The 1,126,160-nt window shown below is 40.2% G+C and overlaps 19 protein-coding genes and 1 long non-coding RNA gene across 29 annotated transcripts; 10 read left to right on the plus strand and 10 right to left on the minus strand.

Moving 5' to 3' along the window:
* Positions 1–16,355: 16,355 nt before the first annotated feature.
* kcnk9 (potassium channel, subfamily K, member 9) lies at positions 16,356–62,979 on the minus strand. Its single transcript, XM_022194075.2, has 2 exons — positions 61,718–62,979; positions 16,356–18,123 (listed from the first exon to the last, which is right to left on the minus strand). The coding sequence occupies exons 1-2, from the start codon at positions 62,328–62,330 to the stop codon at positions 17,240–17,242; spliced, it is 1,497 nt and encodes a 498-aa protein (XP_022049767.1). The 5' UTR covers positions 62,331–62,979; the 3' UTR covers positions 16,356–17,239.
* A 7,127-nt stretch (positions 62,980–70,106) lies between these two features.
* Positions 70,107–80,688, plus strand: LOC110951137 (zinc finger BED domain-containing protein 4-like). Its single transcript, XM_051955221.1, has 6 exons — positions 70,107–76,451; positions 76,672–76,816; positions 77,325–77,556; positions 77,679–77,822; positions 78,001–78,048; positions 78,192–80,688. Exons 1-6 carry the CDS (start codon positions 75,893–75,895, stop codon positions 78,369–78,371), a joined length of 1,308 nt encoding a protein of 435 aa, XP_051811181.1. The 5' UTR covers positions 70,107–75,892; the 3' UTR covers positions 78,372–80,688.
* A 1,969-nt stretch (positions 80,689–82,657) lies between these two features.
* trappc9 (trafficking protein particle complex subunit 9) lies at positions 82,658–368,497 on the minus strand. Of its 2 annotated transcripts, XM_022194076.2 has the most exons (23): positions 368,395–368,497; positions 366,173–366,768; positions 362,004–362,149; positions 361,597–361,722; positions 360,520–360,546; positions 359,127–359,248; positions 355,220–355,345; positions 354,295–354,511; positions 343,756–343,899; positions 332,802–332,928; positions 329,382–329,527; positions 319,563–319,648; positions 311,730–311,856; positions 311,450–311,582; positions 306,240–306,403; positions 282,145–282,297; positions 264,305–264,423; positions 229,288–229,430; positions 211,791–211,901; positions 183,024–183,177; positions 174,387–174,477; positions 85,652–85,875; positions 82,658–83,805 (listed from the first exon to the last, which is right to left on the minus strand). In XM_022194076.2, exons 2-23 carry the CDS (start codon positions 366,754–366,756, stop codon positions 83,626–83,628), a joined length of 3,450 nt encoding a protein of 1,149 aa, XP_022049768.2. In that variant the 5' UTR covers positions 366,757–366,768; positions 368,395–368,497; the 3' UTR covers positions 82,658–83,625. The 2 variants fall into 2 exon arrangements, with proteins under 2 accessions (XP_022049768.2, XP_022049769.2); XM_022194077.2 differs by lacking the exon at positions 360,520–360,546.
* Positions 368,498–371,092: 2,595 nt separating this feature from the next.
* Positions 371,093–374,976, plus strand: LOC127536024 (zinc finger BED domain-containing protein 4-like). The gene is made up of 3 exons (XM_051955217.1): positions 371,093–371,434; positions 372,310–373,700; positions 373,916–374,976. The coding sequence occupies exons 1-3, from the start codon at positions 371,277–371,279 to the stop codon at positions 374,302–374,304; spliced, it is 1,938 nt and encodes a 645-aa protein (XP_051811177.1). The 5' UTR covers positions 371,093–371,276; the 3' UTR covers positions 374,305–374,976.
* Positions 374,977–375,926: 950 nt separating this feature from the next.
* Positions 375,927–382,543, minus strand: sh3bgrl3 (SH3 domain binding glutamate-rich protein like 3). Its single transcript, XM_022194078.2, has 3 exons — positions 382,401–382,543; positions 379,752–379,919; positions 375,927–378,315 (listed from the first exon to the last, which is right to left on the minus strand). The coding sequence occupies exons 1-3, from the start codon at positions 382,443–382,445 to the stop codon at positions 378,250–378,252; spliced, it is 279 nt and encodes a 92-aa protein (XP_022049770.1). The 5' UTR covers positions 382,446–382,543; the 3' UTR covers positions 375,927–378,249.
* An 11,163-nt stretch (positions 382,544–393,706) lies between these two features.
* paqr7a (progestin and adipoQ receptor family member VII, a) lies at positions 393,707–402,986 on the minus strand. The gene is made up of 2 exons (XM_022194079.2): positions 402,857–402,986; positions 393,707–397,240 (listed from the first exon to the last, which is right to left on the minus strand). Exon 2 carries the CDS (start codon positions 397,201–397,203, stop codon positions 396,145–396,147), a length of 1,059 nt encoding a protein of 352 aa, XP_022049771.1. The 5' UTR covers positions 397,204–397,240; positions 402,857–402,986; the 3' UTR covers positions 393,707–396,144.
* A 13,135-nt stretch (positions 402,987–416,121) lies between these two features.
* On the plus strand, positions 416,122–954,866 carry tmem222b (transmembrane protein 222b). Of its 2 annotated transcripts, XR_007945018.1 has the most exons (7): positions 416,122–416,290; positions 419,804–419,888; positions 421,351–421,382; positions 421,479–421,575; positions 421,664–421,794; positions 425,247–427,758; positions 953,518–954,866. XR_007945018.1 is itself a non-coding variant. In XM_022194080.2 (6 exons), the coding sequence occupies exons 1-6, from the start codon at positions 416,172–416,174 to the stop codon at positions 425,332–425,334; spliced, it is 552 nt and encodes a 183-aa protein (XP_022049772.1). In that variant the 5' UTR covers positions 416,122–416,171; the 3' UTR covers positions 425,335–428,966. The 2 variants fall into 2 exon arrangements, 1 of the variants encoding a protein (XP_022049772.1); XM_022194080.2 differs by lacking the exon at positions 953,518–954,866 and having other exon boundaries at positions 425,247–428,966.
* tpbga (trophoblast glycoprotein a) lies at positions 429,165–433,021 on the plus strand. The gene is made up of 2 exons (XM_022194081.2): positions 429,165–430,271; positions 430,620–433,021. Exons 1-2 carry the CDS (start codon positions 430,018–430,020, stop codon positions 431,467–431,469), a joined length of 1,104 nt encoding a protein of 367 aa, XP_022049773.2. The 5' UTR covers positions 429,165–430,017; the 3' UTR covers positions 431,470–433,021.
* arid1ab (AT rich interactive domain 1Ab (SWI-like)) lies at positions 461,535–515,258 on the minus strand. The gene is made up of 20 exons (XM_051955208.1): positions 513,954–515,258; positions 492,226–492,447; positions 488,105–488,818; positions 487,230–487,337; positions 473,747–473,987; positions 472,895–472,984; positions 472,198–472,368; positions 471,331–471,631; positions 470,580–470,725; positions 470,343–470,440; positions 470,042–470,251; positions 469,713–469,917; positions 467,644–467,776; positions 467,122–467,297; positions 466,909–467,038; positions 466,694–466,813; positions 466,426–466,522; positions 465,387–466,206; positions 465,028–465,158; positions 461,535–464,915 (listed from the first exon to the last, which is right to left on the minus strand). The coding sequence occupies exons 1-20, from the start codon at positions 514,854–514,856 to the stop codon at positions 462,987–462,989; spliced, it is 6,945 nt and encodes a 2,314-aa protein (XP_051811168.1). The 5' UTR covers positions 514,857–515,258; the 3' UTR covers positions 461,535–462,986.
* tbxta (T-box transcription factor Ta) lies at positions 564,405–567,057 on the plus strand. The gene is made up of 8 exons (XM_022219944.2): positions 564,405–564,589; positions 564,932–565,196; positions 565,586–565,720; positions 565,822–565,883; positions 565,969–566,030; positions 566,192–566,365; positions 566,463–566,586; positions 566,767–567,057. Exons 1-8 carry the CDS (start codon positions 564,405–564,407, stop codon positions 567,023–567,025), a joined length of 1,266 nt encoding a protein of 421 aa, XP_022075636.1. The 3' UTR covers positions 567,026–567,057.
* On the minus strand, positions 576,767–584,385 carry nudc (nudC nuclear distribution protein). Its single transcript, XM_022216938.2, has 9 exons — positions 584,180–584,385; positions 583,454–583,531; positions 583,125–583,334; positions 582,928–583,026; positions 582,702–582,815; positions 580,861–581,055; positions 580,676–580,759; positions 580,428–580,546; positions 576,767–577,069 (listed from the first exon to the last, which is right to left on the minus strand). The coding sequence occupies exons 1-9, from the start codon at positions 584,252–584,254 to the stop codon at positions 577,018–577,020; spliced, it is 1,026 nt and encodes a 341-aa protein (XP_022072630.2). The 5' UTR covers positions 584,255–584,385; the 3' UTR covers positions 576,767–577,017.
* LOC110963862 (uncharacterized) lies at positions 591,903–596,213 on the plus strand. The gene is made up of 8 exons (XM_051955571.1): positions 591,903–592,242; positions 592,365–592,554; positions 593,245–593,376; positions 593,494–593,637; positions 593,851–593,983; positions 594,232–594,382; positions 594,617–594,753; positions 596,194–596,213. Exons 1-8 carry the CDS (start codon positions 592,121–592,123, stop codon positions 596,211–596,213), a joined length of 1,029 nt encoding a protein of 342 aa, XP_051811531.1. The 5' UTR covers positions 591,903–592,120.
* On the plus strand, positions 596,340–608,888 carry LOC110972226 (ubiquitin-conjugating enzyme E2 E1-like). The gene is made up of 9 exons (XM_051955226.1): positions 596,340–596,456; positions 599,054–599,175; positions 599,322–599,419; positions 600,215–600,351; positions 601,582–601,706; positions 602,880–603,025; positions 605,860–605,962; positions 606,630–606,766; positions 607,959–608,888. The coding sequence occupies exons 2-9, from the start codon at positions 599,131–599,133 to the stop codon at positions 608,080–608,082; spliced, it is 915 nt and encodes a 304-aa protein (XP_051811186.1). The 5' UTR covers positions 596,340–596,456; positions 599,054–599,130; the 3' UTR covers positions 608,083–608,888.
* kdf1b (keratinocyte differentiation factor 1b) lies at positions 613,519–624,308 on the minus strand. The gene is made up of 4 exons (XM_022212368.2): positions 623,596–624,308; positions 621,733–622,624; positions 621,553–621,639; positions 613,519–616,101 (listed from the first exon to the last, which is right to left on the minus strand). Exons 2-4 carry the CDS (start codon positions 622,616–622,618, stop codon positions 616,007–616,009), a joined length of 1,068 nt encoding a protein of 355 aa, XP_022068060.1. The 5' UTR covers positions 622,619–622,624; positions 623,596–624,308; the 3' UTR covers positions 613,519–616,006.
* zdhhc18b (zinc finger DHHC-type palmitoyltransferase 18b) lies at positions 624,433–644,205 on the plus strand. 2 transcript variants are annotated; one of them, XM_051955219.1, is made up of 10 exons: positions 624,433–625,267; positions 625,963–626,123; positions 631,646–631,795; positions 631,978–632,115; positions 632,313–632,364; positions 633,643–633,745; positions 634,054–634,163; positions 635,029–635,131; positions 636,563–636,644; positions 640,755–640,871. In XM_051955219.1, exons 1-9 carry the CDS (start codon positions 625,017–625,019, stop codon positions 636,602–636,604), a joined length of 1,110 nt encoding a protein of 369 aa, XP_051811179.1. In that variant the 5' UTR covers positions 624,433–625,016; the 3' UTR covers positions 636,605–636,644; positions 640,755–640,871. The 2 variants fall into 2 exon arrangements, with proteins under 2 accessions (XP_051811179.1, XP_022068058.2); XM_022212366.2 differs by lacking the exon at positions 636,563–636,644 and having other exon boundaries at positions 624,435–625,267; positions 640,755–644,205.
* tent5bb (terminal nucleotidyltransferase 5Bb) lies at positions 683,771–693,146 on the plus strand. Its single transcript, XM_022212372.2, is given in 3 exon segments — positions 683,771–684,196; positions 684,199–684,269; positions 690,829–693,146. Coding segments are annotated over 3 exon segments (1,179 nt in total). The 5' UTR covers positions 683,771–684,114; the 3' UTR covers positions 691,855–693,146.
* On the plus strand, positions 930,529–954,866 carry oprd1a (opioid receptor, delta 1a). The gene is made up of 3 exons (XM_022212371.2): positions 930,529–931,084; positions 944,970–945,325; positions 948,478–954,866. Exons 1-3 carry the CDS (start codon positions 930,843–930,845, stop codon positions 949,005–949,007), a joined length of 1,128 nt encoding a protein of 375 aa, XP_022068063.1. The 5' UTR covers positions 930,529–930,842; the 3' UTR covers positions 949,008–954,866.
* A 54,523-nt stretch (positions 954,867–1,009,389) lies between these two features.
* Positions 1,009,390–1,010,773, minus strand: LOC127536034 (uncharacterized). Its single transcript, XR_007945020.1, has 3 exons — positions 1,009,891–1,010,773; positions 1,009,690–1,009,752; positions 1,009,390–1,009,529 (listed from the first exon to the last, which is right to left on the minus strand). It is a non-coding gene; the product is annotated as an uncharacterized LOC127536034 (long non-coding RNA).
* Positions 1,010,774–1,037,008: 26,235 nt separating this feature from the next.
* phactr4a (phosphatase and actin regulator 4a) lies at positions 1,037,009–1,078,878 on the minus strand. 7 transcript variants are annotated; one of them, XM_051955213.1, is made up of 16 exons: positions 1,078,552–1,078,878; positions 1,073,632–1,073,745; positions 1,071,100–1,071,144; positions 1,059,964–1,060,134; positions 1,059,800–1,059,880; positions 1,058,328–1,059,698; positions 1,055,618–1,055,995; positions 1,050,714–1,050,845; positions 1,047,977–1,048,553; positions 1,046,416–1,046,648; positions 1,044,160–1,044,331; positions 1,042,679–1,042,734; positions 1,039,129–1,039,190; positions 1,038,894–1,039,031; positions 1,038,323–1,038,399; positions 1,037,009–1,038,153 (listed from the first exon to the last, which is right to left on the minus strand). In XM_051955213.1, the coding sequence occupies exons 3-16, from the start codon at positions 1,071,110–1,071,112 to the stop codon at positions 1,038,138–1,038,140; spliced, it is 3,477 nt and encodes a 1,158-aa protein (XP_051811173.1). In that variant the 5' UTR covers positions 1,071,113–1,071,144; positions 1,073,632–1,073,745; positions 1,078,552–1,078,878; the 3' UTR covers positions 1,037,009–1,038,137. The 7 variants fall into 7 exon arrangements, with proteins under 7 accessions (XP_051811173.1, XP_051811172.1, XP_051811171.1 ...); XM_051955212.1 differs by lacking the exons at positions 1,071,100–1,071,144; positions 1,073,632–1,073,745; positions 1,078,552–1,078,878 and adding an exon at positions 1,070,557–1,070,697; XM_051955211.1 differs by lacking the exons at positions 1,071,100–1,071,144; positions 1,073,632–1,073,745; positions 1,078,552–1,078,878 and adding an exon at positions 1,066,648–1,066,961 and having other exon boundaries at positions 1,059,991–1,060,134.
* Positions 1,078,879–1,108,499: 29,621 nt separating this feature from the next.
* edn2 (endothelin 2) lies at positions 1,108,500–1,111,979 on the minus strand. The gene is made up of 5 exons (XM_022215248.2): positions 1,111,640–1,111,979; positions 1,110,994–1,111,141; positions 1,110,745–1,110,858; positions 1,110,013–1,110,096; positions 1,108,500–1,109,898 (listed from the first exon to the last, which is right to left on the minus strand). Exons 1-5 carry the CDS (start codon positions 1,111,704–1,111,706, stop codon positions 1,109,799–1,109,801), a joined length of 513 nt encoding a protein of 170 aa, XP_022070940.1. The 5' UTR covers positions 1,111,707–1,111,979; the 3' UTR covers positions 1,108,500–1,109,798.
* Positions 1,111,980–1,126,160: the final 14,181 nt, after the last annotated feature.

Consider the following 1,126,160-nt stretch of genomic DNA (forward strand, 5'->3'; position numbering starts at 1 on the left):
AATGTGGGGGCCCAAGACTCAAAACTTCAGTCATCAGTCATACTTGAATAAACTTTCTCCTCCAAAATCCATTTGAAAAGAAAACTTTGGTGTAGAAAGTACATGAAAAAGAATTGGACTCGGATTAATCAGACATCATAATCAGACATCAGGTTCCGGGTAAACATTAAAAATACATACGAGGCTGCTAGCTGGTGCAGCAGAAAGGCTACTTGGGTTATTTAGCTTTCTGCCATTACTTTCAGCGAAGAGTGATACAAAACAGACTTTACAAGAAATACTGAAAAAAGAAAAAGTAACAGCTCTAATATATTATTCTACCACACAAAAACTGAAGCTCAGTCACTTGATAATTTTCAGGCAATACAGAAGCTTGTATAAAATATTTAAGAATCCCATATTTTTAAATGTCGATGTTAAGCTGCAATTTTGTTTTTATATTATACCTGTATGGAGTGTTTGTGCTTCAGTGTGTGTGGCTGTGACTTTTTATTGTTGAAAATGTAGACCATATTCGCATTTGTTTGATACCGAGCATTTGTTCAAAATGTGATGGTAACTGAGAGCAGGTACCACAGTCCCATACAGAAATGTTTTCACCAGCTGCTACTGACCCACATGGTGTTTACGATGAATATAGAGGTTCATCATAAACAGGTAAAGGGCACCACACTAATGGAACACCGTCTTAATGTTCCGTAGAGTTCTGTTTACTAAATCCTTGGATTTTATTGCTCTTAATCTTTGGCCTTTTAGTGCTGTTGTTGTGTGCTGTTTGACACTACAGAGTGCTCTAATGTGTGATGTCTTTTTTAACTGCACTGCCCTTTGTTGTTGTTGATATATTTGCATGACAGTTGGCACCAGCACAAAAAGGAATTTCAAGAATCTTTAACCTTGTCAATCTATCATAAACTAATTGTATGTCACCCTTCGAACACGAAACAGCAGACGGACAAAGTTAGCAACCAGCTGTTGAAGAAACTGGAGCACATGGCAACAAAAGAGCCACACATCTCCTTCAGGAAATATTTGGCACACCAAAGTCAGCACTGGACTTCATCGGGTGGCCAGAAATATGACTTCAAATGTTTCCTACTGGTTGTGCAGATAAACTACACATTAGCCATAAAAAGAACATGAGGTTAAAATATATCAGTTTTGTGTTTGCAGTTTGTTCTACTGACCGCAAGTGGTCAGAAAATCATACATTACTGCTTTAAATATAGCACTTATAGTTAAAATAATATGTAGTTAGCATTCAGGGGTAGCATGGTGGTTACCACGGTCACGTCACAGTTGGTCTGATTGTGCAGTTTTTATGTTCTCCCTTTACCTGTGTGGGTTTCTCAGGGTGCTCTGGTTTCCTCACACAGTCCAAAGACATGCATGGTAGGATAGTTAGTGATTCCAAGTTGTCCATAGCCGTGAGTGCGCATGGTTGTGTCTTTATTTTAGCTCTGTAATAGACATTAAAAGCTGAGTGTGCTGGTGTGTTGGCTGGATATAATGGCTGCCTGGTAGTATGACATTTGCAAAAGGATTCTGGGTCATTTTTTTGAAGATCTGGAAATGAAGCCTGAGGATGAATACAAAATCTTTAGACTGACAGGTTCTAACCCCCCGTGACCCTCTATAGGATAAAGCAGGTATAGCTGACGGATGGATAGTTGACATTCAACTGCTAAGCTTCTGCTGAAGTGGGACGACTTCCAATCACAGCTGAGGAGCAGGTTGTCAGTCAGGTTTTGTTTGAAAAGTGTCAGTTTTTTAAAAAATGTATTATGTTTTGTCTTGACAGCAGGTCATCATTGCTTTCCTTTATATTTAATAAGGGGCGGAAATGCAATATTTCTAAGCTTTTGAGGCATTTGGTAGCAGTGGAAAGAAGTCTTGCCCTTGGTTTGATTTGTTTATACCATTTATTTACCAAAGATAAATGAATAAATGAGCCAGACATAGTATAATGACAGTAGACAGTGAGATCATGAGTTGCTGTTTTAGGCTGAGTTATATCTCAAATGTTACCTGTCTGGCTAACAGCCAGAGGCCACATTAAGCACTTTCAGAGCGGAAGAGGTTCATCAAACAACAACAAAAACTCCACTGGCATTCAGAAAGCCCTGTAAGCTATATTTTAATTAGGAAAGCAGAAATACTCCAAAGATGTCTTATAGCAGACGTATTACATTTTTGAATAGTTTAGTTTATGGTTTATACGCACGGGGCAAAAGAGAAAACTCATCATTTGGGTCACAGATTTATTATAGTGCATATACATTCACATTGTATTCATTGTAATGAACAGTTTTCAATCAATGGAAAGGAGCTCTATATTTGAAACTTTCATGTAACAACAACCACTGATCTCAGGTCAGGAAACATCCTACACGCTCTTTAATTTCTGATCATTTCCCAGATGATTTTTGCCTTTGCAAGAAATATCTGCTGTCTCATTATCTTGGTTTGACTACAGTGATTTTGCTCCTCTTGTGATGTGCCAGAAGCTTTGCTTTGTGCCATAGCTGCTTCACCTAATTGAATCAGTGCACACTCTGATCTGGGGAATAGCTTTTGGAAATGGGACAGTCCATAACTTAAAGTAGCCTGGCACATGAAATGCTGTTCAGTCTTTTTATTTATTTATTTTCTATTTTGGGAGCACAAGAGAAACTGCTCCCGACTATTAATGAAGTTGAGGTTCCTTTGGCTTTCGGCCAGCCTCCGAGATTTCATGAGGTGCCATTTCTAGGACTGGCTTTATTTACTCATGTTGTCATTAAAAAGAACAAAGCTGCCTTTGCAGATTTTTGACATTTAAGCTCATAAAAAGAACTAATTTAAAAGCAGTCTATAATGGCACAGCTTTAAAAAGCATTTTCTCATTCCTACACGTGTTATTTTTTTTCCATCTGATGAGGAAATTACATTGTTTGGTTCTTTTATCACTGTGTAGTAGACTACTAAGAGCTTCCAAACTGCAACATGAGCCTGTTCCTGTTGGGTGTGCATATGACAAGTGTGTCTCTAAGTATGACATCATTTTGTGAATTTCCAAGCTGCAATTTAATCACAGTTGGAGACGTTCCAGATGAACTACATTGTTGTGCTTTGCGATCAAGGGTCTTCTCCTCTTTAATCTCCAGTTTGAAGCACTTTGGTTAACACCATCAGGCAGACGTTCACTGCTTCCAGCTTCGGCCGACTGGCGGTTCAGAGAGCATCTTGCAGATTGCTGACTGCCTCCTTCCTGATGGCTCTTCCTGGCCCTTCCATGCTCCCAGGAAGCCCCAGGCCCAGGAATCTCTTTGATGACTTTTCCTGCATGTGTCTGGCCTCTCCAGACCCTCTCTGCCCGCTGCCCTTTGCCTTGGACACCTTGGGCCAGCTTGCCTTCATCTGCAGGTAATCCTCCTGTTGACGTGTTTGAATTGCACTGATCCTCTTCGAGGCATTGTGCTCTGCTCAGCCTCAGCCGCCTCCTCCCCGTCTCGTGCTGCTGGGTGCCGGGGTGCTGACATGCCGTCCCTCCGCCACATGTGGCTTGAGCTTTAATTCGCTGAGAAAGTGGAGGGGCAGGTTTGCTGCACAGAGGAGCTAGGGTACCTCGACACACCACATCCTCCAGATTCTTGCCTCCATTCTGCTCTATGGGGATGCAGCGTGTCAGCTGGGGCCTGGAGGATCTGTTTTGCTGTTGGGCTTTGAGTGGCTCAGTGGAAACACAAGGGCCCACTGCTGCTTTAACCGGTCTCTGCCTCACGCAGGATTTCACAGTCCTTGTTCGGGGCTCATCTAGCTTACAGGAGGCAGGTTTGGCTTCTTGCTGGAGTTTCTGCCTCTGAGCCTCCATCACCTCCTCTGGCAGCTGCAGAGGGGCAAGCTTCAAGGGGCGTCTCATTGCCTGATTCTCTGCCTGCCTCTCCAAGTCGGGCCTGGCTGACTTGAGCACCAACGAGTCCAACTGTGCTGTGCCCTCCTGGGTCGGTGAGGAGACCTTAAGCTGACCCACTGCCTCCTTTCCATGTGCGGCTGACAGATGGAGGCCAGGTGTTTTTGAATTGCGGCCATTTTTAGCTGCCAGTCGGAGGTTTTGCCCCTTCAGATGCAACGTGGTATTTTTAACTTGGATGGTCAACATTTCTTCTTGCTGCAGAGCACCCAGAACAAAACAGTCATCAGTGATTCATATCAGTCTTAAAAGTGAAATATTACTTTGATCAAGCTTTAAATTATGAAAATTGGTTTCATCAGGACTGAAAAAGGCATAATGGTGCTTAAAAGTAGTGACAAGTGCGGTACTTGCAGAAAAAAGAATCACTTCCACCACTTTTTAACAATACAACAATAATCCTAATCATAGCCGAAGTTAATGAAAATCAATTATTTGTTTATGCTTTACAGACCTGCAGTAAACCATTAATAATTTTGGAAGTTCCAGGTTGTGGAAAAGTTACAGAGCATCTGGACACTGGTCCATTTATTAAGAGCTGATAAGTATTTACAGTTTGATGGTCTGTTATGAACTGAGAAACATGCAGCTTCCTTGTTTAAACTTGTAAAATTTTATTAAGTTAAAACTAAACAGTTCTTTTACTGTGATCATCGTCAAGTCTGGAGATGTAAACTCCAATCACTTCTTAATACATTTATCTTTTGCAGCTCCCCTTATTGTCAGGCCCACTAAAAGAGCCACAAAGTCACTCTGACACATTCAGGTAGGACCTAAGAAAAATGCTTATACACACAAAGATTCTTCTTTTCACAGTCTTCTCATCTTTCCCCTTTTTGCCCCTTATGCTAAAAAATTAAAGTTAAAATCGCTCTTTGATGAAACTGCTCACAACAGGGCTGAGGAGGAGATCTTACTCAAAGGGCTGCATTTCATTTTATTTCGTTACTGATTAATACACCAGTTAAATCCTTGATTAACTGATTATTTTTTACTCGATATCAAATGATCTAAAATAGAACGGCATTTGCAGTTTCTTCGAGGTCACAGTGAAAAGCTGATTTTGTCATACCAGTGTTTCACATTTTCAAGATATTTGATCTATGACAAAGAAAATCAGGAAATCCAGGGACAGAAGTTGACAGGGGCGCTGATTAGTTCACAGCCTTTAACTGGGCGAGCAGACCACATCAGAGGACCTGTGATGAAGACACAGTTGATTTAAAAAAGAGTCTGAACAGCTAAAGGCTGTGAAAATATATCAGCGTGCTCCTCTGGAAGTTTGCTGTTCTCTGTTGAGAAGTGTCTGATTCAGCTGCATTCTGATGGAGGATGCATGAAGAACCCTGCTAGATTTCTCCACGACTGTTTGAACAATCTGAAAAATGTCACATAAGACAAGCCTGACAAGCTAATTTTTAATTGGAACAGGTCACAAAAGGAATAAGCAAAATGAAGGCTGCAAACTGTAAAGCTCTACCTAGTAGAGCACCTAGTTGTTTCAAGCTGAAGAAAAAGGATTAAGAATTACTGTAGTGAAGGCATTGCTTATCAATTATTCCTTATTAGGAAGTGATACTGAAACATTTTTCAGACAAAAAATATTTCAGGATGTAACTGCACTTATACATGCACTTTGAGTTTCTCTGCTGCACAGATAACAGGCTGCAGATGAGAATCTACCAGAGTATACTCACAGGTTTGGCAAACACCTCTTGCTTGAATTTTTGTTGAATCATATCTTGCAGACCAGGAGGACGATCGTGTCGTCCCGGTGTTTGTTTGCTCCGTGTCTCCTGGCCAAAGTCCCTGACATTGAAGCTGCAATGGGTCTTAGCAGCCTTAATGGAATTATGCAGATTAGGGTCACAGCGCAGCTCGGTGATCTCTAATGATCTAAAGCTCAGGGGCGGCTAATGTGCACACTCATGGTAAGACCTTGTTGACAACAGTTTGTTTACCCTCCACTGGATTTTACAGCAACACAAAATGAGTGGCACCTTGCTGCCGAAATGATAATGAAGTGAGAAGCGGCAGGCGTTTTTGTAACCCTCTGGCCACTAGATGGTGCCAGAGACCTCTTTGCATGTTTGCATCAACAGTGGAGTTTTGTGACCTCATCATCGTTCATGTATAATGCAGGCAGGAGTCAATGAGCTGGGGCGGAGCAGCACAGCAAATATATGCAACAAATTCTTTACATTTGATCTTCAATGTGCCCAGTCTGTATTATTTATTTACAAATATTAATACAATCATGATCATATCTGAATGCATTTCTCCTACACCCCAGTTGCATACATTGTGCTTTTACCATGAGGGAGGCATCTGATTGGGCTTAAATTAATTCTGCTGTGTGTTGATGAGCCCAAACATGCAACCAGAGTCTTGAAGGAGGATCAGGCACAGGAAGAACAACCTGCAGCAGATGGAATGGCCTCAACATCACGGAGTCGGTCTGGGTTTGGATTCACATCACATCCACAGAAGAACTGTGACAAAAACAAACAACCTGTCCGGCACCATGACAAACTGAGCACCTAGGAGAATTATTACGGTCAGAATTGGTACAGTTCTTATTGCGGTCACACCAAATATTGACTCAATTTAGTTTTCCTCTTCTATACTTCTCATATTGTGTATAGCAGGATGCTAGGCAATTACCCTCTAGTGTAGTGTTAGTAATGGCAATTTTTGTACTAAACTGAACCGCCAGAATCATAGTTGAACCTTGTTTTGTATAAACAGTGATGCATTTACTTACCAATGCAAGGATGCAACAGCTAAGCTTCGGTAAAACGGTACACTGACGACAAAATCACCGGCTGTGAATCTTTGAATTGGTTTGACATGATTTAACTTGTGATTTCCAAGTCTTTTGCCAATAATTCACACAAATTGCGTATGCTTTCACGACTTGTGTCATCACTGTTTGGGGTGTGGCCAAAACAGAAACATACGATGCATTTTAAATCGAATACTTTTTCTTTTTCCTTTCAGCCTGTACTACAGCTGCTCTTATAAAGTATGCACTGCTTCGTGCAGTGTGCATACAACTGGGACATGCTACTTTGTCATAATATTGTGCCTCAAGCTTTCACCATCGTGCTCATATATCCGTTACAGTCTGCAGAGTGAAATCTCATGTTTGTGCATGGATCGCAGCATATGTGATGCATCTTCCACTGCGCCAAGGACTGTGGGTCAGAATGGACAACAAAAGCATGCTGCAAAATGAAACTACATATATCAGGACATCCTGGAATTTTTGACACTCCACATTTCACACACTACGTGTCGATATGTACTAAATCTCTTTCTGGTGCACTATAGCGTGGTATAGGTACTGGAACACATAATTGTTTTTAAAACACAGCAATCCAGCAACAGTTTTCTCTGCTATGTCACCGGTTATTGAATTTTCCCTTTTTGAAAATGTGCGAAATGACAGAAAAACACTATGATGTGAATTTGTGCAGTAGTAAATTACCTCTAGAAAATGCAGTCATTTTATAGTCATTTAAACAAACTGAAGCTCACAATGCCACCTTTTTATCTTATTGACTTCCCTTATTAATAAATACAAGGTAGTCACAAAGAGGAAATATAAAGGCAAGCATGAGTGCTATAGAATGATTTATAACCTTCAAATCAACCTGAATAGAGGATGAAGGTGCAGCATATGCACATCAGAGTGATCTCTTTAATATTGTCTTCATTCACTGGAGTTAAACTTTGATCAAATTCTCTTCCAAGACGCATTTTTTTTTTTAGTTTTTCAGCCTAAATATCTTCAGACAGGCAAGATAAGCCAGTGATGTGGTGTGTGTTGCCTACAGGAATATCTGCAGATCTTAATCACTCTCAGACAGCAGCTTGTTTTAAATTTTAGCTCCATCGCTCCCACGTCAGCCTCATTTATTGTATTTAGAAGCAGACTGTCGCAGAGTTTTCCTCCGATGGATGAGACTCGTATTAGAGTGCAGCTTTGCCTCCGACAGTGGATCCATTTTTCATCAGGCAGACAGACTCAATCATCACTAAAAATCTCCTGTTCTCCATTGTCTCATTTTCCCGCCTCAGTCCCCAAAAAAAGCAACATGTCAGCACCTGCTTATTGGAAAGCTTCATCATATCATTGCTACGGTGGAGATAGTCCCACTGCAGAGCTGCTTGGCTCTGCTTACATGATCATTTAACGTGCAAAATTACAGGCTTAAGGCCAAGAGAAGGTCTTAACGCCCCTCTGCCACTGTTCTTATTGTGTCGCCCTCTGCGTTGCCTGACGTTCATGGCTGGCAGTATAATTATTGCAATGTGGGCAAGGGATAAAAAGGGATGTGGCATGCTCATTCTCCCACCTACTGAACACCCAGCTGCACTGCACTGGCCACTCAGAGAGGAACTGGATCAAGCAGATACTTATCAGACAGAATTTACTTACAAGCTGCACCCACACTGCAGTGTCAAAGTCACTGGACTGTTTTCATGCCAAAACTTCACTTGCATTTTCAAGCACTGATGGATGTAAATCTGACAAAATGTCCCTAGAAGGAATGGTTTAACATCTTGAAAACTGCACTTATTTGCTTTCATGCCAAGAATTAGATGATAAGATATTAGATCAGATTAGTACTAGGACCAGAAACAGTAGAAACAACGTCCTACTCTGTCCAAAGGTAGCAAAATACCACAAAGAGCAGCTTTTCAGCTAGATAATATCCTTTAGAGTCTTCTATATTCCTGCCGAAATGTAACCTAAAACGTCATTGGACTTTCATACGAGACTCAATTAAACAACCGGGACAGAAATAATATACTTGGTCTCTTATTTATTGAGGACAATTCAACAATATTGTGTTTAGAATCTAGGCTTAAAATTGAGAATTTATTGTTCCAAAAATGAGCCATCCTGGATGCAGCGAAACAGTCTCCAAGAATGATACTACCGCTGCCATATTTCAAAAATGGCATCAGGTTCTTGTGCAGGTGTAGAGTTTTCCTGTATAAACATGGTGCTTGACATGATGTATAAACATTAGCAACAGCGGATGTGAGAGAGGCCTTTAGGTGCTCTGTGACTTCCTACAGACCTTGCCCTTGCAGTGATCTCTGTAGGTTGCTCTTGGAGACAGTGCTGAGGGCTAACAGTGGTCAGAATCTGTCTGACCGGTTTGGTGGAGTCCACTTTCTTCTCAGATGAATTTGTAACCTATTCCAGCCTGATGTGGATCAAAACTCTTTCTGAGATTCTAAGAAATCACCTTTATATGTTCCATGCTTCTCTCCCACAAGAATTTAGGATGAAGGCAGGATTTTGAAAGATCCCTGTTCTTTCCAAAAAGTTGTGCATTCACTTACATAATTGTCCCTTTTTTGAATGAAAACTTTATTCTAATTTCACTTTCAAATTTGCTGCTAATCCTGGAGTTTCACATTCTTCTGCCACTTACAGATTTGTATTGTTGGATTATGTTATTCAGTAAATATATGACCAAGTGTAGTATTTTTCCTCATGTGTCTAGTTGGGTTGTTTTACTTAGAAATTTAAGAATGTTTATTAACAGGGTTAGGTATTATGGAGAAATAAAGAAATAAAAAAATTCTAAAGGGTTTGTAAACTTTGAAGTAGCACTGTATATGTAAATATTTTATTATCTGTATTATTTTTACACTTGGGCTTGCACAAATTGAATAAGAAAATGATTATGTATTGAGCTTTAAAGATGTTCGTAAGCAGATTTTGTGACCTTAGGACGGAGTCAGTCTTGCTTCCCCTCCCTAGTCATAGTTTTTATGCTAAGCTACACTAAGAAGCTGCTGGGGTTAGCCCTGCTGAGCTGGTATTAATCTTTTCATCTTCCTCTCAGCAAGAAGGAAAATAAGCATATTGCCCAAAAGGTTAAGGTTATTCCTCTTAAACCTGATACAAAAGCAAAAGTTAAATATTCAAAGCAGAGGCATGGTAATTGGATTCACATATAGTTATCTTTTTTCTTCTCTTGCAGCTAAGATTTTTCCAATTTGATCTGATCCTTGACAGACCGTGGATATTTAACACTGAGACAGTTTACCTCCTTGTATTTATCACCAGATGCTTTTGGGCTTCAGGCAGGAAATGTTAGAAGGCCACACTTCTCTAAACCTCGTCTGAAAAGCTAAAATCAACATTATATTGGAATTTTGAAGAATAAAATGTTCTTTGTGAGTTAAATATTTGAAACAGCTGTGTTTAATAAATTATTACATTTGATCTTTTAACAGATAAATCATTGAAACTGTTATCTTAATGAATATGTAACACTAGAACTCCGGGATTTATTGTTATTATTCTTTTACCATTTTTAGAAAGAGAAAGTCTTTTTTCTTTTATCTAGTTTGCAAACTGACTTCAGAGTTGAGCAGCTTTAGATGTGAGGCACTTCGATAAAGAAGACAACACGTTTCAGAAGGAGGCTCATCATTTTTATTCAAGTGTGTTATGGCTTCACTCGGGCCGTTCAACCCAGTGAGTCATCCACACCAAATCATGCACACACACTCACCAAAAAAAACCAAACAACAAAAAAAAAATCAAAGAAAGAAAAAAAAGAAAACATACAAATGTAAAATGCTATGTAAATTGTTTCATTTCACTCTGAACAAATGTCAACAATCTCTTCTCTGCGTGTTGAAAAGAGAGGGGACCCATACTGGTGTGTACTGTACAGACATCACTTTGAAAACTGTGACAGAAGATGTCAGTCGGTTCAACGTGACTGTCAAACCACAAGGATGCCAACGAAATGGGATATAATCTCCTGCAAGAACTATGGTACATGGTATTGTTTGTTCATCAGACCTACAGAAGAACCTATTGCAAAGGATATTTCACAAAGAAGTTATGCAACACAGCCTTTCTATCATATTGTATTACACAGATAGTAGTGCAATTTGTGTCTCTTTGTCCCTGCCATAGGAAAACATGGCACCGTTGACAGAGAAATGGCCTGCGCATACTGCCACATGCAGTAAATGATGCCTGGAAGCCAAGCATGGCTACGTGCAAGACGCAGCAAAAACAAACGACAGCCAGTGACCAACAGGAATCAGTTCACCTCTGTGCAGTTTGACTCCACATGGCAGAAGACAAAACGTAGCGGCGTTTGTCGGCAGAGAGTGATGCAGTGTGCGGCTGCCTCTCTGCACCATCTGTGTTATAGAGTAACATTCAGTCGAGGACCATCAGTGTGACATGTGGCATGATGGCAGACAAATCTGAGCAATGTGAGCGCATGTGGGAGGGCTATGAAAAACGATTTGACTTGCAGCTCATGAAGAGCAGATGAGTTCATTTGTTTGCTTTTTTCTTTCAAAAAAAAAAAAGAACAAAAAGATCCATTATGGCTGATACATTCCCCAAAAATGCTGCTTGGAACGGTTTTACTGTAAAGTGAATGGAAAGCAGATGACAGATGGTCTAACCTAGGTAGATATTTGATCAGCTCTGTCAGTTTTGTTGAAAGGATTATTCCAGTATACACAAGTTGGTGCATTTAGTTGCCACTATCGCTAAGATTGTAATGACAGTGTAGTAATCACAGTAATAAATGAAACCTGGACGCACAACATCACTGCAGCAAAACCAATAAGGCAAGAAATTACCAGCCAGATGATCAAACATGTTAACAAGCCAGTGTATTAGCCTGAGAATCTACAGCACTTATTTGGAGGTGTACAGTAAGTGTAAGCACACAAACTGCTGGAGATTAAAAAAAATGTCTACATACAAAACCAGAAAGGGAAAACCACAGATGTTGACAGTCATAATTTAACTCTTTTCTTTCCGACTGAGGGGCCGTTTACACGAGGACCATCCTAACAGAAAACGCAAAAGTGGCGTCTTGTCATTTCACGTTTAGACGAGCGGTTTTGAAGGAAATCTGCGTATATACGGTGACTCTATAGTGTGTGGAATTCGATTGGATATGCATGCCAGGCAGCTGGGTGGCGCTGTGATAAAACTCTGCCATGTCTACGCGCATGCTTACTATCTCCCTTTTCGGATCTCCGCCACGGTAAATGTTCATGAATGGAATCTGTACGGATTCTGTACGTTTGTTGGTACGACTCCTGTAGTGTACATAGAGCTGCCAGAGTTGCTTGAAGGTAGGAAGGATGGAAATAATCGCACATCTTTGTTTACTTCCTTGTACCGGCCGGCAAACCAAAGCACGTATGTGACGTAATCGCGTACGCGACGTGGTCAGATCTCGGCAAAGTTTTGCGTTTTGCTGTTTAGACGGAAACGTAACGGCGGAGCGTTTTCTACTTTTCCACTCTGGAGGCCGGTTTCAAATTTTTGCGTTTCAAGCCCCCAAAACGCCGTCCTCGTATAAACGATAGGGTGTTTTGTTGAAATATTTTGCCGTTTTCACCTGCAAGCGTCCTCATGTAAACGGCCCCTCAGTCTGACTAACCTTGAGGTTTGTTCAGGGATAAAGTTTCTCTCTGCCAACAATCCCCTTAAAAGATCAAAAACAGCGATGCGTTAATCTGTCTTTCAGTGTCCTCTGACTCCTTTTCATCGTTTGCAACACTTTCCAAATCTTTAAAGCTGCACCAGGAAAAATACTTGTGTGAACATAGATACATACTGACCTTGTGTAATAAATAACGTGTAACTTGGAGTGACACATGCACAGAGAATTGTCATCTGCAGCAATTCTGCATTTCAGTGAAGCTTTCCCAAGATTCTTAGCTAATTTTGGGCAGTTGTTTTGTTTTCCAGACTTGCCCTTAACAACATTGTTTGAGGGGCAGGAGGCAGCTTTAATAGATGCTCTGCTCCACAGCAAAGAAGAGGCAGACAAATCATTGACCAACCGGTTGAAATGGTGAAACAACTGGCAAACTAAGGAGCCAGATGTTGTCCTCAGGAGTTGGTGAAGGCTAACAGTGAATTAAAATAGGGTTTAGGCCCTTGCAATTTACAATCGAGCTCGCCCTGAGGCTCAGCATGCTGCTAGAGGCAGTCATGGAGAATGGAGCAATATCAGCGGAGTTTTCAAAACATCAGTGGAGCAACATTGTCTCTTTTTAGTTCCCAGTTCATTATTAACAACTCATCAAGTATCATTTAAAATCAAAAATACAGTGTTTCTGTACAGTTTTTTGGTAATAAGAAACTGTTTGCTGATGTGGCAGCCTTAATTACTCTATAGTGAGATTGTGTCCATCTTGAGTTTTCAGCTTGTTGTGCTGTCCCCAAGTGTTCAGAAAATTAAGTGATGCAGCTTTAAAATGGGCATAGTGACTCATTATTAACCTGCAACAGATGAGCTCTTACTTCTTTACTTACATTTTGGAGAAGAATTTAAATGACAAAGATAAATCTGCAATATTTTTATTTGTGTTTGGTCTTTTCAAGGGATTTGTTGGTATAACACTACCAACTATATCTTTGAAGTCTTTCTAATCATCTGACTTCTTCTGTTTCTTGCTCCATTGGACTGCTTTGGTAGTGATGCTGTGGCAATTCCCCAAAGTTCAGTAATTACCTCTGCAAGTACAATGTTATTAATACAGGTAGGAGTGACAGTCAAAACTATGAAAACGAGACCAAGGCTGCTTGAAACCAGAATTTTCTTTGAAGCTATCATCTGATGAAAATGTGTTTTAAAGTAACGAACTGATTCATTCTGTTTTGCCACTGGGTGTGTACTTGGTTATACAAGGTAGGTATGAGATCGTATGCTGATTTTCATGTTGTCATATGAACATGTTTGTCAGGACTTAGAACCGTCTAGACTTTGCTCTTTTGTTAGCCCTAAAGCCAGACTCTATAGTCTTCCAATAGGCTTGTGAAATCACAACCAGATCTGCAGCCATCATATTTAAATGTGCCCACTTTAACAGAAACACTGACTGCTGTTTCTTCAAGGCACATATGCTAATGTGTAAAAATACATATGCATCTCAGCCGTGAAAAGGCCCTTTTTATTCCAAAGGTTGTTATAAACATATTGTACCAGGATATTTAGATAAGCCAGTATAGTTTCCAATAATGAAACAATGCTTTGGGCTTATCTCGGACTCCATGCCTGGTTACGTTTGTCACGACTGAATAGATCCATGGCATTTACCATTTTGCCCAAACAGAGTGGCATTCACCTTGTGAGGCATGATCACCTACCAGGAAATGAATAAATGCCTGTTAAACAGTAGGCTGCAAGGAATACCGAAGGTAACACTTTGCCTAAAAATATTGGTTTCTAGAAGTATTGATTGATTTTGAAGGATGTAACTCACTTGGGAATAAAATAGCTACCAACTCCTTTGTAACTTTAAAAAAACTCCCCTTCTGGTCCAGTCTTCATAAACAACATATACATACAGAATTTACAGCGTTTAATGCGTTTAGAAATCATGTTGAGCACTTTTGAATCCTGATCATTTAGATGGTAAAGTTTTGAATGTGTGACCAGAAACGCGGGCTTTAAAATCAGCATCTAGAATTAGTCACATATTTCTAGCCCCTCACAAATTATGCATATCATACAAAACTGACTGTACGAATCTGCCTCAGATGCAGCACAGGCCTCAGCAAGTGATGCATCTCAGTCGTTTTTCCTCAGAAATAATTCCAACTATTTAGAATGTGGATTTGATATGTACATTGTATTGTTTGGCCGATGCGCTTGCACTTCTGGGATTACAGGAGCAAACCAAGAAAAAGGTGATTCATTCAAACCTGAGAACAAACATTATTGTACAGTTTGTCTAAATGGAAAATTAAAAAGCAGCAAAATAACTGCTGGACTTTGGCAAAAGAAACAGCGTATGTGGTAAAATCATTCTTAACTGTTTGCCATAAAGACGCTTGGTTATAATTGAAATTATTTCCCCATTCATCATACAAAGTTCATGCACTTATCAGCTCTTTCAAACATAAAAGAATCCTCCCTGTCCTTTCTCTTCTTCTGGTATTTTACACAAACTGCAAGGATCATCCTGATGTTATTAAGCTTTCCTTATCTGTAATCTTCAGCTGTCCCCTCACATTAACTCATACTCACAATTTCAGCTTGTTTCCGTGTTGATGTGTTTATCAGGTTGTTTCCCTAATGGCTCCAGAGTGCATCCAAACCTCATGAGTTGTCAGTTTAGATCTGTATGCTTCCCTGTCACCGTGAACAGTTCTGCTCTCAGCGTTGCGTGGTTAGATCTCAGCAGGTTTCAGCGGCAGACTCCAGGTCAGCCGCCACAGGCATGCATCACATACCAGGCAGAGCTTTGGAACAGGGTCATGCATGTCCTTTGATTAAAGTTTACACTGCTTATAAATTCAGCTGGCGTAATTTAAGTGCACTTTGGTAGCTGCAGGTTACTAGAAAAATCCACCTCTGATCCTCTTACACTGTTTTACATCATGGCACTGTAACGCTCCCTTCTTTAATTTGACTCATTTGATGATATTCCAAGAACATGTAAATTAACTTCCCTCAGTCTAACTCATAGACCTTAACTTGCCAGCAATAGCAGAGTTTCCCATACTGTTACATATAATGCGTAACATCATATGTGGCTTTTTGAGGAACTATTCAATGTTCAGAAAAATAAGTCTGCAGATGTCATTAGGGTTATCTTAATCAAGCTTTAAACATCCATCCATCCATTATCTATACACAGCTTAGTCCTCATTAGGGTCGCAGGGTGCTGGAGTCTATCCCAGCTGACTCGGGGTGAAGTCAGGGGACACCCTGGAAAGGTCACCAGTCTGTCACAGGGCTACATATAGAGCCAAACAATCACACTCACATTCACACCTACGGACAATTTAGAACTATCAGTTAATCTTGGCATGTTATTTGACTGAGGGAGGAAGCCGGAGTACCCGGAGAAACTCCACACATGCACAGGGAGAGCTTGCAAACTCCACTAGAAAGATCCCGGGAAGACCAGGACACAAACCGAGGATCTTCTAGCTGCAAAGCGAAACTGCTAACCAGTACCACTGTGCAGCTTTAAATATTTAATAAATAATAAATAAATAATGAATTTTCCTAATCAAAGGTCTGTGTTTGTGGCAGTAGCAATTAGGAGGCAGTGAGGGTCAGATGAAAGCTCTTGAGTTGCATCATGGGAATTGTAGGGTCCTTCTGCTTTTGGAAGGTGAGCCATAATGGGGACTAAAAGTTGAAACAACTGGTGAACCTATATTAAGTATTCTTTAATCTGTTTCTTGCATGTTCCCCAAATGTGCTGGGTAGTAAGTCCCTGACTAACTGCTTTGTAACGTATATTGACTGCATTGTTTTCTGGTCCATTAAGGAAAGTCTTAATGAAAAAACTCTCTGTGTGTCTCTGCCTTTCTACAGTAATCCCTATATAATTGCTAAATATCTGTGCAAAATTGTCAATGTTGAGAGAAGCCGTTGCACTTTAATTGAACTCTTATTCAATATGAAAATCAGTGGGAGGAAAATACACAATCAAAAATTGAAAAATCTGTTAAACAGCATAGTGGGGAGGGTGTTTTTTTCCCCCTTCAGGTCAATATGAACTTAAAATGGCTGTGGGTGAAATTAAAGCTTCTGTAGTCAGATCTGATCTTTGCAGACGGGGGGTGGGGGTGGGGGGGATATCAATAACAGCAGCATGATCCTTTGAGTACAAGACAAACAGATGTCCTTCACACAGTTGCTCTGAAAACAGACTTAACAATGTCACAAAACCATGGCATACTATTAAATGACATCTAATGCACATGCTAACATTGGCAACAATATTTTGGCTTGATGTGTGGCGAAACCATTGAAGTATATGATTGCTTATAGTAAACAATACCTGATGCTTTAAGTCATTTTAAATTCTCCGTCTGCAGTGAGGCAATGGAATAGTACATAACGGTAAATGTTTCTTCAAGTTAAAGTGAAACAAGCATACTCCCTTTGAAAAATAGCATTTCCCCAGTGTGCATCATTTGGTATGTAACCAAAGTTAATATATCAATTCTGTAGTGTAAATCTGTAATAAGGAAGGTCTTGTAGTTTGTGTAGAATGTTTCTTTTTTTTAAATGGAGCAATTTGAAAAAATAGACATCCATGCTTCATGCTTTGCATCCCGTTGTGTCCACGCTTGCTGTTCTGCGTAGTGTCTTTGTCTGTTCCCAAGAATTCTTATATTACATACAACCAAACCGGGAAAAAAAAGTGCTGAAATTAGATTTGGTAAGGAGCAGCGTTGGAAATGTTTGACCTTGTGTATAAAACATGGAAACTGGCTTGTCCTGTGAGTTTTGGGGTTTAGATAGATTTCCTTCTCCTCATGAGCTGGTGACTGTCTGTGAAGCTGTGGAGGCCCGGAGACACCGAGCTGATGGGCGAAGGGAAGAAGCTGTTTTTCAAGGTGCTGGGCGAGATCTCCTCGATCCTGTAGGACACCGAATGAAAGTACTGATTGGGATTCAGCTGCGAGCTGAATGAGTTTTGATGGGAGAAGGCACAGCCTAGACCTCCCATTCCTCCCCCAGAGCTGCCGAAGTCATGCGAGTGGTAGTGCATACAGGAGCACACTGACTGCAAATCAGTCACTTCTGCCCGGTATGGCTCACGTCGCCGCCGGCCCCGCTGCAGAGATTCATCCTGGATGTGGATGATCATGCTGTTCCGGTTGCCAGCGAGCGAGGCCCGCTCCTCTGCGTCCCGCCGCTCATCCTCACTGTTCATAGTCAGGAAACGGAGCACCACCAGGTTGAGGAAAGCCCCGATGACCGTCAGGCCCACCAGGATATACATGAAGCTAAAGGCCACATACAGGGGCCTCTTCTGGAGGGCCCCTTTCTTTTGAAGGGCCACAAAGTCCCCAAAGCCTATAGTTGTTAATGTGATGAAGCAGTAATAGTAAGACTGAAAGAAGCTCCAGTCCTCGTAATGGGAGAAGGCAACAGCCCCGATGCACAGCGTGCCGATGCAGGAGAAAAATCCCACGGTCACCATGTTCTCCATGGACACGTCGGTGATGCTCATACCACAGCACTTCTTGATACGTTTCAGGAGGTACTTGACAAAAGTGTTCATTCTCTCACCCAGACTTTGGAACATAACAAGAGTCAGAGGGATTCCCAGGACGGCATAAAACATGCAAAAGGCCTTCCCTGCATCGGTCCCTGGCGCTGCATGCCCGTACCCTGAAAATAGAGCAGACAGACAACAGAAATTAGTGATGCGGAAGGATTTTGCTGAAGTACTGGGTGCTTAGGAAGCGGCGGCCACTGGCGCTACGGTAGCTGCTACTCAAAAAGCCCCAGATCAGCTTTTGTTTACAAACATGACCAAGCAAGAAATTTCCCTAAGAGTCTACAAGCGCTGCCAAAAGAGGTATTGAATAGGTGCATGCCACAGAAATGTGTGTGCTCATTAATCTTATTTGGGCTCAAAGATTATGGCGGGAGGGGCGTCCAATTAGTCTGAAGTTTCCGGTGAGGTAAAAGAGTTTGGAGGAGGATTGGAAAAGAGTCATGGGGGAGCCAGTGAAGCTTTTAGCTTAATTAGACTTTATCTTAGACCACAAAGCTGCTGACTCACACACAAACAGACTTTGAAAATCAACCTGTGGGGGCTAACAATGGGATTCATACACTATATTCAGTTTAATTTTCAAATGCAGTAGACATGATTTTATGAGCATTGCAAGTTGTTTGCAAAGTTACTTCAAAGATTGCAGTATGAATGAAACCTACTGCTCTTGAATATGCAGGGCTTTGAAAGAGCGTCTTATTGATTATCTCTCCTCTACCAGAACCCATAACTGTGAGCATTAAACACCAAACCACGGCCAAGAAACACCCACCATTCGTTGGCATGCGTACACTTCAGCTACTGCCCTCCAAAGGGAGACGTAATATTTTAGTGTACTGTACACCATTTTTTTCTTTTTTTATATGTTGTGAAACAAATTCTGTAATTTGCGTTCTCAAATATTGATTCTGTCTTTCCCATATGGTTTTCCACCCACTGGAATGGTGTTTGGTTATGCACTAGAGGGGAAACATCGCTTATATTTGCATGTACAATGTGTTAGTAGCCTGAGGCTTAATCATTGGACTTTAAAGAAACATTCAGTGTCAGTAATGTATTGCATTGTTAAGCTTAAAAACGTAGGTTTAAATATTTCAGTAAAGATTTGCTACATCACAGTTATATTGTTTTTTAAAAAAAACAAATAATTATTTATCATATAACAACCCTGAATTCCCCTCTCTCCATTAAATTACAGACTGTTTCAGCTTTTCTTGCTCATTGTGTGGGTTTTTCCCACCGTATACTCTTGTCACAATCAACGTTTTTCTCCAGGTATCCAGGTAGCTGTTTTTATTAAACCTCTTGTTTCACTACATCTATGGCCAAGTTAGTGGCTAGCAGGTTACCTAAATGGAGTATTAACAGCCAAAGAACCAGATATTTCCCTCGGTAGTGTCCCGTATCCGTAGCCCACAGGCTACAGGTACGGCCACTTTCCATTGCCAGACAGATACGGACCCGTACGCGAGTCTCGCGAGTCAAGAAGCTGCTAACCACTGCAAACTGTTGAAGGTAAGCAAAGGTTAAGGTTAGGGTTAGTGTTAGGGTCAGGTTTAGGGTCCGTACCTGTCGTACCGATGCTACGGGTCCGTACAGCTAGCGTCTACCGGGAGTCACATGACCAGATCTCGCGTATCTGATTGGCAAATGGCAAGTGCCGTATCCGTAGTCCACAGGCTACGGGTACGGGTCCGTACCTCTAGCAACAACCATTTCCCTCAGGGGCTGGTGGAGATCAAACCATAGGACAAAAGAGAAGTTTGCAAAATGCAACTTTAACTAAATGCTAATGTATAAACAAGTAATTGTGTGTTAGCATGGTCTGTAGCTGCAATTGGCTCTCCAAAAACAAAGCAAAACAACAAAAAAGAACAATTGTGAAGCTTTAAGTTTCCATTAAGTATTGTAAGTCAATATGGAGAAAAAAGTTATTATAAAGAAAAATACCAGCACGCACCGTGTTGTTTTCCCTCTGCTGAAACCTTGCTTCCTTCCTGCTTGACTAATATCCCATGATGTACATCTACAGTAAGTTTAGTTTACATCTGAGTCAGTGATAGAACGTCTTTATGATACAATAAATTCAAAGAGAATCAGTATCCACTCCAGCCTTGTTAGTATGCAGGAACAGAACAATTATAGGTCATATCTCAGGCCAAGCATTGGCATTAAACAGACTGCCTAATTCACAGGAGAATCTCTTTACAGATCTGGCGCCTATTCGCTAGGGAGAGAGCAAATGGAAGTGTAGGAAAAGTCAAACCCTTTTCCTCGGAACTTAAAATGTTGATGCATACGGTAATTTTACTCGCCCTATTTTTCCCCCGAACCTAGAGACAAAATGAAAACTGTTACTGGTAATTAAGAGTAACTGCACTCGGTCTCGTAGTCCTGCTTTCTTTGCCAACAGGTGCTGATTTCCCCACCTTGTACAGCAGTGATGTATCACAGTACAGTACCAGGAACAGCACGTCTCACCCAGTAGTGATATTACTGCGAAACACAGAGGCCAGGGCAGCTATTAGTTTCCCTCTTTGGAAGTCAAAAGTGAATTTACTTTCTCCTACTACTTATCATACTCTCACTTACTTACACAGTGGAAATATACTTAATGCAAATGTATTTGCTGGTACAAAAATATTTTAACAAACACAGTATCCATAAAAATAATGCTTGATCGGTCATTTCTTAATCTTCGGAATATCTTAACCCAAGCTCCATATATTGAAAAACAAAAAATAAAAATACCTGAACAGCAACCAGGGTTAAAATATGCCTCATTCCTGTTATTATCTGTGACTAAAGTAAGATACGTAAATCACATTATTGCGACTGATCAAACTCTGATGAAGACTATGAGATGACAGGCTGCAAATGAAACCTTTTTGTTGAAATGCTACCTAAATATGTCAATCAAATTTCAGTCTGTGAAATGAATGAGACTCTGTGGGCTGCCTGAGTAAAATGTAAAACCCTGTGTCAAGACTCCCAAAAACCTGTGAAAGCATATGTTTGCTTTTAAACACACTAAAATTTGCAGCAATGCTGATTTGAAAAGTCAGCCCTTGAAGTTTGTAGCGTGTGTAGGATGTGTCGCTGGTGTGTGCTGACTACAAATGATTGAATTCTTTGAACAGTGAGCAGCGATGTGCATATTAGCTCTACATTTGTACAAAGGGAGAGCAGCGTTTACCATCAAAAGGAACGATCTTATTAAAAATATCTAAAACACAAAAACCTCCATTGGTCTCTCAGATAATACAGATGGAATTAACACAGATAGAAATATTAATGGTAATGTACTTTGTGGAAATGAGATAAATATGCTACAAATTTGGAGTATCTTTCTAGCAGAAATGAGCACTTGATAGAAAATTCTTGTCCAGTGTTCTCATCAAAATACTCTAATTTATGCGGAAGAAAAACTATTTAAAGGACAAAAGAAATATTCTGTGAATGATGCAGCAAAACGTGCTTGTGGCATCCCAAAAGTGTTAGGCAATTCTAATTACATCTCAGGACAGATTTGTGTACCAAACCATCTGTCTTCTTCCCTTCAAGTTCGAAAATAAGCAAATTAATTGATATTGATTCTTATTGCTTAAATTTGTTCTCGGCGAGTAATTGGGACATAACGAATTACAGTGGCAGCTGTGAAGAAGTGACAGCTTTCATTTGATTTGCACGGCAACACGACTGTGCAGACAGATTAGCACAAATCTGGAATGCTGATAATCTTTCAACGTTGTGTTTTACACTCGAGGACATTATACCAACTAAGAGCTATTTCTGTTTGGTCATTTGAGTTTCTCTCAGCAGGCGCTCCTCGCTGCAATCAGAGTGGAGTGTATTAGGTATCGATTCGACAACCGCCAACTGCAGGGTCACCGCACTTGTATGTATTCCTTATTTACAGACCTCTCTTTAAGTTTAAAACTGAAGAGAAGAGCACCTAAGTGCCCATGTTATGGTGGCTGACAGCTCTGTGATGTCCGTAGTGTGGATCTGTAAGAGGTCGGTAGTATACATGTAGTACATGTATAGCAGGGATGTCAAACTCATTTGAGATCAGGGGCCACATTCAGCTCAATTAACTCAAGTGGGCCGGACCAGTAAAATTATAGCATAATAACCTATAAGTAACCACAACTCCGAGTTTTTTCCCTTTGTTTTAGAGCAAAAAAGTCCATTCTGAAAATGTTCACATTTAATGAACTGGTTTTACAAAACATTATGAAGTACCTGAATTTTTAAAAGAAAAATAAGTGCAATTTCAACAATATTATGCCTCAGTTTATCATTTACACAGTACAACTTATAGATCACAGTGTATCTACAAACGCACAAAACATTTGGTTGCAGGTATCTGGAACTGAACAATATTTTACAACTCGTCAAGATCTAGAAAGCATTTTAAGTTTACATTCATTTTCCACATCTGTGTAGCAATCCTGACCACCTGAACTGACACACCACACAAACTAAGGTGGAAACTATTAAGGAAAAAGGTTAAGCTGTCCCTTTGCATTGTAAATGTATGGAATTTATACATAAAAAATTAATAAATGTTGTGGCAATGCATCAACAACAGTGTTCCACCAAACTCTGTCTACTGAAACTGCTGACTGACATGTTACTGCACAATGTTCAGTGTCTTCAAATCTATTCACAGTCAGGATTCATTTTAACATTTGTCATTTTTACACTTTGCAAAAGCATCCTGCTGGTCGGATTGGACCCTCTGGCGGGCTGGTTTTGGTTCGTGGGCCGTATGTTTGACACCCCTGCTTTAAAGGAAAAGAAAAGGTCAGTCTGAGTTCTCACGCCTCAACATTCATTCATTTTGTCTTCACATTTCCAAGACAATAAATACAAGATGATTAGGGGATTTACAGGGACTCAGGGAGATGACCTGCAGACCTACAGAATGGATATTAACTTGTAAAAGTAATCATCTGTGACATTTATCGTGTCAGATAATATCCACTGAGGTACTGTCTGTCAGCTATTGGTATGAGACAATAAGAAGTTTATGAAAGCAGAAGTTCTGATACATTTCACAAGGACTGCCTCTATAAATCAAAAATGACTTCTAAGTAAGTAGAAGAAGAAAAAAACCTAATTGTATCATAAACAGTGCCTTTTATTTTTTTCTGGCAACCTTCTTAAAGTATTTCTTTGATGCTGTTGATGGGATGTGTGGTTTCTGCTGCAGCGCTGCCCTATGTAATCTGTTTGTCCTGTTATAATGACTCTATTATCTGCTGTTGTCTTGGGAACAGACATATTTGCTCTGCCACACAGAGCCCTGCCATGCACAGGTGCTTTTGTGCTCATGTATGCACAGGTGAACGCGTGTGTTTGTGTACGGTGTGTGGTGCGGCGGAAAGAGAATGGCATTCTTTAATGAATAATAAAAGCACATGAGAGACTCGGTCAGTCAAATATTACATAATAAGACGCATTTTGAAAATGGAGGGTTATTTTCTGCAGGACTCCTGAAAAGACGGAAGATATGTGACATATTTTCAGTTTGTGTTCTCCAACGAGCTGCAGCAGGCAAGATTTGTTTGTAAAACCACACCAGTCTTATCAGCCGGAAACACAAAGTGTGTCTTCAACAGAGAAGAGCTCACAATCCATTAATTGAGATGCTGTAAATTTGCCTTGTATGCCTAAATGTAAATCTGATGTGGGGACACTCGCAAAACATCTTTGAGAAATTATCTCTTAAGCAGATTTTCCTTCAGCTAGAATCCTTCTGGGCCTCAGAATATCTTCATATTTAAGGTAGTAGGATTATAAATAAACAATGTAACAATTGATTGCTTTAATAAAGCGGACACATTTTGTAATTTACAGCACTTTATAGCATTTCTTCATAAGCCCAGCATTCAACAGCGAATTAAAAATAAAGCTGCTGGACATCTGTTAGGAGAAAACAGTTTGTGTGTATCTCAATGTGAGCTTAAACTTGGTGCAGCAGCTTCTCTCAGAATGTCTCGGTTTGAGCAAGTTTTCTGTATCACTGCACATCTGTTGAGTCACTCTTCAAATGTTTGAACAAACCAGAGTGGGAAGTGTGATAACACGTCTGCACAAAGGTGCTTTCTGAAAATAGTGCTAGCATCATTTGGAGTAGGAGGAGGTAAATGCTGTAGCTCGATACACTTTGATGCCACAATCTTTCTCTACAACCCCTGTTACTATTAAATTAGTCTCAGAATCAGCAGCCGTGCTAGCAGCTCTGTCAGGTAGGACTGTCTAACAGGTCAATGTGCAGACAGGTGATGTTTAGTTGTATGACGTTTACCATGTTGACCATCTTAGTTTAGCAAAGCTTCTATTGGCTGGGTGACATATAGTTCAATTTGATGGAATGTTTTATTCATCATCTGACCAATTTATATTTCACATCATGATGGCACCAGACAAAATGTCAGCAGATCACTAAAGGGGAACATGTACCAAACATCATGGAAATCATTCTTACAGTTGAGTTAGGAAGTGGTAGTCTCCTCTGGACTTCATGCTAATCCAAAAATGAGCACAGAGGTGAAGCATGACTGGAGCTGAGGTGGATGGTGGGCTCTCCTATGGCACCATCCTCCTGTTACTCAAACCAGCCACATCCTTTTTTATGCATAATTTTAAGCCTTAATACAGTTTAAAATTATGCATAAAAATGAAAATTCACCCCCACACAGTTGCTATGAATGGGACTATTAGCTGTAGAGACCAAAACCTCTTTGGTACCAGACTGTAAACATGTTTATTTATGCTGTAAAATTGGACATTTTAACATAGAGGTCTATGGAGATTGACTCACTTTTGGAGGCAGCCTCAAGTGGTCGAACAAGGAACTGCACTTTTCACCACTTCCATATTGGCTTAATCTTTAAACTCCAGAGTTTGACAGGCATTTACACAATTTTGTTTCCATTTTTTCTGCAGTGGTTGAAAGGGAGCTGAGTGGAGAATTCAGGCCAGCAGCTGTTTACTGATGACTCCACTCCTTATTTGCATAATGGTAGTGGATGGAACATTAAATCGAGTTTTCTGCTGCACATTTCTCTTAAATTAAATATAAATTTGTGCTACATTTTCGTCCAAAACCTACTTGCAATCTCAACCTCAAAGTGATGATGAGGAAAAGTCAGGGAAGCATAAAAGTGAGTTGAATTCACCTTCCTGGAACAATAAATATCTAAACTGTGATATGCTGCTGACGCTGTACATCAGCTGGAAATTACCATTTCCTGGGCACCATAAACATCTATACAATGCAGGCAATGCAAATGCATCTAATAGTTGACAAGCAAAGGCAAATAAAAAATGCCAAAATGCTGACCTCACTGTGACACTAGAAGGAAAACCAGAGAATCATCAAAGTTTCGATAAATGTCTGTATGATTTCATGGCAATCTGTCACATAATGATTGTGAAATTCAGTCTGGACCAAAATAGGTGCCCAAATGACTGACTGACTGTTGTTGTGATTATAACTAAGATGATTGCTGTTGACAACCCAAATGCAGAATATTAAACAGATTCTACATCAAGATGTATATCACTTCATTAAAAACATGAACGGATACACATAATCCTTCAAACAAAGTGCTAATGTATTTTCCAGCTATCGCACAATTCAATCTATAACTGAATAAATGTATCACACCCCCTGTGGCTCTCCGCAGTCACATCCAAAGCACTTCCAATGTTTTATACATTCATGAATATTAAGGCAGCTTTCATCATAAATTGCATGACTCAACCTTTGTTTATCTCTGGTCCACTTTACTATGACTTATTTTGAATGTCTGCCCACGCCCACAATGGGAGCTCCACAGGTCTGAGTGAGCGAGTGTGAGTCATTGTTGCTCAAACTCAGAATTGACACAGCTGGCAGCCTAAATCCAATTATTATACCATTCTATTATTATATCATAAATATTAATTTTTCCTGCACTGGAAGAAAAAGGAACATCCCACTCTCATTGAGTGGCTTAATGAATTAACCAGCAGTCTACGCCTTGAAAGAATTCTTTTTAAAAGACAGATACAAAGATCCCGCAGCCTCTCATCTGCAACCTATAGTGATTAACATTAATCTTTAAAGCCACTGAAACATACAAAGCCCTTCTCTGGAACATTAAATATTTATGACTATATAAGAGATGAAATTAAAGTTTTGGAAAAAACATTCTAGGATATACACTACCAGTCCAAAGTTTGGATATACCTTCTCATTTAATGCTTACTATTTACATTGTAGATTCTCACTGAAGGTAGCAAAACTATAAATGAACACATATGGAATTATGTAGTAAACAAAAAGTGTGAAATAAGTCAACACGTGTTTTGTATTTTAGATTCTTCAAAGTAGCCACCCTTTGTTTCGATTACTGCTTTGCACACTCTTGGCATTCTCTCCATAAGCTTAGTGAGGCAGTCACCCGAAATCACAGTCTTGAAGGAGTTCCCAGAGATGTTGAGCACTTGTTGGCTCTTTTTCCTTCACTCTGTGGACCATCTCATCTCAAACCATCTGGATTGAGTTTTGGTCAGGTGACTGTGGTGACCAGATCATCTGATGCAGCACTCCATCGCTCTCCTCCTTGATCAAATAGCCGTTACACAGCTTGGAGGTGTGTTTAGGGTAATTTCCTGTTGAAAAATAAATGATGGTCCAACTAAACGCAAACTGGATGGGATGGCATGTCGCTACAGGATGCTGTGGTAGCCATACTGGTTCAGTAGGTCTTCAGTTTTGAATAAATCCCACTAGCCAAGCACCCCCACACCATCTCACCTCCTCCTCCATGCTGCACGGTGGAAACCATGCATGTAGAGACCTCCGTTCACCTTCTCTGCGTTGCACAAAGACACGGTGGGTGGAACCAGAGATCTCAAATTTGGACACATCAGACCAAAGCACAGATTTCCACTGGTCTAACATCCATTGCTTGTGTTTCTTTGCCCAAACAAATCTCTTCTGCATGTTGCTTTTCCTGGTTAGTGGTTTCCTACAAGCTATTTGACCATTAAGGCTTCATTGGCGCAGTCTCCTCTGAACACTTGATGTAGAGATGTATCTGCTACTAGAATTGTGTGGCATTTATCTTGGCTCTAATCTGAGTTGCTGTTAACTTGTCATTTCTAAGGCTGGTGATTCTGATGAATCCTCAGCAACAGGGGTGACTCTTGGTCTTCCTTTCCTGGGGTGGTCCTTTTGTGAGCCAGTTTCATCATAGCACTTGATAGCTTTTGCAACTGCATTTGGGGATGCATTCAAAATTATTGCAATTCTCGAGATTGACCGACCTTCGGTTCTTAAAGTAATGATGGACTGCCGTTTCTCTTTACTTAGCTGATTGGTTCTTGCCCTAATATGAATTCTACATGTTCTCAACTGTGTACCAACTTGACTTCTACACAACACAACTGATGGTCCCAGCCCCATTAAGAATGAAAGAAATTCCACAAATTCACCTTGACAAGGCACACCTGTGAAGTGGAAACCATTTCAGGTGACTACCTCAGGAAGCTTATCGAGAGAATTCCATATGTGTTCATTCATAGTTTTGATGCCTTCGGTGAGAATCTACAGTGTAAATAGTCCTGAAAATAAAGAAAATCTATTAAATGAGAAGGTGTATCCAAACCTTTGACTGGTAGTATATTTTATGATAACTAAAAGTTGAACTCATGAGGCATGGATCATCTTATTGTGATTTAATTCACAGAGTTAGAATCATGAGTACAGAAAACTATTACGTAAAACAATATAATGTTGGTAGACAATAATGTCTCCTCAATATGTACCAATAATAAAAATTGGATTGAGAAGATGTGTTTTTAAGGTCTTCAAGGTTCTCTGGGACTATTCTTGCTTTTGTTTTCTAAGGCTGCATTAATAGAAACAAATAAAATGTATCACTTATGGGCAATAGAAAAGCTACAACACTTTATGGCCTTTATATCTTGTGAAACTGTTATAGCAGAAATGGCAGCAGCACCCGACACATCAGCATTACCATTTACTTCTTGTTGTGTTTCTGTCCATCTCATTAATGTTTCATATTTACTTTCCTTTTATCACTTTTTTGGTCTTTTTTGATAGAATGTATATCTATACATAAAGCTGGGAATACTAATTTGCACCAGCTATTTGCAATCTCTTTTTTTGTTCTATAAATTAAAACAGATGCTTGTTGTGGCTGTAAAACAAGGCTGACAAATTAAAATAGCAACACTGTGGACCTTAAAGCCATTAGCTGAAAGATGCTAAAAGGCTCAGTAGAGTACAGAAAGGAACACAACAACACTAATAAAAGACTCAAAATATAAACATGCCGTTTTCTTTTTCTGTTTTGTTGATTTGTTTGATTCCTATTGATCCAATATTCCTTATTATGGTTACAGTTGGACTGAGTGACTTTTACTTATAGCATCCAGTACATTCAAGCTAAACAGTTTGCACAGTGCTGACTAAGCCTATCGGCGTCAGATCAATGTTGCTGTATTTTGTAATCTACTGGGATTTAAAATCAGGTTTCTGTGGTGACGTTAGGTTGCACCAGTAGCAACCTAAACAACAAAACCCAGGAAGCATCAACAGTCAACGGGGTTTCTGTAGTTACTTCTATTCACAGTTTCACAGAAAATTAAGGATTTGGGAATGTAAGTTGAAAATTTATGCTGTTTTTGTTCTTTAGCAGACAGCTGCAAGTGCCACTTTGTTTTGTATTTTACTGCTTAAACTTTTTCAACTAAGCTTGTACCATCATACTGGAAACAAGAGCATCTATTTTTAACTGGAAAAAAGCATAAATTATTCATGTGGAAAACAGTATACAACACTGATACAGTAGAAACATAGTTGATATTCACCAAATGCTTGATCCTCTAAACACATCAATTTAGCACAGACTGCAGTAGAGTCGTCTCCCTGTGGTTTTCATTTATTTTCACACGGAGCAGATCATATAATACGTATCATCCATAATTCATTACACTATCAAGGTAGTCCCTCATTAGCACTCACACGCAGACTTGATAGTTCCTCTACAAGTGTCGAGGAGTTGCTTAAACCAATGGCTTTTGCTCGTTTGATCCGCAGGTTAATCTGCCTCGTATTATTTCAGGTGCCCTCGTGGCATTAATTGCTACAGGCCGTGGCATTTTAATGAAGGTCAAGAAGAGCAGGGAGCACAGAGGTGAGAACACCTTGTTCAGCTCTCTGCCCGAGTCTCCACCACGTCACCGGCAAGAGCTTAATGTGTCTGGGAAGTGGGAAAACCATGGTTACCTACAACAGGCAGGGAACCTTTCATTATCAGTGGGTTTTGAAACACTAAGTCTCCCCACAATTCCACTTTGTTATGGTACCATAATGGTTATGGTCTTTCAGCTGCTAGTCGTCTTAACTCTATTGTTAAGGGAAAAATGTCAAACGTACAATTCTACGCTGGCAATGAGGTAATTCCACCAATATCAGAGAAGCCCGGCAGCAGCATGGAAAGATCACATTTACATTTTAAGTGTTTCGTCCAACGCTCTTATCCGGATACTTGCATTGAGCGCAGAATGTCATAGAGTAGCATAAAACACACTGACAAAAAGCAGATTCGCTGTAAAGTTGGCATTCAACATATGTCTCATAAACGAATGCTGCCCTTAATGATTATTTTAACACAAAATGACTCAAAATATAAATTGCTTTTGAGCACTGGGATGCTCCACAGAAAAATCTTCGGGCTCCAGAAGTGAAGTCTTAGTTTGTTTGGAATGAGATAAAGAAAAAAGCAGCTCACATGTTTGGCAAACATGGTTACGTAAACAAAGAGAGCCCTAGAGAGTAGAGAAAGTCAAACCTGAAGGGGGAAAACATGGAGAAAAAGGGCTTCGATCATTCTTCTTATCTACTGCTACAGAGTCATAAAAAACATCCATCCATCTATTATCTATACACTGCTTAATCCTCATTAGGGTCCCAGGGTGCTAGAGTCTATCCCGGCTGACTTAGGGTGAAGGTAGGCGACACCCTGGACAGGTTGCCAGTCTGTCACAGGGTTATATATAGAGACACACTTGCATTCACACCTATGGACAATTTAGAGTCACCAGTTAACCTTAGCATGTTTTGGACTGTGGGAGGAAGCCAGAGAACCTAGAGAAAACCCACACATGCACATAGAGAACATGCAAACTCCATGCAGAAAGATCCCAGGTCGAGGCCATGACGTGAACAAGGGATCTCGCTGCAAAGTGACAACCGAGTCACTGTGAAGTCCCTTAAAAATGTAGTTTTAGTAAAAATTCAAAAGAGAACTTTCCTGGAAACACCTAACTTTTCCCTTAAAATTAAACCTTTTTCTTGTCTCAAAAAGTTTGGGTGTCAACATGGTTGTAAAAAATGACCCTAAATAATGAATTTATTTATTAGGGCGAAGCAGGGAGGCTGTGTTCAACTCCAGTGTCAGGTCTCTGTCAAAAAAAAAAAGGGAATTTTGCCAGTGTCCTATAAAATTTTGACACCACAAGCTGAAACACAACACTGGTTAACATGTTAGCAGTTATGCCAGCAGTTATCTGTTTACAGATTTTTAACACATTTGACACAAAATGTTCATTTTGTGGTGTTTGATTCCACCTGATGATTATAGTGAAACAATCTCTGTCCTTTTGCTCATTTCTGGTCTCTAACAACTCTTCTGGGAAACATTTGGTTCTTAAGCTGATCAACAAAACTGAAGGAGTCTGCAGAGCTGAGTGATAATTCTCTGTTAATCTGTCCTTATAAATGACCCTTTCACATTATGCTAATCATTTAATCCATTCTAAACTCAAATATATTTATGAATGCAGCTTTATGCTTAGCAAGTAATGGTTTAAAGGGACCATTTTTTCTATTATGGCCCTGGATGTGAACTATAGTCTCTTGTGCTTTTGACCCAACCTTGACCTCCTCCTAACATTTTTACTCGACTATTTCTGTCACGTTACTTCTATAAACATCTATTTTTCCTGCTGCCATAACTCAGTGGTTACAAAAAATACTGTCACAGATGAAAAAGAAAAAATGTGCAGTAAATGCATTGATTTGATTAGGCACAAAACATTCTAAAATAACTGATAAATCAGAGTCATTTTAAGTTAAGTCAAACACCAAAAATAGACCGATCACATGAGGGGAATTAAGAGCCAGTTACTTTATTGGCGCTGTGTTACTTCAACATATCAAAACTCTAGACTGCCTGCATACTTATTTAAGAATTTCCTGTCAGCAAGGGAAGTTATAGACGATGTCAAGGTCACAGCATTAGTATAGGACTGCCTGCACCAGAAATTAAGGATAAATATGCCAGGATGAATTCTGTGCATGAAGTCTTTCTTTGTTTTTGCCAGCCAGGCACAAAACCACATGGGTTAGGAAACACAAGTGGACCTCTGCAGAGTCCACTTACAAAAAGGAAAGTCCTGCCTCAACTTTGTCGTCTCTGAATCATCTGTTTGTTCAGAATCGGGCGTTTGCTCTGGTGAGCTCAATTTTTCTTGAGGAGACAGTTAGACTTCTCGTGTGAACTAAAAGCTGAGCGGCCTGAACAATAGAGCTGGTAATCCTCTGAATTGCCTATGGAAGACACTGCAGCTCTTCTGAGAATTTCACAGTCCTTAAATCTTGAGATAGAGCCTATGTATACTGGGTATGTAATCCATCTCATAAGTAAGTCCTGCTATGTCTATTCCGACTGTAATTCTCTGTGACACCAGCATCAGAGGATGTAGCTTCAATTATTCTATGAATGGCGACACTGTTATTTTGTGAAACAGTCTCCTCTCATGAGCGTGTTCCCTGATGTATCTGAGCAGCAGTGCCGGATTCAGCAGGAAGCGCAACAAACAACTCCCTAAGGCTGTGGAGAACAGAAGCCAACCGACACACGTCACACAGACATGGGGTACATGAACGCTCAAGGCAAGAGATGGCATCGTCAAGTATGGTAATGAGGAGGCAGAAAAGAGGAAGCTGGTCTGGCAGAGGGAGGAACAGCAGTGTGTAGCAGCAACAAGCAGAAACACGAATGGTGCTGACAGACTGTCAGCTTTTCAAAAAGCATCTCATTGTGTTTGTCTGAGGTGACCATCCTGTTAGCATTTCCACATTAATAGAAAGTAAAATTGGACCTCATTTTGTTAGTATATTGATGTTTAGCTATTGTTTTAGGAGCACCTGAATTAATGCTTTAGGTACATATTTACAATGTAGATTTTATAACCAGTATCTTAGATTAACAAAAAGTTGTACTACACTACCTTTCAAAAGTTTAGGGTCACCCAGACAATTTCATGTTTTCCACGAAAACACGCTTTTGTTCATGTGCTAACATTATTGTACAAGGGTTTTCTAATCATCAATGAGGTTTTCAACACCAAGAGCAAACACAATGTAGCATTAGAACACAGGAGTGATGGTTGCTGGAAATGTTTCTCTGTATTCCCATGTAGATATTCCATTAAAAATCATCCATTTCCAGCTAGAAGAGTCATCCACCACATTAACAATGCCTACACTGTATTTCTGATTCATTTAATGTTATCTTCATTGAAAAAAATACTTTTCTTTGAAAAATAAGGACATTTATAAGTGACCCCAAATTTTTGAATGGTAGTGCATATGCAATGTGAAATGTAAACATGACAGAGGGACTTACGCTCATGGTTGATACTCCTGTCAACCATGATTCCAGCTGCTGGATGGTGTTTCGATTTAAAAACAGCTCTGAAAAATTAACTAGAAACTTCCTGTCCAGCATCTAACAGCAGATAATTTAGCAATTTACAAGCTGGTGGAGACCAAAACAGAACTCACAGAACTAATAAATGCACATGTAGCTCACTCTGTATCTGCTGGTAACTGCTTCCTTACACATTCTCAATAATAACTTCCAAAATGTAATAATATGTTGTTTTTCAAGTCGCTGCATTGCCCCTAAGTGACCATAATGATTTATTGCTATACTGAATTGTCTTAGTAAGATGATAGACCACCAGAACAGCTACAGTGAGCCTTGGCATTGATTCTCTGAGCTCTACTGCACAGATGAACGCCATTCTTCTGCAAGATATTCCCTCTTTTGGTGTTTTGATGATAGTGGTAGAGAGCATCAGTCCTAAATATCCCATGGGTGTTTAATTGGGTTGAGATGTGGGGACTGCAAAGGTCATGGCATGTAATTCACACTATTATGAACCATTCAGTGATGGATGGAGGCGTTGTCATTCTGGAAGAGATTGCATCTATGGAAATGGTTCATCACAGGATAAATGTAATCAGTCAGAACAGCTTTGTACTGATTTGCAGTCAACCTTTCTTCTTGGTTCCTCAATTTATCGTCCTTCTATTTTATCCATCCATCCATTATCCATACACCGATTAACCCCCCCTCAATAGGGTTGCATGAGCATTAGCTGACTTAGGGTGAAGACAGGGGATACACTGGACAAGTCGCCAGCCTATCACAAGGCTACACATGGAGACAAGCAGTCACACTCGCATTCACACTTGTGGACAATTTAGAGTCACCAATATGGGAGAAAACCCACACATGCACAGAGAGAACATGCAAACTCCATGCAGAAAGATCCTAGGAAGGCCAGGATGTAAACCAGGGATCTTATTGCTGCAAGGCCAAAGTGATAATCACCACACCGCTGTGCAGCCCCCTTCTCTTTTATATTTTATGTTAGCATATTTTTTAAAACTGTAAATGACCAAAATCAGGCAGTAATAATAATAATTAATAATCTTTAGTCTTTAGGAGGTTTAGAGACCAGGTCACTGCTGTGTGGGTTATCCACAGTATATTTTATAAATTGTGAATACAGGACTTTTACACTGTGATTTTTTTTTTTTAATGTCAATTTAGGATCTGAAGAGTCGTTCAACACGAGCTGAACCTACATGCCGTAGACACCAGATACACATCTGTAGAATGAAGAGCTTCTGTGACTGTTTTGAACCTGATGCATATTTTTAATATTCTTTCTAACTGTATGTTAGAGTGTAGGGACACATCAGTATTGTTGAGATTGCCAGCCCTGTTTGATTTCATAGCCTTAATATATCACATATTTTTGTGTTAATAACTACAGAGTCGGTGACATTTCCTGCAGCTAGTACACTCAGTACAGTCTTGGCAAATGGCACCTTATCCCTGGTCAGCTGGAGCCTGTCCGAGCAAGAAACCTACTCGGACTCCATCCTCAGTGCAGCCCAAACTGCAGCGAATCTACTGGAGGATATTAAAACCATCCACAGATCATCAGTAACAAAAGTTATCACCTCCATTTTTGCTCAGGATCTCAGTTGTGGTGCGCTGCCTGGCTGAATTATTTATTGTTCTTTCGTTTGTAGTGTTTTGTTTTTCTCTGCGCTCGTAATGTCTCTGTAAATCTGCAGAGGAACAATAAAATGCCAACTTCTCTCAGGTATGTTTATGGTCATGGTAAAGCCTACGTAGCAGACGCATGCTGCAGTATCAGCGAAGATTAGCTCATCATCACTGAACAAAAGAGATTCCAATACAGTCTTTCATCCTCCATCAGGGAGACGATTCTTCAACCTCGGTTTAATCCTGACCTCTGATATAGGTACACTTGGGTTTAAAAATTTCTATTCTTGATCACAGCGGTGATGGGTTATAATAAAAAGCATCTGAGGGGAATCAGAGGTGCCGTCTCCACTCAGATCTCCAGCTCTCTGTTTAACTTCCAAGGACTGTGTCTCTCTCATATGCATTCAGTCGCACACAGACTTTCAAACAAAGGGGACTCAGAGGCCAACCTATCTCCTGGAAACTACTAATCAACAACCACCTTATCAGATAGTCATTGTAACTCGGCTCTTCAATCTTCTGTTTTTCCCTTTAGCTTCCAGCACAATGCTGGCTGGGAATAATTTCACTGATAAAACACCACAGGGGAGATGAGTATTAACAAAGGTGACTCATGCTCTTACAACCTTCAAGGCAAATCATAATTCCATATTTCATCTGAAAGGATGTTTCACTAATTTTCTCCTTTTTAAATGCACGCTGTGAGCTGTCTTTGAAGTCTCGCCTCTGAAGACTGTTTGTGTCTGTCCTCCGCCAGCGATCTCAGACTGTGAGCGACTACAGCACCTCCAGTGATAAACACAGCTCAAGGAGTTTACTATGAGATGTTGAGCTGTCAGCGGCATGCCGAAGTGATCATTTGAGATTCCCAGCAGGCAATCTAACACAAGGATTGGTTTGGGAGATTAGAGGTCAAAATTGTATGATTTGTTCTGAAGAGTGAATTAATGAGTGAAACCTGTTTGAGTCCTGAGAGAACTCAAACCTGGAGCTCTTGCTTCTTTGTATGCTACAGTAGTCTCCATGATAACTAAGGCCACACCAAGTCAAATTTTAGGGGAAAAAAAACTGCTATCACACTGACTTGCTATAAAGATTTTCTCCTTTGGTACAAAAATGACTACAAGTCTGTTGGTAAGACTTCACTGGTCTGTGTACACTGTTATTACTGAGAATTCAAAGTGAAAGAATTACTAAAACGAGAGTTGAGTTTTCAGGACCATTTCAAACTTAAAACTAGTTCCATAATTTTGAATTACCCGGTAAAAGGAAATTTTTCAGAAACTTCTCATTTTGATTTTGCTTTTTGACCAAAGCAAAATTCACCCGCTCTAGTTTCAGATAAACAGTGTACTGCAAACGCCTGCTTTATAGTACCAGAACTTGAGGTCTGTACTAAAAAACAACTTCAACATAGCCTGGGTGTCTGGTTTGCTTGATGGTTAGCTGGCTTCACTAAACGACCACTGTTAGAATTTCCTGCGGGATGAATAAAGTTTATCTTGTTCTTTTTAAAAAAATAATAAATAAATCAACGCTGTATGCCAACCCATTGTTTCTGAACCTAGCTCTGAGCATGTTCATATAAAGTTTCCTATTGTAATGAAGAAGACTACAGCTGTGTGCTTTTTGAGTTGTCTAAAGGATAACAATTCATAGCAGATCTGCACAAAGTGCAACAGTAAAGCTATGAAGATAATACAAAAAGTGTCATAAACCAAAATTATCCTAATTATCCTGTAGGTTGTATTTGAGTTTGCTGATAACGTTGGACACAGATCATATAGTTTCTGGGCTTCATGCAGTGCAAATGACTCCATCTACTTTGTCATTTGGTCTTTACAGTTTTTCTGCTTCATCACAGAAGAGTGAGGTTCTATACCGTGTTGCACTGCACAGTTTACACCATGAAACTGAAATAGCTGTTTCTTTCTCTGTCACTGAAAAACAGCTGCTCAGTACACTGTTTACTGGCAAAAATTTTACCATTACTTTTAATGCATGTAAGCATTTGAAGTTGACAAGTCACACATTTTATAACCAGGAATTTGTGTAAAACAATAAAAAAATGTTATTAAATTTTTCAAATACGTTTTTTTAATGTCATTATGTACTCTTCTGTTTCTATCCCAGCATATAATCTCTGACTACAGGGGTCAGATCTTTTACGTATACTCAAAGAATATATAAATGTGGAGAGTTTTGGTACTCTCTTGTTTTTTTGTTTTTTTTACAAGTAATGTCTTTCTACCATAGCCCTCATATGAAAGATGGAAACGCAACACACATACATTAAACCTACATTCCTTCAAACAGCCGGCAGGGGGTAATTCCTGTGGTTCCAAAGAAATTATTGTATAGAAGTCGGTGAGGAAATGACTATACTTCTCACTTGATTTAATACGTCAGTAAATATTTTCCTGATGTCTTTATGGTCACAGTCTCTAGTCTTGGAGATCCTTTAATACAGCATGATGTTCATTTTGTGCATTTTCCCCCATTTAGAGTAAATTTATGACCAAGCAATGTGTGTTTAAGGAAGGCTACATTGGAACTATCGGCTTCTACAGTATGGGTGTGTACCGTGCCCTGGAGTTGTCAGTGACATCATCTTTCATTGCATATGGTTCCAAATTACAAAGATGGTGACAGCCAAATACCAAAGTGGAGGCTTCAAATCTGTCCACAAATCCAATGGATGACACTACAGTGGGTACGTCCATCTTTTTAATTCCCATCTATTCATCTATACTTCATACCTATCCAGCAGATATGGAGCAACATTTGCATTTATCTGGAGTTGTGTTTCTAACTACAAGGTCGATGTAATTAAATATTTACTTTCTTTTAATTGAGGTTTTGGCCTCTATCATCCCCTGAGCTTTTGCAGCTCAGTTGGTAGAGTGGGTTGTCCAGAATTGTAGAGATGGACGTCTCATCCCCGGCCCATGTGTTGAAGTGTCCTTGAGCAGACAAGCATCTTGCATGGCAGCTTTGTGGCTATTGGTGAATGATTGGATATATGGGAAACCCATTGTAAAACCCTTTGAAGATTCTGAGGTGGACGAAAAACTGGAAAGGACAAAAAAAACAATGCCAGATTCTAAAGAAGAATACAGCTGTTCAGCTCCAGCGTCACTGTTCCAAGACAAGCATGATTATATGCATGTACTTTAAATGTGCAGAACAAAGGCTAAAAAACATTTACTTGTGATTTTACACAACATTTAAACCTCACTCTCCTCAGTGCAAGTCCTCCATCTGACCCACTGCACCATCACATGCTGGTCTCAACATGGGTCTAATAAGGCCAAATAGCAATAAAAATCACCATAAAGGTTCAGAACATTTAACCATTTTATAAGCAAAGACACCCGCGGATGGTCTTACATTAAAACAGTCATGCCAAACCATGCTAGAAATGAGGCTAATGACAGCCATGAGAGTGAACCCAAACAGTAAAATTGCAGGCTGTAAAACTAAAAAAGTGACCTGAACGGCACTAAAATCCTTTTTGTATAACTTTGTTAAACTGCACAGTTGGGTAATTGATGTAAGTTTGTTACACGATGCCACTTTGTGACATATAACCTTGTATCTCCAGCCATTTCAACCCTCTGCAGGATGAAGCAGGTGTAGCTGATTAGCGGATGAATGGCTAACCATCCCTTCCATTGTTTAAAAAAATAAATATTGACTTTACCTAATTAAAAGTACATTTTCAAGTTAATTCTCACACTTATATTGAAATCAAAAGCTTGTGATAATTGCAAATTAAAAAAATAAAATTTCATTGCATAGTGTATCAACTAGCTATTATGCTCTGTATTAATTTATCCTTTTGTATAAGTTTTTATCTTCGGTCACTGATCTTTGAGAACCCTTACTATCTACAGAATCAAGGAGCACAATAACAGCATCAGCTCTGCTCAGTGTTGATAACTGTAACTTCAAAGTATAATCTGCTTTTACTTCCTATAAAATGTCAATTAGAGAATATTTTGTGGGTGCATTCGACAGTAGTTGCAGCCCAATGCGTTCATCACAATCCTCCCAGTGCAGCATCGCTACAAATTCTTCAGATATTTAAAGTCCCGTCACATCTGGTCTCCTACTGGCAGAACTCCGAGCTGTCCCAGGTGTCACTCTAAATCCTCCTGTTAGGCTTCACCTAATGAAGCTCATTGCCCAGCATCAGGAAATATGGCCATTGAGTGCTGCTAAGCAACAGGCACTCATGCTATTCTCACTAAAAATCACCTCCCCAGAGGAACTGACACCACTTGGCCCAGTGTGGCCCTTCTGCCTCTCTGACAACAGACTTGTAACAAGGATATGTTTTGCGGTAGTCAGAAGGTCATCTCAAACTGATGTCTTGGGTATTTTTGCGAGATGGAGACATGTGATGTTTGTTGAGCCAGGATTGTAATTATGTTGAACCACAGCAGCCAGGCAGCCTTCGCTAATGGTCAGCTAGTCGCCTCTTGGCTCCATATTACATGCTGTCTGTCACGTGGCTCTAAAACAACTGCAAACTGGCTTTCCTGTTTTCCACCTTCACTTCTGTTTGGTGTGACGCTTCATGTTGCTTTTCTAGGATTTTTGTGGCTGAATCCTTCAGCAGCATACCTGCATTTTGAACACAAACACAATGACCTAGAGCTAATCAGGCTTTTTTATTTCTCGACAGCATACACCTGCCATTCAACAGTTTGGGGTCACTCAGACAATTTCATGTTTTCCATGAAAACTCACACTTTTATTCATTTGCTAACATAATTGCACTTGGGTTTTCTAATCATCAATTAGCCTTCCAACACCATTAGCTAACACAATGTAGCATAAGAACACAGGAGTGATGGTTGCTGGAAATGGTAACCTTATGTAGATATTTCATTAAAAATCTACTATTTCCAGCTAGAATAGTCATTCAGCACATTCCCAATGTCTATGCTCCATTTATGATTAATTTAATGTTATCTTCATTGAAAAAAAATGCTTTTCTTTCAAAAATAGGGACAGTTCTAAGTGACGCTACACCTTTGAACGGTAGTGTAAATGAACAAACAATTGCGCCTATAGATGAGACCGTCTTATTCGTTTTTATTTTTATTATATAAAAAAGTTTTAAAAAGGGATCTGTCACATAGCAACAGTAAGTACATCCCTACATTTATCCCATGTTCAATCCATAAAACTAGAATCAGAGGTCAGATTGACAGGTGGAACTTGGAGCGGAGTCTTATTTAAAGCTCTCACAGCAAGGAGCTGCTGTTCTCTTTTCTGTTGAAGTGTGTGGTGACATTGTGCCAAGATCTAAAGAGCTTTCTAAGACCTTCTGAATAAGAACTGTGGAGGCCTCCAAGGCTGGTGAGAGATTTAAATAGATCACTATATTATTAGAGATATATCACTAAACTATATGGAAAGGCATCTACAAGTCATGTAGACTTCAAGCAACTGTCATTTTGCGCAGGACTGGACTGTGGATGTCAAAGTGTTTACATTTAGAACAAGTTTCCACGAGGCATGGCAGGAAAAATCTTTAATATCTACAACGAACAGTAGAGCAAAACTACAGTTCGCCATTGAACTTACAGGCACAGAGCAGGCCTTTTGGAATAATGTGCTCTGGACAGACCAATTGAAGAGATGTTTGGCCAGACTAACAGTAGATATGTTTGGAGCAGACCAAAGGCGACTTTTCAGTTGAGAAACCTTGCCCAAACTGTGAAGCATATTGGTGCAAATGCTATGCTCTAGGATCACTTTGCTGCTTCAGGGATTGGGCAACTTGCGGTCATTGATTCACTCTGAATTCTGCATCATATCAAAGAGTGCTTGAAGATAATATAAAGCCATCTGTCCAAAAGCTGGAATTAAATCCGATGCGAGCCTTTCAACAGGGTAATGATCCTCCAAGGAATGGCTCAAAAAGAAGAAATGGAGGGTTATGGAATGGCCAAGTCAAAGTCGAGATCTAAATCCTATTAAAATGCTGTGAGAGGGTTCAAAGCGACAAGTACATGCAAGAAATCCCTCCAACATCTTGCAAATGAAGTAATTTTGTCATCAAATAATTCCTACAAGATGATATTAGAAACTGATGGACTATGGAAGAAGTTTTTCCGACTAGAGGAGGGAATACTAGCTTCTGATGCCTCGGGTGTTGTTACTTTTTCCACAGAAGAATATTGCGTCTATTGATATGTTTGTTGAATCAATGCAAATTTACCTTGTGGTGCTGTTCTGTGTGATGCTTTTTCACTTGAGTGCTTATCATCATTGCGTTGTTTCTGAACATCTGCGTGCACCATATTGCAGCAGTCGTGCAACTGAGCACACGCAGCATCTCATGTTTTACTAATATAATTCAGCAGTATATCATATTTCAGTAATTGTTACGTTAAAGGATTATGACTTAAGCAATCACACTGTTAAGAACAAACTAAGTTCACATGCACCACTGCAATTTCATAACACACACTGAAGGTGATTCACAAGGTTTATTGCCCATATCAGGCTTGTGCATTTGTCTTTTCCAACCTATGTAATTCTACTGTCACTGTGCTATCACGCTGTATTTGTTTTCCACCCTCCAGGGGTACCGCATTTAGAATCAGAGACACTACTCGTGTATCAAAAACACTAGCGGACCACACACTGTGCACAAGCCGCCGACGCTGATTTCATGCTTCTGTTCCGTGGCAATAACTCATACAGGAGACCACACACTCCCACTCTTTCTACAGATGGAATAAAGTGGCTGTGTTAAGACCATGTGGGAGTGTATTACAGTGCACAGTTACAGAGGGAAGATGATTGCCAGGGTCCAGCAAAAGAGAATTAGCAGCAGGTGGTAGCGATGGAGTAGTACTGGTCATCTGTATTGTACTGTACATGCTCACCAATTACATAAAATACCCTGGAGCGTAATGCAGAGGTTCTGTAAGGGAATAACATGTCAGACAGGAAAGTGTGTCGAATGTGTGACTCCAGGAACACTGTGTATGAACATAAGAATAAGATGAAATGCAAATCCTTCTTGTGCCTGAGCTGCAAGCAGGAACACCCAGCAGTTTGGCAGCTGGGTACTGTGTCATGCTGACTCACAGCCTGGGGCGGCCGTAGTGGATCAAAATGCAACCAGCAGCCAAAGGATGACGTGAGGTAAATGTCAGATCTTATGTTGCAGAGCTCACTTTATTTCCAGAATGCTGGGAAATGTGAATTAGATTCAGGTGATCAAGTTAATGGGGCTTTAGGGAAAACCATGACGGATGGCAGTGAAAAACCGAACAATGTACATGATGAAAGAGAAAAGAAAAACCCCGAACCCTTGACCCTTACAGATCTTGACAACTTGGCAGTTTCTAAATCCTCCCAGTGCTGGTTAATCTGAAGAACCAAATAAGTGAAGGTGAGGTAGGCCATGCAAAACCATGGACTGTACTGGGACGAGACCTCAAAGCATCCCACTTAAAGTGACCATGCCCCTAATTATTCATAGTTTTAAGCCTTATTATAATTGAAATGGATGAGTGCCATAAAAATTTACCTCCTATTGTATGAACTTGGAAATTAGTTACAGAGACCAAAATATTTTGTTGTGCTAAGCTTAACGTTCATATTTATTACTCCGCCAAGGAACATAGCAGACTTGGCGTTGGTTTGTCTGTCTGTCTGTTTGCAACATTACTCAAAAACGGACTAACGGATTTGGATGGAATTTTCAGGGAAGGTCAGAAATGACACAAGGACCAACTGATTACATTTTGGCAGTGATGCAGCTTATAGTCTTGATCCATAGATTTGTTAAAGATTTGTGTATCATTGTGAGATACCGGCACAGCACCACTGTAACTATGACAACAAGTGAACACTACGTCAGCTGCCTGCTGATGATCTCATATTGAGATCCTACTACAAATTGAACGCTGCGGACTTAGCAGAACTTACCCGTTGGAAATCATACAAGGAACAATTGATTAAATTGTGACAGTGTTTTCGAGTCCCATCAATTCCAGCTGCCTGCTACATATTTAGGTCAAGCGATTCGGTATCCGTACGTAACGTCCACATGCATGACATTCGAATGTGCTCAGTTCAAGGTCATTTTATTTGTTGATGCATCTACATTAAATGGCCACATTCTAAGTTGCTGTGATTTCTGATCATCAATAACTAATAAACAAATGCTACATTTATAAAAGAGATGCTGCATTTCTGACAATGCCATATGGGGGAACAAACAACCTTGGTGGTGTACTGTGCTCTCTGAGTGCTTTTCTCGTTTCTGCTGTAAAGTTGGACATTTTAATGTGGAGGTCAATTCGGACTGATGCCCTTTTGGAGTGAGTTTCAGGTGGACATTTGAGGAACTGCAGTTTTTGGCACCTCCACACTTGCTTCATTTCTCAGCTCCAAAGGTTGCTACTCGGTGGTCGCCCAATACTGTGTTGTCTTTCCTGTAATTTGTCACCAATCTATACTTAAAGAAGAGATTTATTCTACATATCCTATTTTCTCTTTGTAAATCTAGTGAAAAAAAACACAAACAAAACAAAAGCAACAATGCATTTGTCTTCCCCGTAAACTTCTCACCATCCCATCCAAGTCCATTTACTGCTACTTAAGTCTCAAAGTAAAAGAGTAGTTTTACACTTTGGTATTTGCTTTCATGGCAAAATCGATACTAATCTCATATCTGTCCGTTAAAGTATGACACAAGAGCCCAAACGCAAATAACATAAAGACTGGAGGCAGTAGTAAACAACCTGACTCTCTCCTTAGTTATCAAATGGTGGGCCTGAGAGCTCAACGCAATGCAACTTTAAACAACACAACCTATTAAGGAACATTCTGAAAAAGCAGAAGATAGAACAAATGCAGGAGTTTCTTAGCGGATGCCTCTATGTCTTCGAGCAAAGAAATCATTTTACAACACAGATGAAATGCAAGATGACTGACTGTATTTAGTTAAGAAGTGACATCAATGTTTCAAATTTGGATTTTCAAGCAAACTACGGCCAGGAACACCGTCTGCCATGAGTCTTATTGTCATTTGGATGTTGCCAGACAACCAGCAGATGATAGAAGTTTCCGTTTACTTGTAGTTATGATTCTGTTGAGTCCAACAAGGCAAGAAAAACGGGCAATCAGATGACAGGCTGTATAAAAAGCTTTCAGATCAACTATTGACTCCTTGTTGGTACTGAAAGTGCGAGCTCCCACAATGTTGGCTGTAAAATCCAGTTAATGGATATTTACACAAACACATCTATCATTTGATTCCTTTACTGCGCCCTAATAAGTTTGACTAACCTGGATGTTTGTCACGCAACTTGTTTCTCTTGCACCATCTAATTTCTTTGAGCAATACTTCCGTAATTCAGCTTTTCAAGACTGCAGCAGTTAACTTGATGAATAAACTGTTGTTACGACCAATAAAAATAACTGCCCAACACTAAAACAAGGCTTAAATAAGTTGTAAATTGTAATTCCTCTCCAAGGTGAAACTTTAAAATGTAGACCTATACATACCAGAATATTTATGCCTCTTTTGAGGACTACTGAGTTTTATCTCATCTCAAATGTAATAAACAAGAATTATCCATTAAGCTTCATTGCTCATATATTAAACAACACGGGGCATGAATTTTAATGTCTTGCAGTGTGTACTTATGTCAATATTTGATAGAGTACGATGTCAACGTTCAATATTGCACCTTTGATGCAACCTTGTAACACTTTTTATAATGTAGCACAGCACGCATGTTATAAAATCTCATCAATATTTCAAAGAAATAAATGCATTAATACTTTTGTATAATTAATAAGAACAGCCCATTGCATGTAAAATCATGCGAGTCATCCTGTGAAACTGGCAAATCCAGGGTGTAAAAAAAATAATTTATGAACTGCAGTTTATTGAAGCAAACTTTTCTCTTTCCAGATCGCTGTGTCTATCATATATCACATATATATTGGCTTTCCATGTTGGTACCTAATGCCAGGGTGTTAAAGAGCAGGAGCTCACTGTGCACATTTGTGACAGATGGCATAGCAGGTACATTTGACAATAAAATGTTTTTTTTTTTTATGTGGATATTTTTGGTAAACAGTAGGACATTTGAGATTCTTACTTACCATGTTAACTCTATATAGATAAGGAGAAGGACAATCAAGGTCATGCTTAAGAAACTTCACATACATATATCACTGGATTTAAAAGGATTTCTCCATTTACAGCCTTCTCCCCTACCACACTCTATCATGTTCTTCCTCAGAGTTCAGCCAACATGACTTCTTTCTGCAAGCTGCCTAAGAAAGATGCCACCTGGATCCCCCCGACTACAAAGAGGCAGCACGGTTCATCAAACAACAGCTCACCAGCCCCACTCTGCACTCACTCTGGTCCACTTGAGGCTGGATGAGCCCACTGTGCTTCATCTGTGCTGGAGTGGAACAGCCAGTTGCCACCACTTGAATCCTTTAAGAAACTCTGAGGGTGAGCCTCCCACCCTGCTGGCCTACGAGCATTTTAACGCATTTCTTTCTACGACAGAGGAGAATTAGGAGCCACAACACTGGAGGTGCGCTGTAAGAACAGTGCAGAGCAGTGAAGTTAAATAGCCTGCAAACAGAATCTGTTCTGTTTATTTCAGTTTACCAACATGCGCTCACTGCTTCTTCAGGATGCTGCTTACCTAAACCGCAGGCTCGTTGCAGTTTCTGAGGTAGATGGTTCTGTAAGACAGCTGGCAAGCACTGAGCAAGGAATTAGAGCGACTTAAGGCGAGTACAGCAAGATTTACAAACACACGTATTGCCTAGAGGCGAAGAGTTAAACACTGTAGCTCTAAGGGCACTTTCTCCAGGTGAGATGTGCAGCTTATCTTGACCGCTATGGATGAAAATTTTCAGGAGTCGATCAAACCTCTTTATCTCTTCCTGTATCTCTTACTATATTTCAGGTCACTCTTATTCATACAAGTATTCACTGCACTTGTACTTCATAGTACATTTGCCTTTCATGCACCACCCTGCATGTTACCGTCTTTGTTATGCAGTAAACACAGCGTTGGATCTTGATTTGCACATCTTGAAACCTAAAGAAATCACACCTCTTTCACCTTCCTTCTGACTGGACTCCCCCAAAGGAGCATTAAACAGCTGCAGCTCGAGTGTTGACCAAAACAGAGATCAGAACACATCAGTCCAGTTCTAAAGTCCTTACACTGGCTCCCAGTCAGCCATAGAAGAGAGTTTAAAGTTCTGCTAATGGTCTGTAAGTCACTGAACTTTTAAAGTCTAGAAAAACATTAATGACATGTTAATGGAATATAAATCCAGTCGGGCTTTGAGATCTAGAGATTCGGGTCCGACAGTAGAGCCCAGAGTTCAAACCAAAAATGGTGAAGCTGTTATGCTCCACACAAATGGAACAAGCTATCAAGGGAGGTCAGCACCAAATGATCAGATTTTCAAATCCATGTTTAAAGTGTTCCTTTTTTTCATGTGCTCAGTGGTGAGGACTTTTAAATTAGAAATGCCTTGCCTTGCCTCTAAATGTGGTGCTAATCTCTCTTTGAGCAGTTTGCAAATAACAGGTATTATTTAATGGTCAGCTTCGTTTTCTCTGTCTAACAAGCTGAGCTAAGCCACCAACAACCCCCCCCCCCCCCCGGTTGCAGTAATTAACATGTTATGTATATTAAAAAAATAAAAAATAAAAAATTTGAGAACAGATGACCCTATTTAGAAAAGTGAAGTTCAGGACTTAAACAAGACGCATGGAACTGAAACATAAAGTGCAGCCTAAACGCTAACATCAGTCTGCGTACAGTTTCAGCGCTAACATGCTGAATATTAATTTACCTTGTTTTCCAGAGTAGATAATCTAATTAGCTAAAATGTGCTCATTGGTGTGTCCCCTGCATCTCGAAATGACAGGCCTCATAATGAAAAGTCAAAGGATCACTGAAGTGATTATAATTTATCCTTAGAGGAACATGAATGTCCAAATTTTGGACTGGAATGTCCAAAAGTTGTTTTCATTTTTCATCTCGGAAGCATTACTGTTTTTGCAAACTTTTCAGTCAGTCAGATTTTTCAGACTGAAAAATTAGTAGATGCTAAGTTTTCTCATGATCTGCTGGATGTAGTGAAAACTTGGTGGTGCCACAGAAAAAAAATGAGGGAGTCATGAATTTTCGTTGGATCCATCCTCTGGCCACAGTGTACACACTTTTGTTAAGAAATTTCACTAAATGACAAAAAAAAGGCCCATATAGGATCATTTTTAAGTCACATTTTCACTCATTTACTTTTGGTTTTCACTCATTTTTTGGTCAGGTTACATAAAATATCATTTTTGGTCGACACTTTTCCAATGTTTTACAGCTTGGTTAAGATTGGGCTCCTAAACTATGTGTTAGGTTCAGGAAAAAATCATGGTATGAGTTGAAAGTTAAACAAGTCTTTCACATGTTTGAAGTGTCTCCTCCATGTTACTCAGGTGGTGCTTCCTGCCTCATCGAATACATGAATGGTGGCTGAAAAGGAACAACAAAGATATGTTGACGTGCATTTGTGATACATCATAAACACGTTAATTGTCAGAAAATGCATTTCATTTAAAATGTAATTACACTGCTAAGGAACACATTTGTCCTTCTGTCTGTTTGTCTGGTAGCAACATTACACAAAAGCTGACTAACAGATTTGCATGAAATTTTCAGGGAAGGTCAGAAATGACACAAAGACCAAGGGATTAGATTTTGGTAAAGATGTGGCTTATAGTCTGGATCCACGGTTTTGTTAAAGATTTCTGTATCATTGCGAGATAGCATTACGGCATCACTGTAACTATGACTACAAGTGAACGCTATGTCAGCTGCCTGCTGACGGTCACATTATTGTGATCTTACTACAAATCCACTGCTGTGGACTTATTGGGACTTATCCATCAGAAATGATACAACAACTGAGCAGCCTTGGCGGAGTACTGCTCTCTGAGTGTTTTTCTTGTTGAGAATATAATTTAGCTGTCTAGGAACTGAACGCCTGGGTAGTCGAGGTCAAGATATCACGATTTTCAGGTCAAGCTGCTATATTCAAGTACTGATGGCTTATAAATGTGTTGCCTCTGAGCCTAAGCCAAGAAAATAAATATGATTACATCATCAGGGTTGTTTTCACAGAATTCTTCTTTGTCAGAGCCATAGACAAAATTCAGCCATGTTTACAGCCTGAATACTACGTCTTGTAAAACAGGAAGGGTGCCCCTTTAAGACGAGGACTGCTGGACGTATGAGTCTTTCATGTCTGTCTTGTGGACTAATAATATCTCATGCCATTTGTTTTCTTTTTTCCAGGATAACGCTACAGGGCCTCAGTGTGCTGCACAGAGGGACCTTGTGTGCATAGTTTACCCTCTGAGTAGTGAAAACAGACCAGCCGGCTCCACTGCCAGTGACTCCCACAGAGAGCATCAGCACCACAGGAACACATTCCCATCGATCTGCGTGGAGACCTCCATCAAGCTCCCGGTAGGACACTCAGGCAAAGTGAAAATAATCTACTTGCTACAAAGTGCAACCAGGGTGAATGCCTCAAATCATTTTTCAATAAGCGGTCAGACAGTATATTAACAACTTCCGTGCTTTCAGAAGAAAGGCAAGTACAAATTCAGCCAACATTATAAGGAATTACAGCAAGCAGCTGCCAAAGAGCAAGGTGTTAATTTACAACACAGATTTGATCTCACAAATTGGTGGTACGGAAATAAAATCTCAAGTGAGCAAAACCACTAAGCACTCCATTATTCATTGATAAAACTGGATACGTCCAGGACAGGTAGTACAACAGTAGTGCCAAGGGGATAACAACAGAGGCATGCTCACTTATTTAACAAATGGTCCTTTTTGTTGTTTTAATCAGTGTTCCTTCATTAAAGTACAAAAACAAAAACATAAGAACACTATTATTTACAATTCCAGATGCAAATACCAAAGCCTTTTTAAGAAAGGGGTTATGGCTCTTCTCTTTTAACTCTCAGCAAGAAAGTGAATAAACACATTCCCAAACTTCTGGATTTACCCATTTCGTTTTCAGACTTTATATCCTAACTTTGTATATTTTAAATTGCCTGGATCCATATTTATGTGGTGTCTACAAAGAGTAAATCTCACTTAGCCTTGGATATCTACACACTGCACTAAACCCATCCTTCTTCTCAAAACTATCAAGTTGCACGGGGATCATGAGTGAATTCAATTCAATTCAATTCAATTTTATTTATATAGCGTCAATTACAGTCAACTCGTCTCAAGACGCTTTACAGAACCCAAATGCCTGACCCCCAGAGCAAGCCCAAAGGCGACAGTGGCAAGGAAAAACACCCTTTTAACAGGGAAGAAACCTCGAGCAGAACCCGGCTCTAAATAGGGGGGACCCATCTGCCTGCTGGCCGGGCGGGTTGAGAAGGACAGAAGAGGGCAAGGGGGAGGGATGGGAGAAGAGGGAGGGGTGGGAAAGCAAGGAAAACACAACACACATTTGGATACATGCATGACAGGATATGTGACACAGACAAAGTATAAGCTAACAGCCCTTTTCAAGCCCAGCCACACATTTGCTGACTCCTCAATCCTGAACATCGTGAAACATTCACGTTGTTGTCTTTCCACCATTTCTGTGTAATTCTGGCTGTATGTTTTGTATCATTGTGTTGCTGGAAAACAAATCTTCTCCAAAGTCCCAGCTTCCCTGCAGACTGCTCAGGTTGTCCTCTCCTCTCTATGCTTTGCTTCATTCATTTGACCCTCTACTTGTAGAAGCTTTCCAAGGCCTGATGCTGAGAAGCTTGATGATGATACCGCCACCACCATGCTTCAGGTGGAGGTGGTGTGTTCAGATTTAACCATGTCTTTTTGTGTGGTGTTATGGATGACAGCAGGCTGTGGATTTGCACGTTTCCATACTTTTTAACTTGTTTGATTTAGCAGGTGTAAAGTTCATCAAGACCATTAAGCATTTATTAATTAGAACTATGGAGTACAGTTAAAGTCCTTATAGGCAACTCTTGCTACATGGCAGGATTCTTGGTAATACCCCATTGGGCAGATATGTGAGGTTAAGAAGACCTGGTGTCAGTCTGAATAAGTGGACAGTAAACCATAACTGTGCTTTCGGTGCTTCCTTGGATATAAAAAAAAAGTCTGCATAGAATCACTTGTCAAATGTGATTATTTTGGGATGAGTTTTCCCCAAAATATTGTTTAAAGACATGTTCCCCATAGGTTGTACTTCCCCACTTTTTCCCGACACAGCACTTAAGTCAGTGTAACATTATAATAATTAGCTGGATGTTTCTCGGTTTGGCTGGAATAAAGCAGATTATTGGCTTTTAGGGTGGAGGGGTGGACTATATCATACAATCACCATGTGTGGTGCTACAGAATTAGCCCACAAGTTACTATTTGGATTCTTTAAGAAGCGAGTTTCTCCCTTATACCATCTCTGGTGCAGCAGAGGCTGAGTGATCATAAACCAAAGTACTGGAAAAATAAAACTTCTGGGCTGATGGTAGTTCCAACAGTTATTATAATACATCCTGAAAGAAACATGAGTGTCTGTCCCCAGAATGAACCGCAATCCATCCAATAATTGTTTTCACTCAAAACCGCAAATGTCATCCTGGCGACGCTGAAGGAAATGTCAGGGAGTCAAAATCAGCAGCAATCATCTGTCTGTGCAAAATTTTGTGCCAATCCATCTAGTGGCTGTTGAGATATTTCAGCCTGATCTCTCAAAACCAGCTGCAAGAAAGCACTCGAAGCAGTGTTTCTGTAATGCTGGTGAACCATATGGTTTGGCACAAACACTCAGAGACATCGCTTGACAATGATTAGTTGTGAGACTGCGATGATTTAGAACAAATTACTGTGTAGCTTAGGAGGAAGGCAAACTGTCTTTACATTTTATTACCTTTTAAATGACACTTGATGAACACTAAAAAATCTGTGAAACTGTCCTCCTTGGCTTTCACAAATTGCTCCTTTAATCAGAGCAGCTTTAATCGGACCATAAAAACGATGACATAAGCCATTAATCATTATATATACACCTGTTGTGCAGCTCAATGTCTTGCATTGTGAATGAGCAAATCACCTGAATTTAAAATACACTCAGTCATTTTAGTGACTGATGCTTGAGAAAAGAAGTCATGAAATCCTGTGTCCTTGATGTGTCAGAGGATTACATATTCCATGCAAAGTGATGGGAGATACCCGTGATATTGCCGCCAATATGGCGTCAAGAATTTCTTAATTTCTTCTTCAACGTCCCTTAGCTACACCCATAGTTATGCTGCCAGAGGCCTCGGCTGCTGGGAGACCTCTCTATATCACATGTATCTGTATCATTGCGAGATTGCGGCATGGCGTCACTGCTGACGATCACATGATTGCGATTCTACTCCAAATCGACTGCTGTGGATTTATCGGGACTTATCCATCGGAAATGATACAGCGACTGAGCAGCCTTGATGGAGTACTGCACTCTTAGAGCTTTTCTTGTGTTACCTATGTATTTACTGTATATATCATTATCGCATTGCATTCAATTTTTTTCCCCATGTCTCCTTTCTCCGAGTGTCCCTGGTCTCAGATCTGCATGCTTCTGATCTGTGGTTGCTGTCCCACCAACTGGCTTAGTCTCCATCATGTCCACTGTGGGATGCTGCTGCTCTCTTTAATCCAGGCCATTCCTTCTGGCTGTCCATTTCCACTTTGCATCACCCTTACTATACTTTACATGCTCATCTACATGCTGTTTGCATCTTACTACCAGCTATATATGTAGTGTATTTAATGCCGGAGTCGTACACCATGACACTCACGAATCAGTTTCAATGTTGGCTTGTAGTTTGTATGTATCATCTATCTTATCATGGATGTATCCCAATGTGTGTTATATGTTTCCTTGAACCCCACGCCCCCTCTTCACCTGTCCCTCTCCCTCTCTCTCCCCCTTCTCTCCCTCTCCCTTTCCAACTCTTCAGTCCCTCCCAACCCAGCTGGCCAGCAGCAGATGGGTCCCACCGATATGAGCCGGGTTCTGCTCAAGGTTTCTTCCTGTTAAAAGTGTATTTTTCTTGCCACTGTCGCCTTAGGGCTTACTCCAGAGGTTCAGGCATATGGGTTCTGTAAAGTGTCTTGAGACAATTTGAAATGTAATTGGCGCTATATAAATAAAATCGAATTGAATTGAATTGAAGTAAGCGGCAGATTTATTGACCCTCCTCGTGGTTTTGATTTTTATGCTCGAATGGGAGCATGAACCAATGACACCAAAACAGCAGGAGGGAATGAAGGAAGACGCTGCCTGCCAGCAAAGGCAAAAGTGAAAATTGCCGAAAACTGTGATGATCATGTACATCTAGCTCTCCAATCAATAACTGTCAAGACGCAGCATAAATGGACAATCTGTGTGCACTGGAGCCACCCTTCAGCCCACCTCACTGATATTCACGCACGTAAACACACAGCAATCACTGTCCACATGCTTCACATTTCCAGTACTCCACCTAACAATCCCCGTCAAGATTACAGTGGATGAGCGGCAGCAAAGTGCAGCTTTTAGCAGCCTATGGCCTACGTTGAGTATCAGTCAAATCACAGAGCACATCTATTGTATGCAAAGGGACCCTTGGAAACACTTCACTCCACTAAACCCTATGGACGCCATATTATTCAAGCTGCAGACTGCATTTAAATTACATGTGAAATGCTTTGCTGTGTCGCCAGATAGGGATGGAAGCAAAACATGTATCTATTTAATGCGTGGAATATATGAATAAAAATCTAATTCAACACAATATCTAACACTTGAGAGTTTTAGGGAAAAAATAGAGGCAACTAGTAATGATTTGTAATGACAGTCACAGTTTACCCACCTGTGTGTCTGCTATTACATCATTTATTAATATTACAGAAAGCCATGCAGTAAAATGAATACTTGGAACAGGTTTATTCATACTGTGTTTTCTGTGAGTGGACTCCTGCCACATAAACTGCATTCAGTGTGTGATTGCAGGTTAAGGAAGCCCTGCATAAAGCCCTGGGCTGGAAGTGACAGTTGTTGTGCAGCGTAATGGAAACTGTGACTGGCACAATAGCTCCAACAAAGACACGGCATCTGACTCATCTTCACACAGCGCTTTCATTAGAAGGGATGGGTGATGAATTTATCTGGGAGGACACTACTCACTTTTGGAACACTACAGAAAGGGAGCAGTTAACTCCGTTTTTCTGAAACTGAGCCATGCCCTGTTTTCGTGTGAAGTCACCAGGACATTTTGAATGTTTATGCGATTCTTGTGTCACTGTGGGCAACAGCATTCCTGGAATATAAAAACTTTGTTTTATGACCAGTGGTTAGAGGTAATGTTTTACTATGTAGAGCTTAAAAGCTGCAACAATCACTTTTTTTCTGTTAAAACTTATTTAAAGGACTTTATTTAATGCACAAGGCTTTACTCTAGTGACAAACCAAGTTGTAATTATCGCCTAACTCTGAAGTGTGCAGGTTTTTTGTGCTTTTTTTAATGAATTGCTTTGGTTTGCTGTCCCACTCACCCTGTTTCTATCAGCCTGTTTCAAGCTGGCAGGTGTTTTTAAAGGGAAAGGTTCTGGTAAACGCACTACTTGGCTATGAGCAAACAAAGCAATAGATAAAGACTGACAGTGAAGAAGCTTTTCAGAAGCTAAACAGACAAATACTTTGTTGAGCTGGTGGAAACCAAACCAGAGCTAAGTGACAGTGGATGTTTCCTATTTATCAGTTTAAAGACGAAAAACATGAAAGAAAATAAAATAGATGTCAACAATGAACTCCTCCAGTAGAGTTCTTACAACAGGGTGTCCCTAAAGTCTGGACACATAGGCAACAAAAAAAGCACTCAGAGATGGTAGTACTCTGCCATGGCTGCTCAGTCGTTTTATCATTTCCAATGGATAAATCCTGTTAGGTTCGCAGTGGTCGATTTTTAGTAGGATCGCAATCTTGTGATCATCAGCAGGCAGCTAACATAGTGTTCACTTGTTGTCATAGTTACAGTGATGCCGTGCTGCTATCTCACAATGATACAGAAATCTTTTAAAAAATCTATGGATCTAGACTATAAGCTGCATCACTGCCAAAATCTAATCAGTTTTTCCTTGTGTCATTTCTGACCTTCCCTGAAAATTTCATCCAAATCTGTTAGTCCGTTTTTGAGTAATGTTGCGCACAGACAGACAGACGAACAGACGGACAAATGTACGCTGATCGTCACATAACTCCACCACGTTCCTTGGTGCAGTAATTAGGGAAGGTTTCAGTGCATCAAGACAAGTCCCCCAGCAGCCTAGGCCTATAGCAGTGTAACTAGAGGCGCTTTGATTTATGTTGCTAACAGACCAACAGACAGACAAACATACGCCTATCGTCACATAACTATATCGCATTCCTTGGGTAAAAATACATAATTTGAAGAAAATAAATTTTGAACAGCATTTTAGTCAATATATAAATGTTTAATGTATTAAATTATATATATATATTATCGTTAATCAAATATATATTAAACGCCATACCCTTATTTAATCTGTGGAGGCAAAAGAAAATTATAATTAATGAGATTTCCTGTGTCCAGACTTTAGGGACACCCTGTATAAGGCAATGATTGTTAGTGTTGTTGGGGTTTTTTTGTATCATAACTTTTCAAAAATGTTATACTTAAACATGCAAATGTGTTCTTATTTCATTAGATATGTATTAATTTCTGTAAATGACACACAGACAAAGTGTAGTAAAAAATAATAACTTTTAAAATGTGGATTTGGATGCTTTCTTTTCACCTGTCTGAAAAAAGACACATTATGAAAGCTGAACTTTACTTGAGTACAACCATACTACACAGAACCCCAAAGCTTATTTAAATTGTTCCTCACATTGCTCAGTGCTCACTGTCCTTATCAGGATATTCTTAATACAAAGTATGACAAAGTGAAACGGCTCACTGCTGGGGCGTCTTTGCACTGCCCTTCTCAGAGCTTCACTGTTAGCTCATGCTAACACTAGCAACACACAAACACTGTGGTGCTAATGTGTTCCTCCAACTGCCTCATTATTTTCCATTAAAGCTGACTGTCAGGTTTAACATTCGATCTGAAAGGTGAAGGTTTTAACTGCAACAAAACATCATGGAAAATTCATTTTTAATTAAAAGGACTGATTTTTCATTTAGTTATTGTTAGCAGCCAAAACATTCTTGATTACAAAAGCAATTATGTTTTTTGGATGCTGTTTAGTACGGCCTTAAAGTGCTGCTCAACCTGATTAAACTTTATTAGTCTGGGTTGCGGAAAGAATTTTTAAATGATGTTGTGGAGCTTCATAAAGGAAGCATTGAATTCTTACAATGTTTCAATCTGACCGACAGTTTAAGTGATTGTTCAAAAAAATATCCCTGGTGTCAGTCATCAGTCACACCCTGAACTCTGCATATCTACTGTATATACACATGTTGATATTTCCAGACATTTGGCAGGATGACTTTCACCTTTTAAGCTATCTTTAGTCTCCCGGCAACACGACCTAGCCTGGTGAGAAAGGCAGGTGGATATGCACACTATGGCACGCTGTGGTTGCTTTTCTCCCTCTGAGCAGAGCTTCAGCGAGAACACCTTGCGCTCACCACATGCTGTCATCACTAAGTGTCACATTTGGTGCAATTAATCACGAGGAATAAATAGAGTCAACTGGTAGGTCAGCGTGGATGGAGGGGAGGCTGCTCACAGCCGAGACGGAGCCGCTCAAGACAGCTGCTCTGACATGTGCTAACATTATCACAGCTGGGCTCCAGTGTCGGACCTCTGGCCAATTTTTCCTCGCGGCCGCGCAGTTTATGGAGATGTGATGATAATGAGGACGAGCCTCTGATCGCTGACGACTACCAGAGCTTGCGACCGGTGTTACTTTGTTTGGCCCGTTATCAGCGAGGCACAGTCAGGTGAGGCCTCCAGCTGAACATGAAAGACTCTCTAATCCTTCATGAGGGTGCAGTCTCAGATGCTCAATTTAAAGTGCAGTTTTCATACTGCAGCTACTACTGGCATTACCATAACTACCACTCCAGCTGCTATTACTGCTGCTGCTGCTACATTACATCTACTACTGCATGTTTTTCATTTTCCTGTAACAAAGCTGATCATCTGTGTTCTAATTTAGCCTTTATTTTTGTTCAAGTTATTTTTTTTAAATGGTTTGAAATTGTTCTCCCAAAACCAGACAAAACCAGATTCAATTTTGTATATATGGAAGCAGTGATCTTTTGTACAGTTTTACAGTTTACTGTACAGTTTACCTATGTATTGAGGCAATTTTGTAAGAAATCAGATAAACAGCTCTGATGATTTTGGAGAAGTGGATGATGGTGATGTTGGATATTTTTTTCTGAATGCCACAGGTGGACTATTCAGGACTTTTTTGTCTTGTACTGTAATGATACATGACTTATTTTTAGTGACTGATGAATCCTAAAAGCTAACTGAGGAAACTGTCTCAGCTGGATTCTTGTACTTTTGGAATAGTTGTAATATTTTTGAAAATGAACACACATAGGGGTCAGGCTGCTGCTGTTATTACTACAGCTCATCACTACTTCTACTATTACAATCACTGCCTCATCAATCAGTATTATTTTTATTATTGCCATAACTGCTGTTATGATTGGAGCTAATAGTGATTGTATTACTGCAGCTGTTACTACAGCTGTTTGTAATCCTTAAAAGTAATACTGCTGCTACCTTTGCTTGTATACAGCTGCTGCTAATGCCACAGCCACTACTAATAGTACTACTGCAACATCTGTGAGTACTAACTCAGATGTAAAAATTCCTCATTCATAAAGGACCAGTCTCACTAAATGAATTCACAGCAACTTTACAAGACGTTAACTTGGACGTACATATTATGGCGGCCTCACACTGATGCTGATTCATAATTGTCACTGATGACTTAAGTCATGTATTTTTACAGTTTTAGGATACTTTATTGCCCTCTTAATCTTCATGTCACGCTTTTTTCTGTGCTTCACGTCTGCATATATGTAAGCTATTCATTCATGCTGCTGTCTGTCTTTGCAAGGAAACACCAAATTATAAAGTATAAGTAAAATAAAACATACAGCTGCTTCTCCTGTTACAAATACTGCTATTTTTACTGTTTCAACTACTGATAAAACTGCAAATATTGCAAATACTGCAGCTATTATTACTAGAGCTGCTGGTATTGCCGATGCAATCGCTGATACCGCGGTTTACTTTTCACCATGTATTTATATATATTTTTGCACTATTTGACACTTCTATCTATCTATCTATCTATCTATCTATCTATCTATCCATCTATCCATCTATCTATCTATCTATCTATCTATCTATCTATCTATCTAGTGTGCTATTATTATTATTAATATTATTATTATTGTTTCGGTCAGGAACAGGAGCTCAGTGCATTTCACTGTGCATTATACTGTCTTGAATCTTGCTGCTACCACTAATATGAATATAACTGCTGCTGTTACTATGCAAAATCTACTGTTATTAATACAGCTGCTTGCTGTACACTGATCACTAAAACTACTACAATGACGCTGCCAGTGCAGTTGCTGATATATGAGCAAAATTGCTAAAACTAATATTTTCACTCCAGCAATCATTACCTGTTAGTACTACTACTACTTCTGGCGCTGCTGCTAACACAGCTAATCAGGAAGCTACCACACCGATGCCACCACTACTACTGATGGTACTACTGACAACACTACGCTGCTTTTACTGTTGGTTACAAGCACTTTAACTACATATAGCAGTAGCAGCAGCTATTACTTCTACTGCCTCTTTAAAGATATTTATTGCTGGTGTCACCGCTGCTTTTAATGCAGCACTGAGGAATTTTCTTTGGACTTTTTAAACAGCCCTTGGTTGCTCCAGACGATGTTGTTGATATTACATTATCAAGCCAGGATAGAAGAAAAGCAGGTGGAAGAAGGAAGGATGTTGATGTGAATGTAAACATGTGCAACACCCTAAATCACAGATTCCACGTGTGTGAAGATGATTCAAATCACTGATACTTGATTTTAATTAGTTTTCCCATGAGTATATGATGTAGCTGTAGTGTGGATGCTCAGTTTGTTCTAAAGATAGAGGATGCTGTGATATTAAAGGGACCAACTCCTCAGATTTGTAGTAAACAGTTGATGAATGTGTGTGCCTGAATGCTGGTAGCCTGTACAACACTGTGTTGTTGAAACTATCCTGGGATGTTTGGGGGTTTTGTGCGGTTTATTCTGCTGTGAATGTACACATCCCCGCTGTGAGAGTGTGAGCATGAAGCGTCACATATCTGAGCCGACATCTCTGTACGTTATTTTTACAGTCCCACATGAAGACGCTGAATTTAATTAGCTTCCACAAACAGTTCATAGTTGACACAGCCCGAATTGTTTCCTTATCTTTGCGGCAGAGTTTCATTTCACACAAAGCTACTTTTGCTTTTTGTGGCCAAAATAATGATTAGAAAACCTATAAATAGCTTGCTGAAGAGCAAATCTAGTTTCACAATTTCCTACTGGAAAATTCCCTGCTAAGACATTAACAGGTGAGTGTGAGGTGTTACATTTCAGCTGCATGGTATGTTTGAGCCTCCCAATCACAGGATGAACTCATCAAATAAAATAAAAAATCAAGAAATCAAAGCTCCGCTGCCTAAAGTCACGGATGGCTCGGTCAAATACTACCTGCGAATAATTCCTAGCTTTGGGTTTAACCTACTTGAAGCTCCAGATGAAATGGGTCTGGAGAGGCTGGCAAATCACAAAAAAAGATATCAAACTGACATCAAGACACTTTCCTGTGATTGTATTATACTTTCCAGTCCTGTAGTCCCCAAAGCACCAAGAAATCCCATCTGTTCAAAAACCTACTGTAATACCAGTGAGAGCACTGAACACATCGCAGCAGTGAAATATGATCAGGTGACTGGGTGCTGCTTCACCTAATGATCATGTCCATTTTCTCCATCCTGATCGTCTCTGTTTTGTCTTTAGTTAAACCTCCTATTATCATTCAGTGTTTGGCATCTCTACATAAACGATTGGTATCCTTATTTTTTCTTCAAAGTTAATGACTTATTTTAATGTATTGGGGGCAACTGGGTAAACATAAAATGAATGTGATGATATGTTTTCAGTGTCCTGTACACATGTTGTACATATCAGTGTCGTTTGGAGCTAATTTGACCCCAGGCTTTTAGCTGTATGAAAACATATAAGAAATATCAACATTTTACACAATTTAGATTTGGTTGTTTTGGACAATATTGAGGTCACTATACCATGTAATTTTATAATCTTCAAAAAACTTTAGGGCCCTAAACTTTTTGAAATTGTGTTTGTTTTTCCATCTCAAACATAATACACGTTACTGTTCTTGATAACATAAATCGTTTTTCATTTTAAATGTTATGTTTACCAAAGAAAAAGTACTTTGAAATAATGTAAAGCCACCGAAATGATATCTCTCTCAAATTTTAGGTTAGTCAGTGAGATTTTAATGGGATCTGCAGTTTTTCTTTTTCCATAGTCACGTACCAGATATTCTGGATGTATGAGGGCAGTGGGTGGGCAGTTGCTTTATTTAAAGGGCTACTTAGGTAGTCAAAAAACAGACAGAAAGCACCTGACACATGAACTTGGGGATCAGTTTGAATTATAATAATTTTCTGGAGGTTTAAATTGCTGGAGTCAAACTGTCTCCAAGGATAAAAGATGTTAGTAAATTTGAAGGTGATAGGGTTAAGCTGTCGTTTGTTTTCTGTACAACTAAAATTGAGTCATGCTTCATTCTAATGTTAAAGCTGACCATTTATAATAGCAGATCCCAAATTAAAGCGTAATTTGGTGCTTTAGCGCTTTTCTAAATATTTCTGCAGCGTGTCTGCTGCTCTCCAATCCACTGATTCCCGGTGAAGATGTCAGGTGTTCAGATCACTGGTCTGTAGAATTCTGTTTTCATAATGATTTCTGCTCACTTTGGTTTTCAGCAAATGTTACTGAATCAGGACAGAATGTGTATTTGTTGAGGATTATTTTCAGCAGCAAATTGGGACATATTTGGTTTAAAAGTATCACAATGTTTGTGGGATTGTCTCAGAATGAGGTGCAGTGGTCGTGTTCAGGGTAACAGAGGGCATAAAGTTTATCAGTGTTTGCACTGAAAATGCAATGATCAATTTATTGTTGGTCTCTTATGGAGTTTGGCAAGAATGGGAAAGAATAAAAAAATGAAAAGCCATCCTACCTATGATTTAAGATGAGATTAAAAAAGATTTTTACTGATCCTTTGTGAAAAAGTAATTGTCAATATGACATCTTTTCGAATTTTGAAGTGTAAGTGGCCATGTAAAATGATGAAGTTTATGTGCACTGACTTGAATTGCTTTGTGATGATGGCCAAGTATAAAAAGAAACCTACTTTAGGAAGCAAATGTTTATTTTTTAGCTACACTTTACTTAAAATCATTCATTTAGAGCTCTAGAATTATGGAAACACATCAGACTGGTTGCATCCACAGGACAGCCTGCTTTCTTTTAATCATGTTTGGAAAATGAGTTAAAGTTGGACCTAAAGCAAAGAAATTAAACTCCTGCAATCAATAACTCTATTTGGCCGCAGTTCTTTCCTTTCTCTTTCCTTTATTGCAGACTGCAAAATAAATGCAGCCCCTGCCGTGATTCAATTCCTGTCCTGCCCAAGTTGATTCTAAACATCTGTGTGCCTAATTCCATTCCTGTTCCCAGGTTTTTACGCATCACGTGCTGGAGTCAAATAGAGGTCATCATGCACATGTTGCAGAGAAAGCGTGTCCCCTGAACACCTCTAAACTCCTGTTCAGACTATGATAACACATGAAGAGCGCTGTTTCCTACAAAGCAGACACAGTCCGCTGCAGTAAATGTAACCACTTCACGCAACACGAATATTAGAATGGCTCTCGTTGCTGTAGCCTGGAAACAACGGCGGATCCACCTTCACTGCGCTGTGCAGTCGTGCCTTTTAAGTGTTGCTTGGCAAACTGGAGGACAGGCCTGGTGCATTAGGACCCTCCACCCCACCCCCAGCACCCTCGCCGCTAAAAGTCCTCATCTTGAATAACAGTGTGTGGCTCCTATAATGGAGAGAGCGCGTCTGTGTGACCGCTGCGTAAAGGGAAGTTCATTAATCCAAACTTTTTCTTCTCAAACACATTTCAGTTAATCCAATTAACTCCTAGTCAGTTCACAAAAGCTTCACTCGGCGTTGTTGGGGAGTTAAACGCGAAAAATAATACAGTGCGGTTTGATTGTGCAGCGTAAACAAAGAGAAATTGAATTTACCTCTGCTTCCCAGCCTGGAATAAACCTTTATGACGCCCATGCATCAGCGCCAGCAGCGTCAAAATGGTGTAATGTATGGGGCGTTTTAGGAGAATCATAAAAATAAACGAGGAAAACCGCTGTGCAGTTGTTTTCATTTGTCATCAGACTTTAATGAAGTGCTCTGCTGTCACATCCTTAAATAGATGGCAGGAATCACCATGTGAGACGAGGTGCAGAAAGTGAGCAGATCAGCAGCAGTGATGTCAGGTCTGAGCTGTGAACTCTCGTCCTGCCAGGAGCTGTTCCTTCAGCACCACATCACCGCCTGCTGCTCCTCTCACGTCTCCGGATGTCTGACTCTCTGAATTCGCTCAGAGTTGCATCCTGGTGACGCACAGTCAAAAGTTGGATGTAGTTGAACCACAGGGAGCGATATGCGCACTACGTCATTCTTCAGCCTTTTTATGTGATTTTTTAAAAAGTATTTATTTTCTTAGTACAAATCGAAGTACTCTCGTGCGCTCTGACCATGGTTGTGACGCAAAGCTCCATCCTCTCAGCCCAACTCCCTTCGGAGCACAGAGTGAGAGCTGCAACATGTTGCTTAAAAACTTTATCCGATACTTGTCTTCCAGGAGTTTACGAAGGTTTCTGCTCAGGTCTGATTTTATTTTCTCTGCCTGCTCTGAATATGAACACGTGCCTAATTGCAGCCTACAAACCGTTTTATTGCCCTGAAAATGTAATTGTCCTGTTGCGCAACAGTGAGAAGCTGTACTAATTACACACACACACACACATTTTAGAGACTCAGACACTGAGGCTTACCTATGGTGGTTATAACCGTGATGGCAAAGTAAAATGACCCCGCGAATTTCCACTGCACCCCGGCTCTGTGGGGCTCAGCCTCCATGATGATGGTCTCCAGTTTGCGGTAATCATCCTCGCTGATGTTATATTTCCCCTGGAGTCGCTTCTCCTCCGCTTCCAGCTGCTCTTTTTCGCGCATCTCGAAGTCGGACTCCAGGGCGTCAAAGACGGCGGCCCCGACCAGCAGGTATGTAAACGTGCAAATGATCAGGGACAAGGTCCGCACGTTTTGCCGCTTCATGGCCAACAGGAACCGGCGACCGAGGGGCTCATGTCCCCTCGGATTCCCCGGGAAGGCGCAGCAAGGGTGGGGAAAGCCGTGTGGACAGCGCCTGGAGGCGGAGGCGCAGAAAGGTGCGCTCCGGTGACGTTGGCCGCGGTGCACGCCGGAGTCGGAGCACCGGTGGATGTCCCCCGCCTTGTAGTGATCCAGATGACAGACCCCCAGATCCTGCTCCTGGTTCGCGGAGAGACACAAGAGACTGCTCGATCGCCTGGACCAGGAGCCCTGCAGCCGAGAGACCCTGCGCAAGACCTGTCCAAACCAAGTCCTCCCGGTGCGCAGTGCCATCAACAAGCTGCTTCCAAGATCGCCTGTTGGTCTGTGTTCTCCTCCAGCGAACTACTCTGATGTGAATAAACGCTTCCAGGCAAATAAATTAGCGCTGACAGATCCTTTAAAAAAAAAAAAAAAAAAGAGCTCCACTCTAACTTGGTCTGCGATGTGAATTAAAATGTCCTATAACTGGGCATCTTTCCGCATGTGACTAAGTTTCAGCTAAACAGCAACCTGTTCGTTGGAACCTCATCAGCATTCAGGCTATTTTTAGCAGCCATTCTCCATGTACAGGGAAGAAAGAAAATCAATTTAGTGTCCGTGAAATCCTCGAACCTTCCTCCCAAGCAGCGGGCATCCTCATCACAAATGTGCTGAGTCGTCCACAAGACAGGAGGGTCACAGAGTACCGGAGAGGAACATCCAGTTACTCACACAATGCGCAGGTCTTCATTTGGAGAGGAAAAAACCCACAGCCTTATTTCCCCTCTTCTGTTTCTTTATTCCCGCATCAACTCACCACTTGTTACAGGGATGGAACAATAATCCAAACACGAAACAAACAGTCGTCGACAACAGGTTCCATCAGAAAACAGAGTTTGCTCAGCAGGGTGCGTAGAAGCTGGAGAGAAAATCACTTTAGTGCTGGAAGAAGCAACATTAATTAAAGGTTACGGCGCGCTCGTGCCCGCAGTGGCACTCATGCATTGTTGCGCACATCCAAGCGCACTCCAGAGCGTCTCTCCTCAACTGTCTGCTGCTCACTCTGGGCTCATTTGGGGGTAGAAAAGAGAGGAGGGGGGTAAAAAAGAACACACGAGTTGGTCGTCTTCGTGCGGGGGCCTCTGGGTTCACCATGCGTGTCACGAACTGCTCGTATTTTGAGGGCTCCACAGTTTATCTCTCCACACACTCCAGACTCTACGCGGTGGGCGTTGCTCCTCCTGTCTTCTGTGTTTTTCCTCTTTTTTTTTTTCTCCAAGTGTCACGATTCATCCGAGTTCTGGCCCGAGTCTCTGCCTACTCTTGGAAGCCTCCTCTCCGGGAGACAACCAGCTGGGAGCACCAGTGACTGAGCCCCCCCTCCTCCTCCCCTGTCCATCCACACACGCGCGACCCCTCCCACAGTGACCACTCCTACTCAGTGTGTGGACACAGACGCTTTACTGACACTCACATCATCATATTTGTGGCTGTTTTTTTCCACATTCCGACAGCAGCGGGGAGACCTCAGCTCCAAACCGGCTCAGCTGTTGGCGCTGTCCGCGGTGCTGAAGGCTGCTGCCGCCTCACTGTTCCGCTGCTCAACAAGCAGCCAAGTTACTGTACAGTTGGAGCAGTCTGAGGAGCACGTCACATGCAACAGGGAGGAAGCCAATGAAGGGATTCACAGAGAAAGAGAAAAGGCTGCTATCAGCGTCCTGCTGCACTTTCAGCTCAGCACTGTTTTAGAATCATGGAAGCATCAATGATACATCAGCAACCACTGCCAGTCAGGTTTGAATTGTTTTATGGAGTCATTTCCTGTTTGGATTAAACAATAAAGCTGGAGTCAATGTGAAGTGCGTAGTTTGTATAAGTTTCTACCTGTGTTAGGCATGATGGTAGACCTCCCAGCATGCAACAGAGCAACACACTGACTGACAGGTCACCTTTACTGTTGTTTGACGTTCAGTTGCAGCGTCCTCCACGTTTTTGTTGTTACAAAATAGTAAACGTTAGAACATGAGTGATGAATGAGGCAGTGTGCTGGTCGACAGGGGAGAGAAGAAGTGACACCATATGACATTAACTCTCTTAAAAGTCAGTCAAAGCACCTATAGAACAACAACAACAATTATAATAACAATAATGCATGACATTGCTTGCCATTGCTTTCCTATTATAGCTTATTTTAACTTGTTTTAAATGCAAATTGTAATTGTATTCTTTAATGATTCTAATTTTCCTTTTCTTTTCTATGTTTTTTTATATTTGTCATTTTAATTGTGCTCTGTTATGCTTGTTTGAATGGTTCCAATTTTAAAATTTTGATGTAAAGCACATTGAGTTGCCCCGTGCATGAAATGTGCTATATAAATAAAGCTGCATTGCCTTGCCTAATAATAATAAAAATAGCTATTATTATTGTCATTGTTGTTGTCATTGTTATATTATTATTATTATTGTTATTATTATTATTACTATTATCACTTTTAACAGTAATAATGATGATAACAAGAATAGTAATTATTATTCTTATTGTTGTTAATATTTACTGATTTAGATAAACTCTTCAAGTTGCAAACATCACTTTGATGACAAAATAATGCTGATAGTTGCATTAATTTAATATTATTTGTAGATTTCAACTCAAATATCTGCATCATTTAATTTAAAATTAAATTGAAATTGGCGTGATTGCTTAATTCTTCACTTTAAGTTCTTAATATGCCTGCACAATGGCGGATGATTTGTACTGGGTATTAAAATTAATTTTGATTGTTGAGGGAATGTTCCTTACTCACTGTACTTGGAAATTATTTCAGTAGAAATTGTCATAACTCAAGCAGACTAATGCAAATTGTTGCATTTTTTGTGCCCACACATAATTTTCAGGGTGTAATAAAGAAGCTCAAATCATCACAGTTCAGGTTCATACAATTTAATAACTTGAATTGTCTTGTACTAACAGATCTAGCTAATATGTCAGCATCAGTGAGTTATACCTCACATCAATGAGTCTTATCATTGATTCATTACAAAGTTGTTGACTGCCTTCTTCAGCTCTGAAATGCAACCATTTTTCTATTCAGTGAAAATCTGTTCCTATTAGGCTCTAAAATCTCACAATAAGTTATTGAAAATACAATTCTTTTTCAGTAGTAACTCCATATAATTGGGGATTTATCCCTTTTAAGTTCATTTTCATTAATTCACTTTGAAAAATCTAATTAACTTATTCTGTTTAATTAAATTTAAAACTATAAGCTTATTTACAGATACTTATGCAATGTGCACTGCATTAAGACTGGAAGTACCAAGAATTCCTTGTTTTGAATGATGCATAATCTACTGTATGTGATCAACATAAAAACAATGCAAACCATGACCAAGACTGTACTTTATCCACTTTCCCACCCCTCTTATGTAAAGCACTGGAGTCATATGAGTCATAATGTGGAGCAGTGTTTCTGGGTTCAGTATGATGTCAGGCTGCAGCAGCACGGCTGAGGCTGTCAGCAGGGACAGAGCTCGAATCAATACATGATGAAATTTCAAGTACATACAGCACACAGATTTGAATCATGTGAACTAATTAAGAGTAAATTAAGAAAACATTCTGTGTTGGCCCCCTTCCTTTAAAAAATCAATTTATTAAAGAAATCATTTATTTTACCTTGTTAAGATGTACATATGGAACTTTTTGTATCATCCTTCTTCTGCAGACTCAGTTTTAGGTTCAAATTTCTCCAGTATTAAAATTTGTCATTTTGTGGTGTAGAGTAGTTTTACAGTGTTTGAGTTGAGATGAAGGTGAGCTGGTGTGTTTGAGCTGCAGCGAGTGAAGAGAAGTGAGTAGAGGAAGGAACGTCATAGATTTGCATATTCTTAAGCAAAAATCAATGTAGAGATTTAAGACATTTTAAGGCGGGAGATGATGATTTTCATGGAAAAAAACATTCTAAATATGTAATTTCGAGTTTAAATTCTATTAAACTACCTCACTGAAAAGTTCACCATAGTTTGCTGTGTTGAAATTTAGATTTTTTTCCTCTTATTTATAAGAAGCTTAGAGCTTGTAAATCATGATAATATAATTCTGCACTCATATACACGATCTCCTCCGTTTATTTTAAGTGGAAATTTCTTTGTAATGAGTCATCCAATCCTGCACAAACAGTTTACCTTGATTTTTTATTTCTAAATGCAGATTTAGTTCGAGGTGCGTGAGTGTGATTCATTACCTAATTTTGTGTTCAGGATGTGTCCCATTTAAAAGGCTTTCATTGCATGTTGTACCACATTGGAGTATTTTGGAAATAAATCATCTATTTATCAAGTCAGTACTACAGACACGACGGAGAAAGGTTAGATAAATGGAGCTCAAGGGGCTCATTTGGGGCTCACAGCTCCTCTTTGCACCTGCAGCCGTTTGGTTTGGCCCTGCTGGGATCAAAGAAACAAAAAGGAAAGGATAACCCACCAAATGCATTAGAAGGAACTCCTTCCACAAACAATTTCAAACCTGAAAGTGCTCTTGAGCAAGGCAGTCGACCTCTTGCGATCATGATCATTGCGTTGCGTTCCTGAATTTTTAAGATTGGAATGTACTTCTTTCTGCTAAATCTAAAGTTTAACAATATGCACTATTGTTCAAAAGTTTGGGGTCATTTAGAAATATTCTTTTTTGAAAGAAAAGCTGATTTTTCTTCCAATAAAGATAACATTAAATGAATCAGAACTACAGTGACATTGTTAATGTGGTAAATGATTATTCTAGCTGGAAACGGCTGGTTTTTATTGGAATATCTCCATAGGGGTACAGAGGAACATTTCCAGCAACCATCACTCCTGTGTTTTAATGCTACATTATGTTAGCTAATGGTGTTGAAAGGTTAACTGATTATTAGAAAACCCTTGTGCAATTACGGTAACACATGAATAAAAGTGTGAGTTTTCTTGGAAAACATGAAATTGTCTGGTTGATCCTAAACTTTTCAACAGTAATGTCGTCATACAATTTAAACAACTACTGTTGACAAATTGTTGACAAAAAATAAATCTCCCCATGATGATTGAGAGATTCATTCTTCCCTTTGTTTTGTCCTTGACGTGGTTATTTCTGCTAAATGGAGCTCGTGGTGAGCCTGCTCTGTTAATTAGCAAGCGTACAGAATAGCTAACCAGCCTATTTTAGCTTTAAAGGAGAATGAGAAATCATCTGCTGATGTATTCCATACTTTGGTTTTAGTTTTTCATTAAAGTCCAATTTCTATCAGTGTATTAAAGGGATATTAGAACAAAGCTGACCTTAGAAGGAGTTTAGAAAAACATCTGGAATAGATATAAAGTCACCAAAAATTCCACATTAGCAATCAACCCATGACACAAGAACATGGAAAACGTTTGTGTGCTCATTATGTGAAGTACCGCTGACAACTCGGAATAACATCCACCTATAGTCCTAAACGGTACATATTTAATGCCAGCCACAGGTCTCTTCTCCCTTTGACCTGATGAAAATGTTCTGCTACTTTTCTCATTTTTTTACTGGGACAGAATTGGAGAATAAATCCATGAAATCATAATCTGCACTGCTCCCTTCCTGTACGCTGATCAGTACACAGTGTGTAGAGCGTGGGCCAAAATAGCTGCTGTTTTAAAATGCATTACCAATTTCACTTTTTAAATGCAAAGTATTGTATACTTTTTATATCATTGCCCGAAGCTCAGCTACTAGACTTCCATTCACATTTCTTAAGGTAATGGAACAGAGTTGTGGATATCTGAGGTCGACGTGAGAAGAAAGCGAGGTTTAATATCCCCTAAATTAGTTGTGATTTATTTGCTTTTCTCGTCAGATTTTATCCGAACTGTCTTTTTTCTATCCGATATTGTAGGAAATATAGGTGGTAATCGGCAAACTCTTTGTCTGGAGTGAACTGCGTGATTAGAAAAGCAAATGTAAAAGCTTTTCTAAACATCTGAATCACTAATGTTGCTGTGTTTTTTTGTTGGTGCTCTTTAATGCATTGATGTCATTTCCTCTACTGTGAGGCTTTTAAAGGTTTGCCACAAAGGACTTGAGGGATATTTTCCCATCTGACTAATTTTAGATTGGAAATAAAACACTGCAAATTGACCATATACACAAGAACAAGCTGGTTTCAGTAGGACGCTGAGTGCATGCAGGAGCCAAGACATCAAGCGCAGTGTTTCATAAATGCAGCCATTTAAGAGTCTAAACAGCTCCACTAATCAGCGGTGTCTGGATCTGTAGTCGCTCTATATTTAGCTCCACGTTCTCACGTCTCAAGTCCCCGCTCAGCCCACCTACAGAACTCCTGATGCTTTTCTGGAGAGGAAAGTTTAATAATGGCAACTGTTCAGATTTGTCTCCATGGTAATGACACCCAACCTGCGGTGCTCATCACACAAACCTGCACAGACAACGGGAAACGTTTTCTGAAGGCTGTATGAGGGCAGAATTTCTCTACATAAGATCCAAACTGACAGCAGAGACGTCAGACAAGAACAGTTAAGACTGACGAATGAGACATGTTGGACATCCAACTCAGCTGGATTAAGTGACTGACAGCTGAGTACTTCTCTATTTGGGCTCCACTGGACCAAGCCAACTTGCAAACTTACTCTTTTCAAACTAGATATGACTGAAGGGTGGATCTGACTGAGAACTTGAGGACATGATGGTATGACATCCATCCATGCGATTTCTTCCGCTTATCTGGGGCTGGGTTGTGAATGCAGCAGACAAAGCAGGTCATGCAGGTCATTTCAGTCATCCCTCACTACAGCAGTGCTTTTCAGCTCTTCTTGGGGGATCCCGAAGCGTTCCCAGGCCAGATGAGATACATAATCCCTCCAGTGTGTTCTGGGTCTCTCCTGGGCTCTCCTACCAGTTGGACGTGTTTGGAAAACCTCCAAAGGAAGTTTCACCGGAGACATCCAAATCAGATGTCCAAACACCTCAACTGGCTCCTTTCGACACAAAGCAGCAGTGGCTCTACTCTGAGCTCCCTCCGGATGTCTGAGCTTCTCATCCTATCTCTAAGGCTGAGCCCAGTCATGCTTCGAAGGAAGCTCACTTAAGTGACTTGCATCTGCGATCTCGTTCTTTCGGTCACTACCCAGACCTCATGACCATAGGTGAGGGTTGGAACATACATGGTCTGGTAAGTTGACAGCTTCACCTTGCAGCTCAGCTCTCTCTTCACCATGACGGTTCGGTATAACGCCGCATTACTGCTGACGTTGCACCATCCACCGGTCCATTTCACGCTCCATTTTCCCATCACTCATGAACAAGATCCTTAGTTACTTCAACAGTTGATGACATCAAACTTCACAGTTTGATGTCTTCTAACTGCAGCTCACCTGATGAATTGAACTGATTGTGAAAGTTTACTCTTGACCTTGGATAGTCGTAGTTTGGGAAATGTTATTGCCAAGTCTGCTTTACTTTTTTCAGTTTTTAAGCACATTCCACAGTGTTTTTGAAGCTGGGTCGAGCCTGATAACAACCTGACCCACAAGACTTAGACTCCTGACAAAATGGCGTTGGGTGCGATGCTTTCCATTTTACAATAGATGCCATATCTTGGGCCTCCTGACAAAAAAGTTACCCTGAAATTTTTTTTAAAGGTATTTTATCTGCTGACCGATGCCAGCACAGAGCTCTGTAATGTTCACTGCCCCAAACATAGTTGAGCAAATGATAAGCTAAAGACCTGTGAATGGGTCTATGGCCATTTTTGCTTTCTGTTTTTGAGCTTATCCGAACAAGACAGCTGGTATTTAACGTTCATCCATCCATTTATTTATACCGCTTTATCCTCTGTAGGGTCATGGGGGGCTGGAGCCTATCCTAGCTGAACACCATGCTGCTTTGGTGGTTAAAAAATAATTCTTCAAATGTGGTTGTTTGTTTAAGAGTGTCCTTTCACAACAAACAGCATCAATGGTGCAGAGTTGCATTTTATTGTGACAGCGGCCTCTAGTGGCTATACTAATTTTAACTGGAGCAAAGAAGACAGTGAGGTGAAAAAAGCAGATGGATGGATGGATGGATGGATGGATGGATAGCATTCTTCAAAAAGACATTCCCTCTTTTGGCATTTTGATGGTGGTGGTGGAGAATGCTGCATAAAACACTGGTCCGAAACCTCCCATAGGTGTTCATTGGGGTGGAGATCTGTTGACTGTGAAGGTCAAAACTTATGATTTATACCATTTCATCGAACCATTTAGTGACCCTTTCTGCCCTGTTGATGAGAACATTGTCATTCTGGAAGAGGCCACATTTGCTCTTAGCCACTTGTGGATAGTATGGTAAAGAATGACTCATCTGGCCATATCATTTTTTTTTCCACATCTCTGTAGTTTTTCTTGCACCCCTGAACTCTCAAAGATGCATTCATCTTTGTAAAGAAATATTTAAGCACTGCAGCTCTAGTATACTGTCCCTGTCTGTGTAATTGTCAGCGCTGTCTTGCCTGATGGTTTAATTCCATCTCACATTCTCAGAGACGTGAGGAAGGGTTGCTTTTTTTTGTTTTTGCATTCATATCTTAGCTGGTCACACTTTATAGCCATATTTACTGATTTGTTTCCCAAAGATGTAAACACAAATGTCACTTTAGTCTCTGTTACTTTGGAAACACTTCCCAGCTGGGCAGTCTTTGTGACTGAAGCTCCTGCCATCTATGCTCTAGCAATTTACACTCATTGAACGACACTTATATTTTTCCTCTTGCCATCGTGATACAAAATCACAATCAATCTGATCAATGTAATCAGTCAGATCAGTCTTTGTCACACAGTTGGGGGTTAACCGTAAATTAAAAACACACATTTGTCCCTTTTAAGGCTTTACTGCAATAAAGCTGAATAATCTGACATGGAAGGTTAGTGACCAAGGTGAAAAAAAGTCATTTTTCATTTCATGGGGACTTTAACTGGGAGAAGTTCCTCCATAAGCTGCAGTCACACATCCACATTTTCGAGTTCAGGTTAGGTTTACTTCATATTTACTAGTTCGTGTGCTGCGGCAGATAGTGTATTAATTAAGTCGAAAAGTCAGAGTGGATCAGTAAATATGCAGCGGATGATGATTCCTGTGCCAGGTTTTTTCTCTGCAGTGCTAGAGGCGTGAGAGTGAAAGAGCAGTGCCGGTGTCAAAGCACTCGTCTTTCTTCAGCACACACCTTAATCCCCCCACAGCCCCTCCATTGCTCCCCTCCTCAGATCATTTACATATCAAGGTTGCAGATATATATGAATGGACGTGACTTACCACTCGGCACTGGAAAAGAGGAGAAAGGGATTTAATTGAACTTTGGCTTCTTGAAGAATCATTTGCATTAATGTTTTCATGCAGAGTGACACTGTACTGTCTTCAGCAGAGCTCCGGGGGATTTCTTTGCCACCAGATGAGGGGCTCTTGTTTGCTCTCGAACGAGCTTTCCCCTCACTGTCGTAGCTCTCTAATACCAGGCAGGGAGGAGGCGCACGAGCACAGATTGATGGATGATTGTTCGGCTGATTACAATCACAATTGCAGGTATGCTGCAAGGTAATGAAGCTTGGTGGCTAATAACACAGCGCTGATATTTGATAAGAAACCTCATTTAAACTCAAAGGCACGACGCTCAAAGTCTCTTCTGGGTTTGATCAGTTCTGTGAAGGTCAGATTCCTGTTTGGGATGATGGTGTTGATGAGAGAAAAAAAGACACATTTTTAAGCAGATTATGTTTTGATACTTACTGAAGTCTTGTGATATTTCCTTAGACCCTAAAGATGGAAGTCAGGGTGGTGTTTTATCATTGATTGGTGCCGCTTTGAAGCTCAAAATTGCAGCTGATGATTGGAGCCAAATTTTCCTTTTGGAACCAGGACCTTCCAAATCAGGAGTGCAGGGTGTTGCCTTTGACACTGATTAAAATGAATTATTGTTTACAGAAATGAAAGACCCATTGACAAATGGGCTAATGCCACTTTCTGTAACAGTATTGTAATTGTGAAGGAAAAATTACTCTTGCTGCTGTTAGCTGTTTTCATCCCAAATTATCTTCCAACAAGCAGACGTGGGAGGAGGAAGATATCCAAGATATTGACTATTCTGATATGACTAAGCAGACAAGTTGTCTCCTTATTGGTCTGTAATCTAAATCTGACCCTTCTCCCAACTACAGTATATTCCCGAAGACCAGAGAGAATCCTCAGAACTGATGCTGGCATTGTGTGCATGTCCTACCGCTCTGTCGGTGTCACTTCTCCTGATGTCAGTAAACCTTACTCGCAGCCTAAGTCATCCGAGTCTCCAGGGTGTCTCTTTGTGTCTGCCTCCTCATCCTCTCTCCTTGCTGAACTTCCACAACAGTTATCAAAAAGAGCAGTTACAGTCCCTCTTTGGTCATTCTTTGCGCGCTTGAAACTAATCTCTGTGTATCAATGTTAAACATTAATATTAGTAAAAGTTTTTTCTAGGAAAATAATCTAATCCTGCCTTAAAATGGTTTAGATGTAACTATGCAATGTTGTGTACTCTAGAATGTGCGGATCTATGAAGGTCCTGGCTATTTCTATTACTACTACTAGTCCACACTACACAATGGCAAGTTTGAACAGAACAAGAAAAACGGTATGAAAAGTCCCTCACTGCAAGCTGACAGGATTGGTTCTTTAGGTTACATATGACACCTTGGAAGTCGGAATTAGTTTTTTTTGCATCACAGTTTCAAGGCGGAAATGCTTATTTCACTTACAGTGTCTTACAGTGTTTGAACAAACATGACATGAACATGTTAAGGTAAAAAAAAAACTTGCTTTCACCAAAGCCGATCCATTGACCTTGTGAGGGTCTTGTTTAACTCTGTAGCCACAAACACACTGTAACTGCATGTCTGTAGAAAAACCACAGTGTTTATCCTTTAAATAGAAGCTCCAAAAGTCAGAGACAGGGTGAGTTCAGGAGCAGCAGGCGAGCCAACTGTGAATCACAGCTGTCACACAGCCACACAACAAACTTCAAAGCCTTAATAAGCCTTCAGATCTTATTAAGGAAGCAATAATTTACTAAATGACCACCAGCACACTTATTACAGGACCTGAATTTGGTGATGGAGGCCATAATGACTTGTTGATAAAAAATGATTGATTTTCTTGTGAGATGTTGCTGTTTGAAAGGGAGCCAATAGGAGGCAGTCATTTTTTGTAGCCAGCACCGAGATTGTACTTTGAAGTACAGTACTTTTGCACTTGCACAGTCTCAAGTAGTGATAGTTGCGACCTCAAAATTACTACTGACCCTTTATGCATGTTTTAAAGTTGCAAAAGCAAGAAATGGAGGACATCCTGAACAGTGGAACTCAGTCTGGTGGCTCCACCTGTTACCATCTTGGCAGTGCTGGACAGTCCTAAATCCTAAATAATCTAAAAATGAGCAAAGAGGTACAGTGTGAGTAGGCTCAGGTGAGCCATCTAAACATCTCTAGATCATCCTGTAATACTACTCATATGTTATGCAGAGCAGTCATCCTTAATTATGCATAACTTTAAGCCTCAATACAATGTATTTAGATGAGCTATATAAAAATTCACTTCCCATACAGTAGTCATGAATGGGGAAATCAGCTGTAGAGACTAACATTGTTTTTGCAGCAGGCTGTAAACATGTATATTTCCACTGTAAATTTGGACCTTTTATCATGAGGGTCTGTGGGGATTGACGCACTTTTGGAGCCAGCCTCAAGTGGACATTCAAGGAACTGCAGTTTTTGACAGCTGACTTAAGTTTGTTGCTTGTTTTCAGCCCTTGTAGTCTAAAATAAGTGTGTCATGTCTGAGCCTCAACTCTGATAGAATCTTAGACCAGCTTTCACACAGTAAAGAAATACTACATGATGATTGCACTATAGCAAAATGAGCTTTCTAAAAATAATGACCAGACTTAATAATGATTACTGTAACCTACTTAGTTTATAATGTGCACACTACGTATGTAGTAATCAACACTACCAGGGCTGCCAACTTGTGACCAGACCTTAGAGTGAGATTTGGTTTGTGCGGGATGCTGACAGGGGGTCTGGGGGTCCTCCCCCAGAAAATTTTGAAAATATTTGATGCTATTTCCTGCATTCTGGTGTCATTTAAGAGCTTTTTGCCTGTTAAAATGTTATTATAGAGATAACATAGGGATAATAAAAAAAACATTGAGCTTAAAAAAAATCTGAAAAAAAACAGAACAAGGGCAGGCAGTATTGAAAATAGTTCTTCATGTAAAATATGGATGAAAGTTCTGTGGTTGGATGTGCACATAGGGATGATAATCAAGAACCGGTTCCTCGATGCCATCGATAAGAAATGGATCGATTTCCCGGAATCGAATGCCGTTTTGAGAACCGGTTCCCGTTATCGATGCCTTGACGTCACTTTCACTGCCCTTACTGCTTTCACTTCATCCTGCTGTCGCAATTTCTGTCGGCGAATTTCCCAACTAACAACCTCCAAACCACAACTCTAAAAATGACTTACACTTTGCCACACTTCACATACATACCTGTGCTACATCTGCGATTCCCCTTTTTCTCTGCTGGAGACCACAGTTAGCTGAACGCCACCCTCATTTCCATCTCAGAGCTAGCATGATATGGCTAGCTTCCACGCACGACCGGTAACACACGTTACTCATACATTAAAACGTTGGACCCAGAGAGCTGGTGGGCAAATACAGACCTATGGACATTCACTGCTGCCCGTATGTCATTCTTTTAAAAACTAAAATAAAAAACGTTCTGTCTCTCCAAACTGAACTCTGTCACTAGCCTCGTTGTGACAATGGGGCGGTAATGCACCAAAGTGATGGATGCCAACCGTCATAAAACCAATGAAGAAGAAGAAGCTTCGCGAGACCTGACGTATTCAGTTGCGTGGGTGCAGTTGTCGTGAGATTAGAGCCCACAGCGGGAACAATCCATGGAGCGGAAGAAGCGATCGCGGACATGGCTTCACTTTTTCAAGAGAAACGAGGAAAAGGCTGAACGTAATCACTGTGACGCTGCGCTCTCCTGTAAGGGGGGAAATACGACCAATATGCTAAAACATTTGGAGGCAGTTCACAACCTCAAGGTCCTCAACGCCGGTCGTGTCTTCGAGACGTGGAAACAAGGCGAGCCAGAGTTCAAACGTCACTCTTCGGCTTCCAGCAGTGTCACGGATAGTTTAGGATCAGGCGACGCCGACATGTTTTCCTTTTCAGGTTCGTTGCTAGCTATTGTTTGCCCAATGACTGCCATAGCGTTTTAAAACGCTATCGTTAGCTCGGCTAACTACGTAACTTGCTTGTGTCGGATAACAGCGTTATCTTATATTCAACTCTTAGATTGTGTTGGTCTGTCTAGAAGTAGTAGCTAACGTTATTTGTGGAAGTTAACGTTGGAGCCTTCAAGATGTGAAATGAAATAAGAACGATGCTAACGTTAGATATCCTGTTTCAGATGACGATAACAGAAGCAGCCAGAGTGACAGAGGCAGTGACAGAGGCAGTGGCAGTGCTAGCTCTCTGCTTAACCCTTTCTCTCTAGCAAAGTACAACGCTGAGCGCAGCAAAATGAGTGAGGATGAGACAAACATCACTCGCCTTCTAACGCGAATGTTGGTGAAATGTCTTCTCCCTTTCAGTTTGGTCAACACAGACGAATACAAGTAGGTCAATTTGTATTTTTCAGATGTTAAAGGTCACTATCAGGCTTTATGAACTTAAGTTTAAGTTTATTTGGATTGAATGCTTAATTGTATGTATATTCAGACTGTATCTTGTTATCTGAATAGTTCTGCTTAATTAATTCCCACAACAATGTTCTGTAGGGAGGCTCTAGCAGCTCTGAACCCCAAGTACAAGCCCTTCGACAGACTCAAGCTGTCTGACACCCTGGTCCCAGCGTGGTACGAGGTTGAGAAGGCCAATCTCATCTCTGAGCAAGAGCAAGTTAGCAAGGTAGCCATCACCGCTGATGGCTGGTCAGCTGTCACGCAGGATCATTACCTCACAGTAACTGTGCACTATGTTTGGAAGGGTCAGTTAAAGGAGAAGGTACTAAAAACCAAAGCTGTGTTTGAGGCTCAGACAGGGCATGCCGTTGCTGAGGAGATAAATGAGATCCTGGAGAAGTTCAAGATCCAAGACAAAGTTGTTGCAGCAACAGTCGATAATGCTGCCAGTATGAGTGTCGCAGTCAAGAGACTCCAGCTACTCAAGTTCGGGTGTTTTGCCCACACCCTGAATGTGGCAGCGCAGAAGATCTACACCATCTTGTCAGTCTCCAACTGGGCAGCCAGAGTTCGCGCGGTGTTCGTCTGGATGAAGAGGTCACACATGGCCAAAATTGTCTTGAAGGAGAAGCAGCAGCTCCTCAGTGAGAACACATTTCAGTTTATGCTTTGATCCTAGAATACAGTGATGAATTTGATGTTACAGTGAAATAATCTAATATTGTTTTTTTAAAACCATGTTATATTATTAGTAGTAGAAAATTAATGTGTAAATTGATAGACTCTGGGTTACAAATTTTGGAAATTCATAATTGATTTGGACAATGCTGACCTTTGAATTAATTATGGGTTTATATATGCCAGGCCTGCCCCTGCATCAACTGATCCTGGACGTAAGGACAAGATGGAGTTCTCTCTACCAAATGATTCAGAGATTTTTCGAGCAGTACCCCGCTATCCAGGCAACTCTGATGGACCCACGGATCAGAAAGCATGCGGAGAAAGACCGGTATTTAACTTTTTCTACTGCAACAATAATAATACATTGCATTTAAAGCAACATTAAAGAACTTTTAAACCTTCATAAAATATTTTAATAACTTTTGTGATGAAACATCGACTTACAACTAGTTGAATCACACCTCTGTCCTAACCAGAGGGCATCAGCATTGCTTTCACTGGCACTAAGCTGCTTTGAGGAGGGTGGCATGAACCCTGCCACACAAAAAAACTACAAATGTGCAGACTGCTTTACCATATACGGCACTTCCCCCTTTCCCCATTCGTTACAAGGCAATTCAAACAGAAATGTAGTTCAGTCCAACTACAGGAGACCAGGAGCAGCATTAATATCTCAGCAGCATAGTGCTGTGTGCTAGTCCGCTAAAATCAACAAAGCTGAAAGTTCTTAAGTGTTGGTTTAAAGCGTGCTTTTCAATCTAAAAGATGTTTAAAGTGCTGTGGGAGAGGGGGGTGGGCACACCTCATTACAATATGCACGATTTTGTACTTTTCAGAGTCAACAGCTCTGAGAGTGCAGACTTGAGGAAGACAGAGGAATTTGTGGAGCTGATGGAACTGTTCCACACATCTACTCTCTGTGTCTCAGGCGACAGATATCCCACCTGTAGCCAGATTATTCCAATCCTGCAGAAGCTCAAGAGCCACTTCACTGCCTGCCAGGGGGACTCAGCCTTTGTAGTGGCTATCAAGCAGGTCATTTGGGACGATCTTTCCAAACGCTACAAGGTATAGTTGATGTAATGGTGACAGTGATCGTTTTATAAATAAGATTTAATAACAGACAATAGTGTTTTCACATCCAGCTAATCTTCCCCCCAATTTTATATTATGTCTAATTTTCCTTGCAGGACAGGGATGTGCGTTTCTTCCTTGAGGAGTCCACAGTGATGGACCCCAGAAGGTTTCACTACAGATTGGAGGAGGATGTCATCTGGGGTAGGCTGAGGAGAAGAGCCGTGGCTGACCACCACAGAGTGGAGCCAGTTGCAGAGGTATTATTTGAAACAATTATTGAACTCAAGCTGTCTTTTATTGTGAGACCTTCACTTTGGCTCTATGGTACTTTAAATTAAAAACACCATACACATTTTAGTGTTTATGGGCCACTTCAGACTAAAACATTGTGCTAGAAAACTAAAACACTTTTGAATGTCTTTTTTCCCCAATCAGCCAATGAAACAGATACAGAGGCAGGACCTTGTGGTGAATGAAGAACAGGTGAGTTCAACAAACTTTGTGTGAAATTAAAGCGTTAAAGAGATGAGCACTGAGCAGAGAAGACATTGCCATCTTGGAAAAGGGGCATGGTGATAATGGAGCAGCTGACATTCTCCCCCCTTATGTGGACCATTTCATTTCAGAGACCAGCAGCTGCTGAGAGGAAGAACACTGCCTGCCTGGAGGACCTGTTTTCAGAGGACGACAATGAACAGCAGCCCATGCTGCCACAGATGCGTATCGAAGACAGAGTTGACCAGGAAGTCCAAGTTTACAGAGGCCTTCCTTGCGTCAGCATGCAAACCAACACTGCAATTTGGTGAAACAATAAAAGAGACACTCTGCCCCTTCTGTTTGAGCTCGCCCAAAGGTACCTGGTTGTTCAAGCAAATTCAACGCCAAGCGAACGCGTCTTTTCAACCGCGGGCGACACCATTAGTGAAGAGAGGAGCAGACTTGATCCAGAGAAGGCAGACATGCTAATTTTTTTTGAAAAAAAACTGTTGCTTTTCTTTTGTTTTTTTCTTAAGTTCCAGATAAAGCTGCCTTTTTTCCCAGATGTTTTTGTTGTTTTCCCGTGAAATTCTTATCTGTTGCTTCTTAAACGTGCAGCAAACTAAATAAATGTAAGCTTTTGTTACAAGCCGTACATTATCTGCTTTTTTTCCCATATACAACAACCTATCAGGCATTGATAAGAGAATCGATAAGGAATTGAATCGATAAGTGGCATCAATAATGGCATTGACATCGATAATTTCTTATCAATTATCATCCCTATGTGCACAACACATTTCAGCATTTTCCATAAATTTATGCATAAAATTTATGGAGTTTTCCCAGCTTGTTTTAAATCTGCAATTGTTAAACCCTTATTGAAGACACCTGGCCTGGACGCTGACTCCCTTACTAATTATAGGCCCGTGTCAAACCTGTCTTTTTTGTCAAAAGTTTTTGAGAAAGTGGTTTCAACTCAGCTATTGAAATATTTGTCATTAAATAATCTTTTTAAGCCTCTTCAGTCAGCTTTTAGTGCAAATTATTCCACAGAAACAGCGCTGACTAAAGTGGTGAATGATTTGCTTCTAGCTGCTGACTCAAAGGCATCATCTGTTCTGTTGTTGTTGGATCTCAGCTCAGCTTTTGATACAGTGGATCACAGCATCTTACTGGACAGACTGGAAAATTATTTCGGCATCTCAGGCCAGGTGCTGAAATGGCTGAGGTTTTACCTGTCAGAGAGATCTCACAGTGTTTTCTTTAACAACGTGCTCTCTGAATCCTGTGCTGTTAGACATGGTGTACCGCAGGGGTCTGTACTAGGACCCCTGTTGTTTTCCCTTTATCTGACACCTTTGGGTCAAATTTTGCGGTCCTTTGGGATTTCTTTTCATTGCTATGCAGATGACCTACACCTATACATGCCCTTGGTCCCTCAAAGTGTTTTTGACACTGATAAACTCTAGGCCTGTCTCTCAGCTGTTAGGAGCTGGCTATCAACGAATTTCCTGCTCCTGAATTCTGCCAAGACCGAAATGATGGTGATTGGACCTGAAAGTGTTAATCCTCTGCTTGATGACTTTACTCTGTCTTTGGATGACTGTGCTATTCATTGTAAAGACAGAGTTAAGAATCTTTTTGTACTCTTTGATAAAACCCTCTCATTTAAATTCCATATTAAAGAGGTGACCAGATTGGCCTTTTTTCACCTCAGAAATATCTCTAAAATCAGACCAAGTCTGTCATTTCAGGATGCTGAGGTCCTAATTCATGCTTTTGTTTCCTCACGGTTGGACTATTGCAATGTCCTTTTATCAGGTCTCCCAATGAAGAGTCTTCATGGTCTGCAGATGGTCCAGAACGCAGCAGCTCGCGTTCTGACCAGAACAAGTAAATACGAGCATATTACTCCAGTGCTGGTCTCTCTGAATTGGCTACCAGTTCATGTTAGAGCAGACTGTAAGGTGCTGCTACTAACCTATAAAATTGTAAATGGAATTGCCCTGTCTTCTTTATCCAGCCTGCTGAATCTGTATGTCCCCGCTCGGGCTCTCCGTTCTCAGGGGATTGGACTTCTGAATATCCCGAAGGTCTGTAAAAAGACTGTGGGGGAACGGGCTTTTTCTTTCCGGGCACCTACATTGTGGAACAGTCTGCCTGCTGAAATCAGGCAGGCATCGTTCATTAATGTATTTAAAACTAAGCTGAAGACCCACTTGTTTTCTCTTACATATGAATCCTAAATTGTTTGTTTTACTGATGTCTTTTTTGTTCTCTTTTTATTGTTTGTATTTTTATCTGTTTTTATTTATCTGTTTTTATTTCTGACTGCTGCAGAAAAGAAACAAAGTGGTGCATAAAAAAATTACCAGAATGCAGAAAATGAAATGTTTGACCCTCAATATTCAAATGAAACCAACTCTGACCGCTGAAGCTTAATTCTGAGCCAATAAACTCGCTGTTTACATAACAGTAAATTATCATTATTCAGTTTTAATCTCTTCCACAAAGAGTGACTTATGAACCATCCGGTGCACACTTAACACCACACCAGAATGCTCACTTGCTGCTTAACATTCCTGTTGTGGTTTTAGTTTTTTTGGCTCTTTGTCTTCTGCAGACTGAGAGGTGTCAGTGCCAGACCCCACAGTTTAATTAGCGTGAATACGTGGACTCTATCCTCCAATTCGTGAGCTTTGTAATTGAGTCTGATAAGACGGAGCTACCTTTATGGAGAAAGGTCACTATACGGTGCAGAAAACAACTCGCAGAAGATTTAATTTGCATTTAAAAGTGAGACTGTACTGTAGTCTTTGTTGACCTGCACCACCAGCAGCTCTGGCTCCACAGCCTCATACCAACACTTACTACAAATAGTTTTTTTTTTTGCTGTATTCAGGAGTCTACTTTGAGCAGACCCTCATTTTTAAAAGCCTAAATGAGATTTTAAAGCCACTACACACTCATACACACAATCTATTATTAGTTAAATAAACAAACAAACTAATAAGCATGGAGGGCATGACTTTGGAGCGGTTTGTGTTGTGTGCATAAATGATGAACTCGCGCACATTTAGTGGAAAAGCCGTTTGTCACTGAACTTCAAATGTGACCTTCATGGAAAAAAATATTAGAACTGCTGCCTCGTGGTTGTGAGCTTCCTGCTAAAGCAGTTTACATCCACATCTGTCCAGACTAACATGATACATGGACTAAAGGCTTTGTAGGAGTTAGATTTGAAGTAAAAAAAAAAAAAATTACCACTGAAATAATCACTTCATTAACGTATATCTCCTGGTTTCTGTGAAAAATTTCCTCTGAGAAACATGCCGTCTTCACTTCGAGATGATGGATGTTGCTGCAAAGAAGCTACAAATTGTAAAATGCAGACACTTTAGATGATCTGTACAACCAGCACAGTTCCAAGGTGGAAACCCAGGATGGGTGTCAGTAATTCTGACTAAATGAGAAACAATGTCACAACTTCCCCTTCTGTTCCTTTTACAGTGTTGAATGACAGTCAGAAAAATGTTGTTGCAGAACAACATGGTGGCACGACAAGTTGACCTTTTTTTATATAAAATTTCATCACTTTATCATTTTTGACTTGTCAACATTTGCATGAAATGTTTGCTACAATTACAGAATGGATTCTGCAGTTTTAATTAATGTGTCCTCTGATGTAACAGTGACCTTTGACCTCCTAATGAACATTTGCACTTATTAGAACCTGACACACATGAAAACATTTGACTCCATCCACGGCGGTCGCTGCTACAGAGGAATAAAAATCAAGGACTGGGAATTCTTATGTTTTCTTACAACAATATTGCTAAAAGAATATCAAGAATTGTATTTTACTAGACAGAAATTTGGAGGTTTTCTGTCTTAATGTCTATGCTCTTGTATAAATACACATTCAGTCATAGTGTTGCTGGTTAGGCAGTGTGTGTAAATAAAAAGAAAGCATCTCGTAATGCTGTTATTTTGCCAAAAGGCCAAAACTTAACGGCTTGTCAAGAAGAGAAGTATAAGCTGATCTTGCCAACGCTAAATATCTCATATCCAGTTTGTGTTTTCTTACTGATAAACCTCCATGTAGCTCTGCTGGGACCAGTGGTGACCTAACAGTTGCCAGATGGACAGACAATGAGTAACACAGCAAACAGTAAATCAGCATGGCTGTGGGTGTACTCGTTAACTCCCAGCGCATCAACAAGTACTAAAACAGACTAACACACACAGTGGTGCGGTAAAAGCATCCTAAAGTAGTTGTGACGATCAGTGTCAGCGTCAGTGCTGTCCAATCACAGGCTGTAAATAAACGGATTGTTTCCAACCTGCAAGGTATCGCTGCACAACAACGAGGTGCTCAGTAATCCATCCCAGTATAAGTTCAATGTTCAAAATGATTATTAGTCAGCAGTGTTTTTCAGAGTAATTACAGTTTATGGATTTTAAAGAACGCAAATGTCAGCTTTGAGCTTACCAAAAAGCTCTGGTAATAAAGGTCATCTCAGTAGGCCGGATGAATGAAGACGAATAGACATCGGTAATAGCAGGGATAGACGAATGAAAACAATTAGAATAATGTGAAAATGAACAAAGGTTGCCTTCTTGGAACATTTATTTACAGTAATATTGTGTCACACGTAATGCGACTCATCTAAGACAGCAAGAAATCATCAAGAAATCAGTGTGATGGCACAGAGGCGAGGAGAAAGTCCATACAGCAGTGGAAATCATTTTAGTTTTGTGTGTGCACGGCTGGCTACATCCCGTCTCTGGTCCTGTAAACAAACTGATAAAGATCACCGCCTGGTTGCAATGAAAAGTCAAAGGGAGCGTGCACTGATGGCATGCAGGCTAGTGGAGTTGTCAGTAGCCACTTTTCACTGAGGTTAGTTGAAGTAGATTGGCAGCTGAAATGGCTTTCCCTTACAGCTACCATTTAGCAAACTGTCAGCTAACATGCTAACCGTCTTTGCTGCCTCTGAACAAGTAAATCTGGTTAATCCGAGGCAGTGCGTTTGTCTGATCCACGCCTGGCTTACAAATTCCAACCCAGACTGTTCGCGGAGCAGTTTAAACTCTGACTGATCATATAAAGCTGGACGGTGCAACACGGCTAATAAGCTACTCGGAACTCTCCAGCCGCGTGCCCTCAGTGGTCGACATAGTCAGCGTGCGTTGCTATTGGTCAGTGGTGCAAACTGTTGTGTCAGAGTTCAGCGTAACTAGAAAGCTCTGGGGAATTCACTTCATGAGCCTCCATGAGTGAGCGCACTGACTGATTCCTCTAAAATGAGCTGATTGGGTTGTAAATGTTGGTGACACTGAGATATTAAGATATGCCCAGAATGCACCTAGAAGTCAATTCTGCCTACTAGTGCAGATTTGCTGGGCAGTTTGTGTGGTTTTAATTACTCCCAAACAGCCAGTGTATCAGCTCTACAAACACAGGAACCTTTAACAAAACAATATTTACATGTAAATCAAATCATAAGGCTGTCGTATTTACATACATCAACAACAAAAAGCTCTATCCTTCATTCAGACGTAGAACGCTGAGGCTCCCTAGGCCCCGGCCTGCAGCGGAGCGTCCAGGGCTCTGATGTGGACGCTGGGCAGAGTGAACCAGGCTAGAGGAAGCTCCCGTCCAGCGCTGTCGTCTTGGAACTTAATATTAAGGTAGAAATCTCCGGTGTAGAGGAAGAGCAGCGCACCCTCACACACAGAACTTTCTTTGGGTTTCACCTGGAGACACAAAACAGACAGAGTCAGCCGGTGTGATTCCACCCGGGGAGCCAGTTTTCTTCTCTTTGATGAGAAGTCGCAGACAAGCTTCCCTTCAATTCCCAAAATGAAATTGTTTTGCACATTCAAATGAGGAATGCATCCATTCTTTCATCTGCTTATTAGACTCCAAACTCTTTGTTCTGGCACCAACCAAGTGTGCTTTTTTTTTTCCAATTGCCTGCAGCTTTGTCAACATTCAGGAGTGAGAATTTGTTACGTAAAGACTAACTTCTAGGATCCCTGCTCTGCTGAAGTTATTTTTAATTTAAAGATTTCAGATAGTGAGATTCCTGTTTTTGCTGGTTGCTAAGAACTGTTGATTTTTTTTAGTGTAGATCTGTTTAAAGTTTTTCTTGCCTTCTAGACAGCGACTGCTTTCTCTTTATTTCAAGTAACAGCAATATTGAGTCAAGTAATCATCAGAACAAGCGTCACGTCCGCCTCCATTGCAGCCAAAGGTGCAGTTTGTTCATGTGTGTGTTGTAGTGAACACTGCAGCTCCACACATCCTAGAAATCTCTGTAGGGTTAAAAACACAATGAATGGAAGTGAATATAATCCAATTACCGCCTAGAGAGGAGGAAAAAATAAAGAAAAATTCTAAAATGATGTTTTGTTTTAGGCCTGCACTGTGCTTTGTGGTTATCACTTTTGCCTTGCAGCTAGAAGATCCCCGGAATCTTTCTGCATGGAGTCTGCATGTGTGGCTTTTCTCCGGGTTCTCCAGCTTCCTCCCACAGTCCAAAAACCTGCTCAGGTTAACTGGATGAATGGATGTTCTGTTTTAATAGATACCATCTTGTTTCTTATAGATATTTATGCTTGTTTTAACCTTTTTTTAATGCTGTTAACTATGACATCAGTATCATAACTTTACAAGTAGTAGAAAATGTATGTAGATTCAACATTTGTTTCCAGTGTCAGGAACACCTGTAGGCACTGCTGGATAAAGACATTTAAAGTAAATCTGCCAGAGTAGGTGTGGGACCTGCTTGTAAGGAAAAATGTATTTTGTAGCACCTTATTTTCTTCTTTTATCATCTAGTTAACCCTCCTGTTGTCCTCATCCACAGGCGCCAAAAATATGATTCCTTGTCTGAAAAAAATCCAAAAATTCAGCAAAAAAATTTCCCCAAATTTCTGAAAATGTGCAAAACCTTCAGGAAGAAGATTCCAATAATTACTTAAAAGTTTGCCGAAAAAGTTTTATTTAAAAAAAAAAATCCCCTAAATTTGGGAAGAAAATTCTTGTAAATATTTTCAAAAAAATTAGTAAAAATCATCCAAAAAATCCTAAAAATATCTAGTGATTACACATATATCAGTGAAATTTTTAATATTTTCTTTAAGAACATTCATATAAAATTTACCAAAATCCAGTGAAATTCGTTGGATTTTAGTTGATTTTTTTGTGAATATTAAGAAACATTTTTAATATTTCTTTTTTTTTTCACCGAAAAATGTTGAAAGATTTCCCAAAAATGTTGAAAATGTGGACATCAGAAGTTTCACTGTGAACATCTATTTTTTCTCCACATTTTTAAACTTTAAAACGGCTCAATTTTGACCTGCAGGGCCACACGAGGGTTAAACAAATATGTTAGTGTGTTAAAACCTGCAGCACACTCAGTGTGACCTCTGCTACTGTGAGCTATTAGCATAAGCACAAGTTTGTTAAGCATGAACTTGTAACCTGTAACAACATGAAGCCTTCCAGTTACATGATGCAACATAACTCAATTAAATTAAATCTTAGCTGTTTGCTGGGAAATGCCATCATTGTTGTGCTGCAGCCCCCACTGACCGTGTCGATGTAGAAGGTGTTGGAGCCGATGAAGGTGACTGCATCCTCCAGATCGTAGTTCTGCACTCCGTTCTGGTAGTCCTGATACGGCACCACAGTCAGAGCCAGCGGACCCACCGAGTTCTTGCTTAGATTGGTGAGTTTCACCTCGAGGGTCACAGCGTCGCCCACTTTACAATCGGCAATGACGTCACAGTCACATGGCTTCCCATTCACCAGCACATCTGGAAGCGAACAAAGACGGGAGAGGATTAGCGCCGGCGGGAGTGAAAGAGACGTGTCTTTTGTTAAATAGTTTGTGCGAAAATGGAGCTGTGAAGAATTTGGCAAGCAAGAATAAAGACCTTTCAAACCATTATTCAAATCCCGGCACACGGTCATTCACAGCATTCCCATCCAATCTCCACTTCATTTGTATTCATCAAAACCCGAGCCGGCCATTAATGGCCTATCATACTGTGTCTCGTGGAGGATCAATAAGCTTTGTTTGCTCTAAAATACGTTTTATTGACGTCAGTGGAGAGTGCCGGAGCTGTGGGTATTAAACTGAATTCCCTCCTGTTAATCTCATGCATGACTAATTTCTGTCTTGAAGGGACGAATTAGATTGTTGGAACAATCCCAACGTGCTGCACGCGCCACTCAGAAGTACGTATCTTCCTTCTCACATGGCTGTACCTCCCCCTCTCTGCTGTCACAACCAGCCGAGAAACACTGAGTGAGCTCAATTCAATTCCTCTAATGTTTGGCTACTGGCTCCTGATGTGGCCCCTATTTGGCTAAGGTGCAGAGGGAGACACGATGATTTGTTTTGAACAACGAGCTCGGTGAACTGAGCGTCTCGACACTCCTGGCGGGCTGAGGAGAAGACTGACTCCGAACACGGGGGGCGCCCAAAAAGATCACCCGAGTAATGACTCCTCCGAGAATAACAACGGCGCACACACACACACACACACACACACACACACACACACACACACACACAAACTGGCTGTCATACGCTTTCTAGTGTCACGCCCGTGGCTGTGATAAACACTGACTCAGAGCGGCTGAGCCTGTGTGACAGCCTGATGAAAGAGACGAGCTGCGTTCACTGCCGCTGGTGTGCCGATCTGTTGCGTACAGCGAGGGGTGGAGGTCGAGGGTGGGGGAGTATGAAAACAGAGAGGGTGCAGCTGATGGGAGGGGAGAGATGGGCGGGTGTGGGCGGCTGAGGCCGTGCTGTCACAGCCAGAGAGCCCCGGGGAGGCTGGAGCTACAGGAGGGTGACATTCAGCTTCACGGCTGTATTAAAAACACTCTTCACTCAACACAGGCAAGCAGAAGCACGCACACTGGGACTCACAAGAGTTCTTTAAAAGAAAAAAACGGATGACAAAAATAACAAAAATATCTCAGAATTTGATATGATAGATGCATTTGCTGGTACTGCCTGTTAATAAAACGCTTTTAATTGGTGAATTATGACGCTGTTGCATTCTGTTACTTCTTTACTGAGAGATTCCACTGTGATATTTTGATGCCACACATGTATGAAAGCTAAGATTCCCAATTGTAGGCCACAACTTTGCCAAATTAATATAGATTCAGGGCTATCAAACGTTCCAACCAAAATGTTTCAAGTGCAACTGTGTGTGTCTTTGGAGGCCTGTTAAGATAAAAGGGTCATTCAAGAACTGCAGGACAGTTTACATCCCATCCATCAAATTTCAAATAATCCATGTACAAAATACTAAATAATGCAGCTGTTGTGTAAATTTAGTTGTCCTGAGAGCAAATCAAAAAATAAGAAATAAACACAGGAGAAAATAATGTTTGAAAATATTTTTTTAAAATACCAAATAAGTCTGGAGTTCCCCCTAAAATGTCATTTTTCTCTTGTCCCACCCAAAGATGACCAAATTGAATCTCAGATAAAACTGTTAAAATGAAATTTAAATCTCCTGTTTTTCATTGATATCTCTAGTAATTGTAGGATTTTTTTTTAAATCAACATAATATTTTTAATAATAATTACTATGTGTGGAACGTGTGTCCTACAACATGCACACAACCCTGTTAGCAAAACCTTTTTAGCAGAAGAAGAAAACAGTGAATCACGTGATATGCTGGAATCATCAAACCCCTTTTGAAAAGAATGGGCTATGTCCTTTGTTCTGGTTTTCATATATTGATAACACTGTCAGCCTTGACTGAATGTCTCATTCTACCTCATATTATCAGGATAAGACTAATTCTTTAGACTTTTTCCATCAGTAAGTTTATCTTCTTGGTCAGCAGTAACAGTTGTGACTTCTACTCCTGAGAAAACGCTAACATTAGCATGGATTAGCAGCTCTGTTAGTGTGATTAGAGAAGGGTTAGCAAACAACACTTAAAACATGAAGTGAAAATTGTACCATTGATGTGTAAGAGGAGCTAATCATGCCTTTGATAGTTTATTACCTATTATTGACGAATATGTAGCAGAAAACTGTAAAAGAGGTCTATTTTTAAAAAATGTTGAGGCCCAAATATCCTCCAATTCTGGAATGACATTCCTGCACTGCAGTGACTGAGTGGAGACTAGAGGCTTCTCTGTGCACAGCCACCTAGCAGTGTGTACTGATGGATATGAGATGTTGAAGACCATCTGTGATTTGTAGTGTCTCCTGATGTTTGTGAAGAGTTGAGTGAATATTTGTAAATTGTACAACGTATAGTCTGCATGTGAGGCATTTAGGGAACCTTTATAGAGTGTACCTTTAGAACGCCCCTTTAAACTGCCCAAGGCTGTGTATACACATCAGCCAAGCCATGCCACCACCATAAATACATTTTCAACTTGCAGGAAACACTGTGGCCAACATTATGCCTTGCATTTATTGCAGGGAATGCAGCTAAAGAATGGTTGGGATCAGAGCTGTCGAGCCATTCACTTTCTGAACTGGAAAAAAAGCACACAGTCTCCAAGAAACTTGTCCCGTGCCGTGACAGGCGCCTGACCAGCGGAGCAGCACCAGACAGCAGCAAAGTCAAGCAGTGAGGAGTCACAAATGAAAACGTTGAAAACTACCTTTAATATAGCTAAATGGGAGCTACCTCGCACTAACATAAAATCACAGATAGAAAAACAAACAAAAACCTATTAAATGCAATAAACATTTTTCAAGTCTCACAAGATTTAGCTTGCTGCATTTTTGCACAAAAAAACAAACAAAAAAACTCCAAAACATTTTAGTTTTTGCAGTGGTTTACTCAGGTAACATGCTTGTTTTGAGACCCTTAAAAAGGGAATTGTAAACACAGCAAACAACACAAAAATAAGAAAAGCAAGTGCTCAAACACAGGGCTGACAGAAGCTTCTGCATGACGTAAACGGTGCTGATTTTTGTTGTCAGGCCCCGTGGAAAGAGGCGGCTTTAGGCTGGGTTTGAACAGATTTCTTCCTGAAGAAGGTGGCCAAAGTGTATCGAGTGCATTAACGCCTGGGTGTGATCCAATCTGCAAGCAGAGCAGCTCCAGACATGGTCTGGCTGCTGATGCAGGTGAATTCTCACTGTGATGTGTTCTGCATGCATTCACAACCAGCACTGACATGCCTTTAGAAAAACAGACACAGACTGCAAACAATTCGTAAATGAGATCTTTTTTTTTTTGTACATTTGCTCATCACATGCATGAGAAATATTGTCCTTGGATAGCACTGATATGAGTCATGGCCACTAACCACTGTGCCTTTTCCAATACATGAGATCATTCTGCAGAAGCTGCAGCTCTGTAATACATTCATTTTCAAATGCAGGCTCCTTCCTGCTTGTTACATTGTGTGAAAGGCAAAAAAAAAGTAGGTCTGGCCTTCGAATATATGTTTAACCAAGGTTCTCTAAACGTCTTCACAACTACCTCATGCTGCTATCAAGCACATATGGAGAATTACGGATTTCTGTTTTTACAGGGAGATCTCTGGTGACGATGCATTCAGACACTCATGCACATATATAATACGATCCTCTCATAGCCTGTAATGCTCAGCCTATAGTGACACCTTAGCAAGCAGTTATATTTAGTTTGTTCAAAGTCTTGTTGCTAGGAGATGTGCAAATTATAGGTAGCCTACATTGGCTCTAAAATTGGAAATAAATTATTTCACATCAAAAGCGAACAAAAGAGGATGGTTAGTCTGTAATGAGCTGATGAACGCCCACACACACGCAGCTCAGTCACACACACCCACAGCTTGAACACTTGCTACAGAGTTTCTCTACTGTGTTGTCCTGGTGTATCAGCACACAGGCAATCAACTGACTTAGATAACCAAAACGTACACAGAAGAGCAAGCAGTGGGAAGAAACAGTGGTCTCCAATGAGAAAAACGACCCAAAAATACACACAATTACTTAATAGTATGAAAAAAATACTACTGTAGTAAAACAACACGAGTTAAGATGCTACAAGCTAATATTCAGATTTTATACAACATCATACGCGGTACATCTTTGTATCTCCCCCAGAGAGGACTCTAAAGGTCATGACAAAGTGCTGCTTTTTAAGAGCATCTGCTGTGCATTTCCTCTTGTGCAGAGCTGAGAGCACCGATTCTCTCTCGTTTACCTCCACAGCCTTCTGTAAAGTAGCTGTGTGGGGGAATGCAGAGTGCCCAGAGGCAGAAAAAGCACAGGTTACATGCCTCAGGCTTACGGAAGGAAATATTTAGGGATTTGTAGAATATATTAAATTGTGATTTTTCTAACGAATATTGTAATTTAAATTAAGTTTGTTTTATTTATAGAGTAAAATTGAACGGTGCCTTTCTGGGTCTACATGGACTTTCGAACTTTATGGGAAAAGATAAGATTTTGTTGATGCTTCTTGTTTAGGTCTTGTGGAGAAAAGTAAACATTTGGTAAACTAACCTTGAATAGTTTTTCTATTTAAACAGCTTTGTTAGCATTTAATAAAATATTATGCTTGACATAACTGAGTAACATTTAAGAAGTTAAATTCGTTGACCAGAGTTGGCCACTTCTGATCATGGGTGGCTTTACGCTGCAGGAACTTCGGTCAGGTTCGACGTTGCGCAAACTTTTACAAAATCGGCCCCCCTTTCAGCCATTTTGTTTCCACTGTTTTTGTGTATGATCTGGACGCTATCACCAGAATGTCAACTCCAACAATGACAAAGAAGAAGCACTTTAGGAACGCTGGTTCTGAGAGCACATAAGACATAGAACACAAGAGAGTTTGTCATGTTAGCTCGTGATGAAATTAATGCTGTCAATGGTGATATTAGAGAAGACTACTACTCACTGAGGACATCAAGAGCACAAAAAAATGACACCTGTAGTCCTATTGAATTTACAGTAGTGCTTTAGGGTCAGTCAGAAGTTCCTGCTCTGGAGTAGTAGGCCTATAAGAGCTTCTATGGGGGCAGTTCTGTCAGTCAGAACAAATAAAAAAGGTTTGGGAAACCGTAAACCGTGTTGGTGCAACCGCTAACGCTAATGTTTATAGCTTTGTACAGTAGCTGCTTAAGATGACCTCAGCGCTTTGCCCCAAACCTAGAGGTTTCAATTCAGGTACTTTAAGGTGAAAAACTCCACAATTATGATACAATATGCTTAAAAGTTAAAGTGAGAATTTCCAACAACTCTATTCACCATCTGTCTGCCGTGTAGACTCGATGACCTGAACCTGTTAGCTACCTGATGTGAGGCGCTAATTTAAGAGTGCTGGAGCAAAATAAGACTCACCACTGTCTTTCTCCTTTATGCACAGTGCAAAGACACACCCACTAAACACTGTTACTATTCTCATTACATCTGGTGAAATGAACGGCCACTTTTTGTTTTGCATTGCTATTGTTGCAGCAATATCAAAAATAGCAATCTAAAAACCACAGCTCAGCGCCAGTGATACTTAAAATCCAAACTGTATGCGTATAAAAGAGAAAGAGAAATGAAATTTTCTTCCCGGCCTAATGAGGATAGTAGCTGGAGGGAGGAGAAGGGCTGGAGAGTGCAACAGAAAATGAAGGGGCAAGTGAGCTGCAGAGTAGTTTGGATATCCAGAAGAATAGCATCAATAAAACAGGCCACAAAACACAGAATAGGTAAATGTCAGCATGGAGGTGGAGGAGAAACATTACTGCTACAAAATACACCTCTGTTTTCTGCTCCAACAAGTGCTGCAAGAGCAACAGGTACATCCCAGGGTGTATGTGTGAGGAAAGGAGTGTGTGTAACAACGCTGTGCGTTTGGAACTGACTTGGGACTTTACTCAGCTCATTTTTAATGCATCGATTTGTTAGGTTGTGACAGGCTCATTATTAAGTTCCAACGAATGAGAGGAATTGATCTGTTTATTAATTTCTCGCCTGTGCTAACGAGCAGGTAGACTGCTTGCAACATGGTATGTAAGATGTGTAGCAGGCTTTCATGTTAACGCACACTGACAGACGCACACTTCTGCCCAGATGCTGCTGCTGGAGTCTGCAGAGGCGAAGCGCTGCAGCAGGCGTCACCACAGCAACCAGGAGGGAAACAGAGTAAGAGAGAGAGAGAGAGATGACACCTCCCTCCCGTGTGAGTATGAAAGCCACCGATCAAACTACGACTCAGAGATTAAACAAGCCTCTCCGCCCCTCGCCGTAACGCTGTCACCCTTGAAGCTGGAGCGCAGGTGAAGATAAAGATGACGAGCGACGCTGGGTGATTTGCCTGTGTTTACAAGATTATGCTGTGTGTCACAGCGCGTGTCGATTCAGCTCATTAAGATTCAGTCACAAATATTGCACAGCGAGCGAGGGAAGGGGACGATTTGGGACCACACAAATATAGCTGCCATGTTCACCACGTGTCATGTAAAATTGCAGATCTGAAGGAAACGCTCATTAAACCAAAGAGCTGGTGTCTCTTCTGCAAAATCGATCACATCAGCAATATGCTTTCGGTGAGCAAGTGTCTGTGTGGTGATGGGAAAGCAAAGAAGTTGAAATGAAAAAAAAAATCTGTATTTGAATAATGATTTCAGTGCACACAAGTAGTGACAGTGACAAAGATAATGTTACTAAAGTAAGGCTAAACCTAAGCTACAAACACACACAGCTGACTAAACAGCAACCATCTGGGCCAGAAAAGCAAGGCCAATGTGGAACTGAAAAAACTGCACTTCTTCAAATGTCCACTTGAGGCTGTTTCCAAAAGTGAGTCAATCCTCATTGGCTCCCATAATAAAATGCCCAACTTTACAGCTGAAATAAACATGTATACAACCTGGTACTGAAGCCAGTTTTGATTTCCACAGCCAATTGCCTTGTTCATGACAACAATACAGATGGTGGCTTATTATTTTCTTTTTTTATAATCACTACCTTAAATTTTATTAAGGCATGCGTAAATTAAGGCTGTGGCCACTTTGAGTGACAGGTGGATGTCGTCATAGGACAGTCCGTTGCCCATTTCCCGCCTCATGCTTCACCACTTTAAACATTTACGGATAAATTGGGAGTTTGGCGGAATCAGGTACTTCCAAGATAACAGGACAGAGCCACCACACTGAGCATGAAGCTAATGGTTGATACCACGACACATTTGTGCATTTTATAGGGAAATGAGTCATTTACTGTAGTGCTTACAGTCCTGCCAGAGATACCAGATTAATCACTTTATTCCTTTGGCAGACTGTTCCAAATAGCCGCTGTAGCAGAAAACATGGTGGCTTTTTCTCTGTACATTAGACACAGATGGCAAGTGTATGTTACGTGACATCAGATAATGATTACAAGATGATTTATGAAAAAGAAATTGTGGCAGAGATATAATGTTTTACCAGACTGATTTCACTCATAATAATATAGCAGTGACTCATGTGGACAGAGATGACCAGTCAACAGGTGGCATTTATTTGGTTACAAATCCAAAAGCACTGTGCCAATGCATTCTCACACTAATCCCCATAACTGAGAATGGGTGGTAAAGTGATTTCTATCCTAAAATAAAAACACACTTTATGAAACACAACGATTCACATTGAGAGAATAAAAATCCATAATTCATGTAAGAGTCCGGGTCAGGCTTACTACAATGACAGTGACTTTTCCTCCAGGATGAACATTAACAAAGAGTTGTGCTCCGGCCCACATGACCAGGTCATCAAGGTTTAACAGCTCATTCCAGCCAGTGGCCGCTAGCAAGGCAGGGTCATTGATGAATGCTCCGATGGAGGTGGAGGATGTGCTTTAAAAGGTTGAGGTGTGCTGCAGTAAGTCTAAAAATAACCTGCCAGTCTCTGATATCCCCCTAAGCCATCTGCCCCCTTTAGAATTATTCTCATAACAACCACTCATTTGATATCTGTTCTCTGTTCTTTCAACGGACATTTAAAGATTCCATCTGCTCTGATGAAAAGGAGCCAGGAACATGTTTGGATGTTGTCCGACTCGCTTTCACTTTTATCAGCTTGGACCAGGAGGGCAGCACATCTTTAACTCTGCAAATTTCAAAGTGCCTTGCTGCAACATATGTAGTCCGATAGATATTAAAATGGTAACGGCAATATAAACCAACCATTTTGTTAACTTCTACCGAAGCAGTATCTTTCTAAAAGGTCTGAGTAATCGCTGTCCATCTGTCCCTCTCTTTGAAACCCAACGGTCACTGTCTTTAATTTTTTAACTGTCAGCAGGGACATATTTAGGAGGCTTCACTCAAAACAAGCAGACCTGCTCGGGCGCTGCGAGTTCACTCAGCAGTGAGCAGCAGCAGCCTGTGGCTGAAAGATTGGCGGTTGCGCTGCAGCAACAGTTTATAAGCCTGGTAGAATAATATTGGCTGGTCTCCACACAGGACATCTAAGCGAGCAGAGCTGCTTCCAGCCTGTTCACACTCATTGCTGCTCTGTGAGCACGGCGAGCACGAGAGCAAACGCATTACTCATCCAAAACATTCAACATTGCTTTCATTCCCTGCTGGTGGCTATGTGACTTATGTTTGCTCAAATAATAGTCCTCTCTCTCTTTTTTTCGCCTTTTGTTCGATCTCCCCGTTTTCCTCTTCAAGAACATTTGTGTACTCTGCTGGCTCTCTGTTTGCATGGAGGCACCCAAGGTTATCTTTGTTTAGAATCCTTATCCTTCACTTTCAGTCGCACTCAAAAGCAGGCACAACACTGCAAGGATACACAGGTTGAGATGCTTACATGCACTTATTGAAACATTTAACAATGCAACTTACTGCTACATGTCAGACTACAAGTGAAGTGCTCTCTGTAGTGCTTCAAAAGAGAATAACAATAGATCTGAAGAGACTCTTTATAAGTGAGAACAGAAATATAATAATGAATGAATACAAATCTAGCCTGACACGATGACTAAATCTGGGGAAGATTGGCTCTCACTGTCAAATTCCTTTTACTTCAATGTTAAAGCTAATTTTAATGATCAATGTCGTGAAGGTCTGTGAATATTTAGACGTTCCTCTGAGACGCCTTACAAGCTGCTCAAAGAAACACATTTCTTCACTATGTCACACTAATAGGTGCCTAGTTTGTTTAGTTTGTTATTCCCAAGAGGAAACCTTCCCCCGCAAGTTTGTTACAGTACATGGCAAAACATGAAAAGACACACACACACACAGATAAGACAAAGACAGTAACGAAAGGTATGCTGGCGGTCGTGCCAGTAAAGAAGTGCTTGTGAGATCATTACTGTGTCTGAAACCACCTCATCCTCACCTTTCTGACGCTGGTTGTAGGAGGGTTGCATTTGATAGTTCTGTGTAACCAACCTGTCATCATTTTCAGGATGTTTTGTCAAAGCTGCTGGCATCTTTTAGAGTCAGCGCCACCCACGTCAATATTTGCTGCTGATAAACATGCAGGAGTTTTAAAGTTTAAAAACAGGTTGGAGGGGTGAAGAAGATGGAAGTCACTGGATTTTCACCCAGGAGACCCAGCAGAGGTTCCTGTCCCTTGTTGGATTGTAAATTTAGGCATCACTATTATTTGGTGAGACTTAGTAAAAGATTAGGTGTGATTTTGGTTCAAATGCACCCTTTCACATTCTTTTCATGTTACAAGGCAACCTTTTTTTTTTTCTGGAAATTAGCAACAGTGATGACACCAGCAGAGAACATTCTACTGTAGACTCTGTTGACTATGCTGTCTAATGTTCACCAATTTTTGCAGGTCTATTGAACAACCCTGCATGCAGAAAAATTACCCTATAGAGTACCTAGTGCCTTCAAATGTGAAGCCAAGGGGTCCTGGCAAAGGGACCATGTGTGACAGGTAAGACTGGTTTCATGTAACTTAACGAGCTCTCGTTGAATTTTTCACCAGAATGCTTTGGTCAAGTACAAACAAGTGCACATTTAAAGTACCTGTTAGGAAAACTTCACAGAAGCGTGCGATTTTCTGGACGACACATCATTTACACTATATCATTGTAAGAACTATAAACTGGTTCATTTCAAGCATACTTTGGGCTTAAGAGTCCCACTGTGTGCCAAGTATGTACCAGCATGTGTTGTCAACACAGGGCAGAAGCCATCCAAAGCTTCACACCGTTCCACAGCCTAACTCTATCACCATCTTGTCACAGCAGAAATCAAGTTGTAGAGCAGTGCATCCTTCCTCAGGTCAGTCTTGGGCAAGGCTGTTATTGATATGTTTGTTATTGCAGCTTCAATAGGCTTGAGTACTCACTTATGCTTGTAATCAGAGCTTAAGTTTTTAATAAATGAAAGTAAATAAAATCAGAATGAAGTACTAAGTCTACTGATCGAATCAAAACCCTTTAAACCCTTCAGTCATTCTGTGTCATTTTATGCATCATCAGCTTTAAAAAATTATAAAAGTACAACTAAAATGATTTACTTTAAAGTGAAACTCCATAAAGTCACGAATACAATTTATTTCTCACATACATTATACTCTATGATCATACCATGTAAGCAACATTTGAATCATGCATCCTGCACACGCTAATGTTTATTCAAGTAGTCAGTGCACCTTTTAATCATGTATACATGCACACAGCCACACAGAGTTTCTCAGTGTCTTGTTGTTTTAATGAATACCTGAAACTTCCTGCCTCTGAACTGGAAATATTTATCGTCTTGACTTCACCCACTGGCAAAGTACAACAGAGAATTTGGGAGAGAGAAAGACGATGACTTAGTGCAGCATGCAGCAGGCCCATGGTTAACACTGTATCAACTCTAGCAACCCGGGTTTTACCTGCCATCTTTTGTTTTGACTAAATTGTGAGTGTGGATCATCAGGAAAAAAAAAAACACTGTAGCTCTAGTGTCTTTGTTCTACAGCAATGTCCCAAAATAAAAACAAATCAATAGTGTGGGAGAGCTCTATGAGATGGCTGGATGCCATTACACTTTAATGGCCCCATACTGGGATGGCAGTCTTGGCTTGGAGGTTTTTGTAAAACTCAAAAAGTTCTTGACTGGCTGCCAGATCTAACTGTGGCTAAAGCAGAATGAAGAAACAACCCACAACTCTGTTGCTTGACCTGCACAGTACATCCAAACAAAGTGAAAAAAGAAATTAGACCTGAACAGCCGTGGGAATCCTCAGAGGACTCCACTGAACTTTCACATAGAGTCACAGGTTACAAAAAGCTGCAACAAAAGCACCTGGGTTGCAAAAGACAATACTGTTGAGTCAGTTCCCGGAGTGCAATGTGTCAAAATGCTTTTCCAAACAGTCATGCTTTACACAAGTACAATGTACAGTTAATAATGTATGTACTAATGTATGTAACGGCTTGTGTGTTGCAACTAAAAACCTGTGGGAAGCACTTACAGGGCACTGGGTTAAACCTCAAATGATGTCATCTTCCACTTCTAGCAATAAAACAGGTCACCAACATTGTCTTACAGGCACCATCACACAGTGCCATAAAGGTGAAGTACTTTTGTGCGGGTAAACTCAGTGCTATTTTTCTTGTCTTGCTCCTCCACAGAGAAACTCAAAAAATGAAATATATATTTTGAGAATGTGAAGAAATACTTCTGCGTTTATTAAGAGCACTTCACAACATTAACATTGAATGTCTATAATTTTATTGGACTCATGATGGACATGTTAGAAAACTCGATTCAAATTAATCATATAAAGATTATTACACTAATTTCTATTGTAGCCTCAACCTGCTAGGATCAATTAGAGAAGAGAAGCAGCCTACAGAGGTCTGGTAAGCTCTCTTCTTTGAAGCTCTACATGCTCAGAGTTTTCTCATTTTTAAACTACAGCCCTAACCGGCACTGACTCAAGTTACATTATACAGACTTCACATAACTCCCTCTGGAGCAACAAAAAAAATCCCTCTACAGTTTTCTCTGCACATGCCATACTGTACACCCAAGACCTAAAAACAGCAATGGATATGTCAAATCAGCAGATATCCCTTTGAAAGCTAAATGACGCATATGTTGTTATTTGAAAGTTGTCTACTTCTCTGACCAGTCAGGTTGGGAAAATATTTTTAATTGCGTTAGTAAGTGAAGTTTTCCTTCCGTATCTGAACATGGTGTACCAGTATTAAGACAGCGACTCATCACCAAAGCAACCTGTAATTCTCTTAAATGCCTGGTTGAATTGATGTAGCTCATTACTAGCCTAGCCGCGCTAGACCCATGCTCTGAAGACGCAAGGGTCTAGGCACGCTCGACAGGGAGGGAGGCGGGCTAAAAGGTTGTCTATCAAATCACTCTGCAGCAATTGGGTAGGTATACAACCAATCAGCGCAACGAATAGGCTCCTAGAGCGCCGGAAATCAGAGGATGCGGTAGTTCGGTGAAGCCTTATTTATACAGTCAATGGGTGAAGCTCAAGTATATTACAGACATGTTAACAGAAAGATTATTCAGAGTTGGTGCTAATGGAGCTCAAAGACTGTTCTCGTTTTTGTTGTCGACCCTGGCAGAGAATTAAATTCGTTGCCGTGGGTTGTCTAGCACGGCTAGGCTAGTTGTTTCCGGTTGTTTCTGTCAGAATCGTCGCGCCTCTGTCGTCACTTAGTTATGCCCGCCTTCTGACTCTACACTTCATGGTGATTCGTCCGGCCAGCTTTAGGAGCATCCAACCTCAAGGCTTACTGAGGGGAACTAGACCCACCCTGGCAGAGAATTAAATTCGTTGCCGTGGGTTGTCTAGCGCGGCTAGGCTAGCTTATTACCACTGTGGGGAAAAATTATTTTAAAATTGCTGTGGTTTGGGTTGTGTTGTGTTTATTGCACAGATGCTGGTATAATAATTCGTCTTGTTCTGTATATGACTTGAATTGGCTGTGGAATTGTTTCTGGAGCCAAAAGAGTTTTGGGTTGTTTTTGCTGTAAGCAATCTTCAACCTGCTGCATCTGAGTGTGTGTTTCTTTAGCCAGTCAATACCTTCAGTCAAAGGTTACAGACAGCAGTTTATCATTCTGGTGGACACATTTGCAGGACTGTTGTCATCATCCTGAATAAAACATTCTTTCACACATCTGTAATAGGGTGACAGATAAAGAAACAGAAAGTAGCTTCAGATTTAATACTACAGGAGTATCAGTTGGATGTACTGAAAAACAAAACTGCAGCACTCCACTATATCATTCATTCATAAAAGAAAAAATCAAGGTCTAATTAACCAAAAACAAAAGCTGATTTTAAACACAATTCCAAGCATATGTGAAAATGAACAGTTCTGGGACTTTTACAGTATTTCAGACACAAATTCTGCTGTCAGTGCTGTTAGACTGTGTGCATGTGCGTTACTATTAATAGCTGTTTTTCTTCACTGTTTTCTTCATTCTCAGAAATAGGTGACCATATTTAATACTAAAAGCGTCAGTAAAAAGCACCTGGACTTGTCTTTTGGTTCTTGAAGACGTTCACCTCTAATCAAAAGAGGCTTCTTCAGTTCAATTTGCTTTTAACTAAAGCTCTTAAGATTACCGTGACCTGGATGACTCAGAATCAACACATTAGATTCTTCTTGTAAGGGCACCAGGGCAGCGATTGATCCTAAATTTATTCAGCAGCATGACATCAAGCTCAAACACAAAGCCAGGGTCATGATGAACTATGTTTAGCCACGAGAACAAGCAGTCAAACAACACACGGTGTGCCCCTCCCCCTCACAGTCCTGATCTCAGCATCACAGAGTCAGCTTGGGCTTACATGAACAGACAGAAGACACTGAAATAGACTAAATCCACAGATGATGCCTGGAACAATCTACCTGCCAAGTATCTTGAAAAACAGTGCACAGGTGTACCTACAGAAAGGCAACAAATTAAACAGAAAACCCGGAACCCTGACAATGAGGGGATCAGGTGCACTTGTTGTGCTGTGGGCAGATTTTGATATCATGGTTTGGACCCGCTTGTTCTTTTAGAAAGAAGATCATTGCCAATCAATACCACGCAATTTGGAGAGATCACCTTTATCCTAAGATGAAATATTTCTACCCAGATGGGAGTGGTCTTTTCCACTAATCCACAGAGTACGAACGGTAACTGAAATGTTTGATGAGTATGAAAACGATGTGGATCATAAGCCAGGACCTTCAAAATCACTAGATCTCAATCTAACTGACCAGCTGAGAGAGATTTGAAAGAATCATGTTAGACATCACTCTACACCACCATCATCCAAACACCAAATGAGTGAATATTTTTTGGAAGAATTGTGTTTTTCAGAAGAGTTCTAGACACCTGGAGAATCAATATCTGCAAGTGTTCACACGACACAGAACATACAAATATTGGAACACTAACATGCTCACAATGACAATCTTAATATGTTGCTGTTTAGTAAGTCTTAACAATTGTTGATCAGTGGTAACCTGGCAATAGCCAGATTAATAATTGTGTAGTACTTGATAGTACTCCACAATATCAATCTGGGACCACTCCATGTAAATCCGTTCGGAGGAAAGAGGCACGGATTGGACAATGCAACAGTATGTCCCGCCTCTGACAGGTTTGTTTTTAGCCAATCGCGGGATCTTCACAACGAGCGGAGCCAATTGGTAGATTAAACTCTTACCAAAACCCGTAGGTAAAAAAGCACAAACATCTTTACCATCCAGAAATGCGCAAAGCGCCTCTCGTTGTTCTTCCTTCAAAGAAGCAATAGGAGATTCAGCTAAAACTGACTTAATAGCAGCATCTACACGATCGTTGTCCTCCGTTGCCATGTTTGTTTTGATCTACTGGCGCTCGGTGTCGTCTTCACACCCGGATATCCCGCCCCACACACGAATACTCCTGCGTGATTGGCCCGTGCCAACTTGGCTCTGTACGAACAGTGAATGCGGGAGCGGAGCAAGATGGTTTCTTGAGAGATTTGTGAACTCACAAATATCGCGAGAAATCAACTTGCTGGCAAGGTTAGATCAGTGGCACAGACAAAGTACAGTGGATTGGAACATCATTCGGTTTGCAGTCTTTCACTATTAATCAACGTATTGGATGTAATTTTCTGACGATGGGGCTGGAGGAGAAGTTAAGGGGTCACCTGCATGATTGCGCTTCATGTGGTGGAGCATGTGAATATTTGTACCAAACTGTGTGTCAGTCCATCTAATTACTACACTAAAAAGTCAAAGTCATTGTAGCTCTAGAGGAAATGTCAGGAATCATCAAAGTCATCACAATTCACCCTTGAGGAACCATGATGTCAGTGCCAAATTTAATGGCAGTCCATTTAGTAGTTGCAATATTGAAATCTGTGCCAACGCGACTGACCAACAGACCAACACTGGCATCCATAGAGTCACATTGTTAATGTGTCTAGAGACAACTGGCAAAACCATGGCAGTTCATAGAAAAGAAGGCCTTGCTGCTACATGTAGGAACTGAAACCAGCAGGCTGCACACATTTCTACATAAAAGTCTACTTTTGTGCAGCTTTATTTCTGCTGATTTATTGTTCTATTGTTCAAAGGAGAGCTATTACTTTTCAAATCCTAATTCCTCTACTCTGCATATCTTCTCTGTAAACATCAGAGCACACTAGCAACAATATGAGCTCTGGGTTTTAGCTTTATCATCTGCTTCTCCTCCCACACACTCACCTGTAACCAAACAGCAATAAAGCTGTCATGATCTAGTTTTTCAGTTTTTTCAAACTTAATTTACTGCAACTTGACCTCAATTACGTAAAAAAAGAAAAAAAATCTTCATTACGGATTTCAGTTTGGTAATGATGTCGGAAATCTTTGAATTAATGAAGGCTAATCAAGTGCACGGCTCACGGATGCCTGCTTGAGGCTCAACGATTGCATAACAGCAATACATACAAGAAGACATCGGCCAAATAAGAGCTCTACTTCCTGCAGAGTTAGCGTACATTATAAATAGATGCAACGGTGGCTCTCGAGTTCTTTGACTTTCCATTCCAAAACTGAATCACAAAAAGCGCACCATTACAAATGGAACATTGCAGAGGAAACGTTACAACTACAACACTTTTGGTAAAGAGATTTTATGTAATTCTCTACCCCCATATTCCCACAGAGGCTTGGAGCACAGTCAGCCTAGCAGTGGTAGTCTGAAGCTACTGATCCGTGTCTGAGCCGAGCTGGACAGGAGTGCTCAACAGGCCTGAGTGTTTAAAATCAAATCTCTGTTAATCACATATGGTTGGGAAATAAGTAGGGCTATCTTCCCCTGGCAGACGTCGATAGCTTGAGTGTGTGGCAGGAAAAAAAAGCCAATTAATCTGATCTGATAATCCAGAACGCTGATTTAAACACAAAATGAACAGCTACTCTCCCAGCCAATGACCGCATAGCAAGACAGACTGTAATGTTACTACTCAAAGAGATCAGTTTTCCTCATAAATTGTGTGCATAAAAGGGGACATTTGCTGCTCTACACTACCTTATCAGACCTCTGTATCTGACAGCCATAAAATCAAACAGCCTGGGTGCAGGGCTGCAAACAAAAATTTAATTACAAAGTTCTGCTTTTATTTACTCTGGCCACCGTCACAGTCCATAAAGTAACTCATCCGTGTATTGTCAATAAAGTGAAGCAGAAAGTGTCTGCTGATTAAGCAATGAGTTAGGGGATTGATTTGTTGGTTCAAAGTTTCAGGAGATAGCAGTGTGCGTTAACAGAAAATAAATGAAATATCCGTTGTATTTTCAGTAATGCAGAGAAGCTTTGCAAAAATGGTTTGATATTGTTGTTAGGAAATATAATGATTTGCCATCTTGCAGAGACTAAAATGAAAAGATTGATACTGTGTATATATCCATGACGATATAAGTCTATTAAATATGAGACTACAACTAAAAGAAAGGTTAAGTTATCATAAGGTCTTCTATCAGTGGGAGACAACCATCCTGGCTCAATCCAAAGGTAACAAAATGTTCCAACCTTTATTCTGAAGCTCACAAAACAACACATTTGCCAAAGGATGTGATACCATGACAAAATAATTTGGAAAGCCATAAACTTTGAAAATTAATATATGTTATCAAAAGTAAGAGGTGAAAATTGCTATTTGAATATTCCAAGAGCTTAGTCAGCTCAGAATTAGTTGCTTTCTTTTCAGGAATAAATGAGTTTTAAGGTAAGACAGCTCACATTGTTACTGTGGGTTAAATATGCTCAATGATGAGTTCAGCATTGTACATTTTGATCATGCCTAAACATGATCAAAATCATTGATTTGTTGATACATTTGTGCCTTTAGAGTTTGAGGGTGGTGACAGCAGACAGGGCTGCAGACTCACTTTTATGTTATAATCTGCATCACCATTGTGACTGCAATTAGCTGCCTGTGTTGTGTCAAAGTTTGATTCCCTGTTGATATTCGTATCCATCCATCTATCCATAGTTTGGTCATGGCAAGCAGGACATTCTAGATGCCCTCTACAATGATCCCAGGCCAGATGAGCTATATAATCTCTCCAGAGAGTTCTGGTTCCACCCCAAGTTCTCCTCTCAGTTTGACAAGCCTGGAAAACGCCTTAGAAGCATCCTAATCGGACACCCGAACCACTTCAGCTGACTCCTTTTGACATGGAGAAGCCTCAACTCTACTCCAAGCTCAGACACCCTACAGAGGAAACTCATTTCTGACGCTTGTATCCGTGACTTCATTCTTTTGGTCACTACCCAGAGCTCGTGATCAAAAGTTCAGCTTTAAACAAAGATTGACTGGTAATTTGGGAGTTTTGCCTTTTGGCTCAGCTTCCTGTTCACCAGAATAGTGATAGGCAGCATTGGTCTGAGAGGAAACTAGACTGTCGCACCCACTCTCAGTTCAATTTTCAGGTTTTAGAAAGTCTATCGCATGATGGAAGACTTTAATCAATCACGTTTTTTTTTTTTTAACCCAAGTTACTGTGTTTGCTATTATCTTTTCTATCTTTCATGTTTGAAGCGTGTGCATATGCCCATGCTTTTCTAGTGGACAGAGCCAGGAAAGCTGCAAGAGGAGGGCTGTATTTTCTAATTGTAGCTTTATTTGACCTTTTTCTGATTTCTGTCCACTGCAGCTTTAACCTGACCCCAACGCTATCCTAACCCTAACAGTTATCTCTGCTGCATGCAATCGTTACCTACCCTGAAATCACACATCCCAACATCGAAGGAGGCACTCTATTTAAACAGGAAGGAAACACAGTTCAAGGGGTAAACAGACTTGACCTCTGTTTCTGAACGGAAAGTGTCTTATCTTAGTGAGCAAGAGCTGACAGTTTGCCATCATCACTGTAGTAGGTGGTAAAAATAGACTATTTTGGACATGCAAGGATTTCCCAAAATGTCACAGAATACTGGTATAACCTGCCAGTTTATGAAAGACATATATTTTCATGTAAGTCAAACAAGGCTAATGAAGACTGTTCCTTGGGATAACCTATCCTTCATTATGCTAATCTGGTATCTTCTCCAGCTCTATTGGGAGAAGCCTCTCTCTTGCTTCAAGGATTCTTTTCGTTCCTCTGTTTTTGTAAAAGCACTTCTGAGCATCAAATCCTGTGACATGCACTAACATGGCTTTTTGTCATGTCTGGTATTACAACTCTGTGCACATCACATCTGATTAAAGTTGATAACGTTTTTCTTCCAAGAGGGTAATTTTTTCAATGTATCATAATTAATTGGGTGGTATGTTGCTCGTTGATGTAGGAATAGACTGCAGATATTCCTGGGGTGTATGGAGGCTCATTTGGTTCGATAAATATTACAGCACTTCAACTGGTCTGACAAGCAGTCTGCAGGGAGCTCTACAACACATAATTGTCTGGAAGCTAATTAAAGGGATCCAATATTTACAAATGCAAAAAAAAAAAAAAAAAACTTTGATCCTTTCTGTTAATCCATGACATAATCAACAACCCAAAGATACATTACACACGGAATCAGACAATAATAGGCAGTGAAGTGCTTTGGCTATGAAAGAACAATATCTACAATGCAGTGACTTTTGGAAACAAAGAGAAGCACAACAACAAGGTAAAATGCTGCACAAATGACAAATGTGTTCCCTAATAATGGTCTCAATGGAGTACAAAGCCTCTATCACTATCAAATATTTGCTCAGTGGGATGTTATAGCACTCAAAAGTGCAGGAAAGCACTGTAAAGTATCCGCCGTTTACTCCCCTGTTATGAGCTCAAAGAATGGGAAACCAATCAAGGGGACTGTACAATAACCTGCCGTGTCAAATCCACACTCAGCACAGGAACAAAAACATCAACAGGCGGTGGAGGTGCTTGTTTGGGGAGGACAGATTCAGGGTTGGGGACTGGTACGAGGCGGTGGAAACAACTGTTTTGACTCATCTCCAGAAAAATCAAAGTCATTAGTAAGCCTCCCCAGAGAGATTCACTGTAGTGAGGACTAAGCATGGCTGCTGTCATATGCCGAGCTGCACACTTACTCCCATTTCCCTGCCTCATTACTCTGCTCTGCCTCTTTTCTTAATATGTTCCAACCCTAATTATGCAAATGAATCCACTTTACCTTCAACATTAAAACTCTAATATGTAGAGATACCTTCAGGCATAGTGGTGGAATTCCTGTCCAAGGCCTAACCTTACAGCCAATTGAAAAGAAGTGAGAGAAGATACTGCTGCTCTTGTGCTGACGTCCACATGGATCTTTGTTTAATGAGGTGAAACCTCCACTGACATTAGCTTTCATGAGACCTTTGAAATGAGACATTCCTTGTAACAATGTAAAATTCTTATTCCACACACTAACACAGAAACATGTAAGGCAGTGGCAGGGGCTAAATTAAGCATTAAAAATCCTAACTTTGGTAGGAAAGTTCTACCTCACAACACTTAAAAAAAAACATCAAGCTGCTAAAGATGACAGCCAGGGCTTTAAAGAAGGCAGTGAAAGCACCTTTGTTTCCCTTTCCGTCTCTCTTTGTTTTTCAAGCTTGCCATCATGTGGGAGGTTGAAAGCTGTAAAAAATTGTTCCTGATGACGCAGATGCAGCAGTGACTAGCTGAGGATTTCCCAGGCATGGAGCAAAGGGGTGCTGCTAAAGGGAATGTCGTTTTCTTATGTAAAAGACGGGAGCACAACAACAAATCCCTGCCTGCTCACCCACACACAATCTGCTGCTGCACGATGTTCCTGTTGCTGCTTTCTCGTTTCTTGAGCGGAAAATGCTCCACGCAGGCACACTGCAGGGAACAGTACTTTTATGTGGCAATTTTGTGATGGATGAATTAAACTCAGGGGTATTTAAAGTATCTATTTCAGCCTTGAAAAGTGCGAAAGAAACATAAAATACAGTGCAGAAAGTATATACAACAAACTTGCCAGAAGGGCAAAAGGGCAACAGAAGACATACGGTCAAAGAGGTATTACACCACAGAGCTGACAAAATAATCATTTTTAACATTGTTAACAGCAATGACTTGTCCAAAGCTGAATTACAGTTATAGAAAGTAGTTGATAGATGTTAAAGTCAGTAAATATCTGTAAATGATAACACATTGGTAGACGCACACAAATACTGAATTTTGCTTTACAGGGAATCTATATTTGACTATTAATAATTTTCTGGCTGGAAATTGCAAAAAACAAGTGACAAAAGATCGCAAGACATAGTGCTAAAGATGATAATTAAGCATTTTAACTTCTTTAAATTTGTATTTCAGTATTTCTTTTTATTAAAAATTCCATACCAACACTCTTTCTCAGCAATCCACGGCAACACCTTTGTTTGCCACCACATCAAATAAACAGTTCTCCAAGTTGCTAGCAATGCTTCCTCATGTCTGTACTGGGAGTTTGTGATGATCTCCAGGTCTTTGAGGCCGAGGGGTTCCTCTCCACCACTCTGGTCTTCAGTGCCCCTGACAGATTCTTGATGGGATTCAGGTCTGGATTCTGGCTGGACGCTTCAAAATGTTGTGTTGCTTTCTTGTTAATTTCTTGACCACTTTGTATGTTTCAGGTCATTGTCTTGTTAAAAGGTCCAATGCTGCCCATGGTCAGGTTTCTCTGCAGACTGCGATGTTTTCCTCCAGGATGGTAATGTAGTCCTCTTTTCTTATGATGCCATTTGTTCTGACAAGGTTGCCTTGCACATATATCTGAAAACACCCCCAAAGCATCGCATTCCCACCACCATGCTTGACGGCTGGGACAGTGTTCTTGGGGTTGAATGCTTCTCTTTTCTTCTATCAATCAACCACGTGCTGTATCCAAACAACTAAATTTTCATCTCATCTGGCCACAGCATTGATGACCAAATGCTTTCTTCTTTGCTCACATACACTTTTGACTGAGTCTTTGTGCATCTGTCCTGGAGAAGTGGAGTTGTACTTGGTCTGCGCCCATGCAGAACAGTCTTATTCAGTATTTGCTGAATGCCTGATTGAGATGTTTGTTCAGAGCTGCTCAAATTCATCAGGATGGTCTTGGTGGTCATGAATAGATTCTCCTGTGTTCCTCACCCTACCATTCTTGCAGTGCAAGGGTGACTGCTTGGCTTCCCATGATGGCTTTTGAGATTTTTCACAATGTGGAACTCCTGTTACTTTTTTTGACATTGCTTTGCTTTGCAGTGGTTAAAAACACTCTGATATAACTCTATAGTCTTTTATGCAGCTGTCATCTCTCCAGCAGGTTCTCTCTCCGACTTCCGCATTTGAGAAAATTAAAAAAAACCCGCGCGGTCTCGCTCTCCAGAACCACGGAGGAGACTGGGACTTGTAGGACTCTGGGACGTGTAAGACGCTACTGCGCATGCTCTTACCGTCAAAAACGCTAGTGCGCATGCTCCAAAATGCAGAAGTCACGCTGGTAAGATGACAGCTGATCATAGAGGCAAACAGGTTGCAGAAATTATCTAGTGTTATCTTGCAATATTTGAAAACGGTATATTTGTCTTACTGTAAAGCACTTTGAGCACTTCAAGGGCACCCACTTACCTCTGGTGTGTGTGTGCCCTAAAGAGATAGTTCACCAGTTTACTTGAAATGTTAAGGATTGCAAAGTGTGGATTTAAAAGAGCTTGTATTTTATGTTTCTATTTTATACGATCACAGACTGTTGTTATTTGAAGATGTTTGTCAAGTTTACTTGAAATCTTATAGATTGTATTTGTTTAAAGTGTGTATTTAAAAGAGCTTGTATTGTTTGGGACCAATAAAACTGACACTTTGTATGTCTTTGCTTCTGTGTCATTTATAAATGCTTTATAAAGCATAGATAGTCCTCACTTTAGATGGGCTCACGGAATATACTTAACTAATGAGTAGTAACCGCATTAATAAGTTATTCATTGAGTATGAATATGTGTTTGTAAATCATATACTAACACAGTTGCTAACCCTTTATAAAGTATTAACAACTGAGATTATCAATGAGCAACAAAACATTTTAACCGGATTTATTAAGTGCTTAGTAATGCATAATAAATGTCATACAGATCATGAATTCATGATTAATTAAGCACGTATAACTAATTAGTTACAAATGATGAGTTAACGATGAATTAAGCACTTTACTAATGTTTAACTAATGCTTCATAATGTGTTAGTTGAACATTTAAAACTGTCTTTACTATTGCTTTGTAATGCATTACTAATGGTGAATTCATGAGTTCATGAGGATTTAAGGATTAACTAATGCTTAAATTATGCTGAACCAATGCTTAACTAATGCTTAATAGTGTATAGTTATTATAAAGTGTTACCAAAGTACCGAATAGTTTTGTTTTGATGAAATTGATTAAATCACATTTATCTTTTGAAAGAATGGGACATTTCCAGAAATAACTTTGCTACATAGTGACTTAGCCAATTTATCCACAGGCGTTCTGTGTGCAGGTGTCTGTATAACATTTTGAGTTACAGTAGCTTGTTGTTAACAGGGACACAAAATCTCTGACAACAAAGTCATGATAGAACTATAGAGCTCTTGGAGAGTAATCGTCTACCTTTACCTTGGTACTTCTTTGCAGCAGTTCTGTAGTTAGGCACAGTGGTACTTTGAGCTTATTACTAATGTTAACATGCTCACCATGATACAGATATAATGGACTTGGCCAGTGTTGCTGCCTCCCTCAGTTTTGTCCAAATTTTCAATAATCACCATATAATAATTATCTTGTACTTGTGCTGAGATCTGAATTCTCAAATGTCAAAGCACAGCAAGGTTTCAAAAGAACAAAAGCACAAGATGATATATGAAGAGCACTAAAGACACTTTCTGTATTTTACTGTGCGCCTTTCCAGAGCAGAAAATGTCACAGCAAAAATATATATATTAGTATCCTGGCTAAAAAAGGTGATGCTGGTGAAGGTTGCAGTTGTAGTGTTCCTCACAGGACCACTTTACAAACTACTGTGGCAGCAGAGCTAATCCCCAATAGGCTAGCTAATCAATAGGCAGTACAGTAAATATTGCCAAGATGGTAGGCTTGCTACAATTAACACCAAGCTAGCTCAGACACAAACCTGATAGTAACTTAAAACGGTTTGTTCAAGGGCTAATTTCTAGAACATCAATCATGCCATATTGTACCATTCCTCCATTTCAGTTCCTTCCTCAACAGTTGGTACTGTCAACTCAGTTTATAAACTGGTCAGCAATGCAGATTCTGATGTTTAAAAGACGAACAAAGCTGACCTTTACATGAAAGCTTTAATTGGATTTACTTCACCCCAGTAAGTGCTGCGATTCTTTTGGACTTAATGTATTTTGCTGTTTTAAATACAGACATGACCTGACCTTCAGCTACAGTGAAAAACAACAACAACAACAAACCCTTCAACATCTGTGTTTATGAGGAGACGAGTCTTTGTCAGTTTATTCTGATTCATATTTAAGACAAAATAATTTGGGACAAATTGCATTCAACCACATGAATGAAATATTATTTTCAAAGGGAGAAAACACAAGAATGGCATGACACGCATGACTTTCTGGGTGAATTATCAGTGTGAAGCAGGAACACTAAGGTAATGAGCTGTCAGTACCGCACTGGGGGGCAAATCACTATAGACAGCAGAGCTACCTGCAGGTTATTATTTCCTCCACAGAATGAGTGGCAATCAATGTCTTGGAAAAGTTCTTTCAGTCACCTGCAGGGATATCAAGTATTCAACTAGGACTGATGTAGTAAAATCGCAGTCTTCTCATTAAAAACTACTACCCTCCTTTCACACATAAACGCAGATCCTTGGAAATACTTATTTTGTAAACAAAGCACTCATTACCAGGAAAAGTACAGCTTAAGAGGTTAGTGTAGTTTACATGAACAGAAACATTGAACTCGTGTTGGTTTGACAAGACTGGACAATAAAGCTTTTAATAAGGTAATCAATCATTATTTGTGATCTCCTGTGAAACCTCGGGGTACATCAGAACACCGGGTTTGGCCAAAACGCCTTTCTCTGTTGTGATGTGTTAGTAATGCTTCACTGCAGTTCTTGTAATGACTGCACTGTTGTATTCTACCACATTTTAATTACCACCCTTCTCACCACACTGGAGATGAATGCACTTAATTTCAGATGTGAGACTGAGAGCCAGCATATAAACAAAGCTGATCAGCATCAAGTGTGATGAAAGCTGAAGAGAATGTCGATGTTGTGAAAGAAAACCTGTTGTGCACTCATCGCTGCTCGTTTCTACACCGTGCACATGCAAGATTGTCAGGGAGAGAGTCAAATGGGCCCATTTGGACTTTTCTACAGTGGCCCTGTTGCCTCTGAGGGGGGCAATAAACAACACAAAAAGCAACACAACCAAACAAAGCGTCCCCCCCTCCAGTGAGGACAATAAAATAAAATGATATGAAAACTGACATTCAACCAATTATCCCTCTTTTCCATCGGGATGGGGCCTTTTGAAAACAAACCCGCAGTATGACAGGTTTGAGAAACCATTCAGACAGGTCATGAAAAAAAACAGTTGTAGTAAACAATGTAAGTTGAATAGACACAGACATTCTACAATCACATTGGATCAGTCCTACTGTGATCCAGCCCGATCTCACGAGGATTCGTGAAACTGTCACGTAAGTTTTAGTTTCGGTTTCGTGCGCACCAACACGATTTCGTCATGTTTTTCGTGCCGCTCACCACGAAATGCGCACCAATGTATTTTAAACGGCGGACTTTTCGTGCCACCCAGAACGTATTTCAAACGAATGTGTGTATTATATTTTTAATGTAAAACCATGGCGAATCCAACGCTATATTTTGCATGACATCGTCCCTAACCATAACCCTAACCATAACCATAACCCGGTGGTACACTTACCTTTTTTTTTTTTTTTTTTTTTTTTTTTTTTTTTCCCCAATTTGCATAGGAATTTCAAGAATGTCCGGCGGCCGGCGGCCGCAAACGCGATCACACAAGCAGTATACGCCGATGGACAGCTTAGATCGTCATGAATCCGCTGGTATAAACCACTTTCAGCTGTGATTACCACAGCGGGTTTCGTTGTGAGCAACACGAAAAACATTTCGTGGTGAGCGGCACGAAAAACATGACGAAATCGTGTTGGTGCGCACGAAAAAGAAACAAAAAATTTACGTAACAGTTTCACGAATCCCCGTGAGACCGTGTTGTGTGATCATGACTGCAACTCCCCCTGACCCCTCAGTGATAAGTTGTACAGTCTGATGGCCAAGAGGGCAAAATAATTTTGCCAAGCACCAGCCTTTAAACACTGGAAATGTGTAAAACTGGTTCTACATTATGCATCAGCACCGCATTAGGGGAAAGGAGTATTAAACATTCAACAAATGTTTTTCCCATTCTGTTGGGGACAATAAAGTCACATGCAGGGAAAATTAAGGTGACAAAGCAGTTTCCTTCAGTGGTGTCACTGGTAAAACAGTATAATTGAAATGTGGCAGTCTGAGCTTCTCTATTTTGGGATTAATTTAATCTGCTGCACAGAGGACTGGCTATGCCTTTTTATTGAGTTGGTTGCAGGCTGCATATATTCACAATTGTGGCTGTTGGTGTTACCATTTTTATTTAATGTAAATGGCCTGGTAATGTAAGATAAGTGATAATCATTGATAGGAAGATATATTTTTATTTGTCCATATATATTTCTACTTTTGTTTATGTATGGTATGTTCATGGCAACTTGCATATTTATATAACTGTGTTCAACCAATATATTATGTAGTATTGACAAATTACGCAGTTCTTAGTGATACTCTGTGTCTCTATGTGAACACGACTAATATACGAAGCTCTTGCTGCTGCGATCATATTCTTACTTGTTGTTGGAATATCTAGCTGAAGAATGAAGTGTTTTAACTAAGAAAGGTGTGAATTTTTTTTATTTGAATTAATAAAAAAAAATGGTGTGCTACCTTGCAAAAATGTACAGAAAATATAAAAAAGAAAGAAAAACAAAAATAGTGCATAGCAAGCTGATGCTAGATGGGATATTGACCAATAGAATCGTCATTCTGTCTGTCATAATGAGGAGCAGAAACACTAACTTTTCAACTCTCAGAACAATACATTTCTAGCTCTAAAAACATCTTTTGGCAGAGGCTACAAAACAGGCTGCAGTGACAGTTGACAAGGTAACAGTTTTTATGTAGTTAAAGATTTTGTGAGGGAAAACTGGAGTGTAAAGCGACAGGAAATCGAATGTTGTAACCAGGTCATTATAGCAAAACTGTGCTCTGGCTCCAACACTTTCTGTGTGCATTCAAGCGCACTAAACAAAGTGGAAAAGCAGCATTGTATTGTAAAGTTTTAGAGGCTTTGCTCAATCCGACAGAACCGCTGGTTGGAATCACTGTCGGCATTATATTTATCGCAGCATTGGAAAGACAGCTTTCAGATCAGTGCAGTAAAGTTTACTCAACATGATTAATGGAGAAATAATGTGAACTCTCTCTAACAGCCTGAAGAAGGTCAAACAGAATTAGCCTATGCTAAGCAATCCAAGTTCCTAGCCTCTAAATTAAATCACCCTGAACGGCTTTACATCTCTATCCCGTCTGCCATCAATCACCCTCCTAAAGCAGGTACCAAACCACACTCGCTCCATCAGTCTAAGCTGCATCTCCCCTTCTTCTCCCTGATCACTCAGTCAGCCCGTGAAGCTCTTTGCATCCTCTATACCTGTCCACTCCATCTCCGTTTCTCACTCTGTCAGTTCTCAGCTCTGTCATTCCCACTCATTAAGTGTTGTGGGACTTGCTTGTCGTATCTATCTTCGCGAGTCAAAGTTGATTCCTTCTTCCCATTCTCTCTCATTCATTTTTATGCCCGACCCCTGCAACCTCCTCTCCATCATCCTCTATCTCAGCATTTCAAAGCATCCTTAATTCATTAGCCCCGCTGGCTCAATCGCTACAGTCTGTCGTTTTACTTTCCATTAGTCATATCTTCTTCTCCAAATGTGTCTAAATTGTGATTCTTTTCTCAGTAGTCATGCAATACCCGAGTGTATTTTCATGAAAAAGTTAATGTGTTAAAAAAAAAAAACAGACTTGAAGAACAGAGGACTAGCTTGAAGTGACCAGTCGACTGAACAAATATGATTTGATTTGTGAGGCGCAGTAAGCTGCAAAATCTAGTTTCTCTCCAACAGTTCTGGTGCCAAGTGCTCACTGTGGTGGTATGTTTGTACGGCACATCCCCAAACAACCCACTGCGGCTGCTGAAAAATTAAAACCCATTACTTCCCCTACACCTGATTTTGCCAAAGCTAAGAAAACAGAAGATGTTGAATTACTATTGTTTTATGTTCAATGGCAATATAAAGTAATGGAATGCTCAGTTATATAGCATTACAGTGGGATATTTACATTATCTGGATAAAACAGTCGGAGTATTTAATCAGAATTTAACATAGAAAAAAAATACAGAATGCTTGGGGCTATCAATTATCTCTATAGCAGATAAGTGCAGTAAAATAGCTCCGCAGGTCATCAAGAAGGTCATCAAGAGACAGCCAGGGGTGTATTAAAGTTAATGAGAGTTTCACACTAAGCCACACAACAGTGTTCAGCCTCATGTGTTACTAGACACCTGCAGATCAGAGATATGGCAGAAAAGAGATGTAAGAGATTTGCAGAACTTGTAGCAACTTTTCTTCTTGATGGATCAAAATAGTCTAAGATAAGTTGGAAATTTAAGACGGAAGTATAAATCTGACGGCCCAGTATGTTTGTAAATTTGTCTATTTCTATGTGCTATTGTCATATGTAGAAGCGGAAAAATGTTTCCCACCATGAATTTTTCAGTCTACTCTAGTTTTTGAACAGGAACTGGCCCATTGGTGTAGCAAGGATAATGGAAGGTTGGGAACCCTGAAAAGGCATGTATATTTTTAACATTATAGGCTTTGCTTTTATCGACATTTTCCTACTCTAATCACTACACTATAATGTTTTGCAGTGACTCATGGCTAACAGGCCTAGAGTAGCAAGAGTAGAACAGATTTACGGCAGCAGAAGCCTTGCGGCAGATACTTAATGCATAAAGAGACAATGAAAACAGCTCAGCTGCCAGAAATTAGTTTTTAACATCTTATTCCATAAAAATGATTGAAAATCATAATTATTTACATTTACAACATTGTAGAATATCTGTAATAAATAAAAGAAACAGTACGTGATAGACACAAATAGAGCTGTTAAAAAGAAGCATTCCTGCATTAAATATAATTACATCATAAATGACTTCGCTCAGTTATTTAGGTCACTACAGTAGTTTGGTCGCTTGAAGGTTAATTGACCCTGCAGGCACCGTATTGTTAAAGTTGTACTTCAAAGGGATCCATCCAACATCTATAGTAATTAGCAATGGAATACGTTATTAAATCTTTAAGCGGGATGACAACTCCTTAAAATCTTCATGAAATTAAACCTAGATACTAGTTATGGGCTGCATTTCTATTTTTTTCTCCGTTCTGATGCAGCATTATATCCAGCATGTTAGTAATTGACTTTCGCCTTGCAGCTAGAAGATCCCTGGTTTGAGTCCCTGCCTTCCTGGGGTCTTTCTGCATGTCAATGGGAATTTAAAAGTACTATTTTCTACATGCCTGTGATGATTCTTAATGCAGGTCATGGTTCAGTGCTAAAATGAAGGCAAATGGACCTGATTGAGTTTCTTGAAGGCGCTTAATCTCTCATCTGAAAAGCGTCTTCAGTTCTCACTGACTGCTTGTCTTTGTGTAGTACCACACAGCACATGTGTAACCACCAAATGATGCTAAATCAACCAGAACCGAAATCTTGTTATACATTTAAAGAATTCAGTTGAGTGTTTTGACTCCAAAATGTCTGCAATCAACGTCTCCCCTTGGTGCTCATGATTGTAAATGTAATATCATTTTTGCACAGCAAAATGCATCCATTTAGACTAAGTTATTTTCAAATGAACAGAGAATTCAAATGATTCTCCCAGGCCTGTTTTCAGTAAAGAGATCACTCTGTTAACTGAAGTGAAAAGTGGCCAAAGCTGGTCAATACTTCATGTGCTGCCCTTGGCGGGGTGATGAAAGACTGATGATAAATGAATAAATCCCAAGGTTAATCTGAACACGTATTATACAACAGTGCAGCAGACCCCTGTGTCCTTGATGTTAAAACTTCAACATACGCTTTTTTGTTGGATCATAGTCTTGGAGAAATGCAAAACAATACAACTACAAGGTCTCACGACTCACAGAACAGAAGCAGAATAAATCTTCTTCTGCTATCAAGTACCACTCAACATCTGGCTATTTATTTGCCATCTGTGCATGAACCAAACTGGTGTTATAGCAAATGAGAGCTTGTTATGGCTATTGCTGAACACCTGTACAATTTAATGCAATCCAATGCAATAGCTCTGCAATAAATGTGACACTTGTAGAGCTTATTATGTGCAATTTTTGTTGAGAGTGACAGAAGGGTTTCAGCAGTATGGTAATTCTGGAATTCCTAGTAATAATGTTGGATTGCACTTTTTTTTGTGGTTTGTATGTTCGCTTGTGTCTCCACATACAAACAGGTAGAGGGAAAACAAACCAGAATAATTGATATTGTTAAAAGGGCACAGGTTCGTTCATGAAACAAACCTAGACACAGTTGCCTTGTAAATGTCAGAGTTATAGTAATAAAGTGATGCAGGGAAGTATATGAATAAAGAGATAGTACAAGCTGTAATGTGGTGGTATTAAAAAATGAAGGAGTAGAGATAAAAATGTGTTCCCAATGGGCACACACACAGCAACAAATTGAACCTTTTTTTGACTACTACATGGTTTTGCCACATATTTAAAGTATATAGGGGTGTCCTATCACCTTTGGCATGGCGGGGTTTTATGTGTAAGCTGGCTCAACAGAATCTAGAATCCCAGGGCAGAGATAACGGATGTCACAGGGGTGCTTCTTAACTTTTGTTAACTGCATTTTCTTCACTGCGCATACTCCCATAAAACGGGCCATATGATAAGTAATTTGACTCTTCCTCTGCATATACTGGACCAATCATGTGCTGTCTGCTTCATTCAAGAGGAGCAGGTGTTTAGAATGATAGCAAAAAGAAAGAAGCACTGCTACTGCAAAATGAGACAATTAACAGCATAAAATTGTTCATCGTGTCAATTACTTTATTTATTTTACCACTCAGTTCACTCTGAAAGCAGCTACTTATTTCTACCATGACAGCTGCACATTAGAGCAGTCAAACGTTGAAGTTTATTAAACACGATATTCGGCAAAGTCCATTTACGACCGACACTGTCCCATAATAACGGGTACATGATAATCCCTGTAGCTTTTGGCCAAATGTCAGTGAAAACAATGTCACTGATTGAATACTGTCTGTGATAAACACCAATAGGCTAAAAAGTTTTCTAATTCATGTTCTGTGAGCTGCAGTAGTAGCAGTATGAAATGGACTGTGCAGAAAATCAGGACCAAACACAGAAACATGTCTCTGCATTTTCTGCATCACCAAATGAATGCATGTCCATGCCTCAGCAGCAACTGCACAGCCTTGTTCTGTGACATGTCTAACATATGGCTCAGTATGTCTGATTGTAGCATCTATGTTGCCTATATATTGTCAGTTAAAACCCCTTAAACTTCAGTGTCCCGCCGGCGGTACACCTACTAATTTGCATAGGAATTTCAAGAATGTCCGAAGGCTGCAAACCCGATTATACAAACACTATACGCCGATGGAAAGCTTAGATTCTCATGAATCCACCGGTATAAACCACTTTCAGATGTGATTACCACAGCGGGTGAGAAAAACACATTTGTCCGACAAAAACGAATATCCATCCATCCGTTCTCTATACACGGCTTCAACGCACGCAGCGCAACTCACATTTCCGGGTTCATTATTACACACAGATGAAAATATTCCACAAAAAATGGCCATAAACCAACCTTTTACATCCAGACAACACAAGCCAGTAAACTATTTTGTCCAAAACATGTCCTGAAGTCGGTATAAAATCCACGAATCGGTCGTTTTCAAGGAAATGCACCTCGCGATGCGTGTCCAATATTCCCTGTATGTTTCGTCATTTTTTTTATTTAAAAATATTAGCGATTTTTTGTACTGAAAATGGCTGGAATTGACTGCAGCTTTAAAGAACTGATAAAAAGGAGATGCTTCTTACAGCTGATTTAGCTGTCAGACTCTGAACAGATCCCCCTCTGGAGCAGGTTAGCTGTGCAGCATCAGTTACCATGGTAATATAGCAGGTTCAAAGAGAGCCTCCTCTGTGACACTGAAAACTCTGACTAAACTTGAGGCATTAATCTCGCTTCCCAGTGCACCCCTCTGGTGACCAGGGCTCACATCCAAAAATACAGGGTTAACTTTAGAACAAGAGCTCTGGAGGAAGTATTCAAACATTTTGTTGCAGTAAAAGTAACAATGTGTGTTAAACTACAGTATGGAAGACCTGCATTCCTAATCTCACTTAAGCAATGCTTGTGAGTGAGCATGTACAGAATGAATTTGACTGACATCTCCTCCACTCTTCTGTTGTCAGGCCAGGTTAATTTACACTTTGAAGACCTCACATGATTCCCAGTATAGCTCCACAAAACCTACACTTGACTGGAGGTCTAATCAGCCAGAAAAATGGTGTGTGGGTGTGCAGATAGAGCCTTATATATGCAAAGTACTATAGAAAAAAACTAAATACAGTGGAGTAAAAATAATACATTTCTCTCTCTTCCAGTTTAGTGAAATAAAGAGTAGAAATATGCAGAATGTAGAAAACCTTTTGTAGGCTACAGCTCTAAAAGAAATATTAAAATTATTTTCTTGACTTAAAATAGCAATGAAATTAGATCAAATACAGATCACGTGTTATGTTATCAAAATTTAAAACACAGCAAATAAATTGATCTGATGTGATTTTTTTGAACTAGTTTGGCCTTGTGCTTCAAGTCAATGTTGATGCATCATAAGAGAAAATTATGCATTTTTCCAAAATCTCTAACAAGTAGCACGAGTTACCTTAGAAACAATGATCATGCAGGTATAGACAGAGATGGGAAATAAATGGAATGTACTGATAGTGAATTCTGCAGATGCCCTGTGTTTTAATGCAAATATATTACCGTTTAAAAGTTTGGGGTCACTTAGAAATGTCCTTGTTTTGAAAGAAATGCAGTTTTTTCAATAAAGATGACATTAAATGAATCAGAAATACAGTCTAGACATTGCTAATGTGGTAAATGACTATTCTAGCTGGAAACGGCTGATTTTTAATGGCATATCTACGTAGGGGTACAGAGGAACATTTCCAACAACCGTCACTCCTGTGTTCTAATGCTACATTGTGTTAGCTAATGCTGTTGAAAGGCTAACTGATGATTAGAAAACTCTTGTGCACTTATATTAGCACATGAATAAAAGTGTGGGTTTTCATGGAAAATATAAAATTGCCTGGATGACCCCAAACTTTTGAACAGTAGTTTATGTTAACTGAAAAGTGACATTTTCTTGATTATCTCGATTTCTTATAACATCTATTTTAGGTCATATTTCATTTATTATTCTTGCAAATTACATAAATGTCATTTTTAGGAGATAGAGGTGGCATTACAGATGACTGTGGCTCCCTGGTTTTGAAAAGACGCAACTACATAAAAACAAAACCATTCCAATGTTCTCCTCATTTCTGCTTCTATCAAACTGATCAAAAGAAGACAGGCAGACCTATTAGTAAATTTGTATAATCCATTATATCATGTCATGGAACTCATCATCGGGGTACTTCATCTGATAATTCCTGACATTGATAGCATGGCTGGAGAGTAAATGAGGAAGGCTCAGACAGGATGATACCTCGAGCTACTTGAGCTCGAGGAGGTTTAACAGGCCAGCTGAGCTCTGCTGCTCCTGTCCTCCGATCAGAACTTTATTGTTTAAATGTCAATAGAAGGTTAGCAAAATCTTGTTACGGAGTGAATATCTGATGCATTTATACAAGAGGCACGAGAAGGACCTCTGTGCCTCTCAACCAAGGTCTAATTACGAGAGCAGGTTTGTCCGTGTTTGATATAATTAAGAGGCAGAGGAGAGGCTGTGTCGCTGATGAGGACCAAGATCAGAGCATCAGGCACAACCTGTTGATAAAGAACCATCATCCAAAAACACTTCAGCATTTTATTTTGGTAATTTAATACAGAGAATAATTAGAGTAAATATTAAAGTGTGTATGCAGACACTCACTTGTTCAATGAGAGGGCCAAACCTGAGTGCATTACAGTTTTGTCTCTAATACATCACGACGACTGGTTTGCAACCTTCTTAATCACAAAGTATAATTGTCCACTGTGAAAACAGGGGTAGGAGCTGATTTAACTGTGATAAAGTGGTCTTTACTATTCACAAAATTTAAATGAGTGCATCGCATCGAAGCTAGACCCATCAATATTATAGAAAAGAAGTTATTTCTTCAATCCACTTTCCTTTTCACTCATCCCTCCTTCGAATGAATTATTTAATTTTAATACAAGCTGTGTAAGTGCTGGCTCGGAAATAGCTCAGACTTCTAAAAACAGCCAATGAGGGCACCAAGGTACCAAAACCTACTGAATGATTTATGGATTTCTGTAATAATAAACGGAGACTGATGTATTTTGAGAGTCTGGAATGAGACAGAGAAACACCGGAACTTGAAGTAGCCCAGACAGAGGTCTTCCAGGAGACAGTCGAAAGACAAAACATAACTTGACTGTCGGTGTAGCTCGAAGCAACCTTTGAACTCTACAGGGACCCAGGCAAGCTACAAGGTGGATACTGATGCACAGGGCAGTACAAAACAACACAGGTTTTCTAGCATCGCATGTCTTCCTTGTTGCTTTTTCATTTCTCAGTCAGATTGTATCTCCTCCAATGAGGAATACAGCTAAAGGGCAAAGTGGGCGTCATCTCCAGCACTGGATTTGTGGCTGTAAAAGCAAATACTCAGAGGATCAAGACCAAAAAAGAAAAAATGTACTGCTGAGTGAGATGAAAAGAAGCCTCCGAACTCGCAGTGAAGATTCCCATTGTGCTTTCCTCCTCTCGGGCAGACACTAATATCGTTGTCTGCACTGGGAGTTAGAGGCTGATGGTCTATCACTGCAAATGAGACAAAAGTCTAAGTCTAATTTAATGTTATGCCACTGGTTCAAAATGACTTAAATAGTCTTCTAATGCCAGAAGAGAAAGTGTTTAGTGTCAGGAGATGAGCTTTATGGGACTGAAAAAGACATAATGTTGTTGATTAGAGGCATTACTACAGTATTATACAGGACTCCATCTGGCTGTGAATGTAAATTTCCACATCCCTGCAGGAGCTTTTAGATTTGAGTGGGACTATGGAATTTCAAGCTGGGATAATAAAATCCTACATGTAGTCAAATATTTTGGACCACAGCACTCAGATGTTTTAAGTGCTACTTACAGTGGGTGAAACAGCTAGCTGGTCTAGCTAGCAGAGATCGCTCTTGCAAAGGCATAGCAATAGCAATAATACCTTAAATCTGCTATTAGTAATAATTAATGTAAAAACAACTACTTAACAGCTTATAGCTTTAACTGGAAGAGAATCTACAGCCTGCTGAAAGGGGGGCAAGATGGTGAATTTGTGAGTTACTATAGGTACTTCACATCGAAGAAGCATTACAAGGACAAAAGATGAATGGACTCCACTTACGGAGTGCTTTGTTACCTTAGCAGTCTACAAAGTACTTTACAATGTTTTGCTTTATTCACCCACAGATGGGTTGAGTATCTTGCCAAAGGACACTTCTGCATTTGGAGGGAAATGACGACTGACCCACAAACCTTTGTGATTAGTGGACACTCACCCACTAATCTCTACCCACTCTACCACCTGAGCCACAGCTGCCCATAACACAAAACACAATAATACATGAGAATGTGGGAGGACAGAACAACAGCACACTTGGTAATAAATGGAAAAAAATAATCTATCACATCAATTAGATCCAGCATCATCCAGTTTAATCAAGTACGAGACAATTCAGCTGCTCCCTGTCTTCTGGTCAGTCAGATAACCTGAGAGTGGAGGGCACTGACCCACTTCCTACATATCTCCTGCACGGTTTGGACTTGACTCCTATCTTTCTATGATCAGACTCACTCCTCTGTCCTCAGTGTAGTGTAAGAGGTGTCTGATTGCATATGAAGACCTGCAATGTTGCTCCTGCCAATGCAACATTACATCAAATCACATGGGCATGCGTGACAGACAAGCACAAAGAAAAAAAGCAGCTCTCTCTGACAGCTTGTCATTTAAGTCAGCCGAGGGTTGACAGCAGAGCCCAGATGACATTTGTCAACGTGGCCGTAAGGGTTGCTTCAAATGTTCTGCATCCCTTTGTGTCTCTTGGCAAATTATTGGGAAGTTTGGGTTCAGTCAAAGCAACATTAAATCAACAATCAACATTAAATCAAGCACTGGGACAACTAGCCCTTCTTGTAGTCACGATGGTAGCTGTCACTGGTAGGTAATGTGCTATGGAATGACTCTAAAGGGTATCGGTGTTAGAAATGCTCTCATGCAGGACCACCAGGTTTCATTAACTAAGAATAGAATATTGCTGTGACTTTTTTTTTTTAACAGTATTTGTTACTGGTCAGTTATGCTACAGGACATGCCAAGACCTAATGAACCAGTCGTGTTTGCAAACGTAATGGAGTGGAGCTTTCTGTATCATTGTCCTTTTCAGAATTGGCTACTATTTTGAACAAGTATGGTAGTCATACTCCAATATTTGAGCTTCTCGTTGTGCAGCATAAAGTCGTTTCACAGTGTTTGAGCAGAGTCGCAGGTGAGCTGCCGGGTATGGGGACGGGTGGGTGGAAAGAGAGGAGGTAACCTGAGCCATTTTAAGGGTTTATTTTCAGAGGAAAAAAAAAAATTAAATATCCAATTTTAATACATAGATATGAGTTTTGAGTTGGGTTTGATGGAAAGGAGCATTATAAATGAAATAAGCAGATATTTGTAAAAGGAATTGGTAGAGAACAAAACAGACCTAAAATAAGAGGAAACTGATCTGTTTTTGTCACATGGCCTTGAAAGCAACCCTAAATACAGGAAAATTTCATCCGACCTTGCTGGTATCCATAGAGCAGACAAATCTTTACATCTGCAGGATGTGTGAATGTTTTTGTAAGCAAGCTGAAATTAATTTCCAAAAAGGCAAAACTTAAGTTTTCCAAAACCAATATATCTGTGCATCCAGGGCTTTACAAAACTGTGATTGAATTATATAGGTGCAAAAATACTGTAAAAGCTTGTTCATGTGATGCCACATTAAGAACAAACTGTGATCACGAACTAGGGCCCTATAAGCTGAAGCTTTACCTTTACAATAGACCGTGTGCAAAATGAAAGTAAAAGCTGTGTAACTTTGGAAGATAAATGCTCTGTGCTTATAAATTCAAATTATGTTTGCTAAATTATTCAAAAAGATTTCCTGAAAAAATACAACCACATACATGGTCCTAAGTAAAAGCGCATGTGTGCATAAAACTATTTGATATTTTATACATAGCTGTTCATGACTCACTTCCTCTGATCCAGTGGGTTAAACAGCTGACCTTCCAGTCAAAAACACACGTTTACTATTCTGCAAAGATACAGCACCAAAGTAAACATTTGCTTGGATGCTACAGTCCAAAACAAACACGTCGGGAAAACTAAGCAGTGGATTTCTCGCTTGCTTTTCAAGCGTGTCAGCAAAATAAACAATCTTCGAGCATCCTCCAAAATCTGCCATTACAGCAAGCGTGTGAGCAATTCAGTAAATTGACATTTCCACGTATGGTTTCCATTTCCATGTATGAGTTATTCTTCTCATCAGTGGTGATGACTGAAATCTGAGACCGCTGCTCAACTACAGACAGACACAGAGATAAACAGAGAAAATGAAGAAGGCAACACACCCCGTATGATGAATGAGTGAGACAGGAATGAGATTAGGAGTAGTCCACTGAATAAATGAACAGATTAATGAAGTGAGAAAAAAGAACTGGCGCGATGCTGCCAACGCCGACACGTTCCTCTCCTTCTAAATAAAAAGTGCTGCTTCTAAGAATAGCTGCACTCGCCTCTGGTTACAGGCTGCGATCGCCATCATCATTAGCACCCTTGTGGTGTGATTCTCAACATAGCACAAGTTGCAATATGACAGTGGGCGATGATGGCATGCTGTTAACTTGTCGTGTTTTGTTCACAAGATCAGCGTTGATTCGTTCTGCTCCTGGAACTAATGCAGAGTTATCCAGTGGCTGTGCTTCCTTTCTCACCTGGTATTTAAATTTGCCATAGGTGGTTGGGCAGGCACAGTGAAGTGTGCCAAAAATTCAGGGGCAGACTTACCTCAGTTTCTCAAATCCCAGAGCAATAATATGCTGCTGCGAGGATAATTACCTTGCCATATTAAAATAACTTATCTTCTGCGACATTTTTTTCTAAAATAGCATTGTTTTTTAAGCCAAAGTTTGTGGTTTTGAGGATCTGAAAGACCTCCTCAAGTAAAAATCTTATTTTTTAACTTTTATTATGCTGGAAGACATGTTATGAGGAAAATCAGCAGTCAGTGCCATAGCTGAGCATTTCCACCTTGATACTGCAGTGCACTGATGGCAGCCACAAAGACATTCAGAGAAATCTGAGGAACCAATCCTGTCAGCTTCTTACTTTCTGTATCATTGTTCTTCTTTGGAATTAGTTACCGGTTCGAACATGTATGTCTGAATTTCAGGGATAAGCGCAAAGACGAGGGGACTTCATAGATCTGCAAATTCTAGAGGAAGCAACAGTGAAGTCATTTTAAGCCAGGATTATTTAAATGGAAATAAAACCCAAACAACTTCTAAATACACAATACAATACCATAATTTTATTAATCCCTGAAGGGAAATTCAATATAAATATATTAAATATGTTTCTTTTGGAAATACAGACATGAGGTTTTAGGGGTTTAATCACTGGACTGAGAGGGCCTTAATGCTAACAGTTGAACTTTTCAGGAAATAAGTCCATTGGCTTTCTTGCTGGGAGTTAGACAACAGGGCCTCAGCTCTAGTCCCTCCTCCTTCCTCCTGTTATTAACATAATCAATCACAGTTTATCTGGTGGTTCGTAGAGGCTGAGGAGCTGCATCTGAGTCAGAACAATGATGATTATTTTCTGTTAAAGATTATGTTGCTGTTTGGTTTGTGACCAGGAATCTCCTGACACTTTTTGATCTGGCAGTAAAAAGACTGAAATGCAACAACTAAACTGACTTGCGATATTCTTTGTCTAGTTTTATGTTGCTCCCTTCTCCCACAGACCAACCAGGGATTTTACTACTACACTGAATCTGAAGCTACAGCCAGAGAGAAGGTTAAGTTACGCTGGGCTCAGACTACAGGAGTTATAAAATCCTAATAGATTGTGAAATTGGCTTGCATCACACTCATAAGGAGAAACTTTACACGTATTCTTCCCTTGAATCTCAGACATGCACACACTACAAGACTGCAAAATAATGGTGCATTACACCATACGGAATATTAAGATTGTTGCAGCAGAGGGAACAGTCCGATAGAAGAGCAGCACCTCAAACTACAAACTGACTTCATGGACAAAATCTACGATAATTACAAATGCCCTGAATGAATTCACTTAGCTATCAGTCTAGTTGAAGAAGCCACTAAACCAATCTAAAATGATGGGCAGTCATACTGAAAGGGTGAGGCTGCTGTAGAAGTGGCAGTTTCGTTTTAAAAATCTACAGCACTTTTAAGACTGAGCATAGCAATGAGACAAGAGGTGTTCATCCCACATCATCCAGTTTTCTATCAAGCAGAAATTTCGTGAAGTGCTATGTAAGTTCTTCTGCACAAGTTAAGGACTGAAAACTCTGCGGTCAGAAAAGGAAAACTGAGTGCAGCAGACAAAAGACAAATCAAGCTGACTTTGCTTCAAAATGGGAAGATGCCCGACAGCGGTATCAGCTCAGATCTGGGTCCTTGGTACACCCATCTGCAGCTGACTGAGGTTTGGTCAGAAGTTGCCTTTATGGAAAACTTGAAGTAAAATAAGCAATTGCTTCTAAGTGGAAAAAAGCCAAGACGCTCACCTACGCATGAAAACACAAGAACTGGGGCAGAGAAAAATGGCAGCAGGTGCTCTGGACTGATTAGTCAAAACTTGAAATATTTAGCTCTAACAGAAGACAAGGATGAGTGTTTGCAGGAAACAATGAAGCGTGGTACAGGTTCATTGCATGTTTGTGGCTGTATCTCTGGAAACTGAATTGGGGATTTGGTAAGAATCACTGGTCTGCTCAGTCCTGAGAAGCATAGGCAGGATTGTATTCATCACTTAACACAATCAAGTAGGCGTGTGTGGTCACAAATTTATACTGCATTCATTCTCATTAGAATACTTCATCATAGATTCAAGGTAACGATTAATACAGACCAGATACAAGTGGTAAAACTGGATGTGAATTGAACATAAATAACAGATTGAATCGTGGACACAATCCATGCAACTCATACAGCTTCTCAGTGACAATAGGGGAGGCGTTGATGATCCTCCTCCCATGCCATCAGCAGAGGAGATGATGGGGATGCAGCGATTCATTTGCTTCCAGGCCTCTGCTTGTCACAATGTCATTGCTCATAGCAATAGTGGTGAGGGCAGACGATCACTTCGAAACATGGGTCACATTGTTTAAACCAACAAATACAATTCATATAATAGAAATTACATTATTGTTAAGTCTATGTTTCTTTTTCCTAGCTTCATTTTTGCCGGTACAACCTTCAGTGGTTGTAATAATATGTAATGTGCAGTAAGGGAATGTATTTTTTTTTCATATTCGGTGCAGTAATCCACCTTCACTGAGCCTCCTAAATGTCATGGACTTCATCATTGCAGTGGTTGGTATCTTAACAAAAGCTACTTTAAGTTGTCTTACAAGACTAATATGTTTACCGCTCTGCAAGGTCCCTAAAGGCAAGGCTGCTTATGTCAGAATGCCACTTTATTCAAGTAGCACACACTGTGCCAGTTAACATTTTCACTACTCATTTTAAAACCCCCAAAGTCTTGCCACACTGAGGCTGATCTCTGTCCCCTGTATCCTTACACTCAGTGTTTCACAAAGTCCACTGAATCTTGCATGAGACTGCATGAAAAACAGTGTTTTTCCTACTCAGGGAATTTCAAGACTCCCTTGCCACAAATACCATGATGCTTGTACACAAATATGAACGTGTTGACGAGGACTATTTTGAGACTGCAGCATTAACTGCCAATAACTGCGACAGTGGAATCACTCCAGGGTAGTGTTAGGTAAAAGGACAGCATATAGCAAAATGATTCATGAGCTAATTAGAGCTGGCCATTAAAAGCATCCCTCTGCTGGTTACATATGTTAATTCTAAGTGGTATATCATTGTTAATTTCTGCTCTATGGCATGTGGCACATTAAAACAGCATGTCTCTTGTGAGGCATGTACAATGGTAGACATATGACAGTAGACAGCACGGAGGCATCCCACTAACAACTGACAACAAAGAGGGGCATACCATTGTTACATAACAATGGGGAGTGGTATTTGCCAGTGAATAATGACTGGCATACCTTCATGTTGATCTCAGCACTGCTGCTGACACTGAACTGAATGCAGGACAATAGGAAGATGGTGGTGGTATGGGGGGGGGGGTATTTGTAATGATGGCAGATGTTGAAAATTACAGTCTTTTTGTTTCTGATTTGGTGTCTTTGGCATAAATGAAACCATTTTATGATCAAAACATAAATAAGATTATCTTTTAGGCTTGGCTTAAGACCTTGAAGATAATAATTAACCAGTTTTTACACTACGCGTGCCACTTTTTTACACACAAGTAGACAATTTGCATCAAAGTGAAACTGTTTTAAATGAACATGATGAAGTACAGTTCTGGAGGAAAATTTCCTACTGGGTTTTCTAATAGTCTTTGTCAAAGGCCAGTCATATTAGAAACACCTTCTAGTTTAGTGAACTCCAGCACATCACTGTAAACTGCAGCCTTGGTGAGGCTGATGACACAATGCAGAGCTGAGTCAACATCTCTGTGGCACACCATCAACAAAACAACTGTAAATTCATCATCGAACATAAGCAGTAGGTTGCAGTTAGTCCCTTTTATCTGGCTCTTCAGCGAGTGTTTAACCATGACACTGCAAAAGATCTCTAAATGGTGTTTGTACAATCTAGTTGTACCATTTATCTATATCACTACTTTGTGAGTGTGGTATTCAGTTTGAGAGCATTATTTCTTCATTTCACATAGAGATTTTGAAATGTTTGCCCTGTCCTCTCTCTGTAATGGCACTGCTAAAGTGCAATTCTGCTCTGCTAGTGTCTATATCCAGATAGCTGTTATTGTGCATATGTATTGTGCTTCAGTGTAAGTGCATCCTCCCATGTTGTAACTGCTTTCATGCGCTTGTGAAATTTCCGCTCCCAGATTGGTGCTCTCGCTCTAAGATGTTTGTGAAACAACCCTGCCACAAGTCTCCAGCCAACAGAGTCCCAGCTAGAATGCTGGCCAATGAAATCATTTCTGTCTCCTCGTCGATGCGCTGCCTTTACTTCATACAAAGTCCCTTGCGGGTGGTTCCTGCGTTCATCCACTCCCTCCAGGGCTTATTATATCACTTCACTTGCTGTCATGTGGGACTTTTAGAGTTAATATATATAATAGTGTCCATTATTTTTACTGTAATAGCTACATATAATGGTAGTTCCATAGCGCATTGGCTTCCTGTCACATTGATAAAGAAAACTGGGTCAATTAGGTTTGGTTACTGTCTAACAAGGTTCAGCATATCACTGCAGCTCGGATCACTCAAATCACAGGTCTCAAGTGAATATTTTATTTGAATGGTGCTATCACTTTCTTTAAATTAAAATGGTGAAGGCTTACTGGCAGCATGGGAATACAGCCATGAAACTATGCTTGGTTTTCAAGGGGTAATTATAGTCAGTAATGCAAAATCTGCAGACAATTTTTTGTTAATTTAACTTGTAAAAACAGTCCTACAGTCCCTAGATCTAATGCCTTCAAATGTTTACAATTATAGAGCAATATTAATTATCTAAATTCCTAGTTGGTGCTTCCTTTGTTCACGACCAGTAGATACAGTAAAGGTGTGCACATCAGCTCTGGACCTGGATCATGTTTAAATTTATCTACCCGTTAAAGTAATAAATCAAGGTTCTGCAGGTCACGGTTGAGGGAACACCTTTGCCTCAGAGGGGATGTGAGTTAGTATGTAGGTCTGGGCACAGTTATTGAGAGGCTCTCTACATGGTTAAAATTAATCATGCGATCGTGTTTTCATTGCTTTCCCGTAGCTGGCCTCCCCATAGACCCCTGAGTGCCCTCGTAGTACAACAGTGCTGGGTATGTGGCGCTGCATCACTTTAACCACTTACCTCCAGTACAATCACCACATAAATGCAAACAAGCAAACATATAGTTATGCAAACATACTGAGAAGTCTTTGCACTATGGACTACCTATTTCCCATGGCTGTGCTCTCATAAAGATTCCTGGTGTCTGTTCATGGCTTATAAATCTTAAAAAGAAACTCTGGGGGAAAAAAAGGCGCAATACTGCAATAATCTTCAAAACAAACTATTCCAGAAAAGAAAAGAACCGAAAGAAAGCGTAATGCGCCTGCATATGGCAGCAGACGCTCACATTCGTCTACGCATTTCCAATAAAACCTGTGCAAAGAGGCAATATTCATAAGTCTCCTGCAACCTGAGACGCTTCAGCTCATGAAATTTCATGTTGGTGTGCTTTCACATGAACCAGTTGACTTTCAAAGCTACATTTTCGACTTAGAAGAAGAAAATGTTTGAACTCCTCATCACTTGTATCTGACACTGACCAATCAATAGAGTGCACAATGTGGATGACCCACTAGACCGTCCACTTGAGCCTGTACCACACTAAAGTGGATTATTTAAAACTTTCTATGAAAAAACTGAAAAAGCAGCCTTGTGTGTGTGTGTGTGTGTGTGTGTGTGTGTGTGTGTGTGTGTGTGTGTGTGTGTATAACAGCTATTCATTTTAGGATGTATTTATATCAACAAAGAATGATCCCGAGGACATTCTATTTTAACATGTTGTAGCTGTGGTACAGAATTGTTCCTCACAGCATCATCCTTCTCTTTCGAGGGCTTTAGGTTAAGAAATAAATGCAGGAACTAAACATACAGGTTGATGATTAGCTAAAAAGGAATGGATAAACACATGAGTGAATGAATGAACATGTCAAGAAAGACAACTTGACAAGATGGAAATGGACTTGAGGATAGAGCATCTTGGTAATGTTGCTTTTATGAGAAAAGCAGCCAAGGCCTGTTTTTCACTTTCAAAGTGTTAAGTCAATAAAAATCTCCAGCAGTGACAGTATGCCACCCAACATTTGCATGCTGATGCTTGAGATGCCCCACGCTCCCAACGCTATTAGCTAAGAATGATAGGTGAAACAGTTTTTTTAATTACACGTAAACGTGAAGAAAAAGCAAAGGCTAGCCTCAATAGACCACAGTAATGCATGTCTTCACATAAATGACTTTACACTGGATCCGTCTGACGCCTCCTCTGCAGTGGTAAACATGCCAGACTAAAGCAGCTTGATTTGATACACGTCTAAGATTTTAACAATACCAGAGCTCCTTGAAATTATCATTGCAAAGGATGTTATACTTTGTTTGAAAGCTGATGTAGATATTTCAACAAACACAGAATGATGAGATCCAGCATTGTTAGATTTTGTCATTTCTGCCTTTAACTAACCCATACAGTGTAAATTAAATGACTCTATGGGCTCTGTTTATGCCAGGGGCAAGAGCGCTATTGTCAGTACTGCTGGTTCTTTGTAATGTTCACATTAATATGCTAAAAAAAGAAAAGAAAAAAGAATTAGGATGAAATATCAGAATAACAACCCGTTTAGGATGTTGTACAATTCAATAACAGTTTTCATTTCACATAATCCTCCTCCATGGGCCAGCAGGGATGTCCTCCATCTTCTCGAAGTCGCAGTAAGCTGTTATCACCTTGTTTAATGGCAGTGGAGCCGTGATTCTGTACTTAGAAAGAGAATTAATCCACCAAAATATTTGGTTAAGTTTCGAAAAGGGTCATGGTTTGACGACTCCATTTGAGATTTTTACGTGCACACTTTCACACCAACACAAGAGGTTGTCTCTATTATTGGGGGTAGCTTCTGTTTATCAATGATCTCAATAAGTGAAAATGCACCTGCTGAGTTTACGAGAAGGTGAGGAGGTCACTAGTGGTTGTTTTATATGGGAACAATGTGTAATGATAATGTCCAAATCAGGTGAAATAACTGAACTACCAAGGGTTACCTATTTTTTGGCAGTAAAGTAATGAGCATGTTGTGTTTCCATTTCCCAGTAAAGCTCTGCCGGCACAGCTGCCCACAGCCCATAAAAACCATAAAATAACCCCTGGCAAAAATAGGTAAGCTAAACAAGCTACCGTACATAGCTTATTTGTTCTAGCCAATATAGGAAGACTACTTCTCAATGCTTTTGCTGCATGAGCTGGTGTCAATTCCCAGAGTGCATTTAAAACCCATCTAACTTGCCTATAAAGTGTACATGGCCATGACTGTCGAGAGACCAGATACAATACTTAAAAGCAGTGATGATGGATTGTTTGAACAACTCTGCCAGCTAATCAGCTGAGTTGGGCACTTAGATCTTGCCCTCTCAGGTTACCCAAGGCATGTACAGACATAAAAAGCAATCAGGTTTCCTTGTTTTCATTTCTCCATTTTTCTTTCCAACATTCCACAGACAAAATAGTTTCAGAAATGTGAATTTATTTTTCCAATTTCCCATTATTGATTTTTTTTGTTTAAAAAAAATGGAAAATAGAGCTGAGAGGAAGCATTTCATGGACCCTGCTGAGACTAGCTCTTAGCAGAGGGAGAAGTACATGGTTGAGTATCACTGACAACCCATTAGCACATTGCCATTTTGTTGTCAAATGGACAATGCTTTGCACCTTCTGCTGCCTGCCATATCAAAACATGTCAAAAGCACAGTCATGGTGCACCAGTGTTATGTACACACGTGGACAAAATTGTTGGTACCCCTCAGTTAAAGAAGGAAAAACCCACAATTCTCACTGAAATCACTTGAAACTCACAAAAGTAACAATAAATAAAAATTTATTGAAAATTAAATTATCAAAATCAGCCATCACTTTTGAATTGTTGATTAACATAATTATTTTTAAAAACAAACTAATGAAATAGGGCTGGACAAAAATGATGGTACCCATAACTTAATATTTTGTTGCACAACCTTTTGAGGCAATCACTGCAATTAAACGATTTCTGTATTTGTCAATGAGCGTTCTGCAGCTGTCAACAGGTATTTTGGCCCACTCCTCATGAGCAAACAGCTCCAGTTGTCTCAGGTTTGATGGGTGTCTTCTCCAAATGGCATGTTTCAGCTCCTTCCACATATGTTCAATGGGATTCAGATCTGGGCTCATAGAAGGCCACTTTAGAATAGTCCAACGCTTTTCTCTCAGCCATTCTTGGGTGTTTTTGGCTGTGTGTTTTGGATGGTTGTCCTGTTGGAAGACCCATGACCTGCGACTGAGACCAAGCTTTCTGACACTAGGCAGCACATTTCTCTCCAGAATGCCTTGATAGTCTTCAGATTTCATCGTACCTTGCACACTTTCAAGACACCCTGTGCCAGATGCAGCAAAGCAGCCCCAAAACATTACTGAGCCTCCTCCATGTTTCACCGTAGGGACAGTGTTCTTTTCTTCGTATGCTTGGTTTTTGAGTCTATGAACATAGAGTTGATGTGCCTTACCAAAAAGCTCCAGTTTGGTCTCATCTGTCCAAAGGACATTCTCCCAGAAGCTTTGTGGCTTGTCAACATGCATTTTTGCAAATTCCAGTCTCGCTTTTTTATGAGTTTTTTTCAGCAGTGGTGTCCTCCTTGGTCGTCTCCCATGAAGTCCACTTTGGCTCAAACAACGACGAATGGTGCGATCTGACACTGATGTACCTTGGCCTTGGAGTTCACCTTTAATTTCTTTGGAGGTTGCTCTGGGCTCTTTGGATACAATTCCAACGATCCGTCTCTTCAATTTGTCATCAATTTTCCTCTTGCGGCCACGTCCAGGGAGGTTGGCTACTGTCCTGTGGGTCTTGAACTTCTGAATAATATGAGCCACTGTTGTCACAGGAACTTCAAGCTGTTTAGAGATGGTCTTATAGCCTTTACCTTTAAGATGTTTGTCTATAATTTTTTTTCGGATGTCCTGGGACAATTCTCTCCTTCGCTTTCTGTTGTCCATGTTCAGTGTGGTACACACCTTTTCACCAAACAGCAGGGTGACTACTTGTCTCCCTTTAAATAGGCAGACTGACTGATTATGAGTTTGGAAACACCTGTGATGTCAATTAAATGACACACCTGAGTTAATCATGTCACTCTGGTCAAACAGTTTTCAATCTTTTATAGAGGTACCATCATTTTTGTCCAGGCCTGTTTCATTAGTTTGTTTTTTTAAATAATTATGTTAATCAACAATTCAAAAGTAATGGCTGTTTTTGATGATTTAATTTCAATAAATTTTTATTTATTGTTACTTTTGTGAGTTTCAAGTGATTTCAGTGAGAATTGTGGGTTTTTCCTTCTTTAACTGAGGGGTACCAACAATTTTGTCCACGTGTGTATTATTTTGCTGGAAGCTTTACCACCAAGTCATACATTCTTCAAGCAATTAAAACAACAACAAAAATTGACAAAAATTCCATTCCATTTTGGACACCACTGTACGCAAGAAAACATATATATATATATATATATATATATATATATATATACACTCCTGTTCAAAAGTTCGAGGTCACCCAGGAAATTTCATGTTTTCCATGAAAACTCACACTTTTATTCATGTGATAATTGCACAAGGGTTTTCTAATCATCAATTAGGTTTTCAACACCATTAGCTAACACAATGTAGCATTAGAACACATGAGTGATGGTTGCTGGAAATGTTCCTCTGTACCCCTATGGAGATATTCCATTAGAAATCAGATGTTTCCAGCTAAAACAGTCATTTACCACATTACCAATTTCTAGACTGGATTGGTCATTGACTTAATGTTATCTTCATTAAAAACATTTTTCTTTCAAAAACAAGGACATTTCTAAGTGTTTAAAGCATCTCTCCACACAACAGGCTACATGTATGAGGACCTGTAAGAGATTTTATGTACAGATGCCAGGTGCATCTTTCATCTGCAGCCTCAGTGACGCACACTGTCGATATATACACCAGATTAATTGACTTACACTGAGTAAATCCCGCACAGCCAGCACTATCCAGCTGTAAAGTAACCACACAAACCTGGAGCTGTGATGAGGGGCATGATGTGAGTGGAATCCTGATTGGTCACGTCACTGCCCTGGATTTTAAATTTTGTAGGGGTGTGAGCAGAAATGCATATATTATCTACCACTCTGGAGAAGCTCCTCTGGACCTCTCCACTGCATTATCACACCAGCAGCATGTCATGGTGGGAAGAGCAAAAGACGAGCAAATGAGATTGTGAGTGTCACCAGCCTCTAGCACGCCCAGTGATAATGGATTCTGCCCAATCTCAGCCAGCTTCCATGTGAGCCCCAGGTGTGCTGCATGCCTCCAGGCAAAAAAAAAAATATCACAAGTGCACAGCCTACTTATGCACACCATACACTCAACTTCACTTTGTACTCTGCATCTTGATTTCTATAATTCTGCATCTCAACAGCCAGAGGAGAATGAGAATATATTTTCTTCAATGTTTGAGGAGGAAAACTTTTGTGAATGACATTTGAGAGAAAGAGAGAAGATGTCTGCAGAATGCCACATCTTGAATTGCAGATCATCCACATCCACTCTTAAGAAGTGCTAGCCAACACTTTTATTCATGTGCTAACATAATTGCACAAGGGTTTTCCAATCATCAATTAGCCTTTCAACACCTTTAGCTAACACAATGCACCATTAAAACACAGGAGTGATGGTTGCTGGAAATGTTCCTCTGTACCCCTATGGAGATATTCCAATAGAAATCTGCCATTTCCAGCTAGAAGAGTCATTTACCACACCAACAATGTCTAGACTGTATTTCTGATTAATTGAATGTCATTTTCATAAAAAAATGATTTTCTTGCAAAAATAAGGACATTTCTAAATGACCTTAAACTGTTGAAAGGTAGAGTACATAGCGCTTTTCTACCAAAGTAGTGCTTAAAGTGCTTTACAATGTGTTTCTCATTCATTCATTTACACATTCCCACATCGATGGTGACAGAGCTGCCATGCAAGCTGCTTGCCTACCATCACGAGCAACTTTGGGTTCAGTGTCCCACACAAAGGTACTTGACACCTAATGATTCCGAATTACATTTGCGGCAGTTCCTGCTATAGTAGATTTCTCCAGGACAACATGTTGCTGTACTGACACACACGATGAACAAATAGGCTATGTTACTGCAGCTGAACATAAATGACTTTTTTCTCACTGTTCAAGAACAATTTGAGGGAAAATTTCCCTAAAAGAAACAAGTCGGACAGCGCTGAACTTTATAATTACCACAAGATAGATCCGAATAGACTTTTGTACGAGTACATGAACAGTGGTCTCAAATACAAATTTTGCAATTACTCTCTGCAGCCCTGTAGGAGTACAGTGGATCAGTGTGGAATGTAGTCCCAGCATGGGCCACATAAAAATTCATGCCCTCCCAACCATTTGCTTTGGAATATAACTACACCTTCCCCTGCCACAGCCTGTTTATTTACTTGCAGGAACTACTGCATAAATGCAACAAGGCTTAATTAGCAACAGTATGGTCTTCCACTTAGTTTTGGCAAGCTGCCTCTTGATATGAGGTGAGGAGAAGAAAAAAATGGATTTCAGACAGGCAGATATGACTCACAGCTGAACAAGAAAAAAGGTCTGTCCCTCCAAAGGTACGAAGTAGGTAGGGAGACGGGCTGAAGGTTTTCAACAATCCAGCAGCAGGTTGTGGTAGAGTTCTAGTCACTGGTAGCCTAGACTCAAGATACACAGCAAGGCATTCTGGCGATATACACAGTTTGCACAATATTTACTGTAATTTTAATGCACAGTACTTCAAAGCGTTGTAATTTGCAGAGAATTCTGGTCATTTACATTAACCTGCTGTATTTTTAGTGTTTGTGGTTGTATGCTGTGCTCAGTTTCAGCTTATAAGAATTCAGCACATCGCCCAATAAGCAGAGATTTGTTTATCTTGTCAGTTTTTAAAATTATACAGTGGCACGACTGTCTTGCAACACATCCTCTACAGCAGAATCATCTTATAGTCATAAGACAATAGAAATATTTTGAGTATCCAGGGTCCCTGGAGTAGAAGTCTTGATGATTTTTTACTCGGATAATGTAAAGCCTTTGGCAATTTAAGCACTTGAGTGTAAAAACAACTCGAGATTGGACTATTGGTACAAAAGAAGAGTGAGTGCATTTGAAAATATCTGGTTCTAGCAATGAGTTATAATTTCCAAGATGGATTTTAAAGAGAAACATCCAATCACTGAGTTAAAAACTCGGTTAAGCATCACTAAGCAGTGACCAGAGTTGTGCTTTTCATAACATTGATTACACAATCAATGACAATGCATTCTGAATTACCTTCAGCTCTGATTCATTCATCTAAATAGACTTTTAGAAACAGCAACCAAGGCTCACTGCTACCGTCACCCAATTTGGACCACTGCACATTATTTTCAAACATATGGACCAGTAGGGACCTCCTCCATCATCTAATAAGACCAGTAAGTGCATTATTATCCATTCTGATCATTGATAAACAGAAAACTATCTATACTATCCCACAGACAGCATCTTGCGTTCATGTAAATAAGTGCATGCAAAATAGCTGATGGAATCGTCCCTCTACACAAAGGAATATACACAATAGCCACACAGCTTGTTTGAACCCAAATCATGATTATTCTCTAACAAAGGTAATCTAAAGACAAGGCAAGTTGGGGTAGGTAGTGTTTTTTTTTTTTTTGTGATCACTGCGAGAAAAATCCACACGAACCTTTCAGCATATTATAATTCAAGTGGTCTAAGAGGAAACTGAGACTTCTGTACTTTCTCTGGGCTCTTTTTTCAGGCTTTGAAAAATTTAGCTTGTGATCTGAGATTTAAACTATCACAGGTCTTTTTCCCCAGAGCTGGTGAATATATAAAGACAACAAAGTCAATGCTAAAAGCAGCAAGTAGGTGGGACAAAGGAAGAGATGGACGAGTTCAACTCAGGAGCTTAAAATCTGAGGTAAAGCCACAAATGAATGTTGAATTTTTTGCTTGATTATCTTTACATAATTAAAGCTCATGCTTGTCTGGTGGGAGGGGCTTAGAACAAAGTGGAGAGCAGGGGGAGCTGCAAGGGAAGGGCACTATGTTGTCAAAGTTTGGCTTAATTTTTAAAATATTTTTGTGATTTTTCTGATTTTTGCTTATTGCAGCTTGAATAGAGGAGAAAAAAAAAACTCCAAGGCGGTCCAAGACATGTCCAAATCAAGTTTCCACAGTGAAAGTCTGCTAAATTATACTACTATCAAGCTCTCCAACCTCCAAATGTGGGCTTTTTTCCTCTTTGTAAGTGCTAAATAGCAGCTCCTCCATTGTCAAATAAGGTGATAGCGGAGCTCCAATAAGTGGTTTGATAACGATCCATATGCCTAGGACTGATCCATGATGGCATTGGGAATTCAAAGGGCTGATAACATTTGAAACGAATCCTATCATAGTATTTGGCGCTATCCACCATGTTACACTGATTAAAAAATGACTGTTCAGAAATGACGCTGTCAGATTTTAAACTGAAGCTTATTACATGAACATATAGTAATGTTTACATGTTTTGTGAGTCTCCTGTGAATCTGTTTTTAGAAACATTAAGAATAGTTGAATAGAAAAGCTTGAAACAGAAAGCGTCTCCTCTCTCATATCACTGCAGTGATTAGACTGTCACCCCTTCCTGAGATTTCTACTTCGCAAGAATCAGCCTGGTAGTTTTTGCACATCTCTAGAAGAGCATTAGTCGGGCTCATGTATAGTTTAGTTTTTTTGAGAGGACACTTTGGATAAGTGAGGATAACACCCAAGAGAAAATGCTTTAGTCCCATTGCCATAATAGGTACCATAATTACATTTAGCCCTTCGACTTAAAGCACATACCTGGAGCCCCTCACTGTTGCTCACCTTCACTCTTTCCTTCCCTGACTCTCCTCTCGCCCAAGATGACTCAGTAAGCACAATCTTCCCAAAAATCTCATTAAGGCCCACCACAGCCACTGAGTGCTGTTGCATTATTCATGTGTTTTCCCCAAGCACTCTCAAAAAACGGGTGAATAATTCCATCTGATGTTTAAAATGCACAGCACTGAAATCAGCTAGGTTGCATCTAAGCATACCTTTAAACTAACAATAGTGTGGCTGAGCTCACTAGGAATTCATGACAACTCACACATGAGAATTATTCCATAGGCAACTCTCACTGCACACAGTCACATGAATATGCAAATAAATAATTACACGCGGTTGCTTCATGGGCTAACATGTGGCATTAGGCATATTGGAGTTTATTTAAATCACTTAAAGGCCCTCACTTTCAGACCACATTGGTCTCATCTGTGGACAGATATAGTAGTGAGGCTCATTAGTTGGCAAAGATTTGCAATTTATTGATGCATGACATGGTAATCCACTGTATGTGTTCTTAACACTCTCTGCACAGCCATCCACTGTATCCATTAGGGAAGCTAAAGATATCTGCATCAATTCTTTACGTGATGTTAGAGGACCTGTCAAACGTTAGAGAATTGGGGAACTTGTCCTTCTATGTAAATATAGTGTTTGGGTGTAAAAGGGTGTCTATCTGCCTGTTGGAGCAGTGTCAGCATGGTTATGTAACTGCACTGGTTGGCAAAAATGACTGTTTTAGGTTCAACTGGAGAGTACTGAGCTGGCAAGGTAGTTATTTTGGCTAAAAGATGAGGGATTTATTACAACTCGCAGGGTTCTGGTCAGCACATAGCTGTCAAATTAAAGGGCAAGCTTACATAAAATGTCTTAACAAGGTGCTGGGCCACCACATGCTGCTGCAACAGCTTCAAAGCCCTGCATTGATTCTCCAAGTCTCTGGAGCTCCACAGGAGGAATGAACATAATTCTCTCTAAACATATTCCTTCGTTTGGTGGTTTCACGATGGCAAAATCTTTTATTTGCAGTCAGTTGAGATGTGGTGACTGCAGAGGGTATAGTAGATATTCACGGCATTTTCATCCACATCAAACCATTCAGTGACCCCTCATGTCCTGTGGATGGGGACACTGTTGTCCGTGAAGACCCCACCACCTTCGGGATAGCAATGTTTTATATGTATGGTTTTGAAGTGAACGCTCAAAACAACTTGGTATGGATTTGCAGTGACCCGTCTCTTAAAGGGACAAAAGGACCCAAACCATGCAAGCAAACATAACAAAGCCATCCCTTTATTGAAAGAGTCGAGGGTTCAGGCTTTTCCATTTCAGTCTCTTTCAGCTTGTTGCCTGGTTACAGACATCTGAATTGCCATATGCATGTCTGATTGTTCTGCACTTTAATAATGATGTCAATGATAGCTTGCATCTACTATAAAATCAAGTGTCAAGCAAAGAGTGATAGTTTATTAAAACAGCCATGTAGGTTTCATAAGTAGGCTGAACCAAACAGTGTGTGAAAACAAACAAGGGAAAACAATTAATTTGTAACCTTTCAAGAAGTATATATGCTCTTTCTTTTTAAATATGAATGAGAATGGAACTTAGTTGTGTAGGAAAGTAATAATTGGAAGGCAGTATTGCAATGTTAGTGTACCATTTTTGGCAATTAAATCTGCATTATTTGTCCCGTTTATGGTACCAGTCAAAAGTTTGGACACATCTCCTCATTTAATGCTTTTTTATTTATTTGCATTATTTTCTACATTGGAGAAGAATACAAAAGATCAACACTGTTTTGTTTACAACATAATTCCATATGTATCTATCAAAGGTTTTGATTCCTTCAGTTTTAATCTACAATGTACAAAATAATTAAATAAAAACCATTGAATGAGAAGGAGTGTCCAAACCTTTGACTGGTAGCGTAAAAAAAAAAAAAAAAAAAACAGGGCACAACTGGTAAACTGCTGCAATCACGTTGAAAAAATAACTTTAAAAAATGTTGGATCTGGATTTTAAATTGCAAATCTAATGAAAAAGATTTTCTCTGGCAAGAAACGTTGTACAGCTGCACTCTGCTAGTAACTTGAGTGCTAAGTGTAAAATTAAAACCTGCTTAAATCTCAGAGACGAACTGACTCAACTGTGGACATATGTTTACACATCTTTCTGCACCAAATCACAGTGATGCAGCGTTTTCTTGTTGTGTTCTCTGGAGGCGATGTTTATGACGGGTCTGCATACTGCATAAGTAATAACACACTTCATCCCACTGATTTATTTTTATGCATGTCAGGGAATCTTGTCTGAGTAAGTGAGGTTGCAGTATCATTTCATGACTCCATTTTTACCTTCACATGAGCCATATGCCTTAGGCAAGCCCTGAGGATGGCGGGAGACACCACAGCTGTTGCTGTTAAAATATGCAAATTGGTAAAATATGGTTCCAACTAAATATAACCCATCATTAAAATTTTAGTGTTGCATTAAGCAGGAGCATAACGCAATGATGACCCCACTGAGTCACAACCTCAGCATGACTTAACCAGCCAGCAAGCATGATGGCTGTGGATGCAGAGAAAGACGGAAATATATGAAGAAATGTAAGCGTTAATCTAATACTGATGTGACAATAGCATGTTGTGTGGCTGCATCTAGGCTTTATGGGTACAGAGATGTGGCCTGTATGAAATCAGCCAAATAATGTGTCAAGCATATATACAGTGCCTTGTGAAAGTATTCGGCCCCCTTGAACTTTTCAACCTTTCGCCACATTTCAGGCTTCAAACATAAAGATATAAAATTTTAATTTTTTGTCAAGAATCAACAACAAGTGGGACACAATCGTGAAGTTGAATGAAATTTATTGGATATTTTAAACTTTTTAACAAATAAAAAACTGAAAAGTGGGGTGTGCAATATTATTTGGCCCCCTTGCATTAATACTTTGTAGCGCCACCTTTTGCTGCAATTACAGCTGCAAGTCGCTTGGGGTATGTCTCTATCAGTTTTGCACATCGAGAGATTGAAATTCTTGCCCATTCTTCCTTGCAAAACAGCTCCAGCTCAGTGAGGTTGGATGGAGAGCGTTTGTGAACAGCAGTCTTCAGCTCTGCCCACAGATTCTGGATTGGATTCAGGTCTGGACTTTGACTTGGCCATTCTAACACCTGGATACGTTTATTTGTGAACCATTCCATTGTAGATTTGGCTTTATGTTTTGGATCATTGTCCTGTTGGAAGATAAATCTCCGTCCCAGTCTCAGGTCTTTTGCAGACTCCAACAGGTTTTCTTCCAGAATGGTCCTGTATTTGGCTCCATTCATCTTCCCATCAATTTTAACCATCTTCCCTGCCCCTGCTGAAGAAAAGCAGGCCCAAACCATGAGGCTGCCACCACCATGTTTGACAGTGGGGATGGTGTGTTCAGGGTGATGAGCTGTGTTGCTTTTACGCCAAACATATCGTTTTGCATTGTGGCCAAAAAGTTGGATTTTGGTTTCATCTGACCAGAGCACCTTCTTCCACATGTTTGGTGTGTCTCCCAGGTGGCTTGTGGCAAACTTCGAACCAGACTTTTTATGGATATCTTTGAGAAATGGCTTTCTTCTTGCCACTCTTCCATAAAGGCCAGATTTGTGCAGTGTACGACTGATTGTTGTCCTATGGACAGACTCTCCCACCTCAGCTGTAGATCTCTGCAGTTCATCCAGAGTGATCATGGGCCTCTTGGCTGCATCTCTGATCAGTCTTCTCCTTGTTCAAGGTGAAAGTTTAGAGGGACGGCCGGGTCTTGGTAGATTTGCAGTGGTCTGATACTCCTTCCATTTCAATATGATTGCTTGCACAGTGCTCCTTGAGATGTTTAAAGTTTGGGAAATCTTTTTGTATCCAAATCCGGCTTTAAACTTCTCCACAACAGTATCTGGGACCTGCCTGGTGTGTTCCTTGGTCTTCATGATGCTCTCTGCACTTTAAACAGAACCCTGAGACTATCACAGAGCAGGTGCATTTATACGGAGACTTGATTACACACAGGTGGATTCTATTTATCATCATCAGTCATTTAGGACAACATTGGATCATTCAGAGATCCTCACTGAACTTCTGGAGTGAGTTTGCTGCACTGAAAGTAAAGGGGCCGAATAATATTGCACACCCCACTTTTCAGTTTTTTATTTGTTAAAAAAGTATAAAATATCCAATAAATTTCATTCCACTTCACGATTGTGTCCCAATTGTTGTTGATTCTTGACAAAAAATTAAAATTTTATATCTTTATGTTTGAAGCCTGAAATGTGGCGAAAGGTTGAAAAGTTCAAGGGGGCCGAATACTTTCGCAAGGCACTGTACACCACTGATAGACTCCATCTGAATCTTACACAGCCTGGACAGATGACGTGCGTTTGGCTTGAATTCACTGTTCTAATTTGCATGCAGTATGGCATTACCCACACCATTTTTTCCCCCACTTTCTTAGTCAAAAAACCTACATGTACCATGGTGTAGCATGTTTCCGCAGCTTCCCCCTCCGAAGTGCCATAAGGACGAGTGCCTCTCATCTCCATGTGCAGTGAGAGCAGAGACTAACTCAGACTGGCAGATGGGTAGAGGGCATCCAGTAAACAGCCACACAGGTCAGGATGACATTAAAATGTCTTTCACTGGCCAGCTCACTAAAGAGGGGGAGCCCTGATGCGTGCACAGGCTGCAGTCACATAACACAGTACAGTACCTCCTGGCATTAAAAAACACCCACATACAGCTGAAGGGTTTCGAAGATGTGCTTCTCAGATGTTAATTTCATTTTTGATTAGATTTCTTCTATTTTATAGTCGTGTTTTTGACATTTCATCTGAAACGTGGGCGTATAGTCAAAATTGAATAAAACATGCAAATTATTACTCAGTTTTCTGTTAAAAATGTCTTTTTTTTTTTTTTTTTTTTTTTACTGTTTCAACGTGTTCATTGTTGCTGACTCAGCAATAGGTTGTAAAAGTCACGTGTATATGAATCCCTCACACACGCCCTGTCTTCACTCTGGTGGGCTCAGTTGGCAGCACTGAAGGTGCCCAGCATGCTGTCTGCAGCATGTCTGTGCTGACCTCAGACCAGTGAGACACAGCAGACCAGGACATCCTGTAGTCTGCTGAGCACAGATCAGCCAACTGGCCATGAAGCTGATACATGGTTTGTGAGAAAAAGACCCTCTGTAGTACCCAACATTCACAGCACACAAAGACCAGGGAAGGGACAGCAAAATGGTGAATTGGACTGGTCCAACATTGTGCTGTTCTAACCTTAGCATCTTCCAGAGTTTGTTTTCATTTACTCATTGGTGTGTGTGAGTGAGTGTTCGTCGGCGATGAGCAGCAACTTGGGGTTTAGTGTCTTCGTGTAGCTTCTCTATCCACCCCCTACTTGCCACAGCTTCAGCACACCAGCTGATCTACGACTAAGTTCGAGTATTGTTAAACTACTCTATGTTTGAAAATAACAAAAATGGTTGTAGTATTTAAATAATTCAGCCATAGATGTTCATATTGCTAACCAACTCTGAAAGATGAAACCTCAACCCAGCAAGTTGGCAGGATTGTTTTTTTTTTTTAAGTTTGTTACATACACCACCAGTCAAAAGTTTGGACACACCTTCTTATTCAGTGCTTTTTATGTATTTGTATTATTTTCTACATTGCAGATTTATATTGAAGATTAACACTTTTTTTGGTTTACATCATTCCATATGTATTCTTTTATAGTTTTGATGTCTTCAGTATTAATCTACAAAGTAGAAAATAATTAAATAAACACCACTGAATGAGAAGGTGTGTCCAAATGTTGAGTTGTAGCGCATGTCACTCCCAAATTTTGAATCTGTGTGATAGAGTTGATCTCACTCCATCTGTTAACGTTGGACTTGTGCATAAATCAACAGTGATGCATGGTTATCATCTTTTTATGCTCCTCTTCCATGTCAAAGATCTCAGTGGAACTCAACTCGGTTCATTCAGAAGTATAGAGGTGCGTGTGTTACACCAGTAGTGGCAATATAGCCTTGAGATGCTAAGTGCAGATCTCTCGTGAAGCACCTTCTAACATTACAGCCCCATTTTTTTCTCTAAATGGTCAATCTTAGGTCAGACTTGTAACAACTCTCATTGGAGACAAATAACTTTACACAACTTTTTGCACATGTGCAGTCATACTCCTTTAAACTGCAATTATATGAGATACCTCAAACACTGCCTTTTCAAATACAGGCCTCCATAATTAGCTTAGTTTGTTCAAATACTGAATCAAAACAGTATCCAGAAGCAGACACATGAGCAGTTTTTATTGGAATTTCGACACTGGTACGGGCCCAATCAAACTGTGACCAACTGTAAAGGAGCCACTCATTCTAATATGCTGGAATCTGAGGGAGTATATGCATGTGTGTGTGTGTGTCTATGTCTCCACCTGCTATGTGACCGTGTCCCGCTCATGCCAGACTGTCTGAATCACGCTCGGGCAAGAAGGCAGAACTAAGGCCCTTCTGCTTTCATTTATAATTCAGAGCAGCGCCACATACCACTTGTCTCCTGCAGAATTACAATTTCATATCTCCTGTTTCTGGGGAATTGCTTTTCGAGACAGAAAAAAAACGGGGGTGCACACGTATTCAAGGTTTCAGGTGTTCTTTTGTAAGAGCTCTTTAGGGAATAAAGGAGTATCATGTTAGGAAATGTATTAGCCAAAAAAGATACAGTATGAAAGCGGCGAGAGATATTTCGTCACAAAAAGGCTTCTGAGGGCTGCATGCATTCATCAATAAGAAAATCAGCAGATTTGCTTTTGCTGCATCTCTTCTTCTTTTTCTCTATTCATGGTAGGACTGATGCCTCTATGATGACTACTCAATCTCTTTATGAACAAGTATATGCTGTGAATATACTGCGCTTTATGTAGAAATAAACATAAAGAGTTTTACATCTCAATGTATTGCCTCAGCAACAGATTATTCACAAAAGCTGCAAACAGAATAGTATGTAATGTGTTGGTACATGCACTTCATAACAGATTTTATCATCATTGGTAGCCATTGCCAAAGACTTGCAATCTAAAACGGGGTGTATTAAAGTTCTAAATCCTAAATACAACATTCCTGAGGGTTCCAGTTCTTTCTTGATCAAAAATATTTCGTAAAATTGTAATTCTACAACAGTCACAAAATTGGCCTAGTTAATCCATGAATAGCACAGATGTCCAACAACAAAGCACTGCTTGGGTTCTGAAGAAGGAGGCTTTCCTTCCCAATCAGCACCTTTTTGAAGTTTTTCCATTGTTACCATTTAAGTTAAGACTGAGGCAGTCAAGATACAGCAAGTTCCATTCTAAAAAAAAAAGACCCTTGAGCTCTCGCAGTGCTTTATGCGTCTTCATTTCTGCAACAGAAAGTCACTGCTCTTTCATGTACACTGTAGGACAGAAACACTTTTTCATATTTATATGCAAATGTATATCACTTGCCACTTTACTAGGTACACCTTGCTAGTATAAGGTTGGACACCCTTTTGCCTTCAGAACTGCCTTAATTCTTTGGCATACTTTCAAATAGATGTTGGAAACATTCCTCAGAGATTTTAGTCCATATTGACATAAAAGCATCACACAGTTGCTGCAGTTTTTTCGGCTGCAAATGCATGATGCAATCTCTCGTTCCACCACATCTCAAAGGTGCTCCATTGGATTGAGATCTGGTGACTGTGGAGGCCATTGGAGTACAGTAGACTCATTGGCATGTTTAGGAAACCAGTTTGATACAATTTGAGTTTTGTGACATGATGCATTGTCCTGCTGGAAGTAGCCATCAGAGGATGGTACGCTGTGGTCATAAAGGTTAGCAACAATACACAGGTATGTGGTGGTGTTTAAACAATACTCAATTGGTACTAAGGGGCCCAAAGTGTACCAAAAAAACATACCCCACACCATTACACCACCAGCAGCCTGAACCATTGATACAAGGCTGGATGGATCCACGTTTTCATGTTTTTCTGTCAAATTCTGACCATCTGAATGTCGCAGCTGAAATGGAGACTCATCAGATCCGGCAATGTTTTTCCAATGTTCTGTTTGGTTGTGTGTGAAAAAACCCAGTATATCAGCAGTGTCTGAAATACTCAGACCAGCCGTCTGGGACCAACAATGGTACGTTCAAAGTTGCTTAAATGCCTTTCTTCCTAATTCTGATGCTCAGAACATGTGTAATGCAGTGAGTTGTGGTGATGTGATTGACTGATTAGCTATTTGCGTTAACAAGCACTTGAACAGGTGTACCTAATTAAGTGGCCTGTGAGTGTATGTAAAACTGATCAGAGCAAACATGCCCATTAAGACACTTCAGAGGCTCTTAATGCTTTAAAGCTATTACAAAAAATATTCATGACTAAAAAGCCAACAACCAAAACTAAAACTAGCTGTTATTTATTGAAGTGCTTCTGCGGTCATTGCCTGAAAACCTTAAAACTCCTCTCCATGTATTAAAAGTACATATTTAGAAGTTTTTTTCGAAGAAAATAATCCCTTCCTGCCTTAAAACGGCCTAGATGTAACCAGACATAACTGCTTCCTCCAGCATGTGCAGATCTTTGGGATATCTTCTTTTTCCACCCAACCCTTTCAATTGACTGCATTTCAAGCTGCCTGATCACCTCTGACACTGAAAAAAATACTCTGCACCACACAATCGCTAAGTCGAATAATTCAGCCACATGTTCGAACCTGAAACTGATTGTGAAAAGAACAATGATACAGAAAGTCCCACCCTGCAAGCTGACAGTGTCCGTTTCTTTGGTTTGTTATGGATGAAACCCCAGAAGTCTGAATCTGTGTTTTTCAAGACTGTCCATGGTTCATTGCAGTTTCAAAGAGGAAATATTCAGCCATGGTGCTGACTGATTATTTCACTTATGATGTGTCCTCCAGGGGATCAAACGTTTAGCGGATATGTGTAATTAGGACTGTGTGATTTTGATCAGATTTCACCGACTGGCTCAGTCCTGAAAGTTATGACACAACTTATTACAGATCAAAAACACAATTATAGAAATCAAACTATTCTAAATTTGGCAGCAAATGCAAAAAGTCACAGCTAATTACCCAGTTAATTTGAAGAATTCAACAAAAAGAGCCTTAAAAAGAAAAACTTTCTTGGTCACAAAAGAAAAAGAAAGTTTTGTTTGCAATTAAAAACTCTGAATTCCACTGCACTTCATGAGAAATACTCCAAATCAGGGTAAGTAAAGCTGTCTTTTATGGTGGCTAAGAGTGTAAAGCCACACAGGTTGTAGGTCTAATTCATAGATCGTTTATAAGAGATGGACATAGTGACTGGTGATCGGTTTGTCAACCACCATTTTGAGGCCATGAGTTTGGCATTTCACCATCTTGGTCTTCTGAAACCAGAAATGCAGAGCAAGGGCTGGATCTGACTGAAGAACTTGAGGACACTACGCATGTTGAAACGGTAGCGACCCATCAGTCAGAAGGTAGCCCTGCATACTCTATTTTGCTCTACATAGAATCATAACTGGCTAAATGAACACTGTGTTAGATTGCAGAAGACTTGAAACTTGCAGTTGAAACCATAAACTCCTTAAGGAAAACATTTACTGGTGTAAGAAATCAAGGGAGTTGGAGGATAATTTTCTTGTAGACTTCTGTAGAATCAAAGACAAAGGACTGGCTTCATTTTTCAGACCTGGAGGCTACATCATGATGGTCCTCTTACAACCAGCAACCGAATCCTCTCTGCTCACAGAGACAACTACAAAATCAGAAGTTCTTATTTATGTTCTAAGTTACTTGAATACACCTGTGGTGCTCTGTCGATCTGATTACTGAGTACAGTTACACGGCAACAGAAACATGGAAAATAAAACGAGCACACAGTCAGTAAAATAACAAAGCAGTAAAGCTATCATTAATTTCTCAAAGTCAATGTCTGTATGCTGGAGAAGGAACACAGAGGCAAGATTTATAGTTTACAGAAACAGTGCACAGAAATTCAATAATGTCCAGTGAACTGCGAGAATGGCACTGTGCAAGTGTGTATGTGTGTGTAGTTGTCTCATATGCTGCTTCATGGCAGCCTGGCTGAGACTCATTGGTCAACCTGTCATCACTGGTTCTGACTCACCGCTTAACCTTTGAGAGCAAACGCCGTTATTTAGTACAACACTGGCCCCGTGGGGAGAAAGAAATGGATAAATGGATGGAGCAGTAGTGGGCTAGTTTTCCCCCAAACACACACACGGCGTGCATGCACCCACACTGGGACCGATCAGCTACAGCATTAAAACCACTGACAGGTGAAGTAAAGAACATCGATTATTTGGTTACAGTGGCACCTATCAAGGGATGGGATACATTAGGCAGCAAGTGAGCAGTGAGGTCTTGACGTTGGGGTGTTGGAAGCAGGAAAAATGGGCAGTGTGAGGAATTGAGTGATTTTAAAAAAAGGATGGCTATAGCATCTCTGAACACAGCAGGCCTTGTGGGGTGTTACCAGTTTGCAGTGGTTAGTGCCTATAAAGTGAACCAAGGAGAAACAATAGGTGAAACAGCAACAGTGTTATAAGCACTGGATGCTCATTGATGTGGAAGGGAAGTGAATTCTGGCTTGTGTGGTTTGACATCACAAAAGAGCTGTCATAAATTGCTGATAAACTTATTGCTGGCCACAATATAAAGGTGTCCGAGCACCTGAGTGTAAAAGTGTATTCTAGATTTCTGCACATGATGCTGTATAGCGGCAGACCGGACAGACTTCCCATGCTGACCCTTGTCAACCTTGCCAAAAGCTCCTATAATAGGCACATGTGTCCAGTCGTGGAAGCTGAGGACACCTTTAAAGGTCTGTGTAGTTCATGATTCAGCAGGAAAAGGCTGTTGTGATGGTACAAGGGGGGCCTACATTAGCCTAGCCCTGCTAGACCCATGTTCTGAAGGCACAAGGGTCTAGGCACGCTCGACAGGGAGGAAGGCGGGCTAAAGGGTTGTCTATCAAATCACTCTGCAGCAATTGGGTAGGTATACAACCAATCAGCGCAACGAATAGGCTCCTAGAGCGCCGGAAATCAGAGGATGCGGTAGTTCGGTGAAGCCTTATTTATACAGTCAATGGGTGAAGCTCAAGTATATTACAGACATGTTAACAGAAAGATTATTCAGAGTCGGTGCTAATGGAGCTCAACGACTGTTGTCGTTTTTGTTGTCGACCCTGGCAGAGAATTAAATTCGTTGCCGTGGGTTGTCTAGCGCGGCTAGGCTAGTTGTTTCCGGTTGTTTCTGTCAGAATCGTCGCGCCTCTGTCGTCACTTAGTTACGCCCGCCTTCTGACTCTACACTTCATGGTGATTCATCCGGCCAGTTTTAGGAGAATCCAGCCTCGAGCCTTATGGAGGGTAACTAGACCCACCCTGGCAGAGAATTAAATTCGATGCCGTGGGTTGTCTGGCACGGCTAGGCTAGGCCTACATAATATTGGGCTTTAAATTGTTGTGGCTAATTTGTGTATAGTGCACTCAGCTGCTCAGTGACTCAAAGCAGTGCAGTGTTTAGTAAGCGGTAAATAGAGATCTAATTATTTTCTGTGTCAGTGCCAACACTATATCATTTTTTTTTTTGGTAAAAGGCAAATAGTATGATTTGTAGTAATATTTTTCAGGAATATAAATTTGAAGCATTTGTATTGATAGCAATGACAGTGGTATGGCTCTAGAGTGGACAGTGGCATACAGTCAGTGCACAACTGTGACCCACACAATTGAGATTAGCATACAACTTTAAAAAGACATTTACTGTCTTCTGAGGGTTAATCCTACTGATTTTGAGGGTACACTGACTTTGTATTTACAGCCACAGCCAAGTTAGAGGTATTACCTGTCCTGTGAGATATTTCACCACTTGTAGATGTTCATTCAACAATATAAGAAACTCACTTTGAACAACACATCTACAGTATTATTTCAAGGCTTCCCAGAGACCACAATACAGCAATGCAATAGAAAATACTGTGTCGCTGAATTTAATAACTTGCAAAGTCATCACAGTGGTTAGTATTTTAACTCCTGTTACACTGAACGTCTACAACCAGTGTTCACAGTAAGAAGTGACCCACATGTACTTGCATGTCTGTGTTTAACCAAAGCAGCGTCTTGCCAGCTGACATCAAAAGCTGAGCCTGGTTCTTATTATCTGTCACAGTGACTACGAACACACAGAATTGTATATTTCCATACAAAATGGAAAATATAAATTTTCACATAAGATCTTACCTGTAATGATCACACACACACACACACACACACACACACACACACACACACACACACACACACACACACACACACACACACACACACACACACACACACACACACACACACACACACACACACACACACACACACACACACACACACACACACACACACACACACTGCACTGGGGAATATGTAGGTGAGATCACATCAGTTCTTCCGCACACACACAGATATATACACGCCCATCCAAAGGTGTTGGAACGGTGAGGCCAATTCTTTTATTTTTACTGTTGACTGAAAACATTTGGGTTTGACATCAAATGACGAATATGAGACAAATATCAACATTTCAGCTTTTATTTCCAGGTATTTATATCTGGATTTGACAAAATACACATTTATGCTGCCAAGAGTGGAAACAAAACTGAGAGTCTTGTAGGAACGAAGTATAACTCAAAAAACGACCATCATTCCATCCAATCCAATGCACCTGATGCAGGTATTTCAGCTAGCAGGCACTGAGTTGCAAGTGAAAGAGAATAGAACTCTTTAGGGTGTGACTTACTGAGTTAGATATTTTTGAACTGGGAGAGTAACCAAAAAGCCTAAGGAAATTGGCAGCAATGCTGCAAGTGTCACTGGATAACTCAAATTCTAAATCAGTCATAATGGTACTGTGTGATTCAGCAGAACAAACAGAAGCCTTTCCCTGCTGTGTAATCTTCATAACACTAAAATACCAGCCACCTGTTAGAAGTAGTTTTTGCTTCCGCTTGTGATCACTGCAACTGAGGAAAAGACTTTGGTATTATGTTTGCAGACAAAGTCAGCAATGAAAATAGACCAGTAAGTGGGATCCCGGCAGCCTAATTAGCCGCGCCATGATTGTCTTTAAATACCAGGTGGGAAGAACAATGCCAGGTCCAGACAAAAGAGGAGAACAAAAGGATGTCCCTGCTGGATAAAAGGAGGACATAAAGTGAATCAGAACGTGGCATGGGTGTATGTCTTTGTGTGTGTGTGCGTGGTCACTGATTATCCCAAAAGGTCAGTGACAGAGCAGTGGCATTTTGGGTTGAACTCAAAATCAGTGTATGGAAGAATAGTTTTGTCAGTTTTCAATGGTTTAGTCTGACCTGAAGATTGCATAATAGTGCGAGATCCATACAGTGCCTTGTGAAAGTATTCGGCCCCCTTGAACTTTTCAACCTTTCACCACATTTCAGGCTTCAAACATAAAGATATAAAATTTTAATTGTTTGTCAAGAATCAACAACAATTGGGACACAATCGAGAAGTGGAATGAAATTTATTGGATATTTTAAACTTTTTTAACAAGTAAAAAACTGAAAAGTGGGGTGTGCAATATTATTCGGCCCCTTTACTTTCAGTGCAGCAAACTCACTCCAGAAGTTCAGTGAGGATCTCTGAATGATCCAATGTTGTCCTAAATGACTGATGATGATAAATAGAATCCACCTGTGTGTAATCAAGTCTCCGTATAAATGCACCTGCTCTGTGATAGTCTCAGGGTTCTGTTTAAAGTGCAGAGAGCATCATGAAGACCAAGGAACACACCAGGCAGGTCCGAGATACTGTTGTGGAGAAGTTTAAAGCCGGATTTGGATACAAAAAGATTTCCCAAGCTTTAAACATCTCAAGGAGCACTGTGCAAGCAATCATATTGAAATGGAAGGAGGATCAGACCACTGCACATCTACCAAGACCCGGCCGTCCCTCTAAACTTTCACCTCCAACAAGGAGAAGACTGATCAGAGATGCAGCCAAGAGGCCCATGATCACTCTGGATGAACTGCAGAGATCTACAGCTGAGGTGGGAGAGTCTGTCCATAGGACAACAATCAGTTGTACACTGCACAAATCTGGCCTTTATGGAAGAGTGGCAAGAAGAAAGCCATTTCTCAAAGATATCCATAAAAAGTCTCATTTAAAGTTTGCCACAAGCCACCTGGGAGACACACCAAACATGTGGAAGAAGGTGCTCTGGTCAGATGAAACCAAAATCCAACTTTTTGGCCACAATGCAAAATGATATGTTTGGCGTAAAAGCAACACAGCTCATCACCCTGAACACACCATCCCCACTGTCAAACATGGTGGTGGCAGCCTCATGGTTTGGGCCTGCTTTTCTTCAGCAGGGACAGGGAAGATGGTTAAAATTGATGGGAAGATGAATGGAGTCAAACACAGGACCATTCTGGAAGAAAACCTGTTTGGAGTCTGCAAAAGACCTGAGACTGGGACGGAGATTTATCTTCCAACAGGACAATGATCCAAAACATAAAGCCAAATCTACAATGGAATGGTTCACAAATAAACGTATCCAGGTGTTAGAATGGCCAAGTCAAAGTCCAGACCTGAATCCAATCCAGAATCTGTGGGCAGAGCTGAAGACTGCTGTTCACAAACGCTCTCCATCCAACCTCACTGAGCTGGAGCTGTTTTGCAAGGAAGAATGGGCAAGAATTTCAGTCTCTCGATGTGCAAAACTGATAGAGACAAACCCCAAGCGACTTGCAGCTGTAATTGCAGCAAAAGGTGGCGCTACAAAGTATTAATGCAAGGGGGCCCAATAATATTGCACGCCCCACTTTTCAGGTTTTTATTTGTTAAAAAAGTTTAAAATATCCAATAAATTTCGTTCCACTTCACGATTGTGTCCCACTTGTTGTTGATTCTTGACAAAAAATTAAAATTTTATATCTTTATGTTTGAAGCCTGAAATGTGGAGAAAGGTTGAAAAGTTCAAGGGGGCCGAATACTTTCACAAGGCACTGTATTACATACAATTCTTTGGCTAGTAAAACACATGTTGCTACAGTTTGTTACTTTTCATCCTAATTTATATGCATAATTCTTTCCCAGAGACCCTCCAAAAAATATTTGACAGATCTTTGAGGTACGCTGGGACAACCGACTGCTGTGTGAAAAGATCCAGGTAAACAAGAGCAGTGAGTGGAGAAATAAACCAGCAGAAAGAGAAAAGCTGAAACGTCACTATCACCATTTCTGCTATTAAGATAGTTGTCTAGAGTGTTGGTCAGTGTTACAACAGTATCCTATAGTTGTTTTACCATCAACATTTTAAAGTGCACATGTGCACTAGTCTCACTGAAGGAAGTGGACTGAGGAGACACACATCATGCTGTAAGGCTCTCATTATCCATGACTAATGTACAAGAGAAGTCTGTCTGACAGAACATTATTTACTCGGATTTAAGAATTCTTGGATACGCTTAGTTTTTTTAAAAAACTTTTGAAAAATGGTTTTGTTGCTGTGCAAAGCAAAATGGGCAGAGAAAAACGGAAAAAGGGAGTAACTGGTTGGATGTTTTGGTGACAGAAAGAGTGATTTAGAAAAACAGTGTTTCGCTATTCTTGCCACTACGTGAAGTAACACAACTAATTTGTTTGACATCACAAAGCTCTGTATGATGAGTGCAAAGCCAGATCTGAATGTCATCCAAAGCAAAAAATATATTTTGGATGCCGTTGCCAGTGTAACATCATATGAGAAAGCTTCTAAATGACAGAGATAAATCACTGGTGCAACATTTTTCACCTCGCAAAAAGACAAGATACGAATCGCCCAAAATTACCGAAGGAGGCTTTAAAAGCATCATCCAGCTACTTGACAAATGGCAGGTAACGTTTTTGCTTAAGTTGCCGTCCTAGAATTGTTTGAAATCTGCAAGACGTGAGTTAAAATAAAGCTGTCACAGTAGAATATTATGCAGCTACAGTGGACCTATGGTCAGCTGGACAACAGAGTCCTAAATAAGTCTGACCATCCGCTTATTAATGAAGACTAATAACAGAAAAAAATGCTGCTTGCAAACGGCTTTTCCTGGATAATCATACAAGTGAAAACACAGCAGTCCCAAAATGAGGGACGTCCAGTCTGTATACCTACAGACAGTGAGGCCCCCATAATGAAGTTGAAGTGCTTTGACCACAAAGTGCATCTTTCAGTTCGCAAGTTAGGTCTGTGCTATATTTATTAAGCTTTTCATGTTTCTAGATGTATATCACAGAGAAACAAAAGAGTGAATTATCAGTTTTTTTTCCAATTTTGTGCAGCCTGAGTTCAAACAGTAGTTCAAACAGCAGTGAATCACTGTCTTAGCTGCCAATGAACACCAACAGTCTGCTTAAAATTTTAGAAAGAAATAAGGAGCTACAGTCTAACTCTGGCAGAAATACACATTAAAGACACACATGTAATTAAGGTTCTATGAATTCTGGGTAATAGTAAGGGGCCAGGTTCACAATGGGTCACATTAGAGTAACAATGGAGTGGCGTGTATAAGGGTTGTACTTGCAACAATTAACCCTTTAAGCTTCAGTCAATTCCAGCCGTTTTCAGTACAAAAATCGCTAATATTCTATTTTTAAATAAAAAAAATTACGAAAAATACGGGGAATATTGGACGCGCATCGGGAGGTGCATTTCCTTGAAAACGACCGATTCGGGGATTTTATACCGACTTCAGGACATGTTTTGGACAAAATAGTTTACTGGCTTGTGTCATCTGATGTAAAAGGTTGGATTATGGCCGTTTTTTGTGGAATCTTTTTTTTGTGTGTAATAATAAACCCGGAAATGTGAGTCGTGCTGTGTGCTTTGAAGCCGTGTATAGAGAACGGATGGATGAATATTTGTTTTTGTCGGACAAATGTGTTTTTCTCACCCGCTGTGGTAATCGCATCTGAAAGTGGTTTATACCGGCGGATTCATGAGAATCTAAGCTTTCCATCGGTGTATAGTGTTTGTATAATCGCGTTTGCACCCGTCGGACATTCCTGAAATTCCTATGCAAATTAGTAGGTGTACCGCCGGCGGTACACTGAAGCTTAAAGGGTTTCAATCGACACATATTTATCAGATATGAAAGGTTACTGAATACCTTTGGGTATTCAGACAAAGTTTAGTTTATCTCCTTGAGCTGTGAAAATTATGGCCATTTTCATTATCTGTTGATGTTTTACAGATGAAACAATTAATCAAGAAAATAATCTAGTAAGACTCAATTGAATTAACTGATAACGAAAATAATCAATAGTTGCCGTCTAAGTTCTAATGGCACATATCAATAACTCAGGGCAAAAATTAATTTGTTAAAACCAATTGAGTTTGCCTTTACAGGCCTGGTTGAGCTGGCAGTGGTATCATTTAACCATCATTTCTCCATCTACGTCGTAGTGACCCAGCATTAGTGAAGGTACAGGAGGAAAATCTTCACAGAGCTGTCAATACGCTTCACCATTCAGTTCAACTGTGGCTCCATAATGGGGCCAAAAGGGGATAGATGCTCCCATGTGTGACTATAGCCGGCGCTATAGCCGATCAGTTCATCCAGGCCTACAAACCAATTATTTCTCCAAGCTCTGTGACCATCCTAGCTGTGCTTTTAATTACCCCTTCCAGTCAGTGCTCCCGCACATTAGGGGCAAGGCCATGTGCTGGATCAGTGGCCGATGTTTTGAGAAAGGTGTTACAACCAATTCAGGAGAGGAGAGATGCTGTGTTGAGGCCAACAAGCTCTTGTCAGACAGCTACAATACTGGCATCAAATTTAGATTCAAGTAAAATGTTTAAAAGGAGAGAGAGCCATGTCAGCCAGCTGGATCTGAGATGACTCTGAAGCGCTTATCTTTTGGTAAATACCTGAAGTATAATGGGCCTTTAAGTTAAATGATTTAAAAAAGTGAGACGTGTAGAACAGACATGTAAAATGCAGAGATTTTAATGAGATATCAAGATTTTAAGCTTAGATTTAAATAACTATCCATACTAACCGTAAGTCACACATGACGTATTAAAGAACCATGGGAATGTTGAAACTTCAAATATAAGTTTAGTCTTTACAGTTTCTGGCTGTGACAAGTGGTGTAATTTTTGAAAAACTGGCAGTAACAACACAGGTAGCATAACCACAAGGAGCAATATAAAGTTCTCAATCAATGCTGAGTAGTGCCAGTGGTCCTCCAGAGCACAATGGTCCCCAACAGTGCAAAATACTTCTGTTGGTATACAAAGTGCTTGTACAAACACCATCCTTTCGATGTTGGACTATTTTTGCTACCTTTCAAAACTGACAAGCACTTCATGCTGAGAGGCAGGCAAAATTTGAACTTCTCTCTCAAGTGTTATTCTTAACAATACTCACTTATCATGTGCACAGGTACAACTACTACTACTACTGTTAAGGAGAGATTGTCCACAAGCATGCATCACTTTCACTGTGACATTTTCGCGAGAAGATAGACGACACCTTGTACGAACCAGCTGTGCTTGTAGCATATAGAACGTCTGAGTTGCTCGAGATGACGCCATACGTTTAAATGATAAAGACACGCATTCATATCAGAAGTCTGGCCATGGTAAATAATGGACAATGACCAAGAGCATTTATGTAAAACACATCTTCCTGTGGACAAATGTCAATATTTCAGTTTCATATTTTATTAATGCTAATGTGCTAGCAGGCGCATTTTCTGGAAAAGTATTTGACAAAATCATTACACTGTTTTTTTTTTATATTGGATCATGAACCCTGTGTATCTAGATGCGTATTGAGTCATCTGATACACACCTCTTGAAAATCTGTGTTTACGATGAGAGCCCAGATCAAAACATGAAGCATTTGTTTTCAGCGAGTCCTGGCTTGGTTCTTCAAATCCTAGCTAGTCTTACAGCACCCACTACAGACTGAATCAACACAGTATGCTCATTGAAACAAAAAGGGTGGAAAGCCAATTTACTGCTAATGTACTACTGAATGAATGCATTATTAAAGACTTTATTCCGTCAGACTATTACATGACAATCTGGACATCCTGCCCTGGTTAACAGTTTATTCAGTTCAATTGGAATCAAACATTAAGTTGTTCAGCTATTTGACAGTATCAGTTTGGCTCCTTCCTGGAACATTTCCACTTCATTAATATTGCATTTTGAGTCCAGTAATGTTCTTTAACTGACAGCTATGAAAGCTTCTAATGGTTGACATTTAGATCAATAGCTAATGATAGAGGTTAGTGTTATGTGGAAAGGCAACATTCATGTCTATTGTTCACGCTGATTAATCATGTTGTCTGCCAGCACCATTTTAACTGATCCCTTGTGCTATGAAGCTTTTATTGTATGATCATTCAGGTCCTGGTGAGCACATCTGACCCCAGCCATTACTTGCATCACAATAAGAGGCAGCGACGGCAGTTTTTAAACTCCGAGTCAAATTACTTTCTCTCTGTGCGTGGGTGTGTATGAGAGAAAGAGCAATAGCGTGCAAATAAAGAGAAAGGGAAAGAGAGAAAAAGATAATGTGACAATGTGACAATGTATTCTCGTCAAGTGTTTCCCAAAATACAGCTCCTGTGCTTTCAGGCACAGTAGGATACTGCAATGATGCTCCTCGGCCTCGAAGTCTCCCCATAATATGCTGTCAGCAAGGCACATATTTTTGCGGCAAAGCCCTGTGTACACACTCCTCTTCCACGAGAAGGTACAGCTTGTATTCCAGGGCAGAGGGGAGTGACAGGGTAACAGTGTACACTCAGTGGTTCTCAGTCGGTGTCCTGCTGCAGCGATGGCCAGTGTGTGTCAGGGCCAGAAACCTGTCAGTGGAGTGAGCAGGATCAGTCCATTGAATACTAAAAAGTGTCAGCTACCCACGAGGTTGACACAAGGCTGTCAGGAGCTGCTGTTCCTGTGAATTCCTAGCTGGCTAACATCTGATGCACCACAGTCAAACATGATGGATCTCCTGCTTCTTAGCAGCCGCTCAGAAAAAGATGTATTGCATGTCAGAACGGGGTTCAGATGGGCAGTGATGGGACTTCAAAAGCCCTCAGCAATGACAGACCAATCTAAGAAATAATGCATCACTTCCATGTATGAATATCAGATTAAACAAACACATCCTATATATATATGTAAGGTAGAGTTCCCTCCGGCATAAATAGTAAGCAACATAACATATTCTGATGTGCAACTGCAACATACTCCTAGCAATTTTGAGACTGTTGTGACAAAGTCATAAGAAATCATATTCGCCCAGGTTTATCCACATCCCAATCAGCTATGTTGTAGCTATTTCACATGATGGATGGTCAAACAAAGAAAAAGACAGAAAACTTTCCAAACTTCCTTTCCTCGATTTCATTGTGGGAGACATAAACAGATTTCATAGCATCTACAAACTGTAAGAAGCAGTCTACAAAAACACACAAGAGCTGCCCCACTCATGAGGGAAAAGATCAGATTATGGGTTTATGGCATCAGAGCATCATTGAGGAGGATCAATAGCGACAGATGATGCAGTGGAGTGGCTTCTCCCTCTGAGGGGCTATGTCACGTCCCACCATCGTCAAAAAGAAAGGCAGGCTCTGCAGATATCCCAGAATTATGTCTCAAACCTGCAGAAATAAAATGCTTGTGGACTCGCTCCCACTGTAACTGACTCCAACATGATAGCGATGTCACCACAGACCAACTCAAAGGTTTGGTTTGTTCCCACCGTGACTGCAGCTTAAAAGATTGTCAGTAAACAAGAAGAAATGATTCAAAATAAACGCATCTGATTCTCTTTTGCGGACTGTGTTTTAAGAAAGAATAATTGTTGTGAGAATGTTAGAATAGCTAAGAGTGTCATTCGTAGGTGAAGCAAGTCAGTATATACACACGTGGACAAAATTGTTGGTACCCCTCAGTTAAAGAAGGAAAAACCCACAATTCTCACTGAAATCACTTGAAACTCACAAAAGTAACAATAAATAAAAATTTATTGAAAATTAAATAATCAAAAACAGCCATTACTTTTGAATTGTTGATTAACATAATTATTTAAAAAAAACAAACTAATGAAACAGGCCTGGACAAAAATGATGGTACCTCTATAAAAGATTGAAAACTATTTGACCAGAGTGACATGATTAACTCAGGTGTGTCATTTAATTGACATCACAGGTGTTTCCAAACTCATAATCAGTCAGTCTGCCTATTTAAAGGGAGACAAGTAGTCACCCTGCTGTTTGGTGAAAAGGTGTGTACCACACTGAACATGGACAACAGAAAGCGAAGGAGAGAATTGTCCCAGGACATCCGAAAAAAATTATAGACAAACATCTTAAAGGTAAAGGCTGTAAGACCATCTCTAAACAGCTTGAAGTTCCTGTGACAACAGTGGCTCATATTATTCAGAAGTTCAAGACCCACGGGACAGTAGCCAACCTCCCTGGACGTGGCCGCAAGAGGAAAATTGATGACAAATTGAAGAGACGGATCGTTGGAATTGTATCCAAAGAGCCCAGAGCAACCTCCAAAGAAATTAAAGGTGAACTCCAAGGCCAAGGTACATCAGTGTCAGATCGCACCATTCGTCGTTGTTTGAGCCAAAGTGGACTTCATGGGAGACGACCAAGGAGGACACCACTGCTGAAAAAACTCATAAAAAAGCGAGAGTGGAATTTGCAAAAATGCATGTTGACAAGCCACAAAGCTTCTGGGAGAATGTCCTTTGGACAGATGAGACCAAACTGGAGCTTTTTGGTAAGGCACATCAACTCTATGTTCATAGACTCAAAAACCAAGCATACGAAGAAAAGAACACTGTCCCTACGGTGAAACATGGAGGAGGCTCAGTAATGTTTTGGGGCTGCTTTGCTGCATCTGGCACAGGGTGTCTTGAAAGTGTGCAAGGTACGATGAAATCTGAAGACTATCAAGGCATTCTGGAGAGAAATGTGCTGCCTAGTGTCAGAAAGCTTGGTCTCAGTCGCAGGTCATGGGTCTTCCAACAGGACAACCATCCAAAACACACAGCCAAAAACACCCAAGAATGGCTGAGAGAAAAGCGTTGGACTATTCTAAAGTGGCCTTCTATGAGCCCAGATCTGAATCCCATTGAACATATGTGGAAGGAGCTGAAACATGCCATTTGGAGAAGACACCCATCAAACCTGAGACAACTGGAGCTGTTTGCTCATGAGGAGTGGGCCAAAATACCTGTTGACAGCTGCAGAACGCTCATTGACAAATACAGAAATCGTTTAATTGCAGTGATTGCCTCAAAAGGTTGTGCAACAAAATATTAAGTTTTGGGTACCATCATTTTTGTCCAGCCCTATTTCATTAGTTTGTTTTTTTAAATAATTATGTTAATCAACAATTCAAAAGTGATGGCTGATTTTGATTATTTAATTTTCAATAAATTTTTATTTATTGTTACTTTTGTGAGTTTCAAGTGATTTCAGTGAGAATTGTGGGTTTTTCCTTCTTTAACTGAGGGGTACCAACAATTTTGTCCACGTGTGTATGCTGTGGTTTTGCAGATCACTATAGTGGTAAGGACAGAAGCTAAACTACACGAGCTGTGTCAGTTTGAGTTTGACAACATGGCGAACAAAAAGCCATGCACAAATGGAGAAGTTGAGATGAAGGGGTTTGTGACATTAATAGCTTATTAGGCCAGTACACTACAAACCAATACAGCTCATTAAATTTAATTAGCCCCATCTTCGTTGTTTGTTGCAGCCAAACTTTAATCAGGACAGTTTTGTGGAGCAACTTCGTGCACTGTCAATCATTTTTAGGGCTACCACCGTCAAGCAAAACATTTCAGTGTTTAAATTTATTTTCAATTTCTTGTATCCCTTATGTGACCTGTTCAAAAGTTTGGGGTCACTCTGACAATTGAATGCTTCCCATGAGAACTCACACTTTTATTCATGTGCTAACAATTACACAATCATACTCATCATCAATTAGCCTTTCAACACCATTAGCTAACACAATGTAGCATTAGAGCACAGGAGTGATGGTTGCTGGAAATGTTCCTCTGTACCGCTATGTAGATATTCCATTAAATAGCATCTGTTTCCAGCCAGAATAATCCTTTACCACATTAACAATGTCTAGACTGCATTTCTGATTAATTTAATGTTATCTTCATTTCAAAAAAACTTTCAAAAATAACTATTTCTAAATGACCCCGGCTTTTGAATAGTAGTTACATTCCTTTCATTAACTCTTGATTACTACACTAAATGGCTTTCCATCTTTTGGCACCTGTTCGAGTCATAAGCCAGAAGAAACCTATTTGTCATATAAAAGTTGACTGTAAATCAAAATTTTGCATGGATTTAAATAAATCTGGGCTTAAGTTTAGTTTATGCAAGTGATTTATCCGTCAAATAGTGACAGGCTTCTACTGTTGGAGCAGATCACAGTCTTAACTAAAACACATCAAGGACACATCCACCACTGATATGTTTGTGCTCCTTGCAGTTGAGGATTGATGGTGCAGAGCCAAGTGTAATAACGTGGCAATACACATTTCTGTGTCCCGCAGCAGGTGGAACAGCTGTGTCACAGTATTCTCTCTTCTAGTAGCCCTTGAAATAATGTGGCAAAGCACTCGCACCATGTTCACAATGAAAGCAAAGGCTGGACTTGGTTGCATTCAGAAATGTCAGGTAATCTGTCTTTCAGGGATGAAAAGGCAGCCGTTGGGGATACTCTTGTTTCCTCTAAAGAAATCAATAAAGGAGGTGTTTTTATTTGATAGAAGGCAAGGCGGGAGAAATGGGTTTGAGCTGAAAATACATTTAGAAAATGGTGGAGGGGGAAAAAAAGCATGAATGAGGTAACTAAATGGGTGCGGAAGCCATATTGTAAAACACTCTGGCCAGACAGAATTAAACTAGACGAATTAGACGATTAGAAGTGGATAAGTGAAGCATGAATCAGCACACACACGCATACAGTATTTTACTCCTTTCGCACTATTTCTTGCCTTACAATTCAGGCAAATGACTTTGTTTGCACATTTATCACCGCTCTAAAATAAGAGCGTGATGACCCCTGCACAATTTATCCTCCACAACTTTACTTCATGCCTTTACTCTAGTTGCTCTTTTCACTCAGGTTTCCTCTCTGTTCCTCTGTCTTCCTTCCCACTAGCCTAAATGAATGGGTGAGTGTGTAGTGTGCTATCTATGGCAGGCCGGAGGAGTTTTGATTTATATCCACAGCTCACCCAAACTGACGCACTGGCAGCCCAGATTGTTCTGTAGCCATGATAAATGCCCCATAAACAGACGCTCCCGGCCTGTTAAATGTGCTAACTCTTGATCCACACAGGGCCACAGAGAAAAAGAAAGGGCTAGATAGGTAATCATAGAGTGGGCTGCTGGACTATTTGCTCTCATTTCCACATTAAAGCTACCAGGGTGATCGGATAAGACTGGTGATTCCAGCCAAAGTAGAACAAATGATCCTTTCATGCTTGCTTCCCTAATGTGCTAAAAATGTATCAACAATGCTTGGGTAAATAGTCTTGTGTTATGGTAATCCAACCTGGTACATTGTGTAGAAACCATTACTCACATCCATAATGGGTTAATTACCTGGCTGCAAAAAACAACTGACAATTCCTGGCTGATTATTTGCTCAGGCTACCTGAGAAGAAGAATCATTCTAAGACTGAGGGTCCTTCTACCTCATGATTACACACTTATGACAAGTATGACTATCTTTGTCTCCATCCACACACCCATCTTAGCCCCTCTGAGTCAGCACTGCCTCTCTGAATTACTCTGTGAATTTGGAGAACGAGTGAGTCTTCTGAAAAGGTGTGAGTCGAGATCCTATCTCGCTCCGACTTCAACAGGACCTCTAAAATGGCCGACTAACAGAGCTCGGGTGACAGAGCTGAAAAACAAGCACATAAATCAGCTTCTGCCTACCCAGAGCTCCACATAGCGCCCATCAGTCAGCTAAATGGGACACACCCGCTACAGATTTAAGCCTATCTGCACTCCAGTAGGTGGGTGGTGAGGTGGGGTGGTAATGTCTGTGTTTGTGTCCTGGCAGGAATGAAAACATACAAGTCTTTAGGTTTTATAGTTCGATTGTGTCCTGAGGGCATTCTTCAAAACCCAGACTAAAATATCACTTGAGCTGAGCTTTTTCACTCATTAAGATTGCATTCACGAGAGCTGGTTTAATTAAGCTTGAGCTAACATGGACACATGGTCTTAGACTGGGCTGACAGGTGCCGTTTGCAGTTCCAAAAAGAAGTCTTACTGCTGGTTGTAGCAAAAGCATGACAGTAAATGTGCGGTTAGATTCACAAGCTTCAGCCTCCTGTCTAAAAGTCCTGCTACCCTGCTACATATCCCTCCACCGCTCTGAAAGCCATTTATTTTGTCACCTGCAGAGCACCATATTTCCAGCAACTGCTTGTAATGTAAATCCCAAGATGCAGAAACATACACACTGCATAGGATACAGGCTCAGATTTTCTGCAAAGGGATTCACAAATATGTAGGTTTGTCTCATATAGTCGCATTCTGGAGCCTGATTGAAAATTTAGCTTGTAACAGGGCTATAATCTGGACACCGAATTCATCCTCTGTTTTCATTGCATTAAATTTGATGTGCAAAAAGCCTGTATTTAGTTTCATTGGCTTTAATTATGAAACATGACTTTGAAAGAGTTTTCCCATCAAAAAATGTATTAACTTGAATATCAAATAGAACATTAATTAATCCGCCAAAGAGGTCGAGCCTCAGTAGAGTCATATGATGATGGCCGTTGGTTTGTCTGTCAGTTGGCTACATTACTAAAAAACGGACTAAGGGATTTGGATGAAAATTTCAGGGAAGGTCAGAAATGACACAAGGACCAATTGATTAGATGTTGGCAGTGATGTAGCTTTTAGTCTGGATCCACGGCATCACTGTAACTATGACTACAAGTGAACACTATGTCAGCTGCCTGCTGATGATCACATGATTGCGATCCTAGTACAAATCCACCGTTGCGGACTTATCAGGACTTATTCATCGGAAATGATACAAGGAACAGCTGATTCAATTGTGGGGGTGTTTACAAGTCCCATCAATTCACATCACTCGCTACATATTTAGGTCACGCAATTCGGTATCCATGCGTAATGCACAAATGCATAACACACACCTGTGCTCAGCGCAAACTCATTTTCCTTGTGAGTACATCTGTATTAAATGTCCACATTCTATGTTGCCGTGATTTCTGCCACAAAATTTTTCAAGGGTTTCAGCCGTCAGAAATGATAATACGACTGAGCAGCCTTGGCGGAGTACTGTGCTCTGCGAGTGCTTTTCTTGTTGTATAGTTAGTTGTCACAAAATGAATGGATGGCAATTTAGGCAAGATTTTAACTTCTTTATCGGGCACAAATGTCGAACATTTGCAGGTCTGTTTCATGATTTTCTGTTGGCTGACAACAACATAAAATATCCAGACAAACAAATGAAAAGCAGCAATCCACCAGTTTTGTAAACCAGAGATATCTTTCATAATCAAGCATTCTTCCTCGTCAAGACCAAGCAGCAACCTCCAGGGCTGAGAAATGAAACCAACATCAAAGTGCCAAAAACTGCAGCTCCTTTTATTGTCACTTGAGGTTGGCTCCAAAAGTGACTTAATCCCCGTGGAGCCCATACTAGAATGGCTCACGTCACAGTGGAAATAGACACGTTTTCAGCCTGGCACAAGAACTGTTTGTGTCTCTGTAGTTACGGCCACCACAGCGAGCATCATTGAGAGTTTGCTCATCATTACAGACAGTCTATTCTTTTCTCACATCAGTACTGAACCATAGACTGTGGTTTTCCAAATTGGCAGAGTTATCTTTTAATTAATATTAGTTGTAGGATAGAACACGTTGATATGAAGCATTTTGTGTTGTCTAAATAATGTTCAGTAGCAATTTTAGATAAATGTTATTACATTAAATTTTATTGGTTATTCACAGATATCATCTAAGCATGGAGTACACACTGCACAGGTCAGCAGTGTGTCACAGGGCTCAAATTTGGTGCTGTCTAAGCATATCTAATAATAAAACATGCGTATGCATAACAGCCTGTGGGTGAGTCTGCCTTCCCTGGAGCTTTGTGGCAGACTGCGCTGATCTCTTACAGTAAAATGGGCTTTAGGAAGGCTTACTACCTTCTCCCACAGGCCCTATCACTGCTGTGCAGATAACTGCTGAAGAGCCTAGAACTGATGTCCTCACAGATGTGACATATTACCGGCTACAGGTGCAGTCGCAACACTCCTCTTTTATTTCAGCCATGCGTGGATTCATTCCCATCCTCTCTCCCAGATCAGTGCTTCTAATCACCATCGCCACAACGGGACTTCAGCGATAGGCGAGTCTGCGCTGTTTGGCAGCACCATTTGTCAAACCTGCAGCACTCATGGCAACTGAGCACCTGACAAAAGCTTAAAGGCATATTATTTCATGAGGCGTCCCCTGCGTGTGTTGAAAAGCCACTGCCTGTGACTGCTCCAAATGTCCATCTGTGTGTGTGTAGAGGGAAGAAGGGAAAAATGTGTGAGTCGGTTCAGAAGTGCTGTCTTATTAAATTATCTCTTCGCCTTTTACAGCAGGGCCCCCACCCTTCTCTTTCCATCTCTCTGCTAGGCTAAACATTTGTCTTTCCATTCATGGCTGAATTTGTATTCCATTGAGATGGGACTGAGGGTGAGAGAGGAGGGGGAGGGCAGGGAATGGGTGCAAAGTCCGCATTCAGGTTTGCTGTTTTCCATCTCACTGCTTGGTTACAGCACTCAACAGGGAGACAATACTGAAAATCAAAGCCAGTCCACAGTTGCTTGAATGCGGCTCCAAATTAATGCAGGTCATTATGAGCGGTGGATACAGCAGAGCTTTTTATCGATCACCTATACCATTATTTTGAAAACAATTATCATTAGCATAACATTTGTCAGTGAAGCTGACAAATAAATGCAAAAAATGCATATATTTCAGACACTTGGCGTAATTTTATGTAAATATCGTAAGTGGTTTTAAATTTGACATAATATATTCCGCTGCTGGCAGTTTCCTTAATTCTTTATGTGTTCCAATATATTATAGTGTGGCTTTAAGCACAGAATCCATTACCTTATTCTTACTCTTCACATTTACTTGCAGTAAACCATTCCTGTTTTCTGTTAAAAGAAGCCAGTTTTGACCAAAGTGTCATCCCTGTTTAACCTCATCTTAAAAGTGTCAGGGATGGTATAGACCTTGTGTTCTCTTGATCGTCATGATTGGCCTGGTGACTGTTTATTTAGCTACACTCCATTAAGTTGACACAGCGACTCCTATCACAAGGTGGGCCACTTTGGCTTTAATCAAATTGACAGCTGAGGAGCTATAATCAATGGGGCTATTTACATAATGCCAAGCTGCAAAAAAAAAAAGAAAAAGGCAAATGATACCACCTGTTCTGGCATAATAACTACTGTGGAGGGAAGAAGAGCTCTTCCAACAACCGGGTTACACTAGTGAAGAGTGGAAAATGGGGAACTTTCCTGTTAAAGTGACCGTGAACGACAGTTCAAAACTTTTTACTTCCAAATAACACTAACAGAATTGTTTTTTGTGTAAAACATCATACACGTTGTGTTAAAGGTTCTGTATTGATTTAGTAGTGTTATGGAGCAGTGTTTTATTCCATAGCAAATGTAGCTTCAGTGGGGAGGAAACACATTACAAATGTTTGTTAGGGGTCAAACGTGAGCACAGAAGACTGCAGTGAGAAAGTAAATTAATGCAAATATAGCTTTGGTTGTTTACAAGAAAACTCAAGTTTAATTACACTAAACATACAACATCCGTTTTGGGGGAAGTTGCTTCCCCAAGCGAAGGAGTTCAAGTATCACGGGATCTTGTTCATGAGTGATGAGAAAATGGAGCAAGAGACGGACAAGAGGATTGGTGTGGTGTCAGCAGTAATGGGGCCGTTGTGCTGAACCGTTGTGGTGAAGAGGGAGCTGAGTGTGAGGCGAAGTTCTCGATTCACCAGTCTACATTCCAACCCTCACCTATGGTCATGAGCTCTCAGTAGTGACTGAAAGAATGAGTTCACGGGTACAAGCAGCTGAAATGAGATCCCGGGGTAGACCCAGAACCCACTGAGGAGATTATGTATCTCATCTGGCCTGGGAATGCCTCAGGATCTCCCAGGAAGAGCTGGAAATTGTAGCTACAAGGAGGGACGTCTGGAATGTCATGCTTCGTCTGCTGCCTCTGCAACCCCATCCCAGATAAGTGGAAGAAAATGGATGGACACAACATTAAAACCACTGAAAAGTGGACAACACTGATCAAATCATTATAATGCACTGCAGGGAAACCTTTGGTGCTTTAAATCATGTCGGTGTTATTTTGACACATACCACCCACCTCAACAACATTGCTAACCTAACACTCACCCCTCTCTTTGGCAGAGTCCTCCCTCAGCCGGGCAATGCACCAAACAACACCACAAAAACTGCTCAGAAACAGCGTGAGGAATACGAAAGTCTGCACAAGATGTTGACCTGACCTCCAAATTCCCCAGATCCCAATGTGCTCAAGAATCTGTGAGACGCACTCAAACAAATCCTCCACATTTAGACTCAATCTCAGAACCCACAGGACCCAAAGGATTCACTGCCAACATCCCGTTACAAGAAACCCTAGGATATCCCCAAGAGATCCTATGTCCAAATGACTGACCAAGAGCTTCATTAAATTTTGACGCCTGACAAAACAGAGCAATTCTTTGCAGTCACCTCAGATTTTGGACTGGACAATATCAGTTTGTTTGAAATCACCTCTAGACACATTTATACATAATTAAACCTTCCAGTACACTTTAGTCATCCTGCCGCATTTCAACAATCTAATGTCTATTATAGACTGTAGTAGAGAGGATAAGAAAACGCATGGTTTGATGGGAACTTGATAAAATATTTTCCATGACAAATTAGCATGGATATCCACATCCTCATTTGGAGTGTTCCATCCCGTAGCGGCCTGCCAATTTCTTTCCCTCTGAGTTCTCCAATTTTAGGGATGACTCCTTATAGCTTTTGGAAGTGCAATGAAATTGTTGTCACAGATAATTAAACCAGTCAGGCAGCAGCCTTCTGAGAAACAATAGCTGAGAATCTCCAAGGCTGCGCTGTTGACATTAAGGCTGTTTGCAAGACTGTCGCTCCTTTTCAACAGTGCTATGAAATCCATAGTTGCTGTACAGTTTAGTGGACTTGTTTTTCAGGATCTGTGACAGAATGACAAACTGCTGGAGCAGAAAATTAAATGACTATGAAAGGCACAGAAACTCAGCGGGAACCTTTTGAAATTAGTACTCACAATTAAAGAGGAACATATCAGTCCAAACTCACAGCAATGGCAACTGCAGTAGTCTTAGGTATAATCAATCATATTTATGAGGCTTTTCAAGGTCTATAAAACATGTCTATATGTTAATTATGCTGTAAATGTGCCTAGTGGACTGAAGACACAGCTGTTTGTTGGTGTCATTTTGTCATACTAAACCCCAAAATAGATAAAAACATAACAGCTGGCGAAGAATTGCACTTTCTGTGAAATCAAAGCGGCACAAAATAATATCGGAGCTGTCCACATATTTTAGGTTAAAAAAGCTTTATGAGAGACTTTAAACAGTACAAAGACAATGCCGCCCACTCATTTGTATTTGTGTTTATCATGCAAGTTGTTGTTTTTTTCCGTCTTTCGAAAAAGGCTTACAACATAAACATAAAAATAATCGGTTTTAACTTCTGTCCCACTCAGTAAATTAGTTATTCCTCTGCTCCTCAAAAATGAAACTCAGCAATACAAGGGGATAATAACTTATTATAAAATAGTTGCATTATTCATTTGTAATAATGCCGTGAATTTCATCATATATGATCTCACTTCATTGCAGCTCTGCAGACGTGGCTGTGGGACTGATTCTGCCCAGAGGTAGAATCATTTACTAATGGCCTCTCTTTGCTCCCCATTCAATAATAATAATGAGCTTGTAAACAAACAGAAAGCCATAAAACAGATTCTGGCACTTTCCATGTTCTCCATTTACTGGAACCTGTGTGATCAAATATTCATAAGTTTCTATGGTAGCAAATCATGAAGAGGAGTCAAGTTTCTGATGCCACACAGCTGGCTCAGCTCAGGCAGAGATGTCAGAGTCTTGTTCTTCTAACTACAGCCTGACACATATGATTAACGTTTTAAATATTTTGCCAGTCTTTTTTTGTTTACTATGTTCCTCTGAGGTTTTTATTTTTAGAATTTCAGCTTCTTGGAGGTTTTTATTAGAGACCTTTTATTGGCTTTAAGTGATGCTTTCCTTCTCACACTGCTAATAAATCTGACTATTTTCACTGGATGTAATTGAAATTATAGGAAGCCCCTTTTTACTTTAAAAATAAACACATATCTTAGCTTTGAAGGACTGACAAATCAGGTGGCATGTGACAAATGTTTCGACCCTAATTTGAGCCACACTCAGGCCCTTTATGGTTATCTGTTAGGCTTCTTAGATCACCTGTCGAGAAGGACGCCTTGTGCTCAAGTGCTCTGATTGAAAGCTGACCTGAAGGCGATTACAATTGTGTAGAAATGCAGGAAATGATGGTCCTCCACAGAATGATGGTCCTTCACAAATTTAATGTATACTTGGCAGATAGATGCTGACTGCGAAGTGGTGCTGAAGGATTTCTTCAATTATCTACGGACCCGTCAACATAGCCAATGCCACGAGACGACCTGTACTGTTTACAAATCCACTCAAAAAGGCTGTATGTAATGCATCCAAAGGGCATCAATCCTTACTTTTACTGCATGTGTGACTTTAAAATGAACATACAGACAGTGAGGCAGTGCAGATCCTTGTCAACAATTTAGTGCAGTCCTGCACACATGTTCATGCCACGCCACCCATTTCATAGTCGAGTTGCTTAGCACACAGACACTGCTGCAGAGTTCAGAATATAGTGAAAGAAATGCATTATTCTCCTCAGGCCTTTTTGACTGGAGAATGCCAGGGAACAGAAGGAACATTGCTGTCATGTGGTGGCACAGGGAGGTAATGACTCCCAGGACAGACTTTGGCACCTTCAGAAGATGATTACTGACAGACAACCCCATTTAAATTGGCTAAAAATGCACTTTATGTTTTTGAGAAGCACTCGACATAAAATGCACTCAACTTGACGATTGCAAAGTACAAAACAATTAGATTTTCAAATAGCATAAGTCTCATGCTGCCATTTCACATCAGCTGTAGAACAATCTCTCATGAATTTGACATTTACTTGCCATTTCTCATGGGCAAGGAAATGATATTTGTTAGAGTGATCACTTTCTGAAACCACTTTAAGAAAAGTTAAGAAGACATTTGTAGTGTCCAACAGAATACAAACAAAGTTTTATTTGAATTAAAGATTAAGACACTCCCTTAGCCAGACATATCTCTACACCACTGTCACTGGTTCAGAATGGTGTGACTGCACCTCAACATCAATTTCTATATACAGTACCATTCAAAAGTTTGAGGTCATCCAAGCAATTTCATGTTTTTCATGAAAATTCACAATTTTATTTATGTCTAACTAATTGCATAAAGATTTTCTAATCATCAGTTAGCTTTTCAACATGATTAGCTAACACAATGTAGCATTAGAACACAGGAGTGATGGTTGCTGGAAATGTTCCTCTGTACACTCTGTACTCTGTATGTAGATATTCCAATAAAAACCTGCTGTTTCCAGCTAGAATAGTCTTTTACCACATTAACAATGTCTAGACTGTATTTCTGATTAATTTAATGATATCTTCAATGAAAAAAAAATTTCAAGGACATTTCGAAGTGACCCTACATTTTGGAACGGTTATGTATATATGCATGTATATATTAAAATGGCTAATTTATGGAAAGATGAAAGCGGGCTTGTCACATTGCACGATTTAAATCTTCAAAACTTGTGGTTTTCAGACTGCAGATTGCTGCTTGGAAGTTGTTACCATCTCTTGTATCACAAGAGATTTTGAAAATGTGGAATTAGACAGAAAAGTTGCCTGAAATTTGTAGAAGAATCAGTGCTTAAGACTAACGCGAACATTTTATTTAATTTGCTGGAGTGAGAGCTTGATTGAGTCACCTTTGAGATGGAGTCTTCTCCACCTGGATTAATTAAAACAGTTTACAAACTAATGGAAAAAACATAGTTCAGTGTATCAGTATGAAGACTGCTGATGCTAGATCATCATTTTCATGAAGTCTACAGATTTTGCTTTCCAATAAAGAAAAGGCTGAAGCAAAATGTCCGTAAGAGCTGAAAGTGCATGGAGGTTGACTGAACGATCAGGAGTAATGACATTACAGGTGAGTTTCAAATGTACCTATGCACTGCTACAATCCAAGACAAATCAACTACAACAAAACAAATATTTCTGGGAACAAACACCATGGCAATTAAAAGTACAGTCAGAATTTATGACAAGCACGTTACATTCATCTACACCTGCTCTGTTAGAGAGAGGCGTACAGAGCAACAACTGCATTAAAAGCATCCAGTTGGACTGACAGTTTCAGACACAAGGGAAATGGTTGAACTATACTCGTAATTGAGCCTGTGATAGTCTTGGCAACCCTGATAAAGGCATCCTAATGGGCTGAGGCAAATTATCTGGCTCACAATCAGCAAGCCTTGCAAAGCCTTAAGCCTGAAAGGCATAACTACCTTTGCAGAAATGAAGACACGAGGAAACAGCAGCCACGGCCAAAGACTGCACTGACAATGCGCACTTCATGTACAGTGCCTTGTGAAAGTATTTGGCCCCCTTGAACTTTTCAACCTTTCTCCACATTTCAGGCTTCAAACTTAAAGATATAAAATTTTAATTTTTTGTCAAGAATCAACAACAAGTGGGACACAATCGTGAAGTTGAACGAAATTTATTGGATATTTTATACTTTTTTAACAAATAAAAACCTGAAAAGTGGGGCGTGCAATATTATTGGGCCCCCTTGTATTAATACTTTGTAGCGCCACCTTTTGCTGCAATTACAGCTGCAAGTCGCTTGGGGTTTGTCTCTATCAGTTTTGCACATCGAGAGACTGAAATTCTTGCCCATTCTTCCTTGCAAAACAGCTCCAGCTCAGTGAGGTTGGATGGAGAGCGTTTGTGAACAGCAGTCTTCAGCTCTGCCCACAGATTCTGGATTGGATTCAGGTCTGGACTTTGACTTGGCCATTCTAACACCTGGATACGTTTATTTGTAAACCATTCCATTGTAGATTTGGCTTTATGTTTTGGATCATTGTCCTGTTGGAAGATAAATCTCCGTCCCAGTCTCAGGTCTTTTGCAGACTCCAACAGGTTTTCTTCCAGAATGGTCCTGTATTTGGCTCCATTCATCTTCCCATCAATTTTAACCATCTTCCCTGTCCCTGCTGAAGAAAAGCAGGCCCAAACCATGAGGCTGCCACCACCATGTTTGACAGTGAGGATGGTGTGTTCAGGGTGATGAGCTGTGTTGCTTTTACGCCAAACATATCATTTTGCATTGTGGCCAAAAAGTTGGATTTTGGTTTCATCTGACCAGAGCACCTTCTTCCACATGTTTGGTGTGTCTCCCAGGTGGCTTGTGGCAAACTTCGAACCAGACTTTTTATGGATATCTTTGAGAAATGGCTTTCTTCTTGCCACTCTTCCATTAAGGCCAGATTTGTGCAGTGTACGACTGATTGTTGTCCTATGGACAGACTCTCCCACCTCAGCTGTAGATCTCTGCAGTTCATCCAGAGTGATCATGGGCCTCTTGGCTGCATCTCTGATCAGTCTTCTCCTTGTTCAAGGTGAAAGTTTAGAGGGACGGCCGGTCTTGGTAGATTTGCAGTGGTCTGATACTCCTTCCATTTCAGTATGATTGCTTGCACAGTGCTCCTTGAGATGTTTAAAGTTTGGGAAATCTTTTTGTATCCAAATCCGGCTTTAAACTTCTCCACAACAGTATCTCGGACCTGCCTGGTGTGTTCCTTGGTCTTCATGATGCTCTCTGCACTTTAAACAGAACCCTGAGACTATCACAGAGCAGGTGCATTTATACGGAGACTTGATTACACACAGGTGGATTCTATTTATCATCATCAGTCATTTAGGACAACATTGGATCATTCAGAGATCCTCACTGAACTTCTGGAGTGAGTTTGCTGCACTGAAAGTAAAGGGGCCGAATAATATTGCACACCCCACTTTTCAGTTTTTTACTTGTTAAAAAAGTTTAAAATATCCAATAAATTTCATTCCACTTCACGATTGTGTCCCAATTGTTGTTGATTCTTGACAAAAAATTAAAATTTTATATCTTTATGTTTGAAGCCTGAAATGTGGCGAAAGGTTGAAAAGTTCAAGGGGGCCGAATACTTTCGCAAGGCACTGTATCACTGTAACGATGGGCGTAAGTCAGGGATCTTTACAAACACTTTATTCCAAGAAATGATATTTAACTGAAGGAAGTGCATGTGAAATGCCAAAATATCTGGAGAACAATGAAGTGTTCGCTCTTGATCCCCCCTATTTCTGCCCCAATAGATTCTTGCATTTCCATGCTTGATCTGCTGTGTCGCTTCATTTCGCAGATTGCTTTCTCTTTGCAAAAGCAGGACAGCCCCAGCTGACTAATCAAAATGCTGGCAGTGCCCAAAGAGAGGCCAGGAATCTCAGAAAACAAACACCCGCAGTAAATCAAAAGTGATTTCAGAGGATGATCACAGATGGTGCAACCAAAGAGTGCTCCTACAAATTCTGCGTGTCCCTCAGTGATTCACACATTTCCCAAGCTGCTGTCTACACTTCTCCAAAATAGCCTGTAGGCCATTATGAATGCAAATAAAAAACATGGCTTGAGACCAGCTCTGTACGTTTATGAACTGGCTGACAAGGTGAAGAGATAGCCATGTCACTACCCAGATAACTGTGATTGGCAGACGAACACATTCACAGAACACATAAAGGGAGATGTAATTTCAACAGGAAGAAACTAACTAAAATCCATATGGAACTGTTATCATGATGTGGTTAAAATTTTTTTCTCTCATTTCATTCACTTCATATTGCATTGACAAAATATGACTTGCTGCACTGCATTCACAAACTTCCAGTCATGACTGTGGTGTGTGTAATCGCATCCCATAATGACACAGAAAAGAGACTCACCCCACTGTAGAGGAGCAAGCTGAAGGTGCTCCAGGACCAGCTGGTTGAGGACTCCCTCCACACTGGCCTCTCCACGGCGCCGCAGGGATGGGTGGGTGTGGTTAAGGATGGTAGCATTAAATTCTTTGGGTATTTAAAAGGAATATGGTAAATATGTAATATATCTATGCATTTTAAACACTTTACACTGTATCCACAGCCAGAAAGTCAGCAGGAAAATAATGAAAGAAGAGAAAGGCATAATGTAAGAAAGTAAATAAAATTTACGAACTAGAGTAACAGTGCAAGTATTTGTATCGAAAATATAGTGGCTGCATGTGCTGAGCTTTTTTGTATATGCAGAACTGGATTTGGAAAAGCCACATTTCTCCACCGAAGGGCATGTATCTGCTGCTGAACACAAGTATAGTGAAGACTCTAAGTCGTTATTTATTCCAAATGGAGCACCTTATACATTTTCTAAAACTTTATTTTCGAGAGCATTTAGTTTCATTTGCTTCTGTAAGTTTTACTTTGTTGCAGAGAAGGATTCAGCAGTATGAATACATGTTGCAACATGACAGACATTTAGTAGCGATACAGCTATAGTCCATTCATTAAACCAGTGTTTTTGTTTTCACTGTACTAAAAATGTACTAAACTGTGACCTTAAAACTGAGACAGGAAGTGAATGTTGAATTTGGCGTACCGCTACACCCCTAATAACAACATTCATTGATTTGGTACTTTTCAAAAACCCAACTATTAAATACCTTAGGATAAGGAAAACATTTTTTTAAAAGTTGAGGTTTTAGCTTTAGAATTAGAGTTATGAATTAGCTGTAACCAAAAGATGATTTAGTAAACACCGTGGCATCATCTTCATTAGTTCTACGAATAGCATGACCTGAAGGAGGAATGCAAATGAATGAAAGGAATGAGGTTTCATTCATAGATGTTGGTCACCAGGTGCTGAAGGTGTGAATGACATTTGCCAGGTTTTCTTTTGGAAAAGTCCTATCTTGAACCATATACTTAATGTGTTTGCTTGAGCAAAGCTATAGCAGGAGATAACAAATAAAATTCCTACTTTGTGTGTTTGCAAAAATATATTTGCACTGTCTGAAGCTATGATTAATGTGTTTGTTTTATCACTATTTAGCTGTTGGAAATTCTAAGTCACCCACTTATGGCTGATGTGAAGACTCTTTTGTGGGGATTCAACTTTTCAAATGAGGTTTTCAGGGTCACAGCATTGATAAATCAGCGTGTTGTCAGTGTAAAAGTATAAAAAGATAAATCTGTGTTTGTTTAGGGTGGCCTGGAGGACGCATGCAAATGAAAAATATGATTGGATCAAGCACTGAGCCTGAGCTGAAAACACAAGCATGGTTGGTGGGATCAAATATTTGCTTTTTATCAAAAAAAAAAAAAAAAAAAAAAAAGCTGTGACTGTGAAGTCAGTGCTAGAGCTTGCACTGATCTTGTCTTGTGGAAATTGATTCTGCTTTCATTTCAGTGTCTAGTGCTGTCACTTCAGCTGCTGATGTGTTTTTTTATATGTTTCAAATTTGTCCAATCACCGCAACTTCTCCGCAATTTTGGCCAGCCTCTCATGAGTTCCACCAATCATAGCAGTCCCCAGCGTGAAAGTAATGCACGTATATCACCAAATTCACTTCCTTGTTTTTGGTTTGAAGATGCAGAAATGTCCTATTCTAATGTCTCTCATTTACCAACAAAAATTACTGCTGAAGACTGTGCAAAGCAATTAATTTCCTGATTTTCTTCACCAAAGTGGAAGTAAACTGTTTTACACCTATGCAATATTGTAGTGGGGAAAAAAACAGTTAAATAAAAAATCATCGATTGATAAACACTTTTCTACCACGAAACATATTAGGAGAATGACTGAAACTAGCAGACCACAGACCAGACAAATGACCATGATGGAAATTGTTGCATCCAGATCTGTTACAGCACTGAAAGAATGAAGGTAAATTACATTAATTCAACCTGGCAATAGCCAGATTAATAATTGTGTAGTACTTGATACTACTCCACAATATCAATCTGGGACCGCTCCATGTAAATCCGTTTGGAGGAAAGAGGCACGGATTGGACAATGCAACAGTATGTCCCGCCTCTGACAGGTTTGTTTTTAGCCAATTGTGGGATCTTCACAATGAGCGGAGCCAATTGGTAGATTAAACTCTTACCAAAAAAAAAAGCACAAACATCTTTACCATCCAGAAATGTGCAAAGCGCCTCTCGTTGTTCTTCCTTCAAAGAAGCGATAGGAGATTCAGCTAAAACTGACTTAATAGCAGCATCTACACGATCGTTGTCCTCCGTTGCCATGTTTGTTTTGATCTACTGGCACTTGGTGTCATCTTCACACCCGGATATCCCGCCCCACACACGAATACTGCTGCGTGATTGGCCCGTGCCAACTTGGCTCTGTACGAACAGTGAATGCGGGAGCGGAGCAAGATGGTTTCTTGAGAGATTTGTGAACTCACAAATATCGCGAGAAATCAACTTGCTGGCAAGGTTAACATTAATTAATTCGCCAAGGAACACGGCTGAGTTGTGTGACGATCGGCATGTGTGAGTCATTCCTCTGTTAGCAACATTACTCAAAAACGGACTAAGGAATTTGTCTGAAATTTTCAGGAAAAGTCAGAAATGACACAAGGACCAAGTGATTCGATTCTGGCAGTGATGCGGGTTAAAGTCTGGATCCATGGATTTAGTAAGCATTTCCCATTGAGAGATATAGCAGCACAGCACCTGATTGGGCATGGTAACCATGACAACAAGTGAACGCTACCTCAGCGGCCTGCAGACGATCACGTCATTGTGATTCTACAACAAATCCACTGCTGTGGACTTATCGGAAATGATACAAGGAACAACTAATTAAATTGTGGAGGTGTTTCTGAGTCCCATCAATTCCCACCGCCTGCTACTTATTTAGGTCAAGCGAATCGGTACGTACGCATGCATAACACACACCTGTGTTCAGTGCAAGGTCAGGTAATGAACAGTCTTAACAAATAAGCTTAAAACATCGCAACTTACATCAGAATTTTTTTTAGAAAAGCTGCCGCGAATTCAGGCATTTTAGGCCGCAACAAACTTGAAAAAAGGCCGCGAAATCCTGGAGGGACTGCCTAGTCAATGTGGAAGAGTTGTGAGAACTGTCTAATGATGCACTTTCGCTAAAATGTATACATATAACTTTAATATGCACTGTTAAATATAGAACTCAATCAATCACCGAACATCAACTGCAAGGAAATGCCTGTAAGTCTACTTCCATCTCAGTACACAGACGCTTCTATCCTAGGTTTACTGAAAGAACAGAACAGCTAACACACTTTTCTCACACGATTAAAGGGCATAATTTACTCTGCTAGTGAGTGAGAGGCATTGTTATGGATTTGAGAGCTTCTCATAGTGTATACTAAATGTGTGGACGCATGCTCCTCATATTACAAGAACATCAAAAAAACCACTAAATTAATTTGAAAATACTGCCAAAGCAACCAGCACTGCATTAGAGACCAGCGTTATTAGCAGAAGCCTTAAAAGGAGCTGCAGCCAGCCTCATCATGTAATTTTTGTGTTACGCATTCATTTAGATGTCAGAGGTACACAGGGCGTGTGTTTCTATAATAACAGCATTAAACTGATCGTAGGGAAGGCTATCGATGTATGAATACTGCATCAAAACAAATATGGTTGTCAGAGAGCAATTACCCAGATAATATGTGATGATAAGGACGCGGCTGATCATTTACACAGCTGACATTTGGAATAATGGGTGAGATGAGCAGCGCCTGGAGCACCAAACCTGTGTCTATTAACCTTTTGCCGGAGAGTACTTGTACAATATGCATGCGCGGGGAGAGAGTGAGGGGGAGAGAGAGAGAGTGAGGGAGGACACATCTAGAGACGAAACATACTGTGCTGAAAAGTGCCTCTCTCATGACTGCTGGATTGTCAAAAAACTACCACAGCATGCACCTGCATCGTAGTCTACTCAACAGTGGCGCAGCAGCAGAGTAGCGGCTTTGATCGCTCAAAGCATGAACACATAGAATGTCTAATTCAAGGCTTCAGTGGATGTGCTGAGTGACAGAAGTACATAGCAGCTACAGCCCGTTTGCAGTTGAACAACCTGGATGTTACAGCAGCACGATGATCAGTAGCCTGAGCATCAGACTTCGGTTTGCAATCCTCGATGGACCCTCAAACAAGTCCGCTTTGAAACAGGTATGTTATATAATACGAGGACGTCTATAATCTTCCACCGACCCACTGCACAAAGAGTAGCCATTGTAGCTGTGTTCTAACAGCACACTGCAGAGGAATAAGTTTTGCAGATTTGCATGACGGAAACTGTTATCTCACCTAACAAACTTGCACAAAAAAATCGAAGGTCTTGGAAGTAGATTTTGAATATATAGCTACATTTTAACATCAGTCAAGTGATGGACAGAGTACTGTATATTTATAGGGACTGACTGTAAAATAAAACTTCATTTATCTGTGGCTGTGCTAAAGTAAATTGTATTCAGTAACTACAGCAAGGAATGACTTCTTCATTCCACTCCAATATATTGAATAAAATGCATTTGTGGTCACCAAGCAACATATTCACAAGACAATCCCCCTAATGTGCAACAGAGCTGAGCAGTCATACAAACTCTGCCAATGACTTACGGTCAATAATCACTGGGAGTTTGGCACTTTGCTATCTGTTGCCCAGAATAATTTGTACGTCATGAAGCACAGTTCTTCACAGTTTTCCGGTGTTGTAAGTTATTTGAAATAGAAATGCCTCCAGATTTATGCTTGGAGAATTGATTCATCATGCCCACTTTAGGCTGACAGAATGCTTGAAGCTATTTATTTGTGATGCTACCTTTGCAGCAGCTTGTAGCATAAAGCCAGAGTTGGCAGAGGCTTAGAAGTCTTAACAGTCAGAAAAATCTTTACACCTAAGTTTAGTTTCGAGAATTTTGGAGAACTTATGCAAAGATGTGCCTTTGCAATACGGCTGAGCACAGGGCCTTGAAGGTGATCTGAACAATTTAAAACAAGTCCTTTACTGCACTGGTGTCCATTTATGTCAGACAAACTTAAAATATCATGCTGTTGCTTCTGGCTGGCTGCAGTGTTCAAGACAAACTGTAATATGGATGGATTATGCTGGCTATGGCAGCTTTACAGGGAGTTACAATAATAACTTGCGGAGTAGATACTTGGAGTGAGTTAAGATAGCTATTGAGACACAAATGAACTTCAACATTGCAGTGTGATTCAGTCATGATTCATGAACTTGGCTGTGACCTCCTCAAAGGGAAGATGCACATAAACCATTCATGTTCCATCTCTTCTATTGTGCTTAGTTCCCCGACTGTATATGGCAAAGCCATTCCCTATGAGTGAATCACTACTGAGCACCACAACAAAACAGGAGGAATATGTGCAGGGAGCTCATAAATTACAAATTAAAGTGACTGTTACTTTGCTCAAGGCCAAGTGAGTGCTTCTGAGGGTGACATGCAGTGTAATCAAATCTTTGATTTCTCTAGTTTTTCATGTTGTGAAGGGAAAATCTGTCCCCAAGCAAAATTTTCATTGTGCTTGTCCAATGATTTCAGATAGTTGAGTCACTATCTATAGAGAGAAGTGTCTCTCAGTGTAGGGAATGACTGCATCAAGACTTAATGTGATATTTGTAGTGTAGGTCTGTTGACATACAATTTGTAACTGACTCGATAGAAGTTCTATTCCATCCAAATGAGCTGTACTTGAACACAAGGCATTCATTTGCAAATGAGAAATGTTGCTTCAATTTTCCACTTCAGAGACCGTTACGGGTCTTTTTTCAATTAGATCGACTGAATATTTAGGCCTGCAAATTTCCTAAAGGCTTGTCTGTTTGTTGTTTTTCCCTATAGCCCAGAAGGAAAACAAAATCACAGTGGCTGTTCCACTGTCTACTGAACAACTGCAGTATTTGTGTATAATATCAGTACTAAAATATGTCTACATGCTGTTCAGCTTCAGAAGAATTTCAAAAATTGGTATCATCTGTTGTAAGTTGGATAAAAATGATCAAACAAATTATTTCAGGTGTTGTTGTTTTTTTTGTTTTCTGCAGAAAAGGGAGTGTTGCTGCGAACACATTTGTATGTCACTTTCTTTCTTCATTCTTGCCCACTCGCTGCCAAATTACTGGTAGATAAAACAATGCACATAATGAAGGGAGTGTTTACGCCTTCACAAAAAGGAAAATATAATAGCAACTCTAGCCGCTCAGAGATTGGATTCATCATTAATTGCTTACCATGCTCACTAACAATCTGACAGGCACTTCTTAAATCTCTAAATGTGTGCACCGGTAACTGCCAACTGATGAGTGATGGGCTGATACCAGGCACTATAGATGAATCTGGCAGCTGATTATGTTATGCGCTCTAAAGCTCTGCCACCATTACTGCGGTGGCGGAGTGGAACTGAACACGTTTACACTGTCGGTGAAAGCACAGATGTTTGGGTTGGCAGTCACTCCTTCAACAGATGAAGAATGTCTGTGTGAATGTGGAGGTTATTCTGTCTGAAATTGGTTATTACACAGGCTTAGAGAAAAAAAAATAACATTCCAAACTCCACAGTCTGGGTGTGAAAGTAGTATGTGGGGTAAAAAGTTAGCTAATTAAACCCAGAAAGAATTACTTCCTAGACTATGATTTTGATCTTGACACTCTATGATTCCGAGTGTTATCAGAAGAAGTGCATCATATAGTAAAAATCTGAAACACAGATTCTTTTTTGTCGTTTGATATTTTAGCCAGAAAACAAAGCACCAAGCTAGCAAGAGATGAGTAGTGTTTTTGTCAGTACTTTGTTGGCAAGTAACTTGGAATTTATAGAAGGAGAACTGATTTCACAAAGCAGAAGTTTGTGGTTTGTAGACTTGATGGTGTGTTTCCAATGTCTCAGTTTGTTGAAAAGCAGCACACCCCACAAAACGTATTAGCCTTTTTCAAACTGGTCTACATTCAGCTAATTTTAACTTTTATATCAAAGGCATTTGCCGAGTACAATTTCAACATGCAACGACAAGATGTCCTTGATTCCTGGGCAAAGGTGCTTAAAAAATGAAATCCTTAAATTGTTTGTAAGAGTCACAGCAAGAACTCTTCAGAATTCAAGTTTTTCTTTTATGGACCTCAACTGCAGAAGCACAGTTCAAGTTACAGTGTGGTGGATTTATTTTCATTTTCCGCAATGGGTCCCACTCCCGAGGCAGTCTTTTTAGATGGAGAGACTTCGGTGTTAAAAGTCATTAATGGGTCAAAAAGAAGCCTTGAGTGTGTTAGAGCTGCTTCATTTAGAATTAAAACAGCTGCCAAAATCCACTCCATTTTAATCGAGATCCATCCATGGAGATACAACACAGATGAGCCAACACGTCATGAGTACTTCTGCCTGACATGTTGTTGATTCTTTGCATATACGGCCTTATAGAACTAAGACCAGCTGAGGCATGGACTCTACAAGACCTCAGAAGGTATCCCGTGGTTTCAGGACTTGGATGTTAGAAGCAAATTCTTTATGTCATGTAAGTTATGAAGAGCCACACTTTTTCAGACCCCCTTGTCTCAGTCTCAAGGTTTATCCACCCTCAAGATCACTGTCAGTAGGTTGTCCCCCCCCCACATTCACTGTCAGTAGGTTGTCCCCCCCCACATGACCAGAAACTCCCTACAGACCCTTACAATTTCAACGATACTTCTACCTTCTGGCCCATGTCTTTAGACCTGTCCATTTCTCCCACATCCAACATCTTTAAAAAAAAAAAACGAATATAAGACCTCAGCACGTGCTTTCTGCACAAAATAATGAAGACTAGTTGCTTCATCTGTGAGAGGTTGTCATATTTTGGCTCACTAATGTGCACTAAATCTGTCCAATGTCAAACTCATATTGGAAAATCTGTAATGGATGGGGAAAAAACACTGCAAGAGTTGTAAGATACAGTACAGTATTTCTATTAGCATCTCCACAGAACACCGGGACCTCTGTGTTAAAAGTTATACTTATACATTTTTGGTTTGTAATAAAAGTATGTTGAACAACAGTGTAAAACAGAATATCTTCCAGAAGGCTGCAATGCGGATGTGATGTCATAGACTACCTTCCACAGACCAGTGTTTGCCCACAAACGAGGAGCTTTGAGAATATGTTGCATCATGTTGATGCCGGTATGCATCACAATTGCACACCCACAGACAAACACACTAAGACATCACTTCACACTGTCAGAGTAGCAAGCGCTTCAACATACGCTTTTCCATCTGTCAGTGCAGGCAAACAAGTTGCTCACTGGCCAGAAGGCCTCCAGATGAAGCATCCAGATGTGCAGTATCACTGAACGGACTGATGTCAACAAACAACATCCAGTAGCTGACAGAATCTGTTTGACTACGTGAAACTAATGGAGATTATTACCTGAAACCTCTGAAAATACCAAACCTGGATCATCTGGGGTTGTTTTTGCTGTCTTTGAAGCAATGGTCAGTTCAGGCTGTTTCCTCTGATGAAGCTCTACAGAACATGCAGCCATTGAAAGGATATGATGCTCCAACAGATGCCCAGCTTGCTGTTGATCTGGCAGCCTTGGGCATGCTGTCGCTCCTCCTCCAGCTGTTTGGGGTTACTGAAGCGAACAGTCTCCTGGTCTGGCTGTGGCAGACTCTCAAAGTCAAACTTGTCAACCTGGATGGCCATCCTGTAACAGGAGATGGAGAAGCACTTAGAGCTGCACGTTTCTGCTTATATAAGTTTTGACTGGCCAAAAGGAAACTCTAACACTCGTGTGACTTATGGCAATGACAGTTACATAAGTATCATTTGAAACTTTATAACTAAGTTAATAAAGGTTTGAATAACCTCAGCGCATATTCATTAAACTTTATTCCAACTGCTCACAGCTGGCTTGAGATAATATTTACCTTTGGTCATTTTCAAATGGTAAAAATAAAAAATAAAAACTTAGGGTGGGTCTTCAACATATGATTACATAACTGTAAACTAGTCATCTACTCATCAACACTTCCAAGCATGTAAACTGAAGGTAGCACCTTCAGATTACATTCCATTCAAACAGCATTAATCATTTATCAAAAATTTTGTGAGGAAACTAATTTCAGCACTGTTTTAACGGCTCCTCTCAGAAATTTGTTTATGCATGCCATTCTGTAAAACGCTATTTAATGACCAAGCCTTTAGTGGCACACTAAAAGAGAATAATTATTCATACATTATGTAGAATCTGAACACAATAATGCCTTAGAATGATTTCAGGCGCAGTACTTTCCATAGAAAGCTTGTGTAAATAGTTGTAATCAATTATATAACAAATACAGAGCAAAAGCCATGAGCAAAATGAGATGCATTTTAAATGATTTGGTATAGCAAAGCCACAGCAATGTGTGTCCAAGGCAAATTTCCCCCGGGGATAATGAGGTCTATCTTATCTTAAAATACAGATTACACTGGATGTGGAGGAAACCAGCCACATTAGAAACACTAAAGGCCCAGACATGGCAGACAGCCGAGCAGCAAAAGTCATTCACACATCTCTGTGGTTCCAAATGCTTGGTAACATAAGGTAGCTTTCCACTGCAGCAACTCATTGCAAGCACGAGGTGGCATGGCGACATGGACATCACTACTGTTCTATGAGTACGTAGCAAATAGAAAAAATAGAGATTTGTAATTTTAGCCTATATAATATTTTTTGTGTTGTTTATGGAAAAGTTAACGAGGAGAAGACTGCTACTCAAGAGGATATCGAGAGGCAGAAAAATGCTGCTTTTTGTGAAGTCTTCGATTTTAATCAGTCAGCGTTGTTTTCTTCAAGCTTAACCAATCTGTGATGGGACTGACAAAGCAGTTTTTCAGGGTTACTTAGAAATATGTGCCCTTAAGTGGGGGCTTTTTTGTCCATCGAAAACGGCCCTGAAAGAGGTTCTACAGGAGCCGTTCTCACCGCTAAGGTTCAGGACATCCTAAAATGGCCAACGAGTTCCTGCAGTGGAAAACTCTTTATTTGGTGGCTCTTTAGTACCCTACTGTAGCTGATGACAGCTAACGGCTAACACATTTCCTAGCCTAAAACAATCCAACCTTAGTCAGCTGCAAGAGCCTTCAAGGCATCTTTCCATTTACTTTGTAGAATGTATTTTAATCCCCCTGATATCTTTTCTCAGGAGTATGCGATAACATTGTCATTTCATAATGAGTCATTGAATGTGTAAAGGAATTGCATATCTGTTAACTATCAGCTAGCATGCTCTTTAATAAGGAAATATTTTGTACCATTGACTCCTTTCTCACAACTGTCTGACAGCTATTCCTATGTGTAAAGTAGTTTTGTATTCTTACAGTGGATGGTTCAATAAAAGTTGATGGTGCAACAGAGACAAACAAGCTACAGTACCATACAATTCCCTATTCTGAGCTCTCTCAATCGATGTTAAGTCCAGGGTCAAAACAGCATGTTATTGGCCAACAATGCAAGTTTCACAGCAACATTTTGTCCCCCATGGATTCCACTGGAATTTAAATTCTGCTGTGATCAAGCCTGAGCTACAACATGTAAGTGTGTGCACTGGATCTCAAAGTGAGCAAGCAGCATGATAACATACATGACAGGAAAAAAGTTTACGTCACCTTTAAGCTAAATGGAAACTCAATTTAAAACCTGTAAAACAAGTTTTTAAAAATCCATAAAACCTATTAGAGTAGCACTGAGTTCGAGTAAAACTCATCTCATGAGCTACTCAGGACAGGCCTGAATATTTAACAGCAAAGATATGTTTGGGTGGACTACACACTTAACTTTATGATTTTACAGTACCCATTTCTACTTCATCCCCTCCAACAGATCTCAGTGGAAAGTCGTGCATACTTGTCTGCTTGATTACAATGAACACACGCTGTTTAGAGTGGCTGGGCAAGAAATAAATAATTTATCTAGTCTGAACAAACACCCTGAGGTCCAAGTTTCCCTGTCTATACCGTGGGTGTTTCTAAGTTATTTATTAACTAAAGCCAGAGTGTACTTTGCCTGAGGTTACATCAGCTGTGACATACAGGACTCAAGTTATACAGGAAACAAACTAAACTGAGACTATACCTGCACTCATTAAAATGACGCGCGAGAGCATCTCTAATTACCCCTACAACATTCAGTCCTATTCTCTGACTGCACAAATCAGTTTAAATGCCCATATCAACCTTCAGAATGCCCAAACTCGGTGGTCGGCGTAAAAGGCATATTATTTTGTAAGAAATCTGCCAAATAACACCATTTATCAGAGCCAGAAACTGTGAAAACAAAAGGCATCATCAACTTTCAACAATCCGTGAGCTCATCAAGGGTTATTTCCACTTTCATCGGTAAATTATCTAAGTTTAAGCTTCAAATCTTGATATTTCATCAAAATTGCGTTGTTCTACTCGTCTCATTTAAAAATTGTCCAACAATAAACAATTTGCACTGCATTTGGTAAAAAACTAAAAATTATGTACTCCTCCATGCAACTGAGAAGCCATGCCCAACATAAATTAAACTGTCAAGCGACAAAAATTCATTGACTTCTCAGTTAAACTGCAGGCTGTGTTTACATGGAGCAGTCAGGAGACACAAATAAAAACTGTCAGTATTAAAATATCAAGTACATGGAGCCATCTTTTTTTAAAAGGTTGTACATATTTATTCCAAGCATGTACTTTTTTTTGTAAGATTAATGACCTAAGAAATTCATAGTTGTTTTCTTTTTGATGACTTATGGCATTGTAACTGTGTCATACTGCACAAAAGACATTATTGAATTATCTCAAATTCTAGCCAAAGTTGTGTTGCTTCCATAGAAGTTGAACATTTCAGTGAGAAATCAGCCTACAGTGAGTAAAAATGTGACAAGTGGAACAAGAAAAGCACTCAGAGTGCAGTACTCTGCCAGGGCTTCTCAGTCGTATCATTTCTGACAGCTGAAATCTTGAAAAAAAATTGTGTCAGAACTCACAGCACCATAGAATGTGGCCATTAATACAGATGTACCCACAAACAAGATAAACCTGTGCTGAGCACAGGCATGTGTTACATATGTGTGTGTTATGTATGGATACCAAATCACATGACCTAAATATGTAGCGGATGGTGGGAATTGATGGGACTCGGAAAACCCCCCACAATTTAATCAACTGTTCCTTGGATCATTTCCAATAGATAAGTCCCGATAAGTCCACAGCGGCTGGTTTGTAGTAGGATCACAATCATGTGATCGTCAGGAGGCAGCTGATGTAGCGTTCACTTGTCATAGTTACAGTGGCGCTGTGCCGCTATCTCGCAATGATACAGAAATCCTTAACAAATCCATGGATCCAGACTATAAGTCACATCACTGCCAAAATCTAATCACTTGGTCCTTGTGTCATTTCAGATCTTCCCTGAAAATTTGATCCAAATCCCTTGGTCCGTTTTTTAGTAATGTTGCCAACAGACAGACAAACAGAAGGACAAACGCATGCCGCTTGTCACATAACTCTGCTGTTCCTTGGCGGAGTAAAAAATGTCCAGAAGCTGTGTTGGGTAGAGCAATGAATTAAAAGACTATACAAAATGGGACAAGGGACTATTTCCTAAAAAACCCACGATGAACTATGACACAGATACATTTCACAAAGTGGATTCTTTCTTTTAGGTTCATGCTCAAATTAACCCTGATTTCCAGAAGGAAAAGCTCAGTTTTCAGCAAAGAAACTGTAACAAACATAATGTATGCACCTTAACATCTGCCACTTTCCTGGCATCACACACCCAAAGTTAAAACAAAGTCAAACAGCAGGTAACACCCACAAACTCACTCAGCTTTTTCCAGAGCTGATGGACACTGAAACGGAGTTAGAGGAGGTGCAAATATTAGAATTCATCTGATGAACAAAGACGTGACTAAATAATTGTGGATAGCATTTCTTGTCTGCTGGATGTGAGAATATGCAAATGTTTGCTGAAATGTTGGCCATACCAACTGTGTAATATGATAACATCTGCTACTGTTGTGCCTTCCTGCTTCTTGTGGAGTGCTGCCAAATTATGCTGCCAATTATTGGAACTATTAGTATGGTACCAATTCATTTTTTAGATAATTAAATGAATTCTAAAGGGTTTTATGAGCCCAGACCAAAAGAGAGTTTTCTCAAAGCACGATCAGTCCTTCAACTTCACACCAAACTTTCTACTGAAATACTACTATATGTTGAAACAAGAGGATAGTACTAAAAATGAACCTACGGCAGCACTTCACAGGGAACAAGAAATGTCTTCAGCCTCTTCCAGGTGTCATGATGACTGATAGGCTTTACTTCAAGTGTTTAGCTGGGAGACGGACACCATCAGACTTCTCCTCACACAGAAAGGCCAGACCAAAAAAGGATAAGTTGCAGTATATCTTCTGCACTCTCAGACCCTCTATCATTCCTTACTCAGAGAAATGACACGATGTGACTTTGAGGTTGCCAGCTAGCTGCAAATTACCTGGACATCCATCTCCACGGGAAGCCAGCTCACAAAAAGAGGTTCCAATAAAAGCAGCATCTCACTCAGAGTGTGGCTCTGTGGTTTTAAGCCTAAAGCTAAATCGCTGCTTTGACAGGAACCACGCTGATCAATGCGAATTATTCCACAGTGAACATATTCAAGAGATGAGGCCGCATTTGCTGAGCCTTTTTTTACATTTCATTTGATAGGCAATACAAAGTGGATCCATGTATTGATCGGTCGGTTCATCTCTGGATTCCAGCTCAGAGGCCACAGCAGCTTCCTGAGGAGCTATTTTCTCCTGCACAGGGAGGATGATGAGCTAAACTGGCCAGGGCTTAGTTGTGTTTTCTCCCAGTACCTGCTACCACTGAGAAATTAAATGATGAATAAAAGCATGAACACGGATTGCAATTCAGAGCATGTAAAAAGTGAGTGAACCGCTGTGCAATATCGCTTAAAAGTCAAAAGATGAAAAATTGGGCATTCCAATAACTGCCTTCCTTCCTTTTCTTCAAAGAACAAACACTATTGAGAGATTATATTGAAAGTACACGTCAGAAAACAGTAACTCAAGGCAGCAAAAGTGAATACTTCTGTGACGAGAGACAAGCTGGAAAATCTGCAAACTAAACTGAGTACACGTGTTATTTTCAATTAGTCTAACTCCATTAGCTTTGTTATAAAAGCGACCTGTGACCACCAGATCTTCTGTAGTACGGGACCTATGAGTTGCATCGATCATCACTTCTGCATCGTGACTCCACATGAAAGCAAATTGGCAGAAACAACTGAAATGAAAAATTCTTGGGACATTTCACTAAGATGGAGAAGGAAATCACTGACCAACCAAAAATCAGTTGAAACACAGCTACAGCAGTAATCAGGAGGTACAGAAGGAGCCACAGTACTACTAATTAGGGCTGCAGTAAACGACGCCACAGACAGGGGGCTACTTGTACAATGAAACACCGATGCACAGCTGCTTTAGATTTACCACATTTTTCAACATTATCCTCTTAACTTTAATGTAGTCGGTATACTAGTGCATTAAAGCTAAAATTTAAAAAAAGGATATGTTGAAAAACAGAACAATATTTCTTCTGTGATGTTTTCTGATGAGCCCAAGAACTTTTGGAAGTGCCATTGTTTGTTGCTTGACTGAATCCAATAGCACATTTTTGGGGTATTTTAAAGAGAAATGTCAAGCAACAAAGTTATATTAGCAAAGAGCCCCTGGACAAATAATATCTGAACAATGGCACAATGCCACTCCAGAAACTTGTGCAACAGTGGTATCTTCTATGCCAAATAGGACTGAGTGTGTTGTCAAAAATAACGGTAAACATAGAAAGCATGAAAAAATAAAAGATCAGAACCTTAGTAATGCAGAGTAATTGCACTGACTTCCTGCTGTGGAGGCTGTGTTTTTAATATGGTAAATGTAAACTGTTCAGTTTTACCCACAAGCAAATGTCCTACTGTTTAATTTACAAGTGATGTAATTACTGTGAGCTGACACAAATTTGAATTAGTTGATATTTATGTGACACTGCATAGGGTTGTATTCACTTCTGTTGTCAAAAGTGTGGAAAAATGATCTCATTCAATGGATTTAATTTAACTATTTTGTACATTGTAGATCAATACTGAAGACACCAAAACTATAAAAGAATACACATGGAATTATGTTGTAAACAAGTAAGTGTTAATCTTCAGTATCAATCTACAATGTAGAAAATAATACAAATAAATAAAAAGCATTGAATGAGAAGCTGTGTCCAAATTATTCACTGGTAGTGTATGCGTATTGGGGGGAAAAAAGTAAAAAAAAAAAAACTTCAACAACAGGTGATATGAAGGAGTGTGGTTTGGTCAAAATACTACTTAGTCAGCAAAGAAATCATTACAGGCAATCTGCTACCTCACCTGTCTTATATACTGTACTGTACTGCAAATCATAAACAAAATTACATAATGGGAAAAAACTAATTTGTGGACGAGTCCAGAGAGACACATACTTCAAAGTGAGGTGGAGGAGGAAAGGCAATGCAATTATCATTTCACAGCCTCTGCAACAAAGCGCAACACAAATTAAATAACAATTACGACTTCAAAACAAAGACAAAAAGGAAAGCTCCTGCTCTTGCTGTACCGCACTTAAATACAGTCGCCTTTGAAGATTAGTGGCACTAGGCTTATGTCACTGACTGAAGTCCCATCTTCAAATGAGCACTGCATTTCATTCAGTCATCTTCAAAAGCGCACATTACACACTAAGTCTAAAAATACCATGTTGCAACGATGCAAATGGTCCCTAAATAGGAAGACGCCGTCTGGCCAAGCCCCGGACTGGCTTTCTTTGGACAGGTAATTACTAAGATGGTGACATTCAAAAGAGTATTTAATTCTCAGGAACCGGTTTCTTGGAACACTGGCTACATGAAGAACTTTCTCATGGACAGCAGCATTCATTAGCAGGGATTTGATTTGTCAATCTGAGATGAGGCTAATTGTGTTTTCTTCAATTTGAAAACGATGTGTTGCATCAATTAAAAATGAGCTCAGTACACGGTGCATGCTGAGCTGTGGACGGAGGCTGGTGACAGTGTTCTGAACTATCAGTGACTTACTACAGTTTTATGACAGTTATGTAACATGACAGTTATGCAACTGTCATTTGAAACTAAATGTGAAACTAACTGTGTTTGCAAAGGGTAAAATATCTTGGACTTTTGAGGGCTTGGATTTTCACGGAAAAAAATATATATAAGAAAGTAAGAAATGCACATCATAAACAGTTTAAAAGCCAACAACTGATATGATAAACCAAAGAAAAACTGTCAATTTCAATTCATCAAACAGATTTGAGTGGGTTGACAGCTGTATGTTGGATGATCGTCCTATAAATAAGCGCAATGTGAAGAAACTGTATTATAGTAGTATAGGAAAGTCCAATAGGTATGTTTTATGCACAATGGAGGCCACATCCAGCCCCTAAACACCTCTAAAAGAGCTTTTGCTGCAGCAGGAGAGTGTTAACAGGCAGGTTCTCCCACCACCACTCCCATCATTTTCTTTTTCCATTGATTATATTGTGGAATCTTCCAAGGATTACGCCATATCTGGCAACTAATCTAGCCTATTACAAAGCTTTTAATAACAACCTGTGTGCTGAGCTGGGGCCACTGTGGAACATATCTCAGCCTAATTCCCAGTCCATTTCACCTTCCTGCCCTCCTTGCTCTTCCCGATAACAGACAGCTTGGCCTTTATTTCCCTGACCGAAAAAGGCAGCAAGGGTAGATGGGAGATCGGATGGATGGATGGACTGATTTTACCCAAAGTCCTATGTGTCAAAAGCATTAGCGTTCGAACAACTCCTAAAAAGGCAAGCAAAAATGAGATCTGCAGAAGTAAGGCGTGTTATTCATGTCCATACATACAGATGGAGAGTCTGTTTTCTTGTCAGCATGTGTCAGTCAGCAGGTGTTTGCACCGGCTAACTGGCATTTTTGTGAGGCGCAAAGTATGCTTTATTTTATTCAGTATTTTGATGACTCACAATAAGCTTGACTCTCAGTGGCAGTAGAGGCGAAGCAGAGGTGTATTACAGAGATCTGTGTTGCTCAGAGTATGTTTAAAGCACATAGTATAAAGTTCAGTCATGTACTGCGCTATTTTTATGGCTTTGCCAAGCAATGCGAGTTTGAACAGATCGTACTTAAACATCATTGTTCAGAGAATAATACAACGGTTGAAAAAAACTATGAGAATTAAAATTAACTGCTTTTGCACATGTCGCTGTTAGAATGACTACTATACAATAAATAACTGTAATGACTTTTAAAAATCAGCCCTGTGCCCTATAAACCACATTGCTGCTGTGTCAGATTTGTTTTAGATGAAATTTTTCCGTCTGAGTTGCTTGAAATACAAACGTTTATTTCAGTACAGGATGTTTTTCATCCTTTTAGCCCAGCAGGGATGAAAGGTTAGGCATACAGAGCACAAGACTTTGACAGTGGAAACTGGGATTTAAGTCCTGGGCCCCACATGCCGTTAGACAACTAAAATTCTTAGTTAAGGTTAAGAAAAGATTGCAGCTTCTTTTGTTCACAGCTCCTGAGGAGCAGAAAGGAACCTGCCAGGCAAAGAGTCTAAACCATCTGAACTGATATTAGAATTTTACTGGATAAAAATAGTTTTCAGATGGCTCGATGGAGGAAATCTGCAATGTTTTTATATACTGATTCAGAGATTTTATCGAAGGGCTGGTGGGATTTTTTTTCTACAGAAACACCAGGTGGCTTAAGAACAGCACATATACGTAAACAACAGGGGATGATGTGGGATTTAAACTGACATCTAGGAGATACACATTAGAGGTAAAAAATCTGTAAGTGTGATCAAAATTGAATTTGTAGGTGTGACCTTACATTTGATGAAATAAAAGGTTGTATACTAAGAGAGAGTAACGTAATTTAGATTCTTAGTATGTCATGCACATATTGAAGAATGTGCAACAAAGCTGACTTTGACTTAAGAAAAGTATGTTCAAGGTACTGTACAGAATGTTCGCTGTACCTGCACACCTCTGGTTTAAGTCCTGTTCTGAACAGGTTGTTTCAGAGGTTCCAATCTTAAAATGCAATGTAAGCTTCTACTGCTGCTGCCCGTTCCTTTTTCCAGAACTGTGCTGTGCCTTTCAGTGCCATAGAGGCACTGCACCTTCTCGATCAGATGACAGCTGTGCCCCAAAGCATACTCTGCTTTATAATCTATTTCACTGTGAATGAGACCAATCATTTACAAAATAACTATTATTACGTACTGAAGGCAGGGCTCCTGGCTAATCATTCATTGGTAGCACTGATGCTAGCAGCTTTATCAGATGGCTACTTAAATTGTGATTGCTGTTAACATTTGCTTAATATTTAGGGTCGAGCACTGGATTGGCAATTTTGACTGAATGCTTTGGGACATTTTTTTTGTTTTTGTACTGACTCTTCATTATCTCCCTGCATCTGCACTCTCATTAACAGGTGTGTGAGTCGGGACCTCGACCTCTCTACCAGCATCCTCTTCTCTCTCTTCATTTTGTTTTATAAAATGTTGAGCTGTATATCCCTATCGTTTTATCATCGGAACAACAAAGCTCAAAAAGTAGTGCTGTACAGTAGGTACCTGTGCCAGGGCACTAAAACATCTCGGTTATCATCATGTACTCCTCCATTTGAAATTTCAACTTGAATGCTCTTAAAAGAAAAGTCCCATGAGTGGCCATTTTGTTTGCAGACTAGAGCCCCAATTGTAGACTTGCAATTAGTGATTAAGACCATAAACTCCATCCATAAACTCCATCCATTATCTATATACCCTGTAATCCTTGTTAGGGTCACAAGGGGGCTGCAGTCTATCCCAGCTGATTTAGGGTGAAGGTCGGGGACATGGACAGGTCACCAGTCTATCACAGGGATGCAGAGAGACAAATAATCACACTCACACCTGTGGACAATTTAGAGTTACCAATTGACCTCAGCATATTTTTGGACTGTTGGAGGAAGCCAGAGTAGTTGGAAAAAAGCCACACATGCACAGACAGAACATGCAAACCTCATGCAGAAAAAATGCAGAGACACTAACCGGGAGGGAGACGAAAGTGCTAACCACCACGCCTCAGTGCAATCTGACCTTAAACCTGTCAGGTAAAAATTTACTCAAGTAGAATCAAATGAGAAGTCAGGTCATTTTCAGATAAACTTCTATACAGTCTGACTTCCTTTAGCAACCACATGAATCAGCCCCTGCTGGCTGTATTAAAGAGAATACAGGTTGAAGGCCGTTCTCCATTGGCTCCTTTTTTATGGTTCTAAGAGAGTGCCAACCTGAATGGCTCATTTACACAAACCCTTTTTGATTGACCGTGAAAGGACACAAATGAGGGGATGGTCCCATTTTCCATGGGTTTCTAAAGGCATCATTGATGGATAATGTGATTTCAAAACAATATAAATGTGGATTTTGCATAATATTGCCACTTTAAAGTGCATTTGTTTCCAGAGTTGGATCAGTGACAGACAAAACATTCTTCTAAAAACACTTTCTGTGTGGATTGGCTTTTATCATTTAAACAAATCATATACAAAGTTTAACCAAGCTTTGAAAAATAGTAAACCTGACCACCATATTTTAGGTGGCAGGAGTTAAAACTGTAGCAAAAAATTTAAAAAATAACACTAAATGATTTGAAAGATCACTGTTTACTTATTTTGTTGTTAAAATATGTAATCTGGGTAGCATCACTTCAAAACAACATGAGTTATATATGTATAAAATTATTTCAGAGAAAGGGTTAGTTGAAAGGGAGGGTATGTGTAGATGGGAGTGGCTCATGGATATCACTGAATACCCTTTTGCATAATCTTCATAAAACTGATTCAAATTACCACAAGTGAAGTGAATATGTCGCAATTTAAACTGGGTGTGTCTAAACCAGCTTATTTTAGCCGCATGTTCACCTCTACATCCACTTCTCACTGCAGAACTCATCGCGCATTAACAGTCTACGAGTCAGCGAGGCAAGAAAGGAAACCAGGAGAGAATCCATGATGCTTGATGAATTCACAGTCGAGCACACATACCGATTTATTTGAGACCGAAACGCATTCAAACAGTCACAGCTCTGCATAATTAACAGAGCCCACTTCCCCTGGTTTGCAGTTTGGAAGCGAGAGCCTTCATGTTGTAAGATAATGCTGCTAAATACCGAACCAACCGAGGAAAATGATCACACTTTTGCAGTAATTTCAGCACCTGTTTCTTTGAACTGCAAACTGCGAAAGCGTTGCTGCAACTCCTTGGCAGACAACTGCAAAAGAACAACAAAGCCATTGGCCCGGCAAGATCTTTCGGATGAAGAAAATGCCAAGAAAAGCAAGTGCTTTTTCCCAACTAGGTGAAATATAGCTATAGATTGAAGACTATTTTAGATTGAAGGCTACAGTTAATCTATATACTGTACATATATGGTGGCTTTATATGTTTGTCTGACAGATAATATCTGAAAGCGGACCGGACCTATATCACTAAATATCATCTTGTCCATTTGGAGTGACTTTTGACACTATATTGCTAATTAGCACCATCCTGCAATAAGCTGTGGCAGTGAAGCCTTTTTTAATGGCAGTAATAACAGCAGCTTACGATGAGACGGTCACAGTGAAATGACCCCTTCCTAATTAAATGCTGTGTGCCACAGACCAAAAAGTACATGATAATCACATTAAAACATATGGGGTCGCTTTCATCTGACCAACCCGTCAATCATTTCAATGGCAGGTTCTCGAAAGTCATCCCTCTCTGTTCCAAACACCTTAGGGTTGAGCTGATGTGAGAAATTAGATTCTTCAGAAACAAACATTTCCAACAGAATATATTAAATCGCTCTGATGACGGCAGTGGCAATGCTGATGCTTTATAGCATTTTCAGTAATTGCTTCCACTTTGCTATTGCTGCTGCAGCATTACAATTACACGCAGTTCTGTGCTGTTGTTGAGTTTAAAGTTATTAGCTTGTTTGTGGGAGATGTTTCGTAGTTTTACGTGCAAAGCTTTTCTCCAGTGTGTGTGAGTGTGCTGTGAGCAATGCATACTCTGAAATATGCCCTCCACGATACGGTACAGAGCAGCAAATCATTTGCAATCAACATTTTATCCGAGCCATTTTTCATCTTCTTTAACAGCCAGTGATTGTGTTATGTCACCAGGGAGAAGCTGAGAGCGAAGAACGTACTGAGAGAGAGTGTGTGTGTGTGCATGTTTTCACAGAGATGGTTATTTTTAGCTCACGTGCAAGAGCTTAAAGGCGGAGATCCATAGAGGCCCGTGCAGAGGCAGGCGAGAGCAACAGTCTATTTTTAGACTGCGGCTGACTTGGTGTAACCCTTTGTTTGCAGCGGCTGCAGAGGCAGCAGTGCTCCATCCATTACCGTCTCGTTCAATACGATGAGCTCCGGCAAAAACGGATCCTTATAAGCAATTACTGCATGCGGATTGGTATCGAAGAATGCCTCTGTGCAGACAATCTTCTAATGCGCTTGCCGTCATTAAAATTGAAGCTTTGTACACATTTACAGGGGCTGACAGTGTGTGCTATTTTTGTTTCCGCCATTAAACACCAGGAGCTTCTATTTTTTAAAATCTATTTATTTATTATGTCGTTTGTAGGGGGGCGGTGGGAATTTTGCCATTATTCGACAGCACAGAGGAGAGAGGCTAAGTCCTCAGCTGGATGTGAAACAGGGATGTTGCATCTTATAAATAGTAATACATTGCTATACTGTATGTGTTGGTGTAAATAAAAAGGAAAATCCAAGACAGCATGGGGATTAATTGTAATGACTTTCAATGTTAAGGCTGATTAAATTACAAGTGTTATGAGAAGGAAAAGGTTGTGAGTCTGATAAATCAGCTATAGGCGTCTATATGAATGCAGTATGGATTCAGTGGAGATGAAGCATATTTCCAGAATACCAACAATATAAAAACACGGCTGTGTGAAATGACTGCCAAGAGGTCTGAGGCACCTGGATGAAGCAGCTGTAGTGGTGCAATACTGTATATGAGGACATGTGAGTAGGAAAAGATCTCCATGTTCCAGCACCTTAACTAACCCATACACAGACAGCCAACAGGGATAAAACGCCCCCTAGGGAACACATTATTTCAAGAAAACGTGTAAGATGGGGAAAAGAAAAATCTCCTGCGGACGCTGAGAAGAAATGACAGTGGTGAGAGGCTGATTCCCGGGGAGAGGTCGAGCAGCAGCAGCAGATGTACATCTCAGCAGTCAGCTCTCATCTTTGTCAAAGCGCTGTTCTTATGCCCTATCCTCAGCGGATACAAGTGTGTTTTCATTAGATGTGATATTGTGCAAGTAACGAGCATGTATACTAATGGGATGGAGTGAGAAATATCACATCAACAGGTTAGTAAAAGAAAAGAAAAAAAATCACACGATAATGTTTGCCCTGTAGGCTGGGGACTGTTGAAGATGGGATAACTGACTGCAGATGCATTATGTGCTCTGCTGCCATAAAAAGTAGCACAAGAAGGGGAAAGGTGGTCACCATGGAAACAAGCTTTGTTTGAAAAGCTCATGCAATGAGGCGTGTCTGCCCTTGTGTGCACCGATCCGGCAGAGCCAAAAGGCATGGCAATGGAGAGGAGACATGGCGAAAAATGAGAAAGTGCTGCAGTGAGCGCAAACTCTCTGCTCTACTACAGCTAGGACTGGGCTGCCTCTGCAGTGATAATGGTGGATGGCAGTGGGAACTAGTTGGTGCCTGGAGGTTGATGCTGTAATGAGATGTAAACCCCCAAAGGCCTGTTCAAATCCCCAGGGAGACACAGCTGTGGTGTTGATGCAGAGTGAGGGCTGGGATCAAGAAGGTCTGAGAGACGCCAGATGACTCTGAAGACCGAGAGCATCCAAACAACTGAATGTTATCTCTGTGACAATGAAAAACACTGTGCTTTCAGAAACGACACTGAGCTTATAAATAGCTGCTCTACTCATCTCAAACACCAACAGTACACTGGCACAATGTAAATATGTATATATTCATGCAGACATATGCACACACACACACACGCTATCATGTACACATAACATGCAAACACACATGACTGCAACTGTTGCACAATGTTCAAACACTAGATTAGTTTCTTTTTATAGAACAGAATAGAAAAATTTTATCAATCCCAGAGGTGAAATTTGCTCGCTACAGTAGAAAGAGTACAGTTCCACCACTATAAATACAGATAAATAAGTAAAAAAGTGCAGTAAATAAAATAAACAATAACAGGAATATAATAAAAAGCAAAATGTCCTATGTAAAGGATGCATAAATGCTAGTGTTTTATAGTGCAAATAGCATTACGTCTTTATTCTTGATTATTTACGACAATTTTTTTTTATCCTTTTATTTTAAAGTAATGTCTTATCATGTGTTGCTGATACTTTACAGCCTTGTGGAACAGTCAGTTTGCACATTTTACTCCCCATACTCAATCAGTTTTTCCATTCATCCATCCATTGATCCATTAATCCATCCATCTACCTATCCTCCTAATAGGATGCGGTCAGAAAACCTTAAAAAGAGGAAAATAGATCAACTGGCCTTCACATTGTGGCTACGATCTGGTAAAACACATACTACTGTGAACACTGCAACAAGTCATCTCTCCATCTCACACTATTTTTCCAAACCTCGTGAACAAGATTAAAAGATACTTCGCAATTCACAATTTTATCCAAAACAACAGGAACGTTGCTGTGCAGTTAATTTAATGTGTAATTCAAATGTTGTAATTTTGTGTAATTTCATTCTGGTGAGTGCAGAACTTAAAGAGATGGGCAGCTTTAATCCTTTCTCTTGGAAAATGGCATTTTAGAAGGTCCTGTGGAGCTCGGTGTGCAGATAGTGAGAGGAAAAGGTGAGAGTTTTTAGAAACTGCCTTATCCTTTTGACTTTCACTAACCAGCACAGATATGAGATATAGGCTAGCTGATTCTTAATAAAGGGATCTCCAACTGTCTTTTGCTTTATATCTTGTTTTCTTTTCCTGCTGGCTGCAAAATGTTCTCAGGCTTTATAGTGGTATAATAATAAACAGAAACTGGTACCCAAGGCTTTGGTGCCTGGTAAAGCATCAAAGTCTTGTATATGTTGACCCTATAAGGTTTGCAGTAAGCCTGATTACTGGTTTGAACGATGCTTTGACATCTTTTCTACTCTTGCTCCCCAGATTATTTAATAATGTGGGCGGCAGCTAAAGGAAATCATTGGACCCTCTTTTGCCTTCAGAACTGCCTTAACTCTTCGTGGCAATCTTTCAATAAGGTGTTAAACATTCTTCAGAGATTTTGGTCCATATTGACATGAAAGCGTCACGTAGCTGCAGATTTGTGGGCTGGACATCCATGATGAGAATCTCCTGTTCCACCATATTCCAACGGTGCTCTATTGGACTGAGATCTGGTGACTGTGGAGGCCACTGGAGTACACTGAACTCATTGTTATGTCCTGTGGTCATAAAAGGATGGACATGGTTAGCTACAATACTCAGGTAGGCTGTGGTGTTTAAACGATGATCAGTTGTCGCTAAGGGGGTCAAAGGTGTCAAGAAAACATCCTCCACACCATTACACCACCACCAGCAGCCTGAATCGTTGATACAAGGCAGGATGGACCCATGCCTTCCTGTTGTTTCAGGCAAATTCTGACCATCTGAATGTCGCAGTTGAAATTAAGATTCATGAGACCAGGCAACATTTTTCCAATCTTCTATTGTCTACTTCTGGTGAATCTGTGTGAATCGTAGCCTCAGTTTCCTTTTCTTAGCTGACAAAAGTGACACCCAGTGTGGTCTTCTGCTACTGTAGTCCATCTTCTTATGGGTTGGATGAGTTGTGTGTTCAGAGATGGTATTCTGCATTCCTTGGTTGGAACGAGTGGCTATTTGAGTTACCGTTGCCTTTTGTTTTCATCTCCAACCAGCCTTCCCACAGACATCAACCAGGCATTTTGGTTCACGCAACTACTGCTCACTGGATATTTTCTCTTTTTCAGTCCATTCTCTGTAAACCCTGGATGGTTGTGCATGAATATCCCAGTAGATCAGCAGTTTCAAATTCTCAGACCAGTCCGTCTGGCAACAAAAACCATGCCACATTCAAAGTCACTTAAATCACCTTTCTTCCCCATTGTTGAGCAAGTTGTCTTGACCACATCTACATGCCTGAATGCACTGAGTTGTGGCCATGTGGCTGGCTGATTAGCCGTTTGTGTGAAAAAAGCAATTGACGAGTTGCATTAAAAAAAAAAGTGGTCGGTAAGTGTATACTGAATATGTACTTGCCCCTTAATGATGAGATTGTGATATGATATTAATTAATATAAGACTACTAACTTACACATTTGCATATCTGCAGTTTTCATCCAACTTTAGCCGGTATAATATTTTTAAAAACGCATTATATGAGTTTATAGTTTGTTCTTCTTGTGAGATAAGGGTGGTTCTAGACATGTCCTTGTTCGTGACTCTTTTACAAACTAAATCTAGATTTGTTGTTGACCTAATGAGTTGATAACCAGCTTCATGTCACTGCTTAGACTGATTACAGTTGCTAGCTTTAGTGGAGACAGATAACCAAAAGACATCCCTGACATGTTGAACTTGCCTAATAGTTCATTCCTCTCCTCTCCTTTCTGAAATATCCTCTCACCAATGTCATTATCTAATGAATGAAAAATGGCACCAAAAAAACAAACAAACAAAAAACGGAAAAAAATCTGTTTACTGAAAGGTGCAGGAAAATCTCTTGAAATATTTTGATGATGGGCTGAGGAGGATCACAAAAGGGGTGACTCAGGACATTCTCTCGCTGGTAACACTTCTACAGCTGACAGCTAGAGAGAAGTGCCTCGAGGGCCACGACTTTCCAATTCCGATAATTAGATAGTGTTCAAACACTCGCATCAAACCCATCTGATACAAAAGAATCAGCCACCAAACTGACTTGCAATCAAACCCACATAATTACAGTGCTTAAGGACGTGTTTTATGGAAATGACTTTTCATTCTGACATCTTGGACAACATTTTTTTTCGATCATCTATTCATATTAATAACAGAAACTTCAACTTGCTCCATCTCATTGTAATTTGCTCATTAGATCAAAGAGTACGTCTCAGAAAGGTCAGGGCTGTCTTTCGGTACACAGGATCACTCCTTTTTCCTCAAATTAGAGCATATAAAGTGTGGGAGAAAAGCTGAGCTAATTTACAGGCAGCACACTGACCAGCAGAGAATGATTTATTTTTTCTCTTTTCTGAGCACAAGGTACTTAAAATAACAGTAAGTGTGAGGTGAATTACGTATTTCACCAAAACCAGACAATGGTGAATGGTCTGCATGGTGAAGCATGAAGGAATGCAATCAATTTATGCTTCACTATTACTGCATCTTTATTCAGACTCGTGTCCTTTTGCATTAAAACATGTTATCGTGTATTTGATTAAGAATGTAAATGATTAATCCACTATCCATTCATCACCGTCAATAATTAAATGCAAATATGTGCTTACTGACAAAACAGAAGATGTGTGCAGCGTGAACTGCCAGAAAACTGTGGTTTTGGAGCAGTACCTGTATGTGAGCTGTTCAATGAGTGTGTGCGCCGACAGCCCGTAACGCTGCTCACATGACGTAATCGAGTGGCTCTCGTCAACTGCCTGCCATGGATAAAAAATAATCCCTCCTGGTTATGCTCACTTTGCTCCCCAGACTAAGTAATCAGGAAGTATGTGTCCATCGCAATAAAATAATGCTGCGAATGTCCCACAGAGTCAACGTCAAACAGCTGTCTGGTTCACTTAGCTATTCAGTCAAGTTATCGCAATTCATCCTGATGGGAACACGAATATCTGACTATGAACAGAAAAAACATTTACAGCAAAGACCTAATAGTTATTGAGATACTTCACTGAAGTCCACAAATGTAAACTTCATTCAGGGGTGCCAAACGAAAGATGATGAAATCACTAAAGTCATTAGGATTCATTCTCAGGGGAACATGACTGTGTGTACATAATTTCATGGCCAGAGTTGTTGAGGTTTTTAGTCAGAACCAAAGCAGTGGACCGAGTCACAGACAACGTTGATTAATTTGAATAGACTGTGTTTAAAAGTGCTTGTTCTGGCTAGCATTCTCAGTGACTAATTTAAGTTCTAAAACTGAAAGGCCGGACTAAACAACCTTGAGCTCTATAGACAAGAGATACACAGTATAATAAAAGAAATACAAGATATATCTCCTCATCCTTATTAGCGGATTAGATGAAGGTCTGAAAACATTTGGCATTTTGACTTTGCTAAATTTAAATTGTACATGACAATGAGTCAGCAATGGCCATGTTATTAAACCTGTTCCAAAAATTCTCGAATACAACTCTACTAAATTTTACACAGACAAGAAGAACAACACATTTTACATCTGCTTGGGTCATAAACATTTTGTGAATTTGGCAAGCTAAATGATTGGTTAAATGATCTTTTTATCTCTTTAATTAAAATGTAGGTGTCTTTGGATAGTTTCTTTATCAAAAACTCATTGATGGGCTGTTGATTACTTTAAGATTAAAGATTCCCTTTTACCTCTTTGTTAACATGTTGGCCTATTGTTTTGATATGGTAAGAAGATATATTATGAGCAAACTAAGCCGTCAATAGAGTATATAGTAATTTAATGTGATAGGTGAGCTGGTGTTCTCGAGCTGCTGTAAATGCAGAGGGATAGGTGAAGAGTGATGTGGAGATTTTACAGATCTGGGTATTTTGGAGGATGCAACGGTGTAGCATTACACTGAAGCCATTTTGAGGAAAGGATTACTTTCAGGAAAAAATTTAAAAAAAAAAAAAACTTCTATGAGGTGCACTCAAAAATTTGACACTTGGAACTACACTGATCAGGCATTGCATTATGACTACCGGCCTAATATTATGTTGGTCCCCGTTATGCTGCTAAAATTCCTCTGACCCAGTGGAGCACGGAGGCAGGACCTCTGAGGATGTCCTGTGGTACCGGGATCAGGCTTATTCAAGCATATGCCACAGATGCTCAACAACATTTTGATCTAGGGAGTGTGGAACCCGGTGAACAGTTTAGCTCTGTCATATTCCCTGGGCAATTTCTAAACAATTTTTGCAGTGTGTCAGAGTGCATTGTCCTGCTTAGGGTGGAAACTGATCAGACAATGATGAGAGCCACCACAGAGAGGAAATCCAGCACGATATTCAGATGTACTCAGACAACAATCTTGTTTTGAACACCAGCAAGACTAGGAGGTCATCGTGGACTACAGGAGGTCCAGGAGGACAGAGCAAGCTCCTTTCCTCATTTAAGGGGAAGCGGTCAAGTGCGTTGACAACATCAAGTTCCTTGGCGTCCACATTACACCTGACCTGACCCCTGAACACAGCTCACCTGAGGAGGAAGGGTCAACAAAGACTCTTCTTCCTTATAAAGCTGACACATGCTGGTCTCTCCCATCAACTGCTGGCAAACTTCTACAGAGCCACAATAGAAATTGTCTTGGTGCAGCGGTGTGGTACGGCAGCTGCACAGTCCAGAATAGAAAGGACTCAGAAGATTGTGGGAAGTCCTCTTTCAGACCTGGACTCAATATACGCAGAGGAAGGCCCGACATATCACTGCCGACCCCACCCAAACAGGAAATGGACTTTGTTTGTTCCGCTTCCTTCAGGCAAAAGGTACAGAAACATAAAAAGTCTTAACTTCCCGACTGAGAAACAGTTTTTCCTCTCAGAGCGGTCCAATCCGATTCCCCCCCTGCACACACAAACAGATGCACTATGTGTTAAGTGCAATAAAGACCTGAGTCTTGTATTGGACTGCACTTTACCACCCATCTCACTCCTCATTTGCACCAATTCTGGATTTTCCTTTATTTGTATATAGCATGTTTTTTTCTATTGTTTTATCTATAGCTAGGAGTCACCAGTTGTAATTTTAACCTGTGAAAACATAAGGACTATAAAGATTCTTGAAACTGGCATCAAGGACTGCTGTTGCCATGGCGGCGTGGGGGTTGGAGGGTTGCTTGACCTGCAATGTTTAGGTGGGTGGTACATGTCAAACATCCACATAAATGTCAGGACTTAAGGTTTCCCAGCAGAACGTTGCATTATAACAAGACGATCGATGTTCTTCACTTCGCCCGTCAGTGGTCATTATGTTGTGGCTGATCACTGCATGTAACTGACACGCAGACACGAGTTTACGTTGGTTAAATCAATGACCACCAAATTTAACTGAATACTGATTTTAACACGAGAACTGCTTGACATTTGCATCTCTGCTTTTCACAAAACCACATTATTCAAAAATGTGAGACTGTAAAATCCCACACTGTGAATATTCTTAACAGAATAATGAAATGCCAGGAAAATCTACAAGATGTAGGCACAAAAGAAAAGACATCCTCTTCTCTCTGTTCAAAGCCAGAAAAAAGTAAGAAATACAAAAGTTTGGACAGCACTGTGGCGGTGTCACAGCAGTCTTTGGGAACCTATTCGGCCTCCCAAACATCAAAGCGGCCATTCACATAGCGAGGTGCTTCACTTTTTTTTCCATTTGTCATTAAAGAACACCATGAAGGGGATAAAGACCTTGTAAAAGACATGTCTGTGAATGATACGAGAAGATGAAAGGAGCACTCTGTCGCTCACCCACATGTCGCTTTCACAGGGAGGGAAGACGCACTCCACAAACTATACTTACTGCTCAAACACAGCCAATGAGCTCTTTGTTTTTCGGTAACAGCATTCAATAAAAGTAAGTTGTCACCCGTCACTAGCTGGAACTACATAAATGTAGAAGAAGATGGAAACAGGTTCTTGTCTAGAAAAGTCTAAAGTCTCACATCTACGGTTCATACTGCTATTTTCTTCTCCACACATGGCAGCTTTCTTCATGTTTTTCTATTTGTGTAGCCATGAAAACACTCAATGGAAACAATTAAAAATCATTTGTTGTAGGAGGAAAGTGTTCATGATTGACAGAGTCATTTTTGCGACTGTCGGATTGAAGCCTTAGCTTCACCAGTCCTGGATGAAGACTCCAGAAAACATCTTGCGCCTGACACCTCATTCATCATAGAACAGGAAAGAAATAAGAAATGACAGGGCCATCTGATGTCGACAGGAGATGAGTTGGAGAGACAAGCACAATATGGTTCAGCAGACGGAGATCTACGACTCTGTGGCCCTGATTCTCTCTGTATGCAAAATCCTGCTCCACTCTGAATAATGTGTTCATGTGCGTGTCAAAGGAAACCATCAGTATTTTGCCAAAACTGAGCTGGGGATGAGTGAAGCTGCATGCACCACTTCCAGCCTTGTAGGGATATCTACAGAAATATTTTATGCTGTCAAAAGAATCAATAGGCTGGATCTGAGCTAATCTTCTGATAACGAATTTATGTATCTGTTAGGCTTCAAAAGAAATCTCCACGGGACGGAAACGCTGATCGGTGGAGTCAAAGGCAGCGGCTGTCTCTACAGGGAATGTCAGTCAAAGGGGAAAAAAAGACATGCAAGTCTATATATGAATCTGCAGTTGTTACCAGACTTGACGTTTTATGCCTCAGAGGCGCTTTGTGTCATATTGTATCAGTTTCTAAAGAGGTAGCATTTCAAAATCGGCTATAGCTGGTGCATTATGCATTCTGGCCTCCAATTAAGTTCTCATGCATAACTTTGGCATTATGACTGTATCAGTGAGAAGAGCAGAAAGGGAATCTTAGCTATTTGGGGAATTACATAACAGTGACAGATGGCCTCACTTAAAAGAGCTGAGGGAAATACACTTAAAGGAAAGACTAGTGCCACAAAAAAAGAAACACAACCTTTAATCTAAACCTTAAAATAGCTTTGTTTAATCATTCCCAGTTTGATTTGTACAGTCTGCTCCCCAGTGGTGGAAGTAGTTACATCTTTTACTTTATGTAAAAGCACGGACGAATTATTATCAAAATGTACAGTTATGACATTAAAGTAGTCATTCCTCAGAGATATAACCTCTGGAATTTATATATTACTATAAATTACAATATCAAATTGATAATACTACATATGTCTCACTCCGCATTCACATTTTTAAGCATCATAACAACAACAGGACATTCATTTTCTATTTAGATCTGTATACTGTAGTCACTTTATACTCAGTTGTAAATACTGTCACACATTTTCTGTATATATTGTTTAGTCTATATCTACACAGGCTCTTTATTATTTTGTATTCTCTTATCTTTTTTGACGATTCTGTCCTGTGTGTACTGTCACTGCATGTACTGGCCGGATCAGGAGCACAAAACATTTCACTATGCATTGTACTGACTACAACTGTGTATGTGACAAATAATACTTGATTAGATCCGATTCGATTAAGCACCAATGCATAAATCTTTAGTAGGAGCTAGACTGAACGTTCCACCTGGTACATCTCAGTTTATTACATATTTAGAAGTTGTTGTTTTTCCATGAAAATGATCTGTTCTTGTCTTAAATGGCTTAGATGTAATGCTATGCTATTGCCTCCATGAATGTGGAGATCTATGAGGTCTCAGCCCCTTTCTCAACTTACCAACTGCAGCTCGAGCACACCAGCTCAGCTATGATTCTCTCCAAACACTGCAAAACTACTCAACACTACACAAAAGCAAGTTGTAATATTGGAGAAATTCAGCCATATGTTTGAAAACCAAACTGATGCTGAAGATGAATAATGAAGCAGAAAGCAACGGTCTGCAAGTTGGCGGGACTGTTTCCTTTGGTTAGTAAACCCAGATGTCAAAATCTGTGTTTCTGAGGCATCAGTTCACTGCCGCTTCAAAGCAGAAATGCTTAGCCATGGCACTGACTGCTGATTCATGATGTGTCTGATTATCTAACTACTTAGGCAAGGTTTCTTTTCAGCTTAGGGTTCAAAGTCATCTAGTAAACATCCCTGAAACAGTTATTCAATAGAAAGTATGTGAGAAGTATAAAGAGGAAATGTGTCTTTAACAACTCCATGACACTTAATATGCAACACGAGTCTGTGTCTGTACAGGAAGTGTTCAGGTACAGCACTGAACTGTAGGTCACCTGCAGTTCAGGAAGCACTGAAAGCCCCATACACGGTCGCTGCAGTTATGCTTGTGAAACGCCAGACTTAAAGAACAAAACTGTGCTTGGAGTCACATTTCTAGGCAATGAATGCAAGCCGTTACATCACCTGTGCAGACAAGTGGATTGATTTAAAGAGCATATCTGTTCTGTCAGAGGCAACTGAAATAGAGAGCTAAAGACCACAGCTGAAACATTCTGTGTGTAGACATCAAAGGGTTTCAACCCCAAAAAAAGGCTGAAAACCAGTGATTCAGTGTCAGACAATCTGTTATATTTTATAGGTTTATCACATGTGTTTTTCTTCAGCTCTAATTCTAATCTTTGTGAAGTGAAATGTGATGAAGTAAAATATACATATCCCTCTCTGTATAATGCAACCTCAAATTAAAACACTCAAGATAAGCACGAGCACCTCAAAAACTGTGCTTAGCACCTGAAGACATGTACTTAGGTGCTTTCCACCACTGTGCCTGGATTAGATTTAACACTGATTTGCTTATTTTTTAGGACAACCACATTAACCGAAAGGAACAGAATTCAATCAATACATCATGTTCATATTCATGCAACTTTTCATAGCATTTACAGTCTGTTAGACGAGTTCCCCGTGTTGTTCCAGAGACAGAACAGTGGGTGGTAAATGGAAAACCAGCATGGGACCTTGAGATCAAAATCTCCTCTAAGACACTCTCAGCAAATGTCAAAATGGCCTCACAATGGTGATTTTAATTGGTAGACATTCATTTATTTTCTGATAGGATTTTCTACATAATGAATTATTTGTAGAAGTAAAACCCAAAAGAGCAGAGCAAAGACAGGACTGTGGTCCACTTAACCTGCAATGAATGCATGAGGCAGTGATCCCATTTCTAAATCAATAGCAGACCTGTACAGTGTGCAAACCTGGAGACAAATCCACTAAGATCATCATAGTACCTTACAGTAACAAGCAGGGTTTCTAGAGAAGTAAATGTAAAACTGTAAGTACAAATTACTCTGTACTGTGGGTAGAATGTGATATTTCTTCTTTCACAAGTTACATTCTCTCTCCACAATGCTCTGTAGTTGTAATAAGGAGAAGCTGTGCAAAGGGATTCTACATTGTCCACACCTTCATATTTCATCATTAAAATAGTTGTAATTGAAGCTGTGGCTGCAGGACTTTGGAGGAGCTCTGATTTGCACATCTATTGATGGTGCTCAAACACAGTGAGGAATTCGAAACTCTCTAGAAATCATGAATAATCACCAACAGAATGCCACAGCAACAAGTCACAGCCTCTGAGAAATGTCCACAGGAACCTTGTGTCCCTTTCTGTGTTGGATGTGAGGGATAGTGTGATCTCCTGCACACCCAGACCAGAATCACACGCATCCCTTTCTAAATCTGCATCAGTCTCGTGAAAAATCAGAAATTGGCCTTCACACTTACATCACCGACACCACAACTGAAACTGGAGTGTAATATTCTTGGGTACAATGTGCTAAAAGTCATAGATGATGTAATCCTGGCAAATGCTATTTGAATTAATGAGCACTGTAAAAATGTGTGTGTGTAATCACGAATGCTTTGATTTTACTGTGTGTGAGAGAAGAAAAAAAGGAAGGCCTGGAAGCTGTACGTGTAGAAGGAAGGATGTCTGGAAGGTTGGCAGGAAATCATCTGTAACTTTGGTGTGAAGATAAATCATACGTTTGGAGTACTCAAAACATAATAGTATATACTTAAGGTATTATAAATGTTAAACATGCCAACATATATTGGTGTAACCTGCATGAAATCTGTCACAAAATGACAGGCCAAAGTCTGAACATGTCTGGGCATATTGCACATGTCCTCTGTAAACTGTGACCCAACGATGAAATGTGATAACGTGGTGACAAGGCCTGACCAATGGATTTAGAAAGGTATAACGGTGTCAGAACTGTCTATCAGAAAACACAGCCTTTAGGTGTGGAAAAATGACCAACTCTCAGAGCATAAAAGACGATGCACAGCTCGGTATGCCTGTTTTTTTTATGGTGTTATCACTACTAAGAACAACTGCTGGGTAGTCTGTTAACAACAAATCCTGCTGCCCTCGAATGCTGACTATTTCTGGTGATTTTTGGAAGATCTTTAAAGAAGCTTTTTAGACATTTGAACACGGTCAAGCCTTAGACTGTGGCCCCTGATTTGAACTTAGCTTCCTCTTCAAAAAACCATGTATTTGATGATGTTTTGTTGTTCTTGTGCAACCTCATCTCACAAATACTCTATTCTCATACAACTACAATCCGTTCTCATTTACACTTTGAAAGGCGCTTATTTTCTCCCTGAAAGGTGAGACTTTCAGGTCACAGGAATCGCTTTCAGTTTAAAAGTGCCACAAAGTAATTTGGTAACTTTAACTCGGGAGAGCAATATGTGTGTCCCATGTAGAATCTTTATTCTTGGACGTTTTGCTTCATTCACCATACGCTTTCATTTTCACTCACTCTTTGTGAGGATTGGCAAAACTACTTGGCTAGCTTCAGGAAAATATTACGCTTTAGGTTAAAATATACTCTTCGACTTTGCCTTCATTTCTAGGTTAGCAAAGTGATGAGTCCCGCTTCATTTAATATACGATTGGTTGGCTGAGAAAGAGAAACAATTTGGATTTGAAACATACTGCAATACGTTACACAATTCAGGAAAAAAGTTCCCTCAGAATGCGGTTGTCATTTTTGTTGGACGAGGCTGTTTTGTGACATCTAATGTACTTTTGCTTGTTCTACCAGTTCAGCAATGATAAAACCTCTGTGCTCAGTTAAACAAACACTACTATTAAATGCAACTGTTTTTAGAAACCTCCGAGTTGATCCTTTTTATAGACAATAAGTGACAAAATGCTGACAAGCTTGTTGATCGTAACAGCTCTTTTCTGCACAGGAAAGATTATTTGAAGAGAGCTGAGTGATGAGCAGTGATGAGCTGTTTGGCTCTGTCTGAAAAGATCCCTTCCCACCCCCTAATTCCCCTCAAATAAAAACATTCCACCCCTGTGGAGAAAGGCCTATGAGTCACCAGCAGTGTAGGTCTGCTCATGGCCAAGGATGCACCGGAGAGACAGCGCTGACAGGAATCATAACTGTCCAGTGAAATGACAAGCTGAGCAGGAGAGAGAGAGGCTGAGGTAATCTACAGAAACAATGGAGGACAGTATGACGATGTACTGTAAGAGCACATGTGCAGGCGTGTCTGAGTGTGATGGGAAAGTGGAAAAAAGGGGACACAATTTAGGATAAGAGTAATTTGATGCCAAAAAAATAAACTGCCCTAAACAGGCATCCATAATTTTTTGTTCCTGGCAGAGAACAAAAAGCATTTCAAGTCTCACAGGACACTAAAAGTGGAACCCAGACTAATAAAATTATTTTAGCTGAACTAGCAGCTCTTAAGGAAGAGTGACAAAGGGTTATTGCGGCTTTCACAGACTGACAGCTCTTAAACCGAGGAGCGAGAAAAAGGCTGAAAACTCCATCATAAAATGCGTTAGGGGAAATAACTGTCCAATCCATAACTTGACACTTTCAGCAAAACAAATACATTAGTTTGTTTTAAAGCACATAACACCGCCATGTATACATGTTTGTGTACAAATGAAGATCACCATCAAAATGTAATAAATATGACGCTTAGAAGTTTGGCATTTCAGGGCTGGAAAACATTTAATCCGAGGAGCAAGTATTACTCAAAAAGTTGAAACCCTCAAAATGTCATGAGTTTTTCTTTTTTTTTTTAAAGCCAAATCCTTATTGGAGTCATTTAACATCTGACTATTTGCAGTTCAATGTGATATTTAAAGTGTCCCTGAAATAGATTCAGTGAGACACATATTTGCTGGTAATCACAACCAGAGTTTATAATAATGGAAAGAGCTTATTGTTCACCTGAAATGTTTGTGTTCTCAGTCTTTCACTTACGATGTTTATATACATAATCATTCAAAAGTTTGGAGTCACTTAGAAATGTCCTTATTTTTGAAAGAATAACTTTTTCTTCAATGAAGCTAATAAATGAATCAGAAATAGAGTCTCGACATTGTTAATGTGGTAAATGACTATTTTAGCTGGAAACAGCTGATTTTTAATGGCGTATCTCCATAGGGGTACAGAGGAACATTTCCAGCAACCATCACTCCTGTGTTCTAATGCTACATTGTGTTAGCTAATGGTGTTGAAAGGCTCATCGATGATTGGAAAACCCCTGTGCAGTTATGCTAGCACATGAATAAAAGTGCGAGTTTTCATGGAAAATATAAAATTGTCTGGATGACCCCAAATTTTTGAAGACTAGTGTGTGTATATAAATATATATTGGGCATTTTTTGGCTTTGTTGACACGACAGCAGTGTGTGAGAGTCAAGAAAGTGAGGAGAAGAATGTTGGTAAGAACCTACAGCAAAGGGCATGGGCTGGATTCGAACCCCTAGCTGGGTCGCTCACTCAGCCTGTTGACCAGGGCACAGACTATGATTACATTAGAACAGTACGAATGCAATGACAATATCTCACCACTGCTGCAACAGGTTATTATAGACAGCGGATCACAAATAAAGTGGACCCGTCCAGATCTATGTTCAAAAAGTATGTTCATCTACCTCATTCTCCACTTCCAGCCAATACACACACTTGCTGCTTTTAATGTGTATTTTGCATATTCATGAAAATGTTTGTTTGAAAAATGTCCTTAAGTGCTGAGAAAGGCAACTTCAAATAAAATGTATTATTATTACTACTACTATCCTTTATTAGGAAGCAGACCTTATTGCTGACCTGCACACATCCACATGCTGAGGGGCTAGAAGGTAAGATGTCAATGCCTAACCTTGAATTTTTTTAAATTTATTTTTTGCTTTGGGCGATAGCTAGTGTGCCCGTTGTGAAAGCGTGAAATATTGCTTAAAAGCCTCGAGAAAGTAAACAATCTTGGGAGACATTCTGCTTTGAGCTTGTGAAATTGTCAGAATATATCCATCTGTATGTAGAGAGGGAAACGTTCCACTCACCTCTGGCACTCGCTGGCATGGAGAACCAGGTCCTGGTTGTTCTTGGCGCTGACAGTGAGCTCATGCTCTGTTGGGTTGAAGATGTCGAGCAGCAGATGACACTGGCGGGTGCTGTGGACACAAACACGAGAACTGGCTGTCGATGCATGGAGTAAATATGGTATGAAGATGCCTATCCGTCTTGCACAGGCTTCTACCGATGCACAGAGACCGTGCACGACATTAAACAATGAGTTCTTCATACATCATACACAACCCTGTAGGTCGACTATGTTGCAAACACAACCTATGCGTAACGATTTTTTTATGCATGAGGTTACAATTACTTTCTAAAATTACACGGCCACATACATGGACAGAGTGAACGCATGAGATCAAGAGAAGACACGGCGTGAAGTACTCATCAGTCCTTGTCATAACATCAAAGGTGGCGGTGCTTTCATCAGGCCCACAGGCCCGGAGCTGGAGCAGGTCATCTCCACATCATCCCGGGCCTGCTTTTCTCATGCAGATCATAAGAGGGCCCATTTGTGATTTAGATAAATACAGGCGAGATGATGCAGGATTTTCAAAGAGTTAATTTTAACCCCCAAGTCGGCAGGGATTTTTTTTCCCCCTCTCGGTAATGACAGATGAAAGGGATGGATATCTCAAAACAGAAACAGGGAACAGACTGTCCAGCACGGCCAGTGTACTGTTACATAAATAGTTTCTGCAGGTGTACAGGGAAGAATGTGACAGGAGCCAATGGACAAGCAGAATTAGATTATGTGTCATTTTACACAGAATATTCTCACTTTCTGGTGGAGTTGAGCGTACAGGATTTGGACATAGTATCCTGAATATTGCTAAATTGAAATATATTAAACAGAGCACTACAGTCCTAAAATAATATAGCTGTCAAATTAGTGTGAAGAGTTTTAACCCTTATATGCATGAGTGATTGGACCCTACACTCTTCCATAATAGGGTAAAAAATGATCCGTATGAGAATCAATGTGTTTTTATACTGTTTGTCATTTTGGTTAAGAATAATAATCAGCACTATTGTTTTTATTATATTTTGGTCCACACACACTTGATTTCATATTTGAAATATGTTTAATTTTCCCTCTAGAACAGATTTTGAACATTCCGATCACTGAAAAAGAAGAATATTACACCGAACAGCAATAGAAGAATGTCAACATCCATTTTGTTGACACTTTTCCACTCTTTTCCTTCAGCTGTTGCTGCGCTCCGTCCCTCCAAGTTTGTGCATCACCTCTTGTGTGACATAATCAGGGATAAAGAGCTCGTGGTTGTAATACAAATATTAAAATTTCTTCAGAAGTATAAATGGTAACTTAAAAACTGAAATGGGATGTTTTTTGAGGAATAGCTGGAATATGAAATGATAAAAAGCTTTTCAGTACGAAAACATTGCAAAAAAACAAAACAACCTCACTGGGTCATTTTTGACGCACTTATGCATCTAAGGGTTAAAAAAATGTGTCATTTTTGAATTTCCAGTTGCCATAAGGCCGCTGCTATACTGTAGTATACTTGTGTTATGTGTAGAAATGCTGGCCAGGACTGTAGGAGTAATGAAAAGAAAGCAAAAATAATTGTATAAATACACGTATGCATCCGTGTAGTGTACAAAACAAAATGTAGCAAAGTGAAGTTAAAGGAGAAAAAAGGAGTAACATTTGATGATTTGATGAGAAGAACACCTTGCCAGCTGTTAAGTGTGGGGGTGGAAATATTCAGCTTTGGGGCTGTGTGGCAGCCACTGGTAGAGGAAACACTGCATTAAGTTCATGAAATCCAAAGTAACAGTGCATTAAAATTTAAAGAAAGGATTGTATTTAATGGCTGCTCGCTGCAGGAGTTGTGTTTACTGCTATTCACCTCAAAAAAATTAACATAATATGGAATTTGCCCAGGGTGTCCCAACTTTTGGAGACAGCTTGAGTTCTTTTTCACTCTGGCATTGAAACACAACAAACGATTAGCACGGAGGGAAATGTAGCAGCCTTCTGACTTATTACAATAAATGGAATCAATCAGCGGAAATCAATGAACAACTGCAAAATATATCAGTGCAAACTAAATAGAGCTCATCATCCCATGTCCCCTCTGGGTCACACTCCCTGCTTCTCTTTGCCTTTTACATCTCAGGGTTAATGGAGGCTTTAGCAGAGCTTGCCCAACTCCCCAATAAACTGCTGTGGCAATTAAAGGAGCATATTTTTTTAAGGCCTACTCATGTTTCTTTAATTGTCTTGTTGTCTTTGTTGGCGGACGTGATTAACGGGCTGAACGGGGTTAGGTGCTGATTTACAGGCCGGGGCGTTTAGCAGAGGTGATCAATCAGACCACCGGGTTAAGAAACACAGCCTCATTGCTCATGTGCTGAGTAACCAAGATAAAGTGAAGGAACAGAGGCAGGTATATAGGCAGAGCCAGTGTGGATGTACACCTGACTAGGGTTTGGAGTTAAAAAAAAAAAAAAGTCCACAGCATGAGCCTGAAATGATGCTGAGCAGTCATGGACAACTTCATTTAAGAACTGTTACTGGGGCTGCTGCAGATTGTCTGGAGACTAAAGCTGAAGATTACGCTTTTGAACTAGTGGGAACTGAATCATAACACTGAATCATTTTAATAAGCATTCTGCTGAGCTACTACACAGGGCGCAGAGATCTGAGCTCAATAAATAATTCACAACTGCCAATAGGGCTTCAAACTATTTGTCTCCATTTCAGTCTGTGAATTTTTACATTCCTCTCCGAGCGCCGAGTGAGGGCACAAAATTATCCCCCACGTTTCAAAGGGAACACATATCGAACTTGCTTCTTTGTTCATAGTGTACAAAGCAAATCATCCATCAATGAAATAGCAACACTGCCGCCTTATGAACATTTAATGCAGCTCAGAATAAATTTGGTGGTATGTGCTGCTTGTGTATGAACAGCTCTATTCCTCGAAGTTCTAAATGTGGCAAGGATTAATTTTATGCTACTACCACAATATATATCTGAACGTAATACATAAAATGAAAATTAATTTTAAGGAGGCAGTCGTGAACACAATAGCCCACTCCCGCAGAGCATTTCAGGTACAGCTGGTGTTGCGCCAAAGGAGAGACAAAGCGAGTTAATGAAAGACACTGTCTATTCCAGAGAACCGGCAACACTAACAAATGAAGCACGAGGTCAGCATTTTGCTCCGATTCATTTGAAGAGTCCGTTGCAGTCGAGTAATTCTCTAAACCTGCCACATATTCTCATTCCAATGTGACCGCAAATGGGCACAAATACAAAACAAGCACCACATTGAAGGGCCACAGTCTGGTCATCTGTGTTTCCACACACATTATAAGAGAACAGATCCGTCACAGTGTGTTGGGACACTGACTGGGCATTAGCAGGGCCCGGAGACGTTGTGGTAAGGTAGTGGGCGGTGAAAATGGCACACACTGGCGACAGGACAGGCTGGTGAATGAAGGCTGGTTCTTTGCTCGGCAGGAGTTTGGACTCACTGAGGACTGAGAGACGCAAACACAGCAGCCCATCCTTAACAACGGCTGCCATCTCTTCACAACATCATGTCGGGACAGAGGAGCAGTTACAGTGAGCGGTTCATCTCGCTGTGTGCAGGACTGAGCGGTACAGGAGATCCTTTGTCCCCACAGCCATCACACTCTATAACACCTCAGTCAGGAGCAGTGGCTCACGACTTGATCTGTGGACCGCTACATTCCTGTGTCTCCACTCAACTGTGCAATAAACAATTACCCTGGGCCACCAGGACTCCTGTACCACAACCCTCCTATAAATACTACAGCTCAAAAGGTTGGGGTCACTTAGAAATGTCCGTATTTGTGAAAGCTTTTATTTTTCAATGAAAATGACAAACTGATGAGAAATACAGCCTAGACATTGTTAATGTAATGTTGTAGCTGGAAACAGCTGATTTTTAATGGAATATCTACATAGAGGTATAGAAGAACATTTCCAGCAACCATCACTCCTGTGTTCTAATGCTACATTGTGTTAGCTAATGGTGTTGAAAGGCTCATTGATGATCAGAAAACCATTGTGCAATTATGTTAGCACATGAATAAAAGTGTGAGCTTTCATGGAAAACATGAAATTGTCTGGGCGACCCCAAACTTTTGAACTGCAGTACACTTTAGTTCTGCTTTTCACATTGCACCTTGTACACTGCAACTCTATTTTACTGTATGCTGTACTCTCATAATATCCTATATAGTGTAAATACCAACAACGTACACCTTATCGTAAATACCAACACCTCTGTGCACATTTCTGTAAATACCAACATTTTAGGCACCTTATTGCTACTTCTTCAACCAGCACAACTTGCACAACAATCGTATGCTCTTCACTGCATTCCTTTCTTATCCATCTACACTGTGTGATGAACCAAAAACACAAAGATCAATAGAGCTGGGCCTACACCTCAGTCAATTCTGCAAATCTTCAATCAATTGGTGCCGATTTTGCAGCGCTACTCTGGCACAAAAACGTGACATGTTCCCTGCATACAAAATGTAATGGTCTTAATTAGCCTTGTTGGATTTAGAGCACTGCCAATGAAGAGGTATTTTTAGCTACAGGAGTCAATAAGGAACAGCTGACTCTCCTCCTGTGTCCACATGTACAGATGCAGTTAGTGAGGTTAGAAAAGAGCACGTGAAATTCTGCTAAAAGCCAACTGTTGGCTCGTCAGCACCTGGAACATTTCAAATAATACAACACAAATCATAAATAATCACACACCATGAGAAAAGAGGAAAACATTAAGACTCTGGAATAAAACACAAGGCAGTCTGCGGGAAAAGGCTTGGCCTTGGGGAGCACTGAGCAAAACACTAAACTGAAACAGACAACCAGTGGTCGAATGGTCAAGGAAAGGTTGACAGACGGTAGAGTGACAACTGGGAATCCGAAGACTGTCACAAAAAATAGTGAACAAAAATCCAGTATAGACAAGCAGAAAGCCTGTTAGCAATGATAACTGTTTACCGGTAATTGCTGCAGTGGTATATAAAACCATACAGATTGGTTACTGAGAAAGAGCTTGATAAACATGCCGCTTATTGTAAAAACATAAAACAAAACCAAAAATGCAGAAATTGTCAAAATGTATGACATTTTTATAATATCTTACCATCTTTTGTCACTTGTTTTTGCCATTTCCGGCCAAAATAAACCCATTGGTCATATTAAATTCCATTACAAATCTAAATTTTGCATGGATCTAAAAAAAACATTGGGGGCCTACAACACTTGGAGATTCAAAAGTAATATTTCTTCCCAGTAACTCAACTATAAATGGGACCTAATGTCACAAGTTTTCATCAGGTCCATTTCTTTTGCAGAGAGAAAAAAAAAAACCAGTCACAGCTGCTGGCAGCAGAATAGTGGACAGGGGTCCATATAGGAGCTGCACAGTGTTAGAATTACTCACAAAGTTAAAGATGATACACTTTCGCAAAAACACACGAGGATCAGTTCATTTCCCCTTGTAGAGCAATGCATTTTTCTAGGGAAACACAGCGTTGAGTGAAGGGGATTTTAACAGGTCCCAGCGAAGTATAGGTCACCGACTATTTTACACTTTATGGATCTCTTGTCACTTTCTTTAACAAATCTGTCACCTTACATATGGCCTAACCCCTGGAGAAGGTCCCCTGCATGGAAAAAGAACGCGGGCAGTGAATTGTGTAATCAGCATCACAGGGGAAAAGGTCAAGGAGGATGCATATGGACAAAATACACATTCTCTGGAATCTGCATTTAGCTGGCAGTTGACTTAGACTAAAGACAATGTTATATAGCAGAGATATGTTTATATAGACAAATGTACTGAAAAGCACACGCATGCAAAAGCAAGAGAAACACAGAGAACAGACATGCAGCATTTCTTTTTAGTTATTGATGATCAAAAATCACGGCAATATAGAATGTAGCCATTTATTGTATACGTACCCACAAACAAAATGACATTGCTCTGAGCACAGGCGTGTGTTATGCATGTGCACATTATGTATCGATACCAATTCACGTGACCTAAATATGTAGCAGACAGCGGGAATTGATGGGACTCGGAAACACCCCCTAAGTTTAATCAATTGTTCCTTGCATCATTTCCAATGGATAAGTTCAAATAAGTCCGTGAGAATTGTAGTAGGATCACAATCATGTGATCACCAGCAGGCAGCTGACATAGTGTTCAATTGTTGTCATAGTTACAGTGACGCCATGTCGCTATCTTGCAATGATACAGAAATCTTTAACAAATCCGTGGATCCAGACTATAAGGCGCATCACTGTCAAAATCTAATCACTTGGTCCTTGTGTTATGTCGGACTTTCCCTGAAAATTTGATCCAAATCCGTTTTTGAGGAATGGTGCAAACAGACAGACAAACTAACGACGTTTGTCACATAACTTCCTTGGCGGAGTAATAAATGTTTTGACAAAGACAGCAACCAAAGGAGGGTAGCGAAGAGGCAAACAGAGATGTGGAGTTAGGTGTGAATCAAATCATGAGAGAAACAACAGAAGGGAGGCAGAAGGACAAAACCGAGTAAGAGAAAATCTTATAAAAATGATAATCATGATCTCTTATTTAAGAGGGAATTAAATTTTACTTTTCTCATTAAAGATGAATAATTGTGTCAAGCACTACATTGTTATGTGGCTTGTTTCAAGGTGACTAGTCTCTATTTTTCATAGCGAGGTATTTCATTTATTTCTTTGCTAGAACTATGAAGAAACAAAGCTGATTATACTGCACATCCCTTCTGGTTATCTGGACCTTTAACTATCAAGTTAAAGTTTTGTTTTTAGGCATCTTTCACTGGATGCTTAAAATGCAATAAATCTTCAGATTTGTTGGGGTTTTGTATAAGTTTCTATGTTATTATATTTTTTCTCTCTGCTAATACAGAATAACACTAGAGTTATATATTAGTATAACACTGTAATTCCTTTACCTTAGCGTTTAATTTAGTCAGATACATTTTTAATGAGATAATATTGTCTATCATCTTGAATATTTAAACATGTTAGATAAATTTGTAATGTTAGTCTCATTTCTACTGCAAAGCACTTTGACTCAACATCTGCTGTTTTAAATTTGCTTAGTGACTTAACTTTTCAGGCGAGGCACTGCTCATAAAAAAACACATTTGTTCATTTAAAACTCATACATTTCTATTTGTAAAGCCTGTTGGCAGCCTTTTTTCTTTATTTTTTGAGTTGATATTAGTGAGTGTTGGAAATTAATAATTTATTTTGTCTTGTCTTTAGCAGAATGTTTGTTGTAGAGAAAACAGGGAAAGTCAGAAACAGTGAGAGAGAGAATAACTAGTTGTGAAGGAAAAAAAATGTCAGGAGGAAGAAGAAGTAAAGAGATGCAGAGGTTACAGTCCATTAGTGTAACAAAAAATATTCTCCATCTGAAACTTAAAATACAAAGAGGTGGATAAAAGACTATTTTAGAGTTTTAATTTGCTGCTGTGGAAATAATCTATTATACTGTAAGATGTAAATGTCATACATTTTTAACTGGTAACCTATATCAACACTATGATATGGTGTTGACAATGAGACCATTGTAAAAAAAAAAAAAAAAAAAAGCCAGGTGAAAGGCATTTAAGGGAAAAGATAACAAATGCTGAGAGTCTGGCATGATAGTAGAGGTAGAAGAAGTACAGCGAAAAAAAGAGAGCGTAAGAGGAAGATAAAAGAGCAGACAGCGATCCAGAAGGAATGGCAGAGGCTGAGGTCTTTTGAGAGCGAGTTCAGCTTTGGTGAACCCTGACACGTGAAGCTACACTGCTGACCGACTGCTGACTTTCCAAAACTGTATCATTTATCTTACTAGCTGTGTTGAGAATATTTCCTTGTACTGCAAAGCAGGATAGTATGTTAGCTGGTGGTAAAAGGTGCTTTCACTGGGCACTAATGGTAGAATCACAGATGGTAAGAATGAGTAGCGGCTGAGGAAACCAAGACAAAGATAGAAAGGAGGATCAGAGTGCTGTAGAGTGACAGGCGGCTTTATCTTCGTGAAGCTATATATTCCTGAGGCACAGCGAGTTTTTTTTCCCTTGCCTGCACCTGGTGGATTTTTTAGTGACTTGCCAACAAATTGCACTTGGAGGAGGGTCACAGCAGGAGATATAACTGGCAATCCAGCAGTGTATTTCAATGTTGGCTCAAAGATTGGCCACAGTTTACGCCACACACTTGTTGAGAACAGCGCACGAAGGATTCCTTTTTCGGGACTTGATACATTTATTGCATAGCAACGGTTTATTTAGATGGCAGAAAATACACAAAGCTGTCTCAAAATTTATGTACCTCTTAGTGCTGGGTACGTTAAGGCATGCCCCGCGTTAATGGAAACACAGATTTTCAATAATGATGATCTGTCCATCCAGGATGAAGAAGAGAACATAGTACATCTAAACGGCTTATTTTTTCATAACAGGAAATACCCTTCTGTTCTGGTGTTCTATAACATGTTAATGGGGAACATAAAAATTTACAGAATGCATCCCCTTTGCGCCCCACAAGTCATGTCCTTTTCCACAGTGTAAGCTGATCCCTTCGAACCCCAGAGTGTTTAGAACTGCATCCCCATCTTTGGAGTATGATATCCCAAGTTTCCTAACTGGAATTGTTTGGATTTATTCCTTTGGGAATCAAGAGAGAGAAAGACTTGACTGGCTCTACAGGCAACCAAAAAAGTCACTGTAACTGGTCAATGCTGGCACATTAATGTGTTGATATGCCTCGTTAACGTCGTAATGTTCCCAGCCCTCGTTCCTATACAACAATATTTTGAAAGAAACTGGTTTTCCTGCTCCACGTGTTTGAATATAGTTCAAATTAACATATCTTTGCCATTTTCCATTGTTTCACCTTTGCTTCTTTACAGTCAACCACTCATCCATAAGATGGGGAAGGACCCATCACCCTGCTAACCCAGAAAATGGAGAAGCTTTAAATGTGTTGTGAAAGGGTAATACTTAACTGTGATATTTTCCTAAACCTGTCAAAGTAGTTTTGGTATTTAAACCTACCCAAGCTAGTAGTCATTGTTTTGTGCATTAACCAAAGTGTGATATTTTCCAATAAGTTCAAGAAAAATGGTCCCTCACAATACATGAACCCTGATTTTCTGGGTGGAAGTCGACTTTGTGACTCTTTCACACTGAAAGTCTTTCCTACTTTGTCACAGTCTGGCCTTTTGAAAATACACTTCTTTCAAAATTACATTTCTTTCAAACATAAATGAGAGCGCCGTTTAGCTGTATAGGAATTGAATTTTGGGGATATTTTGGGGTGTTGAAAATAAGGTAAAGACCGATGCAGCTACATTTACTTAGTTGGATTTGGATGGTAAGCACCTCATCTTCTGGGTCCACACATCTGCTATATGCTCATGCTCCTTTATTTGGTTTACACCCCAGACACAAACCACCCCATAATTACAAATTACCTCCACCACACATTCTTTACCCAGTAGAAATGTATAACTACACAGAGAAAAAACACAGATTTATTCTGATTTTGGCAGTGGTGCCAGAAAGCCAAAACAAAGATTAAAGCTGGATTCTACCAGCGTTTGTGTTGCTCTGCAGCTGGCATGTATGGAGACGTCCACTTCAGCTGATTAACGTCTTATGCAGCCATCTGAAGGTGGCAGGTATGTGTTCCATCAGCAGTCACTAACTGGACACTGCCAAAGCCTGATTACACAAACCAAATCCACTGGTTACTTTCATTAAATCTTACATAACCACCATTGACTGCACAAACTTCTGTGCTTTTGGTGAGTTTTTTGTGAACATCACACTTTGGATTCTAAGATGGGGAAATCATCAGGACTGTTGGATATAGAAGTCCTATGTGTTTTCGGTATTAGCCACTCAATATTTTAAAAAATAAAATAAAACTCTCTAAGCTTAAAGTCACCCAAGTCCCTTAGAACCATCTCTTTACTGTTTATTAATATTTTAAATAAACAAAAATTACAGAAGTCACAAATTCAATTACATAACATGTAAACCTGTAGTATAATCAGCCACATAGTGCTGAACAGTAGAATAACTGATATTTTTATTAGTATATTGGATACATTTTACTGTGATGTAACTGTAACCCACAGCTTGCAAAGCATAAACATGATCATGAGTAGAAAGGATCAGATTACCTGCACCGTGCATCCATATAAGAACATAAGCTTCCTATTGGGAGAAACGCCTCTTTCCAGCAGCAAAGCACTGCTCTCCCTTCCAGCTGGGAGAGCAGTGCTTTAAAAGAGTATTGGGAGGCAGTGTTAGGTTTAAAGGTTGTGACTTTGAACCTTACAATGACACAAAAGGAAAGAATAAAAAAAAAAAATCTCATTGGTTTCTGGTTGTATTCAGAATATACATCGATCAGGCATAACATTATGACTGCCTTACCACCTCTAATAGTGTGCTGGTCCCCCTTTTGCTGCCAAAACAGCCCTGACCCATCAAGGCATGGACTCCATTAGAACCCTGAAGGTGTGCTGTGGTATCTGGCACCAAGATGTTAGCAGCATGATCCTTTAAGTCCTGGAAGTTGTGAGGTGGGGCCTCCATGGATCGGACTTGTTTGTCCAGCACATCCCACAGATGCTCGACTGGTTTGAGATCTGGGGAATTTGACGGCAAAGTCAACCCTTCAAACTGGTTGTTGTGCTCCTCAAGCTATTCTTCAACCATTTTTGCTTTGTGGCACGTCGCATTATCCGGCTGAAAGAGGCTGAAGCCATCAGGGAATACCGTTTTCATGAAAGCGTTTACAGGGTCTGCAACAATGCTTGGGTAGGTGGTACGTGTCAAAGTAACACCCACATGAATGGCAGGACCCAAGGTTTGCCAGCAGAACATTGCCCAAAGAATCACACGGCCTCTGTCAGCTTGCCGTATTCCCGTAGTGCATCCTGGTACCATATGTTCCCCTGGTAAGTGACGCACACACACCAGGCCATCCACGTGATGTAAAAGAAAACGTGTTTCTTCAGACCAGGCCATCTTCTTCCATTGCTTTGTGGTCCGGTTCTGATGCCCATGTGCCTGTTGTTGGTGCTTTCAGCAGTGCACAACAGTCAGCATGGGCGCCTTGACTGGTCTTTGGCTATGTAGCCCCACACGCCACAAACACTGAGTATTCTAACACCTTTGTATCAGAACCAGCATTAACTTCTGCAGCAATTAGAGGAACAGTAGCCCATCCGTTGGATCAGACCACATGGGGCAGCTTTCGCTCCTTCAACGCAATAGTTTACCTTTGGCATGCGTGACCCTGCCACAAGAAAACCAGTTGTCCTTTCTTCGACCACTATTGGTATCTACTAACCACCAGGAACATGTCACATACCAGCTGTTTTGAAGATACTCTGACCCACTCGTGCAGCAATCACAATTTGTCCCTTCTCAAAGTCACTCGTGCTGTTTTTTTTTTTTCCTCTTTCCAGCACATCAACATCATGACTGACTGCTCACTTCTTGCTTAATATATCCCATCTCTTGGCAGGTGTCATTATAACAAGATAAACAATGTTTTTCATTTCACCTGTCAGCGGTTTAAACTTTGATCTGATTGGTGTAAGTGACATTGTTGATGTCATAGGTAGTGGTGAAAGATAAGAAGAAACCTGCACAATGTGACCTGCTTTAAACAAATAAAGTAAGATCCAACTATGACATGAACAACTTATGGATTCAATTTCAAATATCTACTCTGATAATTTGGGCTAAGGTTGGAAATAGCAATAATTATTTGCTGATCATTTGCTTGACTCGACAACTGAAAAGACTTTCAGAATACATAGCATTGTAAAATATGTAAAAATGTAGTACACAATTTCTAAGAAAGCCAAGGTGGCATCATCACCAACAGGAAAAAACATGGAAGACAAAAATTAAAATACAGAATACTGCAGTCAATGTGACAAGTCAGTGAAATTATATAATGGCAAAGATAAAGCAGGGAAAAGACAGAAAAAGTTAGGTGAAGGGGACCGAGGTTTAAAAAAAAAAAAAAAAAAAAAAAAAAGGTGAGCTAGTGCTGCAGATCAAGAGACATGAAGAAAAAACAAGAAAGGAAAAACTGAGAACAGAGAGATGAAGAGCTGAGGCAAAGGAAAGCAGCAGAAGTCAGAACAAAAGAGAGAAAAAGCCAATGACAGAAGAAGCTACAGAAAAATGTACTGTCGAACAGCTGAAGAGACGATGAAAAGAAAGGAGGCAAATGGTGGAGACAAAAGTCCTAATGAAAGGAGATACTGCACTGCTGCACAGTTTAGGAAGTGAGGACATCACAGCTAAATCTCACACTACAACTAACAAGAACTATGACTTTCAAAAAGTAAGTATGATTTCTTTTGTTGGCGTTTTAGGAAAGAGAGAGAGAGAGAGCAATGGGAGGATAGATAAGAGCATAGGGGAGGGAGAGAAACACAAACACAGATCGAAAAGATAAGTTGCTGTATTATTGAACAATTTCATACCACCACTACTAAATTCTCTTTTAACTCCCAGCCAAGAGAAAAATTCAATAGCACTTATCACAACAAGTTAAGTGTGTTACAGGCATTTAACATCTACCCTTCCAGGGGGAAATTGAAAGGAAATTCAAACAAATCATTTCTGAATGTGTGTGTGCAGAGAGCAGGTAAATGAGCATTAGATTTGTGAAAGGCTGTTATTACATTCTTTAAAGTAGCTAATATATGAGAGAGTACTTACTGTGAATCTTTGTGGCCTGCAGCATGATCTTATTCTTAAAGGGCTTAAATGTAATATTAGAAAATCCACTGACAGGCTCTTCTATTTTAACTGAAGCATTTCAATTTAACAAGGGTCCTCCACAAAACACATCGTCTACATATATGAACCTTCAGGGTCTGAGGGAAGTAAGTTAGACAAACACTTGCACAGATATTAGCGGTTGGCAGGATTAGGGTTGGGGAAAGGTTGGAATCTTTCTGATACTGGTGTGGGTCGATTACCTGGGTATTGATGGTGGAAAAAGTGCTTTCCTTTATGGGTAAATACCAGTAACAGTGCAAAAGTACTCAATTACATGTAAAAATGCTGCATTCAAATACTATTTCAGTAAAATACTAAAGCATTAGTGCTAAAATAGAACCTAAAATACAAAAAGCCCCTTTGCCCAATGTGTTATTATCCATTATATTATTGCTAATTGGTCAGAGTCATGCATCAGGGTGTGGTTCAGTGGATAACAGCCTAAGGGACAAGGGTCTCCACAAACTTATGTAAATCTACATCAATGTGATAATTAGGGAAAGAAGAAAAGTTCCTCCAAACAGATTATTATTATAGTCTGCACTATTGTATTTTGTTTAGCTAAATGAGAAATGCTACTGATCTTTCAAATGAGGCTATGCCTGTACCAGCTCCCATTTGTGTCTAACTCAGTCTGCACGTCCTTCACATTTTGTGAAAACAAAAACAAACTAAGTACTTCTCTGTATTTTCAGCATTCCCTCTGACCCCACACCTTCTGCAGCAATAAATGATTTAGAACTCAGAACAATTCACAGACATCTGAAACAACATAAGTGTTCCCAACTAGACAATTTTTGCAAAGGGTTACAAGTCAAAAACGCAGATGAATGACAGCTTAATATTTAACAATGCGTTGCATTTTATGAATAGAGCATATTTTTGGGGCTTTTTTGTGTGAAATCAAACTGAAAAGTAAACAGCAACTGTAAGTCAGGTAAATGTGGGCAGTCAAAAAGGAAAATATTTATCTCTGTGACTGCGTATCATTTAAGCAGATAATATCAAATAGAAATCTTTACAATAGCTATACTTTCTAATTCTTTACAGGTTTGCAAAGGGTGCAGGGTTGGACTACACCGATTGCAGCTGACACCGGGTGAGAGGCGGGTAAACACTCTGGACAGGTCACCAGGCAATCACAGGGTAAGACAGAGAACAGGTCATGCTCTGATTCACCCACCTACAGGCAATTTAGAGTCACCAATAAACTAAACTAGCCTGCACGTCTTTAGCATGTACGAATAAGCCGGAGCACCTGCAGAACGCCCCCACACACACACCCACACACACACACACCCACACACACACACACACACACACACACACACACACACACACACACACACACACACACACACACACACACACACACACACACACACACACACACACACACACACACACACACACACACACACACACACACACACACACACACACAGGCCTGCTGGCTGGTTAAACTCCAGCAGCTTCTTCCTGTGCACCTACAGTGCTAAGCCACTGCCATATTAAGCACTGACATAATATGAAAAGAAAGAATTTAGCCTTTAAATTGATTCTTATGGAAAGCAAAGAAGGGAAACAATCTCATACTAGTTTTTAGTTCCAGCCAGTGACGCTATTTCAATGTAAAACTTGTTGGACAAGTGATGATCAAAAAATTTTAGAGATTGTGATGACAAAACTCAAAAACCATACCCGATTTCAGGTGCTTCTGCAACACTTGTAATGCTCCCTGAAAGTCCAATTCTGTAAACATGTCAAGCACTATCGACAATAAGAGCTGAATCTCTTGTCAAAACAGTGACATTTCAACTTGGATTCCATTTTGAGGAAGAAAAAGAAGTCAGAATCCCAAGAATGTTGAGAACAACAACAAGTTAGTTCTCGGTGTGCACCTGACTTGATCCTGATGCACCTTGTCTGGGCCTGAAACCTGCAGGCTCTTCCACTGTAAAAACTGTTTCTTCTCTTGGTAGTAACGGCAAACCCATCTTTCATCACCAGTGATGACACATAGCATGAAGATGGGCTCATCCTGGGCAGCTGACCAATATAGACTTTGATGTTTGCTTTTTTTAAACTGAACAAGATCAAAATTTTTGATCATCCCTTGTATTGAATGGACTTATCACTGGAGCACATTGTATTTACTATTACACTACCATTAAAAAGTTTGGGGACACTCAGTCAATTTCATGTTTTAAAAAAAAAAACTCACTTTTATTCATGGGCTAATATAACTGCACAAGGGTTTTCTAATCATCAATTAGCCTTTCAACACCATTAGCTAACACAGTGTAGCATTAGAACACAGGAGTGATGGTTGTTGGAAATGTTCCTCTGTACCTCTATGTAGATATTCCATTAAAAATCAGCTGTTTCCAGCTAGAATAGTCTTATCACATTAACAATGTCTGGACTGTATTTCCGATTCATTTAATGTCATCTTCATTGAAAAAAAATGCTTTTCTTTCAAAAATAAGGACATTTCTAAGTGACCCCAAACCTTTGAATGGTAGTGTATATAGTCAGTTATATAGCCCATAATCTACCTGAAAAGGCTTATTATAGACAAGAGAGAAGGAAAGTCCTTGTAGCTCTTATCACACCTCAAACTATCCAGAAAATGGATAAATGGATATCTGTGTTTGAGTCATTTGGGTTGTTGTATATATATATATATATTTAATGTGCTAAAGTATTTGATAGTTTTTTTTTAGTTTGACAGGTCAGTGAGGCCCAACAACCAATGGCGTGGCCCTGTAAAGCCCACTGAGTCACTAAATGCAGTACCGAGCTACACAAAAAAGTTTACTTGACTTAAGAGGAGCTGGTATGATTGGCAGTGTGCCCCTCTAAATCCCACTAAAGCCTTCAATTTCAATACGTTTCGAATGTTTTGAGATTTGGTTGAGAGCCAATGAATACTGTATGTCAGAGTAGTGAGGCAGAAAATGCTAAGGATGTGGTAGAGGTAAGGAAGAGGGGGGTGGCGATTACAGGGCGATGGTATAGCAGCCAGTGCAGCATATCTATCAGCGCTGAGCCAAGATGGATGGCTTAAACTGCAGATATTATTACAGCTAATGATTCACCTCAAGTGGCCATTACTCTGCTACGATCTGTCTCCCTCGCTTGGAGTTTTTTCATGAGAGTTGGGGAGCCGAAAAGTGGAGTGAAGCGAGACGCTGGGAATGTGTGTGAGTGAGGATGGGTGAGGGTGTCTACAGTAATGTATGTTTATGCGCCTAAGAGAGGGAATGTGAGAGCCTAGAAATATCCACTCAGTATCCATTCAAATCTGCCACTATCTGACCTGTCAGTGAAAATAGCATGTTCTCCGGTTTGGTTAACAATAATGTCATAGCAAGAGTGGGTGCAGCGGTAAAAGAGGAGGTCGATATCTGTCCACCAAATAGAGAGAGGAAAATTATATTGTACGCGAGATAAAACGAGGCCTTAGAATTGAGATTTATTACCAATTATTGGGACAAGAGCAGCTGTGAGACAGATTATTTGTAGCTTGTCTGGTACTCCAGTGAAGTGGAGAGTGGAGGTAGAGTTGTATTGTTGCTAATGCGAGGGTTTGAATGATCAAACCACAGTAATAACCCAGACAGAAAAATGGCATTCATGTGAAAAGAACAGAACGTGATGTAAGGTCACCCTGAATGTCAGGACTGCTTTGAAAACCAAAATATCAAATAAGGATTTCAAATATTTTCTTGAGAACATAAATTCAGTAAATAGAAGTTTTAATCCTCTTTTTAGTGTCTGTTTTGATGTTTCAGAAGGTAATTAACCTCAGAAAAATGCTGCTTCTAACAGCAGCGAGCAGCTCTTTTCAGTAAAAAAAAGGTTTTGATAAACCAACTGTGCACTACTTACCCAGCGCCAAACAACTGACAAAAATTAGCAATTAGCTGTAAAAATATTATGTCAACAGAAACAGAACTCTAGGTAAATGCTGCTGTTGGAAGTATAAGCATGGCAACAGACTGTTGACATGATCACCTTATAGAGTGGTTCAACAGTGCCTGAATATCTGGCATCTGTTGACTTACAATTTTTTTACTGCTCTATTTGCTGTAGAAATGCACAGATATACTCCAGTGACATAATTTTTCAAAGAGCGATAGCTCCAAAAAGGCCTACTTCTGATCACACCGTTCAGAGCAGTGACATTAGGTGTGTTAGAAAAAAACTGGCTTGAAACTTTCAACTGAGAGGGACAAAACTATTTTCACCCTAATTTTAAGTTACTTTCAAATAACAGCATAAAAGTTGTACCATGTGTTTGATTAACTTCCTTCACCTTACATCACCATTCTTATGATGTGCTTGTGGTCATCACAATGTGAATACTAAAATGACATATCGTACAGCCGTAAATTGTACCACTATACAGCTGTGGAAGAGTTGATCACAGTAATCAGTCCACCTGTCTGTACTAGGAAGACGAAGACTACAGCTAATCGAGAAAGCAGAAATGATCTCAAAATGTGCAAATTATATCCAAAAAGTGACGGAAAATTTTTTCAAAAAGAGTCCAAACACACTTCACAAGTACTTTATTGTGTAAGAACATAGAAAATGTTGGTTAGTTTTATGAATTACCTGGTAGCAGGGAGGGTGCTGACTCTTGTAAAAAACACTGAAGGCTCCACATCAACATGGACACCCAGAGACAGCTCCCTGTAGTAGCCCTCCACTTTTCCTGCTCCCCCAGAGTACTTGAAGTTCAGCACAGCTTCCAAAGTCTGCAAAAAGACAAGAGAAAGAAACACATTTAGATCACGCTGATTTGACAGTGTGTTTAAAAAAACAACAACAGTGAGCTGCCATGGTATTTTAAAATTGAACAAGGGATAAAATTAGACAAAATTGGATGTGTGGATCAAATTTAGGAGCCAACAAAGATAAGATGGGGAGACCTAACATGTCAACTGCAGTTATGAGTACACTGAATAATCCTGTTGAAAGCGGCAACCCAACTGAAGCCTATGGAGCTCATCTAAGGCACGAGGCAGGAAGTTCATGCCCTCTCTGTCTGCTCTCTTGAGTTGAAACCTAGGGCACGCTGAGCCAAGCAGAAATAATGCCAACCTAGCAGAAATCAAAAAGAGGAGGTGGTCTAACTTTTGATACGATTACGTCGTGTATTTTGACTGGGTCTTAAGACGATGGGTTGTGGCTTCCAGAATGGAAGAAGAAGCTTGTATGAGTATATAAGACGATGTAACGCTTTGTGTAGTTAGTTCAAATCTCGAGATTTTGCTCATGTTTGTTCTTACAACCTCTATATTGAATAAACATTTGCATCAGACTCTGAACACTGCTCGAAGACTCTTTCTCGAACATTTTTGAAGACTCTAAGTTTTGATCCAGAATTGAATTTTGACGATGTGTGTGACAAAGCTGCCTGATTATCACTGGTCCTTAGCAGGCAGACTGAGTCACAACAGATCAAGGTCAGAGGTCACAGCCAGTATTCTGTCCTGCCATTCCATCAGCAAATACAGCGTATTTGTCAAATCGGTTTATCCAAAGTCATTACGACAAAATACTAAATGCACTACTGTTAAAGAAATGGAAGTATGATGGGTTGCAAGGACCAAGGTGTGGGGAGGGTTTGTTGGGTTGGCTCCAAACAGATGATTCACAATTGGCATACTGCATCCTAAAACAGCCTGAGAAGAGAGGGCGGTGGGGGGGTCAACCAGGTGGGATTCACTGGCAGTGTTCCAAGGTGATAGGGGAAAGTGGACACACAATATTACTCAAAAGTACTCGGAGGCAGCATGTGGGAGGGGGGGGATAAGCAGCCAAGTGGGCGAAGGATAGGGAAATTAAAAGTGGCAGTTTATGGTGAGGGAGCACTAGCTGACTCAGGCAACGGGGCTGAAGCAGGGTAAAAGGACCATCCAAGGTCCCGCTTTTTCTTCCTATGCAGCATATATCAGCTCTCCACATATTGCTGATGGAGGCACTGGCTCTGCCTTTCTAGAACAAATTTCACTTATTCCTTGATTATTTTCACTCTTTATCTGTTCTTGTGGGGGCTGGGAGCCAAAGTGGAATGATTCGCAGTCTGCTGGCTAGACGTCTGGCCTATTACACCCTAATGACAGAAGCACAGCTCATGGAGGAGAAAGGTAAAAACATTGGAGGAAACTGTTATTATTGTAAGCCCCTTCATTTCAAAGTTACACTAATCTCAAACCGCATGGGCATTGGTCATATACTTGTTATATTTTCATGTTGTGCATACAGTAATCTCACTACTATGACTCCATTGATGGCAGTCTATCGCCTCCTGATATCTCAAACACTGTCAGATGGATTCCCATTCAATTTTGTAAAGACCATTATATTCTCCAGAGGATGAAACAGGCTGACTTGCCCACCACAATGAGGTTGACATAGTTGGTATTCAGTGAAATGTCTTCACAGTTACTAGAGACATTGTCAAGAAACATGATACATTCATTGGCCCCCACTGGATGAATCCTGATGACTTGAATAATCATCTGACTGTTCATCCAGCTGTAAAACAAGTTAAACTCCTCCAGTAATATCTACTATCTACTGGTTAGACTGGCATAAAATTGATGATAAACTGTATTGTCTCCTGTTTACTTCTGGCCGGTAACCATTGTTGCATGTAATTCCTCAACTATCTCCCTATAGCTGGCTACCTCTTTGCGACTTTAAATAAAATGGTTAAAAAAAAAATCCTTCACATTCAGCTGCATGTTGTTTGAGTTTTTAGGGTAAAATACTTATATACTAATAAACACAGAAAAAGCCATATGATATTGATAAAAGAATACAAAACATATGAAAAATGACTTAAATACTAAGCAAATAAATGTTAACATCCCCTCTGAATGCTCACTACTACTAAGTACTGATGAAAAATAGTGAAGCCAATCCACTTTGTATCTGGAGGACAAACAGCAGCCTCACAATGCAGGTAAAAAGAACAGACTCAAGCTGTGCTGGCATCAGAATGAAAGGAGCAGCACGTTGATACAAATCTCATTTAAATTGATTGACTGAAATCACTCAGATTGCTTGAGCAGAGACTGGTTGGAGCCAATTTCCACTGAAGTCTACGTTTTCTCTAAAACAATGTTTTCTTCACTTGCTGTTTCGCTCCAGCTTGTTAGGATGAGGCTGGTGCTATTTTGTATTTTAATTTTTATCAACAAACTGCATGAGAAGACAAAAATTGAAAAATAAGTTTATCCTCTAAACTGTCTGAAGCTTCATTTTGCCACAGCACTCCACTGTTGTCTGAAAATACATGAAACGGTCAATGTTGCATTGGGTGACATATATATACACAACCAGTATGGTATGTTTACGGTATATACTGTGACAAATCCATATTAATGATTAGTATTTCTCTCAGTGAGAGCAAACAGAAAAAAGAAATATGCAACTCATTTTTTCTTCTGAGCCGACAAGTGCTGTGTTCCATGGGGTTGTGTAATCTTGTGGCCACCTGTGTGGCACTAATAGCCTAAACATGATCCTCTTGAGGAAAAGCAATTGTCTCAGCGACACTTTCAAACTGCGGCTGTGTACCCCAATTCCATTTTCAGACCAGGGCCGACCCCTGAGCTCCTCCATTGTTCGATCCTCACTCTCAGCTCACGGCCCCCTCAGGACCCTGTTTCAATCACGCCGGGCTAAAAATAGATGCTGCTGTAATGAGCTGTGCACACACACTGTCTAAGAAAACAGCCTGACTGCACACATGCATTTCCTTCGCATGCATAGAAACAATGTGATTAGTGAGAATGCCTAGACTGAAGTAACATTTCGATTAAGGCTTTCACTATCACTGATAACCAGAGACTGCAGGAGCTGTTTTATATCCAAGTTAATGTCTTGTAGCTTGTTTCCTACAAGCAACAGACAATAAAAGGACAACAGAAAGCACATAGGGTGACACGTTAAAGGAAAAACTTCATATCATAGCTATGTGTTGGGTTACCACATGCCATCAGATTCAACATCTTTTGGTATAAGTTTCTGGAACTGTAATGGACAGATGCAACACCATTCTTCCAAAAGGTATTCCTTCATTTAGTGTTATGATTCTCTCAGTGCAGCAGTAACTCCATGTTGCTGGGCAGCTGATGGGTACAATGCGATTAAGAGTCACACCTTATTCTGGAGGCTTTTCCAAAAGTTGACTCTGGGGTTTTGGGGGAGAGGATCAGGCAAGAAGTTGGCTAAAGACCAGTACTTCAGAGACTAGCAGGCTAGAGGGCAACTGGCTGGCTGTTAGCAGTCTGGGAGGTTAGCTTGGGGCTACAAGGCTTAATGCTAGCAAACTAAAGTGATGGATGGAGGGGATGCATTCCATTCTAACCACTTGGAGTCAGGCCTGGTTGGCTCACGGACCGGATCAGATATGATTTTAGTAGGGCAAATGCTAGATGACTCTGGAGCCGAATGAGGCTGCTGAGAAGCAGGGAGCTGGTAGTCCCACTTCACTACCACGTACTATAGTACATAATGGTCTGGCTGAGCAAGAACTATCACTCTGCTATATGGGGGGAACAAACAAGTTTGTAAGATGTTCGCATTTCTTGAAACCAGTTACAGTCACTGTGAGTGGGGCTAAGCAAAAAACGTGGCTTCTGTGTTCACTCAAAATAGTGATAACTCGAATTGTGGTGGTTTAACATTTGCATGCAATGAGACAAGGAATGTGACTGCACAATTTAAGTCCTTGGCAAAAAAAATCCGAGACAAGCTTTCATTTTTCAGTAACTGTAACATGCAGATAACAGAAGGGGAGAGAATGTCAACTGACAATGGCCAATGCCAGGTTTATCCCTGCAACCTACATCTGTTGAGTCCAACTAGGGAGCTCTAAGAGCCACGAGAGCCTTGTGGGGGCCTTTCTGAAAATGGCAAGATGAGAAGTTGGGAATTTTTAGTAACAGAACCAGGTAAGAAGCTAGCAGGCTGACTAATTCAGATCATTGCTGGTTATTTAGAGGTTGACCAAATGGAGTGATGCAGACAACCAAATAGAATGAATGACTTTAAAAAACACAAACAGTGACAAGACGGACATGGAACTAGTCAACTTCGTCATTTTAATACATGAACTATAGTTTGATGCATGACTTGAATTGTGATAGACAAAGATTCTTAACAGCTATGCAACAACAGCACAAGCAAAAAGTAAGCTGACTCGGTCATACTAGAACAAGTTACATATAGTCACTGGAGACATTTCATCTCAAAACAGATTCAGAAGAAAATATTTTATATAGAAAAGGCCCACCCTGCAAGCTAATAGGATTAGGGTCGCTCTGTATTCATTAGTCATCGGTACACTGAAGTTTCAAGGTGGAAATGTGGAGCCATGGTGCTTCCTGCTATTTCCATTCATGATATGTCTTCCAGCATGTAGAAAACACTACATGGACATGAAAATAATGTAAAAAAAAAAAAAAGTATTTGATTTTCTTTCCTGGAGGCAGTCTTTAAAGCATGTAGTGTAAAGTAAATCAACTGAAACCGACTGTGCAGATAAAGCTTTCCTGTATGCTTGCCGCAGTATGAAAGCAAGATGAATGCTGCAACACAACCACATTAATCTTATGTTACCATTTACAATAGGTTTCAAACAAAGAGCTTATACAATCATCGAACAATGTCCGAAACCTCCTTAATGTAGAAAGAAAAAGTACTGCACGAGACATTTTTTTTCTACGTTTTCCAAACAGACAATCACTTTCCACAGCAACTGGCCAGCAGCGCAGAGGTGGAAAAGTAGACTTTTCTTGTGGGGTACAACAGAGTACAAAACCATGAATGCCTTTGGTAAAAAAAAAAAAAAACTGTCTTAAACCGTGCACTTACTTTTGTCAAGACTTCAAAGACATGCCACAGCTCTCGAAGAAAGACCAGAGAGACAGCATGATGCAGCCAAGAGGAGACCATGACGGCAAGATTTTTACCTCGCCTTTGAGTGTGGTCTTTCAGAACAGGTACAAACACTTCTCTCGACAGACATGATTGGAAGACACGATATAGGCAGGTTCATTTAATGCATAACGAGGCCGCTACCCTGACTTCAGTTATCCTTTGACTCTTGAGAAATAGAATTCTCAAAGAAAAGCACACTGTCACATACTTGGAAAATGAGATAGCCTCTCATATTACCATCTTAAGATCATGATTCTAAACAGATTGGGAGATTATAAAACATCTATACATAAAGATCAGTTTGCAGCTTATTGACACATACGTAACCTCTGTAACAAGCAGCAACAATTAATATACCCATAAGTGGATGAAATCATGGTTAAGGGGTGCTTAATCTTGCTGTGCATGACTTGTTGGTATATCATTCGCACAGAAGAATGCTTCTCACTGCTTTACCTGTACCCAACATGAGTCAAGGGCTTAATGTGAAAGGGTTAAAAAAAAAAAAAAATACCGCTTACACATACAGTCTGGCTAAGACATATGAATGTTGTAACAACATGGCATAACTTTGCAAAGAAGGTGCACATTTACTGTAAACTAGATGTAATAAAGTAGTGTGAATATTCATCAGGCATTTGCAAAACCCCTGTGTTTCTGTGCTTTGAAATTATTTAGTCATATCACAATAAACCCGATCATGTACAAATATGAATGTATTATCTAACTTCCAAAAACCATCATTGGCTGGGGTTTTCATTGGCTTTTGTTTTATCTTTAAAAACCCTTATTCAGTCTGCTGCTAAGCGTCACAGACAGGACACGGATGGCAGACGGGCTTTTACCTTGAATGCCATCACTCCACATTTTTTGCTGTGTCACAACAAAGCCTTAAAACACTATCCATCACATTCATCCACAAAAACGCAGCATTTGTTTGACAATAGAGGTGCATACTGAGTGTCACACACAGTATTCTCATTCCTACACATGATGGGTGCACAAAAACAGAGAAACACAAGAAAATACTGATGGCTTTTGAATGCCTTGGCACTGAGATAAAGATCCTGACACATCTTGCTGAGGAGATTATGGCATGGCCACATGTCTCCTGACAGGAATACTGAGATAACGCATCACAGTGACAGGTAGGCAGGAACGGGGAGCCCTCAAAATTGAACGAGCGTGCGTGGTTTACTAACTACTCTTTGTTGGCATAGAGGCAATGTCGTGGTGTTTCTTAAAGGAACACTTTAACATTTTAGGAAATTAATTTATAGGCTGTCTTACTAAGAACGACATGAGAAAATCTATATCAATTTAATCAGTGTGGCTTGAACACAAAAGAAGCTCCTTGACAGCTTAGCTTAGCACAAACACTGAAAGGATCTATGCAGTGTCAACTCGAGGGACAGGAATATCCCAGAAAATCTAAGGAGTCATTATTGTTTTGTTGGTAAATAATGGCAGAGTTGGCCAACATTCAGAACTAACGAGGAAGTCTAATCAACAAAGACAATAAGAATGGAATTATGATTTTAATTCTCACCATCATCTCTGTTCAAGTTTTGGAATGTGAAGAGTAGCTTTAGCAGATTTCCATTAGCGTTTTTACAAGGTCCTGCACAAGAATTAAATGTAGGTATCTTCAAACAAAAAGAAAATAATGACAGAAATCTTACAAGGACAGTAACATGTAGCCGGGGTAGTTGTTACTTTTTCTGTTAAACAAATTCTTATATGATTGTGTCTCTTCCATGTTGTTGTATTAGATTTGTAATTGCTGGTGATGCTGTTCTGGGATACAATACTTTGTGGTTTCTGATGCCTTTCCAAATGGACAATAAACAAAACTAAATAAACATGTAGTCATTTTAAACCATAATACCCCCAAGCATTTTATAGTTTTGGTCAAAGCTCCTAGAAGTCTAAAAAGCAAAACTTTCTATTTTGATGACACTCCAGGGATGGCGACAAGTTAGTATAAAGCACTCCACTATATTCTGGAGGTAGATAGGGCACTTTCATTTTAAATAGTATAACCACAGCAGATGGGCGATCCTGCTAATACATATACTATAAGCCACTGGCCCACCATTGCACTGGCTGAGCTGATTGATGGTGTAGATACGATACCTCTGATTGAATGGTCCGTGCACTGATCTCTCTGTCTGCCAAGATTGGGCCTCATTAGGAAAAGCTGAGCTTGCAAACGCAGCTAAAGTTATCAAGTCTATTTATTTACTTTTGTTTTGAAAGTCAGCGTTTTCTGAGGCAGTTTGCATTTAAAGATTAATTTACATTTTGTCCCATCTTATTTGTGGTTAAATCTCACTGGACAGAAACATACATTATCTTACAATAGTACACTGCCTGCCCCCACCAAAAAAAAGCAGCCACTTGGATTTAACTAAGCAAATAGGCAAGAGCCTTCCATTGGATAATTACTGCAGTGATGAATACGTTTCAGCTTTAACTAGCTGATGCAGTGAGGAGATTCTCATTTGTTAAACAGTCATGTCAGAAGACATATCCTATGTTCAAGGAAAGGATGTTAAGCTGTTTCAGAAGGGTCAAATTATTGGTCTGCATCAAGCAAAGAAAACAACTAAGGAGATGTCTGAAACTACAATTGGTTTTAGAACCATCCAACAAAGTCTGGTAGGACAGTGGTGAACCATCATCTTCAAGGAAGAAATGTGGTCGGAACAAACTCTTGGATGATTGTGAAATTGTATCGTAAGAAATCAACAGTAAAACTCACAGTTATGTTTAATAGTGAAAGTAAGAGCATTTCCACATGCGTAATGTGAGGGGAACTCCAGGGACTGGGACGAAACAGCTGTGTAGCCTTAAGTAAACCACTGATGAGTAATTTATTATGGAGCATAACGATTGGACTCTGGAGCAATGAAAGAAGGCGATGTGATCTGATGAGTTCAAATTTACTCTGTTCCAAAGTGATGGGTGCATCAGGGTAAGAAGAGAGGCAGATGAAGTGATGGAGTGGTGGAGTCATCATGGCTAGTGTCTACTATACAAGCCTGTGGGAGTTAGGGTTATGATCTGGGGTTGGTCAGGTTCAACAACATTATTTTCCCAAAGAGTGAGATCAGCTGACTACGTGAATATACTGAATGACCAGGTTTTTACATCAATGGAGTTTTTCTTCACTGATGGCACGAGCGTGCCCCAAGATGACGTTGTCAAGATTCATGAGGCTCACAATGTGAATGAGTGGATCAGGGAGCATGAGACATTTTCACACATGGATTGACCTCCACAGAGTCCAGACCTCAGCCCTGTTGACAACATTTTGGATGTGCTGGAGAAGACAGTCCGACTCTCCCATCCTCAGTGTAAGATCTTGTCAGAAAATTAATTCAACTCTGGACAGAAATAAATGCTGTGGCATTGCAGAAGCTTATCGAAATGATGCCACAGTGAATGTGTGCCATACTCAAAGATAATGTTAGTCCATCAAAATATTAGTGCACAACTTTTTTAGACAGGCAGTGTATTTTACCTGAGATGTACAGAGCTAGGATTACAAAACAACATCAGATGCTTTACTTTTTTTTTTCATACGTGCGCAGACTTTCTCCTCCACTGTCTGATTTTCTTTTGATAATTTTCAAGTGAAGAACCTGACACACATCTAATGGAAGTAATTGCAGACACAAAAAAATGAATTTCACTACATTATTCCCACAGTCTCGGCAAAAGCAACAGTAAAAAGCTCTGGTGTGAAACGTCATTATCTTTCTGCAGACGGCCAAATTGGAAATAGCATAAAGCCCTCGTTTATAGGAGATACACTTACAGTATCAATATCTCTGTCTGTTTCAAAAACATTTATTTTTCCAACCTTAATGTAAATAAAATAAATGTGGAGAACAACATGTGCCACTCTATACACACATTATGTGTATTTGTATTATCTCTCTATGGATGCCAGGTCTTACTTTCAGGTTTTCCCTCATAACTGGGACAGGTGGTTGAATGGCGGGCAGACAGAGGGTCACAGTGCACTTTGATGATGTGATGACGTGGAAGTCTGTGTGCCTAATTGTCCTTAAAATGAGGCTTGACCCTTGCTTTGGTTGCATCTGCCTTTTGGCAGAGAAGTGAGCCGTCAGCCAGGAGAGCTATTTAGTCACATAGTGGCCCTGGCTTCTGCAGGAAACTGTGAAATGACCTGAGGGCATTCAGATGCATATGTCCATTTGGAGCGTTGCTGGGACTGCCTCTCATATGTATGCTTGGTTGCCAATCACTGAGCCAATCAATGGAGCACCTCGGGGTTCCAAGATGAGGAGAAACAGTGAGGAGTTGAATAACACACTGAGGACAGCTGAAGTGAAACACAAATCAAGTATTGAGCGGGACTAAGTTGTCGGCTGTAGTACAGATGAGTGGCAGAAATGGAGGACAGCATTTGTCCCTGTACACCTGCTCATTACTGGAGTCATCTCGTCATGGAAACTTGATGCAACATGCTGGCAACAAAATGAGCACTGTTCTACTTTTTATAGAAAACTTATCAATACATAAGATCAACCTTCTTTCAGTCTCCTTAGCCTTCCAAGGGGCCCTATCAAGGAATTAGTGGCCTTGAGACAGTCTGACGTTATCATGTTTCTGCTGCGCTTGTTGGCAATTGATGATTCATGAGAGAAGAGGGCAGGAGGACTGATGAGAGCGAATATGTTCTCTATCGGCCCCACAGTGTAATGACTTAGCAATAATTGGTGGATGATGAGGAGCAAGGGCACTATGAACAAGGCTGTGTTGATCCGACAGCTGATGGGGGTTAGAGCATCTAAAAGTGCTCAGTAACAACCAGGCTGCATGCAGACAAAAATAGCTGACAGTGCTGACGGGGAAAAGGAAGTTTTTCTTTCTTTTCTCTTAAAGGAGGGGACCCAGTGAAGCACAGAAGTTTGCATAGCATGGAATAATCACTTCACCAGCTGCAAAACCTCCCGAAAACCAAAAGCCTATCTGGAAAAGCTCCGAGCCAGTCCATTTAATGATGGTCCTGACATTTCTGCCCACAGCGTTTATAATGTCACGCTCTGCACCCCCTCACAGTTAGGGTTTGCTTCTGATGTGGCAATTAGGATGGGAGACATTTTAAAGAGTGGCTGAGCAACCTGCCCAACTATGAGGAATCTGTGACGAAGGGGGTTATGGGATGTCAAGCTCAAGTTATTATAGGATGGGGAGGATCGTAAAAATATTGCCACAAAATGTGAAGAGTGCCGTACGACACAAATTCCCTGCAGCGGTTGTACTTAGCAGCATCAGACAGGTAATCTGGTTGCCACTGTGAAATGTAGCGAGAGAAAGACAACAACATGAGCCTGTAGTGATGCTACTAATTGCCTTTTCAAAGGCAGAACTCAGTTATCCGGCTAATGTTAGGCTTTTAATCATAGCATCTTAAAGTCAGAAGTGATGAAAAGATACAAGCCGTGGCTACTGGTCAGTACAACAGTGATCGTGCTTGATAAGAGCTTAGATCCTGATTCGTGTATCTGTACTGCTAATATCCAGGGCTTCACAGGAGAGTTGTTTTATGCTCTAAATGATCAAAGGCAAGGCAGCAATGAAAATTAAAACTTGTAGCTTTCGACATTTCACATTTAAAGATGGCAAAAGGGCTGAGAGGACCAGCTATCAGCACAATAAATCCGAAGAAGTGGAAATTAGCTTGTCAGAGGCCACCTGTAGGCACGTTTCATTCTCAGCACTAAAAATGCAATAAGGGATACAGCATGGTAACCTTCAGTCTGTGCCTCTTAACATTTTTCACATGTGAAGCGTTTCCCTTTTCCAAGTTTCACATGCAAAAGGAAGACTAGAAAGGATCTAATTTGACATGTAGATATTTCCAAGTGAAACCTACAAACATGTTGCCAGTATTTTCAGCATAGATTTTTCTGCTTGCTATTTAGATTTTTTGTTCACTTGAATTTTGTCAACATTTTACCCTTTTGCATACATCATCTTTCTTTTTTGTTTCGTCATTAAATTGCCAAGCACCATCAAGAACTGCATGGTAAATTCTGTCAAACTGATTGCCCTGAGCAACAAGTCCCAGGTTTGATTCCCTGCTGGAGAGTATTTGCTGCATTCTTTAGCGCATTGAATTTGGCAGGCATACAGAAACCAAAGGCTAAAATCTGCAACACTTTGATGTGTTGACATCAAACTTGAGACCAAGTAATCTTTACTACATTACTGTTTTCTATGAACGGAGTATTCTACAAGCAGAGTGCATTTTAAACATCAATATAGCAGTCGATGATGTTCATTTAACTTTGGGAGGCTATTATCACTGTTAGATTTGTTTAATTTCACAGCCTGAGCACTGCTTTATCCAGTTTGTTGGGTGTTTCGGCCCCTTACCATAAGACACTCAGTCTACCTGTGCAGCTACTTGTGCCGACCAGAGGGGCTTAACTTACACACTCTAAAAAATGGCTGCATATGAAACCACTTTGATCAAAGTCTGCAGCCCAGAAAGACCCACACATAGTGCTATATCAGTCCTCTGATGTTTTCTGTCCATATACACAACCATTTAAAAGTTTGAAATCACCCAGACAATTTCATATTTTTCATGAAAACTCACACTTGTATTCATGTGCTAACATAACTGCACAAGTGTTTTCCAATCATCAATTAGCCTTTAAACACCATTAGCTAACAGTGTAGCATTAGAACACAGGAGTGATGGTTGCTGGAAATGTTCCTCTGTACCCCTATGGAGATATTCCATTAAAAATCAGCCGTTTCCAGCTAGAATAGTCATTTACCACATTAACAATGTCTAGACTGTATTTATGATTGATTTAATGTTATCTTCATTGGGGGAAAAAAACTGCTTTTGTTTCCAAAATGAGGACATTTCTCAGCGACCGCTAACTTCTGAACGGTAGTTAAACCTCCCCAGAACCACACACACAGCCTGCCTTCATGTTGTGCTGGTTTGTTTCATTTTATTAACAGATTCCCCCACATGCAGACAAGTTTAAATAGAAAAAAAATAGCTGTGAGGCAGGATAAATATTAATATCTTTTATTAATTCAGTTGACAACAGCTTTCACATTGTATGAGTTTTTTTTTTTTTTTAGCTGATTATCTCCCTTCTAAGTCACCTGAAGCTAGCAGCCTTGTGTTCCATCTACTGTCTCTAATTTGAAAGATGCTCATTGTGTAACCATGCTTACACACACCAGATCCACTGGCCAAACAGCACCAGGCACACTGCCTCGGTTATGATTCATTATTCTACGGTACACTGTTTCTCAGCTTCTGCCGTGTAAAATCAACACAAGTGGTGGAGACAGTGACATCCTCAGGACGCATGGGACACACAGTTCCATGAAAAATCAGAAGCCAATTAAAGCTTCCCTCCCCTCTTTAGCTCACTGAAACCCTTCAGCAGTGTCCGTTCCCACAAATCCTATCTCCATGCATCCTTATCCAACAGCACCATGTTACCGAGGAAACGGCTGCATGCAGCTTGTGCAAATATTTAAAACCACAGCTCCCAGGTTGATTACAACACCAGGGTCATCACAATCATACAAGATCAGAGTCTTGCACTCCTATTGATGTGCAACCTTTGCACACATTTCAATCTACATACAGGAATAATGAAACCTGAATCTAGTCATCGCTAAAGTAAAGAATTTTACTGGCAAAACATATAACAATATGCAACATTGACATCGTTTTAATACCTTCTCAGCCATCAGTCATATTGCAGAGGCAGTTACACGCTTTATTGGTAGTATTTATCATTCATATAATCTTATTCTTTAATAAAACAACTACAACTTGATTGAATTTGTTGACAGGAAATTTGAGTGGTCTAATACACTCCCACACTTTGCCAACTGCTTAATAATGAAAGATGGAGCTAAAAGCTAATGATCACAAGACATATTGGCTGCAAATGCTATAAAGCCACATTCTCAAGCTGACAAAGAAAATTAAAGCCATATTTTTATTCTGCTACTCGATTTGCATCAAGGACTTACCATCACTTTTCTGTATGAAGGAACATCTTGAGCTGATCCTTATAATCTGTTTAAATCCATCTCAAGTCCAAAATTTGGAAAATTAAATAAACAAAATCTGAGCCAGTTCCAACAATTTATTCAATGCAATGTCATCTTTAGTTGGAGACTTCTCTGTCTGGTCCGCACCCCTCAAAATCCTCACTTTCAATTTGTGATCCATGAGGACTTCCTAGTAAGTCCATCTGCTAATTGCTAATTTAGAAAAAGAAGAATTATGACCTATTAGGTTTATGCATACATCAGTCAGTCAAGCTACAGCTTACATCCATGTCCATCAAGACTTATAGTATATAATGTACACTACCATTCAAAAGTTTGGGGTCACTTTGAAATGTCCTCATTTTGGAAAGAGAAGCAATTTTTGCTCATAATGAAGATAACATTAAATGAATCAAATGCAGCCTAGACATTGTTCCTGTGGTAAATGACTCTTTTAGCAGGAAACGGCTGATTTTTAATGGAATATCTACATAGGAGTACTGAGGAATATTTCCAGCAACCATCACTCCTGTGTTCTAATGCTACATTGTGTTATGTTGAAAGGCCAATTGATGATTAGAAAACCACTGTGCAATTCTGTTAGCACATGAATAAAAGTGTGAGTTTTCATGGAAAACATGAAATTGTCTGGGTGATTCCAAACTTTTGAATGGTAGTGTATATGGACAGAAAACATCAGAGGACTGATCAACTTTTGAACTGTACTGTAAGTTGTAAAGATTTTGAAGTGTGTAAGTCAAATTCCATGGCCAATAAAGCTGATTCTGATAGAACACAAATTTGTCACAATGAATGACTAAAATATGGACGCAACTGTAAAGAGCATGGATGCTTCACACACATTTCCAGCCAAACAGCACATAAGAGCTACAATCAATTTCACACTGGTCACCCAAGACTAGACCAATTCAGTACTCTGATTCACTGGATATAGAGTTGGGATACAAACCTGCCATTTACACTGCCTTCTACTTCCTGTTTGGTGCCTGCATGTTTCTGTTTTCCAAATCACCTTTTCTATAGGATAGAACAACAACGTTCAAGTAGTAGAAAACAACACACTGAAAACTAAAGTTTTGTTGAAGATTTGGATCATGCAATAAACGCAGACCTACTTAGTTCTTTCACTAAAATAGTCACTTTAATGATGGTACTTGCCTTCCTGCGTGCAAATGCCCCACCAAAGCAACTCCACCATCTCTACTTTGCAGGTCACCATCACTGCATTCTTCACTTAGGCCTGCCCTAGAGATAGTAAGAGTTGCGACACTCCCATAGGGTGCCGTTGTACGCTTTCTTTCGGTCTACTTCCGGGTTGTGGAGGCTTGTTTAGCTCCAAGCACCGCTTCGACAGTGATAGACACCGTTCATTTGCACTGCAGGTTGTTGAATATATGTGGAGGTAAGTTGATGAAATGCCTACCTCTTTTGAATTGTCAACTGCCTATATTTTATCAGAGGCTCTTTATGATGCATATGCTGAGCTTTATTTGTATTTGCACAGCGTAATTATATATATTTTTTATCTTGGTAGACGACCGAATTTCTGCTACTTTTTTTTAGCTCGACTCTGCTGTTAGCTGTGAAGTTATCTCCAGGGATATATTGACGGATTAATTGTTGATGAGTCGCTACCTCTTTTTAATTTTAACGTCTTTATATTATATCAGAAGCCCTTTGTGGTGCATACATTTATCTGTATTTGTGAATATTGGCAGATGACCGACTTTCAGGCATTGCCTTGTGCTTGTTAGCTCTTCTTTGAAAGCTACCTAGCTACATCGCTACCTCTTTTTAATTGTCAAGACTACGTCCTTTATATGAGACCCTTTATAATGCATAAACTTATACTTGTAAGTATTTAACAAATATACTTATTAATATCTATCGTATCTATCTATCCACCAGTATCCCGAGAGCCCTCACTGAAGACACGAAGACCCTCATTGTTTCTCCCACTGTCAATAAAACATACTATTTCATTCATCAAAGCATAATGAGTTGTTATTCTTGAATATATATTTTGTGTATGTCTTAAAATGGTTATAGTGAGTCAACTCCTGCCTCATCAGAAGTGGCTGTACACTATCTGTTGAATGGACTGTTGTTACTCTGCTTTTCAATAACTCCCAGACTACGGGTAAGTGAATCAGAGAAATATAGACATTGTCTGGAAATACAATAATCCAGCTGGGCAATAATTAACATCTTCAATCATCTTATATTTCTGTGTAAAAGTCGATTTCCCATGCTAACACGAATGTAAAACATTCCCTCCAAAATCCCAAAAGTGTCTTTAATATGTCACCTTATGGCTCAAAATGTAAAACTGACATTTACATACATACTCCAATGAATTAATAATCAAACAAGTACTTGGAGGTGTGATTTTATTCCTTTTTTACCATGAAATCGCCGCTCTCAGTCCCATAGAAGGAAATGACAGCGCTGCCTGTTTGGAACTATTCAGGCTTACATGAACCACGTGACCGCCCCGCTGCGAGAGCATGAGTGTCGCAACTCTTACTATCTCTAAGGCTCTGGGCCTGCCTAAGACAGCTGTGACTGGTTTAAAGTAATACAAACAATCCAGAGCTTTGTTTTTTCCCCCTATAGCAGAATGATAATAAGGTGTAGCCAGACTATTCTCCGGTGCTGACCCAGCAGTGTGGAGATAAGGGTGCCTATGGGAGTTTAGTAAAATCAGTATTTAACCAAATGTGAAGTATCGTCACAACCCCTGCTTCTGTTTATGAACTGTGGAATTTAAAAATGCTGCTGAATAACACTGTTTTTCTACAACATTATGAAGCTGACTTTTGACCTTTGGGATATAAAATGTCATTTCATCATTTATCCCAATTAGACGTTTGTAGGTCATAGTTATCGTATTAATCCTTGGTTTGTGGCCAAAAATGTGCTTTGTGAGGTTACAGTGACCTTTAACCATCAAAGTGTAAACAGTTCAAAGGGGACGTTTAGGCCAAATTTGGAAGAAAAAAAATTCCCTCAAGGTTTTATTAAGATAACGTATTCCCAAAAGAAGAGACGGGCAGCTGTTGCTGGCTGGAAAGCATAAAGAGGAAACTTAATAAGGACATGTATACTGCGCATGTCTGCTCTCTGCTATCAACAGGTGTTTTTTGCAAGACAACTTTAAAACTTCTACTACTGTTGTTGCAATGTGACCAGATGTCACTATAATTGCTGCTAATATAGAAAATATACTAATCTATGGCTGTTGTGGTAAGTGTTTGGCGATTCATAGCTCGCCGGTTACAAGATATACTGAAAACCCAGGTGTGTCTGCTTAATGCATATAAGTGCTTCCTGTAAATTCTCACGATAAAAGGCCCATTTCATCCACAGTAATTTGATTTCTTTTCTGAGTGTTGACTAATTCACTTACATATGGTTCAATCTGATTATACGTTGTGAGTCATCAGGGGGAAGGAAAGAGGATGAACAGCAGCACTAAATTTTGTCAGGGTAGAGTTGCATCTGTCCGATGAAGACTGGCTACCACACGCAAACACTGTTTTCTCTGTTCGTGTATGAGCAGGGGTAAACAGAGGACCAATGGCTGCCTCAAACGGCTGCTCTTTTATGTAACCCTCTGGTCCAGTGCAGGTGTCACACCATTTACCAGCTGGAGCAACTGGAGGGAGAAACCTCATCACCCCTTGGACCTGCTGCTCTTCTTATACTATATCAACAGCCAGCCAACCACAGAGGGAAGTCAGCCTGAAAGATGGAACAAGCTGAGCTGAAAGCCAGAAGCTCCAGAGCCTGAAAAAATGATAAATTGCATGGTATTGCAAGAGCAAGTACACGCCCGTATTTGCATTACCACATTAAAGCACACAAAACTCCAACAATAACTTGTCAAATAAATAAAAAAGCAGGTGCACCTGATGGTAAAGCACGCTGGTACACAAGCATCCTTTCGAGAGTGATTGTGTTGCAGCCAAAGGTGATCTGATCAACACCGGTTCAGCCATCGAGCGCGGCAGCATATGGAGCCACGCTTGGCCTGGCTCGCTGGATTTCACACATGGATTCAAGTCCAGTAAGCATGATGAAATGCTTGATTCTCTACTAATTTCACCCGCTGGGCTTGCATACACCAGCAATTTCACAGACACACACACACACACACACACACACACACACACACACACACACACACACACACACACACACACACACACACACAGAAGCCAACAAACAGAACTTCATCATGACCTTCTGGGGGTGGAACTGAATGTTACACTCAGGGTAATTTATCACTGCAAGTTCTTTGATGATTTTGGACTTCTACAGATAAACGTTAGCCTCTGAGCAGAGACAGCGCAAAATAGCTCTAATTACAGAAGGAAATCATTTTTCCTTTCTAAATTGCTTACTGTTAAAGCAGTAACGTAGCTTAAAAGTACATTTTTCAGCTTTTCATTGTGACTATTTGTGGAATCCCTTTTCCTTTCAGGGCTCATTTACAGAAAATACAGCAGGTAATATTCAAATTTACCTGCAACTGAAACTGAAAGATGGAAACTCTTTAAAATCATTATTGAACTACCAGGACACCAGAGTTTGGATGGCCTTAGCTTCAATGAGGAAAAAAACGGAAGTCTTGGTGACTGTGATGTCCCTCAAATGGAGCTGTGTTCCCTGGAATCAAATGTAAAGGAACACTACCAGTCAAAAGTTTGGGTCACTTAGAAATGCCCTTGTTTTTGTTTTTTTCAGTGAGGATAACATTATTAAATTAATCAGAAATACAGTGTAGACATTGTTTATGTGGTGGAAACAGCTGATTTTTAATGGAATATCTACATAGGGATACAGAGGAACATTTCCAGCACCAATCACTCCTGTGGTCTAATGCTACACTGTGTTAGCTAATGGTGTTGAAAGGCTAATTCATGATTTTAAAACCCTTGTGCAATTATGTTAGCATATGAATAAAAGTGCGAATTTAAATGGAAAACATGAAATTGCCTGGGTGACCCCAAACTTTTCAATGGTAGTGTATAAAAAACCTTGGCGAGATACTGGACCGTGATTTTAAATTGAACAAACAAATAAACTCAATGATCAAAGGAATGGCCAGGAAATTACATCCCAAACTATTCCTCAACATTAAATCACATTCAGAGAATTAAAGGGGGCACAAGTAAATGTAAAAATCTGCCTGGCTCAGTCCAACAGTGTATTCCTGGTGAGGTGAAAACAAACAATTGTTCTATCAAACATCAGCTAACGATGACAACGTGTGTAATAATTCAGTGCAATTTAATATTTCCATAGCCCAAGGTGAAGTTTTCAATTTACTTGTTGTCTCCCAACAACAGTCTAAAAAAGATAGTTTATTGAGAATCCAAGGCTATCTAAATTACAGAGAAAAGCTGCAAATCCCCACATTTGGGAAGCTGTAATCAGAGAATGCTTGGCATTTTGCTTGGTATTTGACCTAATGGTTCATCAAATTGGCCATGGCTAGATTAATTGTCTAATCATTTCATTTCTAATTACTGGGGCATTAACTTAAAACCATGTACTCAAGCTTGTTCTGAGTGTGTATTTACAAAGGAAGGGAGCCTGTGGCAATGCAGCATTTTGCGACATTAAGTCCTCCTGCAATACACATTTTTAAATCATTAAACTACAAACATGTTCGAGTCATATACTTTATGAACATTAAATGTATGACTCTGCTTTGCTGAACCATGTCAGTGGGTTTTGGGATTTTTCAGCTTCTTCACAATGAAATAAGGTTATCTAAGTTTGTTCTTTGAAAAGTTCAGCCTCACCAAGCAAGTATGAGATAATAAAATATTTACAATTATTGAATTATATGAAACAATCATTTTCATCCCAAAATCTATCTTTTATGAACAAGAAAATCTCTCTAAAGTAATATTTCTGAATTCTAAAAAGGCCAAAAGGCAAACCAGTCAATCAACTGTTGCTTTGCCGATTGCTGCAGCTAATAAAAAGTTGCCTGGGAGCTCAGACAGAGTTGTGCATTTTACATGATTAGGAAGATGAATACAAAACTGAGATGTCCCTGAGGGATGGCATCTTAATGGACCAGATCATCTGGCCATCAGTTAGTGGCAGGAGGCCTGCGGTGCCACATCGAAGCGTTAGCAGTGACGGAGCCGCGACAGGTCATCAGGGACAAGATGTACGGCGCCTGCTTGTCTTCTACAGGATGCTGCAGCTAAATGCTAAATAAGAGGGCTCATGTTGTTACTGCCAAGATGAGGTGTCCCCCCAGTCTGCTGCAACTACAGGCTAAAAATCTGCTATTAAGTTGCATGCTCACTTGCTGTCAAAACTAAAAAAGTGCTTCCAAGTTTGCTGACTGAAATCAAGCGCATGCTTTAATTCTAAACTTTTCACAAGAGGAAATCTTATCGTCCCTCTCTGGTCATTGATGTAACCCAGAGGAAGTCATCCCTACATAATAATATATGTAATAATATATTTAGGGGTTTCTACATGAAAATAATCCCATCCTGCCTTAAAACGGCTTAGATGGATCTTTACACCATTGCTTCCTGTAGAATGTGCGGATCTGTGTAGTTGTAGCCTCCCTCCCATCTCATGGCAGCTCAGCACACCAGCTCACTTATGACTGTAAAACTACTCTACACTGGACAATGGCAAGGTGTAAAATTAGAGTAATTCAGTCACAAATGCTTTAACTAGAAATCGATTCTGTAGAAAAATGTCACACAACGCCCCACGCTGCAGATTTCAGGATTCTATACTTAAGTTTGCAGATATAAATCCCCAGAAGTGAAATGAATCCCACTTTTTGAGACAGACATCGATACACTGTAGCTTTTAGGTGGAAATGTTTAGTCATGGAGGTGAATGCTTATTTCGATACTGATAGACATAGCGTAGCATATTAATAAATAAAACACCATACAGACATGGTAACACTGCAATAAACTGAATTTCCCTTCAGGAATGAATAAAGTGATTCTATTCTAAACTGGATTTTGACCAGAAGGAGTCTTTAAAGGTTTAATTTGAAGAGTTAGGTATACTCTTAACCCAGCTCCTAGAGGAAATTCTGAAATTAAATTTAAATGCAATTAATCAAAAGCAAGATAACTCCTACGCAAATCCTGTCACTCAACATTTGCAATAGTTTGTCAGGAAGAAATTAAGTAAATTACACACCCCCAGTGTGAACAGTGAGGCCAATTCCTTTGTTTCTGCTGGAGACTGAAAACATTTGATATCAAATGACCATGAGACAAGAAATCAACATTTCAGCTTTTATTTCCTGGTATTTACATCTGGATCTGATAGACAACTTAGAAGACAGCATTATTTGTAATGGAATACCAAATTTTTAGATGAGCAAAAGTATTGGAACAGTTAGAGTTAAAATAGATTGAAGTGAATAAGACTTAATATTTAGTTGCAAATCCTTTTCTTACAGTAACTGCAACAAGGTTTTGTGATGCTTTTCCTGGCTTTCACCAGAGCCTCTTTCCAGTTGTTTTTTTTGGGGGGGTTACTTCCTTCAGTCTCTTCTTTAGCAGGTAAAGTGCATCTCTATAGGGTTTAGGTCTGGAGATTGACTTGGCCAGTCTAAAACCTGCCACTTCTTGCCCCTGATGAACTCCTTTATTGTTTTGGCAGTGTGTGTTGGGTCATTATCTTGCTGCACAATAAACAAACTCCCAATCAGTTTGGTTGCATCTTTCTGTAAATTGGCAAACAAAATGTTTCTGTAGACTTCTGAGTTCATTTTGCAGCTGCCATCGTGTGTTCCATCATCAGTGAAGATTAATGAGCCCATCTCAGAAGAAGCCATGCAAACCCAAGCCATGACATTACCTCCACTGTGGTTCAGAGATGAGCTTGTATGTTGGGGACCGTGAGTAGACCCTTTCTTTCTCCAAACTTTAGCCTTTTCATCGTGTTGGTGAAGGTCCATCTTTGTCTCATCAGTCGAAAATAACTTTGTTCAAGAATGGTGGCTCATTTCTGTACTTTTTTTTTTTGGCAAATTCCAGCCTGGTCTTCCTATTATTGTTGCTAATGAGTCATTTGCATCTTCTAGTTTATCCTCTGTACTTTTGTTCATGAAGTCTTCTGTAAACAGTAGGTTGTGATCCCTTCATTCCTGCCCTCTGGAGGTTGTTGCTGATGTCACTAATAGTTGTTTTAGTGTCTTTCGTTACAACTGTCACTGAATTCTGTCATCAACTCCTTCTGTTTTTGTTGGTCTACTCGTTTGAAGTCTGTTACTGAGTACACCAGTGGATTCTTTCTTCTTCAGGACATTCCAAATGTTTGTGCTGGCTATGGCAAATGTTTGTACAATGGCCCTGATTGATTTTCCATCTTCTCTCAGCCATAGACAGCTCCCTGGTTTTCATGTCGGTTACACCTCTAACTATAGATGCAGTCTGCGCAGGCAAAACCCAAATATAAAACTGAACGTAGACATTGAGCGCTACTTGTTGTTTGAATAATCAATGTAATAGGACACACCAGGGCAATAAAACACACCTGTCACTCACACGTTCCAGTACTTTTACTCACATAAAAAATGGGTGGGTTCAAACAAAAGGCGCTATATTCTAAGTTGTCTATCAGATCCAGATGTAAATACCTGGAAATAAAAGCTGAAATGATGATCTCTTATCTCATATTCATCTTTCGATGTCAAACCCAAATGTTTTTAGTCTACAGCAAAACAAAAACAAAAAAAGGAATTGGCCTGACTGTTTCAGTACTTTTAGAAGGAAGTGCAAATTCCATTATCATTCTTGCAATGACAATACGTTTTGAGGAAGAGGAACATTACTGCATTCAGGCTTATCAAACTACTATCTGCAGCATTAAAGAGCCTCCAGAAGGTCTTGCTGCATCTCTGTGAGAGAGTGGATCAAAAACAATGGAAACGACCCATAGCTGCTCATGTGTCACAGACCAGCGATTTTTTTTTGCTCAAAAAAATGTGCCTGAGAGTTTTCATACCACAGTCTGATTCTCCCACCCCAACCCTCATCTATCTTCTTATTTCTCCTCACTCATGTTTCCTACTATCATCTATCACCAAGGCATGAGGGATGTGCTTCACATTGTTGTAGCCGGGAGACAAGAGGCAGCCATATACTGATAAAGCAGGAAAAAGTGAAAGTATGAGAGGCGCAGCTGTGGTTTGCAGCTGCATCTTCAAACCCCAATCAGCGACGGCCGTGCATTACGAACAGGTAAATTAAGCACTCTGAGATTAAACGGCTTGAATGAATAAAAATGTTGCCAAACAGCCAGCAACTGTGGTAGTGTGGGGGTGAGTGCATGTGTGTACTTCATGGTGATTATGCCTTTTGATTAGTCTTAATTATTTCAAATTCCCCAATCTCCCATCTCTCCCTTCCTTCCTCACAGCGACAGCAAGGCACACATAGCTATAAAACTTTCCAAAACCTGACACCAAAATCTAAAAATAGACAGATTGACGGACAGCCACATGCTACACAGCCCAGAGAGGATGGACAGGATACTTAGTTCATTTGTTGTCCCCCCCCCCGTGGCGTCAGTGGAGACAGTTATGTTAAATATGACCATATCTTTCACAGAGGGAGCTGCTTGTCAGAAAGGAGGTTTCAAACAGCACAGAGGAAAAGCAGCTCTGTGATACATACCTGCACGGAGGTGACCTCGGTGACGCATTGAAACTTTTAGACAGGCTTCATTTCTTTCAGTAAGGTCTGGGTAGATGCCTGGCAGGTGGTAGCAAGTCATGCCACATTGCTGGATTCTTCCGTATGGTGTTGTTAAGAATGGAGATCATAGGTGTAACAGCCTGTCCACAAAAGTCCGTCAAGTGTTTTCGTTGTTTGTTGCCCTGAAGCTTAGTTCAGCTTCGAGGGACTGATACTTTCCATCAAGATGCACCAGTCAGAAGCAAAATGTGTGGCTCCACGAGAAGCCCAATCACGGGTCGACTGAATTATTGCTTTTCATCTCAACCTGTCTCGCTCTGTATCTCTCTCTGGAGTCAAAGCTGAAAAAAACTGCAATAAAACACTATTGACCTGTTTACATCCATAGTGAGCTTTGCCATCAATAGTCAACCTAATAAACAACACCCACAACACAGCAAGGTCTAACAAAGTGGAGGCTGATCCCTGTTTCCGCCCGGTGTCTGATCTGTAGAGGAAATCAAAGCTAATTGGGTGGTATGTAATGACAAACTAAAATATGGCAGCTGGAGTTCAGCCTTCTGTCGACGAAATCCTTGCTTTAGAAAATATAGCTTCTGTGACTTTGACAATGACTCATGAAATGGTTTAAAAGATTAAACTGGCATATATTCTAGCTGTGCTCTGTGGAGAGATTCTACATCCATTTCCCATTTGATTCTTGGAGTCATAATTGGATTCAAAATCAGTGTTGCGTTCAGGAGTGACTGTCTATTCACTAAAGCTGCTATCGCGTTTATCTGTGCCGATGTTCACATTCATTACATAAACATCATTTTATCCTTGTTTTATCCATTTTGTAAATCTGTTTATACTATCCATGTATATGGTGGGATCTACATCGATTTGATTTGATTTCAAAAAGCCATTATCATTGCATTTTGTCTCTGTTGGGCACATACAAAGCTGAATTCACAAGCACACTTACAAATATGAAGAGATCAGAAAAGGATAGCGCTCTAAGATGAGCACAGGTTACGGGAACAAGATACTAATGGAACAACACAGATGCATCTCCACAGAAAATGGTCTAAAGAATGGTAAAAAAAAAATGCTTTAGCTTGTTTGTTTTTCTTTAAACCGTCTTGTGTGGTGCTTAGCCCGGGGTGTAGCAACGGTGCCCCTGCAAAATAGTGACATAGGAAGTGATTTGCTGGAACATTTGGATGCAGCGAGACCAGACCTGCATTTAATATAATGTAATATATTAATAAAGCTTATTTACCACAACAGCCACATACAGTTGGCTGACTGTATGCTCTAAACTGTCAGTAAAGCTTGTTTTTTTTCAGTGTGTAAATTTCTGCTCGGAGCCTGTTGGTGTTTTTTCTCATAGTAAAGCTCATTTTGAAAATGTTAAAGGGGAGGAGAATGCGAGTGACCTGTGCCCTGAAGGCTGTAGGCTTATTACGAGTAGTCTTCATCAGGTGCGTCAGATTAACAATTGTAATGATTATCAATATGCTGAAATAATTGAAATTAACAAGTGAGTTTTATCACTTGTTCAGGTTGTCCATGACTGATAGAGATAAGATGAAGGTCACACTTCTATCAGACAACGATGAGTGACAGAAGTGGCTTCTGCAGCTCAACCATCAAAGACGCTTCATAAATAAATACATCTGAAGTTACATAACAGCAAACATAAAGTTGGTGGTGAACAAGCCAAAGGGGAGAGAGAAGGAGGAACAGTTTTAATCCTGAGCCAAGAAAAAGAAAATCATTTGGTTGTTCAGCTGGAGTTTCACACTTGGGCAGACAGCTGTGGCAGTTATAAATATCTGTATCACGAGCTGGGATCTGTGTCTGTGAAGAGAGCTGAACTGCCATCGGCAGGGCTGAGCTTCTAAAAATAGCAGGCAGGCTGGCTGGCAGGCAGGCAGCCGACTCTGCTTCTGTCTCCACTGGATTTGATTAGCCCCCCAAGAAGCTCTGCCCACCCACCCCCAACAGCCCCCTCGACTGCACTCACCCAACACTCTGCATGTGTGTGTGTGCACACAACCACAGACGCACTCTCCATTGTTAGGAAAATGCTTACATTGGCTTTTTTGAAGTGTGATCCAATTCTCCTTCTCACCAGCATGTTTAAGATTAATATCTTGGCATATATATTGTGGCTTATGCTTACAGGAAATCTAAAAACAAATAAAACCTTGTTCATGTTATGACACAGCAACTTTGTGTTGCACTATTTAACACAAAGGGTAACAAGAAGAGATTTGATTCTGGACTAAACCCAAAGGATGCAAGAATCCTTCCTGATTCTTTAAGGTTACTTCAAAAGGAAGCTGTTAAGATCATCATGACAGGTGAAGCAGCTTTCCATCATAAAACAGTGTAAGCCTGTAAATAAAGCCAAACAAATCAATAATTCTACACTAATGGATGAGATGACTATGATTAAAGCAAAGGTCTGCATCATAGTGACAAAGAAGCATCACCAAACTAGTTGCAGCATCTTTTAGCTAAATGCTGAGAGGCAGTCTCATAGCAACTCGTGTCCTGTGAGGTTCATGTTTTCCCTCAGCTCCAAAATTATCACTCTATAACAGTAATAAAGTTAGGATGACTAGCAGCTCTAAATTGGTCATAGGTGTTAATATGAGCGTGAATAATTGTTTATCTCATTGTGACTGGCTGTTGACCTCATCGCAGTGAGGACACTGGGACAGATACCAGCCCTCCTGCAACTCTCAAACAATAAGTGGGTATAGCTAATGGATGTCTGTAAGAATAGATTTTTGTGTATATATATTATGCAGTCACTTGCCAGGTCACTTGGGCTAAATTAATGCATATTTTATCTGTTCTACTAAACAGTTGAAGGCTGTGTTTCTGATTTTATGCAATGCTGATACTTCTTTCATGCATTTATTATCCATAGCCTATTTATAACATGCATTATTCTTCCATATATCAGGCAGCTGGCACCATCAAATGTTGATAGCTTTTGAGGATTTTTGGCACAATATTGTTTTATGTAACCGTTTTTTTTTTTCTTCTTTACTTAAGAGCTCATTTTGCTGGTTTACTGTTTACTGTAGTATCAAAATTGGTACAGAGAGTTAGACTGGTAATTTGTATCATAGAATTTCAGTGCGATTGGTATTAACAACCAAATTTCTGATATTGTGACATCCCTAGTCAGTGTGATGCATATTAACATTTTCAGCATGGCAGAACAGATTCTAATTATTAATTTACCAGGGATCCGTCAAAACCAACTGAAAACCTCTACACATCAAATCCCCTTTGAGAGCCACTGTCAGAGACATTACTGCAGTCCACTGCAGTAATATCTTACAAATGACCACCTGAAATGAGACCATTTCATTTCATATTTGGCTGGGTGAAGAGGTGCAAGTCATAGAGAAAATTGTGCACTCTAAGACCCCTGATGCTGGCAGGAGGAAGCCCCGTAAAAACCTCCTCTCTCTCAGACTATTTGCCTCAAAGAAACACCTACATCTACATTCTAACCGCTATCTCCATATTGCAATAATGTTGCATTATGAACACGAAAGCAAAATTGCACAGGTTGCAGCTTCACAGCACCTGGGACATTTGGTGTTCAGAAGATAATCACTGGGCGTGTCTGAAGGGTCTGCCAATTTCAGTATCATAGCTTCCCTTGAAATGCCCCCATTGACATCCAGTGAAGATAGGTTCACAGGAGGGCTAAGTGAAGGAGCAGGGCTGCACACCGCTCAGCAATACAGCGAGTCGGTCACAAAAGTGGGATTACTGTATCAACTCCTCTTCTGTTACTACCAGTCTGTCCCTCTTCACAAAAAGCCCCAGCAGATGGAGTTGGGGGTCCAAATCCGCAATAAACTCTGTCGCTGCTGCTGCCGCTTCAAGCAAGTGCACATACACTCTGATTGGGAGTTTTACGGCAGAAATCTGTGGATGTAACAAAGCTACTGCTGACATAATCAAACCATAACAGAGCCTCAGAAGGTGATGCTCCTAGAGGCAGGTGGAATGAGACATCAAGCTGAGGTGATGAGGTGAGCGGAGTAATTGACAGTGTCAGACAAACCAAGTTGTGGAAGTGCCCTCACTCTCCGAGGAGATGAGTCATTGAAAATGTGTAAATAATCCGAAAAACCAACACATCCGAGCAGCCAGATCTCCTTCCCATGCGGTGGATCCATCCCACCCCGACAGGATACACATTTTTCAAGCCTGCAGGCATTCGCAGTTCAGTGGGAGGATTGAAAACCGAGTGCTACGATTGAGCGTTGAAAGGTCAGTGAGATAAACATGTTGACTCCTCCTGTGCTGATTACACATCAGTCATGATTGATTGCACTTACTCATAGTCTGCAAGTATACATGCCAAGAGATGCCAGTGCCAAATAACTCTGAACACATTTAAAAACCACGAGGAAAAACATAGCTAGAAAAGAAGCATATGCCCGTCCAATAATAATGGACTTTTTTGTTTGAGGAGGGGTGAAAATAAATTCCAGCTTAATTGGCCTACCTAAGATTAAGATATGCAGGGAACACCAGGCTGTACTGTCAGCCGGTTTGGCCCGAAGGTTTTCAATTTCCTGTGCATCTGTCCGTCCATCCTCCCAGCCAAAAGTAGCTATTATCAGCTAATAGTGACTCTCTCTCATCCAATCCCTATAACACTAGTGTGCGCATTCAAAAGGCACATTTGCAGAAAGCTAGGTCAGAAAAAGTGGTGATAAGAGCGTTAGAAAAGTTCACATAGAAGTATTCAAGCAACATACCAGCACTTCCAGCCATAAACTGAATCAGGAAGATCAGCTTTTTAAGAAGGGTCTGATGATAATACAATTGCAAGGTTTTACATTAAGAAATGCCTTTCCCTCTTTGCCTCAGCACATAAATGTGGGTTTCTACCACTGCACCAACCCAAAGAGACAAAATAAACAAAAACATATGAAAGAAAGACACTGTTGGTGCTAATGTTCAAATAGCTTTCCAGAAAGAAACATGTCACCACACAGGAATATCAACATTGGCCTCTAAAAACATAGATTGCGTTCAATAGCAATTATTGTTTTTCAGTAAATGTTTTGCTTTCTACAATATCTGTGACTCGAAAGATTGGAAAAGATTGCATTTAAGGGAAAAAGAAAAAAAATCTAAGTGAAACTCTGCTCTCGTGCTGTAAAGACATGTCACACACCAAGCTCATGCCATGACCTCCATGTCCGTAGGGTGCTTTCACACTTGTACCTTCCTGTTACTGGTTAACTTGGTTCAGAGCAAAGACACGATGCATTTTTGCCCTTTCAGTCTGGTTCGTGTTCACGCTGATGATGCCACATGGAGTGACAGATTTGGACAGTTTTAGGGATGTCATCCTACATCAACACTGTCGTGAGGGAAAATCTAATTTTGTGGATGGACAGCAAGTCGTGCAGTTATGTGTCTCTTCATTTTTTTTCTGGTATCACAATGAGGTCAGCAAAAAAATAACTTAGTATAAAAGTTAATAGTCTGAGGACCAGAATTTGACTGACAGCTTTCACAGCCTAAGTGATACAAACTGAACAGGCAAGTGCACCGGAGTTTGTCGGAATCAACCAAACATACACACGTGGACAAAATTGTTGGTACCCCTCAGTTAAAGAAGGAAAAACCCACAATTCTCACTGAAATCACTTGAAACTCACAAAAGTAACAATAAATAAAATTTATTGAAAATTAAATCATCAAAATCAGCCATCACTTTTGAATTGTTGATTAACATAATTATTTAAAAAAACAAACTAATGAAACAGGCCTGGACAAAAATGATGGTACCTCTATAAAAGATTGGAAACTATTTGACCCGAGTGACATGATTAACTCAGGTGTGTCATTTAATTGACATCACAGGTGTTTCCAAACTCATAATCAGTCAGTCTGCCTATTTAAAGGGAGACAAGTAGTCACCCTGCTGTTTGGTGAAAAGGTGTGTACCACACTGAACATGGACAACAGAAAGCGAAGGAGAGAATTGTCCCAGGACATCCGAAAAAAAATTATAGACAAACATCTTTAAGGTAAAGGCTATAAGACCATCTCTAAACAGCTTGAAGTTCCTGTGACAACAGTGGCTCATATTATTCAGAAGTTCAAGACCCACGGGACAGTAGCCAACCTCCCTGGACGTGGCCGCAAGAGGAAAATTGATGACAAATTGAAGAGACGGATCGTTCGAATTGTATCCAAAGAGCCCAGAGCAACCTCCAAAGAAATTAAAGGTGAACTCCAAGGCCAAGGTACATCAGTGTCAGATCGCACCATTCGTCGTCGTTTGAGCCAAAGTGGACTTCATGGGAGACGACCAAGGAGGACACCACTGCTGAAAAAACTCATAAAAAAGCGAGAGTGGAATTTGCAAAAATGCATGTTGACAAGCCACAAAGCTTCTGGGAGAATGTCCTTTGGACAGATGAGACCAAACTGGAGCTTTTTGGTAAGGCACATCAACTCTATGTTCATAGACTCAAAAACCAAGCATACGAAGAAAAGAACACTGTCCCTACGGTGAAACATGGAGGAGGCTCAGTAATGTTTTGGGGCTGCTTTGCTGCATCTGGCACAGGGTGTCTTGAAAGTGTGCAAGGTACGATGAAATCTGAAGACTATCAAGGCATTCTGGAGAGAAATGTGCTGCCTAGTGTCAGAAAGCTTGGTCTCAGTCGCAGGTCATGGGTCTTCCAACAGGACAACGATCCAAAACACACAGCCAAAAACACCCAAGAATGGCTGAGAGAAAAGCGTTGGACTATTCTAAAGTGGCCTTCTATGAGCCCAGATCTGAATCCCATTGAACATATGTGGAAGGAGCTGAAACATGCCATTTGGAGAAGACACCCATCAAACCTGAGACAACTGGAGCTGTTTGCTCATGAGGAGTGGGCCAAAATACCTGTTGACAGCTGCAGAACGCTCATTGACAAATACAGAAATCGTTTAATTGCAGTGATTGCCTCAAAAGGTTGTGCAACAAAATATTAAGTTATGGGTACCATCATTTTTGTCCAGCCCTATTTCATTAGTTTGTTTTTTTAAATAATTATGTTAATCAACAATTCAAAAGTGATGGCTGATTTTGATTATTTAATTTTCAATAAATTTTTATTTATTGTTACTTTTGTGAGTTTCAAGTGATTTCAGTGAGAATTGTGGGTTTTCCTTCTTTAACTGAGGGGTACCAACAATTTTGTCCACGTGTGTAGTTGTGAAAGCACTAAGAGCACACTGCTTCCTGTAGGGACGCTGAATATTCACAGTTATTTCTAAAGTTCAGAATCATCCAAAATCAATGTAGTTCCTGCTTGGGGGTTAACTAATTATCTATCTGAATATCAGATTGGATTTTTTTAATTTGGATAAAAACAAGTTGACCCTCTGAACCTCAAAACTAACTAGCGAGTTTAAAGGCAAGCTCTCGTTAATTTATTTATTTTTTTAACAAGTCACACCATTTATTAGAGACAGAAACCATAAAAACAAGAAGGTCCTTGAACTTATTATGTGTGACTTTCAGTTTAGTTGGGAAACGTCATTAAATTCAAGGTTAAAATTGTGATATTTCATCAAAATCACATTATTTCACGTGTCTGCTTTAAAATTAGTCGGTGATTTAACCTGTTTCTGTAAAAAACACAGGACTCTCTGTTCCTCAACACAATCAAGAAGATGTGCGATTTCCAGAATTGCACCTTTGCTATACCCAAAACATTTTTAAGTTCCCTCTCCTTCTAGACATGTCTGTGTTGTCTCCATAGAGGTGCAGGACTTTACTGCAGTGAAACATCAGCCCACAGTAAGTTAAAATGTCACAGATGCCCAGAAAGTGCCTGGAGTTCAGAGGATAAGTAGAAAAATGCACTTGGTGGCTCCGATGTAGTTTGTTTTCTCTATCTTTAGTCAACACTCTGTGGTCTCGAGCACTGTCTTCATCACAAGGAATGGTCTTGAAAGTTAAGGATAACTGTTGAAAAGTTCACTTTTAATTTAAGATATGACCATACAATACTGGTTAAAAGTTTTAGAGCACTCCAAATTTTCCATTTTTTTAATTGAAATTCAAGTAATTCAAGTCCAATGAATCACTTGAAATGGTACAAAAGTGGTGAACTGCCAGAGGTTAAAAAAAAGGTAAGGTTACTCAAAGCTGAAAAATAATGTTTATTTGAGAATTATTCAAAAAGGCCTTTTCAGGTAAAAAGAGATGGGTTAAGAACTTAGAGCTGTTCTGCAGCAATGGAGGTTGATCAAGCCTTGAAAGTTGGTTCTACTAAATCCTACAGATGTCCCAATTTTTCTTGATTACACACAATCCCCTCATAGAAGGATGGAACACACCGTGGCACCATACCCTTGAGAGCATCATGTGAACAGTACTGTACTGCAGAAAGTAGTGTGTTGCTATAAAAATGGCGAAGAAAAGGCAATTAACAATAGAAGGGAGACAGATAGACCATCATAACACTTAAGAATGTAGGACTTTCCGAAATGGAAATTGCAAAGACAGTCAAGGTCAGTAAGAACAATTTTCTTCACCATCAAAAGACATTCGGGAACTGGGTAAAACTCTGACAGGAAGAGGTCTGGAAGACCCAAAGCCACAACAGAATCACAAGACAAGTTTCTGAGAGTCAACAGCATGGTGATAGGTGAACCACAGGACACAGCTTAACATTGGGCGTAGTAAGAAGTCTCAGCAGTAAGACTCGGAGTTGCAGGTTTGACAGGTGGAGTTTCAGGAAGAAAGTCATTGCTAAGAGGTCAGAATAAGAAAAAGAGGCTTGCCTGGACCGTGAAATGCTGCTAATGGATTACTGAAGACTGGAAGAAGGCATTATGGGCTGATGAATCAAAATTTGATAATTGTCAAAAGATACAATGTCATTTCACAGCAAGGGACTATAAAATCTTCCTAATATTAGGTAGAACTTTCTCCAAGTTTAAACTTTTCTTTATATACCAAATGAACCGAACCTCTTACATTATATAACTTTGCTTGTATTTACATTTAGCAGTGTGGACCTGTCCACCTCTTACACGTCAGCAGGCATCAAGTGTACGCTGGGCACTGTGGGTTTGAGTCAAACTGCTGAAAACAATGCAGCTTATGATGACAATGAGTCACACAGCTGGAAACCCAGAATAAACATACTACAGTATAGAGGCACATTATTGGACGAGCTTTTGTTGAGCACGCAGTGAAATGAATCACCTCGGTGTCTCAGCGCATGTTTAACAGTAGATGTACAAAACGAAAGGAGAAGCAGCTCACATCGTTACAACCTGCTTTAAGGCAGACTTGGAGCAGGACAAGAGTTCCTATGTAATTGGCTTTGCTTTAAATAAGGTTACAACATTATATTCGGCTGTGAAACACAGACATGTCAGTCAAACTCTGCCTCTAATAAGCCTAACCACTGATTAAGATGCGAAGCTCGCTTTCACAATGGCTGGTTCTTTTTCTCCTTTGCAGCACAGGTAGTGGATATCTAACAAGTTATGCAATAAATCCAAAGGGAACTGACTTTAGCGCTTTACCAGCAGTGTTGCTGTGCAGGATGAGGAGGATTTTCAGATGGTATGGTGGGTAGACAAATCTCATACAAACTGATACAAGCAGTAGTTGCTCTTTCAAGCGGTCAGAATCTCTGAAGTCTAATGCAGAACAAACTCTCCTGAATATGTCGAAAAATTACTCAGAAAAAGAGCCGTTATAACTTCAAATCTTGAAGCATAATTAACATGATAATAATTACCTAGATTTTTTGTCCATATGAACAGTAATTCAGGTGATTTTTGCTTGCCCAGAGCACAAACAAACTATAATTGCATCAACTTTTTGTGATGCTCATTTGTCACAACATAAAAGCTTCAAAAAAATTGAGGTGTCGCTTATTTTCAGCTTGGTATTCAATTATTTAGCAATGCTGGACACCGTTTTTTAGAGCTTGTTGTTTTCCAATTCCATAGGAGAACATTCTAATACCCATCTTGCACAGCTGAATAAAAAAAAAATTGTGAAAGTAAAGTTAGAATTTGGTAGCATCTCAAATTCAAATCACATTTTATGTGTGATTAACCTTGGTATATGGGTAAAATTTGATTTATCTTCATAGCACCTAATTATACAAAATATATCAAAACAGTGTAAAGTAAGAATGACTAACGTAAAAAAAATTAATTATTGCAATTGTGATATGGCTTATGCAAGATTTTTGCTGCAGTCTGTACCAAATGTTGCCATACATCGGGAGACTATGATTTACTTGGTCTCTGTAGCACCACAATGCTTCATGTATAATGGTATGTACAACTGAATTTATTGCAGCTCATGTGATATGGATAATACACCTGGCCAGATGGTGATTTTGATCATATTTAATGTAATTGTTGAGCCCTAGTGTAAAGTGCAACAAAGTACATAGAAAACAAGAAAAGCCCTCAGAGAGCAGTACTCCATCAAGGCTGATCAGTCGTTCCATTATTTTCGATGGATAAGTCCTAATAAGTCCAAAGCGATTGATTTGTAGTAGGACCGCAATCATGTGATCGTCAGCAGGCAGCTGATGTAGCATTCACTTGTCGTCATAGTTACAGTGACATCATGCCGCTATCTTCCAATGATACAGAAATCTTTAACGAATCCGTGGATCCAGACTATAAGCCATATCACTGCCAAAATCTAATCAGTTGGTCCTTGTGTCATTTCTGACCTTCCCTGAAAATTTCATCCAAATACGGACATTCCTCTGCTGCTGTTCCTTAGCGGAGTAATAAAGCAATTTGAATCCACATCTTTTGCAGACCTCATAGATAATATCTTGTGGCAATATGAAGCAGTGGGAGCATTATGCAAAACCAGCACGACTGGTGTTTGCTCATCTATGCCGATTTAACCCAGTTACTTTCAGTGGACATGCTTGAAAATTAAGTAACTATTTCTCTAAATTGCGGCAAGTCTCATAAATCATTTCTCTTTCTGTAAATCCGCCCCCCAAAAAAAGTTAGGTTGACACAGAAATATCCCCTGTTCTATTTCACCCATTAGTACCCATCCTGTCAAACTTTTCTGAGTAAAGACAGAGAAGCTGACTTTGTTTGGCAGCACATCTGAACATTCAGAATCAATGCCGTTTTCTCTCCTGATGATTCACAGAAGAGAGAAATGGCTTCCTCTGGTTTCCAAAGGTAACACAATGCAGCCACCACTCTTGCAGGGGGTGCAGCTATTGTGCTACAGGTGACCCTTAGAACCTCGACTCTGTCAGACCGCCCATTTCTACCTCTCAGACATCCACAACTCCTCAACAAACCGTATCCCCTGCTGATCAGCTCCATCCAGTACATTCTCATTCTGCACGCCTCCACCTCATCTCTCTTCCTTTCATTTCAATGTCTATGCTGGAGCTCTGATTCAAAGAGCAGAGTGCATCTGGAGACAAGGAGAGACACTGTCCAAATAAAGTCAGTGTTCCTTCTTTAGATACATACCAGAAGGTGGAGTTTGTTGGTAAATAATGCCGGAGTTCTACAGTAACTTCTGCAAAGACATGCACACACTGTGCACAGTTACGGGTGTGAAAAGCAAGATAGAGTCAGAGGGTTAGATATCCACACCCAGGATATTCATTATTTGCAGAAAAGGTGCAGTCAAATTGCACCATGGAGAAAATACACTTTTCCTAAACTATGCAACAAGACAGAAAACAAAAACAAACCAAACTCACTGCTTGCATTACGATGCAGGTCTGAGCAAAACAACAGGGCTTTCTGCTTCTTCTTTTTTTTCTCCATGCATTTTACAGAGGATTTGGTTTATTCACCTTAACATGGCTGTACTCTGCCTTGCCGGACTCGCTGCTGACGGGCTTGGTCTCAGGCCTGGGTTTGAGAACCTGACGGAGCGGACTGGAGATTGGCAGACCTGTCACACTGATCCCATCTGAAAAGACATAATCGCATCACACATTCAGCAAAAAAAAAAAAAAAAAAGAAGAAAAACAACCGAGTATAGAGACAAGACTGTCATTAAACAGCAGTTAGCAGAGTAGTGGAGCAAAAATTCTCACTCTGTTATATCAGCAGTCTGTGATGAATTATAGATTTTTATACGAGCTATTGTGTGATGAATTGATTTAATTATTTTTTTTAATGTACTCAATTTTCTTCATCGAGCTCTTGTTCATAGTGATTTCTCAAAAGAACCATGTGTCTCATAATTACCTGATGGTACCGAGGAAACAAACCATTCTCGTGTTGCGTGCGATCAAAGGTAAGAGTAGACGTATATTCATTTCATGAGCAAGCCAGTTTCAGAGTGGTTTCAAGAGTTTCTTGTGTCTGACTGTACACTGGAACAGATACCAGTATTTAAACAGTTCTTCTACATCTTGCACAGCTTGTTGACTGATACAACACAGCAAGAACAGAAGTGAATTCCAAAACAGTTCAAAATAATGTTCATAGTGTTTAAATGTCCGAAATACACTGCCTGTCCAAAAAAAGTCGCCACCTGGATTTAAACACTGTGAAGTAGCCTAATAGAACAAAAAATGTAGACGAAAGGAACGTGTAGTTAACTTGACAGCCAAGATGTTTTCTTTAGCTTTTATTAAAATGCTAAAACCATACTTGCTAGCACAGATCATCTCAGCACTGGGGCATCACATTTGTTTTTGTTTTTTTTTAAGTTAAAACAGGACTTTTGCCATTTTTGAAACTCTACAAAACAAAGTCTTGCTTTTGGTTTTGTTAAATATTCGTTGTTTGGTCGATATTTGACAGTTACATTGAAGAAGATGGTGCAATGAAGTCAAACGTTATCTTCTGCCTAATGGAAAACAGGGTGTCGGTCCTTTATGGAGCATCCTATTGTGTAAAGCTTCTGCCTCGTGAAGAGTTTGTATATTTGCCATATGGGGAAATGGTAATACTTGCTTCTATAAAACCATTTCTAGTTTAAAACTGTAAATGACTCATGACTTTATATTTGCAATAATGAATGTTGAATATAACCTGAGAACAAACTTTCCCCCTAAAATGAATCTTTATGTATTACAACTCTTCGCTTCTGAAGCTAATTTTGTTCATCTTTGCACTCACGTGTGATACTCTGAGACACAAGAGAAAAAGAGTAAAAGTACAAGTAATTGTTCAAATGTATTTCCACAGGCAAACTCACTATGCTATGATGTTATTATTACTGGTTGTGTAGCCCGAGTTGTGAAACACCCGAAGCACAGGAGTCAAGATGTTAGTGTGTCAGAGTTTATAGAAATGTTGTGCTATTAGTCTTAATCTTGATCTATACATAACTTGCTGTCACTGGCATTTGGCAACTGACTTTTAAACCAAGTCACACAGTGTTGGCATCAGCATAGCGACCAAAGTCATTTCAGCTTAGAAGATCTAAAGCAGGTGATTGGTCAAATTGTGTGCTCTAGGCTACAGCATTTAGTTCCAACATATCTACAGCACACAGTCTGACCAATGACCTGTCTGGAGACTGAGATCGGTTGATTAAATGAGTCACGTCTGGAGTGATGCTGCTTAGTTGGAACAAAAACCTGCAGCCACACCGGCCCTTTGTGGAATGAGTTTGACATCCCTGATCTAAAGTCATTAGCTAGATGTAACACGTCTGTAAAATAAGTCAAATATTTGCAGTTTTTAAAAAAAAAAAGAGAGACTGCAAATTTTGTGTGATGCTTCTGCCAGCTTGTAACCTGTATGTGCCAAAGCAGAATGAAGATTCTGACAAGTACAGCAGGAATCTAAATCTTAGCAAATGGTCTGATTAAATTCTTAAGTACATCCGACTTAAAATGAATGCGGTGCAGCTGTGTAATCAACCTTTATAAGGATTAGAATGTCTAGCCTTTGGTCACTTTACAAGCTCTAGTTTATAGTGTTGCTTAAATGTGTTGCATTTTACTGAAAGGTATTGTACAGTCTAACACATACATACAGTGCATACAGACAAGTGACAAATAGAGCAAAAACTTTCCCCTCCAACACCTAAAATGAGGGGATCCGGTGGCTCGATTATGTTCTGGAGGCATTTTGCCGGCTTGGTTTTGTTCCAGTTGTCCTCCCCAGAGGCAAGGGTCACTGCAAATGATCGCAAAGTTGCTCTATTTGACAATTAGTGCAAAGTAAAGTACTGATTCTATCACAATGCTATATCTCAATACGCTAGTCATTTTGTCTTGTTTTACGACCAACATCCCACTTAGCTTTCTCCCTCCATGGTGCAGCAAAGACTGTGCAAGAATTTCAATTTTCAAAGTTTTAAATGATTGAAAATCTGAGATAATAGGGTTCAAGGTACTATTAAAAGCATGTGAAGAATAAATGAAGGATTTTATATTCATGACCTTCACAGAAGCAGTGTGGACATAGGAGCAGCTGCACTATCAGCAGCTGTTTGAGGCACCACCACAGGGGCTGCTGCTTTCAACCCACTCAGACAATACTAAAAAAAATGACACCCACAGCCCAAGCTCTGACGTCAAAGGAATCACATCACTCTCTGACGTCAGTGGGATCCAAAGCCCTGCAATTTCCCCCTAAGAGAGGAGAAATTACCGGCCTGTGCAGCAGCTCAGCCAATTGGGTTCATGACGGACACATGTATTCAGACACTATCGAACTCTACAATCACTGCATAGAGTGAAGAATTGGGGAAACAGAGCCAGTCGATAAAGCACCTCTGTCAAAAAGAAGAAGTCAGAGTATCAGAGCGGCTCATCTGGAAAAGATTACGTTATTGTACCAATGTATTTAAAGCTGTGGAAATGTGAATTATGCTAAATTTACCGTGACGACAGGTAAACACGGAGCAAGTGTTGAATTCATATTAACAGAAAACAGCAGAAACAGACAATTAACACAGCAAGTTGTGCGTCTACAGTGAGCAGACCAGAAAACAGGAAGGCTTTTTAGTAAAATAATAAATTATAGAACAGAGAGAAATAAACACAGAGCAGTGTATTAAACAGTCAGCAAAATAAACTACATCACAAGCTCTACTTCTTCCTTTATACTAAAGCTCATCCATTTCTTTAGGGTATTAACCAGCGCACAAAATTCATACGTCAGAGCAAAGAACACTCAGATTTGCTTTTTGCTTCTTGCTTTTATGAAATAAATAACAGCAGTCTACTTCAATACATGGCTGCTTCCAGCTCTGCCTGCCTCTGTCTGAGCTGTGTAGTCTCCAACTGTAGTGCATCTGAAGTAAACCATATCTAGTTCTCTCTTCAGAATAAGTTACCACATTTCAAAAAAATTATTCAGGAACAAATTATTTATTCACAAGCCACTGGCTTCAGATAAAGGAGTTGTGTTTAGACCTAAACAGGATCTAAGCACAACTCAATAGGCCTTCTACACACTGAAAAATAACAGTGATTAGCAGGTTCATTAACACCTGCAATTACAGAGTTTTTGCCCACCTGGGGGCAACAAAAGCAAGTTAGGAACACAACATTAATATATCATCACCTTTCAAGTTGGCATATTTGTAGGGAAACAGATGCTTAGTTAGAAACCCAACAGTTGCAGAGCAGCGTGATTATTTATTTTAAGATCTTTACATTATACAACGTGCAGATCTATGAAGTCCCAGTTAAGTTCACCCACTGTAACAACTGCACCTCAATGACAAGTTGTAATATTGGGGTAATTCAGCCATACATGTTGGAATTGGAAAGCAATTCTGAAGAATAAAAATGGTAAACAAAGTTCCATCCTTCAAGCTGACAGGATTGGCTCCTTTGGTTTGCCACATATAAACCCTGGAAGTCTGAATCCGATGTAGCAGTTTCAAGGTGGAACACCCTAACCCCTGATTATTTCCCCTTTTGAGGTGTCCTCCAGAATACAACAACATTACATGAACATGTTAACTAAAAAAAGGATTTTAACCAGAGTACGTCATTAACTCAGACTTTTGTCTCCTGAGGAAAAGATCTTGGTTTTGTACAGCTAAAGGCTCTACTATGCTCACCAGCTTTAGCTAACTCTATCTGTAGACTACTCTGTTGAGTGAGGAGCTTTTACTTGCCTGGGGCCAAAAGCAACTTTTTGAGATTTGTGCTAATAAAAGAAAAGCTGCAATCTTCCAAAAGAGCACAAGTGTCAGAATTTTGGTGTGTGCCATTTTTGGCCACAGCAGCTAAAATCAGCCTTAATAAACGTACACCAAGTATCTTCCACAACTGTGAAAGTTAACAGAACACCGTGATAACACAGCATAACGGAGCTTTAAGAGTATAAAAAGTTTCAACAATTATTGTGTCACTGCGCAAAAAAACGCAATGTCCAAAGGGAATCTTTGCATTTGTTTGGCATTTCTTTATAATTAACTATTGCAGGGTGTTAAATTTACTAAGTGAAGTGCCCTGAGAAGACCAGGGGTGTCAAACATGTGGCCCGGGGGCCAAAACCAGCCCGCCAGAGGGTCCAATCTGACTCGCAGGATGACTTTGTAAAGTGTAAATATTATAGAGGACATAAGCTACAAATGGTAAACTTGTAAGTATGAATTTTAAATAATTTCCTGATAAGTTGTTTTGATTCATAAAGTAAAATACGATATTGTTCATTGTTCTTTTGTCATTGCGTGTCTCATTTTTGCAATATTTTGTCATTTTTTGATTGTGTTTTGTCTGACTTATTTTGATCATAAAGTAAAACACTAAATCATTCAGTTCCAGATACCTGAGACTAAATGTTTTGTGCCTTTACAGATACACTGTGATCTCTAAGCTGTAATGTGTTAATGATGAACTGAGGCACAACGTTGCTGAGACTGAATTTATCTTTAAGAAATTTCAGATTGTTCATAAAGTTTTGTAAAAAGAGTTACTTAAATGTGGACATTTTCAGAATGTACTTTTTTGCACTAAAACTGTTACGATCCAACCTCTAGGGGTTGGCTGGATGCAACAAAACAACCAGATGGTATTGGTTTAGGTTAAGGGATTTACTGCTTAGTAGTAAAAGGAACTTAAAAGTGACAATAAAACACAAGACTGGTGAGTGTTGCCAAAACGAAGAACAGAATAAAACATAAAGGCTAACAGAGTTTACAACTAAGCTAAACACAAAGAAAACAAATAAATTCCCTAGCCAAACCGAACTACAGAAGCAACACCCACCACCAGGAACAAAACTTAATACAAAACGTGCACAAACAAACTAAACAGAACTGGTGCCTCTGGAACGACGTACATAATGAGCATAGTTTACAACAGCTCAACATACATAGTGGTTTCTACACAGAGTTGGCAGACTACGAAGTGGAGCCTCAGTCTCCACACTAAACTAAAGCCAACAGAAGGTCGGAATTGTCTGGAGCACCCACCACAAGTGCTTCCAGACCGAATGACCACACAAACCACACAAAACCACAGAACAAAGAGAGCACCAGGGTGGACTGGTCAAAGCACCAGCCACCAAGCCTAATGGCGTGGTGGGGGTTTATAGTCCACAGGTGTGGTGCTTGGCTGCCTTCGATTGGTCCGGGGAGGAGGAGCTGCTGGAGGGTGGTCCAATCAAGATGGCCGGAGGGCGGGGAGAACCAGACGAAAGTGCAGGTTGTCATCAGCTCGGTCGTCAGCTGAAACGGCTGGCAGCTGGGGCTCCAAAAGGCTCTACAACAAGCCACAGCTGAACCTACACACAAATCTCCCCCAAACAAAAGGCCCAACAAAGCACCACCTCAGAACGAACGGCACACCAATACTGGTGGCCGTAACAAAAACAAAGTGAAACATTTAGAGTTGTCGTTATTTGTAGGTTATTATGCTCTGATTTTACTGGTCCGTCCCACTTGAGATCACACTGGGCTGAATGTGGCCCCTGATTTAAAAGTTTGACACCCTTGGCTTATATATAATATATATAACTATAATTATATATAATTGAATTGACAACAATCTCCTCTTGTTGTTCGCCCTTGGCTTATTCTCTCTACCCTGCTGTTTAACAGTTTAGATTTGCATCTGGACTCAGAGTGGCAGGAAAGGAAAGAACCTAAAACACAGACGCTCTTGGACTTTATGAACTGAATCTTCCATTATGGTATGCAGCCTGTTCCAGGAGACACACATGACTTGTCGTGTCCTGTGGCAAAGGGACTGTGTGAGTAATGGGTGGTGTGATTAACGATGGCACAGCTCACAATCATCCCCTCCTTTACACCCACCTTCCAATCAGTATCTGTCTCGTTCTCTGTCTAACAGCCTCAGGGAGACTCGGGTGAGCTCAGCATTTCTATCATAGACCACCCTGCTGCCAGCGGTTAGACAGAACAGCATAACTGGGATTGTCACTTTCGAAGTACTAGTAACGATATTAGCGCAGATCCAGGTGATCCTGGAAATCTGTGTTTTGTCAGCTGCACTCACATTTGCAAGCTTTTTTTCTGGAAGATAGATACATCTTATAAATATGGAAAATATAAAGTGTTGCAGTGCAAACATTAACACCCCATTCAATATCCTGTTCAGGGGAAAGAACCATCATGAGAACTGAAAATGAAAATGCAACACCACACGCTGCTGGACATGATTCTCATTTAGTATGTACTATATCAGCTAAAGATGAACAACTCCGTTTTCCATAACTGTGAGTAAAACCACTCAGACTGATACGGTGGACTGTTTCTTTCTTGGTATAAAATACACAATTCATCAAATTCAAACAGTAATAAAGAAAAAAAAGACATTATGGAGTTAAGTTATTTTAAAACTACTCTGTCCTGAGCTGACATGCAACACTGAAACCGTAAGAACATCATTATGCTTCTATTAGTCTTCCAGAGAGAAGGGGGAGGAATGTGGCAACGTGATGTGCATGTCTCTGTAGGGTAATATATAAAGATCTGAACACATGATTACCATAATTACTGAAAGCCATTCTAGTCAGTCTGGATGCTCCATTAAAGTCAGAGAGAAATCATCTACAAACAGCTGCTTTGTTTTTACCAGGAGTAACAAACGACTGGTATACAGCAACTCACATGGCGTTTAACTTAAGTCAACTAGATATCAGCCATTCATTTGCAGTTTATAGCTCCTATTGTGTGTTCGCCTTGAATTCAGTAAAATCCAGCTCCCGCTACTTTGACTTCATGTTTAATTGTCCTACTGAGCTATTACCTGTCAAACATGGTGTCTAGCAGTGGTTAATTTTCTTTTTTTTTTTTTGATTTTGTTAGGTTTTCTGTTGTCTGCTATGTCTAACAATGCCCACTTCTATTTGTTTCATATCATAACAGGAGGAACTCATTGGTTGCCTGACCTGGGCTTTTTTTTTTTTTTAATTATCAGATAGTATTGAGAAGATGAAATTGTAGTTTTCAACACAGACACCAAAAGAATACACTTACCTATACTTGGATGAATATAAATACATTCTCCTCCAAAATCCCTCTTTCAAATGTAAATCTCAAAGAAAAAGAAGCAATAGCAGACCAGTGCCCCGTCTAAATTCCTAATTTCAAGTGTCTCATTGTATGAAATTCAAACCCAGATGCAATTTTAGATTTGCTTTAATTCAATTCAATTCAATTCAATTCAATTTTATTTATATAGCGTCAATTCCAGTCAAACTGTCTCAAGATGCTTTACAGAACCCATATGCCTGACCCCCAGAGCAAGCCCAAAGGCGACAGTGGCAAGGAAAACACCCTTTTAACAGGGAAAAAAAAAACGAGAACCCGGCTCTATATAGGGGGGACCCATCTGCCTGCTAGCCAGGCAGGCTGAGAGGGACAGATGAGGGCAAGGGGGAGGGATGGGAGAAGAGGGAGGGGTGGGAAAGCAAGGAAAGTACAACACACATTTGGATACATGTATGACAAGATATGTGACACAAACAAAGTATAAGCTAACATGAAAACTGACTCATAGTTTACTCTGGTTTGGCTTTAAATTGAAGCCACATTTTCCAAATGATTGGTGCTCCGAGGAAATGCAAAAAAAACAGCTGAGGCGCTGTTAAAAGCGGCAAACCGACAAGTAGCATTGAAAAGCCCAACCCTAAAGCCTTGTTGGCCATTCAGAAGCCTGACAAAAAGGAAACGACTTTTATAATTAACCATTCTGACAGGCTAACAACAATGCCGCACAGAAAAGGGGGGGGAATCATGCATGTTGCTTCCTAATACAGTGAAAGAGCAAGAAGAGTGTGTATTTATGTAAAAACATGCACAAAGTTCTGTTAGCAAGGTTAGCACCAGCACCATTTTGTCCACACACACTGAAGCACAAAATTGCCCTGTGTAAACAGAGAGTTGGTACTGCAAACATATCATGGAAGAAGTTCTTAAAAGCTCTATTTGCAGTGAATTAAAACTCCATTTGTGTGGACTAAAGGCTGAGACGCATAAAAAAGAAAGCTGCATTTGCGGAAAAAAAACCCCCAAAAAAACAGGTGCTACAGCTGGTAAATCCTTGGTAAGTGACAAAAATGTCAGAAATTAGAGTCGCTTGCATGTATTTAATTGTTTAGTTAGAACTCTAACAGTTTAGCTGGTAAGCTTTAACATAAATGTACCAATGCCTCTGATGAATTGACAACATGAGTTTTTTGCCTACACAGACCCTCAAATCAGGCTGCTCCCTCAGCCATAAAGATCAGTGAGAGGGTTTTTGTTATCAAGACTTCTCCCTCAAAACCAGCTGTTTATAACAGCAAATACAGTATAAAAGCTTATAAAAGGCTACAGGTTAACTAACCGCTATGTTGTGTCACTTGACAAGAGAGTAGCAAAATAAATTAAACATGAAAACATCACAGGTCCTTCAGAAAATGTTCCTAAGGGCTAAGCCTGCTGGTCTAAGCTGAAAGTAATTTAAAGCTAACTACACAAGTAGGACAGCAGTGCATTCTCTCACTCATGTTGGCTGAGAACAAACAATGAGAAAACACTTAAGACAGCACTCTCTTTACTTCTTTCAGCAGAGCTTCTGAACGAATCTTTCGCTCTGTTCAAATTCTTTAGTTCATGTCGGTATAATGTGCTTCTTGTGTATCTTCGCTGATTCAGGTGCAGACAGCAACCGTTGTACAAGGTGCTGTCTTCAAAGACAACTGAACATTAACGTAGGCAGTAGCACTGTCATTAGATATAACACTCACACCATTTAACACAATAAAGCGTGCTGTAAGTCAAGGCCCATTAGTCCTGAGCGATGACATCACACCCATCTGATCCTGAGTTATGGTGTCTCGGTCTCGAGCTGGACTCAAAATGAGGGATAAACTTGTCGGAGGATAAATCAATGAGGCTCGTCCTGTTTTGAATGTTCCCTCTGCACTGTTTTCTGTGGCCTTGTCTGGTTCGCCCCTTCTGCCTCAGCTGAAACACAATTGGACACTGAGTGCAGTACCGCCAGGCAACATCACAGTTAAGAGTGATCGAGTGACTTTCTCCTCCACGTGCATGCAAATACAAGCCGATCAATGCACAGTGTACAATTAGTGACGTTTAAAAGTTCCATTAATGAGACGTTAAATCACTGTCAACATTCCGAGAGGTGCGAGTCACACATAGGTACCAATTCCTACCTTCAGTACAGCATGAAAAACAGTAAAAGCTAAACCTTGCTCATATGAGGGCTACTAGACGTCTGAGCTTACAGTTATATTAAATATGGAGAAGTGCTGATGTTAACACAATGCACCAGCAGCATGCACATCAGAGAGGCCCTGACACACACTGCACAAGCTGTCAGCTATCATTTATCCTCAGGCTCTGCAGCTGGAGAGACGGAGAAGGTCTGAAAGCAGGAAGAGAGAGTAGACCTTTTCACCTGGGTAAAGTGGAGGCATTCATTCATATGCAGCCACATTCATATTCAGCCACATGCTCACAGTCTGCTTCAGATTTTGTTATTGGGGGTTTTTATCAACTCCATTTTTATTCATGACTTATTGTATTGACCAACCTGGTGCTACCAAGGACAATGAATATTTATAATGGCAAAAGATGTCAATTAAATGCATCTGCAACAATGGAAGGAATGATAAGGGGAGCATTTTTAATTTTCAATATCTTCTTGAAATTCGATTTGTTGTTATAATTGCTGCAAACAAAGGCAGCAGAAACAGCTGGTCATGTGTATTTCATCAGACATCCACCTTTACTCCAGGTGTTGGCAAAGAAATAGCTCGATATTTTGGGAGAAATTGGGAGTTGTTTGCGTTTTTTGACAAAGCTACAGCTATGAAGCAGCAAGAAAGTTTATGCTAGCCGAGCATCAACACTGGGACCAGGGTGTTGAAAATCTCTGTCCAAAGTGTCAAACATCCACATAGTTAGATCATGTCATCAAACCAATGGCAAGAAAGCAATATGCATCCATCCATCCACCAGCCAGAGCACTGATCGAAAAGTTCCAAGGCTCTGTAGCACTGACCTGTCACTGCAACACAGTTCTACTGTTTTGGGCCGGAAAATCATTATCAGACATCTCTGAATGTTACTGTGGAACTCCGGCTTGACTTTCCAACCCTGGGAATTCATTCCCAGTGCATACCCATATGCATTCCGAGGGAAACCAAAAGCATGCTCCTGAACTCAAGCACCTTGTTTGGTTCTGCAGACTCCTTACATATGGGCTCTTACATATTAAAGGTTGCTGTTTGGTAACTTCATGGCAGCTGCAGACCATCATCACCAGTGGTGATCCACCACGACATTAGGCTCATTCCAGCTGCTGACCAACACAGAATGTGATGCTGGCCCTCTGCTCCAGATAATGGTCCATGGAGAACTCTCAAACGCCTACCAGTCCCTACAACAACCTGTAACAAGTACTTTTTGATTACCGATCTTAGACTTGCCTGACCTTGCAGAAGGTCATGAAGGCCTGGAGCCTACCTCAAATGTCACTGGGCGACAGGCGAGGTACACTCTGGATATTCTGCCACAGGGCCAACAAGAGAAACTCACACCTACAGACAGTGCTGATCTATTCCAATATGAGAATACAGTCACAATTTCAGTTTTTTTGATTTCACAGCACGACTTTTGCTAATCGCCCCTTTCCTTGACAGCTGATAAATCAGCTGTTAGTGTTTCCAACTTCCACTGTCAGCAGTGGAAGAAAAGTCATTTTATTGCTTTTTTTGCTGGTCAAACAGTGCTTCTTTTAACTGCAATAAAACTTTTTACAGGTGGCTGTGGCTTAGAAGGTGGAGTGAGTCATCCACTAATAGCAGGGTTGGTGGCTTCTCCTGTCCATGCGTCAAAATGTCCTTGAGCAAAACCCTGAAGCTAAAAATGGCTCCCGATGGTGAGACCAAGGGCCTTGAGAGGTAGCTTTCTACCTGATGTGCATGAGAGCGAGTCGTTAAATTGGAGAAAGAATGTACAGAACTTTGATTAAATACAGTCCATTCACCTTCCACTTCTTGATGGTGTAAAGAATTCTAAGACTTTTTCCATCAAATGGAGCCCTTCATTTCAAAATGCAACAATGTGACAGGGACTCTAAGTTTATTAATTGTATCCAGAAAAATACATTAATCCCTTAACTCATGTCAAAATGAGATGGCTATACAGACATACTGTGTGTGATGTTAAAGTTATGTCATTCAACATTTTCGCGAGCTTTTCTGTGCAGTGTAGAAAATTGAAGACCGAACAGCAACATGCATTATTCTTTGTTGTGCATTTGTCTTTGTTTAAGAGTAGTACAATTTCTCTCTCACATTACTTTGCCTTGCATGAAGGCAACTGATTAGACTCATTTTGAAAATGCCACAACATGGTTGGTGGGTAGATAATTCCACAAAGAATTACTATAAATGGCATGTAAACTATTGTTTGTGGATAGAAAACTCTGGAAAGAAAGAGCTCGAACAATCAGTACATCTACCTGCAATTTCACTACAGCAGAAAAGTGCAGTCCGTATATAAACGTTTGTCTTATACAGACATTTTTCATTAAAATTAAGCTGCATATAAATACAACTTGTAATTTTACATTCAACTTAAAATTACTGACTAATAACATAATTATTGTTTAACTTTACTTTTTGAAAGAAACATGTCATTCCAGAAATTGAGGACATTTGGGCTTCAAAATTTTTTTGAAAGATAAACCTTTTCTTTTACAGTTTTCTGCTACATATTCATCAAAAACAAGTTAAAAAAACACCAAAGGCTTGATTGCCTCACCCTACACATTAATAGTACCATTTTTATTCCATGTTCTATTTGTTTTTGCTAATCACAGTAACAGGGTTGCTAATCCATGCTAATGTTAGCTTTCTCTCAGGAGTAGAAGCTAGATATTTAGCTAGCTGTTACTGCTGACCAAGACGACAACCTTATTCATGGAATAAAAGTAAAAAAAAAAAAAAAGTAAACTGTCTTATCCTGAAAATATGGACATCCAATCAAGGCTGACGAGCTAAGAGGACATAGCTTTGCTCTACCCATTGTTTTGGAAAACTGTTTGATAATGTAAATTCCAGCGTATCATGTGATTCACTGTTTTCTTCTGCTTCTACCAGCTAAAAGGTTATGCTAACATGTTGTGGGACATGTGTTCAATGCATAATAATTATTTAAAATATTATGTTGATTTTAAAAAAAATGCTCCCACAATTACTAGAAACATCAAAGAAAAAATAATACTAACGAAAGGAGATTTAATTTTACTTTAACTGTTTTATTTGAGATTCAATTTTGGTCATCATTGGGGCAGGACAAGAGAAAAATGGCATTTTAGGGAAAACTCCAGACTTATTGGGATTTTTAAAACTATTTTCAAACATTCCTTTCTCCTAGTTTTTTGTAAGTCAGTTAATTTACACAACAACTGCATGTTTTAGTATTTTGTACATGGATTATTTGAAATTTGATGGGTGGGAAGTAAAATATCCTCTAATTCTGGATTGACCCAAAAAGCAGATTTTCCAAAGTGTCAAACTATTTCTCTGAGAAAGAACCATCACGGGGCAGCTGCTCTATGCATTTTAAAATGAGTTATATACTACAGTGTGTCGGCATTCAAATGTATATGTGACCATATGTGGTGGCTGAGGAATACAACTGATTAGCTGTCAAATGCACCAGTTGTGCCAAATCAACATTTTACAGTTTAATTAGCAAAGATGGTTGAACTTAGTAATCTCGAGGCACAAAGGAGAAAAGACAGAAAGCAAAGCCCAAGAGCCACTTTATGGAAATAAGTTTGTCAGTATATTAACACAACATTATTAATGTGACTACAATAATAAGTGCTCGATAGCATCAAATGTGTTTACAAAAGCTTCATCCCATAATGTCACCATAATAACTGCATTCAGAGCTGCTGTTTAGTGAGGAACATGTATTATCTCCTTAATTCAGGGCCTCGATTATGGCTCGGCTAATTAAAACATCGAAACAGTACCGCTTAAATGACCCCATAAGGAGAGGGGCACTGGTGCTGAGGCAAACACGCAGCATCGCATGCGTTCACTCTGGCAGTCATCGGAATTCACGTGCAAATGCACACAATCACATGCACAAAGTCACATCTCAGTGGTGCAGGAGCAGGTCCATATTGATCGCTCATTAATATTTATCAGACCATAGTCTGTAGTGAAGAGGTTCAACAGTCTGAAGGAGGAGGCAGAGCGGTCGGAAGCGAGACAGGAAAGAAAGGAGGCTGAGCATGAACTATGAGAGAGACTGGCGAAGGAACACAATGAATGAGTTGCGACGTAGGGGAGAAGGTCAGACTATTTTTTTAAAACCAGGAATAAGAATTAGAAGAGAGGAAATCCGGCAGTTGAAGTGCAGAAGCTGGGAGAGAAATGGAGGTGTACAGACCTTGAGACCTCTCTCCTATTACTGCTGAATATTAAATAAGGCAGACAGAATCCCTGGAACAAGAGTACAGCAGAACCCATTTTCTGCAACCAACATGTGCATAGCTTCACCTGGGTAGTTAAGAGGATCTGTGATTCGACTATAATCCACCACAGAGCTGTGACTCACAATTATTTTACGCAATTATTTTTATCAGCTCATTGATGTTTTGGTCTGCAATATGTTAGGAAGCAATAAAAAAATGTCAATCACAATTCTCCACAGTGCAATCAATAGAAAAGGTGGAAGCGCCTTCATTGGATGAGGTCAAACCAGCAAATGATTTTTTTCTGCCATTTGAAAAATCACTTCAAACATTAGTTTAAAAGTGACACCTATTGTTCTGTCAACTATTGAAGCATTATTCCATGAAAAAACTAGTCTCACACAGCACACCGTCTCACTGAAATCTGCTGTAGGGAAAAAATGTCATGATTTGTTTGTTCGCGATGGTGTTCACTTGAAATAGTAATGTTTTGGCGAAACATTTGTACGTAGTGAGACGAGCGCTGTGATTAAAAATTGACAATTCACAGAACAAAGTTGCAGGGCCGCCTTACTTCACAATCCAAATCCTCTGCAGAACATGAAATCTTCAGTGGAGTGGTTGCTGCACGGAGGTAGCTGTTGTTCCCCATAGTGAAGGGAATTTAAAAACTGAAACGCTGGTAGTAGAAAGCTATGTAAAACGCAATCCACATCCAGTGATTTGGACTAATAAAAGACAAAGGAAAAAGATCTCAATAAGGAAGACAAATGCATGGTTCAAGCAAGAAATTTGTAATATTGCTACAGAAACCTTGATTTAGATTTTTGAAAGAGAAGCAATTTTTGCTAATGAAGATAACATTGAATGAATCAGAAATACAGTCTAGACATTGTTAATGCAGTAAATGACTATTCTAGCTGGAAAGGACTGATTTTTCATGGAATATCTCCATAGGGGTACAGAGGAACATTTCCAGCAACCATCACTCCTGTGTTCTAATGCTACATTGTGTTAGCTAATGGTGTTGAAAGGCTAATTGATGATTAGAAAACCTTTGTGCAGTTATGTTAGCACATGAATAAAAGTCTGAGTTTTCATGGATAACATGAAGTTGCCTGGTTGACTTCAAACTTTTGAATGGTACTGTATAAATAAGTAAACATGGGCAACCTGAGACATCTAAATCATATTTTTGACAGATCAGTATTGGCTCATAAAAAATGAATTTAATCCGCCTGCCATGGTAAGTCTGCATATTCAGCGACACTGACGCTGAAAATGCATTCACCAATTCTTTCATTAGAACAAATCTTTTTCTTCTATATTGCAACATAATTGCAGCAACATGACATTAATTGTTTTTGGCTGCAGTCGTTCATGAGCTGAAGTCAGCGTTGCATTATCAAAATGCCGGTGGCAGCAGAATTCAACCTGGTTTAGTATAAAAGGCTTTGACAGTATGGGGAAAGTATGAGAACTTTTAGCAGATCACAGTAGCACATCACAACACACAAACACAGGAAGAGAAAACTAACAGGGGACACTTAACATTAGTTTGATTCTCTCCTGCTCTCTGTGCCCAGATATACTAGATTTTAATTCAGCTGATTTCTAGGGCTGGACCCGCATATCTCGAATATCCGAATATTCGTTCGCTACGGCACTATCCGGATATTAATTTGGTATCCGATCCCCCCCCCCGGCCGCCGTCGTTGGACGTCACCGGGTGGAAAGAATATCCAGCGTTACTGTCTTCCATCCGCCTTCTGCCCACATCGCCTCATCTCGTCCTGTGATCACATAAACATATACACATATGTCTATAACATATACACATATGTTGATGTGATCACCCCTTCCTCCCCCCAGACGAAAATATTCGGAGCATTTCTCTTCCCTTCGCCTTCGGCCCATTTCGGCTCATTCCGCCGTGTTCTTCGGCTCACTTCGGCTCCTCCATTCGTGTTTGTAAACACCACCCGAATGGCCAGGTGGTTGCCAACTCTGAAGTCAGGCTTCACTTCGTTGCATAAACACAAGACAAGATGCTGAAGAGCGGTGTTTGGGAATTCTTCAGTTTAACTAAAGACTAAACGAGGGCAAAATGTGGACCCGGGAGACCACACGAACGGATCCGAATATTCGGGCCATCTCCGCCGCCACCGCACGCACCCCGCCGCCGCCCCCCAGTTCACGTCCCAGCCTTCCTGGGATCTTTCTGCATGGAGTTTGCATGGTCTTTCTGTTCATGTGTGGGTTTTCTCAGGGTTCTCCAGCTTCCTCCCACAGTTCAAAAAAATGCTGAGAATAATTTGTAACTTTTAATTGTCTGTTGGTGTGAATGTGATTGTTTGTCTCTATATGTCGACAAACTGGTGACCTGTCCAGGGTGTCCCTGCTTTCACCCTAAGTCAGCTGGGATAGACTCCAGCCCTGCAACCATAATGAGGATGAAGTAGTGTATAGATAATGGATGGAAGGATGATTTTCCAATTAAGTTTTTCTCATTTACACAGTTTTCTGTTTCTGTAGTCAGACAGTAAATCGAGCATGAAATAGTGACTGAAGCACAGTTAACCAATCACCTTTAAGGTGCTGCTCTGCACCACTAAAACACTGATCTTGTAATCTCATCTGACAAACTCACCACACAGAGATGATGGCTATGCCGTGAATCCCACTGTTCAAAAATTCAAAGCTACTAGCAAAGTCAGACAATTAAAAAGAAAAAGAAAAAGAGTTGCCTTACCTGCTCTGTGCTTGTAAAATACCCACTGTTTCCACTTTAATATACAGCACAAACTTTTAATTTTGCTCAAGGGCTTAAAAAAAAAAAAACTTGGATGGACTGTGATGTATTCTACGAAGTCAGTTTGTCAAAATAAAATAAATGAGAAAAATGGTAATTCTGCTGTTTTGGAGTAAAATAATTCATTTAGATAAATTCACTGACCAACAAAACAGTTGGCAGATCAACAAACGGTACTACACTACTTTGACCGTCTCAGCTTGCTAATGCTGCAGTGAAGCTTTTCTTAACTACAAACCAATAATTCATTTACACATTCAAGTGAAAATTAGAATGTCAAAAAGAAAAACTACTGCAGTGCTGCCTCGTGACAGAGTTCTGAGAGATTCCCTGGCAAAATAAATGCTGTGCAATACTTTTTAGCCAGTGCTGATTGCTGCTTTCACCCTTTTACAAACATCAGCTGTGACATCGACGACAGGCCAAAATTAAGTCTCATTTTTCAAGGTAAACATCCATTAACATAACAGCAATAATTTCAGCTTATAAAATTCATATTTGTATCCAGGCCCTTCACTATTAAAATGTCCAATTAAGAAGCTACATGTGTTATTTTACTGTGTCAGATCCATATCAGTTTGGATATCCAAACAGGGACATGCCTATTTGTGAAACATAAGATCTGTGTGCGCAGAAATAATCATTGAGATTTTCGTAAAGTTACACTCTCTTTTACCCTTAGTGCTTACCTCTATTTATCTAACATTTATGGGATGTGTTGATGTTCTCATTTGCAGTTTTACTAGCAATTATGACTGCATAAAGTGGGAATTTTCCAAATGAATAATGATACAGCATGTGTAAACTATCACCTTACACATACAGACGTAGCATGCTGAAGGCAGACAGGCAAGGAACTGCAGTAGTATATGGGATTTATCCAGAGGGACATTCTAATATATTCCACAGTGAGTGTACATTGACAGATGGTAAAGTCACTGGGTTTTCACTTGGGTTAAAATGTTAACTTTCTGTGCACACTCACCATCATTGAGGTCCTGCAGCAGGTTTTCCTGACCAGAGAAGTCCAGCTTGACTTTGATGCTGACAGTCAGTGTCACAGCCTGGCCAGGCTTTAGAGGCAGATGTGACAAAGCGTCCTCCAGCTCCCAGCTCAGAAATTCCCCAAACACTTTCTCTGCACGCACACACACACACACACAAGAGAATAATACATATTTAAATTATAAACCAAAATAGAAAAAAAAAAAAAAAAACAAGGAAGAGTGGGATAAAAGACAGCAACATTTTCCAAATGAGCAATTTCACTGTGTTTGTATGCAAGCATTTTTGGTCAAAGAAAACAAAATGGCATTGCTGTGTTTGCAGCCACCCAAAGGCTGCTTGCACACGTAAGCACTCGGCAGAAAACTTCGCTTTCAGTGGGTGCTTATTGTCTCGTGTTGTTTCTACAAAAGGAGACGGGGCAGAAAGGAAGAGGGGCATCTGATTGTACGTGCTGCAGGTTGCACAACACAAAGGATACCAGTGTTACTATGATGTTTCTTTTGCAATGTGCTTTTAAGGGAAACAAAGCTGCTGATTGGTCTCCTACTGACGAGGCCCTGGGTGCCCGTCACTGGAGCTGATGCTCTAATGTATGCCTCCAACCTTCTTTTTTGCCTGAGACGAATGACTCAGCTGCATCTACTTCAGCCAGAAGCGCCAAATGAATGATACACCACCTGAATAAAGCATGTGCTCTGTCTGTGCAGGTGAGCCACTCCTGCTTTGCGGGATCGCAGTGACAGCAAGCAGATGCAAGCCCCGCTGAAAGAACAACAGTTTACACATCCCTTCTTGATTCATAAGCAAAGCCTGTAAAATCCTCTAAGAGGATGTGAATGCAGGCAGCATTAAATAAAGATTTTGTGAATAACGTTCCACTTTAAATATTCATAAACTCGGAGCTCCTTGCAGTGAATTAAAAGAGAAAAAAGAGAGAGGGAACAGAGACTGAGGCGTAGGGGAAATGGCTTTAAAGAAATTGGGCTTGGGATGAAAAAAATGACAAGTCATTCACTGGAATATGCGACATCAGGCCTTGTAATTCGACAGGTAGGCAGTCAGGATTGTGGCTCATCACATTACTTAATTATGAGTCACAAGAAATGGCAGCCACGGTGACTTTCGAGAAATCTTTCACGCCTTATTTTAAGTATTATCCCGAGACACTGCTATTCTTGAAAATACAATATGAGGATCATTTCAGGCGCTATTTCAGAGCAGATATGAGACTACCTCTATTTCAAACACTGTCTGTACTGTCTTTTTTTTGGCTATGATTGCATATCTTTTCTTACTCCCTTTGCAGCAGAGCTTTCAGGTCTGCAACAGACACAAATCAGAACCAGTGAGGTCCTGTAGCTGTGGAACCAGAATTGCATTCACAGTGACAGTCATGGAAAAATACATTCCCAGCAAGTCAGCAAGTAAATTATGATGTGGCCTATTATTGTTGGAAAGTCCTGCAGTGACGCTTTAGTGTTGAAATAAGATGAAAACTGACTGATTCAAATGTGGGCAGAAATTTACGAACTTACAGGCAATAAATGGAAAAGTTAGTTTCACCTTTACCAGCTGCCAAACGCATTAGTCCATCGATTATTCTAATCAAGTAATACAAAATAAAGTACCTTGAAATGGACCGTTTTGCATAATGGGGACATTTGCCGTTGCTAGCTTCAGTTAAGCAGCCTACATTTTGATGCTAATACTTGTGGATCTGATCTCTTCTGCCACTGTCAGATATTCAGAGACAAGCTACAGACTGCGGGTGCTTAAAGCGACTAATCAAAGGAGTGGCGTTATCAGCCACTATCCTGACTCCAAAGTCTCAAAAGTGAATTTTTTGAGTGAGCAAGTGTTGACCACTTGTGGCCGTGTGGTAAAGTTGAGCTTGCATTGTCACACTGCACGCTGCTTTACACGTGCACAGGTTTTGAGCTGTATTACAATGACGCTGATTATTTCAGATCTACAACCTCAGTCATTGAAAGAGTTGCTTTAAATATGTCTGATTCAGATTTATTTCACGCCACAGTGTTGGGAAGGAAGACTATAGCTATGCAAGCAGCTTGGTAATATAAGCTAAATGCTGAAAAGCAGAACGCTAAAATCCTTACATTGCCAATGCTACGGTCGGGGTATATTTTGTGTACTCTTTTCCACGTTCAGAATCTTAGTTTGTGTGCTACCAATTAGTAGTGCAGGTATTTTGTAATAAGCCCAAGTAAAGAACAAATGAAAATGTTTATCTGATGATGCCACTAAATGAAAAAATGATCACTGAAGTCATTACAATGTATCCTGAGGGAAATATGAATCGTGTGCCATTCCATCGGGAGAACATCAAGATCTCTCAGTGCATATGTGAATTTGATCGTAATTTTGACCCGCTGGTGGTGCAAGATTAAGGAGGCAGGGAATCCAAAAGTCACTGAGGAATACGCTGCTGTTTAAACCCACACGAAATTTGAATAAACTGCCATTAGAAACATCTCACACAATCTGGTTGAAGTTAGTTTAAAACAGAAACATGCTGAGTTATTATGACAGGAGTTGTCATATATCACAAAATTTCTATATGTATCAATACATATGCAGCAGTTCAAACGAGATTAAAGGCGATGACTTACACAAGTTTGCATACTAAACTATATTGGAAAAATTCAATCATCAATAAATAGAACTATTAGCATATTAGTGAGACACAAGGAAAGCATTCTGTAAGACATACATAAGGTCCACATAACACAGATATTTTGCAAAACAAACATTTTTCTGTTTGTCATCTGATCCACATCCAGATCTAAGCTTAAAATTGTGACCATTCAAAAACATAATTTCTACATGTAGCATTTCAAATATAAATAGTTTACACCAGACTATGTTAAAAAAAAAAAAAGAAAAACTGAATATCTTAAACTCTTTGACAACTGAGAAACTAATTGACTCGCTCAAAGCCAAAAATCCTGTGAATTTTCAAGGGATCTACAGGCTGTGGTAGAAATAAAGTAGAGAGATTGAGAGGAAAATAAAGCAGTGTTAAAATAAATTCTGCATGATTGAAAAACTGAATACAGAGCAGCAAGTTGTTGAAAGATACATTCAGCATGGTGAATTATCTTTCTAGAGTGGATGTGCAGACTAGAAAGAAAAGACTCAGTTCATAGAGCTTTTCAAAAACATAAACAGTAAAATATATTTAGTGTATAAAGCTTTTTCTAGTACTGGTACACTGAGGAAAATGTTGAACATGTGGATTATATGTTGTTTTTTGTATCTTTGTTTTAGAAAAAGAAAAGGTAATAATGAAAGAAATTCAACTAACACATTCCCCTTTTTCTTAATAACTGACAGACTTTTGGGTCCTTTCTTTGTAACCATAGTTGCATTGTTTCCATAGAGGCACAGAACTTTATACTGCAGAGAAAACGGAGCCCACACTGAGAAAAATGTGGCAAGAGCGAAAAAAAAAACAAACTTCTTGGAGCTTAGAAGGTTAAAGTCCACAAAAAAAAGAAAATGACTAAATGTTCTTCATTCGTATTTACTGTATTGTTGGTGAAACTGCCGTCAGCATGACTATCAGAGCCTTTGCAATTGTTTTTATACCATTTGTAAAACAAGTCATGTGGACAGAATTTGTTTTGAACAAACCGCGAAAATATCAGTCTACATAAATTACCGTTTGAACATTTGGAGTGTCTGATTTTGGAAAGAAAAGCAAGTTTTTTTCAATGAAGATAACATTAAATTAATCAGAAATACAGTCCAGACCTTATCAATGTGGTAAATGACTATTCTAGCTGGAAACAGCTGATGTTTAATGGAATATCTCCATAGGGGTACAGAGGAACATTTCCAGCAACCATCACTCCTGTGTTCTAATGCTACATTGTGTTAGCTAATGGTGTTGAAAGGCTAATTGATAATCATAAAATCATTATGCAATTATCTTAGCACATGAATAAAAGTGTGAGTTTTCTTGAAAAACATGAAGTTGCCTGGGTGACCCCGAACTTTTGAACAGTGGTGTAAATATCCATATCAGTGTGGATAAGGCCCAAAACGGTTACAAAAGATGCTCAAGTATGAAAACGATAGCGTGCTACAGAAACAGGATGAGGGATTCCTGACAAACACAGAAAAACACAAATGTCTCATTCCACATCACTCAGCCCTGGTATTCCAACAGACGGTCGTAAAGATTCAGATGTAGTCCAATAAAAAGCTGACAGCCAGCTCTGCTTGCAGTAACAAAATCACTGAAGCAACATTAATCCCCTATTTTCCTTTTTATACGGGATGTGCAGAGGAAGGTGTTTTGTCCGTAGGAGACATTTGGTATGACTGTGCGTGAAAGTATTTTCGAGGACAATTGAACTGAGCTGATGGTTATATCCATAGAGTGCAATAAAGTGGCAGTGATGAACAAAACGTCTGACGGCAGCTTATTTTATCCTATTCAACGGCAGCTCACTTTATGCTTACTTTTATTTAAATCAAACACAACAGATGACTGTATTAAGAGCCTGTTTTTGTTATCTATGAAGTACAAATGAATATTTATTTGAGAAATGGAAATCCTGTCTCATATTCCAAGATGGCTGCATCTACGCTGTGGTAGAAGGAGTAATGTTTTGTTTGTTTTGCCACAGATGTCTTCCTATTGTGACTCGTCTCATCTTTTATTCATTGAGCTTCCACAGAGTGTGCAATGGGCTTCAGAGAGGCTCTCAACTGTGAGCTGTCGAAAGCCACTACTAGGTTATGACTAAGGAGGCAGCGACAGGTGGGAACAAGTAATATGATGACCAGGGAAGGAAAGTCCTGTCACCATGGTGCTACACTGTGACACTGCTGCACGTTGTCTCTGTTAGTCCTGTATCAAAGCCCTGCTCTGTGATCAGACATGCAGGCAAAGCATAGAATCATAATGCACAGTACACAGATAAGCCTATACTTAGTCATACATATGGCATATTTTGATTCAAAGGGAATTTTATTTGATTATAGTATACTTCTGGATGGAAATGACATTAGCAACTGATTGTGGACAGTAAGATGCTGTGATAGAGATGCCTCTAGAGATGTCCTGTGGCACTGGGATGGTGTCAGTGAATTCTGTGGATCCCCTGGGTTGCAGGGTGGGATCTACCTAGATCAGGCTTCTCCTGGTACATATCACAGATGCTCAACAAGATCTGCAGACTGTGGAACCCGGATGAACACCTTAGCTCTGTCATGTTTCCTGGGCCACTCCGGAGCAGTTTTTGCGGAGTTTCGGGGTGCATTGTCCTGCTGAGGGTGGCATCAAGGCCTGCTGTTGATACTCAAGGGGTTAGGGTGTTGCTTGACCAGCAATGTTTAGGTGAGTGATACACGTCAAACATCCACATGAATGTCAGGACTCAAGGTTTCCCACCAGAACATTGCATTATAACAAGATGATCTGTGTTATTCACCGCACTTGTCAGTGGTCATAATGTAGGCGACGTACATGCATATCTTCATGAAAGATGCCAGATCCCAAACAGTTTTGAGAAATGCAGCTTCTATTGCGCTCCAAATGGTCTTCGGATTTTCTGCCACATTCTGGAGCATTCAAATACATTACAATAGATAATAGCTGATGCTTTAGTTGTCCAGACAGTGCCAAGTTAATAGAAGGTTATAGACGAAACCAAAAAGTTAGGGTTAGGTGAGCTTGACATTCTGTACGTCACGGAGAAAGTGGCTGCAAACAAGACAGGAAAAGGCTACAAACTGGCCAAAGTATAAAGCATCATCACAAAGTACAAGGAGTTCCACACTGGTGGAAAATCTCAAAGATCATAGTCGGGAAAGTGACCACTGCACTCAGAAGAATGGGAGTATGAAAAACCAAGATGAATCCAAGCAGCAACACTGAGGCTATCTGGATAAGTCTGAGCAATTTAGCCACTAACATCTCAGACACTCCAACAGGCACTAAACAAGACTGGTCTCCATGGACACCAACCAAGAAGGAGGTTCTGGTCATAAATTCTGTGGTTGGCTGAGAGGAAAATGGGGCTGTTTGAGAACAGTGACGTGGCTTTTGCTTGGCAAAAAAAGTGAGCAGATTTAACCCCAAACAACACCAGCTCCACAGTCAACCATAGTGGAGAGGATGTAATGCTTTAGAGGAGTTGTTTAGCTAAGATGCCAGCCACATTTGTCAAAGTAAACAGCATCATAAGATAAGAGGATGACATTAAGAAGAGGCAGTCAGCAGAAAAAACACCTGCAAATCTCAATCAAGACACGCACAAATACTGTTAGCAATTAAAAGAACTGTTTGATATTGTGGCAAAAAAGGGCTTGGCCACTGATTACAGAGACAAGCTATCAATCATTTTGGACATGGCATTTAAAGCAAAAAAGTAAAAATATAAATTAAAAAAAAAAGAAATATGTATCCTAAGATTTATCTGTAATGACTGAAAGAATGAGACCATAGAATGTGCCCAAAATGCCCTTTTTTCCATATTGTGAGATAGGATTAGGAGCTTGGACATCTGGTTAGGAGTTGTGTTGCTGCTTCTTCGCATTAAAAGGAGCCTGCTGAGGTGGTTCAAGGATCTGATTAGGATGCCTTCTGGACACCTTCCTTTTGGGGATATTCCAGGCACGTCCAACTGGCAGAAGACCCCAGAGTAGACCCAGAAATTATATACTTCATCTGGCATGAGAACTCCTCCAGATTCCCCAGGAGGAACTGGATAGTGTGGCTAGGGAAAAGGTTGTCTGGACTGACCTGCTTAGACGGCTGACATTATGACCTGACCCCAGATAAGCAGAAGAATATATGATCTTGCTATCCATTTCTAACACAATATACCAGCATTTTGTCACTTGCCTATGTCATATTCAGAGCTAATTTTGGTCTTAACTGTATTCATGACTGAGGTGCCAAAAGTATGTATAATATTGTGAGGAAACAATCTTCAGGGGAAAAACTATGAAAAATGCAACATGTACAAGGGTTCCAAGTAAATTATACATTACTTAGATTTATGCATGAAAAATCACAGGAAGGTTATAGCCTCCTTATCACTGATAAAAACAGTTTTGATATTTCCATCTGCTGACGTCTTTTTCTCTCTTCAGTGGAATGAGATGTTTTATCCGCTTGTTCTGTTTGAACTATGCCTTTTTGCATTTAGCTCTGACTGACCATGGCAGGCGGATTTAGCTCTAGACAGATATTGTCTTTTTTAAATAATCCTACTCTGGATTTTTCTGGACTCAAAGTGAAAATCTGAATACAAAACGGTTGTACAAGTGTCTTTTTTGGATGTTTGCTTGAAAAAACTATAGTGAAAAATATTTCAGACTGTGACGCACTGCTTTCAAATGAGGGCTTTAAATGATTGAGTGGCATTCAAAGATTCTGTGAGTGAGAAATCACGATGATGGTTCACAGGTACGTGTATTGAATTAATAATAACGCCATCATAAAAAGCATCAACCATGATTAATTTTTGCACGTAGTGACAGCTGTTCTGGGTGGCATCATTGTAGAATCTCAATGAATTTGGTTAAAGTGAGGTGCGTTCTTGCTGTTTTTTTCCACTGAAGAGTGAGAAGCAGATACCAGTATTATATGCACAGCTTCACAGTAATTGACATTTGATAACAAAAAAATAAACACAAGTGTGCAATAGAAGTCTTCAAAGAGTGAAAATGATGGACACAAACTAAAACAGACCAATAAACCACTGAACCAAAACTAGCATGCATGAACTAATTCTTAGAAAAGAGAGACGGGACACAAAGAGGACCACAGAACCTGACCCAAACAGAAAATCTAATATGACTATTTAAAATCCAGTCAACCCAAGCTAAGTTTACAGTGTTTGCAAAATACCTGTCTACAGTCGAGCTTAATATCAGAATATTCTATTACTGTTAATCCCACTATGAATATTAAAATACGCCGAACCATTTGTCCTGTATCATAGCTACATGTATGACATTTGCAGCAAAAAATAAAAATAAAAACACGTGAAAATCAGTTTAATATTCAGAGTTAAGATGGATTAAATGCGCTGTCAAACAGCGCTGAGTGGAGCGGGTGACCGGACCAAGAGGGTGGCCGTATTTCTCGCTGCGCAGCAGCCCGAGCGGCGTCTACTCTTTATTATGTCTATGGTTGCAAGTACACACTACTGATCCCGTATGTTTGGTCCTGTTGTCGCGTCTCTTCCCTCTGCCGGGTGAAAAAACTGCTGGGCATTTCGTGGTTAGAGCGCTTTTCGTACAATTTCCGGGCATGATTTTTCGTTTCCATGTGGTCTATCAGCGCTTGGCATCCTCTGTCGCTGTATTTTGTCTCATCGTCGCACACCATGCACCTCGCTTTCCCAGCTACATCTAACTTTCGATAATGCTCTCCAATCGTTGTTTCCAACTCGTGCTTTTGCCAGCGCACTGTTGACAACTACGTGCGATCCAACCCTATACCCCTTACACCCTATATTTTTTTTCTCATCGAATTTAGGCGATTCACGTTGGGTCTCAAAATTGATACCTCGATGCGCGAATTTTCGCGGCTCCGCGACCAAATAACATGCCTGAAATTATACTACTTCTCCCTTGATTTGTTACCTCAATAAACAAAACCATAGTCCACAAACCAGTGGGTGACATTAACATCCTTATGTCTATTTTTTTATATACAGGAATAACCCCTACATCCACTGCAGCATTGTTCCAGCGATAAATTAATAGGCAACTATAGCCAAAAAGAGCTACATTAGTCTTACAACAGTCAGTACTACAAGCGGATAAAGGCACAGAAACTTATTTGAAAAATAATTTATTTAAAAATGAATAATTAAAAGTCCCACTGTAGTATGTTCAGTGTCTTCAACCCAAAGTCACAGAAGTAATTATCATTTAAGAGCATGTTTTGAAGAACAGATAATTATTTTCTTACAATTTGTTCTTCTGTGATTGGTACATTATGTGCACAATTATTATTATTGCTATGCTCATTTTCAGACTCCAAACCTTATAAACTTGAATGCTTTCTGGATTTAATCATTTTCAGCTGATGCGTACTGGTGTAATGGGGAAGATGTGGCATAAAGTGATTAATGTTTTTTATTACGGGGTGCTTAATTATTAGGTAGCTTTATTACTTCAGCTAAAATGGGCCAATATGTAGATTTAACCGACATTGAAAATTAAAAAGTGTAATGAAAAATGCTTTTCAAACAGATGCAATTCTCTTGGAATAATTAAAAAGCTACTGAGGTATGACTCCTAGAAAACCTGTGTTTTGTTGTGAATAATCAACAGGGCTACAAAAAAACAAAATGTACGCATTAATTGTACAAGACTTGAGAAGAATGACATGTCAAGCTGCCAGAACATCATTATCCTCCAGTGCCAGCATATCCCAATACTGTAATCTACCAAAAGTGCCCAGAAGTACTGTGTGTCAAGTGCTTGGATGCATAGTTTGCATGGTTGAAACATGATCATCACTGAAAAAAATTCACAAGTTAAAGTATCAAGACTGGACCAAGAATTACCTGAAGGCAGATTTCCTAAGGGTAGTGGACAGATGAAATGGGACTCTTGATAGGACACATGGCTGGCGCACTAATGGACAGAGGGAACCACTTCAAGTGAGGTGCTAGCAAGGTGAAGGAAGGTTACTGCTATTGGCTGCAATTATTGCGAATGAGCAAGATGGAACTTTTTGGGTTGAATGTGGGTTGAAAAATCACTGTCCAGACCAAGAGCCAGTTCCTGGAAGATACTTTCTTCAAGCAGTGGTGCAGGAAGAAGTCTGCAGCATACAAGAAGGCAATGATCTTGTAGCAGATTGAGCTTCACCGCATGTATCCATGTATTTCACAGCTTAGCTCACCAACAAAAACCTAAAACATGATCAAATAATTTCCACTCTTCTCATTTGACTTCAATCCAATCGGAAGATTGTGAGCCTCTCTGGAGTATGAGATTTACAGTCACAGAAGACGATACACCTCTTGGAATAGCACTTAAGAGGTTGTGGTTGCGTTTTCATCAAAAGTTGAACAGATGAAGTGGAGCACTACGCTGATGGAAGACTCATGAAGTCAATGAAAAGAAAGGTGGCTGTACTTGTCTGCAATTTTTTTAAGGTGCTTGCTACGCATGCTCTGAAAAATTGAGAATAAACAGGTGTGGGGGGAAAAAAAAATTCATCCAAGTTTAAGTTGACTATTACTTCTGTACACTAATATCTGCTTAGTAAGTGTGCACACTTGTTCACTTCCCCTTTGTCAAACATTCAGGCTTGAAGTTTAGCAACATTTTGGATCAATGACAAGCACTGTATTTGTTCAACAGTAACATAAATCCTGAAGAACACAATCTGTGTAATGACTGTGTACACAGTGTTTGACATGCCATCGCTCCTGCTTCAGCTTCCAGACAATGGTTTGGGATAATAGGGGGGGGCATTGTTTTCTGCTCCAGGACTAAAGTTGTTGCCAAGTTGGAGGGCAACCCCTTCACTTTACTCAGCATTTGGCAAGCAAAACGCAGCAACTTGGCTCAGGTCTTAAAGATTGCCAGCATTTATTTATCGACAAACTTAACTGAACATTTACTGCTACATTCATTGCTCCACTGACTACCATAAACTGTTCCAATGGCCAGCACCTGCCTACTGCAACCACACTGACAATCTATATATAGGTGTGTCTGCTCTGAACCACTCACATAATAAAGTACACAGGACACACTAATAGATGTAAAAAGAGACCATATTGACAAGACTTGGAACCCAGTCTAGCCAGAGTCTTCCTTTTTCAGAAACGAGTGGACCCATGAAGACCACTAGCATTCACAGCTTGACAAATTTAGTCAGGCTTCCATCCAAACGCACTACATTTGGAAGGACAACTAACCAAATTTTTGGAACAAAGAGTTATGCACATCAAGATAAACAGTTGATGATTCAGTTTACCATTAAAGTATAACGCCAAAGGAGAAGGGCATGCAATGAGATTATGTGTTTAAAAGAGCAACAGTTAAAGCTGAAGGAATGGAAAATGTAATGGAAAGCCCACAAACAAAGACCATTAGGGACAATGGAAATAGAGGCATTTATAGAGCAAATATCTCAGCCTCTGGCTTTTAGAATAGAATTACTTTTCTCATCCCCGAAGGGAAATTCAGTAGAAAGAAGAGACGTGATGACTGTCCAGTGTCAGCTTCACATAAAACGCATCATCCCTGCAGTGATGCAGAAGTTTCAGAAATACAGTATTTAGCACGTTACTTGTGCTGCGAGATTGGGCATGTATAGTTGTTGTTTGTGACTGATTGTTGCTTTATTGTTTTTTTTTGGGGGGGGGGGTTGTAATTTGTGTCATTCTACTTTGCTAATTTCAAAGCCTGCCTTTTGGAGAATTCAACTTGGTAAATAAAAGCTGACAGTTGGAGCTGCTTGTATGAGAGAAGCAAGTTAGCAGCCACTGTGAAGCGCATGTCATCGGAGGTGGATAAGTTACTGACATCAGTCAAAAAGTGTGTAGAAAAGTTCAAATTTCAGCACAACAGTTGTTCATATGTTACGTACCATTTTTACTGCCCCCAAATAGAAAAGTCTGGTTCAAGCAATGTTAAAACTGTGTCTCTCTGTCTCTCCTTATCATTAAGGAGGTGGTCCACAAAGTGAATTTGAGTTAGCAGGTACAAACCATGATAAAGTAAACACATCATCAAACCAGATGTCTCCCCGCCACTGATCTGGAAAGGTAATACAACACCTTATATGCTTAAAATAATTTAATCAAAGACTTGGGTCTGAGATTGACCTCACCGTGTTAAAAACAAATAATTTAATAATAATTCATCAGAGTTAATACTAACCATTCATGAACTCTGGATTTATTCTGATAGGTGGGAAAACACTTCCTCCTGCTCATGATTTCATACAAAATGTGCATGGAGAGGAGAGGCTGTTCAAAAATGAGTCTGTTGTCAATGTGTTTGTGAGATGAGAGAGAGAGAGAGAGCAGGGCGAAGCACCACAATAAAATCTGATTTTATCCATTTCAAACTGTAACAAAATAGAAAACCAATACATGGCAATCAGTGATGATATTGTAGCAGGCTGCAGCAACACGGATATGATGACATCAAACTCATTTTCGATATTGCCGGACACCTCCGCTAATGTATCACAATCACTGCTTTTGGACTGCCAGTGGCCAGTTGGAAAATTTCAACATATCGCTGAGCTGCACATGCAATCCCTATGACATGATGTATTTGACAAGTCCATTTCTGATGCTGTTTGATGGATGTACCAACTCCTCCCTGACAAGCGCAGCAACTGTTTAGCAATACTTAAACCCATTTTTAAAAATACCCAATCTTCTCAGACTTCTCAAGTGGCCTCAGCTTAAATCATGCTTTAAAAGGTTAAGGTGGCAGTGAAGCTGGAAAGCTTAAATAAATATTCTGGCAGCTCTTATAGTATCTTGATGTGGCACAAAAAATAAAAGTAAGATGGATAATTGGACTTAACTGTGGCCTGGCTGTCTAAATTTAGCCCATTCATCTAGTAACCACCTTTAAATATTAGAATTTCAAGTGGATGATTTCTCATCATTAACAGAATGAGGTGGTTAGACAGCAGTAAAAATTAGATCCACCAGATTAAAAATACATATTCATTAACATATGGTAATTTCTTCAAGTACTGGTTCTATTTAAAGCACTTTACCTGAAAGCACAATGGTTTCAGAAGTTACAGCAACAAAAAAAGCTGAAGCTACAAGGGAAAAATCTGGATGATCAATTGCACTGCAATGCAATTAGCAGGTCGGGTTGTGTCCTGCAGTCCACCAGGCTGTTCTTCCTCTGAGGTAATATCTGGGCTGAAATGTCACTTTCTGACAATTGAAAGCTTTAAAAAATAATAATAATAAAAAGACTTCAACAAGTAACAGTGGGACAAATCAAGATGTTGTTAGTCAAAATAAAAAACACCTAAAACACAGCAAACCTGTGCCCAACAGAAACAGAATAGCACATGCTGCAGTACAGCTGCAGTGCACAAAGAAGTGCTTTTCAATACAGCTAATAATTTACACATAGAATACGCTATAACAACTATCGCAAATTTAGTTTTATTTTAAAGACAGTGTGTAGCAGCTTGCTCGGTGTCACGGTGGTAAGCATAAACAAAAAGAGATCTGGTGCCATACTACATTAAATAGTGGACAGTAAATATATATGATGATATGAATATCTTGATGAAAGACTATCGGGTTATAGTACATAGAGAAGAAAAAACTTATGTAGCAGACAAGCTACTGTATGTCATCAAAATGATTCCAATAGTCTCAAATCACAATGAGCCACGCAGAGTATTTGAAAATGGCATGAGAAAAAGCTACATGTATGCAACATGACTTATAAATTAAGAAACAGAAATGAGCATTTCTAGATTTTTTGAAACCAACAAAGTTACTGGTTGGATCATTTTTGACATCAGTATAGGATAAATGAAGAATGTGAAAGTCAAAGATGCCACTCCATCTGCACCAACCAACAAAAACACTTTGTAAACAGTCTAAATAATAATCATACAGTATATACAGGACTTTACCACAGATACACTTTTGGGGGGTGAAGGGTTCAAAACTGTTTTCTTAACTTATGATTGGCAACATCATCAATAACTTATTAACTGGAGACAAATTAAATTTAGTGAACATAAGTCAATACACTAAAAGCTATTTCTAGCCACATACATGGGACTTTTGCATCAGAAACAGCTTGGTAACATTAGGCACTTAACTGTTGTGACCTTCTGACTCATCTTGAATAAATTAGCTCTGACTGGAATCCATTAACCACCACAGAAGTCTGTGTCATTGTGGGCTATTGCTAGCTAAACTCCCACGATGCTCTCTGTTTGTCAATGCAGAACTAGCTGTAGTTCAAGCATAGACTGTATATAAAGATAACTCTTCTTCTTCTTTTCCTTTCAGCTTTTCCCTTCAGGGGTCACCACAGCGAATTAATTGCCTCCATCTAACCCTGTCTTCTGCATCCTCTTCTCTCACACCAACTACCTTCATGTCCTCTTTAACCACATAAAGATAACTCTATAAACAGTATATCTTTACATACAGTCTGAGTTCAAGTGATCACCTCCTCAGTTCAGTACAGGATTAAAAACAAAGTGTAGTCTTCAGTCTCATTAAACACGAAGAGGCTCCACCTGCTTGCAATACTTTACAATACATTGGTCTGACTCAGTATTCTTCAATAACTCTGCCAAGGAGGCGGAGTGTCGCCAGAGTCATGTGACGATCGGCGTCTGTCTGTCTGTCAGCAACATTACTCAAAATCGGATTAACGGATTTAGATTAAAGTTTCAGGGAAGGCTGGAAATGACACAAGGACCGATTGATTAGATCTTGGCAGGGATGCGGCTTAAAGTCTGGATTCATTGATTTTTTTAAAGATTTCATTCATCGGAAACGAAAAAAGGAATGAGCAGCCTTGGCGGAGTACTGCCCTCTCTGAATGCTTTTCTTGTTTTGGCCTTTAATCAGTCACTTTATTAGCAACAATTAATCGTTGAACGATTAATCATTAATACCTCTGCTTGGAGCACTTTACTTTTGAAAATGATGCATATTGCCAGATTGCATGCCATAGAAAATCTCAGTTCACTTTAGTCCCAGGTTATATCTATTAAGACACTTTTATCTGTACAAATGGGTCACGACAACAATGGCTACTACTGTATGGGGCAGACACATTTTGTGATTTTACGGAACAATTTTTCTGGTGAGAGTGCATCTTGTATATGTCATCAATCAATAGAACTGCTTAAACAGTTCTCACAACAAACACTGCCACAGACAGCCTGTAGGAACAAAGTGAAAGCCAAATTAAATTTTTAAAAAGAAGTCCAGGGACACACTCCAGACGGAAGCTGATCTGACATTAAAATGGCCTTCAAAGGTCTCTCAGCTTAGATGTGGTGCTTAATTGACTACAAAGATTCTTTCTTTGTACTGTCATGAAGCCTGCTGCAAGAACACACCCAAGGAAATAACAGTGTTGAAAAGGAAGTAGTCTTGATGGTGGCCATCTTGCTACAATTAGATAGAATAATGAGTGGACAACCGGATATGTGCGGAAACTACTCATAAAGCATGCATTAACAAAACAAGTGAGTGAGAGTGAAGATGAGTTGACAGAATTTGTGAGGCTGATAATGTATATTACTGGCAATGTTGTTCTTTTTCAGAATAGATATTACTAAGCAGACAAACGGGAGGAGGGCAGCATATAAAGATAAGTTTAACAAGGGCAAATAAAACAACTTAGAAAAAGTGATTTTAAACATCCTGTTCACACTTGCATACACAAATGACACTGAAGACGCCAAATATGCATCAATAGTTATTATATTTGGATTGGAATATTTTTAAGATTGCTTTGTACGTGTATAAGAGGCCGAGTTAGTAGGATCCAAAAACGCCGAAACAATCCTGACAGGACTGATAACAATATTAATGCAGTTTCCACACGCTGCTGCTGAATATCCTCAAGGACATCAACAGCAGAGACACAAGGAAAAAAGTTGTTTTGATGTTAAACTTTTAACGCATACATATAGCCAATACATTAAACTGGTAACTCACAAAGAAGACAATAAAATGGAGAACATTTTCAATGAGATTACTGTATTGTACCTGCATTGCATCTGATTTCATCGATATGTCTAGCACTTATCTACATTAACGAAAATATACTACAGGAAGTGAAATTAATAATAGTAAGTACAGAATGTTGTTTAACTTATATTTCAATATCCACACAGAGATCAAGTTCATTTAGGGCTGCATAACAAATGAATGCATTTCCACTACCAAGTGTAATGTCTCCACAGCAAACACTCCTACAGACTGAATTACAGAAAGCTGGCATTTCTTTGATTCATCTGAGAAGGCTGCCTTACTCTGGTAAAAAAAGGGGCTTGAGAAAGACATGTTTCTATTCCTCAAAGTAAGGTGTCGGAAAATACTGCTTTTGTATGCATGTCCTTTTGGTAACAGACAACATAATTGCGCCCGCTAATATTTGCTTTGAAACAGGTAATTAAAATGAAATGTCACAAATTAGAAATGTAGCATTGGTTTAAGTGGGAGGAGGTACCAAAATAAGTAAAATTATAAAATATGCAGAGTCAGAAAGCAAATATCTTTCTTTTAACAGTGAAACCATCAATTATTCATGCTCATGTCAAACACTGATCTATAGTGAATATAGATTTCATCAAAAGGTTTCCTCTGGCTGGAAATGACAAGTGGCAAAAGACAGCAAGACATGGTGCTAGAGATGCTACTGCTACTAATGTCTGTTCCTTTTTTGGCATTTTTACTAAGAATTTTATGTTCAAAATGATTGATGCCCTTTTTAGTAATCAATCAATCAATCAAGTCTTTATTGGCCACCATGGGAGTCACAAGGGTCCTGGTATTAACAACCCTTCTACATGTCTCCACTGGGATTCCAGACCACTCCTCTTCTGTGATGATCTCTAGGTCACTGCGACTAAAGGCTTCCTTGCCATCACTCTGGTCAACAGGTCCTTCTACAGATCCTTCATGAGATTCAGGTTGGGACTCCTGCTCTGTCACTACAAATGTTTCCGTTTCCTGTTAACCATTTTTTGGTGGCGTTGGCTGTAGTGTTCAGACTATTGTCCTGTTTGAAGGTCCAGTGCTGCCAAGGACATGCTTTTCCTCAGACTACCTGATATTTTCCTCTAGAATCTTTAAGCAGTCCTCTTTTCTCATGAGGCTGTTTACTTTGACATGGCTGCCTGGCCAAATCAGCTAAAAAAAAAAAAAAAAAAAGAAAAAAAGCACCCTCAAAGCATCACATTGGTGCTCTTGGGGTTGAATGAACACAAGTCACGCTCTTGTGTCTAAATAACTTTATTTTCATCTCATCTGACCACAGAACTGATGACCGAAAGCGTTTTGCTATGTCCAGAGGAGCTTGTGTGTTACAGTCTTGGAGAAGTAGATCCCCCCCAGTTAGTGTCCATGGAGACCAGCCATGTTCAGTGTCTGCTGGAGTTTCTGCCTCGATATGTTGCTACCAGAGTTGCTCTGATTCATGATGGCCTTGGTAGTGAATCCCGGATATTCTAACACTGTCATTCTTGTCAGTACACTTGGGGCTTTCTAAATATATTTGGCACAATTGTGAACAAAAAGTTATTCAGCTGGTCAGCTAGTGACAAACTCCACTGAGTTAATCGATGACCTGGTCAGATGTGGCTTTAAAGGTTATTGAGCAGATAACATGACCAGTACACAAACACTCCTTTGACTAGTGGCAGCATCCTCATTAACCCTTTACGCTTCAGTGCGTAGTAGGTGTACCGCCGGCGGTACACCTACTAATTTGCATAGGAATTTGAAGAATGTCCGACGGCTGCAAACGCGATTATACAAACACTATACGCCGATGGAAAGCTTAGATTCTCATGAATCCGCCGGTATAAACCACTTTCAGATGTGATTACCACAGCGGGTGAGAAAAACACATTTGTCCGACAAAAACAAATATTCATCCATGCGTTCTCTATACACGGCTTCAACGCACACAGCGCGACTCACATTTCCGGGTTCATTATTACACACAGAAAAAAAGATTCCACAAAAAACGGCCATAATCCAACCTTTTACATCCAGACAACACAAGCCAGTAAACTATTTTGTCCAAAACATGTCCTGAAGTCGGCATAAAATCCACGAATCGGTCGTTTTCAAGGAAATGCACCTCGCGATGTGCGTCCAATATTCCCTGTATTTTTCGTCATTTTTTTAATTTAAAAATAGAATATTAGTGATTTTTTGTACTGAAAACGGCTGGAATTGACTGAAGCTTAAAGGGTTAACTATATGGGCCACAGATGTGTGACTCATTACTGAAGTGATTTCTGGTCTATGATCACACTCTTAATCTGACCTACATGGTTTTCAGTTAACTCGTACTTTGTTGTTTCATGGCGTCCATTCTGTTGTAGGGATGACGAGTGTTATAATAAATAATTATTCCTCTATGTTGCAAAGAATGGTCAGAATTTAATGAAATGTTACATGCTGCATTTATATCTTTGTTTAGCATACTTATTGATGATGTTTTACACTGTGGTAGGTCACACTTGAAATCACTTGGATATGACTTAACAGCCTTCCATCTTGTGAGCAGCCACAATGACAAACGCTAATATCAAGCTCGCTACCTTTGGTTTTAGCCATGACTTGCAGTTGACAAAGAACTGACTAAAGAACTACAGCATCAGCTGTTTTCAGTTTACAGTGTATCAGAAAGCTGTAAAACATGGTATAAATTCCCAGGACCGTTTGAAATGGTCAAGAAACTGCATTTTCACACAAATACAATTTCATGGGGTGTGAATAATTTTGCAGTGTGCGCCAATGACGTTGGACCATCGGTCAAATCCGATTTGTGTACCAAAAGTCCGGTAAAACTTACTACATTACCGGTCTCATGTCCGGTGTAATTTTTTTTCCTGTAAATCACCCTAAAGTCGCCGAGAATCACCAAGGGATAATGCAACATCGGGGGAAAGCAATTTTGTATGATGACGTTATGTCACATGATCACGTCATGATTCCCGGCGCGCACAGAGTGATTTCCGGTTACAAGTACACAGGGATGGGATCAGCAAGTTCTGATTCCAGCGGAAAGTCGTTGACGGGGGGGGGGATGTGTGCGGCAGCGGCGGCGGCGCAGCGACTTCCAATTGCTGGGCCGTTTACAATCGAACGACAGCTTGTTAACGTCGATAGCAAGCTATCGTTAACGTCGTTACCATCTCGCGGGAGTATCAGCGACAATAAAGTGTTCAAACTTGAAATGAAATCCGCGGATCGGCGGAAAATTCCCATCCCTGAGTACAAATTCAAGTTTCTGCAGGAGCGTGTGAAAGTAGTGCCAAAACAAAGCTGAGAGCTGTTTTTCTGGTCAAATTGGACGTGTATGGTGAGTAATTCAACGGTAAAAGTGGATGGTGGTATGGTAGAATGGTGTGGGAGGGTGTAGTGACGGTGACAGTGCATGTAGATGGTAATTTGCCAGGTGTATAATGAGAGAGGGTGGATGCTGAGTTAGATTTGGCTGTTGCTATGAGAGTATGGTAGGTTATTTCATGGATTATGGTATTACATACCATAATCCATGGTATGGTATGCATAAAATATTCGGTCCAGTAAAAACTGTTTCGGTCCAGTAAAAAATTACTGTTACTGGTCCACGGTCCAGTAATAAATTTTGCCCATTCGCGCAGACTGATTTTGGTTGGGTCAGTTTTAGTAAAATGTTAGCATCTTGAACAGGATATCTTTCTATCTTTTGCTCCTTGGTTAAATCTCTTCTAGCAAGAAGAAACTTAATGGCCGAATTAGAAATGTATAAATTTAAATGTGGCATGGTAATGAATAATTTTGGCCTTAACTGCATTTTTTTCTCTGACAGTGTGGACTAATTATAGCTAAATTATGAGTTAAAAGGGCTAAAAAAAATTATACAAAAAAGAAAAGAACAAGTGTTACTGGTCACTGTGTTGTTGCGATTCCTGCTTTCAACAGAGAATGACTTAAAGGAAAAGAAAAATATGGAAATTGGAGGAATACAAAGAAATGAGGAAGAAGCTATACCCTGAATCTGGAGAAGATAATCACTTGAAAGATAGAAGAAGAGAGCTTAGAAGAGTCAAGGATGATAATGATTAATTCACAAGGTGTTTGAACAATAAAGTGGCAGAAGAGCTTTGTTGGTGGTATCTCTTTTGGCAGGTCTTATCTGCTTTAACTGTAAATTCCTTTTTTGCTCTCTTTTATACTTCGACCTTTTGACATTTGGCCTTCAACCAACCATGCAGAGGAACCACGAAAAACAAAAGCTCAGGGTAAAAAAGAGGAAAGGGAAAAAACCTCATTTTTCACTATTCTTATTTGCTTTAACAACTACAAGATTTAATTCCCTTTTTAAAAAATGTTTTATTGCCATTAAATTGTGGAGGGTTGGTAATCGGTTTGTGAAATGCATACCCATTTGGTAAAACATAAAATGCTTTTTGCATTCATTGCTTTTCATGTTTATTTCTTACCTGCAAGTAGTCAATTTTGATCACCTCATGCTTGTGTTTGTATTGACAAAACAAAGTAAATGGTTGTAGCTAGAGTGAAGTCTTTAGACAACGTTTTTCCAAAGTAAAGAGTTTGAGTTTATTCATTCAAGCTGTCTGTCAAAAGTCTGAGTGAAACTACAGATGGTGTTTTTCTAATTCAGGTCTCAGGAATTCAGCTCTTTTTGCTTGTTCATCCAACTCTGAAAATAACTATCCCTAGGAGGAAAAACTATATTTGCAGACTAAATCATTTCCAACAACCACAACAACAGTTCCGTTTCAAAGAGAACTCTCGTTAACTAGAGAGACTACACTGTTCCTTGGAGTCCGGCCAGCAGGGAACAGGGTTGGTGAGGAGCAGCAAGGTTCGAAGAGGTATATACTTAGTCACTGGATGACTGTCTTCAAATTCCAGACGATACTAATTAGTCTTGTACTATTTAACATTGGCAAGCCAATTCTTTTCAACCTTCAATCAAGCACTGGACTGGCCTTCTGTTCAGAAGTCCCCAAGCAACAACACATTTGCACAGCATTTCTCGTACCACACTGTCAGTGAGTCATGAATTCTACATCAGGGTTGGCCATCAAAGGATTTTCTATCTCTACACAAAAACCCTTGACATACTTGTGAGAGAAATGCATAGAATGTGATAGAAATGTGCAATTGAGCCATGAAAGACTGACAGAAGCTGCCTGGTAAGAATAGATCTGTGAGCGTTAACCCTTGGAGAGAGGAAGCATGTAGGCTATCATCACAGAACCCTGGGGTCATTCTGGAAATGTCAGATCAATTCAATATGTACCGGCTCCCCGCTTCTCCTACTTTGCTCATCAGTGTGTGATCAAATTCCTGCTGAGACCACAGGTATAAGTGGTTAAAAATACAAAACCTTTGTTTATGTCTTGGTTTTATCCTGAATTTTTTGCCTTCCAAAGGTTGAATTGCTATTTTCCTTGTACGGTCCAGTTGGGTATGTTTAGAGAGGTTTCTGACAAGAATACAAAGCAAATACGGATTTTATAAACAACTATTCATCATCTACAGACTTTACTTGCATTTCATTGTCTGTGTATGTCTTTGGGCAGCCAAAAAAATCACTTCGTTTTAATGCCTTATTTAATTTTGAAAGTAATCTTTGGTTTCACGCCTGTTTGAGTGCACTGTGGAAACTGAGTGGAGACAAGAATGCTTCTCTGTGCCCAGCTGCCTGACTAGAATATCCTGATGTATGTGAGGAGTTTAGGGAATGTCAGTAAATTGTAGCGTCAGAAAACAGCCTAGGTTACACTGTATGCGTCTCTGCATGCACATCAGTCACGCCAAGCCACCAACCACCACAAGTAAATTCTCAACCCGTGGGAAACTCTGAGATGCCATTAAACAGCCAACATTTTGCTTTGCATTTATTGCGGAGAGAGTGCAACGGAATCATAGCTAGGAACAGAGCTGTTGCTGCTGGAGCACTGATATTCCAAATCCAACCATTTTATAAAAAAAAAAGCCCTTTGTCTCCATGAAACTCGTGCTGTGTTGCGACAAGTAAATGGCCATCAGAGCAGCCCCGCTTCCTCAAGCATTTCAGCACCAAGCAGCAGCAAACCGAAGCAGTGAGGAGTCAGAAATGACAATAGAATTTACCACTGCTTTTAATCAAACCAAACAAGCTACCTTTGACTATCGAACTACCTTGACTAATCTTTTTTGAGTCCCAAGATTACCCTTAATTAAAAAGAACAGGTTAAATACACACAAGACTTATCTGCACCTTTATTCGCTGACAATCATTTACATAATGTGTTGCAAAATTACTACCGTGTGTGTGGGAACTGACAGAGAATGTAACCCTTATAATGTATTATTCAGCACCAAAAGGCACTGTGAAAAATGTGGGTACAAATAATTCATGTCCTGATGCACCTAAAAGAAAAAGCTGTTAAAAAAAAAAAGTTAGTCTGGCGTCCTGAACATGGACTGTGAGACAATGTAGCTCTACAGAGATTTCAAGTGGAATCTGATCATAGAAATGGTGAAATATATTGCATTAGTGTATTAGCTACATTCACGAGGTCCTTTGCAAATGCAAACATTACCGTTCCACAGTTTGGGGTCACTTAGAAATGTCCTGATTTTTGAAAGCAAAGTGTTTTTTTCAATGAAAACAAGATGACATGGTCATCAATATCCCCCGCCACATGTGATGTCTATGAGTCTATATCCAAAATAGTGATCAAGGGCCATAACTCTGTTAAATATTATCGCACAGGTCTCATTTTCGAACTTGATCAAGGTGTCCATGGTGTGAAGCTACACTGTAAATTCCGTAATCCTAGCTGTAATAGTTTCCGAGAAAAGCTGTCCCCTTCATCTCGGACGGACGCCAAACCTATATCCCCCTTTTCCACTTCGTGGAGGAGGGGGATAATAATAACATTTAATGAATCAGAAATACAGTCCAGTCATTGTTAATGTAGTAAATGACTATTGTAGCTGGAAACGGCTGATTTTTAATGGAGTATCTCCATAGGGGTACAGAGGAACATTTCCAGCAACCATCACTCCTGTGTTCTAATGCTACATTGTGTTAGCTAATGGTGTTGAAAGGCTAACTGATGATTAGAAAACCCTTGTGCAGTTACATTAGCACATGAATAAAAGGGTGAGTTTTCATGGAAGCCATAAAATTGCTGACGTGACCCCCACACTTCTGAACGGTAGTGTGTATTATGTTATCGTAAAAATACCAGTTATTACTTCTGGAAGATTTAGTATTGGTGTCAGCATTCCAGACTGAAACAAGTTTTTTTTTTTGTCACAACAGATGGTAATATCTCTCCATACTTAAGACCTGTCAAGAGTGCTTGGAAATATATTTGGAAATAGGAATTTTCAGCATTTGGAGCTACATTTGGAGGGATGCAGAGCTCCCAAACTCCAAAAGTAAATCACTATGGGGAAACTTAATTGAAGAGGAAGTGTACTATCTCAATAGTACAATAATGAATCTATTGGAATTCTAAAGAGGAACGAATGCATTCTTAGTTTTAAGTGAATACGTGTTCTGTATTTTCTGCATCTCCAGGCTACACTTCTAACAACAGTCTGAGGGTAGCATTAAAAAATAAAAATAAAACAGTGATTTATCGTTTTTCACCCTATCCGTAAGACATGAAACACTGATGTAAAGCAGCAGAAATCAAACCCAGTTAACATAATCACAACAGCAAATTCTACTGGGATTTTGTGTGACGTATTCAGCTGCCGACGTGCGTCATCTACAGGCAAAGGAAACCAAGAATTACTCCAGTGCTAACAATTGTGCCATCTGTACTTATAAGGCTATCAGAACTTTATGGGGACAGGTTCCAAAAATGTACCTTTTTTTTTTTATCCACACAGACAAAGACAAAAAAGCAAGAGGGAGAAACAGACAGCCGGGGCGAGGGGGACTGCAGAGATCTGAGGACCTGAGCAGGTGTTGAACAAAGAGATGGAACACAGACTGAAAAGCCACAGGGGCATGAAAGATGTAGAACCAAAGACAACGGGGTAGTGACCTCTGTAGCACTGCAGACATGGGGACTGCAAGAGGCTGGAGAACAAACTCAGTGGGCGGTGAAGTACATCAAAAGCTGTCCCGTCCAAAGCAGCCTTGATAAAACACACTCTGCACATCGCTGTTTGAAATCTGTATATATTGCTAATCCGCATACTGTCCATTATTTCTTCTTTGCTTTGCTGCACCAACACAATTCTATGCTTATTTAGTCATTAAACTGTGAAATCCATGTTTATAAAAAGAAAAAAAAGAACAGACTTTAATCATCTTAATAGAGCCGCTCACCTTTGGTGCTGATGATCTTAGAGGTGAGTTCCAGAGTCTCGATGTCCTCAGATCCAATGTTTTCCAGGGTGATGGTCAGCTCCTGCGTCTCGCCGTTGAAAAGCTGAACGGACACAGTGCTGGACAGTTCTTCTTTGGACATGGGCTGAGCTGTGTGAGCTGACCTGTGAGAGCAAATGAACAATGTAAAGACATTGTTAACAAGTGGAATTGGGGCAATATTGCAATTTGATTTGTGATATAAATCAATAGTTAAGTATTCACTGCGCAACAGATCTCAAACATGATAGAGTATTACCTCATGAGTTATCACACAGGAGGATGGCTTTAACTTTTAAAACCATTGATACGATAATTCAATCCTTGCTTTGGACATATTGCGTAAATTATACCCTAAACTGCAGAATTTTTAGTTTGCATTGTTCCTAGTGGGGCTGCACAGTGAATGGTGGTTAGCATCGTCACCTTGCAGCTAGAGGATTCCCTGTTCACGTCCTGCCAATTTCAATAACTTACATTGATATAAAAGTGAGTTTCAAGTTAACTAATGCAGATATTTGAGTTGAAATTTATTTATAATATTAAGTTGATGCAGCGATCAACATTATTTTGTCAAGTCACCAAAAGAATGTTTGCAGCTTGAAGAGTTCAGTAAACTACTGTTATTATTTTATGGTGAGCTGCACAGTGGATAGGTGGTTGGCACTGTCATCTTGCAGTGAGAAGATTTGCGGTTCACATCCCTGCATTTCTGGGATCTTTCTGCGTGGAGTTTGCATGTTGTCCCTGTGCATGCGTGGGTTTTCCACAGTCCAAAAAAATGCTGATGTTAATTGATGATTCTAAATCTATAGGTGTGAATATGAGTGTGATTGTTTGTCTCTATATGTAGCCCTGTGATAGACTAATGACCTGTCCACTCTGCCTTCACCCTAAGTAAGCTGGGATAGACTCCAGCCCCCCCCCCCCCCCCCCCCCCCCCCCCGCAACCCTAATGAGGTTTAAGCAGTATTCAGGTAATGGATGGATGAATTGTTCCAAGTTGCGACTTTAATTTAAAATGATTAGCTGAAATAAAGGGGAAAGGGTTACTTAACAATGGCATCAAGTCTTATTTAAGAATGGTCTATGGATGCACAGCACTAACAAATTACTCAATCAGCATGCATTGTGTGAATGCAACGCAAAAACATCGCTTTGTCATGATAGAAATAAATCCTTAAGACAGTACAGAACATACAGGCTTCTATAGCAATAACTGAATCCACTCTGAATTCCATCATGAGCAATAAATTTCTCATTCACTGTGTGCTGCAACTTTAAACCATGTGTGCTGTTGTGTTTCTGGCCCCACCTGAGCCAGTGAGCTACAGCTGCAGAGCTTTAACCTCAAGACCTGCTGTCCACATATGTGGACATGTTTTTTTATTTATTTATTTTTCCAAAAGGGGCATATTGTTAATACTACTAATAATGCTAATATTACTGCTTCTACTAATAATAATAACAATAACAATGTAAATCTAGTAATATATATATATATATAATGTAAATGTAATAAACATAATAATCAATATTAGATAATATCCAGTTATTATATTTATTGGTTACTCCTTATCCCAAGTAAGTAGAAAAAAACTAAAACACAAACCAAAGCTTGGGTCTTAGGAGGTTAAAAAGCTGCCAGTGTCTGTTCTTTGTCAAATAACGCAAATACTGAAGCAAAAAGGAATGTACACCATTATGAAAGACCGTATTATTCAGGAATAAATTGAGCCCGAGCTCCCGATATTTAAACCGTGGAGAGCGTCGCCTTACATACTGTCAAGCAAACCCAAGAGAGGGACTGTGCATAATTTACATGTGGCACAACAGATGTAACTTCGTTATTTACATTTTCTGATTGCAATATGTTTCTCAACAGTTTGTGCAATATCAGTCTCAGTATTACGAGTAGCATTTCATTTTCATGTACAAGATCTCAATGGAATATTTCATTTTTTAGGTGTAATATTTCAATTGCATGTGTAAAATTTCATTATCATGTGTAATATCACTTTACTACCTCTGAGTCAGCACCAGTATTACTTCTCACCATTTTATACCAGTCCTATTTCAGCATATTTATGTATATTTTTAGTAATGCATCATACCTTTCTATTATGCACTGCTTTTTTTCAACATGAATAAAGTTTTATCTTGTGTCAAAATTGTGAAGCCAGCCATCAGTAACAAACTACCTATAATCTTTTCCTGAGCTTGAAAGCAGAAAGAAGTACATGCTTGTATCATAAAGATGGAAATCTTTTTTTTAAAGCAACACACTGAGCAATCTAAATGGTGCTGCAAATAACCAGCAAAACATAGATTGCATGCAAGCAAACACTACATTTGTTCTTAAAAGTGAAGGCACAGATGCACTCAATCTTAAAAAATGCAATGATAGATTAATGCTAATGGTTAAACTTTACAGTAGTAACGTAAATAAAAAAGGGAAGCAACAGGTACTGTAGCTTTGTGCTGTAGGCAAGAAGTCTGTGAGACACCTCTTAGAGCTTTGAAGTCAAAACTGAAGGTCTACCTGTGGACCCTGCGAGAACACCCAGGAGACCACGCATACACTTTTATTCTATTTGCTTGATGTGTCTGCTACAGTACTCTTCTAGCTCTAAAGAATAAAAGATTTTACACATCAAAAGCCACTGATGTGTTGTACTTACAGGCATGACCTAAATAGTGGATTTTGCAGCAGCTCTGCTGTCAGAATGATTTACAACACTCCAACAGGCTGCTTTACCTGTTGTTTTCTGTGAGTAAATTACCTCATGACTTCTCTCATGTTTTCTGCTTTTGCTGCGTCGAAAATTTCATCTCACCTCAAAGGACGTACATGAAAACTAATTCAGCTGCTATTCTGATGTTTTGAGACTGCAGCTACTTGACATCAGAAAAAACACTCCACAAATATTCACAGCTCAGTATTTAGTAACGCAGTCGCAATTTTCACTGAGTTTTGTTGAGGTTTTTATTGGCACATTTTTATACACAAAGTCCAAGACCGTGGGCGGTGTCAGAGTTAAATGTAAAATATTTGGCTGCACGTAATTTCTGCTGTAATGTGAACGTCAGTTGAACATAGTAGTGCTAACTGTCATGATGAGCATTAATCACCAGCGTCAGCTACAGTAATTTTCTAAATATTTATTGTATTTAATCATTCATTCTGAAAATGTCATTACGTTTTGCCACTGGCAAAATTCTGATTCCCATAACTGTGGTTTCATTCCATTTTGAGTGAGAAACACTGTGTCACATACTCATAATCTTTAGAAATCCTTTTTTTTTTATGTTAGAAAGACTGTTAGGTTAGAATCTGGTCATGAATATTTAAGTAAGCCTGGCATTGCTAGTTTATATAAAGGGCCAATAAGGGAGTTTCTGTATTCACTATAATATTACAATATATAATGTTATAGTATATAGCATAACTATTATTTCAAATAAAGCCATGTCTTTTCAGCCTGAAAGATATTTCAACATCAAACATTTCATAAGGTAATGTAATAAAAAGGCGAGGTGTGCATAAATTGTTACATGTTGGGAAGTTGATTGTCCAACACACAGAGTAAGACTCGGGTAAAAACTGCACTGAAAATTTAACCATTTGTTAATTGCCACACATTTGGGTATCAACACCATCTAAGCAGAGCACAGTCTGTGAGTAATAGTGACACTTTTCATTGTTTTGGCTCTGTGCTTCAGCAAAATGGATGTGAAATGAAACAATGACTGCGAGGCTGAAGTGCTGACTTTCAGCTTTAAGGGTGTATGAGGGTGTTCACATCAATCGTGGGTGAACAGAGAAGGACTCGCTGCCCTTTTATATTTTTATAGCTAACCAGCAGAATGTTTTTGACTGTCGAGAACACATTTCACGTGCTGAAGACCAGATTGAAGCTAAAATGGTAATTTAATATGCTCACAAAACACAATGCAAAACGTGTTGCAACTGCCAACTCATCTGGTTTTGTTCATCCATCAAAAGCAATGTGGGCACCTTCGATGTTAAATTAACCCTCTGAAGTCCAGAACCCACCGTGGAGTTGGAAAGGCATGTTTTCTTTTTAAAAACTGCCAAAATTACACCATTTATCTGGACTTATCCGTCGGCAATCATACATTGACTGAGCAGCCTTGACGGAGCACTGTGCTTCATAAGTGCTTTTCTTGTTCTACATGTTTCAGTCCAAAATTTCTGAAAAATAAACCATATTCCCTCATGTCCTGTGAAAAAGATATTCTGAGATCCTCAGCACAAGTCAAGTCATCAACTAAGCTATGAACAACAGTCAAATGACAAAAATTCAGGTACTTCTAAAGTGAACTGCAGAGCAGAAAGGAGACATCAAGAAAACAGACATACTTGATCAATCAAATAAATGCAGCGTGGATCAAAAACGGTATACAGAGGAGCGAGATATCAGCAAAACAGGCCCACAGTGAGCAAAAATTTGACTGGAGCAAAAGAAATGCAAAGTTTGGGGATCTATACGGTTAAGGAGCACATGTAGTCCTGTACAGGCAGCGTGATTGTCAGCTCATGTGTAGGTATACCGTTTGTTAAACACCCATGGCTCCTAAATTTGATTTATATGTCTAATTTTATCATTTGTTCAGTCTTAAAATGCCACAAGTCCCATCAATTCCCGCCGCCCGCTACATGTTGGTCACGCAATCCAGTCTCCATACATAACGTACACATGCCTGTGCTCATCGCAAGGTCATTTTGTTTGTGGGTACATCTATATTAAAAGGCCTCATTCTATGGTGCCGTGATTTCTGATAATCAACTAATAAACAAATGCTGCATTTCTGAAAAAAACACTTCATTTCTGACAATTCCATGTGGGGGAACAAACAGCGTTGGTGGAGTGCTTTCCTTGTTGTTTTTGTGGACCTGGGTCTAAAAATCAGACAACTCTGTGCTTTTCCATTTGGACAATAAAGCTCTTGTCATCCATGATGACACAAAATTTCTAACCAGGTGCTTACTTCTGACCTACTGAGACCCCTCACATTACCCTCATAGCAGCAACACAAGATCCTGTATAAATTGGCTATTTGCGAAAAACGGCCATCATAGTGGGAACAATGTCTGCTGGTGTAATACAGATAGATGTGACTACTCTATAGAACAAATAAAATCTGACCGTGGTAGAGATGTGCTGAGCTGGATGCGAGGAAGAGAGGGGATGACCTCCACCAGACAACCGCCAGTCTTCACTCCCATCAGGCCTTCCAGCAGGCAATCACTGGTCACACCAAACACTGACGTGTGGTAACCTGGGGTCAAATGGACAACAGTCAGACTGCTTAGATCAGTGAATGGAACTTTTTAAAGCACAATTTTAGAATGAAAACATCTGCTTTGACCAGTTCATTACTATGTGCAACATCTGTGCAATGGAATAGGTTTGAAGCTGGACTGACCGTTGACGGTGATGTTTCCAGCTGTACGTGGGACACCGACCAGAGTAACGGGGTAGAGTCCAGACTCGGCAGGCAGGGACAGCGCAGCAGGCAGAGATTCAAACTCCACTCCAGAGGTCAGCAAACCCTGAATACAGCACAGAATAGGAATGAGGAACATATACTGCTGGTGTAAAACCAAACTTTCGTCAGAAACTTAACAGACAATGCTGCGATGTCAAAGCTCATAAAAATCAAGCGCAAAACCTCCACAAAAATAATCAGATCTCACATATTTTGACACTTTCTGCATGCCACGCTAACAGAGTTTCCATTTGTTCTCCCTTTGAAAAATGGAGCACAGCTGTCTGACTCAGTGTGACGTATCTTTTGAACCCTTTCATGCGATCCATCATCTTAATCTACCCATGATGCCCTGAAGATCAAATCTCTGTCAGCATGGGATGGTCAGTTCCATTGAAGCAAATTATTCTCCGTGAGAAACCACCACTTGAGCCACATGTGTCAGAAAGGCTATTGAAACTAAGTCCTCTAGATCACAACACAGAAGGAAAACAGATCAGAAAGGTTTCAAATATAGCATTCCACATTTCCACTGGGTATTACAAAGGCCAGAATATCATGTGCCAGTTCTTTTTATGCATTACAAAGTCTTGCGTTGGTTATTCAAAAGGTAATTTTGAGCCCCTAAATGAAAGTGTCTGAAGGGAATTTAAATCAACTCAAATGCCAGTTACATAAAAGAATTGCCTAAAGGACAATTGTGGTTTATTACAACTAGAGAGTTTGCAGCTCTGCCATCATTTTTATTCGTTAGGATGACACATGTACCAAGTAATTACTAAGATCTGAAAATACAGATGGATAATCAAGGCTTAGGTCAAGGTGGACTTCATGATCAGGCGGTTTCTTGGCCTGTCTGAAATCCAAATAAATTGGGATAATTTGGAGAAGACAGTATTTTTTACAGGAAAGACACCAAAATCTTGTAAAACTTTGACGTACTGAAAACACAACTCCGAAAACAAAAGAGAATGAATAAACTGGAATTATTCTTTACATCTGACCTCAAACGGAGTGGAAAGTCCTGAAGGAGCAAAGTTAAGAGATTGACAATAATGGTTGTCTACGATAAAGTACCATATTAGGATGCAAACTCAACGCATTACCAGCACAAGCAAACTCAATAGCTTTTATGAAACTGTAATTAAATAAGAGGTCTTGTCAGAGCTCTGTGAGGCTATGCAGAAAGATAAGCATGCAATAAATTCACTATCCCAGTAAAGGCAGTAACGTCAACATCAAGTCGTTATTGTAACTTTAGTTGAATGTAGTGTGCTTACTACACTACTTACATTCTTCAACAAATCCTAATGCCATTTCTTGCACATATTAATGTTTAATAATACTAAGGCCTTAATTAATGGAGCAGTTATGCTGACGCAGGGGGTTCTGGCATTAAAACGCAGGGTTGTTCTTTAAAAATGTTGAACTTGACTCCATCTACTTAGGATGGACTGCAACATGACATTCCTTATCTAGGATAACAGTCGGCAATTCTTAGCAGATTGCTTTGAAAAGAGTATTTATACTGTTTACCCTAAGATAGATTAGACAAAAATATATAAAATAGGAGCAGTTACAATGAAAAGTTACATGATTTGGCCTTAAAATATTATAAAATACTGTTGTTGCATCTGATTAGTCCTCAAACTCCTGGATCTGTAACTCAAACTGGACTGCTTCAATCAAATTCTATGTCATATATGAAGAGTTCCTCTCATACTACATTGAGGAACAGAGGTGTTGGGGAAAAAAGCTTTGTTTCTCAGTTCTAGTTGCAATTACAGCTCAAAGGTTAGGGTGCATTATATCACTACCTCTGGGTTTAGTGTGCCATCAGCTACACTGCAGTGGTATTTCTGTGTTTTCAACTTCTGCTTTAAAAAAAAAACTCACATGCGTGTAAAATATAGACCTGAGAGCCCACCAAGCAGCTCTGTTTCATTGTCCTAAGCAACACTGCCTTTGAATAAAGACAATGTTGATGCTGATATGCAGCAACAATTAATATTCCAACTCTCAGATACAGTCAGGCTGTTACTGTTCTCCCATTTGCCCTTTGGCACTAAGCACAAACTACAGTTGAAACTGAAGGGAATGTCAATAGCTTTGGTGTTTGTTTACGAACCAAAAATATTAAAAATATCAAGATTTCGACCTAATGATGTTAATTAATCCAATTAAACTTATTCTCTAGAAACCTTGAATATCTGTAGCTTCAATCCATTCAGTTGTTGAAAAGTTTTATTGTGGGTCAAAGAGCTAAATGAGTCACCCTGAAAAAATAAAACATGGAAATCATTGTTTCTAACATGATCACTGCAAAGTCTCGTAAACGCTAAACTTCAAGTTAAGTCAAGAAAATTGAATAGTATTCTTTCCAACGAGTCAGTTTTAATTGCTGATATTCACTGCAGAATGAGGGCAGAAATTTAACTCTGAGTTTCATATTTCTTCAGTTAGTGCAGTTTTTTTTCTCTGTTTCTCCAAATTTTCTTTGATCTGACAATATAGTATGTACATGTAAGCAGGACAGACATGCTGTTTCTGCCAGTATGTGGTTGTTGTTAGAGGCTGTGACATCAACTGTGGGATCTGCAGCAGTCTATAGTACAAAAAAAAAACATTCTTTATCAATGAATTAAACAGAGCATGTGTCAAACTGGCTACAGGGGCAAAAACAAGTGATATCATCTGAGCTTCATCTGTAGTCAGAAAATCCTGCATGTGGCTTTAAAGTCCTCTTTAAACACGTAATCATGCCCCCTCAGAATAAGTGTATTTACATTCCCAGTACGCTGCCTTGTGCAACAAGGCAGACTGAGGTGACGTAATGACTGCATCAATCCCTACCAGCAGACACTACCTCACTAGAGAGAAGGCTGCCGAAGAGCTGAGCCTCTGAGGTGCCACTGCTGTGATTTAAGCGCTCCTTGCTTTCACTTTAGGACATTACATACCTTTATTGGATAGCAGAAGTATCAGCGCTAACCTATTGGAAACACTTCATTTGCATTCTGCTTTGAAAAGGTTAATTAGCTTGTTTCACTAACAGTAACGATTAAAGCACAGGCAAAGTGAATTGCATGCTATTAGATGGTGTGCATTGACTTCATTCTAGTGACAGTGTGCAGTTAACCTTTTGTTTTAGCTAATGCCATAATGGTATGATTATTATTTAGGATTTCTTTGGCACATAATTGCACAGCTGATGGAAGCAAAACAGTCGAGCAGAGAAAGCCAAACAACATTAACACAGATTCTCAAGACGGACGTTCAATCAATCCAAATTTACTGCAAATCTTGTCTGACTTAACTCGAGTGAATCAAAGGGAAAACAAAATGTATCGCATGCTATTTTGAGTAAAAAGTAAATAAATATCCAAAACATGTCTTCTGGCAAGGATGACAGAAGAGTCTGACAGTGACCCATCTGAAAATATAAGGGTAGAGGGTTGAGGTTGTAGTAAAAAGCACCACTTTAATAGAAAATCAATAAAGCGCCAAGCAAAGCTGCGTATTAGCACTGAAGTCGTGTGGTGACTGAGAAGGAGTGTCTGTCTTGCCAAACTGCAGGGTCACCTTGGTGACAGAAGAAGGAAAAGTGACCTTGTGAGTATGTGTTTGTTTCCCCGTGTGTTTCAGAGAGGTGGTTTATGTACGGCGGATAGATGGTTGCCGCGGTCTACTGGCAGTCACTTTGTCTGCGGTACAGAGCAGCTGTTGGCAGCTTGCATCATCCTGTCTGTCTCTACCTGCGTGACTCTACAACACCACCTGAGGCTCCCAGCTGCAACGAGATGTAAAGGGCTTCAGCCTCCATCTGAGACCTGATCAATTCACCTGTAGGTGGGAGGGGCTGATGGCCTCATTATTACTACTTGACCTTGTCTGCTTGATTGTTTCAGCTCACAAAAAAACTGGCAAACTGGCAACTCCATATATTACGCTGGGAACTCTTGAAAACCTTGTCCTGGGTACTGAACATTATGTTTTTTTTCAAGCCTCAATGGACCTCATGGCTCCAATAATGCTGATGCAAAAACCTATTGCCCAGGGTTTGGTGTATGCATAAAATCTTGATCCATCTACAGTCATTTCTTTTAATAATTGTATCTTTTTGGCTGTACTTTTACAATGTGATCAACATTTCTGACTCTTGCCATAATTCCAGCAAGCCCCATTGAGATACTTTGATAGAACTCATCTTTATCTTTGAAATCCGTTAATGTTTTTCACCGGGTCCTTGGTTTACGGTGTCCTTGACCTACAGCGTTTTGTGGTTACGTTGTCATCTCCCATAAATTGATTAAGAAAGTGTTGTTCATTCCAAAATACGGCGTTTGCATGTTAAAACATTTTGCATGGGATTAGTTGACAAGTAGAGTGGATGAATACATTGTCACGCGGTGCTACACGAGGAAGACGGCTTTGTTTATATTCGTAGGCTGTACACCACATACATCACAGTACGTGAGAGCCGACTTACAGCAAAAATCACATAACGTCACGACGTAGAAAGGGAATTTCGACATAAGTCAAGGACCCCTTGTACAGGGTGTCCCAAAAAATTTGATATTTCAAAGGCCAATAATTTTGGCAATTCTTGATGAAATAACCTCAACTTCTCACACAATGTATAGAAACATGAAGATTTTATATTTAATGTTTTCTTTTTATTCTGTTTTCAGGTTGAGCCATGCTGTTCACTCCCAAAGAAAAGTAATTTTGCATCTTGGAATATGCTCACACACAGTCATCAAAGACTGTGCAGCGTGCCTTCAATGCAAAATTAGGAAAAATTTCATCAACTGGCAAACAAATTTGGACTTGCTACCAGAGCGTTAAAGAGGAAGGCTGCTTATGCAGGGTTAAAGGATCTGGCAGACCATCATCAACATCAGCATACTCCAAGACGCAAAATGATTTCTTTGGGAGTGAACGGCATGGCTCAACCTGAAAACAGAACAAAAATAAAGCATTAAATTTAAAATTTTGATCTGTTTCTTTACATTCTGTGAAAATTTGAGGTCATTTCAACAAGAAATGCCAAAATTATTGGCCTGTCAAATGATGTACATTTTTTGGGACCCCTCGTATTTTGTTTTTTATTGTATTTGCAAGTCAGGCAGCACACTACAGGACTAAAATCCCAACAGATTTTGAATTCAGATTGCACCATATATACTACCGTTTACAAGTTTGGGGTCACCCAGACAATTTCATGTTTTCCATGAAAACTCACTCTTTTATTTATCTGCTAACATAATAGCACAAGGGTTTTCTAATCATCAATTATCCTTTCAACAGCATTAGCTAACACAATGTAGCATTAGAACACAGGAGTGATGGTTGCTGGAAATGTTCCTCTGTACCTCTATGGAGATATTCCATGAAAAATCAGCCGTTTCCAGCTACAATAGTCATTTACCACATTAACAATGTCTAGACTTTATTTCTGATTAATTTGATGTTAACTTCATTGTAAATAAAATTGCTTTTCTTTCAAAAATAAGGACATTTCTGATTGATCCAAACTGTTGAATGGTAGTGTACATGAGGTTAAACATCACAGGTATTCTTCTTTGCAAACTGAAACATGCAGACAAATCAATATTTCAAAATTGTTCTACATTACTCATAACAGGATATTTATTCACCACATGAGATTAAATGAGGAAGCACAGTGAAACAAAATGGAGCCTATGGAGCAACAATTTTCTGTAATGATATTTTGCTGGGAAAAAATTACACAAAAGCAGAAGGCTAAAGAAGTCTAAATAAAAAATTGCTTGAGGGAGATGTGATTAATGTGGGTTGTCTATTCTTCAGCAAGAACTCAAGGTGAGATTTTAATGATCAGCATTAATGTCTGTGGTTAATGTTAGCCTTAAGGGCTGGAATGTTGAGTGTTGGCTGGCAAAAGCACATGGTGCTGCAGGCAGTAACATGAGAATGATAGCTACCTGATTTTAACTCTGACTTTAAACATCAGACATGTTTAATAGCAATTTCTTATTTTCTGCAATCTCCCATTTCTATTTGGAAAAATTGCGTTATATTTGGAATAGTTCCCTGCAATGTCCCAACAGAATACTTCAACACTTTGTTGCACTGAGAAACAGCTATTATCATTGGAAACATGTGCTCCACTATACAATATCGAGACTTTGTGACTTATTAAACAGAGAAGCAGGAGTGTGAAAATGGGTAAAGGAATTAGTAAAGACGTTAATTTGCAGCATTTTGATCAGTTTTCATAATACGTTTACCGACACAGTGTGTACAAAAGTGTGACAAGCATCATTCTGACACTCAAGTTCCATTCTTTCTCATGGTAATTGTGAGTAATTCAAACTTAATGTTGAGTTGATAAATTAACCAACAATTCATTTTTGCACAAATGCACATGTAAGTGAAACTAGAATCGAAGACAAAACCAAAGTGACTGTGACAACAAAAACTTAATATTCATAATTTTTCGCGTTCAGAAAAGTCAGTTCCTATTGTTTTGGAAAAGGATTTTATGTTTTTTTGGTAGTCAACTGCAGCCTGATATACCTGGAGGGATGAAACACTTTTCTCTATTAAAGCCACACTTCGTCATGTTGTAATATGACATTTATCAGATAAAAATTTGTCTCACTTGAGCTTTAATACACACAAAAGCAAATTCAGAGGCAGCTGACTGGTGATTATTCCTCCAGTTTAAACACTTCCCAGATGTTCTGAACTGGAGGTCGCCAACATTTCCTGTGTCTGCAACAGCATGTGCCGTTATCAGACGATGCAGGGATGCTAAATCAACCAGCAAGACCTGTCCAAGTCTATTTGGCACCAGTTCTGAGACAGTCACCACAATTAAGAGGCCACTGTCTCTGCTCACACTCTGTCACAAAACTTTCACGGTAATTTGTTCTCGACTTTCCAAATAATTAAGGGAAACATCACTTTTGACAGGTGGCACATTGTGTGCACTTGTGTGTGTGACTGCTATCTAACGGCTAAAAGTACTGTAGGCTTTTCCCTGGTGGCCTTTTTATTTAGCCTCATGATTGCTTTGCTTTTCAAGCCTGTCCCACACCCCTGCATTTATAAACAGACACAGCAGTAAGCAGGAAGAAAAGCAATTTATTTGGTAATATTTTGCACCCTTGAACCCGATAAAGTATCTCAACTGGCGTGCATGTGTTTGAAAAGGAGTGGTAAGGGAGTGACAAAGTACATAAATTAGAAATGGATGTCTCAGAACTGCAGGTCTACGTTTCAGCTGGAGGTTCTTTAATAAGGAAATGTTCGGTTCTGAACTCAGAAAAACGACAGTCAGCTATTAAACAACATGGTTAAATTGGATTTCCTGATGTCTGATAGCTCTTTTAAAATGTTATTTCACAAAGAAAAGGAGACTGAATGGTCCTGCATTAACTCTGTACAGAATCTATCTGTCTGGCAGGATGATGTGTGAAGCACTAAAATGAATGAAATTACGAGGGCAGCTTTTGCTGGTGATGTTTTCTTACTGTCAGGAGTGTGAAGATATCGTTCTGACCAACTTATACAATCATTATAGAATTAAACTGTAAAAAAGGCTTTTAAGGTACTTTCATTAGGCAATCAGGAATGCCTACAAACCACTATCACTTGTCAAGTTGTGACTGTTCTGTGGGTGCAGAGGGACAACAAAGCCCTGGTTTCATATTTAGCCTCATCATTTAAGTCGCCTTCAAAACATGTGACACGTGAAGTTTAGGCACAATAAAACAAACCCACCATGTTCTCCACGCGAAGTTCATAAGGCATAGGGTTGTAGACCATCAGCTGCACTTCACAAACATCTCCTTGAACCCACTGGAAGTCTGAGAAAGACAAAGGCACAAATGCATGAGAATAAGACATCAGTGGTATTAAAACCCATTTGTAGTTAATGAGCTGAAGGAAATCCAGCAAAATCCTACACTGTGATGAAAGATCAAAGGAACCAGTGAGGAAGAGACTATGCACATAAAAAAAAATTAAATAAAATCCGTCCAGTTATTCATCAGTTTTGCCTGCTGTTATCCTGCAAAGGGTCATGGGGCCTCAAGCTTTACCCAACTGACACTAAGCAAGAGGCAGGGTATGCCTTGGGAAGTGAAAATGTATAAATTTTAGGGATTTTTTTTTTTAATTCATTTAGAGCCAGACCAGATAGTCACTGAATGCCTGCACCAATGCCTTATCCATTTTACACACGTGGACAAAATTGTTGGTACCCCTCAGTTAAAGAAGGAAAAACCCACAATTCTCACTGAAATCACTTGAAACTCACAAAAGTAACAATAAATAAAAATTTATTGAAAATTAAATAATCAAAAACAGCCATCACTTTTGAATTGTTGATTAACATAATTATTTAAAAAAACAAACTAATGAAACAGGCCTGGACAAAAATGATGGTACCTCTATAAAAGATTGAAAACTATTTGACCAGAGTGACATGATTAACTCAGGTGTGTCATTTAATTGACATCACAGGTGTTCCCAAACTCATAATCAGTCAGTCTGCCTATTTAAAGGGAGACAAGTAGTCACCCTTCTGTTTGGTGAAAAGGTGTGTACCACACTGAACATGGACAACAGAAAGCGAAGGAGAGAATTGTCCCAGGACATCCGAAAAAAAATTATAGACAAACATCTTAAAGGAAAAGGCTATAAGACCATCTCTAAACAGCTTGAAGTTCCTGTGACAACAGTGGCTCATATTATTCAGAAGTTCAAGACCCACGGGACAGTAGCCAACCTCCCTGGACGTGGCCGCAAGAGGAAAATTGATGACAAATTGAAGAGACGGATCGTTCGAATTGTATCCAAAGAGCCCAGAGCAACCTCCAAAGAAATTAAAGGTGAACTCCAAGGCCAAGGTACATCAGTGTCAGATCGCACCATTCGTCGTCGTTTGAGCCAAAGTGGACTTCATGGGAGACGACCAAGGAGGACACCACTGCTGAAAAAACTCATAAAAAAGCGAGAGTGGAATTTGCAAAAATGCATGTTGACAAGCCACAAAGCTTCTGGGAGAATGTCCTTTGGACAGATGAGACCAAACTGGAGCTTTTTGGTAAGGCACATCAACTCTATGTTCATAGACTCAAAAACCAAGCATACGAAGAAAAGAACACTGTCCCTACGGTGAAACATGGAGGAGGCTCAGTAATGTTTTGGGGCTGCTTTGCTGCATCTGGCACAGGGTGTCTTGAAAGTGTGCAAGGTACGATGAAATCTGAAGACTATCAAGGCATTCTGGAGAGAAATGTGCTGCCTAGTGTCAGAAAGCTTGGTCTCAGTCGCAGGTCATGGGTCTTCCAACAGGACAACCATCCAAAACACACAGCCAAAAACACCCAAGAATGGCTGAGAGAAAAGCGTTGGACTATTCTAAAGTGGCCTTCTATGAGCCCAGATCTGAATCCCATTGAACATATGTGGAAGGAGCTGAAACATGCCATTTGGAGAAGACACCCATCAAACCTGAGACAACTGGAGCTGTTTGCTCATGAGGAGTGGGCCAAAATACCTGTTGACAGCTGCAGAACGCTCATTGACAAATACAGAAATCGTTTAATTGCAGTGATTGCCTCAAAAGGTTGTGCAACAAAATATTAAGTTATGGGTACCATCATTTTTGTCCAGCCCTATTTCATTAGTTTGTTTTTTTAAATAATTATGTTAATCAACAATTCAAAAGTGATGGCTGATTTTGATTATTTAATTTTCAATCAATTTTTATTTATTGTTACTTTTGTGAGTTTCAAGTGATTTCAGTGAGAATTGTGGGTTTTTCCTTCTTTAACTGAGGGGTACCAACAATTTTGTCCACGTGTGTATGCTACAGTTTAGATAGACTGCATCAAATGTCTTTAACTCTCTGAACTCAAAAACCTGCCGATAGGTTTGAAAGGATCCGTTTTCAATAAAATGGCCAAAATGACGGCATTTATCAGAATCAGAAAATATAAAAACATAAGAAATTATTGATTTTTTTTTTTAAACTTTCCAACGGAACTTGAACCAACCATCTGCGAGGCCCACTTCAATCTGAAAAATGAACCAAATCTAAGGTCTAAATTGTAAAACATCATCAAAATCAGTTCATTCTGCACTTTGTTCAAAAACTTGCAAAAAAAATTTCCTTGTTTGCAGCAGATCCTGTAGAAGACAATAAATTCCAAGCTCCTCGGCACAACCGAAAACCACGAGTCACATGACGAAAATACCTTGTTAGTGTTAACGTGATTGAAAAATGCCTCCTTTGTAGAGGTTTTACAAATTTAAGTAGCTAGTGATAAAGCACTGTGTAAGTCATTCTACCACAATACTTTTTCCAGTGTTGGAAACGTCTGTTAACACTTACTTTATACGTTGAACTTTTTTTATTTTTGTAAAATCAAAAATTATACAAGTTCAAATATCCCTTTTTAATCCATCGTGGAGGTGGAGCCTCGGTGGAGATATGACGATTTGCGTTTGTTTGTCTGTTTGCAAAATTACTCAAAAACGGACAAACAGATTTGGATGACATTTTTTTAGGTCAGAAATGACACAAGGACCAACTGATTAGATGTTGGATCCACGGACTCATTGAAGACTTCCGTATCATTGCAGGACAGCAGCATGGCGTCACTGTAACTACAAGTGAACGCTACATCGACTGCCTCCTGAAGATCACATGATTGTGATCCTACTACAAATCAACCGCTGCAGACTTATCTGTCCGAAATTATACAAAGAACAATTGATCAAATTTTGTGTGTGTTCCTGAATCCATCAATTCCCGAAAGGTCATTTTGTTTGTGGGTACATCTATATTCAATGGCCACATTCTATAGTGCCGTGGTTTCTGCCACAAATTTTTTCAAGATTTCAGTTGTCGGAAATGATGACTGAGCAGCTTTGGCGGAGTACTGTGCTCTGAGTGCTTTTCTTGTTTCTTTTTATGATTTTAAGTTTGTTACACTGCACAGAGGTATTTTTGAGTTCTCTCTATTCCTAGTGATACTTGTGTTGTTTCCATAGGGATAAAAGACTTCATATTGTGGTGAAAAACCCACAATGGGTACAAATGTGACAGGAACAAAAAAATACCCAGAAATGTCGCGACTAATAACTCACTACAGATAGTTCACAGGTGAGTTCAGAGGGTTTAAAAAAAAAAAAAAGAACAAAAGCATGCGACTGTGTGCCACACTATTTCTTTTACCTAATGCCATTTTATGAAGCATTTTTGCCATATTTCCCGGGGATGTTGTGGGTCATTGTGTGCATATTCGGCCATAAGCAATGGGCACCCCATATGTCAGACTACTTCTTGGCCCTGAGCAGTAACTTACTGGAGTTTCCAGGTAAACACCGGTGATTCCAGCACGTTAACACAGCCTGCCAAGATACAGACTGGCACACAAATCCACAGAAAACCACAACCTGTCATTTTTACACTGTGGTTTTTTTGTACAGATTAAAAAGGATCTCTGCATACTTTTGTGGCCCTGCACACATTCAGACAGGTTCTTGTTGCATATGCTGCTAAAAAAGGTGGGGGTTTTTTCAACAATACTTATAGTGCGTGCTCAGAACAAGCTTTGATTTTAAAGTCGAATTCCTTGGCAACTATGACAAAATTGGTAAGGCACTGAGGTCTATCACAAACTTAACCATGACAAACAGGCTACTGACAATCTCTCCCAAACACACACACACTGCTGGTACACCTGCAGCAAAAGCCCCCAAGGTGACTTTCTCAGAGGGCCATAAATGTGCTTCAAGTGACAGTCCAAGCTCCAGCGGACTTCCTGTCTTTGTCGGAGGAGTCTGACAGTAGCTTTCATGGCTGGTTAGCTCTAACGACCAGCTCTACAACTGAAGAAGTGATCAGTCCACCTCCTGTGTGTCCCCCTGACCTCCTGCATCACAGTCACCACCTCCCACATCGTTGGTCCATCATCCTTCTACTGCATTTGTTCATCGTTCTGTGAGATTCAGTTTGACTACTTTGTAAAGTTATTACCACAGTAATCATTTCATCTTTGGTTGCAGTTATCACCATGTAAATCAGTAAGTGTATCAGTTATCATATGAGTGAAACGCTCAAGTGAGAACATGCCAGGTTGTGTACGAACATTTTGGAAGAAAAAAAGTCGCTAAAGGCCTGACAGAATTTTCAATAGTTCACCATTAGTTCAGAGAATGAAATTTGTTGTGTTGAGCTAGCAGGAGAGATATTGAGATCAAATTACACTAAGATTAAATTAAGTGGTCTGCAGAGAAAAACAGCTTGAAAAGGTAGGTTAGTGTTGTACAGTAAGTTCTGTAATGAAGAAGATTTTTAAAAGATATAAACATGTACAAAAAGTTCAGAGAAGCTGTAGTCATTGATTTTCGGAGAGAAAAATCTTAGTCTTACTTGGAAACAAAAGCAGAGATTACAGCTCTACACTGCACTATCCATCACTCCTGAATGAGATGTTGAAAGGTTTTGTTATACAGAGAAGCTACTTTAGTCCCACTGTAGACCCATCTCCACTTTCAAATGCAACACACTGTAGTCCATTTGGAGAGTCCATCGCTGTAAATAGACTTGCAAAAGACAGCCTGAAAATCCTACCTCAGACCCTGGCAGGAAAAAGGGATTTATGGAAAGCAAACTGCAGCCATGCACCTTGGGAAATTAAGCCAGTCAAAAGAAAGATATCTATAATATGAATGTCTGGAAAGCCCCACACAACCTAAGGTCTGGCTCACAGGCATGCTCTCATAGCCAGCCAATTAAGTGTGAAATACACCTCAGAAAATAGAAAAACAAAGTGGATTGCTGCCATCTTATTTGTGTTGCCTCAATCCCAACTCCTCGAGTGGCCATTGATATTCCACACAGATCTCCAAAGGCTTCAGCTCTTTGAAACCTCATCGTACAAAGCTATAATGAATGTTCTTAGTCAATGCATTGCTGCATGGTTAGCTAAACATTGCCTGTGTTTGCGTTTGCTTCCTTAAAGGGCAAATTATTTTGTCAAACTGTCTCTCACGCTGTGAAAATCATATTTTATTGACTACAGACTGAACTGGAGATGTTTACTGGTGTAGCTGCAGCCTACAAAGAAATATTCGACAAAACTATCGGCAACATTAATCTTTCTTACTGAATAATACATGCACAGTGGGCCTGGGCATTGAAGCAAAATTCATGCATGTGAAATGAAGCAACCCCAGAGCAGGAGAGAATACATTCGAACATAACCAAAGCCGAGCTTTGCAGCTTGTTTGAAATTACAGTTATTAATGCCTCAAATGGAGGCATATTTCTGAAGGACGTCTTCCTAATACTGTAAGTAGGAACATTTGAACAGCTGAAGATAAATATGACACACAAACAACTGCTTGACACGCAGATGTTAGAGATACACTGATTGTGGATTGAACGACAGATCTTTGACCTTATAAATACTAGTTTGATTAAACAATCTTAATTTAACTTTTATTGACATTCTGTTGTGTGACATATAGGGTTAAGGTCCCTGTAAAGGAAATAGAAGATCCTAGCTTGTTTGTGTTTCTTCATAGCGATCATAACTGTCTTGTCAAGAAAGCTGCCGAGACAACTATTATGACAAAAGCTAATTTCCTAAAATAAAGACAGTTTTTTGGGACTGTATGGCACCTAAAATAGACAGCCATTATTTAACTGCTTGTCTTGCCAACTTAAACATCTTTAAAGACCTGGAAACTACTTTTCAAGATTCTACTCAATCGTCTGAATTAAGATTGCTTCCCTAATGCAATAACCAGAAGAAAAAAAATCATATTTCCTGGTTAGTTTCTATATTGTGAGGACCACTGCACATGCTGAGCTGTGGTTCTCCACCTGGACCTGTCCACTAGGTCTCACTTAGCCCATAAAATTTACATTGGGATGATGTCATGCACGTAAAAATAGCTCCTCAAGGCTCTGGGAGAGTTCAGCAAAAATGAAAAATTTAAAAAGCACACTGATTCAAAAAGTATTTTCAGTGTTGACAGCGGTGGCCACTGGGTCAAATAAAGCCAGCAGGGCAGACTGGTCCGTTTGTATCCATCTCTCTCAATATATGACTGATGCTGACCCACCATGTGTAAAAAGATTATGAGTAGAAATCGAGATACTGATGCTACACAGAACAGCAGCACTGTGGTGACAGTGATGACTGTTTTTGCCTTCAGTCTGGTGTAACATCGCGCTACTGAAGTGAAGCTGAATGACTTGGCGAGTGATGCTCACTGTATCATTTTGGTCCTTGAAACTCCACATGTAAAGGATCATTTCCTTGCTATATTGTTCTAAAATCTTAAGACAGATCCTACACTGCTAACTCACTACGGATGCAAACAGCCCTAAGCACCCTTAAAGCTGGAAGTCACTTGAACCTCACAGTTATTATTTTACTTCAGATTCAATACACTGGAGAACAGAACCAAAAGAATAGAAAACCGTGCTATTGTTCAAACACATACAGGCCACACTGTCTTAGCTTTTCAGTGAGGACTAAATGACGTAAAAGTTACCTCCCAGTGTGTCCATATAACACTGTAATAGATAGCCTAGCACCCACATCAAAGTGAATGGACAGCTATAGACTAGACACTTTTTAAAACTGAGTCTCAGAGCAATTATACAGAAAACAATCTCCCATTAGGGGACCCCTTGTTTTATGGCTGAACATCAATCTGATTCATAGCATGCGACTAAAAGCGCAAGAAAATGCATACGGACAGACACACTCACACAAACACACACGCACGCTCTCCGTGTCTACACACCTCAATTTCCAGGGCCGGGAAAAGAAAAGTTACAACTTTGCCTCCCCATCAGTAAAATGAATGAGTGTAAAGTGATGGCTTAGTGTAAAGCTGTAAGAGTTTACAGCTGTGGCATATTCCTCAAGAAGATCCAAGCAGTGCATGTTTCACACCACAGCTTTAAAAAAAAAAAAAAAAGTGTGTGTTTAAGGCAGGAAATCCCAAGCTGTGTTAGGAGGACATCAAAAATATTCTGAGGTTATGTGGGAACGTGCCTACACATAGCCATTGTGTTAACCCATTATTCAAAGACTTTCTCTCTACAGTCACTGCGTGCTGGGAGATGCCTTGAATGAGTTAAAAGAGAAGCGTAACTTCATTAGCTGGCAGCCAGTCCTCTAGAGGTACAGGGACTGAGAGAAAGGCATGTTTGAATTTAATCTCCAAAGCCTCACAACTCAATAGTCCACCAGAGAAATATCTGACTTTCAACATGTAGGCCCTGGTCAAAGAAATGAGCTACACCAGGGGCTGCATACGGTACAGTTAATACTAGGCTGATATTGGCCGTGTATTTGAAATCACTTGCAGTTCCCTATATTCCGCCTCATGCAGGAATCGCTTGTTTAAACAGATTGGTCTGTAAGTGGCATGTATGAGTGAGTGGCACCAATTTTCTCTTTGGTACAAATGAAACTGAAAAGTGGCTGTCGTTAAAGTCCTGTACAGACAATCTCCGTTTCTCCACAGGACAAAGAAATGAGAATTTGGCTTGGAATGTCAGTATGACCCAGAAATTGACTAAAATAAAATATATATGGGGACTGAGAGTAACGTTAAGTTCCTCTCTAGTCACTGTGTATCACTTTTTTTTTCCAATGAATGTAATCCCTTTTTGTCTGAAAATGGCCTGCATGTAACACCTGCTTCCTCTAGAATGTGTAGATCTACATCAAGCCCAGCCTCTCTCATGACGTACTGCTGCTCAAATCTACCTCCAACTCTGCTCAGTCACTGTAAAACTACATAATGGGAAGATGTTATATTGGAATAATTCTGTCATACATGTTTGAACTGGAAACCAATTCTGAAAAATAATATTGATTCAGAAAGCCCGAGCCTGCAAGTAAACAAGACTGGTTTCTTAGATTTGCTATATAGGAATCTTGAAAGTCTGAAACTGAGTTTTTGAGATCATCAGTTCACTTCAGTTTTTAGGTGTAAATGCTAAACCATGCCACTGGCTGCTTACTTCACTCACTATGTGTTTTCCTGCATATAAAAAACCCAGCAAGGACGTGTTAACAAGATAAATAATGTGATATTCTCTAGAGGATGTCTTTAATAGAAAATGATAATCCTCTTGTTTACTATATGATCATCATCACAGGCAGTTTACTGTTAGTTTTCACTAACAAATTTTTACTTTTCATACTTCCCGCTAGCAGCAACCTGATGGTCTTTATGCAAATCTCTGTTCAGTGCCAAACCAGAATTACCGCCTTGCAGGCAGAAAGCAGGAGAGTAACTGTGCATGACTTGAGCTCATGTACACCCAAAGTCAATCAGGGGACACATTTATTTAGAAAATGTTTTGCGATACTGAGCAAATTACCTATGATTAGGACCATTTTGCAATTTTAGGAAACCTTTTAGACGTGAAGATACAAATAGAATTAAATTAAATTTCAGATTTTGCACGCTGTAATTGAAGGCATATATTCAGAGAAATGACAACAGCTGGTCCACCTCATTCAGCTGTAATGTCTGCAGAATTGTAAAACCAGTGGTGTGCTCGTCTAGTTTGACAAGGCACCAGATAAGCCTGGAGTGGAGAGACTGTACTTATTGGAGCGGAGGTCTATCAAAAGCCTGTGTAATATCATGCCCATAAGGAATCTGTCATGTTGCTGCCATCCTTGGACATTATCAAGATCAATATAAAAAGAGCTACAACATTCCCATGGAGTAAGACCCTCCTGCTGACAGCGATACAAGCATCAGAATCCAATGAGTGTAAAATGAGAAAAAGTATAATCTTCTTGACTTCAAGTGAACCTAAGAAGGCCACAGTGCAGGTCAGAGACAACCTCATCAGATACCAAACATCTACTTTAGCCACTCCACATCTCCTTCAGAAACGAGTCATTCAAACACTTTTTCCCTCAAGCAGCGTGCACGAGTGGTTTTAAAAAAACAACTGCAAATTTTCTTGCCGTGTGGAAACAGTCAGTCTCCTCGCGTGCAGTCGACTTTGAATGAAATGAAAGAGCATGACCTGATTGAACATGAACATTACAGTAGTCACTACAAAAATTATTGCTCTCCAACAGCTGCCTCAAGGCCCTTCTGTCATTCACTTACCAGTATCACCCACAGCTGCCCCCATCAATATGATATCAAGCAAAACAAGCTATAATTTTCCCTTGTTTAATATCTGTGATTGCTGTGCCAGTAACTGGCTTTTATATTAGTCATGGACCACTTTGCTTTAGAAAGAGCCCTTTTAGAGTCTAAATAGTCCCAAATTTTTTCGGTCACAGGACGTCTCTGCTCTGATGACACGTCACTAGCAGCTGTATTAACATGTTCTTGGTTTCGTAAATGTTATAGGTGACCCTCTACGACAGCTACTGTCGCTCCTAAATTTGTCTCTGTATGTGTATTCCACAATGCAGCAGTGGAAGCTCTGCATTTTGAACTGCTTGTTTTTCCTCTAATAGTTTATGTGGCAATATTGGAGGTGCAGATTTTGCTCGAAATGAAACACACTAGAGGACTCACCTATCTTCTTACAGCGCTCCTCTCCTCTGTTGTGCATGATGATAGGCGAGTAGATGAAGGGGCTGGCAGTGGACATATTCTGTCCCAGCAGGCCTTTCACTTTGTGGGGCCGAAGACTGACAGGCAGATTGAGGAGCTTCACAGATCTAGTGTGGGTATCACAGAAACAATGACAAGAGTTAGCAGATTTTCCACAAGTGCAAGTAAGTTAGCAACTGTTGTTAATGAGCATCGCTTGTACATTTTAAGGGGAACACCAGCGCCGTTTGGTCAACTTAAGTAAGTTGCAACAGTGCTTACACAGTATAATCCAAGTGTTTGTTATGAATATTCATGGGGTTTTTTTTTTCAGAAACTGCTCGAGATTTATAATACTGTTCTTTGTTAAAGGTTACAAGTTCAGCAAACCAATATAAAAACAAAAGTAGCCACTTGAAGAAAGTGTGTACTCCACACTTTCAGGGACCAGGGGCCTATTAATTTATTCCCAGATACCATGTCAGTGTTGTTATATTAAGCTAGATACAGACTCCTTCCCATCAAAACTCAGTTGTACATGAAAATACTGTTGCTTAATGCGTCAAACAGTTAATGACATCATTACAAGATGTACAGTTTGACAGTGATGATTTTAATGATTTCCAGCTCCGCTTTTACAGTAACCTATCAATGCAGAGTGTGCAAAAGAATTCATTTTTTATGAAATTATTTTCATGCTCAGAAAGCTTCAAGCCCTCCAAGTAAATCTGATGGAACAATTTTACAAACCAAAAGTATTCCCTGTAAATCTCAAAGTTTTTAAGTACAAAAATGAAAACAGGAAATGTAACACCAGTGAGTGTATGTAAATCCAGCTCATTTGTGCTGCCTTGAGGCGGACCTGTCTTGTTATGATGTGGATTTCGCTGTCAGATAAGTTCTTTAAGCACTGTAAAGGCATGAAACTGATATCCACGCAGCCACAATGCACTTCTTTATGTGTTTGCTCATGGTGCTAAATGCCAGCATTTGAATATGCCAGTCTCTGCTTCCCACTGGTGTGATCTCACACTGGAAACAAATCACAATAGTATCAACTACATTTCCAAATCTGGTTTGTTTTCTGTCCTTTTCAAACTGTCACTGATTCAACTGTTTGCAAAACTACCAGCCAATCAAAGTACAGGCTCCTGTACAATAATATAATGTTAGTGATAGTAAACAACAAGCAATGTGATTTAGAGGTGTAATGAGTAATCCACATACTTGAGAAATATGATGACCAAATTGGTTGGGAACAAAAATATTTGAGCATTAGTTGGTGATTGTTCATAGTGTGTTTTTAGCTGACTCGGAACACTCTGACATATAGGCATTACTGCTGTGTGGAATGAAGTGTGTGGAGCGTGGCTGATGTAATTATACTAAAGCATGGACCACCTTTTCACGGTCTTGGGACATATGGGCCGAGTTCACTGCTGCTCTCAGCACAGAGCACTGGATGAACCAACAATAATAACTAGGGTTTCCTGTGTATTGCAGCAGCCTGCCGGGCCTGAGCTCACCCCCGCCAGGCCTAACCATCGGGTAAGATGTTTTTTAAATTACAGTTACAGCTACTGTGGAACAGATCACTTGTAAACAGATGCAATGGTTGCAAAGCTCACCAGCAGTACTGAACATTCCACCGAGTGATGATGGTAGCCAGCGAGCACCTCGTCCTCAGACAAGCCGTGCATCACATCATATAGAACACTACCTTACTGCTGCCATAAGTCTGCAGATGTCAGCCCACCATCAAAAAAAGACACTTAGCTGCCCAAGTGGGCCTATCAACACATCCATAGAAGTACCACTGCCCTCTCTGTGTGCTGTCATTCACATTGCACATCAGAGTTCACTGTGTGCTGTCCCAGTTTAAGAACTTTTCAACAAAGTACAGTAAACCTGGGTAAAGTGCTGAGCTGTAGCAGCAGTTCACATAAATCACAAAACCAACACTTAGACCATAAAACAGAAGTACGCAGCAAACATCTCCAATATTTGTACGGCTAGTTAGCACATGCCCAAAACAACTTCAAGCTAAATTTAAAAGCTGATAGCGTGCGATTTATCATCCAAATAGTCAAATAATCAAATAGTTTCTAGTTGCAGCTGTAGAGGTACAGGGTAACCCAAAAAAAGTTTACACTCAGTTGATTGCTTGTTTAAAAGCCATTTAAGCATCTCTAACTAGATTTTCATGTTCCAATGATTCCTTAAAGTCTCTCAATGCAGCTGGTAATCTCTCTTCTCTCAAATTCATGTGCTTCTGTTGAAAATGAAGAAAACTTTAGCTGTACCTGAATTGCTGCGTGCCGGTCTGACACCTACAGAGATTGCAGCACAGCTGGGAATATCCAGATGTGCAGTTTACAAAATTAAAAAGAAGCTGAAAGATAGTGGAACAGCCTCATGAAAGCCTGGGTCTGGTCGTCCCTGGTCTGTGCGGACCAGAAACTTGATTGACAAGGTCAAACGGCACATCGAGACAAATCCTGTGAGGTCCATGAGAAAGATGGCACGTGAGCTTGATGTGAGCCGCTCCTCAATGCAACGGCTCATCAAGAATGATCTGAACATGAAGTCCAGCAGGACGGAGCACCAGCACACACCTCCAAAAGGACTCAGGAATGGTTGGATGCCAACTTGCATGCATTCTGGTCCAAAGATATCTGGCCACCCCAGAGTCCAGATCTCGATCCCCTGGATTATAACATATAGGCAACTGTAGAGGACAGTGCCTGTAAGAAGCCGCACCCTTCTGCGCGAGCCTTGGAGAGGTCCATTCTTAGATCCTGGGAGAAGATACGGCATCCTACATAAAGAAGACCTGTCAAGCATTCCACAGGCGCCTGCAGGCTGTTGTGACACTTAAGGGGGGACACATTTGAAAAGTAGAATCTACTGTACATGCTCTTTACAACGATCTTTAATTTCTGAATAAATTCTAATTCTAAGCTGAATAAACATGGTATGAAAGTTGTATTCTGCCAGTGTAAACTTTTTTTTGGGTCACCCTGTATGCGTGGAGTCCTGCAAAGCAAACTGTCACTAATAATACAGACAAGCTACAGTAAAACAGACGAAATTCTGATCCTTTCTTTATTGACGTCTGCTAAAGCTGCAAATCTGGGCGACAGCCCACAATGTGAGATCTCTGCTGCATATGGAGAGTGCGAACTAAAGCGAAAAGTAGAAAGCGTGAATTAGAAAAATTGTTTGGTTGCTTCAGTTAATGAAACCCAATTTCAAAGCAACTGATATTAACCAACCGCAAATAATACATGCAGAAATCTTTCATTTATTTTATAAAGTAATATATCAGCCACAGTGAACTAACTGACAAACGTCTGTGTGTTAAAGCTGCAATTACTCCAGATTTCCAAACCTCTGTCTTACCGGACAATGGGCAGCTTTGTAAACGGCACCGGAGGCAGCTTCAGGCCATCAGGGAGGGTGATGACCTCCATTCCACCCGGACACTTGGAGGTGTAGTTCTCTAGACTCTGGGTCACTTCTTTCTTCTCTATAAATGTAGGAGCACAAAATAAGAAAATCAATGGCCTTGAGTACGTAAAACAATCTATACTTATAATTACCAATGGACAAGACAGCAACAATTATGATGCAACGCAACTGCCGTTACAGCCTCCTACACCCCGATAATCTGAGCACCATCGCCACTGTAGAGGATTCATCTTTGTGTGGGATATAAATTAACCAGACATTAATGACCTGTGGTGCATCTCTCGCTCAGCAATAAGAGCCCCAGCCTTCAAGTAAAATTTGAAGTTTTATTGTATCATCAATACCTTCTGCGGGAACATTACTGCCCACCCAGCCATAGAATTTGCTGTGGGCTGTGCAGGTTTCCAGAGTGTCCATCAATTGAGAACGGACATTTATTTGCAAAGATTTTTATACAGATCTATAACCCTTCGTACGAGCACATTAGGAGGTCTTACGATGGAAAGCTGTTTGTATGAGAAACGGTTGCATTTTACCAGTTTATTGTACATTCAATAAAAATGCTCACAACTGTTTTGTATTAAAACTGGAAAATAAACTACATCCTTATTGCTTAATCCAAAAGAGGATGTTTTTTCAATTCAGTGCCGAACTGTATATACGTCAAGCTGCTTGTTTTAACAGGTAAAATAATGAATCAAAGGGTTTTCATGGCTCTCATTTTCACATTCCAAGTAAACGACCCAGCTAAATATATTTCTGTGTACAAACAATAGAGACTGGGAGCCTGAAAACTATAACCTGTAGATCAGAGTAAAGACAGGAAAGGAAGGAAGGAGTCAAGAAAAAGAGGATAAAGGAAAGAAGGGCAAACAGGCAAAGTACAAAAACAAGAGCAAGAGATGAATGGAGAGACAGCTCAGTTGTGCTCCTGACTCACAGCTTTCATGATTGATGGCATGTTTGGCCAGTTTTTGTTTTTTCCGCTTGTTTGCCATATCTGAGTGTTTGCAACAGCCGTGTGTTTAGGGGCCATTCCGGGACAGGAGACCTAAGAAGAGGCTATGCACTCAACGAAAATAGTAAATATTTTCTGTTTAAATGCTGATCCTGTACGCATACAGTGAAGCATTTTCATAAAAATTCATTACCGTTAAGACTCAGCATTGTATATTTATTTCATCCATGAACAAAACCCACTGGGACTCAAGAAACAAAGTCAATTTCAATTTAAATTAGTCTTCTTTGAAACTTGGATCAATAAAATGAAATGTCAACAAGACACATTAAATATCTGTATTTTATCAGCTTTGGAAAGAAATGTATTTTTCGAGAAAATCATCACAAAAAGCAATCAGGACACCCATGATTATTTTTTAATCACATTTCTTCAGCGACGGTGGATTCTTTCAGTTTAATCTGTACCATTAAGGCCGCAGTTCTTAATTTGTTGTTTCTCTTGTTAAGTTTGGACATTTGGGACCCTTGCCAGTCACACATCCAGCCGACACGAAGCAACATTAGCTTTCCTTTTGAGCCTCTAATGTATTAGACTCTTCAAATGCTAAATGCTAGCCTAGCCACGCTAGACAACCCACGGCAATGAATTTAATTCTCTGCCAGGGTGGGTCTAGTTACCCTCGGTAAGCCTCGAGGTTGGATGCTCCTAAAACTGGCCGACAAATCACCATGAAGTGTAGAGTCAGAAGGCGGGCGTAACTAAGTGACGACAGAGGTGCAACGATTCTGACAGAAACAACCGGAAACAACTAGCCTAGCCGCGCTAGACAACCCACGGCAATGAATTTAATTCTCTGCCAGGGTCGACAACAAAAACAACAACAGTCGTTGAGCTCCATTAGCATCGACTCTGAATAATCTTTCTGTTAACATGTCTGTAATATACTTGAGCTTCACCCATTCACTGTATAAATAAGGCTTCACCGAACTCCCGCATCCTCTGATTTCTGGCGCTCTAGGAACTACGTCAGCCTATTCGTTGCGCTGATTGGTTGTATACCTACCCAATTGCTGCAGAGTGATTTAAAAGACAACCTTTTAGCCCGCCTCCCTCCCTGTCGAGAGTTCCTAGACCCTCGCGTCTTCAGACCTGGGTCAAGCACGGCTAGGCTAGCTAAATGCTCCAGTTCGCCAGCTATATGCAAATTTTTTTATGTGTCGTCTGGAGCTGAGTAGGTGTATCTGAAATTTTTACACACTGGAAGCAGAGTTGATGAAGGCAGAGTTAGAGGGCCAGATAAGACAGACAAGGGACAGCTTCATTATTATCCATTGTAATTTGATTTGATTTAAAAAATGTCTAGAATTAAAATTATTAATGGCTATAAAAACAATACAGGGTTGCTCAAATATAGGCAAGTATAATCAAAACATTCAAATACATGCACATAAGACTACTCAAGTGAATTAAATGAGCCAATCAAATAACATCTAATCAATGCAACATAAAGGTTGCCTTCAAATAGTGCCTTGCTTTTTAAAATCTCTCTCCAGTCATCGATTAAAATCCTAAAAAGTCATCTCTGTGTATTAAAATTACACAATTCCAAGGTCCTTTGTAGGGTTTTGGTGGTGATAAACCTCTACAGTTTGGAAGAACCCAACGGCATTAAAAGGCAAAGCATGATGGCACAGTTTAAAAAAAAAGCAGCCAAACAGCAAGGAGTTTTGCTCCAGTTTTTACTTAGTTTCCATGTGCAAAATACAGTTCACTAGTTAGACAAAGGAGTGATCCAGGTCCAGCGAATGATGGCATGCAGCAGAGCAGAGCTTCAGCCTGACCACCTCCTTCTCACACACTACACTGATTGCCCACCTGCCTCTTATATTCTCCTCCCACACCAGTGACCTGCCCACACTTCTATTAAAAAAAAAATACAATATTAAATATCCTTTATACTAAAAAACATGAATGCTATTAACAGTATGATACAAGGGAAAGAAAACACATAATAACCCAAAAAGATACTAAACAAAGATCAAACTTATTCAAAAGTCCCCCTGTAACCCCTCCCCTCTCTCTTCTCTGCTCTCTCAATTCCATCTAATCAGGTAAGTGACAACTGCTGGTGTTCTGTGGCCGCATACTCATGTGTGCACTCCATGGAACATGCACTCCTGAAGTCACCTCAAGAGAGAGAGAGAGGTTAACAGGTTTTCCCCCCCCAACACAAAACAAAATAAATAAACTTGTATCAGTCTGTACAATAGGCATGTACTGCACTTCAACAAATAATAGCAGCATTAGTCTTTCAACGGTACTTTAAGGAAATTCACCAAACACTCAGCTGGGTATTGGTTGTCATGTTTGAAGTATGTTAAATTGCAGTTTAGTACTAAAATCAAGACAATTGTCTATTGTCATGCTAGTTCCTTGAGGTCAGACAGAAATACAACTGAAGGCAAAATTAAGGAAACGTGAACAGAAGTTGTATGGCATTTTTCTATCTCTAAAACCTGAGCTTACCTTTCACTGTGACTGAAGAGTAGGAGCAAGATAGCTTTGAAATCTAAACCAGTTAAATCTGCCTTCATCTAACAAGTTTGTTTTGCCGTTCTTCCTTACTGGCAGCCACTTCATTAATGCTGCACTTTCAACAGCTTGATGTGACCGAACTTTCGTTTCGGAATAAACTGCAAAACAATGCTCGCACCAGACAAATTAGCGAGACAGTAATGAGAGGGCTCAGGTATTCTGACATGTCTCTTGTACTTAGCGGTGTTAATGCCTCCCAATTTGTCAGGATAGGACTAACATAATTCCTAAAGCAGCAGGTGTCAGTTGAGTTCGTTTTGAAATTTTGTTAAAAGCTCAAGCTCCATGAAAAGGAATATAATATGAGGTGGGTTGGATTGAGAGGCAATCTCTGAAGGGCAAACAATGTATTGATTCATCTTTAGATGGTGCGCCACAACCACAGGCTTTGATGCATGCTGTGAAGCACAAAATGCTCTGTTTTCCTCCCTCCCTTCCTTACTTCTTCCTTGATGCGTCTCCTCTCTGCTGTTTCTCCAAAATGAGACATTACAGCTCAAGCTTTATTTTTCTGGGGAACATTTTCCATTACATTTTTTTCAGTTTGGTTGGATTTGTATGTATGTGCCACTTGTTCTCTCATCTTGGTCATGGTTGGTTTTCAAGAGTACTAAAGTTTATGGTGCTTTAAGCTCCATTGGTTAAATTAGATGAGTTTGAAGACTGAACTTGTACTCATGTGTAGTCTCTACCTTAATGTTTAAACCCAATAAATAAGGACGAGTCAATCCAAAGAACAAAAAAAGATTATAGAAGCATGATACAGCAATGGATAAGATATTATTGTCTGATAAGCAAGACAATATATTAAGTTGTTGCTCCGATAATGGACTCTGAGCCAACGATAACATCCAGTAATGCAGAGCATGCTGAGAACCAGGCGAATGGTATGAAACAGAGTTGTGAGTGTCGATTTTTTTGCCTCTCTGCCCTTTATCCCTCAGCTTGGGATCACTCACTGTTTACACAGGAAGGGGATGAGCTCCTCACTTCCAAACACACAGAGAGGACAGAGTGTGACTTCAAAGTAAATGGACTTTTGGATATATCTCACAAGTGTTGAGAAAAACAATGCTCGTTATCCCTAAATGCAGCCCAATCCACCAGAAAGGCAGACAGCACAATCAGTTACAATCAGGACATAAACTCGCAGAAACGCAAAGAAATGCTTATCGCTGATAGGTACCATTTTATAGACACCAGCAGGAAGCGGTGAGACTAGAGCTTCAAATAACTTTAATGACAATGCAGACAAGCCAATAATTTTCAGGGGCAGACTGATCAAATTATGTTGTGAAATGAAAACTACTGGCAGATCACAGACAGATGTGTCAACAGTTTTATGAATAATTTAGATTTTCCTGTCTGGTATTGAGAGCAAAATGCCAGAAGCAAAACCGAAAAAATGCAGCACAAGTGAAACATAAATCATCCAAATAATAAACACCACTGGTTAAAAACATAGTTCTGAGTATAGATGGAAAACTGAGCGACTGATAGTGGCATTAATCTTTCTGGCATGAAAATCACTATAAGTAAAATATGCAATATCAGACTGATCTATCTCTGTTTCCATGAGTTTACAAAGCTGTGCATACACTGGTAGAATATACTGGCTTGTCTCTGGCATGAAAACACTCCTTCTGCATACCAGGGGAGGAGGGCATGTGGTGCAAAGTCAGGTGTTGTCTTATTGTTTACACAACTACCAAATGCAGACAGAAAAGGTATTTTGGTGTAAGTAAGTTCCTCACAATGGTTCTGAGAGCAAAGATCCAAGGACAGTGAAATACAAATGATCATTTAGTGATTTGACAGGGCAGTGAAGCATGTGCTTCAGATTGATTATAACTGCGGAATTTATATTATTGCATCAACAATGACAGTTAAGATTATTCTGAATGGAATATGACAGCACTTTGGTATTTCTACACCTGCATATAACTGGGAGACTCACAAGCAATCCCTGCAGTAGAAGCCAAGATCTATAACTTCCATAATGCAACCTGAGAGCATATTCTTGTTAGACCGCGACATCCCGGCAAAAGCACATGGCTTTCAAACTGCATGCCCTTTTATCCTTATCTGTCATGCAAAACTGCTTTAAGATAAGATGAAGGTGCTTCCTGTCTCTGTTCCTACAGTCATCTCAAGGTGGCAGGAGAGTCAGTGGGTTGTAACTGCAGCCTCACTGCAGAAACCCACATCAAACTTTTTTGTACAAAGTGCATTTCTATTTGTAGCAGTGAAAGATCCCTAAAGAATCGTAACTGTTCTTTACAGTTCATGCAACTATATAAATAGCTTCAACAGACTACTGCTCCACCTGCAATTCTAGCTCGAAGGGTATTTCTTCCAGGCATTCCTGATTTGCCATGTCCACAAGAATGGGATAGATGTGAGGTCACAGTTAGCACCGACCAACAAAATCTGATCAGTTAGTCTTCAAGTCGAAGTGAATGTCTGCCCTCAATTCAAAGACATTCCCTTCGGGCATTCCTGATGCATCGTTTTCAGGAGAATGGAACAGACATGAGGTCACAGTGACTTTGACCTTTGAGACTTTTCACCACAAATTCTAACCAGTTCATTGTTAAATTTGAAGCCAGTCCCTCCAGGCATGCAAGAGACATTGTGTTCAGTGAATGGGACAGACAGACAGACAATCTGAAAACATAATGCCTCCTACTGCCGGCATGAAGGCATGAACAGGATACCATCTGCCCTTTGAAATTTGTATTGCAAGTCTGCAACCACAAGACAATCATATCAGTTTACAACTTGGAGAAGTGAGACATTTTTGTCCAGTGATGCAACAATTACACTGGTCATTGCAACTGCACAATGAAAACATCATATTTTGTATTTTTCTTTTTTTTTTTTGACAAAAAAAAATCTCAAGGATATTCAGTGTAAGTTGATGTTTTAGGACGAAAATATTTCTATCTGATGGAGCTTGATAGTTTATCTACCATTACATCACTATACTCAGACATGTCCTCTGAGAATAGCGAGCTTTTCTATATACCTTACTCTATCGGACCCTTCATGTTTTCCCAGGTGTCTGGAGCTACAGAGTTAAGAAGCCTTGCAAACATCAAAAACACCAAATGCCGGAGAAACACAACAATCACAATGAAATTAAGGCAATGTTGCTAATCTGGCAGCCATCTGGTTAAAATCCAATGACAGGTCAAACAAAGATCATCAAGGTAAGTGCATGTCCAAATTTAATTGCATGATTGAAGGGTAAGAAACAGCATGTCAATGATGACACAGAGATAGTAGGCCACATAAGCTTGGTAATAAAACCAGGAGTGAATCTTGCAACACTCTGATTAACATTTGAAGGCATGCAGAGTCTTTATTTCACAACACATGGCTGTTGCTGCAAATTGTACAGAGACTAAAAATCAATAGGGATAACTACACTATAACCAAAACTGCTTGAGAGACAACAGCCTTAGTTAAAAGGCATCAAAGATACCATCTTTCTTTCAATTCAACATCAGGTATAAACCATTACATATTAATGAAGACCATCACTGAAAATACAGGTGCTCATTTGTGGTAAACATCTGTGGGAGTTATAAATAAATCATGAAAAGGAAACAAATACATATGAGTACTGAAGACCACAAGACTTGTACCTGTAGGTAATACTCGTGAAAATGGATTGAATGTACTGTTATTCCAACATTGACTATAAAGCTTTAAGTCAAATTTTTTCTTTGCAATTGATACAAATATGACTGCCTTCAAGTGAAATCAAGTTTTAGTTAACTGCAACCACTGATTTTATATAAAGACGAAGAAACCCTGCAAGTCATTCATACGTTTTCTGAACAGCAGTAAAGCTGATTGTGGTGACTTGGACCATCACCTGTTTAGCAGTACCTGACTCCAATTCCAAGAATTAGCATCAACAAGCAAAAAGTGGAGCCGAGGCAAGCCATGAAAACTCCTCTGGGCCATGGACTGTCCTATGACAATACCCCACCTGTTACTCAAAGCAGCCACACCCTTAATTATGGATTACTTTTAGCCTTAATAAAACATGTGGGTTTTATAAAAATTCACCTGGTAAAAGTTCTGTGCTATGGCTACAACACTTATCACAAGGGGACAAATTAGACAGTTCTTTTGTACCATGCTGTAAACGTGTTTTTTTCTGCTGTAAAGTTAAACATTTTAACATGGGAATCTATTGGGACTGACTCACGTTTGGAGGCAGCCTCCACTGGTCATTTGAGGAAGTATAGGTTTCAAAAAGCCCAAGAGGCTGCCATGTGAGTGCAATTTGACATTGGGCTGAGTCTGGCTTTGTTTATTTTCATTTTTCTGTAAATTTTACTTTTCATATTAGTAGTATGAAAATATGTGCAATTCTATAATAAAATAAAACATGTTTGAGTCGGCAATGTAGTTGAAAAAAATATCCAGTAACACAGTATGTACAATCAACATGTAACTAAGACTTCCATTTTCCTTTGTGGCTCAACAGCTACTACTACTACTACTACTACTTTAGTATACTTCAGAAGTTCTTCGTTGCATCATTTACTTATTCAACAGCTCGCAGATTTGTCTAAAAGCAGTTGCAAGCAGTATTATTTTCACAGGTGGTGACCTGAAAACTACACAGCTCAGTCATGTCCTCTGGAAATGATTATTCTTCATTCACTGTGCAGGCCCTTCATTCCTTACCATAATGTTCATTTAACCTCACTCTGCTTAATCGTATGTCATTCCCTTACTGGCATCATTCTTGCAGGCTAGGATCAGCTATAATTAGCCTTTGCCTGCCGGGCTACCTTATCATGATGTGGACAAAGAGCTGTTAAATGTTACTACAAATTGTGGCATGACAAATGGGGTAAAAGATTAAATAAAGCATTTAAGCCAAGGTATCTTTGAAAACAGGCCTTTGAAAAAAAGCCTTTTCAATTCAGACATGGCTCCTGTGGGGGATGTGAAGACGTTAAAACATGAAAGAATAGGAGATGCCATGCAGTCTACTAAAAATGTGTTGTCTCTGCCAACAGTCTTAGGCAGTTGAATCAATATTTTTCAAAAAAAGCAGCAAGTTTTATGCAACCAACTGTAGTGTGTGATGTTATCCCAGAGACAATATCTAGATCTCTAATTATCTGTCTATTTTTAGTTCCCTTTCAATTAAATGCATTGCTAATGTCATCAAACACATAAAATTATTATCAGTGAAAAACTAATCTGTTCATCATGTAATGACTGATGATTTGCACATCTGGAAAACATCTTGTGCTTCTGCACAGAATTTAGAAGATTCATTTGCAGAGGTGCAACTGCATGCTCACTAGCTGTGTTACTGACTGACATCATTTTGGATATGGTGACCAGTGAACAGCCAGCCAAAAAGCATGAGCCTGCTTCATGCAACTGCAGTCATCTTAAATCAGTGATTCTCAATGACTCTGCCATGATCCAAGCAGTCCAAGAATAGGAATCTTTTTGAATTAAAAATTGCCAGAATCACTTTTTTCAATATTATTTGTCTACATACAGTTAAGACACAACATGATTAAAAATAGTTTTCTTTGTTAAAATTTCTTTCCCCAGTAATATGGGCTATATAGACAAGGACGATTAAAGAAAGACACCAGCAGCAAGGTTATTATCCTTCCACGCACTGTACACACCACAAAAAAAAAAAATCAGGAGCTGCTGTGCAATAATAACCAAATGAAACAAACTAGGCAATGTTACCTCCACAAAATATTTGCAACTGGGTGGTTGGCATTTGGTGTCGAATGAAAAAATGCCAACCCCCTCTATAACTTCCTTCCACCGGTGCCGTCCTCTCATTCAGATGAGACTGAACGTAAGGCCGCTAAATGCTCGCTGCTTTTATGTGAGGTTTGGAAAAAGAGACAGACTTGAAAACATTGCTTCCACTTCCACATCCATTCACCTTGGGTGCTGGACCACTTTTGTTGTGTAGCCACATTTAGTCCAAAGTGAGGTTTTACACACTTTGCAGAGCACGGTGGTCTGCTTGACTTTACACTTTGCCAAAACAAACCCTTTCCACATCTCTAAAGACATATGGCAGTCTTTCTTCTGTTTTATTTAGTCACTGTCAGCTGCTAGAGTCGAATGTTTGTCTGGCAAAGCTCACACATGTGGCCGTCTTACAACAGCTTATGTTACTGTCGTGACTCCAGAAAAGCATTTCTCGCTGCTAGCATCGGTGTGGTTTCAGAGACAGAAGAAGTTCACATTTAAACACAAGAATTTCTAAATCAAGCAAAAGTCAAAGATTAGAATCAACTGAATTGATCTGATACATCAGCCACGCTTCACTAAATGCTAAAACGTGTGTGGTGAGTATGATGCTGATGTATCTAAGATGTGCACAGGAATTAAAGTTACAGCTGTCTGCTGTAACAGACCCAAAAGAGTCATTTTCTGTCTAACTCTGTCATGTACTTGACATATAAATACAAACCTCAAACACACATCAAAAGGGACTTATTCCACTAGAGCAAAGTACTACTATAACCTTTCTGAAATTTTTAATATTCTACAGCCCACAGGAGTAAAGGCAATCAGAGAAGGGCACCCAAACTGCAGCAGCCAGTGCTCTTGGCCCAAAAAGTTACACAAAGCAAATATGAAATGCCATTTTACTGTAGCAAAAAGCAGAAGTCAGCCTACAAGGTCAGCTTGCTCAGATAGAAAATAGTTAATTCACTTCTTGTTATATACCACCAAAGTAGTATTAGCATCACACAGCATTTCTGCCCGTTGATGTGTGTGAAGCTGTCGATAGCAACATTTTTCAGCAGATGTATTTCTGAGAAGGCTTGTATGAGCAACACCCTAAGCAGAGCTGCAGAAGTCCCTTTGCTGGTGTTTAATATTTTATACTGTAAGCTTGCTTCATCTTGCTCCTACCTCGCCTCCTCCCTCTCCCTCCCTCAGTCTCTCTCTCTCAATTCTCATGCTCAGTAGCCAACCAAGGATTACACTGGCCTCTATTGTGTGGCCAGTAGACCGTCTGGCTCACACTGCTTCAGTAAAAACCCTATCTCCTGGCTGCACAGGATTTCTGGTCAGAGCACAATGTTGCACTCCTGCCAAGAAAGCGCTGGCTTTGTTGTGCACCGCATACTATTAAACACAAGGTATAACGGCGAAATCACCAAGGGACAGGCTGGCTCTTTCTAGATGTGTTTGAAGGCTGGGCTTGAAGCTGAAAGTGCACTACAAGGTTTAAATCCTGCAATCCAAAACTAAGTGCAGTATTGCTACTTTTTAAGCTCTTTCCAAGTGGTATTGTGAGCTGACCTTGATCAGACAGGAAGTCCAGCATTGTCTGCAGCAGGAAGGACAGGTGGCGTACAGACAGGCCTGGGTTGCCCATGCGACGGGAGGCATATACCAGCTCATGCAGGAGGCGCATCTGTACAGCAGCCCAGCCTCTGTGGGTTCCTGGGAGAGAGATGACAGAGAGAGATTCACAATCACAAGGCTGGCAAAGCTCATTGCTGACATCTAATGTTACACGACGATCACATTAGATCAGTGCATTAACATGATGTGTGGGTCAGTATTCTGCAACTCTAACAGCGATCTTTTCAAACTCTGTAAGAAACATTCCCAGTACACGTTCTATAATGCTGACATGTGAGAGAGCAACTTATGCCCACGAGTAAAAGCCCACTGGTTGCAAATTGCTCTGATTTACTACGCTTAGCCAAATGCGCTGATGTTTGTCTTTTTGTTGCCGTCTATGTGTTATTTGACAGAGACAATGCAGTTTAACAGAGCATGAAACCGATGGGCTGCACAGAGAGATTATTGCCATTGCTTGTTTTCCAACTCTTGTCTCCAGCTGGGCTTTTACACGTGTTCCAGAGTTGCCAGGCTTTTATAGAGACTTACACACTATATTTTATAAATTGTGTTTTTCGCCCTGTCTGGATAAGTTCTTTTTAATTGTGAATAGTAAATGAAATAAAGTTGTTAAACCATTTGTTCACCAAAATGTTTGAACCTCATTGCTGATTATTTTTGTGGATGTTTTTATTCTATTTTTATTTCTATTGTTTTGTTAGATGATAGAAAATCAAACAGCTGTTACTCGATAATTGCCAACTGAAAACCTTTTTGAAAATTAATATAAAATGACATTACATTACATGACATCATAGCCTCTCAGTTACAAGGATCTCTTGTTTTTCTTTGACTTAACGTGACCTCTACAAGATTATTCTGAAGTTCTGGATCGTTAAAATGAGCGACTGCACATCACAACCTTGAACTTCAGTAAAGTTTGGACTTTTTTTTTTACCATGTTCTCACATTTTAAGATCAATGAAAAAGCTGATTAAGTAAAGACTTGCAGCGCTGGTTCATTACATAAATAATAAATACACATATAAATAATGCAGTTACAGCCATCCATCCTTTATTTGCTTTACAACACACGGATCGTAGAATGAATCAACTTCCCATGAAATTCAATCTAAAATATCAGTTCTAAAAACAGCTTTTGTGAACTTTAACAAAAGCGGTTACTAATTAAAGCTGCAAGCAGTGCTGAATAGCCCTCAAACCCCCCGCATGTCAGGACTTGGCATGGCTTAAGGCTTATGTCACCACATTGGAGGTTAATATGGTCAACCGGCTACCAGTAGTACATCAAAGGGAAAAACATGTCCTTTCCTGTTGCCACCAGGTGGCTATTTGTCTGTAAAGTCATCTCAGATCAGTTATTTGATCATTTACAAGCTGCATGACCTGAAACTAATTTCATTTCAGCTCATTTTGAGAAATTTTCCTGAACATCTGAAAAGCCTGTAATGCGACATGGACTCTTCAGTGATGTAACATCAACCACACATACAGAAATTTTTTTTGTTTGTTTTTTTGTTGCTTTTTTCTGAGTTTTGAAAAGAAATAATGAAGGGGGGAGATATAAAGGGGGAATATAAAGGGGTGCAAGAAAAGGGATAGTCAAAGGGGTGAGTGGTGGCAGGGGAGGGAAGGAGAAGGGGGAGGAAGAGAAGGATGGAGGCAGGTGGAGCTAAACTGAACATCTCCACCTTCAACTTGCTGTGATGCTTTTTTTCTTTGGGAAAAAAACAGCACCAGAAGCTCTTTTTCTGATTCTTCTTTGACTTTTTCCTCTTCTTGCTCTAGCAGCTGCTTAATCTTCTCCTCCGTGTCTCTTTTTTCAGTCTCCACCTCCTCTTATAGCTTCTCCAGAGTGCTGAACTGGAGAAGGGGGGAGAAAGATGGAACTACATCGAACATTCAGCAGCCTCCTCCACATCCAACTCATTGTGATGTCTTTTCTTTGTGAAAAACTGCGCCAGAAGCTTCTTTTTTCTTGTTGTTTTTCTGGCTCTTCTTTTTTTAAACCTTTCTTCTTGCTCTAGAAGCTGCTTAATCTTCTCCTCCCTCTCTCTTTTTCTTTCTCCACCTCCTCTTTAAGATTCTCCAGAACACTGAGCTGAGCCTTCCAGTCTTCTTTTCTCTGCAGGTCTTCAGTCTCTTTAACCAGCATCTGCTCTTTGAACTTGCAGACCGTCAGACAGAGAGTCATTGAGGTGGTTCAGCCTCTGGATTTCTTTGTCTTTCTTTTGGTTCTGGTGCTACTTCTCCTCCCTCTGTCAGTCTGTGCTCCATCACAGTCTCGCTCAGAGCCTCTTTTTTTATTGCTCTTCAGCAGCGCTTTATTTTTCGTCTGCAGCTTCATATTCTGCTCCTCCACTTTGTTGTTTTGCTTCTGGAGTCTTGTCTCTGTCAGCATCTTGTTTATCTGCATTTTCCTCATACTCATCTCTACAACTTTCTCCGCCTTCTCCAGATTGAACCTCTCTCACTTTAGTAGTTTTTTCTTCTTGGAGCTTTTTGTTCAACTCTGTCAGTTCACTTTGACAGAGAGTCTCAGGATCTCCTCGTCTTTTTCCCTCAGCTTGTCTACGTGGTCCATGGTGTCTCCCCACTGGCTGGTTGAAGAGATGTCTTCCTTGAGCTGGATGCTGGTCTGGCTTTTTTTCTTGCTCCAGCTCTATCCATTTTTTCTGGCTGCTTCACATGTGTGTGCAATTTTTGATACGTTTTTGAGCATCTTAAGCCCGATAAAAAGGCACATCATTTGATGGGAGAAAGTACAGGGTGACACAAAAAAATGGGAACTTTCTAACAATCCAATAAAACCAAGAGTGATGGAAGAAAAATATTTTATTCATAGTAATTGAAACCTCAAAACATGTCATTTAAGAAACAATGATGGAATTTTCATTTTTTAAGAATTACTTCCTGGAGATGGCGTCCTCCTGTACGAATGCATTCTTGAAATCTATCTGGGGCTATCTCAAGAGTAAAGTGTACACAACTCGACCAAAAACTCTGGATGAGTTAAAACAGATTCACGGTTTCCCAGGTGAGATGTTGCAGCGGTCAATGAGGAATCTCAACAGCAGATTTCAAGAATGCATTCGTACAGGAGGATGTCATCTACAGGAAGCAATTTTAAAAAAATGAAAATTCCATCACTGTTTCTTGAATGGCATGTTTTAGGGCTTCAATTACTATGAATAAAATATTTTTTTTCCATCACTCTTGGTTTTATTGGATTGTTAAAAAGTTACCGTTTTTTGTGTCACCCTGTATATTGATAAAAATGATAATTCCTTGCTGTCCAATGAGGACTTCGCACTTGCTTTCAGCGCTCGGTCCCAAAATGTACTCATGACGGAAATTCTGAGTGATAAGACAATATCATTTGCTAAGTTTTACTGAAATCATATTGTTGTAATATAATCATACTGCACTGCTTGACTCCTGTTACAATAAGAATTTCATAAACTATATTTCGTAAAGTTTCACATTGATTGCAACCAAATGAAAGAATGTCAGTTAGATATATTTACAAAGAACATGGAAAAATATTTTTAGTAATGTTGTGATATTTTCTTCCCATATGCACTCAGCTGATGCTTTAGCACAAATGTTGTCCAATTACCTACATTATATTTACACTCCAACGTATTAACTTGAGACACTATAACAATAGTGTGACAGATCTTCGCACACACAAGGTCACACGTAATTAGCTTAAACTCAAGGCTTTACAGCTGAAGTCATCTCCTAAAATCCAAGCATCCCCATCTAACTACCACATGTCTTCCACATGCTGGTGCTAACTTAGCTGGTGTTGTTTGCTCTGCACAACTGCACAAGACATCTTAATAGCATTCTAGCCTGACACTGACTGTTACATAAGGCCCTCAGCCCCCTACGAGATACCCCGCTCCACTCCCAGCTGTCGACTGTTGACTCACTGAGTGGGAAAGAAAACTACAGGAAAGAAGTGCTGGGGAGGCCGTGGGGGCCAGAGGGAGGGAAGGAGGATATCTGCTAAACATTCAGATGTTTCCTCAGCCTAAATACTGCTTCCATTAATGTCAAATCATGGCTGTGAAGCAGCTTCGGTTATCAGCATACAGTTGCAATTCATCCTGACTTCTTCTGTCATTTGAACGCACTGTAAATGCAATTCCTTCAAAAGCTATTTTTTCTGTGGTGAAACTGCACCCTCTGAGCGGTCTAAAAATAGCTGACATCCACCTGTCTGCCAAAACCAGCGCTTATCTGGAGGACAGTAATCCAGAGGACACTTTGGATTTTCTGAGCATGTCGCTCTCGCTTGTATACGGAGAAAAAAAAAGACTTTATTTGTGATATTTTCAGACCCGAACTGGAGGTGTCTGGCAATCCAATTAACACACCGCCAAGATAATGAGTGTGGTGCCACGGCCAAGCAGTCGCACTGTCATGCAAAACCTGACTCAGAAGGCCCCGTACCCTCAGGCTGTCTCTGATCTACTGTGTTGGGTGATGAGATGCCACATGCTACCATTATTCTACTCGATAATAAACATCTAAATTATTACAATATCCAAAAAAAAACTCCCCGAATTCCTGTGACAGTGTGACAACAGTAGGAACAAAGGTCTATGCAGGGGACAAAAAAGATGACATAAAAAAACAGTGTATCCATTTCTAGTAACAGAGAGCAGAAGTGAAAAGAGGCCTGTTAAACACTTCAAAATCCATTTGCTCTACTGTATCTCAGAGCACAGCGGCTGTATTGGAATGCACCATTGATCCCCCCATTTTCTTTGTCTCTTCAACTTGCATGTGAAGCTTATTGCTTGATAAACTCCAATCTGATCCCTTCTGCCAGACGACCTAAACCCATCACTTCCTATAAGCCCTGTGGGAATTCAAAGTAGATGCCACAGTTGTGATTTGGGTGGTACAGCGGATCTATCAGTATGGAGGGGATATGTAACAGAGTATCCCAGAAGAAACAGTGCCTTCCAATACAGCACAGAGTGTGTGCGATTCTTTTCAATGTACAGTTGGGCTCCACTGAACAAATTATTCCCTCTTCATCTACTTGTTTATCTAACCATTTAAAATTTTGCAACTGTAAGTAAAACACAAACCCCAACAGATGCCAGTAACCCTATATATTGGATAAGAGTACAGGAAGATGTTTTATTGGACTTTTTTGCTGCTGTTACACAATAATGAAGTGGGGACTTGTGTGTGTGTTCTTCCCTGATGTTTTAATTATTTACTTTATTCTGTTTCAAAAAAAACACTTCTATAACCGCCACAGATTACACTATCATTCAAAAGTTCAGCCACACCTTCTCTTTCGATGCTTTTTATTTATTTGTATTATTTTCTACATTGTAGATTAGTACTGAAGAGTAACACTTTTGTTTGGTCACTTATCTCTCGAAAGTCATACAAGGAACAATTGATTAAATTGTGAGGGTGTTTCCGAGTCTCATCAATTGCTGCCACCTGCCGCTGGCTACATATCTAGGTGACGTGATTTGGTATACATACATACACATCCATAACACACACCTGTGCTCAGCGTAAGGTCATTTTTTATTAAGTATTTCATCCGTCGGAATTGATACAAAGACTGAGCAGCCTTGGCGGAGTACTGCGCTCTGAGTATTTTTCTTGTTCCATATGTATTCTTTCATAGTTCTGATGTCTTCAGTATTAATCTACAATGTATAAAATAATTATGGTAAATAAAAAGCACTGAATGAGAAGCTGTGTCCAAACTTTTGACTTGTAGTGTACCTGCACTTCCATCAATGTCCTTTATAGCTAATATAAAGTTTATGTATTATCTAAAGTAAGGAGGAGCAAGCAAAGTTCTCCTGACCATACAATTACTGGGGTATGAAGTGTGAACTGATACTGGGAGTTGTATAGTTTTGTGCCAACGTTTTGAGGCACTTTAGATGTTTAGATTCTTATTCAGTATCTGATCAGTTCCAAATTCATTTCGCAGCAACGAAAGGAGCTGGGAATCGTGCAACAGATGGTCTGGCCCCATCAGGCTCAGATCTTGACTTAATGGAGTCGGTCTTGGAAAATGTGAAGAGACAGAAGTGAGACAGCTGAGTCTAAATCTGCAGAACTGCAGCACGTCCTCCAAGACGACTTGAGTGATGTAGAAGGTACCTTGAAAAAATGTTTGCATCTCATGTTGTTTTCTCTTTATTGTACTTAGCTTACAAAAACTTTTTTTTTTTAAAGTCAGTATGTCAGTACGTTGTGGATCACTGTCTTAACATAGGTGATTACCTGGGGAGGTTTCATGGTTATACTGAACCTATGTTAAAAGTTTTAAACTATTCACCTGTAATGTCAAAATTAATCACATTTTCTCATTTGTTCACAATTTTTCTTGAGCTAGTTTTATCAATAAATCACTCAAATAAATATAGCATAACTTCCTTTGAAGTTTTCGATGTACATAATACAAAATTGCAAATGGAAAATAATGTGTTGATTGCAGAGGATCATATGAACGCAAAAGCTTCCAGATGTGCAGTACACCTTGTAGAATAAAGAGTACTGTTAATGGAGTATTCCAACAGCTTCATACTGCACTTTCATAACACAACCTAACAGTCAAACACTCCGTGTTTTCTGAACGTCACCATATTTAGAACCTTTTAACCTTCTTAGGTGTGCTTCAGGTGCAACATCTCAATGAATATTCAGCACTGCGGTGAACAATGCTGAACAAAGTAAGGGTTAGCTCTTTGTGGCAAAAAACCTCCATGATTCGAAATGTTACCACTGCACTAAAATTAAGGCTAAGGGTTTAATTAGGCTCAATTGCTCAACGTCTATTTTTCTATCTTGTTCAGCCAAAACTCCCACAGAACTACTTTTAACTCAACATGATCTATTCTCGCCCATAAGTGTCTATTCCCATTCATATTTCATGAATTTGGCAGTGAATACTTGCAGAATCAGTCTGATGAAGTTTCAAGTATGTTTGTTTTTAGACTCGAGAACTTGGCCAACAGAAAACAAATTTAAAAGACATTACTGGTGATCTGGTCATTTTGTGTTGTTGACACCAATTAACTTATTCACTTAAAACCCTTTAATCCAGGCAAGACTTGTCCAAGTAATTGGTGTGTGACATGTGTGACAATGACAACTCCTTTCAAAATGAAATAACTGTAATGCCATTTTATTGTGTACATTAGTGAGATGCAGGGTCCATGTCACACTGACTTTCATTGCCTAATTAAAAGTGGGTCAGTGATACTAATCCAGAACACTATTTGTCAAATTTAAGCAATATGTTCTTATTTTCTGCTTCTCTGATCTGTGTGTGTGCTGAAAAATATCTGGTGTTCATGCACACCTGTGGCTCTAGAAATGGGAAACAACGTAGCTCGGAGCGACCAACACAACACCATTCCAGAGTGTGCTGTGTACATTCGTGCAGTGGGAGAGAGGCCATCTAAATTAAGTAACTGGGGCTCCAAATCTTTTTTTTTTTTTTTTTTAGTTACAACACTGGTGCCACCAACTTCACACCAGCATATGACTTGGTCATATCCCACATGGCAAGGTATTAATCAGCTGTGCATGCTGATGAATAGCTGTCTTTGCATACCCTTGTTTTGTGCTGATGTAAATATTGATAGTGACCTGAGATTTGATAATGTAAAAAAACTTTACTTTGAAAATACAGTAGTAGCATCACCAGTCTGTTCTCTCAAGTTATAAATTGGGAACTGCCTACAGTCCTCATTTGCTAAATATCTATTTATCAATAGATATTATAGGTCAAAAATGGTGTGCTACTAAATATTAGTTAGTTCTATTGTCAGATTTGCCTAATATTAAATCAATGGTTTTGTTACACATGAGCTGTTTACTGTAAGCGGAGCATTTTAAACATCAATTTCAAAATGAAAAGTTCATTTAATTGGGTGCAGCTGAAGTTGTGATTTTGTAATATTTATTACTCCACCAAGAAATGCAGCGGAGTTATGTGACGATCAACGTCTGTCTGTCTGTTTATCTGTGCGCAACATTACTCAAAAACGGAATAATGGATTTGGATTAGACTTTCAGGGAAGGTCAGAAATGACACAAGGGCCAGCTGACAAGATTCTGGCAGCGATGTGGCTTACAATCTGAATTCATGGGTTTGTTAAAGATTTCTGTATCATTGCGAGACCACAGCACGGCGTCACTGCAACTATGACAGCAAGTGAAAACTAAATAAGCTGCCTGCTGACGATCACATGATTGCGTTCCTACTACAAATCCAGCGCTGGGAACTTAACGGGAAATCATACGAAGACGGAGGAGCCTTGGCAGGGTACAGCGCTCCCCGAGTGCTTTTCTTGTTTAATTATGTAGTCCTAATACTGTCTTAACATTGTGACTGAATGCTTTACTTTTTCTTCTTTGCTGTCTCAGTCAGTATTTTCCTGCCTGCAGCAGCCCTCTGATCATCAGGGGTGTCTGGGTCATGACCTCTCCTTCTTCACCAGCCTCTTCCTCTCTCACCTTATTTTGTTTTTTAAGGAAATCAGTTATAGATCACTTCATCTTTGGAACAAGGTCATAGCTGAATGGATTGTTTCACACGTCAGGCAGGAGACTGATTGAGCCAGTGAAGAAGAAAAAGCACAATGCTTAACCACACTGGCAAATGTAGTAGTTGCACATGCCAGCCAGGAAGGGTACTAAAACAGACAAACTAGCACAAATGAGACCATGTGAAATTGTAACTCATATGTTCTTGTAAAGTAGTCGCATATGAGATCATTTTGGCCAGAGTCTGGAGCCCTATAAACAACTAAAAATCGACAGTCTTCCTCCAAAAGCACTGATTCCACCATTAACTGGCACAAATTTCAATTTCCAACTTCATTCACACAGCAACACATCTCATATCTGGGTTTCAAATATCACCTTTAACAACGATTCAGTGTGAGTACAATTATTTTACCTCAAACAACATGCAGCTTGTCTCGATTTGCTGTATATAAAGGAAACATGACCAAAGATTAACAGCCAATCAGAGCAAAAATCCTGGCAAAATACTCCTTGAACAGCGATCACAAGATAAATTACAGACGTCCCTGAGCTCTGCTGTTCACTCTGTGCTCTGACTTTTATGTTTCCAATGCTTGCCATTGAGTGGCTGCAATGAGCACAGGTCAAGAGTCTGTAGAACCAAGAGGCTTACCACGAGAGCCTTACCAAAGAGTCTACAAAAGCCCAGGTCAGGTCTCAGCCGTGTTTCTTTTTGAGCAAAGTGGTGGCTTGAATGCAGAACATCCTGTTGGAGTACTCTTAAAAACACAGCAAAGCTTAGAGCAAAATGAAGCCATGCTATTCATCTTCTTAATCTGTTAAATATGTTTACACTGGGGCTGCACTGTGGCTCGGTGGTTAGCATTTTCACATTGCAGCTAGAAGATCCCCAGTTCACGTCTCGGCCTACCTGGGAGTTTTCTGCATGGAGTTTGCATGTTCTCCCTGTAAAAGTGTGGGTTTTTCTCCAGGTTCTCCGTCTTCCTCGCTGAGGTTAATTGGTAGCTCTTAATTGCCCGTAGGTGTGAATGCGAGTGTGACTGTCTATATGTAGCCCTGTGATAGACTGGTGATCTGTCCAGGATGTCCCCTGCCTTCACCCTTAATCAGCTGGGATACACTCCAGCCCCCTGCAACCCTAATGAGGATTAATCCGTGTATAGACAATAAATGGATGGATGTTTACACGCACTCACAGGTTGTGGATCAACCAAGAAGGTTCTCTATTCAGTATTTAATAAAACATTTATTCAGACAGATTTATTTATTTTCAATGATATGAAATTTGCTCTACTTGACCACAAACGACCTTTGAAAAATGAAGAAATAAAAAAATCTAACCATGACAGGGTGAAACCAATCCCACGGACAAAAGAACTTTGTTTGGAGTTCAGCCCTAAATTTTAATTTGGGTATTGATTTGTATTATATCAGACAACAAACTCATAGTTTTAGAAAAGCCCTTGGGCACTAAAAACTTTTATGGTCTATGCTGAATAATTTATCAGTTACCAAACAATAATCCAAAATATTCTATGGCTCCAGCCTGTCAATGAGAAACTGAGTTGCTGTTCTATTGGGGAAAATTAAACATCTTTGAATGAAAAAGTGCTGGCTGGGAAAAAAAAAACAGTCAATTTGACAAAAAATGTCGCAACTATTTTTAACAATCTATTGATGCTTTGTCAACTAAACAATACTTCAATAGATAATATAAAAAATCAATATTGAAAATAATGTTTAGTCACATCCCTGAAATACATCCAAAATATGAGATCAGCCTTTTAGAAGACGTATCTGTAAAAAACACAGCAAAAACCCAGTCTCACACCAAACCCAGACATTTCCACGTGAAAGAGTGGAAAGAAAACCTTGATAATGAATCCCATAATCCAACCTCCAACCGTCCACGCCTACCTTTGCTGAAGTCCTTGGGGTCGAGTGACAGGCTGTATCCAGGTAACGTCTCCAGCAGCAGCTTGTAGCAGGCCCTCCAGCCAGGCTCTGGGATGGTGGGAGCCACACACTGCATGGCTGCCACACGCTTGAAAAAAGCTGACTTGCGATGGAAGCCAATTAATTCGTAGAGTTCAGACAGGATACTGTAGCGCTGGATCTTCTCCTCCTCTGATAGCTGCAGTTACAGACACATCATTGTTACTTGGGGTTAGAGAACAGAAGGGAGAACATTTTTCTGGCCTCACTTTAAATCTCAAGAACAGCAGGATTTTATGTGTATGTTTTTTTCAAAAGTCTTTCTAATATGTCTAGATGGCATTTTCAGTGTTTGAAATGTAATTATTTGCTCTCACATTTGTTTAGGACATACTGCAAAGTACTATTAAGGATAATTAAGAACACTTTGACCAGACAGATCTTTACTAATAATTACTGAGGTGAATAAACTGCTTTTAATGCACTAATTATTATAATACCAATTGAAGAATCAATATTTCAAATCAGAGGGGGGGAAAGCAATAAATCACTGCATTTAAAAGGCAAGTCTGGAAGAAATTTCACTGGGTATGTAAGGAAACAACACTCAGGCTTTTAAGGCGAAAATTGTTAAGCCAAATAAGAAAAAAATAGAAAAAAATGCATCACTAATGATTTTTTTTTTTTTTTTTTAAACAGGACAAAAAGGAAATGTACACTTTGAGGGCACATCCTGGTGCAGGTGGGTTCTGCTTTAACGTTTCTTTTTGTTCACAGTATGACAACCTGCCGTCTCTGTGATTTAACTGAGCCACTGGCCGTATTACTCATCCACTGTAGCTGCAAAAGCTTCTCAAGCTGCACTGAAGTGATGTATGTTCAAAGACTTCCCAGTCAGATAGCGTACCTGTCCCAGGTTGATGTAAACGGCGTTCTGCAGGAACTCGGAGGCCTCCCTGGCCCTCTTCTGAATAGCCAGCACCCTCACCGCTTTCACACAGGCCTCCAGCTCGATCACGCCTGCGTTCTTGTACTGCAAGAGATAAGAGGAGGAGCAGGGGCGGGAGGATCGACGTTAATGAAAAATGAATAGCCGGTGAGGGTCGCCTTGAGTTTTACAACCCACCTCATAATCAGAGGTAATGTTTTCTCATTAACATATGACCACGCTCATCAGTCAGCGCAAACGTGGGATGACGGACAAGTGTGATAACTCGGATCCCTCGCTGCTCGTCTTTCAGGGATTCCCAGCCATTACTCTTTTGCCGCTGATCTACTTCTGCTGCTTTGGCTTCACACTGTGCACAGATGTGTGCATTTTTTATCTCTCCGTCCCTCAACTTCCTTCCACTTGCGCCCTCATTGTCTCCTTATTAAAATTCAATTAATATCTGAATGGCTATGTGTTGAGATGTAATTTAATTCTGAATGAACTAGTTACAGGTAAAAGGGCTGAGGGAGGTCAGTGCAAAAAGGCAATTATAATAATGAAGATAAAGCACAGGATTGCTTCTGAATAGTTGGGTAGCATAATGAGCCTATTCAGCTTTCCTTAAGCATTAAGGATACGTTAATACTATTCATTGTGACTTTGTACAAGTACATTGGGAAAAAGAGAGTGCAAATATATTATTCTATGAACAGATACACTGTTTTGTCTGTGTAATACTTATTTTGTAAAGGTAAGTGCTGACTAGAAAAGGTTCCACTGGCAATTACACAAGCGTTCCTTCTCAGTGGTAAATCTTGTCCCCATGTAGGATTCAGTTATAAAAGCTGCTGTCAGCATGTACTGGTGGAATAAAAGTCCAACACAGTGCTGTCGCTGCCTTCAGATACCATCAAATCAAAGCAAATACTGCCCCCTGGTGAGATGAGGAACTATTACTACACAAACACGGAGCTGCATTTCAGCCAATCAGTGCTGGTTTTGAATCAAAGAATCCAAATATAAACGCTAATACACTGCCGTTCAAAAGTTTTGCATTACCCAGACAATTTCATGTTTCCCATGAAAACTCTCACTTTTATTCATGTGCTAACATAATTGCACAAGAGTTTTCTAATCCTAAATTCGCCTTTCAACACCATTAGCTAACACAATGTAGCATTAGAACACAGGAGTGATGGTTGCTGGAAATGTTCCTCTGTATCCCTATGGAGATATTCCATTAAAAGTTTCCAGCTAGAATAGTCATTTACCACATTAACAAGGTCTACGCTGGATTTATGATTCATTTAATGTTATATTCATTGAAAAAAATTATTTTCTTTCAAAAATAAGGACATTTCTCAGTGACCCCAAACGTTTAAATGGTAGTGTGGATGACCAGATTGAAGGAGAATACAACACTACCTGGATCACATACAAGCTGTGGCAGTAATCTTCAATATTAGGACTACTACAGCCGTGACTTGTTGCTTCCGGCTTAAGGCTTGTAACTGAAGGAGAAAATGTGCATTTGAGATTGTGGCTTCTAATCTGTAACACTTATTTTGGACTTAAAAGTCTGGTGATATTCTGTATTTGTGTTACTCTGCTGTCAAAATGCCATCAAAGTCTCTCAATACGTCGTGATATTCCTATTGTGTCAGTGGCCCTTTAGTTCCTAATAAGTATGTAAATCTTTAAAAAAAAAAACTGGTTGTGGATATAAATTTTAATGCAAAAAAAAAAAAAAAAGCTCAGTAATTTATTTTTCTCCTGCAGGGCTCATCAGCTGTAATTTAAGACATTAAGGTCTTGCTAAAACCACATAGGATGCAATTACTATTCTATACTTGCACTTGTAAATCTATTACTGTACTTGTAAATAATAAGAGTATGATGATAGATCAGAGAATTTCAGCCTACTATTTTTAGTGCTTCCCAGCCATATATAGCGATCATTCCCAAATAAACAATCAATTGAAAGACCTCCATATGGATGTTTTGATATGCTAGTAGACGCATCACGGCGGAAATAAGAAGCTAGTACTAAGGCAGTTGTTTTAATAATTCTAATGTAGGAAGGAATTATTTTCATGGAAAAAAGACTTCTCAATAATTAATTTTATTACACAGCGAATATTCTGGAATTACGATTCTTTTTTCAAATTAAACAAAATTGGTGGGTTAACTAATTAATATGTGTTCATTAGTTTCACTTAATATATGTTCATGCATCACACACAAACATTGCTGTCTAAAGTATGTAAGATTTTTGTGGGGTTATTTTTAGAAAACTGAGCTCAATATTTAAAATGTTCAAAGACCTTCGGATACCTTGACTTTTCCACTACCATTTTAATCATAGTAAGTATTTATTTAGTTTGTATCGCCATGAGTCCATTGTTTTCTTATGGCAACAGAGACTCTTCACAAATACAAGCTTCTTTAATTTTACTGACATGCTGATTTTATTTTTAAAAACAGCTCAGCACAGTAGTCATTAAGAAATAATACTTAAAAAGGAGTGAACAGTGCATTTGTGGGGGCTGTCTGCAGCTGCAGATCTGGTGCATTATAAAGTATCTCTGCCTGACTGACTTACAGCAAACTACAGTGGCAGTTTCATCACAGCAACAGCAACACGTCAACCGGTGCAACAACGCGGCTCAATGATGTGTTTTTGATAGCTTGTGGACAGCACAGGAGTTTTTTGGCACAGAAGAAAAACATTTGCCAGCCTAAGGACACATAGGCATCACTGGGCAAACAGTTATTGTTGCTTTTGGACTTACTAACAATTCAAAAACTGTTAAAAAAAAAAAAAAAAAAAACACCGTCCTGACAAATTCTATTTGATTTAGACTTTACCCACTAAGATTTTGGAAAATTTAGGAAAAATAATATCCACACTTCTTCAGACATTAAATAAGTATCAGGATATGACTGACTTCATATTTAGTAATAGTAGGTTTTAGTGAACAATTCATTATCTGCTCATCAGTACTAGGTGGTTGATCTTCAGTTTGTTGTTGTAGAATGTCAGTATTTTGGCTGTTCATGCAAACCCTATTTTACACTGAATTTCTACTGGAAACTCTGATCAACAGTCAATTTTCTTATAATGTACATCTTCATTTGAGCCTCACAGTCTTGTGATCTTGATGTTGTTTTGTAAATATATTTCATTCTTAAGTCCATGGGTTTAATCCCTGGCTCAAAGATGAATGAATGAATTTCAGATTGAAGATATTGGTCGCTAATCTTTGAACACATGCAGATTGCTCTGGACTGGATGTGCTGTGGAATATATCTTCTCACTGGCTATACCTGTGGCGTATCTGCCGTGTAAGATTGTGGCAAAACAAGACCGAGAGCGTTTGTTTTGGGACTGTTCACTGAGTTTGCTTAATATAGGTGAGCTACCATCTACAGAGTGCACTAGACTCTGTAAGGGACACAGTCACTGGGCAACCATCAGCTGGTACTGGCAGAAAAAAAAGTCACTGGGGTAATCAAGACCCGAATGTAGAAGCACTGTTTGATACAAAGTAGTCATTTAACCAAGTCATTTATAGCAGTAGTTTCATTTTTTCTAAAATAGACACCTTATGACGCGTTTCTGTGTAAATGGGCTGTGTGCACACACCACTCACAATAATATAAATACAAGACTGGATTATTTTCACGTTTGTAGGGCGATTATCCGTGATGCATACGTAATATTTAGGTGCTGCTTTCATGTCGGGTGGAAGCACGGTGATGCACTGCAAGCAATCTGCATACATTAATGTTCAATGTAGCTACAGCATTAGTATATTTAATCTGACAACAGCTATACTGATTGGACTCCTGGTTCAACAGCTGTGTAGCTTCAGGTCAGTACCTTTCCATAGTAGGAGATGGCCTCTTTGTATTTCTCGATAATGTCCTCAGGACTCAGGCAGTTCTTTGCTCGTCCAATCTCAGTGCTGGTGTCTGCACTAATGCCGTTGGCTGTGAGGGCACCTACGCTCAAAAAAGGACAGTTTTATTAAGATTAGTACAGGAAAGACACACAGATGAGTGCCCCTCAGTCTTTTCTGCTACTGAAGGGGAAAAAAAAAAGAGTGAAACCAAGAAGAAGAAACTTAAATGCACCACTTAATTCCTTAAGACAAGTCCTTAGCTACCACCGCCACATGCATACTTATACGTATATCACAGAAGACACAGTATATTCGAGTATATAAAGTGCCATTATCAAATACTGTTGAAAATAAATCAATACAGACAACACGATTCTGAACATACCCGAGCAGATACCACAACAACAGATAATGCTGAATGAAATTTAATGTGTTTATTCCTTGCGTTCTGATGGCTCATGATCACCCAATTTAAAACTAATTTGAACCTTAAATCTACACTAACCTGCATTCCTTTGCACCGGCAATAAGTGACAAAGTGATGAAAGGTTTACACAGTCCTTAAGACGCAAGATAATCAATACTCACAGCTAATGTCCAGCTCAACTCACACCTGAAATGCTTCAAAAAGTAATTCTGAGGGGCATCTCTTAGCTAAATCTGACGTGAATACAAATTCAGCTGTGAGTGGATCGCTTGCAAACGGGACGGTGTCCATAGCAACCACTGTAATGCTGTCACAATGAAAAACGTGCAAAGATTGAGATACTGCATTGCATTATTTTTGTAGAACTTTTAATGTGGTGAAATTAGAAAATGTATAGTATTTCCATACATAGTAAGAGAAATATGCAAAAATGTGATCTAGTCTTCTTAGGCTATGATAGTGACAGGTTAAGCATCAGTAAGTATTTAATAAGCAGAAAGTCACTGTTTGCATGATTGGTGTTGGACTGCCATCTGCTGGAGCTTCAAAAAACTACAGAATATTACCTTCAAAGAGGTAATTCTTCAAGTAACAGATTGTTTTCAAAAGATTTTTGGAGGGTTAAAAGATTTTTGATTCATAATCAAGCTTAAGATATAAGTTAATACAATAATGGGGCAATAAATAAGGAATGGAAGCAACTGAAAGGGGCCATTTAAAGTGATACTGATCGCGAAAAGTGAGGCTGTGAGAGAGAGCAGGTGCATCAGAATTAACAAAAAAAAACACAGGAGAACAGTATCTGTCACAGGAGGGAAAAAAACATCAGGTGAGAAGCAATACGAATCAAGCTGGTGATGATGCAGGTGAACAGGGCGCATGTGACCACAAGCAAACAGGCAAACTGCTGTCTAGAAGAGCTATGTTGGTTAGACATTCCATACCTGGGTCAATGAGAACCTCTTGAGCCCCTACAGACAGAGAAAAAGAATGCAGATTCACTCCATGACGCAAGGCGCATGTTAGCAGTGTTAGTCCCAACAATCTGCTCAGTGTCTGCTGCTGCTTTGCTTTAAACTGTGAGCAAAGAGCCATGATGAGCTACAAAAATAACAAATATGGATTCAGTTTTGGAAAGGAAAGGTTATTCATCAATAAACAGACTAATATCTAATATTTGGTGAATAGAGCTTCAATTGAGAAACATTTGCTTGCTTTCCATAAAAGCGCCATAGCTGCTGCCACTAAGGCTCATTGCACTTGTTGATTTGCACGTTTTGTTTTCTGCACTTCACTCTTTGCTCGACTACACATTAGACTTTCGTTTGCATTGTACGTTAGTACTTGTTTGCTGTTTCTACAATGTATTAAACACTAAATATGCTACTAATGTGTCCTGTCAACATTGTAGATATCATAGCTGCATTTGCTTTTCCTGTACATATCATTTTTTGGCTTTTATTTTTTGTACTCGTCACAGTTCGATCACTGTCTTTACCACTTTGGTAGCATTTTCATTTAATTTAATTTACATGCTAGTTATTTGCATTTGGTTAGATGTTAATGAGTTCAGATAATATAATTTTTAAATAAACAACAAGTAAATTCTCACTAATTATTAACTCTCCTCAGCTTTCATTCGGATATAATAAATTCATTTTCCCACTGTTTCTATTTGCTGTGTCAGTTTGGCAAAGCATTTACATTAGTTGAAGTTACACACAAGTCAGTGTTAACAAAACACCATGTTAAAAGCATGTTAATAACAGGGCAGACAGATTAAATGATGTTAACTTTAAATTAGCAGTGGTCAGGATAAATAAGAAAAGCTTCAGCGGTTTAGGACGTTCACGTCTTGTTCTCTGCACGCAAAGGAAGCAGCTTAGCTGAGCAAAGCTTAGCAATGTTTGAGCTGTCAGTCAGCAGAGACATTCTCACTCCGTCACAGCTCACTCACTCACAAACAGTCATCAGGGCCGCTGTTTCTGTCAGTCTGCTTACAGAGTGACTAATGTGCTCACCTGGTCTGTGGCGTTTCCCTGCATCTGCCGGCTGGGAGATGCTTGGCTTGCGTCCCGCCATCTTCCCCGCTGTGCCTCCGGGGTAGTGGAATATGACAGAGGCTGAACATAAACCCTCCAACGCAGCTGTGCACAAAAACACAGCAACAACAAAATACACTTCGAGATCTTGCTCTTACAAAAGCCTCTGAAGGTCCCTTTGTGACCTTGGTGTTTGCACTGCTGACTGCTTGATTCAACATTTTCTGATTTAAGACACTCAAACACCGTCAACTGTACGTCAGCTACAAGGAGGCATAAGTTGATGGATGGCCTCATATGGCATATTAAATGATTAAACATTAATATCAGCAAATAAACAAACTCTGCTCCAAGACTGGTAAGAAGCCAGCATCTTCCAGACTTACCACCCAGCCAAAGGAAGTCATTAACTCCCCTGAGCAGCTCTACAGCCATGTGGTAGTGGACCAGGGCGTCCTGCAGCATGCCCGCCTGGAGACACAAGTCTCCAACATGCTTCCTCATACGTCCCTGGCAGCGCTTCTTATAATGCCTGAGGGGAAAGAAGCAGGAAGAGATGGAGAAATGTTTTCAGACTGCAGCAGGATGAATCAAATGGCCCGAAGCCTTCAATAAATTGCTCGTATTTGACTTTTTGTCAACTGATATAGCACAGTTTTCCTTCTGTAGAAAAAAAAAAACCACCTCTGACTTTCTGCTATTGTCATTTCTTATGTCAGCAGGGGACTGGGAAAGGACCCTCAAGTGAGTCTTATCAGTCAGCTGCAGAGGGGATATATGGGGTGGGAGAGCACAAGCAGAAATAAGCAACAAGAACAGGACAGAGAGTGAGCTGTCCCCTGGTCTTGTACAATCGCACACAGCAAGGAGCAGCTTTACTACAGTATGGGGGACATTTAACTACTTTATGGGAAAATTTGAAGAGCATTGTGCAGCCATTTGAGCCTTCTGAAAGACCGGGAAGGTCATTTAAAGACAATAAAGTGGATCAGCAGGTGGTCAACTACTCAAGGCAAAATGGAGCCATGGACAGAACTTTGTTAGCCGCATAAACAAGAGGAAAGGACATGAAAATCTATATAAACACCTATTCAGGGAAAATATATGTCACACATCTGGGACTACTGGGACGCATGCTGCTGCTCAGTAGGCTACATTTTATAAAGAATGAAATTGTTCTGGTAAAATGAAACTTCATTGAGAAGGCTAATCATGAAAAATTTACCACATCAAATAAACTAGCTCTTTAGACATGGATCCCATTATCAAGTTCAGGTTTTTAAGAGCTGGCGCAGCGGTCTGCCATGCTGGAATGTTATGTGTGGTCTCATGAACAAAGATATGAGATCCATTCAGCCAACCGACAAAATACCAAACCACACCTTCCCAATCCCAAATGTTCTTCTGAAGCTGGGAACAAATGTTGTGACATGTAGGGTCCAAACTATCAGCTCCTCCTTCAGCAGACCACACCAGTGTCTTTGCATGTTTCAGCACATAAGTATTGCGTATAAATATTACTAGGTAGATCTGAAATGTAGAGAACACTTTCAGTTTATGCTGAGCACTTTCCAAGGCATGAGAGTGAGTTTTTAAACGCCACTGGTTTCAGTTCAATTTGCAATGTATGCAAATCCATCAACAGAGACTGGAAACATTCGTAAGACCAGTAAATTGAACTATTTATCTATCACTCTAATAAATAATTTATCATTGCCCTAAATTTTTGGATGATAATCAAAGTTTTCATTGAAAAAAAATGCAAAAATACAAAATTGCTGTTGTGAGTAAAAGGTACCAACTCTGTCATCTCTGTAAGAAGCTTCCTGGAAAGTCCTTTGTATTGTGAAACGAGTTGTGAGACAAATTTTCAATCAGTGCACTTCCCATTAATTGCTAATGTAACCTACAGTCTTTTAATCAACGCACGATCAGCAGATAATGCAAAAAAATTCTAACATGTGTCCCCCAGCAAGTCTACAATTACGTTTTTTATTATAAATGACTAATAAATGAATATTTAACAGCTTTTAATTGGAGCTCTTCTTTCAAGAAAATTGCAATTTCCCCTATAATGAGTGCCAAATTACAGAACTCTTTGCAAGAACTTAAATAGGAAACTAATGTGAAATAGCAGAAGTCTCCCTCTCGCAGCACAAGCCTGTATTACCTGTGTGTATACTTTCTTCATCCATCATACATATTTGAATCATAAAGTTAGGTATGAACATAAATACATATACACCAGGGCCACTTTACTACATAGACTTGTGAAAGCTGATGTAACCAAACAGCTCAGTCATGAAGTCTGTCTTAAATAACAACACATAACAGGACTATAAAATGAAGTTTTTAATAACACTGTCAGAGAAGTTATTCATTTAATTGCCAATATGTTGTGCTGGACTCTATCATACTGACAGATGTTTAAAATGTTTTGCTCATCCCGACTCAATTACAAACATGAGGAGGCATGACTAATAGAAACAATTCCATACAATAGAGTCCAGCCAAACACTCTGACTATAGTTTCACTCATAAATATACAGCTGTAATAACACTTACCTAAAAGTTTGAACAAAAACTGACTAATAGAAGCCTCAGGTGGAATATGAGGCCCTGGATTGAATTATATTGCGTAGGTGCGCATACATAACATAGGGAGAGTGAATTGTTAATATTCGCTCAAATCCACTAAATCAACCAAGGCTTGCAGTAAAGTGTGGGCGATCTGGCCAAAAGACCACATATAATCACATGATCATCTTTTGGGGCAGATACATAAATCCATGATCTGAATTACAACACTCCACACAGATTTAGCTGAACTCATATGATCAAATGATTAGCGGTGTATGTAGCTGCCTGGATACACAGCCTATCACCAGAAACAAAGTTCTAATCACAAGTGCTGAACTGTGAGCCATTCTGTCTTATGCTTCACCACCTGCAGATTGGTCAGGTCGCTGCTGTGGCAATCCTCGATGACAGCTACTCCGGTGTCGATCTGCGGGATGAGAGACTCGCTGGAGAGACAGCTGAATGACAACGAGGACCGCCACAGCCGTGAAACGTGACACAGGACAGAAGCTAGCTGGTAAACAGCAACAGAACTTAAAAAATAAAACACTTAGATGTAGCCCTATTGATGATGCAATCTGTATAACTCCTTGGAAAAGCCACTGATACGTCAAATTAAGATTTTTCTTGATATAAAGCTGTCTGACTATCAATCCCGACTTTCAATATATACAAGTTTCAAGGAACATAACAAGCAATAGTCAGTTGTTTCAAGATTTTCTAACAGTGATGTTGATGAAAGCTTTGACTGTGTTTAGGATCTTCTAGACAGGGCTGTCAAATGCTAATCAGATGTTTCAATACCCAAATTTATTGAAGTAGCTGGTGAAAAATGTCACATTAAAAAGATGCAAATAAACAACCTGAAGTTGTGGAAGCAATGAGGATTTGGCAGCTTTCTGCTTTGAAAAGGTTGCTGCCGGGTAGCGAACTGATGTTTTAAATATTGAGGATTCCCAGAACATGAATATAAACCTGTCTGTGCTGTCAGTGTAACTTAAAACAAGATGGATGGACAAACAGTTAGACAGAGAGGCAGATCCATATATCACTAGATACTGAAACCAGTGGCAGTAATACTGGGAGTAATCAAGAGTCTACAGGATTTCTTGTAAATGGACAAACACACAAACAAACACAGGTATGGTCCTTTTACTAGCCTCTGAATCAACGGTGAAAGTAGTGCAAGAATGTAAACTGGTATCCAAGATTGAAAAAAGTGATAAGTGAGCCTCTGTGAACATGAACTGTTCAAGTGAATGGAAGCTAAACTTTGCTGTTTTCTTAACTGTCAAACATAAGATTGTTGATTTAACATTTGTGTGTGAGGAACGCAATAATCTGTCGTGTAGCGCTGAAAATCAGTCTTCATTTTCCCTGCTACAAATATCACGTTGTGGGTTGAGATGAGCCCAGATTAATTTAAATGTAGCTTCTTCAGTTTTGCTTTAGTAGTATCTGTCATTCAGTGTTTATTTTTTATTACTAGTGCTGTTTTAACTATTGTGTTCTCTGTTGTGTATAACTTCAAACAAGCTTTTTCACACCATTTTGTGTATAACCCTGTGGAGGAGCGATAAGTTTGGCTTGGATTCATGAACAAATGAACAGCACAGTGTCCTTCAGGGCAGGGCTAAAGCTGATGGGATCGGTATGGGTTAACTAACTTATGAGTCTAATGTCTCACCTTTTCACACCCAACAATAAACTCACAGGACAGTATGAAAGAAAAAAGAAGAAAGACAAATAAAGCAAGGTAAACAAACAAAAATGAACGCAGCAAAAATCAAAGGACAGATTTTTGAGAGGAGAATTTCTGAGCAGGTGAGGCTGACATGTAACAAGCAACTAGACACAAACCAACACACACCAGCTTGCAAATAACGGTGTATTTACTGACTACAGTGAATATTCAAGCACTTCTTAAACAGCCTCCAAATTCATGGGTTAGAGTGCAGCGTCGAAAACAACTCACCTGCTGTCCGTGTCCAAACCCACAAAGTCCTTCTTCTCAAAGGGCACACAGAGCAGTGGGATCTTGTCACCGGACTTATCTGTGGCCCGGTCAAGCCGCTTGGACTCCAGAACAATAAATATCGACTCCACAAAGTCCTCCACTCTCTTCTCCACATCAGAGCACTCCTCAAAGCTGGGGTAGAAGGCCACATCTGTGCGCTGCTGCTCCGTGATCTCGCCTTGGAGCCCAAACACCAGCAACCGTGAGTCGTAGAGGGTGGAGCTGTACACCTCCTTCTGGCCGTGGAAGCGTTCAGCGGTCTGGGGCCACTCCTTGGCCGAGGCGCAGGTGGTGATGGAGATGAGACCCACGACCTTGCGGTGCGTCTGGAAGTCACCCCACTCGTTGTTTTCAGGCAGGTAGTGGTGGCGGTATCGGATGTAGAGGAGGCGCTGGGAGTCCCTGATGCTCACCTGGCTCACGCTGGCGATCCGTTTGTAGATCTTGAAGAACTGGTCCTCGGGTACGATGCCGACAGGCTGGACCACCACGAGCACCGTCTGGTGATCCTCAGCGCACTGCATGTAGTCTGGGACGCTCATCTTCACATGTGGCTTCATTGGACAGAAAACGCTTGGTTATAACAATAAACATCCAATAGCCTCATTCAATTTGCAACTATTACTGGTTAAAGTCCCTCTCTGGTCATTGATTTAACCTGTAAAAACTCACCTCTGTGTAACAGAGTTATCTCAATTAAAATTATTCCATCCTGTCTTAAAATACCTCAACTCTTCCTTGTTGCTTCTTTTAGAGTGTGCAGAATGCAGATCTATTAAATTCCTGTCTCTCGACTCTCACCTTGCCGCACTTGCTGCAGCTGGAGCTCACTATCTCACCTACAGCTATGATCAAACAATCACTCTTTGCTACATAGTGACAAGTTCTAATATTGGAGGAATTCAGCCGTTGCTGTTCAAACCAGAAACTGTTTCTGAAGAAGAACGATACAGAAAGCTCTACCCTGCAAGTTGACAGGATTGGTTCCTGAGGTTTGTTACATATAAAAACTTCAAAAGTCTGAATCGGTGTTTTTGAGACTGTCATTAATATGCTGCAGTGCTCAACCACAGTGTCGATTGCTTATTTCACTTAATATATCTCCCTCTACATAAAAAAACAACTTCATTTTCACCACAGAGAATCTTAAACTACTGTTATATATTGTGTTATATTATATTATGTGTGATAGTAATTTGTTAGTACAAAGTAATTTTAATAAAGCTGTTTATAGCACAAATTATCCAAACACAAGTTGCTGAATTTCTGTGAGAACCACAAACTCTTAAATTCGATTCACCTTAATTGTATTCTGCATGGTGATAAACCTCTCAAGAGCAGGTATTTCAACACTTGGGCAGACAAAACCATGCATGAGTAAAAACCACTAGATGTAGGTGAGGAAACATACTTGTGTGTTTGTGTATTTTTGTTCTGTTATTTAGAAATGTACTTTGGCAGTAAATGTATTCAAAATAGATGCATGGGTACAGAAATATACTAATACTTTACAAATACTTCTAAATACCAGACAAAATGTTTATGTGCAAGGACAACCTCATATATACTGTGTTATTTATCATTTGGTCATAGATGTGCTCCGTTTCAACAATCCATTTACCAAGCGTCTGCTGTGTTTGTGTACAGCATGACTCCAAATATCTTCCCATTTTTGAATGAAAAACTGCAGCCTGGAGTTTCTGGTGTGCACAGGATGTAAAACTGGAACACAGCAACTCATAAATAGCACAAAGTGATGTATGTGGTGAATGTATTTCTGCTGAAAAAGCAGGTAAATTCCTGCTGCTGCCTTTGCTAAATATAAGGACTTAGCTCTAGCAGCTAACTGTGGAAATGGCAAATGAACGAAATTATTACACGGTAAAATGTGACAAAAGCCAAGTATGTCATATAGCAGCAGTCCCTGTTTTATTAGCGTGTATCCATTTCATATAGTTCTATAAGCTTATGACAGACGTTCAGCTGTATTCTCGTGTCAAAACACAGCTGACAGTTAGCTCAGCTAGCTAAGCTGTGAATTTGCTGCTCGGGACTGTCACACAGTAGCAACAGAGTCTGAAACAAATAGGTCAGTAATGCACATATCAGCAGAGTTCAATGCATCATCTTTCACACCAGTAGCATTAAAATATAAGGTTTACTCATGTTATCCAAGTTACCTGACAGGTTTCAGAGCTTCCTTCTTTGGACCAGTGTTTTAGCTACGTTACGTCACCGGAAAAACATCCGCTGACCATTTCAACATAAAACACTCACGAGACCAGGAAGTGTAAAGATAAAAGCCATTCTGTTGCATTTCCTCAGACGCCCTATTAAATTTAGATCGATTTAGAGATGGGGACTTGAGACTTGATGACTTGGACTCGAGTCAACTCGAGTCTGTTTTAATGACTTGTGACTTGACTTGAAAAAAAATAAAATATTTGCGACTTGACTTGGACTTGGAAGTTAAGACTCGGGACTTGACTTGACTTGAGACACGATGACTTGAATGACTTGAGTGTTATTATTATTATTCACATCATGTTTTCAGTTTGAATGACGTTATTGATAAGTAAAATCATAGACTGTATATAAAGATGGACGTAGCATCTGGCTCCATAAATGAAGCCCACCCGGAAGTGTCAAAAACTTGCAATATCACGCCGTCCGCTCGGGTTGGCTCCAAAAAGCTTTTGCTCCATAGACCCCAATTCATCACCGGAAAAAATAAAATTTGATAGACTGATTTTCTACAGTTCAGGACTTTTTTCCCCGTTAGTTTTCATGGTCAAAATGAGAGATCAGGTGGCCGATCTTAAAATAAATCAATACTGAATTTTAAATAAATTGTTAAAGTTGGCGGAGCCAGGGGGCGTGGCTATACTTGATAGAGAGTCTTGTCTGGAATGATTGACAGATCCTTTAGGGCGAGGCTTTCAGCAGGCTTATTCCGTGGAACTTTCATCCACATTTAGATTAATTTGTCCTCTAATTATTGTTATTTTACACAGGTTTCCAGTTTGCAGACTTGTTATAATTAAGAGATAAGAGAGTCTTCAGCTCTCAGTCTGGCCCGCCCATAGACTGGTCCTTTGGATTCGCTGCAGACTCTTTTATCCCGCCCACATTTTACCACAGAGGCTTCTGTTGCTGTCAATCAAGTATAGCCACGCCCCCTGGCTCCGCCAACTTTAACGATTTATTTAAAATTCAGTATTGATTTATTTTAAGATCGGCCACCTGATCTCTCATTTTGACCATGAAAACTAACGGGAAAAAAATCCTGAGCGGTAGAAAATCAGTCTATCAAATTTTATTTTTCCGATGATGAATAGACCCTGTGCACGATAGCATGTGCTAGTTCCGGTTGAAAAACTCCGGGTGCTACAGTTACTTCCGGTCCTGCTTACAGCGCTGTCAAAATGGAAGAAGCCAGCAGTACACTTTACTTTTCCAGATGCCTAGGCAACTTGTCTAAAATTTCTGTTGACGATGTTTATCGTCTCGATGATGATTTTTCGTCAGCTCCTCAAACCAAAAGGGAAAAGGGATTCAAATTTTATATATCCCAGTACATATATAACTTTGAAGGTAAGTGGCATCGCATCCTACATAACTAGCACTAGCTTAACTGTAGGGCTTGCCAAACATGTACCTTATCATTTTATTTTCTAGTATTTATACATTACTATTTTTTGCTTAGTTAGCTACTAGAATCCACTTTACACTTTAGTCTTTGGTACTTAGCCCATTGCGCTTCAGTTGCGCTTCAGTGTCCCATCTGCGGTACACTTTGAGATCTGCATAAGCAATTTGCTAAATGTCTGAAACTGCAAACGCGATTATACAAACACTATACGCCGATGGAAAGCTTAGATTCTCATGAATCCGCCGGTATAAACAACTTTCAGATGTGATTACCACAGCGGGTAATATAAACACATTTGTCCGACAAACAACGAATATCCATCCATCCGTTCTCTATACACGGCTTCACAGCGCGACTCACATTTCCGGGTTCATTATTACACACGGATGAAAATATTCCACAAAAAACGGCCATAATCCAACCTTGGACATCCAGACGAAACAAGCCAGTAACATATTTTGTCCAAAACATGTCTTGAAATCGGTATATACTCCACGAATAGGTTGTTTTCAAGGAAATGCACCTAGCGATGCGCGTCCAATATTCCCTGTATTTCTTGTCATATTTTTATTTACAAATAGAATGTTAGCGATTTTTTGTACTGAAAATGGCTGGAATTGACTGCAGCTTAAAGGGTTAGTCAAGTTCAGCAAGACATTTTATATTTGTAGTTTTGTTTGAACAAAATGACAAATGCTTGGATTTCCTCTATATTTGATTAGATGTCAAAACGGAATAACAAATGATTGAAGAGTGCACGGATTGTTGTTATAGTTGATCAGATATTTGCTGTTTGATCAGTGACTATGCACTAATATTCCCGATCCTCAGCTCAGTGTGAAACATTTTTTTTTCGTCTAATTTTGGCAATCCACTGAGCCCGCAAATGCCGGTCTTTTGGAAAATGGTGAAGGCTTATAGAACTGTTATAAACACCAGAAGCCGAACATAATGGTACACTGCAGTCCCTCCCATATCGACCTTGAACACGCTGAAATCTGATTTTTTGTTTTGCCGAGAAAACAGTGTTTTTCTTTTTTGATTCCATGTTATCCATGCTGCGAAAAAGCCTCCGGAAGGACCTGTAAGCCCTCCCGGTCAGAACCCGGAAGTTAGCATTTTTGACGTGCACAGGGTCTATTGGGGTCTATGGGGCAAAAGCTTTTTGGAGCCAACCCTAGCGGACGGCGTGATATTGCAAGTTTTTGACACTTCCGGGTGGGCTTCAAATGTGGAGCCAGATGCTACGTCCATTTGTATATAAAGTCTGGTTCAAGTCTGTGTAAAATGCTGGATAGTCTAACATAGACTTTTAATCTGAAATCGACTTGCCGTATCAATCAGCCCCGCCCTCTCTACGTTGGCTGCCTTAGTAGACCTCCACGGCAGCGCCCACCGCTGGATATCAACATGTCAGCTGTACTCGACGTAATCACCTTCGGGTATCAGGATTTCTGTCAAGACGGTAAACGACGAACAGCAGTTTGCAAGACGTGCAACGTGAAAATCACAGACAGTCAGACGACAACGTCAAATTTCGTCCGACATTTGAAGACCCATTCGGCCCAGTAAGTGCTTGTCAATTTGTTTTTAATATCAGAGCCTGTTTACATTGTCTGGTTAGTTAGCATTTTAGCTAATGTTAGCTTAATACAACAGTAAGGAGTGTGGGGATTAGCTGCTGCCTTGGGTAAAGTGCGCCGTCACACAAGCAATAATACTAAAAGAAAATGTTATTCTCTTCATAAGTGCTTGTCAATTTGTTATTAATATCAGAGCCCGTTTACATTGTCTGGTTAGTTGGCATTTGAGCTAATGTTAGCATAATATGACAGTAAGGAGTGGGGGGATTAGCTGCTGCCTTGGGTAAAGTGCGCTGTCACACAATCAATGATACTTAAAAAAAAATATTCTCTTCATAAGTGCTTGTCAATTTGTTGTTAATATCAGAGCCCGTTTACATTGTCTGTTTTGTATAGTCAATTGTACAATTAGTCTATTTGTGCATTTTTGTTATGTATATATATTTGTATATATATATATGTATGCTGTCAAATATAATACAACTGACTGACTCTGCAGCTGTTAGCTTACTCATAGTGAAACACAATGTGTCTGTTCAATTTTTAGTGTTAGCTCCAATACATGATATTGTCCCCACAATAATGCAGACTTCTTCCTGTAATCAGATATGAGCTGTATCATCGCCTGCTGCAGCTTCTGTTCCTGTTTACTGTTAGTATTTGATTTAAAAAAAAAAAAGTTTATTAATCGTAATTGAAGTACAAACCTCAATTGGGATATTGATATAAAATAATATCATCCAGCCCTAAGCAAGATGGTAAATAAAATCATCAAAAGCCTCAAACAACCATATGTCATGTTTGCATGTCTGCCCGACCATACAGTACATCCCATTCTTGTTTATGCTTCTGTTTCACAGATATGCAGAGTATGAAAGGAAAAGAAATGCCTGCGCTGATGCCACACAGCCTGCAAGTTCCCAGTTCCTCCAATGTCGTCCTCAGGAAGCCTATTCAGCGAATCATCCCAGACAGAAGGCCATAACACAAGCCATTGTAACAGACCTGGTAGTAGGGTGTAATATGCCTCTTTCCATCACAGAAAATGGGCATTTCCGTCACTTCATGTCTGTGGCTGACTCTAAGTACCAGCCTGTCTGCCGTAGGACCGTGGCTTCAACAATAGAATCCCTTGTTGCCGATATGCAGGAGAAAATAAAAGTGCTTCTTGCTGGTGCAGACCATGTATCAGTTACAGTGGATATTTGGTCTGACAGGAGGATGTGTGGCTTTTTGGGAGTCACAGGCCATTTTTTGGCCACATCTGAGGGAATTCAGCTGAAATCATACTTGCTTGCCTGCAACAGGTTCAAAGGCCCTCACACAGCAGAACGGATTTTGGAAGCCTTCGATTCCATCTGTGATGAATATGGCATCCGAAAAAAGCTTGACTTTGTTATTTGTGACAATGCTGCAAATATGAAGCGAGCATTTACAGTTTGCTTTCCAAATGAAGAAGATGGTGAAGTAACGGATGATGACAACCTGGATGACGCACAGCTGTGGGAAGACCTCTCGAGGGGTGAATGGGAGACTGTGGACCGCATGATCCACAGAGGAAGCCCTAAACGTCAGCCATGCTTTGCCCATACTCTGCAGTTAACTGTTGGTGATGGTCTCAAGGATGCACGGATCATGAACAGTGCCTTTGCAAAGTCCTCCAAACTGAGCTCACTTCTACATACGTCCAGCACCTTTAAAGATGCATTTGAAGAGAAGTTTGGGCAGCGAGAGATACCTGCTACTGTGAATACACGGTGGAATTCAACTCTCCGCCAAGTCAAGGCTGTGCTCTCATTCACTCATCAGGAACTGTGCAGTGTGGTTCAGCACACAGGCCACAACCAACTGGCCTTCTCAAGTAGGGAGTGGAACCTGATGAAGGAACTATGTGATGTGCTACAGCCATTTGCTGAGGCCACTGATCTTACTCAGGGAGAGAAGATTGTGACGGTCAGCTCTGTCCTCCCCTGTGTATTGTCACTAAACCACCACCTGGAAAAGCTCAAACCACAAGTGCGCTTCCTGGGAAGCATGATCCATAGCCTGCAATGCTCTCTCAAGAAAAGATTCCGGGGGATCTTTGTTAATGTGAAAATGTTATCAGCAGCACCAGGAGAAGAGCTACCATTTGCAGACCCACTCTACATCAGATCAGCTGTCCTGGATCCAGCTTTCTCCATGTTGTGGCTTCAGCACGATGTGCTTGTGACTGATGACATCAAGAACGACATTGTTGACATGGTGAAAGGTCAGTGGTTGTTTTTTTTACATGATATACAGTTAGGCATCTCACCATTAACAAATTAAGGAAATTAAATTCACAACAGTTGTATCAATAATATAATAAATTTTAGATGCAATTTTGAAAGTGCAGCAAACCGAGCTGTGAAATGATGAATGAGGAAGTTCTTTTAACAATCATGGGCTTTCACACTTGCCCTTTTTTGTCTTTGTTTTTCATAGATCTGATTCTATGTGAGGTGCAACCTGACACAGCATCCCTGAGTCCTGCAATCAAAGATGAAAATGAAATCCAGGAAGAGACCACAGGCCTTTTTGCGGAATACAGAAAACGCCGAAAGCAGGAAAGCACGAATACCAACCCAGAGACCCAACTTAATACTTACTTCAGTCTTTGTTGTGGGCAGGCTTGCCTGCCCTTCTGGAACACGTACAGGGACATCCTCCCGGCACTTTTTCCAGTGGCAGTGAGGGCACTTTCAGTACCGGCCTCAAGTGCCCCTGTGGAAAGAGTCTTCAGCCATGGAGGCATCCTCATGAGGCCACATCGTGCCCGGCTGGCAGATAAGACCCTATCGAACCTGATATTTTGCAAGTCCAATACTTTGTAAAATGGGAATTAGTGTGTGTGTGTGTGAGTGAGGGAGCGAGAGTGTGTGTGTATACGTGAGTGAGTGAGAGACAGAGTGAGTGTGAGGGTGAGTATATGTGTGCATATGAAAGTGTGTGAAAGAGAGATGGAGTGTGTGTTTGTGTGTGAGAGAGAGAGAGGACTTTAACGAAGTTTAGCTGTTATTTGTTTTCATTGTTTGTTTCAACGCAGTGTTCAAAAATCATTTCATTTTGCGTGTGTGTGTGTTATCAATAAATAATTTTATGATGTTATTACTGTTTAGTTTGATTCTATGAGGTATTTTACTGAACATGAGTATTTACAAAGCAAATCCAAATTATCTTTTTAACATGTTGGGCACATTAGCCAGTGATGTTTACTAATAATTACTTATATCTTGTTATTTCACTTTATTAAGATCATATTCTGCTGGTAAAATTACAATAATGTGACTTGACTTGGACTTGACTTGCCCAAGAAAAAAATACATGGGACTTAGCTGAGACTTGAAGGTTAAGACTTGAGACTTACTTGAGACTTGCACATGTGTGACTTGGTCCCATCTCTGATTGTAGTCAAATGATATGAAGTATGGATATCTATAACTGTGTTCCCTTAAATCACCATTACATTGTTGTCTCACATTTTGAAATTAAAAATGCATACCACATTTTGGCAAATTGCAATTTGCTAATAATTTCGTATTGAGTCATAAGACACATCAAATTCCACACAGTGTCATCATTCACTTATAATAATGAATAGTATTGAGTTCAATGGCCCTCCATAATTTGCCCAGATGTAGATGGTGTTTAGATGCGCCTTGTGCCATGCATGCGTTGTTTTGGGCTTTTATTTTGAAAACAAGATCCATAATTTCTGCTTTCCGCTTTTTTGTTAGCTTAATTATTAGTGCTCATTTTCTTCTTCTGCAAAAATAAAATGCATCATGTTTTAGATGCTCCGCCTGAAGGAAAGATTAGGTATTGTAACTGAACCAAAGTGTTTAATGATGTTTTTCATTATCATTAAATATTCTGAGTTCCTTATGACTGATAAATGTCAATTTAAACCATATTATTGTGTGACAGACCTAATAATTATCAAAATAACTGGTTGCTATACACAATAATTCAGACAAAGGAACTAGGTCCTCATTGAATCATCACATATCATCATTAACCTTAATCCTAAAGGGACCCCAGTCATTTTGAATGAGACAAATGGAGCAGACAGATTTCCTCATGTGCTTTGTCGTCATCCTAAATACTGTTCACAGTCAGAAATATAATACATCGTTTCATAATAAGATGCTTTATGACAATCAGATTAAATGGATGTGTTCTATTATATCGGTTGCAATTTGAATAAAATCTGCAAGCTGGATTAAAGAAAAGTATTTTTGATTTGCAATTTTTCTAGTGTATCTATACCATTAAATAACATGATTAGTCACTATAATTACACCAGTAAAAATGTCCTTTGTTATACAATAGATGCACCACTAAATAACAGAAAAAGATATTTCTATTTCATTGTAGATACACCATTAATACAGCTATGAATTATAGATGGATAACATCTTAATGAGGGTCCTGTACATTAAAATGATCCAGACAGTTAGATTCAATTCCATTTTATTTTTTTAACCCATAAATCACTTTTCACAATCTTCTTGGAAGACAACAGCATTTTATTCCCTATTTTCTTCTTTTTTTGGCCAAGGGGAATTGGTCCAAAAGCAAAGCAGGAGCTCAGAGAGAGACATGGAATGTCTAAACCATGGTTCATAGTGAATACACATCAATAACAGGCAAACATCTACAACCATTGACTTCATAACAGTGCACAGACACAGTGTGTGAAGGCTGTCATTACTGTGGATCTCAAACCGGAACAATACAACGGATGAAAGCAGGGGAGTGGGGGGCAAAGATGTTACTAGTGAGAGGGAAATCGTGCTGTTCTCAAATTTAAAAAAAAAAAAGATCTTTTGAAAGTTAAATTTCAACTGAGATCACGTAATGGAATGAATGCAAATACATAAAAAGCACAAATAAGTGAAGCCTTCATTTTTCCCATGTGGTGAGTGTTCCCTAAGGCTGGTAAGACTGAGTGAGGTCCACCTAAACACACCAGCTTCTTCCTTTCTGTGTTCAAATGAGGCATGTTTTCAGTGCATAGTCACATTACTGCATCTTCATGCCCCGTACAATCAGTGAAGCTGTAACAGAAGATAGTGGAGAGAAAAAGCTACGCATTTGAAAGCTAGAAAGTTCACATCTTGTCATCAAATACTGGACACTCTACGAAATGCTCAATGTTTGACATCTCTTTGTCCTTTCAGTCATCAATGCAGAGAGCGCCCATAGGTGCCACGAGAAAAGCCTTCAAGTTATACAGTAAAATTGTGGAGAATGTGGAAGATGGCAGGTGAGTGCTAACACTACAGTGAAAAAACCACCAGCAAAAGCGCATTACAGCTTGGCACCAAATAAATGCGACATTAAGAAATGTGTTCATCCAGCTCGACTGGAAATAAAGCAGCCATATACTGAAATGTTAAACCACTGAATGTGTTAAAGAAATACATCAACTTTTTACTAAGTTTGGCCCATTAAACTCACAACCCATATGTAATGATTTGATGTAGAAATCTTCTAATGATCTAAAAAACTAAAATAATTGGTTGCATTGTGAAAATAATTCCAAAGTAGACTCACATCTTATAAGGTCAACCTATAGTAAGATTACAAAAATGCACATTTTACCAATAAAGACAGTAAAACATAATTTAAAGGTACCCTGTGGAGTTTATGACCACTGGTAGCACTATGGAGCAATGTTTAAGCAAGGGAGTCCCTGTTTTATCACGCTCATGCCACTGATCACATGCTATTTTCATCACCAGTTGGTGGCAGGAGTCTGCAATGTGCGAAGAACAAGGCTGCATGCTAACACTCATGAATGCAAACACTTTGGAAATGTTTCATTAGGATGAAAATGAACTAAACATGTCCGTTACAATTCATGGACAGTGTATTTTGGTGATCAGCACTGAACATAAAAGGGTTTAGCTTGCTCATAGAAAACTTGACGGTACCTTTAATGTATCATGATCGCCTCTACATGTAGATTGATCAAAGTCACTCATGTTTTAATGATGCACTTTTTGAATCCTCTCAGCATTATTACCCCTTCAGTTGGGTTAGATTGTCTCCGAGTTCCCATTTCAGAACCAGTCCTCTTTACATCCTGTAAAAAGAGACCAATGGGCCAAACTTACTAAAAGTTATCTGCACCTAAAAGCTGTCTTCTAGCTGCTATACATCTTCATTAATTGGGTTTAAGGACTTTGCATCCTTGCTACTTCAGTGTGCATTTGCATCCATGTGAAGTACAAATAGTGCGCCGTCATGTACAACATGGGAACTTGAAGGCTACAGAAAAAGACAACAGTAGTTAAGACTGACTGATGATGGTGTGTTTGGTCTGCAGAGGATCAGGAAGATTCTGGGTTGAATGTTGTCATCCAGTGGATTAGTTTAATCTCCAGCGATCATGTGGCCTCGGCCAAGATTAGTCGACCTAATTACCGCACATTTAGACACACCATTGATTCCTAGTAGGCCAGGAGCACTTTGTAACTCTGGTCTGTCAGACGAGGAGAAAGTCTGAACGGAATCAAAGGAATGAACTGAAAAAGACACATTAATAAAAAAAAAAAAAACATTAAGACTGACTTAGAGTCTAATGGTGCAGTAGGGGAAATGTGTGTCTTCTGATTAGTTGGATTTAAGATATTTGGCATTCTTCATTATGGCATTGAAAGTGAGTGGATGCTGCCGGTGGTGCAGAGATAGAGAGAGACTGGATAAAGGGCCTTCAATAGGGCACAGGGTGGAAGGGGAAGTGGTCGGGGAAGAATCACACTCCGGCCTCCTCACGCCAGCTTCAGAAACTGTTCCACTGTATCTGCTTCCACAGCGTCCGAAAACATTTCATAGTTCTGTGGAAAAGAAGAAAATGGCAAAAGTGTCAGTCTGCAAACAAGAAGTCAAAGAAATACGGCAGCTATACGGCCTCAGAAGTGGTAGAAAGTGAAGATTAACTATTTGTATCCTTGTAACTTGAGGTTTCTTTTAATGGAATTTATGAAGAGAATGCTCGAACAGAGTTGTGATTTCTGCACTGAAACCAGGAGAATAATGCAGTCTTCATTTGTACATTAGTATGCTGAATGTGTTCCAAACACGCACAGTCTTAGCATAATATGGCAAAATGCTAATATAAGGTCCGTACAGCTACCCACACTGCAACATATCATCAATGTATTTAACCCTCTGAGTCCTAAAACCCACTGGTGGGCATTAAAAACATCCATCCATCCATTATCTATACACTGCTGAATCCTCATTGGGGTCGCGGGGGGCCGGAGTCTATCCCAGCTGACTTAGGGTGAAGACAGAGAACACCTGGACAGGTCACCAGTCTGTCACATCTACAGACAATTTAGAGTTACCAATTAACCCGAGCATGTTTTTGGACTGTGGGAGTAAGCTGGAGGAAACTCATGAATGCTCAGGGTGAACATGCCAAAGTCCCTGCAGAAAGATCCCAGGCCCATGGCAGGACGTGAACCGGGGATCTTCCGGCTGCAAGGTGACCGAGCTAACCACCGAGCCACTATATTGGGAAAATTAACCACATCAAAACTTCAAATTACTTTATACTACGTGCATTTTTTGGCGCAACTAGGCCGAGTTTACACAGAACAGCTCTGAGACAGAATGGAAACAAAGCACTGGTAACATTTGTAGGCAATTGGAAAATGTTGTACGACTCCAGGTTTCCTTTTTTTTTGTAAAATAATTAAAAGAAATTCAACTTTTGCAATTATCTTTTTTATATAATTAATGACTTAAGAACCATTTTAAACTGCAAAACGGGCACTTTTAAGTTTTCTCTACTTCCAGTCACAGCCTTTATGTCTATCGATGCCGAACACTTTCTGCACCTTGTTTTTTTTTTTTTTAACTACTTGACCCTTCAGAGGGTGTCAACAAATTTGCGATAATGAAGAATGAGAATTTGGAATATCCCAAGCATTTGCCAGTCGAGCAAGTAAATAATGCTGCAGGTTGGGTCTGAAATGCTTGAACACGTATGAACAATGGATGCAAATTTGAAACATTTTCCTTAAACGAATGCTGCAGCATTCATAAACACAGGTAGCCAATAGAGAGCAGAAAGGTGCGCTTGTTTTATGGACCCTCACAGGCGGTCAACAAACACACCTGTAACTCCATCTCATTCTATTAGCCTTATTAGGTGATGCATTTCAACCACATCATTTATTAACCGCAATTACTATATCATAAGAAAACTTTAGAAAAGTGAAAAGAAGGTTGTTGTGTTTAGTGTGTGAGATTGTGCTCTCCTCACCCCACAGTACTGGTCTTCATTGAAAAGCTGGGGAGGGACTGCCGTGGGGTCCCCTGCTTTGTTTCTCATTTCGTCACGAAGCTCCCCACCCACGGAGATGTCGATGAGCTCGTACTGGATGCTTTTACTGTCGAGGATTCGAATCACTTGTGCCTGCTGAGACTTCACCTGCAAAACAAGCGCTTCAGTCAGAAACTCACTTCTCTCCTGCATGACTGGTAGGAAGCAGACAAGTCATTTGCTCGGGGTTTGAGCTTTATATAGCAACATTTGCCACCACAACGTCAAATCTTATTTTTACTGATGACATTTCTAAGAACTGCGTTGAGGCAAAATGATAAAAGCTGTCAAGTTATTCTGGGTTTTCCTCTGTGCGTGAATAACAAGGAGCAGACAAGGTCACCAAACAGCTTTGAGGGATTGTTCAAATAAACCTTGTACTATTACTTCTCCCCAAGGACAGGAACAGAGACATTTTTCATGGCATAGCACTAGCAAAGCAGCAAACGATATGATTTAAGTCGTGTTTGAGGCTGAGCCTGTGAAGGCAGCAGCTTAATCTGGCTAGTGGGTGATGATTAATAGATGTGGTGACAGACTGCTATCTTTTTGGGTGACTGAGGAAGTTGGGAGGGGGTGTTTGTAACTGTGACCACACCTAAGCAAAGCACTAACTGGAAACACGCAGACTGGCGTTTAGCTGCTGTAAAGCCACAGCCATGTCCTCAAACTGGAAAAAAAAAAAAGAAAAAAAAAAGGAATTGGTTTTATTTGTTCCGCAAAACTGTAGAAGCTCCTCTGAATAAAGGGAAGTTTTGTGTGTCCTTCAGATGACGAATTGAAACTGACTAAAATACGATAGGTCTGCACCAGAAAAGGCAAAGAACAAAAAGCTAGAAATGCTTTGTTCACTTGCAGCACCGGAAAACAATTCATGAGATGTTTTAAAAGAGAAAACTAATTCTGAAGCTCACTGCACTACGATTGTTATTGCACTGCAAAAAGGGATTTGTGCAGAATTTGTGTTATTGTGTGCGAGTTTATTGGTTATGTTTTTGCTGTAGTCTAAATTAGGATTGCAACTAAGTCTTTTCGTTGTCAATTATTTTCTCGATTAATCGGTTTGCTGTTTGGTCATTAAAATGCAAGAAAATGGAGAAATGAGCAGACACAACTTCCTAAAATGTCTCACCCACAATCCAAAGATAGTCCGTTTACCATCACAGAGGAGTAAATAAAATAAAGAATATTCATATATTTTTTCTTTAAAAATTGCTAGACTGATTCATCTTTATCAACAACAGTAATAGTTGATGATTAACTTAATAGTTGACATCGAAATGATTGATTGGTGCAGCTCTGGTCTAAATTAACAAAATATATGCAAAAGATACACATATTACATAAAACACATTAATGTTCACTGAAATTGTTTTTCATCTATCCTTAAAGGGAAGTTTTGTTGGTATGGAAACAATGGGATATCAAAACTCTGCTGCACATGAGAGGGTTAAAAACTAATGCACGTCACCAAACTACTCTTTTTTTCTACGTGATTTCCTCACAACTAATAGATACCAGATGTTTGGACCCAGTGCTTTGCCATACACGTTTAAGTAAAGAGCTGCAAAATAAAGATCAAAATTCTAAATTATTTCAATTCTAAATCATCTAAACCTGCATTACTTGACGTCTGCAGACAGTCTTTATATCAAACTGTTAGAATCGATTCATCCTTAAAATACTCTGTGGGAATAGGGCGCAAATCTCCATTAACAAATATAAGAATTTATGTATATCAAGCCTACCAACAAAACCCCATAAGAAAGAACATAAAGGTTTGCTTTTTTTTCCGCATTAAATCCTCTGCTGATTAATTCGGCTTGCATATAATCTATCTAGCAGCGGCTGTATTAGTTAAATGTCAGTTTTTACCACTGGTTCCCATGCTTTTTTTAACTACTAATCTACTGCACCCTGAAGCGAAGATTGAGCAGCAGGTGTGCCACTTACACACGTAAAAATCCTTTAACACGGCTGCGGTTTAGTGTATTTGATGTGTGCTGGTGTGATAAATGCATATTGGGAATAAAGGACCTTAAATTATGGTTGAAACTAGCCAAAAACAGGGCGACTTTAAATTGACAGATTTTTGAATGAAATTTGGCGCACAGCCTTCCAGACAGGAAACGAATGCATACGGTCGCCATACTTACATATACATATACATATGCTGTCAAGTATCTTGTACCTAAATGACACTAAGATAATGTCGTTGTTTATAATGAATAACATAATGTTTAAGGAGGTATAGGTGCAGAAATAGCTAGCTACCGTGGTGGATAGAAAGCACTTTATTAAGATGGAATTATGCAGCATGCCTAGCCTTTAACTTTTGACACATTTCCCAGGACTAGTTTGAATCTTTAACACACCTCCAGCCGGTAATGCTGACGCTCCATTAATGAAATAGGTGTTGGGGGAGTTGCAGAGGCCCACTGCTGTTAGTCAGGAGGAAGCTATTACTGACAGGGTGCTGGGTGTGTCTGTAGGACTCAGCGTTGTTAGCTGCTGCTAGCGGAGCCCAAAACACTAACGCAGCCTCAAATTAATGAAGTTATAGCTCAGGTACATCGTAATTTGACTCACCGTCCTGGAGGCAGTAACAGTGGTGTAGTACAGTTTGATTCCCATCGCTGCAGCTCCTCTCTCTCCCTTTGTGTATCTGCTGGCAAGTAGCTTTCTGTCGCTGCTGTCAAGCTCACTGCAAATATCTGCAGCACAGGAGGGAAGCTGAGCGACGCTTCCTTTCAAAATAAAAGACAGTAAAAATATTTAAACTACTTTCATTTCAAATTAAAAACAGCATAAACAATTTGAAGCAGTTAAGCAGTGAATGTAACAGGGTCAGGAGTGCAGCAGTGGTTGTGGGTCAAATATAAATGAACTGTCGTATTAATAAAATACAATATCTCATATATATATTTATTTTATTGTTCTTCTATTGTTATTATGTTTGCCTCTCAGTTGTTGTGTGAAACCATTGCTGGGAGGTCTCTGTACTCCTACGTACCATTTTAGCCAACCCCATGCTGTCCTATAAATTAGTTTATCTTCCTTACCTCTCCCCTTTTGTTTATGTGTTCTGAGAGAGAGGTAGGCGAAATTGTGCTATTGTAATTTGTGGGTTTTAATTTAATATAATTCTGCTTAAAAGTTTACTTTCCACTTGTAATATGGTTATGCATTATTTAAAGGGGCAACTCCGGGTGGCAAAAATAACTCTGATTGTATAGAAGTCTATGAGAAAATGACCCTACTTCTCATTTAATCTGTTTTCTCTGTAAAGATTTTCCTAATGAGTTTATGATCTCAGTCACTATTTTCAAGTTTCCTTCGATACAGTATGATGTTCATTTTCTAATTTATGGCTCCATTTAGGAGAAAATACAAAACAAACTGCTTTTGGATGTGGCTACCTTGTGATTGACAGGTCGCTACTGTATTAGCGTGTGAAGTGTCCTCGAGTTCTTGGTCAGAACCAGCCTTCGCTTCTCACATGCGGTTTCTAAAAAGCGAGATGACCAAACTCCAGGTGTCAAAAACTATACCACTATACCATATACTGTCTTGGGTGATGCCAGGATAGCTATTTTTTATACACAGTCCATTCCATAAGCAATTTTGGATATTTGATTGGACAACAGTAATTTGAAAACAATAATTTGGACTTGGCTGTTTTGTTCTTTATTTTACAGACCATAAAGATAATTCAGAAAATAATCGGCCTGTTGATAAAGATCGCAAATATACATTAGTCGCATTACCATTTATTACAGGGGATCTGTTCTCACATATTCTTATCATCAGCACATCCTTTGACCTGCCAGTAAATTTTGAAGACTGGAAACAAAGGCAGGAAACGATTTGCTGCATATGGGCTAGCTTGACTGTTCTCTCCTTCCATACTGTGGACCTCTGTGTAGTTTAAAGAGACAGTGCACAACTTTATTCATATTTTAATGAGGGTTTGTGGCATTAGTTCCTATGATTCTTGTACAAAATATGGTAATACTATATTTTTGCTAAGTGTAAAATCGCCAATTAATTTGTCATGCTATCTGTGGGAGGAAGACACAAAGGAGAACATGCAAGGTCCACACAGAGAGACTTGAGCTGACCACCAAGAACTGCTTCATCCTGCAGAGGCCCATCATCAATGTAAAATTCATCTCACAGATTAACATAAACCTTAATTTTTCTGTTTTCTACTTGCTTTTAGAACTGGAATTAAGGTTGCAGCCAAAATTGTCAAACACTACAAGGAAATGGAAACAGAAAGACAAAAAGGTTAGATTACAGGGCTGTCTTTGTAACCGTTTGTGTCACCGAAGTCCAATTATTAGCTTTATGGGGTACATTAGCGTCGTTAGAAAAATCAGGTGACAGAAAGGGATAAATGGTTCTAAGAGTGTATTCCTTCTGAAGGCTGTGACTTTGTGATAAAGCAGCACAGCGACATCTCACATCTTTCTTCTCTCTTCTATACCGTATACTTTAGTGTGTGTAGTAATATAGAACAAGCACTCCCATTATGTTAGCACATGAAGGCAATTCATATAAATCTGATGAATTTATATGGATTGTCTTTATTGTGGAATCTTTATTTCAGATTACTCCTCTTCTATACTGTGTACTTTACTTTCTCATTCATACTCTACATGGCATTGACAAAATGTCATAACAATTCAATAAATTATCCATAAACAAAGAAGCCATAGCTGAAAGATTTTGACTTCGACAACAACAAATATGTCGGTCAATAAAAAATAAAAACAAAGCTTGGAATTCTTGGCTTTATTGGCTTTAACTTTAGTTTGAAATTAGTCGATCTTAGTCTCCATTAGTAACAACACTATAGGGTCTTCCCTTAAATATTTATTAGAATCAAGTTAAGTTACTTTTTTTTTTTTTTGGGGGGGGGGGGGGGGGGGGGAGTAATCCTTAATATTTAAACTATTTGGATGAATTTACCCATTTCGGTATTTAAACTTGTTAAGTGTTTATATTTTTTGCATTGGGAAGTTCTTTGATACAAATGCTGTTCCTTCAAATGTACTAAAATAGCGGTGACTGGACTCAGAAGCCAAAAGAGCAGCAACTGTAGAGATCCTTAAGACCTACAGGGCTGCTGATAGTCGGACATAAATGAATAAATCTAGCAATTTATGTGAAGACAAATAAGGCTGTCAATACTGGAATGTCTTCTTGTGAGGTTAATTCGGCCTTTGTGGCCATATTTAAAATATTCTGTCTGATTATTTACAGCATTGTCTGATGGTAGGCTCACATGTCTGCACTGCGAACTCCTCTCTCCAGTCCTGTGTAATCTGAAAAGGGTTGATGCCAAAGTTTAGTTTTAATTTAGATTATTTGCTTTTTTTTTTTTTTTTTGCAGGGACAGTGTGTAATTAAAAGTAAATGCACCAGAGTTAGCTTGTAGCTAATTTCCATCACTTAAATTGCGCAATTCATAAAACAATAAAAAAATGTAAAATTCTGTCATTGTGAGATAATAGATAAAATCAGTAAAAACAATAATCTAAGGTGCTTTGTGCTGACTTTAGCCAGATCTTGAGGCTGTTTTAAACACTGAAAGCTTCCTGAATTTTTAATGCTTGTGAGGATGGAATTCCACTTTTTACGAATTCAACTGAGAAAGTAGTTAAAGTTTTGACACAACTGTCAGAGATCCCACCTGTTGTAGTCTGCAGCTAGTGATGCTTCTGACAAAAAGCCCGTGGACACTCCTTCTAAACACCCCCTTTCCTAAAAATCAAAAAGTTCAGAAAGGATACACTGTTCCTACTTTGCATTTAACAACTGTTTCCATGTTGAAATAAAATGTATCAGATTCCGTAAACCTACTTTGTAGCTGACTTAAAGGTGCAACACAAACTACACAATCAGTGACAACTTAAGAATCACTACTCCTAAAAAAGTTGAAATCTTAGAAGCAACAAAGTTGTAATAGAAACCCAGTTATAAGAAGTGTCTCATCAATGTGTGTTAAGTCCCCAGAAAGACTCCAAAAAGGAATGTCCTTAATAACCAAGAGTCAAGTAGCTTCTGCAAATCTTTCCATTTTTCCTAAACAAAAAGAAAATGACCATAAACCAACTGAAACAATAAACACCAGAAGACTCACAGAAGGCCAGAATTAACAAATAGAAGATCAATCATTCAGACAAACACTAAAGGGTCAGAGGATGTCCTCCCATTCACCCAAACCAACATCAGAGCCTTGGAGAAAGGAGAAGAACAAATATACGAAGAGAAACAACAAAACAGATGTCTACTTTATTCAGTCACAAACACAAACTGCTGCTGGGAGCTGGACAGAGAGAAAGTCGAAGTTTCTGCTATTTCCTTATAGTTTATCCCTCCATTAGACCAGACTGGAGCAACCTGAGGCAACACAAAGATGATTTGCACATCATAACCAGCAGAGGGAGAACATGTCACATCTGTTATTTACTACAATACAACATCCATCCATCCATCCTCTATACACTGCTTTATCCTCATTAGGGTCGCGGGGGGGGGGGGGGGGGGGGGGGGGGGGGTGCTGGAGCCAATCCCAGCTGACTTGAGCGAAGGCAGGAGACACCCTGAACAGGTCGCCGGTCTGTCACAGGGCTACATATACAGACAAACAATCACACTCACATTCACACCTACGGGCAATTTAGAGTGATCAATTGACCTCAGCATATTTTTGGACTGTGGGAGGAAGCCGGAGTGCCCGGAGAAAACCCACGCATGCACAGGGAGAACATGCAAACTCCATGCAGAAAGATCCCAGGCCCAACCCAGGATCTTCTTGCTGCAAGGCGAAAGTGCTAACCACTACGCCGCTGTGCAGCCCTACAATACAACATGTGTTTGGAAAAACCTGAATTGGCCTGTCAAAAATTATCTTTATGAAATCAGATATGAAAAATAAAATCTGGAAAAACAGCAGAACACAGGAGGGCTGGTGTAACGGTAAACAACTTGACGATGCTTGATGGTCTCACCTGCATCTCGTACCTGCACAGACACGCCATGTTATTTACTGCAACATACCTTCTTTGGTGCTCTGCTGCATGAATAAATGTCTCAGAAACACTCACAATAAAACTGATGAGCATAAAAAAATGCACAGAAACAGACTGTTGCTGTCATTAATGGAAAAGATGTGGAGACAGTGAGATGATTTTGGACTTGATCTTTACTCAGAATTGTCATCATCACCGGTGCGAGGCCAACCATGCTTCCATGCTTTTGCTGCACATTCAACTCTGAGCTGATATTTTAAGGATGACAGGTCGAACTTTGTGAATCTGTCCTCCATCCTGAGCTCCTCCTCAACCATCAGATGGATCAATACTGTATTCAGGTGACTTAATCATTTCAGCTGCCTGGTTTTGTACTTGTAAGATGTAGAAGATATTTTCAGACACCGTTTTTTCACAACTCATCCACTAATGTACTGGTCTTGTTATGATTTCTTATGCATATTTTAGAATTAGGCTGGCACAGACAAGCCAACAAGACCTGGAATATCTAACAGGAAGTCCTGTATTAGTGTATTTTAATTTGTACCAGACATCTGAATTACTGAAATGGTATTTGAGCAGTCTTTGGTTCAACACTGCTATTTGCTACGTATATACTAGTGTACATGACACAACCTAGAACCAGATGCAATGGATTTAATCTCACAAATGAAAAAAAAAAAAACATCTACTTGCTACACTGTATGTTTGGTAGTCTAACTGAGCAGCAGGCAAGCTTTAGTTATCTGCTAACTGAGTGAGTCAAGTGCTATTGCTGTTTTCACTGTCTCTGTTTTGGTCCATAAATTTTAGAATAGAGTGATAACTGATTGCTTTTAATCCGTGTCTACAGCTTCTTTTCAAAGTATACTTTAGGAATGAGATTCAAAACCAGAGTAGCACCTAACAGTAACATGGGTATGACGTAATGAGACATGTTTAGGATGCTCACGGGCTTTTTTTTATTTTATTTTTTTAAATCTTGCACCATACTTGTACTTTGAAAACTGAGATTGTGTTGTACTTCCTGCTTCTAATACATCACTAGCAGTCTTGCAACTAACTGCAGGGACATCTGGAAATAACATTTAAGGCTGTGTCATTTGGAAAGACACTGCTCTGGAGAAATGATAATAACAGGAGATCAAACTGTAGCAAGAAGGTTGCAAATATCACAACAAACATACAACAACTGATGCCATAATAACTTTCATGAACTGTTAAAAAAATATAAGAAATTGTGCAGTATTTTGGTGTCTCATAAGCCTTTAAATTCATTGCTTTGCTTGTCTTTATTGGCCTTTCTGGATTCTATTTTATTCATCACTAAAGCAACGCCAGCATCCATGGTCATGCTTTTTTTTTGTCTGAACACCTGTAAAAGCTCTGAACCTGAACTGAAAACAATCTGATTCTTTCTACTGCTGTGGATCTGAATGACAGAGAATGATGTGTTTGCTTCCTGGTTAAAGATTTACCGCAATTCAACCTCTCATTTGCCTACCATCCACCAAAAGGCATAAAGAACTCCAAGAAAGTACACAGGTCACTTACCTACTTGACTGTTGCCAAGGCACTTGGCAGAAAGAAAGCAGTTTATTGAGTGTATCTCATGTTGTAGTTCCCACACTGGAGAAACGTTTCCTTTATGTAGCTTCGTGGCATCACACAGAAACTGAAATACCCACTTTACCCAACAACTGGCCTTTCATCAGTGTTGCTACAACATGAATCTTTGAGGCAGGTCGGCAAGTTCAAAAAGATACTGCTAAAGTATGTCTGCAAAATGTAACAATCTGGGTCTGATCTCATCCCTGCACCATTCAAAGGGGGATTATACTATCTTGCAGACGTGCACGCAAATAGCTATGGACACATAGTTGTGTTAAATTATATTTTGTTCTCTTGGTATTCATGCATCTGGTGGATGTGCAGTAGGTCAGTGTCAATATTCCACACATTCCAACTACTGTGCTTTTATAGGAGTTTGGGTGGACACAAAGGGTTTATGTGGACTCCTGTGGAGTTAGATGACAAAATTTAATTCACTGCTGTTAAAGAAGATGTTTTGGTCTCAGCTGTAGCAGACTCAAGACATGGATGCCAAATCCTCCTATCCAGTTGAGATGTGAAGCTCATATTTTCATTATTCAGTCTTAGCCAGTTTCCATGAGGCTTTCAGGTGCTCTTCCAATGCCTATGGGACTTTGCTCCATGGCCGTTTTCTGTTTTGGACAATTGCCTTGATTACGCAATCTAACTCAGGTCTTCACCTCCTGTTTATGGAAACAAGATGAGCTACTTGAGAGAACAAAAAGTAATCTCCAAACAGGAGGTGTTCTACTTGTTGTTTCTGCAACACAGCGAGTAGAAGGATGTTGGTTTGAATGCATTCCTCAGACAGGGTTTTCCTAAACCCAGACAGCTAAAGCACAACCCTTTCCTGTACTGCATCTTAAGATGAGCTCTGTAAAGGCCACACCCAGTAGAACTTATCAGTTTAGATAGGCAGTGAGGCAACAAAATCAGAGCTACAACTATGCTCATGTCACATGTCAGAACATGGCAAAAATAGTTTCACAAATGCAGGCAAACAACTCACTAAATGTGTGTCTCCCAGAAGTAGCCTTCACATGACATATTTGACTGGAATGAAAAGGATCTTTAGTTTCCTGTTCTGACCTAGATAAAGACTGCCAGCATGATATCCTTTTCCTGTTCTGATTTTGTTTAATTGATCCTTGACACCAATAGCAGGCAATATTTTCATGGTTGAAGGTGATCTAAATGGTCAGGCCCAGGATGAAATCAAATAACAGAGACATGGTTCTCTCATGTCTATCACCAGGTCACTGACTAATAAGACCTTTCTCCTTAATGGACTTTCTCTTCTTAACGGAAACATGGCTTAGCTCTGGTGATATAGTTGCATTTTATGAACTATGTCCCTCCAATTACCGTATTTTCACGACCAAAAGGCGCACTGTACCAAAAGGCGCAGTCTCAGTTATGTGTGCCATTACTGTATTTAACACACACATAAGGCGCACCTGATTATATGGCGAGGGTTTTATATACAATCCACGTCCACACTTCCCCCTTTAACGTTCTCATGGTGTCCTCTACTACGTCGGCCTTACAACAACAACACACACACAAGCATACAAGTGTGCGTATTTAAAAATAGAGCGGGAGCAAAACTGAGTTTGGTTGTGCTTTATTTAAGTATTGATTACAAAGTACTAACATTTTTTTTAATCATCAATAGTCGCTGGCATGGTAAAACACACGGATTAAACAAGCACACAAGTGTGCGTATTTAAAAATAGAGCGGGAGCAAAACTGAGTTTGGTATTCACATTTTTTTTTTTACCGGTAATCGTCATCAATCAAACCCATGGAAGTCCTCATCCTCTGTTTCTGAATTGAACAGCTGCGCTAAACCTCCATCAAACATGCCAGGTTCACTTTCTTCACTGTCAGAGTCACTTTCCGTGCCGTGCGGCGCCTCGGAAATGATGCCGGCTTTTGCGAAAGCTCGAACTACAGTGCCAGCAGACACGTTAGCCCAAGCATCTACAATCCATTGGCAAATTGTGGCGTAACTCGCCCGGCGCTGCCTTCCACTCTTAGTGAAACTGTGGTCTCCATCGGTCATCCATCGCTCCCACGCCGCTCGCAGCCTTACTTTGAACGGCCGGTTCACACCGATGGTCAGCAGTTGGACAGCAAGCTCAGAGTTCATTTGCTTCACTTGTTTTTTCACATCGGCTGTGAGATGGGCACGCATAGAGTCACAGATCAACAGCGATGGTGATGCGTGGAAAAAACCACCTGGTCTACGTCCGCCTTACAACACACACAGGACGCACTGCACCATAGGGCGCGCCGCACAATTTGAAGAAAATCCAAGACTTTTATGTGCGCCTTATAGTCGTGAAAATACGGTACCCATTCTTCAATGCTCCGAGGCTCTGTCTGTGTGCATGTATATTTATGTGGATCTTTGCTTGTATGTATTAATATATACACCGATCAGCCAAAACATTATGACCGCTGACAGGTGAAGTGAATAACATTGATCACATTAGAACTATGTGGTGTTCTGTTGGAAAACCTTGGATTTTGGTGTCCATGTTGATGAGACTTAGACACCCCAATAAACGTTGTCCCAGAACAAGCAGACGACCTCATGCAAATAGCAATCCTAAATATCAGTGGTCTACCACAACAGGAAAATGCACCCCACCACATTGCAAAAACATCAATCAGGAACTTCTTGAGGAACATGACAGTCACCAAAGATGTTGATTTGACCTCCAAACAGCAAAAGAAGTAGCCTAGCCACGCTAGACAACCCACGGCAACGAATTTAATTCTCTGCCAGGGAGGGTCTAGTTACCTTCCATAAGGCTCGAGGCTGGATTCTCCTAAAACTGGGCGTAACGAAGTGACGACAGAGGCGTGACGATTCTGACAGAAACAACCGGCACACAATAAACAGTTATCTTTCGACTCGGCTTTGGCCACAGCCCTTAAAGATTTGAAGCTAAAATTCAACTTGAAAGATAAACAAAGGACGGCACTTAAGTGTTTCATTGAGAAGAAAGACGTATTTGGACTTATGCCGACGGGATATGACAAATTCTTAATATACCAGTTGGCTCCGCGGCTCCGCTGGTTGGGAAGCTAATGGGACTTAGCCACAATCCACCGGTGCTCTCGGAACTACGTCAGCCTATTCGTTGCGTTGATTGGTTGTATACCTACCCAATTGCTGCAGAGTGATTTGATAGACAACCTTTTAGCCCGCCTCCCTCCCTGTCGAGCTTCCCTAGACCCTTGTGCCGTCAGAAACATGGGTGTAGCGTGGCTAGGCTACAAAAGAAGCCATTCTGATCAAGAATCAACAGGATGCAGTAGAACAAGTTTTATTCAAAGAGGCCCCACTGCACAGCCCGGAGTACCCAAAGGATCCACTGATCCACTGCCAACATCCTGGTGCCAGACCTCATAGAACACCCTGAGAGGTCCTCTTGTCCAGGCCCAATGCTTCAGAGCATTTTTGACAACATTAGGGGGACCAAAACAATATAGGCAGCTCATCATAATGTTATGCCTGATCGGTGTATGTGTATACTATATTTCATGTATATATCGTACTTAAATTGCATTTTCTGTGAATGATGTTTACTTCTTTGCTGTCTTATGATATTGTACTGTACACTTTGTAACTCCGGTTAGAGTGCTATAGAAATAAAGTTTATTATTGCTACTCCTGTTTCTTGGTGTTCAAGCCTGTGTTTTTTAAGTGGATTCTAAACAATAAGGCACGGATTCACTTTGGGTTTACAAATGACTAACATGCAAGCACAGCATCTCACTGTCAAGTGTATCTGTACAATATGTAAATAGCAGACAAGGCCCTGCCAGAAGGAACAGTGTTTACCAAGTTGCTATGGAGACCAATTAACCATTGATACATCCTGTGAAAAGCAGCCATCCGGTTTGGCGACTGATTTGCATCAAAAGATCACGTCTTGATATACTAATTCAACCCTTCTTTCATAGATAAAAAAAGATGGCACTTAGAAATCTTCCAAAAACAGGATGAATCAAGTTTCAAAGTGTGTTTGTTGCTTTTTATGCCATTAACTATTAACATATCTGTTTTGAGTTGACCCAGAAGAAACTGGAGTCTACATGCTTATTGTACAGTATTTATAGATAATAATGGAGATAATGCACCGGAAGTTTCTTTTTCTGCACACAAAATTCAGTGTGCTCCTGATAACTGTGTTGCAGAAGTTCCCATAAATGTGTGGCACTTGCAGGTTTCTTTGCTTTCACTCTTCTGTCCAGTTCATCCCAAACCAGCTCAATGGGCTTGAAGTCTGGAGACTGTGCTGCCACTCTATGTTTTCAAGCTTACCATCTTGTTCTTTTTAACCTAAGGTAGTTCTGGCATAGCTTGGACTTATGTTTGGGTTATTATCTTGCTGTAGGATGAACCTCTGACCAACTAGGAACATACCAGAGGGTGCTGCAGAATGCTGTGGTAACTGGCTTGGTTCAGGGTTCCTCTCTCTCTGTACAAGTCACCGACACTGGATCCAGCAAAACAGCCCCAGACCATCACACTTCCTCCTTCATGTTTGACAGCTGATGTCACACACTGAGGAACCATCCTTTCTCCTACTTGACGTTGACATACTTTCTGAGTGCCTTTTGATGGTGAAGAAAACTGTACTCACTGACACTCACTGCTCTCGAGGCTATGGTGTCACAGTGTGTTCTATCACTATTTTTATGCAGAAGGGGGTTGTAAGTAATCAAAAAAGCTGGAACACCTGTAGCATTTGGTAGCACCAACTTTCAAGGCTTGATCAACCTCCATTGCTGCAGAACAGCTTTGAGTTGTTAACTCACTTCTTTTTCCCTGAAAAACACCTTTTTGTATAATTCTCCAATGCACATTATTTTTCAGTTTTGGGTAACCTTCCCTGTTTTTAAACCCCTTGCAGTTCACCACTTACCTTTGTACCATTTTAAGCTATTGATTGGACTTGAACTACTTGAATTTCAATAAAAACTTTCCTTCATCTATAGAAGTTGTGGAGTTGCTCATAGTGAAAGCAGTAGTGAGGAAATTTAACACACAGAGGCCATCAAGATGTCAGAAGAAGAGAAGTCACATGATTACAAATGTTGCACATGGACGTCAAAGGAAGTTATGGGAGAAGTTGTGCTATAACAAGAAAGTTACTCTAAGTTGTGTAACTAAGTCCCACTGATTTTAAACCCTGGTCAGCAGCAGGCATCAGTTATATTGAATTAAGTCCCACAGACATTAAATGGTGACACTGCATTTAGCTTTACTTAGTTCGCTCATGTAACATCCATACTGACTTTTTAATAATTCAAAAAGGCACAAACAAGTTTTACAGTAGGAATCAACACAGTGATTATCAGTACACATATAAACCATGTTTACAATAAGACATTCAAAAAGTTAAGACTTTCATTATACATTAAACCCCTCGTACAACATCCAGCTTCAATAAAGTACACTCTAAAGGCAATACATTAACTTATGTCGGTGCTAGAACAACAACTTACATAAACATGTAATCACGTGTCATCAAACATATGAAACCTACAGATAATAAAATGGCATCTTTGATTAGAAGGCTCCAGCTTCTGAAGAATCTGCAGAAGGGCTGAACGATATGTCAGGAGAATTAGATGGAGATTTTTGTGCAGATGTTGCGATTGTAATACGAGTGTTATCTTTGAGAATTTCTCTCAAAAATCTCATTTTCAAGCCTAGGTTTGACATAAAACATGAAAACAACAGTCTCTCAAGGCACAACACACTGTAACATTTAGTTCACTGTAAAATGATTGCTTAAAACACATGTTCTTATTGATCCTGACCTTGGATTAAGAAGAGAAAAATCATCATTAAGGAAACTACAGGAACAGTGTGAATAACAAAACCTCAAGTACGACACTTTCAAAATATCAAAAATAAATATTTGCACATTTTAGTTGTAGTTCCACATATTATCACAAATGTTCCAACAATCTGATGATTTAACAAACCCAACTGTACGCCATCGGTTTTATCAGTAACACTCACAAATGGTCAAACACTGTAGGCAGTGAAATCTCAGCTTTGATAGGCTTTAACCTCGCCCTCCCAGTTCATGTCACAGATGTTCTTGAAACAAAAATTCACGTGAAAACTTCCAATTTGTGCCTTCGAGCCAAAATTCAATACATTTGCGATTCCTTCTCAGCCTCATCATCTCAGTTCATTTTGAAATTTGTGCTGAACATTCCCAAAACCAGAAGCATAAACTGAAGCTTAAGAGTTGTGGCTGAATGTTTTAGAGTATTTATGTCAATAACATTCAATACCATTATACCCGAATGAAGAATTTTCAATTTTCTCAGAATTTTTTATCTCCACTAGTTTTCAAATTCTTGTAACCAAATATTGATTTGGTGCAGTTTTAAATTTGGCTCTTCATAGAAAACTGACTGCACCACTTCTTGATAAATATAGTTTCGGAGATGAAAACACATTTTTCAAATATTTTGTCATTACATTTTCTCAAAAATATGTATAAAAATAAATTTCAAGTCTGGGTTGACCCACTATTGACCACATGAGCACAAATGCAGTCAAACACTTAGCCTGGACTTTCACCACATGCCAACGCCCTGCTCCGTTTCCTCACATTACCAGCTTATATCCACTCTCTTCATCTAATAAAGGTGAAAATGGCAAAATACAATCATTATACTATTATCAATATACTAATTTTCATTTTTTGCTGCAACAGTACACACAGTGGTTTTATATCACAGGCAGGTATTGGTATCGTGTTCACTACAAGGTTTTAGCTCTCATTTCTGTGAAATCTAATGCAATCCAATAGCTTGGACGTAAACTCTGCTTTCATTGTGAAGCTTCTACTTCTTCAGTTTTTGTTAATGTTGTCAAAAAGGTAAGACTTGAACTTTAGATATATTACTAAGGTCAGAAAAGTTAGATATCTTTAAAAATGCTAGAATTTACGTACACAACCGTTCAAAAGTTTGAGGTCACCCATTCAATTTCATGTTTTCCATGAAAACTCACACTTTTATTCATGTTCTAAGATAATTGCACATGGGTTTTCAACACCATTAGCTAACACAATGTAGCATTAGAGCCACAGACTGTACTGTACATATATTATACAGTCTATCATTAGAACACAGGAGTGATGGTTGCGGGAAATGTTCCTCTGTACCCCTATAGAGATATTCCATTCCAAATCTGCTGTTACCAGCTAGAATAGTCATTTAAAACATGAACAATGTCTAGACCGTATTTCTGATTAATTTAATGTTATCTTCATTGCTTTTCTTTTAAAAATCAGGCCATTTCTAAGTGGTCTCAAACTTTTGAATGGTAGTGTACATAACTCCATTGTTCAACAACTTTCAGTAAACAAGCATTCCTTATTCTTGCAACAGTGACAAGATAATCCATGACATGAACTGGTTTGGTGAATCAACATGGAATGAGCCCTTTAAAATGCAAGAATTTGTTTTGGAATATGTGCAAGTCTTCGCTAATACGTAAAACCCTGTGTATTAGTACAAAAATTGCAACACATAAGAATATAAAACATTACCAGCTACAAACTGTTTCATCTGCAGCAAAAAATAATTAGTTCCCTTTCTATCAAAGCAGTGTCTGGAATGAAAGGCACATAGATGCTATGCATTTTAATCAGTTATTTGGACTTGGTTTTAAACTCAAGCACTCGTTTAACTTTCCTCAGCATGAAAACAGCAATTAGTGCACATGCTACCACGGTGACCACATACAGTCCCACAAACAGAGCAGCATCGCCGGCCTCGTGCAGGTGGGAGTACAGCTCCCTACGGCTCACGTAATCCAGATGAGAGGCCTGGATCTGACACAGGGTGCAGCAGGACAGAAAAATGTGGAACATCTGATGACTCTGGCCCACAAAGTCGCAGCGTCCAGGGAAGCAGCCCTCCAGCAGGGGGAAGGTGAAGAAGAAGGCACAGCTGAGGAAGAAAGCCACCTGGCCAAAGTGGTAGACGACCCCTGGGTCACTGCTGGACCAGCTGAGGAGTCTGTTGGCCACAGGGCTGCTGTCCCAGATGTAGGCGAGCGTTGAGGGCACCACCTGGCACACTTTGCGCACCCCCGACGGCAGGCTGTGGTTGCAGTATTTCCCGTAGCAGCATCCCAGGCATGAGAGACAGCTGAGCACAGCAGCAGTAGGCATGAAGATCCCCTGCAGGTTCCTGTGCAGACCGTCATCCACAGCGTAGTAGAAGTGAACCACAGCGCTGCCGTACTGATACTGCGCCACCCCAACGTAGTCCAGGAAGAAGAAGCAATGGTGGCACAGCTCAGATTTGCCGCCCAGTTGGTGAGCCGTGACGCTGAACGCCGAGTAGATCAGCGAGGACAGGACGAGGATCAACAGGGGCCAGGAATGCTGGTCCTCAACAAAGTCCACGGTCTCAGCCAGCTGGCGCAGCTTAACCAGAAACACCAGGAATGCGAGCAGGTGAGTCCAGATGTTGAGGGTCTCGTTGTGGCGCTGGAACATGGACAGGAGGTAGTAGCGCCAGTTCTGGTTGAGCGGTCGGTAGCCGGTGCAAATGTAGCGCTCCCTGAAGTAGTAAGGAACCTCGGTGTCTCTGACGGTGCCGGGCATGGAGGGAGCCGCCTCGGTCAGCATCTGAGGAACCTGCCTGATCTGCTGCAGGCTGATGAACACTCGGCTTATCCTCTCTGTCACTATGGTCGCCATGGTTGACAGCAGCTCACTGATGCACGCTGGGTACTGCCTGCAGAGACAGTTTTAAGAGGTAAAATCTAGAAAAATGAACAGCTGTTTAACAGTTTAAAGTAGCATCTAAAAAATGAAGACACAAATATCATCCATCCATCTTCTATACATTGTTTAATCCTCATTAGGGCCGTGGGGGGCTGGAGTCTATCCCAGCTGACTTGGGGTGAAGGTAGGGGACACCCTGGACAGATCACCAGTCTATCATCGGGCTACACATAGAGACAAACAATCACACTCACATTCACACCTAAAAAAATAAATAAACCATCACATCATCAAATTAATATTTAGTTGTCCCGCCATTAGCATGCATTCAAGCTCTAATCCTGGCTGGCATGTTCCCTACGAGCCTTTCACACTGATGAGGGGTATTCTTGTCCCATTCTTCTTGAATTACTGCTTTTAATTCTTCTATATTCTTTGGTTTACACTTTGAAACAGACCGTTCTGATAATCCACCACAGATTTTCAATCATGTCTGTTGATTGAGCTGGCCACTATAAGACCTGCATACTTAGCTCCTGCAGCAAGTTCTACGGACCCTGAAGTATTCAAGGAGCATTATTTTGTTGAAACATCCAGTTTTGACCTTGGTGGAACAGTGCACATGTAAAAGGGAGCATGTGGTTTTGGAGAACGCACAGTACTTGAGTTCAATGTGCCATCACAGACAGTGAGATGACCGACACCAGCAGCACTCATGCATCCCCAAACCATGATACTGCCTCCACCATGCTTGGCAGTAGGTACTGTACATGCTGGAGATAATGCTTCGCCTGGCCTTCTACGTAGCATTAGCAAGAGGAAGATAAAGCTGGAAACTGGACTCATCTGACCACAGAATCTTCTTTCAGTTCCTGGCTGGCCAGTTCTTGTGTGTTTGGGCCCAACAACACCGGGCTAACCTCTGTCTCTCATTGATTAGGGGTTTCTTGACAGCCTTGAAGGATCATAGAAGATGATCTAAAAGTCGGCCACGTACAGTGCTGGTGGAACACTGGATACCAGTTTGGTTTGACCACTGCTGCTGAACCTCCTATGATGGTATTCAACAGTTTTCCTGCACATGCGGATCAGGATACAATCATTTCTTGCTGAAGAAACCAGATCTTAGTTTGTCTTCCAAGCTGTTGGTTCATCTGCATTTCTGCACAGTGTATCCAACTGTTGAAGGACTGTATCTGCACTTCCTGGCTATCTGGCGGCAGCTGTCTCTTCAGGTATGTTTCCTGCATTAGGTTCCTGGTTTTAGCCATTTTTGTGTCTGAGGAACTTTCAACTGTGTTGGCTTTATATAGACATGAAGCACGGCAATGAAAATTGTGTCTTTTGCTGGGGCCTACCATCGCTAAAAAATTACCATGTATCAGCACAGGTTAGAGCACTACTGTATTGGTGTAATCCATCCTATGAAGCACAATGGAAAGACATTGAATGTAAAATACTACTTGACATTCCAACTCAGGCAATACTATCAGATAAAAACCTGCAGGAATATACTGACAAAATAGAAAATCCATGGATAAAATCTATTCTGAAGGTGTGGAAAGGAGTAGTAAAAGAATATAAATTAGAAAAAGATATTAAAATTCTGAGTTGGTTCGCATACGACTCCGACTTCCCACCAAATAAACTAGATCCCAGATTTAAACTCTGGATTAAAAAAGGTATAACATCATTGAGTGGTATCACTCAGGAAAATGAAATTATGAGTTTCCAGTCACTAAAAGGAAGGTTCTCTTTGGAAAAGGAAGATTTTTATAGATATCTCCAACTGAGGAATTATCATAACCAACATATCAAAAGGATGAGTAATAGAGAAGACAGTAAACCCTTCATCCAGCTGTTTATGAAAGCATACAAATCGGAAATAAATAGGAACATCATATCACAACTATACAAAAGTTTCCATAATCTTAACAACTACTCAACAAGATACATAAAGGATAAATGGGAGCAAGGAGGCGGCCTAACAATAATGGATGAAGAGTGGCAAAACATCTGCCAACTTCAATGGAAATGTACAAAATCACATCTATGGAAAGAATTCTGCTGGAAAAATGTGACTCGTTTTTTTATTACCCCTTTCCATAAGGCACACTATACAAATGGGAACTCACAATGTTGGAGGAATTGTGGCTGCCACACTGCACATCATTTCCATATATTCTGGGAATGTCCAAAAATTAACCATTATTGGAAAGAAGTACATAAAGATATAGAAACAATTCTCAATACTTATCTTCCTTTTGATTTTAAAACTATGTATTTGGGATATATTTCTTCAGAGGTCAAAAATGTAAATAGATACTTACTCAACATATTACTAGCTGCTGGGAAAAAAGCGATAAAGCGATGGTTGACACAAGAAGAACCAACAACAAATAACTGGATAGACATAACCATGGGAATTTAGAGGATGGAGAGAATAACCTTTACCGTAAACCTGAAGATGGATTCTTTCAAGCAACACTGGGAGGGATGGGTGAGATATGTGAGGCCTCTGAGACCTGATTTTGGTGAGATAACTGTATGAATATGGACGTACAATCATTTAACTGAGGGAAATGATTTTGTGTTTTATCGTTTTATTCACTGACTCTGTACTTTTAAAGCCTGTATGTCAAGGCAATAACTGAACTGCTGTAAATGTTGATTTTTTACATCTACTCTCTGGATGTATATAGTTTGTGTATTTTGATCTAATTTCTGAGATGTTAAAATTTTATATCCTTCAATAAAAAGAGAATTGAAAAAAAAGAAAGAAAATTGTGTCGTTTAATAAAAAGCACGATTGTCATTAGTGGATCACTGGTACCAAAATGACCCAGTACTCAGAATTTCTTCTGTATTTTTACAGAAACAATACACTTTAAGTGGCTTTTGTAGTAGCTGTTTAGTGTTCTGAATGTGATTGTACAAAAAGGAATTGCACTTGAAGACCTGAGAGTGATTCTTAATGTAATATTTTACAAATGCATGGGGTGTCCAAGAACATTTTTCCACCACTGTACACTGCACATGAATGCACATAAATTTATTATCATAAAATTACATAAAACTAGCTGACTGAAGCTGGCAGTGGGTGATGGTGTGGGATACTGCTTATTAGTGGAGGTTTAGAGCAGTGAACAGGACAGGGAAGCTTTCATCTTTTATAGAAAACAAGCTTTTAGTGCATGTTGCGTTCTCTCAGTTTCCCCAAAGTATTTACTCAGCATTGGAACTGAACCACTGTTTGACTGCAGACACAAATATTTAGCATTGTTGAGAGAAGACACAAATGCAAAGACCAGTCTCTGGAAGATTTTTCCTCATGTAAACCTCCTCAAACTGAGTCATGGTTGCCTGATTTCAAACAGCAAAACACAGAACCGATAGCTGCAAAGAAACAAGTAGGAAATACAGTCAAGAAATATTTACATCTTGTCTTCCTCACCAAAAAACACCAATCAGTGTGGTTTAGATGTAACTGTAGATGCATTTTTTTAAACCCTGGACAGAAACATGCTAAGTGTCCCCCTGCTTCCAGTCTTCGTGCTAAGCTAGGCTAATCGCCTCCTGGATGCAGCTCCGTTCTTAAAGAGCAACAAGCGGCTTCAGTTTTCACCGCTTTTATACTACATTTCCTGGTAAACAACAGTTTGAAAAGTTGTTTTATGAGATAAAGGCAGAAATGCAGCTCAGAAAGTTTATTTTTACAACACCTCATATCCCATCACATAATGAATCCTCTCTTCCTCGGCGCTCTGTGCAGTAGTAGGTGTTGGGGAGTCTGAGCAGATGAGATTTACAGAGTTGGTCCTTTATGCTAATTACTTTGCATGTGACAGTTTTTCATCAGGATGAATGATTGTGGCTCTTCAGGTTGCACAAGCTCCAGTCTGTCAGGACACTAAAGTCAAACCTTTCCTAACCACGGAGCTGCTTTCTTGCTTGATCTAGTTTCGAGCAAATGGAGAGGCTTAACGGCTGCATCTGCAATGGATAACACGGTCATGTACACCGCTCATTTTAGACTGGACGGTTATGTTTCTGGTGATACCGTTTAGGATGATAGATGTTTAAGCCAGCAGAATAAATGCTGGTTGGGTTCTTTCTGTACACAGCTGCTTCAGTTGGATTGCTCAGAGATTAAGCTTCGAAAAAAATTGTGAACTGTGCAGTATGAGCCTTCATTTAAGTTAATTCAGATCTCTCCTACTTCTTTCTAGCTTATGAAGCACCACAAGCACAGTGCCAGTTTATGTATGACGGTGAGTGATCATTTCTGTACTTTTTGGTAATTACGGCAGAAAAACATGATGAAAAAGCACCAGAAAGTACCAAATGGCAATAATACATCACTCCTGTTACACCAGCCATTACCCAAACACACTGCAGTGGCAGGCCATTAATACACTACCCATCTAAAAAAAAGTCACTCACTCTAATATTTCATTGGACCACCTTTAGCTCTGAGAAGGTTTTGCTGTGGCATCGTTTTGACAAAGTTCTGCAAAGTCACAGCATTTATTTCTGTCCAGAGGTGCATTCATTTAAGAGAGTCAGACCATTGTACAAAGTCTTCTCCAGCACATCCCAAAGATTCTCAATGGAGATGAGGTTTGGACTCTGTGGAGGACAATCCATGTGTGAAAAGGATGTCTCATAACCCCTGAACCACTCTTGGATCATGTCCATGCCATCAGGGAAGAAAAACTCCATTGATGTAAAGACCTGGTCATTCAATAAATTCAGGTAGTCAGCTGACCTCATTCTTTGGGAACATAACGTTGCTGAACCTGACCATCCCCAGATCATAACCCTAACCCCCACAGGCTTGTAGGCACTGGACATGATAAGTGCATCACGGGCAGTGAATTATTATCATTCCTATTTTAGCAGCATGACTGAAATATCTGGAATAATGAACTTTAAAAACCTTTGAACCCCCCAAAAAAGTGTTTTCATGGTGTTTGCTGCGCAGAAGACATTTTGGTTCACAAAGCTGATATCACAAAGGCCTGTCAGAAGATGGAAAAGATCTATTAGTGAGTCACCTGCTGTGCCACGTGCGTAAAGGGCGCACAGCTTCTCTCTGAATGTCAAGATCCTGTGGATGCAGTTCAAGCCAAGAACATGTGAAAGTGTCTCAGTAAGACTTTAGAGGAAACATGTTGGAAAAGTCTACTTAATTTCCTCCACATCTGAATTCACACGAGCAACCTGCATGTTTCTCTTTAAGGAACGGACTTCTCATATCATTCTCCGACAAAACCCTGTTTGGAAGGTGTGATTTTCTAAACCGCAGCTTTTATAACTGGTCAAACAAGAGATTTCCCCTCCTCAGTGCCTCCATCAGGCCTGAAGAAACACAAATCTGTCTCCTCTGTTCCCATCGGGGCCGGATCCTGCCCGCTGGGTTCCTCACCTGGGGTTAAAGCGACTCTGTCCTGCCGGTTTACCGACAGTTCTGGAGGCGGCACCGTCCGGGACTAAAACCGAGGCCGGTGGGAAAAGTTGTGCCGCAGCCTGAACCCTCACAGTAACTTCCTCCACCTTGTGTCCATCACCTGAGCGCACAGTTTCACCTTCCAACACCACAAAGCTTCTCTCTGAAATGTCTCACCTTGTCCTGACGGCTGCTTTCCTTCAGGTCCGCAGCTGAACCTCTTCCTCGTCCCTGCCTGCGCACAGCAGATATTCCGCAGATTGAGACGCTGTTCTGAAGTTCAAAAAACTCCATCAAGCTGCTGATCGTAGGCAGCATCTTACCGGAAGTGCACCGATTTTGCTACAAACATAAAAGCTTCCAGGCGACATTTTTTCTTTTTTAACTTTTCTTTAGTGAGTAATATTGTGTCCCACACAATGTAACATATTTTAGTGTAAATTCACAGAACAATAATGGCAGCAGTGATTTCTCTACAGTAGAATAGAAGTTTGGGCTCACTTAGACATGTCCTTATTTTTTGAAAAAGCATTTTTTTCAATGAAGATAGCATTTAAAAAAAAATCAGAAATTCAGTCTAGACTTTGTTAATGTGGTAAGTGACTATTCTAGCTGGAATAGTCATAGTTACAGTGACACCGTGCCACTATCCTGCAATGATACACAATATTTTAGCAAATCTGTGGATCCAGACAACAAGACACATCACTACCAACATCTAATCACTTGATCCTTGTGTCATTTCTGACCTTCTCTGAAAATTTCATCCACATCCATTAGTCCACTTCTGAGCAATGTTGCGAACAGACAGACAGGCAGACACACGCTGATCATCACATAACTCCACTGTTCCTTGGCAGTGGAATTAATCTGTGGAGAGGCATGATCGTTAAACGTCAATATGCGTTTTATTCTGAAAACTGACAGCAGGAACTGTGCTGTACTTATCACTTTCTGGATGCTGTTTGATCAAGAGGAAGAAGGAGGTTTTCTGGAAAGACAGAAAAGAAAAACTGGCAGGGATAAACCTTCACATGAGATGCCTCAGCTTTGTCACAACTGTACAAACTGAACGTTTAGACTTTGGTAGTGAAGAAAGCTGTTTAGTCATGTGCTCACTGGTGAATAGATTTTAGAGGGGAAAGGAAAACAAAACAAAAAGGAAAAGAAAAGAAAAGAAAAGGCACTTTTCAGTCAACACAGTCTCTCTGAACTCCTTCAGTTTAAACTCCTGGCAGGATGCACAGCTGATCCTGAACAGCACACGTGCATTTCCATTAGAGCCGGGCAGCGAGGTTTTCATACTGTGTGGGTGTGAACTGCTGGAACATTCTTTGTCAGTGATTGTCTGCTCAGGAGGTTTTTAGTTTACACAGACCTGCCAGCCTATACAATGTAGCATACAGGCCACAGCAGTACGATCACACTGCTCACACAGGACTTAAACCGTGAGCTTTCATGAACAGATTTCACTCAAGGAGGCACATATTGAACAACAAAACTTCTTACTTCTTCTAAAAAATCCAGAATATTTAAGTGTTTAGAATGTAGCATAAGATAATTTCAGCAGACAAAAGGAAAGTCCTACATGTAGCTGAAGCTCCAACAACCAGACTGGAAACATTGGTTTGTAACTGAAATATGAAATGTTTGTGTGAAAATAATCCCCTCTCCTTTCTGTCATGGAAACAGCAGCTGGTTAGCTTAGCTTAGCACAAAGACTGGGAATAAGGGGAAACAGTTTTGCACTTGATGCTCAGTGTTTTATTGTGGTTGCGTTTTCAGGCATATGTCACTGTAGGCTCATTCCACAAAATCTGACAAAAGTTTCCAACAGACTCCCTCAAAATCAGCAGATTTTTCTCCCTTTTTTTGTACAAGTTACAGGCCCCTTACATAACTTTGAGACAGAATTTTGCACTTTTTAATTTGTTTGTCAGGTATTTTTGAGACCAAATGACTTCATAACTATAGGAGAGGACACGTGGAGTTTTTATGGCTGAAAAAAAACTGTTTAAAACTGCAGACAGCTGCATTTTACCTCCAAGTCTAAAGCTAAAATGTTAGCATTGTTCAGCAGGATTTTTTCTATAACATACTCCAGCACCCCCCGCGACCCTAATGAGGATGAAGCGGTGTATAGAGAATGGATGGATGGATGGATACTTAGAGCATTAATATTACTACTCCGCCAAGGAACGTGGTGGAGTTATGTGATGATGGGCATATGTTTGTCTGTCTCTCTGTCTGTTAGCAACATTACTCAAAAAATGGGCAAACACATTTAGATGAAATTTCCAACAAAGGTCAGAAATGACACAACAACCAAGTGATTAGATTTTGGCAGTGACGACTAATCTGGATCCATGGATTTGTTAAAGTTTTGTGTATCATTGCGAGATAGCGGCACAGTGTCCCTGCTACTATGACAATAAGTAAATTGTCAGGGTCCTCTCCTCATCCCATCCCCACCTGACATCCTTAAAGACCCCTTTTCCCTACCTTACTCTTCTGTCTCTCTGCCGGTCTCCCATCCACTCCTCTACCTCTGTCTTCCCCCTGCACCTGAGTGGAGTTCGGCTTCTCAGCTGACTCCACTCAGGTAATCAGCCACATCCATGGATCCCAGGCAGCTGGAAGACATCTCGTTGATTACCACCCCTGCAATAAAGACCGGCTCACCCTTCCACTCCCTGTCAGATTGTCAAACCAGACTACCCTGTCAGTTTGCTCTCTAGCCGTGCTGTTCTCTTCTGTGTGCTTTGAAGGAATTAACTAACGTGTTCTCTCTTATCTCTGCACCTAGAGGACCCAGCTGCTCGGATTCCCTCCTGCCTTGCCACCCAAACCGGGACCCTCCCTGGTTCCCCGCCTTGGCTCCCCTCTGCTTCGTGTTTCCCCTCTGGCTTCACTCTTTTGGACCCCTCCTGCACCTTGTCCCCCTCTGGTTCCCCGCCTTGGTCCCCCTCCTGTCTCGTGATCCCTGACCCCCGGACCTCCTTGGGCGGACCTCCGAGTCTCCCCGACCAGACCTCCCAGACCGGAACCCCCCCTCTGCTCACCCGTCCCCAGCACCGTCACCCCTTCCCTGGTCTCCACCTCACCTCACCCTCCAAGGACCCCTCCTGACCTCCCCACGCACTCCTCCCTGGTCTGATTCCTCACTCCCCCCATACTCCCTCACTCCTTTTCCCCAATAAAACATGTTGAAACCTACCTCAACCACATGCTCTCTGTTTAGGTTCTTCTCCGAGACCGTGACATAAATACTACATCAGCTGCCTGCTGACGACCATGTTTGCGATCCTACTGCAAATCGACCACCGCGGACCATGAATTTTTGAAAGATTTCATCTGTTGGAAATGATATGACTGAGTGGCGGAGTACTATGCTCTCTGAGTGCTTTTCTTCTTCAAATATATCACAGTTCCAGCAGCAAAATTGCATCAGATTAATAGTCATTCCAGTTTTCTGAGAATTGACGTAAGAAAACTTAAAAAGTACATTATTTGGTCGACTTTCCAAAGTCATATCAGCATGGGAGATAGGTGGATGGTCAGAACAAGTTACAGCAAATGCAAGTCTCATTGGTACATATACTAGATTGATCGTCTTGTCAATTTTCCTTCTGTGTGGAGACAATTTTCTAATTTAGTCATATTTTAATACTTGGCAAATGTAAAATTTGAGAGGCCACTCAGTCAAGGAACTAAAAGCATGATAATTCCTGCATAATCACTTTAATTGTATCATAGAAAAGATAAGTTTTGCCAATCAAGATCTTTGGCTTTGAAAAATTTTCCAATGGATTTCTATTTAAGTACAGAGTTTCTCCTTTATGAAACATCTGGAGATGTTGTAAATGATACAGGAGTTAGATGACATAATGGACAAAGGATTACAACTTAGGAGACAATGCAATATAAAGCAAAGGCCTGTTTGCTTTGCCTTGGGGTTAGTATTGGATTATGGTGGGTTAGCACAACATTACGAGGTTGGTCAAGAATGTTCTCAAGTGCTGAAGCAGTTTGTGTAAGAGGGATAGAATGTATTCACTTGTTTGTATATTTGTGGGTGTGTGGGGATAAAATGACAAGAAGATGACCACAGATGTAAAATATCTTCCTCCTCTGACTACACAGTGCACTAAAATAACATCAGAAGCAGTTTTATAAACAATTCAAGCAGTTTTCCAGCTGCTCCAAAAGGGAGGGTTTGCACTGAGCAACAGTTCTCTGCTGGTTTCAGGGAAATGAGCTCCAAGACACCAGAAACTGTGGTCCGTTAGCAAAAAGACTGAATTTGAATCTATTGCTTCCACTTCACTGGCAGGATTTAATTTGAAGAACATTACTGAGCTAAAATGTGCTTCACAGCTGAAAAAGTGGCCTCATTTAAATTTACTCTGATGGTAGTAATGTGTAATGTTAAAATAGTAAGTCAGTCGCACAGTGGGCAAGTGAAGATTACAGCTAATAATCATTATCTAATAGATGAGAGCCATTTGAACAGCCTCGGTGGTGATTTAGAAGAGTGACAGATTACTGTGGATGTCTGCAGAAGTACTCTGGTAGCGCCATGTACTCAGACTAAACCCTCAGCAGCTCAGGTTTGACTCCAGCCCAGGCCTAAAAATAAAGGCAAAATAACATTATAAAGGCCTGTGATACAATGTAATATCTAAGTCTGGGAGCAAATTCTGGAGATCTAGTAACATTTCTGTATCACTTTCAACAAATCTGAACTGCATGCATGCAGTCACATCAACAGACATGCATAAGCAGCAGTACTTGGACTTTTGTGTGGTCATTCAGTGAGGGATTTTTCCCACATTGCAGCACCAAGAGAGCAAAAGACACCGTTTGTGTCAAAATCACAACAGGCTTTACTCATTCACTCTACAATTGTAGCATTTATTAGGATACAACCTGATATATCCATAAAAATCAAGACTTACTGCACTAAAACAGACACTTACAGCATAGATTAATCATATTCATTATCTTCTATCTTTTCTATGATGGAAGGAAAATGATTATGCAAGAATTATTGTGCTTTTAGCTCCTTGATTGAATGGTATCTCAAATGTTACATTTTCCATTAATAATGAATGCGATGTTGTTGTTGTTTTTAATGGATGTTAACAACAGTTGTTTTTTCTCTGAGTTTATTAAATATCTAGAGTATCAGACAGCAGCAGGATCTATATGTTTGTTTCCAGAGAGAAAGAACTGCTCATTTAGAACAACAACAGTCATTTTAATTACTTACAATTGTAATTAAAATTGCAATTCATTACTTATCATACTCAGTATCAGATCTATCATCACAATATGTACTTGTTTTCACCTCAGGCAGGTGAGCTATCACACAGACACTAGTTTATCAGCTGCAGTCAAATCATTAGTTACAGAACGGTCGTCCTCAGGTTGAGTCCTGGGCTCTATCACAGCTGCTGGAATGTTTTTATTATACCGTTCATGAAGAAGTAGTTAGATAATTATCACACATAGACACATTTTTCAGTCATCAGGAAATAACAAATAAATTAATCTGTTGTTTGGACAATTTTATAAACTGCTATTGGGTTAGGTTTAGTTTTTTCTTTATTATTGCATTGTTATGTATTATATATCACTCAGTGTACTCAATAGTCTTGTGTGTAGAAGTACAATGTAAGATGGCAAACATCCCGCTTGTAGATCTAATCTGAAAAAGAGCCAATAATAGATTAGCTTAAATAAAAGAAATGTTAAAATCAGAAACTCACAAAAGAAATATATATATATAAAACTGTACAGATAGACATTCGTAATTTGTAATCAGCTAAAAGAGATTTAATGGATCAAAAATATTTCCAAAACAAATACAAAAAATATCACACAGGACTGAGCTGTGTGCATAATGTGGCTCTCTCTCACTGTGAAGCTGTTAGAAACATGTAAGTTACATCCACATCAGTAACCTCCTCCCTCTTCACAGTATTAAATTCAGACACACACTGAGCGTGAGGTTTTCACTCCATCTCTGTTTATCTCACTTACAGATGTTGCAAACTTCCTGTTACTAAACACACCCATATCCTGCAGCAGGCTACCCTAGATTGTATTGCTCTAATATTTTCTTTTAGCAGACTTTTAAAACAAATGTTCAGGTTCAACGAAAATAAAGAAAGAAACAGTAGTTTGCATCAGTCTGTATGAGTTCTGACAACCTCTAATGAAGCTATGTTCAACCAACAAACTACACCGAGTTCCAGGAATTAGAATCGACAATAAATTGTATTTTAAAAGATCAGTTACCTCAAAATTGGTAGCATAAACACAGGTTTTTTTGGTTTTTAAGAGCTCAAGATGGGAAAAAATGAAGTTGTCAAGCCAATTTAATTCACCAACTACAACTGCTACAATTTTGTTTTAAATCATATAATGAGGAAATGTCAGTTTAAATTACATTCAGTATTAAATCTGTGTACATACCAACACTATTATGTCAACATAGCTCATCAAAGCAATGCTTATACCTTAAATGGCTTTTCTAAATCAATAGGTTGGATTTTTTTGTGTGTAATTTTGCAACTGTGGATTATGTCAGGTTTCTACCATTTTGCATCTCAGTCTAATTTTCAAATTTGCTGTGGTTTTTTCGTATTATTTAAAAATTATTTGTAATTGAGCCCACTTCCTAACTAGTGCGTCTCAATACTTCAGTGACTCCATCTGTCCTGTTTATTCCTCCCATTTGTATTTAACTTCCTATTTTATTGGAAAACTATTCACTCTCTGTTCAGTGTGGGACAAGCTTAGTTATTCTAATAACTGAAAAATATTCAAAAACTTCACACTGAACTGAAATACGGTATCTTGTGAGGGTACATCCTGCATTATCAGTGATAATGTCTGTGATATATTAGAAGGCTTCAGCATCAAACATCACAACCTCTGCTACTTTACTATAAATATACACATTAATGCATGGGACAGGATAAAGTGTATTGGAACCATCACGGAAGTCACAGACGTACGTTACCATTCAAAAGTTTGGGGTCACTTAGAAATGAAAAAGAAAAGCAGTTTTTCTCAATGAAGATGACATTACCTTAGTCAGAAATCCAGTCCAGACATTGTTAATGCGGTAAATGACTATTCTAGCTGGAAACAGCTGATTTTTAATGGAATATCTCCATAGGGGTACAGAGGAACATTTCCAGCAACCATCACTCCTGTGTTCTAATGCTACATTGTGTTAGCTAATGGTTTTGAAAGGCTAATTGATGATTAGAAAACCTTTGTGCAGTTATGTTAGCACATGAACAAAAGTCTGGATGACCCTAAACTTTTGAACGGTAGTGTGTATATAAGAAAAAGTAGAGTTAAAAAACACTTGAACGCTGTTGCATCTGCTTACACATAAACCAGCTTAGCAAGTTACTTTAACCCTCTGATGCACAGCCTGGGTCCGGTGATATCCATTTTACATTTAATTTGGGTCACTTTTGACCCATTATATGAATTAAAGGGTTAATATGCACTGATATGAGATAGTTCCAATTAAGTGAGAAAATATGTAACCTGCATCAAAATAAATAAATGTAAGAACAATGTATTCTGATTTCTCTCACCCCAAATGCCTTCTGTTCATAGATCGCTTTGCCTGGTTCAACCTGTTTCCCTGTAATGTCACTCTTGTTTGTATTTCACCTAAAACTTGTTTCTCTGCATTTCCAGGCACCATGACTGGTGACTCTACATTACTTCCACACAGGGGCAGTGTTTCTTTTTGTAAGCAGAAGGTGGCAGCAGGAAGCAATTCATTCAGAGACAGAAAAATGCAGTTATGTATTTTATTTACATTGAAAGGGAAAATCAGTTGTGTTTTCTTATTGGTTGATTTGGGCTGTTTGTCTTAAATGCCTCTGAGAGAGCATTAAAGTACATCAAAAAGTATAGGTTTGTGCAAGAACATGCAACGGTTAGTCACAAAAACAACAAGAAAAGCACTCAGAGAACGCAGTACTCCGCCAAGGCTGCTCAATGACATCATTTCCGTTGGATGAAATCTTGAAAAAATGTGTGGCAGAAATCACGGCAACATAGAATGTGGCCATTTAATATAAATGTAACTACAAACAAATTGAGCTTGAGCTAAGCACAGGCATGTCTTATGCATGTGTACGTTATGTACGGATACTGAATCATTTGACCTAAATATGTAGCGGGCGGGACTCAGAAACATCCCATAATTTAATCAATTGTTCCTTGTATCATTTCCAATTGATAAGTCCTGATAAGTCCACAGCAGTCGATTTGTACTAGGATCACAATCATGTGATCATCAGCACGCAGCTGACATAGTATTCACTTGTTGTCATAGTTACAGTGACGCTGTGCCGCTTTCTCAATGATACAGAAGTCTTTAACAAATTCGTGGATCCAGGCTATAAGACACATCACTGCCAAAATCTAATCACTTGGTCCTTGTGTCATTTCTGACCTTCTCTAAAAATTTCATCCAAATCTGTTTATCAGTTTTTGAGTAATGTTGCAAACAGACAGACAGACAGACAGACAGACAACAAACTTGGCGGGATAACAAAGGATTTAAAATTCTCGCTCAGGAGTCATTTTACAGTTCAGGATGGGTTGTACTACTTCAGCACTGCAAACTCATTTCACACTGAACAATTACAAGAATGGGTTAAGCCAGTCAAATGTAAGAGAATCCTTTAGAGATGTGAACACTGGTCACTAAGTGAGATTTCTGGCCGTAATCAGCGATGGTAACAAGGCATCAACTGCACCTCGACCCATAGATTATGACAACACAACATTATTTCAAGTTGTGGAATGGACTGCAATTTGGATCAAAGTTCTGTGCACGTTTAAACTGCAGATTTACTACAACATTTAACCATCATTTTGTGAGATACAGTTTTACTACCAATGCATCTTTTTTAAATAACTAGAAGGGCGATAGGAGAGTGCAGTTATCTGCCAAGGCCAATGTCCTTCCTCACAATTCTAAAGAAAGTGATCTGGATCCACACTGAAATATTGTTGGCCATGATCCACGTCTCCATCAAGCTTCATTAAATTTAGCTTGGTTGCGTTCTATTTTTTTTCTTTTTTGCTCTTTTTGGCATAATCCTGCCTAAAGACAAATACACAGACAAACAAATGGCTCTGCTGGCAATGAATAATTCCCTAACAAAGAGTCTCAGAGACAAGATACAAAGTAGCTGTAGGTTCTCATGAACGCGAGCATGTTATGACAACGACGGTCATACAACCCTCACTTCCCAACCAACACTGAATATCTCATCCATCATTCAAAAGTCGTGACACCATTAAATCTGTGACTTTTGTGATGCATTGCGGCCCTATTTAGGACTTAGGACTCATACAGGGGGCAGCACAGTGGCTTGGTGGTTAGCACTGTCACTTTGCAGCTCCAAGCCTTCTTGGGATTTTTCTGCATGGAGTTTGTATGTTCTCCTTGTGCATCCAGGTTCTCCGGCTTCCTCCCACGGTCCAAAAACATGCTTAGGTAAACTGGTGATTCTAAATTGTCCGTGGGTGTGAATGTGAGTGTGATTGTTTGTCTCTATATGTAGCCTTGTGACAGACTGGTGACCTGTCCAGAGTGTCCCCTGCCTTCACCCTAAGTCTGCTGAGATACACTCCAGCCTCCCACAACCCTATTGAGGATTAAGTGGTGTATCAATAATGGATGGATGGATTACAGGGAGGTGGCACAGAAACTGATATTTCCTTGTAGCAAATCACTTTTCCTGATTGGTCCAAAGTACACAAGGAATCATGTATAACAAGCTTTTTAACTTTACCAAAATTTTAATCAAAATGTGGAATGTTGTTTCACGTTCTGCTTTTTTAAATAGTGGATATCCAATTCATGCATTAGATGTAACTCGAGTTCTTTGGATATGTGCTCTGTCCTCTAACAGGCTTCACTATTAGTTGTATGAGGTGACCTGACTATATTCTGACTGAATAAAGACCTGCCTTTGGCCTCACAGGGCCACCCTTGCCCTCCAGTCCTGCCTGTCACATATCACCGCTTGGAGGCAATTATAGTGTCTATTTTTAGTTTGAGTATGTTCTAAAAAAAAGAGTTGCCATGTGTTGCATTTTTATTGTTGTAGCAGGCAAACTGTTAGTTTGTGTATTATGAGTGAGGAAATGCTTCCATTACAATGAGGCCAAGTTGGACCTTGTGATCGACTGGCGCATTTCCGAGCAAATCTTGACCACTAACTATTTGCCACCTAGTGATCCAAGTCAGCTGAGACCTGAGGGATCCTGGAGCTGTTTTCTTCTTTGTAGATTTGGGAATCTGAACCTGCACAACAAAGAGGTCCAAAAATGTGTAGCCTAGTGTATTATCGAACAGAAAATCAATACGACAGTTATGACAGATTGATTCATTATGGGAACGGTGTGTGTGTGTGTGTGTGTGTGTGTGTGTGTGTGTGTGTGTGTGTGTGTGTGTGTGTGTGTGTGTGTGTGTGTGTTCTTTTATGTTAAGTGACATTTCACTAGGTGAATGAAAAATACCTCACCTCTTCGGACGTTGTAACAGTTACCAGAGTGTTTCTTCTTTCAAGGCCTTATTAGCCAGTAAAAATGATAACTTTTTACCTTCTTTATTCTTTTGTGCAACCTTTCTGCTAAATTCCCTTTCCCAACATGCTTTTAAAAGTGTAGAATTAGATCCTCATTTCATTTCCTGGCTGGGTAACTGCTGCCCAGGGAGCTGAACTGGAAACTAGTGGACACATGACATTTTACTTTTCAAACCTTTGACTGAAAAGGATCGCGTGTCACCGACTTACAGTCCCTAATGCAGCACATCTCCTGGCCTAATTGGGTTGGATGGCTCAGCCAGATATTGAGGTGGCATTTTGCCGGAGAATTCCCTCAGCTCCCCGATGATGAGCCCAGTGTGCCTTCGTTTATCAACGTCTGCCCGCTTTTGCTGAGTAGTTTGTTTTGCCCTTCGCACGATTTATCACCTGTCACATCTAATGGGACCCAGTATGGAGTACACAGGGCCCCGGCACATCCCCTAGGGTTCATCTTGGTTTCCATTTCCGCCATTGCCATAGATAACTCCTTCAATAGCTGGAGCCCTCCACCTCCACTGCACTGGAGGGTTCTCAGTGTGCTGGCATGAAAACAAATCGAGGGCTTTTGCAGTAAACTGAAGAGAAGTCCCATTACTGCACTTGTGGTAGAATTGAATTTGGATAACAGCGATGGACCTGCTCAAACTTGGAACTGAGGAAGTTTGCTGAAAAAAACTACAATCTATTTTTCTTGTCCAGAGTTTCTATATGGACATATTTTAAAGGTACAAGCACAGACGATGCACTAAACACAAAATACCACGGGAGGAAGTGGCTAGAAAGTTGTAAGTTTAATTGTTTGTATTTGGTTATTACAACACAAGATAGATATTTTCATCTAAATTCAGACACTGCTGCATTGGTATGTTTTTCAAGTTAGGTTTTATTTTAGGATTACCGCTATGTTCTTTATCAAATCGTCATTCTCTTGTTTTCCCTCACCAGTATCAGTGATAAGAGAAAAAAGAGGGAATAAATCAATGTTGTTCCTTGGGAGCAAAATAAGTTTTGATGCTATTATATTCAGTGTGTATCAAGTCTCACTCCTGAAGTGGAAATAGAGGCAGTAAAAAGTTCCCTCTGGCTATTTTTAACCTTCATCCTACCAACTGAGGTCCCTGCAGATCCGTGAACATAACCATTTTGAGGCTGCAGGGAGGAGGTGAGAAGGAGTAGTAAACATGGAGAAATGTTTCAGGAGGTTTGCTCTGTTGTTCAAAACTCAAAGATGTGTTTTGCTGTAATAAATAAAGAAAATATCTCTCTATTTTATAATTACTGGGAACAAAATTACACCAGAATAAATTAAGAGATGGCAAAAATAAGCTAATTTCATTTTACACAGTATGCAAATTAATGATAAAGTCCTAAAATAATAATAATCATCTATTTCAGATTACATAATTTACATATCTAACAATAGTTCAAAAAGAAATTAGTTAATATTTTTATGTAATGTTTGTTTCTTACAGTAGTTTATTCTCAGAGATCAGTCGGTGGTTCTTGTGCATAAATCCCTGCCTATAGCTTAAACATTTGGGATTAATTTCTTAAATTACTCAGTACCTGTTCATGACCCCTGAGCTTCAGTGTTGACATGAGTTGTGAGCATGTCAATCAATTTGTAATTTCTTCTCAAACTTTAACTGTAAACATTCTTTCATACAAGCAAGCATCACAGTATTTTGGATTACTTTTATTGTCTTGATTCCAGGATAACATCAGAAAAGTTACAGCTAGGTCTACCAATGATGATTAACCTTGTTACCAAATAACTTACCAATTATTTTCTTTAACTGGTCTATAATCTATCAAGATATAGTTTTGATAAAGCCCAACAAATCCAAAAGATTTTCACCTTACAATGACATAAATCTGATAAAGGCAGCAAATCTCCATATTAAACCAGGAATTACTTTAGATGTTTAATTGAGTGATAAAATGTTCAATAATCAACTAATCAGTCAACATACACCACTGCTTCATTTAGGTAAAGTTAGGTAAAATACTCTTAAATATAGATTTGTTGCGGCACACTTTTGTCTAATGGATTTTTTTTATTATTATTGTGACATCCTATTTGTTTTCAGGTAGACTAAAAAATCTCCCAAACAAGCTGGATCACTGTTTTGTGCTGCACAGTCACATTACCACTATCAAATTACCTATATAATGTATATAATGCATATAATTATGAGTAATGTATGCAGCTTTGCAGTGGTTTTTTGATGCTTTTCAGTTCCTCATTGTCATTCTGTGCAAGAAATTGTCCAATAAATCCAGATTCCATGAGTTCTGAGACTTTGCACTGTGAAATTGAATGGTTAAAACAAGCAGACATCCTCAGAAAGACTTGAATGTAAAAGAGGCAGATTCAAATGACAAATAGTAAACTATTTGGATTGTGAAATATATGTTTTACAGCTTGTTTGTCAAAATAACTGCCTTGTTTGATCTAATCCTCTGGCTGCTGTCACAGACCCCGGAAGCTGCTGCTGCTGTCAAAAAAAGCACAATAATGTCAAGCCGCACTGAGTCAGAAAGTGCCTTTCCGGTTTTATCTTTCAATGTAAAACTCAAAATAAAAGATGGTATAAATTTTATATAACAAAATGCGTATTTGTCTGTCACGATTTATTCCACGTGTCGAGGAAATGCCAATTATTTTGCTGCAACCGTTAATGTTGCGTTAATATTGCATCTTTTTCATATTGTTCACTAAAATTGGCGTGCGTGTTATTTTTGTAAGACCAAAAATCCTTTAATTTCCGGTCATGCCCTTAGTGTTTCGGCAGCTTGACGCAGATGTAAGTGGGACAGATGAAGTTCATGTTCCACAGCTGGTGATGGCGGATGTTGTTGAAAAAGACACCATGAAGAATTACCACATAGCGTCTGAGAAAATTAACCCGGAGGCCAGCCGCTACCCTTACTGCATTGTGTGGACCCCTATCCCCGTCTTATCGTGAGTTACCGCCGCCGGCTTTGGACCAAAACCTCCGGACCGAAGTGTCAGCTTCACTAGCTTAGCTAGCTAGCAGCCGTACAGCACCATCCTGTTGCTGCTTTCATTCCAAACAATTACCCCTCAAGTGGCGCTTTAGTGGCACCAAGAGACAGAGTTATGATCATGAATAAATGCAGACAGATTGTATTTAATAGGAAATATTCAAAATAGGCATAACTGTGCAATTGTGTTCGTTTAGATATCAGAAAGACAACGTGAAGTAAACAAAATGGCAAACAAAAATGCTTTTAAGTTATGATGTTTTAAGTGCAGAATATATCGAGTCAACAGTTAGTGTTTTAATCACAGTTATGTCACAATACTGTTATTTATCCAAAGTTATGTCAGTAATCCATTTACTGTAGAAAAACAACTTCTTCACTCATTACTTCCTGTTTGTATTATCTGCTTTCCTCCACTCATCTGTTACCCTCCATTGCTCCCAGTTATGTACCTCAGTACCAATGCAGCAATATCAAAGAAGCATTTCCCACGTGTCTCTTTAGCATTATCAGATCAAACAGTGGTGAGTGCTGTTGGCTTTGAACCATGAATATTTAACAAGCGTGCTTCCAGAGACCGAACAGAGTTGGGCTTGGAGCTGGAAGGTTCCAGTCTGAATGTCTGAACCAGATCAGATGCTGTGAGGTTAAAAGTGTTTTGAGTGTCCTACATTCTCTTTTCCTCACTGGAGTTATGGTACACCTGTAAGGGGTCAATTAATACCGATACAGGTTATTATTAATAAAGGAAAGTGAAAACTGCTTGAGTGGAATATGTATTTTCAGTAAGAATAAAAATCTTGGCATCAAAATTTAAAATAATGCAAGCTCGAACGCAAAACTTTACCGAAATACTTATTTATTTACTTATTTATGTTTTGCAAGTGTTTATTTAAAAGAGGGCTTATCAGCATTTATCCTTCCGTGTTGATTTGCTGTTCCTAGTGACATGTTTCAGTTGAATAGAGACCACAGAGTGACTACAGACAGAGACAGACTGCTGTATCAGAGCCAAAGTAGCACATTTTAAATGTACTCATCCCATCAGGAATCATATGGAGAAAGAATAAAAATACAAATATTCTGAAATCAGATCCAGTAATCTGCCAGACAGATAACAAGTCAACCCGAGTCATTCCATCTCATTTCAACAAATCTGAGGAAATTTTGTTGCATGACCTCCTCTGATCATCTCCAAACTTTTTTTTTAACTATCCCAACATAAGAATAGATTACTTGCAAAGTTTTAGCATCATATGATTGCTATTTGCTAAGTTATAAAATATTTAAATCCCTATTTTTCCACTCGGAAATTGATATGTTAGGTAGAAAGGCTTGATTTAGGAAGATAATACTGGGAACTGACTGATGATATAGACTTACAAGTGATCTGAAGGGTTCAAACACCTTAACAATAGAGCAGGAAAAAATTTTTTGGAATGAATATACCCATTTCTCTGTGGTACAGGGCAATTTAAAAATTTGGCGAAAATGGCATTTTTCAAGAATTTAGGCATTTTTTTCACAAATTTTAATAAGTAACAAGGTTCATATGTTATAAAAATCTCAAAGTACCTTAAAAGTTCTCTCTAACCTAAAAATATCCAAGAGCTAGCTAGTCTCCTTAGACCTCAAAACGATGCCTATTTATGAAACAGACTGAAAAACACCATACATATATTGGCACAGAAACCAATGTGGGACATGGAGTAGAAACATGAAACTTTGTCTGTATAACAATAAACATCCGAATAATTGATATCTGAAGTATCAACATTGTTTCTTGAATCCTTCATGGCCAATTTAACCAAGAAATGCACTATGTTTTATAGGCGTTTTTTTAGGAATTCTAACTAATATATTGCAGTTAAAATGAGTTATATTGCCTTAGGTCCCATGTAAAACATGTAATTTGTCCCCAACTTATCACACCACTATTTCTGTCCTTTGAACTGCTTGAATTTCTCTGAAATCAGGCCATCATCTGCACCAGATATGTGGTACTGTCCACCACGGCGTGTTGAAGGAGCAGTGATTGGACAGAGGATGTGGGCTGTAGGCACCCACACTACGTCATCCTTTCTAGGCCATGTGAACTTCTTGCTGGGACCTTTTGGGTGCATGAATTTCACTTGCAAATCTTCAAATTCAGCTGATAAGTCAAATACGATACCGAGGCTGTCCTGAGAATGCAGTCTGGGAGTGATGCCATTTCTTCTTATTCAGTTACTGTATGAAAGAAAAAACAATGTCTATATAATAATTAACTTCAGATATGCCCTTTGTAACTTATACTACGATGCTGATGCTTCAGATTCATCTTTCATCTTTAGTTGGTCATGTAAATGGTTCCTAAAAACAAAAACGAGGATCAAAATGTATAGTAAATTGATTCAGCAGTTGCTCATCTTTGGCACAAGAAACAAATATGAAAGTAAGTTCACACATACTTCACACATACTAGTTCCTCCAAAAAAAATTTGAACCGCGTACCATGTATCCCACATGCACTTTTTAATGCCTAAAGTTAGGCTATTTTGGGTCTACACCTGAGTTCAACAGCCTATAAATCAATAAATAAGCTTTATTTTAATGTTTTAAAACTTTTACCTTATGCAACTTTCATTAGTAAAGAAGAAAATTCATTCTTTCAATGTCTTTTCACAAGAATAAGTCCTAAAATAGAGGCATGAAAAACCCAAAATAAAGTCGCCCATGAAATAATAAGGATATTTTGGGAAATTCCACAGTCCAGTATTTTTTTATTTTCATTCATTTCTATACTTTTCTCACCAGAAGGGTAAAAGTTTTGGAAGGGGAAAAATTCTGACCATGTAAAAGGAGTATAAATTGCTTTTTTAGTAGTTTAAAACCCTAAAATCATAGGCGAGGATTAAGTTTGGACTGACTATGGGTATTAGATTAGATCATTACTGCTTATACTGTATGTTTATAACCATAATACTTTGCATTTGTTCATAAAATTACCCAAATAAAGCCCAAAAAAATTTTTGGGAGGATCTGAGAAAGTGGTGCAACAAGCATTTGTTGAATTGACATGGAATGACTCACCCATAACACTGTATTTGAAACCTGCCTGTAGCTTTAAAAGTTTAATGGGTGCCATGTAGGACTGAACATTTAATTAATTTCAAGTCAAAATCGTGAAGCTGTATTTTCAAGATATGTGTTACGCAGTGCATCTGAAGCAGGATTTTAACTGTCGTCTGTTGTTTTACAAATTCATGCTGTCCTGTTTCTGGTGGTATCTCATATCACATTTGAATCTATTATGCAGTAAATACTGAACCGTAGCTTGACTTTTTTTAAAAATAATGTCGTAAATCAAATTACAATCTCAAAGCATTCTACTAATCCATTGATATTCAGGTTCATGTTAATCATCTGAAGCTCATCGCAGTAATTCTACTTTTGTGTTGACTTTGCTTTTTTTTCTCATTCCATTCAGATGGCTGCTTCCATTCATTGGTCACATGGGAATCTGCACCTCCACTGGAGTCATCCGAGACTTTGCTGGACCGTACTTTGTCTCGGTGAGTAATGACTGTAAGGATTACATAAGGCCATTCTGGGAAGATATCGTTGCCTGTATGTTAAATTTAGAACAGTACAGTTTCTCTTCTCTAGAGTAAGACAGTCAGTGTTGGCTTCAATTACTCACATTTAGTTTTAAGAGGTCCACTGAAAATGTGTTTTGAGTCACTCACAATGGATTCAGATCAAATTACTCAAACTCCACTCCTTTGCCCTGAGTTTGTATTTAAGATAATGCAAGAAAATGGCAAAACACGCTGAAGTCATTTCTGTTGCTAGCAGTCATTGTAATCAGAAGTAGCTGTAAGGAACCATACATTGGGCAGTAAGTGTAGATGGAGGCGCGGTAATTTCCTGTGAATTTTGATCCCGAAAGGTAGGTTTGAGTATAAGATTGAAAGCTTTAAATATTTAACGGTGGTGTTTGAGGGACAATTTTACAACTCTGGAGAGGTATCATGGCAGCAGTTCTATCTTTTTATTACAGAGATAACAAATATGGTGTTCATGTTACAAAGTAATTTATCAAGAAGGTGCCCTGGGCCCGTTCAGAACCTCACTGCATGTTGAGGATGTTGTGCTGCAGCTAAAACCGATACATGTTGACCTTTTTACCAGGCAGTCCTCTGTCTTTGTTGCCTCGCTCCTCTTGTGTTTGCACCCCTGCTGTGGCAAAGCAGTGATTCCTTTCAAATGACTGAGGGAGCTGCATCTTTCTTTGCTGCTGACTGTCTGACCTATACTGAATATTTCAACTGATTGCGGTTATATCTGGTTTGCATTTTCCTTCCATACAGCCATGTGTTGTTACTGCTTTGGCCTAGACTCACTTTAACTTTAAATCCTCCTATGATAAAATAAAAAAAACAAGCCCATAGCTGATGTTAAGTTAATTTAGACCCCTAATGATTGTGTGAGACATCCAAATGGAATCGAGCCCAACGAATGACAGACCATTTAGAGACACTTTAGAGCCAAACTTTCTCCTAATTTCTCCCACAAAGATCACACTGCTGACTTAGAATATACAGTTACTATGATTATTAACTCATAACCGAAGCTGTGGGCAATTATGCTGACAAACTCGTGATGACACATAACTTCTAAAAGCTCCTAATAGAGGTGCAGCAACACGCAGCTTCCCGTTTTTTTACTTGGACTCATTTAGCTGGTGTACACAAACAAAGTTAATGGTGAATCCAAACAAACAGGATGGGAGGCACATTTCCTAAAGTCTTAATGTTAAACCTTCTAAACTGCACATTCCGGCTTCCAAAACATGGAAAACATGTTGTTTATGAGTAAGGAAATGTTCAAATGTTGAGTCTTCCTGCTAAATAATTAGCCACAGGTTCTGATTGAATGACTGTGTCTGTATGTAGTTCCTTATTTTTAGTGAAGTAACAGGAGAAGAACACACAGTGAGCCCAGGTCACTTAAAGTAATGTTGCGTTTTTGCAGGAGGACAACATGGCTTTTGGAAGACCGACAAAGTAAGTAAATGAAGCATATTTTTAAAAGAGAAATGGTGAGAACTAAGCATGTCTCTGTACACGTGTCCTACAGTTTGTTTTTCTCTTTCACTCTAGGTACTGGATGCTTGATGTAAGCAAAGTCTACGCCAGCGGCTCCAACGCCTGGGACACTGCAGTACATGACGCATCAGAGGAGTATAAGCACAGGATGGTACATGAATGCTTTTGTGAGCTTTATTTATTTTATAGAAGGAGAAGCATCAATAATAATAATCGGCTTTGTGTTGTTTCCTCCAAAGCACAACCTGTGCTGCGACAACTGTCACTCACACGTTGCCATGGCTCTGAATCTGATGCGGTACGAAAACAGCACCTCGTGGAACATGGTCAAACTCTGCCTCCTCGCTCTCATCCATGGAAAACATGTCAGGTGAGGAAGGGTGACATTTCCAGAGGTTGGGGGAAAAATAACTGTTGAGTTGCTGTCGTAAACTCACGTCACGACTATAAACCTTCGATGTGCAGTGTGGGCCAGGAGATACCCATTTTCCATTGGATTTGAGTCACTTTTGACTCATGTCATCAAACGGTTAGCAAAATTTCAAAGATAGCAGGTTGAATTTAATGCTGATGATTTCAGTCTGGGAGAATATAACTGAGGTTTGAATCACATCTTGTTTGGTATGAACTAAAACAAGTGTTAGCACCAAAACCTGTGATTTTATTTACTTTATAAAATTTTTGTTAAGATTTTATCAATGCTGCTAATCTTGCTGTCACTATTTATTAATCAGGCTCTATAACAGTGCTCTTGGTGCTTTTTGTTTTATTTTTTTAAGAGAAAAAAATGACACTTATTAAGAGAAGAATTGCTTCTTTTTATTTTCTTTCTTTCATTTTGAAGTTTAAAAAATTAAGCACACTTTTAAAATTTTTTTATTATTGTTTTACAATATTTTGATTGTGCTGTGTTTATAATTTTAGTTCAGAAAACAGAATACTACAGCCAACACAAACAGTCACATAGACAAAGACTGGAAATAGTGACTTTGACAGAGTTTACCTGTCATCTGAGCGCATCCAAGCAATCAACTATTTAATGGTTACTTTGATTCATTATCATGTGATTTTATCATTTACTTACCTCCATTTGGCTCTAGGCTTTTAAAATATACAACTTTCTGAGAACGACAAGAGATGAATTAGCAGCCAGGCAGTTGAAAACTTCATTTGTCTGGATGTGATGACGTTTCACTGAATGTTTCCACAGACTGGCTGTACCTCTGCTAGTGTTATTGCAATACTGAAATTCTAACATTGACACGATACCTGCCCAAATATTCTGGAAATGATATCACACCAAAAACGTCAAACGTCAGGAAAAGTAAGGGAGTAATAGATGGCAGAACATGGAGCTTCATGAACCAAAAAAAGTAAATATTTTGACAGTATTAATGCGAGGAGGCAGTAAAAGACGTAAGAGGAAGCTCTAACACAACAGGAATCAATTACTGTATCAGTGTGTGCTCTGCATTTTAATATCTACCGAGGACTGGAGGAACTCTTGTTAGCTAATTACCTTGTCAAACTCAGAAGGTGATAATAGATCACTTTCTACAAAACTTCTGTCTTATTTGAGGGAATATTGTCAGTAGATTTTACCTCATTGTCACCTACAGAAGTGACATTTCATTTTTAGCCACTGGAGAAATAAAAGCAGTTGGCAGGTCCAAGATTCGTGCAGGAGAGTAGTAATGAAATGTTGCAAATGCCCAGTCGACGTTAGCTGCCCATCAATCCCACATCTGTTACCTGGATTTATTATCATTATTTACAAAAGGCACCCTTTTTTAATTTCCCAGTATCTGTAAACCCGCAACACTAGTTTCCATTCATGCACAGAAAAGATTAATTGCACTTGAAGTAAAGAGCTTTGTTAGCGTTGACTGTAATGAAGTGTAACCCCACGAGAAGAAAAGATGGAGCTGTGCACATCTGGTAGAGCATTGTAGACTCTGATAATCAGCGCACAATGAAAGTTGTCCTACTACTGTCTACAATTAATTGTATGGACAGTTAACCAGTCCTGCAGTATTCAGGAGAGCACATTGATCACTTGTGTATTTCAAGACTGGACAGCAGTACAGTTCTGTAGCCAGTTTGCCATCATGCTTTGTTAGCAAACTTAATTCCATACTATCGGCCTTTTATTTTTTTCATCAAAATGGCAGGCATTCACTGTGCTGGTTACTATGGTTTTGTGGTGTAAAGACTGGACAAACACTTTCACTGGCTCCAGACAAGGTTGTAAAAACTAATAGCAGTCCAGTCTAATGCTTTAGGGAGCTCTGAATTTAGATTTTTGCTCTTTTTGTCCGAGAAAATGCTCACAATATTTGGGGTTGTTGCCGTCAGTCCGACAGAAAGGGAACATCGTCGACATTAAAAGCCGCTACAGTGCAGGCCTTTCAGTCTACAGCTGCTCTCTTTAAGCCACCCTAAGAAGTAGGGCTAAAGTTTGTGAATGAGGTTCCTCACAGTGATCCCAGGGGTTTGAGCATGATTTCTCTGGTATGCCTTGAACCTGTTGTCTCAGGACACGAGGGAGAGAGAGCCCTGATTCTTGAAGTATTAACAGTGTATATAGGACATTCCTGCAGAAGGCCTTTGAATACTTGTATCACAAGAAAAGACTACACATCCCCGTGGGTCTAAAGTGATAGAAAGCAAGGAGAAGAGACAAGACAATTGAAGTTTCTTAAAACCATGCTCCTTTATCGCCACTTATCTGCGCAGTCAACTAGTTCAGCAAAGTGACAAAAAGATAAGTCAGTGTTTGTCATCATGCGTTCACACTGATGAAACAACCAAACCGACTGCATTTATTTAGCAAGAGCTCAGGCAGAGTTTTTACAGACCACTAAAGATTAAAAAGAGCAGAAGCTACTTTAATAGAGGTGATCTAAGCATGCAGTTTTTGTGAATGAAACCTGTACGACCAAAATATTACCGACGGTGTCAAATGTACGGTCCAATCTAGCCTGCAGGAGTGTAAAACTTACAGAAGACATCAACTCCAAATTGTAAAAGCGTAAATTTAAAAAAAAATCTAGACGTTGACGAGTTGTTTTGATCATGAAGTAAAATACTGTATGGAATAGTGGCTCTAGATGCCTGTGACTAAATGTTTGTGCTTTTATTATTACACTGTGATCTGCAGTCTGTAATGTTTAAATGATAAACTGAGGCATGATATTGTTTAAGCTGAGCTTATTTTTCTTCAGAAATTTCAGGTTGTTCATAATCTAATGTAAAAAGTTTGTTTCAGAATGTGCTTTTTTGCACTATGTATAACAAGGTGAAACTTTTAGAGCTGTTGTTATTTATAGCTTATTATGCTGTGATTTGACCGGTCCGGCCCACTTGAGATCAAATTGTACTGAATGTGGCCCCTGAACTAAGATCAGTTTGACACCTCTGATCTATATAATGCTCCCTCAGGCTTGTCCTTTGCTTATTTATGCTCTGGGAGTCGTGATTTAATATCCTCAGACTTCGGTCTACCAGACTATTTTTTCATTCCGTCTATTCTCAACTTGACATTTTTTTATAGTATCACACACCAGCTGCTTATTTTGCCTCTCAGCAGGGGTTTAACATGAAAAAAGGATGATGTACATAATATCTTTACTGACTGTTGCCATGGTGACAGGAATGAGGGTAATTGTGGATGATAAGTGGCTCGTCTTTAGTAGGACATTAACAGGGCTATGGGTGGAGTGGGGGTTTACACAAATATTAGATCTGTATGTCACCACATACATGTATCTTGTTGCCTCTCCTTTAATGTTCTGTCTCCTCTCTGCGGGCGCCACCATCCAGCTGTGCAGGCTTCCTGAAGACCTGGCTGCCTTTCCTGATGCTCATGGGCATCATCCTTACAGTGGCCTTGGCCCTCAACCTCCGGTGACCGGGGAGACAGGTTTAAGACACGGTGAAAAACCCCCTCCTGCGGCTCAGATGCGGCGCTGACCTTTTGAACAACAAAGGGGAGGGGGCATCACACGGCGTCGAACGAAAGTAACCGAGGGGATGAAGACTACTCACCTCCAGGAGGAGATTGTTGGACGGGGATGTCCGACACATTGCTTGATTTGTGGAGAGCAGGCGACCGGTCACTGGCATTTACTGCAAAGTTGAAGCTGGAAACCCCCAGTGACGGGAATTCATTAATATCCACATGCGTTTAGAGAAGTGACTGAACACTACACCGCCACCCACAACCACCACGACAACACAAACACCGAATGGATTATGGATGTCGAGAGTTTGATCGCAGGTTCAAGCCATCCCCACCTGCAGAGTGTAACAGTACGCACGTTGTTGAATTCTCTGAGGGACACACATCCATGCCTTGCTTTCCGATTTAGATGACTTTACTGTGTAATGGATTGGGAGTGTAATCCCCCTGATTCAGTGCTTCCAGAATGCCATTTTTATACTGGGGAACATGTTAAATCAATTAGCTGCCTTTCAAGGGAATTTATTGCATTTCATGCTTGATCTAATGTAGCTCTTTCACAGTACTGCAACTAATACCTAATTACACAAGAGCAGTTTGTATTTTTGTGCGTTTTCTTACTCTTATTCGATAGAATATCAAACAGCCTGCATCTCTAAAAAGAAATATTTTCTCAGAGATCTGTTGTACTTGCTTTACATGTATCACCTCATGGTACTTTTAAGTACAGGTTCATCAGTGCAACGATTGTAGCAACCTCAATGAATGTGGCTGTGGTAAATATCTAGAGAAACCAAGGGAATAGTAAAGCTCCTCTTGGTTTTCTGTACATGTGCCAAATGTAGGAGAACGTGAGACCAACTCAAACTGTGTCTTTGCATATCTGACTTGTTCTGTAGTGGAACAGCTCATCAGTGACTCCACACTCATTGAATGGAAAAGCCTGCAGATGTCAGCATTCTGAAACCTGCTGATTGTTCTGTTCACTCTTAAGGATGTTTTCCCCTTACTGGTTTTGACTTTCATGAGAAAAAGCAAGAGTCAGTGCCTAAAAATGACCTCTATCATCATTCCCTTGTACACTATATGGTATATTTTTAGCTCTGTGGTTGTGTTTGACTCCTTTCTCAAAACGTTAAATCCACATGATAGTTGGCACTCAAAATCCGTTGCCATGGCTGTCGTGAGCAGATTCAAATCCCCTCATTGTTTGCAATCAAACAGGAAAAAAAGTGTTGAGCCCTCTCTTTGTCCACGGTGCTGCCAGAAGCAGCAGGTAGCCAGGATCCTCAGGTTTTTCACGCTCACAACCCCTGCTGTATATCCCGTTTCCCCCCCAGCGCCTGACCAGCGTCGCTCCCGCTGTTTTCCACCTCTGCAGATCACATTCGAAGGTCATTGTGAAATGTCAGCGCTGTTTCACAAAGCTTTGTTATGTATCGACCAACATCTCCGCAATAATCCAAAGCAGATGTCATTTCAGTGTGAGCTTCTAAATTAAAGTCTGTTTTCTTTTCTGTAGTAGGAGTTTTCCTCTAGGGCTAACACAGTGCCAGTTTTCTAGACTTTGCTCTCCTCATCAGGCTCCTGTTGAAAGCAGATATTCTGTGGCCTCTTCTTGTGCGTATCTCACCCATGTTGCCTGTAAATATTTGAACATTCTCCACATCAGGTGCTCTTTCTATACTTTGCAAACTTGATCACTCACTACAGATTTGCCCCCTGAATAATTTAATGTAATTTTCTTTGTTCTCTTTCCTCCACTTTTGCATATCATGTCTGCTCAACAGTGAAGCAGATTCGTGCCTGGATCAGTGTGTGATTGTGTACGTGTGTATATGTGTGTGTGCTGTACACATAAATGACTGGAGAGAGCATGCAGTTGCATGCCAGCATGTGTGTAGTGCATGCGTGCTAGAATATGAGTGGAACTGTTGGTGAGAGAAGTTCATGGTTGATTCATAGCTGTGGTTTCTTATTAATTAGCTGCATCTTATTGCAGCAAGCTGCCTAGTGATTGATTTCTATATGTATCACTCTATATTTTTCTCTTAATCTCTTTTAAATGTTATGTGATTGCTGGTATTCTTTAGTGAGAATAAATAATATATTAAACTGTAACAGGCCCGCTTAAGTTGATGTTGATTCGATGCAATAGCTGGTTCCGTGTGTACTGTAGCTACAGATTCTGTAGATTAGAGCTGCAGAGTCTTTTTCTCAAAGAGGAAATGCAAAGAAATGGATAGTCTGGCTTCCACTGGGTGGTAACGGTCTATATACACTACCGTTCAAAAGTTTGGGGTCACCCAAGCTATTTCATGTTTTCCATGAAAACTCACACTTTTATTCATTCGCTAACATAACTGCACAAGGGTTTTCTAATCACCAATTAGCCTTTCAGCACCATTAGCTAACACAATGTAGCATTAGAACACAGGAGTGATGGTTGCTGGAAATATCCTCTGTACCCCTATGGAGATATTTCATTAAAAATCCGCTGTTTCCAGCTAGTATTGTCATTTACCACATAAATAATGTCTAGACTGTATTTCTGATTTTTAATTTAATGTCATCTTCACTGAAAAAAATGCTCTTCTTTCAAAAATAAGAACTTTTCTAAGTGACCCCAAACTTTTGACTGGTAGTTTAAAAATGAAAAACGTTGACACCTCTCTTTTTAAAGCAATATCACAAATAACTTCATTTTTTATTGTAAATACAACTTTATACCTTAAAGTCTCAAACATCCATCTGTTAAATTATTGAATTGTAGTTTTGGACATTGCAAGTGAGCAGACTGACAGCCCTACATTTAGAGGGGTGTTACTAAAACGAGCATGTGTTTTCAAAAATAAATCTGGAAATGTGCCCATTATGCCCAAACTGCAGCGACATTTTATATCGTTGTCCAGTGGCTTGTGGAAAATACCAGCAGAAACAAACAGAAAAGTGCTAATCCCTTCGGCTCTCTGTAATTGCGCTAAACGTCGGAAAATTGGAGACAAACATTGTGTTTGAATGTGCGACTCGCCCTTTAATGAAACAGCTTATTCATTACTTGTGGGGCTCTGAAAGGTAATGAATGAATGACCCTTTGAGATCAGCTGATAAAACACAACATTGGCGTAATTACTGTGTCTGACGTATAAATGTGTATATTGTAGGAAGAGCGATAGAAAGTGTGCAGATAAACAGTCCACCAGTCCTTCATGGGAGTGCATGTGCAAGAATGCAATATTCAGTGGAGATCAGTTGAATGGTTTTAGATGTTGCCTGCTGCGGTGCCTTGTTGTATCCAAGAGCCAGGTCCAGGAATGTGGAGACCTGTGGTCCCAGCGATTCAGTCTGCTGACAAAAGACAGTTGGGATGCTATTATTAGTGCCACTATCCATATATACTTATACCAGTCTGCAATTTCTAAACCCTCTTTTGTTTCTCTAATCCCCAAAATATCTTTTATGCTGCAGATCATATAGCCCTCGGGGGAATTGTAAGAATCCTGCAAAGTGACTGTGTGAACTCTGAATGTGTTTCTGACTTACAGCTATAACACCAATAAAGATGTCTATTATTGTAGAAATTTCTGTGACTTTCTTTCTTGAATTTCCATCATTGAATTATGACAACTGTGTTTCATCAAGGCTGTCTGCAGGAAGGGGTGATGTTAGGATTTCAATGAGCCATGAAAGGCATAAAGTCACAGCTCCTCCTCCTGCTGCTGCTGAACCTTCTATAAATACACTCAGAAGTGATTCCTGTAATAATCATTAGGAGCTGCGCAATCCACATTAAGGAAACGAGGGAGCTTCACAGCTTTGATACTCTGCTGTCAAGTGGCTAAAATCCCACTTTATCCTGCAGAGCATGGTGGTATTCAAGAAAAGGATCAAAGGCTGTGAAGGCTGGCCCCTGACACCCCTCCCCCATGCTTTACCACCTGGGTCGCTGGGAATGACAGGGGCATCACATTTAAACTGGGAAGTCAAGGCAAAGTCACTCCGTTTAATAGTGTGAAGCACATCTATGAATGCAGTGATCGGGAAAGAAATGCCACAAAGAAAACTGTTTTCTAGCCACATTTTGCGTCTTCTTTGTTGTGCCAGTTTTAGATTTCTTCAGCATCCAAATGAAGGTTCAGGTCAGAATAATGTTGGCACAAACTGTGACCGCTGTATGATCTGATTGCGCCGTGCGTAAAAGTTAACATACTGAGCAGGAGAGCTGACATCGCATCCACTTTCTCCTCATCCATCCCTCTTCTCCAGTGGAAGATCTCGTGGATCCGGACAGGCAGGAGAGAGAAGCCCCTCCCCGCAGATCATCTCACTAGTCGATGGTCCTTTTAACTTCATTGTTGGAGAAGAAGCGACGCCCCGCTTCGCCACGGCAAAGGATCAAACACCCTCTCTGATCAGCTCGACCCCCAGTTTTGTTCTCATGGAAATCAGACCCTGCCTCCCGGCCACACTTTCCGCAAAGATGCAAAGTTGAAGGCGCATTCCCAGCCGGGACGACACATGGTGATGATGTATTGGAGGAGCTGATCATCGTTTCCTTTATCCACCGTCTTCTATGTGTTTCTTTCTCGGTGCTCGCCGCCGCTCTCCAACCGCTCACTTTCCGTTTCCAACATGCTGGATTTGACGCAGCGCATTGTTTTCTGCGCGCTCCTCGGCTCCGTTTACGCGTCGTGCCCTCCGCGCTGCGAGTGTTCGGAGGCGGCTCACACCGTGAAGTGCGTTTCCAAAGACCTGCGGAGTGTCCCGCCCGGGATTCCTGGATACACCCGGAATCTGTTCATCACCGGGAATCAGATCAGCCGCATCGGTCCGGAGTCCTTCAAAGGACTGGAGAATGTGACAAACCTGTCACTGAGCAATAACAGGTGAGACTCTCCTGGAGACTCTTCTGCTTTTACTGTAATGCAAAGTGAAGCTGTGATCAGAATCCAAAAGCAGTCATTCCTCTAAATGAGAGTCTAACAGTTTGTTTCTGAGATACCTTGCAGTTTTTCAGTCTTCACTTGGTCCTCCCTGGTCTTGAAAATTGCCCTCAGCAGCACCGATTTCATGATTTTAATTGTATTGATTGTAGGCTTTCAGCTCTATTGAGTTATAATTTCACTTCTGATCCACAGTTAATCAGGTTTTATGTCTGGAAGCGTTCGTTATGTCTTGCTGTTCTGTGTGAATTTAAAGTGTGAATTATGTCTCATGGATCTCCTCAAATCCAGAATCTCCGAAGTGGAATCCCACACCTTCGCTGGACTCCGCAGCCTTCGCTCTCTGGATCTGAGCAACAACCAGCTGGCTGTCATTCACCCCGAGGCCTTCACTGTGCTCAATCAGTCTCTGCGGGAGCTCAACCTGAGCCGTGCCCTCTACAACCACTCCTCAGTGATGGACTTGGCCACATCTCTGCGTTGGAGCTCCTTGGGGACCCTGCACGGCCTGGACCTGTCCAACAACGGCCTCATCTATTTGCCCTCACGTGTCTTCTCCCACCTGAGCAGCCTGCGGCGGCTCCAGCTTTCCAACAACTCCCTGGTGGCCATCCACAACTCCACCTTCTCTGGTCTGGAGCAGCTGGAGGAGCTCGACCTCACGCTCAACGCCCTGAAAACAGTACCCGAGGAGGGCCTGCAAGAGCTGGACTCTGTGCCAAATGCAGCTCTTCTGCTGGGAGAAAACCCATTCACATGCACGTGTGGAATTGAACCTTTTGCTCTGTGGCTCAACAGATCACAGGACCGCATTAGAGATGCCGAGGGCCTCGCGTGCGCCTTCCCGGCCAGCATGAGGAACACGTCCATGCTGGCTGTGGGCTCGTTGACTCTGGGATGCCACCAGAGGGACGCGGGGGCAGACCTTGCTTTGCAGACCTCTTATGTCTTCCTGGGTATAGTCTTGGGCTTCATAGGCCTCATTTTCCTTTTCGTACTTTACCTCAATCGCAAGGGCATCAAGAAACGCATCTACGACATGCGGGACGCCTGCAGGGAGGTGTGGGAAGGCTACCATTACCGCTTCGAGATCGACTCTGACCCCAGGTTATCGCAGGTCTCCACCAGCGCTGACATGTGAGAGGACAATAACTGCAGGTGGATTTTCTTATCAAACTGACTTTTTCCTTTTTGCATCTATCAGTAGCAACATGTAAAAATGTACAGATTTGTCTGTAAATATATACATACAATAGTGTTAATAATCTGTCAGCCTTGTTGAGTGAAGCATGCACTGCCCATCTTTCCTCATACACGCCAATATGCTCTTATACTGCAGACTATCATGAATTTCTTTGCCGTCCTGAATGAAATGGACATCATGCTTATAAAGGGAGTTCAGTGTTTGACATCCTGTGACCCTATAAAGCGGGTATAGCTAATGGATGGATTGTTTGACGTGCCATATTTCCATTCCTGCCCTTTATGTACACACAAAAGCAACAGCAAGTGCCTGAAGTCAGCTAGGTATTGTTTCCCAACTATCTACATGGCACACTCACTCAGTATTCCCTATCAGATCGACTCTTTATATTCAGCTTGTGAAAAAAAGCAACAAAATGCTGCAATAAAATCCTGACACTAAGAAAACAAACCTCTGGGAATTTAAAGCACAATCTCTCATTCATCTTTGAACCATTTCAAGCCCTTTGGTCCCTCCGTCCTGCAGCCCCGGGGTGCCAGAGAGGAATTAAGCCACCAAAAGCTTTTCCAAAGCTCTCCTTAAAATCACCACTCTGCTCCTCTTTGGCTGCTGGATTAGCAGGGGGGACAATTCAGCACAGACCAGCGGAAATCTCCTAGCCCCCTCATTTTTCCCCCCTTTTTTTTTCATGAAATGTCGCTTTGTTTCAACTCCTTGAGTTTTATTGTCAAAATGATGAGAACCAGTCGCGGGCTGAGGCCGCTGAAAGCAATCTCCCTCCCTCCTTAAAGACAACAACCGCTCTGGAGGCTCTTTGAAGGAAAAGTCTGGCTCTCCACGTTTTTCTGTTTAAGGGATTTTTTTTTCCAGTGATAAGATACAGATGATTCTAAAACACCAGCTACATTGTTGCATTCAGCGGTTTGCTCTGACCAGCTAAAGGCGTTGAGCCTCATGAAGGGAAGCAAGACTATGTTCTTTAACTTTTAAACTTATAATTTGGGCTAAGAAAAGTGTCCTTTTAGGGGAAACTGTTTTCTGTCACTGAAACCCAGAAATGTATGTAAATCCAGAGCCTTACATTTTGCATGTATGCTTAAATCAACTTATAATCTTACAGCAAATGAATTCCAAACAAAATCCACTTTTCTCAAATGTCATATGTGACATCCTTGTTTCTCTAAATGACAAAAGCGATTCTCTGCGGCCTTTCAATGCTCCAAAGTGAGACAAACACAGACAGAGAGAGGAGATGGCATGCTGCCATTCCTGAATGTGTTTATTGCCCAAATTGCTAGCTATCTAGGTATTCAGAATGAAGGGGGAAGGAGGCCTGGAGTTAAGTGAATCAGCCTCCCATTGTTCGAAGCCAAAGTAGCATCTTCATCCCATCAAGATGTCCTCCAAACTCCTCTGATAGCGATCTAGAATTGTGTACATGGAGCCATTTTACTGCATGTGGAATGATAAAATAAAGCATTAGAAAGTCCTGATGTTTGTATACTCATTTAGCCCAAATGTAATCTTGTGTGTTATGAAAACAGCACAAATGAATGCATTGGTAATGTTAGGACTCAACTCTCGGTATCATTTCTCCGAGCTGCAGCACCACATTAAGCCGGGCATTTACTCACTGAGGAGAAAACAATTGAGGCTCGTACGCTGACACAAAGGGGCGGCTCGGATGGCGAGACGCCTCAAATAAGCTTTGTTTTCCGGCGCAAAAAAGATGCCTTGTGATACCCATTCTCATTTCTGCTTTCACAGACGGCCATTATGCCGGCGTGTAATAGGATTCACTCATGATGACAAAGTTGAGCGCTCTGATCCAGCTATTGTTCAAGTGTCATCATTCTTAATAATTGCGTACGGGAGGAAAATCCCAGGAGAAGTTTTGATTTGCCGTAACACAACGCGTCACACCCGGGCATTAAGCCGGCCACGGGTTATTGGTGTCAATTTGCGGAACAAAGAGGAGAAAAATTATTCCCCACATGTCATTACTTCCGCCTTCGCTCATTAAAAGTGTGGATTCGAAGCCGTGCCTTTTCTGCTTTTTTTATGAGTCTGGCTGTTTGAAAAATATATGGTGTGTTTGCTATAGGCTGTGCAAGATTGTCTCAGCAGGAGTGCAATGAAAAGAGAGGAGCCTCCAAATACATCCAGACACTCTCCATTACTCCCTGTGCAAAAGAGAGGCTTGTTAAAAGCAGAGAAATTGCTCCAGTTACCGTCTTCCTTCAGACTGCATCTTGCACATATCTGATTAAAGCATCACGTCTTTATTTCAGCCCTGCTTGCCACGTCTGGTATTCCCGCAAGCCGTTTGCTAGACCGCTGAGGTTTCTTTCGAGGAAGCAGTTTTAAAAACTTTAACAGCTTTATGTCGCGCTGCTCTGTGTGCAGCATGTGGTTTGCGCAGAATACATATTTAAAGTATTTCTTTTCAGTTTTCCTCTGGAGCGCAGCAGGCTTTTGATTTTATACCCCTCCTGTCTCTGGGAACATCTTGGCGCCATTACATGGGTTTAATGGCCGTGATAGGGAATATGCCTTAAAAGTGAACGCCACATCTGTGAGGAATTGAACATGTTAAAGAGAGACCACAACAGTCAGCAGCATGACGACAGAGACAAAGTGGCATCTACCCCCCCTCCGCTGGCATGGTATGACAAATACAGCTGTCTCTGCCTCTCTACTAACAACACATGTCATCATTTGCATCTGCCTTCACTAAATACGTCTCATTCTGCTTTACATTTAGGGTTTGGAAACAAACCCTGCTCATGCTACAGGCCCTTCTCTGGACTTTTTTTGAACAACGATCCTATTTGTGATCAATGAATTCGTTGACCCAGCTTCCACTGTGTCGCCTATCCATCATCTCTAACAAGTGTGGTCAGTGAAGGTGGAGACTAAACTACAGAAGTGGTTCCAGAGGGGTATTGCCCATTGTTCTGCTGCTCACTTGATCAATGTGACTAATTGTGTTTGCCAGAGGATGCAAGCGAGGAGGAGTTGGTACAGCTGGCCCAACTGCCCATTAAAGCCAACTGGCCTCCCATTCATCACTTTCATGAAGGCTGGAGCTAAACACACACTCAAACATACGGGCCATGTGGTACATGCACACACACACGCATGCCTGAATAATAGTATTTGTTAAAACTGTTTTATGTGGTTCTCTTATTAGTATCAATAGTTAAAATTTACTTTTGCAACAAAAAAAATCTAAATATACATGCCATTCAAAAGTTTGGGATTCTTATTTTTGAAAGAGAAGCGTTTTTGTCAATGAAGATGACATTAAATAAATCAGAAATGCAGTCTAGACATTGTTAATGTGGTATATGACTATTCTAGCTGGAAACGGCTGATTTTTTTCATCAAATATCTGCATAGGGGCATAGAGGAACATTTCCAGCAACCATCACTCCTGTGTTCTAATGCTACATTGTGTTAGCTAATGATCGTTAAAGGCTAATTGAGGATTAGAAAACTCTTGTGCAATTATGTTAGCACATGCATAAAAGTGTGAGTTTTCATGGAAAACATGAAATAGCCTGGGTGACCCCATAGACTGTATATATAGTGGACGTAGCATCTGGCTCCAGAATTGAAGCCCACCCGGAAGTGTCAAAAACTTGCAATATCACGCCGTCCGCTAGGGTTGGCTCCAAAAAGCTTTTGCTCCATAGACCCCAATTCATTTTTGGAAAAAATAAAATTTGATAGACTGATTTTCTACAGCTCAGGATTTTTTTTCCCGTTAGTTTTCATGGTCAAAATGAGAGATCAGGTGGCCGATCTTAAAATAAATCAATACTGAATTTTAAATAAATCGTTAAAGTTGGCGGAGCCAGGGGGCGTGACTATACTTGATAGACAGCAACAGAAGCCTCTGTGGGAAAATGTGGGCGGGATAAGAGAGTCCTCAGCCAATCCTGCCCCTAGTTGCTCTCTGGTCCAGCCTGTTTGATGACGCTTTTTACGTCACTGGCTCCAAAAAATCCAAAACGGTGACCAGGAAGTAGCAAAATCCGGGCTTCATTTTCTTGGCGTTGAAACCAACGGGTGACGTCACGGTTAGTTTACGCCTGGGTGACCCCAAACTTTTGAATAGTAGTGTATCTCAGTAGTGTATGATCAAATTAAAATCACCAAAAACAAAATCTAAGGTTCAAGTCTTCCTACATTAGTGTTCCAAGGTGACATTAGTTATTGCTATAAATATCACTTAAGTTCTAAATGTTTAGAAAATGTTACATATGGAATAAATAAGGATTTTTGACAGCCTTGTCTTATGCTACTTCAGCTGGCAGATGAAAGAGAGACAGCTGGGGTTAACAGCTGCCATAAGACTGACTCTGTGCCCACAAGCACACAGGGGTCCCGTGACGTAAATTTAGTCATCTCTACGTGTCCGTAAGAGTCTGTGCATCAATCTGTGGAAATCAGCATGAAGCCTAAAATCTGCCGAACAACTGTGTTACAAGAGCACAAGTGTGCAGTGTAGAATAAGATCTACTTTTACTTCCATGAGTATGTGAGGATCTGGGTGACGTACCTCTGTCATCTGCCCAAGTCCGCAAGGGTCCACCTGTAAAACAAAATCTGTGTCCATGCTGCCAAAATGCTTCAAAAGCAATAGCACAAATGTTTGACAGTAGTGTGCATGCATAGAATACATACATTTGTCCTACTGTGTATGCATGGAATGGATAAAAAGGGCAAATACATGCTTTCTGCATGTACGAATCTACTAGGATTTACGTGATGTAAATTTAATCATCCATCCCAGATGGTCCACGAGGGTCTACGGACCCCTTTGCGATAGTTGTGTGCCACCAAAAATTAGTTTTTACTGGAACTGTTTTTTCTAATTCATCATTAGGAGAGGGGCTGCACAGTAGAGTAGTGGTTAGCACTTTTGCCTTGCAGCGAGAAGATCCCTGGTTCGTGTCCCGGCTTTCCTGGGATCTTTCTGCCTGGAGTTTGCATGTTCTCCCTGTGCATGCTTGGGTTTTCTCCAGGTACTCCGGCTTCCTCCCACAGTCCAAAAATATGCTGAGGTTAACTGATAACTCTAAATTGCCTGTAGGTGTGAGTGTGATTGTTTGTCTCTATATGTAGCCCTGTGACAGACCTGTCCAGGGTGTCCCCTGCCTTTGCCCTGAGTCAGCTGGGATAGACTCCAGCCCCCCTGAGACCCTAATGAGAATTAAGTGGTGTATAGATAACAGATAATGAATGGATCATTAGGAGAGTTGTAATTGAAGAAGCCTTTGGAGCTTTGACTTTTCCATTCTTTCCATCAATGGAGTGGCATGGTAGGAACTTCTTATTTCTCCAGAAATCCTGTGCTGTCTGTCCAAAATGCTTGGCACACCTCCAGAATAATTACTGACACAGTGATACAGTCTAATCTGTAACAAACTGCCTGTATAACATGCAAAATTTAAACCTTTTAGTAACATCTACAGAAGCTCCATGTGTTTTTCCGTGTTTTATGTGAGGACCAATGTTGTGCAATGAAAACGTCTGCATAGTCCACAACTCTCATGTGAGCTAACTCATTTTCACTAGCTCGTTAGGTTTCAAGTTTTTGAGTGGAATACAAATTTAGCAGCATGATGAGATCTCCTGAATGCTAAGTGCTATAAATGAACATCTTTTAAACTGCTAAGAGTACACTGCTATGTGTTACAGCACAGTTTTATTTTCCAAATTTCATTCTGAATTTAATAAAGCTCACAAAACAAATGGATCTGATTTGCGTGTAATTGTATAATCTATCCGTCCCACTTGGGTGTAACCGCCACAGAGTTTGTACACCATGTATGTGTCTACATGTCATGGTGGGATTCTTTATGCTCTTGAAATTTAAACAAAAACCCCTCGCTGCATAACCGCAATGGGTCCCTGGAACGGCAGAAAATGAGAAACAAATGCTCTCAACAAAGTCTTGTCTTGTATGAAAAAAGAGCTCATGTAAAACATTCCACCGCAACAATGCAGCTTTCCTCTGAAGTCTTCATGTCTGCCTCTCCATTGATCTCTGAATTGACTACAACTGTAAACGCAGCAACAGCACGGCACTCCCAGGCCTCTTACCCCCACCCCGAAGACTTCCCCCCTCTGGGCCTCTTCCCTGAGAGCACACTGTCCTGAAGCCTTGTTGTGGGCTCTGCTGTCCTCCAGCTGGCCACGGATCAGTCTCCATGTGGCTTGTCAGAAGTTTAGCTTTTTTGTTGCTGCGGTTGTTATACGAGGATGAGGTTAGGGAGTTTCCTATCAGAGAGACATATTTCCCTCTGCGTCCCATCCTGCCTCGTTCTCACAAACTCTGAATGATCCTCGAAACCTGAGGCTGACTCTATCTGTTGAATTTTAAGGAGAAGGTAGCACTTTTCTCCTCTGCTTTGGCAAAGATCCTCAAGGGAGAACAGCACGGTATAAAGATGAATCGTCCTGACGGCGACCAAATGTAATCAAGCCATTCAATTGATCAGGCACACCAGAGGAATAAGGCCCACCATGATTCATTAAAGAGTCTCTCCTCTGGCCTTCTCAGAGAAATGGAATAAGGTGTGTGTTGCTGGTTGATTATAAATGGCTCTGACCCGTTTTTAAGAAAGGACAAGATACTCTCAACTCCTGTGCTACTTCATCATCTGCTTCATGCATCAATGAGCCGGGTTAGAACCGAGCAGAGAGCAGGGCAAATACAGTTGTCTGGCTGGAAACTGGAGCCATTGGAAGACACCTGGAATCAAACCCTCCTTCAGCAGACCCACAATGATTCATATGTAATGAGTTAATTTACTGCTGGCTAAGGTTTTCTACCACCTTTTAGTTTCACTAACTCACAAAAAGTTACTGAAAGAGGAATTTTACATAAGCCTGAAAGCTGTACTGACTTCTCAACATGTTTATGAGCATGAAAGATACATTCACTAGTATTTTTATAAACATTAAAGCTATAAATGTTATTATTTTTGGTAACATTAAGGCTGCATTCATCAGTATTTCTTGTTCACATTAAAGCTGCGCTCGTTCTTATTTTTATCACCATTCCAGCTGTACATGTTAATATTTTTAGTAACATTAAAGCTGCATTCATCAGTATTTTTATGAACATTAAATCTGTCTATGTGTAACATGCAGCTTCTCCAGCACCCAGCTCTGCAGTTTTTCTTTCCAAGTGAATGTAGTGGAGTGACTAAAGAGAGAGACTTTATCTCAGGAGTTGGTAGAGACCAAAACAGAGCTGTAAGAAGAATGAACATTGTCGTTAAATTACCGTTCAAAAGTTTGGGGTCACTTAGAAATGTCCTTATTTTTGAAAGGAAATCAGTCTTTTCAGTGAAGATAACATTAAAGGAATCAGAAATACAGTCTAGACATTGTTCATGTGGTAAATGACTATTCTAGCTGGAAACGGCTGATTTTTAATAGAATATCTACATAGAGGTACAGAGGAACATTTCCAGCAACCATCACTCCTGTGTTCTAATGCTACATTGTGTTAAAGACAAATTGATGATCAGAAAATCCTTGTGGAATTACAAAGGTTGCTAATATCTTTAAATAAATCATAAGGTTATGCCAAACGTCTCTGGTAGAAATGTTTGTTATTGTTGTTGCAGTTTACAGACCAACATCTTGGTTTAATCTTAGCCGGTTTTATTTTTATCTCAGTAACCACTTTGGTTTGGATAATGTGGCCACACTATGAGTTTTGTTGCAGTCAATCAGCCACGTCCTCCAGTGAAAACTGTTTGAACAGAAGTGATCACCGAAACGAAAGCAAAGTTGCTCCAGAGCGTAGAGCGGGAATGCAGAGTGCCGCCTCTGTGGTGGTGATGAATCCTGGAGCTGCTGGTGGAATGTGCTAGGTGTGAACTCTCCATAGGTAGTTTGACCTCTCGCCTTCCTGAAGGGAGGAGACTTAAGCTCATTATTATTACCTTCATTATTTCAAATGGTGGACCAGATGCCAGAGCGGGAGGGGGCCCAGCGCATCCAACAGGGATCTGAGGCACCTGATTGGTCAGAGGGAGAGGAACGGTTCGGAGGCCAAAGGGTAGATTCTTCCGGAGAGGAGACACCATCTGCTGACTGTCTGTCTCTCTGACTTTACATCATCTTGATACATTAAGGACTTTGAGGAGGCTCAATTCAGAGGAGGACATCCTGTTACAGCACTGCATGGTACATCCTGTATGATAAAACACTAATCATTCTGTCTCTGTAGTATCAGCGTCAGGTATGAGGTAAGAATGTAGGTTCCTCCAAAAATGATATAATGCCAGTTTGGGCAGCAATGTCACTTTAGCTGTGTTTTGTAAATGTAGAACTTGTACAGAGTGGGCCATAAGTTTCCATACATAGGAAAATGTATAATGAATATTTTCTTATTTTTCAGATACTCTAGAAGATGCATTTGACCCTATCTTTGGGGGCACTTGAAGGCCACGATGTATCAGGTGAAGATACGAGACATAAATCATCTCAAGAAACGTATCACCAACGCCATTACAAGCATAACTTCAACTGTGCTAATGCAAGTTCATGAAGTGTTTTCAAAACAATGGTATTCATATAGAGCACATTATATAAATAAAAACGATTGTCCACCATAAAATGTTTATTTTTCCTGTGCATGGAAACTTATAGCCCACCCTGTATTGTTAAAAGTGGCAACTGTAGGGTTGTTCCATGCCAGTTCACCCTAAATTCAGAGCACGTTATGTTCTTTTTTTTTTCTTTGCACTGAGCAAAAAAAAAAAAAAGAACTTTTTTTCCAAGAACTTGCAAAATCCTAAAGTTCCACTCCAAAATATTTTTTTGTAGATCTGAATTTTTTTGAATACACAACTGTTCAAAAGTTTGGGGTCACTTAGAACTGTCCTGATTTTTGGAAGAAAAACTTTTTTTTTTCAATGAAGATACATTAAGTTAATCAGAAATACAGTCTAGACATTATTTATGTGGTAAATGACTATTCTAGCAGGAAACAGCTGATTTTTAATGGAATATCTCCATAGGGGTACAGAGGAACATTTCCAGCAACCATCACTCCTGTGTTCTAATGCTACATTGTGTTAGCTAATGGTGTTGAAAGGCTAATTGATGATTAGAAAACTCTTGTGCAACTATGTTAGCACATGAATAAAAGTGTGAGTTTTCATGGAAAACATGAAATAGCTAGCCTAGCCGCGCTAGACGACCCACGGCAACAATTTTAATTCTCTGCCAGGGTGGGTCTAGTTACCCTCCATAAGGCTCGAGGCTGGATTCTCCTAAAACTGGCCGGACCAATCACCATGAAGTGTAGAGTCAGAAGGCGGGCGTAACTAAGTGACGACAGAGGCGCGACGATTCTGACAGAAACAACCAGCGCACAATAAACAGTTATCTTTCCACTCGGCTTTGGCCACAGCCCTTAAAGCAGGGGTCGGCAAGTAGATGTGGCTTCGGGCCAAAATGTTTGTAAACAATTGAACAGCGGGCCAACCTGCGGGGGTGCTCCGATTCCCCGAGCGGGGGGGCTGCGGCGATACCGCGAGCAGCGGAGCTTCTACAGCTGATCGCTGCTGCTTGGGACACACGCCTCAATTCTGATCACAGATGTATTAAAAATGACTCCCGAGACACACACACGTTTTGAATGACCCCAAACTTTTGAACAGTAATGTATGACCAAGGTTAAATTTAATCATGTTTCCTTTGTGTGTTCTACACATCACACCAATCACTCATTTTTCACTCTGCTGGGTTGAAATTTGCCTTTAACTTCAAGAAATGCAAAAGATTCTTCATAACTAAGCAGCTGCTCCTGGTTGTTTTACAGGAATACAAGTGATTTCCGTGCCGAGCTGTCCCATTTCTTCTGACCTCAGTATCTTGTTTACTGTGCAGGATCCTGCTGATTTGCTTTGTTCAAGCAGAGCATGTTTACTGTTTGTGGGCTCCATGGGGTGAGTAGGACACAAATGTTAAAGTCTTTTAGTAGACTAGGTGGCAGCTATCTCCAGAATCGATTCAGACAGGCCTCCGTTTATCCAAGCTCAGTCAACAGTGGTTACAGTCAAGGACTTTCCACTAGTGGACACACACAAACTGCTTTACAGCCAGCACAGCAGAGCAGCCCAGTGTCCTAACCGAATTAGCAAATGACAAACTCAGAATGAGGTAATGCTCAAAATATACCAAACATTGTGTTTGTGCTGCAGTTTCTGTGAGTTGACCAGTTCAGCAGGACACACAGCACAATAATGAGTATCCAGCAGCTCTGCATCTGTTCAGTCCTGCCAGGCAAAGCCACTCCTCTAAATCAGCTTCTCACACATGTCCAAGTAGCCACTAAATAGCTAAATCTTTCTACAATAATGCAATATAGTAACCAAGACATAATGTTTTACCAATTTTAAAAAATGAGTATCTTCCCTAGTTTTCACTGTCTTGCAATCAGATATTAATTCTGTGTAGTACTAATATAATTCTGTCAAATCTAGAGGTTATCTGGAAGTATGAAAAAAAGAAGTCCTACGGCTCTTGCTAAATGTAGCTTTGGAGCTTAAAAAAACAAAAACTATTTTTAAGGTATTTTCAATGTATTTTTCCTTAAAAAATACTTATAATTTCTTGACACGTTTTAATTAGAACGGTAGAATTTTCATTGTACATATAAAAGTCATTGAAACATGTTATATTTTTCCTTTATCATTCAATAATTTTTAGGAAAATTCCATTTTTTAATACTTGTCACTTGCTGTAATATTACATTCAGTGGTTTTATTTGATTTTAATTCCCCCTAAACCAAATGTCAAAAGAAATGCAGACTGTTTTATACTCACGCATGCTCTCCTGCTTTTGAAGTTTAAATTAAAGCTGCTCTGATCAATATTTGTGTATTAAAAAAGGATCAGATGGTTGTCTGCAAAGTGCAAAGTATCACTCATTGTAATGAACACAGATAATTATCACTCAACTCTGCGGTTCATTTCAGTTTCATGGAGCTCATTCACCATTTTTCAGCTCACTGTTTAGGTTTTCTGGCCCACAGCTTCACTGTTTTGGTTTGAGACAAAGCAGCAAACCCACTATATGCTCCCTGCACTATAGCGGCAGATGAAGATAACTACATACTCACCAGGTCACCTGAAACATGACTCTAGCTGACACTACTTGCTCTGTAGCTTCCAAACAGGTAAACTAATAATCTGTTAATGGTGCTTTAAAGGGCAGGGATTTGAAACATTCTAAAACAAAAAAAACGTGAGCAAATCCAACAAAGAGCCTCAAGCCAACTGTGAACTGATTCTACTAACAAACCAAAACCTGATGCATTGTTTCTTTGTGCCACAGAGCTCCACTGTTGTCCAAAACCTATTAAAAACACATCAGTGAGGCACACAGTTGACATGTGTGACATGTTGCTCCGTTAACATGAACACACTGCAGTTGATCGCTGCAGCTGCAGAAAAAACTCACTCAAGTTTACTCATCAGGGACTGAAAATAGTCTCAAAGAAATACACTTTACTCCTGAAAAGTAAGGAGTCCAGCATTTACTGCTGATAAATAAATTCAGATTCAGCACAGTGTGGTGTGACCCTTCTCTCAAGCGTCCCCTCGTCCTGCATTGCCCTGCACATAAGTTAGATGACAATGCTGCGTTTGCCTTCTCCTCCATCGCACTCCTTTAGTGTTCCTGCACATTCAGATAAAAATCTATCCCGGCATGAAGAAAGCTCATGAGCACAGTGACACAGTGTAGCCTGTACAGAAGAGAGGCTCTTTAAATGAGCCTGTCTGCTGCTTGTCTACAGGTCAGAGGTCGGTGCAGAGTGAACACCGCTCTTTTTTTGTTAGAGCAGCACCCCGCTCTGTGGAAATGTGCACCTAAGAGGCACGACGCAGGCAGATTTTGAAGTACAATTAGAGAGACTATCCACAAGGAGAAAAGAGTCACCTACTGTGATGTATAGATCTGATCTACAGTTTGATTTATGTGCCCCTTCTATGTTTTCCGTTAGTTTTCTTTTTAAAGCACGCCTCCTATAGTGCCTTTGTCATCAGGATTCCAGTGGAGGACTTTTGTCTGAATGTTGATAGGCGTAAATGGAAAGAATTCAGAAAGGAGGAAACTGTTCCTGAAAAAAAAATGCCTCTGTGCTATTTCCTTTGACAGGAAATTGTGTCTTTGATCTAAGCCACCACACTCATCTGGTCATCGCATGCGAGGTGTCACTCTTTCCTACAGCGCAGAGGAGGAAATCTGCTATCGCCGCTCCGCCTCTCGCAGGACGACCACATGAATGTCAAACAGCCCCAAAAAGATGAAAAATAAGATTTTCAAAATTTGAGTGAATCTCAGTTTGGGAAGCATATGATGAAGGCATGGAAAAGTAGGACAGAGGGACAGATCCATTTGTCCCCCACTTGTCGTGCATCATGCTTCCTCCGGCAGCAGGGGATTGTCATTATTGAACACTATTGACCAAGCACAGTCGGGGATGAAGATTCACACCTGTCAGACTACCAGGCAGCGTGTCCTCAGTGCCAGTGTCCCCTACACTGACACTGTAAAAGGTCATGTTCATGTGGAGCGTGCCACATGGTCACTGATTACTTAAACACAAACTGATGATATCACATGCAAACATGACATCATGCATCTGAGCGGAACTCACATGAAGCCTCCAGTATGGAGATGGTGGCGTTACAGTAGCTGATCTATACTCTGCAAGCAGGAGGTGGACTGATCTTGATGCGTTGTTTGTCACAGTTAGGGTCGACTATCATTACTGCCGCCTGGGTCTATTCAGCGTCAGAGGGCACATGAGGCATCATTAATAATGTTAACAAGGCCATCAAGGGGAGCATGATCTTTCTCAGGGTCAGGCTTTAATCAGGGAGGAGAAATCTTAACCTAACAAAGCAGGAAAGAAGTGTTAAGTGCACAAAAAAAACCCCTATCTAAGCTTTTACTTGTCAGGTTTTTTGCAGGATTTGCGCACAGAGTCGCCTCCCCTGACTCCACCGCAGCAGCACCTGTAGACAATCGGCTCATTAAACAGTGATTGGGTGCAGGTCGCACTAAATACCACATTTCCGTTGTTCACACATGCAGAGCAAGTAGCTTCAGGGCAGTTGGGCTACTGTTGCTTTGACACTGAGATGGCTTGTGGAGCTTTTTGGGGGTGAGTGTTTGCAGCTATTTTGGATACATGTTGAGCTGTCCAATACCTTCTGACCTTGGTGTCTTGTTGGCTGTGCAGGATCCTGCTGATTTGCTTCGTTCAAGCAGAGCATATTTGCTGTTTTTGGGCTCCACGGGGTGAGTAGGACACAAATGTTAGTCATTTAGTGCTGCCAGTTACTTCCACAGAGGAGTTATTCTTTTTTTTTTCTCTTTTCTTCCTTACAGCACACAACTCACAGAAACAAAACGGCAATGTATATGTTGGCTTCTCACAACAGAATAGCAGACTAAGTACACTTGGTGGCAGTTCTCCCCAGAATCAATTCAGGCAGGCCTCTGTTTATCCAGCCTCAGTCCACAGCAGTAGGCTCAACACACAGACTGCAGTCAACAGTGGTTACAGTCAAGGACTTTCCGCTAGTGGACGTGCACAAACGGCTCCACAGCCAGCCCAAAGTTCAGTGAGATTAGTGCAGACCAGCTCAGTGTTGAAACCGAACTGGAAAGCTACAAACTCAAAATGGATTAATGCTCAGAATGTGCCAAAGAATGCATTTGAATCTTCTACTGCTATTGTGAGTGGCAGTTCTGTTGGTAAATACAGTAAGAATCAGAACACCCTTGCTGATCTCAACAAGAAAATAAGTTTGCCAGTTCAGTGGGGCACACAGCGCACTGGGTATCCATCCAGCAGCTCTGCATCTGTTCAGAGTCCTTCTAGGCAAATCTACTCTTATTCTAATGCAGCCTCTCAGCAGTCTGTGGTGCAGAAGCCCCACAGTGCTGCCTACTATAGACAAGGAGGCTCATCTTTCAGTCAGTCTAATGTAGCAGCTCCTGAGCCACATGGAGAACCTGTATGGGTGCAAACTTCATTTACAGCCCCTGCTAGAAGAGTGCCTTATAGACCTGACTCCTCCAAAGCCTTTCCATCTCCTCAGACTCGTGGAATTGGCAATTACCCCAGGCAGGCCGGGAAACCATTCCAGATTGAAGGGTCTCCTGCGACTATTGGGAACATCCAGGGACACTACCAACCGTCCACTTCCAACATGGTGTCAAGCCACCAAAGATATAGTCAGTCAAACCCACTCAAGCAAAAGTTTCCTGTTGCCTCCCAGCATAGCAACATAAGGATCCCCACAGGTCAGGCACTGAAGTACAGACCCAGTCACAATTTCAGGGAGCAGAACCCTAGCGGCACAAACCCTTTCCAGTCACTGTGGAGCAGCAGGAAGTCAGCCCAGGGTGCTCGTATAAGTGGAAGCTCTGCTCAGCGCTTCCACCCGACCAGAATCTACAACATCCCTCAACGCTTCGGTGGCTACGCTATCAGACGACTGAAGGAGCCCGAGGAGGAGGTGGTGGCTGTCCAGAAACCCCCCACATACCCCCCACAGTGGCCCCCCACATACCCCCCACAGCGGCCTGTCACACTTCCTCCAAAGGAGATGGCATCTTACAAGCCAAAGGTCCCGAGCGTTCATCCGGAGAGCAAATGGAAGAGGGTCCGGCCTCCTCCATCTCTAACAGGTGAGTGTCTGGTAACTTCTTACTGTGTTGTGCTCAGCCTGGTTTTTACATGTCTTCTCCTACCAACAGGTGCAGCAGACATGCTTGGATGAAGTTTTGTGAGAAAGTGTTTTTGAAATAAAGTTTGTGATTTAACTTTTATCTTTTGTCTTGACTTGCTCTCCCAATTGTGTGGCTAATATATGTGGACTTGGTGCCCTCTAGTGTGCAACTGATGTGCTGCATGATGGGCTGTACTGTGCCTCTGAACCATGTAAAACTGAACTGTACCTACAAGAACTGTGAAACCTGCATTGCCCAAATGTAATGAATGCTAATTCCACATCTCAGTGTTTGCTGAATGTTAATTTTAATTGTGGTCCTCTACTGCCATCACACCCCTCCTCTGCTTAGACACATGCAGCTGACATACTAGCGGTAGCATACAGACTCAAGGACTGATCTACACACTTTACTCATCTACTTCATTGCAGTTTAGCACAAATGATGCCAACATCCCTTTAGAACTTTTGCACATCTAGTGTAATTATGCTGCTACTGAGTCCTTCTGGTGTGTTCCCTCTCTTATTTTGGTTTGTGTATTGAGGGGCTGCACAGTGCATGGGGTTTGCATGTTCTCCTTGTGCATGTGTGGGCTTTCTGTGGGTACTCTAGCTTCTTCCTGCAGTCTTAAAATAAGCTCAGGTTAACTGGTAACATTAAAATTATCAAGTGTGATTGTGATCGACTGACCTGTTTGTGGTGTCCCCTTCCTCACCTTTACATCAGCTGGGATAGACTCCAATGACTGTAATGAGGATTAAGTGGTGTACAGTTGATGGATGTTTGTCTATTCCAGTGGTGTTCTGTTTGGTACATATACTATTGAAATGGTCTTGATACACTTTAAGTTTTGTGGGGTTTTTTAAAATATATTTTTACATGCTGTTCTTTGTAGAGAAGGAGAGGAGTTGCAATTTCATTACACATTTTATGACAAAACTGATTCTGATCCTTTTGTGGCTGTATAGGTGCAAGATAAAACAATTACTTGGGAAAGGAGTCAACTATTTGGACTGTAAATCTTAGCTGGTGCTTTGTATTGGGTTTAAGATGCACAATGGTCAGGAAGCAATTAAACTACCTTAAACAATTTCATTAGAATATCTACCAACCAGTGATGGGAGAAGTGAATATCATGTTATCACACAATGTTCTGCTGGGAAACCTTGAGTCCTGCTGTGTGCCACCCACCTAAACATTGCAGGTCAAGCTACCCCTTAATTCCCCACCCCCATGGCAACAGCAGTCCTTGATGACAGTTGCCACCCTCAGCAGGACAATGCAGAAACTGCTCAGGAGTGACCTGGGGAACATGACAGAGCTAAACTGTTCACCTGGGTTCCACACTCCTCAGGTCCAGATCTTACCGAGCATCTGTGGGATGTGCCAGGATAAGCTTGATCTAGGTAGGTCCCACACTGCGACCCATGGGATTCACTGCCACTGTCCTGGTGGACACAGGACCTCAGGGGATGTCCTGTGTCCATGCCCCACTGGATCAGAGGCGTTTTAGCAGCTTAAAGGAGGCCAACACAATGTTAGGCAGGTAGTCATGTTATGCCTGATTAGTGTAAGTCAACATTTAAAAGGGAGCAGTCTATTTCTCACTTAAATGCAGCCTAACATGCATTAAATGGCATTTGTAGGACCAGAGTCAAGTTTGTGTAAACTCTATTCTCCCATTTAAAATGAATTTTAACCTTGGGAATAAATGGCGGCTATTGAGGCTGACGTGTTTTTATTATCAAATATACAATAGCATGTTAAATGTAAGGAGTTAAATCATATAAATGGTTCTTGAGGCAGTTACAATGGCTATGTTTAGGCTCTCTTTTAAACACTGAGAAATCAGCTCTTTTCAAAGTGTGCGCTGCTGTGAATCTTGTGTCACTGAGAGCTGATTTTATTGCTGTTGCTTTTAAACTTCCTTTATTTTATAGCTGGTGAACAAAATGATGTGTTCAGAGCCAGATCAGCTGAATCATCTCAGCTGCTTCCTGCAGGGACAGGACACGGAACTATTTACTTTTCTGAGACAGATTTTTAAATCACAGGAGCTGGCTAAAAGCCCAGTATTTAGATAGTGGACTCTGGGATCCTCAATCTGAGCTGCCCTCCTGAACACCCCAAAGGTTGCATTTTCCAGGTATGAAAAATACATTAGTTTGTGTATTTAATGTTCTTTCAGTGTCCTTTAATTCTCCTGCACAGTACTTACTGGAAGTGTACTTTTAACACCAAATGTTCAGTTCAGTGTGGTCCAGCAGCTGTGCCATGATATCACATGAATAAGATGTTTGCAGTGACGACTTTAAACCTTTAGCAACTTTCTTTTCCGTATGTGGAATATTCTGTTTATTTCAATTAAAAGACAGATTATAATAAAATATACTGCCTGTCCAAAAAAAAAATTGCGTTCTTTAATATTACATTGGACCGCCTTTAGCCCTGAGAATGACACACATTTGTAGTGGCATTGTTTCGATAAGCTTCTACAAAGTCACAGCATTTATTTCTGGCCAGAGTTGCATTCATTTTCCACCAATGTCTTATACTAATGATGGGAGAGTCGGACCACTGTGCAAAGTCTTCTCCAGCACATCCCAAAGATTCTCAGTGGGGCTGAGGTCTGGACTCTGAGGAGGTCAATCCATGTGTGAAAAGGATGTCTTGTTCTCTGATCCACTCATTCTCAATATGAGTCCCATGAATCCTGGCATCATCTTGGAACATGCCTGTGCCATCAGGAAAGAAAAAGAAAAATCACTTTGGAACAGGGTAAATCTGGACTCATCAGACCACATGACCTTCTTTCATTGTTCCAAAGTCCGATCTTTATGCTGCCGAGCAAATTGGAGCCTTTTTTTTCTGATTAGTCTCACCAATCAGTGGTTTTCTTAGAGCTACAACGCTGTTTAGTCTGAATCCCTTGAGTTCCCTTCACATAGTGCGTGTGGAAATGCACTTACTTTCACTATTAAACATTCCTACGATTATATAAGAGTTTGTTCCGACCACGTTTGCTCCTTGAAGATGATGGTTCACCACTATCCTTCCAGGGTTTAGTAATGCATTGGACAGTTCTTAACCTGATTTTAGTAGTTTCAGAAATCTTCTTAGTTGTTTTCTTTGCTTGATGCAGACCAATAATTTGACCCTTCTGAAACAGATTAACATCCTTTTCATGAACATAGGATATGTCTTCTGACATGGTTGTTTAAGAAATAAGAAGCTCCTCCCTGCATCATCCATCCATCCATTCTCTATACACCGCTTTATCCTCACTAGGGTCGTGGGGGGTGCTGGAGCTCCCAGCTGACTTGGGCGAAGGCAGGGGACACCCTGGACAGGTTGCCAGTCTGTCACAGGGCTACATATACAGACAATCACTCTCACATTCACACCTATGGACAATTTAGAGTAACCAATTAACCTCAGCATATTTTTGGACTGTGGGAGGAAGCCGGAGTACTCGGAGAAAACCCACGCATGCACAGGGAGAACATGCAGACTCCATGCATAAGTTGTTGCCTGCTGAAACAGATTTATTCTACTCATTTTTTTTCAGCTACGTAGTCACAGCGGAGACTTTGTCAAACTGTCACAGTGTTCTATTAATGCATTAATATGTGCTCAGATGAGTGATGTTGTGCTACATAAAACAAGATTTTCAACACTGAGGTATATACATTTATACATAAATATAACTGTACAGAAATAATTATCAGACCACCGTCACGGAATTTTTCTACATCTTACTTTCTAGTTCTCGGTGGAGCTGTTCTGTATATTTTTTCTTTAGTCTGTAATGGATTTTGGGCTTTGTTCATTCCAAGCTGGTTAGCAAATGGCTTTTTCAGAACCAAGTTGTCACTGAGGTATTATATACAAGGTGTCCGTGGACACATAGGAAATCTCATTAACTATCTTTTTTTTTTTGCCTCCACAGATTAAATATGGCTTTGTGGAAAGAAGAAAGAGTTAAACTGGTACTTCACAGTGAACATGAAGGATGGACATATCGGATGATAGGGTTACGGTTAGGGAAGTGACTTTTTGGGGGCAAGCTTGAATTTTAGCCATGGCCAATTCCTTAGTTTTGGCTGATAGATTTGGTCATCCAGAACAGGGTTTGTCCATGACATCGCCTGTTTCTTTAAACTTTTCAACCACCTTCGCCACCAATGAAAAGCCAAGTGGAATCCTCCTTGGATGACGTGCATTAAATTCATCTGTTATCATCCGATATGTCCATCCTTCACGTCCACTGAGAAGTACCAGTTCAACTCTTTCTCCTTTCGACAAAGCCATATTTAATCGGTGGAGGCAAAACAAATTATAGTTCATGACATTTCCTATGTGTTCAGATTTTAGGGACACCCTGTAGTTTGGATTATCTGTTGACTTTATATCTACGGCTCTTGCACAAAAGGCTGGATTCAAAAAAGATTTTCAGCGTTCTAGAATTTAGACAATTTTATAGTTTCAATACATCCCATTTTTAAGTATATTTTATTTTCAGTATATTTTAAGTATATTTTATTACTCTTATTACTCAAGTCTTTTCGAAGATGCCTCTGTCATTAACTCCTAAGTTTAGGGAAAGTTCAAACAAAAGAGGACAGTTCAGATAAGACTTGAGAATGAGCTTATTTTGAACAAACATCTCAGACTTTATACAGACTTTCTGAGCTTCAGCACCTCAGATATTTGAACAACAAGCAACTCCAGAGATCCAGAAGCTGGAGAGAGAGTTAGCTTTAGCTGAACCAAAGAACATTTCAGACTTTTCTCTGTGAATTCTGAGAAATAATTTCCTATTTAATGACAGAGCTACACATCTGAACTCAGTCTCATTAAAACAGACTCTAATTCAGTGTCATCCTTCCATATTAAAGTGCAGTTACCCAAAATGTTTGTTGCATGAGCTCCAACAAAACCTGTGCAGGTAGAAGGCCACTTTGACAAACAGGTAGTGGAAGATTCCAAGCAGATTTATAGAAGGGGAAGCGCACTGTACTAAGTGTGGTCCAGTATAGAGGGGTGTTTTGTGGGTTTTTAAGGCTGATAATGATTATTAGTGAGACATTTGGAGCAGATATTCATTTGCAGTGAATGAAAGTATTTAAAATATTGGAGTTAAACTTAGAAGAACACAAACTCTAACAGAAAACTTTGTTGATACATTTTTGTTTTGTTTACAGATGTTATGTTAAAGGAGTTTTATTCATGACGTATAACCAATCAAATCATTCCAGAAGACAGAGCGACCACAGCTAGATAAAGGTTCAGAGCCAAAGTAGCACCATTTTTACAGTGCCTTGCGAAAGTATTCGGCCCCCTTGAACTTTTCAACCTTTCGCCACATTTCAGGCTTCAAACATAAAGATATAAAATTTTAATTTTTTGTCAAGAATCAACAACAAGTGGGACACAATCGTGAAGTGGAACGAAATTTATTGGATATTTTAAACTTTTTTAACAAATAAAAAAACTGAAAAGTGGGGCGTGCAATATTATTCGGCCCCTTTACTTTCAGTGCAGCAAACTCACTCCAGAAGTTCAGTGAGGATCTCTGAATGATCCAATGTTGTCCTAAATGACTGATGATGATAAATAGAATCCACCTGTGTGTAATCAAGTCTCCGTATAAATGCACCTGCTCTGTGATAGTCTCAGGGTTCTGTTTAAAGTGCAGAGAGCATCATGAAGACCAAGGAACACACCAGGCAGGTCCGAGATACTGTTGTGGAGAAGTTTAAAGTCGGATTTGGATACAAAAAGATTTCCCAAGCTTTAAACATCTCAAGGAGCACTGTGCAAGCAATCATATTGAAATGGAAGGAGTATCAGACCACTGCAAATCTACCAAGACCCGGCCGTCCCTCTAAACTTTCACCTGGAACAAGGAGAAGACTGATCAGAGATGCAGCCAAGAGGCCCATGATCACTCTGGATGAACTGCAGAGATCTACAGCTGAGGTGGGAGAGTCTGTCCATAGGACAACAATCAGTCGTACACTGCACAAATCTGGCCTTTATGGAAGAGTGGCAAGAAGAAAGCCATTTCTCAAAGATATCTATAAAAAGTCTCATTTAAAGTTTGCCACAAGCCACCTGGGAGACACACCAAACATGTGGAAGAAGGTGCTCTGGTCAGATGAAACCAAAATCCAACTTTTTGGCCACAATGCAAAACGATATGTTTGGCGTAAAAGCAACACAGCTCATCACCCTGAACACACCATCCCCACTGTCAAACATGGTGGTGGCAGCCTCATGGTTTGGGCCTGCTTTTCTTCAGCAGGGACAGGGAAGATGGTTAAAATTGATGGGAAGATGAATGGAGCCAAATACAGGAGCATTCTGGAAGAAAACCTGTTGGAGTCTGCAAAAGACCTGAGACTGGGACGGAGATTTATCTTCCAACAGGACAATGATCCAAAACATAAAGCCAAATCTACAATGGAATGGTTCACAAATAAACGTATCCAGGTGTTAGAATGGCCAAGTCAAAGTCCAGACCTGAATCCAATCCAGAATCTGTGGGCAGAGCTGAAGACTGCTGTTCACAAACGCTCTCCATCCAACCTCACTGAGCTCCAGCTGTTTTGCAAGGAAGAATGGGCAAGAATTTCAGTCTCTCGATGTGCAAAACTGATAGAGACATACCCCAAGCGACTTGCAGCTGTAATTGCAGCAAAAGGTGGCGCTACAAAGTATTAATACAAGGGGGCCGAATAATATTGCACGCCCCACTTTTCAAGTTTTTATTTGTTAAAGTTTAAAATATCCAATAAATTTCATTCCACTTCACAATTGTGTCCCACTTGTTGTTGATTCTTGACAAAAAATTAAAATTTTATATCTTTATGTTTGAAGCCTGAAATGTGGCGAAAGGTTGAAAAGTTCAAGGGGGCCGAATACTTTCACAAGGCACTGTAAATGTATTTATTACAGTAAATCATCCATCCATTCTCTATACACCGCTTTATCCTCACTGGAGCCTATCTCAGCTAACTCGGGCGAAGGCAAGGGACACCCAAGGTGTCACCAGTCTGTCGCAGGGCTACATATATATACAAACAATCACACTCACATTCACACTTATGGGCAATTTAGCAATCAGTTAACCTCAACTGTGGGAGGAAGCTGGAGTACCCGGAGAAAACCCATGCATGCACAGGGAGAACATGCAAATTACATGCAGAAAGATCCCAGGCGGGCCATGGTTTGAACCAGGATCTTCTTGCTGCAAGGCGAAAGTGCTAACCACTGCTCCACTGTGCAGTCCCTACCGTAAATCAATCAGCCCACAATTACTACAATTCTACAATGTATGTCTCTTTCCTTTGCCTTGTGTGTAAGTGGTCACCCAGGCAAATTCACATTTTCCATGAAAACTCACACTTTTGTGCTAACAAAATTGCACAAAGATTTTCTAATCATCAATTATCCTTTCAACGCTATTAGCTAACACAATGTAGCATTAGAACACAGGAGTGATGGTTGTTGGAAATGTTCCTCTGTACCCCTATGGAGATATTCCATTAAAAATCAGCTGTTTCCAGCTAGAATACTCATTCACCACATCAACAATGTCTCGGCTGTATTTCTGATTCATTTAATGTTATATTCACAGAAAAAACAGCTTCTCTTTCCAAAATGAGGACATTTCTAATTGACCCCAAACTTGTGAACGGTAGTGTCTATATACTGTATAAAGTGAAACCAGGCACAAGCTATTCTTTTATGTAAAAAATTAAATCCACAATAATATTCAGACGTGTAAAATTAGCTACCATATTCCATTACTATTATATGTTGAAAAATTACAAATAAATTTATAGAAAAAAATCCCTCATTTGAAAAGAAAAATCTGTGATGTAACTGTGAAACAATGTAACCAGATCACTGGATTCAACTAGCAACAGAAACAGGCATGAAATAAGAAATGAAACTGCATCATACCAGTGACATACCAACATTAGCAAACACTTGTCTCTTCTTGACTAAATACTCAAGTGATTCTGGAAAGACAAACTTTAAAAAATACATTCACATGTGATAATTAACCACTTAGAACAATTTCTCAGTTCCTGTTTCTGAGCTGATGCGTTCCATTTCCAGGGACCTTTACTACGTTTAAATCAACACTTGACATGGAGAAAAAACAGTTATCAAGCATTCCTGTCAACTTAAATTCAACGTGTTGTTTTTGTTTTCCTGGTACAAACGCTTTCAGAGATTTTAAGCAAAGCTGTACAAAAAAATGTCGCAGGAAAACATTGGTTTAGTTCTGGAGTTCAGGGGTTGATTGAAATTGAGCCCTGTTCTGTTGATGCCACGGCTTTTTGTCCATAGGTGCAATGTTTAGCTTTTTACTAAATACTAAATAATAAGTATGGATGTCTGAGACAGTAACTGGTGAATGCATTCTGACATGAGGAATGTTTTTTTTCCACCCAGAATTTGAATGTCAATCTACTGTATCAGCCTTTAGTAAATTCTGAAAAAACAAACAACAAACAAACAAAAATACACATAAATGAATGAATGAACGAAAAATGCTTTTAAACTAATTTATTGTAAGTTAAAGTAAAAGTATATACAGAGTTGTTTTTAAGTCAAATATTCAATTCAGTTTGAATATTTACTGATGTGTTCCCTTCTATTTCTGACTTCTCCAATAACTTTTTTTCTCTTACTTATGTAAATGTGAAGGAGTCATTTGCATGTATGAAAAATTACACCCAAAAAGCTTGGAATTTTGTCCGGAGATTTTATATATCTCTGTAATATAAATCTGTTTATTTATTTATGAACGAAATATCTGGATTTTCAAACTAGTGACATAAGTTTCCAGCGATGTGGACATTTACCAGTCAGGATGATCCCAATATATGACGATATGAAGATGTTATAGGAAATGTTTTTATTGTTGTTTTTCTTTTAACTTTGACCCATGATAGAGACAAAAATCTGACTAAATTAGCATCATTGATTAAAAAAACCCAGAATAGCTGTTAAAACTGAGTCCATATAATGTGGCTACAGTTTGACTCAACTCACTTTAAAGCCTGAAGCCCATAATTGGTCACATCAGGCATGACTCTCATTTGAGAAGTTCTTCTTGCCAAATTGTTTGTCTCTTAAGACACAGGTATCTGTAAAAGTGTACCGTGCTGCTCTGAACAGATGAGGGCGCCATGCATCCAGACTGAAGAAGAGCCAGCTGAAGATAAAGATAAAATACATACTGTGTACAAATGTGAGTAAATACGGAATTAAATTAAACTGACGTGGAAAATATGACGCATATGTTCAGCTCATGAACACACAGCCTTTAAAACCTCATAACCTCGTTCTAACAGCGTATTTAATACGCTGCATGTGGACATGTATTGCTTGTGGTATTAGATCCAGTGGATGTGAGATTCATTTATGACCAACGAAGTGCAAATCTTGGCCATCACCAATACCTGACTCACGCTGAAATCAATTTGTGAGCATATGAGTATTGGTAATGTTCCAGTGAACCCCTGACACAACATCCTCTGTGATCAATGCTGCCAGGACTACAGTATGCTGGAAGTGTTTCTGGATGAGTGGGACGGGGCTTTGGGAGATTTGTTAGGTGCTTTGTTGATGTGATTATAACGGCTTGAGAATCTGTTCAGGGACCTGGAAAATCTTTGGCAGAGCGTGTTTACTACTGGCTGTCATGATTGTTTGTCATGGCTCTTTCAAAAATCCATGACAGATGTCTTGAGGCCTCCGTTGGCTTCAGGTGGCGTCGTGAATGAAATTTAAGGCACCGAGTCACGGGTTGGTAAAAAGGAAGCGGTTCTGTGGAGGTTTTAATGCCACCTGAAGTTTAAGAGCTCCTCTTTGTGTAGCCGTGGAGCTGTGGACAGCACCGTGGAGCGTCTGTTAATCACATTTAGGTGCAGGTGCAGATGGTCTTTCACAGCATGTCCTCAGACATAATTCATAAGTGGCTCTATAGATTTGTTTCCCACCTCTAAACACCCAGCAGCTTCCCCGAGAACATACAGCTCTGCATGTCTACCAGATGCCAATTATAATTTACAGAGAGGATGATTTTTTTCAGCGAGCGCAGTGGAAGGGATTCCTCGGCCAACCACCGTCTGACAGGTTCAGTCTGCAGGTTTCATGCACTTCTGGGTCTAGAAACTGCATTTAAGTAAAGTTTCATGATTTCTGTCTCTTTTTACACACAAAACATGATGTGAGTTTACGAGATTTGTGACAGGGTGAAAATCTATCCATCCACTCATTATCTATACATCGCTTAATCCTCATTAGGGTCACAGGGGAGCTGGACCCTAACTGACTTAACCCTCGTGTTGTCCTGCGAGTCAAAATTGACCCATTTTAAAGTTTGAAAATGTGGGAAAAATATATATTTTCACAGTGAAACTTCTGATGCTCACATTTTCAACATTTTTGGGAAATCTTTGAACATTTTTTTGGTGAAAAAAAAAGAAATGTTAAAAATATTTCTTAAGAACTTTCACATAAAAATCGTGACTTGATTTTTTTGTGAATGTTCTTTAAGAAAATATTAGAAGCTTTACTGACATATATCTAATCACTTTAGATATATTTAGGATTTTTTGTAAGATTTTTACAAATTTTTTTTTGAAATATTTACTAGAATTTTCTTGTCAAATTTGGGGGATTTTCTTAAAATAAAATTTTGAAGGGAAACTTTTAAGGAATTATTGGAATTTTCTTCCTGAAGTTTTTTTGGGGGGAAATTTTCAGAAATATGGGGAATTTTTTTACTGAATTTTTGGATTTTTTTTCAGACAAGGAAACAATATTTTTTGGTGCCGTGAATGAGGACAACAGGAGGGTTAAGGTGAAGGCAGGTTTTTGGACTGACTGTGGGAGGAAGCCAGAGAACCTGGAGAAAACCCACGCATGCACAGGGAGAACATTCAAACTCCATGCAGAAAGATCCCAGGAAGGTGAGGACACGAGCCAGGAATCTTCTAGCTAAAAGGCGACAATGCTAACCACCGAGCTAATGTGCAGCCCTTGGGGTGAAAATCTACAACCTAAAATGACATGTAAACAGACTGCCTAGCATGTTTCATTTTCAGTGGTTCACCACCACAGCAGCTCCGTGTTTAAAAGTGTCATTCTGCTGCTTTTTTTTTGCCTGAGTGAGGATTTCCTTTGTAGACCACAATGTCATTTTGATGGCTGTGTCCAGGGCCGGCCGCTGGCATAAACACTCTATGCCGTTGTTTATAGCCACATCCACTAGAGGGGGCCACACCACAATAAGTGTGTGAGTCGCATTTTGTCCCTGTCTTTATTCCAATAAAACATAAATCATCATGGTAACGTATCAATTTAAACTGGCTTATTAGAAAACTATACGGGAAAAATACAGGAAAGAAAAAATAAACCAGCAGTCAGTTGGTGACTCCATGCTTCGTGCGTAAGTTAGGCTACTTTGACACCATGGCACTGTTTCAAACTTGATCGATTACACTGGTCTGGAGAAGCCACAGATGGAAAAGCAGTAGCACTAGAGATGGCATCATGGCTCTAAAAAGGAAGTTCAGGAGTGGGCTGAATATTTGCTGTTAATCATGTGCATGTGTGTTTTAACCCAATTACAAGCTGTGCACGTGATATGGTAGTTGCCCTGAATTGCCACCAAAGTCCTAGGGCTGGCCCTGGCTGTGTCGCCTTCACTGTGAGCTGTGAGGAGTAAGCAGGCTATAGATTCTCTTTGAATCATCTTTTTAAATCAACATTAAACTCAGGGAATTAAAGTACCTCTTTGGTCTCGATTAATCCTGTAACAACACGCCTGTGTAGCAAAGCTGCATCTTCAAGTTTTTTTCCATTACAATACTCCTTTCATGACTTAAAATTGCTTAGATGTAACTCTACACTGTAATTTCCTCTAGAATATGCAGATCTATAAAGATCCTTGCTCCTTTTTCCACCCACCGCTCTCCATTTGCTGCAACTGAAGCACACCAGCTCACCTACAACCCTCCTCAAACACTGTAAAACTACTCCACACTGAACAAAGGGAAGTTGTAACATGGGAGTAATTCAGCCATGCAAGCAACCAACCAATTCTGATGAATAATACTGAAACAGGAAGCTCCACCCTGCAAGCTGGCAGGATCGGTTTCTTCGGTTTGTGACGTGAAAGTCTGTAAGTCCGAATCTGTGTTTTTCAGACTGCATTTTTAGTTCACAAATCAAAAACCTTTCTGTCTCATGCGGTCTTTACACAACCCAAAATGTCAAGTGTACACTTACTAAGAGTGCAGGTGTATAAACATTTTGGCTAAAATCTGCTCTCCAAACCAGGCTTTAGTTCACAACAGTGAACCAAATGAACTGAACAAACATCCACCTCAACTTGAACTGCATTCTGCTGAGTTATTTGCAATAGAAGCACATTCAACATATACATTTTTGACTTGCTACATTATGCTAGTGCAGTCTACTCCCTCCATAATGGCCTATTCTGCTGTGCCATTACCATTACATGACCTCAAGAGAGCGCAATGGGACAAACAATAAAACACCCCTATGGACTGCTGTCAGATGCAGGACTGACAGATGCAAACTAAGCGGAGTTAAAGCCCATGTTTAGTGCACAATGATGCCACAGAGTCTCCTGCCTTACACGGTGCAGTTCTCTCAGGGATCTGTAGGATGTACAGGGAAGCTGCCTTCTGTTCTGGATACAAACTGCACCGTTCTTCCTCTGGATCTCAGCAAAGCAGCAAAGACGGAGCCCTCTAAGCTCCTGCCGAAATCCTCTAAAAGTCAACCTTTTAAGCACAAACTGTCATCACTGCTGTACTCAGAATGTCGGGAAAAAAAAGACTCCGTGTTCAACTTTGAGTTCTCTGTTGATTAAAGGAGCATTCAGGCAATTTTAGGATTCATTTCAGCTTTTGAAAACAGCTGTTTAATATTCTTTGTCATCTGGGTTAACTTAGTTGGGACCTTGCTAAAGATCTAACAAACGACAACAAAAAAAGCGCTACAAAATGGAAGTGTGAGGTTTCAAAATGTGAGCAGAAGACTGGAAGGTAAAATAGACGAAGAGTTCAGTCAAATCTTGTGTCTTGTCCTTGACCTGCATGAAAAATGTCATGATGGCAAGTACAGGTGTGAAGGAGCATCCATAACGGCAGAGGAAAACACAACTACCCAACAACAACAATCAGACTCGGCTCCACAGTCATGTGAGGATGGATGTTGGTGATGTGGGTCTGCCGTTAATGACGCTTTCATAAAGGATGGTCCAGTGTGTCTTCTGCTAAACACTTCAAAAACTTAAAATCTTACCGAGTCTATTTGTCTTGTTTTTAGTCAAAATGTCTCATCCCACTCGATTTAAGATAAATTCATTTAACAAGTGGCATTTCAGCAAGATGGAGGGACTTGTTTTAAGACAATGCATTTTAAATCTCTTGTTAAGTCAAACAATCTTGAAATTATCTTGTTTTGAGTTGAATTTTATAAGAAAACTCAAAATAAGTTTAACCTTCGTGTCATCTGTGGGTCAAAATGTTAAAAATGTTTCTTAAGAACATGCACATAAAAATTCACCAAAATCCAGCGAAATTCGTTGGATTTTGGTAAATTTTTATGTGAATGTTCTTAAAGAAAATATTAGACGTTTTACTGATATATATGTAATCACTTTAGATATTTTTGGAAGATTTTTACTCCTTTTTTTGAAAATATTTACAAGAATTTTCTTGACACATTTGGGGTGTTATTTTAAAATAAAACTTTTAAGGAATTATTGGAGTTTTCTTCCTGAAGATTTTGCAAATTTTCAGAAATTTGGGGAATTTTTTTGCTGATTTAAAAAAAAATTCAGACAAGGAAACAAGTTTTGGTGCTCGTAAATGAGGACAAGAGGGTTAATACATCTCAAATTAGGAGGTTAAATGAAAGCAAAAATCTATTTTTGACTGAAACACTTCATTTTTTTTAGCATGTCTGGCTTATTTTAAGACACCCAAGCTTGATAATCCTGGTAAAATAAAGCTTAAAATAAGTTTCCCCACCTAATTGTCAGATCTCAATATTCTAAATATCACATCATTTACCACATTAACAATGTCTAGACTGTAGTTCTGATTCATTTAATGTTATCTTCATTGAAACAAAAGTGCTTTTCTTTAAAAAAAAAAAAAAAAAAAAGAACATTTCCAAGTACGCCAAACGTTTGAACAGTAGTGAATGAAAGACGCTGCATAAATGTTTGTCTGCATGGATAGACTCATGGAGTTCTCCATGTTACAGTCAGGTTTACTTCAGGAGACCCGCTGCCGTGATACATCTCACCAAGTCTAAACCCTCTTGCTGAAAAGGAAGCAAGGACTTTACTTTGTTTTCATGTCTCTCTTGCAAAAGCGATCTTTATCTCAGTGAGCCTTCCTGAATAAATAAAACTCTACTTAGTAAAACCACATCAAGAAGTGGCAGCAGTCTTTGAAAATTCAGCTGGAGCCACATTTAGCTCATGCCGACCGTGTTTTGTTTTTATGGATGCTATTTTGTCTCTCCATTGAGGACTACAACGGAAATAAATATTTCAAAACTTCATTATGCCGTCTACTGGGGCTAAACTAATAAGCTTTTTTCTTGTGATTCTCTGCCTTCCAGTTCGGCGCTCTGTATTTTTGACAGTCAACTCGATTCTCGTCTCGTGACACAAAAGTGAACGTCAAAGCATCAAATGAAATTAAGAGGAGATATTCTGGAAGGAGTAACAGTTTTTCCACTCTCTGCAAACAAGACTTCCAATCTTATCTGTATGCATGAGGGTGTTCCGCTTGCACATTTCCCGCTAATGCAAATATATATGTAAATATCAGCATGTGCAATCCGGGGACAAGGACAGCCTTGCAACATCGGGGTGAGATGTCAATCAGTGCGGGGATGGAAAACACGACGGCGCATTTGATAAGCGGCACACTCCACAGAGCCGAGGTGAGCTGCGTCTCTGCATCCATGTGTAAATATCCAAACAGTCAGCAAAACACGCTGTACGCTGCTGCAGACGTATCGCACAGTCTCAGCGCAAGTGAAGTGCGAGCCAAATGAAAAATTCAGGACTTTATTTACTGCTGCCTCAACTGTGTGCGAGGGGAATAATAAATAAATCCACAGCAAACGTCTTACGAAGATTTAATGTACATTTATTCTTAACACGTGGAACATATAGTATAAAGATTTCATACTGAATAAATGATATTCATTAAGCCAAAAAAAGGAAAAAAGAGGAATTTACATCAAGTTTTTAGCTACATCATCTGAAATACAAATATGCAGAATCCGCATCACTGGAAAAAAAAAACAAAAACAAACAAAAATTAAAAACAAAATAAACAAAATTAAAACGGTTTCTTCATCAAGGTCTAGTTTGTCATTTATGAAGGAGCTCAAATGGAACCGCAGACGTGATTCTTGTTAATATTCTCTACACCCAGAACCGGAGACAAACTGAAACTTGAAGTTGTGTTTGTTGGAAGGTGGGGGGTGGCGTTGGACAGCAGCTAAACACCCCCCGGAGCGCGATACGAGCAGGGTGAGGCGCCGAAGTAACGGAGAGGGTGGGCGTCAAGTAATCACATGGCGTACTTGATGCAGGGAAACTTGTAATCGTCAAAGATTAAAAATGGTGAAGAGCAACAGAATTTTGAGAAAGAGAGAGAGAAAGAGAAGTGTAATGTACAACATCATATATACACTGCAGCTTGGACTGCATCTAGAGTTGAGGACCAGTCCTAAAGAGGTGACTTTTTTATATAAGGGTCAAGTCATACAATCAAGGGACAAAGAGAAGAGGTCGGGGTGTTGTAGGTTCACCATACTTTGGGGGGAAAGCCGTTTTCTCTCTCGACATTAACTAAAACTGTTTTTAAAAACTACAGTTTGCTGCCAAGCCAGCGTATCTCAGTGTGAAACAGTATTATTACAGTATGTTTACAGTTTTTAAGGTGTACAGTACAGAAAAAAGTCCTACAATCTACTGCACAGGCCTCCCATGACAGATGTCTGTTCACAGCCAATAATGTGGTTCCTGTGGGGCTGAGTATATAGCATCCAAAGTTACAGCAATTATACCACACCACAGTCCGTGAGTCTATGTTGCCTCCAAACATGAACCATAATATTGTTTAGTCTGTGCCCTCTTCCCCCTGCTGACCCCCCGAGGGAGAAAGCGAGCACATGTATCCCCCAAACTCACTGTAAACGAGACAGCAACTTTGGTTACAGTTTTTTTTCTTTTTTTTTTTCTGGAGATTTTTCTTTTCATTAAAAAACAAGTCCTTTCCGCAGGGCAGCGCACTCTGTCCTATGCCTGGGTCCCAGTCTGCTCTTCCTTGCCTGTATCTTTCCATTTCAGACATTTAAAATCCACAGCTACTTCATGATATTCCTTCCTTTAGTGAGAAGCAGGGGTAGAAAGACAGTGGAATCCGAGGTGATTTTGCATAAATTAAAAAAAAAAAAAAAAGGACAGTCAGTTTTGCTCTTTTCACTCACGCGCAACAGACGCACACGCACTCACACAAAAAAAGGGGGTTGAGGGGGAACGGAAAGAGGCGGAGCTGAAACCTCCCCACGGCTGTCATGACTGGCCAATCAGAAACAGTACGTCACAGATTACTTGGGACACCAGGGAGTTCATAAGTGGGGACACTGAGATGTCCAGTAGCCGCGACTCGTACAAAGTGAACTCCGAGTGGTTTTCTTCTACCTTAGCCAAAGCGTGCAGGGCCCGAGCCGCCCGCCGCATCATGTCCACACTAGTAGGCTCAAAATGTGGCCCACTCTGCATTTGTAGCAGGGAGCTCTGGCTCTGCTGGTACTGCGTGGCTGCTAGGCTGTCCTCCAGAAAGCCCAGTAGGTTACCCACACTGCCTTTCTGCACAGCAATAGCCCGCGCAGCCAGACTGTCTCCCTGGGCCAAGTTAGCTAGCAGGACGACCGCCATTTCCCGGCAAACGGCTACCTTGCGCTCGCCCACCAGGCGCACAAGCGAGCCGTAGAGCTTCTCCAAGCGGCTGAACGGTGGCGTTGCCAGAATGAGGTCGACATTGTTGTCCTGGATGCTGAGCTTGCTGAGGGTCTCGAGGACCAGTCTCTGGGGTGAAAGGGAGCCGTGGGGCCCCAGTGTGGGGAAGGGGTCCAAGGCCTCCGCCGAAGGGCAGACAGCCCAGTGGAGCAGGCCATCCAGCAGCGGCAGGCATATACTCTCTGGATAGATAGAAAGGTCCAGCTGGCCTGAGATGTTTGCCAGAGTGACCAAGCAGTTCTCCCTCAACACCTCGAGGCAGTCCCACCACCACTCGTCTCTCTCGCAGCTCACGCCTTCATCCTCCTCCTCCTCCTTCTCGTAGGTAACCGGTGCCTGTTTGCGTTCGGGGTGCCTGTGGTGGAGCAGCACCAGGCGGCCCAACAGCAGCAGCAGGCCTGGGTGTTTCGACATCTCCAAGTCGTTCCCAGGGATGAAGGAGAGGCTCCGCACTATGTTGGAAACGCAGATGCAGCGCCGAGCCAATGAGTCCTGCCAGTCCGACAGAGTGCTGAGCGGCGTCTCATCCTTGCTGTGGGGCTCGTCTTCCAGGATCTTGATGTTGCGGCGGCTCTGGAGGTCAGGGTTGATACTGAACAGGTACTTGCCGTTCTCCTTCTGCTCCTCGGCACCACCACGAACCACTTCCTCTGTGACTGACCCTGGGCGAGCAGATAGTACATCATCAATGGTGGCAGTGACTGGTGCCCCAATGGGAAGAGGAGGAGGGGTCTTCTCCACTGGAGACTTGTGAGGTTCACAAGACTGCAGCTGCTGCACTCGAGCTTTATCCTCTCCATTGGACTTGGATTTCTCGTGGTTTTCTGTTGCCGTTCCAGGCACCTGGACCTTCTTGCGGCTCTCAGTGGCTGCAGGCCGTTTCCTCTGCTTGAGAAGTTCCATTCGGCTCTCAAAGTGGGTCTGGATGTGCTCGGTAGTGTCACCTCCACCAATGCTCCAGTGTATCAGGCCACTGTCAAAGCTCTGCCGCTGCCCAAGTTTAGACAAGTGGTTTACAAGGAAGGGATTCTTCTTCCGCACCACCTTGATGGGAAGTTTATCAAACTTGCTAGCCTGTCTGGGCTTTTCCGAGTGGAGGTTGGGGTCCTGGGAGGACCCTGAGGTAGAGGTATTAGCTTCCTTGACAGAGGACACCCTTTCCTTCTCCTCTTCCTCATCCTCTGATGACTTATCTCTCTGGGAGCTCTCCTCCTCCTCCTCTTTTACACGGACCAGTGAGGAGGTGTCAGGATTGGTCTTGGTTTCCTCTACCTCCTCATCCTCCTCCTCCTCTTCCTCCTCATCTGTGTCCATGTCCTCGCCCTCAGGCATGGGAATTTCATCATCAGAGTCCTCGGCTGCATTGGGGTCTATTAGGGTTCGCTGGCCTGGGTCTCCTACTTCGTACTCCTTTAAGATGCCAAAGATCTCAATGAGGCAGCGTCTGAAGTACTCCACTACCAGCTCCAGGAATCCAGGTAGCTGCAAAATCAAAGAAGAAATTCACCACATCAGTTTTACCCTAAACTCAGCAACACTATTTTGGCATGTTGTCTACAAACAAATGTTGATATATGTGGAGTGTAGAACTTACCTGACATAGGTTAAAAGTGGTAATGCTGTTGTCATCATACAGTAAAATGTTAATGGTGTCCAAGGCCCAGGTGCTTTCAGCTAATAAGCCTGACTTTAGTGACATCATTACTCTCCAAGCCTCAGGAGTGCCTGTGAAGACAACAACAGAATAAATATGAGCCAAAGTGAGCATGATCAGTTATTACAGCTATAAATAACCAGCAAAGGTTCACTGATCTGTATCATTGGCTTGGAGTTATGTTACCTATTCCAAATGCGCAGCTTGTATCTGATAAAGGACTCTAAGACAGTTGCCTGTGCTTTGTTCATTGTCAGTCAACAATACATAGAGCCAAGAATGAAATAAAAATTTCATACCAATGTCTTTCATTGTGAGTCGCCTGCGTGGTTTAAGGTGGGGTTGGGAAGCCTCAACAGAGCCAGGAGGGAAGGCCACATCTCGCCGGATCATGGGTTGCTGCACAGGGACTTGACCAATGTGGGAGGCGGGCACTGGAGGTCCAGCTTTCTGCACCTTACTGCCAGGATGCATTGGGGGATACTTGCTGGGCGACGTCCTGCTCTCCATGGGCCGGGGCATGGGTGCTGGGCTTGACACCTGAGGAATGTGGTTCTGCGAAGTCGGGTAAGTGGAGGGGAGGGGTCTGGTCATGGGAGGTCCAGAGCCAGCAGGGCCAAATGGTGGCTGCCGCTGATTGACGTGGCCAGGCCATTGTCCCTCATGGTTCATGCGCTGATCTGATTGCATCATCTCCTCTGAGCGATTCATGCCGTGGTAACTGGGGCCCTGGCCTGGTACAGGAGGTCCCTGTCGGTTGGGATAGTTGGGGTAGCCCATCTCATTGCGGCCCTGCCACATTGGGCCCTGGGAGCCATCAGGACCTGAAGGCATGGGGCTTGCCATCATCTGGGGAGGCATTGGAGACTGGGAGTTTGGACCCGCAGATGATGGCCCTCTGTCTCGTCCAAAAGGAAAAGGGAACTGGTTCTGTGGGCCTGGTGGCCTGCGGTCCCCTCCAGGGTATGCATTGTACTGATTATACATGTCCTGTTGGCCTTGGGGCCCTGAAGACTGGGGTCCAGGCTGCTGCTGACCACTATAAGGAACGTTATACATTTCTCCCTCATGGCGCTTGGCTGGAGGGCCATACCCTCCATCTACAGGACGCTTGTAGTTCTGGAAGCAGACAACGTTCAGCATTAAACTTAGCAACTGAGAATCCTGATGAAATAATATAAGGAACAGTTAATGCTTCTGGTAAGGTAGAAGGCAGCACAAATAAGAACATTTACTTCTCACAAATAAAATAAAATAAATCTTTGGTTTGTTAATATTAAAAAAACAGGAATCACATCGCAATACGATGACTGCAAATGCTGAACATAATGTTCTCACCGGCTGCTGCTGTGGATACATTCCTGGCTGTTGATTTGTGTATGGGCCACTAGGGGGAGCTCCTTGGCCAGGGTACTGATTTGTATAGGACTCATGTCTGAAAACAAAAACAGAAGTTCACATTTCATCTTTTTGGTAACTACACTGACAATGTTATTATGAAACTCGGACAGTCATACTTCTGTAGCGCACTGGCAAAATGTCATTCAAATGGCAATCGTTTTCTTTTACGCATAATACAGGCCGGTCTGCACTGAATAATACTGACCGTTGCTGTGTTGGAGGACGGCTAGGCGAGTACATCCCGGTGTCAGCTCCAGAAGGCATCATGTTGGGCTGAGGAGCTCCTGGTCCCATGTTGCCGTCAGGGCCCATGCCAGGCTCCTGTCTGTAAGAGCAACAAACAGCGTTCATCAGCTGATCTGACAAAACCAAAATTTTAAAATTACATCAACCTCTTGGAGACGAACATAGCATGTTTACCTTCGGTCGTATCCATATGGGTACTGCTGCCTCTGGCCCATCTGCATGTTGCCCATTGGACCTGGTGGACCTCGGTTATATTGTTCCCCCATTCCACTGTTGGGGCCCGGTGGCATGAACTGTTCTCCAGCTTGAGAAACAAACAAAAAAAGACAATGTTAATTTCTGTTGAACTCCTAAGGCGATTAATTTAGCAGCATGGTCACCGCTCACCTTTCCTCATGCCTCCGAAGGGGTCTTTGTTGGATTCGTAGGGACCCATTCGGCCCATCATCTCTGGGCCACCAATGCCAGGCTGGTAGCTCTGAGAGTTGGGAGTCATAGCATTCCTTCTGGAAAATGCAGGATCTCCGCCATCAGCAAAGGGGTCCTGCAGACTAACACTACTCCTATAGGAGAACAGGAGGCTTGTTAGTGAAATATGGAATTTATACACTATTTATTATTTCATGTCTATTCAGGACTTGAATTTATTCATGTATTACATAATTTGAACAATTTTTAACGCTTTTTTATTACTTAAATTCATTTATACACTTCTTGATAAGTTGGGTGTTTGTGTGTACATCTTAACATGACCTATCATTACATAACTTAATCACATATTTTCCTGTTGTATTCAATTTCTTACTGCAATGATCCGGTTTCACCACATGGATATGTTTCATTTTATTGTGATGACTCTTGATACCAGTTACATCAAAGGAGCATGATACAGTGGCTTCTAAATTGTACCTGACGCCAGGCATTGGAGGCATTTGTGTGTGCGGAGTGGAGGCTGGGGTGGGGGGCTTCAGGTCTCCCCCCTCTGCCATTGAACTACTTGTGGACTGAGGAGTTTGGGGTCCTTGCAGGGATCCAGAGCCAGCTGCAAAGAAGGAAATACACAGTCAGTACCAGGGCCCACGAAACAACCACCAAGCCCTGCGGTTTGTGACACGAAAAGATTCCAGAGAATTCACACAACATCCCTCTCCTCCCTGCCTTCCGTCCAGGAATAAAGGCGAGAGTTGATAGTGAGGTGGGATAGTCTTGTTGATAGGCTGAACACTGCTGGGGGCTTTCAGGAACACATGCTGTTTTTGGCAATCCTAAATCCCATTAAGAAATTCCTGAGCGCTGCACAGAGGAACACAGTTTGTGTCAAGCTGACTGGCTTTCGAGTTCACAGCCAGCGAAAATGTTGAATCCTCTTGCTCATCACAGCATGCCAGCCCCTCCACCCCCACTTCCCATCTCCCTCCTCAACCACCGCTGGGCCCCGGGAGTCACCAGGAAACAATGATCTAAACCCTGACTCTGACAGATTACTGCCTGGCCTGCAGAGACAGGAGACAGCGAGCTGTGTACGTGTGCACAAGAGTGAGTGATAGTTTGTTTTTGTTGTGTGCATGTGACATAGTAGCGCTCATCCTTAACTTCAGCTCAGGACTTCTCACTATTAGCACACCAGTCTGATGAGTCACAGGTTCCCATTCATTAAACTGGCTCACACACACACACACACACACACACACACACACACACACACACACACACACACACAACACCGGGGTCATTGGCAGGTCACACTTATTCACATTTTCTCACATCACCCTCTTGCCTCTCCAGCTCTCACACATACACACACATTAACTGGCTCACCCTCCCCCCTCCTCCCTCTGGGCAGGGATTTCCCTCTGCTAAAGATGAAGGGAGGAAAAGGGAGGGGGAGGATCTCGTAAGGATGTAAAAAACATAGCATGGTAGAAACAGAGTCAGAGACAGAGAGAGAGAGAGAGAGAATCGTGTGACTTTTACACACACATACACACACAAGCCTCTTCCCCCCATTCATCATTTCTGGCTCGGTACTAATCTCCAGGGAGTGTTGCCTCGCCGCTGTAGCCCTGGGCCAGGCACCAGGCAGCGAGGACACGCCACTGACGGGGCATCACTATCGCCAAATCACCTCCTGCCCCACGCCGCCACCGCTTGCCCTCCCCCAACCCTCCCCAGCTCTTCCTTCGTACTAACTAGAGGGCTGATGCCAGCTGACAAGCACCCTGATGTCTCCTGTAACAACACCCCGGCGCTGACTCAGTGCCCCGTGTCTGACAGCCTGGGTCTCGGCCAGGCTGAAGCAGCACGTGGTTGCTTCCTGGTGCGGTTGCTCCTGGCAGCTTTAACAGGAGTCCCTCCAAAACAAACAGCTTCCAAGCGACAACGTGGTCCCGAGACGACCCCTCCCCTTCCCCGCTACACCACCACTTAACTACTGGTAAGACTGACTTCCAGTTCATACACTGACTTTTACCCAACATTCAGAGTTCATTGAAAGATTCAGCATGCAGGTAGCATCGCTTTTAGCACAGAAACCGAAGGGGGAACTCTGAAAGGACAAGTCTGTCGTCATGTCCTGTGCAAATGCCAGAGGATTCCCCAAAGGCACGTGTTCGTGGAACAGTCCAGAGGATACAGTGCACTTCTGTGGCTCACAGCTACACCGCTGTCATTTACAACTTCTCCAATACACACTAAACAGCAGTGATTTATGGAGGACGGCAGCTCCAGCAGAAGATGACAAATGATGGTCTGTGATCGGCTTTTAACATTGCAATTAATGGGATACAATAAAATACACGAGTTTATAGGCAGATGATGTGAGGCAAATAGAGCAGGGAGGCTGTGATGAATGGCATAGAGTTCACACTGCACCCAAGGAACAAAGCTAGAACTAAAATGAGCTTATGTCCATCCAAGTGTAGTTTAAATCAATAGAGGAAATAGATGGCGAGTAGGTGTAGAAGGACGGCAGCAGTCACCTGGGCTAGGAGGCTGGATCTTGGGCTGGTTCTTTTTGGTGTCCGTGTTGAAGAAGTCCGGGGGCGGGTCCTCGCCACGCTCGATCTTGCACTCGAAGGCGTACAAACATTGGATGTACTGTTTCTTGAGCGAGCTGGCTGCACTGCTCGACGTGCCCACATTCAGGTTGGTGGCCAGTTCCCTCCATTTCTTGTTCTTGTTGACCTGGTGGGCGAAAGAGGAAGGAGGAGGCTGAGAAAGCTGCACACAAGAGCCTCGGAAGAATTACAGAGACAACTCTTCTGATCTCAGACATTCACACCAAATTCAGGTATAACACCAGACACACCTGGGTGAGGCCTCCGATCTCTTTGACGGATATGTAGAGTCTGAAGAGATCGAGAGGTTTGCGACCCACAGCGGGCAAATTGTTCATGCCCATGGCTTTCTCCTCAGCGAAGGCCAGGTATCGGTCCACCCACATCTTCCTCTCTGGCTCTGGCCCAAGCTCATACAGACGGGTGATCTTCTCATTGGTGATGGTGGAAGAGCTCGACTTCTGTAGGACGAGAGAAGGAGGAAAACTGTGAGATGGAAAAACGGATGTAAGACAAAACAAGCATCATATCCTCTGGATCCTGCACTTTTACCTTTTTGGATTCAGGCTTGGGAGTGCCATCCACTTTGTTGTTCATCTTCTGGGCAGGGTTAATTTTGTCCATGCCAAACTCAGAACTGGGAGCCATTCCTGGGTGTTTAGTAGTAATAAGAGGAGGGTATAAAAATAAAAGATTACCAGTCTATAAAACCATTTTATGGACAAAGCTTATAGGCCCACACTAGTGCTTCAACCACCTGATCAGGCTTGAGGTGTAACTTCTACTCACCGGGGGTGTTGTTGGCCATGTTTGCTCCCATTGGATAAGGCCCTGGCCCTCCCTGGTTCATCATACCGTGCATGCTGTTCATGCCTGGACCATATGGAGAGCCTGCTCCCATCATGCCCTGGGACATGTTAGGGTAGCCAGGTGGCCTGGAGAAGAGAGTGTATCTTTAGATGGAGAAATCTAAGAAACAACTAGCTAATGAAAGTATGTTATGATAAAACAGAAATAAAGACTTAATTCCGTCATTTTCTTTCTGGTTAATGCTGTCACAAATCTACGCCTGTTCTGTGTTGTGTTCAGTGTCTAGCATATTTTGTGGGAAATATCCATTTACGTCATATGATTATAGCAATTGCCAAGCCCACGAGTGCTGCTCTGTAGGCTGAGCTGGCACCCTTGATTGGGAGAGATGTGATTCACTGATCGCAGAGACTATTTCCTCTTCTCTCATTCTCTCCATTTTTTCCCTTTTCTCCCATAGATAAGTGTTTGGTCTACTGCCATCAACTCTGGAGCACACTCAGGCACCAAAACACACAACACACCGGATTGCACGTGGAAAGAACCAATCATTTTTCTCAGTCACACAACCAGCACATACAAGCAAGGACACACATACTCAGTTAAAAGATGAGAACAACTCTCCAAGCTCGAGACTCTCAATGCAATGAGTTGTACTGACCCTCAACTGTCAACTGCTCCCTCATGTCTCATTGAGACACTGATGCAGCCAGCAGCTGTAAGCACCCACCTGTTGTGTATCGAGTTTGTGGGTCCGTGGTGCATGGATGGGCCACCGTCCTTCCTGTTCATGCCTGGAGGGGGACACATGCCAGACCCCACCTGAGGAGGCATGCCACCCATGTTAGGGGCCATGCCGGGACCGTAGGGCCGAGCACCCATCTGCCCAGGACCTATTCTGCCAGGTGGAATGCTTCCATAGGGGCCTCCACTGCCCTGCCCAGGCATGGGATTCATGGAGCCGCCCATGCCAGGGCCACTGGGGTAGTTGGCGTTGGGCATCCCTGTGTAGCCAGGCTGTCTTGGATAACCTATAGGTGTTACAGATCGACACTTACACTCGTATATCATGGTTCTATTAAAGTGCTGCACTGATAGGGTTCATCGCGTCCTACTGTGTTCCAGCCTAAAACAGAGAAATCTTCTACTCATTTCTCCTAACGAGATAAAGAGTTTCTCCAGTCCAGCTCTAAATTTACCTCTTTGCTGCCTGTTCTGACAAGCAGCCTGATGAAGCGGGCTTTATCTGGCCCCCGCTGTTCACTGCTATGACTCATAGCAGAACTTCTTCAAAGCCCACAGAAACCATCTGAGACTTCAAAGTGAAGTGATATAATTTCAAAAATATATGAAGTGAGAGGAAAACTTCAAAGCCTTATTTTAAAATCTGGGCTATCTACGGAACTGTGATGGTCACAAGACGGCAACAGTAAACTCATTCATAATATTTTTAGTATTTGAACAAAATCCTGCATGATATGACAGAGCAGAGTGTACCAATCAACAGTACGCTTTCATTTGTTCTCTTATAATTTGTTAACTATTGTAGAGGGCTCTTAAAGCAACACCAGCCTACACTTCCATTGTGATGACTCACCTTGTGGGCCATACTGGCCCCCCTGAGGGCCGTAGTTTCCCATGGCATTGTTCTGGGGATAAGGTCCCATCCCACCATGCATCTGGCCTCCTGAAGACTGGCGTGGAGATAAGGCGGAGCCAGGTTGTCCAGGGGACCCATAAGGAGGCATCTGAGGGTTACGCATGTACACTGGAGAAGATTTGGGAGACAATGTCATTCATGATTGAAGAAACGTTTTGCTATTTGCAGGTGTATACCGCACATGGACGCTGAAATTTTTCAGTGGATTTCACAGATTTGGAATCATTTTCTTAAAAGTAGCAGTGATAGTAGTAATCATTAGACGTACATTTCATCACCTAATGTAAAAAAAACAACAACTCTGCATCTGCTAAAACATAACACATTATGGCCCTGTGTTAAGAACCTAGCTCTTTACTTTCTCACACAACAGTACAGTATATCTGCTCTTACCCTCATCTGACCTGGCTAGTAGATTACAAACACATTGTTATTTAAAGGCACAGCCTGGGGGAGTGTTTACAGGAGGGAGGAATGCATACAAATGCAAACAATCACACCTAAAAGCTGCTGAGGATGTGCTACTTATTCTTGCACTGTCGGCCACTGAGCAACGGAGGAGCTTCTCTGAAAGGGTTTTGTTTATGAGCAACTAGAGCGTTCTGACTTCTTCCAGGCACGTTTCTGCACTCACCCCTGTCCTGGCCCATGGCTGACTGGTTCATGGAAGAGTGCATGATGCTGTCCGACTGGACGCTGGGCGGCCGGGGAGGCATCTGATTACCTGCAGAACAGCAAAGACAAGTGGGCTCAGGAGGCTGGACGAGGATGTGAAATCACCTTGGAGATGTGATTGTCTTCATTATTGACAACCTTTTCTTGTTCATAAACTTTCACATGCTGACCATAAAATGAAGGTAAGCCAATCCCATACATGCTAATAAAATAAAAATAAGACTGTGACAGTCTTCCACGGGCTCTCCAACACGCTGCTCACCACATTGAGTTCTGGGTGGCATCGTAACTTCTGTTTCTCTGCCACCGGATAGCTTACTAGCATCGTCTTATGAAAAACTTAATGTTCCTGTCTGGCAAGTCGCTTCATGAATTACAAATGTGATTTGCTGTGTTGAGTTTTGAATTAAAACTCTAAATCTCTCTCCTGGTTGTCTCCTCTGTGTTTTAGAAGGGATTCCAGCTCGATAAACTGCACGAGAAATCTAGGATGGAAATTCTTTTTGTAAACTAGGCAATTTTGCCAGCTGTATTTTTTAAAATTTAGTAAACCTTTAGTTATTTTCTGTTATCACATGCTTTTGGTTATTTTCCTACATTCTATATTTGTTCTTTGTCCTATCATTTTTTTGCTCACCCAAAAAATGCTATAGCTTGTGAGAAAATTCCTCCATTTGCTGTAGGTTATGTTGCATTTCAGAAAACTGAATTTAGAATTTCAAAGACCTTCTCAATGCCAATTTCATTTGCGGTGAGGGTAAGTTGAACTGTCAATTTCAAAGACCTCCTAATAATAGTATTCCGTCCTTACCTGGTACAGCAGCAGGGGATAGAGGGCCGGTGCGAGAGGGGGTGACGCTAGCAGGAGAGCCCACAGGTGATGGTGAGGGCCCTCGTATGCCTGGCAGGTGGGGCGAAGTGTGCGGGGAGAAAGGCGACTGGGCTGGGTTGCTTTGCTCGCCCTGACTGCTGGACACCCCTGAGGTGCTGACGCCTGGGCTCAAGGCCCCCTCTGTACCGGTGGGCAGGTCGTCGATGGAGCCAGACAGATCCTGGAACAAGAAGAGGGGCAAACATAAATTAATGATGGTAATAAAGTCATGAAGCCGTATTTGTAGTTTCCATCATTGGACTTTGTGTCTAAATAATGACATACCAACTTCAAAGAGATAAACAGAAGTGACATTAGAGAATAGACATGCATACTGAAGAATTAGCTGGAGCTAAACTCAAATTTTGATTGATAGCTTCATTTGTGGAAAAAAAAAATGTTAATATAACAACATATGTTGTAACACTGTGAACTATATTGGCTGAGTTAGTAGCTTTGATGTAGTTTCTTTTTCTCCAACAGTGAAAACCATGGGCTAAAGACCTTATACTTTTTATTATGGCTTATGATTTATTTATTCACTAGAAGTCAACAAAGTGACAAAACCAATTCAGATAATATTGTACGTCCCATTTCAGCACTTTTGATTTTAACAATATGAAAGGGATAACTTCATAAGAAGACAAAAACCATCAGTCAAATAAATAATTCCCTCCAACCCTTTGCAGAAGCTTTTTCTTATGATGCTTGGTGTAAAAACTGATGCACGATATCAAAGGTAAATCAGTCTGTGCATGTAACAGTGTGTGTACGCAGGGATGTAAATAAAGCCCAGGTTGGCTCAGACTCACTCTGTGAATCATATTCAGCAGAAATAAGTATAAGAAATAAATGTATTCAGGCTTTTTTCTTGCACATACTTGCAGGAGGAGGGTAAGAGCTTTCTATTTCAGAGTTGTGTCAAAGTCAAGTGAAGTCAAATCAAGTGAGTGGAAATCCAAATGGTCACTGATGCGTTACAGCAATCTTTGCCTTCACCGGGGTGTGTCTGTTATTCTCTCATAGAAGGCTGCCGGTCCTGTTATAGTGCAAACATACATTCGGGTACAATGACTTCTTTTTGCACCTTTTTTAAAAATACTCGACATCACTCCCATGATGCTGATAATGATCTATTTTGGCAAGCAGAACTCTGTTTGTGTGACTTGCAAAGAGAGAGTGTGTGTGGGGGGGGGGGCATTTGAAGCAAGTCATCTCAGGAGGCAGTTGAAATAATTGGTGCTGGGCACGGGCTCTGGTGCCATGTGGTGTTGTTATTGAGCCTCGCTGGCTGTGACACAAAGACACGCAGGCAGGCAGGAAGGTAGGAAGGCAGCCGGCGATGATTATGTTTGTGGGAAGGTGAATGTTTACACACTGGCCACTCACGTGGAGCCCATGTGCTCGCTCAGAAATGCAAGCTCATCTGCCAGTCACATCGGAGGAGGGAAAAAATGGGAGAGGAGGAGGAGGAGGGGGAGGGGAAAAAGCACTCATTGGAAGGTGGCCAACTATTCCCATAGAAATCTCACACTCGCAGGCTGGCTGCAGCCCCGAAGCCGGCGGTTTTGCACTTGAAACAGCGCCCGTTGCTATTTTTGGGATGTGACCTGATGGAGGAACCCCAGAGGGAGTGACAGGAGGAGAACGCTGATTCAGAATCCACCCTCCTCCCCCCTCCAATCCACCCGCACCCTGTTCCCTCTGCCCTCCCTCCATCTCTTCCTCTCTCACTTCGGTGACTGCAAAAACCCGGGCCTTTCTGACCCGTGCAGAGGATGTGGCAGCTAGGAAACCATGCAAAACACAGCAGGGGGGCTTCATGTGCGAGTATCATAGTCCAACGTGTGATACCCAATTAATGTTCACAAGTGTAAAAACAGGTCAGAACAAGGCAGAGCCACGCTGTGTGGACGACATAGCGCTGTCAGATCTTAATGCTCTGGAATAGAGGGCGGAGTTCAAACAGCATGACAGTCCTTGCTTAAACAACCGTGGCGGGATCTTTTTCCAGCAGCCAGCACCGTCAGCTGACTTATGCTCACCCCTCCCCTTTTCCTGTTCCAAATTTGTACCACCCACCCTCCACACAGACATCACAAGACTGGTCATCTGACAGAGGGTTCGGTCTGAGGGCCTTGGGCTGGCCGGCCGCCGTGATGACCACCTCTGCAGTTGCTACGCTCCAGGATTCTTGTAGAGAGTTTCATCCAAGCCACAAAACAATCCAACCCCCCCACCCCCCCCACCCCGACCCAGACCACAGTGTAAAAAAGGTCAGGGGTTGTTTACTGGAGATGCATCTAGGAGTGACACCTCAGCAAAAGGTTACTGTTGGATGAGGTATGTGCTACATCAAGGGTCCTTGTTTTTCTTTTTTTAAGGAGGAGATCACTTGACGATATAAATCTAGAGGAAATTAGGGCACTTACAAATGTAACTTTATTCAGTCTTCCCACGGGTGTATCAGAGTGTAGACAAGGTTTGAATCATCAATGTTTTTGGAATTGAGGCCAATTGTATGACTTGAATTATCAATCTATTTTTGTCAAACACATTTTTATTTCGAAAGAAATGTCTCTATGGTTGCGTTTGAGGAAACTTTTTAAAATTATGGATGAGGGAAAATATGCAGATTCATTAAACTCCGAAGCCACTGAATCACTCAGAAAATCTTTCTTTTACAACCTCTCTTAGATAATTTCTTTTGTCTATTCCGACACTAAAAATCTGTTTCTAACTCCCCAACTGACTGGCATATTAAACCAACTTGACTCTTGATCTGGCCAGAAGATCATATGATGAATCATAATCCACGATCTGAATCCCAATTCTCCACACAGATTTAGTTGAACTTGTGATCACATGTTGAGTTGTGCATATGGTTGCCTGGATACAAAGTCTGGCACTTCAACTCAAGGCTAAAGGCCCAACATACAAACCTCTTCATCCAGTTTTCACTATGATTTTATTTGAAAGTTTTGACGGAAAATGATGATTCACATCTTGGCTGGTTTGACGCTTCTTTCAGGATATTGTTCCACTCCACTCCTAAATGTGTCCCAACCGCTGATATTTTTTGCTTAGGAAAGACTGGAAAGCGCTGTTATTTAATGCTGTAATCTGTATGATTCCTCTGACGAGCAGGTCATTTCTCAAACTAAGATTGCCCACGATATAAGATCTACAAGCTTTGACTTATATGTTCCGATAGTAGATAAACATCCACAAAGTCAACAAAACAATTAAGAAACAAAAAATTATTGGACGGTGTTCATGATAAGTCAAAGTAAGAACTTGCTAAATAGTGATTTAGTTCGCTGTTACATGTGTGACAGGGAGGGTTGGCCTGGATTAGAGTCCAGGTGACAACTTTCTTTTATCGAGAGGATAGAACTTCTCGGTGGAAACACAAAGAAAAGCTGCTGGTGGGAACACTACAGACTGAGAACAGAACAAATTATCAGAATAATAAAGCGATTTTAACATCTGAGACGTTCTCTTTCCAAAAGCAAATGGTGAGGTAGTGCAAACAAATGTTGCACAATTCAACATTTTTATCATCTTAACAAAACGTTTATGGCCCCTAATGCACGATAACAGCTACGATAACAAACGTACAAAAACCGAAAGCTACAAAAATACTTCTAGAGACATGTGCTCCTGCTATAGTGGCACGTATGCAGCACACAGGGTGAGCTCTTTAACATTCTGTAAATATCTGACAGCTCTGATTCCTTAGCCTGGACAGGCAGAAGCATTGTACACACACACACACACACACACACACACACACACACACACACACACACACACACACACACACACACACACACACACACACACACACACACACACACACACACACACACACACACACACACACACACACACACACACACACACACACACACACACACACACAAGCTCCTACCTACTCCCACTCTGCAGTCATTGATTTTTCCCAGCTCAATACTGCACAGCACCAGCCTGTTCTGCTGACTGCACAAGCCGGACAGCGAGAGGAGAGGAGAAGAGGAGGGGCAGCGGCGGGGGGTTGGTGGGAGGGTGGTGGATGGTGATACTGATGCTGCTGAGGCTCTGCTATTCAACACGCTCATTATTAGAAGGCAAATGATGAGGAGGACGTGGATCAGGCATGAGGAGGAGTTGGGAGGCAGCGGTGTGGCTAAGTTGGAGCAGTGTGGGGGGGCTGTGAGCTTGGAGGAAGGTCAGAGCAGTATCATCTATGGTAAATATAACAGCTGATGGCACGAGAATATACACAAACGCAGGATTTTTCTACACGGAGGAGCAAAGAGGAGGATTTGTGAGCTGTGTGGTGGAGAGAAGGAGAGAGATGCAGTTCTTTCTGCAGAAGCCTCTCTCTATGGCAGCCATTTTGTGCTTTTCCCAGCACTGCCTAACATGGAACTTCAGAGCCGAGAACTGCAGCACAGTGTTCATAATATCTGAAGGCTGAGGAGAGGCAAAAAGGAATATTCACAAGCTAAAAAATGATTTAAAACCCCAAAAGCTACCTATATCATCTCTTGTGATGCAGTTATTGTTCATGGATGTTGAAAATGGCAGACGGTCTTTACTGTTCCCACAATTCCCATATTCTCCACTGCTCTTCTGAGTGTGCCTGTGCTGTCTCTGAGTCATCTGCTCTGCTCTCCGCCATCCTAATGTATTCCATTTGCAGATTACTTCACTGAATCAATCAAGCCCGACCAGAGCCATTAGTCTGCCAAGCCAGCCCCTTCTTTTTTTTGTAGGTTATGAGAAGCAGAAAGTGGGAGAAGAGAGGTAGCGTAGTGGGCCTGAGATAATGAAACGTATCTGGAATGTGTGACTCTGGCCAGTAGTGTAACTAGATCTGGTGGTGTTGGTGGTGAGGCGGAGGGGAGAGGGGGGCAGAGTTCATCCCTCAGTCACACACTTTCCCTGACCCACTCTTCTGTCACTCTCAAACCTCAGGGTTTCACCCACCGCCTGGGCTGGCAGGCTTCCTTGTTCTCAGGCCTCCAGATGCTGAACACAATATACAGTGAAAAAAAAAAAAAAAAAAGCTCACTCACTCCCGAGTAGACACATGCTCGCACATCCTCTGTAGCAAAGTAAAGAGAGAGAGAGAGAGAGCGAGAGAGAGAGAGAGTGTCGGGGGTGGGGAGGAGGAAAAAACTGGCTGCATCTCAAGGGCTGCCATGGTTACTGTGATCCACGTGGTTGACACATTAGAGCCGACACAGTCCCTCCCCCCTGTTGCTGCCATTCCTCTGTCTGTCTCTCGGCGGCCTCCCTGCGTGCCTGGCAGGGTCACGGTGCAGTCAGCTACTACAAAAGAAGAAGCCCGTCATTGTTACAGGAAACGCAGACGCACCAAAGCCGTGTTCCTCCTCCTCCCCTCCCCGCTCCACCGCCGCCACCGCTTTAATTACACACTCAGCCTCTGGGCCTTTTGCACTGAGGAGGCCTGGGAGACACACGCACATGCAGAGAGTGGACAAGCACAAGACAGCTAAACCTTGAACTTTTTTTTGCTGTCTCTCGTGAGTCCCCGGTGTTTATGTTTATATGCTGACGACCTCGTCAGTGAGAACACTCCAGCGTTGCGCATTTACCACTTATTCAGGACCAGGCGGGCTTTTGATATCCAAAAAGGGTCATGGGAAAAGTCATCTCTTCCCTTTAAAGCGTAAGATCAAGTGAAATATCTATGCACAGTTTCTAAGGGGGCTTCTCTTCTCTTTCTCCCAGCTCAGCCTCTGATTGTGCTGACTTGACTTAACTGAGCCTTAGAAGCACATTATCTCCAGCCCTTAATCACAACACCTCTATCCGTCACGCACAGATGACAGACAGACTGTAGGCGTTCAGTCAAAATAAAATTTCGGCTGTCTGGTCTATTAAAGCACCTGGATTGGCTTCATGTTACATTACCAAGAAATACTAGCAGGAAACGTCCAGGTGTTGTAAGGAAGATGAACAGGTGGGTGTTGCTGACACTTCAGTCACCTGCCCAGGGCTCTCACCTGCATCAGCGGGCCATGCCAAGGTATGAAGGGCCTCTAGAAAGACCTCTGAAGGCTTGGAAAGAGGCTGCTCCAGCCCTGGCTTGAGGTTTGCAGGGCTGAGCTCAACCATAAGGGGGCACTCCCATCCCACTATGAGGGAAGAACTGGAGAAAGGAGGAGAAGCAAGGCAGGCCCCTGCCTCAAACAGCAGCAGCAGCCATTACAGGGCTTCATACACAGCACAGGCTGAAGAGAAACTCTCTAGACACAGTTGGAGCACCCAATAGGTGTGCAGCGCAAACCTTACTCCATTCGCATCGTGATATATACGAGCTATTGAGTGAACGACTCAAAAACTAGTTTGTGTTCGAAATCACCACATCACACTTCTGTAATTTCATTTCTCCAAGATGTAGGCAAATAACAAACCTGAATACTGACAACAACAGCAGGGTGACAAAATGCTCAGAGGCTGGGAACACCCTGCTGGGGACAGATAATCTTGCCTGGAGTGTCAGTACCACAGACACAATGTCTTCTACCTCCACAGATGAGCTGGCTCCAGCTCCCAAGAGATCACCATTACGCTGCTACTTTATCACCAGCAGCCACGTGGGAGGGATAATAACATCGACCAAAAAGTAGAAGATGAAACGGTGAACCAGCAAAATTCAGAAAAACAGTCTGCTTCGGCATAAAACAAGCAGTTCATTTGACACTCAATAATACAGTTCTGCTTTCGCATTCCTGTGTGATACAGGCTTACAGTCAAAAAGAAAATCAAGGCCAACTATGAATCTTAATCAATAAGTAGGGAGGTCTTTTTTAAACGCTCCACATTTGCCTAATTGAGGTTCTCTGTGGGGGGAACAAAAAAAAGGAGGTGAGCAACACACAAAAACACTGCAGCAGTCTGTGTGTAGCTACCACAGACTAGATGGAGGGAGGACGTGAAGAGGAGGAGGGTGGGTGGTGGTGAGTGGGGGGGGGGGTCTGATTGCTGTGAATAATGGGGAGGTGGTGTGTGCGTGGGGGGCCTTTTGTAGAGATCACAATAGTAGCAGGGAGTCCCAGGGCAGCGCACAGATGCCCAAGTGAGGCAGGCAGCTGCCCAGCCCGAGGTGAGGGGTGCTGGGATACCGAGGGCCAAGGGGGCTGGAGGGGCCTCGGGGTGAGGTGGGGGGTGGATGGGTAGGGAGGCTCCAGACCCCTACAGCCAGTCTGCCTGCTTTCCAGACCAGCAACGCCCCTCCCCTCCTACTGTCACACACACACATAGTGTGTCTAGAGGGCGCTACGAAAGCAACTGACACCATCAGTGAATTAACTGGGGAGAAGGGGAAAAAATATAGAATATAGGGGTTATTTCACAGAGTGCGAGTTAATTTCATTGTGAGGCTGGTTTCATCCATCCAGGCTCAGCAGCTTGTTCCAGCGAGAGCAGGAGAAAGCAGAGGACAGACAGTGCTGCAGTCAGCCACAGTCTTTGTGCTGCAAAACTAGCTCAGCCCAGCAGAAATGGAGGCAGAGGGGAGGGGCATGGGAGAGTGTGTGTGCGAGTGTGAGAGTGTGTGAGTGAGCGGAGAGAGCAAAAGGGAGAGTGTTCTGTGAGTGAGTGTGTGTGTGTGTGTCTGTGTGTGAACGAGCTCACAAGAGCAAAAACAGGGTTTGGGGTTTTTGCAGGCTGAGAAACAATTCACTGAAGCAAATGCAAAACAACACACTTTGTCAGCAGATTGAATTTTCTCAAGTACATTAATTAAAAATCATATAGAGGAAAGAAAGGGGTGAGACACAGAGAGAGAGAGAAACAGACGAGCTGCGAGGAGGGAGGGGGTGAGAGTGAGCGAGAGGCGCCCTGGAATCTGAATACGACATGTCCACACAGGAAGCAAGAGCCCCAGAATAGCAACAGGAAACTGGCCCCGGACTCTGAATACTGTCAGCGTCAGAGCCTCGCAAAACAAGGCTGCGCTGCACAGCGTTATGAAAGCTGATTTACTGAGAGAAGAGAGCGAACGAGGAAGGGAAGAGGGGGAGGAGGGGGAGGAGGGTGCAGGCGAGGGAAAGAGAAAACGAGAATTTAGACAGAAAGAGGAACGAGAGAGAGCGGCAGGGGGGAGAAGAGAAATATATATATAAATATATGTGTATTAAAAACAGAAAGAAAGAGGGAAATGCAGAAGAAAAACAGTGCAATATTGAAAAAGGCACAGAGGGGGTTGGGCTGGGTAGGAGAGGGAAAAAAAAAGTGGGCCGGCCTTGTCAGGCTGATTGCTCCAGAGCTATGTCGCAAAAACAAGCTTAGCTGCCGCAGGAGAGCAGAGCTGGGCTGGGCTGAGCAGGGAACGGGGATTGCAAGGGGTAGGGGGGTGGGGTGGGGGGGGACTTAGAGTTGATCAGCGAGACTGGAAGATCCCTCGGTTCCAGATCAGGAGGCTTGGCACATAACATTAAAGGTCATTACAGGAGCGCGGGGGGGTCTGTTGTTGTGATGTGGGTGGTCTGTGAGCTTTGCAAATGCACTGGATGAGGCTGGATTCATGCGAGGGTGGGGTCCTGACAGGCACACATTTAGTGATACATTTAAAGGTGGGAAAACTAGGAGTCTGAATTATTTTCAAAGTAAAAAAAAGCAAATTGGCAAATTAGGAAAACAAACATCAACTGACAGAAAAACAAAGATTGTACCTTCATCATTCCAAATCCTCAAAGCCATCTATCCATCACGTCTTACAGCTTCGATCGCCAAGTAGGGCTACATAAATGTACAAAGTCTACTTAAATATACCACTGTTAGGAGACAGATATGCAGCAACACAAATAAAGTAGACAACGTGAAGCCTGAGCTCTTCTTTCAAGATGAAAGCACTCTGGATGAAGCCTCTTATTTGGGAAGGCAAGAGGAACCAGAGGAACGTGATGACGGAGGACAGAAAAACAAACTTGAGTGCGAGTGTGTGACCAACATGTGACCTTCCTCTCAAGTCTGGAGCACATTCAGACACATCAGAAAAGAGGAGCACCACAAGCAGTGGGCGGTCCTGAGTGGGATTATCCCCACACTGGAGAAAGGGTGTACAAAAGACCTGGGAGAGGACAAGAAGGAGATTTAAAAAATAAAAAAACAAAACAGGGAAGAAGTAAGGTGGGAGGGAGCGACAGAGGTTGATGGTGGTCTGGTAGTTACTCCCCTTTCTGTGAGGAGAGGAAGTGTCACATCCAGAAAGTATGAAAGTCTGATGGTGACAGCACCGACGCTCAGCTGCTTTACTTCAAGCTGGGGCCACAGTGGAGGAGGTGGGCTTTTGTATTAGCTCCTGCAAGGCTACCATGCGCAGTAAAGACACTGGACATGCTAAGGTAAATTGTAAATTAAGCTTAATCACATTGCTGTTGCTGACAAAGCTCCCTTGAAAAAATATTATTTTTAAATATGACTGAGATTGTAGCACTAAAAACGTAATCAACAGACAACTGGGTCATTAAAGGTTCATTTCAGCTATGTAACCTAAGCTGTAGATAACCCTGTCGAGTTGACATCACTGTGTCATCAGGATTATTTTTTTCAAACTTTGGAAAGCATTTTTCCAGAGCTGCAGCAGAGATTAGTCAATAGTTTTCATGGGCTGTCCAGTACTCATCGACAAGAGCAAAAATTTTCCTCAGGAAAATTGGTGGAGCGCCCCTTTAATCAGCAACTATGGTTATTCATTACAGACTAAGTCAATAATGTGACGCATTAGAACAAGAAAAGTACAAAAAAACGTCCTTTCTTTCTCTCCTTCCTCTCAGCACCTAATTCAATTCTTTTGCTAGAAATGACATCAGTGTTATTAGGTCACACGAATATTCTTAGACCAAAAAGACGACAACTTTGCAGTTGTGTAGAGGGCTGTTTCTCTCCCCTGCTCTCTCTCTCTTTCTCTCTCGTGTTGTGTGATTGAGCAGTTTCGATCAGCAGCATGATAAATACTCAACAGTTGAACTGTGCATGTGTCCTGGAGCCACAGGGTGAAAACAAACCAGGAACCAGTTCAACCTGCTCGGCTAGTTCCGCTATCACTGCCTGTGCTTTTTGCTCCCTCCTCCACAGCCTTTCTCTCAAGCTGACTGTTGCTTTCCTACCTGCGCCTACCAGCAGGCGCTGAGCCTCCTGCACACCTTTATTCCCACCTCAGCAGCGGCCTAACAGACGCTGGGTTTTTAAGCACCTGGCTCAAACAGACCCATCTGTGCTCTGGATGAGGTGATGTCTGGCTGGCTCTGCGCAAAAGCGACTAAAGTAGCTAAATGGCGTTTACCCCTCACTCGCTGTTGGATTGGGATTCAAACAGGATCTGAGGCAGATTAAAAGCAATGCCTCTTTACAAATGAATCACTGCAGTTTCTTAAAAGATAAACACGTGTTTTTCCTTTAAATTAAATCTATATCTAACAATCTGTCAGGTGAATTTTATTTGGAAAACTAGTAAGTAATTTAAGACGAGGCTAACAACATTTCCTTTGTGATACACAAATACAAATGAGTACAAATGAGCCATTCTGAATCAAGTGCTAGAATAACTATCTAATCTGTTAATCCATTTAGTGAATGGAGAAGGAAATGTCAATAGTACAACAAAATAAAAAGTACAATTGCAACAGATTGGGATATAAGGCTGGGTTGTACACTTCCTTGCCGAACACACAAAAACCGCTATTTATTGCTGTTAGGGCACTTATTTTTATACTGAGGCAATAACATTAATATCGATTTAACAAAACTTTGTCGAATTAAACACTGAGAATTTCAGTCATGACATTGCAGCATAAACAACAATCCACAGCGACTGCAAAAGACAAGTGTGTGACGTGCAAATTAAGGTTTAACACTCTTGGTTTTTCAACTAGTTCTTAAGAGCATCTTTGTGTTGTGAAGCTTTTTGTAAAGCTGAATCCAGATGTTTGATTGTACTGTGAGCTTTTTGACATGGGTATATAAAGGCCAACATATTCTAGGAAAGAAATGCTTTTTGCAACTAATGTCCAGCTCCTTTTTTGAAATTGGAATAAGAACACAGCCTAGTACTGAATGTTAATTTTTAACCCATGACAGTCATTTTACCCAGTGCTATGGCTACATTTCAGTTAATACCACATGGTTTTGGAGGTTTTACACTCATCCCTACTGCTAATTCAAAATACTTTAACAGCTATTTATAATCAAGGTTAGGTTTAATGAAGTTGTACATTTAGCATATATTTCTATTCATAAAAAAGGACAGCATTCTCACTTTTATATTTTCTACTTTTTGTATGCTAGGGAAGGGTTTACAAAACAGCCTCAATCCCCGGTACAACAGATGCCACTGGTGCACATCTACTCATAACACCTGCAGGAGTCAAGTCAGCTGTTTTGACTCTCAGGGTTATACTCTCAGTTAGCATGACCTAATCTGCACACAGTGTCATGCACGCTCTGCAGGGATGCAGAGCAAAGGAGGGGGGGGTGATCGGTTCATGTCTACCTTAGCCAGATTAATGGCTCTCTCCACCAATTGCACAGCACGGATAGGGAATCCCTGAGAAGTTAGAGGGGAAAAAAATAAATAAATAAAAATAGACCTGGCCAGGCCAGCTCGGCCAATGGCTGAGCCCACGGAGAGATGTATAAATAAATAACAGAAATAAATAAAAGAGGAGGGAAACACATCCTGAGGGCATCCCCTACTGGCGTAGACAGCGCTGTCTCTCATCCCTCCCTCCCTCTCGGTATCTCCCACTCCAACCAATCACTCACACTATTTGAAGTTATTTGCTTGCACTCCCTCAATCCCCTCCCGCCCCCCTCACCGCCGACTCTGCTCTCTCACTTTCATTCTCTCTCATTAATGATCTCATTTCTCACTCTCCTTCCCTGAGGCCCAGAATGAGGTTAGCACCGCAGTCTGACCTATAAACACTGCCATGGAAACTGCAACGTGTTACAGCGAGGCACCTCTTTAACAGGGAAGATGGGGTGGGGGGTTCTCTCACCTTTATCTTAGCCAGAGGGCTATCAGATGCCAGATTTACTTCACTTTCAACAATCCTTTTCCTGGCAGAAATATCTATTTTCCCCACTCTCAGAATTTTTTTTCTTTCTAACGAGTATAATCCTGCACTGCTTGAACATGCTTTACTCACTTGTGGGATCAGCTAGCTGTTGTGTACTCTGTGTCTGTCGAACTCAGAAATGGCAGAAAGGTGACAGAGTTGGGCTCGTTAATATTCAGATTCTAGGTCCAAAACTTTGATATATAGCAACTGGGGGGAAAAATGGTCAAAACATGTCAAAATTCTTTCCAGACTTTAGTATCTCAACTCATGTCAGTAACTGAGCAGGAATCCAAAGTACTGATTTTTGACCCACTAGTAAAGCATGTAATACCCACATACGTAGCTCTGGATAGATTGTGTAGCTGAATCCAAGTGTTCGGTGCTCAAATCGATTGCACAGCAGGCTCCAAAAGTCAATATTTCCTCCACATTTCTATATAATTTCCTCAGTCCGAGTACACAGGTCACACAAGAAATTTTGGTGTAAGATGTTACTGAAAACTATGTGTCTTGCTGCATTATAACAAACCCAGGCAGCATCAGTTCTTTCGAGTAATTAACTGGACTTCTATGTGAGCTTTAAGGATGGTAAGAAAAAATGGTTGGTGTTAACTGTGTACTTTGGAGTCTGAATAAATGACTGGTTTGTCAAACTATGAACTCTGTTGAACTGAAACTGGGGCCAGATCAAGAAAGTAACTGGATGAGATTTGGTCTAAAAATCTCCTAAAGGGTGACCCAATGACTGAGGGGTTAGGGTGCTTACCTCATGGGCTCAAGCAACCCAAGTCAACTCTTGGCCACCGGGACCCTTGTTGCATGTGATGCCCCTGCTCTGTTTCCCTACATTTCCTGTCAGCCTCCACTGTAATATCTATCCATCAATTGATTATCTATACACTGCTTTATACTGAAGAGGGTCTTGGTCATACTATATAACAAAAGCACAATCTCAAAAGAATCTCTTCTATTTAATTAGTAGTATCTTCCATGTTGACTGAAAGGACAGACAAGGGAGCTGTAAAAACTCTTGCAGAGTGATTTTCTAGGGCTTTTCTGTTAAACACTGGATGTTAAAATGTGACAAGTATATATGCGTCTACAGTTTCAGAAATTTAAAGTCCAAACAGACTCGGGCCTTACAATGGCAACTGAAATTTTATTGCATATGTTGCTTTAGTTGAATTTTTTGGCAGTGTTGGAGGGTAATAAAATCCATTATTTATAGATCAAACTACAGAGGTGTTTTGTGGAGGTCAGTGGATGAAGCATTGCTACGACAACCATAAGGCAGATGATAAATAAAGAGACAGAAGGCTCACCGGCAGACTGGATGGCCGTGCCTGCATGCTGTCTTCTTGACTGCTCTTGTTGGGCTGGTTAGAAGTAGGAGCGCTGGACTGAGAGCTAAAGGAATCCTGGGAGAGTTCCTGATTGAAAAAATGAGAAAGATAACACAATGGATTCAGGGCATGTAAAAAAAAAAATCTTCAAGTCAAGAATCTTATTAATTTGTTTGCTCTTTGCAGTGTACAGCAGTGCAACCACTTTCACACTGATTCACATAACAGATCTCAACTGGGCTGAATTAATGTGGTGTGCCATGACCAACTGTGATTTGAATATTTACTGTATGGCATGTCTGTGTCACCATAGCAGAGACATGAGGCTGGAAAACTCATTGCTTTACTTCACAGCTCTACGTCTGTGCCTTTTAGTTTAACTAACAACCAAAAACAGCAACGCTTTGCTGCCATGTAATGAAGGAGTTGTTGTGCTGTGTAGTCTAAATCCTGTTGTACTTAATTGCCATTTAACAGACAGGAGCCTCTTTAATTAACTGAGTAATCAAACTTTAATTAAGCAACAAGGCAGCCATGCATGACTTGCGTTAAAAGTTTATTCAAAATCTCCCATAACTGTTTCACAGTTAGAAACATTTAACTCTTTTTTTTGATGTGTCATGTTAGAGAAAACTAAATGCATGCGATTCATTTTCAACAGAAAGGAACCACCTTTCCTCTGAAACAACTACAGACAGCTTTCAGTTTGCATCAACATCGTAAGAGAGCCACGGACCTCATTACAGCATTGAGAGAGTGCAGAAAAGTACAATGTGATGGAAACACAGATGCGCCCGACAACCTACATCACATTACAGCTAAAGTGCGTCAATAGAGCTCTGCGCAGGTATTACCTGTGGAGGAGGTGGAAACCTCTGATATGGAGACTGTTGCTGTTGCTGCTGTTGTTGTTGTTGTTGTTGTTGTTGTTGTTGTTGCTGCTGCTGTTGCTGTTGTTGTGGTTGTTGTTGCTGTTGCTGCTGCTGCTGCTGCAGGGGTGGTGTCTGTGAGTAGGGTGACGGTTGACTCTGCTGGCCATGACCTGGAGGTTGCTGGGCTTGAGGAGGTGGACCTCCTGGTTGTTGTGGTTGCTGTTGTGGTGGTTGTTGTTGTTGTGGGGGGCCTTGCTGTTGCTGCTGCTGCTGCTGTGGTGGCTGTGGTCCAGAGGGTTGCGGGTACCCTGGCTGGCCTTGAGGGCCCTGCTGACTTTGAGGACCAGGACCCTGCTGCTGCTGCTGCTGCTGCTGTTGAGGCTGCTGCTGCTGCTGAGGAGGGACATAGGGCGGCTGTCCTGGCTGAGACTGTGGGGGCTGGCTATAGGGAGGCTGACCTGGAGGAGCGCCATGGGAACCTTGGGATTGTTGGTAAGGGGGTCCTGGTTGCCCGTGTTGGCCTGGAGGTTGCGAAGGATGGCCCTGTTGGGGGTAGGGAGGTCCAGAGCTGCCCTGGGGCTGGCCAGGGTATGGAGGTTGCTGCTGGCCGGTGTGAGGAGGTGGACCGTGCTGACCATAGTAGCCCTGGCTTTGCTGGCTATAGCCTCCTGGGCCCTGCTGTCCATAGGCTGACATCTAGACATAGAAACATGATGATGAGTTAGAATCCATGGTAGTTTACATCAAAAGGGGAAGACCAGTAAGTGTTGAACCACAAAACATGAGTAGACAGAACATAACACAGTTGATGGGTCTGTGAATCCAAACAGTTTTTTTTTTTACCATGGGTTTACTATACTGAGCCTCTGTGGTACCAGTCACCACCTGAATACAGCATGTGTACTGACAGAATCGTTTCTAAAGCTGCAAAAATATATAAAAATAACCCAATCTTTCAAGCCACCCCTTTGATTTTTTTTTTTTTTTACCATTCACTCTCGGCAGAGTAATCAGAGCACCTCTTCATCTTTCTTACAGATTAAAAGGGAAAGACAACTGCTCTCTCTCTGTCTGAGGGGTGTGTTCCTTACTATAAACTGAAGTGTTGGCATTCAGCCGTGTATCGCTTTAAATTACTGCCATGAAAATAAAAATTGAGTTTTGACTTCATCTCCTTGAACTTCAATATAAGCTTTTTCATATTCTGCCCGATCCTGCGCGCGGAACGCCTTTCAATACAGTGTTTTCGTTTCATTACCCTCAAGGAGCATGGAAGGAGAAAGCACTGACCTTGTGAAGATACATTGTAATAAAAGAAGAGAAAAATGCCACGTGTTTTTCTTTCTCCTTTTTTGGAGGGAGCGAGGGGGGAGTTCCTCATCTACTCAAGAACTCAAAGAGAATACAAGGTAATAAAGAATTGCCACACATGTAAAACAACATGAAGTGGCTGCATTGTATCTGTCTGACAAAGGCAGGGAAGCCGTTTTCTTCTCTGCAGGGCACTTATCGAGTCCACGGTCAGACACCAGGCAGGCCAGTATGAGATAATCACACCACACAATGGGCACAAGACCACAGGCAGCGGACGTGGAAGAAAAGCCTTCACTCTACGGGATTCCCTGCATGCATTTCTCTGTTAAGACGCACTGCCTGGCTGAGAGAGTTCAAGAAGGGGCTTATTCCTAGCTATGAGTAAGTAGCTACGGCAAACTGGATGTTTGCTGTTTTCAATTGGAGGACGCAGCCAGAAGGTGCTGCCCACTGTGCCCGCCGACACAGCTTGAATTTTTCCCCATCTTTTGCTTTCAAGCATGAAAATAAACCAGACAGTGAAAAATTGATGGACTGCTCTCTTTGGGTCTGTGCCTGTAAGAGCTTTTCTTCGTCAGTACCTTTGAGGTTTCAGGTGGAAAAGATGCTGAAATTACAGGTTGGTTGAGCTTTCCATGAACTTTGTTGGTCCTCTGTGATCCAGTGCATAATCTAAAACACACACCTTTTCCTACTAGACCTCAACGAACAGTGAGTGATTCCTGGTCCTGTGCAGTCTTACTGCTATAGGGACATTAAATGAATAGCTTGACAGTTTGGGATACATTTATTTGCCTAAATATGAAGCTTGAAAGAGCTACGCTTAGCATAAACATGGGGAAATAATTAGCTTAGGTCGGTTGGAAGGGAACAAAATCCTTCTACCAGCATATGTAATATTCCATTTATACCTGGAGTTAACGTGTTCTCTGTGTTTGATCACATGTTTAAACCAGGTGCAAATGCAGTCTGACATTATAGCTGGTTTGCAAAAAATTAGGTGTAAAAATAACAATCTGAGGTTGTACTGAGGGTCTGATCATCATGGATGTAGCCAGTTTAGCCGTTTCCTCCCCATTTCAAGTGATGACGCCAAGTTAAGTTAACAGTCTCCTGCCTCCAGCTTTATGTTAAATGAAAAGACATGGGAGTGGTATTGATTGCCGCATCTAACTGTCGGGAAATGACAAACTATTGCCTTAAGTACAGCTACATCCATTATTTCCGCATTTTTCTCAAAGTTATTTTCTTGCCATTTTGCTGTTATTGGATAGATGATTGGAGAGAAGCAGACATTACACAAGGAGAGAGAGAGAGAGAGGAGTATGACATGCAAACAAAGTCCCCTCCTCCACCTCAAGTTAAAGGGGCAATTTGTCTCCGGCAGGATTCCTCTTGTAAATATTTTCACCTTTTCCTGAAATCCAACATTCATTTTTAGACTGAACTGATTATAATTCAAAAGGTTTGGATCGAGACTACTCACTGTGAAAAAGCACCTGGATTTGAACTCCTGAAAAAGTCCCCACACCTGATGGGTGGAGAATCTGTTTGAAAAAGTTGCTGTATCTCTTATTTTCTACTATGTCCTCCATTCCTGAAATACTAGGTCACAGATCACATAAATGCTCTGCTGCTTAAACTAACAGGAATATTAAAAAAACTTATTAACTTGTGGTCCAGACTTCAAACCATGCCTCAGACCATGACTAAGTACCATCGAGATTCAAAATGGTTCCATTAAAAGACCTCTCCTAAGGCAGGAGGTCTTTCATTTTTAATAACTTCTTGGGTTCACCTGGTCTACACTTTCTAGTAATAGCACTGACTCGGCTTGGCTCTGGTAATGCAAGTCTGCATTTTCTCACTTCATCCAGCAAAATCACAGGCAGCAGCAGTGGTAACTTGGTTTTTCTTAGAAAACAGGCCAAGCGTCACTTCATCAATATTGAAATATCTCCCTTATTCCAGTTCAAAAGACAAAAGTGAGCAGGACAAACACCCCTCACTGATTTTAAAAAGCAGCCCATCCAATCCAACAGTGATGTCTCATCTGAGTTCACCTCCTCTTTACATGAAAAAGTGCCTTAAGTCATTGTCCAGTCATTCATTTAACCCCTAATAGCTTTTCTTTATGAATCAAAGGTGTAAATTTATAGTTTATTCTATGAAAACAATACCTCCTTGCCTGAAAGTCCCTCAGATGTAATATTACACAGTTGCTTCCTCTAAAATGTGTGAATCTACGTAGTCGCTGCTTCTCTCTTCACCCACTCCTTCCCTCCAATAGCAGCTATAGCTCTCTAGCTAATCTATGACTCCATTGAAACACTGTAAAACTACTCTACCAATTCTAAAAAGAATATAGCTTAGCTCCTTAGGAACAAAGGAACCCCAGAAGTCTGAATCTGTATTTTTGAAATTGACTGACATGACTCCTTTTCCAGACAAATACGTAGTCACATGTTGGACTTGAAACGCTTTCCTCATAAATGATTTTCATCTTAGACTTTCTACTAAATGTAGCTGTGGTGATTGTGCAAACAAATGTACAAGGAGGGCTGATCATCTCAGCTTTGTGGTAAATAACCTGCTATGTTTAATCTAAAAAATCCAGATGGTAAAAGAATTGGATAAAACTGGGGCTAAAATCACTGGAGATCTGACAATTTGTGTACAAAAAACATCTTATGTGACATTTTTGATCTTCTGAAGCCTGTGACTGCAGCTGTTGGGTAAGATTGCAATAACAACTGTGAGGATAGCAATCTAAGCCAATAATTACTGACCTGCTGTCCATACTGCATGCCGCCCATAGTGCCAGGTGTTCGGCTCTGCATCCCCATTGGGTACCTCTGAGGGCCTGGAGGTCCATAGCCCTGCCCTGGATAAGAGCCTCCCTGCTGTGGTCCAGGTCCTGTGGGAGGTCCTTGCTGCTGCTGCGAGTAAGGGTTGGGTCCTCCATATGGCTGGCCACGCATCTTCCCTACCTGGTCCATCGGGCTTGGAGGCTAGAGGACAAACAAAGAGAAACTGTAATGTATGTTTGAGCTAAAACAGTGGATGGCTGGACTGACAATTCTGTCATCAAAACTGCATGGAAAAGGTTTGACTTTAGAGATAATTATCTGTCATGCAGTCTAGGATTTGGGGTTGATGGTTATGGTGTCCCCTGCCCTATTAGACTGTGCAGTCACACACCCTAACAAGCTCTATAATGATGCAACTGATAGGATATTGTTCAGAATCCACTGATGTGACAGGAAAGGATGAGACAATGCAGTCCAGGTCAAATTTAGTCAGAGTTATTTCAGAACCTGTTTCAGTGGGCTTTCTTGAAAAGGCATTACTCAGTGATGAACACAAATGATGACTCTGCCATTGCAATGTGTCGTGCAAGCATCATCTCATAAACCAGTCACACTATAATCAAGCAAATATAGAACAAAAAGCAGAAGGGGGAGGGAAAAAACAGTAGTGGATTTACTTTCCAACTAGAAAGGGAAAAAATTGGCCATGAATGAATGAATGAGCCCACTACATCCGCCAGGAGCGTTTCCCTGCCCAGGAGATCATTGTGCCAGTGGGTGGATACTGTTACGGCGGAGACGTCGGGGAGAGTTTCTATGAAAATAAGCTTAAAGAAGTGGAAGTGTCTGCGGTGGCTGGAACTGGGCCCACCCCTCAGCTGGAGCCACGTCAGTGTGGAAGCTGGGGTGGTGGAGGTGGTGGTGGGGGCTGACCTTGGCCAGCGTGGAGATCCACATGGCCCAGGCAGGCAATGTTAGTGGGCCAGACGGCCGTCTCTGGCTCCAGAGTCGGTGAGGGAAATGGAAAGTGGGAAGGGGGGGGGTCATAATGAGGTAGCCTCGTCCGTCAACAGCTGGAGCCAAGGACATAAAGTGTGATGCTGTGTGTGTACATAAAAGATGAGCTTGGTGGAATCCCCCCAAACGCAACCCTCGTGCAGTGTAATAAAAAATAAACGCAATTAAAAACATAGAATTACATCGCATTATTATGAACTGGTCACCACTTGAAAACCTAAAAAATAAAACACGCACACTAGGGCTGTGTGAGTATCTTGGCCGGCTGCTGTGGTCTGATGCCATCGCTCATCACACCGCTGGCTGTGTGTTCCCATCAAACTCACCGCAGCAGCGTCTGAAAGTACGAGCCACAATGGGGGCTTTGAAGTAGCAACACCTCCTGGCCTGCTGACCTCGGGCAGCAGACACAAAGCTTTCATTGCTTCCCACGGTTATTAATCTGTGTGTGTGTTTTTTCCTCCCCCCAAAACCTCTTTTCCTTGGTTAAGGGAGACAACCACTGAGGCTATTTATAGCCAGCGAGACGGAGAGGGCAGTCTGCCGAAAATGTAACAGGTCCCAGCTGCACTGCTGTTTGAACCTGGGCCAGGCCTTGCTCTTCCTGGGCTTTAATAAAGCAGCAGGCTTTGGCACTCTATGAATGACAGTGCTGCAATGAGAGAGAGAGGAGGTCGGGAGGAGGAGGGGGGGGTGGCTCAGCAGGAGGCTGGTGTGTGTGAAAATATGTGTGTTGGGGAAGACTGTAGGTGTTGGGAGGTGGAGGTGGGGGGGAGTGGATCAACAAGCTGTCAGTGCGGTCAACCAACGTTATCCAAGATAACATATTCCACTCCAGATTTTCCCTCCAGCCTCCCCCAGGCCACACTCTCCTGAGCTCCTCCAGGTTCAGGAGAGTATGTGTGTGTGTTATGTTGTATGTGTGTACAGGAGAGGAGTGTATGTATGTGTGTATGTGTGTGTGTGAGTGCGTGCATGTGTGTGAGGGGGGTGTTACTACGCTCCCTTGGGTCATTACCAACCGCACTGTGGGGGAAAGGTAACAGGCCCCGGTAGTCATTCTCCTGTGACCTCTAATGCACTTTTAACCCCAGTCTGCAAGGAAGGACACCAGAACTCCCCCCCCACCCAGCCCCCCCCACCCCCCCCCCCACCCCCCCCCACCTGACATCATGTTATGATGGGAGTCCAAACAGCCTCCTGGTCAGCTTAAAGATGACTGATGGAAAGTACTGCAGCAGACACCACCTTGGTGCCGGCTTTCAATCTATTTTGGACAGGTGGATTTGTCCAATTACAGCAACAAGAAGAGAACATCTCCACATTCCTACAAACAAAACTGGGTATTTCACCGGATAGAAATATGCTATAGCTCTTTCCTAATGAGCTGCTTAAGCAGTTAGACAGAGCCTCCTGTGTCATCCATAAAGTGTACCGAAGAGGCCTGAATCACTCGCTAACGTCCTCCGATCCACATGAAAAATGACTAGTATGCTAACAAACTACAAAGCAGCCACACTAAAGGTAAAATCTATTTCTCATTTAGACAAAATCTCCTAGCGATGACCGGCCCATAAAACAATCAAGCTTTTTTTTTCCCCTCACCAATTTCGGTCGATATTTTGCCGGCAGTGAGAATATTTCTACACCAGCTTGTGTACCCGCTTTTCCATTAAGAAGCCTGACAGCTCGGCGCTCGGCTCAGCAGGGAGAGAGCTGGCAAGTACAGCTCGACTACAATGAGGGTTTCCAGCTCCCAAGGCCACGTGGAGAATCACCGCTGACGTTCTCAAAACAACCACTCGTCTCGCTCTCGTGTCTCATTTAACAGCCACTCCAAAGATGAAGATAGCGGTCATTTGAGCAGGTGATCAGATAGCAACGGTAAGCATGCAGCACACCGAGCGCACAAGCAAAAGGCCAGTTCCTGCCTCACACCAGTCACTTTTTTGCATGAACATTTACTCAATGTTTCATGATATTATGATAACTATTCACAGACTTCACTAATTGTCTTGGCAAAACAAAAAAGCTGTAGTCCAATGCTTCCTTTAGAAAAAAAAATCTTAAAAAATATTAGAGTGAGACGTAGTGATTTGCGATTTAATTAATTAACTGATGGACAACGGTTTCACTAATTAATGAAAGCCAGTTGTTGATTCTAGATGCAAAAAGTAATCTATGTGCTTTAAAATGTCCTGCTTTTCCCTGTCTTATACCCAGAATAATAACTAATGAAATTACCCAATCATTAGTTTCAGGACTACAAACTGTAATTAAAGTCGTTGATAAGTATGGACAATAAACTTGAATTACCCTTTAAGGCATCGTCACACCTAGTCCATCTACTAAAATCCCCACAGCATAATCCAGTCAGCATTCAATAAAATACTAACATGAACGGGGATATTGGTGTAACTCTTGTCTGGATGCTCAATATAATCTAATAACATAAATAAAAAGTCATGACGGCTTTAAACGTATATAGTCTGCTGCCTGGCATAAATCTGAGGACGTCAAATCTCTTCAACACACCTTGTTTTTTACTCCTCAACACATTCGATCATGTTAACACATCTGTACGCTGCAGGCTGGGAGATAGCCGTGGCCGGTCTACTGCTTGGGCCTTCATTGATCTGTTTACCAGTATTTTCCTTGCATTGCTTAAGTTGTTCACATCTGACACACCATTACACATCCTCCAAGATCCCAGAGAGCTTTGGCTGAGGCCTTTGTGAGTGTGCGTATGTGTGCTTCCACCACACTAAACAGCGGCTACTGCATCTTGTATAGAGAGGTCAGGAACTGTGATACAAGGCTCTGTTCCTCTTCTCTTAGCCGTAGAATTAACTCTTTAGAAAGGCAGTACCAAGAGTGGAGCACTGCTGCTGTTGAATACGGACCTCGAGAAGCCAAATCTGTTTTCCCAGGTTTTAGCATCAAAGTTGAGTATTTAATCATAACCAAACAAAATAATGATTAAAATTAGCAAAATGTTAAATATTAAAGGTACAAGGTTGATTTAAAAAATAAACAGTAGAAAGAATGATGAGCATTGCGCTAGTTAGTTTCAGATCAAAGAATTAAAGTATTAAAGCATTTTAAAATGAAAAAAAAAAACATGCAAGTGAGTGTTAAAGAGGCCATATCAAGCACATTTACAGGTCTATAATTTAATTTTTGGGATGTACTGGAATATGTTCAGTATTTCTAATGTTACAAAATTCATCAAATTTCTCCTATTGTGCATTGCTGTACTAGTCTTCTCATCCTCTGCCTTGTCTTAGCTAATGTCTCTTTAAGAAAAGTGGCTGGTCAGCTGGCCTGACAAAAGTCAGGTAACATTGGTTTGATAATGTAGCCCACATCTCTGCGTATAGGCACAAAGCCGTACCAAAAGGAGGCTTTAACACCAAAATGATGATGAGATGTGAGGAAGCTGCTCAGTCTTTCATTAAAGGGGAACTTCGTTTTTTGTTTTCAACCTGGGGTCTGTTTCCATATGTAATTTCATACATGTGAGTGATGGAGAAATGAATTTTCGACATAGCTCCAGTATTTAGCCAGGCAGGCAGCTTAGCAGCTCAGCTAGCAGCTCAGCTAGCGAAAAGTATGGGGCAGCTGACCCCCCCGCGTCAAAGTCCGCCCTAACGTGCTTTTGTCCCACACTGACCGGCTCGGATAGTCTCAATGACTGTCCCACAACATACTAGAGATGAGAAGTGAACGAAAATCTCCACATTACCTGGCGATCGCTCTTTGTTGTGGTCTGTATCCAAATCTCAGGACGCTAGCCGAGCTGCTAGCTGAGCTGCTAGCTGAGCTGCTAAGCTGCCTGCCTGGCTAAATACTGGAGCTATGTCGAAAATTCATTTCTTCATCACTCACATGTATGAAATTACATATGGAAACAGACCCCAGGTTGAAAAAAAACGAAGTTCCCCTTTAAGATCACGTCACTCTAGTCGCTAGATAGTGGTGACATCAACAAGTGAAGGAAGAGAAGCAAAACTACAAATACCACATTTTAGGCTGGTAAGGAGCAGAGCTTTCTGTGGGAGAGACAATCTCTCTGGTGTGGACTTTGGGCTTTATAATTTTGCAGACTATGCACAATATAACACATTCAAGGAAAGGGTGAAAAACAAAAAGCATAACATAGGCTCTTTAACAATAAAAATAAAGGTTCAATCAAATTTTCACATCACTAGTATCTTCAGCAGTACAAATGAACTTACTTTCTTTGTTTGGAAGTCAGTGTGGTTGGTCATTGTTCAAGGTAAAGGACAGAAAGGGATTCATTTCTGATGTATCACAGGAAAATGTCAGTGGTTGGAAGTGGTGAGGGCAAGATGGACGCAGTGGAAAGACGATAAGGCATGCAACACCGCTGAGTGGAGTGAAAGTCTGAGTCCTTGTGCTTTGAAAGACAAATGACTACAACGAAGGTCTCACACAAAAATCTGCCATCTGCCACTCTCCAGGAAAAATGTGACACATTTTTCTGTAGTAATCGAACTATTTTCTAACAACATGGAATATCATCTAAGTCAGATTTTCAATGACTAATTTTAAAGAAATTCTACTCACATAAAAAAGCAACTTATTCTGTTTACTGCTGCATCTAACAGCTACTTTAAAAAAAAAAAAATCATCTTTCCCTGATTCTTGACTAATCTGGTGATCGTTGTGGCCATAAAATGTCTCATAAGTAATTCAAATGTTATAGCTTGCTCAACCAAGAGTCAAAAATGTTCACCCTCAACTGATCTCAAGCAAAATCGTTCTGCACGACACTTCAGCATTCAACAACAAAACAAGCTAACAAGTACATTCAACGGTAAAGCAACAACATCCTCTAAAAGAGCATGTAATATTTTCTCAAAAAAGAAACAGGCATATTTATTTATTTACTTACAAAAGTGTGAATTCATAGGCAATAAAATGCACTCAAGCTTAGTCCAATGCTCTCAGAGGATAATGCGGCCTCATGTTAGCACTCTGGATATATACTGAGGCATTACGACCATCAATGAATTAGTTCACTGACATTATGATTCTCCTCTATTGCAGCTAGTAATGTTTTTACTATGATCTTGCAATTGCCAGCTATGGGCACAAAGGGTTTCTGACTCCAATTATCTGTATTGATTATTCAGTTCATTCCCAATAAAATGAATTAGTTTTAAACTGCTCTACCTCGGCTAGAAAATAACCTATCAACACTCAGTAATAAACATCAAAAACGTTTTCGTCATTAAAACTATGCGCAACCTAAAGAAATGGATTTCAGCAAACTATTGTGTTGCAGTTTGTGTTATTCTGCATTTTGACAAGATTTACATTTTTACTCCAAACGTATGTCAGTTCTAAATAACAGCTAAAGGTCTCCTTGATATTGGTTCTGGCTCCGTAAAGACACATTAGTCAGTGTGTAATATCATGGCAAAACTCACGTGACAAGAAACTGTAGTTCTGATGTGTGGGGGAAATTCCCTGACAGACACAGATCAAAAGTAGGCGGCAATGTGCTGCAAAAACCCACTCATTTGTTTCAGTCTGATTTTTGATCCAAAAGGTGAACAGCATGTTTTGTCAGATAAAACATACTGCAGATAGATAGATCATTCTGCTGATAACAAGTAGCAAGTACTTTAGCGTTTCATCAAGAATACCATAATAACAGATGCAAACCACTTACATTTTCATTCAGACATACCGTAGTAGTATAAATGTACTCATCTCTCTTATCAGAATCAGATAAAGGCTAAGTGGTCTTTGAACAAATTCAGATTATTATTAAAAGGTCAAAATATTCTCAACTCAAATTCAACTTAAAGGATGATTCCAAACTCACAAAAACAAAATCTCAAACATTCAGGCTGAATGGCATCTCAACACTGTCTTTTTTTTTTTTTTTTTTTTGCTCAGTCATCTAATCAATTCCGGAGGAAACTCCACCCCTCCCTTTTTTCTCTCTTCCATAAAAAAATAAATAAATAACCACAATTAGCACATGGCTAATCTGCATAGAGGAAAGCCAGAGCACTCTTGGCAGAAGAGGTTGCACTGAGTATATTGTGTCATGACTGGGCTGCTGGTGGATATTGCAACTATTCACAATCGTGTGTGTGTGTGTGTGTGTGTGTGTGTGTGTGTGTGTGTGTGTGTGTGTGTGTGTGTGTGTGTGTGTGTGTGTGTGTGTGTGTGTGTGTGTGTGTGTGTAACACAGGGATGGGGATAGGGATTTGTAAGGGGTTGGGGAGGGCGGAGCGGGTTCGGAGGAGGGGGGCAGTGCCTGAGAGCAGAGCTAGAGTCCATGGGCCGAGCAGAGCAGATGGACCGGGGGGGACAGACGATAAACAACTGCTGCTAATTTAATCCGCCACACGGCCACATGGCCTCGGCTCGGCACACACACCATTGTTCTGCCTTAAAGCCCTTCGACACGCAACGACACACCAGTGCCAACACACGCCGGCTAAGACCGCCCTCATATGGTCGTGGAATCACACGCATCACGTCAAAGAGGGACAGGATATTCCACCCTTTTTCAACAATTTTAAGTTTGGCATTGAGAATTATTTAAAGGAGCAAGTTAAGTGAATCTCTTCACTTTGTTGCAGCAACAGCTTACTTCACATTAATGCGGTTATTCACATTCACAGTGGGAGCTACCCAGTAGCTCCAGTCTTTCACTGTTTAAGCTCTGAACAGCTGAAGTGAAGGGTTAAGCACTTTCCTCCAGAACAAGGGACAGTGCTCATCATCCACTTTCTCCACTGACATTTCTGCAGCTGTATGAGGAGTCATGCTGGTAACACTACCCTACACTTAAAAGCAGACTGCCTTTAAACTGCATCTAGAGATACAAACTCTTTAGATAAGAGTGCAAAGAACTCAGGCTGATGTGTTAAACTTCTTTCCTTTTTTGGTACAAAGCAAAACTTGTCCTTGATAGAGTTTTTTTTTTTAAATGTTCAGTACCATATTGTACTGAATATCTAATGACATTTGTACTCTTTTCAGCTCCATCTAGTTTTATTATCTAAATAATATGATCATATTTTCAAAGGGGTCCACAAAACAAAAAAAGAGGGAGATTAACATTTAAATAAAAATACAACAGTTTACAATATTGCCAAAAAAAATAATTTAAGAAATTTGAATCATCAAGCTTTTGAAATTTTATGTAGCCCAGGTTTCTGCACAGCTGTTTGAGTTGAACAGAATGTTAATTGAACTGATCCTTACTTCAACGTTTGGACAACATTCAATATTTTTGATACATAAAAAAGAGTTCTGTACAAAAACACTTATATTCTTCCAAGCGAGGTATCAAAAGTACAGTTTTAATGACAGAACTTAGGTGTCACATTCGAACAAACATTGAAGCTGATGAAACTAACAAACTAGGGATGTATGATATTAAAATTTTCGCAGTATTGCCATCAGATCTGCGGTGTGACTGACATATTAAACCTACTGTTACTGTGCTAGCTCTGAAATCTACTTCACTTAGGATGACACACATTTTTATGCAACAATTTCTAACAAAAATAAAAACTTTTAGTCTGTGAGCCTATACCTTCCTGCCAACATGTTTTTTGGGCTAATGCCTGCAGTTCATGCTAGAGCCGAGACCTACGATGATGCTGATACCGTTTGTGCATCCCAAAATAAAATGCAACAGGAACTCAGTATAAAAAAATATTCCTTTAGATAGCAGTGAAATCACAATGGATCAATTACATTTTTAAGCCGGAAAACATTTCTTAAAATTCCCATTACTTTCATAATTTAAATTATTATATAATGTTAATTGCAACTTTTAAATCTTTGTCAGAGCAGTCACAAACCAAAACACAGTGGAGACCCAGCAGTAGTGTGGTAAACAATGTGGACTACTTGTTCAAATGATCTTTAAAATAAAGATCAAAAACAGGTGTGATCATATAACTGGGGAAAACAGACACCTGAGAGGTGGAGTTAGGACAAAAACAAACAGAACATGGTCTCAATTAAGCAATTAGACTTCCCACCGCATCAGCCTGGGAAGTTCCAACTTCGATCTGACCGCTGCATGACTGTATAAAAGCGAGGAGTGGGCTGGGTAGAGGGGGTGGCAAGCACACGCCTGCTGGTGCTATCATCCACACTGAGCAAAGGCAACAGCACCCTACTCACCCAGATGTTCACCCAGCTGTTCCAAAGAACTCAAAAGATGTTCAGGGAGGAGAGGAAGAAGGGAACATGCACACTCAGATGACAAATCCTGCTTTCGCATCTCAGGGAGATGGGGGAAGAAGCAAAGCCGTTCCGGGGCTATTTAAGGTTAATAAGAACAACATAGAAGACAACAAAAAGATAGGAGTTAAAAAACAAAAGCACCGCTCTTGCATCAATTAGGATCGGTTTGAAAGAAGTGAAAGGAAAGAGAGTTGTTGAAAAAGGTTCCTTGCATATCTGGGCACCTTTAACTCCCACTGACACGCAGCCAAAAGCTAGGTGTCGCATATATTACAGATATTCCTGGGTTTGTTAAAAAGAGATTTGATAAGAGGACATCTAAAAAACTTACAGACCAGTAGACTCTTCTTATAGCTTCCACTTTACTTTGACATTTAACAATCACACAGGGAGAAATAAACCATGGAGGCAGCGCAGACACCAGTGTCTACACAGACCGCTGACTCAGTTAATGGCAATGTAGTTTAGATTATAAACCTAGCTAGGTCCACGAACAAGCTTTTGAGTTATCTACTGCATCTCACATCACAGTTTGTCATAATGTGCCCAAATACGTAGCTCATATAACGACAACTGACCTACCATCCTGAGATACTGAGGCAACGTCGTCTTCTAAGAGGACTGACAGTTCCAGCTTGACCTTCAATTTAGATTTTTTGGCAAACTACTTTTTCCTGATATCAAGAACAAACTTTAACACATCTTTTTTTTTTTTTCCTGAGTAAGGGCTGGGCTACACGAGAAAAGAGGTGGCTGGTACGATGTGCAGTACAAAAAGAGCTCATACCTGATTCGAATGACCATATTTTAGAGGACTGGAAAGCTGGAGCGATGTAGTGAGAATGTCACAAATTTTCCAAAAGTCTCTGCAGCAAGACATTCATAATGTTGCACTCAATTGTACACATGAGAAATGCAACAACTAGCTGTGTAAGAGCGCTGTATGTAATGTAAAAATCAGATGGCTGGTGTCAGAAAGGTAAGGAAGTGTTCGAATGTAATCTACCCTCAAACTGGAAAGTAGTAGGGGACGGAGGTTTCTGAAGCTTTCTGATGATCCACATATGAGCACACAAGAAGCACTCTACCAGCTTAACACGTTAATGTCAGTCCACGTATGAAGTCTTGATTTTTTAACAGCTACAGAATGAGCTCTCTTTAGCATCATCAGCGTTGTCTGGAATAGCGTTAGAAACTTCTACTTCATAAACACTGTGTTACAATATCAAAGTATGAACTTTGAGAGACAAAAACACATCACTTGTTGCATTATGATGAGTGTACATTAGGTTGTTATATTACCCCGTAATACAAACTTAACTCTTTGGATACATTCATCATAACAGAAAAATAATTATAAGAATCTAAGAGTACAATCATATTTAGGAAAAACAGATTTGCACGTTCTACCTCACAAGTCAAAACTTTGACTGGTAGTTTACACTGGTACTGCACAACATTGGATTCTCATTTTTTTACTGTTCTTTAACTGGATATGAAACCCATTACAGCTCAAAAAATTCCTTACAGAAATGCTCCTACATTGAGAAGAACCTCAGCAGATTAATACCAATGTCACAGTGGTGACTGGCACATGCAAGCGATTGTTTACTCATGAATAACAGCATAGCTGCTAGACACTAACTGGTTCCCACACTGTACTGATAGGGCCAGTGTGGAAAAAACCTCCTGTTGGGCAGATCAGAACAGCTTGCTGAGACCATCCAGTGAAAATAAAAGTGGGCTGCCTGCTGCCTGACCTGTCAGCGCGATGTTAAGGTTGGAGGTACAAGAGAGTGAACATTCACCCTGACTGCCGGCTGTCAACCTGTCAGGCCAAACTTATATTTCCAGGTGACAGTGGCTGATTCCCGGGAGTGAGACGAGACGATGGGTGTTTGGATGGGAGCTCAGAGGGGCTGAGAGCAGGGCCAGTGGGCAGAGTGCACTTTGTGGTGAGAAACAGCAGGCAGCAAACCAGATGTTCATCATTTACCCGTGGCATAATAGTAGAGTCCAAGTGATGTATACTGCACCTGAAGATACACATTAGATGGGTTTGCCTTCATCACTGCTCGTGAAGAAAGTGATGAAAGATCAGAACCCAGGAAAAAAAAAGATGATGCTTTGTAGAAAAGGACAAACCTCCAAATTTTAGTTTAGTCATGACTGAACAACTATTAGTATTGAAAATAAATAAATATGTCAACAACCTAAAGCTGGCACTGACTGGCAGGTCACACTCTAATACTACTTCTTTGCTTAGACAGTTTCAGAGTTAAATCAAATTTTGCAATTTTTAGACTATTTTATTGTGCGATTTAACATGTGACTCTGCTTAATGACAAAATAAAAAATATATTGGAAAAACTTATTTTCAAATCAGGTATCAGTACTCATTAAAAAGTGGCACGCTGAAAAAATTTAAACAATAAGAAGTCCCTCTTCTTTGTGAGTCATATTCAAATCATTTCTTAATTTCTAACCTGTTCAATGTTTTAAAATGAAAGGACATCAGTTATACACTGATCCTCAACACTATTAAAATACAGTTTGAGTTACGGTGGACACTCACCCTGCAAAGCACACCAGTGTGGTTTACAGAGTACAGTTTAAGAGTGGCAGTGCCACTCAGGTCACATGAGCACTTCACCAGGAAAGCTCATGGAAGAAAAAGTGGTCTCTGCTCTCCTCTTCAGCTCAGAGATAAGCCACTTGATGCCCGTTAGTGGGCAGTGACTCCTCCGTCAGCATTGGAGGCAAGACAGTGATCGGTTACATCACGTTGCCGAGGCTCAGCAGGCGCTGCCGAGAAGGATGCTTATTCAGGCTGACCATTGGCACCCCGGACGACCCATTACGATAAGTGTGTCACTCACTACTATGCCAAAAATACCCTGGCTACTGAATGAGGCGAAGCCACTTAAGGACCTGGCTGGTTCACCGGCTGCCTCATGGTTACAGTCACAACTGTGACGCTGACGTCAGACACTGTTCTGCACACACACACACACACACACACACACACACACACACACACACACACACACACACACACACACACACACACACACACACACACACACACACACACACACACACACACACACACACACACACACACACACACACACACACAGAACCTGAGGAAAACATGCCTGGTCATAATCTGAATCACAGACTAGCAATTTCACTGGAATACAGGTTTTGTGCATTGTGGCTTAGCTGTCCAGTTTTAATATCAACTACAGTATGGACACATTAAGCTTGTAGGCAACAGTGAAGGACAATTCCAATATGCTTGCAAAACAAGTGAGGGGCTGACCGAAGACGATGACTAACACCGCTACAGTTGTAAATTTGCACTCTTCCAAAAACAAAACAGTCACAGAGGTAGTCATGCAAATTTTCTGGTTCATGGAGGAAACATGCCAGCACCTTTTTTTAAACAGCCACATGACCACATTCAAGTGTCACAACCAGAGCTCAATTTTAGCATCAGCAAGCATCCAGTACTGTTCAAATGTATCTTTAGTGCATATATTATTGCTACCTGCCACACAAAGCAGAAACAACAGGGCTATAGCTTTTCTGCTGCTGCTTTCGTCTATGTAACTTCCCCCTGCTGACCATTGATTGCCCTTTTTTTTTTTAATCATAAGCAAATCAAACCACTCCCAAACAGTGACTCCATATCATACACACCGTTTATCAGACACCTGCTACACTTCTGTACAGAAACAAGTGCAAGCTCAACTTCATGTTGAACTGTAAATTTTCGAGTCCAAGTCGTACTCCACTTGTCATTACTCTGTTGCTACGATGTGAAGCTACTGTTATTTAAGATTGTAACAAATGATTACAGGGTATGGCGACGTTCAAATTTTATCTGACCAATAGTCCGCAGCCCTAAAGCAATCAAACGTAAGGCTACAACTAATGATTTCATTCATCAGCTGTTATTTTCCTGATTGGTCAATTCATCACTTGGTCTACAAACTATTAGAACAGTGTCCGCAATCTCCTGGAGCCCCAGTTGACAGGACCGAATGTTCTTGTTTTGCCAAAGTTACAGTCCAAAGCCCAATGACATTCTATTCACTGATATAGGATATAAAGGAAATCAACAGATATGAGTATGAAACAAGTCAATTTAATTAAAAAATAGTCAAGACATTTACTAATTAAAAGTTTCCAATTTAACACATATGGGGTGGGAAATATGATCTTAATTATCCAGAAATCTTTTGATTATCTTCTTGATTAATAGATCAATCCATTAACCGATTTGAATTAAGATTTTAATCTAAAAATCCTAAAATAAACTAGATGATATTGTATGTTTGTAAACAAAAAAGCAAATGATGATTTAAGACATTTCTGTCGTCTATTAGACACTATCAATTGTTGTCCTGCTGTTGTGATCTAAATGTTGAGAACAGGGGGCTCTCACTGGTCTCATGATTTGGGTATTGAATCATCACTGTTCGCTAAAGTTACTTCAGTCTTCCCAGGCTTTTTTAACTTGCTGCCGAGTACACTCCGCAGCTTTTGTTTTATTAGCCTTGAAAAAAAAAACAAAATAGCGAATATCACATTAGGCAAAACAGAAAGGAAGGCAATGACTAGAGGGCACAATCCCCAACAACACACACCGCGACTGAGTTCCACAAAGACATAAAGGCAGAAAATCAACTGCTCCTCGTCTGCTTATGTTCCCTTGTCTTTTGCCTTATATATGAGCCAATGGCTTTTCTCCTTTGCGGAGATCAAAGGTGAGTGCCGTATGAGAGCTGGGAGGAAGCATCATTCTCTACCTTCGAGTATCAACAACTGCACCCATTTAAAGGTTAACCACTTTATTCCATAAAAACACACACCATACGTCATTTAAATGAAGTCTGTAGTCCCACACTGGCTCAGAGAAGGATATTACTATGCTAATCTGGAGCATTTTAGAAGGTAAATGTCAAAAGAAATGAATTACCTTTACATTCCAGCGTGCCCTGATGCAATAGCCCAAGTCTGACATTTGTCCATGAGGAGCTTGTTTTTTTTTCCCAAGAGTATTTTCAATTGCAACATAGAGCATGCAATTATTCAGATCAAGTAATGTAACAATCTAAGTGTGCACATTAACCTTTCGAGCCATTAAACCGAAGATTCCAACAGTATCACTAACTAATGGCTGGATAACTTACAATAGTTTGCAGAAGTCAATAAACCCGGAAGCGTTCAGTCAAATCTATAAGCACATGCACGGCAGCCAGCTTTCAAAAGCGTTCATCAATTTCTCCAACAACACACTCAGCGCTGTGAAGTTTTTGGGAAAACGTGGGAGTCTAATGGATGATACTATTTAAAACACGACAATGAGTTCTGAAAAAGACTGAGCTGGAAAACGCATCTCCGTCTTGTGGCTGTCAGCGGGATAAAAACGGCCCATGTTAGTAAAGAAAGACGGATGGCTGGTGACACGTGGAGTAAGAGCAGGTCAGAGAGGCTCCTGAGGCAGCGGCAGACAGACACGCACGCACGCACACACACAAACCATCACCAAGTAACTGCCGCACTTTATACACAAATACACACAGCTGTCAGGGGCAGACGAAGATCATTCACAAAACACCCCGCGCCCCCCTCCCCTGAGTATCACTGACACCGTTTCTCCCTCATACCCACACACTACTCAGTCTCACACACACACACACACACAGTTGCCAGGAGGCAGCATGCTGTCCATGTGGCCTGTGGAGAATCATTACTCAGCAGTGTAGACTAAAGAGCCGAGAGTGAACTTCCTTTATGAATGCTCCGTCTTCCTCTTCCTCCACGGCACCCACCCTTAAACGGGAGCTGGAAGTTGTTCTTTATGTACTCTTGGAACTGTGTGTTGTGTTTTACTGAACAGGAACAATTCTGACAATGCCGGTCCAGCTGTCAAAGAAAAGCATAGGGCTCTCCAGTGACCGAATACAGGTTGACAATTAATGCTCTGTACAGTGACATCTGATAAAATGTCCACATCTCAGTGGTATAAGTTCTAAAATTACAACAAACTGAGAAAAGTTTGAGATTTATTTTTTAGATTTTATTTCTTGATTGCTTGATCTATCAATTATTTGCTCAATTAACAGTTTCGTGTACAAAGGATATGGACATAATATTAGAAAGAAAAAAAAGTATCTATAGCCCAAGGTAAGGTTTTTGTTTTGCTTTTTGGCACAATGCTAAAAATGACAGCTCAATTGAAAGGAAAATTAGTTGCAAATTATCTTGTTTGTCAATGTCTCTTTAACTAATTTCTTCCTGGCAAAAATGCAAAAAATTAATTTGTCTCAGCAAAAATGTGTGAGAACTGACTGCTTTTCTTTGTTTAAATTTAAAACCGAATGGAATATTTGGAGTTACACCCTGATTGTCAGAAAAAAAAAAACACAATTTCAAAGTGTGATGGGCACTTTTCCATTCAAAATGATCAGCCGATCAAAGCAATAAGCCACTGATCTACTGGTAACGGATTCTGAAACTTAAGCGGATGTAAAAATTAAAAAATTTTAAAAATTAAAAAAAGCGCCTCAGTTCCACACATTTAAAAAGCCGTAACGAGAAAATGACTGAAATTATACTTAAAATACCAAAATAATTGTTGGAAAATCAATTAGCTACTCTAAAGTTGACTTAAAAAATGTTTTTGTAATTTATTTTTTATTATCATTAACCTATTGATTTTATTTCTCACTTGTAGCACCACACAATGTCATCAAATACACAAAAAAATGTTAGTTAAAAGTTTCCAAACTCCATGCTGGTGTCCTAAAATGTCTTATTTTGTCTGATCAAGTCTAAACAGATTCAGTTCACTATTTTATGATAAGGACACGCATCAAACTTGCATATTTGAGAAGCTAAAGGCTTCATTTTTATCACTGGAAAATCTGTAATGACTTTTGTGATTCAGCAATTGGTTTGTATTTATTCAACAAATAGTCCAAAACCAAATTCAACATCTTAGAAGTCACATCTACAGTAGATCTTTAAACAGATTACACCCTTAGCACTGCTCTTATATGCTAAATAAAAGCATACTAGGCTGTCTAAACCTTACTTACTTTAACCTTTGAATGACAGAGCAAAGTTAAGCAAAGACAATTGTTCAGTTAAATGTTAAATATTTTCTATCATCACTTATTGTGAGTTTTTACACTGCAAAGCTGTCCTAAAACTGTATTGTGTGTAAGCTAGTGGGCTCTGCTGATACATCAGCCTCAGAGCTCTGCATGCATCTAATAGCAGCAGTCAATTTAACACCCTTGGTTTGCTGTTTTTAATTTTCCTCTCAACTGTGGGACTTTCTCAAAGACATATTTGCAAAGTGTCTTTGATTATGATTCAATTGAAGCTCAATTTGGAAAGTCAGCCTTGCAGAGCTGAGGGGGCATCCCTCATGGTGCACTCCCATGTGTTAACGGAGGGGAAACACCTGGTGTTACGCCGTCCAAAAACAACCCCACCACAATCCGCTTCACAGTATTTGTTTGTGTGCAAGGCGTGATGAAAACCCACAATATTAGCCCTCATCCACCACTCAATTAACACATTAATTCATCTTGAGCAGGTGGCCCCAGGCAGGTGAATGGCTCCATAAAAATCATTGGTCGAATTATTACTGGAGATATATACGCCAATTAAAAGGCTAATCACGCCACTGATAATGACTGAAAAGTTCAAGCATTTAATAAACTCTAGCAAAAAGCAGCCGGCAGCATTTATCGTAGACAGTTCTTCTGCAGAGGACAGCCTGTGAAAAACTCATCACCTGAACTTTGGTCTTCTGGTCGCCACATCAAACACACAAGTTCTCTGACTAAACATTATGCAGCTGTAGCTGCGGCCTCATGTGACATCTCCATGCTATGATTTGACAACAGTTTGTGTCTCCAAACACATGTATTTGTCCTTTGTGAAAGGTCCTGTTTTCCAGACGCTATCAATAAAGTAATGTGTTCTCTGCTTCTGGACCGCTGACATCAGAGCAACCTCCTGTAAAACTGAAGTCATTCAGATTCTTCCCAATTCAGAGACACTCATCAGAGCTTGACTAAACCCTTTTGCCTTCTGATAAAATTCAGTTCCTGCTACCTTCAAGTATGCATAACAACTGAAAAGTGCCAAATTACCTTCCCATGCTTCTGACACTCAAACAACAAGAAAGCATCCTGGATTCTGTGGCAAAAAACTGCTCTGAAAGCACACCAACCAACATGAAAAACCTGTAGATGGTAATCTAGTAATGAAAAGGTGTTGGGCTAGACATCAGTCTTTCGCAGAAGAAATTGAGAGGATATGCCTGCAAGGGTGTGAACAAAAACAGAGTTTACTACAAACTACTCTAACCACACCTATAAACAACAATATACTCCTAAATTGAAGCAAAGTACTACGTCAGTCTCCACACACCACTAACTGGTTGTCATATAACTGTCAAGCAAAAATAGAGCAAACTTTAAAAAATGCTGCAAAAAAAAATTAAAAAGATAATGCGCCAAAAATCCTTTGAGAAAGCAGAAGAAACAAACAAAACTTTGGCCCACTATGACAGAAGTGAAAAGAAGCCTTCAGGATTTTATTCTAAATAGCAAAGTTGGCAACTATTCTTTCATGTCAGCTGGTATTAGTCATGTTTCATGCCATCCGACGCGGAAGACAACCAAAGAAACTGACTTATATGTTCAATACATGTGAACCAATTCAAATAAGATGTTTCCATCACCAATTATGCACATCATCTAAAAGTCTAATACTATCTCAAGTAAAACCTTTAAGCAAAAATTCAGCATGTTCTCTGGAATATCGCCGGCTTCGTTAAACTACAATACTTCAAGTTCATAGCTCTCCGTTTGATACCTGGAATATAACACAGAGTTGGTAGTAGGGCCGGGCGATAAATCGAATTAATTCGATTAATTCGCCTTTCTAAAACCTGACGATTTGAAAATTTGCCAAATCGTAAAATTGAGGCGAGCTTAAATATATAACAATACAGATTTTTCTACTGCCTTTCACGGCTTGTGCACTGGCGTTTGCTTCCGCCTCTCATCTCCTTCCGCCAAAACACTCACACCCCCGTCATGGCGGACACAACATCAGACGAAGAGTTGGTCGCGAGAAAAGGGCCTCATGTTACATCGATTATATGGAAGTGGTTCAGCTTTGACGAGACTGACACAGAGCAAACTACAGCCATGTGCAAGGTTTGCAAAAGTTCTGTGAAAACGAAGAGTAGCAGCACAACTAACCTCTTTCAGCACCTCCGACAGAGGCATCCTAAAGAATGGGAAGTGTGCTCGCAGCTACGGGAGTGCAGCATGGCTAGCACTAGCCATAGCAAACAGACTGCTAAGAAACAACAAAAATCGATTAAAATCGTAATCGTCCAAGATGACTAAAAAAAAATAAAAATAGAGATTTTATTTTTTGGCCATATCGCCCAGCCCTAGTTGGGACACTTATTCAGTGTTCGTAAGATGAGTCTACATCAAGAAGTGACAGTTATGAAATTTTGTAATTTCACATTATAACTGCAATCTAGATGCACTGAGTCTTAGGTGAAACAGAAAATGATTCTACTTACAATAAAAAAATAATAGGAAATGGAATTTTTAAAAATATCCTTAAAATTTGTGCAGTGTAAAACGTGACAATACAATTCACGGGCATTGCAGTGGTTTTAGCAACAAGGTGAGAGCAGAACCGAGCATGACATCTAATCTAATCTTGACTGAACAGATGTTTTTATGGCAATGCTCCAGTAGTAAAACCTTGACTCTATTTGTATTTTTTTTGTTTGTACTGAAAAAAATCTGACCCATCCTTGCTGGCTGAGATTTCTCGTTCACCCAAATTTACAACTGTCCTCAGGTACAGACACTTCTCTACACGCTGGAAGTGACAAATTGAAAGTAAAAAGGGAAATTCAAACTTTCCTCTAAACGGCAGTGAGCAGCACTCCAGAGAAAGATGGGCACACTCAACGTGACACCTCTCATCCTGTCTGGTATATTTTTGTATAAAGCAACAGCGATGAGACAATTTGAGAAAAACAGCCACACCGTCTACAGCTGCTCAATGTCAGGTTGCTGAATATCTGTCTACAGCATATTGAACCGAACACTTTTGCTGCCATTCAGACAGAACTACAAATGGGGACCTTGCAGCTATTAGTGCCTGTGATTTACTTTGTTGTGATGCAGCAAAGTGGCTATCAAAATGTGAGAAAAACTGTCACCTTAAAGTTTAAAGCAACAAGTGGTGTCAGTACTTCTCCAGATGAGGTCTGACCTCGATAACACCGTTTTAGCTGGAAATAAAGCGATAAAAACATAGTACATCTACCTACTTGTGCAATTCATGCAGAACAATTGAATTCTCTCTCATTAGCAGATGCCACATCACTTTTTTTTCCCCAATCTAACCATCTGTACATAATGCATACAAAACACTTTTATTAGCAAAAGTGACGCAAATGAAGTGCCACTATGGTGAAAGTGGTGTCAAAGGAATTGCATGCCTTCTGTGTCTGTGGCAATGCTGTATGCATACAGCTTACACATCCTTCTCTGACCCATATATATCTAAATTATTAAAGCTAATTCTGTAATCTATCCTTCTGTGTAAACACACTCCACCTACCTTGCCTATGACACATAACTGTAGAGTAAAAACACTACACGTGTGGTTGTTATCTCTGAAGAGCGAGATGTAGGTAAGCACTGTTGACATGGTTACACTCTGCCTGTGGAAGCAAATTAGGCTATTGTAAACCTGCAGAAAAAAAAAAAAGCTCTGACACTTGGCTGACACCTTGGTTGCTTGTAAACACAAACGCAGCCAGTCCGACTCTCTCACGTGGCCACGAGACGTTCAGGCACACAAGTCTCTTCAGCTCCTGATCTGGAAACAGTGGAAAACACAGTTGTACAACGGGGCTACATGACCACACCTACTCTATCTGCTGTACCAGAGTCAGTCGAATTGAAGGAGCGGTGCACACAGTGTACCCAACAGCGAAAAAAAACTTCAGGTGCACGTCTGAGGTCAGCAGCTAAAAATGACGGCAGAGATGTGACTAAGCACATGTGAGCTGAAGATTTCATCAAACGCATAAAAACAATGGTGGGTTGACATCACCGGAGCCGCCATGCAATTTACTGCAGTGGGAGGAACTGAGCAAATTCTGTTTTTAAAATTATTTTAATAAATTCAACCAAAAGGATAAGTTTGGATTTAGAAACAGTCTCGCTTCTGGTGTATTTCAGGTGATGCGAGGCAATATTCAGATATAATTTCACATTATAAAAAAATCAAAGATAATAAGACTACACAGTTGCAAACAATAGTGCTAAAAATGAACAAAAATGCAAAAAAAAGATGCACGGACTATGCTTTCTTGACACGGTAGAGGAACATTTAAGTGGGCAGAGGGGGCTGTTTTTCTGCAGCCTTCCATTAGATGCAATTATAAATGGCCGAGAGCAGAGGGATGGGGAGCCAATCAGATCTCGGCTCGCATGTCAACCTAAGACCAACTGTCTCCTGGCTCTGACAGCAGGATTTTACCTCCATAATTCAAATCCCAAAGCAAAGGCAATCTGCACTTTGCCAACTCCAACCAGCGGGGCCGTGTTTACAAGGCGGCACATGGAGGAGAGCCGCGGAAAAAAGCGAACCGAGTCGAACCGAGCCACAATGAATGAAACCCTCCGTCAAGATGAATCAATCGCGGTCACAATCACACTTTGATCCGAGTAAACACTTAGCGGATGGAATTGTTGCCATTCAGCGGACTGTGAGACACATCTCCACTCCAGTGTGCAGCGGCTTTTTAACCGACACAGAGGTCTTTTCTTAATGATTATGCAAATGTTATTTAACGGCTATCGCTGTCATTTGCATCTTGTTTATTGCCCTGACAGCCATTGACACAACTTTGATAGCACCGGAGGGAGCTCGGTACCGAAAAGAAGCTGTTTGGCGGCGGATTCTCGCAGAAATAAGAGAGGTTACAGCACTGAAATCTACAATGAAGGCTGGAGGAGCACTGCGAAGAAATATCACCGTATCTGCCTCTGCACACACACAGTCTTTCTCCTCACTAACTCTTGCTCTACTTAGTCAAACTCTTGCCCTGTACCAAGCAGGGGCACACACTATTACCCACAACTCACAAAGTTGTTTCTGACTCAATATGCGGCTTCTTTCTCTGTCTAAACACTATTGCAGGGGTGGTATTGGGAGAAAGAGAGAGGCAGCCATTTTAGAGCTCTTGCTACATAGACAATGGCTGGTCCAATGCAATATGCAACTCTACAGTGCTTTTTCTCTGCTACTGAGTGACTTAAACTCAGTCAAAGTGTGCCAGTGCAGTAAGTGAAGTTTACCTGATTTCTGTTTGGAGGCTGTCCAGTGTTTCCCGGGCTCATGGGAGGCGGATGGTGGGTCCTTTGTTGCCAACCCGGATGGACCCCACCATACTGAGTGCTGCCCATATCTCCTGGTCCCTTGTTGGCCCCTTCCTGATTGTTATAGTCTCCTTGGGGGTAATTCGGGTAGCTCCTGGCAGAGCTGGGGGATGTCAAAAGCTGATTTAAAGTTGGCGTAGACGTAGGTTGTTGGTTTCCCATGTTATACCTCTGATTATTATTATAAGAGGCAGCCATAGCTGTGGTTCCTCCTGCTGGCTGTTGCTTGCCTGGCTGCCCCCCAGCCGCCGGAGGCTGGTTGTTACGCGGGGAATTCATGGCCCCGTATCCTTGGCCCTGATAAGAAGTCCTGCTCTGGAACGGGCTGTAGTTGTTGTAATGGTTGGGGTAGCCGTGTTCGTGTGAATTAGGGGGGTAAGGGTCCATCATGCCCGGCCCCGATGCAGCTGCCATGCCAGGGCTTTGTTGTCCGCCATGTTGATGAAAAGGGGGCCGGCTGTAGTGCTGGTTGTAACCGTAAGGAGGTGGAGGAAAGGGGCCCGGGTGGTGGTGTCCCATCCCGGGATGGTTATTCCCTTCGGGCCCGCCTGTATCATTCTGATTACTGCTATTATTATTTACCCTGGGTAAATTCCCGTTGCCGTTCTTCATGTCAGGATCCCCTCCTCCCCCAGCATTTCCAGCATCGGTCCCGTCCTGCAGCTCCTTCTGGCCAGGAGATCCGCCGTCAGGTCCCGGTTCCTTATTTTCATGCTGTTTCTCTCCCGGTACCGACTCCTCCTGTGTGTCCCGATCCGGCTTTTTGAGTTCGGATGGCGGGCTAGTGTTGAGAGTGGCGACGCTGGCGACCTGAGCGGCCATGATATCCCTCTCTCTCTCCCCCACTCTTTCTCTGCCTCTCTCTCTCAGCACGGCGACTCACTCACAATCAAACTCCGAATAACCATTGAATATAAATACAATTATATTTATAACAACGTACCCGTTGTCCCGGTTCATTCCCCCCTTTTCCCTCCGCCCGGACCGGTATCCGGTAATCCACCGCGACTCCGTTTAAAGTTAAAACAGAGAGGGGAAAGTTTGTGAAAGAAAAAATATATAAATACAGAGGCTGGGAAATGAATTTCACCGACACCAGTGAGTGTGTGTGTGTGTGTTGGAGGGGGGGCTTCTGTTACAGAACGAGAGCGCGAGCTAGAAATCAACCAAACCAGCACGAGGCTCCGCGAGACACAGCCATCTTACCGACCTGTCGCGAGAAAATGAAAACCCGGAGCGGATTCAGCGCGAGAACTGGATCCGGACTGCGCTGCCTCCATTATAACAACATTGTTTATACCCAACAAGAGCCATTATTGAAGGTCTAATGCGCTTTAAACTGAGCTCCGACATAAAAACGTCGACGTATTCGAAAAGGCCCGTTTGTTTGCACAAAGTAGTGGTCACTCTGAGGCTAATTAAGTGCTGTACAAATGAAAAGCTAATGCAAATGATGATTCACATCAGTGGGCTGACTGCTGAAGTAAATGAGCTTATATTTTTAGACTCAAAGCTACATGTTTGTCATTTTTGAAACACAAATATGCAGAGTGTAAGTCGCTTTATTTCATATAGAAAGACCCAAACAATTCGAACCAGTGTCTGTAATTGTTTGTGTGCTACTTCATCATTCCATTTGTGAGGATACAAACCAAGAATGTGTAGATACAGCTTTAGAAGTAAACAGACTTTTTATTTACATCAAAAGTGTCAACATTCAGTTCAAATATATGTTATACAGCCACAGATCTTCATATACAAGGTTCCTGCCATACACAGCTAAATATAAAGGAGTTTGTTTCGACAGCAATATTAAACTATCAAAACGTCCTGTCCTTCACCATAGCACTCTGCCTCTATGTCAGCCATAATTCTGATTGTACAAAAAAAATCTTTGTGCATAATCAGTGTGTGCCTCTTTGTGCACTCGTGTTATTCTTTCTATCTTATCTTATTAGCTGGTGAAAAGAGCGGAACAAAATAGGCTACAATGTCATCTTCTGTAAGAGTGGGCTAATGGGTGGAAGTGACTGCTTCCATGTGTCTGCAACTGCAAATGAGAGGAGTGAGCACAGCGGAGGAAAGTGGAGGAAAGCATGAAATTACAACCTGTGCATGTCTGTACAGTGTGTGTGTGAGAGAGAGAAAGAGAGAGAGAGAGAAAGAGAGAGAGAGGATAGAAAAGGAAGAAGGATGGGGGATGGACTGAGCCAGTCACAGAGCAGGAAGTGAAGATAGAAAAAGAGAAACAGTGCTGGTGGAAAAGTGACAGTGTATAGGCCACTGAAATGCAACACATCACATGTTATCAGTTAGGAGTCAAATCTCACGCCAGCACACGCGCACGAGAACGAGAAGAGATTTGGAGAAAGCAGAAAGTCGCCCTATACAATTAATGGGAACAGACACCCTATGTCTCTTCACCACTCTCTCTCTCCCCACCCCCTTTCTTCGTGTTCTTTGCCTGCCTGCCTCGCGCTCTCCTAGCAGCAGCAGCAGCCCTCGTGCTCCCTTCACGTGTTGTCGGAATTTTCTAAATCACGCCCTCAGTCAGATAGAAACGACTCGTGTGGAGTAAAAATAAGCAACTAAATGCGAAGTATGAAATGTATGAAATATCTTAGCCCAGTCCAAGTTAGCTGCTCAGATTTATGAGTGTATTAGGAGAGTGTGAACGCTCTTTAATAAGAAGATCACTTGAATGAAGCACAGTGATGAATATCAAATAGAGTACATTTTAATGAATATAAAGCACAGGCTTGTATTGAATTCAGTAAAACTTTAATGAAATAAGAACAAGTGGAGAGATCAGAAAATTGGGAGAATATGTTGACAACAATAGTATCGAATGTGTTCAGAGCCGATTGATTATAAAGCCTTTTCACACAATTCAAGCCAAATTTGAGGAGATAAGAATACACAGGGGTGTTGTGTTTTATTTCATATGAAAGGCTAGTGTGCTATTTTACACTTAAAGTAGCTTAATATTTAGCTGCATAACACTGTGTGTGCTTTCTGTCTCTGGAATCATAAAACAGACATGCCTGATGATCATTTTTCTATCTTCATTTTATGAAGTAGCCTGAGATATACAAAAATTTAGGGGAAAAAATATATACACTTTTTTTCTAGCTTAAGGTTTCCTATTTCCAGACAGAGAGAACTTGAATGCTGCGACACTGTGCATTCACGAGCCTCGGGTGGAGCTCATGAAGGCAGCATCACCGCTTGCAAAAGCAGCAGAACTTTGCTATGTGAATGTGGGGGATGGGAAGCAGCAGCGCCCTGCTCTGCTCAGCCCTTTCTCTCTACAATGCGGGGCTTTTTGCTTATATTGCTCACTCTGTCCATGGAAAAGAAATCCCCTTTTTCTTTAAGTTTTAAATAGAAACTAACAAAAATATCCACATGTATTTTGAAGCTGCAAAGACAGCTTTTGTATGTTTAATAAAGGAGAGAATGCAGGGTGGAGGGGGTCAGCTCAGCTGCTGTCTGCTTATATAGGCTAAGGGAGGAGTGTGTATGTGTGTGTGTGTCTGTGTGTGTGTGTGTGTGTGTGTGTGTGTGTGTGTGTGTGTGTGTGTGTGTGTTAGCAGAGAGCACAGATACAAGGCTATAAGGGAGGAGGGGGTAGGGAGCTTCTTTTTCTTTTTAGCATAAACTTGCTGTTTATTATCAAGAGGTGCAGCCTCTCTTCTTCTCTCTTTCATATATTTAAAAAGAGCACCACAATCTGCTTTCTATGCTCCATTTTCTCAGTCTTTTTTTTAGGAGAGGCTTCAAAATGTGCTATATTTTCAGCTCTCACCTTGAAAAATATTTATCTGTTTTTTTTTTAGCCGTCTGCGCAGCTTTGTGTGGCTGCAAAGTGACTTAAAAATACTAAGATCATATGGTATGTTAAATCTCTGTGGGAGAGCAACAACATGATGCTAAAGACCTCCTGTGCAGCTAAGAGCACCATGCATTTATTTATGTGATTCTTGTTTTACAAGGATATGGTGTTCTCTAAAATGCCATGCTGTCTATCCGGACAAGCTTAACAGCAGGCATAAGGACCTCCTTAACACCAAATTAATAGGGACACTGTGGTTTTTGAAACTGATATGGCCTGGAGTGCACTGTTTTACCCTGAATACTGAAGCTGAATCAGAAAACAGTCACCTAGAGTAGTTACGGTTGATATCACAAATGTTGTTCATATACGGTCACTGTACTATAACTGTTGCCACCCACAGATGAAGAATGACTTGATGAAAAAGTGTTACCATGAAAACTTGCTACTCACTAATTCTCTGCCATAATCCTGTCTGGCTCATGTAGGAAAAGATTCACACTTCCCACACGATCTCATGCTTTTGTGCCCCAAGTCTGTCTTTTGTCAAATTCACAGTCATTCAAACAAAGAGCAAGAAAATCCAAAGTAATTTGCAGGTTGTTGCATGAATGCAGTCTGGACTGTGTCACATTTACCTCTTTGCTCTAATCGTGGATAATGTGTGTTGAGGGACAGGCAGGGAGGATTGGCAGTGGTGGTGGTGGGGTGTAGTGTGTCCCAGGATGATGATTTAAGAGTGTTTACTTGTGCCTCACCACCGCCTCTCTGTGAGGATGACCATGATGCATCACCTTCGGCCGGGTGTCGCGGCTTTCTTGGCCATCACCAAGGCAGCAGCTTGGACTTCATCCAGCAGCTTTTTTTTTCTCCGCAATCACTTTGAAATTGATATCAGGGGTTGATTAGAAGAAGGGAAAGACAGTAACAATGAAAGTGTTGGTGAAAAGCTGCATTTTAAAGATCCAACGATTTGGTGGGAGTTCATTATTCATGTCATCAAATCGAGTTACAAATGCAAAGCAGAAATTTCAGTGGACAGGCTAAGGCCATAAATATTTTACTAACTTAACTAAGCCAAAATATTCTATTTCTGTTCATTTATGTAAGACTTTGATATTCTTAAATGTGCATTTTTAATGTTGTAACTTTGTTCAATTAATCTCAGCTTTGGACTGTAGAAGTGTCACTCTTGCTGAGTTAACTGGTGACTGATCATTCAGGAGGTTTTTTTTTTCCTTTTATTTTAATCCCTTGGGATCCAGTCTGGGAATGAAGCCATACAATCACCAAGACAACCCAATAATGTGGCGTGGAATTTCCTAACAAGAGTGGAGCTGAATTCAGACACACATGCACGGTACACACCCACGTGTACAATAGCCAAACACAATCCGTACCTGACAATAATGTACACACTGTGAATTTATGGCCGTCAAGAGTCCGTCATTAACGTAGACTTGCGCCAAACGTGAGTGTCAATCCCACACTGAGGCTGTCCTGGCCACATACACACACACACACACACACACACACACACACACACACACACACACACACACACACACACACACACACACACACACAATCAAAACAGTTGGGTCGTGTCCAGATGGTTGCCAGGCAGCAGTTCAACGCATAGTCTGGAGTGTGTAGAGGAAGGAAGTGCCACTTTGCGAAGTGCAATGAGTATCCGGCTAGTTCCCAGACACTTTGTGTGCGTGTGTGGAACCTGCTGTTTAAACACACACCTGACAAACACACACCTACCACTCTGTAAACAGTGCAGGAGTCAGGAATGTTCAATAGAAGCCCTGCATGCTTTCCTGCGGGGTTCCTTAATAAATGTGAACAATCAGTTTTATATTGGTTTGTAAAAAACACAATCTTCTCTTCACAGTGAGGGCCACAGTATAAGTTAAATCCAAACATACAGCACTGATAGCTGAAATAGATTAAAGGATATTAAAAAGCACTTGGGGAATTATTACACTGTCTTATAAGGTCATATTTCAAATTAATCTTTCCGCCATTGTTCTTGCCTGATTTGATCAAACGGGATCAAACTTTTTTACTACTGGCCACTGCTCACCCTGAACTGCTTTGCAGACATTCAATCAGTTTCTCCTCTCTCCTTGTATTATTCTCTTCCAAGCAGTGAAATCCTCTCTGTTCCTTAGGTGAAAATAGACTAGGGGACCTCAATGCCCCACGACAGGCTTTCAAATCAAAGCTGATAGGACATATTCAGGTTACACTGGAGCACTTTTATACACCTTTTTTGTGTGTGGGGTGATAATTTGCTAGGGGGCATTTTTTTTTCTTCCAAATCTCTGATTTCATGAAGTCCACCCAGGATCCTGCGCTGAATTCTAAACATTCCATTTTCTTGCAGTGTGTTCAAAAGAAGTGAAGGAAAGACCCCCAATCTCAACAAAGCCAGGCAAGGTTAAGAGCACTCAAAATTATGGTGTCCACCCTGCAAGGACAGAGAAGTGCTCGCTCTCTTTTCAGCTAGGATGAAAAGAAACCGTGTGGGGAATCATCTCTGTCGTAAGGAAACTCATCACTCTAGCATACTGCGAACTGCTCCATTGTGGGTCACAGAGCTCAGTATGTGAGCTTCTCCTCCACTGACAAATGGTTCCATCCCTGTAAATCCCACAGAGCATCTTTTCAGTGTTTGAGCTGCGAGCTACGGCCAAAATACAGACGAGAGAATACTGTAGAGGTGTCTTACAATAGAAAACATAACCGAGACTCCTCAAAAAAATAAATATTCTCTTCTGGTGCTTAGATATTGAAATATAGTCATATAGTTTCTATAGACGTCTGTAGGGGCCAGTGATGCCAACAAAAGGTGGACATTCTTTGCAAAGGCAGTTGTTAAACAAATTGAGCTGCAAAGCTAACAAGCTAGGAACATACTAGCACTGATCAGTCACAACCAAAAACTGTCTATAGAAGATGGACATTGCCTTCAGGTCTGAAAAATGAACAGAAAAATGCGGTAAACTTGTATTTATCAGCCAGTGAGGGCGACTCCTCTGGTTGCAAGAAGAAGCCTGATTGTATAGAAGTCTGTGAGAAAATGATCCAATTCGTACTTCATTTGTGACCTCTGTAAATCTTTTCTTGATGCTTTTAAGGTCTCAGTCGCTAGTTTCAAGTTTCCTTCAATACAGTGTGAAGTTCATTTCGTAAATGATGGCCGCATTTAGACTAAAACAAACAATAATGCAGGGTATGTTTTAGGACTTGTGATTGACAGGTTGCTACCATATTAGAATGCACGTTCTGAGTCAGAGCAAGCGTTCACTTGTTACTTCCGGTTTCAGAAGACCAAAGCCACAAACCGATGGGTGACGGTACCACAGTGTTCATCTTTTATACACAGTCTATGGTCACAATAGCTCTCCAGCTTCTGTTTATTTTCTCTGTAGTGCTGTTTTTCATTCTGTTCAATGAAGGCTTTTTGACAAGTCAGAAAATGTAAGTAACTCTTGGATTTATCTCACAGGTGTGAGCAAACAGCAATAACAGCAATTTGAAGTATTTAATGGATGCTGCTGCAAAATGTTGCGGCTTAATAAAACAGTTGTAGTTGTGAACGAGCCTTCACTCTGAGATTTGCAAAACAGCCAAGGACACAAAGCTACTGTTGTAGTTCAAGGTTACATAAATAAATGAGAAAATATGAACTACAAGGTAATACGTTTTAATACAGACAGTATGAATCATAAAAATATTAAACAGAGAAATTATCTAAAACATTTGGAAAATTTAGCTCATTATAGTTTTTTTTATTATGCAAGGAGGTTGTTGCACCTCATTTTTATTTAATAAAGAGAAATCCCCTTTTCAGTGTTATTTCTCAACATCTTTCTCTTCAAATTTATTTGATTTATTTAATCTCAGAGTCTTTTTCTGCCAATAAAATGACACAAAACACAGCAGGGTCAGGTATGGGATTTATTGTTGCTTTGGTCTGAGTGAAATCAGCCAGCCACATAAATGTTTACAGTCTATTTGTCTTGATCAACATGAACTTAAGATAATAAAATACACATCTTGTCTGTATTTCTAAAAAGATTATTAACTGAGTTTATAGAGTCACGCTTTTAGTCTCAATGAATTCTGCCCGGGACACAAACAATTTAATAAAAAAAAAATTCAAAATGCTTTTGAAAAAGCTGCTGTAAATCAAATTACTTAAAAAATTAAAAAATCATTCACTTCTGAAAATGTTATATTTAGTTGTTTATAGTGCTGCCCTTTTCAATGTGTGGATAATAGACTTGAATTTAGATTCTGCTCATGCAGTACAATCATGATAGAAAGACAAGGTTATGAATATTTAAAACTTTAATTGAACCAAATATGCATGCTTGAATTAGGGATTCAGAAGCCATAAGTTTGCAATCAATGGTGGCAGTCAGGGGACCTGCGTTTGTTTTCAGGTGAAATAGCTAACTGTAATGCAGACATGATGAACAGCAGAGTGGGCTGGCAGAGAGATGGACGAAATTGACACGTTGAAGACGGAGTGATTAAGTTACCTGTTACAGAACAGCCCCTGAGCATATATCAATATGAAGTGTGGCAGGCTGAGAAGATGAATTGGACGCGAACGAATGGATGTGAAAAAAGAATTGCAAGCAGCTGTACTTATCCAGCTCGGAAAATAGAGTCTGTGTAGAAACCAAGGCAGCATTTTATGGAGAAACCATTTTCTGTGTGTAATATCAGTATGTTGATACAAGGCATTATATTGAAAAACGGCTGATGTTATTCACTCCCTGGGCCCCTGAGATGCTCAAGAGACCAATCTTCTCATATATTGAAATTGGATGTATTTCAGCTGTTACCAGCTGAATCATTTTCTTGTCCCACTCTTTTAGCCTATTGTTTACAGATGCGCCTTTTGTTGTGCCTGAACTCTTCCCTCGTATGGGGGCTGATGTTTGTGCTGTTTCAAGCATGATTGCCTCAACTTACAAAGGGCAAGGATGAAGTGAAACTGAAAAAGAAGGGAATACATTAGCATAGAAGTTTGATGTGAGATAGGTGGTGGAGCTGATGATGAAACAGCATGAGAGTTTTGTTTTAAGGAGGATAAACACAAACAGAGGCTGTCGAGGAAAAATAGAGAATAAACTTTGCCATATAAAAACACCGTGATTGCAAGATGACATATGTATGAACAGACAGGCCTCCATCTTTTTCTCCAGAACATGCCCCTGTGTGTGGCGGCACACTTCAGGAATGACCTTTTGCTTCCATGCTAGGACACCCATTGGGGGAGTGACAGGGATCCAGCACCACCCACCAGTCAACTGTGAAAACAAAACTTTATCTTGGCTCTGTTGGAGGGCTTCGAGATAGGGGAGTGCAAGCCTTTTGAGGGCAGAAACCATTCTTTGAGTCTGATGACTGGCCTGCAGGGGAAGGCCGGAGATAGGGCTGGTGCTGGCTGGAGGTCAGATCTCAAATCTTTGCATTGAAATGCTGATAAAAGAGGACATTCAGCTGTAATTGCTCTTTTGCTGTAATTCTGGATGACACACCTCCAAGCTGAACACCAAGAAAACAAACCATGAACGCTGATGTGTTGCAGCTGCCACCTTTTTTCTCCACGCATGGCGAGGGAGGAGGATACTGAGATTAACAAACAAAATGTACTATAATGTGTGACAATAAAGTAAAACGAGGCTGTGCATATGACTTTCCAGTTTTTCTCCATCTGTTGCCAGTCGAGTTGATAAAACATAATCCACGGTTTCCTCTGAATGTGATATGAGAGCTTACAATTTGGAACGCATCATTTGGATCATTTAGGATTTGGATCAGGTTCACATTTGAAGAGGGTATTTGAACCAGAACCTTAAGAGACACTGTTGGGCACAGCTCTTGCCAAATAGGGCATTTATAAAAGGTTGGCACAGGCCTTACAGAGTGAAGGCTGGCAAAGGCATGATGCCCACATCATAGTGCCAACCAAGGGTTTTGTTTGGCATGTGTCTCTGTAGTATGGCTTGTCTCCTCCAGACAACTGGCCCAAACACAACTTAGCATTAGGTTACAGAAGCATTACAAACTGAAAGTGATTCATTAAAAAGCTCTCAGTCTCTGCGTGAGATGAGAGGCGCAAGATTGAGGATCAATAAAACACAGTAAAGGTGCAAAATACTATGGACATATGGCTGGAGCCCCTCTTTAGTCTCACCTGTGTGTTTGGACTGGCTTTAAATAAGTAAAATCAATAAGCTGTTATGGATTCACATCATCACTACATAAAAAATAAGTGCCCCTAACATAGTTTACTCACTTTATACTCGCTATCGCAATGAAAGAAAAAAAAAACAGCTGAGGAAAACTAAATTAAATCCACAACATCTCATCAATTATAAAGTCAGTGTGACAGTGTCTTTACCCTGAACCTTCTTACTCGAGGATTTGGCTGGGTGCCTCTCCAAGAGATTTTGATATCCCTCGTTTGATAGCAGCAGGCGCCACATACGCAATCCTCACTTAGACTGTTACAATAAAAAGGGCTCTAGGAACATAGTCAGGGACAACAGCAATGTTTAATTTCAGGCACAGAGGAGAACAGTTTCTGTCCTGCAACTGTACAAATCAAGACAGTGGGGAGAGCAGGGCAAAACACAGCTAAAGTAATTTATTCTGCCTCATTTTAACCTGCCAGAGAGGCCTATTTTAAGAAAAATATAAAAAAAAAGAGGGAGGAGGTGCTGAAGACAATGCATTTTAAGGGAGGCTGTTCCCCTAGTGTGCCTTTAACTGTCAGTCAAACCCAGCAACGTAAACACATATTAAGGGGGAAGACAGAGGGGTTTCCATAGCCACAGCTTTAAATGGCACTGTCGTGCTGTACACAGTACCCCCTTTTTTTGCATCGCTGTTTATTTGCTGTTGTGTTGGAAGAATTGAGGTTGTGCGGAAAGCATTGATAGCAAGGCACTGCGAGGCTTGGCTTGCGCTATTTCCACTGCAAGAGAAAGAAGAGAGAGACAGAAGAGGGCCCAGCAGACTAAGAAAAAAAAAAACATACAAGGCCGGTTATGCAGAAACACAGATTTAATGTAAGGCTTGGCTCTCTGTTATAAGCAGGGGAGAGAGGAAAAAGCTGGTCTGGAGTGGCAGGAAGAGGGAGACGGAGAGGAGGAGGAGGAGGAAGCTGAGCTCATCCAGCGGTCCAAGGCATACCTGTTAGCCTGTGGACTCAGAGAAGCTTCGGAAAACATTCGGTCCTATAAGGATTCACTGGACCCAGGCCGAGTGGATGGTCTCTCTGGGAGCAACGTCTCAGAGAGGACCCCATTTAAAGCAGTTCCTGCCCCCTCTTTGGGTAAACAGTGCTATAATACACTGAATTAACAACACAAGCCCTGGGGAAATCAGGTCTCTCTACAATAAATTGGCAACCCCCACCCCCTGCCCATGATTTTTATGGTTTCAAGCTCAATAACACAGTTATTATTAAATCATGTTTACTGGAATCACGTGCGTGTCCTAGTCTTGGCTGTGTAGCTGTTGGGTTGTGATTTCAAACGTACCTTTTTTCTTTTTTTTTTTTGCCTTTTAGGTGAATTCATTACATGATATTTCATAAGCACTTATTGATTGTGGCTGTGGGCTAGAAATTCAGCACAGCCTTTGCTTTTTGAGTCTGTGCAGAAGAATTGTAATGCGGATTTAAATCCTTGTAAAAATAGCATTTGGTTAATGCCATTTGTTCAAATATATCACCACTGGATGCGCTGTTCATTGGCCGCCCATGCAGCTGAGCTTCTCCCTTGGAGGTCCGTACTTAGGCAATACATAAAACATTAAGCATGTAAGCAAGAAACGCTGTTCATCAATGCAATTCTTGCAGAGAGACATTTAAGTGCTCCCTAAAAACCTCTGATTCTGTTTCCTCTGTCATCTCTGCTGGAGACCAGGTAGGAACCCCTTAACTGTGGCTTCTCACCCGCCGCTTAATCTTACCCACAATCACATTCAGTGACAGGCGCACAAAGCCGTCCAGCGAGCCCAACAAGGCTCTGCTATTATGTAACCACTGACAGCTGGGCTTTCAAGGGAGGGGTGAACCCCCATCCGTGTGGCAGCACTTTGTGTCAACCAGACGTCACAGTCAAGAAAGGGCCAGGGTAGAGAAAGGGTATTATCAGGCCAGGCAGGGGCATGTGGACCCAATAACAAACACACCGAGTGACGGAGTCAGAATCAAAACAGCAGCGCAGGCACAACTCTAACATTAACTCTAGATTCTTTGTCAAATGTCATGTAACATGCTGTCTGTGTGTGACACTTAATAACAAGTACTAGGCCACTGGTGTAATATTAATGCAATCGGGAAAATATATATAACAATCTTTATATTTTCTTGGCTACAGGATCTCACTGTGTCTCATGGGCAACACAAATTATAGCTTTCTGTGTTGCAGAAATGGATGACAGGATTTTTTTTCTCTGATGCAGAAAAGTCTTTTAAGTGCACCCAAAAATGTCCTTGGTTGCATTTCAACCAAATGCACCTAAATGGAGACTCACGTGCCTCCAAAAACAAAATTGGGAACAAGCACATGTGCATGGGTTAGAAGTCTCCTCGCTCCAAAGGGGGTGATTTCTCCCCATTGTTTTTCTTAATATGTCATTTCTTTGAAACAGTGGCACATGACACTGAACACAGAGGCACCCAAATGTTTGATTAAACTGTGCATCGGCTCCCTTTAGGCTGACGGGGCTTTGATGCTCTGAACACACAGCAGAGCCAAAGGACCCAGAATAGCAGGGGGATAATCGACAGACGGTGTGTTGATTTTGCCACCCTTTCCAAATAATTCCCTGTTGTCCCAGGGAAGAATCGCTGTCAGTGGCGGTATTCCAGGGCAGACAGACTGGAGAGATTGTACAGGATGAGGGCCGCCATCTAGATAGTGTGGTTCTAAACATGTCTGTGGTCACACAGACCTGGCCTTCAGCGTGCTCTTCAGCCAAACTGACTCATTATATGCTTGATGGAGCAGCTTGGGCATGCACATAAACGTGTTTATACCATCCAAAATTAATGACTAACACTCCTGTTTGTCCATAAAGATCCTTTATTAAGATAAACTTTTAGGAGAGTAGATTGCTGCAGCAGCTTAACAAGGGAAAAAGTTCATAATGCAAATAAGCTGCAGAAGCTAATATTACACAAATTACGAGGACCAAGTAGTTTAAAAGATGACAAAATATGAAACAATTAACAAAATAAACAATATACTGTACCTTAATATTATATTTGAAGTAAAAATTGCCTCATATTTTTGTTTACTTATTAAATTCTGTCTTTTTCAAAATAGTCTGGTATGACAATGCTTTTATTAGCTTTAAATGAATTTAGAGTACAAACTTATTTTTCAAAGAACTAGCAAACAGATATTAGTTATTACAACTAATTTAAGTGTTTCATAGTTTTAGTTATAACATATTTTGATAAGAAACTAGTCTTTAAGTTTACAGACTGAAGGATTTCAGCATCTTGTTAACTTTTCCACAACATTTAAAGATGTCTGCCATGTTCTTTTACTGGTGCAGAGGCTTGTGGAGCCTCTGAACCTCTTTTTTCTTTTCTGTGTGGAAATTTTGTGGACCTACTAGCTGATCTTCGGGTCTATTCTTGACACAAAGATGTCCCAGTTTACCACCAGTATAACCAGTTTCCCTCTCTGTGCTGCTGCTGCTGTCTGGCGCTCTCACCGTCGAGCTAAAGATTGTCAAGTCTAGATAGAGGTCATAGTACAGCAACCGTTCCCTCCAACACACAGCCACTTCATGAGCACACACGGGCTAAAAATGGCGAAAATATGCTAAAATATGAACCATTTCACTATCACACTTTGACAGAATATATTTGTAAGACAACTTGGAGCATGGTGACGCTTCACTTTTTCATTTTTCCACTTTTAAAATGTGTTTTTGCCTCAGATTAAAATCAAAATCCGCTCCGTGTTTTCCGGGAAGCCGGAGCCTCAATTTACTGTGTGTGCTTTCAGCGCCGCACCACTCACTGGCAACCTTAAGGATTCATCCGCGGCTCACTTGTGTGTGCGTGTATGTGACTCTTGTTTTACAGCACAAAACGACAAAGTTTTACCCCGGTACAGCACGCACATCAAACTGCAATACTTCTTTTTGATCGTATTTTCGTGGGACAGTAAATATAATGCGTTTCAACAGCCGCAGAACGGGTTTGGGGAACTTGGTGCACTATTTCGCCTCAGCTGTCCTGTCTTTCTAACGCATACAATACATTCCTGTGTTGCTCCGCGGTGTGACAAGGCCCTGCTTGCCTGCTGTTCCTGTAAACTCCCGCCTTGACTCGATGAGCGAGAGAGGCAGAGAGACACTAGGGGAGAGAGAGAGAGTGGAAAAGCCCTATAAAACAAGCAGGCCTGCAGCAGCCACACTGGAGTTCATATTCCATTATAGAGCACGCATCAAGTTTGCTGCTTATAATGAACACACTAATCACATAATAAAATAATGACTCGCACTTATCTGAGTGGAGAAATATCAATTTACCCAACAAAACTGCTTGCATAACAAATTATTCAGCTGCCATTGTCCACTACGCCAAGAGAGAGCAGACAAATGAGTAGCTTCTGCATATTGAAGTATGTATCAACAAAAACCGCCTTATTAGCAGGGAAATATCAGCTTTGATTGCATTATAATGATCAGACGTGATGTAATATTGTGTAAATCAAAAAGGATCATCTCAGTTCCCTTAATTTTTACAAAGTCAACATGTCCTTCAACTGTCATTAAAGCCTAAACTGTTGCTATGCAGCGCTGAAATCCTTTCATTTCTGATGTTTTGATCAGTGTTGTTAACTAAACCCCGAGGCCATCTAGAATAAGGCCCTCCAATAAAAATACACTCCATAATATTCCTGTTATGTTCCTGCAGGGACTTTAAAGTGCATCTGTGCCATTCAAATGTGGTGCCTCTGTCTTACGATTTTATATCAGATCATATCACAAAAATATTCCCATAACAGGGGGTTTTACAATTTCTTTTGCCGCTATGTGACCCTGAATCTAAGTTTATTCTTTTTCTTGGGAGCGAGCCAAAAGAAGCAGCTCCTTATCGGACTCACATCCCAGCCATCAATTAATTTCTGACCAGGTTGTGCGTAGCGTGATGGGGTTGTATTATGACCGATGCTTTCGCAGTCAGACTGCGTGCAAAACCAGATTCCACTGCCCCTAAGTGACAGTTTATGGTCTTTGATTTGGTTTGGCTGGAGATTGCCAGGCAACAAAACTACCCTGAGTCCTGAATGAAACAGCCATCTGTTCCATAGCCCGGTAAAACTGAATTAATTTGACTCAGTGCCTAATCCTGGAATTCAGCTGTAGATTGATTTTTTCTTCCTCTTTTTATTAAGACAGGGAGTAACCAAAAAAGTAGGTTACATCAAAGAGCACGGTGACCGCGGTGACACTAAGAGCATTGTTTAGTCACATCCTCCCTGCATTTGAATAGTGAAAAAAATACAAAAAACACACACTTCAACAAATACAGGATTCAAAATAACTTTGAAATGACAGTTTGCAAGTAAAGATGAATGAAAAACAAATGAGGGGCTATTGTTTGTGTTGACTGTAAAGCAGGTCATAGCATGCTAATCCCCTTGTCTGAGCTGCTACACAATGAATACTGGCCATTCCTTGCTATTTATATAGACATGGCTATGAAGACTTTGAAAACTGAGATGAACCGCAACAACAACAAAGTCAAAGGAATATGAAAAGCTGCTTGTGATCATAGCTTCAGACTCAGGTGAGTTTGTTTCAGCCAGCTCCTGTCTGCATGTCAGTGACCTTTTTCCCCCTCCAGATTACCCCACTGGCCTTGACCCACGGCACGCTGAGGGCAAGGCCCTTTGGCTCGATGACAACGTATCCTTCCAGTGTCTCCCAGCTTTATCCTTCCTGCTTCATGCCTGTTAAACCTATATGGATTGTTTTACCCTCCGATCCACAGGCCCACACAATGCCCACTGAAAGGGAGAGGTCAGGGGCTCACCGCTGTGACCCCGAGCACGGGGCCCTTTTTTGTATGGAGCCGAGCTTGTATCCCATTCTCCATCCCGGCTCTAATCATGTAGCCGAGCACAAGACACACTTCTGGGCTCACACTAAATCAGCTCCATAATGGGGGTGAAGACAATGCATGCAAAGCTGATCATCTGGCTGCCGCTGTTTCCCTTCCCACACAGTTTAAGGGTTAACTCGGATCACGCTTCTTCTTTTTTTTTCTTCCACCTCCTCTCTCTGTGATATTAAACTGATGCTAAGGGACCGGGGCTGACACTGACAAATCTACTAATACTGCCACGGTGTCAGACACACTTCCAGGCTATCTCTCTGTCACAGCTGGTGAAAGTGGCTGATAACCTACATGCTCTCTTTCATCTCGGATGTTGTCTAGTGCTCATGCAGGTCAAGGTGTAGCAGCGGCAGCAGCCAACCCTGCCTGGTGATTGTGGCACCTTTGGTCTACCTGCAAAATTAATATCAGCGACAAAGGTCTTTCTTCAGGTGTGGAATCTAATCGAGAGCTGTGGGAAAACCAGCAGAGAGACGTCTGATTTCCTTGCTTTCTTTCATTCCTCGTAATAATATCACTTTGATGCAGAAGATTAATTGGCAAAGAAGGTCAGGAGGAAAGGGGCAGCTGTTATTTTTATCGTTGATTGTTTCCTTTTTTAATGATTTAGCCAGGCTATTCTTGATTCGGAAAGTGCTTTGACAGCAAAACAAGAGGAGCGTCTGCCTCAATCGGAGGAATGATGATAGTCTATGAGGAGCCAGCAGAACAAACAGCTCCCTCTTTTATGCCAGTAATTAAAGCAGCAGTGGGTGGAAGAGTGTGGGAAAGAAGCAGGGAGGACGGAGGAGGCCTGGTTCAGGACTGCCACCTAGTGGTGAATCCAGTACAGTGCAGGATGAGACATGGACAGAGCTTTTTAATTGCCTGTTCTTTGGTTCTAGTATGCATTGAGGAGGACTGTGCAGTGATATTGTGCACAGTGGAGACTCTGTTAAGAATGAAACCTCTCACAGAAATCACCTTTCCTGAACCCCGCGTTCACTCCTCACCAGTATTTGAATGCGGCAGCTGCCAAGATCTCCAGGATCTATCATCTCTTTATGCCATGAATGGCAAAAATAATTGAAAAGGGTGACCCACACTTGGCAGCTGAAGTGGAGGATGGATTCTGATCCCTGTAATAAGTAGGGCTCAATAAGCGCTGCAGGAAGCCCCAGCTCTGTTCCAGCAGGAGAATGACTGGGTCAGATTAAGGTTGAGGAGTTTAATTATGAACAAGGAAATGAAGTTCTCCAAATCTCTGGCTCACGGGATAATTTTAGCCGAGAGACGGCGGCGGGTGTCTCGGCCCGTCTTTCTCTCTCTGTCTGCAAGCTCTAGCTGAAGCATCTTCTGCCACTTCACAATCAGAAGCCTCCTGAGGGATGAGGAGGAGGAGGAGGAGGGGGAGGAGGAGGGGGAAGGAGGAGGGTGAGGAGGGGGACTAGAGGGAGGAGGCTGTGGAAGAAGGAGACAGGGATGAAGTGCCACTTAGGATATTGCTTCAAGGACTGCTCTCCTTGTTAAACTCATTGCTGTGGGCATAAATATAGCCAGGCGTCAGATGATTTATTGACACACGCTCCCTCTCCTCCTTCTTCCTGCCTAACAAGCCTGTGGACAAATGAATTGTTGAACCAGAGGAATTTTGCCTTGATTTACACTCTGTTCCCACTGGCTGTGGGAAATCGTAGGGGATGGAGCTCAGTGTGTGTGAGAGAGCGAGGCATGCTCAGAGTGTGCAGTAAACTTTAAGCAAGAATGGAAGAAGTCAGAGGATTTTGTGAAGGAAATCAAAAGCACAGAATGTCTTATTTCTTTTTGTAAAACCATAAATCTTGAAGAGGAACTACACCAATTTTACACATCATGTCAGTTGTTGTGTGCTTTTGGGCATTAGAAAACAGCTGTATAAAATGGTCTGTGGCTCTGCAGGAAAAAGTAATCCCTGATGATGTCAGTAAAGTTTTCTCGCTAAAAGAAATCTTAGGCAACACACTGGTATGAGGAGTTTTAGGCAGGCATTTACTCTTTATAATAAAAGACTTCTAAAATAGTTGCTATTGGAAGTAGGGTGTGTTTAGACCCTTTTTTCAGGACAATAGAATATAGCTTCTTCATCTTCCATTATTTTTCTAATCTGTCTGTGAGCGATTTAGCTTTATGGAATACTAAATACTGAATCAAACAAATGCACTTCATAAAAATCAGATATCTTATTCATTAAAGCTGCACTCATCAACAACATTTATAATGTGAAAGATGTCACTCATAGTGACAAACAGATGATTGTCTAACTCTATTATACTTAGCCATTCCTTTGAGTTATATGATGTTTTAGCCTCCTTTAGCCAACTGTTTTTGTTTGGCGACTGATGCACTTTACGTTTGACAGTGTTTCAGTCAAGGAGCTGTTAAATCCTGATAAGATCCTGATAAACTTACGTGGCAAAAATGATTTTTTTTTTTAAAAAAAAAGCACATACATACATTTGATTAGTTCTAGATGCTGTACACGGATATATGTTCTCACAGCAAGTCAGCATCCTCTCATGTGAAAACCTACTTGGCAATAAAACCTTTCTGATTCTGTAAAAAAGCTGTCCACACACTGAAGCAGATGCTTCCAAGAACATTTATTAACTTATGGTGACATGAACAGAATATTTTTCTAAAATGTATTTTCTTCTCAGAAGTTAATGTTATACTATACTAAGGTACAAGTGATGCAAGTTTTATTAGGGGTTGTATGCAAGGCAGCATTGTGGACGTCTGTTCCCTCCAATTACAGTATATGTGACTGCACCGACTGTTCATGTAGCCACGATGCCACAAGGGCACCAACTGTCTGTTCTGATTTTCCAGCGTAAGAACTGCACGTCTGCAAGGGAGTAGATCCATGACTTAAAGGTTGCTGACTGAAGCAGAACTAAGCGGATTGTCAGTATTGTACTTAAATTTTGTTAGATGAGCAGAAACATGACCACAAATGAATAAATGTGTAAAGTGGCAACTCTTTGGAAAGATGTATGCTATAACAAGTATATGCACTAATGTTCAAAAGTTTGAGGTCACCCAGGCAATTTCGTGTTTCCATGAAAATTAACAGTTTTATTCATGTGCTAACATAATTGCACAAGGGTTTTCTAATCGTCAATTAGCCTTCCAACACCATTAGCTAACACAATGTAGCATTAGAACACAGGAGAAATGGTTGCTGGAAATGTTCCTCTGCACCCCTATGTAGATATGCCATTAAAAATCACCTGTTTCCAGCTAGAATAGTCATTTATCACATTAACAATGTCTAGACTGTATTTCTGATTAATTTAATGTTATGTTAATTGAAAATAAGGATATTTCTGAACAGTAGTCTAAGTCTGCACTCAGGCATTTTCATCAAAATGGAAAGAGCTGAAAACCTGAAACTATTCTAATTAGGAGGTGTTCATGCATTACTGGAGACAGAACATGGATGTGCTGTGTTGTTTTCTTAAAGATAGATTCCACTAGGCCTTAGATAATCAGATTAGATGTCTAAATTTACCCATTGCACACAAATGTTAGCCTTTTGGCTACCTGAAGATGTTCTAATTTGTTGTGAATTCGAGGTAAATTAAGACTTTTTTCTAATTAAAAACATTAAAAATCCTTTGGCTCTGTTTGTTCCATCAGAAAATTCTCCCTTCTGGAAGAAAATGACCTGTATGTTTTACTGCAAAAATTCAGCCTTTAACAAGACTTTAACAAGATTTGGAAATAGCAGCATGTAGTGATAATGTCATTGGTAACTGATGCTGCCACTTTAGTTTTGCAGTTTTAGCTGTCCTGTTAACAGTTTAATAGGTGTATCTTTTTCTGTAGGGGATTTTTATTTTATTTCTCTTCATTGGAACACCATGAGTGGCCACTGGGACAAAGTGCACCACATCCAGCCTCATAATACATCATTAGCTCTGAGTAGATAAAAAGCGTCATTTGGGTTGTGATACGTATGGTTACGTACAATTTATTACAATGTGGCAATATATAATATGACTTTGGCTGAATCGGTCGTAATATTGTTATATTAGACATTACATTTTAGATGTAGGTGCTACTGATGTAGCTTTGCAGTGACTTTAACAGGGATCTGCTCTCTCCTCTGTAGGGATTTTTTCACAAAGTGGGAGAAATCCTAATTATCACTAAGTCCTCAGCAGTAAAGGTCAGTCTCTTTGCTTTGAACACAATCAACCTGAAGTGTAATAAAGCACAGAATCTTTCATTTATTTGATCTGGTTTAGGCATAAACACAACTTGATTAGGTTTAGGAAAATAACTGCATAGACTAATAGACCTTCATTGTTCTAATTACAATAACAAACATGCAATTGAAAATATGAAAAAGCCATGAAACCTCTAATAGTGATCTTAAAGACAGTTCTGTCAGTGTTTTGTCAACCCATCCATCCACCCTGACCTCCTCCCTACAGGGACATTGCGGTTCTATGACTCGCTGTCACAATTAAAAGTAACTACAGTTCTAATCACAGATATAACAGATGGACATAACAAACATGACTTAAACCATTTGCGAAGCCATGAGTTTTCACAATAATTTACCAAACACAAAGAATTCTGTGCTAAAGGAGACTTGAAACTAGCGACTGAGTCTATAAGCTGTTTCAGGAAACGTTCACGCAGGTAACAAATGAAGTGAGACGTAGAATCATTTCCCCACAGACCTTTACACAATCTGACTGTCTTGCAGTCAGTGGAGTCGCCCCCTTCTGGCTGATAGAATACAACTTAAGGTACTTCTGCTCTTTAGCTCTGCAGGATACGTCCATTTTTTACATACAGACGATGGGAGTCATGAATTAAACCCCCAAGAAGTTTACTACTAGGAAAGAGCCCAACAGTTACAGTCTTAATAATATGAAGTAAACACAGCATAAGGTTATAATGTCAATGTAAGCTTGAAAGAATATTTTAAATATACATAAGCATAGGAAAAATACTGAAGGCTTTCTAGTTTTGTTTTTGCTCTGAGAAAAATAGCCAAAGAATCCTTAGTCAAAGTGACTTATTTAAGTACGTTATAAATATGGCATTGTCCCAGACCTTGATAAACATTATATGGGTTGCCATCAGAGAGGAAAGCCCCTCTTTTATTCCTGTTTACACTGTGATTGTGAGGTAAGACTGTGTTTGAGAAATTCCTCTGTAAGAAACAAGAAAAGGCCTGTGGGAGAAGAGGCTAATCTTAAGCAAATATTGGGAAACTGCACTTAAAAGCCCCGCTTAGAACTTCCTTAAATTTCTTCCTCTCATGTAATGCTTTTGTGAATCCAGGCCTTGAACGCTGAAGCCTGGCCTGCAGCTGGCGGCACACAACGCTGAGCAAATGAACACAAGAGCAGATAGAAGACAAATCATTGTTAACTGCTCTTTGCCATAGCGATGTGCTTCAGTGGTTGAAGATAATAATTGTACATCTCATAAGCTGTCAGCACCATGTGCTCACATGTAATTTCTTTGTCTGTGTTATTCTTCCCCGTCTTCATCTTTGTTTTTTCTTCTCCATCCTCCCTTCAGTCGCCACTGTGGGTCGGAGGGTGGCACATCAGGACTGATTCGCTCTGACAATGAGCCACTCGCACTAATTTACTCATTTATGCTAATATGATTGACATTTCATTTCAGCACACTCCCCTCCCCTGCCACTGATAGGGTTGGTCGAGGCAGCCAGTAATCACTGACAGGCCCATTAAAGGGAGATTGCATGCAATTATCTCGCTAATTTAGAGGGTTCTTTTAATTTGGCAGCATAAAATTGTCAATCTTGGGAGTGTAATCGGCCTCATTCCTGTTTCAGGCCAGAGCTAAAAATAAATAAGAGTGGTGTATGTTTCCCTTTTCAGAGGTCTAATGACAAAAGAGACGCTGGGAGAACAAATGGAAAGAATGAAGACACTCATCTGTTGTCCGTCCTCGCTGACGGGAATCAGGATGATGCATAGAGTGCATGAAATTAATATTGTTCTTACTGTCACATCACTTCCATTGCTGCGAAGCCATCGAGATACTAGGCTTTATTTATTTCATTTGGCATTGTGTGTTCAGCATCATAGACCCGTGCAGAAACTAGAGGGAAACATATTCCCAAAAACACGTGGAAAGCTTTTCACAAAACTTTGTAACCTGGCAGCAGGCGGTTTGTGCTCCAGTTCATTCTAAAGGTGTTGGATGGGGTTTAGGTTGAGGTCTGTAATTCTCAAACTGGAAAATGATTGATGGAATAAAAATCAAAGGTGACAGTAAAAATTGTTAGATCATTTAGTTTTGGTGTAGATTCTACATAGCTGCTGTACAAAGGCAGAGGTGAGCACACACCTTTTGAAATATGCTTTCATGGGTCATGCTCTACAGAACTTACAGTGCTTACATCTTCAATGTTTTCATTTGCAAATAGTTCGAAATTCCCTCTTCTCTATGATGCCTCCTTTTAAGACAAGCTAAAATTTCTCCGTTTTCTTTGTTTTCATACACAGAGTACTTTGACAGGAACATCTGTATAGCTAATTTGATTTCATTTAAATTGTCAAAAAGGTGATAATTACTCTGCCAAGAAACGTGGCGGAGTTATGTGACAACCGGTGTATGTTTGTCTGTGCACAACGTTACTCAAAAACAGACAATAAAACAATGTCAGGCGTAAAGGGATAGAATACATTTAACAATTTGTCTGATGAAAACATAATACTGTTCAGCGATGGCGCACACTTTTGGTCAGTACTGATCTACTCACTTATTTTGTGTTATTATTCCGCCAAGGAATCCGCCAAGCAGAGTTATGTGATGACCGTTTTTCTGTCTGTCTGTCTGCCTGTGTGCAACATTACTCAAAAATGGACGAACCGATTTGGATGAAATTTTCAGGGAAGGTCAGAAATATCACAAGGACCAACTAATTAGATTTTGGCAGTGATGTGGCTTATAGTCTGGATTTGTTAAGGATTTCCGTAGTAGGTGATTATACTGAGGTGTTCTAAATGTGTATACATCATGTATGCTGATAAAGTGAACAAAATATGAGCAATGACAACAAATCTGAAAATATATCACCACTTTTGTATTGGATGGGCTCAGATGGGACATTTTTCCAAGCTTATGTGAAAATTCATGTAATATAAATATACACATTAATTATTTTTTAATGTAATTTTACATGTTGTTCGCTATGGAGAATAGAAAATAAATAGTGTACACTTTTAAAAAGTCATTAAATTAAATGTTCAAATGACTTTTAGGCATGAATTAAACAATATAGCAGCTGTGCATCCCCTGGTAGTGTAAATCCTTGTGTCTGATTGGCCTTTATTTTTACTCTCAGTGAAGAATGCTTTTACAGAGCGGTTAGTATAGTTCTTGCTCACTTGATAAACAGCTGCACAGGGTTCTGTGAAGGCCAGCTGAATTATTTAGACATGACTTTATGAGCCTTCACCAGACTCTTACCACAAATTTGGACGCTCACTATTAGCTCATATATTAATGTTTTCTTTTTCTGTGACACAGACATTTCCATTCAGTGGAATTAGGGGTTCAAACATAGAAAAACAGCTTACTTGTCCACATATTTTTGCCTATGTAGCATACAAAAGCCCACTATTGCATGACATTGAAAACGCAACATATCAGGCATGTTTTCATTATTTCTGCTATTCTACATCTAGATGTAGAAAACATAGAGTCTGACCTCTTAATCTGAATTGCAGATAAAGAGAAAATGCATCTGCAGCTATTTAAACAATCAATTAACTGTTTATTTCATTATAAAAGCAAGAATTTACTTGTTCTGTGGTTCTTACATGCACAGACTTCATGCTTTTCTTTTATATTTGACAGTAGAATAAACTGCACTGGATTTTTGGACTGCTAGTTGGAACAAACATGACACCTGAAGATGCCTTTGTAAACATTGCAAAGGACTTTTTTTTTTTTTTTTTTTACCGATGACTTGTATGTAACAGGATTAATCGGTTAATCAAAACAAATCGAGAGCTTAATTGGAAAACAAAAACAGTTCTATATCATATTGTTTTGACTTTTTAAAGTGCATTTTACACACTGCAGCCACATCTAAAGGCCAATTTAGCTTCACAATAGGGATTATCATGCAGGAGCACAAGTGCCTGGTTCATTGGGGACAGTAGGGTCAGGGTTAGGGTTTGTGGAAAATGTGATGTTTTTGGTAGTCTATAGTCTAATATTGAGAAGGTTAGATTGTGTTAAATATGCAATGTAAATGGCTTCTCATTTTAGAATATGTATTGCCCGTCTATTGATATGTTTTTCATATGTTTTCTCCTTTTCCAAGGTGTGAGAAAGGCATAGACTGTGGCATTATTGTGAGAAATGGCTTTGGCATTCTCATATGAAGTCAAAAAGAACGCTAAACATGCAAATAAGCAGCAGAATATGAAATGTCACGGCAAGAAATAAATGGAAAAATGATTTTGGTGTAGCAAAATGTCAATAAAAAAAGCACATTACTTAGCAGCACATAGGGATACAGGTGTGTTACAGTCACATTAGCGCGGAATACAAACGTCTGCGGTGTGTCTGTGTGTGCACGGTGTGTGTAGCAGTGTGAAGACTATCTGCCTCATCATTGCATTCAATTTGCACATGCAGATAACATATGACATGTACATCTCGCCGCTGTCCCAGTGCATTTTTCACAGAGAATTGTGCGGCTACGGCTAATCTTCATTCCACATTCACACTATCCCTCACCACCCACCACCCACCCCTCCTTCCTACCTCCCCTCTTCACTGACTGTTCTCAGGATTTCCAGACAAAGGAGTGATTGGTCATTTCCCCATAAGTGCGAGGGCCCTCCATCACCAACCCCCCAACCTCCTTCCCCGACCATTCAGCAGCCCATCAACCGGCCTCGGAGAAACTGGAGCTGGAGTGGATGGGAAAGGCTGCGAGAAGTGGACTCTACATGAATGAGTGAGCAAACCCTTGGCATTCAGCGCTTGAAAATGGCTTTTCATACCACGCTCTCAGAGAAGCCAATTGGGCTGTAATGCGTAGCACGTCCCCTCTTCTCCCCTCACTGCAGGCGATTCAATTACCTCCCATGCAAATTGGCCGGGGCTTTCATTTCTGGGAGGCAACCCTGGTAACTCATAAGGCATCTCATTGGTAATCTCAGCAATTAGGGAGCTAATGCATCTGTTTGTCATGGTTTGGAGGGAGTGAAAGACACTAGTGCAAAATGAAAGTGTCCAATTCAAAGATCGAGGGGAAGAGGAAAAAGAGGTCCAGCATGAATGCAAACTCACTTATCTAAATTCCATAAAGCCTGATGAGATGTGCTCAAAAATGTTTCTCTCTGAAGTCAAAATCTTCAAAGCAGAGGAGTTTTTTTTTTTTTGCTTGCTGCTGCTGACATCAGAATTCAAATGACATTCAGACGAGGGAAATTTATACATTTTCAAGTGATAACGCTAAGAAAGAACGATTATACAACAATCTAATGTGTTTGCTATTCTCACGGATCCATTGTTCTGTGGGTGTTCATGTTTCAGCTGAGATTTTATTGTTTATCTAACCCCTCATGAATAAAACATCTCGTAGTCATTTTTACCGCATGCTGTTGCATTATATCAATCACTCACAAAGCCTGTGCGCGTAATTTGATTCTCAGCGTAATATTCACGGCAACAAAAGCAGGTCCACAAAAGTGAAATTGTGGAGACACGTGCATTTTTGTCGCCTCTCTATATGATTTGTGGTTTATTCGTCATCAATCTTGTGCATACTGCTGGGGGGGAAACAGTACATTGTTTGGGCTTCACATTCAGAGTAGATTAAATTATCACATCCAACATAATGCACAGTAATATGCAAAGCTGGAGTGTAAAAGCACATCTAATCCTACACAGGGAATAGTGATATCTACTGTGGCCACCAGAGGGTGACCATGCATTATTTAAGGCCTGGCTAAGAAAGTTAAAACTCAATACAAGTTAGACCACAGCCAGCAATCAGCAGAACAGCACAGGACCGCTCATGATATTCAAAACTCCCTTTAGAATTTGACACATTTTTATCTTCTCAGCTGAGAACTCTCCAGTGCAAGCAATTCATTTGTACAGATGTTTTCCTCTCCATCCTCCTCTGTAATAAACACCAGGGGGCAATTTAGCAGCAGATCACTGTGAGGATCAATGAAAATGTCACCAAACCTTGAAAGAGTGTCGGCAGCTGCGCCTCTTAAAAGCAGGAGGAGTGACAGGGGAGTCAGGAGTGAGCGCATCCACGTTAAGCGAGGTCCCACTGATCGATATTAATCGGCCGAATGGCATTGTTTGTGTCATGTTGGTCTTCACTGGACTGCAGTGGTCGATTCTGTTTGGTAAAATGCAGCAGTTTGGGCATGCCTACGTCTGTAAACATGCAGTGATATAGTATTTTTTTAAACTGTTACACTGACACGTCATGAAGCAGTTAGAATAAAAAGATGCAGAACGTGTGCGATGGTGAAACATTTCTTAAGCCTTATATGCATAAGTGGGTCATTGTTTTACTATATCTTTGTAATGAAAAGTTGTTGTCATTTCATGTTCCAGGTATTCCTCAAAATAGATGTTTTTGATATCATTCCATTTACAATTTAAAGTTACCTTTTATGTTTTTAAAGAAATTTAATATTTATAGTACTACCCCAAGCTTCCATAAGTGCGCCAAAGATGACCCACATGCATTTCGTGTAGAATCTCGTGGAAATTTGTGATTCTCATCAATTGTGACTGTCAGAAATATATTTACTGTGGACCACACACACTATGTCAGAAGTTCATCAGTCAGGAAGATTATTTTACACAACAAGACCTGATCTACATTTTGTACCTCAGAAAAAATTGATGTCATTGAATTGATATTTTTCAACATAGTTGCACATTTATGTCTCTTGTATGAAAGGGTGTGTTGTTATTATTATGTATCATCAACCTATTTGACATTATTTCACCACTGCAAGTTATTAAGTTCTTGAAGGAAGGATGAATTTGTGCTTCATGTATGATTATATAAGTATATATTCAGTTCTTCTGCTGTAGAAATATGGGTGTGACATAGAACGAAGGTTTTATGTGTGTGCGTCTCCCACAGTGACTCTGCTGAAAGAGTAAAGATGCTTACAGTACAATAAATCGCTCCGGGAACCTGCTACCTTTACTGTCACCTGGGATAAAGCAATCTCCAAAGCAAATAAAGGGGAGGCCTGCTGTGGTGATGGGAGCAGCGACTCAGTCGGCAGCCCGCTCCCAGCCTCGGTGGCTCCCCCTGCAACAAAAGAACAGACGGTGATTCCGACCTGGCTCTTTTGTCGGGGTCCACATGGGGCCCTGATTTAAACAGTTCAACTCACAGAGGGGGTCCAGCGGCCCTCCCCTTCCCCTGACAGCAGCTCCTACCTGCAGCCTTCCCACGAAGGCCCTCAGGAAACCCACGAGCCTGGAGGAGAACTCTGGCATCTTTCTTTTAAAATGACAGATGCATATACACAAGCATCCAAAAGTTTGGGGTCACCCAGGCAATTTCATGTTTTCCATGAAAACTCACATGTTTATTCAAGTGCTAACATAATTGTATAAGGGTTTTCTACTCATCAATTAGCCTTTCAACATAGAAGTGCCGGTTACTGGAAATGTTCCTCTGTACCCCTATGTATAGTCAAGTCCAAAACTATTCATACCCCTAGCAAATTTTCACTTTAAGTTACTTTTATTCAACCAGCAAGTTTGTTTTTGATTGGAAATGACACAGGTGTTTCCCAAAAGATAATAAAATGATGTACAAGAGGCATCATTGTGGAAAAAAATTTTTTTTCAGCTTTTATTTGCATTTAAAAGTAACTTTAAGTCAAAATTTGTGCATAATTTGTACATAATTTCGGGCTTCATTGTAGATATTCCATTAAAAAGCAGCCATTTCCAGCTAGAATAGTCATTTACCACATTAACACTGTCTCAACTGTATTTCTAAATCATTTAAACAAACACAACTGCTTTTCTTTAAAAACAGGGACATTTCTAAGTGTCCCCAAGCTTTTGAACGGTAGTGTACATCACAATCATACCTTTAACTGACCCACATCTTTCAAGTCAAGCATCTTTTAGAGTGATCCAGGAATCTCACCAAGCCAGTGAGTGAAACAACATGTTTGCCTGTTTGCAGGTATTCACGCTGCTCCTGATAGGATTACTGACACACTGAAGCCACTGATCGTTCTCTCCGCATCGATTCTCTCTGTTGTCGCTGCATTTACTTGTCGTCACCTTGGAAGTTCAAAGTGAGGCCCGTGATGGGCCACGGTGTGAAAGCGTGAGAGTGTGTGTGGATCCTCTCCCACCCTGTTTATCAAGTGTTGATTCCACACACTCTTTTGACATGTTTCCCTACATTAAAATGCATGAGAATGTGTTATCAGTTTTTTTTCTCATGTAATTCCTCCATTACTGGAGCTTATGTCTTCTTCTTCTTCTTTTCCTTTTGGCTTTTCCCTTCAGGGGTCGCCACAGTGAATCAATTGCCTCCATCTAACCCTGTCTGCTGCATCCTCTTCTCTCACACCAACTACCTTCATGTCCTCTTTAACCAGATCCATAAACCTCCTCTTTGGTTTTCCTCTAGGCCTCCTGCCTGGCAGTGGGAAACTCAGCATCCTTCTACCAATATATTCACTCTCTCTCCTCTGGACATGTCCGAACCATCTCAGTCTGGCCTCTCTGACTTTATCTCCAAAGCCTCTAACATGTGCTGTCCCTCTGATGTACTCATTCCTGATCCTATCCATCCTGGTCACTCCCAAAGAGAACCTCAGAATCTTCAGTTCTGCTACCTCCAGCTCTGCCTTCTGTCTTTCCTCAGGGACACTGTCTCCAGACCAAACAACATGGCTGATCTCACCACAGTTTTGTAAACCTTTCCTTTCATTTTAGCTGAAACTCTTCTATCACACATCACACCTGACACTTTTCTCCAGCCGTTCCAGCCTGCCTGTACACGCTTCTTCACCTCTTTTCCACACTCTCCATTGCTCTGGACTGTTGACCCTAAGTACTTAAAATCCTCCACCTTCTTGATCTCTTCTCCCTGTAACCTCACGCTTCCACTTGGGTCCCTCTCATTGACACGCAGATACTCTGTCTTGCTGCAGCTAACCTTCATTCCCCTCCTTTCCAGGGCAAACCTCCATGCCTCTAGCTTCTCCTCCACCTGTTCCCTGCTCTCACTACAGATCACAATGTCATCTGCAAACATCATAGTCCATGGAGACTCCTGTCTAACCTCGTCTGGCATCCTGTCCATCACCATAGCAAACAGGAAGGGGCTCAGAGCTGATCCCTGATGTAGTCCCACCTCCACCTTGAACTCCTCTGTTACACCTACAGCACACCTCACCACTGTCTTACAGTCCTCATACATGTCCTGCACCACTCTAACATACTTCTCTGCCACTCCAGACTTCCTCATACAAAACCACAGTTCCTCTCTGGGCACCCTGTCATAAGCTTTCTCCAGATCTACAAAGACACAATGCAGCTCCTTCTGACCTTCTCTGTACTTCTCTATCAACATCCTCAAAGCAAATATTGCATCTGTTGTACTCTTTCTTGGCATGAAACCATACTGCTGCTCACAGATGTTCACCTCTGCCCTTAGTCTAGCTTCAACTACTCTTTCCCATAGCTTTATTGTGTGGCTCATCAGCTTTATTCCTCTGTAGTTGCCACAACTCTGCACATCTCCCTTGTTCTTAAAGATGGGCACCAGCACACTTCTCCTCCATTCCTCGGGCATTTTCTCACTATCTAAGATCCTGTTGAACAACCCAGTCAGAAACTCTACTGCTACCTCTCCGAGACACTTCCATACCTCCACAGGTATATCATCAGGACCAAGTGCCTTTCCACTCTTCATCCTCTTCAATGCCCTCCTCACTTCATCCTTACTAATCTTTGCTACTTCCTGGTCCACAACACTCACCTCTTCTACTCTTTGTTCTCTCTCATTTTCCTCGTTCATCAACTCTTCAAAGTACTCTTTCCATCTTCCCATCACACTATTGGCACCTGTCAACACACTTCCATCCTTATCCTTTATCACCCTAACCTGCTGCACATCCTTCCCATCTCTGTCTCTCTGCCTTGCCAACCTATACAGGTCAGTCTCTCCCTCCTTACTGTCCAACCTAGAATACAAGTCATCGTAAGCCCCTTGTTTGGCCTTTGCCATCTCTACTTTCACCTTACGCTGCATCTCCCTGTACTCCTGTCTACTCTCTTCAGTCCTCTCAGTGTCCCACTTCTTCTTAGCTAACCTCTTTCTCTGGATCCACTCCTGCACCTCCTCATTCCACCACCAAGTCTCCTTATCTCCTTTCCTTCCAGATGACACACCAAGTACTCTCCGACCTGTCTCCCTGATCACATTTGCTGTAGTTGTCCAGTCATCTGGAAGCACCTCCTGACCATCCAAAGCCTGTCTCAACTCTTTCCTGAAAGTCATACAACACTCTTCCTTTTTCAGCTTCCATCATTTGGTCCTCTGCTCTGCCTTTGCCCTCTTCATCTTCTTCACCACCAGGGTCATGCTACACACCACCATCCTATGCTGTCTGGCTACACTCTCACCTACCACTACTTTGCAGTCACTGATCTCCTTCAGATTACACCGTCTACACAAGATGTAGTCTACCTGTGTGCTCCTACTTCCACCCTTATAGGTCACCCTATGTTCCTGCCTCTTCTGGAAGAAAGTGTTCACTACAGCCATTTCCATCCTTTTTGCAAAGTCAACCACCATCTGTCCTTCTGCGTTCCTCTCCTGGATACCAAACCTGCCCATGACCTCCTCATCATCTCTGTTTCCTTCACCAACATGTCCATTGAAGTCTGCACCAATGACAACTCTCTCACTTCTAGGGATGCTCTGCATCACTTCATCAAGGTCCAACCAGAATTTCTGCTTCTCCTCCAGCTCACATCCTACCTGTGGAGCATACCCACTAACAACATTGAACATCACACCTTCAATTTCTAGCTTCAGGCTCATCACTTGATCTGACACTCTTTTTACCTCCAGGACATTCCTAACAAACTCCTCCTTCAACATAACTCCTACTCCATTTCTCTTCCTATCTACACCATGGTAGAACAACTTGAACCCTGCTCCTAAACTTCTAGCTTTACTACCTTTCCACCTGGTCTCCTGGACACACAGTATGTCCACCTTCCTTCTCTGCATCATGTCAACCAGCTCTCTACCTTTTCCTGTCATAGTTCCAACATTCAAAGTCCCTACTCTCAGTCCTAGACTCTTGGTGTTCCTCTTCTCTCTCTTCCTACGAACACACCTTCCTCCCCTCCTTCTTCGACCAACAGTTGTCCATTTTCCACCGGCACCCTGTAGGTCGACAGCACCGATGGCGGTCGTTGTTAACCCGGGCCTCGACTGACGGTTTAGAATATCTGTTGAACAAATTTTTTTATCGTGTATTTGCAATGATTTAGTTTCTCCAAGGGCTGCACAGTGGCGTAGTGACTAGCACTTTCGCCTTGCAGCAAGAAGATCCCAGGTTCAAATCCCGGCCTGGGCCTGGGATCTTACTGCATGGAGTTTGCATGTTCTCCCTGTGCATGCGTGGGTTTTCTCCGTGTACTCCGGCTTCCTCCCACAGTCCAAAAAATATGCTGAGGTAACTGATAACTCTAAATTGCCCGTAGGTGTGAGTGTGACTGTTGGTCTGTATATGTAGCCCTGTGACAGACTGGCGACCTGTCCAGGGTGTCCCCTGCCTTCGCCCGAGTCAGCTGAGATAGGCTCCAGCACCCCCCGCGACCCTAGTGAGGATAAAGCGGTATATAGAGAATGGATGGATGGATAGTTTCTCCAAAGGGTAAGTGTCTCACTGTATATTTTACTTACAAGTAATTCTGAATAAATGCACAGAATTTTGTTGTGCATGGATAATCACAATCAAAACCCATCAGCATAAGCTAATAAAATAGCCTATTCTTGCTTTTACTTTAGAGGCAAAACCACATAGAGAGAACTCAAGCAAGAAACTGCAGGATGAAATGTGCATTTACGGTTTCATATGTTAAAGATACAAACTGAAATCCCATTATGTTACTTTATAAATGCATTACCACACAGCTGACAACAAGGTTCCTTCATCTGAGCTCATAAAAAGTTAACATTTTTGAAAAATTGTGCAAATGAGGTTATGGAACATATTCGGTAGGTAAATGGAGCCATTCACATGTGTATTAATGGCAAAACCAATGCAGAAATGTAATAACTTTAAGGCAAACTGCGCATCTAGCAGTGTAAAATATAAGCTAGGAAGGATAATCATGTGTAGAATATGGAAACACACCAAAATATATGCTACGGCTTTCAAACAATAGCAAAAATCTGAGCAGAGTGAGCATATCTGCACTGAGAAACTATGAGAAGGTTGCTTTAAAGAACCATGAAGTTGCAGCTGTGTAGTTTGTTGCAGCGAGTTTCCAAGTAACCCGTAGAAACACTTTTCTTCTGAGCTGATCAGTCGGTGACCAGATCAGTGTCCTCCATCTGAGGTCAGGTCAGGGGTCAGGAGAGTCTCAGGACCTCCAGTACACAAACTGCTCTGAAGCTCCATTTGACTTTTTGGAAGGTTGTCGGGCTGCAGCCCGCATTCTTGGAATGATTCCTTACAGCCCTTTCTTCTGGAAATTCAAACAAACTTTTAAAGGTGTGAAGAAAAAAATGCGGGTTTGGTGTCTAAACTCTGAAATTTGCAAAGTGTTTGGATGATTTTGCAGCCAGTTTGCGTGGACCTCACCGGGGAAAAGGACAGATATATAGAGAGGGACTGAGTGAGAGAAGAAGGAAGGGGGGGTTAAAAAAAAGAAAAAAGAAGAGACACTTCAAGATGAAGGGGCAACAGAAGAAAAGGGGCAATTACTGTTCCTTTCTTATGGAAATGGTAATGAAGTGGGACATGGGGCTCGGGACAATAGAAGGCCACAGGCAGGTTGAGCGTCACCGTGTAAACTGCTTCCTGTTAGGGAGCCATTTAGCCCTCACTTTTACTGACTAACAAGCCATCTCCAGGCCAACTACAAAGAGGCTTCCCCATCAAAGCTGGAGGCTGCTGCTGTCTGTGGAGTCCAGATAGGCTTTTCCCAGGCCGGCTAACATCTAACGGTGCAGCGCAGGCCTTTAGGCTGCCGCTTTAAAATGTTTCTGTGTGTTCAGGGACGAGGGACGACATCTTCCTGCGTGTCACATCTCCTGACCGGTGCAGAAATTCTCATCCCCAGTGTGTCCCCCTGCGACTGGAGGGTCCCAATTTGAAATTCACAGTACACATCAGAGAAGAGGGCGCTCACACATGAAACTGATATAAGGACGGGAAGAAGGCAGAGGGCAGAAAGAATCAATTTTTGTTCTGGCTTTGAAGCTGTTTGCCCTATAAAGACCCTGGCTGCTCACAGAGGAATTGTGATAGTAACAACAACTTTATTCTACAGGTATTACTTTCAGGTGTCATTACAGTGAAATGCACCTCTGCACTGACAGCTGGATCTTCGTTTAAGGTCGATGTGGTTCCACCACAACAAGCAGGGAATGTTCCCAAAACACTGGCTAACATTACCTCTGATCTCTAATAATGATTCAAAGACATCATTTTAATCTAATCTTTAAAGACTGTTTTAGGGATGTTTCTCATTTTAAATAACGTTCCTGTAAGTTTAAAAGCGAACACTCAGGGAATATCTTGAGCAGGTTGTCAGGTTCTTTTACATAAAAACAAAAGAAGAATGATCTGAAATCAGTATTCAAAAAATGTTTTCATGTTGTCAGGTGGCAGAATGTTTTTTGTGACATATCAAGAAAAAACAACATTTTTCCTGCAGTATTCCGAAGCTGTGTTGGTGATGTTGCTATGGTAACACATTACTTTTCTTTGAAAATTGCAACAATATAATGAAGGGAGGACATTCTCTATGAAAGATACTTTTTAGAACATAATTTGAAAGAATTTTGTAAAGAATTTTTTAAAAATTCTAAAGAGAACTTAAACCTGCCTTTAAGAACAACATTCTTAAAATGTAGAAAGACCAACCAACTTCATTGTTAAGTTGTTCTGTTTTAAACTCCCAATGCAAGTGTGGGTTGTGTTTGTTTCTGAGCACATATTTTACTTCATATAAAAGAAAGATCGAATGTATTTTAAGACTGTTTGAGACATTGAGAACTTATAAAGCAATTTCTGCATCCCTTCATCAAACAAAAATGTAACTTTAATAACAACAGACTTGATCACCACCGATGAGAGAGCACAGACAAACACACATGTATTCAAATTGCTAAAACACTGCAACGTTGGCTGCAAAATGATTTCATTGAATCTATGATTTTAAGTACAAAGTCACGTACAAAGCCAGTGGTACAGGACTTTAAAACATAGGGCTGGAAATATTCTTCACTGTTTTACAGGTTCTGCTGCCCCAAGACCATTTTTGATGAACATGTACACTACAGTTCAAAGGTTTGGGGTCACTTAGAAATGTCCTTATCAATCAGAAATACAGTCTAGACATTGCTAATGATGTAAATGACTATTCCAGCTGGAAACGACTGATTTTTAATGGAATATCTACATAGGGGTACAGAGGAACATTTCCAGCAACCATCACTCAATGCTACATTGTGTTAGCTAGTGGTGTTGAAAGGCTCATTGATGATTAGAAAACCCTTATCCAATTATGTCAGCACATGAATAAAAGTGTGAGTTTTCCTGGAAAATATGAAATTGCTTGGATCACCCCAAACTTTTCAACAGTAGTGTAAATCTTTAAACACAGGCCACACATATAGTTTGTTGGAAAGTGATTTTTAGAAGGCTAGTTTGTAATCAGGTGTTATTCAGACGTGAGCGTATTGATTATTGGGGACTACTTAAAGCTGTGGGTGCCAACCAGTGTCAACCAGTACAACGGTGTGTCTTATTAGTGTGTGTTTAAAAGACAGTAGAGCTCCATAGCTCAGAGGATTAAAACAGTCAGACTTATCAGTACTTGAGGGATGGTTTCACACTTGTATTTGCATTTTAATGGGAGTTGGGGACATAAAGAATACCAGCAGCCTTGGGCCTTAAAGAACAGCACACTTTGATCAATAAAATCTTGCACAGGTGTTTAGTGGACAGAAGGGGGCAGTGTGCTGGCCTCAGTGGCCCAAGAGGATTTGGAGGGGGTAGCGATGAGGAGGAGGGCTGCATCTATTGTCTTTTAATGAGAGCCTTTGATGTGGCCCCACTGTTTGCTGTTTGTACACCTGGGTCACTGAGCCTGCCTTCAGATTGGCTGTCTGCCGGTGGAGGGGGGGCGACCAGGCATATTCCAGGTAACACTTTCCAGTCAGCTGCTGCCTGGCGTGGGAAGGCAGTAAAAGCAGCCCGGCCCCCTTTGTTTGCCTCCCCCCTCCACTGCCTGCAAGTTTACGGTGCAGCCAGCTTCCCCACCACCACCTTCTCCTACAGTCCTGTCCGTCCCCCAGACTCTGCTGCAAGATGATGGCTGATCTTTGGGGTTCCTGGACACCCAGAGAGGAGGAGGCAGCATCTCAGGGCCCACAGGCAGAGATACTTCCTCCATGCAGACTGCTACCTCAAAGAAAACAGGGCTGACTTACACTATCATTCAAAAGTTTGAGCTCAGCCGGACAATACCATGTTTTCCATGAAAAGTAACACTTTTATTCATGTGCTAACGTAAGTGCACAAGGGTTTTCTAATCATCAATGAGCCTTTCAACACCATTAGCTAACACAATGTAGCATTAGAACACAGGAGTGATGGTTGATGGAAATGTTCCTCTGTACCCCTATGGAGATATTCTATTAAAAATTTGCAGCTACAATAGTCATTTGCCACATTAACGACGTCTACACTGTATTTGTAATTCATTTAAATGTTATCTTCATTAAAAAAATGCTTTTCTTTCAAAAATAAGGACATTTCTTAGTGACCCCAAACTTTTGAACGGTAGTGTTTGTTACAGAGAGCAGCAGTAGATACAGAAAAGAGGAAGGAGCAGCAGACTTTTCACCCCTGATCCAAGACATTTATTATCTCTAACAGCATCTTGCAGGGGTTTTATCCGTCTTCAAAAGAAGTGACACGAATTTCCATTTGCTGCTCAACGAGATGAAAAATGACATTTCTTCAAATATCACCGACAACATCCCATTTTAGGAAAAAAGCCCTGCTTATTGTGGATATTCTGTTGATTTCCCCCTGAACAGTTTTCATCAGATTCCACTCAAGAAACAGTTTCTATGAAAAATGTCAGATGTTTTATAAGTGAAATATTTAGTTCTCCTCCATTGTACTTGGAACAGATACACTGCCTGAAAGATGAAGCAAATAAAGATAAAAACAGCCACATGGCTGTATGGTGCCAGCAGAAAGAGGGAAAATAATTTGTCATTGCGGTGAATTGATGCCATTAATGTGAGATTTATATTTTAAAAATTATGTCAAATGACTGTTTAAGTTTTTTTAGGCTCTTTTGAGAAAAAAAAGAGAGAAAATTGTAATTTATTATATTTAATGTAACTGTTTTAACTCTTTAAAATGAATTAGATGCACACATCTGTTAATTAAACATATCAGGTTCAAATAGCAGAAATTTAAATAAGAAGGTTACTATTGTTAAACGTTTTTGAGTACAGTTTTAATCCTGGTCTCATCAGAAAGGGGAATGAAAATAACATTAAATGATTCAGAAATACAGTCCAGACATTGTTAATGTGACAAATGATTATTCTAGGTGGAAACGGCTGATATATAATGGAATATACACAGAGGTACAGATGAACATTTCCCCAGATTTTGGTTGTTTTTTTGTGAATATTCTTAAAGAAAATATTCGAAGTTTTACCGATATATATATCTTTATCTATTATATATATATCACTTTAGATATTTTTAGGATTTTTTAAAATAAAATTTTTAAGGGAATCTTTTAAGGAATTATTGGAATTTTCTTCCTGAAGGTTTTGCAAATTTTCAGAAATTTGGGAAACATTTTTTTGCAGAATTTTTGGATTTTTTTTAGACAAGGAAACGATATTTTTTGGTGCCCGTAAATGAGGACAACAGGAGAGTGAAACATGCAAGTGTGGCACCTGTTGGCGTTTTTGGTTCATGATATTACTCTTATTTTTTTTTAGCATGTTACTTATTTATTCTCTTTGTGAGCACTGTTCCTGCTGTGTAAAGTCTTTTTCTATGACTGGTGACATTTCCAGGTTGCCCTCAGAGATACAGTAAAAGGATGCTGTTATTAGTCCTCCATGTTATTGCTTGGCGAGATGCCGATAGCTCATTGGCCATGCATCAGAAGGTGACACTGTGGTGTGTGAACATCTCATTTTAATTGTGCATTTATAGAGAGAGGAAGTGGCGACAGAGGAAGAGGGTGATGAGCTCTGAAGTCACACGTCCTCTGACTCTGGGTAAATAATGTTCCTGGCTTGCACCTATCATTAATCCTCTGTCTTTAACACTTACTGTTTGTCAGTGGAAAGTGGCCTCACTCCTTTTGATCTCCCCCCTCTGCCCATTCAGCCCTCTCACTAAAAAACTCTCCCTCCCAGCAGGTCAGAGCAGAGACAGAGAGAGCGTCCTACAGCGGAGACTGCAGTTATAAAAGCCCGAGCAGACAGCGGGGCCTGCTTCAGATGATCCACCCCAAAAAAGTCGTGATTAATATCTGCTAATATTTGCTAATGTCTTTCACGGCTTCCCAGCACAGCCGAAGTCGATCCCTCTTCACGTCAGAGAGAGATGGGCTGAAGTGTGATCTTACTCCGTGGCTCTGCTGTTAATATGTGTGTGTGTGTGTGTGTGTGTGTGTGTGTGTGTGGGTGCATGTGCACACAGCTGGGGGCTGCAGAGAGGAGATTTAACTGTGTTTTCTCACACACTGGTGTCTGCTGACCTCAGCTGCTCATATTTACATCAGGCAACACCGATCGCACTGAAAAAAAAAGAGGAAACAGTGCAAAAACAAACTTGCAAGGAAGAAAGTCTGCCTGAAAGTTCACTCTCTCTACTGTGGTGCAAAGTCATAAATAAATGAGAATGTTTCTCTGTTTGTGTGTCTCTATATAGTATTGATTTTATACTACGTGAATCAAAATGTAGAAGCCCCCAGATACACTAATGTTCAAAAGTCACCCGGACAAGGCCATGTTTTCCAGGAAAACTCACACTTTTATTCATGGGCTAACATAACTGCACAAGGGTTTCCTAATGATCAATTAGCCTCTCAACACCATTAGCTAACACAATGTAGCATTAGAACACAGGAGTGATGGTTGCTGGAAATGTTCCTCTTTACTCCTATGTAGATATTCCATTAAAAGTTTCCAGCTAGAATAGTCATTTTCCACATTAACAATGTCTAGACTGTATTTCTGATTCATTTAATGTTATCTTCATTGAAAAAAAAGTTTTCTTTCAAAAATAAGGACATTTCTAAGTGACTCAAACTTATGAACGGTAGTGTAAGTCCACAAGAACAGACAGCACAAATACAGTGAACCGGAATAAAGACGTGTGAGTCAGTGAATGACCATGGCAGTAAAAGGAAATAAAGTATCAAAGAAAGCTCAGGAAAAACAATCTTATTTACTTGTATTGCAAGATTAAAGTTTCTAATATAGTTAACTAAAAGCAAATCAGATTATTAGAAATACTTAATCTACGAGGGGAATGTGCTACAGCAGAAGAGTACAGTTCCCACCACACTAAATACAGATAAACAAGTAAAAATGTGCAGTAAACAAAACAAATAGTAAGAATAATACAAAAAGCAAAATGTCCTATGTTAAGGATGTACAAATGTTAAAGTGTTTTATAATTCAAATATATATATATATATATATATTTTTTTTTTAAAGTGTGCAATTTTAGCTTACAGAATAAAAAAAATCAGTCGGGACCAGCTGCATCCGTGTGTGAAAAGTGCTACAATATGACATCATTCAACACTCCTGATTTGTGACGACCACGGGACGACTTAGACAAGACACGATCAACTGCAAATTATAAATTTTGAATGATTTCTAGACCTTGACAAGTTGTTTTGATCATAAAGTTAAATGCTATGTCGTTAAGTTCCAGACACCTACGACTAAATGTTTTGTGCTTTAGATACTCTGTGATCTGTAAGTTGTAACGCATAAGTGACAAACTGAAGCATAATATTGTTGAAATTGAACTTATTTTTCTTCAAAAAATTCAGATTGTTCATAATGTTTTGTAAAAAAGATAATTCATTAAATGTGAACATTATCAGAATGTCATCTTTTGCTCTAGAGCAAAGGGAAAAATTTAGAGTTATTGCTATTTATAGGTTATTATGCTTGAATTTTACTGATCCAGCCCACTGGAGATCAAGGCCCCATCCACACGAAGACGAAACGCTGAACAGACGAAGGCGTCTCAGAAAATGTATGCGTCTACACAAATGCACTCGATACGCATGGAAACGCTGTAAAACACATGCCAGACCTCTGGGGGCGCTGTAACGATATGACGGAAACACGCAAACAGAAGAAAAAATTGTGGGCATGCTCATTTGTGGCAAAAGTTGTAAACAGAGAGCTTCATCAGCACCTTTGCTACACTGTACGCCGCCATTGTTGTTGTCGTGGCCGCATGTGGCGCATGCGTGCCAATGAAGATACAAAACTATGACGCGTTTCTGAAAAGCAGCGGATCGCCCGTACACACGGAGCTGCGTAAAAGGCGTTTCAAAATCTCTCCACTCTGGAACCCGTTTTCAAAAATGATCATTTACAGACCCCCAAAACGCTGTCTTCGTGTGGATGATACGCAGATTCGGCAAGAAACTAATGCGTTTAGACCTCGTTTCTTCTTCATGTGGACGGGGCTCAAATTGGGCTGAATGTGGCCCCTGAACTAAAATGAGTCTGACACCCTTGAACCAGAGAGTTGGTTACATTTTTAGTCTTTCATTACAGTAAAGTAAAAACAATGAAGGACTTTGTTCCCAGAATTTTTTAAAAACTGTTAATATCAGACAAAACCAGTTTATTTATTTTACCTGTCATTCATCACTGTACATTAGTCAGACAGACACAGTCATCAGAGGTGATCGTATGTGTCCTCTAACAGAAGTTTCAGTAAACTAGCCTCTCCACAGGTGAACTCTGAACGTTCTTCTTTTTGTTAATTAACAGATGTTCATTCACGATCTATTTGTGTGTTTGTATTTACTTGCTGTGGGTCAGATGGGGTCTGACTGAAATCAAACATGGAAGGGGATGTGTTCCTTTATTATACATGTAAAGCGAACACGTGCTGACTGTTTTATCTGTTGTTCTTTACACAGTCAGCAGCCTTCGCTCTAACATGTGGTTCTATTTACAGCACTGCTAATCTGGATTAGATAATACAGAAAAGTTTGAAAAAAAAAAGAAAAAAAAATACAGAAAAGTTTGTATCTAAATCGGGGTCATTCAGTGCAATGCTACTTTGAAAAACTGTTACAAAATAAACCAGTTTGCCTAATCCCAAACATCAAAACATGGGATTTCTACATCAGGAACATTATCCTATCAGATTAAACTATTTATCATGTTAATCTCAGTGTATTCCTTCGTCTTTTTCTTGGTTTCTTTTCTGTCATGTTACACACACACACACATTTATTCGAATGAGGCCTACACAGAACTGAAAGCATGAATGATTAAAGCAACAAACAAAGGCACATCCACTGCACAGACGTCTATTTTAACACTGTGCACACAAAAACAATCTGAGCTTGGTGCTGTATTAGCAGTTCGTTGTCCTGCTCCTCTGTATTTAACAGATATATGTGAAAGTTTACGTGTGTTTGTTTAACTTGATTCCAGTTTTAGCTGCACGTCTGCATCTGTGTCATCCTGTGACTTTAGCCTGACAGGTTTTGCTTGCTGTAATTATTCCTCATGTGTTCCCAAAATGATGTAGGATGTCCTAATTCTGTGCAAAAAGACATTTGGTTTAGTTGATCTAAACCAAACATGAGGCAGTGTGACTTTGGATTCAGACTAAAAAACCTCAGCTCTGTTTAGTTAAACTGTTTTTATACACCACAAAATATAGGAAATTAAGTTAACATGCAAATTTCATTTAATTACCTCCACTTGAATTTAGTGTTAAATCAATTAATGCACATTTTTGAGTTTAAAATACGCACAGTATTAAGTTTATGCAACATTATTAAGTCAAGGTAACCCATCGCAATAATGTTTCCAAGATTTATCTAAATCACTAAATTTGATTTTGTAACTCACAACCATGCATTTAATAATGAGATGTGAATAGCCTGCTTGAATTACATTCTAAAGTGCAATGAAGATTAAAGAGAGCTTTAAATGGACAATGTGAACAGCAGGAGTGATTCCAGCAAGAAAAAAAACTGTTTTAGTGTTCAGTGTTACCTGGGTTTTAAGTTGATGCTGACTTGTCATACACATATAACTGAAAAGTGAAAGGCTACAGATTAAACATATGGTCCAATACAGACAAAATGTTCATCTGAACCATGAACAAGAAAGAAAAATAACATTTTTTTTGGAGGGTTCTTTATACTTTATACTTCTGATCATTGCTGGATTTTCTTCCTACATGGTCTTGTGCTATTTAGCCCCTCCTGATCCCTCCTATTCCTGTCAGTTTTACTATTTCCTCAAATGTGTAGAAACCAACCAGCTCCTCTAGAGTTGAAATATTTAGCTGAATAATAAATTAACTCGATTGACAGCAATTGTTTGAGTCGTTTTTGAGCACAGAACAAATGTTTCAAATGCATTTCCTACTTCAGTGTGTTAGTGTGAACCTGTGGCTGCTGTGTGGCTTACATGCAGTCCTGCTTCTACATTTCAGAGATAAATATTGCACTTTTCAATACATTTATGTAGCAACTTCTCTAATTAAGGTTTTCTACATAAAAGATACACTACCGTTCAAAAGTTTGGGTCACTTAGAAATGAGCTCATATTTGGAAGAAAAGTAGTTGTTTTCAACGACGATAGCATTAAATTAATCATAAATACAGTCTAGACATCGTTAATGTGGTAAATGACTATTCTAGCTGGAAACGGCTGATTTGAATGGAATATCTACATAGTGGTACAGAGGAACATTTCCAGCAACCATCACTCCTGTGTTCTAATGCTACATTGTGTTTGCTAATCGACTGATTGATGATTAGAAAATTCTTGTGCAACTATGCTAGCACATGGATAAAAGTGTGAGTTTTCATGAATGCATAAAATTATCTTTTGAACGGCAGTGTACGGTCATACATTTGGTCCGGCAAAAATCTAGCCTAGCCGCGCTAGACCTATGTTCTGAAGACGCAAGGGTCTAGGCACGCTTGACAGGGAGGGAGGCAGGCTAAAAGGTTGTCTATCAAATCACTCTGCAGCAATTGGGTAGGTATACAACCAATCAGTGCAACGAATAGGCTCCTAGAGCGCCGGAAATCAGAGGATGCGGGAGTTAAGTGAAGCCTTATTTATTCAGTCAATGGGTGAAGCTCAAGTATATTACAGACATGTTAACAGAAAGATTATTCAGAGTCGGTGCTAATGGAGCTCAACGACTGTTCTCGTTTTTGTTGTCGGCCCTGGCAGAGAATTAAATTCGTTGCCGTGGGTTGTCTAGCGCAGCTAAGCTAGTTGTTTCTGGTTGTTTCTGTCAGAATCGTCGCGCCTCTGTCGTCACTTAGTTACGCCCGCCTTCTGACTCTACACTTCATGGTGATTCGTCCGGCCAGTTTTAGGAGAATCCAGCCTCGAGCCTTATGGAGGGTAACTAGACCCACCCTGGCAGAGAATTAAATTCGTTGCCGTGGGTTGTCTAGCGCGGCTAGGCTAGCAAAAATCTTCTCTTTTTGTCTAATTTTAGTGTAAAAGTGAAAAAACTCTCCAATGAAGTGAGACTAGTTCTGCCTGCTTTCACAGTGAAATGATTAGTTTGAACTATTTCTTAAATCCGGTTTCATTTTGGTTAACTGTTGTGCCCACAACCTGCAGCAAACAATGTAAAAATGAATTTACTAGAAATGACACAAAACAGGTAGCAACTACAGAGAACACTTTAACCTGAAAATCAGTAAAAAGCAGCTCATATCTTAAAATGGAGTCATGATGGCATGTCTTTGATATGAAATAATAATTACTACAGTAACATTTCATCTAAGCTACTGAATGTTAAGGGAAAAGAAAAAAGAAAAAGAGGCCTTTACACTGCAACAAAGGAAGTTCTTGAAAGACACACTTGTCGACTGGAGCTGAAAAATGCGCCGAGTGCTTCAGGAAGCTAAGAGCAAATATTATGAAAGAAGCCTAATTACTGAGTGAATTCAGTGCTTGATCACAGTGTTAATGTCTGGTAAATTAAAGTAGAATATGAGCTGTTCAGGAGTCAGGAATCTGAAATGATCTTTCATAGCCGGGAACTTTCCATCCGCCACAGACTGACCTGGTCTATGTACACATCCTCCTGAGCTTTCTCTCTCATGTTTTTGCTGCTATTGTCCTCCTCCCAGTAGATCTCAGTCTGACAGTTTCTTCTTTTAAAATATATAGAACAATTTAATTTATCATGAGGCCTTCTAACTAGTAGTCTAATCGGTTAATTTAAAGTTATATTGTATTTCATTTTATTTTCTTCATATGTATTCATTTTATTATTGATATTTTTCACAGTTAGTCTAATTTAATTTGATTTAGTTTAATTCAATTATTGTTTGCTTTTATAAATTTGTATTTTATGTGTCTATATTAACAACAACAACAATAATAACGCTAAAGGACTCCACCATATCCACTTTATATGGATGCTCTATCTGACACAAGAACTTTCTTCACGATTAACGAACTCCTGTCTTTTCTTATCTTGAGCAAAGTTTCATCTAATCTCCTCTGATCACACCTAAAGTATCTTAATCCAGATTAAATCCAGTCTGTTTTCCTCAGTTTGAAGTAGAAATGCTCTATGGATCAATTGAAAATGTTTCACTGAGGATATTTTCCAGGTTCCTTCCCAAACGTTCTGGTTTCTCTTCTCTGATCCCAACATGCTCATGTTTATTAATTCATCTCAGCAATGCCTTGCTTCAGATTTTCAATCATTCCTACTTTTCATTTGCTGTTTAATGACAGACATTCAGTGCTGACAGGACAAACTGTCCTCACGGTCTCCTCACCCCGGTCCTTTATCCAGGACCGGGTCTGTCCCCGTAGTGTCAAAGCCGAGCCTCCTGTCATTAGCATGCCAAAGGTCTCAAGGTCTACTGTAGGGCACCTAGATGAGGGCCGGCGGGGGCCGCAGAGGGGTGGGAGCTTTGGGGGGCAATTACTGTCCCCACTATTTCTTTTTATCCCTTTCAAAGGGACGGGTGATTAGAAGAGGAAAGTTTAGATTTTCTGAACTTGAAGTGGAAACGCGAAAGTGACAGACGAAGCTCAGGACTCAATCCACATCAGGGAGGGCTGGGAATGATTGTGAGTGTGAGTGTGTGAGGGAGTGTGTGTCTGTGTGTGTACATGTGGTAAGGCTTCAGTCTTTATCAGGGGGGATGTAAGGAAGTGCTGCTTGGAGAGTTTTGTACTGTATTGTGTTGCACCATATTTTACGGTATATCATATTGGATATTGTATTGCAGTGCCACAGCTTTATTTATTCTGGGATGTCCTCAAGATGCTAATTTTGGGATCTTCTAGCATTTCTGTATGTGCTGCTGCTAAACAAGCTCAGACAAGTGACCTAATAATGACACCTTTAAATCAGCTGAGTTGAGAGGAATTGTGAGAAAGCATTTGCACCGTTTTTTCCCTTCTTTTTGTCTGCTGTTTGTGATGATTGATGATTTGAAATGCATCAGAATGAGCTTAGGAGACACAAAAATAACTATTTCACTGACAAAATAAACAAAAAAACCTCCAGAAAGAGTCCTTAAATTGACTTATTAATATGAACTTTTCTCTCCAGCAAGGTTAATTTTCGGTTGAACTATTGTTTCAGTATGAAAACCTTCCTGTGCAGCAGGCAGGGCTAAAGCTACTATTCAGAAATATCTTCTTTAAAGCTATTTCTAGTAATTTGGGTTTTCAAGTAAGAGAGAGATAAATAGTCACTGTACAAGGATGTTTTTACAGTTGTATAGGATGTCTTCACTAATTATAGATGCAAAGTGTTCCACTATTCATCAGTTATTACAAAATAAAATCCTTCTCAACCACAATCCACAGAAGCATAGAGACTATTTAAACAATTAATAACAAAAAAAAAAAAGAAAGAAAATAATAAATAATAAAACTTAAAAAAATGGAGCCTTTTGGTGTTTGGCCAAGTTTTTTCTGAATAGGTCAAAGGACAGATAGAAACTGGTGCCATAAAATGGACAAGAAAAGTCCTCAGAGAGCGCAGTACTCCATCAAGGCTGCTTAGTTGTATCATTTCCGACATTTCAGTTGAAATCTTGAAAAAAAATTGTGGCAGAAATCACGGCAACATATGATGTGGCCATTGAATATAAATGTACCCACAAAGAAAATGACCTTGCGCTGAGCACATGTGTACGTTATGTACGGATACCGAATCGTGTGACGTAAATATGTGGTGGGAATTGATGGGACTTGGAAACAGCCCCACAATTTAATCCGTTGTACCTTGTATCATTTCCGACAGGTTGGTCCACAGCGGTGGATTTGTAGTGCAATTGCAATCATGTGATCATCAGCAGGCAGCTGACGTAGTGTTCACTTGTTGTCATAGTTACAGTGACGCCGTGTCGCTATCTTGTAACGATACAGAAGTCTTAAAAAAATCCATGGATCCAGACGATAACCCGCATCACTCCCAAAATCTAATCACTTGGTCCTTGTGTCATTTCTGACCTTCTCTGAAAATTTCATCCAAATCGGTTAGTCCGTTTTTGAGTAATGTTGCGCACAGACAGACAGACGGACAGAAAAACTTTGTCCAATCGTCACATAACTCTGCTGCCTTCCTTGGCGGAATAATAACATAAATTAGTCAGCAGATCAGTGCTAACGAAAAGTGTGCTCCATCACAGTACTGTGTTTTCATCAGAAAAATTGTTAAATGTATTCTTTCCCTTTAGGTCTGACAGTGTTTTATTGTTGTTCATATCAGTAAAATTCTAATTTTTATTGCTGTGTTATTTTGTCCAGTAACCAACTTATGTCATAGTTCATGAAAACTGACTTTGTGAGTGTGTTTGCATGAGAGAGAGAGTGTGTGTTTTTTCTTCCCAGGGCTGACTCATCCGCCTCCCTGTGTTTACTTATTTAGGCCAGCAAAGTTCTCTGGAAAATATGCATCGTTATAACTGTCTCTTTGTGAAGCACCAGACCTCTGCAATATTTCTCACCTAGGTGAGTGTGTGCTGATGCCAGAGCAGAGCCCTGCATCGGTTAACCCTCAGCCTGCCGGACAGCAGCAGCAGCAGCAGTGTGTGTGTGTTTGTGTGGGGAGAAAAGCTGTGGGAAACCTGAGGTGGCTTTTCAAGCAAACTTCATATCTCGGAGCAGACGTTCGCTCACCATGTGGGACGGAGATGCTCCTCCTTTAGCCCAGCTTCGCCCGTCAGTCATGTTGCGAGGATGTTTTGTGCTATTTTGTGCTTTAATCATCCTCGCCCCGGCAACACCTGACAAACACACAGCTGAAGCTCGAGCCAACAGAGTGTTTTGTTGCTGCAGCTACAGTCGACTCATCCCTGACTTACCAAACAGGCATGACCGCCGCATGAATCCTTACTTGGAGATATGAGGAAGCTTCTTGTTGTGAGTCCGTCGGGGGTCAGCAGAGCCTGAAGGCTGGTCTGGGGTGGGGGGTTATATTCTGTATGCAGCCGCTTTTTAACACTCTCTGTCTCCTTCTCTACGCCCTGCAAAATAAAAAGGAAGAGGCTGCTGAATGATACGGGATGGAAAGGTGTGAGAGAACCCCTTTACATTTATGGCCTCTGTAGAACTGGAGGAAGTGGTGTAGTAAAGTGGAGTCACGCTCCAAAGCCCTCACTCAATTCCAAGTACATCACAGACAGTGGAAGCAGAAGGAAACAACAAGAACAAGGAGGCTGAAGCATAAACACTTTTGTTCAGATCGACCAGTAAAATCTATATGAGCATTATGCTGAATACAGTACACCAGGTGATATTTAATATGATATAAATTAAATTCATTGTTTTCCAGATTTATCTCTTTTTAACAGACTTTTTTCCATCATTTTTGAGAATCAGAACTTCATCAGAACAGCACAGACACATGGCATTTAGGAGGAAAAACAAAATGAGGCAAAATTACCACAAAGGCACAAAAATCGCCAAAAAAAGAGACATGTAATGGCAACAAAATCACACAAAGTCACTCCAAAAAGAGGTGAATTAAGACAAAAAGATCCAAAATCACAACAAAAAGACAAAATCACTACAAAAAGATCTAAAATCACTACAAAAAGATGCAAAATCACAACAAAACAACAAAAAATCACTGCAAAAAGATGCAAAATTACTACAAGAAGTTGCAAAATTACCACAAAAACACAAAAAATCACTACAAAAAATGTAAAATCACCACAAACAGATGCAAAATCAATACAAAAAGAAGTGAATTACGACAAAAAGACACAAAATCACTACAAAAAGATGCAAAAAATATAAATGGAATTCATTTTCAATTCAATATTGGCATAAATATTCATCAAAGATGATCTAATTCCAAAAAAATAGTAAAAAAAGCACCAAAAAAGAAGAAGAAACAAAATGGCAGAAAGAACAAGCAAGAGTTTTTTTCTTTCTACTTGACACGTTGTACTTGAGATCTTTAGTGTAGGTTTGGTTTGAAGATTAGTGGAGACACAAAAAGCAGGAAGCTGGGAGTTCTCCAGTTTCCTGGAACTTGTTTTCCTCATTTGTGCTTTTTAAAAAAAAAAAAAGAAAAGAAAGAAATCAATTTATGAACTTCCATCACTCATATATGTTTAAACAAGATTTCTGCTCATGCTGAAAACTTTCCACACATTTAGGACAAATCTCACACATGTCAGTGCAGGAAAAAAAACACCTGCATGTATAGTTTTTTCGAAAACAAATGTACATGTTCAAAGCATCGTCATCACTGAAATCCATGTATGTGCCTGAGAATAAAATGCGTAAAAGTTGCTATGCACTTTAACAATATGCTAAAACTTTTCAGTGAGGCTTTTAAAACTCTGCAAACTAATAAAAAAAGTAACTTGCTTTCATTCTGTGTGTGTGCTGCATCCTTTTGTGCTATACAACTAAAATGTTGATGATCATTATTTACAACAAGGATGTCAAACATCAGAGGGTCCAATTTGCAAAGTGTAAAAAATTACAGAGAAGACATTAACTGAAAATTGTGAATTTATAAAACTGTACATTTTAAATAATTTCTAGACCTTGCAAGTTGTTTTGATCATAAAGTAAAATACTGTCATTCAGTTCCACATACTTTGTGCTTTTATAGATGAACTGTTGTCTGTAAGTTGTAATGTCTACAAACTCAAACATAACGTTGTTGAAACTGAACTTATTTCAAAACTAGTTTTCTTTGGAAATTTGAAGTTGTTCTTAATGTTTTGCACAGCATCTGTTACTTTAACAATGCTCTGTTCGTTTGCTAAATGCTGCCACTTCCACAGTTTTTGTACATTTTTTTGTGAAGATTTCTACTTAAATCTTTTACTCCACTAATTAGTTATTTTTTTAAATTCTTATTTTATTTTCTTGACTTATTTATCTTGTATGGTTAAAAATTATCCGGAATTTCACTGTACACTGTGTATAATGAAAGCAACGCTAATCCTATTTTATCTTATCTTAAAAAGTTCCGTTGATGCTGTTATTTATTCCCTGAGGCCTTCGGCTGCAAGTTTGAAGAAAACAGACACACCTACAGGATCATGTGGCACTTCAGCAGCTCACATATTAAAATAGGTCAGTTTATACTGAAGAAAAAATGTTATGATAATATAGTACAAAATCAGTGACAGTTACACAACGAGTACAGTGGACAACAATCCAGAGAATTATAGGGAAAAAATGAACCTTTGCTCTGTTTTCTGAAGAATCTAATTGTTAAATTTATACCATTTTCATCTGACATGGTGAAAGTAAAAAAAAACCCATAAAGTTGCAGAAAAATGAAAAATGCAAATGACAAAGTTACTCATATTGTTCCTGAGAACAGAACATATACAGAAGAGTGTGCTCTGTTTACATCAGTGGAAAACATATTTGAGAGTAAGAGACGTGTGGCCGCAGATTTTTTCCTAAACGTAGGGGGGCGGATATTCAGGTTTAAAAATATCCGGATACATGTGGACATGGCCTCAATAAAGTCCCACAACACTGACTAAATTCAGCCTTGTCATGGATCACACCACTGAATTGGATTTAGCCAGCTGCAGTTTCCACTTAACGTGTGCAGTGGACTTAAGAGATCTGGTGTTAAACTATACCAGACCGAGACTATTAGAGCAGAATTAGCCTCCACCTGGCTGAAACATTTAATATCAGAGGGAACCCTGGAGGCCCATTTTGCAAATCCAGGCATCACTTGTGGGCCGGCCACACTTTGACACAACAGGAACACAGAGTCTCCCCTAATGGCCCTTAGTCAGTGAACACAAGTCGTCTGCCATGTGGATTTGGGACAACAAAAGATTAGCACTATTTGCAAATATACAACTGAGTTCAAAGGCACGGCTCTCTTTCCTCGCTTCCCTTCTTTTGTTTGCTCATGCAGCTTTGAATGACATCAGCTCCAACACTCTCACAGCTATCCAGGTATCAAATTATAAATCCTAAGCTTCATCCAAGCTGTAATTTCAACTGTTAAGTCATCTTTGAAGACTTTAAAACATTTTAAACAGCTGATTTAAAAAAAATCATACTTATAGGTCAAATTTGAATTTATAAATTCTAAACGTTAGTAGAATTGTGGAGAGAGGTTCAGGTTGGAGTGGGGGAGGCCTTTGGGGAAGCTGGTCACAGAGGAGGCGAGGTGTATGCGCGCAAACCACGCCCCACGTCACCATGAGGTCCCTGGGGGCCCTTAAATGAGGAGGCCTCTGGGTGTAGACACCAGTATCCATCGGGCCTGTTTCGGAGTCCCATCAGCGTAACGTCTCGGATTTAGGTCTATCCGCACAGCTTGGAAATATGACTTCCTCCAACCCCGACCAGCGCCTGGAGCATCTCCTGAGCGCCGTGGAGAACGAGTTCCAAAAGGGCAGCGAGAAAGGAGACGCGTCAGAGAGGGATATTAAACTGACCCTGGATGACGCAGACTTATGGAACAAGTTTAAAGAGTTAACCAACGAGATGATCGTGACAAAGACGGGGAGGTAGGTTCAATGCAGCAGACTGTGGAGAGGCCGCAGTGGTGCTGCTGGCGCACAGGTCGGCCACATTTTACGCACGACGTATTTCAAAGTTAAGAGTTCAGGTTCGTTTTTTAAAAGATTGTTTACTACAAAAGCTGGTTTTCAAATCTACATAAGAGACTCACTCATACACAAGTTCTCTGTCAGAAGTTTCCCAGAGGCCTTGGAGGCCTCAGGAGGTTTATAAAAATAGCACGAAACTTGCTTATGTGATTAATCTGCTTGAGATCAACGTGTTTAAACAAAGTCTTGGTAGAATTCCCTCAGAAACCAATTGTTACAAACTCCATCTTTGTTTTCCAGGAGGATGTTTCCAGTTCTCAGGGCCAGCGTCACCGGCCTGGACCCGAACGCCATGTATTCGGTGCTGCTGGACTTCGTTGCCGCGGACAACAACCGCTGGAAATACGTGAACGGGGAGTGGGTCCCCGGTGGCAAACCGGAGCCCCAGAGCCCCAGCTGCGTCTACATCCACCCGGACTCCCCCAACTTCGGAGCGCACTGGATGAAGGCACCCGTCTCCTTCAGCAAAGTCAAACTCTCCAATAAACTGAACGGCGGCGGACAGGTGAGGGACCGTTAATGCGCGTCATTTTTGCGCTAAGAAATATTCATTATGGGATAGGAAAATCTTTAAAATCTTTTCAAATTTATGATACGTTACTTCTCTAAATTAGTCCTTAAGGGTTTTATGGAACAGAAAAGCAAACACATTAAGTTTTTCAGTGAACAGCTACTCATATTTCTCACTTAAATTTTTCAGATTTGTCAGATTTGGATACATAACTAAAACGTGTATCATTTATCTCTTGAGAAAGACACTTCATTCAAGGAATCCTGTGATTTTTCTGTTGATGTCACTGGATTTATACCGCTTTTACTGAACTTGATATCAGAAAAAACCTAGAATCAATAAAAAATGAACTAATGGTGACATTACCTGGAGTGTTTCCACAGATCATGCTGAATTCTCTGCACAAGTACGAGCCGCGGATACACATCGTGAAGGTCGGAGGCATCCAAAAGATGATCAGCAGCCAGTCTTTCCCTGAAACGCAGTTCATCGCTGTCACCGCTTACCAGAACGAAGAGGTCATCTGTGCAACGATCACCAACATCCTCACTGTTAAACCTCATCAGCTGATTTCCTTTAAATATCAGATGAAATGCTTATAGCTGTATATCTCCTACAGATCACTGCCTTGAAGATAAAGCACAATCCCTTTGCTAAAGCCTTTCTGGACGCTAAAGAAAGGTACAGACTAAAAACTTCAACTTATCCTCAAGTTGCTAAGTTAGTATGTGAGAAGTAGAGTAGCTAATACTGCTTTTGATTTCAGGAGCGACCACAAAGAAGTCCCTGATCACAGCGCAGACAATCAGCAGTCTGGCTACTCTCAGCGTGAGTTTGGCTTCTTTCAGTTAAAAATCAATAGAAGTTGACAGCACAGGTGTCTCTACTGGACGTCTGAACCGTACTCTATGTTTAGGGTGTGCTCGGTTGTTCTGTTCAAATATTTATACTCTGGTGTGTGATTTAATGGCTCATCTTCTCCTCTGCAGTTGGAGGTTGGTTCCTCCCCGGCCAGAGTCCCATCTGCCCCAGCAGCAGCCCCCCTCAGTTCAGCAGCACGGCCGGACACTCCTCCGGCTCCTACTGCGAGCGCTACTCCAGCCTGAGGAGCCACAGAGCAGCTCCATATCCCAGCCACTACCCCCACCGCACCTCCAGCTCAAGTGAGACCCTCCTCGGACCCCGTCTATCACAGCATTGGTGTTAAAAATGCATATAAATAAACACAAGAACCGGCACTAATTTGTACCTTGTTTTCAGACAACTACATGGACAACACTTCAGGGACTCTGCCGACTCATGACAGCTGGTCTGCTCTCCCGATCCCCAACTCCACGGGCATGGGCACTCTGTCTCACACCACCAACTCCACATCTAACTCTAGGTGAGCCTCCTAACCTTTTATTAACACATTTGTCTTTGTGTCAGATGCGATTTAAAAGTACTTCAGCGTCACTGGAGCATCACTGGTTACATGTCATGGGACGAGAAAGCTCAGTAATCTGTGATATCATCCTACGTGACCCCACAAAATATTAAATCAAACCAACCTTCTCGTCCACAGTCAGTACCCCAGCCTCTGGTCAGTAGCCGGCACCACCCTCACCCCTTCAGGCTCGGCCTCCGGCTCCATACCCGGAGGTCTGACCTCCCAGTTCCTGAGGGGATCTTCCTACACGGGCCTCACCTCCTCACTGCCCGTCTCCTCTCCCTCCTCCATGTATGACCCCAGCCTCAGCGAGGTTGGTGTTGGAGAAGCCCAGTTTGAGAGCTCCATCGCCAGGCTGACCGCCACCTGGGCGCCTGTAGCTCAGAGCTACTGAAGCTTTGACTCTGCTGCCCAGTCGTCGTCTCTGGAGGCTGGAGACACCTGAAGCAGCATAAAGACATAAACACAGGTCCTGGAGAAGAGGTCCTGCAAGGCTGTTTGTGATAAACTGTAGCGTATGCATTCCAAAGATCTACTGAACAAAGCTGATGTGCAAAGACACAACTTGAAAGACAATCCATTTCAGTTTCACCCAAAGAAGCAGCAGTAGAATAGCTGCTCAGTGAGAACTCTTTGCTCTTAGTCAGTCCCAACATGCTTATTACATCTTTTTAAACATGTTTATTACCTTTTTGACTCCACACAACCAGCATCAACTGAACAATCATTGACATTTTGTTTTTATTCTTAACTATATAAGAAAAAAAAGTTCTGCTAACATAAATGTGTACATGTGTGTATATAGAATAAATTAACGTTGTGTGTTATCAGTATAAATGTGCCTTTTTCTGATTGCAATACAAATGTTCCACGTTGAAAGACACAAGTGCCTTCCGCATCCTGGCAGGGTTTTGTCGGACAAGAAGACGTCCCCTGCACAAACGCGTGTACATAAACTATGTATTTGTATTTTAACTCGCTGTGAGTTTTATTTATGTCATTTAATAATAAATTAAATATGTTTGTTTTCTCAAATATCATTTGGTCCGTTTTTCACTCAGTACTTTGGATTTGAAGCAGTAAGGTGTCGTTTCTCTTGTCGTTTTTTGTCTGAAACCAAACTAAAATTCACAAAGAAATAAATATGAGCAAAATTAAAGATAAACATCTAAACTTGTGCTAAAATTTGTGATCTGTGAGGTCAAAGGGCAAACAGGGGCCACTGTGTGTTTTAATTAATAGGAAACCATTCAGGGGTCATGCAGCAGACTCCCGTTCTCATTTTAAAGCTTTAGTCTCGAGGTGTAAATCTCACTTTGCCTTCACGCATCAAACCACAGTCATCAAACTTTTGCCCCTGCGATATGAGCTTTCTTTAAATAACAGCACCAGCACGGCGACGCTAAGTGAAAGTGGTTTCTCTGACATGTGACTGAAATGACGATGTGATAGAGAAGTGTCCAGTTGAAGACATCTACATCTGCCATCACTGGCACCCTTTTGTTACAATCTGCGTTGTGGTGCGACGTACAGCTAACACATTCAGATCTGCGTGTGAAAAAAGTTAAAGAATATGAACCCAAAATGCTAACACCTGGGACTGAATTCGATACACTGAGATATGCACATTGATGCTACTATACCTGCAAAGTTAGCAGGAACACAGCGAGAGACACCAAACTCCACTCAGTTTACAGAGATTTATTTGCAACTTGAACCATCTTGTAATGATGAGAACAAGAAAAGAACTTAGAGAGTACAGTACTCTGCCAAGGTTGTTCATTCCCCCATGTGGCATTGTCAGAAACGCAGCATTATTTTGTTTTTGTTTTTTTTGAGAAATGCAGCATTTGTTTATTCATTAGTTGTTGATGATCAGGAATCACAGCAACATAGAATACGTCCATTTAATATAGATTTCGGTACAAACAAAATGACCTTGTGCTGAGCACAGGCGTGTGTTATGCATGTGTACGTTATGTATGGATAGCGAATCACGTGACCTAAATATGTAGAAGGCGGTCGCAATTGATGGGACTCGGAAACACCCGCACAATTTAATCAATTGTTTCTTGAATCATTTCCAATGGATAAGTCCCAATAGGTCCACAACAGTCGATTTGTAGTAGGACTGCAATCATGTGATCATCAGCAAGGCAGCTGATGCACTTGTTGTCATAGTTACAGTGACGCCGTGCCGCTAGAAATGTTGAACAAATCTGTGGATTCAGACTATAAGCCACATCACTGCCAAAATCTAATCAGTTGGTTCTTGTGTCATTTCTGACCTTCCCTGAAATTTTTATCCAAATCTGTTATTCCGTTTTAGAGTAATGTTGCTCACAGATGGAATAACAGACGGACAAACATACTTATGTTGATCGTCACATAACTCCACTGTATTCCTTGGTGGAGTAACAATGTTTATGGCGCAGATTTACACAATTTATTATTATCAGCAGAGCTAAAAAGATGTGGATAAGTTAGATGATGAAAGGATCTTTAAGGTAAAAGATCATATGTTTTAAAATATGTCATAAAATGAACAGACTTTTGTTCATGAAAGGAGAGGTTTTCACTTTTGAGCTTTATTCAAGTTCGTAGTTTATACAACCCCATATTTAAAAATGTATAATAGTATACATTTGAATGGAAAATGATATATTTTTACACTACTGTTCAAAAACCTGGGGTCACTTAGAAATGTTCTTGTTTTTGACAAAAAAGCATTTTATTTTTCATGAAGATAACATTAAAACAATCCAAAATACAGTCTACACATTTGTAAATTACTATTCTAGCTGGAAATGGCAGATGTTTAATGGAATATCTACATAGGGGTACAGAGGAACATTTCCAGCAACCATCACTCCTGTGTTCTAATGCTACATTGTGTTAGCTAATGGTTTTGAAAGGCTAATTGATGATTAGAAAACCCTTGTGCAGTTATATTAGCATATGGATAAAAGTGTGAATCTTCATGAAAAACAGGAAATTGTCGGGGTAAACTTTAAAAGCACTCTCAAAAATAAAATAAAAGCCAATAAAAACTACAATAAATAACTGTAGCACCAAATCAAGCATCCACTAGACAAGGAAAAATAAAGTCAAAAATAGCTTCAGTATGCAGGTCTTTTGCTTGGCTGCACACTCGTGATGCCAGTGGCGTGATGTGTGTTTGTCAGGCCCACAGAGGTTTCGGCCCCTGAACAGTGATGGAGTGGGTCCTCACCGAGGTGCAAATGAAGGCAGGAGGGTCATGGGGCCACAGGCAAACAGTAATGAAGCAGCAATGTGACCTGCAGCTGGCGAGGCGGCTCACGGAGGAGCAGAGGTCCTCTCATGAAACGCTGACATCTCCCAAAACTAAACTTCACTGCCGCTCCAATTTTAGTGATTTAGCTGTTAGCTTGAATGAAATACAATGATGTCTTTGTTTACCAGTTACACTTGAGATTATGAGAATGGTCAGATCAGTACATTGGCACTGCGCACTAAAGTCAACCAGATTAGCAGTGTTAGAAGATTCTGTGCTAAAAAGAGACTGCAATATATTTCATATTAACATAGTTAAGTGAAATCGCACGATAGCTTGCGCCAGTTTTGGCGCGAGCTATCGTGCGATTTCGCGAGTTATCGCGCAATTTCGGAACGAGATTTGCTTCCTAGCGTCCTGAGCTTTGGATACAGACCACAACAAAGAGCAATCGCCAAGTAATGTGGAGGTTTTCGTTCACTTCTCATCTCTAGTATGTTGTGGGACACTCATTGAGACTATCCGAGCTGGTCAGTGTGGGGAAAAAGCACGTTAGGGCGGATTTTGACGCGGGGGGGCCTCTTGCCCCATACTTTTTGCTAGCTGAGCTGCGAGCTGAGCTGCTAAGCTGCCTGCCTGGCTAAATACTGGAGCTATGTTGAAAATGAATTTCTCCATCACTCACATGTATGAAATGACATATGGAAACAGACCCCAGATTGAAAAAAAACGAAGTTCCCCTTTAACTCACACTAAAGCTTCATTACCTAAATCAATATTGCATTTCTATCCAACTGTTATTACGCACATTTATAAACGGCACTTTGAAAAACTTGTGTAGAAACACAGAAATGTCATAAAAATATGCTGTTTTTATGGCTGAGGTGGAGAAGTTGGTGAAGCAACTTGCAACTAAGTGCAATAGAAACAAACTTAGAAAATAAATTATGTTCCTTTAGCATCAACATTTACTGAAGCTTCTGTTTGTTAAAATATCAGATTTGTGTGGAGCATTAAACAGGAAACTGTATAGTTCCCCAAAATAATTAGATTATATTCCGTGACAATTTTATGAACAACTGTGGACACTGTGAACACCCTGGACATGTAGCTGTTGTTGTAGTTATTATTGTTGCACAGATGCACAGTAGCTTCTGTTCCTGTAGCATAGTGGCTGCATGGACTGCTGGCAAAGACATACATTTTGGGACTGCACATAGACAAAGCTCTGTACAAATAATAAAATCTACTCAAGTTGTGCTCTAGTGGATCTTTGAGTATGCAAACATGGAAATTATAACACATGCCTAACACATAAAACAGCATTCTTCGATCACACTCATTGTCGTACTCTTGCCTTTATGTCCCTCTTTTGTTGTTAAATTGTATTCAGTGACCTTTACCACTGGTAAACCCTTGTTTCTATTGCTCATATTGCTTCCCTTATTTTTCTTCATTTATTTCTTTGGCCTACAACCGGGACCCAAGTAATAATTTCATTCCACCTCATACCCTCAACAAAAATATAAACGCAACACCTTTGTTTTTGCTCCCATTTTTTATGAGATGAACTCAAAGATCTAAAACTTTTTCCACATACACAATATCACCATTTCTCTCAAATATTGTTCACAAATCTGTCTAAATCTGTGATAGTGAGCACTTCTCCTTTGCTGAGATAATCCATCCCACCTCACAGGTGTGCCATATCAAGATGCTGATTAGACACCATGATTAGTGCACAGGTGTGCCTTAGACTGCCCACCATCAAACAAATGATAACTAACAATATCTATGATTGTAGAGGAAAAACTAATTCCACAATATCATGTCATTAGATGACATCATGACTAAAAAAGACAGATGCACACTGGGGATTTTTTTATTGAGTGCAGGATGCAGTGAGAATAACCCCTGTAGGCTTGTCATTAGCTATTATTTATAGGATTTCAGGTTGATACTGACTGTAGTAGACAATAAAAGGCGCTAAAATAAAAGTCACTGAGCCCTTGGTCTCCATCTTCAGTGTGTGTTTATGAGCAGTTGTCCAGACCTGCTGTGGAGGATGTTTGCTGACGGTCTTTGCTCAGTCTGAGGTGGTAAACAGGTCCTGCTGAGCTCAGGGCCATCTCTGCCCTCTCAGTTATGGTGTGTGTATGTTTGTGTGTTGGTCTGAGGAAACCGAGCTGACTGAAGCCTTTGTCCTCCAAGATGGCTGATCTGCTCTGTACACCTCAGCCTGCAGCCTCTGTTGGCTTTCACTAATTGACAATTGGAGTTTGACTTTGCACACTGTCCTCCTCTCCACCCCTGGAAGTGTGTGCTTCAAATACGCTTTACAGAGTGTGTCCAGCACCCAGGTGTGGAGAACAGATCCAGATGTTGGGTCAGTGTTGCCTAATCATGACAGCAGTTGCTAGTTTTTGTTGTGGCAGCAGAGTAGTGAAGGACAAACACCCCAAAACTGCAATTTCAATCAGTTTTGGTGACAGAATTGGATGCAAACAAGAGCTGATGTCACTTGACACCATGAAAATCTAAATCTAACAGCCTCCCGTCTCATCTTTGTCCTGGTGTCCCCTCACGTATCGCTCCACTGCTTCCAGGAATAATCCAGCAGCCTTATGGAAGCAGAGAGAAAGGCGAAGCGGCCTCCACAAACGCTATGATTATGGAGGTGAGTCACAGCGTGCAAGGCCTTGTGGCTGATCTATGAGGGTACGCGGCCAAAAAACAAGTTTTCAAGTCTGGAACAGCGAGTCAGCGCAATGACGGGGAGGTGTGTTTGCAGATCGCCCACCTCACCCGCCCCAGAACCCCAACCCCGTCCCTCTGATGTCTGTGTGTCTTCGTTAATGAAGAAATTCTGGTACCTTGGTGAGACATTGCTCTCAGCTGAGCAGACTGTGCCTCCTCCGTGCCCTCAACCCCTGCACAGTCATACTGCCGCCCCACCCAACCGCAATCCCATCATGCCTCTGGAAAAAATTCTGATACCAGATCAACAGATTCTTCGAGAATTCTTAAATGCACCAGCAAAAACTTTTAAGAACAAAAGCACTTATGGCCAGTGGCAATTTTTCTTGTTAGTGTGACACAGACAGACTGTCATGACATTAGGAGGCAACTCTAGCATTTATTACTGCATTATCTAGCATATTCCTCTAAAGAAAACTATTTTGGAGACTTTACTTTGTGAGTATGGTCTAAATGTGAATGAAAAGATCCTGAACTCTGAGGTACCCCGCAAACAATGACTTTAAGACCCGTGTATTGTACAAGCTTAAACTGTTTAACTAAGAACTAGCTGTTATGAGATTCACCCATCCATCCATCCATCCATCCATTATCTACACACTGCTTAATCCTCATTGGGGTCGTGGGGGGCTGGAGTCTATCCCAGTTGACTTAGGGTGAAGGCAGGGGACACCCTGGACAGGTCACCAGTCTGTCACGGGGCTACATACACAGACAAACAATCACACTCACATTCACACCTATGGACAATTTCGAATCATCAGTTAACCTCAGCATGTTTTTGGACTGTGGTAGGAAGCAGGAGTACCTGGAGAAAACCCACGCTTGCACAGGGAGAACATGCAAACTCCATGCAGAAAGATCCCAGGAAGGCCGGGATCTTCTAGCTGCAAGGTGAAAGTGCTAACCACCTGTGCAGTCCAATGTGAGATAAATTCTCCAAGTTTTATTTCATTGGTAAGTGCAGTGGTCTTCTAGATACAAGAGCTCTGCAATGCCCTGGAATTGGAGACCTGATCTGACTAGATTCAACTGCTACTGCCTACCTAATTTGTAACCCCAAACTGAACTGAATCTTTCTACACTGATCAGGGAGAACATTGCAACCACTACCTAGTAATATTCATGTAGACCCGCCTTGTTCCACAGAAACAGCTCTGGACTCCACAGATCTCCTACATCTGTAATTTACTCAAACATGACAGGTCAATCTTTGCAAAAAAAAAAACCATTGTCCAATGAGGCAGCTGTCTGAGGAGCGTTTTTGAACTACACGAGCAATTTCACACACTAGGAAGAGCTGCTGGCCAACATAAGCTAATGTATGTTTCCTCCGGTCGCCTCAGTGATGGTGACAGCCTCTCACCATCCTGACAGGCACAGTCCAGCTAGCTGTGGACAGTCACACAGGCTGCAAAGACTTGTAAGCAAACTGGTCCTCAGTGAAGGAACATTTAGCAGCAGTGCATGATATCCAGTGTGGTCTGAGTGAGAAACTGTGTCTTTCAGTCATTGGTAGCAGTGTGCTGATTATCCTCAGGGTGCAGGTGACACGTCAGCATGTACACAGAAGAGTAAAGAGCTGTATGTTAACGTGTCTGAATGATCACTCTTTCTGGGTAGATTACCCATAAAACACCTTCACTATGCTTACAAATTTCATGGGGAATCCACCCATTTCACACATCACAGTCTGTTTTAAATTTAAGGCCCTTTATGTCTACAGATGGAGGTACGTCAAGTGCTAAATTTTAATTGAGTTAAAGTCATTGAGGCCTCAACATTACAAGAATAAAAAGATCATCTCAAGGCCAAGTTAGCTACTTCTCCACAACATACGTAAATATAACCCTGCACTACAAATCACATACTTTCCCCTTTCCCTTTCGATGCAGACTGCTACCTTTACAAAGTACATACTATCGCAGGCAGGATGCATACAATGAGGACATTTTAGTCCCTCATAATAGTTCACCTTAAGCTTTGATCACAGCCTGTGGTGTGAAATCACCTCTCTGTCCACTGTTAGTGGCTTTAGCTTGCTATTTGAGTGAGACACTTCACCTGTAAGTGGTCATAATGCCGTGCCTGAACGGTGTATGTGATCTATCTTCCACTGTGCAGAGAATTGTGGGTCAGAATGGTAAAAAAAACCATATGCTGTCCTGCATCAAAGAGAACATTCTGGTATCTCAGGCTGTATTTGAAAATAATATGTAGAACAACTGTCTGGCACACTGTATAGTATGCACTATATATAGGGATATATATTGGGGTCAATTAGAAATGTCCTTATATTTTTGAAAGAAAAGCATTTTTTTTTAAATGAAGATAACATTAATTCAATCAGAAATACAGTCTAGACACTGTTAATGTGACTATCCTATCTGGAAATGGCTAATTTTTAATGGAATATCTCCACAGGGGTACAGAGGAACATTTCCAGCAACCAACACTCCTGTGCTCTAATGCTACATTGTGCTAGCTAACTGTGTTGAAAGGCTAATTGATAACTAGAAAACCCTTGTGCAGTTATGTTAGCACATGAATAAAAGTGTGAGCTTTTATGGAAACATGAAATTGTCGGATTAATCTCAAATTTTTGAATGGTAGCGTAGTAGTAGGGATACTGAAACACCCTCAGACTGCAACACGTTGTGGGCAATGAAGGTGCTCGATTTTCACAAGAAGGAACAAAACAGGATTCTGCACCATCAAATTTGAAATTTTCCGAGTTGTGCAATGAGCATAATGCTAAAACTATTAATCAAATATCTTTTAGCTCCGTATTTAAAGCTATGATCCTGAAGATTTTAGCTTTTGGTGCTATTTATGGTCAATATTACTATTTAATGTGTTTACATTCAGTAATGAAACTACCTCCCTGTCATGCGTTTTTTATTATGGGTTGCAGTTTTTCATTAATGCCTGGATTCAAATCGTCTGCCTTTGAAGGAGGAAATCATAGGAAAAGATGCATCCATTTAATCCAGTGTTACTGCTGTCAGACTCAAATGTTTGGTTTCACATTTTGCTTCAAATGTTCTTAATCATCTTAAGGATCTACAAGAGGACAAAACAGGCCATTATATCGAGCAGGTCTGAGTGAGTCTTATAAGACTAGATACTAAATGAATGCAATACAGAGACAGAGCACACTACTGCGGAGACACAATGTGGAATAGCTGTAATGATAAATTACTGGTCATAACCATATGTTTAACTCAGTACAGGGTCATTTTAGCTGTAAATTTCTAAGCTGTTGGCTCAAACCCACATTTTATAGGATGTTGCACCAGTTTAGAGTGATTTTACATGAGCAGTTGGTGCAGATAATTAAAAAAAGCCACTGTTGATTGAGATTCCTGCCAATTACCACACATACTGCTATGATCAGCAGGCTTGTCTCCACTGTCTATATTATATTTTTCCTTTTACCATGGCCAAGTTCCTCAGTTGGCTTCTTTATATCATTCTACTTAACACAAAGTAGAATCATACACCTATGTTAATTGTTATTTTACACTATTTGCTTTCACGCAAAATAAATTTTAAAAAAATGAATTCAGACATGCATGTTCCTAAAGAACGTGTTTTCTTCTTAAAGCAAATGAACGATGGGGCAGATAAATGGTAAAAATGTTGCATCTGATTGATTACACCCTCCCTATTTACTTGATTACTTGTCACTCGAGAGCTGCTGTTAAACTTCATTTTTGTTTTTACTGAAGTTGGCTCTTAAGCGAACTACTTAAAGTGATTGACACTTAAAACTGTACAGGATTACTGCTCAATGGGCATAACTACTCAAAAGAACACTCAGCCTTCCAAAAGCTCCTTTTGAGGAAAACACTGCTCTCTTGTGGCTAAAAGTGGAAACTCTGGAAATCTGTGCATGCGGTCTGTTTGCTTTCCCATTTACCAGCAGATACCTTTACAATATTGGACTGCTTCCAAACATGTTTCACAGAAAAACACAACTTAAATATCATCCACAGAGGCGCTGTATCAGGATAGGTCTTGGCATCGAACTCTGAAAAGTTGCAAACAAAAACTACCAAAGCGAACAGACGATGGCTTTCTACTCAGTCTTTTCCCAACAGATTCACAGCGCAGAATATATAAACTTTTAGATTTCTTTATTTAAAAAAAGACCAGACACATCTTTAAATATGGAAACAACATGCAAAGGGAGAATGCAGGCGTTACATTTACCAAACTTCTTCTCAACAAAACAAAAACAGGATTCTTAAGACATGAAGCCAAAAGAATGGTAAAGAGATGAAGGGTGAGTTGGTTGGTGCCTGACGTCAGCTCTCATGTGATTCAGATGATGCAGATTCTACAGGTGAAGCTGCAGACAACAGCAAGTCTCAGCTGAATTTGGCCTTAGAGAAATCCATCTCTGGGTGCTGAGCCATGAACCTGCAGAGACAGCAAGTGTCAAAAACGAAAGGAAGGTCGACATTTTGTCACCAAAACAAGAAGCAGTCAGCCTTTTCTTTGACATCACAACTGAAAAAGAATGTATTTGTTGTCCAACTCCACATCACTGAACCAATCTCAGTTGCAGTAGTTTATTTCTTATATAATATCTCAAACAGCTTTTCTCTGGCTGGTACATTCTTGGATTGTCAAAGGAAGACCTTTAGGTTTTACCTTTAGCTGCAGCACCTCCATCTGGTCAATGAGTGAATTCCTTTAAATGTATTAACAGTGAAAACATACGATCCCCTCAGATGCCACCGTCGCATGGCTCGTTTGATTGGACAGACACGACGTGAACTTAGCGTCAGTAAAGAAACTCTGAGACCAATTATCTCCACAACAGTCACCACGGTAGTATTGTTTAACCCTTATAAAACTAAATAAGATCCTTGGAGGCAGCTTTAACAAGCTTAAAGAGGAAATGGGCTTCAACAGACGGCAGACACGACTCTTCTGGACTCAACTGGGAACGGCAGAGGAGGAAGACGGGTCATTTACTACGAGCAGTGATAAGACACACAAGGAGGGGGAAGGAGAATATTGTACCTGAAACAACTAAGAGTCTGAGAGCTGGATGTCATCTTCTACATACTGATTGTGTTAACAAATACTTCTGCACCAGCAATCATACTACTTTAATACAACTCTGTATTTTTAAGTATTAAAGAGATGTGACAGGTAGAAGGAAATCACTCTCTTATATCCACATTAAAGCAACATGTGTGTATGTTACAGTCGACTTGCTATAACTGGGACTTTGTGGTTGTCTGTTTAAACAAATTACACTGCAAGTTTTTACTCCTGAGATAGCCAGTTCATTATACGACACCATCAATATTGGCTTTCAAACACTTGTTTAACCGTCGCAGACGATAGATTAATTCTAGTGATCTGACATTACAGCAACAGGAAATGAGACGATGTGCAACAGAAATAACCGTCCTGGTGGAACATGGGCGGACATCTGCAGTGTATCATAAATATAATAGTATAGTACAGGAGTATTCAACTAAAACTAAAGCCATGGGAACTTGACATGTATTTAGTTGCTGATGCAGAAATCACGTTTTATGTTTGGTCTGTTTAAACTGCTGCTATTGCAGCTTCTTCTTAGAACGCAAATAAGAAAACTGATCAGTTTATTAGTATTTATTACAGAGAATATTCAATCAGTAACTTTAGTTTCACTTCGATTTGGCCACAAGTTAAAGTGATTTCCTTCATTATAAGACGGTGTCAGACCTACATGCACTTCAATACAAGATCATGTTTGAAGATATGAAGTTAGATTTTTTTTAAGTTATTTTTTTGGCCTTTCACTGGCTTTATTTGATAGGTATGGCTGAGAGGCAGACAGGAAAGCAGGGAGAAGAATGTGTGTATGGGGGGGCAAGCAGTAAAGACTGCTGCATTCATGGGTCGCTCGCTCAACCAGTTGAGCTATCTGGGTGCCCCTGAAGTTTGATAGTTTTATTGTGCAGCTGTCAGCTGCATTGATCGGTAAAATAAATATTATATGCACGTTAAACAGTTTTATACCAACATTCCTGTCTTACATCATTTCCACTAGAAGCTTTAAAGCATCATATATTTTTATGTTCCTGATTGTTCTCCATTAAAACAACCTGTTATCGATTGGTTCATTTTGTGTGGAAAATGAGTCAAATGATTCACTGAATGCCATAAACACTAGAAAAGCTGTGCTGGTTAAAATAGAAGTATCCCATCAAATTAAAACCCCCTTATGATTTATTGATTACAGGTCCGGGTCCATAATGGGATGAAGTCTGGGTCCAGACTTGTCAGTGAAATGGAGTCTTGTATGTTGTGGATTAAATGAAGCCTCGATTCAGAGAATTTTGCCTTGAGGAATTTTCGCAGTCGAATTATTCGAATAACTTGAGAAATTGCTTTAGCCCCCCTGTATTTTTCTCTCCTTCACTCTCCATACATTTATTTTCCACAGTTACAAGTCAATTACTGTGTCTTCTTTCTTTTGTAGCTTGTGTTTTGTCCTCTGTGAAGTCATCTCTGACTGTGGAGCTGCACATTTCTGATCTGCAGTTACAGTCCTCACCTATTTCACCAGTGTTTCTTGTTTTCTCATGCATTCTTGCTCTAGTTTCTCTCTGTCATCCTATTCTCCCACCCCTTCACCCTCACTCCAATTGCTTGAGGCAGATGGCTGCCCTCCCTGAGCCTGGTTCAGCCGGAGGTTTCCTCATGTCAAAAGGAGGTTTTTTTCCTCCCTCTGTTGCCTGAGGGCTGCTCAGAGGGAATCGTTTGGATTTGCCGAGTTTCTCTCTAGAACATAATATTGTAAGGTTTTTATCTTACTTTGTTAAGCTCCCTGAAATGACTTATGTTGCAAACTGGCACTATATGTAAAGAAAAACAAACAAACAAAAAAAAACAAACCAGAATTGAAATTAAAAACACTTCACCTCTCTACAGTACTTTCATCAGTGCAATGCTTTGTAGTCAGGCAACTCTCAGCTCACTACACTGAATTATCATAGCACTCCTGTCTCATAATGGGCAAAGTGGCCCAAAACTGTTTCAGAAAAACCAGAGATTAAATCTTTATTAATTCAACATTTTTTCCATCCACAACACAAATGAACGGCACAAAGAAGGATCTGATATTCAGGTGTGTTATGATGTTAGTTTTTAATGTAGCCTTGAGCAGCTAACCTGCAGCCGAGATTAAAAGCAGCAGCAGGTTTTAGTAAGCTTATTTGTTTTATTAAACTTTACATGGACAGATTTGTTTTCATTTTCTAATTTGAGGCTTTTCATACCTATTTTCAGTCTTCAGACAAGTTGAATGTATTTTACCAAAACACCTGATATCAGGATTGAACCTGAATGAAAACCTGAAGGAATTGGTTTCTATCAGGTAAAAATAGGTCATTTATGTCAGATTCATGTGTAAAGTGTCTCCTTTAAATCGGGTCACTGTGTCTGTCTGTGCACAGTTATACCAGGTTATCTTTTCCAACTGTAGCTACAGTGACTGAGTCTGGCTTAGAGCAGAAATAAAAGACACTGAAGGTCAGATAGACAGACAAACTAGACAGACAGCCTTCAGATTCCCTGTTCTTATAAAACCTTTATGCACCATGAAGGTGCTAAACTCACTATGTCGTCAAGACTTGCTTTAGAGAGTAAAACTGTAAACTATCAGATGTCAGCTGACACAGAATAAAAAAAACTTTATAGCTTCATGACAACTAAAAGTGAGGTCAACTGGACAGGTGTATCCTTTGGCTGAGATGCAACACTGAAAACTTACTTTTTAAGTATGTCTTGTTTCTTCTGCTCTTCAGATGTGGGCAGGCCCATGGATTTCTGCCTTTGGTCGTACATCATCTTCTCCACCATGCCACGCGTTTCACCATCCAGGTCTGACAGCTGCTCAGCAGAAAATACACACAGTGATGACGGTGAAGGAAGACAGGGGAACATTGGTCACTCATCTTTTTGTCACTTTTATAACACATTGCTACTGTAAATGTAGAGGGGGGAGAGTCTGTCGTTTACCTTTGAGTTCTCAGGACAGATTTTCTTGGTGTTAATCTCTGGATCTGTGGTAACGATCCGGCTCCACCACTCCATTTTATTAATCTGAAATCAAAGAAGAGGATTTGGTGCAATCATGTCACAGCTGGAGCAGTGGAGAGATGGATTAAGTCTCCTGTGATCTACACAACTACACACTTTCTTACCTTTTCAAAGTGGACAGTGACCACCTTGCCATCGTCAATGAGCCAGGAGCTCTCTTCTACCTTCACCTCGTTGTAGAGCTGGCCTTCGATGACAGGAGGGTGTCCCTTCAGGCCGACCTTGATGGAGCGTCGCTGGATGTCCACAACTACGTCTCTCCCCTTAATGCGGAACTTCACGTCGAAAGGCACTGCCAGCTGTGGGTGGATTTTAAAATGTGTAATGCATGTGACATTCTGTTTAGTTCAGTGGCATCAAAAGGTTCATAACATGTAACCACCTGGTGTTAATGCGAAGCAACTTTATGAAGCTCAACACACCGGAGCTACTGTCAGCCAATGTAGGATGCAACACAATTCTTTTGTTCATGTGTTTCATTTACATACAGACATGCTCAACGGCAAGAGAACAGTAAGTGAGAAGGCAGCAGGCCTGGGCCATAAAACTCTCATACTGCTGATAGACATTTCATAACTACAATAAGAAAGTAGTTTGATAGTTTCATCTAAATGGATCAGATGCAAACTGTCCTGATGAGGCAAAATGAAGCAGGTTGTCTTTCTGTAAACTGTGACCATCAATTACAGCAGTAGAGGAAGTAGCAGTTAACAAGCTGCGACCTAATTCAAGGCATATTTCAGAATGGGCAGGGATGACTGTAAAAACATCGTTTCAGATTTTTTGAAAATAGCTGGAAGGTGGTCTGAGATAAGACAGTTGCCATCCCTTTGTACTCAGGAGGAGATAACATCTTAACAGGATGTTAAAGTAACTTCCTGTACTTTCTAATCCTGTGATTTAAATGTCCATTATTGTGGACAGGCTGGAAGGTAGTCAATGTAACATTTTGCTCCTTTAGAAAGTCACACTGGAGACTGTCCAAGCAATGACAATTTGAGCATATTGATGGACTGGACCAATTGATTTGGACCCTATAGTCCTAGTGTGTTAGATGCTCCACAAAGAGACAAATAATCCCTTTGGAGAAAAAGGGGGAGTTCAGTGAATTGTACCCTAAAGATACTATAGCAGAAAATATAGTATTGTAACCTTGCGATATTTGTGAGTTCACAAATCTCTCAAGAAACCATCTTGCACCGCTCCCGCATTCACTTTTCATACAGCACCAAGTTGGTTCGGGCCAATCACGCAGCAGTATTCGTGTGTGGGGCGGGATATCCAGGTGTGACGACAACACCAAGCGCCAGTAGATCAAAACAAACATGGCAACGGAGGACAACGATTGTGTAGATGCTGCTATTAAGTCAGTTTTAGCTGAATCTCCTATCGCTTCTTTGAAGGAAGAACGAGAAGCGCTTTGCGCATTTCTGGATGGTAAAGATGTTTGTGCTTTTTTACCTACGGGTTTTGGTAAGAGTTTAATCTACCAATTGGCTCCGCTCGTTGTGAAGATCCCGCAATTGGCTAAAAACAAACCTGTCAGAGGCGGGACATACTGTTGCATTGTCCAATCCGTGCCTCTTTCCTCCGAACGGATTTACATGGAGCGGTCCCAGATTGATATTGTGGAGTACCATCAAGTACTACACAATTATTAATCTGGCTATTGCCAGGTTAATAGTATTGGTATTCCACATGAAGTCCAAAACATCTGACTGTAAATATGAAATTGTAAAAATACATCATTAAAAATGGATATTATGGGGAGTTGCAAGAGTAGTCGTCTGCTAGATCAGAATAGGACTAGGGCTGCTGTTATACAAACACATTCAAGATAGAAAAAAGGTGAGATGATCAAAAACACATACTATCAGGTGATCAGTGAACATTAGATGATGATGCAGAGTCAAGTGTGATGCTGAAGAAAAAAAAAAAAACTCACGTCAACTTCAGACAGGGTCTGTGTCCACTTATAAGTGGGCAGATCGGCTCCATTTCCAGAATTAGGTTTCAGTTTGTCTTTGTCCTTCTCGTCCTCCTCCCCTTCAGAGTCAGACTGAACAAAGTGGAAATTAAGAGAAATAAGTCAACAGAATTGCATTTTTTTTAAAATTTTTGCTCATCAATACTAAACTGTATAATCGATATTTTATTAACTGTGCACTCACCCCCTTCTCCTTTTCTGTCTTCTCTCTTTCTGCTTTGTCAGATGTCTTTTTTGAGTCTGTGGTTACATTCGTCATTTCCTCCTCCTCCTCTTTCTTCTTCTATCATATAAAGCACAAAAAGAAGTAGATAAAGTATTGGCCATTAAAGTGGCAGTGATTTCCCTTGGGAACAGAACATGAAAGCACTAAGATTTCACCTTGTCAAGCTCAGATTGAAGCTTCTCCGCTTCCTCATCAGTCAGTTCCTGAATTCTGGGACCATCGTCATTTTTCTTTTTCCTCTCTTCCTCTGCAAGCTTGGCAGCTCTTTCGGCTTTCTCTTTCTTTTCCTTCTCCTGCTTTGTCTGCTTCTCTTTTTGGGCCTTCAGTGCCAGCTTATTGTGGTGAGCAAAGGCATCTTTGACAAGCTGAAAGAAACAGGTGGACAGAATTAGGTGGAGGTGTGTTTCTGCCACTGAACAGAACGGCCGATAGACAACATAGTCTCAAATGTCACACAGAGTGCAGATAGAATAACACTGCTCACCTTCTCTGCAGCACCTGCATCTGCACCAGTGAAAAAATCGGTTTTGCGCCGAAGGAAGCTGAAAAATGTGTTTACTAACTGTTGAAAGAAAAATAGGTCCCAATAAGTCAGGCATGACACACTACAGATAACGAGAAGTCTGTAATGTAAATATGCTGCTTGTATGAAAATTTTGGAGGTTTCCTGCTTGGTTTCGGACACTTATAGACTGCTGTTTACCCATTCTTCATCACATTAATATCTTAATAAAACTCCTGCAAAAAGGATGGTATAGCAAACTGTTCCCTGATTGCTAGCAAAGTGTGTGGAAGGGGAATACTAATTTATCAACACATTTCAGCCTTCTACATTCAGAAACCAGCATCAGTGTCATATTAAAATGTTTAGAAGTAGAACAGTTATTTATAACATCATCTTCCAGGAACGTGGACCATCTAATATAGGAGTTCAAGAAGTACTACTACTAGATATTCAGGAAATTTCCTGCAGCCTTGTGAGTCACATGTGTGCTCCTCGCTGATTATAGTCATTATATTACGGTCCAGGCAAGCAAGGGAGCTTTTCAAAAGCAACCACAACATTTACTGAAACCCGTTTAATAGTTGAAATCCTTCGTTTTTATGAAAATGAATATTTACATGCGAAGAGAGCCTGTAAGCTAACATGAAAACCATGCTAGCGTCAAAATTAGCATGGTAGCTTTAGCACGTTACCACACTGATTTACCTCTTGGACTCCTCCTTCGTGTTGTTGTGCCATAACAAGCAACATCCCATCATACTTTTCTTCATCGTCACCCATACTGGAGGAGGATTAAACGATTTAATAAAGTGGCAGCGGCGCAAATTGCAGCCCAAAAGCTAAATTAGCAAAATCGTTAGGCCAGGAGAGTCACACTGAACACTTCCTGGAAACAAACCCCACCGTCGTCTTGTTTGGACCAATTGGAGCAGTAGATTGTAAATGACAGCTGCAACAACCAATAAAGTAAGAGCACTGGCTCAAAGAGGGACTTGTGGGCCTGTCGAGAAGGAGAATATTCTAGAGAAAAAATTAAAGTCATGTACATTTTCAGAAATATACTTCCACATCCTTACATTAATTTCAGCCTACATTAACTTCATGACAATGTAAAAATATCTTTAACCAAAAAACCAGCCGTTAGGGTGAAGGGTTCTTTTGATTCCTGTTTTTTTCATCATAACTTGCACTACTGCCAAAATAATTACTTCAACTGTCTAATAGAAATTGTCACCATGTAGAACCCTAAATTACCCTGCCAAAATTAAGTGTCGTCTCCAAAGCCACAGCTAAGTATGAACAGCATTAGTTTTTTTTTTCTGTTTTGTAACCTACGGCTGAAGTTTCATTTTCTGTAAAGAACCACCCTCTCTGACTCTAGTAAATGTTACAAACAGAAACCAAAAGTGCATACTTGTTGATCTTGATCTTGAATGCGTGAAGGTAGGGTTGTGCTGCTTAAACAAATTAGTTTATAGTGTCTCTTTGTTCTTATATTATGAACTGCAATTAGTTTGTACTCATTTTCAATATTTTGGTTTGTGTTTATTATCTTTTTTTTTAGATGGATCCAATTTACAACCTTCTTGAAAAGCACAGACTTCAGGCCTACTACAACAAGTTTCGACAGTTAGGCATCACAGACGAAAGAGATTTCACTGACAGTGTAACAGATGAGGATTTAACCACCCTTGGTAAGATTACAAGTGCAAAGTGATTCAATTTTTTTCATGTAGACTCCACATAAGTAAGTAGAAGTGAGAATACAATTACCAAAAAGCTTTAGATTTTGAGACATCCATTGAAGAAAATTTTAAAAAACATGGCAATCTTTAGCAATAACAAGAACATTGACCTTAGGACAGCTGATTGTGTTTTTCTCCTCTAATATGGATGAGATGACTTAAGAAAGTGACCTGTATAGCGGAACCATGCAGAAAAGACAGAAGGAATTGTCATCAAATTAAACAGACCATAAGAAAACATTGTTTCAGAGTGTCCATAGTCTACCACACATACTGACAAAAGTCATGGGACATGCTAAAATACCGAATTTAAGATAAACCTATGTTTCTAAACAGGATTAAGTCATGTGGAAAAGAACCGTTTTGCTACCATGAAAGCTACCATTGGCAGCCTTCGAGCTCCAGCAAAACCAGCTGAAACATCTGTGCAAAAGTCAACGAAATCATTTTCTCTGCTGTATACATTCCCAAAGTGTCCACAACCAAAACGCATCACAGGTAAGAAATTCCTATCATTTATATCCTGTTTTTGTGTATGAACTATATTTTACAGAGCCATCAGAGAAAAATGTTCAAAACAAAACACCCTGTGAAGTACTTTCATTTTCTGTTGCTGTAGGATATCAGAAATGACAAAGCAGGAAAGTATTGTGACCAAATATGAAAGTAAACAAACCAATGAGTTTAAAGACTATGTGTTGAACATGTTAACAGTTATTTTGGTTCTTGCTGCTGGGGAATGTCCACTAAAATCTGGCTTAGTCACTTCAATATGTTTATTCAGTGACGAGAAATTAGAATACATGTTTCTTGAAGTCTGTGCTAATGTTCCTTTGAATTAACACAGACTTCCTGGTTGGGAAAAAATATTTTTTTATGACAGCAACACGTATTGCATCAAGAATGCCACTAGAATTAGAAACAGACAGTGTTTATTTTCATTGTGAACTCTGCATGCCCTGAAATTGTGAATGGTCTGTATTTATGTTCTGTATTTATATATTACATTTATAGCGCTGAAACGATACCCAAAGTGCTTTACGTTATACATGACATTCATCCATTCACACACACATTCACACACTGATGGCGGAAGCTGCCATGCAAGGCGCAAACCACGACCCATCAGGAGCAGTTAGGGGTTCGGTGTCTTGCTCAGTGAAGCCTCGACATGAGCAGGATCGAACTGGCAACCCTCCAGTTACATACCACCCTACCCATTAAGCCATGCCGCCCCATTATGAGTGCTGCTCCTCTTGGTGTATAGAACATACAAAAAATAAACCAAAATATCACAGGACATTCAACAATCAAACAATAATATGTACATAAAAAGTATGTAATATGAACACTACACTATTACTGTTGTTTTGAAATTACAGATATGGATCCAGCACAAAACACAGTTGAAGACCTTATGCTGAGAATCTGTCACAGTGAGGGTATTGACTCCTCCAGAGGTGTTTGTCTCTACACAGTGGATGGAATGCCTTTGACCGATGACCCTTTCTTCAACACATGTAAGCTCATTCAGTGTTGGGTTTTCAAATAAATAATAAGAGAGCATTATGCAGCAGTGTTAAAGGTAGTGAAGGAATATAAACCTCCAAAAATAGAAAATGTTGTCTCTTGGGTTAAACACTACTGTCAAATTGTTTTTCAGGTGATTTAAACATCGTGCATAAGGTTATATACTAGACACAGATTTTCTTTAGGGAAAGTGTATAGCTTTTGTTGGTTTAACTACCTCTAACTCACTTCACTGAGTGAAAAATGATAGATTAAAATAAAATTAATACTTTCTAACATAGGGCTGCTCAGCAGCGTAGTGGTTAGCACCTTCGCCTTGCAGCAAGAAGATCCCTGGTTCGAATCCTGGGGTGGGCCTGGGATCCTTCTGCATGGAGTTTGCATGTTCTCCCTGAGCATGCATGGGCTTCCTCCCACAGTCCAAAAACATGCTGAGGTTAATTGATTATTCTAAATTGCCTGTAGGTGTGAGTGTGATTGTTCGTCTATGTATGTAGCCCTGCAACCAGGTGTAAACTAACCGTGATGTCACCCGTTGGTTTCAACGGCGAGAAAATGAAGCCTGGATTTTGCTACTTCCTGGTCGCCGTTTTGGATTTTTTGGAGCCAGTGACGTAAAAAGCGTCATCAAACAGACTGGACCCGAGAGCAACTAGGGGCAGGACTGGCTGAGAACTCTCTTATCCCGCCCACGTTTTGCCGCAGAGGCTTCTGTTGCTGTCTATCAAGTATAGCCACGCCCCCTTGCTCCGCCAACTTTAACGATTTATTTAAAATTCAGTATTGATTTATTTTAAGATCGGCCACCTGATCTCTCATTTTGACCATGAAAACTAACGGGGAAAAAATCCTGAGCTGTAGAAAATCAGAAAATTTTATTTTTTCCAAAAATGAATTGGGGTCTATGGAGAAAAAGCTTTTTGGAGCCAACCCTAGCGGATGGTGTGATATTGCAAGTTTTTGACACTTCCGGGTTGACTTCAATTCTGGAGCCAGATGCTACGTCCATTATATATACAGTCTATGCCTGCGACAGACTGGCAACCTGTCCAGGGTGTCCCCTGCCTTCGCCCGAGTTAGCTGAGATAGGCTCCAGCACCCCCCGCGACCCTAGTGAGGATAAAGCGGTATATAGAGGATGGATGGACTTTCTAACATGTAGACCTAAACCAGCATTAACAAATAATTTTGTGGAATCTTATTCATGTTTGGGTGGCTGGGTGACAGTGTTTAACACTGTCATCTCACAGTTTAAAGGTCCTGGGTTTACTTCCCATCCTTTCTGTGTGGAGTTTGCATGTATGAGTTCTCACTAGGTACTCCAGCTTCCTCCTACAGTCCAAAAACATGCTGAAGTTAATTGGTGATTCTAATTCTTGTCAGTAGGTGTGAATGTGAGTGTGATTGTCTCTGTGTAGCCTTGAAATAGACTGGTGACCTATCCAGGGTGTCTCCTGCTTTCACCCTAAGTTTGCTGGGATAGACACCAGTCCTCTGCGACCCTAATGAGAGTTAAGCTGTGTATGAACGGATGAATGAATGGATTATTCATGTAGCTATCATTGTAAATGTTTTAATGATATAGTAATCTGAGGGCTGCACAGTGGCGTAGTGGTTAGCACTTTTGCCTTGCAGCAAGAAGATCCTAGTTCGAATCCCAGGGTGGGCCTGGGATCTTACTGCATGGAGTTTGCATGTTCTCCCTGTGCATGCGTAGGTTTTCTCCGGGCACTCCGGCTTCCTCCCACAGTCCAAAAATATGCTGAGGTTAATTGATTACTCTAAATTGCCCGTAGGTGTGAATATGAGTGTGATTGTTTGTCTGTATATGTAGCCCTGTGACAGACTGGCGACCTGCCCAGAGTGTCCCCTGCCTTCGCCTGAGTCAGCTGGGATAGGCTCCAGCAGCCCCTGCGACCCTAGTGAGGATAAAGCGGTGTATAGAGAATGGATGGATGGATATTAATCTGATTACAAATAAATAATGCAAGAAACAGTTCTTCATACAACAACATACACATGTACCTTCTTATAGAGGAGGCCAGCAGTCAATATTGTTGACTGCTGACCAGAGAAAATATATATAATTAATCATCGTAAAAGGGATAAATTGAATTTCCAATCAATTAACTTTAATTGCAGGATAAATGTTTATTATAATGCTTCAGCAACGCGCAGCATTAGCTCATAAATTACAAAACTCAATTTGTCTGATTCAAGACATTAATATTCTTCCAATTGATTAACGTGACTCATGTAATGGAACTGCTTTCATATAACCGAAAAACAGTGTTGGGCAAGCTACTTGGAAACTATAATGAACTAAGCTACCAGCTACTCCGTGCTAAATCAAGCTTTACTACACTGAAGCTATGACCCACAGAAATGTAGCAAGCTAAGCTACAGCAATATGGCCAAAGTAGCTTAATACATTCAAGTTACTTTTTTTTGTATTGCAATACAAACTAAAAAGAAAATCAAAACAATGATTTCTAATGTAAAAAGGTTGATTCATTTGAAATATAGCTCCACATATTCCTCAGTGTATCAACTTACTAAGTTTGGAGCACTGAGAACAAAAATGATGGTTTAATAATAAACAAGTCAGTATTTCCTTGTCTCCGTTTGACTGACTTCATTAGTCCCTGAAATTTTTTGGTAAGAAAAAAAGTAACTTGAATGTATTAAGCTACTTTGGCCATATTGCTGTAGCTTAGCTTGCTACATTTCTGTGGGTCATAGCTTCAGTGTAGTAAAGCTTGATTTAACACGGAGTAGCTGGTAGCTTAGCTCATTATAGTTTCCAAGTAGCTTGCCCAACACTGTCTGTAATCCTCAAACAGTACAGAAAGAGCAGTCCTTCAGTCCATTATTCCAGTGGCGCAATCATTTCTTTGCAGATCACCCCTCCAGAACTGTGTGGTAAGATCCTCTCTGATCAGACCTGTTGCCACTTGGAGCCAGTCAGATGACTTGCTCCGAGTGGCTACCTCGCAACAATTTCCAACTTGCTTCTTTATCAGGTGTATTTTAGACCATAAGCTGAACTCCCCTCGGGTTTTACAGTCTATGGGTTTTACACATGCAATGACAGCATACTTAATTTACATAAGCAATGACGTCATGCTTTCCCCGCCTCCCAACTTGCACACTCTTCCACCTCATCGATCATTAGACCTTACAAACCCGGTTTCTTATGGAAATTAAAGCCCTTTAAACACCTCAGTTTCAAAACCCTTAAAAAGCATTTCTTTTTTTAAAAAGCATCAGTTTCACATAGTAATCAAAAGCATCACTTTTTACAGTGAGTTACTCTTCTGACCAAAACCATCACTGTTCAGTGAGTTGCTCTTCTGATTTAGTTACTTTTAAACGAAGATTATAACAATAAGTATTCAAGCTAGCTTAAGCACACTCATTGGGTTATAGCATAATTTGGCTATAAATCCCAGGTTATAATTCGACACTGTGTCATTTAGGTACTATTCTCACTCTTCTGGTTGATTCTGGGATCTCATATCTCCATGCTTCTTAACAGTAGTTAAAAAAGCTAACTTATATTTGACAAGTGATCTTACAATAAATGTTGTATGCTTTATATAGCAGTTTTGGTAAACATAATATTTATGAATGTAATGGTATCAAAAGCTACACTTTGTCATTTTAAACTAAAAACAAAATGAAAGGTTCACCAGACTGCAACTCTTGCAGAGCAGACTCATGTAGCCGAATATAACAGCTGTTGTAATGTTACATCATTACCTGTATGTCAGTCTTATCTGATGAACTTTGTAAGAAATATTTCCACATGCAGTATTTACTATATTCAGATGATTGTACTGCCATTGTACAACTATTCTGTGCTACACAATGGTGTAATTCCAACACACATACACTCTTGATCAAATCTTAAGACCAGTTGAAAACTTGCAAGAATGAGAATTTTGACTTTTGGATCTTAAGAAAGTTCTAAATAGACCTTCAAAATGCAAAAAGAAGAAACAGGACAGAGAGAGAGAAAAAAATTGAGCAGACAGTTTATTGAAAACTGCATTTAAACTCAAACATGCTTTTGTCAGCTCATCAAAAGTTTAAAAGCCAAAATCTGCACAAAAATTTGGATTCCATGTCATTTCCTGTCAAGCATTCACACTGTCATGACCTCCCGATGGCAAAGGCAAAAAAAAAAAACAAAAACATGATCTGTGGTGCTTTTTCCTTCAATGGAACAATGGAGCTTCAGATTGCGCAGGGTATCAAACAGAGGCTGGCACAGTCTGGCTGCAGACCACCTCTCTCAAGCCCCTCCACCACCCTTCTCAGGGACCCCTCTCGAGGCTGGAGATGTTGCAGGGGAAGCCCTCATGACTGAGGGCCTCGTCTGTGTCCTTTCAACAGGACAATGCTGCAGTTCACAATGCCCACTGACAAAGAACTTCTTCCAGGAGAATAACATCACTCTTTTGGACCATCCTGCATTTTCCTATTATCTAAATCCAACTGGGAACATTTGGGGATGGATGGCAAAAGAAGTTTACAATAACGGACATCAGTTCCAGACAGTGAATGCTCTTCATGAAGCCATCTTCTCCACTTGGAGAAGTGTTCTCACCAGCCTCCTGGAAACATTCGCATCAAGCATGCCTAACAAATTTTTGAAGTGATCCAGAAGAACAGTGGGGCTACTTACTAGTGAGTCCTTTTTTGACACTTATGTTTCTGTTTTTTTGTTTGTTTTTTTGAGCTATGGCCTTGAAGTTTCGATCAGCTGATGAACAACCTATTTCAATTTAATTGCTGTTTTCAATAAATTGCTCCCTAAAATGTTTTCTTTTGCTCCTATTTTTTAAAATTTGTTTTGCATGTTGAAGCTCTACTTAGAACCTTCGTAAAATTCAACAGTGCAAAATGCAATTTCTTGCAATTTTTCAACTGGTCTTAAGATATTGATCGGGAGTATATTTGAAATGCAAAACAATTTTCGAAATGAATAATGATACAGAAAGTCCCACCCTGCCAGCTGACAGATTTCTGAAATTTGTTATATGTCCAAAAAACCCTGAAAGTCTGAATCTGTGTTTGTGTCATTGGTACACTGCAGCTTGAGGGTCAGAATATTTAGCTATGGTGTTGACCGCTTATTTCACTCATGATGTGTCATCCAGAAAATAAAAAAAATACCCTATGTACATGTTAACAAGGTAAATAAACAGTTCACTAGACTTTTACCAGAGGGGATCTTTCAGGGTTTATGCACTTTATTTCAACACAAGTGTATATCAGCTCATGTGACACATCTATGATTAATCCCTCATCACATGAAGGACGTGATGAGTAGAATGTGATCTTTACCTTTATATTTTTGCGCCACATGGAACATTTCATACAGGGAGACTTTGAAGTGACAGTGAACTTGGAAAGTGACACAATAGCTACTCTGAAGAACAAGCTGGCAAATGAAAGTGGAATTCCTTCACATGTCCTTCATTACAAGTAAGGATTTATTATTATTTACTGACAACATGGCTTTTGAAGCTGATGTATAATACCACTATTGTTTTTTTCATATGCTGCCACTGTTCATGTTTCATGTGCCTTATCAACCATATTTTCAGAGGTGACACTGGCAGTGGCAACACACTCCAAAGTTGTGGAATCACAGAGGGGTCAACGTTGTACTTCTCGTTGTCCACCTTCTCTGAGGAAGCTCAGGCTGCCACTGCGTTCTTCATTGATGATGTTGTGCCCTCAGTCCAACAAACATCCAAAGGAATGAGTTTCTTGTTGTCATCTCTCTACATCATTGTAAGCAGTCTGTCATACAGTAGTTATTGTTACAAGTACACTCGCCTCTGTGCATATTAATTTAAACAGATGCATTGTTATTTATAACCACTTATGTAACCTTCAGCTAAATCATTTGCACTGGACTAGGTATTATATAAGAAAAAACAAAATATAATGACATGTTTTACAAGTTTCATGCATTGATTACCTGACCCTGATCCAAAACACTACTGATCTATATACATTTTCTATTTATTTATTTTAAAAGACAACTGACACAGTTTTTGCAAACAGCAAAAAACACAAAATATAGGACAAACACACCATAAAGATGTCCGTAATACATTACAAGAACTAATCTGCCTCCTCTGCTCTTTTTCAAAATTCTGATATTGATCATCCGTTATCTATAGCTACCCCAATACACTAATTATGGTGTGGTGGGGCTGGAGTCATTCTAAGCTCACTTAGGGCGAAGGCAGGGTGAAGTTAGTGGAAGTGTTAACCACTGAGTCACTCTGCAGCCCCTGATATTGATCAGAATCTTTTAAAATATACTAGTATATGACTATAATATGTTTTTCTCTCTTCCAAATGCTGATATACTCACTTATCCAATATATTTAAAATGCATAAACCACGGTACAGTTGTACTTTCAGGTCATTCTGACAGAATTCTAATTTTTGAATTCTAATTCTCCTTTCTAGAAATGCAAGCTTTCAATGGATTCACAGAAGAAGTTGATTGGCTATATCCGAAAACTGACTGGATGTAACCCTCTGGCCCAAAGTTTGCATCAGTTACTCTGTAAGAATGAAACCATATCCAGGACCCAGAAGGTAAATTATACACAATACAGAATGGTGTGATGTTACTTTGACATATTTATTACTTTTATCCCTGACAGAATGTTATTTCAGTTTATTAAAAAACCCTTTTTTTTCTCTTTAATGTAGATTGCAGTGGTTGAAGGCCTGTATGCTCTCTTTCGAGAGCTTTTGCCACGTCTTGGAATGAATCAAGGGGAAAAGATCATTGAGGACCTTGATGTCTTTGAGTATTCAACCTACTGCTGGGCATATCTAATGTCAGAGGCTAAGGTATTTACAAACTAGTCCAACTTGTTTCCTTCATGTTTCAGCCAGCAAAGCTTCCAGTTCTTTTTTTTTTTTTTTTTTTTTTACCATCTAAGTATTCTATATGTGCTTGATGGGTCACGGCTCTGGGGAATAGTCCTGATCAGTTACAAAGTTTCCAATTGTAGTGCTGTCTATATGCCTCATATATCACTACCCTGTATTATTTGATAGAAGGAGACATCAGAACATGAGAATTATGCACCGTATGGTCTGATGGCAGAAGACGGCAGTCGCTTCTGTGAACCAGTCACTGTACCTGGAATACCAGGTGCCATGGAAAGAGCAGCTGTACTGCAGAAAATTAAAGGTAAGAATAATATGTCTATTGTTATTTGATTCATAAGCTCAAATGATGTAAAATTATATTAACAAACCCGCTAACGAGTACACATGCTAACTATGTAAATGTCTGTGTCTTGTTTTCCTCTTTATATAACTGATATAGTGGATCACTAGTATAGGTTATAATAACACTTTCATTCTCATCTCTGTAATTGTCTGAGAGTAATTATGTGTTATTGAGGTAATTTTATTTGAACTGAATCTGTTTCTAAGATGGAGAGAGGATTCCAAACTGCAGTGATGAGGTTTTGCGAGAAACATCACTCAAGAGAGCTACCAACATTGAGAAAATTTTGCTCAGTGTTCATCCTTCACTCACAACCTATCATGTTTGGATTTCTCATGACAGCGTGACTGGTCAGAAGTAGGTATTATTAACTTACCTGTTCAGGAAATGTGCTGAAACTAGCAACAATAATGCAACACACATATGTGGACATAGGTTTGTCATACTTCAACATACTTTATAGTCCACTTATAGTACTTTATGGGCATATCAGTGGCCTACAGTAAATATCATTGTAGCACATGTAATGTAGATTAGTAAGACATGATCTAATCAGTAATGTAAGCATTGTGATTCTGTTTAATAATTCAGTTTTCAGATAAATACTGGCAGGACTTTTGGAAGCATGGTAGAGGACTTGAAAGCTTTCCCTGACCTCAGTGTGACTCCACCACTGCTGCTGAAGGATTTAGGGTGTCAAGACCCACATCTTGTTTTCATAAGTGAAGGTACCACCCAACTTTTTTGTTACACATGTGCAAATGCATGCACACACGCACACACGCACGCATGCACACATGAATGCACATGGGGTTATTATGGCCCTGTCCCCATAATTGAAAATGTCCTCAGAGTTTTGGTTTGTAATCAGGTCAAATTACCTTAGAAACCATAAAAATCAACACATACATGTTCGTTCTCTCTCTCTCTGTCTCTCTCTCTCTCTCTCTCTCTCTCTCTGTTATAGTATTATGTCTTCTGTGCTAATTTTTGGTTATATATGTGTAATATTCTGTATATTTTAACAAGTACTTTTATCTTTGCAGACAATGTTGGTGTTTATCTGAATAAAAATAAGCTAACACCTGCAATGATTGATGTGTATGATTTTCTGTCTGGGAAAAACAAACAGCTGGATGTGGATGAATTGGCAGCATCGTAAGTGTTCTTTTATCATTTATGTCATCTGTTTGTTTTGTTTTGTAAAGTATTTAAACACATACACATTACACGTACATGCATACACAGCACAAATAAAATCAAGTTATGCTGACACAAAAGTTTAGGTTGATATTTACACTGTATTTCATTTGTTGTTTCTGCATAAAATAGCCAACTAAGTTAGAAAGTAAAGATATTAATAAATAGCAGTGCACAGTGTGACCAATGATATGAATATTAAACTATTTGCGAGAATAATAAAAAAAGCAAAAATCATCTTAACGCGACATGAAATTTCCCACTTTTCATGCAGAATTGGTGACCACAGGAATGACCACTCTTTTGTCACAACCAGGACTCCAAAGGAGGCTATACTGGTAATTTCAATCCTTTACTAGTTCAATTGTCTTTAAAGAGTGACCACAACCTGCCTCTTAAAAAGCATAAGCGCTTGCTTATTGAGGGCTACATCATGAACGCTAATAATCTAAACACCAAACTTATCTATCTACTTTAGGTGCTGATAGACACAAGCTCATCAATGTCTAAGAAATGCTATGGAAGTGTGGACATTCAGAAAATCCATGCTGTAAAAGAGCTTTTTGATAACTTTGCATCACGGAGCATGGCTTATGATTTCCACCATATCATTGGCCTTGTGAAGTTCGACTCTACAGTGACTCTACACACATTTACAGAAACACTAGAAAAGTTTAAGGTAAGTATACATGAGGTGTGTAAAATCTATTGTTCAGAGTTTCACTGTACATCTGAATTGGAAAAATATTTATTGAAGGAAAGATATGTTTATTCTCTCTGCTTGCCACATGCCATGGACTCTTGAGCCAAGAATACACACTGCTGTTTTTTTTTCTAGGATCAAGTGCGCGCTCTTGAGGTCTCTTGAGGTACGAAACTGTATGATGCTCTCCAACATGGAAAACTAGAGCTGGACAAAGTAAAACTGAAGTTTCCAGACTGCAGACTTCGCATTCTGTGTCTCACAGATGGGTGGGATTATGGGTAAATTTCCTTCCCCCTATGTTGGTTAGTTATCATGCCATAGCTAACATTCTATAGGTGAATAAAATTAATAGATTGCCAGCTTTATTTTTGTGGTCTTGAAAACATATTTAAATATCTGTGCATAGATCCACAAACAAGCCAGTTCCTGTCACCATCGACCTGATAAAATCTCACATCATAGTGGATTCAGTTCTTCTTGGAGAAGTGACAAATAACATTCTACATGGAATCAGCACTGCGACAGGTAGTTTTTCTTGAAACCTGAAATTTTGCAGAACACAAGTAAAAAAATTATCTGTATTAATAGACTCAATAGTAAACCATGCTGCATGTAATGTAGTGACTGTGAGGTCTTTAGAAAATACAGTCCAAACACAGGCTCAGAAATAAATGTCAAATAAGACACAATTCTCATAAATTTTAATTAATTTTTTTTATTAGGGTTAAAGGTACTGTATGCCTACAATAAGGCAGTCAGAGTTAGTCACTTCAAGACAAGTGACTCATATTTCAAAGAGCAAGAAAACACAAACCAGGCAGACTAGCAAAACAAGAAACACTTGAAACACTTGACTCAAAGAACCAATAACCTTTAAAACTCAAAATGCAAAATATTTTCAGTGTATTTTTATATTCATATGCACACGAGGACAAAATTGTTGGTACCCCTCGGTTAATGAAAGAAAAACCCACAATGGTCACAGAAATCATTTGAATCTGACAAAAGTAATAATAAATAAAAATTGTATGAAAATAAACCAATGAAAATCAGACATTTGAACCGTGATTCATCCATCCATCCATTCTCTATACACCACTTTATCCTCATTAGGGTCGCGGGGGGTGCTGGAGCCTATCCCAGCTGACTCGGGCGAAGGCAGGGGACACCCTGGACAGGTCGCCAGTCTGTCACAGGGCTACATATACAGATGAACAATCACACTCACATTCACACCTACAGACAATTTAGGATAGTCAATTAACCTCAGCATATTTTTGGACTGTGAGAGGAAGCCAGAGTGCCCGGAGAAAACCCACGCATGCACAGGGAGAACATGCAAACTCCATGCAGAAAGATCCCAGGCTCAGGCTGGGATTTGAACCGGGGATCTTCTTGCGAAAGTGCTAACCACTACACCACTGTGCAGCCCAACCATGATTCAACAGAATTATTTTTAAAAATAAACTCATTAAATAGGCCTGGACAAAAGTGATAGTACCCCTAGAAAAGACTGAAAATAATGTGACCATTCAGACATGTTCAATCAAAGTGTGTCCTCTAATTAGCATTACAGGTGTCTACAAGCTAATAATCACTCAGCCTATTCATAGGCTTACAAGTAGTCACTGTGCTGTTTGGTAACATGGTGTGTACCACACTATACATGGACCAGAAGAAGCGAAAGAGAGAGTTGTCTCAGGAGATTAGAAAGAAAGTGATAGACAAGCATGTTAAAGGTAAAGACTATAAGACCATCTCCAAGCAGCTTGATGTTCCTGTGACTACAGTTGCACATATTAGTCAGAAATTTAAGATCCATGGGACTGTAGCCAACTTCCCTGGACGTGGCCGCAGGAGGAAAACTGATGACAAATGGAAGAGACGGATAATACGAATGCATCAAAAGAGCCCAGAACAACGTCCAAAGACCTTAAAGGTGAACTTCAAGGTCAAGGTACATCACTGTCAGGTCGCACCATTCGTTGTTGTTTGAGCCAAAGTGGACTTCATGGGAGATGACCAAGGAGGACACCATTGTTGAAAACAAATCATTAAAAAGCCAGAATAGAATTTGCCAATCTGCATGTTGGCACAAAGCTTCTGGGAGAATGTCCTATGGACAGACGAGACAAAACTGGAATTTTCTGGCAAGGCACGTCAGCTCTATATTCACAGATGGAAAAATGAAGCATATCAAGAAAAGAACACTGCCCCTACTGTGAAACATGGAGGAAGCTCTGTTATGTTCTGGGGCTGCTTTGCTTCATCTGGCACAGGGTGAATTGAATCTGTGCAGGGTACAATGAAATCTCATGACTATCAAGGTATTCTAGAGAGAAATGTGCTGCCCAGTGTCAGAAAGCTTGGTCTCAGTCGCAGGTCATGGGTCTTGCAACAGGATAATGACCCAAAACACACAGCTGAAAACAGTCAAGAATGGCTAAGAGGAAAACATTGGACTATTCTGAAGTGGCCGTCTATGAGCCCTGATCAAAATCCTATTGAACATCTGTGGAAGGAGCTGAAACACGCTGTCTGGAGAAGGCACCCTTCTAACCTGAGACAACTGGAGCAGTCTGCTCATGAGGAGTGGAACAAAATACCTGCTGTGAGGTGCAGTAGTCTCATTGACAGTTACAGAAATCGTTTGATTGCAATGATTGCCTCAAAAGGTTGTGCAACAAAATATTAAGTTATGGGTACCATCATTTTTGTCCAGGCCTGTTTAATGATTTTATTTTTTAAAATAATTCTCTTAAACCATGGTTCAAAAGCAATGTCTGATTTTCACTGGTTAATTTTCATATAATTTTTATTTATTATTACTTTTGTGAGATTCAAATTATTTCTGTGACCATTGTGGGTTTTTCTTTAATTAACCGAGGGGTACCAACAATTTTGTCCACGTGTGCACATACAAGCATAGAGAAGTAAGGAAAATAATAGTATGTGTAGATGAGGTTAAAAGCAAGGGCAGCTAGATATATCACAAAGGATAAGTATTCTACTTTTAAAACTGAGATAACAATCAAAAAAATTCTGAACAGATCCCACAACATCCCTTGAACATAATACAATGTTCAGTTTGTGGTTAATTAATAAATAATCTGTTCTTTTAGGGGGCTGCTGTTTCAAACCAGAGACAAGCAAAGATGGTCTCAAGCTTTTTGAGATTGAGACTGTCCTTTCTTTGGAGATGAGGAAACCCAAATGCAAAGCTGATCCTTCCTCCATCACTGAAGTTAGTACATCATTATTATCCATAAAGAAGTTGTACATCGTTTGAAATTTTGGCTGTACCACTGTAGATCAATTGAAAATAGAATTAAAATCAGCTTTGGATGTTGCAAAAAATCTGAAGGTTTACCACAATTCGTTATTTTTCAGGATCTTTTGAAAGGGTTCTTTGCTACTCATGGATATGATAAATCTCCAGAAGCCATCTTACCAAGCCAGATGGACAGTCAAGTTACAGTGACACAGATGTAAGTAGCAGAAGGCGCTTTATTCATAGCAGCTTGGCATATGTCTCATCTGCTGAGGAATACTTTTCTGGATCATAAGTGTGCTTTCACAATTTCAGTATTTTCTAGTTTGTGTTGACAAAAAAAACAAAAAAGGACTGTATCAGTCATTTACTGGAATAGCAAGACAGACCATTTTGTTGTCGTGGCCTAAAGGTGTAATAGGGTACTCATTCTCGGCCTCAGTTCTTTGCATTACAACATAGTCTCCTTTACAGTGTTTCTCAGTTGCTTTGATACATTTCTCAGATCAAAATTGAAATTCTCAAAACTAATTGTTCAATCTTCACATCATTGTGTCACTTGTCCACATCAAAAAAGCAGTTTCTCATTTCTCTGAACAAGTTGCAAATGCTTTGGTACATCCATGCAAATGATTATGTACAATTCTCTGCTGTTTCTTACATTATCAATTGCTTTTGTCGTGTTGATCATAATGTATTATCATGGATCTCTGTTGAATAGTCTCGAGCAGCCAGCTCCAGGTTTTTCTCTCCTTTTATCTTTGATTGCTTCAAATATGACTTTTTGTGGCAGGATATAAGGCTGTAAGGGACATGATAAGTGGTAGTTACACCCCTTGTTTCTGGGTGAGGTCAAGAACTTCTTGAAGTGCCCTTGTATGTTCCTCTGAATGGATGTAAGTTAATGATTGTAACTTGTAATTCCTGGATTGTTCTTTTTTCCTGCTCTAGATAAATGTATACAGCACTCAGACAATTCTACAATTGTAGTAAATACTATGTCTCCAACTAGTGTTTTGAAAAAGAAAATCCAGGAGGCTAAAGATGGGCGATTCATGGAGAAGGACAGACGTATCTTGGAGGAGCTGAAGAGTCTACACTGTGACCCTCATCCCTACTTCTCTATCTTTCCATCTGAATCTGACTTTAGTAAGTAGTGTATTTTCATAACGTAGCGTTTTCCTGACCTGAGTTTTTTGTTGTTGTTTGTATTTTGTTTCCATTAATATCATGAGACACTCACTAGCCACTTTATAAGACACACCTGAAATATCTATAGCAATACACCCCACTAAATTAAAAAAAATGCATGTAATGCAGTTCAGGACACTGTCACACACTTTGAATTCAATGATGGATTCTGAGACAAAATTTTAAAAAATAAATCCTTGAAGCTCAACTAATTCAGTAGAATCCTCACCTTTTGGACAACTTCAACCAAAACTGACTGTAAACCTTTGAAAAAGTAATATATACGAGAGATCAGTTGAATTTGTTTGCATTAGATTGTGGCCAGTTAGTGTATAACTGATTGTATTGATGTGTAAGAAATGCTGTTCACAAACTGAAATGTATGTTGAGTAGATGGGTTTCTCTTTTGTAAAGGATCAAGGTTGTATATGCAGGAAAAGGGAAGCAAATATAAATTTTATATTGCAGTGTTAATTAATATACATACATCTTGAGCCTCCAGGAATAGAAATTTAATATCCACACACTAATAGCGTTGTTCCATTATACATTTACCAAATCATAAGAAGTTCCCATGTATATAAATTATGTGAACATTGTAGCAAAATGTAGCCTCAAGCGGCCCTACCACATATGTGGAAACTACACTTTATGAATAAAATTGCTCTTGTTCACTATCAGGGCACCACTAAATGTAAAATTTGAAATTTTATTTCTAATATTCATTATTGAATATTAATAAATGGCCAAATTTGCTTGTATTGATCAGTCTTAAAATCAAAAGTCGTGAATTCTGATTTCATTGACGTCCAGTTCCTAAACAAAGAAATATATGGTAGAACTGTAAGTAATTATATACAAACATTTATTAACCAGTACTACAAACAAACAGTAAGACAACAGTGACATCACAACAGATGGTGAATGCATGAATGAATATAAGGAAAAAAACAAATAAATTAACAGTGATCATCACTGGAAGCAGTTCTTAGAACAGTGAGCAATTTAGCAGTTTTAGGTAGTTTTCTTTGAAAAATCACTTCAACTTGGAAAGATGATTCCTTATTAAAGAAGTTCTGCACGGGAGAAGTAAAAAGTGCTGATGGCCTTTAAATTTACTCAATATATTTAGTCTAGCACTTTTAGTGGCAAGAGTTAACTACTGTGTCCTATTTTTAAACTTTTCAGCATTCTGGAAGATTCTCATGGAGGGTCCTCCTGACACTCCTTATGCGAAAGGAGTCTTTGAGCTGTTCTGCCAGTTTGGCAACGACTACCCAGTGAAGCCTCCGACTGTTCGCTTTGTCACACGTGTATCCTTCCAAATACACAGGGCTTATTTTTAAAAATAAACATGCATCAGTATAAGTAATGACATGGATATCAAGTCTAGTGTTATTATTGCTTTTGGATCAAATCCTAGTGTACACTGTACAGTAAACTGTACTGTACAGTGTACACTTCTCATTCACTTTTTATTTGCAAGTTTAAGATATATAAATGATATAAACTTTGGAAGCAAAGCCTATTGAGAGTGAGTCCATTTAACTCATTCGCTGCCATTGACGTCTATAGACGTCAATCATGTTTTTTGACTGGGGGGGCTGCAGGACAGTCTGGCGGAGCTTGTCGGTGAAAATCCTGGAGTTTTGGAACGTGAGAGTGTTGCGGTGGGCCAAAAAAAATGACAAAGACAGTGACCATGGTGGGCCGACAGCAAAAAGTGCCGTTGACAACAGCCGCTGGCGATCAAAGCCGCGCTAGTTTTCGGTTTCGGTTTCGCCACCACCGCTCTCTTGAACTCATCTGATGAAGCCGAGTCAGATGAGTTTAGAGCGAGCACACATACACACACAGACACACACACACCTAAAAATATTTTGTTTAAATTTTGTAAGATGTATTGTTCTGAATCAAAATGTTGACTTGTGTTGTTTGTTTGTAAATAAATGATTTAGCTAGCAAAAGGTTAAAAAGTTGACCTCAAAATGCTTTTTCCGAGTTGTTTTTGTTGTTTCATTTGAGTAAACAACTGTTCAGTTGTGTGGGATGTCACTAAACCAAAAAATATTGGCATCAAAGTGATTGATGTGCCTCTCTGCAAAAAAAGCTCGTTTTCTGTTTTTTGGTCAAAAACAGGTGTTTTTGCTGAAACTACCCTATGTTCTGCTGCCGATAACTTTAGAACCGAAAATGCTAGAAACGAACTTTTTTTCCTGATGAAAGAAGAGAATCTACACTTTCTTTCGATAGTTTCAATGTTTATGTAGTCTAAAAACTTGATATTCTGTAGATCTTGAAAAATCTGTCAAAATTCTTAAAAACTCTGGCAGTAGGGGGCTCTTTGCTCTGAAAACGGCTAGCAGCCAATGAGTTAAGGGTTTCTAAAAGAGACACTGTGTCTCAAAAAGATAACATGACGTTTTCATTACAGTCAGTGTGGTATTGAGTGTACCTGTACAGTTATTTTCTGAACACAGATAAAGATCTACCACTGCAACATTAACAGCGTGGGCCGCATCTGCCACAACATATTTGACCGGAACTACAATGCCCAAATCACCATGAGAGATATCCTTGAAGCTGTGTTTGGACTGCTGATCGCTCCTGAGCCTGAAGATCCACTGGACAGGTAAGATTACAACCCTTACACGCCCATGCATCAGTGATTATAGGCACAGGCTGATCATCTCCTCATCTCAACACTGTGTGCACATGCTGTATACAAACCATACTTGGTGGATGTGTTTTTGCTGAACAATTCTTATACATTCGAATACAAGCCAGAGCACAGGACAAAGTGACACAAATTCCTCCTAGTTTGTGTTGACACCAAGAAGTCTGAATATTCTTAAAGTTTATCAAGTATCGCTGAAATGCTTGCTGCCCCAGTCCTGCTGGCAGCCAGCCTTCACAATCACTTCTAGTCTGTGTTGAGTTTATAAACTAGTTCGTTTGTAAAAATAAATCCTTTTTGAATATTCTGTCTATCTCCATCTGTGATCTGTGTCTGCGCTCGGGTTCTCAGACTACAACATGTGACAGAAAAGGATGGATGGATTACAATTGTTTGCACTGAAAAACTGTTTGATTAGAGACTCTCTCAGTCAACAAATACTGTACGTACAATAATTTAACTTTTGGTGTCTTCCCATGCCAGATTTTGAAAGTCCTATTTTTCAGACAAAATAAAGTGTACTGAATTCTTGCAACATTTCACAAATATTGCCACAAGCTACACTCAACAAAAATATAAACGCAACACTTATGTTTTTGCTCCCATTTTTTATGAGATGAACTCAAAGATCTAAAACTTTTTCCACATACACAATATCACCATTTCTCTCAAGTATTGTTCACAAATCTGTCTAAATCTGTGATAGTGAGCACTTCTCCTTTGCTGAGATAATCCATCCCACCTCACAGGTGTGCCATATCAAGATGCTGATTAGACACCATGATTAGTGCACAGGTTTGCCTTAGACTGCCCACAATAAAAGGCCACTCTGAAATGTGCAGTTTTATCACAGCACAATGCCACAGATGTGGCAAGATTTGAGGGAGCGTGCAATTGGCATGTTGACAGCAGGAATGTCAACCAGAGCTGTTGCTTGTGTATTGAATGTTCATTTCTCTACCATAAGCCGTCTCCAAAGGCGTTTCAGAGAATTTGGCAGTACATCCAACCAGCCTCACAACCGCAGACCACGTGTAACCACACCAGCCCAGGACCTCCACATCCAGCATGTTCACCTCCAAGATGGTCTGAGACCAGCCACTCAGACAGCTGCTGAAGCAATGGGTTTGCATAACCAAAGAATTTCTGCACAAACTGTCAGAAACCGTCTCAGGGAAGCTCATCTGCATGCTCGTCGTCCTCATCCGGGTCCCGGTGGGGTTATGGTACGGGCAGGCGTCTGTTATGGACGAAGAACACGGGTGCATTTTATTAGTGGCATTTTGAATGCACAGAGATACCGTGACGAGATCCTGAGGCCCATTGTTGTGCCATACATCCAAGAACATCACCTCATGTTGCAGCAGGATAATGCACGGCCCCATGTTGCAAGGATCTGTACACAATTCTTGGAAGCTGAAAACGTCCCAGTTCTTGCATGGCCAGCATATTCACCGGACATGTAACCCATTGAACACGTTTGGGATGCTCTGGATCGGCGTATACCAGTCGCGGCTGGCCAATAGAGGGCGCTCGGGCCCCCTTCACACCTGAGACAGCTGGAGCAGTTTGCTCACCAGGAGTGGACACATGCAGAAGTCTCACTGAGAGTTACAGAAATCACCTGACTGCAGTGACTGGTTTAAAAGGTTGTGCAACAAAATATTGAGGGTACCATCATTTTTTGTACAGGCCTGTTTCATATTCATACAAAGTAATCTTCAACAGAAGAGTACTGTCTGTCTGTATACACACACACATTTATTCCCTTGACCAGATTTTAATTTGTATAAAGTTGACTTTAGCACATCATCCAGCAGTGTATTGCATTTAGTAATTTTTGGATATTTTGTCTAAATAGTATGTGTTTGCTTATGTAATCTTCTCATCATTTTCTGGCTTGTTCACTGAAATGTTGAAATCATCAAACTTGTTGCAGATTGTATTTTTCTTTGTCTGCTAATTGAAAAATCACTTAATTGTTGGAGTTCTGATCAGTTAGTAACATTTAGCTTTATCATAAATTACTGTACAGTATTTTTCTGTTCTACTATTAATTTCTTAATATACTTAACACTTAACATAATACTTGACTCGTCAATTCAACACTAATGCACTGTTTCATGTGCTCAGCTTTTATTGCCAAAATTGTGGTTACGCAATATGTTGTTCATGTCTTGTGCAAAAATGCCTCAAGTTATTAATATTGGCATTAAATAATTATTATTTCACAGAGCACTGATATCCTGCTGTTTCTGTTCAGTTGTATCGAGATGGTTACTGAAACTGACTTGATATGGCACAGCCCCACCTAGAATATTTTTCACCAGCCGCCACTGGACAGCTTGTACCAGTTCCCGCCAATATCCAGCAACTTCGTACAGCCATTGAAGAGGAGTGGACCCCCCAATAAAACAAAACTGCACCTTTCAGAGTGGCCTTTTATTGTGGGCAGTCTGAGGCACACCTGTGCACTAATCATGGTGTCTAATCAGCATCTTGATATGGCACACCTGTGAGGTGGGATGGATTATCTCAGCAAAGGAGAAGTGCTCACTATCACAGATTTAGACAGATTTGTGAACAATATTTGAGAGAAATGGTGATATTGTCTATGTGGAAAAAGTTTTAGATCTTTGAGTTCATCTCATAAAAAATGGGAGCAAAAACAAAAGTGTTGCGTTTATATTTTTGTTGAGTGTATTTACATGAATGCTTGTGCAAAAACATTCAATTTTGATTACGTTGAAGAAGTATATTAGTAACAGGTGTGGATTTTTCTGCTCAAGCATTCTGGCCGAGGAATACCTGACCAGTCATGAGAAATATGAACAAGAGGCCAAAAAGCAAACTGAAGAAACTGCTGGAGAATCACTGGATGCTAAGGAGAAGGTAGATCAGCTATTTTGCTTTGAAATAAAATAATGCAAAACTGTAGGAGATGTACAGTATATGCTGTAAGACAATAATAGTAATAATACATTTTATTTGTAAGCGCCTTTCTTGACACCCAAGGTGGCTTTACAAGAAAACAAGTGATGCAACACAGTGGTATACATGCTCCTGCCCAACTTCTTTGAAATGAGTTGCAGCCATGAAATTCAATCTAAGATCATTGCATTGCACCATGATTTACTTAGTGGAGTAGTTATTACCCTTATATAGATTACTACAGTAGTTCAATAGAACTATTTATTGCATACCAACACTACCTCAGCAGAGCAACAGATGGTCTCAAATGCATTTTTAAGGCAAGAAAGTTAACTTTTGACCAGACCCACCTATTAGCTACAAAACATTTCTGATGACGATCTCATGAAGCTGTTGACAAATAGCCAGCAGTGTTCAAAGTTGTCACTGAGAGAAACTGTGTCAACTCTGAACAATCTTAAAGTGTTTCCTGCTTTCACACTTTTATTATTGCATATTCTGTTTCACAGTTTTAATTTACTTAGTTTTGTTTTACAATGTAGAAAATAATATAGAAAAACTCAGGTAATGTGGTTCTGTAAACATTTTATGAAATGCCAATACTAACTGTGTACTTTTGATTTGAAAGAAACTGGTGATGCCTGTGCCACAGTTTATCCCCCCACATCTCATCTGTCCTCTCACCAAGAAGATATTTGTTGTACCAGTAATAACAAAATATGGGACAGTATATGAACAGAAGGCTGTCCACAAACACCTGACAATGTAAGTTTCTTAAGTTATTTATTATTGCTGTGTTGTCATTGTAATTATGTTTACTTTCAAGTTTTTTTTCTGATAGATTAATAACAAATAATCTTAAGTACACATAAGGCTACTTTTAACACACATTTTCTTAAAAACGTTTTTTCAAATCATTGGGAGCATTTTTATGTAGAACTTTAACACAACTGTAATAGATATATATGTATATTAAATATCTATGAACAGTGTATTTGTCTAAAACATTAGTTTGATATTTTCCATTCAAGCTTAAACTGTGTATATTTTATACAGGGACAGTCAAGGAATGTCCAATGAATTTGCTTTAATAAAAGGAAAGTCAAGAAATAATACAGAGTCAGTGGGACACATGAATCAGGACACAAACTAACTTGAGGTCAAATTACCTTATGTTCTTACTGAGTCAGCAAATAGTCTGCACAACCTTCGAATTATAAAAATAAAACCAGACTGTACATTAAAATGATCTGTGTAAACCCAACTGAACAGAAACTGAGATGATTTCTTGTGTTTACCCATTGCAGAAGATAAAGGCTTCAACTTATGCCTGAATAATTCAGAACAACATCACCAAAAATTCTCTCACTTTGTAGCATAGACCATTGTAGCAGTAGCACATTAGCTGAATGTGTTGCATTATGAAGTGGTGAAAGTAAGAAAAACTAAATCTGTCAGAAATTTTATCAAGTGTCAGGGATTTATTTTCTTAATTTATTCTTTCAAAGTTTATAAAAAGCAGTATCGGTGCTGTAATTGAAGGGGGCTTGAGCCTATCATGTTAAGAGGTTTTAACTTTAATTGACTTACATCTTATTTGGACATACCAAGCTATAGCATTAAATCATATTAAACATCGAAGAGGTCAAAAGAAAAATTGAAGTGAGAATTTGCAGGGAAAATACCGTCAGATCCAGCAACCCTTCCCACTTTATAACACCAAAGAACTGCATATATCTTTCTACATGATCTGTCCTTTGTGTGATCTACTATGAGAATAAATCACGTTACGCTTGTTATATTCTAACCATGTTTAGTTAAAACTGTCCTGACAACACAGCGAGTCTAAAATCTCTGCTGTATTAGAGTGAGAGAGATAAAGTGAGAATACCAGCAAGGCTCAGATTTACAACAGTACCCCCTTGAATATTTCCACTGAGTGAATTCTGTTTTACAGGTTCAGATATGATCCACTGGATCCAAAGATGCTGCTAAGAAGAACTGATCTTAAGCTAGACTGTGACATGAAGGAAATGGTGAAGAAATTCCGCTCTCGTCAAATTCTGGAAATCAGTGTGTAACAAATCACTGGAGCTTGGTACTGTTGACATGGTGTAAACACATCACTGACAATTCAGAAACATTGCACTTCGTGCACATTATCAATTTAATATCACATTATAAAATCAAAATTTCATGTTTATGTATTCAGAATGTTAAATGTATTTCTTTACTTCTATTACTAATAGATCAATATTATAGTTTAGTTTAAAATACAAGAAAGATCGAAGACTTGTTATGAATCTCTATCTAGTCATGTTCTTCTAGCTCATCATAAAGATGCACCAGTTTCATAAACTTACTGCTTTCCTATTTTTTTTATTCCAATGAACCAGATTAACATTTTATCTTTATAATAATGGTTGCTTTGTTATGAATGGCCACTGATAGTGATTTTAGTGTAGCAGACCATAATGTATGTATCTGGGGTTAGAAGCTTCTCTGTTGCATTTTTAAATAAGGAGACATTTACAATTTACTGTTGGTGTTGGGATAAAAAAAAAAGCAGACAGAGCATCAGTTTGATACTTTTAATATGATTTTTATGCATCAAAAAAGGCTAAGTTTGGTCACTGGCTGAACAGGGATAAATTCTTACTGAACACCAGATAACTGTACCTATGTTAACCTAATCACAGGAACTCTCTTTCTTTAATAATGAGTGGATGTTTTGTTGCTTTCTTTTTGTTTCCTACATTTGGACCTTTTTTTTTTTTTAAGTCATGCATGTCGTTTGTCAAATTAAAGGGTTTCATGCATGCAGTGTATTCAGTGTTGGTTATTACTGTACATATCCATCAGAGAGGTGCCTATTTGCGAAGAAACATGTTATAAAGATTGGCAGTGCAGCCCTCTAGTCCAGTGCATTTACCAGATAGGAGTGACATCAGCAATTTACACTCAACAAAAATATAAACGCAACACTTTTGGTTTTGCTCCCATTTTTTATGAGATGAACTCAAAGATCTAAAACTTTTTCCACATACACAATATCACAATTTCTCTCAAATATTGTTCACAAATCTGTCTAAATCTGTGATAGTGAGCACTTCTCCTTTGCTGAGATAATCCATCCCACCTCACAGGTGTGTCATATCAAGATGCTGATTAGACACCATGATTAGTGCACAGGTGTGCCTCAGACTGCCCACAATAAAAGGCCACTCTGAAAGGTGTAGTTTTATCACACAGCACAATGCCACAGATGTGGCAAGATTTGAGGGAGTGTGCAATTGGCATGTTGACAGCAGGAATGTCAACCAGAGCTGTTGCTCGTGTATTGAATGTTCATTTCTCTACCATAAGCCGTCTCCAAAGGCGTTTCAGAGAATTTGGCAGTACATCCAACCAGCCTCACAACCGCAGACCACGTGTAACCACACCAGCCCAGGACCTCCACATCCAGCATGTTCACCTCCAAGATGGTCTGAGACCAGCCACTCAGACAGCTGCTGAAGCAATGGGTTTGCATAACCAAAGAATTTCTGCACAAACTGTCAGAAACCGTCTCAGGGAAGCTCATCTGCATGCTCATTGTCCTCATCGAGGTCTCGACCTGACTCCAGTTCATCGTCGTAACCGACTTGAGTGAGCAAATGCTCACATTCGATTGCGTCTGGCACGTTGGAGAGGTGTTCTCTTCATGGATGAATCCCGGTTTACACTGTTCAGGGCAGATGGCAGACAGCGTGTGTGGTGTCGTGTGGATGAGCGGTTTTCTGATGTCAAAGCTGTGGATGGAGTGGCCCATGGTGGCGGTGGGGTTATGGTATGGGCAGACGTCTCTTATGGACGAAGAACACAGGTGCATTTTATTGGTGGCATTTTGAATTCACAGAGATACCGTGACGAGATCCTGAGGCCCATTGTTGTGCCATACATCCAAGAACATCACCTCATGTTGCAGCAGGATAATGCACGGCCCCATGTTGCAAGGATCTGTACACAATTCTTGGAAGCTGAAAACGTCCCAGTTCTTGCATGGCCAGCATAATCACCAGACATGTAACCCATTGAACACGTTTGGGATGCTCTGGATCGGTGTATATGACAGCATGTACCAGTTCCCGCCAATATCCAGCAACTTCGCACAGCCATTGAAGAGGAGAGCACCCGCCCCCAATAAAACCAAACTGCACATTTCAGAGTGGCCTTTTATTGTGGGCAGTCTAAGGCACACCTGTGCACTAATCATGGTGTCTAATCAGCATCTTGATATGGCACACCTGTGAGGTGGGATGGATTATCTCAGCAAAGGAGAAGTGCTCACTATCACAGATTTAGACAGATTTATGAACAATATTTGAGAGAAATTGTGATATTGTGTACGTGGAAAAAGTTTTAGATCTTTGAGTTCATCTCATAAAAAATGGGAGCAAAACCAAAAGTGTTGCGTTTATATTTTTGTTGAGTGTATGTCTCACTTCTACAATGGTTGTTTCATTTTTCAGTGAATTCTTTATTGAATTTGGGAATGTTTCAGAAATGACATAAATTCTTCAAACTCTTGAGGTGAGATGATATCTCTCATACGTAAAGAGGTTTGAAGTTCCACCCAGCAGTTATTTGTTTTGTTAGTCAAACAATTTACTCTTTTTTCATGTGTTTCAGAGTTGTACAAGAGCAGGATGATAAATTCTAAATGAAATGTAGTACATGAGGATACAGATGGAGGAATTCTACTGCTTACCAACAATCAATACATGTTCACCAATTGCAAAGCCAGTGTATATAATTGCAGTCCTGAGTTTCTCTGAATGTTCTATGATGTAATCACTGAAACGCGTATCACAAAAATAAAGCAAAAAAAAAAACAATTGTGCCTTTTGGTTGTTTCATGGATTGAATATAGATCTACTAGAAATATGTTAAAAATATACCTACAGTATTGTTTATATTTGGTTAAATGTCCTTTTTTATTACCTCAGTTCGGCACTTTTAGTAGCTACTGATAAGCCTCTGGTTGTATCTTGGGCCACTCCTCTCCATTCTGGTCTAATTTAGTCATTTCTTTACCATTTTTGATGTGCGTTTGGGGTTGTTGGAACACCTAACTGCATCCAAGATCCAACCTTCTGGCTGATGATTATAGATTTTCCTTACACTGCCATCAAAAGAACCCCAGAGCATCATAACCACCATCATGCTTGACAGTAGGTTTGGTGTTCTTAAGCTTAAGGACCTTACCTTGTCTCCTCCAAACATATCACTGATTATTGTGGTCGAATGGCTCATCAATCATTCTGTTGATGTTTAACATTTTTTTCATTAATCTGAATATACAAAACAGACCTGATTAAATAGCAAAATCACAGAAAGTAGAAAACACTGATTTTGTTAACAGTGAAAAACAGCCCCACCACTATAAATAATGTCCACAATACTAATCTGTATTTTTACAAATGGTAAGTAGTTATTTTATGTTTAATTACAAATTACAGTCTAATTTGCTTGCATCAGTTGTGGAATCTGGATCTCAGTCCAAAAGAATATGCTTACCTGAAGGGTACTATGTTACTCAACCCAAGTAAAACTCATTCCTTATTTGTTGTGTGTCACGCAAATATGCAGCATGAGCTTAAAATGATCCCCTCTTCACTGACTGCTGCTGTTCATCGAAGGCCTCTAGCAGGAGGCTCAGAAAGCTCTCCGAGAAGTCACCCACCTCCTGCACCCAGAGGGCAGCAGTTGCTTCAGCCGCATCCTTCGAGCAGCCTCCACCATTCAGACTGTCAGCCACAGCTTGGTCACAGAGCTCTTCTTCAAGCCTGTTATCGGCAACACAGATATGTTACATTTATTAACTGAGATGTTGTTTGTCCGCCAAGATCGCAGAGCTATGTGAGGAAGTGTTGTCTGGTCAAATGATATGCTGTAATACTTTGCTGAAAAGCACAAGAAATAAACATCTTAATACCTTCTCCAGCAGCTTTTTAGTATTATATTACACAGACATGGAGAAAGGCTGAGAAAACAGCAGAGCCTGACCTTAAAAATGCAGACTCTGACTCCCTCGTGTGGCCGTAGTGTATATAGCAAACGACAGGCAAAAAATGTCCTTTTCTGTTTACTTCATTTACTTTATTGATTTTATATGGAGGCATGTGTTACGATAATGAGCTCAAGTCACTACAAGACATTTCAGCTGAAAATATAAAGAGAAAAGCCAAAGTTTAATGTTTTATACTTTCGTCTTCTGGAGTCCTGACACATTGAGTGGCATGAGAATGAAATCAAAACAAAATGCTTTAACAGATAACTCAACAAGTTTACTAAAGAGAACACTGTGATACAGTTAGCCATTCATCACCTTAGTTGCTTACTTTGTACATCTTTGTACATCTTGGTCTGAACCAGAGCAACAAGTTTCGCACCATTTCATTCTAACCACACTGGTGTTGCAGCCAAATTCCAGACTGGTGAACTAGACAGTAAAATGGTACATTATTCAAAGTATCTCTAGTTACATTATTGAAAGACAGACAAGCAGTTTTTTCTTTATACCTTGATTGTGAAACAGGATATGAGAGGACAGAACCTGGGTTGTACATTTAGCGTCCGTGATCAACTGTAACCGTGAGCTGATAAGAAAAGCTAAATAACTTCCACTGAGTCAGCTGGCCAAATTCCCATCAGGATCCAGGCACAAAGATATCAAGTATGTTGATATGAAAACACACATTTACTTCATGAGTCAGCTCAGGATAATGTCGCTAATAACTTACAGCACATGATACCACCTCAAGTCTAGCTGCAGTTCACACTGGCTCAAACATCTTTCATTTTGAGATTTGAAAGACAGGACATATGAAACAATCAAATCCATGTCCAGAATGCATCAAACACACAGTTTACCTACAAGCTTCGGGGTTATGACACCAATAATAGACTGATTTGAAAAAAAATTAAATAAATCAAACTCCATATTGTCTAAAGTCATGATTAAAAATATCAACTCAAGGTTGACTTTTTAGCATTTTTGGAACCTTGATTTTTTTTTTTCTAAAACATTCAATCTCCTCCAATGAAGAATAAGACTAATAGTACATTTTGGGAAATATAAGAGAAGGATTCCACTGTCATGGCTAAGTGCTAAAGATAAGATATAGCAAGCAGTTGGTTAGCGTAGCTTAGCTTAAACCTGAAACCAGGTAGCATAGCTCTGACTAAAGCCCTTTTCAGAAATGTATTTATTTTCATTGAAGCTGAGTTGGCAGTCTCACTAGATTAGACTCAGTAACATTTACGTATCACTTTTAGCAGTTTATGTGCTTGGGACTTGTGTGAAATGATTTTAGGGGAGACTTTTTCCAAATTTCGGCACCAAACAGAAAGTTTGTGTGCCAAAATCTTAAAACAGTTTCGTCATCTACTTCGATTACAATTCCACATCTACCTTAAAGTGAAATGCACATTAATATATTGATGAGAGCAAAAATTCAGTCTGCTGCTTCCAGCTGTGTGCAGGAGTCTTTCCTTTGGGTTTATTAAACACCTGCAGCATCAAACAGCAGGATCCATTTGAACGTTTACAAGGCAAGAGAGTTGCATACATTTACACGGAACAACAGCGGTAACTTCACCAGTTACTTCTAATTATCAATAATTCCTGACATGGACACATGATTGATCAGGATCTAACAGCATATTACACTTTGTACTTTTTTTCATGTCACACAGTCACAGTTTATCAGCTGCAGCAAAACCAGTTGTTACACAGCAGGATAAGTCCTGTCGGGATATTTTTATTCCACTGTGGGAAATGTATTACTTAGATTATCATCACACATGGAGAATTTTCAGTGTTTAGGAAATCACAAATGAACTTTACTATTAGCTCCCCTGACAGTTGAATAAGCTTGTATTAGTTTAGATCTAGTCTTTTGATTATTAACACATTAATATGCATCAATTGATGTACTTTACAATCACGTGTACTGTGAACCTCAACGTCACTGTGATGTGTATGTCTGAATGAAGCTGTGAGGAACATTAACGTAAAAGATCCCTCTGTCTGAGAAGGCCATCACTTTGAAGCAGTTATACCCCATGTTTGAAAAAGACTTAGAGGTAACAAAATGCATCTTTCAACTACCCTAAATAACATAATGTATCTCATTAAGTACAAAAATGAAACTGTTTTTAAGCACAAAATAAACAACTGAGACACAAGGCACCAATTAGTGAGCTTTAAAGGCTTTGCTAAGCTAAAACTGCCTTAAGACAAGCGTTAATGCTAAGCTATGAGGGTGGTATCAATGTTTTCGTCTTAGTCTCCAGAGGAAATCAGGTTAGCATTTGTCCTACAATACCAAACCATTCCTTCAACAGATTTTTAGTCTACAATCAAGCACAAAAACAAAACTCCAACCAATAAGTACATTAATTATACAACTTCTGAGCTACTAAATGAAGCTACCCTATATTATTTCTTCATCCATTTACACTATTGCCACTTTGAATAGTGCAATGCCTCTGACATCAATTTGAAATAATTAACAAAACTATAAAAACTATCAAAACCTGTTAAAATGTGATACACAACAACTGAGCTGGAAGCAATGTGTAGATTTAAATTAACAAATTTATAGAAAAAAAAAATCAAACCTATGATGATGAGGGAAAACATGATATGAAAAAACAACAACAACAAAATCAAACCACAGTAATCAAACCAACACAAATGAGAAATAGGTTTCCATACCACAAATCCTTCAAGGACGAGGGGACGGTTAATTGTGATACAGTATTTAAAGGCCAATTCATGCTTCTGCATCCACATGTCTGCAAGGATCTGTAAGATGTACATTTTGTCATCTGCCAAAATCTGTGCCGCCCAAAATTTGTGATAAAGTGGACTGCTGTGAGGAGATTAGTCATTTTTCACACCTTTATACTTCATCTTTAAGAGCTTTAATTGAAGTAGCCACAGCCAAATTTTGGAGAAACACTGATTTTGTAGAGGCGTTCTACTGATGATTCGCAAAAAAGTTCTGTTCTTGGTCTGTCCACTTTGCTTCAGGTGGTAAGGAAAGAAGTTCCAGCCACAGATGAAAAACTTCAGAGTGTTTGGCACACCTCAGGAATAATCAAACACAGTGCTATGGCCCAATCTGTAACTAACTGCTTTCTTTGCAGCAAAGGTCACGTATGAAGAGGCAGCACGGTGGAGGAGTGGTTAGCACTGTCGCGTAGGAGCAAGAAGGTTCTGATTTGAACTTACTGATCAGTTGGGGCTTTCTTTGTGGAGTCTATATGTTCTCCCTGTGTCTACATGTCTCTTCTGTGAGTGCTCCAGGCCCCCATGACTCTCTATGGATAAAGCAGTTAAAGACTAGAAAAGCACGCAGAGAGCGCAGTACTCCACCAAGGCTGCTCATTCCTTGGATCATTTCCGACAGCTGAAATCTTTAAAAGAAATTTTTGGATCCAGCTTATGAGCCGCATCACTGCCAAAATCTAATCTTTGTGCCATTTCTGACCTTCCGTGAAGATTTCATCTAAATCTATGAATCTATTTTTGAGTAATGTTGCTAATTGACAGACAGAAAAACAGACAAACCAACGCTGATCATCACATGACTTGGCCTTCGCAGAGTAATAATAGCTGCACTGGGCAACAAATCTGGATGCAGAACCTGTGAATTGGCCTCAGGAGCTGCTGGTGATGGCTGTCTACAGGGCAAACTCAAAACCAATCAATCCTTCAAATACACAAATATTATTACTAATCATAAATATCTACACACAGAGCCCTGAGTACATTGAAGTCCTTCAGACAATGTGAACTTTACATTTTCTATTCCACAGCAAAGCCATGGTCTTTACAAAGAGCTTGGCTCAGCCAGAGGCTCGTGTGCAAATAGTGTCTCCTTTCAACCTCCATTTGTGACCTTGTGGACACAGCATGTCAGGTACGAGCAGATTGCCAGCATGGAGCAGGAATCATGTTCTCACAGAGGTGCGAATCAGTGGGACACCTGATGAGTTAGTCTCTGTGTGAGAGGGTGAGTAGGCTGTTGGAGAACTAGAAGTATGACCTGTAGGAAGACAGAAAAACAACAGTCAGGATCTACCTGGAAAGCAGCTGAGCATTAATTCTGCTTTGGAGCGCATTTATGAAATGCTGCATGAACGTATGCTTGCTGATATGGAGTTTCTCATATTATATTATACAGCTGAGAGACGATATCTATTAGAGCAATACATATGCCAACATTTTAACTAATCAACCGACTATTTCTCGCCGAGAAACACCTTTTTTGACAACCTGTGGTATGTAGAAGTAATGTTTTTCCTGTGGATTCCTGTTTTCTTTCCCAATGCACATACACATGTCTAGATTTGCACACAGGTGATGCAATGCATATTCCTAACAATTCCCTGTCTGCATCACCTCTGCACCTGCAAGCTAATAAATATAGATGTAAACAATGCAGATTTGAAAGGCTGATTCTATGATACCAGCTTCCTACTCTGAATGCTACTTCTGCTGCTGCTTACTGTTGGTTCAGTTGACTTTAGTTACATTGTTGTTAAAGCTATCCACTGCGGAATAAAAATGTGCTTCTGTTTTTTCCAACAAACTATGGCAATAAAACTTCGCATCGAATCTCTAATTGTAGGCAACATTAGACTGTGACATTTCCAAATTATATCTATTTAATTAGGGCTGCACAGTGGGGAAAGTGGTTAGCACTTTCGCCTTGCAGCAAGAAGATCCCCAGTTCAAATCCCAGGGTGGGCCTGGGATCTTTCTGCATGGAGTCTGCATGTTCTCCCTGTGCATGCGTGGGTTTTCTCCGGGTACTCCGGCTTCCTCCCACAGTCCAAAAATATGCTGAGGTTAATTGGTTACTCTAAATTCCCCGTAGGTGTGAATGAGAGTGTGATTGTTTGTCTGTATATGTAGCCCTGTGACAGACTGGTGACCTGTCCAGGGTGTCCCCTGCCTTCACCCGAGTCAGCTGGGATAGACTCCAGCACCCCCCGCGACCCTAGTGAGGATAAAGCGGTGTATAGAGAATGGATGGATGGAGCTATTTAATTTGTGTGCAGGCGTCCTTTTCCTATGTTATTCTACACACCATCATTGTGAATTTACCGTCTAAATTATTCTTAAAGTGTAAAATATGCTGTATGTGATAATGTGTCTTCAGTTAGGTTTCATTGTCTGAGTCAAAAGTCTCATGCTGATTTTTTATTCCCACTCTGCCAAGCCTTGATGAACCTGTTGTTACAGTGTATTTGTGGCTGCAGCTATCTTGGTCTCCAAAGCCATTCAAGTGTCAAAAGCTCTGAGTAAATAAACACACATGGCACTCGTGTCAGGAAAAACCCTTTCTATGGCGTTTGAAAGGTGAGGCGTGTTTAACCCTTATCCTAAATCCTAAACTCTCTCTGTGTGTGAATATGACATTTAAAATTTGAAACAGAAATGTAAAAAAGAATAAACAAACAAAACTGAAATAACCTTAAAGAAAAAACATCCATCCTGACGGAAACAAGCCATTTATGCCAACTCTGAACAGTTTGGAGAACCTAGCTTTCAGCATTTATCCAAGCAAGCCTCACAGAAAGGAAGATCCAGAAAGTTCAAGCAAGAACACAAAATGCACCAGGCCTATTGCAGTCCTCTCATATTCTTATCTTTCCATCTACTGTACCACTTGTAATTCAGCAGGTTTACAACGGTTCAAACATTCACTATAACGTCTAGTCTAAACAGAAGCATGTACGCCCTGCAGCACTCGCATCACTGATAAAAGCTATTTACACTGTCACTGGTGCGGCCCTATAACTAGGTCCAAGGTAAATTTTAACAGTAGCTCTATGGTCACTTGCCGGGAAGTTAGTCCACATATGAATATCTGTCACCTGACCCACAATGCCTTCTGCTGTTTGGTTTGTGTCCTGATATGATATGGTCGACCCATTACATGTAGGCAAATCAAACAACAGGAGACATCGGTACAAGGAAAAAAAAAAAGCCAAAACTGCTTCATGCTGTTGTGTGCATGTACCTTATGTATCTTACATTTAAAACCATTTTTAAATGTTACTTCCACCATTTTGTGAATCCTCGACAGGCGCATTAAAAACTGCTGCGTCCTTCAACAGGCAGCTGTAATCACACGATGCTGTAAAATGACACCTGCACAAGGCCAACACTGCCATAAAAGACACAGAGGTCATGTCCTCTGTGTTATTGTTTAGTAACACAGGTATTCAAAACTTACACAAGAAGGATACGTCTTGTATTGTATAGAATGAATCCAGTGTTTTTACAATCAGTCAAATTGAAATGTGACAACTTTAAAGGCACCTACACACGTGGACAAAATTGTTGGTACCCCTCAGTTAAAGAAGGAAAAACCCACAATTCTCACTGAAACCACTTGAAACTCACAAAAGTAACAATAAATAAAAATTTATTGAAAATTAAATAATCAAAATCAGCCATCACTTTTGAATTGTTGATTAACATAATTATTTAAAAAAACAAACTAATGAAATAGGGCTGGACAAAAATGATGGTACCCATAACTTAATATTTTGTTGCACAACCTTTTGAGGCAATCACTGCAATTAAACGATTTCTGTATTTGTCAATGAGCGTTCTGCAGCTGTCAACAGGTATTTTGGCCCACTCCTCATGAGCAAACAGCTCCAGTTGTCTCAGGTTTGATGGGTGTCTTCTCCAAATGGCATGTTTCAGCTCCTTCCACATATGTTCAATGGGATTCAGATCTGGACTCAAAGAAGGCCACTTTAGAATAGTTCAACGCTTTTCTCTCAGCCATTCTTGGGTGTTTTTGGCTGTGTGTTTTGGATTGTTGTCCTGTTGGAAGACCCATGACCTGCGACTGAGACCAAGCTTTCTGACACTAGGCAGCACATTTCTCTCCAGAATGCCTTGATAGTCTTCAGATTTCATCGTACCTTGCACACTTTCAAGACACCCTGTGCCAGATGCATCAAAGCAGCCCCAAAACATTACTGAGCCTCCTCCATGTTTCACCGTAGGGACAGTGTTCTTTTCTTCGTATGCTTGGTTTTTGAGTCTATGAACATAGAGTTGATGTGCCTTACCAAAAAGCTCCAGTTTGGTCTCATCTGTCCAAAGGACATTCTCCCAGAAGCTTTGTGGCTTGTCAACATGCATTTTTGCAAATTCCAGTCTCGCTTTTTTATGAGTTTTTTTCAGCAGTGGTGTCCTCCTTGGTCGTCTCCCATGAAGTCCACTTTGGCTCAAACAACGACGAATGGTGCGATCTGACACTGATGTACCTTGGCCTTGGAGTTCACCTTTAATTTCTTTGGCGGTTGCTCTGGGCTCTTTGGATACAATTCCAACGATCCGTCTCTTCAATTTGTCATCAATTTTCCTCTTGCGGCCACGTCCAGGGAGGTTGGCTACTGTCCCGTGGGTCTTGAACTTCTGAATAATATGAGCCACTGTTGTCACAGGAACTTCAAGCTGTTTAGAGATGGTCTTATAGCCTTTACCTTTAAGATGTTTGTCTATAATTTTTTTTCGGATGTCCTGGGACAATTCTCTCCTTCGCTTTCTGTTGTCCATGTTCAGTGTGGTACACACCTTTTCACCAAACAGCAGGGTGACGACTTGTCTCCCTTTAAATAGGCAGACTGACTGATTATGAGTTTGGAAACACCTGTGATGTCAATTAAATGACACACCTGAGTTAATCATGTCACTCTGGTCAAATAGTTTTCAATCTTTTATAGAGGTACCATCATTTTTGTCCAGGCCTGTTTCATTAGTTTGTTTTTTTAAATAATTATGTTAATCAACAATTCAAAAGTAATGGCTGTTTTTGATGATTTAATTTTCAATAAATTTTTATTTATTGTTACTTTTGTGAGTTTCAAGTGATTTCAGTGAGAATTGTGGGTTTTTCCTTCTTTAACTGAGGGGTACCAACAATTTTGTCCATGTGTGTAAATACACATATAAAGGCTTTTCACCTACTTTCTATATGGATTTAAGGAAAGAGCTAGGAGGTAACATAAGGCAAAGTTGTAGCCACAGATAGCTTTTGCAAAAACTCTGGGTTGTTGATTAAGATAAATTGGCTAAACCGTTTCTTTTTGCTTTGGTTTTGTTATTACATGTTTCCATAAAATTCTATATTTGTTCTACCTACAAAGTTCTATACACATTTACAACTGATTAATTTAAAATTACAAGCATAGGAATGAACTTTCTCGCTCCAAAAAATAACAAAAAGTCGCACTCCAGTCTAAATTAAATGTTGTAGTTACTGCATGTTGGCTTTGAGGGGCAGAGTGTTTCTCAAAGTCAGTGGAAGGCGCCCCACCAACAGCTTAAATCCACACTAATACATTCTCGTATTAAATTCTTTATCTGGACAACTGTTGTACCTCATTTTCAGATATAATCTGGCCATAAAGCAGGACGGGTTGGTTGCTTACTTGTAGAAATACTCAAAGTAGGAACCACAATGGAGAAAAGTCAGATTTCCTGAACTTACACAACAGCTGCGAGCAGAGACAACAAGGTCAGCAACATCTGTAATTTATTATGTCTTTGTTTTCTTCTGTAAAACATTCACATGACAGGAGCAGGATGAATCAGGGAATGGCGCATGGTGACAATTACAGCTAATCCGAACACGAACACTTAAAAGTCGCTGTTTTAGAGGTCCTAAATCTCTGGAGTAGTGTAGCAGACGTTACAATGAAAGTGTGGATGTAGTCACAGACTGACTGCAGGAGGGGCATACATGACCACGAGTTTAACACGTTAAAAATATGGTAATTCTTAATGGGACAAAAAATAACCAAAGAAAAGCTTCTGATGTTAGGGAGGCCATCAAAATTAAAATGAACGCTTACTGAGACAGGAACACCATATCCAAAAATATGAAAAAGCCTTATTTTGTTTGTGTAAAAATGTTACGTTTGTTTAATTTCACTTTTATCATTTTTTTGTTTGTTTTTGGCCTTTTTTTAAAAAAAAAAAAGTTGCTCGCTCATAGTGCGTACAGAAATACTGAGTGAACAGAACTAGGTCATAAAAATATGACAATTCAAAGCTGGCTATCAGGGTACATTTGAGGAACTTCATTTGTTTAAAATCCTGCCTGTTGCGCTCACATTGAGATGCCTCCTATCTGGCCACACCAAAATCAGAGAGTCTTTGTTTAGTGATAAATAAAGGCTCATGTTAAAAGTCCATCATGACATTAAACCATTGAAAACAATCCCTGGTGTCTATCGCTCAACCAGCAGACTCTGTCAGAACTGCCCTGTATCACCCAAAATACTGTCTGGTTATGGACAACAAAACGTGTGCATTATTCAAAGTCACTGACTAAACTGCTGACAACAAAATGAGAGAATGACATACAATTGTAGCTATGAATTTATATTATTTTTCTGAAAAAAAAAGCAAGTGTATTCCATATGTAATAGCATATTAAAGTTGATTAAGGCCCATATTTTACCTCCATTGTTCCTCCACATCTCCCTGGCACACTGATCAGAGGAGGTCAGCTCTGATATTTGGATGTTGGGATGTGATTTGTAGTCATCTTGAGGAAAGAGAAAATGAGAGTGATTGTTACTTGATGGCAGTAAAGCATTTCAGAGTCGCCACTGATAGAGTGAGAACTGCTACTACTTACTGTTGTTGCTGAATGAGAAGGAGTCACTCTCCCTCATTGTCTCGTTGCCACTGTCCGACAGCGTCCTCTCCCTCCTGGAGGTGGGCGGCCTCCTCTTTGTGCTCTTCCTCGTGCTGATGCGTATGATGCCCCGCACCAGCCTGCACTCAGCTTCCTGCTCATCCATTTTGTGCTCCTCCGCCAGCGAGTTGATGAGGTGATTGATGTCCTTGCTCTTCCTCAGAAACACAGAGTCTGAAGTGCACCTGGCCAACTCTTCGATTTGATATTCGGAGTAGAGCTCCAGCAGCTTCTTCGTAATGAGGGAGTCTACGTTCTCCTCACCGTCCTCCCAGTCATCAAACCTCATAGACTCGTGCAGGGACGGATGGACTGATGTTTGACCAGCAGACAAAAGCGTGTATGTTTCAGTTTCAGCCTCTAAATATTCTCTTGGAGGGTCCACTTTTACTCCACCGATGTGGACATCCCCCAGCCAGTCTTCTTCTGTGTTCATGGCTTGGAGGCTCACCTTCTCTGGCTCATCTGTGGAACTCTCCTTTGGTGCCAAGCACGGAGCAAGGATAGTGGACTGGCAAATGCTGTACAGGCCGCAGGTGAGCACATTGCATATAAAAGTCCTACAGCTCCTTGGAGAAGCGCAGGGGTTGCAGGTTTGGGTTGCAGAGGAAGGCTCAGCTGAGCCAGGAATGAAGCCGATGGTCTCAGACTCCTTTCCGTTAGCATCTTTCAGGTGAGCTTTGTGGACTGCCTTTCCCTCTGAGATTGGTATTCTGTCTTCCACTGGGTCCACACAGCGCTCCTCATATGACGACCTTTGGCTGCTGGTCCGGCTGGGTCCAGGCCTGTGGCTGCGTCTTTGACTGCCGGTGCTGCCGGCAGACATGGCTCACTGTCTCCAAGAATTCAAGGACAAGCATGAGAGAAAATTAGGTCAAGTGAGGTTTCGCTAAGTCATAAGACAGTGTTGAAATGGCATCGTTAAAGGACATTCTTGTAATCACTCCAATCTCCCAGGCAAAACCAAGAATCACCTGTAGCCACCTGAGGGCATCTCTCTTCAAAACAAATGTGAAACTACTATCTCCAGGTGCCTGCTAATCTAGTCAAACAGGTTTTATGGTGAATGTATGAGCACATAGTCAGAAACAAATAGATATTCCTCTATCAAAAGTACTGATGTCATATCATGGAGTTTTCCTAAAACTGAAAAGTGCCCAGTGATCTGCTCATCTCTAGGGTTGACACACCAAAACTCATTAAAAATCTCGGAATTTAATAATGCCTTGCTAGTAGAAGAAAGCGCAGAATATGGAGATAATTACCAACTACTAAATGAATTTGAATACAAGTCTGAATCCCGCACCAACTAAACCAAATGCCATTATTGAAATTAATGTTTGTAGCAACAAGTGAGAATTGTTTTGACAGTCAGCAAGCCTCAGCTAAAACGATTTTTTAAAATTAAATTACTAAAAGAGTGGCTGTATGTTGTGTGGATGACTCTTGAAAGAAAAACAAACGGATTAAACCTTTAGCTTTCTTCAGCTGTATTTAACCAGGAGTGTGTAAAAGACGATGAGAGTAAACTGACAGATTCTCAAATGGAGTCTGGTGTTCCGTGTTATGACGACTGGAGTCAGGACGAATGTTTACAGTAGTGACTTAGCCTTTAACAAGTGAACCCACATATTACTTTGCTCTTTTGTCTTCATTTACTCATTAATTAAACAACAGGTTTACATTTGGAACACATTTGCGGACATTTCTGTTCGTATTCAAAAATTATTTTCACTTTCATGGCGACTTGTCATTGCTCCTCTTTCCTCCATTAGAGGACTTTCTCACCTAAACATTACTCACAGTGTTGACGGCGCGTCCACCAGCTGACTCCCCGATTACTGTCGGCTCCTCTACCCAAAGCTAAACATTAATGTTTTTAATCCATTTTGAAAGGTTTTCTGGGAGAGCTCGGCTCCAAAGTGACAGTTTCAGTAAAGTTTTCTACCAAATCCGTGTACCTGCACGTCAAGTTGGAGGAAGGCACCAGGTAGCTGCAACAAGAGGTTGGACTTCCGGTTAAGAATGGCATTACAAATTAAACGCATTATGTTTTTAGTATTTTAGCATGTAATAAGACCACACCCTTAAGTTGTTTAAATTATGCATCAACTATACGAGATAATCTACAATAAATGCAACATGTTTGTAACCCAGTGATTCTCTCTGCCACCCTTCCGAAATTCAAAGTGAACATGTTTGAGCCATTATTTTGATGGTTTTGCTACCTTAATAAATGTCAAGCTACCCATAATTTTCACTGAAATACCGGATGTCGAACGGTTTGTTAATGTTTGACAATATGTTCATGTTTATAGAGAAAAATAGCATATATTATATAACCCTACTCCAGCAGATCTTATTAGCATTAACTTTTCGGAGTTCTGTTATTATGATGCTTAACATTTCATATTTTAAGAGGATACCCAACAAACAGTAACCTTTAGAGAACAATCCCTTCAGGTTATCATCATATAGCCTTCCAGGTTTGCTGGAGTATCAACAACGATAACCTTTAATTAACGATACTTTAAGAGGCGTAGCGACCTTTAGTAAACATATGCGAATGCCCATTGTTCGGTGGGTACTTATTTCGAAAGACAGATAACCGGAAGTAAACCATTTCTTTGAGTCGCAATTGACAACATTGCCATTTGAATGGACGACTCGTTATAAGGCAACGCAGCTAACTAGTAGGTGGTCACGAATGTGTCAGGAGTCTTTGTAGAGGAGCGTGTCGATATGCATTGAAAACAACAAAGTTTTTCTTCTTCGTTTAATTTACGCGCACAGAGTCGCTGGAGCTTGGCTCAAAGGCGGAATGAAATGTTCAAGTCGAGCGAGCTAACAAGCTAGCGGCGGTAACGGTACTTTACTGATGTTAAATACTCCGCAGCTGGATGAGCTGGCTAGTGTGAGTGGAACAGCTACGAAGCTAACGATGGCCAGCGGGCTGGAATTCGTGCCCATTTTTTTGTAAAGACAGACGTAAAGGAGAGTAAATGAAGAGGCATGGAAAGTAACAGGGATGTAATTGCGAGCACGGGCTCCCACGGTTATTTACAGCTGGATACCCACGGTGTAGGATTAGCTTGTTCTCTCCGTGGAATGACGACATTTGCTCCGTTCGCCCTCCTCACGGTACACGGGGGTCGGTGATGCTGTCTGGCCAAATGCCCTGGGTGTCCGAATTGGGACAGAGCAGCCAAACTCCCTCGTAAATCATGAAAAACTGCGAGTATCAGCAAATCGACCCGCAGGCACTCTCGACGCCCACCCCGACCCCTCCGCCTCACCAGGGCGACGAACCCGAGAAGAAGACGGAGCCGAAGAGACCCAAGAGAAAGTGGGAAGTTTTCCCCGGAAAGAACCGCTTCTACTGCGATGGACGGATCATAGTGGCCCGACAGAGCGGGGTCCTGCCTCTCACCGTGGGCCTCATCCTCGTCACAAGTGGTTTATTCTTTATATTTGAGTGAGTTAATTTTTCACAGCAGGTTTACGGTTTTGTCACTTGCGAGTTCAGTAACGGTCCTCATCCAAGGGTATGATGTACGAATTTAGAAATCCAACAGCAGATGAGGCACATCAGCTCTTTCTGTTGATATTTTATAGAATGATCTTTCGTCTGGTGTATTAGATCTACATCGAACTGTAGAGCAGGTCCACCTTACACATAAAAGGTCTGTATTAATGTTCTACAAGATCAAACCCTTTACTGTTATGCAAATGTGCTAAAACGTGTTAGATTTTATCATGTAGTCTGGCCATAGAGAAATACTGACCATTCTACATTTGACCCACCATTTGCTCTTGCAGTTTTCATTGTGCATCTAAATTCCTATTTATTCATGCAGCTGTTAAGGTTACATAACATTTTAAATCAAAAAGAGCAATAATAAGGACTAGTGGTTAATAATGGAAATGGCAATCTTGCCATCACTGTAGAGAGACTTGTGTTGTCTCCGGGGATTTAGATTGTGATTAAAAGCTCTGAATGTTAATGAAAACTAGATCCCATGGTAGGTTTATAAAAAAAAAAAAAGAAAAAAAACTAGGCTAGGTTATATGATAGGAGACGGGGCATTGTTTCGATCCTCTTCCAGCTTTTGATATGGTCAGACTGTTGTAATTCACCCTCTCTCTGCCTGTTGCTGCCCTGTATTACAGCTGTCCCTTCCTGGTCAAACACCTCACCAGCTGCATACCTGTTATTGGAGGAGTCCTCTTTGTTTTTGTGATCATCACCCTGCTCCAGACCAGCTTCACCGACCCTGGCATCCTGCCCAGAGCCACGCCAGATGAGGCTGCAGATATCGAGAAACAGATTGGTAAGTGATAATTCAGTCACACGTAATTGTGGTCATAACTATATAAGTGTTCTTGACTTTGATACCAGTAACATCAAATTTTATGGCTTTGAAGTGTTTCCCCCTAGAGAGGTATTTGTGGCGGTTTATGGCAGTGAATTTAGACCAGGGGTGTCAAACTCCTTTTAGATCAGGGGCCACTTTCAACCCAATTTGATCTCCAGTGGGCTGGACCAGTAAAATCATAACATAATATCCGATAAATGACGACAACTCCAAATTTTTCCTTTGTTTTTGTGCAAAAAAGTACATTCTGAAAATATTCACATTTAAGGAACTATCTTTCTTCAAAACATTATGAACAACCTGCAATTTCTTGAGAAAAGTAAGTTCAGTTTCAACAACATTATGCCTCAGTTTATCGTTTACAAATTACAACTTACAGAGTGTCTACAAAGGAACAAAACAATTAGTCACAGATAATCGAATGCATGAAAAATATAGAATTTTACTTTAAAAAAGAAAAAACAACAAAAACAAGACAAAATATTACAAAAATGAGACGACAACAGCGAAAAACAAAATGACAAAAAAATGAGAAAAATGACACAAAACAAAGCGAAAATTAGACAAAAAAAGTTACAAAGCGACAAAAAATGGACAAACGAGACAAAAAAATGACAAATACATGAAACAAAACAATAAAAACACTACACAAAACAGTGAATAAAGCAAAATACAAACTGACAAAAAACACAAGTGCGACAAAAAGATGACACCATAGTCAAGCAAAAGACAAAAAGCAACAAAAACAAGACCAAATATTACAAAAATGAGATACAAAATGACAAACGAATAATGAGCAATCTGGTGTTTTGTTTTATGATCAAAACAACTTGTGATGGTCCAGGACTTATTTTAAATTTATAGTTTTACAATTTTCCAAATTGCAGTTAATGTCTTTTCTGTAATATTTACACTTTGAGGACCTGATTGAACCCTCTGGTGGGCCGCTTTTGACTCGCGGGCCGCATGTTTGGCACCCTGACTTAGACCAACTTTGGTACCGGCACTCTCCTTGAGACCTCTATGTTTCGTAGAGGGGATTTGTCGCTTAAACAATACTGCTTAAGCTCACGTATTTTTACTGCGCAAGGAATGTGGCGGAGTTATGTACCGATTGGTGTATATTTGTCTGTTAGCAACATTACTCAAAAATGGACTAACAGATTTGGATGAAATTTTCAGGGAAGGTCAGAAATGGCACAAGGACCAAGTGACTAGATTTTGGCAGTGATGTGGCTTATAGTCTGAATCCACAGATTTAAGATTTCTGTATCATTGCGAAATAGCAGTACGTCGTCACTGTAACTATGACAACAAGTGAACATTACATCAGCTGCCTGCTGACGATCACATGATTGTGATCCTACTCCGCTGCAGACTTATCCGGACTTACCCATTGAAAGTGATTCAAGGAACAATTGATTAAATTGTTGGGGTATTTCCAAGTCCCATCAGTTCCCGCCACCCACTACATATTTAGATCATGCGATTCAGTATCTGTACATAACGTACGCATATATCCGTCAGAAATGATAGAACGACTGAGCAGCTCTCCGACTGCTTTTATTGTTTTTGTGTGTTACCCTCCATTCATTGGTCTTGAGTCTGTTTTTGGCACTGGTTCATTTTGCTTTTGGGCAAACTTCACTGTTGGGATTGAAATAACTTGTCTGGTACCTTGAGTTAAGTGAAACAGAAGGTGAATTCTAATGGAACAGTCAAAACTCATGCTGTTGCCAGTTCATTTTAATGGTAATGAAGCCATTGACACATCAAAGGTCCTGAGTAGAATTTGCCATGACTCAGTGCAGTAAATGTCACATTGACTGTTATTAGGGCTATTTTTCTGGAAGCAAGGTGTCCTGCTGCCATCTAAATTTGGACTAAAAGATCTGTTATCCCTTTGAAAAGGTTTTGTAGAAATGCCTTTACTCCAATCTGTCTTTTTGCATTCCAGACCTGTTCAAAGCGCTCCATCATTTATGTTACCTGTCAGCTTAATGTCTTGCCAACATTATCTTTCTTTTCCATACGGTTTGCTTCGATTTAATGATCCTCGGTGTATAAAATTGGCTTCATGTGCACCTTGGAAACTCCTACACATGACCAAAGTTTAGGCAGTGGTGATGTAAGATGTTCATATTATCCAACTGTACTGCTGCTGCTTCAGCTATTTTTGAAACAAATATTCTGGCGTAAGTACTGAACATTTACCCAGCATCTCATTTCTTAGTAAATATTGTCTGCATGCTGCTGGACTCTCCTAACAAGCATCTTAGGCCTAATTAAAATCCTGCTAATAAGCACAGAGTTTGTGTAAATAGTGAAATTTCAAACTCTGTTGTCACCTAGAATCGTATTCCAATTACATACTAATTCTAAGCAGGCTGGGTACATTTTTGTTGCATTGAGATGTATCAGTTGTTTGCACTGCATTGATTTCATGTGCAGAGGTGATTAGTAAATGATACATGAAGTATGCAACCTTTTTTTTACCACTTCTTTACAATGGAGGTTTTAGCATCTAGTAGCAGAGGATGTTGTTCATTGATAATAAGTATATTTTGTTCAGGAGAGCCACTTTCACACTGCTAGTTTTATGCAGACTGGTTCATTGGACCCCTTAATGGAACTCGGACATAGCTCAAGGTACACCTGTGCTTTGACTGCTTGACAGTCAAAATGTTGGTTGTAAAATTCGTAAAAATGAGTAGGATTTAGAGGGAATATGTTTTATCTGATTGTTTGTACAGCTGCATGAGGTTTGGAGCCAAGTAACGCAAATGAACCACAATTTTGGAAATCCCCAAAAAAGCAAGTCGATTTTGTCGTCAGAACGGTTTAAACCCTTTAAGCTTCAGTGTACCGCCGGCGGTACACCTACTAATTTGCATAGGAATTTCAAGAATGTCCGACGGGTGCAAACGCGATTATACAAACACTATACACCGATGGAAAGCTTAGATTCTCATGAATCCGCCGGTATAAACCACTTTCAGATGCGATTACCACAGCGGGTGAGAAAAACACATTTGTCCGACAAAAACAAATATTCATCCATCCGTTCTCTATACACGGCTTCAACGCACACAGCGCGACTCACATTTCCGGGTTTATTATTACACACACAAAAAAAGATTCCACAAAAAACGGCCATAATCCAACCTTTTACATCAGATGACACAAGCCAGTAAACTATTTTGTCCAAAACATGTCCTGAAGTCGGTATAAAATCCCCGAATCGGTCGTTTTCAAGGAAATGCACCTCCCGATGCGCGTCCAATATTCCCCGTATTTTTCGTAATTTTTTTATTTAAAAATAGAATATTAGCGATTTTTTGTACTGAAAACGGCTGGAATTGACTGAAGCTTAAAGGGTTAACTGATGTGACATTGATAACTTGTAAGAAACTGTTCTGTCTGAGACCTAGATGGACTTTCCTTCAGTCAGTCTTAAGTCTGCAGGATGCAAAGGAGGTTTGTAATCAGAAGCGAGGCATGAATGACAGGCAAATGTTGGACTAACCATGTAATTTCTGTGGCTTATCAGATGTGCGTTTAAGTTGACACTGGACGATGACACTATTAGGTCATCATAGGGTGGAGCAATGTAGCTTAAAATGTTATCGACATAATACGTTTAATTTTCATCAGTATTGATAATTACTGGTCATTTTTCATGACTTCTTTTGAATCGTGACTCAAAGAAAAAAAGATTTAGTTTGAATTTAAATGGTAAATGGTTGTATTTCTATAGCGCTTTTATCCAAAGCGCTTTACATGATGATATGTCACATTTACCCATTCACACACACATTCACACACTGATGGCGGGAGCTGCCATGCAAGGTGCTAACCACAACCCATCAGGAGCAATTAGGGGTTCGGTGTCTTGCTCAGGAACACCTCGACGTGAGCACGACGGGCCGAGGATCGAACCGGCAACCTTCCAGTTACAAGACGGCCACTCTACCCACTGAGCTATGCCGAATTTAACTACCTTTCCTTGAATTAAGCACCGTAGCCTAATAATGAAGATCATTTTAATCTACACACAACAATGAAAGCCACTCACAAATGCATACATTTCTACAATAATAAACAAGAAGAGCATGCAGAGAGCGCAGCACTCCACCAAGACTGCTCAGTCGTGGTATCATTTGTAACGGCTAAAATCTTGGAAAAAATAGTGGCAGAAATCACGCCACCATAGAATGTAGCCATTTAATATAGATGTACTCAAAGAAAATGACCTTGCACTGAGCACAGGCATTTGTTATGAATGTGTACATTAGGTACAGATACCGAATTGTGTGGCCTAAATGTATAACAGGGGGTGGGAATTGATGGGACTCGGAAACACCCCTGAGTCCCTCAGCGGCAGACCGCAGTGGTCAATTTGTAGTAGGATTGCATCTAATTTGTGTGCAGGCGTCATAGTGTATCATAGCGTTGTCAAGTCGTGCCGCTATCTCACAATGATACAGAAATCTTTAACAAATCCGTGGATCCATACTATAAGCCGCATCACTGCCAAAATCTAATCAACTGGTCCTTGTTTCATTTCTGACCTTCCCTGAAAATTTCATCCAGATCTGTTTTTGAGTAATGGTCCCAACAGACAGACGAACGTACACCGATTGTCACGTTTCTTGGCCCAGTAAAATAAATAAGGAGAAGAATTTCTTGCATCTTGACAACTGCTGGTTCCTGCTGGCTACAGCCTCCACCAGGGGAGATCTGCCGGTGTAGATGAGGCTGAAGAGAGGCTCAGGTGGCTGCGGACTAGTGATGCCTCAGGAGACCTGCACAAAATTTCACAGGTCACACGAGAGGACAGTCTTGCTAGTTAGAAGTGTTGAAGACGTAGCATCAGTTTTCATGAATTCTGACTTGGGATAAACCAACTGTTATTGTCACGAACATCTTGCTGCCTCGTCTTTCTGGTCAGGCTGATATCTTGTAGTTGGAACCTGAGATAAAGCTCGATGAACGTGCCAGTTGTCATACTTCAGTGATGCAGTCAGACTGAATTTCACTGGTGAAACAAGTAGGACAAAGACATAGCAATGGCAACAGCTGCTGCTAGCTTAGCAGCTTTTATGGCATTTAAGCTTTTCTTTGTGCTTCAGGACGATGAACTAAGTACGTCCATAATTTGGACTATTGTTGCATTTGCTCTGGAGACTGTAATGCACATTTGCCACTATATTGTGCTATTTTATAAACAAAATGATTCATTGATAAGTCAAGAAAAAATCTTGAGATTGATACAAAATGAAAATAATTGCAACCCTGCATGAAAGTGCAAGAAATGTTAGTCAGATACACTCAGCCACACATTCCTGAGAAGATGTCTGTCTGGGTTAAATAAGAAGGAGCAGCTGTGTGAGTGGGGCATGAGCGTGTAGGGGCTTTAAAGTCGACAGCATCTAACAAATAAATGGTGTTTCTATTTTCCCTTCTCTCCTCTGTAGACAACACTGGAAACACCAGCTATCGGCCTCCACCACGCACCAAGGAAGTCCTCATCAACCAGCAGGTGGTCAAGCTCAAGTATTGCTTCACTTGCAAGATGTTCCGGCCTCCACGCACCTCCCACTGCAGCCTGTGTGACAACTGTGTGGGTGAGCTATGAACACACATCGACACTGTGACATTTACCAGCCATAAATAATGAAAAGAGGCTTCATAGGGGCACGGTAAGCAAGCTGCCATCCATTCCGTTACTCTGGATTATTTCCCATAGTGTTTGAGTTTTCCGTTAAATTCTCTTTATTTCACTGTGACCTCTCCGTTTATCTTTTAGAGAGATTCGACCATCACTGCCCCTGGGTGGGGAACTGCGTAGGGAAACGCAACTACCGTTTCTTCTACACCTTCATCGTGTCACTCTCCTTCCTGACAGCTTTCATCTTCGGCTGTGTGACCACACATCTAGCACTGAGTACGGGCTTTTGCTTTGTTTTATATTTGGAAACCAGTCAGGAATCTTTGAGCTGACTAAAAAAGCACCTACTAGTAGGTGTAAAAACTTCACTGGAGCTGTTATTTGTGAAATCCTAACCACTTTTTTTCATTTTAATAGCATATAAGCATAGTTGTGGTCTTGTGGGACATGATGGTTCTTTCCTCTCTTTTCAGGGGCTCAAGGTGGAAAAGGTCTGGTGTTTGCTCTTCAAGAGAGTCCTGGCAGATATCCTTTTCTAACATGAACATGACTGTTCGAAAGTTTGGGGTCACCCAGACAATTTTCTGTTTTCATGAAAGCTCACACTTTTATTCCTGTACTAACATAACTGCACAAGGGTTTTCTAATCATCAATTAGCCTTTCAACACCATTAGCTAACACAATGTAGCATTAGAACACAGGAGTGATGGTTGCTGGAAATGTTCCTCTGTACCCCTATGGAGATATTCCAGTAAAAATTAGCCTTTTCCAGCTAGAATAGTTATTTACCACATTAACAATGTCTAGACTCTATTTCTGGTTAATTTAATGTTATCTTCATTGAAAAAAGCTTTTCATTCAAAAATAAGTCCATTTCTAAGTGACCCCAAACTTTTAAATGGTAGTGTATATTTAAAATTTCTTGATCAAAATAACAGTTAATATTTATTGTCTTTACTCTTCCAGTTTTGGCTGGATGACATCTTAAATGAAATTGATAAATTGGAGTATTTGTTTTTGTGAAAACCTAAATTACCTTCTTCGCTGTCTAAACTTAAGCAGGGCCAACGTTTAGGAAGCATCCAGTGGAGTCAGAACAATAACGTAATTTGTCGTTTCCTTGGAGACACTCAACTAGTGGCAGCATTGATAAAATAAAGCTGAAGATGGTGAGAACGCTTCGCTGATTTCAACGTGTTTCATTGCAGTCTTTTTGATACGTCCATCTTTCTCTTTTTTGGACTGCATTTATTGCCAATTCTAAAATAGCAACTTTTCCTGTGGGAGTTTCTGGCATTGAATCGGGCCTTTTATCAATCCAAGAGACATGCATGCCCAGTCGTGACTGGCCAAAATCTCCTGTCATGGACTGGATTTTATATCTACTGAAAACAGGCAAGTGGAGGTTCAGAAGTCAAGTTTTTTCCCAAACCACTCGAATTAAAATATGATGACTTTTTTTTTTCCGAAGTCATTTTCTTTTGGCCTTTTTTATTTGATAGGTACAGTTGAGAGGCAGACAGCAAAGTAGGGAGAAGAATGGGTGGAAGACGTACAGTAAAGGACTGTGCACTGAAATCGAACCTCGGAAGATGCATCGGGGACTATAGCTCCTGTTTATGGGTCGCTCGCTCAACCTGTTGAGCTATCTGGGCACCCAGAATATGCTGGAATTTTTTCACATCAAGGCCAAAACATACTCCATAAGTGTGAATGCTATAAATTTAATTTCCTCCCCTCAAGAAAAAAATATTGGCCGTGTCTCTCCATCACAGTGATGCTCTCCTTGACTCAACTTTCACTGCAGTGGAGCTGGTGATATGTTTCTTCTCAGTCTGGTCCATCTTGGGCCTCTCAGGCTTCCATACATACCTGGTGGCTTCCAATCTAACCACTAACGAAGACGTGAGTACCGCCTTGTGTTGGATATTGTGGAGATGAAAGTGTTGTGACATTTTTACGCACTGTGGTTGCATGTTTGTTTTGGAATGTCTGTAAAATCCAAGGGAAATATTGTTCATTAAATAAAAGTTTTAATTAAATAATCCTTAGTTGTACAGAAAAAACACAAATGCTTGCAAATATTTCTATTCTTGTGTTTACATTGTGAACAAATGCGAAATTAAAGATGTTCTTCGACACAGAATAATACTGTATTTGGTGAAAAAAGGCTGCAAAATTAAATAACCACTGTATTTTTATTTTTTTTTCAGATCAAAGGTTCCTGGTCAGGAAAGAGTGGTGAAGATGTCACCAACCCATACAGTCATAAAAACATCTTTATCAACTGCTGTTCTGTGCTGTGTGCACCAATGCCACCCAGGTTTGTCCTAAACCTGACACATGAATTACTGCAAGAATCTGCCCACGATTAGAAATGCAGCAGGGAGTCTCTTTAGTAGGGGTCATTTCAAATCCGGAGAGATGTCCATGTGAAAAAATAACGGAGTTCCTTTTCTATGGATTGACATAAGTTGTTTTTTGTCGCAAGTGGTAACTCCTGCAAAAATATCCACAAAGACCATACGTGCATCACGATATCTGTCAGTTCTTTGGAAAAGTCATGAATACTAATGACCTTCATGCATGTATGAGTTATTTTAGAAGAAGGTAATAGAATATGTTGTGCTGTTTTTACAACTTGAGTGTTTTATTATATGTAATTTCACTTCCATGGAGTTTCCCTTCCTTCTCTTCAAAGTACTGCCATCAGAAGAGGTTGACTTGGGAGCCATAATGAAGGGCAAAAAGTTAGCGAATGTAGCACAATCCAAGGTGGCGTACAACTGGGGAATGTAAACAAAGCATCGTATAGCAACATGTGACGACGTATTCATCCGCTCCACTCGCCATCTAGTTCCATGTAAACAGTTGCGACATAGACAAAATGCTGAACGTCGTAAACTGAGGATCCACCTGTAACCAGTACCGATGCAACGACCAAACGGCATAAATCGAGGGTGTCATAAACCAAGGACCCCTTGTAATTAACTTATTCAGGACTATTACTTTTCAATGCATATTTATTATTCAAATGTATGTATTTAATTAAATAGGCCATATTTGATACTTTTGTAGTATCCATGAATCAAATCAAAGTGTGTAACTGCAAAATATTGTTAGCGCTACAGCAAGTTGTTGCACCACAGTCTCCATTTTGTTTCCATCTGTTTCTCCGTCTGTTTCAGCTTGATCGACAGACGAGGTTTCCTACCTGCAGATGAGTCTGCCCAGACTGGCGGCACGGACATCGAGCTGCCCACTCTGGCCACTAAAAGCGAGATAAACGTGGTAGGAGGATCTTCTCAACTGGCTTTTAACTTGCAGGAAATCCCATATTCTGTGCCTGCACCCCCCAGCTCCCATCACAACTCTTCCTGTGCCTGAGAGAAGCCTTGTTGCGTGCCGTAACCCCAACCCAGCATCTGTCTGCTGCCTGTTGTTAACTGTTGTTTAAGGGTTCATCCCTCCTTGTGTTTTGTTTATACTACAATCGGAGAAAGAAATGTTGTTGACTAAAAGGTAAAGAAATAGTTCAACACTTTGTTTCCATGGAGTGAGATGGGGGATATTTAAGTCTGCTGATGTTAGCCATACAAGCTACTGGTCCCACCCGACCACGTAACACTGTAGTAACAAGCAGAAGAGCGTTTTACTGTTTATGACTTCAGCGTCTTATTTGTGAGAGGAAGATTGTGTTTCTGTTGTATTAAAATCAGTCGGGTCAGAGCTGATGAGTTGAACAGTCTGCAACTCTGAACTGTTCACTCTTGTTTACCTCAAGGAAATTGTGTTTTTCTTATGTGTGCTAGGAAATACTATATTTTTTTTATGCTTGCTATTTTTTTTGTCACCATCAATACCTCAATATGTTGTGCCTGTGCAGTACTGAATTCCAGCTCAGAGAGTTTTCATAGCTGCAGTTTAAAGAAATAAAGACTGAGTATGTTTCGTAGCTCCTCCTGGTCGTCCTCCGCCTCACAGAGCATCTGTCTTTTTGTTCTCCCATCAGCAAGGGATATAAGAGGATACCAGGAGAGTTGTACAGACACGTTTGTTTACAAGACATAGCTGCAAATGAGATGCAGTTGCAGTCCGAGCCACAATGTGCTCATTTTAAGTAGAGGAGTAGCTGCTGTTTGGCATTTAGGAACACGGACAGTTTCTTTTGTTTACACTAAAAAACATGTATTTTTTTAAGTCTGTGTGCAGAATGAAATGAAAGCCAGGTGAAGCTGAAGTCAGTGTTTTAGATTTATTTAGGTTGATTTGTTGAGCATGAAAACATGTATTTTTTTTTTTTAGCTTCAGCTGATGGAAGCAGTCCTTTGTTTCAGTCGTGTTAATAGCATCTTCCTCTTTTTATGTTTATCTAGATATAAAATTTTAAAGTGCCAAATTATTTGTGACAAATGAATCTCCTCACTTCCCACTTGTTTACCTTCATGTCTTAATCCATTTTTGATTCGGCCATCATCTTTCAATGCTTTTTCTACTTTGTCAGTCTCTGCAATGTATCATAAATTAAATTTTTCTCCGTGCAGTTCTTCATCTCCGTGTTCTCATTTTTCATTGTTTTGTTTGTCCATCGCGTTGATTTTCATCTGGAGTATTATTATAGGTGAAACATCCCAGCATCGGTACGATCCCCGTGTGTCTGTTCACCAGTCCTGACTCACTGTTCTGTATGTGGTGTGTCTCTGTGCCTGCCACCAACGCTAGGAGGAGAAATGTCTGGACTTTGCTGTGACCTGCAGTGGCTGATTAGCTGCTGTTAGAGCAGGAAAAGCGAGGCTTGAGCTTGGTAAGCCTGTTTAGAGAAAGGGAGAGTAAGTGCAGACTGTCTGTACCCCGCTGCTGTCTTTGCATGTCCCCTGGCTGGCTGCTCAACTCCTGCATGGCTTTATTCATGCGCTGCCATGTCCAATGAATAATGGAGCACAGTATAGGGCGTGCTGTATGTCAAATGAATTCACAATGTGGAAGTGTGTAGATATGGCTCAAAGAAATCCACATTACCATTGTTATGTAAATCTGACCTTTTCATGCCTCAGATTTGTAAGGACTTGTTTTATAGGTCTGTTTTTTTTTTTTTAAATATCTGAAACCACCATGGGACAGGAACACTAAATTCAGCCAATAGATAAATACTTCTATGTGGGTTAAATGTATTATAAGATTATATCATTAAAATAATAACATTAACTAGTTAGGACACTCATTCAGAGGTACATGAAGCTGTAACCAAAGCGATTTAATCACCGATACTCCATTGCATTAAGTTATTAGTACGGCATCTTTTCCTTTTAAACAACAGTATAAAAGTATCTAACCAGTGGACACAAACAAGCATTTGTTGAAGGATCAACAACTTCGTAAAATGGCGTTTTATAGCATCTGAGGATTGATTCGATAGCTCTCCACTGCAGGATGTCGGGGCAGGGTGGTGTAAATGCCTATAAGAATGGCCACAATGACTTTTTAGGCCTTTGTCTCCATTACCCTGCCGGATTAGACTGCACTAGGAGTGCATCAGACAAAGACAAATGGTAGATACTGGATTCCAGCTTTATTAGCATGTGGGAAACAGAACAAGTGTTATGGTAAATTAGAATAAGACTGCTCCTTGATTGGCAAGGAGAGGGCAGAAGGAATTGTGCTTGTGGTCCTCTCTGAATTTAACCAAACAGTGTTGAGTTCTATGGGCAGTACCTATGGGAAAGCTCACCACTGAGCAGCCATCTTGGTAATACCACTGAGAAGTCATTGTCTGTTTACCAGGTCCATATCTGAGTGAATGGAGAGAGAGAGACATAACTGAGGTGTCAGTGGCCAGGGGAGACAAAAAAACTGCATGTATATACCGATCAGGCATAACGTTATGACCACTTGCCTAATAATGTATTGGGCTGGCCTGTCAAAGCATGGACTCCACTAGACCCCTGAAGGTGTGCTGTGGTATCTGGCACCAAGATGTTAGCAGCAGATCCTTCAAGTCCTGGAAGTTGTGAGGTGGGGCCCCCATGGATTGAGATCTGGCAAATTTGTAGGTCAAGTCAACACCTCAAACTGGTTGCTGTGCTCCTCAAACCATTCCCGAACCATTTTTGCTTTGTGGCATGGCGCATTATCTGGCTGAAAGAGGCCACAGCCATCAGGGAATACCGTCTCCATGAAAGGGTGGACATGGTCTGAAGCAATGCTTAGGTAGGTGGTACGTGTCAAAGTAACACCCACATGAATGGCAGGACCCAAGGTTTGCCAGCAAAACATTGCCCAAAGAATCACACTGTGTCTACCAGCTTTCTTTCTTCCCATAGTGCATCCTGTTGTCATGTGTTCCCCAGGTAAGTGGTGCACACTCACCTGGCCATCCATGTGATGTAGAAGAAAATGTGATTCATCAGACCAGGCCATAGTCTTCCATTGCTCCGTGGTCCAGCTCTGATGCTCATGTGCCCATTGTTGGAGCTTTCGGCGATGCATAGGGGTCAGCATGGGCGCTCTGACTGGTCTTTGGCTATGCAGCCCCATACACAAAAAACTGATGCACTGCGTATTCTGACACCTTTCTATCAGAACCAGCATTAACTTCTTCAGCAATTTGAGCAACAGTAGCTCATCTGTTGGATCAGACCACAAGTGCCAGCATTTGCTCCCCATGTGCATCACTGAGCCTTGACCGCCCATGACCCTGTTGCTGGTTCACCACTGTTCCTTCCTTGGACCACTTTTGATAGATACTGGCCAGGAACACCCCACAAGAGCTGCAGTTTTGGAGATGCTCTGACCCAGTTATCCAGCCATCACGATTTGACTTTTGTCAAACTCGCTTAAATCCTTACGCTTGCCCATTTTTTCCTGCTTCTAACACATCAACTTTGAGGACAAAATGTTCACTTGCTGCCTGATTGATCCAACCTACTAACAGGTGCCATGATGAAGAGATAATCAGTGTTATTGACTTCACCTGACCATAATGTTATGCCTGATCAGTGTAGATTCACCAGTCAAATCTGATTTAAAAAAAAAAAAAACTGCTTAGAAAGTTTGGTCGTATTGCATCAAAATAATGTTTAGAAAGCATTTTTCTCAGCAAGTTATACATACAATACATATATAGAGGACTCTCCCAAAAGCCACTTGCAGCAGTGCAACAGCACCATTGGCTGGATGCTTCTCAGAGCAGTCAAGATTCCCCATAGATTTCTATCCAGGATTCTTTAGGTGGTGAGGCTCTTCCTTCCAACACCCAGCAGCCCACGCAGCAGTTTTCTTCAGGGCTGCAGATAAATAGCTTCCCAGGAGTGGATGCTTTTCCCCCTCTGAAAATGACACTAAAAGAGGTTTTACAGGAGTGAGTCTTGTGGTTGGAAAATGTGCAAAGGTTCGGGCTGTCTTAGAACAGCCCACAAGCTCCTTCAGTGGAAAACAGCTCATTGTGTCAGTTTTATGGCCCACAACATTTACTGTTTTGGTCTCATTCAGTGTGACTGTCTGTGTGACCCTTTCAGTTTTTCAGATCAGATGGCTACCGCAATTGATAAATGCTGTTTTAACAGTGACTGCTAAAATGAGAACTAATAGTAAAATTTAGAGACAAAAGGTGTTTTTCTGTATCTCGGTCTGCTTGACTTTATTTAGTATCTTCCAGCTGCAGAGCTCCGTTTTAACTGTGATGTGAGATGTAAAAACAAACATAGTGAAAGATTAGACTAAGATCTTAAGAATTTCCCTATTTAAAGTGACTTTAACATCAATAGTTAATCAGAAATTATTCAACAAGAGTGTTAGCTTGTTTACTTTTGCTGTTATTAGCAGCACAGTTATTGCATTTGTCAATTAAAATGAACACAACCATTTAAATAAGACCTACAAAAACTGGACAGGGCGCTTCTTCAATAGTCAGGAGGTAGTGTCAGAAAAAAAATATGGGAATGGGAACCATCTCTTGTTTAATATTGCTGATAAATACAACAGTGAACAGTGAACAACTTCAATGTTCATAAGATAAGCAGAACCCTGAGACTTCTCTTTTATATCCTCATCAGTAGTAGATTGTTTTACAATGCAGAATGAATAAATGGACTGTAATCCATGTTACAAGTAAATTTGTAGGATGAATTTAAGCTCTTCATGGAAGCCATGCCGCCACAGGATTGTGATTACAAAAAACTGAATGTATGAGACACCGTTTACATCAGCTGCTTGCTATGTCAGCTTGGAAATGGCCACCATGAAAAAGTCTCCTGTGAAGCTTATTAATTACCACCCAGAGCTCTCTTTTCACAGGTGAACTGACGTGCAAAAACACTGTCAAAGTGGTCCACTGGCTAATTGTCTAAACCATCAGGCCATGTCACATGACTGCATATAAAGTAGCTATATCAGACCATGGAATGATGTCTACCAAATTTATTTCAAGGGAAAGTGTGCGAATTTTACCTTTCTGATGGAAAGTGTAGGATACTGTGTTTTTAGGGCTTTACCATGGATGCACCATAGACTGTATTAAAAAGATGGACGAAGTGACTGACTCTGAAAAGTGAAGCCAAGACCAACACTAAGACCAGTAAGCACTGCCAGGGTCCAAAAGGCTCTGGCTCCCATAGACCGCTGTTCAAAAATCACCATGAGAAGCTAAGCCAAATCATTTGTTCTTGAGCTAATCAAATATAAAAATCGGATTCCACAAATGTAAAATGCATGTATCTGCAAGTCTATGGCATGAAACAGGGTCTACTGCATAAGATCACATGTGCAGCTTTCTTTCCCTCTCAGCTGACCTTTGATTTATCCTGCACAGCTGTTGCTTTATTCATTGCAGAGATTTAACACCCCGCTGTGCGTCCTGCTAACTTCACTGGCTTTTCTCTTCACCTCTCGTCTTCCTTTGTACTCTCCCCTCCCTCAGTGCACACAGGGAACTAAAGGTCTACTAGAGTCGGCTGCTCTCCCTCCACTCCTGTCCACGTCGTGTCCTCAGGGGAAACCTCAGACAGCTCATCCCTGCCCAGACATTAGCCCCGCGGTGAACTCTGACCCCTCGCCGGAGCTCTCCACAGGCTGCGGGGCCCACCATAGAGCCAGCTCGCATAGGGATGCCTCTCCTCCACGTCACACCAAGACTCGCTCAAAGAAATGCAAAAGAGCGGCTTTGCATATTCCCAACCCCGCCTTCGACGCCCCCGTTTCCCCTACCTCTCCGGACACTGGCCCCGGCTCCAAAGGCAGGGGTCACAAAGGGGCCAGCTTCGCTCCGTTGCACTGACTGACTTGAATAGCGGCTTTCTCAAGTGAAAACACACATTGTTTGAAGCTTGCATGCTGTAACAGTCGGATCCAAGTGAATCTTCCTTATTGCTGTTGGTTCTGTGAGAGCCCTGGGTCTGGTCATTGAATATGACAATCACAGATATGTTATATGAAATAGGAATACTGAGGCAGACTGGGTGAAGATTATTCTGGATGCAAATTAGCCTTTGGCATAGAGCAGAAAGCAGATGGAAAGGTCCAATCTTAAAGTGCTGTGATAGAGCCATATATGTTTTTCTGATGAGTCTCGTGTAAAACCTGAAATTTACCAGCATGTCAGATTCACCAAATATTGTGAAACAGTGGCTTTGATGTATCAGCTTGAAAAGCTTTCTATGGAGGGCTAAAACTCTGAATTATATGCATCTGTAAAGAGAAGAGTTGCTCTTAAAGGGAAAATCCATCCAAAATATAGAAATTACATATGTCCATTCTCAGTTTATGGTGACAGTTGGAGCCAGGTTTTCCTTAAGCTGAACACCAGATGGCACTGATAGCGTCATCTTGAGATGTATAGGCGGTTAGTAACGGAACAAGTCATGGGACTCAGAGAGAATTTTCAGGGACATATGCTGCAGACACTTATTTCTAGACTCTGCACTCAAAGCAAACTCCTGTGGATGTACAGAGGGGTGATAAATGGAAGGACAGACATTTTTTGACAGGATGATAGTCCATCACACGCCTCTAGAGCACCTTCTAGGCACTTACAGAATCTGCAAACAGTGGTAATATTGGCGCCTGATGGTATTCTGTGTAATATGCTTCCAGCAGATACCCAAAATAGATTAATTAAAGATTATGTAGAAAAAACTTGGTGAAATATTAATACAATATTTGTAATTTTGTTGCCCCCACAATGGCTTGCCAGTTGTTGTTTCTTTTTTGTAATTTTATTAACTTTTACATTTCCATTAAGGAGGAAGCTCTAGGAGTCTTTATAGTGTTCTTGGTCCAGTATCATCCTCCGTTACAGACTAACATTATCTACTGTCAGCTGTAATATTCTGTCTTCTAAGATCTAAGTTATGGTCTGCTTTACAAATTGCATATTGTACATAGACCCATTTGCTTGATAAGATAGTTTTTTTAGCATCTGTCTTCTAGCAGTCCAAACCATTCCTTCTGTATTTGTGCCACAGCACAGTGCTGCTCTGACGAAACATCATTAACAGATGTTCTATTAACATTTTCAAACCATTTGGAGTGTTGTAATGCGAGTACTGACTTGAAACTGAAACAGAACCTTAATGGCCTTAATTGTGCTAATGAACAAATCTCTGGTGACACACCTCTTTGTGTTCATCAGTGCGAAACAAGCAATCTGAGACAAGTTTGTACAGTCATACATGAGGAGTTTTGCAAATGTAATTTAAAACAAACTTCCAAGGACATAGTTAGATGACTTTAGGATAAGAATAAGATAATATTCTTGAATGAAACCATTTATCAAAATGTGGTATTCCTACACATAGTGTATATGAGTCAACCAGAGCTCTGTTCATTCCTGTGGAAACCCAAATTTTCTCCAATATTTTCACAAAACATGTCCTTCTGTTTATTTCTGGCTTGAAATTCACCTTGACTGGTAAGTTAGCTACCTTGTGGTGACACTGTGTGAAAAATGAATTAGCTGACAGGCTAACAAGCTCTTCAGTTGCTTGACTATGTTGATTAAAAAAGTAGCTTAGCTAGCTTAACATGTCAGCTCATACATCCTGTAACAAAATGGTTCATAAACTGGCTACACAGCTAGCAAAACAACCTCTTTACTTATTTTGTCATCCTCCCATGTCTGCAAGAGTCCGAATGCTAACTGAGATTTGTGTTCTTTTACGACGTCCTGTAACTATAGTGAAATAATTTGCATGTTCGGCAGCAGTGTGTATCCAGGGAGTAGGTAGATATGATTTACTGTACATGTATGTCCTCCAAATGGACAGTAAAGTGGTATAACAGCAACAACTTTGCATCTATTGCGTCCACAGTTGAGTATAATCAAGATTTAACATATTACTCTAAAATCTTCCTTTGGGTTTTGATCTGATAGACGCTCAAGATCCAAGCACATTGAAACCACCACTCAGTGTATTTTTATTTTGCTTTCACCTTTCAATATGTCACCCATCTGTAACTTTCAAAAGAAACGGACACTTTGAGTTCATTACGTTTTGACATTCAACTGCCAAAAGAGTCATCAATGCCATTATCAAATCTTGATGCAATACAGCTGTCTTTGGTTGGAGGTGTTGACTTTATGAAATGTGATTTTTGTGTGGATTTTCCCTTTAACCTTTGCACAAACAGTACAGTGGGTTAAATGTGTATCAGTTGTATTGGTGTGTACTGTTGTTCAGATTTCCGTGCTAGAATAATGGTAGCGAATGCAACTGCATGGTAATGACTAAAGATGTATTTTATGATATATTTTGTTTATTTACATCGCTGTAGAACACCTCCAGTATCTCCTTTATGTAGGAAAGCAGTGTTTTGTTTTCCAGAGCTGAAGTAGAATCACTGACTCCTGTTTGTATCATCATCACTCTCACTCTTTGATTTCAAGCTTCCTTTCGGACTCCTACAACCTGCTCACACTTTGTCTCAGCAGCAGCAATACCTCTTCTGTCCTCCTTTTCCCTAAAAATGTTTTTCTTTGTACGCTTTGACAAATCTAAGTCGTGTCCGAACGGTGGATGTGTTGGTTCGTTCTCAGGTGGAAAGCTGTAGGTTCGGTATTCAATATGCAAGTTCTCTGTGTATATCGTGTTCATCCACATCGTGACCTGATGGCAATAGCTGCACAAAAATGCAACGATCCTAACAATCATCTCTGTGCACTAATAAGTAGACACACACTGTCTGTCTGTAGCTCACCTGAATAGTATTTCACGTTGTGTGCAGCGTTTGCTGTGTCAGACATCATCCCAACACATTCTGTGACACCAGTGAGAGTGAATGCGAGCAATGCATTTATGAGGAGTTTGTATTTGTACGAACTGTAAGGCAGTGTAAGCCAATGCTCCTGTCAAAATAAAGGAAAGGAAATTCAACTCAGAGAAGGGAAGTTTGTTTTTCTGACATTGAAGTTTTGCAGTTCACCACGAGATGGCAGTGACGCCCCACAAACATGAGCTGCTGTCAGATAATCCATGCACAGTGAACTCGACACACTATCTGTTTTAAACACTATTCTCTGCTTGAACATCCGCCTAATGCTCTGCTCTTTTTTTTTAATCTCCCTCTTGTCCTTTGCAATTACTTCATGTCAAATAAAAGGACAATACAGGACCAGTCTTATTCTTCAACAGTGTATATGAAAGTAAAATAAAAATACAGTGTCTGGTTGTTTGTTCAGTCACTCATAGTGAAACAGGTTTAGTGAAATGATGCCTGAGAGCCAAACTGTACCCAGATAGGTGTTGAAAAAGTGGAGTGAAGTGGTGTTGAGTCTATATAGAGATGGATGTATGGTCTTTTGGTCGCTAGACTGAACTTCACAGCTGACTGTGACATGTAAGAAACTGGTGAACGAATTGTTTTCTCCCCTTTATCAGAAACTTCTGCTGACCAACATTGTAGAAACCAGAATTTATGTGCTGAAGGAGCTTTCAGTAGATAGGGGGCAAAAATATAAACAAATACATGAGTAAATCAAAAATAATGGTGAAATTGAATTAATGAACTTCCATTCCGATGATGCTATATCCTGATTCATCTTCAAATATTTGTGACAATGCAGGCGTGGAGTTGCTTTTACATCCAGTTAGTCAGGCCAGACCAAGAGTGATGTGTGTTACATCCTTCAGTGTACATTCTGTCCACCAGATTCAACATTTTAAACACAAATTTCTTTAACTTAGAGTAAGTTTTGAGTCAAACGTCTATAGTCTTGCTCTAAAATCTGTTTTCTGATTTCAAATTGTAGACAACTCCATAGCAATGTAGGCAGAAGAACTTGAGATCCTCAACAACTTCTTAGTCCCTGGAGAAAGCTCCTGTGCTGGAAAAATCAGCTGAACTGATATCTGATTCCACTTTTTGAGTCATGGTCTGCATTTAAATATATGAAAGTCCTACTTTCTTTTTTATTTATAGGTTCCTATCCTCTTCAGGAGGATTACAGGAGAATCTCAGTGCAGTCAGTTCACAGTGAATGAGAAGCAAGGACAGGCTGCCACTTTCTATTAACACATGCTATGATTGTCCTCATCTGAATAAAGGAAAAGTCCTCTGACCCACTGGATGTCCTGTTGCCATCATGGTTGTATTATAGGAACTCAATACCTAATTCAGAAATGGCATCAGACACCTGAACAAACTTTATGTTGTGATCATATTATGCATATTAAAGCTGCTCTGAGAAAATGAAAAAGCAGACTTCAAAAGATTGCCTTGTTGGTTGAAGGTGCTTTGGCAAGAGTCACAGATGTCTGTTTAATAATGCTTCTCTATGGGCAAAACATTTTTGAGCTGTAGAGGATTTCATTGGTGCCCAACCACAAGTGGCCACTGGGATAATGAACAGAAGGGCTGAGTGGCAGCATCACATCAAGCTTTGTTAGCACATCAGTGGTTAATCTAAGTGAAGAAGAGTTACCACAATAGTAGAAACAGCTTTTTGCAGTGTAGTGTATAGTGATCTTTGACCCATGCTTTACTAATGTTTGCAAGCACAGCCATTCTCTGATTCCAAAACTGTACAAGACCAGACAAAAGAGATACTGAATGAACCCTCTAAGCTCTATTTTTTTTTTCTAATTTCCACCTGAAAAAACACCCCCAAATTCAGTCAATAACAGCTGCAAAACTGAGGTCAGAATGAACAACCTTGGACTCTGAGGATAACAGAGGACTCTCAAAAACAGCAAATGTCCTTGTTCCTAAGACCAGAGTAAGATTTCAGGATACTTCTGCTTAACCAAAACTATAAAATGAGGAAATAAGAGCCATAACAGTCAGTGAACAATGATGCCACAGAAAGTTAGCACAGCAATGCTACAGCTATTGTAATCATACCAGGATTAGGTGGCCTCTTCCTTCAGTGTGCTACCCTCTGCAATCTGAGTTGCATTCAGGACCGGAGTGGGACTCATTTTCAGCCCTGGACTTTCATGCCTCAGACGAGATCTTTAGATCATGGCCTATTACTATTAAAATCATGTAATTCTAGCCTTGCATGTTAAGTCTACAGTAGCGAATTGTTCTGCAAAGTCTTGCAATTCAGTGTGTTTTTCTAAAATATTGCCAATTCAGTGCAAGTAAGGGTTGCTTCACAATGTGGATATGTTTCAACATTACTACACATCTCCAACATTATTCATTATTCCAGGGCCAGAACAGAGTAGCATCGTATGTCTCTTAGAAAACATCATAGTATAGTCTTTTGTTAAAAAACAGCATCATATACATCGTATATTGTACAAATAACAAAGGAAAGAGACATGCATTGTAGAATTGTGGTAATTGTGGGCTGACTGATTTACTGATTATCAGTATTTTATTTTTTTACTGATTTATGGTCATAAATACATTTAAAAATGGTGCTAGTTTGGCTCTGAACCTTTATCTAGCTGTGGTCACTCTGTCTTCTGGAGTGATTTGATTGGTTATAAGTCACGAATAAAAGTCCTTTAACTTAACATCTGTAAACAAAACAACGTATCAACAAAGTTTTCTGTTAGAGTTTGTGTTCTAAGTTCCACTCCAAGATTTTAAATACTTTAATTTACTGCAAATGAATATCTGCTCCAAATGTCTCACTAATAATCACTATCGGCCTTAAAAACCCACAAAACACCCCTCTATAGTCGACCACACTTAGTACAGTCTGGTTGCCCCTTCTATAAATCTGCTTGGAATCTTACACTTCCTGTTTGTCAAAGTGGCCTTCTACCTGGACAGGTTTTGTTGGAGCTCATGCAACAAACATTTTGGGTAACTGCACTTTAATATGGATGGATGGCACTGAATTAGAGTCTGTTTTAATGAGACTGAGTTCAGATGTCTGAAATGTTTGCTAGGTTAGCGTCCCACTTAGGGTTGCCACCCGTCCCTTAAAATACGGAATCGTCCTTTATTTGACAATTAATTCTAGCGTCCCGTATTGATTCAATACGTATTGATTCAATGTGAATGGATTTCATAAATGTCCCATACACGTCTGTCACACACGCATCAAAACTGCATAATAAACAAAATAAAACACAGGAAATATTAAGGGCAGCCAGTTTCATCTTCCTTAGACCTATGTAGTGAGGACCCGATGCGAGGTCCAGCGGATACACTTCTCTGTTTGCCGGTCCTGTCACGGGTTTCCTGGTTACAGACGCTGCTGCTCCCCCGTGTTTTAAAAATGTCTACACCCGAAACTCCACCACACCCAAAGAAGCAAAAACGTTTTCAAAAGCACAGACTGGAAGACTGGAGTGTTTTCTGTTGCTCATAGACTAGCTGAAGTAAGGCAACATAAGGAGACCAACATGTAAGAACCATGAGAACAGAGAGAACCCAACCAGCAGGTCACAGTTTATCATCATCTAATCATCTCCTGAAGTCCCTTTGGTAAGAGACATCAGTACATGGTTGTGAATTTACCAGAGGATGATTATAGTCAAACTAATGTGATTGTAGACTCTACAGTATTTTAGTGACTCAATAAATGCCTAAGTTGTTTAATAGTATTTTAAATGCTTTTTATTTTTTTAAATATTATTTTTTAATAGCCTATACAGTATGTGATCAATAAATGGCCTTTGCCTATCTAAAGAAAAACTCACTCAGAACTCTATGTTGTGTACTTATGTACATGTGTATGTGCATTTATGTACTAAGTAAATAAGTCTGTAAATACATGCATACACACATAAATAAGTTAATACATTAACCATGTAAAGATAAGATTTAGATGGGAAAAATATCTGTAGAGAATTTCTTTGTCCAGTATTCTGCATTCAGTTTTTGCAGAATCCATTATTACACACTGGTTGGCCATTAGATTTTATTAGTATGGTTTCACTGTTTAAAATGATGCCGCATCTTTTTAGACAGAACTTGTAATCATAAAACAATACCAAACTCTTAGTTTTGTGTTAATAAAGCACGTAAAGCTTTAAGTATGACTAAATGTTTTTTTTTTTCAAAATGAAATAAACCACTCCTTGGGTGGTTGTGGCCCCGCGTTTGGTAAAATTGAAAAGATATTCACGGATTCAAACTTCCAGCATCAATAGCACATTAGATGTTGGTTGTCAAAACATCAACGATGCCTCTTTCCCATCGTTGTAAGGCAGATGATGTGCTACAAGCCCTGTTTTGTCAAAAGTAGCTGTCTTTCAAGTTGCAGAAATAGCGTTGGTGTCTATGGAGGGAACAGGTACGGTCTGCAAATTGCAAAACCGCTGCAACAGCGAAGAGAGACACAAATATTCAATAACCTCACTCTGATACACTGTACTGTCACCAGAATCACTGCAGCCTTCAACTGGCTCCAGTTGACACCAATGTTATTCCTGCAGCTTGAAAGACAGCTTTTGATAAAACTGGGCTTGTAGCACATTGTCAGCCTTACAGCGATGGGAAAGAGGCATCGTTTATGTTTTAATCTGTTATCAGTCAGAACCCTGGCAAACCTGTTTTCATCTGTTTTTTTAGTGGAAGTCATAAATAAAGGAACTCTTGGTTTTTACTGGCGTTACTGAGTCAAAAGCTGCTGTTTCAACACAGACATGTTCACATGCATCCACAAAACTCTCAGCACTCAAACACCTACAGACAGGCCACCGGCTGGGCCGAGGTTCTGCGGCATCCTCAGACCCATGAGTCGGGGAGCAGTGAACTTGTTGGTCCGGTTTGAACGCCTCCGTGTGGTCCAGTAGAAGTCCATGTATCTTGAACCACAGCGACTGGCCAGCATCAGGTGGACGGCTCGTCCTCGTAGGACTCCTCCTATAGTCTTGAGGGGACCACAGGAACATTCAGCAGCTGTTGGAGTTCTTCCTGTCAGGCTAACGGTAGAACAGCTCTGAAGTATCTTGTACTCGTCTTATCTGGAACAAGCAAACAGCCTAAACTATTAACAGCAGTGTAAAGAAGCAAACACACAAGCAAAGATTAGGACTCAAACTAGATTTATTTTAGGAAACAAATCAACTTAGAGGCATTTCTTCATACATGTGGCTGAATAGGAGGCCGTCCAATCAGATTCGAGGTCTTCACTCTGTAGGTTGTTTGTTTGATGAGACTCTTGGACCTCCTCCATCAGCTGTTTGATGGTCTTCCTCTCGTGCCAGATGATTCATCCATGAATTCAGCAGCTCCAGACGGAAATGAAGCTCATGCTGCTGTGATTGAATTCCTGTTCCAGATCAAATGTTCAGAGCTCACCTTAAATGCATGCCGTCTGCTGTCTGATAGTTTTCCTCATTGTCTTCAATAAAGTCTTTTTCCTCATGTCAGGATGTGGTGAGACTCTTTCTCAGTGGCTGCAGACGTCCCTCATTGTGCATCTCCAGAGAAGAAACAGAAAAACTGGTCACTGCTTCAGCATCACAAACGCTCTCCAGCATTGAGTGTCATTCGTTATGTTGTGAACTTTGAAGGAGCAGGAACTTTACAGCTGCTAAAGATATGAGCTCCAATTCTGGATGTTGAAGGAAATGAAGTTCAACAAATGAATAATAGATTTTTGCTGATAACGCTCCATTAAATTACTGAGGAAATCAAACATAAAAACTTGTACACACTCAGGCAGCTTTTGTTAAAGTTTGTCTATAATTCTATCATCATGTTGTGGAACCAGGACTCTGCAGAAGTTCCTTCAAACAGATACTTGTGTGTTTCTATTTAAGGCCTCAGGTTTGAAGGTACAGCAGAGGGTTAGAAAGGAGTGATTTACTATTTAAATCAGTCCACCCAATGTTTGGAGTAAAAATGATTAAAATGTTGATTTAGATGGATTTGTGCCAAATAATGTTGTAGAGTCACTTAAATATATCCAAATTTGTTCAGTGTATTTACATTTTATAGAATGTTTGATTTCTTAATCTCAATACTGTAGGATGTGACCCTAAATATTTTAATAATGATGGAAATTTAAATAATAATATTGTAGTGCAGAGTCAAACTTTAATCAGCTAAACTCACATAATAAACATCACTGCACAATCTTAACCTGAGCATTCATATTATTGAGGTAAATTTACATAAATCATGATATTCTAGTATCTTAACTGGAATATTTCTAACATGAATCTTTTTGTATTGTGCTGATAAACAACAATAACCCAACTTTTAGATAATATTTATTGTCTGTGATTGTGAGACTAAATTTCTCCACATTCTGGCTGTAGGAATAAATAAAAATAGACCCTGTTCATTTCCACATTATGCACATTTATTTATTCTTAATATCTCAGACTGAATGCTGTCTGTCAGTAAAAACGAACTCATTTGCTGGACTGCATTTCCCAAAATGAAACATGGACAGAATTTAACTCTCATGTATCCATGGCAACGCTAAAGTTTCTGCTTCTTACCGAAGTTCACAACAAAAGCAAAGATTTTAATGTAAAACTTCAGGGATGACTGCTGACCATTAGTATTCTGATCAATACTTCATGATCAATATCAGGACAGATGTTACAACTCCAGCTGTTCCATTAGACTGCAGTTATTCACAGAGAAATTAAAACATCACATTCCTCATGAAAACTAGATGGGACTTTCATTAAATAAAGTGTTGGTGAATAAACAGTGTAACTAAATGAGGAGATGTGAGACTTCCACAGCATGGATCACCATCAGCTGGATCTGCTGTGTTGATTCAGAGCTGAATGTCAGAATGAACTGAGATAGAAAAGCTGCTTTGAGCTGCAACATTACGGTCTGACAATCCAACACCATCACACTTTTCATCTGGTTGTTTTTCTCCAACATGCTGTGAAGTTCAGTTTTTACCTGAATCAATACAGAGATTCTATTTCCAACCAAGACTGGAATAAAAATTAGAATGTTATGAGGTTATTAAAGCAACTAAGTCCTTTCAGATGGAAGGATTTACTTAGTTAAAGTTTCAGTTGGAGCACATTGCCTTCACAAAGAAAAACAGCGATACCTTCATAGCAACATTTAATAAACCTGAAGCTTCCCTGTTGGCTCATTGGTGGAGTTTGTTACTGAGCATCTGAACCTTAAATCCAGTCAGAGGACCATCTTCAGTCAGAGAACTTCAAGACCTTCCACTGACTGGACCAGATGTGGCATCAGCTCCCTCAGAACATCTGGATGACAGGAGAAAAGACAGAAATCAAACACAGATCACAAAAATACAATTTATTCACTTTTATCATTTTATAAAAGTAGCATGAACTTTATTAAAACTGGACAACATCACTAATGAAAGTAAATGTTTTTATCTCATCATATTCCCTTTCAATTGTGGGCTTTATGTATTTACTATCTTTTAATGATAGAAAATAAAACGGGTCACTACTATCATTTGGGCATAGAACATACTGGAACTAATGCTTGCTTGTTCACTCTGTTCCAACAGCTCACCTGTTCCTTAACTGACAGCAGTAATCCTCTCATCACTACTGGCTCTGCCTCTGACACTAAATCACATTTTTAAAATGGTCAAAATTCTCAGCACAAATCTCCACTTTTTACAAAGCCGTCAGGTCAGTTTCATTAATGTAGAGCTGAATCATCTCGCATCTCAGGGCACTTCTCATATAGAGCAGGTCTAAACCAGACTCTTCATTATATTAATTCTCATAATATCCACTCAATGAACAATCCTACCTCCCACTCTGGACTTGTGGGCTCATGGCTGCTGCTTGGTGCTGGATCTTTCTTCTGACTCTGAGGGGCTACAGGACAAAGTTTCCCAGTTACGCGGTCGCATCATACTATCATTTAAATTATATAACGTTATGTTTTACGTCACAACGACACATAACTAATTGACTTCATAATTAATTTAAACGGTGGTTTGCAAAGTTCAACAAAGTCCGTACCCATTTCCTTGGCCTCATTTGTCGTTTCAAACCGCGAGCTTTAGTGAAAAAGTTCCCAATTTCTGCACATTCGGCTGCGTCTGTTTCCAGAGCTTTCCTCTTTTTATTTCTTGGCCTTGTTGCTGTTTTCCATCTTTCAAACACCTCTGACCGTGTGCACGGACGTGTTATGTCACGGTGCGTCTGCAAAAAAAAAAAAAAAAAGACCTGCCAGTGGAGGCGGCCCAGGAACAGCGGTAGCAGCAGAATGATCAACCCAGTGCCATAACTGAACACCGGCCCTCGCGGCCCAAACATCAGACTGGCCTACCGGGAATTGTCCTCCTGATTAACCGCCCCGGGCCTGGTTGCATTTCAGTAGCTAACTGATATTGCCTGATTCCAGAGCAGTGACCTCCAAGGTGGAAAGGTTTAACTGATGAAGTGTCAGCATACAGATTCAGAAATCAGTTCTTCTACAAAAACAGAGTTTCACCGAAGCCTTGCTGTCCTGCAAGGTTGTTGTAGTTTGTTTTGTTACAATTTGGCCAACATTGCTAGCACAGTGTTACATAAATGAACAGAAACTCCAAGGTAAATGTGACACCAACAATAGTCACAGTGCAGTGTCATTTTCATGTCATGAAATGCTCTGACAGAGCAGCAGTGTTTGACCCTATTGTCGCCGACACTGTCAATGACAGTGCTGCAGGTAAACTGCATGTGTGTACTGGTCATGCAGCGTATGTCACTGTACACCATGTTCCCGCAATTTGCATTAAGAATGTGGACCAGCGAGACTAAATGTAAGTCAGCAGTTAACAGATAAAACAAACTGAGTTCCTTAGTGCCTTAAAGCCTCTGGTTATCATCCTCATACATCTGACAAAACACAAAGACAGGTTAGAAATATCACTTTTCAAACATAAATAAGCACCTTTTTTATATTTGAAAGGGTTAGGGTTACACTGGTCATGTTTCTTAGAATTCACTTTTCCATAGTGAGCATTAACCTGGTAACCTGCAGGTTGCCTGACAGGCTAACGGCTGTTTGAAAAAATGCAGTGTGTCCAGCCCTCTATCAGGAAAAACACGAAATGATGATTGATGCACTTTTTTTTATCTTATCACAGTCATCACAAAGAAGGGCCACCATCATGAATGTAATGTTTCCTTGTGAAGCAAGCATGATTTGCTACTACTCAGCCATACAGTTGCTCACAAAATCAACTGCTGATAAGAAAAATATGTGGTTCCTTTAGTAGGTCAAGCCCTGTTAATCCTTCAGTAATCTGAAATACTAACATGTAAGAGATATTTATGGGGGTGTTGCTGCAAAGCTGCATTAATCAATATTGATACATAAAGAATCGAATACATAGCTAGAAGAGCCGGCCTGGGCCTGGGATCTTTCTGTTTGGAGCTTGCATGTTCTCTTCATGCATGTGTGGGTTTTCTCCAGGTACTCCGGCTTCCTCCCACAGTCCAAAAACATGCTGAGGTTAATTGATGACTCTAAATTGTCCGTAGGAGTGAATGCGAGTGTGATTATTTGTCTCTATATGTAGTCCTGTGATAGACTGATGACCTGTCCAGGTGTCCCCTGCCTTCACCATAAATCAGCTGGGATAGACTCCAGCCCCTCTGCTATAAGGAGAAATAAGCGTATATTGATAATGAATGGATGGATGAATAGAATTAATAACTAGGTACAATGTGAAAGTTGTCCCACGTTGTTTTGGACCTTGGGATTTACCACCTGAAGCTCTAGTTGTACAGGACTAGTATTACCTGAGGGCTGTACTACATGGCAAGTTCAACATAGCCAGCTTTCTTTGTGTTAGCTGGCTCCAGTCAATCTCCAGTCGGAGATAATGAACATCACAGTGGTGCTTATTAATGCGGTTAACCAGGTTTCTGTCAACAGTCACACTCCCACAAAAAAGGATGTCTGAGGGGGTCATGTGACTCTTCTTCCACACAAATGGACCAGTCATGAGCTCGCTACTATAGTCAAGAGGAGCCAGTTGTTATAAAGTTATGAAGAACATAAAAATGTATTACAGTAAAAAGTGCTGTTCCTTTATTTTACAACTCAGTTCACTGTGAACGCAGAGTTTTTAATTTACACCACAGCTTCACATTAGAACCCTTAAATGTTAATATTCAACAAGTGCATATCTTTCTGACACTGGCCCAAAATGAGGGATAATTGAAAATCAATGTAGCTTTTGGCCAAATCCAAGTGAAGTCCACAGATATGATGGATGTGAACAGGACACATAACAACTATTGAACATGTTGTACGTCAGCAAGATGTTCCTCACCCCATAATGCCATACGTGTCAACCATCTATGCATCCTTTGAGATTTTGTTTTCTGATAGATTTGCTGTTTTTGTGAAGCAAGCCTCCTGAATTTGCACCTAAAATGCTCCAAATTTGTCAGAAAGAATTAAGAACCACAGTTCGAGTGACTAATTTGCATCTGGTTAGGACACTACAGTTGAAAATGAGCCATCTGGCAACACTTGTCCATGTTGATCATGTTCTTTCCCCTTGAAAATAAATAAAGTAACCCTGAACTCTAAATGACTTCATCATGGCAACATCTGCATCCGAATCTGCCAAGAAATCTTGAATTATTTAGTCACTATTATCAAACTTTACATGTGACACTCATGTTGTAATCATTGCAGAGGCTCTGCTGTCAGCCACACTGATGACTGATCATCCACTTGTCTGTCACATGCTCATGACTCCAACACACATGCAGAGTATCTCCTAAAACACTGATCTCAACATGACTTTTGTTTGTCTGAACAGCAAATGAGGAAACTATGTGAGATTACCGTACTGTGAAGCAGCCAAGACTCCTGCACCAGCTGCGTGAAACGCCGCTCATCAGCTGTATAATATCTTTCCAAGAGTTTTCCTGTTGTGAGACTGGTAGTTTACCTGTCTGTCCTGCATGTGTGCAGCTTACGAGGGAAGCGGGGCTCCCCTCTTGCCGTTCCCTCTGAGGAATGTCAAGATAAATTAGGTTGCTCGGGGCCAAGAGAGTCTGCCATGTTTAATGAGTTCCTCCGAAGAACAAATAAATGTTTATGGAGATCCGCCGCTTAGCATGGCTGATCTCCCCTTCCTCGTCTGCGCCATGAAAACACGGCGCTGTTGCCAGGGAGATCCCCCCTCTCTGCTTAATGAGTGGGGTCTTTGTCTGCACATTAGGCTTCAGGTTAAAACTTTTCATCACCCTTTACTATGCATTCACTTCTTGGCACTGCTAACGTCTCATCAGACACTGTGACTGACTCTCATTTAGGAGTACGGGCCTCCTGCACCGCTCTTCTGCTGCAACCGGTGCCAAAGTCAAGATCAAGAGGAGGAGTGGGAACTTTTCCAGAACTTCATCATGCCATTTTTACCGGCTTCAGCTCATGTTTAGATGGATTTTAATGACTGTTTGAACTTTTTTATGCTTACAATCATACATAAATTCTAATATGTGTTGTTTTCTGGGTGTAAATGATTCTTAAAGTCCAACTGAAAACTGCTATAAATGAATGGTTTAAAATAATTTATGAAATGGCAGCAGATGATCGTGAATCACCAGAGGATTATCACCCAAACCTGCCACTCCTTTCAGCCTTTGAGAGTTTTATTTTAAGTTTCAGCTCACCGTTTCACTGGCCTGCTCACTGCTTTACTGTGTTGCGTCATTCTTGCTGCTTTCACAACATCTGCAGCGTTACATCTTACAAAAACTAACTTTATATTACCTTCTCAACACCAAACAATGCACACAGGCACAGTTAGCAACTAGCTAGTGACATTAGTGGAACATTTAACACCTAAAGAGCGTCATTTTTCTCTCAGGAGAAGGTAGCTAAAAGAGAGGAAAAGGGTCAGTAGGATGCCAGAAACACCCCGTGCTAATTAGTTTAACATTTCAGCTTCAAAGGTAATGATGTTTGGATATATAGAGCTTGTTTCCCCTCATGCTCAAGCAAACAGCACCAAGTCTGTGGAGATCTTTCTCAACGGGGCAAGAATGATCCAATCTTCAAGTGGAAGATCATCACTGGTGAGCAGAGATGGTTCTACAGCTACGACCCAAAGACCAAACCGTCTTCAGTGTGCCTCAGAGAGAAAAGACGGTATATTAGGCCAGGAGGGCAACAAGAACATGTTCATCCTTTCATTAAACTTTCATGGTATAGGGATTTGACTCCTCTGAGTCAAAACGTCAATGCTCAGTTCTACTGTAGTGTCCTGAGAAGTTTAAGGAAGAACATTTGGTGCACGTTATTAAAATGATGGCTGGTGCTCCATCATGACAAGACTCTGGGTTCTTTTGGCTGCACCATCACAATCGTCGCCTACTTGTTAGATTTGGCTCCCAAAAATGAAAATACGGTTTAACAGTTTTGGCACAGGACTTCTAGTGGGTGTCCCAGTAGTGGCAGGAGTGCTGGGAGCGGTGTATCGCTGTGCAAAAAGAATACTTCGAAAGCTATGATAGCCAGATTTAAATCTAGAACTGTTGGTGTTTTCTATCGGTGGAGACTCACAACTTTTTGTCATGAGTGAATTACAAGCATGATTTAAGGATTATTCCCCCCAGCTGAATCTGTGTCAGTGATACACACGTGGACAAAATTGTTGGTACCCCTCAGTTAAAGAAGGAAAAACCTACAATTCTCACTGAAATCACTTGAAACTCACAAAAGTAACAATAAATAAAAATTTATTGAAAATTAAATAATCAAAAACAGCCATTACTTTTGAATTGTTGATTAACATAATTATTTAAAAAAACAAACTAATGAAACAGGCCTGGACAAAAATGATGGTACCTCTATAAAAGATTGAAAACTATTTGACCAGAGTGACATGATTAACTCAGGTGTGTCATTTAATTGACATCACAGGTGTTTCCAAACTCATAATCAGTCAGTCTGCCTATTTAAAGGGAGACAAGTTGTCACCCTGCTGTTTGGTGAAAAGGTGTGTACCACACTGAACATGGACAACAGAAAGCGAAGGAGAGAATTGTCCCAGGACATCCGAAAAAAAATTATAGACAAACATCTTAAAGGTAAAGGCTATAAGACCATCTCTAAACAGCTTGAAGTTCCTGTGACAACAGTGGCTCATATTATTCAGAAGTTCAAGACCCACGGGACAGTAGCCAACCTCCCTGGACGTGGCCGCAAGAGGAAAATTGATGACAAATTGAAGAGATGGATCGTTCGAATTGTATCCAAAGAGCCCAGAGCAACCTCCAAAGAAATTAAAGGTGAACTCCAAGGCCAAGGTACATCAGTGTCAGATCGCACCATTCGTCGTTGTTTGAGCCAAAGTGGACTTCATGGGAGACGACCAAGGAGGACACCACTGCTGAAAAAAACTCATAAAAAAGCGAGACTGGAATTTGCAAAAATGCATGTTGACAAACCACAAAGCTTCTGAGAGAATGTCCTTTGGACAGATGAGACCAAACTGGAGCTTTTTGGTAAGGCACATCAACTCTATGTTCATAGACTCAAAAACCAAGCATACAAAGAAAAGAACACTGTCCCTACGGTGAAACATGGAGGAGGCTCAGTAATGTTTTGGGGCTGCTTTGCTGCATCTGGCACAGGGTGTCTTGAAAGTGTGCAAGGTACGATGAAATCTGAAGACTATCAAGGCATTCTGGAGAGAAATGTGCTGCCTAGTGTCAGAAAACTTGGTCTCAGTCGCAGGTCATGGGTCTTCCAACAGGACAACGATCCAAAACACACAGCCAAAAACACCCAAGAATGGCTGAGAGAAAAGCGTTGGACTATTCTAAAGTGGCCTTCTATGAGCCCAGATCTGAATCCCATTGAACATATGTGGAAGGAGCTGAAACATGCCATTTGGAGAAGACACCCATCAAACCTGAGACAACTGGAGCTGTTTGCTCATGAGGAGTGGGCCAAAATACCTGTTGACAGCTGCAGAACGCTCATTGACAAATACAGAAATGGTTTAATTGCAGTGATTGCCTCAAAAGGTTGTGCAACAAAATATTAAGTTATGGGTACCATCATTTTTGTCCAGCCCTATTTCATTAGTTTGTTTTTTTTAAATAATTATGTTAATCAACAATTCAAAAGTGATGACTGATTTTGATTATTTAATTTTCAATAAATTTTTATTTATTGTTACTTTTGTGAGTTTCAAGTGATTTCAGTGAGAATTGTGGGTTTTTCCTTCTTTAACTGAGGGGTACCAAGAATTTTGTCCACGTGTGTAGCTCATGGTATAAAAGGGTGATTTTTTAATAAAAGTTAATATACCTGTAACAGCTTTTTTTTCTTTTTTTTTTTTAAAGGTTAAATTGTTTGAGAAGTATGCCTATTTACTTTTTCCCCTGATGTGAAGCTAGACACCACTGCCAACAGCAGGCTAACTCTGCTTAGAATGGGGGCGACATTATGGATGAGTGGTGAGGACACACATCCCTAGCTGGAGACCATTTGCCATGTGTCATTTGCCTGCTCCCTCACCCGCACTTCCTGTCCTTCTCTCTGCTGACTTTGTTAAAATGAGGGACAAAAACATAAGTTTTAAAAAGTAGAAGAAAAACTTATCTTGGCATAATGTTTGGAAATGGGGTGGTAGCAAGCCATGCTTTACCCAAATCCAACAAAAATCCCTTTTCTGCACCTCAATAAGGAACAAACTGAACATTTAATCTAATCCGAACAAAAAAACCCGAATTGTTGTCCCCTTAACTGTACAATGCATATGATCAGAAAAGTAGATTTTCCCAAAAGCAGAATGATATGATAATATGTCTGCCTTTATCAGATCCCCACAGATAAACCTTAAGAAGCAGCTTCATGTTACAACTTTTAATTTAGCTTTAGCCATGTCGTGGGACAAAACAGCATAATTCTATATGGACACCCTGCACTGCCTCTCTATCTCCTACTGAATATACTCTTATCTGTCTACATATTCCACTTTTTATGCATGAGAACATTTTCTTTGTTGAAGGCACCTGTTTTGCTTTCACATTTAGAGACACCAGAGACTTTCCTCTCCTGCTTCAGATCACTGTTGACTATAATCTTTCTAAAACCCATACTCAAGTGTTTCAGGCAGCTAGTCTTGCTCATTTGTGACCCCAGTGTTTCCCAACCAGGTCTCTAAGCTATGATTTGATGAAATATAACCAAAAATCCTTACCTTCAGTAGAAAAGATGTCACTTTGGTGATAAAACATGCCATCTGGGTGGCTAGTTTATATTCTGTTTTGAAATGTAGGGTTGGTTGCGGGTGGAGGTGCAGGTGGGTTGCATCAATCAGACTCCAATATGACAGCTCACAGCAGCCCAGCTGTTTCCCATTCCACAAGATGATTATGTAGCAGGGGACATGACAAGATTAGACTGGCTGAACTGACAAACTGAATTTAAGTATAAAGTGGTGGAGAAAAAAGGTTCAAATGTGCCTCAACTTGCTGAGAAACCTTTCGAGTTTGGGAAAATGTGCAAGGCTGTGTAGGGACGGAGTGTAGTTATTTTTAATCTTCTTCTTTGCCACACTAGCTGTGTGGCTCCACAGATGTTCTGCCGCTTTGAAATATCACCAAACACCATGGGATTTACTGCCCTAAAAGTTGGCACATATAATCCTGGTACCAAGAGGAAGAACCATAATGACTTTTGTGACCACTGACTGGTGTTTGTAAAGAGAAGACTATTGTAATAAAAATGTCCTGACAGCTGTGATGGAGGAAGCTCTCATGCAAATATCCATCCATTATCTATATACTACTTTATCGTCTGAAGGGTAGCGGATGGGCTGGACTCTGTTCCAGCTGACTCTAGGTGAAGACAGGGTTAACATGGACATTACAGGGCTGCACATAGAGACAGACACACAAACACACTTCTTATGTAAATCTAAATGTGAAATATGAATGAATCAGCAGCCGTGTCAAATGGGTAGAAGATTGCAGAACATTATTTACCATCAGATTCAGTGTTCTAAGTTACTGTGATGTGTCAAGTGCAGTCAAAGGAACCAATGAGACACACGGCCAACCTTGGGTAATGAAGAGGACATCAGCAGAAACCTTCCAAAAAGATTGTCATAAGATTCAGAAATGTATCTGACATGTTTCAAACCTTGCTGAGCCACATTAAAAGCTGTATGCTGACTGACACGGCAGTATGTTATGTAACAGATAGCTGTGGGTGTTGTAGTGCTATCTGGACGAAAGCTGAGCTCGATGTACACCGCCCATGTTGCCTGGGTGACGGCGTTTGACGCTGAAAGACCAGAAACATCCGATGACCCTATCACTGATGGTTCATCCAGGTGCTTCGGCATGATATACTGTGTGCTGAAATAAAGCCCACAATATGAAGGGAAAAAAAGGAGTAAGGTACATAAAAGTTGATTTGTGATGTTGCAGAACTGTCTACGTGGAGCCCTGCTGACTAAACATGTGCAAGCTGAGGCTTTGGACCAGTGTCTGGGCAGACATGTGAAGTGAATCTCAGGTCACTGATGAAAGTAACTGCTCTACCTGTACTACATCCATGGGTTGTATTGGTCTGGTAATGACCAACATTCTCCCTCAAACACTCCAGATTAAGTTGTAATCTGTTGCTGTAGTTTTGAAAACTAGAAAATAGCAAAGCTCAGCTCTGAATATTCATGAAAAGATCAGTGAAGGTCTCATAAATTGAAAATAAACCCGAAATTACATGGACACAGCCATCAACAGGGTTCATAAAATGCAGATATATTTCACATATTTTTTGCTGTTTGTCGGAGTCGACAGGTTTAACCTTAGCATTTCAACAAGAGAAGGTTTGTCACTGAACAGCCAGAAGCCTAAGCAGTAAGTAAAGTACTGTGTTCTGCTTCTTTTTTCTTTCTCTTTTTTGTTAGTTCAAGAAAAACAATGAAATGTGGTGCTATTGGCAGATAAGGCAGCATTTTCACCAAAACTGACAAGACAACACTGAGATGTCATTTTTAAAATTTGCAGCCTCTGAAAAGCTATTTTCCTGGGAGAAAGTGGCCTAAACAGAGAGACAAAAATGCAGTTACGAATTTGAACTTAACGTGCAGCTTACAGACCTACCGGCAAGGATATAGGTAGCAAACTGCTACATTTTTCATCCCTCAAAAGTACATATTATATACACATATAAATCTGTTGAGAAATGGTTTCGAGACACCTTTTGTCAGCAAGACCTCTTGTGTCTTTGTTAGTTTGTTGAGCTTCTCTTATTTGCTACATGAAGGGACATCAAATCAACTTTAAATTAATCTTACGTTTTGGTTAGCTAAGTGAAGGAAGTGGCTTTGGTGTTCCCTCTAAAAATTGATAGGTGGAATTGATTTGGACACAGGGAGTGTGGAAACTAGCAGGGCTACCTGGCTGCACCATCTAAATCTTTGGAAAAACCTGAAATGCTGCTCAGTGGTTGCCAAGGAACACGGCGGAGTTATGTGACAATCGGATTAATTTTGTCTGTCTGTGCTCAACATTACTCAAAACGAAACAAAGGATTTGGATGAAATTTTCAGAGAAGGTCAGGAATGACACAAGGACTAAGTGATTAGATTTTGGCAGTGATGCAGCATACAGTCTGGATCCACGGATTTGTTAAGGATTTTCGTATCATTGCAAGATAGATTCACTGCAACTACGGCAACAAGTGAACACTCTGTAAGCCACCTGCTGACGATCACCTGACTGCGATCTGATTACAAAAAACCTGACAGTAGACAAATGGAAATTGTGATAGAACACCTGGAGGCCACGTGCTGACTGGATAGCAGCTGTAAAACTTAAAGACTCCGTGACTCTGCAAAACAGAACAGATAAGATATGATTTATTTCTCAGTTTGAACTTCACAAATAATTTGTTTCCGGGTAACTTCTCCTTCCTCTTTCTTCAATGTCCAAATTTCTGCCTCCTCCCATACACTGAGACAGAATCACTGTGTCAGGTTTTTTTTTCCCGTGGTACAATTAGTATAAAGTGTGGGTCGTTTTACAGTGTGGGCTGGAATTGCCTCATCCTCTTCACCACCAACCGTTCAGCCTCCAACGCTGTGTGGGGTCTGCCAGCGTGAAACCCAGCTGAGTGGATGGATTTAGGGGGGCTGTGAATGTGCAGGTGAAAAGGTGCTTTCTTTCCTGCAGTGAGAAATCACATGCAGCCATTTACAGGAAAAAGTGCCTGCCGTGTTTCTTGTGGTGAAAGCAGTTTTTTAATACTGCTACTTATATTACTGCTACTGTACAAGTAGAGTTGTGTGTCAGCCTTTAGTGTAATTGTTAACACACTTTTTTTTTAAGTTTTTTAATTTTAGTTCACTTTTAAAAACAGTAGAAATCACTTTTAACACAAAATTAGTTTTTCAAAATTTATGTCAAGTGCTACCAAATCTGTTTATCACCAAATTATTGCAGTTTAGACTGTCAGTGCTGTATGCGTATTGGCAGAATGCAGCAAATTGCAGTCTATTTTACTTTATTTAACCTATAATAATCAGATATTAGACACTATTACTATATTTATTGGTTACTCCTTACTCCAAATAACTAGAAGAAATCTAAAATGCAAGCTTAAACAAAGCTCGGGTCTTAGGAGTCCACACAGATCGTAAATGTCTGTAAATGTCAAGTTCTCAGTTGGCTGCAAATGTGAAGGGCCATATACAGAACTGGATTACATTCACAAAAGAAAAAGAAAAAGGAAGACCTTATATCTTAATTATGACTTGACATATCATGATTACAAGAAATGAAGAATGGAGATTTGTTTTTGCTGTGCACCATTGGATGTACTCATGAGCATCACTTAATTACTCTGACACGGAAGAAATCTTATAAATCTGATGATTTTCAGGTAACTTCAAAGCATTCCAATTCCAGTAAGCTACGCTGTTTTAGAGTTAAGAAATAGTTTTCTCATAATAACAATATCAGGACTTCACAACTACAACAGTTATTAGTTGTTAATTTACTGTAATTAAGTATAATTATAAGATTCAGATCTTATAAGTTTGAATGTTTTAATTAGAAGACAGTTCTATTAAGTTTGTTTGTTGGCAGACTTCATATAGAAGGTAGATGAGCCACCAGGCGTGAACTAATCGTGACGTCACCCGTTGGTTTCAACGCCGAGAAAATGAAGTCCGGATTTTGCTACTTCCTGGTCGCCATTTTGGATTTTTTGGAGCCAGTGACGTTAAACAGCGTCATCAAACAGGCTGGACTGGAGAGCAACTAAGGCCAGGACCAGTCTATGGGCGGGCCAGACTGAAGCCAAACTGCTGAAAGCCTCGCCCTAAAGGATCTGTCAATCATTCCAGACAAGACTGTCTATCAAGTATAGCCACGCCCCTGGCTCCGCCAACTTTAACGATTTACTTAAAATTCAGTATTGATTTATTTTAAGATTGACCACCTGATCTCTCATTTTGACCATGAAAACTAACAGGAAAAAAATCCTGAGCTGTAGAAAATCAATCTATCAAATTTTATTTTTTCCGGTGATGAATTGGGGTCTATGGAGCAAAAGCTTTTTGGAGCCCACCCTAGTGGATGGTGTGATATTGCAAGTTTTTGACACTTCCAGGTGGACTTCATTTTTGGAGCCAGATGCTACGTCCATCTTTATATACAGTCTATGGTAGCCACCAGGTCTGCAGAGGTGCCTTAAGCCTGCACTCTTTTTTTGTCAGCAGGGGGCGGCTTCTCTGGTTTCAAAAATAAATCTTATTATACAGTAGTCTATGAGACAACTACCATGCTTCTCACTTGATTTGTTCCATAAGTACACTCATTCCTGATGAATTTAATGTCTCTGTTGTTAGTTTCATGTCTGCTTTAATATAGCATGATGTTATTTTTGAAATTGATAGTCCCATTTAGACTAAATAGATGGTAAATCAGTGTATGTTTTAGGGCATGGCTGCCTTGGATCAATAGGTTGCTACCACGTGGGCCAGTGTAGTGTCCTTTGTTCTCATTCAGATCCACTGATTGCTCAAAAGAACAAAATGTCAATGTTGAATTGCCAAACAAAATGATGAAAACAGGTGAAATCGCGTCGCTGCGTGCTAGTCTATGTAAAAGACACATAAACCTCTGCTAGCTAAGATCGTGTAGCTTGTGTAAAGGCACTGCTTTATTATTTTACATTTACAACTTTACCCGACTGAACAAAGTTTCTTACATCCCAAAGTATTTACTTGTCATTGATTTAACACATTTATAGTCGTTATTTTCATTTTTTCAATGAGAAAGATGTTTATAATGAAATTGTATGTGTAAAAACGGGAATTTTCACACATCCATATACTGTAAATAGGTGCTTTATACAGACATAACTGTTTACTCACCAAAGAGTATCAAAATCAACACATGTGAAGAATACACAAGATAGCATAATACGTCACGTAATCTGATGATAAAGATCAGAGATGTTCTGAAAGCACTACGAACAATGCTGAATTTGTTTTTGCCCTTGGGAGGTTGTTGGAACGGTTACTGGCCATGGAAGCTACAAATGGACCTGAGCTTTGGTCGGGCTTGCACGGCAGGCCCGACCAAAGAACCGAGAACCAGAAAATAAGAGGCCTTAAATAGAGCAAAGGACTGCAATTCTGTCAATGAGCCGTGTTGTGTGAGTAAAAATATTTCAGTGGGAAAATATAATCAAAGGGCTGTCCACTCCTTATATGAATCTGACTCCATTCAGGTCAAAATAAAGCAGCTGTGAGGACCGCAGTGTTCGCAGTACTATTAGGACAGACTCTGGCTCTAAACATACAGCTGACATACTGAAGAGAAAGGAGGAGCTGTTTAAGGCACGGAGAGCTGAAGTAATGTATAGAGACATGAAAGTAACCACAGTTAAAGAAATTAACAAATTAAATCTGCTTCTCTGTTCTATTTAACTTCACTGAACTTCAAAAGCTACCTCAATAAATTTCATAAGACAGACCCCAGTCTAAAAATGTAAATGCATCCTCGCACAGAATGAGAAAAGTCTGACCTCTCCCAAGAAGGACAATGTGTAGGAGTCAGGAAAAAACATGGGTGGCAGTCTGCTATTGAAAGAGCAGGACAGAAAGTACAGTAAGTGTGTTGTGGTGGAGGTGGTGGATGGGCAGGTTCATCGGCCTTTAATTCGTTCAGAACACACTGTGAGTCAAGTTTTAATTTCAAGTTAAAGGTTTTGTTGATCCACCATAACCAAAGCCTCTCCCTAACCTTACCCAACATTGTTTTAGTTGTCTAAGCATAACCATAGCCTCGCCCCAGCTGTAAATATAATTGTTTTAGTTGCCCAACTAACCCAAACCTTAGTCTGGTGTGTTTTACTCATCTGAACTTTGGATTTTTATAAAGAAAAACAGACATTGTTCTGAACTGCAGTGGTTAAACGGCAAATGGCATGGAGAGAAAAGTGCGCACATAAAACAGTAATTTATGCTTAAGGGCTGAGCTAGCCAGCACTGCACAGAAATAAAAACTATGCATGCGAATCTTGAAGTGGACTACCACTGACTCCCAAGGTGCATTTCAGTGTGAATTATCCTATCCCCAACCTTGAGATTCTGTCTTGTAAGCTGCCAGTGATGAAAAGCCAAAGATAAGTGATGAGGAAACTCAAACAATCTTCACCTTCAAATTCCACTTCTATATGAATTCATTCCGTATTATGTTTTCAGCTGTAAAAGTGAAGAATTTTGGATTTCCTGTCATTCTGACTGGCCTCTTCCTCATGAGGCAGCAGGATTAGCTGAGGCTGATGTGTCCTGCAGTATTTACACTCATGTATGATGCCAAGATTACAGACAAAACCTGATTTCTCTAAAACAACCCAGTGTGCCGACATCACCCAGGAGAGTCCTGTGCTTCTATATTCAATAACTGTGACATGAGTGTTTAGGGGAAAATGGAAATTGGTGTACAGAATGGGAAAACCACTCAGCAAAGCTATTTCAGTCCCTCCTGCTTCCAAAAGTAAAAATCTCATTAATTTTTATCATAGGAAATGTTAGATGACTCACAGTTGGAACAGTTCTACAGCTTGGATCAACATGAAGGTCTCCACGATGAGTCATCAGTCCAAATGAATAACAAAGGCTGTAGAAAATACCTGATTCTCTGATTAAAAAAAAGGAAAGAAACATGCTTCTGGGTTGAGTAACACTGAAGAACTGGGTCAAGAAATTTTTTGAAAAGGCAGTATAAGATGGAGAAAAACAGCAGGGTACTGTGTTCGTACCAGGTGAAGACACAGCATGTAGAATACTTATTCTTTTTGTCAATGACCAAAAATCCTTGTTATCCAGTATGACAAACTTTAACTGAGTATGTGAAGGACATTCGGTTTATTAATCATTTTAAACACGGATGGAGCAGAAAAGTCTGCCCATTGTGTTGCTAGTTGTATTTCATGACATTGGCCTAAACTGCACCATAACATAATATGAGCATTTATTTGTCATATTTTTAATCCTTACAATAATAATAATATTTTAAGTTGATGTTTCTTGGTGTAAAATATTCTGAGTAACTTGTAGCTTGATATCTTCAGCAAAAGTATCTGTAGCCTAACTACTTCCATTGGAGAACAGCCATGCTAGTTACAGGTCCAAAACCAGGAGAAACCATCGATCCGTCCATTGTCTATACAGCGCTGAACCCTCATTGGGGTCATGGGGGGCTGGAGTCTGTCTCGTGACTTAGGGTGAAGGCAGGAGACACCCTGGACAGGTCTATCACATCAGTCTATCACAGGGCTACATAAAGAGACAAAGAATCAGACTCACATTTACACCTATGGACAATTTAGAATTACCAATTAACCTGAGTAGGTTTTTGGACTGTGGGAGGAAGTCGGAGTACCCAGAGAAAGCCTACGCATATGAAGTGAGAACATGCGAACTCCATGTAGCAAAATCCCAGGCCCAGGCCAGCATGCTAGCTGCAAGTCTAACCACTGCCCCACTGTGTAGCAGAAACCTCTGGTACTAAATACTGTATGCAGACGAAGTGTCAAAAACTGCATGTCCGCTTGATGATGTTTCCAAAAGTGAGTCAACCCCCACAGATCCTGATGTTAAAATGTCCAACTTTTTAGAAAAATAAATATGTTTACAGCCTGGTACAAAAAATTGTTTTGGTCTCTACAGCTAATTTCTTCCTTTATAACAACTGTCATAGCCATACCACAGTTTTAGAGCACGTGAATTTTTGAAAAAGTCAAGCATAATTTAGGGTGCAGTTACTTCAAGTGACAGGTTTCTGCCGTCACAGGACAGTCCATGGCCGAGAAATTCTCGTATGGCCTACCTCAGCTAAAACTCGTTGCGAATTTCTGGATTAGCCGGGAGATAAAAGGTGTCAGGAAGTGCCAAACTGACAAAGACTGAGGCCACCAACTAAGCTTTTAAAAGGCTGTTCAGGAATCCTACAGGTGACGTTACAGAGGGTTCATCTATTTTCATATACAGTCGAGTCAAAGTCAACTTTATTGTCAGTTCTAGAGGCCATAGACAGGACTGAAATGCTTTATCTATGGTCCAAAGTAGTAGGTGGAAAAATGAAGAAACTAATCTGCTCTACTTTTGTGAGTCTTGATTTGATATTTGAATATGATTAACATTTAGAAGTATTTATACGTATCATACAAGCCTCCGACCATGAAGGTATCTTGTGGGTAATTAATAAATCAATGTCACAATCAATCAATACACCTCCTGACCTGTTGCAGTACTTACTACTACAGTAACTTCCCATCACTCAAAAACATAAATTTCTTTAATTGTGTGCACATATTGAATATTTCTAAGCCTTAAATACAGCATAAACAAGTTATTTTTCCCCATAACACTTTCTTGGCTCCATCAGATGAACCCTGAGCTACTGCCACTTAGGGAGGTCCTAATTCCACATTATTCCACAGTTTTTTTCCATGCGCTCTCCACGCTACTGTGAACACAGTGTGGTGCCGTGGCCCATATCATCTGCCCACAAGATTTGTGAGAGACTACTGAATCTGTACGGAGCTCTAATGAGGAAAGACCACCCCTGAAAGACGACGTGATGCCATTAAGTCACGCTCCATATGTAAAACTGCACAAAGGTGTATTGTCTCAGTACAATACACAAGCAACAATTCATACATCCTCTCTCAGATTCTCTGATTAAACACATTTATCACATTTACTGTATTTTCATGGGTAGTAAATCCTCCACAGTTGGTTACATTCATTGCACTACAAAGTGTCTACATGTGGGGTGCAGTTTACTGAAACTAAAGGAAATGCCCTGCAAGTATACGTGTGGAGTGAGAATGTGAAGTTTCAGGATCTTCTAACTGGTGAAATGATTTGAAAACGGGTCCAATTTGTTGAAGAGTTAGGAATTTTTCATCTTCATATATGCGATGGAGAGGTGATCTAGGTTTTGCAGCAATGATTCCGTCCAGTAACCCTTCAAAGTACCTGGATTTCAAGTGCAAGACTTCAAAGACCTATACTTTGTCAGTCTCGTGACATATACTGCTTTCTACTAACATCAAACGACTGGACTCTGATGAATTTATGTGGCTGTAAAGAAGGTTTTGGGCTCAGCATAAACGGCCTTACATCTGTGCTCAATCTTCACTGTGGCGTGTAATGAGGATCACAGGGCCTTTGTTCTCTCCTAGAAGAGAGAACGAGCCAGGTAGGGGGCCTGAAGCTCAGGTAAACCGGTGTATGTGCCTCACGGCTAATGGAAAGCATTAGCAGAGGGTGTGGAGAACTGAGGCTCTGTGGCTAAACTGGGGGTATTACTGGCAGCCTTTTAAACCATGTGGCCCCATCATCAGGAGCTCTGACCAAAGGTTTGGACTCTCCCACAGACAAAAACAAGGTGTGCAGCTGGAGCCTCGACCTAAGTGTGATATGCTTTCACGTATATACTGCAACTCTGACCTGTTCACAGTTGAAACTGTAGCGCTACAAGGTCAGGGTCAGTAGGTCAGATTTGGAGCCTTAAACCGAGCACAAAGAGATGAGCCACGGGCAGATCTAAAGAAAGATTCAAAACTGACTAAATGAAATTTGACTTACCTGCAAGGGACATGCAAATTACTATTTATAACTAATTCATCCTAAAGTGTTCTTTAAAAATGCATAAAGATTTCAAATGAACATAAACAAGTAGAGTCAGATGCTCCCTCAGTTTTGGCATAAAAACTGAAAGGAATGCCAAGTACAAGGGCCAAGACATAGTAAGCTTTCTATTTTTACGAGGAAGGGTTGTGTGCCGGACTATTCACAACAACTTCTATTCTTGTTGTGAGTTGGTCAACTGGTGGAAAGAACAACTTTTCACAACATTTTCACTTTACATTTTGTAGAATGTCTGACATATGTAATATGATAACTGGTGAGCTTCAGAAGTGCTGGTCTGTAGATTTTCCGTTGGACAGAACCTGCTTCCTGTCTTTTTGCTAAGCTATCTGGATCTGCCTGTGGCTTCATATTTAGCAGACAGACATAAGAGTGGTATTAATATCCACACCTAATCCCAAGCAGATAAAGAGAATTAGTATGTTTCCCAAAATGTGTTCAGATTTACTGAGGTATATATCTGAATTTAAATGCTACTTTACTGAAAATTTTCAGGCTGCTCTGGTGACTACAGTTACATCAGAACCCTTTTAATGTGGTGTTTCTGGTATTTTGTCCACACCACAGGGGCAGTCCTCAGAATGCAGCTGCATAAATAAAGCTTAGATGCCCTGCAACACCTTTTCACCAAAGGCCGACTGACACTTGGGTGGTTGTCGGTCAGCGGTTCTACTTGGAGGACTCTGAATCAACACTGTCCTTTTTAAATGAGTCACTTAGAGCTGAAGTAAAGAAATATAGCTCCAAGAAATATCAAAATTCTATCTTTTTTCCAGCCAAGGACAGACGACTAGACATAGGAAGACTTGTAGTTAATTTAGAAAAGTGTTGTTTCATACTTTTAACAAACCAGAAGAGACCGTTTAAAAGGATCCTTGAGGCTTTCACATAGAGAACTGCTTTATATATATGTGATTCAGCCACTTTGTGAAAGACTTTACATTGGAAGTTTTACAAACCATCTGTCTGGTAGCTCTTTCTAACCCATCACGTCACCCATTAGTTTGTTGGCTAATGCTTTGAAGTCTCAAGCTTGGAATGTGCATGTCAACATGTTTTTTTTTAAAAGCAGACGTGATGAACCAGAGGTGACTGACTGAGAAGTGTTACTGATAAAGTAGCCCCTGTCATTGTAAGGTGGCCTCACCTTGAAACAAACACTGCTTTATAGTTGTTTTCCTCTAAATGGGACGATAATTTACAAAATGAACATCCCACTGTGTTAAAAGGGATTTGAATTGAGCAATTGAGACCATGACCTCATTAGAAAATGTTTACTGCGGTAACCACTGAGGTTTGATGTACGGACATTTTCTCATAGACTTTCATAGAATCCAACAAAAGACTCAGATATTTATCTCAGGTGCTGGTTGAGACCAAAATAGAGCTAAAAGAGGAATAAATATTAGACTTATATTTGTCCCGGTAGAGAAACCCATTTCCAAATAAATATGAATGTTGCTCCTTGTCTTGCATTCATAACCAGCAACATTCTGCAGATTAATTAGTTACTTTGCCCAGTGAGCTGGTGATATATACAATTTTCAAAAATATTAAAGAGCACCAAGGATTCCGATACAGAGAACAGAAAATAAGACCAAGTTGCGGTCACGTTGTTGCTTGCTGAATCACATTCAGTAGAGTTGCCTGTTAGCCAATTGTAGCCGACTAAAATGCTTGCTGTCAAGCTGCAGGACTTATTACAGGTTTGAAACTAGCCTCAGGCAATGTTTAAATGAAGCAGTTTCAAAACAGTTCCGACAGCCTTGCTTTACACAAGTGACTGGATGACGCCATCGCTTCTCATTATAAACCCCTAGAGGATTGGTGTTCTCCTACTGTATCAATAACTTCCTAGCAGCAGCAGCAGCAGCAGCAGCAAGACAAAGTTATCTGTCATAGACTACCAGTTCATAGAAGGTCCTCAGAAGTGCTCCATGCACCCTGAAGGAACTCAATTTCTTGAGCAGGTGGAGTCTGTTGTGACCCTACTTATAGAGTGTGTTGGTGTTAACAGTCCAGTCCACTTTCTTGTTCAAATGAACACTCAGGTACCTGTAAGAGTCTACAATCTTAATCTCCGTCCCCTCAGTGTTCACTAGTGAAGGAGAAGTGTGTCTGTTCCTGCTAAAATCCACCACTACTTCCTTGGTTCTTGTTATTATTTGCTGATCTGGAGGCAGTTCGTCAGGCACCAGTCCACAAAGTCCTGGTTGAATTCTCTATATTCCTCCTCATCTCCGTCAGTGATGAGGACGGCGATGGCAGAGTGGTAAGAGAACTTCTGGAGATGGCAGTTTGTGGTGTGATCAAAGTAGTCTGCAGCGAGGGTGAAAAGAAATGGGGCAAGGGCAGTCCCATGTGGGGCCCCATACTGCAGACCACAGTGTCGGACACAAACTGTCCAACAGTGTAGTCAACAATCAATCTGAAGCTTGTAATATGTTGTCATCTATAGCATTATGATACAGATACGAAGCTTACCTTTTACTGACTTGGGTGTGCTGGATGACAGTAATCACTTTTTCAGATGTTGACAGCACTAAAATTACAGCCTGTTATTAATGACATTACTCCACCCACCACTATAAAACTAATCCCGTGTCAGTGGGAAGTTGCAACATCAAACTCCACAGTGGATACAATATCAGACCCTAGGTGTTTTGAGTAATAAGGTTGAAATCCTGACACAAGCCACATCTTATCCCCTGGAGATGGACTAGAAGCAGTGCTGCCGCTGCTTCAAAGGCCGAGGCAGGTGTGTCCGGATCAGCCTCCAGCATCAGCTACTCAAACAGTCAGCCTATGTGGTTGGAGCTGTTGCAGCTCCAACTCCATTGCAGTGTTGACGCCAAAGAGATAATTGCTTTACCCCTAGTGGTGCATTCATTAGTTTTTACTGCCATTACACCTCGTAAAGCAGGTTTTGATCTCCACTGATCACGTGAAATCCAGGTAAAAAGCACTCTCTGTTTATTGGATCTTTTTCAATGAATCTGATGTTAGATGGGGCATTTGTGCATGTTTAAATGCAGTAATGTTACGTGATAATAAACTCAGTCCTTGTGATGTTTGAGATAAGAGTGTAGGATTCTTCTAACTGGTAGAACCACAATGCACATTAGAAAACCTGTTCTGAACCAGTTTTCATTTAACACCTATGGAAATTATGCACTCAACTTTGTCTCCTAAACCAGTAGAACAACGAAAACACAATTACCCTTTTTTTTTTTTTTTTTTTTTTTGCATAGTTACTTGGCAGAGCATTATGTTCTTGTGCTGAGTTGTTCCCGTTCTAAAGTAAAACAAATGTCATGTTTTGTAACTGAAGTGAAATTAAAGTCCACAAAGAAGCATATAATAATAACTCAAATAAAACAGAGCACTGCACTTTAACTGTAAAATAATAAACTGTGAGTTATTTGTTGGATTTGAAACTGTATAATAAAAATCTTCACTACAAATTTAAAGCTGCATCGACTGATTTCTTTTGGCTTCTGTGGAGCAATGGAACAGTTGCAAACACAACAAATGGCATGTTACATCGCAGATAAAAACACAGTAAAAGTTATTTCTGACCACCTGATTAATGCGCTTCCAATATTCACACACTCCTTCCTCCTTAAAGAGCTATCTATCATATTATCTCCTACATGTTCCACTGTGTTCACCAACTAGGTGTATAACTTTTTCATTTGTTGCTTGAGATGTAATGTCAGTAAAACAACTTCTCCTAGGTTTTAGGGCAAAGAAACAGCTGCCTGCTGCTTGTAACCAGTTTGATGAGGGTGGTGAAATTGAAGCAACACAATAAATTTGCGGTTCATAAACTCTTAACAAGCTAAAAGACACTACAATGCTCCAGAGAGGTGCATTTTGAGCAAGATGGAGAAATCAAAGAGGCATTTTAACTGACTTCTCTTTCTTAAAGAGAGCCAGAAACCTAGATATGACAGAATTAGATCATGAGTCACTTTCCTGAGATTCCTGCTTACTTTTGAAAATTACTTAAGGAAACCAGACTACAGAAAAATGTTTTAATCAAAGCTTTATTATTGTCTGCACCAGATCCATGTCAGTATTTCTGACAGCTGGCTTTGCACTCGTTGCATGTGTCTTGTCCATTATGAAGGGAAAAGGATTTGGGAGCCTGAATAGTTTTCATGAGGCTGAAAAAGCTACAAAACATGATAAGTAGGCTGAGTTACCATTTCGTTTCACTTCATACATTCAGCCTGACATCAATTTCATGGAAGCTGATTTCTGTTTCTAACCACTGAGGGGTTGTTTTGTCTCGCCAACTAATTACCGCTGAGTGACAAACCACTTTCCATTTGTCAGTTTCAGCGGAGGCAGAGACAGCGACAAGCCAACAGCAGTTAATCTAAATTGGAAAATATGTTGAGGTAAAGGAGCGCTCAGACAAAACTTTTTACAGGCAGCGTGAACAGACCGGCAGTGTTTCAACTGATCAAAGAATATGTGCACATCCCCAAGGCTTTATGGATCAGTTTCATAAGAGCACAGGAATGAGATGAAACTGAGCTCAGCTAAGCCGAACACAGAGAAACACCCACAACTGTTGCTAGCTGGTTTACAGCTAATGTCTGTACAGTTTGTACTTTGGCTCTTTGGGGTCAAGTAGAGACAAACAGTCCAGCAGTAAAATGTGAATGACGTAGGGAAAATTCTTGACTTTTGGCTGAACATGCCTCAAAGCGGAATTTATGGAATCATGGTCTGTCCAATTTGCATGTAAGATGGTAGGATAGTGTAGGAACCCTGAAGAGTGGCCTTTCATTCCACCTTTCTGTGAGGTCCAACACATTTCTAATGTGGTCAGACAGGCTGTTTTAAGAATATCTCTTAAGTTATTTCCATTCCTGTCAGTCTATTACAACATCTTGCACAAATCTCCATGCTTCTTGACACTTTTCTGTGATTTTCCTTAATGAATGTTGCTGGGTACGCTTCTGTTCAAAAGAGAATTTCATGTTTTCCATGAAAACTCACACTTTTCTTCATGTACGAAAATAATTGCACAAGTGTTTTGTAATCATCAGTTAGCCTTTCAACACCATTAGCTAACACAATGTAGCATTAGAACACAGGAGTGATGGTTGCTGGAAAAGTTCCTCTGTACCCCTATGGAGATATTCCATTAAAAATCAGCTGTTTCCAGCTAGAATAGTCATTTACCACATTAACAATGTGTAGCCTGTATTTCTGATTAGTTTAATGTTATCTTCATTGAAAAAAACGCTTTTCTTTCAAAAAATTTCTAAGTGACCCCAAACTTTTGAACGGTAATGCTTTGTAGGAAGATGATGTCCCAACAACATTCCATCTGTTTGAATGGCAAATCTGAGAGTTCTGGAGCCAGACTTGACCAGGGACAGCTTTTAGGCACCAGAGTTTTAGGAGTAAAGTCTGCAGATGTGACAGAAGAAGACTGGAACTGAGACAAGAGGTGGTTGAGGCTTTGAGTTAAAAAAAACAACAACTCTGTACTGAATAGATTTCCTTATCAATTTGATAAAGTGGTAAAAATGGTAGATTATTAATTTAGTTTCCTTAAGCACTATTTTTGAAACAGTTCTCATCACAAAAGCAAAACTGTGGATGTCAAGTGTCCTGTTTAAGCAGTCAAGGATCTGTGAGACTTAGTTCACATGCTGTCTTCTTCAGCTCTACTGTTTTAACCTTGAAGGCAGTTGTTACATAATCTGAACTCAGCACATAGAACTTTTATGTGCATGCCTATGACTAACTTTAAATACTAGGTCTTTTGGAGGCCTATAAATACTAAACATATCTATCAAATTGAACTGACCGGTGCAAAGCAAAGAAACGTCGACTGTAATTGACAAGCGGAGTCTCTTTGTCTTGCTTATGTCGCCATTGTTGAGCAGGTTTTTGGCCTATAGCCTTAGGAAAACAAGGAACACCTTTGAGATGAAAAGATAAAATCTGTGCAAAATTTCAACAAATTCAAACGAAAAGAGGCTTGCATTGTTCATAGCAGAGGCATGATGTACCAGTGATATGGTGCATGGTCAGGAAATGTCAATAGGAGAGCCAAGCAGTCGGACAGGAAAAGGTTAGGCTGAGCATCAGGTTTTGTTTTTAGTAAATGTAGCGTGGTTTCCGGGATTAAGATACATGATGCTGTGTGCACATGTCCTACGTAGTTCAATTTTTTTAGTTGGTCAATCACTAAAAGAAAAGAAAAACCAAAACAACCAGTTTTTCAACTGCATTTAGCAGCTTTCACAATGATAACATTGTGAACTTGGTCTTGCTGATACCACACCTTGGACATAATGTAGATTCTCTACCAACAGACACAAGCAGACTCGTGATCATTTTATCAGACTGCAGTTGATTGCTTCCATGACTCATGATGTAAAATTTTAGCCAGACCTAAACCTATTTGGTTGTGTCCGACTGGTGAATAGAGCTCTTTTTCCCTTTTGTCGCTGACAGGAATTACTTATCCATGCCGGAATAATGGAAGAACAGACAATGTAATGCTTGATCATGGTATGATTTCTGACATGTTTAATAGCTTATAAAAACCACATGATTTAACATGGTAATGGAGCACAGTAACCATTTGGTTTTGTCATTACGCTCTCACTGTTGCACATACCCCCACTCGTTTCATACCAATCACAAGCTGATGAACTTCTTCCAGTCTGGGACCAAAATCATCACTTTGGTAGCTCTTGCAGTTAAATCATAGGTGACCAACTCTGTCCTGAAAATGAGGAAATACTTGTAGCAGTTAACAGGCATTTTCTTTTAAAGGATTACGCTTGTGGCTTTGTATGCTCGAGTCCATTAACTGCAAGTTGCATAGCACATATTATTACTGCTCGAATAAAAGCACATGTTTAAGTTTGATTCCCTACCATTCAGGAAGCCCCTGTTCTCCATTTATTTCACTCAGGTATATAAAAAATCAACTTGCAATGAACCGATCACAGTTCACATACACTGCTGTACTTAATTGTGAGAGTTTTATGGCGGTCTGATTTTACTGAGAGTTGGGACTATTTACCCTTGTTAGTGCATTCAGTAATATCAAGGTATCAAGAAAATGAAAGCTTGGCATTGTTGAAGGTGTAATTTTCCCTCTATTCCAGATCTAAGCGACCTGTATAACTGATATCACACTCATATTTCCCCAAAAGAGGACAGAACACTATATAAAAATGTCTTAAGTGACATGAAATGCAGTTCAAAGCCTGTGTTAGTTGATATGGTGAAAATATTATCCAACAGGAGTCTGCGTACACATCCTGAAGAGGCTCAAGGTCTGATGTTACTTTATTTATACCCATGGGTAGATTTATTTTGCAGAAAAGAAAGATTGCATTTAGCATTCCGTTACAAAATAGACAGTGAACCTGACAGGCAGGTGCTTGCTCGAGTGATAAGACAAAAGACAAAAAGTGCTCAGTGTTCCACCATTCAACAACCTAGCAGCAAGGATAGATAAAAAGATAAGATAAATAAAAACAAAACACAATAAAACACGATAAAAAACTTCAGGCAAATAAAAGCAATCTCTGGGATAAAAACTAGAATAAAAACATAAAATTTAAAAGTCAAATTTATAACCAGAGGTAAGAAATAAGATAAATATAATGAAGTGCAAATGTCACTACTTCAGTGACATTGACAGGAACAAAGTTGTTTTTATAGCGCTTTCTCCTGCATCTTGGGACTGAAAACCTCAGTCCAGAGGAAAGAAGCTGAAATTCACCTCATAGAAGATGGGAGTCATTATTAAGCATTGATAAAATCAATCCCCTGTACCTGTTCAGTGTACTGGGAGGCTGGACAAGACGGTGACTCACCAATCACACGAATCTTCCATCTCACTAACAGAGGTCTGACTGAACCATGCAAAAACATAAAACAGACTCAATAAAAAAAACAATAAAACAGAGTCAGGGTTGGTTGGTCAATACTGAAATATGCAAGTTTAATGCTGCGGGGCAACATAAGAGTTAATTTGGAGTCAGATTGTTCCAGTAACTTGACATTGCTACACTTCATCACTGGCACAGTGACAGAACGTGGATTGTCCTCACATGGTTTTCATAGCATTTGTAGTGTAAACTGATAGTCATGTAGATTTTTTGGAGGTTTTTTTACACTGAGGGGGAAGACATTCAGCTAGAAATATGTCTGTGTTACTACGGAAAAGTCTTTAGTCAGTCTTTCCAAAACCATGAGATTAAACTGTAACAGTGAAGTTGGGGTGTGTAAAACCAAAACAATGAGCTGACAGACTTATCAAGCTATAAGGAAACTCCAGGTTGGGTGTTAACTCTCTGGAATCAAATGACTATTTGTCATATTTGTTTTTCTCTTCCTGTATCTTACTGGTAATAACTCTTTTGGATTGCAGTATCAGACAGATTTTTTCTTGACCGAACTGTATGGTCGTACTAATACTGCTTTCCTAATTTCCTTGTTAAATACAAGGAAATTTCAAAGACCCTCCTACTTTCTTCATTATTAAGGAAGTGGGGAAAGTGTTGGAGAGTCCTAGAGTAGTAATTTAGAGCTTAATACCAGCTAGTTTTCGTGAAATTAGGTAAGTTTCCAGGAAATGCACTGGAAAATACTAACAGTAGTACAAGCTATCAGCATGTTGGTTTTTTAAGGCTGTATTACATCCCATCTTGCTTGAAGCACAGCAGCAATCCTCATAATCATCCCACTCAATGTGTACTTTTATAGTAGCACTGTATAAACATTAAGTACACTAGGGGATAACAGGTCACAAATCCATAGCGCATTTTTCCTAGAAGAGTCAGTGTTATATTTACCAGAGCAATCATATCAGTAGGGCTGCCCTATAGTTTCCATGCGAACATAAACACACAGGCGGTTATATAACAGTAGTGAATGTAAATAGCCGTGGATCAGTTGAGCGTCACCGTCCACCAGAGATGAGTGGCTCAGGAATGACTGTGACGTCACCCGGAGGCCCTGACAGACGAGTGAGAAGTGGATATTATTCAACACTTCATTATATCGTTCTCACAATGGAAACATGCTATGTACCTGCTGAAATACCGGAATGAAAACCCCCACAAAAAAAAAAACATGATTTCAGTTTTTCTGCATTACCCTGATGTTGGACTCTACGTCCTGACGATGACTGATTTTGAAGGGTAAATTATGATTGACGGGGCAGTGGCAATTCGCTAATAGAAATGTTAATCAAACTGAATATCAGTCTGACAAGATAAGTCGATCTGTTGCAATTTGCATTCATTACATTTAACAAAAGGCTACCTTGAAATGTCACTGTTTAACCTGTCAACACCGCTAATCTGCTGCCGTCCAGCGTGCGTGAGTGTGTGTGGGTGTGGGTTTGAGACATTAACGCATTCTTTCCTTCCAGGGAGGAAAGTCACTGCAGTGGCAAGTGGAAAAGAAGAGGCAGAGCAGACCCTATGGAGTTACATAAGAGTGACGCGCCTGCTTCTTCAGGCATGCACACGCTGCTGTTGCTGGCGTCAAGGTATTTAGACTGCAAAATCTACCCAACAATAGAACAAATGCAAATTAATCCACACCTGAGATGACATGGAGATGCATGATGATGCGAAACAAGGCGCTCTCACAGCCTTCAAATAGTTTCGTATGAAAACACACCTAAACGATATCATACCATGAAACAAAAGAATGACGCCTCAACATACAATCATTTAGATTTAGGCTAGTCATGTCACAACTGCCACCACATCTACTTTACTAACCTTTCACTTCTTTTTTGGGGGGTTTAATGTTGGGTTTTGGCTTTCAGATGTAATTTATAGTCACATCTATGTATAGACTAGTTAATTTCCAGGTGAGATGAGCCATGTATTACTGAAACCGTGGTAATGAATTCAGGAAATTGAACTGAACAGAAAGTTAGTCTTCCTTTTACTTACTTTTGCATCACACATTCGATCTAAATGAGATTTCTGTGTATTTTCTAAATATATTTGGACATCTTGTCATATCTTATAGAGCCTGAACCACCACTTCCAGGCTTTCCACCATTCTGTTAACACCCATTTTCTTCTGTACCTTAATGGGATCTCTCATTGAAAGTTGTCTCTGTGGTTCTATATCCATTTGGAGGTAACATAGCATCTGTGTATTCTTACTTGCAGAATTAGCATTCAGAGACCTAGCTACCAGAAGAGGCAAAACAGAGACTTGCTCAGTTCCAATTCACATGCTATGCATTTTTGGTTGGCTGTAAGTCCCAACCTCTGCACAGCTGAGGTTGGGACTTCGCCTCCCAGCTTTAGAAGTCAATAAGAATTTATCCCAAGTGCTATGTAACATCTAACTAATCAATAGTTGTGCAACTCAGTTGTGATTGGCGGATCCAGGTGACAATCACAGATGCAGCCAGTACGTTTCTGAAAGGGGCAAAAAAAAAAAAAAAAAAAAAGCAACAAGTCATTGGTTTCCAAAAGCCTGTTTAGAACAGCCTTAAAACCAGCGGTTATACAATGGCTGAGCAAAAATACCACAGCATCGTGTATATGGTAAATTTTAAAAAAGTACCATCCTAGTCTAGAGCTATTGTTCCAGGTTATAGTTTTGCATTACTACAGAAGTTAAATGAGGTTTGCTAACTACTTAAGTATACCCACAACGCAAGCTTTCAATGTGGTTCTCTACAGAAAGGCATAAAGTTTCTTTAAAGCTCCAATTTTTGCATTAAAAGTTAAGTAAATCCATATAGTCCATTCATATATGTAAATAAGCAAGCTTGTAAGGCATCAACAGGTGCCACTCAAAGATACCATCTTACAAATATCTATACATTTTATGACGATTGTACCAACAAATTTGCATATGGTAGTCCACTGACTATGATCTGTATGCAGGAAAAACAAAAGCTGTACTCTAAAATGTCGTGTGTCTTGTGTTCTGAGTCTGAAATATTTGCCTAACTGAAAAAAAAAAAGTTTCTATGAGAATGGAACAGCCTTCAAGCACTCAGTTACGTTGCTGTGCTATTTTAGGTACAGACAGGTGCGGTTGGACATCACAAATGTGAACCGACAGTTGAGTCACTGCAGAATGACTTTCAGTATTTGCAACATGCATGCAACATGCAAATTATGACAATACTTTGGAGGCTGTCATTCTGCTTTAAACCTTTTGAAAATAAAGTAAAGTAAAATAAATAAAGTTGAATCGAACTGACCAGACAAAAAAACTCCAGCAAAGTAAATCACAGTGATATTATTGAACCTGTTCTAAAAATGAGCAATTCCACCAAATCAGATGCAACATAAACAAAGAACAACAATGGCTACATCCAACTGAAACACAAACTGCTGATTTAACCGAGGTATAACGCACAATGCATCATATGATCATCTCGACACATTATTGGGTCTCATTCCACAGCAGTCGAAGCCGAACCTGGATGTAATTCTGGTCAACCACAACATCCAGGAATGAGTGAGTGTGACTTTTTGTTGTACATTACAGTATCACCAAGTGAATTACATCATTTTCCTCTGAGCATGACAGTGAAAAATGAACATGCCTAATACTGAGCAGGGCTTCAAAGGCTCTTTCCATTTTTCCTCCAGCTTTGTAATCTATTTTAATATAGCCTGATTACATGGAAGTGATTGATCCAACTATGGAAAAACACCTGATTGGCATTTTGTTTTTGCTATGAAGAATTGCTCATAATTCCCTGGACTTTTAGTTGGAAACGAACCTGATGTTCTACTTAACCAATTACATGGGAATAAATTTTCCACTTAGGTCAAACTAGATCTCATGTTCATTTCTGGGGACAAAGTTGGGTTGATGGCAAACAGCTGATCACTTGTTTTCCTTATTTCAGCAAAGGGTGATACCTGGATAGGTTCCCGTAACAATTCACAGCTGCATTCATGATCTGCAGAGGATGAACCCCAATAACTTTGTTGACTATCAGACTTTCCCTTCAACCCCATTATTAAATGACATTTTTGGTGTTTGTTTAGAAATGTTGGATATACTACCCCGATAGTTTGTAGAGATATTCATTGTCCTTAGATGTTGAATTTTTGTGAGAATGTTGAGCAAAATTCTAGTGATGACGTAACCTGAGAACATACACAAGGAGGAGGTCGGGGTGGATGGATGGGTCGTCAACATGTTTGTTTTTAACATGGAAAGCCACTCTTCCCTTCCTTTTTGTAACTGGCAATCAATGTTCCCTAACCTCTGCATGACCGTTCTATAACCTACAATGCTTCCCAAACCTTTACAAAGTAGTTATTTTAACCCAAACCATGATCGTTCCCTACATCTAACCAAGTCATATCTGTGCCTAAACCTAACCAACTATAATCATAGTGTGGTCACATCATAAAACTGATTTATTTTATTTGTTTATAGTGTTTTTGTAGAAGACACAGACAAACAACGGATTTTGTCGTTCATTTTGAAAGACTTGTTGGTCCGATGCAACTGGCAGGTTCAAGTTCTCCAAGGTTTTCAAGTTATTAACTGTGAACCTTGACTTTATCAAGTGAACAATTTTATTTGCCTTTCGTTAAATATTACAGCTGCATCCCCTGGTTTTATAAAAAGGCCCTGAAATGATTTTTTTTCCTTCTTGCCAGCATCTTACCATGAATCACCTGGTCCTACATTTATTCTTTTTTTGGAATCATTTTGGTAATGACATGAGTTATTTCCATTTTTGTTTTATTTAGTTTGTATTAATCCCACATAATAATGTATCATAGATAATCAGAATTATCATTAGATTGTTAAATCACATTGGAGTTGTGGTGTTATTTGCTTATACTGTCAAATTAATATAGGTTATTTAGTTACAAATTATTTATTTATTCATTTATGTATTTTTTGAATGCTAAAACTTACAGAATAAGATATAGATTATTTTTTAACCCATAGCTTGACTGTAGCTTATTTAATTACTTTATATATAAGTAAATAGGAGAAAGTCAAATATCACATTAAAACAGATTCATCACTCAATTTCCCATTTCAACACATTTTCTCACCAAGAGACAGTTAAAGAGTATTCAATATAGGCTTTATATACCAACACAAATATACTACGCACTGTGCTTATCTTTGACCTGTTAAACTCTATCAGCATATAACCAGATGGCAGAAACGTCAACCCAGATCCTTAAGAGAAGTACTACTCTACATTCAGAAGTGCAAATGTGCCCAACTAAAGTCTACAGTCAACTAAAAGTAAAAATAAAAAGTTATTGATAACACTAGATCAGAAATCTGCAATATGACAAATCTTATCTCTGTGGTGATTAAGATACCAAGAAGACTGATAAGCCATATTTAGACCTGATACACATCTGTAGTAAAAATAAATTCTTGGTGTCAAAATGTTGAACAAGAAAAGCATTCAGAGAACGCAGTCCTCTGCCAAGGCTGCTCAATCTTTGTATTATTTCCGATAGATGAAATCTTGAATAAAAAATGAAGCTGTGCTGAGCACACACGTGTGTTTTGCATGTGTACGTTATGGACTGATAGAGAATCCAGCGGGCGGCGGAACTCTGAAACACCACCAGAAATTAATCAATTGTTCCTTGTATCATTTCTGATGGATAAGTCCCGATAATTCTGCAGTGGTGGATTTGTTGTAGGATCACTGTCATTCAATTGTCAGCAGGCAGCTGACATATTGTTCACTTGTTGTCATAGTTAGTGGTGCCATGCTGCTATCTGGCAATGATACAGAAATCTTTAACAAATCCGTGGATTGAGACTATAAGCCGCATCAATTCCAAAATCTAATCAGTTGGTCTTTGTGTCATTTCTGACCTTTGCTGAAAATTATGTCCAAATTCATTAGTCTGTTTTTGAGTAGCGTTGCACACAGACAAACAAACGTACGCTGATCGTCACATAACAACACAAGCCTCTTTATTATCCTGTTCATTTGCTTTTATTTGTTTACAGTGCTGATAGGCTGTTTCTCTTGATAATAGTATATGATGTTTACTTATATCCCAAATAAAGACATACAGATTTTATTTCTGGGTTTCTTACTGACAGCTTATGCAATTTTTGTTTAATGTTTAAAGTTTTTCATGAAAATAATAATAAAAGAAAGTCACAAATCTTTTTTAGTTTTTTTAAAAAATACGTACTTTAAGACCTTGTTTAATAACTCATATTTTTGTATGCAAGTGGAACAGCAGGCTCACGTGAGAGAGGCTGCGTCTAAATAGTATTTATCATATTTCCCATAGTCCTTGAACACATCATCTAGCGTATGTGAAGTACGTGTGTTGGGGTGTGTGTGTGTGTGTGTGTGTGTGTGTGTGTGTGTGTGTGTGTGTGTGTGTGTGACTACAGCCTCCTGTATGTTGAAGCGTTCATAAATCTGCGTCCAGCCAATCAGGAGGCTCCAGTTAATCCCAGTTTGGTAAAAAGCGGCTGATCGCTCGGAGCGGCTCAGATCTGAACACGCTCACAGACTCAGGCACTGCGGGGCTGCAGCTTCGAGGAGATGTCCGATATTCTCGCAAACTTTCTCACCACTTGATCCGCATTTTTGGAGCTTTGTGAAACTTGCAGAGGACACAGCAGAGACTTCATCCACAGCCGTCCCGTCACATCACATCGGAGGGGAGGATTGCTTTTCTTTTCTTTTCTTTTTTGAGTTCTTCTCACAGCTACGATTCTTTCTCCGGACATCCCGTTGGCTCCGGTCGTCATGTCCTCCGGTGATACCTCGGAGCAGAGTCGGCGGGTCAGCGTGCTGTCTTGGGATCAGGTGCGGCGTTTGGACTCCATCCTGGGGAGAGCGTACCGATCCACGGCCGAGGAAACTTCCCCACGCTGTCCGTGCAGCCCCGGCAGATCGTCCAGGTGAGACCACGGTTTAGTCACGTCTTTATGTCTACTGTAAAATAAACTGGACAGGAGCCAGCGATAGAGTAGTGTGTATATATTTAAACTGAACGTGCATATAAACTCCATTTGATTCTTTTCTTTTATTAATGCATTGATTTGTGCAAAAAAAAAAGTACTTTTCATGCCAAAAAATGTGACTTGAATTATTTGAGGTATCATGTTTATGTAAGTGCTTTTCTTCTTTTTGATGCACTGTAAATTCACTGTACTCCAACAGCTGTACATCCAAATCATAGCATTGCTTTAACTATGAACAAAGTTAATAGTAATGTAACAGTAATGTACAACAAAAGAAAATAAAAAAATTGTCCTTTGTGAAAGTTGTCATCCAGGTTGAAGACATATGAAGAGATTTGTGTAACACACACATCCAGATGGGCAAAACACAATGACAGCTCAACACCGCACTTATTCCCCTCTTGATTTGTTATGTTGATAATATTCAACTTATTTAATAATCAGCTGACATCAACTGATACAGAAACTCTGGAGCAACAAATGAAATTGCTGGCAGAATATTCCTCATACTGTACATGACTTCTACATTAGACTTTTATATGCCCAATTTATAAAGCTGTCAAACTTAAAAATAATTTTACTTCCCTCTGAATAACTTCATCTCAGCAAAACCACCCCTGCTTTATTCATCCTTTCACCGCCACTGTGTTCTGTGCAGCGGTGAGGATTTGTGGCAGAGCCGATTACACTTGAAAATGTACTTGATCACTCACACACTTAACGCAGACACACGACTGGGGATGATCTAACGCTATGACTGCACTTTTCCACTAGCTCACTAATGCTTCTGCCCCCGAAGTCAGTTTTTTTTTCTCTTTTATTCACAGCTCTTGAGAGATAATGACTGCTCCACAGTGTATTTACTAGGAAGGAAATGTATATGGAATGGTGTGGGCTGCAATTTTCCCGGACATTATTTAAATGCCTGTAATCTGGGTTCGTATTTCACTTGAGTGATTCATATTTTCTGCGGTGATCATGTGGGGGGCGAAGAAAGACCCCCACACACACTGGAAGGGCCTCTATAATCAGGGAGGCCCCTACCATCTGCTGCAAGCATCCCCGTGCTAATGTCTTTCCTTCATTGTACGCTCCTGTAGGCAACAGGCACCCCAAACATTTTTCTTTCCGTGAGCCAGAGCACTTTTTATGGAGGGTTTCAGAGACCAGCTTGTGGAAAATCTGCCCACTGTTTCCCCAAAGTCTCTGTCCTGTCTGAGTGCTAGCACATTAGCACGCTGGAAGTAGCGTCACCCAAGATTAACACTGTAGTTTTTACACGTAGCCTGGAGGGTCTTAGCTTAACTATTCAAAATAACATCTGTAAACTTGCAGACTTCCTTAGCATAACGCACCTGTGAGATTAATTCATAAAAGTCTGCACTGGGTCACTATGAAGCAACAACATTACTGTGACAAAAATCAATTCAGATTCCACGTCTCCTGTCACGGAAAAATGTCGAGCAGGTCTCAGATGTCTGCGAGTTGATTTTCATACCATATGGACACAAATGGAAAGTAATGTCTGTCTGGAATGGGGGGGAAATTAGAGATCTAAACCACTATGATATGTTTTGGAAAATGGTTGACAGTAATGTGAGGTGCTCGTGATTCACGGCAAATGGGCTAAAACATGCGAAACCACCAGTCTGCTGCTCGAATGTCATTTATTTTTAGCCCACGCACCAGACAGAGGCGTCCACCTGAGACAGATAGAGGGGGATTTGGGAGCCGGTCCTGTCGTCACATAAACGGGTGAGGTGACCGACGGATCGCGCTCCCAGAGAGTCACATGGGCCCCCTCTCAATGCTGGGTTTGTCTGAGGGCCACATTTAAATAACATCTGTTTGTGGTCTGCTTGTGAGGGAGCCATGGGAGCAGGGAAGGAAAGCTTTTGCTGTTACTCACACCTCTGTACTCTCGTTTTCATTTAACGTTGACAGTCGTCAGCCCGCAGCCGCAATCCGGGTATGGCTGCTCATGTTCCCCCTCAGCGGGCCATACCAACAGAGGCCCCACGTAGCCGCATACCACATAATGATAAACACAGATACGCGATAAGTGGTGTCACAGGTTACGTAATTTGTTGAGTGGGTTCGTGTGTAGGGGTGGAGATATGGATTTATTGGTTTTTTTTAATCTGGAAGTAATACTTTCCTGGATGCTAGTGAGTGGCCTGGATTTGAAGCAGAATGGAGCAGTGGATTAGTGCCTGTAATAACACTGGGCTTGTGGGTCGGGCTTGACAGCGTCCCACTGTGGTAAGCAGAGAGCAGTCGCCTGACTCTGCTGTGGCCTTCGCCAGACTGTAAACCAACTCCTCACTGGGCCATTGTTGGGGCCGAGCAACATGAAGACACCACTGCTCCCAGTGCTCTGTAGAGGAGGTAACCTGGGAACATTCATTTCTTGACCAAATGTTTTATCAGCACTGATGGTATCTCTTTGGTTGGCTTTTCTGCTGATGAAGTTTCCAGTAGATGAGTACGCCAAAGTCCATGTTTTTTTCTTGCAATTTTTGGTGTCAGTAGTTAATGGGTAGTTCTCATTTTATAATTAAAAAACAATACATAATGTTTTATCGTCTTAAAATATGACCATTTTTAGGCCAGACAAAACATATCAGTGAATAATTCAGTATTTCCCCAAACGACATCATTTAGACCTTTGTGTGGGGAAGAAAAAGAGGATTGAAGGTGTAGTCTGTCAGTCTGGCGAAACATTGCTTATATTTTACTAGTTAGCACATTTAGATATTTAACATGTGCTTGATTTACTGCGCAAATGTCTAAGCACAGGAATAATACTGTGTGGATTGGTTTAAATCACTTTGATTCCCATGGACAGATTCAGGACCTGGAAAAATCCAATTAATTAATAAAAAATAGTCAAAAAAAAGCTAGAGGATGACTGCAAACATAAAAGCCTTAAGATCACATTTTTACACATGAATTAGCTTAGTTCAATTTTATTTCTTCACCTGGGTACTGTATAATGCATGTACGTGAGTTGTCTTATTTGCGGGTTCATGTTGGAGCACCAGGACAAGAGCTGGGGATCAGCTTGGCTTTACCATTAAATTAAAAGACCCTATCACAGTGAGAGTTGTTCCCACCAGTGTCATTTTACATGGCTGGCTCAAAAAACTAATACAACAAAAAAAAATCTCCCCAAATGGATCCCTTGGATATAATCCTATCAAATAAAGTTTGAGTGGCCGGAGACATTAAAACTTCTGTGACTCCTCAAAGCAGTTTAACAAATCCTTCATTGAACTCGTCTATCATGTCTAGGAGCGAGCGCATCCCGTTTCAGCCCTGGACTCTCTCTGGTCCAAGCACACAGGTGAACAGACCACCCGTGCATAGGAAATTCAAGGAAGCTTTTCAAATCAGAGGAAAAACCATCATCATCATCCCCCGCTGGCTGCCAAGCTACTGTGCGACTGACTGGCTGGGTTAGTTTTGGAGTGGATGCGAAGGTCAGGGACTCATAACTCCACATTCGCTGTCGCCATTTGCTTGGCAGAGGGCTGATCTGACTCATTGCCCAGTGCTCTCATTGGCGTCCAGGGGACTATGGGCTGGTAAATGGTTGGGTCATTTCAAACTGCCATAATAAAAGCACACTGAAGCCGCAGCTTAAATGAAATACTCAAGGAAACTATTGAGGCTACAGAAGGAACGTGGAGTGACTGTTATGTGTCGCCAAGGCGTTGTCAACACCAGACAGTCTGGTGTGTTTGCGGCTCTTTTTACAAGGCTTTATTTCTTTGTTCCAATGTCGGCGGAAGTGTCTCCCCTTGCTCAGCTCACCAGGTGCCGGTGCGTCACATGGGAAATGTACAAGCGTGATTTATGAGCGCTGAAGGACGGAGATGATGGGAGTGGTGGAGCTGAGCTTCCTCATACGCTCCTCACGGGACCCCCAGAGAGGCACATTGTGGCGTGCTTTTAACTTAGACCAAATGTTTAAATATGAGGTCAGAGCAAATACTGCTGTGGGTTTTCCTCGCTGTTAAAAAACTTCTCCCCAGTGTTGTCCAGTGCCCTGTGAAACCAAGTGTAATTTCCCTGTTCAAAGCAGCTGACCTTTTCTTGTTAGATTTTGGAGTTCAATGGTTCCTCAGCTAAGCTTTGCTAAATGGCAAAGCATAAATAAATTGCTGTTCTAGTAGTTTTTTTTTTTCTTTTGAGGACTCACTCTTAACTGATAATCTTTCTGGTGGTATTCATTCCCTGACCCTAAATCTGCATTTCTGTTTCTGCACAGAACAATGGAAATATAATGTATAAATGTGAGTTTCAGAGATCTTTATTTGTGTATTTATTCACAAGGAAGAGAGCGAGGCTAAACTCCAAGCCTCCTCCACAGAGTACTTTTGCAAAATAAGTAATTTACTGTTCTTAAAGTGTTTCTGTCTCTTTGAGGGACTCATTCAGGGTTTAGGTGACAAAAATAGCAAATAACTGTTTGTGGTACAACATTTTCTCTACAAAGAGGTTGACTGTTTTGGTCAATAACCTGTAGTTTTACAACAATATATTAGCACATTTCCAATTACATTTCCAAAAACTAATCCTGAATTCACACATCTTTTTGTGTAAAGGACAGCAATGTATAAAAGTGAGATCCCTTTAGGCGTAATTATTCGCTAAGGCTAGCTGTTTCCAAATTTAGCTAGGCTAAACAAAATAGTCTAGCATTTTACTTAACTTTGCTTTGTAACCTGTAGTTTTAAAGCAATATATTAGCTTTTTTCTAAATACATTTCAATACAAGGTTCCACACATAAACTCTAAATTCATGCATCCGTTTTTGTGTGGGAAAACAATATATAATGTACAAAAGTGAGTTTTAGAGTTCACTTTAGATGTATTTCTTCACTCGGCTAGGCCAGCTTTCTCCACGTTTAGCTAAGGCTAAACACACTAGCTTTCAGCTTTTTACTTAATGCACCTTCATAAATCTGTCTTTTTGTTGCCATTTATGAAAGGAAACCTTCTACATCTTATTGGAAATAAATTAGTGATGAAGTTCCAATACACAATTGACCCTAAATCCATATTTGTTTGTGTACAGTATAATGAAAATTTGAGGTTAAGAGGCCTTTTAAGCTGTGTTTACTCACATTGGAGAGATCTTGATCAGCTGTTTCTATGGTTTGCTAGACTAAATAATAATCTTCAGCTGTGTTTTTTGTTGTGATTCATGAAAAGAAAGCAAATAGTTTAAAGCACTGGATATCCAAAATACCTAAAAAGCAAAGCATATGAGAAAAGCAATATAAATTAGCTCATTTTCCTAGCTTTGCATCTCAAATTTTGGCATCAGGTCCTTTATAGCTGTCAGATAGTACAATGCCATTACGATGATACATTGTCTCTGGAGATTAAACCTTGTCTTACAGTATCTCTCAGTGTTATGACGGGATTACTTAGCTAGACAGACGTCTCTCTACACTGATAGCTGATACTGCAACAACAGCATGATTCAGTGAAAGTTTTCTAATAGACAGCTGTGTTTTGGATTTCTTCAGATTTTGGCCTAGTTAGATGTTTTTCTCCCATCAGTGTCATTTGAGTAATGCAACAGATAGGACACATAAACATCTCAGCTGTCTGGAGTTCAGCAGTTTTCCCAAGCATCGCAGCAGTGCATGTGGTGTGTGTTCCAACAGTCAGATAAAATCCTCCTTGCCAACCAATGTTTATATGACAGCAAAGAGACCCCATTTTCTCATTATGGCCATCAGTAATAAGTTGAAAAGTTCACAGCTTAACAGTTTTTATTTCTTCATGAGTTTCTCATAACAGTCAAGCACTGACATGTCATTTTCCACAGCTCGTCTGTGTTGTGCTCATACATGATGAGATAAGTCTGCTAAATCAGGTATTTCCTACATTACAGTATGTAGGGCATTTTCATCCTCAGGCAACAGATTGTTGTTAATGATACCATCTTTCTGAGCGGAGGATCACAGCCTTGAAGCAGCCACTTTGTTGTCTGTGTTCTTCTAGCAACCTACTTAAAGCCAACGTGCTTCAGGAACCTGCCATTGACTTTCTCTGATTCTTACCTTTAATCAAATATTCCTCAAAAAAACGCCTAAATTGTGTTTTTTTAAAATTACACACAGGTTTCTCATAATTCACATTTAGAAGTTAAGCAACATATGGAAACATTAATATTTTATTAAGCTATCAATGTTTTTATGAAAATAAACCTGTAAAGGTGATAGTTAATTTGGTGTTTTCAGAGGGTAACTTTCCTGAAAAAGAAATGTCTTCATGCCTTTTTCTAACTACTGCATTTCAACCTCACACTATATTACATTAAAATGTCAGCATCTCACGTTGTCTTTATTTTGAGCAATGAAAAGACAGCTTCCTGCTTGCATGTACTAACTTGTGTTTGCTGTGTCTGCCTCTTCTGATTCCTATCTTGTGGATCCCCATCACTCAGCTTTTTCTCCCCGTCTCTCTTATCTTTCAGGTGGTCAGGGCTCGCCTGGAGGAGCGGGGCGTGGTGGTACGTGATGTTAAGCTGAACGGCTCGGCAGCCAGCCATGTGCTTCACCAGGATAACGGCCTTGGCTACAAAGACCTGGACCTGATCTTTGGCCTTAGCCTGACCGATGACAAAACCTTCCGGCTGGTGAAGGACGTGGTGCTGGACTGCCTGGTGGACTTCTTGCCTGAAGGGGTGTGCAGGGAGCGAATCACAGCCCTCGCCCTGAAGGAGGCGTATGTGCAGAAACTGGTGAAAGTTTGCAACGAGACGGACCGCTGGAGCCTCATCTCGCTGTCCAACAACACCGGCAAGAACGTGGAACTGAAGTTTGTGGACTCCCTGAGAAGGCAATTTGAGTTCAGCGTCGACTCCTTCCAGATCACTCTGGACTCGCTGCTGCTCTTCGACCGCTGCTCAGAGACGGCCATGTCCGAGACATTTCACCCTACAGTGCAGGGGGAGAGCATGTACGGAGACTTTGAGGAAGCTCTGGGTCACCTTTGGTCCAAGACCATCGCCACCCGTAGCCCAGAAGAGATCCGGGGCGGCGGTCTACTCAAGTACTGCCACCTGCTGGTGCGTGGCTTCCGGCCAGCTTCAGAGGCTCAGATGAAACAGATGCAGCGCTACATGTGCTCACGCTTCTTCATCGACTTCCCTGACATAAGCGAGCAACAGAGAAAACTGGAGACGTATCTGCAGAACCACTTTGCAGGCATGGAGCACAAGCGCTACGAGTACCTGGTGACGTTGAGGCGAGTGGTGGATGAAAGCACTGTGTGTCTGATGGGTCACGAGCGCCGCCAGACGCTGGCGCTTATTTCCGCCCTGGCACTGCGCGTGATGGCCGAACAGAACGCTATCCCTGCTCTGTCCAACATCACCTGCTACTACCAGCCCGCTCCCTATGTCAGAGATGTCAACTTCAGCAACTACTATGTGGCACAAGTCCAGTCACACATGGCTACGTGCAGTAACTCTTATCAGACATGGCTTCCCTGCAGCTGAGTAGTGACTTTACAGATGTGTGGAGAGTTGTGTTGCAACTTAACATTGACGTTAGCTGAGCGTTCATTACCTGCAGTGTCCACAGCAAGCATCAGCGTTGTGTCCTGCCTCCATCATGGCTGCAGGAAATAGTCTGTTGCCATTATACCGAGCGTGAGCGTGTCCACTGTGCCCCGCTGTCTTCATGGCTCGGGTCTATTTTTGCTGGACCGACTAGCATTCTGAAGCATGAAATTCTCTCATGAATGTATAAAAAAAACCTATATTAAGTAAAAATTGTGCGCCATTTCATTTGTTATTGACTTTGTCTTAACACGTATGCAGCAAACTGTTTTTTTCTTGTTTGTAGTTTGTGTAAGACAGACGAGTAGAAGAAAAAAGACACAAGAAGGGAGACAATATCATTCTGTTCTGTCCTGCACTCTCTGATCACCAATTCGTGACACGGTAATTCTCGTTTACAATTGTGTGTTTCCATTCAATGACAGCTGTGCAGTGAAATCCGATATTTACATCCAAATCAAGTGATGACTTAAAAAACAGCCAACAAAGTTTTAAACCAGCTGCAAATGTTTATTTAATATGCCGTTAAAACATGAAAAAAGCAGCAAAACAATTCAGCTCAGCCGGAAACCAGCTGGAGCTCAGTTGAAACACGACTTATCCGGATTCTTACGAACATATGGGAATATTTGAATTCTTGGTTCGTCTGTAGCAATGTGGCTTTTGTGTTTTGATGCCCTATGTCAAGAAATTTAATTCATGTTTTTTTTTTGTGCCAAATCTAATATGAAAACCATCCCACTAAGTTATAATGATTAATACTGCTGTAAAAAAAAAGAAAAAAATCATTTGAGCCATTATAATGATATCTTTTTATTCTGTTGTTTTATAACCAATGTGGACATGTATGGAAGAATATGAAGGCTTGATGTATGACAGACGAACTTTGTCAGTTCTGTTTCTGGTCGGATGGAGGCTTGTATTGGGTCTTTAATGAAATGTAAATACTTGGTTCGAAACCGGAAAGCTGTTTTTTTGTGTTGCTGTTGTTCTGTCTGTGGTTTCAGCTGACCTGACTAGGAGGGAAAAAGGACCAAAGAAATACTTTTTATGTGTAGCATGACAAACAAAGACTGTATGTTGTTCCAAGTGCCTGAATTTGACCGACATCTTTATAGTAGTTGCTATGTAATAACTGTTTTTGAATCTTTTTCATCCAGGTTACTGTACATTTCTATATCCAGGGTCTGTTTGTTTTTAAATCATTAAAAAAATGTCAACAACTGAAAGATGATGGTACATTGGTCTTTCTTTACACATTCTGGGATGTAAGATAAGGACAAGCTGTTCGAATATGCTCCAGCTGACTTAAATTAGTCTGGGGATGTGCGTAATGAATGCATACTTTATCTCCATTCTCTGTATCGCACTGTCTCGGTTTAAATATCTCCCTCTGTCTATCTTTTACTATCTTCTCGATCACACACAAACTGCCTTGTGTGTTGTCTGTGTTCCATCAGCCAGACACTGACTGGCCCAACACAAACACTTGCTTGTTCAAGCTCTGTGCATTCTTCCCCCTTAGAAACGGAGTCCCCTGAGCCTGAGCCTATACATTAGCTATTTCCTTCCAGTTGTGCATCCGATGAAGGCTTTCCTTGGCCTCGTTCAGAGAGGAGGGAGATTGCTGTTGCTTGTCTTGGATGAACTGAGCTCTAAAGGGGGCAGCTGAGGACCAGGTGGTGAAATGGAACTGCTGGCTTTTCTGCAAATGTAATGACGCATTCCAGCACTCGGTTTCCTGTATGACCAAAACGGTTCAGTATTTCAACCTCACTTAGACTAACATTTCTCCCACTATGACACTTCGTCTGAATTACTTTTGCATCGGGGAGGACTTCTTGAGATTTAGTACAGCATTAAATGGCATGTAGCTGGGACACACCTGCTTACATTTGCTTTCTATTGGAGACCCAAAGTGTTTGACCATAGAGGAAGTGCTGAAACACTTTAGTGAAGCGCTCACTGATTTCTTTTGTAAAAATTCACGTGGAAAAAAAAAGCATCTGTCAGAGTGATTAAAGCAACAAGATATAAATGTGACATGGGAAATCTCCCTCCTTGGATTAGCTGTCAGACGTGTCTCCTAACTGTTACAGAAACAATCAAAGAAGCGTGGGGTGTCCCTGGAGAGTATGCACTAAAACTGTAGATGAGACAGACCTTGTCTTAATTTTAACAAACCAGTGATCTGCACTTGGTGGTCAGACCTCAAGAGCCATTTAGAGCTGGGAGGAGGCGCTCTGTAAATGTCTCACATTAATAGTTAATTTAGTGGCAGATATGGCTCTATTAATGAAAAAAATAGCTTATCGGGCCGTCAGTTGGATGGATTGCCGTGAAATTTCACGCAGATGCTTGCGGTCCCTGCAGACTGAGTCTTGCAGATTTTAATGGTCCTGTAAAATTTAGTAAAACCATTCATGCCCCTCTAGGTATTAATCGTTACAGCTATGGTGATCTGTTCACTTTCCATCTTGCACCAACATAAGGTCAAAGAGGTCCTTGTAGTTTACAGAAGCAACGACAAGGTGTCCCTAATGAGTTTTACAACAAAATCCAACGCTGAGGGTTTAATCTTGAGAAATTTAAAGATATCTTGTTAGATTCTTTGGCCAACCATGATTGAAGATATTACAGACACTCAAGAGATTTGAGTTTAAAGTTTACTTTTTATTTTGGCTTAGTGAAGATGTTTTTTTTTAATCATACTCATGAGCACATCCGATGCAATATGCTCGCGGGTGTGCATCAATTCTGTGCGGCACAGATTACTCCAAACCTTAGGTCCACACTGAAAATTTGAGCGTTTTTTTTTCCAGGTTGACCGTTTTCAGTTAAATTTAAATGTCTCAACAACTATTGGATGGATTTCCATTCATTTTGGTTGAGACGTTCATGTTTGAATAAGTAGAAGGCAACATGCACATCAGTTGCTTCATGCTCTTTGAAGTACAAGGAATCAAAACCACAAGACATCTGTTATACTGATAAAAGTAAAATCTTGCACATAGTATCACCTCAGATTAGATTTTTTTCAAAAATTGATTAATTTTGAATTTTAATAAATCAGTGCAGAGATATACACGTGTGAGAATTGACTTTTGTCAGTAAAAGAAACGTTTGTGTTTCCTTTAGGCCTATCTGCCACAACTCAAGCCATCCTCTGATTGTTCATAGCACTATCCTTAGGTCAAAGTTCAAATTCTGTGGCTATTAAGTGTGAAAATACCATAGGATCTACTAACATTTCCAACAGCCTCAGCTCTACTTTGTGTAATTAGATCTTATTACTATACTATATGGAAAAAAAGACCAACATTTTACCTTCAACATGCTAACATTGTCATTGTGTGCATGTTGACATGCTAATATAAGAAATCAAGTCTGATGCTTCTGTGCCTCCGCTTCTCAAAGCGTCCAGCGTGGCTATAGACTCTTCAGGACCACATGCATTCATTCAAAGTGAGTTGCAGTGAGGATTTTGGTGCAAAACTTGTCACTTAAAACAGATGACTCAGAAACATCTATCTGTTGCCACTTCAGCAATAAATACTTAAAGCAAATGTGCAGCCACAGTGGAATAATGCCTAAACTATAAATGAGCCACTATAATTATCCCCTGCCCATGCAGCAGATGTGATTCTTGTAATGCCTGTGAAGCTTGTGAAGGCAGCAGGACATGTTTGTTGCTAAAAGTGCATCCTCTGATTTGTTAAGCGTTAGTGAAGCAAAGTCAGAGCACTTAACCATTACGGATTGTCCATGTTGTTGAGCGCGCCGCAGGCTGTTCCATCTGTTGTTTAAGTGGGACGTGTCAGAATACAGTGGCTCATCTGTCCTGCATGTCATTGCCTCTTTTCCTTCTGCTTCTCATGAAATAATATATTTTCCTGGTGAACCTTCTTTCCATTCCTTCAGCTGTTGTCATCATGTGATTGATCCAGCAGTTTCAGAGTGATGTGACCGCTGAAGAGTCACTTCACTGGGTCATCCCTACACCCTCCAATCTACAATCAGCTTCAGGCAGCTCTTTTATTTTTTGGGCTGCTTTATGTTTTATCTACTCTCAAATGTACATTGCTTCGAATTAAAGCATCTGCTAAATGAAATTGTTAAATTGTCATAACAGCAGGTGTGCTTTGAGATGTTTGCAAAAGCCGTCTGCCTAGACATACCACTTGTTGTGTTTGCACAGTTACAATAGGGCTCTGTTGTTTTCACATAAAATATTACAAAAGGTTAATTGACCGTGGAATATTTCAAATGCTTTTTCAAAAGCTTGTGGTTGGGCAACAGTAGAACAAACATTGATGTAGGCTTTGCGCCAAAAAGGTTAATTTTTTCCCCCCCGCAACAATAGCCAACCACTTTCTCCAAGACAGGCTTCCTACGTTACACACCTTAGAGTTAAGGCCAGGTAGCCACCGTAATGTTTTTCCTGGTGAAATACCACAGATAAATCTGACACTGTGGTAAGCACTGTGGTTCATCCCGTTCACCAGCACCCACCAGTTCTCAACAGCTTGGCCTTCTCACCCCCATTTTCTCCAGTCTACGTGGGTGGGCCCTTTTGAGTTGAACTCCCACTACAGACATTGAAGCTTTAAAGGTCTCCTTATCATTTTTTCCCTCCCTTCTGTGTCGCTGTGCCGCGGAGCGTAATCTGTCTGATGACTGCAGTGCGTTTGTTGCTTGGAGATGCGGTATGTTTCCACGTCGGCTGATTAGATTACGGGGATGTCTTCTTCTGTGGTGACAGACACCACCTGGGGAATGATGGGAAGGGTCAGGACAAGCATGAAGCCAAGAGTCCTCTCCAGCGTAACAGACTGTTCACTGTTGTCAACTCACAGCTCCCTATCTGGGTACACTGGCTGCCTGGGGAGGTTATAATAGAAAAACAAATTTGTCCTCAGATGAGATGCTGCATGGGTGGCTGAATGTTTTTTTTTCAAGCACAGACGAATGCGGTGACCTTGACAGAGGAAGTTAAAGAAATATTTATCATGGGAGGTGGGGTTTGGGGAAAATTAGAGAGGAAGCCATTTTATATCAAAGAAAGTGGTGAGAATTATGCTCTCCCAGATTCAGCTGTCGCCATCCAAATTAAGTTCCATAAAAGTACCACATGTACAGAGATCCACAATTGAGATATAATAAAAGCAAATAAAATTGTTTTATTCAAGAATGATTGAATCGGACTGATACTAATTTCAGTCTTTACAGCTGAAGAATGAAGGAAGTGGTGCTGAAGTTTTTCTCATAAAGTGGTTTTACTGGACTGGGTGGCATTGCTCCATCCATCATCATGTCGTTAGCAAACGATTCCCAGGAACTCACAACATTTCTATTTGTAGAATCAGAGGATATTCAGAGCGGCTTCACCATGGTGATGTTTATTTGTTGTCTTGAAATGCAAAGGGGTTGCCAGTGCCATATAGTGGGCTATAAAAACTATGCATTCACCTTGGGTTTTTGGTACATTTAACTGTGCCACCAAATGAGTTAAAAACACATTTACTGTGGAATCAAAAGAGGGTTTAAATTCATGACGTTTGCATAAATTTATAAAAATCCAGTAACCAAAATAATATATTTAGAAAATATATTCAACCCCTTTATGCTCACTTGAGCTAGACACTCCTACAACCAACCATGTCATGATATACATGATCTATTCAGAGGATTTTACGTAGTCAGAATTGAGGTTGACAGTTTATTCTGGACAATGGAAATAATGGTTAAGATAATAATCTTTATGACATTTTTTGCAGAACTGTTAAAAAATTGAAAACTGATGTCTCTCCTTTCCTATTGGTTTACAGACACTTAATCACATGCATCTTAGAAACTATTTTGGCAGCCATTACAGCTTTCAGTCGTTTCATCAGCCTCTACAGGTTTGTGAAGCTAGATTTGCTTTGTCAGTTTGAAAGATACGTGTCCGTGAGCTACCATCTTCAGGTCCGTGTCAAAACCTTATTATGGGATTGAAGACCGGGCTTGCTGGGTCACTCAAGGACAACCATACACTTGTGTTGAAGTGAATCCTATGTTGCTAATGTCTGCCATGCTTTGACTCATGGCTAAAGCATCGCCCCAGGTTGCTGCCCTTCAATAACCTCTTTGTATTTGCCTGCATTCGTCCTTCCCTTAACTCTGACCAGTCTATATATCTGTCCCTGTTACCAAGAAGCACCAGCATAGCATGATGCTGCCACCACCATGCTTTACTATGGGAATGGTATTAGCCAAATGAGCAGTACTTAGTGTTCACCCGACAAAGTTTTTGACTCTTCAAGCCAGAGAATCTTTTTTTGCTTTCAGTCTTAGAATCTTTTAAAAGCTTCCAAGCAGGCTTTAATTTCAATCACCTTTTTATTTCATAATTCACAGCATCTCAGGACACTATACATAGTATTGCCAAGACCTTACAATATTACAGAGAGGCACCCAACATTTTCACATTGACCAGCGATTGCCAACAGAGCAAAAGGGAAAACGTCCTTTCAACAGAAAGAAACCTCTGACAGAACCAGAGCCAAAGTGGGCAGCCATCTGTCTCAACCGGATGGCAAGAGGGGGTACAGATAGTAAAAGGATGAGCAAACAACAAACAAGATGAACAGTGGGCAGGTTGGTGGGGCCTGACACCACAGGACAGGAATATGCTGCTCCAAAACCAGAGATCACACCAGAAAGGGACCCAAGGAGACAGAAAAGACAGAGCACAAACTACAGCAGAGAGGCTCAGAGTAGCTTCCATCTTATTATTCTACCATAAAGGATGGATAGATGTGTATTGCTGAGATGCTCGTCCTTCCCCCAGGTTCTCCCATCTTTGCAGAGGATTTCTAATGCTCTGCTAGAGAGACCATTGGGTTCTTTCTCACTTTCCTGACCCAGAGCACACTTGCATGCTTCCTCAGTTTGACCAGATGGCTAACTACATGAAGAGTCCTAGTGGTTCCAACCTTTTTCCATTTCACAGTTATTGAAGCCACCGTGCTCCCACAAATACTCACAGTTACAGAAATGGTTTTTATACCTTTCTCTTGCCCTGAAATTTGCGTCACCACAATTTTATTATGGAAGTCTGCAGAGAGTTGCTTGAACCTGAGGGTTAAGTTTTGTTCTGACATGTAGGGTAAATTGTTGGATCTTATTTAAGCAGGCGTGTTTCTAAGCCATGTCCATTCAATTCAGATTGCCTGTGGGGGATTCCAATCAAGTTCTATGCAAAGCTGAAGAATAATTAAAGCAAACAGGATACATCTGACTATAATTTGTAGTGCTGCCGTAAGGGGGTTGAATACTTCTGTCGATGACAGATTTTAGTGATAGATGTTTAATAAACATCATCGATAGTGCATTCACTTTGCCATTATGAATTGCTGGGTGTACATTTTATTATTTAAAAGAAAAAAAGACATCACAGCTATAATAGTTCAATGAATATTGCACCGTTGTGTAGGATGATACTTGCCCTCATCTTGACAATCTTTACTTGGACTATTTTTTATATACGTCTCTGTTAATTCATTGCATTGTGTAAGTTTTGTTTTAATCATTATTATCATATTTGTTGTGAAGCATTATACCATTACTATTGTCAACAGGTTCTGCTAATATGTAGAAGTTTATGTCTACAGGGTTAGGTTTATGTCTTATATCCCCAAGACCTAAAATGGTCCAGCCAATGTAGTGCAATGACCTGGAATTGTTCTTAAAGTTTTTTTTGTTTGTTTTTTTAACCTTGGTACCATGTTCTGAAGGTGTTTTTTAGATACTTGAAGACATATTACAACTTGCCATTGGGTAGCATTAAAAATAGTTTCATAGTGTTTGATAGAGAAAGGTGACATTTTTAGGGTAAAATTAATGAACAGAGACAGGCTGTAAGATGATTGCGGTGGTTGATTTGGTGATTTACATGGTTAAAAATTAAAACCACAGAGCTACCATAAACTATACATTTGTCAGTCAGTGGGTGCCGAAAACTGATCAAAAATAAACAAAATAAAAGGAACTTGTGTGTGGCAATAGAAAAATAATCATCAGCTATAAATAGCCTTCAGTATTGGTTTTGATGTGAAAAAAAATCCTCTTGCTGGAAATGACTGATTTTCAGCTAAAATATTTTTAGTCATTTACTACTTTAAGAATGTCGAGACTGTATTTCTGATTAATTCAATGTTATCTTCATTGAAAAAAATAATTTCTTTCAAAAATAAGGACATTTCCAAGACCCCAAGAATGGTAGTATACACCCGCTGTCAAAAGCTTTGAGACAGGTTCTAATTTATTTGAGTGAGAAAGTGTCTCAAAAGTTTTGACAGGGCTTGTATATATCTTTTTTGGTTTTGTCTGCGCTGCCATCCATCCTGTATAATACAGAATTGTCCTATATTCTTGTTTGTGCGCATCCTGTTTGAATGCATAATGCTACACTACGTTTTCACTTACCAAATGAAATAATGAAAAATAATAGAACCAAGAGACATGGAGACAAAAAGACAAGACATAGAGGAGAAGCATTAAGTCAGAAGCCATTTAGCCTTGGCTGTGATGGTTTCAGAACAGCTACCAAATGGACCTTACTGTGAAGATATTTTCTCAGCTGTTCTCTCTACTGTCAAGAACAAATTGTCAGTCTCAGATTTAGTATACTTTCTTTTGAAAAAAGCTGGAATGAATAATGTACTCTGAAAGCCAATGTACATGTTTGTGGAACGTCTGTCTTCTAACTCCGTCAAACTATAGAGGAATCAGTTTAAGTCCCCCTTTTTTTCTTCAAAATTTGGGCAAAAATAAGTACAGAAATAAACTTTCCATAAAGACCAGCTCAGTGATGAATCAATCACCAAACTCGAACAAGTCATAATTTTCTCGTACTGACACATGCTGTATAATTCCTGTAGTAGCTGAATTTATTTTTCCCAAACAAGCAGAACAAAATTGTCCTTATGTGCATCCACTGCTCTCACCACTTTATTTGTACAAATTAGTAAGTAACCTATAATTTACAACAACATCACAGGCGATAAAGAGAAGCCTCTGTCTGTGTTTTTGGGACAAAAAAGAGCTGGGACACAGACAGGCTGAACACTGACTTCTGTTGAGTCACTCCCAGACTGCAAATAATGAACCGTATTTTTAAGAGAGTCCCAGACCATTGAGGGTGTAGACTATAAACAAAAAAAGACACCGTGTGAGTGAGCGACACAGTTTTGGGAAAGATTTGCTGAATGGAAAATGTCACGTCTTGAAATGGCACAGAGAGGTTTTTTTTTTATATGGATGATTCAGCTCACAGTCGTTTGCTGCTCACGTTAAAACTAACGGTACGATACCAACATCTGCTCAGGTCAAACACCAGCCTGCTTTCATTTGGAGGAAGATGGGCGGGGGTGCTCTCTTCTCTTATCCAACCGGCTTCCTGACAGCCACGGTAAACACCGGCCCGCTGAAAGGTCACACTGTTTGTCACCCTTGGGCCCCTGCGAGGAGCTCTCCTCTCATAAATATTAATGGCCACTGTACCAAATGGGGCCTGTGACTGTTAACAAGGGGTGTGGAGGATGCGAGGGAGGGCTGTTCCTTTTAACACTGCGAGAGGCTCATCCACTGTGGGGCCATGGGAAAACAGAGGGGTGGACCTGGAAAAGTCTGGCCCCTGCTCCTGGCATATGGGTCTTCTTAGCCCTAAGTGACTGGAGCTCTGATCCTTTTTGACTTTGATGGCCTGGTGCTCACTTTGGCTCTGAAAGCGAAATCAGACAGTTTCATTACAGAACCAATTAGCTCTCCACTTGAACATCCCGAGCTGTAAATTCTCCTCAAATGATTGATTACTCTCCAACTGCTCCAGCTGTTTCAAGCACCCAGCTGGGTTAATGCTGTACAGTAAGCCTTGTTTATCAGTTGGCCTCAGACGGCTTATATAACAGCTTTATATAATAACATGAGCCACACAGTCTAGGTGTACCATGTTTCCCCATGAGGTCCATATAATATTACTCACAAGCCCCCTCCCCCTAAAAGAAAAAGAGCCTCAGCACATCTGGCTGTCCACGGATTTCAACCGCAGCCAAATGATATGCAGACAGCAGCCAGGATGGGCAAAAAGAAGCTTTGTTTTGGATCAAGACAAATATGAGTCTGTGGGCTGAGGATAGAACTTGGGAAAACGGTTGAGGGATGTTAGCTTGATTTGGAATCATCTGGATTTCAAAAACATTCCCAGCCTTGAATGATGTGGCATCCCTGAGTCTCAAATATGCTCGTCAATTTATGTGTGAAAAACACACATGACAACTTTTTGCTTCAAATGATGCGGATGGAATTTGGAAGGGGTAAAACGTGCGAGTCGACTCTCATAAAACGTCAGGTACAAAAATGTATTATTTTAAGCACATTGCATGTACCTCCTGCCTAGTAGGACTGAGCCTCATTTTTCTCTCAATTGGATTTCCCACAGTTGCACACTGTATATCAAGAGAAGCAAAGAGAGGCAACGTTTCACCACCAGTGTTGATGTTTCCTTATGAAATACAGCTCAGCAGGCAATGGCATCAGAGCTCCATGCTGCGGAGGAGGCAGAGAGGGTTGATGGATGAGCCACAAGGCAGGGGCTTCAGTTTGACTCACTGGAAGCAACGGGGAACGACATCTGATCTGACCAGGTGGAGAAGGACAGGCCTGCCTCTGTTTCCATCTAAACCTCTGCAGGCTCTGAATCTGCCTGCGGTGAATAGCAAATCTTATCTTAATCCCTCAGGTAACATGTCAGAGAAGCTTCAACTTTACCTCTGCAGTTGATTGTCAGAAAAATGATGGAGACCTTCAGCCTTTCTCGACCCTATCGTACACGTGCAAGTTACTACCCGTCCAATGACACACTGTTGGTGTAGAGCCACGTGAAGCTGCTTTCCACAGCAGAAGCTTGTGAGAGGTTTTATGGCAACCGGAATCTTTGAGAATGTTGTAAAACCTCTTTAAAGGCTGTCAAGTCGATCAAGTTATATGGTTACAAGAACAGCACTCGGAGAGCGTGGTCTCACTGTATTGTGGGTTTTTAAATTGCATTTGGTATCATAGATTTTGCGGTATTTCTATGGTGAGCTGTGTTGAAGAATGATACTGGATAAAGGATATCTGCTTTTTAGGCACTCTGCAACTGGCCCATGCTTTTATTTTGACACAGAGAGCAGTTCTACAGAAATTGAGGCAGGAAGTCAGACACCTCCCAATCACCGTCTTGACACCTGGGGTTGATGGAAAATCCTACTTCACGGATTTACATATATTGTGGGGAGGGTCTGTGTCAGGGAACAGAAGGGTTTGGACCCAGGGTGCAGGCACCACAGACAGAAACAAGGATTTTATTTAAAAGAAATACCAATCACAGACTGAACTAACAAAGGCAACCAAACGTCATGCAGAAAGCAACAAATTTAACAAAGAACCAAACAGAGCACTAAATGAACAGGGAATCGTAAAGTAAATAGGCCACTACATGGGCAAAGAGCTGAATTTAAACAAAATGGCTGAACTCACGACCCACAAGTCTAATCAGGGAAGGAGGCAGGCAGTCTAGAAAGCCGACAGGCAGTGGCGGCGGGCACTGGGTTTGCTGAGCGTGCAGCGGAGAGCACGGGGCTGCAAATATGCAGCGAGATCAGGGCTGCGGGAGCGCAACGGTAATCGGTGGCAGGAGTCGAGGCAGGGACAGAGGAGGGGAAGCTCCAGGAACAGAGCAGGCAGGGAGAGTCCAGAGCTGAAGCAGGCCAAGGCAAAGTGTGGCTGGCATGGAGTGGTGAGATGAGCCAGGCTTTAACTGGTGCTGATTGGTGATCTGGTACTGCTGCGCTCCCTTAGCAGCTGTGCCCAATTGGCCTGGGCTGACGGCTGGCCATGAGCGCAGCACAGGGAAGGGAGGGACCATGACAATCTGGAACATAACCTTCGCAATAGATGAGGGACCACTGTACTCCGCCAAGGCTGCTCAGACGTATCATTCTGAAAGCTGGAATCTTGAAAAATTTTGTGACAGAAATCGCAGGAACATGGAAATTGGCAATTTAATATAGATGTACCCACAAACAAAATGACCTTCCACAGAGCACATGCATGTGTTATGCATGTGTACATTATGCACGGACACCAAATTGCGTGACCTAAATATGTAGCAGGCAGCAGGAATTGATGGGACTCAGAAACACCACCACAATTTAATCAATTGTCCCTTGTATCATTTCGTTACAGTGATTCATGCAGCTATCTCACAATACAGAAATATTTAACAAATCCTTGGATCGAGACAATAAGCTGTATCACTGCCAAAATCGAATCACTTGGTCCTTGTGTCCTTTCTGACCTTCCCTGAAAATTTCATCAAAATCCGTTACTGCGTTTTTCAGTAATGTTGCTAACAAACAGACAAACCAACGCCGATCAGCACAGAACTCCGCCAAGGCTCCGCCTCCTTGGTGAAGTAAATGCAATAAAGTTCCTAACCTAAACCCTAACATCTAGCCATGATCTTCCCCTCAGCTCATCAGAGTTGCTTTTGTGCTTAAACTTGAGCAAACCTTTCCCACAGCACTGTCATATCATAAAAGGTTGAGTTATTTATTCGTCAGCGGTCATATTTAGCAGATGGTAGCTTCTTGTTCACATTGGAGGACTTGTTGAAATAACCAGGTTTATGAGCGTCATAAATAGAGGGGTAAATACTTTATCAGGACAGTGATGCACAACTAATTTTTACAGTCGCAGTGTATTCCTACAATCCATCATTGCCAAGAATAAGATTGTAAATTAAAAGAGAGGAAACTGTAAACTCCATTTGGCGATCATCAAGTGAACGGACAGTTATGCAATCAATTGTGCGCCTACAAACACTCTGAGGTAATACCCATGACATTTTCATATGCACAAAATCAAATCTGTCTCTCTGCTCTCGAGAGTGAATTAAAATCTGACAACAAAAATGCATACAGTTACTGAGAGTGTGTTCATTTCTGTCTTCTGCAGAAGAGAATGAAGCACCAACAGTCTCTCTATTTGTAAGTCACAACCTATGAAAAATAAAGAATTCCAGTGTCATTTGTAAGTTTTAAATTGACGATTGATGTGGATTTTTTTTAACCCTCTTGTTGTCCTGCAGGTCAAATTGACTCCTTTTAAAGTTTGAAATTGTGGAAAAAAATATATTTTCACAGTGAAACTTCTGATGTCCACATTTTCAACATTTTGGGGAATCTTTGAATATTTTTTGGTGGGGGAAAAAAAGAAATGTTACGAAAATGTTTCTTTAAGAACATTCAGAAAAAAATCAATCAAAATCCAGCAAATTTTGCTGGATTTTGATTGATTTTTTTTCTGAATGTTCTTGAAGAAAATATTAGAGGTTTCACTGATATGTGTATAATCACTTCAGATATTTTAAAGATTTTTTTAAGAAGATTTTTACCCATTTTTTAAAAATATGTACAAGAATTTTCTTGCCAAATTCAGGGGATTTTTTAAAATAAAACTTTTAAGGGAAACTTATAAGGAATTATTGGCATTTTCTTCCTGAACGTTTTGCAAGTTTCAAAAAATTTGGGGATTTTTTTGCTGAATTTTTGGACTTTTTTCAGAGAAGGAAACAATTTTTTCGGTGCCTGTAAATGAAGGCAACAAGAGGGTTAAAGTCATCATTCAGTGATGTGATAATTGATGGGTGGGGCTGGAAAAATAAGAGGAGAAAGTTCTATAAAAAAAGATCATGTCAGAACAGCTCATAAGAAATACAATGTGTACTAATGCACATGTAAACTTTGTTCAAATTTAAAAAACGTATAGTCTATGAACATGAAATCCTTCCTTTCGCCCTGTGTGAACTGAACTTTAAGCTAATTGTAATGAAGTGTGAGCAGCACTGGACACACAAATATGATGGAGTATCAATCCTTTGAATGATTTTGAAAAGATAAACATATGTACATGTATTTCACAAAACTCACAGGTTCAGTAAATTCCCAGGTTGGTGCCATCCCAGAGAGGAGGCAGGCAGTCCGCAGAGATGTTGCACACAACCGTGTTTACTAAGAACTTAACTTCTTTATTTGGACTGAGGGAGAGCCAGGCGACCTGTTTCCTCTTGATTCCAGACTGAGCAAAGTTCAGCTCATTTACCTGCAGCTCCAAACTGAACACACAGACATAAAAGCAAGAAAGTGCAAAAGTTTATTTTCTAAATGTCAAATTATTTCTTTGAATTCCCTCAAACCAACAGTAAAACAAAAAGTGGATGTGGCCTGATCACATTTCACAGCCATGAACTCCAAAAAGATTCCTACTAGTTTCAATAAAAAAAGTTAGATTAAGACCAGTAAAAACATGTTAAGATTTAGTTTTTTATGGTCAAACTGCTTCACATTCTCCTTTCAAGGTGGGATCGTTTTCTTGATTCTTTAGCACAAAGAGTATTTCTTTCCCATTGACTGATTGCCAAGATAGTGATAAGTTCAACTTCACATCAGGACAGGTATGATAGAGGATATGGGGAGGTGTAACAAATGTTGCTTCAGCTACCACACATTGAGTGAGATTAGCTGAGTCATAATCACTCTCTCCTCCGTCTAACATGATTGACCTATTTACAGCCAGACAGCACAAACACATGCAAATCATCTCCGTCACTCTCATCATCGTCGTACCACCGACTGTCCATGCTCATGAATGTTAATGTTGTGATGGCAGCAGTAGCCAACTGTGTGAAGTGTCTCTCAATGCAATTTATACTCCAGCTGGTAAAAACACTGTTAAAAAAATCCTGTAAGAAAACATTGAAAATCTAGTAGCAAAAGTACAAGAAGAAATACATTAAATACTGGTGGAACACTGTGATGTTCATAAAAAAAATTAACAGCGGTGGAATAATTGTACAGTGAAAGACCAAATTAGTAGTTGTAAAAACACCTTTCTTTATATGGACATTATTTACAGTTTTACCCTGTTTCTTTTTGTGTGTTATTTTACCTGATATTATCTGTAGCTAAACAAAACAGGTGAAGTCTGTAAAATAACTTGTAAAAAATAATTTTCAGTTTTTCAGTCTTAAATTTAAAAAAGCCTTTATTAAAAATACAGTACAATCAAATATGTATCATGGTTTATTTAAAAAATGCTTTGAATGTTTTTTTTATTATTACATTATTAATATAATTACAGTTAACAGCTTCTAAAGTTTGTTAATTTAGCACAGTGTGGATATCAGACACTGATGAGGTTAAAGGTGGAGTATGCAATTCTAATAAAAAACACTTTTTGTGTCATTCTGTAAGGTCTGCTTACTAATTTTCTCTCAAGCTTTCATGTTATGACTTTCATCAACTGAATATGCAAATTTATTCTTGATCTTGTAAATAGTAGTCTTACAAGAAACACTCAGTAAACTCAAGGCACGTTTATTACCTCCACAGTGACGCCGTGCCGCTATCTTGCAGTGATACAGAACTCTTGTGATGTAATCACTTGGTCTTTGTGTCATTTCTGACCTTCCTTGAAGATTTCATCCACATCCATTAGTCCGTTTTTTAATTAATGTTGCTGACAGAACAGTGTTCCTTAGCAGAGTAATAATACAAAGTCTGCTTACTTACTTGTTTTTTTGGAGCTTTCAGTCACACTGGATGACCTTTATCTGAATGTAAGTTTATTTTGGTCTTGTTTTACCAGAAAAGGCAAAATTTAAGGTCCGCTTGCAAACTTTTCCTGGAGCTTTCAGTCACATTTCTCATGGCCTTCATCGGCTGAATGCACACGCCCTTGATATTAGAAATAACAGTTCAACAAAATAAGGTCTGCTTACTATGTTTATCTATATGTCATGAACTTCATCAGCTGAATCAGCAACTTCAATCTTGATCTTGGTAATTAACATTTTACCTTACGTATATAAACTTCAAGTTGTCTTATTAGATTTGTATGGAGTTTTCAGTTGTATACATGTCATGGCCTTCATAGGCTGAGTGTTAAAGTGTATTCTTGACCCTAGAAATGGCAGCTATACAATGAATAAATGTATTAAAGTGAAGTTTGCTTACTGTCTTTTTCTGGGGCTTTCGATTACATGCCACACCCTTTAGTTATATTTAAATTCATTCGGGAAAGTTTGATGTAATTAATCAGTAGTGGATAAGACAAACTCAAGGCCCACTGACTTGCTTTTGCTGCATTTTGTAAAACCTTTAACGAGATGTTTCCATCAGCAGCTCAGTTGACTTCACATCACGCACTGTAGGATGTAGTTGAAAGGTTCTGAAAATAGAAAGTAATTAAATCTACGGTAAAAGCTTAAAAATGATCTAACTATTACTTCCAAGATGAAAAGGGAATTATTAAAAAAACTTATTTAAAAAGTGTTTTTTTTCTGCATTCTCTGTATCTTTTTTCACACGTCTCTTTGCTCTCGCTGTCTCTTTCATGGTCACCCCTGTCAGTCATCACATAGTGAGTTCTTTGTGTTTGTTTCATTATCAACTGCATTCATTTTTAAATCCCTTCTGATTTAATTCCTTATTTCCAACTGTCTTTTTTTTCCTGTTATGTCTTGCTGCACCATGACTTGAACCACCTTCAAATGTGAGATTTATACAATGGCGGCTCCTTTCATCTCCGTCCATCCCTGCCCTCCTTCTCCTCACCTCCCTCCTTCTACCCCTCTGCACATTCATCCTCTTTTCTTTTTTCTCTCTCAGATTGATCAAATATTTGCTCTTCATGGGCCCCGGCCTGTTTATTTTCTGGAGTGCGTTTTCAGCAGCGGTTGAGCCTGAGCGGTGGTTCAACAGTGCCGTCTCAGACGTCCCAGTGTTTGGCTTAGCGGCTGGGGACGGAGGCTGGGCTGGTGTCCGGCAGCTCTGAGTGCGCCGGCAATGTTGGCTTCTCTCCCTTCGCTGGGCAAACTGGATCTGTGAGCCTCGCACACACTGTGGCCATTCACTCTCCCAGCACACACAGGATAGAGTATGGATTGTTTAGAGGCCAGTGGCAATGCCAGGAATGCTGAGCCCTAGTTCCTCTCTGGGAAAAAAAATGGTACTTGGTTCTCTGCCTTTCTTTCTCTCTCTCTCTCTCTCTCTCTCTCTCTCTCTCTCTCTCTGCCTTTGAAAGGCTGCAGCAGTCTGATGAGAGGGATCACTAGGTGCATAAGCCGACCTGTTTCCTCTTTCCTGCAGATTCCAGCCTGGCCAGTCAGAGAGGGCCTCCCAGCCAGAGGAATCCTAAGGACAGCCACTGCCTTCCACATCGGTATTTCCTGACCCAGTCCCACATCCCTAGTGGCTCATTCACAGTTATAGCAACAAAAAAAAAAACAGAAAGCTATATAGAAATGCACACATAAAGTATCCAACTTTAACCCAGCATCGGTAATGAAGTCTAAAACCATACAAAGAACTGCCTATGTGCTGATGGAAGCTAATTTCCATCATTTCTATTTTTAACAACTTTTTAAATCTACTTTTGCGTTTGGCATTTAACCAACACTTTACCGGCTCGGAGCACTGTTGCTACTAAATGATGATCCTTCATAAGTGCACATTATTATTTTCATTAGCTTCAATGGATGCAAGATGGGGATGATCTTTTAGGGCTTAAAGAGTTTGTCCATATGCAAGACCATGATCATGGAGGCGCGTGGACCTCGCCATCCCTGCAGATCTAATTTGCTCAATCTCGGCCCCCAGAGCTTGTGCGTGACTGTGTGTCCACTTAACAGTTTAAGCCACTGTGAATGTAACAACAGCTGACGGTTCAGACAGGATACGAAACATCGCCCAAAAGTCGTCAGAGTAGGGACTATAAATCCCAAGATGATGAAAAGCAGAAATAGGTGAGAACTTATTTATTAAACACAATAGCGATGTTTTGAGGTACGAGTGATATCAGGTGGAAAAAGAATCTGTTGTGAGTAGAGTAGGTTAGAAGATTGTGGAGTAATTTCATTTCCAGCACGGTAAACAACAAAACAGAGCCAGATGTCATCAAGTTATAGAAGTGTAGGTTTACAGAACACTTCCTCAGATGTCACGAGAAGCAGGCATCAAGGGGCCAAGTGGAGAAGTCAGTGGAAAAAAAACGCGGCAGCATCCAAACACATTTGGTCTATCAGAGTCAATTTAGGGCAAGAAAGGGTGATAATGCCATTGACGACTGTGTAAAATCCTCAAGGAGACAAGTATCTAACAGGCGAATACTTCACCGATCTTTCCTGGGCTGTTGTCAGCCTCTTGTGAAATTCTGCTCTGTGTGTTTCTACCCATGCCAGAGGAGAACCCCAGGGTGAAATCCCATCCCTTCCTCCCCTCTGAGATCCTGACACGTCCTCTGTGAAAGTTCTCAGTGAGAAATAATGAGAAGATAACTTGCCTCTGTTGTCACAAGGCGAACACAATCACAAGACATAGTGTTACTTAGTCTAACGTTCAGTGAAGCCAGAGGGATGAAAGGATTCCACCGGAAATGAGGCAGAAAAGAATTACGGTAATAATTGGCTCATCACAGTTTTACTTCTCCTGTCAACCAAGCAGACAATGAATAAAATATGAGGAAATAAAGTGACGATAAAGGCCACCTGAGCACCTAACCCAGATATTATTACGAGTCATTCCATGTCAATTCAACAAATGCTTGTTGCACCACTTTCTCAGATCCTCCCAAAAATTTTTTTGGGCTTTATTTGGGTAATTTTATGAACAAATGCAAAGTATTATGGTTATAAACATACAGTATAAGCAGTAATGATCTAATCTAATACCCATAGTCAGTCCAAACTTAATCCTCGCCTATGATTTTAGGGTTTTAAACTACTAAAAAAAGCAATTTATACTCCTTTTACATGGTCAGAATTTTTTCCCCTTCCAAAACTTTTACCCTTCTGGTGAGAAAAGTATAGAAATGAATGAAAATAAAAAAATACTGGACTGTGGAATTTCCCAAAATATCCTTATTATTTCATGGGCGACTTTATTTTGGGTTTTTCATGCCTCTATTTTAGGACTTATTCTTGTGAAAAGACATTGAAAGAATGAATTTTCTTCTTTACTAATGAAAGTTGCATAAGGTAAAAGTTTTAAAACATTAAAATAAAGCTTATTTATTGATTTATAGGCTGTTGAACTCAGGTGTAGACCCAAAATAGCCTAACTTTAGGCATTAAAAAGTGCATGTGGGATACATGGTACGCGGTTCAAATTTTTTTTGGAGGAACTAGTATGTGTGAAGTATGTGTGAACTTACTTTCATATTTGTTTCTTGTGCCAAAGATGAGCAACTGCTGAATCAATTTACTATACATTTTGATCCTCGTTTTTGTTTTTAGGAACCATTTACATGACCAACTAAAGATGAAAGATGAATCTGAAGCATCAGCATCGTAGTATAAGTTACAAAGGGCATATCTGAAGTTAATTATTATATAGACATTGTTTTTTCTTTCATACAGTAACTGAATAAGAAGAAATGGCATCACTCCCAGACTGCATTCTCAGGACAGCCTCGGTATCGTATTTGACTTATCAGCTGAATTTGAAGATTTGCAAGTGAAATTCATGCACCCAAAAGGTCCCAGCAAGAAGTTCACATGGCCGAGAAAGGATGACGTAGTGTGGGTGCCTACAGCCCACATCCTCTGTCCAATCACTGCTCCTTCAACACGCCGTGGTGGACAGTACCACATATCTGGTGCAGATGATGGCCTGATTTCAGAGAAATTCAAGCAGTTCAAAGGACAGAAATAGTGGTGTGATAAGTTGGGGACAAATTACATGTTTTACATGGGACCTAAGGCAATTTAACTCATTTTAACTGCAATATATTAGTTAGAATTCCTAAAAAAACGCCTATAAAACATAGTGCATTTCTTGGTTAAATTGGCCATGAAGGATTCAAGAAACAATGTTGATACTTCAGATATCAATTATTCGGATGTTTATTGTTATACAGACAAAGTTTCATGTTTCTACTCCATGTCCCACATTGGTTTCTGTGCCAATATATGTATGGTGTTTTTCAGTCTGTTTCATAAATAGGCATCGTTTTGAGGTCTAAGGAGACTAGCTAGCTCTTGGATATTTTTAGGTTAGAGAGAACTTTTAAGGTACTTTGAGATTTTTATAACATATGAACCTTGTTACTTATTAAAATTTGTGAAAAAAATGCCTAAATTCTTGAAAAATGCCATTTTCGCCAAATTTTTAAATTGCCCTGTACCACAGAGAAATGGGTATATTCATTCCAAAATTTTTTTTCCTGCTCTATTGTTAAGGTGTTTGAACCCTTCAGATCACTTGTAAGTCTATATCATCAGTCAGTTCCCAGTATTATCTTCCTAAATCAAGCCTTTCTACCTAACATATCAATTTCCAAGTGGAAAAATAGGGATTTAAATATTTTATAACTTAGCAAATAGCAATCATATGATGTTAAAACTTTGCAAGTAATCTATTCTTATGTTGGGATAGTTAAAAAAAAAGTTTGGAGATGATCAGAGGAGGTCATGCAACAAAATTTCCTCAGATTTGTTGAAATGAGATGGAATGACTCTTACATATGCCAGGTTAGACAAGAAGCAGCTTCCTTCTTTACCATTGGATCAAGTTCTGTTTGGTAAGGAAACATGACTAACTTCAGTGTTTGCTGGGTGCACCTGGTGAAATCCCATGAAGCTCTATGTCTAGGTTTTGTATGCAAATTTACTGTTCCATTTCCAACTGAAGAATGCTACTTTTATTAGTATAATGTCAGAGCGTTCCATTACATGACTCCTGTCTAGCAATAAACAGGAGAGCAAAAGAACTAACTGGGGAACATTGCAGAGAATTTAGCATCTAAATAGCCAGATATTTGTCTCAAGAGAAGGTGAACAAAACAGAGCTAAAGGGAGAGAAAACACTGGACCAAAAACTGGACAGTGCTAACGTTAGCTGGAGGTGCAGCTCTGCTTAAAATGAAAAGTCAAGTCAGATGATGAGTTTAAAGCTTTCAAGATGAATGTCGATCCCTATGTAACATTCCTGGATGCTGCTTTCTGTATTTACTGTCAGTGAAACAGAAAGAAGCACGTGAGATGATCCTGGCCCACAACCAGATATAGATCATCTTGCACAAGTCGTCGTTTCTTTACTCCGCCAAGGAACACAGTGGAGTTATGTATTGGTGTACGCTTGTCCATTTGTCTTTCAGTCTGATAGCATCATGGCGTCATTGTAACTATGACAACAATGCTATGTCAGCTGCCTGCTGTTGATCACATGATTGTGATCCTACGACAAATCCACTACTGTGGACTTATTGGGACTTATCTGTAGGAAATGATACAACAACTGAGCAGTCTTGGCGGAGTACTGTGCTCTTTAAATGCTTTTCTTGTTTAATCTGTAGTTTTTGGTGCAAATCTTGTGGCAGCACTAGAACAAACATCCCAAAAGTCTTCTGTTACATCCTCTGTAGATCATGAATGTCTGTCTTAAACTTCACTGAAATCCATCTAATTATTGTGAGATATTTGAGTTTGAACCAAATTGTGAAAATGATTGGAGACGAAAAAACAATGTCTTTACATTTGATGATCCGGTTTTTGATGCAAGTCATTTTAGTGTTTGAGAGCATCAAATTTACAAAATCAGGGTCAGATCCTCTTCTGGATTTAAGAAACCTGAATATGTTAGCTTGAGTTCTGTAAAGACATGCATGACACAGCTGCATGTATACATCTTTTCTTGCTTTCTGAATGCTGTGCAAACCATGTGTACAGGAGACTTCAGCCAAGTGATGTAACAAAAAAAATGGTGACAACAAAAGTTTGAAGATGAGTTTTGTCCCTGGGAAGTGAAACCTTAAATGAGTATACTTAGTAATTTAGATGCATGGAAGCATGTAGATGAGAGTTTATTAGCATAAGAGTGTCGTGAACAGGTTACAGAAGAACAAATTCAGTTCAAGTTAGTTGCGTCAGAATGCTTATTGGTCATATTTACTCCATCTCTGTACTTATTGTACATGTGTGAGACTGATATCAATCATTTTATCTCATTGCTGAACAGAAAATAAAGTGTATTTCCAGTATCTTGATATCGTGATAGCTAACTGACCATTATCTGACATCCATATTTTTTGCAGCCCATGTAAGGTTTGGTAAAACTATCCTTATCCGCCATGCAGAAAATTCTATGAAACTATTGGGAAAAACTCTGAAATCAATATCCAGGCTGGAAAATTTGCCTTTAAGATGATCTCCTCACATGTCAAAGAAAATCTGACAGTTCACCGGAGTCTTTTTCTCAAGTTCCTCCATAAATGCACTCCTTTCTGAATAAACCTGTCCACACACTAACCCCAAAATGACTAAATGCAGGAGTTGTGACCCTCCATTTTCTGCATACAGTTACAGAGGAAAGACTGGATCTTGTGTTCTAGGCCAAAAAGCTGATGTTCACAGTATGGAATCTTTCCACTGTGATATAAAATGCACACAGTTTGCTCAGAAATACTGTCATTATACTCAAAAGTGATAGTTAGCAAAGATGGATGAGACGTTCTCCTGCCAGCGCAGGGAAAGAGGAGAACATTCTTCCCAGTGTTTGGCTTGAAGAAAGAACAGATCGTCTCATCAGAGCCATCAGATCCACTTTTTACTCACTATTGACAATGCAATGATAAAACCTTATGTGTCTAATGCCTTAGAAGACGCACACTACCGTTCAAAAGTTTGAGGTCACTGAGAAATGCCCCTAATTTTTAAATAAAAACTTTTTTTTCAATGAAGATAACATTAACTGAATCAGAAATACAGTCTAGACATTGTTAATGTAGAATAACTATTCTAGCTGGAAATGGCAGATTTTTAATGGAACATAAGGTTACCATCACTCATGTGTCACTGCCTGGGTGACACCAAACTTTTGAACGGTAGTGTATACATCAGACAGAACGAAGTGAGTTGTTTTTTTGTTTTTTTACCTCACGTATGTATTTGACAGATATTTTAGGATTAGAGTAATTATGGCTAGCTGTGTATTATTCTAGGTGAATTAGTGCGTACCTATGCTTTACTTATGGCCAACCGAAGGCCCAAATGAAAGGAAAGGGAGGATAAACACTCTTGACTCAGGCCTTTGGTTCACCGCTCCATTTCACGACCTCCACGCCCTCCACCACCACCCCATCCATCTTCCATCCCGTTCAAAGCTTGACCCTTTCGCACGCTGCCCACATCACAGCCCAACTCTTTTCCCCCTCCGGCGACTTGCGTGCACCATTTATTTTCCCATAGTGCACTTTAATTAGTTGCTGTCTTTTAACCCCATTCGCGACCCACCTAGAGGGTGAATCAGGCAGAAACATCCTCAGACTTTTCTCAGGTCCAGAAGACTGGCCAAAAATAACTGTCCTCCTTCAGCGATGAGTCAAACTGAAAACGCCAACTCTTACACTGTTTTATACATCACCCCAGAATTCCTGGACTTATTTGGTGATGATGTCTTTTTCATTAGTTTCCCCACTTTGCATCATTATGCCTCATCTATCTGTAACTTAGTGTATGACTTCCTATGATGGATTTCAGAATATCTTTCTCTCTATAGCACAACATTTATTGAATTTTCCATCTTTATAATACAGTTCTATCAATTGAAGTTGCTGCATGCAAAAGAAAAAAAAAGTTACTCCATTCTGCCTTGACAGTTAAACTCCATGATAAAAACTGTGGAAATGACCAAACATAATTAATATTATACTTAACTTTCTGAACCCCAAAACCTGGCAGCAGGTTTGAAAGAACCTGAAAAATTAAGCTAAAACTACAACATGTATCAGAACCAGAAAGTGTAAAAGTGAAAGATATCATACATCAAATTTCCAAAGTTCCAATTGTCCTTCAACTAATTCAAAGCATTCAAATTGTGATATTTCTTTCAGTTCATGAATATCTTATCGAAAATTCATCAAAAATAAACTGTGTGCACCAGATCCTGTAAAACCCAAAAAAGTCTTCACTCCTCACCAACTGAGAGACTACAACTGACTCAGCTTTGACTAACGGTCACATTACAATAATTCAATGGACATTCAGATGAACTGTGGGCTTAGTTTACACAAAACAGACAGGAGACAACTGTGGCTCAAAAACGGTTACCGAGGGACGTGATGGAAGATTGATTCAGCAGGGTGAAATGTCTGTCTAAAACTGATATGCAGAGTAGAGTGATAAAGGCTCAGTTTGTAAACATTATTGTTATGGTTTTGCCATTTCCATAGAGTGAAAAAAAGCCCAGAAACTGCATAGAGTTTAGAGGGTTGTGTATCATTCTGAGGCATTTGTACTACTTGTTTATTTCGATATTATGCTACTTGGCATTTTTGCTTCAATATCCACTAACATTCAAAAGTTTGGGGTCACGCAGACAATTTCATGTTTTCCATGAAAACTCATAATTTTATTCATGTGCTAACATAATTGCACAAGAGTTTTTTAATCATCAGTTAGCCTTTCAATCCCATTAGCTAACACAGTGTACACCAGGAATGATGGAAATGTTCCTCTGTACCCCTATGTAGATATTCCATTAAAAATCAGCTAGAATAGCCATTTACCACATTGAAAATGTCTAGACTGTATTTCTGATTCATTTATTGTTTATTTGTTTTCTTTGTGGCCCCAAAATAGTTAATGCTTTCTCTGCAGATCAACATTGAAAATTAAGTTATCAACTTTTAAATATGATGTACCCTAATAGGTTAAGGTGAGAACATTCCATTACATGTCTGTAATTATATTCCAGTGTTTTAAAATGTGCAATGACAGAACATTATGAAAAGGAGCCATTCCTTTTACGCTTCATAGTTTAAGACAGGGGTGTCAGATTTGATAGTAAAAGTAAAAATGTCCAGTCACACATATCATGGATTATTTATAAGTCAGGGTGATAAAAGGCTAGCAACAAAGCAGATCCTTCTGTAACAAAGTCAAAACACTCAACAACTAGGATTTATGCACTTCAGATGACCAAGACATGGGTAACTAATGAGAGAAATGATGCTGAGATCTGGACTGCGGCACACAGGACACAGGGGTTGAGATGCCTAAAATGTCACGTTGAAGTGGATCAGTTCATGTGGACCTCAAGTGGTTCTTGTTTAAGTTCATGATAGCCGACATCTGCTCACACAAATATGTGGAGCTCATCATTTTCTTTGCAAATCTTTCACATTTCTAAGAACCCGTCTTTATCCGGCTTCTGGTAAACGTTTACAAGAGAGAGCTGCTGTTGTTGGCCGTGCCACTCGTTGTCGCACTGCAGCTCAATGAGCCCCAGCTGCAGCTGAGATGGAGCATCGTCACGGAGAAGAGACGAGCAACTTCTCCTTTTTCGATAGCACGGAAATTCCAAAAGCACCCACTGAACTTCTCAGAGAGGTGTGGTGGCTACATATCTCCTCATTTGCGCATCCCTATGGAAACATTTCCATGACCACATGCAGTGCAGGGTAGTGTGGGCTCCGTTTACGAAAAAATGTCTTTGGAAAACTTGGATCTTGGTTGCTTGATGTGTGTATATTTGTGGCTCACCACAGTGTCTTGCTCTTGTAGGCTGATGTTTACCACATTCAAATGCCTAATTATGTCAGCTAACAAGGCCAAATCTGCCAATCATACAGGATCTGGAAGTAATTGCATTGGTTGTCTCTTTAAAAGAAAAAAAAAATGTGCAGGGCCTGGCTGAGTCATCTCACATCTTTGGAAGACATGTCCATATTCTGCCTGGATGTCAGACTGGGCCTGCACTGGTACAGGGCTTTGGAGTGAATCAACTGAGAACTTGCAGGGGAGCTGTTCAGAAGTTTAAAGGTCTGTGTTTTCTTACTTGCATATCAGTTCACTTCATTTTGCAGTCAGAGGCACCACTGGTAACAATTCCTCTAACTTTACTTGTATAAAAAAAAGAAAAGTCAAATCGAGCCCACTGCCGTCCAGTTCTTTCCTAATGTCTGACGATATGTCTTCAACTGTAAAAACAGTGTCATAATCCATAATCCAGGCAAACAAATCTTAATGGGGCAAATTTTATATTACCTTCGTCATCACACAGTCTTTAATAAGTCATCCTCTGGAAAACCACATTTAGCACTAAGTTTAGATGATGCCATTTTCGTTTGACTACTAGACCACCGTTCAGAGCTGCTTTTGTGAGGCCAAGACAGCTTTGTGCTGCTTCATTGCATTAGTAGGTTTTATTTGGTGGTGTCTCTTTACATTGGATTTTTTAAATATGGCATCTCCTGGCAAAATTAAGCAAACGCAATTGGTTTCGTTTGGCAGAGAAGAAATGTTGTAATTCACCTCAGAATTTACCTGAGAAACAGATATAATCTACAGACATATTCTTTAAATGCTCTATTTGTATCAAGGGAAGTTGTAAATTTGCAGGATGATTCTCATGAAAAAGGCAATTACTTCTACGTTAAACCACAAACGACAGGTACATGACGAAAGGCTTTTATAAAGACTGTTTGCTTCAAGCAACAAAAGATGTCCGCTTCTCAAGGAAAAGCCCTACCTGTTTACTATGCAAGAAAATATGATTACATAAAGTGTTTGTGTAGCTATCTCGAGTGCAGCCTCAGCTAAAAACAACACTGCTTAAAATCATAATAGATGCAAAGTTTCACAACAGTCTGGACTCAGCAGAGCTCACACAGTGGCACAAATGGCAGGTCCTTGGCAGGAAGTAGACTGGAGGGTTAAGTAAGGGTGGCGGCTGGCGCTGCTACTGATTTCCATGGGTTTGGATGAAAACTGACTGGCTTTTTATAGCGCAGTGGTCGGGTGGGGTCACAGGGTATGTGTGGCTCACAGCATTCACTGTGTGGGAGTGTGGCACTCGTTCAGACGGAGCTGAAAGAGAGACAGCGAGAGAGAGAAAGAGACAGAGAGGTGGTGGTGATGGGAAGGAAAGACAGCCAAGACTAAGACTGAGATCCAACAAAGAAGAGAAATACTAATGCATGAGGCATTTTAGCTCATTCTCCCCAGAGGTCTCCCCTCTGTCATTCTGGAAAGGTGTCATGAGCCATGGAGAGGAGAAGTGCCGATGGGAGCTCAGCAAATGGACTGAGACAAACAGACAGAGAGCTGCCAAGCAGTGACAAGCCAGGCCACTCCTCCATCACAGCCTCAGGAAATATCCCAGTCCCAGATCCTTAATCACCCAGCTCGTCCAAGTGCTTTTCATGTGTGATTGTGCACATCTACACGTGCATGTTTGTTATCCTCAGATAAGTCAAACAGTGAGAGTGATTTACACTGGAGGAAAGTGTGGTTCACAGCACTCTGTTTTTTCCCATGCCAATATCAGCAGTATTACAGATGACAGATAGCTCGAGGGGATAGAGGGCTGCCCGGCCAAGCGCAAGTTAACACATGAGCCCTTCTGTGTCATACCAGGGATTCCTCTCTGCTCAGCAGCTAGTTGATGAGGACCAGAGCACCAGGCAGGCCTTGTCATCCAAGGAAATATAAAAAATAAACCTGGGCCACTTTGTTTTACAAAGTTAAAACAAAATGAATGAAACATGCATCAGTAAAGACCTGGTAGTGTTTTTAGTAAGGAGAAAATTAGAATAGTACGGTCAAGCTGTGTTTTTTACAATCTGGGTCTTATTTTTATAGTCTGGCAGTCACTTCAATCAAACGATAAAACTGTTCAAAACAAAGTGTTTGCAACAACCAATTATAAAGTTTGCTTGAGAAGAAAGTCAAAAAATTCTACAACTAGTACAGCACTTCTTGAGGCTTTGCAGCTGATACCAAATGATGTGTGTGGAGGTTCTGGCACCTGCTTGTTTCCTGTTAATTCCCCTGTCACTGGTGTCATCACGATGCCCAACTTATTTCATGCATGCCTTGATTACATCTTCCACCTGCATAACACATTCCATATGTGCTACATATGTTGTGAAGTCGAACGATGCTACGAGATGCAGTCGGTGCCATGACCGCTGACAATTCAGAGAGCAGTTCTGGCAGCGGCTAATGTAGACTTAGGAGGCACTGGAGAGGAATTGGGTAACTTTTTTCTAAGGCTGGTGTTATACTTTCCACATCCATGAGAGGCAATGCAGAACCCTCCGCACAGCAAAAACTGTGTCCGCATGGCAAGTGTGCAGCAAGGATTTGAGCCGCTCTCCAGAACTTAAGGTACATGTCCACAGGATCCATCAATTTCTTGCACCTCATTCATTGTGTACATGAAATGCACCACATTGCATGCTGGTTGTGGTGTGTTTCAAGCTGTGTTAAAGTGCCTCACTCCAGAGCTCATTTGCATAAAGTAGTTTCATTCCTACTTTGTGCAAATTCGGTGCTGGAAGCGCAGGTCAGAGGCATTGCAAAACTTTCGTTAAACGTCTAAACTAGCCGTCGTTGAACTAAAACGAGCACAGATAATGGAAAATATTTCTCACTTCAAATGCTTTCAGAAATACCTTTCACTGAATTGTTTTCGCAATAAAAGAGAAAGTTTGTGACCGTGCCTCCATGTTGGTCCAACACTTCTACCAGACTGAAAGTCTAAAGGGCTGCCATGAGGCCACCTAGTGCCCCACTAGTTCATGCCCACCAAGCGGCGATATTCAGAAATAGTACGTTTCCACGTGAGAAAAAAACGCCCCTGTGAAAATGTACCATTACCACCTCAGGTCCTTAGTATACATACAATGTTTTCACGTATGTAGTAGTTATATGCCAAAGGAGTGTCGTTCTATCAACTTTATTTATTCAGAAATAATTCCACAATGAAGGAACTGATGATGGAGAACCATCGTCAAATTACACATTTTGTCTGACCAACAGACAAAACCTCCAGCTTATACATTTACAGTGGTGTGAAATACAGAAGAACAGCAAATCCAAACATGGAAGAAACTGAAGTCAGAAAAGGTTGTTTTATTTTTGATTAATGATTAGCTTAATAGATCAGTTGATTAACTGTCAAACAATTAATCTAATGCCTCAGGAACACGATCCAATTTCATTATATTGTTGTCTGACCTCAATATAATGACAATAAAGCCACCACTACTCACCGTCTGGCTAATGGCCAATCCTACTTTAATAATATGACACCTGTAATAAACCAGAATGATCCGTGTAAACACCTCTACCTGGTTATTTCACAATGAGAACATTCACTGAACTGTTCCTCCACAATAGGCTTTGGTTTGACTGTAATCTCTGTGAATGTATTTTGACTATCGCTTGTGTAGGACTGATTCCCATGAATTATTCTCAGTGAAGTGAGACCTATATAACTAAACACACATGGAAACAGACATGCTCAAGTTGAAACGCCTTTGAACTGACAACTGACAAAATATTGTAAATGCTGCTAAACTAAAAATGTGTTTCTTTTTCTATTGGCAGAAGAATAAAGAACTTTTCATATCTAAACTCTGGCTCTCTCCTTCATGGAGCTCCATACTGTCAGTCAGTTAGTCATGTCCATGCAAACCACTGAGAAAAAACCATGTCCTGCTTTTACCCTCCACAGGCACAGCTTGATCATACAGTACTCTTAGTGGGAAGGCTCGCCTACATTATAGAGTACTATAATGACAAAAACAAGGCAGTGACTTGGGAGCAGATCACAGCTTAGGGGTTCCACTAGAGGCTGCCAAATGTGTTTCAGTTCCCAGGCTTCTTCATTGTACTCAGTCAGAGTGGTACCAGGAAACAAGCTCCTTTATGGCACCGTGGCTCACAGGACACCAGAAAACACAAAGCTGCTAAGTAGATAAAGTTACAAAACAAGGTGTGGGTCCACCTGAGTCCAGCAAGGAGAGTAACAGAAAGTCAGCATGCTGCTACATTAGCCTCACTGCCGGGGAGGAGGCTCACATCAGGCTGGGGCAGGCTGGGTTTGTTTGTGAATGGGCCATTTAGCTGGAATTTTTAGAGGAATTTAAGCATGTTGATACTGGCACATTCCTTGGCAGTCCATAGAGTTCATTTTACAAATATAGACAGCAGAAAGCCAGTTACAGTGGTTTAAGTACGCCACACTTTAAATCTAAATGCCTCATCTTGAAAGGGACCTTTTAATTTCAAGCGATAGGTCATCAAAATGAAACAAACCTCATTGGCTTTTCATAAATTACTCCCACACGGCCAATTAAGAATGTTGGACTCATGGGATTTTCAAAATACCTGAGGTTCTTAAGTTCACCGCTGATACTAGTATTAAAGGCCTTCAAACAGGTCTTTTAAAAAAAAAAAAAAACGATGGCTCTGCAGTGGAAAAATTCCCTGCTGGACATTGCAGGTGCACCTCAGCCATCAAACCCTTCTTGGTTTTGGCAAACATTTCATTTCACACATTTAACTTTGGAAATGGTTGGCGACCAAAACCAGTCATGCATTAGGTAGTCTGTCAATACTAACCAATCTACGTAGCCTGCCTTTGCTGATCAGACCAACACCCCTTAGTTCCCACTGTATAAATATATAGTTTTTATGCTGTATATCACAAATAGATTTGAAAAAAAAAGACTAATCAATCTCACGAAAGAGCAGTGCACTGAAGATTTGAATGAAACAAGAGCAAATAGAGCATTTGTGAGGGGATATTTTTAAATTGCAAACTAGTACTGCTCAGTGTCCATGAGCAGTTTTTAACTTTGTAACTTTTTAAAGGTAGGTGATTTTGGTAATAGCATTCCCATCAGCTTCAGCCGTTTTGCATATAATTAGCATGCATGCTAGCATGCTAATGTGCTAAACGGAGAACATGGTGAATATAAAGACTGTGAAACTTCAACCTGTCCTCTTTGTCACTGAGAGCAAGCTAATATTCTGGCTTTAGCATTAAGATAAAATTTTTATTGTGCAATATATTCCAGAAGTATTTTTTTGTTACTCCGCCAAGGAACACGCCAGAGTTATGTGACGACTGGCGTACGTTTGTCCGTTTGTTGGTCTGTCTGTCTGTCCCTCTCTTTCTCTGTTCACAACATGACTCAAAAACGGACAAATGGATTTGGACGAAATTTTTCAGGGAAGATATCACAAAGACCAAGTGATTACACTTTTGTCATGGCCCTGCCCTCTCCTGCTATGCACTCCAGTTAATTGCCAGCAGCTGTGACAGAGCACAGCTGTTCACAATCCATAATCAGCTGCAGTTAAAAGCCTGGCTCTCCTCACAACTCACTGCTGGATCATTGCACTCTGCACTCCGCCGTGAGCACACCACTTCCTGGACCTACCTCGCCTGCTCGTCACCCCCTGCTCTGCTCTGCTCTGCACCTCCCTCCGCCTGCTCCTGATCTGTCTGCTCCCCGGTCTTCGCCACATCCTTGCTACCGGCTCCCTCAGCTCAGTCCTCCTCATTCTGTGAGTCACCTCTCTCCCCATCTTAGTTAGTTTAGCTCTCATTGCGGCCCTAGGCCGCCGCCTTTAGTTAGCTTAGTTTCCCCATTCTGTTATTTCCCATGCCTCCCGTTTGATTATTCTCAGTTCTACATTATTAAACCTTTTTATAAATCACCCGCCTGTCTGTCTGCCTGCTTCATGGGCTCACCCAGCCTAGTTCCTGACAATTTTGGCAGTGATGTGGCTTATAATCTGGATCCACAGATTTGTCAAAGATTTCTGTATCATTGCAAGATAGCGGGAGAGCATTACTGTAACTATGACAACAAGTGAACACTACATCAGCTGCCTGCTGATGAGCCCATGATTGCGATCCTACCACAAATCCACCGCTGCGAACTTATCAGGACTTATCCATCGGAAATGATACAATGACCGAGCAGCCTTGGCGACGTACTGCTCTCAGAGTGCTTTTCTTGTTATATTTGTTCAAAGTCTCTTTGCATCCCAACAACAATAAATAAATTGATGCTCTGATATTAAAAAGACAAAAAATATCATTGCACTTACTACATGAGATCAAGAGTGTCAGTTTGTTTTTTAAAAGTGGGGGGATGGAGACCACAGCACTTTGAGGAAATGTCGAGGAACGGTGGCAAAATGCCACAAGCTGGGCTTGAACTCACAACCACTGCACCAAAGGCAGAGAATCAAGCTGTTGAGCTATCAGTACATAGGAGTAGAGGAGTCTGTGGGTCGCTATAGTACTAATTCTCCCGGGCCGAAATTTTGCCCCTGCACGCCTCTGATCGGAGCTTCCACTTGACACAGGCGCAAATTTAGCATCTGCGCGTTTTTTTTTTTTTTTTAACCTCAGGAAGGTGTGCTGCGTGTCTGTGCAACTCTCTGCCGAGTGCGGATGGTGCGTTCAGGAGCGTCGGAATTTTCTATACTACTGAAAATAACTGGGTTTACAACAGCTTACATGTGAAGAATTTGAATGTGTTGGAGACAAAATGACCCCTGACAAAAAGTGGGGGGGACACGTTCCCACCGCCCCCCCCCCAAACTGACGCCTATGCATGAGATGATACGAGGCCCTACCTGCCTGTCCATCTACATATCTGCCTATCTGCATGCAGTCTGTCCATCCACGCAATGCACATCATTGGAGTCTTCCACAAGGTTGAGCAGACATGTATAGAGCCAGTGAGCACATGGCATAAGAATGAGTATGTTTACAACATTTATTATCTACAGACAAAGAGCAGCCACATATACAAATGGACACAATCATCTGGTATGTTTACCAGCGCAAGATGTTGTACTGTATGTCTTTCATTGCTCTTTATGATCTCCATCCATTTCCAGTTTCAATAGGGTATGTTTTTACATCTGTATATATGTTCACCACCTGTCTGCATTGTAGCCTCGCTATGAGCATGTGTTGTTTGATCATATTTATCTTATGTTAGTCTATAATGTCTTTGAAATGCATTTTTGGCAAATGCGGTGATAGTCTGTTTGTGTGTTCTAAGCTGTAAGTTCATCTGAATGTGCTGCAATCCTCTTCTCTCCGACACTCTCTCATCCATCAGTCGTCCAGCTCTACTCAGACACTGAGCGTTCATGTGTTTTGGAGGGAGTCCTGCAGAGACACTGTGGGATATTTTTTTGCTGTATGCTCTCAAAATCCAGTTTCTTTTTGGATAATGGAATCTTGCATAGTCTTGCTATAAGTGGAGCCATTGTTCCAGAATTGGAAACACAGACAATACCACTGATTGTGGAATTTTGGTTGGATCTGTTGATAGAATCAAATTATATTTTTGTCACAGTTGAACTTTGGTACTGGGCTTATTCTAATAGTAAAAACACATATCTAACTGCACCCCTAACTCTGCCAGTTTTTCATTTTTTTGCTCAACATTAGGGAAATAGTCAGAAAAGGTGCCATATAGGTAAGCTTTAGATTTTTTTGTTGTTTATTTTGTACAACTAAGGGCCATTGACCTAATTTTGTTCTAAAAGATTAAGTCAAAGATTCAACAACTATCTTTTTATCCATTTTCTTTGATTGGGTTGTGGTGGCAGCAGGCTAAGCAGAACATTCTAGATGCCAGTCTCCCCAGTCATATTTTCCAGTTCCTTCTGAGGGATCCCAAGATGAGATATGTAATTTCTCCGATAGATTCTGGTATTACTTACCATTTGGACATGCCTAGAAACTTAATTGGATGCCCAAAGTACCACAGCTGGCTTCTTTTAACATAAAGGAGCAACTCTACTTCAAGCTCCTCATCCTATCATCTGTCATCGAGTAATCTCTAAAGGCAGTCATGGCAAGATTTAACATGTCTGTTAAGTGTAGGACAAGAGTAAATGTAGAACTAAAATAACATTAACTTTAAAGAAAGTGTGTCCCAGATTCATTTGTGGTGGGACAATGAGTTTTCCTTGCAGTAACAGTTAAGACTCTTAAAGTGGTACTTATGGTTTTTTTAAAAAAAATAAAATTTTTTGGCCTTTTTTTTCGCTTTATTTGACAAGTTAGTAGAGAGAAGAATAGGGGGTAGACCTGCAGCAAAGGGCCGGGAGCTGGAATCAAACCCAGGCTGTTGTGTCGGGGACTATAGCCAGCTGAGCTATCTGGGTGCCCAGGTACTCACAGCTTAAATGTATATTTTATTTGATCAGAAATGAGTCCAACATACATGGCATTTATAAAGGCACCGTGGAAATGTATGCTGTATTTTGACACACACTACTGTTCAAAAGTTTGGGGTCACCCAGGCAATTTCATGTTTTCCATGAAACCTCACACTTTAATTCTTGTGACAACATAATTGAACCAGAGTTTTCTAATCATCAATTCACGTTTCAACACCATTAGCTAACACAATGGAGCATTAGAACACAGGAGTGACGGTTGCTGAAAAAGGGCCTCTGTACCTCTATGTAGATATTCCATTAAAAATCAGCTGTTTCCAGTGAGAATAGTCATTTACCACATTAACAATGTCTACACTGTATTTATGAATAATTTAATGTTATCGTCTGCTTTTTGGTCAAAAAAAAAGTGTGACCCCACACTTTTTAATGGTAGTGTACTTTCTTCAAAAGTACTCTTAAAAAATAAACATGTTTATTTTAACAGGCAAAGTTAAGGTAAGATATCAGGAATGGCTTAAAAAAAAGAGTAAAACTTTCTCTTCACTTTTCAATATTACTTCAGTTTATTTTACTAAATGTACTAAGGGTGTATAAAGTAGAACTTGCAAGACGCAGGCTTAAAACAGAGTGCTTGAAACAAGTGCAGCAGGAGATACGATATTGTGACTTTTATTGTGGTATTTTCCCTTTATGGTAAAATAAAACTTTTCTCAGACACCTCCAGTTTATAACACAAGCTCGCTGTTAACAATTTGCAGCCTGCGCCCAGCTCACTGATGACAGCATCAGGATCTTTTCCCTTTTGAATAAGCTCCTGCAGAGTCACAAAAGACTTCATACAACTGTTTTCACAGGCTGAATAGTTCTCCCCATGATGTGTAATTCTTTATCTGCACAATTGCTGGAGTTTCCCTTTAGCAAAAGACTGGGTTTAGAAAAGACTACAAGAATACAAAGGCGACATATTTGAGATCTTCAGGGAAATCAGTCCGCAGCTTTGAACAAATGTTACATTCATTAACAAATTAACTGTACCATTTTGACAAAATGACAACTTGGAGATTGCTCTGAAGTAAATTAAGCAGTAGTTCACATTTTTCCTAAGTCTATGTTAAAACAATACTCATACCCATATGTACATTCAAAAGGTTGGTTGTTGCTGAATTACATTTGAAAATCCAAGAAAAGTTGAAACTACTATTTAACATCCATCTATCTATACACCGCTTAATCCTCAATAGGGTCATGGAGGTGCTGGAGTCTATCCCAACTGACTTAGGGTGAAGGCTGTGGACAGGTCACCAGTCTATCACAGAAACAAACAAGCGCACTTACATTCAAATCTACTGACATTTTAGAATTATCAGCTAACCTCAGTGTCTTTTTGGATTCTGGGAGGAAGCCAGAGTACCCAGAGAAAAGCCATGCATACAGAGTGAGAACTCCACACAGAAAGATTCCAGGAAGGTGTTGACATGAACCGGGGATCTTGTGTCTGCAAGGTGAAGGTGCTAATCAAGCCACTGTGCAGCCCTTACTATGTAACATTTACACTTTGTTTCTCTGTGCTTCGCAAATCAAATCTTGCAGTTGCAGCCTTCAGTCCAAAACAGGTTTTTCTGGTTTGCAATCTGACTGTATCTGGGAAGGAAACACTGTTGGTGACACTAATACAAAAAATACTGTGATTCTGGGAAATAGCCATCCGGCTGTACAAGACTCACTGGCTCCATCTGCACTTTGGAAGACAGTTTTACATGTGTGTGTGTGCTGCACATGTTTTAGGACAGATGTGGGCAAATGCGTACTTTGAAAACAAGAATCCAGCAAATGCTTCTTGAGGAGAGGATGAGAAACAGTGTCTCTGAAATTTGAAGGAAGTGCACTCCAGACAGGAAGGATGTATTAATGCACAGTCTCAAAGTCAAAAGTCAGAATCATAAACCAAAGTGTTCAAGAAAAAGGTTTTTCACCTGATAATGGTGCTAAAAAGGCAGATGATTGAATGTTTTGTAATTCTTCTTCTGAGGAAGTTGAATACCTGTTGTGGGGACGTAAACAATCACTGATCCGTATACCATTCTTGGGTAACTCCCGTTTGTTTGTTTTTGAGAGTTTGCGAGAATTAGTTTATTCCAGTGTCTAAATCCTTTATTATCATGCAATCATCATTATCATGCATTAATATAACAGAAATAATTCATAAAAGAAAATAGATTGAACATCTAAGAGAAGGCTGCAGTAAACAATATGGTCAATAGGCGTGATTTAAAGGAGACTTCATATGTTCAGGAAGTTTGTTCCACAGGTGAGGAACATAATAGCTGAATGCTGCTTCACTCGTCTTAGTTCTGGTTCTGGAAACAAACAGCAAACCTGTTCCTGATGACCTGAGGGCTCTAGATGCTTCATATGGAGTTAATAAGTCCAGGATCCATTTTGGTCCAAGACCATTCAGTGCTTTTTAGACCAAAAGCAAGATTTTGAACTCTATCCTTTGACTAACAGGAAGCCAGTGCAGTAATTTCAGTAATACGGTCCAGTTTCCTGGTGTTAGTTAGTACTCTGGCAGCAGCGTTCTAGATCAACTGCAGCTGCTTGGTTGATTTCTTGTTAAAACCTGTAAGGATACAATTACAATAATCTAACCTACTGAAAATAAATGCATAAACAAGTTTCTCTCTGTCTTCTCTAGAAAGGAAACCCTTGATTCTAGCAATGTTGTTCAGGCGGTAACAGGCAGACTTAGTAACATCCTTCAAGTGGTTGTTAAAATTCAGGTCGGAGTCAGTAATGACCTGAGGTTTCAAATAGATTTTGTAAACACATTCTTTGTAGATCTTTGCCACCATTCACTTAATAAACCCAACAGGCCTCTCTGATCGCATGATCATTGTGGTGGTGGTTGTTTCCTGTGGCGATGAAGATTTTGAGAACAGCCAGAAGCAGGCTTATACCCCACGGTCTACATTCTCTGAGTCAGACTGTTCCCCAGTTAAGTTCAAATGTATCATTCTGGACCACATCTAATGGTGACACTAGGAGGAAAAACAAGAGGGAAAACATAGTAATACATTGTCTAGAAACCATGATTGTCTATGTGAAGTTGTTGGTATCATTACATAGTTGTGGAGATACTGAAGTCTATTTTAAAAATGTCAGGCTAGCTGACAAATCTTGTGTCACAGTCAAAGTGGGTTTTGAAGGATTTTTGAGGTAACGAGAGCATGTTTTTCCACTGGATATATTGAATTTTAAAATGAAATCTCCAGTCCTGCCATGATGTGGTCAGATGTAGTTACCAAAGACTTTAATATTCTTGAAGATGACCTGATTTGGTCTAACAAGCTCTCTATATTGGGATATTAAATGATTTTTGGTATTAATAGCAATATTTTCTCGTTTAACCTTATTTATTAGAACTGAACCCTCAGTAGCTTTTGATCTACTCATCAAGAATAATATACTTCTGTTTAGCAGATGAATGCTAGAACTGAAAGTTGTACTACAATTTTCAAAGTTTTGAAACGGAGCACTGTGGAAGAAGACTGACTCTTCTGTATTTTCTGTTTCCATGTCGTCTTCCCACTGAACGGAGCTGCTGTGGATGTGGTCTATCGGAGAACATCCAAGAAGAGAGCCCGAATGGAAAGAACAGGTGAGCCATCCGTCTCTGAGATTCACCGTGGCAGTACTTGAAAAGACAATTAGACTGCTTAAACAATGAGGTCTTTGTAACGCTGCCGCGGTTTCTTCCTGGCTCTTTTTTTTTTCCGCACACATTTAGGTTCCATGTGAAATAACAGTGGACGTCAGAAAGAAGAAGATGCTTTCGTATGGCCTCATGGCAGACTGGGTTTGGTGAAAAAGGAGGGCAGGCAGGTGCTGACAGAAGGCTACGAATAACACATGTCTCAGAGCATTGAGAAAATTATCACAGTGAGGGAATTCATTACCTTAAGTGACTGGAGAAAGTTGTGAAGTGCCTCTTATAGCTTCCCTCAGTGGCCTCCCGGAAGACTTTTGGGCACATTTGAGAATGCAGACCGATGGAAGTGATTCTAGGTATGGATATCTGGTGAGCGCTAGCTGGTACTGATCTGACAAAATACCTCAGGAAGTACTTTTAAAAATACACTTAGCAGGTAAATAGTTTCTCTGTAAAACCAAATGAATTCAGAGAACTTCAGAAAGGGAGAATAGGCAGCTGACATTAATATGTTTGGGAAAATTCTCTGTGCAATCAAGTGCAGACCTTTAAGCTGTAATGTGATTACGTTACAGAGACTAAGGGGCTTTAATTGTGGAAAATGTCATAGGTCTTGGGGGGAAAGTACCAGGCGCTCATTTAGCTGGATGGTTTGTTACTGAAGCTTTTGCTTGAAGGAAGTGCGCTCATGTCTATATACGGCACATGCCGGAGCTGAATAGCATCGGGTACGAGTAAATACAGTACAGTAGGCCTCTTTGTAATATCTCAATCCCCCCACTCTGCTGTTTGCATAAACTCTCTGCTATAGCTTCTAGTTTGAACAAACATTGGGAGCTATTGTGGAGGAGAGGATTTTGTCAGCATGCACTTTTTTGAAGCCTCCCCTGCCAGGCTGACAGCTTGCCTGAGTTCCCAGCACTCGCCAGGGGGGAGATGTTATAATGGCCATGTGGGACATTTTACATGAAACACCTCTTTGCCTTCCAGGTCCACGGCTGTTAAATCTCCAGTCCTACCAGCACCGCTCTGAGCTCCCTACTGGGGTCAGGCACTAAGGGTCGGAAGGCTCTGTGGGAAATCTAGGATTGCAACCTTGCAATAGAAACCCAATGGGAGGGGACATACAGCTGTGGACCCAGCTGTAGGTTATCCCTTTTTTTCCCCCTTCAAAGTGTTTACAGAGTGAGGGGGCCAAGAGTGGGACAAGTTGCCGGAGTCCCAAGGGGGGGAAGTGAAAGTGGTAATTACGTGGTACCTTTAGGTAATGTTGCTTAATAGTCACTTTATCTGAAGTTTAATTTAAAAAGTGTTGAGTGAGCGTGTTCTGCATGCTGTGAGGGGCTTTTGAAGTGTGCATTAGAAATATAAATCCTCTCATTTTGCACTTTAAAGCTGCAACTTGCTAAATACTGCATGAAACAATAACCAGTTTGTTCCAGTTTTCATTAACTCTGTGAGGGCCTTTGGTGATTTTTGTAGGAGCCGTGCTTTGAGTGATAATAGCCGATTAACACCACAATCCATGTTTCATGACTACATTTGCCAGAGCATTTAAGACAGGCTTTTTTTCTCAATAAGAACAAGCCTTGTGTAAATTCCACGCTGTGACCTGTGTGCTTGCATTCCCAGTGAGTACAAAGAGCTTCAAGCCATTTTAGCATTACTGCTGCTTATCACCTTGCCATGCAGTTGGGCTTATAGGCGGTAGTGTTTACACTAGAAAATAGTTTCTGCTTTGAGCGCAAAACCTAACAGGAGGGTTTAAGCTGACTGTACTCAAATCATACAGACAGGGTCAGTATGGTGAAAAGATTTCTAGACAGGACTGCTAATCATCCCACTCAACCAGACATTAACAGAGGTGAAAATGGAAATGGCTCATAGTAAAATTACTTTACTTTTTTTTTTTTACTTTTAACATTATCATTTTTACAGCGCTTAGTCAACATTTGCATCAATGTGTGTTTTTCCTGGCAGCATGATTTCACCTAGGTTTTTAAAGACAAGCGATGAAAGCCAATTTTTCCCCATTTTCTCACTTTTTAACATTAAATCGTGGTCAATATAATTTGGCTTAAACCCCTTAATGTTGAGGTGAAAGCAGAGTTCTACAAACTGATGCTAATTACTAAAATATCTAAAATAAGTGATTGCATACGCATTCTCCCCTTTTAAAGTGACTCAACTAATTCAACACAAGAGCAGCCAGCTGGTGCTAGAAGTCCCACAATTACAGAAACAGATTATGTAGTGCGGTCAATGTGTCTCAGTGACTGTAATATAAACACACATCTATCTGAAAGGTAGTGAATCAGTCCTCCAGGCTATAACTACACCATGAAGACAAAATCAGTTGAGTTCCTCTTATGTTAATTCTTGTAGAAACAAAAGCTAAACAAATTAAATTGACCATGAATCATTGTTGAAAAGCATTAAAAGGGGAAAACGTACAGGTGAATGAATGTTTTTTTATATGTGTTGTAAATAAACTTCCTGGATTAAAAGCATGCAATGAGCTGAACCCTGTAGTCTTCCAATAAACTGAAGCTGTGTGATTTTTAGGATGCACAGTGATCAGTGGTTAACACTAGAAGGTGCAGCTAGAAGATCCCTGGTTCGTATCCTGGCCCAGGATCTTTCTTTGTGGACTTTGCATGTTCTCCCTGTGCATGCGTGAGTATTCTCCAGGTACTCTGGTTTCCTCCTTAAATCCAAAAATATGCTGAGGTTAACTGGTAATTCTAAATTGTCCGTGGGTGTGAATGTAAGTCTGATTGTCTCTATATAGCCCTGTGATAGATTGGTGACCTGTCCATGGTGTCCCTTGCCTTCAGCCTACGTCAGCTGGGATAGACTCCAGCCCCCCATGACCCCAATGAGAATTAAGCGGTGTTGAGATAATGAATTTATGGATGTGTGATTTCATTATCTGAAATTCATGAATTTATTAATAACTCCGTGACAGCAGGAAATAAATTAGCAAAGAAATTCTATTAACCTCCTTTCAATGGTTTGAATTTGCCTCACAATGGTCTACTCAGTGTGTAGTGGAAAGAAACATCAAAACTTCTTTGTTTCAGGGTCACAAACTTCATGCTGCCAAGTTGAAGAGTTTATTTAGACAAAATCTCCCTATTCGACAGAACACTTATTATTTCCTCTCTTGTGAGTAACATCCACTCATGAAATAACGAAAAAATGCCTAATTTCTACCCTTTTATCCCAATCCAACTGAGTCACAGCCCGAGGTGGATTTGCAGTGCAACTGTGTTGAGAAGAGCACCTCGTAAAGTGTCTGCTTCAGGCTATGGGTCAGGAAACATTGCTTTTGGCGGCTGATTGGAGTTTCCAGAACCACCATTGATCGTGGCCTCGGGGGGGCGAGTCGGCCTCCTTCTTCAATCAGTCATGGAGGATCTCTGGGCGCTGTGTGAGGCCCACTCTGATATAGCTGGTCTTGTTGTGGTGGTGAACATCCAGCTGCCTGTATTCCACTCCCTCCCCCCGCTCCATCCACTTGAGCAACACTTTTCCTGTCAAGGAAACCAGAGTCTAATAGCTCACACATGTCAGTGAGGCTCATCAGGGGCTCATCACTCTCTACTGTAATGACTGTTTTTCCTTCTCTGCCTCTTTGTGTGCACTTCTCCCCGTTTTTATGCCTCGTGCCTGTGACGGCCACAGCTCGAGGCTTTATTTTCAAGTCGTCGTTCGTCCATCTTATCCTAGTAAAGGCAATATCTTGAGATCGCCAAGAGGGAATTTATTTAAATCTGGTACAAATGTCCACGTAAATGCAAGGATGTGCTGATCATAATTTGGTTCAAGCTCGGTGTGACCTAACCAAACACATTTTTGGCTTTAACTGAGGAATTAATACACCAATTGGGACAAAATGTCACATAAATAGATAAAATGGGGAAAGAAAGGATGAGGGGATGACATTTTATATTCAAAAGGGACAAAGGTCACAGTTACTGTGACATGAACATTGTCTGCTAAAACACTTTCCAGGCTCAATACCATAACTAAGGAAGAGAAGTGAAAATGGTGACCATATTTTACATTTGGTTAGATACTGATCTTGTTAAACTAATCTTGGAAATCCAGCCAACGTCCATATTTGAAGCATTGTCTGTTGTCATGTCTGCAACTTTGTGTCCTATTCGAATCTCTATTAGCCTTTCATGTCAAAACACGAGGAATTTGTGTCTGTTTACATTAGTGTGGAAAGGCATTTATGCGACCGTTAACTTGACTCATTGCTGGAGGTTTGCGACCATGAGGCAGTAACTCTAGTTATTATTTTACAGTCTTACTGTTGTCCTAAGGTCTACCACAGAACAAAGCTACTACTGAAATGCAATATTGAGAATCATAAATCACATGCCAAGTAGATGGCTTAACCAGAACTGTTTGAGCTGCATTTTTTGGCACAAAAATCTCATTATACCGAGTGTAAGTGACACCACATTCAGAAGCTTGCTGTAAATCCAACAGATGAGAGATCGAGTTCAAAACATAATCTGTATGTCCAAGTGGAACCACAATATGTAACTTTTGAAAGACAAAAAAACCAAAAAAAAAAACACTACAGTTTTCCGCTTACAAGTGAAAAGATTACCTCATAAGTAATAAAATACATCTGGAACTGTTATCAGGGCAACAAGTGTTTAGTCTGAAACAGTTAGCTGGATCAGGACAGTTATTCTACATCAGGCTCTGCAGTATTCCCACTGCTTCACCCTTTCACCACTGTGAAACCATGAGGTATGATATGTGAATGTGGTTAGATAAGTTATCCAAAAAGGTTTTTCTGCTACAATCATGAGGCTGCTATAAAAATAAAACCTCAAAATAACCTCTGAAAAACTATTTGTAACTGTGTAAGCAATTTTAAGCAAAGTGACTTCTCATGTGTGTGTAGTCCATCGTTTCATTAGGGATAGTGTTCAAATGGCATATTGAAAGTAATTCCACTTAGATGCTATATAATCTGCACTTTTGCCTTTGAGAAAATTTGATGAGTTAATGTCTTTTTGCTCATAAACATTACAAATATTACAATTGCATACCAACATATAATGATTTCCCAGTAACCTGCATGTTATTATGCTGCATTCCAGCTAGAAGAATATAATAGACTGCTCCTGAAGTCAGCGTCTGATTGGCCTAATAGGTCAATTCACCCCAACTTAATTTCAAGAAACAGATGCTTTGACGCTACACAAAATGGCAGCGCCTTAGCCTACATCAGCAAAAGACATAGGCTTCACAGAATACACTCATTATTTCCTCAATCTCTGCTGACAAACACTACAAATACTTATTCCTGCTTTCGATAAGATCATTTCCTTGTAGTCAGTCGTGCTGATTATTTACTGTCACAGATGGTTCCATCCAATTTGTTGGAACTTGAGAGGATCTGCTGCAAGAACTACTGATATCCAGGTGTGCAAAGCCTGAGATACTTTACTGATGTCAAAAGAGCTTCTACCAAGTATTGAATTAGGGTCTGAAATCTTTTGTAAATAAGCGATCTTGGTTTTGTTTTTTATTAGACTTGCAACCTACTGAGTGTAAATTGTAGATTGAGTGTAAAACCTAATTAAAAGTCTAAATTAGAAAGTTAATAGTCATCTCATAACAGTCAGTTGGTTTCATTAGGTGGCTATCCATTGCAGGAACTCAGGGCAGGTATGTTGTGGTACATTTATACAAACAACCTCATAATTAGCCCATTCAGCCTTTCTGTTTCCATAGCAGTTGACCACAACGACAAATTCCAGTTCTATAAGCATGTAAGAAATAGAATGATGGAGGTTTACTCTGTGAGCCTATATGGTGGAATTTACCCTATTGATGGTGATGCTTGGGAGGAGAAGACTTAATGAGGACATTGAATAAGCAGAAAAATGGGACTTGTCCTCTAAATTTAACCAATCAGCATATGTCTTTACTGACGTTATCAAATAGTGTCGAGACTCACAAAGCAGTTTTCGAAGGCCGCTAAGAAAGTACCTACCCTAGAGTAGCTGCTTTTTTATTCTCCGAAAACAGCCCTGGATGTCTGTCTTGTTCAGAACAGGCTCAAAGGTTTGGGTCAACCGACAACAGCGTTCTGACGCTAGTAAACCTGTTCTACAAGTTTTGAACGCCAACTCTAAATTTGTTGGAACAGAAATATAGTACAACGATGTCATATTTATTTTTGTCATCGTAGTACTAGATGGTGTCTTTAACGAATGTGCCACACTCTACAACCTTCCAATATATCCACAGTGTACTACAGTGTACCATGAAACAAGCTTGACTAACATCAGCGTTAAATCATCTTGATAGAAAGTTGATTGAACAGTCACACAGTCATACAGCTCCAGGTGGAAACTTGAACCACTGACTGGCAGAAAACGCAAATTGATTTTCTGTCTTCAATTTTCTTGTTTGACTATTTTGCCAGTTGGTCTCACATTTAGTGTCGCTGACTTGGCAATGAGCACTCTGATGACAGAATACATTACAGTCTGCTGCTATGTTATTGAATCTACTGTAGGAATAACCTTAAAAGAATGAACAAGGAAGTACTGGAAAGAATATGAGAGCATTATTTGTTTTTTTGCACTTGGGCGTTATGTATCCTGAAAACAAGACATTTCCTTGTAGGTAACTTTAGAAACGGGAAGTGTGATCCAGTTAGAGATAACTTGTTAAGTTGTAGTTGTGGACAAAAGTGATACGTGGAAGCAAGGTGACCCCATTTATAAGACAAAGAGGCTTCAGGATATTACAGCAAAGTACAGGAGTGTGTAGCGGGGATGGAGGGGGGGTTTCACTTTCTTTGGACTTTGATTGATGCTCTGCCCTCTTGGGGAAGCCTTTAACCCACTAAACCCAACTCATTTCTCCACACCTCAGCTCTGACCCCTGCAGCGACAGCACACATTTGTCTTGTACAGCAGAGAAATGCGGTGTGGTACTGCAATTTGAGGTAAAGGTAAAAAAAAGGGTCATTGCGGAGCATGCTGGACAACTTTCTGTAGAAGGAAGAAGATGACTAATTATGTTATTTTTTTTCCAAGAAGGAACATCACTGCAGTGTTAAATTCCTTTGGCAGCAGTAGTGATCCGCAGGGAGATCAGTGGAGGCTGTTGGTGAGGGAACAACATCCCTCCTGTTCAGTACCATCCCTAAGATCTGCCACTGTTTACCTTTCTGATCCATTAATCACACAGAGGCTGCAGGAGTTTAACACGCGACAAAACACTTCACTCTGCACACAGACACACATTTAGACCCTTGGACTGGACAAGCTGGTATTGGAGTCGTGTAAATAGCAAGTTTCTATGGTGAATAACCTTTAACAGCCAATATACTGCATCAGTATAACCCTAATGCACATATACAATTTTATGAAGGGTTAGGAATCAACAAATCAGTATCCAATGTTTTTTTCTTGTGGAGAAAATTAGATTGTTTTATATTTTGCCTCTATCATGTTGGTATATCCATGCATCATCTATACACCACATAATCCTCATTAGGGTCGAAGGGGGCTGGAGTGTATACCAGCTGATTTGGGGCAAAAGCAGGGGATACCCTTGACAGGTTACCAGTCCATCACAGGGCTACAGTTAGAGACAAACAAGCACTCTCACATTCACACCTACAGACAATTTAGAATCATCAGTTAACCTCAGCATGTTTTTGGACTGTGTAAGGAAGCCAGAGTACCTGGAGAGAACCCACACAGACACAGAGAGAACATGCAAACTCCAGGCAGAAAGATCTCAGTCCCAGGCTTAACACAAATCGTCAGTCTTCCAACTGCAAGGAGATAATGCTAACCACCAAGCCACTGTGCAGCCCCACTTTGGTATATTTTGACTTAATTTGATTTTATGCTGTAGTCTGCTTGACTGCTTAGTAATTATGATGTAGCAGCATCCAGAAATTCTGCCATCTTTGGTCTCCAAAACTTCAAACTAGTGGACAATTCTCCCAACGAGATTGGTGACTTTTGACAACCAAATATTTTAGCCCAACAATGCAACCAGAAAAAATGAATTCTTTTTAATCTAAGGCTATACTGGGTTCCAGGATAACTGCAGAGGTATTTCCACCACTGTAGAACTGGCTCTGTTCTAGTTTGCTGGCCTAAAACGGCACCTTTTTGCATGCGTCCAACAAAAATAAACAGGCTTAGAGCCTGAAAAGTTGTTTTTATTGGGGGTCACTAAACAGTAAGACCAGAAGCACGGACCGCAGTGGTACCATCAGCGGGCAGGTCTTCTTTAAGAGAGAAAAACAATGGAAAATACCTGTCAATAAACATTAAACATACTATACATCTTGGGGATTTTCTTACTGGCACAACTACTGATGACCCAGTAATAATATATATATATTTTTTTTATCTAAACAGGACTTGAAATGTTAAAGTGTTTTGCATGATTGAATCAGAATTAAAATATTTCAAAACTGAGGCAATTAAAATCAAGCACAATAAAACATTACAGATGAAATGAAAAACAGCCAGCAGATCCCTGTCCGAGGATCTGAGGCTGCTCTCTGGCTCAAAGGGGAGCAATTTGGCAGGGAGCTGAAGCATGAGGTGCTTTCAGTGTGATCAGTGAAATCATAAAATCATTTCTAAAACTGGGTGGTAGCCAGTTAAGAGGCCAGAACAGCACTGATATGATCTTCTGATGTTTGTTAAGAGCTGAGCAGCTGTGTTTTGAACCAGCTGAATGTCCATAAATACATCAATAATTGGCTCATATGGCACTGTTGAATAAAATAGTTGCAATGTTGTGCTAAACCCTTGCAATAAACAATAGAAGATCTTTTTACCTTAACATGAAGCTTTGTTTTGTGGAGGTCTCAGGCCAATGGAGAGAAAGTGGGCTTGAGTGTTTGTGTTACTTTGTCACAGGGATTGTTATTTTGCAGAAAACATCAATAAAAACAGAACAAATGAAATACAATCTGTCCATTTGACTTAAAGCTGCTGTCCGGAGTTTGAATTGCAGCGTCTCCCAAAACACTGTTGGTCCCACCCTCCCTCTGATTTCGCCCCTTTATTCGCGCAGTACCTGAGAGGAGTGCCCAGAGTGCTGCAGCATCTTGCCTGTTTTGCTGTTTTCCACTCTTCTACATTTAGTACATAATAAAGAAATTACGTTAGAATTCTGTATTGAGTCTAACTTGTCCTAATACCAAAATAACATGAATCTGCTAGGACGAACGAGTAAAGTTTCAATATGTGATTACACTCGTGTATCCCTCTCGATGACGTTGTTTATCAAACTTAGTGCATTTAGCGTGTATATGTGTTACACTGTTTATTTAGTTCTATCTAGAGTTCAGAATTGCATGACTCCTCTGATGAAGAGTATGTCCCAGACGCCCCAACATCTTCCTCCAGAGGTCGGGCATCTAAACGAAGCCGTCAGGCGGGCTATGGAGGCCGTGGTCGGGGAGCGACGCGAGCACCCCGAGCCAAGAAACGTCCTGCAGTCTCTTGGCCTGACAAGCCGTGGGATTGGTAACTTTTCTGGAAGTTGCTGATCCCTGATGCTCTCTCCTCCACAAGCAAAACAAATGTGCGCGCGGTTGCGTAGTGCGTAGCTCGCCCACCTCTGCATGGGCTTGCTTGCTGTGCGTGTAACCGTTGATTGACAGCATGACAAAGCTGAAGCTCGAACTTGATTGGTCGGCAGCGACCGGCGCTTTTTGGAATAACATGGGGGTCTATGAGAGGAAGGCGGAGCTCAGGAATAAATTTTCATATCGCGTTATACTAACTTTATATTATAGTATTGAACTAGACTAACACATTTAAGCTTTGTTAAAAAATGATACATAAATTGAAAACAAACGGAAACTCCGGACAGCAGCTTTAATACAGCAAGATTTAAGGACAAAATGATGGGACAAGGCTTTCTTATCACTTCTGCTTCATAAACTACTGGTCCTTTGCATAGAGTCAAAGCATCTCCAACTTATCAAGGCATGAACACTGCATTATCATTGAAGGTATCCTGGTTCCAGATCCTTGAAGTTGTGAGGGAGAGTCACAATGGATCAAACTTGGCCCAGTGCATCCCCTTGTTAGCAGTTCATGGTTTGTATTAGCCCAGCTGCGCTAGACCCAGCTCTGAAGACGCAAGGATCTAGTTACCCTCGATAAGCCTCGAGGCTGGATGCTCCTAAAACTGGTCGACGAATCACCATGAAGTGTAGAGTCAGAAGGCGGGCGTAACTAAGTGACGACAGAGGCGCGATGATTCTGACAGAAACAACCGGAAACAACTAGCCTAGCCGTGCTAGACAACCCACAGCAATGAATTTAATTCTCTGCCAGGGTCGACAACAAAAACGACAACAGTCGTTGAGCTCCATTAGCACCAACTCTGAATAATCTTTCTGTTAACATGTCTGTAATATACTTGAGCTTCACCCATTTTAGCCCGGCTCCCTCCCTGTCGAGAGTTCCTAGACCCTTGCGTCTTCAGAGCTGGGTCTAGCGCGGCTAGGCTGGGTTTGTATATCTTTGACCGCTGTTGGTAGGTACTCACTTCAGAAGCGTCTCCATTTTAAATATGCCACAGCATAGTCATCTAACAATTTGGCCTGTCCACATACCATCATATTAAGAATTTGTCCCACATATAAATGTGAGACTTGATTTGGCCTTATTCCCTTCAACTGTGGGTGGTCAAAAGGATATTGCTCATTGGTGTATAAGTTTTCATTTAGAGGAGTAGTTCATTTCAATCAGGAACCATGTCTGAAAGAATCACATTGTCTAGTTCTTGGAATAGCAGGTTTTCAGTAGGTGTATGTGATGCTTCATCCCCATAACGGTATTATCATCAGGAAAACTGAAGTAGTTATTTATAACTCTGATGTCACTGGAAAAACAAATCAGGACAGAAGCTCATTCTCCATGTTCTGTGCCAATCTGTGGACACTTCACCACCTTCACAGAGCTGTTTGCTCTTCTGCTCTCTGCTGATTCCTAACTCGTACTTTCGGCCTTTAAGAGAACCGCTGTTTCCAAGCAACAGCTCGCTCAGCATCTCGAGCTGTGCTTGTAAGTCAGCAGTGGCAGGAAGACGGTGCCGACTAATGAGACTAGATGCATGGGCGAGCATCACCTGGGGCCAACCAAGTTAATCATTTCCATTCAGGGCAGGCAGGCCTTTGTACACAGGCGATGGCTAATAAAGTCTCAGTTGAGGGTTCTTTCACTTTATCAATGACTTTTGGAGCCAGTCTCCGTTTGTTGGTACAACACACACATTATTAAATGCTCTTGGCCTTTTGGAGGGGACAAAGGGATCCACAGTGGCAGCGATGTCTTGGCTGGCACTCTCCCATCTGAGGTCATCTGCTGAATTTCCCTCATATTGAATTGGCACACTGTACAGGCCCCCTGAGAAAACACTACAGAGCCACCAGTTACTTACTCGGCTTTACACAGCCATGATATGGATCAATGACTTGCAAGAGAATGTCAGGTTTTCTTCTTTGCTCCTGTGGTGCACTGGCCACTCCGGAGATGTGGATGGGCCTGCACTTTCCCATAGACTTTTCCCCATCTCACCCCTAATTAGGTAGGAACTTTCCGTGCTCATAAACGCCAATGCGACCATCAAAAGGAGGAATGCTCGGAAACAGAGAGAAAAGCTCCAGGAATCACAATCTTCAGGCTGAAGATTCAGGCCTCACGGATTACTATTTACAGTGTCACAGGCCTGGGAAGCCAGGGAGGAGTGGAAAAATGAAATGAGTTTAGAGTGATGGAATATTTCATAGACTGTCTGGCCAGACCACTGGTGGGTGGTGACATATAGCAGCTACGTTTATGCATATTATATGTTACAGCAACCACTAAACATCGATGCATTTCCACAAAGTGGCTTTCTGGACATCTGAACAAAGCAGTAGGACATAAACAGACGGGTACAGTAGAGGGAAGCCAATGAAGTTTATTTCTTGAGGCAAACCGATGATGTATTGCGGAACATAAAGGAAATTAAAAAGTCAAAAGATATGACCATAATGGTTTGAAAACAGAAAAGCCCCAAAGTGAACTCTGTTTATGACATTTTCCACAGAAAGCTGCATGATCTGTATAGATACTGCAATATATAAAACACTGGTCAGAGTATTAGCTCGTTTGAATGCACAACTTGCATCGCTAAATTAAATCTAATAAACGTGTCTGTTGTGGCTCTATGGGCTTTGAAAACCAGTGTTCACTTTTTCACCCAAATCAAAGGTTTAGTCTTCTGATAAAAACATGTTTTAGTTAAATTTTTGTCGAGTTTGATTAGTTGCAGTCAACATCTAAAGCTCTGCAAAGCTTGGACACAGTTCTGCTCTCAGTGACATGCTAATTTCTTTATGCCTATGTGATATTGATCTGAAAGTGTTGATTTATAGAAGCTGTAATGTTATTTTTACTATGTTGGTTGAGAATTGAAGCTGGACAGTGTGCAAATTATCACAGAAAACGATGTTCTCTCAGATTTGGTTTGATTTGCAGGTTACTCATGAGTGAAAGTATTGGATATATTAAACAACTGTTGGTGATGCTCGAAAAACATCCTGCAAAGTGATTCACCGTTAGAGGAACATAATTGTGTATGCAAGATTTCATGGCAGTCCATTCAGCAGTTGATGAGAAGCTTCAGTCCACACCAAAGTGATGGATCAACTGCTTATTCAACACGGCCATCCCAGGAAGCCAAACCACTAGCATTATTTCTATTATCACCTAAATGAAGGGGCTTATTTTCCACATTTATGCCTTGTGGTATGCAGATTGCTTTACCAGGTTTTAAGGTATTGGCCAAAGGGATTCGTAGCGCCGCCCTGATAATGGTAGGGAATGAAATTCCCTTTGAGGTACTTGAAGTTTTGCAAACACTGGATAAGTTTTACAGAAAAGACGGTTACCCAGGATAACCCACAGACCTCACTCTCAACACATTTCACTCAATTTTACAGATAAAAATGGATGCAGCATGGGTCACAATTGAGCCGGACCAAGAATTCCCTCATAATAAGTGTCTAAACCAGATTTTAAACTACAAATCTGTTTAGAATGTCTAAATAGCTTATGCCACATTATTAAACATATGATTAATCCTTAATAAATGTTTTAGAGAGAGTGTATTTTTTAAAATTTTGAGCCACTGGATTTTGGAGAAAAAAAAATCTACACGCAGTACCATGTCCATGTCCAAAAATATAAAAGTCATCATGAAATTCTACTGAATTTGAAAATAGCGTGAACACTTTGGAACTGTTGAAATTCATAATATAACCATATTTACCCACTGCAATCATTAAACACTATTCTCACTGTTGTATCAAAAGCAATACTTATCAATTTTAATTGAACATTTACCACTTAGAACACAAAAGGCCCATTATAAACTAATCTCTGCATTCAAAGCAGTGGTAGGAAACTTTACTAGTGTGGAACTGACCCTAACTTTCTTCATCAGATGAGCTGTACTCAGAGTTTTCTTCCAAATTGTCTTCCTTCATCTTGGAAGCTCAAATCCAGGGGCCTGTTGCTCACCAAGTCTTGCTGCCGTGACGACTGAAATGGCATCTCAGGTAACTTTATAATGTTATGAACCCCCTACCACCACCCAAACTGCTTCAAATACGTTACTTTTTGGATTATTGCAGATGCTTGTGCTTTCAGGTGCAGATCTTGTGTTTGTACCATATGATCACTCCTACGCTGTTTTACTATTTCACTGTTTGGAGATTCCCCCCTGGCCCTTCAAAGACCAGCAGGTCTCCGTCTCTGCGGGAACCTGGGCTAATTTGGTGGGAACACAGACTGTTCTAGTGACAGTATCAAGGTCCCTTTTGAACTCTGTTACCACTGTTCCAGTAAAAAATATACACAAACATGGCCTGTGCAGTTTCAAAATGTATATGATGCCATAAAACCACCACTTTCTTTGATTTGACCCACACTGGTAGATCTAAAATCCATCTCAATAGATACGGGTCAATACGGACCAGAAACAGCCTCAATGTAGATAGACAGATAGACCTTTATTGTCCCCAAGGGGATATTCGTTGTCACAGGCACTGTCAAGTACATACAAAATACACACATCATGAACAGTTATTCACAGGACAAGTAAAAATGTACAAACGTTTGTAGCACTTGTACAAAATAGAACATTTTAACATATTTTCAGTTTGGTGTATTTTGTCTCACTTGAGGAAAAATCATCAAATTTCAGACTTAGGGTATTTTTACTGCTGTCAAAACTCAAATCGGGTCAAATTTGGCCTGAACAGTATGTAAGGGTTAAGAAATCTTTTTCTCTTAGCATGGCAGAATTCCACAAGGAATTAAACGGTTTTCTAAAGCTTGGGTTCCATTACAGTACATATTTGACATGGTTGTTACGCTGATTACATCCTGTAGAAATAGATGGGTCCATGTTCTGCTTTCAGTCCACACCAAAGTGATGGACCAATTCACGAGCAGAGCTGAAAGTTTGTTGAATACAAGGGATAATAAGATTTTACACTGTAAATGAATCTGTAAAATGAACACAAAGTAAAGTTTAAATTAGTTGTTTTTTTTTGTAACAACTCAAAAAAAGACATAAGCTACATTTTCTCACTTTACATCACAGAAATCTATTCTATGTTGTCAAAATTCTCTGTTATCAAGGCAGCTTTTTCTTTGAACAAACATTTTGAATGTCTTATTTATGGCAGCGACCATAAATTGATATTAAACAGGGCAGTCAGATTCTATTGACTGTCTCTGGCATCCAAGCATGCTTTGCTAAAGCTATTACATTGAAATGCTAAGGCATCTCAACGGTAGCTTCTCAGGGGAGGGTGTGAGCCAGTTATTCCTTTTTACCATCCACATTTTCAAACCTGGGCCAGGAATTTAACCCAGACCTTATTCAAATATTGATTTCCATTATTTATAGTGGTGCAGAGCACAGCAGAGCTTTCTTACTGAGAAAATAACCGCTCTGGTCTTAAACAGAGTCTAATGGAGCAATTGCTTTGGCCTTGGAGAACTATGATAAATATCCTTTTGGAAAATGAGAAACACAGGATCCATTGTGAGTGGAAGCTAAATGGTTCTTGCAGCCAGTAGAGGACAAAACAAATGTAGCTCTGGCATTAAATTCAGTAGTTCATCCACTGAAAAATAGAAAGAGCACAATGTCTTGCTTCCACCTTAAATGCCAAAAATAAGGATTAGCAGAAGCCTGAAATACAGTACAGTCAGTACAACCTGACAGAAAGCATGGCCTGTCATTGTTTCCTTTACTATGCCATTAATATGTGTCTGACTTTACACTGTTTTTTTCTTTTCTAAAATTAAAAAGAGAGGGTTTTAAAGGTTAAACAGTAGACCACTACAGGAACTGGTGGAATGTGTGAAGTGACATGAAGGTGCACATGCACCATAATCGGCCTTTTCAGACTTTCTGCTTTAGTTACATTACAGGACTTGACAAAGTGCCACAAGAACAAGTAGTAAATTACCTCCAATTTTATGAGTACATAGTTAAATGAAGCAGATTGTTTGTCATGTTAGCTGATATGGTAAAAACAGTGCAACTATGTAAAAATGACAACTGGGATTTTAAGGTGTCACTATATGCTATTTGCAGAGAAAAGCTGACTTTCCACTTTCACTCTCATTTCTGTCCTACTAGTTCATCAACTACTATGTGATATTTAAAGTTTAACATCATTCTTCTTGGTTAAATGTAAGCTACTGTATTTCTGAGGTTTACTTCCTCCAATTAAAGGACAACTTGTGGTCCACAGTTGCCATAACAAATTAAAAGCTTTGTGATACCAACATTGAGTTTCCTTACTTAACTGCAACAGTTTTTAACATACATATCAAACAAATTCACCACCTTGAAAATCATCTAGGATTTTTTTTATTACCTTTTTTTTTTTCCAAACTTTCGAGTTGCAATCTCTGAAGTCAAACAAGTGGTAGAACACTTGATCCTTTTGGTTCCACAAAGACATATCTTAGCTAACCACAACTTTTCAGCTAAGTCATGGAATTGGTAGTTTGCTAGTAACTGAAAAAATGCTACTCTTTATAAAGATATATGAAGTAAGCCATCTAAAATACTGTTAAGAAAAGATCTGTTCCAAGGTATAAGCGTCAATGGAATTTTGAATGAGGTATTCTCAGGAGGAAGGGCAACTTCCTTTGGATGTTTTCTGGGCATGACCAACTGGAAGGAGAGCAAAGGGTAAACCAAGGGATTACATATCTTGTCTGACCTGGAAACACCCTGTGACATGGAGGAGCTCAAAAACATTAATGGGGAGAGGGACACGTTGGTCTGATTTAGAGGATGGATGGATATCCTTACAAGGTTTTCTGACTTAGTGTTTAGCAAATACTGCCTTTAAATAACAGGTACTGTTCATTATATCTACAGAGATAATTGTCTTTAAATACTTTGATTGTATCTGCCACATGCTTAAGCTCTGTCTTGTGAATAAGCTAATTAGCCATTGGCCACTGGTCATCTTGCTGGTGTTGCTGGTTACTACAAGTCTCATCTCTTAAATGCTCTTATGTGTATTAGTAGCGCATTAGTAGTAGGTCATGGTACAGAACAGATTAGCCTCACAGCCCCTGCACGTAGTTACATCTCTTCACAATAGTATGTATGTCTATATGGAATAATCTGAGTTAACGTCATTAACCCAGTGTACCTTTGAGGGTGGGGGAGTGGAGCTGCCTCTCTACCAAGACTGTGATAAATGCAGTTCTACTGGGAACTTGGATATACAGTGGTGGAAAAAAGTTTTCAGACACCGTTAAAATTTTACACAATCTCAAATACAATCAGGAAATATTTATGGAAAATCTATTTGTGTTTCAAAGTTTCTTGAATTACGCTTTTAATTCTTCTAAATTCTTTGATTTACGTTTTGAAACAGACCTTTTGGTCATCCATCACAGATTTTCAAAGGGGCTCACGTCCGAGGATTGAGTTGGCCACTCTAAGACCTGGATATTGAGCTCCTGCAGCCAAGTTCTACTGGTCCTGGATGTGTAGCGAGGGGCATTATCTTGTCAAAACATCCAGTTTTGACTGTGATGAAACAGTGCACATGCAGAAGGAAGCATGTAGGCTTGGAGAATGACACAATACTTGGCAGAGTTCGATGTGCCATCACAGACAGTGAGATGACCAACACCAGCAGCACTCATGCATCCCCAAAACCACGGTGCTGCCTCCACCATGCTTGACAGTAGGTACTATCCATGCTGGAGATAATGCTTCGCCTGGCCTTCTGCATACCCTCACATTAGAAGGAGGAAGATAAAGCTGGAAACTGGACTTGTCTGACAACAGAATCTTTTTTCAGTTCCTGGCTATCCAGTTCTTGTGTGTTTGTGCCCAACAACACCGGGTTAACCTCCGTCTCTCATTGATCAGGGTCTTCTTAACAGCCTTGAAAGACGATAAGCCATGATCTAAAAATCAGACATGTACAGTGCAGGTGGAACACTGGATACTAGTTTGGTTTGAGCACTGCTGTTGAAGCTCCTGGGATGTCATTTGGCAGTTTTCCCTGCACATGCGGATCAGGATGTGATCATTTCTTGCTGAAGAAACCCTTGGATACCCAGATCTTGATTTTTCTTCAAGCTGTTGGTTTGTCTGTCTATATGCAGAATGTATCCAACTGCTGAAGGACAGCATCTGCACTTCCTGGCTATCTGGCAGCAGTTGTACTCTTTCTGGCTGAGAATCTGTATCTTCAGGTGCCTTTCCTCCATTAGGATCCTTGCTTTAGCCATTTCTGTCTCTGAAGAACTTTCAAATGTGCTGACTTTATATAGACATGAAGCACAGCAACAAAAATTGTGTTTTTTTTAAATAAGAACTTGATCTTCATTATTGGATCACTGGCACCAAACTGACCCAGTACTCAGAATTTCTTACAGATTTTTATGGCACCAATCATTTTTAAGTTTTTAATGTCTTTTTTTAGGAGTTGGTTTGTATTTAGGCTGTGACTGTACAAAAAGAATTTGCACTTGAGGGCGATTCTTAATACAATATTTCGCAAATGCATCGAGTGTCCAAAAACTGTATAGTGCAAAAGATGGAAACTGATATAAAAACTGACTTTGATTGAGTGAAATTTACACTTAAATTATACTCCGTGTCAAAAACGTTTAAAAGGTCTCTCCAGACAGCTTCACTGGATATTCCATGTGTTGCTTGGCGTCTTCGTAATAACTTCTGACTTGATTCATCTCTGATCCCTCGTCCTCTGTCACTCAAGCACACCAGTCTGTTATTAACGACATGCAAGCGGGCCTCCTAACAAGCCCTGTAACATAAATAACTGTTTTCAGTTTACATTATTAGGCATTTGCAGCTCCCCAGAGGTGCTTTTACTTTGACAGTTAAATACTTTTACGACCACGACTTTCCAGGTGAAAAAAGAGGAAAATATAATTGCTGAGATCTGCACAGAGCTTATGTAATAGTGCAGCAGGTTAGAGCCTGCACAGCATTTTACAGCAGCATGAAGGTGAAGGAAAATCTCAATCTGTTTACATCTTCAGCGATCTTTCAATATTCTTGCCGTCAATCAGAGCAGCACGCAAAAAACCCCACAATGAAATAAGAGATCATGGCTGGGGATTTGTGTGCAGCTTCTCAAATATGCACTTGACCTGACTTTAATGTCTCACCATTTCCGTCATTTGCACAGTTCCCCATTCGCCTTCATTCAGCAGCCCTTTCATTAACATTCCTTAGATTTTTTTGACGTGATCCAAAGCTGGAAACGTTTGCCCGAGCAGACAGGAACACATTCATATAGTTAACATAAGGAGAGCGGAGCAGGCCTGACTTCCTGAATACGTTGGACCACCTCTCACCACTTCGCACCGTTTTATTTCCATGTGTGTGTTTTGCCTGCGCTATATCACATACATCTGTGCCCTCTCCTGTCATTTCCAGGTGTTGAAATCCACTCCGAAGGTCTTGCAGGTGGGGAAAACACTGCCAGACATGATGTGACACTATTTGTGTCATGGCAGCAGAAACAGTGGCACTGTCACGCTCAGCACCCATCAAGAGGAAAACGACTAATGTAGAGCCACAGTAGTCTAGAGGCTCTTAAATCTGTCTCCTCTCATAGCTGTAGAGCTGATCCAATGACATGATTTATAACCGGCTCTGGCAGATGATGACTGCACTGGTCACGTTGCAGGGATATCCACCGTGTGTTATCATTTACTGCTCCCTTTCTGCCCGTCTGCTAACTATTGCAAGATGAAATGACTGACAGACGTTAAAGGGTCAGTTCGCCTGAATCACAAAAACACATATTTTCCCCACTTACTCCTTTTGGTATGTAGATTGTTTTGCCAGGTTTTAACGTATTTGCCACAGAAATTTCTGGCACCACTCTCATAATGAAGGGAAATGGAATTCCAATTGAGGTGCTCAGAGTATCGGAAACACTGAATTAGCCTCCCAGAAGAGACGTTGCGGTTATCCAGGATAACCCACAGACCTCACTCTCGACACATTTCACTATGTTTTGCGACAAAATTAAACAGTCAGGTAAATTCTGTTTACATTGGCCAAAATGACAAAATTGCTTTAAATGGATTTACAATATGTGCAAAGTTCCTTGGGATAAATGAAATCCATGTGATGGATTATCTTCAACAACCAAAACAGATTCCACTGTTAAGTTTCCCAAATAGCATTTTTCAGTACATTAACCACTACAATTAATTTCCTCTCGCATCCAGTGTTGCCATGAATCGGCTTCTTTCATGGATAAGGAGTCTTATTTCTCTCAGCATGACAGGATACCTCAAGAAGTAAAAGTGATTTCATTATTTTTCCTATAATTTAGATGAAGTAGCCCTTTCACACTAAGTAAAACAGAAATCTGGGCACATTTTGTTACATTCTCGCACATATTTGACATAGTCATTTATCTGAGTAAAGACTTTAAAAATGGCAGGGTGCATATTGTTGCAGGCTAAAAGTACAGCATTTAGCATGTGTGCGTTTGCTTTTTCTGCAGCATCAGGCAGGCAAATTATGTGAAATGTTGGAGATGCTGTGTACAGTTAAAAGTATGTCTTGAGCAGTGTAGATACATTATTTATACCCTTAGGGAAACCCAAGGTGTGTACATTGTTTACTATTTTAATTTTTTTTTTTCTATTTGAGCTTCCTCAAAGGCGTTTCCTGTGGCCATACTGGCATTTAGCTTACTTGGTTGACATAAGCTTTGTGTGGTTGCCATTAAACCATTGCAAAAGAAAATAATGCAACAAGTTGATGTGACATGGTTAAAATAAAGAGATAAAATAAAGCAAAAACATTTGGAAGTCAGCAAGTCAGATCTGTGACTCTGGGATAGGACTGGCTCTCTCACATTAAAATTGTTCATCACTCAATTTTGCCACTTCAACCCATTTTTTTTTCTCACTAAGAGATAGTTAAAGGGTATTCATTACAGGCTCTATATACCTACACTAACATACTAGAACTGTGCTTATCTTTGACCTGTTCAACTCTATTATTGCTTTTACTATTTGTAAAAGGAATAACGTATACATTTGTTACTACATGTTTGAAGTGTCCCCATTTCCTCCACATGGTTTTGGATGTTTTTCCTGAAATTTCAGTGACGTCATAATTTCCTCAACAAACCTGACTCCACTGAACTATACTGGAATAGAATAAAATGGAATAGAATAGAATGGTTTTATTGTCATCATACTTGCACTAACATTCAAAAGTTTGGGCTCACCCAGGCAATTTTGTGTTTTCCATGAAAACTCACACTTTTATTCATATGCTAGCATAACTGCACAAGGGTTTCTAATCATCAATTAGCCTTTCAACATGATTAGCTAACACAATGTAGCATAAGAACAGAGGAGTGATGGTTGCTGGAAATGTTCTTCTGTACCCCTATGGAGATATTCCATTAAAAACCAGCCATTTCCAGCTACAATAGTCTTTTTTTTTTCTTTTTTTTTTTTTACCATGTTAGCAATGTCTAGACTGTATTTCTGATTCAATTAATGTTATCTTCATTGAAAAAAAATGCTTTTCTTTCAAAAAATAAAGACATTTCTAAGTGACCCCAAACGATAAAATTATGTTTTTTATTTTTTCTGCTTTCATCGATATTTACCTGCTCAGCTAAGTGCAAAAACATTATGTATTGACTGATTTCTAAACTACAGTTCCTCTCAATTTTTAAATGCACAAATGAAAATGTGGGTAAAGACAGGTGGATTACTGTGTATCTAATGGTGATAATTCTCTCTGGAGCTGTCTCAACAAGTGACTTTTCACAATAAATTTAGTATTGCATAGCCAGACCTATAACCGCATTAATTTGTGGTGGGCTAATCTCATTTTTTCACAAGTTAAACAACACCAGAGGTTTATACTGTATCAAGCTCTGTCCCAAATCACCAGAACGATTTAATATCCCTCTGTACTTCGTTTGCAGCCACATAAAATGAGATGTTTAAGCCGAGGTGGTCTCATTCGATACATGGGCTTCTTTCCCTTGACTCTGGACCAGAGAACACATTTACACTTTCTGCTACAGTGCACTTACAAAAATCACAGATTACAATTTTACTCATGTTACACTGTGCCACGAGGATAAGCCTGGTGGATGTTTTTCTCACACTTCTCATGAGGCCGGTTAGCTGAGAGGCTTGTATTTTACTTCATTAGGCACGGCTCGCTGAGAACGAGCCAAAACAAGGTGGTCTGCAGAGCAAAGGACTGTGAAGATGCTCCGATAGGCGTTTTACGTCCATGAGCTTAATGAAAAGAATAGGGAAGGACAGAGCGTGTGAGCTGACGGAAACATGTGGAATTAGATTTATGCCCTAAACGATCTCCTGTGTTCTTCAAACCAATGTTACTTTCAGCTTCATTTTACACACAAGCATGAAATCACTCAGCTCACATGTGCCAGCACATGAGTGCCCACAAATGACACGCTCGCAGTCTGAGTTCTTTTATTTACTGCTCTGGCACCACACGACAGGGACATGGGATTTATTATGGTGGAAAGTTCCTGGTCCTGGTTTCCTGGATTAATACGGACCAAATATAAAATGTCAACTTCGATTTGGGTATTTACGTTTAAATGAAAAGGGGAATTCAGGCGCTGATGTTGAGTCAGAGTACAGAACAGCATGATACGCTCATGAAAGGGGTTTTGACTTTCACTGGCTGTCCCAGTGGCTGCGACTGCTAGTGTTGTCACGCCTGCCAACACAAGGCTGTGATTAAGTTAGCCTGTGTGGCAATCGGCAGCAGTTTGGTATGTCGATCATTATTTTCTTTAAATTTCAGCGATTCAGGCTTGCAGGCAGAGTGTTGAATAGTTGTGAGCCTGAAGTATCTGGTTAGACTTCCCTTTGAAACATAATGAACTGTAAATTTCTGGTTTATTAGGGACACAGAGGAACTGGGTTGTGCTGCTACTGAACTGCTTAAATTTGCCTCCTGCAAAAGTTCAAATCTCCAACCTTGCCGTTATGGGAAAAAATCTGATGCACTGGATTCAATGTGTTTTACATTTCCACATTATTAAGTTAGCGTGAGCAGTGAACCACCATGACTAAAAACACAAAGATAAAAGCAGCACGTTTCACTTGTTTGTGTGTGAATGAATGATAGGATCTGCGTTCATTTATGAAAGCACTAACTTTTATAACATAGGATTAGTTATTTATGAGCAAGGGACACACTATTGAATACATTTCATTTGGTAATAGGAGTTTTCTCCTGAAGCACATCTTTGTTTTACCAAACCTTTTAATGCTAATGTTATAAAGATGCAAATTGATGAAGCCAGCCAAGTGTTGCAGAGGAGAAAAAAAACATACATCTGTATTATTGATTCAATCAACTGTGAATGTACAAATAACTTATATAAATCTAACAGTTAAAAGACAATGTTTATTAATGATTTCAATGAAAGACCTTTCTAGATTTCAGAAATTTGTCCTGTTTTAGATAAAGTGCTACCCTTATCATCAAAACTTTCATCTATCCATCATCTATACATTGCTTATTCCTCATTTGGGTCATGGGGAGCTGGAGTCCATCCCAGCTGACTTAGGGAGAAGGCTGGGGACATCCTATCGCAGTGCCACATATAGAGACAATCACATTCACACCTACAGACAATTTAGAATAATCAATTAACCTCAGCTGTTTTTGGATTGAGTGAGGAAGCTGGAGTGCCCGGAGAAAACCCACGCATGCACAGAGAGAACATGAAAACTCCATGTGGAAAGATCCCGGGAAAATGTGATGCAAACTAGGGATCTTCTCACTGCAAGGCAACCATGCTAACCAATACGCCACTGTGCAGCCCTCCTGAATTCATTTGGAGTCATATTTGCTTTTGCTTGGTGACAAATCTTTTTGCTCCGTTTTGTTTTTCACCACCTCACAACAAAAACACTTTGTTCCTTATCATCTGTGACTTAGCTCTCAGGAGCTGAAGCAAACTAAAGAGTCAGTGTTACTTGTACATGAAACCAGTCATACACCAATGTCATACTATACATACTATACGTCATACTATGTCTTACAATACTAAGATGTTTTTATTTTTCCATGAAAATAATTTTATCATGGTGCTAGACTGCCTTTTCTTCTCATGGTGTTTCTTACAGCTTACTAAAAACACCGTATGACATGCTAACAACGCAAAAACCTGACTTTCACCTAAGACTCACCTTGGATCTGCCATTGATGATCCATCCACATCTCTGCTGAAATTTCCTGAGACAGCCACTGTTGCTGCTCATAGCGCTGACTACAGAAATTCTTTAGTCAGCACCATTTTGTCAATGGCTAATGTACTGGGAACCACAGTAGAGGCATTCAAGCACTCATTGTGAGTCATGTGCTTCAAAAAACTTTTTTCTTTGGTGCTTTAAAAAAAGGATTTTGGAGGTGCAATAGTTGCCTTGAAATAGGATTTTACTGGAGTCCCTATGACAATTTGGTTTGTTTGGTCTAAGCCAACATTGTGCTTTCCATCATGAGTAAAGAGCTGGTAAGTAAATGAACATTGGTTGTGATTACCTATGAACAGAGAAATTGGCTTTCAAGCTCTGGAGCTGGTGGGAGAAAGTGATGACAAGTACAGACGAGACCAAACAAGGTTCCTCACAGCCTGCTAAGTGGATCAGCGTCCGTTTCCCTCTGAGTGAGATTAGTTGTCTTGGGAAATGAGCACAAGTAGGTATTAGCATAGTGACACAGCTCCTCTCCTCTCCTCTGGCTTACACAAGATACTGTGTGAAGCCTCCTGGCTTCGACAAGCAAGGCCCAGAATTGAGTCATTCTGGTAGTGAGAGACTTTAATGCCACAGGAAAATGAAATTTGCTATATTAATCGTGCAGTAAATGTTTGTGTGTCTATATGTGACTTTTCTATACCAAACCATCAGTGAGGGACTTAGCTGTTGACAGCTATGCAGTGTCAGCTTCGGCTGTTGGACGGCTCATGGAGTTAAAACATTTACACTCTCTTAAAATAATCTGAATGCTGAACAACCACAACTTATCATTCACACAGACAAGTTAAACTGGCAAGATTAAGGGCAATCATGTAAATATTTTAAAGTGACAGCGCACTGGATCAAAATACACAAACAATATATCTCGTACAGTGGCTACTAGGAGTATTACAAACCACGTTACATTGATGTTGGTGTTAAGGTCACTTTTTTTTCGTTCAAATGTTACTTGAGTTTAAAAATATAATACCTTTTAGAAAGATGAGTGTGACACACAAATAAATGTCTAGACAATGATTATATTTGCAGTCATGACGTGTGATAAAATCTTCTGCATTGATCATGAACAAGAAATGTATGACAGCATATTTTCCACTGCAGAGATGTTGCAACTTTTCTGGGGATTTAGAGCAGTGCTATGTGAGTCAATATTATTTTGTTGCTGTGTTTTGCATGAGCTACTAGAGACTCCTCATTAACTGCAAATTGATACCTAACCAAGCATGAAATTGATCTAATGACACTTCCCCTCCCTCAATCAAAACATCATTTGCATCAACGACACAAATTTGAAAAGGTAGAAGATACTTTACTTGACAGCAGAGGAAAACAAAGGCAGTTTAGAAGAAACCTCCCAGCAGAGCTCTGATTACAAAGACCCTTCTCATTTCAAGAGATTAGTCTCCAATCTCCACCTTCGTAACAGTAGCTTGACAAAAACACACACAAAATATCTTACTTCAGAGTCCATTTACTGGCTTTCAAAGCACATCTCAGATATCGCAGTGGGTGGTGCTTGCGCAGATGTCATCATGAGATGTGTACGGGGTACCACTCCCAAAGAATCATTTTTCAGTGTTTTAAATTAACTAGTTTGTACTGTTCCTAACGACGTAAGCTGAACGCATGAAGGAAGGGAGCTTTGGTTTCTGACTAGTTACCTGTCAACAAATAGCATTCCTGCTACCTTTAAAGATATTTATTTCACCTGCTAAAGAATAGATCTAAAAAATGTAGCATCCTAAACTAAAACGGTGAAAATGGCGAACATGTTAACATTAGGCTGTTGTAGTCCACTGATGTAGCGCTGCACTAAATGCCATTTCTGAATTTAACTGAACAGTGTCATCATCTCCAAGTTTGACTCATCACTGTCAGCACCCGCAGAACAATTTTTTTAAAGGTTCGTGCCCCAAAGAGACCATGAAAGGGTTCTAAAGGGATGATTCTTGCGGTTGGAACATGAACAAAGGTTTGGTGCTGCTCTAAAATGGCCATTAGTTCGTTCAGTGGAAAACTGTGTCATATAAAATGAGATTAGCATTTAGCTCAAAGCAGCACGGTAAATACCAGGTTACTTCAAAAAGTTGTTGGCCTTACCTCACCTGAAGATTGTTTTCGTGCCATTTTAAAACATAGTCTCCTTTAGCTTCAATGCACTTGGTCCGCTATCCTTTTGCGGAAGACTTTCACACCTTGTGCCTCCAGATACTTCTCAACTACATGCACGACTTCATTATCACTTTGAAAATGGCGACCACAACTGTGGGATTGCAGTTTGAGAAAAAGAACTCAGATGGTGCACGTTGGGTAACTGAGATGTAACAGTTCAAAGCCACGTTGGGCTGCTTCTGTCACTTGTGATGAGTTGACAGGTGGCATTGTCCTGGACCAAAAGCAGCCAGCTTTAGGTTTTTTTCTTTGATTGCTTCAATCATTTGAGCTTTTGTAAGCAGTGATATAAGGCTTTGTAGTATTACAGTTGTACCCCAAAATGTTAGTTGCACTCTTTGTTTCCAGGTGAGACTGGCAACTTTTGAAGTGCCCTCATAGGTACATCCTCAGAGTTGCTAGCAAACTTGTGTTTCTACTTTCATATGTAAGTGTGGATTCTTATGTTGACGTACTCTTCAGTCCATTTATACACTGCTTCTCTCACACACAGTAGAGTTGTCTTGTGTCTTAACAGCAAACACATGGAACCTACGTGCAGCTCTGTTTTGACACTCTGTATAGTGGAACTACAAACACATGCAGTATTTTTAGCCTGGCACTGGTTCATGCAACACAGAAGTGAAGAGGGAGCATAAGAGAGCCATGCATGGTGTCAAGAAGAGTAGTGCCTCTTCACCAGCCTTTGACACTACATGTCTGAGGAGGCTGTAGTGAATATGATAAACAAGCCTTTTGTTGCTTCAGACTGGACGGTCCTTGTCCCTATTGCCTGTGAATATCTGCAGCTCACAGCACGTGTCAATGTAGCGCTCCCAGTGTGAGGGAAATGCACGGAGAAGGTTAAATAGGCAGCTTGCAAAGAACCACAGAGTTTGTTCACAGACAAAAGATTCCACATCAGTGACCATATGTAATTAACTGTTTTAGGTAGGTAGCAATAAAACTGTATTTGTCCGTTTTCTTGAATTCCTCCTTCCAGCCACTGAGACTGACTCTATCATGCAGGCTTGACCCAGAGGTCGCCAATTTGTGTTTGTGTCTTTGTCTGCAGCTCTACTACAGGCTTGCGGTTTTGGCGAGGTTAAAGAGAAGAGGACAGCGTTGTGGCGGAGCAGAGGGATGGAGATGGATGTGGAGGACAGGCAGGACAAAGAAGAGGAGGAGCAGACGATCAGCCTAAAGAGCCATAAAGAGAGCTGAGGTGAAGAGTTCATGCCAGGGGAAGGAAGTCTATGTAATTTCACATCCAAAAGTATAGAAATATACTACAATAGAACTCCGACCGCAACTGTGACATAAACAACTCTCTTTCAAGATCGTATCACAACTGGAGTTCTTTTATGCCCATGAAAAGACATTCTATAATGTACTGCATAATTTCAATTTTTCACCCTTTCATTTAATGCGCTCCAGCCCTTTTGCCCTGTGTCCTCTTTTAAATTACATCTGCTATCACCAAACTTTCTTTGAGACCAATTTTCCCCGGTAGTGCGCTCATTTCACAGTCTGTCATTGTGCCTCAGGCCAGGCTTTTCTCACTGCCATCCCTGTGAAACCCCCCCAAAATAGTTAGCCAATTTCTGGTTGCTGATGTCATCTCCACCAATTCAGCTATTGCCCTATAATCATCCCGGTTCTGCTCTGTGATTGGAGCGGCCCGTCCGATCTGGCCTCGGCGACTTCTGTGGGACCGATGGCGGAGAAAGATGAAGGAACATATGGCATCCTTTAAACTCAATCTCTGTCTCTCGTTTACTGAAAATGCCCTCTGTGGAGCCAATGATTTAACTGGTCATTTGGACTTTTTCAAATCCCATTTAAGCTATTAACGAGGGAAATCTTGCTCCTACGTTTCAGCGCCAGTAGACACAAATTCCACTTATTATTGTATTGAGGCGCTGATGCTCGTTCGGGGACCTGCGAGGTTTGTGGGAATGATTTTATGTGATGAAAGCTTTGCTATGTTGAATAAATAATCTGCAATTTAATTTGCGGTTCCAACTTCCACCATTAAGTGAAGTTAAAGATGCAACTTGGTGTTGTCTGGGGTTACTGTCACACATGACATTTTCAGTAAAGTAAACTACCTCATCTATTTTCTTCCATGGCACTTAATAATCCACTAGATTTTAGAGGAATATTTCACAATTTACAACATGTACATGATAACTGCTTATGAGGTTTTAAAATCCAAAATCCCAACATCAATTACAATGACTAACAGAAAATTATTTGGCAATGATTTTGATTATCGGTCCTTTTTCATCCAAAATACCAAACCTGTCATGGGTCCAACCTCTTCCTTTTTCTAGTTTTACAAACCAAGCTCCACTTGAATCGCTTACTATAATAAAGTGTTGTTTACACATTAATGGAGGATTAATTAAAATCTTGTGGTATAATGCTGAATGTACCAGTGTAACAGTAACACCACTCAATACTCTTACATTTTCTCTCAGAGTTTAAGAACCCTGACTTGTCTCTTTTTTTTCTCCCCCAAAGCAAAACCTGCTGATCACAACATACAAATGCAATTGTCCAAGTATAAGCTTTGAGTAAGTATCTTTTATGCCAGTTAACTATTCAAATTGTTTCATACAATGGCTCTATGGCTTTAGGTTTATCTATAATTATGGGCAGCTAGAGACACCATTCTTGTTCTGTGGAAGAAGAGGAGCTTTATCACTATCTACATGAACTTCTTCGTCTCCTCACTGCAGGAACTTTCAGTCAAATTTAAGGCATGAATCTTTTTGTTCGAACTGCCCCTGTGAAACCTCTTTCAGGGCTGTTTTTGGGGCAGGAAAAAACAAGACAACTCTGGGCAGCCTTGGAACGCTGCTGTGCGGGTCTTGACATTCACTGGTTCAACTCAGACCAAACGACAGCCACTTTCTGTCCTCCTAAAGTCCTAATTGACTAGCATTCTTCTCCTCTCGAATATCACCATGTTGAATGTAAAATTCACCATATAGGCTAACATAAGAATGTCCATTGTTCTGACAGTTGTCCTGTAACTACTATTTGCCATCATTTTGGTGAATATATACTGCTGTCCAATCCATTTCCACAACAGAAATAGAAAGACTGAAAGGTCTGAATATGAAGCCATTTCCTGTAAACGTTTGCACCATCTCACACCTGCCTTAAGTTCCGGAAAGCTGCCTACTGAGAAAACTACCAGCAGAATAAAAGGCGTTTTGTAGATGTCATTTACCATGAGTGAGATTTCAATACTTACACTTGCATGTAAGTAAAAGCTGTAGGCCTCCTCCATCTCTGTTTAGATGTAATGATGAAAATAAATTAAGTTAAAAAGGGCTGCTTCTGCAGTGTTCTTACTATATGATCAGAAGATACTAATTAAAGGATTCTATGGGAAATGGACCGTTTTGAAGAGCTGCTGAAGTGGCTAAAATTGAATGAGAGTAGTATTGAATTACACATTGTATTTGGAAACTGGACCTTCTTCAGAGAGAATTACTATGATTGCCTTCAATTACCTCTTGAATATATCTACAGGGGTGCCCAAATAAAATTCAACACAGCTTGCCATGACACATTTTGCAACCTGTCATTAAGAGCCACAACTCCTTCTGTTTAACATCTCGTGGCTGTCCTGATAAAAACCAGGGGCCTCATTTATAAAGTTTGCGTACGCACAAAACAGGGCTAGAAAGTGGCATACGCCACTTTCTACGCAAAGGTTGTCCATCCATCCATTCTCCATACACCGCTTTATCCTCACTAGGGTCGCGGGGGTGCTGGAGCCTATCCCAGCTGACTCGGGCAAAGGCAGGGGACACCATGGACTGGTCGCCAGTCTGTCACAGGGCTACATATACAGACAAACAATCACACTCACATTCCCACCTACGGGGAATTTAGAGTAATCAATTAACCTCAGCATATTTTTGGACTGTGGGAGGAAGCCGGAGTGCCCGGAGAAAACCCACGCATGCACAGGGAGAATATGCAAACTCCATGCAGAAAGATCCCAGGCCCAGGCCGGGATTCAAACCGGGGATCTTCTTGCTGCAAGGCAAAAGTGCTAACCACTACTGCACTGTGCAGCCCACACAAAGGTTGTGATTTCTAAAAACAAACTTGGCGTGAGAATGCGCACCGGTGCGCCAACTTTGATGCTTGCTTAAGCACATTTTGGAGACAGAGGGAACGGCAGTGCTGGAGGGTGAAGTGGTGAATTGAAACCAGATTGATCTCAAACCTTTATTGTTATGACATATTAGACTTGTAGAGCCGGATAATCATACACCCTCATTGTTGTAGATGCTCATATAGTGCGCCATTCGGCCGACGACTGTATTTGCAGAACTATGTTCATAAATCAACAGGGGCGAATTGAACATTATTTCATTCGGTCGTTTGACCGAAGGGCTGGTCCACATCTGAGGCCGGTGCGCTGGTCTTTATTAAATAATTTTGTTTACTGATCACCCGGCGCCTGTATAGCTCATTCGGTTAAGCAGGTGACCCATTTGCAGCAGCTGGTCTCTGATGCAGCGACCTGGGTTCAATTTTGGCCCGCAGCCCTTTTATGCATGTCTTCCCCCTACTCTCCTCCCCATTTCCTGTCACTCTTCACTGCAACTATCACAGTAAAAAGGCAAAAAAAGTAAACAATTTTGTTTATTTATCCATATGCGGCCGAATGGGATGAGCATCCAACCATTAATCAGCCCTGTACAAGCACGCAGGCCCGCATGCGTCACACCACAACCACGCTCAGGGCTCCGAGTGAAAATGAATTTGTCTATGTGAACCGAAGAAATGTACATTCAATCAGTGTAGAAATTATTTGTACATCAGACATGATCATAACAAATTTAGTGGCAGGGTGGCCTGGGTCAACACATGATTAATTCATTCCTGACGCACAGCAGTGTAGGGTAAATGCCGTGGATCAGCGGCTTATTTATACACAGATACATTCATGAGTTACTTTGCATTGACCAGACCATTCATGGTAAAATGTGGGTGTGCTGTGGGCGGAATGTGAGGTGGATCCACTTGCGCAATCTTCCAACCGGTGTGTGATTATAAAGGGGAAATTGCGTGCAGCTGTGCTTACGCACAGTTTTATAAATCAGAGGCGAAGGGCATACGAACTTTTCAGATTTTCGGCATATGCAAACTTTTAGTATGGATCCTACGCAATGTTTTATAAATGAGGCCCCAGGCCTCTAATGCATATTAGCTCAACAGAGCTCAGCAACAAGAGCTCTTCTGAGCCAACAAACAGATCGGAGGATATTAAATGGAGAGTGCATGGCATGTGAGGTGCCATCACTGACAAAGACTGACCCCAGAGGTCAGGAGTCTCGCAGACCCAGATGACTGGTCTGTTGCTGACCCTGGACCAGTCCTGTCACTCCAGTGCACATCAGCAGTCAGCCTGAAGAAGGAGCTGATGGCAGCCAGCGACAGAAAACAGCAGCTTTGTGTGCGCATCGCTCAATGAAATCAACAATTAAATATGAGAAAGTTAACAGAAATATTATGCAAAAGTTCTCTGCACAGTTGCAACCAAAATGATTCAACCATATGGGCTGCACAGTGGATCCGTGGTTAGCACTGTCACCTTGCAGCTGAAAGATCCTCGTTTGCATGTTCTCCCAGTGCACGTGTGGGTTTTCTACAGGTTCTCCAGCTTCCTCCCACAGTCCAAAAACATGCTGAAGTTAACTGATAATTATAAATTGTCTGTAGGTGTGAATGTGAGAATGTTTGTCTGTATATGTAGCCCTGTGATAGACTGGTGACCTGTCCAGTGCATCCCTGCATTCACCCTAAGTCAGCTGGGATAGAGTCCAGCCCCTCCTGTGACTCTAATGAGGATTAAGTGGTGTGTAGATAATAGATGGATGGATGATTCAACCCTGCTTAGTATTTAAGAGGTTTTTTTTATAAGTTGCATTTGAGCTTATTTCAGTGCTCGTGACAGCTGTTTGAGGGTTGTATTTTTGTGTAATTCACATGTAAATTGTAAGACTTAAAGTTATGCAATGTTAAGAGAGAAGTTTGAGTGGCAGGCGTGTGTCATCATAGGACAGTCTATGGCACTCCTCATCACCACTGATGGTCTAACCTGTCTCCTTATGGATTAGCCAGAGGTTAGGCAAAGGAGCCAGAGCTGCCACACTAACCTTCAAAACCGCTCCTCAGGAAACTTCATAATACAACAGCAAACTGTCCAGAGTGTGGAGCAAGGAGCAGAACTACTCAGAAGAACATAGCAGTTCAGAAATAAACCCCATATTGGCACCAATGAAGGAAAAAAAATAGAAGTACAGACAGTTCAATAAATATAACACTAAACAAGCAACACCTCCATGGCTGGAAAACTTACTCCATGTTTGACCAAAAAGCACTTAAAATACTATTCTTGCATACTGCAGTTCCCTTCTGAGAGGCCAGCAGAGTTCTGGGAGTCTTTTTTGAGTAGTGATGTGACTAAACCTGAAGTCTTTGGACTCCTGAATCTGCAATATGTCTCAAGCTTTTTTGGATAAAAAAAATAAGTATTTATCCTCGTAAATTGAAAAATTACTAAATGAGTATTAAATGTCTTTTGTTTATTGACTTTAATTCACGTTTCCTATGACATGAAGTATGACGGATTCTCAACCCTGAGTCAAAACGGAGTAATAAATCTGAAGATTCACAACGCTTTATTACCCGTTACGTTGTAGAAATTCCTCACTGACACAACTCTGATACACTGATGGAAAAACAGAATGTAACACTGACAGGTAAGGACTGAACTGTTGTTGTTGCACGGATTCACATGTGATTGGCCCTTTAGCCTTTCTGTTCCTACTGCAATGTAGGAGTCGACAGCTTTGACTGTCACGAAACAACGACCAATAGTTACTAGACCTGTTATGGCCACTGGTGATTGTGAGCCATCTTGCTTCAGTGGTGGATTTTTTTAGGCCTGGATAGATCCTCTCCAGAATCCCAGCTGCCAATCATCTCAGCTAATGAGTCTGAAGCTGACAACCTGCACTCCAGCCCTTGTTCTCCCCACGTCCTGACCTGTCTAATTGGGCCATCACCCAGTTCTGTCCTTCATCCAACTTGCCATTCATTTGTATTGTATCCATTTCTGTTGCTTGTGGTGGTGTTGCTACTATGTTTAGGTTTTGCTAAGGAGTTTAGTTGCTTTGTTTATCTTTAGCTAGGTTGATAACTCTGTTGGCCTTTGTTTGGTTTTATTTGGTTCTTTGATTTATCATCTACCAGCCCTTTTTTCTGTTGTTTGATAACTTTTATGTTACCTTTGCCACTGAGCAATAAATTGCTTTACCTATCCAATGACATCTGATTATTTTTGTGACACATAGGTTGCCGAGTGCGTTTGTCTTACAGTTCTAGCTATTTGCTCCCATTTTTTTCTGGGTCAGTAGTTATGTGTGGCAGAAGTGCTGTAAGGTTGCAGCACAGTTATTTTCTTCATCAGCACATATGAGTCAATATGAGGATATTTACTGTAATGATTTTATGATTGCTTGGTAAGTTAAATATTAGAAAATAGTGAGAAATGTGTTACACCCTGAAGCAAAAGTTGTCTTTTAGGATTAAAATGAGCAAATATCCACATTTGAGAAGCCGTTGCCAGTGATTTTCTGTTCTTAAAAAAGTGACTAATCAATTATGAAAACTGCCAATTTAATTTTTTGTCATTTGACTTATCATTTCAGCTCCAGTGCACTGGTAGAGTTTTGGGTGTGCGGGGAAATGATGAGACTGACACGCATAATGGATCCAACAACTAATTTTTGCCTCCGGGGATTGTTCGGGCCTTGCTCAGGATGAATCATTTTTCCACAACTTCATGAAATACAATTATTTACTTTCTGTCTGACTTCAAAAGCCCTAAAAAAGTTGAATATGTTCTTGATCGAAATGAGAAAAAAGTTTTTTGTTCTTCCGTAGCTCCAAGTTATAGAAACCATCTGTCACTGAGGCTTGTTAAATAAGAAAGTCCTGGAGAGGGATGGAACCTTTTCTGTCCAGGATTCACCTCCAAGGCATAATAAGTGTCATGCAGTCTTCATCTTCACATTCCACAGAACACCTCTCTTCGAAAAAGCAGTAAATGTGCTGTACCTGAGAAGTGACTAGAAGAAATGTGACTTATACACCGAGTCTTCCATCCCTGCTGGTGTCTGTTCCAGCCATGTGTTCTGTCACGTAGCACCACTGACCCCTGCTGGTGATGCTCAGACATGTTTGAGTTTTTTGTTCCACCTGTATTTTATTGCATCATTTCCTTTTATTTCTCCCACTCAGTTTTATTTTGTGGCTTGCAAATGACTCAGAGGCGATAAAAGAAAGAGAGTAAGACATTTAAGAGTTCCACTGCCTGCCCACATGCCAGATGTGCAGGCAACACGGCATCTGCAGGTCTTAAACTAATTCCAGAGTCCTCAACAAAGACATTAGAAAGTCTTTAAAACAATGACCCTAAATGCATGCATTTACAAGCAGACCTTACTGTACCGACTGGGTTTCACTGATACCTTTTACTCTTTAGATGGTATGATGATCATGTACCTGATATTAAGCTGGCCACAACATTAAAACCTCTGACAACTGAAGCAAAAATAACAGATCATGTCATTATGATGCAATGTTCTGCTGGGAAACCTTAGTTCCTTTAATAGCTTCTGCTTATGTAGTCATTATTGCAGACCAAGCAAACCCCCACAATGTCAGCATCCTCACCCAGCAATACAGTGGGACCCCCAAAAACATTGCTCAGCAACATCTTGAGGAACACGACAAAGAGCTCAAGGTGTTGACGTAACGGCTAAGCTCCCTAGCTCTCAACCTGATCAAGCATCCATGGAAACAAACCTGATCTTAAGAGGTCACACCTTGCAACCACAATTTTTACACCACAGTAGAGGATCTGCACAATATCAGCCAAGTGGTTTTAATGGTACAACTGATCCAAGTACAGATGTGTTGCTGCAGCCTTGTTAAAAATTAGAAGACAGATGCTAAAACCACTAGGTGGCAGCAGTGCAGTGTCGTTTCATAGGTTTAATTTAATTTGACAACTGATAAACAATCTAGTACTTTTCTTCTAGTTTGTCTCTGTCAAATGGAGACATGAAATTTAAAGAGTGACATGGTACTGAGTTGAAAGTTTAAAAATGTTCTGACAAATAACTTTATCATTTCAGCAATGAATCACTGCTGTCTGGACAAGAAGGTCAACCGCAATCCTCAAGCCCACCAGCAGGTCGGCTCTGTGATTCGGCGGTGACAGTGGAAGATTTGGTTCGAGTCCCTGACCCCAAACAGATGCACATATAAATCACACTGTCCCCATGTTGTTCCCACTTATTCAATCTTAAGCTACGAGTGAATTTTTTTATGACTTGTGTGTCAAGCTGTTGGCCTGATGTACGCGAGGGAGTACGGTAAATCTGACCGATGAAAAAAGAAGCATAGTCAACAGAATGTGCTACTATATCTAATGAGCTATATTTATCTTCAAGCCTGATGTATGGATACAACCCATTTCCAACCCCTGATTCTCACAAATCATACTTGTGAGAATTATATAGTGCATACTGTAGTTATTTGTAGACAGCTCACACATTCATTCAAAATAATCAATGTGGCCCAGCAATACAATCTTCAGACGATGCAAAACCATCAAAATAAAATCCATAATATACAAATTTAAGCTGAAAATCATTACATGGCAGTGTAACGCTTGAATCAAACCCCATACTGCGCAGTACTGAGGGTACATGTGGTAATTCAGCCTGATTTCTTTCCATCCTTTAGTAAATTACAAATTGCACATTAGAACTATGTAACAAGTGCAGCCTTTTTCTGCTTCATAGAAGGTGGTCACAATTAAAACAGAATCATAAATAAGTTGAATACAAAATATACATAAACTGTGTATTAAGGATAAATTTAGGAAGGGATGTAAAGCATCCTTGTTGACTGATGACATTTAAACATGAACCGGCACTGATGTGACAGAACTTACTGCAGGCATAACTGTTACCAGAGGTTTGGCAATTGTAAAGGTCACACACTTTTCCAATAACTTTACCATATACTGTACATAGGATTTATTGTGATGATGTCCTCCCTCCCTGAGCTTCAGCTTTTCCCTGCATATCACATGGGAAAGGTCTTAGGCAATAAAATTGCCTGTCCCATCAAAAAGCAATTTGCTCTTATGAAAAAGATCATGGATATGGGCAATGAAATTGGTTATGCATTTCAATTATTGGAGTGACGGGCTTGATAAGTGTATGTCTGGATTACTAAGTGAGTGGGAGATGAGATCTGAGCTTGGGGCTGTTCTCCTTCAGGTTCAGAAATTCAAATGGTGGAGAAGCCTTTCGACCTCGTGTGTGAATGACACAAATATTCACACTAATTTGTTTTTTGATTCTTGACCCAGCGGATTTGCTGGCTGTCACTTGGCAGGAAATATTTACACGAGGAGTACATCTGGGTCTTGGCAGATCCATGCAGATTCTGTAATGATTTGTAACATGCAATACTCTTATTTTTCCATAAACCACTGCACAATCCCCACCCAGACAAGGAATACAAAGAAAACTGGATCTCTTGCTACCTTCTGCTATGCTGACCTTCTGGTGAGAGAACATTGAGGAGAGAGAAAAGTGGACAGGCTGATTAATTACTGGAAGGACGTACAGGACAGTATGGTGACGTAAGTGCAGACTCTGGACATAGAAGACCAATTTTTCAACGCTCCATTTTCCAAATTCCAAGACAAGCTGCCTAATTAGGGCCCTGGCATTGCCATTCCTCTTGTCTTTCCATCTCAGAGTCATGAACAGAGACAGTTTAATGTCCACAGTGTCCTCCTCTGACAGGAGTTGCTGACAGAAACATCCTGTTGGCTCAGGTGCTGTGGAACCCTGCGCTGTTTGTCATTTTTAGGCTGAAATGGTTCCCAACAAATAAACCTGTGACACAAAATAACAGTGTTTATCAGAATCACTGTTGCTTTTCAGCTACATCTACACTGTGCCAGGCCGTGTCTCATGCCAGGAATGTAGGAATGCATTTAGAAACCTTGACTGAACTGGTCATTTGTGAACAAAGTAGAAATGTGTCATGTTTCTCATTTAAAACATATGTTCTTGTCTGCAATAAATGACTGCATTATTTTCCACATTCAATAGATATGTATGTATATGTTGTCCTGCATTGGCTTTCTCCAGGTGCTCTGGTCTATCTATCTGTGTGTTTCTGTATGTATGCATATATGTATGTAAAGGTATATATACATACGCTAATAGAAGCTATATTGCGAGCAGCCGCCCCTCAGTGGCTAAGGAGTCTAAGGAACACCCACGAAACACAAAGACACAAGAGGCACCAGGGCGAACTGGTCACACAAAATCCCAGCCGCTCTGACTGAAAGTTTGGTTGCAGATTTAAATCACAGGTGAGGAAACGGTTGGGATCTTTTGGGAGGAGGAGTTGTGGTGGCAGACCAATTCGACAGGTTGGGAGGTGTAGAGGACCAGGGCTGAGAGCAGGTCTGGAGCTCCAGGACAATCACTCTTGACGATTGCCTGGTGGGATCTAGAGCTTGGTCTTCAGCCAGCTGTGATCAATACAGTCTCCAAAAGCCATCCCAACACAGAGGTTGTCCAATACCAACCACATGACAGCTCTTTGTTTTTAATTTGCATTTCTTTTTAGTCATTTTGCATCCCTTTGGAGTTGTTTACATCATTTTCTCATCATTATGTATCTCTTTATAGTCACTTTTGTACTCTCTAGTCATTGTGGATCACTGCATTCATTTTCTGTCCCTTTGTAGTCTTGGAGCATCTCTTCCTAATAATTTTCTGTATCTTTGTGGTAGTTTCAGTTGTTGTTTGACAGAAATCAAAAATGCTGGTTAGTATGGAGTACATACAGTGATAAACCATTTTATCACCTCAGAACTCTGGTAGGGAGAGCTGATGCTACATGTGACCACTCCTCTGGCCTCGCCCTTGCAGGATTTACTTGCACAGCGTTAGATTAACCCCCCCCGTCATTGCTCATTTTATACATCCTCATTTTCTGTCCTTGCCTCCTCTCCTCCTTATCAGTACTGATCAGTGTTCATGTCAACTTATTAAACATATTTAATATTAATTCAATTCACAACATGCTACGAAGCCTCAGTCCCGTGTTTGATTCCACGTCAACCAGACATATGGAGCTTGCCATTCCTCTGCTATCTTTCCCATTTTTTTCTGGCTACCATCACTGCACACATCTATAAAAGGTAAAGCTATAAAATGCAAGCTGAGTCACACAGCGGTGCAGTCGTGCAGGCCATTATTGCTATTTTGTGTTCAGACAACACGATTACTTACATTACAAATCCAAGGAAAATGCCAACTTCTAAGCCCCTGGTCTCAACAGCAACAGCCTGCAGCTAAAAACTCAGACATCACTCATTTCTCTGACAGAATTGTGTTGAGGGATACGGAGGGGGACAAAGCAGCATAGTTCAGCAAAAATAAATCTGCTTTTAGTCATACTTTTAGCCTGCAACAAGCACTAACTGACTAATCTAACACAAACAATAACAGATTACCCAGTATCATGGGCTTTAGCATGGTGCTTATTTGCCTTATCTTGATGAAGAAAATCAGACAAAACAAAACAAAAAAACATTATTCCAGCAATCCGATTCAAAGTGGAGTTGGTAGCTATTATCAGACACCATGATGTCTGATCAAGGTAGGATCTTATAAATCTGGAAATTTGTCACAGCAGCTAAATTGCTGCTCTGTCAGAGAGAATGGTCGTTGCAAATGGTGGCAAAATAATGAAAGGATAACCTTTATATGTGTATTTGCAGGTAACTGAAGCCAGTTCTTTTCAAAATGAGGTGGAAAAAGTGGCCTCAGCATGCCTTTAGCCACATGGATCCAGACCAAAATACCACACTGAGTTTTGAATGAATCACTTTCTAATTTTATGCAGTTATTTATGGTCCTAAGAGCATGAATCACAATGACTTGAGTCATCCTTTGACTTTTCCAATCAGGTCAAAATTTCTTTTATTCTTTGCTTAATGCAAAAGTAATTCCACTCACAGCAATCTCATTTGCAGATAATGTTGAGTGTTGTGTGCACGTTAACCCGCTGACATGAGGGTGAACATCTCCCAACTCTGCTAAAGTAAAGAGAAGCAACTTGAAACCAGCTGTTATTGGTTTAGGAAGGTTATTCCTTGCATAGTACTGCAATTGACAAACAAAGAAGGCAAAGCTGCTAAAGAAAACAACCAAACCCTCTCTCCAGTGGACCATGAAGCAAATTTTAAAACAGCCAGGCTTTCTTTGTGTAGTCCAGCTTTACAAAAACCAAAGTCCCAATCAGAGATAATTGGTGTTATGATTGTGGTTATCTTCCTTCTTTATCGTGTGACTCTTTTTCCATCAAAAAAAAACAAAGGTCAATCATTCGTCGCCTCCTACAGATTGTTTTAGTAAACAACAAATATTCAAGTACAAAATGCTGCTTCTGCAAAGAATGCAAGAGAGGAATAGTGGTAGACAACTGTTAATCATGTGCCAATATATTTATTTCCCCACCGAGTGACTCCTATTATTATTATCCCTAATATGACAGCTGCACATCACAGCTCTTAAACTTTCAACTTCACAACCCGTTACTCTTGCTTCGTTGTACGCCCCTCTGGTCACGTTCAGTTTCAGCCACCCTGACTGACAGTCTGGCTGAGCTTCTAAGCATGTGGAGTGAGGGCAGCACAGCTTGATGGGAACACAGGGACGTGGCATTGGTCCAGTCAGTCAGGGCAGGAGGCTGGACGGAGGCGGAACAGTCAAAATTGTAGGCTGAGAGGGTTCCAAATCAAATGCAGGCATGAATCCTGTCAGGAGTCTGCACATATCAATTTGCAACTGAAACAAGGTCAGAAAGGGTTCACCATGAGGAAGGTTGCCAACTGCTGTAACAGCAATATTAGAAAAGCACTCAAAGAGCGCAGTACTCCATCAAGGCTGTTCATTCCCCCATATGGCATTGTCAGAAATGCAGCATTTATTTTTTGTTGTAGAAATGCAGCATTGGTTTATTAGTTATTTAAGATCAGAAATCACAGCAACATAGAATGTGTCCATTTAATACAGATATACCGACAAACAAAATGATCTCGCGCTGAGCATAGGCGTGTGTTATGCATGTGTACGTTATGGATCGCATGAACTAAATATGTAGCAGGTGGTGGGAATTGATGGGACTTTATTCAATTGTTCCTTGTATCATTTTCGATGATAAGTCTCAATGAGTCCGCAGCGGTGGATCTGTAGTAGGATCGCAATCATGTGATCGTCAGCAGGCAGCTGACGTAGCGTTCACTTGTCATAGTGACAGTGACACCATGCTGCTATCTCGCAGTGATACAGAAATCTTCAGCCAATCTGTGGATCCAGACTATAAGCCAAATCACTGCCAAAATCTAATCAGTTGGTGCTTGTGTCATTTCTGACCTTCCCTGAAAATTTCATCCAAATCAATTAATCTGTTTTTGAGTAATATTGCAAACAGACAAACAGACAGACAGACCAATGCTGACTGTCACATAACTGCGCCGGATTCCTTGGTGGAGTAATACTGCTTCACAGTGCTGCTAGCACAATCTAGTGGAAACTCCTTCTTGCTTTTAACAGACAACTCTGCATTTTTATTTATTTTTTATTTTAGAATAATGCGAGCAGAATATGCTTTCCCCCCCCCCACCCCACACACACACACACACAGTTCTACTGATGCAGATCGTTTTAACGACATAAAGTCATGTAGAAACTTTCATCCAGTGTATTTGTTTCAAGAGGCAGGTAAGCTGCAGCTCCCCCAGCAACTCCTTTCACCACTTATTTACAAAGATACCAACATAAATGTGTGTGTGATGTGATGCTGATTCAGCCTCACACTGTCAGGATGGCATCTTCTCTTTTTGTTCTAGTTTTCCTGCTGCAAGTATTAGAAAATCCTTCCCCTGAGATGCAGCTTTCTGGAATACTGCATCCTCCATTGCACATGCAGTCATTTTACAGCCCTCCCACAGGAATCCCCTGCACTGTCAGTCATGGTATATGTAATAAAAGCAGCATTAGTATAAAGCTGCTGCGTGGCAATCCAGGTCAAGGCAGTATCCCAGCAAAGGTCACGGCAACAGTTACTAAGTCACTCTTTAAAAAGCTACTACCAGTGTGCTCTTGGCAATCATGTGTGACCTTGTAATAAAAAAGCCATTACATCAGCATGTATGGAATTTAAAAGGAAAGTTGAACGAGTGAGAGCAACGAGCAAACCATTTATTAAAATTGTAGAAGCAGGCATTGCAATGTACGATCTGTTGATAAGGGGATTATGTAGCAACTGGAGCATGAAATATAGGGAAAAAACACTTTTAAAAGCTTTGAGGAGACCTGCGATCTTTTTTCTTCCTGAGAGAAAGCTGGTAGGAAAACATAACCTTTTAGCCATTTTTTCTTGCCTGCTGAGTTTCAAGGCTCTTGATTTCCATGTGCAATGAAAGCTTTTCCTCTGTAGTCCTCAAGTGAAATATGGCTGGGTGACCTTGTATTGCTTTTCCTGTCACCCACTGGGTGAAAATGAAGGGTTGTAGTTGGCAGACTAGAGAGCCAAAAAACTCCTCAATATCATGTGTTCGACTTCGTTCAGCCCTTGCAGCCGGTCACATTACTGTGGACAGAAAATCTTTCTGGAGTCCAGTAGATGAAATCCCCCTGAGGAAAGAACTATTAAGATTATGTCTTCCAACTTCACATCTAAGTAGCAGCAGCTCTCTGTTAGACTTTAAAGTCAGGGAAAGAGTCAGTGGAAATATCAGGAGGGCAGAAGTATACAGTGCCTTGTGAAAGTATTCGGCCCCCTTGAACTTTTCAACCTTTCGCCACATTTCAGGCTTCAAACATAAAGATATAAAATTTTAATTTTTTGTCAAGAATCAACAACAAGTGGGACACAATCGTGAAGTGGAACAAAATTTATTGGATATTTTATACTTTTTTAACAAATAAAAAACTGAAAAGTGGGGTGTGCAATATTATTCGGCCCCTTTACTTTCAGTGCAGCAAACTCACTCCAGAAGTTCAGTGAGGATCTCTGAATGATCCAATGTTGTCCTAAATGACTGATGATGATAAATAGAATCCACCTGTGTGTAATCAAGTCTCCGTATAAATGCACCTGCTCTGTGATAGTCTCAGGGTTCTGTTTAAAGTGCAGAGAGCATCATGAAGAGGGCCAGCTCTGTCCTGGGCTGCCCACTGGACTCTGTGATGGATGTGGGCGAGAGGAGGATGTTGACCAAGCTCTCATCCATCATGGACAACAGCTCCCACCCACTGCACCGGACTGTAGTGGAGCTGAGCAGCTCCTTTAGCACAAGACTCAGACACCCTCAGTGCAAGAAGGAGCGCTACCACAGGTCCTTCATCCCCACTGCCATCAGACTGTATAACACTACTGTGTAGTTGTTATTATGTGCAATATTTATTATCTTGTTCTTGCACTTTCGTGACTTTTGCACTCCTGTTTTTTGTTTCTAAGAGCCCTGTAATGTTAAATTTCTCCTTTGTGAGATTAATAAAGTCTATCTTATCTTAAGACCAAGGAACACACCAGGCAGGTCCCAGATACTGTTGTGGAGAAGTTTAAAGTCGGATTTGGATACAAAAAGATTTCCCAAGCTTTAAACATCTCAAGGAGCACTGTGCAAGCAATCATATTGAAATGGAAGGAGTATCAGACCACTGCAAATCTACCAAGACCTGGCCGTCCCTCTAAACTTTCACCTGGAACAAGGAGAAGACTGATCAGAGATGCAGCCAAGAGGCCCATGATCACTCTGGATGAACTGCAGAGATCTACAGCTGAGGTGGGAGAATCTGTCCATAGGACAACAATCAGTTGTACACTGCACAAATCTGGCCTTTATGGAAGAGTGGCAAGAAGAAAGCCATTTCTCAAAGATATCCATAAAAAGTCTCGTTTAAAGTTTGCCACAAGCCACCTGGGAGACACACCAAACATGTGGAAGAAGGTGCTCTGGTCAGATGAAACCAAAATCCAACTTTTTGGCCACAATGCAAAACGATATGTTTGGCGTAAAAGCAACACAGCTCATCACCCTGAACACACTATCCTCACTGTCAAACATGGTGGTGGCAGCCTCATGGTTTGGGCCTGCTTTTCTTCAGCAGGGACAGGGAAGATGGTTAAAATTGATGGGAAGATGAATGGAACCAAATACAGGACCATTCTGGAAGAAAACCTGTTGGAGTCTGCAAAAGACCTGAGACTGGGACGGAGATTTATCTTCCAACAGGACAATGATCCAAAACATAAAGCCAAATCTACAACGGAATGGTTCACAAATAAACGTATCCAGGTGTTAGAATGGCCAAGTCAAAGTCCAGACCTGAATCCAATCCAGAATCTGTGGGCAGAGCTGAAGCCTGCTGTTCACAAACGCTCTCCATCCAACCTCATTGAGCTTGAGCTGTTTTGCAAGGAAGAATGGGCAAGAATTTCAGTCTCTCGATGTGCAAAACTGATAGAGACATACCCCAAGCGACTTGCAGCTGTAATTGCGGCAAAAGGTGGCGCTACAAAGTATTAATGCAAGGGGGCCGAATAATATTGCACGCCCCACTTTTCAGGTTTTTATTTATTAAAAAAGTTTGAAATATCCAATAAATTTCGTTCCACTTCACGATTGTGTCCCACTTGTTGTTGATTCTTGACAAAAAATTAAAATTTTATATCTTTATGTTTGAAGCCTGAAATGTGGCGAAAGGTTGAAAAGTTCAAGGGGGCCGAATACTTTCACAAGGCACTGTATCTGCACTTTCTTCCCCAGCAAACCAATTGGGAATTGCACTTCCAATGGATAACAAATGATGTTTCAGCTCAAGGAGCAGAGATAGACTGAAACAGGAGGCAGGAGCGTTTCAGCAGGAAGTTGCCTTTAATTTGGCCTCATTTCCAAACAGACGAGGTATCAGCAGGAATTGCTGGTAACTTCCACTGTGCATCGGAAAGAGGTGGGCAGGTTTTAATTATAAAAGATGTAACAGAAACAACTTGTCTAAGTGCTGCACTTTGAGACTCTGACCATTTCCACATCCATGTCAGCACAGATTCCACTTAGTGGAATTAACTAGACTGATGCTTGTTCCCCCACTTTGTCCTCGGCAGGTTGCAGTACATTGGCACTTCCCTTGTGAATGACCCAATCTTACAAAGATATTCAGTCGTAGAAAAATTTCTGTCAATATGCAGCCACATTATTCATTTCAACGACAAAGGGTGCAAGTTCTATTTGCCTCTTAGCACAAATTGATCCATCCTCCTCGGCAAACTTCAATATGATTCAAGTTTGACATAAAGTCGCAGAACTTTCGAGAGAAGCTGGGCTTGGCATCTCATTTAGGAGATATCGACTGAAGGAATCATGAGTGCTTCAAACAAACACCTTGGTGGATAGTCTCAGAGCCTCTGACACCTTTTATCTGATGGTGGGATCAGGGAACGACTCACCAAATTGCGGACGTGACAAACTATGTAATGTTTGAAGGCTCTTGTGCCGTTTCTTTTCCCATCCGTTATACAATGGCTTCTCCAACTTCCATGCTTTCGAAACTTTTTTCAAAAGTATCACCTTTGTCCACCTCATACCGCTGAGATGAAGCTCCATTTTTGTTGCACAGGGAGCTGTGATAGTCTTTTTACATTTCAGCATCTTACACCCAGGAAAATGAGTATAAATGCCTTTGCATTTAAATTACATCGGAGATGATCGAGTTTATTAGAAAATTATACAAAACTACCCACGTGTTCCAAACGCCTTCACTACACATCACACACCATTAGCATTTATTTGGAAGTGTGCTTCTCGATGCTTAAGTTCAATATGCACTCTTTTTATTCTGCTACTTGGTAATTTTAACTCAGCTTTAATTTCAAAGTGCAGATAATTGTTTTTGAGAAAAAGGTTACTTTTGTTAATCCTACTGACATAATGACAGTTGATATTGCCCTCTAAGCAGCAACTTACAGACTGATCAGCCTCAACATTAAAACCACCTGCCTAATATTGAGCAGGTTCCCCTTGTGCCACCAATCACCTAAGTCACCAGTGCATGGACCAAGGACTGCTGGTGTATCCAGTGTTGTCTGACACCAGGACATTACCAGTAGATCTTTTGATTGTTGTGGGTTGCAGGGTGGGGTAAAGATCCCGTTGATGCTTGATTGGACGGGGATCTCAGGAGTTGGAGGCTGGTCAAGGCGTCAGGCTCTTTGTCATGTTCCTTGAGCCCTTCCTGCCGATGCCACGGGTGATGTCCTTGTTCTAGTCTAGGTTGGTGATTCATGGCAAAGAAACCGTGTGAATGCCAGGACAAAAGGTTTCTGAACAGAACATTGCACTGTCACAATTTTAAAGTTGTTATTGATCGGTGCATATTGCATGTAATACTTTTCAAAGTAAAAATACTGGCTGTCGCGGCATTAAATACCATAAAATAGTTCATAAGAACCTGTCACTTGTCGATGCAACTTGTGGACTAGCTCCTGCAATTTCCCTAAAAGCACATTTTGACTTTTCTCACTGTCAACAAATCACATGCATTTCATGTGCAGATTGAAACACATTTGGTGTGCATTTGCTGCAGTCCACATGGTCATTGCAATGAGATGACATGTCACTCAGTGCACCACAGTGGCTCACTGATGACTTTTTAATAGTGTCTGGATAAGAATGCAGTCCTGTGATACAGAGGAATATTAGTGTATTTCAGCCTTTGGCTGCATAGATGATTCTTGTTAGTTGGATTAAGTTATTGTTAGTTTGGTCTTTTCATAGGATTTGTTTTATCAGCAGCCTTCTCTTTTAATGCAAGAGATGTGTATTCAGAGAAGAAATAGAAGAGGAGAGCTTCTGTGACTTGTGAGATAATAAACAGGGAAGAAGGGGAATGCCATGGAATGTATTCTTCTCACAAAAGATGAAGGTGACAAACAAAATTGTAATCCCTCCTAAAGTTTTTGGCTCCATTCTAAAATCAGTAGGCACAGTCGTATGGATAAGGGATGAGAATCAGGCATAAAGGAAGAGGGATGAGGTACCTTCAGGGACTCAGGGAGATACTTTGAGGTCTCTAGTTAAAACAAAGAGAAACCACATCTTGCTTGCGGCGATGGGAATGCCTGCAAAATGTGTTGCTCTGCAACAGAGCACAACAAAGATAGATTCACTGACATGAGGTGTCATTGATCTCCAGTAGAGATTTTTTTTAAAAAACAACCGACAACATAAATTTAAATGTTTTTTTTTCTCTTTTTTTAAATTCTAAGGTCAAGATCTTACAATATTATGGAGGGAAAAAGCTTGACAATTTCTCCCTTTTCCAAGAAACATTACATGTATTTCTGTCTTTATATTCTTCTTTGATCAGTCTGACATAATGATAGGGCTGCCAGAGTTTTAATTAACCCATTATTATTAGCTGACTGGAGACCATGAGACACCTGGTGTCTCCTTCTGCCAGTGACACATTGTGCTTTTGTTTTAAATTAATCAATTTTGGTAATTGAAGCATACATTAGTTCTAAGCCATGACTGCTACCTGTGGTTTTCTTCATAATTACTCAGCAGTGCAGCCCTGGCCTTGGAATAACCCCGCAGCACAAATAAAATGGCAAACTGTTATTGTCCTGACTCTGAAAACAGATGAAGGCAGGTGGCCAGGCGAGACTCTGGACAGGCGGCAGAGTCGATGTGATTAACTGTCAGCTAACTGGCAGGCTTCACTGCTGTGTTCCACTAATGTTGACCTTGCGCTGGTGATATGGTCCCTGCTGATCAATGGAGAACCTCCCAGGACTGTTACTCCCCGTGGCTTAAGTTCCCTTAAAAGTTTTTATTGCAAACTGCACCTGACTGAAGTAAATGTTCAAGGTCTGCTGCTCTGGGATGAAAAGATGGGACATTTTGGTGACATTTCAGGTTGACATTTAACGTTTCTTCAACTTAGTTGTTCCATTAAAAATAAGGCTTTATTGTGGAATTGGTCAGCGTGATTTTAAACGCATGGCTCAGCTTACAAGTTTGTTCTCGAGTTCTTTTTGTGCTTTTCTATTATTTACACAAGAAGGCCGAGCTCCAACTATAATCATAACCCGTGGAATCAGGTGTGCTCATTACAAAGTGGGCTGTGGGGAAGATTATAGGTTGGAATAAAACAACTACATTCCTAGCAACATGATAGATAAGGACATTTTTATATATTTTTTTGCCACACAAACTATATTTTGGCAACTGCAGACCATAAAACTTAGACAATCTTTGTATCATTGTGCCACTTAAAACCAAAGAATTATGTTGGTCCCTGCCTGATGTCACATATACATAAAGGCACACAATTTACACATTGGAACTTAGAGAAGGTGTACTGGTTGCAAGATTACCTTTGTTAGAACCACTTGCGGCATATATGATCTGACATCCTCAGAAACATAGATTCAAACTTCAGGGGTTTAATACAAATCTCAGGAACCAATCCTATCAACTTGCAGAGTACCACATGATGTATCACTATTCTTCTTCAGAATTAGTTTCTGGTTCTGGATGAATTACTCCAATATTTCAACTTATTGTGTAGAGTGGAGTAATTTTACAGTGTTTGAGCAGAGTCGTAGGTGAGAGAGAAGCAACTTTATAGATCTTCTCAAGCAACAGTGTAGCAACACACAGAGGGTGCACACGTCCAGTTCCAACCACACGGCCACCAGAGGCTGTAATGTAATGCTTGAGCCACAAAGATGTTCTATCTTCTAGTAGCTTCCATCCTCTTGGGCTGCATCTGCACATTTATGTTTCATCAGCTGGCCCCATCTGTACATTTATGCTTGTATAACACAATAATTTATATTGTTTGCCATTTCTGATGTCTTGTGATCACTGCAAAGACAGCACATTTTGCGGTCTAAGGAGAAAATGCTTCTTGGTATGCAGGGTATTCCTTTGTAATACCACAAGTGCCCACTGGGGTAAATTATCAGTAGGGCTGAGTGGCAGTATCATTGCCTGGAAAATCCAGATTGACTTTATTTATGTATTAATATAAATACAAATAAAGGCAGTCTGGCATTGCGATGATACGAGACGATTTCAAAAAGGAGGGGCTAACGAATGCAGCTTGAACGAGAAAGAACCAATCAGCGTAACACAGATGTGACACACAAACAAATCGACCTTAAGTCCATGTAGTCCAAACAACAATGGCATGCAGCAGAGAAAGCGTCGCGGTGAATGATTCCTGCCGTTTCTGTCACAAAAATCTGTGAATACATGGGGTACTCTCAAGTACAACACTTATTTTTGAAAAGGCTACGCAACAAAAGACTCCTTCCGAACAATTAGCAGTGTTAGGAATAACTTTGTTAATGTTTGTGTTTGGTTACGGGAGGTGCGCAGGTGTTTTATGGGTAATCCAGGCGCTGAAGATGACGCAGCATTAACTCCCGCCTCCCGTGCTATGATTGGTCGTGCCAAACTTTCCCTGGAGGGAAACGCGATTCAATTCGCCCAATGCCAAACTGATTCTCCTGTATCTCCTAACATGGAGATGACCACAGCACTGAGCATGTTGCGGTCACTGCCAGTGGCTATGGCTATAGTCACAGTTCGGTTTTCCTGCATGCCTATTGGGATTGTCAGATATATGTTGAATTTCAGAGTCAGTGATAGTGTTTTATTAATGCTACTACAATATTCTATTCTTTCATTTCCTTTGTGAAATTTAATTATTTATGTCGTTTTTGAGTACTCTCAAAACATCTGTAGAAGCATATATTATTAACAGATCGAGAAAGGGACTTGGTGGATCGTACAGTGGTGATGTAGTTCTAGCTTTGGGCTCTGTGATTTTTTTTTCTGCTCAGACATTATTGAAAGGGGTCCCACCTTTTTCTATCAAGTGACCTTGCGGTGATGGGAAGGTGATGGTGTCTTATCAAGCAAGAAGAAGAGGATGTGGAAGAGAGAAAGCTACTTTGACAGAGACACTGTGGGAGAGTGATAATAGCCCATCGGTTTGTCTGGAGCTGTGACGATTTTAATACGGAGAAACAGACGGCAGCATCATCAGAGCAGAAAAAGAGTGATTATTGTGGCAGACAGGTACTTTTACGTCAATGAAACACATCTGATTCCAGATCACACCAGGAGATGTTAGACAGAGTGAAGATTTGTTATTGCTTAGATTATTTTTTCCTCATGTGTTCCAAACCTTGAAATTGAACATATCCCCATGATGTCCCATAATGTTGTTCAGTTACAGCACACTAAAATCAGTGCTTTGTAGCTTTTCTTCTCAATAGTTTCATTTTCTTTAGATTCTGTTTTTGGTACCATTGACAGGCTGGATAGAATAGGTCAGTAGGTCATTGTCGCCTGAAACAACTCACATTAGTCTACATATATGATTTATATGGATGTTTTTTGATCCTCCAGCTCTAAGGCTAAAAAGATCATTCAACTTTGCCAAGAAAAAAAACCCGTCCTAGTCAGAGTTATGGAAGAGTTGCAGTCTTGGTTAAGAAACAAACATGACTTAGTTTTGGCAAAGAACAGGACATACACTTTATATAGCCATACATCCCCCTCAATCTATTGCCTGATATGGTTTTTGCTCTAAAACAGGATCTCCTTACAACTTTAAGAGAAAGAACAGTAAAAATTTAAATTACAGTGACATGTTGCTATGGGATAGAGGTTAAGTCCTGTTTTTTTCTTCTAAAATACACATACTGTGTCCCATTTCAGAGGCTACATCCTTCGGAGGCTGCACCTGAGTGTTTGGTAAATGAGACGGTCTAGCATCCGACGGACTTCTTCCTTGCCTTGTCACATCCTGCAACACTGCTCCTGTTTTCTAGCAACCTGTACAGCAAAATTTTTATCCTGAGAATAAGGATAACACAACGTTGCAATTTTATTTAATTTTCTCACTAAAATAGATCCTGAAATTGTGATTTTTGTTTTTAATATTTTCTATATACAGTAGGTCCTCAGTTTATGACGTCCTCGACTTACAGCGTTTTGTGGTTGCGTCACTGTCTCCCATAAATTTATTAGGAAAGTCTTGTTCCATTATTCCGAAGTACAGCATTTGTGACTTTAAAACAAATTTGGCGTGGGAACTAGTCAGTGAGCAGAGCGGACGAATACGTTGTCACACGGCACTATACAAGGATGACAGCTTTGTTTACATTTGCTGGTTGTACGTCACAGATGTGAGTTCAGATCGAGTTGTGTTGTGTCGGAGGAAGGGAATTCGAATGCAAGTCGAGGACCCTCTGCACTTGAAGAACTAGAGGTGCTTGTACTGGACTAAACTGTCTGAAAAATGACAAGTGTTCACAGCTTGTTTAAATCTGTTAGCATTCACACTAACATGAATTTAAAATATTTTTTAAAAAATCACCACAATCTTGGTCAAATATAACTCACACACTGACGCAGTACAACTGGAAAGTAAATGTTTTAAATTGCAGCGGGTTACATCGAGAACATAACCTAACTTAATCAATTTTTAAGGTTTTTTAACATTTGTATTGTTAGCTATTGGAGTGAACTGTAACACAATACTTAGATTTAAAAGCCTAATCCACAGCTGCTGATCAATCCATCATTTCAGTCAGGTTGTGAGCAGTTAAAACTCCAGCTGTTGACTGGACCACCACCAGTGCCCAATTACTCTTGGGATATGTTGGGTTGGGAAGAATCCACCCGATGCATCCTTCACAGCAAGAAGGAGGACGCATTCATCGGCAGCATTTACGTCTTAATGAAAAGGGACCGCCTTCACCAACCTGCTGTGATGTGTTCGGCCTTCAAATGCAGCCTTTAAATTGGGGCAAAACTACAATTACTTAATACCCTTTTTTTCCAAGTTCATACCACACATAATGCAATTTATTACGTATTCCATTACCATACCATTTAAAGAATAAAAGAAAGATGGAAAATTTGTCCCTCTGGTTGCAATAATATGCATGCAGTTTAGGTTATGGTTAAAAGAATCATTAGCATTTGTTTCCCATTTCAAGCATCAGTCTCCCCTGTTAATGTCCAATGTTTTCTTGACTGATCCATTAACACCAGCCTCTACCCTGAGTTCGATTTTCTGAGGCTCTTTAACTCGCCTGACTTCCTCCTTTGCCCTATCACAATCGCTAGGGCCACATGAGGACACTGTCATAATGAAACACAACACTGGTCTTTATAAGCTACTGAGGGTCGGTACTTTGTGATTAATCACTGCAGCTCTATTCACCATTTTACCTGAGAAGTGATTATAATATGACATGAATAGATCCACTGCTGATGTGGCGGCTGGAAGAATAATTACACCGACGGCTGCAGCATTGAAACTGCTGGCAGGTGAAGTGAAAAACACTGATTATCTCATTACAATAGCATCATTAAAGGAGTGGGACATATTAGACAGACAGCGAACAGTCAGCTCATGAAGTTTATATGATGGAAGCAAGAAAAATGGGCAGCATGAGGATCTGAGTGACTTTAACAAGGACTGAATTGTGATTGTTAGTTACTGACCACTGCAAACCAGGAACACCTCACAAGATGTGCAGTTTAGGAGATGCACTGACACAGTTACCGAACAACAGTGGTCCAAGAAAGGACAACGGTGAACCAGTGACAGGGACGCCCAAGGCTCTCTGATGCATATGGTCTAATTCCACAGAAGAGCCACTGTAACACAAACTGCTGAAAACCAAAATGTTGCTGCGATAGAAATTTGTCTAAACACACGGACATCGTGGATTGCTGTTGATGATGCTGTGTGACTGCAAACCGTCAGAGAGCGCATGCATTTGTCAAGCACTGAAAGCACCCATTATAGGCACGAGAATGTCACAACTGGATTTTGGATTATTTCTTTCATGTCATGTGAAGAGCTGATTGTATACAGCATTTAACTGGGGAGGAGATGGCAGCAGATGTACTATTAGAAGAGTGAGCCAGTGGAGACAGTATGATGCTGTGAAACTGTGGGTCCTGCAGTCAAGTGGATGTCACTTTGGCATGTACCTGCTACCTAAAGATTGGAGAAGATCACGTACACCAATACATGGTAACGACATTGCTTGATGGCAGCGGCCAGCAGGATGATGCTGAAAGAGGCCTGAGAAACAGCTCTGCCAGGGACATTGTAACATGTTCCAGATACAATATGCTGCAGCCCTTGGTCAAGCTCCAGGACTGTTTTTAGACTACCATTCAAAAGTTTGGGGTCATCAAGACAATTTCATGATTTCCATGAAAACTCAATTTTAGTCATGTGTTAACATAATTGCACAAAGGTTTTCTAATCATCAGTCAGCCTTTCAACATGATTATCTAACACGATGTAGCATTAGAACACAGGAGTGATGGTTGTTGAAAATGTTCCTCTGTACCCCTATATAGATATTCTATTTTTTTTTTAAAATCAGCCATTTCCAGCTAGAATAATCGTTTACCACATTAACAATGCATTTCTGATTATTTTTAATTGTAATCTTCATTGAAGATAATTATTTTCTTTCAAAAATAAGGTCATTTCTAAGTGACCCCAAATTTTTGAACGGTAGGGTATGTCACCATGGTGTACACAAGTAATTGCTCCAAATCATTGTAGGGCTCCACTGCACAAAAAAAGTCTGCAAAATACAGAACAGAGGTGCTAAGGAGCGCATGTAAGCACAACATCCCAGGTCCACAAGAAGATCTTTGCTCATCCCTGCCATCTGCTCTTGACAGTGGCTGATAACGGGACACATATGAATGAGCAGTAGTATATTATTTAATTTAAAATGTTTAAAATGCCACTGAAAGTGGGAAACTGCAAAGGAATGCAACACACATATGAAATGAGGCTTATTACTGCTTTAAACATTATAAAATATGGTCACATCCTGCTCGTTTAAGGCCAATGTCAGTAATCAGAACACATGCTGTTTTATATTTGATTTGCAGAAACCTCAGAAATGTATTTGCCCAGTAGGTTAGCATAATTTATTTACAACCAAATCAGTCAGAAAATAAATGCACTCAATGCAAGATCATATTTGCCACCAGATGTATAAAGCACAACCCATAAAGTAACCAGGACACAGTTAAATCAGATGGATGGAAAAAGCAATTTGCAAAGTACAATTAGAAACGATATTTTTCTCTGTGAGCAACTTCTTTCCTTTCCCTACAGCAGGTAGTCCAAGTACAATATGTTCCACAGCAGGTAGAGCAGCTGAAGCCTGGATGTTATTTTCTGAGATTTGTGGGGATTAATTGGAAATCTAATGTCAGCTATCCTTGTCCCTGGCTGTTTCTTTGCTTTGTTTAGTTTCATTCTTGCTCTTCATCAAACCTTCAGAAATCTTGGAAACTTTTCATTTGCTCTGGTGATAATCAGCTGTGTGTGAAAGAAAGAAAACTGACAAAGTAGTGGAGAAGGATTTGCTTTTCTCGTGTTAAAGCTGCACAGTCAAGGAAGAGATAAATTTCAGCCAGATTTATTTTTCTCTCATACTTCACCTAATTCAGGTTGTGTAAAGTGTTTCACTCTTAAAAATATTTAATAGAAAATCGAAAAATACATTCATCAGATCTGCGTATAACAAGGATTTTTGAAGGAATATTACAAAATCAGAGCACTTGCACATGTCTCCAAACTCTGAAGCTGTACATCCGCAACTGACATTTCAGTTTGTTCTTACAGCCACTGTGTTGAATAACCATTGTTTGCATCACACTCTGAAGACTGCTTGAAGGCTATTTTTTTTTGAGAACTTTTTGAAGACTCCAACTTTGAATCTGAATCTAAAGACCAGTGGTGATCAGGCAGCTTTGTCAAACATATAGTCAAAAATTGATTCTAGATCAAGTCACAACACAGCTCATTTCAAGGTGTGGTGTATAGTCAACATATTAGATGCAAGAGAAATGGAAAACTTTGACAAGGGCCAAATGTCTGGGTTGGATCATCTTTAAAATGACAAGGCTTGTATGGTACTGCTGGCCAGCAGTGGTGGGCACCCACATACAGTGGCCAAAGGAGAGACAAGCCATAACCTGGAGACAGGGTGTTGATGTATTGGAACAAGGCAGATCCAAAGGGCTTCCAACTTGCAATTTATGGGACTTAAATTATCTACTGCTACCCACAGGACACTGTCAGAGGTCGTTCAGAGTCCATGCAGTCCGCAGTGTGAAATGAGCTGCCATCTGTCTTTGTTGCACTCCCTGCGACCTAAGTTTGTTTATATGGTTTAAACTTTTGTAAGACATTATTATGCATGTCACATAATTGCACAGAGTATTGAGAGATAGAATGGCCAGAAAAACATGCTGTTTTGTATACTATGGAAGGGATGGAAGGTTATGGAAGGAAGTGTATTGGAACGCACCCAGTACTGGGCCCGTGGCTTTGCTGTTGTGGCTCATCAGTGTACACAAACACCATTACGATGTGGCTTCACCACTTTTCAGCTAGCAAATGCAACAAAATGTCTCCATGGTGATTGTGTATGTGTGTAAGTTGAATGTACAGCACAAAAAGCTGCTTTTTTTGTTGACCTTTTTGTTGGCTTTATTTGACAGGTTAGTAAAAAGGCAAACAGGAAAGTAGGCAGAAGAATGGAGAGTAGATCTGTAACAAAGAGCTGGAATCGAACCAAGATCGCTGCATTTTTGGACTATAGCCCCTGTTCATGGGTCGCCCAATTGGCCAGCTGAGCTATCTGGGCACCAAAAAGCTTTTCAATATAATACTATATTAAAGATAAACAATCTAAATCAAATCAATGGGTAGCGTGATCACTTTTTGCCTTTAAACAGCATCAGTCGTACCCTGTACATCCTTGTCTTATAAGCATTATTTTAAAAGGTATTTTGCAGGTTGTTTGATTGTCTGTAGATTTACTCTCTCAACAGCATGTGTCTCTTTATGTAATGTGAGACTGATTCCATGTTGGAGAGATTGGTACACTATGAGGGCCACAACCAAATACAGGACTCCTTGTTCTGCTTGGGGCTGAAGATGGTTCTTGATGACCCTGACTGGATGTTTTGGGTTTGTTGTGATGCTGCAGAATGATATTAGGAGCACTCAGATCTCATAATGTTGCACGAGCAGAAAAATATTTTCTACTGGCAGAAAAATAATGCATGATGGATAAAAATCATAACATCTAAAAGTGCCCAAAATGTTTTGGACAATACTGCAAACCATAGCCAATAATCTAAATTCAAAACTAGGATGATAATTTAAGTGTTTGTGGTCACTTTAGGCCATTAAACTACATAACTTAGGTGAGTTGGAGGTATCACTGCAGACATTAATATACTGTGGTCATGCATAAGCTAGCAGCGTGTGGTTAAAACAACACAACACAAGAGAGCTGTTAACCTTAATCAGAGTGAAAGAGTCAGACTTGTCATTCAGGGAACAATGATTACACCTGAGACCATCTCTTATTCTAAACAATGCTAGTAATGGCTTGAAGGAATGAACCTTGACATCCAGTTTCTCTTCATCATTGTTAGCTTTCATTTGCATTTAGGCTGTGTATTTGTAGATAGTGAAAACAGCTTACAACTGCAGCTGATAAGAGGAGCAATGCTGCGTTTCATGTCTGCTGCTCACTCAGGGCTGACGGCTATGACAGTAGCAGCAGACACTGATTTTCTCTCTGTAATTCCATTGCTTGGAGTAACTTCAAAATCTAAGAACTGGCAGCAAGCAACAATTGTAATCCCAAACTATTACAATAAAAAGTACTTTCGGAATTGTAGCAGTTTCTTCAATGTCATGTCGACACCAACAGTGGAGGAGGTCTGCAATAGGAACATAAGAAAAGTCTTTTTGTTGCTCCAGCTACTGCACAGGACTTGTTTATCAGTTAAATTTAGGCCAAGCCTCCAGAGGGAAAAACTATCCAATAGGACTTATCTTTGTGCCGCAGCAAATTTAGTCCTCTCGTTTTCTTGTGTAGGAGTTGTTTTGTCATTCAAACTGGGCTTCACGCTGTGCTGTATACATGTCAACTGTCAGTTTCAGGCAATCATTTATGCCCGCATAACAAACTGCAGCTGTGCGCTAGATTGCTTTTTTGGCAAGAACCGAGGACGCCAATTAAACGTGGCTTCGAATGCACACTCCGATGCCCACACCTCTTAACTGGTAGTGGAGCCAATGAAACTCATCGTGCTGATTTCATTTCATCACACCAATTGTGCTTGTGTGAAAAGACAACGAACGTCCAGACATCTATTTGTCTCTTTGCTTTGCCCAACATGAAATATTGAACTACCACCAGTACCAGATTTTAACTTCACAAGGTGGACATCACTGTGCATTTTATTCCACCTAGAAATCTATGGAGCTGCTGCCACAATACAGAAGCTGCCTTTGCTAGCAGCTCTGCCTACACAGCCCTGACCTCTGATGTTTCAGGTGGTTTAGATGAAGAAAGAAGCTTCTGTGAAGGAAGTTAATACATTGCTCCACCATTTTTATTACTTCATACCTGCTTTAATATAGAGGTGATGGCAAGAGCACAAAATAAATCCATATATCCTGAGCAGGTTTCTCATTAACAGCAGGATACCAGACATTCAAAGAGAAGCAGAGCCTTGGCATTTATTAATGCACATAATTCCTTAACCTTTCCCCACCAACTGTTCTGCATTAGGGGGACCTTTCAAATAATGCTGATTCTTTGAGAATGTAAATTGATATGTAAATGTAATTTTAAAAAATGGTGGAATACATAGCTGAAAACAGGAGAAGATTGCCACAGCAAATCCAGACATGTCAATCTAGAGGAAAGGTGAGGGAACCTCCGAAGTCTTTTTGAGATCTAGCAACCCTAGTTTTCCCTCCCAACATCATCCACATTCCCTTTTAGCTTAGTCTGTGCAGTGCTGGGGGCCAGTTGTCCATGGACGTTAGAATCCAGCATTTCTAACCCAACATCATCTTATGCTGCACAATGTCTTCACTGCGGGGGAGCGGAGGAGAGGCACTAGTTGGGTGTATAAATATTACATACACTGGATTTTCCTGGAATTCATCCCAAGTCCTTCATACAAAGGGGTGGATTTGAGTGAGAACTTGAGGAAACTGTGCTCGACAGATGGGGAAACAACCTGCCAATTACAAGGTAGCCCCTCCTGAAAATATTCCCTGGTTCATCATGTATTTTACAATTCTACAATTCTACAATTTCATTTAGCAGAAGCTTTTGCCCAAAGCGACGTATAACACAAGCAAGAATTCAGACATAAGGAAAACCCTGTAGTAAGTGCAAAAAGTGCTTCAAGTGTGATTGGTCAAAGGTGTTGCCATCAAGTTGCAGAAAATGTTACAACTGATGTTGTAGAGGGCATAACGACAAGATCGAGAAACTGAGGCCATGTGAACCTTAAAGGTCAGCTGGTCATCAATCATGACACCCAGGTTTCTGGCTGAGTTTGTGGGCACAAGTAGGCTCGAGTGAAGTTGGACACTGATCTGAGGCTGAACAGATGGACAAGCTGGAAAGACCATGAGTTCAGTCTTAGACAGATTCAGCTGAAGGTGCCGTTCCTTCATCCATGTGGAGATATCAGCCAGACATGCTGATATCCGAGCTGAAACTGTTGTGCCGTCAGGTGGAAAAGAGAGGAAAAGCTGAGTGTCGTCAGCATGACAGTGGTAGGAGAAGCCATGGGAGCGGATCACTGAACCAAGTGAGGTGGTGTACAGAGAGAAGAGTAAGGGATCAAGCACTGACTCCTGAGGGACGCCGCCTGTTGATAGGTCGTGTGACCTTGACACCTCCCCTCGCCATGACACTCTGAAGGATCTGCCTGTGAGGTAGGAATTGAACCACAACAGGACAGAACCTGAGATACCGAGCTCAGAGAGTGTGGAGAGGAGGATTTGATGGTTCACGGTATCAAAGGCAGCAGACAAGTACAGCAGCAGTAGGACAGAGGACTGACCAGCAGCTCTCGCCAGTCGCAGAGATTCTGTGACTGATAGGAGTGCAGTCTCAGTGGAGTAGTCGCACCTGAAGCTACTCTGAATCTAGCCATAATTTACAAAATAAACATCATAGTGTATTCGAAAAGTCTTGATCTTAGTTTTGTGAATTAGACAAGTGCATTAGGGAAATGTTGACTGAGATAACAGATCGAGTGAGAAGTAGCATCATTTTCTCATAGACTTCTATACAGTCCAACTTCTTTTTGCAGCAAAATGAGTCGCTCCATGCCGACTGTTAGAAAGAACACGATTTAAGACACCTGTGTTGTTTTCATTTGTCAGATCTAGAGGCTACATACATCATTTATTACAGTCCATAGTAACATGAAAAATACACATTCTTAAACGTGGTACCTCTAAAGTCTCAAAAACTTGTGACTTCATTTTTGAAAAAGGTCTAGCAGTAAAACAAAGTCTCTATGTTGGAATATACTCTGCCGTTCGAAAGTTTGGGGTCATCCAGATAATTTCATGGTTTCCATGAAAACTCGCTTTTATTCACGTGCTAACATAATTGCACAAAGATTTTCTAATCATCAATTGGCCTTTCAACACCATTAGCTAACACAATGTAGCATTAGAACACAGGAGTGATGGTTGCTGGAAATGTTCCTCTGTACCCATATGTAGATATTCCATTAAAAATCAGCTGTTTCCAGCTAGAATAGTCATTTACCACATCAACAATGTCTAGACTGTATTTCTGATTAATTTAATGTTATCTTCATTGAATTCTTTTCTTTCAAAAATAAGGACATTTCTAAGACACTCCAAACGGTAGATCTGTGTCCAAATTTTGCTAATCAGTTAATTAGTGATCTTCAAAGGTATGTGTGACACTCACTAGTGTGAGGTCACATGGGGGGGGGTATGACTTTTTAGTTAATCGCTTTGTACTTAGTTGGATTTCTGCAGTTTGGTCATGATTAGATGGTTGATTAAATTGAGGGTGTAATGTGCTTCCAGGACAGTAGGTGACAGTATGGGACAATGGCTTGACAAGACTCAGTGAGGTGCCGTCTTGCCCTCATTGTAGGAAAGCCATCCTAACGTCTCTGCCTCGTTGCCTTGTGTCTGTGTCGTTTCAGGTTTGTAGAGGCACATTACTGTTATAATATAAATTGTTAAAATGTTCCAATGCTAATATGAGTGTGTGCTGAGCGGTGTGTGACTGTGGAAATAGTGTAGTTGTGCGGAGTGCGGTAAATGAGAGACGTTATTAGCAGGCGATGCTGGCTAGCCGGCTATCCGTGTATTAACGGTTGAAGTAACTGGCGCTGTGGCGTATATTTAAATCAAACTAATGATTAAGTTGAGCTAATATATATATATGGTTTTACACATTCTCACGTACACGCACATCCATACAGACTCACACTCACGCTCACACTCACTCCAATAATTTGGGTAACTCAGTTATATGAATAGTATGAGTGAAACAACCTAAGATGTTTAGTTACAGAAAGGTTTTCTGAAATACTGGCATGTTAAGGTGCACAATGTGAGAGGGAGGAGTTGAACAGATGTTTGCGAGATTGTGAAGCTGTGTGTTTTGTTTGGAAAAAAAAGTAAGAAAGTATTCTTTATTCATGTCAGTTTGACCTACATGAAACATGGTAATGTCAATAAATACTGAGTGAGGTGCCGTCTTGCCCTCATTGCAGGAAAGCCATCCTAACGTCTCTGCCTCGTTGCCTTGTGTCTGTGTCGTTTCAGTCGAGTCAGAGACTTCAACATAAAAATTATTAACTGTTACATGGTTCCAGTCTTGGGACCTGTAACATATGCATCCATGCAAGATGATATACAAGAAAAATTATAATGTTGTGTAGCGTTTGTCAGCTTTTCATAAACAACAAGCATAAGGAATGTTATATCATTGGTGGAGCTTGTTTTGCTAATAATGACTACTTGTGTCCACTGAGATGTCGGTGTTTTATGCAGAAGCAGAAAGATGATGGGTTAATGACGATATGGAGTTCTACCCAGAAGTACCGAAAAGGATTGAGATCATTGAACTTACATTGTTTCACCTGAGTATCTAATTAACCTGTTAAATTATGAAACCCTTCACAGGTGAATGACAGTCATGCCTTTGAAAAGATACAAACACCCAAGAAGCAGAGTCAGGGATTTATCTGACATGTACACCACTTAAGAGGGAATATTTTCAAAGTAACCACTTGAACAGCAACACACCCCCACCCACCACCTCTCCTTTACCAGACAGTAGCTCACCTATTGGATAAACAGAGATATAAGTCACACTTTTGTACTCAGGCCTCCTAATCCCTTCATTTGTAAAACTGTGGCTGTTGAGACAAATGTTGGCTGCTGCAATTTGATTTTCCACTCAATCTTAAGTGCTGCTTGACTCCGACGAGGCTGTGTTATGAGAATGAGGTCGAAGGCAGATGCTTCTGTAATGCTTTACCTTGAAATCCAGGCACACAAACTGAAGAGTGCTCCATCAATAGATACACAGATGGGTTCAATAGTTCAACAAAGGGACAAGGTACTGTAAATGGTAAAGCGTGGGCCGTTCAAAAGGCCTTTAACATTAATAAAGACAAATCCTGTCGGATGCCAGGTCACTCTTTCCTTAATTCCATCAAATTATTAACTGTCTAGATTTATCTGCACAGAGTGTTCGCTCATTATTCTTGAGAAGGGAGTTTTTATTTCGATCAGGACTTTTAGATCCGTCTTTCCTGTGGAGCAGTATTACATACTTGACACCCTAATTCAATTCAAGCTAAGGGAGTAGATCCACTGAATCCCTGATGGAGACAGAGGAACAGGATGCCACACTGAGTAATACAGCTACAGCTTTCTTCTTAGAACAATCTGATCTGAATTCTAGTTAGACAAAAATTAGAAAGCAAAAGGAAGAAGTTACCATTTTAGATTTTCTATTCTTATTTTTGTGTTTAAAGACACCCCGCTCTAATTTTGTACTAATATGACAGAACACCATTATGCTGTCCATCTACATGGACTTTATGTTGATGCAGTCAGTTAAATCTTTCCATAAAGCAATATGGTCAGCATTGCTTTAAAAGCAGAGTCAAAGAACACAACAGCCAAACACCCATGAACAGTAGTCCCCACTGACTTTCCTCCAGAAGTGTGCTTATCTAGCTAACAAACTAATTCCACCTATCTTAAAATTCGAAGTACAATGAGGTATAGAGGGTTTTTTTTCCCAATGCAGCCGCTTAAGTAAAAGTTGGAGGCACACAAATGAGAAACTTGGATAAGAGTAACAATTAGAAAAGCACTCAGAGAGCGCAGTTCTCTACCAGGGTTGTTCATTCCCTCATATGGCATTGTTAGAAATGCAGCATTTGTTTATTAGTTACTGATGATCATAAATCACAGCAACACAAAAGGTGGCCATTTAATATATACCCACAAACAAAATAACCTTGTGCTGAGTACAAGCGTGTGTTATACATGTGTACGTTATGTACGGGTAACAACTCGGGTGCCCTAAGTATGTGGCGGGCAGTGGGAATTGATGGGATTCGGTATCATTTCCGACAGATAAGTCCCGTTAAGTCTGCAGCATTCGATTTGTAGTGGAATTGCAATCATGTGATCATCAGCAGGCTGCTGATGTAGTGTTCACTTGTTGTCGTAGTTACAGTGACGCTGTGCCGCTATGTTGCAATGATACAGAAATCTTCAAAAAGTCCATGGATTCAGACTATAAGCCACATCACTGCCAAAATCTAATCACTTGGTCCTTGTTTAATTTCTGACCTTCCCTGAAAATTTCATCAAAATCTATATACATTTTTGAGTAATGTTGCTAACAGACAGACAGACAGACAAATCAATGCCGATCGTCACATAACTTTGTCATGTTCTTTGGTGGAGTAATAAAATATTAAAAAGGTACAGTCTGTAAAATAATAAAAACTAGTCTAAGCATTTAAGTTTTGAAAACAAATAAATTAATGTTTCAAATATTAATTTTCTTTTTGAGCTACATTTTCAGAACTATAAAAATTAATTGCTTTGTTTTTTTAACTGTACTATTTTATTCAACAGCCTGTAAAAGTCATACACTGCATTTCCTGATTTGCAACAGTCCACTAAACCCCACAGGTCTCCGGTTCAGAAGTAGATTTAACTGCTTTAGCTGATTGTTTACCTAATTAATAAGAAGCATTTTTCATTCTGTAACTTTGTGTCTCTCAGTAATTTTATTTGACATCACTCGTTCTTAGAAGAAACTGGTTTAAAGAGTAAATTCAGGAAGCACACAGTATCAAGTTCTGTGGATGTATATGTACCACTGGTATCACCTTCAGTCAGATATCTTACATCTTAATTGTACCAACCCTCACTCAATAGGCAGTTAACAAGCATGCTGTGGTTTAAATCAAGATACTCTGCAGTGACTGTCGACAAGGTGTGAAAATCTTGCAGAATGATTTGACATTTCATGTGTGCGCTTGTAAATGTGAACCAGTGGCAAAATATGAGGAACGGTCGGTCAGTCATACATGGACTGAATGGCAATAAGACATCCAAACTAATTAAAACAGCTATGATAGGCCAATGCATAGCACACCCCAGTCATTTTAATGAGCGCAATGGAAATAATAATTATCTCTGAAAACTTTAGATATTTATAGCCCAGCAGAATTACTTGTGAGGATCTGGCAGGGAGTGAATGAATGAGCCAGGTTTGTAAAGCAGGACTTGAGATTGTGAGCAGGTGTGCTAGTTACAGCAGCTGTCTACACTTACCACAATCAGCAGTATGCAGGCAGATGGGAGATGCAGATGAGCAGTGAGATAGGAGGAAGAGAGAGATGACACATAGGCAGCTAAAGCAAGATGCAGAAATGGATACAGAGACAGGGAAGAGGGTGAAAAAGGGGAAAAGATGGAGGAGGGAGAGGAACAGGGGCTGGATCAGGGATCATAACACGGTGACCTGTCCAAGGATGTATAGGGTATTATATCTAGCCCCATTCGAAAAGATCCAGCTGACAGATCTCAAATGCATGTATGAGTAAAAAACAAAACAAAAACAAAACAGACAAAACGAAGACACAAGATGAGATACATCTGTAGTCAAAGGCACACAGATGAGTGTAGGATGACACTTTGATCTAATTAACATTCAGAGACGCATTTAGTTTGTGACAGGAGGGAAGCCACTGGAATGGCTGAGAGAAGGATGACAGAGGAATAGATGAGGGGGCAAGAAAAATAGGCTAGAGGAGAAATAACATGAGCAAAGTATAATAAGAGTTTCTTTGAAAATAGTTGTCACCACTGGTTCTAATCCACTATTAATGCAAACACTTGAGTGCATCAGAAAACCACTAATCTATAATTTCCATTTGGAGGGGTTCATACAGTCATGAAAAAAATGTTACCACCATGAAATATGAAAGCCTATTTTCTATGCATTTCAGTGAATATGACTTGCTGTAAATCACTACACTGTATTATGTGAGGTGCTAAAACCAGATGCTATGCTGGAGACTTTATAGAGCAACACAAACTCATTTTTAAAAATGTTATTTATGGCTCATACCTATGGTGGACAAATGGTTCCTTTTGACCACGTAATTAAATACACATTCCTCTGAGTGTGCACCATCATTAGTCATGGCATGAGGTCATGGAAATGTCATGGAAATTCATGAACGACGATATATAGAAACCGTATGCATTGTTTGCCTTTTAAGACCTGTAAACATTCATAGTTCAGTTTTCATATAAAGGACAGTATGCATGTATTACATTGTTTATTTCTGTGTTGTGCCGTGCTGCTTCTTGTGCCTGTGCGCTGCCTGTTGATTAGAATGGTATAGCTCCATTTTGTGTTCCCAGTGGTGTGTAGCCATGAGTCATGTGCAGACGGCAACTCTGCAGCACTTGAGATGTGTGTTGAATTTCACTGTCGGTGCTCTTTTATTTGCCACCATTACAAATCCATTTTCCTTGGAGGACTATACCGCTAATCAATAGGCTTCCAATCCGGTGTTTTGAATGTTGGTGGTGGTGTGGATTATGGATTATGTCTTTAAGCTGCTTTAAAGAGCTTAGGATGTGAAATGGAGATAACCACAACTGTGACACAAACACTTACACTCGCGTCTTGATAATTACCTGACATGAGATTCATATTGCAGAGAAAACTGTGCAATAAATTCTGCTAATATTACAAATCAATCGTATCCCTGTCAACTGAAGTGGGTGTAAAGCAGGCAACAGTTTGCCACTGCCTTATATGACATGCATAAATGGTTTATCTTTACCGTCTTATATAAAAGCATGCACCAGCATATAGTGGTGGAAAAGATTTTTTGGACACCCTTAAAATTTCATTCAATCTCAAATACTGTTATGAAATATCTGTGAAAAATCTTTGTGTTCTAAAGGGTGTGGCTGCACAAACAATTCAACAATTCTACAATTACATTTAGCAGACGCTTTTGTCCAAAGCGACGTACAACATAAGCAAGAATTCAGACATAAGGAAAAACCTTTAGTAAGTGCAAAAAGTGCTTCAAGTGCGATTGGTCAAAGGTGTTGCCATCAAGTTGCGGACAAAGTTTTTTTGTTTTTTTTTTACTGTATTTTGTTTAGATTGGTACATATATAGTCATTTACAATGTATCCAATGGAAACTACAAAATCCTCACTGCAGACTAATGTTTTATTTGCACAGAAGCTACACTGGAATTGAAATGCAGAGTTTCAAAGTTCTTACTCAGTGGTTTGCATCTGAATTTTATTTAAGGTCAAAAGTGCAGCACAATTAGTAATAAAAAAGTCAAATTTATTCAGTCTGCTTAATTTTTAAACAACATATGTATATTCAAGTTCGAGATACTCAAGTGTCAAAAATATTCCAAATGTTTTGTTTAGATTGCTATTGCAGTCTTTTACAGTCATTTATAAGGTTATATTTGAAGAAATCTGTTGAAACCTTAAAGAGTTGTTCACCTAGAAGTAAAGGAACATGTTTGTGCTGGATGTTTTCTTTTTGCCCTAGATATGACTGACTAGAAGAAATGGCCAACCATTTCATTTAAAGGCTCTTTTCAAACAAGCACGTCTATTTTGCTTGATGGGATGTTTATGCATGAGTACTGGCAGAAAAATGGTAGAAAAAAAGCACTTTGCTTTAGGCAGCAAGTATAAAAACAGTATTTATTTATTTTTGACATGAGCACAAACAAAGTAAACAAAATATTTCTGCTCCATTAGAAAGTCAGTAGACAATTTGTGAACCAACTTCTAACTTCTCAGAGTTATATCGCCTCTCAATTAATACCATTCAATATGTTTCTGGAGCTTGAACATAACTTTAAGGGGATCAGTGCAACAAAGTCACAATTCATGATATTTGAAAAGCTGCTGCACTGTGTCAAAAAGCAACTTGGCCCAAAAGTGAAACTGATTTTTCACACAGCCTCAGGGATCGCCTTGGGGAACCCCGATTTCCACATGCTAAACAAGAGCATCCGTTACTGCCAAGGCTGTGCAACTTGATTGGTTCTGGCAAATTTGTGGAGGTATGTGGGGGCAAACACAGTGGACTGGTGGGACAGCAAACAGACATTTGCTTCTCACACAGGTTATGTAAGATGGAACATGCTGCCACTACCACTGCTGACAAAGGAGTGATGGATGTCTGAATGTTTGGATAAGACTCTCCATCTTGCCTTGAAGTGCCACAAGCATGTTTGACCTTGACATGTTTTCTGCTCTGCTGCTTGTAAAAGCTTTTCCCCTGAAAGCTTAGTACCTGAGAATCCCTTTATCAATCATGACAACAGGCCAAGTCCCCAACAATCAGAGAGGACACCTGGACATGTGGTTTTTCTGAAAGGGCTTTGCAAAGTCTCTTAAGAAATATGCTGCCCTGTGCTTGTTTGAAACTAAAAAAAGTTACTCTCAGCTTGGAGAGTCTCTTTTCTTAATGTAAAATTAAGCAGTTTGACTTACACATATTGAACATAGCTGTGCAATGAATGAGCAGCTGGTCATCTACAAGCACATGAAGCACAACATAAGGCCACCCCTTTTCATTACCAAAGTCTTTGTATGCTGGAAGAGGTATGGGGCTGTACATACCCTTCACTGTACTTGTGGGACATGGTGCGATTAGTAATTACATTCTGCCATTTTTCATACTTCTGCCACATCAAGTAACACGATGTACTGGCACAACAGCTTTCATTTTAATAAATGATTTTAATTACAAGAGAATTTCTCAAAAAAAAAAAAACAGTTACAAAGCGCTTCACAAGGCAGAAAAACATAATACTCAAATAATCATCAGGTTTTAAATGCAGATAAGAAGAGTTTTGGTATATAAAAACCATCCAGTTAAAGGTAAAAACAATATGAAAAGAAAAGAAGACAGTTCAAAGGCAATTAAAACTCAGGTAAAAGCAGAAAAGACTCCCCATTATCAGTATGATTCCAGAAGGACACTTTCAAAAGTTCAGACTTTGCTAACCTGATTTCCTTGGCTAGATTATTCCTGAGCACTGATTCCAAACACTTTGTTTTTCAGCCAGACACCTGGAATAAACAGTCCTCTGCCTGGGAATCTCAAACTGTGTATTGGTACGTATAATACTATGAGATCAAATATGTATCTGGGAGAGAAAGGGCATAATCATGTCTTGGTTTTACGTAAAAGCCTGGCAGCTGAGTTCTGTACAGTCCAGAGTCAATCAATAGATTTTTACTTCAGGCAGGTAAGAAGGTTGTTGCAGTAATCCAGACATGATGAAATTAAAGTTTGTGAAATGGTCTCTTCTTATTTAAAAGTTAAAAGATCATATTTTTGAAATCTTTCTAAGATGATAAAAACATGATTGTATAAGGTTTTTGTGCTTACCATCAAACCACTTTCCTTCACAGCAGGTTGGATATGATCCTAAAGGCAAGCAGCTGATCGCACAATACCAGCGATCTGTTTTATCTGAGTTCTGCTGAAGAAAACTTTTTGAAATCCAATTTTATGGCATGCCAAGTTGAGTAAATACAATTATGTACCGTTTTGCTCACGCCTAATGGCAACTGACAGTACCGACACAGATCTGTGCCAACTGCCACGTGGACTTCTATTACATTATACAGGCCTGTCAAGAAACAGAATAGAATTTCTTTTGTCATTGCAAATTTTGCAACAAAATTCAGAACTAATCTCTCAGTGCATTATAAATAAATTAAAAGTGCATAAGGTGATAAGTAGCAAGCTGCTAGTAGACACTCAGGTCCAGACAGTGTGAGTGTTTGACAGAGTTCAGTTCTCTTATGGCTCTCGAGTAGAAGCTGTTTTTCCAGTCTGTCCATTATTTGATGGACCTGAAGTGTCTGCCTGAGGGGTAGTGGGTCAAACAGATGGTGTCCAGCATGGGATCGGTCTTTAAGAACGTTTGCTGCTCTACTGAGGCACTGAGAGTTAAATAAGTCCATCAAAGAAGGTAGTGAACAGCTGATGATCTTCTGGGATTCACTGATCCTCTGGAGGGCTCTCCTGTCTGCTACTGAGCACACAGCTGGTTTCAAGTATCTCCTGAAATGAGTCACCAAAGCTGGTGTATGAAATGCATCTGCACAACTTCATACATTTCAAAATTTAGAGGATGATAGTGGTGGTGCTGTAATTGCAACCTCTCTTTGTTGCCTCTGCTTGACTTAACATGCTTATGTATTGTATGTACATAGACCTGTTATCAGAACTATTCCACCATGTAGCTGTAATATTAGTTAATCAAACTCTCCATTTCCATTGTACAGTGCTCTTCATTAAAGCTCTCCATCACAATGATACGTTCATGGTTTGTTTTCAATTGAGGTTTGACATGGTGCCCTTTTAGTTACGCCATCTTGTCCCACACTGTCCTTTGAGAAGAGACATGGCTCTAATTCAGAGTTAATATTACAACACAGTTGGGCATCTTCATGGAAAACAGAACCCTGGAGGTTGCCACTGCCTTTGCAGTGTTTAACTTTTGGAGAGTTTCAAAGTGTCTAGAATTGGTAAGTATCCAATTTGGACTTTTATAGTCTTTTCAAGTCTTTGGCAGTTGGAATAACCCTGTCCTATTCAGCCTGACAACGGAGATTATATGTGACCCAGTAAATAAATCTGTCTCCATCATTATAAAAAGATTCCCTTTAGTGTGCTTGAAGAGCAGAAAAATATCAATTTTAGAACAATGGAGCCAATAAAATATAAGTGTAAAAACTGTGGATCATCAATTTTGACAACATTAAAAAGTATGACAAATGAACCATCAGAAGGTTTTGTTTACACTTTACTCTTACAGCCATGGCCATAAGTTTGGACACAGCATGACTTACTATGTCTGTTTTGATGTCTATTACAGAACATAACTAATATTTTTTGACAGCACCAGTTTAATTAGTCAACAAATCAACAAGGGATATAATATTATAAATAAAATCCAACAATTGGAACAACTTTGTTCCCAAAACATATTAGAAGAAAATAACAAAAAAATGCAGTACTTTCACAACCGAATTTGGTAAGAATAACAAAATGACACCAAACTCTTTTCACGTTTTTTTTAAAATATGAAACTTAATATAGTTCTCAGGAGTTGTGTACTGTATTGTAAGTGACAATTTTGTGGTATACAGACAATCATCCCTAGATTACTTTGAAACAGAAGGAACCTAATGTGAATTTCTTATGAAAGTCCTAGATTTAAAAGGGTGACTTTTCCTTTTGACTTGTGATCATTTTGATGGACTTTCATTCAATGTACATTGGAGATGATGAGAAGTGCAAGTCACATTAGAAAATCAAGACAATGATTGGACAGAAAAGGGCCTTGTGACACCCTGACTCCGAGCCTGTATGAATTATTGCAAAGCTCCTTTTGTTAGTTGAGCATCCTTCTGGTACCACAATTGTTGAATAAGTGCCTCAGGGCCACAAAGTCTGAGCTTAACGAGCCCATTCTATAACGAAAGATATAGAATGGGCTTGAGTAGAAGGACTCTGTTATTAGTTACATACCATGTCAGAGCCAAAGTGACATTTACACTATGTGTACTAACCAATGAAAAGGAATTTGTGACCAGCTGTTAACTATCAAACCTGTTGCAGTTGTACTTCTCCCTTGAGAATCTGGATGAACTCTGTACTGTCCATTTTGTTTACAGTATTAAATTGGCTAATGACCGCGCAAAATGTTTGGTTTTTCGAGTTTGATGATACAACAAATTTCCATGACAGTGTCAACATGGAAATGGTATTGATTGCTTATTTAGCTCAAGATATGTCCTCTAGCATAAAAACATCATATGGAAATGTATAGGTAAACAACCTGATTCTCTTCAAAAATAGATAGCTCTACAGTTATGCAATTTTTGCTGCATGTTTTCCCCCCACTCTTCTCCCTCCTTTCCTGTCTGTCTCCACTGCACCTACCTAATAAAGGCAAAAAAGTCCAAAAAATATAACCTTAAAAAAAAGGAAGGCGGACCCAACATTATGGGTAAAAGCTGAGCTCAACAAAGCAGATCTACATATTTATGTGCAAGAAGTACAAAGCTGGGATGATGCCTCGGCCAATGATCCTCAGAGGACCTTATTACCCAAGTCTGAGGCTATAAGTTGTTGTGGACTCAGTGAAAAATTTAAAGGTTTTGTTTTTTATATTGTAGTCATGTAGTGCATTTTTAGATAAAGCTGTCCAACTACTGCAAAATAAGGTAAGGTGGTGTTTGAAACAAGAAGGCAAACAGAGACCCACAGCACACTTTCTGTCCGAGGGTTGCCTGGTGGATTAATCTCATTCTGAGAGAGGGTCAGCATTATTCCAAACTCTGGCACATGATAGTTCTTTTGATGGTATAATACTAGTTTACAAATAAGGGACCTGTACCTGTGCACAAAGGGGAATAAAATATACCCTTCAAAGAATGGATCGGTGATTGTGCAACAAAAGATTGACAAGATGAGGACTGCCCTTGTGTGAGCCGGCACAAGGGGATGTGGCATTTAATTTGTGTTTTTCCTTATACCTTTGTTTGTTTTGCATGTATTTATGGTTTATTGGATTTGTTGTGCATGTATTGATTTATTGGGTTGCTGTGTGTTTTTGGGTTTATTTGCATGTTAAATTAGTAGTTGCCACCTACCTGTCGTTGCCATGACTACCCCAAATCACATGATGATTTTCCCCAATCACTGAGTCCCAGGCAATTACTCTCAGCTGTGTGTGATTGAAGCCAGGGAGAATAAAGCAGCTGAACGGGAGCAGCAGGATATGACGAGCCGACACCAAGGGAAGAGCAGCAGAGGGGCGCCAAGGACGCTGAGAGCAAGACGCCGGGAGCAGCGAAGAGACGCCAAGCCACATCGCAACTGGGCTAAAGGGGCTGAAAGAAAGGCACACGCGCTGGAGACCGTGAGCCCGCAAGTGTTACGACGTGATTCACACGCAGCGGCAGGGAGAATTCCCTGCCTGTCGTGTAAGTACCGAGAGAGAGTAGTAGCACTTGGCGGACACTGTTGTCGTATGAGAACGCATACTGCCGCTTGTTGTTGTGTGTCTACGTAAGGGTTCCCAGCGTGCCAGAGGAGTGGCCAGCTGGGTGGAAGTCTGAGACGAGTGAAGCGGCATTGTGAGCTGACACGTGTAGGGGTAGCGGTTTCCTTCACCTCCGGTGCGACCTGGTGCGTGTGACCGAGGGGACCTCACCGACCTGGATCGGAAGGCTGCCTGCATCTCCAACTGCACTTTAGCCCCCCTGCTCAAGGACGGTGCCATTTTTAGTTTGTTTTAAGTGGTTTATATTCATATTGTGCATTTTTGGCCCATTTGTTTTTATTGAGTTTTAATGGACTTTTAGCATACAACTATTTTTATTCATGGGCATTTTTACATGGTTTTGATCACATTTTGTATTAAATCTGAATAATTGCACCTCTCCTGTCTTGTCCTCCTTGGCAAATTCCAAGTGTGCTCCACCCGGTCATTACCCAAGCTTTGCAATATTTGTTCCCCTGGTCATTTACTCATGCATTCCATAATTTAACCCATTACACTTGGTCATATCATTACACCCACCACTGCTGCTAATAATTACCGCTGCTTACACTCACCTCCCACTATCTGATGCTAAATCAATGCAAAATTGCACTTTCAACTACCAGGAACTCTTTTATTACATGGAAGAGCATGGTTTGCCCTTACTCTGCTTACTACTTCATGTTTTAAAATTGCAACATTTTGGAGCCTGGAATTCCAGAAGAGATACTACCTTAGATACGAACAAGCTCTCTGAGGATAGGGATTTGAGAACCCACCTCAAAGTGCCCTTTTTGGGGGGTTTTACGACGCGCAGAGAGCTCTCTGCCTTCCACAGGAAAAACATCATTAATGCCAGGATTGAATTACAGAAAGACATTTGACTCTGGCAAAACAATCCCAGTTTCTGGAGGAAAATTGGAACACATGTATTTCTTTGTTTCTAAGTCTTACAGTGAAGGACACCCAGACCTCCTGCAGAGAGATGGAGTTCTCTGCAGAACTTTGACACCTTGAGAGACAATGTCTCTCACTTCTGCCTGAATGCTTTGTTTTTGTCAATACCTTATGCTGACCTGAAACGCTCTCTCTGTCTCCCTTGATCAGATAAGTCATAAATATCAATGACCTCCCACTGCACCCCTGAGAGACTGGCAGAGACACACTCTTCAACTCACAGTACATTCTCAAAACTCATATTTCAGAAATGTATTTTGTGTTGTCATGATTACCAAAGTTGTGAGATGATGTTGTATATTTTGTTGCAACTCTGAGGTCCCTAGCTTTCTCCCATCCTAAGATATTAATTATGATGTTTAATTCAATTTCTTCCACAGGGCCCCCTGCTGATGTTGGAAAACAATATTATCATGAGTTCCATTGTTTAATAGAGCTGTTTCACTGACGTCACACATCCGGGTCAGTAAGTAGATCAGCGCCACTTTGAGTGGCAAACTGTTGAGTCCGTGACTGGAGTTTATCTTTGTAATAGGCCTAATATTTGTTGGCTATGGCTGCCACTCAGCCGAAAAAGTATACTGACACACTTAATAGCATTTCAAAAGACCGATATCAGAGGAAGTTGGAGTTAATTGATGGAATTGATCCTTATCAAGTTACACAGAAGGACTGGACAAGCACCCACAACGGCCTGCCTGAAGTGACCTACTTTGACATCGTGAACTACCTCGTTTATACACAGAGTGCATACAGTATGGATCAGATGAAGGCATACAAATCCCTTGAGCCGTACAACCAGTTTGTTTGTGATTGGGTGAGGGATGTTGTTCATCTCAAGGCTGGTGACCTGGTTGTTATCAGTGCTAAGGTAAGCCCCAGTTTGACCTACCACCCCACCTCCACAGTCCACACTCTGCCCTCTCATTGATATTTATGTTACTGACCAGGCTGTTGTGATGACTGAAATTTATCCATCAATTGAGGTTTATTCCCCCAAAAATTAAATATATAAACTTAAATGAATATGTCTGTGCTGGGCTTGCACTAGCCGATCGCCACAGCGCCATTGGTGCATCGCCCTGCTGGATGGCGCAGTCAAAAAGGAACAAAAAAGGGTTCGACTTACTTTTTCTTCGAAACGCCCAAGCGATTATATAAGAATATCAAACTTTTTCTCTCGGCAGGCGTTGGAAATGGTCGGAGCCACCCGAATCTTGATCACCATCCAGCAAAACGATGCGCCAATGGCGCCGTGGAGCATCGGCTAGCACAAGCCCAGCTGTGCATTCATCTGCAAATTTATTTGACAGTAGGAAGGAAGTTTTGCTTCTGACCATCTGACAGACTACCTAAAATTCATAGTAAGAATTAATATAACTCACCAATGACCAGCTGGGAGAGGCAGCTAGGCTCATAGACTGAGGTGGAGTGGGGTGGGGGTCAAGTGGGCTACTTCGATGTGAATGGAGACATTACTTTAAACTGAATGGGAGCTAAAACAAAAAACAAACAAACAAAAAAAACCACATACCAGTCATGAAGTGATCGGAGCAAATCCTTGTGTGAGGAGAAGGTATGAAGTCTTTCCTATTGATCCTGGCAAGCCAAGTGTGGTGCCTCAGCCGGCTGAGTTTCCTGTCTGTTCACCCTCGGCAAGCCTTATTATGGGAATTCTAAAGAAGCTCTGTTTAACTGGGCCTTCTGCCCTGTTGTGGCAGCCGTGGACACAACAGGTGTGAACCATTCTTGTCCCCAGTCACACTGCAAACTATATTTATCTTGCTCAATCAACCACTTGTTCCCCCAGGCCACTTCAAACTATTTATCTTGCTCGCTGACTCCTGACCACAACAATTTCAACACTCGACACCCAATATGGCGGACCAGCTAATAGCCTGGATGTGTGACGTCAAGTGAAATCTATCTATTATAAATTCTTGTGTTATTCAGGTTGGAAAAAATGGAAAATTGATTAATTCATCACTATATGTATGATATATTTACTGTGACACATATATATATTAGTTTATGGAGCACAAACATATAGTTATGGATTTAATAACTATTTAACTAAATATATTTGTTAGCTGGTATATTCTGTAGTATTTTACATTTGATTGTTTTAAAGTAGATTTTAAGGATTATGGTGAGAAATAAACAGACCACGTTTGCGTGCTTTAATTTCATATTTTAATCCATTCTGATCGGCTCTCATTTCTGCCTCGCTTGGAGCCGAGACGGTCATCTCCACGCCCTCTTTGGTCACAAACTTATAAAACTCCCGTAGGGATACTACGTAAGATAATTTAATTATCTGCACTCGTTTTATGGGGCACCACCTTGCGTTAATTGCAAGGAAATTAATGACTTTAGGCAGGATCTCGATCAGGTTCCTGTAGAACTTCAATTGATTAGTCTCATATCAAAAAGGCTAGAATTCTCGGTTAAATTGACCCACAATTCTCACAATGAAACGCACCAGACTGTAATTTGGTCTAAAATGAAAACATTTTCTATTCTATTAAACAATACAAGTGGACTCTCTATATACAGTGGAATGTGATGTGTGTGTGTGTGCATGCGTGACTAAATGTGTGTGTGTGTGTGTGTGTGCACGTGTGGTGAGATTCTGTGTGTGTGTATGAGAGATTGGTGTGTGTGTGTTCAAATTAGCATATTAAGACAGGCATATGGTGAGTAGGAGCCAGATAGCTGACGACCAGACTGGACAAACTGTTTAAGTAGACATGACCACATGTTCCTAAATGTGCAGGTTAACACATATGTGAATATTGTGTGACTTATTTAATTCATAACTATATGTTTATGTGCTCTAGACATTAGAAATATGTGTCACAGTGAAGATATGATAACATGTCATACATATGATAATAGATAACACAATTTTTCATCCTTTCGACCTGAATAGAAAATATATTCAGATGTTAATAATGGAATACTGTGGGACTTTGGAAGAAATTTAATTAAACAGGCATTTTGATATCTGGACTTCTGTAAGGGACAGAAGTGTCATTTTTGGATATAATGTACAACATCATCTCACTAAAACTTTGGTAATCATGAAAACACAAAATAAATCTCAGAAATATGAATTTTGAAGAGGTTCTTTGTTTCAGTCAAAGAGTGTGTCCCTCTCTGTGCTTCCAGCAGGTCGTAAAATTTATGACTCCCTTATCAGATCTTTGTTGGAAGGCAGAGATGTCTCCTGAGAGGGTGGGGGAAAGCTGGCATTCCTGAGAGGGTGAAAAGGAGGTTTTAGCTTGAAAGTTGGTTAAACAAAACATTCATTGCATAAAATGATAATCACCGTCTTTGAAAAAAAAAGTCCTTTCCGGTGTTTAATGTTCAGCAGGGGACTCCATCCTTCTGTGAATGAAAACACACAGAAATTCATATGTCCCAATTTTCCTCCAGGAATGGGGGAAGGGAGTTCAGTGCTGGAGAGAGAGAGCTTATCCGAGTTTGTCATCTCAAATTCCAAAGGCCTTTTCGGGGTTCCTACTCTCTCCTCACCCTTTGTTCGCGCTCTCTTGCTCTTCCTGAATTGCTGAAGAAAACCACGTCAAAGCGATTCAAGATCTCTCTCTAAAGGCGCGCCCTTCCTTTTTTCTTCGCTCTGAAACTTTTCTTTTGTTCCAAGAGGCTGGCCTCTGGTGAACTAAACTCCTTTAATTATTCTTAATCGAGAATAGATATTTTAGCTCACTCTCAACAAGCCGAGTTCATTTTGGTTTTACCGGCGATTTTTGATAAGAACCAATTAGATCCCGTTTCATGATTTTTTTCCAAATTCGGCGGCTCCGTTCAAATATCTGTTCTTTTGCTCGGCTAAACCTGCTGACAAATAGAACGGGAGCCATCAATTTTTATCAAGTTATTTTTCATCAACCCGTGAAGAAGAATCACTCTGGCGCACCCCATCAGCTGATATCAACTGAAGTCTGCTGTGGGCCAGACCTGCGGCGCCAAAGGCTCTCTGTGAACAGGACGCTTCAGGTTGCCATACCGACGGTATTGCACGGCTGGAGCCCCATCCTGGCATGTGGTCAAGCTTCGTTCAAAACCGCAACTGTGTCCCGGTTCCAGAGCCTCTGTGTGACCATTCTACGACAAAGTCAGACCAGCTGACGCCTTATCTGAGTCTGGACTGGGTCACTAATAATTTGTTTCTTTTAATTTTAATAACTCCGTTTATTCACTTACCAATCGGTCGTATTCCAAATTATTAATCACTTCGTCAAATCTTCCGTGGTCTGGTTACTTAGCACCATAATCCTATATTAATATGAAGATTTGAATCTCATCACCGCACGCACACACACACACACACACACACACACACACACACACACACACACACACACACACACACACACACACACACACACACACACACACACACACACACACACACACCCATATTCCCGCATGTACACACACATCACATTTATCACTGTATCCATCACTGTATTATTGTTAGAATAGTAAATAAATGTTCTCCATTTAGACCAAAATTACAGTCTTGTGTGTTTCTGTGTGTCAGAATTGGGGTTAATTTAACCGAGAATTCTAGCCTTTCAGATATTAGACTGTTTAACTGAATCTCAGCAGAAATCCACCGGAGATTCTGCATAAACTGTTGATTTCTCTGTTTGCAGGGTGGTGCCCTATCTAACGAGTGCAAAATTAAATTACCTTAAGTAGATATTCCTACACAACTGTCTGCTAAAGTCATAGGATTAGTAGCATCTAGCAGCGAGGTCTGCAACCAACAAAATACCCCTCTCCTAATCTTCCTCTTCCAAGTGTGTGGGAGAACCTATGGTGGATGCTAAAAGTGAAGGTGGCCTTCTCTGGAGTCTGTGTTTTAGTCTTTTCTGAGCTGCTGTGGTAACATGGAAGTGCAACATGATGTCACATAGACCCACCACCTTTGTAGATAAATATTAATTCTAAAAAAAAAAAAGTTAACAAAACCTATTTATTTCCAGACAATTATATAGTTACAAAAAGCGTAATTACGATGCAACAAGGTTTGCACTCTTGTGTCTCTGCTGATCCTTTCAAGCTTTGTCAGATTGGATAGTGAACATCTGGCAACAGCTTTAATCAGAGTGCAGATCAACGCTCTGGCTGGGTGTGTCAAGAACATTGACATTTGTCCAGAGGACTTGAGCACTCTGAAATAGGTTATCATGTAGGATCTCTCTGTACTTTTCTTCATTAAGGTTTTGCTTACAGTTCCTGTTCAGGAAAGAAGACAGATGTATGAGGGAGGAGTGAAGGAAGCCATCTGTGACAGGAGTCTGTAACAGCAATTGTCGGATACCCATAATACAGTCGTGAGATTCTGTCTTTACCTGCAACCTACAGACCCCAAATCTGCAGATCCAAACCAGCCATCAGAACTGTAACCATGTGGAATGAGAAAGCCACCTCAGTGCTACAGGCCTGCTTTGATAGCACAGACTGGGGGTTGTTTGCACATGAGGACTCAACAGAACCCCCCCTTTCTTAAAGATATGCAGAAATCCATTTTAAAAGACCATTCCTGAGAGCACCATTTTCAGGTTTCCCCGACTACTGAAGTCTACTTACCATTCAAAGTAGTCATCTTTGAGAGTACCATGAGCTCTTAAAAAAAAAAGAAAGAAAAAATATATATCACAAGTTTGCCGAGACCAACTCTGAGGCTCCACTCTGTCCACCTGTCAGGGACCAAGCAGCTAGGCAGGGACACAAGAGGAACCTTTAAATTTTTTAAAAAGTTTTATTATGCCAAAAGTAACTGTCTACAGAGTACTCAAGATTACAAAAAGGATTAAAATACATCAAAGAAAAAGTATCAACAGAAATTCTAGTTCTGGGCCCTTTAAATTCGTGATGTTACGCTTGAGCCAGTTTGCTCGACACAGTGCTGAACTTTTGAAGCAAACCCTGGCCCTGGTTATAACCCATGGCCTGTCCATTGGTGTGTCCTCTGTCATTGACCTGCCTGTGTCTGACCACTATTGTGTTTTTTTTAAACAATTTAAACCAGTGAGGCTCTAGTGGGAATGGTGAGGAAATGCAGCCTAACTTCTGAAGAAAGATTTAGAATTACAAATATACAACACAGACATCAAGGCTTTCTCACCATCTTCACACGTCTGTCTTGCAGTTGGCTTAATATAAATCTGTTGCTGCAAATGCCAGCATTAATCCATCTGACTTTCACAGCTCTGCAGCTCTCCAGCTGGAGCCCGTCACTGCTCACTTACCTGTCCCACTGGATGCACAGGCACTGAAACGATCACAGGAGGCTTTGTTTGTTTTGGACTGACTGGCAAAGACTGGGCTGGCAGTTTTGAAAGAGAAATGTCCAAAAGCAGTTGGCCAGTCATTACTAGACATCAGTAGTTGGCATTCTGAACTTCTCCTGACAGTGTTTTACATAGCTGCAACTTTCTCCAGGCCACACTGGTGGCGTGATGGGGTTAGAAGCTGAGTTACCTCAGTGGCTCAGTACAGGGAAGAAGGAGATCCAGCTAGAGCAGTGAGATTTCCCAGATGCAAAAGTGTTTGTGAAAGGGAGAAAGTTGGAGAAAAGGTTTGATGTTCTGCTGGCACATGATCCAAACCTGAGCGAACAACTGAGCTTGTGTTTGAAAGAATGTAACCTGGCACTTGTCTCAATGAGTCTCCATAATGGTTTAATGTTTCAATTCTGGAACACTGATTCTCTATTTGCATTTTCAGTAGAGAGCTCAGCATAAATTCTTCATGTTCTGTCCAGTTAAAACTAGCTTGATACATTGAAAGGTGGTATATTTAGGTAAATCAGAAAATTACTACATCTGTGTTGGTTTCCTTTCATATGAGGGGGATTAAAAAAAGGGGGGGGGGGGGGGGGGGTCACTATTGTACGATCAACCAGCTGTAGCCAACTGTAAGACAGCAAGTTTGATCCATTCACAATCAGACTGGAGACAGGGCCTACTGGAATCAACAGAACAGAGATATTAAGACACCACCAGGTGTGCAACTTTAAAGGAAGACACCTTCCAGGTCTGTCAGGATGGTGTGAAGTGTGTGTTATCAGGAGAATCCCACACCACACACCTCCAGTAGAAGATACCAAACACAATGTGGTTTGGGCCTAGTTTAGCCAAGTGACTTACATGGTATGAAAATGTTTAATTTAGACAGGTTACATTTCCAATGCATTCCTTTCAACAATTCCAAACTTGTTACAGGTCATTTAACACTAGCACTGCTGCTATGATGTTCACTGGAAGCCATACAAGATACTTTTGGACAAAATATCAAAGGTTGTATGGTAAGATTATATTTACAATGCAAGTCTGAGGTGAAGCATACTGAACTGATGCATTTCATTCTGTGTTCTCAGAGGTTGTCTGCCGCACAAGGTGGAGAAACCTCAGGGACCAATTTAAAAAGGAGACCAACAGGGACAAGGAGAGAATTTATAGAGAATGGAGAAAACAGCCCCTGATTTACAGAGAGCCTCAGCTCCTGCCGATGTCAGCCATGTCTCCATCCCCACCTCCAGCCAGGTCAGTGACACCGATTTTCTGCTGGGGCAGGTTGTTGTTGTTGACCTGCAGCCAGTGTTCTACGACAACCTCCCCCAGCCCCATCCCTGATCCTGTGGAGGTCTCCAACTTAACCCTTCCCTACAGCGGCTTGATGCAAGTTGACCCAATCACAACCTCCACTGCCACCCCCACCAGATGTGGACACCTATATCATGCTGATCTTTGTGTCAGCTTTTAAGAAGCTCAGCGGCCACAGAAAGCGACAAGTAAAACTGCAGATACATTTGTATATGTATAGGCTGAGCAGGAATAGTGAAGAAGAAGAATCAGGAGGATGTTAAATAGTTATTTCAAAGATAATATATTAATTAGAAATAGATCATGTACATGTTTGTGTTAAATTTGTTAAAATTTAGCATAATTTTCTAGTTTAGGCAGTATTTTGTCATTTCCAGTATTATAAATTATATAATGTTCATGTTTGGGGAGCACAGTGACTCAGTGGATAACACTTTTGCAGTGCAGAGGCTAAGCTAGAAGATCCCCGGTTGTGTTTGCGTGTTGTCCCTGTGCTTGCATGGGTTTTCTGTGGGTACTCTGGCTTCTTCCCACAGTCCAAATAGTGATTCTAAATTGTCCAAAAGTGTGAATGTGATTGCTCTTGTTTGTGTCTATGCAGAACTGTGACAGACTGGTGACCTGTCCAGGGTGTCCCCTACCATAAGTTCAACTATTAATTTCTGAAAAACAAGACAACCCCCCCAGTTTCTTCTGTCAAAACGTACAAGATCCTGTTCCAACTCCCAAATTAGTGGTTAAGACATGTCTGTATATGAATGTTGTATAGAAAGTCCTAATATACTCCAGTGTAATCTGTTGCTGAACAGAAACTGAAGTCAAACTAAACTTTGTCAATATTTCTACAAGCAATATATAAACAAAAAATATAAATTATGAAATTTCTCAGAGTCAAGGTGTGCAAAGTGGCATCCATAGCAGCATATTGGTAAATGGTTGTATTTATATAGCGCTTTACACGATACATCACATTCACCCATTGATGGTGGAAGCTACCATGCAAGGCGCTAACCACAACCCACCAGGAGCAATTAGGGGTTCAGTGTCTTGCTCAGGGACACCTCGACATGAGCTCGACGGGCTGAGGATTAAACTGGCAACCTTTCAGTTACAAGACGGCCACTCTACCCACTAGGCCATGCTGCCCCACTCCCATATTGGGAGACATGATGATGCATTTTACATGATATCACTTTACAGTAAACCCTATGCTGATGCCTCTGGCTTTTTCAACAGCCATACAATAGATAAGCTCAATCCACCAGAGGAATGTAAACAAGCTGTACAAATTTAACCCACACTTGTGCCTTGACGTGCTTTCCATAAAAAGCACCGTTTTCAGATTTTAGCCTCTTATGAGTTCTGATGCAGAAGACTGTAAATTCTCCACAGGAAAAGCAGTGGCATGGAGGTGAGAAAGCACAAAGGGAATAAGAAATGAAGATGAAGGGTGAGAAGAGGTAAGTAAATGCCAAAATAATTAACATGTTCAAAAGGCACCAAATGTTAGCATTTAGACAGGATTGGTCCCGCCTAATTTGAGAGGCCCACTCTCTGCAGCCTCATTCCTGATGAAAAGGTCAGCGCCTGTTGGGATACGAGAGCCCCTGTCTCCATCTACAAAGTCATGCATAATGTAACAGCTTTGACAGGGGCTTATATTAAGCATACTGGGACACCAAATATAACGCATTCAAAATCCAATACAGAGAAGTGTAAGTGAATCTGACAGCTCTCTGGTCAAAAAAAAGAGAGAAAGAAAACAGCTGCAAGACCAAGCAACCAATCTAATATTGAAGACATATGTTTTCTTAAGGTAGCCGTCTGACAGTCTGACTTAATAAGTAATAATGAAATACAAATTTTGCGAAGATAAATTTATGAATGATTACATGAGCGTTGCCCTTTTCATCTGGGCTGAACACGCCAATATAGTTTAAACACCTTCAATATTTATTTTACTTCAACCACTCGCTGATATTCCTCTTTCAGTGCTTGTTAATGTTGCATCACTTCTATTAAATAAATCATTGATTTGAAGCAGTAAACGCCAGTTTTATTTCATATTGAAGTCACAACAGCAAGAGAGAAATTGCTGGGCAGATGAAATGAGTTTCATTTGTTCTGGAGATCCCATATTAACCTTTCTCCCTCCTTCCGCTTATCCAGGCCCAGGGTCACAGAAGCAATAACCCTTTCCAGCTCTTCCTGGGGGATCCCAAGGCATTCCCAGGCTAGCAAAGACACTTAATCCCTCCAGTAAGTTCTGGGTCTGCCACAAGATCTCCTCTCAGGTGGACGTGTTCAGAAAATCTCCAAAGTAAGTCTAACCGGAGGCATCCGAATCAAGTGTCCAAACTACATCAACTGGCTCCTTTTGACATGAAGGAGCAGCATTTCTACTCCCAGCTCCCTCCGGATGTCCAAGCTTCAACCCATCTCCAAGGCTGAGCCCAGCTACACTGCAGAGGAAGCTCATTTCAGCTGCTTCCATCTCAACCCGGTCTCACGGGGATTCGTGAAACTGTGACGTAACCGGTCTCACGGGGATTCGTGAAACTGTGACGTAACCGGTCTCACGGGGATTCGTGAAACTGTGACGTAAGTTTTTGTTTCGGTTTCGTGCGCACCAACACGATTTCGTCATGTTTTTCGTGCAGCTCACCACGAACGAAACCCGCTGTGGTAATCACATCTGAAAGTGGTTTATACCGGCGGATTCATGACGATCTAAGCTGTCCATCGGCGTTTGCGGCCGCTGCTGCGGCCGCCGGACATTCTTTAAATTCCTATGCAAATTCATCGGATTCATGACAATCTAAGCTGTCCATTGGCGTTTGTGGCCGCTACTGCGGCCGCCGCCGCCGGACATCCGGCCGCGGCGGCGGCCGCAAACGCCGATGGACAGCTTAGATCGGGTTGTACATCTGTGATCTTGTTTTTTGTTAACTACCCAGAGCTCATGACCATAGGTGAGGGTTGGAATGTAGATGGATTGGTAAATAAGAGCTTCGCCTTGCAGCTCAGCTCCCTCTTCACCACGACGGTTCAGTACAACGCCAATGACAGGTAGAGTACTGCCTACACTAGTCCGCCTGTCCATCTCTTGTGCCATTTTCCAATCACTCGTGAACAAGATCCTGAGATACTTAAACTCCCTCGTTGGGGGTAGCAACTCCCCAACTGGGAAGGAGCAATTCACCGGTTTCTGGCAAAGAACTATGGCCTCGGATTTGGACTATTAATCTGATCATTTATATCAATGGATATTTCATAAATGAAGAAATGGCTGTGTGAGCAACAGCGTAGATCAGTAAAGGACTGCCTGCATTTAGACCAGCATTTTAACTGCCTTTGCCTTTTTTTAAAAAAATGGCTGGTCTTTTAGTGAAATGATAGACTGCTCTGGGAATTAACATTAAAAATGAACACATTTAACTAGAAAGTCTGCTTAAGTTACTCACATAAACAGCTGAGAGATTGTCTGCATTATAACTAAACAGGAACACCAGATTAAGCTATGAATTTGAGCTGGGTGATATAACTGAAATATTCATCCCAATACAAGGTTTTTCAGCTTATAAGTCCTTGACTTTGTGTACATCAAGCACATGCAGAGAAGAGCACGGGCCATTTGCATGGACATCAGCCACCCAGGACACGCCGTTTGTTCCACGGCCATCAGGGAGGAGGCACCACAACATTAAAACATGGACTAAGAAGCTGCTGCTTTACACCACTTCCCTCAACTCAGTACATCAACCAGGATTTGTGAATTGAGAAGAGTCGAAATTGGCAACAAGAGACCAGTTACAGTAGATCTGACCATCACCACAACTACATAGTCTATTAAATTAATGTGTTTAGAAGTGTTCTTTTGGTGTGAGAGACAGTTCTAGTCATTCTTTGTGGTGGAGGTATTCCCTGGCGGTGTTTAATGGTCTTTTAAGCCAGTTTAAAAAAAAAAAAAAAGAAAAGCAAAATGCAACATTAAAATGTAATTAAACATGCTAAGTACCAACTCTCATATTATCCAAAAAGGTTACAAGGGAGTACAACTTTACATTTTTTCTCACCAGAGGACCTAACTATAATTTAAACCAAAATGAGGAATTAAATATAACTGGGTTAAAACAGCACAACTGCAGCAGCCAAAGTCAGGCGGGAAAATGGCAAAAAGCTCAGAAAGTGTGAATGTGTAATTAATTTGCTTAGCATCACGGCCCCTTTGTGTGCAAGATGCTTAGATGTAGATTTCTTATTCAGGATTCAGTTTAATTATCATGCATCACAGGATTGCAAGACAAATTGACAGGAGTGGTCCCTTTATGCTGCTCATGAAAAAAGTCATTTGATGAATAAAGCTGTTCATACGTACCCTATGAGACATAAACCAGAGAATACATCCAACAACTGATAAACCCCAATCCAACAAAAACAACAGAAATACCGGAAACACTTACCTCACACATGGATCTTGAAATGGACTCAACCCTACAACTCCCACACAAGATTCTGCCTCAAATCTCGACCAGTCGGAGGAATTCTTGTCAGAATGTAGACAAAACAAACCTAACAGAAAACGTGAAATGAGCCCTACAATACCACAAATCCCTGTAACAAAACGCCCATGCCTCACACCACCAGAGACATCAGCGTCGCCAAAGATGAACTCCCCAAAGATGTCCCCTGGGAAAGCTCTATACTACAAATTCCACAGCCACTGGGGAAATAAGCAAAGCAACTGGCTCTTACACCCCACCCATCCCGTTATCATGGAGACTCAAACATTGCAAGACTCCCAAGACAAAAGATTTCAAGTGGACTGCTACCCAGGAGCCAAAAATCCATCATGGCACCTACATCCTTCGACATAATTCCCTCAAAACCCATAAGGTAGCCAAGATAATACTGTCCTTTGGGATCAACAACAGGGAACAAGGAAACACCTCCCTCCACCACCCTCCTAAGAAAGGACCTCACACTACTCTGAGCCACCAAAAAAAAAAAAAAAAAAAAAACATTCCCACAAGCAGAAATCTACATCCCTCTGATCAACTTTTCACAAAAACTACCTCCTCAACAACAAACCAACATCATCCTACTCAATGAACTAATCCAAGGCACAGAAAAACACATCCTACAAATACACCCAGACATTTTCAAAACAGAAATGGACAACCTTCACTGGACCCTGGAAACTGCAACTGAAATCTGGCAGCATTGGCTTTTTTTTTTTTTTAGGGTGAACCACCCAAACACCAACCCCAAAACAAAGACATCATCAACCTATCAAAATTTCTGACACTCACAAAAACAAACCTACTTAGAAAGGGACTCTCCTTCATCCCGACACCACTAAACCATACAGACAAAAGAGCCTCCTGGGCTATAAGTCTTGCGGAATATCACAGAAGGGTCAAATTCTGCGCATATTTTGGTCTTTTTCAAAATGCCGCTGTGTTAGCAGCAGATAGTTACAGCAGCTCCTGTTACCTTTAGGTGTTTTTAGACATTTCTCGTAGTTTTTTGTAGGCGACATCCAACATTAAAGAGGCCTGGAAATTCCTTGGAGTGATCTCACCTCAGATAAGGTCAAACTCTCTCTCTCTCTCTCAGAGAGCTAAGAAAACAAACAAAGTGCCCCAAAGAGGATCTTTTTATGGTCAGAGAGCCCTGTACCATCTCCCAGAGACCTCATAAAATTAACTTATGATGACCTCTGACTCTTAAAGAAAACCTCCTTTTTCCAAACAAAGGACACGTGTTCCTATAAGAAGATTGGGACAGGCATATTCACTTATTGTCTCCAACAGAAGGACACCCAGACAGCTAGGAATTGGAGACTGAGTTTTCACACCTTTTAAAGAACTGTGTTCACACCTCTGGTTTAAATGCTTTGATGAACTGGAAGCCTCTTCGGAGGCTCCACTCTGTCTCTGGGTCCATCTCTGCTGATCGGCCATCAGATAACAAGAGTCATAAATTTCCATGACCCCGTTGCCCTGACGGTCTGCTGGCAGAGTCTCTCTGTCAACTTACCAGACCTTTCGTAAAACTCATGCTTCTGAAATGTATTTTGTTATTCTGTGTTTACCAAAGATATAGTGAGACGTCAACATGCATTTTGAATCAACTCTCGTTTTTCTAGCTTCAGTATTTCAGAAAATACAAGATGGGTGGTTAATTCACTTTTTCTTCCACAGCTCAACAGTGCCACCTTTTGACATCGGAATGCCATAACATTATCATGAATTTCTGTGTTTAATCTTAAAATTCTGTTCTATTCAGGTTGCAAAGACGGGGAAAACTGTTTTATTCACCATTGTATGTTTGTCATATTACTCTGTTTCACTGTGACACAATAGCAAGTAGAGTGCACACAAACATATAATTAGGAACTATAACTCAAATATTTTTAGACTAGCTTGTGTATTCAGTAGGTTTTGTCGCTGATTGTTTAAAATATATTTTAAGGATCATGTAAGAGTAAACAGATCATTCTTTTTGCGTGTTTAATATCTTTAATCCACGATTGATTAAGTCTCATCTCTCCTCTCTGAAGTCCTCCTCTGAAGTCAAAAGGAGGAGGCACCCAGATTCAAAGGAAGCTGCGCTGAAACCGATACTTCCACGCCTCCGTTTGGAGAAATCCCTTAAAAACAGTCATTTTTACTTTATTCGCTCTCTATCCTAACTTGCTTCCAGAAACTACGTTGAGCGATTCTTCTTTTTGGCGCCTCTTTTTCTTCTTTGAAACTGTACCTTGGTTTGCGAGCTGGCCTCTGTTAACTGCGACTTTTTAATCATTTTTCCTTTAATCAAAGAATAGATATCTTCGCTCACTACTTCAACAAACCAAGCTCGCATTGTTCTACCGGCGATCTCTTTTTAAAAATGAGAACCAATCAGATCCCGTTCCAATTTTATACTTTCAATTTTGCCATGGCCTATATCTATATCTATGTGATCTATATCTGTTCAATACACATTCATTTTGATTTTATCCATTGCAAAATGTTTTCTCTTTGAACTATATTTGTGCATATTTCGCTTCATTCACTCGAGATTCATATCGTATTATTACGTTGTTTAAATCGTCCGTTTGCTCTGAACGCTCCCGGCAGTGGGACACCATTTTGATAGATCACGTGTCAAAACAAATAGCACTGGAAGCTGCAGTGAGTTGTGTTTGATTACAAAAAATGCCGCTGTGCGTGACTTTTTGAATAACCTAATCATTGTGCTGTATCTGAACCTTATTAAACTGTTGGGATTAGCTCCTTCAGCTGTTTTCGGAAAGCTGTGGTACCAGTTTGTTTGCTAGAAATGCTGCTGTGCGTATATGCCAAGTAGCTTAACCATCTGGGAGACTGGGAAGCTGATAATACCGAATGTAACTCGGACTCAGAAGACGACTAGTTTGATCCACAACAGGGGGGGTGATGACAAACCCCTCAGTGCGCTTCTTGAAATTCAAGCAGACGCCGAGGATGACATTCTTGAGGACGATGCCACCACCGTTCAAATCAGGCTTCCCTATCAACAATTTCTTGGCCACCTCATTCGATCAGGGGGAAAGCGCCAGAAGTTTCACTTGCCTGTGACCATTGGGGGCATCCTAAAGCAGGACGCCCTTCTGGACACTGGTGCTGACCTCAATGCCGTTTTTCCACAAAATACAGTGCAGAATGCGCCGTGCAGGAAAACACTGGAGCTATGACTTTTGTGAGGTCCTCCTTCAGCCATATGCACAGGCGCCTACCACCTTGTCGGCTGTGTCGGAACCCTGTCACATGTTGGCTGCAATTAGCACCTCTTCATTTGTAAATGCCATTACCTGAGGAATGCAGGGGAGTGAGGGGGGAGGAGAGACTGAGAGGAGTGGGTTTGCTGGGGGTTTGGAGGCCAGAGTGTGTGGGGGAGGGAGGCACAACTGAGGACTGTGAACTCTATTGCTCTGCCTGGGCTGCTTAGTGACCGTCTTTCATCAGTTTGCAGCCGGGCAGAGCAAATGAGCTGAACCAAAATGTAGTACATGTAACACTCCACACACACAGAACACTCCAGACACACACACACTTTATAATTGTAAATATGTGTGAATTTTGATTTATCACTTGTATTTTTTTTTTTTTTTACTAACTGGAACTGTAGAATACTTGCATCTGTGATAAACCACAATGCAGATTTCACTTCTTTGTGGTTCAATTGGCTGACAAATGAGAGACAATTCCTTTTGTGCTGAGGTGGATAAATAGCTCACTGCACATAGCCTACCAGTTCAGTACCCTCAAGAATTCTATGGTGTACAAACTTCCTCTCCAAGAAAGGAAGATGCAGAGAAGATTCAACACTCAACAGGCGTTGGACATCATCCTGAGCGAAGTAAACCCTTGTGATTTGGATGAAGACGACAAACCTTCAGCAGGGTTCGGACTCTGAGCTGTCTTCAGGTTAGATTTAATTTCATATCATTTCCTATTTCATATTTAGCACCATGTGAATAGAGTTTTGGGCCTTTTTGCATCAGACAGCCTCCATTTTGTTTCTGACTGTGGGCATCCTTTGTTTTGTTCGGTTCTGCTTTTCCTGAGGTCCCTGCACCTCAGCAGACACTCACTGCCTTCTGAAGCGCAAGACAATTTTCTGCTTTTGTTCTTTTTTATTTAGGAAGAGATTTTAGACAATATTCAGATACAGAGGAGGTATATTTGAGATGTATGTCACATGGACTGCACAGATTCAAGTAATTTTTTTTTTTAACCAGCAATCAAAAAGACTTGGTTTCCACTGTTAAAAAAAACAAAAAAACACCCACAAATGCAGTAAGCAATAAAGGAAATTTGTTTCCTAAATCTAAAAACACAACCCAAGATAAAATAATTTCTTAAAAAGAATGGACTAAAAATCCTACTGAGATCTATTAAAAACAGTCCTGTTGGGGGGGGCATCAGACCAAATAAAACAGAGCACACTGGTCTCTTTGATTCTATGCTTATCTTGACCGGTGCAATAGTCTTTTAAGGGGAATCTTCTGAGGGGGACAGGCGACGCAGGTTGATGAGTGACGTGCAGCACACTTCCTCCTTGGGCCTCCGTACCTCCGAGTCCTCAGCCCGATCTCACGAGGATTCGTGAAACTGTCACGTAAATTTTTGTTTCGGTTTCGTGTGCACCAACACAATTTCGTCATGTTTTTCGTGCCGCTCACAACGAAATGCACACCAATGTATTTTAAACGGCGGACTTTTCGTGCCACTCAGAACGTATTTCAAACGAATGGGTATATTATATTTTTAATGTGAAACCGTTGCGAATCCAACACTATATTTTGCATTACATCATCCCTAACCATAACCCTAACCATAACCCGGTGGTACACTTACCAATTTGCATAGGAATTTAAAGAATGTCCAAAGGCTGCAAACGCGATTCTAAGAATGTCCGACGGCTGCAAACGCGATTACACAAACAGTATACGCCGATGGACAGCTTAGATTCTCATGAATCCGCCGGTATAAACCACTTTCAGATGTGATTACCACAGCGGGTTTCGTTGTGAGCAACACGAAAAACATTTCGTTGTGAGCGGCACGAAAAACATGACAAAATCGTGTTGGTGCGCACGAAACCGAAACAAAAATTTACGTGACAGTTTCACGAATCCTCGTGAGACCGGGTTGGAGTCCTCCTCACGGCTGGTCCCGATGTACTGCAGCGCTGTGGAAGAGGGAGCGTTGAGTCCCAGTACTTTATCATTACAAAGGAGTGAGAATGAACTTGTGTCTGTTACAAGTATCTTGCATTTTAAGTGATGATCTGCTTTCTTTTAAATCTCACATAAAACCCGGCAAAAAGATCTGGGTTGAAACTATGGTTCATTTTTCACCACAGGTCTCGTTTTTCTTTTTGCTGACAGGAAAGGAGTTGATTCCTGTATTTTTATTTTTTTAAATTAAAACAAAGGAATTCTAAGTCTACTCCCATTATTTATGGGACTACATTTCTAAAACCCACAGCAAGTACAGTTTACATTCCAACAATTTGCATTTATTAAACATGCCAAAGGTTTGTTCTGAATTTGGGAATCATGGTTTTAACTCTGCACTTGCTGCCTGGAACTCACTACAGAACACAAATCTAAAGCAACTCACTCATGGAACTTAAAAAAAAAAACAAAAAAAAACACAAACTAAAGATTCGCACTTGTTTTCATGTAAATTCTCTTGCTTTAATCTAGCACGCATTTTATTTGTTTTGTTGTGCGAGTTGGCGTTTGTTTATAATTGTAGCCGTTTTAATGTTTCTTATACCGGACTTCCCTTGAAAAAGAGGTCATTGTATCTCAATAAGACTGACCTGGTTAAACAAAGGCTTTAAAAAAAATAAAAAATTCTGCAACTCAAAATGTGTTTATTCTGCATATATGGGTTTATTTTGCAAGCCAGGTGTCTAGGATGCAGGATAAACCAGCTTTGAAATCATTGAGACAGAGACCAAAAGTTCTTTTTTTTTTGAAAAACACTGAGCATATATGCTCCCTACAAGGGTGAGCTGGGAAGACAACAGAAACAGCACATGGATACTGCTTTGGCAAGTGCAAACAGATGATTTTTTTGAAAATAAGATATTTTAACAGAACACAAAAATGAAGATGTAAGGGTGAAGGATGCTGCTTAAATAAACACAACTTCTCCTTGAAGCCTAAATAAGACTACTTATAAAATACACACTGCCAGGACAATTAGTGCTTCTTCTAAGTGGCAGTGTCGTATCCCTTTATCCTTCCTGTCATCCTGCAGGCCAAATTGACCTGTTTTAAAGTTTTGAAAATGTGGACAAAAAATATATCTATACATTTTCACAATAAAAACTTCCACATTTTACAAAATATTTTAAGGAAATTTTTGAACATTTTTTGGTGGAAATTTAAAAAAAAAAATGTTTAAAGACATTTGGAAAAAAAAAAAAAAAAATCAACCAAAATCCAGTGAATTTTGCTGTCAAATTTGGGGATTTTTTTTATTTAAAAAAACAAAAAACTTTTGAGGGAAGCTTTTCAGGAGTTTTCTTCCTGAAGATTTTGCTAATTTTTCTGAATTTTTGGACTTTTTTCAGACAAGGTAACAACATTTTTTGTTAAAGACAACAAGAGGGTTAAATAAAACTACCTTTGGACAATCGGCTTTTTCCTACAAAGCAATAATGAAACGGAATAAAGTCTCCACTGGGCTGAAGACAATAACAGTTTTAAGATTTTTTCTATAGAGACAAAAAAAATAATCTAGAGAAACAAAACTTGTAAGCAATGACTTTTTATAGACTTATTTTAGAAACATGATGTCGGGATATAAAACTAGACAGACAAAGCACCCCTATTTAAGAGCAAGCAATGACTTTTTCACATTGTCTGTAAGCCCTTGAACCGCAAATGAAACAAGCATCTCCACTAAAGTCTTCAAAATATAACAAATTCAAGACATACACTGGTGAGTGGACTACCGTACAAAAGCTGACAGAATGTTGGTTTGGCAGGTCTTTTAAAGTCAGGTGTGAGGCTTAATTGGAGGCTGGGAGTCCGGTCTGGTCCAATCAGCTGTCAGCTTAATCAGGGTGCAGGAACTGACAGACGAGGCTGCGTCCAATAAGTTATTACTGCCAGGAAAGAGGAGAAGCAGTGCAGCTGGGCAATTAATGGTTTATTTAGGGGAAAAAAGGAGGCAATGTGTTTCCCAACATTTTTGATGTAGATTTAACATGCATTTTTAACACACGCCGAATATATGCAGTACAGTCTGTGCTGCCAACTGTCTGTCAGCCCAGCAGAGACTAGAATAAACCACTAGCAATTAAAAAGTCTGACAACTGTACAGTCTTTATGGGGAATCTGTATTTAGCAATTCAAGACAATAATAACTTGATATTTAAACAAATTCACACATCACTAAATAAAACTTTACTCATCCGTCAATCATCGAAGTCACGTATGTAAATGCTGATAAAAATGCTCTCTTTAACATGGTTAACAGTTCTACTTCTGAAATACAGAATGCACTCACTGTGCATGGTTTGTTTCAGGTGAGTGCCCATGTGTTCATCCAGCTGTGCAATGATTTTACAGGTGCTGCCTATCACGCAGAACACAGAGCAGACCGTTGTAGTTCAGACCAGTTTATTTGTTCAAGCACAGATCACCATCAAGGGTTTCAGGGGTTTAAAGTAGATCAAGGACCCAGCGGACATAGAGGAGACAGAAATATTCTGCTGCACTGGTCGCTGAGATTGAGATACACACGTGGACAAAATTGTTGGTACCCCTCAGTTAAAGAAGGAAAAACCCACAATTCTCACTGAAATCACTTGAAACTCACAAAAGTAACAATAAATAAAAATTTATTGAAAATTAAATAATCAAAATCAGCCATCACTTTTGAATTGTTGATTAACATAATTATTTAAAAAAAACAAACTAATGAAATAGGGCTGGACAAAAATGATGGTACCCATAACTTAATATTTTGTTGCACAACCTTTTGAGGCAATCACTGCAATTAAACGATTTCTGTATTTGTCAATGAGCGTTCTGCAGCTGTCAACAGGTATTTTGGCCCACTCCTCATGAGCAAACAGCTCCAGTTGTCTCAGGTTTGATGGGTGTCTTCTCCAAATGGCATGTTTCAGCTCCTTCCACATATGTTCAATGGGATTCAGATCTGGGCTCATAGAAGGCCACTTTAGAATAGTCCAACGCTTTTCTCTCAGCCATTCTTGGGTGTTTTTGGCTGTGTGTTTTGGATCGTTGTCCTGTTGGAAGACCCATGACCTGCGACTGAGACCAAGCTTTCTGACACTAGGCAGCACATTTCTCTCCAGAATGCCTTGATAGTCTTCAGATTTCATCGTACCTTGCACACTTTCAAGACACCCTGTGCCAGATGCATCAAAGCAGCCCCAAAACATTACTGAGCCTCCTCCATGTTTCACCGTAGGGACAGTGTTCTTTTCTTCGTATGCTTGGTTTTTGAGTCTATGAACATAGAGTTGATGTGCCTTACCAAAAAGCTCCAGTTTGGTCTCATCTGTCCAAAGGACATTCTCCCAGAAGCTTTGTGGCTTGTCAACATGCATTTTTGCAAATTCCAGTCTCGCTTTTTTATGAGTTTTTTTCAGCAGTGGTGTCCTCCTTGGTCGTCTCCCATGAAGTCCACTTTGGCTCAAACAACGACGAATGGTGCCATCTGACACTGATGTACCTTGGCCTTGGAGTTCACCTTTAATTTCTTTGGAGGTTGCTCTGGGCTCTTTGGATACAATTCCAACGATCCGTCTCTTCAATTTGTCATCAATTTTCCTCTTGCGGCCACGTCCAGGGAGGTTGGCTACTGTCCCGTGGGTCTTGAACTTCTGAATAATATGAGCCACTGTTGTCACAGGAACTTCAAGCTGTTTAGAGATGGTCTTATAGCCTTTACCTTTAAGATGTTTGTCTATAATTTTTTTCGGATGTCCTGGGACAATTCTCTCCTTCGCTTTCTGTTGTCCATGTTCAGTGTGGTACACACCTTTTCACCAAACAGCAGGGTGACTACTTGTCTCCCTTTAAATAGGCAGACTGACTGATTATGAGTTTGGAAACACCTGTGATGTCAATTAAATGACACACCTGAGTTAATCATGTCACTCTGGTCAAATAGTTTTCAATCTTTTATAGAGGTACCATCATTTTTGTCCAGGCCTGTTTCATTAGTTTGTTTTTTTAAATAATTATGTTAATCAACAATTCAAAAGTAATGGCTGTTTTTGATTATTTAATTTTCAATAAATTTTTATTTATTGTTACTTTTGTGAGTTTCAAGTGATTTCAGTGAGAATTGTGGGTTTTTCCTTCTTTAACTGAGGGGTACCAACAATTTTGTCCACGTGTGTAGAGGGATGGGTTGAGAGGTTGCCAGGGCAGACGTAGTCATGCCAAGAGTAGTGCTGCTAATAATTGAAGTGCCACTCATAATGATTTAATGCACAATATACAGCAGTAAAAACTGTGAAGACTCAAGTAAAACTAAAAAAAATAATGCGGTTAGCACAGTTGCCTCAAACTGTGGGTCTGCACCACCTGTTTTCAGTCATGGATGATTGCCATACAACTGACTGATATCGTGACCTCTCCTCTAACACATTTTCTTTCTTATATTAATTTTATGCTTTTTGAGTTTGCAATACTTGGTGTTACTTTTAGATTTATTATGCACCAAAATACCATTGTATGTGTAAAATTACTTAACAATAAAGACAGTTCTGAATCATATACAGCTGTGGTATTGTGGTTGAGAGTGAAATATCTGGATAGCTACTGCACGGCACATCACGAAATTTGCTAAGACTACAATCTACAACTTTTCATGTCTCCTGAAGACTCACATGGGGCTGATGATTGTGTAGGTCTTAAGACTGCTGTTTGGTCTCTGGGTCGTAGTCATAGAACCCACCCTGGTCACCAGTGAAGGTCCTCCATATAAATGGTTGGGTCATTTGACAGATTTTGATGCTTGTTCTGCATGTTTGTGGTCCAAGGTGAAATTGCAAATGCACACTTGTGAGTAGTCAGAGCAGGATTTCCAGAGAGCGTTCCAAATGTGGCAGGAGCACTGGGAGCAGTTGTTCACTGCACAAGACTTTAAAAGGAGATTTTGGCCAAATTTAAATCCAGCACAGTTTTCAATTTCTGCAGAAATCAAAAACTGTTGTTCACACAGTCACTGGGGAATGGGTGAAAATATATTCACATATGTGAGAGGACAAGTCATATTAAAATAATCCTTTCCCCAGGAACAATTTTGAACCCTTATGGGGCCTTTGTCTTAAATGTGTCTTGGAGTTCTGGGTTTTAGCAGTGGAGATGTGTGAATACCTTCTTGTTATGACAGACCAGCCTCAGGCAACACTATTCTTCTTGTTTTCAGCTTTTTTTTATTCCATTTTATAAAACAAATAAATTAGGTACTGTTTTACATGGAGTCTGCATTTGTCTTGATTACTGTATGCTTTGGTACATGAATTGAAGTAATTGAGGTAAACCTCAGTGTCAGGATTCTTGCTTCTGACTGATTGGCCGGCAGTCTCTGCTCCTAATTTCCTTCAATGTATGTGACTAAGGGGCCGTTTACACGAGGACCATCCTAACAGAAAACGCAAAAGTGGCGTCTTGTCATTTCACGTTTAGACGAGCGGTTTTGAAGGAAATCTGCGTATATACGGTGACTCTATAGTGTGTGGAATTCGATTGGATATGCATGCCAGGCAGCTGGGTGGCGCTGTGATAAAACTCTGCCATGTCTACGTGCATGCTTACTATCTCCCTTTTCGGATCTCCGCCGCGGTAAATGTTCATGAATGGAATCTGTACAGATTCTGTACGTTTGTTGGTACGACTCCTGTAGTGTACATAGAGCTGCCAGAGTTGCTTGAAGGTAGGAAGGATGGAAATAATCACACATCTTTGTTTACGTCCTTGTACCGGCCGGCAAACGAAAGCACATATGTGACGTAATCGCGTGCGCGACGTGGTCAGATCTCGGCAAAGTTTTGCGTTTTGCTGTTTAGACGGAAACGTAACGGCGGAGTGTTTTCTACTTTTCCACTCTGGAGGCTGGTTTCAAATTTTTGCGTTTTCAAGCCCCCAAAACGCCGTCCTCGTATAAACGGTAGGGTGTTTTGTTGAAATATTTTGCCGTTTTCACCTGCAAGCGTCCTCGTATAAACGGCCCCTCAGATTAGCCAGCAGTCTCTGCTCCTAATTTCCTTCAATGTATGTGACTGAGTTGCTGCCTAATTAGCAGCAAGTGAAGCCACCTGCACAGGAGCTGCTCACCTGCCTCTAATTAGACACTCCTCTGTAAAACCCTGCTTCAGACCTCACTCTCTTCCAGATGGCCAACGTTGACGTATGCCATGACTGGTTTGCTCCCTTGTCTGCCATTCTTTACTTTGTTCACAGCTGTTTGTTTTGTCAGTTCTGTTTATCCACTCAGTCAGTCCTTGTAATTCCCCTAGTGTTATTCCTAGTGGGTCTAGTGGGTCCCTGCCTGGTTATTTTGGGTTTGTGTTTAGATGTTAGTCGTGTCTCCAAGCTCTCTGTCTTGTGTTAGTTTGACACTTTTCCTGACAATTTCAAATTAAGAATAAAACAACTTGAAGGAGTCTTTGTTAAACTAAACCCTACCATTTCAAATTGGAAGTAAAAGTTTCAGAATTCATCTCTTTAAAAATGTGTTTTCTATGCTCAAAATGTTTTTGTTTACAGACCAGCAACACCCAGACCAGGAGTAATGTTCTATTCTTCAGCAGCAGACCATAAATGTACTTGATGATTGTAACCATTAATGATCTAATAGGTCAGCTGAGGACTTGTGTTTGCATGTTGTCCATGTGCCTGTTTTGTTTCCCACACTTCCCACAGGTGATTCTAAACTGGCTGCAAGTGTGAGCTTACTTTTTTTTTTTTTTTGTCCATCTCCTTGTCAGTAAGGATGAGCTCCAACACTCTACAGCATACAGTAGGTAGAGATAATGGATGGACACCTGTAATACCAGGACTGTAACCTTGGAGACAAAGTACGCCAAGTCTCAAAGTTAAATTCGAGTAATTACATTGGCATAATTTGACCTACTTACTGGGCTGAAATGGATTAAATGGCCTGTTGAAATATTGATTTTCATCATGAAACACTGACTGCACGATACAGTAGTCTGATTCCATTGTATTCTCTTCCCAGTGGTGGTGACAAGCCTTTCACTTGCTCTTAAAATAGCTCTGTATCAGTGTCAGAGTAGCCTAAAGTGTCCCTCCATTATGCTAAGTGTCAGGTTGTAGAGCTGGTGTGTTTGATTGCATGTCAGTGGGAGGGGGTGGTGAAGTATCTGTGGGCTGGTCTGGGTAAAAATGTCCAAGACCGATCCTGGTCAGACAGCTGAGTGTATTCATGGCTGTTTGATGAATAATGCAAATGTTTGTCAGGCGCTGTGTCTGTGTGTGTGTTTAGTGGTTCAGTTTGGAAATCAGTGGAAGCTGATGGATTTGGATGAAAAACGTGTCAGACTGTAATGATTATACTTTTACGGGGGAAATTAAACAGGTGTGCAATGTTACTTTTCATGAGCCTGTGTGGCTGATCAATATTAACGCTGATTAAATCCTTTTTGGACACAATTTGTCAGGATGATGATTTGTCTGTTTGCATTGCTGTCATCTCTGGGATAAGATTTTGCATAAAAGAAGCATATGTGACACACATCCAGTCTCTGCTACATTCTGTGGGAAGGGTAGTGGTATGAGCACAAAGAGCGACTGGGCGTAAATGGCATGCTAATGTTGATCATGCTTAAGTTATTACTCCATCCAGGAACACGGCAGAGTTATGCAACGATTGGCATAGGTTTGTCCGTCTGTTTGTGGGTACATCTATATTAAATGGTCACATTCTATGGTGTGGTGATTTCTGCCACAAACTTGTTCAAGATTTCATCCATCGGAAATGATACAGTGATGAAGAAAATAGCACACCTTTTGCTACTACGGTCACATGTCACCCCCTTCATTCCATTTCACACGGTTGTCCACAATCATTTTATCTTGTTAATGTCTCTGACCATCCCTATAAAATGGGTACTTTCCAAATGTTCTGGGTCGGCTTACTTTCACAGACTCATGCTCTGTGTTGGTAAGCCAGTCGCGCCAAAGGTTTTACAGCTTGTCGTACCGGTTGATGTTTTTGTACACATGCAACTAATTTCTCTCATATGTTGTCTGTTAGCATTAGCCTGTCATTGCTACCAGCTGCTGTTTCTGTGTGGAATATGTGATTTGCTAGCAGACAGATGCTTTGCATTCCAAATCACATCCCTTCCTCTTCAATGAATTGCTTTGAAGTATTTGTTGCAGTGAGGAGTGGCACGTATCAAATGAAGTCACTTGACCTTCCTAGCAATTCTAGTTCCACGGGCTGTACGAGAAAGTGCTGACAAGAAGGGGAAATTTTTTTCTTCTTCTTTGAATTGGCATGCATCTAGCATGGCCCTGTATTCTGGTCTGCATCCATTTCAGCATCCATTACTCTGGTTGAAATTCCTCAAAGTCCTCATTGCACAGATGTAGAAATATTACATTAACATATCTATGCAGTGATGTTATGTTTTCTCAGATTGTTGGTAATATTCTTACTAATCTCACATTACAAAGAGTTGACCTGGCACTGTGTAAACAGTTATTTTAACACACCTGCATCTCTGCTGAATAAGTCGCTAAATCCTCATCATTTCATAACATCAAAACAGTTGCATTTATTTTTTCTGATAACACTTGTTGTTTCAGAGTAATTTAGTTCTGAGGTGACGAATTTCTGCATATTCTCTAACATAAGGCTGGCATTATATTGCACTTTGGCAAATAAGGACTTAATAATGGATTTGGATTCTAAAGTTGTGTCCATAAGATGACCACAGGTTTCTGTTGGATCCAGGGCAAATTGGCCTTTTGTTTGGCTGTGGGGCATACACTTGTCGGGTTTGCCACTTTTACAAGTAGGACACTGTATGTGAACACATCAATGATATTTATTTTTGTTGGGCATGAAGTACCTATTTCTAAGTCATACAGTATGCCTCCATCATGATTCTGATATTGCCAGATTCCAAGTAATCTCTGCTATACAGTTCTAAAGCGATCTGTGCAATAGATTTCCCTAATATCAAGGTTAATATAAATCTGCAAGTATTATCAAATGTCTGAAGATCTGACAAGCCATTTTAAAAGAAAAAAAAACACAAGTAATGTAAGACCTCAAAATTAAAGGTAGTGAAGTGACCCTAAAAATAGCATGGGGCTCATGGAGTAAGAGGTAATGTGTTGCTAAAAACAGGATATGCAATGTAAGAGTGTAAATGGTATACACATCCAGCATTTGGCACTAAAATTCTGGGTTCCTTGCAAGTTGCTTTTGTATAAATTATGAAAAATGACCGCAAATGCAATATACTGTATGAAATTGCGGAGCCTTGTTTCCTGCAGCCGGCTGTGGGAGCAAAACAGGAAATTTGTGTGTGTTCAGTCACATGTGGGACATATTGAGCATGTCGCAAAAATTTTCAGCCTGTATGTTTGCAGGGTGCTTGTTCTGTCATGAGACTGACATGTTGGATTTCTGTCCCATTAATGGAAATGGGTACACTTCTGGAAGGAGCTAATGATTGTGTTGGACTCTCAGATGTGCTAAAAAAAACAAAAAAACAAACTGGTTGACTTCCACTTAAATCTGTGCCACTTTGTGTAAACACAGCAGCTTCTGTAGCTCTCATAATCTGTTGCTTTTGCTACACAACTGTGCAGTGTGAACATGGGGAGCTGAGGGCGACTGTAAAAGCATGTATTAAAGCCTTCCACATGCTTGAGACTAACATGCTGTCAGACCACTTCTAAGGGAGAAAGTGTTCATAGCTGTTCCAAATCACCACACAGTCAGGATGGGAAAAGCCTGCCATAATAACCTCCTCCTGGCTTTGTCCCACTGCCTCCATCTCCCAGAACTCTGTGCTGAACGTCTTTAGAGCCTCAGGGTGGGAAAAGGCACAAATGGGTGCATATTTGGATGGTCTCTTCTAAAGGAATTAATGGAGGAATTCACACGGCTCAAATTGGTCAGCTTAAGAATTCTGTAGAGCTGAACTGAGCTAATGAAATTTTTAATTTTCCAGTTGCGAGCACATTCATTTTGCATCAAAGGTTTCCAACTCAGTTTAGAGCCAGATGAGGGGGACACCTCAAACATACTGGAGGCAGTATGTCAAGCATCATTTTGATTGGCTTAATCACTTTTTTATGGGCTACGTTGAGGGCTTGAGATGGGAATCTTGCCCAGTTAATGACAGTAAAATGTGGTGCGAGTACACCATTCCCTGTTTTCAATAATTCTATACAGTTTTTATCTGTCCATGCCTGCAATCATTCTTGCTTCCTGAGGCCCTGGCATTCTTATGAATCTTTCAAGACGTTTCAGTCAGTCCTCACAATGTTGTGAGATCATGTTTGCAGCATCCTCAACTTGCTCCTGTTTCTAGCTGGTTCCTCTTCATGCCAGCTATACCTGTTTAGATCCACTACCTGTTTGTGACCTTCCCAATAGTGCATCTCTGTTGGGCTTGTTTGGGTGCACTGGTGCAAGGTTGGTCACCTTTATGAAAGTCACACCACCTCATTAATCTGTCTACCTGCCAGGCATAGTGTTTGCATTTGGGTCTTCCATTATGTGCCCTGAAGTGTAACGGAATGAGAGCAGCTGTCATTTTTGGATTTAAGAGTCAATATACGCTCCCAGTCAACCACTTATTTAATGTTTTTTTTCTTTTTTCATGACTGTTTACGTTGTAGATTCCGAACGAAGTCTTCAAAACTATCAATGGAATTATGTAGTAATTTTAAAAAAGTGTGAAATAAGTAAAGCACGTTTTATATTTTAGATTGTTCAAAATAGTCACCCTATGCTTTGATTACTGCTTTGCACATTCTTGGCATTCACTTGATGAGCTTCGTGAGGGAGTCACCTGAAATGGTTTTCCAACAGTCTTGAAGGAGTTCCCAGAGATGCTGAGCACTTTTTGGCTCGGCGGGCCATCTCGATTAGCTTTAGGTCAGGTGACTGTGGAGGCCAGGTCATCTGACGCAGAACTCATCACTCTCCTCCTTGGTCAAATAGCCCTTACACAGCCTAGAGGTGTGTTTGGGGTCGTTGTCCTGTTGAAAAATGTCCTGTGGCGTGTCCAAACTTTTGACTGGTAGTGTACTTGATTGAAATTTAGCTTAGGGCACCTATGCAAGTCACATAATGTGGACTTTAAACTGTTAAAGGCCTGACTAAATCCTTAACTCCTGGGGTCCCTTCAGATCTTTCACGTGACCAATTATATAAGAAATGACAAGTTTGCTAAAATACACACAACCATTGTTCCTATAATCAGTGAGCCTTCTTAAACCTCTTCCTTCTAATTGCATATTGCAATACTGCACATTTTCCAGTCTAATTGCTCCTTCAGCAGATGTTGATGCTGATGACGTTGTTGCAAAGAGGGAGGTGGGCAGCACAACATTTGAATCACGGTGATGTTGAGTATCAAGCAATCTCATTCTGGCTGTAAATGTCAGCGCCTGGTGTTTATGTGGTCTCGTTGTTTACAGAGACAGCTGTTCCTCCATCTCATTCTGTTGTTGGTCTGTTGCCATTGAAATAATTTCATTCTTTTACTGACTTTTAAGGGAAAGATGCCATTTGCATGCTTCAGTTTCTTAGTGAGAGATTTTCAGGCTCATCAGTAGTTCTCAATATCTGTGCCTCGTGCTTTTATTCCTCCTTTTGTTCTGAACACCGTTTATTAAATTCAGTTTTTGAAAAAGACAACCTTTCCAAAAAGGCATGCCCATGACTTTGTTTTTCTTTTTTTTCTTTTCTTTTTTTTTTGAGGAGCGAGCTTCTGTTCATCAATTCTTTCAGCATTTCTGTATCTATCCCCTTGGAATGCTCACTTTACATGACCTTTCAAATTATTTTAACAACCATGCCTCTTTCACCTTTTAAATAGATTGAAAGTTTAATAGCTGCCCTTACTTAATGACCACATCGGGTTCATAAGACACATCAAATATGCAGAAAGACAGTCTTTCGGGATACCTTAACATTCTTCAGGGGTAGGTGTCTGCTTGTCAGCCTGTGCCTAATAAGGTGAGAAATTTCTATTCACTGCACCTTTCTCCCCAGGGTCACAGGAGAACTTCAGACTATTAAGTCTGTGATCTGAGCTGCTCAGTACAGCTTTTCCACTGCTGTTAACTGACAGGAACGGGCTGCATTATTTCCCGAGCCAAGAGACCACACAATTATTTCCACTGTCTCTACTCTGTGCAACAGACATTTGAACTCTGCATCCAAACAGACTCTGCTGGGTTTATATGCTCGACGGATACTCTTCCTAAAATATTCTTGAAATAAGTCATTATACGAGCATGTAGGTTCTCTAAAGCTTCGTGAGACAATCTGAACTGTAATTGGTGCTATATAAATATAATTGAATTGAAAAATTGAGTCCATCTCCTGTATCTCTCATAGCCCCTGATGAGTCCTGCAGGCATTTAGTTTGAAACCCTGATTGTTTCAGAGGAAATCAGCTGTTTTTGGTTATTGAACCTGTTTTGCATCTCATCCAAGAGGATTTGAACTGATGGGAAGAACTTGCGCAACAACCAAAGAAGTTAATTTGCCTTGAAGTACTTTGAATGTCTGAGTCTTTATATTTGCCTAATCTCTTAAGTCATGAACTGTTTGGTAATGAGTTTTTATCAGTGAGTCAGCAGTGTTTTCCACCTCCTATTTTTTCCCCCCTTGCAGATATAGAACTCTGTCCTATGGCATTCACCAGGGCTATCTAGGCTCTTTATACTTTGAGGTGCTTAACTTATGAGGTACAATATTAGGGTCCATCCTCCAGTGGAATCAAGTCGGGGCTTTTTTGGTCTTTTTGCCTTGATTGTAGTGTACAGTGGAGAGGCAGGAAATGTGGGGAGAAGAGTGTTAGAAAGACATGGAGTAAATGGCCATGTGATGGACTTCAACCATGACCACTGCCTCAGGACTAGCCCTTGTTAATGTTAAAAATTTGGAGTCGTTTCTGTGCTGGAAGACATGAGTGAAATAAGCAGTCATCCCCATGAATAAGCATGCCTACCTTAAAACTGCAGTGTGCTGATGACTGCTGTAAAAACACAGATTCAGTCTTCCAGGGTTTCATACATGACAAACTTGAAGAAGCTAATCTTGTAATTTGCAAAGTGGAGCGTTTTGTATGTTATTCAGAATCAGTTGTCACTTGTATCATGTGACTGAATTACTCCAATATTATAATCAAATATGGCACTAAATCAGTTATTTAGCCATGCTGCTTGCAATGAAGCTTGAGGAATGAAAATGTATGATGGGCTGGTTCACCACTGATGGTCAGATGAATTTCCATGAAATTTTCCTAGATAATTTCCCTAGAGTGCTTAGATACAGAACATGCAGATGAGCACGACTGGGCAAAAGTCTGATCCCATGTGTTATAGCAATCCTTAACAAAAGGCCAAGCTGATGTGGCCATGTGAAAACTACACTTATATGTTGAACAGTGTTTGTAGAATGTGTGTTGTTGTTCTGTCCTGTCAGTGTAAATCAAGCGAAATGGTGCTGTGGGAAAGAATTTACCCTTGGGGACTCTAGAGGATGAAAGCTACTGATTTCAATTTTGTGTTCTCTGAATTTCCACATGACCAAAAGGACAAATATTTGAATTTTACTAACCTCTGCATCAGTTGTATGTTTATTTTCACACTGCAATGCATGTTAGCATGCTAACAAACTAAACTAGGATGTCAAGCATGCTACACATACCTGATAACCATCAGAGTTAAGCCAAACCAGTAGCATGTGTGTGGCAGCATTGAATATTGTGTGTGTGTGTGTGTGTGTGTGTGTGTGTGTGTGTGTGTGTGGATTGTTCAGACTGCTGAGATATTTTGATTTCAATACAGTTAATGAAAATGGCTATATCAGGCTTGTGAGCAGTTGGCTATCGTGGCACCATGCGGATCTGCTTTGAAAACATAAAAATAAACCACTCTATTTAGTGAGGTGTGAGCAGACATTTTACACAGAAATAGGTCCTCTAAGTCACTAAATGTCACATGTGCACTGCAGGTGTAGGCAGTAAAAAGACGCGTTCTGTAGCACATCCACTCTGTGAATGGTCAGCATATGTCACCCATTTAGTAATTCACCCCGTCTAACTATACTTTAACTACATTCATATCATCTGTCCAATCCAAGTACAAACACTATCTAGAATTTTCATTATTAGTTGCATTCTGACTGAAATTTTGACAAAACTCGGCGAGAATGAAAATTTCAGACAAGAAATGACTTTAGAAAATGCTTCAGGCAAAGATATAAAATGAAATTCTCAAAGTTATTCCGGAAGAGGAGCATGCAGTCCTCACGTTTTCTAAGGAAGGGGGGACCTCAGTGAGATGGAAGCACATCATCTATTTGAATCTAATCCTGCTGCTTCTCCCCAGCAGTTCCTTTTCTACACTTTCGCAATTTACCCACTGACCTTGCTTTGCCTCCCTCATCTTCCCACATGCAGCCGCTGCTTTTTGCCTTTCAATCTTATCTGCCGTCATTCTCTCTCTCCTGCTACAAATGATCTATGCTTAGTGGCCTCTGCACTCCCATCAAGTCTAAATTCTCTGCAATACATAAGCTGCATATCAATTAAATTTAGACATTCCAGTGTAAGGAGCTTCATTTTTAAGAGGCTTAAAGAAGCTTTTATGCTAAATTTGATTTTTGGAATGTAAATTTAAAATTGTGGAGGTAGATTACCTGAGGATGGTAAATGCTACCCCTCTAAACAAGTCAGCCAGTGCTTTCCATCACTCTGCTGGCATATAAAATGTGCTAATATCTGGCAAATCTTGTGATTAACTGGTTTTGACATGCTGTATGGAGTTGCCCCTCAACACTTACTCACAGCAAATAGTTTACTTTGCCCCTCTGCACACTCCAGTTTATACTTTGCTTGTCTTAGTTTCTTTGCTGGAAATGGCTTATTATTGAAAACAGTCAACAGACTTTCTGTTCTGCAAATGCTTTGTGTGAAAATGAAAATTGCAAGATCAGAGTGGCCTAAAATCTGACAAATGGATGTTAAATGGAGCGTCTAACATCTCAATCAGTAATCGGGAGGTGTCAAACAAATGAATGAGAACAAAAAGGACTGAAAACGAAGATCCATCATGAGTTTGTCTGCCTGGGACATTGCTGTGTTTTCTGTACATCACTGTTGGGTTTGATCGAAACGCATCTGACATTCCACAAAAAAGCCCAAACAAAGAGATGAGGAAAGTTTAAGCTTTCAGACAGCAGGAAGAATCTACACCTGGCTAAGAGATATGGTGCCATAGCAGACTGAGGAACAGAACATTACAGAGAATCCAGAGACCCTTTCTCAAGGTTGTAAATTTGGTAAGAAACTATTTCAGAAGACTGCTAACCCACAATTCACATCCAAATGGAACATGCGCTTTTTGATCAGATGCTTGCTAATAAAGGACCATTCACGGCCCTCTTGGAGACAACAGGATGCTCCCTACCTCCACCAGAATCTGATAAGGTTTGAGTTAGACCTTGTTTTCCTGTATTTGTTTATTATTATTCTGCAAAATGAATGAATTTACAAATTACAATGGGTTTTCTAATTTCAGAGTCATTCTAACTTCATCACCTTTCTATCAACTGCTTCTGGTGATGATCAGTTAGTCTGTTAAACTGCATTTATTCGTTCATTCATTGGCTGTCTGTTGTTGTTGCATCGTTGTTTAATACATTTTTGCGCGTAGTTATTGTCGATTCTGCCATGTATTTTTGTTGGAACTAGAGGTCAGTGAAGTTAGATTCGCACCTTTTTATCATGAGACTGATCAATACAAGTAGATTTGATAAATTTGGGGTCATTCAACCTGAAATATTCTTGAAGGTCTGTCAGATGGTCTTAATTAAATATGCGAGTGGTGTCCCTTTAGAAATGAGTGCAATTTTAATCATGAAGCGTAGTTGTTACAATTATGCGGTGCAGCCGCATTAGGTATGCATAAAAATACATGGAATTATATTTCCACGCACAAGTCTGTTTCTGCTCAATATTAATAATTGGTTTCTGCGATATCAAACAACAAACCCTTGTAACAGACAAATGGTAAGTTGTAATACTGGAGTAATTCAGCCAGACATGATCAAACCTGGAACTTATTCTGACAAGGAACACTCTACACGAGATGATTTTCACTGTTAACTTAAAGGTCTCGAATACATGAGTGCTTTGAATTAGGTCAAGCATTGGACATTAAGCCTGCTTTTGCTGTGTTTTGCATTTATTGTTTGTTAATGAACATATTTGAATACCTCGTGGCTGACAAGCAAAGCACATCCTATTTTAAAAATAAAAAATTAAAATATTTTTGACATTAGCATGTCATCAGTGTGCCATCACGTTTATATATTCAGTCATCACTACCATTTACACACTGGCTTACTTGAAATGAGTAAATAAAAATAAATATCAATTTATTATCACACTTATTTTGTATGTTTTTACAATTTGCTTGTTTGTATCAATAATCTCCATTAACACTGGTTGATCCTTTAAAAAACTTTTACTCTACACTTCATGGTAATTCGTCCGGCCAGTTTTAGGAGCATTCAGCCTCGAGCCTTATGGATGGTAACTAGACCCACCCTGGCAGAGAATTAAATTCGTTGCCGTGGGTTGTCTAGCGCGGCTAGGCTAGATTAACAGTCTTCTGAAATGGTTTCTTACCAAATTTACAGCTTTGGGAAAGGATCTTTGGCTCTTTGTGTTGCTCTGGACTGTTCTGCTCCTCAGTCCGCTACATGTGCTTTAACTGACAAATCTCACATTTTCATCAGCATTATATTAGAAAGAGATTGTCACAGCACATCGTAGATACAACTGAGATGTGTTTTATCTGCATTACAACGGAGCTGAGCCATATTTGTAGCAAATACAGCTTGAAGCAGGCACAGGCAAGAAGGCCTGTAAGGCCTTCTTGCCTGTGCCTGCTTCAAGCCTGTCGCAAGTTATTCCTGGATGTTCTGGAGATCTCAATGGTCTCCTGATGCAGGACATGATTTTGTAGATTACATTTAGTTTGCTGAGTATTAGAATGGTAAACATCAAAGAGGATTTTTCTGAAAGTCTGCCTTTTAAGCGGAACAGATATGGCTCTGGCTCAGTGGTGGAACACAAATGTGTCATACTTTTACAATATTATCTTCATGCATAATTAAAGGTGTGGGTGCTTTGACTTGCATGCATGTGGTCTGCCTCTCTGACCTGTCCCAGCTCCACCTCTTTGCTCATTTTTATGTCAGGAGTTTGGCAGGTTCTAGATGTGCCAAGATGATGATGGTCAGAACCATCACACAGAGCTTCAAGACTCCTGTAGTGGACTGAGGCATATTTGCAGTTATTGCAGTATATCAGGAATGGTACGAGATAAACATATGATGGTTGATATTATTTTATTCACCTATTTAGTGGGATTTCAGATCTGTGATCATCATAGATCTTTAACAATTGAATGTCTACATTTAAGAAATAAACTAAAAGTAAGGTCTACAGGTATTTGGCCTCTGACCTCTCCTGGACAGTGAAGCTCAATACCACCTCTTGGGAGGAACACGACGATGATTGGTTAGATGCTGATTTGATTTTGACTCCAAATCTTTCTATCTAAAAGAAAGTCACTGGAATGCAACGGGGGCTCTTTCATAAAGATGTAAAACAAACAATGGATTAAACTAAGAATGCCTCAAAACTTGGTTTTAAACAACGGCCTAAAACTAGGGCTTGGGGACAGCCACATGGAGTAGGCCTAACTTGCGAGAACTCCAGCCGATATTCTACTTTCTGCACTCCCACACCACTTAATTTCACAACCGAGTGCTACATATTGAGTACTTTTTAGTCCTTTCTCAGTGTACTGAATCAAAATGTCCCCAAAGGGTTTCAAGACCTGGAAAAAGGAGGGCTAGGCGACCAACTTGACAATGGAAGCTATCACTACGCTACAGCAGCGACACTGAGAGGCGCTAACTGCTGACGGAGCACAATGGAAACCAAATTTGAACAAGTTCAGACCGCAGTGGAAGATCACAGACAGCATTTGGCATCTTTAGATCTCACCTCAGAGGACCTCAACCAGCTTGTCAGTAAGTTAGAAAACTGGGCAGTGGGCTTGGTGAAAATAACTCTTAGCTAATGGCCAATGTCATTGACCTGGAGGACTAGAGTCATCGGCAAAGCCTACGCATTCTGGGCCTGGCCGAATCTACATAAAGCGGATGACCTACTGAATTCTTCTCTGACCTACTGTGTGAGACTTTCAGGAGGGAGACACTCCCATCGCCACCGAATCAACAGAGCTCACCGCTCATTAGCAGCCAAACCGACCCCAGGTCCGAGACTGTGTCCGGTCATTCTCCGCCTGCACCATTACCAGACCAAGGACCTGCTGGTCTGCCAGGCCTCGTGGACCAGCAGGTCTTTGGTCTGGAGAGGTAAACTGGACTGCCGTGGCCAGCAGATCCATGTCATGGAGGATTACAGTCCTGAAGTCTTAAACCTGCAAGCCGAGTATAAGGAAGCTACGTTGGACCCTCTCTACTCTACCCCACATAGCTCCGGGTCACGCTCAGCAGTGGGGATAAAAAGTGGTTGCGCTCAGTTGATGAAGCACGATGTTTCATCTGGGGATTACCTGCTGTATCTCATCAACTGTAAATAACTGTCAGATTTCTGCTGTTATTACTACAGTTGTTAACATTTTCAGCCTGTGGCTACACAATATTCAGGTGGGGAGAACCGGCTTGCTGTTATGTTTAATAGACTCGCACCCACCTGGGCCATGGTTCTGTGAGTATGTCCCGTATTTAATCCAGTAAATAAATTTATTAAACTCACCAATTCATGAGAAGAAAATGGGGTAATGTTTTCTTTCTACTTGTTGGTTTCACTTTATATACTTGTATAGTTGTTCTTTTTTCTTAACTGACATCTTTAGCTTCAGTAACATCTTTGTTTTCATTCTTTAGCCTCTGTGGTTTCTCTCTTTGGAGTCCTATCCTATCCAGTCATCTTTTTAAATCCTCCCTACTTGATTCTACATTTCAAGACTGGTACAAAAGGGGCATCAAATGCTTTAAGGAACACTCTACACTAGATGATTTTCACTGTTAACTAAAAGGTCTTGAATACATGCATGTTTTGAATTAGGCATTTTTCACAATCGTCAGTGTCATGCCATGTCTCCCTGCTGTCATTGGTGAGAGAGTGTGTGTAGTTGTGAACATATATGTATACATGGAGGGAAGGAGGGATGGGTTTTCTTGTGTTTAATGTTTTAAAATGTTGTAAAGCACTTGGTGTTGCTTTAACTGTATGAAAAGTGCTATATAAATAAAGTTTGATTGATTGAGGTCAAGCATTGGAAATTGACCAGCATTTCCTGTGTTTTGCATTTTATTAGCTGGCTGGAGAACGCATTTGAGTATCTCATGGTTTACAAGCATGACAAAGCACATCCTGATTTGAAAAAGCATGACATGCAGTACAAGGATTTTTATGACATGAGCATGCCGTTCATGTGCCATCACGTTCATATATTCATACACTAAACAAATTGAAATGAGTAAGAGTGATAATAATTTAAGATTGATTTTCATTTACTCAGTTTGCATGTTTTACAATTTTTGTTTGTTTGTTTGTTTGTATCAATAACCTTAAGTAACACTGATCCTGTAAATGCCTTTACTATCATCACCTCTAAATAAAAAAATCAGAATCGGAGAATTTGTCATTGCACACTTTAGCATACAACGAAATTACATTAAATTACAAAAAAACAACAATTAAAGTAATTGCAGCTGCTGTCATTACACTTGTAAATACATCTCAGCCACACCCCATCAGGTACATCCTCATTTGACAGGAAAATGTATGAAGTGAAGAAGCACAGACCTCCTTAAAATTTTGTGTCACTACTACGGTTTCACATATCGTCTTACCAGAGGAAAAGCAGAAGGATTTGTCAGGTATGTTCTACATCATTCACTTGGTTTATATGATTAGAACATTTGAAATATAATTATTATATTATGTATTGTTAGCTGTCCAATGTTGATGTTGAGACCAGATAAATCTGAATGTTAAAGTAGAGTATTTTCTGAGTTCAGACATCTACACTGTACAGTAAAGTACATCGTCAGTTCATTGACATACCTGATTTAAACTGCATAATGATTACTTTTAATATTATTATGTGGGTGATGATAGTTACAATAAATAATGATTATGATGACTGCATTGTTACAGCGATTCAAGTCAAGTATGGAAGAAACCACACTGGTCATCCTACTGCTCTCAGGTCAGCAATGTTAACCAACAGATATACTAATGTTGTGTGAGTAATGTGGTCACAAGTATTTCTTCAATGTTAAGAAGATATTTTAGAGATTCAGGCACACAAAAATAAATGAATGAAAATGAGCTACAGGTCAGGACCAATGTTCTAAATGATATCTTCAGTGGGGGTTGAAAACTTTCATGATTAGTTAACAAACCAGAAAGTAAATTAGTCATGAGGGAACAACACATGAAATGAAAAGTACAATTCTGAATACTGTCCTTCAGTTTATCTGACTATTTCTAGTTGCTGCTCAAGACTAACATGATAAATATGATCTTTACAATCTTAAGTAAACTTTAATCCACAATTTTATAACCAGTAGATTCGTGTTCTTGTTCAAGTAGTATTCTTCGGCATTTGATAAATACAGGCTCATTTGCATGGTTAAATGTTTTTGCCCTGTTTGTCTCATCAGGATTTTCTGCATGCTCCAGCCACATCAGCAAAGAATACCACTATGTGAACCAAAAAATGAGCTGGACTGAAGCTCAGAGTTACTGCAGAGAGAAATTCACTGACCTGGTCACCATCAACAACAGCGACGATAACCAAAGGCTTCTGTCAATTGTACAAAACAGAAATGACATTCAATATAAGTGGGCATGGATAGGGCTTTATGACAACCTTAAGAAGTGGAAATGGTCCATGGCCCAAGAGAATTTGCATGTTGACTGGGAAGCGGTATTCATGCCCTGGTATAAATCCAAACCAAACAATTATCAAGCAAAGGAACACTGTGTAGTAGTTTGGGAAAGAAGCTTCGTAAATGATCAAAACTGTGAATATCGTTATCCTTTCCTGTGCTATGATGGTATGAATAAATTATTTACTCCTACATTTCTTAGACAGTCTATTATTCACCAGGTGCCTGTTTTAACCATCACTTCTCTCTTACATCTTTCAAAGCCAACAGTCCAACACCTTATGTTATAGTGAACACCTTACTCACCCGGTCAGAAGCTCAGTCGTACTGCAGACAACACCACAACGACCTGGCCAGTGTAAGGAGTGAAGAAGAGAAAAACATCATCCAGAGCACTGTGACTGCAACGGGGCGTCAGAGAGTATGGATCGGCCTCTACAGAGATCCCTGGGCCTTCTGGTCTGACAACGGCACCTCCACATTCACTAACTGGGGACCTGGTCAGCCTGATCATTGGGACTTTATGCAGTCCTGTGCAGAATTTAATTTAGTCTCAGGGAGATGGTCCGATGACCGCTGCAGCCTAGGACGCACCTTCTTCTGTTACAAAGGTGAAGTAGAAAATGCATGTGCTGTATCATGCCATTGTCATGTAAAATACTAATGTGTCTATTTTCCATGTCTATTTCAAAACGTAGCTGTGACAAAGAAAACAATTGTGAAAATTCGGATTCAATCGATGGCTAACATGATGAGCTCAGAGATCCAGCAGCAGGTTTTACAGCAGGTAAGTAATACAGGGACAATGTAAACTCCTGACATCAAGACAATAGCATAGTTAATGTTTTTCCTGTTTTTAAATTTTTTGTCTAGTTGCATACCTACATGGAGTCCAAAGGAATGACCAACTTCAAACTGAGATGGAGAAAAGTGGAGAGCTCCTGTGAGAAGCACCAGCAGAAACAGGATGGGGACGATGATGACCAGGACGACCACTGTCCCTGATATGTAAAGCAAATACCATTCTATACTGAACTGTCCTTTTATCCAAATCTTCTGCACTTCATTCCTCTGGTCATTCTTGGTGAGATATTACACGATTTAACATTAATAGAGAAGTTTAGAGATAGAAATCACTATTAGGTGGAGCTGTTAACAACTTGTATTCATCTTAAATACACACTGAATTTAAGCATATTACTAAGCGGAGGAAAAGAAACTAACAAGAAATAAACTAAGACTACATTGACAAAAAAAAATGTACAAATCATGGAAGCGAACAATATAAACAATATCTTATATATAAAACATAGCAGGCATAATAAATATTACACATAAACAAAAAAAACTTAGTTTTTTAAGACAGCAGAAGCCATAAAGGTTGGAAAACACTGCTTTAAGATTTAACATTGTGTTTTATTTAAAAAGCCTGTAACAGAATCATACTTTTAACATTTCCTCTTAAAAGTTCTTCAATCTGTCAAATACATGAAGTAAGTAGAAAATGAGGTATGTCCCTGAAATGTAGTGAAAATGTGCTCTGAAGTAGCATCAAATGTAAATATTTAAGTAAAGTACATGAAAGTTAAGATTGCAATTAAGTACAATGCTCAAGTGAATGTGTTTAGTACCAGATCATTCCTATGCTGATTGCACACACGGCGGTACGCAGTAGGAACAGGACAAGGGGTTAAAAACGGGATCTTTTGAATGTGTCTGAGTTCCATAGGTGGCTGAGTGATTATTGTATTTATGTGGTGTATTTCATTGCATTTTCTAGCGCATCTGTTTAATGTTTTTATATCTTTTTTGTGTAGTACATTAAGTTTACCACTGTATGAAATATGCTATACAGATAAAATTGTCTTGACTTGAATAACTTGGTCTGGAGTGTCTTTATTAATGCAAAAAACAGAAACTGAAATAAACAACAGGATAACAATCACATAACTGCTCTCTAATATACCATGTTTATCTCTCAACATTGCCATCATCGGGGTTGTGCTTTAAATGACAAATCTCATATTTTCATCAGCACTACACAGGAAGGAGATTGTCACAGCATGTCATAGATACAACTGAAATGTGCTTTGTCTGCATTACAAATACAGTGTGAAGCAGGTGTAGGTAACAGGGCCTGTAAGGTTGAACAGAATACCAAAACTTCATTACCCACTCTCTACATCTTTCAAAAGCTGTCGCAAGTTATTCCTGGATGTTCTGGAGATCTGAATGGTCTCTTGATGCAGGAGATGATTCTGCAGATTACATTTAGTTTGCTGAGTATTAGAATGTTAAACATCAAAGTGGATTTTTCTGCCTTTTAAGCAGAACAGATATGGCTCTGGCTCAGTGGTGGAACACAAATGTGTCGTACACTTTTAAAATATTGTCTTTATGCATAAATAAAGGTGTGGGTGCTTTGACTTGCAGACAGGTGGTCTGTCAGTATGACTGTCCCAGCTCCACCCACACTCCACCTCTTTGTACATTTTTGTGTCAGTCGGGAGTTTGGCAGGTTCTAGATGTGGCAAGATGATGATGGTCAGAACCATCACACAGATATTCAAGACTCCTGTAGTGGACTGAGAAGCAGAACATTCCAGAGCAACACACAGAGAATGCAGAGACCCTTCCCCACATCTGTAATTTTGCTAAGAAAATATTTCTGAAGACCGCTAATCCAAAAGTCACATCCAAATGAAACATCTGCAGATTGGATGTTTACATAAGAATGACCACTCCCTGCCCTCTTGCAGACAACAGGACGTCTCCTAACTCCACCAGAATCTGATAAGGGTTATAACATGTCAATTGTGTGAATAATCACACCTCTGGACAAGAGGAGATTGCATTCTTCACTGTGACCTCCTGACCTTTCTCTCTCCACAACTCCCACAACTTTCTTTTCAAAAATTAACTGAACAGTTTCAATTTCTCAAAAGAACGAAATTTAGCATTACAGGAGTCATGATCCCAACATCTGGATTCAGTCTGCTATACCAGGTTGATCATGACCAATATAGAAAAAGAACACATCATATCTGAAGTGTTTGTGGAAGATTCACACACATGATACACAAGCACTCCCATTCTCTCTGTCACTGCAACAAAAGACGCCGAGAGACTCTTATTCCAAGCATATATTGTATAGACACTTAAAACCTATTTTTCTTGCTGCTGAATATATATACTTGGGATCGTAGTTCATGGCTGGTCTCAGACCATCTTGGAGGTGAACATGCTGGATGTGGAGGTCCTGGGCTTGTGTGGTTACACGTGGTCTGCGGTTGTGAGGCTGGTTGAATGTACTGCCAAATTCTCTGAAACGCCTTTGGAGACGGCTTATGGTAGAAAAATGAACATTCAATACACGAGCAACAGCTCTGGTTGACATTCCTGCTGTCAGCATGCCAATTGCACGCTCCCTCAAATCTTGCCACATCTGTGGCATTGTGCTGTGTGATAAAACTGCACATTTCAGAGTGGCCTTTTGTTGTGGGCAGTCTAAGGCACACCTGTGCACTAATCATGGTGTCTAATCAGCATCTTGATATGGCACACCTGTGAGGTGGGATGGATTATCTCAGCAAAGGAGAAGTGCTCACTATCACAGATTTAGACAGAATTGTGAACAATATTTGAGAAAAATGGTAATATTGTGTATGTGGAAAAAGTTTTAGATCTTTGAGTTTATCTCATAAAAAATGGGAGCAAAAACAAAAGTGTTGCGTTTATATTTTCGTTGAGTGTATTTTAATCATGAAGTGTAGTTGCTATAATTAAGTGGTGCGGCTACATTAGGCTACACATTTTTGATACAGAGAATTATATTTCCACATACAAGGCTAATTTCGCCAAATATTAACAGGGTTAGATCTTAACACTAGCCCGCTAGCCCGTGGCTAGTGCAGATATCCACGGGCTAGTGCAAAATCTCTGCTACTAACCCGTGTTGGCTAGTGCAAAACTTTTTAAGTTCACTCTATTTCTATTGTAATGTATTGTTGATGTCATTGTTCATTAACACAGGTAACTGTGTTGCACCATGATAAGTGCTTAATTTGCCACAAGATGGCACCACTATACAGAATCTGTAACTTAGGGTAGATGGCAGGGCAGTAAGGTGGGGTGATGTCAGCCATGTTTGAAAAGTTTGTTTGAAATGTGAGTGAGGAAATTTGCAGTGAATTTGCAAGATAGCATAGCTTTTAATGGGCTGATCCAGATGGCCAGTGATTCTGAGCGCAGGGAGCATAACCTGGTGAGTATGGAGATTCAAGAAGTCTCAAAATCTGTTAGTTTTTAAGAATTGAAATACATGTGACTTTCAGATTGAGAAACAGGTGTTCCTTAGTGCTGTGTCAGTTAGTTATGAGCATAGTAGGGCTGGCCCGAATAGTGGTTTCTGGTCTCCGAATATTCGGGCCCTATTAAAGACTAATATCCGAATATTCGTTCCGCCCCATAATGTAAGACGGGGGGGGCTTCAAGTAACGGGCTAGAGCAACATTCTGCAGGCTAGTGCATTTTGCAAGCTACTAGCCCGGGTGGCTAGTGCAGAAAAAGTTAAGATCTAACCCTGATTAATAATTGGATCCCGTATGCATGGTGATATCAAACCACCGTTACCTGTAACAAAGAAATGGTAAGTTGTAATACTGGAGTAATTCAGGCATACATGTTCGAACCTGGAACCTATTCTAACAAGGAATACTGTTCACAAAATGGCTTTCACTGATAGCTAAAAGGTCTTGAATACAAGCATTGGACATTAAACCTGCTTTTCCTGTGCTTTGCATTTTATATGAAGTTGAAGAACCCATTTGAATATGTTGAGATTGACAAGCATAACAAAGCACACCGTGATTTAAAAAAAACATTACATCTTAGCCACGCCCCATCACGTATATCCTCATTTGACAGGAAAATATATAAACTTAAGAAGCACAGACCTCCTTAAAATCGTGTGTCACTACAACGGTTTCACATATAATCTCCCCAGAGGAAAAGCAGAAGGATTTTTCAGGTACGTTCTACATCATTCACTTGGTTTATATGATTAGAATATTTGAAACATAATTATTATATTGTGTATTGTTAGCTGTCCAATGTTGATGTTGAGACCAGATAAATCTGAATGTTAAAGTGGAGAATTTTCTAAGTTCAGACATCTACACTGTACAGCAAAAATCATCAATTTATTCAAATACTGAACTTAAACAGCATAATGATTGATTTAATATTACTATGTGGGTGATGATAGTTATAATAAATAATGATTATGATGACTGCATTGTTACAGTGAATCAAGTCAAATATGGAAGAAACCTCACTGGTCATCCTACTGCTCTCAGGTCAGCTGTATTAACTAATAGATACATTATTGTTATTTGGGTAATGGAGTCACAGGTCTTTTTTCAGTGTTAAGAAGATATTTTAGAGAATCATGCATGCAAAAATAAATGAATGGAAATGAGCTACAGGTCGGACCCAATATATATATATATATATATATATATATATTTTAATATTTACACTGAGGGTTGAAAACCTACATGATTAGTTAACAAATCAGAAAGTAAATTGGTCATGAGGGAACAACACATGAAATGAAAAGTACAATGTTGAATGGTGTCGTTCAGTTTATCTGACTATTTCTAGTTCCTTACTCAAGTCTACCAAGTAGTATTTTTAGGCATTTGATAAATACAGGCCCATTTGCATGGTTCAAAGTTTTTGCCATGTTTGTCTCATCAGGATTTTCTGCATGCTCCACTGACTTCAGCAAAGAATACCACTTTGTGAACCAAAGAATGAACTGGACTGAAGCTCAGAGTTACTGCAGAGAGAAATTCATTGACCTCGTCACCATCTACAACAGTGACGATAACCAAAGGCTTCTGTCAATTGTACAAAACAGAAATGACATTAAGGGTAGAGTGGCATGGACAGGGCTTTATGACAACATTAAGAAGTGGAAATGGTCCATGGCCCAAGAGAATTTGTATGTTGACTGGGAAGCGGTATTCATGCCCTGGTTGAGTTCCTACCCAAAAAATAATGGAGGAAAGTCATTCTGTGTAGCAGTTGCTAATGGAACTGGTGTGTATGATACTTCCTGTGAAGATCGCTATTCTTTCCTGTGCTATGATGGTATGATTAAATTCCTAGCTTCCCCCACATTACTTAGACAGTTGTTATTCACCAGGTGCCTGTTTTTACCATCACTTCTCTCTTACATCTTTCAAAGCCAACAGTCCAACACCGTATGTTATAGTGAACACCTCACTCACCTGGTCAGAAGCTCAGTCGTACTGCAGACAACACCACAACGACCTGGCCAGTGTAAGGAGTGAAGAAGAGAAAAACAACATCCAGAGCACTGTGACTACAACGGGGTTTCAGAGAGTATGGATCGGCCTCTACAGAGATCCCTGGGCCTTCTGGTCTGACAACAGCACCTCCACATTCACTAACTGGAAAACTGGTCAGCCTAATAACTATAGGTCAAAACAGTTCTGTGGAGGATTTTATCTTGCCTCAGGGACATGGGACGATCAAACCTGCAGCCAAAGATACACCTTTTTCTGTTACAAAGGTGAAGTAGAAAATGCATGTGCTGTATCATGCCATTGTCATGTAAAATACTAATGTTTCTATTTTCCGTATGTGTTTCATGTCATAGCGGTGACAAAGAAAACAATCGTGAAAATTCGGATTCAATCGATGGCTAACATGATGAGCTCAGAGATCCAGCAGCAGGTTTTACAGCAGGTAAGTAATACAGGGACAATGCAAACTCCTGACATCAAGACAATAGCATAATTAATGTTTTTCCTGTTTTATAATATTTTGTCCAGTTGCATACCTACATGGCATCCAAAGGACTGACCAACTTCAAACTGAGATGGAGAAAAGTGGAGAGTTCCTGTGAGAAGCACCAGCAGAAACAGGATGGGGACGATGATGACCAAGGCAAATTCTGTTTGGATTTATACACTTGACATGTAAAGCAAATAGCATTCTGCACTGAACTGTCCGATCAGTCAAATCTTCTGCACTTCATTCCTCTGATCATTCTTGGTGAGATATTACATGATTTTAACATTTATAGAGAAGTTTAGAGATAGAAATCACTATTAGGTGGAGCTGTTAACAACTTGTATTCATCTGAAATGTGGCCTACATCTCACACTGAGATTTTTAAGACAGCAGAAGCCAAAAAGTTTGTAAACCACTGATTTAAGATTTAACAATGTGTTATATTTTAAAAGCCTGTAACAGAATCATACTTGTAAAGTTTCCTCTTAAAAGTTCTTAAATCTGTCAAATACATGTAGTAAGTAGAAAATAAGAATTATTTGAAATGTAGTGAAAGTGTGCTGTGAAGTGGCATCAAATATAAATACTCAAGTATAGTACAAGAAAGTTCAGAGAGGGCTGAAGTGCAATACTCAAGTAAATGCGGTGTCAGACCATTCCTATGCTTTCCTCAGAAAACCTCAGTCCTCCAGTCTGTTGTCGACCATGTGTGAATGCTGTGGTAGGAACAGGACAGGGGGTTAAAAGCTGGATCTTTTGTATGTATTTGTGAGTTCCATGGACGGCTGTATGATCATTGTATTTATATGTTGTGTTTCCTTGCATTTTGTAGTGCATCTCTTCAATGTTTTTCTGTGTTATTGTGTAGTACATTAAGTTTACCACTGTATGAGATATACTGTATAGATAAAATTGTCTTGACTCTAATGACTTGGTTTTGAGTGTCTTTATTAATGTAGCAAAACCAACACACTGAAGTTAAGAGAAAAACAATCACATAACTGCTCTCTAATATACCACACTTATCTCTCAATTGTCATCAGGGTTGTGCTTTAAATGACAAATCTCATATTTTCATCAGCACTACACAGGAAGGAGATTGTCACAGCATGTCATAGATACAACTGAAATGTGTTTTGTCTGCATTACAGGGAAGTTGTAGCCATATTTGTAGCAAATACAGTGTGAAGCAGGTGTAGGTAACAGGGCCTGTAAGGTTGAACAGAATACCAAAACTTCATTACCCACTCTCTACATCTTTCAAAAGCTGTCGCAAGTTATTCCTGGATGTTCTGGAGATCTGAATGGTCTCTAGATGCAGGAGATGATTCTGCAGATTACATTTAGTTTGCTGAGTATTAGAATGTTAAACATCAAAGTGGATTTTTCTGCCTTTTAAGCAGAACAGATATGGCTCTGGCTCAGTGGTGGAACACAAATGTGTCGTACACTTCTGAAATATTTTCTTTATGCATAATTAAAGGTGTGGGAACTTTGACTTGCATGCAAGTGGTCTGCCTGTATGGCCCGTCCCAGCTCCACCCACAAGACTCCTGGAGCCGACTGAGGAGCAGAACATTCCAGAGCAACACACAGAGAATCCAGAGACCCTTTAACACATCTGTAATTTCTGAAGACAGCTAATCCAAAAGTCACATCCAAATGAAACATCTGCAGATTGGAGGTTTCAGTGGCGGCTGGTGGTGAAATTTGTTGGGTGGGCTAACAAATGCATAATACTGATTAAATGGTTAACACAGCTGCAAAAGCAACATCACCAATGATACACACAGTTACATCAATTACAGGTACACTATACTTTTTTAGTGCTCTACATCAACACTCTCTCTCACTCACTCCCTCTCTCTCTCTCACACACACACACACCACCACAAAACGTGTTCCAACTGCAACGACTGTCCACAGATATCCTGCTGCAACTGTCTTATTACAACTGTTTGGCGACATGTAGTGCAAAACACGCCTTCAGCACAACAGATGACCTCAGCAAAAACAAGATGTCACAGTCTTTTTAACAGGTCAACATGGGCCTACCTTATTTGAAAAGAAGCTCACATCGACGGCCGATGTGATCCCAGTCTCTTAACTTCCAGCTTTTCCTCCAAAGACATTGAGGAAAATGGACATGAAAGCAAATAATCCACCTCGTTCATGCTAACGCCCGCCATAGCTTAACCTTCGCTCGCTGCGTCAAAGGCCTGTGGGCTGCCTGAAGTTAGCCCAAATGATCAGTAAATCACGGATGCGGGACATGACACCTGTCAATCACTTACAAGAACGAAATGAATGAAAGCGGACTGTATCTGCTGGGGCTGTAAAAAAAATAAGCCCATTTAGAGATATTCTATGTTTTTCTTTTGACTGATTGGTGCTGTTGCTACCTTTTTTTTTTTTTTTTTTTTTACCTAAACTTAAAACAATCTCTTGTAAGTTATTTAAAAAATAATTTTCTCATCTTTTTTGTGTTTGCTTGGGAGGGCTTAGCCCTGTTAGCCCAGCCGTCCCTGAGAGGTTTACTTCAGAATGACCACTCACGGTCCTCTTGCAGACAACAGGACGCCTCCTTCCTGGGAGCAGAACTTGAACTTGTCAGTTTCGTGCCACACATGGAATTCCATCTTCAAGTTTGTGAATTCAGCTACCCTTCGTGCTCGTCATTGCCAGCTACAGTTTAAGGTTCTGCGTAGAGCTTGCATAGTTCTGAATATTTACAAGGTCAAACTATCCCACATCTGTACAGATGGTGACCCCCAGTGTCACAGATGTAGACTCGTGAGGCTTCTTTTATCCACATGTTCTGGTCATATCCCAGTTTGGACAAAGACTGGAGTGGTGTCTTTCAAACTCTCTCTCTAATCCTCCACCACAATTTAGACACAAACTCTCTTGTCGCACTGTTTTGTACCACTGAAGATTAGGATACCCACTTGACTTCAAGCAAACGTACACTGTCATTCACCTCTCTCCTGGCCAGGCGTGCTGTTCCACTAAGGTGGAGGGATGCTGTCCCACCCACCCACAATCAGTGGCTCAGGGACATTTTGTCCTGTCCAAAACTCGAGAAATTTCGCAACTTGATCTGCAAGTCAAATGTGAAATTTCAAAAAGTGTGGGGGCCTTTCCTGGAGTACTTCAGGAACCATCCGCCAAACTCAGCTTCTCCAATCGCCCCCATTTTATTCTAGAGGTGCTCTATGCTTCGTTTGTTTTCTTCTCTTACCAAGCACATGACCTAACTTCCAGCTCCTTTATCTGTTACACTCCAGGTCAGAAACATTCATCGACTCTTTTTTATTTACTTCTTTAGCGCACTGGGGATCTGCAAGGGTTTGGCATACCACCTGGGATCTGTCCTATTGTAAAGTCTATACTTCTGTTGCATCTGTTGCTTTTTCTGTGAGCAAGTGTGTACAACTGCAGACCTTTGTACAATGGGCATATCTGCTTTGTATGTCATATGTTCAGAAACTGTATAGAAAAAAAACTGAAAAAATATTTCAGAGAAAAAAAACTAAGTCTTGTGATTCGAGTATTTTTGTACGCCTTTTTCAAACAGTTAAGGATGCATTGTTACGGTTTAAGCTAGATTGTCTTTTCCCATGTTTTACTTAAAGTTGGACCTTTTAAGTTAACTTTCAGAATGCAACAGCACAAGCATTTTCTTTATAACTATGAGCATCAACTCTTAGTGTCTTTCCTTCGCCACACTTTTGCAACACAAACCTGCCATAGTGCCTCCTTGTCTCTGTGTTCATGAACCAACTCATCCAGCATCACATCACAGCTACACATCCTGCTGCGGCCTCCTCCTCCCTCCTACAAAGGCTACACAAGTATCATTTTCCTTATGCGAAACGAGTGATTTTACAAATTACAACTGGTTTTCCAATTTCAGAGTGATTCTAAATTCATCGCCTTTCTATCAACTGCTTCTAGTGACAATCACAGTTAGTTAATCTGCATTTATTCATTCATTGATTCACTGTCTGTTGTTACATCGTTGTTTGTTGTTTAGTTTTGTGTATGATTATTGTTGATTCCACTGTGTATTTCTCTGTTTGGGGAGCTGGAGGTCAATAAAATCACAGTTTCTGACTTATTATGAGACTGATCAATACAAGTAGATTTGATAAATTTATGGTCATTCAACCTGAAATATTCTTCATGAAGGTTTGTCAGATGGCCTAAATTAAATATGTGAGTGGTGTCCCTGATAAACGAGTGCTATTTTAATCATGAAGTGTAGTTGCTGCAATTATGTGGTGCGGCACGTGAGGCTATACATTTTTAATGCATAGAATTATATTTCCACGTACAAGGCTATTCCTGGCAAATAATAATAATTGGTTCCTGTGTGTGTGGTGATATCAAATCATTGTTTCCTGTAACAAAGAAATGGTAAATTTTAATACTGGAGTAATTCAGCCATGCATGATCAAACCTGGAACATATTCTGACAAGGAACACTGAACACTAAATGACTTTCACTGTTAACTAAAAGGTCTTGAATACATGTGTGCTTTGAAGGTCAAGCTTTGGACGTTAAGCCTGCTCTTCCTGTGTTTTGCATTTCACAAGTTTGTTGGAGAACACATTTGAATATCTCATGTCTGACAAGCATGACAATGCACATCCTGATTTGAAAAAGCATTACATGCAGTCAAATGATAGTTTTGATAAGAGCATGCTGTTCGTGTGCCATCACGTTCATAGATTTATTCATCACTATTATTTATTCATACACTAATTCATTTGAAATATAGCCTAGCCGCGCTAGACCCATGTTCTGAATGACTGTAGATTCTTGTTCTTGTTCAAGTAGTATTCTTAGGCATTTGATAAATACAGGCTCATTTGCATGGTTAAAAGCTCCTTGCTCTGTTTGTCTCATCAGGATTTTCTGCATGCTCCAGCCACATCAGCAAAGAATACCACTATGTGAACCAAAAAATGAGCTGGACTGAAGCTCAGAGTTACTGCAGAGAGAAATTCACTGACCTGGTCACCATCAACAACAGCGACGATAACCAAAGGCTTCTGTCAATTGTACAAAACAGAAATGACATTAATGGTAGAGTGGCATGGATAGGGCTTTATGACAACATTAAGAAGTGGAAATGGTCCATGGACCAAGAGAATTTGCATGTTGACTGGGAAGCGGTATTCATGCCCTGGTTTAACTCCAAACCAGACAATTATCAAGCAAAGGAATACTGTGTAGTTTAGATGATAACTGTGAACAGCGTAATCCTTTCCTGTGCTATGATGGTATGAATAAATCACTAGTTACTCCTACATTTCTTAGACAGTCTATTATTCACCAGGTGCCTGTTTTAACCATCACTTCTCTCTTACACACGTGGACAAAATTGTTGGTACCCCTCAGTTAAAGAAGGAAAAACCCACAATTCTCACTGAAATCACTTGAAACTCACAAAAGTAACAATAAATAAAAATTTATTGAAAATTAAATAATCAAAATGAGCCATCACTTTTGAATTGTTGATTAACATAATTATTTTAAAAAACAAACTAATGAAATAGGGCTGGACAAAAATGATGGTACCCATAACTTAATATTTTGTTGCACAACCTTTTGAGGCAATCACTGCAATTAAACGATTTCTGTATTTGTCAATGAGCGTTCTGCAGCTGTCAACAGGTATTTTGGCCCACTCCTCATGAGCAAACAGCTCCAGTTGTCTCAGGTTTGATGGGTGTCTTCTCCAAATGGCATGTTTCAGCTCCTTCCACATATGTTCAATGGGATTCAGATCTGGGCTCATAGAAGGCCACTTTAGAATAGTCCAACGCTTTTCTCTCAGCCATTCTTGGGTGTTTTTGGCTGTGTGTTTTGGATCGTTGTCCTGTTGGAAGACCCATGACCTGCGACTGAGACCAAGCTTTCTGACACTAGGCAGCACATTTCTCTCCAGAATGCCTTGATAGTCTTCAGATTTCATCGTACCTTGCACACTTTCAAGACACCCTGTGCCAGATGCAGCAAAGCAGCCCCAAAACATTACTGAGCCTCCTCCATGTTTCACCGTAGGGACAGTGTTCTTTTCTTGGTATGCTTGGTTTTTGAGTCTATGAACATAGAGTTGATGTGCCTTACCAAAAAGCTCCAGTTTGGTCTCATCTGTCCAAAGGACATTCTCCCAGAAGCTTTGTGGCTTGTCAACATGCATTTTTGCAAATTCCAGTCTCGCTTTTTTATGAGTTTTTTTTTCAGCAGTGGTGTCCTCCTTGGTCGTCTCCCATGAAGTCCACTTTGGCTCAAACAACGACGAATGGTGCGATCTGACACTGATGTACCTTGGCCTTGGAGTTCACCTTTAATTTCTTTGGAGGTTGCTCTGGGCTCTTTGGATACAATTCCAACGATCCGTCTCTTCAATTTGTCATCAATTTTCCTCTTGCGGCCACGTCCAGGGAGGTTGGCTACTGTCCCGTGGGTCTTGAACTTCTGAATAATATGAGCCACTGTTGTCACAGGAACTTCAAGCTGTTTAGAGATGGTCTTATAGCCTTTACCTTTAAGATGTTTGTCTATAATTTTTTTTCGGATGTCCTGGGACAATTCTCTCCTTCGCTTTCTGTTGTCCATGTTCAGTGTGGTACACACCTTTTCACCAAACAGCAGGGTGACTACTTGTCTCCCTTTAAATAGGCAGACTGACTGATTATGAGTTTGGAAACACCTGTGATGTCAATTAAATGACACACCTGAGTTAATCATGTCACTCTGGTCAAATAGTTTTCAATCTTTTATAGAGGTACCATCATTTTTGTCCAGGCCTGTTTCATTAGTTTGTTTTTTTAAATAATTATGTTAATCAACAATTCAAAAGTAATGGCTGTTTTTGATTATTTAATTTTCAATAAATTTTTATTTATTGTTACTTTTGTGAGTTTCAAGTGATTTCAGTGAGAATTGTGGGTTTTTCCTTCTTTAACTGAGGGGTACCAACAATTTTGTCCACGTGTGTACATCTTTCAAAGCCAACAGTCCAACACCGTATGTCATAGTGGAGACCTCACTCACCTGGTCAGAAGCTCAGTCGTACTGCAGACAACACCACAACGACCTGGCCAGTGTAAGGAGTGAAGAAGAGAAAAACAACATCCAGAGCACTGTGACTGCAACGGGGCGTCAGAGAGTATGGATCGGCCTCTACAGAGATCCCTGGGCCTTCTGGTCTGACAACGGCACCTCCACATTCACTAACTGGGGAAATAATCAGCCTAATAACCATGAGTCAAATCAGTTCTGTGGAGCATTTTATCTTGCCTCAGGGAGATGGTCCGATGAACGCTGCAGCCAAAGATATGCCTTCTTCTGTTACAAAGGTGAAGTAGAAAATGCATGTGCTGTATCATGCCATTGTCATGTAAAATACTAATGTTTCTATTTTCCGTATGTGTTTCATGTCATAGCTGTGACAAAGCAAACAATCGTGAAAATTCAGATTCAATCGATGGCTAACATGATGAGCTCAGAGATCCAGCAGCAGGTTTTACATCAAGTAAGTAATACAGGGACAATGTAAACTCTTAACATCAAGATAATAGTATATTTAATGTATTTTTCTGTTTTTAAATATTTTCTCTAGTTGCATACCTACATGGCGTCCAAAGGACTGACCAACTTCAAACTCAGATGAAGAAAAGTGGAGAGTTCCTGTGAGAAGCACCAGCAGAGACAGGATGGGGACGATGATGACCAGGACGACCACTGCTAGGATCTATACGCCGGACATAAAAAGGAAACAGCATTCTGCACTGAGCTGTCCTTTCATTCAAATCTTCTGCACTTCATTCCTCGGATTGTTGGTGAGATATTACACGATTTTAACATTTCTAAAGATGAAACCAAGTGAGAAGTTTTGAGATAGAAATTGCTATTAGGTGAAGCTGTTAACAACTTATAGTCATCTGAAATGTGGCCTATATCACACGGTGAGTTTTCTGCAAAAATTAGCTGTCTAACCTAGACTTATAATAGATATAATAGATTATTAATATTGTTTTAAGATTATTTTTCTTTTATTTCTTACTTAGTTTGTAAATCCTAAAATTAGTTATTTTTACATGCATAATAGGATAAATTACCGTCAGAGACTCTGTTTGATGCCACAGTTTATCTTTTGAGACCATTTTTAGCTGTAAAATCTTGTTTCAAGACCTCCTAGTCACAAGTGATACACTTGGACTTTGGTGACAATATTAGAATTATTACAAACACTGATGACCAACATGAACACATTTATTTACAAAGCTGTAATAAAGAGTAACATCACATGCTGTATCAATTAACTATTACAACACAGACAGTAACAGAGCACATATCACCTCACCACATCTTCATCTTGGTTATTCATTTTAGTTTTTAAGTGCAATGATATCATCAAGGTTATATTTAGTCAAAGCATAAACACTGCTTTTGAAACTGACTGGATAGTACTCTGTATGATCAGTGAGCTTTTCAGCATCTCTCAACTCAGTAGCCAGGGCAAGATTAGGTACTGCACCTTCATAGGCTAAAAGATCTTTAATCCAACCCACAGTTTCATAAAGCTGTATATGTATAATGTTATACACATTTTATGTTTATGTTGTAATGCTTCAAGCAAGTCTTTACATTTTGAGAAGCAACAAGTAATCTGTGCTAGCACTGTATGTAGAAAGAAACATTTGAGAGAGCAATTCAAATAAATGTTATTGACAGTGCTATTTCTGTGTACATGTTGCAACCATTTACCATAAGATTTCCACAAAGTTACCCAGAAGTCCACCCTCAGTTTCTGACATATCTAATGTGCATCAGAAAATATGACCATGCTGCAAATTTGTCACAACATTTCTATAGTTTAACTGTCTGCCAGAAACCATTTACATTAACTTGTGACCTGAAGGTTACTGTAGCACTGCTGGCAAACTGTGGTGGCAAACTGCATGTTAGTTTCATAATGTGACTGAAGGTTTGTCATTGGTGGTCAACAATGACAAAATTGTGACAGCATATTCTGGAAAACTGCTTTCTTTGGTGCAAATCAACCACAGGTTTGCTAAAAATCTAAAGCAAATGTTATGTCTTTGTTGAGGTCAGGGATAGATATCTCCCTAGTTGTGACTTCCAAATTACCTTTTGTTGGAATTTGGTGGTATTATATTTAATTAATGATCTATCTGCAGTGTCATTCTGATGTTTGGCATTTAATATTTACCTTGTTCCTCTTAGTTTAGTCTGTTAGCATCCTAACTGGTTATATTTGTCAGCCTTTAATCCTAAGATATTTCATCCTTTTTCTAAAATTTTGGAAATAATTGACCACACTGATTAACACTGCAATCTATATATCAAATCACGACATTCTCATGAAACTAATGTCTGAAACAGTCACAAAATTTAGCAAATGCCATGTTCAAATTAGATGATATTTCAGTCCAGTAAGATGCTAACTCTATCAGATTAGGTGATCAGAGAGTCACGAATCCTTACTAAATCATAACTTGCTGTCTTTCACAACAAGCCCACTGTCATCAGGAAGGACATCCCAGAAACCTAGTACAGTCTGCAGGTTGCACAAGAGAACAGTGTGGGCTCGCCATCCTTTAGATAGATAACCCATACATTTTCACTTTGCCATGTTATGCATGGTGGATCAGTGGTTAGTGGTATCTCTAAACTGTCCATAGCTGTGAACGTGAGTGTGCTCGTTTGTCTCTCTGTGTAGCCCTGTGATAGACTGGTGACCTGTCCAGGATGTCTTCTGACTTCACCTTAAGTCAGCTGGGACAGACTTCAGCACCTCGCCACCCTAATGAGCATGAAGTATTAAGCGATGTATAGATAATGGATGGATGTTATACACAGAAGAATGGCCTGATGATCACCATCACATATTGTGGAAGCTGCCACTCAATACAAGAAAGTGTAGGAAAAAAATTCTGTTACAGTTACAAGATGATCAAGATGTAGTATCAAATATCAGCACCAACAAAATAAGAAAAGCATTCAGTGCACAGTACTTTGTCCAAGGCTGCACAGTCACTGTACGATTTCCAACGGCTAAGTCCGCAGCGGTCGATTTGTAGTAGGATCGCAATCATTTCATTATCAGCAGGCAGCTGACATAGTGTTCACTTGTAGAGATAGCCACAGTGCCACTATCTCGCAATGATACAGAAATCTTTAACAAATCAGTGAATCCAGACTATGTCGCATCACTGCCAAAATTTAACCAGTTGGTCCTTGTGTCATTTCTGACCTTCCCTGAAAATTTCATCCAAATTTGTTGTTCCGTTTTTCAGTAATGTTGTGCACAGAAAGACAGACAAACAGACCGACAAACATACGTCGATCGTCACATAACTCCAGTGTGTTCCTTGGTGAAGTAACAAAACAAAACTATCACAGAAGTCCATTTTTGGTCTTTCAGTGTTTTCACAATTGCTGGAGACCCGAACTATAACCCTGGAAACATATTGTTTGACTACACAGAATCTTCACAGATCCGACTATTACATGATTTTTCAGCCATGGTTTGGTACATTTTCCACACAGCAGCTTGAAAAAAATCTTTATTGGAATTGTCACTTGATAAACCAAGTACATGTTTGAGGTTTCCATTGAGTGCAACCTCTACATGGTGTGTAGCGTGAGCAGAGAACTTGCAAGATCTGGTCACGTCGGATGAGTGAATCAAGCATGTACTGTGAGATAACACATTGTACAAGATTAATAGAAATCCTACACGTCCTGCACAGCTTTATAGGTTTGCCCAGGTAGCATGCTATAGCTGATAGAAAACAACTGTTGCAGGTGGCTCAAGAATTTTCATTCTGAGTGTGCGAGTACACAGACACAAACAGACCTCAGGCTAGCTGTCTGGGTGACAGCATGTATCAAAGTTTCATACTGAACCAAGTGTTGTGTGGCGAAGAGTTAGAGGCAATAACACCCTACTGTCCACTGCATGTCAAATATCCTCAACTCTTTCTCCTATTTGCTTAAGTAATAAATGCTTTAAAGGGTGCGGAGAAATCCCAGGAACAAGATGGCCAGAGAAGACTTCGACATGAATGAGCGGTCACTCAGTCGTCTCCCACAGAAGTAATATATTGAACTGAGAACATGCAAGCTGCTATTTTCAGAGGTTTACCTGACACCATCTTTAAATCACTTTTCTTCACTCTGCGGTGTTCAAAAGAACGCTGGGCCAGACTTCACTGTCTGTCTCTTCTCTTCCTCCCACATACCAAATATATTTCCTGGAATTCATCCTTCATCCGTTTTTGCTCTCCTCTGGCAGCACCCTCCTTTTTCTTCAGGCTTTTAATCTACCTCCTCTTTTTGCCATTGTTTTTTATTGTTTTTATCAGTACCTGTTCTACTTTTGTTGTTCTCAATCAATGTCCTCAATTTGATTTCCCTCCTGGAATACGCAAGTGTTCTGTTCATTTGTTCTACAGGCAAATATCCTCACCTTCAAGTGATGTTTTTTTTTGTGGTCACTTTATCTCAAGCTGTACCAAGATGGTCAGGCAATCAGATATGCCTGGGTTTTTTTCTGGTTCTGTTGGCCTTTGGGGAATAAGTGGGAAGAGCACAGTTCCATTATCAAGCAGCCTGACGCCGGTAACCTTGCAGGAGCACTACAAAGAGCAAACAGAGCTCTGACATGAAATTGAAATCCGAATTGTTCCCCGAGCTCTGATGTGCCATATTAGGCTGGGAGGTTCAAGTGTTTCTTCCTACAGTATATATCGGGTCTAGACCTCTTCACTTAGAGTTTTTAATGAATTTTCAGGCCACACAATGCACACACACTAACATGACGTGGGACTCCAGACTACAACACAGTGAAATCACGCGTCCTCTATCAGCTAGTCCTAGAATCACTCCACTTCAGCTTTACAAAGAAGATAGCCGTCAGCTGCTACATGAATGTCATGTTTCAGTTCAGAATTTACATGAAACACCTTTAACCATAATTGTGGCAGATCAGAAAGTGGCTCTAAATGTTTTAGTTTTTGTGACAGCTTCATTCAACTTTGCATGTAATGGCTACTTGTAGTAACATTTACGACCACCTGTCATTGACATTTGCAGCAGTAACATGTAAGTGGCCAGTTTTAAAGGAATTACAGCCACGCTGACAGTGCTATTACAGTGTACTGTAGGACACATCAATGTCAGAGTGACTAGTGTGTTCTAAAAATAATAATTTATGCAATTTACACTTCACTCAAGCATTTTCCTTGTATAACTACAGTTATTGCTAGAAGAGGAGGATTTTAATGACTGCATTTTGCATGAATGTGGACTTCTTTTTGACATAACACTGAATAGAAAACTCCATTATGTCCATTAAAAATGTGAAAGGTATGGCACAGAGCTTTGAGAAAAGCTATCTCTGCAGCATCTGCTTCTTCAGCAGAGTGTTTTGTGAGCTGTAAACAGCACCAGCAGCTTTTTTTTCTCCCTTTATTCAGCAATTCTTTAAAATTTAAAGGCCACTACAGATTGATTTATACTCGTTCTTAGAAATGGAAGAGGGCTTTTGTGGATGTCGTGGCTAGGCTGTCTCTGGGCCATCATAGCTGATCATGCTCCACTTTCCTGCTTTGTGATGATTGAGGTCTCTTGCTGAAGGCTAGTTTTGGCAACAAATCAGAGGAAAACATGTCCCATTTAACTTGGAGGGAAATCACAAGTGTGTCTGAGCAGCCTGTGATTGGACAATGTGCATTAGAGCTTGGGTTTGTGACTCAAGGATTGGATTAGAAGGAAAATAGCCTTCTGACCATTTCATGAGCTGTGCTGCATTCTGCTCACTGCATTGAAACCGTTTGGAATAAATTCAGAGGCTTGATTCCTCACAGTCATGAGCTGTAATGGGGGTCACTTGTCTATCAACTGGCATGTCTGTTAGCCAATCAAGCCGTGTTGGATTGTAGTTGAGAAATGGATTTGCTGTCAGAATGAAGGATATGTAGCACTATATGGCTCAGTAGTTCTAATCAGTCACAGCAGAAATGAAACACCTGAGCAGCACAAGTCTAACAGAGCAGCAGGACAGGCATTCGAATTAAATGGTGCAGACGGTGTAAGTTTCATGATGGGTCTGTATGCTAATAAGCATATGAACGTGCATTTGATCAGCCTCAAACAACCTAAGACAATAGCAGCAGGTACAGTATGTTGCAAATTAAATGAATATGGGTCATTTTGGAATTCGAGGCATTTTATGTCTCACCCACCAAGTTTCAAATGACCCATGTACAAAATACTATAATATGCCTGAAAATACATTTTAAAATACCAAATAAGTCTGGAGTTCCCCTTAAAATACCATCTTGTCTTGCCCCCTGAAGCCCAAATCGAATCTCAAATAAAATGAGACCTCCTTCCATTGATGTCTCTTGTAATTGTGGGAATATTTTTTTAATCAACACAATATTTTAAATATAATAATTACTATGCATGGAATGTGTGCCCCACAACAACCTTGGTAGCTTAACCTTTTTTAGCTGAATCACGTGATATGCTGGAATTAACATTAGTTATCCAAAAGAATGGGGAAAGCTATGTCCTCTCTTCCTCATAATTTCATAACACCGTCAGCCTTGATTGAATGTGCCACTCTGCCTCATATTATCAGGATAAGACAAATTCTTTTTACTTTTTTCTTAACTGTTTTCCATCAGTACGTTTGTCCTCTTGGTCAGCAGTAACAGCTAGCTAAATATCCAGCTTTTACTCCTGAGAAAAAGATAGCATTAGCATGAATAGCAACCCTGTTACTGTGATTAGAATAGGGTTAGCAAACAACAAATAAAACAGAATAAAAATGGTACCAATGATGTGTGAGCTGAGCCAATCAAGCCTTTGATAGTTTATTACCCATTATTGATGAATATGTAGTAGCTATTTCTCAAAAAAAAATTGAAGCCTAAATGTCTTCCAATTCAGGAATCATCCACATGTTCTCTCTCTACCAGGGGTTTTGTCTTTCAGCTCATTGTTTTGGTTAATTTTGTCCCACCGCTTTGCTGTTTTGAGTAGACAGATGCTAGAGTTTAGGGAACACAGAGGAGACTTTCAAGCTTCCTCCTTTCCACAATAATAATAATCATAATAATGATGGATTAGATTTATATAGCGCTTTTCTATTAAGGCATACTCAAAGCACGTACAATGGATCCATTATTCATTCACTCACACAATCCATAAGACTCTTCAATAACAACATCCTACCCCTACCACCCCACACCCCCACCATGGCCACAAGATATGTACACTTGATCTAGGATCAAGTACGTTGCCACTTACTGCCATTGCACTGTGAATGACTCACGCTGTACAGTGTGCTCTGTAAAAAGTATGTCATTTTTGGCATTTTAGACTTATATTTTTGTATGAGTGCTTTCATTTTATCCATTTCATTAGCCTATTGATTGCGGCGCTGTAGATGCTGTGATTCTCATTGTTTTAAAACAATGACAATAAAAAACCTTGGAACCTTTAACAGCTAAAGAACAAGACATTCTCCCCAGGAATTAGCAGAGCACACACCAGAGCTGAAAAGTGAATGGATATCGGATTAACATCGATCACATGCTTTCAAATTAAATTGTAATGCTGCTGCATGTTTGCTAGATAGCAAGCTGCTCACTAACAAGCATTAAGTGGCATGTTTCCCTGCCCCAAATTGTCCAGAACCCCCCCCCCCCCAACACACACACACACACACACACACACACACGTTTGTACTTCTATCTTAGTGAGGACATCCATAGGCATAATGCATTTCCTAGAGCCTTACCCTAACCTTAACCATCACAACTGATTGCCTAAACTTAATCCTTACCCTAACCCTAACCAAACCTCAATTCATACCTGTTCTCTAAAAACAAGTCTTCACCCTCAAAAATGGCTGTTTCAAAGTGAGGACCGGCCAAAATGTCCTCACTTTGTAAAAATGTCCTCACTTTGATAGTTAAATGCAGAAAATGGTACTCACAATGTAGCAAGTACAAGAACACACACACACACACACACACACACACACACACACACACACACACACACACACACACACACACACACACACACACACACACACACACTTTAATATTCACTCAAGGTAATTGTTTGCATTCGTTATAGTTTGAGAGTGTCCTGCAATCTATAACTGATCCCATAGTTTCCGTCAAGTGTCAGGTCAGATTACTGTAGTTTCATCTCTAATCTTCCTGTTCAAACTTTAGAACAGGTCATCAGACTTTTTCACTTGGCTGACATATTGAGTATGATGCAATCTGTTCTAATCTAAGGATATTCACAATGTAACTAGGCTAAGTTTGAACTTACAAAAAGCTGATGCAATTAGCTCTGAAAGGTCACCATGCTGGAGGGTTTAAATAATGAGCAATGCAGCTTTAATTTGCAATCCTAAATGTTTTACAACATATTTATTCTCCTCTTTGTGTGTTCATTCCTGCATGGTGACTCACATCAGGTACTGAAACATGTTCCACTGGGCAATCAACCCAGAGTAATGTGATAACAAGACTATATGTAGAGTTTGGAGATAACTATCTATCTGAGAAAGCACGAAGAATTAAATATGCACAGAAAACCTTTTTGTATTGGTTTGTATTTCAGAGTTTAACATTCTGTGTGGAAAATGGGTCTGATTCTTTTGGCAAACAACAGGCTAAAATAATTCCGCCAAAATCAGAAATGAGCAAAAACAACCCAGAGTGTACAAAGGCAATTACACCAAAATAAAAGCTTATCATTCATTAAAGTTGGCAACCTGAGGGAAATGGCAAACATTGCTGGCATGATATGTGAAAACCTTTTCCCCACTCCATCATAAATATTCATTTTATTGTGAATGGGAAGTAGAGCAGTTTTCTGCTGAATAAGTAGGTATTGAAATATTTAAGCTTTGTACAAAAAAAACAAAGACAAGAACAGGCTAAGTTCAAGTTTGCACCATTTGTTTTTAACTAGATTTCAGAAACCACTAGAAGTCAATTTAATCCTGTTGGCATTTAGAAAACACTGCCCAATTTATCTTTTTAATACAATTCACTTCTCTTGTATTCCTCAAATTGTTTGTCTTCATGACCTGAAGAATCATTTGTTTTTCTTGTTCAAATGTCATTTTATTTATTTATTTTACCATATGCTGGTTGTAAGTGATAGAGCCTAATGTATCATTTCCATATGGCCTCTTTATAGATCCATTACATCCCTGTATGAATTAAAGTAGACATAACAACAAGGAAGCTAGTTGTTGTAGTGAACTGAAAATGTTTGCTCAAATTTGAATACATAATTTGAATACATAAGCAGAATTATCACACAATCTAACAGATATACAACCAGTAAAATATTACTGTAAGAAAACAGCGAATGAAGCACCCGTCAAGAAGAGCCACAGGATTGATACAGGAAAATGTTCAATTTAAGCAGAAAGTTATTCATAAAGCTATGTAGCTGGAATCACAGCCCGATCTCACGAGGATTCGTGAAACTGTCACGTAAGTTTTAGTTTCGGTTTCGTGCGCACCAACACGATTTCGTCATGTTTTTCGTGCCGCTCACCACGAAATGCGCACCAATGTATTTTAAACGGCGGACTTTTCGTGCCACTCAGAACGTATTTCAAAAGAATGTGTATATTATATTTTTAATGTAAAACCGTGGCGAATCCAACGCTATATTTTGCATGACATCGTTCCTAAACATAACCCTAACCATAACCATAACCATAACCTAACCATAAGCCGGTGGTACACTTACCAATTTGCATAGGAATTTCAAGAATGTTGGTCGAAACACGATTTCGTCATGTTTTTCGTGCCGCTCACCACGAAATGTTTTTCGCTGTGGTAATCACATCTGAAAGTGGTTTATACCGGCGGATTCATGACGATCTAAGCTGTCCATCGGCGTATACTGCTTGTGTGATCGCGTTTGCGGCCGCCGGCCGCTCTTGAAATTCCTATGCAAATTGGTAAGTGTACCACCGGCTTATGGTTAGGTTATGGTTATGGTTATGGTTAGGGTTATGTTTAGGAACGATGTCATGCAAAATACGTTGGATTCGCCACGGTTTTACATTAAAAATATAATATACACATTCTTTTGAAATACGTTCTGAGTGGCACGAAAAGTCCGCCGTTTAAAATACATTGGTGAGCATTTCGTGGTGAGCGGCACGAAAAACATGACGAAATCGTGTTGGTGCGCACGAAACCGAAACTAAAACTTACGTGACAGTTTCACGAATCCTCGTGAGACCGGGTTGGGAATCAATGCAAGTTAGTCAGCTAATTGTCACAGTAACACAATGCTGCAGCACCTGCTCCCAGGTTTAGCGTAGAACAGCATTAATTTTTCTATTGTCTGGAGAAGGTTTTGATGACAGCAGCTCTGCAAAGGAATACCTGTCTGAACCCAGATAGCAGACGGATGTGGGCCACTTCCGGCAACAATCTGGCACTCTTGGCGTTCTTCTGGCCCGGATTAAACAGATGTGAACCTAAGCTGGCCCATGTGCTAAATGCTTCATTTGGCCTAAATATCACAAAACATATCTGGCCCACCTTTGGCTGAAATATGGCAAACATTATGCCGGGTCATCCGGATGTGAGTCTAAAGTGGCCCACATATAAGGTGGCACAAGTGGCCCACCTTTGTGGAACATATCTGGCCCACTTTTGGCTGAAATATGGCAAACTTTGCACCAGGTCATCCGGATGTGAGCCTTAAGTGGCCCACATATACGGTGGCACATGTGGCCTACCTTTCTTTAACATATCTGGCCCAGCTTTGGCTGAAAAACAGATGTGGACAACAATGTTACCCTTCCACTGAAGAAAGAAAAAAACACATGGTCACTGAATATCTTGAAACTGACAAAAGTAATAACAAATGAAAATTTATGAAAATCAGACATTGCTTTTGAATTGTGGTTCAACAGAATAATTTCATGAAAACTACCTAATGAAACTGGCCTGGACAAAAATGATGGTAACCCAAGATAAGATTGAAAATGATTTGACCATAGGGACATGTCAAACTAAGGTGTGTCCTGTAATTAGTATCTGAGATGTCTTCAAGCTTGTAATCAGTCAGTCTGACTGTCTATAGGCTGAAAAGTAGTTACTGTGCTGTTGTCTCAGATTTGTTGGATCACATATATGTATGTGACCCCCAAGTGCTCTGTGAAGCATCACCATAAATCATAACCACCAAAAATGGTTCAAGTTATCTTCTTGAGGTTTTTATTGTGTTTTATTGCGTGTTGTTTTATCTATTTGATCTTATTTATTCTACTGATCCATGCTGTTATATATGGTGAAACACTGAGCACTTTATGCCTTGTCACTTTGACCAAATATCTGCCAATTGTTTATTGTCTGTGTGGTGTAGGATTTCTGGATATATGTTTTTATATATATTTTTGTAAGGGTTTTCTCCACCAATTATAACCATAAGATTATAATAATGTTTCTGTAACTGGGGTTAAGATTACTTTGTGCAGAATTATTAAGTAGTCTAACTAGTTTTCGGCCAGCGAAATATTTGAGTTAGCCTAAAAATAATAATGCAGCATCTGAAACATCTCTTGCTGCAGACAAGGAAAGCCTCATAAAGTAATCAAGGGAATTATTTTAGCTCAATAATGAATGTGAGTAGAATTTCGGTAGCTGAAATCAAATACAAGTTAGGGACCAAGATGTGAACAATAAACCATTAAGTCAACTGGATTTAGTTACTAAACATTTATTTACTAACAACAACAACTAACTATGATTAACTCATGTCTATCAACTAAGAGCACAGCAAACACAACAAGCACAAAGCACTAACACAAAACAAACAATAAGCAGAATGTTAATGACGGGGAAGGAAAGGAATAGAGTACAATATTACGACGCAATATTGGGAGAATATTACGTTATAATATGGCGCTCTGGGAGGAAGGAATTAGAAGACCACACCTGAAAGCAGCCGTAACTTTTAGGAAATTCCAATGTGAAAATTTGCCAAATGAATGGATTTAGGGAATCTAAGAATTTAGAGGAATGCACCAAGTATTCAGTGATTGAAAGGTACTTGCGTGCCCGTGATGATGATGATGAAGGTGACGATGATGCGTGCGGTTCGGTCGGCCTGTGGAAGCGGGTCAGAACAACGGTGGACAGAGTGGAGCCTCAGAGTGATGGACAGCAAGTCGACTTCAAAATTCAGGAGAACTCAAGAGAACTCAAATTGACTCAAAAGAACTCAGAGTGGTGCTATCAAGAGAACTCAAAATGGTGGTTTCAGATGTGGTCTTTTAAAGGGTGCCTTTGCATATCATTAACTCAGCAGGGGTCTGGTACATCCCCTGTCAAGGGAAGGCTGAGGTCCAGATGTCCCACAGAGTTACATTTTCAGGTAACTTTCCAAAATATTGAAATTTGAATTTGAACTTGAATTAAATAATCAAACTCTTAAATTCTGGTGGAACCCTTGGTTGAATCTCTGATTCTCATCCAGGCCCCTAAGAACACAAATCAAAGACAAATTTGAGTTAATAGGACTCAGATTTTGTCATTACTGTATGCTTTCTTTGGGCTTTTGTGATCCAAAAATTTGTCAAAACACACATTTTAGTCATGCTATTCAAAAAGAAATTAAGGAGTTCTCTGAATCCGTGCATGGTTCGCTCATTAGTTTTTCAAAATAAAATAAAAAAAACCAAACTGCGTTGGTTTTTGGTTTTTCAGGTTTTAAAACCTAAATGTAGAAATGTATTATTTAACTAATAAAATTTCATTGTCTTTGAAAGGGGAAAACCCATGCAGAAATCAGCGACACATTGCATCGTCATGGAGCTCCACATTGCTCTATATTACAGAGTTTATAATTATATTATATTATATGGTCTATAATGAGTGTCAGGAGGTTCTGCATGGAGAACTATTTAAGAAGATGCAACCATGTGTCTGATGCTGATTTGGAGAAAGCTGTAATTTGTTCCATTGACCAGATATGTTATTTTCAGTGCCATAATGTATTAACTACAGAATGCTACATTTTACTTTGTTTTGTTTTACAGACAGGTCTGACATACAGACGAAAGTTTATGACAGGATACTGGTCATCTATCTATCTGTCCCTGTTCCAGTTTAACTGGTGATAGTTTCCGTCTCCAGATATTTCATCCACAGTTTTGACCAGACCAGACCTGGCTGTGTGTGAAATAAAGACACTAGATAAAGAAAACCTCGCCAAAAAACATTGGCATCGCTACTTAATAAAGTCTATATCCATGTAAATATCACCTACAGACAGTTAAAAAAAAAAAAATGTGCTGGCCGGAAAAAAAAAAACACGTATTTTTATGAAGGGTGAGAGGAAATTATTGAATCCAGAGATAAAATTAGAAACTGGGGCAGGGACGGAGGCAGCTGTTTCCTTTCACTTCGCCAGGGTTCCCGGAGCATGGCAGAGTTCGCCGTGGAGTTTCGCACGCTAGTGCCAGAGAGGGGTTGGGATGAGGAGGCCCTATAGAGAGTAACTGGGAAGGTACTGGCATAATATTATGCCAGGAAACACGACAGTGAAAAGGTGTTCACCCAGGTTCCACAATACCCAGATCCAAATCTTAGTGAGCATCTGTGGGATGTCTCAGGATAAGCCTGATCTACACTCAACAAAAACAAACGCAACACCTTTGTTTTTGCTCCCATTTTTTTATGAGATGAACTCAAAGATCTAAAACTTTCCACATACACAATATCACCATTTCTCTCAAGTATTGTTCACAAATCTGTCTAAATCTGTGATAGTGAGCACTTCTCCTTTGCTGAGATAATCCATCCCACCTCACAGGTGTGCCATATCAAGATGCTGATTAGACACCATGATTAGTGCATAGGTGTGCCATAGACTGATCTTTGAGTTCATCTCATAAAAAATGGGAGCAAAAACAAAAGTGTTGCATTTATATTTTTGTTAAGTGTGGATCAGGCTTATCCTGCAACCCACAGAATTCACTACCACCATCCTGGTGCCACAGGACATTCACAGAGGTCCTGTGTCCATGCCCCACTGGGTCAGAGGAGTTTTAGCATAATATAGGAGACCAACATAATATTAGGCAGATGGTCATAATGTTATGCCTGGGGCATGTTATGCCGGTCTATGTTCAGCATTATTATTTTCACCATGTTCAAGGGTTTATCTTTGATAAAATCTGCCCTGCTTTAAAACATAACACTGGTGTGGGCAGTTTTTCCTCAGATGGCCCTTTGTATTTTTGCTGGAACCCTATTCCATAGGATCCCCCACTTAACCACTGGACCTTTTGTGTTTAAATTAACAAGAGGGTTGCATTTTCAGTCAGAGCCTTGTTTTGACTCAGTCTGCCAGCTAAAGGCCATGTCCTCGCTCTGAGGGCGGCTGGGGGGAGAGCAGGCTGCTCCAGTAACTCTGTGTTGCACCGTCGTTGCAGATTTAGGCAACAGGCAGGACTGATTGGACAGCCTCTTGTAGCAAGACTGCAAAGGCCCTGGAATTCCTGAGCTGATCAAAACTCAAATAAGCTGTCTCTCTCTTCAGCACTGACCAACACCCATCTCTATAGGAGGATTGAGACATTTGTATTTCTGTAGGTTTTCATTCACAGAAGGATGGAGCTCCTGTGAACATTTAAACCCCTGGAATAACTTCTTCTTTTTAAAAGACAATGACTTTCAATTATATGCTATGGATGTTTGTTTAATGAACTTTCATGCTAAAATCCCTTTTCAGCTTCAGGAGACCCTCAGCCGGAGACGTCTCTGCATTCCACAGATCAGATAACAAGTCGTAAAACTTTATGGCAGGAGGCTGGAACAGAGAGAGACACACTCTTTCACTGAAGAAACTAATTACTTCAAAGTTCATATTTCTGAGATTTATTTTGTTCTTTCCTGATTACCAAAGTTATAGTGAGATTATGTTGTACATCATATCCAAAAATGATATTTATATCTTTGACAGAAGCCTAGATATCGAAATGCCTGGTTAATTGATCTCTCCCACAGGATTTTGGACTGAATTCCTTTATTAATCTCTGAATTTCCTCTCCATTTAGGTTGAATGATGACCATTGTATTTACCTGTTACCAAATCTCTGACTTGTTGTTATATTTTCACTGTGATACATATTTTTAATGTCATAAACATAAACATATAGTTATGAATGAAATGATTCACATCATATGAACATATGTATTAATCTACACATTTAGGAACATGCCTGTCTCTTTCACACAACTGAATATGGTGGGATAGACAGATCGTGTTTTGCGCGTTTAATATCATATTTTAATCCATTCTGGACTCCTCTTTCTTCTCTACTTTGTGAGAACAAAGAGATTCCAAATTCCACCAGACTCGCGCCTAAAAGTTCTCTCTCTCCGCCCAGGTCCTCCCCTTAGCTGGACCCACAGATAAAGTCAGCCGTAGCCCACATTTTACCCTCTCTTACCGACCCTCTCTCTTACCGCCTCTTATCCCTTTCTTCACTACCTGAGGAATCCATAACAGAGATTCCCATTATTTTCTTACCTAAAGCGCGTTTTTTCCTATCTTTGAAATTCCCTCACCATCTAACTTTGTTAACTATTTATCTTTTAACATTTTTGTAACTTAAGGAGACATTTTGCTCGTTATTCGTTTAATCTGAAGAACCGATTCAGAACCAGCATTTATTTTTCTTAATTTTGACAATTTTTCATCAACACCCGTTTTTCTTGGCTAAAGCCTGAGAACCATCATTTTTAAGCCAAGCAACACTCAGCTGAGACCTGTCGAACCAGGTCCATGTGCACAGAACCGATCAACCCGCGGCAGGACATCTAGGCGTGGCCACAACGACGACGACGCACCGCTCCGAACCCGCAGGTCCAGACCGTGTGCTGCGAATCTGAAGGCCTCGCAAGTCCCAGCCCCATGACGGTTCACTTCAATAACTCCAGCTGAGTTTGCTCTGATTCCATTCTATGGGTGATGTACTAACCGCTTGGTCATTTAATTCATTTAATCAATTTATTCTCTTACAAATCATTAGAATTCTTAATCCAAATTACCAGTTACCTCGTCAGGTTAGCTCTAGCTCTGGCTAATCCTCACCATATTTCCTTCTCTTTCGCACCTACTTCCACATCCCTCACACATGCACACACCACACACACACTCCCACATTCCACGCACACTCGTAGTCCTGCACGCACACACACACACCATATCTACATTGTACATAGTTCACTTGTCATTATTTTCATAGAATAGTTAATAAATACCTCATTTTAGACCAAATTACAGTCTTGTGTTTCTTTGTGTAGAATGTGGTCAATTTAAACGAGGATTCAAGACTTTTTGATATGAGATTGATCAAAATTTTTATGAATATTAATTTTTTTATTAATATTATTTTTTTCCCTAGAGATCTAGGGTGGTGCCCCAATTATTGATAACGAGAGCAATAAATCATAACGTAGTACCGCTACACTCTGCACTGCAAAGCCGGTCTTTGTAGCAGAGGTGGATGGTGCATGAGCTGCAGGTGTGCGGCTCCCACAGCTGCACTCAATCCGCTGATTAGCAACTTCGGAGAGCCTCACAGACCAGAGACACACCAGCAGTGGAGTAGATGGACGGAATGGGGCAGAACTAGGCAAGGCCCATAACAAAAGTTCGGGTCCAGTCAAATATACTGATACATGGACCTAAGATGAGTTGCAGTGAAATAGAAACATGTCTGACCCACAGTCGATGGACTACCATTCTTCTGAGACATGTGCTCTCACCTTTGGTTTCCCTTAAAGCCAGCTGAATAAAGCTGCAGGTATGTTGCTGCTTCCTTCTTTCTCACCAAAGTTTCTGACTGTTATTATAACAAAACTGTGCATTATCAAAGAAAATTAAACTACCAGTCAAAAGTTTGGACACACCTTCTCATTGAATGCTTTTTCTTTATTTTAACTACTTTCTACATTGTAGGTAAATACTGAATGCATCAAAACAATGAAGCAAGATATATGGAATTATATAGCAACCAGATAATTGTGGGGAAAAAAACTTTTAGTTTTAATTTTTATGTTTTAGATTCCTCAGAGTAGCCACCCTTTGCTTTGATGACAGCTTTGCACACTCTTGGCATTCTCTCAGTGAGCTTCATGAGGTGGTCACCAGAAATGGTTTTCACTTCACAGGTGTGCCTTGCCAAGGTTAATTTGTCAAATTTCTTGCCTGTTTAATGGGACTGGGACCATCAGATGTGTTGTGCAGATGTCAGGTTGGTACACAGTTGACAGCCCTATTTGACAACTGTCAGAATCCATATTATGTCAAGAACCAATCAGCTCAGTAAAGAGAAATGACAGTCCATCATTACTTTAAGAACTGAAGGTCAGTCAATAGGGAAAATTGCAAAAATTCTGAATGGATCCCCCAGTGCAGTTGCAAAAACCATCAATCATATCAACTACTTACTGCACCAGCTCACTTTGTTTTATTTGTATCTCCTTACAAAATGTTATTTTTCCTAAAAAAAATAAAAAAAATAAAAAAAAAGTCTATCCTGCAGCATCCATGTACTTTCTATTTTATTGTTCCATTTCTCCAAACACAAACCAAATAGTAATTACAGTGAAATCTGACACTTTGAAGATTGATTACTTGGATGTATCATCTGATAAACAATCATGCATCATTTTACAGATTCACTTCGAGGCAGCTTAGTATTTTACATCTAATTCTTGCACTGGGTTTGACTGGCGTGGACTCCATCACTTACTCCCTGCTATAGTGTTTTTAGAGAGTCGTGGTGACTGCTCTTTGTGCCACTTGTCCTTGCAAGGTTTCCGGGAGTCTTACAGCATCATGTACCTCACTGTGTGTGTGACCCTGTCTCTGCAATGAGAACACCCTTCTGTCTTTGATAGTTCAGCGCTGTGGGCCAGCACCAAGTCAGATTTCGGATGACGGTATCTCACACACACTCTGCTAATGAGACACCCCTGTGGCTGCCAACCACCAGCCTGATGAGTTTACCTGCTATCTTGTCATGAAAAAAAGAAGAGAGAAAAATTCTGGACATCAAATACAGAAACTGCTCCACAAATTGGTCATTAATTTGCTTTCCTGCCACAGCTTCTCTAACCAACGACAGCCACTGGAAGCATAGATATTCTCCTCTGTGTATTGGGTGCACACTTGTAAGAATGCAGAAAAAAATTCAGTTAGGGGAGGCTTTAGCATGCAGGTTTTCTCTGTGAATTTTCTGATTGAGGTAGTAGAGATCAATTTGAGTAGGGGGAGGTCATGCAATAACCAAAGTCATTCTTTACTGTTGCCTTGTTTGTAAAATAGTGCCCTTGATGTCATTTTTAATGAGAATGGATGATCAATTGCTGCTCCACATCCACTTAGGAAGGCCATAGGTTTGTGTCTTTGCATACTTGGGTGTTGTCAGAATTCATATTTGCTGATGCATGAGGCAAGCAAGCTATGATAAACAAATGTTTTTTGAAGCATAAAACAATACATTTCACCACCGAAGCAGAAATGAAAAAAATATTTTGTATTCTTGCAACTCACCTTTCAGTGCTGGTGGAGCTAATGAAAAGTTCCAGTATTAATGCAAAGATTTAGCATTTTTAAATAATATATAAAAATGTATAATTATTTGACTTATTGCTCAGAGTTAGCTGAAAGGATTGATACCATTTTGATGCCTGAGTTATAGGCACTATGCTTACTTAGCATAAACTGTACACTGGAAGTCGATATGATACATGGCCTCTTCCTACTGGTGCCAGGCAGCTTGAGTGCTCCAGTAAAACTGCACCAAGTTAGCTGCTTTCAGAACAAACTGAACAAATGTCACCTCCCCAGTGCACACACAGCCAGTGGACTGTGAGAGAATCTATCCATCCATTTTCTTCTACTTATCCAGGGTCAGGTCACAGTAGGAGCAGGATGAGGGGGCTGCATCAGAAGTCCTTGAACCAAGTAACATTTTCTAGCTCCAATTGGGAGATCCTGAGGCCTTCCCAGGCCAGATGAGAAATCCTCAAGGAAGCTGTGGGTCTACCCTGAAAACCTCCAAAGGAAAGTGCCAGGAAATATTCACTGAATGTGTATTAGATTAGTATCACTGACTTTACCTTTAAGAAGCAAGTAATGGTAGTCCCAGATGCAAGCTACATGAACAACAGCTGGCTTCAGTTCAGGTCTTCATAACTGTTTGTTTTGGGTTGCTTTTGCCCGACTGAAGACAATGAAAGTGGATGATTTTATGGGAATAGAAAAAGACAAATGGTTGATAGTGAATCTGGATGCTTGTGTATCTGACTGTTTTAACTCTTCACTAATAAAAAAAAGGCAGATCTTCTAGCTGGCAGAGCTCTGTCTTTTATATTCAATGAGACACAACTATAAAGGGTTCAAGCAGAGCTTACATTTTCCTTAAAAACTGGTGAAGAAAAAGGGATGTCTTTTCTTTTGATCTTTTTCCTGCAGCAGTGGTCATGCTGTGAGGTTAATAGGCTGTAAAACGATTTGTGCAATCAAGTGGTTAAATCAAACCCCTGCAGTGGTTCTAAGTAGTGGACATAAAGCAAGAGCATTTCACAAAGACCAGCATGTTCCTATTGGGAGTCCCAAATGGCATGTGGTGTTTCTGTACTGTATTTTACTTTGGATTTACAATAACCACAGGGACATTTAAGGTCCATTTGCTACATTTAACAATGATTACCTATTAAGAGCATGAAAAAGCCATTTTGATGAGCCTCCATAGAACTAAAGGTTGCTCCCAAGAGGCTGGATAACTGTGATGGATAGTGGGAGCTTTGCTGTAGATGTAGCTCCGTCAGTGAAATGAACTTTTAAAGGGGTCACATATTACAAAAAAATAAAAATCAGTGGTGAATAAGAGGCTTAATGGACTAATTTGTTATGTTATAGTAATGTCTGGTTTGATGCTGTTACAGTTTTCCCCTTTGTGACAGTAGCCTTAACACAACTGTGAATGTGCTTGTCTTTACTCAATAAATGGCCAAACAAAAATCAAAATGTTAAACATTAATATCTTGTAAAAGGTTGCATATTCTCCCTGTACATGTGTGGGGTTGTCTCTATGTGTTACCCTGTGATAGACTGGTGACCTGTTCAGAGTGTCCCCTGTCTTCACTCTAAGTCAGCTGGGATAGACTCCAGCCCCCTGTGACCCTAATGGGAATTAAGCGGAGTATAGATAATGGAATAATGGAGGGCATTAAGAATACATGCAAAGCATATCAAACCAAAACCAACTTATTCTGCAGCAATGAAAAGGACTGTAGTGTAGCCTACAAAGCGTTGCATTTGGTAGCTAAACATTTGATTCTTTATTTGCTTCTTCCAGATTTTTTACCAGTTGGCAAACACCTGGGGCCTCATTTATAAAGCTTGCCTACACACAGAACAGGGCTAGAAAGTGGCGTACGCCATTTTCTACGCAAAGGTTGTGATTTATAAAAACAAACTTGGCCTGAGAATGTGCGCCAACCTTGATTCTTGATCCTTGCGTAGGCACAAAATAGGGCTAGAAAGTGGCATAAATCACAACCTTTGTGTAGAAAGTGGTGTACGTTGTGATTTCTAAAAACAAACTTGGTGTGAGAATGTGCGCATTGGTGCGCCAACTTTGATGCTTGCTTACGCACATTTTGGAGACGGAGGGAACGGCAGTGCCGGAGGGTGAAGTGGTGAATTGAAGCCAGATTAATCTCAAACCTTATTGTCATCACATATTAGACTTGTAGAGCCGGATAATCATAAACCCTCATTGTTGTAGATTTTCCTATAGTACACCATTCGGCCTACGACTGTAATTGTAGAACTAAGTTCATATATCAAACTTCCATCTTCAAATGATATAATAGAGCGGTGAGTGGCACTGATTGATTACTAATTTGGAAAAGGCATGTGACAATCAGCCCAATCGCTGATCAAGTGGATAAATAGCGGGTGACAGCCGTGCGTAATGTGACACAATGGATGAGCTGGAATTGCTGGAAGATTACGTTAAGAATGGAGAGAGATTTTAGGGATAAAGGGGATTTCCTGGACGATGACTGGCTAATAAGCCGATTCAGTTTCCCTAGAGCAGTACTCTTTGATCTATGTGCTGAACTGGGCCCTGTCTTAGACCGACCCACCCGCCGAAACCACGCCATCCCGGTACAGACACAGGAGCTAACGACTCGGGGGTTTCTGGCGACACCGGCTCCTTCCAGCGTTAAGTGGCCGACAGGTATGTGTTTTATATGAAGAATATATGCGGTTACATTTGTTGTCTAAATCCCGTTTGGGTCTGATATACAGTTAAATGATGTCCTTTAGGTCTGGGATATCACAACCATCCCTCAGTGCAATAATGCCAGCTGTTTTGGATGACATTATAAACATGACCAGTCAATACATCAGGTTTCCTTTCACTGTGGGTGAACAGGCCAACATTAAACGGCAATTTGCAGCAATGTCTGGTTTCCCAAATGTAATCGGCGTAACTGACTGCACTCGTGCTGCTGTCAGGGCTCAGAGTGAAGATGAATTTGTCTGTGAACCGAAAAAATGTACATTCAATCAGTGTACAAATTATTTGTACATCGGACATGATCATAACAAATTTAGTGGCAGAGTGCCCTGGGTCAACACATGATTCATTCATCCTAATGCACAGCAGTGAAAAGACTGCAGGCTGGCGCTGTAAAATGCCATGGATCAGCAGCTCATTTATAATACAGATACATTCATGAGTTACTTTGCATTGACCATTCATGATCAAATGTGGTTGTGTGGTGGGCGGAATGTGAGGTGCATCCACCAGTGCAATCTTCCAGCTGGTGTGTGATTTATCAAGAAATTGCGTGCAGCTGTGCTTACGCACAGTTTTATAAATCAGGGGCGGAGGGCATAAGCCCATTTCAGATTTTCAGCGTACGCAAACTTTTAGTATGGATCCTACACAATGTTTTATAAATGAGGCCCCTGGGCTGTATTTCAAATCTGATATTTTTCCTTTTTGTTAAATTATGTACTGCAGCTGCTTTTACAAAATACGTACACTTTCATGCAGTACAAGTAAAATCGGGACATACTAAATCATCAATATATCAATTATTAACATAGAATTAATACTTTGACAGAAATTATCTGTCATTTGTCTCAGTTAACGTTGTATTGTTGCTTTCATCTGTTTGCTGTAGGATCAGGATGCTGACTGGAGGGGTATAAAATGAGATGAGTCTGAAATAGCTGGGCTTTCTTTGTGTAAGCCGGCATGATGAAAATGAAAGTCATAATTCGGGATAATGAGCATCACGAAGGTGGTTATCAATTGTCTCTGTCAGCCCAGTTTTTCTGAATTTTTCACATAAAACAGGACCTTCAACATGTCATTTGGCTCTTCTTCTGTACAAAATGGACCAATTGTGTACCACCTATTTCACTCAGGAGGAAAAGGTCATCATAATGGACAGCTATGAAAAATTAAAAAAAAAAGAAAAAATTATAAATGCAACAAGCAGCACTGTTGCTGCAAATAAGGCAAGGGAGGAATGCTGGGGGGGGGGGGGGGGGGGGAATCACGTAAATCGTGTGAACTTGTGAGTTAATATATTAATTTGTTCACTCTAACTCCAGCCTTTTATTTCTAACATGACAGTTACACATTCTTGCTATAAAACTTTCAACTTGATATACTACAGCATTTCAAAACTTGATATTCAAGGAGTACATTTATATCAGACTGTTGTAAAGCATAGGAGGAAATCACTTTAATTGATTAGTAATCTAGGATAAGTAGGATAGACGAATTAATCTTCCAATCGGTGATTTGTCAGCTGTGGTGTCAGCAGTGTGAGGCGGACTTGGCAACAAATCAAGACCAAATATAAAGATGTAATAGAAAGTGCAATGTATTTCCTGTGCTGTTGTCATTTTTGTGAGTATGGAAGATTTACTGCGTGTACTGTTAATATTATCTAAAGCAAAGAGAAAAAAAAAACGAGAAGAGGAAGACTGACCCTGTCAAATAATTTAGAGGAGGTCAATAATGGAGGGGGTCAGAGGGGCATCCACTCCGACCTCAGTGCTGACAGCTCCCAGCAGCCATTGTTTGTAAAGGATAAGTACATATGGTTTGGTTAGAAAGTACTGAATATATATTTGCAGTGGCCATCAGGTGTGATTTTTTTTTTTTTTTTTTCCCCCCTAATTTACAGTTGAAGGAGATACAGTGATCTTGTCTGAGCCTCCTGCACACTCCCTGCTGGACTCACACCCTGAGGTTAATGTTTAAGCAAGTCAGCATGTACTTCTATCACTGTATTCTGGTGTGGTGAATAAACAGTTGTGTTAAATAATTTTTCAGGTGGAGATCAGTGAAGAGGAGACAATATCTGTGGACAAAGAGAGGGCTATGGGGATAACACTATCTTAAGCATACATGGTTGGAGCCAAGTATCCCTAATGTAAACAGGAAAGTCTTTTGGTTGTCTCCACATAGGCTTCCACTAACATAATGAAGTAGCTTCACTTGTTGACCTATTTTTACAATCAGAGGAATATGTGCAGCACTCCCCCCAGCCAGCGTCCTCCATCTCCAGATCAAAAACAAGAGTAAGGGCTTTTATACGATAGAGTAATCCCTTGTTTGCCTCTTAAAGTGAGCCTTTGAACACAGTAGAACATATATGCATGGCAAGTCATCTTTGTTGTTTGTTAAACTCCTCAATGTCCAATCAACTCATTCACCCGACATTTCTACAGGCTGGAGCAGACAACGTGAAGGCCCTCTACAAGAGGAATTTGGGACTTGACAATACCAAAAAAAGAGCTGCATATAAAGAAATTAAAGGTAGAAATAGAAAAACTAGAAAATGAGAAGAAGGTGTTGCAGTAAATGTTACTTCAAATATTTCTCTTAGGCATGATTGAAATTTTTTAATTCTGACTTTTTTCTCTCTTCCCAGCAAAGGCAGCTACTTGAAGAAAGCATAAATAAAACACACCTAGTGATTGATTTTTCCCTTTTTAAAAATAATCAGTCATGTGAATACCCTCAAATTAAAGCTGAAAGTCTACACTTAAAGCATATCTTGATTGTTTCATTTCTAAACCATTGTGGTGGTGTACAGAGCATCGGGAAAAGAAAATCGGGTCGCTTCAGTCTCTAAAAGCTCTTACCCTCTAAAGAGAGCCCTTAACAATTTGTGCACTCAGGTCCACTGGATTTTTGACCAACGGTGAGGTCGTGTCCAAAGGAGTTGAGAAAGGGGGGCACTTGCATTAGCACTTTTCAGCTGGAACTCTGAACATAACCTGATCCCAACCAGGTTAGCTCCAGATTGTAAGTTAGCATGGTGATCTAACCAGGTAAAAAGACAGCCACCTTTGTGATACTGAAAACTCAGACTTTTGACTCAACATACCTCGCTAACCCACTGATCTTGCTATATAGTTCACTTGAAACATCCCACAATACACCACAAAAGCAGCATACAGTCGATGGTAACTAGCCAAGCATTTTGAACCATCATGCATTGCATCAGAGAAGAATGGCAGATGGTCGAGCAAACGGATGAGTCAATTGAGGACTGGTGGCATTTCCACAGATTTCTGATAGCTATTGTATAGAGTTATGTATTTTCTATCTAATATATCTTCTGTGTATGTGTAGCGTGTCCAAATGATGAGACAAATCCATGAGTTATGGTGCAAAAATATTTATAAATTAAAACTAATAACATGTTTTGATATGGTTAATGGAAGCAGAGTAATGTATTGCAACACAAACAAAGAAAAAGTTATTTTCGTTCATTAATTTCGTTTATTAATTTCAGAAAAATTATCTGAATTTATTACAAAAATGCTGTTCAGTTCACAACCATTGCTGCCATCGATCTGATGAGTTTTAATTGAGTGAGTGTGTCCAAAAGAATTACAAAATTCGCAATGTGGTGGTCCTTAGACAAGGAATAGATAGTGGGCGAATCACTCTGGACATAGTCATGATCTCATCGGTGTTCAGAGATCTTCAGTATAATTTAATGGGTTTGTTTTACATCTAGAATTTCACAAATACTGTAATGTGGAATACTCACTCTAACTTTGAAATGAAATTGACTTATGTGGTCATCATGAAGACTTGCTGGTATGTAATTGTAATTTGTGTGAGCAGAGTGAGACAGCACATTAAGGTCACTTGAGATTACTAGTTTAGCACCACTTCTATCTGAGGGCTGTTGCTGCTATGGCGAGAGTCTTGGTGGTTTATCCTGGCTGAGAAAGATTACCACCATTACTGCTACTTCCACAATCGTACTTGGCTCTGAGAGTGATCTGGACTGGGAGCACACACGTTCAGTATTGTTGCTGTTGGGGTTGGCTGACATCCGCTTCACTCTCCGACTGCAGTGTAAATGTTTCCAGCCGTGAACACTATTTGATTAAAAGCTTCTATTCCTCACAGCTTCTTTTGTCCTTTTGTGACCAAAACGCTAGTTGGGATTATTTTCATACAGCGAGAAAAAACATTTGATGTAAGAACAAATTATCCACAGTATAGGCTCAGTGTTATAATTCTTATCTGTGTTTTCTGACTGCTGAAGCATGAGGCAGCTGGTAGCCTTAGACTATTCTTATTTTGACTGTGACAAATTCAGATATAGACACATAAAGAGAGAAATGGTCTCTTTCAAGCCATTTGGAACTGACTAGGTGTTTTTCAGATTATTTGCAAAGCTAGAATTAGCAGTATTTCAGCATTGGAAGGTGTAGTCAGACTGTTATTAAAATGACCAATAAATTCATTAGAAAAGGATCACTTCAACCCGAGTAAGGTCAGCAACATCAATGTTAGCTCCTCTGTGACTGATTGATTACAATAATGATATCCTGGATGATTTGCATCCAGGCTGCATTGTGCTCATGGAGCTAGTCATGGTGAAGCAGGTTGTAATCACATTATCCACCCCACAAAAAGGTCACATAATGAATGCAAGGGGTTACATGTGGCTAAATGCGTCTGCTATTATAAATCTGTAACAGACTGCATTTCAATGCATCTCCCTTTCTTAAATTATAGAGCAGATACCATGAAATAAATGAGAAACAAATGAACCAAATGACAGTTATGATGATGTGGATGTTACACAAGGACATACACATATTCACACAGCTAGAGTTTGTGATTAATGTCTTTTTTTGTGTATTGCTCTGAAAATAATATACATTACTCTGATTATGTATTAAAGTAAACAATTTAGGTTTGAGAATGCTGAAGGAGATAAAAGGAAGCTATTCAGAACTGGCTGAATGGAAGACGATTTTCTGGTCCAGACGATGATTAAAATCATGGCAAAACTGCACTACTCAGTGCTCAATTTGTGCAATGTTGTAACAATGTTTATTCTACTTTTTAGTAATATACACTACCATTAAAAGGTTTGAGGTCACCCAGGTTAATTTCATGTTTTCCATGAAAACTTACACTGTAATTCATTTGCTAACATAATTGCACAGGAGTTACTAATCATCAACAATAAGTATGTTTCTCAGTGACTGCAAACTTTTGAACAGCAGTGTATATCAGAAAAACTAGTACAGACTCCCTATAGCTTCATTGTGAATTTTACATGAATAATTTTAAACATTTCTTGCCAAGTCTGATCAGAAGTAAACACAAGAATCATCCAGTTAGAACGAACATTTTGTTAGCTGCATTAGGGACCTGCGTCCCGAGATTGTACTTGCCGTCTGACCTAATCACCCTACATATTTATCCAGACATGCCAGGTAGAAACAAAAAAAGAGTTGATCAGTGGAGCGTGTGCTGTGCATGACTGCATGACTCTCTGGTGCAAAGACAAGGTTAAAAAAAAAAAAAAATCTGTTCTTTTCCCCCGCTTTGTTTACATTTTAATATTGTGATTTTTCTATGCTGGAAGACACACAATGAATGAAATACATTGTCAACACCATGGCTGGCCATTTCTGAAACCACAGTGAAGTGATGATGGTGTCATGGATGGATTCAGACTTCTGGGGTTTCATGCAAATCTATAAGAACTTGCAGGATGAAACTGAGTATTACATATTCTTTCTCAGAGTCGGTTTCCAGCTTGGACATAGATGGCTGAATTACTCCAATATTACAATTTACCATTATTTAGTGTGGAGAATTTTACAGTGTTTGAGCAGAATCATAGGTGAGCAGGTGTGCTTCAGCTGTAGTGAACAATGGAGGGATGTATGGAGAGAGGGGCAGAGATACTAGATCTGTACATCCTAGAGCAAGGAACAGCGTGGAATCCATCCATCCATTATCTATACACCACTTAATCCTCATTAGAATCACGAGGGGACGGACAATTTAGAGCTACCAGTTAATCTCAGCATGTTTTTGGACTGTGGGATGAAGCCAGAGTATCAGGAGAAAAGCCATGCATGCACAGGGAGAACATGTAAACTCCATGCAGAAAGATCCCAGGAAAGCGGAAACATGAACCAGGGATCTTCTAGCTACAAGGTGACAGTGCTAACCACCAAGCAACTGTTCAGTCCACAGTGCGGAATTAGGAAAATTTATTTTTTGTGAAGGTGGCAACTTAATTGAGCACCGACACTCATGGTGCAAATATTCAGGTGGTAGCTCCTACATTTAGTTGTCTCTGTCACTTTTCCTGCTTAAAAAAACATCATATCACATGAACTTCAAGATTGAACTTCACAATAGGCCAAAAATCAAACTTAACAGGTTTGTATCTTTCTATAAGCTGGTGGTAAAACACAACATCACTGTCTATACTAACTCAGTCAAAGGTGGTAATGAGGTAAAAACATAAACTGTACAGCCATTGTGGAAGTTTCTTAAACCAGCATAACAGCCAGCAGGGGGCGACTCCTCCAGTTGCAAAAAGAAGTCAATTTGTATAGAAGATATGTGTCGGAAAACGGATTCTTTTGTTACTGCTACTGAGGGAAAAACACGACGCAAGGAAGACTCAGAGTCAAAATATTCAGTTAAGAATATTTAGTAAAAAATGCAAAGGATGGACAGATATACGTGCACGTAGATTCTAACTTGGTCAGATGCTGACAGCAGAAATTGCTAAAGCTAGACAAATGGTTTTCTGCATGCAGCTGTGATCACAAGAAAGAATGAATCTCTGAGCTAATACATGAGTTTTTAAACTAAGAAATTGCAGTCTTCTGATTGGCCCCACGCTGAGACAGCCTCTCCGGATGTCTTGGGTCTTGTCCAATCATCTCCGTCTTCCTCCTGTAAGAGGTGTCTCTGAATGTGTGTGTATGTGGCCGCCCCCTGTGACCCTTACACAGATCTTTAAGAGCTCAGTTCTGCTGAGATCTGCAGATTTCTGTTCCATTTGGTGTTGAATTAAACTATTTACTGACTCAGTTTTATTCAACTTAACTTTAAACAACAATTTGATAATTTAATCACACCTTATGGCAGATTTGAATGATCCCATTCCCTTTATTGATTTATTTTAATCTTATTTTATTAATATCAGATTCCTATGTTCTTTCCCATTTTATTGTTAATTTAATACATTGCTAATTTAGATTCTTCTATAGTATTTTCTCACTAAGCTAAATATATTAATCCTAATTCTCAACAGTGTTTTATGGTTCAATACTTTAACTTTTATTCTTGTTTAAGCTTTGTAGTGGGGGCCAGTTGCCCCACTACGTAAGATCTCTGTGTAACCTGATCACTCTATGCATTAACACTTTAATCCTAAGCTCTAGGTCTCAAAATATCTAAGTCTCACCATTGAAACATCAGAGAATCCAGGAGCCAAATCTGCAGATGCCAAGATGTAAAGTGTTTTTTTTTTTCGATACAGCACAGACACAAACAAACACTTGAGAAAGGTCCCGGGAGCCCTCTGAACCCACCGTCTGACAACTGAACCCCTTAAACCCTCCAAGCAGAGGTCAGTTCAGGCCCTTAACTCATCTCTCTTTTTGCCACTACCAGTATTTGCACAATTAAGGAAAGAGCGAATCTTTACTCCCTAATAATTTTAATCAAAAAACTCTTGGCTTGCCGGCACCTCCCCTGTGGGAGGCAGCCTCCCCCAAGCTTTTTCACGCGAACACCTGCACCCTTATCTCCAAACAATACTTTTGTTGATATTGGCAGTTATTCCAGAGGAAACAAACCACAGGCTATCTGTAAACCATTTCAGTCAGAGGGCAAAAAAGGCCTGCTGTCAGATACACACACAGACACAGATCCAGCATCTAGCTGCTGCTTGAACTTTTCACCCTTCCTCTGCCTTTCTGTGCGTATGTGACAACCTGCACATCCAGAACTAGAATTCAAACATGCACCCATAAGTACCTTAATACATTTGAGTATAGAGTTAATACAAGTTGGAAGCACATTAATATATGATTAACACATAATATGATCAAACGAAGATTAATAATGATTATCAGTAATAGTAAAAGAGTAATTAAATGATGATTACAAGTAATGAATAAAAGTAATAACATGATTACTAAGCAAAAGTAATTAAAATGATGATTATAAGTAAAAGTAATAAAATGATGATTATAAGTAATAAGTAAAAAGTAATTAAAATGATGATTATAATTGATAAGCAAAGAGTAATTAAAATGATTATAAGTAATATGCAAAAGCAATAAAAACATGATAGTTTAATACACATGCAAAAATGAATATTCCCCACATATGAGAAAATGATTCTATATTTCCCTTGAGCTGTTACCTCAGTATATATTTTCCAAATTAATTTCTGTTATCAATTGCTAGTTTCCAGTCTCCTTACAAACAGCATAATGTTCATGAAGAATGAAGAAGGATATGTTTTGGTACAGAGCTACCTTGGGATTGACAGGTTACTACTGTATGAGTGTACATAGAGTCCTTAACTTCTGAATCAGATCCATCCCTTGCTTGGTATGTCTGGTTAAAAAAAAAAAAAAAAGACAAAGAGCAAAAATTCAAAATTGAAGGTCAAAACTGTCGATCACAAACTAAAGGGTTACATCACATTTACTATGTCCATCTTTATATACAGCCTACAGAAACGTCGCTGTATCGAATGAATTAAGGGTTGTTGTAGTTTTTGCAGCAGCAACATATTGAGATTTTTGAACAAAACCACCAGCTGATCATGTCACACCAAGTAGAACCAGTCAGAATCTCATCACAACTGTGTGTATGTGAAGGCAACAATGTGAACTGCTGCTGCAAGAGTTAACAGCAAGAAACTAGACTGTTTTCAAAAGCACAACTTGTGCCATCCCAATCATCTATTCACATCCAGGTTTTTTTTCTATTCCCCAGTCACTGCAGCAACATGAAATGACCAGTAATTATTTTGTCCCTTACAGCGGTTCAAAAGAAAATGCCTCATGAATCTCTTGATCATTGTTTTTGCTTCAGGTTATGCAGCTATTTTCTCACTGAAAACCACTGTTCTCCCTTTATTAGCTCTTGTGTGTCCATGTCCAGAGGCGAAGACGAAGGTTTAAGATACACTGTGGGGTTTTTGTGACACTGTTGTATATGATTTCGTATTGGCTTTATGTTCTCTGTGAGCTGAATGCCCAGTTGTCCGTAAGCTGTGAAAAGAAAACAACCTTTCCTCTGGATGTCTTCTCTGAGAAGCAACAGACAAATGCAGCCCCTTGATATAATAATTATGTCCACTACAGATGGAAATCTTTCAAGGGTAGCAAGACATTTGTGGTCATCCAGAGAGTTTAGAAGTACATTTGTGAACATTCAGACACAAAGGAAAAAATAGTATCAAATGACAAAAAGGATTGGACTTCTTGAGCATGTACAGATCTGCAGTTAATAGTTGTTGATGTGAAGACAAAATTTGCCAAACATTTAGTCTGAAGACTAGAAAAATGTAATGTTAGGGGTGACATTTGGTCCTTTTTTGTAGTGGAAGTTCCTGACTGTCAGTTATGATTAAGATCTTGGAGATGGGCAACATTGTTAAGAACAGTTTGAGCAAGTAAATAAACCTGAAAGCAATGTTGGATCAGCAGCAACTTAGTGTAGAACTAAAACTGAATGTTAGTGCTGTCTTAAGAACAGAAATCATTTTGCCATGTTTTTTTTTTTAATTTTTTTTTTAGGAAAACTGTACATCTACAGCAAATATGATTTTCCCATGGTAACCCAGTGTTGGATGTTGAAAGCTCAGTTTAAGGGATAATTTTCATGTTTGCCTTTGTTCAGTCTTCTGAGTAAGACTTATTACCTCAGTGGTTTGTTTGTATCCTATATAATCCTCTAACAACTTGTGTTTGCTGCCCATATGTGCCCAACTTTAACAATTCTGCTGTTTTTTTTTTTGAGATATCAGCATTCTTTTCAGCCTATACCAACAACAACAAAAAAAACCCTGAAGTTAAGTTTTTAATTACGCACTTTTACTTGCCCGAGCCTGGAATAAGCCTGACTGCTCAGCAAACTGTCCTGTGTTGTTCCCATAAGAGTCATATGGGCTGCTCTGGGACGAAGTGGGCATAATTGTGGTTGCACAGTCAGTGTGGACTCTCTGATGATGATCCATGGTCATGATCCATTGTCTCGGTTTCTTGTGGCTGCTATTTTCAGGTGCTGATGCTGACTTGATGGATAAGATGCAAGTACATACAGTGTGGTGGACAACTCTCAGGGGAGCAGGATATTGATCTGTATTGGACTACCTTGTTTATTAAGGTCAAGCTGAAGGCTGTAGTAGCAAGAGAAGCTGTCAGTGATGGATACACTGTGCTGGGAAGTTGAAAAAATCTCTAAGATCTTATATATCCAAGCTGGGGATCTGACCAATCGATTAACCAGACAAAAAAAAAAAAACAACTCTTTTGAGAACAAGAAACATATCTTCTGTTTCAGTCTCAGCCAGCACTTGCTAATTCAGTTACTGCATACAGTCTCATTAAAACGCTCCGATTCAGACTCATCAGTCACTTTGTTTGTGGTCTAATAGTAATATGTTATTGATCTGTCCCTTATCCAAAAGCGAAATTTACTGCAGTCTGAATTGGCTAATTGAGATTTTAAACCAGCATGGGAATTTTTACATTGCATTTCATTCGTCTTGCTATCAGGGTGGAAAACACTGAGGCCTGTTGACTGCTGATTCAAATAAGGCAGATCTCAAGGGCTACAACTGTTCATACAAAAGTGCACTTTTAACTGCTATTTGAACTCGAGCAAGACAGGCTGAACCCAGTGAAAAAGAGTATGTGGGATATTAGTAGTAACAGAGGGCAAGAGCTGAATGCAAATGCATAACATTTTGTGAGAATAAAATAGCATGAGCAAGCATCTATGTTCTACTACTACATATCCATTTTATTCATAATTTGTATACGGCAGGTTTTGTTTTTAGCGTTTCTGTTACACCAATGTAACAAATGTACATAAAGGCCTGCAGTCCAGTTTTAAGATTTAGGCACGTCATACAGTATGTTTTAATTCATATCCAATACACAGTGCTCCCATCGAGGCATTTTTGGCTCCACTTCCATTCTGCAGCAGGCCAACAAGCCTAAACGTCCAGCCATATTTAAAAAGAAACACAGCAAGTCCTATAACAGATGGTGGACCTCCCACTGAACCACGATCTCTGCGTCACAGAGTCAATTTGTGATTAACATTAGGATACTGAAAAATCGTGGCATGATCTCAAAGATGCTTGGCACAACCTGCTTAGATACCTTGAAAAACTGTGTGCTGTTTAAAGGGCTTCTCACACCAAATATTGATTTGAATTACACGTTTGAGTTTGAAAGTATCCTCTCTTCATTTTTTGTGTTTACAACTTTTATACAGTACTACAAAACATTTTACTTCAGTCATTGATTGAACCTATAAAACACTTCTTTGTGTATCAAAGTTACACACTTTGACTGTTTTCCATGAAAATAACCCCTTCCTGGCACTAATTTGCTTAAATGTAACTGTACACTTTGCTTCTTCTTGAATGTGCAGATCTTCAAAATCCCTGCCCCTTTCTCCACATGAAATTGCACACGACTGTACTTACTTCTGATGTATACTGTGCATGAATGTAGGAGCACGGAGAACTCCTCCAACTGGGAATCAGAGTCATGTACATTGAGGACAGAAAATGTCCATCCTGATAACTTTCTCTGCCTTCTTTTTTGGGTGATATGGCCAGCACTAAGCAGGTTTAGAATCACAGTTAAGTGTCACCAAGAAAGTATAGTGTGACATCGGCCACCCCCAGTTTGGAATCCAGTTTCATAAAAGTAGACGCATCCTTGCAAAACAGCATCCATATGGAAGCTCCGCCTGGGGACACGGTAACAAGCCTTATTAAAACCAGATTCTGTTGCGTGGGAGAGGCCTCTGCTGGAGTTTCATGAATTTAATCATGTTATGGTTGCCCTGTTCCCTGAGTGGTGAATTTATAAATAAGAGATGAGTTGGTTTCTCATGGTGAATGCGTCTCCAGAGCCATCAGCAGGAACATCACCAACTGATTTATATGAAAACTTGTGATTTTTCAGGCTGAAGGCACAAATAGCCAATATCTGCTCCACTGACCATTTTGTAATGGTAACAAAAAAAATCCATTGCACATAGAGAAACCACTTAAGATTAAACCTTATGAGGAATGTGCAGAATCACCTGACATACATACACACACTGAACCAAAGTGCAGCGGGTTTGGAAGCACAACATGGAAAAATCCCCTTGAATGCCTGCTTGCCAGTGAATAGTTCTGAGCAATACCTGGGTTAGAGTTCCTGCATATTGTCTTTGCAAGTACGTACTTCAATTAGTGTAAGCATGGAGGTGATTTGGAACATTTCATGCTATGTAGGTGCCCTCAGATTGGCTGTGGAATCAGTGGTACTAGTTGCAAGGACTGCAGGCCTGGGGATACTATACTGTACTAGGCGATGATACTTGTCTCCATTCCTGAACTCCCAGGAAGCCAACCATCCAAACCGGGTTGAAAAAAACTCCAGAGATTAGGGGTGTGGAGAACTGCCACAAGCAAGCTCAGACTTAGTGAACCTCATGGGACCACAGAGCAGCATTTTACTCTCGGTCATCTAAAAAATAAATAAATAAATAAAACTTACAAAGTTGGCTTTTCTCCACTGCAACCACCACTTATAGCTTAAAAAAAACCTTGTCTTTTTATAGGCCAACATAGAAAGCAGTGAAAGAGAGTAACTTCAATGGTCTAGATTCTCTGCCTTCATTGTGGTGCTGTGTAAACTGCTAGCTTATCTTATCTTAACAAGACTCCAACATCTGCAGCAAGTAAATGAATAGTAGATTAAAATCCTTACACAATCTTCATATTGAATTAAATATCCTATTACTTATCTTTAAGCACTTTGAAATCTTGCTCCAAGTTACTCCAATTATTTCCATTATTAAACCCTCAGGATGAGCATGAATTTTCTACATTTTCAACAACGTGTGTTCTCCTTGGACCACTCGGGCAAAAATATAATTAATTCAGCTTTCTAATGTCTTTTCATTGACTTATGTTGTATCAGAACATGCCTAAAGCTTCAAATACTCTTTGGGCTGTGTTCATGAATATATAGCACCAGGAAAACTCAGTAACACTTTTGACCATTACATCAATTTCAACTGAAATGTTGACAGTTGTTTGCATGTCCTGTGTCAGAGTCGTGATGTCACCAACTAACTAGAATTCAGATTTGGGATTTGGGGTCACTTAGAAATGTCCTTATTTTGGAAAGAAAAGCATTTTTTCAAGGAAGATACCATTGAATTAATGAGATATCCAGTCTAGAAATTGTTAATGTGTTTAATGACTATTCTAGCTGGAAGCGTCTGATTTTTAAGGGAATATCTACATAGAGGTACAGAGGAACATTTCCAGCAACCATCACTCCTGTGTTGTAATACTACATTGTGTTAGCTAATGGTGTTGAAAGGCTAATTGATGGCTAGAAAACCCTTGTGCAATTATTTTAGCACATGACTAAAAGTGTGAGTTTTCATGGAAAACATGAAATTACGTGTGTGACCCCAAACTTTTGAACAGTAGTGCATATTAAATTTTTATGATCATCATTATGATGATGAGTTGAAATTGAATTACAGATGTTATTAGTTTAGTATGAGACAAAACAAAGAGAGACACTTGTCGCTTCTGATTCTTACTTACTGAAATATGTTTGAGGACATCTAGAATAGGTATTCATACAGCTTGCTGTTGCTAGTGTCTTGAATTTTAATTTTGACTTGTCATGCTGTTATTCCGGTTAGTCAAAAAAGAATTTTTCACTACACTAAATGTAATTAAGAACAGTCCATCAAATTGTCTTGTGTCACAATGGCTTTTGGATATCGTAAATTCCATTTCAGATAGGACGCACAACTGCAGATATCTTGAAATAGTTTCCCCACGTAACTGAACAGACAATTCCTATCAGTCAAAATGCAATTACCGATATCTGTTAGTCTTACCACATGAGAAAATATTAAAATGTATTCTATTGCTGCTCTCGCCTCATTCAGTCATATATTGCAGCTCTGTACTCTCCACTGTCAGGGGGGTTCTAATTCCTTATAAATAAGTCTTTTGAGGTGTTCTGCTGCAGAATCTTGCTCTTGCTTAGCTGCAGGTTTACACAGCAACAGACACAGAAATGATGTCTAGAATTGTTACAGTGTTGTCATCCATTTATGCAGGCTCTATAAGGTGGCACGAGTGACTTTATCAGTGTGCAAATCATCCACCAAAGCTTTTTAGTTCACCGATAATCCGTTATTGAGGAGAGCCTTTGTGTGTCCAGGGTATGAAATGACTCTAGTTGTTCTCACGTGGACTATTTGACCTCTGACTTCTTGATGAATGGCTGCAGGCAGTCTGGACATTACCTCCTTTATCAGCATTTACAACTGCAGACATGATAGATGATTGTAAAACAACAAGAGTGAGGAGTAACAAACAATCTACTCTTATTCTGATGACTGCATTGCTATATGTAACTTTTGTTAAATTGGATAAATATGGTTGTCGAATAAAGGACGCTGTTAATGTAGGCTACCTCCTCACCAGACAACTTAGTAGCCTGGCATACATCAGCTAAATTATGTGAACAGGCTACTGAAGGTACTCCTCCACTATACTGTGCTGTTTTCGCGGCATTACGTGCATGTTCATCCGCTTTTCTCTTTTTTTTTTCTAAAACAACAGCCTCTTCTGTTTCAGCAAAGTTCTCCATGCTTAAACTGATTAATTACAACAGTCTAGAAACTTTTTACGATGAGAGTAACTTGTTTAGACTCTGCCATCTTTGAATCACGTGATATGAATGCGCTGCACTGATTTGCTCAAAGGACTTGTCGGCTTTTGACAGGAAACAGTGGTACTTAACGGTTTCTGCCACAAAACATGAACGTTGCAGCAGTTTTCAAGGGGAGATATCGTCCTTTACATAAAAACAAATTTTGGATCTCACAACAGCTCTATGTAAAGTATTCATAACAACTCCCATCACACTTTTTTTCCAGATTGGCATTTATCGTTTTCTGTAAATGAACTATTTATATGTAGTCGATGGCGGGAATTGATGGGACTTGGAAACACCCCCACAATTTAATCAATTGTTCCTTGTATCATTTCCGACAGAAGTCCTGATAAATTTGGAGTAGGATCACAATCATGTGATCGTCAGCATCAAGCTGACATAGTGTTTACTTGTTGTCATAGTTACAGTGATGCCATCTTGCAATGATACAGAAATCTTGAACAAATCCGTGAATCCAGACTATAAGCCGCATCAAAAATCTAATCAGTTGGTAAGTGTCATTTCTGACCTTCTCTGAAAATTTCATCCAAATTCATTAGTCTATTTTTGAGTAATGTTTTTTACAGACAGACAGACTGACAAAGGTACATAAGTCACATAAGTCCACCACGTTCCTTGGTGGAGTGAAAATGGTACCATTAATGTGTAAGCTCAGTCAGTCGAGCCTTTGACAGTTTATTACCTATTTTTGATGAATATGTAGCAGAAAATTGCAAAAGAGATTTTTTTTTTCTAAAATGTTAAAGCCCAAATGTCCTCTCATTCTGGAATGGCCCACATGTTGTAATAAATACTGCATTGTGGAGGCATTACAGTAAACGTTCATGCTACTTTCAAGGGAAAAACCTGTCCAGACTGCCTTTAAAGGCAAGTGAGGACAGAGGAAGATAAACGACCTCAGTCAGAGTTAAACATTTTCCACAGTGGAGCTGAAAGAGCTGTTCCCAAGTGTAGGAAGAAGCCACAGACTAATCTGGGCTGCAGCTTTCTGATATTTCTGATATTTTTCGTGTCTAGATTTCTGCTCTACACAGGTATGACTCAGGCTTCCCTTCATCACTTAAAATTGGCTCAAAATTGGCTCAAAATGCTGCTGCCAGGATCATCACCATTTCTAAACTAAGCTAGTTCAGACACTGCCCAGTTCCACACTGGATTCCTGTTCACTTTTGCATTGATTTAAACATTGTACTGTTGACTGTTAAGGGGTAACCCAGACCATACTTCTATGAAGAATCTATTAACCCTTCCTGGGCCTAGATTTCATATTACATTGGATGTAGTGGTCTTCTGGTCATACTCAGAGCCTGATTGGTGATTAAATAAGTATAAGATTAAATACAGTCTGACTGAATCTGATTTTCCTGCTGAGAATAAATTAGCCAAATATGTTTGGATTTTTGAATTTCTTCCTGAAGTATTGTTTTAGAAAAGCTTTCATATTTGTGCATTTTTCATTTCTGATTTATTGTTGCATTGCTGTTGTTTTTTTTTCTTCTAGTCTTATTGTTACTCTTACTTAGCCTAGCCGCGCTAGACAACCCACGGCAACAAATTTAATTCTCTGGCAGGGTGGGTCTAGTTACCCTCCATAAGGCTCAAGGCTGGATTCTCCTAAAACTGGCCGGACGAATCACCATGAAGTGTAGAGTCAGAAGGCGGGCGTAACTAAGTGACGACAGAGGCGCGACGATTCTGACAGAAACAACCGGCGTACAATAAACAGTTATCTTTCGACTCAGCTTTGGCCACAACCCTTAAAGATTTGAAGCTAAAATTCAACTTGAAAGATAAACAAAGGACGGCACTTAAGTGTTTCACTGAGAAGAAAGACGTATTTGGACTTATGCCGACGGGATATGGCAAATCCTTAATATACCAGTTGACTCCGCTGGTTGGGAAGCTAATGGGACTTAGCCACAATCCGCCGGCGCTCTAGGAACTACATCAGCCTATTCGTTGCACTGATTGGTTGTATACCTACCCAATTGCTGCAGAGTGATTTGAAAGACAACCTTTTAGCCCGCCTCCTTCCCTGTCGAGTGGTCCTAGACCCTTGTGCCTTCAGAACATGGGTCTAGCGCGGCTAGGCTAACTCTTACTTAGAATCATTTTGAAAAGCATTTTGTAATACTGTTAAAAATGTTATTTTAGAAAGAGAATATGAGGCATTCTTCAATAACCCTCCTCACGTTGTGGCTTATCTCAGTATTTCGCTGAACAGTCATTCACACCACAGCCACATCTCCAAGCCAGACAATTATGGTAAGTTGATGACTGGGCTAGAAAAGGCTGGCCTTCAATACCGTGAGAGCAATTCTATGTAGAGGGGCTGCACTATTTAATGCATATTTAATGCGATTTTATGTTCAGAACAGTATTGTATATCTGCATTGTGTGACACAGGCGCAATGCGCAACTGGTTTGGTATAAAACAACATGGTACAGAGTAGCGAATGTATCACAGATAAATATTGCTTTCGTGAGCTGAGCACAGAAGAGCAACACTTAGAAATTTAGAATTCACTTCCTCTCCAGAGCATAGTGTAAATGGTGACATGTTCTGCTAAATATCACAGGAGGAAAACTTGCAAGTAATTTAAGTGTAAATTGAAATTGTAAAGCAATATTTTTTATTTAGCCTTTATTTAACCAGGTCAGTCCCGGCCTCTTTTTCAAGGAAAGTCTGGACAAGACGCACTGCAAAAACTCAAAATCTTACCAAGTTTATTTGTCTTGTTTTTAGTCAAAATGTCTCATCCCACTCGATTTAAGATATTTTTATATACAGCAATATAGAGGCAACTGTCAGTCAAACACTGACCGGGGAAACTTCCACCAAAAGACTGGAAGCTTAGATACTGTTCCCAAGAAAAGTAATTTAATCCTCTTTTGAAAAATAGAAATATAGCAGCAGTGTCAACTCAGAAAATGTATTTCCTTAAACATAAAATGAGACAAGTTCAATTTCAGTTCACTTTTTTTTTGGACTGATCTGACTGAGTTTGTTCATGTAGAAACAATTTGATTTGAATGAGGGTTTGATAAAAATATCATCTTCCACCTGTTGACCTATTTATACAAATGTCAGATTGCTCAACATGTCATCTGCAACTTCACATGAAAAACGCTGCAAATTCAATCCACAATGGAAGTGCACCAGGTCAATCAGTGTATGGTTCGTTCATTCGTTTTTCCGTTTCAGAATAAAATCTAAAGGGGGCTGCTGCTTGTGGCGGAGACGGCCCGAATATTCAGATTCGTTCGTCTGGTCTTGGGTCCAAATTTTGCCTTCGTTTTGTCTTCAGTTAAACTGAAGAATTCCCAAACAGCGGAGGTCTTCAGCATCTTGTCTTGTGTTTATGCAACGAAGTGAAGCATGACGTCAGAGTCGGCAGCAACCTGGCCATTTGGGTGGTGTTTACAAACACGAACGGAGGAGCCGAGATGAGCTGAACATGACGGGATGAGCCGAAGTGGGCCGAAGGCGAAGGGAAAAGACGAGCTCCGAATATTTTCGACATGTGTATATGTCATAGACATGCTGATCCGAAAAATGATCCGATCCGATTCGATCCGTGAGTTTAGTGATCCGTTGCACCACTAGTAACCATCCACATCATCATAACTGTCATTTGGTTCATTTGTTGTGGATGTTTGGGTGTGTGTATAAAAGGAAAGAGAAGAAAAATACAATTATGTCAACATAGAGCTGGTGTTACAATACACCACTGAAAAGCAATTGGGATTGTTTTGCACTCGTCATTACGACAACATCATATTGTACCCCAAGAGACTTCCACTGCAGTATGCTATAATAATGTGCAATGTGTTTGAGTGATTGCCAGTGTTTTCTAAGAGTATGAGCTAAAACTTTTCAAATGTATCTTTGTACAACAGAAAAGTTTCCCTCCTTCATCAGATTCCCATTAAAATGGCCTTGTACCAGACAATACTGTCTGTTTCAAGCAACATCATGTTTGTGTTTCGTCAGACTGCGCTCTTGAACAGCCTCTTCATTAATATTGCAGATGCAGCTAATTTTGTGTCTCTCTGTGCAGAAGCCGTTTTTATGGAAGTGTTTAAAGCATGCCCTGGTGTAGGCATGACAAGAATGACACAGATCAGATTGATAGCTACAGTTTGAGTTTTTACTCTCATGCATTTTTGGAAAGTGAATTCCTTAAAGCTAAAGTGGAGGTTGTGGATGATATTACTTTATAAAGTGTAAGCTGTGCAACTTTATTTATTGATGTGTCTGAAGCCTTTGATAATGTTAATCATGCCCTGTTGAAACAGAGCTTGCTTAAAATAGGGCTGTCCGACCATGCAGTACTCAGATCAAACTGGCTTTCTTTATTTAATGGAGTGCCCCAAGGTGCTGTACTTGGCCCATCTTCATTTTCTCTTTACATAAATTATTCAGGTCTAAATATGCATAAATATTAAGATCTTGGTGTTTATATCTAACTGTTTGCAAGATTTGTGCAAAACATTAAAAGAAAGGATTGATGCGGATTTCATTCCTGCATGCTAAAAAGCATAAAAACATAAAACATCTCTAAATCTTCTTGACTGGCATGTTATGTCATTTAAAAAAAATCTGCTGGATCTATTTCTTTTAGTTTTAATATGCATAGTTTAGATAAGACAGTTTTATATTGCTGTTGATAGATAAGCTTTACATGTTATACAGTGTCATTTTTTTTGTGTAGTATGAACAGTAAACTAAAATTACAAATTGTGTTTGATTCTTTAATCATAGCACATTAAGATATGTTACAAAATTGAAAACATTTGTGTTTTCAATTGAACCAATAGTATTCTGAACTTTTGTTATATCAAGTTCAGCTGCAACCATTATGTCAGATTCCAGACCATAATACAGTACGTTTAAACTTCTGTCTGTCCATATTGTGCAGAGCTGTATATATATTTTCAACAGCTGACATAATACAGAGAAGCATAACAGAAAGAATTAGTAACATCTTTTGATTTTCGAGATCAAGCCTTGGCTGCACATCATGCCAGCAATGATCAACATCACGCATTTTATTAGCTTTGCAGGCATACTAGCGGGACAAGAAAAACAAAAAACTAATTTCTCAACTCAGCGGCAGTGGAGTGGAACAAGCTGCTTACTAAGATGAAAACTGCTCAGACTCCAGCAGGTACTCAGACTGCAACTGGAGCCTGAAGCTCTGTGAATAATGTTTCTAAGTAAATGCAGTACAAACCAGTATGAAGCTGTCCAATGCGCTTCTTTCAATATGCCGTCCCAGGGTCTCTTTTGTGTATGTGCACTGTTGTTGTCATGCAAGCTATTAAAAATGTTTGTGTCCGTCTTTAGAGATAAAATTAGTTTGTTTGTTAGTTTACATAGTTTTGCCCTACCATTTATGTATGATCATGAAATGCTTTTTACTGATGGTGCCTGGAGCGCAAACGTGTGCCAACCATTAAAAATGTTTGTTTCTGACTTGTATCTAGAGGGAAAGTGTTGCATTCTCCTTTAGGGCAAACACATCAAACTAAGCTCCCCAAGTCATCTGTTGTTACTGTTCAAACTATGCTGATTACTTCATTTTGGGCCTAATCTGTTCTCAGCAGGAGCATACCATGGACGATTAGAGAGCCAAGCTAGTCTAACTGTCAACACACATCCCCATCCACAGAGACCACCGCTTAGACAAAGGTTAGTAGAGCTTTTCTGACATTGGTGGGTGTCATCCGCTATTTAAGTGGCAACACTTTGACCTTCTAGGACACATTTGCCCTTTATCTAGATGGAAGGCAACAGTCTTGACATTTTAGTGTTTCTAATAGTGAAGAACTCAGACTGTGGTGGATTAGCAATTTCTATGTGGAGGCTTATTGAGAGCACATAAAGGTTAAATACTTAAAGCTGCACTAATTGATATTCTTTCTGAACTATGAGTCAAATAAGTAGGTGTAAATGATGAACTTTGGGGGAAAAAAAATTTAACTTTGCAGTTTCTCTCAGCTTCACAATGAGTTTTAGTGTCTTTTAGCTAATTGTTTTGGTTTATGGATCCAACCCTTTACTGTTATGTTTATTACTCCGTCAAGGAACAAGGCAGAGTTATGTGCTGATCGGCATTGGTTTGACTGTCTGTCTGTTTAACAACATGACTCAAAAACGGATGAACGGATTTGGATGAAGTTTTCAAATGAAATTATAGTCTGTATCCAGGAATTTGTTAAAGATTTCTTTATCATTGCGAGATAACGACACGGCGTCACTGTAACAAGTGAACACGATGTCAGTTGCCTGCTGCGATCCGATTACAAATCTACCGCTGCGGACTTATCCATCAGAAATGATACAAAGAAGAGTGGATTAAACTGTGGGGGTGTTTCCGAGTCCCATAAATTCCCGCTGGCCACTACATGTATAGGTGGAACGATTCAGTATCCGTAAATAATGCACACATGCATAACACACGCCTGTGCTCAGCACAAGGTCATTTTTTGTTAAAGGTTTAATTCATCTGAAATGATACGACTGAGCAGCTTTGGTGGAGTACTGCGCTTTTCTAACCTTGTCAGCAAGTTGATGTCTCGCAATATTTGTGAGTTCACAAATCTCTCAAGAAACCATCTTGCTCCGCTCCCACCTTCACTTTTCATACAGCACCAAGTTGGTTCGCGGCCAATCACGCAGCAGTATTCGTGTGTGGGGCGGGATAATGGGCGGGATATCCGGGTGTGACGACAACACCAAGCGCCAGTAGATCAAAACAAACATGGCAACGGAGGACAACGATTGTGTAGATGCTGCTATTAAGTCAGTTTTAGCTGAATCTCCTATCGCTTCTTTGAAGGAAGAACAACGAGAGGCGCTTTGTGCATTTCTGGATGGTAAAGATGTTTGTGCTTTTTTACCTACGGGTTTTGGTAAGAGTTTAATCTACCAATTAAGTTTAATCTACCAACCTGCGCGCAACCCGATGACGACATATTAAAGTTTGCCGCGATTGGCTATAAACAAACCTGTCAGAGGTGGGACATACTGTTGCATTGTCCAATCCGTGCCTCTTTCCTCCGAACGGATTTACATGGAGCGGTCCCAGATTGATATTGTGGAGTACTATCAAGTACTACACAATTATTAATCTGGCTATTGCCAGGTTAGTGCTTTTCTTGTTTTGGGACTGTATCTATGTAGTCATTTTGTTTGTGGATGTATCCATCATAAATGGTAACATTCTATGTTGCCATTTGGTGTGTAACTAATAAACAAATAATACATTTTTTTTTTTTAAATGCAACGTTTCTGACAATGCCATATGGAGGAATGAACAGCCTTGGCAGAGTACTACGCTCTCAGAGTGCTTTTCTTGTTCTCGTCTAATTGCAGTCTTTATTATGTCTGTTTTCATACTGAAATATACCCAAACTTGTTAAAAGAAATACTTTTTTGTTTTTGTTCTCAACTTCTGATGCTTATCAACAATTCCAAAAATTCCCAGGAGTCCCTGCAGACTTCAGCAGCCAGGAAGTTGCTTCTTTTCTTTCTGCACATTCACAGCAGAAAATGAAACACTGCTTCTACCTAATGAAGTATCTAATAAATTTTCACAGATCTTCCTGACCTTCACAGTTATTTTGTTTTCAGTTTTACACTTTTTTGTTTTTGTTAACACAGATATGCTCTGGCTCGTTCAATCACTTGCACCTACCATATGGACAGTATGTGGTCTTTTACATACATTTTTATATGTGCACCAGGAGTCCTAATTTCTCCTCCAGGCTACAAAAAAATTAGTCAAATCTGGACTCTGCCTCTTGATAGGAGAGCATGAGAATCACACGAGCACTTCCACACTCTTTTTACAAGGTCTGTAGACAAACACTTCAGGTGCCACATGTAAAAGCTTTCTTCAACAAATTATATACCTTTAACTCCAAATATTTTCTGGAGACTTAACCAGGTGACTAACCATTAATAAGGTGACAAGTACAAGTTTGGATGCAGAAGTATTAACTGTAAATTGCAACCATAAGTATTGTGAAAAAGAGTTGAGCACATTGGATGTTTAAATTTGTATCCATCACTCATTATAACCAAAGAAAGAGGAAGTAAAATATGTATCTTCTGCAACAAGGATGGTGTGAGCCCACAGAGTACTGATCTCAACATCATGAGTCAGTCTGGGATCACGTGAACAGACCAAAGCCACTGAGACTCACTAAATCCGCAGAAGAACTATAGCTAATTCTCCAACATGTAAAATAATGTTACAATTTCAGATATTCATATAGACTAAAGCATGGTGAAAAGTTTGGGATCACTTAGAAAGGTCCTTATTTTTGAAAGAAAAGCATTTTTTTTTCAATGAAGATAACATTAAATTAATGAGAAATGCAACCGAGACATTGCCACTATGGTAAATGACTGTTCTGACTGGAAACAGATGATTTTTAATGGAATATCTACATTCGGGTACAGAGGAACATTTCCAGCAACCATCACTCCTGTGTTCTAATGGTACGTTGTGTTAGCTAATGGTGTTGAAAGGCTAATTGATGGTTAGAAAACGCTTGTGCAATTATGTTAATGCATGAATAATAATGTGAGTGTTCATAGAAAACATGAAATGGCCTGTGTGACCCCAAACTCTTGAACGGTATTGTATATTGAAGTAAACAGATGTAAAAAATATCCTTGTGAGACACAAACTCAGCCTTCAGACAGCTCTGAATACTAGGCTTCAAACATGTTGTTCACCATGTGGAACATGGTGAAATGCATGTACCTTGGTTCATTTACTTTCAACACATACTTTAAACCTGTGTATAGCCACACACCCATCTCTATAAAAACCCCTTTGGCACGTGTCATGGCTTTGGTGCAGTCTGAATTGTTCCAAGAGGCTGTTTAAATGCTCCATGGAGCTGGGTTTGCACTGCGCTCACGTTATTTCCTTGTACCACTGATGTGATGGTGTGTCAAATGAGTGGGCAAAACACGAGCGAACTTTAAAAATGCTGGCATGTAGCTTTCATCTGATCCAGCTGTGTTTGGCCATTGTTAACTGAGTGCAAGCAGTTGACTTTAATCAAAGTGAAGGTTGCTGCATTCACCAAGAATACGACGCTGCTCTAAAGTAGCAACATGTGGTCTTCAGTTAAAGTTTCCGTGGGGTAAACATGACTGTATTCCTTCAACGAGCTGACACAGTTCCAAGTTGTTTCTATTCTACATTTATTCTCCTTTCCCCTCCTCCAATACATTAACTGTGTTTCTTGAAAAGTACATTATTAATTTTCTTCAAAATCTGTTTCAGTTCATGGACAGAGAAACTTTAATTAAACTTTTAACTTAAGATCTTTCGCCTTTTAATTAATAACGATCTAAGATTAGCAACTCTGAGTCCCTTCTCTTATCAGTGCAAAGCAGCAGTGATGTCCTTTGGCTTGTATTATATTTTAGGTTTGCCAAGAAAGACACCAGCTCCCGTTAGCTGATAAAAAAAAAATAAAAAAATTGTTAACGTGGAGAAAAAAAGCCTAATTTGCATTTTGGGATGACGAGCCTGCAAATGTCACTTTAATCCTGTGTTTCTACCGGTGATTGTTGCTCCACCCTGTTTACAAAGGGCATTGTTTTCCCTTGACATTAAATGTGAAATTTTTCCATCTGTGTTTTCCTCTCTAACATGTTGACATTTCTGTGCGGTTTGAGACCCGCAACAAGTGCCTGCTAGTTGATATCCCGCCAGGTAGATCAGTGCAAACTGTGTGCATCCAGTTCCTTCAACACCCCAAGAGATTAGTTCTGATTAGATCTCTTTCCAGTCCTCCCTCCTGACATATTCCTCTTTATTAATTCATTGGCAAAAATGCCAGGATCTGGTATAGTTTTGTCATCATAAGTCAGCTTTGATTTAGTTATTATCTTGCTTTGATTACTGAGAAAAAAAAATGTTCATGAAAGCTATGATGTATGTTATTTGTCAACAAAATTAACAGTTCCTCAAAGACCCCAGAGCTAATAGTGTGTTTCAGGCACACTGTCATGCCTTCAGCTTCTAAATCCAATCCTGCCATCCCTGCAGCCAGTTTCTCTCTCCCTCTCTGTGTGTCTTTGTGCTTTATTGTGGGAGTGGAGACAGGTGTGCTGCAGGCTAAGCAGAGCTTCACCAGCTGCGGTACATCAGACTTATCAAGCCTGCTTCAAATACTCTGCACGAGCAGAGTCCACATTCTGGCAGAGTGGAGATGGCAGCCAGTCATGCCTCCAGCCATTTCTTGTTCTTTGGCTGCTCTGTTAGTAATTCTGCTTTTGACTAACTCCTGTCTCCTCATGCCTGCAGTAGATTTTTTTTTACCCTCTGGTCCTTGACCTCCTACTTTGTCTGTCCAGCTGGTTGGTTTTTCTCTGCACCTAGATCCATAGATTCCTCTCTGCTTGACTCCCTCTCTGTATTTACACATTTTAGCCCAGCTTTAGTCTCTTTTCTGGGATGTGCGTTGGCTTTCCAGGGAGTGTACAGGATGCTACAGTACTTAAACAGTCACAATTGTGAAATATTTTAAGTGATGGACAGTTACTGGGGCAAAACAAAATGACCATCTCTGGCTGTGATGTTGGACATAATCTTATTGGTGATCCAGCCTACCTCATGCAGAAGTGGCTCATGAAGCCGTTAAGACTGACCCCTGAACATCACACATACAACTACAGGCTGAGGCAGTGCACGATCTGTGGTAGAGATGGCTTTTGGGGGATTAAAAGGATGACGGCGGTGCTTCCTGGAAAAGAAATGACTTCAAGCTGGAGATGAGCAAGAAAATGGTGCTGACCTGCTGTGCACTTCACAACATTTGAGGAAGGGGAGGGATAACGTGGTTGAGGAGCACGCACACAAACATTCAGCCTTCTGTCCAGCCATTATCTGACCATGGTAATCAAGAATGGACTAACATTAGGGCAGCTTTGATGAAATACACTGCTCCAAAAAATTAAAGGAACACTTTCAAAATACATCATATTTCAATACGGGGGAAAAACAAACTGGATATTAGCATTGATATGGACTGGATAATGTGTTAGGAATGAAAAGTGCCACATTGTTTGATGGGAATGAAAATTATCAACCCCCCAGGAGGGTTAAATTCAAGACACCCCAAAATCAAAGTGAAACACTGATGTGGCAGGCTAGTCCATCTTGCTGAAATTCCTTGGCAGCAACTCAAAATGGTATTCAATAGTTTGTATGGCCTCCATGTGCTTGTATGCATGACTGACGATGCCGGGACAAGCTCTGAATGAGACGACAGATGGTGTCCTGGGGTATCTCCTCCCAGAACTGGACCAGGGCATCACTGAGCTCCTGGACAGTCTGAGGAGCGACCTGATGGTGTCGGATGGAACAAAACATAGTGTTCCAAAGGCGTTCTATTGGATTCAGGTCAGGTGAGCGTGGGGACCAGCTAATGGTATCAGTTCCTTCATCCTCCAGGAACTGCATGAGTTCTCTTACCACATAAGACTGGGTACTGTCGTGCACCAGAAGGAATCCAGGACCACTGCACCAATGTAGGGTCTGACAATGGGTCAAAGGATTTCATCCTGATACCTAATGGCAGTCAGAATGCCATTGTCCTGCCTGTAGAGGTCTGTGCGTCCCTCCATGGATATGCCTCCCCACACCATCACTGACCCACCACCAAACCAGTCATGCTGAACAATGTTACAGGCAGCATAACGTTCTCCACGGCTTCTCCAGAACCTTTCATGCCTGTCACATGCGCTCAGGGTGAACCTGCTCTCATCTGTGAAAAGCATAGGGCACCAGTGGTGGACTTGCAAATTCCTGTGTTCTATGGCAAATGCCAGTTGAGCACAGCGGGCACTAGAGGACGCTGGGCCCTCAGACCACTCTCATTACATTTCTTTCTGATGGTTTGATCAGAGACATTCACACCAGCGGTCTGCTGGAGGTCATTTTGTAGAGCTATTGCAGTGCTCATCCTGTTCCTCCTTGCACAAAGGAGCAGATAGCTGTCCTGCTGATCGGTTGAGGACCTTCGACAGCCCTGTCAAGCTCTCCCAGACTAACTGCCTGTCTCCTGGAATCTCCTCCATGTGCTTGAGAATGTGCTGGGAGACACAGCAAACCTTCTGGCAATGGCATGCATTGATGTGCCATCCTGGAGGAGTTGGACTGTCTGTAGAACCTCTGTAGGGTCCAGGTATCGCCTCATGCTACCAAAAGTGACACTTACCCTAGCCAAATGCAAAACTAGTGAAAAACAGTCAGACAATCTTAGGAAGAAAAAAAATGTCAGTGGCCTTCACCTGTAAACTCATTCCTGTTTTGGGGGTTGTCTCATTGTTACCCCTCTAGTGCATCTGTTGTTAATTTTATGAACACCAAAGCAGCTGAAACTGACTAAAAAGCCCCTCAGTTACTTACTTGACCAGATCAGTATCTCACATTTCACTGATTTGATGCAATACTTAGATTAAAAAGTGTTCCTTTAATTTTTTTGAGCCGTGTATTTCAACCATGCTGATGAGTGATGTTGTTTGAAGGCGTGCTGTTTTTTTGTTTTTTTTAAATAAATATCATCACTGTTCCCATTGTCAAAATAAAAAGTTTGAAATGCCCTGCTTTCATGATATATCACTGTAGCATGAATTCTTTACACTTTTCATACATTTCATCTCAAAGTTAAATAGCTTTCTGTGAGTAATTTATGTAGACATGTCATGTAAGCACACCGCAATATATCTGTTGCAGTAGTGCAGTTTAGCTAGCTTGATGTGATGGTAAAAACAACAACATATGACACAAAACAAGAGTCTCACTGCAAATTTCTTATTCACGCACCCTTGTATACACACAAATTGAAGACTTTAGAAACACAACACAATTAAAAATCAAAAGTATGTACAAAAGAAATGTTCTGGTGTTCATTTGTGGACCATCCACTCCATCGCAGCCACCATCCTTTCCATTAGTCCACCCGTGTTTTTTCATGTTTTCCAGCAAGGCAGATGTCAGCTCAATGTGATCCATGCATTCTTTAACATCAGTATGTGCACTCTGCTTCCTTTTTCCTGTGTAAAAGTACACAAAAGTATTAATAGTGAGCAATTGTTTTCTAGATTCATAAACACAGTTAAAGATATGTTGTAATTTGGGATTTTAGCCGAAAGTTATCGTATTGATCATAAGTTGGTGTTCGCATAGTCTAAAGCAATCTTTGGTCTGGGAGGAGGATGTTGAAGCCAATGAGCTGCAGAGCAGTGGTATTGGCATCTGGACCTCATCATCCCAGGCTGACAAATCTATTAAAAATGAACAAGAAACGTTGCTGGTAGCATTTGTATTACAAATTATTTTCTCCATTAACTGATTGTTGCTTTGTCTATGCAATGTTAGAAAGTATTACAAAAATAACTGTCATTTCCAACAGTGCTAAAGACCTTGTTTTATTTGAGGCACAGCTAAAAAACACAACTAAAAACCCCGCTTGTGCATTGTTACAAAGCAATTGGAACACCAAAGTGCCAAAGCACCACAGTTCATGTCCTTTGTTCCCCCGCAGACACCTCAGGACATTACAGGAGAGCGTGGCATTGACCGTATGATCCTGAGGGATGAATTTAAAGTGCACATCCATATGAATGTCAAATGTGGTGATGATGAGCATACTCTTGGTGTGCTGCTGACCTGAAGCAACCCTTGTCTGATCTTGGAGACTGTGGGTTCTTTCACTGCTGTTTTTGTCTTGGGGTAATAGCCCTAGACCCAACTCTCGTCACCACTGATGATCATCAACATTAAGCTTGAAACATTTCAGCTGCTAAGTGAAGCTGAATGTGATGTTTGCTCTCTGCTCCTATTTGGCATTTTGCTTTAGATGATTAGGAACAAGGTAGAGATGACCAAAATCCAGAATGCAAACTGTCACTGAGCATCTAGAGCCAAATGTGGAAACAGCTCCAAGTCAGGAACCTGGATCTTAACACAGAGTTCAACAAAAGGGAAATGTGAGGGCTGCATCTGTTGTTGGAATGCTCCACACAGCACCTTCACAAAGGGAAACATTATTCTGTTTAGGCTAATATGTGTTGCATAATACACAGAAAGGGAGCTAAGTTGCTCAGATTTTATTTTTTGGTTTCAACAACCCTGAAATTTCAGTTTGCAGACTAATTTTCTGGTATCATTAAATTTTTGGTTTCTATGTAACTTCAACATCATGACCTTTGGAACAGGTTTTGGAACACTAGTTGCAACAGTTGCTTGCTGCTTTTTTTTTTTTCCCCACAAAGGAATAACGGATGAGTCAGGTGAAGTGGACTGTGGTGGTCAGTCAAACAATGTTTAGAGACACTTCAGCAAGATTTTTATTTTGCTTTCACTTGAGAGCACTAAAATAAGCTCGAAACGGTACATCAAATTAGCATGGTCCTTTTGGAAGCCTGCACTCATTCATTCACATTCACACATGATGACCATTGTCCTGCCAACCCAACAAAACATTCGCTAACAGGTCTGGCTGAGACAAGCACTCTCACTACTCAATGTTCATCACATAATCTGGCCAGAGTGGTGCGAATACAAAGCACACATCCTGACATGCAGCCAGAGGACTGATCTCTGCATCCAAATAAACTAAAACTAGCAATGACCACACTCAAAACTTTCTTCCTCACAGCAGTAACAGTTCCATCCTGAGATCCAGTGTGTACTGAGCAGGGTGCCACAATCGGATCCCACAGCCGTCCTCACCTCTAAACATGAAACAAGTTCTTTCAGACTGAAGGAGCTTTTACAAAGTTCTAATAACTGTTGGGGGAAAAGTGGCTTTTTTTCCCCCCTGTGTCAGTACTGCAGGATGATTGTGGTTCATAGAACGCCATTTTAAGAGAACATTTTTAGCTGCTCCTTCAGTAGAGTAGGTACAGTCCCAAAACAAGAAAAGCACAGTACTCTGCCAGAGCTATTCAGTTCTTGTATCATTTCAGATAGATAAAACTTTTAACAAAAAGTGACACTGTGCTGAGCGCAGGCGTGTGTACGTTATGTACGAATACGAGTCACGTGATCTAAATATGTAGCGGGTGGCCAGAATTGATGAGACTAGGAAACACCCCTACAACTTAATCAGTTATTCCTTGTATTATTTCCAACAGAAAAGTCCCGATAAGTCATCAGCGGTGGATTTGAAGTAGGCTTGCAATCATATGATCATCAGCAGTCAGCTGTTGCACTGTTCACTTGTTGTAATAATTACAGCGACGCCGTGCCGCTGTCTTACAATACAGAAATCCTTAAACCAATCCATATATCTATAATCCCCCCCCCCCCCCCCCCCCCACACACACACACACACACACACACACACACACTTCTCAAAGAGAGCAGCGCTGTTGGTGGGAGACACTGATCACAATTCTTGCCGTGAATCCATAAGCAAACAAAATATCAGACAAAAACCACTGTTGGTCCAACATCTTGCATTTTATTGTATGTGTGATATACAGGTTGCTTTTATGAATAATTATATTTGTCTAATCATGATGCAAATGGATTTTAAGAGGTTATTCAATGACCAGACGGACTTCAACCCTCGTGTTGTCCTTGTCTGAAAAAAGTCCAAAAATTCTGAAAAAATTTACAAAAATTTGCAAAATTTTTCCTGAAAAGTTTCCCCCAAACGTTTCATTTTTTAAATTAAAAATCCCCAAATTTGACAATAAAATTCACTGGATTTTTTTTTCTGAATGTTCTTAAACATTTTTATTTGTTTTTTTTCCACCAAAAAAATGTTCAAAAATTTCCTAAAAAATTTTGGAAAATGTGGAAGTTTTTACTGTGAAAATATCTGTTTTTTTCCCACATTTTTAAAGCGGGTCAATTTGACCCACAGGAGGATTAAAAATACCTGTGTTTTTTGTGGCTGAAAAATTTGGTTGATGTTGTTTCAATTGATTCAAAACTATGGACTACAAAATCCAAAGCATTGAATATACAGTCAACACCTCAGTATTCCTCTACAATTTGTACTTCTATCATTTGTTTTATCAATTACTTTTTTAATCATTATTTGTACAGTAACCTGCTTTCAGAGTTGCTGCCGAATGACATTCCATGATTTTCTATGACATTGAACAGTTTTGATGACAGCAGCTCTACAGATGTACCAGCATTTGTGGCTGAGGCTACTGGTAATGAGGTTTTGTGTCATTCCTGAAGCAGAAATGTAGCATGAAAATGTCAAAGCGGCACTCCAAATGCATCCAATTAGTGACCTCAAGCAAGGTCGAGCCTGCTGCAGACATCTTTTGTGGCTACCTCGGCTGCCATGACCATGCTCCTATAAATATTAACAGTGAAGGGATTTTTCAGGACAAATTTATGAAAATGACAAACTCCACAGCAGAGTTTCCTGGTAATTTCTAACAGAGCACCCTGAAAGTAGAGGAAGCAGAGAGCCGTGTCTTTGATCATGTTATTTCCAATTATCCAGGTGGGCTGAGGCTGGCAATGCAGCCGTGGTGCCCCCGAGCCAGCAGATGTTTATTATCCCTCCAGCGCTCTGAGAGGCACCGGGGCTGCAGGAGGTGATCCAAGTTGCTGATCCCAATGCGATCAATGCTGATTTACAGCCTTCCTGCACTGCGACGTGTTAAGGGAGCTGGAGGCCCCATTTAGGTCAATTATGTGATGGTTGGGCGCAGTGAGGAAAGAGTGAATCATAGATAAAGTGTCGGCACAAAAGCTTTCAATGAAAACTGGAAAAATAGTTGACCTAAGCATTTGTAACACTGATAATCAACACAAAATCATTCTGATTGTTGTAATTTTGCATGTGTGATTCCCTGTTGGTACTTCAGAGCAAGGGCGTCAGTTTGTTTTTAAAAGTGGGGGGTATGGAGACCACAGCACTTTGAGAAAATGTTGAAGAACGGCGGCAAAATGCCACAAGCTGGGCTTGAACTCACAACCACCACACCAAAGGCGGAGGCTCAACCTGTTGAGCTATCAGTACATGCAGGTAGGGGTGTCTGTGGGCCGCTATAGTACTAATTCTCCCGGGCCGAAATTTTGCCCCTGCACGCCTCTGGTCGGAGCTTCCACTTGACACAGGCGCAAATTTAGCATCTGCACGGTTTATTTTTTAACCTCCCGAAGGTGTGCTGTATGTCTGTGTAACTCTCCGCTGAGTGCGGATGGTGCGTTCATGAGTGTCGGAATTTTCTATACTGCTGAAAATAACTGGGTTTACAACGGCTTACATGTGAAGAATTTGAATGTGTTGGAGACAAAATGACCCCTGACAAAAAGTGGGGGGACACATCCTCACCGTCCCCCCCGAAACTGACGCCTATGCTTCAGAGTCTTTTCTGCTGTACAGTGCTAATCTTTCTTCATGAACTTGGCTTTATGCCTTTTATATTAAGTAATGCGCCACTACATTGGCTTTGTGATTGCATTTGCTATAAGTGAACAAATATCTGCATGCTGTAAAAGAAAATGCACATCCAGAGCACACAGTTTGTCTACAGCTCAGGACTTAAGTGGTGTTCCTATGGGCTGCCTTGCTTAATGAAATGACCTTTAACCGTTGTTCAGTATTCCTCTGTTTCCTTCAAAGTCTGGAGTCACTGAGCCATTGTGTCAGACAGCACCTCAGCACAGTGCTTGGGCTCATTGTGCTTAACTGTGGAGAAATCCAGTTTCATGTTCTTTGTTATGTTTATGTCTGTCTGTGACTGTCGTTTACATGCGTTTTTGGGCCTGCTGGCACCTCTTGGCCAGTTAGTGTTTGCAAATGACAAGTGGCTCTCAAACATTTTTACCTGGCAAAAAATAAAGGCCAAGCAAAATAAATAAAATCGCACAACTTTTTCTCATTTTTGTAATAACAGTGTAAAACAGTTAAAGATAGTGTTGGCTGTGACTCAGTTTTGCAAAACATGCTGTCTTTACACAGGCTTTAATCTGAATATGTTAGATTGGAAACCAATAAAGAATATACAAGAAAGACTAGGAGAGACCGAGACTCCACTCTTCCACTCTTTTTTTTTTTTTTTTTTTTTTTTTTTGACTACAATAGGAGCTGATGCGTTTTATATTTTGAAGGCCATCAGCTGCCTGTCTTCATACAGTCCCATGTTCTTCGATGCAGAAAACTATGCGATATGTCATTATACTGCTGAATGTATTTTCTGAGCAACTAGAGAACCCAAATGCACGTGCCAAGGTAAACACTGCACAGATGTAAACAAAAAGCTTGTGCAAGATGCTAAAAATGTTTTAAACCCTTTTGTTTCCTTGTGCCATTATCACTGTTGTTTGCCTTCAACCTCATGTCATCCCCGTTAAGGTGTTTGCAGTATTTTGTCTACCCCATGTAAAAGACAATGACATAACCTGGCTTTTCAAAGTGGAAGGGAGCTGTCACTTTCCTCTGTGTTCTGGTCCATCACCCTGCTTGTGTAAGCTGTCTGGTATTTTGCTTAGCCGGGGGCAAACACTGCACTGGAGTTAACACATGTAGGATATGACATAATTGCTCTAGACAGGGTTCACTATCCACTGGACCTGCAGAACTGCTAATTTATTCTGGCTAAGGAATCAGACAGTCCTTTGATTTGATTTTATTGTCCTGTCCTTGTTTGCAAACTGCTTTTCTTGTTGTGGCTTTGTCATTTTCTCTTCTTTGGTTCTGCTTTAAATTCGGAACCTTTTAAAAGGGGCATGTTTATCAACGCATGAGATAAAAATATCTGTAAAAAGCTGCAGGGCCACCTGAACATCAGAGATCTCTGCTGTGAAATTAATAAAATTCATAAAATTATTTGCTACATTGTCTAAAAAATGTTGTTCATTAAAAAGCCTAAAATTTCTCTTTAAAACTGTGAATTTGTTTTCTCCAGCCTGGCACTTCTTACACAAGCTGTAGGGCACTGATCACGTACTCCCAGCTCAAAAACTCCGCTGATTACAATTTTATTAACTTTGTAAACACAAGGTCGATCAAAGTAGATTTTGAACTGTCTTTTAGATTGGGTCTGGTGGGCTCAGTAATGATTTAAGTTCAGATTAATGAAGCATTCCTTTCATTTATCTGATGTGTTGTTCAGCCAGTTCAAATTAAAATCACCCATAACAAGCATTTCAGAATCCTCATACATTGCAATTAAACTTTGCTAGTGAATCTATCGACTCTGAAACAGCAGATGGGGGGTATATAAATACCTATTGCCACCAGAGGAGATGACCCCTGCTGGATTTGCAGGGCAATAAATTCAAAACATTGAGGCTTGGTGACTGAATCTAAAACGGACACTGACAACCCAGATTTTGCATAGACTGCAACTCCACCTCCTCTCCCAGCTCGGTCCACTCTAAACAGAGTGTAGCCTTCTAAAGCTACATCACAATCTTTAGTGCTTTTTTTCAACCATGTTTCACTTAAAACTACGACGTCAGGATTTGTTTGTAGTATTAGAACACTGACATAATCTAATTAATGGATTAGACTCCTGATGTTTAAATGGATTAATCCTAGGCCATTTCTGCTTTTGAAGGGGATTGGCTCAAGTGGGGGTCGAGAGGAAGGAACAGGAGCAACAGTGTTGGGCTGTATGGGAGTCAGAACCAGGTTTGAGGTGGTGACGTAAGGAGTGAGGCGGCTGGAGGTGTTTTTAAGTGTGTGATTTACTGACTTGGGTCTCTTCTTGATCAGGACTGGAATATTTCTGTGATCATAGACAGATTTCTGATTACGTTGTATATTATAAGACAGTGGCAGATGGAGCTCACATGGGGCAGTGGTGAGTAGGACAGGACTATGAGCTGCCACAGGGAGCGGGGATGAAGAAGTCCGGAAAGGGGTGTGTGATGTACACACGTGGACAAAATTGTTGGTACCCCTCAGTTAAAGAAGGAAAAACCCACAATTCTCACTGAAATCACTTGAAACTCACAAAAGTAACAATAAATAAAAATTTATTGAAAATTAAATCATCAAAATCAGCCATCACTTTTGAATTGTTGATTAACATAATTATTTAAAAAAACAAACTAATGAAATAGGGCTGGACAAAAATGATGGTACCCATAACTTAATATTTTGTTGCACAACCTTTTGAGGCAATCACTGCAATTAAACGATTTCAGTATTTGTCAATGAGCGTTCTGCAGCTGTCAACAGGTATTTTGGCCCACTCCTCATGAGCAAACAGCTCCAGTTGTCTCAGGTTTGATGGGTGTCTTCTCCAAATGGCATGTTTCAGCTCCTTCCACATATGTTCAATGGGATTCAGATCTGGGCTCATAGAAGGCCACTTTAGAATAGTCCAACGCTTTTCTCTCAGCCATTCTTGGGTGTTTTTGGCTGTGTGTTTTGGATCGTTGTCCTGTTGGAAGACCCATGACCTGCGACTGAGACCAAGCTTTCTGACACTAGGCAGCACATTTCTCTCCAGAATGCCTTGATAGTCTTCAGATTTCATCGTACCTTGCACACTTTCAAGACACCCTGTGCCAGATGCAGCAAAGCAGCCCCAAAGCATTACTGAGCCTCCTCCATGTTTCACCGTAGGGACAGTGTTCTTTTCTTCGTATGCTTGGTTTTTGAGTCTATGAACATAGAGTTGATGTGCCTTACCAAAAAGCTCCAGTTTGGTCTCATCTGTCCAAAGGACATTCTCCCAGAAGCTTTGTGGCTTGTCAACATGCATTTTTGCAAATTCCAGTCTCGCTTTTTTATGAGTTTTTTTCAGCAGTGGTGTCCTCCTTGGTCGTCTCCCATGAAGTCCACTTTGGCTCAAACAACGACGAATGGTGCGATCTGACACTGATGTACCTTGGCCTTGGAGTTCACCTTTAATTTCTTTGGAGGTTGCTCTGGGCTCTTTGGATACAATTCCAACGATCCGTCTCTTCAATTTGTCATCAATTTTCCTCTTGCGGCCACGTCCAGGGAGGTTGGCTACTGTCCCGTGGGTCTTGAACTTCTGAATAATATGAGCCACTGTTGTCACAGGAACTTCAAGCTGTTTAGAGATGGTCTTATAGCCTTTACCTTTAAGATGTTTGTCTATCATTTTTTTTCGGATGTCCTGGGACAATTCTCTCCTTCGCTTTCTGTTGTCCATGTTCAGTGTGGTACACACCTTTTCACCAAACAGCAGGGTGACTACTTGTCTCCCTTTAAATAGGCAGACTGACTGATTATGAGTTTGGAAACACCTGTGATGTCAATTAAATGACACACCTGAGTTAATCATGTCACTCTGGTCAAATAGTTTTCAATCTTTTATAGAGGTACCATCATTTTTGTCCAGGCCTGTTTCATTAGTTTGTTTTTTTAAATAATTATGTTAATCAACAATTCAAAAGTGATGGCTGTTTTTGATTATTTAATTTTCAATAAATTTTATTTATTGTTACTTTTGTGAGTTTCAAGTGATTTCAGTGAGAATTGTGGGTTTTCCTTCTTTAACTGAGGGGTACCAACAATTTTGCCCACGTGTGTAAACAGGCGTCAGGTATGAGCAGTTTGCCACACGTGCTGCACCTCACAGGAAAATGTAACAAAAGAAGTGATTGTCTGTACATACAGAGTTGTTTTTGCATCTTCCGCCACTGCCAGATAAATGACTTGAATTCATTTGAAAAGTTTTTATTGCTTCATCACGGAGATCTTCATTGGTAGGAGTGAGTCCATCTTACATACGTTCTATCTGACATACTTCTTCAAAGTTGTGCAGCAGTTTGTCATTTGTCTAGTTTGACGAATGAATAATACTTTCTGTTGAAGCAGTTTTTTGGCTGTGAGCCCCTCTGTAGTTTCAGTTTTCTCCCTTCAGAGTGCTTCTGGATCAACAGCCAGCAGGCAAATAATGCTTTGGTCGAGGAAGATGCCAGCTAGACAGCCTAGATTTGCTCTGGGTTATCCTGCCACCTGCAGCGCTTGAAGTCTGTTCCAAGGAGGTCTCCGTCTCTTCTGCTGTCCCAAAGGTGGGGGATGAAACAGACTGCATCCAGACATGCCAAGTCAGTGGCCTGAGGGCTGGACACACTGCCAAGACTTGGGCGACCCTCTTTTCGCTCACATTTTCAGACATAATAGTTTCACGGTAAGAAGTGGAGCTGCACTCACTTTTTTTCCTGCTGAAATGGAAGTGAAAACAGAAAACCTCAAACAAACCCCCACACAAGCAGTGCTAAGGGCAAATATACACATTTTACAGGAACAGTTTGATTGTTGTTTAAATGTAAAGTACATGAAGACAAACTTGATTCACTTTTTTTGGCAAAGGAGGCATTTATGGTGCCCAGAGTTCTGGTTAATTCTGGTGGTATCCCCGACTTATTGTGATGTCATCGACAGGCAGTGGTTGTTTTCCCTTGAATGCCTGCTGAATGGATAGAAAGTGCTGTACAACTTGCTATATAAACTTTCCTGCCACTACCATATTTCTGCTGCTAGTACCAAAACTTTGACTAAGGGCAAAAATATATAAATCCTATAACTTTGAGGGCTAAAATATGAAGATTTACATCTCTATTTTCAACAAAAAAAATCATTGCTTTCAGATACAAACAATAACAAAACTTGACTGAAGTCTTTCAGCTGCTGTACATTTGCATTCACACACACACACACACACACACACACACACACACACACACACACACACACACACACACACACACACACACACACACACACACACACGTTTGTTTTTCTATACCGGTGGGGACTTACCATTGACTCCCATTCATATCTAACTCCTAACCCTAACCTTAACCATCATCAAATCAATGCCTAACCCTAAACAAACGTTTTTGCACTTTTGCATTTTTTATTAACAACAATATGGCCAAGAAAACGGTGTTGCCACCAGTGGGGACCTCATTTTAGGTCCCCACCGTAAGACAAGTCCCCACCTTTATAGCAAATAGTCAGGTCAAAGTCCCCACTGGAATAGCAGAAACAAGTACACACACACACACACACACACACACACACACACACACACACACACACACACACACACACACACACACACACACACACACACACACACATATATATATATTAAAGTAAGTAAAGTATATTGAATATTTTATTATTATTATAGCAAAGGCCATCAGTGACTTGACTGTTTACAAACTTTCCAATTCTCAGCCAATAAGACAGCATGATAATAGAAGCCTGTCTTGACTCATTATGCACCACAGCATCAATTTGTGGAGCTGTCTCAGCACACTGAATGAGCCCTCTGTTTGCTGGGATTGTCAAAAAGGATGACCTGCATCAAGGTGCAACTTCATGTGGTTTGTCAATATATGGATTGCTGCTTGTGCGGCATGGACTTGCAGTGAGGATTTGTTTACTGCTGTGTACAGAGATGCATGCTGTGTGTATACACTGGGACTGTAAGGTGTGCACCTCACATTGTCTATCTGTCCATTATCTGTACACTGTTTAATCCTCCTCCAGTGGTGCATCGTGTGCATTGTTGTTGATTAGAAAACCCTTGTGCAATTACGTCAGCACTTAAATAAAAGTGTGCGTTTTCAAGGAAAAATGAAATTTCCTGGGTGATCTTAAACTTTTGAACAGGAGTGTTGATGTGTAAAGTTTTCCCCAAAATTAGAGCTTCGTCCAACACTACAGTATCACATGCACCTCCAAAAGTAAGCAAATTTCCCTTGAATTTCTCAGAACTCTGCAGTACTGTTACCACTAGGCCCGAGGGAGAAAAAAAAACTAAAAAATTGACCATGATAAAATGTTTCGTTTTATCTATACACCACTGAATCCTCATTAGGGTCATGGTGGGGCTGGAGTCTATCCCAGCTGACTTGGGGTGAAGGCAAAGGACACCTTGGACAGGTCACTAGTCTATCACAGGGCTACACAGACACACAGATGAGCACACTCACATTCACATCTAAAGACAATTTAGAGTCCCCAATTAACCTCAGCATGTTTTGGACTATGGGAGGAAGCCGGAGAACTTGGAGAAAACCCACTGTCCAGTCACTGCATACAATGTGGATTTGAAAAATACCCTCTCTTTTCCCTTTACTATAAATCTAAATTGAACCATCCAAGTATGGGAGTTTGAAAAAAGTTGAACGTGATATTTTACTGGAGCTCAACAGATCAATGTTGGTGCACATGCCCCGATAAATGGGGTGTAGCAATACCAGTCACTCACCAAAATCTCTGGAGGTGTGTCTGGCACCAAGACGTCGGCAGCAGATGGTCCTTTAAGTCATGTTCTGGCAGTGATGTGGCTTGTAATCTGGACTCATGATTTGCTAAAGATTATTTTACCATTGCAAGATAGCGGTGTGGCGTCACTGTAACTATGCCAACAAGTGAACACTACGTCATCTGCCTGCTGACGATCACATGATTGTGATCCCACTTCAAATTGATTGCTGCGAACTTATCGGGACTTATCCCTTGGAATTGATACAAGGGACAATTGATTAAATTGTGGGGGTGTTTGTGAGTCTTGTCAATTCCCGCCGTCTACTATATATTTAGATCGCACGCTTTAGTATCTGTACATAAGGTGCACATGCATAACACCTGCCTGTGCTCAGTGCAAGGTCATTTTGTTTGTGGGTGCATCTATATCAAATGGCCACATTCTATGGTGCTGGGATTTCTGATCACCACTAACTAATAAACAAATGCTACATTTCTTTAAAAAAAAAAAAAAAGCTGCATTTCTGACAATGCAATATAGAGGAATGAACAGCCTTAGCTCAGTATTGCGGTCTGTGAGTTCTTTTCTTGTTAATTTTGGATTCTAGAGGTCGGAAGAGTTAGGCTCCTCCATGATGGTGATACCAGAAGCCATCACAATGAACTTCAAATCCTCATCACAGAGGGTCCGTCCATCTTTACCTACACACTATGAGCATAGCTGATGTGCCTCAGAAATGTAGCTACATGTCAGCTCTATTCAGAAGAACTGCGATTCGGTGCTTGTGTTTCTGCTTTTAAGTTCGGACATTTATGATGTGTTGACCAGACAGCTCTCGATCACTCATCTTAACATTTTACTTCTACACTACATACTTCATCCTGATCTCACACACAATGGATCAATCTAGCTATAAAGTAGAACTAAGTGTGGCTGAAAGATAAATCAAAACCCTGTCGCAGGACCATTGTTTACCTCGTGCAAGGTTTAGTAGGGAGCCTGCTTTACTCATTTGCAAGCACGAGTAACAGCTGGCTTCCCTGGGTTGAAAGGTGTTGCTTTTTAAAAACCAATACTGTAATCTAATGGGCGATCCAACAGTGCACATATCTCCAGCTGTCATTTGTTCGAAAACACCATCTGTGTTCCAACCAGGTTTCTCCAGGGAGAGAAAAACGGAGAACACAACTATTGATGTGACAACAGTGGATTCAGTCCCATGTTCTTATACATTCATTCTCTCCTCTCTGCTTTTTCCTTTCTTCATCGCCCTCCTCTCTCAGGTATTACTCTGAAAGAAGACAAGTGCAGAAGCAAGCATGTACAAACACCACGCTTTTTCTTGAGCGCTTCTTCAGAGAAACTTTCAGGGTCATCATATTCAATTTCACAGCTCCACCCAGACATCTGCCTAATCGGCTCAAATTCCGATCAAAGAGCAACCTGCTTATCATTGATGCTTATTTATTAAAGTCAATTTCCATTTCTCAATCAGGCTCCTCTCTCTGCTTTGTTTTCCTCATTTGTAAAATGTTGCCTCACATAAATCAAACACATTCACTGCCTTCAGATGTATCAACAACAGAAATGTGTTCTCGACTCTGCGCACACACACACACACATGTTTGTTTTTCTATACCGGTGGGGACTTACCATTGACTCCCATTCATATCTAACTCCTAACCCTTACCCTAACCCTAACCTTAACCATCACCAAATCAATGCCTAACCCTAAACAAACGTTTTTGCACTTTTACATTTTTTATTAACAACAATATGGCCAAGAAAACGGTGTTGCCACCCGTGGGGACCTCATTTTAGGTCCCCACCGTAAGACAAGTCCCCACCTTTATAGCAAATAGTCAGGTCAAAGTCCCCACCGGAATAGCAGAAACAAGTACACACACACACACACACACACACACCTCAAAGCACTCACAAATCACATCACTTTCAAGAGAGCAAATATTTCAGTGTTGCTGCTGACCAATTCCTTTATTCTAACTGTGGGTCAGGCTCCCTGCAATGAACCTGAATGATGTACAATCCTCTCTTCTCGACATCAAAACATCTTCCCGGTTAACCACAGTAAGATGAAAAAGCCTTTTAGAGGCCAACTGTTGACACTCATCTTCCTTTTAAACCTTTCTGACACAAGAACAAACAGAGCTTTCAAATGATGAAAAACATTGCTTGCCAACTTTCTGATCCTTTATGTTGAGTATTTTTGAGGGAAAAAAAAGATGACAACGCTGAAAACTGTTGATTGGAGCACCGGTCTGAAACGATATGAGACGGTAAACAACACTTAAGGCGCCTCAGTGCAGAGCCATAAACCATTATTGTCTCTCTCTCTCTGCACCGACCATACCAACAATGACGCCGACCTGTATTCTGAGCAACACGTTGATAGAAGGAAAAACAAACGGGGCGCAACATGTATTTGAAGGGAGTTTTAGATTTAGATTACATTTTGTCCTCCTACTTACCTCCTTCATAGACAATGATAGGTTTCAGCAGTGGAGCAGTTGCATAAGAGGAGACAGTTGATTGAAAAAAAAAACAAATTGTTTCACCCCGCTTCTGTTGGCAGCCTTGTCCATCTCAAGGTAAATGGACTGCACCTATAGAGCCCCTTTAACCCGAGCAGTGAACAAAACAGTTTACATCTTTAGCCTTTCATTCACACACACACACACAGCAGCGGTGGTAGAGCTGCCATGAAAGGTGCTCATCTGTTGTCCGGAGCAACTTGGGCTAATTTGTGTGTTGTATGTAAATTGATATTTAAATTGACCATCTTTTCTATGTTACATTCTGCTCTCCTGCTGTATAAATGCTCAACCACCAAGGAGAAGTGTTATTTTAACTGTATACAGCAGATAAATTGGTCAAATAATTAGTCGAGATTAATCTCTGAAGTTCATCTTCACAAATATGGAAAGGCATGCATGAGCTAGTCTAATTGTTGGTCTGTGCATTATTGTGTATTGGGGATTTTCACACTGGAACAATACAATATAAAAGTTAGTGTTAGGATTTACAGATTTGGACCGAAGAGCACGCCACAGGGAATAAAAGTTTAATGGTTTCCTTGCACAGAGTGCAGTATTTACACTGAGGAATTGTTCTGAGTCTCCTTCAGGTTGTTGCTCGGATGAAGGAGGGTGCAGAGTGAGAGCAGGAAGGGCTTGGAGTGAGCCGGCTGGCATGATGTGAATACTGGATCAGGTTGTGCTTGTTGGCTTCTCTCAGGGTCCCAGAGAGAGAGAAGGGGGAAGGCAGATTGATTTTAGTATGAGACTTGTAGCTGGACAATAGGAGCTGGGCCAGTTGTCAGTGGAGGTGTAGGCAGGGAGTGAATCTGGAGCAGAGAAATAATGTTGCAAAGAGTGCAGGGACAAAACATACACATGGATAAAGACAAACTGGGTACCGACAGGAGATGCAAGGATGGAGACAAACAATACAAACACAGAGAAAGAGGCGAGACAAAGCCAGAGCCATGCTTTGACATTAGAACTTGGAACAGTGGGCAGCCATTTTGTTAGCTGCAGCCCACGGGTAAATGCAGGATAATCTTGCAAAAATTGATTGCAATTACCTCTGTCACTCGTAACTCCCTCGGTGTTACTCTAATGACCAGCAATCTTCTGATTAGCCTCTGATATTAAGTAAGAAAATCAATGCCTGCCACAGAAAAAGCACAGAGAAACAAACTGTAGAAGCAAAAGACAAGATGAAGTGCTGCAAAAATATCTGCACACGCAGACAGAAGCCAAGCAACAACAGTAAAAATAGATTTTGATTAAATGAACCCTAGAGAAGCAGAAAGCTGCAGAAAAGGCGAGATAGCAGTTTCTCTCGAGGCAGTTTCCTCCAGCTGTCAGCTTTATGCCAGTTCACTGACAAACAAAAATTCTCTTCATCCATAAATTTGCAGAAAAGCTCAGATATGATTGCTGAATTGCAATATTTTTGAACTGCATGATTGCATTTGTATCAAAATAAAACTGGTCAACTGGAAAGTCCTGGCATATAAATGGGAGAGCAGCAGCACTGACCATATGCTATGGCAGAAACCCAGCCTCATAACAGCTCCAGCTCCGCTAACGTCTATTTTCCACGAGTGTGAAGGGAAACAAGGCTGGAGCTAATGTGTCTCGACTTTTCCCTGCTCACCCCTCCATCTGGTCCAGCCGTTCATGAGGAGGCTTCCAGAGAAGCTCCCAGTTTTCAGTTGGGCTGCAGTGAGGATGACAGAAAGCAGCACATCGCCTGCTTCTACACTGGCCAAGTCTAATTAGAGTAATCGCATCAAAGTTCACGGTTTATTATAGACCATAAATATTTGGACTCGTTTTGCTCTTCAGACTCTGCAGAACATTCAGTTTGAAGGAAAAAATGGACACCTTGAAGTGTCAGCTTTAATTTGAGTTGGTTTACATCAGTGTATGTGCGGGTGATATAGACCCTGTAAGACAATGTGCCCAGGAGTTTAAAAATAACAGGGCAGAAACACACTTTGTAACTTCTCGATGATGGTCTTCAAGGCTTCCACTGTCTTCAGCTTTGGCTTGTTCCTTCAGTCTGGTCTTCAGCTCAGATCACCAGGGTGAAAAGGTGGGGATATTCCACCTTTTCACCCTGAAAAGTTCTTTGATTGCTTTTATCGTGGGTTTGCTGCACTGCTGAAGGATGACATGCTGTCAAGCGAGTTTTGATGCGTTTGGCTGAATGTGAGCAAAAGGTACACTCCTGTAAACCTCTGCATTCATCTTCTTGCTTCAGTCAGTGATAAAACCATCAATAAATGCCAGTTTCACAAGCAGCCCAAGCCACAGCAGAATCACCACCCTGTTTGACAGATGAGGTGATGGTTTTACTCTTGAGCCAATCCTTTTTTTCTTTCTGCCCTTCACAGCTACAACCTATAGGACCTTTGTTCCACTGGTTACTGTTTGGGTTTTTTTGTGAACTGTAGCCTGCTCTGGTTGTGTTTAAGATCTACCTTTTTTTTTTTTTTTTTTTTTTTTCTCATGCTGAATCCTCTGAGGTTCTATTCAGGAAGTCTCATGATCATTGACAGGGAAACACATCCACCTACATCCAAGAGAGCATTCTTAATCATCCAAATAATCCAGAAGATCTATGCTCACTTCTTGTCCTGCTTTTTTTTTTTTTTTAATTTAGAACCAACTCTTAGTTGATTTTGACCCACCGACTACCTTGTTTTTGTATTTTTGAGTCTCATTATGATCTTTTCAATTTTGCGTGCTCACTTCTTAACTCCTCACACAAACAGACAAGTCCACCTCAACCAAATGGCAACTCTCAGTCAGCTCTGAGCTGCACATAAGTTCTTCTGCACACGAACACACAGCTGCCCTGCATCCAATTACTGTCCAAGAACTTCCAAACTAAAAGGCTTCAATCTCCTGCATGGTTCTTTCTATATTGATGTGAACTTACTAGCTGAGACTTTGCACTTTAACATGCAGCTGTCTCAATATTTATGGGCCGGACTGTATAAGTTCAGCGTTAAATGCATTCAGAGATTCAGATGAAAAGTTAATTGCCTGCTTTCAAGACCTCTCATCACAGGACCAGCTGGGCTGCCTGCTCTGTGCTCAGTCTAATTAGTAATGAATATTGCATAATACACATCAACAGTTACACTTCAGCCTTGATGCAGCAAAAACAGACAACTGCCCACTTACACGACAAGGCAGCATGACAAGACAGAAAAACTGCACTACAACACACCGTGACAAAATGTCCTCACCAATAATAATGATGCTTGCTTTACTATATTCAGACTGACAGTACAGTCAACTTAAACTCTGAAATAAAAGCTCTAATATTGACAGATTTGGACTTAGTGGAATGGTGGCAACAGAAAACAACATTCTAATGAATTAAATTTACTGCTGCATGGTTTTATTGGACTGCACAGTGGCTTGGTGTTTAGCACTTTCACCTTGCAGCTAGAAGACCCCCCCCCCCCGGTTTCTGTCCCTGCTTTCCCGGGAACCTTTCTTCATGAAGTTTGCATGTGTGAGTTTCTCTGGGTACTCCAGCTTCCTCCCACAGGCCAAAACCATGTTGAGGGTAATTGGTTACTCTAAATTATCCGTAGGTGTGAATGTGAGTGGTGTTGTTTGACTGTATATGTAGCTCTCTGATAGACTGGTGACCTGTCCGGGATGTGTCCTGCCTTCAGCCTAAGTCAGCTGTGGTAGACTCCAGCCCCCTAGTGACCTTAATGAGGATTAAGCGGTGTTTAGATCATGGATGGATGGACTGTCATAATTAGGACATAACGGGTATGATCCACCAATGCAGGAGACATCATTTCAAAGGATTTGAGTGACAAATCAGTCTGATTTGTCATCATATTTCCTCTCTTATTTCTTCTATAACACTTTCAGACTCTGTTAACTTAATTTAAAAAAAAAGAATAACAATGAAAGCTGCAAAACTACGGGCATTATCTTCTTTATTTCATTTATTGTCCTTCTATGTGAAAATCTTGTGCCTACATAACACACCAAATTACTCAAATAACAGGCTACAAATGTCTTATTAGCACAATTCCTTGTAAAGACACACCCATGGGTTTTGAGAGGCGTCCGTTGTGACTTCACATAAGACAATGTATCAGACATCTCACAGCCTTGGCTGGAGCAACAGGAAGCTTTACACAACATTTCACATATGCAGTCAAACTCCTATGTGTTAGAGTCAGTGAAGTTCCAGTTTTCGGTTGTTTAAAACTTTCCAGTTTTCCTATCACTGTTAGTGGTCTTATAAAGCAGTCATTTCTGATCCTGTCTGAAAGAAATGTTCTGAGATTGTGAGACCAGGGGTATTTTTTTTTCTAGTTGCTCTTTTGAAATTGCATGAATTGGATTTCAAGGGAGAAATTGAAGCATACGTGCAATGCCGGCTTTCACTGAGCATTTCTGTTTGGAGTTTTATTCTTATAATTGCTAGATGGCAAAGTTAATTTCAGTCTGCTTCCGAGCTTTGTGGAAACTCTGAGACCCACAAATAAGCCTTCAGCCTGCGAGCAAAGTGCTCAATTGAGATAATATGGTACTTTAAGGTCTTTAAGATAAGAATAAGCTTTGCCATTATGGGCTTTTATGTGTGGAAAATGATTTTAAATTCTATTTTGGATATCGCAGGGAATGAATGAAGAGAGGCCATAATGGGAGAAATACAATCTGCCTTGTTAGTTCCTGTCAGTGCTCATTGTAGCATTTCAGATCCACTTTTAGAAAGTCACCGGGACATTCTGATCATAAGGAATTACAAGTGCCAGCCTAGAAGTAACAAATGTATGGACTCGATTTTTAGCATCACAGGACAGGATGTTCCCAATTCTGATCATACTGCACATGTGAAAGAAGCCTATCCTGGAAACTTGTTTTATGTGTGACTTAAAGACATATCCTGCTATAAAACAGGCAAGACAATGCTACATATATCATATAGTATATGGTTAGACAATGTCTTTAAGATGTTTAGTGATTAGAAACAAACATTACTAACTTTAGTTCTGAATGTTGTTTTTTTAGGTTGAACTATTTGGTTTCTTTTGGCTTTGTAAATAAGTATAGCTGGGTATCATCTGCATAGAGAGGAAAATGTATGTAGATTGCCTATGGGATGCATGTATACGATGAAAAGTATTGGTCTGAGCACAGAATCTGACAGATCTGTGCTTAATTTTTATGTGTGTGGAAGAATTATTGATGACACAAACAATCTGGAATCTACCTAGTAAAATGATATAAAAGAGCCTATTGTGGTGCTGACATGCTCCTGTTTCTGTAATAAAATACTGTGTTCAGTGGTGTCAAATGAAGTGCGAAGATCTAACAGGACAAGTTCAATGACCATTATCCAAGGCCACAAAAAGATTGCTGACTTTGATCAGCACTTTCTCTGTGCCATGATATGCTTTTAAATCCTGACTGAAGCTCTTCGACCAAACCATGGCTGAGTGAAAGGTTACATAACTGATTTGCAACAGATTTTTAAAAGGATTTTTAGAAATAAAGGGGAGGCAGGGTATTCACTAATCCTGCTACAACATTAATACCATCTACCTAATATTGTGTCGATCCCCTCATACTGCCAAAACAGCTCTGACCCATCAGGTCATAGATATTAGACCTGTAGGGTGTCTTGTGGTGACTCACACCTGACTGTTGGCAGCAGATGCTTTCCATCCTGTGGGCTGTGGGTAATCTGGGTATCAGGCTCGTACTGGCACATCCCTTGGGATCTGGAGAGTTTGGAGGCTGGGTCAGTGCCTTTGATTTTTCATTATGTTTCTCGAGCCATTTATGAGCAGTTTTTTGCAGTGGAGCAGTCCGTGTCGTCCTGCTGGGGACGGATTGCTAGTGTTTGGGAGTGCAGTTGCCATTTAAGAATATGCTTGTTTGTATACTTAGAATATACTTATGGCCAAAACATGTTTTGTGAGGTCACAATAACCTTCACTTTGACATACAAACTTTAAATTAGACCTTGCATCCAAGTGAAGGTTTGTGCCAAATTTGAACAATATCCTGAGATATTGCAGAAGGATAGAGAAGCTGATGCACATGTTTTCTAAAGATTCGCATTTTGACACGAGAGCACTGAAAAATACACAGCTTGAGGGTTACTAGGAGGTCAGTGGATAACGCTAAAATATGATCCAATATTAACTTCAGATTTAACAAATACGTGTCTATTCTTTTTAGGATTTTGTATAAAAGCTGACAATTTTATTTCCCTGATGCACTCAGTGTCTGAAAGTAAATATGTGCTCAGTAAATTTATTGCCAAGCTGCTTATTAGATTCCAAAGCTGTGTCGGTTCAGCTGAAAATATCGATGTCTATTATGCAAGATGAAGAGTCATGCGGAACCAAATCCATTAGAAGCAATCCTTTTAGTTGCATAAGTCTGCAGAGCAAATTTCATTGCACTGGTCAGAAGTTACAAGGATTCAGTATGTTCTGACAGATGGATGGCAGAGCAGTTTGCTGTGCTACTGCAGGGGTTTAGAAGACTTGCTGGCTGTTGCTTTTGGAGTTTTCTTGCATAATGTAACACAACAGTATAAATTCTGTCATACATTTTGCTTTCTATTCATTTGGAAGTTGCAAGACTCTAAAAATGTGCCTCAGATTTACAAGGGACCTACTCTGTCAGTCCTCTGATAACTCCATAGGCTGTGACCACTCTGCAGCCACCTTAGGTGAACCTGACAAAAACTGTGAGGTTAAAAAAATGCCACAAGGTACGTGAGCTCCCCTGACATAAAAGGTGTAAGTTGAAATGTCTGGTTTTGTTTCAGTGTATGTGTCTGTTGCTGCAGGCTACAGAGTCTGGAAGAGGACATGTCTCTCCTCCAGGGGCCACAGAAAAACTGTGGTGCACTGAACTTTGACATGAACTCAGTGCCAAAGTGCACTAAATAAACTGTTTGCTTGTTTTTGTGCAACCACCTGCTGCACATACCACTGCAGACATTTATCAGTTTCCCAGTATTAACAGTCTTATTTCAGCTATTGAGCAGATTCTTCTAACATGATCTTCTTTGGCAGCTAAATTACTACTAATTACTCAGAATATTATTAGACAGATTAATTTTAAATTCTGCGTTAAAGTAGAGTTGCAAATGTCCTCCGAGACTGACTGCCAAACTAGGGCAGTCACGTTTTATTTGAAAGTCAAACATTGTTTGAATGTGGGGAAAAACTAATTATTCAAACTGTGGTCTTAAAATGTACAGTGTGAACTCAGCACTGTTAGAAGTAATTTTCCTTGTATTCCAGCAGAGCATTCTTGAAATTATCAATCAAGCTTGATATATTGGTGCCCTATGTAACCAACAGTAGATTCATAAATAAAAACTGATGCAAACTGATTCAATTAACTTTGAACTGACTTTCTGCAAAAATGGCAGCATTACTTCAAACCATGGATTTTAGATCTAGGATGACTAATACACCCAGCTGAAAAACGGCATTAAATAAATATAAAAATGAATGACAATGACATTCATTGGCCCATGGCCCGTCTCTCAGGTCCTGCCTGTGAATGGGTGTCTGTCAAACCAGCATTATTATTGCCTTAGGGACTTTTTAATTAAGTTCGCTTAGAAACTCTTTCATAAAAAATTTTTCTTTGAATTTTTTTTCCAGGCAAACTGTAGCCATTCTCCATAAAAGAGAGCCTTTAGTATTGCCCTGCCAGTGTGAGGTCTTGCTTTCCCATGATAAATACCTTCTCCTCTGCCTCCATTGTGTTCACCGAGTGGCTAAGGAGCAGCTCACTGTGTGAGACCAAAGTCCTATCCATTATTTGCCCAGGGTGAAGACACATTGTGTGACATAAGGGAGAAATGAAGATGAAACGTATCAACAAAATAATTAATCAGAGTTCGTGAGGCATTCTCTCTTAGAGGTACTTAAGCATTAAGGTGGTACCTCGGTGAAGTAGCTGTACTGTGGGAAGTGCATGAAAAGGAAAGCAAATGAAAACTGCACTACAGAGAGCAAAACTTAACACAAATTAAACGGCAAAGAGGCTTAGTGGAGACACAGTGAGTTCAATTACATCATGATTGCAAAAGAGGAGTCGGGAGAGCAGAAGTAAGTGATGCATGTTGCATTCAGACACATGCTTGTCATTCTGATGAGGAGATACGTTTACTGTGGTCACAGGAGACATTAGAAGGGACAGTGATTAAAGAGGAAACAGTGTGAGCAGAAACATGATGGTTTCAGGTGAACAATGGATCTGAAACGCCTAATGACTAGGGGTGTAACGACATGGTCAACTCACGAAACGATACGAAATACGAAACAGGGCTCACGATATGAAATACTCACGATATGAAATAAAGATTAAAGGAAATCCCCAACAGTAAGAAGTTATGCAAAAATCTCATTTTCTTTGTTTTCTTCCTTCTGCAGACATACAAAAAATATCACCGTTCTCTCGTCGTTTACATAGGAAGCCAAAAGAGGTCCACACAACTGATTTAATTGACGAAGGAGGGTCAGCTAATTCCTCAACCTCGTCTTCCTCCATTTTGAAGCAAGTGTTTTGCTACGGTAGGCGAGGAGGGTCAAAAATCATCAGTCTCAGTGGTGCGTGGCACCCTTTGGCGTTTTTGATTTCGTGCGTCTTTGAATTTTTTTTGTGATTTTTTTTAAAATTTTCTTTCACTTTTGTTATGCATTTTTACACCCCTACTAATGACCCTTCTGTATTCCAGTACAGGTCGTATATCTGCAAAACATTTCATTTCCCATGGGAGCGTGTCAGAGACATCAGATAAGTGTTGATGAGCAAGTAGAAAGCATCCAGATCGATAAACCTTTGTCTTCCCAAGCGAGTGCACCGCAATTGCTCTTTAGCTTGAGTTGTGGTTGGGTTTGATCAATCCTACAGAAGGACTGTGCATTGGAGATGTGAAATATTAAAAGGTACTGCAAAGGAGCCAATGCACAGTTTGGGGAAAGATGGAATGTAAGTCGAATGCAGGTGTCAAGCACAAAGGCTCGTGAGGCATTTTCTGTTTATTCTGAAATCGTTTGAGCGCTGAATGATCCCATGGGAGACATGTATGAGTGATACATCAAACTAAAGAAGGCATGCATGGGAAAAAAAAACATATGTGAGGTCTGGCGAGCTGTGATCGATTGAAGGGCATATAACTCAAGAAAAACAGCCTTGACTGAAGAAATGTGTGATTGTACAAAGCAAAAGATTACAGATCATGTACACCATCAAGAATGTGAGGAAGCTTGTATGAAAACGGAACCTTTTAGTTGTGTTGGCAGAAGCTAGTTGGTCATATTGTTTAGTAATTGTTTGCTTGGCAAAAAAAAAAGACAAAAAGTAATTTGAAGAAACACAAATGTGCAAGATTAGCCCTCACTAACAAATACAATAACTTGCAACTTGACAATATGTTGGCAATCAAAAGCTTAAAATAAGCCACCATGACATGTTTAACTAAGAGCCACGGCAAAGTCATCTTCAGTATTTGAATAAATCCAAAACCTTTCATATCGTATGTTATGATCCAACCTCTAGGGTCAGCTGGATGTAATAAATAACCAGATATTTGGTGTTTAGGTAAAGGAATTTATTGCTCAGTTGCAAATGGAACATAAAAGTCATGAAACAAAGAACACAAGATTGGTGGGTGTTGTCTTTCTTGTATTGGTTGGTTTAATTGCTCGTTTCTTGTTTGCTTTTGTGAGTGTATTTTGTCCCATGTTTTGATTGAATTCAGTCAGTTGTTTCCTTTTCTCCACACCAGTTATGGTTAGTTTGGGCACATTTTATTTCTCTTTCTTTGTCTTCTGTTACAGGTGCTGTGACTTACTGCGGCAGTTAGTCCCTGGTGGTGGTATTTTCTTCACGGTCCCCTTCTTTTTTTTTGATTTTGTGTGTGTATGATTTGCAGTGTCACGGGTGATTACTTTGAGGATTCTTCTCCCCTTTTGGTTGTCCTGCCGCAGGGTAAGCCTCAGCCCAGGTTTGAATTCCTTGTTGCCCATTCTTCCTTTTAGTTGGTATATATATTTTCTTTTTAGATAATTTGTTAATAAACATTGTTAAATTGGACATGTCTCGCCCCTCCTGTGTTAATGGAACATGCGTGATCTGAGTAGGTCTAGTGACTGTGGAAACACACCAGAACTAGATTTCCTGGGTGCCAGCCCCAGGTGGCGTTGTCGGGACCATAGTTGGTCTGATTAAGTACAAAGATCCCTTCTAATGTCGCCACACTCTCTTCATGAGTGCCAGGTGTAATATGGAGCTCAGTCTTTGGCCAGGTGTAACCAATCCACTTAACACGTCATCCAGACACAAATGCTGTACAAGGTCCGTTTCCCACACACATGAACACCACAGGTTTTAACACTTGCATCAAGTTGGTGAACATTAACACATGACTTTGCACTACTGACCAATGGCAAAAAGTCTCGAGCGGTGTGGAGGAAGCAGCAACTTCACACTGAAGTGCCACAAACTGCAGTTCCTTGAGGCTGCTTTAAAAGTGAATCAATCCCCACAGACCCCCATGCTTAAATGCCCAACTTTACAATCGATATAACTATCTTTACAGCCTAGGACTAAAACAATTTTGGTCTGTAGCTTGTTTCATGACAACCATACACAGAAAAATGCTATATAACTCACCTGTGTAAACTGAATTAAGGCTTGAAGTTATGCATCATTAGGGACTTGATCAGTGCAGAACACAGGACCAGAAGACATGTGCAAACTCATGTTAACCCCTGCCCACAGCTGTCTGTGTGTATATCACCAGGAGACTACAGTCAAGGTTTAATGTAGAAGCCTGTTGTTCTGTCACACGCACGTAGGTGTCACGACTCAAAGACATGAGTGAAACACTGTCTGTGTTCACACTGCATTAGACTGCTCAGGAGGCCACAAACACAGCTCCCAATGAATGACAATGTTGCTCTGTAACCGCTGGATTTAAATCCACTTTGAAAGCTGACATAGGTCCCTGTAAAATCCGAACTGTTGACTTTGCCACTTTAGGAAATGGAATTTAAAAGGTGATGACACATTAAGTAGAGAACTGCTTTTACTTTAATTGCACATTATTGAATGCAAATAGCCACACAGCCTTTTTCAAAAGAAAAAGAAAAAAATTGTTTACCATTTCATTTTTTTTATTTCATTCATCATTTACGGTTTCATTTATTCTTTGATTTCATTTATTGTTTACTGGTTCATTTATTGTTTATGATTCCATTTATTGTTTACGGTTACGTTTACTTTTGTTTCACTGAACATTTATTTAATTTTTTGTTTTTACTTCATTTATTTGATTTATCATTTATTGTTTTACTGTTTCATTTATTGCTTATTTCATTTATAGTTCACCTTTCATTTAGTGTTTGTCATTTTTTCATTTATTTACCATTTCATTTTCACTTTATTTTTTTATTTTATCCTAGCAAATTAAACAAATAACTGCATTAAATGTCCTCAGAGATGTGATGGTTGGCTGGAAAAGCAGAGTATCAGCAGTGGTTTGAACTGCAGAATTAACAGGCATGTTATAGTTTAAGCAGCAGTTTAAGGTAACAAATGTTAGTTTCAGCATTTTGTTTAAGCAGTTTGATGAATTAATCTTCGTCATCAGGGTATGAATATATCAAAATTAATTTAGAGAAATGACCAAGTCTGTGTGTGATTTATTTGTAAAAGTTGTATATTCCAACTTTAAATAAAGTAGAAATACCACCCTGAAAGCACTAAACAACCAGTACATCTTAAGTGGAGCGGTTGAGTAGACTTTTGGGTAATATTATCAAATGACAACAGATCATATTGTAAATGTAAATATATATATATATATATATATATATATATATATATATATATATATATATATACATTGCCAGTAAAAGGCTGGACCCCATTGTGGCTTCAGAACTGCTTCAGTTCTTCCTGGCATACTTTCAACAAGGATATAACAACAATATGCAAATCATTCAGTTGTTGTAGATTTGTCAGTTGCATATCCATGATGGTAATCTCCTGTTCCACTACATCCCAAAGATGCTCTATTGGACTGAGATCTGGTGACTGTGGAGGCCACTGGAGTACACTGAAGTCATTGTTATGTTTAAGGAATCAGTTTGAGATGATTTTAGCTTTGTGACATGGTGAATTATCCAGCTGGAAGTAGCCATCAGAGGATGGGCACACTGCTGTCATACAGGGATGGACATGGTTAGTAACAATACTCAGGTAGGCTGTGGTGTTTAATTGTTCAAAGGGGCCCAAAGTGTACCAAGAAAATATCCCCCACACCCTTACACCACCAGCAGCTGGAACCGTCAAAAACATGAAAGCATGGATCCATCCTGCCTTGTATTAAGTCAAATTGTGACCATCTGAATGACACAGCTGAAACGGAGAGTCATCACAGCAATGTTTTTCCAATCTTCTATTGTCTAACTTTTGTGACCTTGTGTCAATTGTAGCCACAGTTTCCTATTCATAGCTGACAGGAGCAGCACCTGGTGTGGTCTTCTGCTGCTGTAGCCCATCTTCTTCAAGGTTGGACATGTTGTGCATTCAGAGATGGTATTCTGCATTTGTCGGTTGTAACGAGTGGTGATTTGAGTTACTGTTGTTTTTCTATCATTTCCAACTAGTCTGCCCATTCTCCTCTGATCTTTCACATCAACAAGGCATTTTTGTCCACACAGCTGCCGTTCACTGAATATTTTCTCTTTTCGAACTATTTTCTGTAAACCCTAGAGATGGTTGTACGTGAGAATCCCAGTAGATCAACAGTTCCTGAACTGCTCAGACCAGCCTGTCTGGCACCAACAACCAAGCCACATTCAAAGTCACTTAAATCACCTTTCTTCCCAATTCTGATGCTCAATTTGAACTTCAGCAAGTTCTTCTGACCACGTCTACATGCCTAAATGCATTTACGTGTACCTAATAAAGTGAATAAATAAAACAAACTTTTGGACAGTTTTGGTCCATATATATATATACACACACACACATATATATGGTAATATAGTTTTTTTCTTCTCTATTCTAATCTCTATTACAAGTGAACAATTCAGAATAGTTAGGAAATGTTTCCTTTTATTTTACATTGTAGACTGCAAATGAGGAAGTTTTACTGATTTTGGATTGTTCTGTTTGTTGCTAAATTTGACATCTTGTGACTGAGGCTCGCTGTTTAAAGGCATGTAAGATGGACACAGCTTGCATTCTCACAGATAAACCCGGAGACAAAATGATAATGAAATCCTGGTCCAGTGTGATGTACTTGCTCTTTTTCTGCAACCCTGAAGGCTTTTGATCTCATGTTATCTGTAATTGCTCCGCTAAACGAGCGGTTGTATGTTATTTTTGCTCGATAAAGACTGAAACCACGAGATTACATGAGGACTCTAAGTTCAGACGTTACCTCTGCCTTCCTCGTTGACTCCAGTATATGCGCATCCTTTGACGTCGACGCACGGCTCGGAGGACTGCCGGGCTGTGAGGGGGGGTCTTGGAGAGTATAAGAGGTGTGCACACAGCCAGAGCGCACAGACACGGCTGACCGCCGCAGCTGAGGGGCCACACTCTCCTCCTCCTCCATTTGGATAGAAAACTCTTTTACGCAGAGACTCTGTTTCTACACTCTACCCTGGAAACTCTTCCGAGCGTTTTGTCTCGACTTTCTGTGCCTCCGCTTTCCTCCCTCGCCTCACGTCAAACAATTAGATCCGTCCACACAACTGTTTGAGCAAGTTTTCAGCATCGCGGACAGCGCCGCGGCATGGAGCCCTACACGGTCGCCGGAGAGCGGCTCTCCCTGTCCGACCTTTACTCCGTGATCCCCTTCAATGTGACCTTCGAGACCGGCTTGGTGGACGACAGGCTGCAGAACTACACCGAGCAGCAGACTCCGGTGAGGAGCACCGGGGGCATGATCGTAGCCATATCCATCACGGCGCTCTACTCCGTTATCTGCGTGGTGGGACTTCTGGGCAACGTCCTCGTCATGTACGGGGTTGTCAGGTAAACACCGTCATCTTTTAATGCTATTACGTGCATTTCACGAAGTGTGGAAATGTGTGTGGAATTCACCCGCATAAGCTCCATATGGTGTGAGACCTTTCAAAATCTCACTACACACAATCTGAAGATTTTTGTTTTTAGCGCGCTTTTGGATGGTAGTATTCGCCCCTTTTTATGCAAATATTAGAAACTCTTTTGGTACAGTGATTTCAGTTCAGTTGTTGAGGGGAAATGTGATTTTATTTAATAATTTGCTCAAAAACTGGTCTAAATGCAAATTAAGTTGATTGTTTTGCACAGAACATTGCATAAAAAAGATCCAAAACTGACCTTTACCGGGTTGAATCATTGGAATTTAGCAGCTAAATCGGTATGCAATGCCCCTGATGGTCTTTTCTTCTCTGTATTCATCCATCAGTGGGTGCTGAGCAATAGAAGTGTGTGCGCCGGTTTTATTCTGCCTGGATTCGTGTGCCAACTATGCATTCAAAGCTTCCTGCATAAATCATGAGGGTGTTTTATTTTGTGTTTGTTTTCTTTTTATTATGATTATTACTTTTCTTTGCATGGAGCAAGTTTAATGCCAAAGATGGTTGTTTTGGGGGGGATTCTTAGTTTGGTCTGACTCAGCTGAGCCTCAGGGGCAGAAGGCTGCTCACCATTAGATCTGTGGACATTGAGCTGCTCTTCACTGGGTTTGACTGAACTGAGGAGAAAAGGAAATCACACAGTTAGATAACACACAGTTAGATTTGGTCCTCATTTTGTCTCTATCTATGAAAGTCCATGTTTTGCACTTGCCTTTTTTGGGACTAAAGTGCTGCACAAACCCATCCTTTTACATTTTAGCTGTCGTGGAACACACGGATAGCTGCTCCAAATTATTAAAATTCTCTTTCTCAAAAAGAGCTTTCAAGACTAACTTCATGTTTTCTTTTCTGAGAGTGCACGTTCGTAGTGTAATTTTCAGTCTGAGGTCTATAAGCAACAGACTGAAGCCTACACCCACCCTGTCATTCTTCAGAAGCCTCCCAGCCCTAACCCGCACTGCACTGTATGCTTGTCAGGAATAAACCAGCTTCGATGTTTTGTACCAGCTATGCTTGTCCTCACCGATCATATTAATTACCTGCTAATCTCAAACATTCTCTTCATGTGTTCTCCCCTATATCACCCGAAGCCTAATTGTTTCTGCTGGGTTTTCAGCCCACAAACATGGCAAGCTAGGCTTACATATATGCAACGAGACACTGTTTATGCACAGTGGAAATACTTGTTGGCATTCTTATAATGTATATGAGAAGCAGGGGAAGGCAGCGACGGAGAGAGCAAAGACGGAGGTGGAGAAAAAAAGATGGAATTTCTGCATGTGTCAGTCAGACTTCATAAATATTCATAAAACTGTCCAGTTTTTCCATTCAGGTGTAGAAAGGGAAATATTGGGCAAAACGGGGTGTGTAAGACACAAAGGAAAGTGGGATGTGAGAATGAGACACTGAGGAGATGGATGAGAGATGGGGAAAGGCAGTGAATCAAAATAACGACTCGCCTGGCGTAAGTGTTTGCGTGAGTGAGAGGACTCTTTACTGATGACATCCCTCGAGAGACGGGAAGCCATAGCACATCAGCTACCGCAGTCATAATGTATTATCTCCTGTGGAACGTCTGTACGCTGTGAAAGGAGCGAGCTTAGGAAAGACAGGCAGACTTGAAATGGAAAGTTGTTTATATACGAATCACCATCATTCATTTGGGTTTGAAAACTTTCTGGGATGCACTGTGGATTTTATTTCCATCATAATGCCCCAAAGAAAAATGGTGTAGGTAACGGCTATTGTGCTTTTGTAAGACTGCAATGTGTATAGAAAATGAGGTTGCTACTTTTTTTTTTTTGTTACTGTTCTTTCAGTCGCATATCAAAATCACACATATATTAGTGTGATGCCAAAACCCCACATTTAGCTCATTCAGCTATGTGCATGACAAGTGAATTAACTCCAACGGCAAAGGAACATTTCAAAATGTGGTTAAAATTTCTAAAACAAAACTCATGAAAGGATATCAAGCCAATATTAAATGCAAATGTTGCTATAAAAAATTATTTTTAACTCAGACGAAATATTTCACGGTACATTCTAAAGTGAAAACGTAATGCAATGTTTAAAATCCTTGCTTCCAAAGTATTTATTTGTTACGGAGTTGTGAAAAATCTGGACTTAAATGTGATAACTGCCTAAATATATTGATATCAAGATATATATATAATTGCTAGCCTAGCCACGCTACACCCATGTTTCTGACGGCACAAGGGTCGAGGCACGCTCGACAGGGAAGGAGGCGGGCTAAAAGGTTGTCTATCAAATCACTCTGCATCAACTGGGTAGGTATACAACCAATCAGCGCAACGAATAGGCTCCGAGAGCGCCGGAAATCAGAGGATGCGGTAGTTCGGTGAAGCCTTATTTATACAGTCAATGGGTGAAGCTCAAGTATATTACAGACATGTTAACAGAAAGATTATTCAGAGTCGGTGCTAATGGAGCTCAACGACTGTTGTCGTTTTTGTTGTCGACCCTGGCAGAGAATTAAATTCATTGCCGTGTGTTGTCTAACGCGGCTAGGCTAGTTGTTTCCGGTTGTTTCTGTCAGAATCGTCGCGCCTCTGTCGTCACTTAGTTACGCCCGCCTTCTGACTCTACACTTCATGGTGATTGGTCCGGCCAGTTTTAGGAGAATCCAGCCTCGAGCCTTATGGAGGGTAACTAGACCCACCCTGGCAGAGAATTAAATTTGTTGCCGTGGGTTGTCTAGCGCGGCTAGGCTATATAATTGCACCATAATGTGTTTAAAAAAATGGTTTTATTCAACCCAAATTCATTGGGTTCCCATCTCTCCACCTTCATACTACTGCTTGTAAATGGTTAAATCCTTGCACAGATACGTGCAGCAGTACGTCAGTGCATGTTTTATTCACCCTCTGTCACTCTGTAGCTCTGCAGAAACTCACTTGATTATTTCTAACTGGGATCTTTGATCTGCAAACTCGTGAAACCATGATTTTAGCAGCTTACAGTTACATTAATTAACGTTACTGGTGGGAATGCTGCTTGGGTATTTAGATGTTTTCCACATTGGTAAGTTAGCTAAAAAGATTTTTTTAAAAACAAGCAAACTGTCATTGTTCTTAATTGCCTCATCAAACTCGGATTTCTTTTGTGACACACATTTTTCACCATCAGTCACTTGGCTCATTTGGGGGCATGGTGTAATTATGTTATCTATCACATTCAACAACCTGTCGCTCTGTGCATCCTTTGAACAAGCTGACATGTCTGTCGGTGAGATGCTTTGCCAAATTGGCTCTGTTGGTTTGCGGAGGTTTGAAACATCATTCACAGGCAGGCTTTGTGGCATCTGTGGACTCAGCCTGACTGTTGGCTGGAAGTGAAATAAAAATACCATATTTTGCTCTGATTTCAGAACAATCTGTTGATGGTTGGCAAAAACACTTGTTTTTGCAGCCATGCCCCCTTTTGTTACCATGAAAGCTGCAGTGTGCATAAAGGATATTTTTAAAGAACAGCTGGCATGTCCTCTGTGTTTGGAGGAAGTGGACTCACTGCCGCTCATCACAGCAGCTACTGGGAAAAAAAGCAATGTCAAGAACTGAAACTGATAAAACTGGCAATAGTCCTCTTTTTGATGGCAATGTTTCACAACACTTTTCAAGTGTACTCATATATCATGCAACAATAACTACATACAAAACACATTATGTAAAGCAATTTATACATTTACTGTATATCAACATTTACATGTAGGCAACAGCTACGACAGCGACATCATTGTTATTTGCTACTGCACTGAAGGGGTCAGAGAAAAATATCCTTCTTGTGAACTTCTACTTTGACACAACACATTCAAGATTCAAGATTCAAAAACTTTACTGTCATATACACAGCAGAAACACAGTGGTTAGCCAGAGAGATGAGGATCTTATTATGCAAGTTCCCTTCACACAACTCAAATAACAAATAAAGCAAGAAAAGCATTCAGAGAGAGCAGTACTCCACCAAGGCTGCTCAGTCCTTGTATGATTTCTGATGGGTCAGTCCCGATAAGTCCTTAGTGGTGGATTTGTAGAAGGATCGCAGTCATGTGATCGTTAGCAGGCAGCTGACGTAGCATTCACTTGTTGTCATGGTTACAGTGATGCGGCGCTGCTATCTTGCAATGATATAGAAATCTTTAATGAGTCCATGGATCCAGACTATAAGCAGCATCACTACCAAAATCTAATCAGTTGGTCCTTGTGTGATTTCTGACTTTCACTGAAAATTTCATACAAATCAGTTTGTCCGTTTTTGATTAATGTTGCACACAGACAGACTAACAGAGCGACAAACACACACCGATCATCGCATAACTGTTGCGTTTCCTGGCGGAGTAATAAGATCAAATAAAATGAAACAAAAAAATAGAGTAAAATGAGATAAAAATAGTTGAAAAAATAAATTCTGCAAATTTTGGCATCTTGTGCAATATTGTCATATGTAAACAGGCAAGGCATATGTGCAAAAATACTGCTATTTTTAGACATTGTTGGAGAGTCAGTGATTTAGTAGCCTGACGGCCTGGACATAGAAACTGTTTTTTAGTCTGATGGTACTTGCTTTCACACTCATGAAGCGTCTGACAGACGGCAGACGTGTGAACAGTGTGTGCTGTGAGTAGGTGTCCTTGATGATGATGTGCGCTCTCTTTGTGACCTGGGTGATGTAATCATGTAGTAGGGGGAAGGCTGCTCCACAGATAAATTATACTGTCTTAATGAGAAACTGCAGACCCTTCCTGTCCTTACTGCTGCAGTTCCCACACCATACTGTAGTAGAAATGGTCAGGACACTCTCCAACTGTGCATCTGTAGAAGATGTGAAGGATTTTAGGGGATAATCCAAATTTTCTCAGCTTATGGAATCATTCAATTTGGGGAAAAGTATTATGGAATCATGAAAAAAATACGACACCTTTTGTTACACCACCTCTGTCTTTCATAACAGCTTGGAATCTGTGATTCATGGACTTAACCATTTACAAGCATTATTCTTCATCAGTCCAGCTCCAACTTTCTCTTATTGCTGTTATCAGATCAGATTTGCAGGTTGGAGCCTTGTCATGGACCATTTTCTTCAATTTCCACCATGGATTGAGATCCGAACTATTTGCAGGCCATGCCACTGACATTGTATGTCTTTCTTGAAAGAAAGTTTTCACCGTTTTTGCTCAATGTCAAGATGCATTATTATCTTGAAAAATGATGTCATCGTCACCGAACATCCTTTCACTTGATGGAATCAGAAAAGTGTCCAAAATTTCAACGCAAAGTTGTGCGTTTATTGAAGATGGAGTGACTGTCTTTACCTGACATTCAGCCCTTTATCATCAATGACTGTGGAAATCTGAATGTTTTCTTCAGGCAATCGTCTTCATACATTTCCTTGGAACGGCACCAAACAAAAGTTCCAGCATCATCAAACTGTCAAGTGTGGATTTTTCAGATTTAATCATTGAATATCACTTTAATCCAGTCATCCACAGTCCATGATTGAACAGAAAAATCAGTGGGCAAAGAAAAGCAGTCGTTAATGATGGCTTTTGTTTGGCTTTTCTGTGTGTAAATAGCATTTCCTTTAGGCAATTTCTTGCAGTTCAGTCACAGACATTGACTCCAGTTTAATCCTCATTTTTTTGTTGTACATTTCCTGTTTTCAAAACATGTTGCTTTAACTTTTCTATCTTGACGCTTCCTTGGTCTACCAGTTTGCTTCCCTTTTACAGTCTTCTCATTTTGTTTGTACTTAGTTGTTCCCAGTCAGTGGTATCTTAAATCTGGACTAACATCTTTTGCAACATCCCGAAATGACTTCCCTTCCTGAAGAAGTTTCATAATCCTCTCCGTTGTTTCAACTCACATCTCATATTTAAGCCATGATTCATGTCACTCACTTGGTGTAGCGGCTCTCCAAGGTGTGAGCACTCCTTTTTTTAGGTGCAGGCTAATTAGCAGATTTAATATGATGCAGGTGTTTGTTTTAGAACTGCAAATTACAGAGTAATTCCTTAATATTTTAATCAGAATTGAGTGATTTGTGACTGAATACAACAATTTTCTTTCTTTCTTGGCTATAATACTTCTTAAAGCCAGAAAGTTGGCATTTTGAAGAAAAATAGATTTGTGTCATGTCTGTGATTTGCTTTTATTTTCTACAAAATCAAACAATTGAATGAACATCCTCCCAGAGTGGTCCATGATTTTAGCCAGGGGTGGTACAGTCTATGGCTAGAAGTATTGAAATGGTAAAATGTTAGCTCAAAATTGGATAAATGATCAATGTAGACAGTTAAAGCTTAACGTAATGGTTTGGCAGTTATATTAGCTGCATGCAATGGATAGCAAAGTTGAATGAAATACTAAAATTATTATGAAAATTACTTGAGTACATAATAGTTAACGGTAAAAAAGGGTTAAAATAGTTAGACAGATGCGAAATGCCTTTTTGTCTGACCCATTCAACTGAGCATATGAAGTTCTTGTATGAAAAAATAACACTGACATTTACAAAATTAAGTTTCCCTGTTAACGATTAGCATGAAATCATAGTTGGCCCATGAAAGGCAGAGCTGATAAAAGGCCACTGTAGCTCATCTGACAGGCGTGTGGGGATACATCAGAAACTTTGAATATAGAAACTAAAAGCCCATTTCAAAGCACCCGTCTATAATTTGTTTTCTTTAGGCTGTGTATAAATATAGCAAAACCTTATGAATTTTGGATTCTGGCCTCCACTTAGATTGCTGGATAGAAACACTCAAATGCACACAAACCCCATTTATGGAAGAGCCTGCATCGATGCTCACGTCGCTGTGGATCGGGCAACGGGCTGCTGTGGCATTCAGGGCTCTCGACCAGATTGGGAAGGCTGACACTGACACCTCTGAGGATGGTCCACTCAGTTACACAGGGTGGGTCAGCCGTATGAAGCTTCTCTTTTCTCCCAGCCATCCTCTCCTCTACTTTCCCGCTGCCACACCTGTTGGATAAGAACTGCTTCAGTGCTCATGCAATTTATTATCAAGTGGCCTCCATTTGAAATCCGTTAGATGTGCCCGTAAGGGGGCTGGATAAGTTTGTGTCAAAATGGACTTTTACTGAGCTGCTGCTTTTACATTATTGCTCCACAAAGACTGCATCTCTTGGACAGCTTTTCCATTCTATACATTGGTTTTTCTTAATGGTATTTTCTTGGTTTAAAAAAAAAAAACTCAGTCGACAAACCTTGTAGAAAATGTATTTTCATCAGGGGCCTGGGGTAAAGATTTGGCTGAAAATATCATCGCTTGTTGCCAGTAGGAACATGACTGTGTGTGAGAGATGCCAATCAGACAGTCTGTTTATTTCCTGGGCTGAGTCAACATGGCTACTGCGTCCCACTGCTCGTCCTCCATCTCACCCACCAGCATCTCTGTGCGTGCGTGCGTGCGTGCGTGCGTGCGTGCGTGCGTGCGTGCGTGCGTGCGTGCGTGCGTGCGTGCGTGTGTGTGTGTGTGTGCACCCATGTGTGTTTGGCCTTCAGCCCTGAAAACAAGGCAGAGTCAAGCCTGACTTATGTATCAGCACTGAGAAGACGGCTGTAGTCACACAATGCAGCTCCAGGCTGCAGAGAGGATCACAGTGGATCTGAATGCAGATGGAAATTCTCAGTGGCTGAATTGGAAACGGGCAGCACGGTGCTCAGTGGTTAGCTCTGTTCACGTGCCGGCCTGTGCCTGGGATCTTTCTGCATGGATTGCATGTTCTCCCTGTCCATTCATGGGTTTTTCTCTGGCTTCCTCCCACCGTCCAAAAATATGCTGAGGCTATCTGGCAATTCTAAATTGTCTGTAGGTGTGAATGTGAGTGTGCTTGTTTGTCTCTGTGTGGCTCAGTGATGACTGGTGACCTGTCAAGGATGTCCTCTGCCTTCACCCTAAGTCAGCTGGGATAGACTCCTGCCCAACATCGACCCTAATGAGGATTAAGCTGCCAGATTATCACTGTAAATGAAAAAATGTTCTCAGCTGATATTACCTGGTAAAATAAAGAATAATAATAAAGCAAAAAAAAATAAAAAAAATCACTGCCAAAATCTAAACACTTGGTCATTGTGTCATTTCTGACCTTGATTGAAATTTTCATCCAAATCCGTTAGTCGTAACAGACAGACAAACAAACCTATGCTGATCGTCATGTAACTCCACCGTCGCTGCTTTTATGTGATTAAAAAAAAAACCTACATTGTCTCATACATTGAGTTGCTAGTGCCCCGTTAAATAAAACAATTGCAAAAACAGTGCTGTACTTTATTTTTTTTTTTTTTTACATTTTTCTACCAGATTTTTGGTAAATACAAATAATTTATGAAATACGTCCTAACAGGGTGCTTAACTGAATGACTAACTTGGCCCAAAGTATGCATTAAATACAATTGTGTTAATTCCCACTGTGATTCTTGTTGTTTAGAACATGTGAAAACTTGATCAGAAAATGGTTATATATGATTCAAGATAAACTTGTCTACGTTACTACATTTGCTCTGAACCATTAATCCTGGTAATCTAACCTAAACCCTGAGTTTAGGGTAACACTTGCGAGTCTTGATCTTCACTAATGTTACACATAAATGCACAAACCCTGAGCTTGGATATAGTCATCTCATTATCATATAGTATAAGCATAAGGAACATGGGATATACTTCATTAAACAGAGAGCATAAATAAATAAATAAACATAGAAAATAAGAAAACTAAGCTTTGTAAGAGAATAAATAAATTAGTTTCAGTTATATCAGCTGCTTCGAGATTAAAGGAAAAGTACGAACCTAAATGTCTCTTTATGCGCCACATTTTAATTATTTAACCAACCAATTCATTGATTCTTTTAGTTCAATTTGTGTCTCATCTAAAAAAATCCTTTACTGCAGTTTGCCAGTTCCAGGGCTCTACTGTGTGTCGCTCTGTAATGTGTAGCACTCCTACATCCTGGCTGGTTAATTGGGATTTACAGAGTGCCAAGTTGGCAGCATTTGATTAATTGAAATCTAAATGATAAACCAGTCGAGACCACTTCTGATCAATGGCACTCCATCGAGGTGAACAAGCAGAAATCCTTCATTGACCTAAAGAGACCAGACATCAGGATTGTCAATATTTGACACTCTCAGTGGAGACTGTTAACTTATAAATGCAGGTCAAAGTGCCCCGCAGTAATATGCTGCTTTGAGGCTTTTTTTCTTTTCCCTTTCTGATGTATGTGAGGAGAAACTGATTGGACAGCCGTGACAGCCACGTTGCAGGGTGTCTATGCTGTAAGGAAACAGAAGAAGAAAAAAGAAACGAAAAAGAAAATAGCTGATTAAACCAAAGAAAAATGTGCATAGAAAGGGTGTTAAGTTCAGATTTCCCGATCCATAATTGCATTTCCAAGCCTATAAAAGCTTTACTCTCTTTCTGAATTATACTCTGAACAATTAACCATAATGTAATCTCAAGACCGACTACATGATCGCAATGACAAACACTTTACACATAACTGCCTTGGCGTGAAATTAAAGTCTAGACTTGTGCCTGTTGAGAGGACGCACCCAGATTTCCACACTGATACCAAACATGAGCATCCCTGTAACCACTTCTGCCTACTTTATGACACTTTTTAGGGGTTCTTCATAATACAGTGAAGCTCCTTAATGCCAACATGAATGTGATATCATACCTATGGGGCTAAAAAAATAATCCCAACTTTTGCCTTTCTCAGAGATTTAACCCTGATTTACCACAACTGTGTACAACTAGGACTTAATGATAGCAAAAGTCTGCAGGCTTACAATGTAGACAATATTGTCATCACCCTTTTCAATGCTTGAATTCAATGCAATTCAATTCAATTCAATTTTATTTATATAGCGCCAATTACAGGTCAAATTGTCTCAAAGACGATTTACAGAACCCATATGCCTGAAACCCCAGAGCAAGCCCTAAGGTGTCAGTGGCAAGGAAAACACACATTGAACAGGAAAGAAACCTTAGGCGGAACCCGGCTCTTTGTGTGGAGGGACCCATCTGCCTGCTGGAGAGAGGGAAGAATGGGAGAAGAGGAGGGTGGGGAACAAGGAAAATATATCACAGAATTGGATACATACATAATAAGATAGATGAGACATACAAAGTACAAGCTAACATTGAAATTGATTCAAAAGTTTACTGTTATGATGCTCTGACATTGAATATACTGCATATATAGCTGGTAGTAAAGTTCAAACAGTATGTAGATAAAAATATCATTATAGTGAGGGCGATGCAAAGTAGACTGGTGGAAATGGGCAGCTGGAAGCAGTGGGCTAGAGGAAGGTCAGCAGCAGCATCCCACAGTGGACATGATGGAGACTAGGCCAGTTAGTGGGACAGAAACCGCAGACCTGAAGCATCCAGCTCAGGGACCAGGGACACCTGGAGAAAGGACACAGGGAGAAACAGAGTGAATGCATTGCAATAATGGTATATATAGTAAACACAAAGGTAGTTAGAGAAGGGCTCAGTACATCGAGTGAGGTCCCCCAGCAGCCTAGGCCTATTGTAGCATAACTAGGTGCAAAACTAAGGGACATCGAAAAGAAAGTCAGCTCAGCAAATGAAGACTCCAGGTGACCCCCTCAGGGTCACCCAAGTCAGCCCAAACTCTAAGGTTTGTCAAAAAGGAAGGCTTTAAGCCTGGTCTTGAAGATAGAGAGGGTGTCCGCTTCCCGCTTGAGTTTCATATCTTCCACAATTACACTCTCTGTACACCCATGGCCATAAGTTTGGACACAAGTACCATGACACTTGTGAATCTTAGAAAATACCACAAAATTGTCACTTACAATATACTTATGTTCTGTAATAGACATCAAAACAGACATAATTCATGCTGTGTCCAAACTTATGGTCATGGCTGTATATTGTAAGTGACAATTTTGTGGTATTTTCTAAGATTCACAAGTGTCATGGTACTTGTGTCCAAACTTATGGCCATGGCTGTATAAAGTATTCAAATTTCAAATTCAAGTTAAGTAACCATCCAAGCAACTTTTTGAAAAAGGCTATTGAAAAGCACAAGTCAGGGTACAGATGTAAATCTGTGTAGAGCAGGCTATGTTTGAAAACTGGGTGACTGCACAAGAAAGAGATTAGTGACAAAAAAATATCTATGACTCCTCTGAATGAGTAATAAGCTTCAGCTCAGATGTAAGGGACTGTGCATACAGCAGCCATCGGGATTTTTCAATAGTCTATGTTTTATGAAACAGTGGCAAAGAGAAAGCCACTGTTGGAAAAATCTTAGCTAAAGTTTGCCAGAAAGAATGCGGGTGACTTTGAAGTCAACAAAGAGAAGGCTGTTTGTTCTGGTGTGACCAAAATTGAGCTTTATGGCCGTCAGACTAGACAATATGGTTGGTAGGCACCAAACATTGCACATAATAACAAGTACACCATAAAGCATGGTGGTGGCGGCATTATGATGTGGGGATGCTTATCAGCAGCAGGACCTGGAAGGCTTGTAAAGGCTGTGGGGAAATGAAAGCACAGGAAAGTTCAGGGAAATCCAGGACAGCCTGATGCAGTCTGCTGGAAAACTGTTTTTTAGCAAGACAATGACATGAAGCTTACCCGCAAAGCGACAGAGAAATGGTTTAAATGCAACAAAGTAAATGTTTTTGAGAATGTGTGACTGGACTGAAAAGGGCTGTTCATTTATGATCCCTGTGAAACCTGATAGAGCTTGATAAGTCCTCCTGGGGTACATGTACATATGCAGTGTCCAGATGTAGTGTAAGGCCAATTAGGACCTATCTTCACAATCTCAGTGCTGTAATTGCGGTCAAAAGTGCATCTATTAAATGCTACCTTGAAGGAGGCGAATGCTCATGCCGTCACTTGTTTTTGATGTTTTATATTTTGAATCAATTTACAGTACTTTGTGAAAATCTCTTTTTACTTTGATATGAAAGAGTCTTTTTTTGGGTAAATTCTTGTCAAAAAGCCAAAATAAATCAACCATGATTCATTGTTGAAAAGCAATAAAAGGCCAAAACTTAAGGAGGGGTGAATACTTTAAATACAGACTGGATAACTGACTGCTTGTTGTTGCACTGAGGTCCACAGACACCAGCGCTTGTTTACTGAAGGGAAGGGAAGAGGCAGTTTAACCACAAAGCAGAATCCACAAGCCTGTCTTTTCAGCTTGGATTAGGCAAAGGGGGGAAGCGATTTCTTTTTCTTTTCTTGAATCGCAACTCAATTATGAAAGTGACTCTGATGATAAACATAATCCTCTCCCCCATGTCAAGAGCCAGGCTAAAGGTACTGAAGCAAAAGCTTCAAACAGATTGAGATCCAAATTTGAACAGAGAATGATTTGTTCACTGTGTATGATTTTGTCTCATAAGATGTGCTTTCACCTAGTCCTTTTTCTGCCTACTATGGCACTGATGCCATTTTAAGTCTTATCTCTTCACCAAGCAAAAAATGTTTTTCATCTGTTTTCTTGGGGTTCAAAGCATTACGGCAGCACTCTGCTTGCTTCACAAGCAGCTTTTACGTAACTATCAAAAGCTCACAGCTCCCCTTGGCTATAAGTGGAACCTAATACAGACACTGGATTAAGATGATCAAACATGCAAGAGAATGTTCTAAACCACCATCTGCTGATGACGTCACTGTGCCTAGATCGAAAGAGAATGAACTAAAAATAAACCTGGATTCATTCATGAATTGGAGGTCCCCTGGAGGTGTGTTACGAATTCACACCGAATGGATAGACCTCCAAGACCTCCCACTACCCCTACAGAAATAAGTCCAGTCCCAGTAGAGCTTCAGCTTTAAGTGTCATGATTAGCCTTGACAACAGCAGCTCCCTGGGCCACGCCTGAACGGAATACAGCCTTTAATAACTTACTGCAATTACTTTCCTTGCTCAAAAATATGAAGCAGCTTATTACCCACAATAAAACCTAATTCATGAATGATATTTTAGTCAGTTTCACTTGCAACTGATCAGATACGCAAGTCACAGACTTTGTGTCATCCACAGAGTAAAGCTGGAACCAAGAGTGAATAATGGAACAACTGATTGCTCTCTTTGACAGTAGTCACAGTAATTATATTTCTTGATTCAGCTGATGCCTACATTCACATCAGACTGATTTATTACATCAGACAACATTCCTATCAGCCCACAGTGTTTAGTCTCTAATTTGCTTCCAGTGGAACAACTCCCAAAGACAGTTTAGTGCTCCAGGAGCTGATTTCCTGCTTCACACACTGCCCTCATCTAAAGAAACTATGAAACCTTACAAGTTGCAAACTCTTGTCAGACAAATGGAAAGCGATCATAGTTTCAAAAATGCATGCATGTCACTAAGTCCATGGCAAGTGAAAGTTTGCACATTTAATGTAATATTTACTACCAATGTTTGTCAAAATAAACGATGTTAAAGCTCACTTTTTTATTGATTTTATACATTTGTACAACAGAAACAAAACCCTCTTTACATAAAAATATCCATTACTCTGAAACATCATTAATATCCACCGCTGTCTTAAACCAAGGAGAAAATAAAAGCTAATTAAATCTGATGATGCCATAATGCTGCTGTCTTCTTAAATAGAAGTGACTGATAACCATCTACACCAATGACAAGATCCAGATCTCTTATTGTGATTATGTAAGTCATAATTATGAGATATGGAAATCATAATTGCAATTTTCCTAAATTTAATTGCACCTTTGCTCTGCTCTTTGATCACAACTAGGTACACTAAGATGAAGACTGCCACAAACATCTACATCTTCAACTTGGCTCTTGCTGACGCCTTGGCCACCAGCACGCTGCCCTTCCAAAGCGCCAAATACCTCATGAACAACTGGCCGTTTGGGGAAGTCCTGTGCAAGCTCATTATTGCTATCGACTACTACAACATGTTCACAAGCATCTTCACCCTGACAATGATGAGCGTGGATCGCTACATTGCCGTGTGCCACCCAGTCAAGGCGCTGGAGTTTCGGACACCTGTCAAGGCGAAGATGATCAATGTGCTCATCTGGGTCCTGTCCTCAGCAATTGGCGTTCCCATTATGATCATGGCTGTGACCAAAGTGGCAGAAAATGGTGAGATTATCTTTTCTTTTATCTTCTGGCCATTTCTTAAAGTGTTATTGTTGGAGCACAATTGTTATCAGAAGCATGTGCGAGCTCATTCTGTATGGTTCACCTGACTGAATCTTTACAAAGTGCTGGAGAACAGATTTAATTCAAGATGCTGTGATCTGCATAATTTACATTCATTAGTCACAGCCTCTGGTCCTTCATCAGCATGGCACACATGGGAAAAGAAACAATAATGGTGATTATGAATCCTCTCCCACCCGTGACCCTGAATGATCTATTGAGGATTCTCGGAATGAGAGAAAAAGCCTTCAAAACATTTAGAATGCTTAATGCAAAAAAACCCCCAAAAGGATAGTAATGATAATTTTATACTCATTAGGGCTTCAGGTTGTTACATGGTGGTAGAACAAGTTTACTTTTTTTACTCATCTGGAGTCACAAGCACCCCCAAATTTATCTTGTGTCCCTGTATGAGTGTTAAAGGTACTGTTAAGCCCCAGATTGTTCATAATCATGGCAAAATGTTGATTTATAATGATTTTTCTTTGATTAATAGGTTTCTTCTAGCTGGAAATGTGACCAAAGAAACATTGTGTTTGGGATGCTAATGATACGTTTCAACTATTTCTGTTGTCTTGTAAGACTTTTGCAGAAAATTCCATGTCCAAAATGATTCATACTAATCAGTAGCAAACCTTATATTTACCTCTACAGCAATCAAATGGTTCCTATTGTTACTAGCAATCTTTCCTCGTGCCTCAGGGATTTTGGACCATTCGTCTTTTGTGACAATCGCCATTCCTTTGAGGTTGATGGCTTCCTTTCCACCATCCTGGTTGTCTGTTTCTTAAACAAGTTCTTGATAGGGTTCAGGTCCGGATTCCAAAAAGCTCACAGTGTTTTCTGTCAGCCTTTTTTTGACCATCTTAGCTGTGTGTTTCAGATCTTGTTTAAACCTCTGAGGCTGGCCAAAGTTTTTTTTTGTTTTTTCTGAAAACTGCTTGATGTCAGAATCTTATTATAGTTTTACTTTATCTCATAATGCTGTTTACTTCGACTAGCTTGCCTGGCTAAATGGCTGAAAAACAAACTCAAAGCAAAAGCATTACATTCCTGCCAGCATGCTTGACTTGAGTTCTAAGCATCGGTTGCTCTTCATTTCTTTTGCCAAATGTAGGCCATGTCCCTGTATCCAATAAACTCTTTCTTTCAACTCACCTGACCACAGAAATGAGAAACAATAGATTTTTCCTTGTCCAGTGAGCTTTGTATACCTGTCTTGGAGACGTGGAATCCTCCTCAGTAACTTTTCATGGAGACCATCCTTGCACAGCTAGAGTCTCTGCCTTGAGATAGTACATACCAGAGTTGCTCAGATTTATCACGATGGTGTTGATGGCATTCCTTGGATTCTTTATGGCCTCTCTCACTACCATTCTTTGCCAGTGCAGGAGCCACATTAGGCTTTCCACTAAACCTTTTGAGTTTTTTTCACAGTGTGATTCTCACTGTACAATTTGATGCATTTAGACCATTGTCATTTGAAAACACTTGCACATGTCTTTATAGACATTCCCCCACATGGTAGCACCCAGAGAGTGCAGCTCTCTTTCAACAATGAACCCTAATAACAAGCTCATTCAGCTCTTAGGTTTTAGCTATGACTTGGAACTGATTAAAGAACAACCACATTGTCTGTCCTCGATATGTAGTGTATTAGAGCACTCTACAACATGGTAGAAAGTACAGTGTGTAATGGTATAGAAGTTGCATTTTCTCAGAAGTCTGTGACAGTCTCAAAGCTTTTGAACAATTGCAGTTACAGTGAGGAATGTCGAAACAGTTCAGTAAAGCATCTTTAGCACAATGTCTCACTGGCTACCATTTGCATGTCTAGCCTAAAGAATCCTAATGGTCAAATAAAAATGCACTGTTATTTTGGTTTAAACTGTATGTTTAATATAGATCCTACGTATGTCATTATCATCTTTGGGATGAAGTTACTATGAAGATGAAGACTTTGATAAGAGTGAAATATCTCTCTAATAGATCTATGAAAAACATCATATACGGTAGGGTAACAGGCACAGAAGGACCAGCCCAGTATTGGTAGAAATTCAATCCACCATGCTCTAATCTCCAGCTGTGGACATCCATCTGTACATGTTTCAGATGTTCGAGTTGGGTTGCTGCATCTGACAATGTCTATGCTTGAAAAATACTGACACACTTTAAAAACTCATACAGTGATTGGTCAGCTGTTTGCAGGTGAGGAAAGGGATATTTTCCGAATTTGACTCATCAGTCTGCTATATAAACAGTTCTTTGTTTCATTCCTTATAGAACTGCTTATGCCACATTTAGAGTTATGCAACACTGTGGATGTGTTTTAGGAGAGACTGTCTGAAATGTCCTTTTATCCATGTAATAAATCAATTATTGCGCGTTGCCGCTCTGTGAAGGCTACTTTTGAGTGTGTCAATTCAGAAGACTTATTGTATAAAGTCCTTTGTCACACTTTTGCCTTGATGTGCCTTTTTGAACCTTGAGCTTAGAGTTAGTTGCGAATGCCTTTTTCTTAGAAACGGTCTCTTCTTTGAATACCTAAAAGGTCTTTCTGCCCTGAAGGAAATATGTTCACATCATCATTGATTTCAGGCAGAAGGTGTTATGAATATCTGGTATGGCCGGTATGCACCTTTTTTTCAGTATCTCCTCTTTGCTGATTTGATGTATTTGGATGCATTGTCACCTGTAAAATTTGGTTTCATGTGAAATTTCTTGGGCTGTGATTTTTAACAGGACTTCCTGGAACAATAGTCAAATTACACATTGTATGAGATTGTTATTTTGTAGCCAAATTCATACCTAAAAATGGTTTGTTTGCTGTCTTTCCATAACCTTAATTATACTCCTGACGCCCAAACATGAAGGAAAGAACTTTCCAGTAATGCCATTGGAACAAAATTAAACTGTGGACAAAAGTCTGGAGACACACAGTTTGGATTGTTGACAGTAGCATCAGTAGCAGCAGCAGTAGCATTTTGGGACTGAAGACTGCATGTTAGTTTAGATGTTGTAGAGATTCTATTTGACAATGTTCTCCTGCATTATCCAATTCCTGTCAACTTCTACCTGCTTTCTCTTCCCAGGTAAAACCACGTGCATGCTGAAATTCCCTGAGCCTGACTGGTACTGGGACACTGTGACTAAGATCTGTGTCTTCATCTTTGCTTTTGTGGTTCCTGTGATGGTCATCACCATATGTTATGGCCTGATGATCCTGCGTCTGAGGAGCGTCCGTCTCCTCTCTGGTTCTAAGGAGAAAGACCGCAACATGCGCCGCATCACCCGTATGGTCCTGGTAGTGGTGGCAGCCTTCATCATCTGCTGGACCCCCATTCACATATTTATCATCGTGAAAACCATGGTGGCGATCGACACCAGGAATCCCTTTGTGATAGCTAGCTGGCACCTGTGCATCGCTTTGGGCTACACCAACAGCAGCCTCAACCCTGTCCTCTATGCATTTTTGGATGAAAATTTCAAGCGATGCTTCAGGGATTTCTGCCTCCCCTGTCGGACCCGTGTGGAGCAGAACAGTCTGACGAGTGGCCGAAACACCGCCAGGGAGCCGGTGTCCGTGTGCGCTCCAGCAGAAGCAGGGAAGAAGCCGGCATGACTAGGCATGGACTGGGTCCCCCACAGCTCTCGCTCGAGGAGGATTCAACAAGATCTGCAATCAGAGGTCACCCAGATCTCCACAACAGAGTTTTAAGAGATCTTTGCAGGAAACAATTTGACAGAATCCTGTTGCTTATTCTCTCCAATTTGGCTGACACACTGGGCATTCAAAGGAAAAGCTCAAGCTGATGGATAACAAGTTTCACTCTAATCTTACTTTTGTTTTAAAGTTTTTTCCTCTGAAGTTTTTTCTCACAGAAAATGTGATGCCTTACAAAGGCAGACTGATAATGATGGCCCAAAGTGGATATCCAAATGTAAAGGCAAGAATTCGAAGCCGAACTTCCCCGCCTCATGATTCAGAGTTTGAGAGTAGAGGACATTTTGATGATGCAAGAAAAGACAAAAAACGCCTGCAGGTTTCTGACTTATCAAGTAAAGAATGCATTGTTCAAACGCCACACATCATGGTTATGGAATAGAACAGAAGACAAAAGTTTCAAACAATGGCCTTTTTGATTCAAACATTGTCACTTCATCAAAGAAATACTTGCAGAAACAGATGAGATTTACGTGAGTTTTTTGGGGGTGATTAAAATCTGCATCAGAGAGAAAAAGTTCTTCACTTTTAACATCAACAGAAAATAAATGAGCCTTACAGAACAGAACCACTCAACTGATACCCACCGACAGCTGGATGATGAATTGCCGCATAGTTTGTTGCACAACACGGTCACCCTTCTCTACACAGTCTTGTTTGATTTTCTGTATGATTCAGTAAACTTTTCAGGAGTCTTTTTTTTTGTCAGTTTTTATGCAAAAGGAGACACTTGCCGCTAGTTTTCTCCATGTAGACCAATATACAGTTCTGCCACCATCAGCTATGTTGAAAGCGGAATTTGGTACTCTGTGTTCCCTGGATTTAACCAAGCCTGCCATAAAGGACAAGAACTCATAACCAAGTCTGGCTTTTGTGACTTCTTGCTCAGATAGAACAATCACGAATAGCTTCAAACCACTGATGCTTGGATTTCTGTGGGCTTCTTTTCTGCTGCCCTACTTGACTTTCATGGGTGTTGCCAATCTTGCACAAAGCCTCTGACCAGAATCACTGAAGAATGATAAACCTGCCACTGCAAAACACTGTTGGCAACCGCAACACTTCACTCACCTTATTGCTATATTGATTGAACCAGATATAAAGTAAAGGAAAAAGGCGCAAGTTGGACTGAGAGCAGCTGCGTCATGATCCCGAAAGAGACGCCTGTCCTGATGTCAACAAACGACTCCAAGGAGATTATTGATCTACATTTTAAATTAGAAAAATGTCTGTCATCTGTCACATTGAATATCTGTGACGCAGAAACTGAATGACATTAACCAGCACAGTAAATCATGCGGGGTAATTTATGTCAAATTGGAGACATCAATCAATGGATACCATAAAGTTAATGACCATTTCATCCTTGCATACCAGAGGAGGTATGTCAGAGGTAACAGTAATAATATTAATCCTGATTTTATTGGAATTTGCTCCCATGTTGAAAGATCTTCAAGGGCAAATGTAGTATATGTTGACATTTAAAATGGAAGAATATTGCATACATTTGATTGGTGTTAAAACGTGAAGTTGGCTTTATGACAAATGAGGTTAATTCAAAACTGACAGAACACATGGTAGCCAGGTATTAATCATAGAGGGTAAAAAAATAGGAAAGGAAAAAAAATCAACAAATGTGAATTTGTAGATAATTTAAAGCTTTTGCATTTGAACACATTTGGCTTCAGCCACAGTTTAAATGATCATGAGGTGTGCCTGTGATTCTGTACGCTTTCTTTCCACTTTTGATCTTGATATTTCATCACCATGCTTTTGATTCATGTGTCTCTAAATGAAAAGGAGCACAGCAAAAAGGGTGTAAAGACAATAGTCCAATGCTTGGAAATGAATTTCTACTGTTTACAGATTTAGCAGTTGCCTAAGGGTTAACTGTAGATTTCCCCACAGAGACTGAGAGAGACATTAAAAATTGACTATTCTATGTGCAGCAGGAGATGGACATTTTTGCTGTGTGATCCATTCCTGCATATTTTCTTACAATGAGTGTTGATTTAAAGTGTCGTGTACTGTATATACCTGCTCTGCTTAGCTTTGACCAAGTGCTGCGTCTGTTGGGTGTGCAGAATGTTTCTCAGCTGCCATTATTTTTGCAAAATGAAGTTTAATGAAGGCAGAATGTACAGAATTAGTTTTCCAAAAAACAGAGTGACATCCGTGTGCAAGTTATTATATTTTGACAGTTACAATACATTGATATCTTAAAATTGGGGTAATGAATCATGTGAATTCTGGGCATGATTAAAAGTAAAATGTACACTACTGTTCAAAAGTTTGGGGCCACCCTGGCAATTTTATGTTTTCCATTAAACCGAATGAGTCTTTCAGCATGATTAGCTAGCACAATGTAGCATTAGACCACAGGAGTGATGGTTGCTGGAAATGTTCCTCTGTACCCCTTTGTAGATCTTCTATTAAAAGTCAGCTGTTTCCAGTGAGGATAGTCATTTACCACATAAACAATGTGTAGACTGCATTTCTGATTAATTCAATGTTATTTTCATTGAAAAAAAAGTCATTTGTTTTAAAATAAGGGCATTTCTAAGTGACCCCAAGCTTTGGAATGGTAGTATGTGTGTCATTTTATCACATATGAACGACTGACTAAAGTTTTTTTTCTTCACATTGTACAGTTGTATTCTTTTAGAGGCAGTGAGTTTCTATACGTAGGTAGATATACTGCAAAAAGCCCATTGCCCTTTTGTCTATGTGACCGAGTCTAAAAGGAACAGTCGGCCACCTCATCACACAATGTGACAGTGATAAAGTAAGAGTAATCAAGCGTAACCGATCAATTCTGGTCATCTAATGTTGCCTTATTGGTTGTGGGGATTACGAGCTTTACTGAAAACCATTTGGATCCCTGGGGATCACAGCTCTCAACTCTGTCTGCTGCAGCTCCCTGTTGTCCTCTGACCTTCACTTCACTACCTTCACACCCAAAAGTTATCAAAGAAGCGGTGCAGTAAAAATGTTTCTCAGACTCCCTTAAATGTGTGTTTTCCTCAGCAGCTTGCAAAATAAATTGCAATTTGTGAAGCAATCAGGCAGTACTCCATTAAAAATAATTACCAAATGGCCACTGTAATGAGCTTTAAGTAGTTTAGATAAACGGCAAAAATGAAAATCAAAATGAAATAGCTGACCAAAAGACATCAAATTTGCTCACACCAAATTAATGAGATGTTGTTAATTTCCTAATCAGGATCAAAGAACCGTAAATAATTTGCTGACTAAACAGCAAACAAAAGGCAAATCTGCTGTAGAACCAGCGACCGTTAGGATGGTAGAACCTGAAAAACTGAAATCCAACAGAACCCCCTCCTGAGATAAATATTGTCTCAGTCTCTGTGCACTTTGATGTGTCCAAAGACCACACTCAGGACCAGAATGATAGTCTTTCATCTATGATGCTATGAATTGTACAAACAGGGATAATGGCATACATTTTCAGGCAGGCTTTCCTTGAGGCATTTGTGGTGTTGCGCTTGGTTAACACAAAAAATGAAACAAGTGGTGGTGTTAGCATAAAAAAATAGCTTCAGTCGCAACAGAGGGTGGGCTAACTGTGATTTTGTTGGTTTTGGGAAGTGTGAAGTTGTCAATTTCAAACTGTCATTGCAACATCTGTAAGAAGGGCGATCCAACAAACGCTTCATTTGAAGCATACTAAGACCTTTACTCATGTAGCTGCAAAGCATGTTACTTTGACACATGGTAGGTTTCGGTTCACAGTGGATTCATTTCAACAAAGCTATGATCCTGCCCTCACCAAGCCTATACAGATCTGAAGAACAGCCAACACTGTCTCTACAGAATGACATTCCTATACATCTAAAGTGCATTCTCAAATACATTTTTGAGCAGAAATGTAATTTGTCATCTGTGACCTCATAGGAAGGACAGCCAGTTTGAAAGGACTAAATGTGCAGCAGGATGTAGAATGAGAAGATAGACTGTCAGCCAGAAGATCAAGGTTCATGTACTGTGATGGATGAAAGGCCATCAGTCTCATGCTAAGGTTTTGTTCTCTGCCGTGTTTTATGTTTGGTTTTTACTATCTTTCTGCTTAGGTTGAGAAAAATAACAGGCTTTTTCACACATTCTTACAAGCTTGGTTAAGGAAAATTACTTGGTTAGGGTTTATCATGGTTGGGATTAAAATCTGATCTTTTCTTTATGAGTTTGAAGCAGTCTGGGTCCCGTCCCATCTGATGCATGATTTGTTGGCTGAAAAAGAGTGACAACAAAGCAAAACAACTAGACTGATTAGACGCAGGCCAGTGGTACAGACGCACACTACCGTTCAGAAGTTTGGGATCACCCAGACAATTTCATGCTTTCCATAAAAACTCATAGTTTTATTCATGTGCTAACATAACTGCACAAGGGTTTCTAATCATCAATCAGCCTTTCAACACCATTAGCTAACACAATGTAGCATTAGAACACAGGAGTGATGGTTGCTGGAAATGTTCCTCTGTGCACCTATGTATAGATATTCCATTAAACATCAGTTGTTTTCAGCTAGAGTAGTCATTTATCAAATTAACAATGTCTAGACTGTATTTCTGATTAATGTAATGTTATCTTCATTTTTTTTTAAACTGCTTTTCTTTCAAAAATAAAGACATTTCAAAGCGATCCCAAACTTTGAACGATAGTGTAACTATGTGGAGACTGGGTTGTAACAGTAGTGGCAGTTCAGAAAACAGCTACAAGTCATTTTTTGCAACAGAAGGAAGACATACAGAAAAGACATTTTTACATACGGAACATCTGACAACAACCCAGTGAATCATCTTAGCAACTGAGGTGCCTTAATGTGGTGTCAGTTTTATGGGGAAGTAGAGGTAGCATTATAAATGAGGCATTCAGAGCAGACTGAGGGGGTATTTCTACATGTTCACCAACTTTTTGTTGTCTAACATCAACTTCTGACTGGATTGACAAGAAATCACAAAAACAGGACCTGTCGTCCTAGATTGTCTTTGTATGACACAGGAAGTGTTTCCTTTATGAAAACATTTCTACCACTAGGCTGATGATTCGTCAGTACCAGTGTTTGGATATGAGTCAGATCTATCACTTTACGTGAAGGGCTTGGAAACACATTTTGTTTTTGTTTATTACCTGATGAATATTTGCTGACATCATCCATCAGTGTGATCCTTGAAATCCAGATTTGTTTGTTCCGTTTATTAACAGTTTCTAAAGACTGCAGCACATGGGACAGGGAAGGATGGGGAAACCTTTTAAAGCATGTTAAGATGGAGTGACACAGGCTGAGCAGAATTTCTAGTGTTTGTCAGAAAATGCTACCAAAAAAGTCAATTTTAGCTGATGGCTCCTTTAATCTTCTTTTCTTTTCCTTTTTTTGTACACTTGTAACCTACAATGCATTAGTATCGTTCACTATTTTCTCATTTTTCTATTCGGTATACAACTGCTTAACACTGTAAACAGAATACTGAAAAGTCTGTGTGAATAGAAATAATTGTACATTTGTGCAAGATGCTAATTTGTTGTATTTCCACTGACTGCAGTGCAGTGTGTGAGGCAATTGTGCTGACCATAGTTGGTTCTCTTCCAGTTCTTTTGCAGTGTTAACATATAGTTTCTTAGCTTCTTCTGGTGCAAATGTTGTATGAAACATTTCTAATACAGCAGCTGTGTTTCAAGCATAACTTTAACTGTCGGCAAAAATAAAGAAAAGAAAATGAAGCTGAGAGAAAACTGCAGGAGGTCTGTTTTTTTTTCCCCGAGTAAACTGTTTTGGTTTCCTGGAAACAAGAGGAAATGGGATAGCATAATATTTTCTTGAAAATGATTGGGCTCATAATGGAATAATCCATCTTGCATGACCATAATTCAATTTAAAAGCTGGGAGTGTTTCAGAACAGTTTGCCATGGCAAAGAGCATTTCCACCGGTGCTCCGATAAACATGCGAAAGATGACCCAAGGCTGTACTGAGGCCCAGAGTGTGCTGTCCCCCGCTACCAAAAAATTAAACACCCAGCTCTGCATCTCCTCTGTAAATTCAGATCAGCCCATTGCAGTCTGGCACCACCTCAGCCACGGAATACTCCAGTGGACGACCCGAAGAGTTACAATTTAATGATGAAGGTTTCCTTCAGCAGCAGCCACTTATCAATTACCCTGATTGCTCTATCCACAACAGCAGAGAAGCCTCCCTGCTGATTAGTTGACGGCTTGCCAATTTAACAACCGAGGGGAAGGCTCATATCCCTGATGTGGTATTCAACAGTAGCTCAACATATGTATTCTAATATGAAGACTACTGTGCTGCTGCTGCTCCTGTCATAATAACTGCCAGGATGTTGGTGAACAACTCTGTCTCCTGGAGATTACATTAATACACAAGAACTAATTTGCAACAGCATATGTGCTTTGAAAGAAATGTATGCCATTGGAATACATTAACTTTGTATAAAGTAAACATATCCAGGAATCCTTTTTAATGATCACATCTGTCAAATCACAAATGCATTTCCATAAAATATCCACACGAGTAACTGGAATACGATTAACCTTCGTAATGGATATGTTTAGACATTTAGAACGCTTAGTTAAAGTCGGCTGCATATACCATTCACCTTCATTATCATTTCTCTGATGAATATTTAACTAGATGAGTGTACAGCATGCAGCCAGTGAGGCTGTACTTCCACACAGCAGAGGTTTGAGCTAAATGATGAAAAGACCAGCATGCTTATATGATAATGCTAATATGTTAATGGCACTATGCTAGAATGCTTGCTTAAATTTGCATATTATCACTTCCGGGGCTGAGAAATAGCAGCCCGATCTCACGAGGATTCGTGAAACTGTCACGTAAGTTTTAGTTTCGGTTTCGTGCGCACCAACACGATTTCGTCATGTTTTTCGTGCCGCTCACCACGAAATGCGCACCAATGTATTTTAAACGGCGGACTTTTCGTGCCACTGAGAACGTATTTCAAAAGAATGTGTATATTATATTTTTAAAGTAAAACCGTGGCGAATCCAACGCTATATTTTGCATGACATCGTCCCTAAACATAACCCTAACCATAACCCTAACCATAACCTAACCATAAGCCGGTGGTACACTTACCAATTTGCATAGGAATTTCAAGAATGTCCGGCGGCCGGCGGCCGCAAACACGATCACACAAGCAGTATACGCCGATGGACAGCTTAGATCGTCATGAATCCGCCGGTATAAACCACTTTCAGATGTGATTACCACAGCGAAAAACATTTCGTGGTGAGCGGCACGAAAAACATGACGAAATCGTGTTGGTGCACACGAAACCGAAACTAAAACTTACGTGACAGTTTCACGAATCCCCGTGAGACCGGGTTGGAAATAGAGAATGGAAAAGTGCCTAAAATTGCAGTTCTGCAAATAGCCACTTGAGGCTGGCTCTAGAAGTGAGTCGGTCTCCATAGACACACATTTAAAAAGCACAAATTTACAGCAGCAATAAACATATTTACATCCTGGTGCATAAAATGGCTTTGATCTCTATAGCTAATTCACCCATTGATCTACTGGAAGTTAAATATTCAAATCTTTTCCTTGTATTAAGGCTTAAAGTTATGCATGGGGCGTGGTCACCTTGAGTAACAGATGAATGCCATCACAGCACAGTACATGACCCAGAATTGTTTGTATGACCTCAGCTTCAGCTCCACTCATGCTCCATCTTACCAGTTACCAGGAGTCAGGCGCTGCCAAGTTTCTGACAGCACACTGAAAGTAAAGGATCCATTGTTTCAATGCTGCTCGCATCCCTGCAATGTATTCTGACAAATTAGGGTAATCCAGCCTCTGGAAACTCACGAGAATTTTTTATTAAAATTAGCCATTACCTATCTGAAAAGAAAAACAGATTTACCACCTCAACTGTTTCCAGAAACGCACTTTGGTGAACTCTTTTCATAATATATTTGGCATTAGATGGCACTAGAAAAAATTGAGTGACCAGAGTTATTAGCAGTTTGACATATTTTAGCCTGTACCAAAACAGTGGACCAACTGAAACAAATTTGCACACTCTCTTAAATATTGGCCTACGTCATTTTTTCAGATTTTTCGGAAAACGTAAAAAAACCTGAACCACACCACACTGAACTGACCTAGGCCATTGTATTACAGGGGTAGAATCGCATGATCTGTTCATCTGACGAGGTAGGCAATGCTACCCAGGGCTCCAGACTAACTTTTTTTCCAAGGAGCACAGTGGCCCCTAACTTAAAATTTTAGGAGCACAACCAGAAAATTTAGGGGTGCACACCAAAATCGACTTGCAAAGTAAATATTCACATTCCCTATCATTTTCACTGTATTACTGATAAATACTTGCACAATAAATGCAGAAACTTTCAATTCACATTTTATTGTGCAGCAGTTGACACAACATAACAAGAAAAGCACTTGGAGAGTGCAGTACTCCACCAAGGCTGCTCAGTTTACATATCATTTCCGACAGATGAAATCTTTATGCACGTTATGTATTTATACCGAATCACGTGTAAATTACTCTTAGATCAGTTCATCAATTTTAGAAAGCCTTTATTTCGCGAGTGTTAAAATATCCGTTCCCCCAGGCTTTTATTTTGAAGGCGTATTCTTAACGTTACAGGCTTTTATTTTGTGACCAATTCAGCGCACAGGAAGTGGTTCTCTAAAAAGAGGTTTCTTGACATGACAAAGACGCTGCTGAAAAGTCTGAAAATTCACATAAAGACGAAAGAAAACGGTTTCACGCTGTTGCTGTCTAGCAAAGGATGTGTCTAAACTTAGAAGCAGCTGGAATCGGGACAAGAATGTTCAAAATAAGGCTGAACGTAAATAAAGGCTTTGTGAAACATCAGGAGCTTCACCGTCATTCGTCCCTCGCTCTCACACACGTTGGCCGGACTTCTTCTTCTTTGGTGTTGTCTTCTTTCTTCTTCTTTTGGAGTTCATGTCGGTTGGTAAACCAGCTCATTTGTACATTACTGTATACTTGTCAGGGCTCCCTCCTCACCCCCGTCCTTCCCACCTGACATCCCCAATACCCCCTTTTCCCCATCTGTTTCCTCTCCCTCTCCTGCTCCTCTACCCCGCTCCTCTGCCCTGTCTGTCTTGATGTCTCCCATCCGCTCCTTTGCCCTGCCCCCATTCCTGCCTGGACCCCTTCTGTCCCTGCCTGGACCCCCCCGTTCCTGGCCAAAACCCCCCACTACACCAGCCGCTCCTGCACTCTGGTTTTCCCCCCACCGAGCCATTATTCACCCCTCCAACAATAAAACTCCTCCTCAGTTCCACCAGCCTTGGTAGCGTGGCTTTCTGTTCGGGTCCGCCTTCTGAGATCGTGACAATACTGGGCTGAAGTGTGGAGCAGAAGTTTGTAAGCAACAAAAAAAATTCAATAGAGATTTAAATAGTCGGCAAATTTACTGGTCGCACATGCCCGAGTAGATGAAAAATTTACTCGCACTCGCTCAAATTTTGGTCGCAAAATGCGATCATTTAGTCGCAGTCTGGAGCCCTGCTACCAGAGATGGTCTGAATCAGGAAGAAATGATTTAGGGAAAAAAAATGACTTTGGCCAATAGGAAGGTGACGAATCTGCAGCCACGTACGTTAGCAAGGCTAATACAAAGATAGAAAGTGACTTGGGGTACGAGACACAACTTGTTACCTTTATTAACTTGTAGCCAAAATAATAACTTTAAGATGCTTGTATACTTCCGTTGCTTAAACTTCACCATATCTTGAACTCACTTCGTACATCCAGCTCCACTCTGACTGCCTTCTTATGCATCAAATCCAAAGGCCAGTCAAGCAGGAAAAGTGCACCGATCAACCACAATATAACCACTGACAGGTGAAGTGAATCACATCGATCATCTTGTTATAATGGAATGTTCTGCTGTGAAACCTTGAGTCCTGACATTCATGTGAATGTTTGACATGTACCACCCACCTAAACACCGTAGGTCAAGCAACCCCCCACCCTCCATGGCAACAGCAGTCCTTGATGCCAGTTGTCACCCTCAGCAGGTCAGTGCACCCCGGCACACCACAAAAACTGCTCAAGAGTGACCCAGAGAACATGACAGAGCTAAAGTGTTCACCTGGTGTTATGGCCACCAGTATTGGTGTGCTGTCTGCTTTCTTGGGTGATGTCCTGTTAGGCTTTTGTGTGCGGGTTAACTGCATGTGTGGGTTCAGCTGTGGCTGTTTTCGGAGTAATTTCAGAGTCTCCAGGAACCTCAGCTGCCAGCTGTTTCAGCCAAAGACTCTGGAGTTGACGACCTGCACTGCACCCCTGTTCTCCCCGCCTTCGACCTTCCTCCAGCTTCCCCCCACCTTTAACCAATCGGAAACAGCCATTAGCACACCAGCAGACTATATATATCTGCCACCATGTTATTAGTTGGGGCGGCTGGTATCTGTGACCAGTCTGCCCTGGTGCCTCCTTGTGCGTGTCAAGGTGTTTGTAATGTGTTGTGTGTCCATCTGTAGGTACGTGTTGGTGGGTGCCACAGACACTCTGTCTGTAGACACTCTAGGTGAGTGCTACAGACACTTTGGGCTTCTGTTGGTGGCTGCCACTTTGGTGTGGAGCCTGGTGCTCCAAGTAGCAGTCCGCCAACCTAGTGGTAAGCCATTTTGTTTGAGTATTAGTGTATTAGTGACCTGTGTGGTCATTGTGTGTCTGTGTGTGTTCAGAGGCACCAGTTTTGTTTAGTTTGTTTTTACACTCTTTGTATCAGTTTTTTTTTTTTTTTTACTGGTGGGTGTTGCTGATGTATTTAAGTTCGGCTAGGGAGTTTAGTTGCTTTGTTTTGGGTTTAGAGAAGTTTGGGAAAACTGTTAGCCTTCATTCAGTTTTATTCTGTTGATTTAGCAACACTCACCAGTCTTGTGTTCCATATTGTCACTTTTGTGTTCCATTTTCCATGAAGCAATAAATCCCTTCACCTGAACCAATAACATCTGGTTATTTTTGCTGCATCCAGCCAAACCCTAGAGGTTGGATCGTAACACCTGGGTTCCGCACTCCCCAGATCCAAATCTTATTGAGGATCTGTGGGATGTGTCAGGATAAGTCTGATCTAGGCAGGTTCCACCCTGCAGCCCACAGGACCCACAGAATTCACTGCCACCATCCAAGTGCCACAAGACATCCTCAGAGGTCCTGTGTCCACGCCCCACTGGGTCAGAAGTGTTTGCAGCATAAAGGAGACCAACACGTTATAAGGCAGGTGGTCATGATGTTATGGCCGATCAGTGTACATTGTCCTGATAGGTTGCAATGAGTTCTCTACACAACTTTTGAGAAATCTATTAATACACAAGTACCTTTCCATCCACTTGTTATGCTATGCATTCTCAAACTGCACATAAGAAACACTCTTCAGTGCTATGCATGTTGTCAGCCTAAAAACAGAACACAGTCAGCACCAATTTAAAATCATTTATTGCAATAAGTTTTTGAGAATGACAAGTGGAGTCTGGAGAGGGAGTCAGAGGGGAGCCGTAGTAGGTGGATAAACGGATGGCTGACTGCAGTCCAGGAGGGGTTTATGTGGAGGGGCTGACGGGCAGAGGAATGTGGAAGGGGTGAGTAGTTGACAGAAAATTGGAGACCAGAGGAGCTGAGCGTGGCTGAATTCTGGTCAGGAGAGCCGGCTGGCAGAGAGAGGAGAGACAGTGGCAAGCAATGACACAAGGAGGTGCAAGGTTAGACAAGGCAGAGGCTGGTAGAGATGATACTAACACGTCCACAGGCTGAACTATCTGACGATGAGGAGGAGCAGGTTATCTTACCCTGACACACACATACACACAGAGAAGAGGACAAAAACCTTGAGGAGGAATGCAGAAAACATGAAAAAAATCAGGAAATATTGCAAAACTGTTTTGATGCTTGGCTGAGGAGGAAAAGTTTACCTCAGCCAAGCAGCAGAGTTCACAATAACAGGGAGATAAGATAAAGAGCACTGTGAACAGAAAATATTTGGCAACTGCTGTTTGAACAGCACATGGTACTAAAATAAAGTTTGGTATGTTGACGCGATGAATGACAAAAATATTCCAATCTGCTCTTTCAAAATCAAATATTCTACTACAGTACACAGCTTTAATTCATCTGCTTTCGTTTATTTGAGCAAAGAAGATGAATTCAAGTCCATAGAGTTAGATATGCCACTGCTTCCAGAGGGTTTTGCTCATTTCAGTTGTTGTTGTGTTTTTTAATTTAAACAATCTCCCTAATTTTACTAAACATTAACTCTTAAGTAACATTTTATAATAAATCATGTTGTGTCAGTCATTTTGACATGATACGCAGGTCAAAATCTACAATACCCATCACCCTCAGGCACTATTTCTATAGAAAAAGATTGTCATAAGGCACAATTAGGAAATCATTTGGAAATTAAAAGTGATTCATGGTTACAATTGTTAACAAAACATGACACAATTCATCCAGTCAAAACCGCTGCAGATTGTGTTTCTAGGCAGAATAATTCTCAGATTTTCACATTATGGACTGTTCAGCTCAGTGATTGAATGTTTTTTCTTTTCTTTTCTTTTTTTTTTTTTAACCAAAATACTCCTTGGAAGTCATTAATTCCTCCCCTGAAATCAGAAATTTCATGTCTACAAGCTTGTAATTTAACAATCCAAGACCTGATATTATGGAAAGCAGTAGTAGTTCAATCATCAGTACAAATGGATGAAGTGAGAGTTTCAGCTGATCCAAACCATAGAACTATTATAATTGTGAGTCACATACCATTTTCTATTTGAAAGAGAGCGGAGACTTTTACTTTTATAGTCACTATGGGACATGACAAATAAAATGCAGACTAACACTCACATTCTGCTTACAGTCCAAACAAGCACATCACCTTAACAGCCATGGAGAACTTAATAATACTGCTCTATGTTTGCACAAAGTGACATCCTCTGACAATATTAAAATGAAAAATAACGCATTGAAAAACATTTTGGTCACTGTGGTAAGCAGAAGCCAGCTGAGTGAGTCAGTCCTGAATTGAATTGAACTTAACCTCAAAACAGGCATAAAAACAGCAAAGGGGGCATTCAAGGAGAGAATGAAGGGACATTTAACATCACGGGATCCGGCATGCGTGTGGAATGGTATCAGATAGCCAACATCAGGAGCAGCAAAGATCTACTGACAGGAAACAGCAGATCACTGGCTGAGGGACTGAAGCACTTCTTTGTTCAAATCAAACAAAGTGAATTCACCCCATCTGGACACTGCTGACCTTCCATTTACCCTGCAGCCGCAGGAGGTAAAATGACTCCTGGAAGCTGTAAATGTTAAGAAGCAGCAGACCCGGATGGGGTCCCAGGCAGGGTTCTTCAAGACTGTGCTCACAAGATTGCAGAGCTTTTTGCCAACATCTTCAATCTCTCCCTGGTGCATGCCTGTCTGAAAATTACCACGACCATTCCAGTGCTCAAGCAGACGAACATCAGCTCCCTGAACGATTACAAGCTAGTCGCACTGACATCCATTATTTTAAAGTCCTTGGAAAGACTAGTTTTGGAGTGTATCAGAATGACCTGATCCACTGCCTCAGTATGCATACAAGGCAAACGGCTCTAGAGAGGACACCATAATCACATCCCCCATACTGCCCTGACTCACCTAGAGCAGAAGGGGACGTAGATTACAGCTCTGCCATTAACACTATTGTCTTCAGCAAGCTGCTTTAGAATCACAAATTAAACTCAGCATGTTTTTGGACTGTGGGAGGAAGCCGGAGTAGCTGAAAAAAAAAAACCTTGCATGCACAGGCAAATTCCACGTAGAAAGACATGAACCAGGGATCTTCTAGTTGCAAGGCCCCACAAATGCAATCATAAAATTTGCATGCAGCACAACAGTGAGGGAACTAATCATGAATGGTGATGACACAGCCTACAAAGGTGAAATAAACAGAATAGTGTTTAGTGAAGCTGTAACTAAACATTAAAAAGACAGAGGAGCTCCTCATAGACTTCAAGAGGCAACAGGAGGAGCACCTGCAACTCAGAATAGGAATGGAGGAGGTGGAGAGGGTCTCCAGTTTTAAATTCCTGGGGAAATACATCAGTGAGGATCTCCAGTGGACTATAAATTCCACTGCTCTATTGAAAAAGGCCTCCTTAGGACACCAAACACTATCAATATTGAATGTGCATTACCATGGACTGATGTGTAATAATTGCACAAGCACTTATTTTCATCTCTTTAACAGCACTTTCATCATACTGACTTGAAATGCAACATTTTTCTTTTATGAGAGCATGTGTACTTGCAATGACAATACAGGCATTTGATTTGATTTGATATATTTCATTGTGCACACATGTTTGGTGTGCCCCAGTTCTCCACCACTCGCTCGTTATGTTTGGTTTCAAAAGATCAAGATGCTGATGGCCAAATTCCAAACTGGAGGATTCACAGCGGTAAACCGCAAACCAATGGCTTTGTCAGAAGCAGCACATCCATCTTTTAAATGCAATCTGTGCTCTCACCCTTCTGAGCTCAAGCCAGCAGACTGTGCAGATTTTCCATTATTTGAAATCTAAGATCTAGTTGTCTTCACTTGAAAGTTTTGGGTCATAAATATTGTGCTGATTCATGAATATCTGACAAATTTGTATCTTAATTTCTTACATGTCTTTCTCCCTCTATTCTAACTGCCATATGCAGTTCTACATTCTGAGATACAGCTTTGTCGTAATGATGCATCAGATGGTTTTACGAACACACTTTTCACAGAGAGGTTGTATAGACTTAATTGCATAAACGTTCAAGACTAAATTTATTTCCATTACTACAGGAAAGCTGGACGTTAACCAATTTTTTAATCCCTGATAAAAAGGCAGTTTTTCTATGATGTAAACATATTCTTTTAAGTTTCTGGGACCAAGCCATCTTTCTTTTCTTTCCTTTTTTTTAACACTAATCTTTACCATTTAAAGTCATTCGTTCGACTTGACAAGCACAACTTTCAAAATAATTTGGAAAAAATGTAGGCATTTTGAAACTTCTGACCTGTAAGGTACATTTGAATGAAATAAAATGCAAAACAGCTGCCTTCCACCATCCCCATACAATGCTGCTACCCTCAGAAAATGATGCCAGCAAAAAACGGAACCATGTCAAAACCAGAAAAATCCTGGCACAGCATAACTTGAAAAAGGTTGCCACTTCTCAAAGGAATATATTTGAACACAAATCTAATAACTTAATGCTTGAATGTGTTCAGTTTTGATTAATAGTAGTAATAATAATAATAATGACAATTTTATATGTATGGCCCCTTTCACAACACAAAGCTGCTTTACAGTAAAACAAATAAAAACAAGAAAACATTTTAGCAGCATGCCATCACTGTAACTATGACAACAAATGAACGCTACGTCAGCTTCCTGCTGACGATCACATGACCTCGATCCTACTACAAATCCACCAATGCAGATTTATCGGGACTTATTCGTCGGAAATAACACAAGGAACAACTGATTAAACTGTGGGGGTGTTTCCGAGTCCCATCAATTCCCCACCGCCTGCTACACATTTAGGTCATGTAATTTCATATCTGTACATAACATACACATGTATAACACACCTGTGCTCATTCCAACATCATCTTGTTTGTGGGTACATCTATATTAATTGGCCTCATTCTAAGTTGCTGTTATTTCTGATTATCAATAACTAATAAGAAAATGCTGCATTTCTACAAAAATATGCTGCATTTTTGACAATGCCAGATGTGGGAATGGACAGCCTTGGTGGAGTACTGCGCTTTCTGAGTGCAATGATGCTGTTTATCTCTCACAGATTTATCACTACGTTCATTTGTCATAAAAGATGCACATTGGAAAAACGTATATATAAAATGCAAGAGTTTTACATAACAATAATGTTCAAAAAAATTATTTCACATTTAGATTTTTATTTTCTTTTTATGTAGTTAATAAATGAACACAAACCACCTTCTCTGTTCAGGGTTTGCAGTTTTGTGTTGCGTGAACTTATTAGGCCAAGCAGAAGTTCCATATCAAAAGCATACTTTTAACAGTTTTCTTTTCAACTTTAAAATGGGTTAATTTGACCCACAACATAACATGAGAGTTAAAAGAAGAAACTGAGTTTGCCTGCAGGGTGTTCCAGAGTTTGTTGGCCTGAACTGCAAAGGCTAATAAACAATTTACTCCCTACCACAGTTACACTAAACATACTCCTCTCCAAGCCGACTGCACTGAGGTACATGATACACAAATATGTCCTTCTGTCTGCTGAGTTGGATGTTGATAAGAATCAGCCAATTCTCCAAATACAAATTGGATTTGCAGTGATTTTAGACTGAGCTGAGCCAAATAACCGTGAAACTGCACAAATAGATGTTGAATTAAACTGAATAATTGCTTGAGAGCCAGCAACTGAAAATGTATTTAAAAAAAAAAAACTGCTCTAATGGACAGAGATGAAGAGGAGTCTTTCTGAGACATTCATTAACTACACGCATCTGTGATCTTCAGTGAAAACACTGTAGATCAGAGCTCGATTGCTAACATAGAGTGTGGATGGTATTATGCTCTTTTCACTGTGTGGAGATTAGAAAGAATGGCGACAGAGAGAAGAAAGAGTGCAGTATTGGCAAAAAGAGTCTAAGAGGATTAGAAAGGGGCAAAGAGGCATGAATAATGTATGTTCAATGTATGTGTGGAGAATAAGAATATAGTTAAACGCATACAAAGGGAGTCAGGAAGCAGTCGTTCCTTCTCTCTGCCATTTTTCCGTCCTTTGTAAGCTACTAAATACTCTATTTTTAAATGAGCGAATGCAGATCAAGAGTAGTGCATCAAAAGGACATTGAGGAACTCTGCACAGCCAAAAGTTGGCTGATACACAAAAAAAGTTGGTGAAGGATGTTTTTGGGTTTTTTTCTTTTAAGTCTGGACATACTATTTATCACAGCCACTGACACAGCCCATTAATCTCATCTTTACTTCCAAGGTTAGTGGCTCGCTCTCACATTTCCATTACAACACCACCTGCATCTGAACTAGTTGCATGGATTATGTCTTTGCACAATCTTGCTGATACAGGTTTGGTTTCATTCTCCACAATGCATATGTTTATCTGAAAAGCTTTAGCCCCTTCACCTTTTAAGCCAACGTTTCTCAGTCCACAGAGTTTATTGAACCCTTTTATATCGCTTCCATCTCACATCTGAGCTCAATAAATACAACCATTCGTGTTTGTTGACACCATCTAATTGCAACTGAAAACAAAATCTATACTTAATAAACTTGGAAGATTTGCTGTGTGCTCAGCCAGTTTGAGTCTCAACTTGGAATCTAATTGTATTGAATCTGTCTGAATTTACTTTTGTTCACTTTTGGGTAGCTTTCACATTTTTGTCAGAGAAAGAGAGGAGAAGCAATAATCACCCTTATGGCATAAATAAAAGACAACATTTTGGGAAATTTAGTTAAAATAGTGGATGCTGTGTTATGCTCAATTAGATTGGGTGGGTTATAGCTTGGTGTTACTGCGCTGCCAAGTATTTTCAGACTCTTTATTATTGTGTTCAGCACTAGATTTTGGTTCAGCAAGTACAACACAAGACAATCTAAAAGTGACTTTGTACATTTGTGATACACGTGTGAGCAGCTATCTTAAACACATTTTTAATCCCTGTTCCTGCTGCTCTTCCCACTCTGTCCTGGCACTCTTCCACCACAATTCAAATGTGCAAACACAGTCCAATTAAAAGTCAGCATTCATCGATACACAAGCTTCAAACTTCTGAGCGAAAACTCTCTGTTTAACTCATTGCCCGTTCTAACTCCCTGTTGATTTCATAGATCGGTTTGGTCTCTCTCCTGATCTGGGTGAAAAGACCTGTGATTAGCTAAAGCCTCCTGTCACAGGCTAGATGTGTCAAAGCCTGAAAATGAAACCCAGAGGAGGTGCCAATGTTTAGTTTCCAGTGGAGACATATTTCTTGAAAATAGAGTAAAAACAAATCTAAAAAAATATATCCCATCATAAATAGAATTAATGCATTTAGAATATTGCTTGAATGGTGTTTTTTTTTTTTTTTTTTTGGTTGCTGTTGTTTTTAATGTTTTTTCCTGTTTGGTAGTTTTTTTCCCAGTGCTTCTGAATCTGTAGACTGGGCCCCTCCCAGTGGCTGACAACATAAATTTGATTAAGAAAATAAATGAAGAAAAACACTGACAAAATGGCAATAAAAATATATATAATTGTAAAATTTAGCTTTTCTTCAATCTATTGTAACTGTAAGCCTCAAACTGGTCGAACTGAAAAGTTTAGAGGGGCAATGTGTCTTTCATCTCATGCATGTTAGGGAACCCCAACTTGTTTGGAAACAGTCACTAGCCAAATATTTTGGGAATTTAAGATAACTGGTGGCAGATGATGAAAGTTTGTGGTTCTTTTGGGGGGTTTGCACCTGAGAGACAAAGTCCAGGGGCCTGTACTACGAAGCAAGTTCAACATATCCAGGCTATCTGTTTTATCTTTATTCATTAAGCCTATGTCCACTCAGGTTTTCAGTGTAGCCAATGAAAATTTTTCCTTGTTTGCAACATCTGATCAATTGTGAACAAAAGAGTCTCCTCCTCCATATTTTACAAATGAAGAAAAAACTTTAATATTATACAAATATGAAGTTAAACATGTAATACAGACTACAAGAAACACATTTGCAGATGTCAAATGCAGGAAAGTCATCTGGGGAAGAAAAATTGCAAACTGTGCAAGTGCATAAGTTAATCGGCTTCTAATACCATTGCTCCATCATTGACACACAAGTAACTCTGACTATACATTAGCATATTCCATTAAATTGATGTACTGTATAGGCATATTCTTAGGGTTTGTACGATCGTTTTAGTCTTCTTCTGTCAAACTCAAGAACATAATTCAAAGCAGCAAGTGGGCTCACTTTCATATCCCGTAAAAGTGCAACAAGTACAAGGTTTTAATGCCCCAGTCTGTTGCAGAATATCGATTTAAAGAGCACAATGAAATTGCTTTGAAATTGCTTGCAGGCAACAGGATAAAAATTAAATGAAGATCGGACAAGGCTCTCATAAAGAGGAGCACACTTCTGCTGAGGAGCTGGTCTGCTGAAATAATGAGGGTCACCCTCTAATGGAAGGAGTGGAAGGATGGTGTTCATCAGACGCTGGTAGAAGTGGCAGCACCTATTTACACACTGACCCATATAGTGAGAACACTGACAGCAACATGCTAAATCCGCTAGTATGATAGTTGCTGTTGCTGGATTAAATGAACAATTTACATTTCCACTTGTTGATCATAGGAGGACCCAAGTGCAAGCACAGCAGCAGACTGTGGTACAAAACAAACTTTGATCAAGAAAAATTATTGGAGGGCAAGGGAGCAACAAAAAACAGCTGGATATCCAGAGGACAATAAGTCCACAAAATAGAAACTAACCCATAGCTACATAATCTGTTAAACACAAAGACATGAGGGCTGAACAAATCACATTGGCAGGCAGATGAACAGAAGGTAGGCGGTGCAGTGAAAACTCACTGGGTTGGCAAACAGGTGGTAAACAGGCACATTTTCTGGGAGTCAAAACAGACAAACTGGCAAAGACAGAGAGAAAAATAAAACAGTTTATACACAGAACCAACTAGGAGGCAAAGCATGGGTCACACACAAGATACTAATGAGGACAACCAAAAGAGAAGGGAAAATAAACAAAGGGAAGAGGTAAAAACATCAGTGACACAGGAACAAAAGATGTTACACATTCATTTGGTCATCCAGAGCGGGGTTTGTCCATGACCAAGCCTGTTTCTTTCAACTTTGTAACCACCTTTACCACAGTGGAAAAGCCAAGTAGAATCCTCCTTGGATGACATGCATTAAATTCATCTGCTATCTTTCCATATGTCCATCCTTCATGTTCACTGAGAAGTACCAGTTCATCTCTTTCTTCTTTCGACAAAAGTCACATTTAATCTGGAAAAAAATTATAGTTAATGAGATTTCCCATGTGTCCAGACTTTAGAGGCACCGTGTATTGAAGTAATTTGTAATCAAATCCATTTCTGAAGACTAATGACCCTGCAAGTTGACAGGATTGGTTCCTTACGTTTGTGACATATGAAAACCTAGAAGTCGGAATCTGTGTTTTTGAGACTGTCATTGGTGCACTGAATTTTCCAGATGGAAATGCTCAGCTGTGATGTTGATGGTGCTGCTTTTGCTCACAATGTGTCCACATGTTCCAGCTTATACAAAACACAATACAGACATGTTAACAAAGTAAAGAAATAAAATTTCACTGCTAGGTTTTTTTTCTCCAAACAGGCTAGTTAATGGCAACTTCTTGGGACATAAATGGTAAAGTACCTGTAATAAGTGTCTGTATTGAATAGAACCATGTGAAGTTTTTCTCCAAAAGAGCCTTAGAACTCAACATGGAGTACAGAAAACCTTAAATTAAATTAAAAAAGTGAAACTTCTGGTACAGAAACAAGAACTAGAACTAGGATGGAAGGGTCCACAGCATTAAGGGGGTTGTTGACTGACAGAAGGGGTCCTCTGCTTCCATGTGGACATTATATTGTGAAGCACATTACAGTGTGATGGTAAGATATTTGACTTGTACATTTCTTTTGTTTACACTGTTGTATCAAAAATGTGTCAAATCATAACTCTGAAGTGTACAGTGAACTGTAAATTTTGTGCTAGGTTACACTTGTAGTATTCGAAGGCTCAGGCCATCATGAAGCCAAATTCCATTTGCCAAGCAGATTTTTATGCTGTAGCTGCAAAAATGTGAAATTCAATTCGAGTTGTACATAAACATATTATGCAAAGATGTCACACGCTGTATATATGTAATTCTATATTGGATTCACATTCATCGTGGGTTCAGGTAGTCCAGTAAATTACTGTCAAGTGCTGCTTTCCACCATGTCTAAACTTTAAAATTGCTGCACATCATTATGTTTCAGGTCTGTCATGGGCTCAGCTCAGCTAAAGTTGTCTTGACTGCAGAAAGCCCTGCTAGTCCACAGCCAGTGCAGGCCCCTGACAGCAGAGTGTGACTGCTGGACTGAAGATTGCTTTAATCCACGGGGGCTATCCACTGTGAGGAGTGAAATCAGAAGCAGATAGGCTTCATCATTTACAATACACTGCATGTGAACATAATGACGGAGCTTTTGACTGGAGCTTACATTTTGACGCCCACCTTATCAGACTCACACAGGGTTTCACTTTGGCCTGTGTGTGGCAGTCTGTGCTGACAGAGGCAACTTTCACAGACTGCATGAGCGGCCCCGTGAGTGCTGAGACACAAGAGAGGCTCGACAGTGGCCTGCCTGTCATTGAGGGACTGTCTGTCTCTCCACTGTAAAAGGTAAAACTTTAAAAGCGTGTGCTTTCTCCTCTCAGGTGGCCTAATTACATGCTCAGCTGGTGTGAGTCAGCAGCATAAGAAACACATTTTTGTCAGCCCATTGCAGCTGTAAATTTATCAACAGTGGTTCTGTTCCCCATTCTGTGAAGAAATCTGAGCACAAAAACACATGTATGTCTAATTGTAAGCCATGAGAGAATACACAGTCTGCAGGCGTTTTGGCTCATCGTCCTGGTGAAGAAGCAACAATGGTCCCACTGAGCTCAAACCAGATGGTGTGTATCTGCAGAATGTCGTAGCCATGCTGATTAAGTGTTGTCTTGAATTCTGAATGAATGTTCAACATTATTATCAGCAACGTCAACCACGACCATCACAGTCTCTTTTTTTAAAGCTTCACCAAGGGAACCACACATGCAGATACCATCCCTTCACCTTCTCTGAGTCTTAAGTCTTGATTATGCTCCTTTGTCTCTTGACATCTGCATACAACACAAATGACTGCCAACAGTTGTTAATACACTACAAAACTGTGGTAGTGGGAAGACTCTATTCTATACGAATGCAGTAGGTCATATCCACATATTCTGCATGTCCCTCTGCCCTTGGACATGTACTGAGTAATCTGACTCTTGCAGACTTGAAAAGCCACTGAAATGCACTTGACATGAACCCTCACATACTGCTGGAGGCAGAAAGTAGAACGCCAGATTTAAAGAGACACAGCGGCTCGAAACAAAAGTCTCATATCTAAACTCATTAGACCAACATCCAGATTGTTATGTCCCTGTGAGCTAGGGGATGTGGAGAGTAACAAAAGTAACAAATAAAAACGGGTTAAAGACACAAGAACCTGATCATGGAACAAAAAGGTCATTTATTTACAAATTAAAGCAGAATCAAATTCAAATTAAAGCGAGCTTCTGAACAAAAGCAAAGCTTTAGGCAGGACACAAAGACACCAACGCCACACAGCTGACTCACTGTCAACGATGATCTGGGTGGCTTGGCTTTTAAGCTTTCTGTTGATTGTACAGTGGCCATGGGTGCACATGGCCACTCCTGCTGGGTGTAACCTGAAAAGCACACCACTTACCTACACACAAATACACAGCACCAATGGCTATGACACTGACAATTTAAATTGGTCTAATGTCCAGTTTTTATGTTTCTTGGTCTGAGCATTCTTCTTCTTCTTCTTCTTCAGTTGTTTTATGCAGCAGTCCCACCATGAAGACCTGAGCCACACAGTCTCCTCCCAGCAGCGGATGTTAGATATGTCTGCTGCTTGAACTCCATGAAGTGGAGTAGTTGCTGATTTTCTGTCCATGATAACTGCAATGACTTTCTCCTCAGCAGCAGACATCTTTGTTTCGTTGGGTCCTCAAGGTCAAGGCGGGACAATCTTTATCATCTCTGACGTGTGATTTGTTCCATAAAAGACAGTAAATACAATCAATACACAAGCAATTCACATGAAAAATAGTGTTGTTATCCAGAATGTCAGTAACAGCCAGGAGAAATGAGGTCTTAAATCTATTGGTTCTTTATCTTGGTAGATTATATCTGCAATCAGATAGAAGCAACATGAATTCAATTAACAAGAGGTTACAAAGGTCAACATGAACACATTGGTCCATCTTTGTGGCTTGGACTTTGCAGAGAGAGAGAGAGAGAACTCAAATAAATTAGGTTTTTGTTCCACATTCTAAAAAAATCATTCCAGTCTTTCAGTATTTTTCAAAGCACATGACCAACACCAGCAAATAAAAGGTTCGATGATATTCAATAGAAAAAACTAAAACTCTCCCATGAATTGACTTCTGAGTACCCCACAAAAGTACAGATGCTGATGGACCTTTGCATCATAGTGTCGAAGAAACTTTCCAGACTGTTTGTCATGTCTTAAAGTCTAGATGTTTCTCTTCACTTAGTCTCTACACTATCCTATTACTACATTGTTACTACAGTTGGGAAACTGTGTTTACTGTATATCAACAGTACCTCTTCACAACACAGCACATAGTCTCAAACATTTAAATCTGTTTGACTAACAGCTGTACAGCATCTATGTGAAATTGTCTGGTCTCTGTAATTGACTAAATATCCCTACATATCCAAACACTGCAGTGTCTCCACTGTATCACTGCAATAAGGAAATATTAATACTGTAAAACATCATATTCCAGTTTCAAACTACTTTCTGTCACTGACTCTATTTTGAACCAATTTCAACAATTCTCAAAGTATGTGACCTGATAGTAGTATGTTTATTGGTAGAACACTGTAATTATGAAAGATGCAAATTACAACAGTGTCAGTCAATTGCTTTTTATCTTGCTGTATTAATTAATATACATATTTTGCAATTATTGGATCACCTATGCCTAATGCTTTAGGCAAATGCTCCTGCAATTTTACAACATTTCTGAAAGTTGTCCAATAAAACTAATAAAAAGAAAAACAGTACAAAAGGAACACATATATTCTACATCAATAAAATCCAAGCTTAGGTGTTAGAGAGTAAAGAGGGCAAGAAATGAAATGAAAATATTTAGTTTTGTTTTGCAGCACTACTTATTTCTATATGTGCTAGTTCATACAGTATGATTTTCTTCAGTTTTGTTCTACAGTGTAGAACATAGTGAAATAAAATAATGAAAAACCTGTGAGTAAGTAAGTGTGTCCAGATTTTTGACAGGGACTGTATAGGTACCCTGAGAGGCATTACTCTGGGTTAAAAAAAAAAGGCACTTGAGTCCTCTAATTTGGAACAGGGCAGTAAGAAAGCCCCCTTATTCACATAACTCATTCAGGAATTTGCACTACAAAGTAGGATGGGCATTATTACTTAATCATGTGGTCATATCTTAAAGAGGAACCCAATGTCATTATCCTCAGTATTATATTATGCTCACATTGTAAATTGCATATAACTATCTCAAATTGACAAACAGTATTTTTCCAAAGGAGCCTTTCTACATTACAATTGTTGGTACTTAAGTCATATTTTAACTGGATTTTCTCAAACAGGACAAAGTGTAGACAGAGTTAAAATTCCTCTGCACGATACTCTCCAGGTTCTACTTATACCACAGAATCTGTATCTTCCAGCGGTGTTATCACTGGTAATCTATGAAAATTGAAAGTCCCTGCAAAGTACAAATAAATAACTCAGTCAGATAACTGCTCATGTGGATATTGTAGTCTGAAGATACAGAAAGCAGAAAAAATGCACCATGTCTTGTCTTTGACAGATAAAATACATTCTCAGCACTACGTGTGTGGCGCTGCCTTTAGATTACAGACACAAGCTTTCATTCATACATTTTAACCGGACAACCATCAGATACAGACTGGATTTAGAAATAAATCCATTTAGTGTGTTTCCCTCTGAGACAGAACATGAACGAAACCCTCTTGGAACACGACGCACTCACCCATCACGAGCCCTAACTCGCCTCATCTCGCGGTTCAGTTTCACCCTAATGATCAGGACACTCACTAATGAGTGTGAGTGTCTGGCACCAACTCAGCCTTCATATCACAAGTGAAATCATTAGATACGAAATGAAAAGGGGAATGTCAAGAGGCGAGCAGCATTTTGTCTTAAATGCCATTGTCCATTTGTTGCGGTGTGGATGAGCCGAGGGGGTGGGGGGGTTTGTTTCTAATGGAAGGTTAAAAATACACTTAAAAGGAGAAAATGGTATCTGTAGCAGTGACATTTAGGGATAGTACCCTGAGTAATGGCCACCTAGCCCATTAAAAAGCCTCCATTGACCTCCCTCTCATTAAGCCATGGTACTCAGTCATATAGGTAATGAACTGAAGCTGTGAACACTGCCTCTATTGAATATTAAAAAATCATCAAGGTTGTCATGCATGGTAGAAGGAGACATAACCTTCAATCAGTTTTCCATGTTCTTCCATTTGTTTCTGATGTTACCTACGTTATACTAAACTTTATGTCTTTAAATGTTCATCATTTTGTCAACCTTGTCAGTGTGTTTAATGTACATGTGGTTTGGACCTATGAAGACCAAATCCGGAATGCCAACAAAGCTTTTGTCAAACTTATCAATAAGTATGTTAATGGGATTATTATTGAGGAAGTGAATATACCAGAACGACAAAGTGAAACTCACCATTACAGGTTAAGGCCATGCTCTCAGATCCTTCTCAAGTGGTGCATTGGTGTTGGGAATGTTGTTTTCTTAGAGCACTTTGAGCTCTTTAATTCCAATAATCATTGTTTGACAACAAGAATGTCGTTACTGACCACACATGTGCATCTCTTTATGGCCACAATTTACCATTTTCCTTTGGTTGCTTTCAGCAGAATGATGCATCTCACACAGCAAACTGGTTTCCTGATGATGACATCGAGTCCACTGGAGTTCAGTGGCCTATTCCGCAAATCTGAATCAAGTGCAACAACTGTGCAATGTGGTTAGAATAAGAGATTGGCAACATGAGTACACAGTGGACAAATCGGCAGAAATGATGACAGTCGTGTCAACTTTGAGCGAATCTCAGTGGAAGGTTATCAACATCTTGTGGAGTCTATGAGGATATTTCATAAAATTCTTTGTCTCACCTAGAAACAAGGCATGTAACTCAGATATGAGGCATAACTATATACTGTAAAGCCTTATATCACTGTCCACAAAAATTCAAATGTTTGTTGTCATTTCTCTGCAAGGAGAGAAAAGCTTGGAGCTGGCTGCTGTTGCTCCAGAACAATGTGTCCGTCCACACAGCACAAGTGACAGAAGCAGCCAACAGGCTTTGACCTGTTGCTAGATGAACCTATAACTCACCTGACCTGCACCGTCTGATTTCTATCCCAAACTGAAATTTCACTCATGAGGTCGCCATTTTCTGCATGATGATGAAGTCATCCATGCTGTTGAAGAGAATCTGGAGGCTCAAAATGTGACCTTTTTCTGTGAAGGAAAGCTTGAAAATCACTGTGCAGAGTGCATTAAAGTTAAAGGAGATTATGTTGTGGGTGCCCAGATAGTTCAACAGGCTGAGCAGATGTGGCTGGATATGTTCACCCAGATATGGCTGCTATAGTCCCCAACGTAGCAGCCATATAACTGACAAGTGAAGCAAAGCAAATTTCTGAAATGTGGCAAGAAAATATCTATTTTTTGTCTAACTGAGTTGTAGAAACACAGCGAATGACCCCAAGAACTCAACAAAGAGTAAAGATAGGCCCCACCCAGAATTACTATATGTAACTAATAAAGTGCTTGAAGAGTTTATCTGACATTATTAGCTTATTAATACTGATGCAGCAATGTGGGAAGAACATTTTTGTTGCTGTAGCTATTTGAAGTTGAGCTAATTTAACCAATTTACAGACTGCCTAAGGGCTTGATCCAGTGATTTCCAGTCTAGGGGTTCCCAAAGGTCACAAAATACTGACATGGCCAAAAGTTGGTTCCCTTACACCTCTTTAAAACCACACAGTGTTCTCCCTGAGCAGTACTGAAGCTAAAATTTTCTCCATCGCCACCATCTGCGAACCTTCGGTGTGTCTCAGACTAAAACAAAGGAGCTGTGAGAAGATCTGGCCTAATTGATAGCCTTCAGAAGTGTCATGTAGTGACATTTCAAACAGTTGTCTTTGATTAGCATCACAAGTTTCTTCAGTCTGAGGTTGAGTCTTTTGGATGACATGGAGAAAACTACTCCCTGAGCTGGGAAGAAAAAAAAGACAGTTGTCTGAAGAGATGGTAATTTCCAGGCACGGTAAAGACAACAGGTGTGAGATTATCTCCTGCTGATCAAACAGCCTAATGTTCCTGTGACCACAGCTGCTAATAGCGCCAGGATGTTTTAGGTTCATGGGACTGTAGCACGAGGAACACTGACTCCAGACCAGAAGGATATTTTAAAACAATATCTTCAGAGGGCCTCTGCAGAGGTGGAAGAACCCGCCAGAGCAAAGACCATTTCGGCAGCACTCCAATCAGGCATTCCTGGCTTATGTACACGAGCTTCTCATCGGCTACGTGTATCCCATTTCAGAAGCTCATCATATACTTTATATGTAAATAATTTCTCTGTTATAAAGTGACAGTGATACCTTGGGCTGTTGTGATATATTGACACTAACATTAATGGGGACATTTGAAAAATGCAATTTTGATATTTTAATAACACACATAAAAACGCTTTGAATAATCCAGTGTCAGTGGACACTCCAGTGTAGGAAGAAGATAAAAGCTTTTCAGACATGGGATATGTAACGTTGCTGTTTTATCGAGCCGTTAGGGCATTCTGTCATTCAGACTTTCTGTCATTTACTTTAGACATAGCATCACGGTGATGCAACATTTCTTTTACATATGAGGTTAGACAGTACATCCAATATGCTTAATACTGCACTAATAAGTAGTGACTAAGCCATTTCATTATCAGTGCTCATCTCAGTCCAAGCAAATGTTCAACCAAACCAATTCCCAATTCCCCTGTCACCACCCATCCATGAATTGTGATTAGGCATACAAACACACTCCCCGACAGCAAAGTGATAAGGAGGTGCAGCCACATTCACCATCTTTATGGCTCTGAAAAAGGAGTCTTTGAGTGGAGTTTCTTATACCACCTCTGCCTCTATAGACCTCCACCACACAGGGCAGATTTTTGAGGCACCAAAAAAACCAATCATCACTCAGCAGCAGAAATGATTATTTGAGAAGAAAAGCAGAACCAAATAGTATTGAAAACAATTTTTCTACCTGATTAGTCTAATTTTTAAGCATAACTTCAATGATGCCCAAAATATTAAGAGTAATTATTTGCTTGGTTCCCAGTTTTCTACCATAGAAAACTCAAAATTTAGGGGTTTGACTATTGGTCAGAGAGAATGAAGCAACTAGAAAATGTTAACTTGGCTTCAGGGAATATTGATTTGCACATTTCACTACTTCCTGACATTTTATAGATGAAACAATCAGTTATTTAAGAATTAACGCAGATTAAATATGTTTCTGGTTATAGCCTCACCGTCCTCTGGTGGGATAATTGTCTGACGTTTTCTGTGTTAATTACTAGACACACCAGTGCAATTTCATAAAAATGTAGCTTTACAGCAAATGAGCTGAGGTCTTAAAAGTACATTTTGCAGCTGGGTTTCTTTTCAGCGCCAGGGATACAATCTGAAGAAAGTAGAACCCATCAAAGTTAAGGCCCTATTTCAGTGGTTCAAATTTCTAACGCATTTGCAATTAATCAAAATATTCCAATTTGGAGGCCCATGAGGATGTGAGGATCTTGCTCACTTGCCAACAGCCTGGTAATTTATATCTCATTTCACCCTTGTTACTCCCTTATTCCCCAAAGTCTGTTTTCTTCCACTCTCTGCATTTACATACCTGTGGCACCCCAAAACTATCCCACTGGTATCTGAGTCACACAACAAAATTACAATGGACATCAAGGCAGGACTAAAGCCTTAAACTGATTTGTGCATTCCTGTTCTTCATCATTTTAGCCCAGTGGATGCTGCATTTATTACTTCTCCTGCTTTTACCAATTACTGTATGTGTGCAGGTACACTGGGAGATTATGTTTCTCATTTCTCTATGAGGGCTTTAACTCTTTGCTGCTATTAATTCTCCTCCCAGTTAGAATTAGTGGAGGCTCCCCAGAGGAGACTTTTTTAAATTCACTCAGAATAAGAGCATGTCAGCCTTCATCTTCCCTCCTGCCCAACCATCTAGAATATTTGAAAAAAAAGAAGTTTCAATTTCAAACATTTTAACACCTTCACATTTAATTTTTTTTTTTTACTATTTTCTACTTTTAAGAGACTGTTTCAAGTCTCTAAAACAGTTGCTTCAAGTATTTTATAAATTCTACACTCGTTTTCTATAAAATCATCTTTAAGTTGCTATAATAACAAGGAAAGGATTTGGAGAGCACAGTACTCCACCTAAGTCGCTCACTCATATCATTTAGATTTAGGATTATTTTTATCACAACCGAGAGCAGCAGAAAAAGAATGATTTACAGGTCCAAATCTTAGTTCTAAAGCACAACACTTAAGTTGCTCCCCAATGGTCAGTTTGAACTTCAAGTCACAAGATTGCTATGACCTGAAATACTGAGAATATACAGAGGCAACTGTAGACATAGAAATAAAAAAAAACAGCAGAAACTAGCTACCTTTTAAAAGAAAGAAAACAAAACAATGAAGCATCACCTTCCAGATTCTTATTAATGTGTTGATAAAAGAACAGTTGATCCCTCACACAGGTTTGTTTTCTAATAAGTAACCAAACCTTTAACAAGGTAGGGTCGGCATCCTTTATATCTCACCCATGTTGAGGAGTTCTGTCCTGCTGTTGGAGCACAGATAAACAGCCTTGCCAAGACCTCAAACCTCTTCTCTATGCAGCAGGGGAAGCATGTCTGGGAGTGACTGCTGGAGCATGTCGGGGCAGGGTATGTCATTCTGGGTGATCATTTCCTCTCAGTTTGGCCAAAGAAACCATGGTCTGTGATGCTGATGATGCCCTGTGGCCTGGCAAAAAGCTAACTTAGAATGCAGTCCATGTGCAAATGACATGTTTGTTTAATGAGATGTATGTCTCAAAATGAAAATAGCTGAAGTCTTATGATACATTCACTCATGAAATCCTCCACAAGTGTTCAGTTTTTGTGCATTATTTAAAGACAGAGCTTCATTTTGAGATTATGTAACATTGTTTTTAGTTCATAACTCATGGTTTGAGTGTCGAGTTCTTCAAGAGATTTGCGGACTTTTGCATGTCGGCATAGACTTGGGTTGTTTCTTTATGAAGGATAATGAAGGTTGCTAGGTTTGTAGGGTGAAATAGCAAGATGTATGGGCCATGCCTGACCTGATGATCTATCAACCTGTTCTGCACTATGTACTGCAAGCACTGACAGTAGTTGTTCAGTCTGGACAGTGCTGAAAGAAGAGCTTCCTAGGTTTTGAATTTAAACAATTCAAGAAAATCAGGTTTTTAATTTAATGAAGAATCAAAGTGCTGACAGTTTACACTCAACTGTCTTAATGCACATCTACAATTGGCAAAAAAAATAATCCCTGAGTGGAAATTTGAAAAAAAAGAAAAGCCTTTAAATATCATTAAAAGGGTTTTATGCTTGACTGAAGTGGAAAAAAATTATATATAGTAAAACTGCAACTAAGTGCAAGAGAATCAGACTTAGCAACAACAACAAAAAACAACAACAAAAAAACGAGATTAATTTGTACATGCATCATGTATGTCATTCTTTTTCACACTCTGAGGTCTCTGAGTAGCACTCCCATCTTATTAAACCCTTTTCTTCCCACAGGATCGGTGTCACAGTTTTCCTCACTGAGGTGTGAAAAGTAGACACCATGATTAAAGTCTACATCAGGAGGTGGTGGGGTTGGTGGGAGCACAAGTAAAGCCTGGGAGACTGAGGCTTGATTCTACTGATGAACTGTTATTTTGACACTCGTGCTTTAGTTTCATTTCAGACTTCTTGTTTTTAGTTGCTCTTTTGTTAAGCTTTGGGGACAAAACTACCCTGTTAAGAAATTATCACGATGTGAGTTAAAATGGCCCTTTTAGAAATCACCTACTTAATTTAAAAATCAGTCATTTTCTCTACAATTTGCTGGACTAAACATGGACATGTGGGCCTTTGCAAGGCAAAAACATCTCACTGACACAGTGTCCTGTCAGTGGTGGGTCAATATTATGCTTTAGCTTGTTGCTGAGCTGCTTCCTCTGTAATGGTTCTGTCCTTGGCGCTTCCACACAAAAGAACTGAAATTCTCTTAGGTTATTGAAGACATTTCACATCTCATCCTACAAGCTCCTTCAATTCTAACTGACTGATGGGAGTTTCAGTATTTTTTAGTCCCTCCAGCTCACATAGTTAATGGCCCATAGTCAACCCAGGACTTGCATGCCTCCAGCTGTAAATGTTTGTGAAAGCAGCTGGTCCACCAGTAATGACAGCAGTAATGGTCATGGAGTTACTGCTTTCCCTCCTGACTTAGCAGATTCATGTCCTTCGTTATGTAAACAAAGGATATGAATCTGCCATGTCAAGAGTGACTCAAGATGATAGCAATGGCAAAAGCCTTCTGGAGAAAAACCATATCACTTCATTATAGCTGCTTGATAAGTGTTGCCGAGAACTCATCTACTGTTTGGAGGTGCTGTTCCAGTTTATCATCCAAAAATGTACATTGCTGTCCTCATAGGTGAAGGTGGTCTGCTGAGTCTTGTCCTGATGAGCTGCTCTCATGTGTTGAGCTATGCACTTGTGGAGCTGTTGTTTTGTTTTACCTAATCACAGCTCCTAGGATTACCATGACTTAGTCAAACGAGTAACTATACAAACAGTGGTTTTATGACACCCAACTGTAAGATTAGCACCACTAACCATTGTGAGAGGCCATCAACACCGTGACTCATTATGTATCAGTAGGTCTGAGGTTGATGGTCAGAATCTTCAAGTTCCTCGAAGTTCATATCAGTGAGAACATCATCTTAACAAAACCACATCACCCAGCTGATCCAGAAGTACTATGTGAGTAGAGTGAGGATATTTCAGCTGATGACATCGCTTCTGTGCAGCTTCTACTGGTGCACTATTGAGAGTTTTCTCATTAGTAGTACCTTGGTGTGGTCCACTCAATACAATCAGACCATATACGCCTGCTGGGAATGATCAAGTCAGCAGAGAGTCTTCAGGAGGCCAACATTACAGGGGACCACATCTATCTACAGCGCCACCTTTTCAAGCTCCCCTTGTGAGAGTGCAGAAGTCTGAAATGAGAAGCTCAAGGTTCAAGGACAGTTTCTGCCCCCAGGCAACAAGCTTGATAAACACTACTCCTCCCCCCTTCCCTCCCCACATCATTGCCCAAAGGACTTAATGCAGTCTTACACTATGACCCTACTATTTGTAATTCTAATCATTACTAAAAGCTGAACTGCCAACATTTAATGGCCCCAAGGAACCCTAAAGCTTAAGTGTGTGGTAGTTTAATGGATACTCATTTTCTTTGGGGACATGGGAATGTACTACAAATGCGCATGATTAATAGCCATGATAAGAGCCATAGATAGATCCTTTTTACTGTCCGATCTTGTGGCCCTGGAAATAAAAAAGGCTTTGTAATCAAGTTTTCATAGGGTGAGGCCGTTAGGTCCAAAAAACATATGAAACCAAAGCATCTAACTCATCGGTTTCCGTGTGGAGGTAAAGTTCTTTGTTTAAAAAAAAAAAAACACACAAAACTTTTTACATATACAGTTATTGAGCTCCCAGAATGTCACAAAAGGTGGAAATAGTGCCTTTGCTAGAGACGAGTTTCAACTACGGATTAAAACACAGTTTGATAGACTCTTTGATTACAAAAATGATCAGATCTCTAGTTTAAGACCCTTAAAGCTTCAGATGAAACTGAACCTACGTTGTTTTATTAGATTAACACACACACACACACACACACACACACACACACACACACACACACACACACACACACACACACACGTTTGTACTTCTATCTTAGTGAGGACATCCATAGGCATAATGCATTTCCTAGAGCCTTACCCTAACCTTAACCATCACAACTGATTTCCTAAACTTAATCCTTACCCTAACCCTAACCAAACCTCAATTCATACCTGTTCTCTAAAAACAAGTCTTCACCCTCAAACATGGCTGTTTCAAAGTGAGGACCGGCCAAAATGTCCTCACTTTGTAAAAATGTCCTCACTTTGATAGTTAAATGCAGAAAATGGTTCTCACAATGTAGCAAGTACAAGAACACACACACACACACACACACACACACACACACACACACACACACACACACACACACACACACACACACACACACACACACACACACACACACACACACACACACACACACACACACACACACACACACGCCTCATTCAGATTGTCGCCTATGAATACCATGCATATTGCACAGAGTCAGGGAGAAACATTGTTCTTAATCGAAGCTCGGCGGGTCATTTTGCCGCCAGCAGGTTAATCTGGTCATGATTATTGCTGTAATTTTCACATCTATGTGGGCCGCAGGGTGAGAGCTTTAGCAAAACGTATTAAAAGTATATTTCTAGTTTGGGGCATAAATTGCACACCACTCAAGTAAAATGTCAACAGTGAAATACGAAGATGACGCACTTCCAACTAATCTATACAGGTCAGGTCATTATTAGCCGAAACTCAATCTTGATTTAAAGCAGCTCACACCCTCCTTCCTTCCTACCACAGTCACCCATCTCTGCTGTACTTGTTTTGTGAATATGTGACCTGCAGGAGCAAACACGTTTCACGTTTTATCCAGTCAAGATAATTATGGGCCTTCTCATCTCAGAATACATTAATGTAATTTAATTTTCCCAAGAGTTGTCTTCGAAAGTGGGTCTAATGATAACATGAAGATTATGTATGTGACAGGAGCCCTGATTACTGGTAATGGCCTACAGTCACCAACGAAACGTTGTCTCGCTGTAGAAGGTTGTCACATTTGCAGAGACACACGATTTATCTAAACACAAATATGCAATGTGTTCCCACACATAATATTGATGGCTCTAGCCCCATGTGCTTTTATTGTGGCACACATATGACAGAGTGTCTCATTAGAGGTGCTAACTGGAATTGCTGAAGCCTACATCAATCGGTGTCCGTGGACTTACTCACATACAAATATATACACATATATATTGTATACATATGCGTATATATTGATTTCAGCATTTAATCACTTCCCGACAGCCACCAACAGGTTTTAAACGTATGGCATAATTCAAGTTAATTTGTCAAATGCTGCCAGGCAGGAGAATGGAGGCACTATGAGAGCTTTTGCATTTGCTTTGCTGAAGACTCACTTTACACTTCACTTGCCTGCTTGGTTATCAGCTGTGCACTTCTACTTTAATTGTACACAAACACAAATTTGCCTGGCAAATAACTAGACACAGAGCATAAACAATGTGAACATAAGATTCACAGAGCAATATAAAATATCTTGAAGTTAGCTTTTTGGGTTAAGGGATGATCTGCTGCAACAACTGTCCCGTCACATAAAAGCCAAAGGCAGTCATCCCTTTTTGCTGGACCGTTGAACAGTCAAGTCAGTGTCTAATTGTTGTTTGTATCTGGCTCCTAGAAATACTCCTGTTCTAAGCGTGATTCTTCCACCTCTGCCCACCTTGTCTCCTTTCACAACCATCAGAATTCCCTCCTCAGTTAAGTTCCCTCCTCAGTTGTCTAGTATTGTGTTTTCGTGATGGAGTATTTCTAGATTTCCTGTTAAGCCGTTTGGGCATAGTAGTGTTCAGCGTGAGTATTAGTTCTTGATGCTGTAACCGACATGCCATTTGGTTCCTGTATTGTAACTGATGAAGAAAATGACACACCTTTCGATAGAGAAACCTTTTAGTGTCACGTGTCACTCCTTCATTCCATTTCCCATGGTTATCCACAATTCGTTAATCTGTTGTTATTTGTTGCTGTCTGTCAGAGCCCCCTCTTAGCTTTTGTTGCCACACCTTTACTATTTGTAACTGTTTGCCAGAACGATCATCTCTTGCCTTTTGCTGTCTGTTACTGATTAGCGACCATATGCAAATTAACCACTTTTCACCCTTGTATTTACATATGGAACCGCCCTGCTCTCTGATCATCCCTATAAAATGTGCTCTGGTTTGGCTTACCTTCTCAGACTCATGCTCTATGTTGGTCAGCCCACTGTATCCCGGAATACCAATAAACACCCCACTATAGCAAACTTCAAAGGACTAAGAGTGAAATTTCTTCAACGTAACAGAGTAGTGTGTTTTCCACCTGTAATTAGTTTGGCGTTCTGATCCTTGTGTAAACCTCCTGTTTAGCTTTTCTGCCTTAGTCTAACTAGGTTTGGGTTAGCCCCTTTAGTTTATCTAGTTATCCTGTTGGTTAATCATTTTTCTGCAGCTCTTAGCAACACTTCAGTTCCCTGTAGCTCTGCTTCCTTGAGTTTAGCCCTTTGACTATATTCTTGTATTTGCTTTGTGTTGTGATAAAACCTTTAAACTGTGCTGGCTGTTGTATTCTTGTTGCCCTGCGTGTGTTTCTCTGTACCAGTGTTGTAGTTTCTCTGATGTCCGTGATGTGCAGGCGGAGAAGAAATGTCCGTTGACGCTGACTTGCTTAATAATAAGTTTATTATAAGGAAGAACAGCATCGATCAGACAGAGAGACTGTCTGGGAGAATCCGGCCAAATGAACCTCTCCGAACAGCAATCTGAGATCATATTTATATGTTTTGGACAAGTATGAGGTCACAACATATGTTTCCTAATTAAAAGACATCTGGTCATGGAACAAGAATCTACAGAACAACCCCCTATCATTAAGACACCCAAAGATTCATTTGAGCCCCAAAGAACAATTAGCATTTCCTGGACATAATGATCCCCAATCTAATCACAGAAATTACTTCCTTCAGCAAAAACCACATCTGTTCTAATAAGCAACATACAGTGGGTACGGAAAGTATTCAGACCCCTTGAAATTTTTCATTCTCTGTGTCATTGCAGCCATTTGCCAAAATCAAAAAAGTTCATTTTATTTCTCATTAATGTACACTCAGCAACCCATCTTGACAGAAAAAAAAACAGAAATGTAGAAATTTTTGCAAATTTATTAAAAAGAAAAACTGAAAAATGACATGGTCATAAGTGTTCAGACTCTTTTCAGCGACATTCATATTTAACTCACATGCTGTCCATTTCTTCTGATCCTCTTCGAGATGGTTCTGCTTCTTTATTGGAGTCCAGCTGTGTTTAATTAAACTGATTGGACTTGATTAGGAAAGGCACACACCTGTCTATATTAGACCTTACAGCTCACAGTGCATGTCAGAGCAAATGAGAATCATGAGGTCGAAGGAACTGCCCAAGGAGCTCAGAGACAGAATTGTGGCAAGGCACAGATCTGGTCAAGGTTACAAAAGAATTTCTGCAGCAGTCAAGGTTCCTAAGAGCACAGTGGCCTCCATAATCCTCAAATGGAAGAAGTTTGGGACGACCACAACTCTTCCTAGACCTGGCCGTCCAGCCAAACTGAGCAATGGTGGGAGAAGAGCCTTGGTGAGAGAGGTAAAGAAGAACCCAAAGATCACTGTGGCTGAGCTCCAGAGATGCAGTCGGGAGAGAGGAGAAAGTTCCACAAAGTCAACTATCACTGCAGCCCTCCACCAGTTGGGGCTTTATGGCAGAGTGGCCCGACAGAAGCCTCTCCTCAGTGCAAGACACATGAAAGCCCGCATAGAGTTTGCCAAAAAACACATGAAGGACTCCCAGACTATGAGAAATAAGATTCTCTGGTCTGATGAGACCAAGATTGAACTTTTTGGTGTTAATTCTAAGCGGTTTGTGTGGAGAAAACCAGGCACTGCTCATCACCTGCCCAATACAATCACTACAGTGAAACATGGTGGGAGCATCATGTTGTGGGGGTGTTTTTCAGCTGCAGGGACAGGACGACTGGTTGCAATTGAAGGAAGGATGAATGCAGCCAAGTACAGAGATATCCTGGAGGAAAACCTCTTCCAGAGTGCTCAGGACCTCAGACTGGGCGGAAGGTTCACCTTTCAACAGGACAATGACCCTAAGCACACAGCTAAAATAACAAAAGAGTGGCTTCAGAACAACTCTGTGACCGTTCTTGACTGGCCCAGCCAGAGCCCTGACCTAAACCCAATTGAGCATCTCTGGAGAGACCTCAAAATGGCTGTCCACCAACGTTCACTGTTCAACCTGACAGAACTGGAGAGGATCTGCAAGGAAGAATGACAGAGGATCCCCAAATCCAGGTGTGAAAAACTTGTTGCGTCATTCCCAAGAAGACTCATGGCTGTACTAGCTGAAAAGGGTGCTTCTACTCAATACTGAGCACAGGGTCTGAATACTTATGACCATGTGATATTTCAGTTTTTCTTTTTTAATAAATTTGCAAAAACTTCTAAATTTCTGTTTTTTTCTGTCAAGATGGGGTGCTGAGTGTACATTAATGAGAAATAAAATGAACTTTTTTGATTTTGGCAAATGGCTGCAATGACACAGAGAGTGAAGAATTCCAAGGGGTCTGAATACTTTCCGTACCCACTGTATATCCCAGCATACATCTCAGATCAGAGACTACACCAGCACTGTAACAACTGTGGATGTTAACCGCTAGATTCACAAGTGATTGGACCGTACACTCTTCCATACGTGGGTCATAAATGACCAGAGATGTCAGCATAAAATACTTTCATAAAAGAAATGTACATTTTTCTGTTGTTTCACATTGCAGTTAAATTTAAAATACTTCATACTGTATTATGAAACAAATTGATTGAACTCAACTTTATCTTATGCCATAATTTCAATCATAGTGATAATATTGCTATTGGTATCCACATTTTTGACAATTTTGACATATATTATGCATTAAAACAGGAAAATATAAATATCTGAGAATGTCCAGCAGTTCACTAAACCAGCTGGCATTACAGAGTTTGCAGGTTTTTTTTTTAACCCTTAAGCAAAGTCAGGCTGATTCTCCATCCAACTGCTGTGCTAAGCTCACTGGCTGCAGGCTCTAGCATCACAGTTAATGCACAGACATGAGTGGAATTATTTTTGTAATTCAAGCCAAGCTATTCCTTTTATTGGTGAGCTCTACAGGTGCTGTTAAGCAGATTATTTATCTCTACAAGAGACCCATTTCCCTCATTCAGCTTAGCAGAAAAGATGCAAAGCTGAACAAACGTTCTCTTGGTTCTAGCTTCATATTAAACACCAGAGCACCAGGAGCGACGCTACATCTGGAGCCTTGGCAGAACCTCACATGTGCCTTCTTATGTGGGCTTGTTTATTCAGTGGCAGTGGATAATAAGCATTCATTGTTTAACTAATTTTTCAAATTCTGTATCTGGAGTATTTGTTCAATGAATAAACAATGAAGAATTATGCTTGCTTTGACATACACTTTGGGGATTGTCAGTTTATGAAAGTGTGCCTTTGTGGCTTTTTGAAAAAAATATGTAGATTTTTCTTCCCTGACAGTTCAGAAAATAATGCATTTTTTCTGGATATTATCTACATAAACAGAGCAGAAATAGCAGCACAACCAGAAAAACGTCAGCTACAGCACTCCTGTCGAGTCAAATGTTTTGACAGTGAATCAACATTCACTGGAGTTATGTGAATGTGTATGTGACTCTCACAGACAAAAATATTGAAGAAAAAAACAGCTACAGTTCAAAAGTTTGGCGTCACCCAGGCAATTTCATGTTTTTCATGAAAACTCACACTTTTATGTGCTAACATAATCTCACAAGGGTTTTAATCTTCAGTCAGTCTTTCAACAAGATTAGCTAACACAATGTAGCATTAGAACACAGGAGTCTCTGCACCTCTGATTCATTTAATGTTGTCTTCATCGAAAACAAATGCTTTTCTTTCAAAAATAAGGACATCTCTAAGAATGTTCCTCAGATCAACATCTTCCACAAGACAAACAGGAATGCAGTCTATAGCTAACCACTTCTCTGTGGCATTTGTTAGCTTGTCTTGTTTTAGTTTATGTTTATTTCTTCCACACGATGGATCTAACCAATCTGCCGAGGCCTCCCTCCACTGTTAGTTTGAGTGAGACGTGATGACGCTCATCCCAAGTCATGAATGAACATACTTGAGTTTTATTAATTACTTTTTGTACGATGGAAACTTACGTCTACAATAACAGTCAACATTTCTGGCATCTCAAGAATATGAATCACTTTAGTTTTTTTATTAGATTATACAAAATGTATGATATTCAAACATGCAGTGGAGGAGAGTTGTTTACACCACTCAGCTTCAGTCTTCAAGGCCTCATTCATGTCATATCTGAACATGAGGGAGCATCAGATGGAGAAGAGGCTCCTGAATTACCTGAAGAATTGGGAGCACAGGGAGGTTGCAGCTGTGATTACATGATGCTGCTTGAATGTGCCTATTCAACTGTATAGGTCAAATGTGATTGTATCAAGGAGAGAGAGAGTTGAGTGTTTCCTGTCTCTTTTCTGTGAATGCTTAGACAGTGTCAGCTAAGAACAGGAAACTGAGACAACAATTCACACACGCTCATCAAAATTGGACAATAGAGCCAACTGTATGCTCAGTTTCCTGTTCTTAGCTGACAGGAGTGGCACTCAGTGTGGTATTCTGCTGCTACAGCCCATCTTCTTCAGGGTTGGACATGTTGTGCATGCAGAGATGATATTCCGCATTCCTTGGTTGTTTGAGCTGCTATTGCCTTTCTATTGTCCCCAACCAGTCTGTCCATTCTCCTCTGACCTCTCATATCAACAAGGCATTTTAGTCCACACAACTGCCGCTCACTCGTCATTTTCTCGTTTTCGAACTACTCTCTGTAAACACTAGAAATGGCTGTGCGAGAAAATTTCAGTAAATCAGGAGTTTCTGAAATACTCAGACCAGCTCATCTGGAACCAACAAGCATGCCACGTTCAAAGTCACTTAAATCCTTTTTCTTCCCATTCTTATACTCGGTTTCAACTTCTTCAAGTTGTCCTGAACACCTCTACATGCCTGCATGCATTGAGTTGCGGCCATGTGATTGGCTGATTAACTATTTGTGTTAACAAACAATTGAACAGGTGTACCCAATAAAGTGGCTGTTCAATGTATATATTAAGAAAAATTTATGCGACACCCAACATATTTAACTGTATGCCTTACATGTAGTCTTAATGACTGGATTTGTAAATATCACAAAAACAGTGGCAGTGAGTGAACCAGGTAGAAACAGGTTGACTTAATAATGTACCATTCATTTTGCACAGAGCAACCTAATAACATGTTTAAATATCTGTATAGTGGTGTTCAGACAAGGTACAGTGAGTCTTACCCGATAACTCAGGCCACCTGCCTTTGGAAACTTTTTAATCAATCAATCAATCAATCAATCAATCAATCAATCAATCAATCAATCAATCAATCAATCTTTATTCATAAAGCACTTTTCATACATTAGAAATGCAGCACAAAGTGCTTTACATAGAATAAAACGCACAGAGAATAAAACACACACACACACACACGCACACCAACATGCGCTTTCCCGAAAAACCCACCCCCATTCCCACCCCTTCATCCACCCGCCTAGATGAAATACAAACATAACAACATGGGTTGGCCAAGCACAGAGGACCCAGGTTGAGGAAATACCATCTTTGAGAGCCATCTGCACCCGGGGCAGCAGTGAACCATGGCAGGGGCAGAGGGAAAGGCAGAAGCCTCCCTACCTTCCAAAACGCCAGAGTGGATCTCAAGTCGGCGTCACCGGACCGAGAGCCAACCACAGCCCCAGATGTAGACGGGCCCAAACTGAGAAAACATAGGAATGTAGAATAAAATAAAATAGCTAAACACATTAACCCTCAAGTGACCGAGTGGGGTCATTTATGACCCCAGCCATATAATTATATTTGCCATTTTTATATCTTTTATCCGAAAAATGTTTCCGACCATGAATTTGTCAATCTACTTGTCCTACAGCTGCTCATAGTTTTTTGTAGAGATCGGCCAACTGGTGTGACAAGGACAATGGAAACTTAGAAAGCTGTATAGGTTTTTCAGTATTGTAGGCCTTAGTTTTATTTATTTATTTCTACCTCTAATCGCTATATTTCAGTATTTTGCAGTGCACTATAGCTGGCAGACCTACATTTTTAGCCACAGCTGCCCTGGGGCAGACTGACTAGCAGCCAATCCACTCCTACAACCCCTCTGACCACCACCAACATTACACAGCATACACATTCATACACCAGTGTAAGTGGCAGCACTGGAGGTAAGGTGGGTAAAGTGTCTTGCATTGGACGAACGGCTCTGCCACCTGAGCCACAGCCACCCCTAATCTAAATACTTCTCTGCATGTTACATTGTACACTGTACAGACAAGATGTTTGTGTAGATTTTGTTTTTATGTACTTTTGATTTACTATTGAGGAAACAAAAGGAATAAAGTTTTAAAAGAAGTGGCAGACAAATCATGTCCAAATAAATGTTATTGCCTGCCTTCTGGTCGTCGTCAGAAATCGTGCAGCTGAGTTCTGGAGTAATTGAAGATGGGAAATAGTTTTTTTGGGAAGACCAAAAAAACTATTTCCCATCTTTTAAAATGCAGTTCTCCACTGTACAACATGTTTATGACTTTCATCCAAAGAAACTCCTCTCAGAAGGAAAACTGCTCCACTTTCCATCTTCATTTCTCTCAGTCGCTCTACCCGTGCAAACATATTAATCTAGACAGGATTAGTGCATGAAGACACGTGGTGCTACTCAAAAGCAAATCATTAACCATTATTACAATAACTCACCTCTGGCACAGTTAATGTCAGAGCAACCTCTTAAGTGCTTGCAGGAAGTAAGTTCACAATCTATATCAGGAACATCACATAAATGATTAATCATCTTTTTCCTCTCAAATTAAATTATTTTATACCACAAACTGCTGTGCACATTAAAGACAGCTAATTAAGATAAACCATTAATGCACTTCTCTCTCTCTCTCTCTCTCTCTCTCTCTCTCTCTCTCTCTCTTGCTCAAATTCACATAAAATACACTACTGCCAAAGTCATATACAGACACATATTACATATATGGTATAAAATGTTAGAACAATTGAAAAACATTGCATGAATATTGTATATGTGCATGTCAACATCACGTATCAACAACATGTGTATTTGCTGAACATGTAACAGAAGTGACTGCTTGTTCTAAAAATCTAGAAAAAGCACATATAGATCTGTCGTGTGTGACTAGATGTTATCTATTCTTGCATACATGAGACGTTTACTAAAACTCTGTAGGATGGTCAAGTGAGTGAGGGCATCATCTGGGTTATCAAGTGGGTGCCCTCTTTCCTAGGTTTTTTGCTGATAGGCCCACGACATCTCCAAAGGGTTCTGCGGTGAATCCCAGCATCCCAGGTTCACCTCCTAGATGGCATCTACTTACTTGAAGGCCCAGGTGGAGTCCTTTTTCTTCATCCACAGCCACTGACTTCGCTTTTCAGCTGCTCTAGAGAGGTCCTGATAGCCTGCCGGTGGGCCTTCCTGTGCACTCCCATCTCCCGGAGAAACCTGGATGTCGAAGTGTCCACGAACCCTCTGCAGCCTACTTCAACTGGTACTCGTAGGCCTCCTCTACTGAGCTCTTCCAGGGCACTGTGAGCTCAACAGTGTATACGTGTCTAAGCAAAGCTAACCAAGCTGGTGTGGTTGCGGGTTTGTAGATATGATCTCAGGTGGGAAGCAGAGCTTTTGGTCCAAGTCCAGCAGCATCTTCCAATTGCAAGCCCCTCTCAACTGCCCAGGATCTGGTCTCAAAGTGGCAAGACAGGCTCGACCCTCAGCCTTCCGGACAAATGGAAAAAAGCGCACTGTGTCATTTCAATATATGCTCCATGTACTGAAATATTAAATGATGTTTTATCCTAAATAAAAAAAGTGATGATATGTTCATGTAGCAACATATAAAAACAGCAATATATAGTAATGTAATATATATGGCTAGTATGTCAGTCCCCATTATAAGGACAAAATATATGGGGAAACACATTTAAAAACAAACAAAATATTCATTTTATGATCCTTTCAATTTTGTGACACTATGTATAACACATTCTGTGTAACATCGGAGTGATAAATCCCATATTTGCGAGGGTTTGAATGTGTCAACAAAATATTTCCCTATTTGTGTCACATACAGCAAATTGTCAGGTAAAGGAGCATCCACAGACGGGCGACAAATGAAAAGTAAAAAAAAAAAAGCATAAAGAGTCTTTTTGAAGCGCTCGATCACCACATGCACCTCGGGATTGATTGTCTTTGGAACACTCCTGAAGAGATGAACACCATTCTTCAAAAAGATATTCCCATATTTTGTGTTTTGATAACAGTGGAGAGTGCTGTCTCTACAAACCGCTGAGTAACCCTCATGCCCTGTGGATGGTGGGCATTGCTTTTTATTGACAGTCTTATCATGTTCCACACTGACTTTCTCACTCAGACTTGCTTTTCTATATTTTATCACTTTTGTTGTAATTCACATCCTTCAGCATTATCAAATATGCAAAGTTAACTACAGCTTCAACCATATTCAGCAATGCCTGGCCCATAGATTTAAATACAGATGTCACTTTACCAACTGTGATTTACTCACTTTGTGACTGAACCTCCTGCCCTCTGTGGCCCAATAATGAACCCTCTTCATTATTGTCTATCCCAGCTGACTCGGGCGAAGGCAGGGGACGTCCTGGACAGGTCGCCAGTCTGTCGCAGGGCTACATATAGAGACGAACAATGAGTACGGGACTATTCCATGCTTACTTGAGGCAAGAAGGCAAAAGAAACCTTTCCCCCTCAACCATCCGATTATTGCTTTGCTTTTTCAAGAAGACTACATCAATATTGTGTTTATGCAACCAGTGATAAGCCGTTGGTTCTTCTGGCCTTTTTCAGGCGTCTCAGTCTTGTTCATACTATATAACAGTTACATAAGAGATAGTTCAGCTGTTGTCCTGACTTGCTGAGTCTGAATGATTTGCTTCTGTGTTGTGTGTTGCTGCGGTGCTGTGTATCTTTCTCTTTCATCTGTAAATCTCATAAAGCGAGCACTGCGGGGAGTGAATCCACTTGATGTTGTAACACAGTTTTATTGATTGCTCAGGGGGAAAAAGAAGAATCCCGTTTCAAAAGAGCAACATAATGATGCAAAGTGGACCCTGCATCTAATTACTCGGGATCGTCTGTGTTATTTTTTGTGCCTTTTTGAAGGGATCCATTAAAGTCGTCCTTTTGGGAATGTAGCAGAATAATCAGGACAGCCAACGCCGAGGCTGAATGGATGTTTGCTACTGAAGATTTTTCAGGTGGAAAGCTTTGGTCTAAACAGGCATCTATTAGGTCTTTAGCGTGACGCATGTATTAGTATGACATGAAACATAAACAGGGAAGAGGAAAGAGTCGGTGCATGTTCTTTTTTGGGCTGCAGCCAAAACATATGCAACATGACACATCACCTCAGTTCACACTTAAAACAGCCATATAATGATGCTGTTTTCCAGCTAAAACTGTCAGTCTTGGCTCTCTATAACACTTGATCACAGTGTTCCACCATCTTTATCTTAACAAACTTCTTGCACATTCTATGCTTGCAGTTTTACTACTTTTTAGGCCTTGACACCTTAACAGGGGTAATGCTGCAGACGTGACACCACAGATTGGTTTAAAGTCTTGTTGTGTTGCTTATTGCTACCTGTCTGAGAAAAACAAACATGGTGAAGGCAGCACCTGTTAATGCTCCATTGATGTTGGTTCAGAACACATAGGAATCCTTTACTTTGAAAGAAGCTTTACTTCCTATACTATTATCATTCTTTGTTGCAATTTTCATAGTTTATTAATGGACAGAGGATGTCCTGTGGAAATTTGGAAACTTTTTGTTTACAGTCCTGGCTGTAATTCACGGTGACTGCAATCTTTAAACCCAATGGAGGTAAAGTGATTTACATTGAGGCTTTTGGGGTTGGGTGTTTCAAAACGGCAATTAAAGTCATCAAAAGTTTGGAGTGAAACATCAAGATTAATTCATCAAAACGTGAGACTGGACAAAACCTTTGTGGTAAATGAGTATAGATGTAATGTAATAGCTAGCCGAAAATGTTTTAGGTGTTAAACGAGACAAAGTTGTGTAACAATTTCCCTATGGGGATAAATAAAGTGTCTGTCTGTCTGTCTGTCTGTCTGTCTGTCTGTCTGTCTGTCTGTCTGTCGTAAACATATTTGTCCCATTTTGGTTCCATGCACTTTTACTCTTCTTATCCTACAAAGCCTGAATCGAGTCAGCAATGGCTTCCTCCATAATCTGCTGGTTTCTCAATGTGAAATATGAAAACACACTCTTTTTCCCCCCAAATCTTTTACTGTATCAAACTCAGACTGTGTTTTCAGACAGTCCACTGCTCTGCCTTCACACAATAGAGTGAAATGTCACAGAGGAACATTTCAGAGTTTTAAATTATTTTTCCGTAATCTAACCATTTATAATCTGGATGTTACTAATTTATTCATTGCATATATTCATTCATTTTATCTTCACTGAAATTGTGTTGTTGTCAGAACTTCTTCAATGTTTATCTATCTGGATATTATATTTCATTTAAAAATTCAAAAACAGGATCTTGAACTGAACTGAAATTAAGTTTGTATGCTGTATTCGTCCTATTTTGGTCCTTTGTAAGGTTTCTAAGCAACTTAAACTTCATCCATCCATCCATTCATTATCTATCCACCGCTTAATCCTCATTAGGGTCGTGGGGGGTGGGGGTGACTGATTTAATGAGTCATTCGCAGTTTCACTGTACCGGCCGTGTGTACTTAGACTTGAATGGCTTAATCATTGAGACAAGCATATGCTACTGGCAGGATCAACCAGTTCGCCCAGAGAATCTGCGTGCTGCTGTGATTATTTTTTGTTTGTTTTTGAAAATGTACTTTCTTTTTCTCTCTTCTTCCTATAGAAGAAGAGAAATGTCTTTTTGATATAGCGTATGATTCAGAGGAATGGTTATTGTAAAAATATTCAAAATGCATTTAAAGATTGCATTACATTTATTAATTAAATTAATTAGATCAGCAAAATAGTGTGTGTTTGTATTTTCATAGGTATGATGTAGATTACATTACAAAAATGGTACATGATGACTCAGGAATAAAGCATGTTGTATACCTTGCGGGTGGATGATTTCATGAGGGTAGCCATTTTGAAAAGAGGCAAAATACAACTTCAGCTGCCTGTAGTGGAATGACAATCCACAAGGGGGCAGAATACATGTCCCAGGTTATACACAACAGGTTTTTAAGGGAAAAATTTATCGTGTTGATGAGATAGAGGTTTCAGAAACTCATGTAGCAAATATGATACACATGTTTATAGAGTGCCTATAAAAAAAATCAGTATTTTTCACCAATTTTACAGAAAAGGGTAGAATATTATAAATATGTCATGGGGTAGAATTTCATGGCAAACAAAAACTTCTCTTGTTTTAAAATGAAAACCTCCCATTGTTCCCAAAATCTTTGCGCTGTCAATGTAATTTCTGCGCTTTCATTAATCAAACTTGTTCACCTTGCAAGTGAATCACAATTCATATCACCATGACAGCAAATGTACCGGTTTCAAGGATCAAATCACAGCTCCCATTAGTTTCTGACTGTGAGCAGGCTCTCTGGCACTGCTGGACTCCAGTTGAATCAATGTGTTTCCATGTGCTTAGGCTGAAACACATTTATCCAAGCATCCTGAGGAGCACTGATTCGCAATCCTGTGAAGTCAGGGGAGAATGAGAGGAAGTGATTCAGACATAATTCAGCTGTCAGCAGTAGGTATAGTCCTGCCACTGGCCACACATTTCATGTGGTTTTATTCTGCCTTTAGTTATCTATGTGTTACCATTTTCAAAATCTCCTTCTTTACAGGAAATGACAACAGCAATCTCCAGGTACGAACCTTCCACACTGAAAACATCAAGTTTTATTGAAGTTTGTTTGCTGCAATAAAGCAGGCCTGACACTTTTTCTCAGTGAATTTTTCAGTTTATAGATAGTGCTCACCTGCTGTATACCGATGCTCAACAATACAATTCCCCTGTTGCTATTTTGAGGGAGCATCATGGGTGCATCCTGTTCTTTACCCCACCCAAGATGGTTATGAATGATTTCGAGAAAAATAAATGCATCGGAGCCTGTTTTCCCCTAGAATGATGATGAGGTGCACTCAGACCATTCTACTCAACGCTGTCAGCGCTGGAGAATAGTCTGGCCGTGCAAGGCTGCAGGTACTAACCGACAACCGAAGCAAATCCCACCTTAAACTGTGTTTGATTTTAATCTATGATTAAAGTTCAGATTTCTGATCAAATTCCCCTATCTGCAGGCATAGCAAGCATACCAACAGTCCTTTTCTTCGCTCATAAACACACTGCAGCTTTCACAAAGCTGACATGGTCAGCAAGTTGCATCGGATTGGTCACAAATGAGACACACAAAGCAGAATTTCTCTCAATGATGTTTAACCTACGCAAGTCAAGAGACCAAATACCCTCAACTTGGGAAAACAGCTCACCAACAGACATGTCACAGGAAACAATCCCATCATAATCTCAAATACAAATCAGGGACTTATAGGAAATGGTATTTGTTTACAGTCCACTGAAGGCGTACACTATGAATTTTGTTTTTCACATTGATATAAGGGGCTGCACAGTGGTACTTTCGCCTTACAGCTTGAAGACCCCCGGTTCACTTCCCGGCCTTCCTGAGATCGTTCCGCATGGGGTTTGCATGTTCTCCCTGTGCATGCGTGGGTTTTCTCTAAGTACTCCGGCTTCCTCCCACAGTCCAAAAACATGATGAGGTCAACTGGTAGCTCTAAATTGTCTGTAGGTGTGAATGTGAGTGTAATTATTTGTCAGTATATGTAGCCCAGTGATAGACTGGTGAGCTGTCCAGGTGTCCTCTGCCTTCACCCAAAGTCAGCCACGACCCTAATGAGGATAAAGTGGTGTATAGACAATGGATGGGCATTGATGTATGACACACAACATCCTGCTGAGAAAGGCTTGCTTTTAGCTATAAATATTGTTATCTGTTTTCATTTTGGTCCTCTGTACTACTGAATCAAAGGCCCTTTTAGTGTAGTGCTGATCAGCGTTTCCATAGTCAATATTATCAGATGTGTGGAAAAGCAATAAAGTACCACAAAGTTCCAAAGTGCCTGATCCTCCAGTGGGAACTCTGATGGCGAAGTGTGGTGCAGTGATTGATCATCTCCCATGATGCCACTCAGCTGTGAGGAGGCGAGTAGTAATGCCAGTCTTTTGTCTGGATGTATTAGTTTCCCACCTGTCTGCTCCCACTATTGTCCCACTGCTTCATAACAGTTCATCTCTGCCTGGTCCCTCCAGACAGCATCAGCCCACACTTCAGACTGAAGCCGACAATGAGGAATCCTCTGTGGAAATAAATGCTGTGTTTATGAGTAATTGAATAGGAGTGAAATGCCTCCTCATGAATACATTCATAAAAAGCAGAGTGTCTTTTTTACTCCCTAGTTACTCTTTCCTTTTTGCAATTCATTTCTTTAAGTGGGCAAATAAAGAGAAATGAAAGCGAATCCGAAATATTCCTTGCAGGACAACCTTACATAAGTCATGATAGAGATACCAGTCATGAAGACAATTTTATAGGACCACCTCAGGCTTTGCAATTCCTTTAAAGTAGCTGTTCCACTAACTTTCTGTTGACTACTTTTTCAAGAAGTTTTTTTTTTTTTTTTGCTTCAGGGTGGCAGTGCTGACCGCCGAGATCCTGATGCTCTGTTGGTTTGTGTAGCTTATTTCTTCCCCTCACTTTTACACGGGCTTACTCGTAAACACCCCCACTGCCAGATATAGAGGTTAAAGGAGTACATCGTGGATTTATCATAGCGCTTCCACAAAGTCAGGGCATTAAAGAAATAGAGATTAGAAAAGGATGGGTCAAAATCAAAGCAGCAGAGGCCACAATATTCTGCCTTTCGGGCCTTCTCGTTTCCCCTAATGGAAACAATTTTTTTTAATCTATGTTCTTAACACAGCACAGTCAATGTCGGAGATCCAACTTGTCAAATAAGTTACTAGCAAGCATGCAAGCAGCTTAGCTTGTACGAATAGTCAAAAGAAACAGAGTACAGCTGGGTTGTTGAAGAAAGTATGTTGCACATATCTGCAAGCACAGACTGTATATAAGAGATGGATGTAGCATGCTAGTCTGAAAAGTGCCTTAAACCAGCCTTCTTCCTAACGACCAGCAGGGGGCAACTCCTCTGGTTGCAAAAAGAAGGCTGATTGTATAAAAGCCAATGAAAAAATGAGCCTACTTCTCACTTGATTCGTTACATGATGAAACTATCTTCTCATATGTTTATGCTCTCAGTTGCTAGTTTCAAGACTTTCTGACTGGAAGATGACAGAGGAGCACTATTCAAGGAGTACGCGGCCTCTAACCAAATGCATGCGTGGCAGCTGAACTGGAGCAGTTTAGTGGCTTGATGCTACGATACTGTCTGAACCCAACATAAATATCATTATTAGGTCCGCATTTTATCTCACACTTTTTCAAAAATAAGATAAATGTGTCTAATAAGTTCTCAGTTTTTATGTGTACAGATACAAGTTGCCAAGTCTACTTTTTCATAATCCCTCATTAGATTTAATCTGTATCTGTGTATCTAAAATGTGATTCAAGATGAATATAATAAAGTTTCTGTTCGCAATGTGTAATAATATACTTTTCTAATATTAATCTGCTTCTAACCTCCACTCCTCGGATTTCACTCCTTCTGCCACATTTGCATATATGTGGTTGTAATTTCCATTCGCTTAAATGTGTTAATTTTGAAAGAACATTCCCTTCAGAATGCTTAAATATGTTTAACCAAGCACAGTTTAAGGAGGCAGAACTTTTAATGTCACAATGATTGCATTAAACTCATCTTCTCTAGCTTTTTAAATATAATTTATTTAACCGAAGAGGGACATTTTCCACAATTATTCGGAGTTTAAACTTAAATTGCACTGTTGAAAAGACAGAACAATGTAAAACCATTTACTTCAAATGACCAAATATTAACTGCTTTTCATTGTCACTTATTTGAACAGACACATTTAGAGACTGTGAATTTATCTCCTTCCTCACCGTGCAAAATGAAAGAAATCAGAATAGAACCAAAAGGACCAAAGTAGCAGCTTCTACACTTCTGCTGAGAGTTACATAAACCTGCACAACTGTGGTTCTCTGAGGGTTCTTTCATATTTGGGAGTTGAGCAAAATTACATTAATCACTGTGTGGCAAGGCATGGGCATTTTTCTTGGAAGCTAATTTTCTAAAAAGGTAATTGGTAAATCTGAAAGCCTCTTTCTCTTAGTGCCTGAGTGCTCTTCAGTGGTGACTTTTCTTAACTGCTACAACGTTACATAAAATGTTCACATTTCTGCAAAGAACTAATGGGAAAATTCAAAAGCACACAATCAGGAAACAGCCGAAGAAATGAGCTGGTGTGATTTAAATATCAAGGTGCTACTGGTTTTATCTTTTAAATGACTTGACTACAGCCAAACCTGATGTTGTCAAGGCAAATAATGTCAATTTCAGGATGAGCTGCCACACGAACAACACATTTATTCATATCATATCCTGCTGTGCCACACTGGTTACACTCTCAACCAGGGGTGTCAAACAAAATCCCTATGAAACACTGTGTGAAAGTGGACTGTGAAAAACAAGCAACTTCCACTTTCCAGAAAGCGTTCTCTCTAAAGAGCACTCCATCTCTGCTATAACATATTATATCTCTCAGTCATTTAAATAGAATTTAAAAGCCTAATTTTCTCTGTGCTATCAGTCAGCCGCAATCCCTTTGTGCTCTTTTGGGCTTGTTACAGTTGCAGTCTAAGGCCATGAGACTGACAGGCAGTTAGAAGATTCTTTCACTGATAATTTCCCTGCTTTAAACATGTGGGTGGGACATAAATAGTAAACCAGTTAATGGTGTAAAAAAAAATGAGGCATTGAGTGAAAGCGATGCTTCAGGCTTTCATCTGATTACACTTGAGTGTAAAGGAGGAAACTACGTGGGCTGTATGACACATCTGTGGAAGCTTTCATGCTTTCTGCTGACCATGAATGAGCCACTGATGGGAGACAGAAATAACGAGAAGCTGCTGGTTCTATCAGCTCCTCATTCCTTGATGCATTTAAAAGCACAAAAAACGGCTGGGACTGATAAGAAAGTCATTCTTTCATAGGCATTTGCCCATAAACCAAAGTACTGGACAAAGGGAAAATTTTAGCTGAAGACGACCCTAAAGCAAGACCTGAGGATCTCCAGTTCTTCATGTGGACAAAATGAACGTACAGACCTTTTTTTTATGGCGACACATCCAATAGAAAGATATATCACATTAAATATCAAATGTCCATCTCATGGTGCTGCTAGATGAGAAGTCAGAGGATCATCAGAGGTGTGGTGGAATGTAACTAAATATATTTACCTGAGTACTTCACTTCATTTAGTATTTCTCTTCTGTGCAATTTCAATCATTTACATCATTCCATCACATAGGCTAGATTTTTTACTCCCCTACATTTCTCTAACAGCTTCAGGCACTACTTATCTTTCAGGTTACGAGTCTTCTTCTGAAACCCGTGCATCTCCACGTGGTGATTCTGAACGTTTGTGATCAACTGAAGGATTAAGCGTGGGTTCACTTCAGCTAAATACACTATTTAATCAAACTCTTGGATTAGATGGAAAGTGCATCATTCCAAAGATGAAAACATGGTTTTAGCAGTTAAAATTACCCCAACCTTCAACAGGTACAAATGTGAAATGCAACATGTAGACACTACGGTCCTATTATCACACTTGAACTTAGTTTATGCCATTTACCCAGGTTGTTTTCTCCTGACTAGATCCTTGCTCATTGAATTTCCCTTCGGGGATCAACAAAGTCATTCTATTCTATTCATTCTTATGCTTGCGTTGTTTCTACTCTCTGATGTACATCACTTTGGATGAAAGCGTCTGCTAAATGAAACTGTTGAATTGTAGCAACATACACATTAATGCAGCTCCAATATTATTCTCAAAACATCACATATAATACTTAAACACTGATAGGGAACAATTCTTTGCAAGATGAATATTTCTACTTTTTGTTAAGTTCATTATCCAGCTGTATGGAATCTGTTTGAGATTTGTGTTGTGTAGTTAGACTTGCACTACCATTCAAAAGTTTGGGGTCACTGAGAAATGTCCTTATCTTTCATAGAAAAGCATCCCCCCCCCCCATTGTTATTGTGGTAAATGACTATTCTAGCTGGAAATGGCTGAATTTTAATGGAATATCCACACAGGAATACAGAGGCCCATTTCCAGCAACCATCACTCCTGTTTTCTAATTGTCCATTGTGTTAGCTAACTGTGTAAACTTTTGAACGGTAGTGTATTTGTTCTCTCTCTCTCTCTGACACTGCAGACATCAGCAAAGCCAAAGACATTCAAGACTAATACATGCCTTCATTTTAAGTTTAACACAGGTTTGATTGGACCATTTCTATCTGTAAATCTACACTAGTAAAGCTAAAACTACACAACTTTCCAAATGTGCTTATAAGAAAGATGAATATTTTAAAGGGAGCAGTCTACAGTCTTGCGCGTGTGATGCCAAGAGAATTTAGAGAATTTTCATGCTGCATCAGTCAGTTTAATCTAGGCTTTTCAATCCTGTAAGAAGGAATTATAAGACTCAGTATCTTTTTTCTCTTAAAAGGGTTAAATTAAAGCTCTTATTATGCTGCCACTTAGATGTTTGTTGGGTCTATAAAAAAATACCACCAAAAGTCTCAAAAAATCTTCATGACTGCAGACTGCAGGCTTCATAAAGGCCTCTATCGTAATGTGATGATTAGGGATGAAGTTCTAAAAAGCAAAAACTGTGTCTGGCCATGATGAGGGAGTCTGTAAGAAAGCAGCGCCAATTTCTTTTGGCCTCAGGAAACTGTGCTGTTTTATCTTCAAAAACAGACAGCGACTGCTCTTTATGATGTTTTTATCACTGGTTTCCATCAAAACTGCGGTTTTCTCTAATAATGCAGTGTGGAAACCTGTTTCTGCAACACAGAAAGAGTCTGTGTTTCAGGAATTGATAACTCCCAGATAACAAAACCGAAACAGCCATAATGTCACCAGCAAGTTTGGTCAGGGATACATAGCACTGTGAAGAAGTTGCAGGCACTTTAGATGTTCTGATTCTTATCCATCTGAGAGGACACTGGTTCCAAACCTATTCCTCAGAATAACAAAAAGCCCAAACACACAGCAAGATTCTAACCCACGGATAAAAGCTGCAGTCTGCATTGATTTTTTTCAAGTGTTACTGTGTTGTAGATTTACCTTTAATGTGGATGAAATTGGCACTTTACTCATGAATCTACAATCAATATCACATATTGACAAATGGAAAACCCATTTTTTGGGGGAAAATGTAAAATCTCATCTTCAAAAACACATAAAAAGCTTTTGCAGTGGCTCCAAGTTGTGGAGAAGCTTCTCCTGTTTGCTTTAATTATTCTTTACATGTGTACAGAGCTGTATTTGTTCTATTTCTGGCAAACTGAATAAGAACTGGTTTAGAACTCATGCAGCTGTGGCACAGTTCATCACCTGCTAGCACCAATAATACAGTAAAGCATGGTAGTGGCAGCATCATGCTATAAGAGTGCATCTCAGCAGCAGTGGCAAGCAATCTGGTCAGAACTTAGGGAAAGATAAATGCAGTCAAATGCAGGAAGGTCCCTGAAGTGCAGCAACCTGGGCATGGGGAAACAGTTCATCTTTTGCAGCATAGTCCACACTTTGTCAGCCCTTCTGTAGTGCGACCAGATAAAACATTTTCATCCCCTTGGAAATTTTCTCCTGTTATTGCTTTTGAAAACCGAATCATTATTAATATTTCTTTTATTTTTGAAAAGAAAAAAAGACTTATGTGAGTCATGTGAAAGTAAAAACAGATTTCTGCAAAGTGATGGCAATTTTTCACCCCTTCAAGTGAATCAGTGCTTATTAAATGCACTGTTGGCTGTCGCTGCAGCATTGAGCTTGTGTGAACAGATCTCAGTCAGCTTTGCACTTCTGGACACTACAATTTTACCCCATTTTTTCTTTACAAAACTGCTCAGGCTTTGTTAGGTTGCATGGGGATCATGAGTGAACAGCCCTTTACAAGTTCAGCCACAAAATCTCAATCGGATTGCGGTCTGGGCTCTGACTCGGCCACTTAAAAACATTGACGTTGTTGTCTTTTCACCATTTCTGTGTAGCTTTGACTGTCTGTCTCATGTCATTGCCTCAATGGAAAGCAAATTTTCCCAAGTGCATCAGGGTGTCTTCCAAAAAAACTAATTATAGTGATAATGATGCAGCGTTGAAAAGCAGTAAAAGGGGGAAACTTCCAAGGGTTGTGAATACTTTTCATCGGCGCTGTACTGATCCGGCTGCACCTTACTACCATTCTGCTATAGGGGGAAAAATGTTTTGACTTTGTTGTATTTTTTTTAAAGCAATCACAGTCACCTGGAGTGAAGTTAGGTGAAGGGCGCTTCCTCAAAATAACATTTGCACACAGAAAGATGAGCACTAAAATGGATAATCCGTCAAAAAAACAAGCAGGGCTACCTGATCCAATGATCCAAATCCTCTATAAAACTTTAAACTGTCAGTGTGGGCAGTTGCTGCTCGGAGGTTGTTGCTGTAGTTTATGAAGTGAATGCTAAAAACAGAAACATGCAGACAGCAGAAGGAAAAGAGAAAGCAATAGAAAGCTTATACTGTCAACCTATCAAGGAAGTAAAGGTATTTACCACACAATGACCCAGAGTTTTATTTTTTAAAAGCATCCTCACTTTACGTAGAGTGTCTAAAACCTTACGTGGATGTTTTTTTTTTTACGTCATTGGGAAAGTCAAGACAGAATAATAAGCTGGGATAGACTGGCGACCTGTCCCTGCCTTCGTCCCAAGTCAGCTGGGGTGGACTTCAGCCGGGTTTAAAAAGTGGTGGAGTTAGAATATTCCGTCATCAGTTAGTTAAAAAATGTAGGTTCACTGACATACTTCACGATCCATTGTACTGCATTGCTTGTTTCTTAGTGTCTTTGTCTTTTTTGTTTTTTCTACTGTGTCTTGATGTTTGCAAATGGGTCTGAGAGAAACAGCATTTCAATTCCGCCTTTGTCCCATATATATGTGGCAGAATTGACATTGTTGCTTTGCTGTTGCAGCAGGCTGTAATTTGCTCTGATAATCCATACAGAGGCTCAATAATATGTCAAGGATCCAATGCGCTATTTTAAAAAAGAAGGTTTATCTGGCATTGACTGTGCTAACATCTGTTTTACTGCGAATGAACTTGCTGTCAGCCTTATTGAGTCTCTCATCCAATTAAACCTGTTTTATTATTTGGGGATCCATGCACAAAGAACTGATTGTGATTGCAGAGATCAATGCTCTTTCTTGAGCATTTACAAAGCTACCGCAACATAAGCATGTCATGATCCTGCTCTAGCTCTTGTCCTTCCTCCTTTTCCCTCTTTCCTTCTCTTTCATTCCTCTTCTGTTTCATCTGTTTTGACCTGTCTGCCTCTTTTGCGGGCTGCACAGTGGTGTACTGGTTTGCACTTTTGCCTTGCAGCGAGAAGATCCCAGTTCAAATCCCAGGGTGGGCCCAGGATCTTTCTGCATGGAGTTTGCATGTTCTCCCTGTGCATAGCATTCGTGGGTTTTCTCCAGGTACTCCGGCTTCCTCCCACAGTCCAAAAACATGCTGAGGTTAATTGATTACTCTAAATTGCCCGTAGGTGTGAATGCGAGTGTGACTGGTGACCTGTCCAGGCTGCCTTTGCCCGAGTCAGCTGGGATGGGCTCCAGCGACCCTAGTGAGGATAAAGCGGTGTATAGAGAATGGATGGATGTCTCTTTTGCCTCCCTATGCCTGTCTCTCTCTCTCCCTGTCCACTCGCCCCTTGCTCTCCATGCTTCACCTGCCTGCACTCTGCACTCAGCTGATTACTGTAATGAGTGACAGCTGCAGTAATCAGCTCACTCAGCTCACCTGCCCACAAGATCTCCTGTTCACTATTTAAACCCTGTTCAATCACTTAGTCCCCATTGGATCACAGAAAATGTCTCCACCAAACCTGCCACCTCCAAACAGCTTCAGGCTCATTGACTTTTGGTTTGTACTTTTGGTTTGGTTCCTTCCCCCTAATTCAGTTCTCTATGTATCGGTTTCGTAAACCTCTTTCCCTTGTTCATCTGTCTGCCTGTTTCTGTGAATCTGCGCCTGGGTTCTCCAGCTCACCCGTAACAAAATATGACATTCACCGAGACAACAATGTGTGAAGATTGTTCTCAAGTTCAGCTAACCTGAGGCATCAAGTTAGAAATATGGTGAGTCATCATCTGCACAGAGCTCTCTGTAGTGGAGATTAATGGCTGCAAATACTGCTTTTGTTTTGTAACTTTTTAAAACCTGATACTAGAGTCAAATTTATGTATACAGTGGACTTTGCCTTTCCCCTGAAATTTTAGTTTGCCAAAAAACATTTTCACTCCATGAAATTGCACGGGTGTCTCCAAACTTTTGAACAGTAGTTTGTGGTAATTTTGCAAAAACAAAACACTTCTTAAACCTGCTGGTGGGTTAAATATCATATAAAAATATCATCAAAAAACAAAACAAGGTGCTACTGTACTAATACTACATATCTGTGCAAACATGCAGCTGAGCAGATTTTTCTTTGGAAAGCCTGCTTTAACTGTAAGAAAGTGACATTTCAGTCAAACTTTCAGCACCTGAAATAGATTTTTTTTTTTTTGTTGTTGTTGTTGCATTTTCTCAAAATTAGAGCTTCTACCCAACATTACATCTCCAGTACTGTTACTATCTGCTAGGTCTGAGGGCAATAGCTGATAAACTGATCATGATAAAATGTTTCACTTCATCCATTCATTATCTATACTCTGCTTAATTCTCATTAGGGTCATGGGGGGGGCGGCTGCAGTCTATCCCAGCTGACTTAGGATGAAGGCAAGGGACACCTGGACAGGTCACCAGTCTATCACAGGACTACATATAGAGACACTCACATTCACACCTATGAACAATTTATTCTGTGCAATACAGCACACAAAAAAATACAAAATAAAACTATGTATTGTCTGCAAACACTACAAAGACAAGTGTGCACATACAGTCATTGAAGTGGAACAATGGCACCACAGTGCAGATAGGGTTTTATATTTAACACATAACAGTGCTGTTTGGTTAATGAGCACAGTGAGTAGAGGAGAATGCATTTTCATAGAAATTCTTAAACATTTTCTGTTTTTGTTTTTTTTTCTTTAATCTGCTTGACTGGAGTAGCTCAGAATTTACTGATGGCTGAACTTTTTTCAGATTGCTGTTTGTGTTTGGACTCATAGACTTGAGGCTCAGTGCTGAATGGGTCCATCACTATATTTGCCACTGCACAAATCATGTGACATGATGCTGTAGCATCTGTTAGCAGACGCAAAGCTGAGCTACTTCTTTCGCTGCACAAAGTAGGATTATTACAGCTTGCACTGCTGCAGAGGAACCCCCAAGTCTCTGTCATTAGACCAATTGTGCGTCAACACTACATATACGCCTGTTTACCCCTCAGTGGCTTTAGCATCGTTTTTGTTTGCTTCAAACAATCCTTGTGGATTGAAAACTCACCAAAGCTTTGCTAATTAGTCTAGATTGCCAGGCATACAGTGGCACTCTTCTAATTACACCACAGTTACCATCACGCCTGTGTGAGCTCCTGCCTGCGGCTCCCCTGGAGTTTTAAAGAGAGGGTGGGGGTGAATTCAGGAGTCCTGAAATGCAAGCAGTTATCATGAGGAGGGGTGAAGCTTTTTTGAAAAGAAAGGTAATAAAACAAATGAGCATAAAATTGGAGGTTGTTTGGAGAAAAGCCCAGCTGGAGTGAAGCAGATAAAATGAATTGCTTTTTGCTCTTCTGTGAAATGTATTCAATTTGTGCCGCAGGGTGACAAAATGTTCCCCACCTAATAGCAGAGTTGATGGGCTGTCATTGGAGATCCATTTTGTTTGGAATACAGGCAGCCCTTATAAAGAGAGGGTCTATATATACAGTCAGTACTTCAGCCCCCATACTTAGTATCTGGCTTTCCTGAGCTGTATCCCCTCTATGTGACCCCCACTGCTCTCTCTCTTCAGAGCTCCCATTCTAGTTGTGACACTCTCATTTTCACAAGGGCTCCCAGTGCAAAGAGCTCTGACTCAGCATGATGCAGAAGAGATGCAAGTCTTGAGTAGCCAGATAAAAGCTGAGGTAAATGCCACAATAGAGGTTTGAAGCACTTTGCATGACAGACGCATGGTTTCAATCTGACAGCATAGAACAGATAAACTTCCAGCATTGACAGGTTTAATTATGAGCACCAGTAACTTCAGGACACCTTTAGTGATTGGTTTGGTTCCGTACAACATTAAAAGTCCAACTTCAACACTGTCAGTGAGTCTAACATTTTTTTTTTTAAAGTTGACCGAGTGAAGCTTTTAAAAATAGCAGAGCAAAAACAAAATATGACATTTGCTAATGATTGGTGGAATCAGAGGAAATTAAGTTCAGAAATTTTAAAATGGCATTTTTGTACATTTGTCAAGGTAACCAAAGTCCCTTGTATGGGTTGAGGTTCATTCCCAACGCATGGGAGCACTGACATTGTGTCCAGATCTAGCAAGGTCTGCCAGTCAGAGAAGTTGGCAAAGTGATCTAAGAAAATTTAAAAAAAAAAAAAAAAAACTCAGTGTAAATATGTGAAGCAGATTTTTTTCTATTTTTGGACATTTCAATTTGACCATAGAACAGTTTTATAAGCTTTTCTTATATTTTCATTTCTATAGATACTTTTAAACTGATCTGAAATCTACAATGTGTTTGTTTATTGGAATGACAATATTTTCTTACAGTTTCTTGCACACAGTACAAGATGACTGGACTCATTAGGTCACTGCAGTGAACAGAATTCATCAGATCTTATTGTTCATTTTGTATCACAGTATGGATCGAGGTTATGATGGTGTTACAGCAGGTTATCAGATAAAGATTGGATGATTGGTCATGTGACGTGGCGCCACTGACAAGCTTTAAAACTCATGTTTACCACTGAGCATGTGCAAAACAGAATCCTTGGGAACTAACTGTGATGGATCCATTGGTAGTTGTAGCCAGGGCCGGCCCTAGGTTCACAGGCACCCTAGGCAAAATAGTAATACGGCGCCCCCCCCCCCCCCTTCGAATCCAATACACTTTCCCATAAATCTCTGCGCAGAGATTCAGCAGAGGTGTCTACACTAAAGACCTGCTTTAATTTGTTAACATAATCATAACAATAGGAGCTATATCATGCAAAATCCACTTTTGTAGGTTTTAACCATGTCATACTGTTATTTCCTCTTCAAAAACACCCCCAAAGTGTTTTTTTTTTTGTCCCCGTTTGTTTGTGCTTTTCCTGTTTCTGCTGCTCAACTAGCAGCCCCTCCCAGACCTGAGAAAAACGAGCTGTCTGTTGCTTCTACGTCACAAACAGCAGAGCCTCTTCTCCCTGTTCACTGTTCTCCTAAAAGATTGCCTTCCTCCGTGTTTTTTTTCTCTTAATTGCCGCAGCAGCTTATGCCTCGTTACTGGGTGAAAGGTCGCCTGTTTGTTTGTGAGCTTATCTCTGGAAATTGCCTGTCCTTGGCTGCCAAAATATATTTGTTTTTCAAAGTATGATAAGTATGCATAATTTGCATTCTGGCATTAAATAAAGATAATGCACACAGTGAGCAACAAACTAAAACACTAAATTGTACCATATTTTTGAAGAACACCAAGATTTTTTTTTTTTACTCTTTCTTTTATTTGCCAACAAATGACCATAACATGATGTATTGATTGTTTAAGTAATTGTGTATGCTTTTCTCACGAGTTTATATATATATATATATATATATATATATATATATATAAAATAGAATGAATGTATATTCCTATATATAATACAAAATGTATAATACTCACCTGGTTCAACCGTTTGAGGTGGTGTCTGAAGAATTACAGTGCTGCTGCTTGGTGCTTCACTGACTGCTCCTGTACAAAGCAAAAACATATAGATCTTTAAGAATTACTTTTTTCCTCAATTGTTTTTGTGAAAATTATATAATACAAAACATAAAGTGGATGGATTTGATTCAAATCTTATATAAGACGTATAATTACATTGCTACTACTTTGCTATTGTAATGCTCACCAGCATCAACATTTTGAAGTTGTGTCTCAATCACTGCTGTGCTTCTGCTTAATGCTTGAGATGCTGTGTAAAACACCAAATAATAGATTATTGACTTTTTGGTGAGCCAACATAATAACATATATAAGTCATAGACAGTGGAGTATCTCATACCACTCCAACAAAACTATTACATAAACATTAGTAATCCTTTCAACTTACAATGTTCACTGTCACTGTCACTAACAGCCACAGGAGAAGGTAACTGTGAGACCGAGCTTGCTGCCTCTTCTGCAGCAGCTTCTACAGTTGGCCCCTGTCGTGGCTGTAGATATTTTCTCAGAGCATCTGATCAAAAGAAACATGCTTGCACATTACATGAATTTGTGGATTATGCACAAAAGTGACTAAACCAACGAGGTAAAACGTCTGCTCTATTAAATAAACTGGCACAGGCAAGAATGTATGATGTTTCAACAAATAGAGGTAGGTTATAGCACATAATAAGTAGCATTTGACTTAGCTAGCGTTAGCACAATCGTAAATTGACATCCAGATGAAAGGTCGAATTATGTCATTATCCAAAGAATATATACCTCGACTTTGAGCCCGTTTCTCCTCCTCTTCTCTTCTTCGCTTTCTGAAAGCAGCACCCGAAGGCTTGGACAGCCTTTTCATGATAAAAGTTTTATGTTTACAAAAATGACAGCGCTACGACGACGACCATCTCATCAATAAACTGATGGGATGCGCTGCCCATCCCCCACTCACTCACCTTGTAAACTCAACAGCATGCTGTAGTAGCGCGGGGCGCCGCCCCGGCGGCGGCGCCGCAGATCAGATGGAAAAGGATGCATGCGTGACTCACAACTCGCGAGAGTTGTGAGTCATGATTAGTGAAAACGAGTTTTATTTTAAGTTTCACAAAATTTGTAGTTATTTATAGGTTGAGAGACTGAGAGTAAACATAATGGTGCATTAAGAAAGTGAATAAAAAAAAATTTAAAAAAAAAGGAAAGAAAGACTGAGAGGGAGACTGCCATTTGGCGCCCCCTCACCAGATGGCGCCCTAGGCAACGGTCTAGGCCGCCTATGCCGTGGGCCGGCTCTGGTTGTAGCAACGAGTCTGATTCCAACGCAAGCAAACCATGTAAATCTGTATGCTGTAGAATCCGCTTGCCACTTAGTTAACAAAATTGCATTGTGCTAAGGACTCAATTCATGTAACTGTAATTTGTTAGTGTTTCGTCCGTGGTTCTCATTGATTTTATAAAGTGAATTTCTCTCAATGGCCAATGCTACGTCTGTCATTTGTGTTGAGCTGATTTAAGTCAATGAGTCATCCAAAATAAAGTCTACTTACCTGATAGGACCTGTTGTGTGACACATCACTGCACCACTTTGACTATCATCTCTCATTTGTCTAAATCATACACGCTATTATGGAGCAGTAGCATCAGTGAAGTTATGACCTTTGCTTTTTTTCTGTTGCCAAACTTTTTTGCAGTTTTAACTTAAATGCCATCTAAATGTGCACAACGCTTCATCATACTGACTAACGTTAAACCGTTGGGAACACTGTCACAACAGCATCTTTTACCATCTAATTCGTGCTAGCTGTCGTCTCGTCTGACGGCGAACCTGCTCTCACTAATTCAAGATAAATTAATTTAATCATATTGCCATTTTGCTAACAGAACTTTACATTCATTTTCAATGTGAGAGATCCTGATGAAAACGATGCTGCTTCTGTATAGTGCTTAGTTGGAGGTGGTTCGTGGCTCAAACAAGACAATAGAAGTGAAGGCAATCAAGTACGCATTCCCACTGTCAGACTTTTTCAGAAAAGTTGACAAGAAAGGATATGCAAGACGTACTCTGTTGGCACAGTGCCAGACAATACATAAACCATACATAGGAGTCAGGTTGCTGCAATAATTATACACAAAATGCTGCAGTGCTCCTGAAAAATGACAGCCCTCTATCAGTGACCCCCAATGCAGTTGAGAAGGTCAGGCTTTAGCCAGTGTGTGTTTGTGTGTGTGTGTTTCATCTGTATTCTTAGCAATGGTCATGATTATCATTATTATTTTCAATATTACGCCTGTCTTAATGAGGAAGACTCAACAACTGGCTGCAGACAAGGTAGGATGAAACTTTCAGGAACCACTGTGTCTTATAAGATGGAAATGGTCTGGCAATGCCTCTTTTCACTGTAAGTTGATGAGAGAACATGCAACGGTAGCCAGAAGGTGCTTAAAATGATTGTGAGGTACTTTGATCAAGAGCAGAACTATGCTGTTGCTGAACACTTAGATCCACTGGAAGTAGTTAAGGTCAATGGTGGCAGCTTGGAGAGTGCCATCTGTGACTTCTCTATAAAGACATTTTAAGGTCAAACCTGATAAGCGTTATGTTGGATTCTTGCGATGTGATTCGCGGAACTGGAAACGGCTACCTGGAGCAGCATTTGTCTCTGGATAATCACATGAGTTCAACTCTACTGGAGGGATGAACACCATTCTTCCAAAAGATGTTCTCTCATTCGGTGTTTTGATAAAGAGAGCGCTGTTGGTGCTAACCTTCCCATAGGTGTTCAGTTGGGTTGAGATTTGGTGGCTGCAAAGGCCAAAGCAGATGATGCATTATTACTAGGACATTTTAATGACACTAGTGCTTCTGTCTTTGTGGCACCGTGGTGCAGTGATTAGCGCTGTCACCTCACAGCACCAACCTGCTGGTCAGCTGGGGTCTTTCTGTGTGGAGTTAATGACCTCCCTGAGAATGCGTGGGGTTTTCTGAAGCTTCCAAAGACATTCATGGCAGGTTTGTTCTAAATTGGCCACATGTGCCAGTGAGTACGAGCGGCTGTCTCTCTGTGTTAGCTCTGCGACGGCCTCCACCTACAGTAACCCTCCGCAGAACAAACGGGTGGGTGATACTCTTACGTATAGAGCAAAACACACACAGTGAAACAAAGCACAATAGAATTAATTTCTTCTTTGCCTCACCTTTTCACCATAATTCTATTTTCATCTTGCTTCCATATTCACATCATAAAGCCCTTCATCAGGTTTCTGATCCTGATTCTTCTTCTTAATGCAGGCAGTCTTGGAGAGAGACCTCTAAAGAGAACAAAAACAGATAAAAGCCTCTATTAATTCTGAAAAATAATGAATCTTGAGCTGTATAACTACATATTGTCATATTAATATAAAATATTTCATGAATCGGTTTACTTCATAGGCTGACCTTGTGTTAATTAAGCGATTTTGCGTCTCGTGTTGGTCTTGGATGTGTTTCGTTTCTCATCCTGGTTCCGTCGCTCATTTTCTTTGACTTCTTCAGGGCTTTTCAATCGTTTCTGGTCCTTTTTTTTTTTTTTTTTTTTTTTTTTTTTTTAAATTGCGTGAAGTTGTGGAAGCAGCAATGAAGAACAAAGACATGGAGATACATTTTTCAGTTGACTGACATATAGCTAACTTTGTCAAACAGATATATACTCAATATTACTGTATGCATGCAATAACAGCAAGTTTGCATTACCAGTGCATCCTCTTCACTATGAAGTCACTCCTCATTTCTACTGTCATTTTGTGACTGCGGGAGCTGCATTTCATTTATCATCTATTATTATCTATTGTCAGCTCTCTTTTCATCTTGGGTCCTGGAATCATATTATAGTTTCTTTTTTTGAAGGACACTGTTTTATGTTTACAGAGCAGGCACGGAGGACAATTCTTCCTCTCAGTGAGTCAGTCATGTGAAATATGAGAAGGTGGCTGTCTTACTTGTTGAATGAGGTTCTTCCTGATTCCAGCCTGATGAGCTACATGTAGAGAAAATCATCTGACTTACCTTGTTTACCAGCAGATTTCTTTCTGACAGTGAGGAGACCATTACACCACATTTATTACCACCCACCTGTTCCTCTCAGTTTGAAACCCCTGAACTCTGGACCTCATCACAGCTGACTCTGCTGTTGGTCTGGGGTTGACACATAAAGACATATGACCTCTCCATGACACGCTGTCTGCATCCTTTTCACTTTTTGACAGAGCGGAGGTTCACTGCGAGAGTGTAACACTATCCCCCACAGATCCGCCCACACCTCTGTCAGACACCCTGACCAGAGTCTCAGGGAGGAGGACAGTGTTCATGTCACCACACAGTCAGACACATCTGAGCACCCAATGAATTCAAATAAAATACGATCAACTTAATTCAGCTCAACTCAGACTTGATTTGATAAAAGTGCAACATCAAATACAATTAATAAATAAATACACAAGAACAGAAAAAGGAAGTCTTCCTTACCACAAGCAATAACCCTGTTCAATACATCAACACAAGGCTGCAGAAAAATCATCTGTTTCTCTTTACATTTATCTGATTCTGCAGTTTGAAATTCTGCAAATTCATTCAGCAGACGCTTTTATCCAAAGCGACGTACATCTGAGAGTAGATACAACACAAGCAAGGATCTAGTCAAAATTAGCCACAAAGTGAACACGAATTAGCTGCAAAACATCAAATGAAACTGAACCTGGAATCAGAAATTTTAAAAACAGAGTCTGAGGTTCTTCAATGATTCAGACGTACCAGTTTATTTTTTATGATACTACTTTTTTTGCAGGATGATGCCACATTCTCTATCATTGCTACAAAAGACTGATGCAGTCGACCAGCTTCAGCGCACAAAACCACATGCCTTATTATGCACGCTGAACCTTGGGTGTCTCAAATAAGTCAAGTAGCAACAAGTTTTCTGAGAAATAACCATAGAAATGTTTGACCTTCTGTCACACTACAGTCTCCTGTTATTGTCCAGGTTCTAAGCTGTAAATCGAACTGTGTGCAGGAGATGCAGGACGAGCGCATAGAGTGAGTCACAGTTATATAATAACACAGCAGAACAGACACACACTGAGTGAAAACACATTTCAGGGTGATGAAATAACAACATGTGGAGTGTAAAGCTCCTAAATGATGAGAAATGAGAGATTCTACACAGCAGCTGTTTGTCCACTAACATCAAACCGTGAGTTCAGCTCAGCTCTGATTTCAGAACAACATAAATCTGATGGTGTTTTAAACAACATGTAAACAACATCTGGACGCCATTATTATTAACTCTGAGCTGAAAAGGACCTGATGTTCAGAAGACCGTTTTAACCAGATAAACTCAGCTGCTTTCTTTACACCTGTGTGTTCTTGCATCAGGATATCTCCTCATTTTTCTTAATAGTTCTGTCATCTCCAAGCTGACTGGAAGTACAGATTTTGAGAGTGAAAAGCAGCTCGGTTGCCATCCTGCTTTCAAAATATTCAGTGACAATTTTTGCAAAATTGTTCCCCTTAAAACAAAATGACAGTTTATCTAAAAATCACATAATTGCTGGTAACACATCCATCACATTTTCCAGGACTTTTAAAACACTAACACAGAGAAATAGCTCTTTTACAGAAGAAAATAAACACCAGAACCATCCAAAGTGTTCTTTAATTTCAACAATTTACTCTCGGTGGTGTATTGACAGCACTTGTCAGTGTTTAGGAAGCTCAGTTAATGAATTAAGTGCTGGAAAACATGAATATGATAGTTCTACCTGCATGCTGACTGTTGGGTCTGGCAGGTTTCCAGACAGCAGCTGCTTCTCTCTGACTGCTGATTCTTCCTTTAAGTTTGGTTTCTTCTTCTTGTTTGAGTAATTCACTGAGTTTGTTCTTCAAGAAAGTTCGTTCTTCAGATGCTCTCCAGGGTTTAGATCTCCAAAGGGCACAGCTTTCCAGCGATATGGTAATTTTGCCAAAGATCAATTCAAAGTCTAAGTGCAAAAGAGACCATAGAAAAGTCTGCAGGTCTTTTTTTCAGGAGCTTGGCCACCTTATGTTTCCATGACTTTTAAATCATATAGGCATGAGAAACTCAGCATGCAGCTGAATGGATGATCTACACCACCAGTAAAAAGTTTGGATTCACCTTCTCATTCAACGCTTTTTAATTATTTGTATTCTTTTCTACATTGTAGATAAATACTGAAGATTAACACTTTTTTGTTAACAACATAATTCCATATGTATTCTTTACAGTTTTGATGTCTTCAGTAATAATCTGCAATCTATAAAGTAATTTTTTTTTTTTAAAAACTATTGAATGCTAAGGTGTGTCCAAACTAGTGCATATTGTCACATTATGTGGTCTAAAGTTGTTGTTTTTCCGTCTATCCATCAGAATGGTTTGATCCCCAAATGTATCTTCCACAGACTGTTTCTGAACTTTTTCTCCCAGCATCTGGCCTATGATTGAAGGATGTTATGTTCTGTAGAACGGGCTGGCGAAGTGAGACTAATTAAAGGATGGTCGTGGGAATGTGATCATGAAAGGAAATAATGAACTAAATCATCTTTCAGTGCTGCAGCAGCTGGTGGATCCGCACACAGAGGTCACTGTGGTCGACATCATGCTGACTTAAAGCAGAAGCAGGAGTTCCATCGGGACCAATGTCACACATCAGTGTATTACATCCACTTACAGTCTTTACATGCATTTACGCAAGGTATCATTTTCAGTCAGACAGTGGGGGATGGGAGCAGGTTCTCACAAGCTGCTAAAACATTCATTCTGTAATTTTAGTTCCATTCAGAGAAGCTTTAATACAAATAATTCTACCGTATAAACCTGGAATCTGTGTGTGGCTGCCCTGTCTGGTGTGTGGAGAAACACACAACACAGTTTATCATCAGATCTTAACAAAGTTTCTGCTACTGTGCTACGTGTTAAAGAAGCAAGTATCATTTCTGCTGCTGTGTGTTGCTGCAGGTATGTGTTAAAGTCATTAGAAAGAATCAGCAGCTGTGAGCAACAACAGCTGATGTTACTGACATCCTGAATTACATTCAGTGACATCTGAAAAAGTCTGCACAGTGGATTGGTGGTTTGTACCATTGCCTTGCAGCTAGAAGATCCCTGGTCTGCATCCTTGATCTGTGATTCTAAATTATTCAAAGGTGTGAATGTGATTGTTTGTCTCTATATGTAGCCCTGTGATAGACTGATGACCTGTCCAGAGTGTCCCCTGCCTTCAGCTGGGATAGACTCCAGTCCCCCGCGACCCTAACAAGGATTTAGCTGTGTAAAGATAATGGATGGATGGCTGGACATCTAAAAAACGGTATTGTTTCAGAAATGAATCCATCTCGGTTTAGATCTTTCTGAGTCACAATCATAACTTCATTTTCATGTCATTGTGTTATGGCACCCTTGGGTATTGGACTGGATGATGCTGAAACAACCGCTGAGCTCAGAAAGCATCACTGATGATGTGTCCCAGCCATCAATGTGCTGTGTATAGAAAGCTACCCTATGTGGGAGGGAAAAAAACTAGCAAAAGACCTGAAAGTTGGTTAGTGATGTTGCAGAGCTCTCTGTATTCAAAACTCTTCTGACTAAAGATACATAAACTGAGGCTTTAAAGTCTGCAGATTTCATTCTGGAACAATCTCTTTTCAGAAGTGTGCAGAAAAAGCCTGAAAGACTGGAAACTGATTCATGGATTGTATTTCTCTTACAATACGTCACAATGTATTTCCCCTTCATCTGACTCTCTGCTTTAAAGCGGAACTTCGGTTTTTTTTCAACCTGGGGTCTGTTTCCATATGTCATTTCATACATGTGAGTGATGGAGAAATGAATTTTCGACATAGCTCCAGTATTTAGCCAGGCAGGCAGCTTAGCAGCTCAGCTCGCAGCTCAGCTAGAGAAAAGTATGGGGCAGCTGGCCCCCCCGCGTCAAAGTCCGCCCTAACGTGCTTTTTGCCCCACACTGACCGGCTCAGATAGTCTCAATGAGTGTCCCACAACATACTAGAGATGAGAAGATGGATAGAGCTCTTTATTGTCCCGAAGGAAATTTGTTTTCACAAGCTGTCATGTCACAACATCATAACATACATACAAAGACATTATCATTAAGTTCAGATATGTTAGGTGTGGGTTGATGTATAATTTTAGATGCAATACGTGTAATTTTAACTAGTCGGTTTCTGTCTGAAACTGATAAAGTATAGAAACAGGAAGAACAATACAGCAGAATGGACCAGATTATACTTTTGTACAGCAGCAACAAGAGATGAGGAGCAACATGAAGAGAACTGAGTGTACGGAGAACATGAAGTCTTTGTTGTGATCATTTATAAATATCTGTGACATGATGTTTGAAGGTAAAGTCATTGTCCAAAGTAAGTCCGAGATATTTGAATGTGTTCACCTGTTCTATTGGATTATAATTGATGAAAATTCTATTCAAACTCGAGAAGAGAACGAAAACCTCCACATTACCTGGCCTGTTGTGGTCTGTATCCAAATCTCAGGATGCTGGAAAGCAAATCTTGTTCCGAAATTGCGCGATAGCTCGTGCCAAAACCGGTGTTTTGGCACGAGCTATCGCGTGATTTCGGAACGAGATTTGCTTTCCAGCGTCCTGAGATTTGGATACAGACCACAACAAAGAGCGATCGCCAGGTAATGTGGAGGTTTTCGTTCACTTCTCATCTCTAGTATGTTGTGGGACATTCATTGAGACTATCCAAGCCGGTCAGTGTGGGGAAAAAAGCACGTTAGGGCAGACTTTGACGCGGGGGGGCCATCTGCCCCGTACTTTTCGCTAGCCGAGCTGCCAGCTGAGCTGCTAAGCTGCCTGCCTGGCTAAATACTGGAGCTATGTCGAAAATTCATTTCTCCATCACTCACATGTATGAAATGACATATGGAAACAGACCCCAGGTTGAAAAAAACCGAAGTTCCCCTTTAAGTTCTTCTCTGTTCTTTTAGTGTTTAGGAGCAGACATATGCTGAGCTCCACTCCAGACATTTAGGGGGGAAAAAAAAATCTGTGGTCCCCAGGACTACAAGATGGACCCAGTTGAATGTTTAATGTGATGTGAATGAACTAAAAATGTGAAGGAGAGAATTTCACTGATGTGGGAAAGTTAATCATTCAGCTAAGATAACTTTGTGAAATGAATATAGATGGCTGCATATTTTGTTGAGCATATTTGTGAAGGTCATCCAAAACTCACAAAACCTAAGAACTTTGGGTATATCTACCAAAAACTAATCATCTTTTTCAGCCAGGCACAGCTGTACTTTTTGTTTCGTATTGGCAAATACTACTATTCTAACCTGCTATACAATGCTGGTGAGTATAACAAACAAGATCTACAGATATAATGTTTACAATGCATGTGTTGAGGAGAACTGGATATCAGATTTACAAGAAGTCAGCTAAAAACCTTCAGGTAAAAAAAAAAAATTCTGAACATCAACATGATCTAACTGGATGTGGCTGTGAAATATTGTAATTGAACAGCTCACAGGTTTACACTGACCCAGGGTCATGCTGACCGAGCAGAAATAGAAAAAAGGGAGGTGGACAAACTTTTGATATGATTACATCATACACCCCATAGATCAGTAGATCTATGGGGTGTATGATGTTTATTGATCTATGATCAATTGATCATTTTTACTGATTTATGGTCATAAATACATTTAAAAATGGCGCTACTTTGGCTCTGAACCTTTATCTAGCTGTGGTCGCGCTGTCTTCTGGAGTGATTTGATTGGTTATACGACACGAATAAAAGTCTCTTAACTTAACATCTGTAAACAAAACAAAAACGTATCAACAAAGTTTTCTGTTAGAGTTTGTGTTCTTTTAAGTTTAACTCCAAGATTTCAAATATTTTCATTTACTGCAAATGAATATCTCCTACAAATGTCTCATTAATAATCACCATCAGCCTTAAAAACCCACAAAACACCCCTCTATACTCGACCACACTTCGTACAGTCCGGTTCCCCCTTCTATAAATTTGCTTGGAATCTTCCATTTCCTGTTTGTCAAAGTGGCCTTCTACCTGGACAGGTTTTGTTGGAGCTCATGCAACAAACATTTTGGGTAACTGCACTTTAATATGGATGGATGACATTGAATTAGAGTCTGTTTTAATGAGACTGAGTTCAGATGTGTAGCTCTGTCATTAAATAGGAAATTATTTCTGAAAATTCACAGAAAAAAGTCTGCAATGTTTGCTAGGTTAGCGTCCCACATGTTCTTTGGCTCAGCTAAAGCTAACTCTCTCCAACTTCTGGATCTGTTAAGTTGCTTGTTGTTAAAATATCTTGCTGTTGGTGCTGAAGCTCAGAAAGTCTGAGATGTTTGTTCAAAATAAGCTCATTCTCAAGTCTTATCTGAACTGTCCTCTTTAGTTTGAACTTTCCTAAACTTAGGAGTTAATGACAAGCAGCACATCCAGACTCAGTCTCATTTATGTAGAGATTAAACTTCAGTGTCATTCATTGATGTTAAAGTGCAGTTTTTCAGATGTTTGTTGCCCATGCTCCCGACCAAACCAGTCCAGGTGGAAGACGATATGAAGAGAAGCTCCAGAGAATGAATATGACACATTTACTTTGGAAATAAATGTCCTCTAATTAGACATTGTCATGCAAAAGTTTGATTTCCCTTTAATGATGTTCAAATCTTTGTTGATGTTGGTTTTTAAATGTTTTCTGGCCCCAAAGATTAAAACCTTTACGGCTCACAAGCTGCAACAATTCACACATTATCAACAATCTTTTTGACTAAACTAAGATAAAATGTGAAAAACTGCCTGATTCCTGCATCATGAATGTAAATCTTTTTGGTTTTTATGACCGTAAACTGAATATATTTGGGTTTGGCATTTTATAAACCAAAACAAGAATGAATTACTGGAGAAAACAATCAACAGATTTATGGACAAAGAAAATGTGTTTTCCAACATATATGTCTGAATTCCTCCAACATTACAAGATACATAAAATTTAAATTCAATTTTATTCATATAACACCAATTACATGTCAAATTGTCTCAAGATGCTTTATTTTTATATTTTTTGTCATATTTGAAATATGACAAAGTAAGAAATTTAAACCTCTTGACTAATCCAATTTATTTGGTTTTTAAGAGACTAATCGACAATTAAAATAACTTTCTCCACTAAAACTAATAAACATGAGGTCAAATAGAAGGAACAGTTTTAAATCCTGCAGTCCCACAACGACAAGAATAAAGTTTCTCAACAAAATCTAAATCTGCTGGTGGATTCCATTAAAGTCCTAATAAATGATAAAGTGTGATACTAAAGGTTTGTGGTGCTAAAAATCTCAAAGTAAAGATATAAAGTTGAACATCTGGATGCAGGTTGATAAAAGGTGACCTCCCTTCATTTCTCTGGAGCCGACTTAATGGATTTTCGGGATGGTGGTGAAAAACCTGCTCTTCTAGTTATCTTCCTTCTTGTCGCTGTAAAAAGTTACTCCATCCTCACTGACTTCAACACCTCTTCATGACAAGTTGTTCTGCCTCCGACCTCGTGGAAACTCCAGAAACTCGGGAAAACTCCTCAAGACTCGGATTTTCAAAAAAAACTCGTCGGTCGGGGGAAGGTGAGGTGGGCGGTGGGGTGGGTGGTGGGGGGTAGAGGGGGGAGGCCGCCACCCACCTCCCCTCCCAATCTCTGCCCTGACTCCACCCATGTGATCATTTGGAAACTATGATGACAAAGGGACGACGAGTTTATTTCTTTTTATCTGATCTGTAGCTCAGTGAGTTAAGGGTTTACCTATGGAGCTGCAGGTTGTTGGTTCAAGACCCAGCCCTTATTAAAATTTTTGAAAATCCTGACAGAGACAAAGACAGAAAAGTGTCAGTGGTGGGTCTTGAACCTACTACCTTCCACCTGGTAGTCTCTCTTCTTACCCCTGAGCTACTTGCTCAGATACTAATTATTCTTTTTTTTGCATATTTATCATTGATTTTTTGTCGTTTTCAAGTTTTTTTTAACTCGAGTCTCGTCTCGACCATTTTTCTCAGGAGGTTGGACTTCAGCCTTTGTGCTGGAGGGTTGAACCCTCAGTTCCAAGACTTTCCAAAGCCTTGAGACCTCCCGAGTCCTCAGGACCTGAGCTTTCACACAGTCTGAGGGCTGAAATTTTCTAAGTCCCACAGTAGATCTCTGTTAGATTTAACTTTCAGACAGTCTGAGGACTGAAAACCTCAAAGTTCTTGAGCAGTTATCTTTCAGTTTCAAACTTTAGACAGTCTGAGGACTGAAGTTTTAGAAGTTTCTGAGCACTTTTCTGTTAGTTTGAACTTTGTGGTTAACAGAAGCCTTAAAACTTGTGACCATGAGTCTTGATTTCACATTTAGACCGTCCATCTGAGTTCTTCTCAGACCTTCACCTGTGGTTTCTTTAGAAATCCTGAACAAACTTTGATTCTCTTCACTGAACAGTAAAGTTTGTGGAGATCAGAAGGTAACATTAGTTTGATCGATGCCTTCAACTACTAGTAGACTTTATCTGGAAAGCAGATTTCTGATATGAGTTCTTCGTAAATCTAAATCACAATCAAACCAAGAACATAGAAAGAGGAAATGTTCAAAGTAACAACTTGATGTTTTCATTTCAGACTAGAAAACGCTTTAAGACCTTTATCTGTTTTTGCTCTTTTTGATCGTTTTATTGTCTCTTCTGTTTAATTTGATCTTCTAAAATCTAACTGGTGTCTTTTCAAATGTTTTGTCTTTAGTTTGATTCTTCTTAAATGTTTGGTTTTGCTCTTTTCTCATCTTTTATTCTTTTCTAATGTCTGATTGGATTTCAAAATGTTTTGTCTTTTTGATGTTTAATTGTTGTTTTTTCAAATGTTTTATCAGCTTGGTTGAAAAATTTCATTGTCTTTCCCAATGTTTAATTTTTTAATTAAATCTTTAAGATTTTTCTTTTTAGTTTCACCACCTTTTAATGTTTAATTTTCTTTTTCAATGCTTCATTATATTTTCTGTTTAATTACTATTTAAAGTTTTGGCTTTAAGATTTAATTTTCTAATTAAACATTTAATTTTTAATTAATTTAATTAAATGTTTTGTCTTTTTAAAACTTTAATTATCTAATTAAATGTTTTTTAAAATGTTTGATATTCTTCTTGTTTAATTGTTTTTAAATGCTTATCTAAAATATTTAATCTTTAATGTTCAATATTTTTGTTTAAAAATGTTTAATTTCATAGTTACATGTTTTGTATCTTGTGTTTAATTATCTAATTAAATATTTTGTCTGTTTAATATCATTAATTGTATTTAAATGTTGAATTTTCTCTTTAAAAATTTGATTGTATTAAATGTTATTTCCTTTGATTTATTGCTTTTTAAATGTAGTTTATTTCTTTAATTTTTTTGTCAAGATTTTAACCCCAACCTTAAACAAAACAAATCCTGAAATCACAATGAAAATACTTCTGTTGTCACAATCATGAGTTAGTCAGTTATTCGGTTTATCAATTCAACTTTATTTTTTTTAGCACCTTTCACACAGATGACAAAATTAAACAAGCAAAGAGGGAGAAAAAAAATATGCTAAAACTATAATTAAAACTCAAAAACATTTTTAAAAAATATTTAACATGGTAATAAAATATATTGTGTCCAAGGGATAGAGGGAGTTCATTGAAGTCTTCTTGGGCTCACAGTAATTAATTTAAAATAGAAACTTGATATTCAGTCTAAGGAAACTGCAGAGCGACAGAAAAACCAACAATATCTCTTGTTTTCTCCTTTAATGAGTCGACTCTTCTTGTGCTTTCAGACCAAAGAACTACAGACTCTTCACAACCTGCTCAAACTCTTGGTACAGGACCTCACCACACAAGTCTTCTCTGAAGCTCACCTTCTCCTGCTCAAACTGCTGACAAATGTTTCTGCTGCTCCAAAGTCTGGTCTCCAGAACTTCCTAAAAACTCTCAAAGTCTCTTCTGCTGCAGGTTGCTTTGTAGAACTGTTACAGAAAATCTCACTAAACCACATGGAGGGGCCACAAGATAATCGTCCAAATGAAACTGTAGAAAAACCAAACGCTGAACTCTCCTGCAGCCTACCAGAGAACCTCTTTAAACAGAGAATCAGGACAGGAACTCTTACCTTCTGGACAACCAACATTGTTTCACAAACAAGAATACAGAATGTGTCTGACCAAAAACTTCTAAAGACTCACTACAGCCAAGATAAAGACACAACTCAGCTGCACCAAATCCACTAATCACTGCACACATTAGCACCATGTGCTAACTGTGGCGAAACAACCACATTTACCAAGACAACTATTCAGTACAAAGTAAAACACACCAAGAAACACATTAAAGAGGATTTTACTGCTGGAAGCTACAAGCCAACAACTAAATAACAAACTAAAGAAACAGGACCAAACCCAGTTCAGTGAAGAGAAGCAGAGGAAATGTTTGACTGCTGACAAATAAAACAGGAAGACACTGAGCTGCTCAGGTGTTCCTAATGACACCAAGCAGCCACCTGGACAGCCAATAGGAACACAGCTTACTGGAAGTCCAGAGGGCTGGCTTAGTGAAGTAAATTTAGTTTAAAGTTGAAGCAGAAAGTTAACAAAGAAAGTTGAAAACCACCTTCTGATACCTGAAATCTCTGAGTTTTCACACAGAGAACGCCTGAACATGTCAGACTGGTTTCATAGTAGAACGTTCACTGTAAAAATGTCATAGTATGGTGTGTTGCTGTTATTTGAAAGAGTAAGTTTACAACAACATGAAATGTGAGCAGAAAAATCACAAAGTCTGTCTTTAGCTCAGCTGAAAATATTAGTTTTTGTCTTTTTTGTTGACCAAACCTTTCAGGATGTACATCAAGAATAATTAAAGCTCTCATGTAGAAGTTCAACTTATTTTGGATCCTTGTGGAGAGTTTAATCTTAGAGTTTGTAAAGCTGTTGAATTTTTAGAGTCACATGGATTGTTTTGACATTTAATAACAGAGTCCTGAAATAAAACTGCAGTTGTGGAATTCTGTCATTTAGTCTGGACTAAACAAATAACAGCAGCATAAATCTCAAACATCATTATGAGGAGTCTGGATTGAGGTTTCTCATTTGATAATGATCAAAACATGAAATTTAGGTTGGTTTAAAGGAATCTTTGAATGTTGACCTAAAAGGTTGGTTTCAGGAAGTATACAAGGTCCTCACACATGCACCTCAAATTAACATTCCACCAAAAATCCCTGGACATGCACCTAAAATGTTGGTTTAACTGAGTATTCCATCCGAAATCCTCAAAGAAACCTGAGGTGCTGGTTCAAAGGAATATTTCACCTAAAACCTCAACTAGGGCAGTATGTGTAGCAGCGACAGCAGAAAGAGGTCCTCTCTGGGTGGAAGAACCGTGTCCGAGTGGCAGCTCCCTTTCTGCTCTTACCTTACTCACTAAACTCAAGTGCCATGGAGGACTCCAGTAGTTGACGTTTCCTGATGCAACCTTCTGTTTTTCAGCTTTCTTCCACATCCGATCATTCCCGACCCGGTTTTTGTTGACATTTTTGACGCTTTTTCAGAGCTTTGACCAATCTGAGAACATGAAGTACATCATGCTACTTACTGTATTTTAAAAATTTACATTACTGCACAGAACATTTCAGATTATTTTACCACAGATCAAGGGTATAGATGTTGTTCACTGTGTATTGGGTCGCACTCATTTTGATTTAGACTGATTAGTATACAGAACCCTATGATGTTGATGGTATGCAGCTGAGAACTAGTTGCTAAAAGTACAGAACATTATTTTTTATTTTAGGTGCGACAATTCAGTCAGTAAACATTCTAAGAAGTGGAAATTGACAGGGTTGTATTTAGTGCTGTTCTTGCACAATATTTGTCACTTAATTCCCCTCAGGATACTTTTGTTGAGCTTACGAGTTTAACATAACAGACAGATGCTGCAGCTGATGATGTTGTAAGTCACATAAACAAGGAAACAAGTCGATCATAATTTGAATGTTAACAGTCCAAAATTAAAAGGTCATATACAGCTTTCCTATTTGGTTCAAGAGCCACAAAAAAAAAAAAAACATGAAAAAAGCGTGAGGTTGGTTGTTACAGCTTTCATTTTGTCTTACAACTTTTCGGTGGCCCCCCAAAATATCTGTTGTACCCCCTGTGCCCCCCCACTAAAATTAATCTGGATCCGCCCCTGGTTTGGTTCATTAAAATCTTTTTAGTTGTGCCCATAGGCCATATATAAAAAGATGGACACAGCAACCTTGACTTGTTCGTAAGATGAACAAAATAATCCCCTCGAGGCTGCAAAGGCAGAGGGGTTGCTAAAATGAATATGTTCCTTCGTCTCTTTGACCCACTGATTCGTTATCTGACTGAGTTTAGTGTAGGTTGGACTCTACTGAGCTGCCATGGCTCTGAAATACCAGCAGCCTCTCTGTGCTGTGCTGTTGATGGATCTGTCCGTGGTGCTGAAGTAGCAGATGGAGATGTAACTGCACCCTTTTCTCTCGGTCCGGCCATTCTGTCCGTTTCATCTTTGATTTATAATGTTCTCCTAACCCTGTACTATAGAATCTCAGTTCCATAGTACAGTGCAGCCTCTATATTCTATAGAGCAGTGTCACCTTCATAAATAAAGAGACGAGCAGCAGCATGCAGCCACAGAACACTAAGAGGATCATCCAGACACACTGCTGGCTCTAACATCCCCATAATATGTCTGTTCTGCTGTAAGCACACTCTAAAACCAAAACACATCCACAACAAAATATTTTAGAGGAGACCTGACTAAAAATATAGTTTCTGCTACAGATGTTTGATGACGTGTAACAGGTATCAGCCAGTTTCAGCATTTAAAGTAAAGTTTATACCATTACAGCCAAAGTGGTATGCTGTGACAAGCAAGTATTATCAAAATGCTTCGACACTAGAACACACCGGAGAGTTTGGAGGGCATGCTATCTTTAAAGAATCAACAAAATGACACCATTTATCAGAGCCAGACACTGTAGGAACAGAAAGAATCAGTGGATGTTTAACTGTCCAATAGTCTGGCATACTGGTCTGTCAGGAAAAGCAGCCAAAAATAAACTTAGAATTCTGATATTTCTTCAATGTTTCTCATTCGACATGTCTTATAAGAAAAAATGTGTCTTCTTGTAACCATGAAGCCACAAGTGAATTGATTAACATGTGACCAAAATTCAGGAGGCAGCAGGTGGTGACAAGTACGTTAATACATTTCAAATGGAAATGGTTAAATATCTACGACATGTGGAGCCATTATTTTTTCTCCCACTAGTGCCAACATCTGTGAGCACTTCAAAACAAATTGTAAGTATTTTTAGTTTTAATATAAAAGAAATTCAACGTTATTTTTTTATGATTCACGGCATTGCAGATTTGTTATACTGCAGAGAAGACACTGAGGGTCCTCATCAAAAAGTTCTTTGACATTACTAAATTTGCTCATTGTAAATGTCCTCCCTGTCTCTACACTGTGGAGAAAAGATGGGAAGAACTGTTTAACTCAGTCTCTCTGGAAACACATATTTCTGGGTAAAACAACTTGAATTAATTTGACCTGGGTATGTGTGACTTGTGTTGTGTGTTGGAATGGTGTGAATGCTGTGTGGACGTTAGCAGCTAGTTTCTTAAAAGTCTTAGTGTGACTTTGTGTTAAAAAAAACAACTCCTGCACAGCCATTAGAGTGCATAAAGGTAGACGTGTTCAGCTGCATCTCGTTACAATATAACAGCTTTCAGTAAAGAGATGTGGAAAATGTGAAAGTAAAAGCATTTCTTTTACTTTGACAGTTGTCTGAGAGCTCAGTGGCTCTTATCTGAAAGAACTTCTCCCAAAAAGTGTAGATGGCGTCCATTATATTCAAACTTAGATTACTTTTCAAAATGAGCTGAGGCTACCACACTGAAGACAAAATTGACAGCTGAAGTGGACACTGTTAGATACAGAGCTGGAAGAATCTTCTGTGATGGCAGGCAGAATGAGGTGAATGTGCTTTTTGGCAATCCTGTTGCTCTGCAGTGCAAAGTTGAAGCAGGAAATTTGGAAACATTTTCAAGATAAGCTTCTTTTTCTTTCTTTGTGTACACTGGAGCTCCTACAGGGCTGGTCAGTGAGAAGCAGAACAACTGAGGATTTATTAAGGCCAAAGGTCCAACAACCACAACACGCTCGTTATGAGAGGGAGGCATCTTTGCCCTCTCAGGTTCCTGTGATCATTATAGTTTGTAGCAATTGGTGAAGTCTGGAAAATTATTTTACAATTCTCTCTCTCTTTTTTTATAACTTTGTTGCTGTTTAATATCCAGCAGTTTGCACATAAATCTTGAAATTTTGCAGGGGGATGTGTCAATCTTACCTGTGAATAAGAGGGGCAAGGTTTGCTTTGTCAGATTAGCTCTAATTAGAGCTAAAAAAAAAAAGGTATGGAAAAGAGGAGCACCACCAATTTTCATCATATTACCTTCAGAAAGGATTAGGTGTAATAATTACCCATTGACAAACACTGGGGGAGCTTTTTGTTTTTGATAAAACTACTACAAAATTTATGATCGACAACCAACTCAGAACATAAGTCTTATAAACACAGTGGTGGAAAATAGTTTCCGGACGCCCCATGCACTTGTGAAATATTGCATTAAGAATCACCCTTATGCCTTCAAGTGCAATTTCTTTTCATACAGTCACAGCCAACATACTAAACAAATGCTAGAAAAGCCATTAAAAATTTAAAATTGATTGTTTCCACAAAAACACGTAAGAAATTCTGAGTATTGGGTCATTTTGGTACCAGTGATCCACTAATGAAGGTCATGCTTTTTATTAAAAGACACTTTTTGTTGCCTTGCTTTGTGTCCATATAAAGCCAGCACATCTGAAAGCTCTTCAGAGACAAAATGGCTAAAACAAGGAACCTAACGCAGGAAATAAGAATGAAGATACAGATTCTCAGCTAGGAATTGTTAGCTGCTCATCAATTCAGCTTTTTTTCTACATAATATAGAACCATAATGAAAAAAAGAGGAAAATCCAACCTTTAATTCAAGTACATTTTTTCAGTGGGGGAAAAAATCCCACATTAAGAAATAATCCTTTTACATCAGGGGTGTCAAACTCCTTTTGGTCCAGGGGCCGCATACGGCCAAATTTGATCTCAAAGGGGCCGGACCAGTAAACTTATAGCATAATTACCGAGAAGTAACAATAAATGTAAGTTTTTCCGATGTTTTAGTGCAAAGGAGAACAAGCATATTAGAAAAATCTTTATATGTAATGAACTGTCCTTTTAAAAATTATATTAGAAACAACCAGAGATTAAAGTAAGTGCAATTTCAACAACACTATGACTCAGTTTAACATTTATTTGTGTGCATTGTGCATTACAACTGATCACAGTGATTGTACAATGGCACAACATATTTAGTCACAGGTATGTGTAACTTAAAAACATAGTCCGGGAATTTTTAAAAAAAAATCAAACTTATCAAGATATAGAAATTTTTTGAAGTCCGTTTTCCACATCTGGAAAGTAATTGTGAACACCTAAATTAACTCTGCACACCTCTAAATCTTAAGTAGCAGCTATTTTATACAGACAGTTAAGAAAGTAAAGTTGTTAATGTTATCTTCATTGAAAAAAGCCGTTTTTCTTTCAAAAATAAGAACATTTCTATGTGACTAAACTGTCCATGTTGAGAAAAACCTTATAAAGTGCTGAACAGAATAACTTAACCGTCTCTCCCTTACTGGACAGTTACGATGAGATTTCTCGGTAGTGAAGTCATTTGATCTTTCTCTCTGACAACTTCATCCTGCACCACAGATCCGTTGGGTCGCTTTTTTCACAGCTGTGGAGTCAGTGCGGTTTGATCACAGTGGGAGTCGTAATAGCGCCACAAAGGATCCGCTGAAATTCCTTCATCTTGACCTTCCTGCAAATTGCATCCCAGGTGGAACCACACAGCCCTTGTAGGAGATCCAGTTCCTCTGCTGGGGAGGACATGTTTAAAACTGATGTGCTGGTGTTCCATTGCCTGCTTTCCTCCATCCACCCTCCAACCACAAAGCACCTCATCATCTGGCAGAACACATTCCTTCAATGATCCACATCCACAGCGCCAGCGAGGCGATGAAGAGTGGCAGAAGGCTTTGCTATATTCACAAAATGTAATTACAGTCTCGCATCAGTTCCCCAGTGTTCCCCTGAGGAGCGACGGCTTGGAACCTCCCTCTTCCACATGGTCTCTGTTACAAGCCGTCTTCTATGCTACCGTCTTCTTCAGTTGTGCTTCGTCAGCAGCATCAGCACAAGTTGATCAGGGTTAACTTTTCCACTGTAAGAACCTGGGAACTGATTATTCACACCTACATTCTGGGACATGACTGTTACATAAAGGTTAATTAATCTGTTCTACATTTAAAATCCCAAATTTTGCATTGAAAAATAATCCCAGGGAGACAATATTTACATGCTCATGATAGAACTGGTAAGAAGTTGGGATTTGATTATAAATAATCCCTGATGGAGGTTTGTTATTTCAATGCCTGCCACAAAAAAAAACCCCAGTGCTGTCCATTAGTCCCCAGGAAGACAAATTGGATGTAAAATTTTCATGTCCCCTGTGCAGTCATAAATATTCAACACTCATATCCACAATGAAGTCGAGTTCAGCTCATTTGTTCCTTTTTTTTCCCTCCACAAGAACACAATAACTCTCCAGTAAGCAGTCGTTGCCATGGTTTGGGATTCATTGCATTAAACATCCAGACAGGCCCGATATCTGGGAACACGAAAACTGTCTGATGGAGCTTTTCTTGCTTCGTAGTGTCTGACAGAATTTACTGATGAACTCATAAGTGAAATCATTCGTCTTCCGTTTTGCATCACATTGTCTTGACAATTGTGCAAAAATAATTTATCAGGTTTTAAGACTGACTTTAGCTGCTGATGTAAAATTAAAGATGCAAATCATGTTGCTGTTGGGATGTCAATTATTTCAAAATTTAAGACTTGAATTTTCTCTGTATCTACAACAAAAGGAAATAATCGCAATGTTATGCTTTTCTGATTTATTCCCACCGATTTCCCTCCACTGAAGACAATGTAACGACACTATCCGTCTACAGCGATGCTCAGAGCTCGCTGAGGTTATGTATCAGAACAAAGGTGCTTTGAGCTAAATACTTGCATCTTTCCTGTACTATAAGAGTGTAAATGGAGCCTGGGAACTTTCATGAAAGTTTCTTGCCAAGCGTATGAACCAAAAAGAGTTTTCTAGCTTCTGGGTCTTCTTTTACTGGCACCCCTCTCTGCCCCCTCAGCCCACTGACTTTATACCGAGGCAAATTCACAGCAGGGCTGAATGTTGGTGCCATCTCTAGTTCTTTAAATGTAGTCAGTCAGCCAGTTGCATCAGCTGTTCGCAAGTTGTAACTTTGGCTCGTTATTGTCAAGCCTCGTGGTGCCAATGAATATGTCGAATAATCACCAAAGTAACTGAGATTCATCCTGTGAGTGTGAGTGGTCCTATAGCTGCTGAGGCAAGTCACTCAAAACTGCAAATGTCCACTGCAAGGTGGAGCTATAGGGAAATCTGGATTCATCCCCTGGGAGCAGAGAAAACTTGTAAAAAGTGTCCAGCAGTGAAGCTATTACAGTCAACTGCCCTGTTCTGTCTTACCTGGACTCCAACTCAGCTGTTTTAGGGTGAAGGCAGCATACATCCTGGACAGGTCACCTAAAAGTCAAACAGTACTCTGAAACAGTGTGTGACTTATAAAAATAGTACACTACTTTTGTTCTCCTTAGGTTCTTCTGACGTTTCTAGCTGAGATGCCAGGGGCTTTAACTAGTCCTGCACAGGTTCCGCTGTGAGAACAGACGGTGTGGTAACTAGCTAACCAATTTAGAGATGACAATCTGTTGATGAGGACTCACATGCTCAAAGTTAATGTAAGTACTGAATCCATTTAAGCGATCCTGTAAAAGACTGCAGATGCCTTCTCAAAGTCACAGTCTGAGGTGTCCCTGTGTTCCCCTTATACAGTCCACTGTATATGAAACACACACAGGCATCTGGTGACAGATTTCAAAGCACCTGCTCCAGAAGAGATTCTGTTCAGAGTTTAAGAGCTAAATCAGCTGTAAAAAGCTTCTACCTTCACAGATTCTCAGCTAAGGTTTGATCTGCAAACCTGTTGAGCCGTGCGTTACTAATCCCACTGAACAAAGCTATGCAGGTTCAGTAGCACAAACTGTGTGCATGTCTTCAGTTGGATGATGCAGAAAAAAAGATCGTTTTTAAATTTGGTTCTGACTTGCTGCAAATTCTACTTTAAACTGGCATTGCAGATGATAGAACACTAATGAGAAAATGAAGAGAATATTCATTAAATAATTGCACTTTTAATTTTACTTGTGGCCAAAAAAAAAGAAAAGATTTCCTTCATTATGGGACAGTATCAGACCCAAATACACTTCTTCGTTACCATGTTTACATGAAGTTTAAAGTTTAAAAAAGCTACCACATTATTAATAACCAGCAGCATTTAGAGTCACTGAGTGGTAAATGATCACCACTTTTCTACCAGCATTTATCTCTTGCATCATTTGCCAATCTGTCCATATTGTGTGGAAGAAAAGAAAAGAGTCATATAACGTGTTAAATGTCCCCCAAGACTGAAGAGGAAAACCTGGTTAAAAACGAAGCTGATGAACACCATAATGATACCCATTATCTCTGACAGCGGTTTTAGGTTTTGTCAAGGCGATTAAAGAAAGAGAGCCTGACTGTGTCAAATTTGCTTCATGATTTATCCCTCGGGGCTGAAAAATAGAGACAACACACTGCAGTTCTCTGAATGTCCTCTTGCAGCTGAGTCCAAAAGTGAGTCAATCCCTACAGACTGAAACGTTAAAATGTCTAACTTTACAGCAGAAAAAAAAAAAAAAAAAAAACATCATTACAGCCTGGTTTCTTTATCTAACTTCATTTTATGTGACATACAGGGGTGGGGATTAAAAAAAAAAAAATAGAACTCACATGTTTAGATTGTATTAATTAAGTGTTATGCATAGTTGCACTCCAACTCTTTTTGAATGAGTCAGGAGATAGATGGAGTCAGGCACTGGGACAAAAAGAGTTACGACACCGAGCTTCAAAACTGCTCTTCTGGAAACCTATGGGTTGGGAGGGTTGGTCTATCTTTAAAGCCATTCATAGCATATCATCACCTCTGAAGTTGATATGATAAATTTGTTAGCAAACAGCTGCTTATTTACATCCAGCAGCTATGAAGCACTTTTTGCACTTACTACAGGTTTTTTCCTTATGTCTGAATTCTTGCTTGTGTTGTACGTCGCTTTGGACAAAAGCGTCTGCTAAATGAAATTGTAGAATTGTATGAAACAACAAATATTTAAGTTGTGTTTGTTGCCACCGACAGTATATACTATCTTTTAGCTCTATTCTGGTCTCCAGCACCTCCTGAGGGAAACATGGCTGTTAAACACCCCACTATGTTCACCAGCTAGATTCTAACTGCATCTGTGTGCTGAACAGGTAGTGTGTTGTGGCTTTTTTTTTTACAGTTTTATTCCCTGAAAACTGCTGCCTACTGTGGCTGGAAATGATGCTATGAGAGCAGTGAGAGTGAATCAAAACAGTATCATAAACTGAAACTGAATTCAAGCTCAGTTTACTGTCACAGTAACATGATTGCATTGTGCCAGTGTGTCGGGCTTGCTGCGGAGCTGCACTTTCTGTGACGGGAAAACAGGAAAGCTGAAAACGAAGATTATCCTGGAGCAGCTGATGATGACAGTTCCATTTTGTGCTCAGTGATCAGAGAGATGCAGCATTAGTGCGACAGCAGATGACATGCTTGAAAGAGCAACAGCGCAGCTCTGCATGCACGGCCAAGTTGAAGCGAGCACACAACAGTGAGTGTGATTTGTGATTACTGGGTTAACAAGGAGCAGCTGAAGTGGCTTGTGAGAAACATGGCACAATGTATACTGTATATATGAACACAGACGGCTAATCTGAGATCAAACTTTCAAATAAAAAGCAAATAAGCATGCATACCTAAAATTGTTTATATGAAATTCTGACTTACTTCGAATTTATATTTGGCTAATAGGTATCTTCTGGTTGGTAATGACATAACAAGTGACAAAAGACAGGGAGACCACAAATGGGAGAAACCACGCCCACTGGGTGGCATGGATCAGTGGGTAGAGTGGCCGTCTTGTAACTGAAAGGTTGCCGGTTTGATCCTCAGCCTGTCGAGCTCCTTAGCGCCTTGCATGGCAGCTTCCGCCGTGAATGGGTGAATGTGATGTATCATGTAAAGCGCTTTGGATAAAAGCGCTATAAAAATACAACCATTTACCAATGACTAATTTGAACTTCTTTCCATTTTTTCCATGAGATGTCCAAAATGATTTATGCTTTTTCTCAGCAATCAGCTTTATTTGCCTGCACATAAATGCAATGCTTGTAACTGCTAGCAATCGTTCTGCATTTTCTGAAGGAAAAATAACTCTATCCCCTTTCTAAGGTATGTCTTTGCTGCTGTCAGCTGATGTCATCCCAAATTATCTTGAAGCTGCAGGAGGAAGATATGCTAGGATTTTCTGCTCTGTCAAGATTCGATATTCTCTATTCTGAAGTCACTAAGCTTATGAGTTGTTTCCATACAGACACTGAGATGACTTAGGTTGTGAGCGAGGTATACTGATATCAGGAAGAAGTGACACTGACAGAGCAGCGGTACATGCAAGCAATGCCAGCATCAGTTCTGATCTCCAGGTCTTTGAGCCTGAAGATTTCCTCGCCATTTGTTTTTGAGTTTCCTCCACAGATTCTTAATTGCACTGTGGCGGGGCCGCTCCAGCATATTCATACTGTTTTCTGGCCATCTTGGCTGTATGTTTCAGATCACGGTCTTGTTGGAAGGTCTAAAGCTGCCTAAGTTTTTCTGCAAGGTTCTTCGAGGCTTCCTTCCCCTATGGTCTGAAAAACACCGCCAAAGCATCACATTCCGCTGACACGTTTGACCATCAGGATGGTATTCTTGGAGGAGAATGCTTCTCTTCCTTTCACCAAATTAAACTTACCTTCTTGTGTCCAAACATTTCCACATTTATCTCATCCAACTACAATGTGGTGACCAAAAGCTTTCTCCTTTATACTGGTGAGGTTTTTTTTGTGTCTGTCTTAGAGAATGTCTGATTGAAATGTCGGTACCAGAATGCTCTGATCCATCAGGGTGGTCTTGGTGGTGATGTTTGGATTCTCCTTGGCTTTTTGCACTACCATTCTTGTTAGTGCTCAGGTCACTTTTGGCTTCCCACCATTTCTCTTGGGATTTTTCAGTGTTGAAATCCCTTCTATATTCTGCTTTGGTGCAGCCACTGGCACAGGAAAACACTTGAATAATAGCTTTATTCCCTTTCTCAGTGTTGTGAGCAGTCAAATGCAGAGCTCTCTCTGAGTGATGGACCCTAATAGCAGCTCATTGAGCTCTTTGGTTTTAGCCACAACTTGCAGTTGATTAATAACCGACTAGAGAACTACTGCATCAGCTGTTCTCAGTTTACAGCGCACTGGAATGCGGTAAAATATGGTTTAGATTACCAGGACCACTTGCAGTGACACAGAAGTTGCATTTTCTCCAAAAACTGCAGTAAGGGATATTATTTCAGTTTTATTCATATTGTGCCAATTCACAACATGTCATCTCATAGCATAACTATCACATCTATCAGATGTGTATTGCTTTGGATAAAAGCATCTGCTACATGAAATTGTAATTGTGAGGTAAGACCTTACCAATTGTACACAAGTAACAGAGAACCCAACAATCCAGTGTTGCCTTTGGATTCCCTATGAGCAAGCAGTCATATCGAAGGATATGGAAAAATTAAGCTTGACGTTTTTGGTATATAGGATAATTACCATCTGTAACACAATGTTTTACCAGCTTTTCGGATTTGTTTTTGTCCCTCCCAGCCAGAAGAAACCTACCGATTAAAGGCATTATGGAGGATGTTTCTTTTGTTTAATTTGTCTGATTCACATAAAATGAATATACTGACCTTTAGTGGACTTGTATGTATGGTCTCTAAAAGAATAAAAAAACAAACAAAAAAAAAAAAAAACTGTGGACATGGCAGGACCTGAAAAACATCAGCCAATCAACGCGCTCGGACCGAGGCGTTTGGTTTGCTCCCTTTCCTGTCAATCAAAAATCTTCCGGCTCAGGCCTAGTTACGTAATTACGTACGCCTTGGACTTACGTGTTTTCTGTATGTGTTGCTTTGGTATAGCTTCGTAGTTAGCTGGCCACTTGTTTTGCTCATCTTTTTTTTACATAATGGCAGATAAAGATCCAGGGGGACCCAGCCGTAAAAGACAACTTCACGAGTCCTACGCAAGTTTCTGGAGGGGGGGCGTTTCTTCGTAAATGTTAAGAGGGGGGAGGTTAGAGGGGGGTGAAGGAGAGGTTGTATGTGCGCATGGTACGTTCAGAGTCGTAGGAAATTAAATCTCCTCTAATGCCTTTAAGTAAAATTTTTGCCGAAATAATATTTGTTTGAATAATTTTGGGCTTAACTACGAGCTTATGGAAATCTGACAACCAGTTTTTTTTATATATGGCATGCATAAGTAACGGTATTAGGATGATGCTTGGCAAAACATTCATGCATTTAAAGGCATTAGCCATGTCCACAGTTATTTATTTATTTATTTTTTTAGAAACCATACATACAAGTCCACTAAAGGTCAGTATATTCATTTTATGTGAATCAGACAAATTAAACAAAAAAACAAAAAACATCCTCCATAATGCCTTTAAGGGTTAAAAAAACAATATGCTGCTGGGTTTTCTTCTCAGCCGTTGCTGCTTTGACATTTCTCTACAAATACCTGTGGCTGAGGGAAAAATGGTTACTGATTAGCGGTCGTACTTTGTGCAGCTGAAATCATGCTGTTGTTTAGTAAGATCTACTGTACCACAGCCTTTTGGTTCTAAATCTACAGCTGCACAGACTAAACTCATCAGTTGGCTCTGATAATCCCTCACACTTCGTCAAAGTGGAGCAGAGCTGCATCCCTGCTGACTCTGTGTCTATTTAGCGCCAACATGCATCACAGAAGACGTAAAAGAGACAAAGACACGTCAGCTGCTCTTCTGAACACATCAAACCACACCAGTCCACCACTCTGAGGGAGGAAATGATCCTCACGTTTAGGCACCGAGATGGCGCTGACTGGTTTGTGAATCAGCTTATATAACAGTGCCATCATCTGGTCAGTTTAAAAGGCAAAATACTTACTATTCACTCCAGTGATTCCCCAGTAGACAGAAGAATTACAAGAGAGCAATAAACACGCTGGATTGAAATGAAAATCACATTGTATTTTAATTTCTGAGTGGATTGTTCAGTTATTCAGTGTGTTTGCAAAGACAGTTTAAATCTCTCTGTATCAAAAAAAAAGAAAATATTCTGTACCATTACTACTGGGAAAAAATAATCGAGAAATATTTTACAATTAAAACATGTCAGCATTACATGTCAGTAGTTTACATTATAAAGTCAATTAAATCTACATAACTGATCTACACAATCGCAGCCAGCAATGGACCTGCATATATAAAGTACCATAAAATGTCCAGGAAAATAAAAATATGTACATTTTCCTGCTTTGAATAACTCAATTATAAACAGAATTAGAGGCTCAAAACTTGTCAATTTTCTATACATCCAATTCAGGAACATAAGGTGCCTTATGAGAAACTAATCTAGTCATATGTGCTCCATGTGAATCATCTAAATGATCAACAGAATACAGTAAAATGCACACTTTAGGATCTAAGGGTTTGGAATCAGTGCACTGAGTTCAGCTGATTCAAGCAAATACAACTGGGTGTTCAGGAAGTCTTTCACATTTAATGTGAGCCTTAAATTAGGTACATGAGTTAGTTCCTGTGAGGAATAAGGCAGGTGCTGTGGGGCACCTTTGGGTATATGCATATACACAGTGTTTGAACTGGATTAGTGTATTGTCAACAGTGCTGATATGAACTGCAAAGATCTTTATGTGCATAGTCTTTCTGTTCTGCAAGGAAGGGAGCATATATATTTACACATACATAAAAGCAGGTAAAGGCATTAGAGAGTGGTTTCCCCTAAAGTAGATAGTGTGATAACCCTCCTTCCAAGTCTTTCAGCACCCCCACCAGAGCGGTGGGGGTCACCCTTTTATCGTTGGCACCGGGCACCTCCACCATGGATGCATCAGCAAACTCCTTCTGTCTTGAACTCCATGATTTGAGAACTAGAGGTGGTTGAACTGATCTGCGACGCCGTTTGTTTTTGGTTCCATTTGTCAGCTCTGTCTTCAGCTAGAGCAGGTTAGCCAGCAGTGGGTGAGAATGGACCAAAGGGGCCACGTGTTCGCTTCGCTGTGGGCAGAGTGGAGGACATGCCTCCCAGTTTAAGTGCTTTACTGGTCAACATGGACACCTAAGGCCGATGGAACCTGAAAGACAGAGAGGAGGTTAAAAGGTCATTCTAGACTGTATCTCTGTAAACAGGGTAAAAAATCTCCATAAGACAAACTCGAACTAATAAAGTACTGATGAATCTACTGAATAAACCTGAAAAACAGCTGGGATGAATTATTAATGAGAGCTGTATACGAGCCTGACCGGGTATAGATCCTGCTGTCTTCGTGAACCTCCATCTCTGAACTCTTGAATTCATTTAACTCCTTGCGGATGGCAGCCTGAGAGAGAAAGACATGAAAGAACCAACTCTTCAGTGGAAATGGCTTTTATCCGTTTACAGCATGGCACAACAGAAGAAAGGGCACATTGTGATGAAAGACTATTTTTCCACTCTTCACATTCCACAAAAAATTCTGATATGTAGGACAGAATCAATACGCACTTAAAAACATGTCTCTCCACCTTCTCCACATTTTAACATGCATATAGTTTCTGTGACTATACGTTGTGTGAGCTTCAGTGGACCAGTTAACTCGCTCGGTAAACCCCGGTCCAGTCATTGAGCAGCGTCTATCCTGCATTCTAGGGATTCTTCCTCGATACTGAATCTGCTTCGAATGCAAATCCTCTCGGAGTTGACCAAAGTGAAAGACGGTGCTGTTAAAAACGCGCAGGGCTTAAGCTCTCTCCTGCGAAGAGGATCCGAGCCACAAGAAGAACTGCAAGTGTAAAGAGAGGTGCTGTGTGCAGGGGAGGATGCGTTGATTCTCACCTTGTCAGCAGGAGTGAGCTTGGTCCACGGTTTGTCTGCTCGCCGGTCGTAGTCGTGGGCATGCGTGCACTCGACGTACTCATGGAAACGCAGGATCTTCCTGGCCTGGAGTTCAGCCACTGTGGGTCTCTGAGACAGCTGATGGTGGAAGGAACAGGGGTGCATCAGTTTCTAGATCATAATACTACTAATAATAACTGTCAAAAGTATGACAGGTGCTTTGTTGCATCCTGACCTTTCTGGTGAGCCTCCGTTTGATCTCGCATCTCTCTAGTCGTCGGTCCGCTTCGTTCTTGGCTGCAGGAGGAGAACACATTCCATGAGAGAGCGGAACACTGCAGCCAGTCAGGTACATTTCACCTGAGCTGCTGTCGGCACGCCGCCGTAACGGGAACCTTTAATCACTGCCTAGCTCGGCACAAGGCGATGCATTGTTTTTAGCGTGGCCGTGGAGCGTCGTCTTGACCAAGTCGTTTGAGGACAAGCGAGACGCAGAGGGGTGGTATGAGTCCTGGATCAAAACGTGCTGACAGATTCTGAGAAGTATTATGTTCATACTTGGTTTTGGGATCCAACTTGGCATTACCGTGATGCTGCAGCAAAATTCTACCACAGTTTGCGAGTATGCTCCTAATTCATAGTCGGGCGGGGATCGGGTTCTTAAATGATCCTGTTTTTGTGTAAGCCAAGTCTCCTGTTTTCAAGAACCTGAATAAAGTCCTGATTTTGACAAATCTGATTATGCTAGCTAGCGTCTGGTGAAAGGAAACAGGATACTATGGCATCTCATCCAGCTTTCTGAACAGAACTGACTACCAGCACAAGTACAACTTCTGCCAACTGACGCAACAGAAACACAAACAAAGACACGACAGAAAGTATCACAGTTTAAGAGCAATGAGGAAACTTAACTTTGTGTTTTGGCAAATAGAATGTTAAATATAGTTGGTAATCTAGTTGGCAAAAAGCATTGAAATGCCAATTACACAACTATTCCAGGTACTGATTGCTGATTTCCCAATATGTACAGTAGAACACGTCAGTCACTTTGATTTAAAGTTAATGATGACAGGAATGTCAGGTTCACAGACTGCATGTTAAAGATGATGCAGCAACCAGGAAATAAAACCATTTGCTTGTTGTCTAGCATTGCAGAGCCTCGAGTTTGGAATCTGGCCATCACCGTCGTGATCTTTCAAAACCCGACGTAACAAATAGGCACTGGATCTGAAGTCAAGAAGACTACGTAGTGTTGCAGCAGCGACCCATCAATCACAAGTTAGCCCCACCATACAACTGCCCCGTTTGCTCATCTATTTTACTCTAAATAGAACAATAATTTACAAAATGAGCTTAATTTTGTATTGAGGAAGACTTGAAACCTGTGAGACCATTAGCTCATGAGGGAAATGTTTACTGAGATTACAGATCAAGGAAGATCTGGGGCAATTTTTCTCAGACCATCTAGCACAATCTGTATTCTTTCTGCAACCACAGGAGTTGCTTCCTGCTGGATGTTAGAAAAAAACCCGCAGATTTAAAGCAATTCTGTGTTGGCTTCACTGTTCAGATATGGATGCAACTTTCATCATCAATAAACCCTCTATAGTCAGATTAACCATTTCATAACTGATGGATTACCTCTGGGCCTGCCTATATACACATGCCTCCGTAATTCTACGTTCCTGTGAAATACTATGCTTCTGCAGAAGCCTAATTGCCACTTCCACAGGGTGCCACGTACGGAAGCAGAAACTACCTTAATCAGCTGTTGAATACGAATTTTCTTCACCAACACTGAGCACCAATTGCATTAGTTCTTAACTACGAGTAGGGATTTGTACACGGCCTTTGAAGGTTTGTGCAAATTTTATTAAACCTGAAGGATTAACAAATTGCCCACTACAATGCAAGAACCTCAGAACAACAGACTGAACCAGTCAAATCCACACAAAAGTTTGGCTTTAGGATTACTACAGCTGCAGACCGTTTCTACAGCTCTTCTTCAGATCACTTTTCCAGGCTTCGTTTTTGTCGCAAATCAAAACCCGATTGCAAACAATATACAGTCCAGAGCCTTTTAATTACTCTAGTATGGCATTAATTAATTTCAAAACCTATGCACACAAAACCCAGGCACATGCACATATTGTGAGTGTCAAGAAAACATCTGCGAGCAGAAAACCATCCTCACAGGGGAGCATTTCGTACAAGAATGAAGTCCTGCGACCACTACAATTCAAAAGACAAATATTGTACTCTTCACTCTGCATACACTGATGTTCAAAAGGGTGAGGTCACCCAGACAATTTCATGTTTTCCATGAAAACTCACACTTTAATTCAAGTGCTAATATAATTGCACAAGGGTTTTCTAATCATCAATTAGCCTTTCAACACCGTTAGCTAACACAATGTAGCATTAGAACACAGGAGTGATGGTTTCTGGAAATGTTCCTCTGTACCCCTATGTAGCGAGCACTCCTCACAGTCCCACGCTGCTGAACTTAATTTTGTTTTTCAATCAACGTTGACGCCAGCAAATAAACCAGACCAATTAAATGGCTCACTCTAGTTGCCTCAATCGACAATGTGGATCAGGAGATGAAACAGTCAGCTATCCTCTCCTGAAATTTCTTCCATTTCAGGTTTAGTGTGATTTTATACAACGTATTGGATCAGAGCCGAGTTCACAGCATTCGAACAAAAAAAAAAAAAAAAAAAATACAGGGAATGTATGAATCTATTTTTAGAGATACCATGTAGAATAAACCTTAGCTCAGCGCGAGTTAAAGTTTACTACCGTGTGTGAACAGCGGCGTCTCCAGGAAGTTTCAGGCGTCTTTGGTATCTGAACGTCATTCATTTGTTTGATGTTCACAGTGTTTGTCTGTTATCTTTGACTCACTAGGAAATGGCAACACCAATAAGCAGCGGTCTTCACATAAAAATGGTTTTGTTGTGAAGCACCTGCAAGTCCCAGTATCAGCAGTACCATTGCTCCCTATTGGCTTCCCACAGCAGAGCAGGACAGGAAGTTGTTTGTACTGTACATCTGTCGCATGTGGCTGGTAGCCCTGTCACTTAAGTAGGTGAGTATTTGCTGTGAGAAGTGGATCACTACTATGAATGCCTTTGTCTGCTCCAACAGTCCTATAGTGAAGGCCAGAAAGAAACAGGTTCACAGATGTCATTTGCCATTACGGACAGCTGCATTTGTTGCAGCACTTGTAGTGTCAGGGAGTCATTAATCATGTTTGAACCTCCATCACTGTCATCAAACGACACAAAGCCAATCAGTAGTTTAATTTATAGAGCTAGTATTAAAATAGCTTTCACAAAAATTAAACACACCGATGGGACCTGAAATGGCCTTAAGGGATATTGACACATATTTGATTTAGTCTCTCAACTTATTAATTCCCACCTCAACTTCATGAATACTAAAAAAACCATGTCTGCACATTCCTCCTCATAAATACCACTTCATGTGCGAGGGTGTCAACGCCCTTGGATTTGCACTAATATTAAAATCATCCGAAAAATCTTAATGCAGTGACCTTGGCACCTATAATGTAGAAACTGTGGTGTTTAGTGAAAATCAATATGCCTGAAGCAAAAAGACTGCACAAAAAAGCATTAACTGGTGAGATGAATGACTAACGCAGTCTATTGATTTCAGCAAGGGTGAGAAAAATGAGAAGTGCACTGAATGAAATGCAAATAAACGCACCTGAATGAGAAACTGAATGATGGAGAGAGTGATAGACGGAAGGAGAGTCTCACCTTGAAGAATGTTCCTCTGCTCCAGCTCCTCTGCTGTCGGTCTCTGACTCAGCCGCCTGAAAGCAGACAGCATTTTAGACTGGGCATTTTTAAAGGCCGATATGAATCAGTCCAAAAGAAATTCATTTCATCTTTAATTGAACAGTTCAAAAGGAAAACTTAACACATGATTGGATCATATCCTTGAGGTGGAAGAAGAGCCTCTCAAACTGGATGAATTACATTATAAATAGTGGATACGATCGGTCAGACTGCAGGAGAACTGTGGGCAGAGATTGATTTTTTTTTCCCCATTTACTGTGCTTTGTGTGAAGCTAAATGTAGAGTCAGTAATTCTCGAGAGAGAGCGTTATTATTTAATTATTTAGTCTACTTAGACAGTTAGCATGTGCCAGATTTACTGTCCCTCCCTCTCCTACTGCCCCCTTTCCCAACCATCTCCCCTACTTGAACATGCAGAGGAAACTTAGGTGCTGTACTGATCAGCCCGAGGCCACTTTGTTTGCTTCCCATTTATGGAGCCAGGGCTGTGTGTGTGTGTATATTTAGCGTACTCAGAACAGTTAGAGCGCTGCAACAGACTGGCAGGTTGAAAAGGTATGTCACCCTAAAAAAAGATCTGTAGGATTTTCAGCTTTCCGAGGGCTCTTGAAGTCATGTGTGACATATGGTTTCAACTGAAAAATTACCTAAATATAAGCTTAAAAGCATGATATTTCATTAAATTACCTCATTTTATATATCTGTAAAAATGTGCAAAAAAAAATTTGCATCAGATTCTGGAAAAAAAAAAAACAAAAACACAAAATTCTTAAATAAATTTAAAAATCTGCGCCCATCAGCACAGCAGAGAAGATATTAGTGACTCAGCTGCATGACAAAAGCTCATGGAACTTTGGCTTGAACTGGAAGCTGTGTTTATATGGAGAAGAAAAAGAAAGAACAAAAGGAGAACAAAACACACTTGTGGGGAAAAACTAATGCAGCACGGTTCAAAAGCAAGTCGTTTGAAGATACATGCAGCATGGTAACTATGTTTCCAGCATTGATGTTTAGCGCAACTGCAAAAAATCCTAGTTTATAGTGGTTGTAAAAATGTCAAATAGCAGTAAAGCACTATATTATGTAGAGCCACCATTTTGCCAGTGTTAGTAATAGAGTGGAAAGCCGTGCATTTCTTTTTTGTAAAATAAATGAGAAAAACTGAGGTAAAAATATACTTTTCCCTTTTTATGATTCATGGCATTATAACTATTTTTAAGTTTTCTTTACTTCTGGCCATGATTGTGCCATTTCCATGGAGGAGCAGCACAGTATGCTGCAGTGAAGTGAAAATGTCACAGGAGCAAAAAGCAGCTGAAAAGGGGCGGAGAGGGTTAACTGGTGAAAGTAAACGATTAATGGTATTATTTTCTAAACTGACCACTCCCATTACGGTTGGTGTGTAAAACTTCCAGCCTGCAATGACGGGACTCCTTTACCTCGAGAGCGTGGTGCCGATCCTGTTCCTCATTGCCTCCCACTGCTCTTTGTTGTGCCAGCTCATGCCGTCGTAGTTCCCCTGAGCCTCCCTCTCTTCTCTCTCTTGTCTCTCCTGTCTCTCCAGCTTCAGGGCCAATGTGTCCTTCCTCTTCACGCGGCTCGCCAGCCCACCTGTTACACATACAAAGCATGTGTTCATACATACAGACTTGATTGTGTGCACTTGCATGAAAGGAAAAGCCAAACTTTTTCCAATGCATTGCTGCTAGTATGCTCTTATCTTGTCTACTGTGATATTGTGTCATCCACGATGTAATTTTAATTCAGAACCTTTGTGCTTTGTGAAGTGTTCACGACAGAGCAAAGTTCGATTTCTTCATAAAGTCTGGTCTTAAAAGTTAAGAGCGTCTTCTCAGAATGCTTCTATGAATGCTCGTACTTTTCTAAAGAATCCTTCTAAAACAGTACTTAAGAGCAAGTGCATACCATAAAGAGCTTCCTAATGCCAGATGTCCCTGATGCTGACTGCACTTAACGGTCTGTGAGCTGCGTTGTATTTTCAAAACACATCAAATCAAGTGCTATAGATCACACAAAAGACGAGTCTATACTTGAAATTGCAAAGTACGAAAGTAAAGTTTAATGAGCAGAAAATCGACAGCTCTCACAGAGGAATTCAACTCAAGTTCCTGGTAGTGACATTTAAAGCGATTAGACTGATGGCAGATGTAACTATTAAGCTCAGTTCAACCTTAAATGAAGCAGTGGCACTTCCTAAAAGTTTCATGAATACACACATAATCTATTGTCATTATCATTCTGGTCGAACAGTGTATTTGTTTATTAGATCAGCTGCATATGGAGCATATAGCAGCAATTGAAGGCTTGGAAAAAAAAACCCTCATTTCAGGATTTTCTTCATTTTTACGGTTTTCTACAGTGTAGGACAAGTATAAAGACTTCAGATCCCTGAAATAACACACACACTGATTTATGCAGTAGACAAAAAAATAGCATAAACAACAAAAAACATGTTTCATATTTTAGATTCTTTCTGATCTTCATGTGTCTGAAACCATCAGTTGTGTTCTATAGAGGTGGTGTTGGTAAACAGAAAATAACTCCTAATCCACAAAACGTTAAAAAAAAAAAAAAAAAATCGTATAAATAATGAAAAAATCCTTGTATAAGCGCGTGTCCAAACTTTTGACTGAGACCAAAGACAGAAATCTAAAAATATACCACGAGGAGTGTTTTATTGTAGTACATGCGAATTATGTTTTCACTCATTTTGAACCAAACATGATTTCACAAAATTAGTGTTCAAGATTAAAGTAAACTCTTAAACAAAAAGTAATAAAAATGCGCAGAATTTGGTTTCCTGCAAATTCTGGAGCTTCTCAAAATGCTCTCGGTGTAGGAGGAAGTCATTAATCTACCATCATTATTTATGACAGCTGCAATGCTTTTGTGAAGCATCCAAGTTTGACAAAGTTTGTACAATAGATTGTATGAATCTGAATGACAGAAAAGTCAAGGTCATTTTAATGTTTTGCAAGCTGGAATAAGGACGTGTTTGGCATCTTTGTGTAAAATGATTCACCTAATATCAGAATAGCTTCCTTCAAATTATTCTCAAGATTAGAAGTTTTTCCAATGGTACAAAAAGAAATTCCTCATCTCCATTCTCTTATGACATTTCATGAGAAAAGATACGCTATTCTAAAAGGCATTATTCATTCGGTTGCTTGAGCAATTATTTCCTTTTATGTTGTTTTTGTACTCCATAGCCTGGTGCCCTTTTTATTCCTCTGACCAGTAATTTCATCTTCAGTGCTGTCACAGAGTTATCTGGATCTCACTCCCTGTGAAACTGAGTGAGCTCTCTTTCAAGCACAAAAAATAGACGATTTAAATCAAAGCAAGCATTAGTTAGTGCATCACAAATTTAGTAGATGCAGCTGTGTCTTTGTATGACATTTTAAAGGTTACGGATCAGATTTAATTCGGGAAGTTTTATGCCAAACGCTGGTTAATTTGATGTAAAACAGCAACAGTTTCCTCGATTTGTTAAACACTCTCCCATTAGCAATGCAGTAAATGAGGGAAGCCAAGTTGACGGTGAAATGCAGACTCGATGATGTAATTGCTGGCTGAAAGCTGAGGTGAAAGCTATTTGTAGGACTCTTCTTGCATTGAAAATTGAAGCTAAACTTTTAAACAGGCCTAAAAGCAGGATTCCAAGTCAAACTTACTTGAAGGGACTTCTTCGTCGTCCTCATCATCGTCGTCTCTGTACAGGATGGGGCCGTCGGAGTCGGACTCCTCTTCGCTGTCCCCGGGGCCTCCACCCTCAGGGATGACGCTCACTCTGGGATCTCCAATCAAACCTCTCCTGCTGCGGGGCTCCAGTTCAGGCTGTCGGGGAGGCCTCGGAGGCTGAAGCTTCCTCATCTCTTCCTCCATGTCAAAGTCATCGTCTTCTGGCCTGTGAAGGAGCACAGCATCCGTTAGAGAACTAGAACAGCACACGTTTTCTCTCATATCATCCATAGCGTGAGAAAAAAACTGGAACATTTAAAGGTCTCTTGTAACAACAATCTACCTTGATATTCTAATTTGATACTGTATGCAACTGAGGGAATAAAGCTGAGTAATTTACAGGAGAGATTAACAGAAGACTTAACTCTCAATACTACATCCAGTAATAACGGCATTCAATTTTAAATGATATCTGAGTGCCCTGCAAATGAAATTTAAACTGATTTTTTGGCCATGTAATAAACTCATGAATAACAATTTGACCAACTGCAATATAAATGCACTTATCAGAGCATCCAATCTGCGCCCATAAATAAACCTCTGCTTGTATTGATTTGAAGAGAAAAAGTCAATGATGTGCAACTTCGATATTATATTTATTCCCACAACACGTCTGAAGCAGCTTACTCAAGTTTTCGGTCTTTATTTTGGTCTCAGTTGCAAAGGCTCATTAAGCCACATCAAGCTAGGGTTCTTCAGATAAAGGAAAATTTGCTGTGTCTTAAATATGCTTTCCTGTTTTGATTTACTGAATAATATATCACTATGCTTGTTGCCGTGTTTGTATATTGATTAATTAATGGAGGTAGGCTCTCACTGATTGGCTACATAAATAACCGTATATAAAGAAGAGTAACTAACAGGTAAAGACATGACAAAAAAACAACACAAAAAAACAAATAAATGGAAAAAATACATATAATTTGCAGTGTCTATAATTAAATATTAGGACACACAGTAGGTTCCTAGCTAATATAAACCATATTAAAAAAAAAAAAAAAACTTAGACAAATTCCTTGGCTGTAAATCTATTACAAAGGCACTACAATTTATTTGCTTGATTCTGTTGGTCACTACATCCCAGATCACAAATAGTTGGAAACAGCGTGAAAAGGCACATTGCAATTTCAAAGTACACAAGGGGGCATCCTAAAATGTCTTCTTTTCACAGCTCAACTGTCAAACAACCCAACAATGTTCCCTTTTCTGTGAAAGTAAAGCGAGGCTGCACATCTTCACATGTAAGACGTGAATGACTAAATTTACAGAGTTTGTGCTCGAGCGCAATCATCAAGCTTATAGCAAAATAAGTGAAGTCAGTTAATTTATTAATCGGCTGATAGTTTGAGCTCTACATTGCTGAAGTGTCAGGGATTAAAAGAAACTAAGTGAACAGTTTATCAAGGCAAACTGCTCTTCTTCACTCTCAGCTTTCACGGCAATGTTGCTTTTTATATATATATATATATATATATATATATATAGGGCACTTACAGTCTGAGAGGTTCGATGGTGACAGGAAGAGAACGCCGTGGGTTTCCCCCCGCCTCTATGAGGAAGTCTGGAGGAGACTCAAACAGTAGTGAGTGGGCCCTCTGTGAGCCGTCTGGGTTGGGCTGAGTTGGGCCAGGGCTGGCCAGGGCTCTCTGGATCAGGATGTGTAGAGGGATGGCGGGCGGTTGGCTGGGAGGCTCGGTGGTTGGGCTGGGGGGATCAGTTTGCACGGTGGGCACCGATACAGAAGAAGTGGTGCTGGGCGGCTGCAGCGACTGGACCCTGGGAGGAGATGGGGGTATGTGGGAGGGCGGCAAAGGCAGAGGCTCAGCGGAGGCCTGAGGGACTGCTGCGCTCGTACTGTCCTCACTGTTATCCCCTTTAGAGACAGCAGGGGGCGCCAGTACAGGGGCAGCTGGAGGGTCAGTGCTGGAAGGCTCTGGAACTTGACTGGGAGGGGACGGGTCCACAGTGTGACGCTTGGTGACGGGGGTCATCCTCTTTGGTGGGGTTGGTGGAGAACGCTTAGCAGGTGCTGGGACTACAATGATACCACTGCCAGGCTGCGAAAGCTCTGCTGTTAAAAACAAAGTCAACAAGAGCAATTAGTACTTTCAAACAGAAGGAAGCTCACAAACAAAACCTACAGTCAGAATGAGAGGATGCACAATCAATCTGTATGAGGGTGAAGTTAGTTTAATTAACAAAAACAAGCAATAAAGCAAATGTGTTTTAGAGAGGAAAAAATGTTTACTGCTGAGCTGCTTGCTGAGTCAGCGGAGGGTAACACACATACACACACATCAACAGACGACTGTATCAACAGCCCTTATTAACATCCAGTGGGATTAACAAATACTTTCATTGCACTCCAACATACAAGATGTCCATCCAGTTCCCATGCAACGTTCTCCTGGCAGCACTCAGAATACGTTAGATAAACTTAAATCAGCTCCAGTGGCTGCTGCAAAACACATGCAATGTAGGTCTTGAGTTAAAATGGAGGGGAGTTACACACGTGGACAAAATTGTTGGTACCCCTCAGTTAAAGAAGGAAAAACCCACAATTCTCACTGAAATCACTTGAAACTCACAAAAGTAACAATAAATAAAAATTTAGTGAAAATTAAATAATCAAAATCAGCCATCACTTTTGAATTGTTGATTAACATAATTATTTTAAAAAACAAACTAATGAAATAGGGCTGGACAAAAATGATGGTACCCATAACTTAATATTTTGTTGCACAACCTTTTGAGGCAATCACTGCAATTAAACGATTTCTGTATTTGTCAATGAGCGTTCTGCAGCTGTCAACAGGTATTTTGGCCCACTCCTCATGAGCAAACAGCTCCAGTTGTCTCAGGTTTGATGGGTGTCTTCTCCAAATGGCATGTTTCAGCTCCTTCCACATATGTTCAATGGGATTCAGATCTGGGCTCATAGAAGGCCACTTTAGAATAGTCCAACGCTTTTCTCTCAGCCATTCTTGGGTGTTTTTGGCTGTGTGTTTTGGATCGTTGTCCTGTTGGAAGACCCATGACCTGCGACTGAGACCAAGCTTTCTGACACTAGGCAGCACATTTCTCTCCAGAATGCCTTGATAGTCTTCAGATTTCATCGTACCTTGCACACTTTCAAGACACCCTGTGCCAGATGCAGCAAAGCAGCCCCAAAACATTACTGAGCCTCCTCCATGTTTCACCGTAGGGGCAGTGTTCTTTTCTTCGTATGCTTGGTTTTTGAGTCTATGAACATAGAGTTGATGTGCCTTACCAAAAAGCTCCAGTTTGGTCTCATCGGTCCAAAGGACATTCTCCCAGAAGCTTTGTGGCTTGTCAACATGCATTTTTGCAAATTCCAGTCTGGCTTTTTTATGAGTTTTTTTCAGCAGTGGTGTCCTCCTTGGTCGTCTCCCATGAAGTCCACTTTGGCTCAAACAACGACGAATGGTGCGATCTGACACTGATGTACCTTGGCCTTGGAGTTCACCTTTAATTTCTTTGGAGGTTGCTCTGGGCTCTTTGGATACAATTCGAACGATCCGTCTCTTCAATTTGTCATCAATTTTCCTCTTGCGGCCACGTCCAGGGAGGTTGGCTACTGTCCCGTGGGTCTTGAACTTCTGAATAATATGAGCCACTGTTGTCACAGGAACTTCAAGCTGTTTAGAGATGGTCTTATAGCCTTTACCTTTAAGATGTTTGTTTATAATTTTTTTTCGGATGTCCTGGGACAATTCTCTCCTTCGCTTTCTGTTGTCCATGTTCAGTGTGGTACACACCTTTTCACCAAACAGCAGGGTGACTACTTGTCTCCCTTTAAATAGGCAGACTGACTGATTATGAGTTTGGAAACACCTGTGATGTCAATTAAATGACACACCTGAGTTAATCATGTCACTCTGGTCAAATAGTTTTCAATCTTTTACAGAGGTACCATCATTTTTGTCCAGGCCTGTTTCATTAGTTTGTTTTTTTAAATAATTATGTTAATCAACAATTCAAAAGTAATGGCTGTTTTTGATTATTTAATTTTCAATAAATTTTTATTTATTGATACTTTTGTGAGTTTCAAGTGATTTCAGTGAGAATTGTGGGTTTTTCCTTCTTTAACTGAGGGGTACCAACAATTTTGTCCACGTGTGTATTTCATGTGAGATGAAGGTGGCGAATCTCCACCACCAGTACGCAGGCTTTACTGAGGTGGATGGAGATGTGGCGCCCCGCTGGGTACCTGAGCACGTCTGGCCAGCTCTGTGGCGCAGATACACAGGTAGAGAAAGGTAGAGGCCGAGCTCACTCTGGCATCTCCAGCCGGTCCAATAACAAGGCTGCCTGACCTTAGAGCCCCTGTTCAATGAGGAAGCTGGCAAAAATGAGTGGAGATGTCAGGGATGGGGCTGGGTTTACATTCCAAGCTGGGAGATAAATACAAGGGGGTGGATTCAGATAAAAGTTCTTTGCACTGTCCAGAAGCAGAGTAAGCATCCATCATCGGATGATAAACAACTTTAGAGGAAAAATAACCGAGCAGATGATAAGAAACATTTCTCAGGAATACATGAAGTACCACTGCAGTGCGGTACTTCCCTCTGACTCAAAGTTTCATTATGATTATTTTCTGATATTCCTGCCCATGCATGACGGCACACCGTTCTCATTCAGGAAATAAAAAGGAAAGCCCAATATTCCTTGCCTCAACTTGTCCATCACCTTTAGAGCTAGTGATTAATCAGCCCAGATATGCCTCGACAATCATTGGCATATCTATTCAATTGAACACACTTTCTAGTAAAGAACTGACAAACAAGGTTTACGATATGTAGAAGCAATGTCACTTTGATGCAGTCTGTCCACCAGAAAGCAGAGAGGTGGACTGTTTAGATATGAAATGTTCCATTCACTTTGTATTGAGGCATCAATTTAAAGTTCTTTACTATCAGCTGATGTGAGCCTTTTTAAACTCCCCAAAATCAGTATCAGACACATAAATACATTATTATTTAAACTAAACTCCAAGTCTATGTTGAACTCATCACTGTGGTTTTAAAATGTATTTAACAGCACCTTAAATCTTTTCAAGTTGCAGAATGAAATATAATCTCATTACCCAACACACTGGAGAAGATGTAAATGAAAACTAAAAACAGATGGTCTTCCGGGATTGAGGTGTGTGTGTGCTAATATAGTGACACTCTCCAATGACGTCTACTACTCTTGTAACTTCAGACAGTTTTTCTGTACAGACAAACACTTGTGCAATAACAAATGTGTAGAGCCTCCACCGAACAAATGGCAGGCTCAGGTGTCTCTGCCACAGAGACCGTGTGAGGTTCAAGTTGTGAAAATGTAAATAGTACTATATTTACAGTATGTGGAGGCCTCATTTTTCTGGTACATATTTTCTGATTTATGACATAAGTGTGTCATACCGCATAAGACAATGTTGAGTTCTCCATACCTCTCGCCATGATTGTACCGTTTCCATATAAGTGGAAGACTCAAAACTGCTATGACAAATTTGCCCACAGTGAGTAAAAACATAACAGCAAGTATGAGAGCTAGAAATTTCTTGAAGTTCAGAGGGTTAAAGCACAAAATACACAAAAGCAAGCAAAATAATTGGTATTCCCTGCAACTATGCACAAGTATGAAAAGATCATCTAAGTCACAATTATAAACAAATGATTTTTGCTAACAACACACAAATCACAGTGGTATTATTCTGAGATGAAACATTCACAGTGTAGGTTGGGGAAAAAAAGTGCAGCACTCAGTAAATAAAATTAACAACAGCTAACTGGAATGAAGAACTGGTAAGCATGAGGTCCAATCAAGTAAGACTGGAGGTGAGGGTTGGTGCTATTTTGCCTTAATAATATTAAAACTAAATAATAAAACCCTCACCCATTTTAAATTGCTGCTTATGGGAACCACTCTTCACAAAAACATCTCAAAAGACTCATCATTATGAACCGTTGATTAGCATAAGTCTGGAAAGGGTTGCAAAATAACTTTCGATATTTATCAGTCTAAAGAGAAAAAAGAAGTCACAATAACAGCCAACAGCTTACTGGAATGACTGGAGCTGGTTAACATGTCTGTTCATGAGTCTCATGCAAATCATTGAACAGGCAAGGAAAAAATAACATCTGAGCACGCGAGTTCGCCAGAGAGAACTTTGACACTCCACAACACTATGGCAAGGAAATGTTTTGTGGACTGATGAAACTATCCTACTGAATATGCAGCATCATGGCGTAGAAAGGGTACTCTACAACGACACGATACCATCCCTTCAAAGACGAGCACGGTGGAGGCAGCATTATGATTAACCACGCCAGACGGGTACGTCGACGGGGTTATTGCATTCGGTGCGGTATCTGGCTGGGTAAGTATGTATGTATGTATGTGGCTATGTCCGGTTCGATATCTCTGCAACCGCTGAAGTCAGGATAATCAAACTTGGCACTGAAGATCAGTCTAAGGTCCCCTACTCAGTTGTGGAGTTACAGGTCAGCAGATCAAGTAGGGAGGGAGATACGTACGATGATCAAAATTGATACATATTGCATCAGTTGTATAGGGAAGACAGGGTTTTCGCCAGCAGAGGGCATGGTTCAGCCCTCTACTGAGGGCTCATCTAGTTTAGGGTTGCTTTGGTCCCTCTGGGCCTTGGTTGCCAGCGATTATTTAGAGGAAAATTAATTGTGTAGGTGTAGCTGTAAAACGGGCGTGCACAATAACATCAAGAGAGATAATTGGGTGTTATTAGCTGAAGCTCATTGTTTCTGTATAGACATGACTAGGCGTTCACGACGACTGTAAGACATATGAGCAGCATCTAAACCTATTCATCAAGTCAGACCAGCAGGCTGGATTAAATTAGTAAACCACAAACTGAACTTGAAGTTAGCTGTTGTTAAATTAGTTCTGCCCCATTCTGAAGAAAAGGGGTACCATACTGGTTGGAAAGAAAGTGGAAACCTCATTATCTTTACTAGGAAACTACACAATGTGTAACAATGTGTTGTTTTTTTTTTGTTTTTTTTTAAAAAATGAGACAGAGTTAAATTTGAAGCCCTAATGTTTCTTGACTAGAAAGTGGTTGTATGTGGTGATTCTTTCAGAGTCTTTCAGCTCTACAAGTGTTTGATCAGGCCACTTTAACCAAAAGGAGGTTGTGAAGGCTCCTGTATCGTGTTCAACTGCCACAAAGAGAATAAATTCATGACAGGCAGAAAGAAAAGCGGCTGTTACAGACAAGCTCAAAAAGAAAGTCTAAAAATGCGAAAACACCCTCTCTGCAAACAGGGCCCGGGCTTTCCTTAAACAAAGGTAAAATCCTGCATAATTACATGAAATGACATAGTTTTGGACCACATGCACAGACACAGGAAATTTTAAAGAGTTCACATGGTTTTTCTTGCCACTGTATCTTATTTAGTACCGTTACACATGGGTTTCTATGGGCGTTTCCTTATTTACTACCAGTTTTCAAACTCTTACATGACATTAAGTAAAATTGATTTTTCTGACTCAAAGATGAACTATTTTCACCTTTGCACTAATACAAACACAAAGTACATAAAGTCTGACTTTTTTTTTTTTTTTTTACCTCTTTTTGGTCTATTTTAATTACAGTGCATGCTGTTTTACTACAACAATGATGTCAACATACCAAAGATCAATTCGTCAAAGACTGACACCCTGTATATATCCTTTTAAATCTCTGTAGTTTAGTGGGTGGTGCTGAGCTGCAACACCACGTCCCATTTAGAGTGAGCAGCAGTTTATTGCTGTCCCAGCTTTGAGTCTGTACTGGTGCACACTCTTGATGTGGTGGACATGGTTTTCTATGGGTATTACTAGAGGCAATCCATAAAAAAAAAAAAAAAAAAGCAGACTTAAAGCAAGCTGAACATGTGGCTAACAGCAATAAAATGAGGTCTCCAAACTCTACTCTAAGTTGGATAGTGAACAGAGCATGAAACGGAAATCTTGTGACTGACAGGAAATTCAAAACTTTGTAGTATAAACTTCATATCAGGCAACTGATGCAGCAATGTCAGGTGGGCCTTTGCAAAGCACATGGCAGAACAAAGCATTGAAAAGCCTAAAAGCAAACAGACGAGACATACAAAGTCACTCTTGACAAAATCATGATTACAAGACGACGATTCTCATTTAAACATTCACAGACAATTTGTCGAGTAGTTTCCTTACCAACTATGAAACGGCTTCTCTGTGGACATGTGGGCACTGTCTCCATGTCCACTACAACTTAACTATGTCAGCGACAACTGAAACCTTGTACTACAAAGTAACATTTCATCTAGTGCAGTATGCAAACAAAACTGAAGAAAAAATTGAAAGAAATTAAGAGGCCTTCCACCTGCTACTTCGATGAAAAAGATAAAAGTAATGTATGTGATCACATGGGACCGAGCCATCAAATGATACAGTATTACTTCATTAATAATAGTGCAAGTAATAAGTTGTGTATACTGAGGTGAGGAGGTCATAAAAATTCCATCTGGTGAAAATATTTTGAAGAAGTCAATATCTAAACACTTACTAGTAACAGCTTTCTGTAAAAAAAACAAACAAGTGTTGGCAGGGACAATTGTTAGGTGAATGCATAACAAAACTACAGTTGTGACTTATACAATTTCAAGTGGAAACTGTCCAGCACAACACAGAACATGTACAATCGTGCATTTCTGACTGACTGATTTAGCAAGGGCTGTGCAGGCTCACATCACTTACTTACCCAAAAGGCACTCAGTACAGTAGGAAAGTGTGGGTTTTCTGGTCATCTTTATTAGAGAAACAACTTCACAAGCATATGAGCCCCACAAGCAACATAGCTATTACTGAATGCAGCTGTAACTGTATTTTTTCTGCCATAAGTGCCAAAATGGCATTTCTATATAACTCAAGAGAGGATGTGATGGATTAAATCCAGGATATCATACCCCTGTTTCTCAAAGATCTACTACAGTTTTGCTCTGCCTACAAGGCCTCTTTTGGGATAGTGTTTTAACCAGTAAGCAAAGACACAAAAAATCTGTTTATAGAGCGAGGTGAATTTTATGTGTGCAGGTAAACTGCAGAAGAAGGCGGGAACAAACTCACCAAGCAGTGCAGGGTTGCTGTTGCGGTTAGCGGGTTTGGGTGGAGGGACAGGTGGCTGCTTGGCATGGGGAGGGACAGGAGGCGGTGTGTCGGAGTCAGCTGAGGCGGCAGCAGCAGGGGAGAGCCGAGGAGGATCGTCTACTATTAGGGAGACCGTCCTCGGCGGCTTGGCTATAGCTACAGCAGCAGAAGACGAGGACGAGGAGGAGGTAGAAGAGGATGAGGATGAAGAAGAAGAGGGGGTTGGACTCCTGCCTGACTCAGTGGAAGCACTAGTGAGGAATTTGGGAGGGAGCAAAGCTTGTTTGGGTGGGGGAGGTTCCTGCTGTGAGTCTTGTGTTGGGTGAGGGTCAGGGGCGAAGCGGACACCAGCAGACTCTACAAAGGGGGACAGACACACAAACACATAGAGACATTAAAGGAGAGGTCACAACAAGGCTTCTAAGGTTGCTGTTTGGAATACCATGTAAACAGAAAACATAAAGGGGTCAACACACACACAAACACAATACAATGTTGAGAAAAAGGCTGAGGTGTCAAGCTCATAAAATACGCAAATCTTTCTGAGATTACCCAGAGGCAGGGAAATTGATCAAAGTCCTACAGTAGGAGAGGCAACAAGAGGATCTTAGGTTCACACAGTAGACATGGAAAAAGATCAAAGATGCACAGGGGGGTTTGTTTTTCTTCTTCTGTTTTTCATCTTCAGCTAAATCCATGTATCAAAGCCCAGTATTTACTGTCTCAACATCAATCCTTTACCCAGAATACTTCAAAACAGCACCATCAGGTGGCTGTCTGCAGTGAACATGTTGCTATTTCACTATAGCAAAACATCGACAAGCTTATTATTTACAAACTGGTAAATAATGGTCTGTCAACATATCGCGGTTCACTTTTCGCAGTCTCGCTGTATCGCAGATTTTTAAATTGTATTTATCTAATTTTGTATTGCAGATTTTTCACTATATCGTGGGATTTTGCATTATAAAGTTATTTTTATCTATTTATTATTTTAGTGACTAAACATTTTTTGTCTGAAAAAATTTGAAAATGAGATTTAAAGCATATTAAATCAAAATAAAATGCGTAGCGCAAAGCACTGGGTGCTGACTGGCTCAGCGACTATAACGTCAGTCTCCTCCGTCTATAGCATGTGTTCTGCATCTCGCCTTATTAATTTCGCATCATCTGATTTCTGTGCATATTGTTTGCTTTTGCGGTGTTGTATTTTTGTGAAATTTTCATAAAATTTTTTTGAAGCCCTACAATGTCGATCAAATGTTCTTTCATACGTGTTTTCATGCTTGGCCAACAACACAGATTTTGCCAGAAAACAACATTATGACATGGGACCAATCCACAGACAGACAAACAGCCTAAAAACATAACGCCTCCAGCTACTGCTTGTACTGATGCAGAGGTACAAAAATGAGTTGTTTCTTTACTAGCACAGAGTGTGTGTTAGCTCAAATGTCTGCCTAGCAGATAAAACTGTTTTATCTACTGTCTCTGGTGAATAACATGAATTGTCTTGTCGGCTGAAAAAAATATTGCATGGAAAGTCTATCTTCATCTGAAACCCAAAAGAACAGATATTATGTCTGTCATAGTAATCTGGAAACCAAAGCATTTGACATGGATAACTTAAAGAGACAAACAAGACACGTTTTATTTTAATTATTCAGGCATGGATTCCGTCACGAACTAGAAAGTTGGATTAGTATAACAAAAGTGTGTGCTCTGTCTGAAAAAAGCTCTGCTATGTCACAAGAAGATATACATTTTTGCATTCCTGTAGAAGTCTGTGGACCATTGTCTAATTGTTTTCCTGATCTTAAATGAAAAGTAGAGCTTTTTTGCAACACTAGTTTTGTCACACAGTGGAAAAAAAAAAAAAAAAAGATATCAAAGCATTTTCTGACAACACTCAAAATGCTTTTTTTCCATTCGCACGTTTCATTTTTCTTGATAGGGAAGCCGCTATATTGGGTTAAAATTAAACCACACCTTTCAACACTAATTGCAAGCTTGGTGGTTTAACTCCCCGCCCCTCCACATGTCGAAATGTTCTTGGGCAAAACACTTAACACAAAGTCGCTCCTGGCAGCCGGAAAGCACCTTGCATGACAGCTCTGTCACCACTGGTGTTCGAATGTGTGAAGGGATGAATGAGAAACATCCCTCATCTGTGATTATATCTGAAACTTACCGAGTTAAACTGCCTTACAATTAATCATTATCATCCCTAGCTGGTCTCAGACATATAGCCCTAGTTAGTAAAGAAATGCAAATAGGAGGAAAGATACAATTTTTTTTTAACACAATGTTTCACCCTAGTCTGTAAGTTTGCAGTCTTCATAGTCAAGCAGAATTTGTGGTCAAACTTTATTTTGATAAAAGCCATATGCCTAAACGGCAGTCTCAGACACCTTAAAACTGTTTTGAACCATTTTTCAGGACAAAAAGAAACCGATAATATTAAAGGAGAAGCAAGGATTATAGTTTTTACTGGTTGAAAAGAGCAGAAAAAGCAGTATGTGTGTGTTTTCACTGGAAACGCTGTAATAAAAGGCGTGTCAAAAGGTGTGCCAGATGATGAGAACTGATTTTTCTAAACTTCTTTTGGAAAAGCCAGCAACTTGTACATTTTGAGAAACGACACGGGTGAGGGCACCAACAACAATGCAGCACAAGAAAGAGATCTTACCAGAACGTTCTCTGAACTCTGTAGCTGGGCTGTATCTGGGCAGGGTAGTCCGTCGGTCAGCCTCGGAGGCAGGTCGCGCCCTCTTGTTTTCCTCCGAGGAGCTTTTCTGTAGAGGAGGCCGTAAGTCCATCTCGGAGACAGGCCTGACTGCAGGCCGTGACTCATCCCCAGAACGCTGAGGCCCTGGCCTCTCTCTCCTCTCCTTCTCTTCCTTCTTCTCCCGATCATCTCGTCGCTCTCTTTCATTTCTCTTGGCCCAGTCATCAAATTTGTCTCTGTCCTCTCTCCTCTCTCTGTCTTCTCGTCTGTCCCTGTCATCTCTCCTATCTCGATCATCTCTTTCTGCTCGAACATCTTTCCTCTCCCTGTCTTCTCTCTCTCTGTCATCTTTCCTGTCATCCCTGTTGTCTCTCCTTTCTCTCTCATGCCACCGATCTCTATCTTCTCTCCTGTCCCTGTCGTCCCTCCTTTCTTTTTCATCACGCTCCCTCCTTTCCCTCTCATCCCGATCTCTCCGTTCTCTGTCATCACGATCTCGGCGCTCTCTCTCATCAGGATCATTCCTTTCCCGCTCGTCCCGATCCCTCCTTTCCCGCTCGTCCCATTCTCTCCGTTCCCTCTCGTCCCGATCCCTCCTTTCCCTCTCGTCTCGATCCCTCCTTTCCCTCTCGTCTCGATCCCTCCTTTCCCTCTCGTCTCGATCCCTCCTTTCCCTCTCGTCTCGATCCCTCCTTTCTCTCTCGTCTCGATCCCTCCTTTCCCTCTCATCCCGATCCCTCCTTTCCCTCTCATCTCGATCCCTCCGATCTCTCTCATCCCGATCCCTCCCATCCCGATCTCTCCGTTCCCTATTGTCTCTGTCAGTCCTTTCATCTCTCCTCTCCCTGTCATCTCTCCATTCTCGTCTTTCTCTAAAGTCTCTGTCCTCTCTCCGGTCAGCTCCCCCATCCCGTTCCCTTTCATCTCGCCAGTCCCTTCTTTCCAGGTCTTCCCTGTCCTTCCTTCCTCTGTCCTCCCTGTCATCTTTGCCATCTCTTCTTTCTTCCCTGCGGTACCTATCTTCTTGTGGAGGTCCTCGGGGTAAAGATCCCCCTCTTTTATCAATATCTGAGGGCAGGCGGCTTCGTTTGTCCACATCCACAGAGAGCCGTGCATGAGTGTCCACGTCCAAGGGTGCCCGGTTACTTCGGGAAGCGTCAGATGGTGCCCTGTTTCGACGTTCATCTCCCTGGGGTGGCCTGAGGGAGCTCACCTTGGTGTCAGACTCCCCTCGAGACACTCGCACCCCCGCTTCCGACACCCTGTCTACATCCATTGGCACAGGATGCCCATTTTTCATTGGAGCTTTGGAATGGTTCACATCATTACTCTCTGTCCAATACAGACAAAAGCAGTACAATAAGTGCCATAAAGCATAGAGGTAGTACATCTACAGAGTACTATTTAACATAAACTACTACAGCTACACCTACCATTCTCTGGGATGTCCTTTAGAACCCCTCTTGCAATCAATTCTTGGCGAGTTTTCCTAACCGAAATCTTTCTTTCCAAAGCTGAAAAAGAAAAGCACACAGACAAATTAAGCTTGATGCAATGCACACAACAGGTAAATGCTAAATCCTTGCAGCAAGCATACCTATAGATGTCTCAGTAAACTTCTCACTTGGTTTCTTCTTTCTCCATTTCCAGGGCTTGAAGATCCTCCCCATTTTGGAGAACTTGCCTTTGCGTTTGGTTGGAGGCGTTCCCCCACCAGAGTTTCCTTCTTCACTCCCTGTTGTGCTCCGTTGGAGGTCAACCTCATCATCTGCATGAACATTAGATAGTGGAAAACAAACAACTGAGTTTAGCTAATGGAAAGTATTTTTAAGTGAAGCAAATCATCAGCAAAAAGTCTCATTTGATGAGATTGGGTCGTTGGGCCACTACAACTTCACAATGATAGATGCACTGGGTATTCTAGTCGCATCTGCCAGGAATCTCTGTGTACCCAGAAGGCAAAAGCAACAATGTAACACATACAGAGATCAACAACATGCTCTTAAGCCAGTTATACCCGTTTTAAAATCTGACACACAATATTGCAGTAATAGCACGTTCAAATTGATCGCTTACACTGTTGGCTCACACATTTATTTACACACACCATTCAGTGTGAATGTGACGTGACTCGCTACTACATTGCATTGTTAAATCCCCATTATCTCTCCACTTATCAGACAGTTCACAGTTTCTATTACAAACGGGGCACGGAGGAATTTAATCTGCAGTCCTGAGAGCACACATTCTCATGACAATTGCTAGTGGCCTGTGACAATAGCAAATACCACAGTTCAAGAATTTTCTGCCTGAGTGCGAGGTTAGCAGCAAGGCCTTAATAACAGACTGTGATGACAACAATATTAATGCTAAAAAAACACCTTTCAGGTCTTTCTATAGACTATCAATCAAGTATGGTAAAGCAGCATTATATCCAAAACATCAGGCTGAGACACAGGTCAAGATCAGCTTGATATATTAGCTAATCAGTGGTATGGTTCAACCTACTTTGAGAGCTTTCTCACAGCAGTAATGTGTTTGTAAGAAATTATTGCTGAATTAGTATTCTGACAACAAACACTACTCAAAATAGGCACCAAAACAAATCAGTCCAGTCATATTTTAACTGACTGAATCAGTGAGAGGTTAACAGTCTCTTAAAGTGAATTTAATAACCTACCCTGTATATACCAACTTTTAATGTGTATATATTTTTTATCTTGCCCCTAGTTATGTGTGGTATTTAAGACATTTAATAACTGACTCTGAATAAGCCCTATTGAAATCCATATGCTGTAATTGCAGGTCATGCCACCTTCATGCTGCTACACATACTGCTCAGTGTAGCCACCCTAATCAGTAAATTTTATCTTCCTGCACATTAAGTTGTGAAACAGTTCCTCCCTCCTCCCTGCACTTAAACTGCCGGCCTTCAGTTTGGCTCTTTGCTTGCTGCCATGAAGTGCAATGTTGAGTAACTGACTACTGCCTTTCGACTCATCACCTAAGAATTATAATAGTGGTTTCACACCCATTTACTGTTGTTCTACTATTTTCAAAAGCATTAGACTAACTCTGGGATTCTGAGTCATGGTCTCCGTCATAGTTATGTACTTGCTTAGATTATTCCCCCCATAAATCTTTTTTTTTTCATTATTTATCTCCATGCTGTTGTAATCAAACTGAAACCAAGAATTTTAATGGCTTGGATTTCATGGTGATGTGACGAATGTAGAGGATGGTCTTATATCACTGTCAACACTTCTGTGGGAAAAAAAACCCAACATAAATTAACACCACCCTGTAAGTAGTAACAGAAGAAGTGGTAGGCAGTGCATTTGGATCAGCCAAGTTTAGAGGCTATATTCTTTGTTACGACCAGTAACTTAGCTAGCAGCTTAAAGCCTGAGCTTGTCCCTATATAAGTCTAACCTTGTCACGGTTCCAGCCAGAAAAGACGGACTGCTGTTTTTATCTTAGATTATTGTCAGTGAACTCTCAAAGTTAGGGCTTAAACCTGCGTTTTTAAATCCAACTTACCCAGAAAGTCTTTGGTTTCTCTGAAGCACATTAAATCTGTACAACACAGACATGTTAAACTCAGCCAAAGGTTGCAGAATAAATGGCATTTGATACCACATAATTATAATATCAAATCAGTCATCAGTCAATTCATTATCACTACAATGCTCACAGGCTGAGAAAATGCAAGGTGTAGTTGACAGAATGGAAAACTAGGTCAAATAAAACGAAACAAGAAAGATATCCCTCTACTAATACAAGAAATCTGCATGTGTGTTCTTCGCCGTTCTTGACAGCTGTTCATCTGATCTGCCTAAACTTGGCCTGCATATCACTGGGGAAGTTGTTTGGACAAGCGGTTCAAGAAACATTTAAAGATACATTACAGAGCAGTCACGGCGGTGCAAAGATGATCAAAGCATGGATTTCCCTAAAGAACAAGCTACAGCTAAAACACTTTGCACGCAATCATTTTAAGTGTGGGAGTATTTCAGACAGTGACCAACAATGTGGTGCTCTGTAAGTGCTGTAAACTGGAAGTGGCTTATCACACCAGTACAACTGAAGGCATCCCTGAGCGCTTTATGGAGACTAACAACAAACAGCACAATCCTGTTTACTTTTTGTCTCCAGCCAAGCATATTATAGGATGTCAGGATTATCAACACGTGGTAGTATTACTTAACATAGAGGGTCAAATTGCTTCTTCATTACCTCATATACAAAGTCATGTCAGAACCAGTGCAGTTTTACCCCATATATCGTCCCATGTCAATATTCGGACATTTTTGAGGTTGTATTGAACGTATTTTCTATCATTATTATTGGCCATGTATGAGTGAGAAAATGAACAAGTTGTTTTAGTTATTTTCTTTTCCCCACATTGATGCAAAAATTTGCTAGAGATTACAGTAACTGCATGTCACTGCAGTGATGAAGTTAATTTGTGTCATAACCATTTTGAAGCTTAAGTCAAATACTTATGTAAGAACAATGATATTCTAGCTCAAGGAAAGAATCGTTATGGCAGAGTGATAAAATTAATCTATGCAGCCTTTTGAAAATGAGATCTACTACTTTTTTGATCAGGCATCTGTGTTATTAATGTTAATAACACTGGATCACAGCAGTGACATAAGTGTCTGATAATAATGACTAGATGATTAAAATGTTTAAATAAGACAATTTTTTATATTTAATTTGAGTAAGCTCATCAGAATAATAACATACAAATAAAAATATTATAATAATATTGTACATTATATTAATAAAAAATATAATCACTGGGTCAATCAATAAAACAGTGCTCACAGTAAATTAATTGTTGGGTGTAGCTCCTGTGTAATAATACTCAGAGTCATGTATAGAGAGGATTGAGTTAACATTGTCTTTCTGTAGTGCTGGGTATACCAAATGAGGCATCAGCTGTTTTGAGCTCTAATATCAGCGTTCTGAGAACTCCGAACAGTAAGTGTTGAGTGTGAAGTAGTCTGTGTAAGAGGTTGGTCAATAATACTGAGAGAACCTCAAGAAGCAATATTGAAGGCGAAGCACTGCAGTGAGATAAGATGCCAGACAAGGTGAAGCACTGGGATCCTTTCACAAACACCACAACTGACTGATTTCAGCTGAACAACATCTGGCAGAGGAAGGGATAACCTGTCACATCGAACACTGACCGGTATTGTTCTGTAAGCTGCTGGTTTGTCACACGTGTTAAACCGAGAAATTGAAAATGGATTGCTACCGCGAACAATCACTACAAAAATCACATCTTGAGGATGAGTTTTCCAGAGCCAAAGATAAATGTAGTCAGTGTTAAGATTAAAAAAAGGAAAGCTCAGGGTCCTTTGAAAAAAAGAATTATATTAAATGTCAGTTATGATTAATGCAATACCCATAATCACCAAAAGAATTGAATCAGTCAAGAACATGAGAGCTGATAGGGTTGAGAATTTAGATATCAGAGTTTAGACAGTTTGTTTCCTTGTAAGAGGAGGTGCCAATCTATCAATACTGGCAATATTATGAATATGCTATTGTTAACACTCTGTGCTGACAAAATTTTGTCCTACAATTGTTAATTAACATTTTCCCCAGATACAAACATCTTCTATTCCATAAAAGCATGCCTATATCTATATGTTCCACAGGGTACAGATCATTATTCTCAGAGTTTTCCATGTGATATAGTCTGACCGTGTTAATGTGGCTGCTTGTGCTACTGTTGGGATAACGTGTTCACAGTGGGGCAACTGCAATCTAAACAAATATTGTGGACATAAAGCATGAGTTTTTCATGTGTTGAGTAGAGCAGAGTAAAAAGGTGCCTGTATATGATCTATGGGACAGTATTACAGTAGTGTTCACCTTCCAATGAAAGCTATGTGTGGGTAGCAGACCTTCTTAGTAATATCTAAATGGGTAGAGCTCTGTTCTGCAGAACTGTCAAGTTCTGCAGAACTGTCAAGTTCAGTTCCACTTCTCAACTTCTCATATAAAAGACTAAAAATTGATTTCACTCTTCTGGATTGTACACACAGAACGCACAAAATCCATTGTGTGGCATTAACCTCAATTTCGGAAGTCATGGTTTGGTACATTTTGGTCCAGTAGAGATAAGAAACGATAAAAACTTAAAAATTCAGGAACTCCAATCTTCTTCTGACTCGGACCCTTTTTGTTGCACATTTCTCATGGAATTCTCCCTTCCTTTCACTATCGGCATCTTCATTTTTAAAAAAATCCCTTTCATTGCAGTAAACAACAACCACCTCCGAGCAGCAACCTACACACTGAAAATGGCAAGTTTTGACGAGAATTCGAGTCACGGGGGGAAAGGCCTGCCTGCTTGGTTCTTTCATGAATTAACCCTCTTCATAACATGCTTGCGCTCTTGCGTGCAAATGTTAAACCAAAACAATCGATGATTTACATCTGCTGGAGGAAGCAACTACAGACTGCGATCAACCCAAAAATATGTTCGACTCATCCACTACACCAATGGTAGATCCATGAGAAGCTACAAACTATTGTTAGGCTACATTGTGTTATCACATGCCAGGATAGAAGGATTTGGAATGATCACCACTTTGTATTTGCACTTGATACATTTGTATTGCTGGACAAAAGACATTTTCAGTCCTCTCTATTTCTAGCCGTGGTTGTGCCAGAGTGAGTAAAAATGTGGCAGGGTTAGGGATAGTAATAAGATAATAATTAATCGATTGTTGAAAAATAACGGTAAAATTAGCTGGCCCTTCTTTCAGTCCTGGTTACCTGACATTCAAATGATGACCCACTACTGCCAGAAAAAGAAAACGTCCATTCACAATGCGCTGAATTATTCTGTCCAACTTCCATATGATGCAATACAGGCTACTGGAGGCATGTGTGAAATCTTGTGCTGAAATGCAGGCACACCGGGGTCGGTGAACTCTGCGTAGATCACTGGTTCTCTCACAGCTATTCCTGACACCAGTGAATTCTTAACTGGGAGGGGTAGGGTGGCAAACACTGGGAGAACACCGATGTGGCTTGGCTGAAACAGAAGCAAACTGTGATAGGGTGACCTTGTGTTACTGTTTGGCACGATAATTGGAGATGGCCGCTATTCTCAGCACACAACTCGTGGCGTCAAACTCCAACAGATGAGGTGGTGGTGGAAGAAAAATGAAAACTTACAATGCTCAGAAGAAACACTACGGTATAAGCTACAGGTTTGAATGTTTAAACTGGCTATGTAGAGAAAAGCTGTTCCAATATTAACTCTTAACTGTAGTCACAGCACATGGTTCTGTAAATGTTCAGCCATTCAAACTCTGCGGACTAATAAAAGCATTAGAGCTGGACTAGGCAGCTGACACTAATGCACTCCCATGGGTACTCCCATGGGTAAGCTATCCATAGGACTCATGCCAATCACATGACATGTTGACACCAACATGTCACGAATAACACACTAGAGGCAAAAATACATCTTGCAATGAGAGCAAATATGTAACGGAGAGAATGTTCTCATGTTACTTGTTCAATGTAAAATGTTAGGAGAGAAACTACACAGTAACAGGAGGAGCAAATACTGATCCGATGCAGCAGGCCACGACCAACACATTAGTGTCAGGAAATATGAGTTTGTGATGGTATGCATAAGAAAGGAGGCAATTCAGCATTACATAGATGCTGAATTCCAACGGCTGCAAGCTGTATTATTACCAAGAATTGTAGGTGTGCAAATACAAATTCTCCTATTGACAGCAAAAACCAGTTCTAAATGTTTGAACTGTTATTAGCATAACCACAGACAGAGGTTTTGTAGACCTGTGGATGACAAGTTGACGTGACAAGTCCAGTCTCTGAGTTAAAACATGTGGAGAGCCAGTATCAGTTTGTGCCTTGTACCCCTCAAATCTTGTTTTTCAGATATGCTCCTACAGGGAGATGAGTACTGTGTGCAGACAGAGAGAGGTTTGTGTGGTTTGTACATTTCACAATCACCACATTCCATCTGCATGCATTCTTCTACACCTGTCTGTGCCTGCCGCCTTCCAGTTTCTCTCTGCTCTGAAAACACCTGCTCATATTTACTCTATTCTCTTTGGTGGCTTTCCATTCTTTACAAATGCAAATACCTCTGCCACGTTGTTTCTTCATCCAAAAATCAGTCAAAATTACAAGAGGTTCTTTCCACCATTGGTGCTCGGACCCTAATTATGTTCATGGCAACCATTAAGTGCTGAGCTCCTGGCCTTGGACTCACCCGTGTTGTTCTGGGCTGGTTGCTGGGCCACAGTCTCGCTGCTAGCACTGTGTCCCATGCTATGGCTTCTGTCCCTGCTGGCCTGCCAGGCGCTGCCTCTCCTGAGGCCCGCGGCAGGAGAGGAAAACCTAAAGCCACCTTATCCTTCTCCAACCAGACAGAGCTCCTGTAACTCAAGACCGTCTTGACTGCTCACTTGTGTCGTTCAGTCTCTCTTGTCTCTACAGTCTTGCCCTCCCCCTCCCTTCAGCCTGTGTTATTTGGTCTCTCCCTCCCTTCTTCCCTCCTTCGTCTTCTCGCTTTAAAACACAAACACACTCACTCCCTCAGTTCTTAAGTCCCTCCCTTCCTGGAGCACTGACTTCATAAATAAGGTACGCCAATAAGGTAATCCGGCAGTCTTAGATGCCTTTCATTCTTGAGAGCAGATTTTTTGGGGGGCAAAGTTCACAGCAGGCGAGCTTTGAGGCTTGGCCGGTCCAGCCCACAAGCCTTGAGGGATTTGCAATGCAATGGGGGGCCCCCCGCGAGCACCATTTTACAGACTGACAAAACACTACTCCCTGAAGGGCGATGGGCAGGCTCTTATGGGTGAGGTACACACGTGGACAAAATTGTTGGTACCCCTCAGTTAAAGAAGGAAAAACCCACAATTCTCACTGAAATCACTTGAAACTCACAAAAGTAACAATAAATAAAAATTTATTGAAAATTAAATAATCAAAAACAGCCATTACTTTTGAATTGTTGATTAACATAATTATTTAAAAAAACAAACTAATGAAACAGGCCTGGACAAAAATGATGGTACCTCTATAAAAGATTGAAAACTATCTGACCAGAGTGACATGATTAACTCAGGTGTGTCATTTAATTGACATCACAGGTGTTTCCAAACTCATAATCAGTCAGTCTGCCTATTTAAAGGGAGACAAGTAGTCACCCTGCTGTTTGGTGAAAAGGTGTGTACCACACTGAACATGGACAACAGAAAGCGAAGGAGAGAATTGTCCCAGGACATCCGAAAAAAATTTATAGACAAACATCTTAAAGGTAAAGGCTATAAGACCATCTCTAAACAGCTTGAAGTTCCTGTGACAACAGTGGCTCATATTATTCAGAAGTTCAAGACCCACGGGACAGTAGCCAACCTCCCTGGACGTGGCCGCAAGAGGAAAATTGATGACAAATTGAAGAGACGGATCGTTCGAATTGTATCCAAAGAGCCCAGAGCAACCTCCAAAGAAATTAAAGGTGAACTCCAAGGCCAAGGTACATCAGTGTCAGATCGCACCATTCGTCGTCGTTTGAGCCAAAGTGGACTTCATGGGAGACGACCAAGGAGGACACCACTGCTGAAAAAAACTCATAAAAATGCGAGACTGGAATTTGCAAAAATGCATGTTGACAAGCCACAAAGCTTCTGGGAGAATGTCCTTTGGACAGATGAGACCAAACTGGAGCTTTTTGGTAAGGCACATCAACTCTATGTTCATAGACTCAAAAACCAAGCATACGAAGAAAAGAACACTGTCCCTACGGTGAAACATGGAGGAGGCTCAGTAATGTTTTGGGGCTGCTTTGCTGCATCTGGCACAGGGTGTCTTGAAAGTGTGCAAGGTACGATGAAATCTGAAGACTATCAAGGCATTCTGGAGAGAAATGTGCTGCCTCGTGTCAGAAAGCTTGGTCTCAGTCGCAGGTCAGGGGTCTTCCAACAGGACAACGATCCAAAACACACAGCCAAAAACACCCAAGAATGGCTGAGAGAAAAGCGTTGGACTATTCTAAAGTGGCCTTCTATGAGCCCAGATCTGAATCCCATTGAACATATGTGGAAGGAGCTGAAACATGCCATTTGGAGAAGACACCCATCAAACCTGAGACAACTGGAGCTGTTTGCTCATGAGGAGTGGGCCAAAATACCTGTTGACAGCTGCAGAACGCTCACTGACAAATACAGAAATCGTTTAATTGCAGTGATTGCCTCAAAAGGTTGTGCAACAAAATATTAAGTTATGGGTACCATCATTTTTGTCCAGCCCTATTTCATTAGTTTGTTTTTTTAAATAATTATGTTAATCAACAATTCAAAAGTGATGGCTGATTTTGATTATTTAATTTTCAATAAATTTTTATTTATTGTTACTTTTGTGAGTTTCAAGTGATTTCAGTGAGAATTGTGGGTTTTTCCTTCTTTAACTGAGGGGTACCAACAATTTTGTCCACGTGTGTAACTCGAGAAGTGGAAGGTGAGCCGGGCCAAGGTGGAGCTCAGTAGCAGAGAAGCGGAAGTGACACAGTGCAGGTGTCCAGTGACTCTAGGGATTGTCCTTTTAAACCCTGACATGTTGTGCAAACTGATGACGTTTTACTTGATGTTAGCTTTTACAGCTTCAGCTCCTCACTCATGTTCACGTGCAAATGCTTTTATTACACATTGGTCTAAGCCTCTTCTAGAAATAAAACCCATGTCTTTGAAAATTCCCTAAATCAAGGAACTAATTCAGGAACTGTTTAAGATTACATGTTGCACCTCTATAAATCCTCGTAAAATGCTGAAAGAGCAATGATTATGCAAACACAAGACAAAAACTAGACTGTCAAAAGATCTTAATCTCACTTGCATGCCCATGCAGGCCAGAGACCGAGCAGCCAGGCAGAACCTGAACATTTCTGTCAGAGCAGTGTGATTAGATTATACTTAATAAATGTTAGGCAGCTCGAGGAGCTCTTTATTCCATGTTAAGAGATAAACGTGGAAATTAGTAAAAAAGGATATCAAGATTTTTTTTCTACTGCTAATCAGACAGTCTGGAAGTCTGCACAAAAGGACAAGACAGCGCCGTATAATTACTTGTTCAAGACATTTTTTCCAATCACATGTGCGAGCAGAGGGATTCAATGGTAAAAATGGATTCTTTTTAACCTGCTACTGCGTTAGGATATAACACACTGAAATTTAAAATTGTTATCCTTTAAAAAATAACCAAATTAAGTAGAGGTTTGACAAGCAGCAACAGTAAACAATCCCTGTGCTTTCTGGACATTTGATACATCCCGAGAAGCTGTCTTCAAGATATGCAGCACTACTGCTGCTCCCTCTACAGTCCAATTACAGCTACAGCACGGCAGCAAAACTTTGACACAGGAATGCATGGAATGCAAGCCCACAAGTCAGCTTTTTGGTGCAAGGATGGTAATAAGGACAAGCATCTTTCAAATCATTGGTAAATAAACAGGGATGACATCCTTCACCATTTTCTGACCTATGACTTATGGTACTAAAATCCTTCCCACTCTTTCCACATAGCAGCAGCAGATGGAGACAAACACATTTTTTTCAGGCTTTTGAACTATTCTTAACTGACAACACGAAGAGCAGCTGAACAACAATGTGATGACTCACAGGCATACTGTCACTGCGTGTCATCGTGACAACCCCAAAACATGCAAATAATAATGTAATGTAACATGAAACATCATACTGGATGAGTTTTTGGATGAAAAAAAACAAAAAACAAAAACGAGGACACATGACACATTCTGGCTACTTGACAGCCCTATCTTCATATCAGAGAAACATCACTTTGAGAACAGAGCCCAGGAGGAAGTGCAGTTTATTTTTACTGCTTGGCCACAGGGACAGGCAAGGATGAGTGGATCAAGCTTACTTAATCTGTTCCTGTCATGGCCCAGATATCTAGAATGTGCTTATAGAGCCATGCCCTGCTCTATCATGGCATGTCAACAGCTAAAGCAATAACTGATATTTACTTTCAATACAGTCTCAAATGCTCTATTATATAAACAACAGACATAACAAAAGCCAAGATAGACCACTGCTGTTTAAAGGAACTGAAGTGTAACTGTTTTTACATTTAACATCCGGAAAACAGCTTTACTCACAAATATATTCAGACTGCACAGCCATCCCTGGTGATTCCCCACAGATGTCTCAACTACACAGAAACAGTTGAGCCTAGAAATAAAGATCCTCTGGACCGCGTCGGTGTATCGTGATACTCAGAAGTTGTTAAGTGATCGAGGTCACTGGTGAAATAGACACAAGGCCAAGCGTGGCAGAGCAGCTCCACTAACCTACAGGTGTGTCCTCTGGGTGAGGGCCAATCGGATAGCTGCAGTGATAAACAGCACAACGCGTCACACAGCCAACCCCTTAACAGACAGCTTCATAACCTAACACTGTGTGTGTTGATTCATCACTTTCTGTCATCATGATACTATGCCCCGGAAAAGGCCACTCTTGCAACAACCAACATATGCTGCAACCTTGAAATCAGATTCAGATTCAAACTGTTTAAAACAAAACATGTACCAAAAATATGATACAAATGGCATGTTTGAGGATCACATTGGAATAAAATGTTAAGCCAAACTTAAAATTTTCAAAATACATAGCGGAAGTAAAAAAGAAAAAGTTTTTCTTACCAGGATTTTCCATCACAGTGTCCAAAACTCAGCAGTCAGCAGTTCCTGTATGACACATATAAAAAAAACAATTCAACTGTAAACACAGGACAAATTATGTAACTAAAAAATTATCGTCTCATCTGAAACAATATGAACACATGCTTTACTTTATTATTCCTTTCACCTGCCATTCCTCAGGATACAATCTAGCCTAATTCACAGCTAATATGAAAATTGAATAAAATTGAAGATAATTTCCTGAGGTGGATGAAATCCCAGAGAAACTTTGGATCTTATAAAAACATCAGAAATTACAAAAGTTATTCCACTCAGTGAGGGTTCTGCACTTTCCATTACTACTCAGTAAATCAATGAATAACTCTCGGAGCGGTTCAGTAGATTAGATGTTTTCTGCAGCAAATGGGAAACAGATTGAAGCTGAACAAAAGCTCTGTTGTGTTTGCCAAAACAAAATAGTGCATTAATTACCTCAAACACTGACAAAAAAATCAATTCTAAGCTAAAAGGTAAATGAAGTCGTGTAATTCAGATTTTAAAAAAACAAAAGAAGTGAAAACAAAAGTCCCACTTAAGAACTTATCAAGCAGTTGCAGTGTTAAGGAAAATGTTCTTTCCCATGAGCTAAGGAACCAGTATTAAAAAAATGAAATGCACATTTAACACTTCAATATTGTTGATTAGTTCGCTGAGATGACATGCTTCATATAATAGGGCTATTTCAGATAGCTTAATCAAAATGCCTATTGTAAGAGACTCTGGCAATGTTTTGATTATGAATAATGACTTCTACACCTTAAAGACCTAATATTTTACGTGTAAAAGCAAAGATTCATGAATGTCCATAGGAGAAAGTCTATCAGAGAGTGACTAAGAAGACAAATAAATGAATTAAAACGCTTATTGATCCTCAGACGTCCAGAAAGAGTCCAAATTTGAGCTTGATGTCCCAAATATCAACATTTTAATTGTTCAACAACTATCAAACACCTCATTCAAAGGAATCAAAAACGTTAAGATGACTGTTGGAAGTGTGGAACCTGCTCTGTGGAACTTATCTCCCCCTCAGGGCGCTGAGAGTAATTACACCAACACTATTGACAAGTGCCTCAACACCAGTTGCTTCCGTTTCAAGACTGTAATCCTTCCATTGTTGGCTGAGTTTCATTTACAACTGAAGCATCAGAAATTTTTTGTGGTAAATTTTTTCCACCACAGTGCCCATGACACAATGAGCTGTTGTAGCCTACTGCACCACCAGTCATTGCTGGTTCCTATAAAATACATTGCTACTAGAATGCAAACATGGGAATGTTTCCACTGCAACCAGATTTAAAACTCTGGTCTACTGGAAAATACAGAGATACTACTTTGTGCTGTTGAGCTTAATCAGCAACTATTCTGTAAAGGACTTGCATGTAATGGACATGTATTTGTAAGTCCAACACTAGCTTTAAGCCAAATTTGTAGGATTCTTGATCACTCTGTACATCTCCAGCAGCAAAATGGCTCTCAAGAGGTCTCTGCAGAAGTCGTTTTCAATCTACAGTCTTATTTTTATATATCAATACATTTGTGGGTCCCAGCACATCGCACTGGAAATCATGCAAGATCCAGCATGGCTGTTAAGTGACACTAAAGTTTAGAAATACACTAACCTTTCTCATTACCTCCACATGCCAAGATGGTTGGGGTGTTTATATAAAATGCAAATGAAATGAAACAAAGAAGCTTGAGAAAATAATTCAAAGGATCTCTAGACATCACGTAATCACAGCATACTGCTGTCGCTGAAAAAAATCCCTCAACTCTAAAGAGCAAAACATAAAGTTAGTAAAACAGTAAAATATGTCTAGTTCAATAAAATCTGTGACAATCTACAGTTAATTTGGGAAGCAGTAATAAAGAGTGTTTCAGGGTAAGCTACTCTTTTCCATTATCAGGAAATTTTCTTTTTCTAAAATTAGATTTTAATGGGCCTTGCATAAGTTACAACGATAATGTATCTGTGCAAAGTCAAAAACAAGTCCTGCTTAAACCAGACCAACCTCATTAGCACCACACTGACTGGGGGTGGAGGCTCATATCGTCAAGATCAAGGACAAAGGAGCAGCTGACATTGACAAACTAAGAATTTGTGTTTTCTTTCCCAGAGAGCTTCACAGTAGCTATTCAAAAGATGGCCCTGCTTGCAATTGGTCAAAAGCAGTGGGTGCGGCTACATCATGACGTTACCAGAGGTTGGTCCTAACAGTATCAGGCTGCACTTTGGAATGTCAAGAGTCTCTAGAGAATAATCTCTGGTAAAACCCAACCCGTGTGACTGAATAGGCTGCACAATGTGTACATTGCAGAATAAAAGGGTGACTGTAAGCTAGGAGGCAAGTATTTGACCTTCTTATCAGGTAGACCATGTCAAGTTGTTCTATCAATTAAAAAAACAAAAACTTTTCTGTGAATTCAGCTGTAGTCCTGATGGAAGAAATTTACTTGAGCTACAAAATGCAGTCCTGTGGTCTGTGGTGAACTTACTTGTACTGAAGATCATTGATCAATAAAATCTTCCCCAGAAACGGTGTACTTGCAGTTGAGCTGTGACTTCCGGTTCCAGCTGTACAACTTGGCAGCAAAGTGATTGCAGCACACCTGTAAAATACAAGTACATAAACAAGATCGACTTCCTTCTTGGTAGTGAGCTTCTTTAAAAACCTGCTGACTAAACGGTTTATTCGATAAGCTTTTAGTTTGTACCATTTTTTTTAAAAATGTAGCACCAATCCTTTAGCCCAGGACATAGCCATAACCACTGACGAAGCACCTACAAGCTGTTGTACTTAATAACATACCTTTTACGTCACGTGTAAACTATGCCACCAGCTGTTCTATGAACTTTTACAGCACCGACAGCAGCTGGCCAACCCCTCTGCCTGGTCAACTTTGGTTCAGTCCAACTGGTTTGACAAGTCTTAGGCTATATTGTACACACCGCACATGCTCAACAGCTGCAGGCATGAAGGCACTGTATTCAGCTAGTCCTCCTCTCTAATGCGTTCACTCCTGATACACATCACCCTTAGCTTGTCCTTAAAATGTACGCAGGAAGCATCCTCTCTAGTGTAGAAGAATCAGAGCATGTCTACCTGACTTTTTCCCATGGATCAACACATTTAAGGCTGATCAAATGCATTTAAACTCTTAAAGTGAGCTGATCCACTATGCTGAGCTCCCAGTACAATAAACGCTGTAGATTTATTTACTGTAGAAGTACATAACACACAACAATTATGTATACATGCTCTTACAGCATATAAATATTATTTTACTGGCTTCATTTTAATAAAGTTGTAAACAGGAGGGTCATATAAATCAGGTGTTGAACAATTATTTTTGTTTTTGAGATTTCTTTTTTAATGAGCTACTAAGGCTCTAATGTGACGGTCTCTTTATTTGTAGCCACCACTTTGTGGTTAAGAGTGAAGGATGAAAACTGAAAAGTTCATTTTAATGAAGCGTAATAAAACACAAGGCATTTTGTTCTACTCTTCAAGCAGACTCCTAGATTTTCATTTTTATTGCAAATGTATGATACGCCGGTTCAAAATGATGAGCTAATCTCTTTTTCTGCTAATCATTGTCAAACAACAAAAAAATCCATATCAGTTTACCCACTAATATAAATTACTGGTGTGTATTGATCGCCAATAATTATGCAGTAGACAGTAACAGTGCATATGTAAAAGAGGAGCTGTTGGAACTACAGCTACTGCATACCAAACAATCATTTTGGCCGAATATCATCAGTATAAAATAATCATTAATCCAAATATCTAAAATCTGTGCTAAACCAATAAACTAAACCAACTGTATTTGCTTTATTTTATTCAAAAAAGGACACTCAATGTATTATTCATTATTTCAATCGAGCCTATAAAGACAGAGAAGTTGATACGCAGTTGAACTCACAAATAATTCACTAGATAAAGCTCAGGACAACTGCAACCCAATTCCGTTCTCAAATATCCTCCCTGTGCTGCTTCAGGCTGGCGGCAGAGCAAACACAGAGGCGAGTTAATGTGCACCAGTCTGTGTGCGTACATACAAGCGAGTAAACTGCAGGCAGTAGACTCAGTGCAGCATTGTAGTGCTGGAGGCCTCAGGACACCACGTGAACATGTCCAAACATACACAGGCTCACACCCCAGTCCTGTCATTATTTAACAGAGCATCCAAAGGTTGAGCCTGCCATCTGATTCAGCTTTGTTTCAAGTCAGCGCTGCCATGTTGGCTTGGTCAGTCTGCCTCACACTGTCAATCTGAGCTTAAGAAAGAGCTGAGAACAATTTAAAGAGCAGCAGGCCAAACAACAGCCAGATTTTCAGGTTTGGTAATAGGATCCAGCCGCGGTACATCAGCACTTTCACATGGGTGCAAGCCTACACCTTTGTTGTATCGTAAAAGGAGGTCATCTCTCACGCCTTCATACACGAAAGAGTTAAAATGGCTCAAGTGAGATATGAACTATTTAGGACAGAGCTTTTGATTGACATTTCAGCATGCATTAATTATGCAAAAATGTAAGTACACTGTTTATATAAAAATGCACAGTGTTAGAATAGATACTCATAATAGATACAGCTATCACCATTATTGCGGAGTTCTGTAGTTCACTTTAACAGCAAGATCACAGGATTTCAGTTGAACACAGCTGAGAACAGTTTGCAGCACAGGGCACGAAGCTGCATCGACTGCAGGCATCTAACACAAGCAATAACGTATTAAACATTGTAAAAAAAATAATAATCCTTGTCATTATAATAGTGAACTCATTTTAGGAATCGTGACCATCCTGAGTGCATGTGGTGTGTTATTTATAGTTTACATCTTTGATTTCCATGCTTCCATGGTTAAAAAAAAATTGCTGAGCTCAATTTTTCAAAATCTTCAACATCTTAGCGCTTATCTCCATTAATGACATCCGAGCTCAAATTTTGCATTAATCTCTTGTCTATGTGGGAAAAAAAAAAAGTAATTAGGTTTGCGCTCATTTTGCAAGAAAACAACAAAATCTGAGCTTTTGGTAACAATTTCTTACAATAAATCAAAGCACACTCTAGAAAGCCAGACTCAAATTTGCAGACACCAAGTGTCACCTCAGATCATGCTAATTGGCTCTGCCAGGCTAGTTGAGGATCATCCAAAAAAAAAAACCTTTTGCGCCTTTGTGTGCGTTTTCTTTCTTTTGGTATTTTATGTAAGATTACTTACACACACAATATGTTGTATTTATTGCTCAGTTTTTCAGAAAATAAATAAAATCAGTGTTCCTCGATGCAAATGCAAGCCTTGCTGTACTCATGTCAGGTGATGTGAAACTGGCTGTTGAGGTACTTTCTCTCTTTGATCTACTGTGGATTGGACTGCATCTAATTTGTGAGTTGCTTTGGATAAAAGTCTCTGCCAAATTAACAAATGCAAATGTATGTTAATTGCAAAATGCACCACTTCTTAGACTGTAACAACCAAGCACAGCCATTGAACTCACTGAGATTATTCAGATGAATGTGGAACCAAAGACACGTTCTTGTATAATCAAGCTGTAAACACACTTTGCACTGTTTTACATAACAGATCATATCGGTAAGCAAAGTCAACTTCTACGATTCCAGCAAGATAAATGATGCACTTTAACAAATGTTGGAGACATTTCATTCTATTTCCTACTAGACCTTAGAAAAGTCAATGTTTAAAATCAGCTCTGCTCTGTTTGCACTGCACTGCTAGTGCAGAAATTTGACAAAATCCTGTTTGTTCACTGTAAGCTCCCAATTAGCTCATTAAGGGGGCCCAGTTTATCGGATAAAGGGCTACAGCTCTGCAGAGAATACTGGAATACAATCAGCCATTGTGCCAAGTTCATTCTGCAGACCTGGCAATCACTAAACAAAGTCCCAAGCTGCTATCTGCCTGGGAGAGAGCTGTGTAGACCTCTGCATTTATTTGAAATCGACCAACCATAGTCGCTTGTTGTACCAAAACATAGCAACTTTACCATTTGTTTTCAATGTCAAAACTAACCAGACAGCACAGAGCACACATATACATACTGTAAAGGCTGCACAAAGTTGTCTAGTGTAGTTTAACAATAAAAAGATTTGGAAATCAATTCAGACCACAAATGAAGGATATTTTTTATGTGAAAAAACAGCAGCAATAATTAAAGACATCGATTGTATAATATTAGGCTATAACTCCTGGATATATGCCACGATAACATTCCTTTATCGAACAACCAAACTTGCAAAATTATTAGTAATTTTCTGAAATTCACAGATTTTTTTAGATTGACCAAACCAAAACATTATCTTTTTGGTTGGAGAAAAAATCTCCACGAGACAACAGGTTTTCTGCTGAAGAATCTCGGGGTGAAAAGATTAGATAAGCATCCCATTCCCACCATTTGAATGCTGTCAAAAGCCCATTCATGTCAATCTTAACCTCATTCCATAATGCTACTGACCATTCCATATGCTTCATAAGGTGATACTGAAATGGAACTTACAAATTTAGCTTTTCTGCTAAATGATGGAAGTGTAACCCCTGTGAAATGCAACAGTCCATGACTATCTGTATACAAAGCACAATAACCAGACTGACCTGATTACAATGCAGCCTATCTAGAACAAATACAATAAACTACAGTTCCTATTGTCTTCCTCCTCTCTAAAAGTGTGCATAGTCCTACAGGGCGTATTGCTGTTTTCAGAAAGTACTAAAAGCACAGGGTGCTTGTTGGAACAAGTAGACGGGCCTGTGGATGGAATGCAGAGGAATGCTTTACAGAGAGGCAAGCTGCCTCCCTAGAAGCCAGATAATTTACACCTGAAGCCTCCTCTGGCTCATTAAAATGTAATCTAACGCTACAGCTGCTCAGTGACACCTCAAAGAAAATATACTCAAAACTTCTAGACAACACAAATAAAGCACAGTAAAATGGAGGTTCTAACATAATGGTAGTGGTTAAATATCCAGAGAACAACACACACACAGTAAGTGGGTGAAAAGCGACTTTCAGTCCTTTAGCCTCGCCTTAGCTAACGCTACAGGAACACTAACAAGCTAACATCAGACAGGTACAGGTAGCTACGTAACTAAAGATAATTGGGAAAAGTTAGGCATACTGTCATAGTCTGAATGCAGTCCTTTACATTGTTTTGTCCTCCCATTTAATTCCCTAATGTGGCAAAACAGAACTCGGTTTGTGAGCTAAAGATAGACACGCATTACAGCAGTACCTGTATAATGCTAATCCTGTTGCTGTTGCTAGCTAAAGTTAGTTAGAGCCAGCAACAGGTGGCTACTGTCCCTGCACTGTAGCATTAGCTTCGTTAGCTAATTAGCTCACACGTCAAGCTCACTGAAACCTATTCGCGGTGATGTACAAATGTTTCTTACCTTTTCTAGCAATCGGTTAACTTGTGTGGCAGTGGATCCAGACGACAGGAGACGCGGTTTGTCTGTATGTGGTTCAGCCCTGATTACTTTTGACACTTGTCGCTGCTGTCCATCACAGGGGGGAAAAAAGCAAGGCGGAACTAGCTCCAATAACTTCCTTTTGACCCAAATCCAATCACAAAAGTAACTTTCCGAAGCGGCCGAGCAAAGATACAGGTCTCAAGTGTTGACTGGATTCACACTGAGTGGCAGGAAACGCGCAAAATGCTGTAATCGAAACTTCTTTGTTAACACTTTGCTGTCCAAAAGTGTTGCACTTTAACTCGGTAGGAAGATTAAAGGCTTTCGCGCATGCGCATTTGTTAGGGGGAAGGCTGTTGTTTCACCTGTAGAAAAGGTTCCACGACACAGGGCTGGACTGTGTGACAGTTCTCGGTCAAGACGGTGGATCGTGACGTGATTGTGTGATTGTGGTTAAGGTGTGGTTATGATTTGACAACTGAAACCGTTTCGTTAGATGTGGGTAATAGAAAAGACAGTCGTCATGGTTGCAGCCACCCCCTAAATTAAGTTGCAATGAAATAATTTCAGAAGTGATAGGACGTCCAAAGAAAAGGTATGGAGGTATGTTGATGTGACCTTATGTTTCAGTTTTTTTGTATATATATATATATATATATATATATGGCATATATACATATATATATATATATATATATTCTCACAACTTCTCACAACTTTACCTGTTGGTAAAATACAAGCCACATAAAAAATTGAGAATAATTTTAATCTTAAATACCAAATTTGTATTAATTAAAACGAGTCACGAGGTAAGATTCTGCTCCATTTTATTAGCACAGCTCCCACTTTTTCTAAACGGAACAGAAGCAATAGAAATCAACAGTTTGAATACTGTGATCTCTTCTGGCTGTTTTGTTGAACTGCATGAGTGCAGTCTGGAGATTTTTTTCACCAAAGATCAGTGGCAAAGTTTAGTCTGCCACCTGCTGGGCTGGTAAACACTCTGCCACTGAGTGCAGACAATCATGAAGCTGTTGGATCACTACAGAACAAAAACAAAAGTCAGCCCAAAAATGATCAAACATTTACTCATCTAATACCAGAACGGAGCTATAGATTTTTCACATCCCATAAGAAGGGTTTCTGAATCAAATTTAAACAAACACCAAAAGGAATACACAGACTTTTTTCCAGATTCTTTTCGTCTCTCTTCTGACATTTGCGGTAATCCAAGAACAAGGCATCGATGCCAGAGCTGATAGAGAGGCAGTTCATGCAAGTCTGGTTAAATTTATGTGCCCTTTGTTTGTCTGATGTTAGGAAGTTGACACACCACAGAAAGCTGCTGCCTGCTGTGAGAATAGCTGCTGCCGCCTTTCCCAGTCTGCTGTTTTTCTGCTGAATACTCTGCTCAACAAGTCTCCATGTGAGGAACTGCAGGGTATGAACGAGAAGTCAGACAAAAGCAAATCTGCCACTGACCTTTTACATGGACTCATTCTAGTCTAAGTGACCCAGACAGGGTTTCCCACCCTCCTACTCTATTTAATTATAACACCCTATTATGAGCCACAAGTCGAGGCCTGTGGATGAGTCTGAGCACTTGTTGTTATAGCGCTCAAATGTTAAGATTTAAGTAAACAAAGACATATGGCCATGTAATTTTAGCTGTTGACAACAACATACTAAAACATGTTAATTTTTTTACACGACACTATAAAGAAATTTCATACAACCAACTACGGCAATCTATTTCAAATTTGTTTAATATAAACATGAGAGTTTTGCTTATTTCTAATTAAATGAACCTAAAATGTCTCATTTTTGTTTTCAGATCAGTCATTTCAACAAAAAAAATCTCACAACTTGAGATTTTTTGACCTAAAATGATCAGCTGAGAATTCAGTGAAACCAATAAAGTTTATAAGAAATAAAGTGAGCATATAAGCAGACTTCAGGATGCTCTCTTGTTTTTTTTTTTTTTTTTTTTACCCCTAATGACCTAAACAATTACAACCATGACAAAGATCCGTAATTAATTCCCTACAACCTCAGTTTAGTTTTGATAATTAAAGGGGGAAGAAAGTCTGTAAAATTAGAGAATATAATAGGAGAGAGTCTTTCTGTAACTGCTATCTATGTGACTAGCTGGTTCAATTTCATATCTTAAGTTTAGTAAACTTTTTTCTCAAGTTTAGTTATTTTAACTAAGGCAGTTCTACACTTGCCCAGCTCATAAGATGGCTAATTAATCAACTGCTCTTCTCATGTTATCTTCATGTGACTCTTGTATACATTTTATTTCCCTTTAAATCATACTGTAAATGTTTTCTCATTTAAGCAGAAGATCAAGCTAAGAAAAGTTCCTAAATTGCAGCACTTATTTCTTCATGCAATTCAGTTTAAATTCTCTAAAAGCTTGTCTGTTTGACTTTTTAAGAGGGTGTTTTTGCAGTGGCTGGTCTTTTTTTTTCAGATTTTGTTGGGTGTTGCGTGTAGCTTTATGACACATTCAAACTGATAACAGCGGCAGTTCCACCAATGAATTAAAACAGCCATTCATACATTAATCAGACTTATCCATTGAGCAAGAGGTGAGGTTCACCCTGGACAGATCACCAGTAAGAAGGCTGGCATCTAGAACAAGACAATCATTCACATTCATATCTGCGGGCAATTTATTTAGGGTTGCTAGTCCGAGCACATTCTCATATTTCTGTATGACTCTTGTATATTCTTATCATTTATTTATATTATATTTTATTTGTTTTATGAATTTATCTATTTATTCTTATTCTTATTATTTAAAATGTATTTTCATTTTATACCCTAATATTCCTTGTTGTCTTTGAATATCCATGCTGCTGTAACAACTTAATTTCCCTCAGAGGATTAATAAAGTCATCTAAGTCTAAGTTTACGCCAACATTACTTGAATGTCTTTGGACTAAATAAAGAACGGAGGGAGTTAATCACACAAAAAATAATAACATAAAAAAACATACCAAAAATACTCAGCAGCAGCAAATACAATGACAAGTGAAGACAGCCAAGATGGCCGCCAGGCTACAAGAGGTACAATGCATGCGTGTTGACATTTTGGGTGGGCTAATTCAATTCAGTTTTATTTATATAGCACCAAATCACAGCATATGTTATCTCAATGCACTTCACATTATAAGGTCAAAACCTTATAATACTTTGGAAAGAAACTCAACAATTTACCATTTAGCAGCACCTGGCAAGAGCAGAGAAGGAAAACTCTGCTTTAACAGAAAGTAACCTCTGACTCAGAGAGGTGTGTGGTCGGGATGTGGGGAGAGAGAAAAGATAAGTAGTGAAAAACGGTAAACAAGATAAACACTTGGCAGGTTGGTGATGAATCATGCAGCTCCAAGGTCAGAAATACTTGCAGAAAGGCAAAGGAGGGAAAGGACAAAGAGGACACTGCACAAACTATATGTGACAGAACACAAAGGGCAGAACTGCTGTTTTGCAATGGCATAAACAGATGGCAGCAGCCAATTTAGCAATATTTTGGAGGGAGGAAGCAGCCTACACATCATCCATCTTTATAAAGAGTTTGTGGTTAACAAATTTCCATTAGTAATCGTAGGTTACATGAGGTCCTAGTGTTTTTCCACAAGGCTGATGGACTTTCATCACATATAATGTCCAATCTTGGGTACATTTCCTTCTAAGAGAATCACTTGCAAATCAGCATTGTGATCTGGCGTGGACCTCCCTCATATTAAACTTAGACCCGGCGAACAAAAAGAGGAAACCGGCATTTCTGAACCCTGAAAAGACAAACTATAAATATGCTAGAAAGTCTGAGCATTTTTCACGGTGAATAGAAGCAGCACAATGCATGTGCTGTTTGATTAGTTACACCCATGGATCTATTATTAGTCAGCAGGATTATATTTCAGTTTCTGCCGTGTCTCTTTTTTAAATGTTCATTTCCTGTAGCAGTTTCGGACAATCTCTCTATAAATTCTCTGTTTGAATGAGAGGGAAAAGGATCTGATTCATATCTGCTCGGCTCACCCATCTATCTGTCAGACTTCAGAACATTAGATACATATCAGTGGATGTCTGATGCCACCCAAAGGAGTCGTACGCCTTGCTTCCTTTTAACTTATGAATCAGACTTTCCTGTGATCACCACAAGTTTTTGTTCAAATACAAAATCTTATCTTAATGGTCAAGAAAGTAAACTTGTATAGTCATGAATGTGACTCCCTGGCTTTACTTTAACCCTTTAGAGCAGAGGCAGAACCCAGGGGTGACACGGCTTCCTCAGACTGAGGTCAAGTCCATTCAGTCAACCTGTAGATAGGACTATTAGAGGGCTACTTATGTAGTTAGAGAAGTGGAGTGACATCCAGTAGCTACTGGATTTCTAGCAGAAGTTATTTGCAGAACCGTTTCTCTACAACCACGCCCACACAGATACATTTCAACAGCGCAACAACCACCCCTTTAACCACATACAACCTACTAAATCTGACCAACCAGAAAATACTGATATTGTTACAATTCAGAGTTTTAAATGATCCCCTTCAAAAAGTGTGTATGATTCAGGTTTAACTGTAGATTTACTTGAAGCTCTTGTACAGACTCGAGACTATCGAGATGAAACCTACTTTGAAGAATTATAGAAAAAAACTGCTGAATAATGCAGGACTGATCCACAACCTGCAGCCAAAAGAAAGAAACTAAAGGCTGGATGACCAGTGTGATATCACAGTTATGTGAGTTCTGACTTATGGCAAAAGAGATTTACATGTCCATCTAGCCATTATCCCTGGACAGGTCACCAGATTATCACAGGGCTACACATAAAGTCAGATAGCACACTAGCATTCACATCTACGGATAATTTAGTCCAACTAACCTCAGCATGTTTTCGGACTATGGAAGGTTCAGGCAGTTAAAACGGTGGGGTGAAACTGTTACACTACCAGTCAAAAGTTTGGACACACCTTCTCATTCAATGCTTTTTATTTATTTGTATTATTTTCTACATTGTAGATTTATACTGAAGATTAACACTTTTTTTGTTTTATGTCTTCAGAGATAGATAGATAGATAGATAGATAGATAGATAGATAGATAGATAGATAGATAGATAGATAGATAGATAGATAGATAGATAGATAGATAGATAGATAGATAGATAGATAGATAGATAGATAAAACATTCATTAATCCCACAGCGGGGAAATTAATTTAATTGAATGAGAAGGTGTCCCCAAACTTGACTGGTAGTGTAAATGAATATACATTTTTCAACAGCCTTTTATGTCTGTTAGAGACTAGCCTTTACTATACAAGTTATTAATTAAGCCCATTAGGACCTGATAAATCTCAATATTTTACAGTATACCAACATCTTAAAACATCGTTCTGTGGCAACATTTCCTCATTGGTGGATTGGTAGCCGTTTAATTTGACTGGTTTGCCGGAACTGAAAAGGGGAGCAACCTTAGCAAAGAAGATGGAGTAGGAAACAGCAACAAGTAGTATTTGAACCTAAGGCGGAAAATCCTGAGGGGCATCCAACTAAAGTTTCTAAATACTGGCTTGTTCCTGATTCTAGATAAAAATAGTTTCGGAAGAAGGATTTCAGTTTTTAAAAGAAGATGTCTGACAGTGAGGAAGACGTATAAAAAAATGTTTGTGTAGTTAATCTCACTGCCAGGAGGGGGCCTAAAGTTCTGCGTTGCAATTTAAAGTCATGTGTTTGTTAAATTCTAAAACACTGTCAACACCAAGAACTGTTTATAGTTGAAGTGTTACGATTAAAACATGTTTCTGTGTTGGACGAGTTCTGTAGAATACAGAGAGGTAATGGAGACTTCATTAAATCCGTCATGTAACCTGTACTGTCTGCTTAAAGTGTACTGCAGACTGCACAAAGTCTGAGCTGGGCTGCATTATAGGAAAATGTAAAAGTGGAGCTGCCATTATTTGTAGATTTACACTCTTGTTTACAATAGTCGACCTTGACTGAACTTACTTTGCTTTCAGTGTGACTTAAATAGTCTCCGAATATCTAACCAACTCTAACCCCAATTTAAAGGTGGTAAAAATACAACAGCAACAAACCTAAACGTGGGTTATATTTGGGTCAAGTTGTGAAACCTCAGTCCTGACAGTAGACCTGTCTGTGATTTCCGTGTGTCACCCTGCAGGAAACAGACAGGAAAACAATGAGCCCCTCGCTGCAGAGACAGAGGCTGGCTGTACACCGCCGTATCACGGTTTCACTCAAACATTAGATAAGCCAGTGCCAAGCAATCCTGACAAGCACATTAGCGGTGAGTCACAATTATTACCCTCATTAGAAACCTGCGTGGCAACATCAAACCACAACAGACTGCAATGACACTGAACTCCATTTCCTTATCAATCACCAAACAGGGTTCAGTACAATGTGCATGGAGCCTGTTAATACTTTTAAAATTAAACTGATAATGATGTTATCCACCAGAGAAAATTACAAATGGGTTGATTATTTCAGTGCAAATTAGACCACAACATACTCCTGGCTTAATGGAATAATAGATCTAAAGTTTCTAAAGCCACAGCATGGCATCAGGTCAGAGGACTAGAAATGGATCAATAGTGTTGGTCCTGTTCAGACTGTGCCAGCTGAGGCTAAATATATGGTTATTACGTTTTTGTATTTGCAGTTATGTCTGCAGTGCTGTGGACATGGCTATGCATCTGTGCTGTTATCATTTTGTATCAATCTTAGTCGAGAAAACATTGTGAAGCCTAGTTTTGAGCCTGTGGTGCTTCTCTCATAGGACAGATGTGTAAGCAGTGCAGCACAGGAGATCATAAATACATCAGCTTCAACATGCTCAGCTAACAGTAGAGTTACATCTGTCATAAAACAATGTCTCACAGTCATTGTAACTAAAGCTGAGTCATGGCTACAACTACAATCACTGCGATGCAACCAATAGTCAATATAGCAGCCATTTATGACAGAGTTGGTCAACTAGCTAGTATCTATTCGGATGCCAGGTGGCTGTCAGTCAGAGAGCTTGTTTGTTCATTGCTGATTTACATTGTTTTACCTGTGTTTGCCAGTTTAATGGAATGCTTAATCATTATTGCCATAAGCAAGTCCTCCATTGCATCCATTGCATAAATAATTATGTTAATCAACAATTCAAAAGTAATGGCTGTTTTTGATTATTTAATTTTCAATAAATTTTTATTTATTGTTACTTTTGTGAGTTTCAAGTGATTTCAGTGAGAATTGTGGGTTTTTCCTTCTTTAACTGAGGGGTACCAACAATTTTGTCCACGTGTGTAGATGCTACTGAAGGACAGAGTTACTGTCCATGCACAGAATCTTTCATTTTGGGGGCTTTTATTCTGGAATTCTTGTCCAAGCTGCTTCAAAAGAAATTGTTCTCATCTGAAAATATTGAACCACCCCAAGGAGCAGGCGACTAATCTCAGTAAAGATGTGAGATAGCAAAATGCGATATGAGAAAAGACAGAAATAGTGAAAAACTTTGATGTGTATGAGCTTGAAGGCGGACATGCCAATCTTTAGGTGATCAAAGAACCGATAGAAGTCACTCATGATGCAATCTACCTCAAACTACGATTATACTCACAGTTTTCTTGTCTTATTCTTATCTGTTATCCTGAGTTTCGCTTTTAGCAGGTTGTACTTTAGTGCTGACTGACAACATAATGAGTGACAGGATAATTTGTTGAGAAACCACTAGCAATCCGTAAAAATGCACCCTTTTAACACAACTGTAAAAGTTTGAAACCACTTTGAAACCTTTATTGCCCGACAGTTCAAACAATAGGCTCAAAAGAATATTGCAAAGTAAAGAGTTTTGTATTGGAGGGTATTTTTTAGAAAAATTTCCACAACTTGCAAAAGAGGTTTGAAAAAGTACAAAATCCCTTTTCTGGACAGATTTAACACAAAGGTCACCATTAGCAGATGAGGGTTTCTGCCAGGAGTAAATAAAGCCCATCTGTCAGTGATGACACATTGTCTGCTCATGGACTCAGACACAAGAGGCAGCAATATGACTGTACAGAACAAACGCTGTTTTACGATGGCTACACACTCAGAAGATTTATGTCTTGAGAGCATTACGGTAACACAGTCGTCCCACTCAAGTAGTAGAGTTTGTTTGGTGGTGGAGGAGTTCACATGTTTATTGACTACTGAAGAGAATCAGGGACAGCTGGCTGACACCAAGAAGAAGCCATGAAGACTTCCTGCACAGCTTTCCGGTTCAGCTCAAATATACTACAATCACTATGAATACTTTAGGGTTTCATACAAGTTTAATACATACTTGAGTTGAATCTACCTCATAGCCTACGCAAATAGCCTACATCACTTCGAGCTTTTACACTTGTGCATTGGATGTGTTTGTGCTGTTCTGTTGAGTTTCTTATTGCAATTCGAACTATGGAAACTGAAACAGTGCCAATCATGTTGGAAGTGCAATCAATAAATACTGAACACCAGTTATTTTTGTAGACAATACTGCAATGCAAAAAAAAAAAAAAAAAAAGAAAGACACATCAACACTGAGTCTATACAAGGACTGGTAAAGCTGTAAAAATGAGACAGCCTATCACTACAATTGCAGAATACTGCCTGTTGCTTTTACATTAGAAGCAAGGTAGATACAAATAAAGGTTCATATTTATTATATTTTATTATTAAAAGGAAGTGTCACCTCGTGCAAGTTTCTATGCCATGACTACATAACAAACAGGCCAGTAAGGTGAGAGGTCTTGACCCATTGCAAAGATCAGAATCAAGGACAACTAAGGTATTTTTTAACTTATAAATATCAGCAACCTCCTAATGTTTTTGACACAAACCAACCAACCAGAGGCCATGAAACATCACAGAAGTCTTTGGCATGGTAGCCTGTTGCAAATTAAACCCCCACAATGCTCTCTGCTTGCCAACACTGAACTGCTTGCAGTCTGAGTGATGCCTCCTCGGGTCACCTGGCATTAAACAGCAAGAGGCTCCACCTGGTGCAATTAGCAACTACCAAAAGCATATGTCTGCAGTATGGGGGTATTATTGTGGCAAAACTATTTGTAAATGTGCTTCTCAATCTGTGTGAGGTTTGTAAATGTGTAAAAGAATTTGTAAATGTATGCTGAGATTTGCTAATGTAAACCATAATCTGCAAATGTCTTTTCAAAATCTGTATGTCTGTAATTAGGTTTTTAAATGAGTAAAAAAAAATGTGCTAATCTGTTATTAAAATTTGTAAATGTAATACCATTTATCAGTGCTTATTTGGCTACAAGTGCTGGAAATACAGACAAATCATCAGTTACAAGTCAAGCAGACCTCACAGTTGGCTGTCTTTTCTCGTGTGATTTTTGCTACACTTCTGCTGTGAAAGATCTGCATCTGTAACTTCAGGGTTTCGGTGCCCTGAGCTCAGGCTCACAGGCCCATTCACCCTGGCTGTGTACTGCACTGCTATTCTGTACCTCAGTAGTTCTGCCGCCTGCAAGCTCTAATCTGGACTTCCTGTTTTTAAGGTTCACCAGTGGTTTACACCTTTTGGTGAACCGTCTGTATTCACTCTGGTAAAGTCTTCTCTTAATTGTTGACACAGACACACCAACCTACTGGAGAGTGTTCTTGATCTGGCCACCTGATTAGGGTTTTTCTTGACCTGATTCTTCTGTCGTCTACCACGCTTGTTTTCTGTGGTCTTCGAGGTCTTTTGGCATTACTAGGCTCACCAGTGCAATCTTTCTTTTTAAGAATGTACCAAACAGTTGATTTGGCCACACCTATTGCTTTTGTTATCTCTCTCATGGGTTTGTTTTGATTTTTCAGCCTAATGACAGCTTGCTTCACTGATAGTGATGCTCTTTGGACTTCATATTGAGAGTTGACTTCACCAGATTCCAAACGCAAATACCACACTTGAAATGAACTCTAGACCTTTTATCTGCTCCTAGTAAATATTGAGAGAATATCACACACCTGGCCACAGAGCAGCTGAGGAGCCAATTGTCCAATTACTTCCTGTCCCTGATAAAGATGCATTGCACATATAAAATGTGTTATAATTCCAACATTTAGATGTAAATACTCTCACATTAAAGCTGAAAGTCTGCACTTCAAGCACATCTTGATTGCTTCATTTCAAATCCACTGTGGTGGTGTACAGAGCCAAAAAGCTGAAAATTGTGTCAGTGTCCAAATATTTATGGAGCTGACTGTATGATGGATTGGGAAATGGTGTTAGATTGGGACTTGGTATCAGCAAAGAGTAAATATATACACTATGCCCTAACAGGAATTTTATTAAAGCTGATTTAACAATGATAACCATATGTTATGTAAGATCAACATTTAGTTGTACTATTTGTCTTTTAAAGGCTTTGTCCAACCGTTTCAAAAGCTAGTTCAGGCCCATTTGTTTTCATAATAACATGATAAGATTGACACAACTTTTTGAATATGTGTACTGAGTGTGTGGCTGGCTAGCTTGTCACAGCTTGAAGATAAGGTACAGGAAGGAACAGTCTGACCATTTCAGTTCAGAAATTTGAAACACATTAAAATATAGTCACAGGTGTCTTATAGTCATGTAAATAAACTGGCAATAATCTATCTTTTGGCTGTAGACTAAGGTGCTGCTCATGGTCTTTAGGAAGACCAAATGCTGCACACACATCATCCATATCAACTGAATTGATTGTTGTTTCTCAGCATCCACATCTCCAAGGACCTTAGAGGCCTTGCTGTAACACCTCAACCCCCAAAATTGTTTACTCTGTTAATACCATTTATTCAGTCATTGTTAATTATACTGTAGATATTGTTAATATGTTTCTTTTAATCCACATCTATATACTTAATTATCTATCTTATATTGAATCCACAGCTACATATTAATATAATTGGTGTGTTTAAAACTTTTTAGAGTCTTAGTACTTTTACTCCATGCAATGTCAATAAATTTGAATGTAAACTAAAATGTAATCCCATTACAATACATGTGTAAAATGGTGTGCAAACAGTTAAAACAACCAGCAAATATAGATCATTTATTCTAAGTTGCAGCAGCACTAAAGTTAGGAGTTGGAAAACCCACTTAATTATTATTATGTTTTAATTAGGGACAAAAAAAGAAAGGATGAATGCAAATTTTACTAAATGAGGCTGTCTTTTAGAAGCGACTGAGACAGCATCAGTGGATAGGCTGACCGATCAGTTCGTCCAAGAAAAACATGATCTCATCATAAACTGCGTAGGTCCTTATTATTGAAGACATTTTTACATTGTTGACTCTGTGGTCTACATCACACTCTCTAATGAAGTGGCTTCCTTTTTCCCCAGCAACTCTGACAAGGCAACATGGGTTTTGATATTGAAGCCTTTGCTACTAAAACTCATTCATTTAATTGGCTAAATGTTTCCCCTGTTATCAGTATCCAGTCTCTCAACAATAAGCTGTGGCTGGGTTAGAAAGCCTCACAAAACTCTGGACTATTGAAATTTCGATGATGCTGGCTGATTGCGAATTTAAAAAGTTACTGAACATTAATACACTTTACAATTAGTAAATTGCATCTATCAATTGAAATTCTTTTTGATAGTGTTTATTGCAACAAAGATGTACTTTCCGTTTACCAAAAAAGAAATACCCAAGGAAGTGAACTCAGCATCAAATAAGGTGTTTGAGGACCAAGTTTTACTCCACAAGGTATCAATCTAAGCCTTGGTAACAGCAGCATTTAAAAGGCAATTCATTGCAGTGGAATTGCCATTGATTAGTGGATTCCCTCAGTGGGGCACAATAAATCTATAAAACTTGTTGCATCCAGTTGCATCAGTGTAGTGCCTTTGAGAGGAGAGCCAGAATCCAACATGGAGGAAGGCTTTGCAGGTTACTGACTGCGTTGCACCATTCACTTTTATTTCACTTTGTCAGTCTGTGAGTCAGTGAAACATACATCTTTATAACAGGCTCTGTTCACACACTACTGACTGTTATATTTGTATGCTGGACAGCAAAAGACAGGCTGTCTGTTTTCACCTTGAAACTGCAGTGTACAAGTGACACTTTCAGAAACACAGATTCAGATTTCCAGGGTTTCATATTTGACAAACTAAAGGAACCAGTTCTGTCAACTTGTAGTGGAGCTTTTTGTATCATGACTCTTCTTCAGAATCAGTTTCCAGTTGGGACATGAATGGATGAATTACTCCAGTATTACAACTTGACATTGCCAAATGCAGAACATTTTTACAGTGTTCTTAGTGTCTTAGGTGAGCTGGGCGTGCTTGATGTGCGATAAATGGGACTTCATAGATCTGCATTCTTAAGCAAGCAATGGTGCAGTTACATCCATTTTAATGCAGGAGTTGATTATTTTAATGGACATAAAATATGTCTAAATATGGAACTTTGAAACGGTGCTAGTCACGAATTGGGTGGGGATTTCCTCCATGAGGTGTCTGCATGTTCAGCACACTTTTGTGATTTGGGGCCTATAGAGAGCGTACATTAGCTTCCTTCTCAGGTAGTTGCATAGGGAGCATGCACAAATGAGATTCCTGACAGCCGAGCCCAGATTGAATCAAATTCTAATCATAGAAAAATTCATCTTGTGGGGTTTGTAATGCGAAAACAACGTGCTGACCTACTTTTTTAATGGTCGTGTGTAGGGTAAATGTTTCATCTAAGGTTTTGTCCACTGTACCCTTGGCTTGGCTTTTTGGGATTTGTCGTTGTTGTTGCTGTTGTTGTTATTTCGCATTGACCATCGGAATACATGGACTTACCAGGAAAACAAAGAGGATCCAATTTATTTACAGCTCATTTCTCTGCGGTGTTTTCAGTGAATGTTCTCTTAAGTGGCTGTCCGGACTGACAGTGTTCAGAAAGCGGGGGGATGCAATGATACATTCAGTTGGGGTAAGTAGGGGGTAAGTCCTGGTCAAAAAGTGCCTAGGTTTGTAACTATTTTGTAACTAAAGTTTGCCAAAGGGATAATAGAGCTGTCCAGTGATAACACTTCTCTAGAAAACAAAGGTTTTTCAGTGAAGTGCTGATTTGTTTTGTTGGTGCACATTGTGTGGGGCAGTGATTGTGGAGCCCAGCAGGATCCGTCCTTCCTCCTGCCACCCTCTCTCACGTCACCATGAATAAAGGCCATCGTCATGGGCGTCCCCATCTGATAAAGCCAAGGATCGGAGCATGTCCAGAGGAGCTGGGGCATCATGGAAAGTCGATAAAAAAAGGCTGTTTGTGACAGTTGTTCTTTGTTTTAAGGGGAGATTCCTGAGGCTATTATTAGTTCCCCAAAGATCTGCAGAGTGTCAGATATATTTAGACTAGAAAATAAAACAAAGGTGTCTGAAGTTATGGAATTTGTGAGAGTGTAGCTTGATAAGGTTGAGGTTTGGGCAGTGTGTTGTTTATAAAAGGATAAACATTCTTAGCAGGGCATTAGATCAGTGTCGTTCCCCCCGCACATGTACAACGATGACATGTTAGTGTCTAGGACTGAGATGGAATTTAACCATTGGAATTTGCATTCTTTTGTGAACAAGGTCATTGTTTTGGTTTTATCTCCCACATCTTTAGATCAGCCACATGTTAAAAGTGGATAAATCCAACCAGAAGGGAAGATAAAGGGACGAACCCCACTCATCTGAAACAAGATTAGATGGCAATGTGTGAGACATTAGCTTTGCTCCAGCTGAAGATCATAGTCAAATACTACCTGAAGGCAGTGTTAATGTTTGAAGATTAGTGGCTTAATAGTGTGTACGGCAGCTCGAGTAGGCGGCACAAATGGAGGGTGTCATTGCCGTGCAAATTACACCGGTCCTCTGATTTTCAGTGAGCCGTAGCGTGTTAGCTTCAAGATGAGCAGAGGGCCTGAGGCTGAGGTAATGGTTATGGTTGGAAGAGTTGAAATATGGGTCAGGGTGTCCTGTGTTCTGCAAAAGAAAACATTTGTGTGATAGTTGTTGGTGACAGCTGGTTTAGGCAAGCAGATTCTCAATGGGAGGGATTTTTAACTTTGGTTAATCCAGTAAAATAATCAGTCTGCTGTACATTAATGCAGTATTTCTGTGCTTGGTGAATACACTGATGAGGCATAACGTTATGACCACCTGCCTAATATTGTGTTGCCCCTGCCCCTTCATGCTGCTAAAACTCCTCTGACCCAGTGGGGCTTGGACACAGGACCTCTGAGGATGTCCTGTGGCACCAGAATGGTGGCAGTGAATTCTGTGGGTCGCAGAATGGGACCTACCTAGATCTTATCCCGGTTCATCCCATAGATGGTCAATATGATTTGGATCTGATGAGTGCGGAACCCGGGTCGCCAATCCTGAGCAGTTTTTGTGGTGTGTCGGGGTGCATTGTCCTGCTGAAGGCGGCATCAAGGACTGCTGTTGTCACGGGGGCTGAGGGGGTTTCTTGACCTTCAATGCTTAGGTGGGTGGGACTTGTCAAACATTCACACAAATGTCAGGACTCAAGGTTTCCCAGCAGAACATTACTTTATAACAAGATGATCAATGTTATTCGGTTCACCTCTCAGTGGTCATAACGTTGTAGCTGATTGGTGTATTTAGCTCACTAGTAGAGGTTTAGCTAAGCAAAAGACACTTTGCAAAAAGTTTGGCTTTATCCAAAGCTGAAGAATAAGTTGGGTTTTTTTGTTTGTTTGTTCTGTTTTCATACAAATATCTGTCACATTTAGGCACAATGTAACTTTAAGAGGTGATGCCAAAGGGTGGTTGGGGCGGGCAGTGGGTTTGCAAAGCTCTCAATTCCCACATCAGAGATATGCATTTGTGTCCACATTCTGTTGCTAACAAAAGCACTTTCCTTAAGGTTAGGGAAACAATGAAGACATTTCGGCTCTAGTCATTTACTTTACAGTGTTTAGCTAGAGTCATATGAGAGCTGGTGTGCTCGAGCTTTGATACATAAAGATGACTTTCTAGGAATGTAATCAATGATAGAGATGATGATGGTTGCAATTCTACTCATGTTATGTTGGTATCACTTCTTCTTTTTCTTTAATATGAACAAAAAACATCAAATAAAGAAATGTTTAAATATTTTTTTGGTAACTCAAACCACAGCCAAAGACGCCACACAGGAAACACATGAAACTGGCTTAACTCCCCCTTCAACTCACAAACTGTCATTTCTATGTGCATCTTTCTGTGTGGATTAAAGTAGATATAGTACATTGTATATTCCTTCCTGTATTTATGGCAAGCTAGGCTGTTTGGGTTCTGAATCCAGTTTTATGTTTAACAGACACACCTGAGAGTGATCCTCATCTCATTTCTCCACCATATTTGATTTTTTTAATCATGAAGCCAGTGCAGGGAACATCAGTAGCTTTAGTGCAGTTTTTTTTTTTTATTATTTATTCTTTGTCTTCTAAGTTTATTAAAACAGCTACAAAAAGAACACCTGTTTCCTTGAAAGTGTGCAAATGAAAGTAAAACTTGTGTGGAAATTACCGAAAGTCACACTTTCACATTTACGTGTTTTGCCTTGATTCTTATCGCCTTTCCCAAAAAAATGAAACCGTTCCCAGAAATACCTTGGGAATTTTAGGTGTTTATGGTGGTTTTGCCTGAGGTAGTGATGATATTGTTATCACATGGATTTGCAAAAAAAAAAAAAAAAAAAAAAAACATTTGCCTTCTTCATTCAGAAAACACACAACATAGTTTCATGTCTTTTGAGTTTTCAGTGCTTGTAGAAAAGGAATAGAAGTTACGTATGTGCTTAGGAAAGACAAAGAACTGGCAAAATGACAAACTGTCTTTCACTACGTGGGAAAAGAGAAAAACTCATTTCACTAGAATGACTAAACAACTTTTTTCTCAGCAGACATTCTTACATGTCACAGCAGAGAAAGCCCAGGTGGAACTAGTAACACTAATGATGGCTGCATTCCATTCAGGTGAGCCATTTGTTGAGGACACAGATTCAGTTCCAACATTCTGTCCTTCTGCCCCACATACTCACTGCTAAATGAGTCCTTACTAGACAAATGATGTTTTCATACAAACAAACATTTGTCAACTATTTAAAACTATAAAAGCACTCAGAGAGCGCAGTACTCTGCCAAGGCTGTTCATTCACCCATATGGCATTCATAGAAATGCAACATTTGCTTATTTATTAGTTATTGATGATCAAAAATCATGGCAACATAGAATGTAGCCATTTAATATAGATGTACCCACAAACAAAATGACATTGCATTGAGCACAGAAGTGTGTTATGCATGTTATGTACGGTATGTACGGATACCAAATCACGTGACATAATTATGTAGCGGGCGGCGGGAATTGATGAGACTTGGAAACACCCCCACGGTTTAATCAACTGTTCCTTGCTTTATTTCCGACGGATAAGTCTTGATAAGTCCGCAGTGGTCGATTTGTAGTAGGATCCCAATCGTGTGATCATCAGCAGGCAGCTGACGTAGTGTTCACTTGTTGTCATAGTTACAGTGACGCTGTGCCACTATCTCCCAGAGATACAGAAATCTTTAACAAATCCATGGATCCAGATAGACAAACAGACGGATAAACAGATGGACAAACATACAGCGATCGTCACATAAGTCCGCTGCATTCCTTCGCAGAGTAACGACTTTCCTATTACTAATAGATGTTTCTATAATTCATCCATCATTGTGGTTGAATGCTTCGACCTCCTACGGCAAACAAATTTTGGCCAAAACAAAGTAAATATGTCTCTGAGCAGATGATGGGTTTTACATCATCAGGTTGACCCTCTGGTACATGGATACAGAAAATGTAAAAATGTTTTTATTATTATTAATACGTATAAAGCGCTTTTCAAGACGCTTAAATGAGGTTAACAAAGTAAGCAAGAAATCACAGAATAAATTAAATGGAGAGATTGGTGAGGAGAACATGTAGAAAAAACAGACTATGAGTTGTAGGAAGTGTTGAAAAGATATTTATGGAAAAAGATAAGATATGGGTATTAAACTGCCACTGACACAATGGCCCCTTCTATCTCTTGTTTTGAGTACTGTAAACTATAAACTACAGTGGCTATCTGTTTTTATAAATCACTCAGCCTTTTCAGAATAACGTGTGCATTTGTGACTCTTTTATCTTCACCAGGAACCACTGAGCTTCAGTTGATGTGGCCAAGTTCAACACCCTTCAAAGAGCATTTTTCTCAGATAGTGGTGATAACTTGCTATGCTTCAGTCAAAGCCAGGTATGACAAACAGGGAACATCCAACCCTTACTTGGTTACACCCTAGCCGACACTGAAAGTGATACGGATCAGTGCAAAACTGTTTATCTGAAGTAAAACAAATTCCTGTAAAACCAGCTGTGACCTTCTATTTATTATTTTTTCCCTGTCACATGTGTTTGGCCTTCAGAGAAAATGATGTTCACTACTTATTGCATGACAAGTGCCATATCTTCTGGAAAATGGTAAGAAAAGAAAAGAAAGGGGCAAACAAACACCGCTTTGTGATGAGGTGTGAGGTGGTGACGCAGTCCTACAGGTGCAGATCTGGTGTGTGCTTGTTGCCCATTTTAGCATGATTAATGGACATATATTCTGCTTTATATTGGTCTCCCTCCCTGTAAACACTTAATAAACAATTAGTTCAGATTATTTTAATTGCATAAGGTACTTAATAATAGTCCATGTATGTAGACGGAGGCTGGAGTTGGCTCCAGTGTGGAGAAGCAGACAGAAGTACAGCCACTAAAGCTAAGCAATGAGCTGCTGTGGAAAAGGTGAGCAGTAACATGTGTTTAGTCAGCTAAAAAGAAAAACATCTAAATCTATTTGTGTGCAACATATTTTGTCACCACTATCCTTTGCTGAAAGCCCCTTTGGCTGGACACTAAAAAAGCTATGCCATTAACTGTAAAGTCACCAGATTCGTTTCACACAGAAAGTAATTTTACCTGACAGGCTAAGGGAGTGACTGCTGTCTGTACTAGTTAGTCTGGAAATTTGTTTGGTGTCTAAACTCATTTGTTCCTGTGAAGACACCAAAGAACAAACTAACTAGTCAAGGCAGGCTGACATCTCAGCTCCTTTGAATGATCACTTACAACACCTTCAGTCTCTGGTTTCTCTCCCTTGCATAAAGTACCTGCATGTTTACGTGAAATTACTTCAACGACGACCCCTTCATGATACAAATACGATATTTCTAATATTCTTTTTAGACATTGTCTCCCTGTATTTTCACTGTACCTTCAAGCATGTACTTTTCATTTCTCTAGCCAGCAGTAGAAAAATCACGATACCAGAAGCTTAGCATTTGGTACCAATGCTATTGACTTTTCATGATTTTCAAAGCATACTATAATATTATAATACTACCGTTCAAAAGTTTGCGGCTACTTAGGAATGTCCCTGTTTTTGAAAGAAATATAGTCTCAACATTGTTAATGTGGTAAATGACTATTCGAGCTGGAAACAGCTGATTTTTAAATGAATATCTACATAGGAGTACAGAGGAACATTTCCAGCAACCATCACTCCTGTGTTCTAATGCTACATTGTGTTAGCTAATGGTGTTGAAAGGCTAATTGATGATTAGAAAACCCTTATGCAATTATGTTAGCACATGAATACAAGTGTGAGTTTTCATGAAAAACATGAAATTGTCTGGGTGACCCCAAACTTTTTAACGGTATTATATGTAAAATCCAGCATTTTTATAAACAAATAACCTCAAGCACATTAGTAATATACCTAAAGTTCAACTCTTACCTTTTCAATAACATCAACAAAAAAGAAAAAGCAGATGCTTCATGAAAGCAGAGTTCATGCCCAAGCTATTGGATTGGATTAATTTCACAGAAATGAGAGACAGAAAACCTTGTAGTCAATACAATAGAAATACTTATCTATGATTTAAAGCCACTGTGTGTACTGTTAGTGCCAGTGAAAAGCATAAAAAATGAGCTACTTTAAAAGAAATCAGTATATTCATAACAGCATAAAGATCAGATTTAGTCGTTATCACCTTTATTAGATGAAGAGAGTGGAGATAAACTGGTAATGTGAGGAAACAGAGCAGGACCTTGGCATGTGGTGAAGGTCCAGGCTAAGTGTTTGACCGCATTTGTACTCATGTGGGAACCACTTGACTAGAAGATCAACCTGGGCTTGAAATGTATTTTTATGCATCTTGTTGGGAATACACTACTCTTGAAAAGTTTAGGGTCACTTAGAAATGTACTTATTTTTGAAAGAAAACCTGTTTTTGTTCAATGAGGATAACATTAAATTAATCAAAAATATAGTCTAGACATAGTTAATGTGGTAAATGTCTATTCTAGCTGGAAATATATTGGGGTACAGCGCAGCAACCATCACTCCTGTGTTTTAATACTACATTGTGTTAGCTAATGGTGTTGAAAGGCAAATTGATGATTAGAAAACCTTTGTTCAAATATGTTAGCACATGAATAAAAGAGTGAGTTGAAAACATGGAAACTCACACTCATTAAATTTTCACTCACGAAACTCATGAAATTGCCTGTGTGACCTCAGACTTTTGAACAACAAATCAATCAAATGAATACAAAAATGCAGCACACACAATATGTAAACAGCATTTTATAAAAAGTTGTCACACCTGGCTAGACTAGTGAAATGGTAAAGTCGAGGCAAAAATTATAATTAACTTTTTTAAACTGTAATAGTACACCACAGAGAGATAACAGTGACTAAATACATGAAATAAATATCAGTTCTTGTGTCGTAAACGGGTCGTCACCACTGGCCAAAACATGGTAGATGATTGGCAGATGATGAGCAAGGGAGTAAGAGACAGTCACAGCAGCTAGAATGGAGGAAAGGTTAAACCTGCTTTTGTCACCGATCAGACCTCGCAGGAATGCTCCCTTGTAAGCATACTACGGAAATGTGCTCACAGATACGCTTCAGTGCGCTCACATGGTGTGCACGAACCTGCTTTTTCCATGCACGGCAATGAGAAATTCTTCACGTGTGATTTCCGCATATTCGTCTGCATGGTGGTTTCCATTTTTGGAAATGGTCCGCGTGGATGACATTACAACACATGAATCAAGCAACGGCCTGTTGTTTTGAATTCCAGACACAAATGCACGTTGTCACTTGTGTGGAGGATTAAACATTAATTCTGCTTCTACACATTCATTCAGGCCTGCAGCCTCTCCAGCTCCTGTCCTACATCCAGAGACAAGTTTGGTCCCCATGAACAGGAAAAACGTAAGGTCAGACTCATCTTAGGTGTCATGGCCTTACGTGACGGTTCAGGATTTATTGTTGGAATGAATTTTAGTCTTTTCACAGGTCATCCAAAGAAAGCAGGGGCAGTTCCACTGTTTTTCCCTTGCTGGCTTTATCAAAAAGGCTGTGGAAGCAAATCAGTGTGAGCTGTCACAGACATGCAGTCATGCTTGGAATGGATGCTCGACTCTGTCTGTGTGTTGTTACTGTGGCTCAGAATACTACACCTTTTCAAAAGTGCTGCAAAACACAAAGAAAAAGAGAAATTGGTGTGAAATTTGAGAACTGTTCATCCTGACACATCCCACAGATGCTCAGTAAGATTTTGGTCAGGGGAATGTGGAACCCGTGTGAACACCTTAGCTCTGTCTTGTTCCACTCCTGAGCAGTTTTTGCCGTGTGTCGGGGTGCATTGTCCTGCTGAGGTGAGGGGTTGGTTGACCTGCAATGTTTAGGTGGGTGGTACACGTCAAACATCCACATGAATGTCAGAACTCAAGGATTCCCAGCAGAACACTGCATTATAACAAGATGATCAATGTTATTCACTCCACCTGTCAGTGGTCTTAATATTGTGGCTGATTGGTGTACATTCTCATTTGTACATCGCATAACAGAGTATAAATACGTTTTATTATGACACTTATAATCTAAACAGCACTAAGAAATATTGTTGATTTTTTATTGTTTCCTGCCTGGCTGCACCTTAGTGTCACAGAGTTCTACAACATGTGTCTAATCATCCGCTTATGTCCATCCTTGTGCTCCATCCATCCATCATCTATACACCGCTTTATCTTCACTAGTGTTGCAGGGGCTGGAGTCTACCCCAGCTGACTTAGGGAGAAGGTAAGAGACACCCTGAACAGGTCACCAGTCTATCACAGGGCTACATATAGAGACAAACAATCACACTCACATTCACATCTGTGGAAAATTTAGAATCACCAATTAGCCTCAGCATGTTTTTGGACTGTGGGAGGAAGCCAGAGAACGCAGAGAAAACCTACGTATGCACAGGGAGAACATGCAAACTCCGTGTAGAAAAATCCTGGGAAGGCTAGGACGTGAGCCGTGGATCTTCTAGCAGCTCCAAACCACTGTGCCGCCCATCCCCGTGCTAATGCAGCATGAAAACAAAACAGGTTCCTTTGCTTCCTCTGACAGACGGCGTGAAGTTTGAACACAGCTTGGACTGCACACAGCACTTGAACACATTGGAATGATGACAAGTTCATGCAGTTTAACTTTGTCCACTTGGTCTGAGTGGACGTGCACAGGAACGCCCGTCTCCTCCTCAGCCCATCACGTATTCACCTGCTGCAGATTTACCCGCTCAGACAGTAGATGGACATCATCAAGAGTCTGAATGGGACATTAAGATTGGTATCAGCAGTGTCGCACAGAGGACAGTGGCTGTTTACAGAGTTGTTCAGATTATTATGCTGCTGCAACATGAAGCACAAATGCATTGTGAGCGGCTATCACTGTATCTGGTGTACGTGTGCCCAGACACAGAAGAAGATGTGATGACAATCTATAATGTGAAGAATGCCGTCCAGTACCGGCATGCCAGAAAGGTGGTACGTATTAAAAAATAAAGATGTGTCTTGTCTGTCAGCAGCTGCAGGAATGTCTGGAGGTCTGAGGCCATTACTGGAAGAAAAATTACTGACAAGTCACTTCCCAGAGGAAACACTGACCACATGTACTGTATACTGTTAAACAGATTGTCTCGGAATGATTGCACTGCTGCTGTATAAAGAAGGTAACTGTGAACTCAATGAGGAAACACTGAGGAATGCCTGTTATTCTGAATAGCTTTGTAACTGTTTATTCTCTACTCGCTGAGCCAGTTCTCTGAAATCATGTTCTGAAATGACTGGAAAGTTACTTATTTGTGCAGAGAAAAACTTGTTCTCCTCTCCCTAGCCGAGCCGGCTTCCTTCCTGCAGGTCCTGGCTGTTTGATTGTGGCTAGACTTCATGTTTTGGTATCAGCAGTCATGTTTGGAGCGGCGGTGCAGATAGGCCAGTCTGTCCCCAGTCTGTCCCCGAGCCGCTCGGGTCAAACAAACCCAGGAAGAGGAGGAATGTACCGGCAGCAGCTTTTACTGTAATCGCAGCCGGTTGGGACTGAAACTGCACAAACAGCAAGTCAAAACACGAAAACAGTTGATGTGGCAAGAAGTCTTAGTGTACAAATAATGTCACAACACGTTTTGGAATATTTTTTATCGACTATATGCAGCAGCACAAACTTCTAATCCAAGTTATGATGCCAGTATCACATGTCACGTTTTTCTGCACTAAGGGAGCGTACACAAATTATTTGGGGCAGAGGGGACGTTACATGCTGGCCTATAATATGATTAAAATTCAGGTTTCTATAATGTTTTCCTAAACTTTAGAGATGATTTGTACTTTTGAAGCTTTTGTGAAATTACTAACAAAATTCTATGAATACATTTTTGCTTAATTTCCTCGTGTTTAATCTATGAGATCTTTTCAGCATGGTGAGTTGCATGTTCAGTTAGTCTGTCCAACAAAGAATGCCATAAAATTTCACACAGACATGCACAATCCACAGAGAACGAAACTTTTGGATGGGATCCAGTGACTTTTCCAGTAGGACCACCTGTTAATGGGCAAATTTGACTTTTAGTGACATGTCATACTAGATGGATTATTACAAAATTTGGTTCATATATTCAAACAACTGTGATGGTTATGAGTTCAAAATTGTAACCTCTCCAGTACTTTGGTTTATACCCAATAAGCAGAAAAACTAATGACAGAACTTTTCAGCTGTTCTTTCAATTAACTGTCCGCAAATAAACAAATATGGCCCTGCTTTAGATGGGTGACTTGTACAGGATGTCCCCTGCCTTCACCCTAATTCAGCTGAGACAGATTCCAGTACACCCATGACCCTACAGACAAATAAGTGGTGTATAGATAATGGATGGACAAACAAATGCTAGCATGCCAACATGCTGAAATAATCTGGTGAATGAGCGTGGTACCAAGCTAATGTTCACATTTAACTGAAAGCAAAAGAAACGCCCAGCCTTTTTATTCATTTATATATTTTCAACATAGCCATTTCTATGTGTTTAAGCCTTTCCTCCACTTGCAAATACAGCTTTCAGTCATTGAAAAGTGACCGTTTGGAAAACTCCATCCAGGGTATAGATCTTCAGAAAGTTATTTTTAGTGCGTGAGTGTAGACTGGAGAACTGCAGTTTTGGCTTGTAAGAGTCAAAACAGAGGAATCGGTATCAGTCCACACATAGGATTCCAACCTTCCTCAATACGCCGTTGTTGGTAGTCTGTCTAAACAATAGACTGCATATGAAAGATCAATGCAGCCTTTGAGTGTGTAAAGTGAAACCAACACAGAATTGCTTTATAATTGTATTCTTTCTAACAGGCAGCAGGAGGCGACTCCTCTGGTTGCAAAACGAAGCCTTATTGTATAGAAGCCTTCACGAAAATGACTCTCCTTTGATTTGTTGCCTCAGTAAACATTGTCTTAATGAGTTTATTGTCTGAATTACTCATTTCAACACTTTCTGAATACAACGTGAGGTTCATTTCACAAATTATCGTCTCATTTGGAGTAAAATAGATGATAAAAGAGGGTATGTTCGAGGGGGGGCACTATGCTGGGATTAACAGCTTGTTGCTGTATGAGTGTTCAAAATGTCCTTGAGTTTTCTGTTGGATCTACACCTCGCCTGCTCAGTTTTGTTTCAAAGATTCAAAATGGCAACAGATAAATTTTAATCGGTGAGACTTCCATATTTCCAAATGGTCTATGGCTACACCCAATGATGCCTTCTTTTCAGGCTTCTGACTGACCTACAAAGCTTTAGGGTTGGGTTTATATCACCACCCATTGATTTGGCAGTGCTTCAATCAGCTGTAATTAGGGGTCAAGTGTGAGTTCAGATAAAATATTGAGAATGCTGGAGACAATCTTGCAGTTTTTAAAACTAATAAGATTTACTTTCCTCGTCATGTCCTGCTAACTTTCCTGTTTTTGCTAATGCACAGGAGGGAATTAAACATGAGTCACAGTTCCCTAATTCCAAATGTGTTTCTGCAAGAACAACAAGAAGGAGGCCAGGGAGACTTTCACTATCACACAATCATAATTCACCATCAGCCAGCATGCTGGACAAAAAGAAATCAGGGCAACAACATTAAATAAGGACGAAACAAAGCAAAGCAATGCATCTACTGTTTTGACAACCAAGTGATTAAGGTTGTAATCTCAATCCTCCATCCAGCCCGTATCAGTTCCCTGTGCAAACACCATGCGTGCTCCTATTTTCCCTTTGTTTCTTTTCCTCTGCCTACTCTCTCCTGTGCCAAAGGAATTTGGGAGGAATGCAGAAAAAGCATCCTGTTTTCATTCCTCGTTCTTAGTCAGCTATTCACACTCTCTAGCACTCGCATGGAGATCTGCGAGTTCTCGGTGACGTAAGGGTACATGACTAGATGAACTAATGGAGGCACAGGTGCAGATTGTCACTGCATGTCCTGGTTTGTTTTTCATCTTTCAATCCCTCTAGTCTTGCACAACCACAGACTTGATCCAGTTCCTCGACATGTTACAAAAGCCAGCAAAAAAAAAAACATCCCATTAATTTGTGACTGACTTTGAATGGAGCCAGCTCTTCACCCGTTGCTATTTTCCGTCATGCCTTAAACACTTCACCTATGGCCTAGGATGTCCTGCAGATAGTAGGAAGCCAAAAGTTACCAGCATCCTCTATAATGAACAACATCTAAGCTCACGTCCCTCTCGGAGAACAGTCTATCTAAAGTAAACATCAGCTTATGGAGCGACACGGGACAGACTCCCCACCGTGCAGAGATAAACGCAGCACGTCACACCATAGACAAAGAAATCCTGTGTGTAGTGGCCACACGTTTCTTTTTATTTTGCTCTCTCTGGCCTGCAGCAGGGTCACTGTGTGCCCACTCTGTAGTTAAACATTAAGCATGTTTTCATAGTAGACACACCTTACATAGTCAAGGTGCAGTGAGGACCTAAATTGTTCAAGGGTTTCATTAAGACTTACATGATAATTATTGCATTTATTGCAACAAAGAACACATAGGAAGCTTTTCAAAATGCTTAATTTGTCATTCTGTTATTAATTATCTGACAAATCCTTCATACAGTCTCCTGCTAAGCGAGGAAAAAGAGAAAAATATGGCTGCACCCCTGAGTGCTGCTGACAGCACCAGGTTGAAATGTCAGTTTAGTCTGCAGTTTGGCTCATTTGGCCCAAAGTTTTGGTATCAGTGTTCACACTGAAATTTTACCAGCAAACCAAGAGCTGTCACATACTATTACAATGCTACAATTTCATTTAGCAAATGCTTTTATCCAAAGCGACATACGCTAATGTTCAAAAGTTTGGGGTCATCCAGGCAATTTCATGTTGTCCATAAAAACTCACACTTTTATTCATGTACTAACATAATTGCACAAGAGTTTTCTAATCATCAATTAGCCTTTCAACACCATTAAGATAAGATAAGATAAAATAATCCTTTATTACTCCCCGTGTCCAGGGAAATTTCCCATGTTACAGCAGCATATATCATACAGTAGAGCAACAATAGCAACAGTAAACAACAATATAATGATAATATAATTAACTAACACAATGTACACAGGAGTGATGATTGCTGGAAATGGGCATCTGTACCCCAATATATTTCCAACTAGAATAGTCATTTACCACATTAACAATGTCTAGACTGTATTTCTGACTCATTCAATGTTATCTTCATTGAAAAAACTGCCTTCCTTTCAAAAATAATTACATTTCAAAGTGACCCCAAACTTTTGAACAATAGAGTATATCTTGGAGTAGATACAATACAAGCAAGTAAAAAGTAAAGTAAAGGATCTAGTCAGGAGAAAACAATATTATATAGATTGACAGCTAAGTTGCTAATAATGTTCACATGCACAATAATATTTCACTATTTTTACCATCATGAAAATATGTAAACAGCATATTTTGTTTGGATATTCCAAATTAGGTCTCATTTCTAATATAAAGCAAGCAGGATACTGGAACCTATTAGTGAACATGCAGGAGCATATGAACCATGCACTAAGGGTCTATCAAGAAGGAAGAAAAAAAAAAAAAAGTAGACTTGAGGGAAATGATGTTTTACATTAATATTTGTTTTAGTAACGGGATTTGGACAGTTTTATATCGTATTCAGAATATTCTCTATTCACTAAACTGCTCTCACTAAAATGAATGAGAAAGTGTGTCCGAAGTTTTGATTGGTACTGTATCTCAATCTGGATATTTACAACATATGAAGCAGCTAACCATCAGTATTTTTGGTTGGAAAAAGAAGCACACCTCCTTTTTAACACTGTGAAATAACTGGGTGTCAACAGGTTTTTGGATATATGCAAATATCACTATACTGACCTCTTCAGAGGATGTTTGAAAGAAGGAGGCTGTGTGATTTAACAAGCCCTCCACCAGTGGAAAACCTTTTTGTGATTTAAAGAAGAAAAATGGCACAAGTGGCCTCGGCTGGTTCACTTTCAGAAATTGGGACATGATAAACAGGGTAATAGAAGAACACGCTACAGACACATAGATACTATCATGTATGTGCTTCAGATTGCTTCCCTAAAAACTTAACTGGAGATCAATCCGGTGGATGAATTGGATTGTCTCTTATATTCTTACTAAAGTCGCATTTGCTTTTAGACCACACATGAAATGAATGAAACTGGATCCTTCTTTTCAGGTGGTCTCAGTCCAAATGTTTGGTCTGTGCCGGAGTTTAAGTGGCAGCTTTCACATCAGCCAAATGAACTGCACTAAATAGGATTAGACCATTCGTAAAGACTAATGATTCAAAGTTCAGTGTCACCCAGTAGTTTGGACTGGAGTTGGAGTTAGCTTTGAGGGTAACAATCAGAAATTTCTATGAACATGAAGTAGAAAACACCAAGAGCAGCAAAAGAAAGGTGCAAAGTTCAAGTAAAATAGAATTCTTTAGTGCCAAAGGGTTTAATTTAGCCCTGTATATGCAGTCATGAATCAAAGCAACAATCTTTTAAGTAATAGTTTGACAGAGTAGGAAAAAATACATATTGGCTTTCTTGCTGGGAGGTAGATGGCAAGACTGACTTTAGTCTGCATTAACTGTTAGTTGAAAATGAAGCTGAAAATAGCCAACATTTAGCTTAGCTTTAGCACAAAGAGATAAAGCAGCGAGAAGCAGTGAATAAAGTGCATTTCCTAAGATGCTGAAAAACTGCTTTAAAATCGACTTTGTCGACCATAATGCCAGGGCCATATGGACACGATTTTTTATTAATTTGTCAAGAATAATAAATTAATGTATTTGATTAGTCCCCTTCCTTCACCCCATGTCAGCTGGGATAGACTCCAGGGCTCCATTTGGGGTCACACAGGTAATTTCATGTTTTCCATGAAAACTCACACTTTTATTCATGTGCTAACAAAATTGCACAAGAGTTTTCTAATCATCAATTAGCCTTTCAACACCATTAGCTAACACAATGTAGCATTAGAACACAGGAGTGACTGTTGCTGGAAATGTTCCTTTATACCCCTATGTAGATATTTCATTTAAAAAAATCATCTCTTTCCAACTGGAATAGTCATTTACATATTAACATTGTCTAGACTGTATTCCTGATTAATTTCATGTTATCTTCATTGAAAAAAAAATGTTTTTTTTTTCAAAAATGAGGACATTTCTAAGCAGTGGTGTGCACAGACATTTTGAGGGACAGGTGCTCAATGGAAAAAAAGGGCACCTTGTGCAGCGTGTAAAACCACTTGCAAGACCACTCACTTTTTGTCATTTACACACAGCAAGTAAAGGAAAAATGCAACATGCATTCAGTCCGAACATCTGCACAGGAGAAACTAGTCAACAAACTGCAGCTATAGAGAAAAACACGGCACTCGAGGTGCGTTCAGGGACATTAAGGAAAAAAACATCAGCATTCGATTAACTCAGCAAAGGACGAAATGCACATATAAAACACAACCCAGACACATTCCAATGGAAATATGAAGGCTTTCTAACACGGGCAGTTGGCTAATTTAGGCACGGTTGTTTAGCACTGCATGAGACAGGCTACTTCACAACAGAGACAAATAAATGCACCGTGTGGCTTGGCAACCGAAGCTTATAAACAATACACTTGATTCATTTAGGTGTTACCTGGTTGGTGACTACAGTCAGGGTGGAGATGGACTGTGCAGCTGCTGCCACACGCGTGTCCGCTCCTCCTGTTCATGTTACGAGACGGCGCGGGACGAGTCGCGGCAGGGGTCGTTTGTGTGTGTGTGTCTGTGTGTGTGTTTAATGTTAATTTTAAAAAAAAAAGTTGAGATGGGAGGGCATTTGCTTGATACTGAGGGCAAAGGACAGGTGCTCTAGCATCACCTGGTGACTATCTGTGCACGCCACTGTTTCCAAGGGACCCTAAACTTTTGAACAGTACTTATAGAGTTCGGGAATGGACGTCATACTGCGATGGATTATGGGATGCGCCCGCCATGTTTGTGGCCTGCAATAGTAAACAACCAAATAGCATCATCTGGTGGAGTAGATCGTTTTCGTTCAAAAAGGACCGAAACAGAGGCAAATGCGTTATTATCAACCGGGAAAAACTGAACAACGAAGCGAAGCAAAGATATATGGAGAAAATAGGATTAATTGATGGGATAGATCCATAAGAGCACAAAAGCCGGTCCAATGACAACCAAACGAGAGGGACTGACAGATGTTTAGCTACCATAGTGGGCTAAGGATATCACGATTGACAGGCAGAAACAAGAATAAAAAGGCAACTCACCCTTATGGAAATGCCTGGAACAAACGAACATCCTCTTGGGAATATTGCCGAAAGAGATTAACTTTAGTTTAATGGCAGCAATCCAAGCCATTCAGCGTCTTTTTGTCATTTCAGAGATGTCGCTCCCCTGATGTCTTTTCCAAGCGGGAAAACTGAAATATTTTAGCCTGTTGGTCAATTTTCTCCCAGACCAGTGATGAGACTTACTGTCACAACCCACCACACAACATCTGCGCCCCATTGTTGCTGATGACCAGAAAGTTTGCGCGCTAAAAACATGTAAAAATGTGTAGGTTTTAATGAGGCCGCTAGTGAGCAGGCCACAAATCCCAAGATGCTTTGCGACGTGACGTCACAATCCCGAACTCTATAGGTCTTACAATCAATGTCCAACAACTATATGTGACCAAATCAATAAACGGTATTATGTTGAGGATACTTATGTATGTTATTGGAATACATTCATTACTTCCTCTAAGAGCTCTTAAAACTGCTCTGTAGTAACAATGAACCCTTTAAAAATATTGTCATCAAAAATGTTTGTGTGAGTGTAGTTAACTGAAAACGTTCAAATAAAAGAGTAACAAGTGATAACAGAGTATTTGAATGAATATGTTCATTGTAGTTAAATATCTTATGAGTGACTATTGATGCCATAAGTGGGGAAATGAAATGAACATTCTTTAAGAAGAATTATTTTTGTGTAATTTTATTTTCTTATACAAAATTCAGCGGATCAGTCATAGAAATATAAATACATCTCTGAATAAGTTACAGAATAAATAAATAGTTTTATTTACAATTGTTGCTATCATTTATGATCAACAGTAAACTAAAAGCTGGTAAACTATCCATCAGATACAGCATTTAGATATTTGAGGATGGATATTTTCAGAGTCACAATGACTGTTAATGTCTCCACGTTTCCAGAAGTTCAGCCAAACAGAGCAGATGGTGTAAATGGCTTCATTGCACAGAAACAAAAAGCAGGCAACAGATAAATGGCTTTTGAAGTGCAGCATACCGGTCAGGAGTTTCCATTTGGGTAATTACAAAGGAATCAAGTGGGCATATGTCAGAGGAGGAAAACAATGGTTTTAGGATTTTTTTCTGTCAAACTTCATATCATTGAATCTCAGTGACTCATCTAGAGACCTACTGTTGTTCTGCTAACAGAGATGAATGGGTTGTTACATACACACACATACACAGAGACACTGTGTATGTGTGTGTTTGCACGCGTGTGTGTGTAGAGGAGCTTACAATGGACCCAGCATAAAGCCAATTGTTTGTTCAGTAAAACCCAAAGAAATGACCTTCACTTTCCTGCAGCACCGTCTGCCAAGAGTGAACAAGCTGCCATTTTCAAGTACTGCTTGACAATTACAAAGCAATTTTGGCCTAAAAACTAGGCAGGACAGCAGATTCCAGCTCTGATACAGAGGAATACCTAAACAAACCAAAAGTCAGCAAGGACAGCGTAGTTTTAAGCCATAAGACACATTGAATAAATATAGAGAAACTCTTCATAAGTAGAGTTGATGTGACTGTGGAATGTGGCACAATCCAAGAATCCTCTGTAGAGGTCAGCTGTGGATGTAAAACTGTCCATACATTTGAGTCACACAGAGGCTTAGTCCACTGAAGTCAAATTACTGGTCCCTAATTGATCAAGAGAGTCCCCAAGAGAGTCCATGTCCTTCATTTCTCAGCTTGAAATTTCATGGGGAGATCAAGAAATGACTCTACATTCAGAGTCGTCATTGCTCATCATTGGCTTTAGTCTTCTGAGTCTTCCGAAGCTCTGCTTTGTTGGGCAGATGATTGATCCACGGTCTCTTTTGCCTTCCAGGTTTCCACTTTTATACCCTCAGAGCTGTTAGAAGTCTTGGCATATTTTGAAACCCTGATGTCAGAACTGAAGACAGCCAGAGGAGTCCATGGAGGTTGAATTCATGAAGGATGAGCAGCGTCAGGTTTTCAATCAGTCTTCTACCTCCGTGTTCTACTTTTTAACTTGGTGACTCCAGAAGGGTTCTTCTTTGATGACAGGAAGCCGTTTGCAATTGCCATGTTGCTTTCAAGAGCAGATCTATAGGAACAACAAAAGAAACCAGATCAGAGATGCTTCTTGTGTCTCAGTAAAATCCATCAAAAACAGCACAGTTTCGACTGAAAGGATGATCTCAAATTCTTCTTCATTTACCTGAGGGATGCCAGCAGTTTGTTGCTGTTTGTTCTTGCAGGTTGAACCAAATGGCCCATGGCATCAGTGCTGGGGTCTACTGAGCTGTGGACAGATGAAACACTAACATTAACACAAGAATACTATCATTCGTCACAAACCCATTGCATTTCTATGCTATCTGAAGCATAGAATCAACAAAGAAATTCCTTGGAATCCCAGACTAATATGTTTTATATGCTACAATTCTACAATTTCATTTGCAGACGCTTTTGTCCAAAGCGACGTACAACACAAGCAAGAATTCAGACATAACTGCATGCTTTAGGTAAGAATGCAGGGTGGGTCTTACTAAACACCTTCCTTGATAATATCTAGAGATGGTGACTAATTCATACTGGTGGCTTCATGATCACAATAACTCAAAGACGCAACAAGCATTCCTTGGGCAACAGAAGAAATGTAAACTTGCCAAAAATAGAAGCACTGCTAATAAACTCTCTGTGATTTCTTTCAAGGCCTTGATAAATATGCGGGCTGTTCTCATCACTATGACTGCTACCCTCATACTGGAGGACTGCTATCACAGATGAAATCATTTCTCCTAGCCTCTCACTCGTCCTCTGCTGCAACAGACTGTTCAGGACTGACACTGAAAGGCGACACAGAAGCTACTTTGATACTATCAAGTCTACGTGAGGGGAAACACTGGCTTTGCTGTAGGTCTGGGTGGATGGAGGGAGGAGTGCTCACCTCTTACGGCAGAAGGCATGGCACTTTTTATCAGCTGAGTTGAGGCATTCACATCGGTCGGCTGATCGGCGGCGGCGAGATGGGGGACTTCCCAGGCCATAAGGAAGGAGTTTACTGTGAGGGAAAAATTGAATTTATTAGAAGATGAAGCCTTCTTGGATCACTTTAGTAACCATGCCCTAGGTGCCCTTAGGACAATGCTTTTTACTCCGCTTTCTGGTCTTTTAACAGAGTATTCTGGAGCCTCACCTTGGCGTGTTGACCCAGATAATATCCAGGTGGCAGAAGTAGATGCACTCTTTATCATCCCAGCTGTTACAGGAGCAGCGTTTGGTCCTGACGCGATGTGGAGCCTGAGCTGGCAACTCAGACTGGTCTGATAAAGGGAGTCCACAACCTAGCAAAACACAAAGGAGCTCAAGATTAAAATGTGCCAACTAAGCCTCTGCGGGTCATGACTATCACGTGTAAATAAAAACAAACCACTTGGCGGGATAACACTCAACACTGTCCTCAAACAAATGTGGATGTGATTGATTGTAGGACATTTTTATTGCATTATAAATCCAGGAGCTGAATCCAAGACAAACAATCATTTAGAGGAGCTTTTATCAGCCCTACTGTGGTAATGCTATAATCGCTCATCAATAAAACGTGTGTTATATATCAAGGGAAATAACTGACAGTTCAATAAAAGACTGAGCTGCAGGAGGAAATAGCGCAGCCACAAAATTCCAGTATCATCATTCTTTAACTAAACTAATTCACCCTCTAACTGTTGTATAACATTGCTTAATCTTAACTCTAAACAAAGTCTAAGTATGATTTGCAGAAGCAGCTAAAAAGAGCACTATAGCACTATAAGTATCCATGAAACTAAAGAAAAGTCACTCACCCTCTTGCAGAGCCATGCAGATGATGAATACAGTCAGTATCTTGCACATGGAAGAAGCCATCATCATCCTCAGTAAACGGAGCGTGGATGAAGTTCTGAGTTGGAAAATCGGCAGCAGCTGTTTCCCGCTCTGACAGACGAACAGAGTCCCCGAGGTTCTGTGTGTGTTGAGGCTGGAGAGCAGCAACAGGTGCTTTGTGTTCAAGTCTCCGCCAGGATCTCCTTCTTATACAGCCTCTGTGCTGACATCACGATGGCCCCTCCTTCCTCTGTGTACATGTCTGTTGTTACACAACACAGTGAGACGCCACCTGCCCCCCAACCGCCACCACCACATTCCAGCACTGACCTTATTCACACTGTCAGAGTCTCCACAGGCCAGGCGGTGCAGGAAGAGCTCTGAGTAATACAGATTTTACACCGTCATTGTTTTTGAACTGAAGAGACACAGGACTCTATTTTCTGCTGGTATTCAGTGACATAAATTGGAACGGAATGTTGTTGTTTTTTTGTTCAAAAGCTTGTCCATATTGGGTGTTTTTAATCAAAGTACAGATATCATGAAAGAAGACTGTGCAAATGATGAAGAGCATGTTGTCCTCTAAGTTCAAATTGAAACTTACAGTGAACTATACATGCCAAAAATCCAGGTCTGTGTTAAAATATGAAAGAATGACAGACATACAAAAGAACATGAGACAATGGAGCAAGGGAGGTGACATCAAAAACAAATATAACTGTAGTGGTTTCACCATTTAAAATGAAATAATCAATTTATTTTATTTCTTTTTTTTACAATTTAATGTATTTTTTGGCTCTTTTGATGCTCAGTATTTTAAAAATGTGATCCTACACTTTATCTTTCTTTATCACTAAATATGTAGTCGTGCTGCGCATGTGAAAATAATTTTGAAAAAAAGAATATGCAAAAAAAATCAGTTCATTTTGGTTAAATTATTGTAATCTGTTGATTACAATGATGTAAACTCATTGTGCTCTCAGCAACTGGGCTAACTGCTCCCACATTGTCAGTTAGAAAACTTGTTATATCAGATGATAACACTTTGTCAATAATCAAAAATATTGTTGCAGGAAAGGATGTACAATGGCACGAAAAAATGTAAGCAAACAGCACAGTGCTGAGAAAAGAGACAAACAAGAAAAACACTCAGAAAGCACAGCACTCCGCCAAGGCTGCTCAGTTATTGTATCATTTCCGACGGGTGAAATCTAAAAACCATTTGTGGCAGAAATCACGGCAACATAGAATGTGGCCATTTAATATAGATGGATCCACAAACAAAATTGCCTTGCGCTGAGCACAGGCGTGTGTTATGCATGTGTATATTATGTACGGATACCAAATCACGTGACCTAAATATGTAGTAGGCAACGGGAATTGATGGGACACGGAAACACCCCAACAATTTAATCAATTGTTCCTTGTATCATTTTCCATGGATAAGTCCTGATATGTCCTCAACGGTTGATTTGTAGTAGGATCGCAATTATGGGATCATCAGCAGGCAGCTGACGTAGTGTTCACTTGTTGTCATAGTTACAGTGACGCCGTGACGCTATCTTGCAATTTTACAGAACTCTTTAACAATTCCATGCATCCAGACTATAAGCTGCATCACTGCCTAAATCAAATGAATTGGTCCTTCTGTCATTTCTTACCTTCCCTGAAAATTTCATGCAAATCTGTTAATCCGTTGTTGAGTAATGTTGCTAACAGACAAACAAACAGATGGACAAATGTACGCCGATCGTCACATGACTCTATTTCTTGGCAGAGCAATTACCTCAGACTGGTATTGTGATTGATTAGAGTTTGCTCCGCTGCCCACTATGCCAGCATTTAGTTCACCATCAACAGTATTTTACTTCTATAAACTGTTTATGAATGATGAGCTTAGCTACCATGACGTCACCCATTGGATTGTGGACTTTAAAATTTGCCCGCTTCCATTTCAGTTTTTTGGAAACCAGACATGATGATTGAGAGCTAGATCTGACTGACAGCTAAGGCTGCTACGTATTTATTCTTTAATTGTCTATTTCACTCTATACAGGACCATAACCTAACAAAATGGACGTTATGCTGTATTCTGAAGGTCTTGAAACTAGCGATTGAGACCATAAACTGATTAGGAAAATGTTTAGTGAGGCGAGAGTTCAAGTGAGAATTCTGTAGGAGCAGACTTATTTTTGTTAACCAGAGGACATCACTTATTAGCGCCAGGGACTACTTACATCTTTCATAGACAGTGTATGAATATCACATAGTTTACTTAATACTTGATGCATGAGTTGACCCTCAGGCCTTAAGGTCAAGTAATGTCATACATTCTGATCTAAAAATGACCTGGAACACACTAAGTAATGGTATTCAGAATAATATATAAACAAACATATGAATAAATCCCTTTTGTGGCATTAAATGACTTTTTTCGTGTGTGAATTACACGTGGAACGTTAAGGTTTTGTTCTTGGCTTTTTTAATTGAAAAAAATCTCAACCCAAGGTCACATGTAATAGCTTCAACCTTCAGCTGCAACTCGTATCCTTTGCTAACAGGCAGTGTTAGCCAAATTGTGCATCGTTTGCATGAACTGATGATAATGACAGCTGTATTACTTTATACTGCTGGTGATTCATCCACTCTGTATTCTGCTTATCACACAGTATTTGCTATTGCTTTCTTTTACATGCTCATAAAAATCAAGGAAACACAAATAAAAACAGTGTCATTCTTGATCATTACACTGTTTTGTTAAAAAGAAAACCTGATTACAATTACTGCCTACGAAAGAGAAGAGGTTAAATGAGGCAAGGAAGGTGTTTTCTTTCTCTTATTCTTTTGTTTTTATTCCACAGAAGTCAGGATGGAGCTGGAGGCGGCGGAGGAAGGGATGTGCAGCGACAGAGGGTTTGCATGTGCCACACAGCTGATATGAGGATGAGGGCAGGGCTGTCAGGACCTCCCGCAGGAAGCTGAGGTCATGGAAGCATCGGCCCACCACAACACTGTCTCCTTGGGTTGGTAAAGAGATACGCAGCCACCTGACACATCACACTTCTGCAGCCCACACACATGCTGCCATGCGTTTAATAGAAGTACACTGACACACATTTTTTACTTGTGATATAATCAGACATCAGAGATTTGACCACAACCTGTATGCTCACAGTATAAACAGTCATGCTATCTAAACACCTCTCGGTATTTCCTCCTCTTATCAGCTATAGAATGGATTATATAATTTATGTGCAAGCACTGGAGTTAATACAGTATGTGCATATTGTAACATGATAGCACTGGTATGCCACATACAAACAGGGAGGTTGTACTGAAGGTGATGATGAAATTGAACACCAGCTCAATATATTAAATGACCTCAGATGCCTGATTTTTATTTGCATTTTTGTATTGTACTTTATGAGAACATTATCATTAAGAAGGAAAACTTTTTTTTCTGATGGCTTTAAAAAGGCAATTTAATTTATCTGAAGGTCTATTTGGGGCCTCCCTCCCATAAGAAATATTATCGGTATCACAAGAAAACTACAATGGTCACGTTTGTTAATGTGCTTGCAAACATTATGAGTGCAAATACAAAGTCCAGCCGTTTAATAACTCAGATCAGTTTATTATTGAATTCTACTTCCTTGTTAAGGACTGGTCTGTCACTTTCAGAGGAATTTAGAGTTACCAATTAACCTGAGCATGTTTTTGGAATGTGAAAGCCGGGATACCCGGAGAAAACCCATGATGCACAGGGAGAACATGCAAACTCCATGCAAAAAAGATGCCAGGAAGGAAGGGACGCCAACTGGTGATCTTCTAGCTGCAAGGCGACAATGCTAACCACCATCCACTGTGCATCCCATTACATTATTATTATTATTATTATTAGTAGTAGTAGTAGTAGTAGTAGTAGTAGTAGCAGCAGTATTGATATTATTAGTATAATTAGTATTATTATTAAAGGCACTTTTCATTGCCCTACATGCAAATTTCCCACCAAAACAATTTCCCCGTCACTATTTTCATTGAACAATGTCAGTGCATCCTGTTCTTAACTCCACCAAACATGATTGTGATTGATTCACAACACTTCAGAGCTTGTTTCTAGGTTGTTGTTACCCCTATAGCGGAATGATAATGAAGTGCAGACAGACCATTTTCTTAGCACTATGTCAGAATGATTAGACTATGGGGACATTGTTTAACAGTGACCGATGCTAAAATGTCTTGTAAAGCTGAGAGGAACTACAGAGTTTGGTGATATTTCTGCCTGTGTTCATTACTACAAGTGGAACACCTCATACTATGTGATATTTTTATGAATAGATCATCTAAAAATTGCAATTAGTGCAGCTCTCAGGCCCAGAGTTAGATGTGCTTGCTTGTTTGTTTTAATTACTTGTACAAGTGAGCTTATCAAACTCAAAGACATAGAAGGTAAAAAACAAAGGTCAAATCTCAAGTCAGCATTTCATTTGAATGTACAGGTATTCAGCACAGAGTGACATATTTTAATTCTACTGATTTATAGGTATCACATTGTGGCAATGAGTCAGGAGACTAGAACTGTTTTTAAAGTCTAACTTAGATCATATGCCACATACTATACAATGAAAATTTGTATATTTGTGTCACAGGCCAAATTAGAATCCAGGCATTTAGAATCTGCCTAGGCAGAATAAGAATTTTGATTTCACCTAGGCAAAATCCAAATTCTACCATGGTTGTTGTAAAGATTTCAATTTTGATATATCAATAGTAATACAGGTATATTAGAAAGAATAACCCTAATCCTAACCCTAACCCTCCAACAGGATTTTGCTAAACAGTATATAAAAAGAACAACCCAGAAACTACTTTGACAACATAATTTTTTCTCTGCTTATTTTGTCAAGTGTTGAGGACAAAAGTTGACATTACTTCTAAAGTAATTATTTACCTTGTATCTAAAACAAAATTTCAAGGTACATAATGTTAGGGAAAACAAATAATTACATTAACAGAGCATATCATATTCAAAACCCTTCAAATTTCAATCTCGCCTAGGTGAAATCAAAATTCTAATTCTGCCTAGGCGGATTTAACATCTGCCTGGATTCTAATTTCGCCTGTAACATTTGTTTTATATGGAGTTGACCTCTTGCCTAAAGTTCAAGTATATGTTTTCATTTTGTAATGGTAAATAATACTTGCAATATCTATTGTTATTTTTTGTTAAAAGTACCCAAAAAAGTGCAAACTTCGTGACAGCACAGAAACAGCTTTTTTCCAATAGTTTTAGTTATCGCCTCTTAACAGAAAAGAAGCAATGTTGGTGCTTCTAGAGCTGCCTTCTGCCTTTGAAACGGTAAATCATGATCTACTCTTATCATGTCTTGAAGAATGTGTGAGCACTAAAGGAAGTGTCCTTGAGTGGTTCAGGTCATATCTCACAGATAGGAGTGTCTCAGTTCACTAAGGTTTTTGTTGATCAGCTGCAGTCCCACTAGCTAGTGGGATCCCTCAGGGCTCCATTATGGGTCCCGTATTTGTTTGTGAATGATTTACAGATCTATTTGCCATAAAAATAAAAAGTGCAAACTCAGTGCAGCCCTTGATGGACTGCTTAAAATATGTTTTTTTAAAAAAAAAAGTTTGATTCTTTTAAGATTTGTTCTTTTTCCATAAACAAATATCTATTTTACCATGTCCCAAATCTGACACATTTTTGAAGTTCAGATTAATTTTGATTTATTATTATTCAGATTTTTGATCAACTTTTAACTTTTATGCAAAAATGTCCAACCAATTTTACATTTTTTATTTGTTATTGTTAATAAGGATATTATTCTCAACACTCAAGAATGTGAAAGTAGATGCCACTGTGTTTTCTCATCTTCCTGTCAGCTTGACTGTCCCATATTTTGGATTTTTTTTTTGCACTGTATGACAACATGACAACACATTCCATGACAGAAGTTTCTCTCCCAGTGAATGAATCAGCTGTACACTCTGTTCACCTTAAATGGTTCTCTGTCCAGCTGAAGTAGAAAACCGACCAAAAGGCCACATTAAAAACAGGAAGCACAATTGTTTAGGCAATGAAAGATGGAAACTCCTGCAAATGTTGAGGAGTTTTACATCAGAGTTCCAGCGGAAACATAGAAGATAGAGGAAAAAGACAGAACAACAGGAGGAAAAAACACTGCCTTAGCAGACATATTTGTGTGTTGTCATAGTTTGGAAGAATTTAAAGGAAGGGGAAATGCTGAAAAGATATCACAATGCAGAAAGACTGGCATTTGACCAACTATTTGTTACAGTGATGAAGAAAAAAGCAGTTGTCTAGAACAAATATTTATTAAGTGGTGCAGACTGTAGGACTGGACTCAGTCTGAAGGTGCCTCCTGCCCCTAATTTCCCCTTCCCCTGCTGCCTTCTCCAGACATGCCAGCCGCAGTTTAAAAAATGGAGCCTTATCTGTTCCTCACTTCCGGCGGCTGCTCAGGAATGTGAGACGGTACGATGACAAACAGTGGAGCCCTGATGGCAGAATCCCTTAAAATTCCTCTAGGATGAGGTGAAGTGTGCCGACTGTGACACAATAACATACAAGGAGTGCTCACATTCAGGACATGGTGATAAAATGGTGAAACGTGCACTTTGAGGCTCTTATTCAGTTAGAAAATCAGACAGCATGACATTGAGTACCAAAATATGTGGGCTAGCTAACGTAACACTACCTAAGTGCATATTGTGGGGTTAAAGTTGACCAAATTGTGGCTGGCACATCTGTCACCTGGAAGACTGTCTTGTTTACTAAAATACACCAGTTAGGCAAAACATTATGACCACTGGCAGGTGAAATGAATAACACTGATTATCTCTTCATCATGGCACCTGCTAGTTTGTGGGATATATTAAGCAGCAAGTGAACATTTTGTCCTCAAAGTGGATGTGTTAGAAGCAGGAAAAATGGGCAAGTGTAAGGATTTGAGCCAGTTTGACAAGGACCAAATCGTGATGATGAGCATCTCCAGCTGCAGCTCTTGTGTGGTGTTCCTGGTCTGCAGTGGTCAGTATCTATCAAAAGTGGTTCAAGGAAGGAAAAGTGGTGAACCGGCAACAGATTCGTGGGTGCACTTGAGGAGTGAAGGCTGGTCTGTATGGTCCGATCCAACAGATGAGCTACTGTTGCTCAAATTGCCGAAGAAGTTATTGCTGGTTCTGATAGAAAGGGGTCAGAATACACAGGGCATGGCAGGTTGTTGCATTTGAGGCTGCAGACCAGTCAGAGTGCCCATGCTGACCCCTTTGCCGAACCACCAACAATGGGCATGTGAGCATCAGAACTGGACCACGAAGCAATGGAAGAAGATGGCCTGGTCTGATGAATAACATTTTCTTTTACATCACGTGGATGGCTGGGTGTGTGTGTGTCGCTTACCTGGGGAACACATGACAACAGGATGCACTATGGGAAGAAGGCAAGCCGGCAGAAGCAGTGTGATGCTTTGGGCAATGTTCTGCTGGGAAACCTTTGGTCCTGCCATCCATGTGGGTGTTACTTTGACACGTACCACCTACCTAAGCATTGCTGCAGACCATGTCCACCCTTTCATGGAGACGGTATTCCCTGATGACTGTGGCGTCTTTCAGCAGGATAATGCGCTGTGCCATGAAGCAAAAATGGTTCAGGAATGATTTGAGGATCACAACAAGTTTGAGGTGTTGACTTGGCCACCAAATCCCTCAGATCTCAATCTAATCGAGTATCTGTGGGATGTGCTGGACAAACAAGTCCGATCCATGGAGGCCCCACCTCACAACTTCCAGGACTTGAATGATCTGCTGCTAACATTTTGATGCCAGATATCACAGCACACCTTCAGGGGTCTAGTGGAGTCATGTTTACTTAAGTACAGCAGCAATAACACTGTACACTCCGTTTCAAACTAAAGCCCTACATTTAAAATTTCAGAAATACATTGGCATCAAAATATACTTAAAGTAGCAAAGGTGAAAATGCAAAACGCCCAATTTTAGAATTGTGTCCAGTATGCTTCATACAAGGTTACAAGACTAAATAAGAGTGAGCAGGCAGATCCAGAGTTTGCAGATTAGTGAAGGTGAATGCAGAAGATGCTGATCAGGTGTGTCAGAGTGGTGAAGTCTGCAGAGGAAGGACTTCTCAGGAGTTAAAGCTGAATACTGAGGCAGGTTTAGGAACAGGCTCCAGCATTCCAGAAAGAGTCACCTGCAAACATTCACATCTCAGTCTGAGTTGAACTTCTGAATCAAAGAATTTCTGACTTTTTTTTTTCAAACTTTGACATGCCAGACAAAGGTGTAAATAAAGAAAATAATAACTGGAATTGCAGAAGAGATCCACTGGTTGTCCTATTAGGAACAGTCAAAATGTGGAAAAGGGCCTGTTCATCTGAAATCCCTTCTTATTTACTATATAGGTAAGGCATAGACCACAATAAAATCTAACTTTTTTTTTAGCTTTAAAATAAATCTGCATTGTGCAGGGTCTTTTTCATCAGAGCAATTTGTTTCTAATTTTCCAAATACTGAAAGATAGGAGTCAATTTAGCTTAGGTTTAAGTCTTTTCTTATCCATTCATTTCAGTAATAGGAACAGTACAGCATGTGCGACTGGGAATACTGAATTAGATGAAATGGAGTGTTGATTTATTTCTTCTACCAGACTATTTCTCAGAGTAAACGGCTGATATATTAAGGCTGCTGGATGCTCTGTGCTTTTAATCAGCCACAGGCCAGACATGGTGTATGGTAGAAACACATCCGCTTAAAGTTTGGCTGTGTTGAGGTTTGTGTTTGAGTGAAAATTACGGTCAGCTTTTGTTCTCTGTGTGTGTGTTTTTGGGTCTGACTTGCTTGCAGTTCTGTTTCACAGTATTTAAAATGTGACACCTGCATCTTTCTTCCCGCTCAGATGAATTTTTGGTGCTCCAAATGATGATGTATTATCAGTTTTGTTTTCTTTTTTATTCATCGGTAAAATAGAAAGACTCAGGAGAAGCAGGAGAAGGTATAGATTTCTGTCAAGTAAGGTAAGACAAGCTGTGTACAAATGATCTCATGTGGCACAGTGATCTGCCATAATGATTAATCATCATCTACAGATTACTGAAACCAGCAGGAAGGGTTTCACTGTACTTTGATTCCTCTATGGTCTGGAGAAGAAGTTAGCTCCCCCAGGAATCACTCATGTTGGCTTCCATTTAAATCATTACTCCTTCAGGAATGTGACACCACATCAAGGAGGAATGCCAACATGTCATCCTTCACCCTGGTGAGTAAAATAATAAATAAAAGTTAAGACAGGATGAAAACTTGGCAGCCAGTGATAGAGTTTCAGGTAAGAGAAAAGCCAGTGACTCACACACACCTACTGGACCCTGATATGAGTGAGGTGGTAAATATGAGCCAAACCCCTGCATGCAGCAGGAGATGGAGTCTTTGATAGCAGCATCACAGCCAGCATGTCAAACACACAGACCGAAACTACAGCACTCACAGCTCTGAGACAGACTGTGTGTTCATCGTGGTGTGTCGCCCACACCTGTCTGTTACAACCATGGTTTATTTGACCATTCATGCTCTATATTAGTCATGCTCTATTTTGAGATAGATCTTGAGGATAATTTAAAATAAGTTTACTATTATTATTATTATTAATGTGAAAAAACAAGAATTCAGCTGGAACTCCAAGTGACTGACAGTGTGTGAAAACAAGGCATTTGAAAAACAGAAGATTCTGAACAGCTAAATTTAACAGATAAACTGGACAATGGTGAAGCATTTTCCATAGTGGTGGCCAGGCTGAGACTGTTGGTCACTTCATGGTGGCACAGTTTTTTTTTTTTTTGTGTGTTTTTTTTTAGCAAATCACTGTTGGACAAATGGTCTTTTGTTGGTCACTCACTCTTATCTGTCTACTCAGGCATGACTGACATGCAGAACAACAAAAGAATTCATGTACAGTAAGATTTGTTATGCAACCTTTGAATGATTGAAAATGTCTAAAGTATGCTTAAGTTTTAATTCCTAATAAAGTCTGTAAGACAATTACAATTTAAGTTACATAAGGTAAGTGTGAGTTTTCATGGAAAACGTGAAATTGCCTGAGTGACCCCAAACTTTTGAACAGTAGTGTTTGTCAAAAGCGTCTTTGTTGGACTCAGGACACTCCTGGTTGAGACATCACACCATTCTTTTGGTTGCAGGTTCTTGGTCAGTCTTGTATTGGTCAGCAGTTTGTACCAATTGATTCTTCGAAGTAGGTTTCATTCTACCATCTTTAAAAGTCTGTAGAAGAACTTCAAATGATGTCACAGCTTAACCTAAATCATACACACTTTAACTGATAAAACATGTTCTTATACTAAACAAAAATTTAAACGCAAATACGCTGTTGTGTAATGCTCTTGATCGGCGTATACGACAGCGTGTACCAGTTCCTGCCAATATCCAGCAACTTCGCACAGCCATTGAAGAGGAGTGGACCCCCCCCAATAAAACAAAACTGCACCTTTCAGAGTGGCCTTTTATTGTGGGCAGTCTAAGGCACACCTGTGCACTAATCATGGTGTCTAATCAGCATCTTGATATGACACACCTGTGAGGTGGGATGGATTATCTCAGCAAAGGAGAAGTGCTCACTATCACAGATTTAGACAGATTTGTGAACAATATTTGAGAGAAATGGTGATAATGTGTACGTGGAAAAAGTTTTAGATCTTTGAGTTCATCTCATAAAAAATGGGAGCAAAAACAAAAGTGTTGTGTTTATATTTTTGTTGAATGTAATTACATATTAAACAGAAGCATTTGTGTACTGTCTGTACACTTTTCAATACAAATATGAGAACGTCTTTGAATTTCTACACAATTAGTGTGAAGATTTTGTGGTTGGTTAGAACTGCTTGGTTGTGTGTGGTTGGATGGGGGGGTGGATGTGCTGTTAAAATGCACCTGTATGGGGGAAATGGCTGTAGAGAAATGGTCGCACCACAATGTTCTGAAAAAATTGTCATTGCTGGATGTAAGTATGTAAGTAGTAAGTACACATGTATTTAATACAGGAACCTGTGGTGGAACATACCGCACATAACATACTGGACTTGAGTATTTCCATTTCACGACACTTTAATCATCTACTCCACTACAGATCAAGAGTAAAAGTGTATATTGTAAACTACTGCATTAACACTGTTTACAATGGCGTTATAGTGCATAGAAAAGTTTACAAAGTAGTTCAAATGAGATGAAAGTAAACAATATTGCCTAGTTGCATTGACTTATATACATTAAATAGAACCTATCTTGGATGCATAGTTCTTTCAGGAACCTTCTGATGAATTTATAATTACCTCAACCTCACTTTTACTTAAGTGCTGTTTGCAGTGCAAGATTTAACACCTTGAGTTACATTCCTACTTTGACCAAACTAAAAGGTCACAATATCTCCTGCATCACTTATAAAGTTATTTTGTCTGATGGCAGCAGATACAAGTGTGACCTGAGGCTGTGTGTCAAATACAGGAAAACAAAACACAGTAAAATGTGATGATGAAGACATCCTTCAGTTTTTTCCTCCACCCCTTCCTCGTCCTCCTCCTGCATAAATGAATTAAACGAAACAGCCCTAGCCTAAGAGCTTTAATTTAATTGTAACTGTGACAACAGCAAGGCCAAATACAAGCAAATGGAACATGTTTGTACATTTTGGTGTTTCATTTTCCTGATAATACATAGAAGTCTGGAATATTTGTTGTTGTACTATCAGACGCTATGGCAACTGCTGGCTCATTCCTCCCTGTTTTCTTTCATGAAGGTGGTATTGTTTGGCTCAGATCTGGTGAACCTTATTAGAGCATTTTTTCTTTGGAAATCCATCATGACATCTAATTAATAGTTTGCTCTAACCACATTATTAATGTGTGGATCAATGAGTTACATTTTTTTGTTTGATGATATTCATTGCATAAGAACTGCTGTTGCTACGATATTTTTTTGTTGTTGTTGTGAAATTAAGCAACCATTGGGTCGTTTGCTTAGCAAATACATGAGATATTTCATTTGTTTTTAGCTAACTACTAGTAAGTCAATCTTTTCATTGCCTATAGCTAATGCAATTATTTTCCCTTTAGTTAGCTTTACAAATTATATATTTAATTAAAAAAAGACTCAACAATGTATTTGCAACTTTAAGATGAGTAGTTCAGCAAAATAGATATTATAACAATCTATCAATTGAGTGTTTTTAGCTATCTATCGCAACTGTTACAAGTTTTACCGTTGGGAACATCACTGCTATTCAACAACAGCATGGATGATCAACCCGGTCTCACGGGGATTCGTGAAACTGTCACGTAAGTTTTAGTTTCGGTTTCGTGCGCACCAACACGATTTCGTCATGTTTTTCGTGCCGCTCACCACGAAATGTTTTTCGCTGTGGTAATCACATCTGAAAGTGGTTTATACCGGCGGATTCATGACGATCTAAGCTGTCCATCGGCGTATACTGCTTGTGTGATCGCGTTTGCGGCCGCCGGCCGCCGGACATTCTTGAAATTCCTATGCAAATTGGTAAGTGTACCACCGGCTTATGGTTAGGTTATGGTTAGGGTTATGGTTAGGGTTATGTTTAGGGACGATGTCATGCAAAATATAGCGTTGGATTCGCCGCGGTTTTACATTAAAAATATAATATACACATTCTTTTGAAATACGTTCTGAGTGGCACGAAAAGTCCGCCGTTTAAAATACATTGGTGAGCATTTCGTGGTGAGCGGCACGAAAAACATGACGAAATCGTGTTGGTGCGCACGAAGCCGAAACAAAAATTTACGTGACAGTTTCACGATTGCTGCCTAGAAGCCACTGAAGCTAACAAGCCGCTAACAAGATGTTGACATATTAATGTTTTTTCAGACATTATAACATTACTGTACAAAGAAAAAACGTACATGAATAAAATTACACCATCCACTGAAAAATGAACCTCTGTGACCTTCACCATTAATTAAAACATCAGCAAACATGTCACATTTTGTGAATTTGAAGTTTTAAGAAAATTTCACCACAAAAGGAGATGTTTGTAGGACTCTAATTAACCCTGAGTAAATTCAACATATTACTTACGGCTAACAATTGAATCTTTAACTTTTCAGCATTATATTTAGCTATCTATTATAACTATTTAAACATTCCTTTAACTAATTACTTGCTGCTTTTTTTTTTTTTTAGCTCATCTCCATTGCTTGCAACCATTTGCATTGAAAATACACGCTAAAACATCTGATCTGTCCTCAGTGTTTCAGTATGTGGTCCAGTACCTTCAGTGTATGACGTCATCTCTTTGAGCAGAGCCACAGTGGTCCATAACGCTGCTTTCTCCTGCCACCCAGTGGTTATGTGAAGCATCTTCAGCGTCTGGGAACAAAGACGAGCTGCCTGAGCTGATGACAGCACACGGCACAGACGATGGCAGGAAGATTAGTGTCACATACAGCAAATGAAATGAAAATCAGGGATCAAGGAGGGCCACAAAAACAGATTTCAAGCAAAATGAGTGTTCATTATGAGGAGTGGAATTTCAACATCAAGCACAATCTACCCACAGCCACAGGGTGGCGCCACATTCATCAGCATGGTGGGTGTTGGGTCAGGAAAACGAGATCTGACAACCCTGGACTCGTTTATCTGCACAGGTGTGCTGCATGTGGAAGCTCTTTAACCCTTAGATGCAATTGTGATTGGACCTCTTGCATAAGTGGGTCAAAAATGACCCGTTTAAGAATCAGTGTGTTTTTATGCCATTCTTGTCACTTTGGATAAGAATAATAATTTGTATTATTGCTTGTGTTGTTATTTTGTCCACAGAAGAAAGATTTATTGTGTGAAATTTGTTTATTTTTCCCTTTATGATGAATTTTAAACATTTTGATTATTGAAAAAGAAGAATATTACACAAAACAGCAACCTCCATTTTGCTGACGTCCTTCCATTCTTTTCCTCCTGCTGTTGCTGCGCTCCATCTCTACAAATGTGTGCACTTCATCACCCCTTGTATGATATTATCACTGATAAAGAGCTTGATGTACTAATATACATATTATACTTTCTTTAAAAGTATAAAAGTAAACTTAAAAATTTAAATGAACTGATATCAAAAACATATTTTTTGAGGAATAGCTGGAATATGAAATGATAAAATGATTAAAAAAACACTTTTCAGTACAAAGATATTGCAAAAAAAAAAAAAAAGACCTCACTGGGTCACTTTTGACCCACTAATGCATCTAAGGGTTCAAGGATCAATTCAAATAAAAAATAAACATATCTAGCTATACATATACCTCCACTCATACAATGGAGGTCTGTGCAATTGTGTGCTCACAGCAATTAAAAATTACATTAGAGAAATTCCCAAGCAACATTTAAAAAAAAATCTGTTTTTTTTTTACACAACACACT

Source organism: Acanthochromis polyacanthus, chromosome 11 (assembly GCF_021347895.1).
Source record: "Acanthochromis polyacanthus isolate Apoly-LR-REF ecotype Palm Island chromosome 11, KAUST_Apoly_ChrSc, whole genome shotgun sequence".
NCBI lineage: Eukaryota > Metazoa > Chordata > Actinopteri > Pomacentridae > Acanthochromis > Acanthochromis polyacanthus.

Excerpts from the sequence above, each read along its gene's own strand:
- kcnk9 (XM_022194075.2), bottom strand. The coding sequence starts at position 62,330 with ATGGCACTGCGCACCGGGAGGACTTGGTTTGGACAGGTCTTGCGCAGG. Across the intron at positions 18,124-61,717 it reads CACGGTTATAACCACCATAG|GGTACGGGCATGCAGCGCCA; the intron begins GTAAGCCTCAGT and ends CTCTATTTTCAG.
- LOC110951137 (XM_051955221.1), top strand. The coding sequence starts at position 75,893 with ATGTTCTGTAGGGAGGCTCTAGCAGCTCTGAACCCCAAGTACAAGCCC. Across the intron at positions 76,817-77,324 it reads AAGCATGCGGAGAAAGACCG|AGTCAACAGCTCTGAGAGTG; the intron begins GTATTTAACTTT and ends TGTACTTTTCAG. Across the intron at positions 77,557-77,678 it reads ATCTTTCCAAACGCTACAAG|GACAGGGATGTGCGTTTCTT; the intron begins GTATAGTTGATG and ends TTTTCCTTGCAG.
- trappc9 (XM_022194076.2), bottom strand. The coding sequence starts at position 366,756 with ATGAGCGTCCCAGACTACATGCAGTGCGCTGAGGATCACCAGACGGTG. Across the intron at positions 332,929-343,755 it reads GGACTTCCTGTCTGATCAAG|AGAAGAAAGAAGTGACCCAG; the intron begins GTCAGCTCACAA and ends CTACATTTATAG. Across the intron at positions 83,806-85,651 it reads ACACCTTCTACATCGACACG|GTGAAACCCAAAGAAAGTTC; the intron begins GTCAGTGGGGGC and ends TTGTGTCTCCAG.
- LOC127536024 (XM_051955217.1), top strand. The coding sequence starts at position 371,277 with ATGTCAGCTGTACTCGACGTAATCACCTTCGGGTATCAGGATTTCTGT. Across the intron at positions 371,435-372,309 it reads TTGAAGACCCATTCGGCCCA|ATATGCAGAGTATGAAAGGA; the intron begins GTAAGTGCTTGT and ends TCTGTTTCACAG. Across the intron at positions 373,701-373,915 it reads CATTGTTGACATGGTGAAAG|ATCTGATTCTATGTGAGGTG; the intron begins GTCAGTGGTTGT and ends TGTTTTTCATAG.
- sh3bgrl3 (XM_022194078.2), bottom strand. The coding sequence starts at position 382,445 with ATGGGAATCAAACTGTACTACACCACTGTTACTGCCTCCAGGACG. Across the intron at positions 379,920-382,400 it reads CTGTTACTGCCTCCAGGACG|GTGAAGTCTCAGCAGGCACA; the intron begins GTGAGTCAAATT and ends CTTGTTTTGCAG. Across the intron at positions 378,316-379,751 it reads ATGAAGACCAGTACTGTGGG|AACTATGAAATGTTTTCGGA; the intron begins GTGAGGAGAGCA and ends TCTTTTCCACAG.
- paqr7a (XM_022194079.2), bottom strand. The coding sequence starts at position 397,203 with ATGGCGACCATAGTGACAGAGAGGATAAGCCGAGTGTTCATCAGCCTG.
- tmem222b (XM_022194080.2), top strand. The coding sequence starts at position 416,172 with ATGGCGGATGTTGTTGAAAAAGACACCATGAAGAATTACCACATAGCG. Across the intron at positions 416,291-419,803 it reads ACCCCTATCCCCGTCTTATC|ATGGCTGCTTCCATTCATTG; the intron begins GTGAGTTACCGC and ends CATTCCATTCAG. Across the intron at positions 421,576-421,663 it reads AGGAGTATAAGCACAGGATG|CACAACCTGTGCTGCGACAA; the intron begins GTACATGAATGC and ends TTTCCTCCAAAG.
- tpbga (XM_022194081.2), top strand. The coding sequence starts at position 430,018 with ATGCTGGATTTGACGCAGCGCATTGTTTTCTGCGCGCTCCTCGGCTCC. Across the intron at positions 430,272-430,619 it reads CTGTCACTGAGCAATAACAG|AATCTCCGAAGTGGAATCCC; the intron begins GTGAGACTCTCC and ends CCTCAAATCCAG.
- arid1ab (XM_051955208.1), bottom strand. The coding sequence starts at position 514,856 with ATGGCCGCTCAGGTCGCCAGCGTCGCCACTCTCAACACTAGCCCGCCA. Across the intron at positions 473,988-487,229 it reads CACGGCCATCCAGTCTGCCG|GATCTGTCTGGCTCCATCGA; the intron begins GTGAGCCTTCTG and ends TTCTTGTTCCAG. Across the intron at positions 472,985-473,746 it reads ATCCCCTGCTGCTGTACCAG|GTAATCAGATGCCTCCCCGG; the intron begins GTAAGGACGGAA and ends GCTGTTCTGCAG.
- tbxta (XM_022219944.2), top strand. The coding sequence starts at position 564,405 with ATGACTTCCTCCAACCCCGACCAGCGCCTGGAGCATCTCCTGAGCGCC. Across the intron at positions 565,197-565,585 it reads AACTGAACGGCGGCGGACAG|ATCATGCTGAATTCTCTGCA; the intron begins GTGAGGGACCGT and ends GTGTTTCCACAG. Across the intron at positions 566,031-566,191 it reads GCAGTCTGGCTACTCTCAGC|TTGGAGGTTGGTTCCTCCCC; the intron begins GTGAGTTTGGCT and ends TCTCCTCTGCAG.
- nudc (XM_022216938.2), bottom strand. The coding sequence starts at position 584,254 with ATGGGTGACGATGAAGAAAAGTATGATGGGATGTTGCTTGTTATGGCA. Across the intron at positions 583,532-584,179 it reads ACGAAGGAGGAGTCCAAGAG|TTAGTAAACACATTTTTCAG; the intron begins GTAAATCAGTGT and ends TTCTTTCAACAG. Across the intron at positions 581,056-582,701 it reads AGACCCTGTCTGAAGTTGAC|CTGGCAGTGCCTTTCGACGT; the intron begins GTGAGTTTTTTT and ends ATCCACCCACAG.
- LOC110963862 (XM_051955571.1), top strand. The coding sequence starts at position 592,121 with ATGGAACATTTCATACAGGGAGACTTTGAAGTGACAGTGAACTTGGAA. Across the intron at positions 592,243-592,364 it reads TCACATGTCCTTCATTACAA|AGGTGACACTGGCAGTGGCA; the intron begins GTAAGGATTTAT and ends CCATATTTTCAG. Across the intron at positions 594,754-596,193 it reads TCTTGTTTTCATAAGTGAAG|ATGGGTGGGATTATGGGTAA; the intron begins GTACCACCCAAC and ends TGTGTCTCACAG.
- LOC110972226 (XM_051955226.1), top strand. The coding sequence starts at position 599,131 with ATGAGGAAACCCAAATGCAAAGCTGATCCTTCCTCCATCACTGAA. Across the intron at positions 599,420-600,214 it reads CAAGTTACAGTGACACAGAT|TGTTTTGAAAAAGAAAATCC; the intron begins GTAAGTAGCAGA and ends GTCTCCAACTAG. Across the intron at positions 600,352-601,581 it reads TCCATCTGAATCTGACTTTA|CATTCTGGAAGATTCTCATG; the intron begins GTAAGTAGTGTA and ends TAAACTTTTCAG.
- kdf1b (XM_022212368.2), bottom strand. The coding sequence starts at position 622,618 with ATGTCTGCCGGCAGCACCGGCAGTCAAAGACGCAGCCACAGGCCTGGA. Across the intron at positions 621,640-621,732 it reads CTTCTCATTCAGCAACAACA|ATGACTACAAATCACATCCC; the intron begins GTAAGTAGTAGC and ends TCTTTCCTCAAG. Across the intron at positions 616,102-621,552 it reads GATGTGGAGGAACAATGGAG|GTCATACTTCTAGTTCTCCA; the intron begins GTAAAATATGGG and ends GTCTTCCTACAG.
- zdhhc18b (XM_022212366.2), top strand. The coding sequence starts at position 625,017 with ATGAAAAACTGCGAGTATCAGCAAATCGACCCGCAGGCACTCTCGACG. Across the intron at positions 625,268-625,962 it reads GGTTTATTCTTTATATTTGA|CTGTCCCTTCCTGGTCAAAC; the intron begins GTGAGTTAATTT and ends CCTGTATTACAG. Across the intron at positions 626,124-631,645 it reads AGATATCGAGAAACAGATTG|ACAACACTGGAAACACCAGC; the intron begins GTAAGTGATAAT and ends TCTCCTCTGTAG.
- oprd1a (XM_022212371.2), top strand. The coding sequence starts at position 930,843 with ATGGAGCCCTACACGGTCGCCGGAGAGCGGCTCTCCCTGTCCGACCTT. Across the intron at positions 931,085-944,969 it reads GTCATGTACGGGGTTGTCAG|GTACACTAAGATGAAGACTG; the intron begins GTAAACACCGTC and ends GATCACAACTAG. Across the intron at positions 945,326-948,477 it reads GACCAAAGTGGCAGAAAATG|GTAAAACCACGTGCATGCTG; the intron begins GTGAGATTATCT and ends TTCTCTTCCCAG.
- phactr4a (XM_051955209.1), bottom strand. The coding sequence starts at position 1,066,705 with ATGGGACACAGTGCTAGCAGCGAGACTGTGGCCCAGCAACCAGCCCAG. Across the intron at positions 1,039,191-1,042,678 it reads GCAGAGGAACATTCTTCAAG|CCAAGAACGAAGCGGACCGA; the intron begins GTGAGACTCTCC and ends CTCCTCCTGCAG. Across the intron at positions 1,039,032-1,039,128 it reads AACGGAGGCTCACCAGAAAG|CTGTCTCAGAGACCCACAGT; the intron begins GTCAGGATGCAA and ends TTCCACCATCAG.
- edn2 (XM_022215248.2), bottom strand. The coding sequence starts at position 1,111,706 with ATGATGATGGCTTCTTCCATGTGCAAGATACTGACTGTATTCATCATC. Across the intron at positions 1,111,142-1,111,639 it reads CTGCATGGCTCTGCAAGAGG|GTTGTGGACTCCCTTTATCA; the intron begins GTGAGTGACTTT and ends GTGTTTTGCTAG. Across the intron at positions 1,110,097-1,110,744 it reads CATGCCTTCTGCCGTAAGAG|CTCAGTAGACCCCAGCACTG; the intron begins GTGAGCACTCCT and ends ATCTGTCCACAG.